Here is a 1,153,433-nt window from a genome sequence, read left to right on the forward strand (position 1 = left end):
GCCTTGTATTGTATTGTATATTGCTCTTGTATAGCGCAAACTGCCACTCTACGGGTATTCTGGCGCTTTTAGAAAACCTAATCAGATGGATACCAAGAAAGGATGCATGCCCATTAACTAGGGTGTCAAGTGGTTTGACAAGGATTGTTCCAGGTCCCATAAGGCACTGCTGGTGGCCCTCCGTCAGAAACCGAGATGTATAGTAGTAATATGGGAGGCAAGCCTAGCGTACTCAGCTTCGTGCAGGCAACGCAAAGATTCCCTTAAAATGGAGGCTTGGGAGGATTCAACGGCGGCTTGTTCACTCAGGGACTGCTCAGAATTATGGTGAGTAGTGAACCGGCCCTTATTTCACACAGATGACCAGCCTGTACTGGCCTTGGTCATTCCCTCCCAAGCCTGGGTATGCCATTTCGGATCTATATATAAAGAGGAAAGTGTATACCACTCCCCTTTCCATCCTAGCAGTCTGGAGGGACTTCATTTGGACTGGAAGGAAGATAAAGACGCTATCCAGGATTTGCCACCTGGGAAAGCTCCTGGACCGGATGGAGTTCACGGAGATCTTTATAAAGCCCATGTGGATCTCTGGGCCCCTATCATCACACAATACCTGAATGTGGTAACTCTGTCATACTTCCTCTCCACCCCCTTTTATTGGCAAAATCGGTAACTGTCCCGGTATATAAAAAAGGTCATAGAGCCGATCCAGCCTAATACTGGCCAATTTCACTAATGGATGCGGAAATTAAAATCCTTGGTCACATCTTGTTTCTTCCTGATAAATCCAAGAATACTCTTCATCACTCGTTCATCAATTCCATTCATCCACCCGTCTTCCCATTCATTCAATCATTGAATCATTCTGTCATCCCCTCACCAGTCCGCACCACCACACACATTCAATCAAGAACCATTTTAACTTACGAGCCAAATTTATTGGTAATGCCAATGCATATTGTTTTACTGTACATGTGTCGATTACTTATAATAATTTGCATTTCAAAAACTTATTGAATGGGATTACCAAGGGTAGTTTCATGTTAATCTTGACTGTTCATCTGCGAATTTCTTGCAGATCTAGATCAAAGGATGATCAAAGGGTAAATGAATGTGAAAAAATATTCAAATATGATTAGACGTATTCTATCCCATTGTCCATTTCTGTACCAGCTGCTCTGCACTCGCCCTGTGGATTTGATTTGCTGACCATGACGGAAAAATGGTGTTGTGGTCACCAGCCTGCATTGAGGAATTCAAAAATATATAGTAATTCTGCATCGCAGATAAAGTTGGTCGGTCTAAGTGATGGCTGAAGCCTCTTTTAACCCCAGTGATGAGTTGAGATGTTAGATGGACCATCGCTGTCCTTGAATAAAATCTGTTTCTCCTCCATCTCCATATGGAGAATCCTTAAATACTGTGGCAGAAATGTTGAGGCCCTCTAGATCCTCATCTATGCGTGTACCTAGCCACGCAATTAAAAAAAAAAGTGGAATATTTATAAGGGGACATTTGAAGTAGCCTTTGACCCTAGAGAGGTTGGGGGGGGGGATAAAAGGTTTTTGTAAGTTTGTAGGATCCATGGTTCCAAACATAGACTACTTAGAACAGTGCTCTTCAAACTTTTATTTTAGGCCGAGCAACCCTGAAGAGAAAGAAATATTGGCCACCCCCTCATCCCAATGTATGCTAGTTCTCAGACCACCCTAGATGTCCTCTGCTAGTCCACATACACCCTTTCCAAACTATCAGTCTTTCAGATCAATATTGTCAGTCAACTGCCTCTAAAGGCCTTCTGCCATTCCACAAGCATCCCTAATTTACCATCACCACGTTCTCGCTGAGGGCAGTTAACGGCCCAAGAGACCGGTCTCTAGTAGAACTGTCCCTCAGTCTCAGAAGCCTTGAACTCACCCTCACATTTTCTGTGAAAATGGCCATCAAACCCTATTTTCCACCAGAGTCCGAGACCTCTTCTACTGACTGTTCGAGTGTATAACCTAGCTCTAAAGATCAACCAATTCTGCACTCAGACACAACGACGCTTAAATATCCGCAGAGCACATCTGCTAGTTGACAGACCCTCACTTAAGTCAAACCATCTCGGTCCCTCGCCTGTGCCGCCCAGCGCCCTTTAGGGGTTCTCTCATTTACACCCTAGCGGAAGCTGCTCTCTGCAAACCTGTCCTAGACCTGCTTCAAAATCCAGCCAGACACTTCACTCGCTAACTTGCGGTTCCTGGCTAAATCTGGTCTTTAAAGCCTTACCTATGAGAAAGTGACACATACCTATTAGGTAACCTCTGTGAAATGCACTTTTTTTCATGTAACTTGTTTCCACAGTCTTGCAGCATAGCAGCAATTTAGATACACCATCCTAGCTTTAAGGGTTTATATTCTTCCAAGGTTGCTCAACTGGCTCACACAGTTGTTACAGTTCTTCCTGTAACCTGGAGATCACAAATTCCTATTCTATTACATAGTCCAGGGGGTTTTCTTCTCGTTTTATCTGCTTTGCCTTCGCATGACTAAAAATGCATGGATAAAAGCATGCCATGAATTGGTTGATAACATTCAGCTTTAAAAAATAAGTAGAGAGGGCACATAAGTAATAAAAAATATATATATATATTTAGCACTTCATGCTATACTGCAATTTATAGGCTCTCTTTATATCGAATGTTTCCATTTTAAATATTTAGTGGTGTTCAATTTACTTTAACAGATTCTTTTGTATTTTGGAAGGATCGAAGGTAGAGTTAGCCTTCTTTCAGATCACCGCATTGAAGCACTGTTAGTGTAAATATACATTTACGTTGTGTGCTTGCACACTTTATCCCTGCATGCACACACCCAAAAATCCTGCCACCAACCTCCCCTCTTGCTGGAATAAGCTGGGGTGATGACAAGCATGTTTCTGTTCCTTGTGTTCAGGTGTGAATGTCCCATGAGTCTCTTTCTCACACCACCTTGGAGCATTCACGGCTGCAGTTTCAGAGAAGGCAGGGGACTCCGGCTTTAGTTTTCCTAATCTTTGCTCTGCAGGAAACGCACCTTGCAAGGCAGCAGGATTAGCTGTTAGTAGCCATCACAGTTTTATTATTTCTGTTGGTGTTGTGCCCCCTTTCCATAGGTCCATGGACCCACTGGGTGGGAGGTGTGTGATCTACAGTTTGAACACCAGTGGCCTAGAGGACCCTGTGCATGTCAGAATGTTATGCACCATCTCTTGGGGGGGGGGCTAACCTGTGCCCAGAGCTCACTGCACATGGTTGAGATACAAAATTTAACAAGCATTTGCAAATCCAATATGTTTCGACTATGCAAGAGCTACTGGCTTTGCTAATGTGTTTTAGCCATGTGGTACACCAGCATGGCTGCTGTTCAGTATTGCAAAAAGTTTGTGGCATGGAGGAGAGTGGTGAGTGGCGAGTGGTGAGTGGAATGGTCTAGAGTGGTGTAGTGAGGTGGAGCGTTGGACCGTGGAGTTGCGGAGTGTGGAGTAAAGAGGCATAAGTTTAGTAGATTGGTGTAGAGTAGAATGTCGTGAAGTGCAGTAGAGCGTTGTGGAGTGAAGGGACATAGAGAAGTGTTGTAGAGTAGAGTAAAGTGTCAGAGTGGAGTGGCATAGTATGTAGTGATGTGGAGTAGCAAAGAGTCGTGGAGTGGTATATAGCATCGTAGATTGGAGCAAAGTGGCCTGGAGTGGTGCTGAGTAGCATAGAGTGGCGTAGAATGGCAAAGAGTGGGGTATGCATGGTATGATAGAACATTGACATTACAAACAACAGTTTTTCAATTGAAATGGCCAATACATTTGCATAGACAGTTTTACTGAGAAAAATATACAGTGCACAAACGATAAGTTGTAGAAATTGCATCATAACGTGTACTGATTTGGTTCGATCATATTAAAATATTTGATTCCAGCACACTTCAGAATGAGAAAAAGTGCTTCATTTGTGCTTTCCTAATTCTGATATATTCTGAAATATTTGTGCAGTCCATTTACAGATGTTTACATTTTGTTGTGTGCTAGAAAAAATAACATCCTCCGACATTGTCTCAGATGGGTACCCAGCAGGATTGTCCCATGAATCCTTTAACTATGAAGTCGGAGAAAGAAAGCTAAACACCAGGCTCCTTCAGAAGAGGAAGCCTGATATTTGACCAATATCTTTGTATGAATAGCCAATGTGACAGGATTAGAATATAAGTTAAAGGCCTGTTTACAGAAAGTGAGCACTCCTGGACGCTTTTGTGGAAGAATACAAGGAGCCCTGGTAAACAAGCTCTGCTCTATGGTATGGACTAAAATAACATTTAAAAAAGCAGCAAATAGAAAGTAAGCAAATCCTGAGCAATGGGCACAATGCGTCCCCAAGGAAGCTTCCCGAATCTCCACAAGATGTCTTTAGCAAACCAGACAGCAGTGCGGTCTGGTAGGCGTTGACCTAAAAATCACTTAAATGTGCCATTTATGGTGAGCAACACAGTCCTAGCTCTCCACAGTGCACTGCTTCTGACCAGATGCCTGCCCCAGTGGTAACATAACATAACTGCAATCCATTCCATCAGTAAAAGTGGTATGGGAGCAGGAGCTGATGTCAAGCTTTGCATACAGAGCACACTGACCTCGGCTAAAGAGCATGTCTGGTTACCTCGAGCTGTAGGGATGTTGAAGGAAGTGTACTTAAATGAAGATGCTCAATGTGCCGCGGGACCAGGCTTTACCCGAATGAATGTGGAGAAGCCGCTCTTGGGTTGCATGTGGTCTGTTTGGAGATGACCTGGTTTGGCAGTTAGCCCGTTCCGTGCTCCCGTCGGCCGACGGGAGCACGCCCTCCCTGGTGCTGCGAACGACCGTTGGCCGTCGCAGCCCCGCCCGCCCTTCAGAACGCCCCCACACCGCGGCGGAATTGCCACCGCGGTTAAGGTGTTAGGGCTGGACTGTTACGATTGGAGAAGGAACAAGGCTAATTTGCATATCCCTGGGGCTAAACTGAAATGACATGGTGTGCCAAAAAACGCTGGGCTGGGATGTGGCCCGAGTAATTACCAGTGGCTGAGATTAATTCAAGCATCCCACCCATTAATTATTTTTAATAACTCAAATAAAGATGTGGGACTCTGATTTGAAGCCCAGGGCTGGCGCCCTTCTTTTCCTCAGGAAATCAGAAATCAAGCCTATGCAACAGAAAGCTTTCTAGCTCATAAGTAATGTTTTGAAATCCAGAGAGGCCAGTACTTAGCGCCAAAAAGCCATTGCAGTCCTGAAAAAGTGTTGCGCTTTTCAGTCGATAACCAGTCTGTCCTTGGAAAATTACTTAGGATAGTAACTTTTGGCAAAAATAAATAAAAGCAAAATTAACCTTCACTAATGGCACGAAAGCATATGGTATTGCATGCCTGCTTCTTGGCTCTGTAGGCCAAAAATAAATGTATTGCTTCTCTATTGTTAACTTGGAACAAAAGATCGGACCAAAGAAAAGCAACCTCATTTTACACCGGAGCAATTCTAAATTTGGTAATGCCACTTACCTTTTCCATGCTTTCTATTATGCAATTGCAGTATGTCTGCCCATGACCCAGGTGCCCCGGTAACAACAATATTTTACCAGCTTATGAGGGACTTGGTGCATTTAATTATTTTTTTTCTCATAAAGTATCTATATTGGCATTAGAGAGTAAAGAAAACCACCAAACTGGCATGCGAATAATGCATTTCTACATCCTTTTGTCGGAGAAAAAGCATATGAGACCCAGGGCCGGACACGCCATTCTTCTGCCGGGCACTTCACCAGTGGGCTGGAGCCCTAGGAAGCTGGGTTCGAAGGTCAAGGGCCGCTCCTGGAGCCTCATTTACTTTCCCCAGCTCCCCTAGGTGATTTGCAGCAGGCACAGGGAGGCTGAAAGAGGGAGGCAATGGCTGGGTGAATGGATCGAAAGAGATGTAGCAAGGAGACAAAGGGAGTTGGACTGGTCTGTGCTTTTTTTGCCAGGGCTGCTTTCAGTTCCCAGTCCAGTGCTGATGAATCCGGCATGTGCTAGTGCATCTGATATGCCTGTATTTCGATCAAAACCAAAGGGGATCACCGGCATAGGTCTTACAGGCTCAGAAAGTCCCCTAAGTAGTTCCCACATTCCCCATATCTTTTGATGGCTTTGAGGTCCACCGCGGGCATTTTGGGAACATTGATCTAAGTGCTAAAACTCAATTTGATATCTAGTGGCCTCCTAATTTGCTTTGGATTTCCAACAGGGCCTTCAGTGGTGTTAGGATGATATTTCTGTTAAGCATTCTGTAGCAGTCCAGAGGGTGGGACTTTCCCACCGCTCCAGGCAGTGGGTTAAGGGTCCATGGTCCATATGCATCAATGTTGGCAATCGTGATTGCCTAATTGCAATTCTCAGCAAATCGCAATTAGGTAATCACGATTCCTTATGTTTGAAAGTTCATGAATTTCATTTAGAAATTCCTAGTGGGTCGCAAATCAACCTACCTCCACAATTTGCAACCCATTAGGAATCGCTATAATCACGGGGATGGTGGCCTGCGGAGCTCAACAGACCACCATGTCCGTGATTGCTTTTAAATTAAGCAATCATTTTTTTAAATGCAGCCAGTTTTCCTTAAAGAAAAACGAGTTGCATTTCAAAAAGAAAAATGAAAAGTTAATCTATTATTTTTAGGTCGAGCCTAGGCAGCGAGCATGTGCTGTCTGCAAGACCTGTTATTTTCTCTATCGGCTTTTGGCATGCCCATGAATTGCCATTTGTTTGTTGTGATGCCATTTAGGAATACAGGGTTTTTATTGGTGCATTGGGTCTGATTCTCCCACCTTTGCATGCTTGGGTCACGCCCATGCGATTTCACTCAGTTTGCTTGCTTTGGCCATCACTACGGCCGCGGTTCCTCCTGGTCATCCTGATCTTCCTTTTTATTTTGTAGGCTATCAACATAGTTTTAGGCTTTCAGGCAGTTTCACGGAGTAATGCTCTGTTCGGCACCTGTAAAGTGACAATTTCTGTCGGCTAGCTGTTGATTCTGTAACATGTTATCGAATCGCAAATTGGAATTCATGCATACCAAAAATCATTTTACCAGTCACAACCAGCCTGATTCTGCAAATCTGGCCATGTGGAACTGGTAAAATGCATGATACATAAGGCCCCATGTTTTCTGTTTGACATGAAGGTGAAGAGCCTCTAAGTATGTGCTGGAGCCGCTGTCCTGTGAAATACTGTGGATCTGAGTAGGAAGCCTATGGACTTGGAAATTGTCAATGTGAAAAATTACTCATTTTGTAAATTTGGAATCTTCCTTCCACCCTGTTACCTCTGAGATGGCGAGGTTCTCCTCTAAGGGGTTAAAACCAGGTAGCGTACGAATGCTAGGGCGTGTCTGAGATCCAGGTAGCTGAAGACCTGGATTTGTAGGTGATTGGGGTGCCCTTGCAGCTTTTTGAATGTGTTCCTTCTGCCCTGGGAGTATATGGCCTAAGTGTGTATATCCCCAGCCTGTCCCACCCCTCTTTTCCCTCAACAGCCGAGACCCCAGGGCAAGCATTTTAATAATTTTTGGTTCTTCTTATGTGAACCTCTAAGTGGAAATCTGTGTGTAAATGAATGGCCCAATTGTTCAATCCAAGGTATGAACTTATATTTACCCCTATATGCAGGGCTTTAAGTGGGATGAAAAAACTGTGGTGTCTCTCACAGGGGTGTGGCCAACGTAATTAAAGGTGTGGCTTAAACGGAAGGTAAAAATCTGTGCTTAGCATTGTGTCGCCAGTCTGGTATTTTACTGTTTGTCATTGCACGAGATATATAATACAACAAGTAACATACCTACAACAAATATTGTATGTAATATTGAAAAAGCTTCCACTTAAAGCCCTTGTGACACCACGCCAATGTTGCTGCTGCTGAGTTTCGAAACGAGAAGGGAAATCCAGAGAGAAAGACTCTTTAAAGAATTTCCTTTCCCCTACGACGCTCACCTGGCATGAAGTCATGCTGTAACTTCTGCACTAGTGAGAAGTGTGAGCAGCGCACATCGATGTGCCTGCTGTCACTGCAGTTTGGGGAAAAACGGACCGCCTGTGCCAGGGCACAAAACAGAGCCCAATAGAAACCCGTTTCGAAGCCCCCTTTAACCCCTCTGCTGCGCCGCCGATTTTGCGGAAGTGCGTACTTCCGCAAAATGGGCGGGGCCGCGTCGGCCGTTGGCTGACGGCAGCACCAGCGAGGTAGTGCAGCCGTCGGCCAATGGCCGACGGCAGCATGGAAGGGGTTAAAAAACTGCCGGTGCTCAGACCCGGTGAGACCGAGCCCACTTGAAGCCCTGCCTATATGTTTGACGTTTAGCAAAGGTCCATACAAGCAAGCATGTAGAGAAAACCGGAAGAGAAGGGTAGGACATTATACCATATTTCCAGAATTGTTGGAATGGTAATCGTCATCCATAATGACCTGAAATGGAGTCATTAAAGTGAACACATTTGAAATTCTACCCTGACTTTCTCCACTTTTGCTTCCAGCTTTATTCAGTTCTTCGGGCTCCCTTAGGGTTTTCTGACTGAATGTCAAGGGCCTTTGTTCAGCCACGTATCTGTTTCGGCAACAAAATAAGCCCGCAAAAATATCCTGTTCTCTTCAGCGAAATGTAGAGGCTAGTAATGCTTGTAAAGATGCTGTACAATAATAGAATAGGCGATTTGATGCCAACATAAGTTAATGTGTGACAGCCTTCTTTTTTATTTTAAAAGTAAATCTTTATTACCAGTTCCTTATTAATGAACGCTTTAGAATGGTCTACCTGCACGTCTGTGCTGCGTTTACCCTTTTTATTTGTTTTGCAAAAGTGTCTGGCGGTTTGTGCGGTATTGAATCCATGTAATGTAATGTAATGTGTATACTTGTAAAGCGCACTGTTGCCAGCCGGCGTCCTGGCGCTGTATACCGCTGGGGAACCCGTCCTGGCTTTCCCTGTGGGATGGTCCCTGCTGGGAATCCCCAAGGTGGAGCCAGGCATCCCCGGCGTTGATGGGGCCGTTGTGCAGATTAGGCAAGCTAATGCCCAGAGTTGCCGAGTGTGACCCCTGGTTAGAGTAGGCACCGAGGCGAGAATTATCGAGTCCGCTGACCCTAGTCCACGACCCTGCCGCGTCGGGAATCGAACCCTGGTCCCGGGCCGACTTCTGCTTCCGGGTCTGCCGCCTCTAACCAGTGAGCCACACCACTCCACTCCATGTAAGAGTTCACTTTCAGTTCGAGAGCCCTACACCGATCTCTGATCTTAATTTGTGCCGGTGGTTGCAGGTGGCGGGCACCAGCGACCCTGTTTGGGACCAGGGATTCATCTTAAGAAAAACCTTGGGCCCTTGCAATTTGTTTAGTTTCTACAAATTAAGCACTGCCTCAACTTCCACATTTTCTTTTACCATTTAGTACACAAAGGTGTACAATGCTGACTTCGCTCAGTGGGCACGTGTTCCCACTACAGAGATCTGTGTTGTCTGATGGTCTCTGGTCTATTTCTTATATTAATAAAATCAGAGCCCGGTCCACTTTTTAAACACTGGGTGACAATACAGTTTGTAGGGAGTGTTGTATAAACGATATACATCATTTTTATGGCACATTGCACTTTGTGATTATAGATTTAAATTGGGAGGCTGTGTAAGTTATTTTATTTTTAACCTTTATTTTTAATGAATTACGGTTTTTATGTAATTGTATGGCTGTTACTTTTATGGTTCTCCTCTGTGAAACCGAATAAAGTTTATTTGATTTGATATATATTGGTATCCTGGTGTTAGCGGAGACCTCTTTTAATGTAGTGATCTTAGCTGGCCATTAGATAAGCGATGCATATGCTAACATTTTATTATGCATTCGATCTATGCAGAAATAATTTGAGAAAGATGTAGCCCTAAATACAGACATTTTAACTTATTACCATTGTATTTTGCCTTTGTTGAAGACTGCCACATATCGCAAAACAATTTCTGTTGAGTCTCAAAGTTCTAATGTTTTCTTCTGAGTTGTGTGGCAATCCTTTTGTGTCTTTTTAGAGAGGGTGAGAAAGTATTAAATGTGCTTTTGCCTCTCAGCTTGTCTCCTGGCTACTTAGCAAGCAGGAATGGCAGTGTGTATCTTTGTTTCTCCTGATCACTTGGGTGCCAAGTACAGCAGGTTCCCAACTTTGCTGCCTTGTTTTCTGACACTGCCCTCCAGGGAACAACTGTGAAAAAGATATGGGTGATTGCCTTTCAGGTATTGTAGTTACTTCCACCTGACTTTGGGACCAAAAATATGGTTTAGTACACACCATACCCTTTCTGAGAATCTGATACCTGAACAATAGCGCCTTTCTGGGGTCAAGTCTGTATGTCCCTCAGCCTTGCTGGTTTCTTTGCCGGCACTGAGCGGTTCAAAAGTAATGTTGTGGTGGAAGACTTAGGGTAAGATTTACGAAAAAGTTGCGCAACACAGCGCAGCCCCCCGCGGGCCTGCGCTGCATTGCGCGACAAGGAGGGAGCGGGAGACCGCCATATCTTCAAAGATATGGCTCTCTCCTCCCCTTTCCCTTTCGCCGGCGCTGATTACGGCTGCCGTGCGCCAATTACAGCCTCCGTGCGCCAATCACACACCTTAGCGCCGCAGCGCTAGGGTGTGTGCATGAGTGTAGCATAGGTTTTGTACAGGAGGGGTACTCTTCCTGTACAAAATACGATGCTCAACACAAGGGAAAGCTTTTCCAACTTTGTATACGTGCTGCACAGTGCAGCACGCGTGCAAAGTCCGAAAAGGAAGGAGAAATTAAAGCATTTCTCCTTCATTGCACCTAGTTGAAAAAGGCGCAGTTTTCTCACGCTAAACCCAATCTACTGTTTTTAGTAAATTGGGTTTAGCATGATAAACCTTGGGTGATGGCATGGGAACGCCCACCCACAACTCTTCGCATGCCCCCATGGCGCTCAGTAACGTGAAGCAGCGCTATGCGCTGCTTCGCATTACTTTTACATCATTTCCAGCGCTAAAAGTTTAGCGCTGGAAAGTAAATTACAAAAAAAAGGTTGTCATTTTGCGTCACTTTTGTGACGCAAACACGGCACAAAAGCTTAGTAAATCCCCCCCCCCCTTAAAGTTTAAGGCATAACCATCTTGTGTTACTTCCAACATCCAACGATCTGAGGCTACCTCAACCAACTCCTGATTTAAAAAAAATAAAATCATTCTTTCAGCCATGCTCCCATTGCCCTGGTCCAATAGTCGGGATATATTTGCTTGCTGAGTGTCATGCACTAGTTGTGATTTAGAGAGGGCACAAACGCCCCCCACCCCAACCCTCGACCTTGATGTTCACCCCAAAAGGCCAGTTTCTTCTCCTGAAAGGTCAGACCCTGCCTTTTCTAGAAAAAACACTGCTTCGCAAAAGGTACACGAAAAGGAAAAAACATAATTCGCTCCTCAGTCGATTGTTTGTTCCCCCCCCCACCCCGACCATTTATTTATTTATTTAGCGCTGGCTAGACCCAGAGGTATCAGAGCGCTTTACATGAGAATCAACAATGTAACAGAAAAACTTCAACAATTACACATTAAATCCCAGAAAAATAGGCAATACAATTAGGAGAGGAGAGAGAGGAGAGAGAAAAGCAGTGGTTTGATCCAGTTGTGCATCGAACAACTTGGCCCAGAGGAGTGGAAAGTCACGTATAGAAGACGTCTCTGACTGATCACTTATTGAAGAGTCGAAGATACTGCCGTTGCCCAGAGGGAGTTGAAAACAGTATTGTATCCTACAAGAACTGTGCTAGAAGTCTAATTTTTCCGAGGACTTGAGTGGGGTCCTTACCCTCTTGTAAGCAATCAAAATGTATCAGTCTTTCAATATATCCAATGAAGTACATACTCTATAAACGTTGGCCATCATCACAAAACACGCAGCTGAATAGCTCCTTCTCAAGGTACTCGCCACCTTTCAGTCCACGGCATCTGAAAGCGAGGACTCCTCGGACACCAAAAAACAAGTGGATGGTGTACTGGCCAAATGCTGTTTGCCTTTGACACCTGATGAAAGATCACAGCCAACTGGTCCAAAGCATGCCTTTTTGTTAGAAATTTGGGAAAACAGGATATTTCCGAAGCCTTCCACTCTTTCTTGGCCCTGGACTGAACTACTACATGGAAAGGTACAGCACCAGCCAGTAGGGCCTCATAATGAGCAAAAAATGCCTCCTGCTGGGGCTTCTCCTGGATCTCCAACAAATGTCTAATATGTGCTGTCACATCCACAAATTCATGCCCTTGAATGTACTTTTCTTTCGGGCCCTCATCCAAGTCCTCGTCCGAGTTCTGCTTCTGCCCTTTGTCTTGGGTTCCCCAACGGTGTGTATCGCATCCTTGATCAGAGAATCTAGTTCTGATCTTGTAGTGGATACCACTTCATCTAGCTGTGTCCTGGTGGTTCCTTTACTGTTCAGATTTCTCACTGCACCTAGCTCACTTTCCTCCTTCATCAGCTCAGAGAGAGACTGCTTTCAGGTGATCGGAACATGTCCGCCAGGTGTAGCCAGCTCACGTATCTAAGGGGATGATAAGAAATCAATGAAAAATTATTTAAATATTAAGCTTGGTTTAAATTGCCAAAGGATGCAGAGCCTTTCTTTCTCTTGGCTCCACCGAGGATTATTCGCTGCAGCCCTACTGCTGCGTTTGTTATATTCAAAGCAGACCCATGACCCTTAAAGCATCAGGAGAGGAGCTCTTAAACGTCGCAGTGAGCCTAAGGTACAATAGACTCGCCGTCAGTGCCTGCAAAGGTGTTAGCCCCTTTGGATTCTGGGTAGGATGCAGGTATTGGTGTAGTTGGTTAAGTGGTACCCTTCTTTGCACTGCATACCTGTGGGCGCAATCAATTTCAACATTCTTTGTGGGGGTTAACAGCTAAAGAACAAACGGCTGACCAGGGTCAAGCACATCCAATCCCCATGTACAGTCTATTTATAGATGGTGCAATTGCTTCCCGCACCCGCCGTCCAGAGATGCAGATAATAACCAAATGTTCAAACCAAATGGAAGGTGCACTCGTTGCGAAGTCAATCAAGCCATTTGTGTCCAAAATACTTCTTTTATTAAGTTGATCATAAAACTGGCACACAGCCAACGCGTTTCGTACCCAGTAGCCAGAGGAAACTTCGTCAGGGCTCATCAATGTCCAACTAAGAAATCGATGTGTTATATAGTGGAAAGGTGTAAACCTCCAAAAACACAATCAACCTCAAATAAGAAGTTGGCATGTGTTGCAGGATCTCCACCCCAAGAATACAGGGTTCTAATTATCCATGATTTATTTAAAATGGACACATGCCAATTGACTGCCTATTCTTCAAGGAACTTATTAGTTAATGGTTCTCAGTGTTAGGCCTGTAAAATACAACGATATCCCGTCACTGCATGATAACCGGCAAGGCTCATGGCCAAGTTGCTGAATTCCAGAGTCCTGTCCACCGCTTTTTGCTCCCAGTGGGCCTTTCTTCTGCTGATACAGACGAGTTCCCTGTGCAGTGTGATCTTCACGAGAGTGCATTGGGCTACTCCCATGGAGAGCACTGGAATGTGTGTTCATAATGTGTAAGAGAAGCAACTTCTGGTGGGGTACTGCATTTGTCACTTTACTGGCAGCATTGTAAAAGAGAAAGTATAAGCAGCAAACTGAGAATGAGGGAAGGAGGAGTAGGAAGTTAATAGAAGGACAACAAAGCAGATGAAATAACGGGTGAAAAGTAGAAAACGGCATAAAGCAGAAATTGAGAAAAAATGGAGAAAAGGAAGATGGGGAGTAGTAGAAATGAAAGCTAAAATAATGAAATTGGAGAAAGTAATGCAGAACAAATGAAATGAACAAAAATGGAGAGACAAAGAAGGAAAAGAGAAGTCTGAAGGAAAAGCACAAAAAAAAAGCTGAAACGAGTATTGGCAAACCTGCTGGTCTGTGTTTGCTAATTCATCCGTGTAAGACTCACCAAAGGGAGTTAATGGAGGAGAGAAAGAGTGCTATAGTTATAAGTAGCACCTCATGCAGTTCTAGATCAGCCCTCGTTGGTGCACGGAAGGATATAGATACAAAGCCAATAGAACCAGACGAGACAAAAGATAAATACTCCAATAGGCTGAGCCAAGACGTGATTGACAAAGTCTCAAGACAATGGCTCATTGGCTGGTCTGAGAAGGACAGTGTCGAAAGGGGTTGGAGCCAAAGCCCAGTCTACGTATATTGTCACCAGTAGCTTTGTCAGGTGCATTATCAAAAGCCAGACCTAAAAAAGAACGCAGCCAAAACATAACCAAAGTTTGTAAAGAAGGACAGGCCGGGGTAAAAGGGTTAACATGGATGAAATAGGGTCCATGTTTAATTTGCATGTTACATTCCACTCCTAGGGCTAGATGTAGGTAAATAGTATGTACCGATTCATAAATACCGAATTTTACCGATTTCGGTATTTACGAATCGGTAAATGCTATGTAGCTAAAAATTCGGTAAAAATTACCGAATCGTCAAGATTCGGTATTTACCGAATCGGTATTTACCGATTCGGTAATTGACATTCATTCCTATGTGCCTCCAGGCCCATAGGAATGAATGTCAATTACCGAATCGGTATTTACTGATTCGGTAAGTGCTATTCATTCCTATGGGCCTCCAGGCCCATAGGAATGAATGTCAATTACCGAATCGGTATTTACTGATTCGGTAAAAGGGGGAAAACATTGAAGGGTGGTGGGGTGTCACTTTTACACCCTGTTGCACCCCTCAATTGTTTATGGGTGCACATGTTACAGACATACATGCCCTAAGGGCATGTATATCTGCAACATGGCACTGAAGTAATTTGCATTAAATTGCTTTTTGGTTTTTTTCTCGTTATTTACCACCAACTTGTAGTTGATGGTAAATAACGAATCCTAACCTAGGATAAGCATTCATTTAAGTGCTCCCTACATTAGGAATTCGGTAATTTACCAAATCGGTATTTAAGAAATTGGTAATTTACCGATTCCTTAAACTACCGATTCGGTAAATTACCGAATCCTTCATTTTGGCCCCCTACATAAGAAAAGCCTATTACCGGTCGGTAACGGATGAAATTCGTTAATTTCGGCCGTTACCGACCGGTAATGGGTCACCTACATCTGGCCCCTAGCCTCTTGTGTGTACTTTGTAGGCAGCTAGTTCCATCTCTGGGGAGATAGCTCAGCGGCCGCTCACTTCATGTACTGCGGAGATTTGTTTGTAAACTGCAGCTCACAGGTTCCAATGGGTCATAACTTACTCATATGGTGTAGATGTGTGCCTAGACTTTGGGTAACTGATTCCAAGGTCTTTGCATTAGATCAGAGAGTATGAAAAACTACTACAGAGGTATGTCACAGGTTATCTACAACATTTGCGACTATCATATATGATACTTATGAAGTCCCTGGTCAAGGGAGGATTGGCCAGTGAATTTCGCTCCACCACGGATTTTCCGTGTTTGGTTTGCAAGTCTTAAGCACAGTAAAGCAGGGGATGTGCAAGATGTTTTTAATGAAAAAAGGCGGTTTTCTCAATATTGTGCATATCACATGAAAACATTTCTCTGGTGTCGCATGCGACCTTCGTTGTGAAGGTTCATAGTGTAGAAGAAAGTCTTGCGAGATACAAGCAAGAGACTGTTTTGAGGAGAAACTGCATTGCTTGAGGAGTAAATGTCAGACACATGTTGTACTCTAACCATTGTCCTGGGGTCAAAATCACATGAAGTTTCATGTTCTATGAAACAAGAAATCTCTCACATTTTGTGTATCAAATTTTCCCTCAGGCCATTTAACTCCAATTGTATTGTCTTTATCAATGCTTGATTTTGTTGGGAAGGAATTAGTACACAGCCATCTTTATATCCTTGCAGTGCAAGTCTGTATAATGAGACTGTATCCCACCAGCCCAGATGTAACTCAATGTCCTCACATCTGCTAATTCAGTGACTTGCGCCTTCTTGACGGACGCCCCTTATAGCTGTCTAGGACTTCCCCGGAATTCTGATGTTCTGTTCAGAGTGGGGCATCTGAAGAGTGGCTGTCACACTGGCATCATAGACCATTGGAGCTCTGACCTCAAGGTCCATGGTGTCACTAGAACCTCCCATTGTGATCCATTCCTGTCCCTGATGAATACAATTCTATACATTGACTCTTGTCTGACTGATGTCTAGCAGATCCAGGGAATGAGGTTTGGTCTATAGGCTTCACAGTCTACACCATCAGTGTGTTTCTTCAATCCTGAAGAGCCTGATTAGCAGGTAGGGAGCTTCAGTAATGTGTAATCTCACCCTTGTTTGAGTTAATACGTTTCCCTGGAACTATGTATGTGTTTCGGCCAGTTATATGGGAATTGTAATTGGACGTGTATATCATCATTATTTCTGTCTTTATTTTGATCGCTTGGATCATAAAAGGTACACATCAAGATTAAAAAAAGACTCCTTAGTAATAAATTTTCGTAAAACAGGAATTAAAAAAGGTAATTACAATTGTCATCTTATTGTACAGATTCAAAGTGCAGGTGCAAAACAGGAATCGGGCAACTAATTACTTATTAAAATAGATTAGTGTTGTGATTAATAAAATCAATTGCAGTCCCTTTCCATTTAAGAGTTTCTGTGCGTTGAATGTTTGTGATGCCTGTGCCAAATCCGGATCAGAGTTCAGAATGTAACGAGTGCGCTTATGCCAAATCGCTGTTAGGAATTTGGCTTTCGCAAACACAGTAGGAGGTGATAGGTCCGTCTTAAATATTCTGTAGGCTGGAAAGAAGTGCCTAAAACCTAAATTTTTAAGAAGAGGGACAAGCCAATACTTTCTAGGTTTTTGATAGGCATTGCAAAAGAATAAGACATGTAGATCATTTTCCAGCTGGTGTAAGCATGCGGGGCATTGCTTAGTGGAGGTGGGCTGGGACCAAGTATTTGTAAATGCTCTAAGGGGAAGGGTGCCACACCTCCACTGTAGAAATAATTTCCTGGTGAAGGCAGGACAAATTCCATCAAAAACATGTTCCAGGTGGTAAGAGTCCTTGGATTGGATAAATTAGATTGTTAAAGTCCCCAACCGCGTATTCCCTAGTAAAGTGTTTAGTTTTGAATCACAATAGTCCTTTGATAAATGCTTGAGTGAGACCTTACTGCAAGCGTTTTCAGGGTCTAGTCATAGTTCTGGCCTTCCTAAACTTTCACAGATCTTTTTATGGGTTTCAACCAGGGGGTGTTCGTTATGTTTGGTAGACTTAAAATCTCTTTCAACTCCATCCTATAAGTCAGGAGCTCTGGAGTAATCCAGAGTCGTCGCCAGAATGTTAGTGGTTTTAAACCCAGTTCTTCTTCTATCGGTCTGAGGCCCAAATCAAGTCTGAGAGGGAGAAGCGGGGTGCTTGAGGGTAGGGCTACCAACTGCCTAATAAACTTGTTTTCTGTTGTCGTCAAGTTTTGGCCAGGTGTGTGCCCCCACAGTTCCCCGCCATATGTAACCGCCCCCCTCGCCTGCATTTTGTAAATTTCGAGCAATGGACCGAGGGGTTTAGAAGTCGATCTATTCATTATCCTGGAGATTCCACCCGTTAACTGGACCAGTTTAAGGTTGGCCTTTATTCGGTGTGTATCCCAGGTCATATTTTGATTAATAGTAACCCCTAAATACTCGAATGTATGGACCCTCTCTAGGCTCGTTGTGCCTATGGTTGGGTTGGGGCGAGTTGTTGAGGGGGGGCTGAAAATCATGTATTTAGTTTTCAGGGTATTAAGCTCCAGCCCCCTCTCACCACAAAATGTCACAAAACCATCCAGGACTCGTTGTATCCCCATCGGGGATTTTGACAGCAGCAGGGTGTCATCCGCAAACATGATTGCGGGCACCCTGATGCCGTTGAGCCTTGGAGCATCTATGTCGTTGATCCCAGTCAGATGGGCGATTACCCCGTTGACAAAGAGGCAGAACAGGGTAGGTGCAAGCACACAACCCTGTCTCACCCCCCTGTCAACGGGGAATCTTGCTGAGAGCATCCCATTCCTGCCACACCTGACCCGTGCAAAATTTTCTTGGTGGAGTCTTATCAATATATTCAGGATGTCAGATGGAATGCCCAACTCCGCCAGCACGGACCACAGTTTAGATCTTGGCACCAAGTCGAAGGCGGCACGCAAGTCTACAAAGACCGAATACAGGCTGCCGCCCTCGATTGTTACAGTTTTCCAGAATAGCAGGGTAAGGCGGAAAATCTGGTCCGTTGTTGAGGTTTTCCTTCTGAATCCTGCCTGGTAGGGGCTCAGAATGGAAAACTCTTCAATCCAATCTTGGAGGCGATCTAATATCAGTCTCCCAAAATGTTTTTGTGGCACATCGATGAGGCTGATGGGCCTGTAGTTGGCTGGAAGCAGAGGTGAACCCTTCTTAAATATAGGGACAATCTCTGCTCCCAACCAAGTACAGGGTACCTCCATGCCCCTCAAGACGGCGTTAAAGATCATCAGCAGGTAAGGTGCCCAAACGTCTGGTTCTTGTTTGAAGAGGTCACCCGGAAGCCCATCCAGACCAGGAGCTTTACCAGCTGCTAGTCTGGAGATAACTGCCCGCACCTCTCCCTCGGTGAAAAGATATATCACTCACTGGTCATACTGATGTTTGGCAAGTAGGCTCAGAGCTGTCAAGTTTTGAATGTCTGTGCATGAGTAACTCACCCGGGCCAAGATTTTGCTTTGTATTCTGGGATTTGTAGTCTTGGTTTCCAATGGGATAAAAAGACTACAAACCCCAGAATACATAGATAAAACCTGGACTGCAAGAATTACTTATGCATGCAACTGGAAATCTTAATAGCTCTGGAAGCTTTGTGTTCTCAGAGACACATAACTGAGTGTAGCGCTTTACTAAAACATCTAACTAAAATTAAATAGTTTTGAAAGTCTATTCAAGTATCTGTGATGATATTAGACCAGGCTCCTATCGCCAATCTGTTAACACTTTTCAGATTATTTTCTATGGTGACATGCATTTATTTCATGTGCAATTTTGGTGATAGCACTCACGCTGTACCAGTAGCTTCAGGGAGCTCGAAGGAAGGGGACACATAATGGGAAAAGGGTAACTTTTTGGCAGTTAACCAAGTAGCAGCCCAAATGCCTGCCAGCCCAGGTGCACGTTTCTGGCTTTTGAGGAATTCTTGTGCTTATCACCACAGTGTCACCCATGCAAACGAGTTGGTGCTCTGAAACCTATCCTATGATAATGTTGTACGGTCTTTGTTCCTATGTTTACCCTTGAACTTGCATTTCATCCCACTTTTCTCCTTTCCCCTTACCCACCTCCTTATGGATTCTTCCTACTCTTCTGCCGCGTGCCGGCCTCGCGAGTTACCAATATTCCATGTGTCAGCGTTGTCATGGTGGCGCCCATGGTGGGGGAGGCTGCCGTGAGAATAAATAAAATTGAGCTTACTTTATCCAGCCTTGCGTCTCACTTTAACAGTTCATTTTATCACTAAATGAGTGCTCACCTGAGATGGTGTAGCGTTGTATAGGTACTGTATATCATAGTGATTGCATTTTGTACTATGTTTAATTTAATTTATTCTTTCTATCCCTCAGTGCAACAGGTGTAGTGGCACCGGAACTCTGTTCCCAGAGGCCCACTGCACCTCAATTATAGCTGGTTGTTTTTAAGTACTAAAGCAAGAGATAGGAGCCCAGTTTCTTTGTCTGGTTCAGGATCCCAGCAACCCTAGCTATGCAATGTATTTCCCTTATAATTTCATCAAATATTGAAACCGAGGCAGAAGGATCCTTATAACCCACTGCTTTAGTAACTCTTGGTGTCCCACACAATGATCTCTCACAAGCAGTGTGTTGTATATTCGATCTTCATGTAACATGGCTGACAGTGGTCATTAGCCCTTCCTTTGTGTTCTTACCTCCTCAGCCTCTCAGAATACCTGTGAGTGATCTAACTTGTACCGGAGTGTTCTACGCTTGTGAGTTGATGGTCTGGTCAGCTGGTGAGGTGTGCGCTCAGCTGTGTCTACAATAAAGCTACCTGTAACTTATCTAGAACTGTCTTGAGATCTATTTATTACAATTTGGAGACGAGGAAGGGATACAAACCCTCTGGTACTGGTCTGTAACCATTGTCCATTGCAGGTTCTCGGACCTTTGTCCCCTCTGGTACTGGCTCTGTAACCATTGTCCATTGCCGGTTCTGGGACCTTTGTCCCCTCTGGTACTGGCTCTGGGACCTATATCCCCTTAGCTGCCAGTTTTTTTTTATTGCATCTACAGCATTTGAATTGTCTTCTTTTGTTACTTCTGCGGCCATATCATCGCTGTCCCAGTTCAGGGCTCACTCTGGGACCTGGTTTCTAGGATGACTTTGTCCCAGTTCATTTTCTGTGGTACTGTTCCGATTCTGGGCTCACTCTAGCTCCTGTTCTGGATTCTCTGCCCACTTTTCTTTCTCTGTTGCCATTTTGGTTTGTGGGCACTCAGACTCACTGCTGATATTCACTCCTCAATATTCCAGGAAATCACATGTTTATTATTAACACTATAGATTTTAGAAAAAATGTAGTTGGCAGACGACGGCAGGAAGAAAACTGTTCTAAAGTTAGCTACACATATCTCTGACTCCCTGTCGATCCCCACACAGCAATCTGGAACTTCTAATTTACTTTATTGTCAATACCTTGGTGTATAGACTGTGTGTGCCTGGGTTAACCATAAATGAAATGGAGGCACGCATAACAAACAGAACCCAAACACTGATAAATCTCACAAGCAGTGTGTTGTATATTAGATCTTCATGTAACATGGCTGACAGTGGTCATTAGCCCTTCCTTTGTGTTCTTACCTCCTCAGCCTCTCAGAATACCTGCAAGTGTTCTAACTTGTACCGGAGTTTTTACGCTTGTAAGTTGATGGTCTGGTCAGCTGGCGAAGTGTGCGCTCAGCTGTGTCTACAATAAAGCTACCTGTAACTTAACTAGAACTGTCTTGAGATCTATTTATTACACAGTGCTTAATTTGAGCCTGTGGTTTCGGGTGCCTGGCACCTGAACTTTAGTTGTCTACACTGGCACTTATTAGTCTGCCTCGTGGTGGCGCTGTTTGTCTAATTTAGAGATTAGCACAACACTAGTTGTTTGTTTATTCAATATACATTATTAATGACTAAACCCTGCCGCCCAATCCATTCTTATGGCTTTGGGGGTTGGAATAGTCGGAACTGTGTCACTTGTAAGAGTCCGGTAATTAGTAGTTATGTTGGTACTGTTATTGGCAGCGTCGGCAGGGGCAATGGGTAGTGCTTGCTGCAGTGGACTCCTGGCGATGGCCCTGGCATTTTTTTTTCTTTTTCAAATTAAGCACTGCTCTCGAGGCGCTTTCCCCAGGCCAGAACGTGACTCCGATAACATCAAAGCAGCTCTTTAACTTCCACCGTTAGGTTACGTTAGGCTGATTTGTAGAGCGCACAACTGCACCAGCAAAGGGGAGTGTCGGCGCTAAAGCAAAAAAAGGCCGCTAGCAGCACAAAGCCCGTCGAGCGAAGAGAGGACCGAGGGCCAAAGGGCCACAGAAACAGATAGGCATGGACAAACCAAACCTAGGGAGATGGAAAAAGGTGAGTTTTCAGTCCTTTCCGGAATGTCAGGAAGTTATCTAAGCTCCGGATGTGAACAGGGAGGGCTTTCCACAGCTTAGCTACCAGAATGTGAAAGGAGCGCCCACCGGCGGGAGCCCTCCTGACTAGGGGGACAACTGTGAGGTGTTGACCTGCTGAGCGAAGGTGACGAGAAGGAGCTTTGGCGGAGAGCAGGCGAGCCAGAATGCCAGGAGCAGGGGAGTTCAGGTTCCTAAATGCGAAGCAGAGAGACCTGAACTCCACCCGTTTTGCCACTGGCAGCCAGTGAAGCTGACGAAAAGGACCTAAAGAAAAGCGTATTACAATATATATCTCTTATGAACTCTAACAACTCATTATGTTGTTAAGTGTGTCATAGAGAAGAAGGCAAGGATAACACAAGAAATAGTGCTCAGGGTCGACTCAGGATAGCTGGTATCCCATCAATACACAATCATGTGCCCAGTGTCATCATCTGGGAATCCAAACGGTTTTCTTCCTGCCTCTCTTAACAATCAGGGAGGACAGAGAAAAAGAACCGTATCCTTCTATGCGATGCTCGTTTCAAGAAGGAAAAACACCAAATATGAATGTGTTTATTGTGAGAGTGTTTATAAAGGTAATCTCGGAGGTGCAGTGCAAATATTCATTTAGTGCATAAAAAAGTGTGTATTTAAAAAGGATGAACTAGTGAGATAATATGCTATTCTTACTACAGATGATCATATCCGTCTCTCATAGTTCTCCTCTTAAAACCAGTGTAAAAGTGCAAAAAAAGAATATTATCTTTTTTATGTATGGTGCAGTTTGAAACTAATTACTGCTTAGACGGTCCTAGCATCTAGGTAGGCTTAGAAGAGTTCTGGCGGCCACATTTTGAACTCTCTGCAGTCTCACAACTTCAGTCTTGTTGGCTTCCAAGTGGAGCGAGCTAGCGTTGTCCAATCTCAACACCACAGATGCCTGGCCAATCATCTGTCTGATGGAAGGGTCGAAAAATCCCAGCAGGGGTCTAAGGCCACGCAGAATGCCAAAACATGTCGCCGCCACCTTCTTAGTCTGGGTTTGGAAACTCAAGGCCGAATCCACCCGGACCCCAAGGTTCTTCACCACCTGTTTGGGGATGGGTGCAAGTCCCAAGGTGGTGGGCCACCACTGTTCACTCCATTGCTCAGGATCTTTCCCGACCAGCAAGACCTCAGACATGCTGGCGTTGAGCTGAAGACAGTTGGCCATCATCCACCCTGCGATGTCTGCAATTTACACAGTCCGTTTCTGCTTACACTAGCATGCAAACATTCAACAAAGCCCAGGCGTATTTTAGCAGCACACGTTGCTTTGGAAAGGTTAATGGCAGACTGTCAAACGCAAACGCTTATCAAACTGTCAATAAAAGCAGCCACCTGCCCTATTTGCGAAAGGCACGTTGGCTTCTCTGATACAAAAAAAAACCAAAGGACGCCAAACTGACTTTTCCCTTCTAATTGTTTTTCACACATTTGTGATTGTTATTGATTTTGGGGTTTTTTTTCCATCTGTTTTTTTCCATTGCGCCTTTACTAGCTTCCTGCTTGCTTTAGGTGCGTCCAGGGACGGACTGGTTACCGGGCAGTTAGGAATGCTGCTGAGCTGGGGGCTGATTTCGTTAATGGGGACCTGCGTGAGCTAAACGAAATTCATTTTGCTTTTCGTATAGCTTGAGGCCTCTGTGAATGTACTGTGCAGAAGTACAACTTTCCACCATAAGAGTGCACAATATACAACCTTGGTGTTGTATTACGTTTCACTAAAGGACACAGTATTCTGGGTAGAAGGATCGCAGCTAAAGGTGCAGAGGGCTCCCAGAGACGACTTGCAGGTGAGATGCAATCTGACCACAGGTGTTATGTCGGGGCATTCCCACACTACAAGTCAGGACCCTGCAGCTAGAGGGAAACATCAGGAGCATATGTCAGAACTGAAAGTGTGGACTAGTTTGGGACCTTTCTGTTTCTATAAATTTCCTTAACTCTGTTAGTCACCGTTCCTTCATCTAGTCTTTGCTGGTAAGCGTAGACCTTCTACTGTCATAAACCATTTTGCTTGTCTTACGGGTCATAAATCATCATATGCAAAAACAACAATTGATGGACGGAATGTTGCACAATGGCAAAACATTCACCCCAGTCACAGATCTGAGTTTAATCCATCGTTATTTTGCTCGCCATACCACCCCAGTTCAGACATGGCCATATGCAAATCAGTCTTGACCCTGTGCCTCATGGGAACAGTCCAGCCCGAACTGCCAAGCCATGTCTTCCCTGGACCGGAATCGAGCATCCTAGGACCGGTTTCTGTCTATCAGCCTTCATCAACCATGATAGCTTGATTCCAGTGGCATGGAGAGCACGGGACTCACGTTTGAGCATACCCGTCCCACTCGGGGTGACAAATGCAAAAACAACAATTGATGGATGGAATGATGCACAATGGCAAAACATGAGGCACAGGGTCAGACTGATTTTCATATGGCCATGTCTGAACTGGGGTGGCAGAGTGGGCTAAAGAACGGTGATGGATTAAACCCAGATCTGTTGACTGGGTGTGATTGTTTGATTGGTTCAGATGCTCCGTCCATCACCACCCCCTTTTGTACCGCATAAATCATCATATGACCGCTCGCTACATCGCTCCTTATGTAGTCCTAAATTATTCCTTCCAGTTTTGGGGTCACAACTTGTTCTGTTGGTTTTACGCTGATTGCGTGTGGAAGGGGTAGCCTCTCCCCGGAGTTAGGCTTCGACTCGCTACCTTGTTTGTCCTTTTTGCCCTGCCATCTGGCGGGTCTCGGTTGAGAGTGCCGTTTCTGTTTGCTACGCCCTTTCCCAGCCTACTCACCCTGCCCTCAGGCATCCCCAAGTAAGGGACCCTCCTCCTACACACCACCCTGCCGGTGTTACTTCATAACCAACCAATGTGCCTTCTGTTATCAGCCTTGCCTGCAGTTTAGCACTGCGACAATGTTTTTGCTTAGGTGTGGGTCTCAAAAACTTAATCGTGCGCACTGCTCCTCCATCTCCATGAGGAGCGGAACCTATATGCCCCTGCTGTCAATCTTGCCGGCGGCATCTTCCCCATTGGGGTGTTAAAAAATATGTCTTCACTTTGTGATTTAATCTAATATTTCATATGACAGCGTTTAGTGTATTGGAAGTGAATCGTGGTTTTAAAAGCAGTATTGATATGTACGTCATTAGATGTTCAAATAAGTAAATTCAACCCAGTTGCTTAGAGATCAAACCCAACGTTGATAGAATAGTGACTTGGCTAAGAGTAATTAACGGTCCATTGCTTCATTAAAAGTGTTGAATCACTCTGGTGAGAGTGAGGTAACTGCAATTCGAGGAAGAAAACTATTGACCGAGTAAGCATGACAACAGACCATTAACTCAGATTCCAGAAGGTTGTATTTAAATTCTGGTTCATAAAAATAAAAAAGGTGAGGTGTGTTAGATGAGGCTTGAAAAAAGGCATATATCTTAATTTAAAATATATGAATCATTAATAGAGAATGCTTAATAGTAAATGGCTCCCTCTCTGAAAAATTCAAACTCTCCAAAGATACTAGGCAAGGATGTCGCCTTTCACCACTCTGCTTTTGGAATTCGCCATAACTCCTTCATCACAGGCTTCCCCTTTGGATCCACACCTACAAAGTAGAAGCGTATACGTACGACGTCCTCATCTTCTCTGAAGATGCAGAAGCAGCTATGCTGGGAATCCTCAAACTAATTCATGCCTAATCCTATGCCTCCGGCTACACACTAAACGAAGATAAAATTGAAATTTTCCTGCTCAACCCCAGTCTGCACTCCTACAATTATCAGTAAAACTGACCTCAAATGGCAAAACCTCCACTTCAAATCCTTGAGCCTACATCTAGGTATGTTCCTGTCTGAATCTCGCACACACATTGAAAACATCTGATTGAAAAAGAGTCAGGACCTGATAGAAATGTGGTCCCCCAAACACATGACACAGTGGGGAATGAATGCACCAAAATGCTAATTGCTCCACAAGTGAACTTTATCATCCGCATGAACCCCCTTTAATTATCAGACATGTTATTCAAAATGCTGAACAAGTACACTACCCAATTCATCTGGTGTAATAAAAAAGCTAGCATTACTTCCAATATCCTATTACCTAATAAAGAGAAAACAGAAGAAGGTCTAATCAACTTCAGTAAGATGCAAATGGCTTTCCTACTTGATCAATCCATTCACTGGTTCAGTCAAAACCCCCTACTCCCACCTCCCCAGAGGACCGAATTGAGAGAGACCTCTTCCCATCATTTACATCTCTTTTAAATATCTCAATGGATCTCTTTAAACCACAACATTCCTAAACATTCTTGGAGAGACAATGCTTGCTGTAAAACTCCTGGACAAGAACTGTTTGATTTAAATCAAACATTCCTCATACCCATCTATCTGGCACAACCCACTAATGAAAATTGATGGGCACTCCCGGTCATCCTGCAATATTCTATACATCAACGATGTGAATAACAGAGACAACCTCCCCACGTTATCTGTACTTCAAGCCTCCTTGGGTATCCCAAACAAGGAATTCTATAACTTCCTAAAACTCAAAGTAGTGATCAGTTGCAACCAACACTTTCGAAACACTTACTTCCCAAGTATCCTTGAGAAACTTACCTCACTCTCCACCCAGACTCCTCAAGCCTCCAAAATTTACAAGATTCTCCAAGAATCGGAATCAAACCCCATCCATAAATATCAAATGAGTGGTCAGACTCTTGCCTTGGGGAAAGTTATTCCCTCCTAGCTGACTGGTCACTAATTTGGAAACATGCCACCAAGCTCAAGACCATTTATACTCCAATGCAAATTTTGGTTACTATACAGACCTTTTGGACCCCAACTTAGCTCTGCAAATTAGGCCTTCTTAACTCAAACAAATGTTGAACTGCTCCTCAGAAGTGGGCGACTTTGACCACATGATTTTTTTTTATTGTCCCTTGCTCAACTCCTCCTAGAAGGAATTAACAAAACTATTAATTATATCTTTCACTGCAGGGTATAGCTGGATCCAGTGTTAATCTCCCTTGGCCCCTGGGCTCTCCCCAACTCCCACCATTCATACCAGTGTAGGATGTCGGAGCACTTTAAATCACACAAACATTGGCACTGAGACAATCATACATGTGTAAATCAGTGTATAGGAAATGTTACATAAGACAGAGGACTCTAAGGTATAGGAGTCACTTGTCATCTATACTGGTAGGCAGTATAGTTTGAGTCCTTGGTCTGGAAAAGCACAAAATCAGAATTTAAAACATGTCATTGGTAGGGTTTTTTTTTTTAACGCCTTACCGTGGCATTTTTTCTGCCGTGGTGCGGGCGTTCTAAAAGGTGGGCGGGGCTTCGTCGGCCGTTGGCCAACAGCAGCACTGGGGAGGGAGCGACGGGAGCACGGAAGGGGTTAATAATAAAAATTGATTGCTTCTACCCAAATGAACCCTTTTTGTAAGTTTAGGATAATGAAAGACCGGGCAAAAGACATATAGCACTAATACATATTGTCTGCATGCAGCTCTTTGATGACAGTTAATAGCTCACTATGATATTTTAGAATTTTAACTTATAAACTGTAGTAAAAGTAATAAAAGCTCCCTGGGACAAAAAGCAGTAACCTATTTACGTTATATGTACTTTGTGATCTGCATGGTACACATTCTTTGCAATAGGCACATTAACCCACTGCACTACCTTACGATGAGTTAACTTCCACTAGACAAACCTAGATCTCTCTCCAGCAGGAACATTAATCACTGGAGTGATTTTGATGTTTTTATTGTTGGCTGAAAATTGCTGGAAGCAAGGAACGTGGCAGCAGGTGCTTAAGAAACCAAAAATATGCTTGCAAACAGGGCGCCCCCTCCCCAAGTCAGCGCCCGGTGTGGTGGCACCGATCGCACCGCCCTAGAGCTAGCCCTGGTGGTCCCTGTCCCCGTTTAAACTGACCCCACTTCTTCAGCTGCAAGTGAAAGGCCTGTGGCTTCAAATAGCCAGTTTGCACATCACGAACGTGCTAGTCAGAGCGCAGGTGCGGGTTCAGGCCTTACACGGAAGCGGTCGACTCTGCGCGTCTTTACCCTGACCGGCTGGAGTGACTTCCGATGAGAGCGCACTCGCTCTACCATCCTTCACACTGATCTCCGGCGGATCCCACTGGCTTTATACTTTAACCCTTTCCATGCTGATGACGGAACCGCTCAGTCATCAGCTGCGGTTGGGCTGTGCTGATGACGGAGCGGTTCCGTCATGGCCCGCCCGCTGCGCCTGCGCGGTGCTGATTTCGCGCCTGCGCGGCGCGTTCTATTGAGCGGGCGGGGCCATGACGGAACCGCTCCATCATGAGCACAGCCCAACCGCGGCTGATGGCGGAGCGGTTCCGTCATCAGCATGCGGCCGCCCCGCCCCCTTAGCGCTGCGGCGGAATAGCCGCCGCAGCAATGCGGTTAAACACGAGCCTTATCAGAGCTCCTTCCTACGCCAAGTTCTAACACCATTATCCTGTCATATCTACACTCCGGATCTGACCTACAATTACCTTCCCAGGCTTTTGACGACGTGCAGTATAACGGACCTAAAGTCTACCCACGCTTCCAATGGTCCTGAGCCCGGCCGGGTTGGAAATATCACCGGCTAAGCGACCTTCTTTTCACTCACTTGAAAGTTACAGCCCTGATGAGTCGCATTGCTATGCGACAAAACACGTGTCGGCTGGATATACAAGAAATTAAAGAAGATTGTCTTTAATATGATGTTTTCTCTGACAGCTTATTTTACAATTATGTGTTCACTTCCTGCTCATGTATGATATGCTTTAGAAAAATTTAATAATATTTACTCTCCGGTTGTGTGCTATGGGCACTTGTTTGACGGGTTCATGCCTGCAGTCTAAGCAGCATATTGACTGTAGAAACCTGCATTGTCCTAGCCTCAGCCTGGTGTAACTAATTATGGGTGTGTTGCGGCACCAGGTGAGACTAACCTAGGGTGACCAGGCGTCACGGATTTGCCAGGACACTCCCAGTTTTTCACCAGCTGTCGGGGCAGATTTTGAGAAATTTAGCTCATGTCCCGGTTTTTGGAGAGGGTCGACTAAAAACGGGGGAAGGTGTTTTTTATGTTTTACAAAGCGGGGATAGTTAGCAGTTGTTCCAAGAACGCAATTTAATTCATAGGCAAGCTACTGGGTTTAAAAAATAGCATCTTTATGTTTGTTCTTACTGCCTGTTTTTTAATTCTCTGCTGAGTAGCGCTGTCATTCTGTGCGCTCGCTTGAAGTAAAATTATAGTCCCTTTTCTATTTTTGTGAAATGTCCCAGTTTTTTGGCTTTAAAATTCTGGTCAAAATACAACCTCAGGTGTTTCCAAAAACTTGGAGACATGAAAACACACGTCTACTAGGTTTCACTGTAAGAGCATTGGTCCACTGAGATAGGGCAATGGCTACATCCTCAGACTAAGGCATCAAATAGTTAAATAGCTCAGTGGGTTAAGGCACATTCCACTGAGATCTGTGTATTTAACAAGTATTTTATAACCACTAGCAAAATAATTCTGTTGATTAATGTAGGCTGCAAAAAACTGCGTGTAACCTGTTAGTAACAGGTTTAAGTCTTCTGAAACTGCTCAGTGAGTCCATGCATTTGTTGCAGAGGTACATGTACAACCTATAGGTCACATATTTCCATCCAATATATGATAGCTGTGTGGATTATGCACTCATTGTAAATATCATCACATAAAATGCACTGACATGTAATTGTCCTTGCCTACCCTAAGGACTCTAATCACAGTTTCAGCAATTTTATTTTTATCTTTATTCTCCGGGGCGTAACCACCTGTAGTGCAGCAGGTACAATGGCGCTGGGACACAGGTTTGAGATGCCCATTACACACCAATTATAGAGGTTTCTTAACTGCTAAACAGGTATACGAGTACATATTTTCCCATGCATTAGGGTTCATGGCAGCCTTGCTACGCCACTGTTTGTTCTGTATCATATTGTTCGGCTTTGTATAGACAAATGTTTATTTTGAGACCGGCGGAGAACTCCTATTGCTTTGGCTTTTAGCTGATTTATAAATTGAGACAGAGTTGTGTGACTGGCTTCCTCTAGGCCAGTGGTTCTTCACCTATTCTATTCTGTGCAACCTTACTGAAAGATTATTGGAATCCAGGGACCCCCACTGAGTCATTACTGGAAGCCGGTGACCCCGGCTTAGGAATTTTGTGATGATTTGAACCACAAAACGCAAAAATTATAGAAACAAGCATTCATCAAACAAATACACAAATGAGGGAATATTTTATTTAATTTATTCAAATATTTTTTAAAAATCAATTTTTATAGAAACTAAATTCTATTGAGGCCTCATTGTCCATACTGTATTCCGTTTAATGCACGTCGGCTGCTCCCACGAGCCAATCTGAGAATACTAACTTAATCTTTAGCTTCCAGTTTCAAATTCCTTCACATTTACAGAACGTCTTAGAAGTTTTGATCGTACATTTTGCTTCTTTATTTATATACAGTTTATTAATCTGTCAACATTATTTAATTTTCCAAGTGTCCGCAGACCCACTGAGTAGGGTTCACGGACCCCCAGGAGTTCCCGGACCACAGGTTAAGAATCACTGCTCTGGACTATCTAATAATACCCAATAACACTGGGCTAGCTACTAACCCTTGGATTCCAGAGCAGTGTGCTGCCTGGAATAAAGTGCTCCAATGCCTCAACGGGGGTAGTAAGTGCTACGTAATTGCAAATACAACACAATGCTTCCATAGAGCTAAATGTGAGAGGAGTAGGGGGCATTGCTTTTTTCTTTACGTTCACTCGCCGGTGGAAAAACTGACTGGCCAACCTCTGCAGAAAGGCAACTCTACCGATGAAACATCGCCCACAACTTTCGCCCTCTCTGACTTCCCCCTGCGAACGGAATAAGTGTTGCAAGGCAACACAGTTATGTCACTTCCTTACCATCAATCTTGTGTGGGTGTATGAAGCTGGACAGTGAGTCGTATAATGTTATACCCAGAGTTAACCCTCAATTTTTGTTGGAAATAGGGCATCTCTATGAAATCTGGCATACTTTCCAACTGGTCCCATCCTCCCCCCGACCCACCCCAACACACTTACTCAGCACCTGAACATGGCGTGAGTAGATGGCACATTGATGGTCTGCATCCTCGTGTGCGTGCTGTACTCTGTCCTGCACAGTGTGCTGTAATGTGGGAGCGGTTGTGGCGACTTGGTGGTTCCTAGTTTGGAAATAGGGAACTAGATTTGAGTTTCTGCGTCGGCTCAACATCCTGTGATTCTGTGCAAATCATTTGATCTTCCTGTGCCTAAAAACAGAATGGAACTGGTGCTTATGTAAAGCACTTCAATACCTTTGGGTATAGTTTGCACTATATAAAACTAAAACAAACAATGCCGATAGATCTGGCTTTCTGGCTTTTAAGGAATGCTGTATGGTAAGGTGAAGTATTAAAAGTAAATAGCATGGGAATAGCCGCTTCCGTGCGTCGGACGGCCCCCGGCCGTCTGACATCACAGTGGGCGTGTGCGGAGGATGGCCGGGGGGCGTCCGAAATGCGCACACGTGAAATTCTTCAGCACCGCTGGAGAATTCCAGCCGCAGCAAAGCGGATATAACTGTATATGTGTGGAAACCATGAACTGTAGGATAATATTGGTGTAGCTGAAAAGGTCCAGTGACAGTTGCACTGTAAAGCCAGACCTAAAACTCCATACAGGTTAATTACTGCCTACATCCCATCTGTGCTGCTGACTGAGAAAAAAACACAAAAATTATCTAGTTATCTAAGACACTTTCTTTACATTCTAAGGCCATGTGTGCCCCTGAAAGTTCAAACTTAAACAGCAGGGTAAATAGACTAAATGATCACAGCATAGTGGAGGGCAGGCACTTTTTTGTGGAAGCGCACATGATCTGCCCAATCAAAACATGTACTACTGCTACCAGTCGGTGCTTAATTTGAGCCAGTGGTTTCCGGTGCTTGGCACCGGCACTTAATTGGTTTCTGGTGCTCGGCACCGGCACTTAATTGTCAACACCACACTTATCACAGTCTGCCACATGGTGGTGCTGCTCATCTAATTTAGAGATGAACAGCACAACAGTTGTTTATAAATACAATATACTTTTTAAAAATTGCTAATACCTGCCTTCCTAGCCGTTCCTTTAGCTTTGGGGACATGGAATAATCTGAGCTGTTGCACTTGCAGGCGAGAGAGATGGTTAGTAGTGTTTTTTGGCAGCAGTGACCGGGGCGATGGGTGGTGCAAGCTGCAGTGGCCTTCTGATCAGGGCCCTGGCATTTATTATTTTTCAAATTAAGCACTGCCTGGCACAGCTCGCAACCTTTATTTTAGGCCTATCATCCTACAACTGGGGACGCGCATTTCAAAGGAAGCAGTTCATCAATTATACACATTGAACTCAGTAAAACAGATGGCCACATTTGGCAAATTTATACAACAGACTCGCATGAAGCTGATGGCCATCTCGGGCTAAACGACCAGAGACTTAGCCGAGGCATGTTGGGCCGTATGACTATGGACACTACTCCTCTCAGCCCACAAGTATTTAGATTTTAATCACACAGACTTTTCTTAAATAATATGACCTCTCTGTCCTTTTAACCTTTGCAATTTTGTACCGTGGTTTAAATGTAATGGTTTTGAGTAACCAAACAATAAACATGTATTCGTTCATTCACTGCCTGTGGGCGGAGCCAAAGTCTCCTCTAGTGATGCTCACATAATTGTCTGGAGACAGCTGTGCTATCAAGTCTGCCCATTAAGCATAAAGTGTGTGCCCACCATGCATGTATGTGGTTGTTTTTTGTTGTTGTTTTTTGGGGGAGGTGGGGGGAGGGGTTTATTACGAAGTTCTATTTTCCCTTTAGATATTTTTAATTTGCTAAACTAGCAAACATATACTTGGGCCTTTTTCTTGTCTTGGGGCATGGAATAGCCTTCTGCACTGGCGGGAAGCTGGCAGGCCGTTAACGTGCTCGGTAGAAGACGTCCTCTCGTGCACAGGTGCTGTGCACAGGTGCTGAGCACATCGCATTGCCCAGATCATTTCCGATTCTGAACTTCATACCACCGCGGCGCTAGGACCCAGCATTTCCCGACCTTTGTGGGAGTGGCCCCTGGTAAACAGAAGTACAGTTCGGATGCTGTTTATCTGAAGCTGCCTTTCCGATTACCAGAGGTGTGAACCGAGACCGGGGAGAATTGGTTTCAGGTACTTGCCTCTGCATATTGGAGAACCAATTTAAATCCACAATCTGTTTGGGGATGAGCGCATTTTTATTGTAAAGTTGATGCCTCGCATTAGCGCGTTTATTCATTGCTTGTATTTGCTACGTTGCATCGTTGTCAAGTGGCACTTTTCGTGTGAAGCTTTCGGCTACTACTGCCTTTTTATCTATCGGCACTTTGCATGTTGTAAGCTTTTTTTTAAAATTTAACTCTCCGGGTGGGAAACCTGGCACTACAAACCGCATAATACATATGATGATGGGTAAAAACAGAATCACTGCCACGAGGAGTCGGATGAGGTGCCTTCGCTGGGCAGCTATGAGTTGTTTTTAAATGATGTGGCTTCTGTCTTTGCAATAATTCTCAAAGACTACCTCACAGAGTCAAATTTTTATTTAAATTGCGAGTTTTAATGGCTTAGACACGCATTGTTTGGATTGGCTGGCTGCCACCGCACACTACAAACATTTTACTGAAGTACTTTTTGGCTCGGTAGAAAAACTGAAACTCCTGGTATCCCACATTAAAGCAGATAAACTGACAAGCAAATAGCTGGTGAATGCGCTCACATGTAGGGTGAACAGATGACACCATGTCCCCGGGACCCAACTTTCCAGTTCCTAGTTTTGATTTAATATATCAGTGCATTCTGGGAGTTGTAGACTTGGTTCGTTGTAATTGTGTTCATTGGATCGACACACCTGATAACGATGATATGTAAAAGCAAAATCCAGGAATGGAAAAGTAGTATTCCAGTATGTTTTAGTGTTTCCCCTCCCTCCATGATGTGCAGACCATTCCTCTGCGATTTAACACTGACACGTGCACTGGGTGTTCCTAAGGCAAGCCCGTATATGCCCGCCCACGCCTCGAATGGGCCTTAGGGCCAGGGAGTCAGCGTCTCTTTCCACTCAGGTAAACAGATCACTTGTTTTGTCTCTCTTGATGCCCCTAAGTATTTTAACGCAAAACAACAAATTTCCTTTTCCAAAATCTTTGGGGGGTGGAGAATCCTTACAGACCGCTAATTTATATAGCGACCTGCCTATGGGTGTGAGAAAAAATCTTTACACAGGTTACCAAATTTACAGAACTACTTTTGTCAAATAACAATTGATGGACAAGGGCATACTTTCACACATGAGCTTCGATATGTATTATTTATTAATAATCTTGTTAAAATATCAGTACAGTACTGAGACAATTTGTTTGTTTGCTAATAAATGTAGTGTTGCAAAGAATTTTTTTTTTTTAAATTGTGAATTTGAAAGTTCTCATCAATTATGTTTTTAAATATTGTGATCATTTGTTTTAAATTATATAAAGTGATCTCAGTACTGTACTGATATTTTAACAAGATTATTAATAAATACATATCGAAGCTCATGTGTGAAAGTGTGCCCTTGTCCAACAATTGTTATTTGACAAAAGTAGTTCTGTAAATTTGGTAACCTTTGTAAATATTTTTTCTCACACCCATAGGCTGGTCGCTATATAAATTAGCGATCTGTAAGGATTCTCCACCCCCCAAAGATTTTGGAAAAGGAAATTTGTTGTTTTGCATTTGTGACCCATTCCTTTTCCAGTAAAAGGGTATCTCACTCTATACTTAGTTACCTAAGTATTTTAACTCCTGCTTACTTGGCCTTGCACCCTCCCACCTGTGAATTACTTACTTTGCACCACCTCTTGTGCACACTTGGGTATTTCTTCCTCCTTCAGCCCGGTCTCGCCATAGCTCCCTTGACTGAGCTTCTTTCTTCACTACGCTGCTTCCGTACTCACCTGAAAAATAACACTCCTATTTATAGCTATGGTCAACTTAAGATTGTTTAGTCTTTAAGCACTATTTTCTTCAATGGGTTTCTCCTACTGCAGGCACTACATGCTATCCAACAACATTTAGTGCGCCATGCATGTTTCTCTTTCCAAGCAGCCCAGGACGATGGCGACCGCCTCTTTGAATAGGTCTCGCATTTACAAGTTTGAGCTATTGGCATTGTAAATGACCATGCTTTTTATTTATGTGTTAATTAGCAAAACAGATAAATAAAAGGCATTGTCATTTACAATGCCAATAGCTTTAACTCTCGCAAATGTGAGACCTATTGCATTGCAAATGCTTGTTTTCAAGGGTGGTTCCAAGCTGTGACATTGACTCACTTCCATTCTGACTTTAAACCCATCCCAATTGGGGTCCTTCATGGCTCCTAACTGACCCCACTCTCTTTAATGTCTATGTGACCACCCTGGTCATTCTTATTTCTTTGTTCAGCCTTCTCTTCTATGCATATGCCAAGAACACTCAACTGATTCTCCACCTTGACCGAGACCTCAATTATCTACAGTACCAATTCAAGGAATGTCTCTGCTCTGCAGCTAACCAGATGTCCTCAAACACTCTCAGGCGTAATACTGACAAGACAGAGGTTCTTGTATTTGGCAGCCATTACATCAGCACCTTCCATTGGTAGGCAGATGTCCTTAGCACAACTCCTGTTCCTTCTTCTAGTATTTGGTACCTTGGAGTAAATTTGACAACTACTTACTTTTGAGACTTATGTTAATAAACTCTCTTCATCGTGTTTCTTTCCTCTAGAGGTGATCTGGAAAACCACCCCATTACTCCCTAGCTCCTCTGGAAATCTCTTCTTCAAACATAGATTATCGCCAAGTTAGATCATTGTAATGCCCTTCTAGGTCTGCCCAACTACTTCCTGTACAAGCTGTGGCTTATTCAAAATTCGGCTTATCCTAGGGCTCAGCAGGAATCTTAGTGTCACTGTCTAGATTTCCCTCTATTGCCTCCCCATACATAAACACTGTCTTTTTAAATCCCCTTATTTCTATCATAAGGCTGTATACAACTTGCCATCCAACATTTACATGGCCTGTTTTCTATTTCTATAGTCCTGGATGCGGTCATTGCTCCAGTACTCAGCTCCCCGTTAACATTCCCAAATTCAGGAAAGCTCGCAGACTGCAGGTCTTTTCCAGTGGTCGCCTCACAGGCTTCGAATGAATGCTCTTTTGCCCATCACCTATGCAGAAAAGTGCTTACACTGTTTCTGCAAACCACTTAAAACTCATAATTTCTTTTAAAACTCTGTTGCTGCACCATTCTTCAGCACCAGGACACCCCTTGTTGGGTATTTGCTCGCTTTATAAAAACAAAAATCAAGCTATCAATCCACTGGTCAGTGTGTTAAAAACAAGTAGGGGAAATGCAAGCACAGAAACAAGTGAGCGATGAGTGTGTGGTGGGGATTACCAACTGATGCGCATCAACCCCAAGCATTCACTGACTAAGGACTACTTGGTGATCATTGGCAAATCCGATCAAGCCATGAGGATTACTAAGTGAAGGTTTGCAAATCTGAGCTAAGTGATAGGTGGCCGAGTTGGGCAAGCCAGCAAATTTCCAGGGAGATCCAAACGATAGCCAAGCTAATAGTCGGGCTTGGCTCGAAGAGTATGAGCTGGTTCATAAATCATGCAAAAAAACCTATAAAAAATGTAAGTCCCCTCAATGTCTTTATTTTTTTTTAAATATACTATTTTATCATATGGAAACGTTATACCTTAGTACATTAGATTATATCAGTGCATTGAGATGCATTTAATGAAAGTAATGCTTTCTAAACACGAACGTAGAAACCTTGATGCCCATTACCCGCTCTCACCTGCCTCCCCCAGATAATGCAGTTAATGAACTAAGCGTTATGTCCCTGTACTCTGTATGTGGGTTACTGAGGTGGGTGGACGAGTCTTGGCTTTTGTGCTACAGTAGTCCGAACCCATTGTTGATAGTGCCACGTGCCTCACAAATGGCTACACCCAAGACCCATGTATGTGGCCTACATTCTTATTACGATTCAGAAAAGGGGGTGGTGATGGACAGAGCATCTGAATTAAGCAGAACACTCATACCCAGTCAAAAGATCAGGGCTTGATCCATCACCGTTTTTTAGCTCACTGCACCATCCCAGTTCAGAACCTGGCTACATGCAAATTAGTCTGTCCCTGGCCCAGTGCATCATGGGAACAGGGCAGACCAAACTACCAAGCCAATTCTTTACTGGAAAGGAAACAAGCTTCCGCGGGCCGGTTTCTGGCATTACAGCCGTCTGCGGCCCGGCTTGCTTGAATGAGTCCCTTTCTCACTGCTCCATCAGGATTCAAGCAAGCCGGGCCGAAGAGGCTGAAATGCCAGAAACCGGTCCCCGGTAGCTTGTCTCCTTTCTGGTGAAGAATTGGCTTGGTAGTTTGGTCTGCCCTGTTCCCATGATGCACTGGGCCAGGGACAGACTAATTTGCATATAGCCAGGTTCTGAGCTGGGATGGGGCAGTGAGATAAATAACGGTGATGGATCAAGCCCTGATCTTTGGACTGGGTAAGAGTGGTCTGCTTAATTCAGACACTCTGTTCATCACCACCCCCTTTTCTACATTCTTATTATGCATAGAGTATCATTTATAGTCAATTTAATCAAACTCGAAGTTTTTGTACAGTGCGCTTCCTGAACGGTCATATTTCAAGATGCTTTCATGATATAATGCAGAAAAGAGGTATGGTGAAATTAAATTTGCCGATCAAACAATTTGGTTAAGTGGGGAATCCGGGATTCATCCTAGGTTTTCAGGTTTCATGTTGTACAGTTCAGCCACCAGATTGGTATCTCTCGCTCTCCTAATTCACATCCAAGGTAAATACATTGTCTTCTTGGTGCATGACGTTAGAGCATGGAAGGCAGGAAGGAGCCACACGAAAGCGCGGCTCGTTTTGGGCTCAAGGGGACCTCAAACGGAGCCCGAACCAGGCCTCTAGCTCTAGCATTCAGTGGCTTGGCTTGCCCACCCCTCATGTGTGGATACTGTGAGCCTGCCTGGCCAATCGTAGCATGACTGAGTGGTGTTCGGCAGACGGAAGCAGTTGCTGGGAGTAAGAAGTTGGTAGGGCACCTATCTGGATAAGTGGTTATGATTATTACTGATTTCACAAAATGGGTACTACAGGACTGTAGTGTAGATCTAGACTTCAAAAATGAATGGGGGAGAAGCTTAGGGGTTACTAGAGAACTTGTCATGAACAAGCATTGGCAATTCAAGCTGATAGAAAGTGACTCATTAGTTGTAGGTGCTCCCAGAAAGTCATCATATATGCATTGTTACTCATCCTTGCACTCATCCACCAAATGACTCTTTTAATCACCCCTTTCTCATACATAAAAGGCGCTTACACAAACTCAACAAGCCGGTGCAAGATAAATCTGAGAAAGATTACACAGTTGATGTGGGCGGAAGCAAGTGGATTTTAGCAGCTAATGATGTTCCGCGCGAGTGCGTGAACTGATGACTAGTGTAACTAGGTTGTATTGTGAGTGTGGTAGCAGTGAGTGATAGAAGTAGCACTGTGCGCGACTAGGAGGGCAATTGGTTGTGCTTGGAATGGTTGCAGGCATGTTGTGAGGGATGTTCCAGTTTGCTGTGAAGAGCTGAGAGCATTGTTGGTAGGGATGCAAGTCTATATGGGGGACTGGTATTGGCAAATGATGTTGGCTAGTGCTGTAAATTTTGAGGTTGAATGATGTTACAATGAAATTTGGTAAGTAATGATTGGTGTGGGCTTTAGTTGGAAGTTTAGGAATAGATGAGTGGTGCAAGTGGCTGAAGCGTAATAGAGGTTTTGGGATGAGATGTAAAAATGGATTTGTGAGTGACTGCGCTAGACTAAATGGGGTTGTGCATGGCATGAGTGACTGGATAGCCCGAGTGACTAGTTACATAGGTGAGTGATGTTTAAAATAATAATACATTTTGTCGAACCGTGTTGCCAGAGTTTGACTGGCTGCCATTGATTGCTCTTGCGATGAAGGATATGGTTATGGGTAGTGTTGCTGGTGAGTGTGTGGTTGGTTATGCATAACTGGTGTTGATGATTAACTGTGGGTGAATGTTGCAAGAAGCTGGAGGTGAACTGTTTCATTAAAAGGTGATTTAAAAATATATATATTATTAAAATGTTTTAAGGACTGCACCAAGAGGTAGAGCGCAAGTGATCAGAGTTGTAGAGAGAGGTGTAGTGATTGAGTAGTAAAGCAACAGAAGTGAGTGAATGCCCAGGACGTTTGTGAATGACTAAGGTTTACATCTGGCGAGTGGTGAAGTTAGTGGCTGTGATAAAGCCTGTGTCATGTAATAACGTGCCTATGATATTGTGTGAGGCATTGGTGCTGAAAGTAAGTGCAGTTGTAACAGCCCGAAGGAGAGTGAAGAGGTAAACCATAAATCGTGCTTTATCTACGTGGACATAGTTGTGTTCTGAGAGGGTGACCAATGAACGTGTGATGTGTTGAGGGTTGTGAGTGAACTGGCGACACAAGTGTTATTGCATGTGGTACGTGTGTTTGGTGTTACAAGTGTTGTAAGAGTATGATGGTGAATGGATGAATGGTGTAATGTAGTCCTTTATGGAAGGACTACAGTGATCTACTTGTGAGAAACATGAGGATTTAAGACGGATGGAATGATTAGGAACCGAAGAGTTACATATATATAAAAAGAAAGTGCTCCATGAGATTGCTATATGCAGAGAAAGTGCTTTTGGATAACACGAAGAGTGCTGGTGAACTGTTGTTTTTTAAGAGAAAGCGCTACACAAAGCTATTATGATTTTCGACATAGAAGCCCTGATGAAGTCAAGAATGCCTTAGACTTGCATGACGAAACACGTGTTGGCTGCGTTTTGGAACTGTATATAGCTGCATTTGGAAGAAAATTTTGTGGAGTTACATATTAACATATTAAGTGTCTACGGCTGTACCAACAACTGGAACATGTGGATTTGCAATGCAAAGAAATAAATTACTGAATGTTGGACTTTACACATTTGAATTCTATTGTTAATTAGTGCTCAGGGAGGAATTGATTTTAGTTTTTGTTGTACGCACTTTTGTGGGTATTAGTGGGGTTGTTGGGTAACCGACCTCTCCCCCTTTTGGAGCACTGCCAATTACAGATTGAATATTTACTTTAGCCCGAACTGTCAGTTGTGCGCCCTAGCTTAAACCTGGTTACCTGGAGTGTTTGTATTAATCAATTAGTATTGGGGTGCTGTCAATTTTTGGTGCTGTGTCCTAACCACCTACAACATGAGAGCATAGGGACCTTTCCCCTCGGGTTGGTGGAGAAGGAAAGGTGGCCTGCAGACCAGCTCTGGCCTTTAGCTGATGCAAGCAGGCGTGTTCCACCCTGTGAGGTCCGTGTGCAGGGGTGAGGCCTCCGAAAATGGAAAACATACAAAGAATGCGGGTTGTTTTCCAGCTCTGCTCTTCGCCTCTCAGTTCTGCCCTGCCCATGAAGATTATAGAGCGGACAGGCCTCAGCCTGCAAGGAAGGGGAGATGACCATCGTTTTGGAGAAAAAAAATGCAAACCGACTGGCCCTGTATTTTGCTGATTGAAAAGGGAGAAAACACATTAAATAAACACAGTATGTGCTAAAAATTATTCTTAGCAAATTAATCATGTACATACTTCAGTTATGCTTTACTGTTTGTTTGTATAAGCTTTATTCGAGACAATTCTCATAAAAGCACATAAAACCAAAACAATTACACAATAATATATAATTACAGAATAAAAATTCATTAAACATGAAGTACAGCTCATACTACATTTACTTATAAAAACCATTTATACCTATGATATTACATAAAACATTATTAAAAGGAATACCTGATTACCTGCTACCCCCCAAGGACCGTCGTCTAATTGCCCAAGCCCAACCCAGGTATTTAGCTACCCCTATGACTATCGAATCCTGGTTTGTTGTACGTAGGATTCTTAGAGCCACTGCACTATCTCGTGTCCCCAGGTTTTTACATACCGGCGAGAGCCATTTTCTCCTCGGATTTGCGTAAGCTTGGCATACGAAGAGGAAATGACCTATGCTCTCCTCGGCATTTTCACATGCTGGACATAAGTTGTTAGTGGGTCTATGCCAGCCAGATGTCAGTTTCTTAAGGGGGATAGAACCTGATCTAAGCTGAAAGACAAGTTTCCTGTCCATAGGTACCGTGATATTATCCCAGTAATTTTCTAGGACTGGAAGGATTTTTGTCTCCAGGTAGCGGCCAGACATAGAGTCAGCCCTAGTGTCTTTCAGCATCTTACCACCCACCCAATCCCAGTATTGTTCTTTGAGGGCTTCTTTACTAGGGAAGATTTCTCCCTCGGGATTGTTCCAAAGATTTGAAAACCCTAAATTCACTAACATGGTCTTCAGATGTTTTAACCATTTAATCTTATGGAAGATATCTTCCTTGATTATCCATAGAAAACCCTCTGCATATTGTCTTATTTCTGGAGTCGTCCAAAGGCGTCTCCAGTAGAGGACTGGGCGCAATCGGGCTCTATCTACAATGGTACGTCTACCCAGCTCCAAAAACAATGGGATTAGAGGGGTGCTCTGTGGGAGTCCTGTAATCCCTCGCATGAACTTGTTCTCGGAAGTCTGGAGAGCCACTAGTCTATCCCAGGCCCATAGCTCCGCACCATATAGAGTGGCACCCAAAACCTTCGCATCATACACTGTTATTACAGGTTTTATAGGCTTAGTTTTGGATTTGTGGTGTTCCCCCCTTAGAGCACCTGAAAGCTGCTTGTGCTTTAAGACCACTTTATCCACATGATGCGTCCAGCCAATACCCTCTGCGATCTGTACACCCAAATACGTGAATTCAGTAACAATATCTAGCCTACTGCTATTTAAGGTTACCTTGGGATAACTCCTGCGTCCTGTGGAAAAGGCCATTAGTTTTGTTTTTCCCACATTTGCCTCTAGCCCATGCTCCATGCAAAAAGCCTCGAAAATGTTTAATGCACGTTGCAGCCCCATGGGAGTCTTAGACAAAATAAGAGTGTCGTCAGCGAACATCAGGATCGGAACCCTGGTGTCCGCTAACGATGGGGCATCTACACTAGCCTTCAACATTCTCTCGACGATACCGTTAATAAATAACGAGAAAAGTAGAGGGGCCATGGAACAGCCTTGTCGGACTCCCCTTTCCACAGGGAAATCCGCTGTTGTCTCCCCACTTCCACCCCACTGGACTCTGGCGAAGTTGGATTCGTGCAGTCGCATGATCAATGTTAGCAGATCAGCAGGAATCCCCAGCTTTTGGAGAACCGACCATAGCTTGTACCGGGGGACTAGGTCGAACGCCGCCCGCAGGTCGACAAACGCGACATACAGGCAGCCCCTTCCCAGTACAACGGTCTTCCACCGCAATATGGTGAAGCGGAAGACCTGATCGATGGTACTGGTAGCTCGCCTGAATCCCGCTTGGTATGGAGAGAGGGCGTTGTTGTCTTCTACCCAGTCCATAAGCTGGTTTGTTACCATTCTCCCAACTACTTTCTGCATGGTGGCTATTAGGCTTATAGGCCTATAATTAGCAGGCAGTGAGCGATCGCCCTTTTTGTGGATTGGGATAATGGTTGCACCCTTCCAGATGTCTGGGACCACTGCCCCCTTCGCTAGGGCATTTGCTACAAGGAGGGTATATCTCGCCCATCTAGTTACGTCGTGCTTAAAAATATCGGGGGGAATACCATCTGGACCTGGCGCCCTCCCACATTTCGCGGAACAAATGGCAATTTCCGCTTCTCTGAGGGAGAATAGGTTATCGGTTGCATATACCAATATTATGCTGTCAGCTGCCACGGTATGGTTACCTTTCGCGTACTGTGGTCTGAAATAATCAACCCAAGCTTCCTCTGCTATGTTATTATCAGGCTTCGCAGGACCTGCTCCACTACCCCACTTGATGATTTTCCAGAATAACGTTGAGTCTTTGTTATCAGAGGCCTCTTTTAATTCGGCCCAGTGGGCTTCGTCCCATTTCTTTTTGGCACGATAGATGGCTAATTTGTACAGTTTCCTATTCTTTATCACTGCAGCGCGGTCCCTATTCCTTATGGCTTGTCCCAGTTCTAATCGTGCTGTTCTACAGTGATTATCAAACCACCTGCCCACTTCCTTAGCTTTCTTCCCTTTCCTTTTTTTGATAAAAAAACATGGTCTCAGGAGGGAGAATAACTTATTGTGGATTTCGGTGATGCCACTGTCCCCTGGAACCACTGGAACCGCAGCTTCCATTGCGGAAATTGCACTATCAACCTCGTTACTGATGTAGGTCATAGTGGCCTCATTTGCCAGTACCTTGGGCCATTTTAACCTGCGCTCATCGTTACTCATTACAGGGGTTTCGTCGTATGTCTCTATAGTATTTCCTGTACAAATATTCCACCACCTATGGGTCACACATAGGGGGTTGTGGTCACTTTCAACCCGGGGCCTAACAGCCATATCGACAACCCCGTTCCACAACTGGAGACTACACAAAATGTAGTCAATTCGGCTCCTATTGATACCATTGTCAAAAGTGTAGCTGCCCTCCTTGTCCCCCGGTGTCCTCCCATTCAGTGCTCTTAAACCATGTTCCATACAAATTCCATTTAGTAATAAGATCTCTTTTGTCCATCGCTTCACAGGTTTTAAGCATAGAGATGGTACTCCCCAGAGATTGTCCTCTTCACTCTCCAGGAGGTCGTTTGTACAGTCCAAAGGTTCAAAAGTCCTGTTTAGGTCCCCAACAATTATCATTACACTTTCCTGGGAGTTGGCCTCTATGGCAGCAGACAACAGCTCAATAGTGGGTGAATTGGTTACATTGTTACCTCTCGCATAGACATTATATAAATCTATTGGTTGGCCCTTAGCTACGGGGATTCTTAATGCTTGCAGATCACTATCTCCCAGGTCCAGCATTTTGATGTTGATATGCAGGTCCTGTCTAACCCAAACAGTTAAGCCTCCCTTGGGCCGCCCTCTTCCCCCTTTTGAAGCTGGTATACAATAATTCAGGTAACCTAGGCAAAAGAGGGGATCACAAGCCCAGGTTTCTTGGAAACAGCAAATGTCAAAACCACTTATAAAATTCACCCAGGATTGGGAATCCAACTTGCTAGCCAACCCGGCGACATTCCAAGATAGAAGCGTACCAATGCCAGCATTTGTCCCGTCTCGAGCATTAATGAATGGAAATACTCGGGCTAACATTGGGCTATCCATAGGACTAGTCAGCCCTTCTAGGTCATCTATTGGATTGATAGTCAAGTCAACTATTGCTGGATATGTTATCATGACATTTGTACTTAGGGTTCCCAGTCTAAAACCACCTTCTTCAGCCAAACCCCCCGTCTCGATATTGTTGACCGATAGGTTAGTAACAATTGTATTACCATAAACGTCAAATGGCCCTTTTGGCTCGTTTATAATCCCACCTATACTATCTGTATTGGTTTGTCAATATCCCCATCCCGGGTCCTGCCATCCTACATGGGGGTTGTGATATGTATACAAGGTATGATGATGACCAACAGGACGAGGTGGTAAAGGATTGACTGGCCATGATACAGTAGGGGGGATTATGGGCTCACTGAGTAGACTAGTCGTTACACTTGTGGGTCGGGGGTAAAAAAAGGTGAGGTCCACAATACCGATACCACCCTTGTTTGTTCCCCATCCCTGCCTTGTTATCCATCCCACCACCCTTGGGTCTTGAAAATTGAGCACAATACAATCCCCCCCCCAAGGTTTTTGGTGTGTATCCCATCCAATCTATTCTCCTTGCCCCTATTATTAGCCCATCGATATCACCAGGCAGAGGACGATGCTTTACATAAAGGAGGACTGTGGCCTGAAGTAAAAGGATGCCTTTTATGAAGGAAAAAAAAATCTAAAGGCTCAATGTAAACGGGAGCACGTGCTTGGACAGAGGGATTCCACAAGCTATTGCTTTACAGCGTGTTCCTACTTTTTTATAATACATTTATTTTTCAGTTAATTAGAACTGTTGCAATACAGAAAGCAGCAATAAACAAACTCAATATTGAAAGACAATGCTACGCGCAAAAGCTAAAACACAAAAGCTAAACATCCGAGTAAAAAAGTGCTCAGGGTAGTAGCGGCCAGACGTCACCACAACTGAAAACGATACATGGCCCCAGGTACAAACTTTGTTTTGAGGGATGTATAAATGGGACAGCCCTGAAATGCGAGCGGGCCAGGGCCCGCGGGCTGCCATGTGAGACTCCCCAGACGGCCTTTGAGCAGTGGAAACCTACGGATAGGAGCTGTCCGGGTCAACCAAAGCTGCCAAAAATTGCTTTTGTACGGCCATCTTAAACTTCAAAAGAAAGACAATAGCCACTCATCCTTGTAATTTAAACAAGTTCATAAAGCCCCGCTGCATGTTCAGTAGCTCCACTGCATATTTGGTAGCCTTGCTGTATGTCCAGTAGCCCCCGCTGCATGTCCAGTAGCCCCCGCTGCATGTCCAGTAGCCCCCGCTGCATGTCCAGTAGCCCCCGCTGTATGTCCAGTAGGCCCAGCTGCATTCTGTGCAGTATCCCGCTCCGCATCATGTTCAGTATCCCGCTCCGCATCTTGTTTAGTAGCCCGCTCCGCATCTTGTTCAGTAGCCCGCTCCGCATCTTGTTCAGTAGCCCGCTCCGCATCTTGTTCAGTAGCCCGCTCCGCATCATGTTCAGTAGCCCGCTCCGCATCATGTTCAGTAGCCCGCTCCGCATCATGTTCTGTAGCCCCCGCTGCAGGTTTCAGTCGCCTTGCTGTATGCCCAGTAGCCCTTGCTGTATGTTCAGTAGCCCCTGTTGCATGCATGGTCTCCATCTCTGGTTTATATAGGTCATTTTTCAATAATTGGCACTAGGCAGGCTGAATCTGTAGGTTTTCTTCTTTTTGAACTTTTGTAGAGTGTTGGAACTTCTTGGGGCATGGTTACCTTCTCTTCCCTCTCACTTATCTCCATAGCACAAAGTAGGATAAGGAGAAATGCAATTTCCAGTAAGTAATAAAAGCATTAGCATGTGTACTCCTGTACCAACAACGAAATATAGTATAGCTGCTGCACCAGCTCGGTGTTGATTAAGAAGGCCGAATCGTAATCTTATCCAGGCCAGGGAGAGAAACCAGGCTCTTCAATAAATTACATTGGACTAGCTTAACCCAACATGATCACCTATTGCCCTGAAAAGTCTGATTGCCATAGTTTAAGGCCTGTAAGAATCCAGCTTTTATATTTTCCAGAATTGGAGCAAGGGAAGGACCAGACAACTCACTTGATGAACGGGACCGTGAAGATGATCGTAATACTGATTTGGGTTCTAAAATGTTTAAGGGCAACCATATTCAAAGATATTTGTATCCTGTGGCCCTAGGAATTGGGAATCCCCTAAATGACCACAATACACTCTTTTACTGAACAAAACAGTATTTCCTTTTGAAATATTTCTTTCATTTATTGTCACAGTAAACCTCCAGAGCCACCAGCAAGCATTGAAGACCAAGACATGTCTAATCTAGCAAGACAGTATCCTCAGCATATTGTGCGATTGACATGGGCATCCTTCGTAATCTTGAGGGACCGACCGGTCATTCCGAAGAGCTATGCCAAGGTCTGCTACATACAAATTAAAGAGTATGGACGAAAATAAGTAACCCATCTTTCGGCCTCTGTTTGCGTTTATTGGGTCTGTAATGGAGTTAGCCTTCCCCCGATTGACACTAATTCAGGTTTCATAATATGTTCTCCATATGGCTTACGGAATAGTGCAGGATGCCCCATTGATGCAGCTGCTACTCAATACTGTCGAAAGGAACTTGAAAATCTATGAAGGAAGCGTATAGAAGGGAGCTGCTGGGAGTGTTGTGTCTCAACCAGCATGGATAGAGGTACTATATTGTCGGTATTCCACAGTATTCTTGAAAGCCGGTCTGATACTGGCCATGTTCTTTAAATCTTCTAATATTGCGGAGGCATTAACTTTGGCCTTTACCATCGATAAGGGCGATCATTCTGTAGCTTTTGGGATTTGTACAACAGCCCTTATAGGGAGATTCATTTTCCATTCTCCCTTTAGATATGGAGGTTGATTTTCTTGAAGAACAGGACTCTTTTTGGGCGTTCCGGTCCAAGCAGACTCGCCTTTTATCAGGCAGTCAAGCGACGATCAGTGTGCCCTAAACTTCCTCCATGGGCTTGTTGTATTAAAGTAGAAGAGTGTTACCATTTTTTAAATGGGAAAGTGTTATACTGTCCCTTCATTTGTTCAAGCGGATTACTGCACTAGCCCCGTTCCGGCCCACCACCTGCTCATTGTTCTGTTATGTGAACACTAAAAAAGAACCTGTTTTTATACACTTCTTCATGCCACACTGCTGACATGTCCAAGTGGTGTAAATAAAATATATGTTATACCAATTTAAAAGGGGGAACAGCCATTACAACACAACTTTTACTACGCGTTGCTATTACATCGCATGCGTTACAATGCATGCGATGTGACAACGCGTAGTAAAAACTACGCATACCATTACATTGCGTGCGCTTTTACCACACATGCGCTGTATTGGCTATCCACGTTGTTGTGAGGAAACTCAGGCTGTTTCCTCACAACGACGTGCATCTCTGACGATGCAGGATCCGGGAGCAGAGATGGCGACGCTGGAACCACGAGGAAAGAGGTAATGCTGATTGTGCTTGGGGTGGGAGTAGTGGTTTAGGGTAGGGTAGTGTTGTAGTGTTTTAGGGTTGGGGTAGTGTAGGGGTGGGAGTAGTCTGGGTAGTATTGTAGTGTTTTAGGGTTTATGGTAGTGCAGGGGTGGGGGTAGTGTTGTAGTCGTAGTGTTTTAGGGTTTAGGGTAGTGTAGAGGTGAGTCGTGTGGGTAGTGGTTTAGGCTAGGGTAGTGTTGTAATGTTTTAGGGTTGGAGTAGTGTAGGGGTGGGAGTAGTGTGTGTAGTGTTGTAGTGTTTTAGGGTTAGGGGTAGTGTAGGGGTGCAAGTAGTGTGGGTGTAGTGTGGGTAGTGTTGTAGTGGTTTAGGGTAGTGTAGGGGTGGTAGTAGTGAGGGTAGTGGTTTAGAGAAGGGTAGCGTTGCAGTGTTTTAGGGGTAGTGTAGCAGTGTGAGTAGTGTGGGTAGTGTTGTAGTGTCATAGTGTTTTAGGCTTAGGGGTAGTGTAGGGGTGGGAGTAGTGTGGGTAGTGATGTAGTGTCGTAGTGTTTTAGGGTTTAGGGTAGTGTAGGGGTAGGAGTAGCGTGGGTAGTGGTTTAGGGTAGTATAGGGTTTTAGGGTTAGGGGTAGTGTAGGGGTGGGAGTAGTGTCGGTAGTGTTGTAGTGTTTTAGGGTTAGGGGTAGTGTAGGGGTTGGAATAGTGTGGGTAGTGTTGTAGTGTCATAGTGTTTTAGGGTTTAGGAGTAGTGTGGGTAGTGGTTTAGGGTAGTGTAGGGTTTTAGGGTTAGGGGTAGTGTAGGGGTGTGGGTAGTGCTGTAGTGTTTTAGGGTTAGGGGTAGTGTAGGGGTGGGAGTAGTGTGGGTAGTGCTGTAGTGTTTTAGGGTTAGGGGTAGTGTAGGGGTGGGAGTAGTGTGGGTAGTGCTGTAGTGTTTTAGGGTTTAGTGTAGGGGTGGGAGTAGTGTGGGTAGTGTTGTAGTGTTTTAGGGTAGTGTAGGGGTGGGAGTAGTGTGTTGTGTAGGGGTAGGGTTGTCACTTACCTTGCAAACGTTAACTATGAGTATAGCTTTAGCACGCATGCCTTTACGTTGTAATGGCATGCGTGGTAAAGGCATACTCGTTATAAAAGTATGCGATGTAATGGCATGTCGTTGTCATTGACATCGCGTTGTAATAATATGTAATGACATGCATTTATTTAAAAGGTACTCCTTTAACTAGCCTTGGAAGTATGGAAGCCCGAGTTGGCCTGGATGAGGCACAAACTTGTGGCCTGCAGCTCACAGCAGATGAGAGGCACCTTGTTGGCATATCTGAGCTGGTGGTAACGAAGTGGGCATAATATTGAACAACAGGCAGAAATGGTGCCAGATTGAAAAGAGTGGGGACAAAAAAAGGAATAGAGACTTGATGAAAGGAATGCGGGCAAGCAAAGCATAGGGAAGATTACAGACGACTGAACCAGTAACCACAAACAAGAAAGCTGGCAAGTGGCAGACAGAGTGAAGGTAGCAATAAAAGGGGAAGTAAACACAGAAGGAGGGAGGGCTGGCTGGAGCGGGGTCCTGTTTCCACAAAGAGGTGAGAGTGAATGAAGTTCTCCGCTGTGCTCGTGTTTCGACTTCATCACGTCTTATGAGTTTAGAACTGAGCCCGACTAAATAAGTCGCCTGCTTTCTGTTTGCCCCATGCCTTCCACAGGGCTACTTATAAGAGCACTTCTGGTGTTGTCAGTTTGGGTGAAGCCATGTGTTTGACGGCTCAGCCCCTCCAGGTAAATTTTGAAGTTGGCTCATCTGTCGGAGTAGTGTTGCAGGTGGCTGTGGGGTGTTCCTAAACTTGCAAGGCTTACCACTCCCTGGTACACCCACTCCCCACCTTGAGCAGGGTTTACGGCAGCTGATTTCTCTGCACTTGTAGTCGGCGCCGGATTTAGACTTGATAAGGCCCTAAGCTATTTGAAATATGGGGCCCTTTATAAGTCCAGATATTCTATGTGACTATGTCAGTGACAAATATGATTATTATTATCTTTTTTGGGGGTCCCCAAGAAAGTGGGGGCCCCAAGCTATAGCTGTGTAGCTTATACGTAAATCCTGCACTGCTTGTAGTATAGAAGTCTGCAGTGGTGAATCAATTTATGTCTGCTAGGAATCTTTTTGTGAAGTTTATTACCATTGTGGAGTTTGAGGAAGGGCCATAATTCAAGAGGTGAAGCTTCAAGTGGCCCACAATACTAATCCCTGCACCAGTAATGGAAACAGATGGCCTATTATTCTGTGGGGATGTGCATATATAGTTAACACTATGCTGTGTCTTGTGTAGAAGTTCTGAACAAAGATGTTCAAACAGAAGCAAGGCACAGATAGGTAAAACCATTCACCCTGATAACATTTCAGTAAAGCGGTTTTATGAGTTTAGGCCTAGTTATTTATCTCTTAACCCTTTCCATGCTCACGGGCGGCGTGTGCTCATGACGGCATGGAGCCGTCATGAAACTGCCGCCCACCTACGCGGAACTAATTCCCCGCCTGTGCGGGCGAATTAGTGAGTGGGCGGGATCATGACGGCTCCACGCCGTCATGAGCACACGCTGCCCGTGAATCATGACGGCGTGGAGCCGTCATGAGTAAGGGAGCGCCACGCCCACCCCCTAGCCCCGTCCGCGCCACGGACGAATTTGCGCAGCTGCGAAAAGGTTAAACTTTATTGTAAAAATACATCTGTGAGGCAATAGGCAGTGACTTCACCAGATTGCCTGCATTAGGTCCAATACACTCAGTTTGTCAACCTTTGATGTGTCAAAGGCGGAGTCAGCACCACCTGGTTTGAACCTATGACAGTTGTTTCAGACAGATCTTGGCAGCTAAGTCTTCCCTCTCTGAGCTATGTGGTATTTTGAATCTACTCAAGTCTTAGCATCTTTTACAACTTGGCTTGAAACATTTGTTCACATTATGCAATCATGCAGCTGTGTGCAATTGGACTACTGCCCAGAAGCATTCCAAGGCAGTGGGTGGGGTGAGCCTGCATCTTTCTCTTATCTTCTACCGAGTACCATCCAGACCGGCACAGGTGTCTTTTCCGTTCACTCCATCTCCTGGGATAGTGTGACTGCAGCCCATTATTCTGGTTCTCTACCGGGGGACCAAAGTTTCCAACTTTTATCATCCCAGAGTTACCACTGTTTAAAACTGGGCCTGGCTGTTATATTTTTTGAGACTCAGTGCACATTTTTATTTCCAGACCTTTGATTCTATGTGGCTTTCCTGATGAAGGCGCTATGTTCACCGAACACGTGTAGACACTATGAAGATTCATCATTGAATTATAAAGCCACCATGCTGTATTGCCAAACTTCATGTTTTTTGTCTGTTTTATTTATATATATATATATATATATATATATATATATATATATATATATATATATATATATATATATACTGTCAAGTTGATAATTGTCTGTATAATTCTGCACATAATTGACCGATCATATCGTTTTTCCTATATCTACCATTTTTATAGGACATACAGCTTTGCCTGTTGTATGAGGTATTGGAAAAACAAATCTCTTTCCAAAACACTTGTTGTTTACTGTGATTTTCTTGTCCATAATATGTTGATATGTACAGAAAAATAAAATCAATTGTAGTTTATAATGATTTTTATATGAATAAAAAGTTTTCTTAATGAGAATTGTGATCCACTGAGTCTTCTCCTATTTTGTGGGAATTATGACCTGTCATACTTAATAGACCCATCGTTGCCTAGGGAATTTTCTTGAACAATTGCTTTTTCACTGCCCTGGGAATATATATCAGTAGTAGGGGGTCCTTATATTTACATTATGTAAAACTTGGCCTGGCACCACAAATTCTTGATCACAGGGTTTGATGTTCTGGGTTTTGCGGGCTCCTGATCGTAACTTATTTTACCTACCTGCACATAAAGACCAATTTGGTCATACCTGTAATAGTTCTGAATTATTGAGTTTGTATTATTTCATATTTCCTGCAGAATCTTAATTTGTAACCCACTGCCACCTCCTACAGTAAGTTTTGATTGCTCGACTTCACTACTGCTTAAGAGTAAAGTGCCCAAAGTATGAACCAGTTTATCTATTTTGACTGCACCAGTGCTTGTTTGCCCGGGGCACCAATGATAAAAGACCGCTCCCACAGATAGGTTGGTGTGACCTCCATCTGCCCTAGCATCCAACAAAACAACCTTACAACAGTCTGTACTTGCAGCTTTCATTTTATGTGATGTAGACAAACTATTTGTACATGGATGGTGGACTGGGCAAGGAGAACCATGCCAAAACCTTGTGAGCGGGGGATCAAAGGTGAAGGAGAACAAGGCGAAACCTTGGGAAAGTGAGATCAAAGGTGGAAGAACAGGGTGAAACCTTGGGAGAGGGGGATCAAAGGTGAAGGAGAACAGGGCAAAACCTTGGGAGAGGGGAATCCAAGGTGAAGGAGAACAGGGCAAAACCTTGGGAGAGGGGGATCCAAGGTGAAGAACAGGGCGAAACCTTGGGAGAGGGGAATCAAAGGTGAAGGATTACAAGGCGAAACCTTGGGAGAGGTTGATCAAAGGTGAAGGAGAACAGGTCGAAACCTTGGGAGAGGGGGATCCAAGGTGAAGAAGAACAGGGCGAAACCTTCGGAGAGGGGGATCAAAGGTGATCATGACTATGCTATCTCAGCATAACTAACAGCAGACCAGCACCTAATGAACTTTGGAAATCTACTTGCATAGAGAAAAACACATAGAAACTCATAAAGTTAAGGCACGTCTAGGGGGAGGGAGAGGGGAGGAGAGGCAGTTGGGTAGTTGATTGTTTAATAGGAATAAGCAGATACCCTACAGGAAGACAGATATAACAGAACTTATGGGTGATTTTGAGGAATAGACAAGACCTTCATATTGGATAACACAGAAGATATAGTAACTAAACAAAGTATGGAGATTCAGTTGGGCATAATTGTATAATTCTATAATTGACTAAGGATATTGTTGTCCAGTATACGCGATATTTATGAAAGTTTTGCTAGGCTCAATTGTACAACCAGTAGTAGTAGTAGAAAAGCTTTATTCGATTTTAAAACAAGGTAAAATCATAAAAGCAACAAACAAAATATACGATTTTATACACCGTCATAGGAGCAAATATAAAAGTAGTATTAAAAAATTAAGTACATGCGCCAAATGAAGCCTTTTGTTTTAACTACTATTCTTTAAGAAAAAGTTTGGGTACCGCCAACTAGTTGTGTTGTATCATACATGTGTGCGATAAAAACTATGGATTCCAACTAATAGAATTTTAATAAAACACTGAAGCTATAATTAATCATGGGTTCTCCGAATTTTCAAACAGCTTTTGCAACAAGTATTCTAAGAGAGTATGTAAGAAATTTAATCACATTTGTTTTTTTGTAAAAAATGGATGGTAGACAGGGCAATATTATTCAAAATGGCATTCCTGTTCTTTCATCAAGACGGTCATTCCTTGTTGATAAATAACCTTTTGAATAATATCTATTGATTGTATAGTGTTCGAAAACATTGGTTATACATGCAAGTCTGTGTGTTAACATTAAAGGCTGGTGAAGGTTCACCCTTCACCTGCACAGGTCCGCAACGTCAGGAAACGTGTTCATACTTGCATTCGTACAGCATATTTTGTACCTTTATGTCAGACTTTGCATCTTTTGGTGTGGTTTCCCCCTGTATTTTTAGCCTTTGACCTCCTGTTTTTGATCCTGTGCTGCATTTTGTTTTTGCATGTGCCCAGGGGCTGTTAATCAAATGTTACTAGGGGCTCTGAAGAATGGACTGAGCCACCCACATGAGTAGTCTGGCCAACATGTTTCAGACCTGCCACTGCAGTGTCTGTGTGTGCAGTTTTAAACTGCCATTTCGACCTGGCAGGCCCAAACCTTCTGTTTTACTACGTGTAAGGTACACCTAAATTAGGCCCAAGGTAGCCCCATGGGCAGGATGCAGTGTATTTAAAAGGTAGGGCATATACTGTTGTGTTTCACATGCCCTGTTAGTGAAATACATCTAATTTCGTTTGCACTGCAGCAAGGCCTATCTCTCCCAACTGGTTAGCACTGGAGCTTACTTCTAACATCTTACAAGTGAATCTGTCAATTGGGAGCTGATAGGAAATTGGAGTTTGGCGTCTCTGGACTCTCAATTTAAAAATAACCTATTTTAGTGATGTTTGGTTTTAAATTGCAGGTCTGAAAATGCCACTTTTAGAAAGTTAAAGACACACAGATGATGGGCTGAATGCAAAGCAAACCAAACATTCACCGCCCAGTCAATAGATCTGGGTTAAATCTATCGTTCTTTTGCTCACCATGCCCCCCCTGCCATATGAAAAACAGTCTTGACCCTGTGCTTCATGGGAACAGTCCAGCCCCAACTGTCAAGCCAAGTCCTCCCTGGACTGGAAACAAGCATCCTAGAACCGGTTTCAGGGTATCGCCCCTCAACAGCCAGGCTAGCTTGACTCCGTCGCATGGAGAGCCAAGACCCACGTCTGGGCATACCCGTCCCACTCGGAGTGACAATGCATAAAGAACAATTGATGGGGTGAATGTTTGACATTGATCAGCATTCACTCCATTTGCTCTGCATTCCATCCATCATCTGTGTGTCTTTTGCTTTCTTGCCTTAAGTGTGCTGGGTAAGGGAGTGACTAGAGTTCACATCTGGAATGTCAACCACAGTGATATGTATGTCATAAGGTTAGACTAGGGCCCTCAGCCCTTCTTTTTATGATTCTTTTATCAGCCTAATCTCCTTCCCAAGATGTACCTAGGCCCCTTCCTTGTCACCAATGACTAAATCAAAGAGCATCTTTTGAAGTTTACAGGGAAAGCTTGGCTCTCCTATGTCAAGCATGTCCCCCACCCAACTTACAAGAATGTAGCAATGCCCAAATCTGTTGTTCTCTACCTCCACTCCATGCTGCACCATGCAGGCCTTGGTCTCCCAAAATGGAACCCAGGGCCCTCCATGTATTGTACCATCCACAAGCATGCATACTCCCAGTTCATGTATAGAGCCACACACTTCACAGAACTGTACCCATGTATTCTACCACTCATATGCATACATCCAGCACATACATTAATCATGCATGCACTGGCCAGCACTGTATTATTCCTGTATTGTACCCTTCCTGGGCGCACATACACTCAGCGCAGATACACCACTTCTGCACAGCATTTCACAACAAAGCGATGGAGACCAAGGGTGAATTAGGCACACAGCAGCAGAACTTTAAAAATGAGTGAGCTTGTAGACCTCACTCCAGTGATAGGTTAAAAAGGGTCTGTTCACACCCACTGATAACTACATGGTATGCTGGCACCAACGCACTTGTGCTACTTAATTCCTGGTGAAGACAGTAGCCTTCCACCACTATGACAGTAGCAATTTGGATGCCAGTCTCAGTCCACCAAGGCAACAATCCATGAGACAGGCCTATATTACAGTTCACAAGCATGATCCTTGTTTACTTATGACAACAAAAATTTGCATTAGGGATCCAGACATCAGTACAGTTGGGCACTCTGGGCAGGGGTGCACGTCCATTACCGTGAAGAGGATGTTTCAATCCTAATACTCATGTTAGTGCTTTATTTTCAGACAGCACAGCTCAGAACCAGGGAGCAAGCTTGTCAACATTTTAAAACTGGGACATTTTTATAAAAAATATATGAATAACTTTTTTTTTTCCCATTAACCTATATTGACACATAGGCAATTTGAGGGGGATACAGCTGAAAGAAAGCAATTTTTGGCTTAAAAAAAACAGGAGACTTCCACCTTAATCTGGCCTGTCGGCATGAGAAAGAGGCAAACCCAGCTCACTTTTTCAAAGCTGTACTATCTGAAAATAAAGCACTAGATCAGAGAAATATCAGGTTAAATGAATTCACTTTACGTCCTGTAGGGGTATAAAACAGGCACTTGGCTCTGCACCAGAAAACCCCATCAAGACAAGGCCCTAGTTTGGATGATTCAGCGCAGTTAATGTTGGGCAAAATAAATAGCTCAAACTTTTAAGAAGGTAGTGTTGTAGGACAGTAAAACTTTCTTTGCTTTGCGTGCAACAGTATTCTCCAAGTGGATGGCTCACCAGTGACGCTATTTTTGGTAGAGGGGCTAAGAGGGGTAAGTAAGAGACGCACCATTAGTTATAGGGCACATCTTAACCTACTTAGGGGAAAAGGAACTTGCTGGACTTTGTGCCCTCTTAAGTGAGCATTTATTACTATTAGCTGGAAATAGAACCAACTGGAGCAGCTGGTCCCCTGACATGGATGAGATAGTAGTGGAAGATAAAACAACTAAAAAGAAGCTGATCTTGTTCTTTGAACAAAACATGTGCATATCTAGGACAGGTACACTATTCTGAGAAAATCTCAACAGGTTAATTACTTAAAATCACAGTCCAGTACATGAATACATTTGAACTATATTTTACACGTAGACCCCTAATCAATGCATTAAAAAAACCAAAAAAACATTTTAGCTGAACATTTACAACGTTGCTTTATTGTTAAACTACACACAGCAACACTGAACAAGGAGTACAAATGTTTAGAGTAGGATGTTAGAAATGGGGTCACTATTTGCCAGTGGTTTACACCGTGTCTAAGTAGGGAGCCTTAGTATAGTCAGGGTAAGTATGTTACACACCTAAGTAACCCCTATTCACCCCCTTGGTAGTCTGGCACAGAGCTATCGGGCTTCTCCCAGAGGCAATGTGTAAAGTATTTGTTCACAGTAACACAGTGAAACCACTACAAAAGGACGCCACACCAGTTTAGAAAAATAATCAATATTTATCTGAACCTCAAGACCAGGAGCTTTGACTGAACGGCAGACCCCACCACCCCACCCTACTCAGCGCCTTGAGATCATCACGGGTGAGTAGTTGCACTTTATAAGATTACTGATTGATTGATCTGAATCAAAAAAGACCAAAAGAGCAGCAATCCAACATACACAAGTCAAGATATGAATTTCCCGATTAAATAAAGTTGTAGTTATTAAAAACCAATGGTTGCACTTTATCAGGACAAAGTACCTTAAATGTGTCAAAAATCCAAGACCATGCATGGCGCAGGGAGGGGAGGCGTCGAAAAAAACAGGTGATGCGTCTGTTCCTTACTGCCACAGGGGAGGTAGTGGGGAGTCCCACCTGCTGTGACAGACTGCTTTTCAAGAGGAGGAAGAAGCAAGGAGTTGACATAAAACATCAAAGACCATAAATCACTTTTGGTGTCTGGAAAAGGATTATAAGAAGAAAATGTTGAGAACCAAGGGGCATATCAGCAACAGCCGGCGATAATTATCGCTAAGCGTGCGGATAATTATCGCCAGCTATCGCTGGTTTATATCGCCGAGATAGCGTGCTATCAGCAACGCTTATCTCAGATGCGATATATAAACCAGCGATAGTTGAAAAAAGGTGCGATTATCGCTTGAAATCCAGCGATAAATGCACAGCAACAGGCGATGCCTTGCTGATAGGGCTGGGTGGTCTCAGCCCTATAATCCACCACCCATAGGCTAACATGGTTTACTCAAAAGAAAATCAGGCGTAAAGAATCCTGAGAAAAGCGCGGTTAGCGCTCCTTTTATCATCGCTGCACAGGTTAGCGTGCACATTGATATTAGGAGTAATGTTGCTTAGCAAAATTTTCCTGATAATATCTGTGTTACGCCCACTTTGCCTCTCATTAGCGATGCAAGACTGGGCGTTGATGTAACGCTTATCTCAGATGCGATATATAAACCAGCGATAGTTGAAAAAAGGTGCGATTATCGCTTGAAATCCAGCGATAAATGCACAGCAACAGGCGATGCCTTGCTGATAGGGCTGGGTGGTCTCAGCCCTATAATCCACCACCCATAGGCTAACATGGTTTACTCAAAAGAAAATCAGGCGTAAAGAATCCTGAGAAAAGCGCGGTTAGCGCTCCTTTTATCATCGCTGCACAGGTTAGCGTGCACATTGATATTAGGAGTAATGTTGCTTAGCAAAATTTTCCTGGTAATATCTGTGTTACGCCCACTTTGCCTCTCATTAGCGATGCAAGACTGGGCGTTGATGTAACGGGCGCTAAGTCAGCAAAACATGCAATAGCGTGTCTTTGCTGATAAGGTGATAAAATTATCGAGTCTTTTCGCCCGAAAACGGACACAAAAGCGGCAATAATTTTGCTGCGCCGCCTTGATAATATGCGCCCAAAATTTTTCATCTGTTAAGCAGTCAGACTGGCTGTAACTAGGACTGAGGGCTGTGGCCTTCTACTCACCCTGCTGGTTGAGGAGGCATCACCTAGGGAATCCACGACTACCTGCCCTAGAGCACTAGTGCCTTTCTGCTTGCCAGTACCAGTGTGTCCTATGAGGAACAGGACAGTGCTGGAGGGAGTGAGGTCCAGTTGGGAGCCCTGTTGAGTAGATACCCTCCCGAGGTGTGAAAAAACTGCTGTGTACCGATAGTTGTTGCCCTTGCGCAGGACAAAGTTGTTGACCCCTGTATGCTGGGTTAGGGCTGCAGTGAAGTGAGCCATGTGCCCATCGGGCTAGAGCCTGTGCGTAGTGCCGAGTCGGCACAATCTTATTCCTAGAGGGTTCGCCGTGAAAGAATGCCCTGCTGCAAGGGCTGTAGCCTTCTGCAATAGTGAGCCATGACCCTGAATACCAGCAGGGGCCGCCGCTGAAAATTTCACCATGCCAGGCAGGAGCCTATGTGCTCTGAGATACAGTGATCCATATGCCAGAGAGGGTCACCTGCAGCACCAAGAACTGCAACCAGGTCTGCCATTCCCCTTCAGAGAAGTGAGGATGCTCTGGAAGCACCCATATATCATCACAAAAGCAAGGGTCCTGGGACAGGATCATCTCGCCCATCCCCCACCGGTAGACAAACCGGATACTTACCACACAAGAGAAGTTGCAGATAATCCCTTGATCGCTTCAGGAGCTTGACCGTGAGTGCAGGACTCTGCGCCTGCTGAGTGCTGCCACCTGAACTGCACGCAGCAGACTCAGCTGCTTGGATTGCCCATGGATGGGGTGCACTCAAGAACTCCAGACGATCTACACCTGGTGGTGCAGGTAAAGCTGATTTTTGGCCCTATCGGCGCCGGGGGAAATTGATACTAGTAGCACTGTGGCACTGGAACCCTGTTGACTTTAACTTAGAGTCAAAGTGGACTCTTCAGATTCGGACTGCTAGTGGGGCATACCCTGGATGTTACCAATAGTGAATGGAGAATAACCACTAAAGCTAATGAAAGGAGGGTGTGGGACAAGGAATCACCAAAGAAACTCTAGTGCCCCCACTTCAGGGAAGATAGAGTGATTCTTTTTTTTTTTTTTTTTTCTTCAAAACCTTAATTGAGGAAATTCAAGTCGCACATTACACTGTGCTACGCAGCAGCTCAAATGGACCCAATACAATCCCAGCCAAGCGTTCGGAAACGAGTCGACTACACCTGGCAAGAAGCATAAATACATTAAGGCAGAATCACTACATCATTTCACAGGAATCCCTCCCCTCATGGGGGGTCACATACTCGGCCAGGACAACAGTAATGAGTGCCAGAGGGCGGGGACTCTATGTGGAAGCAGGAGGCAGTCACCGACCAGCGTCGGCGGCCACCGCGGACTCGGGCCGGAGAGGAGCGTGGGAGAGGCAGCGCCACTGGAATGGATGTGGGCGAGGAGGTAAGTTACCAAAGGGCCCCAGATGTCAACCAGACAGGACCTGGCAGGTAGCAAGTCCCAGAACTCAGATAAGAGTCTGACACAGAGAAGCATCCTCCAGCCAGCTCCAGACTCTAGGAGCAGGTCTGCGACCCCAACACATGGCCACCCTACGCCTGGCTAGTACTAGCATCATTGCAATCCGGCGTTGAGAGGCGTCTGGGCAGAATTTTACAAAACCAAGATGACACGGGGGTCAGGCTGCACCGTGGTACTAGTGATGTCAGAAATCGTGTACTCACTACCTGCCAGAATTCGGAGACCTTGGAGCATAGCCACTCTAAGTGTGAGGTCCTGAGGTCCACGGCGGGGGCAGCGCAGTGCATGCTAGCGTCACTTGGTATTAGTCTGAGCTTGTGGAGCTGAGCAGGGACAGCCTGTGCAAAAATTTGAAATGTATCAGACGGAGCCGATAATTTGGTGACAGCTTCTTCGCCTGATTCTAGCAGTATAGCCAGTCAGCCTGCGCAATGTCTATACCCAGATCGGCGCCCCACGCCTCCCGCGCCCGGCAGCAGAAATTGAGGTGGACGTTAGAGTGAGACCGTAGAGTTTGGTGACTAATTTGTGTGGGGACGGGACAGTATACACGAAGTCCAGGGCCGGCATAGTGGTTGGGGGCTGAGGAAATGTAGAGTGAAGCTTCCGGCACACAGCTCACAGCTGGTAGAATAGAAGCGTGTCCAGGGGGCTTGAGGAATCGGGTAGGGAGTAAAAAGTATTCCCTGGGTAGGAGAGATAGTGTGATTCTTGCTGGATGTTGTATTATTTTTGTTGGTTGCGGTAGAAAATAAATTAGTTAAAGTGAGTATTTGGCTGGACAATAATTTATTGGTGCTGCTTCGTGCCTTTTGATTTGTGAAGCATGTGCTCAATATCCTGTAAATACCACACCTCCCTACTTCTCCCACAAAGATATCTTTGGATTGTTCAGACCACGCACACCTAGGTCAAGTGCAGAACGGGTACTTGGCCCAGTCACTCCGAAAGCATAGTAATCAATGCCCCGGGACATCAGAGGTAAAAGCCCTCAATTCACGCGGTTTGACCCATTAACCACTGCTTGCTCCATAGCCTTCTGAAAGTGGTTCCAACAAAGAGGAATATTTTGTTAAATTAATTCACTTCACACCCTGCAAGCACACAAAATTGGAACTGGGCTCTGCGTTGCACCAGAAAACCCATTCAGATGCTGCAAAATTCTCCTCCCTGAAATAAAATTACTCAATTAGTTAACATCCTATTCAACCTGAAATGCATTTTATATTATCCAGATATAGCATTATCTCTTGTTGGTCCAGGTAAGGCATGCGCACTCATTAGCCCAGGTGAGACGTACCCGCTCACTGGCCCTGGTGAGCATGCAGCACTGAGCAGGGGTTGCTGCATTTCCGATTGTGACTACTGCGTGCACAGTCTGCACCTCTGCTTCATCTTCGTCTATGTCCTCTGGGTCTTGGGGTCTGTGCCTTTTGATTGGCAGGCTTTTGTAAAATGATTATACTCATCGAAAGCGCACACCTCCTTCCTTTCGCGGGACATTCACTCGTCCTATATGGAGCCCCTCCACAGTATCTTCCTTTTTGGAATGCCTCTCATGCCATTTGTTGTCTTTCTGGGTGTTTCTCAGGCAGTACCGCATTGACAGGCTCTATTTTGATTTTTTGAAGGGCGGCCTCCATGTGGGATGCTCTGGCCTTCAATAGCTCTTTTGATCGCCCCATGGAGAGAATATCCTGGAGGGGCTTGCCTGCCTCTTGGAGTATGCTCTGAGTTTGCAGGAGGTACAGCCCTGTAAAATCTGTCCAATGACTTCTGCATTGTCCATTGGCGAATGCACAAGTACTGGCCAGTTCTCTCAGCCTTGTGTGGAACCCGTCCAAGGACTCCGCTGGCACGGGGAGTTGAGCTGCCCTCACTGCGACTTGTGTGTAGCCGATCCATCCCACCTTCATCACCAGTGTAGCGGTTGCAAAACCCAAGGAGCCCGCAACAGGAATACCATGAGACCCAGGACAGCGAGCGTGCACGCTCGCGTGGCGTGGTAAAATATATAGAGACTTGCGTAGATGTGCATGGTAATTGCTGGTGTGCAGGACTGCCATGCCCTTCACAACGCTCTGCTTTTATTAACGTCCCCCCCACATGACTCCCGGGCGCTACTATCTCACCCAGAGACATGGGGAAGCAACTTCTGCCAGTGTGACAGTGTCACTGTGAACACTACATCAAGCTCTGCTATCAGTGAAGCACTTTCTCTTACAAAATAGCCAGGCCTTTTGGTTTTGTCAATGCTTGTTTCGCAGTGCCCGGTCAAATTACATTGTTAACTTTGCTGAAACTGTTACCGATCCACAATCAGATTCCCTTTAACTGTATCAGTGTAGCAGCCCTCCAAGTACCACGCATCAGGGGTTAAACTAACTACACGTTTTGGTGTGGGGGCCAAGTTACTGCACTAAAAGTGTGAGTCACACATTATTAGCACCTTAACACCACCTGTGCACTGCGAGGGAGAAGCTGGGAGACCCCTCAACCATCAGATGCTGCATTAGCAGCATGGCGAGTGCTAGGCACACCGTGCTGGAGAGAAGACTGCTCCTGGTCTCAGTGGTATCTGTCTAACAAGAGTCACTGAACATAAAACCGGAAGGAAAACGTGGGAGGCATTACACAGTCCAACTCTACGTTCTGGTTTCATTTTGCACCAATCCAAGATGACTGGAGCCCTGAGCCTGGCGACCCACACGCTAGTTCCCGTCAACTTTCCAGTGACGTACGTGTCTTACACTAAAGGAGTTTCAGAAATGTATTTTTTTATTTAACTTAATAGTGTGCTGTGCCTCAGTCTTGAAGCTGGAGCGCCTCCTGCTGTATTAATACATTGCAATATACACACTTGTTAAATGGTTGTGGTTTTGCCCTACTTTAGTTTTTTTTTCCTCATTTGAAACGTTGGGTAAGAAAGAGTCTGTGTTGTACGTGGGCTCGCATTTATGCAACTTCCGTTTACGAGGAACTTGTTTTTTTTAAACACATTACCACATTCCCTCGTCACACGTGATAATTAACTTTTTGCAACTTTTTGCAACTTCCTATTCGATGTTGGTGCTGTGCACATTGAGTGCACGGCCTAACTGCACGGCGAGGCGCTCAAGAATTGTTTGGCTGCTTTAACTTGAAGACTGTGCACTAGCGTAAGTTTTTAATACCTTGCTACGTTTGTTTTACGCTACATCTGCTCGTTTACTTGAGAGGCTATGGCTTGTACAAACTGGGATACTTGTTTTCATAGGTTACTTTTAAAATCGATACATGTTTAGTTGCATAAATGCTGATTTTGTGTGTTTGTACACGTGCAAAATGGATTTTTTTACCAATCTGGAACAAACTGCTTGGCAGTATCCGACATTCCATAGATATTAGGACGGGTCTTGCTTTTTTATTTCTTAAGTTTTATGAACGCCACAAATGTACCAGCGTTTGCTAACTCCTTTTTGTGATCATAGGAATAGTGGAGGTGCTTGTACTATTTTGTGACTTGGCACTGATATGTCTGCATGCTTGCCACTCCCAGGCCACCTGCAACTAACTAACTGCTCCATAGGCAAGTCCTAGTGTGAAGATTTATTACATGCATCCCAATGTTTTTCAAGGAAACCTTGCCGTTTCCTGAGGTTGACCTATATGAACACACCAAACAAAATATTTCAGTCTCTGATCTACAATATAAAAATGACTGCATGCTCACTTCTCATCTTTCGCTATTACTTTTTTAAATGGTTCACAAAAATCACGTGTACAGAGCCCAGTAAATAAAGTACATCAAATTGTAACTTAAGACGCACATCTTTGCGGTAACCAGTACTTTAGCATATCCTTTAAGTGTGATTTGGGGCTGTACTTGTTCATGATCGGTTGACTTTCTTCTCTACTCAATTCTCTGCTCCTGCTAGGATGGTTTGACTCCCTATTCTTATGTTTTTTACATTTCATCTTGCCTTTTGAGCTTTTGAGTTTATTCTTCCATTGCTGATGTCTGGGAACTATTCTTCATTTTACATTTTTCTGAGAAATCTCAGCTTTTGCACTTGATGGGACTGCATGTCCTAGTCTCTCCTCTCTCCTTTCTTTCGCACCCTATTCTCTCTCTCTCTTTTTGCCTTAATCATTTTGTTCTCCCTTTCCCCCGCACACCTCCAGTCATCCTCAGTATTTCTATTCCCCATCTTACACTCTGTGCCACTCTCTCCCCTCTTACATTGCAGACACTGAACACTACTTTTGGTTTGTGTGTCTCTCTCTCTCCCATCTCCATAGTCTTACTTCTACTTCGCCTGCTGATTCCAGGACTGTGGATATTGGTTTTACTAGTACATACAGAATTTGTGGTGCAAGCATAACAGTGGTGAGCTGCAAACCTAAAACGTTATTTTGTATATTTCCACTTTGACCATCTTGGAATTCAAAATAATGTTCCTAGATGGCCATCATGTATATTGTCACAACATGGCGATGAATTTGGGGCTGTATAAAAATGTTATTTTGTCATATTATTCCAAGATGGCCACCAAGTTGCGTACCGACACCACATGACTGCCATCTTGGAAGTACACACAATATCGATCTGAGATGACTGCACACTTCTGTTGTTTTTGCCAATGCTTGCAACTTAGTTGTAAATGTATTTATATAGTGCTTATGACCCCTGATGAGGCACTGAAGCCCTTCTTTCGGCAAGTAGTACACTACTGCGGAACCTAAGAATACTAGTTAGTAGGTTAGTCCAATTTTTTGTTTTGGTTTTCCATTTGCATTAGTTGTTAGGATTGTGCTTTTGATTTCTTGTGTTCAGTAGTGTTTGGGGGTAGTAAAATAATAATATAAGCAGATTTGAAAGGGGAAGAAGTAAGTTGTTTAAGTAATTGTCAAGTGTGATTGTTAGCTAGGTGACATGGCTTGAAAGGAGAAGTGAAATATTGAGAAAGATGTTTGAGAGTTCATGGTCCGGTTTGGGATGAGTCGCAGGGAGTAGGGATGGGAATGACACATTTTTTTTAATATAGTGGCAATGGCAAAAGTTAGATTTTTTTTATACACGCACACACACACACACACACACACTGACTGCTCAGTAAAGTTGTATTTGCCTCATCAACCCCCTCTGTATAAATACCCATATGTACATTGAAGAAATATCTACATGGTCTGTTGTCCACATTTATTGTGTGATACATTGCCAGTGTTAGTCTGCTGTTCATATTGCCTTTTTCAATCTGTGCAGCAAAGTCACATCCATTGGCTTTGTCAATGCTTGTTTGTTTTGAACTGAAAGTACTTGAAGAGCAGAGAACACTTTAAAGCAGCAAAATAGAAACATGTTACTTCACCTACATCACAAAGAGTATAACTGTTTTTCCCATCCATGTGCCTAGTTGGCAAGTGGCCTCTTCTATGTGAGACTCCTCTAGCCTCTGACCGTTCATGTGCTCTTGCTTGCAAGAGATATTGTATACAACAAAGGGCTTGCAGCCTGCTCATTGCTTAACATTTGTGGGCTTCATTGTCACACTTATTTTTTGCCTTTTTATTGGCCAGCGTGTGGTGGCTTCACTTCCTCTTCTTTCGACTGGAGCATGGACAAAGTATCAATTGCTGTCCTTCTGCTGACCACACTACAATTGAGGTACTACTTTTTAGGTTTTGCCTGCACAGTGCTTGTGAAATCTCTTGTATTTAATATATCTTAGAAGGGGGCTCTTAGCAGTTCCCACTGCCGAATTACTTTATTCATTCGCTTTTGTGTGGAACTTTTTTTGTTAACTTTCACTGGCTAAAGGCATTTACGATAGTTCCACAAAAGCTGTTCACACTGTTTAAGCCCCGTTCACTGTCGAGATAAGATCTCTTCCTACTGAAAAGGCATACAGCTTTAAACAGTATGCTGGAATGCTTGCTTGTTATTTCTTAGTTGTGTAAAGGAGGTGTTTTTTAGCCTTCGAACGTTAGTGTCATTTCCTATTCATGCCTCCGTGCCTTTCTTTGCACTTAGTAGGGATTATCGGATTGCTTTTTTCAACATAATTTGGTCATTATAATCAAATTCTAAATGTTGTAAAAACATTGCACGTTGAAAATAAAGTTAATATGCAAGAACCATGCTATATTTTACTACTAAACAGGCAGACAGTTACCTTGCAGACGACAGGATCATGATTTGAATGGTGCAGCAGGTGCAGTAGCACTGGACCCACAAGTGGTCAGAACTCCTCCAAACACAAAATAATGCTCAATTTGACTACTAAGCAGGTAGTCACAATTGCAGTTAAAAGGGACTTGATTTGAGTGGTGCCGCAGGTGCAGTGGAACTGGGGCCAAAAGCTCTAGGGACCCCACTAAACCCAGATTATTGCTAACATTTTAAACTAAACAGGCAGTCACAAGTGCAATTACCTTGCAGACAACATGGTCATGATTTGAATGTTGCAGCAGGTGCAGTGGCACTGGGCCCAAACGTAGTTGGAATTCCCCGAAACACCTAATATTGCTATATTTTATTCCTAAAGGGGAAACCACAAGTGCAGTTACCTTGCAGAAAACAGTCCTGATTTGAATGGTGCAGCAGGTGCAGTGGCACCGGGCCAAAAAGTTGTCAAAACTCCTCTAAACATATAATATTGCTATGTTATGTTATTGTGGATTTATAGAGCGCATTATCACCCAGAGGTCTCTAAGCGCTGTCAGCGGTAGCCCTGTACCCGGTGAAATGATAAGTGGCCTGCTCAGAGAGTCCCCCTTGCCTCTAAGTAAAGCACCCTCTTCAACTTCATTCTGAATGGAAGGAGATTCGTCTCCTTGCGTAGATTTTCCGGAAGGCTGTTCCATGCCTGAGGAATTGTGGTAGAAAAATCTCTTCCACCCATGGATGAGAGATTAAACCGGGGGCAAACCAAGCGACCTGCATCTACTGACTGAAGCATCCTGCTCGAAGTATACTTGGTCACTCGGTCCTTGATGTAACTGGGGGCTAAATCATAAATGGCTTTATGCGCAATACAGAGGCTTTCAAATTTGATTATCTGTGGATCGGGAGCCAATGTAGATCCTGAAGTAATGGCGTGGCATGTGCATGTCTAGGCTTTTTGAAAATTAATCTGGCCGCATCATTCATGACAACCTGGACCCTGGCCAATAGTTTTTTTGGTAGACCATAGTACAGAGGGTTGCCATAATCCAGAGGCGACAGAATCAACGCTGAAACCGCCAGTCTAAGAGTAGCAAAGGACAACAGAGGAGACCGTTTTCGCAGCTGTCGCATTAGACCAACGCTCGTTCCTACCACAGCCGACACCTGTTTTGTCAAAGATAGCAAGTCATAAATTTTGATGCCAAGACTTTTTACAGCAGCGACTGGTTCAGGAAAAGGCCCAAGTTCTAAAGGCCAAAACAGATCATTTCAGGGGTTTGAGGCTGTGGTAACCGCCAAAACCTCAGTTTTGTCAGGGTTTATTTTTAACGGATTGACCGACATCCAGTTGATGGTAAATTTGAGTATATCCTGCATTCTTAAGGGAGCCGTAGGTGAATGGTCAATCTGGATAAGAATTTGAGTGTCGTCTGCATAGTTGTAAACCTTGCACTCCATCTGGTTCAGTGCTGCGATCAAGGGCTGCAGATAAGCATTGAAAAGCAAAGGTGATAATGCTGAACCCTGAGGCACTCCACATGCCAAAGTGGCTGGATGGGATGGGCTATTACATCAATTAATTCTATTTCCCTCTTTTATTTCTTTTTTCAAAATGTTGCTATTACTTACCCATACTATACCACTAGTAACAGTAAAATATATTGCCTTTCTGTACATAAACCAGTCCTAACAATAACACTTAACAGACTTTCTCTAACTTATATTGTACGACTACTCAACAAGATTCAACTGACAACAAAAAAATAGCTTATTAATCACATCGGCGAAACCTAATACATTTACCAATGCTTGTGACTTTCTATTCTTCTCCTTTTTAAACATCGTGCCATTTATAGCTGTTTTCCTATGCCACACGCACGTTAAAGAGGCCGATTTGTCGTGTGCAATGGCTGTGTACTGTTTCAATAGAAGTTATCTGCTTTTATTTTGGCACCAGATGTGATCTGCTTCCAAGTGCATTTTCACTAAGGCATGGACATGGCACAGTTGCTTTCTTTATGTGATAGGATTTTTTGCCAAATGTCTTATTTTGTTTCCACGCATGGGGAGATGAACGTATTTGCTCAGAATCACAGGGTTGCTGTGCTGAGACCTGCTCCCCTTTGAGACCGTTGGCTATGCTTTTGCCTTTTATCCATGCTCTACTGCATGGGCATTGCTGACTTTGGCAATGATTGTAGCCGTGCCGCACTGAAGCGTTGCTGCTGTGCATCAGGGCTAAAAATATCAATAAACAAAAGCACTGTGATGCATCCAATGCTAATACACATATATTTTTTTAGGAAGCGTATTAGACCTGGTTGCAACTGAGCCCTTTTTAAAATTAGTTTTAGCCACACTGCAAAGCAACTGCACTGCTGTATAGCAGATCTACAAAACATTTAAAAAAGGCTGTAGCTCTCATAGGTAAGACTTATTGGCTTTGCCAATGTTTGCTGACTTTATCTTTTCAGCCAACAAAACTTAGTATTCTGAGTTTTATTTCACATTTGGAAGTATACAGTTTAAAAGTGTGTGTGGTTCACTGATTGCATTTGTGTTCCTATGCCCCATATCGCAGCAGGCATTGGCTGTGCCAGTGTTTCTCTGGCTAGCTCTCAGCTAGAGCTAATACAGTGAAAAAAAAGTACAGGTATTAACCCCTTGGCCGCGGCGGTAATTCTGCCGCGGTGCTGGGGGGGGGAGGAGCCGGGTGGCACCGCCATGCTCGTGACGAAACCACTCCGTCACAAGCGCGCTGTGCTTGTGACGGAGTGGTTCCGTCACGTCCCCGCCCGCTCAATAGAACGCCCCGCGCAGGCGCGGAATTCCTGCAGCGTGGGCAGGGCGGCCGCGCAGTGACGGAACCACTCCATCACCAGCACAGCACGTTCGTGGCTCGTGACGGAGTGGTTCCGTCACGAGCACGGAAGGGGTTAAACAATTGGCTCACAGTACATCGTGGATGGGCGCATGTTGCTGGTTTCTTGTAGTACATTCCAACAAGGGTAACAGTTCACAATCACATGTGCAGGCTTACTAGGGCTAGCCTGGCTCTCTGCCTGGTGCAGTAATGTTTGAGAGAACCAGGCTTGTGGTGTTTGTGCGCAGGATGTTTGCATTTCTACTATCCTTTTCCGGAATAAGAAACTTTGTACTCTTCTGTTGCAAGAGAAACCCACATAAACTATTTTAGGAGCCCCCCCCCTCTCCCCCCCCACTGCAGTAACAGAGTGTGAAAACAAAATATTTCAACCCACAGTGGATTGTGGGTATGTTACTGACTTATTTAAGCTCTGCACTATCACAATAGGAAAGCGAGCATTCAAAATATTTATTTTTACCTGCAACAGCTTAAGGCTATGATAAAATCTGCCTTAAGTCTCTGTTTATACCCCTATTTGTCAAAGGACTCGCCCTCCGTTTTCATAGTTCATGCCACCGATTATTCTTAATGTTCACATTACGGGCCCGATTCACAGAACTAACTTAAGACAAAATCCTAAACTTACTTCTTTTGGTATTCACAGAAGTTAGGATTTTGTCTTAAGTTTCCTTAAGTCTCTGTTTATACCCCTATTTGTCAAAGGACTCGCCCTCCGTTTTCATAGTTCATGCCACCGATTTATTCTTAATGGTCTCATTACGGGCCCGATTCACAGAACTAACTTAAGACAAAATCCTAAACTTACTACTTTTGGTATTCACAGAAGTTAGGATTTTGTCTTAAGTTTGTCTTAAGACAGACTTTAGACAGACTTTAGACAGACTTTAGACAGACTTTAGACAGACTTTAGACAGACTTTAGACAGACTTTAGACAGACTTTAGACAGACTTTAGACAGACTTTAGACAGACTTTAGACAGACTTTAGACAGGATTTTGTCTTAAGACAAAATCCTAACTTCTGTGAATACCAAAAGTAGTAAGTTTAGGATTTTGTCTTAAGTTAGTTCTGTGAATCGGCCCCTACGTGCCCATGTGAACTTCACATCCAGTTACGTCGTTCTTAATGCAACATATGCACAGGTTGAAGAACTCACATTACACATGACATGAGGCAAGCTGGTGTCAGTCGCCACATTACCCCTGGCTTTTCTGTGTGCAAGGAGGGCAAACTCGAACACGCTATCATTTTCCACATACTTTAGTTAAGGGCGAATCTTTGAAACGGACACAAATTTTGCGTGTGTGTGTGTGTGTGTATGTATGTGTATATATATATATATATATATATATATATATATATATATATATATATATATATATATATATATATATTAGATGTGTGTGTATTTCATAGTGGTGGTCGCCACTAGGTAGTTATAGTTGGGTGTGCTGTTCATAGGAAAAGCATTTTTTGTGTTCCTAATAACTTTAACACTGTTTGACAAATCTCCACGAAACTTTCCAAAGAGGTGCTACTTGCCAAAGGTCCTGCGCAGTGTGGGGATGGCTGCCTTTATGGGGATGGTCACAGGGCCTGGCCACCGGCCAAGCCTTGTGGCCAACCCCAACTGCTCATGGTCAAAAGTCGTGCGCAGCATCAGGTTAGCTGCATGTGGGGGGTTGGTCATGGGGGAGGGTGTTGGATTTATGCATCCTAATCAAATATTACCTTGTTTAAAAAAAAAAACTAGATATTCACTTAAAAAAACAAAGCCAGGTTACTGTAACGTTAGTTAGGTATGATAAAAAGATGTGTTTTTATTTTGAAAAAACCTTACAAAATTCACTGAAAAAAACCTAAGGTTAAAGTAACGTTATAGTTGGGTGAATTTGTCAGTGACATTACCGCTTTGAACTAAAAAGAAAACACAGATAATTTGCTTTTCCAATGCTTGTTTTTCTGTGTTAATAAGATACAGGCATACACAAGAATGGCAGGCGAAGTCTGAAAAGGATCATAGGTATGCAGATGTTTGCGCAAGGATATTTGTACTCCACATTCCTAAAGGCATTATCTAGGGCGGTGCATGGTCAGTTGAACTGTAGAGTAAATAAGAAGGGTAATGATGCCTCTGTAGATTTGTTTAAAGTCAAGCTTATAATTACTTGGGACTAGCAATTTGATGTGGGCGGGCCTTCACTTTTGTCTTCAGCAGATCTGGAATGTCAGCAAAGATCTTTAGCTTGTGTGCCAAGGTAAGGAAGAGAATACATTTACCAGCCTTAGAGCCTTCTGCTCGCAAAGTGCCAATACTACCTTCCATGTACCTCAATACTACCCACCATCTACCTCAATACTACCCACCATCTACCTCATCCCCAAGGAAGTCTCGTTCTTCCGGTTTCTTTCTTAAAGGGGACATCTGGTCAATTATGTCTCAAAACCCAAGCAGACTCTGTCAAACAAGACCGCATTCTAAAATGCCAGTAATTGATGATTCTTAGTTAGACAAGACGGTAAAGAGAATTGTTAATTTATTCTCTTCACTTGATAGTCCCTTTCAAATCCTTTTTCAGATTACACTTAGGGAGGGCACAATACAAAATTTGTGAGTAGTGCATGCGGATGGCGCATACCTGAAATTCCACTATCCCCAAGACGAAAGCTACAGCCTTCCTACAACACAACTGCATTCCCCACTTCAATTTAAAGCAAAGAGGCACGTCTTACAATTGGCTAATTCCTGCGTCTGCCACGTCACTATGTCTTGCACGGTGCTGCCTCTAAGACTCATTCAAATTCCGCAAACCTTCCAGAGCATTTCCTTGGGCCAGGCTTCTCCAGGTGACTGTCCAGGAACTGAAGAACATGAGCAGTGGTAGTCAAGACTCATCACTTGCAGAACAGTTCTGGAACTCTAGAATAAATGAACTGAAGAATAAAACCATTGGCTGTCTGTGTACATTCTGACATACACTTAAATGTAGGCACAGGTGCTGGTATGTTTAGTTAAGTAGGAATTACTGTATTAAGGTGTAGCCTGAGCTCCACGACGCCTCCATTGTGATAACGATTGCACAGTCATTATTTTGTGGGACCAAAACTGGGCATCCTCTGCAGGCCACACATTACAGCCCAAGACCTTCATGCCTGTTGGAAAATTGTCCCCGGATGCCTTCCATCTTTCCAGCCCCACAGGTGTGACTGTGACAACCAGTGGTTCATTGTATTGAGGATTGTGTATAGGCAATGCATGATAAGAGTAGAGATACAGTTGCTAAACGGGCACATTCTTTTATAGGATTTGATACTACCTTGCTTTCCAAGGTGGTCTGATGCGCAGACACTTTCACTGACATCATTTTGAATTTTGTGCTGGCCCACGCCATAGCCTCCACCCAATTATTTTAGCTTCACAACGCGGCTCCACATATCTTCCTATTTCCAGGACTTGTTTCAGAACTTCAGGATGGGAGAGAAGTTAAGCAGTCATCAAAGTGGGTATAGGACGGGCTATGGTTGACTGTTCAGTAGTCCTCTCTCTGCCCCAACAGACCAGACATGCCCTTTCATTGTAGGGAGTAAACACCCACTTTCTCTGGTTTCATCTGATTTCATCTGATTTTAATTTCAACCGTAGAGTGATTTTGTTTTGTTTGAACCTAGGGCTTAGACTTTGAAAGATGTACTGTTTTCTCCGCCCGTAGTCTTGGCCTCGATAGTCTTTTAATCACTTTTGGAATGGTTTAAGTTCAAGATATTTTGAGAAGGGCCACAGTGACAACTTGGTAGAAAAAAAAACAAGAGAACCCAGATGTGATGGTTGGCTGTAGGCGGATCTCCAACCTCCCACATCCAACTAACTGCACTTGAGCTAGTCTTTGAAGCATATCACTTGCTATACATGTTCTAATGCGGCTTCAGACCATGCTGGTTATTAGTTATAGTTAGTTTTTCATGACATATACCTTTAGTTATAGGCTGGTTATTAGTTCATCCTCAATATGAGAACCTAAGTGGACAACAACATTGTTGGGCCCCTGATTTTACTTCTCGGTCAACATCTTTTGACACCCTTGATGACGATATCCTACTTGCTAGATTTGTTGACTTTGAGTTTTGGAGTTTCTGTATTGGATCTGGTCCAGATACTATCTAACTAATCAATCACACAAAGACTATGCCTGGATCTTCAAGAGCTGTTGTAGTTTCTCCTGATTAAATGCTGCCCACTTTCTCTCACCAATGTAGGTTTCTTTTAGCCAGAGTAAATGCCAGACAAAGGATTGCGTTACAAAGGTGAAAAAACAGGGGAAGAGATGCAGCCACCTGTTCTTGGGGAAGGGTGTGACAATTATGAGTCGCTAGTCAAATGATCAAATAAGAAGCAGCAGACTCAGTAATAGCAGTCGGGACCCCACCCATCTCACACTCGACTATGCTGGTGTCCATCTTAGAAGGGATCAATGTTCCTCCGATGGACCCACAGGCATAGTATTGGTGCTGTGTAACATTGTTTTCTTTATTTATCCAATCATAGAGGCCATGGCGCTTATTTAGGACACGTGGGAGGGCTGAAACATGTCGACCGAATGGGAAGGGTAGAACAAGCTCCCTTCTGTGTTGCTTTTTAATCCTACACACTAGAAAGCCAAATAAAAACGTTAGTTCACCAGTAGGTAGTTTTGATACTCCTCTCTGCACAAATCACACCACTCCTCGTGGTGTGAGTGACTATCCAATAACCCCGAGGATCATAGGGTCCTGAGAGGGCATGCCTTATAATCAGTATCTCCCCGCCCCTCTCACAAGACGATTACCTGCAGCCTGCCTGTCTATTCCTCCGTGTCCACATCTGCATAGTCCCCCTTAACCCACTGATTTGTTCTTAGGGTATTAGTGTTAGTATAATACTGATTATGCTAATCTGTTATTCAGAAGAGGAAATGTCTCTGACCTGGACATGAAATTTAGTTTACATTTGTTATAAACATTAACAAATAAATGCTTCACAGTTCTCTGAAAGTGAGGCAAACCGAAATATGTGTCCTTGAGTCTGAATATGTGTTCAAATGTAAGGTTACACAGCTGAAAATAACCCAGTCACTATTGATTAAATAAGACCTGACCCTTGAACCACATATCTTACTAGTGTTTAAGGCCTGTTTCTGTCATGGGATCCAGGCAACAATTACCTGGGTCTTTTCAAAGATAGACCTATAGGGGTTCACAGAGTACATGGTGATCCACTCTGTGCGAGAACTGAGCACATCCTCCCATATTGTCAACTGAAACATGTGAGACAGGAAATGAAGGCAATATGTTGCCTTCTTGCTAGTGAAGAAATTTGCTTTGTCACTATCTGCCCCACTGAGCTATTAGTCAACATGCTTCCTCTTTTGGTGCAATTTGGAGATTCGCTGGCGGTCATCACAAAATCTATGTATGGACACTAGAAGCATCAATAAGTACCGTACATTAATAAGGCAAGAGGTGGCAGTGAAGCGTTTTCAATCCAGACGTCAAGGCTTTAGAACATTCTTCCAAACTATCGCCGACATTGAAGATCACCTTACATGTTGACATACCTACCTGTTTTGTACGAAAAGTTGAGGGAAAAAAAACACACCTGGTTCAATTTACCTCTGGTTTTAGTGCCGAAAGGTCACTTGTGGTATATGATACACTGTATAACAATTTCCTAGCATAATAGAATAGAGTTGATGTAATAGCTCGCTAGAAACTCTCATGTAACATGCTGTATTGTTCACTTGTCAAAATAGGCCTGCAAGGTTAGCCTTGTATTGGAACAGACGGCATTTTCAAATTTCAAGTTTTTTTCATGGTTTATTTATTGGCTATACAGAAAACAAGCCAAAACCTTGTTCTGGGTGAGGTCAGCGGCTCACGCTATGCCAGTTGTATCCCTTCAGATTATAGCATTACAACTCAGAAGTACATCCTCTGCACATTAGCAATTGTTCTCCACATCAAGAAGCTTGACATAGTGAGGATTGAGACGGGCAACTGAGATGCTGATCCTCCGGCATAGGGATAGAGAACGCAAATCTTCTGTGACCTTTTGATAGGAATGAGGAACGCAGTTGCCCCTTGAGGCGACGGCTACATGTAGTGAGGAGCCGCGAGCAGCAACATATAACCATGATTGTTGATATCCACTGTTTGCAACATGATGGAATTCCTTTATCTCTTTGTAGTGATACTACTTGGTATGCTGAAATTGAATAAAAATCGGTTTACAAAAAAAAAAAATCAAGAAGCTTGACATATCTCTGTCAGGTTCTATGCCTGATAAGTGAACACTCATACCCCCAGCCTAAAAATGAGAAAGGACCCCCTGGATGCCATTTTCAGATTCCAAGAGGCTAAAGCATAGGGGAGATTTTAAGATGCAAATCTCTGAAAATATCCCCCACCATCCACAGAGCTGCAGTCAGACTATCTCCATATTAACCAAGAACTCTTAATCCAATCCTATTACTCTGATCCCATGAACAGGAATATTAAAAAATGTATGGTTGGAACCCTTCTCTATGCGGCCCAAGCTATGTAGCCAACAGTCTGTCAAAGCAAACCCCTTCTCTCGCTCACCGATATCCCCTCTACTAAAGACCCCGTTTCCTGTAAACTGGCACACGTTACATGAAATCATCAGCTGAAAAATGGTTATAGCGTTTTATTGTCGCAGATTCTATACTTGGGTTATGTTAGTGTAGTGTAGCGTCACCCAAATAAAGTGATCACCTTTGTATGCTTCGCTCTTCTAAGTAGCTGAGAGGTGGCAAGTTCCTGTTGTAGGCAACTTCGAAATAAATAAATAATGGCTCGATTTAGGTCAATATAGTTCAGTGACACTTCCTAACTCTGCACACTGTTTTCCTTAAGAAACGATTTCCAGCTCTCCTGTAATAGAGTTTTTTGAGTTCTTCAGCATTTTTTATGGTGCCTTGATTTGTATATGATAACCATTCTGATATATTTTCTTAAGAAAGCTGGCAACTTGTTAAAGTGACAACAATGAGTGTCGACAAAAACGTCCACATATTCTTTAGAGCTTAAAAGTGAAGCAAAGACTAAATTTGGAATTTGTTTATTTCAGAAATAAAACAATTTTGCATGTTTCCTGTTGTCGTTTTGTTAATTTTATTTTTACTTGATATTTCAATGGTTTTTCTGTCCTATAAATTGCAGTAGAAAAGAGGTGTCAGTTACAAATTGGCTTGCACAACTGCTACGTTTCTGCCTCCTTCCCTTGTCCTCTTACCTTGTCCCTCTCTCCTCACTTGCCCTTCTCACCTGTTCCTCTACTCGCTTTATCTCCCTTTGTGGGCCTTGGGCATATTTCTGGTCTGACAAGTTTAAGCTTCCAATTTGTGTTCCATTTTTTGGTTTGACGTTAGCCAAGACATTTTAATTTGACTAAAATGATATGTATAACCTACTTCTAGTGGCTTTCAGTCATCCTTCAGCATTTAGCCTCCTGTTTCATTCACATTTGAATTCCACCCACTACACTGCAGCACACAGCATGGAACCGTGGTCAGTCCACTTCAGCCATCGGTAAACCTCACAGCGAGTGGCCGCATTCTTCACTTTCATAAGGAGACTATCCACACCCAACGTAGTTCCCTTCAGTGCCAGTGACTATTATGGGCAATATGTGGGTTTAAGACCAAGAAGTATTTTATTTTCTTGATTGACAAGTGTCCGGCAGCTTACGGAGAAATAAAGTTTGCAAAAAGTATAACAAAACAAAGCCAAAATGATGGCAGCCAATGCTGGACCAGTTGGTTTTGCCAATGTTTTTATTTTGTTTATATATTTTACCTCCTTTGCACTGGACACCATGCTGGAGAATGTGCGAGCAGGCCAATGTGAACATGCTCCTGCTTTTCCCAGCTCCTTCCATCCCTTGGGTGTGGTCTTCTCTTCTGTTTCTGGGTACCTTACTTCCTTGGTATCTTCTCTCGCCTGCTGTTGGCTCCATCTAATTCACTCTTCACATGTGTATTTCATCTTCCATACGATGTAGTAGCAGAAGCAATGCAAAATAGGTTTAATTATGTTTTCATCCTTAAAATAAATGAATGGATGATGGCCGCCATGAAGCCCACCCAGTCTTCCCATGCCCATACTTGCTTCTAAACTCACTGATCCAACTTGTATCCAAGCAGGCAGATTACAATGCAAGCATGACATATTTGACTAGGCAAGCATTCATCACAAGATTTATATTTTGCATGTTTTTATATAAACCCCAAAATGATATGTATGTCTGTATATGAAAATTGCATACACATTTTTCAATAGATTTGTTTCCTTAACCAGTGTTAAGTTAATTGAACATTGTAATGCAAAGGCCATGTTTTAAGTTTACTACAGTTAGTTGTTTTTGCTCACTCTTTTAGGCATGGAAAGAAATGTTCAACAATTGTGATATCTGGACCGCACGAAGGATCCATTGGTAAAGGAACGGTGTGGCTACTACCAGAGGTACTACCGGTCCCCGGAGTTGTTTACAAATACTAATGTGTGCCCACTCCAAACTCAAAGGACCTCTTGTTGGGGCAAGAGAGTTAAATCCACGCATGTGAAGATGTGCCAGAACTAACTCTTAGCAGGTAACTGAATTTCCTTTGATATGATTGCACAACACTTTGATATGTTGTAACTGGGATGGTGCCATAGTACATGCACATACTCTGTGGCTACAAACAACATAATCTCAACAGGTAATATTTGAAGGGCAATTTAAACAAATGTAAACAAATACATAAGGAAAACAACAAGGGAGAGACACCAAAATTGAGTATCACGATTTGTATTCGATGTTGCGGAAAAGCATCAATTTTGGACAGCAATACTCTTCTTCAAAAGATGTAATCACAGAGGTGTTATGGTGACCGCGCCAAAGGTGTGATTAAAAATGGTACATAACATGAGCGATGGGGTCACATTCAATATGAAACATGATATGAACCAAGGATGCCATAGGAACGCTGTACTCTGTTGACCGCGTTTCGACCTGGGCGATTTCAGGTCATCATCAGGACGAAATTACCCGCATTATTTGAAGACTGCTAGGAAAAGGAAAGGAGAAGGAAATTAGTATGGTGGTACTGCTGTGGTAAATATTTTAGTAATTTACCTTGATCTGAATTTCTAGACGATATCAATAAGTTCAAAGTATGAAGAGCAGAGTCCGTGGTGGTTCGAATTCAGGGTCTTTATTCAGTAACTCGAGTTAAGGGAGAGCTCCGTCACCTGAGGAGGATCGGAAGGATCTCTAACTTTATTATCTGAACACACAGTATTTATAGAAAGAAAAGAGGAAGGAGCTTCCCTTCAATGCATGCCCGGATCATACGTTAACATAAAACAGAAGTCATGTAGGCCCGGATCATATGTTGCAATAGAACAGAAGTCATGACCATAAAAGGAGGCAGCGTCATAAAAGAGTGAAGACATGGTAGGGGAGATAAGGCTGAGTCATGATTTAGAATGAGGAAGCAGAAGAGAGGCGAAGGTGTGGAGAAATAACACTAGGCTGGTTCCTTAGATAAGGGAGAGGCGGTCGTGACAGGATGTCTGTTTGTCGTGTTTCAGCATTCGGGGGCTCTTCTCGGAATTGGTTATCGTGGTTTAACAGAATGGGGCCTATTTCTCGGAATTGGCCTGATTATAGGGAAATGGTTACAGATGGGGGGGGGGGGGGTCTTGTTCTCGGCATCGGCTTAACCACAGTAATGCACGGTTTGAGGGAGGCAGTTGGTTCTCGGAGTCGCTTTGACCATAAGGATGAGCGTTTGACTTTTTGGGGAAGGAGAGCGCGTGTGTGACTACATGAGGCGCATGATCAGCGCGTGATCGGTTCGTGCTCGTGTTCTTGGGTGTTCGTGTGCTCGTGTTTCGGCATGATGGGCTCGGGACGTGACGGAAGAGGGTGTATGATGGGACATAACTGTACGATAAATAATCATTTTCCACATTCCCTCCTTGTCCCATAATATACCCTTCTAAAATTCTTTGCTTTTTCTAGTCCACCTCTATACTCATTAGGTTGTTTACTTGTTCCTGTAACATGATTCTTTCTCTTTCTTTCTTTCTGGTCTGGGTTCTGGGAATGCAGGTAGTGATACAGAAACTATAGAGTGCTGGACCGCACTGAATACAGAGGCAGCAGGTGAAGAGAATAGCTAGAGCAAGACCTAGGACTACAAGCACCTTCCATCCCCATGAGGACAGGAGGCTCCAGAGCCAACCCGTCAGGGACCAGGCACCAGTGTCTGCATCTAGTTTTCTGGAAAGTATATGAAGGCGGGAAATAGTGGCATACACCGAGGGTGCATTATCTGGGATAAATATACAGCAGCTGGACCCGATCAGTTCACATACACCACCACGGTCAGCCAATATGATGTCTAGGACCATACGGTTTTGTAACGTCATGAGTCTGTCGGCAGCCATCTCAGCGGTGATGTTACTTAATGCACCGGCTGTTTCGTTTATGGCTCCCTGGACTACACGAGTCAGTTGTCTTATGTGGCGGCTGTTGATCATAGGCCCCCAGAATGGGATGACTCCTTTAAAGAAATCGCCAGCCTCTTGGCCTGCTGTATCTTCAGCATCTATGGCCCCCCTTCGCCGTCTATTAATTATGGTCGGGGGTCACTGAGATGATAATCTGCTGGGGCGGTGTAGGTTGGGGGAAGGAGAAATGCAATGTAGCATTTTCCAGACCAGCCTTGAGGTAACCAAGTCCGTGCGTGAGGTCCACAGATAAAGTAGGTGTTGGGGGCAGTGGCCATCGTTGGGAAATTTGGATCAGGTAGGGTGTAGGTCTTGTTACATTCACTATCTCCCATTTTCTGACCCTTGCCCTTTCCTCTTACGCAGAATAGGCCCTGGTGGGGCACGGCCCATCCTCCCTGGCCTGTCTGTCTTTTCTGGACTGAAAATGTCTCCCTAAAGGAGGTGGTGTCATTAAAGAGGGAGTAACTGGTGTTTTCACTAATGTCTGCTCGTCCCCATGTTGCTGTGAAAGTTACCATCCTTGCGACGGCTCGCACTGTTTTTGCTTTTATCTCATTCCAGGTACTAGCGTTTTTGATCGGGGTCTCAGGAATGTTCCTAACTGAGGCGGAAAATATCATAGAGAGTGCATAGGTAGATCCGGCATAGCCAAAAGGGAGAGGAATAAAAGGCATTCCTCCGTGCACAGAATGTGGCATTAAACCACAGACCCAACAATTTGTTTTGTTAATCACTAATTGATGTTGGTGGAGTGTGGAGATGAATGTGTTATTGAAGAACTCTTTTCTTCTGTTCATGAGATGTGGAGGAAGATCTACGTGTGAATGCATAGCAGTATTGTTCAAGGGCGCGGGGGAAGACGGTGGGAAAACTAGATGAAGGAACCAACCTAGACAAGCCATGATGCAGAAAATAAGAATCATGATAGAAAGGAAAAGGGGAACTTTGTCATGTAACAGCTTCGCACAATGAGTCTTTATCTTCATAATTTTGGCTGCTTAGTCTTTGAGAGGAAAAACATGCACCAGTAACCGGACTCTTCCCAGCAACCGCTTCACCAAGCGTCCGTCTTGGGCTTAAATAGCCACTGGCAGGCCGGATTCAGATGCAAATGTCTCAAGTCTGTTTGGGGTAGGATCGCAGCCGCGATTTGTACTTCTCTTGGGGTAAAAGTTCTGGGAGGGGTGTCGTTTCAGTGTCTTTAAAGTCTGGTTTTTCAGTGTCTCTGGTCTCAGGATTAGCAACAGTGTCCGGAGTTGGTCCGTAGAAGGGTTTGCAATGCGACACGTGCAACCACCCTTTTCGTCCCTCGATCTTGATGGCGGTCCTCGTCGTCAGCAGCACCAGCTTGGGCGACGTCCACCTTTTCTCCAGAGGGCTGGTTCGATCAAAATTTCTGACGAGTACCCATTGACCAGGCTGAAGGGGGTGCTCATCTGGCGCGGTCTTGTCTGGGAAGGCTGCAGCCACCTGTGAACGGCAAGAACGTAGTGCAGACATCAAAGAAGCCAAGTAATCTGTCAGTACATTTGCATCAATGTCAATGAGCTTTTTAGGAGATGGGACACCCCAGATATTCGGAGGCCTCCCAAATGTAATTTCATAGGGGGACAGACCCGTCCGGGAATGTGCCACCATTCTCATATAGAAGAGGGCAACTGGAAGAGCTGTAACCCAATCTATTTGTTTGTCAGCGCATATTTTTGCTAATTTTGTTTTTATGTCTGGTTATGTCGTTCGACTAGGCCTGCTGCTTGGGGATGCCTAACACAGTGAAACTTCCAGGTGTATCCTAGCAGTAAGGAGACAGCTTCCATCAATTTAGAGGAGAATGGTTGTCCGTTGTCAGAGTAAATGACTCTTGGCAACCCGTAGCGAGGGAAGAATTCCCTCACCAATTGCTTGGCAGTCATCTGGGCACCATAGTCTGGGACGGGGTATGCTTCAGTCCATCGAGTTAAGGTACAGACTACTACGAGGACATACTTATATCCCCGACATCTCTCCATCTGTATGTAGTCCATTTGTAGGACTTCGAAGGGGTGATCTGGAGGATGGAACCCTCCTTGTTCAATGGATACACTTTTCCCTGGATTGAACTGACAGCAAATCATACAGGTTCGTACTTTTTGTTTGGCTGCTGCACGCAGATGCTTGTTGTGCCATATCAGATTCAGACTGTCTAACATTCCTTTCTCTCCTAGATGTGCGGGACCATGAGCAGTTTCTATCATTATGGGAACCATTAGGTCAGGGAGAAACCATTTGGACTTGTCCTGTGTTACCCAACCTTGATCTGTGTGTGAACCTCCCTCCTCTTCCCATTTTCTCTTTTCGGTTTCTGTGGCTTGATTTTGGATGTCTACTACATCCTTGGTCGGATCAATAACTGGACAGATAGTACTAATGGTGGTTTCGGTGTTTAGTGATTCTGTCTGAGCAGCATGTTTAGCTGTGGCGTCAGCCAGAGCATTACCTCTGGTGATAGAGTCTACAACTTTGGTGTGTGCTTTACATTTTAGTATGGCTATTTCTGTGGGTTTGTGTATTGACTCTAGTAGCTGGAGGATAAGGTCTCCATGTTGGAACTTGGTTCCATGAGAGGTCAGGAAACCTCTCTCTTTCCAAAGGATGCCGAAATTATGAACTACCCCGAATGCATATTGTGAGTCGGTGTAGATGTTGACTCGTTTTCCTTTGGACCATTCACATGCTTGGGTGAGAGCTATTAGTTCTGCTGCTTGTGCAGAATGTACGGGTATTCTGGCTGCTAGAAGGACGGTATTTTCTGTAGTGACAGCATAGGCTGCTGAGAGTTCGCCTGATTGGAGGCGCATACAGGAACCGTCTACAACCAGTGTGTGTTCTGGTGTACTTAGAGGGACATCTGTAAGATCAGACCGGCGTTTTGTAACTAGTTCGACCACCTCTAAGCAGTCATGAACCTGGTTGTCAACTGGGACCGTAGGCAGTAGCGTAGCCGGGTTGAGGATATTGCACCTTTTGATGATAATATGGGGTTGGAACAGAGTGACTTCATAACCTGTGAGGCGAGCTATGGTTAAGTGTTGTGTCTGTGTCCTATTCAAAAGCAATTCTACTGCATGTGGAACTTGTACTTCAAGAGAGTGTCCTAGTACTATGGAATCACTTTGTCGTATTGCTAGAGCTGTAGCTGCAACAGATTTCAGGCAGGCCGGCAAACCTTGTGCAACAGGGTCAAGAGTGCTAGAAAAATAAGCACAGGGACGGTGTTTGTTAGCTTGTGTTTGTGTGAGTACTGACAAGGCTGTACCTTCCCGTTCTGTGACAAAGAGGACAAAAGGTTTGGCATAATCAGGTGTGGCTAGGACAGGTGCAGAGCATAATGTCTGTTTGAGGGTGTCAAAAGCAAAAGTGTGCTCAGGTGTCCATGGCAATGGGGAAGAGGTTGTGCTTGTTAGCTGTATCAGGGGTTTGGCCAGGTATGCAAACTGGGGAATCCACTGTCTACAGTAAGACGTGAGACCAATAAAAGCACGGACTTCTTTCTGTGTCTTGGGGACAGGAATGTTAAAAATGAGTTGAATTCTTTCAGGTGTGAGTGCCCTACCCTCCTTTGACAGCAGGTGTCCTAGGTAGGCCACCTGCTGTAAACATAATTGTAATTTCGACGGTGACACCTTGTGGCCATGTTGTGCAAGGAACATTAGGACAATTCGTGAAGCTTGTTCACATTCTGATTGGGAGCGTGCGGTGATCAGCAAGTCGTCGACATATTGTAACAATGTCGTTTTTGCGGGCAGAACAATGTCATCTGGCTGTCTTTTAAGTGCCTGACTGTAGATACTGGGACTTTCTGTATATTCTTGGGGAGCTCTTGTGAAACAGAAACTACGACCTTGTAGGGAGAATCCGAATAGGTACTGACTGTCTTGGTGGATGGGTATACTGAAGAAAGCATTCTTCAGGTCGATTACAGTAAAATGTGTAGCTTCAGGATCTATGGCTGTTAACAGAGTACTGATATCTGAGACCACAGGGTATTGTGGTACTACACATTTATTGAGTTCACGTAAGTCAACCACGAGTCTGTAGACCGGTGGCGCACCATCATCAGTTTTCTTTCTGACTGGCAGGACTGGCGAGTTACATGTGTTGGAAGGTACTTCTCTGACTACTCCTTTTGTTATCAAATCATCGATAATCTGAAGAAGGGCTTGTTCTGCATCTGGAGGTAATTTGTATTGACGGATACGAGGTAGGACAACGCCTTCTTTCAGTGTCACTAAGTGCGGGGTAATATCCATGAATCCTACATCTGTTGGGTCAGTAGCCCATAGTGTAACAGGAATGTCTCTTAGTCTGACATCTAGTTCTCGTGTGGTGAAATGACCTTTAAAATCTCGGAGGAATAGTCGGACTCCTTCTGGGGAACAACATATTATAGCACCTAGTTCTTTTAGTGTCTGGATGCCAAGGAGATTTTCGGGACAGGACTTTGTAAGCACTAAATCGGTGGAAGTTGTAAGAGGACCAACTTTAAGTGGAATTGGTTCAGAAACTTTGTTGATGGCGGGTGTACCAGAAAAACCCAAGGAAATACTATTTGAGCCAGAGAGGGGTACCTTGGGAACTTCGTTGTGCTGTACTGTCGTCCTACTAGCCCCGGTGTCAATCAGAAATTTTGCTTCCTTACCTAGGAGCTTAGCATGTACATAGGGACCGTCTTGGTCAACCGGGACCGGTATTAGTGGACGATTATCGTGTTCCTCCCAGCTGTTTAATGAGATCGTGGGGAATTCAGGATAGGATGACACTGGGTACTGATAGAGTTGGGTGGTAGGTTTAGCATCAGTTGGAGGAGCAGAAGGGCGAGGGGGATAGTTACGAGGTTGTGTCTTCCCAGTGGCAATATTATGTTGTAATACTGGACAGTCACGCACGAAATGTCCTGGCTTTTTACAGTAATTACAAGTAACTTTTTCTTGTGATACTTGGGGTTGTTTAGGGGTCTGTTGCATCGTATTAGTTTGTGCTACTAATACCTTCATTTTAGTATCTTTTGTTCTCTTCTTTTCTTGTTCTTGTTCGTCTCTAATTCTATTTTGGTGATATTGGAGCATCTGAAGTGCTTGTGAGGGGGAGCTTGCTTGCCAAGTACTTTCTACCTTCAGTACTCTATTTTTGATCGTGGGCAAGGCATTTTCTACGAGTTTGGAAACAAATAATCGACTATAGGCATCTCCACCGGAGGAGAGGCCGCTTCCCAGTGGCAATATTATGTTGTAATACTGGACAGTCACGCCCGAAATGTCCTGGCTTTTTACAGTAATTACAAGTAACTTTTTCTTGTGATACTTGGGGTTGTTTAGGGGTCTGTTGCATCGTATTAGTTTGTGCTACTAATACCTTCATTTTAGTATCTTTTGTTCTCTTCTTTTCTTGTTCTTGTTCGTCTCTAATTCTATTTTGGTGATATTGGAGCATCTGAAGTGCTTGTGAGGGGGAGCTTGCTTGCCAAGTACTTTCTACCTTCAGTACTCTATTTTTGATCGTGGGCAAGGCATTTTCTACGAGTTTGGAAACAAATAATCGACTATAGGCATCTCCACCGGAGGAGAGGCCGCTGTTGATGAGGAAGCATTTTTCTAACCTGGAATATTAGTCTCCTATATCCTCATCTGGTTTCTGTTTACATGCAGAGATAGCATCCCAATCTTCTTTCTTAGTGGTCAGCAACTGGGACAGTATTTTAGGGAGACAGCGAGGGAGTTCCTGAACTAGAGGTCCCAAACCTTGTCCGGGATTACGAGTGGCATCTTCTTTTTCTAAGTCTGCCCATATTACCTTTTTCCCTTCAATCTCCCAATCTTTTCCCTTTAGCTTATCGTACGTTCCTTGAGGTAACAGGACTTTAAGGAGAATATTGAGGTCTTTGTAAGTAAAGGAACCCATTTGAAGAATGTCTTTAAGTTCCCTATGGAAACCCGAAGGGTCTCTTTCGTGGGAAGGGACCATTTTCTTCATCTCGAGTATTTCTAGTTTTGTCAAAGGAGTGTACACAAATGTTTGTTGCAACTTTCCATCGGAATCTGCAACGGGGTGTACTTCTCGGAGAGGGAACTGTCCTTGGTCATAGGGATGGGGATTTGTATCATAACTGTCTGTAAAATATTGGATATATCGCTGTCGTAGTTCAAGGAAGATATTAAGGAATTCTTGTCCCCTAGCCACCCACCTCCCTTCTAAACAGTCTCGTAAGAGAGAATGTAATCTTTTTGGTGGGCAACCAGTATCTTCGTACATTGTAATGAGGTGTTGAACCATATAGATGCTAGCTAGTCTTTGAGAAGCTAGAGGGATCGATAAAAACATTTGAGCAACTATATCAGAGCCATATATGGAGTATTGAGATACCCAATGGGTGCTTGATCTAGCGAGTTCTTTTTCTTGTGTGGTGAGTGGAGGCTCGTCGTCCATCCAATCATCGAGAGCTTCTTGCGTTCGTTGGAACAACCTATCTGTGGGGGCGGACAATTTCTTAGTTCTAAGTTTGAATTGTCCGTTATTCTGAGAACGAGGGATACGGGAACGTGCTGCACCCTGAAAAGCAGTTCCTTCGTCTCTATCCTCGCTCGTACTCTCATTCTCAGTTCCCTGGGTAGGGGCATCTTTTCGATGGGAATCGGAAACCTTGCTTATGAAGAGCGGAATAAAAAGATCTATTTATTTTATTTTATTGTAATTCCCTGCGACTACTGCTTGGTCTAGTTGTTGTGAATCGTCAGGAACTCTTTTTCCTGCACTAGCTATCATTCTAATAAAACAAGTGATCATGAATCGTGAGAGGCATTTTCTATGTGCTATGGGTCTATTTTTTATAGCCTCCTGTAGTGTTTCTAAATTTTCTCCTGTTCGAAGCGCTTCATAAATTTTGTTTAGGCAATTTGTGATATTCTGTACCTCTCGTATACCTTCTAGAGCTTGTCGTAAGCGAAGGGAAATATCTGCTTGTGAACCTTCCCCTGGGGTTGGATCATAATCACATTCTAACAGGGGTAGAACACCACCCGAAGTGTCAGGGATGGGTTTCGTCTGAGTAACTACTCGTCTGGCTGTTACCTGATTCGTATAAGCAGAAGGAGGCTCCATTAAATAAGTAGTAATAAAATCGTCGGGTACAGAAGGAACCTTAGGGTGTGGAGGTGCCGTAGGGCTACTAGAATCTGAGTTAATCTCGGACCCTGTTTTTGGTGAGAGGACAGGATATATACCCGTTACTGAGGCTGAGACCTCCCTTTTCTTTTGTTCAGAACAAATATCGTCATCCTGATTCTGTAACTTTTTCATCTTACTTTCTTCCGACATTCTCTTTGCTTTCTCAACTTTCCCTTGCTCTTTCTGTTCCCTTCGATGTGCTTCCTTTCGCCATATATCAACACTTTCTAACATCGAGGGTCTCGCTTTCTTTTCCCAACATCTTTTCTCAACTGCCATGATACAATTCAAATCCCATGTGCCACTCTTTGGCCATCTGATCGCGATGTCTAAATCCTTAGTATAGCTTTCCCAAAGATCCAAATACAAGATGGCACCAATCCCATACTTTGTGTACATAAAATAACCAGGAGTATCCTTCGGGGGGACTGGTACAGACTGTTCCAGTAACCCCTTCCGGGTACCCAGTTTACACAGCTTAGAGAACAAAGGCATTGTATCAAATACAAAAAACTTTACACTTGAAAAAACTTGATATATTCTGAGTATCAGAATACAAACATACCGTTTTCTAGAAACCTAGAACCCGTCTTTACCGTGCTCTGAATAACTCAGAACCCGTCTTTACCGTGCTCTGAAAATTCAGAACCCGTCTTTACCGTGCTCTGAAAATTCAGAACCCGTCTTTACCATGCTCTGAAAATTCAGAACCCGTCTTTACTGTGCTCTGAAAATTCAGAACCCGTCTTTATACACTCCCAGCAGTACTCACCGAGGTGCAGAGAACTTGAAGACCTTAAAGATCTGGACACTTGATTACGCAGCGCTCGTGGACAGGGACTGGTCGGGTTTCAGACGACCTCGGACTCGGCAATCTTCACAGGTTTTCGGGCTCTGGGTCGAGACTTCCGCTGTCGTCCTCACCGCCTCGTATGGATGACTAGGACGTGGCTCGGCCCCTCTTCGACACGAAGGAGTTCATGCAGGAATACCCTGCAGTGTGCACGTGGAAGTCCGTCGATGTCTTGAAGAGACCGGTCTAGGTCCGCATCACCGGCGTGTGGGGAGAATGGGAAGTCCCTGTTCAGGCGCCAATTTGCTGTGGTAAATATTTTAGTAATTTACCTTGATCTGAATTTCTAGACGATATCAATAAGTTCAAAGTATGAAGAGCAGAGTCCGTGGTGGTTCGAATTCAGGGTCTTTATTCAGTAACTCGAGTTAAGGGAGAGCTCCGTCACCTGAGGAGGATCGGAAGGATCTCTAACTTTATTATCTGAACACACAGTATTTATAGAAAGAAAAGAGGAAGAAGCTTCCCTTCAATGCATGCCCGGATCATACGTTAACATAAAACAGAAGTCATGTAGGCCCGGATCATATGTTGCAATAGAACAGAAGTCATGACCATAAAAGGAGGCAGCGTCATAAAAGAGTGAAGACATGGTAGGGGAGATAAGGCTGAGTCATGATTTAGAATGAGGAAGCAGAAGAGAGGCGAAGGTGTGGAGAAATAACACTAGGCTGGTTCCTTAGATAAGGGAGAGGCGGTCGTGACAGGATGTCTGTTTGTCGTGTTTCAGCATTCGGGGGCTCTTCTTCTCGGAATTGGTTTTCGTGGTTTAACAGAATGGGGCCTATTTCTCGGAATTGGCCCGATTATAGGGAAATGGTTACAGATGGGGGGGGGGGTCTTGTTCTCGGCATCGGCTTAACCACAGTAATGCACGGTTTGAGTGAGGCAGTTGGTTCTCGGAGTCGCTTTGACCATAAGGATGAGCGTTTGACTTTTTGGGGAAGGAGAGCGCGTGTGTGACTACATGAGGCGCATGATCAGCGCGTGATCGGTTCGTGCTCGTGTTCTTTGGTGTTCGTGTGCTCGTGTTTCGGCATGATGGGCTCGGGGACGTGACGGAAGAGGGTGTATGATGGGACATAACTGTACGATAAATAATCATTTTCCACAGTACCCGGCGGGAAGGGGAAGTAAAACTTGTCACTTGTCATTAGGATAACTACCTGATGTGGTAGCATACTCTGTGGCTGACACGTGCTAAGAAGCATGAGTGCATCCCCACAAATGACGAAGTTTCTATACCCTTTTATCACAAAATCCAGCTCTTGTACAGAACCATTTGTCAGTGGCAGTTCGGTAGTTTAAGAATTAGATATTGGGATCATAGATGATACAGTGAAATGACATTTTCTGACATGCCTCTTATAGCTTAGTAAATTGGCGTAGAGGGCAAGGACACAGTGTTTCTACTCCAATATTCTCCCTTTCCTCTAGACTCCCTTTTTCCTTCAACTCCCATTGGACTGCAGTACACTCTGAGACTGGGTGTGCTACAATAAGTGTAGCTTTCATATAGATATTATGGACCAATTATTTTCCCTGCAAAATGTCAACCATAGAATGATCAAAGTAAATTAATTATGCTAAAATATATAACGTTGTGGAACACTATAACTAATACTTCTTGAATATATCTGACCGGATACAGGTAGTGTAAAGTGTTTTTTAAAGATTTCTGTATAGTTTCTATTTGAACATTGACTATATTAGAACAAACTTTACAGGTGCCACCAATAAGGCCCAATGGGCCTTTCTGATTCCTTATTGGTACCACTCAGGCAATGTTGAATGCTATGTAAATAACTGAGACAGAAAATTAAATTGACTTGGCATCCCACATGTTATCACATGTCTCCCACATTGATATGCTATTTGTGTCAGTCATACTAAGGACTTATTGCCCTCCAGAGCAACTTCTGTCCAGAAGCAATGTTAAAAAATGTAAGCTTTAAATGTCATTGCGGTTACTGTCATAATAGATTTACACAACTGTTTAAACCGTCTCCAAACTGGTCTTGGAGGGCCGGATCCATGCCAGATTTTGTGCATATCCCCATTTAGATACATTTAGTTGTTTTAAAAATCTGGCATGGAACCGGCCCTCCAGGACCGGTTTGGAGACCCCATGGGTCATTTTGTCTGGTATTTTATGTATATGACTTTTGGGCCAGTCTGAATGTGATAAAAAGCTAAATAAATGTAAAGTAAAATTAAGGCTGAAAAGAAACAAAAGCTTCATCTTCCAGTCTTAGGCGCATACTCCATCGTATTGAAGATATTCTCAAACAAAGCCATGCTCATCTGTGCAGTTTGATCTCGTCATGCAAAAAGGTACTATTTTCTCATGAAACTTATAAGAACATGCTGGCCTTGGTTGCACATTGGGCTAGAGGCTCTAGCAGCTGATATTGGACTATTCATTATTGGTACTGGTCTTTGTTGGGACGGGAATGCCCCCCCCTCATGTTCAACAGGCATGTACCCGTGCCCTGAGTGCCAGACTGCATGTGAAACTGGTATCCTGACTTTTATTATAGGGTGTGTGCAGAAGCTTTGGTCTGTTCAGGACAATGTAAAGTCCACGATCTGTCATGCCCTGGAGGGGGCGCACCAAGCTCGCTCTCATAAAATCTGTGGACTACTGTCCTGGGTGTACCACGTAAGGTGGTGGTGACGGGGAAAGGAGTCTTCCTGGATGTGGAATATGAGAATGTCAACTAGCAGCCCAGCTTGAGAAACAAATAGAGAAGAATGGACTACTTGAGAGAGGAAAGACAGGAATAACTTGTGCTGTGGTTCTGCCACAAACTGGTGAAGAAACCGCATTGTTACTGATGTTGAGCCAGTCAGCCTGGTAAGGCTACAGATGCTTGCGGAGCATCCCGGTTGACCAGTCGTCCGGGTGTCGGTTGCAGCTCTCTCTGACACCGTTCCTACAAAACCAGGATCAATGGTGCTGCACTCATCTGGCAAAGCCTGCCCTGAAAAGAAGCTGTTATGCACACCAAAGACATGGGCTGCCCATGCTTTTTCCCCATGACGGTTACAGAAACAACAAACATAATATAGGCTTACTGTTGGAACAGAGGGTCTGTAATGCGTACTGAGGGCTCAAGAACAAGGGCTTTAGATTTTTCTGCCTAATAAATATTTGGGATAAAAATGAGATGAACCGATAGCACATCTTGACCTGTGGGGTCAGCATAAAGTAATCTGCACATGTGCCTAATTTGGACACAATTCATGCCTCACACAACAGAATATTGGGGGATGTAATTGATAGGGTTGCCCGGTTGGAAGAGAATAACGGGGTGGGGGTTGTGCTCATGTGAGAATGGTATACCATCCTGTATTTGCTAATTGGACTGCATTGTGTACTATGTAGTTTTGCTGTGTGATTAAAGTAATTTCTTTTACATAAAGACTAGCAATGGACTGAACATTAAGGACTCTTAAAAGAAAAGTAAGCATTTATTTTAAAACAAAGTCCTGTTTCCTTTAAGGGAAACATGCTGCATTAAAAATAAATAAATATGCTTTATTTTTTTTTAAAGTTTTCATTACAGACGTATGGTGGTCTGCTGACACCAGCAAGCCACCATCTATATTGATGGCCTGTAGTCATGATGAGTCCCAATTTGCAACATACCTCATTAATGTTCATGCTGTAGGTCGGTTTGCGACCCACTAAGATTCAGGTTTTAAGAACCAACTTATTAGTACATGCTCGCAGTTGCTGGTTGCAAAAAAGTCTGGTCCCAATGTGCGACCTGTGTTTTGCAACCACACATCTGTACATGTGGTCCAATGTTATTGTGTCTGAGTTCTGAGCTCCTGCCCCCAACTCTACCTTCCCTCCCACCCTAGGAGTCAAATGCAGAAAGGGTTATACTTGTCCAGGAAATATGATTCAGGGTGCCATTTGAACTGCTAGAAGGTCAGGTAGACCCAGCAAGGCCCTATACATTGATTAAGAGCAGGCTAGAAGGAAACCCAGTGGTACTGGGCAGTATTGCTCCCCAAATGTTGACCAGGCTGGCTTTCTGGAGACTTTATTAAAAACGTTAGCACCAAGGTTGAATACTCTGCAGTCCTCAGATGCAACTTCAATAGAGTCATCAACACACACTTGGGACCACTTTCACCCTCCTCTCCTACGCGCTCCCACGTCTGCTGGGCTAAAACTGTAGGCAAGTGGCTGACAGTCTGGGGAGTATCTGACATTAGTGTCTTGCAAACAAGAGCCTCAGAGAATATGCCTTCTACTCAATCCTACACAAGCTCCATGCAAGACTAAATCATGTGGTGTGTGCAGAAACACACCAGTCAGCCATAAATAGCACATGTTTGTGTAAAACCCTATCCGATCACAACCAACAGGAGTTAGATCTGAAATGGGGTAGGATGCCCATCCCGGCCTGGAAACTACAGCCAGCATGGTTGGAGAACTAAGTGATAAAAGACGAGAGATAGGCCATCCAAAATTATTTTGATGACGAAGAGGGCACAGCTTCCTCTCCGATAATGGAATGGGAAGCCTTCAAAGTCACTGCAGGTGGGGGCATGTATTGGAACCACGGCGACTATGATTAGAACATTGAAGAAAAAACGGAAAAAACACTAACAAAATTGGAGAAGGACAAAGTAGTAAACCCCTTGAAAGGTGAGGCGCTTAGGCAAGAAAACAGCTAACATGCAGATCTGCTGGAACTGGCCAGAATAAATAGAGTTAAATTGATGCACAAAGAGGATAGAGCAGGGCAACTATTAGCATGGATAATTAGGCTATAACCCTTACCTATTATGATACTGGCCCTTTCATAATCGCAAGGGCGAACCAGTCCTGCACAAGAAGAAATCAATGCAGTATTCAGGAACTATTACACTGACCTGTACAACAATACCACAGCCCAAAATAAGGATGTCCTGGGTAGGTTCCTAAAACAGACAACCCTCCCCAAGCTCACAAACCGGCAATAGGCTGCTTGGCAAAAGGAAAGACACTGAGGATAGATGGGCTACTGATTGAATTTTATGCGACTTATCCGTCAATGTTGGTACCCATATTGCTGAAATTGTACAATGCAGCTGAAGTTTACTGGATGCGACTAAGGAGGTAGTAGTATCCTCCACATTGTAACCAGGCAGTGACCCAGTGGCCTTCTATAGTCCTTTGTCTACATCAAACACAGACTATAAAATATTAAATCCTAGCCGAGAGGCTTATCCCGCTGATGACAGATCTACTACATGTCAACCAAAATGAATTTGTCCTGCATGGAAGCACCTCCCTTAATTTGAAGCAACCTAACCTAATTCAGGAAATGTCTCTTGATAGATGCCCTAACTCAGCCTGCCTGTCTATCAAACTTGAGCACGCGATTGATACTGTCTAATGGAACTACATAATATGGTGTTGCATCGCTTCGACATTGGTGCATCAGATTTCCTGTATTAAACTCCTTTACGCAGCTAGAGTAAAATCTTCCCACCATATCTCATATACCTTCAATATAGTGATGGGGACAAGACGGGTGACCACTGCTGCCCATCCTTTTTGCCCTGTTGATGGAGCCATTTGCTTATACAATAAAAAGACAGAACTCAACCTGGGCAGTGCCATAACATAATGTCACGCATATAATATCCTTCTCTGCTGACTATATGTTACTATACATGAGGGACATGAACGCAGATTGAACATCTATAGCTCTCTTCATGTAAGAATATGGCAACATCTCAGGACTGAAGATAAACTACAGTAAAACATGTATGTTCCTTGCATCATACTCAACCGCAACGATCCATAACACTGGCAGGGTGAGCATTCTGAACTTTTTACTACTTAGGCATACACGTGACCATAAGGCAGAGGTTATATTAGAATTCAATATCTGCAGATCCATTAGATCCCTGCGAGCGCAAGCAGCGTTCTGGATGACCCTATCGCTGTCTGTGGTAAGTCCTATAGTGGTGGTCAAATTGATTTTGCTACTGCGATCGATATCCTGCTTTTCCGATATCCCATATGTCCTGCCGGATGACATTTTTAAGGAATTTGACACATTGTGGGTGACCTAACATTTCTGACAGATAGAGATGGTATTGATGCCCCAGACTTTAGTGGCTATCACTTGTTGGCCCAGATACTGTGGACAGGACTGTGGCTAGTGGAACACCACTTAATTGAAAAGGGCTACGCAAGCAGTCAAAAAAAAAGGCAATACAATTGGGACCACCATAGGGGCCACATGATGTCCACTACCAGTCAAAAAGGCGAGAGCACACTTGAATCCAGCTCTTGTCTAGACTAGTGCTGTCTTGTGTGCCAGCCATACCTTTAGTGGGCATTCCAGCCACTAAGGGATACATTACATACCAGGACTTGCTATGCTGGGGCAGGGTAAGACTAAGTCCTGTCGGCCATCTCTTTCACAATAATGCCCTGATAGACTACTAAACTTTGGGTGATGAATGGAAATTCCCAGTCAGCCAATTCCTGCTCCACAATAGAATAACTAAATGCCCTTAAGCAACTATTTGTATTAAAAAAAGTGGACACCCCAATAGACACTTGGAGGCTTGGGCAATGCAAGTATTATCAGGAGCGTATGCCTACAAGGGATTCATTTAACCATAAATTCATATTCATTTCTGCTTTCAAATGTTAATAAGATCTGTCCAGTAGCTTATAATTAGATTTTTTCTAATATAATTTCAGTTATTTCCATATGTACAAATCTTCAAAGACATTTTTAAACATGGGTATATGTATTCAACAAATAAATTTATATTGGCAAAATAATTTGCAACGGGTACAAAAACAAGTATAAAAGTCAATCAAACACAATGTAACTTGAAGTTTACAGTGATTTTGACGTTAAAAAACACTTCTTAGTTACAATCGTGAACACCTTTTCAAAACAATCAAAGGGAAATGTGACTGACTACATAGATAACGTCCTTCAATTCAATAGTATCAAGAAATAGGTGTGAAAGTCAACGTTTCAGTCAAATGTTGTGTACATCAACTAGACCATCCTCAAGACATTAAGTAGAATGATGAATGACCCTTGAGAAGTGATGTGGATAAAGTTAATTCTGTGTTCCACAATCAGAACGAGTGGTGGCTCAATCGCCTTCCACTTGAAACAGCATTAAATCCTGGCAATAGTAGAGCCGAACCCTTAGATACGGTTATTTGTCAGCTCTCTCGTCCACAATATGTATAAATCTATAATGTGGCGAGGATCGTTTCAACCAGGGACCGCTAAACAGTTCAGCAACTATGGCACGTTGAATCGCAAAACCTCTGACCCATATATTAATAAAGGCACTATACACTATGGTCGGAGGATGACTAATAGTATCCTGGATCTACAAGTCCATCTCTGAGCATATAGGAATAGGAGTACAACCATTGAGAGATAAATGGGAGGATCTCGGTGACCAAACAGTCCGTGATCAGGAATGTCAAGGGTCCCTAGATTTCCCGATGAGAGTATCTCGTAACACTCTCCTCCGGAACATCCAGTTTAATACTTTTACCAAAAGCATACCTCACCCCATGCAAGATAGGTCAAGATAGGATGAAGGCACCCTTGGGATTCCGAGCTCTTCCCCAGGTGTAGAGTGAAGAAGCCAGTTTTCAGCATATGTTCTGGTCTTGCCCGGTATTGGAAAATATTGGTAGACAATACTCACTATTGGGATGAAAAGGCATGAGGAATATAGAGATTTGCCTCCTTGTTACATCCAGGATTGCCAAAGTAATAAGGTAGCTGTGAAAGTTGCGAACTTAGCACTATTGTTGACTAAATGGGCTATTTCGATGAAATGGAAGCAACCACCCACCACATTGGACAGCTGGAAATGTCTTGTGTGATATCGGGCAGGACAGAAGGCAGAGCTCTTCAAAAACACCGCAAGGGTCCGCATAAAAAGCCCACAGCAGAGCTCTGGAACAAGGTAATCCAGAGGTTCAAAGCGAGTAGGAGCAACGACTACAAGGGCCGGATCAACATTTCATTGAGAATTGATGCAGAGTCCGATACATCTATGGCTTGAGGCAAGCAACTCTGAGGGGGGCATAGTCCTGCAAACTATTCAGTTGTGCAAGAATGGTGATAAATCATTGAGAACATAATATGACTGTAATTCCCCAGGAATGAGTTGGAGCACTGCCCGCTAAAATGACCCCGCAACAGAAATAATCAACTTGCATCTGTAAGATTTCATGACACTGACGTGTTACCAAATAAATGTGAAAAACAGGGACCTCCTGAACAGTAAATTGTTCAATTCCTAGGACAGGGAAAATAAATTCAGGTAAGAAATAACTCCTAGGCAATTTTAATCAATCGTAGAAACAAGTATAACAGGGAGAATTAAGGGAACAGAAATTATGTAAAAAAACGTTCACTTTTAATGATTTAGTTAAAAAACTTTTGTTAAAAATTGTGTTCACACAATATGTAATACATTTCAAACATTACAATCATAACATATAATTAATCAAAAAATAAAAATGAATTAAAATAGTGGCAAAATCTATAATCTTTATCAACTTTATCGACGCGCGTTTCGGCGTACTCGACGCCTTCTTCAGGAGTAGCCACAGAATTACTTTATATGTTATGTAATTCAAGACCAAGTTCAAGAATAATGTATAAGACTTTAGGTTCCTATTAGATCCCTCTGTATATATATTCAACTTTTGTGGGGACGATAATCCTTTATAATCGTAGAGGCATAAATGATATAACTGAAAATAGATGTAGATGTACTCCTCTCATGGAATTAAGTGTCCTCCTTCGTGACGTCAGACGCCGACGGCCATCTTCTGCCCCATTTCGTGATGAAAGTAGAAGCTAAACCAGAATAGTTTCTTGTCACTTTTTAAACTCGAAAAAGCCGAATTATTGGAACACTGCCCTTCATATTCCGGCTCCTGATTATCATTCAGACCGTCTCCACATGGATATCGTATTCTGATGTGGATTTCACAATAACGCAGGAGTTTCCAAACGGACACTTTTAATTCCATGAGAGGAGTATTTTAACTAAATCATTAAAAGTGAACGTTTTTTTACATAATTTCTGTTTCCTTAATTCTCCCTGATATACTTGTTTCCATGATTGATTAAAATTGCCTAGGAGTTATTTCTTACCTGAACTGATGTGTTACCTGCATAGATACTCTCCAGGGACGGGAAGAGACATTTTTATTGTGTACATGCTTTGGTATTGTCTGCTTAGGTTTACTAATCTTTATGCACCCTGTAATGCTGGAAAGAGTTAGGTCACTCATGTGAGGTTACAAATGCAATGATTTAACAAAACAAAATGTCAATAATATGTGTTTAAAAAAATAAAACCACTGCATTCAGGAGCAGGTGGGGGCTCCATGGTTGGAAGAAGTGAGTATGCTGAATGGTTTCCACAACTCGGTTTTGGGTGAGGGTGTGCGAAGTGCTTAATTTGAGCTAGTGTTTGCAGGTGAGGCCCACCAACACTCATTTTTGGAGACCAGGACTTATTTTTGTATCATTAATTACAAAGGGGGAGGACAGGGAGCTAGAGGAAAAACAGGTCCAGTACCCACGGTCCCAAGGCTAACGTGATAATCAATCAAGGGTAACTATTCCTAAGGAAAAGGAGAAGCTGGCCAATGCGGTTGCTAGAAGAGGTAATGAGTGAAACTTAACTCACCAGAACGGTTGGAAACTAAACACTGTGGAGGTGGGGGAATTTTCCTTTTTGATAAAAGTGCCCTCACACACCGATGCGGGTGTCCTGCTTAAACATTTGGCGTTGCTTCTCATGGGGGCGGCGCTGCAGTCACCCACGGACCCCACGAGAGGGCTCTTTGTTGGAGTTCTTTTGGGAGAAACGCCGCAGTTGTGAGTGCGGGTGTGTGGGGGGGAGGTTTTGGTGAGTGGATTCAAATTACCACGCTGGAACCCTAAAAACCTTTATTCAAGGGTCCGAGTAATAAGGTTAAAATGGATGACCAGGAAGGCCTCTAGAGAAATTATATCAGAGGGGTGAGTATTTTCCTTCTGTTCTCTTGTCAGTGAGTGAAAGTGATAGTAAAAATGTTAGGTTGACATGTTTCGCGCCTTACATGGGCCCCTAGTGGATCCCGTGGCGCTTCATCAGGACCATGCTCAAAGTGAAAAAAGGATTAAAAATAAGAATCTGAGACGGCGACACTCAGTATTCCTATAATACCTATATTCAGGTTAATTGGCGTCCGTGCGCCTAAAAGAACGTCCACTCGGCGTTCCTAGATCCAACCTATAGAGAGAGAAGACATGAAGGGCAAAACTGTAATAGGGAGATAATAATCATATAATTATGTTCAAGTGGTGCATAGGACTAAAACATTCCTTGTTTGTCATGATTAGGGCAAGGGGGCATGCTGTAACATTCATTCCCCTGTCGTCAGAAAGTGTCCGTGCAGTATTTTGTATCATCAGACTTTGATCCAGAAATAGAGAAAGGCAGCAAAGTGGGGAAAGAAAGGAGAAAGAGAAAGCCAGGATAAGGAACCTAAAAAGGTGATATAAAGGAGCAGAGCGGGTACGGTGGTGGAAGAAAGGCAGTGGGTGGAATCGAGATGAGACCGCCTTTATATGCCGTAGCCCTGGAATTCGGTTGCATCGATTGAGGACTTTTGAGATTACTTTGGGCCCTGACACTTATTCTTGCACAAATTAAGCACTACGCATGTCATGGTTTTGCTTTGGCGGGTCGTCTTTGACATAGCTGAGCGTGATGTGGTACCTGGGCAGGATGGTGTATGATATCTAGCACCGTCATACTGTACATTAACTTCACTGCCATAATGTGTCATTGTACAATGTTCAATGGACTATGTGTCTCAGTTTATCTCCACTCACACTGTGTGATAGAAATGGGGCACATGCTGATATCCACATCTGAACCGTATCATGATCTGCAAAACTCTGACACTACAAATTAGTAAGTGCTACATAGCAAATGCTCTAAAGCTTTCCATAACATTCCCTCGATAGGCATCAAGGTTACATTTTGAATGTTTGCAACCAATATATAATATAAGCATAGCCCTCTTCAAGTTTAGAAGATTATTAATGCTGATTTTAAATTTCATGGGTGTTAAAGCAATCTGCAAAGTACGTATATTTTATAAGCATCCAAAGACCTATTCTTCTACCCATTTACACTGCATTGATTGATTTTTTTCCTTCATATTTATTTCAGGAGGAGGCTTTTCCTGTTAACATTGGTATGGAGAATTGTGGTATGGTATATTGACACTGGGAAAATTCTCTCCTCGCTTACGGAAAGAAATCATGGAAGCCGTAAGAGCATTACAGCAAAATGCAACCATGTTCACCGACCAAGACAGCCAACATATAGAGCCTAGCTTCATGCTGCTCCTAACTTTGATAGGGAAAGTGTTACTCAATCTCTTTGTTTTTGGATCAGAGAGAAGGAGCGTGAAAGGAAGTTTTCTGAGATACTTCAGTGTCTCCATAGCTCTTGCAGACTTCGTGCTCCTGCTAACAATATCCTTCATCGCCTACTTTCAAGATCTGGCCATTTGGGGCATTAGGTTTACCAAATATCACATTTGCCTGTTCACTCAGATCGTATCCTTCGCCTACGGGGTGATGCATTATCCTGCTTTCCTTGTGGCCGGTCTGGATTACTTCATCGTTACCCCTCCAAATTCTAAAGTTTCAGGTGTTCTCCGGAGATTGCTCTACTTTGCTGCAGTGGTGGTCCTCTGGATGGTAACGCTCTACTATGTTCTTACTAGCCCAGCCATCTACTCCAGTTTGGAAATCAAGTCTTATTTTTCATATCAATGCCCCTTTTACATTAGCATTCAGAGCTACAGGCTGTCTTTGATGATCCTCTTCTGCATAGGTTTGGTTCTGGTGATCTGCTGGTTTGAAGTTATAACTTTACTCCAGTCTTTGAGAATGATTTCCTACATCAATGAGAATGTCATGCTTTTTTCGTTTGCGCCCAGCTGCCTCCAAACCACGCACTGCAAGAAAAGGCTGGTGACCAGCTACATGATGTGCTTTCTTGGCGCGTGGTTGCCATTTGTTGTGCTTCAGCTGCTGCTCGTGGTCCTAAACGCCCAGATCCCGGCTTACATGGACATGAACGTCCCCTGGCTTTACTTTCTCAACAGCTTCCTGATTGGTGCAGCAAACTGGCTCCGTCAAAGTGACCAGGACTCTACTGACCTTTTCTCCTCTGACCCATTTGTCAATTGGCAATTTAGTTTCAACTCACTGCTGATCGATGAACACTCGAAACAGGCCAATAAGCTGCTTGAAAAGTCAGTAACAATAACTATTGTTTAAGAGGGGTTTACAGTACATGTCATTTTTTCTGTTGTGTAAATGTTATTGTAAATTATGTTTGTACATTAATTAAATAAATGGTTGCCAATGATTAATCATTGATGGTTGTTATTGATGTCTTATGATCGATTAATCACTTTACTGATTTCCGTACGTTGTGCACGAATTGAAAATGCTTACAGCGCTTCGACGTGAATAAAAAATAGGGTACATTTATGGGTGACACATGGAACAAGAAGACAGTGCTATGTTCCTTTACATATATATGTTCCTTACTCTTTGCTGCTGCTCAAAAAAGAATAGACTCCATGAGGCACAATTAGAAATGTGATTGCTAGCCTCAAAATGTAGCAGATTCCATAGCCAGTGCTGCTGGATATAGGGCTGCAAGGACCAGAGTGCTGAAAGCCTCACATAACCCTGATGGAGGCCTGAAGGGGAATTAAAAGGCTTTTATTTATCAATCTTAAAGTATTTACTGTGCTTTCAAGTCCAAACTGGCTCATGACAGGCAGCTTATTGTGACCATGAACTGCTAGTTATTTTAATAGGACATCTGTGTTTACTGTTCCTCTCCCTGACTGTTTGTTTGGGGTATTTTGTCATTTCAACTAGTAACGCTGCTGCTGGGATACAGGCCTAAGGAGTAGGCCTCAGTGTCCAGAGGTTTATTGACACATTTTTAAATAAAGACATGTGCTTGGTTTACAAAGTAAAGCACAAATCTTTCAAAATAGTGATCACCAGCAGGCCAAGTACAATCAGGGCACTCATGCCAGGTGATGTTGATGACAACCACCAGCAACCCCCCCCTCTGACAATTATTTCTGCACCACTGTACATACAAGTCCATGTAAATATGTATTAACCTTCAGGCATGTTCTGAAGATCATGCTGTTCAGGCAAGCTTTTGAATACTAGGCTCACCCTCCGCTCAGCTTGCAGGTTTTTCATTGGTGAAAGAAATGCTGGCTCGTCATTGGGTTAGCGCCTCTAGGTGTGGTAATGCCAAGACATCCAGATGCACATTTTTACTTTGCAATAGCCTTTTTATTGGGCTGGGTCTACGAAGAGAACTACAGAGATGCTAATTATTCAGTGGTTTTCCCATGCAACATCCATGGATTTTGACTCTACACCAAATTTACTTAATCACGTAAATTTGGGGCAGCACCAAATCATTACACCTGCCCAAAGTTGGTGTAACGAGGAGAAATATTTGTTTTTCTCATATTTCCATCTTTCCATGTATACTGCATTCTGCAGCACACATACATAGCAAGAGGAAAACATCTTGCGAGATGTTTTGTGCAGGAAGGTACTCCTTTCTGCACAAAATATATTGTGCATGCAAAGCAGACACACTGGCACCATGGTACAAGGGTGCCTGCATTGGTACTAGGCAGCCAATTGTGCGCTAGTGCAGGAGGAATGGCAACAATGCACCATATTTCAGAAATATGGTGCACTCCTGCCCTTTCACATTGGTGTAAGGCGACCTGCAAGAAAACTTGTGGCGCTGCCCTACACCTGTTCCCCATAAATGAGGCCCAGGGTTTCTAACCTACGAAGTGAAAGGGCTTAGAGGTTGCTATTTTGACTTCATAGATAGGACGAGGCAGACTGAGACTTCCTCCCGGGTTAGTCCCCATAATTGGGAGGAGGTTAGCCAGCTTAATGCTTAATGGGTGGATCAAGGCATCTTGGGTTAGCTTGGGCTAGAGAGGCTTGGTTTAAAGCCAGGACCGTTATTGCAACAACTTGGTGATCAACCTCACCCCCTCACATCAGGAAGCAAAACACTTATGCAAACTGAGCTGGTTCATTAAATATAACAACCTATAGGGTTGGGACAATAGAAGATGTAGGGTTTAGTTATTATCATTTAAAAGCGAGTCGTGTGCATTTTAGTGACATTTCTTTTTTCTGTTAGTATGATGAATGTATTAGTTGGTCATTATGTGATATGAATTTGATTCTGCCATGATTTTGGATTCATTTTTACTTTGTGTATATTCTGAGGCAAAAAATAAAAAGAATGTGCTGGCTCAGGGCAGCACTAGTTCACGGATGCCTTGGGCACATCACATTATTTACAATAGGGCACACTGTCCCCTTTTGCGTCCGGAGCACCCGTTCAATGGTGCGCCATGGTGTAAATAGTGAGAGTGCTTCCTTTCAATTATACAGCCCCTGATTCGCTAATGGGTGGCAACTTTAATCTTCATATCTGTGCCTATTGTCTGTCCCAATCTAACCCTGGCTGTATTGGGGGGGGGGGAAGGGGGGGGGAAGGGGGGGGGAAGGGGGGGGGGGGGTAGCTTGATGGAATAAATCAATGGACACAATATCAACCATGGAAATGTCTTAGACCAATATCAACCATGGAAATGTGTTAGACCGGGCAGCAATTTCAACGGCAGCAGAATTTTTCGTGTCATCTCTGCCTTTAGAGGTATGGCGTGTGCACCACAGGAGAAACACAGAAAGCTTAGGCTGAAGATGATTAAACCTAAAGATGTATATAACTGTGTTCATCAGTGTATAATTTAAAAAGTAGTTTTATTATCTTGCTAAATGATACCTTGTATGACCCAAGACTTATATTTGAAGCTATATGGCGTTAGTTGCCTTGTACCCTCTAGTGTGAAGATTCATAGACCATGCACGGTCAGACCCTGTCAATTCCCTAATTAAATGTTCCATTACTTCTAGATTTAATTGATTAATTGTTTGCTTTATCAGCTGAAAAAGAAGATTCTTCCACGAATGATCACTTGATGGCAATGATTTACTCAAGTATGGTTGTTCTGCAGTTGCCCAGTTTTCCCACTCCACGCATCAGGTAAACAATTATGCCAGGATCATGCAAAGATAAAACTAACATCAGCACTCGTGCCTTGAAGGTGTACAGTTCGTGAATCAACCAGGCTTCTCATTATGGCAGCCAAGGATAGGTGGAAAAATTGCATTGGCAACTCAAGTGTCCCTAAGAAGTGATGCGTGCTTTAGATGGCACGCAATTCGCTTTGTAAAAAAAAAAATAATGTTTTCAGACAAGCGACCCCGGCAACAATTAAGTTTTGCATGCTCAACAACTAGGCACGAATAGTCTGATTATAGACGAGGGCTGTTGCCAGCATGGCTCGGCAAGTTAAGTGCTTATTGTGTCCGTTGCGATCAATAGGTTTACGAGCTCTAATCCCTGCAATCTAAATTAAGCCCATCGTCCTAAATTCAAAGTGGTCCTTAACGGATCCAGCCTAGCTTTGGGTAATCCTACAAGAGTAGCACTCCCATAATCAAATCCTTCTAAATTCAATAAATGGAGTACCATTAAACTGGATAATGGCACCTAGTATTTACATAACTTAAAAATTGCAAAAATGCTGGTTTCAGCGCTGCTGCGTGAAACACCTAATTATAAAACCACTGTTCTGTCCCCCTGCATTTACCGGTCCTACCGCAGATTGTTTCGACTGCTGCTGCTTTATATCTTCTCGCTCAGTGGTTCCCAAACTTTTGACTCCTGAGGACCCCCATTGAGTCACCACTGGAAGCCGGGGACCCCCAAGCAATTTGTTTGAGTTAAATTTCAAATATTAAAACAGTAATTCGAGAGAAAAAAAACACGTGTGCACACAAAACAAATACTCAAAGTACTAAGGATTTTGGGGCCAGATGTACGACCATTTCATTTAGCGCCTCACAATTGGCGACACATTGTGAGTGGCAAATTGCGAGTCGCTAAATGAAATGTACAACAGTGTGTTTAACACTTGTTTGGGACTCCCAGTGGGGTCGCAAATTGCGAGGCTCATTAATATCAATGAGCCTCTCGCAATTTGAGAGCCCGTTGGGAATGCCAGCCCTCCCAGGGATGGTGGACTGGTGGGCTCAGCAGGCCACCATGTCTGGAACTGCTTTTAAATAAAGCAGTTTTAAAAAAATGCAGCCCGTTTACCATGCATTTAAAAAAAAAAAGAAAATTAAACGTTTTTGTTTAATTTTTTAAGGGCAGGCAGAGGTCCCTGGGACCAATGCCTGTCCTTAAAAAATAATTTTGCATGCATTTGCAAAGGGGAAGGGGTCCCCCCCCATTTGCGAATGCATTACCATCTACTTGAAGTAGGTGGTAATTGCGAGTGTTTTGCGACCGCAAAACATTTGTACATGGTTTTTAGACTCGCTATTTGGAAGGGAATGCCCCAAATAGCAAGTTGCAAAACCTATTCAGCGAGTCGCAAACAAATTGCGAATCGCGAAATAGGCTATGTACAAGGCCCAATAGGTTTTTGCATGCACAAACGGGTTCGCGAACCTGTTCATGCATATAAAAACGGATCATACATCTGGCCCTTAGAATTTGATATTGAAGGAATAGCCCCTCTGTCACATGTATTTCATTTGTTTTATAGCATCTCTCAAAGCATTGTAGGATGTCAGAGCACTTTACATCAAACACATATAGAGACATTGAATCATACATGTAAATCAGTGTGTTTATAAAATATTTAAAGAGTGCTTGACCTGGAAAAGCACAAACTCAGGATTCAGAACATAACACAGTGGCTAGCACTGACTTTAACATTAAAAATGTATTTCCACCCAAATAAATCTTTTTTAGCAGCATCAGTATAATGAATAACTGGGAAAAAAACATAAGTTACTAACTGGTACCATGCAGTTTGCAAGCAGCTCTTTGATGACAGTTTATAGGTCCCTCTGCTAGATTACGATTGTCACTTATGAAGTGCACAGTAACGAAAGAATCTCTGTGACAAAAGCTGTAACCACGAACCTATGCACATAAAATAATGCTTTTTAAAATGCATGTTACACGTTCTTTGCAGTAGGCACGTTAACCCTCTGTGCTACATTAGTTACGTCAAAGCTGCCACTGAACAAAACTCTCCTCACTCTCCAGCAGGTACATTATTCACTGGCATTATCTTGACACTTTTACTGTTGTTTGAAAACTGCTAATTATACAAGATACTTTCAAGTGCTTTTATAACTGCTGCCTACGGACCACCTGGGAATGTGTCACGGACACCTGGGGGTCTGTGGACCCCAATTTGGGAAACACTATTCTAGCTAGTAAAGCCAAAACTCTAGAGTAAGAGCTTTGTCTAGAGCTCTTCTGAATGTGGCTTAGATCTTTCAGGTTATTCCTCATGAATGAAGTTTGGGCAGGCCACTCCTCTCAAAGGCGAAGGGGTAAGTGAGTCTCTGAAAAATGTTCTACTTGGACAGTCCATAGCTTCAATTATGGCACATTGGTTTGTGGCACTATGTTTGCCCTCCTACATTTATGTTGGAATCTTGTGCACTAAGGACGATTTGAATCTTTTGAGGCCCCAGTGTCTTTTCTGTCATCTAATTCGGTCAATGGAATGGCTTCATTGAACTTCTCTAAAACTGTGTTGCATGAACATTGTCACACAAAATGTTGTCTAATGGTCAGGTAGTTAGTTGGCTGTGTAACCTGGTGACCTGCATTTTTCTGGCTTACCCAAGTGACCAAATGTTTTGATCCTTACCTGATAACTTTATATTTCTGTAACTCGGTTTAGGAGTAGTAAGAAACACTAATCCCCATTATATGTAAAACTGTGCATGATGCTGGCACTGTGACACTAGTGCGGCTAGGAGAATACGCAAAGACATTCTCTTGCATAGCTCCTTTTTGGGCTTCCCTAAAAGTAAGTCCACATTATTGGCTCAGACTTTGCTTCTGACTTCTTGCTTGGTTGGATGGTTAGTACTATGATTGAGCTTTGTAACTCCACAGAAGCCTAAGCCTCAGGAGGGTATAGCGCTGCTGTCCATGTTTACAAAGTTTTGTCTAATTATCTAAATCACTTTCTTGTATTTATGTGTTCTGACACCATTCCTAGGACACTATAAAATAGGACAAAAATAAAAAAAACTTTAAAAAAAACTCGTATTTATTCTAAGATGACCAGCATCTGTTTTTCTTAGAAGCAGCATTTCTAAGGGCACGACTGAAAGAGAACATCTTTAGCAAACAGAAGGTGACTGTGAAGGCTGGGTAGTTGGTCGTTGCTAACGTTTGGATGCAAATTGATGTTGTCTACCTGTGATTGACTGTTTTACTATTATTGACCACAACCGTGTTAGATTTCTTTTGTGGGGCCCAGGTCAAAAGTTGTATGTTAGGCCCTACCTAGTACAGGCACCTGTTTAGAAGTTCAAATAAAAATATTATCAAGAGGAGGAGAAAGGGCGGCTGTATCTGAATCAGCCACCGATAGTGGGGTGTGGGTTTTAGCTGTCTCATTCTTAGTAAAAATGGGCAGGCTTGTGTCTAAATCTATACATGAATTTTGCAGCATCAAACCCTGAAAAAAACATGAAGAACAAGTAACTTAACTTTGCTATCGCTCTTTTTGGTACAGACACAATTTTTCATGTTTTGAATACAGACACGAAACCAATCAGATTAGCCATGATCAGTGAGCAGATTTCTTCATTAGGATGTTTTTATGTGAGGAGACCAGTTCACAGAATGAAGAGGTGCGAGGTGAAGGTTTGGAATTGACATAAGTTGTGGGAGGAAGTTAATATATTGAATTTTAGTGTGTTGAGAGGGGCCAATTGGCGTTGAATGCTATTCTTTAGTAATGGTTGTTATATAGAACCCCATCTTTTTTAACACAAATCAACCCCAGTCTTCCAGGCCACTGTTTTCGATACATTGAAGGGTTGGTCACCAGTTGGGTGCATGTAATTGGTCAAGATTCATATATTGAGGGATTCTGTAACAAAATATTCCAGTATCTAGAGACTGAATGGCAGGTCAGTCTAGCTCCAACTACCTGGCTTAAAGTTTTAGAGTATGATCCAACACTCGGCCTATTTAATAAATGGATAAAGTTATTGTACCTAGCAACAGCTGTAGCTTGGTCCCTTATACTTCAAATGTAGCGAACTCAGTTGGTCCCCACAATGAGTGACTGGCTACGAAAAATGGGGCTAGTTAGAAATATCAAGCAATTATACGCAATAAGAAACGGGGGCGAAGAGATGTGAAAAACGTTGGCAGCTGTATTCATCGTTTTTATTGCTATTTTAATCTCTTTACTGGTAGCTATTTGTTGAGGTGTGTTATCACCATTTTTACCTCTTTAACTTACCCTGCGCATACTAGGTTATGAAATATTTATTTAAAATCACGTTCTTTATGGTTGGCACAAGATTAATATCGCTTTGAATGTATGTATTGGTACTGCAAAATTTGGATCCAAATACAATAAACAATAAATAATAACAATGAAGAGGTGCTGGGGCCGTTGAGGAATTTGTGGTGGATTGAGTCTTCCAAAAGAGTGTTACCGAAGGTAAGTAACTTCTCTTCAGATTCATCAACTTTTGAATAGAAACTCCAGCAATACCTTCTAGGTGGGGGTGGTCCATGAACTGACTCAAACCAAAAAGTCCTGAAAGACTGAGCAGGGAAAGTGCTCTTCCTAGTAGACCGGATTGTCTAGTCAGTAGTGCTTTATGAACATATATAGCGACACCCACGTAGCAACCTGGCAAATTTTGAGAATTGGCACCCTGCGTGCCATCACAGTGGTAGCAGCTTGGCACTGGTTGAGTGAGTTTGCAAGCAATCATGGGCCTGCTTCTTGGCCAGTGAGTAACTGATCTTAAAGCAAAGTGTACGATCCAGTGCAAGATTGCAACTGCGGAAGAGCTCAAAAGGCGCACCCATTAGGAATGGGAGTATCACGTTTGAATCCCATTGGGATATGAACATAGAAGGAGGGGATACATATGTTGTACCCTTGTGAGGAAACTTATCACAATAGGTTTAACTACTTTTGGCTAGCCTGGCAATCGTAAGAAGGATGAAAGAGTTGACGGGTACCCTTTAAAAGTGCCCAAAAGAAAGGCCTTGCTGGGCGACAGACAACACAAACAACATAACTTTGACATTTTGGCTTGATCTGTTTAGCTGAGCACCAGGCCACAAAGGTATCCCAATGGCAGGCGTACACAGAATTGATTGTGGGACACCCAGCTGTCAAAATGACATCAAGTACTTTGGGAGGAAGGTCGAAAGTTCTCCGTTGTCACAGCTCAATCTCCAAGCATGGCGGTGTAGGTTGTGCAGGTGCAGAACCCTGACCTGCTTCTGCAACAGGAGATCTCCAACAACCTGATCAAAGGACACATGATCATGTTTGGGATACCATGTGTACAGGAGTCTCAAGTTACACTCTTTGCAGAACTCGTCTTTGAATAAGCGACTCCTTAGAAACTGTGCAAAAGTGCTGACATTGCACGTTCTCAGCAGTGGTGAAAAGATCAAGCCAGGGCTCGCTCCATTTGCTAAAAAGGCCCTGCACCATCTCTATGTACCTTCCATTTCTGATCCGTAAGATGGTAACTTCCTGACTCAGCTGCTCTGGTGTTCAGTGAACCCTCCAGGTTGTCTCACCAGAAAAATTCCTTGGCCATCTAGCTACTTTACGAGATGCAAATCCTCTTGGCACAAGTTCCACGAACCCACCCCACGTGTTGCAGTACCACATAGCAGTGGTGTTATTTGTGAGCACCTGCACCATCTTCCTTTTGATAGTGGGAAGGAAGGCTTTTAATGCCAAGCGAAGGTTTCCCGTTCCACAAGGTTGATATGGGGTTTGGCTCCTGCTGGAGACCAGAGACCTCCCCCTTTCCCAGATGGCCTCCCCAGCCCAGAAGCGATGCATCGGTCAACACTGAGAACTGGGTTGGGTAAGGAGAGGGATCTACCGCTGGCCCAATTACTGTCCTGCAGCTACCAGTGCAGATCTTTCGCAGTCCCCTCTGAAATCTGGACCAGATTGAAAGGATCCTTCTTGATGCTGTCTTCTAGGTCTCCAGATCCCACTGTAGGGCCCACTAATGCTTTCTGGCATGCTTGACCATCAGGATACAGGGGTCCATCAGTCCCAGCAGCCTCCAAATCATACTTACTGAGATCCAGGACAGAAGTTGAAACATTAGGATTGTAGCACAAATGTCTTGAACTCTCTTGCCGCGGAATAGGTGTGAAATTGCATTGTTCAGAATGGCTTAGATGAAGGGGAGTGCATGCGAAGGAATCCAGGTGTGACGTAAGCATATTGATAGTGAACCCAAAGAATGTGAGATGTAGCCTGGAGGTGGTGGGCGACACCTGAGGCGAGCCTGCCTTTAACAATGAGGCAGGGTAGGGGTGGGCTGGAACCCATGACCTCCAAATATGTGCTCCCACTACCACCATCACTTTTGTGAATACCAGAGGGGCGCTGACAAGGCTAAATGGGAGCCCAATCAACTAAAAATGCTTGTGGCCTACTGTGAGCATCAGGTAATGACTGTGGGTCTACAGAATGTGGAAATAAGCGTCCTGCAGGTCCAGTGCTGCCATTCAGCCTCCAGGGTCAAAAGCAGAAAGACCTGTTCCAGGGCGAGCAGCATGAACCTGCCTTTCTACAGAAAGGCACTGAGAGGAATTAGGTATACAATGGGTGGATTACCCGTTCTTTTTTGGCACCATGAAATAGCAGGAATAACCACCATTGCCTACTTCAGGCACTGGTACCCTCTCCAAGGCTCCCTTGGCCAAAACAGCCTACACTTCCTGTTGCAAGAGGGACAGGTGCACCTCCGTTAGACAAACGGGGTATATTGAAAGGAGAGGCATGTTCTCGAGAAATGGTAAAGCATAATCCCGCTGAACAATTGAAGGACTCGCTTGTCCAAACTTATCGCTTGCACCCTGACTGAAAATGTTGAATCCTGCCTCCAACGGATGGCTGAGTGGCATCAAGGGCATGCTAAAAAGGCTGGGAGTAGGGGTAGTAGAAGACTGGGTTGCACGCTGTTCTGGTTTTGCTCTACTGTGGGTACCACTGCCACAAAAAGGCTGGGGTGTTTTTTGAACCTGCAAGGGCTGTTGACTTAACTGGAAGCCCATACCATAGCCACCGGGGCGGCTGCTGGAGTGGAAGAGCAGAAAGGCCCAGGGACCGTTCTTTGAAGCTCACCACAGCCGAATCTGCTTTATCTCCAGTCAAGTTTCATCAAACTGCACGTCCATAATACTGGCCTGAATGACTTCCGAAAAGCAAGTGGGTCACACCCAGGTGTGCCTGACAGTGGCCACACTTTTCATAATAGCACAGCCAAGGAAATCCGTGGTATCCAGTTCACAGTGGATGGTGAACTAGACTGCATCATGACCATCTTGCATGGCCTGGGAAAGTATGACCTAGGCTTCTTACGGGACTGTGGACAATACTTGTGCCAGAGTCCTACAGGTGTGAGGGTAATGACCTAAGAGGCAGCTGGCTTTTACTGAGAGAAGGGCCTAGCTTGTAGAGGAAAAAGCATGTTACCAAAAGACCGTCCCCTTCAACGACCTGTCCGGGGAAGTAGTGGGAAGTGAGTTTAGCTTTACTTTACTGGCCGAAGCCTGCACTACAGAGCTTTTGGGAGTGGAGTGCTGTGTGAAGGAATTGTGTATTGCCCGAAAAAGGATGACGGCGTATGGCAATTCACAGGAAGCCTAATGAGGTTTTGGCCCCAGTACCTAATATTGGATCAGTAGGAGCCTCACTGAATGGGCAAGCCTGCAACACAGTCGTCAGAACATTAGTTTCAACTTCCGGAGTCAGAAGTTGAAGGTAAAGAGCCTTTGCTGCCCTTCGCATAACCATATCAAAGAAGGCCCTGTCTGTCATTGCAGGTCCTGGGAAGGAAATAAGTTTAGTTCTAGGGGAGGTATCCAGGCCAAGAACATATTGAAGGTCCCTCGTACCAATTGTCCTCTACGTACGGCTGGGCAATCTCATCCCAACATCATAGTCCCTATGTCGAAGTCTGTGTTGAATAACTCATGAAGGCCATGAGCATTCTTGAAGGCACTGTTTCAAAATCAAAACGTTGGTAAAGAGGTTGTGACTCAGATAAAGGAGAGCGCAGACTTGGTTGAGATTGGAGCAGCGCTGTCACGGCATCAGACAACACTATGGGTTAGCTGTTGTCAGAGCAGATGGGACCGGTGGATCCCAGTACCAAAGTCGGCCTGGAGCCCTGAGTGGATCCAGAGGGCCCAACTGATGACACGGGGTTAGTCACTCACTTCTGCAATTGGCAGAAAAGGTCAGTGGTTTTGGCAGGACCTATTCCTCCCCCGTATCCCAGAGAACAAGCTTGCACGGGGACAGAGGCAGGGAGGGTCTGCCAGAAGCCCAATTAGAGGCCTTTGCTGCCCATTAGAGCCCGAAAGCTAACTAGAGAGAGCTGGCAGCGTCTGAAAAAGTTGCAGGATGGCCTCCTTGAGAGCTGCTATTTGCTCCGGTGACAACGATGGCCCGGGAAATTCTGGGCACGCCAGAACCAAATGAGGGACTAACTCAAGATTGAGATTGGAGATGTCAGGCTTAGAGTGGCAGAATCGGGAATAGCCCACTTGGCTTTGTTGCTCATATGGTATGCTTTCAAGTTTGACTTTCACACTTTCCGCATGACCGACTGCGTAACTGTGACCGAAAATGTCCCTGTGACTTGTTCGAACAAAACCTCTTACAATACTCTGTGACATAGAGCTTTGCCTCCCGCTCTCTTATCTTCTCAGTGTGCAAGAAGGCTAATTTATCTCATTATAACAACAGTGGATCATGTTGTGAGGGTTTGTGAGCAACAAAGGTTTCTAGCAGCCTTGGTATGGCTTAAATCCTGCCCTTTTTCGGTTAGACCGCTTTCATGGCACACTGGATAACTTTGGAGTTGTTGAAACCAACAGAGTTGGGAGTTGAGCTCCAACTCATTGTCAGAGGGCATGGAGATAGATGAACAGGCAACAGAGTGTGTAGAAGTGGCATTTGAGGGCGTCTTGCTCTGTCACTTCTGAGGCGGTGTGAAGTATCCATAGAGCCATCAGGGAGCACTGCTAGAAAAAATCTTTGGATTCAGTTTAGCGATTATTGGGATGATTTTAAATGTGAAGAATCTGTGTTTAAAAGTATCCATCAGAATCATGTTTTAGAGGTAGGCTTAATGTGTGCAGCAATTTTCAAATTAATAGAGGTTTGTCATCAAATAAAGAAGTATGTTTTCTATTCAGTGATTTCACAGTAACACTGATCTCACAAAATAGTATTAGATGCACAGCATTTTCTCATTATTTCGGGTTTAGCCTTCTCCTTGAACTCTTCTTTCCTTCTACATACATAAACTACATGGAAATATGCTATTTTTTAAAATGACAAATAACGCACACTTTTAAGACAGACAATGTTCACTTGGCAAACGTGTTTTGTTTTGTATAATAATCTTACATTGGTTATAGCCAATGTTTACCAATAACAAATCAATGTATGTTATGCACACCTTTCCATAATCCCAAATAACGCATTTGGAGTAGTTCAAAACATGGGTATGAAAGCAGCCCACATTAGAATTATTCCAAATGTGGACAGCAATTAAGGATACACATGATTTCAGGGAAAGGTCTAAAGCAGCACATAGCCCGTTTGATTTGGATGCAGTTGGCACAATATTTTAAGAATTAAAGTGCCCTATCAAATTATATTTTATCTAATCAGTATAACACTACAATAATCACTCAATTATTAGCGACTTTTGCTCATGTAACCATTGTAAAAGCACGTGGTTTTTCTTTGCCAATCTGTGATCTGGCTTTCCAGGATATGCATGGTCCAACGAGCAGCATAATAGCAGAGTCACACCGCACATGTGATTGTAAAACAAGCCTCCATAACTGTGCGTTAATTGGTTGGCAACCCTGAACCAAAGCCCTGAGCAGCGTCAGTATGAGGTCAGTGCTTACTTAACTTCTGTAAAAGGAGCCAAGCATTGCAAATGTTTTCGAGGGGCCCAGATCAAAAATGTAATGCGGGCCCCACAAGGCACTTGTTTCTAAGATTCTTTTTTTTTTTTTTAAATCCTCCAAAGAAAGCAAGCCCAGTAGTGTCACCATATGGCGTCATCCAGTGGTATAGCGGTGTTTGCTATTTCATCATTAAAGGGCAGGCTTGCTTCAAAACCTATAAATACATTTTGATTATATTCTTATTGCAGCAGCGTCTAAACCCTTTCCCATATGACTGGGTCCAAACTGAGGTGGTGTGTGCGCAAAATAATGATAGACTGGGATGTGGCGGCAAGTAATTACCAGTGGCTGAGATTAATTCACGCATTCAATCCATCACTTTTTGTATACTTCAGTGCGACACCTTAAGTGGGATGGATATGCCCAGACGTGGAACCCATGCACACTGTGCCGCTAAAACCAAGCTATATCTGATTGATGAGGGGCAAAACTGGTCTTTGGTTGTTCATTGTCCAGTTCAGGGATGACCAAGCCTGGCAGCCCGGCTTGACTGTTCCTATTGGTGCATAGTCAGGATTGATGGGCGTGTGACTGGGTCAAAACTGAGGTGGCATGGTGTGGAAAATAATGATGGAATAGGATGCAGCCTAGAGTAATTGCCAGTGGCTGAGATTAATTCATGCAGTTCATCACTTTATGTATAAAGAAATACATTTTATAGCACAAGTGCAGGGCCTGGAGAATGACCCCTCTTTCTGCTCCTCTTCTGACAGCCCTGCAAGGAGTTCTGTATTATTCAGAATTACAAATATTTTTTGTGTGTAAAGGACAGCAGGCTTGGTTTATTTAAAAAGAATAATACAAGTAAATTGTAATACACAAAAAAAGTCACATGTCCAGTAGCTAGATGGATGACCTTATACTTGGATCATCAATGTCTGCCTTTGCTAGGGATGTGTGGCATTGGGATATGGGTGGAATGTCTTAATACAAATCTCTAGATCTCAGGATTTCACCTCATTACTACCAGTTTAACAACCACATGCAGAAATAAACAACTGAAAGATGACTGGGTAACCTTTGAAAAAGGCCTTCCATTGCATGCGGACACGTCGCCATATTTATGATAACTTAGAAAATATTTTAAAATGTTAAACTTAAACACGTTTAATTTGAATTCAACTCACGTTTATTTTTGAAAAATTGTAGTTGTAATATTAACATTATGTACAACATTCGAAGAGATGGAAAAACATACCTTTAAAATATTTAAAGACACTTGGGACAAAAATAGTAAAAGGATATTATAACAAAAGCACATTCTGTAGCAGATAAGAATAATGGTTTGTACCGTACTTAGTTCATGTTGACTCTTAACCAGAATGAGAATTTGAGTGCCAGGTGCTCATGAAAATGGAGATTTACCATTAAGTGTATCAAGAAATATATAATGGTGTCATAACCAGAAATGATGACGGCCCTGGAAAAGCATTAAACATGAAGCGTTATCACGGAAATTGGGCATTTACCCGCATAAACTCAATTGTCAGCGTATTGGCCCTATCAGAATGGTGATAGTCCTGCTCATACACTAGCAATTAAGCCATACTGACAACAATGGATATTTGCCAAGCATACCACACTATACCTGCACTGACGTCATCGAAGGTGGCAACACGAGCAATACAGAGAAAAGTGTGGTATCAAGCAAACTCGTACATAAGCACAAGCAAAGGTAAAAATGCAATAATACGAAATACTGCTTGCCAATGAGTAATATCATGCCACTGTTTATCCAAATGTTCAGAAATGTTTTCTTTTAATACACGGATACCAACTGTAGGTGCCATTTGAAGGGTAACATTTGATTAGGATTCCTTCAATGAGTTAATCTGCGCACATATTTTCAAAGCAGGTCCCAACTTGATGTTCATGGCACTCATGAGATGATCTTCCTTTAATAATAGAAGAGCTTGCCCATCAATTTCCTGTATCCTGAATTCATCTGCAATATCTTGACACCCTGAAAAGTAAAATAAAGCAACAATAAAAACCTATTTTGTGTAAAAAAAAATGTCTCTATTCTAGAACAGGAAATAAAGGCTGGATTCTGCAAGGTGTATCCAGAGAAGAAAAAAAACAGTTTGTATTATTTTTTGTTATATCTTATGCTTTGTGTGTCTCTCCAATATGTCATTTGTTTAGCACTTGTGTGTGATAGCAAATTGGGTTACTGGAATTAGGAAGGCATCTTTAGCGAAGCATAGAGATTCATATGTCTTAGTCATACTAATGAGTGATAGATTTTGTCAGAAGTAATGCCTTCTCCTAACTTTTGACAGAAATCTAAATCTAAGACACTCAAGAGCATAAAGCAATTACGTTTCTAACACATTTCAGTTGCGCATCTTGTCAACAATACACGGGTAGGCGTATTTCAAATAGTAAATGACACGTAAATTAATTTATTTGGCCTCTTCCCTGTTATTTTGTAAGATCTCAAAGGTGATATCCATTAACAATAACCTAAAATGATTAGGGTAGACATTTGCGTTAAAAAAAAAGTAGGTAGAACACTTACTTGCCTTTAAAAAGGGATTGGAGTTTTTTATCGTGAATTCAGGGGTGGGCAGAGATTTGCAAGGCTCCAAGATGGCCACAAGCATGTGAGCCATCTGAGCTTCTTTTGTCCTATAGCCGTCCTCCACACGTCCGAGCGGTTGGTGTAATGGAGCGCTGGTAGGGTTGAGCTTTTGCTGAAAGCGGCACCTGTAGGGGAACTTGGAGCACCTTCTACTCTGCCAGTGATCCACAGACAGGGAAGGCAATTCGGTCCTCTGTACAGGCAAAGTGGTGGCAAGGACAGCCTGCATCGCAGCAGGCCTGGATGTGCGGTAAGTAACACCCAAGGGTTGTAATTTAATGAGACCAAAGATTTGTATCAGTCCACCTTCGCCCCCACTAAAACTGAAATCCAAGGTGGATGGGAGCTTTTGTTGGTGGAGGCGGTGTTGGTGGCGGCACTGAGGTGCAGTGTGAAGACATAGGAGGAGTTGAATGGGTGTTGTTCTTGGAATCCTCTCACCACAGTTACACTTCACAGGTGGGAATTCTGCCCAAGTAGAGCAGGGATTTGCGAGGAACAGGGGTGACTTTTTTGCCTTGAGGTCCACAGAGCAGACGCTGGGAGAAACAGTTGATGAAGGGTGAACAGCTAATTATGGCTACCCTGGGGAACTTAAGACAACCACAGCAAGCATTGAAAGGAAGGGCCTTTTAAGGTGCCATAGAAGTGGCTCTGTAGGAATTGAAGGGTTGAATCCCTGGGGCTGGGTGTGATGTTCGGTCCCTGCAACACTCGGCTGATGAGATGGGAAAGGAGTAAATGAACACAGCAAAACACTGCAGCAGTTATATCGAGTGGATGATTGTGCATATGTGTTGATCGCCTGTCTGGAAACGAAGGCCAAGTGTCTAGACAACAAGACCTGCTGGGGTTGTCAGTGTAGTGAAATCAGAGGTGCAACGAGCACTGCATAATGTGGCCCTGGATGGTGAAACCGAGCTTCCACTGGTGTTGATCAAAGCCACATCTCTATCTACCATCCCTAATGCTGCCCAACATGGACTTCTGGTTCATGCTGAACCTAAGAAGAAAGAAATGGCTGTGAGAGCTTCAGGTTCCATCTATTCCTAGTGATAAACCTTGTGGTGTGGCAAGTCAAGCAGACTGGTATATACTGGACATTGTAAGGCGACAGTGGAAAGTATTACAATCTTGTGCATCTAGAGATAAAGTGGTGACACAAGTTAGGTGGTTGTTCCCCCTTCTCACGTGAGGCTATAAGTGTGTCCCTTGTTATTCCCAGGTCTTTTGTATGCATTTCTTATTGCTTTATTTAGGAAGACTTGCTCTCTTGATTTGCCTCCAGTTTAAAAGATTCCTTATCAAAGAATTACTTATTAAAAAGTTTCTCCTCAGTCCCAAGTACTGTCCAACAGGTAGGTTTTCACAAAGAGACCTAGGATGGTAACTTCCAAAAGTCAATAATAAATTCTGGTCTGGTGGTTTGGAATATGTTTTAGTAATGAGGCAGCCATCTGCAGCTATAAATGGGAGGTCCAGAAAACCAATACTGTTTTTGTGTGTTGTTGCGATTCTCATCTACATTTATCCAATGGATGAAGTACTCAGTAGATTCCTTGTAATCAACCCAAATGATGAGGATGTTGTCTATATATCTCTTCCGCAAACAGATGTTATTGTTCAGGGTATCAGCCTTAGGGCAGATTCAGGTTTGTTCAATGTTATGTATGCAGAGGTATGCCAGCCTGGAGGCGAAGGCACACCCTATGCTAGTTCCACCAATCAGTAAATGGAAATGTCCGTCAAATTGAAAGACATGTCTTGTGATTACAATTCCAGTGTATTTGACGATGAAACTGATAAGACTTTCATATTCCCATTTTGTCTGGTACAATAATTCTGTTGGTCTCATAATGGCTTCTTGTGGTATACTGGTGTAAAGTGCCTCAATGTTAGGTTCATTGAGGGTATTATATGGTTGCATCAAGTGTCACATCTCTTATCATTTTAAGTGAGTCCTTTAGATCAGATACCATTTTCTTAAGTTGTGGGGGGAGAGTTTTTACACAGGAATAACTGAAATTGTTTGTTGGACTCTAAAATCCATCTCTTGTGTAGATATTAAGTGCCTGGCATTACACAGTAGTATACTATTATTCTGTTTCCCAACTGGAAGGAGACTCATGAATGAATTAAAATAGTAAAACTCGTCTTTGAGCCCATATAGGTTTGCATACACTTACGAGCGATTACCTCCAACGGTACTCTGACTCTGTGATGATTGATGTACCTTATCAGTGCACTACGGGCTACATACCAAGCCTGTGCCTAAGATTCACTTCCTTGAAATAAGTGTGGTTCTACGCTAGGGGTTCCGATTCAGAAAATGTATCCCTCTTCTAATAAAGAGCTTCCAATTGGAGTTGTCTTAAAGCTGAGGGTGCCCAGCAAGCATTGTACAGCCACTCAAGAACCTAATAGGACTTCCTAATATCACCACGGCTTGTGAACACGAATGTGTGCTTGTACTGTATTTGTATTATGATTTCCCACCTATGCAGCACCTGTAACATTGCATGGGGTGGGTGCTGAACTCCCCCCACCAGTCTACGGAATAGTGGTTGATTACAGGGTTGGTTTTATGAGCATCTACAATACTAAGCATGCCACGTTTTGTGTGCTATGTCACACAAGTGTGGTGATATTCTGGTGGATGTAAGGCATCAATGTATACTTTTTTTATGCTGACATATAATTTGTTGTGTTAATGTGATCTCTACATGGGAGATAAGGGTTTCCTAATAGAAAAATATAAAGGTGGGCTTTTCCCTTACAATGAATAGAATAAGAGGATCTATGATAGTTGTCAATATAGGCAGCTCTTATGGTCCTGAATAATGCCTCCAGATGGTTTATTCACCATATTGGGGTTGAAAAATGAAAACCCTTAGGGGCAGATTTACAAGCCTCCTGCGCCACCAGTACGTCACTTTTCGTGACTTACTGGTGGCACAGGAGGCTCCTCCATATTTACAAGGAGAGGAAAAGTCACCCTGCGTGACTTTTCCTCTCCTTGTAAATACGGCCCCTTCACACACAGCACTTTGCGGTGATGGGGCGTTCCATGGGCGTTGCTGTGAGTGTTCCCACGCAACACCTATTGAACAAGACACATCTAAAGATTTACGAGAAATCGTAAATCTGGAGATGCGTCTGAATACTACGCCACCGTAGAGGTGGCATAGCGAGGCGCAACAAGGAGAAAGGTTTTCATTTATCCTCGTTTTTCCTTTTCAATGCGTGCTGCATTCTACAGCGCGCATTGAAAGAGGAAAAAGCCTTTAGTGATTTGTTTAGTGCAGGAAGGTGCCACTTCATGCACAAAAACAATCTCCCCATGGCGCAGGCATCCTTGCACCATGGTGCAAGGGTGCCTGTGCCGGCGCTTGGCAGCTGTTTCTGCGCCAGCGCAGGTTAGAGCACAGGAATGCGACATATCATTGTAGATATGTCGCATTCCTGTGCTCTGAAAGTGCCGCAGTGTGGCGCAGCCAAAGGGCTTGCGGTGCCACGCTGCGGCACTTTCTTGTAGATCTGTCCCTTAATACTTTGAAGAATGTGTCGTAATAATTATCTAGTTCTGCTGATCCTATTTCCATTCAACAAGAGTTTATTGGATATAATTCACAAAAGAATCAACCACACAACATGTCTAACACTATTAGGGAATCAGAACTTGGGTGATTCATACATTTATGATCCCCAACCCCAAAAGATACTTCTTTGCCAACCCCACTTTCCCCAAGTAGAGCTTACACAAACTACAATAAAATTGGCCAATCGCAATTCACCTTTAAGATCTCCCTGGCGCTATTAACTTTTGCTTAATTGGTTCATGCTAAAGCAACCTAATTAGCAAATTGGTAGTGATACTGAGCATAGTGATCTCAATGTTTTGGGCATGCACCTAATATGTCCTTGTTCGCTAGGTAGTCCAGAAATGGGTACCATAATTTCTCAGATGTCTCCCCCCTTTCATTTATCCCATGAGTTAGTTTTTCCATGGCTGAAGAACCCAGGGTGTAGGGTCCAGTGTCAAAGTTGGAAGTAACCCATGGATTCTATTGCTTTTAAACGGAATCCTGTTTGCATTGCTCAAAATATTTTATTTCATCTTCCTTGAAAAAATCCATCAGCATTTTACAGTCTCCTTTACCCCACACCTCAATCAGATCGGGTACCCAAGTAAGTCGAGATTGTCCAGTAGCAGGGTAAAGAGAAAAGGAAGGGATGTCGCAGCAGAATGCCCAACAAAAGGGAGTCTTATTCGTTAATTCATCTAAACTTATTGTCAGGAGGTCTACATTTAGCATCTCGAATGTGGCCCTGAAACTCTGCCTTATTGACCTAATCCATACTACCTGTAACAGAGAGCTGAGGGTCAGTCAGCGTTAGTACGATGGATTTAGGCCAAGATCTCTGTACTGGGGTGAATGTATGGCATTGTTCTGCATTCTGCCCATCAATTGTTCTTTTTTCTATCAGCGTTAGTAAAACCTCATCAGCAATGAGTGTATTTTGTGGCATTCTTTCCCAAAAGTAATTCCCCTAATGTTCTGGTGCTGTCGTATCATTGCTGCCAGTGGTTCAAAGATCAAACTAAATGGCAATAGAGGGAGGGTACAACCTTGCTATGTTCCATTTGACAGTATGATTCTTTCCGACCTCTCACCATTGACCAAGACCTCTGCAGTCACCTGTTCATAACTTGCTTCAATTCAAGTTCGCATATTGGAGTCCAGGCTTATTGAATCAAATGCTCAGGAAAGAAACACCCAACTATCCCTATTGAATCCTTTTCCAGCATCCAGAGACAGGATCACCATGGGCATCCTACTTGCAGTGTCCTTCTCTAAAATATGAAATACCCTCCTAATGTGGTCTCCCACATGGACCTGTGGAATGAAACAATATTGAGCAGGCTCTCTTAAAAAAAGGCAAGTGAGGCATCATTCTATTAGCTAATACTTTTGTTAAAAAATAGGGCTATCGGTCAGTTTTTATTATCTGGTTTATCCAGTTTACAGATTGAAGAGCCTGTTTAAGAGGTGGTTTGCGTCCCTCTTGCATCATGGTGCAGGAGCAACGAAAACCTGTAGTCTAATTAATGAAGCCACGCGAGGCCACTTTGCATGGCTCTGAGTGACTCCATAAAAATGGAGTAAGGCAACACAGTGCAAGTTGCCACATTGCCTTACTCTGCCCTGGGAAGGCATTCCATGGGCGTTGCATGGGTGTTCCCATGACACTCCCATGGTTTTTGCTGCATTCCTAGATTTATCAGAACTGGTAAACCTGGCAATGCGCCAAAAAGATATGCCCTCCGAGGAGAGGCGTAACGAGGAGAAATATATTTTTCTCCTCATTACTTCCTCTTTCTATGTGCTGCATTCTGCAGAACACACAGAGGAATATGCCTCTCGATTGTTTTTGTGCAGGAAGGTGGCCCTTCCTGCACAAAAACAATCCTGCATACAACGCAGGCACCCTTGCACCATGGTACAAGGCTGTCTGCATTGGAGGTAGGTTGTCAAAAGTGCACCACTGCAGAGGAAAAGGCAGATATGCGCTCTCTTCACTGTTTGTATCCATAGACATCTGTCCAGGAGTGTTTCATATATATTTGCAAGTTCATAGAATTGCTGTTGAAGACAGTAGAACGCTTTTTCATATTTCATCGTGGCCAGAAGACCGATTTGTCCCCCTAGGGGCTGTAATCTGTCGCAAGCCTTTTAAGAATGCTGTGGCTCTAAGTTATTCCTCCAGAATTTTTAGCTTGCTTTCAAGGGATTCTATATGAAGAGTGGTATTCCATCTTTTAGACGAAGCATTTTCTAAGTATCTGTCATAGGCGTGCCTATCCATGGAGGCCACAAGATTAAAATCGCCAATTTATATAGGATTTGGCTCCCATTTCTTGATTCTATCCCGCATGTTAAACAAAAATTGCTCCGATTAGGCGCGTGTGTTTTTAGGATTGCAATTGGAAGTCCCTGATTTTTCCCTTACAAATAAACAAGCCTACCATGCACTATATCTGGCTCTACTTTTACCTCTTCGAAGTTAAAGTCTTTAAGTATACCCGGCATTTCTTCATCTTGGTCACAGCATAATACTGTGTAGGGTAATGTAGCCTGCTCATCATTAAATGAGTTTCGCTCATTTTTAGGTGCATCACATGTTGGCAGAGCACATCGGGGAGAGTCCGCCAGACCTCCCTCCAGATTTTATGGCGCTTAATTGGGGGATTCAGACCTCTGATGTTAGATATCATTCTGACCAAGAGTCAAAACCCTTATTATTAAGTATTATTATTAGAGAGATGAAAGTTAACATACAATGTCTTAACAGTGGAAGGCATAATAATCATTAGACGTGCTGTATTAGGGGAACTTTTACCCACCCCCGCCCAAGTCCGTCCATCCCCCATCCTATATGAACCCTTTGTGCAAAAGGGATAAAATTCATCTCAAATGTAATGGTGAACAGCCTTGTAACCTGTACTTACACCCTCCCACACGACTCTCCTGCCTGCCCATTTATCAAAGCTGGTAGGAGAAATCCTCCCATTGATTAAACAATTTTAGCCAGTTATTCTAAATAAGTATATAGTATAAAAAAAAATAAACCGAGAGCAGTTTGCTACTTATGGCTAAGCCCCGTGAAGATATGACGATCTTCTTTCACAACTCAAAATCCAACAGTTCCTGCATTGCACTTGGCACGGTAACAGCGTTTAGCAAGAGAATGAATGGACAACTGAAGCACAAGTTACTACTTGTGTAATGATATATCTGTAAGAGACATTAGTTAGTATTAGATTCCTTACCTTAGAATATCCCCAGGTGTCAGACTGGATCCGGAATTTTTTTGCGTAGCAGTACCTTTGCGCGTCGGTAGGCGTCGTCTGCGGCTCCGCGTCCGTCGTGGGCGCCGTGATGATGTCGTCGGAGTACTTAGACGCCGCTTCCGCGTGCTGACGTCAGTTCAGACACAGCTTTTCCGCGCCAGAAGCGCTGAGCCATGTTAAAAACCAACACTGGTGCCATTGAAACTAGGACCCTGAAAGGGGATAACCCTAACCCTAGATATCGGTTCGCAGAACGGGGAGGATGGTGGGTCCGTAAGGAATCTAATACTAACTAATGTCTCTTACAGATATATCGTTACACAAGTAGTAACTTGTGCATCTGAAAGAGACACGTTAGTATTAGATTCCTTACCTTAGAATGGATACCCCAGCAATACCAACCCCGGTGGTGGGTCTGCGAACCAATAATCACACCAGAAAGTCCTGGAGGACGGAACGGCCAAAGAAGCCATCCCTCCGCACTTGGCTGTCCAGGCAGTAGTGTCGTGCAAACGTGTGCAGCGATGCCCACGTAGCTGCCTGACAGATGTCTTGTAAGGGCACTCCCCGGCCCAGGGCAGTTGTAGTCGCCGTGGCTCGGGTGGAATAAGCCCGCAATCCAACAGGGGGCTCCTTCTTAGCCAAGGAGTAACATGCCTGAATACACAAGATGATCCACTGGGAGATGGTCCTCTTGTGCACCGCTTTCCCCTTCTTAGCGCCCACGTAACCAACAAAGAGTTGGTCATCCACCCGGAACTGGCGTCTGCGATCTAAATAGAACGAGAGCGCACGTTTTGGATCCAGACGGTGGAGCCGCTCTTCCTCTTTAGAGGGAGGCGGAAAGAAGGTTGGCAAGGTGATAGACTGCCCGATGTGGAAGGCCGTAACAACCTTGGGCAGGAAAGATGGCTTAGTACGCAACACAACCTTGTCCGGATGGACAGAAAGAAAAGGAGGAGTACAAGAAAGAGCCTGGAGCTCACTCACTCTCCTGGCAGAGGTGATTGCAACCAGGAAAGCAGTCTTCAGAGTTAGAAGGCGGAGAGGACAGTTGTGAAGTGGCTCAAAGGGAGCGCACATCAGAAATGTAAGAACAAGGTTCAAGTCCCACTGAGGCATCACAAACGGAACAGGAGGAAACGTGTGTGTGATGCCCTTTAGAAATCTATGCACAATAGGGGACTTGAACAAAGAAGGTTGATCAGGCAGCCTCAGAAAGGCTGAAAGGGCAGAAAGGTAGCCCTTGATAGTGCCCAGAGCAGAGCCCTGCTGGGCAAGAGAAAGAAGGAAGAGAAGAACCTCAGAAAGAGGGGCAGCAAGAGGATCCACAGCCTTTGCTGTGCACCATGCCACAAATCTGTTCCACCTACAGGCATATACCGTTTTTGTGGAGGGACGCCTGGCTGCCAGAATGACGTTACAGACTTCAGGAGGCAAGTCAAATGGCCTCAACTGTCGCCGTTCAATCTCCAAGAATGGAGGTGGAGACTGGACAGGTTTGGGTGGAGGACCGTCCCCTGTTGCTGCGACAGAAGGTCCTCCTGAAGAGGCAGACGAACCGGGGGATCGACTGACATACTGAGTAGCTCTGGATACCAGTACCTTCGTGCCCAGTGCGGAGCCACAAGGATGACTTGGGCCCGGTCACGCTTGATCTTTTTCAGCACTTTGGGCAGAAGTGGTATAGGCGGAAAGGCGTACAATAGACCGCAACTCCACTCGCGACGAAAGGCGTCTCCAAGCGAGTGCCGCCTTGGAAATTCCAACGTGCAAAACTGATGACATTGCGCGTTCTCTTCGGTGGCGCATAGATCTAACCAAGGCTCTCCCCATTGCTGAAAGAGGCCTTGTCCCACGTCCGAGTTCAGACGCCATTCGTGATCCATCATGCACAGACGGCTGAGCTCGTCCGCCCTGGCGTTCAGAGAACCTGCCAGGTGATGAGCCACCAGGGTCACGCCCTGGCGTTCCAGCCATTGTCAGAGGCGCAGAGCCTCCTGGCAAAAGGTCCACGACCCCACCTCGCCCTGTTTATTGCAGTACCACATGGCGGTGTTGTAGTCTGTAAACACCTGCACTACACTCCCCCGGACAGAGGGGAGGATTGCCTTCAGTGCTAGACGAATCGCCCGTAACTCCAACAGGTTGATGTGGAGCCGGGCCTCCGCCGGAGACCAGAGGCCTCTGATCTCCGCCTCTCCCATGTGGCCACCTCAGCCCTGGAGGGACGTGTCCGTCACAACTACGTGCTCCGGTTGGGGAAGGGAGAGGGATCTGCCGCTGACCCAATCGCGGTCCGTGAGCCACCACTGCAGCTGTCTCGCAGTGCCCTCTGAGATCAGGACGTGGTCGGACAGGTTGCCCTGATGCTGGGCCCACTTAAACTTCAGGTCCCACTGCAGAGCCCGCATCCGCCACCTGGCGTGATGCACCAGTAGGATGCAGGAGGCCATCAGCCCCAGAAGCCGCAGCGTCAACCTGACCGAGACCCGGGATAACGGCTGAAAGATGGGAATCAGAGCCTGAATATCCCGGACCCGCTGTTCGGGTGGATAAACCCGAAACCGCGCCGAGTCAAGAACCGCTCCGATGAAAAGGAGCTTCTGAGAGGGGCACAGGTGTGACTTTGGCACATTGATGGAGAACCCCAGTCGGTGCAGGAGATCTGCCGTTGTCTGGAGGTGGCTGATGACTGTCTGGGGCGAGCCCGCCTTCAACAACCAGACGTCGAGGTAGGGGAAGACTGAAACCCCTAACCTGCGCAGATGAGCTGCGACCACCGCCATCACCTTTGTGAACACCTGTGGGGCGCTGGTAAGGCCGAAGGGGAGCACGGTATACTGAAAGTGCTCTTGGCCAATCGTGAACCGCAGGTAGCGCCGGCGGGCCGGCAGGACGGGTATGTGGAAATAAGCGGCCTACAAGTCCAACGCTACCATCCAGTCTCCTGGGTCCAGGGCAGCTTGAACCTGAGCCAGTGTCAGCATTTTGAACTTCTCCTTCAGGAGGAAGCCGTTGACGTTCCTTAGGTCCAAGATAGGGCGTAGGCCCCCTTTGCCCTTCTTGGGTACCAGAAAGTAGTGGGAGTAGCAACCACACCCTACTTCTGGCCCAGGAACGCGCTCGATGGCCCCCTTGGCCAAGAGGGCCGTAACTTCCTCCTGCAGAAGTCGCAAATGATCCCCCGATACACGGTGGTTCTGCGGTGGCATGGCTGGAGGGGTCGCCTCGAAGGGGAGGGAGTAGCCCCTTCAGACGATCTGCAGCACCCACCTGTCCGATGTGACAGTGCGCCAGTGGAGGTGGTGATGGCGAACCCTGCCCCCCACTGGCGTCACATGGGCCTGAAAGCACAGACTAGGAGGGTTTTGAGGCGGATGCTGCGGGGGAAGGTGTGGACTGACTTCGCCGTTGTCCCCGACCGCCAGGACGGCGGTTCACACGGCCACCACCGTGTTGGGTATTACCTTGCGGAGCGTGGCTGGCAGCACGTGTGGGTACACCCCTTCCGTGGCCACGAAAGGAGTGAAAGGCAGCCGATTGCTGGCGCGGGGCCGAGAGGCCCAAGGACTTGGCCGTAGCCCTGGAGTCCTTAAAGCGCTCAAGCGCATGGCCTGCCTTGTCGCCAAAGAGGCGACGGCCATCAAACGGCATGTCCAACAGTGTGTTTTGGACATCGGCCGAAAAGTTGGCGGACCTCAACCAGGCGTGGCGCCTGACCGCCACAGTCGTTGCCATCGCTCTACCTAGGGAGTCGGTGGTATCCAGCCCACAACGGATAGAATATTTGGCTGTATCCCGGCCCTCCACAAGGGCTTGGCCGAGTTTGGCCCGTACCTCCAACTGACACTCTGGCAGCAATTCCGCAACCATATCCCACAGAGAGTGGGTGTAGCGGCCCAAGAGGCATGCGGTATTGGAAGACCGCAGTCCCAGACTAAGGGACGAGAAGATCTTTTTACCGTACTGCTCGTACCTCTTGGATTCCCTGTCTGGCGGCGCCGATGGGAATGCGGTCTGGGAATTGGAGGCCTGGATGACCAGGCTCTCGGGGGTAGGATGGGTGGACAGGAAACATGGGTCGCCCGGGGCCGGGCGGTGGCGTCTGGCCACGCTCCTATCTACGGGCGAACCCGTAGCGGGCTTGGACCAAGTGCCCAAAAGAACGTCAGTTAAGGCCTCGTTAAACGGCAGCAAGTGCTCGGCTGAGCATGACTGCGGCTTAAGGACCTCAGTGAGGAGGTAAGTCCTCACGGTCGCGACGGGGAGCTCAAGGCCCAAGGCCTTGGCTGCCCTCATCAACACCACACTATAGGTTGCCCCCTCCTCCGTACCCACGGTAGGAGGCGAGACAAATCCAGTGTCAGGCGAAGTGTCTATACCACTGGCCTCCCCAAGTTCACCTGCCCAGTCCTCATGAGACTGGCATTCACGTGTCAGAGGGTCCTCAGACCCCTCCCAATCCTCCCCATCACCTGGTACTCGGGGTTATCAAAAGATGGGGCCAGTTCATGGAAAACGAAGTCTCCGAACGGCGTCGGATGCGGCACCCAGCGGTGCCGGGTCGAGGGAGGTGTCGGGGACAGCGCTGCCCAAAGACGGCGCCGGTGGTGACACCTGAGGGGTTGGCGTTTGGGAGGTTGTTAAATAAACGACCCGGATCCGGAACCGGATCCAGCGGGGCCCTGCGGCTCCGGGCCCGAAGCACCCGACGGCGTTGGGGCCGGAGCGCCCGACCTGCTAGGGCCCCCAGACGGTTCCGCTGGGCCCGAAGGCGCCGCGGAGCCCGTCGGAGGAGAGAGGGACCTCATGGCCATGAGGAACCGCTCGATCTCCTCCGGCATCGCGTTAGGCCCAGGGACCGAAGGGTATGAAGCCGGACGCCGCGCCTGCGACGGAGCCGCGTGGGCGGTGCCACCCGAACCCCCGGCCGCGTTAGCGTCGGGGGGGGAGTCGGAAGAGCGATGACGTCTCTTCGACTTCTTGTGCTTACCTGACAACTTCGACCCTGAGGAGTGATGTCGACTCCCGGAGCTATGATGGCTTCGCTCCCGCGACCGGTCCCTCGACCTCCGTCCGGACCGGGACCTCTCTTGGCGCGGGGCCGACTGCCGGAGTTCGAGCCGCTTATGGGACCGCTCCCGTCTAGCTTTCGAAGTGAGGGCCTGGCAGTCGGAACAGGCCTTGTTGTCGTGCTCGACGCAGAGACCGTGGAGACACCGACGGTGAGGGTCCGTTACCGACATCAGTCGGTCGCAATCCTCACAGGGCTTGAAACCAGGCATCCCTACCGGCTCCGAGTCTGAGTCGAAGACTCGAAAAATGAGATCAAAAAGATCAAAAAGATTTAGTCAAAAAGTGACTAAGGTACCACTTTTTCCGGACCTGCGCTGCTGGCGCGGAAAAAAGAAGAACTGACGTCAGCACGCGGAGGCGGCGTCTAAGTACTCCGATGACGTCATCACGGCGCCCACGACGCAGACGACGGACGCGGAGCCGCAGACGACGCCTACCGACGCGCAAGGGTACTGCTACGCAAAAAAATTCCGGATCCAGTCTGATGCCTGGGGATATTCTAAGGTAAGGAATCTAATACTAACGTGTGTCTTTCAGATGTGGCCATCCCAGCGGATTAAAACTTGGACTCGTTGATCGGCATCACTGCATACATAAGCACAAGCATTTGCAATGTAATAGGTCTCGCATTTTTTAAACTTTGACCTATTGGTATTGCAAATGACAATATATTTTATTATTGCAGGTTTTTTTAAACACATACGTAAAAGGCATTGTCATTTACAATGCCAATACCTCAAAATCTCGCCATTGCAAGACATATTGCATTGCAACTGCTTGTTTTTCCTTTCTGTGGCCTTGCAGCACGTTGGGGAAAGCTGAAAAGGAGCCACTGAAGTGAGCACCGCACTGCGCATTAAAGTTAAAAATGTTTTTTACAAAAATGCTGAAACATAGAGCGCGGTGTCCCTGTAGTGGGAGCTGCACTCCGCACTAAAGTGAAAAAAATGCTGAATCGGAGAGCGTGGTGTCCTTGAAATGTGCGCAGCGCTGCTGGCACAGAAAGGGCTGTGTCCCTGAAGTTGGTGCAGCACTTGGCTTTAAAGTTTAAAAAATAAAACAAAGCGCAGTGTCCTTGAAGTGGGCGTTGGGCTCAGCTGGAAAAGTTTAAAAAAACAAGAAGCAGCCGCCCTTGTCCCACAAGTGCTGTGTGGGGGCAGACACTACTAAAGTTAAAGCACGCTAGCGCGATGCATATACATGAAGCATCCGCCATTGTCCCATGAGTGCTGTGTGGGCGTGCTGAAAATACAAGAAGCGCACACCATTGTCCCACGTTATTCATTAAAGAAAATAGTGCTCACTGACTTATAAAGCAGACCATGTAACAACACATGTAAAAGGTCCAGTCGTTATGGGAGGCTACAAATGCAGACAAGGCGGTACCAAGGAGGGACTAGTAAGCCTATTCACAAATCAAAAGCAACAATTTCGCAAGGACAGTAACAGGAACCAATTGAAAAGATGGGAGGAGAAATGGGTGGAGCTTGTATGCCATGTCTTAATACAGTATGCCTCGCAGAGGTGCGCATGCGGTGCCCAGGCTCAACCTAAAAAACTCTATTTGTGTGTTGATCATGCTGGCTTACCAACTTTTCTCATTTTCATTTCGATCGGCTGCCTCGCTTAGGTGAGGATGCGGCCCGCTACTGGGGCAGTCCCAAGATTTTCTGAGCTTTTAAAAGATCGGGCCATGTAGGATTTTGAGCCTAGTTGAAACCAGAGAGCAAAGGAAAATGCCCACCTATAGCAAATCTATCTTCAGCATAACTCTGCTGTTACCGATACTAGCAACTTTAGCTTATTCAACATTATTTGGGACAGCCTCTGGTAGAGTTCAACTGTCTGTTTCTAAAACGTTATAGTAGCTAACTTTCAGGCACCCTACATTATCCTATCTTTCAACTCGGAGGATCCCAGTTTGGCTATTATGACCTTTGATCAAGCACCCACTCTGATTCTCCGAACACTCCACCAAATGTACACGAGCTATGGGTGATGGTGAACATTGAATCCTCCTTTAAGACATGGAAAAACAGGACTTTGCTGTAATGAGCTACATCATCTTCCCCAGACCCTCACATTGCAGATTCTGATGTATCTTCGCGATTTATCTTTCAAGTTTTTTCTCCCATAACATCTTGATACCTTCCTCCATTTTGGCTTGCGTGCCATGCATTTTTTCCTAATCTTTGCTCAGTGCTGCAATATCTTTGTTGGTCGACAATCGATCTCTCAAGGTTTGAATTTCTTTTGTTACATCAGAAAAACCAGTTGCTAGACCTACTTTTAATGCCTGCATTTATTTTAATTTTATTTATAGTTTTATTTAGCGCGGTCTTGACCAGAGGGCATCAGAGCGCTTCACAGAGATTCACACAAGCTGCAAATACCTGAGAGACGTTTGGAGTAGATACATATACTTAGTGACAGAAAATGATGCTTGGTATGCATCAAGGTATATACATTTTGAGGTAGTTTACAGGTACATATAATAATATATAGTGCTTTACAGTGCATTGCATCAATTGTACGACCTTGCCGGGAGGGTAGTTAAATAGAAAAGTACATAGTAACATTAAAGAAAAAAACAGCACAGCAAAAATGATCAGTCTTTGGGATGGACAATGTAGTTCTGAGGTAGCTGGGGTAAGGACTTGTGCAGGCAAGGGAGATTAGAGGCACAGGTTTCCCTGCAATGGTGTTGCACCAATTTACTTAGAGGGTGTGAAGCCAGTGCCTGCAGGCTGGTGCGGTGTTCAAAGGGGTGGATTTAGGTATTTGTTGGAGAGTTAAAGCTTTAGTTTCTTCTTGAAATTCAGGAAGGACTGGTTTTCCTGCAGGTCCTGAGGCAGGGAGTTCCAGATTCTAGGAGCGTTCCCAGAGAAGAAGCGGGTGCGAGATTTCTCTCTTAAATTTTAGTGGACCAGGAGTAGACTGTTTGAGCTTCGTAGATGTTTCTTTTGACCGGGTTTTGAAAATTTGTGAGGTAGATTGGTTTTTCAGTGTAGAGCACTTTATGAGTTATGCAGGCAATTTTTAAAACAGCCCTTGCTTCTACTGGCAGCCAGTATAGTTGCTTGAGGGTGGAAGTGAGGTGGTCAAAGTGTTTTTCCACTGATATCTGGCTGCAACATGTAGAGTACCTTTCAATGGGGTTAAGTAACATTTTGGGGCATCCTTGACCATTTTGCTTCCATAGTCTAGCTTAGATAGTACTCGAGATTTTACAACTGTCTTTAAGTCTTCAATGGGATGAAGGCTTTAACTTTTACAAGGTTTCAGCTTGTAGAAAGCGTTATTTTGCAGAGGCATTGATATGGTCTTTCACATGCGTAGGTGGCAGTCAAGGGATGTGACAGAGCTGGACATGCTCAGCTTGCAGTTCAATTCTGTGAGGTTGTAGAGCCAGGGGTCTATGGGAAAGGTTTTTCCTTTGGGGTGGATGAGAAAGAGTTCAGTTTTGCTGGGGTTGAGTCTGGGGTGCTTGTTTGTCAGCCAGGCTTGAACTGTGGCGAGAGTGTTATTTAGGTGCTGGATGTATTTGACTGACTAGACTTTCATATAAAGTTGGGTGTTGTTGGCATATAGATGGTAATCTATTTTGTCATATAATGGTTGAATAAGGTAGGAGATAGGATTGACCCTTGGGGGACTCCTTGTGATATTGGAGTTGTGTTTGAGGTTGAGTTGTTGAGCTTGATAAGCTGCGAGCGTTGGCTTAAAAAGGAAATGAACCATTGGAGGACAGTCCAGTTGATGCTTGCACGCTGCAAAAGGGTGTTTAGGAGGATGTTGTGGTTTACAGTGTCAGAAGCAGCCGAGGGGGTCTAGGAGGCTGGCCTGGCTTCATCCAAAGATCTGTGGAGATAGTCTTTGATGTCTAGTAAAGCTGTCTCTGTACTGCAGCCTTTCCTGAATCTGGACTGGAAGGTGCCAAGTAGGTTGTATTTTTCGATGCGGCTGCTGAGTTGAGCAAGCACAAGTTTTTCAATCGTTTTAGCGAGGAGGGGGAGGTTGATTATAGGTCTGTAGTTATTGAAGTCGTTCTGGAGGGCGTCTGTTTATTTGATGAGGGGTGTGACTTAAACTAGTTTAAGGGGAGCCGGTATGGAGCCACTCGATAGGGAGGAGTTGAGGATTTTGTTCCAAATGGGAGATGACGTGCTTGAGGTTTTTCACAACAGCGTGAGGGAGGGGGTCGGAGATGTGAGATGCAGGCTTAATGCTGGAGAGAACGTTGAGGACTTCTCCTTCAGAGGTAAAGATAAATTCAGACGAGGATGCGTTATTTTTCAGTCGCATTTGCGTAGTGACCATATTTGCTATTTTGTGAAAAAAATACTGTGTGCACATCTGCGGATCTTCCATAATTTCCAAAGCCATTTCTTATTTTTCTTTTTAGAACATATTTTATTGATTTTTGACTTAATAAAAGAATAACAAAACAAAGACCATTAAAGCAGCCATGTTTACAATCCCAGCGGCATGGCTGCAGCACACACAGAATATCAATGGGGAAAATATACAGCAGAACCATGTCCGTGTTCCAGGGAATCAGCAGCAATACACAGTCCTAAGAGTGTCCTATGAGCTCCGTTTTGAGGCACAAATTAAGAGACAGGGGAGTGGGAATTTGTGGTTTGCACCAACCCAATGGATGGGGTAACCCAATGGATGGGGTAGTCCCTCCAGGTCACCAGGAGAACATCTAATCAGACCCAGTGGCACTGCCCCTGCCCCTCCAATGCGCCCCTATACGTTCATACTTGCGCGGACTCCGTATGCTTTGTACACCAACTTTTCCATAATAGCACAATGGTCCATTCACCCCTCCCACTCATGAAAGGGAAGGGGCAGATTCATCTCTCCAAAGGCAGGCAAGCTCCCTTTTAGCTACCAGGTATACTACAGTTACAAGAGTGCGCATGGCCGGAAGCTCTCCAATTCATCCATGATCCCCAGTAATTTCACTTAGGGGTTCAGCTGGATCTGAGCACCAGCCCTATCCTATAGTTTATTCCTTCCCAGTACCTCCGTGCCACACGGCAATCCCACAGCAGTTATAGGGAGCTGGGGGAGTGGTGATAACGCAGGCATTCCAGTCTGGGGCTCGTCCAATGTGCCAGAGCATTTCAGGGGAGTGATGAATCTAGTGTAAAATTCTAAATTGGATTAGGCGGAGGCGCATGGACATCGCTAGCTCACGCAGGGCATCCTCTTCCCTAACCATTCTTCATCCTTGAAGACACCAACATCCCCTTCCCATCTAGCCTTGAGTGTCAGCAAGGGATTGGGGTGTCAACCACAAGCATTCTATATAGATACAAAATACCATGTGCCTCCAATTAATCAGTAACCAGATTACAGTCAAGAGGGCTAAACCAAGGGGAAGCAATGAGCTGTTCCTTGTATTTATTAAGGGTATGTGCCACAGCTGCAAATATTTGCAAAATTGGGAGCTGTGTAATCCAAATCCTCCGCCAGCTCCTGGAACAATTTCACGAGTCCACCAAGCCAGATGTCTCCAAGCATGGAGATGCTGATAAGATACCATGTGCCGAAACCGGACAATTTGGCCAACTTGGACAGCCAGGTGCCATGTCACAGAGGAGTTGCTCCTGTGAGCCTGCCATACCACTTCATATGACGGAGGGCCAAATACCAACACTGCAACTGAACGTGGCTGACCGGTGGCAAGAAGTGGGAGGGGTCCTGCTATACAGTAATGAGAGGAACCCATAGGTACAGTTTGAGCCTATGAGCTGGGTCATCCCTGCCAGCCAACCAATAGTTAATGTTAATAAGTTGAGACGCCCAGTAATCCAATTTCACATCAGCTCCGCCCAGACCCACCTCATATGGGGAGGATTGTCATTTAACAAATGCCACCCTAGGAGTCTTGCCTGCCCACAAGAAGCTAGAGACCTGAGCCAGGAGGTCGGTGAAAAAGGCTGGCAGCAACATGTAGGGGTAGTGCTAAAGGACATACAGGAGCCTGTGAAGTGCCAACATTTTAAAGAGGACTTCCCTGCCTGCAATTATGAGGGGGAGTTTCGGCCATTCTCCCATGTCTATCAGAGTTCTGTTCACCAATGGGGCAACATTGAGCTCCCAATAGCCGCGTTTAGTGAGAACCACCATCATGCTCAGCTATCGAAAGTGGTCAGTCACCACTTGCAGCTGGGGTCTTAGTTCCCCTCCCCGAGGAGTCTACTGCAGGGGCACCAGGACCGATTTCCCCCAGTTTACTTTAAGCTGGAGGCATTGCCATAAATCTCAAGTATTTCCATCAGCTGTGGCAGTCTCGCTAGGACTTTGCAGGAAAAAAAGCATGTCATTTGGCGTATAGTAACACATGGTCCTCAGTACCCTCTCACCCATCAAAACAACTGAGCATTGCATCCAGTTGCACATATTCTGTGAGTGGCTCTATCATGATGGCAAACGAGGGGGGGGATGAGGCATCCTTGCCTCGTGCCACGGTCGACAGGGAACCTGTGCATTAGGGCTCCATTCACCCTGACCCAAACCCATAGGTCAGTATAGAGGAAGGAGGCCCAGCCTCCAAAACGCGGGCCGGATTGCATCTTCTCAAGCTCCGCCCGAAAGAAATTCCAGTGCCTGGAGTCGAATGCTTGCTCGCGGTCAACCAGGAGCAATGCAGTTCCCTCCCAAAGTTCATCCAGGCGGGCCAGCACCATGTGAAGGTGCCAGAGGCCATGCCTGGTGCTCCTCCCAGGCATAAAACCATCTGGTCTGGGAAGACCAATGAGTGGATCAAGATGGCAAGTCGTGTGCTCAGGACTTTAGCCAAAATCTTCACCTCTAAATTAATGAGAGAAATGGGTCGATATGAACCACACTCATCGGTGGGCTTGCCAGGCTTCAATATGACCACAACAGTCGCCTCACGGAGGTCTCATGGGAGTTCCCTCTTGTCGTAGGCATTTCCATACAGTGCCAGAAGGTGGGAAATCAGTAAGGATGAGTAATGTTTATATAGTTCCACTGGAAAGCGATTTGGGCTCAGGGTCCATGGCTCCAATATCATCTTACAATTGCAACAGCTCCGCATCCCTGCACCTATTATGTTTGACAATAAGGGCAAAGGCCTTGCCCCTAAGGACCATTTTAAATGCCTCCCCCGGTGTGGTAAGTGAGGAGACCATGCCCTTGTTTACTTCAAAGTAGTCTGTTATCAAACCACAGATGTCCACCAGGCGTTCATTCGAACTACACCCCGCTTACCTCTCTGGGGGTTCCCTACTGTCAGTAGCATCGGGAAAAGGGTCTGAGAGCCCCGTAGGCAAAATTTGAGGTTGTGCTGCATATCCCACCTCTGATGAGGACAGTAGGAAATAATCCAGCGGGAAGATGTACCGTGGGGAGAGGAATGAAAGATGTACTAATTTTGAGTCCGGTGCTGCCATCGCCACACATCTACCATACCCAACACTAAGGTCAAGTCCCTCAGGCGTTTGGAGTGGGTCGCCCTTCGGGGAGAGGTGGTATTACACTCGAGGTCCATCACGGCATTCAAATCACCCCCCACTAAGGTAAAGCCAGGGGCAGCCTCAGTCAATAGGACCGAGACTCCCTCCAGGATGTCACCAAAAAATCTAGCACGCGCACAGAAGCTCCCTAGCACCCAGGGTAGACCCCCCAACATTCCCTGCATGCCCACAAACTGGACCCACTGGTCCATGTGTACCATGTGCACTATTAATGGGAAGGACAGTTCACGCCCAATAGATGAGTTTCCTGGAACAGGAGCTCAGCAGGGTAATGGGGTTTGGCATATGCCAATCCTGCTCCCATTTAATACTGCCATTGAGACCATTTACATTCCAACAAAGTATAGTGTGTTCCCCTGGATGGACCGCTGCTACGGGTTCACCTATTGCAACAGTTGTGAAAGCATGAGGTGCCCATCGGGGGCCCAATAAGGGCTCAGTGATACATTTGCATCAAGGCCAGCAGTGTAACCAAAAATCAAGAACCAATAAACCACATAATCCGTAACCAGCGGAGTATGTGTCTCACTTGCAACCCCACCCTCCTCTCTACACTTCTCTCCCCTCCTCCCTGCACCCCCTGAAGCATCTGTCGCCCAAATGAGTACAAAAGGCCAAACTTCCCAATCAGAACTTAACAGAACAATAATTACCCAGTCACCCGTATTACGGGTAACACTGCATGACAGCGGTCTCCAACGGAGGGAGTGTAAACATACAACGTGGTGCTACTGGAATGAGGTAAGAACAAAAGACCCAGAGAGACAACCCGGACATTCTTCCCCCGCCAACTAGGTCAACCATCAAGCACATCCACCCCCAGCCTCTGGGCCCAACGCAATGAGCATGGCACATGCAATAATCAGTGCAGCATACCCAAAATCAGTAGGGGAGTAGGCAGATCAAAAGTTAGGCAGAGTATCAGAAGATCCGACAAGGGTAGGTGTATCAGAGAGGCCCACCTCCCCTCCCTCTGCAGTTGGATGGGCTTGCGGAGGTGCGCCTTCCATTGCATCTGGACTGAGACCTCCGGGATCAGTGTGACTCCTCCGGGGTGTAAGAGCAGGGTGATGTGGAAGCAGCTACCTGTTCTCTTGATCTGCCCGCCCGTGGATCCCTTCAGACGCAGCGGACGCTGCTCTTTCACTCATTCCCAGGTCTAGTCAGGAGTGTCAAAAAATGCATCGATAAGCCAAAGATAACCTTAAAGCGGGCCGGGAAAAGCAGTGCGGAGCTGATAAGTGCCTGGAGTTTTTGTTTGACATCCTGGAAGGAGTGGCGATGCTGTCGAACCGCTTTTGTATAGTCTGGGAAGATTGGAATCTTTGCATTGCGATAGCGCAGGTACAGCTGATTCAAAGCCACACGAAAAATCAGGTCTCTGTCCTAGTGATTGAGGACTTGTGCTATCACCGGGCGGGGGATCCCGGCGGAGGCCTCTTTGTCAAGGCTCGGTGTGCCTGGACCACCACAAAACAATGGGACAGTTTATCCACTGGGACCCAGGACTTGAACCCCGGAAGGCTGATGAGGCATAGGTTGTTTCACTTGGAGCGATTCTCTGCTTCCTCCACCCTCTCATCTAGTACAGCAACTGTAGACTGTAACTTAGAGATCTGGCGTTTAAGCATTGGCACGTCGTATTTGGGCATGAAAATCCATGCCTCTGTCTCGGTCACTCTCTCCACAACCTTGCGCAAATCCTGGTGGAGAAGGGAGATGTCGATGTGGATGCTATCCACCTTAGATCCTACCACCTCCCTAGAATCCTGAAATGCGCAAAGGATAGCTGTCAGGTCTAAAGGGGGCTGGCCCAGAGCCACCTGAGGGGGAGGGGGCAAACACTGCCCCCAGATGCATCCCCCCTCTTCTCCCCACTGGATATCGGTTGCCGGTGTAGAGAACTGGTCTATTTTAGTCTAGGCGGTCTTCCGCTGATGCAGTCTATCACGTTACATGGCAGGTAGGAGATAGCAGAGCGTAGAAGGATTCAGTACCCTGGGAGCTGGCCCACTTACCTTGGGCAGCACGAGCAGCCCACTCCTGGGTCTTCAGTCTACCTAGGAGAACATCACCGATATCTGTAGTTTAGTTCCAAAGTGAGAGTTGGTGTGGTACCGAACCCGCTTGCTACAGGGCACATGCAGTCAATGACGGTGGGTCCAAGCCCTCAACAAGTGGCACGTAACCAGTGCCAACCCATCGAATGATGAGGGAGACAGGGCCGCCCGCAGACAACCAGAATGGTCCCCCCTCTGACAACAACAACAGCAGTCCGCCTGAGGTGCTCCAGGTGCGCCCCACCCCCAAAAGACAGTCAACAACCGGAATCCTTTGGGGCACCAGCACTGGCGCTGCCACAGGGTCTTGTCAAGGAAGTCAGGGGGAAATCGGCTCAGGGTCCTGCCATCCCACACTGTACTGAGTCACCGCCCACGTGTGAGCCAGCAAGGAATCAGTTGAGTGTCTCTGCAGCAGCCAGGAGGTGCAGGTAACAAGAATGTCAGGCATGGGGGAGGCTTCATTCAGAGAACTAAGCAGGCAGGCACCAGCGCTGAGCCTTGCTCCTCCCACTAGGGACCCACGGTGGCACACCCTCACTCAGTCCGGGACCCACTTGGGCCCCTGCGGCTTCTCACCTGGTTGCAGGCCCAGCTGCCTCACTCCTGCGCCCCTGGTTGCCTGCAAAGGAGCCACAAAGCAGATGATCACCAGGTGCCACTGCACGTTCTTCAGTCACTGATGAGGGGTGCCGGCTCTAGGCAGAGGGTACCACAATCCACAGCAACCCCCCTGAGGGGCCCACAGACACGGTTTTGGTCGCGCTCTGCAACAAGAACATATTTAAGGTGCGACGCGGCTACTTGCCATCAGCCTTGCTGACGCCATCTTGGGCCCAGTGGGGTTCGACAGTTGACTCGAAGGAGGCATAATCTCCATGAGAGGATCAATAGGATGCCCCTAGATAGTCGCCTCAGGATCTCCACAGATCAGGGAGACATGTGCAGGGTTTGATGGAGCCGCTGTCAGGTAGGATGTTACCAGATATAATCCGGGAATCAGGAGCAGTGCTAAGGCTTGACCGCTATCTTGGCCTCATTGGCCACGCCCCCTCCCAATTTCTCCTTTTAGGTCTCGCCTGTCGATGCGCATGCGCATCGAGCAAGCGAGACTATAGGGGCTCATCCAGACTTTATCTAACTTGCAAGGAATCGTGGCGATTCCTTGCAGTGCCCGTGACTTTTAAGCTCAATGCGCATGTGCATTGAGCTTAAAAGCGCGTGCACATGCCCCCAGCCGCCTGCCTTGCCTACTCTCTCTCACAGCCTCCCCCAGCTCCGCCCCCTCACTACTTGATTGCACGGCCGCTAGGCCGTGCCTCCCCTACTCTCCTCCCCCCTCCTCCTCTCCTCCCCTGCCTGCCTGCCGCTAGGCCGTGCCTCCCCTACTCTCCTCCCCCCTCCTCCTCCTACTGCCGTGTCGCACCTCTCCCCTCTCCGCCCCCTCCCCTGCCAGCCGTGTTACGGTGAAAGGCTTGTATTCTCTCCCTGCTCGTCATTTCTAGCATGTTTCCGTCCCCACCGCCATATGTTCACCTCCTCTCCCCCCTCTCCATCCGCCCTTCTCATCTCTTTCTGGCCTCACCTCGCACCTTATTTTCTTCAGGACAGTCTGGATGCTTCACAGCTCCTCTGGCCTCCCTGCCCCCTCCCCCCATTTGCTCCCGAGCCGCATTTCCTTCAGGACAGTCTGGATGCTTCACAGCTCCTCTGGCCTCCCTGCCCCCTCCCCCCATTTGCTCCCGAGCCGCATTTCTCCGCCCCCCCCTAATCACAGCAATGCCAAGAGCTTGTTGTTTACAGGAATCCTCTCTACAAACCAGCACATTTATTGCAGCCAAAGCAAGTATCTTTACTTTCCAGGAGGTTCGTAATGTTCATGTTTGTAATCGTACTCCTTGCTCTACTGAAAATACTTGACGGCAGAGAGCAAAACAAACTGGACTCCAGGAATTTTACAATTCCTAAAGCGGACTTCATTTACTTATTTATTTAATGCGCTTTTATATAGCGCAAACATTACCCGAAGGTGTCCTTCCCCTCCCTTGTTCCTCCCCTCCTTCCCGCGTGCACCATGCAGTCCTTCCGCGGCTCACTTCTTTCCCCACATTTCTACCTGGGCTGCTTCTAATCCTGTGACCACCCTCTCCACTTTGCTGTCTCTTACTCCACGTGGCCTGTCTCTTTTCACTTGTTCTCTGACTGCCTTTGTCCCAGTGCCTCCTGATGCACACCACCACACACGTCACTCTCTTGACCTCTCTGCGCAGTCTCTCGTGCTCCTTCACTCCTTCCGCTATGCCACTTCCCCTCACCATTCCATTGCACCTACTCCTCCCCCCCTCCTCCTCTCCTCCCCTGCCTGCCTGCCGCTAGGCCGTGCCTCCCCTACTCTCCTCCCCCCTCCTCCTCCTACTGCCGTGTCGCACCTCTCCCCTCTCCGCCCCCTCCCCTGCCAGCCGTGTTACGGTGAAAGGCTTGTATTCTCTCCCTGCTCGTCATTTCTAGCATGTTTCCGTCCCCACCGCCATATGTTCACCTCCTCTCCCCCCTCTCCATCCGCCCTTCTCATCTCTTTCTGGCCTCACCTCGACCTCGCACCTTATTTTCTTCAGGACAGTCTGGATGCTTCACAGCTCCTCTGGCCTCCCTGCCCCCTCCCCCCATTTGCTCCCGAGCCGCATTTCTCCGCCCCCCCCTAATCACAGCAATGCCAAGAGCTTGTTGTTTACAGGAATCCTCTCTACAAACCAGCACATTTATTGCAGCCAAAGCAAGTATCTTTACTTTCCAGGAGGTTCGTAATGTTCATGTTTGTAATCGTACTCCTTGCTCTACTGAAAATACTTGACGGCAGAGAGCAAAACAAACTGGACTCCAGGAATTTTACAATTCCTAAAGCGGACTTCATTTACTTATTTATTTAATGCGCTTTTATATAGCGCAAACATTACCCGAAGGTGTCCTTCCCCTCCCTTGTTCCTCCCCTCCTTCCCGCGTGCACCATGCAGTCCTTCCGCGGCTCACTTCTTTCCCCACATTTCTACCTGGGCTGCTTCTAATCCTGTGACCACCCTCTCCACTTTGCTGTCTCTTACTCCACGTGGCCTGTCTCTTTTCACTTGTTCTCTGACTGCCTTTGTACCAGTGCCTCCTGATGCACACCACCACACACGTCACTCTCTTGACCTCTCTGCGCAGTCTCTCGTGCTCCTTCACTCCTTCCGCTATGCCACTTCCCCTCACCATTCCATTGCACCTACTCCTCTACCCCCCCCCCCCCCCGCCCCCAATCTCTGGCTACGCCTCACTTCTTCCACATCATTATTTCCCCAGCCCTCCCTTTGCTCCCTCTCACCATCTGTAAGCATCTTCAGGTGCATTCTTTGCATGCCCTGTCCTCACTCTCCTCGTGTACCCTCTAGAGCAGCACTCTCTTTTATAATGTTCTCTCATCCATTTTCTTCACATCACTTCTCTTTGCCTCCCATTTCTTACAATATTCCACCCTAGAGTCCTCACCCGTCACTCTTTCTTTCCTACCCTTCTTACGCATCCACATTTCATTCTTGTCTCTCTTCCCTCTGCTTCTCCTTTCTCTTCTCCCCTCCACTATTCCCTCAGAATCTTTTTCCCTCCTCCTTCCTATGCTCGCTCCCTCACCCTTCTCCCGCCCTCCATGCCCTTCACTTCTCCAGCCTCCTTCCCATCCTCTCATCCTTATCTCATTGTTTTCGTCCCCTCCGCCATCGTCTCTTCTGTATCTCGTTATCTTCTCCACTCTTGCCTCATTTTCTTTATTTTCTCTCCCTATGCTTATCCGTCCTCATCTCCTTCTGTTCTCCCCACCCCTCTTTCTCATCTTACGATGTTCTTTCCTCGCCTTGCAGCGTCCTACTTCCCCTCTTCCTGCGTAAACCCCTTCTCTTCCCCACATCTGTTTTATTCTCTCCCTGCTCGTCATTTCTAGCATGTTTCCGTTCCCACCGCCATATGTTCACCTCCTCTCTCCCCTCTCCATCCGCCCTTCTCATCTCTTTCTGGCCTCACCTCGACCTCGCACCTTATTTTCTTCAGGACAGTCTGGATGCTTCACAGCTCCTCTGGCCTCCCTGCCCCCTCCCCCCTGATCTCTTTCTTGCTCCTCTCCTCTCCAGCCTCCTTTTCCTCTATAGTCTCTTTCCACTCCCATCTCTTTTGAGTCTGTCTCTTCCACCTACATCCTCGCCCTTATCTCATCCACCCTCCTTTCACCACCTTCCATCCTTTTCTCCTGGTCCTTCTATCCAACTCTTTATCCTCTCACCCCCATCTCTTTCCTGCCCACTCCCCATGCTTCTCCATTTCTTCTATTTTTTGTGCCTTCTTCTCCTCTGATTGTACTCGTTTTTCGTGCCTTCTGCTCCTCTGAAGGCACTCATTTTCTTGCCTTCTGCTCCCCTGATTGCACTCGTTTTTTTCTTGCCTTCGGCTCCCCCACTCCATCCATCCATCCATCCATCCCCCCCACTCCATCCATCCATCCCCCCCATTTCATCCACCCCCCCACTCCATCCATCCCACTCCACCCATCCATCCCACTCCATCCATCCACCCCCCACTCCATCCATCATCCATCCATCCCCCCACTCCATCCATCCATCCCCCCACTCTATCCATCCATCCCCCCACTCTATCCATCCATCCATCCATCCATCCCCCCACTCCATCCATCCATCCCCCCACTCCACTCTATCCATCCATCCCCCCACTCTATCCATCCATCCATCCATCCATCCCCCCACTCCATCCATCCATCCCCCCACTCCATCTATCCATCCCACTCCATCCATCCATCCCCCACTCCATCCATCCATCCACCCCCCCCACTCCATCCATCCATCCACCCCCCCACTCCATCCATCCATCCATCCCCCCACTCCAACCATCCATCATCCATCCCACTCCATCCATCCATCCATCCATCCATCCATCTCACTCCATCCATCCATCCCACTCCACCCATCCATCCATCCCACTCTATCCATCCATCTATCCACCCCACTCCATCCATCCATCCATCCCCCCAATCCATCCATCCATCCATCCCCCCACTCCATCCATCCATCCCCCCACTCCATCCATCCATCTCACTCCATCCATCCATCCCCCCACTCCATCCATCCATCCATCCATCCCACCCCATCCATCCATCCACCCCACTCCATCCATCCATCCATCCCACTCCATCCATCCATCCCCCCCACTCCATCCATCCATCTCACTCCATCCATCCATCCCCCCACTCCATCCATCCATCCATCCCCCCACTCCATCCATCCATACCCCCACTCCATCCATCCATCCCCCCACTCCATCCATCCATCCCCCGACTCCATCCATCCCTCCCCGCCCCACACTCCATCCCTCCCCCGCCCCACACTCCATCCCTCCCCCGCCCCACACCCCATCCCTCCTCCGCCCCACACTCCATCCCTCCCCCGCCCCACACTCCATCCCTCCCCCGCCCCACACTCCATCCCTCCCCTGCCCCACACTCCTTCCCTCCCCCGCCCCACACTGCATCCCTCGCCCACACTCCATCCCTCACCCACTATGCGCTACCACAGCATCACTGAACGCCACAGCATCACTCGTCGCCGCCACAACATCATTCAGAGCCACCACAGCATCAATCTGTGCAACCATTCAACAACAACTGATTCAAATATGTTCTCTCAATGTTTCAAACTTTATTACAAATGTCACAAAAAAATGTTAATATTTCACTTCTGTTCTTGTATTTTCATCACAATAAAATACACTAAACATAATCTTCCAAAAAGTTATTTGCAAAAGTTTAAGCTATTGCAATTAGAAATGACAATAACTTTTATTTAAGTATTAAATATTGGAAAAAATACAACCCATTGTTATTTTTAATATTAATACATCTAAGTCATGTAAATACAACACATATTGCATTACAAATGCTATAGGTGTCACGTTTGCAAAAGTTAACACTATTGGCATTGTAAATGACAAAGTTATTAATTTCGTTATTTTCAAAACAAAAACATAAATAAAAAATTTGTCATTTACAATACTAATACCCCTAACTTTACTAATGCGAGCCCTATTGCATTGCAAACGTATTATTTATAACATTTTTAAAAGATTGTGATTTGTCAGATCAATACATGTAAGACAGGGGAAAACTAAACATGTACCTTTACTAATGCCATAGATGTAACATTTGCTAAATGTATAGCTATTGGCATTTCAAATAACAAAATTAATACTTTTATAATTTGTAAAACATAAACAAAAATTAAAAAATATTTACATTTACCACACCAAAATCTTAAACTTTTCTATTGCGAGACCTATTGCATTTTCAATGCTTGTTTCAATTAGCATGTGGGCTTATGACTTCACCGTCTGTCCCCCTCAAAGTCCATTGAGACCTTTCTGCACTTAGGATTGTTTGAGCATGAGGCATCATAGGATATGGCAATATCCCTCTTTGATGGAGATACATATTGCCCAGCAGACGGCAAACACATAGTCCTCCAATATTTTAGCACTACTGCATGCCCAATGAGGATCAGGTGTACAATAAACTGCGTCTTGGTTGGTATGCAGGCAACATCTTCTTTGCAGTCACTATCAGCCTGATTCATCAAGGGGCCGTTTTGCGAGCCCCTAATAGCGAATCATAGCGATTCGCTATTGAGGACTCGCAAAACGGTATTCATGTAGGAATTGCTAAATAAATAGCGATTCCTACATGTTCTCTATTTGCGAGTAGCAATTTGCTACTCGCAAAAAAAGGAATACCTCCCCATTCATTCCTATGGGCCAAAAGGCCCATAGGAATGAATGGGGAGTATCCCTTATTTGCGAGTAGCAATTTGCTACTCGCAAATCAGATAGCGATTTTAAGGGTACCAGGGGTGTCCAAAGGACACCCTGTAGCACCCCTAAAATGCACATTTGAACAGGTGTTGCGCACACACATGTCCAAAGGACATGTGTGTGTGTAACATGCAAAAGAAAAAAATGCACTAAAGTGCTTTTTACACTATTTACGCAATTTACCACCAAGTCAGACCTGGTGGTAAATTGAGACCAAATATTGCGATTTCGCTATTTCTATTTGGTTGATGAATTGCATTTAAGGAATCTCTATTAGAGATTCCTCAAATCCAATTCCTCGCAAATATGCGATTTCGGTAATAGAGATTTTTGCATTTGGGATGATGAATCCCAAATGCAAAAATCGCACTCGCAAAGGGCCAGATTCTCAGAATCTGGCCCTTTGCGAGCGCAAATCAGCTTGATGAATCAGGCTGTATGAGTCTTGTAAAATAGCCATTCCATACACTCCTAATGAGTAAAGGACATACTCTATAGTTGTTCAGGCTCACAGTCTCACTGAAGTCAAGGAGGGGAAGCAATACATGCCCCTACCAATTTAGATAGGGGGTCTGGCGCATACCACTGCAGAGACTGGCCAAAAGCAGCTGAATTAGAGAAAGTGGGTGGTCTTTAGATGAAGCTCACCAGGGAAACATCTTGCCCATCTGTCTGAAGGCAACCCCCATTTTTTTTTTTAACCTTGTATAGGATAGGATTTCAAAAGCATTAATAAAGTAACTTATATTTTACCTATCCTAATGCAATGTTAACTGTTTATACGGAGACCTTGCATTTGTGTCCACATAACTTCCATACAAAAAAGACGGATGAACCTGTCCAGCATCAAGACAGTGCTGGCAAGGAGCAGCCACAGTGATGAAACATGCAACTTTAGTCGGTGAAGGTTTGCTTCGTTTTCTGAAAAGAATTTAGTCACTCAAACAATTCCTCCATTAATTAAGTTCTTCTATATAGCAAACACATATTTTGATTAATAACATCACATACAAAGTCGGGCTCTTAGCACACAGTGCTTTTTCAAGTGAATCAGAGCCTACAAGTTGTTTTCTTTTTATTATGTTTTAATTGGGAGGCAGTACTGTTAGGCTTATTCCTTTTATTCCCTTGTTTGTATCTCCTTATGTCATTTACACTGATGTTAACCTTTATATGCGAGTTTCTTATCTGATACTCGGATGGTTTTAAGTGGAAACCTTCTCTTGAAACCATCTGGGAGTTGCCAAACATGGCACTTGTCTAAAGATGCAGACTCTAAAATATCTGGCCAAATGGCTATGGTATTAAACAAATGGGAAAAGTCATCATGCTTCCGGCCTCATTAGTTATATTATGCCTCTGTCGGGTATCAGTAACAGACACTAACAAAGATTGAACAAAAAGGACAAGAAACCGGTCAGACCATCCTGTGGGGAGCTGGAGATACATTAAGAGGGAGTCCGTCTGGGCAGTGAAGATTAGATCTCAGTGTAGTGTGCACCTAGACCTTCAAGCATGCTTTAAGGTATTAGGGGCAATATGTTAAAATATCCCAACACTGTGAGCAATGTTAGTTCCACAGTACTGTGGCAAAATATCTGCAAAATGGTCTACAAGAGTGCAGCCCCATGGAGGTAGGTGGCGCACCAGCACAAATCCTCTGTTTTGGCTCACCGTAGTGCAGCACACATAATTAAGCTTAATCAGAAAGGCTTCTAAGCATAACACCAAACAAGAGGACATGATCGATGTCTATTACCAAATGATTAGCATTCTAGTCAAATCTGTGAATATTCTATGCAGCAAGCAACTTTTCGAAACAGGCCACTTTCTACATTTTTAATCTACACGTCTTTGTGAATATGTCCCCAGTACTAAATGGTCCATGTCTCTACTAGACCGAATACCAGTTTAAAATATATATGGAAATAATTTAGATGGCACTTTCCAGCAATTGCAAAGTAAAAGAACTAAAAATGCAGATAATATATTTTGGTATTGCTTTTTACATAGCAACCCTGAAATTAAAGAATTATCAACTGTCATTTTAGCTAGGGCCAGCATGGTGGTATGATGAACTTTTCAGTTGAAATGGTTAAAATTGTTTGACGGAGAGGCAGAACATTGAACGCATACATGAGGCACATAATAAGAATATGTGTAATGTTTGAACGGTACACATCAGAAAGTGGATTAATAATTTGTAAATGGGGGACCTTTACCAACTTAATACATGCCCCGACTGACTCTGAATGAATGCACCCTGGTTTGGTATCAACACAGTTCCTTCTGAAGCTCTGCTAATCCCCTGGGAGAACAAGTGACAGGCAATTTGATGAAGTCAAGAAATCAACACAACACTCCTTAACCAATTTCTATAAATAGCAAAAAGGAGTCTTAAACATGTTTAAACTTTAAGGAAAAAAGCGACAAGCAAAAGTAAAGCACCACTGAAAAATACCAAACCTTGGTTTACCTGGACCTAGGCACAATTTCATGTCAGCCGTCCAGGAGCTGTGGATGGATACACAAAGGAGGTAGCTCCGAACAAAGTTTTCACCTTCGCAGTTGGTCACTTTTTTGTAGTTCAAAGCCTTCCATTGGAACAAGATCCAAGGCAGAAGCCAGCAAGGGTCCCTTAATGTTGCATTCCTTATCGTTGGGCTCCCGCTGATGCTGTTGGTGCCACAAGTATGCCACGCTGGATTTTGGATCCGCCAAGGTCATTTTACTGCTGGGATAGATTTGCCACCTTGGCCAGGTCGAAGTTTTTTCCTTTAAATGTAGATACTTTTTTGTTTCTCAAAATCCTCCAGCAGAAAATAACTGAAAGCTGCAGTAGGGCATAGCTCCATGAGGCCACATACTTTTACAATGAGGTCCCACTGAACCCATTTTCATCAGAGCAAAAACTATCTGAGAGGGAAGAACTTAGGGCGAGGTCACGCAGCGTAGCGAGTCACCTTGCTGCACTGAGTAAATGGGAGGAATTGCCATATTTAGGTCAATACAGCACATTTTTGCCTTTTTCCCCTGGGCTGGCTCCCTTTAGGCTGCCTAGCACCGACGCAGGCAAGCCTGCACCATGGTGCAAGCATGCCTGCATTGTAAGCATAGCTGCCAAGTTTTCAGATTGCTGGGTGTAATATTTTCATAATTTCAGTGTAATTAGGCGTTACATTTCAACGACTATGAGTGACACTTTCTCACGAGCAAAATCAAACAATGAAGACAACGGAAAAATATAAATATCAGAAATTACACCCATTTGAGCAACAAGAAACTATAAGCAGATCTTAAAACTGCTGCAAAGCACCAGACATGGAAGGGCACACACATAGCTAGGGGTCACAACCCGGCCACAGAGTGTAATGTATTTCAAAAAGACACATTGAGCAATTTAGTAAAAAATCAATTAGCTGATTACAGCACTGCGTGCAGCGCCACCCACTATTATCAACCTGAGGCTGAGAGTAAGGTGCATGGCTAGTCTGAGCAATTAACATTACCATACAATGAGGCATGATCGGGGGCAAGCCTCAGGAGAAGAGGTTGACTGAGGTACATATAGCCTAGCTATGTAGGTTGTATTATTTAAAAAGACACTTTGAGACACTGAGCAGTAACAATCCTAAAGCTGAGCGTCCAACCGCCCTGGCCGGGGTCCGGTGTGTCACCTGCGCTATAACTAAAGAGTACTTGTACCAGTGTATGTCATGCAGCAGGCTGTAAGAGTAGTCTAAAAACCCATATGCCACAGAATTGTTTACTTTAAGACATACCAACTATTTAGCAAAAACATGCCCAACCCCCACTATAGCCTGGGCCAGTCACCCACGCTACCGGCTGGAAGGGCATCCTTACTACCGTTGGAGCACTCCCTGGGAGCACCTATGCCTGTACAAGCTGCGTTGTCTGTTGCTTTGCTAGGGAATATGCTTGTGTCCTGAAACTGCTTGCTTCTTGTACTTGTAAAGCGCACTTATACCCCAACTGGGGTGTCCTGGCGCTGTTCGCATACCGCTGTGAAACCCTTCCTGGCTTTTCCCTGTGAAATGTCCACTCCTGGGCACCCCCAAGGTGAAGCAAGGCATCCCAGCGCTGTTGGTGCCCGTTGTGGAGATTAAGCAAGCTATTGCCCAGAGTTGCAGAGTGGGACCCATGATTAGAATAGGCACCGAGGCGAGAATTATCAGGTCCGAGGAAATTGAGCCCAAGACCCCCCCTAGGCGGGAATTGAACCCTAGTCCCGGGCCAGACCTCTGCATCAGGGTCTGCCGCTCTAGCCATTGAGCCACACTTCTCCACATGCGGTTTGCAGGGCTCTTTTTGAGCTTGCCTTGCCACCTGAGCCCCTGGCAAGACTCATAGACTTGCCCTGGTTGCGCTGTAGTGCTACTCTTCATCTTTACCACTAAGTACCACAATTAAATATGCCTGTTATGATCCCCAGCCAGATTCCCTCTTTTCATCTGGCTGTATCCCTGGCTGGGAATAACCCCCAAAGTCATGCTCTACACTGCCCCCACTACTGACTGTGCACTACTGAATGCTGCTGATGCCTCTACTGGAGAGCTGCACCCGAATGCTGCTGTCCTCCTTGTTCGGCCCCATGGGAGCCATAATGAATGCACCGCCTGCTGCAGCAGTACTAGATTAAATATGTTGGGCGCTCTCTTAAAATTAAATTAATTTGATTGTGATATTGTGACTGACAACTAGTGGCGGATTAATTTACAGTTCCTGTTCTTCTTTCCCCAGGCTGATGCAGCGTGACTCTCTACCGGTGAAGACCGGCCCACAGCCTCACTGCTGTCTCTTGACTGCATGATGTGGCACTCTCCTTCACCCAGTGGCCTGGGTTGCTCGGAAATAATTTACTAGCAGCAGGGTGACCATTTAGCTCCTGGGCCGGTCCCACAACACGGGCGGCCTGGCTGGGCAGGCCAGGTCTGAATGAGGTGCGAACAGCAGTGTGCTGCGAGGCAAACACCATAATTCCTCAGCCGCCCGCAAACCAGTGAGTGAGGTCGGCGGAGCTCACGCCACGGACCGCGAGGAAAAAAAGGGGAGACCTGCAACCAACTAGCAGAACTACGAGCTGAACTCCGGATTTAGTGATCTGCAGGAGGTTCGCAGAGCGGAGGGGAGCCGAGAGAAAAGCGGAGAGCCCATAAATACTCACGGAGAAGAAAGAAGTGTGCGGTAAGCGAAGAGAGCGGGTGGGGCCGCTGGGGGAGGGGGGGGGGCGATTAAAACTAGCCAGTTTTGCTGCCGTTCCTTGAGTGCCCCACTCGCGCCCCCCCCCCCCCCCCTTCCCGCCTCACACTTTCCCTGCTCCGCTCTGATGCATGCTCTGCCCAATCTGGGCACCACCCCGGCAGCCATACAGATTGTCACACAAACCAGGATTTAGGCACCAGAACATAGCGCAGATCAGAGAGCAGCGAACAGCGCACAGCAAGCTGCAAGTAGTGTGCCGAGGTTCCAAGGACAGCTCAAACATCAGCGGCACTCCTCAGGCATTGAAACACAAGCTGTGCAGTGGTACTTCTGTCAAGGACTGTGGCTCTAGGCACAAAAACCATCTAGTGATAAAAGCGGAAAGTGGAAGAGGAGGATAGAGCCAGACCCCTGCCTGAACCTGGGAAGCGGGAAGTGGGAAAATGACTAAGGGAATTTTGATTAAATCAAGGAGGCTGGGCCCTGATGAAGACACACCCAAAAATTATACAAGGGTTACAAGAAGCGCAGCCCAGCACTCTAGACAAGAATCTCACTCAGTGAGCCCCCCTCCGCAACCCCCCCACCAAGGGCTCATTACTCACTACTTCCAGACGCCGGGCAATTCACCACTGCCACTGCCTCTGCCAGGAATGCCAGTGGGGGGAGGGGCAGTAGAGTACCCTGAGACCACGGAGCGCAATCCTCGGTCACCGCGGCACGATCAAGGGACAATTGAGCCCCCCGTCTGCAAAAATCCCTCATCTGGAGGAGGAAGTCATTTGAGGCCCGAAGAAGGAGATCAGGATCGGGTGCAAGTGCAGGAACCAGGGGCTCAGGGAGGCCCCCCAAGCGGGCGCAATGAGGGGCACAGCAAAACACAAAATGAATGGAACAGCGACATCGACTCAATGAGGGATACTGCAGACAAACTAGAGCAGCACATAGCAGCGGCAGGGATCTCAAGGAGGCCCGCTGAAGTGACACAAAGCCCACTTTCAACGAAAGCCCTGATCCACTGGCACCAGGAGGAGGAAACACCTGTCAAGCCAAAAGTCATCGAGGATAAACATGCGCGGTATACACCTGTTACAACGCATTTTTTACTCCGCACTACCATTACAACGCGACTTTTACTCCGCATACCATTACAACGCATTGCGCTGGGGGGCGCTCTAGGATAGGGAATAAGTATAATTTACTATCCAACACCTTCCCTAGGGTCCACGGGGACTGGAGTTAGAATAGTAAATTATACTTACCACTATCCAGCGCCCCAAGGCGCTATGCGTTGTAACGGTATGCGGTGTAAAAGTCGCGTTGTAATGGTCTGCGGAGTAAAAGTATGCGTTATAACGTCATACATCCAACATGCGCACTGCACCAGCCAGAAATCCTTTCTAGGAACAAGTACAACGGTCACTGCAAAGGAGCTTCAGAAATTTGAGTCGCCAGAGACAGGAGATCTCACCGACTCCTTCCTAGAAAAACTAGAGCGAACAATTGAAAGAACCTTGGACCTCACCCCCAATCTCATCGGCAGAGGGGTTGCGGCAGACAATCATGCCACAGATCGATCAGGAATACTCTCACCATCAGGCCAGAAGGACCCAGTTGAACAAGAAGACACCTCCCAATTGATAACCATCAGAGAAGCGCAAAAGTCAATCGCCAAGGCCCTGATATGGCAGGCAACCAAAATGGAGGTCCAAGTTGATCTACTTCAAACAATACCCCAATGCTTGGGGAATCAGGGCCGCAAGCTGGAAGAACTGGAGGCAACCATCAAGCATAATCAGGCCATCATAGCTCGCACAAGCACATGTGCCAAGATAATAGAGAAGTGGGCAGAACTGCCGGTAATACTGGGGGACATAGTGGCCCTAACCAAAAGTAGAGGTACATCACCAAAGATCAAAAAAATGAATGAACAAACAGCAGAGGGCAATCATGAAGAGGTGACCAATGGAGCACGCAGCCAAAAGCGGGAATTGGAAATCAAATCCAGAGAAAATGAATCCAATAACCCGGAGTTTCCGGCCGCCCCAGGAAACATGGAGGCAAAAGAACTCTCAGCAAGTCCAGCCATGAAGGGAATCGAAGGGCCGAAAACGCCCACGGAAGGGGAAACAGGAGCTAAAACAGAAGCCCCTTTAACACGAAGGGAGAAGAAAAAACTTAAGAAACAGCAGAAGAGAGCAAAGCAGAAACGCAGATCCATTTTGCCAATAGCGCAGAATAGTCATAGAGCTAATGAGACAAGAAACTTATTGCCATCCTATCCGATTTTTAATTTCAAACGGAAGCCTAAGAATAAATGCTCACTGATAGAAAAAGAAATGGACAAAGAAAGGGCAAGAGACGGCATCCCGCAACAAGACTGTTCAAGAGGATCAGGAGAACCAGGCGGTTCAGGAGTCACCACCATACCCAGCAGGGTTACCATCAACCGCCGCACAGGTAACACCCAACAGGGCTGGAAGGGGCAAGGAGGACGCATCCACACAAATAAGGCCCGATGACCCTTTGGAACAAGAGGACCACAAGGGCAACACGGAACAAATTACATCATGGCCATTGGAGCAAAAACGCTCAGCGAGTAGGCTGGGAACCAACAACATGGCAGAAATCGAACAACATTGGCGATCACCGAATAACCCCCCCCCACAGCTTGAGAGTATGCAACCAGTGTAACGAGGGGTCCACACAAATGAAAAACCTCGAGGAAACACCCACATTTTATGAGGTCTTGCTAACTCCCAGGTACCACATGGAAGGCACCCATGACATCTTAAACAGAAATAACACTCTCCGGCTTTTTGCCCACATCAATTCCTTGTGTCAGATAACATCGGAAAACATAGAGTGGGTAAAGTTCAAAAGATTACCAGGTGACAGTCACGGGGACTCAACGTTACTGGGCTTCAAGGATCAAGCACTCCAACGGGCTGTTCTGGGAGAAGCGCAACAACTCGCAAGCTGGGGCATTGATACATCAGAACCTAAACAACCCAACTATCCCTTTGTGCTTAAACCCCAAAATAGGGGCCGGGAGCCACATCAATTCTGAAAGGCACCAGCAATAATAGAAAACATGGGGAACACATCAATGAACGCCTTATCACTCCCATAATCATTTCTGTCCTTCAAAGCAACAATCTGCGTCGAGTACTAATTGGCCAACCAAAACATGCTGTAAGTGGGGCCAATTGGCTTCAGCAACCCTAGCCAAACTCTAGTACTCAACAATGAAGGAAGGGTAAAGCTGGTGCAGGCAGACCAATACAAAGGGCAAAAACCTAACTCTCCTCAGGAATTAACCCTCATATCATGGAATATAGCAGGGTTAAACAAAAAAGTAGGGAACAAGGAAGTACAGGACTACCTCGCTAAAGGGGATATAATATGTTGCCAAGAAACCTGGTCAATGACATCAACCCCCCTAGAGGGCTTCCACGAACATCGGAAAAATGCAACAAAAAAAAACATCTTTGGACGCCCATCTGGGGGTCTTTCCATCTTCATAAGTCATGCGCACAAACTTAGAACGACGTAAATAAGCGTAAATTCCTCAGACATGCAAGCAATGACGATCACCGGTTTAAGGGAAGGTCACCGACCGCTCAACCTGCTGCTCATAAACTGTTATATCAATCCAGCAATGACAGCCGCCAGCATAGAATCTTTCACCAACATGCTGGAAGATTTAATCCTAAAATATGAACATTTCCATGTAATCGTCGCAGGTGATTTCAACCTGAGAAGTCTGGAAGGAGCTTCCAGCACACCAAAGAAAGGGCACAAGGCGTGTCCACTGCGCTGCCTTCTCAAAAATGTCAAATTCAAATCAACCCACTTCACGATGAAATCACGCTCACCCTCTTGGTGCCCAAAACCATCATTTCGAAACATATCTACCATCGACTACATCTTAACCAACGAGAAATTGGCTGACAAATTGAAAGATTTTCAGGTCGATGAAAGAGGAGAAAGCGATCATAGGCCTTTACGTGCCACATTCGATATAGGAATGGAAACAGCAGAGCTCCAGAAATTGATGGGAGAAACCACAGGGGAGGAACAATATAGAGCCATCAAAAGAATAAAATGGACAATCAAACTTGAGGGGCAAATGCAGGAGTGGGCAGCAACGCAGGAAGTCAGAGGACCGAGGGAGATTAACCACAACACTCTTGGGCACTGGGAAGCACTTACGGAAGACCTGTGGCAGAAACTGGGTAAAGAGCAAGTCAGAAAAAGACCTTCCTGCAAGGCAAAACAGATACCAAAAAGCACAAGACAACGCAAAGGCACCCTAATGAAGGCACTAAGGAAAAGGAAAAATAAAGGCTCACCGGAAGAGGGGGCCAACATCAGCAAACTGAGAGCTGCCTACAGGAGGGAAGTAGGCGCACACAAGAGGACAGAAATGGAACAAAAATGGCTGACAGTATTTGCCCTGTTAAAGGAAAAGAACAACGCCAAATTATGGAGGTACATAAACCATCTGAGCTCTCAGCCCATAGGCAAGGCGAACAACATTGGAAGCTACGAATGGGAAGAGTATGTAAGGGGCTTATATAATAAAGAAACACCAACCTCAGAGCAAACCCCTCCTAAGAACACCTGGGAAACAAAGATCGACACAGACACTCTCCCCGGGAATATAGACGAAGCAGGATCAATGATACCTGGGAGCAAAGGCTTCACAGAGACTGAAATAACAAGGGAAATAAAGAACATGAGGAATGACGGGGCGCCAGGCCCAAACGGCATACCAGCCCTGGTATTTAAAACAGCTCAATCATTCTTCTCCTCAATTCTCACCCCTCTTTATAATTACACATACTCAACAGCATTAATCCCACAAACATGGAAAGGTTCAATCCTTTTTCCAATCCACAAGAAAGGCGACCACTGCAATCCCGCCAATTACAGGTTAGTGGCCCTGCTGGATGTAGAAGCCAAAGCCTATGCTAAACTATTATTGAGGGAATTAGAAGACTGGGCCAACAACAACGAAATACTACCATTCTATCAGACCGGCTTCAGGGCTAACAGTGCAACCATTGACAACATCATGACCCTGTCCTACCTCTCGAAACGTGCAGTGAAAGACAGGCATATGCCACTGTTTTGCTGTTTCATTGACTACAGCACAGCTTTTGAGAGAGTGGACAGGGGCAAACTCTGGGGAAAACTGTTAGGTTGGGGAGTTCCATCAAAGCTACTGAAAGCCATCATATCCCTCTACGAGGGGACCTGGGTACAAGTTAAGCCAAGCCCCACAGCGTTATCTGCACGAGTGCAAACCAACAACGGTCTGAAGCAGGGCTGTGTTTTAGCCCCTCTACTATTCAATCTTTACACTGCCGACATGGGGGGAGCCCTGAAAGAGGCAAGCCTAGTTCCACCTAAAGTGGGAACGGTAAGACTGGCAATCCTTCAGTATGCAGACGACACCGTAGTGATGGATCACACAAGGGTGGGCCTCCAAAGAGCACTAAAAGAGCTGGGGAAGTACAATAAGGAAAATCATTTAACAGTCAACCAAAGCAAAACAAAGATAATGGTATTCGGCAGATACCCTCACAAAAAGCAGGCGCGCTGGACCTTGGGTGATCTTCAAATTGGCACTACCACAGCCTATAACTATCTTGGGGTTTGGCTGCATGAGAGGGCAACATCGTCAACTCAAGCTAAACATCTAAATGTCAAAACCAAGAGCGTACTCTTATCAATGAGACGCCTCAGCCAACGTCTAACTAGCCCTACAGCGGAACCCATGCTGAAGGTTCTTAAGGCTAAACTAATCCCGGCCATCAATTACGGGCATCTGGCATTCCCAGGAGACCTTGACAAACTCATATCAGCAGCGCAGGTCAAAGCACACAAAATCGTGCTGCAAACACCAAGGTATGCAAGGAACATTAGATTACGGCGGGAACTAGGGCTCAGCAGACCAGAGCTGGCACTACAGGGGGACCTAATTAAGTACTAAATTAGAGTCCTGAAAGCACCCCAAGACTCCCTTAAACATCATTTGGAACCAATCTTTATAGAAAAGGACTCCCCCTGGGACATCAAGCTGGGTATAGCAATAGAGACCCTTAACATTGAACCACAAAGCCTGTGCCTAACAGAAATCCCGCATAAGACCTGGTCAAACATCATGAGACGGCAGGTTCGCTCTAATTGGTTCGAACTGGATCTAAACGCTCTTCGCCAGAACACCCTTACTAAGGCACTGAACGAATCTTATATTATGGGGAACGCCCAACCATATCTAAATGAAGCACTAGGGACTCAGGCCCGTCGGAAAATTCTTTTCATGAGACTAGTGGCCTTAAGAACAGCGGACCTCAATCCTGAATGGGCACGCATAGCTGGTGCTTCCTCTTGTCGCCTCTGCAATTACCAAATGGAATCCTGGTTCCACTTACTATGTTGCTGCCCCAAATTAATCAACGAGCGACAAAGGATGCTTCGCCCTATCTTCAGAAACCTTGGCATTAGGACATGCAGGGAGGCATCAGACTGGTGCTTCTCAGAAACAACAACCCACTCCCTCGCCAGAGCAGCAAAATTCATTCATCACATCAGACTGGCCCTAGGTGCGAGTGCCTCACCATAAGTACGAACAATATAGAGCCAGAAACAGGCAAATGATGTGCTTCAGCAATAATGCAAAGTCACTGAGGAGCCAGCCCGATGATCTTCGGCCGAAGCAAAATCAAGCTCCAAGAGCTTAAGGCAAAAAGGGACCTGGCAATACAGGACCGGACTGCCAGAAACAGGGTTTGAAAGGCACGCAGTTCGGTGGGGGTGGGAGGCGACAGGGGAGGGCAAAATATTGGGGGGGTGGGTGGGAGCCAACTTTTTTTTTTTTTATTACTTTATTTTATTTTATTTTTTTAGCATTTTACTTTATTTTTACTGTAATGATTTTAAATAATTGAACAGTCAACAATAAAAACTGTCAGTGAGTGAGATGGAGCAGCTGGCCCAGTGCATAGCAGAGTCCTCACAAAATGTAATAACTCCCCGCGCTCTCTGGAAGCAGGACGTGAAGTCACATCCTCCTGCGGTGCTATGGGCAATTTGACACTGCGTCACTCACTGAACCTGGGCCGGGCTATGACATCACTCAGGCTCTCCAGTGGCTCAGAGCCCTGCTGCGTGCCCTGTGGGAATTATACTAGCAACACTGGGTGCCACTCTGTGAGGCTGAACCTGAGCAGCTAGGAGGGCGCCGAAGCCTACGGAGCTGTCTGCTGAGGCACTGACGCTTGCTGCCAGCTGCCACACATTGTTTGCAGCGTGCCTTCTGTGACAGCTCTGAGGCTGTGCATTTTGCATGACAATGTATTTCAGTGTGGTGATGCGGAGCACCACACTGAAATGCGTTAGTCTAACGCCTGATGTGTGGTACTTGGCAGGACTGTGCAGGAAGGGGCACCTTACTGCACAAAAACAATCCCCTGAGACTTTTTCCTTAGTAAAACATTCCCCTGAGGCTTTTTCCTTAGAAAGAGGAAAAAACAAGGAGAAAAACATTTCTCCTTGTTACGCCTCACCTGGGAAGGAGTAGGTTATTAGCCCATTCCCAGGTCTACCACTTCTGGTAAAGCATCAAAATCTATGGCTGTTGCGTGGGAACACCATGCAACGCCAAGCAAGTGCCTCCCTGGCACAGAGTGATGCAATGCTGCAATTTGCGCTGTGTTGCATTGCTAGAGATTCATGAAGCCGCTCAGGACTATGCTAGGTGGACTTGCTTTGCTTCAGAAATCTCATTTTAAATTTGTATTGCTCTTGTAGCCTATTTTATACTGTAAGTAATGCAAGCTTAAAATAATGACTTACATGTTCACAGTGCTTTGTGTAACAGACTGGGACCTCGCAGCACTAAACACACACATGCTACTATTTTCCACTGCAGCAACTAGGATTCAATTCTATGGCTCTCTGATGCAGTGTATTAACTAATGTACAAGAGTACATTTCCCACTGATTAATATAACTTGCATTTAAATTTCATTTAATCTGGGCATTATTTTATATGTAGTTTACAGAAGATGAAAGACTGAGAAAAGTTACAAAATAAAGTTTTTTTAGCCACTCCTTTGACCACATCTCCACGCTCACTCACCTTGCCCGTACTGTGTGCAGCATCAAAGTGTCATTTTTTTTAATGTGGTTTGACCACTGCGCAAGTCACACTTTTCTCCTTATCTCCAGTCAGGGTCCACTCCTTGTTAGTCAGCAGGGCCTTGTTGACGTCAGGAGTCCTCATGTGCTTTGTGTCCATGGAAGAGGCAAATGAAAGCTCAAACACTTGACTATAGGGGAGCAGCTGCAGGCCATGTGTGCTATAAGCGGTACAAAAGGGGGTGGTGATGGACGGAGCATCTGAACCAATCAAACACTCACACACAGTCAAAAGATATGGGTTTGATCCATCACCGTTCTTTAGCCCACTCTGCCACCCCAGTTCAGACATGGCTATATGCAAATCAGTCTGACCCTGTGCGTCATGGGAACAGTCCAGCCCGAACTGCCAAGCAATGCCTTCCCTGGACCGGAAACAAGACGGCTGTAATGCCAGAAAGCGGTCCTCTGAAGTTTGTTTCCGGTCCAGGGAAGGCATGGCTTGGCAGTTCGGGCTGGACTGTTCCCATGATTCGCAAATTTTGCGGCAAAAAACAAACATTTTGATCTCAAACCACCAAGTTTCTGGTGTTTTTGAAACATGCAGAAAAAGTATGTGTCCTAAAAATACCGCCCGGTCCTCGGTCTGTCTCGCCTGGACGTTCTGCCAAGTCAGAGTCTGACCTGGGAGAGTGTCAAGCAGCACCCCATCGCACCGCATTATAGTAGGTTGTCTGGTGCAACTGAGTGGAGGTTTAATTGTGGAAACTTTGCTTTCTCTGGCATTCGACAGCCTCCATTCCAAAATGCATAGGGAAGCAGGTAAATGGGAAGGACACAGGAGACTTGTTGGGCATGGGAGAGCTAGGTGAGAGTCCTGGTTGAAGGAGGTCAGGGAGGCGGGGTGGTGAGGAAGAGGGATTTCTGCCAAAAAAGAAGTTATGGGGGAGAGAAGCAAAGGAGGGGGTTAAGGATGCACAATAGCTATTTGGCGGCAGGGGATGTGGGTACGAGACAATTGGAAGACGATAAGGGAGAGACCTGGGGATATATGCTGGGAGCTAGGCCACAGCTTTCTAGCACTGAAGGGCCCTGTGCATTTGCAAGTTGATAGCAGGCAGGTGACAGAGGAACTTAACAACTCTGCTGCCAGCTATACTGTTGCTCACCCTCCTTTTATTTGGCTCAGAGGCAGGGCAGAGCACTAAAAGGGAGACCTGCCTATTTGTTTTTATGACACTTTTTTATTTTGCGAGTACTTTTGTAAAAATCACAGGACTTTTACAAAAGTGCTGATATTGTGTTTTTTTTTTTTGCATATCGCAAAATTGTCTATGCGGTCTACTTTCTTGCCCTAAGACTACCTACTTTGGCAGCACTTTTTACTTCAATATAAAAATTCCTAGGAACCCTAAATCAACAAGCATTAGAAATGCAATAGGTCTCGCAGCATTAGAATTAGTGCTTTTAGAATTGTTAATGGGTTTAGCATGAGGGTGAGGGTGAGTGAGGGTGAGGGTGAGTGAGTGTGAGTGTGGGTGAGTGGGGGTGAGTGTGAGTGGGGGTGAGTGTGGGTGAGTGTGGGTGAGGGTGAGGGATTGAGGGTGAGGGGTTGAGGGTGAGTGAGGGTGAGGGGTTGAGGGTGAGTGAGGGTGAGGGGTTGAGGGTGAATGAGGGTGAGGGAGGGTGAGGGGTTGAGGGGTTGAGGGTGAGTGGGGGTGAGTGAGGGTGAGGGGTTGAAGGTGAGTGAGGGTGAAGGTGAGTGAGGGTGAGTGATAAATGTTGAATCTGAAACTGAGATGTCAAGAGGGTGTGCAATGCTAATTTAATGTCTGTGATAGAAGTAGGGGGTGAGGGCGGAACTCGCAGAGTTTCACTCCGTGGAATTCTTTGGAGTTACATAAAATGTCCACAGAGTTCAGCAAGCGGGTAGAAATCGGTATATTGTGCTGCTCGTGATGATTTATAGCGCAGGAGCCTGTTCTGTGCTGCAAAATCAGCACAAACGGCATCACGTGGCGCGTTGGAGGGCTGAGCAGCAGCTTTCTCACAGCGAACGGTCGCAACCACCCACATTGAGAAAGTCTCGCTGAGTACCATTCTATCGCCCGAAAATCACGCTTGGGGATGCCAAGTCGCACTTTCGCTTGCCTACCGCGTGCGAGAAAATCCTCCAGCATGAGGCTTTTGGCGTAGCTTTGCCGGGACTCAGTGTTACAAACATTATGCGGAGTGGCAAAACTCTGCTAAATCTGCCAGCGAGCAGAATTGATCGCCCACCCCTAGATAGAGGAGATTTGAAGGCATGAACATTTCATTTCCATTTTCTAATAAGCAGTTGATCTACAAGTCCCAGAATGCAGTGCTGCAAATGACACTTGGCACTTTGAGGCACCAATTCTTGTGGGAATTAGCATTTGGTTGCAGTGCTGCAAATGACACTTGGCACTTTGAGGCACCAATTCTTGTGGGAATTAGCATTTGGTTTAGGTGACGGGAACCCGATCCCGCGGCCTCTCCAGACACCCGGAAGAGGAAGCCCCCATTTGCGGCAGCACCTGGCAACGGCATCATCAGGCAATACTCTGACTGGCTGCTTCCTGGCGGTTATATTGACTCTCAGCTTATTAAATTCCGAGCCATCCATCAAGGCTGCAGACATGATCTTGTCAGCAGCACCTGTGTGGCGAGGAGAGAGCGGGCGTGATGCGCAAACGGCAAAGCTAAACAGGAGGTTGGCTCTCTATGCACTTTCTGCTCCTCCCACGTTAAAGAGCAGCAGCGTCCTTCATGAACACCTCGTACAGCACCGCACACTGCACAGCTTAAGTGGTGAACTGTTCACGGTGTGTCTGTCTAGTGCTGACCACACAAGTTGCACTGCTAAGCTTTTAAAGGAAGCAAAAGGGTTAAGTGTTTAATGTTAATAAATTACCACATTCACCAAGGATGCAGGATTCTAGTCCTGGATTTTCAATTAGGTGCCTAAGGCATTCTGGGAGTTGAAGTCCTGGGTCACTGACCCGGTTGAAACGGCACACCTGAAAACAATCGTGTGTATAAGGAAAGCAAGGAATGGATCATTATATGCTTGTGGCCATGGGGGTCAGGTGGTAACTTTAAAAGGGAAGCAAGGGTCTATCGTGAACTGGCAGAACACAGGCAGTCTCACCGGGGCCCAGAAGTGCGTGTCCGAGGCGCACTTGTGGCACCTTCAGACAGTTGTGGATTTTGACCCGCACTTGAACGCAGTGACTTAAAGGCTGAAACTTGTGTAGGAAATGGGACAGGTCAGGACCCTGCACGCACGAGATGCTGCCAGATAACCAGGACAGGGCGAGGCTGTCACGACATGGGTCGGATCGGCAGCTGTGTCAGTGTACGAATAAAACAACATTTGACCTCTGCGCCGTCACAGACAAAAATATCCCTGGCGGAGAGAGAGAGAGAGAGAAAGGGAAAGCTCCCGACTGCAAACAGGAAGCTCTGGAATGGGACTGCTCACCATCTACAGAGGTAGGGTAAGAGACAGTCTGCTTACCTACTGCAGAAGAAAGGGACAGACCGCTCCCCAGCCACACAGGAAAGAACAAGCCTTTCACCGTAACACGGCGGGCAGGGGAGGGGGCGGGCAGGGGAGGGGGCTGAGAGGGGAGAGGTGCGACACGGCAGGCAGGCAGGGGAGGAGAGTAGGAGGAGGAGGGGGGAGGAGAGTAGGGGAGGCACGGCCTAGCGGCAGGCAGGCAGGGGAGGAGAGTAGGAGGAGGAGGGGGGAGGAGAGTAGGGGAGGCACGGCCTAGCGGCCGTGCAATCAAGTAGTGAGGGGCGGAGCTGGGGGAGGCTGTGAGAGAGAGTAGGCGGCTGGGGGCATGTGCACGCGCATTTAAGCTCAATGCGCATGCGCATTGAGCTTAAATTTCTCGTGCACTGCAAGGAATCGCCACGATTCCTTGCAGTGTGGATAAAGAGCGGATAAGTGCCAATACTCTCGCCTTGCTCGATGCGCATGCGCATCGACAGGCGAGACCTAAAAATGGCTAACCCATACTTTCATCTTGAGTAGCTCTCCCCTATTTAGATAAGATATCCTCCCCCTGTGAGAGTTAAAAAGTTGGCTCTACTGGGGTAAATGTCAGAAAGTCTGGGTGGGTTGTGATAATGAATAGATGCAGATCGGCATCTCCATATCAAAAGAGGAAGGGCTGTTCTTTGTTCTGACAAGTGTTCCTGCCCACCTCCCAGATGACTAATTCCTGTAATGTGGCCAGTGGTTAAAAACACCCCTGCCTTCTTGACAGCAGAGGCAAAACCGCTGCCCTCTGGGAGCTGGGTCATGCACCAGTTTGGCTCGGGCACCACAAAATACACTATTTTAAGGTTACATTTTCGCTGAAGTTACCAAAAATCTACTTTCACTATTAAATGTGATTTTTGAAATGAAGTGAAAAATAACTTTGAATACTTTTTTTACTATATTCACAGGCAAAGACGAGAAGAACAATAGTTACTTACCTGTAATCTGTGGTTCTCCAGTATTGGTGTCTTTCATAGCTTCACATGCCTGAATCATTCCCCGTCGTCGGAGTGGGAGTCCCACGGTACATAAAAAAGCAATAATATGCATATAATAACCAAAAAACCTTGGTAATAACCAACCAGGAAGTAAAGTAGCCCTAAGCTACAAAGGCAAACTGCCACACTCATGACTATCCTAGTCATTTTGTATAGACCAAACTGCAGCCAATCAGGCGACAGCACCCACCAGAATGTTCTACCCAGAGGCTCAGGCTCTCAGATTTTCTCGCACACGAGTGAAGCCAACATAATCACCTGAGGAGCCTCTGAGGGGAGTTGGGCAGGTGCATGTGAATCTATGAAAGACACCAATACTGGAGAACCACAGGTAAGTAACTATTGTTCTTCTCCAGTATTGGGGTGTCTTTCATATATTAACATGCCTGAATCAGAGTAGATAGCAGTACAAATCATAATCCTCATAGACACTCCTTGTATTATAGTACATACTCATACTTTGCAAAGAGAATAACATTTAAAATAAGCATCTAAAAGAGCATAGAGGAGGAGGGAGAACAGAGGTTCACCTTATTTGAAAAGTTTGCAAAGAACTGCTCGTCCCACTGAAGTATCTGCATCACTTGCAGCATCCAAACAGTAATGCCTGGTGAACGTATGCCTGCTGGACCAAGTTGCCGCTATGCAGATCTGATGGAGAGGCACACCAGCGAAAAGAGCTGTGGAAGAAGAGACTGCTCTTGTAGAATGTGCCCTTGGCAAAGACTGTAGAGGTCTTCCCGCTTGTTGATGACACACTGATTGCTGAGGACACCCAGCGGGCTATTGTCTGCTTGGATACAGCGTATCCTTGATGTAGCCTTCTGTATGCTACAAATAACTGATCTGTCTTTCGCAATGTTGCAGTTCGTTGAAGATAGAATTTAAGACATCTCCTGATGTCTAGGGAATGCAAAGCCTTTTCTGCCGCTGTTTGCGGATTAGGAAAAAATTTCTTTAGAAGCACTGGCTCATTAAGATGAAAGTCAGAGGGAACTTTAGGCATGTAACTTGGATTGGTACGAAGCACCACTGAATTTGAAGTGAATTGTAAAAAAGGAGACTTGATGGTGAATGCCTGAATGTCGCTGACCCTACGAGCCGACGTCAGTGCCAGAAGTAGAGAAACTTTCCATGAAAGGAACTTGAGATCCACTTTGTGAATAGGTTCAAAGGGGTGACACATGAGCTGGGCAAGCACCACATTTAAATACCAGGATGGAGGTGGACGTCGAATAGGAGGAAACATTCGGAATAGACCTTTAAAGAATTGTTGGATTATTCTAGCAGAATAAAGAGAATTAGAGCCATCTTGACGGAATCTGGAAATGGCTGCCAAAAACACCTTCAGTGTGGAATGAGATAAGTCTGATCTAGCCAAAAGAAGAAAGGACGGCAAGATCTGTTCTGGTTGAGCATGAATTGGGTGTAGATTGGCAGAGTGACACCAAGTACAGAACCTTTTCCATTTAAGTTTGTATGTCTTAATAGTGGCAGGCGCTCTAGCATTGGCAAAACCTCTTGGCAATCCTCAGGGATATCTAGATGGGAAAATTCAACGTGTTGAGGAGTCAAGCTGCTAACTTCAAGGAAGCTGGGTCCAGGTGACAAATTTGGCCCCCTTGCATTGTCAGAAGATTCGGTATTGATGGAAGCTGAATGGGATCGCACTCCGAGAGGAGTAAAAGCTCGGTGAACGAATATTGGCAGGGCCATCTGGGCGCAATGAGAATGAGGCGACACGGCTGCCTCTTCATTTTCCGGATGACTCTGGGAACCAAAGGAATCGGAGGAAAGGCGTATGCATATATCTGAGACCAGGTCATCGAAAGCGCATCCCCGCATGAGTCCCTGTGGGGAATCCAGCTTGCAAAGTGAGGGCATTTCCGGTTCTGGATTGTTGCAAATAAGTCCAGGTCAGGTTGTCCCCAGTCTCGGAAGACTTGGTCCAGAGTCGGTTGAAGGATCTCCCATTCGTGATTGGATATTGCAGATCTGCTGAGAGAATCCGCTAGCACATTGGACATCCCTGGGACGTGAACTGCTGAAAGGTTTATCTTGTGATCCAGAGCCCAATCCCAAATCTCCTGGGCTTGCTGAGAAAGAAGGGCCGATTTTGTACCCCTTTGCTTGTTTAAGTAATGCATACTTGTTGTATTGTCTGCTCTGACTAGAACTGTGGACCCCTTTATTACTGTTCAAAAGGACTTCAAGGCCAGAAAAATAGCTGTCAGCTCTAGCAGATTTATGTGTTATTTCGTTTGCTGTGTATTCCACTTTCTGCTGACAGTCATTCCCTGAAGGTGTGCTCCCCCATCCCTCAAGGGAAGCATCCATGGTGATGGTATAACTTGGCACTTCCGTCAGGAATGTACATCCTTCTTGCAAGCTTTTCTTTTGAATCCACCAGTGAAAGGCTTCTCTCATACGGTAAGTTATGCTGATCCTGTCGTCGAACGACCCCGAAACCTGCACCCATTGGAGGCTGAGTTCCTCTTGTAAAGGTCTCATTCGGAGACGACAATTAGGTATCAGGGGGATGCAGGATGAGATCAACCCTAGAAAGGATTTGAACATTCGAACTGAAACGTACTCTCTTCGTTGTAAGAGGACAGCCATCTTGCAAATCTTGAGCTGCCTTTCTTTTGAAACGAAAGGCTGAGTGAGCTGAGTGTGTAGTGCGGTATACACCTGTTACAACGCATTTTTTACTCCGCACTACCATTACAACGCGACCATTACTCCGCATACCATTACAACGCATTGCGCTGGGGGGCGCTCTAGGATAGGTAATAAGTATAATTTACTATCCAACACCTTCCCTAGGGTCCACGGGGACTGGAGTTAGAATAGTAAATTATACTTACCACTATCCAGCGCCCCAAGGCGCTATGCGTTGTAACGGTATGCGGAGTAAAAGTCGCGTTGTAATGGTCTGCGGAGTAAAAGTATGCGTTGTAACGTCATACATCCGTGTAGTGCGGCTCCCAGAAACGATTTTCTTTGTGACGGTGTTAGATGGGATTTTTTTAGATTGGTTGAGAGACCCAGAGATTGGAATAGAGTCAGGCATCTTTGAACATGTACTCTTGCTGCTCCTAAAGAATTGGCAGAACGGAAAAATTTGAATGGCTTTCAGGCGAAGATGCGCCGTTACTGGGGCTAACATTTTTGTGAACACACGGGGCGCTGAACGAAGTCCAAATGGGAGAACCCTGAATTGAAAATCCCTGCCAGCCACCCTGAATCTTAAGAACTTCCTGTGCCTGGGAAGGATCGGTACATGAAAATAAGCATCCTGAAGGTTGAGGGTGGCCATGTGATCCCCTTTGGAAAGAAGTGTTAACATCCGGAAGGAGAGAATTTTTTGAGGTATTTGTTGAAGGCACGCAGGTCGAAGATAGGGCGCCATTCTCCTGACTTCTTGCATATGAGGAAGAATCTCAAATAGAACCCTCTTCCTTTTTGAAATTGGGGAGCTTTTTCAATTGCTCCTTTCCGAATCATGCGACACAAAAGGGGATGATGGACGGAGCGTTTGAGCAAATCAAACACTCACCCCCAGTCAACTGATCTGGGTTTAATCCATCACCATTCTTTAGCCCACTCAGCCACCCCATTTCAGACATGGCTATATGCAAATCAGTCTGACCCTGTGCCTCATGGGAACAGTCCAGCCCGAACTGCCAAGCCATGTCTTCCATGGACCGGAAACAAGCTTCCTGGGACCGGTTTCGGATTCATAATCCTCATCAGCCAGGCTATCTTGAATCCAGTGGCCAAGTGAGCAAGGGACTCACGTCTGAGCATACCCTGCCACACTTAGGGCGAACAAAGCGATACAAAAGGGGATGATGGACGGAGCGTTTGAGCAAATCAAACACTCACCCCCAGTCAACTGATCTGGGTTTAATCCATCACCATTCTTTAGCCCACTCAGCCACCCCATTTCAGACATGGCTAAATGCAAATCAGTCTGACCCTGTGCCTCATGGGAACAGTCCAGCCCGAACTGCCAAGCCATGTCTTCCATGGACCGGAAACAAGCATCCTGGCACCGGTTTCGGATTCATAATCCTCATCAGCCAGGCTATCTTGAATCCAGTGGCCAAGTGAGCAAGGGACTCACGTCAGAGCATACCCTGCCACACTTAGGGCGAACAAAGCGATACAAAAGGGGATGATGGACGGAGCGTTTGAGCAAATCAAACACTCACCCCTAGTCAACTGATCTGGGTTTAATCCATCACCATTCTTTAGCCCACTCAGCCACCCCATTTCAGACATGGCTATATGCAACTCAGTCTGACCCTGTGCCTCATGGGAACAGTCCAGCCCGAACTGCCAAGCCATGTCTTCCATGGACCGGAAACAAGCATCCTGGGACCGGTTTCGGATTCATAATCCTCATCAGCCAGGCTATCTTGAATCCAGAGGCCAAGTGAGCAAGGGACTCACGTCTGAGCATACCCTGCCACACTTAGGGCGAACAAAGCGATACAAAAGGGGATGATGGACGGAGCGTTTGAGCAAATCAAACACTCACCCCCAGTCAACTGATCTGGGTTTAATCCATCACCATTTTTTAGCCCACTCAGCCACCCCATTTCAGACATGGCTAAATGCAAATCAGTCTGACCCTGTGCCTCATGGGAACAGTCCAGCCCGAACTAACAAGCCATGTCTTCCATGGACCGGAAACAAGCATCCTGGGACCGGTTTCGGATTCATAATCCTCATCAGCCAGGCTATCTTGAATCCAGTGGCCAAGTGAGCAAGGGACTCACGTCAGAGCATACCCTGCCACACTTAGGGCGAACAAAGCGATACAAAAGGGGATGATGGACGGAGCGTTTGAGCAAATCAAACACTCACCCCTAGTCAACTGATCTGGGTTTAATCCATCACCATTCTTTAGCCCACTCAGCCACCCCATTTCAGACATGGCTATATGCAAATCAGTCTGACCCTGTGCCTCATGGGAACAGTCCAGCCCGAACTGCCAAGCCATGTCTTCCATGGACCGGAAACAAGCATCCTGGGACCGGTTTCGGATTCATAATCCTCATCAGCCAGGCTATCTTGAATCCAGAGGCCAAGTGAGCAAGGGACTCACGTCTGAGCATACCCTGCCACACTTAGGGCGAACAAAGCGATACAAAAGGGGATGATGGACGGAGCGTTTGAGCAAATCAAACACTCACCCCCAGTCAACTGATCTGGGTTTAATCCATCACCATTCTTTAGCCCACTCAGCCACCCCATTTCAGACATGGCTATATGCAAATCAGTCTGACCCTGTGCCTCATGGGAACAGTCCAGCCCGAACTGCCAAGCCATGTCTTCCATGGACCGGAAACAAGCATCCTTTGACCGGTTTCGGATTCATAATCCTCATCAGCCAGGCTATCTTGAATCCAGTGGCCAAGTGAGCAAGGGACTCACGTCTGAGCATACCCTGCCACACTTAGGGCGAACAAAGCGATACAAAAGGGGATGATGGACGGAGCGTTTGAGCAAATCAAACACTCACCCCCAGTCAACTGATCTGGGTTTAATCCATCACCATTCTTTAGCCCACTCAGCCACCCCATTTCAGACATGGCTATATGCAAATCAGTCTGACCCTGTGCCTCATGGGAACAGTCCAGCCCGAACTGCCAAGCCATGTCTTCCATGGACCGGAAACAAGCATCCTGGGACCGGTTTCGGATTCATAATCCTCATCAGCCAGGCTATCTTGAATCCAGTGGCCAAGTGAGCAAGGGACTCACGTCTGAGCATACCCTGCCACACTTAGGGCGAACAAAGCGATACAAAAGGGGATGATGGACAGAGCGTTTGAGCAAATCAAACACTCACCCCCAGTCAACTGATCTGGGTTTAATCCATCACCATTCTTTAGCCCACTCAGCGACCCCATTTCAGATATGGCTATATGCAAATCAGTCTGACCCTGTGCCTCATGGGAACAGTCCAGCCCGAACTGCCAAGCCATGTCTTCCATGGACCGGAAACAAGCATCCTGGGACCGGTTTCGGATTCATAATCCTCATCAGCCAGGCTATCTTGAATCCAGTGGCCAAGTGAGCAAGGGACTCACGTCTGAGCATACCCTGCCACACTTAGGGCGAACAAAGCGATACAAAAGGGGATGATGGACGGGCTGAACTGTTCCCATGAGGCACAGGGTCAGACTGATTTGCATATAGCCATGTCTGAACTGGGGTGGCAGAGTGGGCTAAAGAACGGTGATGGATCAAACCCAGATCTTTTGACTGGGTGTGAGTGTTTGATTGGTTCAGATGCTCCGTCCATCACCACCCCCCTTTTGTACCGCTTTGGCCGCCATAAGTGTGGCAGGGTATGCTCAGACGTGAGTCCCTTGCTCACTTTGCCACTGGATTCAAGCAAGCCGGGCTGAAGACGGCTGTAATGCCAGAAACCGGTCCTCGGAAGCTTGTTTCCCGTCCAGGGAAGGCATGGCTTGGCAGTTCGGGCTGGCCTGTTCCCATGAGGCACAGGGTCAGACTGATTTGCATATAGCCATGTCTGAACTGGGGTGGCAGAGTGGGCTAAAGAACGGTGATGGATCAAACCCAAATCTTTTGACTGGGTGTGAGTGTTTGATTGGTTCAGATGCTCCGTCCATCACCACCGCCCTTTTGAACCGCTTTGGGCGCCATAAGTGTGGCAGGGTATGCTCAGACGCGAGTCCCTTGCTCACTTTGCCACTGGATTCAAGCAAGCCGGGCTGAAGACGGCTGTAATGCCAGAAACCGGTCCTCTGAAGCTTGTTTCCGGTCCAGGGAAGGCATGGCTTGGCAGTTCGGGCTGGACTGTTCCCATGAGGCACAGGGTCAGACTGATTTGCATATAGTTATGTCTGAACTGGGGTGGCAGAGTGGGCTAAAGAACGGTGACGGATCAAACCCAGATCTTTTGACTGGGTGTGAGTGTTTGATTGGTTCAGATGCTCCGTCCATCACCACCCCCGTTTTGTACCGCTTTGGCCGCCATAAGTGTGGCAGGGTATGCTCAGACGTGAGTCCCTTGCTCACTTTGCCACTGGATTCAAGCAAGCCGGGCTGGAAACGACTGTAATGCCAGAAACCGGTCCTCGGAAGCTTGTTTCCGATCCAGGGAAGGCATGGCTTGGCAGTTCGGGTTGGACTGTTCCCATGAGGCACAGGGTCAGACGGATTTGCATATAGCCATGTCTGAACTGGGGTGGCAGAGTGGGCTAAAGCACGGTGATGGATCAAGCCCAGATCTTTTGACTGGGTGTGAGTGTTTGATTGGTTCAGATGCTCCGTCCATCACCACCCCCCTTTTGTACCGCTTTGGCCCCCATAAGTGTGGCAGGGTATGCTCAGACGTGAGTCCCTTGCACACTTTGCCACTGGATTCAAGCAAGCCGGGCTGAAGACGGCTGTAATGCCAGAAACCGGTCCTCTGAAGCTTGTTTCGGTCCAGGGAAGGCATGGCTTGGCAGTTCGGGCTGGACTGTTCCCATGAGGCATAGGGTCAGACTGATTTGCATATAGCCATGTCTGAACTGGGGTGGCAGAGTGGGCTAAAGAACGGTGATGGATCAAACCCAGATCTTTTGACTGGTGTGAGTGTTTGATTGGTTCAGATGCTCCGTCCATCACCACCCCCCTTTTGTACCGCTTTGGCCGCCATAAGTGTGGCAGGGTATGCTCAGACGTCAGTCCCTTGCTCACTTTGCCACTGGATTCAAGCAAGCCGGGCTGAAGACGGCTGTAATGCCAGAAACTGGTCCTCGGAAGCTTGTTTCCGGTCCAGGGAAGGCATGGCTTGGCAGTTCGGGCTGGACTGTTCCCATGAGGCACAGGGTCAGACTGATTTGCATATAGCCATGTCTGAACTGGGGTGGCAGAGTGGGCTAAAGAACGGTGATGGATCAAAGCCAGATCTTTTGACTGGGTGTGAGTGTTTGATTGGTTCAGATGCACCGTCCATCACCACCCCCCTTTTGTACCGCTTTGGCCGCCATAAGTGTGGCAGGGTATGCTCAGACGTCCGTCCCTTGCTCACTTTGCCACTGGATTCAAGCAAGCCGGGCTGAAGACGGCTGTAATGCCAGAAACCGGTCCTCGGAAGCTTGTTTCCGGTCCAGGGAAGGCATGGCTTGGCAGTTCGGGCTGGACTGTTCCCATGAGGCACAGGGTCAGACTGATTTGCATATAGCCATGTCTGAACTGGGGTGGCAGAGTGGGCTAAAGAACGGTGATGGATCAAACCCAAATCTTTTGACTGGGTGTGAGTGTTTGATTGGTTCAGATGCTCCGTCCATCACCACCCCCCTTTTGTACCGCTTTGGCCGCCATAAGTGTGGCAGGGTATGCTCAGACGTGAGTCCCTTGCTCACTTTGCCACTGGATTCAAGCAAGCCGGGCGGAAGACGGCTGTAATGCCAGAAACCGGTCCCCTGAAGCTTGTTTCCGGTCCAGGGAAGGCATGGCTTGGCAGTTCGGGCTGGACTGTTCCCATGAGGCACAGGGTCAGACTGATTTGCATATAGCCATGTCTGAACTGGGGTGGCAGAGTGGGCTAAAGCACGGTGATGGATCAAACCCAGATCTTTTGTCTGGGTGTGAGTGTTTGATTGGTTCAGATGCTCCGTCCATCACCACCCCCCTTTTGTACCGCTTTGGCCGCCATAAGTGTGGCAGGGTATGCTCAGATGTGAGTCCCTTGCTCACTTTGCCACTGGATTCAAGCAAGCCGGGCAGAGGACGGCTGTAATGCCAGAAACCGGTCCTCTGAAGCTTGTTTCCGGTCCAGGGAAGGCATGGCTTGGCAGTTCGGGCTGGACTGTTCCCATGAGGCACAGGGTCAGACTGATTTGCATATAGCCATGTCTGAACTGGGGTGGCAGAGTGGGCTAAAGAACGGTGATGGATCAAACCCAGATCTTTTGTCTGGGTGTGAGTGTTTGATTGGTTCAGATGCTCCGTCCATCACCACCCCCCTTTTGTACCGCTTTGGCCGCCATAAGTGTGGCAGGGTATGCTCAGATGTGAGTCCCTTGCTCACTTTGCCACTGGATTCAAGCAAGCCGGGCAGAGGACGGCTGTAATGCCAGAAACCGGTCCTCGGAAGCTTGTTTCCGGTCCAGGGAAGGCATGGCTTGGCAGTTCGGGCTGGACTGTTCCCATGAGGCACAGGGTCAGACTGATTTGCATATAGCCATGTCTGAACTGGGGTGGCAGAGTGGGCTAAAGAACGGTGATGGATCAAACCCAGATCTTTTGACTGGGTGTGAGTGTTTGATTGGTTCAGATGCTCCGTCCATCACCACCCCCCTTTTGTACCGCTTTGGCCCCCATAAGTGTGGCAGGGTATGCTCAGACGTGAGTCCCTTGCTCACTTTGCCACTGGATTCAAGCAAGCCGGGCTGAAGACGGCTGTAATGCCAGAAACCGGTCCTCGGAAGCTTGTTTCCGGTCCAGGGAAGGCATGGCTTGGCAGTTCGGGCTGGACTGTTCCCATGAGGCACAGGGTCAGACTGATTTGCATATAGCCATGTCTGAACTGGGGTGGCAGAGTGGGCTAAAGAACGGTGATGGATCAAACCCAGATCTTTTGACTGGGTGTGAGTGTTTGATTTGTTCAGATGCTCCGTCCATCACCACCCCCCTTTTGTACCGCTTTGGCCGCCATAAGTGTGGCAGGGTATGCTCAGACGTGAGTCCCATGCTCACTTTGCCACTGGATTCAAGCAAGCCGGGCTGAAGACGGCTGTAATGCCAGAAACCGGTCCTCGGAAGCTCGTTTCCGGTCCAGGGAAGGCATGGCTTGGCAGTTCGGGCTGGACTGTTCCCATGAGGCACAGGGTCAGACTGATTTGCATATAGCCATGTCTGAACTGGGTTGGCAGAGTGGGCTAAAGAACGGTGATGGATCAAACCCAGATCTTTTGACTGGGTGTGAGTGTTTGATTGGTTCAGATGCTCCGTCCATCACCACCCCCGTTTTGTACCTCTTTGGCCGCCATAAGTGTGGCAGGGTATGCTCAGACGTGAGTCCCTTGCTCACTTTGCCACTGGATTCAAGCAAGCCGGGCTGAAGACGGCTGTAATGCCAGAAACCAGTCCTCGGAAGCTTGTTTCCGGTCCAGGGAAGGCATGGTTTGGCAGTTCGGGTTGGACTGTTCCCATGAGGCACAGGGTCAGACTGATTTGCATATAGCCATGTCTGAACTGGGGTGGCAGAGTGGGCTAAAGAACGGTGATGGATCAAAGCCAGATCTTTTGACTGGGTGTGAGTGTTTGATTGGTTCAGATGCTCCGTCCATCACCACCCCCCTTTTGTACCGCTTTGGCCGCCATAGGTGTGGCAGGGTATGCTCAGACGTGAGTCCCTTGCTCACTTTGCCACTGGATTCAAGCAAGCCGGGCTGAAGACGGCTGTAATGCCAGAAACCGGTCCTCGGAAGCTTGTTTCCGGTCCAGGGAAGGCATGGCTTGGCAGTTCGGGCTGGACTGTTCCCATGAGGCACAGGGTCAGACTGATTTGCATATAGCCATGTCTGAACTGGGGTGGCAGAGTGGGCTAAAGAACGGTGATGGATCAAACCCAGATCTTTTGACTGGGTGTGAGTGTTTGATTGGTTCAGATGCTCCGTCCATCACCACCCCCCTTTTGTACCGCTTTGGCTGCCATAAGTGTGGCAGGGTATGCTCAGACGTGAGTCCCTTGCTCACTTTGCCACTGGATTCAAGCAAGCCGGGCTGAAGACGGCTGTAATGCCAGAAACCGGTCCTCGGAAGCTTGGTTCCGGTCCAGGGAAGGCATGGCTTGGCAGTTCGGGCTGGACTGTTCCCATGAGGCACAGGGTCAGACTGATTTGCATATAGCCATGTCTGAACTGGGGTGGCAGAGTGGGCTAAAGAACGGTGATGGATCAAACCCAAATCTTTTGACTGGGTGTGAGTGTTTGATTGGTTCAGATGCTCCGTCCATCACCACCCCCCTTTTGTACCGCTTTGGCCGCCATAAGTGTGGCAGGGTATGCTCAGACGTGAGTCCCTTGCTCACTTTGCCACTGGATTCAAGCAAGCCGGGCTGAAGACGGCTGTAATGCCAGAAACCGGTCCTCTGAAGCTTGTTTCCGGTCCAGGGAAGGCATGGCTTGGCAGTTCGGGCTGGACTGTTCCCATGAGGCACAGGGTGAGGCTGATTTGCATAAAGCCATGTCTGAACTGGGGTGGCAGAGTGGGCTAAAGAACGGTGATGGATCAAACCCAGATCTTTTGACTGGGTGTGAGTGTTTGATTGGTTCAGATGCTCCGTCCATCACCACCCCCCTTTTGTACCGCTTTGGCCGCCATAAGTGTGGCAGGGTATGCTCAGACGTGAGTCCCTTGCTCACTTTGCCACTGGATTCAAGCAAGCCGGGCTGAAGACGGCTGTAATGCCAGAAAACGGTCCTCGGAAGCTTGTTTCCGGTCCAGGGAAGGCATGGCTTGGCAGTTCCCATGAGGCACAGGGTCAGACTGATTTGCATATAGCCATGTCTGAACTGGGGTGGCAGAGAGGGCTAAAGAACGGTGATGGATAAAACCCATATCTTTTGACTGGGTGTGAGTGTTTGATTTGTTCAGATGCTCCGTCCATCACCACCCCCCTTTTGTACCGCTTTGGCCGCCATAAGTGTGGCAGGGTATGCACAGACGTGAGTCCCTTGCTCACTTTGCCACTGGATTCAAGCAAGCCGGGCTGAAGACGGCTGTAATGCCAGAAACCGGTCCTCGGAAGCTTGTTTCCGGTCCAGGGAAGGCATGGCTTGGCAGTTCGGGCTGGACTGTTCCCATGAGGCACAGGGTCAGACTGATTTGCATAGAGCCATGTCTGAACTGGGGTGGCAGAGTGGGCTAAAGAACGGTGATGGATCAAACCCAGATCTTTTGACTGGGTGTGAGTGTTTGATTGGTTCAGATGCTCCATCCATCACCACCCCCCTTTTGTACCGCTTTGGCCGCCATAAGTGTGGCAGGGTATGCTCAGACGTGAGTGTTAGGATTCCCGCGTGGTCCTCTTTCTCTTACCATGTTTGGGAGCCCATGTGACCCGCTGGGTGGAGATAAAAGTCCCTTTCCCCCTGTCCTCAGTGCTTGTTATCTATTCGTGTGGTTCCTGGTCTTGGGCTAGGGGCTGATTTTGTATATTGGGAATTGTGCAGTTGATTACGGGCTCGTGATCTGGCAATTACATTTTCTGGCTCTTAGGAATTCCTGCCCTTCCCTTCCCTTCATTTGTGTCTGTGTTTGGCGATCCTTGGATTGCTTGGGACCCTATTTACCTTGTGTGTTTTGTGTCGTCCATTTGTCTTTGTCTGTGTGTTTGTTTATTTTCGTGAGGTATTTTAACCCGGCTGGGAACAAGGAGTAGCTGGGGCTCCAGCGCTTCTTGAGGGGATTAGTGGTCCGGCTGGATTACTGTTGAATTCCCCTGTTGTAAGGTGACGCTTCGAAACAAGCACTTCCGCCTTATTCTCCATTCTGTCCACATCGTTGTGTGGAGGCGGAGTGCTGTTTCGGGCGTATCCGGATTGTGACGGTGAAGCCGGTGTGCACAGCGTTTTTTCCCCTGCTTCTGCCCCCTTTTATGTATGATTGGAGCATTTTCCTGTTCATAGGAAACGGAGGTTTTTTCAGTCGTTCTCACGACTTTTTCCTCCATATTCCCTTTGGCTCCGTTAACTTTGGAGTGTATTTCCCGGCGCCAAAGTTCCCTTTCCCCTGCCCCCTCTCTGCCTGCTTTGACCTTACTGAATCCCTCCTCGACGGAGATCTCCACCCAGCCATCGACCACAGCATTGTGGGTAAGGAGGTGTGAAGGGGTTTATGTGGGGCATGATAAGAGAAAGGGGTGCTGCATTGTTTATGTTTTCACCTTGTGTGTTAGACAGTGATTTATTCTGTTCCCTGTAGGTGAAGTACGTGGAGAACATTGGTCCTAGCAGTGAGTCCCTAGACCGAACATCTGGGATCCCTTATCTGTCTATCCCTTTTTGTCCCGCCCCCTGTCCATTGCCACTCTGTTGACCCATTGTAATATTTATTCTGTGGGTCGCTTAGGGGCAGAGGAACGGGGTAATCGTCGCTCCTGCATTGTATGGGCACAGTTGGGAAGGAACCAACAGAATAACAAGCCCACGTTAAATCTACATTGCCTGAGCGACGATGGATGAGTCAGGGGGGGCTACGGGAGGAACGGCTGTGGTTCCCACTCTACAGGATGTTATGGGTGCTTTATCTGCCCTACAGGAGCAGATACATGACTTAAGACAGGAGAACGTTGCTTTGAAACAGGAGGTTGGGGCATTGGTTAGCAGGGAGAAGGGGCAGCATAGGACTCAGGTTCCAGTTCTGCAACCAGCCACCTTTCAATATGGTAGCGGGCAGGGCTCGGGTGGTGTGGTACCGGTAGCGGTTACTGTGAATACTCCTGTTCCAGTGCCATTGGCTCCGCCAGAGAGGTTTACAGGGGATAGCGCTAAGTTTGGCACTTTCATGAATCAGTGCCACTTGCACTTTATGTGTAAACCAACTGCTTTCCCTAATGATTCGGCAAAAGTAGCCTTCACAATATCATATTTGGCTGGTACTGCGGCCCAATGGGCTATCCCCCTGGTAGAGAGAGACGATCAGGTGTTGACTAACTATCCTGCGTTTAAGGATTTGATGCATGGATTGTTTGCAAAACATGCCTTCATGCAGGCGAGTGACGCTGAACTATTGAAGTTAAGGCAGGGCAGACAGGATTTGCTGACGTACATTTCCACCTTCAATCGTCTAGTGTCTGAAACCCATTGGCCCGAGGATAAGAGAACCTCCTTATTCTATCAGGGACTTTCCGAGGATTTGAAGGATGTGGTGTCACAAGTGGTGGATCCCCCGGTCGATTGTGCAGCCTTTATAGACCTTGTGGTCAAGTTGAATCATCGTTTGTCAGAGAGACGGGGGGAGAAAAGTCGTTATCAGGGGTCACGGGGGGGGGGGGTTCGTGAGGCCAGACAATAAGACAACTGGAGCAGGGGAGACAAGAACTGTGTCTGAACCTATGGAAATAGGTGGCGTAAGAGGGCCATTGTCTACTGATGAGAAGAAACGACGTAGAGATTTGAACCTGTGTTTGTATTGTGGTCAAGGTGGGCACTTTGCAAGGGAATGCCCAGTGAAGCCCTCTGGAGCTTCTTATAGTAAGAAGGTGGCCTGTTTGTACCATGTGACGCCGGAGAGACAGTATGAGGTGCTTGGAGCCATAGACAGGGCTCCTAGGCACTTCATCATAAATGCTCATTTGTTACTCTGCGGGGATAACAGAGTGCCAGTATCGGTGTTATTGGATTCCGGGGCAACAGGGAATTTCCTTGACATCGCGCTGGCAGAAAAGTTGAGGATCCCTTGTTGTGTAAAGGATCCCCCAGAACCCGTGAGGGCAATAGATGGTACCGAATTGACATCTGGGTCCATCACTAGGAGGACAGTGCCTTTGTGTTTGGTGTGTGAGAACGGTCACTCGGAGATGGTGTGTTTCGATCTGATAGACGCTCCTTCTTTTGGGATGGTGTTGGGTGTGCCATGGTTGCAGGAGCACAACTCCTTCCAAAAATGGGAAACAAACTGAGCCCCCCGGTCCGTCACCACTGCAGATGGCAACCCATGTATCCGTTCTATGGAGGACATAAACACTAAAGCCATCTCTCTAGCCGTGGGAATCTTGGGAAGCGGAATAAAGTGAGACATCTTTGTGAACAAATCAACCACAACCAGAATGGCGGTGAATCCGGAAACAGAAGGAAGCTCAGTCACAAAATCCATGCTAATGGTATGCCATGGAGCGGGAGGGACCTCCAAGGGATGCAACAGCCCTGATGGCTTACAGTGAGGAGGCTAACTGATGGCGCAAACCGGACAAGCCGTCACATACCCCTGAACATCCTGTGCCAGTGTTTCCCACCAAAACCACCTCATGCACATCTCCTTTGTCTTTGGTATCCCAGGATGTGCCGCCAAGGCAGACGAATGACACCACGCCAGATGCATTGGGTTCTTTTCTTTAATGAATTTGATTTCATTATCACGTACAGGCCCGCAGCACAGCAGGCTAAATCTGATGCCTTGTCCCGCATTCATGTCGACACTAGAGAGTTGGGACAGGGTAGGGAGGATAGGCCTATGATTCCCGGTGACAGAATCATAGGGGCGGTGGATGGTGAGGACTTTATGTCTCTAGTGAGGGAACAACTGCGTAAGGTGGATCTCGCCCCATGGTTGTCATTACCCCAAGTATCGGTCCAGGACGGTCTGTTGTATAGGGAGGATAGGTTGTTTGTTCCCCCTACCTTGAGAGAACAGGTCTTGGAGTGGTGTCATTCGTCTGCCTTGGCGGCACATCCTGGGATACCAAAGACAAAGGAGATGTGCATGAGGTGGTTTTGGTGGGAAACACTGGCACAGGATGTTCAGGGGTATGTGACAGCTTGTCCGGTTTGCGCCATCAGTAAGCCTCCTCACTGTAAGCCATCAGGGCTGTTGCGTCCCTTGGAGGTCCCTCCCGCTCCATGGCATACCATTAGCATGGATTTTGTGACTGAGCTTCCTTCTGTTTCTGGATTCACCGCCATTCTGGTTGTGGTTGATTTGTTCACAAAGATGTCTCACTTTATTCCGCTTCCCAAGATTCCCACGGCTAGAGAGATGGCTTTAGTGTTTATGTCCTCCATAGTACGGATACATGGGTTGCCATCTGCAGTGGTGACGGACCGGGGGGCTCAGTTTGTTTCCCATTTTTGGAAGGAGTTGTGCTCGGTGTTACGGGTGGAGGTCAGATTGTCTTCGGCTTATCATCCACAATCTGATGGCCAGACCGAGCGAACTAATCAAACCATGGAGCAGTACCTCAGGTGCTTAATATCTTCCCTGGCATGTGATTGGGTTACGGCTCTGCCCATTGCGGAGTTTGCATATAACAACAGTTTGCATTCCGCTCTGGGTATGACTCCCTTCTTTTGCTCCTTGGGTTACCATCCTAGGGCATTGGCCATCCAACCTACAGGGCGAGTACAAGCCATAGATGATGTGTGTAGGCGGCTGAGTGAGATATGGGGCAGTGCCCGGATGCAGTTGCTGGCTGCTAAGGCCAGTATGAAGGTACAGGCTGATAAACACCGAGCTCCTGCTCCTGATTATCAAGTGGGTGATCAGGTGTGGTTGGCTACAAAGAATCTTAGGCTTGGTGGGTCTCGCAAACTACAGCCTAGATATGTGGGTCCGTTCCCGATAGTGCAGGTAATCAATCCCGTGGCCATGAAACTTGATCTGCCCGGTGATTATCGGGTTCACCCTGTGTTTCATACGTCCCTGTTGAAGCCCTATATGCCATCTTCACAGGCGCTACCACCTCCTCCACCTATAATTGTGGATGGACAAGAGGAGTTCGAGGTCCGGGCCATACTGGATTCAGAGAGAAGGAAGGGCCATTTATTTTATTTGGTCGACTGGAAGGGGTATACCCCCGAGGATCGTACCTGGGAACCGGCTGGGGGGGTTCACTCACCCCGATTGGTTCGTTTATTTCATCGACAACATCCTTCCAAGCCACGTCCGGTGGGGAGGATTGTTGGGCGGGGGTACTGTTAGAATTCCCGCGTGGTCCTCTTTCTCTTACCATGTTTGGGAGCCCATGTGACCCGCTGGGTGGAGATAAAAGTCCCTTTCCCCCTGTCCTCAGTGCTTGTTATCTATTCGTGTGGTTCCTGGTCTTGGGCTAGGGGCTGATTTTGTATATTGGGAATTGTGCAGTTGATTACGGGCTCGTGATCTGGCAATTACATTTTCTGGCTCTTAGGAATTCCTGCCCTTCCCTTCCCTTCCCTTCATTTGTGTCTGTGTTTGGCGATGCTTGGATTGCTTGGGACCCTATTTACCTTGTGTGTATTGTGTCGTCCATTTGTCTTTGTCTGTGTGTTTGTTTATTTTCGTGAGCCATTTTAACCCGGCTGGGAACAAGGAGTAGCTGGGGCTCCAGCGCTTCTTGAGGGGATTAGTGGTCCGGCTGGATTACTGTTGAATTCCCCTGTTGTAAGGTGACGCTTCGAAACAAGCACTTCCGCCTTATTCTCCATTCTGTCCACATCGTTGTGTGGAGGCGGAGTGCTGTTTCGGGCGTATCCGGGTTGTGACGGTGAAGCCGGTGTGCACAGCGTTTTTTCCCCTGCTTCTGCCCCCTTTTGTGTATGATTGGAGCATTTTCCTGTTCATAGGAAACTGAGGTTTTTTCAGTCGTTCTCACGACTTTTTCCTCCATATTCCCTTTGGCTCCGTTAACTTTGGAGTGTATTTCCCGGTGCCAAAGTTCCCTTTCCCCTGCCCCCTCTCTGCCTGCTTTGACCTTACTGAATCCCTCCTCGACGGAGATCTCCACCCAGCCATCGACCACAGCATTGTGGGTAAGGAGGTGTGAAGGGGTTTATGTGGGGCATGATAAGAGAAAGGGGTGCTGCATTGTTTATGTTTTCACCTTGTGTGTTAGACAGTGATTTATTCTGTTCCCTGTAGGTGAAGTACGTGGAGAACATTGGTCCTAGCAGTGAGTCCCTAGACCGAACATCTGGGATCCCTTATCTGTCTATCCCTTTTTGTCCCGCCCCCTGTCCATTGCCACTCTGTTGACCCATTGTAATATTTATTCTGTGGGTCGCTTAGGGGCAGGGGCAGAGGAACGGGGTAATCGTCGCTCCTGCATTGTATGGGCACAGTTGGGAAGGAACCAACAGTGAGTCCCTTGCTCACTTTGCCACTGGATTCAAGCAAGCCGGGCTGAAGACGGCTGTAATGCCAGAAACCGGTCCTCGGAAGCTTGTTTCCGGTCCAGGGAAGGCATGGCTTGGCAGTTCGGGCTGGACTGTTCCCATGAGGCACAGGGTCAGACTGATTTGCATATAGCCATGTCTGAACTGGGGTGGCAGAGTGGGCTAAAGAACGGTGATGGATCAAACCCAAATCTTTTGACTGGGTGTGAGTGTTTGATTGGTTCAGATGCTCCGTCCATCACCACCCCCCATTTGTACCGCTTTGGCCGCCATAAGTGTGGCAGGGTATGCTCAGACGTGAGTCCCTTGCTCACTTTGCCACTGGATTCAAGCAAGCCGGGCTGAAGACGGCTGTAATGCCAGAAACCGGTCCTCGGAAGCTTGTTTCCGGTCCAGGGAAGGCATGGCTTGGCAGTTCGGGTTGGACTGTTCCCATGAGGCACAGGGTCAGGCTGATTTGCATATAGCCATGTCTGAACTGGGGTGGCAGAGTGGGTTAAAGCACGGTGATGGATCAAACCCAGATCTTTTGACTGGGTGTGAGTGTTTGATTGGTTCAGATGCTCCGTCCATCACCACCCCCCTTTTGTACCGCTTTGGCCGCCATAAGTGTGGCAGGGTATGCTCAGACGTGAGTCCCTTGCTCACTTTGCCACTGGATTCAAGCAAGCCGGGCTGAAGACTGCTGTAATGCCAGAAACCGGTCCTCTGAAGCTTGTTTCGGTCCAGGGAAGGCATGGCTTGGCAGTTCGGGCTGGACTGTTCCCATGAGGCACAGGGTCAGACTGATTTGCATATAGCCATGTCTGAACTGGGGTGGCAGAGTGGGCTAAAGAACGGTGATGGATCAAACCCATATCTTTTGACTGGTGTGAGTGTTTGATTGGTTCAGATGCTCCGTCCATCACCACCCCCCTTTTGTACCGCTTTGGCCGCCATAAGTGTGGCAGGGTATGCTCAGACGTCAGTCCCTTGCTCACTTTGCCACTGGATTCAAGCAAGCCGGGCTGAAGACGGCTGTAATGCCAGAAACCGGTCCTCGGAAGCTTGTTTCCGGTCCAGGGAAGGCATGGCTTGGCAGTTCGGGCTGGACTGTTCCCATGAGGCACAGGGTCAGACTGATTTGCATATAGCCATGTCTGAACTGGGGTGGCAGAGTGGGCTAAAGAACGGTGATGGATCAAACCCAGATCATTTGACTGGGTGTGAGTGTTTGATTGGTTCAGATGCTCCGTCCATCACCACCCCCCTTTTGTACCGCTTTGGCCGCCATAAGTGTGGCAGGGTATGCTCAGACGTGAGTCCCTTGCTCACTTTGCCACTGGATTCAAGCAAGCCGGGCTGAAGACGGCTGTAATGCCAGAAAGCGGTCCTCGGAAGCTTGTTTCCGGTCCAGGGAAGGCATGGCTTGGCAGTTCGGGCTGGACTGTTCCCATGAGGCACAGGGTCAGTCTGATTTGCATATAGCCATGTCTGAACTGGGGTGGCAGAGTGGGCTAAAGAACGGTGATGGATCAAACCCAGATCATTTGACTGGGTGTGAGTGTTTGATTGGTTCAGATGCTCCGTCCATCACCACCCCCCTTTTGTACCGCTTTGGCCGCCATAAGTGTGGCAGGGTATGCTCAGACGTGAGTCCCTTGCTCACTTTGCCACTGGATTCAAGCAAGCCGGGCTGAAGACGGCTGTAATGCCAGAAAGCGGTCCTCGGAAGCTTGTTTCCGGTCCAGGGAAGGCATGGCTTGGCAGTTCGGGCTGGACTGTTCCCATGAGGCACAGGGTCAGTCTGATTTGCATATAGCCATGTCTGAACTGGGGTGGCAGAGTGGGCTAAAGAACGGTGATGGATCAAACCCAGATCTTTTGACTGGGTGTGAGTGTTTGATTGGTTCAGATGCTCCGTCCATCACCACCCCCCTTTTGTACCGCTTTGGCCGCCATAAGTGTGGCAGGGTATGCTCAGACGTGAGTCCCTTGCTCACTTTGCCACTGGATTCAAGCAAGCCGGGCTGAAGACGGCTGTAATGCCAGAAACCGGTCCTCGGAAGCTTGTTTCCGGTCCAGGGAAGGCATGGCTTGGCAGTTCGGGCTGGACTGTTCCCATGAGGCACAGGGTCAGACTGATTTGCATATAGCCATGTCTGAACTGGGGTGGCAGAGTGGGCTAAAGAACGGTGATGGATCAAACCCAGATCTTTTGACTGGGTGTGAGTGTTTGATTGGTTCAGATGCTCCGTCCATCACCACCCCCCTTTTGTACCGCTTTGGCCGCCATAAGTGTGGCAGGGTATGCTCAGACGTGAGTCCCTTGCTCACTTTGCCACTGGATTCAAGCAAGCCGGGCTGAAGACGGCTGTAATGCCAGAAACCGGTCCTCGAAGCTTGTTTCCGGTCCAGGGAAGGCATGGCTTGGCAGTTCGGGCTGGACTGTTCCCATGAGGCACAGGGTCAGACTGATTTGCATATAGCCATGTCTGAACTGGGGTGGCAGAGTGGGCTAAAGAATGGTGATGGATCAAACCCAGATCTTTTGACTGGGTGTGAGTGTTTGATTGGTTCAGATGCTCCGTCCATCACCACCCCCCTTTTGTACTGCTTTGGCCGCCATAAGTGTGGCAGGGTATGCTCAGACGTGAGTCCCTTGCTCACTTTGCCACTGGATTCAAGCAAGCCGGGCTGAAGACGGCTGTAATGCCAGAAACCGTTCCTCGGAAGCTTGTTTCCGGTCCAGGGAAGGCATGGCTTGGCAGTTCGGGCTGGACTGTTCCCATGAGGCACAGGGTCAGACTGATTTGCATATAGCCATGTCTGAACTGGGGTGGCAGAGTGGGCTAAAGAACGGTGATGGATCAAACCCAGATCTTTTGACTGGGTGTGAGTGTTTGATTGGTTCAGATGCTCCGTCCATCACCACCCCCCTTTTGTACCGCTTTGGCCGCCATAAGTGTGGCAGGGTATGCTCAGACGTCAGTCCCTTGCTCACTTTGCCACTGGATTCAAGCAAGCCGGGCTGAAGACGGCTGTAATGCCAGAAACCGGTCCTCGGAAGCTTGTTTCCGGTCCAGGGAAGGCATGGCTTGGCAGTTCGGGCTGGACTGTTCCCATGAGGCACAGGGTCAGACTGATTTGCATATAGCCATGTCTGAACTGGGGTGGCAGAGTGGGCTAAAGAACGGTGATGGACCAAACCCAGATCCTTTGACTGGGTGTGAGTGTTTGATTGGTTCAGATGCTCCGTCCATCACCACCCCCCTTTTGTACCCCTTTCCGAATCATAACATTTATGTGGGAGAACAGCTTCTTGAGGTGAGCTGGTGGTGGACCCTTTGGAGGAGAATTTGGAGGGGTTTTGACGAATTCTAGAGCGTGGCCCCTGGCCACTACATTCAGGACTCACCTGTCCGTAGTAATTTTGGACCTATTCGAGAAGAAATGAGATATTCTCCCTCCAACTTTTGACCTTGGGATGGGCAGAGGTGGCAGCAGGTGGTACGTCTCATAGCTTTCTGGAGGAATCTCGTCCTCGGTAAGAAGACTTCCTTTTTCCTTGCAAGTAATTGTTACCTCGCTGTCCGTATGTTTGTTGTTTAGGACTGGAATGAGGGCTGCTGAGAGAAGCCCGCTCTATTGGAAAAAGATCCTCTTCCTTTGGCACCACAAAAGGACGATTTACGTAATTGAAGGTTTCCCAGCGATCTTGCAGTTTCTGTATCCTTCTTTATAGCCTTTATGGCCTCACAAATATCCTGGCCAAAGAGAAACTCCCCATCATAAGGCATATCAATGATTATTGCTTGGACCCCCTGGCGAAAGGATGTTGACTTTAGCCAACCATGCCTTCTCAGCACTGCTGCCACTGCCAACTGCCGAAAGCCTGTAGATGCAACTTCCACTGCTGCGTCAATCATCTCTGCAGACGTGTACTTTCCTTCATCCAATATTTTCCTAGCCTCTGATCTTTCAGGCTCTGGAAGCTTTTCAATATATGGCGATATATCCGACCACATCGGTCTATCATATCTCCCCAATATTGCTAGGGAGTTCGCAGCACGGACTGTAGTTGCAGCTATTGTGGAAACTTTTTTGCCAATGGAGTCCAGGCATCTGCCATCCCTGGCAGGCGGAGCGGTTACTTGAGAAGATGGATTTCTAGCCCTTCTCTGAGCCGCTTGGGTGACAACTGACTCTGTCTTTGATTGCCCTATAAGGCATGCAGGTGAGGTGAGAGGTGCCTTATATTTCTTGTCTACACATGGTAAAACTGCAGGTAAAGAATTTGGAGTTGACATGATTTTAAGTCCCTCCTTCCAGAGAAAGTCTATTATTGGAATCGTCTTCACCTGTCTTTGTGGCTGATCTTTAAAATCATATAAGAAACATTCGTCCTGTTTCGTTTCCATAGAGATGAAGAACCTCTTTGTTGCTCTTTCCATTACGAGGTGGGATCCTCGAATATCTACAGGCGGAGAGTCCCTGGTATGAGGAGCAATTGGTGATGGGGTTTGCGTCTGGTAGTCATCCCACTCCGACAGTACAGATTAATCATCCACGTCTCCTTCTTCTCTGTCGTCAACAGTTGTTACAGCCTCCTGAGTATGGTGGGATTGTGACGGAGAAGGTGGAACTGTGGAACGTACTACAGGTGTCGGAAAAGATTGCCTTGGGGTTCTCAACGTTGATGCAGGTACTTGAGTCATGGGCGTTGAAGGGAGCGACTCTGCCGATTCAGATGGAGGAAACCGGCGATAGTAGTCGTCCAACATCTACTGCAAGTTGTTGAGGAGAGCTAACCGCATCGGTGCTGTAGGCACCGTGGCAGGAGCCTGACCTGTTGGCTCAGGAAACTGCTCTTCCTCATGATCTTCTTCTTCTTGACACTTTATAAGCAGCTCAGATGGATTTCTGGCTGCACGGAACCTCTCATCCACATCAGACTGTTCTTCATCCTCTTCTGAGTCTAAAAGTTGTTCAGGCAACTTCAGTGGGGAGAGAGCCGTTAAAGAACAGCCTTGTCATTCCAATAAAGAAGCCGCCGTAGACAGTGAGGCAAGGGAGGCAGCAGATGGAGCAGTAGACCAAACCTGGAGTTCTCTGCATGATGAAAGAAGAGGCGTCGACGGACGAACCATCGACGGAGATGGTGTATGGACTGTGGCCACCAACGAAACAGTGAACTTCATCGACAGGGCAATCATCGTCGACGATGCTTTCGCTGACGAGGCAATCTTCGACGATGTCTTCGACGACAAGGCAGTCTTCGTCGACGATTTGGCAGTCGACGACGATGGAATTCTCGTCGACGGTGAGGTCGTCGACGGCAAGGTGATCTTCGTCGACGAGGAATCCGTCGACGGGGTGACTTTCGTCAACAGGCTAGGCGCCGTCGAGGTGTTCTTCGTCGACGATGCGCTCGTCGACGGGACCTTTTTACTCTTCATCGATGAAGGCGCATCGACGAGATGGGTCCTATTGAAACTGAGACCACCGTCGACGGGGAAGAAGCCGAAGACATTATCATCTAAGATCTTGGTGATGAAAAAGTGACTGTTGACGTAGAGGAAGCGTCAGACGGCAACAAGGTCGTTTTCTGAGGTAAAACTTTGTGTGATAGTCTTTTTGAAGGTAAAGACTTTCCAGACTTTCTCGGGGGCGTACTAAGTCCAGATTTTGGGGGTGGAGAAGCCTTTTTTGCGGTAGAGGAGGAAGGCAAGCTAGAATCCTTGGTGGATTGAGCTTTTCTCGGCACCTTAGTCCCAGGAGAAGATACCTCTTCCTCAATCTTCCTCTTTCTAGAGGGCATAGTTGACCCCAAAGCCACACTTCCTACCTCAGATAGGGGTTGTCCTGGTCCTTGTTCTTCTGCAGCCACAGGACAAGACGACCTTCCCTGTCTTGAGGGTCTTCTGAGGAAAGATTCTGCAGATCTTACAATCCTTTACTTCATGGTCTGGATACAGGCAATAAATGCATTTCTTGTGGGGATCTTCCTAAAAAGCCTAAGCTTCCCACAAGATTCACACGGCCTGAAGAGGGATTTAGAAGATGACATCTTTAAAGTAGGTAAAAACCAGCCAAGTTGAGAAGTACTGAGCAGAGCTCAGGGAGACTCCCTTCACACGAACTGCGGTAGAAAATCTGAGAGCCTGAGCCTCTGGGGAGAACATTCTGGTGGGTGCTGTCGTCTGATTGGCTGCAGTTTGGACTATACAAAATGACTAGGATATGGTCTATACAAAATGACTAAGATAGTCATGAGTGTGGAAGTTTGCCTTTGTAGCTTAGGGCTACTTTACTTCCTGGTTGGTTATTACCAAGGTTTTTTGGTTATTATATGCATATTATTGCTTTTTTATGTACCGTGGGACTCCCACTCCGACGACGGGGAATGATTCAGGCATGTGAATCTATGAAAGAAACCCCAATACTGGAGAAATAAAGATGTTAATCATACCTAGGCACGTTCATGGAAAACCTAGAAAGATTAAACAGTTTTGAGCTATTTAGTCCCTGTAAGGATATACGACTCCCAATATGCAGGGTGCCACTTTTTTATAGGATGCTATTGTTATTTCGCAGTTATTATATCAGGAGTCATTACATTGCAGTTTTTACAAAGGGAGTTACTATATCACATGACCACACTTTATTCCTTTACATTGGGAATGGTTTAATCTCAGGTATGCCAATTTCAATTAATAATTTTTTCCTCAATGTATTAAAAGATGTATACATATTTATATAAAGCAAAAACAAGGAGATGATGGACGGAGCACAAACTTTTCAGACACTCGCCCCTGGTCACTATTAGATCTGGGTTGAATCCATCATTGTTCTTTAGCACACTTCGCCACCCCATTTCAGACCCTGCCATATGCAAATCAGTCCTGACCCTGTTCCTTGTGGGAATAGTCCAGCCCGGACTGCTAAGCCAGGTCTTCCCTTACCTAGAAACAAGCATCATGGGACTGGTTTCAGGGTAAAACCCCTCATCAGCCAAGCTAGCTTGAATATAGTGGCAAAGTGAGCAAGTGACCCACGTCTGAGCATACCCTGCCAACTTAGGGCGGACAAAGCAAACATAATGATGCTTGTTTTCTGGGCCAGGGAGGACCAAGCCTGGCAGTTTGGGCTAGACTGTTCCTATGGGGAACAGGGTCAAGGCTGATTTCCATATGGCTGGGTCCAAACTGGAATGGCATAGCGAGCTAAATAGCGATGTATTAAACCTAGAACTGGGACTTGGGTGAAATGTTTGCCAATGTTCAACATTCCGTCCATCTTTCTGTGTTTCATTTTCAACCTAATTGGGAAGGATATATATATATATATATATATATATATATATATATATATATATATATATATATATATATATATATATATATATATATATATATATATATATATATATATATATATATAATATAATATATATGATCTGGGGGTCCCTAGTTGGCATGGGTAAGTACCTTTGTCCAAATAGGGACCCTAACATCTAGTCAGGGTAAGGGGGTACACACTGTTGATAAGAAATGTGTTACTTACCTGTAACTGCAGTTATCCAGTATTGGTATCTTTCATAGATTCACATGCCTGAATCATTCCCCGTCATCAGAGTGGGAGTCCCCGGTATATAAATAGAGTAATGTCATATAGACATATACATAGTAATAGGCCAGAGGCCTCTCATTAGTAACCTATCCATGTCCTTTTGTAAAAAAGGACCAAACTTTGGCTGAGAGCCAATCAGCTATCATCACCCTCTAGAACCTTCCTGGAAGGAGCCCTAGTCCCTCAGATTTTTGTAAGCACAGTGCTAAGTAGTACCTACTGAGAGAACCAAGGTGAGCCCTTCCAGGGGAGGTGGGTGGGTTGCATGTGAATCTATGAAAGATACCAATACTGGATAACTGCAGTTACAGGTAAGTAACGCATTTCTTATCCAGTATTAGGGGTATCTTTCATAGATTCACATGCCTGAATCAGAGTAGCAAGCAATCACCAGCACATTTCGAATGGTACAACATGTAAAATCACTCGATAATAACATATCAATTGTGAAATATAAAAAGTACCAAAATACCATATAAAAGAGAAATGTGCAAGTAAACAGTAGGAAGGTGGGATGAAAGAGAGAAGGCTCACCTCTAGTGAAATAGATGACGGAGCACAGCTTGTCCTACTGATGCATCTTTCATAAGTTCAGTATCCAAGCAGTAGTGCCTGGTGAACGTATGCTGCGTCTTCCATGTCGCCGCTCTGCATATGTCAATGACGGGTACTCCCGCAAAGAGCGCCATTGAGGTTGAGATCGCTCTAGTGGAATGAGCCAAACCTTGGAATGTAGAGGATGTCCTGCTTGTTGATGGCAGAAAGCAATAGCTGCAGAGATCCAACGTGAAATGCTCTGCTTAGTCAATGGAAGACCAATTCTAGGTCTGCTAAAGGCAACAAAGAGTTCATTGGATTTCCTAAATTGTTCTGTTCTGTGGATGTAGAACTTCAGACAACGTTTGAGGTCTAGAGAGTGGAGAGACCTCTCTGCTGCGGAAAGTGGATTTGGGAAGAAAGTCCGCAAGACTATAGGTTCATTAAGGTGGAAGTTAGATGGGACCTTAGGAATGAACTTAGGGTTAGTCCTTAGAATCACTCTGTCCTGTTTGAACTGTAGGAAAGGGTCTTGAATGGAGAAGGCATGAAGTTCACTCACTCGCCTTGCCGATGTAAGCGCTAGTAGGATAGCGGTTTTCCAGGAAAGTTATTTGATGTCAGCTCTGTGTATTGGCTCGAAGGGATGTTTCATCAATTGAGCAAGCACAATGTTCAGCTGCCAGGTAGGTGGTAAAGTCCTCACCGGAGAGAACACCCTGAACAGGCCTTTCAGAAATTGTTTAACAAGTCTGACGAGGAATGTCTGAAACGAGATATGGCCGCCAGGTGAACTTTTATTGAAGCATGGGCCAGCCCTGAGTTTGCCAAATGAAGAAGGTAAGGCAGAATTTGTGCAGGTGACGAAGAAAAAGGGTGTATGTTGTGTGCTTTACACCATATACAGAACCTTTTCCATTTCAGGGAATACGTCTTGTTGGTACTGTCGGCCCGAGCCCGGGCTAAGACCACTCTGCATTCCTGAGGAATGTCTAAGTTTTGGAATTCTCTGAACTCAGGAGCCAAGCCGATAATTTGAGAGATGCTGGATCCGGATGCTGGACTTGCCCGTGGTTCATCGTGAGGAGAGTTGGGCACGGTTTGAATGGGATCGGCGGTTTCAGCAATAGGAGATGAAGCTCTGTAAACCAGTGTTGGCGCGGCCACGCTGGGGTTATCATGATCAGGGTGCAATGCTCCACCTTCAGTTTCCGGAGGACCCTGGGAATCAGGGGAAATGGAGGAAATGCGTATGCATAGACGTTGCACCATGCGATCGAAAATGCATTCCTTAGAGATCCCCCCTGGGAATGTCAGCTTGCGTAATGTTGGCATTTTGCATTGTGTTTGGTCGCGAACAGGTCCAGGTGAGGCCTGCCCCATCGGGAGAATATGGAGTTGAGAAGTTGTTGGTCTAACTCCCACTCGTGGCATACAGAGCGTTGTCTGATCAGTGAGTCTGCCAGGACATTGTCCATTCCTGGGACATATTCTGCCCGAAGAGAAATGTTGTTTAGAAGTAGCCAGTTCCAAATCTTTTGAGATTCTTGAGACAACGTCAGAGAGCGAGCCCCCCCTTGCTTGTTTATATAGTGCATTGTGGTGGTGTCTGTTCTCACAAGCACTGGGGAATCTTTGATCCGTGGCAGGAAACTCGAAGCACCAGGTAAACTGCTCTTAACTCGAGAAGGTTTATGTGCAGTTGTCTCTCTGCAGGGTACCACTGACGGTGATCTGGAGTTCCTGAACAAACGCACCCCATCCTTCTAAGGACGCATCTGTGGTTATCACATGTGGCGAAACTGGAAGTAGGAAAGGTAGACCCTGCATAAGATTCTGTGGGCGAATCCACCAGTGTAGAGCTTGGACCATGGGAGGAGTCACTCTAATTACATCGTCGAATGATCCTGTACATTGGATCCATTGAGCGGATAGCGCCTCCTGAAGGGGACGCATATGAAGGCGGAAGTGTGGAACTAACAGGATGTTCGAGGACATCATCCCTAGCAGGGACTTGTACAGGCGCACCGTGATGGTCTTTTTGGCTTATATACGGGTGGCCAAAGACGTCAGCTTGGATTGACGTTCCTGTGAAGGGAATGCCTTCTTCTGAGCTGTATCTAGGACAGCGCCTAGGAAAGTGAGACGCCGGGAAGGCTGAAGGACGGATTTCTCTTGATTGAGAGTAAGGCCCAGGTCGTTGAAAAGTTGAAGACAGGCGTTGGAGGACTTGGTCACGCCTGCGAAAGTAGGTGCCTTGATGAGCCAGTCGTCTAAGTACGGGAAGACTTGGTGATGTTGTTGCCGGAGGTACGCTGCTACTGGAGACAGGCATTTTGTAAAAATGCGTGGTGCCGACTTCAGGCCGAAAGGCAATACCCGAAACTGGTACTGTTTGCTAGCCATAGCGAACCTGAGGTATTGCTTGTGGTTCCTGTGGATCTGTATATGAAAGTAAGCATCTTGAAGGTCTAAAGACACCATGAAGTCGTTCACATTGAGGAGTTGCAGTACCTCCTGGATGGACACCATACGGAATAACTGTTTTTTGAGGTATTTGTTGAGATCTCTTAAGTCCAATATAGGTCTCCATTTTTTCTCCTTCTTTCGAATTAAGAAGAATCGGGAGTAGAACCCCTTGCCTTTCTGACCACGGGGGACTCTTTCTATCGCTCCTTTCTGGAGCATTAGTGAGAGCTCTAAATGCAGCAGGTGTAGATTCTTGTGTAGCATTGGGCGTGGAGGATTTTGAGGCGGAGTTTCCACAAACTCTAAAGAGTGTCCGAATTGAACAAGTTGGAGGACCCACCGATCCGTTGTAATCTGTTTCCAATTTTGTAGGAAGGATGAAATTCTTCCTCCAACTTTGCAAGGCGGAGAAGAAGCAGAGACCTGTGGCAGAGAGAAGTCATTGTCTTCTGGCTGTGTCCTCCTTTCCTCCTCAACCACGAAAGGAAGACTTATTGTAGGACGACTGTTGTTGTTGTTGTCTCTGTTGATACTGGGGTTTGTACTGCTGATTTGAGCTGTACGAGGATCTGTACCCTTGAAAGTCACCTCTTGTTGATTGACCTCTCCCTCTGGAGCCCCGAAAGGGAGGATTTTTATACTGGAGGGTACCCAATGCCTTTGCTGTATCAGTATCTTTTTTGATACCTTGAAGCATTTCATCAATGTGTTGTCCAAACAGAAGTTGGTCATCATACGGCATGTCTAGCACTTTAGTCTGCACTTCAGGACGGAAAGACGTTGCTTTGAGCCAACCTTATCGCCTCAGGACAGCAGCTCCCGCTAGCTGGCGGAACCCCGTGGATGCGATATCCATCGCAATATCAATCATCTCAGAGGCTGAACGTTCTAAGAGAATCTTTTTTGCTTCTTCCTTCTGTTCTTCCGACAGTGATTCCAAATATGGGGCGATAATAGCCCACATTTGACGGTTGTAGCGTCCTAACAGTGCCATAGAGTTTGAAGCATGCACTGTTAGTGCTGACATCGATGAAAACCGCTTTCCAATGTTGGCGAGTTTTCGTCCTTCTTTATCTGGTGGCGCAGTCAGCGCAGCAGATGGATTTTTAGATTTGCGCTGCGCTGCCTGAGTAATGACCGAGTCCGGCTTGGGATGGCCAGTAAGGCAAGATGGAGCCGTGTTTGGAGCCCTATATTTTTTGTCCAGTCTGGGCAGAACTGGGGGCAAAGATCAAGGGTTTTGCATGATTTTAACCCCTTGGTCCCAAATGTATTCAATGATAGGAATGGACTGTACAGTCTTTTTGAATGGTTCCTTAAAATCGTAAAGGAAGCAGTCCTGTTGTTCTGTAGTCATTTGAATTTTAAAACGCAACGCCGCCCTTTTCCAAGATATTATGGAATCCTCCAATGTCTTCTGGGGGCGAGTCCGCTTGCGTTGGTACAGGGGATGCTGGACATGGAATGACGTAGTCATCCCATTCGTCATGTGAGTCCTGGAGTTCCCCTTCCTCTTGCTGTTGCTCATCTTCTTCTTCTTCTTCATCATCTGGAGGACGCGAAGGAGCAGGATGTGGCTGAAGCACTAGAGGTGGAGGCCGAGGTCTAGGTGGAGGTGACACTACTGGCGGTGGAGGAGGAGTGGAGGTAAACCTTTGTTTGTAGTCCGCAATCAAGAACTGCAGATCTGTCACTATGGATGCGGGCAGTCACACCATAGGTCGTGGAGGAGGAAGAGGCTGGTATTCCTCCTGGCATTCCACTTCGTCCTGTTCTTGGTCTTCACACTCTGAACTTTCATGATATTTTAGGTGCAGTTGTGATGGGCTGGTTGCTGCTTGGAACATAGAGCCCTCATCAGAGTCTTCAGTGTCCAGTAGATGAGCAGGTGGTAGTGCCTAGACTCTGCTCGGAGAAGTCAATTCCGGCATCAGAGTACGCTTAGTAACCTTAAAGTGCGTGTATGTGTACTTCAAGGTAGGAGACTCTATCGTCGTCGAGCTCGTCGACGGGGTGGTCGTCGACGGAGGAATGTCGAAAATCAATCCAGATGCCGTCGTCGACGATGTCGTCGTTGATGACGATGTCGTCGACGGTTGCGTCGTCGACGATGATTCCTTCGTCGACATTGGTATCGACGCCAATGGTCTCGTCTACGACTTCGTCGACGATATAGTTGTCGACGTCGATGGAGCCTTTGACGTCGTCGATGAGGTTTTTGGCGACGACGATGATGATTTTGTCGACGTCGTCGTCGTTGATCATAATGATAGAAGAAACAGACCTACCCGTCGACGACAAGGATGTAGTGGATGTCGACGTGGATGACAAGGATGATGCCACCGACGTGGAGATAGTTGCTGTCGGCGTTGTCACTGGCAGAGCTGAAGACGTCGTGAAAGGTCTCTTGAAGGTAGGAGTAGAATCCTGAAGAGAAACCTTCACAGCCACGGCCTTTGAATGAACCTCTGAAGACTTGGGCGTCTTCTTTTGAGGTGGCTCCAAAGATGGTCCTGGGGATGTCATTCTAGGCCTTTTAGGAGAGGAATGTGCACTCCTGATGGAACACTCACTCTCACCTGAAGAGACTGCTTGGTCCTTATCTTTCAGTCTCTGAAGCCATATCAACAGGCGTCCCTCTCTGTCTTTGACAGTTTTAGCAGAAAAAGTGCGGCAGACTTTACAATCCTTAGCGGAGTGGTCTGGGTAGAGACAAAAAAGGCAGTCCTTATGCATGTCATCTACGTGAAGCCTCTTTTTGCCACAAGAGGCACAAGGTCTAAAAAGCCCCTTTTTTGGAGTATCAGCCATGGTGAACTGAAAACCCCCTCACAGAGAATACATTCTGAGAGAAAATTTGTGGAAAAATGCAGAAATACAGGAAAGCTGAGCAGAGCTCAGTGGAGACTCCCTTAGCACGACATGCAGTAGAAAATCCAAGGGACTAGGGCTCCTTCCAGGAAGGTTCTAGAGGGTGGTGATAGCTGATTGGCTCTTAGCCAATGTTTGGTCCTTTTTTACAAAAGGACATGGATATGTTACTAATGAGAGGCCTCTGGCCTATTACTATGTATATGTCTATATGACAATACTCTTTTTATATACCGGGGACTCCCACCCCGACGACGGGGAATGATTCAGGCATGTGAATCTATGAAACATACCCCTAATACTGGATAACCCCTGCTCACCCCCTTGGTAGCTTGGCACAAGTAGACAGGCTTATCCCCAAGGCAAAGTGTAAAGTATTTGCACTAACGCGCACAGTAAGACAGTGAAACACCACAAATGTACACCACACAGGTTGTTATAAAAATAAAGTTATCTTTATATAGGTTAGTTCAGATAAAAAACGCCCAAAAATGCACATACATAAATTACTCCTTCTTTAGAAATGGTCTCTTAAAAAACGTTCACTTTGGTAATGTTCTCTTAATCGGTTTCCTTAGTAAAACAAACTGGTAGGTTTCTGTAGTCAAAAGTTCACCTCCGTAGCACTCTTTGCTATCAGCCCAATTCCCTTCAGAATAATGAAACTGGTGCTTTGTAACCACAAAGTAAGGCTGCCTTCTCAGCACGAGATGTGCGCCGCTGGTTGACTCAGGGGTAAACAATGCGGAAATCACCAACTCCCCCCATGTCACAAAGGCGCGGGTGCATGCTGGTGCTACCAGTTCAAGACTCAGATCACCCCCGTGTCACCAATGCGCGAGTTACCTTCGTTATGGCGGAGGGAACAGGGTTCGGCAGTCCCCACGGCCTCTCACAGGGGCAGCCTCCTCTGTAAGTGGTTCTCCCAGCTTCCGAGGCCGTTCTGTCGATGTTAGAGCAGCGGGGAAGCCTCGTTGCTAGGAGACGTCCCGCGCCTCCTCCAGACCTTGCGCCGCTCTAATCAGACGAGCCCCTCGGTTGCTAGGAGACGCCTCACTCAATCTTCGTTCCCCAGCACGGCGCCGCAAGACCAAGTCTCCGAGTCACTGGGAGGCTCGCACCGCAGGAACCAATCCCAGCGCTGCCTTGGCGGTGACGCTACGGAGCGGGAACCAATCCAAGTGCGGCGCCGCCAGGCCAAGTCTCTGAGTCACTGGGAGGCTCGCACCACGGGAACCAATCCCAGCGTGGCCTTGCTGATGACGCTACGGACCCCTCGGCCAGTGGCGGTGAATGCAGGGACTTCCGCGGCTCTTCTCTTCGGCGAAGCAGGCCTCAGGCGCACAGCTCGAGGTGCAGCGGTGATTCTCTGTTAAAGGGGGTGTTAGAAATGGGATCTCTGGTTGGCTAAGGCTTACGCCAAAGCCAGGCAGAGACCACCACTCTAGTCAGGGCAAGGGAGTTAGACGCCAAGATAACCCCTGCTCACCCCCTTGGTAGCTTGACACGAGCAGCTAGGCTTATCCCGGAGGCAATGTGTAAAGCGTTTGCGCAACACACACACACACACAGCAGCAACACACTAGGCACACCACAAAAAGGAACTCCCCACAAGGTTATATATAAAAATAGCCTTTGTATTACCATAAACACATTAGATCATAATCACACATGGTACACTGTGCCAACTGGCACTGGGCGGTATTTACAGGGGATTATATACACCTGACAGGGCCAATTGGACCACTGTCAGAACAATCACAAATCACCAACTGTAAATGTAGCACAGATAATAAATGTAGAACACAACCAGTAACTACTAGTAAAAGGTAGGAACACACTACGCAATACTAATCACCATAGGCATAGGTCACGCAGTGGAACATGAACTTACTAGTATAAACCATACTAGGTAAAACAACCTCCTAACCATAAAACACACGTAGAGGTCTAACACAGGGTGCATACATACATTATGCCAGAATCACATTAGGCATAGACAGTGTACCCCAAGGGAGGGCACAACACCTGAAGACTGTACCCCAGGTCAACTGGCCTTCCATGGGGCTCAAACGCCCTTAGTTCAACAGTCAGGGCTAGCTGCACAGCGACAGCAAAGGTGAGCAAGAGTTTGGGGCCTAAACGTGGCAGCTGCCCACTAAGTGCTGGGCAGCTGTAAAATGAGCCCTGGCACCACTGTGCCCTCTGAGCCCCTCTTTGGGACTCTGGAAATATATTTTGCCCAAGACGTGGCAGTGGCCCGCAACTGCGGCACCACTGTGTAGTCAAAAATGTCAGAGCACTCTCTGTGCTCTAAAGGCAGCACAACAAACGACAGTGTGGGTATGGCGTTTTACCTGGAGAAATCAGTCTCTGAGTGTGGGCTGCTCCTGGGGTGATCATCTGTCTGGAGCCTCTCTTCTTTTTTCGGGCACCACCATGGAGGAAATGGATGCGGTGTCCCGGGGTCCGAAGCAGCTTCCCTCGCTGCCGGAAGGCCGACGTCCTGCTGGGCAGCTCCCACCACGACGGCCGTACGTCACAGGCTGGTCCAGGTTGCCGGGCAACGCCGGATCTCCGCACGGCGTCCTTGCCAACACCTTTGAAGTAGATTCAGGGCCCGCGGCGGTGATTTCAGGGGCAGAGTTGATAGTGCCTCACATTTAGACCCAGGGCCCGCTGAGGGGGCCGCCTAACAGTGCGTCCCTTCAGCAGCACTCTCGGGTCCCCGGGCTGACAGCGGTGCAATCGGCATATGTAGCGCTCTTTCCTGCAGCGCTCTCTCGTCCCCGGGCCGGGCGCCTCCTTCAGTGTACAGGAGCGTGGGGTGGGCTTCCGTCCGCTTCCTGTTTCTCCCTTTTACTTCCGGGTCACCACGGGCAGAGCGGCGGCCCTCAGGGTTTAAAGGCTTGGTGGCTGCAGGTGGTAACACGGGGTAGGCTCCCGTTTTTCAAGACACAGTCCCTGGCAGGGTAGGCACCCGCTAGGGTTATTTAAAGTGGCACAAGGTCCCTGGTAGGGTGGGCACCTGCTAGGGATATACAAAAATGGCAAATATGCGAGGTAGGCACCAGCGCCGCAAATTAGCACAATTGCGGGGGAATCTCCACACCGGGGATTCCCCCACCCCAAAATGATCGCAGCCTCGCGCTGTAAGCCCTCAGCAGTACTCCTGGGCCAAAATACAGCTCTCCCAAGGCCAGCAGTGAAGAATGGACCGCTCTGGCCAGCACTAAAGAGCCAACCGCTCTTTTCAAGAAAAGCAAAGTTCAGGGAAAGTATCTTTAAGAATGCAGGGGGGGGGGCAAAGGCTGGGCCCAGGGGCCAGCTCACAGGGCCCTCCAGCAGGGAGGCAGTCCCCAGTGGCGGTTCCTCCTGGTGTCCAGCAGCAGCAGCAGGCCCCCCTCAAGGTAGGATCAGAGAGAACCTTTTTCATGGGGTCACAGCCCTTTTTTATACACACATTTCCTTTGTCCCCTAGCACAGGGTTTAGGGAAAACCAGATGCAACTGGTTTGGGAGCACTTGAGCACTTTGTTTGCTCAGCTCCTCTTCTTCCATTCACAGGATGGGCCAAGGACATCAGACGCACCACAGGGGGCGGAGCCAGCATTGAGGAGGGAAGGCACAGCCCTATTCAGGTCTCAGGTGAAACTCCTCCCTCCCATCTACATGCAGATCTCCCTATTCACCACCGGGCAGACCCATCTTGGCTCCTGGAGCCAGGCCACCAGCCAGCCCCTGGCACTCACAAGCCAGACAGGCAATTCACATTCACTGCACACAGAAATGCCAACTTCTAAAAGTGGCACTTCTACACTAGTCACATTAAATCTGTGCACACCGTCACGCAGCATTTAATCTCACGAGTTCGCACATGCACTCCTCTCACATCAGGAACTACCATGGACACTCATCTCCCCCATGCATTCCAATGGGAGGGCAGGCCAATCTCACCACACGCACTCAGGCTGCGCACCCACTTTACACTGGGACACAGGGCTAAAGTGTGCAGAAGCCCAAAACAACTAACATCAGGTCACATTTAAAAGAAAAAAAGTTTAGGGGTGAACTTATCAAAAGGGCCAAGTCCAACAGGGGGCAATAATCTTTGGCTATCGGGGGCCGGTGGGAAAGAGACACCGGTCCTCGCTACTTCGTTCTGCTCACGGGTTGGCAGCGGTGATGGACGCGGCACTCTCATTACTGATGGAGAGAAGCCAAGCACATTCACAGGCCGGGCAGCAGGTGCACTGTTCTGGGGACACGCAATTAGCCTCAGGACCCAGCAGAAAACAGCAGAACACGATATAAGGCAGATTACAGCAGTCCTAGGCAAACTTTTATATCCCTGAGTCGCAAACAGGAGGCCAACTCTCCTCTGGCACTTGGATACTATGAGGACCCAGAAAAGTCCTTGGTTATCAAGTAGTGGGGGACACAGCAAAGTCCTTCAGCCTCACCCTAAGCAGAATCAGCAAACTGCAGGCCAGCCCCAGAGCACACAGCAAGGGCAGTACTTCTCCTCAGTTTCTTCCGTTGATCTCCCTGGGCAGAGGTTCCTCTTGATTGTAGAAGTCTAATTTTACTGGTGTTTCAGCACAGCTACGTATACCCCAAAAGTCATTGTTCTTACATGTGTGAGGGGTCCAGGATCCAGTCTAAACCAGCTCTGGGTGCCCTCTGCTAGGGCATGTCTTCTTTCTTTGTGAGGGGAGGCCAGGGCCATCAGACACACCGCAGGAGGTGGAGCCAGCATTGTGAAAGGCAGGCACAGCCCTATTCAGGCCCAGATACAACTCCTCCCACCACTCTAAGTGCAGATAGGTCTATTCAGCCTAGTGCTGACTCGCCCAGCCTCCTGCAGCCACCCCCAGCCTCTGTCACTCACAAACCAGACAGTCAATACACAAACAGGCAGAGGCACACAGAAAGGTTGAACAGGAAAATAGCCACTTTCTAAAAGTGCTATTTTCACACACATAATTTAAAAAACATCTTTCCTAAAAGATGCGTTATCAAATTCTGAGTTCAGGGATACCAAACTCCATATATCTATCTTGCCGCTATGGGAAGATATGTAGGTAACTATGATATACAGCATTCCCCATTCTAACCTATGGGCAAGATAGCCTTTCAATAGTGAAAAACGAAATTGGCAGTATTTCACTATCAGGACATGTTACCCACACTAGTACATGTCCCACCTTTCACCTACACTGCACCCTGCCCAGGGGGTACCTTGGGTCTACCATAGGGGTGTCAATGTGCAAGAAAAGGGAAGGGTCAGGCCTGATCAGTGTGTACACTGGCCAGGACAACATGGCAGTTCCCAGACTGCACACAGGCACTGCGGTGGCAGGCCTGAGACACCATTTTAGAGGTACTCATGTGGGTGGCTCAATCAGTGCTGCAGGCCCACTAGTAGCATTTGAATCACCCGCCCTGGCACACTCTGTGTACTTTACTAGGGACCTATTGGTAAAACAAATATGCCAATCATGGATAAACAATCACAGTAATAATTTAACCAGGGAGCACTCGCACTTTGGCACTGATCACAGTGGCAAAGTGCCCAAAGCATCTAAACCAGCAAAACAAAATCCGTCACAGTGTCAAAAATGTAGGAGGTAGAGGCAAAAAGTCAGGGGAAACCACACCAAGGATGCCAGGTCTAACAATATATTATAGGTGAATGTATGAAATGTAATTGTAAAAAAATAATATAAACAGAACTTAATATTAATTAATTTAAAAGTAAGAAACTTTTTTTTCAAACAAAATTGATTAGAATTAAGATGTAAATTAATTAAAGGATATCTGTAAATATAATGGAAATTAATGTTAAGTTAATATTAAGAACTAAAAGAATGCATTCCATTTTAATGAAAATATAAAAGATTGTGAATTAGAAAATGTATTAATTATATTCACTATTTAAATATATATACACATACACACAAACACACACATTTCCCATGAGGCCTATATAGAATGGTATCGAGGCTCATGGGATAAATATATTGAGGAACTGCACGCCAGCTGGCGTGGGTAATTCGATCTTGCAAAGATCTCTCATTCTGACTCGTTACGGCAGTACAGGTCTTTCCTGTGTTTTCTGCCCTTCCTTCTGGAATGTTTCTGGTTTCATGGGCGGGGAGAGATTGTAAACCTTGGAAAATAATCTCCCTATCAGAGATTGTGAGCATTCGTGTTTCTGCGGTAAGGAACTGTCCTGACCGTATCTTCATTTCAAGTGTCCTGGCAGCGGGAGTACTGCTCGGATTTCAGCGGGAGAAAGGCTGTCTCAACCGCATCTTTAATCCGAGTGCCCGGGCAATGGGCGATGTTGCTCGGAGTTCAGCAGGAGGCAGGCAGTCTTGACCGCTCATGATCGCAAAGTCTGGCAATACGTATCTGGTTCTGGAAGCAGCAGTAAGACAGGTCTTCTTTACCGCATGTTATTCCTCCATTTCTCTATCATGACACAGCGGAACCAAGCTACTTCCAGGTAGGAAGTCTCTGTGGATAAAAGACAGTGTTCAGACTCATGACTTTAACACTGAACCCTCTGGTCTCGGATAATATATTGGTATGATTAGTCAGTCCTCATCAGGAATAGAGGAACTTGATTCTACCTTTGTGTTTATAGATTCTTTTGCACTCTTTGATACTAGAAGAAGAGGAAACATTTTTTCATAAATACTAAATAAGGAAGGAATTTGACAGGTACAATACTTTTGAATGTTAAGAGGTGGCATCAGTCTTTTCCATCAATATTATTTTTTTGCTCTATTTTCTTTTGGGTACATGCAGGGAAATAGGTACCGGGTAGCCCAGTTCAGACTCTGAAATGTGGTTGATGTAGTGGCTACTTATTGAAGGATTTCCTTTTCCCTGCTGTCCTTTTCCCTAATTCGCTTTCCATCACTTCATCGCCCTAATACTCTGTGGTGTTATAGATATCAGAGTTGGGGATGTCAAGAAGTGGACAACTTGGAACCCGAGGAGTTCCTTATCTCATATGCATAAAAACCTTACAGAATTAAGCACCCAAGAAAATAAACTCCTCCCGATTGAGGTGATTCATAAATGTGGCTACCATGGATGAAGTGCTTCAAGCATTAGCAGTAGTACAACAGGTGCTAGTTACTTCTTGTGCCGAAACCACAGACAAGATAGAGACACTAACAAGAAATCCCTTTGATGCTTCTACCTCAGCCTCACAGATTCAGGTTAATGTACCCCCCTATACCTTTGGCCACCCCAGAGAGTTATTCAGGGCATCCTCATAAAATACAAGTGCTTCTAACACAGATCATGTTGCATTTCATCTGCAAACCTGCTTCCTTTCCAAACGACCATTCAAGAGTAGCTTTTGCAGTTTCCTATTTAGGAGGCGATGCCACGAATTGGGCGGTACCTTTAGTAAAAAAATAATGATCCTGTGCGCTCTGATTGGAATGCTTTTCATTGTGAGTTTGAAAGAGTATTCGATAGAAGAGCCACCACCTTTAGTGCAGACAAAGAATTGTTGGAATAGAAACAAGGAAAAGAAGATTTGGTGTCCTATTTAACCACTTTCAATCGTTTGGTAGCAGAAACGGCATAGCCTGAAGAAATAGCATGTATCTATACTATCAAGGGCTTCATTAAGAAATGAAGGATATAATTGCTCTAATTGACCCACAACCCATCAATTGTATGGAATGGATTAATCTTGCCTTACGATTAGATCATCGTTTGACAGAAAGAGTGGGTGAGAGAAAGAAAGGAAGTAGAGCCTATACTCGATTCAACAGAGTTCTTAGAAGACCTTTGATAGGGAACGAAAGCAGTGTAGAACCTATAGAACTAGGGGCTATTAGATCTCCTTCGTCGAATGAAGAAAGAGACTTGCAGAATACATGGACATCGCATGTATTGTGGAAAAAAAAGGAAATTTTGTGAGAGAATGTCCTGTAAAACCGAAATCACAAAACACCTTTTTTTTCGAGTAAAAAGGTGGCAGTTTCTGTCCTGCGGGCAGATCAAGAACAGTTAGACGCCAAAGGGCTCTTACCCTTAGGAGCCCCAGAAGAAAAGGATTGGAGGGTTCCTTCTCTGTCTGTATCTGAAATTAAAGAAACAGAGTTGCATATTTTGATTCCTATGAGACTACAAGGCACTAACCAACAACATCAGGTGGTGGTCATGATAGATTCGGGGTCCACAGGTAATTTTATTGATCATGGTTTATTTCAAGGTATAGCTTTAAATCCGATTCCTAGAGAAATTCCAGAAAAAATGCTAGCAGTTGATGGCAAACCTTTGAAATCTGGTCCTATCACAGAACAAACGGAACCAGTTTGTTTAACAGTAGCAGATGAAGCTGTGTCATGTGGAGACTATCTTGTTGAACATTATTGATGCTCCTTAATACAAGATCATATTGGGTATGCCTTGGCTATGGCAACTAACCCTACAATCGCCTGGAAGCATAAAACTGTAAACTTCTTGTCAGAGGAATGTAGAAAGATGCTTGCAGTGCACTTTTACTCACGTGGAAGGTTTAGCACATCCTTTTCATGTTGTCACAGCAGCAGAGAAAGATATCATATTGCCTTCTGTTTATGGTCAATGCAAATATGTATTTAGTGAAGTACAGCTGAAATGCTCCCTCCACACAGAGAGCATGACTGCCAGATTAAGTTGGTTGTAGGGGCCACCATTCCATCCTGTAGAGCAGGGTTCTCCAAACCGGTCCTGGAGGCCCGGATCCATGCCAGATTTTTAAAATAACTACATGTATCTAAATGGGGATATGCAAAAAATCTGGCATGGATCCGGCCCTCCAGGAACGGTTTGGGGAACCCTGTTGTAGAGTCTATGCTCTGTCCGATCCCGAATCAAAACATCTGAGGGAATATTTAGACTATTTCCTGGAAATTGGATTTATAAGACCTTACCCTGCTGCATCCCCTCTTTTCTTTATCTCCAAGGCTAATGGCAATTTATAAACATGTATTGATTATCGCATGTTGAATAAGAATAGTTAGAAATCGATATCCTCTCCCACTCATTTCTGTTCTTTTGGATCAGGTAAAGGAGTTCACCATATACACAAAGTTGGATCTGAGAGGGGCATATCATTTGGTGCGAATGAGAGAGGGTGATGAGTGGAAGACGGCATTCAAGGCATGTTATGGACTGTTTGAATATACTGTGATGCCGTTTGGGTTATGTAATGCCCCTGCGGCATTTCAGTATTTCTTGAACAATGTGCTCAAAGAATATGTGGATACATTTGTAGTGGTGTATACAGATGACATATTGATCTATTTGGAACACAAGGAAGCACACGAGCAACATGTTATTTTGATACTACAAAAGCTAAGGGAACATAATTTGTTCTGTAAATTGAGCAAATGCGAGTTTCAGGTGTGTGAAGTGGAATTCCTAGGAGTGAAACAGAGTCCCCCAGATTTGAGTATGACTGAAAGAAAAGTGAAAGCTGTACAGGCATGGCCGGTTTCAAATAACGTACGAGATGTGCAATGCTTTTGCCAATTACTACCGCAGGTTCATTTTACATTTTTCACACGTAGTGGCCTTATCACGAGACTATTAAGAAAGAGTTCCAAGTGTCTGGACCAGACATGCTATCGAAGCCTATTTGTTTCTAAAAAAAAGCATTTACCATTGCACCAGTCTTGAAACATCCTCAAACAGAAAACACTTTCATTGTGGAAGCTGATGATTCTGATGTGACAATTGGAGCTGTCCTTTCACATAGAGACAGCCAAACAGGACAACTACATCCTGTGGCGTATTTGTCAAAGAAAATGTATGTAGCAGAAATGAACTATACTATAGCGGAAAAAGATCTGTTGGCCATTAAAAAAGGTTACCAAGAATGGAGGCAATCATTGTGGGGGTCAAAACACCCAGTTATGGTGTACACTGATCACAGGAACCTTCATTATATGAAAACAGCTAGACAACTATCACAGAGGCAGATGAGATGGATGTTGTTCTTTGTGGAGTCCAATTTTGTGGTCACATTTCGACCTGGAACAGAACACAGGAAAGCAGATACCTTGTCTCAACAAGACACAGATAGTGAGCCAAAAAGGGTTGTTACTGATGCCATCAATAGTCCTACCAAAGTGTCATGTGTGATAAAAGTTGAAAACTTTTTGAAAGATGTAAAAAGATATACGTTGACACCATTTTGGGAAAAGTGGGTGGATCTAAATGTTCATCTGAGGCGCTTCAACAAGGTTTTCTTTCAATAAAAGCAAGTTATACTTGCCATCTCAAGAAATCCGGATAAAAGGTATTTAACTGGTGTCATGAGTCAACCCTCGCCGGACATCCAGGTGTTTTAAAAACCACGCACTTAATAAGACGTAATTTTGGTGGGATTCCCTGGTGAATTATGTGAAATTGTGGGTGGTCAGGTGTGAGGTATGTGCGGGAGCTAAAGGAGAGCAGGTAAAGGCAGAGGGAAAACTAATGCCGAAGCCAACCCCGACTCAACCATGGCAAAACATTAGTGTGGATTTTATTACAGATTTACCAGTGGATCAAGGCTATACTGCCATTCTGGTAGTGGTAGATAGCCTGGGACATTTTATACCTTGTAAAACTCTACAGACAGCAGGTCAGACTGCTCAGTTGTTGCTGAATAAAGTATTCAAATTACATGGACTCCCAAAAGCCATTGTGTCAGATAGGGAGCCGCAATTCATAGTTCGTTTCTGGCAAATGTGGTGCAAGGCATTACAGGTTACAATGGCTCTGTTCATCAGTTTCCATCCACAGACGGATGGATAAACAGAAAGATTGAACCAAACTCTGAAGAAATACCAACGTTGCTATGCTAAAGAAGCCAATGATTCATGGGTGTCTTCATTGTGGCTTGCAGAACTGTGGTTCAGCAACTCATTGCATAGTACAATTGGTGTGTCCCCTTTTCTTGCTAACCATGGTTTTCATGCTAAGGTATTACCAATAGCTATACCTGAAGCAGTGATGAAACAAATAAAACACAACCGGGCATTGCAGAAGAAAGTTCAAGTTCATCTGTATCATGCCAAACAGCAATACAAAAGATGGGCAGATTAGCATCGTAGGTATGTTCCACGATACAAACCAGGAGATAAAGTATGGCTGTCAACTGGGAGGATTTGTTTTAGGATACGCAGTGTGTTTCACCCTAAGTACATTGGCCCGTATACTGTGATCAGACAAATGAATCTTGTAACCTGGAATATAAGGTGTGTCGCATTTTGGACAGCAAGTACCGGAGGGGTCAGCTCTGGTATCTGATCTCATGGAAAGGCTAATCATCAGAGGATGACTCATGGGAATCCAGTACAAATGTCCATGCCCCTTCAGCAGTGCGTACATTTCATTTGAAAAATCCGGCTAATCCTGGATATAAGAGGCGCCAGGGAGGGAGGCGTACTGTCCGGATTCGGAAACAGTAGCCCTTTCCTAATCCATACTTGTCTTTCTTTTCAACAAAAAACTACATTTCCCATGATGTCTATGTAGAATGGTATTGAGGCTCATGGGATATATTGAGGAACTGCAAGCCAGTCGTCGTGCGTAATTCGATCTTGAAAGGCTCTCTTGTTCTGACTCATTACGGCTGTATGGGTCTTTCCTGTGTTTTCTGCCCTTCCTTCTGGAGTGTTCCTGGTTTCATGGGCGGTGAGATATTGGAAACCTTGGACATAGGAAAATAATCTCCCTATCGGAGATTGTGAGTATTAGTGTTTCCGCTGTAAGAAACTGTCCTGACTGCATCTTAATTAAGTGTGTCCTGGCAGCGGGAATATTGCTCAGAGTTCAGCGGGAGACATGCTCTCTCGACCACGTCTTCAATCCGAGTGCCCGGGAAACGGGAGATGTTGATCGGAGTTCATCGGAAGACAGGAAGTCTTGACCGCTCGTGATTGTGAAGTCTGGCAATAAGTATCTGGTTCTGGAAGCAGCAATACAGCGGGTCGTCTTTACGGCTTGTTATTTCTCCATTTCTCTGTCATGACGCAGCAGCACCAAGCTACATACAGGTAGGAAGTCTTTGTGGATGAAAGACAGTGTTCAGATTCTTGACTTTGACATTGAACCCTCTGGTCTCGGATAATATATTGGTATGATCAATCAATCCTCATTAGGGATAGAGGAACTTGATTCTACCTTCGTGTTTATAGATTCTTTTGGACTCTTTGATACTAGAAGAAGAGAATACCTTTTTTCCTATAAATACTAAATGAAGATGGAATTTGACGAGTGCAATACTTTTAAATGTTAAGAGGTGTCCATCAGTCTTTTCCATCAATACCATTTATTTTCCTCTGTTTTCTTTTGGGTACATGCAGGGAAATAGATACCTTGTAGCCCAGTCCAGAGACTGAAATGTGGTTTATGTAGCAGCTACTTATTGAAGGATGTCCTTTTCCCTGCTGTTCCTTTCCTAAACCCCTTTCCCTCACTTCATCGCCCTAATACTCTGTGGTGTTAAAGATATCAGAGTTGGGGCTGTCAAGAGGTGGACTTGTGCATCACTCGGATCCTGAGGAGTTACTTATCTCATATTCATGATAACCTTACTTTTATACTCACCCAAAAATATATATATATATATATATATATATATATATATATATATATATCCATACACACACATACACAAACATAGTGCTGCAGGCTCCCCACTCCCCAAAAATTCCTGAATAAATTGGAATATTTCAAAAAAATAGCAAAAGGGAGGTTGAAGTGTATATCCCCAAAAAAGAAAATAATGTAATAATTAAAGGAGGATATATTGGGGTGAGGGGGGGCTACCGCACAATGCACTAAACAGTCAGTAATATTACAATTATTTTTAAAATATAACAACTTCAACATTACGCTTAAAATAAAAATACATGTACATTTTTATATTAATTAAAAAATACACTTACCTGAAAAGATGTGAAGAACTCACAATGTAAAAACACTCCAGGTGTGACGCCTAATATAATAACTGCAATGTAGCGAATCACAATCTAAATGTATGTGAAGTAACATCTGACGTACCTCTTCTTTATATTAAGCACCCCACCCTATGGGCTGAGCTTAGAAGAGACACTTTAGGGACGATCTATTAATGTATACTTATTAATATATAAAACATAGGTTTCGCTACATGGCAAGGGCACTTTTCCTTTCCATCTGTCACTGCATCACTGCAGTGCTTAACAAACTGTCACCCAGCCAGAGAACAGCGATGCTTCTGGCAGCCACACATGTTTTTGTCATACATGCAAGGTGGTTAAATACATCAATTGGGTGGGTGAACTCTATTTCATAGTACCATTTTGAGGCAGAGTACAAGCACTGTGGCACTGAATGATAGTATCACTGTGCACAGAGTCCCAACACCTGCACAAATAGGGCTAAGAAAAAGGCAAAAATCCATGGATGATTATGCACAAAATACAGATTTTCTACAGTGCACATTTTGAAATCTCTGCACAATAAATTCTTTTGTGTGAGTTGCTGCAGGAAAAAACACCAACGGTGGCATGGCCCTTAACCACATGGCTGCTAGAGCTATTCCCCTGCTGTGCTGGACAGCAACCAAAATGGGTGTGGTCATGACGAGCTGAGCCCGTCATGAGCACCTGAGAGGTATATGCCATGCACTGAAGGGGTTAAGGGCTGGATTTCAAGTTATGAGAGTGAACTTTAACGTTAAGCAATTTAAAGGGACTCTAGCAAAACATGGCTTTACCAGACAATGCTGAAAGTGATGAGATGATACGGTTCCACCTAGAATTCGTTGAAAAAATATTCGCTATATCTTTTGATTTAACTCTTGACAAAGGAGACAACAATTATATCCCTGAGGATCTCAAAATAAAAATAACACCTACAAGCTCACTAAACGTATTATCTTTTTGGAGAATCCCTCTTGCACAGCTAGATCGAGCAAACATTAGCAGTTTTCAAAAGTAACAATCAACCTATATAGCATGGTAGTGAGACATTTTTCTCTCATGTCTTATTTTATGGAAATTGGTGAAAAGAAGAATAGAAGTTTAAATATTCAGATGAAGGCTTAGGTACTGTGACACTAAATTTAGTCAATTTATTTTTAGATGGCCAGAATACATGGAGGCACACTGCAGGTCGGAGCTCCGACACTGCACCTCCGCGTACCTTCGTTCTCATTTTGATCCTTCTAACTAAACGAACACAAAATCAAGTCTTTCCGAGCATCACCAGACAGTACCTGGATAATACCTAGCGTACCGAGTATATTCTCTCACTCGCTAGGAACACAAAATCAAGTCTTTCCGAGCATCACCGGACAGTACGGATTAGTTACTTACCTGTAATCCTAGTTCTCTTCCAGGGGTATCCTCATCAAAGTCATAAGCATTAGAATATTCCCGCCCATGCGCGGGACCCCGGAAACAATATATTATATGTGCCCCACATATATTATAGACATATATATAAATATATATATATATAAAAATAAGCAATTGCAGCCAAATAAACAAAAGAGCTGGAATATGCAGTGAAGAATTTCCACAATACAGTGAATTCTGTATTAGAAACATGAGAAACAACACCAATGCTTGTTTAGAAACTGTTTTAATGTACAGAAAACAGTAGAAATTCTCATAACACACTGTAAGCATATACAGCTCCCAGGCTGCATTGCAAAATCCCAGTCTAAAAAGACTGAAAAGCTAACCTGTAGCTGAATGCACTAAAACTGACGCTGTACCTTTAAGGCACCTCTGCCCCTAGCTTCCCATCATGCCTCAGGGGTTACAGTTAGGTCAGTTGTTCTTTTCGGAGACTGAAAAACCAAACCATGGTAATAACAGGTTAAAAAACATCTCCTATTTAATAAACAAAGTCCTTTGCCCGGGGAGGCGGGAGGGGTGCTTATGACTTTGATGAGGATACCCCTGGAAGAGAACTAGGATTACAGGTAAGTAACTAATCCTTCTCTTCCAGGGGATCCTCATCAATAGTCATAAGCATTAGAATAGAGTAGCGAGCCTCACCTCATCCCTGCGGGCAAAGGAATCAACAGATAACATTTATATCCGTAGGCCCAAAAATAGGCCTTTTTCTACCCAAATAGGTTTCTCAAGGAGGCTTGCCCTACTTGAGAATCCGCTCTGGAATCAGACTCTAGGCAATAATGCCTTGTAAAGGTATGGACTGATTTCCATGTCGCAGCCTTGCATATTTCTGACATAGGAATGTCATGCAAAAAAGCTATTGTGGCTGCTTTCCCTCTAGTGGAATGAGCTTTGGGTGATTGCAATAAAGGTTTGCCAGCCAGCTGGTATGCTAGTTTGATACAAGAGACAATCCATCTGGAGATGGATCTTTTGGCTGCTGCAAACCCGGACCTCATTGCACCATAATTGACAAAGAGTTGGTCTGTCTTTCTGGTGTCCTTTGTTCTTTCTAGGTAAAACTTTAGCACCCGTTTAAGATCTAACGAGTGCAACGACCTCTCAGCTGGGGTCGATGGGTTAGGAAAGAACGAAGGAAGGGTAATCGTTTGATTTATATGAAAATCCGATACCACTTTTGGAAGAAAAGAAGGGTGAGCCCTCATTACTACTCTGTTGTGGTGAAACACAGTGTAAGGTTCCTTGGTGCAGAGTGCTTGAATCTCGCTAACCCTGCGCGCAGAGGTTATTGCCACCAAGAAGGCCGCCTTCCAAGTGAGATGCTGCAAGGAGGCCTTGTGTATAGGCTCAAACGGTGTAGACATCAGTCTGGAGAGAACCAGGTTCAACTCCCAGGGAGGAGAAGGATTTCTCACAGGGGGATAGACCTTCTTTAATCCCTGAAGGAAATCTTTCACCACCGGGACCTGAAAAAACGATGTTTGTGTAGGTGATTTTCTGTACGCTACTATGGCAGATAGATGAACCCTAATAGAAGCGTATTTCAACCCTGATGTCGCTAAGTATAGGAGGTATGGTAGGACTACCTCTTCTTGCCCTTTGGTGGGATCAAAGCCATGGTCCTTACACCAAATGAAAAATCTTTTCCACTTGAACGCATAAGACGTCCTTGTGGAAGGTCTCTTTGCCTCTCTTAAAATATTCATACATTCCGGAGGCAGATTTAAGTGTCCATATTGCAAGACCTCAGGAGCCATGCAGTCAGGTTCAGCGACTGGAGGTTGGGATGCAGGATCCTCCCGTCCATTTTGCTCAGCAGGTCTGGCTTGCACGGCAGCCGTCTGTGTGGACACCGCGACAGATGTAACAGATCTGGATACCACCATTGTCGCGGCCAATCCGGAGCAATTAGGATCATGTCCATGCTCGATCTGATGAGCTTGGCCACCACCTTCGGAATCAGTGCCAGAGGGGGAAAAGCATAAGCGAACATTCCTGTCCACTCCAGCAGGAGAGCGTTCCCTTGCGTCCCTGGCCGGTGGAACCTGGACGCGAAGGCGTGGCATTTGGCGTTTTCGTCGTCCGCAAATAAGTCTATGTCTGGACGACCCCAGCAACGGAAGAGTTCTTCGACCACTTCGTCGTTTAGCACCCAGTCTGGCTGATCTTCGAAGTGCCTGCTGAGTGCGTCTGCTATTGTGTTTAGCTCGCCTGGAAGGTGCACTGCCACCACCGACAGTCCCCGAGCCAGAAGCCAGTGCCAGATCGCCTGGGCTTCCAGAGACAGAGGGCGAGATCGAGTTCCTCCCTGCTTGTTCAGATAGAACATAGTTGTAGTGTTGTCCGTCTGAACCAGGACTTTGTCCGTTGTTATTGCTGGAAGGAACGCTTTGAGCGCCAGATGAACTGCTCGAAGTTCCAGCATGTTGATGTGGTATGTCTGAAGGTTGGTCGACCAGCGACCCTGAATCTGAAGATGACCCATGTGAGCACCCCAGCCTTCTAGAGATGCGTCCGTTACCACAGACAGAGAAGGCAGAGGTTGCTGAAAAGGAACTCCCTGCAGGACATTCCGAGGGCAAGTCCACCACTGTATTGAGGTCAGCGCTGCTTGAGACAGGATGATTCGATCCTCCCAATCTCCAGACGCTTGGTCCCACTGATCCTCCACCGACTCTTGAAGAGGCCGCATCCTCAACCTGGCGTTCGGTATTAGGAAGATGCAGGACGCCATGGAGCCCAACAGAGACGCTACGTCTCGCACCTTTGGACGAGGAATCTGAAGTAACCTTTTGCATTTTTGTCCCATGGAAGAAAGTCTCTCTTGCGAAGGAAACGCTCTTCCTAACTTTGTGTCTAGAACTGCTCCCAGATAGTGGATAGTTTGTGTGGGCTGCAGGATCGATTTTTCTGAGTTTACATGGAGGCCGAGCCTGTGTAGCTGTTGGAGACACAGGTGACAGTCTTTGGTGGCTTGTCGAGGCGACGGACTCTTCAGGAGCCAGTCGTCTAGATATGGGTACACAAAGAGACCTTTTTTGTGTAGACACGCCGCTACCACTGCCATGCACTTGGTGAAGACCCTTGGTGCGGATTTGAGTCCGAAAGGGAGCACTTTGAACTGGTAATGCCTGGACCCTACCAGGAACCTCAAGTACTTTCGATGACCTGGTGTAATAGGAATGTGGAAGTACGCGTCTTGTAAATCCACCGAACACATCCAATCTCCGATCTGTAGATGAGGACATATTTGATGGAGTGCCAACATGCGAAACTTCTCTTTGACCACCACTTTGTTGAGGAGTCGAAGATCCAAAATTGGTCTGAATTTGCCTTCTTGGTCCTTTTTGGGAACAAGGAAATATCTTGAGTACACTCCTTTCCCCCTTTGGGATAGGGGTACCACTTCGATTGCGTTTTTCTTTAAGAGGACGCTCACCTCCTTTTTGAGGAGCTCTAGTTGGTACGAGCGAGACTTTTTTGGAGGAGCCGGTTGTGGTTTCTTCCTGAAACGTAGCGCATATCCATTGCGCAGTATATTCAGCACCCACCGATCTTTCGTGATGCTGACCCACTCTGCCAGATGTTGTGCAGCACTTCCTCCCACTGGAGTGGGTAACGGCGACAGAGGAAGCCACTGCTCAGGCCTTGCCTCCTCTAGGTGTGGTAGAGGATTGATTATGTCCGCCTCTACCTCTGCTTGACCTTCCTCCTCTGTATTGTGGCTTTCCTTGCGGCTTGTTTTGAGACCATTGAGGGGTTTGAACCCTCTGTTGGCCTCCCCGGTTCTTGTTGGTCTTGAAGCGTTGTTTGAACGGTGCTTTCTGTTTCTCCAGACCTACTGCCTTTACTGTGTCTAACTCGGTCTTCATCCGGGCCATTTCCTGATCGGCATGCTCCCCGAAGAGTGAAGATCCGGAAAAAGGCAGATTGAGTATGCGCTGCTGGGCATCTGGCTTGAGCCCAGTTAAACGCAGCCAAGAGGATCTCCTCGCACATACTCCATGTGAGTAGTTATGTCCAGCTAGAAGGGCGTTATCTGCTGATGAACAAATCATTTGGTTTGCCACCAAACAGCCCTCCGTCACGGTCTCCTCAAAGTCCTTCTGGTCCTCCTTGGGCAATTTCTCTTTGAATCGTTCCATGGAGTCCCATAGGGCTCTATCGTACCTTCCCAGAAGGGCTGATGCACTAGAGACTTTTAGGGATGAAGCTGCTGTGTTGCATACCTTGCGTCCCCAAGAATCTTGCGTCTTGCTGTCTTTGTCAGGAGGAACTGACGAAGAAGGAGCGACCGTGTGATTCTTCCTAGCTGAGGCTACAATAACTGAGTCCGCTGCAGGCTCACCTTTAACGAAGATAGGATCTGAGTCAGCCGGCCTATATTTTTTCTGGATACGTGCCGGGACTGCTCTGATCGTTGCTGGCGTGAGGAAAACCTCTTTGATTGGGTCCATTATTCCTGGGGCTAATGGAAGCAACGGCCGTGCATATGATTTGTGATGAAGAGTCTCAAAAATCACAGTAGTGGACACCTCTGGAGTGGTCATTTCTATATTCAGCTTGTGAGCACCCCTTTGCAAAACGTCCAAATACGTGTTGACGTCGTCCAGAGGGGAAGCTCTTGAGCGAGGGCTGTCTGCCAGCGTCGGAGAGTAGTCCCCTTTAGAAGATCTAGGCGAAGTTGGAGGGGAGGATGAAGGAGTTCTTCTTCTCCTGTGGTGAAAATGCTCCTTCCTCACCGGAGATCTCCTAGGTCGTTCCTCCCTTCGAGGAGAACGTGATACCCTCTGATGTACTGGAGATCTCGATCTCTCATCTCGTACCTCCTTTCTCGGTGTTCGAGATTTGGGTTGCTCCCTCCTTGGTGATCGGGAGACCCTAGGGGCATGTGACCTGTCCGCTCTTCTCTCTCGTGAGCGTGATCGCTCTGTCTCTTCTGCTTGCTGAAGAGGAGACCTGTGGATTGGACTCAAGTCCCTTTGAAGTCTCTCTGGTGCCTTAGAATCCTTCCAATTACTCAAAGGAGCATACCATCTTGGCGAAAGTCTTATATGTGAAGTGTAACCCCGCTGGGGATTCTTCTGAACCGGACTCCTACTCCTCGAAGATGACCCGGTTGACCCCGAGGCACTTGAGGAGGAATGGAGTGAAGCAGATTGTGTCACTAGGACTGTCGAAGGCACTGAAGGTGATCTCCGTCTCACCGGTGTTGGAGGACGTCTCAAAAGCCTTTCCCTCGACGTCGAACGCCTCTGTGGCGTCGACGGGGCGATAACTTTCGGCGTTGAATGCCTCGACGATGATCTGTGGTCCCTCGACGTCGATCGGTGATGATGCGCCGACGACAGAGTCATCTCCCTCGACGTCGAACGGCGTTGTCCTGCCGTCGACGGAGGTCTCGACGTCGAACGGCGTTGTCCTGCCGTCGACGGAGGTCTCGACGTCGAACGGCCTAGTCCTGCCGTCGACGGAGGTCTCGACGTCGAACGGTCTAGTCCTGCCGTCGACGGAGCTCTCGACGTCGACCGACGTTGATCTGTCGGCGACGGAGATGTCCTCGACCTGGCATGTGGCGACGGCGGAGGATCGGACATCCTCGACGACGAGCGCCGACGTGCCTTAGATGATCCCTTCCTCGACGACGATCGTCCGAGGGGGCTCTTGCTCCTCGACGCCGAGCGCCTCCGTGGAGACGTCGACGGAGGTGTTACACTCTTCGAAGCCTGTCGACGTCGAGACGACGGCGAGTGTGATCTGTCTCTCGACGCCGACCGTCGCCTGGTTGACGGCGGCGGAGTTGACTTATGTCTTGAAGCCGAACCTCTCGTCGACGGCGATCTCGTGGCTTCTCTCGACGCCGATCGTCGCCTGGTTGACGACGGCGGAGCTTTCCTCGACGACGGCGAACCTCTTTTCGACGACGATTTCCTCATCGACGCCGATCTCGACGCCGACGGAGCTTTTTCTCTTGAACTGTCCATCAGATGTCGTTTTTTCAGCGCCGAGCCCGGTGCTGAGGTTGATGGACGTTCTGACTTGCCTTTGGAGGGAGTTCTGGGTCTCTTTGAACTCTTTCTCTCCGCAGATCTTCCTCTCATGGATTTCTGGGCCAGACTATAGAGTCTGTTCCTCTCTCTGTCTTTAAGTGTTCTGTCAGACAGCTTTTTACAATGAGAACAGTCTTTAGGATCATGATCCTCTGGCAAGCATAAAATACAGACCTCATGAGAGTCTGTTTTTGCCTTCTTGTGGCCACAAGAAGGGCAATCATCAAATAGAGAGGGCATCCTGAAAGGAAAAACCTCACAAAAAATTGACTGCTAAGCAGTTATTTACTTGACTATGATGTGAAAAGTCAAAGTAAATCAAAAAAATTGTTCTTTAGAAGATTTTCTGACTGAAAAAGGCAGAAAAGTGTGGAGCTGTGTATCCAGGGTCCTTCCTGAAGGAGCCGGAAAGAACAACTGACCTAACTGTAACCCCTGAGGCATGATGGGAAGCTAGGGGCAGAGGTGCCTTAAAGGCACAGCGTCAGTTTTAGTGCATTCAGCTACAGGTTAGCTTTTCAGTCTTTTTAGACTGGGATTTTGCAATGCAGCCTGGGAGCTGTATATGCTTACAGTGTGTTATGAGAATTTCTACTGTTTTCTGTACATTAAAACAGTTTCTAAACAAGCATTGGTGTTGTTTCTCATGTTTCTAATACAGAATTCACTGTATTGTGGAAATTCTTCACTGCATATTCCAGCTCTTTTGTTTATTTGGCTGCAATTGCTTATTTTTATATATATATATATTTATATATATGTCTACAATATATGTGGGGCACATATAATATATTGTTTCCGGGGTCCCGTGCATGGGCGGGAATATTCTAATGCTTATGACTATTGATGAGGATCCCCTGGAAGAGAACTGGATAGTACAGAGTGTACTGCTCATTGCCCACATCACTTTCCAAATTGGCAACCCGGTCCTGAAGAAGATCCTGACTTGATAGGATTGAAACGCCGTCGACCCAACGTACAGCGTGACTCACGGCGCACTTTCAACTTTGGTTCACAAACGACTATCTGTTCTCCATTCATTGATGACGAACCATTACTTTTGTACATACTGTTTTTTACCTTGTCAACTTGCGTCCTTCGCTGTGTTTTCCCATCTGTCACTCGCGCCGTCACTCTTTGTTTCACGAGCACCAAGTGCACAAAGCCCCCTTGGGTTGCCATCGCATTTTATGCCAACAGTGCTGTTACAACTGTCCTGTATAAAGTGTAATTTTAATATATGATGCTACATGCACTTTCTAAAAATGATACCGAGAGTTTTTCCTTCTTTCGCTACCTTGTAATGTCTTGTACATGCACGTATTTTTGCCTTTCTCATTGAATCCGGTTGAGATATTGTTGCTTAAAACACACTAATAGTAGGAGAGCAGCATGGGGATTGGCTTGAGTGGGCTGAAAAGCCACGGAGTTTGTGGGTTTCTCCAGCCCGACTGTTCAATGCAGACGGGTTGGAGAAACCTAAGTGCACATGTGTGTTTGGCTGGCCTGAGACGGCCGGCCAAACACACGTGTCCACTTAGAAGTGCACATAGCACTCTTCCTCCCCCTCCCAAGGCTCTTCCCTGCTGCACACTGGCTCAGCTACCAAACGAAAAATAAAACGATGAAATGATATTGTTTTATTTTGCAGTTGCCAAATGTAAATCAGTGGGGAGATACTCCTCCGCTATTGCGGAGGAGCTGGCCCTGGTTCTCTCCCCCAAAAGCTTCTCCCCTTTGAAGAGAGAGCTCCAGAGAGCCCTCTGGAGCCTATTAAGGTATGTGTATGGATTAGCTGAAAGTTTAAAATCTGCAGCCATCAGGGCCGGACTGGGAACCAAAAACGGCCCTGGCAAAGTGCTCGGCTGGCCCCCCCCCTCCCCCTCGGGGGGTTGAGGTGCCGCCGAGCTCTTTGCTGGGGCCGTTTTTTGGCCGATTAACAAAAACGGCCCCCAGGGGCCCCAAACCGGCCCCCACCCGTGCGGCGCACCGGGGGATTGCCCGGTGCCCGCTACGGCCAGTCTGGCCCTGGCAGCCACCATCTTTCTTCCTCTTTGGTATTCAATGACACATTTCGAGTGGAAAAGAGTCCCATGGTACATTGTTAGTTTATGTGGATGAATTGACATGGAAAACAAAATCACAAAAGTAATAAAGTATCATGTACCTACCTTTGTTCTAGCACTAATGAGTCATAGAATAGAAACGGGAAGGAAGGAGGGATAATGGTGGCAATTGATACTGGTCCTCGTTAGAGTTGAAAAAAAGTGGAGAGAGTTATACTGGAGGAAGTATGACTGGACAGTAAGAATTGGTATTGCGGGCCATTCAAATCCCCAAAAATGTATTTGGTACAACTTACTGTTTATGGTTATTGTAGTTCTTGTGATTTTAGTAGGTAAGTGCATTCAAATGCTTCAAATATTTACCCTTCAGACTCATTTGATAAGGTTTGAAATCGTTTGGGGCAAATTTTGATGTGCAACTAGGTACACAGTGGATTTTACTGTGATCTTTAACACAATATTATCATAATCAACAAAATGGAAGAGAGAAGTTATGATTCATTCGGCTTCCGGCCATGTAAGGTATGATCAAGGGAGATTGAATCACTTATCCTGTGTATTACCAGGGTCAGGGTTCCTGATAGCCTTAAAAACCCTCATTCACGAATTAACCATATGTGCGGTATATCTTGGTTCTCTGCAGAGATTGTTCCGTGAAAAGCATCCTCATTGGATCTTAATTATGCTTTCCTCCACCTGGAGGAGGACCAACTGGTATTGACAGTAGTGTTTACGGAAAGTGAATGTGGAGTGGAGTGAAGCTAAAATTGCCTACATCTATTGACCCAGTGTTTATTTTCTCGTAGATGGGGCAAAAGTTAAAAATAAAGTGATGGTGTGGTGCTAGAAGGGTTATTGTTCTATCCCACCTGTCTGTGAGTGGTCGACATGTTTCAGCCCTTCTGTGCCCAATCGGGACTATGGGCTTTCTTAAGGACCAAGGGACACATGTTGGATTAAGATTACGTGCAGGGGCAAGTATTGCACTCACCCTTCTTAAGTGAACACATTTGGACACTTACCAGTTGTAGATGTGACTGTGTCTACAACTGGAAAGAAAAGAGCATGAAGACAAAATAAAGAGAACCAAGATATACCGCACATATGGTTAATTAGTGAATGAGGGTTTTTTTAAGACAATCAGGAACCCTGACCCTGGTAATACACAGGACAAGTGATTCATTCTCACTTGATCATACCCTATAGCACAATATGTCATTATTTTCCAAAACATTTTGTGTTGTTGAGTTAACTAATGTGTAAGACAGTTGTGCCTCTATGCAGATGGAAGATTAATGTAATAGGCAAATTGTACTTGTAAATATATGGATAAAAGAGCTGAAATTGGATGACGGAGCGAAATAAGGACATCTGAAAAAACAGACAGTACTGCTGTCTTCAAATGGCAACGAGTTGAACAGCTATTGGATTGTGGTTCAATCCATAGATACTATAATTTACTGAAAGGAAATGTTTTTTCCTTGTCCTTAAATCCCTAAACTGGGTATAGGAACACAATATATTCCACCTACAATATACCCAAATACTCATCATATATAGTATGAAAAAAAGAATAATGCTACTATCTTGATTAAAAACAAGTACCTGGCAAAGATTGTACGAAGACCCAAACTTCCTCAACTGTCCAAAGAGAGGGACACCTTTGTTTATGCTGTGGTGGATCTAACCGTTCTGAATTTTTCCTTTTTCTTTTCCCCCGCAACTCTCGTTCCCTCTCAGCTTGTCTTCTGAGACGTGTTGTCATGGCAGTTGGCTTAGGGTCCTCATGCGGAGGCAATAATGCATCGTCACCAGGTGGATAAGGATTTGGAAGCTGGAATAAGCAATACCAGGTTTTACATCCTGCTCTATGTATATTAATCAGCAAAGAACTTGCAAATGAAACCATGTCCAATCGTAACATCAATCCAATAAATTGAAATTGAACAACAGGGTCTCAGCAGATAATATGAAAAATATAAACAAAGAAGGCCCAGTTCACAAAGGGATTTGGGTTCAGGTATGCAAATACAATGATTTACGGATGCAAGTTCAAGTCCACTACTCTCTAAACTTTAATTTACAGTTGAGAATGGATTTCTGTACAAGCAAAATTTGCACCAGTAACGTATAACATTACTTGTGAGCAAACCTACATAAAATGGCATGTTGTGAGCATTTTCTAGGATAAACAAAAACAATTTTCAAAGAGCAAACACCCTTGTGTGGCATATTTAACCATATATATGTATACTTGGCGCATTATTTCATTCAAAAAAATCTGATGTATAATGCAATTCACAGAGAACTCCAGAACTTCTCCTGGGAACATGTGACTATGACAGAATCCTAAGAGGAGTAATGAAATCGTCTTAAATTTCAAGATAGCCTGAAATGTATTTAAGATGTAGGCACAAGCTTAGGGTTTTAAATTTCAAAATATGTTTGTGATATGGGTACAGATGATTAGTTACTTACCAGTTATCGTAATAACACCAAGTTACTTCCTTGTCTCAGTACTTAATGATTGAGCATATCCCACTATATAGACAGGCTTCCCATTGGTCCCTTATTAATGTGGACCATCAATATCACTGATTTAGACAAACACACATTCATTTTATGCCTTTTAGGCACCTCCCACCATTTTATCTACCTGGTCAGATGACTGGGATTTGACAAGCACTACCACAACTTGATGCATCCTATTTGCCAAAAGAGAAACAACTGTAGGGTTAGCAGTGGATTCCTTCTAATAAGGTATAACATTTCCCCATTTGTGCCCATGGAACTTATTTTCTTTTGGGATTCTGTCTGGGGCTTGATCTAAAGGATGCTCTTGATCCTTTTATTAAGCTTGTGCCCCAGCTATATCATTCAAGGTGTTCCTTTCAGTCTCAGACTATTATTAGTCTTTAATTCCTTGAAATATCTTGACCTGAACAGACACAGCACAGCAAACCAATCAGCCTTGGAAGAGATTACTTCTTAAAGGTGACTTGCAGAAACAAACATTGCTCAATAACTTACAGAAGATCATCTGAGCCTGTGAAGGACAATCACCACAGGTAAAGGGTGCTTCTCGCCTGTACCGGGGGACACACTTCTTCATGTCCTGCGAACCCAGTAAGTAGTGCTACAACACAGAACACCCGTTCAAGCAGGGAATTCTGTATGGAAATGAGTGCAGGAATCTGGCACTTCACCCAATGCTCGTTGAAGCAGAGCACAGGGAGACCCCCAACTGTTCAGATTAAGTATTTTAATCAGGAGGGTATAGGTTCTTACATTGGCAAAGAGCATGTACGGGGGCACACCTATCCTTGATGAGACAGGAAAAAAACAGCGATAGAGGGAACTACTTCAAACAGAATACAGTGGAAGTGTTAGTTTCATGTTTGTGTTTGTACCAAAATCATTGATATTGGTGGCCCACAATAAACGGGAGATGTGTGGAAGCCTGTCTATGGAGTGGGAACATTTTCCTCTAGAAACATGTTGGCTCGCTGTACTCCTTGTAAATCTAAAATTAAAGAGCACAACCAAATGTTGGGTGGATTGGGGATGGTGTTAACCTCGAATCATGAAGTTATTAGTTGCAGAAACTAGGTTCAAAACAACATTTAAAAAATACAGTCAATAAGGAATAACTCAATAAGAGATTTTTAGAGTTAGAAAAACAAAGAAGGTTTATTTCAAAATTCAAAGGTACAATACAGAATTAGAAAAATTAAGTGGCAGTATCTAATTTAAACGCATATATTCATTGCCATGAAGACTCTCCGTAACTATACGGCATAATAGGCAAAATCAGAAATAGGTGAGGTCTCAAAATGTGTAGCAAAATCAGTAAGAACCCAAATAGTATCCCTAGTAAAAACCAAAAGGATCTGGCACACCCTTGAATAAAAGTGCTTATTTAGAGGTTTACATTCCTATGAAAGTACAAAATCTGCGAAGTTAGCAAGGTCCAATCATTGCTCCAACAAATCAGTTTTATGAATGGAAACATCACATTACCCTATTACTTTAGCACTAACCCATCAAATTAATATTGATTCGGCCCTTCTGACCGAATGTCCTACAGAGGTGTAAGAACAAACTAGTTACCTAAACATAAGAGAGCCACTGTGAATGAATGTTATACCGCATGCAAGCTGAAGGTCCTTGGAAAACTTTCAGAAAGCTTACGCAAGTGGACACTCTTCGAGATCGAGAACAGCGTCATTCGAAATAAACAATTTGTATCTTGCTGCTCATCTTGTCGGGCGTAAATATGAACGGAGAAAAAACATGATGATATACTCAATTTCATTAAAGTAGCGTTGTGGCCTAATCAAGGTTTAGTTAGTATAAACCAGAAAGAAATCACTTTTACGTGCCATCGCAAGTTTGTTTTAACTGTAATAGCTTCTTGTTAGTATACATATGTACATTCAAGTGTAGATTAATTACTCTGTACACTAATAATAATGTACATTTTGATTTGAAGCACACTTGGGGACATATGAATGAACATATTTTCCCATAGACCCAGAATGAGTAAACCCCTTTGATACATCTGGCCCAAAAGCTCTAACAAATGTGATGCCTAAATCTTGAGGTTGGTATGCCCCTTGATGGTGTGTGAACTGTAGTATTAAAATGGCGCTGTAATGTTAATGTTTCTCTCTACTATTGATCAGATTCAGTGAGAATCTCACAGGCAGGACTGTTAAATGAAAATTGGAAACCTCCAAAAAGTACAGTAAGCGGAAACACTCTTAACCCCTCCCATGCTCATGACGAGCTCAGCTCGTCATGAGCCACGGTGGCCGTATGCTCGTCATAACGGCCGCAACGCTCGCACGCGGGGCTAATTCCCCCGCTGTGCTGAACGTTCTAAAGTAACGGGTGTGGCCGTGACGGGCTCAGCTCGTCATGAGCACACGGCCACCGTGGCTCATGACGAGCTGAGCTCGTCATGAGCATTGGGGCGCTGTGCGCGCCCCCCCGCCCCACCGCCCCCAGCACAGCAGGTGAATTAGCCCCTCAGGCAAGGGGTTAAGCAAAGCTGTGATCTATTACAGAAACACTCTTAAGCAATACTGTGATAGATTAATATTGTCTCCAGACAGGGTGCTTTAGTACACTGATCATATGGCTGGGGTCCACATGCAGCAGACATACCACACTGTGAGGCACATAGACTGCTGGAGTACATGTTCCGCTGTTGCTTTTGGCTTCTTTCATTCTGGGGTTTTCCAAGCTGCCACTGTGAACAGGCAGTCGGTGGTGCAAACCAAGAGACTCAGTGTCTCTTCTTTTTAGGTCGAGCCTGGGCAGCACATGTGGTGCTCTGTGAGGCATGCTGTATTGAAGTAGGGACTTAAAGCTCCGCCCACATTTTTCATTGGCCTGTGTCATTGTCCACTGTAAACTGTGGCTGTTCATTGGTCAAAAGGCTTAGTAGTCCCTCCTTAGTACCGCCTTGTCTCATTTTGCATCCTCCTATGGCGACACCCCCTGTTACGTGTGTTGTTGCTTGGGAGGCTTTAAATACAGCCGCCGAGCACTATTTTCTCAAATAGCTTTGTCCTGCAAGCCGCTGCCGGCAGGACACCCTCTCTCCTAATGCTTTTTAAAAATGTTATAGCACGCATTTGCAATGCAATAGGTCTCGCAATTGCGAGAGTTTAAGCAATTGACATTGTAAATAACAAAGCCTTTTAATTATCTGTTTTAAAAACAACACTTAAATAAAAGGCATTTTCATTTACAATGCCAATAGCTCAAACTCTCATAAATGCGAGACCTATAGCATTTCAAATGCTTGTTTTAATTAGCAGAGTGGGCATGCACCTTAGGATTATTTTACATAACAAGCCTTGCAAATTGCCAGCGGAGAGGAGCGTATGAAAAGACCTTAGTTCTGCTCTACTGATCAGCCAATGGGTGTGAACAAACTGTTAGGTTGGGAAAGCATCATATGAGGTGGAGTGATGGCTGATAGCTGTAAAGGGGGTTGAGCTCAGAGGTGTGGATTGTTGAGACCTGAGGGTAAGTAAACAAGGCAAAGGTAAATGAAAATGAAGGCAGGTTAACATGAGTGGAACAAGTTTTTTGTTTATAAAATATCAGCCGTCCCTACATAGCAGTGATGGCTACTCCCTGAGTCCTATGAAGCACATCTGCTTCTAAAAGATGTGGCTCAAAGGGACTGATACCTCAGTAGAGATGTGTGATTATTTTAACCACAACCAATAACTTGTATCTTTCTTAGGTTCCAGGAGTAGCCTACGGAAATGAGTGTCACCACAGCTCTCAAGTGAGTACTAATTAGCATAAATGAATTTATCAGAAGTTAAGTCATATGATCAGTGAGCCTAAGAAGTCACAGGAAGGGACATCACAGGAAGTAATCTTACAAACATTAAATACAACCTTCGCCACGCTTTATATTGTTACTCAGTTGTGGCTGGTGACATTTGAAAGTGGTAGGGTAAAAGTTGGGCATGACTTATGTTGCGAACTAAGTGAGCAAGCTTAATGGACAAACATGGGGTCCAGGTTGGGTGCTCCTCCCAAGACCTAAGAAAAAAAATCAAATAGATTGGCATATGGTGCATTCGAAAGCAGATGAATTTAGTGAGAAGGCAAGATTTATAAAGCAGTGGGAACGTACATTTTTGAAATATCAACCACATACAAAATTGCCCCTTATCTTATTGCATTACTATGTTCAACAGTTACTGTAATGTGCAAATTATACAGCGCAACAACTTCAGTCCTTTAAAGTGTGTGCTGGCCTAGTGTCTTGCAGTGCAGAGAAAATGCCCTAACCAGGCTTAGGGAAGCACCCACAGCTGCTGGCTGCAATTAGTCATATTGAATTATGTGCAGAAAGGTCTTTTAGCGGGATTGAAAAAGTTGGGGCTCTTTAAAAAGAAAATATTTTCTCCTGTCTAAAAGTCTTTTCGTCTTTTCTTTTTATTCACTTGAGTAGAAATAGGCATTAGGATTGCCACCGAAAGCAAGCATAAATGGCTTTGAACAAGAGATTCTGGTTGGCGTGGTGTTAAAAGTCGAACAACTTAAATTTATGCCACAGCTTACGGGAAGGAAAGATTAATGGGACTCAATTAGGTTCCAGGCTCATGACAAGCAAGCGTTCTAGAAGAGAGCTTCTGCAGGAAGACCAGAGGTCTACGCAAGCGCAGGCAGACGCTGCCGGCTTGTAAGAAAAAAAACATTCAGGCAACAGAAAGAAAAAATATACAATTTGAATTTTAATAGTGACGATTATGAGGGCATTAAGAATCTGCCTTAGACGTCTTCCAAGTGCAAACTTGGGAATGATTCCAAATCATTGTCTGGCCTTCAAACTTTGCCTTGCAGTTTTTTCGTACTTGCTTGTTATCTGACGTACCAAATTATCCCATACCTTTTCGCACCACTCTAATTTTGTGCGTACCTCATGTGACAGGAAAATACATGTTGATCTAACAATAATACCAGCTCCTTATGCTGCCTTTTAAATATTCGAGTTATGCATTACGGTGAAATAGGCCAAGAGTCCAGGGAAGCATTGAAGTTGAATTCCTCTGTTTGCAAGCAATTTTTAGCACTGTAAAAAAAAAATGCAGGAACCCGCGAGGAGAAGTAATTTACAATTTGGAATCTGAACTACGATTACAATTATGGAGTATCAAAATGTAGGAAACTGGCTGTTTACATAATGTACCAAAAAGAGGTACACTATGTAGAAAGTCCACATAAACCTTACTGACTTACAGGGCTTAAATGAATAATCCTAAATGCTCTCTTTTGGTGTAGTGAGGGTGAGCAGTTTAGGCTTATCAGAGGGTAGCATTTGTTGAACACACAGTGTCAATAAATGAGACACACACTCAAGAAGAAACTCTAGACCAATTTAGAAAAAGAACAGGTATTTTTAGATCTATTTTAACACAGAGAACGTTGTTATTGGGTAAGTATTTTTCAAGATATATATTTTTACGTGCAAGTAAAATTGTCATACAAATGCGTATTTACGATGTAATGCTTTACTATAGAGAAAGAGACATATTCTGTATACAGGTACTTGCAATCGTATTTAAGGGTACCTTTAGGACTAAAGGTGCTAGGGTGCTAAGGTCCAAAGAACCACCAGCAGTTTGGGATTTACCTGCCCAGGAGTGTCCAGGTGCAGAGGTTCTGGATGGGATGGTAGACTTCTGCGCTACACCGTAGGCAAAGAGGGGGACTTGGGGACAAGTCCGGGAGCTCTTAACGAGGTGCGCAGTTCATGAGGGTCCTGGGAGTATGGGCGGGCACCGTCGGTTGTCGTAGACCTGGGCCGGGGAGCTCGGGTGCAGAGGGTTTTGGTCGGCAGGGCCCATGCGTCAAAGGCACTCACCGTTAACGGTCAGACCTGCAAAGGGGGAAAAAACAGGACAGCTGGGTCACTCCCTGGGCTGGCCTCTGGAATGCTGATGTCCCTTGTTGGCTGGTCAGTCTTTGCAGCGTTGGAGTCCGAATTGGACTTCAAAGAGGCTTTGGTTGCTGCAAGGGGTCTGGTACCACGGGTATTGGTTCCTGGCGTCTTCACACTTGGCAGGGAGGTGGATATGACCTCTGGGAGCATGGTGACCTCCTCTTGGGTGGCTGCTACATCGGTGGACCTGGTGGTCAGCATAACAGTGAACCAGATGTTGCAATTGGTGCCTGCAGGTTGAAGAGAACTGGCTCCTCTACATTGAGGGAGATACTGACAGCTTGGCTATCCAAGGCTTTTGGAGGATGCACAGCTGCAGGACAAGTCGGGTTGTCATGATTATTGGGAAAGGAGCAGTTAGGCATGGTTTGGCATCAAAGTTCACCGGTAGTCCACAGTTCTCACTTCTTCGACTCTTCTTGGTCTTTCTACTTTTGTAAGGTGAATCTTTCTTTTGGGGAGCACATCAGGCAGCCCACTTTAGGGGTGTGACTGGCCTGGCAGTGTACCACGTCTCATTGCATAGCTGATTTCCCACCTGTCCTGGTGCAAAATAGGCCTCAAGACAGGGTTCAGGCATCTCCCAGGTCTGGGGGAAGCTGGGGTCGCATATCAAAGGCGGCAGATTCACTAGTCATCGGACTGGAGGAGGTGTAAACACCTCCTGCCAGAGCAGGCATTGTTTCTGACCTCTGAGAGCACAGGCTCTCACCTCCAGGGGTCAGAAACTCATTTGTGGAGGCATGCTGGACAATCCCAGTCAGACAGCACACTAAGAGGTTGGTAGCATTTCAGCGGGCACCTCTAATGGGCCCTCTGGATGCATATCTTTATAAATCCACTACTGACATCAGTATGAATTCATTATGACAAGGTGTTTGATATCAAATGCCATAGGTTTCAGTGAAGCCATCATGTAGCTGGGGAACTCATAATGACCAGTGCCCAGTACATGTTTTAAGATGGCTCCGCTGTTCACTTGTACTATCTAGCAATTGAACTAGACAACACAGTGGCATATCAGCTTGTGCAGATATTTCCTCACATGTGCTATAATGAACCCTGTCTAAGGGCTATTAGGCTTGCTGTAGGGGTGAATTACATATAATGCATGCAGTGTCTGTGGGCGTGGTACACAGGGGGTGTGCTGTGTTTTGTTTTCACATTTGCCTGCACCATTTCATGCAGCTTGCAATGTCAGTCTGCATGAGTTTGGTGGTGGGTCCCTAAGGGTTACAATACATGCTGCAGTCCTTAGGGGCCCTCTTTAGTACCCATGTCCTAACTACCAGGGGGTACTATTTACCAGGGACTTACAGAGGGGCTAAAGGTTTTGTCAGTTGGGGAACAACTGAACAGTAACCTTGTTTTAGGGGGACAAGCCCTGGCACAGGGAACCTGGTTAGCAGGAACCCAGTGCACTTCAGTCCAAATTGCATCAAGTACCAGGCGAAAAGTGGGGGTGACCATGTCAAGAGGGGCATTATCCTACCCTAAAGATTACTGGCCTGCTTCTGGCCGCCACCTCAGTGCTCTTCTCCTCCTGTCCAGGCAGTCCATGAGGGCATACATGCTCCCAGACTCCCCTACGCCAAACCAGACTCTGCTCTCTTGCTGGTAACACTATTACTCAACATGAGAGAAGCACAGGGATTGATCTAAGCCTGGGACTGGGAACCTGTGCCCCACCCGGATGAGCAAAACAGATCGGGTTGAAGAGATCTAAGGGCACATGTCGGTTTGGCCATCCTAAGACAGCCGGCCAAACCGACATGCACACTTGTGGTGCCCACCGCACCACTACTACTGCCTGCTGCAGCTGCTGTCCATCAGGATGGCCCCGTCCTAAGACTAGTGCAAAAACACAGTGGAATTGACTGACTGCCTGCACGACCAAAAATACAATTATGATAAAACTGTTTTATCATTTTATTTTTCATGCGTGAATTGGCTGGCTCTCAGCAGTGGGGTGTCGTTACAGACTTTTTTGTCCAATGTTGTCAAGAAATACACGCATTTGCAATGCAATAGGTCTCGCATTAGGAAAGTTTTAGCTATTGGTGTTGTTAATGACAAATATTTATTTATGTGTTGGTTTTGAAAATAGCTAAATTAATAGCGTTGTCATTTACAATGCTAATAGTTTTAACTTTTGCAAATGTGACACCTATAGCATTTGTAATGCAAAATGTGTTGTATTTATGTGACTTAGATGTATTGATATTACACATATCAATGGCTTTTAATTGTTTTTAATACTTAATGCTGAAATAAAACTTATTGTAATGTATAATGGCAATAGCTTGAAGTTTTATAAATAACTTTTGTGAAGACTATGTTCAGTGTATGTTATTGTGCTGAAAATTCAAGAACAGAAGTGAAATATTAACATATTTTTGTTACATTTGTAATAAAGCTTGAAATATTGAGAGAACATATTTGAACCAGTTGTTGTTGAATGGTAGCACAGATTGATGCTGTGGTAGCGACGAGTGATGCTGTGGTGGCGACGAGTGATGCTGTGGCGTTCAGTGATGCTGTGGTAGCACATAGTGATGTTGTGGTGCGATAGATAGAGTGAGTGCGATAGATAGACAGAGGGAGGGCAATAGATAGATAGAGTGAGGGTGATCCATAGAGGGAGGGCGATAGATAGAGGGAGAGCGATAGATAGACAGATAGAATGAGGGAGACAGATAGGTAGATAGCAAGATAGAGTGAGGGTGATAGATAGATAGATAGATAGATAGATAGATAGATAGATAGATAGATAGATAGATAGAGGGCAATAGATAGAGGGAGGGCGATAGATAGATAGAGGGAGGGCGATAGATAGAGTGAGTGAGGGCGATAGATAGATCGATAGATAGAGTGAGTGAGGGTGATAGATAGACAGATAGCGTGAGGGTGATAGATAGACAGATAGTGTGAGGGAGATAGATAGATAGAGTGAGGGCGATAGATAGATAGAGGGAGGGCGATAGATAGATAGAGGGAGGGTGATAGAGTGAGGGCGATAGATGGATAGATGGATAGATAGATAGATAAATAGATAGAGTGAGGATGATAGAGTGAGATAGATAGAGTGAGGGTGATAGATAGAGTGAGGTAGACAGATGGATAGATAGATAGATAGATAGATAGATAGATAGATAGATAGATAGATAGATAGATAGATAGATAGATAGAGTGAGGGCAATAGATAATGAGGGCGATAGATAGAGTGAGGGCGATAGATAGATAGAGTGAGGGCGATAGAAAGATAGATAGATAGAGTGAGGGCGATAGATAGCTAGAGTGAGGGTGATAGATAGATAGATAGGTAGAGTGAGGGCGATAGAAAGATAGATAGATAGAGTGAGGGCGATAAATAGAGTGAGGACGATAGAGTGAGGAGAGATCATATATTAAAAAAGCAAGACTCCTGGTGACCAAACAGGAGCTTGAATGTTATATTTTTGGCTGTAGCACTTAAATTAAAATGCAGTTAATTTAACTAAGATTACCTCTTACTAGAGGGTGAGTGCCCTGCTGTGGCGTTTTACTGGGTTCCAAATATAATGTAAGCATGTAAAAACATTGAAGAGGCCTTCAGTGTGGCAAATACTAATTGCAAAGCATGTGGTACCCCTTAAAAAACCATATGATTAATGTGGTTTTAGGTGGCCAAACTTCATCTTGTAAATTACTCTTCTTTTAGAATAGAGCAGTCTCTTTGGCGCCAGAAGCCTTGCAGACTCCCCTTTGGGGAACTGTACTATAATGTAAGAGAAGCGTAAACTATTTCATGAATCACTGATTGCGATCTCCCGTGTCTCTTCCACAACGTCTTGGGGTGTGCTGGAAGCTAACTCTGTGAATCCAACATGACAATCAACGGCCGCAGTGGCTTTGCAATAACCACTTATTGTGAATTACGCTGTGGTTACTAAAGAGGTTTGGTAACTCCCTGCACCCGTGTGTGTCCACCTCATAAAACTAGTACTATCCTGAAGGAAGGTGAGTTTTGGATGTGATTTCTAACAATTTTAAAAAGAAAAGAACTATGGAAAAAGTAACCATGAGCCTCTCTCCCTCTAACAATATACAGCGCTATTACAATTAAAAAGCAGGACTTCTCTTCTCTTATTTTTTAGTAACACAAAAATGTGTCAGCATTAAGTGTTTTGTCAGTTGTTTTTATGGCGGGGTATGCATCCCTTTAATTAATTTACCACTTGTAGGTACCCTATTTGTGCAATTTCTCACCAACGTGACAACTGGGATGTTACAGGAAAGAACTGATACAGGAACCGCTCTGGCAGGGGTGCATATTATTTATTAGGAGATTTAAATCTCCATCCTGACACAAAGGAAGCCACTCACCCGTGTCTGGCACCTCTGCAGAGGCCAGTATAAGGCTATCGGCTGGGAATAGGGGGGTGCAGGAGTATCTGAGTCCGTCCATACAATGGGTTTAGGACCTGGACTCAGAATGCCGGCAGCTTGCTGAAGATTGGCTGGGCAGCGCAGCTATGCACACTGCTGCAAGCAGACGAACCCTTAACACCAGCTGTAGCTAACAGATGCTGTCTGTAAAACATGCAGCGTTAGTTAATATAGTGGCACACATGCTGGGTCTCCTGCGTGGGTGGGCAGTATTGTATTATCGCGTTGTTTTAGTTTTGAAAGGTGAACAGCATTTGTCTCCATTTCGCTATCCTCTTCCTATCACCCTCATGTAAATGTACAGACGTGCGTGTTTGTGGGGCATGCACATGTGTGCACTGATTCCAGAATTAATGAAACACTTTCAATGAACTACATGTGATGTTTTAAAGGAGCTTCGCTCTACGGCATGTCGGAAAGAGCACGAAAACAAACACGAAGATCAAAGGTCACCCACGCCTTTCACAGCCTCCCCTGGGGCGGGACATCCGCCTTCTGCGGGAAGCCCGTGCCCACAAAGTGCCTGGATGAGAGGAGCAGAAGGCGGAAGTCCCGCCCCAGGGGAGGCTGTGAAATGCTGTAGAGACGTAGGAGGAAGGACGCGGTGGCTGCACACATAAGGAGGAGTGGCGGCGGAGATGACACCAGGGGAGTCCTGAGCGTGATGGACCTTGTAGCCTGGTGAGTGAAGGGGGGGGGGGGAGTGTGTGTGAGCGCGCGTTCATGAGTTGCTTGCCTAAGCTGGGGGGGGCGACGAGAGTCCCCTGTGTGTGTGTGTGTGTGTGTGTGTGTGATTGCAGGAGGCTGACTTGCTCTGGAACTGGGACAGGAGATGTGCACGGCGCAGGGCTGTATGTGCGAGCACAGCATCGGGGGGAGGCCTGCCGGTCTAGAGTCACATTCCACCGGTGCAGCCGGTAAGTCCTTCCCCCGCAGGCTGCTCGCTACGCTCTCCACCAAAGGCCCCAGCTCCTCCGCCGCAGCCTCCCCAGCGCTGCCGCGGAGCTGTAAGAGTCCAAAGCCTCCGACACGCGTCCAGCTCGGGCCAGTGCCTCTCCCCGCCACAGGCACAGGCTCCGCTCGGGCCTCGGAAGCTCCGACATCTCAGAGGCGTCGATCTCGGCTGCCAACCCATAGTCCTCAGCATCTCCGAGGAGACCCCCGCCTCCATGGTGGGGCGAAAGTGGCAGGTCCCACAGCTCCCCTTAGTCATGCATGATGGCTGGACAGCGAAATCCGCTCTCCCTCCCCTATCTTCCCATTGCAGACAGAGCCCGCCGAGGGGAGTAACTCCTGCAGAATGCCCCGGCCTTGACAGCTATCTCACAGTCTACAAATTCTTCTTCTGCGGGGGCATTATAACCCGTAATTATTACGAGCTTTACTGGGCGCAGGGACAATATGTAACACACACAGGAGACTTCAACCTTTCAGGGAGGCGGAGACATTCCTGGAGTGTCGGACGGAGTATGATGCCCTGGCATTGGTTGGCGGACGTCTTGTCGTAGGATTGGCTGATGTACCTTCTGTCAGTGGTTCGCTGGCATTGGAGCTTTGTTGGAAGGTGTTATGTATGCAGATATGGTATCTTCGCCACATAGCTCATAGCGAGAGTTAACACAGTTCAGGTTATTTTTGCACACTGTCTGAAGCTAGTCTGGAGGTCTGTAGATGTTACTGCAACTAACGAGCTCTCTGGAGACCTGGGAGTATTCCGTCGGTGCCTCATGTTATCCCATTGACGTGGTGGCCCTTGTGGGGTCGCTCATCCTTATACTCCGACTTGGCAATAAAACAGGCTGATGATGCGCCAGGTCCCTTACCCCACTGATGAAAAATGTCAGGGAAACTACACCTTTCCCGAGGGACACACCAAACTAGCTGTGAACTCCTGCGTTTTAAGAAAATAAATGAATGTTTTTGTATTCATTAAGTATTTCACATTCTATAATTGCTATCTAATATCATCAGCTCCAACTTCTTATTGGACTATAATTTCATAAGTGGTGACAATAAAGTCTCCTTTCCTCTTGTCCGTCTCGCATTTTTGACAAGAGCAAATTCCTCTCTAATAGGGCCGCTGCGTTCGCCAGAGATGCCTGCTTTCTCTCAGCGGCCGACCCGTTGTTTACATTACAGTCTTACATAAGTTATGTTCGCTGTACTTCAACGAATAACACGCCATCAGATATTGTTGCGTACAAATTTCGCTGGACGTCTTCAGTCGTTCTCACTCTGCTCCAGTGGTCGAAGTGGGGAAAACAAGCGCCCGATCTAGTATGCATGCAGTGGCTGGGGGCGGCTGGTGCGTGTGCGCGCGCACGTTCAAAATGCAAGCGCATCTTACAAGCGCGGCGCGTAACAGACCACAATCTGCTCGTGAACCGGCCTGTACCACTTGGGAGGCTATACAACAACAATAAGTCTCGCTGGCGACAGCGCTTCGTGCTGCAACGCCAGGCGAGACCTAAAAAGGGTTACCTAAGAAGGTATTCATTCACTAGCAGAATAGCACAATGTGTAACCATGAAAATTAGGTTTACATCCGTACTTTCTCAATCAACTTAATTGTGTTTTCTTACACAAATTACTTTACTTCACTCTGCCTCCTTTTAAGTGAGCATCCAAGATTACCTTCTAGAAATTCAGTTCAGGGTATGTGCTAAATAAAAACCTGACTCATAAGCAAAGCATTTCTCTGCATACCATGATTATTTTGACTACATGTGCAATGCAAATTACAAAATGAAAGCTCTTGCTTCACTCGTGGCATCACTGCCGGAAATTGTAATGGAGAAGGGAGCATGTTTAAAAAAAATAAGAATGGCAAAGCAATGATACAATCTATTGTATCAAAGTGAAATACCTGTTACAAAAATAACATTTTTAACTCCCTGGCTCTGCTCTCCCTATGAATTTCTTGACTTGCCCATCTCTAGCAACTTCTCCATGTAGCATCCACCCACACAACTCCATGTTCATTATACCTGCTCGTAAGGAAGGCTGGGTAGTCAGAAGGCAGATTAACCTCTTAACTGTTGAGGCTTTTTCACCCAGGTGCTGAGCCCTTTTATGGCTATTTGGGGTACTTTTAATTTTTTTTCCAAATAAGGATTCCACTCCTCAACGATTTTCCAAATAAACTAACTGTTGAAATAAAAAATATGAAAAATTAGTTTTCAAAACCAGCCATTTGTGGGAATGTTTTCATCTGTTAACTTCTTGTCACAATGGCCGATTTACATAAGCAATACATTATTATGTCTGCGTATGAGAAAATGGATTTTCGCAAGGAGAAACGCGGTAATGAGCAAGGGGGCAAGTTCTCATGGAGGAGGAGAAGTCTGGCCAAAGACGAATGAAGTAGCAACTTATCGATGTAAGAAAGGTGGTGCCAGTTACCAATTTGTGGAATCCTGGAAACTTACTGGAGGAGCATATGACTTACCTTGATTGGAACTAATGTATTATGCTGTACCGTAGTGAGGGTCAGAGAGACATCTTAGGACTTCATGATGTACAGACCACTGCTTCTGCTTTAAGTGGCTTCTTGCTACACAACCCTTGGTTGGAGTTCCTTCTACTGAAGACTCTGACAGCTCACACCTTCCAAATGTAATTCTTATTCAATATTTCTTAGTTTAGGGTTGTCACTTTTAAGGTAGTGTATGGAGAGACGGCATGCTCATGCTTACCTTTGAGAACCATGTAATGCAATTTAATGCTCAATTCTTTTTTCCTAATTACTAGCATTGTCATTATAGAACTAGTTATCTATTTTTTATTATATAGGGTAGATCTCTTTAGAAGATTTGGACTAATTTTGCTTGTTCTGTATTTCTATCTGATAATACTGAGGTTGATTTATATCGATCTGTTTCTAAATTTATAATTAAATCTTACTAACTGATTTAGTTGTCGAGTGGATTATTGTGTGACCCACTTTGTTACACTGTATTCAAATTTAATTGTTCTTTCTTTCTCCCTCGTACCTCACAAGTTGCTAAAAAGACCATCTGGTTGAGTAGGGATGTTTGAGACCTGATCTCTCATCTGGTAGAAGAGGATGGTTAGCTCTTGAATTAGAGTGAGATAGAATCACACCTAGAACAGTCTAGACCACAACCCTAGGGGCTCTAGTCCAGAATCCAGTATCGAGACGTGGTCAATAGACGGGAGTTCTAGTGGCGTGCATTGAAACAGGTTGGTACAAAAGGGGGTGCTGATGGACGGAGCATCTGAACCAATCAAACACTCACACCCAGCCAACAGATCTGGGTTTAATCCATCACCGTTCTTTAGCCCACTCTGCCACCCCAGTTCAGACATGACCATATGGCTGATGACGGCTGAAATGCCAGAAACCGGTCCTCTGAAGCTTGTTTCCAGTCCAGGGAAGGCATGGCTTGGCAGTTCGGGCTGGACTGTTCCATGAGGCACAGGGTCAGACTGATTTGCATATGGCCATGTCTGAACTGGGGTGGCAGAGTGGGCTAAAGAACGGTGATGGATTAAACCGAGATCTGTTGACTGGGTGTGAGTGTTTGATTGGTTCAGATGCTCCGTCCATCACCACCCCCTTTTGTACCACTTTGTTCGCCATAAGTTGGCAGGGTTTGCTCAGACGCGAGTCCCTTGCTCACTTTGCCACTGGATTCAAGCAACCTGGGCTGAAGACGGCTGAAATGCCAGAAACCGGTCCTCAGAAGCTTGTTTCCGGTCCAGGGAAGGCATGGCTTGGCAGTTCGGGCTGGACTGTTCCCATGAGGCACAGGGTCAGACTGATTTGCATATGGCCATGTCTGAACTGGGATGGCAGAGTGGGCTAAAGAACGGTGATGGATTAAACCCAGATCTGTTGACTGGGTGTGAGTGTTTGATTGGTTCAGATGCTCCGTCCATCACCACCCCCTTTTGTACCACAGTGCATTGAAACAGGGGCAGCAGAGGAGTGAGTATTAGTATGGTTATGTGTGTGAGGACTATGCTTAGCTTGCCGTGAAATATTGACTGTGTGGTGTCTTGATGAATTGTTTTAAGAGTTGTGTGGATGTGGTGTTAAGTTGCTGAAGTAGTTGTTGAAGTTATCGGGTGCGACGGGACCTAAGATCCTGGGATATATAATAAAGATGCAGAAGACACTGTGTTGTCATTGTCTGCTAAGGTTTTGTGGGGTTTGTAGTGAGGCGTCGTCGACAGCCCATTTGAGATAGGGATCTTAAATGCGCACGGTACGGTTAGGATTAGTGTGGTGGATTTTTTTTGTGTACGAGGGAAACTATACTGATCAAAGTGATTCTCCGCTGGTTGAGGTTTCATTCTTGAATGTGTGTGTTCTTCGGCTGCTCAAATGCTATTTGTTGTTTTTTGTATGATTAGTGTGAAAAAGAGAACGTGAGGAGTTGTGAAGGAGGGTGAACTGCTGCAAGAAGTGAGAGTGCCGCGCTGTGATAGGAAAGTTGGTTTAATGCCATGATGTGATTGGTTATACTTGTGATTTGGTGTCGCACTGTTATTGGTGGTCGCGTTGTTATGGACCTTGGACTTATTGAGCTGGAATTGATTTGTAATTGTTCAGATACAGGTTTGAAAATGAGATGCTTTAGAGCAATAAGGGATATGAAACGAGGAGCTGTGGATGTACCTACTAGATTAAGTGAAGAGGAGCCACCAGAAGACACGCCAGCTCATTACATGGCAACGAATGTAAGGCTCCAAACTAGTATTTGGATAAAAAATTGCCACAAGATCACATAGAAGGAAGGAGCTTTAGCATTCTCACGCTAAGGTACATTTAATTTCAGGATATTTGACAATTTGAGAGGAATATTGTTTACAATACACAGTTTGAAGTGCTTAATGCATGGCTTCTCTCAGCGCATGCAATGCAAAGAAACAAATATCAAGGGAAAATGAAGAAAGCGATGCGTACATATGCAGATGCGAGATGGGATGATCAACAAAGGATATGGAGGGTAGAAATGATTGAGGAAGCAAGATTGTACCCTGCAATAACGAGTAAGGGAAGTGATACTGGAAGAGAAAGGAAGAGTAGAGAAAAGAATAAAACGGGAGATGGGTATGAAGACAGTGACAGCCTTAAGTGACCGTAAGCAGAACATCCACCCCTATATAATCAGTCACACCTTGGAGATAGGGGATGTATAGATGGTCCTAACAGTTTTGGAGATGCTTCATCTCAGGTAGTTTCCAGCTCTGGTGTTGTTTGAGTCATATCAACAGGTATAACACAAACTGTAGAGGGACGAGATATGGGTGCATGTGCTCCTGGTCCTTCGGGAATGTGCAATTCACATTCGGCTTCAAGGATTCCGGATGCTCCTACAGTACCGGTTACCATTGGTCATATAGTCCCCATGTATGAACTTAGGGCCAGATGTAGGACACCAAATACCGGTCGGTAACGGCCGATTTCGGACGTTACCGACCGGTATTTGGTTTTTGAGATGTAGGGGGCCCAAATTTTAACGATTCTGTAAATTTACCGATTCAGTAAATTTACAGATCTGGTAAAATACTGAATCGGTAAATTTACCAAATCGGTAAATCTAGATTTAGGTGGCACTTAAAATAGTGCCACAGGCCCTTAAGAATTCGTTATTTACCATGAAATACTATTTCATGGTAAATAACGAATTCCTGTGTACATGCACATCTGTGCATGTACACCTGTGCCATGTGACACACATACATGCCCTTAGGGCCCTAAGGGCATGTATGTGTGTCACATGGCACACAAGCCAGAATCAGGGGTGCAACAGGGTGTCAAAGGGACACCCTGTCCCCATTGACAATTCGGTATTTTTACTGAATGGGTATTTAGCGATTCGGTAATTGCCATTGATTCCTATGGGCCTCAAGGCCCATAGGAATCAATGGTAAATACTGATTTGGTAATTACCGATTCTTAACGATTCGGTATTATTTAAAGAATATTTACCTACATAGCATTTACCGATTTGTAAATACCGAATCGGTAAAATTCGGTATTTACGAATCGGTAAATGCCATTTACCTACATCTAGCCCTTAGTACGGCTCTGAATGAAAGACAGAAAAGGCCTGTTCCTACAGAAACGAGGCCCTCATAGAAAAGAATAGATTGCCCAAATACAAGATTTGTTCTATTAACTCTGATGATTGAGAGTTCACTTTGTGCTGCGAGTGCAGAACCCTCTGAAGTACAGAATATATATGGACCCATAGGTCCTTTCCTGGATTGGCAGGTACGCATTTGCCTGCATGGGAAACACTCCCAAATGTATGTAACAGTATGCCTCAAGTACTACCCGAAAAAGAACATCTGAATGCCAACATATATTTGATGTTAAAGATTTAGAGCAATGGGTGAAGGCGCGCAATAATAATTCAAATGAGAATAAGAGTATAGAGACGAGCCATGGAACTTTAAAAACGTCTGTAAAGGTGGATTTGATTGATGTTGTCAAATTAAAAACAGAATTAGATGAAATGATAAGAGTCTAGATTTTGATCGAACAGATACTTACCAACAAAATTAATTGCTATTCATGGGTAAAGATGTTATTAGGAGAGTGAGACAGGCTCACAAGAATTTATCCGAATTGGCTCAAAGATATAATGTTGACATAGAACGAACAAAGGCTTTACAGAATAACCCCAAACTTGCATTCAGTTACCAGGATATAGAGAATCTGAGGATACCAGAGTTGAAGACACAAATCCAAGAGCTCATTTTGTGCATTCAAATTTGGAGCACATTAGACAAATGGGAGGAAAGATGGGCAAAAAGAAAGGCCTCTAAAAGAGCAGTGGGAGAACTACTTCCCTTAGAGGAAAGGGGAACAGGTGTCCGGGCGATCTCTTTGCGAGAAGTACAAAGCGGAGGTTATGCACAAGTTTCTTTGGCATAAAGGTGATCTTGTGGCATTTACCAATAATTTCCAGAGATTGAGAGAAACGCCTGTAGAGTAGTACAAACAGGTCGATCGATGTGTGAAAATATCGAAAGTGCAGTGGATTGATTTAAATACACTGTTTGAGATTGTAGTCTCTAGTGATCTGTGGTTTGCATGTAAAATAGCTACAGAATGGCCTGAAGGTAAGCCTGAGAGAGACCCAGTGATGAATGGTTTATCATCTATAGTGATGAATGGTCTATTATCTATAGTGATGAAGATATATGAGCAGGTGATTACTTGTTTGAAAGCTAACGTACCACCGCAGGATAATGATTGGGGAAAGATTCCTAAGGAAACAATTCAGGCATTTTATGAAAGGTTGTTGCTGGCTTTCAAACAGTATAGTGGGATGGACACCATTGAACCCAAGGATATGCAAAAGTTTGTGTCCCAATTTGTGAGTGGGCTGAGACCTGAAATTAGTATAATGATTCAACAACATTTTATTTGTTGGCAGAATAAGTCAGTGGACAAAATTCTGTGTTATGCTAAATACTATTCTGATGAGATTGAGATAAAGCACAAGAAGTTGAAGGAAAAGGCTGCTCAAAGAGGAGGTCAAATTCAGCCTTTTGTAGGGAATACTGTCCCTATGCAGGAAATCTACCAGTCAGGGGCAAAAAGGTGGAGGATTTTAGGGACCGGGAAGAAGACAAGATGCTCCTATAAATCCACAGACTGGAATTGATGTTCCCACCTTAAAGAGATCTATTCCATGTCACTATTGTACTAAATTGGGGCATTGGAAGCGCGAATATCCTCTTAATCCTGCAAATCAGGAGCAGAATGGAGGTGTAGGAAGCCGGCTCAGTATATACTATACCAAGAAGGGGTATAGTGTGCACGGATTTCAGGAAGTCCCCAAAGGTATGGCAGAGGTTAAAGTAGATAATACCTTAGTCTCAATTAAGTGGTAGCTGGGCTGAGCAGTTCAGTTTATCAGAAGATAGTGTAAATTAATTTGGTGTACATACTCATACAAGGTATAAACACACACTCAATGACTGACTCCAGGCCAATGTTTGTAGAAAAATATTACGTTAGTTTCTTTTATTTCCAGGAACCAAGTCAAACTCAGTTACAAATAAGTACTTTTCAGTTGCAATACTTTCAGATTACTAGCAATAGGTAGGTATAATATCAATCAATAATTTGCATGTGCAAGACATGCTTTTTTGTCTTGGAAACACGTTAGGGCTTGTCAATCAGAAACAGTAACACTGGGTACTTGAAACAGGTAGACAGTCTGATGCCATAGTTAGAAGGCAATGCAATACTAAGGAAGTAAAAGCAGGGTTATGCATCAGCAGGTAAGTAAACAACTTATTTTTCCAGTCTCCAGGGGTTTAGGCTGGCACTAGGCAAGGGTTAGTTTAAGGGAGGTGAGCACCAGCAGCAGCACTGGGGCGGCCAGGTGCAGGGTTTGCTGAGCCCAAAGCTAGTCAATGGAGACTGGGGGCACCTGAAGAGGTGCAGGGTTCAGTATCTACACCGCGGTGGTCAACTCCGGCAATAACTGTCGCTTTCGCAGTCGGCGGTAAGCAACGTTAGTGAATGAGGTTCAGTAGACCGCCAACACTGGTACCGTCGCAGTCATTGTCAGCTGGAGATCGAAGGGTGGCACCACCAGCCCAGAGGTCGTGGAGATGGAGATGTGTAGGGGACAGAGGAGTTCTGCAGATGTTGGACCGTCATGGAGAGGCCGCGGTCGTGCAAGCAGGGCAGGAAGAGGCTGACATGGCCACTTGCAGGAGGGTACAGGCTCTCGGGAACTGGGCTGTGAACAGCTTGGGTCATTGGGCCGAAAGGATCCCTCTAGGTCGTGGAAGCTGTCCAGCTGCAGTGCTTTCTCCTGGCAGGACAGAGTCAAGTAGACACAAGTGTCCGTCCTCTTCCGCTGCGGTTCTGGGGTTCTTTTGCAGTAGTGAGTTGCGTTAACACAAGTGTAGGTCCTCACCTACTACCGTTTGTTGTGCTGACAGGCACCAGGGACTAAAGCCTCTAGTTCAAAGGGAGGTTTTTGGAGATTGGTTGAAGGCTGGAAGGTCTTCAGGGTTTTGTGGAGCCCTTGCAGTGTTTCTGGAAGGGCAGCAGGTCCAGTTGTCGAGGCGGCTACAGGTGGCGTGGTTCTTGCTGGGTTCTGTCTGCAGCAGTACAGTTCCTGGTCTGGCGGCGGTCTTCTTCTATCATCTTCTTTGGTCCATCAAATCTGAGGAACAAGGTACATGGGAGCCCTTAAATAAAGGGCGTTACTGAGGTCGGGCAGTAGTCAATGGCTACTGTTCCCTAGAGTGACTACACCCTTTGGGTGCCCTCTCCCTTTGAGGAGAAGGGCACATCCCTGTTCCTACTGGCTCTAATTCTCCAATTCAAGACGCAGAATTTCTAAAGGAGGGGTTCACCTCAGTTCCAGGCGACCCTAGTGGTGTGCTAGGCTAAGGTGGACACTCCTACTCTACTTACTAATTTTCCCACTTGTGGGGCCGCCAAAATTGGGGCCTGTACAGGAGAGTGGGCAGGCATCTCCACTAGTTGGTGCTGCCCAAATCAGCACATCACAAGGTGAAAGCCTTTGATGCTCACCACCAAGTGTTGCTGTTCCTGCCAGGGGGAGGTGTGACGCACCTCCACCCACAGCAGGCTTAGTTTCTAACCTCCATGTGCACAAAAGCTCTCAACCTAGAAACCTATCTGGTGGTGGCTGGCTGGGGGAGACCAGTCAGCCAATACACTAGACATTGGTCGTTTTTCAGGGGTATCTCTAAGATGCCCAGAGTGCATTTTATAATAAATCCAACACTGGCATCAGTTTGGGTTTATTATTCTGAGACTGTTGGTACCAAACTTCTCAGTTTTCAGTAAAGCCATCATGGAGCCGTGGAGTTCATAGAGACAAACTCCCAGCCCATGTACCCAAAATGCCTTCACTGCACTTACAATGTATGTGAATGGGACGGACACTGTAGGGGCATATTGCTCATGCAGCTATGCCCTCACCCGTGGTATGGTGCACTCTGTCTTAGGTCTGTAAGGCCTGCCAAGAGGGGTGGCTTACCCATGCCACAGGAAGTGTTGGGGGGTCTGGCACATAGAGATGTGTAAAAGTAATAGCTTGCGCACAACCTTGGGTTAGTACGTGAATTGTGTGTTTCCTTCTTGGCGTTTCTAAATTCTTTCGGGGTGCTACCTGGGGTGACGTATCCACCCTTGTAGTCTGTCTTTTTACAATACTTTAGTTAGAGCTTCCAATAGAATTTGGTACACATTGGGGATGCAACCAAAATCTATTGGAAGCACTAACATAGAGCTGTGTTCCATGTCGACTCTTCAGTTTGGTCTGCACCAAAATACGCAGCCTCCAATGGCACTTTGTGGGTGTTAAGGTGAGTGGTCTCTGAGGGTGGCATAATACATGCTGCAGCCCTCAGAGGCCCTCTCTGATCACAAGGCCCTTGGTACCAGGGGTACCTTTTGCAAGGCGACTTACATGTGGAACAGAGGTATGCCAATAGTGGAAGCAAAGGTACGTTTTTGGGAAAGAATACAGGTGCAGGGGCCTGGTCCGCAGGGTCCCAGCACACACTCGGTCACGTTGGCATCAGGTGTCTGGCAAAATGTTAAGGGGTAACCATGCAAAAAGGGTCACTTTCCTACAAAATGTCATCTTAAACCTGCACATCAGGAGCAGAATGGAGGCCTTAACCAATCAGAGGGTAATGTTATGCAACCTCAAAATGCACCAAGGCCAAGATCTCAAAGTTCAGTTGGTCCCGTAATGCAAGCACCACAATTCCCAATGCCACAGCAAGCTGTAAATATCATTCGATTTAACCAGAATACAGACATGAGTGGGAAGAAACAAGTTACTTACCTGTAACTTTAGTTCTCCAGTATTGGTAACTTTCATAGATTCCCATTGCTTGTATCATTCCCCGTCGTCGGACTGGGAGCCTCGGTAATAATAAATATATATATATATAAATATATACTTAGGTAAATACACCCTAATAGGTGTAAAAAGTAAAAAATTAGGCCTAGGCCTCATTATATTTTGTAGCCTATAGGTGTCCTTATGTAAAAGGACCCAAACTCACATTAGCAACCAATCAGATTAGCCTCACCCTGTGGAACCTTCCTGAGAAAGCTCAGAGCCTCAGATTTTCGTAGCCGTTGCTTTGCCACATAATCACCTAGCCCAGAAGTGAGCTTTCCCAGGGGAGGCGGGTGGGCGCATGGGAATCTATGAAAGTTACCAATACTGGAGAACTAAAGTTACAGGTAAGTAACTTGTTTCTTACTCCAGTATTGGAACTTTCATAGATTCCCATTGCTTGTATCAGAGTAGATAGCAGTTAGCATACCTCAAACATTTTGTGCATAGTTATAGAACCATTATAAACCAATGATATTATACATCATAACAACAATAAATCAGTAACCATATCATAATAAACGAAATGTTTGAAAAAACAGGAGGAGGGAAGAGAGGAAAGCTCACCTCTTACTGGAAGAGATTTCTCAGGACTGCTTGTCCAACAGCCGAATCCCCCTTTGCAGCCGCCTCCAGGCAGTAGTGCCTCGTGAATGAGTGAGTACTGCTCCAGGTGGCCGCTCTGCAAATATCCTTTATCGATACTCCAGCAAACAGCGCTGTTGACGATGAGATCGATCTTGTGGAGTGCGCCTTCACCTGTCCTTCCAACGGTTTGCCTGCCGCCTGGTGGCAGAAACGGATCGCACTCGATATCCATCTGGAAATTCCCTGCTTTGACAAAGGAAATCCTTTTCTTGGGGCCCCGAAAGCCACAAACAGCTGGGGCGTCTTCCGAAATCCAGCTGTGCGTTGCAGATAAAATTTCAGACATCTCTGAACGTCCAGAGAATGAAGTGTCCTCTCAGCCTGAGTGGAAGGCCGAGGAAAAAAAGAATTCAGAACCACCGGTTCATTAAGATGAAAGTCTGTCGGTACCTTCGGAATGAACTTGGGGTTCATTCGTAGGATCAATGTATCATTCTTGAACTGCAAGAAAGGTTCTTTGATAGTTAAAGCCTGAAGTTCTCCTACTCTCCTTGCAGATGTGAGTGCCAGAAGAAGCGCCACTTTCCATGATAGGAACTTCAGGTCTGCCCTATGTATTGGCTCAAATGGCGATCTCATCAGTTGAGCCAGGACCACATTCAAGTGCCAAACCGGAGGTGGGGGCCTAACTGGCGGAAAAACTCTAAACAGCCCTTTCAGGAATTGCTTTATTATCCTTGTTGATAGTAGAGAAGGGCCCGATCTTGTCCTTCTGTACCTGGAAATAGCTGCCAAGTGGACCTTGATGGAAGCATGAGCCAGACCTGCCTGTGCCAAAGATAGAATGTATGGCAAGAGCTGATGCGGAGCTGATGAGAATGGATGCACTCCATCTCTCTGGCACCATAAATAGAACCTTTTCCATTTCGCTCTATATGTCTTATTAGTGCTAGGAGCTCGTGCCTGTGACAAAATGTTCCTGCATTCTTCTGAAATGTCTAAATCCTTAAACTCTCTGTGTTCAGGAGCCAAGCTGTCAACTGAAGCGAGCTCGGGTTCGGGTGGAGAACCTGGCCGTTGTACATTGATAGAAGGGTCTGGTTGGGGTGCAGATGAATGGGCCGCTTTTCCGATAGAAGAAGCAACTCCGTGTACCAGAACTGGCGAGCCCAGGCAGGCGCTATTAGTATCATCCTGCACTTGTCCAGCTTGAGCTTCTTGAGGACACGAGGAATCAGGGGAAATGGCGGAAAGGCGTAAACAAATGCGCCGGACCAAGACATCAAAAGGGCATTCCCCAGTGACCCTCGATGGTGTTCCCTGCTCGCATAACACCGGCATTTCTTGTTCCTCGGTGTTGCAAACAGGTCGATCGCTGGGGTTCCCCAACGGGAGAAGATGTCCTTGACCACTGTGTTGTCCAGTTCCCACTCGTGTGAGACTGCCCTCAAGCGGCTTAGCGTATCTGCCTTCGTGTTGCATACTCCTGGAAGGTGTTCCACCACGAGCGTGATGTTCTGTGAGATCACCCACTCCCACAGCAGCTGGGCTTCCTGAGAAAGCAGTTGCGATCTTGTGCCGCCCTGCTTGTTGACGTAATGCATTGCGGTGGTGTTGTCCGTACGCACCAGGATGGCCGAATTTGAAATCCTTGGAAGGAACGCCAACATCGCCAACCGAATAGCCCTTAGCTCCAGAACGTTGATATGCAAGCGACGTTCTACTGGTGTCCAGTGGCCACTGACCTGGAGATCTTGCATGACCGCTCCCCAACCCTGAAGGGAGGCGTCTGTGGTAATGACGCGAGGAGCCGGTGCCGCTCTGAAACTGAGACCCACTGCGAGATGAGATTTCTTCATCCACCATGAAACCGTCCGTTTCATCTGCTGGGTGACCGTTACTTTGTCGTCGAACGACCCTTCCACTTGTCTCCACTGAAGGTCCAGTTCCTCCTGCAAGGGGCGCATTCGCAGCCTGCAGTGCGGAATCAATTGAATACAGGATGAAATCGACCCTAGAAGAGATTTGTACATCCTGACTGTCATCCAAGTTTTCCTCTGCAGCCGAGCGGCTGAAGACATGAGTTTCATCTGTCTCTCTTCCGATGGGAAGGCTTTGCACAACTGAGTATCGAGTATCGCTCCCAAGAACTTCACCATACCTGACAGTTGAAGAACCGATTTCTCTCTGTTGAGTTGCAAGCCCAGATGAATGAAGAGGCTCAAGCATGTGTCCACTGCTTCTGTTGCCTCTTGGAAGCTTGGTGCCTTCAGCAGCCAGTCGTCTAAGTACGGGAATACTTCCAGCGACTGTCTTCTCAGAAAAGCTGCTACCGGGGCCAGCACCTTTGTGAATATCCGAGGAGCGGATTTTAATCCAAATGGGAGCACCATGAACTGGAAGTGACTCTTGCCCACTGTGAAGCGAAGAAAACGTCTGTGAGCCGGATGGATCGGGATATGAAAATAGGCATCTTCCAGGTCTAGTGTAGCCATGAAATCGCCTGGATTCAAGAGGCGCAATATGTCCTGGAGTGAAATCATCCGAAACTACAGCTTTACGAGATAGGTATTGAGCTCCCTTAAGTCCAGGATCGGACGCCACTTTAGTTTCGTTTTTCGGATCAGAAAAAATCTTGAATAGAAACCTTCTCCTCTTTGTGATAGGGGAACACGTTGGATCGCCCTCTTCTGAAGCATTTGTTGAACTTCCAATTGCAGAAGGTTTAGATGTTTTGAAGTAGTGGCGTGGGGAGCTCTTGTAGGTGGAAACTCCTGGAATTCTAGCGTATGCCCATGTCGGATGATGTTCAATACCCACTGATCCGATGTTATTTCTTCCCAGCTGCTCAGATGTTGAGATATCCTGCCGCCCACTGGAGATACCAGAGGCGGAGGAACAGTTGGCAGAGTCAGGAGGCCGCTATTGACGCTTGCCAGCGTCTTTGCCCTGACGCCCTTGACGTCCACGAGCGTTCTGACGAGAGAACGATTGAGACTGTGACTGTCGCTGATAATATTGATTGCCGTACTGTGGTCTGTACGACTGCGACTGCTGCGAGTATCGCTGTTGCTGATAACCACCTCTTGGCGAAGTGAAGCCTCTTCCTCTCGCTCCACGGAATGGTGTCTTTCTATATTGTAGGTTCCCCAGAGCCCTTGCTGTCTCTGTGTCCTTCTTTATTCCCTGTAGGGTGTCATCGACATGTTTCCCAAATAACATGTCCCCATCAAAGGGCAAGTCCAGAATCTTATTTTGGACCTCTGGTCGAAAGTAAGTCGCTCATAGCCACCCCTGCCGTCGAAGAACAGCCGCGCTGCCCAGAGCACGGAAAGAAATGGTGGCGATGTCCATCGCACAATCAATCATTTCCGAAGAAGACCGTTGTCCTTCTTCCAGAAGTTTCTGTGCTTCGGCTCTAGGGTCATCCGCCAGCAATTCCACATAGTGTGCCACATCACTCCACATCTGGTGGTCGTATCTTGCTAGAATCGCCAAGGCATTGGCCGCCCTGACCAGCAAGCTAGCCATAGACGAAAATCGCTTTCCAGCGTTGTCTAACCTTCTACCCTCCTTGTCCGGTGGAGTTGTGAGGGTGGCCGAAGGATTCCGTGATTTCTTCTGCGCCGCCTGCGATATGACTGAGTCTGGTCTAGGTTGTCCAATCAAGCAGGCGGGACTGTCATCCGGAGCTTTATACTTTTTCTCCAAGCGTGGAAGTGTTGGAATGACTGTCGCTGGAGACTGCATCACCTTCTTTCCTTCATCCCAAATGTGCTCTACAATGGGAATCGAACGCACTGTCTTACGGTATGCCTCTTTAAAATCATACAAAAAACAATCCGTAGATGTTGCCGGCATGGCTAGCTTAAAGCGTGCCGTGGCTCTTTCCATCAAGCTGAAGAAACCTCCCACATCCGCCGGAGGTGAATCTACCGGGTCCGGCACCGGAGAAGCCGGATCCTGTGCTATATACTGGTTCCATTCGTTATCAGGATTCTGATCCTGGTTGTGTTCATCCTCATCCGAGGTATCATCTTGGACCTGTGTCTGCCGAGGATATTCCCTCTCTTCTTCCCCCTGTGAAGGGGCCACAGACTGAACTGCCATCACCTGTGGCTGAACATGCGCCTGACCTTCCACTGGTCGCGACCCTTGCCTGCTTCTATACTCCTCCAGCATTGCTCTCAAGTCCGTCAAAAGACTCATAGGCATTGTAACCGTGCCCTGTTGTGCCTGAGTTTCCTGGTATGCGACCTGTTTTTGTTGTCGCTGCTCCTGCCCATAATAGTACTCATCATCCTGGTCAGAATCGTGGTATTTCAGATGCAACTGAGATGGGCTATATGCATCCCCATACATCTCATTCTCCGAGTACTCATCCTCGTCCAACAACAGGGCTGGGGGTAATGATGACACCTTTCTAGGTGAAGTCATATCCGGAGTTATTCTCCTCTTCCTGGCGCCTCTATCACCTGCCGTCGACGGCATCTCCATAGTCTGAACCGTCGTCGACGGGACTGTCGACGAGATAAACTTCACCGTCGACGGGATCGCCATCGTCGACGGGCTCGTCATCGTCGACGGGTTCGTCATCGTCGACGGAACTGCCATCGTCGACGGGCTCACCCTCGTCGACGAGATCGTCGTCGTCGACGAGATTGCCACCGTCGACGGGATAGTCATCGTCGACGGAATTGTCTTCGTCGACGAGGTGGTAACCGTCGACGTAGTCATCGTCGTCGACGCTGTCGTCGACCCAGTCTTCGTCGACGGCATCGTCGTCGAGGTCCTCGTCGACGCCGTCGTCGTCATCCTCGTCGTCGATGGATGGCTCGTCGACGTATGAGGAGACAAAGTCACCACAGAGGCTTTAGAGCCTTTTTTGACCACTGTTGAAGCCTCTACAGTTGGTTTCTTGAAGGACTTAGAAACTTTCTCCTGATGTGAAGGCCCAGCCGAGCCCTCATCCAGTTTTGCCTTCTGCACCTGAGGTGCTAGCCTTTCCCTCTCCTTTACACTCTCGTGAGGAGATTCGCTAGGCCCGGGCTTGCCAGACCTATCAGAGGTCCCACGCATAGCCTTTGAGGGGGGTTCAGATGAAACTTCCTCAGATGGTACACCCCTCTTCAAAGATGTCTTGGAAGATGATGATCTGGCATCTTCATCATCACTAGAAACCACTTCTTCCTTCTTTTCCAACTTTCTAAGCCAAAGAAGTAACCTTCCTTCACGATCACGAAGGGTCTTAACAGACATCATCCTGCATATCTTACAACCCTCTGGCTTGTGGTCAGGGTATAAACAGTATATACAATCCTTGTGTTTATCCTCAGTATAAAGTCGTTTTTTGCCACAAGTGGCACAAGGCCTGAAAAGGCTCTTCTTTTCCTTATCAGCCATAGTAAGAATTCAAAGGAATCCTGTCAAAAAACAGCTTAAATAGTACCTCAAAGTAGAAGTTAGAGCAGAGCTCTAAGGAGACTCCCTGTCATCAACGATGCGGTAGAAAATCTGAGGCTCTGAGCTTTCTCAGGAAGGTTCCACAGGGTGAGGCTAATCTGATTGGTTGCTAATGTGAGTTTGGGTCCTTTTACATAAGGACACCTATAGGCTACAAAATATAATGAGGCCTAGGCCTAATTTTTTACTTTTTACACCTATTAGGGTGTATTTACCTAAGTATATATTTATATATATATATATTTATTATTACCGAGGCTCCCAGTCCGACGACGGGGAATGATACAAGCAATGGGAATCTATGAAAGTTCCAATACTGGAGTAACCAGAATACGACCCTTGGTAACAATCCATTCCATCAATACCCCATGTTTGAGACTCCTAATGAATATGGTTCAGATCAGTCCTTACGACAGTGCCTGAGGGGGGAGGAAGACTGTACACTTGATGCAGTCTTAGAGGTAAACCAGAGTGGACCATATATTGATGCTGATGAAGATGGCCACAACATCACTTTCTTGATCAACACTGGTGCTACCTGCTTTACTGTGGGAACAGCAGAGGTTCTAAATCTACCCCTCTTGGGAAAAACAATCTAAGTTGTAGGAGTTGTAAATAAAAGATTGTCAAACCCCCTTAGCCAAGAAGTGCCTATGAAGATAGGGACATTTGAAGATCATCATTAATGTGTGGTGTATGATTCTAGTCCTATGTGTCTGTTAGGATGTGATTTGCTGTGCAAGTTAAATTGCACTATCTATTGAACACCAAAAGGGAATTGGGCTTCAGATGAACAATGAAGACCTTACCTTTCAAACTAAAGAACCAGAACTTGTGTGTCTCATTGTTCCCAATGAGGACTGTAGAAGATGTACTGTTGGATCTCAGAGACACAGTGAGAGACCCAGTTTGGGTCTTCTCGGGAAAGGACATTGGACTCATCTAATGAGTTGAGCGAGCCCACATCCAAGTTAAGCCAAATGCTGAATACCAGGGAACTCCACAGTATAATCTGATGCCCAAGACAGTTGCTGAAATTACAACTGTGATCGAGATTATGATTGAGCAAGGTATTCTGAAAGAAATCCTGGGGACTCCATGTAACTCCCCAATTATGGGCTTGCAAAAGCAAAGTGGTAAGTACCTCATAGTACAGGATTGCCATAAAATTAACAACATAGTGGTTCCTTGCTGTCCAGTGGTACCAAATCCATCTTTCAGATACCATGTGAGGCTGAATGGTTCACTGGCATTGAACTTTGCCATGCCTTTTTCTACATTTCGCTGCACGAAGAAAGGATGAGGAATATTGTTCTAATATGGTGCAGTGTCCTACAAGGGTATATGAAGAGTCTTTCCATCATCAACCAGATCTTAATGAAGAATCTGGAGGCTTTGGTCATGCCCTGCAATTCTGTTCTAGTACAATAAATTGAAGACCTCTTGGCTGCATCAAACGCTTGAGGAGCATTTAAAACTGATACCATTGCATTGTTGAACCATTTGGCTGAGAATTAACATAGTGTCCCCAAGCACTTTGCAGTACTGTATGACGGAAGTCCTCTACTTCAGACATCACATCGTTAAGGTGTCGCAAGAAAGAATCTCGGCGTTCTTGCAAATGACTCGCAAGCAAAAGTAAGTCAGGATGTTAATGAGAATAGTGGCTACTGTCGCCAGTTGATACCCAGCTTTTCTCTTGTGGCCAAACCCCTGCAAAGGTTGACACACAAGGATGTGTCTGATCTTGCGCTCTAGGACAATGATTGTTTGAATCCATTCCTGGAGTTGAGAGAGAGTTTCTGTTGTACTCCGGCACTGGGAATGCCTGATTACAATAATGCGTTTTCACTTTTCTGTAATGAAAGAGAAGGTTGTGATCTCTCAGTGTTGACTCAGAATCATGGAGGTACCTGTAGACCAGTTGCCGATTTCTCAGCTACTTTAGATCTGTAGTGTCAGCCCAGATATTTCAAATCCGTTGCTGCAACAGGTGTCAACATAGAGAGATGTGAGCATCGTAAGGGTTCTCTTTTGACTGTTTGTGCTAAACTTTTGAAATATTGTTGACTAGAACACATACTCAGCACTTGACAAATAGTAGGCTCACTAGGTATGAGAAGACAATCTTGGCTGCTGAGAATGTAACACTGAAGAGATGTTCAATTCTGAACCCTGCTACTTTGCTTCCATTACTTGATTGTGATGCGGATGAGATCGAAGTAGAACATGACTCTCTCAATGTCACTGAACTGTGCACCTAGCCACATCCAGACATAGTGATTATACCCTGTTTGTGGATGGCTCCTGTCTAAGGGACAATGAGGGAAATTTGAGGGCTGCCTATGCTGTCTGTACTGTCACTGGAGTGGTGGTGGTAGCTGCCTGCTTTCAAGGAGTATTCTCTGCACAGGTGGCCAAATTGATCGCTCTTACATGAGCATGCTGTGTTTCAGGCCAGCTTAGATGACAATATTCACTATTAGCCATTATGGCGTTGGTGTTGTTCACGACAGTCGACATTTATGGTCTCAACAGGGATTCATGACCTCATCAGGGTCTCCCATCCGCAATGAAGAAAATGGAAGAAAATGTAGAGGCTTTACAAATGCCTAACCAGATTGCAGTTGTTAAATGTTCTGCCCATTGTAAGGGAAACAATTTTGTTACAGTTGGAAATCATTCTGCAGATGAGGTCAATCAATCAGGGTTTTTGCGAAGCGTGACTAATCACCCGTAAGGGACTCAAGGCACTGGGGGGTGGGGTTTCATGATCCTTATGGTGTCGTAAGCGGTGAGGGTGGTCCAGTTGAGCAGTATAGGCTGCGATCTGGAACATTCAGGTGTGGTGGTTGCGGTTGGGGTGGGTGGGTCCTGGATTGCGAAAGTTGTCGTACATATCTAAGATCTTGCAGTATAAAAAGGTGGCGAGGTTGTTGCAGAGATCTTGCGAGGGGGGAATGCCTGTGGTGTCCGTGCAGTGTTTGGCAAATTCTTTGATCACGGTGAAGAGTTCTTTGCTGGTGTGTGTGTTGCCGCTGATGCGTTCCTGTATGGTAGTTTTCTTTGTGGTTCTGATGAGGTGGTGGTGATGGCGGTCTTGAAGGATGTGTGCCCTGTTGAGGTCTTTTGAGCTGTCTGGAGGTGAGCCTGGACTCTTGGCGGGCGGGGGAGAACCAGCTGGTTTTCCTGGCGGGCTGCTTACTGGAGGGTTTCATAAGGGGGAGGCCTTGTGTCGGCACAGTCAGAGATCCATCGGTGGAGGTTGCGTGCTGCAGCGTTGGTCAGCAGAAGGACTTTGCTGAGGGAAGTGGGGAGTTGGATCGCAGTGGTGTTCGTTGGGTTTGATGCAGGAGATGTGGACGCAGTGGTGGTCTGTCCAATGTAGTTCGGAGGTGTGGCTGACGGAGATGTTGTTGCCTGTGGAGAAGATGGGGTCAAGTGAGTGTCCTACTGAGTGGGTTGGGGAGGAGACCAGTTTTTTCAGTCAGATGGTGGCAAGGTTTTCTAGTAGGGATGAGGTGTTGTGGTCATCGAGGTTGTCCAGGTGGACATTGAGGTCGCTGAGGAGGATGTAGTCCATTGAGGCAAGAGCGTGAGGGCTGATGAAGTCGGCTATGTATTCACTAAAGGGGAACGGGGTCCGGGAAGTCTGTAGACAAGGGTGACATTTGGATCTGGAAGAGGCGGTGTTCCATTTTGGGTGAGTGGTCATCGGAGCTAGTTGTGAGGTGCAGGGTGTTTTTGTGTACAGTGGTGATGCCTCCTCCCAGCCGGTTGGTGTAGTCCTTGTGAATGATTTTGTAACCATTGGGATGGCAGGTGAGATGTCCGAGGCGGAGGTGGGGTCCATCCAGGTTTCTGTGAAGAAGGCGACGTCGGCGGAGATGGAGTGGAGCAGGTCCTAGATCTCCACAGGGTGTTTGTTGAGGGATCAGGTGTTGAGTAGGATGCGGCTGAGGTGGTGGGGTCTGGTTCTTGTGGGGCGTGCGGTTGGTGGGTCTGGTGTGCGTAGGCAGGAGAAGATGCAGCTGTGGCAGTTGAACGGGCCTTGGGTGTCCTTCAGTGAAAGCCGGTGGCAGGCGGTGGAACGTCTGGTGTTAAGTGCGTGGAGGGTGCTGGCATCGTATCGGTGAAGGTCTCTGGGACCGGAATCCATGGTTCTGGGCGCAGCCTAGGCGCGGACGGGCGCAGAGGGGCTTGACTTTGGCGCACCTCCGGCGCGGTCGCACAGTAGCTGCTATTAAGTAGTGTTGGGGAGCTGGTCAGCTGAGAGCTGGAAATATGTGCAGGAAGGGGGTGGGCCGCGGGGAGTTAGCAGTGGTAGGGCAGGAAGAGGGACACGGAGTAAGGAGAAAGGGAAAACAAGCGAAACCAGAGCAAAAATGTAAACAACAGAAAAAGGTAATAAGACAGAACAGAAAATAAGAGACCGAAAAAAGCTATATAAAAAAAAAGGACAGAAACAAGAGAAGGGAGGAAACAGGAGAGCAGAGACAGGCTCATCACTGGGCCACCAAGGATGAGGTGCAGGCAGGAGCCTGCGGGTGGAGGAGGGCCTCGACCACTAAACCTGGAGTGCACAGGGCAGGCAGTTGCCATGTGGAGCTGCACAGAGGGGGAACAATGCATGCTGTCAAGGTCAGTGAGGTTGCAAGTTACTGTGCCCTATTGCATGTTCAGTGGTGAATACACAAATGAGAGAAGAGATTAAACCAATTTCAACCTTTTGATGACCATACATGGGACGAAGTGAAGATATTGCAAGAGGGGTTACTGAGGAAGAACAGCAGAGTTAGATTAGAACAGGATGTGTGAAATGAGATGATGGCATTTGGGTTTCAGGAGACAGGAGGCCAGTACTGATTTGTTGCCACCAATGGTGAGACATCATTATGGGTCAACGCATGTAAAAAGAGATGTCATGGTGAGATTGGTTAGCCAAACCTGGTTTAAGCCAAAGTTTCGAGTGATGGTTGAGGCGTTGGGTTATAGATGTGTGACCTGTCAAAAAAATGAATGTGGGGGAAATGACTGCAGTTACTTTAGTCACATAGGGAAATCTGGAGGTCCTTTCAACAGGAAGCAGTTGAAGTTCATTGAAATCCAGTGTGCAATGGATTGAGATACATTATAGTAGTGATGTGCATTTTCATACATTGGATGAAATTTTATCTGACAAGGAGATGTGATTGCCTTACGGTAGCTAAGCTGTTATTGAGAGAACTCATTCCAAGATTTGGCTTTCCAACCTCTTTAGAATCAATCTGAGGAACTCATTTTAATAATGAAGTTCTGAGAATGTTATGTGCAGCATTGCAGATGGATCAGAGACTGCATTGCAGTTATCGGCCAGAAGCCTCAGGCATCGTGGAACAGGTCAATGGCACTCTGAAATCCATGTTGGCTTAAGTGTGTGCTTTGCCACCTCTGAAATGGCCTGATGCTTTGCCTCTTGTGCTAATGAGTCTTTGCAGTGTACCCGATCGAAGAGCAAGATTGTCGCCCCATGAGATCATCATGGGAAGGGCTAGGAGATTGTGTGCTGTACCTGTGAATATGCTTGTAAACATCACAGAAAATTTGGTGCTCGACTAGTGAAAAGGATTGGCTGATGTGGCTTGTTCTGTATCTCACCAGGTTGAACGGGCTCCAGCCCCGCCACACCAGGAGCAATATCATGAACTTAATACTGGAGAATGGGTCATTGTTAAAAAGCATGTGAGGAAGAACTGCTTAGAGCCCCGTTGGTGTAGTCTCTCATGGTCACTATGACTCCGGTGAAGTGTGGTGGCCTTCCTGATTGGGTGCACGCTCTCACACTCATAGAGTTTCATGTCCCCTTGACAACATAACTGCACCTCTCCCAGAAGAGATGCCAGGGGTGATCGAAAGTCCACAGGAAGAGGTCAGCCAAGGTGTGGGGTACCAGACAGAGCCTAAGACAGCACTAGAACGATTTGAGGCGGGTTCAAACGAACCGCTGGAGAATCTGAGCTGAGTGAAGGTGAGAGGGAAGGGCCTGATTAAAGAAGGTCCAAAAAGATTGAGGTTGCCTTCCCCTGAGTAGGCTTATGAGGCTATGGATGACTTTTTGAGATTCTGGAATAATAGTGGAGATTCATCTGAAACTTTCGAAACTTGATCTGAACTTTCTTCTTACTTTTGAACTGCCTTACCCAACCAGACTGAGGAGCAGCTTTTCAAAGAAGTCACCCAGTCTCACAGGCCTTATGCGACTCTCTGGCAGCCGCCTTTGAGGACAAGATCGCCACTATCCTGAGCGGACTTGCTGGATCGGCCCCGCCTATGTCAGCTTCATCGGATAATCTATTTAGTCGGGGTGCTCCAGAGGATCCTCCATGCTGTTCCCAGTTGGGAGCTCTGGATGAATCTTCCAGTCGACCCCAGCTGAGTTGTTTTTCTCTCAGTATGGGAGCTCCGGAAGCACCTTCCAGTCGTCCCCAGCTGAGTTGTTATGTTATGTTATGTTATAACAATTTATTATGCGCACAGCGACCCCAGCGAAGGAGCATCCCGGCGCAGAGACAACGGAGCAACATAACATAACAGGGAGACAGTACCACGGAGAGGAGGCTAAAACAAGAAAGTCTTGATGGCTCTACGGAAGGACAACAGGTCCTCGAGCAGCCGAATTTCGACTGGAAGGGTGTTCCAGACTAACGCTGCTTTCACCCTGAAAGAGCGACCTCCCATCCTGCTGAGCCTAAACCTAGGAACAACAGCAAGGGCCTGACCTTGAGACCGGAGGTTGCGGGTGGGGACATAGAAGGAGATAGATTTGGCCAGAATCTCAGGACCTATGCCTCTTAGAATTTTAAAGGTCAAACACAGTACCTTGAACAGAATACGCTTCCTGACCGGGAGCCAGTGCAGGGAGCGGAGGACATTGGTCACCGGGCAGAACCTAGGTAGGCCAACAATAGCTCTCGCCGCGGCGTTTTGCACCCGCTGCAGGCGGGTTAACTCAGCCTGGTTAGCCCCAACCAGCAGAGAGCTAGCGTAGTCCAGACGAGAGATGATAGTTGCCTGGACTACAAGCTGTCTGGTAGGGGCATCGAAGAACCTAAGCACTGGCCTTAAGCCTCTTAAGAGTCCAAAGCAGCAGGCTGTGATTTTTTTCGTGTGTCCTATGAATGTGAGACCGGCGTCTAACCAGACCCCTAGATTCTTCACCTCCGACACCGGGGTCGGAGTGGGGCCCAGCTCCGAAGGCCACCACTGATCGCCCCAAAGCTCCACTCCCTTCCCGACAACCATGACCTCTGTTTTTGTGGCATTGAGCTGGAGGCAGTTGCCTGTCAGCCAGCTAGCCACCGCCTTCAGTCCGGACTGGAACCTGGGGGCGTCCTGTTCTGCGTCCCCGCTGAGAGTAACCGCCAGCTGTGTGTCGTCGGCATATGAGACCAAAGTTAGGCCCCACTGCCTTGCGACATCAGCCAGCGGTCTCACGTAGAGGTTAAACAACGTGGGACTCAGCGAGGAACCCTGCGGAACCCCCAAGGCCAGCGGCTGGAACCTGGACTTGAAGGGAGGGATGGCAACACAGAAGGAGCGGTTGTCTAGGAAGGAGCGGAACCATTGCAGCACCTGGCCACCGATACCAATCTCCTCGAGCCGCTGGAGGAGGATGCTGTGTGATACAGTATCGAAGGCGGCGCTGAGATCTAACAAAATCAGCGCCGCCGTCTGACCAGCATCCAACCTCGCACGGAGATGTTCCACCATCACCAGTAAGGCAGTCTCCGTGCTGTGGCCAGCACGGAAGCCATTCTGTGTGGGGTCGAGGACGTTGGATCGGGCTAGGTGTTTAGACAGGGCCAGGTTGACATGGGCCTCTGTCAACTTGGCTGGCCAGGGTAGCAGCGAGATGGGACGGTAGTTTTCCGGTTTAGACGGGTCAAGAGTAGATTTTTTAATGATCGGAGACACCACCGCCTGCTTCCAGCTAGTGGGGACTACCCCCGTCTCAAGGGAGAGATTGACCAGGGAACGTATAACCGTACGTCCCAGAAAAGTCTGGTCACGGAAGAGGGCCCGCCTCACTGGATCAGATGGGGACCCAGTTTTAACTTGCGCGGCAAGTTTGTCAAACCCTTCCTGAGTGAGGGGGGGGAATGAAAGCAGGGTAGTCTGGGGTAGTGTCTCCTTAGGGCTACCCAGCACATTACCCGTACTCGGGAATGTCCGATATATAGTCTGGACTTTTCCCACGAAATAAGAGGCGAGGGATTCACAGTGTGTGACAGAGCTCTCAGCCATAACAGTTGACCGCTTAGACATAAGATCTTTAACCGCCCTAAAGATGGCCCTCGACGGGTTCGTGCTGTTCCGGAATTCCTCAGCGTAAAAAGCCGCTCGGGCACGACAGATAGCCCGGTGGTAGAGCTTGACGGACATGGCATATGCAGCTTTTAGCTCAGCCCCATATGTCTTCCGCCAAGCCCTCTCCGCCCGTCTACAGGCTCCCTTCAGGGCGCGCAAAGCGTCATTATACCAGGGGCTCGATACACGAGGATTGATCTTCGTCGTTACAACTGGTATCAAGATGTCCAAAGCCCTAGTGAGCCAGGAGCAGAAGAGAGCGTACCCTTCTTCTACGTTGTTTAAAGGGCCCAAAGGTGCCAAAGACAAAAGATGGTAAAAGTCTTCCAGCTTAAGTTTGCCCCAGGGTCTCCTGGGTACCCGTTTGGCTGGAGCAGTAGAAGTCGTGGCTGACATAGGGCAATAAATAGATACCAGAGAATGGTCAGACCACTCTACAGGAGCAATCGACGTGACTATGGCCTCTGTCAGATTAGTAAAGACAGGGTCGAGAATATGTCCCCCGGAATGAGTAGGCTGGGAGATCAACTGAGATCATTGGAAGGCCTCTAAGTCCGTAAGAATACTACGTGCTGTCAGACAGGATGGGTCGTCAAAATGCAGATTTAAATCGCCCAGAATGGAGAAATTGGCGCAGTCAGTGACCAAAGTGGCGACAGTGTCCGGGAAAGCATTCCTGAACGCCACGTCACTGCCCGGCGGACGATACACCACCATCCCAGAGAGTGTAAATTCTGGGCTGACAGAGACTTTAAAGGAGGAGCTTTCACAGCCCGCAGTCTTAAGGACAGTCCATACACAGGCAAAGCTAGATCTCACTATCAAGGCTATACCCCCCCCTCTGGATGGCCTATTCGCAACATACATCGAATAACCAGGAGGGCATACAAGATTTGGGATGGCAGTGTCGGCTGCCTGAAGCCATGTTTCGGTTAAGGCGAAAATATCCGGGGCTTCATTCTCAATCAGATCGTACACATTCTGCTGATGTTTCAGAAGCGACCTGACATTGAGATGCAAAATCCGCAATGATGATGGCAAGCTTCTACTGCGCAGAGCGGCAGAAGGACTACGCCGGAAGAGAGGCAGCGGGGGACCGAGCACCAAACCATTGCAAGGGCAACGGTAAGGACCACATAGGGGTAAAACGGGCTGTAGAGTGCAGTGACAACTCACCTTGCCGATGGAATACAGCCGTTCCCTCGAGTATGTTATCATGGCGGTGGTGTAGGGCAAAGGTGAGCCAGAGCCCGCCACGTCCAGCGCGTCCTTAGCGCGGACGGGCGCAGACGGGCAGGACTCTGGCACGACTCCGGCCACGCGAGGACACGCCCGCTGCGCGATCCCGCTGCGCTGGGGGAGGAGCTTTAAATACGTGATCCCCGGCTGGCGCATGCGCAGTGAAGCGCTGTCCGATGTGATGGCCCACTCACCCCAAAGCAAGATGTCCGCCACCCCGGGAACCAACCCGCCAAGCGGCGGTGCGGGACACAGATTAAGGTGCAGGTAAGGGGTAGGAAGAGCGAGGGTCTAAGCGACCTAAAAGCAATCAAAAACACAAATTAAGCAGTTAAAAAGCAGAACAGCAAGCGCCGTCACGCTCCTGTCTGCATGCGCTCCGTGTCAGGGGAGAGAGAACGGGGACTCGCGTTAAATACGCGATCCCCGGCTGGCGCATGCGCAGTGAAGCGCTGTCCGATGTGATGGCCCACTCACCCCAAAGCAAGATGTCTGCCACCCGGGAACCAACCCGCCAAGCGGCGGTGCGGGACACAGATTAAGGTGCAGGTAAGGGGTAGGAAGAGCGAGGGTCTAAGCGACCTAAAAGCAATCAAAAACACAAATTAAGCAGTTAAAAAGCAGAACAGCAAGCGCCGTCACGCTCCTGTCTGCATGCGCTCCATGTCAGGGGAGAGAGAACGGGGACTCGCGTTAAATACGCGATCCCCGGCTGGCGCATGCGCAGTGAAGCGCTGTCCGATGTGATGGCCCACTCACCCCAAAGCAAGATGTCCGCCACCCCGGGAACCAACCCGCCAAGCGGCGGTGCGGGACACAGATTAAGGTGCAGGTAAGGGGTAGGAAGAGCGAGGGTCTAAGCGACCTAAAAGCAATCAAAAACACAAATTAAGCAGTTAAAAAGCAGAACAGCAAGTGCCGTCACGCTCCTGTCTGCATGCGCTCCGTGTCAGGGGAGAGAGAACGGGGACTCGCGTTAAATACGCGATCCCCGGCTGGCGCATGCGCAGTGAAGCGCTGTCCGATGTGATGGCCCACTCACCCCAAAGCAAGATGTCCGCCACCCCGGGAACCAACCCGCCAAGCGGCGGTGCGGGACACAGATTAAGGTGCAGGTAAGGGGTAGGAAGAGCGAGGGTCTAAGCGACCTAAAAGCAATCAAAAACACAAATTAAGCAGTTAAAAAGCAGAACAGCAAGCGCCGTCACGCTCCTGTCTGCATGCGCTCCGTGTCCCAGTTGCTCCCCTCCCAGTCTGGGAGCTCCGGAAGCACCTTCCAGTCGACCCCAGCTGAGTTGCTCTCCTCTCAGTTTGGGAGCTCCGGAAGAATCTTCCAGTCGACCCCAGTTGAGTTGTTCCCCCCATAGTCTGGGAGCTCTGGAAGAAGCTTCCAGTCGACCCCAGTTGAGTCGCTCCCACCTCAGTCTGGGAGCTCAGGGTGAACCTCCCAGTCGACCCCAGCTGAGTCGTTTTTCTCTACCTCCTTTTGATGAGTTTTGCAAACTGGCGCAGACTGTGTCATCAGGCTCCCCGCTGGATCCACTCCCGCATAAATTCTGGAAACTGTTCCAGAAAGAACTTTTTCATCCATTGTATTCCATCTGCCATCAGTCGTTTGTCACCGCGACTGTCCCGGAGAGTTGGAAGTTGGCAGCGGTCTCACCCCTCCTGAAGAAACCCACACTCGATCCCACCTGCTTGTCAAACTACAGGCCCATTTCCTTGCTCCCTTTCCCGGTTAAGATCATGGAGAAGCTGGTTACCCGATCTCTATCCAGATTCTTAGAGGATAACACTTGGTTGGATGTGGCCCAGTTTGGTTTCCAGCCAGCGCATGGGACGGAGTCTGCGCTGGTGGTCGTGCTGGATAATCTTCGTTCGCGGGTCGACACGGGTCGGGCAGCCTTTCTAGTGCTGCTCGACATGTCGGCCGTGTTCGACACGGTCAGCCACTCCACCCTTATCGGGAGGCTGGAGGAGATCGGGGTCACGGGGTTGGCAAGGGACTGGTTAGTCTCGTATCTCAACAACAGGCAGCAGGTGGTGGCATTGCCGCCTTTTAGGTCGGATGTGTGGAAAGTTGGGCAGGGGGTGCCCCAGGGCTCGGCCATCAGTCCTATATTATTCAATCTGTACCTCCGCCCTCTGATCCAATTGATAAGTTCCTTCGGTATTTCGGTGTTTAACTACCCCGATGATACCCAATTGGTCTTTTCTCTGGAGGGCAAAGACTCTGTCTCCTTAGAGACATTTCACCGCTGTATGACAGCTGCAGCGGATTGGCTTCGTTCCAACTCCCTCCAGTTTAATGGGTCAAAAACGGAGGTGCTGCACTGCTCCAATGATCGTGTCCCGCGCTCACTGCCAGATGATTTCTGGCCTTCCTCCTTTTCTGGGGCAGTGACTGCAGCAGAGTCTGCTCGTAATTTGGGGGTCATGTTTGGCCCCAATCTGCAACTGGACATTTTCGTTAATAAAACCGTAGCCACCTGTATGATGCTGCTTCGGATGCTACGTAAAGTCCTACCATTGCTCCCAGCGCAGGCTAGGCCAGAGGTAGTGCGGGGTATCATCCTAAGCAGACTGGATTATTGCAACGCACTGCTTCTGGAGGCGCCTAGAACGCTGGTGGGCAAGTTTCAGCGAGTACAGAATATGGCGGCCAAGCTGGCAATGTCTCGCCCATGCACAGCCTCTTCCACCACGGCACTATTGGATCTATACTCGTTGCCTGTTCATCAACGGATCCTTTTTAAAGCATCCTGTCTGGTTTTTAGAGCCTTGCATGGACAGGGTCCAGTTTTGCTGCAGAACTTATTTTCATGGTACTCTACCTCTCGGAGCCTACGCTCTTCCTCTGCGTGTATGGTGACGGTTCCCAGAGTCCAGAGGGTAGGGATGGGAGGTCGGTAGTTTAGTTTTGCGGCTGCTAGACTTTGAAATTCTCTCCCGATATTGCTGAGGAGTCAGGGTGAATTTCTACCCTTTAAGAGAGGGTTGAAAACCCACCTGTTTCCAAGAGCAGTGTGATTTCTGCATCGGTGGTTTCGGCCATGCTGAGTCAAAGCGCCAGGATACCCTCGGGGTGACAGTGTAGCGCTATATAAGTATGCAAATACATACCCAATGCAGTGCATCAGTCAAAAATGCTGTGCTGCGTTGCGTGATAGGAAGGGAGAGTTACATATCTACAGAGATATGGCTCTCTCCTCTCCGCTCCCTAGCACCGGCACTGATTTCAGCTGCAGTGCGCCAGGCACACACCTTAGCACCATAGTGCTCAGGTGCATGCCTGAGTCTACCATAAGTTTTGAACAGGACGGTTACCCTTCCTGTACAAAATACTATGCCTAGACAAGTAAAAACCCTTTTACCACTTTGTATGTGTGCTGCACAGTGCAGTATGCATGCAAAGTAGGAAAAGAAATGAGAAATTAAAATATTTCTCCTTTTAGCACCATCTTTCAGATGGCGTTAAGATTTAGCGCTAAACTCAGTCTACAATTGTTTGTAGATAGTGTTTTGCGTCAAAAGGCATGGGTGGTTGCATGTGAACACCCATGTAACACCCCCTTGGTGCTAAGTAATGCAAAGCAATGCTTTGTGTTAATTATAGAGTACTTTCCAACGCAAAACAAGTTTTGTGCTGCAAAGTAAATCGGTAAAAAACATTTTATGGTGGTTCGTGTCACTTCTGTGACACTAACCCAGCGCAAAAGGTTTGAAAATCTACCCCGGGTGCCTTGAGATACCTAGTACTGAACAAAGCTGAATTTCTCTTATCCGGATTCAGGGGAATTTCCTGTGCTTATGATTGGACTAAAAATAATGATATTAGAAATGCTTACTAATGAACTTGGTCCCTTTAAGAGCAGAGATGTTGAATGGACTGTGTTAAGTTGCTTAAGATTACAGAGGCCCGAGTGGAAGAAGAATAAAAAAAATTAGAGTTGCCATCTAGAAGAACACAAATTCGGGCTAGGGAAACCTCAAGATGATTGTACATACATTTGTAAAAAAAAAAGTGAAATGGATAAAGACCGGCTTTGATGTTTGCACAGGTGGAGACCGACAGAATAGATTCTGTTCCTGCTATTTCTCTATCCACTTGGTCTAAGTTTAAATAGTATGGAGACTAATAAATCTAATAGTAGATGCAGATACATAATACATGCAATAATAACAACTATAGAATTGGCCCTTATAATACTGTGTGTAGGATTATATTCAGATTCCACTAGAGCTGTAGGAGAGAAGCATACACCTGAGCAGAAATCATCACATGAAGTAGATGGAGGTTTATACTCATTAACAGAGCAGGATTTACAAGTGGACTTATCTAGAGGAGATTACACCTTAAACGCTTAAACTAGGTTGCTTTATGAATATGTCGATACAATGGAAGCCAGAGATTGCTATGCTTGCATGCAGTTACTTGCTGCAGTAGCAGAAGGCACTGCTTATCATCACTTACCCCTGACGAACAAGTTACTTACCTTTGATAACACTTTTTCTGGGGGATACAGTATCTGCCTGTGGATTCCTCACCTTGTGAATATCCCCTGCTTCAGCAACGTTCGGAAAATTCTTTTGTAGCACGCCGGTGTGGACGACGTCATAGGAGCACGGCATCGCGTGCGACTCCGACTGACGTCACTGACTCCTTATTAGGCCTACGTCGGCGTGATGACATCAGTTCTGCCTTTTTTTCCGTGCCTTCGAGGCACCCGGACGGACCATTGATAGTAGACATATACATATACAATGTACCCAGTACATAATTTCCAAAAATACACACATAGTGTGAAGATAATGCATGAAAACACCATATATAACATATATATATATAAATAACCACATCAATGCATCTAAACATTGTCATACACTCAGATATAGAAGAGTGGACAACGGGGAGGCGGGTGGGCATGTGAGGAATCCACAGGCAGATACTGTATCCACCAGAAAAAGCGTTACCGAAGGTAAGTAACTTGTTCTTCTGGTGGACACATCTGCCAGTGGATTCCTCACCTTGTGAATAGATTCCCACAGCAGTCCCCACTCCCGGAGGAGGGTGTCCACTCTTGTATACCAGAAAATCTTGAAGGACAGAGCGTGCAAAATGGCCATCCCTCCTCACCTTGCTATCCAAGCAGTAATGCTTTGCAAAAGTGTGGAGGGAGGCCCATGTCGCTGCTCTACAAATGTCCTCTACAGGTACACCTCTAGACAAAGCAGATGTTGATGACTTTGCTCTAGTAGAATGAGCCCATATACCCTCTGGAGGTTCCTTACCAGCCAGGGCGTAGGAGATTTTGATGCATAGTATGATCCATCTTGAGAGTGTGCGCTTGTGCACAGCTCTTCCTTTTTTGCAGCCAGCAAATCCAACAAACAGCTGGTCATCCACTCGATAGTCCTATCAAGATAAAAGCTCACCGCCCTCTTAGGGTCCAGACGGTGAAGTCGCTCCTCCTCCTTGGAAGGATGAGGGGAAGGATAGAAGGTAGGAAGGGTAATGGACTGTCCTAGATGGAAGGGAGTTACCACCTTAGGCAGAAAAGCAGCCCTGGTCCTAAGAACCATTCGTTCAGCATGAATAGTCAAGAACGGGGGCTTCGAACTAAGAGTTTGAAGCTCACTTACCCTCCTTGCCGAGGTAATTGCGACAAGAAAAACAGTCTTAAAAGACAAAAGTCTCAAAGGACACCTGTGAAGAGGCTCAAACGGAGAACCCATCAAATATGTAAGAACCAAATTCAAATCCCATTGAGGTACAATAAAGGGAGTAGGAGGAAACTTATTTGTTAAACCCTTTAAAAATCTCAATACAACAGGAGATTTAAACAAAGATGGTTGATGTGGTAAACAGATAAAAGCCGATAAAGCTGATAGATATCCCTTTATCGTAGCCACAGCAAAACCTTGCTGCGCCAATGAAAGAGCAAATTGAAATATTTCTGACAAACAAGCTCTCAAAGGATCAACAGAATTCTCCCCACACCAGGATACAAATTTAGACCACCTATAAGAATAGATGGACTTGGTGGAGTCACGCCTAGCCGATAGAATGACATCCACCACATCAGGTGGGAGAGAAAAGGAATTCAGGTTGCCCCGTTCAATCTCCAGGCATGAAGGTGTAAGGTCTGGAGGTAGGGGTGTAGAACCTGCCCCTGAGACTGCGAGAGGAGGTCTGCCCTGAGAGGGAGAAGGAGCGGAGGGCACGAGGAGAGGTGGAGAAGATCTGTGTACCACACCCTTCTTGGCCAATCCGGGGTGACCAATATAACTTGGGCCCGGTCTTGGCGAATCTTCCTCAGAACTCGAGGAATCAAGGGTATGGGAGGAAACGCGTAAAGGAGTTGTGAGTCCCAACTCAACTGAAACGCGTCCCCCAAGGCTCCCTGCATCGGAAACTGGAGGCTGCAGAATGACGGGCAGTGAGCATTCTCGCGAGTGGCGAACAGGTCCACCTGAGGAGTCCCCCACGTCCGAAAGACATGACGAACTACCTCTGGATGAAGCCTCAACTCGTGGTCGGCTGAGAACTGCCGACTGAGAGTGTCTGCACGCACGTTCAGTACTCCGGCCAGATGATTTGCCACCAGACAAATCTGATGTATCTGAACCCAGGACCAGAGACGCAGAGCCTCTCTGCAGAGACACTGCTACGCCACACCTCCCTGTTTGTTTATATACCACATCGCGGTGGTGTTGTCCGTCAGGACCTGAACCGACCGACCGCGAAGGGAAGGGAGGAAGGCCTTGAGTGCCAGACGTATCGCCCGCAATTCCAGAAGGTTGATATGAAGCAACCTTTCCTCTGGAGACCAAAGAACCTTGATCTCCAGATCTCACAGATGAGCATCCCACCCTAGAGTGGATGCATCCGTTATCACTGTGGCCACCGAGGGAGGAGTTTGAATAGGCTTTCCTTGAGACAGATTGCCTTCCACTCCCCACCATGACAGATCCGCCGCAGCTTCTCTGGAGATCCTCACTGACTCCCCGAGATCCCCTTGGTGTTGATACCACTGCCTTGCGGAGGCACCACTGGAGTGCCCTCATGTGCCAGCGTGCATGGTTGACCAACAGAATGCAAGAAGCCATCAGTCCGAGCAGACGAAGGACCTTCAGGACTGGAACAACCACTCCATTGTAAAATAAAGGAATCATTTCCTGTATTTCGAGAATCCCTTGAGGAGGAGGAAATGCACGACATACAGTTGTGTCCAGTACCGCACCTATGAACAGGTTGCGCTGGGAGGGCACCAGGTGAGATTTGGGTACATTTATCGAAAAATCCAACCTGTGCAACAACTGAGTTGTCTCTTGCAGATGATGGAGCACTATCTCTGGAGATTCTGCTTTGATCAGCCAATCGTCCAGATAAGGGAAAACTGGAATCCATGACCTTCTGAGATGTGCAGCCACCACAGCCATCACCTTGGTGAAGACTCGAGGCGCAGTAGTAAGACCAAACGGTAGAACCGCAAACTGGCAGTGTTGCGATCCCACCGTGAAGCGGAGATACTTTCTGTGCGACTTCAGAATGGGTATATGGAAATAAGCATCCTGCAAGTCGATCGACACCATCCAGTTCTCTTCCAGCAGCGCTTGAAGAACCTGCGCAAGGGTGAGCATCTTGAACTTCTCCTGCTTCAGAAAAAGGTTCAAGATCCTGAGATCCAGGATTAGACAAAGTCTGCCATCCTTTTTGGGGATCAGGAAATACCGGGAGTAGCATCCCTGACCCCTTTTCTGCTCCGGAACCACCTCTATCGCACCCTTTTTGAACAATGTCTGTACCTCTTCCTGTAGGAGCAACAGGTGGTCCTCCGAGCAAAAACCTTGGCAAGGAGGGTAATTTGGGGGAACTCCCGAAAGGGAAGAGCATACCCATTCTCTACGAGATTGAGAACCCAAAGATCTGATGTAACCGATTCCCAATCCCGTAGAAAATAAGTAAGCCGACACACCACAGGACCCGCATGATCCGGAATGGTGGATCTAGGGCTGCTTTGCTGTTGTAGGTGGGGGGTGGGTAGAAGAGGAGGAAGTGGAGGAGGAGGAGGCTTGACCTCCTCGAGAACGACCCCTTTGTCTGCCTCTGTAGGACCTGTATAAAGGATTTTGCTGCTGCTGCTGGGTCTGCTTATAGGTACGAAAATTAGACCTTCCAAAACCCTTGTATCTTTTGGCAAAAGAGCCTCTAGTTTGCAAACCCAAAGATCTTGCCGTTGCTCTGCTATCCTTAAACCTTTCCAAGGCAGCATCAGCTTTCTTTCCGAAAAGGCCTGTGCCATCAAAAGGCAAATCCATCAGAGCAGCCTGAACATCCGCAGAAAACTCAGAAGTCTTTAGCCAAGCAGCCCTTCTGGTGGTGATTGAAGATCCCATGATCCTAGCCACTGAATCTGCTGTGTCCATACCACTTTGGATGACCTGACGAGCTGCGGCCTGCGTGTCAGATACCACTTCATTAAAGTTCTTTCTATCCTCCTCAGGAAGCTTTGGAGATAGCTCTTTCACCGTATCCATCAAAGCATGGATATATCTGCCCAGCAAACAAGTAGTATTAGTCGACTTTAGGGCCATACTGCTTGACGAAAACACTTTTTTTGCATTCTGATCTTGCTTCTTAGAGTCTTTATCTCCAGGAACCTGGGGAAACGCACCTTCAGATCTTTTCGAGCAAGCAGCTTGAACCAACAAACTCTCTGGCAAAGAATGAGAGGCTAAGAATTCAGGATCTCCAGGCACAACTCTGTAGCGCCTTGCCACGGACTTTGAAACTGCAGGAGCAGTAAGAGGTTTACTCCATACCTCCAATATGGGATCAGTAAGAGCCTCAGTAAACAGAAGAAGTGGCTCAACCACAGAAGATGGAGAATGGAGAACTTCAGTAAGAATGTTCGATTTGTACTCCACAGATGGCAAAGTCAAATTTAAGAGTTCTGCAGCCTTCTTAATTACCACATGGTAAGGCGCCACATCCTTAGAAGGAGCATCAGATACCGTGGGCAACCCTCATTCTGGTGAAAATTCTAAACCACTTGCATCATGCAACTCTTCAAAATAATCCTCCTGATCCTGAAGCTCGCCCTCTTCAATTTCAGCTTCTGCATATTTTATCTCCTCCAAAAGGCGCTGCGCTCTACGCCTCGACCACTCCATTCGAACCGACGTCGTCGGATCCTGTAACGACTCCGATGGAGCCGGAGCTGGAGTCGAATGAGGAGCTGGAGATGGAGCCGCCTTCTAATGTGAAGCTGGAACCGGCGTCGAACCTCGATTTGAATCTCGAGGTCGCCCCGGAGCCGGTGAAGCAGTGCACGGACTCGATGACCTCGGAGGCGCCGATAGAAGCCATGGTGAAGTCGGCTTTGGCATAAATGGCAGGAAAGGAGCCGGAGCATAAGCCTGCGGCACACTCAGATTATAAGCTAATGGACCCATGGGACCAGCCAGCGCACCAGTGGGGTACATTCCTCTCGCATATACGCCATACATGGCGTTCAGAAAATGCGATGGGTCCTGACCAGGACCAGGAAATTGAGGGTACAAGCCCACCGACTGCTCCTGAGGAGGCTGCACCGGATTGGACTCCTCCTGTACCTCTTGTTCTTCGGGGTGATGTACCGGAGTCATCGAACCCTGAGGAACTTCTTCTCCTTCATGCTCCGAAGACTGATATTGATCCGGAGCCGGATTCGATTCCGGAGCCAGAGTAGGCTCACGAGATTGTAAAGGCATGGCCTCACCTTCAGAATTACGAACTGGAGAGGGAGATATCATGCCCTTACGATGTTTTCGTGAAGTTCGTGAAGTTGACTTCTTTTTTGAGTCTGACTCCCTGCTGGAATGATGTCTCGAACTTTGGTTCTTTCTCCTATGCTTCTTTTTCGATGAACCGGAAGCATGACCCGAAGCCGACTTCGAAGCCGACCTTGACCGGGACCTCGACTTCGACTTCGACCTCGAGCGTCTCGATCTTGACCTCGAAGCTCTCTCGGTATCCTTACCCTTCAATTTGGCAAAAAGCAGTTTTGCCTCTCGTTTGCGAAGAGCCTTTGGGTTCATTTTAAAACAGGATCGACAACCTTTGACGTCGTGATCCAAACCCAGACACCATAAACAGTCACCAAGAGGATCGGTAATGGACATCATCCTTTCACATGTATCGCATGGTTTAAATCCCGTCTTCCTCGATGACATCTCGACAGAAACACCAAACAGATACAGAAACCAGAAATCCACAAAAGTAACAAAGTTACTATCCGTACAACAGAAGATGCCAAGAAACCGTTAGCGTCGACGACGCGGAAAAAGGGAACTGATGTCATCACGCCGACATAGGCCTAATAAGGAGTCAGTGACGTCAGTCGGAGTCGCGCGCGATGCCGTGCTCCTGTGACGTCGTCCACGCCGGTGTGCTACAAAAGAATTTTCCGAACGTTGCTGACGCAGGGGGATATTCACAAGGTGAGGAATCCAGTGGCAGATGTATCCATCAGAAATATGGCGTCACTTGTAGCTTACTACTGAGTCTTTTCTATGGAAAGGGTCATTTCAGGTATTACTATTTTAACTAAGATTTAGTTCTTTCAGAAGTTCCTTTATTCAAACACTTGAATAGGCATTCATATGCTCAGATACATAAACTGCCAGTACAAATTTTACCACGATTAAAACATTAGATACTACTTTTGAACATCGACACAATTTAACCTGTGTTCTTACTGACATTAAAAATAAGTTTTTAAACCAAGTAGCGAAAGGTATAGAGAAGTGAAGACTAATGCAACTGTAGACACACATTTTCCCATCTGGTCACAAGAAGAAAGGGGTAATCAGGCAGCAGGGAAGATTGGAGCATTGACATTAGATTGGCAAAACCCACGGAAGCTGTGTATACGAATGCAACATAAGTTTGCCCTGTTGGGGCTTGTATTAGCGAAACGCTGCATTGCAATACACTGGACGCGTCCCATCCCCTCCCCTCCGACCGGATAACTGGAGGGCAGACCTGAGTGAATGGGGAGTCGCTGACGAGTGACGGCTCCACCCGGTCCACACAGATGAGAATGCGGAGCACGATTTGGAGATTTGAGGGGACATGCTTTGCAAACTGATGACGGATAAAGAGCTAAGGCCGGCGTCATCTACTTACCCTAAGACTGTGGAACCCACTACATACCAGATGCCCCATGGGGTTGATACCCCGAATGATTGAATGATAAATAGCAGAGCCTGTAGGGGTTGGAATGCATGGAGGGGACGGATCGCCTGTGGGATTTATGGAGGAAGATTCACCTACGCTCCCCTGGTGGGGGCTCATGGGGTACTCACACAAAATTAGAAGGCTTTCTGGGGTGGCGGGACCTACGTAGCACTGGGCGAGTGGGCACTGTACCTCCTGCCCTGCTGTCCCCCAACCCGATTACTCCCCATGTAGGTGGGATTGTTGACTCTCTTTTGAAGATTCGGGGACTCAACTCCTGTCTTTCTTTCATCCGGGCTAGCTCCGTGGATGTTCCAGACCCACAATGTTTGCTTCCACCACTGTTGATAATTCATTAGTTTTCCCTGGGTGGTTCAATCCTGAACATAATGCACCATGTGTGGCTATGAGACACTGTGCATGTTATATTGTGACATTATTGAGATGGGATCTTTGACTTGTGATATTGGTCCAAAAGCATGATGCTTATGCACTCTATTGCTCACTGTGAGATGCCACATGCCCTTTTCACCCATAGTTACCTATGCCGTGGCATGTAATGTACCATACTGTGGAAAGTCTTAATAAAAACAAGTTTAAAAAAATGGAATGTGTATGCATAGACTAACGTTTAAAAATGTATACAAATAACAATAAATTATGTTCATGTTGGTGCATTTGACACAACATTTTTGTAATTCTTTACAATTTATTCTTGCATTAAAATGCTGCTAATACTAATTGATATATGTATAGAAATGTGTGTGTATTTGTAACCCTGTGCACTGTTAAATGGACATAAGTTTGGGCCCCGAGAACCATTTCAGTATAAGCTCACGTTTAAAGTCTAAAATGAAAATTGCATTTAACCTTCAACATAGTATGTATTTGCTTGTATTTTTGTTTCCAATGCACGTGCGGATAAAGCCTTATTAGGTAGAAAAGGAGGGTTTTTGTTTTAGTGAGATAGCAAGCAATAAGAAGATGGATTTTGGCAAGGAGAAATGCGGTAATGAGCAAGGAGGGGAGTTCTCATGGAGTAGGAGAAGAATGGAATAGGGCGAATGAAGTAGCAACTTATCAATGTGGAAAAGGTGGTGCCAGTAACCAATTTGCGAATTATGGAAAGTTACTGGAGGAGCACATGACTTACCTTGATTGCAACTAATGCTGTAACGTAGTAAGGGTCAGAGAGACATCTTAGGAATTCATGAGGTACAGACCTCTGCTACTGCTTTGAGTGGCTTCATGCTACTTGACCCTTGGTCGGAGTGCTATTATCTCGGAATACTGAATACTGACTACTGACACCTTTCAAAATGATATCCTTATTTAATACTTCTTAGTGAAGGGCTTTCCCTTTTAAGGCAGTGTAGGGAGAAATAGCATGCTCATGCTTACCTCTGAGAATCATTTGCAAAAATTGAATGCGCACTTATTATTCCTCACTACTTGCATTATGATTACAGAACTAGTTATCTGCTTTTTGTTATATAGGGTAAATCTCTTTGGAAGATTTGGACTCATTTTGTTCGTTCTGTATTTCAATATGATAATACTGAGGTTGGTTTATATCGATTGGTTTCTAAATTGATAATTAAATCTTATTAATTCTTTGATTTAGTTGTTAAGTGGATTATTGTGTGACCCAATTGGTTACACTGTATTGAAGTGTAATTGTGATTGCTTTCTCCCTCGTAACTCTCAAGCTGCATAAAAGACCATCTGGTTGATTAGGTATGTTTGAGTGGGCCCAGCTCTCCATTATCCCTAATTTGTTCACTTTCAATCCCTCTGGATCCAGACAACCTCCTCTTCCTGAATCCTCTGGAAATAAACCATAAATACTATATTAAAATCTTATCTATGAGAGAGGGATGCCTGAGTATATTACACGGGAGAAGGCGGAGAATAAAGTGAGGGTAAAGTAGGCAACGTTTAGCAGAGAGCAGGGGTTAAAGTTCTGATAGCTTATACGCTGGACTTGGAATTAAAGTGAAAAACTTTCTGAGATAACACTCCTTATATGACACTGTACTCCATAATTCAGACATTCCTCTCCATCAAACTCCATCCAGTGTTTGTCCATAGAATCATCAGCCAGAGCAGAGTGCAAGAACTCCAGATCCAAAAATAAGGATTCTTGCAAATGTACTCACTAAGCAGACATCAACAAAATAAATGCCTTTGTCAACAAGGTAGCTCTCATCAATGATGATGAGTGAGTTGGCACTGAGCGTATTCTGATCGTTATTGTCATTAACAACTGGCTAATCGTTGGTATGCTCTTATTGTTGACAGGTTGTTCATCTTTGGCAGCATCATCAACTGGTGATTCATCTTCAAAAGCATATGGCGCCTATGAAGGCTTTATCATAAACGAGATTTTTGTTGCTGATGGGGAATGTTTTTTCTTCAGGTGGCTTGTACCAGAGGCGAAGTTTAAAGGAAGAAGGTCAAGAGTCTTTAAAAGTTTTGGAACCTACAAGACCTTACATATAAAAACATGGTCATAGAAGAATCTTTAACAATTTTTACTCCTTAGAAGGAATATCCCCATTTGGAGTGAGATTTTTCTTTGATCCAATGACACATTTTGAAGGGAGATGGATAATCTTGAAGCAAAAGTGGATGTACCTTTAGCTCGCTCTTCATAGTAACGATATTTCACGTCTGAGAATAAAGTTGACTTCTAATAATAGCTTCTTAGTTTTGGCTGAGAAACCATCAACATATGATAACTTTCTCAGCACGATCTGGATGCAAACAACATATGCATTTTTCATGTGGAAGGCACGGCATTTGGATTGTGACACTAGATGTCGAAAGCCTTTATTCAAACATTCCTTATCTGGGCGCTATTGACGCGACAAAATGGTTCATTGAAACTTACAACATTGACTGCAATATCGGTTTCATTCTAGACTGTCTCAAAATCGTTTTGGAAGACAATCTTTTCGAATTCAGAGGTACCCTCTACCGACAAACAAAGGGGGTCAGTATGGGCACGGCTTGCGCCCCTACTATCGCGAATATTTACGTGGCACATTTTGAAACCCGTAACATATTCAACGAAATAGCCCCGTTTTTCGAATCTGTGTTTTACTGGTCACGCTATATTGACGACGTCATTTTCATATGGGACGACACAGACGAGACCCTGAAGGAATTTATTCTGTGGCTCAATGCGTGCGACATAAATCTGAAATTCACCGCACACATAAGCAATACAGAGATGGAATTCCTGGATGTTACCATAAAACATGATCAAGGCCATCTATACACGGACCTTTTTGTTAAACCATCAGCCCGGAATACTATTCTTCATTATGACAGTTTTCACCCGGCCACACAAAAAACAGCATCCCCTTCAGTCAGTTTTTACGACTGAGGAGAAACTGTACGAAGCTTAAGGACTATGATGTAAGAGCAACAGCAATGGTAAAAAAAATTTGAAGATCGCGGCTACCCTCATAGATTAGTACGAGAGTCTCTCAAGAGGGCGAGGTACTATGACCGTCAACACCTACTTCATGGTACTAAGTCTAAGCAAATGACAAACATGGTATTTGTCTCTAGACATTCCCTTCTCAACAATCAGGTACGCCAAATAATATATGCAAATTGGCATATCTTGAATGTCAATAAAATAAACCAAGAAAAACTGCCTAAACCACTCTTTGCATATCGGAAAAACAAAAATATCAAAGATTTGGTGGTGAGATTGCGAATGTCTACATCTGCTGAGTGCACCCAAATGAGCTTAACCAGCATGAATCCTGTGACTGGTAACTATAGATGTGGTTCGTGCAAAGAATGCCCCCAAGCTATTGAAACGAATGAACTGGTTCACAATGGCGTTAAAAATTCAGATAGAGGGCATGACTAACTGCAAAACGAAAAACATTGTATATTTACTACTATGCCCCTGCAACATGGGCTATGTCGGTGAGACATCCAGATCCCTCTATACTAGGGTGACAGAACACAAATCCGCTATAAGGACACAGAAGATGCATGCTCAAATGGTAGACCATTTCATGGAATGTAACCATCAACCAGACGATATCCGATGGTTAATCCTGGAAAGAATTCAGACTAGAGCTGGCTTATGTCCTGATAAGATCCGTAAAAAACGTGGGGTTTATTGGATTTTCTCACTTGACACTGTTGACAAGGGGTTTAACTTTGATATCCCATGGGAGCAGGCGATCATATAAGCAATAACAAGCTGCTTATATGACAATATATGATAATATATTACAACTACCACTCTGGAATACAAAGGCTATCTGTAATACGTTACCTTGGTTTCATGACACATTGTAACGGAATCAGCACTATTAAAAAACAGTACAGTTTAAAAGTGTTAGTTATATATTTTTTCGAGGACAATTAAAAACATCAGACATAAGTCCGGTATCTAAAGCGTGTCTGAAACTTGGTGTTCATAACATATTAATATGCAGTGAAAATGGTCTGATATATAACTATAAACCATTTAAACTCTCTAATGGTGTGAACCTTGATCGGAGAGTCTGCTCTCTATTTCTACACAAATATATGGTAGAGCCTGCTTTCTATTTCCACACTAAACATAGCGCAGAGCGATGACATCATTGAAAAGACGCTCGGAGCTAGCCAGGTGTGTGTCATTAGATACCGAGTAGGCGGGAACCACTCTAGTATATATAGTGGCCATAAGTCATTCTCCCCTTGCCATCGGCGTGTGCATGCCGCACGTTTGTTATCCTTACGAGATTTGACCGCGGTCCGTTTTAGGAGCTCGCGAAGGTAAGACACTCCCCTAACAAGCAGGGCGTACCATTCATTACTGCCCTGAGATTTTAATGGTCATTACTAGCTTAACCGTTCCTTCTCATATTTTGTATTCTAGGGCTGCCATATACCGTATATCGTCGTGCATATGCCGCACGCTGTTTCCTTACTAGATTTGATCTATGTCCGTTTAGGAGTTTACGTAGGTAAGGAATTTTGCTTACCAACATAGCATACTATCCACCATCACCTTTAGAATATAATGGCAGTTACTAGTTCTATCTTTTTCCGTTTGTTTTCTACTCTAGAACTATTACAAAACGCGTATCATTAAGGCTTCAAAACGTTGACCTGGCTGAGTCCATCACAAGCAACCCTCTATCATTTAAGGTAGCGCTAATTTTATTTATCGCTAGGGCGTTTGTTACATATAGTAGTTGATAATTTACTACAAATTGCCTCTATAATTTTTATACTCTGACAGGAGGTTCGCCGCTTAAAGAAAATATATAAATTGTCCAGCACCTCTTCTATCCCTGATTAAAGAATCAACACAACCTAGTCTTATTTTCTTTAAGGTACAGTATTACGATAGAAAGTTTGATGCATTGGATTAAATAACCAGCTAGTTCTGTGCCAATACTTATACTCGCTCTGCTTTCATTTATGTAGGCCTATGACAACTATTGTCCATTCAGGATTCGTGATGATGTCGATTGTTTGAGTACTGCTATCTGTGATCCTAACTAGTAGGATTTGGCCCATACACTCAATATGGTAAATATTCATGTGCCTGAGATAATAAATAATATAGTAGAATAACAGATTTGGCATTAACTTAATGCATCCTATGGGAACTCCCTACAGATGTAATAAGTGAGCTTTTTGTAGGTGACCTCATATAAAGAAATAATTGGCGAACTTAAAATAGGTAAAAAATAAATACTAAATGAGCTTTGTCTTTATCCACTCTGATTATATCCAGGGTCGACTTAATGGTTTATTAATATAAACAGAAGCCAAACGTCTATGCCACAGAAAACACATGAATAACTATTGATCCTTATCAGCCCGATATTTTATCTATGTAGGTATACCTAATCTGTGATTATCCTCATTTTATGAGGCAACAAGATACAGCTGACATAAGTTAGATTTAACATTAGATAATATCAAAAATGTTGTTAGACTGTCTCTCCATTCCATCCTAAGATTCAGGACATAATACTTCCTACGACATTTGAGAAGTTCCACCCTATGTCAGTTTGGTCTTATATAGCTTACTAAAACGACCAAGTTTTGTTTTGTTTATATGAGACACATAGGTCTGATAGTACTTTGTTAGAAAATATGTAAATATACGAGTTGATATGTACTGGATCCAGATTATTGTCTAAGCCATCTGTTGATGTATAACAATAGATACTAGGAGTTGCATTTGTATATATAATGTATAAATTTGTATATATTGTTTGTAAATAATGACCAGATCTCTCTTATTAATAGCTGTATATAGGAATGTAACGTATCAATTTGCGACCGTCCATGTATCTCTTTTCTGTTTCCCCCCTTTTAATAACATGTACATATATATATATTTTTGTATCCCCTTTTTCCCTAGTTTTTGTTCTGTCCAGTCTGTTGTGCGAATGACGGTCACCTGATGAAGGCAACCTGCCGAAACGCGTGTAGTCAAAATCAACCGCTTTGCCTACTACTATAGAAAATTGACCGGTCCAGTGTGACTTCTTGTAATTATGTTTATGGTTTTTATGTTGTTTTGCTTTGTGAATTGTGTATTATGAATTTATTTTCATTCAAATTGTTACTAAAACTGTAAATGAATGTGTCTAATGAAATAAGATTACTTGATGTAACTATCCAATGAAACAAATTAATAAATAAAAACATTTTTTTTTTACATCAATGCTAAAATGTGTCATTACATTAGAAAATAGTACACTTAAGGTCTCAGTAGTTTGTGTCTAGACTACTCAAAAACTTATTTTGTAAGAGAGTTGGCATTGATTAATTTATTGTTTGCTATATGGTTACTTTTTCAAAAATGTTTTTCATGTGGATTACCATGAATAGAATTTTGCTTCACAAGATCGGCAGTTCTTGAAAAGGCCAGATTTCTTTGTAGTTACATAATGGGATAGAGTGGATTTCACAGGGGCCCGTGTCTAAATTTAATGGGGCCATTCTTTGTCAGTAAACAAGTCTAGCTGCCTGTCACAGCCTTAAAACAAAGAGTTTTAAGCATGAGCTATTTTTAAATAAAATGAAAAACAAAGAAAACAAAACCCATCACTGCCTCAATCACTGTGTAGTCATATATCTGACATGCTCCTGAACAGAAGTGTTTAGTGTTTATAAACCCATTAACAGAGCAGAGGAAAAAGTACCCAAAGGAGGGCAGAGGCCATCATTACTATACACCATTCAAAGCACAAAAATGTCACTTGTTCTACATGGCAGTGTTTTAATCTATCATCATTTGAAACCTAATGACAAGCCAGTTTTAATGTTTTGCTAAACAGCATTTACCTTGAAAAATCTTTTATTATACTTTAATCTTAATAACGGGATATTCAAAAAATGGGATTACAGGAGAAGGATTTGGCTACTGCAGGTTTGGAAAAACACAGACCTGTCTTAGAAAGTACTCCCCTGGTGCCCTTTCAGGGCCACTTGGTCGACGGACGCATTGGTTTAATTTCTTTTCTTGCTTTCTGTTCCAATGACTGTTCTTGTTGCCTTTAAGGAGGCCACGTCTCTTTGTGGAATTAGCACTGTACCTGGAAAAAAATCAATACATGGTTTCAGTCGTCTACCCTTTCTGCAGAACATATACATTGTCAGAAACCATGCAATATTATAGTAGTTTTGTCCGATTCTGTTTTATATATCACTAATTATGCACATTTTATAAAGTTATTCAAAAGATTGTGGGCGGTTGTGGTGTTACTGCCAGAGCTTCAGTCTTTGGAACTCGGGAACCAGGTTAGAGTCCCTGTGTCAGCTCAACATCCTGTGATTCTGGTCAAATCACTTACTTTTCCAGGGCCTAATAAATTAACGTTACCTTGTGTAATGTGACTGGTGTTCCAGTAAAGTGCCCCAATACCTTCGGTCGAGTTTGCTCTATATAAAACTGCAAACACATTCTAACCATAAGACAGGGTAAGCACAAATAAAGACTATGTAGTGAGGGTAAATGAAAAGTGTCAAAAATGCTGCACAAAAGACTTCAGTCCTTTTACAAGCCATAAAGACTAAACTCAGAGGGGCGAACAAGACTAGTAAATACTTTTGGTACAGAGAAGTCCCATGATTTATCAGCACTCTGAAAGGAGGAAATATTTCATCTCTAAAAGTGACTAGAAAACGAGAAAAGTCTCCAGCTCCTTTAGTGAATTTTAAAAAACAAAAAGAAGCCTGATGGTGGCAACGCTGGGAACTCAAAACAGTTTCTAGTAAAGAATAGTGTTTACATGGAGCTAAGATTCAATTCAGTTTCCTGGTGTCACGCTGACTCATTCTCTCTGTCATTCATCTAGTCAATTGCTCACTTGCTTATTCCCTCACACTAATTTACTTATTCCTTCACGCTCACCTGCTCACTCCTTTGCATAACAAGCATTTGCAATGCAATAGGTCTTGCATTTGTGAAAACTAGAGCTCTTGGTGTTGAAAATGACAATGTTTTTCACTTTTGTTTTTTTGTATACAGTGGAGTGATAATAGTTGCATGGCGCTATTGCCATTTCGGTGGAGAACCAGAAAATGGGAAACAGGTTATGAGGGGAGGAGATTTGAGCAATATGCTGGCTGGATACAAAAATTCCTCCTGGAAATAACACACTCATAGGGCATGCAATATTAAGTAAAACATGTGAAATGTAACCAGGAACAACATAGTTATCTTAACACTGGTTGTGAATAAAACCAATCTGGCCACTTTGCGACCACTATGTCTTGCTTGTCTTGCTTTATTTAGCGTTTTTTTTCTAATCTTGATCCCTTTTTTTTCCCCCTCCGGTGAAAAATGTCTCAAAAAGACGACATTTGCAGCCAAAGGTTTTGGATCCATGTCACAGGGGAACAAATCAAGGAAAAGAGAGGGTAAGAATGGTTTTCAGCAAGACGAAGAGGAAGAAAGAGAGAGGGATAGCAGCAGAGCAGGAGAAGTGAACACTGACTAGAAGAAAAAAAACGAAAGAGAGGAATGCCATGTTAACCGGATGAAGTTGACAGTCCTTGGTTTCAACACACCGTTATTTTCAAGCGCAGATTTCAATAACACGCAGCAGGCCACGAAGATTTGCCTCTGCCAAATCCTGCTAGATATTTGAAGAGCAAAGTCAATTGTAAACTCACACAACGTTCACCATGAGAATCCAGTAAATAAGACGCAGTGCTACACTATACAAAGCAGCACCAATGCGGTTTTAATCATAAACAGCGAGGCCTGCGGTTTTAATCATAAACAAGCAGGCCTTTGATCGGATTCATCACTGTCTTTCATGCAACAAGCAGTCAGTTGTAGTCAAGGGCACAGAGGCTGCCAGCAGACCCTCACTCCATGAAGCAAGGGGCACTAAACCAGCTCTGCTTGCTAGTGTCTGAAGGTTCTCCTCACTCACTACATTTGGGCAGCCAGACAACGATGCTGAGCCACTCAGTGGGACCCAAAACCATTAATAACTGGGGATGCGGGGCACTCCAGAACCCACGTAGAGCCACATCTTGTAGAGCTTAAAAAGCAAAACAATCCCCACGGATAGGTCAAAGCAAGTCGACAAATGGCCTCTACGATTTAAACACCCAGGTCTACCAAGTCAGGAGGAGGAGTGAGACAGATACAAAGAGGGATTAAGAGGAAGAAAGAAAGGGGGAGGGGCAGCGTCAGAGCAGGAGAAGTGATCACTGACAGCTGTTCAATGAAAGAAGAGAAAACCAAAGTTGCGCTTCACTGGCAAACTCTGTAAAGTGGCAGAAAGAGCCGTTTGTTGAAGTCATGGTTTGCGGCAAGTGAGCCGAGGAGCAACGTACAGCGAACTGCTACTTTGGAAATGGAGAACTGGTGCTCACATAAAGTGCTCCAAAACCTTTTGGTCAGGTGTGCGCTACAACTGAAGAACAAGCGGTTGCAGGAGAGTGTGTCCGAAGAAGACATTTGCAGCCAAAGTGTGTCTTTCTTTTTTGGATCCATTTCACAGAGGAACAAATCGAGCAAAGAGAGGGTAGAACAAGTTGAACAATAGTTACTTACCTGTAATCTGTGGTTCTCCAGTATTGCATGAAATGGGTGCACCCCAGCAGATTGACACCAAATGCAGAATCTTTTCCATTTAAGTCTGTATGTCTTTATTGTAGCAGGTGCTCGCGAGTTAGCCAGTACCTCCTTTAAATCCGCAGAGATATTCAGATGAGCGAATTCAAGGTGCTCATGCGCCAAGTTGTTATTTTTAGAGAAACCGGATCCGGATGGCAAATTTGACCATTCTGAATGGAGAGGAGATTCGGTATTGGTCGAAACTGTATTGGATCGCACTCTGAGAGGAGAAGAAGTTCGGTGAACCAGTACTGGCAAGGCCACCCGGGGGCGATTAGAATCAAGCGACACGGCTCTTTATTCATCTTCCGGAGAACTCTGGGGGCCAACGGTATCGGAGGAAAGGCGTAAGCATATATTTGAGACCAGTCAATCGAAAACTCATTCCCCTGAGAGTCCCTGTGGGGATGCCAGTTTGTAAAGAACAGGCATTAGCTGTTCTTCTTGGTTGCAAAAAGGTCCAGATCAGGATGACCCCACTGCTGGAAGATTCGATACGCCATTGGCTTTTGCAGTTCCCATTTGTGGTTGGACACCGTTGACCTGCTGAGGGTGTCCACCAGCACATTTGTTACTCCCGGCACATGAACAGCCAAGAGATTGACCCTGTGTCATATCGCCCAAACCCATGTCTCTTGGGCTTCCTGAGATAGAAGAACCGGCCTCGTTCCTCCCTGTTTGTTTAAGTAATGCATACTTGTAGTATTGTCTGTGCGAACCAATACTGTGGCCCCTTGAAGGATTGCACTAAAGGATTTGAGGGCTAAGAAGATGGCACTTAGCTCTAGCAGATTGATGTGCCAAGCCTTTTCTTGAGGGCTCCATTTCCCGCTGACCTTCAGCCCTTGAAGATGTGTTCCCCAACCCTCGAGGGATGCGTCTGTGGAGATTGTGTAATTTGGAGCCTCTTGAAGGAACGCACACCCCTCCTACAAATTTCTTTCTTGGACCCATCAAATAAAAGGCCTCCCGCATCCGAGGAGTGATTTGAATGAGATCTTCCAATGAACTGGAGACCTGCAACCACTGCTTGTCTAGCTCCTCTAGCAGTTTTCTAATGTGTAATCTGTAGTTGGGAACCAACGGGATGCAGGTGGAGGCCGGGGCCAGGAATGACTGAGGATCTACTGAAACGGACTTTTTTGTACGTAGAAAAACCACCAAGTGGGAGCTGTAGCCCCGTCGTTCGTGTGAGACAAACACTTTTGTTAGGTTTGTATTGATTGATGCTCCGAGAAATGTTCATATCGGAGCTAGTACTGGTTGGGACTTCTCATGATTTATTGAAAAACAGGTTTTGAAACAGTGACTGACAAGTCTGGGTGTGCTGGACTGCTTGTAAATAAGAGCGAGCCCTTATTATACAGTTCTCTCAGTAATGATAAATTTGTATGCCTTGCAGATGTAGATAGGCTGCCACTGGTGCCAGGATCTACGTAAAGACACGTGAAGCGGCCCTAAGTACAAAAGGTAGGACTTTAATTGAAAATGTTTTTTACCTATTGTAAAGCGTAGCCACTTCCTGTGATTAGGAAGGATTGGCACATGAAATTAGACATCCTGGAGGTTGAGTGTAGTTATGAAGTCGTTCTGGCATAAGAACTTTAGGACTTTCTTGAGGTACAACATTTGTAAAGTTTGCGCAAAGATCTAAAATCAGGCGCTACTTTCCTGATTTGCTTGTTTATGAGGAACTGAGAGTAAACCCTAACTCTGTTGGAGATTCGGAACCACTCCGACGGTCCCTGTTTGTATCCATATAGACACTTGTGCAAACAACTCCCGTAGATGAGGAGGTGGAGGTCCCTTTGTAGGTGTAGAAAGAGGGAAATTTGACAAATTCTAGAGTGTGCCCTGGGGCACGACGTTTAAAAACCCAACGGTCCTCTGTCACCTTTGACCAATTGAAATAAAAGTGAGAGATTAGACCTCCGACGTTTTTGGAGGGAATAAAGGTGGGTTCAAGGTAATCCATTGCTTCTTAGAAGAGTTGCCTCGGCTGTACGATGATTTTCTATGTAGGACCTGTTGGTACTTTGCCTATGTGACTGCATTTGATTTGAGTAATGCAGTTGAATCTGATTGTAGGAGCCAATACTGGATGGAACTCCCTTGAAAAAAGGACGTGGAGCTACGTCCTCGGCACCACGAAAAGGCTGCGATTCTATACTGGAGAGTCCCAAGGGTGCGGGCAATATCTGTGTCCTTTAAGATGGTCTGCAGTACCTCATCAACATGTTGGCCAGAAGGGATCCTCTATCAAAAGGCAAGTGAAGTATTGAAGTCTGAACTTCCTTGCGAAAGACGTAGCATTGAAGCAAAATTCTCTCTGCCAGACTGCCCCTATTGCGAGCTGTCGAAAACCTGTACATGCAATGTCCGCTGCACAGTGTATTAATTCTGATGCACTTCTCTCTCTATCTCTCTCTCTCCTGCAGGATCTTCAAAGCGTAAGGCTTGGAGGATTCTGGAATAAGTTCTATTAGCGCCAACATGTCAGAGCACATCTGGCGGCATACCTGCCCAACTGGATTGCAAGATAATCGCTGTGCCGCCTGAGTAATGACTGAGTCAGGGTAGGCTGAGAGACTAGAAAAGCAGGTGAATAGTCTGGAGCGTCACATTTCTTGTTGAGGCGTGGAAAAAAAACGACGCCACATAGTTTGGCCTCTGCATGAGTTTAACACCTTCTTGCTAAATAAAGTCCATGATAGGAACTGAACAAACTTGTTTCTGTTTTTTTTTTAAATCATAGAGAAAAAGCAGACCTCTTTCCCAGGACGAGGGGAAAGGGGAAAACGATTTGCCGCTCTCCTCATGAGGGAAAAAACCTCCAATATTCACCGGAGGTGAATGCAATAGAACTCCAGTTGTAAGAAAATACATAATCCCGCCATGGTACAGGCTGTGGCAGCCTTGCTGTCAGAAAAACATAATTCTGATCTGAAGAAAATACATGCTCATACGGCCATGTGCTGTCCAAGAAGAACAATGGCGGAAGTAAAAAGCCATCACGCCATCACCTGGATGTAGCGGAAAGCTGCCGTTGACGAAATAAATCGTCTACAAAAGCACTGTGCATAAAAGTCAACAGTGCGTGAAACCAACTGTCAACAGGCTCAACCGTCGACGAATCCAACAGTTGACAAGGTCATCCGTCAACGAAGCCAACTGGCGTCGAAGTTGAATGTTGACGAAGCTCACCGTCTACGGAGCGCACCGTCTACGGAGCTCATCGTTTACACAGAGCTCACCATCTCAGAGCTCACCGTCTACGGAGCTCACCGTTTACGGAGCTCACCGTCTACGGAGCTCACCGTCTACGGAGCTCACCGTCTACGGAGCTCACCGTCTACGGAGCTCACCGTCTACGGAGCTCACCGTCTACGGAGCTCACAGTCTACAGAGCTCACTGTCTACAGAGCTCACCGTCTACAGAGCTCACCGTCTACAGAGCTCACCGTCTACAGAGCCCACCGTCTACAGAGCCCACCATCTACAGAGTCCACCGTCTACAGAGTCCACAGTCTACGGAGCTCACAGTCTACGGAGCCACAGTCTACGGAGCCCACAGTCTACGGAGCTCACAGTCTACGGAGCCCACCGTCTACGGAGCCCACCGTCTACGGAGCCCACCGTCTACGGAGCTCACCGTCTACGGAGCTCACCGTCTACGGAGTTCACCGTCTACGGAACTCACTGTCAACGAGCCTACCGTCTACAGAGCTCACCGTCGACGAGCCTACCGTCGACGAGCCTACCGTCGACGAGGCCACCGTCGACGAGGCCACCGTCGACGAGCCTACCATCGACAAGGCTATCGTCGACGAGACTACCGTCAACGAGGCCAACTGTCGACTAAATTTACCATCGACGAAACTCCCAGTGGTCGACAAGCCTGCAGTTGACAAGAGGGCACTGCCCTCACTGTCGTCGACGAATGCCTGGAGGCGTTGTCGTTGCAGAGCACCAGTGACGGCAGAGATTGTCGTCAGATAGTACATCAACCGTATCATCGACAAGCTGGCACATTTTCACATAGAAAAGTGCGCAGAGCGAGTCTAGACGCCTGAGAGTAAATCTCGTGGGCGTAGATGTGGGAGGCAGACTCAAAGAAGGCCAGAGACCCCTTAATTGTGATGTTACTTCAGCTGGTGAAGTAGAGGAGAAGCATCACTTAAAACCTTAATGTGCAGGATAAACAAAAAAATCCTCCCACATCAGAAGGGGATATAGTCTAAGCACAAGAACAACCCCTTCTCCTCCTACCATGTCAGAGACAGGCAGAGTGCTGGACCATATACTCTTCATGAGGGTTCACAGGAAAAGGTCTCAGCTTACCACAAGTGACGCAGGGTCTGAAGGTAGACTTCGTGTAAGAAGACATTACGAAGCTGCGATAATATGAAGAAAAAAATGAAGAAAACTGAGCAGAGCTCAGGGAGACTCCCTTCACACGACGTGCAGTAGAAAATCTGAGAGCCTGAGCCTCTGGTGAGAACATTCTGGTGGGTGCTGTCGCCTGATTGGCTGCAGTTTGGACTATACAAAATGACTAGGATAGTCATGAGTGTGGAAGTTTTTACTCTTGTAGCTTGGGCTACCTTACTTCCTGGTTGGTTATTACCAAGTTTTTTCATGGATATTATGGCATATTATTGCTTTTTTATGTACCGTGGGACTCCCACTCCGACAACGGGGAATGATTCAGGCATGTGAATCTATGAAAGACACCCTAATACTGGAGAAACTTACCTTCGGTAATTCATTATCTGGTATAGATTCTATCTAGCTGCAGATTCCTTACCTTTAAATCTCTAGGCGTCAGGCTGGATCTGTAAACTTTTGCGGAGCAAAACCCCTTGCGAGCGACATCAGGTGGCTCCATTCGACTCCGTGTGATGTCGTTGGCGTCTTTAACGTTGGTTATGACGTTGAGTTGTCTATATAGGAGCCACTCCGGCACGCAGACAACAGTACTTTTTGTTTTTTCCATGCCAGAAGCACACATCCACAAAGTAACCGAAGTAGTCATGTGCAAAACTAGGGCCTTAAAAGGGGGAACAATCCTAGCCCTACAATATCAGTCCGCAAACCGGGGAGGCATGGGTGGGGCTGAAAGGAAACTGCAGCTAGCTAGAGTCCCTACCAGATAATGCGCTCCCAAAGGTAAGTAACTTGTTCATCAGATAGAGACATCTATCTACAGCTTCCTTACCTATGAATTAGATACTCAAGCAATACCATCCTGGCGGTGTGTTGCAGACTCATAAACTAAACTACAAAGTCTTGCAGGACAGAATGGGAAAAATGTCCATCCCTGCGTACTTGCCCAAGAAAGGCAGTAATGTTTTATGAACGTGTGCAAAGAAGCCGACGTCGCTGCCTGACAGATGTCTTGGACTGGGACACCCTGAGCCAAGACTGTAGTCGCAGCCTTTCCCCTGGTGGAATGGGATCTTAATCCCTCAGTGGGCTACTTCCCTGCCAAGTCATAACAAGGCTTGATGCAGAGAACGACCCAGCAAGAGATGGTCCTTTTCTGCACTGCCCTTCCTTTCTTTGGTCCCAAGTACCCCACAAAGAGTTGGTCATCCACCCGGAACTCTTTTGTGCGTTCAAGGTAGAATGACAACGCTCTTTTGGGGTTCAGTCGGTGGAGACGTTCCTCTTCCTTAGAGGGATGCGGGGGAGCAAGAAGGTGGGCAAAGTGATGGACTGAACCAGATGGAATGTAGTCACAGCCTTTGGCAAAAAAGATGCCCTGGTGCGAAGCACGACCTTGTCCGGAAAGGTCATACAATATGGATGCAAGCAAGAAAATGCCTGCAACTCACTCACCCTTTGGGCAGATGTAAAAGCCACTAAGAAGGCTGTTTTAATGGTCAACAGCCGGAGGGGACATTTGTGCAAAGGTTCAAAGGGTGTACACATTAGATGGGTAAGGACCAAATTAAGGTCCCTCTGTGGCATAGCAAAGGGCGTGGGTGGAAATAAGTGAGCCAGCCCTTTTAGAAATCTATTCACAATAGGGGATCTGAAGAGAGAGGGCTGGTCTGGCAGCCACAAAAAAGCAGACAGAGCAGAGAGACAACTCTTGAGAGTACCCAAGGCAGAGCCCTGCTGGGCACGGGTTAGAATGAATAAAAGAACAGTAGAAAGAGGAGCAGAAAGTGGGTCAATGGACCTTTCTGTACAGTATTATACAAATTTCTGCGAACGGCAGGCGTATACTGTCTTAGTGGCGGGCCGCCTAGCTGCCAAAATAACGTTACAGACTGCAGGAGGAAGGTCAAAAGCTATCAACTGTTGCCGCTCAATCTCCACGCAAGGAGGTGCAGAGTTGACAGGTTCGGGTGGAGAACCCTCCCCTGCTGGTGTGACAGAAGATCCTTCCGAAGGGGCAGCCTGATCGGAGAATCAATACTCATTCTCAGAAGCTCTGGATACCAGACTCTCATAGCCCAGTCCAGAGTCAGAAGAATTACTTGGGCCCGGTTGCTCCTGATCTTCCTCAGAACCCTGGGCAGGAGTGGTATGGGCGGAAAGAGGTACAACAGGCCTGAGCTCCACTCGTGATGGAAAGCATCACCGAGCGATAGCCACCTTGGAAACTCCAGCACGCAGTACTGATGACACTGTGTGTTCTCTTCAGGGTTGAACCAATCTAACCAAGGTTCTCCCCACTGATGAAAGAGACCTTGCACCACCTCTGACTGGAGACACCACTCTTCATCCACTAGGCATCGAAGGCTGAGTTAGTCCACCCTGGCATTTAGAAAACCTGCCAGGAATTGAACCACCAGGGTTATGCCCTGCTGTTCCAGCCATGTCCAGAGATGCATGGCCTCTCGACAAGGGGTCCATGACCCCACACACCCTGCTTGTTGAAATACCACATGGCGGTGGTGGTGTCTGTGAACAACTGCACTAACTTCCCATTGACAGAGGGAAGGAATGCTTTAAATGCCGACCGAATCGCTCGGAGCTCCAACAAATTTATGTGGAGCCCCATCTCCGCCGGAGACCAGTGTCCCCTGATCACCCCTTCTCGCAGGTGGCTGCCCCATCACATAAGTGCCGGATCAGTCATGACCATGAGATCTGGTTGGTGAAGGGAGAGGGGTCTGCCATTGATCCAATGGTGGTTTGTTAACCACCACTGCAGATCTTTTGCAGTTCCCTCCGAGATCTAGACCAAGTCGGTAAGATTTCCCCGATGCTGTGCCCATTGGAACTTCAAGATCCCACTGCAGAGCCGGCACACGTCATCTTGAGTGTCTTACCAACAGGATGCAGGAGGCCATGAGGCCCAACAGCCTCAGAGTCAGTCTCATCGAAATCCATGATAGAGGCTGAAATATCAGAATCATAGCCTGAATATCCTGGACTCGCTGCTTGGGAGAATAAACCTGAAACTGCACTGTGTCCAGAACAGCTCCAATGACAGGGAGCATCTGAGAAGGAGTTAGGTGTGACTTCCGCACATTTGTAGACAACCCTAGTGAATGCAGGAGGTTCACCGTAGCTTGATGGTGGGAGACGATAACCTGGGGCGATGACGCCTTCAACAGCCAGCCGTCGAGGTAGGGAAAGACTGACACCCCTAACCGGCACAGATGAGCTGCAACCACTGCCATCACCTTTGTGGACACCCGAGGGGCACAGGTAAGGCCAAAGGGGAGCACGGTAAACTGAAAGTGCTCGTGGCCTACTTTGAACCACAGGTAACGTCTGAGGCCTGGCAGGATGGGAATATGAAAGTATGCGTCCCGCAGGTCCAACGCCACCATCCAGTCTTCTTGATCTAGGGCAGACAAGAACTGAGCCAGAGTAAGCATTTTAAATTTCTCCTTTTTGAGGAAGAGATTGACGGTCCGAAGATCTAAAATGGGCCGTAGCCCCTTGTTCTTCTTCGGAATCAGAAAGTAGCGGGACTAACAGCCACGGTCTACGTCTGAAACTGGGACCATTTCTATATCTCCCTTGGCCAAGAGAGCTGGAACTTCCTCTTGGAGCAACTTTAAATGATCCTCCGTCAGCCATTCTTGATTTGGTAGAATAGGAGGAGGAAAAGAAACAAAAGGTAGGAAATAGCCCTCCTAAACTATCTGCAAGACCCACTTGTCCGATATTCTCCAGTGGAGGAGATGATGATGACTTCTCCCACCAACTACAGTAGTGTGGTCCTGCAGAATCAGCCTAGGAGTGCTTGGAGGCTGCAACTGCTGGGGGCAGTGTAGTCTACGACTTCTGGCCTCCATTCCGAGATCGGAATGCACAGCGTCCTCGCCTCGCTTGGGCAGTCTGTGCGGGATGGTGGTTGGGATATGGCTGACATGGGTGTAAACCCCTTCGGTTGCCACGAAAGGGGCGAAAAGGAAGGCTGGCCACGGGGGTGGAGGAGAGGCCCAAGGATCTGGCCGTAGCTCGAGAGTCCTTGAATCTGACCACGGCTGAGTCGGCTTTTTCTCCAAAAAGGCGAGTTCCGTCAAAGGCCATGTCCATCAAATTGGCTTGTACATTGCTTGAGAAGCCAGTTGTACGGAGCCAGGCGTGGCACCTCAAGGTCACCGTTGTTGAAATTGATCTGCCCAGCAAATCGGTTGTATCTAGGGCTACATCTCTCCCACCCTTAACAGACAGTACAGCATGGGCCTCCTCTGGGAATTGCTGCAGCACTTGCACAACCGTCTCCTAAAGGGGATGGGAGAAATGGGCCAATAAGCATGCGGTATTCACCGACCGCAATGCCAGGCTGGAAGAAGAAAACATTTTCTTCCAACATGAATCCAGCCTCTTGGATTCCCTATCCGGAGGAGTAGAAGGGAACGTGTCCTGGGACGTAGAGGCCTGCACCACCGAACTCTCCGAGGTGGGGTGCTGGGTAAGAATTTGGGTAACAAGGAGCTGGGCGATGGCGGCGTGCAATCGTTCTATTCACAGGAGCCCCGGTGCTAGGTTTGGACCATGTTCCTAGAAGGACGTTTGTAAGTGCCTCATTAAAGGGCAACAGGAGTTCGGATGTGGAAGCCCCAGGTTGAAGCACCTTAGTCAGGAGGTTAGTCCTGACCTTTATTGAGGGCAGCTACAGTTCAAGGATCTCGGCTGCCCTCTTAACCACCATGGCATAGAATGCCCCCTGATCCATAGCCACTATCAGTGGAGAGAGCATGCCAGTATCTGTAGAAGTATCTAGTCCACTGGCCTCCCCAAGTTTCCCAATCCAGTCCAAATTCTCCTCAGAGACTTCCTGGGTATCGAGAGGGTTCCCAGTCCCCTCCCATTCCTCTGCTGAGCCTAGCATACCTTTAAGGTGCTCAGGCATCAGCAAAGAACCTCTGAGTTCTGTCGGAATCGGCGTTGATCTACGTAGTTCCGGCTCCGTGTCATCAGGATGAGGATGGGGCTTGCGCCACCGACGGGCATCAGTGACGTCGCAGGCACGGCTTCAGATTTGACATCAGGGAAGGTTGCGTTGGCACAACTGGCATCAAACCGGATCTACGATCGGATCCCTGGAGCCCACCGGCTTCGTGGCCGGAGCCGACAGCTTCGAACCCAATGGGGCCCCTTCTGACCCTGCAGGGCCCCAAGGCTCTCCAGCATGGTTGTTCCGCTCAAATATGCAGTGCATGGCCTCCTAAAACTCTTTAATCTGAGCGGGAGTTGCTCTAGCTCCCAGAAAAGGGGGGAGGAGACGCAAAGTTGACTGGCTCCGGCTCTGCGGAACCGGGCTTATAGCACTGGTGCTGCTTACCTCTCTCGGCGACAGACACCAGTTGAGGTGAAAACGAAGGCCACTTGGAATTCATCTTCTTCTTATACCGCTTCCCCAAGTGTCCAGAGGACCACGAATTGGAGAAAGAGGACCAAAGGCTCTCTGAGCAGTCCAGCGATATCTTCTTTGATCAGGACCGTGACCTCCTCGGAGTGTCGCTTGATGGTGTCTACTGCTGGGCCATGAGGAACTTCATCGCCCGCTCCCTCAAGGTCTTCGGAGCTATCGTCCCACAGTACAAACATGACTTCGTATTGTGGGCGAGCTCGAGACACCACAGACATACGTGGTGGGGATCGGTAACCGACATCATGCGGTAACAAGTCCCGAATGGATTGAAACCTGTCTTTCTCGAAGACATCCCTCGCACACGAAGTCAGAAATCCCAATTTTTTTTTACTAAGGTCAAGAAAAAGCCTGCCAAAAAGCGGAAGAGGGGTTGATCTTCCCAGATCGGTGCTTAACTGGCGCAGAAAGGAAAGAACTGATGTCTGCGCAAATGGTTGGGTGGTGCCTATACAGGCACCGTGATAGGCACCGTGATGTCAGAACTGACAATGACGCTGACGTCACGCGGAGCCAAATGCAGCCACCGGACGTCGCGCTAAAGGGGTATTGATCAGCAAAAGTCTCCGGATCCAGCCTGATGCCTGGGAAATTCAAAGGTAAGGAATCTGCAACAAGAAATCTCTTTCAGATAGAGCCATTTGTTGAAGTCACGATTTTAGCAAGTGAGCTGAAGAGCAAACCTAATGCTGTCCAATGTCCTTGCTGGAAAATTTTATCGCAACAAGCTGTACTTTGGGACTGAAGAACTGGTGCTCATGAAAAGCACTCCAATACCTTCCAGTTGGGTTTGCACTACAACTGAAAAACAAGCAGTTGCGGGAGAGCAGAAAGTCCTTTAAGAAAATAGCGCTCACAGACTGTAAATAAAACATAGCGAGTAACAACACAAGTAAAAGGGCCAGTTCACATGTGAGGTTACAAATGTAGACAAGGCAGTACTGAGGAGGACTACTAAGCCTATCCATGAATCAAATGCAACAGTTTAGAAAGGACAGTAACAGGATCCAATTGAAAAGATGGGTGGAGCTTAACGTCCATACTTGAATGCAAAATGTCTCAAAGGGACAGTGCAAGCACTGCCTAGGTGAGACCTAAAAATGGTCTCCGCCTGAAACCTGGTAAAAAGGGTTGCACCTATTTGGGTAGCAATTTTCTGGATCTCATGCAGTCTCAAAATACTGCACTCAGGGAGATCCCAACACAAAATCCTATCTGCTCAAGTCAAAAGTAAAAAGTCATAATGAGCATCATGACAGGGCCTGGGTAACCAAAAAATGGATGTTAGTTCTGAAATATCTGCACTAGAAAAAAGTTGCTTTCCCATACTGATCTGAAACTTGGTTAACAGCAAGTGCCACAAAAGCCAGAAGTGACAATGGGAATAGGTTACAGAAGTAGTGTAAAGGTTGTCCCCCACATTCACATGGCATGCTATGGGATGACAATGATATATGAAGTATTGTTACCACATGTTGGGAGCAGGACATGACTCTGCTTTTGGCTAATGGAGTTGCAGAATAGCACTTCGCATGGTTAACAACAAGTGCCACAAAAGCCAGATGTGACAAACGGGATAAGTTACAGTAGTAGTGTAAAGGTTGTCCCCAACATCCACATGACATGCTTTGGGTTGACAATGATAAATGAGGTATTGTTACAACATGTTGGGAGCAGGACATGACTCTGCTTTTGGCTAATGGAGTTGCAGAATAGATTTAGCATGAGCCATGGCAACATATATAGTCAATTTAAGGAAGTCAATGGACTGCAAGATGAACACATAATTGAAAGCGTCTGCAGTGGAGCCTTCAAAGACAATGTGTCTTATCACGTACCTTACTTGGGATCAAAAGCGTTCCTGAAAGAGAGCAATCAGTAAAGAGCGAGGATTCTAATTTGCACACAATATCCCACTAACGTAAAAGGATTGGTCACTGGGTCAGTGCACTCAGTCACCTAAATGAGCTGTAAAATAGATCTCACTTTAAAGTGTCATGCAGAGCGAATTTCATGGTGCCAAGCCTTGCACTCACATGTATTTCTGGGTCACTAAGCTGACATGCAGTCAGAACAAATGAGAGTGGTACCATTCAATATCCGCTGTGCTGGAAGTCTGTCGAGCCTCTTAAACCACTGTAGGCAAATCCAGCCCACACTTGCTAATCAGGTCCACCGACTACCCTTCAGACCCAGAAGATATGACTGTATGCCTCTTACCCAGACTTGCCAGTCTTGGAAACATTTCATACTGGCATCCCTTTATCAGATTTGCAGGACGCAATGGGGGGCCATTGAGGCACAGGTAGCAAACTATCAGGTTTTTTGCAGCATTTTTGAGGCACATTGCTTTACTGCCAGTCATTATTTTTTGCATAGTTTTCCCGGTAATTAAGTCAGATGCAGTAAAGTAGTTTGAAATTCCTAATAATTAATTTTTTCTGTAATGTTGCAAACCAAAAGAGTTCACAGATGCCAGTTTCTGCATGCATATTCAAGTAGGAATATTAGGCAAAATCTCACAATCATGTTGTAGTTTTAAATATGACCGCCTTAACACCCCTTTTCTTGGCTGTTCTGTAGTCGCAGACACGTTTCACCATGTTTGTAACGCATCAACCTGATGTAGGTGGCATTCTTAAAAATAACAAGATACGGAAAAAAAAACAGGAATACAAATTGGAATTCAGTGGCAGCCCAATGGAGGAGGTGTAAGTGCTGAGTGAGCAGATGATTCCACATCAATAGGGGCGCAATGCACTATTGATCAATCTTGTGCATTCTGGAAGTTGTGGTTCGCATCAAATTAATCAACCAGACAAAACTAAAAAAATTAAAAAGGCGTTCATAAAGGGTAGTCTGGAACTGGTGGTGTGTACTCCCACTGATATCATAGTATATGCCACCCTTACCTTAAAAATCACAAAAATAAGTTACGCCAAGCGAGTGAATAATCTCAAAATTTAAGAACAAGCTATAATTTTCAGTAGAAAACCTACACTTCTCCAAACAAGTTACAGCCCACACAGTAACCCATGAGGCATCCCACACATACAGATTAATGGTGGTGTCCAATGGGTAAACTTTCTTGGGTGAAAATCCGTAAAGTAGGTAAAACCAGTGAATTTTAAAGCCCGCAGGAAAGCAAAGCACTTATCCCTAATATACAATCAAAAGTTGGCGTCTAAAACTATGTAAAAGTGGCCTCGTATAAAGTTTGATGGAAATAAATCTAGCAGGCAATTGGCTCTCAAACGTTTGATGGTGTTGGGGTAGAACCAGGTGTATTGTTTGAAAGATGGCCCATCTCTCCTACAGTTCGATTGGTTTTCATCGTTCCTGGCCTCTTAGAAACTCTCCACATTTTAGAGGTGGGCAAGCTAGAGCCAGATGCCTGGCTCTGGCTCAGCTTGAGGTCTTCTTTGAACCTCTAACCCAAAACGATTCGAGTTTTCAAGGGAGGCGAAATGCCTAATGGCTACAGCTGCCGGCCATGTATCATTAGAGAACTGGGATTCCAGGCAAATCTATTCTGAGCTGAAAACAAAAAACATGAAGCAGCATGAAGTCCTTGGGCAAAGTTTGCGCTAGGTAAAAGTGCAAAATTAAAATGTGGATTCAGACTGTCACCCAGTGCTCTAATCTCAGCCTCCAAGAAATAAAGTCAAAGCATGATCTTTGATGTCAGAAAGTGATACCCATGAGGTAGTGCTGAATTGCACAATGTGAAACTGGAAAATCTGGGATTAATCATGGCGTGACCAAATTGTGTGATCCTAGGAAAATACTTGATGTGCACTGTACAAAAACATCTTCCGTGCTTGATTTAATAGCCTATGAAGTTGCTCCATAGTTTATAAGAATCTAGACCACATACATGACACCCACGACAGCTGAATTAAAACACTCACCATTAATAAAAAAAACCTCAATGCAGAGATACTGATGTACTAATGAGAAACCATTTGGCATGTTAAAAGAAATACACACTTTATTTTTTTTTAAGACAGCTTATATCGAAATATGCCATCTGTTGCATGATTTACATGCCCAATATTTTCTTGGCTTGTTGCGCACGGGCACTTAGTTTCAGAGCTGACCCTGGACTTGGCTTGTTTTTGTTAATTCGTTGGCTCGCCTACCTCACTACATTGACTAACAGGCCCGCCTGTCTCTCCGTCAGGTTGTTATATACAAGAAGTGCTCACGCACGCACTCAGTCCTTCCAAACATCTTCAACACTCAGCCTCAGGAACAAAATGCAACCAGCTGCAGCAGGCTGCTCCACTTTCCTTTGGGAAGAAGCCCCCTAAGGCACTGAAGATGTCCGTGCGCCTCTTTGTCTGTTTTAGCCTTGTTAGCTACGGATTAGTAAAAGGCAACCAGACGATAAATGAGGGGGTAATGACAGGGAACAGACCTCTTGCCCGTCTGTTGGCCCCTCAGGCAGGCCGATTGGTAAATTAGCATAGGTAAAGGAAAATCAGATATGCTATCCAGCCTGCACCAAGGCTTCAACATGCAGAGGCTCGTTATGCCGTGCTGCATGTACAGACAATGGCAAGGCGGATTTTCTCCAACCATGGAATCATGGAACACAGCAACAAAGGTCAGGGGAGAACGTGGGACCTTTTCCAATTTTTCACGGTCGTATAGATGAAATAAGCAGGCATTACAGAAATTCACATATAGTGTGGGAATTTTGCAACTCATGATATCGTGAAATGCTGGAGGGTCTGCGAAGCACTTCTCTTTGCAGCCTTTCCAGCAGGTTCTCGGCCAACTATGAGTAGAATTCTGAGTAAAGCTTTTGTTGTCTTCAAATGCCTTGCATGGACTGAGGTTGCACTTCCACATTCACCAGACGCCGATCCTGCATTTCGACAGAGGCACACGTACCACGCACAAGCAGTTTGCTGGACCGCGGCATGCTCTCTGGAACAGCACTGTCAATCTTGGGGTTACTTATCCCCTATCTCGTCGCCAGTTGTAGCATCCTCCCCAGCCCGGGTACTCACCAATGACTATTCCACACATGGATTTAGTACAGCACATCTTTATTTTTCTGCATGTAACCGCAAACTGAACATTCTAAACCTGCACTAAGCTCTCATTGCTTACTTCACAGTTCTACAGAGTATGTCAGGAACCACAAGGGTTCTGTCATTACAAACTCACACAACACTACAAAAGCCCATGGATTTGTTCAGATGCAGGACTGAGCTAGATTTGCACTGTACTCAGTGGGGTTCTGACCCTTTTGGAGGGAAAGGTGTCTTTGAAGACTCTTATTGCATTTTTGTTCTTGAAAGCACCTAGATGTGTTTGATTTCTCTGATCTGGGTGCAATCGATTCCAAAGCTTTGCTCTTAACACCCGAATTGAACTGCCTCAGTGACACCTCCATCTGGCCAGAGTTAAGCAGTTTGCTTGATAGACTCCATGGATAAGCTTGGTGTATGGTTCTGGAAAAGGGCTTCATGTACTTTAGATGGTGGCCCACTTGTACTTTCCAAACAGTGCAAAGAATGTTGAACCTAATTCTTTGTACCTCAAGGAGCAGCTGAAGGGCATTAACTACTGAGGTATGGTAAGTTGACTTTTTAAATTAAGACAGAGTTGAAGCTCCATGCAGGGGCGGCTTATCCATAGGAATGCAGACCCCCCTACTGCGCGCCACTACACCCTAGACAGACTCCATATCTCCGTGCATTTGGTCCCTCTAGGGTAGGGGTGGGGCTATGGAGCAATCTAGCGAGGACTGATTGAGGATGCGTTGTGATAATGAACTGCGCATGTCGGATTGGCCGGTGTTTTCACTGCAGCCAGCCTGACATACGCAGTTCAGACTTCCATAATCAACGTTACCTGAGAGCTGGAAGAGCTTTGACACAGCCCCATCAGTCTATAATGGAGCGTTGTGTTTCCCTGACCCAACCAATCCTAGCACTTCTCTTTTAACTGTTTGGTATTAAAAAAGCAGCATGACAGCAGTGCTTGGACTGGCTGGGTGCTATTACCCAGAATGCACATCTTTGACTGGCAGGGGGAAGATCAGATCATCATGCCAGCTCAAGGTAGAAATATGTTTCTTCATGTTTATTCAATACCAGTACACCCAATATGCTGCAAATTGAAATTTGTATTGCAGAGGTGATCGGTGCACATTCTATATAAATGAAACATACCTTTAAATAGAATCTTCCCCAATCACCTCTGCAATACTAATTTAAGCATGTCCATCCTTTACAAAATGATTTAATTTTTACGTGCTACACATACCCCACCACTTTCAAAGGCTGCAGCTGGCTCCATGTCTTTGCAAACTCTGTAAGTTCACAAGCTCATTCTTTGGTCTTAGTGGTGCATTTCACAGTCTATATTCCACTATTTTACCTGCAAAGTATTATGCAAATATCCCAATTCTTTCCAGGCTGTGACACACTAACCATGTGCATTATTTGTCCACAGCAGCCGTTATGTATGTACCAAGAGGAAAAAAGATGTCCACTGTGTGAGCCCATACCTTGGGCATGGAGCCTCATTCATATGGGGATAGGTGAGAGTACCGGCCTCCTCCAAAGGTGTCATGGTGTTTCTCCCATTGGGCTCAAAGTGTTTCCACAGGCCCACTCCCAATATTTCTCTGAGACCTCATTCATGTGGAGTCCTGCCTCATAAGATGCAAACCAAGCCTAAATATCCTCCCCCTTCTGGAACTTCTGCATAAGATTTTTAAGAATGTAGACCTTTCCCTCAGACTGCACTGTACGCTGCCACCATTTGAGCTGGACTCCTTCTGCTTGGTCTTAATGTCCACCTCTATTAAGCTTAGCTCATGTGCCAAAAGCAACTTCTTATCTTCCAAGGCACAAGCTTTCTCAGCCTCAATCTCCAGGTTCTTTATTTGGAGCTTCATAGCGTCCAACTCATGATTTCTGACCCTCTGCCTTTCCTCCATTTCCTCTGGAGAAAAATTTCTGGAAGACATACCGCTGACAGCCACAGAGGCTGCTCTTCCTACAGGCAAATCCTGGGACCTAAATCCCCCTTCTGGAAAATCCAGATCCACAACTGCATCACCTGTCTCCCCAGCTTCTCTGGCCTCCCACCAGGCACTCAAGGCCTTCTGCAGCTCCTCTTTCCTTGAGGCGCTCTTTATGGGGCATCCAAAGCTTTAGCAAAAATGTCTGAGTTGATCAACTTTGTATGTATGCAACATTCCAAGATCAAATGCCAATTCTGCAACCTCACTTGCTGGTTTACCATTTAGAGACATGGGGGAGATTTACGAAAATGTCACGCAATGCAGCGCAGCCCCCCACGAGGCTGCGCTGCTTTGCGCGACAGGAAGGGAGCAGGAGAGTGCTATATTTTCAGATATGGCTCTCTCCACCCCTTTCCCTTGCGCCGGCGCCGATTACAGCTGCAGTGCGCCATGCACACACCTTAGCACCGCAGCGCTAGGGTGTGTGCATGATTCCAGCATAGGTTTTGTACAGGAAGGGTACCCTTCCTGTACAAAATACTATGCTCGAAACAATGGAAAGCTTTCCCCATTTTGTATACATACTGCTCAGTGCAGCACACATGCAAAGTCGGAAAAGGAAGGAGAAATTAAAGCATTTCTCCTTCCTTGCGCCTAGTTGAAAAGGACTATCGTCGACGAGGCTACCGTCGACGAGGCCAACTGTCGACGAAATTTACCATTGACGAAACTCCCAGTGGTCGACGAGCCTGCAGTCGACAAGAGGGCACTGTCCTCACTGTCGTCGACGAATGCCTGGAGGCGTTGTCGTTGTCATTGCAGAGCACCAGTGACGGCAGAGATTGTCGTCAGATAGTACATCGACCGTATCGTCGACAAGCTGGCACATTTTCACGTAGAAAAGTGCGCAGAGTGATTCTAGACGCCTGAGAATAAATCTCGTGGGCGTAGATGTGGGAGGCAGACTCAAAGAAGGCCAGAGACCCCTTAATTGTGATGTTTCTTCAGCTGGTGAAGTAGAGGAGAAGCATCACTTAAAACCTTAATGTGCAGGACAAACAAAAAAATCCTCCCACATCAGAAGGGGGTATAGTCTAAGCACAAGAACAACCCCTTCTCCTCCTACCATGTCAGAGACAGGCAAAGTGCTGGACCATATACTCTTCATGAGGGTTCACAGGAAAAGGTCTCAGCTTACCACAAGTGACGCAGGGTCTGAAGGTAGACTTCGTGTAAGAAGACATTACAAAACTGCGATAATATGAAGAAAAAACTGAAGAAAAATGAAGAAAATTGAAGAAAACTGAGCAGAGCTCAGGGAGACTCCCTTCACACGACGTGCGGTAGAAAATCTGAGAGCCTTTGCCTCTGGGGAGAACATTCTGGTGGGTGCTGCTGCCTGATTGGCTGCAGTTTGGACTATACAAAATGACTAGGATAGTCATGAGTGTGGAAGTTTTTATTCTTGTTGCTTGGGCTACATTACTTCCTGGTTGGTTATTACCAAGTTTTTTCAAGGATATTATGGCATATTATTGCTTTTTTTATGTACCGTGGGACTCCCACTCCGACAACGGGGAATGATTCAGGCATGTGAATCTATGAAAGACACCCTAATACTGGAGAAACTTACCTTCGGTAATTCATTATCTGGTATAGATTCTATCTAGCTGCAGATTCCTTACCTTTAAATCTCTAGGCGTCAGGCTGGATCTGGAAACTTTTGCGGAGCAAAACCCCTTGCGAGCGACATCAGGTGGCTCCATTCGGCTCCGTGTGATGTCGTTGGCGTCTTTAACGTTGGTTATGACGTTGAGTTGTCTATATAGGAGCCACCCCGGCACGCAGATGACAGTACATTTTTTGTTTTTTCCAAGCCAGAAGCACACATCCACGAAGTAACCGAAGTAGTCATGTGCAAAACTAGGGCCTTAAAAAGGGGAACAATCCTAGCCCTACATATCAGTCCGGAAAGTGGGGAGGCATGGGTGGGGCTGAAAGGAAACTGCAGCTAGATAGAGTCGCTACCAGATAATGCGCTCCCGAAGGTAAGTAACTTGTTCATCGGATAGAGACATCTAGCTACAGATTCCTTACCTATGATTTAGATACCCAAGCAATACCATCCTGGCGGTGGGTTGCAGACTCATAAACTAAACTACAAAGTCTTGCAGGACAGAATGGGAAAAATGTCCATCCCTGCGTACTTGCCCAAGAAAGGCAGTAATGTTTTATGAATGTGGGCAAAGAAGCTGACGTCGCTGCCCGACAGATGTCTTGGACTGGGACACCCTGAGCCAAGACTGTAGTCGCAGCCTTTCCCCTGGTGGAATGGGATCTTAATCCCTCAATGGGCTACTTCCTTGCCAAGTCATAACAAGGCTTGATGCAGAGAACAACCCAGCAAGAGATGGTCCTTTTCAGCACTGCCCTTCCTTTCCTTGGTCCCAAGTACCCCACAAAGAGTTGGTCATCCACCAGGAACTCTTTTGTGCGTTCAAGGTAGAATGACCACGCTCTTTTGGGGTTCAGTCAGTGGAGATGCTCCTCTTCCTTAGAGGGATGCGGGGGAGCAAGAAGGTGGGCAAAGTGATGGACTGAACCAGATGGAATGTAGTCACAGCCTTTGGCAAAAAAGATGCCCTGGTGCGAAGCACGACCTTGTACGGAAAGGCCATAAAATATGGATGCAAGCAAGAAAATGCCTGCAACTCACTCACCCTTCGGGCAGATGTAATCGCCACTAAGAAGGCTGTTTTAATGGTCAACAGCTGGAGGGGACATTTGTGCATTTGTGCAAAGGTTCAAAGGGTGCACACATTAGATGGGTAAGGACCAAATTAAGGTCCCTCTGTGGCATAGCAAAGGGCGTGGGTGGAAATAAGTGAGCCAGCCCTTTTAGAAATCTATTCACAATAGGGGATCTGAAGAGAGAGGGCTGGTCTGGCAGCCCCAAAAAAGCAGATAGAGCAGAGAGATAACCCTTAAGAGTACCCAAGGCAGAGCCCTGCTGGGCACGGGTTAGAATGAATAAAAGAACAGTAGAAAGAGGAGCAGAAAGTGGGTCAATGGACTTTTCTGTACAGTATTATACAAATTTCTGCCAACGGCAGGCGTATACTGTCTTAGTGGAGGGCCACCTAGCTGCCAAAATAACGTTACAGACTGCAGGAGGAAGGTCAAAAGCTATCAACTGTTGCCGCTCAATCTCCACGCAATGAGGTGCAGAGTTGACAGGTTCGGGTGGAGAACCCTCCCCTGCTGCTGTGACAGAAGATCCTTCCAAAGGGGCAGCCTGATCGGAGAATCAATACTCATTCTCAGAAGCTCTGGATACCAGACTCTCATAGCCCAGTCCAGAGTCAGAAGAATGACTTGGGCCCGGTTGCTCCTGATCTTCCTCAGAACTCTGGGCAGGAGTGGTATGGGCGAAAAGAGGTACAACAGGCCTGAGCTCCACTCGTGATGGAAAGCATCACCGAGAGATAGCCACCTTGGAAACTCCAGCACGCAGTACTGCTGACACTGCGTGTTCTCTTCAGAGGTGAACCAATCTAACCAGGGTTCTCCCCACTGATGAAAGAGACATTGCACCACCTCCGACTGGAGACACCAATCTTGAACCACTAGGCATCGAAGGCTGAGTTGGTCCACCCTGGCATTTAGAAAACCTGCCAGGAATTGAACCACCAGGGTTATGCCCGGCTGTTCCAGCCATGTCCAGAGATGCATGGCCTCTCGACAAGGGGTCCATGACCCCACACACCCTGCTTGTTGAAATACCACATGGCGGTGGTGGTGTCTGTGAACAACTGCACTAACTTCCCCTTGACAGAGGGAAGGAATGCTTTCAATGCCGACCGAATCGCTCGGAGCTCCAACACATTTAGGTGGAGCCCCATCTCCGCCGGAGACCAGTGTCCCCTGATCTCCCCTTCTCCCAGGTGGATGCCCCATCCCATAAGTGCCGGATCAGTCATGACCATGAGACCTGGTTGGGAAAGGGAGAGGGGTCTGCCATTGATTCAATGGTGGTTCGTTAACCACCACTGCAGATCTTTTGCAGTTCCCTCCGAGATCCAAACCAAGTTGGTGAGATTTCCCCAATGCTGTGCCCATTGGAACTTCAAGTCCCACTGCAGAGCCGGCACACGCCATCTTGAGTGTCTTACCAACAGGATGCAGGAGGCCATTAGGCCCAACCGCCTCAGAGTCAGTCTCATCGAAATCCATGATAGAGGCTGAGATATCAGAATCATAGCTTGAATATCCTGGACTCGCTGCTTGGGAGAATAAACCTGAAACTGCACTGTGTCCAGAACAGCTCCAATGACAGGGAGCATCTGAGGAGTTGGCTGTGATTTCCGCACAATTATAGAGAACCCTAGTGAATGCAGGAGGCTCACTGTAGCATGATGGTGGGAAACGATAGCCTGGGGCAATGACGCCTTCAACAGCCAGCCGTCGAGGTAGGGGAAGACTGACACCGCTAACCGGCGTAGATGAGCTGCAACCACTGCCATCACCTTTGTGAACACCCGAGGGTCACAGGTAAGGCCAAAGGGGAGCACGGTAAACTGAAAGTGCTCGTGGCCTACTTTGAACCACAGGTAACGTCTGAGCCTGGCAGGATGGGAATATGAAAGTATGCGTCCTGCAGGTCCAACGCCACCATCCTGTCTTCTTGGTCTAGGGCAGACGAGAACTGAGCCAGAGTAAGCATTTTAAATTTCTCCTTTTTAAGGAAGAGATTGACGGTCCGAAGATCTAAAATGGGCCGTAGCCCCTTGTTCTTCTTCGGAATCAGAAAGTAGCGGGACTAACAGCCACTGTCTACATCTGAAACTGGGACCATTTCTATATCTCCCTTGGCCAAGAGAGCTGGAACTTCCTCTTGGAGCAACTTTAAATGATCCTCCGTCAGCCATTCTTGATTTGGCAGAATAGGAGGAGGAAAAGAAAGAAAAGGTAGGGAATAGCCCTCCTAAACTATCTGCAAGACCCACTTGTCCAATATTCTCCAGTGGGGGAGATGATGATGACTTCTCCCACCAACTACAGTAGTGTGGTCCTGCAGAATCAGCCTAGGATTGCTTGGAGGCTGCAGCTGCTGGGGCAGTGTAGTCTACGACTTCTGGCCTCCATTCCGAGATCGGAATGCACAGCGTCCTCGCCTCGCTTGGGCAGTCTGTGCGGGATGGTGGCTGGGATATGGCTGACATGGGTGTAAACCCCTTCGGTTGCCACGAAAGGGGCGAAAAGGAAGGCTAGCCACGGGGTGGAGGAGAGGCCCAAGGATCTGGCCGTAGCTCGAGAGTCCTTGAACCTGACCACGGCTGAGCCAGCTTTTTCCCCAAAAAGACGAGTTCCGTCAAAGGCCATGTCCATCAAATTGGCTTGTACATTGCTTGAGAAGCCAGTTGTACGGAGCCAGGCGTGGCACCTCAAGGTCACCGTTGTTGAAATCGATCAGCCCAGCAAATCGGTTGTATCTAGGGCTACGTCTCTCCCACCCTTAACAGACAGTACAGCATGGGCGTCCTCTTGGAATTGCCGCAGCACTTGCACAACCGTCTCCCAAAGGGGATGGGAGAAATGGGCCAATAAGCATGCGGTATTCACCGACCGCAATGCCAGGCTGGAAGAAGAAAACATTTACTTCCTACATGAATCCAGCCTCTTGGATTCCCTATCCGGAGGAGTAGAAGGGAACGTGCCCTGGGACGTAGAGGCCTGCACCACCGAACTCTCCGAGGTGGGGTGCTGGGTAAGAATTTGGGTTACAAGGAGCTGGGCGATGGCGGCGTGCAATCGTTCTATTCACAGGATCCCCGGTGCTAGGTTTGGACCATGTTCCTAGAAGTATGTTTGTAAGTGCCTCATTAAAGGGCAACAGGAGTTCGGATGTGGAAGCCCCAGGTTGAAGCACCTTAGACAGGAGGTTAGTCCTGACCTTTATTGAGGGCAGCTACAGTTCAAGGATCTCGGCTGCCCTCTTAACCACCATGGCATAGAATGCCCCCTGATCCATAGCCACTATCAGTGGAGAGAGCATGCCAGTATCTGTAGAAGTATCTAGTTTCCTGGCCTCCCCAAGTTTCCCATTCCAGTCCAAATTCTCCTCAGAGACTTCCTGGGTTTCAAGAGGGTTCCCAGACCCCTCCCATTCCTCTGCTGAGCCTAGCATATCTTCAAGAGGCTCAGGCATCAGCAAAGAACCTCTGAGTTCTGACGGAATCGGCGTCGATCTACGTAGTTCCGGCTCCGTGTCGTCAGGATGAGGATGGGGCTTGCGCCACCGACGGGCATCAGTGACGTCGCAGGCACGGCTTCAGATTTGACATCAGGGAAGGTTGCGTTGGCACAACTGGCATCAAACCGGATCTACGATCGGATCCCTGGAGCCCACCGGCTTCGTGGCCGGAGCCGACAGCGTCGAACCCAATGGGGCCCCTTCTGACCCTGCAGGGCATCAAAGGCTCTCCAGCATGGTTTTCCGCTCAAATATGCCGTGCATGGCCTCCTAAAACTCTTTAATCTGAGCGGGAGTTGCTCTAGCTCCCAGAAAAGGGGGAGGGGGGAGACGCAAAATTGACTTTGGCTCCGGCTCTGCGGAACCGGGCTTATAGCACTGGTGCTGCTTACCTCTCTCGGTGACGGACGCCAGTTGAGGTGAAAACGAAGTCCACTTGGACTTCATCTTCTTCTTATACCGCTTCCCCAAGACCTAAGGCTCTCTGAGCAGTCCCGCGATCTCTTCTTTGATCAGGACCGTGACCTCCTCGGAGTGTCGCTTGATGGTGTCTACTGCTGGGCCATGAGGAACTTCATTGCCCGCTCCCTCAAGGTCTTCGGAGGTATCGTCCCACAGTACGAACACGACTTCGTATTGTGGTCGAGCTCGAGACACCACAGACATACGCGGTGGGGATCGGTAACCGACATCATGCGGTAACAAGTCCCGAATGGATTGAAACCTGTCTTTCTCGAAGACATCCCTTGCACACGAAGTCAGAAATCCCAATTTATTTTGACTAAGGTCAAGAAAAAGCCTGCAAAAAGCGGAAGAGGGGTTGATCTTCCCAGATCGGTGCTTAACTGGTGCGGAAAGAAAAGAACTGATGTCTGCGCGAATGATTGGGTGGTGCCTATATAGGCACCGTGATGTCATAACTGACGTTAATGACGCTGACGTTACGCGGAGTCGAATGCAGCCACCGGACGTCGCGCTAAAGGGGTATTGATCAGCAAAAGTTTCCGGATCCAGCCTGATGCCTGGGAAATTCAAAGGTAAGGAATCTGCAACAAGAAGTCTCTTTCAGATAGAGCCATTTGTTGAAGTCACGGTTTTAGCAAGTGAGCTGAAGAGCAAACCTAATGCTGTCCAATGTCCTTGCTGGAAAATGTTATCGCAACGAGCTGTACTTTGGGACTGAAGAAGAACTGGTGCTCATGAAAAGCACTCCAATACCTTCCAGTTGGGTTTGCACTACAACTGAAAAACAAGCAGTTGCGGGAGAGCAGAAAGTCCTTTAAGAAAATAGCGCTCAAAGACTGTAAATAAAACATACCGAATAACAACACAAGTAACAGGGCCAGTCCACATGGGAGGTTACAAATGTAGAAAAGGCAGTACTGAGGAGGACTACTAAGCCTATCCATGAATCAAATGCAATAGTTTAGAAAGGACAGTAACAGGAGCCAATTGAAAAGATGGGTGGAGCTTAAAGTCCATACCTGAATGCAGTATGTCTCAAAGGGAGAGTGCAAGCACTGCCTAGGTGAGACCTAAAAATGGGCTCCGCCTGAAACCTGGTAAAAAGGGTTGCACCTATTTGGGTAGCAATTTTCTGGATCTCATGAAGTCTCAAAATGCTGCACTCAGGGAGATCCCAACGCAAAATCCTATCTGCTCAAGTCAAAAGTAAAAAGTCATAATGAGCATCATGACGGGGCCTGGGTAACCAAAAAATGGATGTTAGTTCTGAAATATCTGCACTAGAAAAAAGTTACTTTCCCATACTGATCTGAAACTTGGTTAACAGCAAGTGCCACAAAAGCCAGAAGTGACAATGGGAATAGGTTACAGAAGTAGTGTAAAGGTTGTCCCCCCACATTCACATGGCATGCTATGGGATGACAATGATATATGAAGTATTGTTACCACATGTTGGGAGCAGGACATGACTCTGCTTTTGGCTAATGGAGTTGCAGAATAGATTTAGCATGAGCCATGGCAACATATATAGTCAATTTAAGGAAGTCAATGGACTGCAAGATGAACACATAATTGAAAGCGTCTGCAGTGGAGCCTTCAAAGACAATGTGTCTTATCACGTACCTTACTTGGGATCAAAAGCGTTCCTGAAAGGGGGCGTGGCTTGGCGCCGTGGGTGATGGCGGCGCCTGAGTGAAGCTCCGCCGAGACACCGGGAGTCTTCCCTCACTCTCCGCTATGTTCCTGTGCTAAAAGCCTCCTATTGACGTCGGAACATCTCTGCATGGCTGCGGCACTCTTGGCGGCCTTTCTACAGCGACGGAGAAGGAGATAATCGCTGCTTCGCAGCCACGAACGTTCCGGTGAGCGCAGCCGCCATTTTAGACACCCAGTCCCGGAACGGCTCTATCGCGGAGACGACTTTAAGTCTCCGTCCTGCCTTCAAGTGTGCGCTCTTCATCATCCGGACCACACATGCATCTCCTCATGACCCAGTCTCGTTGCTGTCTTTTTTTCGGCGCTCCATACATGAGGTAAAATTGTTCTTTTTTTTTTTTTTTTTTTTCCTCATACAGTGCGTCCGCCATCTTAAGAGCTCCACAATCTCTTTTCCCACATGTTGGACTATTTTTCTTTATACCTCAAAATCTGGCTTTCCACGCCCAATATTTTACATGGTCCTTTCTGGAGCGGCTTTCTGCATACATTCTCGCTCCATTGTAAGTAGGGATGGTAGAATGTGTACTATCCTTACTAGCTAACCTATTTTTGTGGGAATTGCCTCAATGACGCACCAGCTTCCTTTTTACCTCTTTTTCTGCCCAGTCATGTCTTGGTGATTTCTCCTTATTATTGGTCTGGCTGATCCTCTTTTTTGTTAAGGAATCATATGACTTTCAACGCAGTTTGTGAATACGCTGTGTGAGGCACTTGGTTGCACATCTCCGCCATCTTGCTCTTTGCTCTACTTGATTGGCTCTTCATTACTGAGGTCGCTTTCAGCTTTTTCCTGGCTAAATCCCAATTGACATTTATTTTTTGCTTTTCTGCATATTTCCATGGGAAAACAGCAACTCATGTCTCGCTCTTCTTTTAAAGCTTCTTCAAAGGTGGCTTTTATCAAGAACTCGAAAGTCTTTTCTGCTCTCTCCAACTTAGAGGACTCTCGTTCACCTTCAGGTTCGGAGGAACTAATGGACACGCCGTCCCCTACCACATTGGGGAAAACGGCCACCAAGCGGTTAAAGAAAAATCCTCTTTCTCCGCCCAAGTCACCATCCCCGGTATCCATGGAGCTGCTACTGGAAGAAATACGCTCCTTTCGTCCTTTTCTCGAGGAAATTGGATCACTCCGCCCTTTTATGGAGGAGACTAATGCCAAACTTCAGGTCCTCACGGACAATTGGTCTCAACTTGACACAAGAGTCTCTTCGGTGGAACACTCTGTTGCATCCTTTCAGGAATCACAAGCCAAAGTTGCACATCTGTCCTCACAAGTCGGATCTCTGCAAAAGCAGGTGGAGGAGTTGGAAAATAGAGGCAGGCGTAATAATCTTCGCATTTACGGCCTTGCGGAAAATCTTGAAGGGTCAGACCCGATTGCTTTTTTCAAATCCTTCCTTCCTAAATTGCTCCATCTACCGCAGGATACATCTCTCAACATCCAACGTGCACACCGCTTGGGACGCCTACCTACATCCCTCTCCATGTCTCAAAGGCCTAGAGGTGTCATCCTCTACTTCCTGGAGTATACTGATCTTTTGAAAGTTCTTGCAGCGGCAAAGGCTCTTCCCAAATTGACATGGCTTGAATCCCCGCTATACTTCGCTCAGGATTATGCCAAAGCCACTGCCAACCGTAGGAAAGCTTTCCTTAGCATGAGAGAGGTCCTTCGCGGCATGGGCGCCAGATATGGCTTATATCATCCATGTTTGTTTAAGGTTACCTATAACAACAAAACCACCACCTATGAAGATCCGGTGAGATTGCAGAGTTTCATCAATGCTCATCGTACTTCTACTATGGATACCTCCGGTCCTTCATCGTCTTCTCCTGGTTGATTCTTCATAATGTTGCCGGTCTGGAGACTTACGCTCTTCTATTGCTGTTTTGTTGTTCGCCTCAGGTTTTAGGCTAATTACTTGATTCTGTTAGTCTTTTCAAGTCTTACTCACACGTTCTGTTGTTATGGCTTCCCCTTGTTTTTGACGTTTCATGTTTACTTGCTTGTTTTTCTCCCTTCTCCATATTTTGATGTTCCCCATTGTGTCCTTTCCCTTATTTTCATTTTTTGCTCTTGCTTTATACTTTGTACTATTTTCTCAGATTACCCCGTATTTGTTTCCACAGGAACTCATTGACCCGTGATGACATCTCCCTGGTTCCTCGCCCGGTTGTCCTCAGTTGTGTTGCCTTCCCTACCTGGCTCCTTCCCCCCTCATCTTCTTCTCGTATTCTCCCTTCATAGGTATGTTTTCCTCATGTTTTTTGTCCCATTTTTGTTCCTTGTTCTACTTCACTTCCCTTTCCTTCATCAACTCGCTCATGTTTTCCATTACGATGATGTTCTTTTATCCTCAAGTCTTCCTTACTCCTTTACTACTTTAATTTCTTTTACCTGCTTACTCTTTTCTTTTTACCTCAACTTCCTTTTCTTTTCTCTCAATTTTTACTCATCGTTCTTTTACTTTTCTGATTCTACTCTCTTCTTTTCATTCTCCTTGTTATTTCTGGGATGCATTGCTCAGTTCATTTATGCTTTTATTAGTTCACTATGTCTTTAAATTTGATTTCATGGAATGTTAAGGGTATTAATTCACCTGTTAAGCGACAACGTATTTGATCTCACTTAGCTAAGTTGAATACTGATATTGCATTTCTTCAAGAAACCCACCTATCAGGCACAGAATCTGATAAGCTCAAAAGAGGTTGGGTGGGTGATGTCTTTTTTTCGCAGGGCGATGGAAAACGTAATGGTGTTGCCATTCTTTGCCGCAAGTCACTCCCTTTATTGGTTCTTTCTCAAGAATCTGATACCAATGGCAGATGGACGCATGTCAGACTATCACTTAGAGGTGTTCCAATCTCTCTCCTTAATGTTTATGGTCCCACGACGGGTGACCCCCTTTTTTGGGCTGACCTCTCTCCCCGTATCACTCAATTTATGGATGATAATTTCATTCTTGCAGGAGATTGCAATCACCCTTTTGACCCTTTTTTGGATAGGAAATCTGATGCTACTTATATTCCCACAAGGCCCCACAAATTGTTCACCCAAGCTATATCGCAATATAAGCTCATTGACTCTTGGCGCTTATGTAACCCAACTTTGCAAGAGTTTACTTTTTATTCCCCCCATCATCGTTCTCAGTCCCGGCTTGATTATATTTTTGTTTCGCATGCTCTCTCTCAAACTTTGCAGGCGGCGGAAATTGGTCCAATTTTACTTTCGGATCATGCCCCTGTCCTGATTAGTCTTGAAGTTTTACCCAAAATTGAAGGTCCTAAGAGATGGCGTTTTAATAATGCTCTCCTTTTAGATCCCAATTTTTCTGCTTCTTTTTCTGCCTTTTTTGATGAATTCTTCCTGCTTAATGACGTCCCACCTATTTCGAAACATACTCTGTGGGATGCATTTAAAGCGGCTGCACGTGATTTCATTATTACCTTTGTTGCTAAAAAACGTAGATCTGCCCGTCAATTCACCAAAACCCTCCTTCAGGATATTAAGAGACTGGAACACGCCTACTTTACCTCACACTCTTCGGATAGTCTGACATCTCTCGTTGCTGCTAAACTTAAATTTAACGAAAAATCTACTGAGGATGCTTCTTTATATTTGCTTAAATCTAGTGCCAAATTTTATGGTGGTCGAAACAAAGCAGGGAAGATTCTTGCTAATTACTTAAAGGTCAAACAAAATAAAATACACATTGACTCGATATATGATGATAATGCCCATTTACACCACAAAGATGCTGACATTCTTGCTACTTTTTCACAGTTTTATGAGTCCCTATACACTTCAGATACCCCTTCCTCCCCTCAGACTCTCACTCATTTTTTCTCTAACATTCAGGTTCCTCCTTCTTTTCCTCTAGACCTATCCTCCTTAGAATCTGACGCCTCGCAAAAAGAGCTCCTTGATGCCCTTAATCGTTTAAAACTGAACAAAGCACCTGGTCCTGACGGGTTCACTGTCGAGTTTTATCTTCATTTCTCCAAGCTTCTTATTCCAAAACTTCACTCCCTTATCCACTCTTTTGTTGACATGGGTAATTCTTCCGGTACTTTTTCCGATGCCCATATTTGTTTAATTCCCAAGCCAGGGAAGGATGTCCAATATTGTAAGAATTACAGACCTATTTCCCTAGTCAACATAGATTACAAAATTTTTGCCAAACTATTAGCACTTAGATTGGATCATTTACTTCCTGATTTGCTTGGGGATGAACAATCAGGTTTTGTTAAAGGTCGTTATATTACAGACAATACTAGACTCTTATTCAACGTTCTGACAAAATCCTCGCATCTCCAATCTCCCCTTGCAGCCATTGCCTTGGATGCGGAAAAGGCATTTGATAGGGTAGTATGGTCCTACCTTTTCCACACCCTTAACTGGTTTGGTTTCGGCCCTAAATTTATTTCCCTAATTTCGCTGTTATACTCTCACCCACGTGCTGCAGTTTTTGCAAACGGCCAAGTCTCTCCTTACTTTGATCTTGGTCGCGGTGTACGTCAAGGTTGTCCTCTTTCGCCCTTCCTTTTTAACTTAGCCCTAGAACCTTTTCTGTCTAAACTCCGTCAAAACCCTAATATTCATGGCTTTCATTATAATGATCTTTCCATCAAATTGGCTGCTTATGCTGATGACATTTTACTGTTCATCTCTAACCCTACTGTCTCTATTCCCGCTTTTTTGTCGGAAGTTCACCATTACTCCTCAGTCTCCAGCTACAAACTTAATAATGATAAGTGCGAGATTCTACCTTTGACAAAGTTCACTTTTAAACAAGACTTTCATGCCTCCAATTTTACTTGGAGTCCTTCCAATATCAAATATTAAGGTTTGCATATTACTCCCTCCATCCCTGATACAGTTTGCCTTTGTTTAACCAAATGCATCCAGAATTTGTCCGATCTTACTGCTAGGTGGCACCCTCTTTATCTGTCCTGGTGGGGTCGCCTCGATACGATCAAAATGATGCTTTCCCCTGTTATTCTATATACCCTATCTAATATTCCCGTTGCTATTCCAGCCAAATTCATAAAGAAAATCAATTCTATTCTCTCTTCTTTTCTTTGGAGTAAGAGTAAACCCAGAATGTCTTTGGCTCGGCTCATCCGTCCTCTTTCTGAGGGTGGAGTCAATTTTCCAGATTTTTCTGCTTTATCACAAGGCCTTTCTGTTACGTCAATCCTCTTTCTGGTTACAAGACCCTGATTCTCCCTGTCCCTTATGGACCAAGGTAGAGCGCCTCTTTCTCTCCCCTTTCTCTTTTGCCGAATGTATCTCCTTTTCGCGCAAGCCTGCATCACTTCTCACTCCTATCCATAAGCTTACTCTTAAACTTCTCTTATCCTCCAACCCTCCGCCCCCTGTTTGCATTGCTGATTTCCTCTCCTCCACTATCTGGCATAACAAATATCTTTTAATTCGAGGTAGGCCCATACTTTGGAAATCTTGGAGAACTAAAGGGCTCCTTTGGATTTCGCAATTGTTCTCCAATTCCGTCTTTCTACCTTTTCATACTCTTCGTCTCGCATTCCAACTACCTCTCTCTTCCCTTCCTCAGTATCTTCTCCTTAAAGCATCAGTTCTGGCCACATACAATACACTTCCTCACTCTCGTCCTCCTGTACCCATTCCCGATCCTCTCACCCACCTTCACTCTACCAAAAGCTGCACACTTATACAAACATCTTCATTCACGCCCTCTCCCTAGACTCAAAACCAAAGTAGAGGAGCAGTGGGAGACTGACCTTTCCTTATCTTGGCCTACCTCCACTTGGGATAAGATCTGGTTGAAAATCCGCAAATCCTCTAGAGCTGCCTCCCTAACGCAATCCCTTTTTTCATTTATAACCGTTTACTCCACACTCCATCTTCCCTTCATAAACGTTTTCCCACCACACCAGATACTTGTTGGTCGTGTGCCTCCCCGAATGCCACTTTGTTTCACATGCTGTTCCTTTGCAAGAATGTTCATGCCTTCTGGTTACAGATATGGGCTCAACTCAATGTTATTTTTTCAACTACTATTCCATTTTCATATGCTCATGTTTTTCTAGGAAGCCTTTCTCCATGTTGGGAACATACTGACCTTAATGTTAGAATTGTTGATTTGCTGTTAGCGGTTGCCTTTCAGCAAATCACGGTCAATTGGAAATCTACGTCAAATATTACGTTTAAGGCCTGGTGGTACAATGTATGTCATAACCATAGACTTGATACTGCCTTTGTTTTTCCTCCACAAATGGCTACTAAACGTGCTGAATTATTGCTTCCTATCACCTCGTATTTAGATAATTGTACTACTCGTTCTTTCCGTCCAACTCCTGCTCAGCAGGAAGTCCCTAAACCCCCCTGATACCCTTCTCATTTCTTTTTGTTAGCTACTTTAATTCATTGCATTGCTGTATTTACACTTTTATTATATTGCATATTTCTTGTATTTTGTATTCCTGATTTTCCATGATTTGTGTTTATACCATGCATTACTTCTTTACCATTGTATTGCTCCTATTTTCTTTTCTTATTTCATCATCGTATGTTTCCCCTCCCCTCTTCTCCTCCTTCCTCCTTTCCCTACGATACCTGTTCATTTTTGTACTTGTACCATGCATTTCTCTCAATAAAAATTTTTGAACTGAAAAAAAAGCGTTCCTGAAAGAGAGCAATCAGTAAAGAGCGAGGATTCTAATTTGCACACAATATCCCACTAACGTAAAAGGATTGGTCACTGGGTCAGTGCACTCAGTCACCTAAATGAGCTGTAAAATAGATCTCACTTTAAAGTGTCATGCAGAGCGAATTTCATGGTGCCAAGACTTGCACTCACATGTATTTCTGGGTCACTAAGCTAACATGCAGTCAGAACAAATGAGAGTGGTACCAGTCAATATCCGCTGTGCTGGAAGTCTGTCGAGCCTCTTAAACCACTGTAGGCAAATCCAGCCCACACTTGCTAATCAGGTCCACCGACTACCCTTCAGACCCAGAAGATATGACTGTATGCCTCTTACCCAGACGTGCCAGTCTTGGAAACATTTCATACTGGCATCCCTTTATCAGATTTACAGGACGCAATGGGGGCCATTGAGGCACAGGTAGCAAACTATCAGGTTTTTTGCAGCATGTTTGAGGCACATTGCTTTACTGCCAGTCATTATTTTTTGCATAGTTTTCCCGGTAATTAAGTCAGATGTAGTAAAGTAGTTTGAAATTCCTAAAAATTAATTTGTTTCTGTAATGTTGCAAACCAAAAGAGTTCACAGATGCCAGTTTCTGCATGCATATTCAAGTAGGAATATTAGGCAAAATCTCACAATCATGTTGTAGTTTTAAATATGACCGCCTTAACACCCCTCTTCATGGCTGTTCTGTAGTCGCAGACACGTTTCACCATGTTTGTAACGCATCAACCTGATGTAGGTGGCATTCTTAAAAATAACAAGATACGGAAAAAAAACAGGAATACAAATTGGAATTCAGTGGCAGCCCAATGGAGGAGGTGTAAGTGCTGAGTGAGCAGATGATTCCATATCAATAGGGGCGCAATGCACTATTGATCAATCTTGTGCATTCTGGAAGTTGTGGTTTGCATCAAATTAATCAACCAGACAAAACTAAAAAAATTAAAAAGGCGTTCATAAAGGGTAGTCTGGAACTGGTGGTGTGTACTCCCACTGATATCATAGTATATGCCACCCTTACCCTAAAAATCACAAAAATAGGTTACGCCAAGCGAGTGAATAATCTCAAAATTAAAGAACAAGCTATAATTTTCAGTAGAAAAATACACTTCTCCAAACAAGTTACAGCCCACACATTAACCCATGAGGCATCCCACACATACAGATTAATGGTGGTGTCCAATGGGTAAACTTTCTTGGGTGAAAATACGTAAAGCAGGTAAAACCAGTGTATTTTAAAGCCCACAGGAAAGCAAAGCACTTATCCCTAATATACAATCAAAAGTGGGCTTCTAAAACGGTATAAAAGTAGCCTCGTATAAAGTTTTATGGAAATAAATCTAGCATGCAATTGGCTCTAAAAAGGTTGATGGAGTTGGGGTAGAACCAGGTGTATTTTTTGAAAGATGGCCCATCTCTCCTACAGTTCGATTGGTTTTCATCGCTCCTGGCCTCTTAGAAACTCTCCACATTTTAGAGGTGGGCAAGCCAGTGAAAGCCATAGCCAGGTGCCTGGCTCTGGCTCAGCTTGAGGTCTTCTTTGAACCTCTAACCCAAAACGATTCGAGTTTTCAAGGAAGGCGAAATGCCTAGTGGCTACAGCTGCCGGCCATGTACCATTAGAGAACTGGGATTCCAGGCAAATCTATTCTGAGCTGAAAACAAAAAACATGAAGCAGCATGAAGTCCTTGGGCAAAGTTTGCGCTAGGTAAAAGTGCAGAATTAAAATGTGGATTCAGACTGTCACCCAGTGCTCTAATCTCAGCCTCCAAGAAATAAAGTCAAAGCATGATCTTTGATGTCAGAAAGTGATACCCATGAGGTAGTGCTGAATTGCACAATGTGAAACTGGAAAATCTGGGATTAATCATGGCGTGATCAAATTGTGTTATCCTAGGCAAATACTTGATCTCCTGTGCTCGATTTAATAGCCTATAAAGTTGCTCCGTCGTTTATAAGAATCTAGACCACATATACGGCACGCATGACAGGTGATTTACCTCTTAATTCACTAACAGCATTGGCATCAGGGTGGGGGCAGGAGTGTTTTTCAGTTCATGTTTAAAACACTCACCTTTAATAAAGACCCCTCAATGCAGAGATACTGATGTACTAATGGAAAACCTTTTGGCATGTTGAAAGAAATACACACTTGCATTTTTTTAAAGACAGCTTATGTTGAAATATGCTACCTGTTGAATGATTTACACGCTCAATACTTTCTTGGCTTGTTGTGCACGGGCGCTTAGTTCCAGAGATTACCCTTGGCTTGGCTTTTTTTGTTGTTAATTTGTTGGCTCGCCTACCTCACCATATTGCCTAACAGGCCATCCTGTCTCTTGTCTATAACGTTGTTATAGACAAGAAGTGCTCACGCACGCACTCAGTCCTTCCAAACATGTTCAACACTCAGCCTCAGGAACAAAATGCAACCAGCTGCAGCAGGCTGCTCCACTTTCCTTTGGGAAGAAGCCCCCCTTAAGGCACTGATGCTGTCCATGCGCCTCTTTGTCTGTTTTAGCCTTGTTAGCTACGGATTAGTAAAAGGCAACCAGACGATAAAAGAGGGGGTAATGACAGGGAACAGACCTCTTGCCCGTCTGTTGGCCCCTCAGGCAGGCCGATTGCTAAATTAGCACAGGTAAAGGAAAATCAGATATGCTATCCAGCCTGCACCAAGGCTTCAACATGCAGAGGCTCGTTATGCCATGCTGCATGTAAAGACAATGTTTCTCCAAACACGGAATCACGGAACACAACAAAGGTCAGGGGAGAACATGGGAACTTTTTTATTTTTCACAGCCGTGTTGATGAAATTAGCAGGCATTGCAGAAATTCACATATATTGTGGGAACTTTGCAACTCGCGATATCATGAAATGCTGGAGGGTCTGCGAAGCACCTCTCTTTGCAGCCTTTCCAGCAGGTTCTCGGCCAACTATGTGTAGAATTCTGAGTAAAGCTTTTGTTGTCTTCAAATGCCTTGCATGGACTGAGGTTGCACTTCCACATTCACCAGACGCGATCCTGCATTTCGACAGAGGCACACATACCACGCACAAGCAGTTTGCTGGACCGCGGCATGCTCTCTGGAACAGCACTGTCAATCTTGGGGTTACTTATCCCCTATCTCGTCGCCAGTTGTAGCATCCTCCCCAGCCCGGGTACTCACCAATGACTATTCCACACATGGATTTAGTACAGCACATCTTTATTTTTCTGCATGTAACCGCAAACTGAACATTCTAAACCTGCACTAAGCTCTCATTGCTTACTTCACAGTTCTACAGAGTACGTCAGGAACCACAAGGGTTCTGTCATTACAAACTCACACAACACTACAAAACCCCATGGATTTTTTCAGATGCAGGACTGAGCTAGATTTGCACTGTACTCAGTGGGGTTCTGACCCTTTTGGAGCGGAAGGTGTCTTTGAAGATTGCATTTTTGTTCTTGAAAGCACCTAGATGTGTTTAATTTCTCTGATCTGGGTGCAATCGATTCCACAGCTTTGCTCTTAACACCTGAATTGAACTGCCTCAGTGACACCTCCATCTGGCCAGAGTTAAGCAATTTGCTTGATAGACTCCATGGATAAGCTTGGTGTATGGTTCTGGAAAAGGGCTTCATGTACTTTAGATGGTGGCCCACTTGTACTTTCCAAACAGTGCAAAGAATGTTGAACCGAATTCTTTGTACCTCAAGGAGCAGCTGAAGGGCCTTAAGTACTGAGGTATGGTAAGTTGACTTTTTAAATTAAGACAGAGTTGAAGCTCCATGCAGGGGCGGCTTATCCATAGGAATGCAGACCCCCCTACTGCGTGCCACTACACCCTAGACAGTCTCCATATCTCCGTGCATTTGGTTCCTCTAGGGTAGGGGTGGGGCTATGGAGCCATGGAGCAATCTAGCGAGGACTGAATGAGGATGCGTTGTGATAATGAACTGCACATGTCAGATTGGCCGGTGTTTTCACTGCACCCAGCCTGACATGCGCAATTCAGACTTCCATAATCAACGTTACCTGAGAACTGGAAGAGCTTTGACACAGCCCCATCAGTCTACAATGGAGCGTTGTGTTTCCCTGACCCAACCATTCCTAGCACTTCTCTTTTAACTGTTTGGTATTAAAAAAGCAGCATGACAGCAGTGCTTGTACTGGCTGGGGTGCTATTACCCAGAATGCACATCTTTGACTGGCAGGGGGGAGATCAGATCATCATGCCAGCTCAAGGTAGAAATATGTTTCTTCATGTTTATTCAATACCAGTACACCCAATGTGCTGCAAATTGAAATTTGTATTGCAGAAGTGATCGGTGTACATTCTATATAAATAAAACGTGCCTATAAATAGAATCTTCCCCGATCGCCTCTGCAATATTAATTTAAGCATGTCCATCCTTTACAAAATGATTTTACTTTTACGTGCTACACATACCCCACCACTTTCAAAGGCTGCAGCTGGCTCCATGGCTTTGCAAACTCTGTAATTTCACACACTCATTCTTTGGGCTTAGTGCTGCATTTCACAGTCTATATTCCACTATTTTACCTGCAAAGTATTATGCAAATATCCCAATTCTTTCCATGATGTGACACACTAACCATGTGCATTATTTGTTAACAGCAGCCGTTATGTATGTACCAAGAGGAAAAAAGATGTCCACTGTGTGAGCCCATAACTGGGGCTTGAAGCCTCATTCATATGGGGATAGGTGAGAGTACCGGCCTCCTCCAAAGGTGTCATGGTGTTTCTCCCATTGGCCTCAAAGTGTTTCCACAGGCCCACCCCCAATGTTTTTCTGAGACCTCATTCATGTGGAGTCCTGCCTCATAATATGCAAACCAAGAATAAATATCCTCCCCCTTCTGGAACTTCTGCACAAGATCTTTAAGAATGTAGACCTTTCCCCTCAGACTGCACTGTATGCTGCCACCATTGGAGCTGGGTTGTGAGTTGTACATGTGTAACACACTCAGATGTATCCACAGGATATCAATCTTAGTACACAATCAAAATGAATCAATGGAAGGTAAAAAGAGAACACACAGAGAAAGAAGATATATTCAACGAGCGAAGCAAGAGGCGATATGCGGCCCAGGAAGGAACCACGCGAGACTGAGCGGCCTTACAGGATCGGAGGACTTCTATGTGACAGCCACAGTTTTTTGTTCAAGGACAATAAAGAACTAAACCGAGGCTTCAACCCTGTCGATCTGGCGTTATTCCCCTGTTTGGCACAGTGTTACATCCCGCTGCGCGACAAACCAAAAAAACAGTGTATGTGGTTACGCTGGTGGTGAGCGGTCTGCTCTAGACTAGTGATGTACACCAATCACTGTGGGTCAAGTACAAACACAAGTACAAATCCTTACCACTGACCACTAATGTTAGAAATAGGGGTCTCTAATTGGCAGAGGTATCACCTTTGTCCAAGTAGGGACCCTTGCTTCTAGACAAGGTAAGGGGATACACACTTTAGATAACCCCTGCTCACCCGCTTGGTAGCTTGGCACGATGATTGTTTTCCAAGCATCACCAGGAAGGGGTAATTGTTTGGTATAGATTAGACATCAAGCTATTGCTTGCCACATGGAGTTCTTTTTAATGTTCATATGATTGTAGAGATTTTTATGATATTCTGTTTGTAATTTGAATTCATTGTTTTGATGTAGGGAGTTTTTTCAGCATTGAAATATTCTGTCCTGATGATGGTCTACATGACGACAGCCCTCTAGACCGAAACGTCGACACTTTCATCATCTCCGGAAACGTTGCATTGGCACAATCTCACGACCATTTTTTATTAATTAATTTTGGTTGTTTATCATATTCACGAGGAGTTGATGTTTTTGGTTGTGAACTGTAGAGAAATTATTGCTTATCTCTGTTCATGACTGTTGCTTGAATTCACCTTTTTGTATTTGTCTCTCCAAATTTATGTTCCTTTAGTAAATATAAATTTTCTGAATATATCTTCTTTCTCTGTGTGTTCTCTTTTTACCTTCCATTGATTCATTTTGATTGTGTACTAAGATTGATATCCTGTGGATACATCTGAGTGTGTTACACATGTACAACTCACAACTTAGACTGACTATTTTTCTTAAATAAGTCCCTTGTAGCATACTTCGACCTTAACTACACAGTGCCCAAGCCTACAAGGGTTGATTGGGTTTTCCCCTGCCTATAACACCATTGGAGCTGGACTCCTTCTGCTTGGTCTTAAAGTCCAGCTCCATCAAGCTTAGCTCATGTGCCAAAAGCAACTTCTTATCTTCTAAGGCACAAGCTTTCTCAGCCTCAATCTCCAGGTTCTTTATTTGGAGCTTCATAGAGTCCAACTCATGATTTCTGACCGTCTGCCTTTTCTTCATTTCCTCTGGTGACAAATTTCTGGAAGACACACTGCTGACAGCCACAGAGGCTGCTCTTCCTACAGGCAAATCCTGGGACCTAAAGCCCCCTTCTGGAAAATCCAGATCCACAACTGCATCACCTGTCTCCCCAGCTTCTCTGGCCTCCCACCAGGCACTCAAGGCCTTCTGCAGCTCCTCTTTCCTTGAGGTGCTCTTTATTGGGCATCCAAAGCTTTAGAAAAAATGTCTGAGTTGATCAACTTTGTATGTATTCAACATTCCAAGATCAAATGCCAATTCTGCAACCTCACTTGCTGGTTTACCATTTAGAGACAAGGGGGGAGATTTACGAAAAAGTCATGCAATGCAGCGCAGCCCCCCGTGAGGCTGCGCTGAGCGACAGGGAGGGAGCAGGAGAGCCCCATATTGTCAAAGTCATGGCTATCTCCTACCCTTTACCTTGCACTGGCGATGATTACAGCTGCCGTGCGCCATGCACACACCTCAGCACCGCAGCGCTAGGGTGTGTGCATGAGTCCAGCATAGGTTTTGTACAGGAAGGGTACCCTTCCTGAACAAAATACTATGCTCGACACAAATAAAAGCTTTTGCCACTTTGTATGCGTACTGCACAGTGCAGCATGCATGCAAAGTCGGAAAAGGAAGGAGAAATTAAAGCATTTCTCCTTCCTTGCGCCTAGTTGAAAAGGGCGCAGAGTTCTCACGGTAAATCCAATCTACTGTTTTTAGTAAATTGGGTTTGGCGTGAGAAACCTTGGGTGATTGCATGGAAATGCCCATGCACCACCCTTGATAAGCCCCCATGGCGCAAAGTAACGAGAATCAGCGGAATGAGCTGCTTCGCTTCACTTTTACGTTATTTCCAGCGCTAAACAAGTTTAGCACTGGAAAGTAAATTACAAAAAAAAGATTTTGCATCCTATTGAGTCACTTTTGTGATGCAAACACGGCGCAAAAGCTTAGTAAATCTCCCCCATGGTGCATGGATACTTCAAGGGTCAGACCAAAAATAGAACCATGTCAGGAGACCGACAATGACACATTGAATACCGTTCCGTACACCCCTAACGAGCCACCAGCTGACATGATGTCTCTTCCTATATAGGCATGGAACGGGCCCTTTAAGGAACACCTTAACCGCCAGGAGGAGGAGCCCCGAGAGGTGTGGCCTATGACGTTGCCGTTAACGAACTATCACGACCGACTTCAGGAGAGAGAAGGACCCCGGAAGCTGTAGATGGCGGAAGGACAATGGAACAGACGCCTAAGGCAGGAGAATCGTGGCAGAATGCTGATTCCGGGAAGGAGAAAAGGAACTCCTGCGGAGACGCCGCCACAGATGCGAAGGAGACACAGGGAGCCCAACAGGACCACGCGCTGTCCAGCCATTCTCAAGGAGGAGGGTGGCTAAACAAGGTACGTGCCAGATTCCACGGGTTCGCTGGGCACGGGCTGGGGATGGGAACGCTCTAGCGGGGAGGTCACTCCGTAACACGTGGTGGAGGTTATCGCGTGACAGTTTCCTTCCACTCCCTTCCCTATAACTGGAAGAGTTGTCATCAGCGAAACTGACATTGTTTTTTTTGTTTGTTTGTTTGTTTGTTTTGTTTGCTGCTTTTCCGAACGAGCGAAGCAAGAGGCGATATGCGGCCCAGGAAGGAACCACGCGAGACTGAGCGGCCTTACAGGATCGGAGGACTTCTATGTGACAGCCACAGTTTTTTGTTCAAGGACAATAAAGAACTAAACCGAGGCTTCAACCCTGTCGATCTGGCGTTATTCCCCTGTTTGGCACAGTGTTACATCCCGCTGCGCGACAAACCTAAAAAACAGTGTATGTGGTTACGCTGGTGGTGAGCGGTCTGCTCTAGACTAGTGATGTACACCAATCACTGTGGGTCAAGTACAAACACAAGTACAAATCCTTACCACTGACCACTAATGTTAGAAATAGGGGTCTCTAATTGGCAGAGGTATCACCTTTGTCCAAGTAGGGACCCTTGCTTCTAGACAAGGTAAGGGGATACACACTTTAGATAACCCCTGCTCACCCGCTTGGTAGCTTGGCACGAGCAGACAGGCTTATCCCAAAGGCAATTTGTAAAGTATGTGTACTCAAAACACACAGTAACGCAATGAAAACACCACAAATGGACTCCACACCAGGGGCGTGGCTTGGGCGCCGATGGGATTGGCGGCGTGAGCTCGGAGCTCAGCGCCTGATCCCGGCAATTATCCTGACTGAGCCCTTCTCTCCACGAGACATCGACTGGCGCTGGGTCCCCAGGAAGCCCGCAGCACATAGGTAGCGAACAGCGGAGCTGAGGAACTCTCCTGTGTGTTCAGGAGCGTGATGACCGGAGCGGCCCTACGCGGCCGAACAAAGGCAAGATGGCGGTTGCACACCGGAGCAGAGGACGTTCCCAGTGCCGGACAGTGAAAAAGCATCACAGCGGACCCTGAAACGCTTCGAGCACCATCAGGAGTTTGTTTTCGCTCCCCGACGCTGTGGCTTGACGAATTGCCTACACAGACGCTCCGCGCTCCGATTTCGGTGGAGGTGGAGGTGGGGCTCGAGCCCGGCTGGGGCGAGCGCTGTACTGTATGGTGGCTGAGCACTGAGTCCCGACGGAGGACTGCGGTGGAGGTAACGCCCTAGGCCAGCATCGGCAACTGCCTACGGCGGAAGAGCATTGGAAGGAGCTGGCTCGCGCCCCTGGAGGCCTGGGGAGGTGTGCAGTGGGGGATCTGGATGCGGTGACAGTAGCAGGAAACGTCGAGAGCGTAGCAAAGTAGAGTGGAGCCCAGCGCCACGCACTGGACAAGAGGAACGGCGGAGGTGCGGCCCAGGAGACGATCCCGAGGTGAGTGCGGTGCTGGGTGCCTGTGCTCCGCGCTACGGAGGTGGGGCGGGCTTCAGGCGTGCAGCGCTGGGCTTACTGAGGGAGTGGGGGCCGATAGAGTGGCGCAGGACTTGGGCATAAAGATCGGTGAACGAGCAGAGCAGAGACTGAGGTTGGGCCTGCAGGGGTACACCGCGATCAGTTGTGGCAGTGGACTGAGGCACTCCGTGGAACCATGGTGCTCTGAACAGAGGGGGGATTACCACTTCTTGAGCTTCTCCTGGTAATGGCACGATATCTGGGCGCTCACGACTTGTCCTCAGTGTGGCATTTTGTGGTGACTCGCCGGACGCTCTCCTGGACTTAGCGAGTGGCCCACCTGGGAGCGCCGAGAGGGGGGCGCCTGGAGCTTGATAGGGACGGGCCTTCCTGAAAGACTCTCCTGGTACCGGTACATCACCTGGCGGCTGCACAGAGTCTGGAGGGGCAGGACTACGCGCCTACCGCAGTTGCTGGAGGACTGGCCGGGGGTTTTTTGGTGCTGAGGTCCGATTGGGGGTGAGTCAGTGGCGGCTTGGAACTGTGTCTTATGCCAGGTTGGACATCAGCGATCTATCAGCCTCAAGTCACGTGGCATTGACAGCACTGGGAGTGCGGAGGAGGAGTCCATAGAGGTGACGCATTCCTTCTGCGGTCCGGTAGGGGATTTAATAGCCACGATGAAGCCCAAAGGCAAGAAGGACAAAACTGTGGACCCGAGTGGTGCTGCCGCCGCGGAATTTAGGACGGGGGAGGGGGGGCCCGACCCGGGGCTCCAGCAACAGTTCGACATAGCCATAGCAGCCTCTAAGGATGCCCTACAACAAGACATTGCGCACGTAGCTACTGGTCTGGGACTCTTGAGGGCGGACCATGCGAAACTAGTGGACAGAGTCAAGAACAAAGAAGATACCCTCCAAGACTTAGCACCGGCGCAGTCGGTTCTGGCAACAAAGTTGGAGGACGCGCTGGATCGCATAGGGGCCTTGGAGCAGCGGGCAGAAGATGCCGAGAGCCGCAACAGGCGAAATAATGTACGCGTAGTTGGCCTACATGAACAAATTGAAGGGACGGACATGGTGGCATATTTGGAGAACTGGCTCAGGACGACGGTGGCGCCGGAGGGATTGTCTACCTTTTTCACTCTTGAAAGGGCGCATAGGGTACCAGCACGGCCTCCGTTGCCGGGCCGCCCCCCCAGGCCGGTGGTTGCGAGGTTCCTTCACTACAAGGACAGGGACTTGCTGATCCAAAGAGCCCGCTCAGCTGGCCCATTTGCGGTGGAGAATAGTAAGGTGACGATCTTTCTAGACTACAAGCAGGACGTCCAGAGGCCGTGCGTCGTTCCTGGCAGTTAAAAAAGAGCTCAGGGAGGAGGGGATCCAATATTCATTGATATTCCCTGCTAAGCTGAGAATTATTGTGGATGGCCTGACGCAGTTTTTTCACACGCCGGAGGACGCATGGACATGGCTCAAAACATACAGTATGAACAACAAAGAGTTGGCTCCTAATCAGTTAGGCTGAGCACTTATACACACTAGACCAAAAAGACATGCCTGAACTGATATGTAGATTAAACAATAGAGTAAAATCTATTGTTTAATCTACATATCAGTTCAGGCATGTCTTTTTGGTCTAGTGTCAAAACATACAGAGCAGGAACAGAGGGTAGGGAACACTGGTGATCAGAGCTATCTAAAGTGCCAGAGGCTGCGGAAGCGGAACAGGAATTTGCGAGCGCGGCTGTTGTCGCAGGTGGCGGCGGAAAGACAAGGGGCGCTGGAGGCTGCAGCGGCGATCACTGGCTCCCAGAAACCTGATTCGGTGGCAGGAACGGACACTGAGGAAGAAAGGCAGCGATCGGAAGCAGACCACTCGGACACAGACAGTACTAAGGGCCCGGACGTCACGCCCAGGACAGCAGACGGAATGCTGGATGAGTAGCGGAATGAGGGGCAGATGGAGGCGGGCATATGGCCTTGGCCTGTCGGGCCACTCAATTCTGACTATTGGGGAGAAGGGAGCACTTGATCCTGTGTACACGATGTGGGAGTATCGGGTGGTGGAGTGTGTAGCTGGCGCTGCTGCCTGTCGGGGCTGAGCTGCCCCCAATTGCCCATAAGGCAACCTGTAGTGGCTACTACAGGGTGTAGGTGTGAGTGTGAGGGTTTAGTTTGGATGGGGGCTGATATTTTTGTGTTAGGTCCTGTTCTGGGGGGGGGGTTGTTGAAAGGGTAGTTGTTGTTTGGGGCGGCAATTCTGGTGTGGGTGGCCGACTGCGGGACACTTGGAGGTGGTGGGACAGGCGGGATGGGAGTGTTACCTGAGCTGCGTTGTATCACGTGGAATGTTCGTGGTTTGAATTCAATGGCTAAAAGATATAAGGTCCATGCCTATCTACTGCGGAGAGGAGTCCACATAGCTTTGCTTCAGGAAACCCATCTTACTGAGGCGGAGGGTCGGGCGTTGCAGCGTAGGTGGAGAGGTCAGGTCTTTAGCACTTTGTACTTGGCGTTCGCCAGGGGGGGGGCTGATTTGGGTGCGGACGGGTGTTCCGTTTCAGGCCACGAGCCAGGTCTTAGACCCAGAGGGACGATACGTAGCGGTGGAAGGGAGGTTGTTTGGTAGAGATGTTATACTTTGTTGTATTTATGCTCCCAATGTAGATTAATTTACAAAAAGGGGTGGTGATGGACAGAGTCTCTGAATTAAGCAGAGTACTCTCACCCAGTCAAGAGATCAGGGCTAGATCCAACACCGTTTTTTTGAGAATTGGCTTGGTAGTTTGGTTTGCCCTGTTCCCATCATGCACTGGGACAGGAACAGACTAATTTGCATGTAGCCAGGTTCTGAGCTGGGATGGTGCAGTGAGCTAAAGAACGGTGATGGATCAAGCCCTGATCTTTGGACTGGGTGAGAGTGGTCTGCTTAATTCAGACACTCTGTTCATCACCACCCCCTTTTCTGAATCATTTTGTCCACCGTAGGCGTGGAAGGGTATACTCAGATGTGAGTCCCTTGCTCATTGCACCATCAGGATTCAAGCAAGCCGGGCCGAAGACGGCTGTAATGCCAGAAACCGGTCCCCGGAAGCTTGTTTCCTTCCCAGTGTAAGAATTGGCTTTTGTAGTCTGGTCTGCCCTGTTCCCATGATGCACTGGGCCAGGGACAGACTAATTTGCATACAGCCAGGTTCTGAAACTGGGATGGTGCAATGAGCTAAAAAACGGTGTTGGATCTAGCCCTGATCTCTTGACTGGGTGAGAGTATTCTGCTTAATTCAGAGACTCTGTCCCTCACCACCCCTTTTTGTAAATATTTTTGTCCACCCTAAGCGTGGAAGGGCATACTCAGACATGAGTCCCTTGCTCATTGCACCATCAGGATTCAAGCAAGCCGGGCCGAAGACGGCTGTAATGCCAGAAACCGGTCCCCGGAAGCTTGTTTCCTTCCCAGTGTAAGAATTGGCTTTTGTAGTCTGGTCTGCCCTGTTCCCATGATGCACTGGGCCAGGGACAGACTAATTTGCATACAGCCAGGTTCTGAAACTGGGATGGTGCAATGAGCTAAAAAACGGTGTTGGATCTAGCCCTGATCTCTTGACTGGGTGAGAGTATTCTGCTTAATTCAGAGACTCTGTCCCTCACCACCCCTTTTTGTAAATATTTTTGTCCACCCTAAGCGTGGAAGGGCATACTCAGACATGAGTCCCTTGCTCATTGCACCATCAGGATTCAAGCAAGCCGGGCCGAAGACGGCTGTAATGCCAGAAACCGGTCCCCGGAAGCTTGTTTCCTTCCCAGTGTAAGAATTGGCTTTTGTAGTCTGGTCTGCCCTGTTCCCATGATGCACTGGGCCAGGGACAGACTAATTTGCATACAGCCAGGTTCTGAAACTGGGATGGTGCAATGAGCTAAAAAACGGTGTTGGATCTAGCCCTGATCTCTTGACTGGGTGAGAGTATTCTGCTTAATTCAGAGACTCTGTCCCTCACCACCCCTTTTTGTAAATACCCAATGTAGATTAGGCACGCTTCTTCGATGGCCTCTCAGGGACACTAGCACGTTATTTGGCTGGGTCGGCGATTGTAGGCGGGGACTTTAATTCCATAACGGACGTGGCCCTGGATCGAACGCATCCGCCACTGCTTGATTCCCCAATTAGGAGAGTGGCAGGGAAATGCTCGGACTGGCAGAATAACTGGGGCCTGGTGGATGTGTGGCGTACACACCACCCTCATGACAGGGATTGATCCTTTTTTTCGGCTCTACATGAGTTGCACGTTAGGTTAGATGTTATACTATGTTCCCGGTCGGTGGCCCAACTGGAAGCTCATTCCGAGTGCCTAGCTAGGACCATTTCTGATCACAACCCGCTGTTATTGTCCTTCCATTAGCAACAGGAGAGATCAGCCATACCTACGTGGCGGCTCCAGCCCGACACCCTGGAAGACTCCGCCTTCCAAGCAGCGGTTAGGGAGGGCATTGAACACTATTTTGAGGAGAATCAGGGTACGAACTCCACTCGTGCAGGGGAATGGGACGCCTTCAAGGTGGTGATAAGGGGGGCTCTGTATTAGCAAATACTCAGGAGTGCGGAAAGTGATTATGAACGATGTGACCAAAGCAGAAGAACAATTGAGGGAGGTGGAGAGGCTGAGACCGGAACAGCCCACTCTTCAGGACAGGCTTGTGGAAGCAAAGGAAGCGGCGGCGGCTGAAGTAGAGTGCCTCCGCTGCTTTGACTACAAAAACTATATGATAAAAACCCATGCGGAGCGTGATAAAGTGGGCGCTTTGTTAGAACGGTTGGCCGACCCTGTGCAGAGGGGAGCTCCAATCACGAGTATAGAGACTGGAACGGGGACCATGGTTTACACCCAAAGGGAGGTGTCGTCGCGGTTCCTGATGTACTATGAAACACTATATCAGAGCCAGCTCGATGGAGAGGAGGCAGAGATAGACGACTACTCAGCCGAGATTCCCCTCCCGACTCTGGACGAGGAACAGGCGAAGCTGCTGGGGGCAGATGTGACTCTGTCGGAGATCCGCTGCGCGTTCAAAAGCATGGCCCGAAATAAGACGCCTGGCGCGGACGGGCTCCCCATTGAATTCTATTCACAATATGTGGACATCTTGGCACCCCGTCTGCTGGAGGTCTATCAAGAGGCAAAGGCGGTGGGTCACTTGCCCACATCAATGCGTGAGGCGTTGATCATTCCCCTTTTGAAACCCGGCAGGAGTGCGACAGATGTGACCTCCTATAGGCCGCTGTCTATGCTGACAGTAGACTATAAAATCCTGAGTCGGATTTTAGCGACCCAATTATTACCCTATATGACCACGTTAGTACACTCGGACCAGGCGGGATTTATACCGACCAGGAATACATCGTCGAATATTCGGAGGATGATCAGGATTATGGGAGGGGACCACCTTGAGGCACGGTTGCCCGCTGCTCTGTCGGTGGATTTAGAGAAGGCGTTTGATAGTTTGGAATGGCCCTTCCTCTACAGAGTGCTGGAGAGGTTTGGTGTGGGGGACCACTTTGGGACTTGGACGAAAGTGCTATATTCCTCGGCGAGAGCTAGGGTACGACTGGGGGCGGTGATATCAGCCCAATATCCGGTCCTGAGGAGGACGAGGCAGGGATGCTCGCTTTCTCCCTTATTGTTTGCCCTGGCAATAGAGCCCCTTGCGGTATGAGCTAGATCGGGACTGGTCTATCGGGGGCCATGGTTACAAGATACACCTCACTTTATATCCTTATATGCAGATGACCTGCTCTTGTTCTTGGACAATGCGGATGAGGCACTGCAGGACGCGGTGTCCCTGCTGTCGCAGTTTGGGGCCGTGTCGGGCCTGAAAGTAAACTGGCGTAAGACGTGCCTCTTCCCGTTGCGACCGTGTGCGCAGCCTCCGCAACTGTTGGGCGCGATGAAGTGGGAACCAACGTGCCTCACGTATTTGGGGGTTTGAATCTATCATGATGCCACGGACATGCTGGACGGTAATATAGGGCGCTGTATTGGTGCACTGAAAGGGAGCATGGCATTCTGGTCAACGCTTCCTCTGTCAGTTGTAGGGAGGGTGGCCCTCATCAAGATGGTGGCCTTACCCAGACTGCTTTACTATTTCAGGACTCTGCCAATCTGGGTCCCCCACGCATGTTCAGGGACCTGCGCTCGATGCTCATAGGCTTTCTGTGGGGAAATGGGAGAAGGAGAGTAGCACTGACGACTCTTATGCGCCCCAAAGCTGAGGGCGGGATGGCGATTCCTGACTTCGAGCTCTATTACTTGACAGCCCAACTGCAGGTACGTACACAACATGTGGCGTTAGAGTTTAGAGGCCCAGAGCAGCTGCGTGGGGCGGGGATTCAGAGACATGTCCTTTCCTACATAGTCCTGCAACAAAAAATTAACTTACGAGACTTGACGCTGGAGGAAAGAACTCTTAAACTTTGCTGGGGTAGGACCCAGCGCAGGGCTGGGGTGGTGCACCATTATGCTCCGGAACTCCCATTGGGGATGCTGACCGCTCTGCCGCATGGTGGGGATTGGTCTCCCCTTATGGAGTGGGAGCAGCTAGGGCTCCAAGTAGTAGGAGACTTATATGAAGATGGGGAATTGATCCAATTTCCGGCCTTGCACGACAGATATGGTTTACCAGATGGTAGTTTTCTGCTCCATGCAGCTGTCCTGGCAGCACTCCGACAACACTGGAAGGGAGGACGAACCGAGCCGGTGACTACCAAGGCTTGTGAATATGTGGTGATGGCAGCAGGAACCTTTAAAACGGTGACCTGTCTTTATTCTAGGATGTTGCATGAGGGACTCAGCCCACTTATTGGCCTCAAACAGAAGTGGGAGGTGAGCATAGCTAAGCAGATACCTGACACAGTGTGGGGACACATTATGCAGAGGGCGTGGAAGGGTAGTAGAAATGCACGCTTTCAACAAGTGCAATTCTTTTTACTGCACCGCGCATATCTGACTCCAGGAAAGATTACCAAATATTTCCGGGTCCAGGATGCAGCATGCCCCTGGTGCCTTGAGCTGGGTGCTGACTTGGATCACATGCTCTGGAGCTGCCCGGCCTTGGGCACCTATTGGGCAGAGGTGGGGGACCTTCTTACAGAGATCACAGACAGGCGTCTGAATTTTGATATGGCAGTGTGCCTGCTACATTGGTTTCCACACACAGCCAAGACAAAAATTACTAGTCAATTCACAGACCTGGGCCTACTTCTAGCGAAAAGTAAGATTGCATGGCATTGGAAATCGAACGAATGGCCACTGTATAGGAGGTGGAGGTCGGAGCTCTGTAAGTGTGCGGATAGTGAAGGTTCCATTAGAATGAGACAGGCCAAGCGCATGAATAACGACAAGGCGCTAGAGCTCGCCAGGGCATGGGTGGCGCTGGTGCAGGCTTTACAGGACCACCAGGAGGGGGCTGAGTATTGAACAATATAGAACGTCCATGTGCTATGCAGGCAAAGTGCGTTGTGTTACATCTGACTGTCCCTATAGCCGCTGTTATGTTATGTAAATGTCTGGTATTGCCCACACCAATTGCCGAATGGGGGGGAGGGATCCGGGTTTAGTTGGGAGTAAAATTGAACATGTACTTGATAATGCTATGAGGAATAGATGATGCTGTGGTTTGTCTGTGGCTTAAAATCAATAAAATATGTTTAAAAAATATATATATATATTGGACTCCACACCAGTTTAGAAAGTTAGGTTATTTTGATCTAAACTAAACATGACCAAAACAACAAAAATCTAACATAACTGTATCAGATTAAGACTTTAGAACAGTTATTGCAAAAATCGAACTTTTAGAAAAAAAATAGCTCCACCTGGAGCTAATACGTCGTGACAGGCATAACTTAAAAGTATGGCACCGACTGCGAGGTGCCTGGCGTCTGGCATGGAATCACACGGACCACCAAACAACAGTACCTTGAAAAACAAAGTCTAGGGACGATGCACGGTGTCATAGAGGTGAGGCGTCAGTGCCGAAGTCGGTTCCCTGTTTTCCACGGGGAAGGCTGGTCGTTGAGTCCATGAGAAGGCGAGGCATCAAATCCAGGACAGGGGAAGTCGTTGGCGGAGAGGCGTCGGTTTCAGTGAGGTGATGCGAAGTCGAAGAGTTCGTGAAGTCACCCTCAACGGTTATTGACTCCGCGATAACGGGATGCAGACGCTGGTGGCGACGACGTCGGTGTGAGCTCTGGCGTCGGGAAGGCTGATAACTGCAGGAATCGGAGCTGTGGTGCAGTGCGTCGTGGACTTCACGAGCAGTGCCCCTGGCCTCTGAGCAGGTCTCTGCATCACTGGAGGCGCCAGAGTTGTTTTTCTTGCTTTGCAGCACCAACCACAGAATTCTCAGTGCCCAGGAATTGGCACCCTTTTGACTGTAGGAGTTTACACAGGAGTCCAGGTGCTGGTCGGTGGGATGCAGGTGAAGTCTTTGTGTCTCTGAGACTTCACAGGAGGCCAGCACACACACAAGCCCTTGGAGATTCTTCTTCAAGCAGGTTCACAGCAAACTTCCAGTCTTTGCCCTTTCTTGGCAGAAGCAGCAACGGCAGGCCAACCCAGCAAAGCACACAGCAATGGGTGCAGTACACCTCCTCGCAGCTTTCCAGCTCTTCTCCTTGGCAAAGGTTTCGCTTAAGTCCAGAAGTGTGGCTGTCTACAGTAAATGCACATCCCTAGCTCCAGTCACTTCAAAACCAGACAGTCAATACATACAATAGCAGAGACACACAGAATGGTTAAATAAGAAACACACAATTTAAAAACCATCTCTCTAAAAAGATGTGTTATTAAATTCTGAGTTCAGAAAGCCTAAACTCCAATACTCTCTATCTGGTCCCAATGTAAAGCTATACTTGTAAGATGTTGCACAGTAACTCCCATGTTAGCCTATGGGACAGATAGCCTTTCAATCATGAAAAACAAAATTGGCAGTATTTCACTATGAGGTCATGTAAAACGCACCGGCACATGTCCTACCTTTTACCTACACTGCACCCTGCCCATGGGGTTACCTTGGGCCTACCTGAGGGGAGTCTTACATGTAAGTGGGTGCACTTGCAGGCCGGCATGGCAGTTTAAAACTGTGCACTGACACTGCAGTGGCAGATCTGAGATACCTTTACAGGGCTATTCATGTGGATGGCAAAGCAGTGCTACAGGCCCTCTAGTAGCATTTGATTTACAGGCTCTGGCACACTCAGTGTACTTTACTAGGGACTTACCAGTAAATCAAATATGCCAATCGGGGATGATCAATCAAAACAACAATTTTCACAGGGGGCACTTGCACTATGACACTGATCAGCAGAGGCAAAGTGCCCAAAGCATTTAAGCCAGCAAAAATTAGATCCAGGATGTCATACAAAATATAGGCGGTAGAGGGAAAAAAGTCAGGGGAAACCATGCCATGGATATCAAGTCTAACATCCACTAAATGACAACAAAAACTGAATTCACCACATCTTTCACCTCTTTGTAAGGTGCTGTTCCAACTACCAAGCAAGGTCTTAGATAATCAAATCCTGAATCCAATCCAATATGGCCCCAGAGAAGGCATAGAAACCTTAGGCTAGATCTTCCACTTACAGCAAATTGTTAAAGAGTTCCCCTTTACAAGACACATTCCAATATTTTGACTTTTTGGCTTTTTAGCAAGCCATCGACTTTGGTGAAGGAGAACAGTATAGTCCAAACTAAGAACCATGGGTATGTGCCTGCGACCTGCTGGGTATTTTAATGAGCCTTTATTCAGAGTCACAGGCAAAAGTTGGAGTAGGCATTAATGGAGCAAACTTTTCATTGAAAATAGAGGAATTAAGCACGGTTGCATCTTGAAACCCCTGATATTCAGCCAATATATGACTGATGTACGCTGAGATAATGAAAGTTTCAAAATATGTACTTACAATCAATAAAACACTGATCATTCTGCTCCTCTGCTATGATAACTATATTCTCTTTGCGAGAATGCCAAATGTCCTTCAAGTCCAACTCAATTGACTGGAAAAAGACTGAACCAAAAAAAAAATCTCCAGGTCAATCCTATAAAATGTTCTATCGAAGTTTGGGCCTCACACGCTGAAAGGGGGACAGCACAAACCTTTTATCCCAGGAAAGCAACCAATTTCTGCAGTAAAAACCATCAAGCATTTGGGCATGACTGACCACCTCACTTACCATAAGAAAAATCTTGACCAAACAGTAACCAGAGTTTCAAAGGCCATCGTATGATTAACGTTGCAAGATGTGCCCAAAAACCCTTAAAATTGTTGTGCAACTCGAAAGTTATAGGAATTGTATGCTCTGGGGCTCAAGTTTGGGATACTGACATCAATCTATCAACAGCAAGCTACCTGGACAGGCACGTTTTAAAAAAGTTTATGGGTACGGTGACCAGGCCTACCGGATTTGCAGGTACAGTCCTGGTTTTTCACCAGCTGTTCAGGCAGATTTCGGGAAATCTAGCTCATGTCCCTGTTTTTAGAGTGGGTCGACTGAAAATGGTGGGAGGTGCCTATTTATGTTTTCCCAAGCAGAGATAGTTATCAGCTGTTATAAGAAAGCAATTTAATTGACAGGCATCCTACTGTCTTTTTAAAATTGCATTTTATTTATTTTCTGACTGTATTTCTGTGCGCTCGGTTGAAGTACATTTGTAGTCCTCCTTCTATTTTTGTGAAATGTACAGTTTTTTGGTTTCAAAATTCTGGTCATGCTAGTTATGAGTCTCCCCAATCCTCACCAACTACACCACTGGAAGCCGACCTAGGGTATGTGCATCTCAAAGACAGAGCAGCATGTGCCCTTCTATACTACCCCGCCAAAAGACAATTTAGCAAGTCAATCATGTTATCCACATAGTATGGAAAAAGGCCCTAAAATGTAAACACCTTTTCACACTCCAACTATGGCAAGCACTTAACTATTCCAAAAGGTTTTCTAGCTTTAGATGAGTAACAGAATAGTAGCTCAACTGAAACAACTACAGGAAAAGATTGCTCAAGAAAAGCAGACCAACACAGAATTTGAGAAAAGTATCCTCTTGGTCAGAAATCTTCACTCTCTCTGTACGAACATTACTGTATTTAAAAAACACTATACATGGCATGCATTCTTCCTTTCAACGAACCCATGACCAAAGGAGACAAGAAAATTTCCCAGCATCCCCATGCAGTGACTATCAACTATAATCACTTAGCCTCTTCAGGCTCCTTTGGAGAAATTATGAATGCTACAAAAAATATCGGAAGTCCGGACAGGGACAAGAAAAACCTATGCTTTTCTTTCTTCTAGACCTGCATTCTGCAGAAACCATTGTATAAATAGGCTGCTTTCCAGGAGAAGCTTGGAGATGCCATGGAGAACAAAGTGAAAGCATTGGACACTTGCAGAATATAGTATACCCACCAACATTACCTGCAAGCTCTGAAGAGTGAAAGGAAGTAAACAAACCACTATATGAAAAAACACCCATCTTGTCATCTCGATTTACACGTCTGCTGCTTTTTCTACTTCAGCTCAATCTTTAGGTCTTGCATATGCAGCACGCATGCGTTGCGTAGGAGAGAGACCTAATGCCTTTGGCACAGCTTTGGGGGCAAAAACGTGCAGGCGTTGCATTGCTTGCAATGGCAATGCGAGCATGTCTGGTGATTTCCTTGCGGGAGCCTGCAGCGCCATATGGTGGCCGGCCCCCTCCCCTGCTGCTGCGCGCTTGTGCTGGTTGCCTTTACTATGACTTTTAGTATTTCAGCTTTGGAACTGGTAATCTGCTATCCAATAAACCTCACACATATAAAAAATAAATCATGTACAGTACATCTTTCACTGTCAGTGCGTTACATTCCCATCCTCTCTCTCTTTTGATTGCCCTTCCTTTCTTCTGCCCTCCACAGATCATCAAAGCAGCATTAAAGGCGCTACACAAAGCAACGAGCATGGCATGAAATAACTGCGACACCGAAATGACGTCAGTGCAGTTCCTGCTGGCAGATTCGGGCACCCTTCCTCGGGCAGCAGGCCCGCCTGAGTTGTGAAAAGATCGGACCGCGTGTGTGGCACGCGCGCCACAAGCCCACTCTGTTCCCGCAAACGCTCCTCGCGGAAGGCTTTCATCCCTGTTTACCTCAGCACCAGCCACCGCTAATCCAAGATGATTCCTGCAAGTCAGTCAAAAGGGCGCAGCTACAAATCGGAGCAACACGCGAGACAAATGACCTCACACTGTACACAAAGGGGGAGTTAGTGGCACAATGAAGGGGCAGATCTCACCCACATTAGCCCGGAGGGGACTGACGCGGGGTAAGCCTGCGACTGATACTGCATTGTCTGCACTAAAAGCTTCGGGCACCTCCTCGGCATTAAGGCATGGCGCATGTGTCTGTGGGCGGACAATGGCGAGGCGTTTTCCCGCCCCTAAAGGCCGCACATGGCTGTAAGAGCCAGACATGCCACATGAGAGGCTCATTGTGAAAGATTTCAGAGCTACACCAGAATATGTGAGGGAGTAATTGTATAGCGCTTACTATCCCTGACGAGGCGTTGAAGCGCTTTATGCGTGTAGCTCGCTATTTTCGAATCCAAGGTTAGTAGTCAAGTGGTTATTGTTGGAAAGTGTCATTAGTCATGTGCTCTTAAGAAAAAAACAAGCTTGTGTGCATTTAATTATTTATTTGTTGTATAGCGCATTCCCAACCCCATTAAAAGGTCTCAGTACACTTCACAAAGGAAAAATATTTTTTTAGAGATATATATAGAATATATAATCACAGGGGATACATGTACCGGTAGGTATGCTTGAGACACATTATTTTGGCGAGAATAAAAAAAACGTGTGTGAGAAGTTGGCCTAGTATATGATGTTCACTATTCTAGTGAGCACCTTGCACCAGTCCAAACAACTTTATCAAAAAGGGGGAGGGTGATCAATAGATCAATGGACACGAATTACCACTTATGAGAGTGGAAGGTCCAGTTACAGCATGTGTCCTTGAGTAGTCTTTACCAACAAAGCGGGGTGCTGAACTGTTCCTACAAGGGAGGTTAGAGGAAAAATGAAAAGGGCTAGACAAAAACTGGCGTGACCAGAGGTGTAAATGTGACACTTGTGGGCATCCCTTTGTTGGATGTATTTGCCTCACACACCCCGAAGGATGTCATGCTTCATCATCGGCGGTTGCTCCTCGTCGGGGGGGCGGTGCAATCCCCGACGGGCACACCTCAAAGAGGGGCACTTTGGCGGAGATCTTTTGTATCCAACTGCCCTGTGGTGAAGTGTGGGTGTGTGGGCGGGGAGGCAACTGAGACAGAGGTGCTCATTAAAATGCAGCAAGGGGTGCCGGAAACTATTTTATTCTGGTGGTCCCTTTGTTGCAGTTAAAATAGTGAAGGCAAGCTCACTCAGTGTCACCTCGTTAGGTAGAGTGACCTGTGTGGAGCTCTGGAAATAAACAAGTGGTCAACATGTTTCTCGCGAAAGGAATATTATCCAGCGATTCATCAGGACCTTACAAAGTGAAAAATATACAGGAAATGAACTCAATAACATGCCAGTGTCATGTATATGGTGTGATGCGGGTATGTTTTACCTCAATAGAAAGTCCTATGCCTGGAACATGAGAAAGAAGGAGATACACATTAATGGTACATTTCTCATTATAACAGCAAGGATTGTCAACGCCAGAATGTGAATGTAATAAGGCATGCTTAGGGCAGTGTGGGGAATAGTCACTACCTCTCCATGCCAGGTGGTTTTCAGCGTGCAGTGCGTAGTGTACACACACTCTAAAACTATAAAGGTGGGGGAGTACAGCATTAAAAACAATATATAAAAAAACAATATATAAAAACAGCAGGCAACAACAGACACACCAAACTAGCTCAAGGTGGCAACACGAACATTAATAGTGTGGGTGTCAACAGCTAAGGCTCAGTATGGGCTATCAGACCTAGGTGGCACACAGGAAAGTGAGAAAATCAGTGCCAAACTCAGTTGGAAAATCAGTGCCAAACTCACCTAATGGTTAAGGGCTAAATGCCACATGAGTGGTCGGCGGGTCGGCACAACGGGGTTAAGCCTTCAGGCTTGGCTAGAGAATGGATACAATTAAAAAGGTGAAGGAATTCCTCCAGATAAATCCGGTATGTTAGCAACGCGGTAGCGCTGCACAAAGGGTTCAGGACGCCGAGGTTGAAGCCTCCATGAGGTCAGGTCTCACAGCGAGCCCCTATATTGCCCTCCTCTTACCTTAATCAGCCCGTGTCCGCGTCGGTTCACCTACCCATCTCCGCCGAGCTCGGATAGATGGGTAGGGATCGCGGTGTTTGTTTTTAATGAAGCCCGGTTCAGGAGTTCCGGTCAATACTCCGCCTTCCGCCAATGTCATGTGACAAAGGTGGTAAATCGGTCGGCCATGATGGAGTGGTGCAAGTCGACCGTTTTATACATGTTTATACGCAATCCATCTAGAAATAAGTGTATATTACATCGGTTGTTAGGGGACTAGTAGTATTATACCATCCTCCTAACCGTGTGTTTTTGTCTAGCCCTTTTCATTTTTCCTCTAACCTCCCTTGTAGGAACAGTTCACCAGTCCAAACAACCCTTATGGTGATGGTTGTAAAGTCAACCTTATAGACCAGCTATCCTAGTGGTAGCATGGACAAAAGCAGTCTTAGGCTAAACTCAAGAGGGCATGTGAAGCCAGCTGTTTTACCATATGCAAACCTTTTAATACCAAATGAAAGGACACCACACAGGTTATATATTCAAAATATATATGTATTTATTTCTAAATAGATCCCCTTAACTATTTATTAGCACAGGAGCACAAGCCTATAACAAGTAATTTAATATAACATACAAAAGTTGCACAAATATGGATAGGCCCTGGTGGCCCGTTAAACCATGTACAAAAATAGTGGTATAAGTACCACGTCATGAACAATGGTAAGGCCTAGGGCCTTGGGAATCGCTGGGACTACACTGGACTAACAGCAGTTAGGGAGCAGGAGGCCCACAGGATGCGGGTGCAGTGTCTAAATGCACACGCTTGCACCAATAGAAGTTAATGGGTGCGTAAAGTTAGAAAGTTGCAGATTTGGAAGTCTTCCGACTGGACTAGAACTTAACCACTTAAAACTAGGACACTAGGGATGTAAATCTCTACAGGAGCACCGCAGTACTCGCGTTACCTCACCCACAGGAAGCAGGTGCATAGGTGTCAAAGTGTGTCGGGTTTCGTCGTGGAGTTCTATGGAGCCTTGGAGAAAAGATGCTGCAGGCGACCAGGAGAGAAGAGTCCGGTTGGATCCAAGGGTGGATCGAAGATGTAGAGTACCTGAAAGCAGAGGAGACAGAGTCTGGGTCACTAGCCAGTGACCAGGAAGGAACCAGGCGATGTCGGGTTGCAATCAGGTGATGTCATGAAGCTTGTCTCCGCTGCCACGTGGACCAGGAGGTGGCGACGACGACCAGGAGCTGGGCACAGACTGTCCCACGAAGGTTCTCACTGATGGCGGTGTCGGTTCTCGATTCGGAATCAACAGGCCTTGGCAAATGCAACCCACGCAGGAATCGAAGATGGCTTCTGGATCAGACCAGCAAGGTCTGCTGGGCTGCTCCTTTTCAGGGGAGCAAGGGCCAGTCTGGAGCAACCAGACCAGTGTTGAAAATTTGAAGGTTCGTCGTCACAGAGGCCACTAGCCAACGGGTAAATGACCGGACAGACACGTCGAGCAGGAAAATGCAAAAGGGCCCCACGCAGCACTCGGTGAGTGTGGAGAGGTGATCTTCGGTGCAAAGGATGCTCGGGGCTGAGGCTTCTCAATCCCCAATGCACAGCTTCGAGGGTGCCTCAGGAGCTGCACAGAAAGCACTTCGCTGGCTTTCCAAGATGGCCGGTCCCACGTCTCTCGTCGCCTCCACGGGTCTCAGCTTTGCTGTGGCTGTGGATCGGGCTGTTGGATGTCTGGAAGTCCGGTTCTTGTCGGTCTCGGTCGTTCGAGCTCCGGCAGGAGCAACAACAAAGCAAACTGTTGAGCGCTTGATGGTGCCTGCTTTCACAGGGTGGTCACTCCTTGACCACAAGGGAGATTCTTCAGTCTTCTAAGTCGAGTAGGATGTCGAAGGGTCCAGAGTTTCGTATCAAAGTTTCAGGCAGGATGATCTAAAGTCTAAGGGAACAGCTCCTACCTTTATTCCAAATCAAGGGGCTGGATCACCTGCTAGGTCCCTCCTATGGGTGGGACCCAGGAAGGGGGTGGTTACACCCCTTTCCTTTTGTCCAGTTTCGCGCCAGAGCTGGGGCTGGAGTGCCCCAGCACCGGTTTGAACTGGACTATGCATGGGACACCTTGTGTGCCCCAGGCAGTGTCTTGTTTCATTCAGCCCTCCCTGCCCCAATCCACTATCTCCTGTCTGGGGTGGTGCTAGCACCTCCCTGTGACAGGAAACCTATTGTCCAAGCCTCCCTCGCTGGAAGGGCTCCCAGCAGCAGGAGATCAGACTTGTGTCTGTGGCAGCAGCATCCATTTTGTGAACAGAGGCTCTGGTTAACTTTAACCGGGATTAATGGAACTAACATGTCTTCTCCCTCTAGAAGGGTGGAATGCTACCCCGTTGCCAGAACTGGAGAGGGGGTAGTATTCCAAAGCGTATGACACCTTACACGACATGTTTTGATAAAGCCAAACCAAAGTTAGCAATAACCGCGAGGATTATAATGCACTTAAGAGTATATGGTATGGCAATATCCTAGAACAGCTATAAGGACATGGTTCCGAAAGCTGCAGACAGGCTCAGCTCATGCTAGAGCACCATCTCACATAAAACCAAGCACTCTGCCTCCAGGATTGTTAAGGCCTGCCATATGTGTGAATTATAGGTGCATATGTGTCCCAAATATAAGGTTAGACATGGGAATACTATGTCTAAGCAAGGGGGGATTACACGACCTTGCCCCAGCTGAGTGATCAGCCAGTTGTGTCAGTTTGGATGGCCAGCCAGGAGTGGCAAAAGATATGCTGCAGCCCCTGGTAGGCCTTGGGTGCACCTATGCCCTGGGTACCTATAGTACACTATACAGGGGCTGATAAGGTGACTCAATATCCAATTAGTTATGTACCTAGGGTACATGGAGTCCATTTTACAGAGAGAGCAGATAGCCTGGGGACCTGATTAGCAGGATCCCAGGCCAACTAGGTCGAAAACCAGCTAAACACAAGGCAAAAAATCTGGGGTAACCATAGTCAGGTATCCACCTTCCTACAACGTGCAGCTACTCAAAAGAGTGTGCCAGCGCTGAATAGCCATATAGCCAATAGGTCTCGCCTTTGGGACCTTATAAGTGTTTAACCATGCAAAAGTTAATGTTGTTGCACCAAGGGTATTGTGCTGCATAACTAAATACTCATAAGGTCCCAAAAGCGAGACCTATTGGCTATGCCAATGCTTGTTTAAAACTGTGTCCATTTTTTTCTTTTGATTAGGTGTCACTACCAAACAGTGGAAGTTGTCTGGTTGCGAAAGGCCTTTTGTGCGCTGACCAACAACTTAAAATACACTACTTTTTATTTTTTGTTGACAACTCCATTTGTGCATAAGTTTTCCAGCTCTCTCCCTCGTCTGCTTCTCCCTCTGCCAAATAGAGGCACCCCAATATTTGTGTCTCTCTTTCCCTTATGTGTTGATCTCCCCTTTTGTATACTTCTCCCAGCCTGCACTGTGTTGCTCTCTCAGCCTTATGCTCCCCCCGCCAAATACCTGGCCCACCCAAGCTCAGTGTTCCTCGTTCTCTTGTATGCTTCTTGCTCTTTTGAGTGTATTTCCACCCGCCCCATGTTGTTTTCTGCATTGTGATTAAACTCCCACCCCCATGTATTGCTCGCTCCCTCGTGTGCTGCTGTTCCATTTCTTCCTCCACCTCCTCTCCTTTGTTTGCCCCTCCACCCTCGCAGTTTATTTCACGCTATAAAACTTTGTTTTCTTATTTACATATGCAAGTGGCTTCCACCATTTTGTATCGGTAAATACTAAAAGAAAAGCAAAAGGCACCTGTGTGATTCCGCTGGCGAGTGCATGCATGGTGACACATGCACATGCATACCTCTTCACACAAGGATGCTAGCGGAATTACGCAACCACCAGCAGCGGTCAGAACTTTGCCCCATTTTTTATTTTTTCCTCGTTTATTTTTTTGCAGTTGCTGGACAGCATTGGCAATCAGCATTTTGATAGCATCAACAAAGAGCACTGGTACAGCCAGTAGTCCCTAGCAAGGTGACACCTATTGGCTTGCCTATGCCCGTTTTTCCTTTCCCTTCACCCGTATGCTCTAATGTTTACCTCACTTTGTTTCTTGCATTACCCCCAACTCGTTCTTTTTTCTTGCACCGTGAAACTTCCTGTCTGCTACGAAAGGCCAATAGGCGAACATGTAGATACAACTGTAGAAATATCCAATCTGTCTTTATCACGATCCTTGCTGGTGATTTGAACTACTGTAGCCTCCAATAAAGAACTATGAAAGTCAGATATAATTGCTTAGTACAGTGTGTATTTGACCTCATCTTTTGATAGGCCTAGTCTCTTCGTCTATGAGTAAAGGTTGGCATTAAAAGACTTCTTGGAAAAGAGGCTCCATGCTATTTAGCTTTCACATCAACTGAGCGATAGGTTTCACTCCCAAATGTCAATTTGATCATTTTTTGAAATATTTCTTAATATTATATATATTTTAAAATACATATTTTTCAATTGGAGCCATCAAGGCAAAGTACAGTACATTTCTTTTTAACCCAAGAATACGGGAGATGCCGGTCATCTTCAGAAAACGAAACAACAAATTACCATTTCCCTTCAGGAAGATAGGTGTTACTTTAGAGACAGGCAGATGAAACTTCTTCAATTCTACACAGTGAGCAAATATGCAGCTCAGACACTATTAAAACACAGCATCCAAGGCATGTTAGACCCCCCAGAGGAAGTCGTAGCCAGGGTCTTTATCATGAAACACAGAGTAATGTACTAGATGAGAAAGATCACATAAAATACGTTGTCAAATAGGTCTGTCTGTCTCATGCAAACTCTCCCCAGCCCGTGAGTCACTACAAATCGCACCACAGCAAAACAGTGGAACCACGCTCTAGTGAAAGCAGCTGAAGCTTTGTGTTTTCCTGTTTGTTGATGCCCAAGGGTGCTATCTGGCAGTGTGGATGAAGTCTCCAGAGGATACCACACGGATGTGCAGCTGCTGATTTTAGTATTAGGTGTCTATTGCAAACAGCAGTTAAGGGAAGACCACAACCAGGGGCTTTCTTTTGTGAAGCACTGCAATTATTCATAATTGTGTGCTGCAGGATCTGCCGGCAGTCAATTATATGAACCATAGATTACAGCACAGCAAGAGTTGTTTATTTAAACCCCAGTGAAATACTGCACAACAATGTCAAACTCATACCCCTCATTTATGTTTCCATCTTTCAGCATAAAACACAATATGCAGAATACCTCTTGGCACACGAGATGGAGCAGAACCGCTTTGATCTATGGAATTTGTTAGTAAATCCAATCTGTCCACAAAACTCGCACTTCAGTATCTCAGATTCCATGTCCTCTAGACCATCTAAAGAAAGAAAAAGGCATTGGGATTAAGTAATTACTTAACTGTTGGATGGTTTCTGTGCGCTGCTTATCAACTAGCACCACTGTAGCTTGCATTACTGCCCTCTTTCCATCTCTGCTACTGCTCATAGAAGAAATACAATAATTATCTACGATACAAACTTCAGTGCCATACTTTTGGCTTAACAGACACGCTCTGTTGTAAGACAATAGCTGGATTTAGTAACTGTGCTCTGGCAACTAGATAAACAAATTATTGCATCGCTTGTACAGTAAGCATTTTTCCGAGGAAGCACACAACTTTTGTACAATCAAAAAGAGTACTCCTGTTCATCAACATGTGGGCGGAGCCAAAAGTCCCTCGCTGTAGTAGTCCTGAAATCTTTTTTTGTGCTGCTCACATAAGGTAAATGACAGTTGGACTGTCAAGCCAGACCTAAAACGAATTAAGTCTAACTATGATATAATAATAATTTCTCTCACACCTTTTTAGACGGTTAATAACTCTTCAGATTTTATTATGGTTTTAATACTTAAGCCCTTTTTAGTGGTAGCTGGAGTAGAGAAAACAACCCGGTGTACAAATATTACTACTTTGTTTTGGATGATTTATGTTAACTATACACTGTTCAAAATACAAATAAAACTATTTAAAACTAATGTGGAAACTAGTCGTTATTGCAAGAGTATTACTCTCATTATGTTGCCCTGTTACCCATTCACCCCTCGAAAGATCTCCACAAACACTCTGATTTACAGTACTCGCACAGACCGAGTTCACCTCACATACACAATATTGTAAAGTTGGTAATATCACCGCTTTTGAAAAGCCTCTCCCAGACCATGAGTTATATTGGACGATTGAATAGTGAAATTCTAAAAACCTTTTCTGTTTGGGGTTTTGGTGTGTATTGTTATATAAATTGGGTGTAATGTTTAAATGGGATGTATCCCACTTAAGTATGTTCTTAGTTTATCACTTTTCAGGATTGCTTTTTCCACCAATATTTTTAATGTTCAGAGTTTATAGCACACAATCCTGCCTTTAGATTTTAGACTTTTACCTAAAACAAATAATTCTAGTATTGGTTTGTTCAGTTTGCATATACATTCTCTGTTCTCTCCTGTAATCTCGTAGGTGTACTACAGTTTTGGCAGATGGATTGGTAAGTTCCTCTTGCTGTCATTGTCCTTGACGGATCTCAATGGAAAGCCGCCTCCTTCTCCAGTGTATTAGGTTTTGCCTAGGCAGCGCTGTCTCTTAGAGACATGCTGTATAGGATATCGGCTTGAAAAAACGCCTATCTTTTTTATTGGTTCCTCTTGCTGTCCTTTAGAAATGCTGGCATTTCAATGGTGAAAACATTTAGCAGTCTCCCTTTTGGAATTCTGTATACTCCCATGAGGACCGCCCCTCTTACATGTGTTCTTACTGTTCACGTTATTTATACATCGAGAACTCTTTTTTTAAGTTGGCTTCCCTCTTTGCTCGTTAAATGTTCTGTTCGCTGGTCAAAAAAACTTCTGTAGCTACATTTGCTTGTCTCTCTTTTATCTCCTCCTCACCCCTCCGACAACACTGCTCGCAGGTCCCCACCACCTCTCGGAGGTCACTGCTCCTTTTTTCTTTTGTTTAATTTATGTTTAATTTACATTACCGCGTCTCACAAGTAATCTCCCAGTGCTGTCTCTCCCCACCCACTGACCCCTCCCACAACGCTGCTTGCCCGCCCCACCACCCCTTCGAGATCGCTACTTTTTTTATTATGTAAATTTGCATCATTATATAGCGCAGGAATGGAGGTGATTAAGTGATTTGCCCAGATTCACAGGATGTTGATTCGACCCTGAGGCTCGAACACCGATCCTCAGGTCCTGAGTCAGCAGCTTTGTTGCACTTTCCACTGAGTATAACTCTGTGCAGGGCACAGAGTCAGGAGTCTGGTAATGTTTCAGGGTTATATTTTAACCCTTCTTATTAATTTTATAGGAGGCGGTGTTTCTCTAGGAAATTGATATTAGTTCTGCTTGTTTTAATTGGCACATCTCCCTAAACACCACATTTTTTCTCAGGAACAGCTGCGCCTTTAGCTGTGCTGTTTTGGGTGGGATTACGCATATTTTTTTCACAGCGTCTCTCGGGCGACAATTATTGTCAGAGACACGCTTGCTGTCTATTTCTCTCCTCAATACCACTGAGGCTAATTATCTATACTTCTCCTTCCCATTCCAACATGTCACCCAATCTCACATAGTTAGAATAACCCCTTTAATACCACTTCACTTCCTGGTCATACAAGCACTGTCGCATTAATGCCTCTCTCTCGGCCACTGCCTCTGGGACCTCAGAGACCTTCAAGCGACTAACTTGTTGACATACTCTTATCATTTTAGATACAATGCCAATAACTCTAACTTTCAAAAATGCGAGACCGATTGCATTGCAAATGCTTGTTTTTCAAGTGACTAGCACCCCTATAGGTCAGAAGTCACTACTCTCCTTTTGTTACATACATGTTCTTAGTACCTCCTGCTAGATGTAATCTATTAGCAAATGGCTCAGCATGGTTTCTACTCAGTCAGCTTAACGATTAGGGGCACTTTATGCTCACTGACATTGACAAAAGACTAAAATTAATCAGAACAATGTGTAAAATACTAGGTCATTACAGCTGACAGATTTCTGCTTCTTCATTTCCGGGATGTCTGAATGAAACTGAAAGTTTACTGTCAAGTCTGTAGCTCTTTGGATTACCCACCCGTTACTATGTACCGAATCTAATCACCTTAGATTCCCTAAACTGCAGTCCTGCCAAGTACCACGCATCAGGCGTCAACTAACGCATTTCAGTGTGGTGCTCTGCATCACCACACTGAAATGAACGGTCACGCAAAATGCATAGCGCTCCTCCAGCCCATAGCGCTGCATTTATTACACTGTTACTGAAGTGGCAGCTGGAAATGCGCGTGGAGTGAGTGCGCTGCACCAGAGCAACTAGGCTTGCAGCTGAGCTCGTACGCTGCTGGCAGGCTGTTACAATGTTTCAACCTCATATTGATTTTCGTGATGCGGCTCTCAGCCTGAGGTCATGTTGAGGTAGTGCCCAATGGCTACTACAGAGACAATGACACAACCCAGTCAGCCACTTTTGTGATGCAACACAGTCTCTGGCACCGCTGGGACTTTACGTCAGGCTGCCTGGGTACGTTTGTTGTGGGGCGGTTTGCTACTTGTGGCAATCATGGTGCTTCAACACTGCCTAAGTGTTCGCAATGGCCACCCCGTGGTTAAGCTGCCAGCTCGGATGCCCAGCCACAGTATATGACCCATCACCCACAACGAATTCAATTGCTGAAGGAGACCGTTGGAGTGACCGTTGCAGTGGCCAGGACGACTCGGACACTGGACTATAATAATAATAATAATAATATGAAATTTGTAATGCGCTCAGCTTACCCGGGGGCATCCCGGCGCAACAGACCAGAAGGAGAGACTCAGCTAATCACTACTATGGAAACAAATGGGTCTTAAGAAGTTTCCTGAATGGTAGGATCTGGGGCTCTGAGCGAATCTTGAGGGGCAGAGAGTTCCAAAGAGAGGCCACTTGCACAGAGAAGCGCCTGCCCCCAGAACGAGCTCTTCTTACTCTCGCTAACTGCAAAAGGTGTTTTTGGTCCGAGCGCAGCAGACGTGGGGGTTTGTAAGGACGGGCCACTATAGAGGACTTAGTCTACTCTGGAGGTGGAAGCAAACTGTCAATTGCCTTGGCCTAAGCCTTGCAGAGTCTGAGTTCTGCAAAGTTGAAGTAAGTAGTGACACAGTGTGCACTGGCTAAGCCACCCGTCAAGTGTGTGTTAATAAATACAAAAATCCTTGGCAGCATGCTGAAATCAGGCAGCTGCATGCAATCAGTGGGTGCCGGAATCCATTAGCATACAGATACTTAGTGCCCTGTGACTACCCATTCCTTCAAGGGGAGGCGAGCAACCCTGGCACTGATGGCTAACTTCCGTGGGAGGGGAGGAGGGCCATGAATGTGGTAAAACCAATCTAGAATCAGATCGTTGCATTCTGGGAAATGTAGTTTCGTTGTGATGGCATGACACATAGCAGCAGTTAGTGACAGACTGCAGAAACAGACCTCAACATTTGCACATGTGAATCAGTCTGCCTATCATTTTAATGCCTCGTTGTTTTTGCATTTCAAGCGCCTTAGGTGTCTCATCCTTGCAGAAGTGAGTCAAGGAAGTGAAGGGGCCTTTTTTTGTCTATTGCAGGCCTAGGGCTTCATTTCAAGTTGTGTGTTAATAGGAAATCATGGGAAATCTTTTTTCATTCAAGTTTCTTTTTCCATTACTACTTCTTGTAATCATTATTTTGGCAAAGGACAAAGAATGTACCTCAAAACATACACAGCACTGCTCTTTGGCACATGATTAATTTTTGCTGACAATGTTATTGCTAACGCGGGATTACTGGTTACTAATTACCTTACCAAATCCCATTTCCTGTCGACTGAATCGTTGGTACCTGTCTTGAGTAAAAGGTAATCTTGCAGTAAACAATCAATTTTAGAACTTACACCACTCTAAATGACCACCGACCAAAATTAAGTTTTAAAGATTTAATATAAAGTCAAAGATAACTGAAGATACAAACTTCTCAAAATGAGATTCAAAAGGTATATCGGTATCACTATGAACATGAACTTTTTGAATAGTCTGAGTCTGAAAAACAGAATAATAAGTACAAGCTCTAATAACATGAGTGTTGCCAAAATGAATACAAGTTGCAACCTCAAAGTCATTACAGAAAGAAAATTAAGGTTAGTCTGTCCCTACACTACACTAAATGACATCCCTACTTAACAAGATCTTAACCCTCTAGGTGTCAGCCGTGGTGATTTCCTAAGAAGATCACGCACTTCTCTTTGTCTCTTCTCTGATAATGGGTCTCTCCTGATCAGCCTATCTGCCTACCCATCCGCTTCCTTAGGCTCCCAAAATCATCTGCTCTGCTCTCCTCCCGGGTCTCTTTCCCTAATACCAAATCACATTTTCAATAGAAACGCCCCCTGGGACGCCCCTCACGTGGTACATCTTTCCGCGGCAAACTCCATGATGGTACTCTTGAAGACCCTCGTTATAGTTGACCTTGGTTCCCAGGCTTCTTCTTCCGTGCGCTGATACCCCCTGAAATTCCTGGAAACTCCTACAGGCCTGCGCAAGGCGCCACTGAACAAAGTCCCTTTCATTCGAGCTGATTAGGACCCTCGCACCTGCATACAGCTCGTCCTGCAGTGGGCCTCAAATTCCAGACTTCACCATATCTTAGGCCATAAAACACTCTCAGAGCTCCATACTGGACACCTCACGACCTCTCCTCTAACGAGCACATGACGATTTAAACTACATGACATTATCTGTTCTGGCCTACTTGATTTACATGCAGCAGGTTCCTGCACTCTTAAAACGTTAACTTGATTTAAACAGCAAACATTCTTAACTAGCATACGTTTCTAAAATAACACATCTATAAAGCATATACTTTTAACCCTAAGTTCAATAGTACATTTTGAAAGAACCATGTCAACCTTGTCTCACATTATTTTAGCAGCACGTTTAGATTTGCTTGTGAATTGCCATGAGGCCTACACAAAATACTGGTTTTTAGAGTTACATTCAACTCTTACATTATTCCTTTAACATGAGAACGTGAGGTTTTCATATTCATCCCAAACATTTCTACATTAGTCTCACACAGTTATGATTATTGTTACTCTACTTAAACATTCTATGCATTTCACCACTGAATATAAGACACTCGGTGTATTTCACTTTTAAATATAAACACTCTGGTGCAAAGTACATGTTAACTAACTACGTGCTTGTAAATATGGCGTACTTATACATTTTTTTCAAACTTGTGCTCTCTCAGTCCCCCCTTTGATGACCTTTAGGGGTCATCATTACCATGACACTAAAATGTAGAACCTTTAAAGTGAAGACAGGGCAGTACCACTTCTTTTCATACTCTCTAATGCTTTCAGACTCTTATATTGAGTGTCCTGCATCGCTGTCAACTCTTCTTCCTGTTTCTTCATAGCTCTCTGTAACCTATTTGCTCTATACCATTGATACAAACGCACCAATCCCCACAAAGTGATTACACAAATCACTACTATGATGATGGGTTTCAATATGTACCAAACGATACCCTTTCCTAAGTTGGCAAACCAACTTCCAACTTTACCCATTCCATGGCCTACTTTTTCCCACACATTTACCTTTGCCAGGTCCTCAATTTCGTAGTGTATGGCAGTGATGTTTTGTATATACTTCTCTAGAGGCTTTGAATTGTCTGGAATGTAAGTACAGCATTCCTGGACCTTCAAGGCCCTACAGACTCCTCCCTCTTTTGCTAACAGAACATCTAAAGCAAGTCGGTTCTGAAGAACCATTGCCCTAATCGATTGCATCTCCCCCTCTATCAGCATCAAGGATCTTGCAGTACTGGCAGATAGTCTATCTACGACTGTAGCTAACCTCCTGATCTTAATGTCATTCATTATCAATCCTAAGAAAGGGAATGCAGCACCTATTACATCTCCAACTACTTCTGCTGCACCCAGCCCTCGCTTCCATCTAGTTGATATTTCTTTCTTAGGCGTGTCTAAATTCTCAACATGGTATATTTTAGGGAAGACAACAGCCAGATAGCATGATCCGTACCAATTATCTGGTAACTTCACATAGGCATATCTTCCACATACAAAATATACATTTGGTATTGCTTGCATCCCTTTCATGAAGTTCTTAGAGTAGTACTCCAATTGAAAAGCATGTTCGCAATTGACTTGTCCTACATAAACGTTTTCATAGTAGGAGTAACTCCTGTGAATGCACAGTTTCCCCCGTTTCTCCTTATCCAAAGCAATTGGACCAATACTTCCTTTTCGTTGTTGTGCCCTTTCCTCCTTGGTCCAATCTGTTTCCCCTTGTCCTGATGCCTTCAATACCTTCTGCTTCCTGTATCTAGTATCTACCTGAGCTATAAACTTTTTCTCAACTTCTGATATTTGACAAGTCAGATTGTTTATTCGAGCATGTGAGGTATCTAACGTTCTCCATGGAATAAACCATTTGTGTAACCTGTCTTCGCTTTTGTAGTAGTCCCATTTGTTCAAATGCTTGAAATTCGGAACCTCTGGCAATGTCGAGTCGAAATTCGAGAAGTAATACTCAAATCCGTCTCGTCCATAAAACATACTTAACAATAAACTGCACGTTATCCCATATGTCAACGGGAGATGATGGTATTTGATACCCTCCTCCACCGAAATTGGTAATTGCATACAGACATAACAGTCCTTTACTTCCATGGCATCAACATATTCATAAAGCAACTTAGCATAAGCATTTGACTTGTAATTCCCCTGTGACTCATCCATGTGTAACCTTTTTACTTCTGCATCTAACAACGCTTTGTCTTTCTCATTAATGTTTCCCTTCTCCTTAATGATGGTAGTTCTCGGTGTTGACACTCCCTTATCCTCCTTAACTGTGGTTCCATCCCCTTCGTGTCCCGCTAGGAATGAAACAGTTACCACTAAAATTATAAGAGAAACCACTACTCCTAAAAATGTAACAGCTATACATTTTGCCCTGCGGTTCGGGTTGCCAGCCTCCATGTTCTCAAACAGTGTAGTTTTCGACTATCTTCCAGCATTCACTTCCTCTTCTTTTCAAACAAAGTCTTTCTCTCTTGCAATGTCTTTCTTGGAACACTTGGAAGCTTGACAATTTATTTCCGCAAAACAATTCAAAGTCCAGTAAAATAGACAACCCTAGCCCTTCTCCATCCACTAAAATGAAACCCCTATCACTTTTCTTCTTCCACTCGGCGCTAGGTTATCTTGCAACAAGTTTACAATTTCTTTGCAACGGTCTTATTTTCGTCTGAAGTTATGTATGGTTCAAGGAGTGACACTACATCCTCATAGATGTCCATACGAAGAAACATTCCCTCAAGTTCTGGGCAATTCTTGCAACAACACGGGAATTCAACTGTCTCTAGGATTATTCTCCTTATTTCACTCTGGACCAGGGGACGAACAAAATGAAGAGTTAATGTCTTTTCAATCTCCACTCCTGGTACTATCAGTTCTACATCCACAGTTACAAAGGGGTCCGTTCTAATCAAGATCACTTTCTTCACCTTTCCAGTTCTGCGCCCTTTTGAAGACATTCACAATATGGTATTAGTCCACAACAATAAGCGCTCCTAGCATTTCTACTACTCGCTCAAGCATTTCCAAACGAAGAAGAGTTCCCTCCAATATTGGATATCGTGAACAGCAAACTGGAAACTCAACTGTCTCTAAAAGCAATTTTCTTATTCCACTCAGAAGAGCAGGATGAACGATGTTGAGTGTCAGCAACCTTTCGGTCTCCGCTCCTGGCAGTAGAAACTTTATTTGCACTGTGATGATCGGGTCAGTTCTGATCAGTTCCACTTCCCTGATCCTCCCTGTTCTGTATCTCCCAGACATCTGCAACAAGGTAGGTCCAATCGGGAGTAGAGTATCTTCTGCTAGGCACTCGCACCCTACTTGATCTTCTAAGACCCTCCTCGGCTTGATCCTGGATATCTTCTTCTGGATCTGAGTCTTCGGATATAGGAGTAAGCGTTTCTTCCTGGGCCGACCTCAAACTTAGCCTTCTTCTCCTTGTTGGCCAAGTGGCAGCTCCAAGCCTTATTCTCCTATTCCTTGTCCTCCCACTTGGTTCTTGATCGCTCCGATACGGATCTGAGTCTGAGTCGTATTCACTTCTGCTCTCTCCTTCGGTTGCGTCTTCTGTCTCACTGCCGTCCTGCCTTCGCTCTTCTTCTGAATCCGATGCGTTCCCAACTTCTTCCGACACCTCCTCAGCTGCCTCAATCCCCTCTTGCGACTCTTCTTCCACTTCCGGGCTTTCGTCTGGGATGGGAGCTGTTCCTTCTAGAGGTGCTGGAACTCTTCTAGTATGGGATGCATGGATCCAATTTGGCAGCCCCCCGCACTTCACCGCGGTGTTCGTGATCAGGATTACCTGAAAGGGCCCACGCCAGCGAACATCTAGGCAGTTCTTCCGGACGTGTTTTTTAACCAGGACCCAGTCCCCTGGATTCAGGTCATGACACAGGTTCCTCGCTGCTGGAACTTCAGCCGCATGCACCTGAAGGGACACAGAATGGATGGCGTCAGACAGTCCTTTACAATAATCCAAGATCAGATCATCTGTAATATTCAATAGAGCAGTAGTTGGAACTGTAGGAAGTCTCATGGCCCTCCCCATCAGGATCTCGTGGGGAGAGAGACCTGTCCTCCTATCAGGCGTGCTGCGCATGCTCATGAGCACTAAAGGAAGAGCATCTGGCCAACTCAAAGATGTGGATGCCACTACTTTAGCCAATCTATTCTTCAAAGTGCCATTCACTTGTTCCACAATTCCTGAAGCTTCTGGTCGATAACTACAATGCAGCTTTTGATCGATATTCAGTGTGGAGCACAACATCTTCACTATTTCGCTGTTAAAATGTTTTCCTCTGTCCGATTCCAAAGAGGCAGGCACCCCGAAGCGCGGTATCAACTCCCTGAGCAACAATTTAGCCACTGTGAGTGTATCGCACCTACGTGTAGGGTACGCTTCAACCCATCTGGAAAATACGCATACAATCACCAACACATACCGAAGGCGATTGACTCTTGGCATTTCGATGAAATCTAGTTGCATTCTATTGAAAGGCCCCCCCGACCTCCCAATGTGACTCAGTGTGACTGGTGTTCGTTTGCCTACGTTCAGTTGTTGGCAGGTAACACATCGCTTACATACTGATTCTGCTGCTATTCTGAATTTCGGGCAATACCAAGTCTGCCTAAAAACTCTCATCATAGCATCCCTTCCTAGATGTACTGGACCATGTATTTCTCTCGCCATGGGATTAGCTAATTCTTCAGGTAACACAGCTCTCCCATCTGCTGAAACCCAAAAATCCATTTCACTTCGCACACAACCTGCTATTTCCCATGCCTTTTTCTCTGTTTCAGGTGCGTTCTCCTGCATTATCCTTAAATCCTCCCAAGTGTCTACAGTTTCTAACATCATACTTAATTCAGTCTTTTCTTCTGCACCTTCTATTTCCACCTTTGAGAAAGAATAACTTTGTTCCGCACAATAGCGTGCGACTTCATCAGCATATCTATTACCTTGTGACACAAAATCTGTATTCTTAGTATGAGCTACACACTTCACTACTGCAATGTCAACAGGACCTTGTAATGCTTCTATCAGCAATCGCACAAATTCTCCATTTCGAATGGGCGAACCAGAGGAGGTCATGTAACCCCTCTGAGACCACAACTGCCCGAAATCATGAACCACACCGAAACCATATTGGCTGTCCGTGTAGATGGTGACTCTCTTTCCATTTCCTGCTATGCAGGCACGAGTTAGGGCAATAATCTCTGCTACCTGTGCGGAATGTACTCCTTCCAGGCAAGCGGCTTCCACAACTCCAGTAATGGTACAAACAGCATAAGCTGCTCTTAACCGACCAGTATCGTCTCTTAAACATGAGCCATCAACAAAATAAATTTCATCGGGGTCAGACAATGGCTCATCCACAATATCTGGTCTGGGTTTCGTGCATAGTTCAGTCACATCAAGGCAATCGTGGTCTTCACATCCTTCGCCTTCTATTACAGTAGGTAATGGCATCAAAGTAGCAGGATTCAAGACAGAGCATCTCCTGAGAGTCACATTCTCTGCGGCAAGTATAACTTGCTCGTAGCGCGTGAGCCTACTATTGGTCAGATGCTGCGTCTTCGTCCTGGTCATTAACAATTCAACTGAATGTGGTACATATACCACTACTGGATGTCCCATCACAATACTTTCGCTCCTTTCAATGCTGACACCCGTTGCAGCAACGGATTTGAGACATCCGGGCAACGCTGCGGCTACTGGATCTAATGTAGCCGAAAAGTATGCAACTGGTCTACGGGCATTACCGTGGGTCTGTGCCAAGACTGACAAAGCACATCCCTCTCTCTCACAGCAATAGAGTGAAAACGACTTTTCATAATCTGGCATTCCCAGAGCCGGAGCACGACATAAATCGTCTCTCAGCTGTAAAAACGCCACCAGACATTCTTCATCCCATGGTACCGGATCACTCACCTCCTTGTGCGTCAGTTTCTGTAAGGGCTTTGCTTTCAGTGAAAAGTTAACTATCCACTGTCGGCAGTAACCCACCATTCCTAAGAACATTCTAACTTCTCTCTGTGTTGTAGGCGCATTCATTTTCATTATCGCCTCAATCCTCTCTGGGGACACCTTACGTTTCCCTTTTTCTAACCTGTGCCCTAGATACTGTACTTCTGTCAGACAATACTGCAACTTGCTCGGAGATACCTTATGTCCATTTTCAGCTAAATGATTCAGTAAGGCAATTGAATCTGCTTTACAAGCTTCCTCTGTCTCTGACGCAACAAGTAGGTCATCTATGTACTGTACCAGAACCGAGTTCTGCGGCAGTACTAGATTTTCAAGATTCTTCTTCAACAACTGGTTGAAGATGGATGGACTGTCTGTGAATCCTTGTGGGATTCGACACCATGTTAAAACGCGATCTTCCATTTTAAACGCGAAAAGGTACCTGCTCTCTTCATCCAATGGGATTGAAAAGAAAGCCTGACAAAGATCTATCACTGTGAACCATTCTGCTTGACATGGTATTTGAAACAATATTACTGATGGATTCGGTACCACGGGACAACATGAAACGACTATGTTGTTAATTTTTCGTAAATCCTGAACTATCCTAAACTTCCCGCTAGGTTTCTGCAAACCCATAATCGGGGAGTTACAAGGACTGCCCACGATTTCCTTCAGTATTCCCTGCTGTATCATTGACTCGATCACAGGCTTTATTCCCGCAATCGTTTCCTGGGACAATTTGTATTGAGGCGTTCTTGGAAACTCAACATTTGGTTTTACCAGAATTTTTACCGGTTCTACCCCTTTAATCAATCCTATATCTTCTCCTGTGAAATCCCACACCTCTGACGCCACTGCATCTCTTAAGTCTTGTGGAAGATCTTCTACAGTCAGAGTAGGATATAGTTCTACACAGAATTTTGAATTGGCCACCTTAAAGGTAGCATCATCGTCGGTAGTCTGTACCTCCACTCCTTGTGGGGTGCAGTATATGGTGCAATTCAATTTGCATAACAAATCCCTACCTAACAGACATACCGGACTCGAGTCACAAACCACAAACTGATGTTCGTTCATGTGGTTTCCAATTTTCACAGACACTGGTTCTGTCAAGGGACTAGTCATTCTTTTATTTGCGACTCCTACCACCTGAATTGTTTCCCCTGACATCGGCAAGTCTGGAATTACCGCTGATCTCAGAGTCGAACGAGTAGCTCCAGTGTCCACTAAGAACGTAGTGGGACACCCTGCCACTTCTGCCTCAACAAATGGCCCTCTCTGATCCACTTCTAGAACTGCCCCGAGGGTACAGTCTTCTTCACTGCTCACCCGTTCTCCTGTCAATGGATCAATGTAATAACATTTTTCTTCCTCGATGAACAGAGGCATTTGTTTAAAGACCTTTCCTCCAGCTGCTATCTTCGGTGGCTGTGGGAATTGGGCCCGTGGAGCCGAAGTCCCCCCTTTGGCCACCTTACTGCTTGGGACTGTCACTTTTTGCACTGGGTCTTCTTGGACCTGCTCTTCTACTTCTAGCTCTCCGTTTTCAGGGTTAAAGGGACACTCGCGTCGCCAATGCCCCACCTGATGACACAGATGACACTTTGTCGTTTTCTTTAAAGTGGCAAAGTCTATCCTAGGTCTCTGCCCTTCTTCATTATCTTTGTTCTGACCATTTGGTTTTCGTCCCATCCCCTGCTTCTGCTGGCCACCCTTCCCAGCGGACTGCATTTGCACCACCATCAATTTCTCCTTTAGATTCTTGGCTTTAGAATCTATCTCGTCACTGCAGTACCTCGCATATCGTAAAATCTCATCTAGTGGTTTGTTCTGCCAACAGATTAAATGTTGCTGTATCATCAAACAAATATCAGGTCTCAACCCCAAGACAAACTTTGACACGAACTGCCCTATGTCTTTGGGATCCATTACATCTAGTCCACTGTATTGCTTGAATGTTTTCAACAATCTTTCATAAAACTCGTGAACTGTTTCCTTGGGTTCCTGCCTTGTTCGGTCTATTTTTACCCAATCTATATCCTGTGGTGGTACCTTATCTTTCAGCCATGCTATTACCCTTTCATACTTTCGCATGACAATCTCAGATGGTCCATTAGTTCGAACATCCCTCAATGGTTCAGCATTTGGCCATTCGACACTAGTCTTGCAAGGGGTCCACAAATCAGATGGGACCACGATGTCAAACAACGTGTTCAAATCTATCCACAATACTTTCGAAATTTTAACAAACCTCTCTACCTGCTTATACCACTCGACTGGATTGTCCCGCAACTTCGGAAATGAGTTGGTAAATGCGGCTAAGTCTCCTCTACTCCAGGGCACATGTACATAATTTCCATTTGATATTTCTCGCAAAGGGAATGCCTCCATATGCATTGCCCTTCCCTCAGGAGTCAATACATTTGTACTTCTCCTAACCGTGCCCTTTTTCGACCACCTTTCTTCCCATTTATCCAGTTCTCTCCACACTCTTATCCCTGTTACCAGCTCTCTTATGTGTGTTTTTAATCCAGTAGTTCTCTTCTCATCTAGATCTTGGTCTGCGTACTGTAATCTGTGGTTGCTCTGCAATGCCCTTGTCCTAGACAAATCCACGGCATACTTGTCTGCCAAATCAGTCAGTTTTTCATGAAACGCTCTAGCTTTCCTAGTAATATCCTTTGCCATGAACAATAACTCATCCTGTTCATACAATTCTATCCTTTCCAAAGGCAATGTTCCATCTATTATCTCATCAACATCTGATTTTAAACTGTTAACATCAAGCCTTTTTTCCTTTATTTCAGCTTTCAAGACACTCAATTTAGCTCCTCCATCCGCATCTCTCCCATCCCAGCTCCGAGATCTACGTTTAGGTATTGGTGAATTATAGGGAGTCCTCCCCTGTTTCCATCTCTCTAAGTCCCATGCCTTTCCATCTTCTCGGGGTGGGTGGTGAAACACTCCTTCATGCCTCCTGGCCCCTCTCTCTCCCTCCGGGCTAGTTTCACAGGATGCAGGGTAAGATGTTCCATTACTCCCTCTTTCTTCCCTAATTCCCTGTGATTCCTGATTATTCGAGGCGTGGCGGGACCTATCGCTGTTCTCCTTTCTCCAATGTTGAACGTCTTCCCCAAGTGTATGATGAAGACACCTAAACCTATTCTGGAAAGCCCGTACCGCCTCATCTCCTCCGTTCCCCCAGAGACGGGACATTTCCTCACATTCTACAATCCTAGTATTTTGTTCCGGCTGTTCTCTCTGATTTGTAGGACATGCATCCCCTCTATTCTCTTGACTTTGGCCTTCCCGGCCCTGACTGCTTTCGCTGGCCCCACAATGAGATACAGTCCCGTTACCCCTGCTTTCCCACTCTGGTTCCGTTCTTGTCCTGTTACTCGGAGATACTATGGACCCGTCCCATTCCCTCAAATCAGCTCTTAACTCTGAAAAAGATCTTGGCCGCGGTCCCCTTAGATCCATTGGTCCTCTCGGACCTCCCTGTTCTGAATTGGGACCGACAGTTGTGTCTAATGGGGTGTTCCACGTTACCGAACCTGGTAATTGTTTCCATGCATTCGTCACATTATTCCTCCTTTCCATCTCAATCCTTTCCCTATCCAATTGCCTTTGTTGTTCCCCTCTATCTCTCTCAGAATTATAGATCGAAACTATGGGTCCTATGGTAACAGGCACTTGAAGAGCGTCTGGCAATCCCACAGACTCAACCCTTTCTGTGGTTGGCGTTTTCTGCACCACAAACCTTCCCACTACACTCTGTACAGTGTTGTTTGGAGGTGTTTCTCCGCCCTTGCTAGGTGTCCATTCCGATATAGGGAGTGGTGTATATCCCTCTATCTCATTCCCATCCTCCCTTGCGAGCCCTCTATCTTCTATCAATCCCACTCTCGGAGGTGGTCTATCCATTAACAATCTGTTTATCAGATTGTCCTCCGACTCGCTTTCCTCGTCTTCTTCCATGAGGTTTCCTCCTCCTGACACCTCCCTCATCGGATACATTTTCTCCACCTCAATAGTCTGTACCCTCCAACGCTTTTCCTCCTCATCCCATTTGGAATCTCGCACTGCCCTTACCGATCGCGTCAGCCTTTGTTGACGCCTGTTCAAATTTCGGTCGTGTGCAGCCTTAATCCATGCATTAAGAGCCTCAAACTGTGTTGGTCTAGGTGAGGGTTTCGATGAGGACATGGTTGCTTTTAGCCGATGTAACACCTCTAACTTAAACGTTCCATACTTCGGGAACTGCATTTCCTCATTTCCTTCCGTAAGCTTATTCCAAGCCCCAATCCACAATATCGTATGCAGCCCCACATTCGTTGCCATATAATGAGCTGGCGTACCCTCTGGGGGAGCCTCTTCCCCGTAATAATGTTCACTTCGTTTACGTTTAAAAATCCCTTTCAAACACTTAAAACACTTCATGATTTCTCTTTTCTCCGCGTTTGTTTACTTCCTGATGATATTCCACCAATCTCAGCGCCGTTCTCACTAACTGGCCTATCCGTACGCGGCTTTCCTCCGACGTCACTCTAGCCGCCCAACCAGAGCGCGGCTCTAGCTAACGTCACACCAACCGCTCAATCAGAGCGCGGCTCTAGCCGACGTCACCCGTCCCCCTTCGCAGCAGTTCCCCTCCTTTCTCAGCTCGTCTCCTCGGTCATGCACGCATCCCATTCATACTCTGAAAAATGATTACTTCCGTCCAAGCGATCACCTTTCTTTGACTGTACGCCCACAGTCTTTCTGTAGTTGTCACCTTAACTTGGCGAAATGTCTTTCCGATTACTTCCAGACGATCGCCTTCTCCGATAGGTTACTCACACACAGTAACTTTCGACCAGCGTCCGTTACTCATACATTCACTCTTACACTCCCCCTATCTTGGATCCACGGCGGTCAATGGTACCTCGTGACCTCCGTACTATGGTCGACAACTACCCTGGATGTTCGATACACCCAAAACCACTTAAGCTCTGGCCTGAACTTAAGATTTCACCAGTTCACCCGTTTACCAGGTTACCAGTTTACCAGGTTGCGCGCGCTCACAACCTTCTCTCATTCACACTACAGGCATTCAACTCCGCAAGACATTACAATAAAAATACAACACAAAACACCGCAATCTGTTCACGCATGACCCTTTTTATACTCACTCTCCGATACTGCTGCTTTTCTCGCACCGTCTGCACCTTTCGGCACACGATTCTTCCGCTGCTCGTCTCTCGGCGTCTCGGGCCTTGGGGTAAACTAACCTCTCTAGATTACCTTCCTCAAGAAGATAACCATCCTCACTCTGCTACCAACTTCTAACGCGGGATTACTGGTTACTAATTACCTTACCAAATCCCATTTCCTGTCGACTGAATCGTTGGTACCTGTCTTGAGTAAAAGGTAATCTTGCAGTAAACAATCAATTTTAGAACTTACACCACTCTAAATGACCACCGACCAAAATTAAGTTTTAAAGATTTAATATAAAGTCAAAGATAACTGAAGATACAAACTTCTCAAAATGAGATTCAAAAGGTATATCGGTATCACTATGAACATGAACTTTTTGAATAGTCTGAGTCTGAAAAACAGAATAATAAGTACAAGCTCTAATAACATGAGTGTTGCCAAAATGAATACAAGTTGCAACCTCAAAGTCATTACAGAAAGAAAATTAAGGTTAGTCTGTCCCTACACTACACTAAATGACATCCCTACTTAACAAGATCTTAACCCTCTAGGTGTCAGCCGTGGTGATTTCCTAAGAAGATCACGCACTTCTCTTTGTCTCTTCTCTGATAATGGGTCTCTCCTGATCAGCCTATCTGCCTACCCATCCGCTTCCTTAGGCTCCCAAAATCATCTGCTCTGCTCTCCTCCCGGGTCTCTTTCCCTAATACCAAATCACATTTTCAATAGAAACGCCCCCTGGGACGCCCCTCACGTGGTACATCTTTCCGCGGCAAACTCCATGATGGTACTCTTGAAGACCCTCGTTATAGTTGACCTTGGTTCCCAGGCTTCTTCTTCCGTGCGCTGATACCCCCTGAAATTCCTGGAAACTCCTACAGGCCTGCGCAAGGCGCCACTGAACAAAGTCCCTTTCATTCGAGCTGATTAGGACCCTCGCACCTGCATACAGCTCGTCCTGCAGTGGGCCTCAAATTCCAGACTTCACCATATCTTAGGCCATAAAACACTCTCAGAGCTCCATACTGGACACCTCACGACCTCTCCTCTAACGAGCACATGACGATTTAAACTACATGACATTATCTGTTCTGGCCTACTTGATTTACATGCAGCAGGTTCCTGCACTCTTAAAACGTTAACTTGATTTAAACAGCAAACATTCTTAACTAGCATACGTTTCTAAAATAACACATCTATAAAGCATATACTTTTAACCCTAAGTTCAATAGTACATTTTGAAAGAACCATGTCAACCTTGTCTCACATTATTTTAGCAGCACGTTTAGATTTGCTTGTGAATTGCCATGAGGCCTACACAAAATACTGGTTTTTAGAGTTACATTCAACTCTTACATTATTCCTTTAACATGAGAACGTGAGGTTTTCATATTCATCCCAAACATCTCTACATTAGTCTCACACAGTTATGATTATTGTTACTCTACTTAAACATTCTATGCATTTCACCACTGAATATAAGACACTCGGTGTATTTCACTTCTAAATATAAACACTCTGGTGCAAAGTACATGTTAACTAACTACGTGCTTGTAAATATGGCGTACTTATACATTTTTTTCAAACTTGTGCTCTCTCATTATTATTTTGTCTCCAAGTTCCTAGCCTTTCTCGTTGTTGTAATGGGTGTGATTTCTGATATGTTTCCCTTGTCTTCATTGCGTTATTTTGCCCGCGAGAAAGTGTAACTCATGGTCGTTGAATGTCACTCATAATTACACTGAAATTAAGAAAATGTCACACATAACCAATCTGAAACCTTGGTAGCTATGAAAATGCTCAAGAAGAGGTTTTTCTTCTACCGAGAATATGGTTCGCCTGTCCTTAACCACGATAATAGATTTTAATTACAGCGACACTGTTACACTTCTTAAATATATATCTTTTTTATATGAAGTGCTTATCTAATCTATGCACGCAAAGTAATACTGATAAAGGCTGTCATCTGATCGTCAACAAGCAGGGCCGAAATGGGAACCCAAAGTATCCTTGGCAATTTTATAGGACCAGCCCCCGGAGGGGAGGGGTGGGGGCGGTGAAAATGTGAAGCACTGCTGGTTTTGGAACTGGGGGCCGATTTTGCAGCCTACTGCTGCAAAACCGGTCCCCGCCGAACGATTTTGACAGTGTAATACACTCGCTCCGGGTATGATTGAACAGAAAACCGATTCAATGAACAGCATCCGATTATGCGGAAGTGAGTGCCACCTAGTGGAGAGAAACATATTTTAGCTTCTTTAAGGGGCATGCGAACGAACAACAGGCCAACAATGATGGGGTTAGGGAAAACATATAACAACCAGCAAAGAAATTAAGACAGCATATTTTTATGACAATGTAACGGATACAGAGGGTTCAAAAATATGAAAATGATTTCAAATGCAACTAAAAACAAAAATGAAGTGTTTTCATATTATGACACTTCTCAAGCCTTCTGCGAAACGTAAATACAAAATGTAGCAGGTTCGTAAAAGAAATCACAAACGCATACAACAGAAGGAGTGAGAGAGAAAGTGGGCAGCAGGGAAATGGCTTCCATTGGTGCAGCAGCCGCAGTGGCAACGGGGCCCTCTAAACCCTGCCTATTGCTGTATTTTATCATTCAAACAGCAGCCAGGGGGCCATTTCTTTCCATGCACTACCTCCCATTACAATCGGTCTACACTCCTATGGTGGCCAGAAGAACAAACCACGCAGCACTGCCCATCTAATCCCTACACAAGGTTTACAAACCTCTTGAGACCAGAGCATAAGTCCTACAAAATAGAAGTGGGGTGACTTACCAAGTTAGGCAGTATGCAAGTGACATCATGGCACGGACATCACAGCACATGGCGTCACAGGCAGTGACCTCACAGGGAGTACCATCAGATATTAAGCCCTCACCCATATGTTTAGCATGCCTATCATGAGTACATTTACGTGCATAACAAAATGTAACAAATTAGTTTTGCTTTGGAGTTGTGTCAAAAAAGAGGTGAAATCCCGACCCAAAATCTGGGCCTCAACTAATAACTTTAGGGGCATATTTACGGGAATAGTAGCGCATGGCAGCATAGCAAGTTACCTTGCTGAGCTGCCCTGCGTCACAGCGAAAAGGGCAGGAATGCGCGGCATTTATCCAATACAGCGCATTTCTGTCCTTTCCCCCTGCACTGGTGCAGTTTTGGCAGCCTAGAGCCAACACAGGCACCCTTGCACCATGGGAAGGGGCACCTTCCTGCACAAAAACAATCCATAGAAGCGTTTCCTCTTTCCATGTGTGCTGCATGGAAAAACGAGGAAAAATAAAGATATTTCTCCTTGTTACGCCTCATCAGGGGAGGCATTTCTTTTTGCCGCATTCCCAGGTTTACCAGGTTTGGTAAATACAGGAATGCGCCAAAAAACCATGGGATTTGCAATTTTTATTTCAAGCAGACAAGTAAGTGGGTTACTGCTTTTAACACAGAGATCCTTTTGTTACTTGCAGTTCATATATTGTAATCCTATTAATATAGTACAGTGAGCTGTGTAGTACATGTGACTCCTACACTTTGTAAACCTCACTGTTTTATGTAACACACCTGGTACAATGATTTTCAAACGTACATGATTTATTATCAATGTATGTTGTTTGTTACGTAAAGCACTCTGACACTCAGCATTGGGAAGACTAGCGCTTATAATAACAATTTAATAGTGGTGTTTAAAAAGTTATTTGTGTAAATACTGGGACAGAACAACACATCTGACACTCTTGCAGTGACTGAACTAAGTCGAAACCATGTCTCTCTTAAGCACTTGTGAAGTGATAAAAAGCTGCATGTTTTTGTATCCCCTCCATTGCATGTGTATCTAAGTTTGAGGCTCCCGACTGCACCCAGCCAGGATCATATTAGACCAAAAGGGGACATGATGCCCCTTAAATCTGGCCTTTATCTTTGGTCCAGCTGGAGATGAAAATAAAAAGCCCCTCCCTGCCAGCACATTGCTGCTGGGAATGGAAAGCAGACAGTGTGCAGGTGCTGCTGAACGTGTCCCGGTGTCTGAAAATTACACCGGACAAGTTCAGCATATTTCAGTGAGGCTCAGCTTCTAGGCAGGGTGGACGGCATCTGTCCTGTGAAAATAGAATATGGACTCTGCCTACCTGCGTGTACCACCAGCTTGCGCCCTGTCTGGAACATGCACTCAGTATTCCTTCAAGCTATCCACCAGAACACCGGTGTTATCTGCGAGAATGCAACATCTAATTAGCAGTTACATGGGTAACTGATGTCTAGGGGATTTGGGAAGTGGAATTCTTCCGCGTTCCGATCCAACCTAGTAAAGCAGGATTCTGAGTCGCTGTTTTCTGCATATTTATATAGCGCAAACTTGGCCAGGGGTGAGGGGGAGGGGGGAGTTAGAGTGCATTATATGAGAAACAGGTTACATTACATATTACTTCGTTTTGAGCACAGGGAGATTGCATGATTTGCCAAGAATCAGCGGATGTTGATCTGAGGTAGGGACTTGAACCTGGCTCATAATTTTCAAATAACATGTGGTGAAAAAAGGGTCACAGGGAAATATTTAAAGACCAACTACCAGGATGAAATCCCCTAACCAGCTATCTCATCACAAAACACAACCTGGGGGTCTAAAAGGGAGCTAATTAGTAAGCCCTACGTCCACTCTACTCCTATAAAAGTGAGCAAGTGTATTAAGTACTAGAACTAGCTTAGTACCTAAAATAGAAATGGAAATACAACCTCACAGGTCTATGATCCACTGCGATTGCTTGAATAGACCCATACAGAGAAAAAGGATTTCCATCAACATATTGTGTAGATCAAGTCTTTATCATTTGGTCATCCTGATCTGGCTGGTGTGTCTCTTGATCATTAAGACCATACAATGCCTCAGACTCGTCGGGGTCAAACCCTCAATCACTGTGACGACCATAGAGCCATGATCTAGATGGGAAATAGTGCAGTGCAAAAAGGAAAAAGTGGTATAGATTAAAAAAGGATAGAGAAATAATAAGAGCAAACTTTAATCGGCATTGTTCTCTCCCTCATTAAAACCAAGCAAGTGAGGCTGCGCAGCTGTAGAGTTCAGGGTAGTACAAGTCAGTCTTCCTATTCCTCTTCACTTACACCCCCTCCTTACCTTTTGTAGAGCGGGACCTCCTTCTTTTCCTGAGCTAGGTTCCAGGAGAGGTGAGGCACACTCCCTGTACAATGTGGGTGAGTACGATTGAATGTTTGAAATCGCTGTTAGGATGTTAGTTATGGTTTTACTTCCTCCTTTATGATTCATTTCTGTGTTGTTTGTTCCACACAGATGGACGACACGCCAAGTTGATACAGAGGAGCATTTATCTTTGTTTGCACACTGATATCCTTTTTTGTTGCACTTTTGAAATACAGTAGCGAGTATTTAGAACTGTGGCCCTGACGAAAGCCCTTGGAACTAGTCCAGTTGGGTTGAAACATGTTGGCCTTTTGAGAAGCAGTTATTTGGTTCAAACTGCCTCACTTGCTTGGTTTTAATGAGGGAGAGAACAATGCCGATTAAAGTTTGCTCTTATTGTTTCTCTATCCTTTTTTAATCTATACCACTTTTTCCTTTTCGCACTGCACTATTTCCCATCTAGATCATAGCTCTATGGTCGTCACAGTGATTGAGGGTTTGACCCCGACGAGTCTGAGGCATGGTATGGTCTTAATGATCAAGAGACACACCAGCCAGATTAGGATGACCAAATGATAAAGACTTGATCTACACAATATGTTGATGGGAATCCTTTTTCTCTGTATGGGTCTATTCAAGCAATCGCAGTGGATCATAGACCCGTGAGGTTGTATTTCCATTTCTATTTTAGGTACTAAGCTAGTTCTAGTACTTAATACACTTGCTCACTTTTATAGGAGTAGAGTGGACTTAGGGATTACTAATTAGCTCCCTTTTAGGCCCCCAGGTTGTGTTTTGTGATGTCATAATTTTCAAATTCAGCAGCTCTGACACAGGCCACATCTCCCTGTTAATTATTTCGAGTCACATGGTGGCGATTGGGCGTGCACTTTGGCTACACCTTCAGTATTCTTCATATTCTTCAACAACTGTATCTTTGTCAGACCTGCCAGCACAACACCTGCCTCATTGGCAAGTTACTTTCTCTTTGGCTGGCTGTCACCCAGGATTTCACCCCATCAGACATTGAAGACGCTTCAGTGAAAAAAAGGGTCACACCACCTGTGATTACCTTCAAAATATAGGTGGGAACAACAGAACAAGTTACTTACCTTTGGTTACACTCTTTCTCGTGGATACTCTAACAGCAGATTCCTCATCTTTAGAATATTCCCTAGGCACCTGGCTGGATCCGGACGTTTTTATAACAGTGCTTTTATGAGCCACTAGGTAGCTTCATGCGTCTCTGCATCAACCTTGTTCTGCCCTTGAAGTGACGGAGTGGAGACGAATATAGGGGTCACCTATCTGTGTGCTGACCTCAGTTTCTTGATTGACTTTTACAGTGCCCTCAGACGCAGAGAAGAACAATTCTCAGAACCAGTATGCATATCTGTAATTTGTGACACATTTAAATGTTAAAAGCAGAGCACTCCAGAGAGCAGAATTAGACATTTTACTTTCAGTGAACCCTCAGTTGAGATTCTTCCTGTTTCAGAACCGAGATTAGCATTCTTGCTTCTCTGAAATCTCTGATTTGGTATCTCGCTTCAGAGGTGGAAATTGAGGTCCGAGTGACTGAATTTGTAATTGTATCAAAATACACTGAGCTTGTAGAGAGGAGTCGACACATAGTCCTCTCTCGTCTGATACTACAGAAGATAAACCTTTGAGGGCTCAGCTCCAGGACACATGAACCACACACAGGAGTAGGTGAGTTGATATTGAAAATAAACTATTATGTGTGAAAATGAAGGATTAATTGGAGTGTGAAATACACAACTTCCAGTTGCACTGTGGCTTAGTTGGAAGGATACGTTACTTACCTGTAATCCTAGTTCCCTTCCAGGGGTATCCTCATCAAAGTTATAAGCACTGAACATTCCCGCCCATGTGCGGGACCCCGGAAACAATATAAAAATATATATGTAAAAAACACATATATCTAACTCCACATATATGTATGTATATATATTATTTTTCTCATACCAATGCAGCCCCAAAATTTTGTGTTTTAAAGAGTAAAACCACTCATAACTTCTGAAAATTGCTCATAAAAAGACATTTTTAGTCTCAGGCTGCATTGAAAAGCAATAACAGAGAAAATGAAAGCATTTTCAACCAAAAAACTGGCACTGTGCCTTTAAGGCAGCCATGAACCCAGGCTTCCCATCATGCCTCAGGGGTGACAGTTAGGTCAGTTGTTCTTTGCATAACCCTGATGTCAGGGCTAAATACACATATGAAAACGTACAGCTCTAATTTACCTGGGGAGGCGGGTGGGTTGCTTATGACTTTGATGAGGATACCCCTGGAAGAGAACTAGGATTACAGGTAAGTAACTTATCCTTCTCTTCCAGGGGATCCTCATCAATAGTCATAAGCACTGAATAGAATAGCAAGCCCAACAACCACCTGCAGGTAAATGAGAAGTATATCTTCTACCTTAAAAGACCCAACATCACAGCCCAGCCTGGCTGCTAAACAGATTCCGCAAGGAGGCTTGGCCTTCTTGGGTATCTGCTCTTGTGTCAGAATCAAGACAATAATGTCTGGTAAATGTATGGACGGACCGCCAGGTCGCCGCTTTACAGATCTCAGACATGGGCACATTATTGAGAAAAGCCGCAGTCGCAGCTCTTCCCCTGGTGGAATGCGCCTTGGGAGAAAACCCCAGGGGTTTTTGCGCTAGCTGGTAAACAAGTTTAATACATGAAACGATCCATCTGGAAATGGAACGCTTCGAGGCAGAATGGCCTGTCTTGATCGATCCATAGTTGATGAAAAGATGATCAGAATGACGAATAACTTTAGACCTGTCAAGATAGAATTTTAAAACCCTTTTCAGGTCTAAAGAATGCAAAGCCCTCTCAGCTGGAGTAGAGGGATTGGGAAAAAAAGTGGGCAGAGAAATGATCTGATTTACATGAAAATCTGACACCACTTTAGGCAGAAAAGATGGATGCGTCCGAAGCACCACCCTATTCAAATGGAACACCGTATAGGGTTCTGATGCACAGAGGGCTTGAATCTCGCTCACTCTGCGAGCTGACGTGATAGCCACCAAAAAAGCCGCTTCCCATGAAAGATGTTGTAAAGTGGCTTTGTGAATGGGTTCAAAGGGAGGACCCATTAACTTTGATAGCACCAAGTTCAACTTCCAGGGTGGAGAAGGAGGACGCACTGGAGGGTATACTTTTTTTAACCCTTGCAGGAAGTCCTTGACAGATGCTAGCTGGAAAAAAGAGGTTTGAGAAGGTGACCGCCTATAAGCCGTTATGGCTGCTAGGTGCACCTTGATAGAATTAAACTTCAAACCTGCTTTAGCTAAATACAACAAATAAGGAAGAACTGCTTCTTCTTGACACTTGATAGGATCATGACTATTCTGTATACACCACTGTTGGACGTGGCCCTTTTCACTGACATTTTTCGCTTTTTGCTTCCCCTAATTTAGGATGTCCCCCCTTTATAATGTAATTGTATAGGCCCTACGAGGTTGTAATGCCCTGTGTATTGTTAAAATCAATGTTAGGTACAGGTGCTCTACCTTCAACATGGCTGCCATAGGCCCCTGTTACTGCAGTGTGGTCTTGTTAAGGCGCATTCTAGTTGCCAGGAGCTGGCAGGGACTCCCAACATTGTTGCCATTCCAGCCTGCCTTGCCTGCCCACAGTTAGAGTAGGGAAGCTCCTGGCACCTTCTAGAATAAGGGCGGAGCTTAGTTTTGCCGCCTTAGAGGGTGGTCACCTGACCTGGGCCTATATAAGCAAGGGAGGGAAAACTTTCCAGTCAGTTGGGGCATCACTGACTAACTATGGAACCCACGCAGGAGTTTTAGGCGGTAGGGCCGAGTCAGGGACCTATGCTACTGGGAGTGACAGGATTTAGGTGCTGCCTCTTAAGCTGGGTGAGGTGCCCTGAACTACCCACTGATCTGGCCCGGCGAGAGGGAACCCCAGGGTCCATCTACAGTGACCGGCATGCAGGCCCCCCAACTCAACCCCCCTTCAAGTAACCAGAAACAAGAAACCAGCAGCTATTTACAAGGGTGCCAAAAACCATCAAACGCTAAGGAAAGGAAGACCTTCAAGTTACCACAGGACTGCTGGGGAATCAACCAGGTACTGGACTGTGCTGCACCTGCGCCCCCCTGCCTTCACCTGGGTCCCTGTGCTATTCTGCCACTGTCGTGTGGCCTGTCCTGCATGAATTGCCTCATTTACTACAGCTGACTGAACTGCGGTGCCCGTTGATAAGCGCTATTAACCCCTTCCATGCTCATGACAAGGTCAGCTCGTCATGCAGTACACTAGAGCTGTGCTAATGACGAGCTGACCTTGTCATGAACAATGGGAATTAGAAAATATCAGCACCCAGCGGCAATTGCCTTAGCACCAATGTGGTTAACCACTTGGATGCTAAGGCCCTGGAAAGATTTATTAACAATTTCCATTGAAATCAATGGAAACTCCATGACGAGCTGAGCTCGTCATGAGCGTCGAAGGGGTTAAAGAAGCTGCCTTCAAGCATTATAACTGCCTCAGGCGCTGGTCTGCCACGATCTGCTGTGGCCTGTACTGTTTTGCCCTGCAGCCCTATGCCCTTGGAAGCGCTGGGTCTTTGGAGACAGTTGCTGCCCTGAGCGCTATATCCTGGAAGCGCCACGAAGTCCCTGTGTGAAGCGCTATATTGCCCGAGCGCTGTGTGTGTGCCTGGAAGCGCCGCATACCTGTGCCCTCACAGCGCCGCGAAGTCCGAGAACGCCGCTGCCCCGGTCATCGCAGGAGCCTCAGTGCATTCTGGTGTCCCCCTCGGTGGCCCTCGGTGCCAGGAGAGGGCCGCCGCCACGTTGCTGAGGGAGGAAATCACCGCCGCCGCCCGGGGGCTCACGAGGCCTTGGGCCTGCCGCTGCGGCCCGGCGCGCTCTTGTTGGCACCGGTGCCGCCTTTATCACCCCCCTCGGCGGCCCCCGGTGTGAGGAGAGGGCTGCCGGAATACAAAGTGGGCCGCGCTAGACCCGAAGAAACCGTCCTGTCAGCCTCACGTGACGGGGGTGTGTCAAGCCACGCCCCCGCCGCGCATCGATTGGCCACGTGGCCAAGCCCCCCTGCAGCCGCATTTGGATTGTTTCCCGGGCCGTGAAGGCTGTGGAAGGCCCGGGAACAGCTTGTCGTCGGGGAGGGCTCTGTGAGAGAGTCCGAGCCCCCCACCTGCAGGTAGAGGCCCCAGAAGACCGGAGAAACATCGGGGCTGAAGGGAGGCCCCGGGAAGAGCGTCTGAGTCGTGCGAGCCTCCCCTGACCGGCCCACCATCTCTGAGGCCGGCTGACACTGCCGGAGGGCTCCGGGGAGAGTAACAGCCCTCCCCCCGGAGCCGGAAACCTCCGCAAGGGCCCTGGAAGGGCCAAAGAGAGAAGGTAACCTCAGGGAGGAGGGCGGGAGGCCCTGAGTTCAACCCTCCCCGGGGAGTTGAAATTGGGCCCCGTTGGCCCCCTACATGGCCTAGAGGGTTAACGCTTAGTGGGACTGGCTGGTCTTACCTGCCCTTAGGCAGGTTTACAAAGAGTACTGTTGCTGAGCCATAACGTACCCTGGCTTGGAGCCAGTGCCAATGCTTGATAAGAAGCCCCTTGTCCCTGTATGCCTACAGTAAAGTTGGGAAATGTCTCCTGCCTGCTAATTAAATGGTGAATCATTGCCCTGTACTGAATTTCTTGGAGGAGCGGGCTTCAAGGAATTCTAATGGGAGTAAACTCTGATACTTATTGATTTACTCCAGCACTATTTTGATAACCTAGGGCCAGATGTAGGTAGGCTTTTACCGGTCGGTAACGGCCGATTTCAGCCGTTACCGACCGGTAAATGGATTTTGAGATGTAGGGGGCATATTCTTACAGAATCGGTAAATTTACCGATCGGTAAATTTACCGATTCTGTAAATTACCGAATCGGTATTTTTACCGATTCGGTAAATTTGAGATGTAGGTGGGACTCTTCTGAGTCCCACAAGCCTTACCGAATCATATTTTACCATCAAATCCAATTTGATGGTAAAATACCGATTCCGGTGTGCATGCACATGTGTGCATGCACACCTCTGCCATGTGACAGGCAGACCTGCCCTTGGGGCATGTATGCCTGCCACATGGCACCCGAGCCTGTTTTGGGGGGGCCAGAGGGTGTCAAAGTGACACCCCCTGCACCCTTGTGAAATTCGGTATTTACCGATTCGGTAAATACCGAATCGGTAATGCCCATTCATTCCTATGGGCTTCAAAGCCCATAGGAATGAATGGGCATTACCGGTCGGTATTTACCGAATCGGTAAATACCGAATTTTCCCATTTCGGAAAAAAAAATCTGGATTGTCCTACATCTCCCCCCTTCATATTTACCGACTCTTAAATACCGAATCGGTATAAGTCGGTATTTAAGAGTCGGTAAATATTATTTACCTACATCTAGCCCCTAATGTCTGGTGTTGAACTGTTGATATTTACAAGGGGTAATGTTTATAACTGCTTCTTGAAATGTTAGGCCATGGATTGTGAAAGTACCCTTTTAGCCTGCTGAAAAGTATAACGCGACAGGCTGTGTTACTTCAAGTTTTCTCCTTTACTGAAAGTATTTAATGAAATGTTTCATCATTTTACAGGAAATGCATTTTTAAAGGCGTCCATGAAATGCTTTAATGTGGTACTTTAAAGTAATTAAGTTTTCGCCTTTAATGAAAGTATTTAATGAAATGTTTTACTCCTGGTACAGGAAAAGAGGTACTCCAACCTAATGTTGTGGCTAACGAAATGTTTTACCTTAATGAACCGTTGATTCTTGATACCTAGTGTATCTATGCTCCTTTTACCTTAGGCACTGCTTGTTCCTGCCTGCTGGAATTCCCCACAGATGGTAAAGGAAATGGTTATTTAGGATTAATGAAATGTTATTATTCCTGCCTGATTTCTAGTGAAATGTTGATTCCTACTTAAGGAACTGTTTATTCACGGTGTAACCTGGCTAATGAAGTTTTCCTGCTACTGATAAAATGCTTTACATCTAATGCCAGGTTTTATCCTCATTAAATGCACTGTTTATTCCTGCTAGGGAGTTTTAGGTAATGTTCACCCTTGTTGGGTGAGAGGTTAACTGCGTTACCTACTGAACAGGTTACTTACTTGATGCCATGGTGATTTCTCCATACCTACTGAGATGTTTTTCTCCTGACTAATGTAATGCTAATCCTTCTAGGAAATGTTTACTGCGACATGCTATACTGATTGTTGAACTGCTCCCTTTTCTCCCCTCCAATGAAATGCTTTAATAACCAATTGATACTGTGATTTTCCACTCCTGAACCTTGATCTTACATAAAAGTTATTTGAATTTTAATCAAACACACTGGAGTGGCGTCAGTCATTGCGTGCCTTTTATTGTCTCAGGGAGTGTGTGCTGTGTAGTCACTTAACACATAAGCTTTCGGGTGCCTACCTACTCGTGCCAGGCTACCCCCAGGGAACTGGTGACCCCAGTTCCTACATTGGTGCCGAGCGGTGGGATTCAGGACCTGTGACTATACAGCACCCTCCAGGGAGACGGAGTGTGCCACAATTAGACTGGACACCTATCGTGCCTGCAAGCATAATTACTTGCCCCCACTGTCTAGCCTGTGTGTATAGAGACCTGTGTTTGACCCAGGATTGTTACCCACGTCCTAGGATCTTTCCTTGCTTTTTATCTGGGTCCCACCTGGCAAAATGGAGTTCCAGCTGGCCAAACTGCCATGGGAATTTTGTCAGGGGATGGGGGTGCCGGTTGGGCGGAGAGCCGCAAAGGAGGAGCTCCGTACCGATTTGAGGGCAGGGGTAAGGGCCCACCCAGAGGGGAGAGTGGATGGGGAACAGGAGGGGCTGGTCACACCAGGGGAGGCGGGCGCTCCAGAAGGACTAGACCTACTGAACACTGTGATGAGTGGAAATGTGCCGTCAGGAAGACCTTCCAAGACAGGCAGTAGTGTATCTGGGAGTAGTGCGTCGTCCAAGGTGTATGAGGACAGGAGGGAGGAGAGGCGATTGAGATTGGAGCTTGCTAAGCTAGCGCACGAGAGGGAGAGAGAAATGGAAGATAAGAAGCTGGCTTTAGAGAGAGAAAGACTAGCTATGGAGGAAAGGAAACTGGTGCACGAGCTTCAGCTCAAGGAAATGGAGCTGAGAGCCTTACAATTAGGTGCGCCAAGAAATTCTAATGGTGGCAGCGTACCAGAGGTTCGGGGGAGTGATCCTGAAGGGAGTGGTGCAGGGATCTTCCGACCCAGCGAGGCGGGAGAGATGAGGAGTAGCCCAGCTGGGTACCAGGATAGTGTGAGGGCTGTAGGGCCTCACATCCCATCTACAGGAGGGAGTGAGACGGGGAGGTGTCCCGAGGTGCCCCAACCGCAGTCACAGGGCCTGGAGAGTTCCATAAGGGGACCCCAGGTTGGGAGCCTAGGCTGTCCTGTTGTGCTTTCCAGTAAAAGGGATCCCCTCGTGCCCGAAGAACCCGGAGCATCAGTAAGCGGAGCTCCAGTGGTTCAGGGTTCTGACCAGTCGCAGGGTTTAGATCCCGGACTGGGGTTTCAGGTTCAGGAGTTGCCTGACCTGGAGGGTGGGGTACCTGTAATTAAGTCCCTACCGAAGTGACTTCCAGGGGTACTTCTCCCGGTGGGAGGGTGCGGAACTCTGGGAGGGGGTGCGGAGGGAGGAAGGACTCTCATCCGTCACCGGCTCAGCCACGGGGCGCAGATCCCGGGTTGGGTGGCCAGGTCGAGGATTTGCCGGACCTGGCGGGTGGGACATCTGTGATCAGAGTCCCCCCGGATGTGACTCTCAGGGGTACTTATCCGGGTAGGAAGGTGTGGAACTCTGGGAGGGGGTGCAGGGGGAGGGAGGACTCGCCCCCGTCACCGGTTCAACCTAAGGGTCTAGACCCTAGGTTGAGAAGGAGAGTGGTCAAATGGTACTACGGGCCTGGGGCTACTACCCCCCACTCTATGAGAGAGCTAGGGCCAGAGACTTTTGGACTGTCTAGAGGCCAGTCCTGGCCACATCCCACTAGGAAACACCAGTGGGGTGGTTTGAATGGCGAAGAGCTGGCAGATGCCATTGAAGTTACGGGCCTGCGTCCACCTTTTTCCGCCCCAAGCAGGGAAGTCCATCACTGTGATGATTGGTCTACCCTGGCTTTTGGCTGGGGGGGGGGAGTTGTGTTGGACGTGGCCCTTTTCACTGAAATTTTTCGCTTTTTGCTTCCCCTAATTTAGGATGTCCCCCCTTTATAATGTAATTGTATAGGCCCTGCGAGGTTGTAATGCCCTGTGTATTGTTAAAATCAATGTTAGGTACAGGTGCTCTACCTTAAACATGGCTGCCATAGGCCCCTGTTACTGCAGTGTGGTCTTGTTAAGGCGCATTCTAGTTGCCAGGAGCTGGCAGGGACTCCCAACATTGTTGCCATTCCAGCCTGCCATGCCTGCCCACAGTTAGAGTAGGGAAGCTCCTGGCACCTTCTAGAATAACGGTGGAGCTTAGTTTTGCCGCCTTAGAGGGTGGTCACCTGACCTGGGCCTATATAAGCAAGGGAGGGAAAACTTTCGAGTCAGTTGCGGCATCACTGACCTGGGGAACCCACGCAGGAGTTTTAGGCGGTAGGGCCTAGTCAGGGACCTATGCTACTGGGAGTGACAGGATTTAGGTGCTGCCTCTTAAGCTGGGTGAGGTGCCCTGAACTACCCACTGATCTGGCACGGCGAGAGGGAACCACAGGGTCCATCTACAGTGACCTGCAGAGGAAGCCTGCCTGCAGGCCCCCAACTCAACCCCCCTTCAAGTAACCAGAAACAAGAAACCAGCAGCTATTTACAAGGGCGCCAAAAACCATCAAGCGCCAAGGAAAGGAAGACATTCAAGTTACCACAGGACTGCTGGGGAATCAACCAGGTACTGGACTGTGCTGCACCTGCGCCCCCCTGCCTTCACCTGGGTCCCTGCGCTATTCTGCCACTGTCGTGTAGTCTGTCCTGCATGAATTGCCTCATTTACTACAGCTGACTGAACTGCGGTGCCCTTTGATAAGCGCTATTAAAGAAGCTGCCTTCAAGTATTATAACTGCCTCAGGCACTGGTCTGCCACGAGCTGCTGTGGCCTGTACTGTTTTGCCCTGCAGCCCTATGCCGTTGGAAGCGCTGGGTCTTTGGAGACAGTTGCTGCCCTAAGCGCTATATCCTGGAAGCGCCACGAAGTCCCTGTGTGAAGCGCTATATTGCCCAAGCGCTGTGTGTGTGCCTGGAAGCGGCGCATACCTGTGCCCCCACAGCGCCGCGAAGTCCGAGAACGCCGCTGCCCTGGTCATCGCAGGAGCCTCGGCGCATTCTGGTGTCCCCCTCGGTGGCCCTCGGTGCCAGGAGAGGGCCGCCGCCACGTTGCTGAGGGACGAAATCACCGCCGCCGCCTGGGGGCTCACGAGGCCTTGGGCCTGCCGCTGCGGCCCGGCGCGCTCTTGTTGGCGCCGGTGCTGCCTTTATCACCCCCCTCGGCGGCCCCCGGTGTGAGGAGAGGGCCGCCGGAATACAAAGTGGGCCGCGCTAGGCCCGAAGAAGCCATCCTGTCAGCCTCACGTGACGGGGCGCGTCAAGCCACGCCCCCGGCGCGCATCGATTGGCCGCGTGTCCAAGCCCCCCTGCAGCCGCATTTGGATTAGTTCCCGGGCCGTGAAGGCTGTGGAAGGCCCGGGAACAGCTTGTCGTCGGGGAGTGCTCTGTGAGAGAGTCCGAGCACCTGCCGGTAGAGGCCCCAGAAGACCGGAGAAACATCGGGGCTGAAGGGAGGCCCCGGGAAGAGCGCCTGAGTCGCGCTGGCCTCCCCTGACCGGCCCACCATCTCTGAGGCCGGCTGACACTGCCGGAGGGCTCTGGGGAGAGTAACAGCCCTCCCCCCCAGCGCCAGAAACCTCCGCAAGGGCCCTGGAAGGGCCAAAGAGAGAAGGTAACCCCGGGGAGGAGGGCGGGAGGCCCTGAGTTCAACCCTCCCCGGGGGAAAGTTGAAATTGGGCCCCATTGGCCCCCTACATGGCCTAGAGGGTTAACGCTTAGTGGGACTGGCTGGTCTTACCTGCCCTTAGGCAGGTTTACAAAGAGTACTATTGCTGAGCCATAACGTACCCTGGCTTGGAGCCAGTGCCAATGCTTGATAAGAAGCCCCTTGTCCCTGTATGCCTACAGTAAAGTTGGGAAATGTCTCCTTCCTGCTAATTAAATAGTGAATCATTGCCCTGTACTGAATTTCTTGCAGGGGCGGGCTTCAAGGAATCCTGATGGGAGTAAACTCTGATACTTATTGATTTACTCCAGCACAATTTTGATAACCTAATGTCAGGTGTTGAACTGTTGATATTTACAAGGGGTAATGTTTATAACTGCTTCTTGAAATTTTAGGCCATGGTTTGTGAAAGTACCCTTTTAGCCTGCTGAAAAGTATAACGCGACAGGCTGTGTTACTTCAAGTTTTCTCCTTTACTGAAAGTATTTAATGAAATGTTTCATCCTTTTACAGGAAATGCATTTTTAAAGGCGTCCATGAAATGCTTTAATGTGGTACTTTAAAGTAATGAAGTTTTCTCCTTTAATGAAAGTATTTAATGAAATGTTTTACTCCTGGTACAGGAAAAGAGGTACTCCAACCTAATGTTGTGGCTAACAAAATGTTTTACCTTAATGAACCGTTGATTCTTGATACCTAGTGTATCTATGCTCCTTTTACCTTAGGCACTGCTTGTTCCTGCCTGCTGGCATTCCCCACAGATGGTAAAGGAAATGGTTATTTAGGATTAATGAAATGTTATTATTCCTGCTTGATTTCTAGTGAAATGTTGATTCCTACTTAAGGAACTGTTTATTCACGGTGTAACCTGGCTAATGAAGTTTTCCTGCTACTGATAAAATGCTTTACATCTAATGCCAGGTTTTATCCTCATTAAATGCACTGTTTATTCCTGCTAGGGAGTTGTAGGTAATGTTCACCCTTGTTGGGTGAGAGGTTAACTGCGTTACCTACTGAACAGGTTACTTACTTGATGCCATGGTGATTTCTCCATACCTACTGAGATGTTTTTCTCCTGACTAATGTAATGCTAATCCTTCTAGGAAATGTTTACTGCGACATGCTATACTGATTGTTGAACTGCTCCCTTTTCTCCCCTCCAATGAAATGCTTTAATAACCAATTGATACTGTGATTTTCCACTCCTGAACCTTGATCTTACATAAAAGTTAATTGATTTTTAATCAAACACACTGGAGTGGCGTCAGTCATTGGGTGCCTTTTATTGTCTCAGGGAGTGTGTGCTGTGTAGTCACTTAACACATAAGCTTTCGGGTGCCTACCTGCTCGTGCCAGGCTACCCCCGGGGAACTGGTGACCCCAGTTCCTACAACCACATATAAAATCTCTTCCCCTTGCATGCATACGAATGTCTGGTGGAAGGACGTCTTGCCTCTTTCAGAATGAACATGCAGTCCTCTGGCAACCCTAGATGGCCGTATTGGATGACCTCAGGAGCCATGCTGCCAAGCTCAGTGACGGAAGGTTGGGATGGAAGATCCTCCTGTCCATCTTGGACATCAGGTCCGGCCTGCATGGCAGCCTCTTGTGAGGTGTCACTGACAGATGAAGCAGGTCCGTGTACCACCATTGCCTCGGCCAATCGGGAGCAATCAGAATCATTGTTGTGCACGAGTGTGTTAGCTTGCTCACCACCTTCGGAATCAACGGGAGAGGTGGAAAGGCGTACACAAATTCGTTTGACCAGTCGATCAAAAAAGCATTCCCTCTCGGCCTGGCCGGTGGAATCTGGAGGCGAAGCTTCGGCATTTGGCGTTTTGGTCGTCCGCGAACAAATCTATGGAGGGACGACCCCAGGATTGAAAAAGTTCCGCCACCACTTCGTCGTGAAGAACCCAGTCTTCTTTGTCGTCGAAGTGACGGCTTAGAGCATTTGCCCTCACGTTTTGTTCTCCTGGAAGGTGAACCGCCGTGACAGATAGCCCTCAGCCAAAAGCCAATGCCAGATCCTCTGCGCTTCCAATGACAACGTCCGAGAGCGCGTCCCCCCCTGCTTGTTCAAGTAGTACATCGTGGTGGTGTTGTCCGTCTGTACTAGCACCGATGACTCTTGGATCGAGGGGAGGAACGCTTTGAGAGCCAGGTGTACTGCTCTCAGCTCCAGCATGTTGATATGGTAAGTGCTTTCCTTGTGTGACCACTGACCTTGAACCTGCAGGGGACCCATGTGCGCCCCCCAGCCCAGAAGGGAGGCGTCCGTGATCAGTGTTTGTGTAGGGGGAGGTTGATGGAACAGGATTCCCACCTGCATATTCTGAGCTTTTGTCCACCACGGAATAGACGCTCGAGCTGCGTCTGAGATAGTGATGTGGTCGTCCCAGCGAGCCGATTGCTGATCCCACTTGTCCTCTAGATCCTGCTGAAGAGGACGCATGCGGAGTCTGGCATTCGGAACCAGGAAGATGCAGGACACCATCAACCCTAGCAGGGAGGCAATCCTGCGTACTTTCTGAGTATTGCTGTGAAGAATCAGCTGACATTTCTGGACGATTGATGATTGTCTCTCCTCCGAAGGAAACACTTTTCCTGTTTCGGAGTCTAGCAGAGCTCCAAGGAAGTGAACCCTCTGGGTGGGCTGAATGACTGATTTTCCGAAGTTGACATGTAGCCCTAGTCTCTGGCAGAGCTGTATGCAAGTCTGGAACTGATTCCTTGCATTGACTGGGGAAGGACCTTTCACCAGCCAATCGTCCAAGTATGGATACACGAAGACCCCTCTGCGACGTAGTGCAGCTGCGACCACCGCCACACACTTCGTGAACACCCGAGGGGCCGACTTTAATCCAAACGGCAGGACTTTGAACTGATAGTGAGAGGTCCCCACCCTGAACCGAAGAAATCTTCTGTGACTGGGATGTATTGGGACATGGAAATAAGCACCTTGAAGGTCCAGCGAACACATCCAATCTCCCTTCCTGAGATGTGGATATATTTGGTGAAGCACCAACATGCGGAATCTTTCCTTTTTGACATGCAGATTTAGTGTTCGCAAGTCCAGGATGGGTCTGTATTCTGCCTTCTGTCCTTTTTTCTTGACCAGAAAATAACGGGAGTACACTCTGAGAGTACACTACAGACTCCCCTCTGAGAGACCGGAACTCTCTCGATAGCTGACTTTTCGAGCAAAGTGGTGACTTCTTTTTGCAGCAGGTGAAGTTGATGATTTGATGTAGACATTGGGGGAACTGGTGAAGGAGGACGACTGAAACAAAGACAGTACCCATTCTGAAGCGTAGACAACACCCATCTGTCTTTTGTGATGCTTTGCCACTCTTTTAAATGCTTTGACAGGCTTCCCCCCACTGTAGTGGTCCACGGCGCTGGGGGAAGAGACGACTCATTGCTTGGCTTGAGCCTTGCCGGTGTTGTCGCCTTGGCGCTGATTATTTCCCTTGTAATTACGCTTGCCTTTATACTGGGACTTTTGCTGCCCCTGCTGATCTTGGCTCTTCTGCCAGTTTGGGGTTTGAACCCGCTGCTTTGTAGAGCCCTTGTTGAAGGAGCGAAATTTCTTCTTGAACTCCTTCTTCTTCTCAAGACCCACTGCCTTGAGAGTTTCCAGCTCTGCCTTCATGCGCTGCATTTCCTCGTCTGCGCTTGTGCCAAACAATGAAGCACCCTAAAAAGATAAGTTCAATATATGTGCTTGGGCTTCTGGTTTTAAAGCCGTTAGTCACAACCATGATGACCTTCGTGCTGTTACCCCATGAGCATACCCATGAGCTGCTAGGGTAGCTCCATCCGCTGCGGCGCTTATCACCTGGTTGGAGACTTGACTGCCTTCCTGGAGGATTTCCTCAAAGTCCTTACGGTCCTCTACTGGAAGTTTCTCCGCGAAACGTTGCAGAGAATCCCACAGGGAGCGGTCATAACGCCCCAAGAGGGCTTCCGCATTGGCAACCTTGAGGAAAGACGCTGATGTATTGCAGACCCACCTTCCCCACGAGTCTTGCATCTTACTGTCCTTATCCGGAGGAACAGTCGAGGATGAGGCAACTACATTGGACTTCCTCGCCGCCGCAATAATCACTGAGTCCGGGGGAGGATCAGCTCTGAGGAATAGCGGATCGTCCTCTGGAGATTTGTACTTTTTAAGAATCTTCGCCGGACCCGCTCTGACCGTCGCTGGGGTTAAAAAGACATCCATGACTGGCTCTATAATCCCCGGCACCAAAGGCAGAAGAGGTTTGGGTGCAGACCTATGTTGTAATGTTTCAAATATTATCGAGGTCTTGACCTGCGGAGCTTTTAAGGCAATTCCCAGCTTAAGACCTCCCCTACCCAGAACGTCCTGAAAAGTTTAGATATCATCTATTAGAGATACCCTCATTGAAGGAGAGTCTGTCAGGGTAGGAGAGTAGTCTCTGTGAGAGCGGGTCGAGGAAGAAGTAGAAGGAGTTCTTCGATCTCTTCTTGTGCTTCTTGATCGCGATCTACACCTGCCGGTTCACACCCTGGAGCGCAATCGTTCCCTTTGACGAACTGGGGAGCGCGATCTTTTTCCTCTGGTGAACTGGAGAGCGTGATCTTTCCTTCTGACGTGATCTTTCTCTCTGTTGAACTGGAGAGCGTGATCTTTCTCTCTGGCGAACCGGGGAACGTGATCTTTCCTTCCGGCGAACTGGAGAGCGTGATCTTTCTCTTTGCCTCACCGGAGAGCGTGACCGTTCTCTAGGCCTAGAGAGCGGTTGCTGCAATCGATACGCTGTCTCCTTGTCCGGAGCCCAGTGATGCAGTGGCTTGCACCATCTCGGTGAAAGTCTGACAGTAGGCGATTTATGTGTTGAATCCTTCACTGGAGAGAGTGATGGAGGCGTTGCATCCCTTTGCGAATGCCTGGATTCCTCGCTGCCCGACTGATAAATAATCACATTCGGGCCAGAGTCCGAACCTGAGCCTGCCGCAGACCTGGAGCGACCGCGAGAGTCCCTCTGTTCCGGCGACTCCTTCCGCTTGGCAGCGTGACTGTCACTCACTTGCGAGTCCTGGTCATCCTCCGCAGCTGAGGGAGACCCAGACGACCTTATAGACTGCTGTGCCACTGTCTGAGGTTGGACCACTGGAGTTCCATGTCTCGACGTCGATCTCCGAGGAGGTGAAGACAATACAGGCTTCTCCAACGTCGAACTTTGCGTAACTCTCGACGGCGAGTGCCCTGCCGACATTTGTGAATGCCTCGACGTCGAGCGTCGATGGTGGGACGCCGACGGAGGAAGCATCGACGTCCAACTACCATGGTCCTTCGACGATGATGAATGCCTCGACGTCGAATGTCGATGAGTCGTCGACGGAGAATCTCTCAACGTCGAACGCCGATGACCTGGCGGCGACGGAGGATGCTTCGAGGTCGATCTCTTCCTCGACGTTGATGGCCGATGACCTGACGACGACGGGGGATGACTCGACGTCGATCGCCGATGACCTGGCGACGACGGAGAATGCCTCGATGTCGAGCGTCTATAGCCAGACGACGACGGAGGCTGCCTCGACGCCGAACGCCCATGACTAGGCAGAAGCTTCGACGTCGAGAACTCTACCTGAGCCTTCGACGACGGAAGTCTCGACGTTGAGCCGCCCTGCTTCAACGGAGACCTAGACGTTGCACTCGACGCTGCACATAGCCCGGTTGACGGCAGCGGAGTCTTGACTTTCGACGCTGAAGACTTCATCTTCTTCGTCGTTGGAGACTTCGACGCCAATCCCGACGCCGAGGGAGAGCAGGTCGGAACTTTCTTCGACGTCGACCGCTTCATAAGTCTCTTTGGAGACCTACCTCTCTCAGAAAGTCCATAAATCCTGCTTCTTTCTCGGTCCTTGATAGTTCTGGATGACAAGGACTGGCAGTGGACACAAGATGCTACCTCATGAGAGTCAGGTAGACAGCGAATACACACAGGATGTGTATTAGACCAAGCCTTCTTATGCCCACAGGCAGGGCAGGTGTCAAAAAGGGCCTTAGGCATTTCTGACAAAAAATTAACCTTTTTTGAGCCCAAAAAAGGTATAACTATCTCTCTAAGGTTAAAACCCGTCGAGTGAGATCAAAAATTTGAAGAAAACACCAAATAATTCTGACAGAAAGTCAAAAAAAGGTGGGAGCTGTTAACCAGGGTCCTGACAGAAGGAGCCGGAAAGAACAACTGACCTAACTGTCACCCCTGAGGCATGATGGGAAGCCTGGGTTCATGGCTGCCTTAAAGGCACAGTGCCAGTTTTTTGGTTGAAAATGCTTTCATTTTCTATGTTATTGCTTTTCAATGCAGCCTGAGACTAACAATGTCTTTTTATGAGCCATTTTCAGGAGTTATGAGTGTTTTTACTCATTAAAACACAAAATTCAAAGGATATTTGATTTAATGTGTTATTTGTTTCCTTTATAATTGCAGTACATGTACAAGGTTTTTACTTTGTGTTAGCCTCTTTTTCGGGCTGCATTGGTATGAGAAAAATAATATATGTACATACATATATGTGGAGTTAGATATATGTGTTTTTTACATATATATTTTTATATTGTTTCCGGGGTCCCGCACATGGGCGGGAATATTCAGTGCTTATGACTATTGATGAGGATCCCCTGGAAGAGAAATGGCCCTTTTTGCAGGGTTATCCCCAAACTTGTTGCTTCTTCCTCCTATTTTTTCCTGACGTGTTTGTGTTGGTTTTAGGACTCTGGGCACTTTATCACTCGAATCAGTACTAAAGTGCATATGCTCTCTGTATAAGTTGGGTTATGGATTGGTGTTTCCATGCTTGGAAATCTGATTTACTTGTTAGTCCCTAGTAAAGTGCACTGAGTATGCCAGGGCCTGTAAATCAAATGCTACTAGTGGGCCTGCAGCACTGATTGTGTCACCCACGTGAGTAGCCTTAAAAAGGTAACTCAGACCTGCCATTGCAGAGTCTGCACACAGTTGGTAACTGCCATGTCGACTTGGCCAGTGCACAAGCTTGCCAATCCCTAATCTTCCCTTTTCTTACATGTCAGGCACCCCTAATGTAGGCCCAAGGTACCCCTGTGGGCAGGGTGCAGTGTCTGTGAAAGGTCGGGCATGCCCTGGTGTGTGTGGCATGTCCTGATAGTGAATTACAACCAATTTTGTTTTTCACTATTGCAAGGCTACCTGTTCCCCATAGGACAGAATGGGAAGTTTGTTTATAACATCTTATAGACAAAACTGGCCCGGGGAAATAGGTAAGGAAATAAAATGTATTATGCCTAAACTCAGAATTTAAAGATGCATCTTTTAGTGAAGGTGATTTTTACATTCTGTGTTTGAAAATACCACTTTTAGAAAGTAGGTATTTTCTTGCTTAGTCATCACGTGTGCCTCTGCTGGAATATGGATTGCATGTCTGGGTATTGAATGACAGAAGGCTGGGGAGCAGGAGTGGCTTCAGATAGCCTAGGTAGGTCAGGAAAGGGCTGAGTAGACATGGGCTGCGATGGGGGAAGGGGGAGGAAATTTCCTTGTACCTCAAAGGACCTAGTCTGCCTCTGACAATACTGTCTCCACCTCCTGCCAGGAAATCACACCAGAGAAGGCAGAACTGGTTCTGGCTGGGGACAGACACTCTCTGCCTAAGAGATCAAAGGATTTTGAGATATAAATATTGGGGCCCAGAACCCTGAACTTTAGAACTCTTTTGGATCAAGAAGACTGCCAAGAAGAAGAGCTGGAGAAGCTGTGAGGAGGGACTACCACTTTGCTGTATTGGCCTGCAGTGGCTTCTTCTGTCTTGGGCAGTGAAAGGACTGGACTGAACTTTCTGCAATCTACTTTTGTGAGTTTCTCCAAGGGCTTGAGGTAGAGCTTGCCCCCCGTTCAAGAAGTCTCAGGAACAGCAAAGACTTCAAGCTCTTCTGCCCTCAGCACTGAGGACTGTGTGTTTTGTGCTGCAACAGAAAGAAAATCAATTTGACTACGTCTACAACGCCGCTGCTGACTCCGTGTCCTGAAGGCACCGCAGAGGGCACCGCTGCAACGCCGCACAGCGACCCTGGTCTCACCGATGATGCCTGCTGACACCACCACCAAGCCGCTGCTTACACCGTGACCTGTGGGCACCGCACTCCGAACCGCTTTGCTTCACGACGACGCCATGGCACCGCAGAGGGCACCGCCGCACCACGTCCCTGGTCTCACCGACAACGCCTGTTGACACCGCCACCGAGCCGTTGCTGGCACCGCAACTTGTGGGCACCGCACTCCGCATCGCATCACCTCGCTTCACGATGACGCTCTAGTATCACTGACGACGACGCTCCACGACGTAATTGAAGCCGCTGCTTGCACCGTGGTTTGAGGGCACAGCTCGTAAAGTTACACAACACATCACCCTCATTCCGCACCGCAGCCTTGGCCTACTGACGCCGGTGCCATCGACTCCAGCTTGTCAGCCGACTACAGCGCTTCAGCATCGACGACGCCTCTGCTTGCACTGTGACCTGCCAGCACAGTGACGAGCACCACCTTCATCTCACACCGCAACCCTGGTCTCACCGATGACACCATCTGACGCAGCCACCGAGCCGCTGCTCGCACCGCAACCTGAGGGCACCGCATGCCGCATAGCTGCACTTCACACCGCAGCACACAACACCTGCCGATGCCAGTGCTCCTGACTCCAGAGAGGAGATCAACCTGCAACGCGCATGACTTCGAGGGCCCCAACGACTCCTGCACCGACCTCCGGACCCAACGCCTGCAGGCGCAGTGTTTTCGGAAGCTCAACGAGAGGACACGGACGCCCTGCATTTCTAAAAGGTACTGTTTGTTGGTCTTCCCGACACCGTAGCTGGCCCGCGACGCCACTGTCAGCCAGAACTGTTTGGATTTGTTTGCTCATGATGCCCGGATAGCCCCGAACGGAGCTATCATTATCAAGGTACTATTTTCTATAGTATATTTTGATAAGTGAAGATATTGAAGTACTGTATTGTGGATTTCTATCGTTTTTGGTCTTGTCTTAAGTATATAAAAATATTGGATATTTTTCTAAACTGGTGTGGTGTCCTTTTGTAATGCTTACACTGTATTACTGTTGGTTATGTGCAAATGCTTTACACACTGCCTCTAAGATAAGCCTGACTGCTTGTGCCAAGCTACCAAGGGGGTGAGCAGGGGTTATTTTAGGAGTGTAACTCCCTTATCCTGACTAGAGTGGTGATTTCTGCCTGGCTTTGGCACAAGCCCTAGCCTGCCAAAAATCCCATTTCTTACAGGCTTCCAAATTACGAATGTGTGTATTCTCTGTGTTTATTGACAAACATTTTCGGAAGCATGTCTCACTGGAATGTGTGAGCTAAGGCACCTGATGCCTTAGTATTAAACCGCTGATGAATCACACACACAAAAAAGCAGAGCACTCCACAGAAAGGGGACGTGCGAGGGCAGTGAGGAATCTGTGGTTTGAAAGAGCATTTACCAGAAAGAGCTTTACCAAAGGTAAGTAACTTGTTTTTCTGATGGACAGTTCTACATGCGGATTCCTCACCTTAGAATGGATACCAAAGCAGTACCTCCCCAAGGTGGAAGCCTGTGGAGTGGGCTCAGACCAAAAAGTTCTGCAGGACCAACCTGGCAAAATGCCCAACCCATCCTGACTGTCAAGGAAGTAGTGCTTCATGAACATGTGCGCTGATGCTCATGTGGAGGTCTGACAGATGTGAAGAACAGGCACTCCATGTTCCAACACAGTGGTAGCACATCTTAATGCAGAGAACTATCCACCTTGACAAAGTCCTTTTCTGCACCACCTTACCGTTGTATGCCCCAGAGAACCACAGATAAAGCGGATGGTACATCCAATGGTCTTCGGTGCAATCGATGTAAAAGCTTAAAACTCCATTGAGGTACTGCCAATGGAGACCTCCTCCTCTTTTGACAGATGAGGCAGGGCAAAGAATGTTAGTAGGGTGATGGTTTGCCCAAAGTGAAAAAGCATGACAACTTTAGGCAAAAAGGCTGCCTCGTCCACAACACCAGTTTGTGTGTAAAAGATTTTGGTGTGGGGCAGTTGCACCAAGAAAGCCTGGAGCGCACTCACTTGATGAGCTGAAGTGATTGCAATGAGCAAGATGGTTTTGAAAGTCCCAACAAACAGCTGTGCATTGGCTTAAAGGTGTAATATATGAAGAACATCAGGACCACATTAGGATCCCGCTGTGACACCACATATGGCTTGTGAGGGAACATGCGTGGCAAACCTTTAATGACCCGCATCACAACAGGTGATTTAAATCAGGATAGTTGGTCCAGCAAATGCAGAAAGCCCAAAAGAGCAGACACATAACCTTTAATGGTGCACACTGCAAGATCTTGCTGAGGCAAAGATAAAAGAAACAACAATACATCTGACTGTTTGCTTGCAAGGGGTCTCTATCATGGATTTCACATCAAGCAACAAATTTCTCCCAACGCCCAGCATAAATATATGTTAAAGAGAGACACCTGGTGGCAAGGATGACCTCAACAACCTCAGGAGGTCAATCAAACGCAGTCAACTGCCAGTGAACAAACTATACATATGGAGATGTATATTGTGCAGGCAATGGAGCAGATCACTGTCCTGCTGCTGTTATGACAGCAGATCCTTCTGAGGTGGTAAGCTGATTGGAGGACAAAGGCCATGCCCAGACGTTCTGGGTACCAAACCCTGCTGGTCCAATGTAGAGCCATTAGGATGATTTGGTTCATTCCTGATATTCGTTATAAAACTTAGGGAAGGAGAGGCAGTGGAGGAATGACATTTAGGTGTCCCATGCTCCACTCTAGCCTGAATGCATCTCCTAGACAAAGCATTCTTGGGAACTCCAGCGAGCGGATGGTTTGACACTGCACATTTTTCGATGGCTGGCGACCAGATTGAACCAAGGCTCTTATTACTGTGAGAAGACATCTTGCACCATCCCAAGATGCAACTACCATTCATGATCCACCATGCTCCACCAGCTGAGCTTGTCGTTCTGTTCACTGCTCATCGCAGTATTTAAAGATCTCAGCAAGTGGTTCTCGATCAGGAAGTTGCCTTGACGATCCAGTCAACTTCAGAGGCGCAGTGCCGCTTAGCACAAGACAGAAGACTCCACTCTGTCATGCTTGCTAAGGCACCACACCACACGGTGGTGGTGTTGGCCATGAGAACTCGCACCGCCTTCTCTTGATTGATGGCTTAAAGGCCTTCAATGGCAGGCGGATGGTATGCAACATATTTATGTGCAGCCGTATTCCTGCCGGGACCAGAGTCCTCTCATCTGTTCCTCGCTCAGATGAACACCCCAAACCAGCAGGGATACATCCGTCACCACTGTCAAATATGGGTAGGGAAGGAAGAAGGTTGGCCTTCTTTGATCTGCAGGTAACATCAGTGGCGGTACAAAAGGAGGTGGTGATGGACAGAGCATCTGAATCAATCAAACACTCACTCCCAGTCAAAAGATCTGGGTTTAATCCATCACCGTACTTTAGCCCACTCTGCCACCCCAGTTCAGACATGGCTATATGCAAATCAGTCTGACCCTGTGCCTCATGGGAACAGTCCAGCCCGAACTGCCAAGCCATGTCTTCCCTGGACCGGAAACAAGCTTCCGAGGACCGTTTTCTGGCATTCCAGCCGTCTTCAGCCCGGCTTGCTTGAATCCAGTGGCAAAGTGAGCAAGGGACTCACGTCTGAGCATACCCTGCCACACTTATGGCGGCCAAAAGCGGTACAAAAGGGGGTGGTGATGGACGGAGCATCTGAATCAATCAAACACTCACACCCAGTCAAAAGATCTGGGTTTAATCCATCACCGTTCTTTAGCCCACTCTGCCACCCCAGTTCAGACATGGCTATATGCAAATCAGTCTGACCCTGTGCCTCATGGGAACAGTCCAGTCCGAACTGCCAAGCCATGTCCTCCCTGGACCGGAAACAAGCTTCCGAGGACCGGTTTCTGGCATTCCAGCCGTCTTCAGCCCGGCTTGCTTGAATCCAGTGGCAAAGTGAGCAAGGGACTCACGTCTGAGCATACCCTGCCACACTTATGGCAGCCAAAAGCGGGTGGTGATGGATGGAGCATCTGAATCAATCAAACACTCGCACCCAGTCAAAAGATCTGGGTTTAATCCATCACCGTTCACTAGCCCACTCTGCCACCCCAGTTCAGACATGGCTATATGCAAATCAGTCTGACCCTGTGCCTCATGGGAACAGTCCAGCCCGAACTGCCAAGCCATGTCTTCCCTGGACCGGAAACAAGCTTCCGAGGACCGGTTTCTGGCACTCCAGCTGTCTTCAGCCTGGCTTGCTTGAATCCAGTGGCAAAGTGAGCAAGGGACTCATGTCTGAGCATACCCTGCCACACTTATGACGGCCAAAATAGGTACAAAAGGGGGTGGTGATGGACGGAGCATCTGAATCAATCAAACACTCACACCCAGTCAAAAGATCTGGGTTTAATCCATCACCGTTCTTTAGCCCACTCTGCCACCCCAGTTCAGACATGGCTATATGCAAATCAATCTGACCCTGTGCCTCATGGGAACAGTCCAGCCCGAACTGCCAAGCCATGCCTTCCCTTGACCGGAAACAAGCTTCCGAGGACCGGTTTCTGGCATTCCAGCCGTCTTCAGCCAGGCTTGCTTGAATCCAGTGGCAAAGTGAACAAGGGACTCACGTCTGAGCATACCCTGCCACACTTATGGCAGCCAAAAGCGGTACAAAAGGGAGTGGTGATGGACGGAGCATCTGAATCAATGAAACACTCACACCCAGTCAAAAGATCTGGGTTTAATCCATCACCGTTCTTTAGTCCACTCTGCCACCCCAGTTCAGACATGACTATATGCAAATCAATCTGACCCTGTGCCTCATGGGAACAGTCCAGCCCGAACTGCCAAGCCATGTCTTCCCTGGACCGGAAACAAGCTTCCGAGGACCGGTTTCTGGCATTCCAGCCGTCTTCAGCCCGGCTTGCTTGAATCCAGTGGCAAAGTGAGCAAGGGACTCACGTCTGAGCATACCCTGCCACACTTATGGCGGCCAAAAGAGGTACAAAAGGGGGTGGTGATGGACGGAGCATCTGAATCAATCAAACACTCACACCCAGTCAAAAGATCTGGGTTTAATCGATCACCGTTCTTTAGCCCACTCTGCCACCCCAGTTCAGACATGGCTATATGCAAATCAATCTGACCCTGTGCCTCATGGGAACAGTCCAGCCCGAACTGCCAAGCCATGCCTTCCCTTGACCGGGAACAAGCTTCCGAGGACCGGTTTCTGGCATTCCAGCCGTCTTCAGCCAGGCTTGCTTGAATCCAGTGGCAAAGTGAACAAGGGACTCACGTCTGAGCATACCCTGCCACACTTATGGCGGCCAAAAGCGGTACAAAAGGGGGTGGTGATGGACGGAGCATCTGAATCAATGAAACACTCACACCCAGTCAAAAGATCTGGGTTTAATCCATCACCGTTCTTTAGCCCACTCTGCCACCCCAGTTCAGACATGACTATATGCAAATCAGTCTGACCCTGTGCCTCATGGGAACAGTCCAGCCCGAACTGCCAAGCCATGTCTTCCCTGGACCGGAAACAAGCTTCCGAGGACCGGTTTCTGGCATTCCAGCCTTCTTCAGCCCGGCTTGCTTGAATCCAGTGGCAAAGTGAGCAAGGGACTCACGTCTGAGCATACCCTGCCACACTTATGGTGGCCAAAAACGGTGATGGATTAAACCCAGATCTTTTGACTGGGTGTGAGTGTTTGATTGGTTCTGATGCTCCGTCCATTACCACCCCCTTTGGTAACATCAGTGGGACTGTAGGGCGGACACATGAAAGTACGCCTCCTGCAGGTCCAAGGCAACGACTTAGTTGCCTTGACCAAGGGCAAATAGAACTTGGGGCAGTGCGAGCACTTTGAGTTTGTCCTTTCACAATGAGGCATTCAGAGGGCAAAGAATTAAAATACGGTGAAGGCCTCCACCCCTCTTTCGCATGAGGAAATAGCAGGAGTAACAACCTGTCTCTACTTCCAAAGCTAATACCTTTTCAAAGGCCCCTTTGGCTATAACAGCCTGCACCTCTTGCATCAAAATGGATCGGTGTTCCTCTGAAAGCAGCTCCGATGTGGGAGGAAGTTGAGGAAGGTCGGAAAGGAATCGAAGGGCATAGCCCTGCTGGATGATCTTGAGGACCCTTCTGTTGTATCTAGTGGCCTGTCATCGTGGATCCTCCCTTTGACACATTGATATGAACAGCTAAGGACAAACTAAAGTAGCCTGGATGCAGTCCTGATACCACAGGGTAGATGACGTACACAATGTCTGCTTGATCTCTGCCCCAGGACATAAAAAAGGACTGGGTTGACTGCTTCAGTAGTTGCAGGGCCTGGCAGAGTTTATATGCAAGTCCTCTGCAGTAGCTTAAGAAGGGTCAGTGCTCCTAAGGAAACTGTCAGGCAGGGGTTGAATGGCCAAGGAACACACTGTGGCTCTGTTTTCTTGAAAGCATTCAAGGGAAGAAACTGCCTTTTTTCACCAAAGTGAGACTCATCAAAAAGCACATCCATTGGAGGCACCTAGATGTCCCCTAAAACGCCGGTGGATTGCACCCATGGAAGGCTTCAAAGTACCACAATAATGACCACCAAAAACCCCAAGCAGACATTAGTATCTGGGATAGGCATAATGACATATTTAGCTACATCCTGGCCATCTTGGATGGTTTTAGCCAAAGAGGCCCGAAACCCCTCCAATACCGACAGCAAAATCTCGCAGGCCATGTCCAGAAGAGCGTGCATATAACAGCCTGAGGAAGACCGCACTGACTGACTTCAACTTCAAGTTGGTGGAAGACAATAACCATTTCCTGAACACCTGAATCATTTTCAAATCCCTATCTGAAGGGATGGCGGGGGACAATTCAGGGCTAGCTTTGCTGGTGGAAGCTTGGATCACCGAACTCTCAGGAAAATAGTGCAGCCTAAGAAAGTCTTGGTCCACTGGCATCCTTCTGGGGTGCTTAGCCACATGCCTGTTCACTGGGGGGTAAGAGCACAGCTTTGCCCAAGTAACCCACAATGGTGTCATTCAGAGCTTCATTAAATGGAAGCAAGGATATTTGGGTTGAATCCAATTGGAAGCAGCTGTAGGTCCAGGACTTCAACTGCATGTCTATTCAGCTCAGAAAATGAAAGATTCACCTCAATTGGGGGTCCAAAAGACGATTTAATCCTGTCATGGGAGGTTTCAGCCTGTTGGCCTTCTGCAAGTCATTACAGATATCATAGTATGGGCAAATCATCCCCATCATCAGCATTATCTTTATACTGGTGATCAGAATCTAGCCAAAAGGTTATGAAGCCTCCGAGGAAGGCCTCATGGAAGTGTTTTGTCTGAATCACAGCTTATAGGAACCGGGTGTCCTGGAGTGGAGTCAAAGCATGACCTACATTGGGCTTAAAGCGGCTTCTGTTTGAGGTCATACATCAGTATTAGGTTGGACCTCCAGCAATATCAGGATTGGCATCAGTGGAGAAGGAACGGGCCAGATGTTGGAGCCAGAATGGAGGTTGGTAATGTAGTCTATGCAGAAGCCCAGGAGGGTTCAATGGGCACAGACTGTGTCAAGGATGAAATTGCCAGTACTACGCGGACTGGAGGTCCTTGTGGATCCGTGGGGCCAAAAGCTCACCAGAGGGAGCCGAAAGAGTGGCAAAATATGCAACATTGCCTTCTTAAATGCCTTGACCTGCTGCACCATTGCCAATAGCTCAAGACATTTGAGGCACAATGGGACAAGTTAAGGAATCGCCTCCGCAATTAGGAAATGAGAATGAAATCAGTTGCCATCATGACATCAGCTAGACTTTCCTTTGGTCAGGCAGCTGGAGGATGAGGTTGATTCCCACTCAACGTTTTATGCTTCTTCTTAAATTTTGATTTGGACTTACGAGACAGCCTCAGCCACAAAGACGTTCCGTCGCAGGAATACATTTGAGAGGAGGAACAAACTGTGTCCTCGACGTGGAGAGGGAGTGAAACGTATGTGATGACCATGACTTTGGTTTTCAACGATATACTGTTATGTTTCATGGTCCTGGAATGCCTGCTGGTGCATGAAAGGCATATTCTTTGTACGTGAAGCACCAGAAGTGCAAGGGTCAATCTGAAAGGTAACCAATTTTGGTAACCTAATAGAAAGATCGGGATAGCTGACCCCACCCACTAAATATCACGGCATGCTTCTTTATCGATGATATATCTATGCCATGGTACCCTGTCAGACACAACTACTAATCAGGAGTTCAGATAAATGATGCTGGTGTAACAGGGATGCAGATATTAATGTTAAAACAATCTTTAATGGTTTGGTACCCTGTGTATGGTTAAATAATTATTAACCGTGGATGTAGGGTGAACTACAATGTCTCATCCATCCACCTCTATCTTGCCAACATGTTTTGGCCGTACTCTGCCAATGCTTGCTTTCGGCCTTTGTTAGGGTTACATTTGGTTAGTATCCCAGCCTAATACAAATTTGTCTCATGCATCATGCTAAGGAATACAAGAATTAAACCTACTCTGTTATAGTTGCTGCCCTGATATAGGTTTATCTGTATGCCCTGGACATAATGAGGGGGCACCACCCTCTAGTCTCACACTCGTGGGTAAGGAGCGGCCGCACACCTACCTTTTCTCATCTGTCCGTTAGTGATTCTTTGTATGACTTAGAATTTCTGTTTCTGTCATTTTAGGTACGGTTTAACACTGTATTCTTCAGTGGGGACATTGTTAGCTTGCACACTGGAATAGATTTGTGGAATGAATTTTTCAACAAATGAAGTGGCAGTTTGGATCGGCATTCAAAGGCGTGTAAAGAAAGGAACTGATGAACAAGTTACATACTTTCAGTAGCACCTTATCTGGTGGAGACATGATCTAGCCGCACATTCCTTATCTTTGAATCTCTCAGGCGTCAGACTGGATCTTGGAGATTTTTCTTCGAGCAATACCCTTGCACGCCGGTAGGTGGCGTAGTACGGCTTAAAATTATGTTATCAGTGTCGTCTCCGCCACTGTGATGTCCGCATCACCTATATAGGTGCCACATTGTCACACTTACTTTTCACGGCTTTCCACGTCAGGAGAGCATATTCATGAAGTGCACTGACATTGGTGTATTTCTGATCAACTACCCTGAAAGGGAACGGACCTCTATTTATAATAGGTGGTTTAAATAAAGATGGTTGGTCTGGCAACCTCTGGAAGGCAGACAGGGCCGAAAGGTATCCTTTGAGAGTGCCTAGGTTAGAGCCCTGTTAGACAAGGGTCAAAATAAAGAGAAGGACTTGAGAGGGAAGCAGAAAGAGAATCAATAGATCTTTCTATACAATATTTTGCAAATTTGTGCCACTGGTAGGCATACACAGTCTTGGTAGAGAGACGCCTGGCTGCCCAAAAAACTTTACAGACTTCGGGAGGAAGGACGAATGCTGTCAACTACTGCCACTCAATCTCCACGCAAGAAGGTGTAGAGTTGACTGGATTGGGTGGAGGATTCTTCCTGCTGCTGCGACAGACTATCCTCCAGAAGGGGCAACCTGATTAGAGGATCAATGCTCATCTGTAGAAACTCAGGATACCAGACTCTTGGTGCCCAGTCCGGAGCCCCAAGAATGACTTGGGCCAATCATTCCTGATTTTCTTGAGCACTCTGGACAAGAGTGGTATTGGCGAAAAGGAGTACAGAAGGGTTGAGCTCCACTTGAGACGAAAAGCGTTGCAGAGAGGATGCTGCCTTGGAAACTCCACAGTGCAAAACTGCTTGCAGTGCGCATTCTCGGCAGAGGCGAACAAATCTAAACACGACTCTCCCCACTGCTGAAAGAGACCATGCGCCACCTCCGGATGGAGATGCCATTTGTGATTAACTAGGCATCAATGGCTGAGTTTGTCTGCCCTTGCATTCAGAAAACGTGCCAGGTGTTGATTCACCAGGAAAATGTCCTGCTGTTCCAGTCACATTCAGAAATGCAGAGCCTCTTGACAAAGGGTCTATGACCCCACCCGCCCTGTTTGTTGCAGTACCACATGGCGGTGGTGTTGCAAGTGAACAGTTGAAGCAGCTTTCCCTTGATTGAATGAAGAAAGGCTTTCAATGCCAAGCAAATCACTCGGAGCTCCAACAAGTTGATGTGGAGTCTGGATTCCACCAGAGACGTCTGATCTCCTCCTCTCCCACATGTCTGCCCCATCTGTCACTACTGTGTGGTCTGGTTGGGGAAGTGAGAGAAGTCTGCCTCTGCCCCAGTCCTGCTCTGTCAGCCACTACTGCAGACCCTGTGCAGTTCTCTCTAAGATCTGGACCATGTCGGGGAGATTCCCCTGATGTTGCACCCACTGGAACTTCAAGTCCCACTGCAGAGCCCGCATATCTGGCATGTGCCACAAGCAGGATGCAGACCTTGAGGCCCAGCAGCCTCAGAGTCATTCTCACCAAAATCCAGGATAGAGGCTGAAAAATCGGTATCATAGCCTGAATATCCTGGACTCGCCGTTCGGGAGGATAGGCCTGAAACTGGACCATATCCAGAACAGCTCCAATGAAAAGGCACCTCTGAGAGGGAGTCAGATGTGACCAGCAGGTTGATAGAGAACCCAAGCGAGTGCAGAAGGTTTTCTGTAGTCTCGAGGTGGGAGACTACAGCCAGGGGCAAATGTCGCCTTCAACAGCCAGTCACCGAGATAGGGGAAGACTGGCACCCCTTATCTGCGCAGATGAGCTGTGATCACCGCCATCACATTGGTGAATACCCAAGAGGCACATGTATGGCCAAAGAGGAGCACGGTGAACTGAAAGTGCTTGTGGCCTACCGTTAAACGCAGGTAGCGCCGATGGGCAGGCAAGACGGGAATGTGAAAATAAGCATCCTGCAAGCCCAATGCTACCATCCAGGCTCTTAGTTCCAGGGCAGACAAGACCTGAGCAAGAGTGAGCATCTTGAACTTTTCCTTTTTGGGGAAGAAGTTGAGGGCTTGCAGATCTAGGATAGGGCGCAGGCTCTTCTCCTTCAATGGGACCAGAAAGTAGCAGGAATAGCAACAACAGCCTACTTCTAGTGTCAGCACACTTTCTATGGCTCCCCTCTATGGCTCCCTTGGCCAAGAGAGTCAGGACTTCCTCCTGAACCAAAGCCAGGTGATTCTCCATCTGCCAGTCGTACGCTGGAGGCATGGAGGGAGGGGCAGTCTCGAAGGGGAGGGTGTAGCCCCTTCGGGATATCTGTCCCATCTGATGTTCTGCTAATGGTGGAGGTGGTGGCTGATCCTTCCACCAACTGGCAGCCCATGATCTTGTAGGGCCTGACTAGGAGGGTGTGGAGGTTAAGGGGGCAGCTAGGTGGTGGACTGACCTGACCTCTGGATGCCCGACCCCTGGTGTTCAGAACGAGCTGTGCCCACGGCTGCGCAGAGGTTGCTGACTTGCGCTTCCTTGTGGCTGGGCTATGGCTGGTGTGGCTGAAAGCCCCTTCCATAGCCATGAAAAGGGCCGATAAGCAGATGGGGGATGTGAAGCCACTGAGAGGCCCAAGGATTTGGTAGTAGCGCATGAGTCCTTAAAGCACTCTAGGGCCATGTCTACTCTATCTCAGAAGAGATGGGTGACGTCAAAGGGCATCTCTATTAGGGAAGCCTGGACATCCCCAGACAATTCTCAGTCAGGCATAGCTGTCGATAACAACACTCTGCCTAGCGAGCCGGTCATGTCAAGCCCACAACCAACTGCTAACTTTGTCGCATCTCTCCCGTCTGATACTGCTTGGGAGTGGATGGCCTGGGCTACCTCTGGGGCCTCTGGTAGCCCTTGCGCAACTGTTTCCAACAAGGAGCGGGAGTAACAATCCAATAGACATGCAGTGTTCGCCGACAGCAATTCAGGGTCGATGCAAGAAAAAATGCTCATGCCCCAACTCTCCAGCCTCTTGGATTCCATGTCCGGGGGTGCAGAAGGAAAGGCAACCCGAGATGTAGAATCTTGGACTACCATGCTCGTGGGGGTAGGGTGGTTGGTGAGGAAATTTGGGATGCCCGGTGCAGGGTGATGGCGGCAGGCGACTGGCCTATTCCCAGGATCTTCTGTGCGGGACTTGGACCAGGTTGCCAGTAGGACATCAGTCAAGGCCTCGTTGAAAGGCAGGAGGGATTCTAAGGAGGTGACACCAGGCTGTGGGACCTCCATCAAGATGTTCGTGTTGACGGCCACAGAAGGGAGCCAGGGTCCAAGACCGCAGCTGCCTTAGGCACCACCATAGCGTATGAAGCTCCCTCCTCCATAGCCACAGTGGGGGGAGAAAGCAAACCAGAATCTGGAGAGGTGTCCAGATCACTGGAATCACCCAACTTCTCGTACCAGTCCAATTCAATCTCTGGCTGGTCTTGTAAAGGGTCCAGCGGCCCCTCACAATCTTCCTCCATTCCTATCCCTTCAGAATAAGGCTGACAAACTGTACTAGGACCAAAGGGTTCCGTCTGCGCCGGAATCAGCCACAGGAGGTGCAGATCCACTTCATGGGGGTGAGAATGGGACTGGTGGTGCCTGGGTCCTCGATGTCAAAGCTGATGGAGCAGAACCAGATGGAGTCCCTCTGAGCCTCCGGGGCCCGAAGGAGCACCGGGAGGGTCAGGCAACCCAAATATGAGGTACATGGTGTTATAATATTCTTTGAGTTAGCTGGGTTCGCTCCAGCTCTCGGAAAGGCGGGGAAGTGTGGAGCCGACCCAGGCACAGATTCAGCTGAACGAGGCCTAGAATGCCGAGGCTCCGTCGTCGTATCAGCTGACTGACAAGGAGAAGTTGAAGCATATTTCGACTTCTTGTGTGTTTTTTATGCTTCTTACCTGACCGACTCGAAGACGAAGGGAGGACGAAGACTTAGGGCTCCCGGAGCTGTGCCCAGACCTTCCTCCCGACCAGGAACGAGAACAAGACTTCCGGAGCAAACAACGCAGTGCAGAGTGCCAGGCTGCAAGTAGCTTTAGGGACTGCTCCCTCAAAGCTTTCAGAGCCATGGCCCGGCAGTCAAAGCACAACTTTGAATCATGGTCACGCTCCAGGCACCAAAGGCACACCAGGTGTGGATCTGTTACCGACATGGTGCAGTGACAGGCGTCACACAGCTTGAATCCAGACACACTAAAAAAATCATCGGCAAAAAGTTTTAAAAAAAAGCCTGCCGAAAAGTTACAGAAGGTAGTTCTCTTCATAGATCTGCAATAACTAGAGAGGAAAGAAAAGACTGATGTCAGTGTGCTGAGGTGGTAACTATATAGGTGACACTGATGTCACAACGGCGGAGACAATGACAACAACGTCAGACGGAACCAAAGGACGCCACCTTTCTGGCGTGCAAGGGTATTGCTTTAAGAAAAATCTTCTGGATCCAGTTTGATGCCTGGGAAATTCAAAGGCAAGCAATATGCAGCTAGATGTCTCTATCAGATTTCAGCGAGTAGGGGTGGTGCCTCTATGAGGCTCCGCTCCATCACTTTTGGGGTGGAATGGCGTTGATTCAGAGCTACTGGAAGCACGCTGGAGCTCTGCTGTAAAAACGTCTGAATCCAGTCTTGAACCTGGGGAATATTCTAAAGGTGAAGAATATGCAGTTTTAAGTACCCATCAGAAGCAAATATTTTAACTGTGGATCACAAAGTCTCTGGCTAACCTTGGTGAAATATCATCGCTGCTGCAGAACCACCCGAGTGAAATCAAGGAATATTACTACTTGTGAGTTCTGAAAACAAAGCATGCACACCTGCCACATTATATGAAGAATGTAGTTTCTGTGTTCAGCAGTTTTTTTTACAATAGGCTAGAGAGGGACAGGAGACAGCACTAGCACATGCTCCTTTGTGCACATTCCTTAGTAAAGAAGTTTAAACCTTTAACACAACCAACATGGACAACCAGTCCTCAAACAGTTCTAAACTTAAAATGTATATCTGGCCAGTCATGCGATGGGGCAGGCGAGCCACACTTAATTTTTTTTCTCTGAGTTTTATATAGCGCAAACCTGACCCGAATATATCAGAGACCTTAACATGAGCACCAGTTGCATTACAGACGGACACATTCATTTTGTTAGGCACAGGGAGATTAAGTGATCTTCCCAGAATCACAGGATGTGGAGCGTCCCTGCAGAGACTCAAACCAGGTTCCCCAGCTTTGAGGTCGACCACCCTAGCCGTTAGGTTACATCTTCTCCCCACTTTTTTTCATCTAAATCAGTTCTCAGCATCCTCTGCGTGGTAGTCCAAGTGCCTCACCCCCTCCTGTTTCTACAGTTCTGCGATTCCTAGGACTAGCACTACCAAGGGAACCTCAGTGCAGCTGACTCTGATATTTTGGAGGCCATCCACCTAAAGTGTTTTGTTGACTGCCATTGAATTTACATTATTTTTGAAGCACAATCTCTTAACCTGCAATATTTAGTCCAGGCAGCGGCCCAGGCTCCTCGGAGCCAGTCATCCACAGAGTTACTTGTGGCCACAGGCACTGATTAGGAGCCAACTAAATCTGGTAAGGGGGCTTTATCACCCCCACATCAGGGGCCAGGGTCATTGAGAATCAGATGGCATTGAGTCACGATAAATCCCCTTTTAGGAAGAGTGTAGAAGGAATGCTCTCAAAAAAGTTGAGAGTCCAATGTACTATCACCAATCAAACTATCAGGACTGCGCACCAGCATTGATCAGCAGTCAGACTCCAAGAGCCAGGTGTAACATTGGGGTGACAAAAGCACCACTGCTTGACAGCTGCCAGGCAGTATTCATTAGTGAACAGACCACAAAGCCATCACCAAGCCATGTGCAACACCAAGCAGATGCCGTACATGCCCCATTATGAATCATCCACACCTTGTCCATATGGTAGATTGTGTAGGGCTCATGAGAACATATGACCTGAATTTTAATAACTCTGTGTGCAGATGTGATTGCCACTTAGAAAGTATCCTTCCATGAAGTTTGCTGCAAGGAGGAGCTACGAAAAGGTTTGAAAGAAAGAGCCTTTCGTTTCAAAAGAACCAACTCAAGCTCTCAAGGAGGAGCAGGTGTCTTATCAGGTGGGAAAATCTTAGTCCTTGCTTTCAAGCATTTTCTACCCAAAAAAAAATTCTGCCTGGAAACAGAAATACTTGTGACATTGAATTATATGTTTTACTTGGAAGTTTGGAAAGATTTTTCCTCAAAAATGAAAAGGCCAAGCTCAGTGCTCCAGGTTCCTGCTGCCAGGAGCCAGAAAAAAAACTTAAGCAACTGTCACTGAGGGAACAATGAGATACTGGTGGTATATTCTCTCTAAAAGAGCAATGATGTTCAATGTAGTTGCCCCTTGTTTACTCTCCTTTTTCTTAAAAAAAAAAAAAAGTTTGGGAAAGAGATTTTTTTTATTATTTATTTAGTTACTTTTTAAAATGAGGCTGGTCGACATTTTATTTTAAATAAAAACAGTCAAGTATAGCCATCAATAGGCTGTCGGGATGTTTTAAAAAAGGGAACAATATGCTTTTTTAGAGAAAAGTGTATATTTAGATTTTTAACAGTGATCAAAGTTCTTGTATTTGGTAGGGTATTCAGTGCTTATGATTATGAATGGAGATTCTTTGAAAGAGAACTACAATTTCTAGTGTATTTTCCAAATAAGTCATCATACCTAAATGACCTTGGGCCTGCTGACTTGATGAGTTGGGAGAGGACTGCTCTGCAAGTGGCTCGGTAAAAGGCAAAGCATTGAATCACAGGAGCCTCCCTCCTTTCACAGATGATGGAGAAGATAGCACCCAAATTGTGGGAGTAGTCAAGGGTTGAGGGTGGGATGAGAAAGAGCAATTGAGAGATAATTACTGGAAGGCAGAGGAGAGCCTTGGATCAGACAACACACAGAAACTTGTGGACCCAAAATACAGCCACATTCTTTCCGGAGGATTTTCCAAATACATCAGATCACACAAACAGCAATGAGCATGCTGACCTGCAAAGTAAGAAGATCTCTGTTTTTCAGTGGCTGAGGTAAAAGGCAGGGATTGTAAATACAGGCGTGCTTCTTCACTAGCTAACATGCTAGACGATATTGTTCAGCCTGTGGGAGAAAGGCCAAGAGTAGAAGAGTGGATTCAGGAAAGGGGAACAACATGTGGGTGGGGGAGGACCTTCAGCAACAAAATACAAAGGCCCGTGTGTGCATAAGTACAGGCATTTGAAAGCAGAGAAACTATAATTTCTGGAGGTTTTCCAAATAAGTATCCACACACAATTGATTTCCAGGTGTCATCCTAACAGATGAGCAAGGCGTGCATTGCCTGCCTGTAGCTTGGGTGAAAGAGTTAAAGAAAGCACAGGCATATCAGAGCTTCACTAAGGACATTGAAGATGGTGTTCAGAGTGTAGAAGATAGTACAAGGGTAAGAAGGAAAGCAAATAACAGGTCACAACTAGTTAGGTCAGTCTTTTGCAAGAACATCACAGAAACAGCTGTGGACCAAAAATAAGGGCAATGTTATCCTATGAAACTACAATTGCAGGAGGATTCTCTATATAAGTAATTGCACATAGCAATTGGTGAGGTTAGAGTGATACAATTTGCCAGCAGCTAGGGTGTAAGGCGCAGACTGGAGAACGTACATATCTCCAGTCAGCTAAGTCCTTTTACATCTTATGTGGATCAACAACACAGCACTGTGGGTAGACTGTGCAGGAGTGGTTTCTTCTACTGCAAAGGGTAGGAAACATACATGCTAACAATAACCACTTCACAGTTTAGGCATTGCAATGGAAGAACTCATAAGGTGGATAGCATGACTACTGGTGAACCAAAACAAGGGCTTTTGTAAAATGTCTAAGCAATAAAGGGACTGACACATAGCCCCTCTCTGCATACTCTTTTTTTGGTGTTACTTTTTTGTGGTTACAGCATAAGCTATGGAAACAGCTAAAGATGTCTTTGAACAAACAAAAAAAGTCAATTTATAATATTTGCTTGGTGTTTCTCAAATAAAAAAAAAAAGATATGTTTTGGGCTGTGTGATCGTGATTTGGCACATACATTTTGTTTTTGATAAATAAACCCACCATATTTTAGATTATGATTTTAAACATTAGACTATGAACTCACACTTAAATGAAAGTGCAAATAATAATTCAAATTTTTTCTTTGTACACTGACCTCCTGTTCTAGGATCCTGTGAGAAAGTGCCGATTTTTGCGTGGGCAGTCCTAATTTTTTGCAGACTGATGCTGCTGGTTTATTAACCCCACACACGGGGGTGCTCTGTCACCTATAACATGGTACTATCAATATGGGGGTGTTAATTAACACAGGAAAAATCCCTAAAACCCTCAATGTTGGGACCCAAGGGTCTGAAGTCAATAGTGTCAATTCCTATGCACACGCTTCCGTTTCGAATGAAAGTTCATCAACTGTAGCTAAGTAGATGGAGGCAACTATTATCTCTTGATATATTTTCTTTGTCTTTATTCAAGAAAACAACACAAAGTCCAGTCAACATGTGTTTCGTCGTTAGGGTGTTAACCCTCGAATTCTTCAGGGCTGTACAAATCCAACAAGGAATTCAAAACCTTAGTACCAGTGATAATTCCGACCCTGCTGGTCATTAAATATTCCAATGTAACAAATCCATTTATTTCTGTATTGTGAATCTTCAAAGTGTTAGTAGCCAAATGATGTTTCTGATAGCGATTCAGTTTTTAGCCGATGTGTATGAAGGAAATAATTAACATGAAGGTCGATGTGAGCCACAGGAAATATGTCAAGACTTCCGCGTTTACAAGACAATTCCGTGAATGGAGCAACGGTGGCCCCTCTTTCTCAACTTAACCAGGGGCTGCTGTTTCCTTCAACTAATTATATGGACTTGGACAAAAAAAACTTCAACCTTTACAAAAACCCTTCAGCCAGCGCAGAAGCCAGACACATCACCCCTCTTGCCGAATTTCCTATAACATAGTACAATTGGCTAGTCCCCAATTGGGATATTTAACTTTCTAGTAAGACCATAGTGAATGCTTTAAGAAATACACCACTGACATGTCACATGTGGACTGCAGCATCTATAGGACCATTCACTAGGCTGCCAAGAAAAACATGGCTTCAGGCCTACATGTGTAGCCTAAGTCCTGCAATCTTTAAAGGTGCATGTAGAAAGTTCAATATCAACCTACTGACAGCAGGGAAACCCTACTATCAAATATTAAGTATCTTAAGTAAGTCACCCCATAAGTAAGTAGCCCATAAGCAGGGGTACCTGGTATGTAAAGGTGGCACATCTAAAAATTGAATGCTTGCATGTTCCTACTGGGACTGACCCCCAAAAACTATTTTCGCTGTTATGAATGTGGCTGATTCTATAGAGAAAACACTAAAGTACAGTTGATACAGCACATAGATTTGGTTTAAAATAGGAACAGAAATCGGTCAACCCCTATTTTGAATATTTATTTAAAATCTTATACTCTCCCCAAACACCAATCCATTTTTTAGAAACCCACGTTGTGATAGAAACGCTAGAGAGTAACTAAATATATAGCCAAAATATCACAACAGAGGTAGGGGTAATAAAAGTATTTGATCCCACTCGTGAAATCTACCTACCATCTGCAACTGTGTCTTCCATGTCAGTGTCTGTTGAGATTTCTGGATGTTTAGCACTCTCCTGCAGCTCTGACTCCATAGGAGTGATACTCGTTATTTGCTCTTCTGACAAAAGCCTTACTTTCTCAGGTTCTTTAACAAGAAGTGAAGATGTGTTTACCTTTAGTGACAAATAAACGAAAACAAACAGAAAATGAACACAAAGCATGGTGTAAAAAAAAAATCATGTTTACAACCATCAAACTTAAAGTACTTGTATTGTCCGCTTATTTTCAAAGACCTAGATACAACATTTTGGTGGAAAGGAATGTAAATCTTCTAAATGTATGTTCAACTTTATTCTCTCCATTTGGGAAAACGTAAGAAACTAGAAATACCTTAAATGTCCACGAGTTCTGTTGCCAATTAACAGTAATTTCTGAATGGTATTTGCCCACCATTAGACAACTAACTAAAGTTCTAAAAAAAGCAATAAGTTGACACTAAATTTATTTCACCACTAGTTTGGGACACAACACTGTTTCCTAACGTCACTAATCATAACCTTTGGGTTCATAATAAAATACCAATCAGTCACCCTGTTTTAAACCCTTGTACGGATTAGATCCTTGTTTCATTCCACCTTCCTGATTAAGTACATGGCACTGAAATAAATCTCAAGGAATGATGAAATGGGTGCAAGAAAAAGAAACAAGATTTTGCAGAGTAGCGTTACTATCACTTTGACCAGTCCTTACATAAGAATTTTCACATTACTGTCTGGTCATTATATGTATCAAAGTCGAGGACGCACCGTTGCAGATGCCCTGAAACTAGATATTCCTAATGAAAGAAGTGAGTTCGGTAGACTGGGCTTTAACAATTTTAGGTAAACTATCTCTTCAGCAATTAAATAACTCACCTATATCAATTAACTTTAAATGGAAAGAAAGGTTTCTTTAGAAATACCAAATTCATACAGACAAACCTCAACAAAGACAATCCTGGACTTCATGAAAAGCGTAGGTACTCATTAGCATGAGTCTACCCCCAAAAACATGATTATAAGATATGTGGGAAACCATATTTTAAATTTGCTTTCTAAATTTAGATTTGCCATGGAAAAACCTGGCAACATGTGCATGGGAAAATGGCTACAGAATGAATACACACCATGTATTCATTGCTATGGTAGTGTTACAATCCCCTCAAGGATGACTGAACTCAGTTTATTGGTTAGTCTGAGGCCTTGCATTTAGCGGCTATTCCATTACAAATGCTGTTAGCCCATACCACTTACACTCAAGTTAAGAGTGCACAATTTTTGTTAAAATCTGCCATGGGTGAAGCCTCAGTAAAAAAATACCTCATGGCTAGATTTGTGAAAAAAAGTAGTAAACCTGCAACTGTATTCCACACACGTGAACGGGTGCGGATTCACTAGTTGAACATTCTCGAACATTTCCAGTAGTATGCCTTGAGATGCGCCAGGTACATGTTTCCAGGCCTACTGCTGGGAATATCATGTGACACATTAACGGGGGCTCTCATTTCCCTCTTTGCTGGAGAGAAATTGTAACAAATTCCAGGGCGGGAACAGGTCAGATTGAAGTTGATATAAATCAACTAACTCGCACGTTCGTAGTCATTCCATGGTCTACCCACTCCTAATTCTTTCTATGGAGTTGACTAGTGCATATCTCTAGATAGTTGTGATGGTTTAATATATAGTACTGATATTATACTCTTAAAAACATGCAACAAGCATCACTTGGGAAAGGCAGGTGTCACTCAACTCTTGTGTAAAGAAAAGGTAGAGAAAGCTCAAATCTAACAAGCAGTTACAGAAGACATAGAACACCGATTCTTCAGAGAGCAGATTTGGACTTAAAAGAGGACTAGTTAATTTCACAGAAGGTATTGTGCACAACCGAAGGACATCATGCTGAAAACAGAGAAAGTTAAGAGAAATGCAACACAAGTAATTAGCATAAAGAAACCTTCTGAGTGGTAAAAATATTTGGTCCTCAAAAACTGAGAATGAAAGAGAAGGGAAGCTTTTTATAGATGTTTAACACTGAGTAAACATTGTAGTGAAAGTAATATATCTACACCCCTTTTCAGCAGTTGGATCAGATCTCTCGCTCATAAAATGAGGAGTCTCGCAATTAATCCTGGGCGTAGTTCGCGTAGTAGCGCTACGCGAAGTGCACTTCGCACTACGCGAACTTCACGTAGCACTACGCGAACTTCACGTAGCACTACGCGAACTGCGGAGTAGCATGTTCGCACTGTGCAAGATGCATTTTCAATGATTGCACAGTGCGAACAAGCATCCGGCACTGTGCAATCATTGAAAACGGCATCTTGCACAGTGCGAGCTGTAGTTTTCTGCTGCTCGAGTAGATTTTTACTCGAGCGGCAGCTTTCTCAACGCGAACTGGTAGTTTCTCATGACGAGCGGTCGCGAGCATGCACGACCACTCGCAATGACAAACCTGACCTCCACACATTGAGAGTCTCGCCGGGATGTCATTTTGCTTGCTCGCGAACATGACGTTGAGGACCGCGAACAAGCAAAAAATGACCGCTGCACTACGCTACGCAGCGCTACGCATGTTCGCACTGTGCTACGTGCAGCTCGCGTAGTGCGAAGTTGCGCAAACTTTGCGAACTACGCGAGCGTAGCGTAGTGCTTCGCCCAGGGTTACTCGCAATCTGCTTAAGAAGAACCTAGAATGCCGACAGATGCAGAGTCAGCCTGAATGGAGGTGGCTGGGGAAGTTTCAGAACACAGCATATTTGCAGCTCTTAGAGAACCAAATGGGTCAGTGGTGATGTATATCTGCAACCTACTTGTGCCTTGAACTCAAAGTCCACAGCACAATTTAAGACATTCTTCCTGTACAAATAGGAAGGCAAATATCAGGACTGGGAAGAAGAATTGCCCAACTGAAAGGAATGAGAAGATAAAAATCTACTAGCCTAGTATGATTTTGTGCATGCAGCTCTCCTATATTCACAAGGAAACTTGTGAAAGTAAATGCTGGTGAAAAAGTGCAACGAAGATTATACTTAACCTAGAAAATATGCATAGACAAAGTAATTGAAAGGCTAGTCCTCACTGTTAACTTAATATTTTTTTTCAATAAATTTGATAGTGCATATAATAACAATGTGATAAATTAACTATTGGAACTGTTTAGGGGGATGCATACATTGAATGGCAATGGAATAAGCTGGAAATCTTCAATACTTACTTTACTTATAACAAAAGGTAGCTGTACATCTGTCAAGTACTCCACACTTCTGGTCCTTCCACTCAAAAGTTTGCCACCTGGGTGGAGACATGCACTTTAGGTGCGGAGAACAAGTTACTTAACTTTGGTAATGCCTTATCTGATGTCATTAGCTGAAACCGTTGTTCCGCAACATGGACATAAGTTATAACACAATGCAACACAACTATTGCAGCGTGTCTGAGTGGTGTGGATGGGCAGCTAGCAGTCAAATGTGTGAAATTTCTTAAGAGTAGCACTAAAGCTGCTGAATTCCCATCCTGAGGACCCCTAAAATGGGGAATTTCTATGCCCACCATCTCCTCGAAGTCGCCCCATTTATGTCAAATCAGTGAGGCTGCGATAGCTCTGGCTGCTCCAGTCGGGCCAGTCTTCGACTGTCTGCCCCTCACCTTAAAAGAATCAGACTATTAGAGTGCAGCCAAAATTGACCTGTCTCATGCCATTGCATTGCACTTTACCTTAATCAAACTATATTCTGCACTTTAGTTACCGGTTCCGCCGTAGCAATGCCCTTCAGATGTTATTGCACTTAGCACTTTACCAATTCCAATATGTATGCTGACCCTGCTTTCTCTACAGGTTCCTTCAGCATATAAGACCCTTGCTGGCCAAAGAAGATTCCTTTGGGGCACTGAAGCCTAACAATCTTGCGTTGCACAAGATGGTCGCTCCTTGCATTTTATTTACTGGTTATTCCAATTCTAGAACAATTACCCTGGAGAACAATATTGAACTTGTCTGGGCCGCTGAAGATCATGACAATTGCTTTGCACAATGTACCTATTAACCTCTCATATCTGCCTGGCCTGGTGTTGGCTTTCCCACTTTTGCTCTTCACAAGATCCTAATAAAGTACAGGCTACACTAAGCCCTTGCCAATCCTGGACTTGAAGTGTCCTTAAACCATCTAGTAGTATTACTTTGCATCTGGTACTTTATCTGACCACGGCTCTAATAGGGTTCAATGTGCTTTTCAGTATGATAGACCCTGGTCGATCATGGCTCTATAGGGTATACTGCTCTTTTAGTACAACAGACCCCGGCTGTCCAAATGAGACTAAGCCTGAGACTGGAAAGATAAATAAACGTGTGCTTGGTCTGCAGTCTGCTGCTTTCTCCACACTTTCTAGCTTTATTATACTGGTTGACAACCTAGGAATTGGCCAGGTTTGTACTGCCAAATAAGTCTGTTCTGCCTAATGCGCCAATTGGCCCCTCAGGATTGCCTGGGCCCGGCTATGTAGGGAGTGCTCACCAGCATAGCCGACAGGGATGATGTCAAGAGCCACTTTGGTTCAGTCAATCTGATTTTATAGGGCACTCCTTGCATTGACCAGCGTTATGAGGTGATAATGCCACAGGAAATGTCTTCAGCATGGGTGCAAAAGGGCTTATGAATATGCAGCTACTGGAGAACTTTCCCATTTGTAGCCGCTAACTAACATCAGGGCTTCTGTTCCCAAATGCCAGAGGGGGCTACCATTAGCTTCTAGCCCTAAAAGATTACTAGACCCCTCTCGCCATTGGAACAGCCCTTTGATAAAAGGCCAATTTTCCTTTCTATTTTATATTAGATTTGGACGTTAAAGGCTTATGAGCTGCTTAATATATAAACAGTATGCTGGATGGAACTCAATAAATCATATTATGTCCTCTCGTTTTTTGTGATGGATTCAAATAACTGTGAACAATAAAATCTATCTGTCTTATCTTATTTCGTAGAGACTCTGCCTAGCCGTAGATTCCTTACCGCAGAATATCCCCCAGGTGTCAGATTGGATCCAGAAACTTTTTCTGAGAAGTCCCCTTGCGTGCTAGTAGGTGGCATAGTCTGCGTCGCCAATGCAGAAGTGACATGCACGGTGCCTACCCCAGCACCCTGACCTCAGTTTTGTGACTATTTTCCACACCATAAGCACAGAGCCATACTGAGGTTTTGAACCAGCGAGGAATCTGCAGGTAGAGTCTCTACCAGACAAGGCATTATCAAAGGTATTTAACTTTTTTATATGATAGAGACTTCAAGCATGTGGAGTAGTGTGGCTGTGAGAAGTTGGCCTGATGTGCAGTGCTCACTATTCTAGTGATCACTATATATCAGTCCAAACAACCCTTATTGATGATTGGTTGTAAGTCAACCTTATAGACCAGCTATCCTAGTAGCATGGATACGAGCAGTCTAAGGCTAAGACTCTAGAGGGCGTGTTAAGCCAGCTGTTTTACCATCACATTACCCCTTGAACACCCAGTGAAAGGACACCACACAAGTGTTATGAAAATAAACAATGTATTTATTAGAATCACAACAACCCTGTACTCTTTATGAGGATAGGGTGCTAGGCACACAACAAAACTCTTACGAAAATACTTAAGTTAGCACGGTATACACAAATGCCCGAGGGGCACGAAAAACCATATACTCTGAAAGTGGAATGCGAAATTACTAGCAGGTAAGTACAGTACTAATAGACTTTGGAATCGCTAGGACTTGACTAGGGAATCGTTAGATTACTTCTAGGAAGCCTAGGGGACTCGGGTGCAGAGTGTGCACTCTCACGCGGGATGCGGGACAAAGTCTATGGAAGCTAGTAAAGTTAAAGTTAGTGTTTACGGGCGAACCCGACCTGGTAGGAAGAAAACGACAGTGGATCCTGACCCTTGGATAGTGAGGCTATGCTGGGGCACCGAAATGCCGAAGTTACCTAGCCCAGGGGCTGCAGCTGCATAGGTCTCAAAAGACGTCGGGAATCCTCGTTGCCGGACCAGGAGCCTGGAAGAAAGATGCTGGCAGGCGACCAGTGAAGATAGTTCGAGTTGATCCACGCCTGGATCTGGAAGATGGATGACACCTGAAAGCAGAGGGGACCAAGTTCGTGACTACTAGCCAGTAGTCAGTGGGCACCAGGAGGGCACCGGATGGTAGTCACCTCGACTAGGTGAGTGGGCGACGCTGGCTCTGCAGATCTCACGGACCAGGAGGCGTTGTCGGCGACCAGGATGGAGAGGCGAGCTGTCCCACGATGGATGAAGCTGTCGGCGTCGAAGTTACCCAGGATTGGGCAACAAGCCTTGGCTAATTCAAGCCCACGCGGTGGACTCAAAATGGAGTCTTGAGTGGACCAGGAGGGTCCGGGGTGCTCCTCTTCGGGAAGGGAGCAAGGGCCAGTCTGGAGCAACCAGACCAGCAGCAGTGATGTCGTCGGGCGTCGTTCAGAAGGCCACAAGCCAGCGGGCTAGTAGCCAAACAACGCGGTGAGCAGCAAAAAGCAGAAGGGCCCCACGCAGATCGTGGAGATGCTGGGAGGCTGCACTTCGGTGCTGGAGCTGCTCAGGGTCGGGGCTTCTCGGACCCCAAAGCACTCACCAGGAAATTACTCGGCGGGCTTGCTGTGCAGAAGTAGTGCAGTCTTGCAGATGGCCGGTCCCTCGAGGTCTCGTCGCACCCACGATTCTCAGCTGGGCTGTAGAGGTGGGTAGAGGTCAGAGGTGCCAGGGAAGCCGGTTCTCGTCGAGCTGGGCAGTCGGATTCCGGAGGAAGGACTTGCAGCAGACCGCAGTGTTCTTGCGATGGTGCCTGCGGATGCAGGGTGACTACTCCTTAGCCACAAGGGAGAAATCTTAGGAAGAAGTCTTGAGTTCCTTTCGTAGAAAGTAGTTTCAGGATTCAAAGATGATCTAATTTGGAAGGGGGCCTGCTCCTACCTTTATCTGGGAAAAGGGGGCTGGCACGCGACTAAGTCCTGCCCTAGGGGGGGGACCAGGAGGGGGGTGGTTACACCCACTTCCTTGGCGGGCTTTTCCCCAGCACAGGGTCTGGAGTGTCCCTGGAACTGGTTCAAGCCAGCCTATGCACAGTGAGCACCGGGGTGCCACGTGCAGTCACCTTCCTCTGAAGCCCTGCCTACCTACAATACACAAAATCCTGTCTGGGACGGTGCTGGCACCGCCCCTGGCAGGAAACCCTTTGTCCTTATCTCCTGCTCTGGGAGGACTCCCAGCAGCAGGAGGGCAGACTTGTGTCTCGGTGGCAGCATCCATTTTGTGGATGCTAAGGCTCTGTCTGACTTTAACCGGGGTTAGGGGTTACATACATGTCGTGTCCCTCTAGAAGGGTGGAATGCTAACCCCGTCGCCAGAATTGGCGAGGGGTTAGTATTCCAATTCGTATGACACCTTACTCGACATGTTTTGATAAAGCGATACCAGAGTTGGCATATAACCGCGAGGATTATAATGCACTTAAGAGTATATGGTATGCGATATCATGGAAATGGCTAAGGGATGGATCCCGAAAGCCGCAGACAGGCTCAGCTCATGCCAGAGCACCATCTCACACGATTCCAAGCACTCTGCCTTCAGGATTGTTAAGGCCTGCCATAGGGGTGACTGATAGGAGATCTGTGTGTCTATTTTAGGGTTAGATATAGGTATACTATATCTAAAGCAAAGGGTGAGTACACCACCTTGCCCCAGCTGTCGTGCAGCCAGTTGTGTCAGTTTAGTTAGTCAGCCCAGGGGTGGCATAATACATGCTTCAGCCCCTGGGAGACTTCTGGGTACACCTCAGCCCTGTGTACAGGGACTTGGAGAGGGCCCAGTGCCAATTCAGTACCTGAGTACAATTTGGATAGAGAGAACAGCTAGGCTGTGGGTCTGATTAGCAGGCCCACAACCAGGGAAAGTCGTAAACCAGTGCAGCAAAAAGCAAAAATCTGGGTGATCATAGGATTGCAGACCCTACTCTCCTACATGACCCCCCCCCAAACTTTGGGACAATAAACTAACCTTGACCAGGTGAGTCTTCTTGCTTTAAGTGGAAATACCTGGAGAGCCCATCAGCATTGCTGTGATCAGTACCAGGTCTATGCTCCAATGTAAAATCCATCCCCTGTAGGGAAATGGACCACCTAAGCAGTTTGGGGTTTTCACCCTTCATCTGATTTAGCCACAAGAGGGGCTTATGGTCTGTCTGAATGGTGAAGTGAGTGCCAAACAAGTAGGCCCTCAGCTTCTTCAGGGCCCAGACCACAGCAAAGGCCTCCCTCTCAATAGCTGACCAATTTTTCTCTCTGGGTGTCAACCTCCTACTAATGAAAGCAATAGGCTGATCATTACCATCAAAATTCAGTTGAGACAGAACAGCCCCCACACCCAACTCAGAAGCATCTGTTTGGACAATGAATGGCTTGGAGTAATCTGGACTCTTTAGGATAGGTGCTGTGCACATGGCCTGCTTTAGGTCATTGAATGCTTTCTGACAGCTTGCTGTCCACTGAACTTTCTTTGGCATCTTTTTGCTTGTCAGGTCATTAAGAGGGGTCACTATGGACCCATAATTTCTGACAAACTTCCTATAGTACCCAGTCAGGCCCAAGAAAGCTCGAACCTGAGTCTGGGTGATTGGAGGAGTCCAGTCCTTGATGGCCTGTATCTTACTCTCCACTGGCTGAACCTGGCCTCCACCTACAAGGTTGCCCAGGTATACAACCTGTGTCTGCCCTATCTGGCACTTTGTGGCTTTGATAGTGAGGCCTGCCTTTTGCAGAGCCTCTAACACTTTCCTCCGGTGGACCAGGTGATCCTCCCAGGTGGAGCTAAAGACCGCAATATCGTCTAGATATGCTGCACAGAAGTCATCCAGCCCAGTGAGGACTTGATTCACCAACCTTTGGAAGGTGGCAGGTGCATTTTTCAGTCCAAAGGGCATTACCACAAACTGATAATGCTCTCCAGGGGTAGAAAATGCTGTCTTGGGTTTGGCCTCCTCAGCTAACCTGATTTGCCAATACCCAGCTGTCAAATCAAATGTACTTAAGAAGTTGGCAGAAGCCAATTTATCTATAAGTTCATCTGCTCTTGGTATTGGGTGGGCATCAGTCTTAGTGACTGCATTGAGGCCTCTGTAGTCTACGCAAAACCTCATCTCTTTCTTACCACCCTGGGTGTGAGGCTTTGGCACTAGAACTACTGGGCTAGCCCAAGGGCTATCTGAGGGCTCAATGACTCCCAGCTCCAACATTTTCTGCACTTCAGTTTTGATGCAGTCTCTAACATGATCAGGCTGTCTGTAGATTTTACTCTTAACAGGCAGACTGTCTCCAGTGTCAACATCATGGGTACACCAATCAGTTTGGCTGGGTGTCAGAGAGAACATATGTCTGAAGGATTGCAGGACTTGCCTGCAATCCTGTTGCTGATGTTCAGCGAGGCTGCCACAAAAGACAACACCATCAACTGATCCATCATCAGGATTCTGAGTGAGCAGGTCTGGGAGAGGGTCACTCTCTTCCTCCAGTCCCTCATCTGTGGCCATGAGCAAGCTCATGTCCTTCCTGTCAACATATGCCTTGAGCCTGTTAACATGGAGCACTCTGAGAGGGCTCCTGGGAGTTCCAAGGTCCACCAAGTAGGTAACCTCTCCCTTTTGCTCAATGATGGTGTGGGGCCCAGACCATTTGTCTTTCAGAGCTGCTGGGGCCACTGGCTCCAGCACCCACACCTTCTGTCCTGGCTGGTACACAGTCAGAACAGCCTTTTGGTCATGCCAAGCTTTTTGAAGTTCTTGGCTGGCCTCCAGGTTTTTAGATGCCTTCTCCATATACTCAGCCATCCTGGAGCGGAGACCAAGTACATAGTCCACTATGTTGGTTGCAGGCTTTTTGAGAGGTCTCTCCCATCCTTCCTTCACCAAACACAGGGGTCCTCTTACAGGATGCCCATACAGAAGCTCAAAAGGGCTGTAGCCAACCCCCTTCTGTGGGACCTCTCTGTAAGCAAACAAGAGGCAGGGGATCAGGACATCCCATCTTCTCCTAAGAGTTTCAGGTAGCCCATGAATCATCCCTTTGAGGGTCCTGTTGAATCTCTCAACAAGCCCATTGCATTGTGGGTGGTAGGGTGTGGTGAACTTGTAGTTCACACCACACTCCTTCCACATTGCAGTCAGATACCCTGACATGAAGTTTGTACCTCTGTCAGAAACAACCTCCTTAGGGAAGCCCACTCTGGAGAACACTCCAACTAGGGCCCTTGCCACTACAGGTGCTGTAGTGGTCCTAAGTGGAATAGCTTCAGGATACCTGGTGGCATGATCCACTACCACCAGTATAAACTTGTGCCCTGATGCTGTCTGGGGTTCCATTGGACCAACAATGTCAATCCCCACTCTTTCAAAGGTAACCCCCACCACAGGTAGTGGTATGAGGGGGGCCTTTGTTGTGCCACCTGACTTACCACTGGCTTGGCAAGTGACACAGGAGCGACAAAACTCCTTGGTATTCTCATTCATATGGGGCCAGTGAAAGTGTGAGACAAGCCTGTCCCAAGTCTTTGTCTGACCTAAATGACCTGCAAGGGGAATCTCATGGGCCAAGGTGAGAAGAAAACCTCTCAGAGACAAGGGGATGACCAGCCTCCTGGTTGCACCAGGCTTGGGGTCTCTTGACTCAGAGTACAGGAGTCCATCTTCCCAGTATACCCTGTGGGCACCTGTGGCATTCCCTGCAGCCTCAGCAGCAGCCTGCTGTCTGAGGGGTTCAAGGGAAGGGCAGTCTAACTGTGCCTTCCCCAGGTCTGCTCTGGAGGGTCCCCCTGAGCCCAGAAACTCAACTTGATCAAGTTCAAGCTCTTTAGGCTCAGTTTCCCTCAGTTCTCTCAGATCAGCCTCCTCAGAGACTTGATCCTCAACCTGGGGCAAGGGGGAAGGCAAAGCCTTACCCTTACTGCTCTTCTTCTTGGAAGGTGTCTGGTCCATAATTTCAGGATCCAGCACCTGTTCAGTGGGGCATTTTCTGGCCTGTGACCTAGTCACAGCAAGCACATGTGCTGGCAAGCCTAACATTTCCATGTGAGTCCTCTGCTCCACTTCTGACCATTGTGATGACTCCAAATCATTGCCCAACAAACAATCAACTGGGAGGTCTGAACTGACTACAACTTTCTTTTGTCCCTTCACTCCACCCCAGGAGAAAGCCACAATTGCCACACTATGACTAGTAGTGACATTGCTGGCATTGGTCACCAGGAAATCAGTACCTGGCATGATCTGTCCAGGGTCCACAAAGTTAGGTGTCACCATGGTGACACTGGCACAAGTGTCCCTATAGGCCTGAGCCATTTTGCCATTAATCAAAGGCGTCTGCCTGTATTTGCCCAAAGTATTGGGACTTATCTCAGGGGATATATCCATATCCCCTGTACAGACAAGGACAGCCTGAGTGAGTGTGCCAACTAAGTTGTCAGACCCCTCAGTTCCCAAGGTTAACCCAACTAATGCCTTGGGAGGTACACTACCACTACTGACTGTACTAGGGGGTGCAGTTGCCTTAGGGGCTGTAGTGGCAGGAGTTTGTCCTCCTCTTTTGGTGCACTCACTAAACCAGTGAGATTTACTTTTGCAGTACTGGCACCACCTTTTTGACTGGCCTTCTTGAGTCTTCTTCTTCTGGGAAGCCTGACCCCCACCCTCTTTGGTTTGTTGGGGACCTGGTGAAGACTTCTGGTCATTTTGTTCACTCTTTGCATTACCCTTCTGGTCTGCTTTCTTCTGACCACCCTGGTTCTGGTTCTGGTTCTGCTTGATCCTTGTCCTGACCCATTTGTCTGCCTTCTTTCCCAATTCTTGGGGAGAGGTCAGATCTGAGTCAACAAGGTGCTGGTGCAACAACTGGTTCTGACAATTGTTTAAAATTTGTTCTCTCATCATAAGATTATACAATCCTGTGTAATCTGTAACCTTGCTACCCAGCAACCAGCCCTCCAAAGCCTTAGTGGCACTATCCACAAAGTCAGACCAGTCCTGAGACTGAGTTTTCTGGGTGTCTTTGAACAGCAACCTGTACTGCTCAGTGGTTAAACCAAACCCATCAATCAGTGCATTTTTCAGGACCTGGTAATCATTAGCATCCTCCACTCTTGTAGTGAGGAGCTTATCTCTACCTTTACCATCAAAGGAGAGCCACAGTATAGCTGCCCACTGACTTCGGGGAATGCACTGCACAGTGCAGGCCCTCTCCAAAGCAGCCATCCATTTCTGGATATCATCCCCTTGCTTAAAGGGGGGCACTATCTTAGTCAGGTGTTTAGTATCTAAACCCTTCTCTCTATCTCTTGGGAGATTGCTGCCACCAGTGGGAGCTAGCCCACTCATCTGCTGCTCTCTAGCAAAAGCAAGCTTTTCTTTGGCCAGGGCAAGTTCTTCCCTTTCAATCCTCAGAGCAGCCTGTCTCATTCTAGCTTCATGCTCTATTCTCTGAGGGGAAGTCACTCTCCTCTGTGGAGAGTTTCTCCTCCTCTGGGAAGAGGCATTAGAGTGCAGAGATCTATTGGAGTCCCTAGAAAGAGATCTATCTCTCCTAACTCCAAGGTTAGGCCCACTTCGGGTTAGTACTGGGGGGCCCCCAGATCCTAGCCCAAGTAAGTCTAAGTTGGCCCTGGTTAGCCTTCTGACTACCTCAAGACCTTTGTCTACCTCATCCCCAGAGAGTTCCTCTTGATCCTCCTCCTCAACTGCAGTAGCAGTGTTGGGGAGGTCTGGATCCCCAGAGGTTCCCTCTAAGGCTGGCATATTCTCATGTAACTGAGAAATCTTTCTGGCATCATATGTCTCTAAGAGACCTATCAGAAAGGGAATGGTGGGGTTAGACCCCTGCTTCAGTTTCCTGGAGGTACAGACTTGTCTCATCTCCTGAAAACTGAGAGCTGCATATCTTGAAGTGACCTGTGGAGGGTCAACACTGACCAGGGGAGTCTCAGTAGATTCTCCCTGGGTAGACATGCTTTTCTAGTGAGGTGTAAGTGGTGCACTTACCTACACTATGTGTTTGCCTACTGATCACTTGCTAGAGTTGTAGTTTAGGGTGTGCTAGGCCCTAGGAGCTACAACAGCTGGTTCAGTAGAACTCAGAGTATTCTAAGCTAAGTTATATGTACCTTTAGTACTTATGTGATCTTTCACAAGATATTCTTAGGATATGTGTGGTAAAACAACAGCAAGCTCAAATCCCAACCGCTGCTCACCAATGTGAGAAGTTGGCCTGATGTGCAGTGCTCACTATTCTAGTGATCACTATATATCAGTCCAAACAACCCTTATTGATGATTGGTTGTAAGTCAACCTTATAGACCAGCTATCCTAGTAGCATGGATACGAGCAGTCTAAGGCTAAGACTCTAGAGGGCGTGTTAAGCCAGCTGTTTTACCATCACATTACCCCTTGAACACCCAGTGAAAGGACACCACACAAGTGTTATGAAAATAAACAATGTATTTATTAGAATCACAACAACCCTGTACTCTTTATGAGGATAGGGTGCTAGGCACACCACAAAACTCTTACGAAAATACTTAAGTTAGCACGGTATACACAAATGCCCGAGGGGCACGAAAAACCATATACTCTGAAAGTGGAATGCGAAATTACTAGCAGGTAAGTACAGTACTAATAGACTTTGGAATCGCTAGGACTTGACTAGGGAATCGTTAGATTACTTCTAGGAGGCCTAGGGGACTCGGGTGCAGAGTGTGCACTCTCACGCGGGATGCGGGACAAAGTCTATGGAAGCTAGTAAAGTTAAAGTTAGTGTTTACGGGCGAACCCGACCTGGTAGGAAGAAAACGACAGTGGATCCTGACCCTTGGATAGTGAGGCTATGCTGGGGCACCGAAATGCCGAAGTTACCTAGCCCAGGGGCTGCAGCTGCATAGGTCTCAAAAGACGTCGGGAATCCTCGTTGCCGGACCAGGAGCCTGGAAGAAAGATGCTGGCAGGCGACCAGTGAAGATAGTTCGAGTTGATCCACGCCTGGATCTGGAAGATGGATGACACCTGAAAGCAGAGGGGACCAAGTTCGTGACTACTAGCCAGTAGTCAGTGGGCACCAGGAGGGCACCGGATGGTAGTCACCTCGACTAGGTGAGTGGGCGACGCTGGCTCTGCAGATCTCACGGACCAGGAGGCGTTGTCGGCGACCAGGATGGAGAGGCGAGCTGTCCCACGATGGATGAAGCTGTCGGCGTCGAAGTTACCCAGGATTGGGCAACAAGCCTTGGCTAATTCAAGCCCACGCGGTGGACTCAAAATGGCGTCTTGAGTGGACCAGGAGGGTCCGGGGTGCTCCTCTTCGGGAAGGGAGCAAGGGCCAGTCTGGAGCAACCAGACTAGCAGCAGTGATGTCGTCGGGCGTCGTTCAGAAGGCCACAAGCCAGCGGGCTAGTAGCCAAACAACGCGGTGAGCAGCAAAAAGCAGAAGGGCCCCACGCAGATCGTGGAGATGCTGGGAGGCTGCACTTCGGTGCTGGAGCTGCTCAGGGTCGGGGCTTCTCGGACCCCAAAGCACTCACCAGGAAAGTACTCGGTGGGCTTGCTGTGCAGAAGTCGTGCAGTCTTGCAGATGGCCGGTCCCTCGAGGTCTCGTCGCACCCACGATTCTCAGCTGGGCTGTAGAGGTGGGTAGAGGTCAGAGGTGCCAGGGAAGCCGGTTCTCGTCGAGCTGGGCAGTCGGATTCCAGAGGAAGGACTTGCAGCAGACCGCAGTGTTCTTGCGATGGTGCCTGCGGATGCAGGGTGACTACTCCTTAGCCACAAGGGAGAAATCTTAGGAAGAAGTCTTGAGTTCCTTTCGTAGAAAGTAGTTTCAGGATTCAAAGATGATCTAATTTGGAAGGGGGCCTGCTCCTACCTTTATCTGGGAAAAGGGGGCTGGCACGCGACTAAGTCCTGCCCTAGGGGGGACCAGGAGGGGGGTGGTTACACCCACTGCCTTGGCGGGCTTTTCCCCAGCACAGGGTCTGGAGTGTCCCTGGAACTGGTTCAAGCCAGCCTATGCACAGTGAGCACCGGGGTGCCACGTGCAGTCACCTTCCTCTGAAGCCCTGCCTACCTACAATACACAAAATCCTGTCTGGGACGGTGCTGGCACCGCCCCTGGCAGGAAACCCTTTGTCCTTATCTCCTGCTCTGGGAGGACTCCCAGCAGCAGGAGGGCAGACTTGTGTCTCGGTGGCAGCATCCATTTTGTGGATGCTAAGGCTCTGTCTGACTTTAACCGGGGTTAGGGGTTACATACATGTCGTGTCCCTCTAGAAGGGTGGAATGCTAACCCCGTCGCCAGAATTGGCGAGGGGTTAGTATTCCAATTCGTATGACACCTTACTCGACATGTTTTGATAAAGCGATACCAGAGTTGGCATATAACCGCGAGGATTATAATGCACTTAAGAGTATATGGTATGCGATATCATGGAAACGGCTAAGGGATGGATCCCGAAAGCCGCAGACAGGCTCAGCTCATGCCAGAGCACCATCTCACACGATTCCAAGCACTCTGCCTTCAGGATTGTTAAGGCCTGCCATAGGGGTGACTGATAGGAGATCTGTGTGTCCATTTTAGGGTTAGATATAGGTATACTATATCTAAAGCAAAGGGTGAGTACACCACCTTGCCCCAGCTGTCGTGCAGCCAGTTGTGTCAGTTTAGTTAGTCAGCCCAGGGGTGGCATAATACATGCTTCAGCCCCTGGGAGACTTCTGGGTACACCTCAGCCCTGGGTACAGGGACTTGGAGAGGGCCCAGTGCCAATTCAGTACCTGAGTACAATTTGGATAGAGAGAACAGCTAGGCTGTGGGTCTGATTAGCAGGCCCACAGCCAGGGAAAGTCGTAAACCAGTGCAGCAAAAAGCAAAAATCTGGGTGATCATAGGATTGCAGACCCTACTCTCCTACAGTGGCTCACTGGTTAAAGGCGGCAGACCCGGGAGCAGAAGTCGGCCCGGGACAAGGGTTCAATTCCCGACGCGGCAGGGTCGTGGACTTGGGTCAGCGGACCCGATAATTCTCGCTTCGGTGCTTACTCTAATCAGGGGTTCCACTCGGCAACTCTGGGCATTAGCGTGCCTAATCTCCACAACAGCCCCATCAACTCCGGGGATGCCTGGCTCCACCTTGGGGACTCCCAGCAGGGACCATCCACAGGGAAAGCCAGGACGGGTTCCCCAGAATTATACAGCGCCAGGAGACCTACGGACGGGTAGCAGTGCGCTTTACAAGCTCAAATACATTTACATTTACATTTACATTCACATTCAAGCCACAGATTCCTTAGAATAGATACCAAAGCTTTGTCCTCCCAGAGGTAGATCTGCAGACAGTCTATACTAAAAAAGTTCTGGAGGACCGAACGGGAGACATGCCCATCACGCCAAAATGTCAAGACAACAGTGATTTGTGAATTTATGCAGCTATGCCTACTTAGCTGCCTGACAGCTGTCCAGTACTGGGACAACTGGAGCTAAGGCAGTGGCTGGAGCCTTGTCTCAGGTGGAATAAGTCTTCAAACCCCAGGGTGTTGTTTTGTGGCCAGTTTATAGCAGATATTAATGCAGACGACAATTCACCTGGAGATGCTACTCTTTTGCATTGCTTTGCCTTGCCTTTCACCGCTCCAGCAAAGCTCACAAAGAATTGAGCATCAACCCGGATATTATAGTACGATCAATGTAGAATAAGAACACTCTTTTTTAATCTAGACGGTGTGGTCTCTACTCTTCTTTGGAAAGTTGAGGTGGACCAAAGAAAGTCGTCAGCGTGATGCTCTGTCCAAAGTGAAAAGGTGCCATAACCTTGGGTGGGAAAGAGGCGCATGTCCTAAGGACAAGTTTGTCCAGTAAGAAGGTAGTATATGCAGGGTTGACAGAGTGCTTGCAGATGTAATAGCCATGACAAAGGCTGGTTTGATGGTGAGCAGTTGACGAGGGCCGCTATGCATGGGCTCAAACCATTATCACACAGAAACGTAAGAACTAAATTAAGGTCCCTTCGGAGCATAATGAAAGGTGTGGGATGAAACGTGTTGCAAAACTTTCAGAAACTGTGTTACAATGGGTGACTTGAATAGGGAGGATTAGTCTGGCAACCACAAGAATGCTGAGATAGCCAAAACGTACCTTTTAACTGAGCCCGACGCAAGGTCTTGCCGGTCAAGAGACAATTCAAACAAAAGAACTTCAGATAAGGGGGTAGACAGAGGATCAATGTATTTGGCAGCACCCCAAGCCACAATTGTCCCATCAGCAGGAGTATACAGTCTTGGTGGAGGGACACCTAGATGCCAAGATGACGTCACATACATCAGGAGGCACATCAAGAACTCTCAGCTATTGCCTTCCAATCTCCATTAAAGGAGGTGAAGAGTGCTCAGGTTCAGGGGTATAACCATGAACTTTTGCTGTGACAGGAGAGCTCCTGATGAGGCAACCTGATCGGAGGATCGAGACTCATGCTCAGGAGTTCAGGATGGCATACTCTCCATGCCAAACCTGGAGCCACTAAAATTATTAAAGCCATCTTGTTCCTTTTCTTCTCAAGAACTCTGTGCAGGAGTGGTACTGGTGGAAAGGCGTATAGGAATCTTGAGCTCCACTCTAGACGAAATGGGTCTTTGAGCATGAGCTGCATTGGAAACTGCTGATGATTCAGAAAAGGGGGTGGTGATGAACAGAGTGCCTGAATTAAGCAGACCACTCTTACCCAGTCCAAAGATCAGGGCTTGATCCATCACCGTTTTTTAGCTCACTGCACCATCCCAGCTCAGAACTTGGCTATATGCAAATTAGTCTGTTCCTGTCCCAGTGCATGATGGGAACAGGGCAAACCAAACTACCAAGCCAATTCTTATACTGGGAAGGAAACAAGCTTCCGGGGACCGGTTTCTGCCATTTCAGGCGTCGTCGGCCCGGCTTGCTTGAATCCTGATGGTGCAATGAGCAAGGGACTCACATCTGAGTATACCCTTCCACGCTTATGGTGGACAAAATGATTCAGAAAAGGGGGTGGTGATGAACAGAGTGCCTGAATTAAGCAGACCACTGCTTAATTCAGACACTCTGTTCATCACCACCCCCTTTTCTGAATCGTTTTTGGCCACTATAGGTGTGGCAGGGTATACTCAGACATGAGTCCCTTGCTCACTGCTCCATCAGGATTCAAGCAAGCCGGGCCGACGAGGCTGAAATGCCAGAAACCGGTCCCCGGTAGCTTGTCTCCTTTCTGGTGAAGAATTGGCTTGGTAGTTTGGTCTGCCCTGTTCCCATGATGCACTGGGCTAGGGACAGACTAATTTGCATATAGCCAGGTTCTGAGCTGGGATGGGGCAGTGAGCTAAATAACGGTGATGGATCAAGCCCATGATCTGTGGACTGGGTAAGAGTGGTCTGCTTAATTCAGACACTCTGTTCATCACCACCCCCTTTTCTGAATCGTTTTTGGCCACTATAGGTGTGGCAGGGTATACTCAGACATGAGTCCCTTGCTCACTGCTCCATCAGGATTCAAGCAAGCCGGGCCGACGAGGCTGAAATGCCAGAAACCGGTCCCCGGTAGCTTGTCTCCTTTCTGGTGAAGAATTGGCTTGGTAGTTTGGTCTGCCCTGTTCCCATGATGCACTGGGCCAGGGACAGACTAATTTGCATATAGCCAGGTTCTGAGCTGGGATGGGGCAGTGAGCTAAATAACGGTGATGGATCAAGCCCTGATCTTTGGACTGGGTAAGAGTGGTCTGCTTAATTCAGACACTCTGTTCATCACCACCCCCTTTTCTGAATCGTTTTTGGCCACTATAGGTGTGGCAGGGTATACTCAGACATGAGTCCCTTGCTCACTGCTCCATCAGGATTCAAGCAAGCCGGGCCGACGAGGCTGAAATGCCAGAAACCGGTCCCCGGTAGCTTGTCTCCTTTCTGGTGAAGAATTGGCTTGGTAGTTTGGTCTGCCCTGTTCCCATGATGCACTGGGCCAGGGACAGACTAATTTGCATATAGCCAGGTTCTGCGCTGGGATGGGGCAGTGAGCTAAATAACGGTGATGGATCAAGCCCTGATCTTTGGACTGGGTAAGAGTGGTCTGCTTAATTCAGACACTCTGTTCATCACCACCCCCTTTTCTGAATCGTTTTTGGCCACTATAGGTGTGGCAGGGTATACTCAGACATGAGTCCCTTGCTCACTGCTCCATCAGGATTCAAGCAAGCCGGGCCGACGAGGCTGAAATGCCAGAAACCGGTCCCCGGTAGCTTGTCTCCTTTCTGGTGAAGAATTGGCTTGGTAGTTTGGTCTGCCCTGTTCCCATGATGCACTGGGCCAGGGACAGACTAATTTGCATATAGCCAGGTTCTGAGCTGGGATGGGGCAGTGAGCTAAATAACGGTGATGGATCAAGCCCTGATCTTTGGACTGGGTAAGAGTGGTCTGCTTAATTCAGACACTCTGTTCATCACCACCCCCTTTTCTGAATCGCATTGGAAACTGCAGCATGCAGAAGTGCTGACATTGCACGTTCTTAGCGGTGGCGAAAAGATCTAACCGAGGTTCTCCACAATCTCTGAAGAGGCCTTGGACCACCTCCGAGTGAAGACACAACTCGTGAGCCATAAGGCACTGCAGACTAAGTTTGTATACCTGGCAGTCAGAGATCCCGCCAGGTGCTGCACGACTAGGAAGATGTCCTGACACTGCAACCAGGTCCAGAAGCAAGCAAGGAAAATGGACCACTGGTACCGTGGATGGGTAAGGAAAGACAGCCATATTTCAGGGGAGTAGGCCCCTTACACTCCTGCTCCGTCCTCGGGGACACTGCATCTGCTGCTCTATTGATAGCTCTGCCCCTGAAGTCAAATATAAACATTAACGCATCATGCAAAGAGGCTTAAATAGACTTTCTAAGAAACCCAGGACTGGAGCCAACCACAGTATCACTGTATGTCATCGGTAAGTTGCTGTGCTCGTCTTATGGTAGTGCTAAATATTTTAAGATCCATCTCAATGCTTCAAAAAGCAAAGTGAAGTTTGTCAGTCACCAACAGACAGCAGTCTTTCACGGAGATACCTAGCAGTACCACTAAGTGGCACACATCAACAATTGACAAAATACCATAGGTGTGGGAGTATTCTACAATTCCATGTTTGCGAAATACTCTGAGGTGCGTGGTAAGAGATAATGGGAGACCCAGGACCTCAGGGTACCCAAAGTGCGGTAGGGTCGGTTTAGACAAACATTAAATCCTGCTCATCCTATTTTAGGTAGCTGGCTCACTGCTACATAACGAGGGGACCTGTCAGGCCTCCGGTGTGTCCTTCTCCACTGGGCTGGAGAACGTTTTCTTCTCAGCCTTTGCTCTCACGCTTTCAAACAAACGTTCAGTCTATTTACAACTGTTACTTATGAATCACAAGCACAATAGCAAGTCATATACTGACAAAGCTTAAAACGTGATTGTACCTGTGCCGAATAAATACAAACTAACCTTGTAATCATACTACTTGTTTATTGCCACAGCAGTCCCACCTGGGAAAGAGATTCATGGCTATTTAGACTGGTTTGTTTACTTTACAATGCCTTTCAAGGACTGCGAAAGGGACATGTATACTTACTGGAAAGGGCTCCAAGCCCTCTTGAATAACAAAGCCTTCAATGACATGGGTGAGGATCTGCGGTTTCACGATGGCACGGGGGGGCCTCTTCTCGATGCTCGGGGTACTGTTAGATATTAAAGGGCACGCACTCTTTGTTGTACCAGCCGGAAGCAAAAGCGGAGGGGGTGGCAGAAAAGCATAGGAGGAGTCTAATGGCGACTTGATGACTGAGGCACTGACTGATGATGCTTCTTTGAAACGTTCCTGTTCTGGAAAGCAGAAATAAAAGAGTCGTCAAAAGGCATTTTTAAGATGTTGATAAAACGTTTGAAAACGAACCACCCACCAGTCATTCATCCATCCTCCTTTCTAGTCACCAAGCCTTTCATCCATTCAGCTAGTCATCCATCCTCCTTTCTAGCCACCCAGCCTTTCATCCATGCAGCCATGCATCCATCCTCCTTTCTAGCCACCCGGTCTTTCATCCATTCAGCTGTTCATCCATTCTCCTTTCTAGCCACCTGGCCTTTATTTATTTATTTATTTATTTATTTTTACAATTTTTAAAGCGCAACTTTTACCCGTGGGTGTCTTGGCGCTATGACTCAACTCATTGTCCCGGTGGGAGCATTATCAAGATTCAAAAAAGTGCAGTTATCGGAAAGGTTATTGGTCGAACAACCAGGTTTTCAGTAATTTTCTAAACTGAAACAGTGAGGGGGTAGACCTTATCGCGATCGGGAGCGTGTTCCACAGTCTAGCAGCTGTGTTTGTGAAGCATCTATCACCCCAAGAGACGGTCCTAGTTCGTGGGACCGTCAGCTGGAGAAGATGTTCCGATCTAAGTGATCTGTTAGGGTGATATAGTGTAAGTTTCTGTTTAAGAAACACCGGGCCAAGACCATGTAATGCCTTAAAAGTCAGGCATAAGGTTTTAAATCTGATCCGGTTTCTTACAGTTAGCCAGTGGTAGCTCCTGATTACCTGCTTAATGGGTTTATATTTGGGGGTGCCAGACAGTAACCTTGCTGCTGCATTTTGGATTAGTTGCAATTTGGCCACCACCCGAGCTTGAGCATTCACAAATAGTCCATTGCAATAATCCAAAGATGAAAGCACCAAGGAGCTAACCACCGTTTTCTTCGCGCTGTCTGGAAGAAATGGCAGAATTTTTTTCAGGAGTCTAAGTTTGTGAAATGCGGAGGATGCTATCTGATTAGCATGGTTAGAAAAATTAAGCTTTTCATCAAAAATTACTCCTAAATTCCTGACTTTATGAACAGGAGTTGGCAGAGCTCCAAGTAAGGGGGGCCACCAGACAGAAGACCACGATGGGGATAACTTTCCAAAGATCATTACCTCAGTCTTCTCTGAGTTAAGTCTTAAGCAGTTTCCAGCCATCCACTCCTTAATTGCCAACATTCCTTCCTGGAACTGTGCCGCCACCTCTTCTCCATCGTTCTTAATGGCGAGTACCAACTGGGTGTCGTCGGCATATGTGGTAAGGCTCATCCGGTAGTTTTTAATAACCCTAGCTAAGTCCGACACATAGATATTAAAAAGTGTCGGACTTAGGGATGAGCCTTGAGGAACACCACATGGTAGGGCAAGATCAGCAGATTTAAAAGATCCTATTGTTACCTCCTGCGTTCTGCCTGCAAGAAAAGAGGCTAACAGGGCCTTGGCCCTTGAATGTATACCCAATTCTCCGACACGGTCAATCAAGATGGAGTGATTGACCGTGTCGAAGCCTGCAGACAAATCCAGTAGGACCAGCACCGCTGTGCCTCCTTGGTCCCTGATGGTCCTAATATCATCGGCGGCCTTAATCAATGCTGTCTCGGTCCCATGCATTTTACGAAACCCAAATTGAGAATCGTCGAGCAAAATGTTCTGCTCAATATATTCCGACAGTTGTTTATTCATGGCCTTCTCAGCTACTTTAGCCACAAATGGTAAGCTAGCTATGGGTCTGTAATTCTTCAGCGTGGATTTTTCCTGACCAGGTTTTTTAAGAAGAGGCTTCAGTAAAGTGTTCTTTAACCTGTCTGGAAAGACCCCTGATATAAACATTCCATTACAGACACCTGTTATGACTTTACTAATGATGTCAATTATTGGGGAAAAGATTTTAGGAGGGCAGGGGTCGAGGGCTTTCATCCATTCAGCTATTTAGCCATCCTCCTTTCTAGCCACCCAGCCTTTCATCCATTCAGGCAAGCACAAAATTTGGCATTCACAAATATACTGAAATAAAGAACATAGGTATAACATTTTAGGACAAATAACTTTTCTTGGGCGATAGTTACAGACAACCTAAAAGAGGAGGATTTAGCACACAAGTTAAGGTTTACACTTCATCAATGACTTCTAGATAGCTATAACCGCTTCATATAGGACTACAATTTTAGTTTGTTATCATCATAATACAGCAACTACGTTTTCTGTACCCTTAGTTCCTTTGTAGTCTTCTTCAACAATCTGCAGCAAACTTAGAGAAAGTAAAGTAGAGGAGGATTTCTTACAGCATGCCACAGTTGGTGCAGGCCGGTCAATAGGTTACAAGGGAGGAGGGGGGGGGGGGAATACTAACATTGTGTTTCACTTTCTAATGTAATGGGATTTCCGAAAGTCATTTTTCTGTACAGGTAACTTCAAACAGCTGAATGTATGGGCAACATATGTTTAAGGCACAGTTGCCTATCGGCCACTTGGCGCCTTTCCTTGATCTGGTGAGCATTTGTTCAGTAGAAGACGTACAAGGGAAAAAGCGAGCGTTCACTGCACATGTAAAAGTATGTATATTTTTGCATAATGTCCACAAACCCACTGAACACAGACAAGAAGAACCTTCTGTGACTACATACTGGACACTCATAAATGTTGTAAGTGTGAGTCAGACACCGTTGACCATACCACACTCATTCACACACCTAAGTCTCAAATGCATTCACTGGCAACCTCCTTCAATGGTTTTCCTCCTTCCCTTCTAACCAATACCAGTTTGTTCACAGGGGCACCTTCAGATCTCAGAGAGCCCCATCACCTGCAGACTCCCGCCAAGTTCCAAACTGTCCCTGTCAACGTAAGCCTCTACATGGAACACGTTGGGGCCCTATTCATGGTCAATAGTACCAAAATGTACCAATATGCCAAGGCTACACAAGTCTACTTGAAAGTTTCCCCTGCTCTAGACATCTATCAACACACCGGGCACCTCGTCAGCACCCACCTGAAGTTTATCCCCACCTAGGCGGACTTCTTGTTATTTGCTAAGCGCAACACGCAATAAATAGTACAAACCTGGCTCAATGACATTAACTATGTCACCCCCAAAAGGAACACACTGTGACCGAAAGAAAGACAGCCTGGTACCGGCTCGCTCCATTGCAAAAAGTGAAACCACTTATTCCAGGAAGTGCCTTCAGAATGGCTATTCAAACCTTCACTCTCCTACATCTATATAGCGGAAACGCCTGGCTCTAGGGCCTCCCAGACTCCACATTGGCGCACCCTTAAGGGCATTCTAAACACCACAGTACATCTCATCCAGGCTCTAAAGAAATATGACAGCACCTTCCTCCCCACCCTGATGGAACTCCAATGGCTGCTCTAACTGGCATGCACCATCTGCAAACCTAGCTGTTTTCAAAGCTACCACAAGACACACTGTTGCCTCTCTAAATGACAAGCGCGTCTTTTCTGGTGGCTCTCGGTCCCCCCACTATGAGGGCCATAAGACTGGAGACTAGGAAGTGTAAAGAAGGAACAATGAAGGCAACAGGCCTTTTCTATCTATGCACCCAGGATGAGGAAAAACATCCCCATATCCATCAGAACCACCCGAAATCCTGTCCCAATATGTGGAGGGGATGAAGAGAAATTTATAGAAGGTCTAATATAAATGTGAGATGTGGTAGGTGCAGTACCAAAAGCTGCTGCTAGAGGTCCCTAGTGAGGATCATAAACTTTGAAGATTATAGTAAATCCACTCAACCCATAATGAATTGCATGCAAGACAGTACCACAGGGACAAATAGCCATGTCCATATATACAACTGGTTGCTTTGAAATGTGACAAAAACATTCTTATATTAATTCCAGATTAAGTTGTACTCTACGTGGAGCTGATGAAGGGAAATTTATAGAAGGTCTAATATAAATGTGAGATATGCTGGCGAGTAAAGTAACCACTGCCAACTTAGTTTAGGACCAAGTGAGTGTCCTTTCTGAAGGCCTTCAAGAAAATAGTGCCTTGAGGCTGTAATTAAACCAAGAGCGTAACAACGCATGTAACAGGAGGTGTCCTCATGGAAGGTTACAAGGAGAGGCAATGCTGCACTAAGGAGGGACTACAAAGCCTAATGACCAATGAAAAGACACCAGTCACAAAAGACAGGGGCAGGAGCCAATTAAAAAGATGAGTGAGATGTAGGCGGAGTTTAATCCCCATATCCTGAATACAGCATGTCTCGAAGAGACCGCGCAAGCGCTGCCTAGGCGAAACCTAAACAACAAAGGTTACTAGGACGTTATAGTTAGGGCCATATTTTATTCATACTAATCCAGAGAAATTCAGCCGTTATAGTTACCTGAGTTAACTACTACTCGCATCCCCTCAATACACAGGTTATGACCTCACATATTACATCACTCATTACAAGGTCAGTGACATCACTGATGACATCTCAATTGACATCAATGATGACATCATTCAGTGACTGTTTTTAAAAAGTATATATATATATATATATATATATATATATATATATATGAGGTATGTCAAGCTCCAAAAGGTCCGTAGGCACAGCAATACAACCACACGAACAGACAGGAGCCAGCAAGACCCAAAGTGGTGCAATATTAATTTATTTGGTTTTTAAGCCCAGCACCAGTCCGCCATGATGCGTTTCGGCTAGAGATAGCCTTGATCACATATATATAAAGGTGTATTGGTGAATCAGTGGGTTTATGAGTGTCTCTATGGATGACTCAGTGGGTGCATGACTGACTGTATAAGTGAGTGATTCGATGTCTCAGTGAATGTATAGGTGAGTGACTGGTTGCGTAAATGAGTGTATCTGTCAGTTGATGTCTAAGTGGGTATATGAGTGTGTTAGTAGGTACATGAATGGCTATATGAGTGATTGATTAGTTGCCTGACTACCTCTATGGTTGTCTGGGTGTCTGTGTGTATGGGTGAGGAGGTGTGTGACTGCCTGTATGGATGAGTGAGCGGGTGAGTCAGTGGCTGTATAGGGTACAGTGTGCGTGTCTCAGAAGCTGTATGGGTGATGGAGTGTCCATATGGCTGTGCCTGCATGTGTCAGTAAGGGTGAGTAACTGGGTATGTGAAAGGCAGCATAGTTGAGCGATGGGGTATATGAGTGACTATATGTGAATGAGTGAATGTGAGAGTGGCTATATGAATGAGTGCGTGCTTCTGGCACTAACTGTATAGGTGAGTGAGTATGTGCTACTATTTGCGTAAGTAAGTGGGTGTGTGTAATCATTTGAGTGAGTAAGTGGCTGTGTAATTGACTGTATGGGTGAGTGTCTAGGTGTGTGAGCAGTTCTATGGCTGACTCACTCATTGTGTAAGTGTCTGTATGGGTGTATGAGTGGATATGTCAATTGCTGTATTAGTGAGTGAGTGGGTATTTGAGGGTCAGTATGGGTGAGTGAGTGAATGTGTGTGTAGATCTATGAATCAGTAAGTGGGTGTGTAAGTACTGGTATGGCTCTGTGACTGGGTTTGCGAAAGGTTGTTTGGGAGTGGCAGTGGGTGCATAAAAGATTCTATAGAGTTGTGAGTGGGTGCGTCAGAGATGCTGTGGATGATTTAATCAGTGATGTAATTTGAGATGTCATCAGTGATGTCACTGACCATGTCATGAGTGATGTAATATGTGAGCTCATAAGCAGTGCATTGCAGGGGCGCAAGTTATAGTTAACTGAGGTTACTACAACAGCTGAATTTCTCTTGTTTTGTAGGAGTAAAATCTGACCCTAACTATAACGTCCCTGTAACCCTTGGTTTTTGCAGTAGATATATATATATATATATATATATATATACACACACACACAAATGTGTCCGCAAACTAAGAAACAGGCAGTCACTCTGCTGGAAGGGCGCCTTCTTCGCAGTAAGGCTGTTTCAGACAAAAAGGGGAGGCACACAAGTAAAGGTGCCTCAACACAGGCAGAAAAAAACCTTGCCCTTAGACATCTCCAGTGCCCTCATCACTCCCGGTGACAGATCTCAAGACAATCAACACCTTATATTAAGGAAAAACAGTAATGATTATTGGTAGAATGTTGTCAAAATCACATCCATACTCAAGAGACCAGGAACTATGCTGCAATCGTGATAATGAGACCACCATTACCTCTATAGGTAAACTTAACACAGAGGAGCACAATTCACTCACATGTAAGCAGCCCACATGCCCTATTTTCATGAATCACATTTCTAATATATGGAAACACCCCAATAATCACCCGTCAAGTTATTTTCCATGGCAACTTCCTCTCCATTTCCTCTACAAACACACTGTGGAGATAAGGTGGGTGGTGTTGGAGTCCTCAATATATGGAGAGATTCATCTGTATCAGCCTCTGGCATTTCTTCTCCAAGTGCTTCATTGACTTGATTAACCTAGACAGAACATGGAGTACTTCATTATTTAACATAGATCCTCATTAGCAACTGTTTAGATTGCTATGCCTTACATTTGAATTAATACTCACTAAGTTCTAAGAAAGATCCATATACAAAAGAAAGGCACAAATCCTCTGTAGAACCTTTTGCAATGAGAGAAAAAAACATTCTGGAGAAGTGGAGGTCTTTCACCGCCTGGACCTCGTCCTGAACGGCCGCTCCCCCACGCTCCCCGACTCTTGCTAACTGCAGCGCCCAGAGCCCACAGCTGAAGCTGCTCTCGACGCGTGATTCACCTGCATTGTTGACACTAGATTGGTATTGTAGCTCCGCTTTAGGAATTGCGTGCTGTGCATTATTACTTATTCATTTTGCAGAGATTTCTGAACTGTGTATTGTTGTTTGTGTTAGCGCTCTGTGGCCGCAGCATTATTCAACTGTTAGCGCTCTCACCCGGTGCCCTTAGAGAGCGCGCTGCTGCTTCTGGCTGTGCTTTAAAGGATTGCTGGCATTGTTTCCTAAGTTTCGTTTTGAGGCTCCACCACCATCTTGTTTGTTGTGCTTTCCCCTGACACGCCTCCCCGAGACCGCCTCCCAGCTGCCCCTCCCACCCACGAATAGAGGGCTCCCCACCTCCCTAGCTAGATTGTGACCGCCTGGACCTCGTCCTGAACGGCCGCTCCCCCACGCTCCCCGACTCTTGCTAACTGCAGCGCCCAGAGCCCACAGCTGAAGCTGCTCTCGACGCGTGATTCACCTGCATTGTTGACACTAGATTGGTATCGTAGCTCCGCTTTAGGAATTGCGTGCTGTGCATTATTACTTATTCATTTTGCAGCGATTTCTGAACTGTGTATTGTTGTTTGTGTTAGCGCTCTGTGGCCGCAGCATTATTCAACTGTTAGCGCTCTCACCCGGTGCCCTTAGAGAGCGCGCTGCTGCTTCTGGCTGTGCTTTAAAGGATTGCTGGCATTGTTTCCTAAGTTTCGTTTTGAGGCTCCACCACCATCTTGTTTGTTGTGCTTTCCCCTGACACGCCTCCCCGAGACCGCCTCCCAGCTGACCCTCCCATGCTCCGCCCCCCTCCACTCACCATTTATGACAGATGTCCCAACGCGCAGCGTCCACGCGCTGCGGCCGCGCCAAAGGTGCGCCAAAGGTAAGCCCGTCTACGCCCGTCCGCGCCTGGACCGCGCCCAGCGCCTGTCCCCCTGGCCCCCGTACCACCCACGACACCCGCATTACATACAACGCCTCCACCCTCTTAGCCCTAAACCCCGGCCGTCACCCCAACTGCGCCCAAGCCGCTCCTGGACACACCCATGGACCCTTCACATGCAACTCCTGCAAGTATGACGGCACCAAGACCAACTCCTCATCCACTAACACCAAACAGAGATCTGACACCAACCACCTAAAATGCATCCTGCTCAACACCCGCTCGGTCCACAGACACGCCATCGACCTTTGGAATCTACTAGACATCATCTCTCCGGACGTTGCCTTCCTAACAGAAACATGGATGAACGCCTCCTCAGCCCCAGACATCACCGTCGCCATCCCGGAAGGCTACAAGATCATCCGAAAAGACCGCACCTACCAAACAGGAGGAGGCATCGCTATCGTCCATAAGAATTCCATCCGCATCTCAACCAGCTCTGACGTCAACCTCGCTACCGCCGAACACCTCCACTTCCAGATCCACACCGACCCCAAGACCACACTCAGAGGCACCCTCCTCTACAGGCCACCAGGACCCCGTGCACAATTCAGTGAAGACATCACTGACTTTATCACCCCACACGCCCTCCCCTCCGAGGACTACATTCTATTGGGAGACCTCAATTTTCACCTGGAAAAGAGCAACGACAGCAACACCACCACCCTTCTGGACAATCTCGCCAACCTCGGACTCAGACAACTTGTCAATACCCCCACTCACTACGCAGGTCACACACTCGACCCCATCTTCACCTCCAGCAAACATATCTCCTTCACTCACACCACAGCTCTCCATTGGACGGACCACAGCTGCGTTCACTTTATCTACAAAAAGACCACAACCCACAACCATCCTCAACCTACTCTGCGAAGAAACTGGAATAAAATCACTATTGACCAGATCTCCTCATCACTTCTTCAATACCCCCCTACCCACTCTTCAAACCCCAACCAAGCAGCCATTAACCTCACTCAATGGCTAACCAACAGCGCCGACGACCTAGCACCTTTGAAAAAACGTCAAATCAAATCAGGCAGCAAAAACGCCCCCTGGTTCAACGATGATCTTAAGAAATCCAAGAAACTCTGTCGCTCCCTTGAGAAGGCCTGGAAAAAGGATCCAAACACCAGCACCAGGGACGCCTTCAAAAACGCCACCCGCATACACCACCAACTGATCCGGACTGCCAAGAAAGCCGCATTCAAAGACCGACTAGACAACAACGCCCACAACAGCAAGGAATTATTCAACATCGTTAAAGAGTTTACCAACCCAACTGCCAACTCCAACGACATCACTCCCTCTCAAACCCTATGCGATTCCCTAGCTTCGTTCTTCCACGACAAAATCGCAGACATCCACAACAGCTTCAACAACCAACCCGGAGACCAACCCACCCAACCTTCTGCCGTACCTTCACCCCCCCTGAACATCCTTAATGACTGGAACCCAATCTCCACTGAGGACACCATCCGCCTGATGAACTCCATCCACTCAGGATCCCCCACAGACCCATGCCCTCACCACATCTTCAACAAAGCAGATTCCATCATAGCACCACACCTCCGAGACGTCATCAACTGCTCCCTCAACTCCGCCACCTTCCCTGAAAGCTGGAAACACGCCGAACTCAGCGCACTTCTGAAAAACCCCACTGCTGACCCCACCGAACTCAAAAACTACCGACCCATCTCGCTCCTTCCATTCCCGGCCAAAGTCATCGAGAAAGCCGTCAACAGCCAGCTCACCGCCTTCCTCGAAACAAACAAATCCCTGGACTCCTCACAGTCCGGCTTCCGAGCCAAACACAGCACCGAGACCGCCCTCATCGCAGCAACAGACGACATTCGAACTCTACTGGACAATGGAGACACAGTCGCCCTCATCCTCCTCGACCTCTCAGCAGCCTTCGACACAGTCTGTCATAGCACCCTGATACAACGCCTCAGAAACATCGGAATCCAAGGAAAAGCACTGGAATGGATCACCTCGTTCCTTGCCGGAAGAACTCAGAGAGTCCGCCTGCCACCATTCAAGTCAGAGGCCACTGAAGTAATTTGCGGCGTGCCACAAGGATCTTCACTCAGCCCCACCCTCTTCAACGTATACATGAGCCCCCTCGCGACCATCGCACGACAACACAACCTCAACATCATCTCCTACGCTGATGACACTCAACTGATCCTCTCACTCACCAAAGACCCCAACACCGCCAAAACCAACCTACATGAAGGAATGAAAGAAATGGCCGAGTGGATGAAACACAGCCGTCTGAAACTGAATTCAGACAAAACAGAAGTCCTTATCTTAGGTACCTCCCCCTCCGCCTGGGACGACTCTTGGTGGCCAGAGGCCCTTGGAAAAGCACCCATCCCGACGAATCACGCACGGAACCTGGGCGTCATCCTGGATTCCTCACTCTCAATGACCAGACAAGTCAACGCCGTTTCATCATCTTGCTTCAACATTCTTCGCATGCTCAAAAAAACATTTCGCTGGATCCCCACCGAAACTAGAAAAACGGTCACCCACGCTCTGGTTACAAGCCGCCTGGACTACGGAAACACCCTATACGCCGGTACCACCGCAAAACTTCAGAAAAAACTCCAACGCATCCAGAACGCATCAGCCATACTCATACTAGACATTCCGCGTAAAGACCACATTTCTGATCACCTGAAAAACCTCCACTGGCTCCCCGTCAATAAGAGGATAACATTCCGCCTCCTAATCCACGCACACAAAGCACTTTACGAACTTGGACCCGAATGCCTCAACACACGACTTTCCTTCTACACCCCCTCCCGCCAGCTACGCTCTTCCAACCAAGCCCTTGCCGCTGTACCTCGCATCAACAAAACCACCATGGGAGGAAGATCCTTCTCCTACCTGGCGGCTAAAACCTGGAACTCACTTCCCATTCACCTTCGCCTCACTCAGAACCACCTAACATTCAGAAAGCAACTTAAAACCTGGATATTCGACAAGTAAATCCCCACCCTTCTTCAAGCGCCTTGAGACCCTCTGGGTATGTAGCGCGCTATATAAATTATCTGACTTGACTTGACTTGACTTTCTGAAAAGGTTATTTTTTAAATGCCACTATCCGACCGAAGTAGTACTTGAAAGTGCTGTGCAGCTAAAAAACATAAGCAAGCAATAGCAGTCTACAACCAGCACTAGAGATTTTCTGTAAGGTAATCTTCACACAACTATGCTGATTCAGAAATAATAACTAGGAAGAGCACTAAATGGTGTGGCTACATAAAAGGAAATGTTAGGAGGACAAATAAAACATGTACTGGCTTGTTAAATGGCACCACTTACGAATCTCCCCCACAGAAAAAAATGTGTGAGCTTGGTCACAATGGGAAGTCCCTCATATTCACGAAACGAGTTTTTTAATGTAACGAAGCAGGACAGGAATAGTTATTAGAAAAATATGAATCTGCAGTGAAAATAAAACATTTTAATGAATACTGGTTACTTCAATATATCACTGTCTTTCATTTAAAATTAAAAAGAAATCATCGTTAATCTAAATATCTTTAATGGACCTAGTTTGTACACTGGAATGTGAGTGTGCTGTATATCTAGACTAAACTTCCTAAGGAGCCTAGAATGGTTCTACATTACTAACACGGACAGCCAAATGTTTGACGGATTCTATTTCACAAAGTGGTGCTAAGACATTGTATGATGGATCCTGGGGCATGAGAGCCAATTAATTCTAGATTCCACTGCCGACACACACTAGGCCAGCCCTTAGATGTGAACCTCCAAATCACTTCAATCAGCATCAATCTTTCCCGCAATACTTTTTTTGATATACTTGTTAAGATTTAAATCTGGCTCCTCAGTTTTATCAGTAGGTTGAGCAAAATCAATGACAGGTTGGCATAACAAACATGAATAAGCAAATGTTCATTAGCTAAAAATAGCAATTTATTTAGTATCAACTATCATTTAAAATAAAAATATTTTTTACCATATCTCACAAGGTGATAAGGCAAGAGCGCGGTCAACAACATCAAATGTCTCTCTGCCTGCGGCAACAAGAACACAAGCCTTTAGTGAGAGCAGCACTCCTGCCAAGGAGGATGACCCTAGGCTTCGCTCCGAGGTTTCAAGATCAGCTACATCCATGACTATCCTGCCTCCATTACCTACATCGGTTCCCTCAAAAGCCTCATGCTAACTCACATCCCCAACATCTGTGGCCACTCCTGTAACAACCACAGCCGTAACATACGCTGAGCATTCAGGACATTCTCCACCCATTGTCACCCTAGTCAAGGTTACAGGGCGATTTGGAAAGGGCTGGAGTAGGACCTACTGCAGAGAGGTAGGCACGGGGTGCCTTCACTATTGTCAACACCATTGCATAAAGATCTAAAGGATGCAGATAAATGCAGGAGGACCAGCTGGTGCACATTGATGACTTAAGGGCCAAGGATGATATCATGAGGGCCCAGAATGGTACCAAAGGAGCTCAAAATGATCTCCGGGAGCACCATGTGTGTGTCCTTACTCTAAATTCTGGGGTGGTGCAGGATGGCTACAGAACATCAACAGCACCAATGACTAAGGCCTGATCTCTGCAGATGGATTACTCCATCACAAAGGGGATGGATATCCCCTCCGCTGAAATATAAATCCCATCATATCCTATGGAATTTATATTTCGACGGACATGATACCTGTCACCGCTGTGACAGAGTAACCCGTCCGCCAAGAACTAAATCAGGCCCTAATTTAGCTGCTGCTTTCCACTGTCAAGCACTATCTGCTGCCAGCTCATTAGAAGGATCTACAGTTGCCAGCTCCAGGGAAAGTGGGACACTCATGCACACACAGTCACCTGTCACCAACCCCGTTAAAACTCAGGTTGCTTCAGTGGCTCTTAGGAGGAGTTGCTCATGTGGTCTGGTTGACGACAACACAAGAGAACCTGCCACCAAGAGATGCAGAAGTGATGTTCTAATGTGAGCGTCTAGACTATTCTCCACACATTTCACATCTGCTCATGGATTGCTTGAAAAGGGCTCTAAACAACCGTTGTCTCAGTGATAATTTCGCATCAAACATACAAGTTAAATTATTGTCTCAGAATCTGAAAATCTTAAATCATGTTAAATAATGATAAATTATCTTTGAAATTATAAATGTATAAGATTATGAATAAAAAATAATGGGGATCATTATGATGTCGGACAGTCGGATAGCTGCCAACACCTCGGTGGTCATGTGACCACCCGAGAGGCAAACAGCGGTTCGACTGGCCAATTACGATGTGCCCGCTGAGCGGAAAAGTACTCTATAACACTGTAGCTTGTGCTGCAGCCCTATACAGCACTTTGTGCACATTAATACACAGTATGCCAGACACAATGTGGTGCCTGGCACACTGTGCATGAATGTGTGTGGGAGCACCACATGTGCCCCCTGGGCCACTGAGCAGTGGCTTACAGGGGCCCTGCTTAGGGCCCCCATAGTCCCATTCCATCTGCCTTTTCAATGCAGTCCAAAGTAGTCAGAAAGTGACATCCTAATCTTTAAGGCGGTGTCTGCGTAGGCACCGACTCCACTGTAGGGTTAGGATTCCAACCGGTGCACCAATGGGATCCTACCCACCACTAACCTCTGATGCCCTGTATGTTGGGTGGACCGCCACAGACAGCCTGTCGGTGCAGTCCACCAGACATAATAAGGGGCAATGTGTGAAATGTGATCTTTCTAATATGATTATTGAAATTGGCAATGTTTTGTTACCATACATGCTTCACATAAAATGTAATATTTTTGCTACTCATTTATTCAACACAGACAATAAACAGTTCACAAGAACACATAATGATAAATAAAGAAATCTCAGTGTGTACAACATTTACTATAGTTTCACAAATTGACATTTTAAAATAAAAGTGTTAGACATCCAAAAACTCAGCAAGAGAGATATACATACAGACCATGCAGAGAAGACAATATTTTGAAGTACAGACTGTAATAGAACAAAATGTATGAGGCACAATAACAAATAAAACGAATTCTACAATGCAAGGTATATAATGAAAAGTCGGTGTTCTATTTCAATAACTATTGGTCCTCTAAGTACAGTAGTAATACGAAAGCAGGAAGTTATCATTTTATTTTTCTATGCGGGAGTCGGGCGGGGTTCTGACACCAAAGACGGGGAGGAGTGGTTTGCACTCCTCTAAGTGCACATGACTGTTTGGCCGGCCCTCTAGGGCAGACCAAACCATCATGTGCACTTGCCATGTTCTCCATTGGGCTGTGTTTCACAGCCCAGTGGTAAACATGCCTAGGCTCCCAGGCACTGTCTGAGCATCCAGACAGGACGCTCAGACCAATCACCATGCTGCTCCTGCAGCGATGTGATTGGCTGGGAGAGTCTGAAAGCCTGAGTGCTTCAGGTGCTTCCAGCAGACCTTTCTTCTTGGACAGAGGAGAGACGTGCGCCAGCGTGGCAGAGAAGGTAAGTTTATCTTTTTTAATCCACCACCCCCATTTCGAGGCAGCTGCCACTTGTTTCCTCTCCCCTTTTCTCTTCCGGCTGGCCAAAGACTGGCTCATGAAGACAATCACAGCCGGGAGAAATAACGGAATCCAGTGGACAGCTTGGTTGCAGCTCAACAACTTGGAGTTTACAGACGACTTGACCCTACTCTCCCACACCCTTGAGCAGATACAAAAGAAGAATGACAATGTGTCAGCCACAGCCAGAAAGCTTGGCCTCAAGATCCACAGGGGAAAACCAAGATCCTGGAGCCTAGTACGGCCAGCACACCTGCAGTCATTCTATGAGGTGGTGCACTGGAAAAGGTTGAGACCTTCAGCTACCTTGGCAGTGTCAGGACAATCACGGCGGCACAGATGCCGATGTCAAGGCAAGAACTGGCAAAGCAAGGGCCGTTCATTCAGCTAAAGAAGATTTGGAGCTCCAAAGACCTAACGCAACACACCAAGATCAGGATTTTTAACACCAATGTCAAATCAATTCTTCTGTATTGAGTAGAAACTAGGAGGGCAACAGTGACAACCACCAACAAAGTACAGACCTTCTTTAACCCCTGTCTAAGGAAAATTCTCCAAAGCTGATGACCAAATAACATAAGGAACAATGATCTATGGCAGCAGGCCTCCCAACTCTCTGCTCATGTAGAAATCATGAAAAGACCCTGGGATAGGTCACACCCTCCTCAAGCCCGCGCCATACAACACCAGGCAAGCACTGTCCTGGAACTCCCAAGGAAAAAGAAAAAGAGGAAAGCCAAAAAGACACCTGGCACCAAAGTCTCAAGGCTGACTGCAAGGAGATGGGCTACACCTGGAGTCAGATTTAAAGAAAAGCCCAAGACAGAGATGGCTGGAGAGTTCTGGTTGATGGGCTATACCCCAGGAAGGGTAGTAGGCATAAGTAACTACACCCAAAATTGCTGAACAGAATGACACAAAATTTAGGAGAAAGATAGATCTTGGTCCAGAAAGGGTGATTTTTGTGATTTGCTGTAAATCTGTTCGGTAGTTTTAGAGAAGTTAGAGAGTAAAAAATATTTATACATTACACACCACAGAGGATCCGTGCACCTGCCAGATCGAAAGACATGATCTGATTACCTGCAACCACATCAACAATATGGCATCTATTTTAAAACTCAGCCCTCTGTCCTGCAAAAAAGTTATAAATACATATAGGGGGCATGATAGGGATACCCTGCGTTGCTAGGGCTGGTTGTGGAGCGGGCGGGGAAGGGGTCTAGAGGCATTCCCCATGGGCCCCAAACTTGATTTCTTTTGAGCCAATAAACAAAGCTGGAGTGCAGGGTCAACTCATGCTTGGTTCTATAGTGGCACTTTATGGCCTGCAAAACGCAAAAAATAAATAAAAGATATGCTGATTTAAAAAAAAAGTTCTTATTGAAAATATTTATGACAATCATTTCTATTAAACATCGCAATGCGTGAATTTATAAAATATAGATCTTATTATAGTTATTGGTGACTTTTGACAAAGACTACTTTATATATGTTGATGTGCTGACCCCTTGATAAAGCCAATAGGTTCACTTTTTATATTTCGGTGTTCAAACCCTTTGACAGAGTCAGTAGGTCTGGCCCCCGGTCCTGGCCGCACCCAACTCCACATCATGCACAGGACAGAATCTTACTTTATGTTTTAAAAAAAAAAAGGAGAGAAGTTCACTGAAAAAATCTCAAAATTATAGTGACGTAATGGTCAAGAATTGTAATAATATCTTACTTTATATTAACAAATCATAGAAATTCAATGAAAAACAAAGGTTAAATGGACTCTATAGTTAGGAGAAAAGGTTGGTTAAAACACACAGTTTTAAGCGCATAAATCCCCCGAAATTCACCACTTATACTTATTGCATGTAAATGTAACTCGCGCCCTAAAAAAGCTATAGCTCTCATTCGGTGTCAGCACCAATATACATGAAGGAGGGACCGAGGCGGGTTTCAGAGCCGTGGTGGCTGCACTGGGGTCAGTGCTGAACCCATAACGGGTCAAGAAGTTTGGACGGTGTCAAAGACAGATTCTCTATTGGTAATCAGGTTGAGAGTCCTTGAGGATCATGATGGGCTGAAGGCACAACAGAGAGAGATGGAAGAGTGACACCATCAGTGGTCCTGGAAACTCTAGCGCAACCAGAGCTACTGCAGAACAGGCCCCTCAATCGGAGATCGGGAGCAAAAGCAGGTCTGCACCCCCAACTTGGAGCAGGACTCACAGGAGCCTGTTACTTCATGTGATGCACACCTCTGCTTTTCAGTCCCGAGAGCATGAGGTGCACACAGCGCATGACTTACAGTCATGCCCAAACCCAAGCACCAATGATGCACCCAGGGTCGTTTCTACCATTAGGCAACACTAGGCGGCGGCCTAGGGTGGCAAAAGGGGGAATATTGTTTAAAATTTGAAATCAAACAGCGAAGAAATTGAGCAAATTAGGAGAAAAAGGGAGGGGGCGGCATTTTTCAATTCTTGCCTAGGGTGGCAAAACACCTAGAAACGGCCCAGGACGCACCTCGTGCAGATCCGTGACTGACAACTGTTTTCTGCAGTCACGGCATGGTTTGAAACTTGCAGTTTTAGAAGAGGACGGTGTTCCTTTGCAGACTGAATTTCGTTTTAAGGGACCATCGAAAACCGACAAAAGTGGGAGTGGAGTTTCGGATCCATATTTCAAGGCATGGAAAGAAAGGAATAGGAATAGGTGAGCACTGATATACGGCTATGCTCCATCATTTCCTCGGTGGGACGAAGGTTAAGTGGAGCCACAAAGCGCCACCTAGCGGTATCCTGGAGCACTGCTTTAAAATGTTTACACATCCACTCTGGCGACTGGGGACTATTCTGAAGATAGGGAATTACTGGTTATAAGTATCCATCAGTAATGCAAAATTGCCATAATCTTCATAACAGGTGGGATGGCTGTCAGAATTCTCATGCCCGGCAAATGTTCGGATTAAAATTGTTGTGCCAAAGCTTCAATCGAAGTTACAGTTCAGCCTGTACTTCTTAATGATATGTCTTTCATGCATGGTCTTTACATCCGGACATGGTTTCTAAGTTGATGTATCCTTATCAGTTTTGCCAAAGGTGGCTTACCCTACCTCCAACATATGCGTGCAAGGTGTAAGTGTTGCAGGTACACACACGTTTGAAGTACATATTAAAATAAGAATGTATTTAGTAACATGTGTAAATACATACACCTACATTATGGCAATAATAAAAGTGATTTATTACGTTTATTTAATACTCCAAAAACAAATTAAATACACATATATATTTTATAAACATTTTAAAACCTCAACCAAATTAGACACAAAATAACTGGCAATGCTTTTACAATAATATATATTTTTAAAGTAGGTAATCACATTTTAATTTTTAAATATAAAAAAGTATGGATTGCCAAATATTCAATTGCAGTTTTTGTTTTTTAAATATATCAAAGTTGACAGCTATTAGATGTAGATCTACAGTTTGTTTTGGGGACGTTCTAGTTGGTCTTGATAGAAGCTTCCTTCAATAACATACTATCATCCTGCCACATTGTCACGCATATATAATACTGATAATGATGGTTTTTGATGGAGAACAAAAATGGCGGATGCCTGATGCATATCTGTCATGGATGACAGAATAGTAAGTGAAGTCTGTACCTAACTTTCATAGCAGCTGCAGTCTTTCGATGGTTAGAATTGTCCAGGCTGGGACTCAGCATGGCTGAAGGTGTAGGCGACAGGGCCCCCAACTTCACTCCTGAGCTGTAGGCCATCCTTTTGGAGGCGGCCCATGAATAACTACAGCCAGTTATATGGGCCAGAAGAGAATCAGGTAGTCTACATACGTTAATGTCACTTAAAGTTATACTTATTTAGTTATATTATCACTGACTGGACCGTCCAACGCTAATGGATTAAATATTAAATATAACGTGTATAAGAACAAGTTTCTTTCCTTTGGTAAAGATGTATCTGTAAGAGAAAAATATTAGTTATGGATTCTAACCTTAGAATTAGCCCCAGGCGTCAGACTGGATCCGGAGAATTTTTCTCTGAGCAGTACCCCTGTGCGTCGGAAGGTGGCGTTGTGATGTTGTGGTGCCTACTTAGACGCGGCCCCTGCACGCTGATGTCAGTTCTTTCTTCTTTTGCAACAGTGTAGCGCAGATCCGGAGAGAGCTTGCCCCTTAGTCATTTTTTGACTAAACTTTTTTCGATTTTGTCGACTTCTTTTTTCCAGTCTTTGACTCCTGGTGCGTGAGGAATGTCCCATCGTTGGACAGCCTTCAAGCCTTATGACTCCTGTCACAAGCTGATATCCATGACGGATTCACACCTCATGTGCCTCTGGTGCCTGGAGCGCAACTACGACACAAAGTTGTGCTCCGACTGTCGGGCCATGAATCCGAAGTCTTTGCGAGAGCAGTCACGAAAGCTTTTGGAGCCTGCCTCCGCATCGCTCCAGGTCTTGCCCAAGGGGAAGGTCTCAAGACCGGTCGCGGTGTCACCACACGTCCTCCAAGTTTGCGCCCTCTTAGGGCAAGTAAAAGCACAAGAATAAGGCGCGGAAGCACCGTCGCTCTTCGCCTACTCTCCGTCGGTTGGCTAAAGCAACGTGGGATCCGGAGCGCCGTCATTCTAAAGCTCCCTCTCCGGTGCCTGATTCAGAGACGACTCCACATCTCCTCCCGTTTCCGGGAGCTGGTGTGTCCCCTGCCGAACTTTGTATGTTCTCCGAAGACCTTCATGGAATCTTTGGGCAGCCCAACTCCACTTGCGTGCCTTCGGGCCCGAGGAGCCGGTTGGGGGCCCTGAGCCTTCAATGCCGGTGGCTCCGGCCCTGGCACCGGACTGGAGAGAGGAATTGGGTGATGCCAGAGGTCTGGACACCTCCCAAGACCTTGGCATGCTTTCTCCCCCTACTGTGGCTCGGGAGGAGGGAGCGTCCTCTGCAGTGGTGATGCTAGGGCAGCCGAGGTCTTAGGACTGGACCTCCCTAGAGGGGCAGTCAGGACTAATCTCCTGGCAGAGGCGCTTCAACCAGCGGCAACTTCCTCTGAACCCCTCTTGCCATTCAATGAAGCCCTTACGAATGTACTTCTGGGCCCTTGGTCCAAGCCCAGCACAGGGGCTCCTGCAGAACAGACGACTGCCAGTTGCCACCAACAGGCTCCGGGCGATCCCATTTCCCTCACCCAACACCTTTCCAAGGACACATTCCCTTCTACACCCCTGTATAGGGATTTCAAGAAGCTGGATCATCTTGGGAAGCGCATGTTCTCTTCCTCCAGCTTGGCACCGCAGTCCGTGAATACCACGTGCCTCTTGGGTTGTTACACACATACAGTCTTGGACACGGATGCACAGGTGCTGCCTCAGTTCCCGGAGGAGGCTCGGGCTGTTCTCTCCCAGGCAGTGGCACATGGGAGAGACGCAGCAAAATTCACAATCAGATGTGGACTGGATACCACCGACTCACTAGGCAGAACGCCTGCCAAGTCGGTAGCCCTTCGGTGCTACGCATGGTTGAGGACGTCTGGTTTTTCGGGGGATGTTCAATCAACCTTGCTGGATATGCCCTTCGATGGGCGTCACCTTTTTGGTGACAAGACAGACTCGGCGCTAGAGCGATTCTAGGATTCTTGGGCTACGGCCAGATCCCTGCGCCTCGCTGCGTCTTCCCATCCACCACAGTCTGCCTTTCGCCCCTTTTGTGGCTACGGAAGGGGTACCCCATCACATCCATCCCAGTCTAGCCACAAGCCCACACAAACTGCCCAGCCTCTGCATGGCCGCGGACGTGGGACCCAGTGACGCAGGTCTGGGAATCAGCAGGCAGGCCCTTAAAGCTATAATTATTTTGTTTTTAAGAATGTTGTCAGTGACTGGACAATCTAACGCTAATGGACTACATATTAAATATAACATATATAAATATAAAAAATTTAAAAGCGCTGCAAACCCTATAATTCCCCAATTTGTGTAATGCACAAAATATACTACTAAACAAATGAATTGCCCTACCTGTTTGCCTAAACTTTGAGTTTGGGTGCTCTAGTTAACTTTTTGTTCATCTTGGAATATTTAAAATGCAGTGCCCTGGGCAACCACCCAGCTTTCACAAGTAAAAGCCAATGCCTGGACAAAGACACATACATTTATATTTTTTGGTCTCCCTGAAAGACTAATCTGGACCTGGTTTATGTATGCCGGGAATTGAGATGTAATATATTCCCAACCATTAATGATTGCACAACACACACAATACTAAAAATCGGTTCCACTGTACTCACTTTGGCATAGGGTAGCTGCGTAATCGACTAGGGTAACTACCAATCTGAGAGAGAAATTGAATAACATCCCTGGTGTCAAAAAGCATGTCATGTTTTGCTTTAAATGGCTTTTGAATGTCATTACTGATTTTGGAAATGGAACTATCTGAGTCAAGGGTGGCCCTAAGCTTTTTGACAAGCAAGCCATTAGGGACTCTGCTGCTTATTACACTAAAGATGACACTGAAACAGTTTATTAAGGAGAGAGACTTTTTGAATAGAATACCCTCTACATAAAACAAAGAGCTCTGAGTTTCGGTTTGCCAGAAGAGTTACTATATCACAATGTGACACATATCATGTACACATATTACAAGTCACTTACTATAAAATGCACTTGTAATAAGGTGGATATTCTATACATTATGCTGTGATGGTGTAACTTGACCAAAAAATAAAAAACCTGACAAAGAGTATGGTACTTAATGGAATCAGACAACACAGAGATGGTCAAATGTAAGCAAACATACACATTTTACAATAATCGTAAAATCATAACAATGGACCTGATTTTGAAATTGTTGGGATGTGTTACTCCAAAATAAGGTGACGGATATTCAGTAACCCTTATTACAAGTTTCATAGGGTGTGATTTAAAAATTGTCAGACGGGCACTCCGTCACAAACGTGACCGTTATCCTGTCTGCCTTATTATTTATTTTTTTAGGGAGTTTTATATAGCATGAACAGGGCCCGTTCGGGTATTAGAGAGCTGGACAAATAGCAAATGAGTTAAAAACATAAGAATGTAAAAAGGAACAAGCCATAAACAGATTGAGATGCAAATGATGTAAAATAGCAATAAAGCCAAACATAAAATTGTAAAAAGGAACAAGCAAGAAACAGAAGAATATATATTGTAACAAACGACTTAATAGATTCAGGATCCAGAGATATATACAGGAAAAATAGTTAAGCTGAGTGACTTCATTTCTACTGTTGAATGCATCTATTCAGCAACAGCAGTTTTACTTCTTATTTGAAGGAGGAATTCGAGGGGTTGGATCTGGTTTCTGGAGGTATTGCGTTCGATATTCTTGGGGCAAGGCCGGAAAAGGATTGGTTATAAGTTTTCTTTTTGTTCAACTTCTATGGCTTCAACAATAGGGAATAAGTACTTCTTTGGGTATGACTCCCACCAGATAGTTCAAGTTTTTTACCTTGTAGATAGGAATGTTATGATGAAGAGCCTTATGAATAATGCAAGCTATCTTCAACTGAATCCTTGTTTCAAATGGGAGCCATTTCAGATGTTTTAGATCTGGTGTAATGTGGGAACATTTACTATAACCTGTGATGATCTTCACAGCTGAGATCAGAGTGTCCCTTAATGAAGCAAGCCTAGCTTTGGTTAATCCTGCAAGAGTGGCACTCCCATAATCTAATCAAGATATGACTCAGGATTGGTCTGCTAACTGTAAGTCATCCCAGGGCAAGAAGGGTTTATAATTTTAGTAAGAAGTTCCACAAACAAGTTGAATAGTGTGGGTGAGAGTGTGGATCCTTGAGGTACTCCAATCGAGACCAGAGTAATGTCCAACAAGGTTTGATAGATTTTGATTCATTGAGCTCTATAATCAAGGAAAAAGGAAAACCAGCTTAAGATAGACCAGATAACCCCATCCTTTTCTCCAAAAGGTCAATTATGCTGTCATGTTTGACCATATCTAATTCAGATGAGCGATCAAGAAGTATAAACAGGAAAGGTTTGTACTGATTAGTTGTCTCAGGGCGTCCTCGACAATGTATGATCAGGCTGTTTCATTACTAAGCCCCGTTCTGAAGCCAGATTGGTAGTGGTCAAGGAGATGAAATTGCTCGATGTGGTTGCAGAGTTGTAAATGTTATGCATTTCTCTTGTAGTTTTGCTAGTGTCATGATGTTAGAAATTGGACAGTAATTGTTGAGGTAAGACAAGTTGACTTTTAGTTTTATTTAAGATGGGGGCAACATGTCCTCTCTTTAGGCAATCAGGAATCATGCCCTGGGAGAGCTGCATTGACAATCTTAGACCCAAGTGGGAGTATAGAAGATCTAAGCTCTTTGAGGAGTTTGGTGGGCAGAGGATCCTTGAAGTCACTTTTAATAAGGACAGGATATCAGTCACATTTATGATGGAGTAAGCCATCTGCAAATCTATATTTCAGCTCCTAAATATTATCTGATACTGTGTTGAAGATGTAAATATCCACTGAAAACATGAATGAGATCCCATCTGCTGTCTGATAAGTAACATGGATTTTTATCAGTAAAGTTGTACTGAAGAATTTTAATACACGTGAGTAGGATAGGGAGAATCGGAGGAACAACAACATCAACATAAAATAGCAGCAGAAAAGACCGTGAATATACCGTAGGAAAAATATCCCGCAGACAAACACTAAAAAAAAGACAGTACAGTGGCATATTGCATGAAACAAATAACAATGATGAAAATACTGTAAATGGGTTACTAAATTGACTGTTTGCTAAATTCCCAGAAACATAATCAACACATTGCTACTTTGTCCAACTTACTTGTAGGAGAATCTTTAAAAGAGAAGAGAAAATAATAACATTAAAAAGAGCAAAGAATATAGAGAAATAGGGGATAAAGCCAGAAAGTCCATGAGTTGTCACGCATAAATCATGATTGAGTCAACATGAAGAGTCACTGTGCAAGCTCTGCTGGAGCTTGGGGTCAAATTTTGCATATAGGTGTCAAGCGAGGATCATATTTTCTGGCATATTATAGGGTTATTCTCAATCAACATCTGCGTGAAGTGAGTACTACTGAGGTATGTGACCCAGGCCCACGAGGTGTGGAATGAAACAAGGTCAAGGTTTTTCCAGTCCTTCAGGATCATCTTGATAGCTATAGTTAGCAAAAGGTCCAAAGGGCTATATCTAGTTCTGGCAATGATAACAGGTTACTGGCTGCATGTGGATCCAGTATAATCGCCCTGAAATCGAACTCAATATTCTTATGTAAAATTTTGGTTAATTGATACCGAATCATCCCAAAATGTAGGACGGCATGAGCACCTGAAAAACATATGTTCAGGATCACCTCATTCTATTTTACAAGACCAACATATGCTAGTGTCTGAGAGGTGTAATTAAAACTATTTGTCAGGAATCCAATAAAGAAAAAGGGAAGCAAAACGTTTTGTATGGGTAAGAGAGGGAATACATTTGTGACAAAGGAGATGAGTACCTATTTTGGTACACGTCTGTGAGGACTTGGGGGGTTGGTGGGGATGGTCAATGGTATAGGACTGAAGGTACTTACACCATTTTACTTTGATGGGTAAGGGGGAAGACCGTAGTGGTGTGCAACGTAGTTTGTGGATCCTTGATGCAATACAACCAAATGTAAGACATTAACATAGAAAGAAGTCAAGCTGTGGAGGCTGTAGAGGGGTTAGTTTAGAAAGTTCTGCTTTAATCTTCATAAACTTGTGAAAGTCAAGAATATCCAGGGCAAATGTGTGGTAAAGGAGCAATGGAAAGTGGTTCATCAATGAAGTATAGGTCGTCTTCTAGGTTCATGCCTTTAGCTGCCTATGAAAGGCCAATCAGGTACATGTATAAATGGTCGGAGTCTAATATAAACAATAGGAAAAGTCTCAAAATAGCACTTATTTCGCTCAGTGAAATACTTTCATTCTATCAAAGGCACCAATGTAGCTCAGCAAACGAAAAAACAAGTCAATATATTCGGTGCATATTTATTTCGCACATCTTAAATTTGTGAATTGTATAAATTTCAACCCAAATGGTAGATGATATTGCAATTAATGCATTGGCAATATAAACTTAGAAACAACACATTTCTATATTTAAGTGAATTCAAAAATGTGTCAATGCGCTCAAGGTGCATAGAGAAAGGGTATTAAGAAGGGATAGGTAAGTGGGGGTAAAGGTGGGGACCGGGTAAAGGTGGTGTGACTGAGTTAAAATCACAGTGAAGTATGAAAAAAGCCTTTACAGCCTATGTACAGATCTAAAGGTTCCAAAAACAGTCTCAAACATAGGTTCCGTAGGTCTCCGTTATTTAGTCCTATGTTTTGGAACAGTGAAAAGTAACAATAGTCGACGTTTCGACCCCTGAAAGGTACGGGTGAATCAAAGCCTCAGGATGGGGTCTTCATCAGGACGTAGGGGTATAACAGGAGCGCTTCGCATGAGGCCCGTTTGGGCCTGTAGCCTGGGGACCTTCCAAGGTTCCTTTCTGTTGCGAGAAGTTGGGAGCTTGTCCTAAACTCGTTCAAATACGTGGGATTCTGTTGTCCACAGGACCAGCCGGTCCGAGGTGGCACGCCGTGTGTCTCTTGTTATTCGCAGCGCTAGTCTGTCTGTTTCTTCTCCTCTCGCTATATGAAAGGCCAATCAGCGCTAAGAACAATGTAGCTGTTTTTTGGTTGTTCAATAGAGACATGTAAGTGGACTTCTTAAAGTTACTGCCCAGATGTTTGTCTACTAATTTAAATACATTCTGCTTACCTAAGATAATACTTTGTGAGTTTTCAAGTGGTGCTTTAGTCTTTGAGATTATAGCGATCAGGGAGTAAGGGTCACACAGATGCTACTCTACGACTAACCACGTAGGGCTCATAGGAGGAGACTGCATTCAATCGAAACCCTGAGCAGCCAAGAAGGCCATTTGGGAAGTCAGTGCCCTCCTTCAATGAAGTCAAACCATAGCTTTTTATGACCATACTCAGTTTCTTACTATTCCATAACAATGTGGCAATAAGTAACATAGGTATAAATGCCATTGTAACATTGCCAATGGGATATCTGTCACATTACTAATGGAGTATGCCGTCCTAAAACTAAAAAGGTCCCTTCATCAGGTAGCTCATGAGACTCACACTCTTGTGGTGTGCATTAAAAGTGTTTGGCATGCTCATATATCTATTAAGCATACTGTGCTGCCACTAAAGTGCTAATAAAAATATCCTGTGACATGGATAGTATATCATTCCCAATATTTGAGGAGTGTATTTTTCATTGTACATCCAGGACTTTGGCAAGTGTATGAACACACTACTGTCAAAAAGGAGGCTCACACACACACTCTCTCTCTCTTTATTTGATATTAGTTCCATATAATCCTGAAAGTATGATAGCAGATCATTATAAATGTGAATGCTGGGCATGGGCTAGGAGTCAACATCATTCACAGAAGATTGCATTCAATAATATAATAATAATAATAAAAAAATACCAATATGTGCTTGATTTTGAGTTTGGCAAGTGACAGAATATGCATACACTCCAGTACATATAAATTACAAGTGCATTAACATACATCTAACTAGTAATGTGTTGGAAACAAATGTATGTCACATTTGCCAGAGTGTCCTGTTTGTAAAACTCTACAGATATGACAGAGTTGTACACTGGTAAACAATTATTCATACTTCGGAAATGTTAGCTTTGATTGAAATTAGTACATTAACAGATATTCTGCATGATTTTAAGGTTTGCTGATGGGTATTCAGTCACAGAATGACAGATATCCCATGCGCCTTATTAAAAGTGCTAAATAAAATAATGCACTTTAAAGACAGATGGGATATCCATGGTGTTTGTGACAGAGCAACTAGTCGCCAAATTCAAAAAAGGCATTAATGATGCCACACTGTGTGCCCTTTCTTGAGGTTATTAAGCTACAATGTATTAATTGTGCACCTCTTCAAAAAGTGTACGTTCTGTTACTTTCAACAAACAAGGGACATACTGGCTACACTTCACAGTACTTGCACCTAGGACATTTTGGTGGCACAGAGGGCTGCCCATAAGACCACTTCACCATCTGATTCACAGGCTTCCAACTCCATGGCAGCCACTATCAGTCACTCCAACCAGCATTCCAATCTCCTCGGTGCCAAGTCAGCATCTTCGCCCTGGCACATATCCCACTTTTCCAATCTCACCAGCATTGGTGTCAGAGGAGGCAATGGAGGTTCCTGAGAACCTCTATGTCGGCCAGACAGAATTGTTGCATCCTATACAGGGTGTCAGTCAGCAACTGTCTCAAGTGACTAACATCCTGGATGACATGCATTCTGCCCTATCTGTCACACAGATTGAGTCTCTGCTAGTGGCTTCTTTGATACCAGGGCTTCCGGCACACGCACACTTGCCCCTATACTGCCTTATGCCCCCATACCAATCAATGTCCTGAACCCACTGGTAGTTAACAATGAGCATTTAAAATAGTTAAAAATGTTGTATTTACCTTCTAATTTATTGTATATTGTGTTGTTATTCATTCACCAATTCCAGAGAGTCCCAGGGCATGAAGTAGTAGGAAAATCTTGATAAAGTAGGTTTTTAAGGATTGTTTTGGGCTGGACTAGGCTGCTTTAAGCTCCTTTTGTCTTCAACACAGGTGCAAAGGATGAACCGCCATGTGTCAATCAACTGTTAACTATCATCTAAATTCGGTGGACATAGAAGTGATTTTCTGTCTCTGTCTTTGTCATGTTTAGGGTGTACCCTCATAAACTAAGAAAACTGTGCGAAAGAATTAAGACAGACTTTTGTCCGTCAAAGCACCATATTCTTAATAGGACAGATGGACCTCCATGGCGGTAGGTAGGTAAACCGATATTTTTTGACAGAGTGTCTGCATTTACCAAATTCTAAATTGGGCCCATTGTATGAAACTGAATACATATAATGGAACAAAACTCTGTTGGAAGGAATGGAAATCAGTAATGGGCAAGCTACTACAGATTATGAATCACTGAAGAATGCGCTCATTCGACTTGAAACATCAAGGTTTCTTCACTTCATTCAAATTATTTCATAAATCATAAATCACTCGTTATCTGAAAATGAGTTGATTGTCTTCTTTAATTCTCAAAATGAAATCTTATATGCATTTCTTCACTTTTCATTAATGTTTATGTCTTTTGATGCAATGGTTCACCATACCCAGTGCATTTCGGGTCTTATGAAATGACCCTTCCTCAGGGGTTAGTGATGACCATTCTAGTCAGCGTACTCGGTCTACTCCGTGTCCCAAATGCAAACGCTGTGTGCATTTGGGACACGGAGTAGACCGAGTACGCTGACTACGATGGTCGCCACTAACCCCTGAGGAAGGGTCATTTCATAAGACCCGAAATGCATTGGGTACGGTGAACCATTGCGTCAAAAGACAAACATTAATGAAAAGTGAAGAAATGCATATAAGATTGCCTTTTGAGAATTAAAGAAGGCAATCAACTCATTTTCAGATAACGAGTGATTTATGAAATAATTTGAATAAAGTGAAGAAACCTTGATGTTTCAAGCCGAATGAGCGCATTCTTCAATGATTCATAATCACAATAACTTTAATTCATTGAGGGCACTGCCTGACACAGTGCAACAAGAATAGCGCCAAAACGATACAGTTTAAATATTGTGAACACGAGTGCACAGAGATAACATATATACTTTAAGCTACTACAGATCTCAGCTCCAGCAACAGTGTATGCTCTGCTGCCAAATGCAGTGCATTTCCACAGGGAACTAAATAACTTACAACCTTGGTAGACTATAGTGTTTTGTGAGGATTATGTAGAAATCTGGTCATATCTTTTTGCTTATTTCTAGATTGCTTAGAAAATCCAGAACCTTGAATGGGAGCCAACGTAAGGACTCACAGTGTTTTGACACATCTTATTCCTTTAATCTTAATATAAGATCAAAAAGCCGTTTTAATTGAAGCTCTTTGGATCGAGTTTTAGATGTGACCAGGCCGATATCTATATTACAAAAGATATGAAAGAAAAACTTGCAGGCTATGACAAGTGTATTAGTAATGTCTTCCACTGAGTTTCTTTACTCCATTCAGACCATTTGGTTTGGATGTAAGTGTTTGAGAAAAATGGAGAAGAGCTTCTTCATCTCTTCAATCTTACCAAGGGTTTGAGTTGAGAGAGTCTTTTGAAAATGAATAACTAATGCATGTGTCACTATGTTAACTAGACTACAGTGTTAGACTTTGCTTTAATTCTTTTTTCTTTATTGATGCTTGTGTCTATGTTGCTTTAGCAACATGTTAGCTTACCCATATACTCCTGAAACAAAAATACAAATGAATAAAGTATGATTAATGGGATATGACACAATTCACATGTAGGATGCTTATAGATACTTCATCAAGTAAGCCGGTGCCACATGATTCTGAAAGGACGTTCCCAGGTGCCTGTTTGCATGATCACCATCATGGTAGCTTACAGGTGAGTACATTAAACATCTTTACAAGGATTTGTTGGCAGTTATGGAAAAGGGAGTACAGGTTTGAAATAATCAAAATAAGTAGCAACTTTCCAGACCAAGTAGAGGAGGGGCCATGTAAAGTGGAAATGTATGGAGAAAGAGAAGGCAAAAGAAAAAGGTAGCCACTGGATGGAATCTTTCCAGTGGCCATACTATCATTTGCCCCATTCTCAGATATCTGCTAAACCCTGCATTTCCTCTTCTGTTGTATCTCTGGCCATGAAATCAGCTGTCATGATCTCGCTCTTATAGAAGACTTCTGCAGATCCTTTAATCCTATCAAACTACAGGCCTACCTACCAGCTTCCTACTCCAGTCTAGAAATACTAAATAAATAGATAACTGTCTCTCTATCCAGAAGCCTGTTCTTTTGTTATCTAGCAGATATGCTTCTACCATAGGCTTCCAACAGTTTTATAACACAGATATTGCTCTACTGGAAGCTAAAGAATTATATTTTTGGATCTCTCCATCACACTTGACACTATCTCAGACAATCCTTTTAAGCAGACTGTCTAATATCAGAGTCTGCAGTGTAGCCCAGTGGCGTAACGAAACTTGAGGGGGCCCCCCTGCAAAGCACATGGAGGGGGCCCCCCTCCCCCGGCGGCGCGACCCACCATCTACCACTTTGCCCTACCACCCAGAAATCTAGCATATTTTGATTTGAAACCTCCAACATTTCGATGAAATGCCTCTAAATGTTCTTTCTCTAAGTTCTAATGAGAAAGTGGGAAACACTCTTAACATACAAGCTATGCCATTTGTGACAATACTGTCAAAAGCAGATTATTTAACTGAGGCAGCAATCAGAACAATGCCAAGGAGTGATCCTATTGTCTCAGGAACTGCCTATGGCTGAAGAACAAAGAAAAACTATGAAGGGTCTGAAATAGAATTGAAAATACCTTGAAACTTTTAAACACCAACCCAAACCTGTAATTCCATGAAAACTCGACTGACAATATACATGAGAAGTACACAAGCTATAACTCAGTGTCCTGCGAAAGTCAAGAGAAATAGATTAGTGCATTATCTGCATGTCACACACTAGCGACTGTCAAGGGTTGTGCATGATAACGTGAACTGAGGAAGCAATTTCAATCATAATGTCTTATTAGTAAGCACTGCAAAAAAGGCAGGCAAACAAGGCTGAGGAAGAAAACTGTTTGGATGCTTCAGAACAGTGTAAACAATGCTAAATACAAGATTTAAGCTACGCGTATTACAGACAAGTGCAAGCAACACCATAAATAACACCGCATGTAGAATAAAAACAAACCATATCAGCAAGTACCTAATGACAATCTATACAAACTGTAGTTGGTAAAGCAAAAGAACAAGTGCAAATACTTTCAGAGTGCAAAATAAAGCAATCACCAGTACAGCAATATACAACAATCAAGCATGTTTTGTAAAACAATCCAACTTTCGTCTTGCATCAAGGTGAAAATACTTTCAAAGTGCATGGTAAAAACAAGTCCAGCAGCTTCCCTCACGAGGACTGACCTGAACCACCAGACTAGGCCTTACTTCATAACAAACAGAGGCCTCGGACCTCAGTGTGTCAACACTGGCGGTATTTACAATTTACTAAGAGTATAGACACGCCTGCTAAATTACAGATTCACCATTGCTTCCAAATGGCTCTATCGTCACTTGAGACACCGCCAGCCCGGCCTGGATTTTAAGCCAACAGCACCTTACATTCTGGGAGTTGTGCTGTGACCATCTAAGTAAGGGGATAAACATTTCAGCATGTAAAGTGTTGTTGGATAAAAGCTATGAATGGACACAACATGGTGCTAATGCCACTTGGCAGGTATGTTTTATACAAGCACAAGGGGATGTTTAATTTCCTCAACACAAGCTGCAGAAGTCTGGCGTCAAATAGCAAACACGTTGTGCGGAGAACCCAGAAACGTGCTGTGTTTAGCCCCCGTGTATGGACCTGAGGTGTCATTCTCTAAGAAACCCAGTGGTAAAAGCCCAAAGTTGTCTCTAATGTATGTTAGGAGAACATCCTTTACCACGAAACTTTTACAACGTGGTACCATTACCACGCAGGTTTTACAACGAAAGTCGTTACAACGACTTTCGCTGGAGGGCGCTCTAGGATAGGGAACAGTTTAATTTACTATCCAACACCTTCCCTACTATCCACGGGTACTGGAGTTGGAATAGTAAATTAAACTATTCACTATCCAGCTTCCCCCAACGCAAGTCGTTGTAATGACTTGCGTTGTAAAACCTGCGTTGTAACGGTACGCGTGGTAATACCACGCGTTGTACCGTCATACATCCCATGTTAGTGCCAGGCAGTGGTTCGAAGTGGGGTAAAAAAAGTAGGGGAACTGTGGGAGGAGAATCAGAGGGCGGGAATAACCAATCGATTGGGTCAGAGGGTGGAGTGAGAGGTGTGGCAAAAAGAGCAAAATATTCCAATTTTTAATATTAGTTTCCCATTTCACTAACTGGTTACAGCCTATTACATTATTTAATTTAACCAATAGATACACATGTTTAAGGTTAAATGTGTGTTATTGACATTAAAATACATTCACAAAGTGCTATACGTTTCCAATCACAGAATGTCCCAAACATCCTTAAAAGCGGAATCACACGCCATTTGTCTCCCAGCCATAGAGTTTCTGTCATCAGCACTTCTCCTCCCTTTTTCCACAAGATAAGTTCAAACATGAATGGCAAAATATCCTAGTTTGCAAATGTTTCCCACATATCTAGGGCTTTGTCATATTTGCCACATAATACATCATCTGCTGCATAATCTGACAATTTTAACTAATACATTGTTTATAGCCCGAACACATCAAAAGTTACTAAAAAATGTGACTTGTGCTGCTGTGAAGTGGAGGGCCCTTTGCAAAGGTTGACTGGTCACGTTTCTCATTGCTGCAGTTGTATGTTCCACTAGTACTAATAAGGAAAAATCTTTGCAGAAACTGTTAGCATGTGTAGAAATTTCAAAATAATAAAGTATCAGAAAATGTACAGCACCACTAATACCAGGTAGGGTGTCAGAGCACTTTAAATCACACATATTACACGGAGACAAATCAATCATGTCTGTAAATCACTGCGTAAGAAATGTTACATAAGACAAAAGACTACAAGATGTAGGAGTCACATGACAACCATACTAGTAGGCATCATAGTTTAATAGTGATTGGTCTGCAGAAACACAAACTCAGAATTCAAAACATAATACCATGGTTGGGAGTTCTCTTTAATAATCAGAATGGATTTCTACCCAAATGAACCCTTTTTTGCAACATTAGGATAATCGAAGACAGGGGAAAAAACAGAATGCTCTAATTTATACCTTAGAGTTTACATGCAGCTCTTGCATGACAGTTAATAGCTCACTGTTCTATGTTAGAATTATAACTTATTAACTGCAAGTAATAATAGGGTCTCTCTCACAAAAGCAGTAACCCCCTGACCTATTCACATTATGTGCACTTTGTGATCTGCATGGCACATGTTCTTAGCAGCATGCACATTACACCTCTGCCATTCCTTTTCATGAGTCAAACCTTCCTTTAGACAAAACATCATCTCTCTCTACTACGAACATTAATCACTGGAGTTATCAATACATTTTTATTGTTGCCCAAAAATGTTGGAGGCCAGGAAGTAGGCAGCAAGTGCTTTTAAAACCATATTATCCTTACAAACACGACGCCCCCTCCTGAAGTTAAAACCCGGTGCGGTCGCACTGCCCTGGAGCCACCCTGCTCACGGGTCCTGTGACATCAGTGACAGAGTCACTGACACTCTATGTTGTGCTGCTTCATAGGTCTGTCCCCAAGACTGGAGGTGAACTTCATGGATAGTGGTGGACAGGCCTTCAAGGTTAATCCACACTTGCCACCGCTAGGGTCCACCTGCTGGTGCTAAGACACCAGGGCTTTTAAGATCTTGCGGCGCCTTCTAAGGTGTAGCACAGGAATGTGCTTCCTCAGGAGAGTGGTCTGGGAGCCTGGTCATTAAGGCTGAACCTGGTTCACCAGTTCCACTTCAGCAGCTCTGATCATAGTGCTACATCCTCTCCCCCACTGAACACCATACTGCCCCACTTAGAGAAACTTTCACTGCACTGGCCCGCTATAAACACCTGGATGTGACTCAATTCTATTTACGCACTAGACAAGAGCGATATGGTGCCTAAAAGAATTAACAACATCCTAGAAAAAAGCAAAAATTCATATGGAATGCAAGATTAAGTAAAGCATGTGAAATGTAAGCAGGAACAACATGGTTACCTTTTTCCTTTTACACTCATTATTCTGAAATTAGTGAGTGTTGTTGCATGAAAAGGTAAGGCCATGACTACGGGGCCCGGAAGGGACCCGTTTCATTGCCCATTGCTTATATCCTTTCAAAACATAGGCAGTATGGTTTAAAAAGACCATATTCGTAAACACACAGTCGCTGTACACATTTTGTTTTCCAATTCACCCATCAAGCAGGTATTTCAGTACCTCCAGGCAAGGTGCACTTTCCAACACAGGGAAAACAACGTTGTTCAAAGAGAGAGGAGAAAAAAGTATCACTTCACTGGCAAACACTGTAAAGTGGCACTAATGTGTTTAGGTGCAAATAAATCAATCTGGCCACCTTGCAACCACTCTGTATTGCTTTAATTATTACTTATTTATTTTTCACATTTGGAATGTTTTATTTCTCTCCACCCTGAGGCTGCACTTGTGTCAGAAAAAGACAATGTTTCCAGCAAAAATGTTTTTCTTTTTTGGATCCATTTCACAGGGGAGCATATAAACGTACGGAGGAAAGAGAGGGTAATACCCGTTTCTTGAAGTCTCGGTTTTCATTAGGGAGCGAGATAGAAAGAGAATGAAGTCTCGAAGGCTTAGAGGCCATCACCGTGGCGTGCACGGCACAGTTTAATTTATGGGGACTTGGGGATGCCGTGCGCGCAGGAGCACCATTTTATTTGTGAAGACTATCGCTGAAGAGGCTTGCTTGCAGGCGCAGCCGTCTCCCTCTGCTGAGAGTGAGGGGGCCCCTGGAACGTGGCGGCTGCGGGAGCCTATGTTACGACCCTGTTGTAGCCCTTAATTTGTGTGTGTGTTTTTCTTTCAAAATGATCTCAGATGGTCTCTATGCAACCTTTTCCATCCCCCTAGTTCAGACCTACATTATGGTGGTCCACTTGGATTGGCCCGTAACATACATTATATATATATATATCAGGCGCAGTCAGGCAACGCCGAAGATAGCAGTGGCAAAATGACGAGAAGCAACAGGAAATATTGAGTAAAGAGACTAAGACGGTAATTAATCCTTCAGATATGATACTTAATAAAGACCATAAAAACTTAGACATCGAGACTATCATACTGTGAATCACAAAACTTTGATTATTTGGGAACCTGAATTGAACTTTTCAAGTTTGTTAGGAAACTAAATCTAGCGAAATTGTATCAAAAGAGCACTACCAAAAATTCTACCTCTGCCCTGATTGTTACTGCTGATAAGAATTTAGTGGTAGGTGATATAGGTGTCATGCAGGTGTTATGGGAATTGGAAGCAACAGATCAGGGCCCCACAGAGCAGACCTTGATAGCAGAAAGACTTGAAAGGGAGGGTGTCTGGGTCTCAGAAGAGGGTGGATCAGCCTTGAGACCTAGGTAAAAAATGTTACCTCCCACCCTAAATGATGACATAGATAAATTTTCTGAAAGGGTCACAGTCAAAATCAAAGAAATGAGGGACCTTAGAAAACCAGAAAGGCACAATGTTAATCCTAGCTTCAAGGAAACTATTAAGAAAATATCTGAGAACCGAGACGTAGTGGTGAGAAGCGCCGACAAAGGCGGCAACATAGTCCTTCGGTCGAAAAAAGCTTATATGAATGAAGCTTACAACCATTTCAGGGAAAGAGCATGTTACAAAAAGGTCAATTTGGCATATTGCAAGGAAATAGACAAAAGTTTCAGTAACCGATTGACCCTCGGGAGAAATTAAGGGTTGATCAGCATTAACGAATATAGTTTACTGAAGTGGAGAAACCTAAACTTCCAGTCTTCTATCTTACCCCCAAAATACATAAAGAAGCCATAAAACCATCAGACAGGGCCATTATTGCAGCACAGGGGAGTCTGTTTGAGAATGTCTCCCTCAGAACGTTTGTTGAGAGTTTACCTTCGTACATAAGGGACAACACAGATTTCCTGAGACACCTGCAGGATACACAATGGGAATAGGGCTTCCTTAGATGTCCAGTCATTGTACACCAGCATCAAACATGATGAGGGCATCAGAGGCACTGAACACTTTCTCAAGGACAGACATATAAGGTTTGAATGACACAACATGATGCTGATAGAAATGATGAGCTGGTGTCTTAGACACAACATTTTCTTTTTTGGATAATGAGATCTATGAACAGCAACAAGGGACAGCCATGGGTACATGCTCTGCCACAAGCTTTGTGAACCTCTGTATGGGGTGGTGGGAAGATCAGATTTTGAATAATTACCCACTTGATAAATGGCGCAACTACATAGTGACATGGCTCCGTTTTATCGATGACATTTTCATTATATGGCGAGGTGACACTAACAGTGCTGAAAAGATTGTAAGTGAAATAAACGAGAACACTATGAATCTCGAATTCACAAGTCAGATCAGCTACACAGAGGCTGCATTCCTAGATGTTAAAATTGATGTAAAGAATCATGCTATTACCACCTCGCTATGCAGTAAACAACGCAGGGTACAGTATACTGCACGCACAGAGCTTTCACCCTCTTGGCCAGATACAGGATATCCCCTTTGGAGAGTATGTTAGAGCTAGAAGAATTTGCAACTCGGATGAGGGTTTCAAAATTGCTAAAGAAGAGATGACACTTAGATTTCAACAACGAGGTTAGAGCAAATACACACTTGAAAAAGCGAGTGAGAGTGTAGAGAGGACTCAAAGAGAAGCTCTTATTTTTTTAGAAAAAGCGCAGAGTAGAGAACAAAGTGGAACACAGGTTCATTATCACTTACAACACTGCACACAAGACCCTAAGAACCATATTACAAAAATATTGTCAATTACTTAAAGGTGACCCCCTCATAGGAATTGATATACCCGTCAAACCATTGATTACATTCAAAAGAGCAGATTTAATCCGGGACAAGCTGGTCCATAGTGATGTAAGAGTGGAAAAAGAAACTTTGTTACGACAACTTGATGATTTTTCCCAGCAACAAATGCAAAACATGCACAATTTGAGAAAACCTGAAAGAGTTCTGAATTAACAATAGGACTCACAAAATAAAAGGGCACTACACATTTAAGAGCGAATTTGTTGTGAATGTGTTGAAATGTGGATGTGAGAAGGTGTATGTAGGCAGTACCACTCTGCAGGTGCACAAACATACTACAACATCTGAGAGTGGTCAAAAATAAAGACCTCAGCTATGCCCTTGCCCGACACTCTCAAGCTTTTCATGATGGAGACACAAAGGATGTAAAGTTTACTGTGATTGATAACATAAGGGTAGATGAAAGAGGTGGCGACCGGGAGAAAAAACTTAGAATTATGGAATCTAGATACATTTTGGCATTAGCTAGCAAAGAGCCCAAAGTACATCTGTAATCACCCTTCCATGCACATGCACACCACGCTATGTACATATTAGAAAGGTTGAAAAAGTGAAAGCCTGATCTACTTGCAGCTTTGTTATAGTCCATTTTGTTGTTATAAATATTTCTTTCTGTTCATGACCTGACAGCTAATATTTTATTTTATTTCTGTTCTATTACAGGTTGGAATGAATTCATGTATACACAGAATAGAAACGTAAGATTTATGAGCAAGAAATAAGAATCCTAGCCCACTTGGGCATGAAGTTTTTGAAAATATAGCAAGTGTATAGTAATACTTGAAATATATTACCCATAGTGCATGTTTACTTTAGTGAAGTTATCACTAGCATGACATGACTCTGCACATGTTTTTCTTTAATTGTTTTTCTTCAGTTTTTTAGTAATATATGCTGAAACTGCTCGAGTTGACTGATACTTACTCATGGTAAACAGTCTATGAATATTTGCATTCAGAAACCTTAAGGAAATTTCGTTTTAACTGGTGTGTAACCCCGTGCCCACTTGGACAACCACACGAATCCAGAACCTTTTTCCTGCACCAAAAGGACGACGCCACAGTCTCCAAAACTCTGGTAAGGATTATTTATTCATAAATGCAATGAACCATGACGCGTTTCGGCAGGATCCCCTGCCTTGATCACATAAGGAGTAAATTCGTACAACCATTTTTTTTAAAGAAAAACATACCTCTTGTTTTTCATAGATATAGAGAAAACATTCCGGTCAAGAGTAACACATGAAGTGATGCAATTCAGTTTCTTTAACATACAACATTATTTTCATTCTTTTATTTTGTATTATATTATTTTTTTATGTACTTTGGACCCTTTGTTTTTCTACTTAATGTCAAATATAAACTTTTTTCTCTATTTTGTTGATTTTCTTAATCTTTTTGTCAATCAACCTTCATTGTCCCATCCTCAGACACAACCACGAGCCTGTGAGTGTCTTCTGTCAGACTGTGCAGTGCGATGCATGTTAATTAGCCCTACAATTTCATCCATATTTTGTGGTCCTAACACCAAGTCAATACATGTGTGGAATTTTGGTTGGCTAAGTGATTTTTAGATTGCCTTTGACTGGATGTACATATATACTCCATGTCATTTCAAATGTTGGAGTCTCTAATGAACAAGTTACTTACCTTCGGTAATGCTTTTTCTGGTAGATACAGTATCTGCCTGTGGATTCCTCACCTTGTGAATATCCCCCTTGCGTCAGCAATGTTCGGAAAATTCTTCGTAGCACGCCGGCGTGGACGACGTCATAGGAACGCGGCATCGCGCGCGACTCCGTCTGATGTCACCAACTCCTTACTAGGCCCACGTCGGCGTGATGACATCAGTTCCGCCCTTTTTCCGTGCCTTCGAGGCACCCGGACGGACCAATGACAGCAAATATACATATATACAGTGTACATAGTACATACGAATCAGAACAGCACACATAGTGCGAAACAAAGGTATCTAAAAACCCAATATATATACAAATATAAATATGCATAAACTTAGGTATAGCAGAATGGACAACGGGGAGGCGGGTGGGTCAGTGAGGAATCCACAGGCAGATACTGTATCTACCAGAAAAAGCGTTACCGAAGGTAAGTAACTTGTTCTTCTGATAGATACATCTGCCAGTGGATTCCTCACCTTGTGAATAGAGTCCCACAGCAGTCCCCACTCCCGGAGGAGGGTGTCCACCCTGCTATACCAAGAAATCTTGGAGGACAGAGCGCGCGAAGTGGCCATCCCTCCTCACTTCGGTATCCAAGCAGTAATGCTTCGCGAAAGTGTGGAGGGAGGCCCAAGTCGCGGCTCTGCAAATGTCCTCAACAGGTACACCTCTAGACAATGCAGAAATAGCAGACCTAGCTCTAGTAGAATGAGCTCTTATACCCTCAGGACGGTCCTTACCCGCCAGGGAGTAGCAAATCTTGATGCACAGGATTATCCACCTGGAAAGTGTGCGCTTGTGCACCGCTCTGCCCTTCCGACAACCAGCAAAACCAACAAATAGCTGGTCGTCCAACCGGAAGTCTTTAGTTCTGTCCAGATAAAAAGACACCGCCCTCTTAGGGTCCAGACGGTGCAGTCTCTCTTCTTCCTTAGAAGGGTGAGAGGGAGGATAGAAGGTAGGAAGGGTAATGGACTGTCCTAGATGGAAGGGAGTTACCACCTTAGGCAGAAAAGCAGCCCTGGTCCTAAGAACCATTTGATCAGCATGAATGGTCAGGAATGGGGGCTTAGAACTAAGAGCTTGAAGCTCACTCACCCTCCTTGCCGAGGTGATTGCAACTAAGAAGACCGTCTTGAAAGACAAAAGCCTCATGGGACACTTGTGTAAGGGTTCGAAGGGAGAACCCATCAAGAATGTTAAGACAAGATTTAAGTCCCATTGAGGCACGATAAATGGAGAAGGAGGGAACTTATTAGTGAGGCCCTTCAGAAACCTCAAAACCACTGGAGATTTAAAAAGAGACGGCTGGTCCGGCAAGCAGAGAAATGCCGATAACGCCGAAAGGTAACCTTTGACTGTGGCAACAGCAAATCCTTGCTGCGCCACAGAGAGAGCAAACTGCTAAATATCGGACAGATGAGCACTCAAAGGATCAATAGCCTTCTCCCTACACCAAACAACAAATTTAGACCATCTATACGAATAGATGGATTTGGTAGAGTCACGCCTGGCCGAAAGAATGACATCCACCACATCATGAGGGAGAGAAAAGGAAATCAGGTTGCCCCGTTCAATCTCCAGGCATGAAGGTGTAATGTCTGGAGTTGGGGGTGTAGAACCTGCCCCTCCATATGAGAGAGGAGATCTACCCTGAGAGGGAGACAGAGCGGCGGGTGAGAGGAGAGGTGGAGTAGGTCCGTGTACCACACCCTTCTTGGCCAATCCGAGGCGACCAATATGACTTGGGCCCGGTCCTCGCGAATCTTCCTCAAAACCCGAGGAAACAAGGGTATGGGAGGAAACGCGTAAAGGAGTTGACTTCCCCACCTCAACTGAAACGCGTCCCCCAGTGCTCCTTGCATCGGATACTGGAGACTGCAGAATGACAGGCAGTGCGCATTCTCGCGAGTGGCGAACAGGTCCACCCGAGGAGTCCCCCACATCTGAAAGATGTCATGAACAACCTCCGGATGGAGCCTCCACTCGTGGTCGGCAGATAACTGCCGACTGAGAACGTCTGCACGTACGTTCAGAACTCCGGCCAGATGATTTGCCATCAGACAACTCTGATGGTCCTGAACCCAGGACCAGAGACGCAGAGCCTCTCTGCAGAGACACTGAGACCCTACTCTTCCCTGCTTGTTGATATACCACATCGCGGTCGTGTTGTCCGTCAGTACTTGAACCGACTGACCGCGAAGGGAAGGGAGGAAGGCCTTGAGCGCCAGACGTATCGCCCGCAACTCTAGAAGGTTGATGTGAAGCAACCTTTCCTCTGGAGACCAAAGACCTTTGACCTCCAGATCCCCCAGATGAGCACCCCACCAAGAGTGGATGCATCCGTTATCACTGTGGCAACCGATGGAGGCAGTTGGAAAGGCTTTCCTTGAGACAGATTGCCTTCCACGCTCCACCAAGACAGATCCACTGCAGTTTCTCTGGAGATCCTCACTGATTCCCTGAGATCTCCATTGTGTTGATACCACTGCCTGCAGAGGCACCACTGGAGTGCCCTCATGTGCAGCGTGCATGGTTAACCAACAGAATGCAAGAAGCCATCAGACCGAGCAGACGAAGGACCTTCAGGACTGGAACAACCGCTTCATTGTAGAATAAAGGAATCATTTCTTGTCTGTCGAGAATCCTTTGAGGTGGAGGGAATGCACGACATACAGTAGTGTCCAGTACCGCACCTATGAACAGGTTGCGCTGGGAGGGCACCAAGTGAGACTTGGGTACATTTATCGAAAAACCCAACCTGTGCAACAACTGAGTTGTCTCTTGCAGATGATGGAGCACCTTCTCCGGCGACTCTGCTTTGATCAGCCAGTCATCCAGATAGGGGAACACAGGAATCCCCGACCTTCTGAGATGCGCAGCCACCACTGTCATCACCTTGGTGAAAACTCGAGGCGCAGTAGTAAGTCCAAACGGAAGGACCGCAAACTTTTAGTGCTGCGATCCCACCGTAAAACGGAGATACTTCCTGTGCGACTTCAGGATGGGGATGTGGAAATAAGCATCCTGCAAGTCGATAGACACCATCCAGTCTTCTTCCAACAGCGCTTGAAGAACCTGCGCAAGAGTGAGCATATTGAACTTTTCCTGTTTCAGATACAAGTTCAAGATCCTAATTACAGGATTGGTCGAAGTCTGCCATCCTTTTTGGGGATCAGGAAATACCGGGAGAAGCACCCCTGGCCCCTCGCCTGCTCCGGAACCACCTCTATCGCACCCTTTCTGAACAGTGCCAGGACTTCTTCCTGCAGGAGAAGCAGGTGGTCCTTCGAACAATAACCTTGGCAAGGAGGGTAATTGGGAGGGAACTCCTGAAAAGTAAGTGCATACCCATTTTCTACGAGATTGAGAACCCAAAGATCTGATGTAACCGATTCCCAATCCCATAGAAAATGAGTAAGCCGACCCCCTACCGGACCCGCATGATCCTGAATGGCGGATCTAGGGCTGCTTTGCTGTTGTAGGTGGGGGGTGGGTATTAGAGGAGGAAGTAGAGGAGCAAGAGGCCTGACATCCACATCCAGGACCCCTCTGTCTACCGCTGTATGACTTGTACAGAGGGTTCTGCTGTTGCTGCTGGCCTTGTTTATAGGGACGAAAAGTGGATCTACCAAATCCCCTAAACTTTCTGGTGGTAGAGCTTCTAGCCTGCAGGCCCAAAGACCTTGCCGTCGCCCAGCTATCTTTGAACCTTTCCAATGCTACATCCGCTTTTTTTACAAAGAGGCGAGTTCCGTCAAATGGTAAGTCCATTAGAGTAGACTGTACATCTGCTGAAAATTCAGAAGATTTTAGCCAAGCGGCCCTTCTCGTGGCAATATTAGAGCCTATTATCCTGGCCACAGACTCTGTCGTGTCCATGCCACTCTGTATTACCTGGCGGGCCGCTGCCTGAGTATCAGAGACTACTTCATTGAAGTTTTTTCTATCTTCCTCCGGAAGCTTGGTTGACAATTGTTTCACAGAGTCCATTAAAGCATGAACATATCTCCCCAGCAAGCAAGTAGCGTTGGTAGATCTAAGTGCCATGCTATCAAAGGAGAAAATCTTTTTTGCAGACTGGTCCAATTTTTTGGAATCTTTATCTGCTGGCACCTGTGGAAAAGAACCTGCAGATCTGTTGGAACAAGCGGCCTGCACAACCATACTTTCCGGTGAAGGATGTGAAGAAAGAAACTCAGGGTCACCAGGTGCCACCCTGTAACGCCTTGCCACCGACCTGGACACCGCAGGAGCAGTCAATGGTCTCTTCCAGACCTCGATTATTGGCTCAGTCAAAGCCTCAGTGAATGGGAGTGTAGGCTCTATAATAGAGGAAGGCGAATGCAAAACCTCCGTGAGGATGTTAGGCTTGAACTCAACGGTAGGTAAAGTCAGATTGAGCAGCTCCGCAGCCTTCCTAATGACAACATGGTACGGTGCCACGTCCTTAGATGGTGCATCAGAAACTGATGGCAAACCCCACTCAGGAGAGAGTTCCAGGCCACTAGCACTATGCAGATCCTCAAAACAGTCCCCGTGATCCAGAAGTTCTCCTTCTTCTACTTCAGGATCTTCGTACTCCTTTTCCTCCATGAGGCGTTGAGCTCTGCGCCTCGACCACTCCAGACGAACCGAAGTCGTCGGATCCGGTAACGACTCTGACGGAGCCGGGGCCGGCGTCAAACGAGGAGCCGGGACAGCTTGAGGACGAGAATCTCGAACAGGCATCAAACCTTGATCCAGTTCTCGAGGTCGCTCCGGAGACGGCGAAGCCGTGCGCGGAGTCGATGACCTAGGCGGCGCCGTACCGAGCCAAGGTGTATAAGGCATCGGCATAAATGGCATAAAAGGTGCCGGAGCGTAAGCTTGAGGGACACCCAAATTAAAAGACAATGGACCCATGGGACCTGCCGGTGCACCAGTGGGGTACTTTGCCCTTGTATAAACGCCAAACATGGCGTTAAGGAAGTGCGAGGGGTCCTGTCCAGGACCAGGAAAGGGAGGGTACGAACCCATCGGCTGCTCCGAAGAAGGCTGCTCTGGCAGCGGTTCTTCCTGAACCTCTGGAACTTCTGGGCTTTCCACCGGAGTCGGTGCCCGAGGAATCTCCTCGTCTTCTTCATGCGCCGAAGAATGACGCGAATCCGGATTCGGTTCTTGCTCCGGATCCGGGGAACCCTCACGAGATCGCTCAGGTGAAGGTGACACGAAGTCCTTGTGATGCTTACATGACGAAGACTTCCTCTTCGAATCTGAAGACTCTTTGCCAGAGTGATGTCTTGAGCTATGCTTCCTCCTCTGATGCTTCTTCCTCGAAGAGCCCGAAGCATGACCCGAAGCCGACTTCGACCTGGACCTCGCTCTGGACCTCGAAGCCGATCTTGTCCTCGACTTCGATCGCGACCTCTGCTTCGACCTCGAGCGTCTAGATGTTGACCTCGAAGACCTACCAGCTTCTTTTCCATTCACTTTGGCCAGCAGAAGTTTCGCCTCACGTTCTCGTAAAGCCTTTGGGTTCATCTTGAAGCAGGATCGGCAGTTCTTAACATCATGGTCTGAACCAAGACACCACAAGCAATCGTTGTGCGGGTCGGTAATAGACATCATCCGGGCACACGATCTACACTGCTTGAACCCCGTCTTCCTCGATGACATCCTCGACGAAGAATAGACACTCAACAGAGAAACAGTAACACAAAATAGCAACAAGTTACTATCTGAATCACAGAAGATCCCAGAAACCGTTAGTGTCGACGACGCGGAAAAAAGGGAACTGATGTCATCACGCCGACGGGGGCCTAATAAGGAGTCGGCGACGTCAGACGGAGTCGCGCTCGATGCCGCGTTCCTATGACGTCTTCCACGCCGGCGTGCTACTAAGAATTTTCCGAACGTTGCTGACGCAAGGGGGATATTCACAAGGTGAAGAATACACTGGCAGATGTATCTATCAGAATGATAATCAGATACATGTGCTTTCATGCAATACCATATAATGGCAATTTACACATATTAATGTGCAAATCCGCAAATTAAGTGCAAATGCAACTCATTTTCTAAATTGTGCAAAAGACGCTATTAAGCAGCAACTATAGATGTGCAAATTCGCAAAATTATAGTCATAGTGACTAAGATTGTTTATATAGCAGCGTTTGTTAATGTGCAAATCTCGCATCAGTGGCAATTGGCTCAGCTACAATCGGGTGCCGGCTGCTAATAGCCGTGGATTCCAATTAACTTACTAAATGTATTCACATAAGGGGTTATCCTAGTCTGACAGTGCATGTTGAGACTAATTGGAATTGATAGAAGCTCATGCTTACTATATATTTGTGCAAATAACATCCTGATACCCCTAAAAAGTTTTTTGTAAAATAGCGCACCTCCAGCTGAAGTGCCAGACACCCTACATTTTCTTGCAAAATTAGCAAATATGAGCTATGAATTTTGTCATATAGACATTGCCTTAAAGCACATAAATACACACAGACCCTCCACACATTTTTTTTCAATAAAACGGCAATTAAAACCTTGTTGTTCTAGCCAACCTCAAATAGAACAATCATGGAATGAACAATTGTAATTTGATAACCCCCCCCATTTGCACAGAATTTTGATTTAATTGATGGTGTACATGAAAAGTTTAAAATATATTCAAAAAGATTTTAAAAAAAAAGGTTTTTGTTTAACACTAAGACACAACTAGAGCACACCCATTTTCATAGCATCTCTTATAATCTTAATCTTTGACAATGAATTTAAGTCCTCCTCCTTTAATCTTTTTTTCTTTTCCTCTCTTTATCTCAATCCCTTATCCCAAATGAACACGTAATTCTTCATCTGAATTAAGGCCATTAGGACACTTAGAGTCAAACATTGAAATGTATCTAGATTCCAATTGTCTCAATTGCCTTTCTCGGTTGCCTCCTATTCTTCTTTGGGAATCGAATCAGTAACAAAATAGGTTAGATCCTCACTCGTTCCACCATGCTTTTCATTTATATGACGAGCAACCAGATACGCCTGATCTTTTTTGCTGATTGCTCTCAGGTGCTGGAAGATTCAAACATGAGCCATGTGTATAGTGCTGCCAATGTAACGAAGTGGACATGTGCACTGCAGCACATATACAACATGGTCACTTCTACATTTCAGAAACCTAGGAATCCTCCATGGTTTGTGCATGAAAGGTAGGTGTACTTCTTTAGTATTTATTCCATGTCTGCACACATTGCACTTGGGACATTTCATGAAACCTGGATTTTCAGTAAGCCAGCTTTTCGTTTCAATTACCTCGGGGCTACTTTTCACTAACTCCTCTATCATGGATTTAGCTCTCCTAAAGGATATCATTGGTCTTCTGGATACCAAATCTCCAATCATAGGATCTCCTTTGACCAAGTGCCAATGCCTATTCATGGAGTCTCTCACAATGGCATGATAGGCATTGTACCCAGTAATCATCCTGATATCCTGTGTTGTTTTTACTTTCTCTTTTTTGGTTCTCACCAAGATATCACTCCTATCCAGTTTCTCAACCTTTTTCGTTGCTTGATCTAATTCCACTTGGCTGTAACCCCTCTCGGAATCTCTCATCTAGATTTCGCTGTGCTATTTCTAGAGAATTTATATCACTGCAGTTTCTCTTCATGCGCAATTGTTCAGCATATGGAATGCTATACTTTAATCTTTGCAAATGAATGCTTGTACAATGCAGAATAGAGTTCCCAGCTGTGGGCTTCCTGAAAGTCTGCGTTTGTATTTTATCTTTTTTAATGAAGACCTCTAAATCAAGAAAAAGTAAATTTTTGTCACTGATGGAACTAGTGAATTTCAGGTTAAGATCATTGGTATTTAAAGATTTGATAAACCGGGAGGCACTCTCTGATGATCCGTTCCACATAATAAATAGATTGTCTATAAATCTAACCCATACCTTGATGTTTCCTTCACATTCCCTTATGAACTGCACTTTGAGCACCTGCTCCTCCCACCAGCCCATGTGAAGATTCGCATAGCTGGGGGCGAAGCAGGTGCCCATCGCCTGCCCCATTACTTGTTTATAGGTGTCACCATAAAGAAACAGATTATTGTTAAAACACAATTCTGCAATTTTTAACAACATATCAGAGTGCTGATACATTCTGATTGCTCTCCCTCCCAAATAATTTCTTAGAGCTCTGAGTCCATCTTTATGGGCAACACTCGTATATAACGAGGCAACGTCGAGGGTTATTAATAGATTCTGGCTCTCCCATTGGACATTCTGCAGTTTTTTCAAAAAGTCTCCAGTGTCCTGGATATGTGATGGCAATTATTTTACAAAAACTTGTAGGAAATGGTCCAAGTAGCGTGAAGATGTTTTAAACAGACTACCAATATCAGAGATTATTGGCCTGCCAGAGGGGAACACTCTGTTCTTCAAGACGCGCATGTTCTAATGCTTTGGAAGCAGGCGTTGATTCTTCCCTCTCCTAAAAAAGGTGTCTCTGGATCCTCTGCTACCTGAGAACTACCGCCCTATTTCGCTCCTACCAAGTTTGGCCAAGGTTTGCGAAAAGGTGGTCACATCACAACTTACCAACTATGTTGAGGTGTCAGGCCTGCTCCATCCAGCACAATCATGCTTCTGTGCTTCGTATAGCACGGAGTCAGCACTGTTAGAGGTGTCAGAGGCAATTCGGGAGTGGGTGGATGCCGGCTGGAGAGCTGCTTTGGTTATGCTAGATCTCTCAGCGGCTTTCGACACGGGACCCCATTCTTTGCTCCTCGACCCTCTATCAGAGATAGGTATTTCTGGCTCAGCCCTGCAGTGGATCAGGTCCTTCTTGGATGGTGGGTCACAGCAGGTCTGGCTTCCTCTGTGTGCCTATGCAGGTGACCACTGGTGTGCCGAAGGCGTCATCACTTAGCACCTTGCTCTTTAACATCTATGCAACTCCGATGGTTTATCTTGCGGAGTCATTAGGGGCTAAAGTGATGGCTTACGCTGACGATACCCAGCTTCTGTTTTCATGGAGCAAGGAGGATGACTCGGTGACGGTGGCCCAACATTGTCTGTCTTCGGTTTTTCAGTGGCTGGCGAATGCTCAGCTGAAATGCAATGAAGGAAAATCTGAAGTGTTTTTTTATGGCTCATTCACAACGGACTTCAAAGAAAGGTTCTGGCCTCTTGGTTTTCCCTGACCAACAGCGGACAAAGGCGCCGCGAAAAAGCTTGGCGTCTGGTTCAATGAAAAATTGAATTTTTCCACACAAGTGAAGAGGCTAGCCCGTACCTGCTTTGGCACTCTAAAAATCTTGAGGAAGTTTCTTCCTCTTCTGCAGGTAGTGCCAGAGAGACTGTGGTCCGTGCCCTTATTCTGTCCAGATTGGACTATGCCAACGCCCTTTTAGTCGGCAGTCCGGGCTTTCTTATTTAGAAACTGCAAGTTGTCCAAAACTCAGCCGCCAGACTTCTTTTGGGCTTGGCTTCAAGGCATAGTGTTGGCACCCACCTGCGTTCCTTTGTATTGGCTCCCAGTTGAATCTCGTCTGAAATTCAAAATGCTAACTATCGCACATCAGGCCCTTCATGGGCTAGGCCTTATTTACCTGCAGAAGAGGTTTTCCTTTTATATGCCAGGAAGACAGCTGTGTTCATCTGCTCAGCTGCTGATACAGACCCCCAGGTTTAAGAGCCAAAGACTTGGGGGGATTTCCCTTGTGCGCAAAGCCAGTTTGGCTTGGAACACGCTGCCTTTGGCTCTTCGGGGCACCCAGGACCCATTGTTGTTTAAGGAAAAAATTAAAAATGCTGCTTTTCTAGTCTCTGTGTGCATCTGTTCCTCTCTGAAGCTAGCGCCGGGACACTTTCGAGTAGCTGTGCGCTGTACAAATGAAATATAACATAACATGTATCTTTGGTATTAAGTACAGTATGGGTATTATCGTTTTTTCCACTTTCAAGTACTGATACTCCGCATCAGATAACAAACCCATCCCCCTCCACCTTGATAATTCCTTGTGATATTTACTTTTGATTTCCAGAATATTGCTCTGTGGTACTCTTTGATAGGAGGTCGTATCCTTCAATTGATGCTTTGCTTCTTCATTATATTTTTCTAGTGGCCACAGGACCACGTTCCCGCCTTTATCAGATTGTCTCACTACAATGTCAGTTCTTGCTTTTATATATATATTCACTGAAAAAAACATAGGTTTCAGGGACCTTATAGTTAGTTGGACATTTCTCTTGTACAAAACCATAGAAATTCCCCCGTTATAGTTAGTTCAGCTAACTATAACTTGGCCCCCGCAATGCACTGCTGATGACGTCACATATTACATCGTTCATGACATGCTCAGTGACATCACTGATGACATCTCAAATTGGATGAACAAGATAGCTACTTGAGCTTCGAGAAGGCACCCCACGCCGCTCTGCCTTCTGGCTATGTTAGACCCCGATGCAGCTCTCCTACTTCCTCTTCCATGTATTCTCCAGGTACGACGCGTTTCGAGGCCATGTACGCTTCTTCATCATGGGATTGCACAAAGGGCAGCCCGCTCACCTTCGGCATTTCAAAACTTAATTTATTGGAATTATTCCACCCTAAGTGGGCGTGGCTAAAAGTTCCGTTCTCGAGCATGCTGGTAGACATAGTCAATGAAGGTTGATTCAATCTTCCTTAAGTAGGTTGCTGGCTTATGTGCACTATTACAAGTTTCATTAGAAAAGTTGTAAATAATTTTTTGTTTTTGAAACCTAGATTTGTTCTTTTAAAAAATATATATTATATAGACGTTGCGCACCCATCGCATTCACACAGGGGGGCCGCGCTGAGAGTCGCGTTCACACTAGGGGCTGCGCTGAGAGCTGCGCTAGGGTCGCGACTCCAATTAAAAAAAAAATGTGTTCACTTTCACTCATTTACATTCGCCTCAGGGACCCCATCCCCCGAGGCATGTCCACATCTTCTTAAACGCTCGGGACCGTGGGGGAGCCCCAATGCCCTCACGGTCATTGATTTTCCACATGGGGAGCTGCTAACAAGCAGCTCCCCATGTGGAAAAGCAATACGCTTTGGATTTTGTAAGCGAGAGCAGGAAATCTGCTCTTGCTTCCGAAATCCAAAGCAGAGTTTGCTATGACAGGGCGGGAGCCATGCTCCCACCCTGTCATAGCACACAGCAGTGTCCCGGGGGTGGGCACCCCGGGACACTGCAGGAGCCGGGCCTGGGGGGTGGCAGTCCCCAGGCCCATGGAGGGCTCCAGGAGGGGGGCCGCGCTGCCCCACTCCCAACTACTGCACAGCTGCACTAATGCACAGCCCCATGGAGCTGCTGGTCCCCGGGGCTCGGGGTCCGTAACAGACCCCCCCCCATGAATTTACATGCTTAGAGCCCTGAGGAGGTGGCGGTCCCTGGGGCTGCGGAGGCTCCCACAATTAAAACTATAAATTGGGCAATGCCCCCGGGACCTGGCCCACTCGGGGGCCTCATTTAAATGAAGCGCTTTGAGTTATTTAAATTTTTCGTCCAGATTCGCACACCCACCGCGAATTTGGCCGATTAAAAATATATATATATTTTTTGGGCCCTGGAGGTCCTTGTGGGACCCTTTGAGCAGGCCTAGGGGGTCAGGGTGATTCTACCCTGCCCCCTTTTCTTGTTTGGCGGGTTTGTTTCACTGTTTTCTTGTGACTTGGTTCTACCGAGTCACAAGATGGCTGCCAACACTTCCTGGTTTGGAGTGTTGGCAGCCAATTTAAATGAAACTCGTGGTCGGGAGGGGTCGCGACTCCAGCGCGACCATTGATAGATATTTTTATTTTTTAAATTTCTCAGCGAATACTGAAAGGATGTAGACCATTTAAAAAAAGGTCGCTTTCTGAACCAAGAGCTACCTTTTTGCCAAATTTGGTGTAATTCCGTTCCGCAGTTTGGGCTGTAGCCTTGGAAACATTTTTTGGGAGAATTTTGCAAAGATTCATCAAACGATGCTAAAGTTATTAGCAAATCAAAAAATACTTTTTCTATAGAAACTAGATTCTAACTATAACTACCTACTGGTGACCGCTAGTAGGAGAATATAAATATATATAAAATCTTGTGACAATTTTGAAAGTAATATACCCTCTTTACATGAATACGAAGTTGATCAGTGGATGGTAAATCATTTTTCGTAGGTGGAATAATGTCTGAAACGGACATTCCAAGATGGCGCTCATGTTATTGTTTGAGGGGTCAGTCCTATGTTGATGTCATTGATTGTAAGAAAACTTCATTAACATGTTGATTTTGAGTCAGAATTGATACACTGACCAAGGCTTACGCCGAAACGCGTCTGTGCGGTTCTTTCCCCTAATAAATCCTACCGAGACTTCACAACCCCCCCTTGAGTGCTGCATCTTTTCTTGGAACCACGAAGAGTTCGAGCGCAATATAATGCGGCGTCCCACGAGCCGCCAGCAGGACCCGTTCGAGAGTGAGCAGCTTCACGTGGGAGACGAGCGTTTTCCGATGGGAGCTATGCTGCGCACCGCCGCAACCGCTGGGGCATTGATCTAATGAATCCGGAGAAGACTGAGCTGGAGGGAGAGCGCTGGAGTTTTCTGGAGCCCCCGACGGGAGACGTCTTTCCCGGTGAGCTCCTTATCTACATATATATGTAAACGTAGCGGGCTAAAGCGGCAGACCGACAAAGAAGGGGAGTGATTACACGGTAGTGGGGAAGACGCATTGTTAAGCTGCCGTGACAGAAGCAATGCAACACTTTTTTAAGACAACATGTTTTCAGACATAGAACGTAACACTGCAGCAAAGGACATGTTCAAACGGAGTGAAACGCCCACAGTAACAGTGACAACGTTGACGGCAACACCACAAATAACAAGCGTTCACGAAGCTGGAGAGGCTTCATGAACGTGAAGTGCGTAAATGGTGGGAAGCCACAAGTCTGACCAACTATGTGGAAGAACAGAGGGTTCCCAGGGGCTTAAGGGTCCATACAGTGCCCTCTTATGAACATCCTGATCCTCAATTACTAACGTATTGGTTCGAACATACGGCATCCTATTGTGAAGGCACCCTCAAGATCTTAGTCAAATACGCCTGGAGTGACAGAGAGAAGGCGTTGGCTGAAATTAGATCAATAGATGAAGAGCTGGAGAAGGAGACGGACCCGGGACAAAGAGCACAGGTAGCCCAAATGAGGGATCAAATGAAAGCTAGGCTCACTAAATATGAGCAGAAAATACGACTGCGCAAACAAGAGAAATATGAGCGCGATGCCAATGATTACCTCACGGGCTGCGTACTTACGTAAGCCAAGAAATATGTTGCTCCACGGAAGGCTCTTCAGAGGGGAACTGGGACTTGCCTGGGTGCCAGTGTAATACCAGAAACAGAGACTGTCACCTCGGAGTCTGATGTCACCAAAAACGAATCTGGGGATGAACAACAAGGACCCGGTGGCTCAGGAAGACCAAATACAGCCCATACTACACAGGGCGCTCGACCCAAAAGAACCCCTTTTCAGGAGGAATTCGAAATCATCAAAAAATCCTGGCTCCGCGACGGGAAGAACAAACCGCCGGATGCAGATGCAACATCAGCAGCAGGGGGGTCAGGAAGACAAGGAGGACGAGGAGGGCAGGCGGCGGGAAGAGGAGGCAGAGGAAGTGCAAGAACTTCCCGCTGGTCCAACCGCAACACGAACAAGAAACAATAACAAGCGGGAATGATGGTCCCGGAGATCCGGTCAATCTGACGGTTGTTAATTTGACCAAGAAGAAATTGACCGATGTAGAAACTGAAGTACTAAGTCTGGGACTGACATTTTGCCCCACCAACAATCTGGAATACAGGCAAACACGGATAGATTTGTTCCGCTTTACCAGGAAGCTTAAACTCCACAAGCATTTTAAACTACGTCCCCACCTGAAAGATCGCAATAAGAAGGGCGCTAGGATGGAGGAGGACAGACACCCTCAGTAGTAAAGACTTGCCTGCAATTGAGGCCCTTGAGGATCTGCGATTAGAACAGGACTCCGACACCAGTCGATTGAACATTGCCCAACGAGCTATCCTACAAGGAGTAGAGCAGGAGAGGGATGAAAGTATGTTTAAACCCATTTCAACTTTTGTGCCACAATCGCCATGGGACGCTGTGGATGTATTTACAGAGGCCATGAAGAATGAGCTCATGCAATACAGGAAAGCGGAGCATCAAGCCGTAAGAAATAATATCACTGACCGCCAACGACTGGCTTTGAAAAACCTGATGAGCGATAAAACCCTTGTGATCAAGCCCTCCGATAAAGGGGGGAATGTGGTCATAATGGGTAGAGATCAATATACAGGAGAAGCACTGAGGCAACTTGCAGATGAGAAATTCTACATGAAATGTACCACTGCAATATATCAACAAAGTATCACACAATACGAGACACTAATCCAGAAGTGGTACAGTCTTCAGATGCTGGGTAAAGATGAACATCTCTTCTTAAGGAACAACAACCCAATGATACCTACCTTCTACCACCTCCCCAAGTTACACAAAAAAATGGACTGTCCTCCCGGCCGCCCCATTATCTCGTCCATTGGCAGTTTGATGGAGAATATGTCCCGCTTTGTGGACAACATTTTGTTTCCCTTGGTGGTAAAACTAGACTCCCACATACAGGACACTAAGGACTTCTTAATCAAGATTCAGGAGTTAGTATGGAGCCCACAATATATGTTGATGGTGCTGGACATTACCAGCTTACACACAAATATAGAACACGGGCACGGCCTGGAGGCAGTCAGATACTTTTTAGATCCGCGCCAGATGAGATTTGCCAAACATAATGAAATGATTCTTGAATTCACAGAATTTTGTCTAACCCACAACATTTTTCTTTTTGAGGACCAACTATACATCCAAAGGTCCGGTACGGCGATGGGCACCTGCTTTGCTCCCAGCTACGCAAACTTGTTCGTTGGCTGGTGGGAGGAGCAGGTGCCCAGAAGCTGTGTGGTTGGACAAGACAGAGGGGAGGTAGTATGCTGGCATAGTTACATCGACGATTTATTTATCGTCTGGAACGGTGGGACAAACACAGCAGAAGAATTCATCAGGGTACTTAATAACAATGACCTAAACTTGCATTTTTCAGGTTCAATAAGTCCGGTGGCAGCGGAGTACTTGGACCTGAGGATGTTTCTCAAGGGGGACCACCTGCATACTACCCTCTACAGGAAAGAAACTGCTGGCAATTCTACACTCTTTGCCAGCAGTAGCCACCCTCCCCAGCTCATAAGGAGCATTCCTTACGGAGAACTTCTTAGGCTCCGAAGGAATTGCTCAAGGGATTCAGATTTCGAGGCTACTGACTCAGAATGTTTGGCGCGCTTTTCTATCAGGGGTTATGGTGAAGAACTTCTAAATACAACATTGAAGAAGGTTAGAAAGATACATAGGGCAACATTATTGACTACCGATAATCAAAGAGGTGGTCGTGAGAAAAAAGCAGTTGCCAATAAAGGGAAGTTCAGACTGATTACCCCATACTCATCAGGTGCCAATGATCTCAGAGCAATGCTACATAAGAACTGGCATATACTGCAGACGGATAGCATATTGAAGGAAGATCTACCTGCATATCTCCTATTAACATTCAGTAGAGCAAGATGCCTAGGTGACATGTTGGTCTCCAGTCACTTGGAGAAACCTGTACCCAAAACCAATACCCTAAAAGAGATGATGGGATTTTTTCCCTGCGGGCGCTGTAAAGCCTGTGCCGGCAGCAGAAGAGTGCTGTCGTACACCATACCCGACACAGGGAGAACACTTCCCATTAAGAGATTCATAACCTGCAGCTCCCAGTTTGTAGTGTACTGTTTGCTCTGCCCCTGTTGCCTTCGCTACATCGGCTACTGCAAAAACAACAATGATGGACAGAATGTGGATCAATGTCACACATTCAACCCAGTCAAAAGATCTGGGCCCAAATCCATCGTTTTTCCACTCCACACCACCCTGGGTTAGACAATGGCGATATGCAAATCAGCGCTGACCCTGTGCCCCATGGGAACAGTCCAGTCCGAACTACAAAAGCCATGTCCTTCCCAGAACGGAAACAAGCATCCGAGGACCGGCCCGGTTTCGAGGTAACACCTCTCATCAGCCCGGCTAGCTTGCTTCCAGTGGTGTGGAGTGCCTGGGACTCACGTCTGAGCATCCCCAGTACACTTAGAGCGGTTACTGCAAAAACAACAATGATGGACAGAATGTGGATCAATGTCACACATTCACCCCAGTCAAAAGATCTGGGCCCAAATCCATCGTTTTTCCACTCCACACCACCCTGGGTTAGACAATGGCGATATGCAAATCAGCGCTGACCCTGTGCCCCATGGGAACAGTCCAGTCCGAACTACAAAAGCCATGTCCTTCCCAGAACGGAAACAAGCATCCGAGGACCGGCCCGGTTTCGAGGTAACCGTGAGTCCCAGGCACTCCACACCACTGGAATCAAGCTAGCCGGGCTGATGAGAGGTGTTACCTCGAAACCGGGCCGGTCCTCGGATGCTTGTTTCCGTTCTGGGAAGGACATGGCTTTTGTAGTTCGGACTGGACTGTTCCCATGGGGCACAGGGTCAGCGCTGATTTGCATATCACCATTGTCTAACCCAGGGTGGTGTGGAGTGGAAAAACGATGGATTTGGGCCCATATCTTTTGACTGGGGTGAATGTGTGACATTGATCCACATTCTGTCCATCACTGTTGTGTTTGCAATTACCGCTCTAAGTGTACTGGGGATGCTCAGACGTGAGTCCCAGGCACTCCACACCACTGGAATCAAGCTAGCCGGGCTGATGAGGTGTTACCTCGAAACCGGGCCGGTCCTCGGATGCTTGTTTCCGTTCTGGGAAGGACATGGCTTTTGTAGTTCGGACTGGACTGTTCCCATGGGGCACAGGGTCAGCGCTGATTTGCATATCGCCATTGTCTAACCCAGGGTGGTGTGGAGTGGAAAAACGATGGATTTGGGCCCAGATCTTTGGACTGGGGTGAATGTGTGACATTGATCCACATTCTGTCCATCACTGTTGTGTTTGCAATTACCGCTCTAAGTGTACTGGGGATGCTCAGACGTGAGTCCCAGGCACTCCACACCACTGGAATCAAGCTAGCCGGGCTGATGAGAGGTGTTACCTCGAAACCGGGCCGGTCCTCGGATGCTTGTTTCCGTTCTGGGAAGGACATGGCTTTTGTAGTTCGGACTGGATTGTTCCCATGGGGCACAGGGTCAGCGCTGATTTGCATATCGCCATTGTCTAACCCAGGGTGGTGTGGAGTGGAAAAACGATGGATTTGGGCCCAGATCTTTGGACTGGGGTGAATGTGTGACATTGATCCACATTCTGTCCATCACTGTTGTGTTTGCAATTACCGCTCTAAGTGTACTGGGGATGCTCAGACGTGAGTCCCAGGCACTCCACACCACTGGAATCAAGCTAGCCGGGCTGATGAGAGGTGTTACCTCGAAACCGGGCCGGTCCTCGGATGCTTGTTTCCGTTCTGGGAAGGACATGGCTTTTGTAGTTCGGACTGGACTGTTCCCATGGGGCACAGGGTCAGCGCTGATTTGCATATCGCCATTGTCTAACCCAGGGTGGTGTGGAGTGGAAAAACGATGGATTTGGGCCCAGATCTTTGGACTGGGGTGAATGTGTGACATTGATCCACATTCTGTCCATCACTGTTGTGTTTGCAATTTTCGCTACATCGGCAGTACAATTAAGGAACTCAAACTGAGGATATTGGAGCACCTGCGGGCAATCGAAAAGGCGGATCCCGCCTATCCGGTCGCCCGGCACTTCGCTGAAGAGCATGGTAAGGATCCGGACAAACTCCAATTCTTTGGGTTGGACATTGCCCCACCCAATATTAGAGGAGGTGACCGCCTAAGGAGACTCCGCAGGTTAGAGTCAAGGTACATCATAGACCTCTCCACCAAATATCCTGGAGGACTTAACAGTGGAGAAGAAATGGTATCCCATCTAGGGAAGTGACAATGTAACAAGTGGACCATTGTCTGGGTAGGGATCCCTTTAAAGAATATAATAGGGATCTTCCATTATCATGTCACTACTGGATTTATCGTATCCATAATCCCCCATCTTTGCTTGGGTGAGGGATAGGATAGGAGATATGAGAGATACATGTAGATAGAGAAGGGACACTGAGTCTTTGCTCCAACCTGTAAAATCCCTTCTTTTGTTTTGATCCGTTCTGCTATGTCTTTTGCCTTGTCTGAGGTCAAACCTGCACCTAACCACCATCTATGATGTTATTGCAGGGCATGGAGAATATTAATTTATAAATAATGTTACTGTGATTTGAACTGAACCTTTTGCATGAGAATTTTCTAAGTCAAGCATATTGAAAATTCTTTAGTCGAGCACATTGAATTTATTAATTGAATCAATGCAAGTAATCCCAACAATGCTTTCAGTAATGGCTCGAATATCTTTATCCAATCAATGTTGATTTTTGATGAATCGTGGTGTTATTTTCAGTGCAGTAAATGTTATAATTATGATGAGACATCTTGAACATAGGACATTAGCCGATCCACGGCTCTATTTTTTTGTCAAAATCTTGTGACAATTTTGAAAGTAATATACCATCTTTACATGAATACGAAGTTGATCAGTGGATGGTAAATCATTTTTCGTAGGTGGAATAATGTCTGAAACTGACATTCCAAGACGGCGCTCATGTTAATGTTTGAGGGGTCAGTCCTATGTTGATGTCATTGATTGTAAGAAAACTTCATTAACATGTTGATTTTGAGTCAGAATTAATACACTGACGAAGGCTTACGCCGAAACGCGTCTGTGCGGTTCTTTCCCCTAATAGATCCTACCGAGACTTCACAACCCCATATATATATATATATATATATATATATATATATATAAGAGAACTCGCCAAGCAATCCCAGCCCTTCCACGTTATGACGGACTGGAAAAGACGAAGAGAGGAACCCGTTTTCTTGGTGCCAAACAAAGTGAGTTTATTTAGTTAAATTCTCGCTCAGCATGCCCGATATATATATATATATATATATATCCCAAAGCAACAATACCAAAGCCCGACTATATGAAAAACTGATGTTTATTCAGTAATCCAGTGGCAGCATGTCCTTGTCCTGACGCATTTCGACTGACCTTCAGCCTTGTTCCCAGGTGAGTCAAATAACCAGCCAATTTTCACGTTTTATAATCCTGTTAACATGTGACTGCCAAATGCTCCTACGATTCCCAAAGAAGCATAATATGGAGGACTGCAGAATCAAAGTGTGTCACTATAATAGCTTCTAAATCAGTCTTTCAAGTAAGGATAGAGTAGAGGCAATGACAATGACGAAGATGGAGAAACAAGTGGACACTCTATGGATTGGGTGAGAGAGAAGATATAGGGAATCAGCATTACACGGCCTGGATCAGTGTGGAAGAGAGGGCGAGAGATTCATCAGGACCAGGATATGGAGGGAGGTAGGGAAAACTACCAGTATTGGGTGAGGGAGGATTGTTTTTATGCCTCCAGCAAGTATGTATTTTAAAAATAGCCCAGCGATCTGAGATTGTCAAAGCTCCTTAAACTGTGTAATCACATTGCTGCCAACAGATTCTGTAAACTGATTTCTCTGCAGTCTAAAGCCAGAATCTGTAAAATCAGTGTTATCTGATGGATATCTTGGCTGTATGACAAATGAACATTTAAAGTCTTAAGGAATTGTATAATGTGAGGGAGAGGTGCGTTTCGAAACATGAATCTATGATCTATACAATCTGATGTGTATAATTGTATATAGAAACCAGAAACTGTCGGATCTGATGAACCTGAAGCGAAGGGCTTCATCTATGGTTTGAATTTGTAGAATCTCTGTCAGCTGACAGAATACTCTAAAACTGACACAGTAATATCCCTGAAACTCAAAGAAAAGCTTTTGAATTGAAACTGTTAGACTGTGAAATGTATTGGTAACTGGAGGGAAAGCTTTGCGGTCTGACACAGGCATGCAATGGGGCGGTTCTAAAATCTAACTCTTAAAACTAGGATTTGTGTAACTGAGGAGCAGATGTGAACCTAAAGGATGTCCATGTATGTTGTGTGTAACATATGGGAGACCTATCTAAAGAGAGAGTCTGTACGATTTCTCTAACTTGTGCAATGCAGTCTGACATAAGATTGTGAGATCTGTGTCACAAGTAAGATAGCTACGGATTTGAAAGTTGACAGGAGGAACCTGTCTGATTTGAGGATAGTTTTGCGGTATGAAAACTAAGATCTGTGTATGCAGACAGCACCTTTTGAGATAAATCTGTAAACTCTTACATTTGCTAAACTGAGGAACAACACTGCCACCTAGGAGCTTCACCTCATAGGAACTGAGCACTCAGGAGGATAGTTTTGCTCTCTGAGGCCTGACAGTTGGATTCATGTAATCTGATGGATAGCTCTGCTCTAAGGAATGACAGTCAGATAAGTATCACATAAGGAATAGCTCTTTGACCACAAGCCTGAGTCGGTAAGATCAATATGATCTGGTAGATAGGCTGTCTACAGACCAATGGAATAAAGCCTGGCATTCAGAATAATAATCTGGGCATTTTTATCTCAGTCTACTGTTGCTTCAAATTTTTTAGGAAACAAAAATGCAATGCATAAAGAAATATGAACCTCTTCTAAACACTTACCACAGGTGGTTCAACTGCTATTGATGGCTTGACTTGAAGGTTTACAGCAACGGTCTGTGGGGGTTGCATTGTGTGAAATGGCAACTGGACCAATGCTTCTGCAGCAGGAAGTTCATCCTCGGAGATGAAGGTATTGTGTACCAGAACCTTCCTTGGTGACAGTATTTCAGGCTTCATTGGTTCACCTTGCATAGACTTTAGTGACATGCTTTGAGCACTGGCAGGAAACGACACAGACAGTGGCATAGCAGTAGAGATTAAGGCTGGAGTTGAACATGTGGTAGAATGCTGTTCATGCAAAGGCGGTGCACTTTCCTGTCCTGATGTTGCCACTTTTGCCTGTTGTATTGGCCCAAAATGTGCAAGTGAAGGTAGCGCAGATGGAACATGGCTGTGGAACGGCAGCTGTTGCTCTGGAAGTGCACCATTAGAAGTGCATTTCTGAGAATTCTGCAAATGTTGGCAGGATGAAGGCACAAAACATTGCGATTGTGAGTGCACAATAATGGAGGGCGATTTACTAGGTGAGTGAGTCGGTGGTGGCGAAACAACTACAGAATTCTGTGGAGACCGAGGCTGAGTTGTAGAGTCTGTTAAAGAGGATACATTAGTTTGAACACATGAGCTCTGATGTGACGTAATATTTCCAGAAACAGGTGCTTCTGTATGGCTGTGCAGTGCAACACAGTGTGCTGGCGTTGGCAAATCCAGTGGCGGGCTATGAAATGCAGTATTTTGAATCTGCTGTTGCTGCACTGATTGTATTTGCTGCGATTGCTCATGTTGTTGCTGCTGCTGCTGCTGTACAAACTGATAGCGAGGCCCCTTTGAAAATAATGACTGAGAAGACATTTGTGGTTGTTTTACCAGACAATGGGTTTCAACAGGTACAAATGAGGCTGAAAAGGAAAATATGAAAGGGGAAGAATTATTTACAAATTACCAGATGATATCCCGCCACTACCTCCCTACTACACAACATCCCCATGAGATGCTCTCTCTCTAGAGCCAAACATGTAACATCCTGATTGTTGCCCTATGCAACCCAGCGAAAAAAGGAATACTTAATTTCTGCTTATGTATCTGTTCACCAGTGCAACTATCTATGTTACGCTACATAGCAGCACCGGATCTCCATTTCCTTTCTCCCCACACTGAGGAAAATGATCTATAGAGGGGCATAAAGAACAGTCTATGGAGATGACTCCTCACGGAATGACTTGAGGAAAAATACCTAGGCAATTGTATATTCTTGTCTACACAGTGGTATATGGGAAAATTAACAAAACAAAGAAAATTCTGTCTTTACTATCAACATTTTAATAGTTCACAATAATGTTTTTTTGTATACATCAGTTAAAAAACTATAGAAATACAGTATGTAATACATCAGATATACAATTATTATTAACAGTTCGTTAAAATTGGCAATGTAAAAAACACAAAAATGAAAAATACAGCAAAGGCAAAATTAGTGGCAAAATAAGTATCGACGCTCGTTTCGGCGAACCAGCGCCTTCTTCAGGAGTAGCCACAGATTACTTAATTTAATTCACGATGTCCTTATAAAAAGGTACACACAAAAACTGCCAATCAATTTGATAATATAATCTTCAAAGTTATGGAACTCAGATTTGACGCTTCCTTCATACTAACGTCCCAGTTTATATAGATGTCTGCTTCGTGATAGTCGAAGTAGAACAGAATAACCCAGAAAAGGAGTATTATAACTTTCCTCTTTTTCTAGAAGTGGCCCAATGATGGGGGATAACTTCACAGACTCGCAAAAAGATAACATCTAGTTAAACAGAAAACCTCGGGCGCTTCAAATATGAAACACAATCGTCCATAGGCAGTTGAAAACTGAATGATAATTGCTTCGTATTCAATGCAGCAAAGGCGGCCTAATCATAAGGTATCTAACGAGTCTGATGCCCGTGTGAAGAATGAAAAGTTTAGAAGGAGACAGACCATTCAAGCTATACTTGAACGTAGTACGTGAAGACAAAATCCTGCGCTGAAAATTCGGTGCATGTCGCAGGGTAGCAAGATTCCCCCCTCGATATGCTGAACAAAATAATCTTACACTTCTGCTGTTAACACGACCAGCAGGCAGCCTGCTATCTCGCAACACGCGCCGAATTTACAGCGTGGGAGCTTTCCTCCCGCACCATGTACAATTGAATACACTTGTGATTCTGACAGATGGTCACGTCCCATCTGACACTGAGCCAAGCCCGCTCCGCATATCCCATAACAGCATAGCTCCTGAGATTGGGCTAGGCGGGGCCGATAGCCCCGTGTTCCTTTCGCGCCTGCGAAGAGGGTATTTAAACTATGCAGCCGCACTCACATACAGGACAAGCAGGGTAGCGGACCACACAGTAGGTCTCATACGGGGATGGACCTTTGACGAAGTAGGTGTCTTTTTATAGCAAGGCACCTGGCATACAAATACGCCTCATATGAGATTACCACTTGCTGCCTCCAATGGCATTTATCTTACAATTTCCTCAACGTTATGTTTTTCCATAAAACTACAGCGGGTGACTACAAGCCCCCCCCTCATGCCCCCTTTTGGGAGCTGGTGCCCTGTTAAATTTGGGAGGATGCCACCAACCCCCAACGAATGTACATAATACTAGGACTGTTCTATGGATATGTGACACTGTGTAGCAACACTAATTGTGAATGGCATGAGTGAATGAAATAATGCATGTATGTTCATCCCATAGTCCATATGCTTTTTGAACAACCGTGTTTGAGTATCACTACTATAAAACTCCTTTTTGACCACTAGATCAGAGCACTGTCCTTTTCTGGTGTCCCGTACATAATATCAGGCACCTCCACAGTATCTTCTTAAGGGGAACACTATGAAGCTTCACGGCAGCAATATGCCTCCTTCTGACTTTATAACGCATACGTTACAAATTGTGTTTGATATTTTTTTTTTTACCTTTTTTCTCATTTTTTCCCCTCAGGTTATTCCTCTTAGAAAACAGCAGCAAGTATTAAACTTGTTCCAAAAAAATATTGTAGTGTAACACATGTAAATTGCATGCCCAATTTACACTCACGTCTTTGGGGGAAGTGACTTCTTTGCATCCCACCCTGACGAAAGGACAGGACCATCAATAGGCCAGTAGAAAGGGCTGAAACATGTTGGTGTCTAGTTTAGGGTCATAGGACCATCATATCCTCCCACCCTACTACAGTATTTTATAACCTTTCCTGCCACTCCACTAATAAAGGATACTTTAGGAGTGGGGGAGGAATTTTATCGTTAACGTTACGCCTCCATACACAATATCTTCATAAGTGCTCCCTGAAAGATGGCTGAGCTCACCCCGACCTTTAGGAGTTGGGGTGAGCCCGATGATGAAGCATGTCACTCTTAGAGTGAGTAAGGGCTATAATAAGAAAAGAGCCTTTTTCCCTTCCCACTCTTAAATAGGGAGGTGATATAAGACTAGGGTTGATAAGTCTTTACATGGTGTAATTTCAAATAGAACACCCCCTCCTCTGTGTCCCCATTTCTCTCTGTAAGGTACCATCCTGGTTCTAAAAGAGATACTTATTTGTTGTTGCTAGATAGAAAGATTGCCACTTTTCTGATCATATTCCCCCACAAGAAAAAAATACAACTTTCAAGCTAAGAAATGTAAAGTCTGTACCCGAAAAGGTATCCAAAAGGAGAGTTGTATGTACTGCCCCGATTGTCCTTGTAAGCCTGGTCTGTGTGCGCCCACTTGTTTTAAATTGTACCACACACAACAGAGTTTTTGGGTGCAACTGTGAGCGTAAAAGTAAACTGACTGGTCTGCTTCGTTTTATATTTTTGTTCAGATTTCAGAGTGGACATTAGTGTGATGTTCACTACACACACTGGTAGCCAAACGCCACTGCACATACTCTGCCAATCAGTGCGATTGCTGTGTCAGTAATGTAGGTGTATGAAAGTGATGGGATCTTAAATGGCGCTGTCTGTTGATGTGAGTGTTGTATGAATAGTCTTGTGTGTGTCACGTATGAACGGTGTGTGAATGACCTGTAAAGAGGGTGGTGCCTTGCGCAGCTTTACACCTCATGAGCTGTGAGTCGTTGGTTCAGGTTTTAGACTTTCAATTATTAACATTTTATGGTCTGAACCTTCAATCACCCTCATGCTAAATCCAACAAGTATGTGTGTGTGTGTACTTGAGGAATAGATGGTTCTGAAGTAATATTTTTCCTTTTCTGTCTTTCTCTGCCAGTATGTACACTGTCTCTACATTGTCGGTTGATGTGAGGGTTGTAATGTGCTTGGCTGGTGTCTGGTGGTGTGAATTGTCTTGTGTGTGTCACATATGAATGGTGTGTGAATGCCCTGTAACAAGGGTGGTGACTTGCTGCAGCTTTCCAGAGCACAAGATGTTAGTCATTTGTTCAGGTTTTCGACCTTCCAATTATTAACAGTGCATTTAATTTTTGTCAAGTCTTTTGTTAATAAAATATAAATATTTAACCTTTTATTCAACCTCGTGCGAAATCCAACTAGTATGTGTGCGTACCGGAGGAATAGAAGGATGGGCAGTAATATTTGTATTTTCTGTCTTTGTCTGCGAAGGTGTACATTCTCTCTAGGGAAAATCTACCAATTCTAGATATGTTCGTAAACAAAAACCCTGGAGAGTACCGGGTGGTGTGCCTCTTGTAGATCCCATCAAGGTTTCTTACCCACAATGCCCTGCAAATCTCAAAATGTGACTAAAGTCACACATTATCTTTGCATTACTGTGCCTTATTTTTCCAGACTCAGAAAGAAACCACAAATTTCCTACCATCCAGTGTTCTCCAAGGTCTCCCGATAAAAATGCTACCTCACTTGTGTGGGTCGGCCAAGGGCCCACGACAGGGAAGGGCCTAAAATGTATTGTGGAAACATCAAAATTATCTATCACAAAACAACCTGGTTTTGCAAGGGAGTTGCTTGCGCTTTTGGACCAGGGCTCAACTGCCATCTAGGGAAACCTAACAAACTCTGACATTTATGTAAACTAGACACCTGGGGGTGTCCAGCGAGGTGTGGCTTGCGTGGATCTTTCAAAGTTTTCTTACCCAGAATCCCCTGCAAACCTCACATTTTGCTAAAAAAAATCCTGTTTTGATTGTTGTGGTGTCTAAAAATACAGTCTATTTCTATAAACTGGTGTTGGATTTCTTTTTTGTCTTCCTTTGTGTAAGCCTCACTGCTCAGAGCCACAGCTACCTAGAATTGAGCTGAAGGTTTGAGAACCGAAACCTAAGGGCCCTAAAGGGGTTGGTAGATGTATTACGAAGTTAGGTCGCAGAACTACTTCACATACTACACCCCACTTCCTCCCACAGAGGTATAATAAAACAGAATCAGTATAAAGGAAAATTGATTGGGTAGGACATCTTATCTGTATCACTTGAAATGGGAATTCCTGTCTAAACAGCACTGCTAGTGGTTCCACAGCCAACAAGAAGAGTATCGATGAGAGGGTACATCCCTGCTGTGTGCCGTGATATACCAAACTGTGAAGAATGCCCGTTTATACTCTTGTGGCAGGCTCAACATACAACAGTTGAAGTATGACCTGCCCAAATCCAACCTGGCATTGGGGCGGGATCAATCGAAGACCAGCAAGTGTATTCAATTAAAGTCTACAGCTCACATAGTTGGAGATTTTAGTTGTGCAGTCAGTACATGTGTTAGCCCACCTCGAAATTCTAATTGAGCCAGGTCATCTTTTTAAAACAGAAACAAATGGGTGGTATTTTTCTGTGGGAAAGGTGGCAATCTGGCACTAAAACCAGCACCTGTACGTTATTTAAAAAATATATATATAATTTATTCGGCATGATGTGATGTACCTCAGATGTGAGTCAACAGAGGCATAACACAGCAATGATGTCACCCTACTCACACACACATACACTTAAACACGTACTCATGCATAAAAACACACATACATATAGTCCCAGGCACGCATACAAAATCCAATACATGGAGTCCCTAGCACACAGACACACAACTTGGAAACTACTGAATACAAAACTTACCTGGAGAAAGTCCTCTTCAATAAGAGCTTACCAGCTCTTTAACTGCATGTCCCACAATTCCTGACTCCCACATCTCCTACCTCCGGCAGTGCACCAGAGCCAGATCCACAGGCTTTTACCCTAAAAGAAGGGTTGGAGATAGGCCCTTTTTCACTATTTCAACTTCTGATAAGGGAAAAGGGTACATGGTTGACAAGCCCTGCAGCTCCATCATCTGACATGCTGCACTGCCTAAAGTTAGAGCAGGATGTCAGTAATGTGTTGTGATGGTGGGAGGCTGGGCTGTAACAGCCATTGCTTGACACATGCACAATACAGCCAGTAGAGCCCTCTTCTGCTTCCAAAGTGACATTACAGATGTTACACTACAAATGAACAATCCATAAGATCATTTGCTTCTTATAAAAGAGGTAACAGATCAAGGAATTAGTGGCAAAGTGAGCTTGTAGGTCGATGCGCCGGGACCCTATGGAAGAACCACCCCTACGGTACTAGCCACCTAACCTTAGCAGCGGAATAATCCAGTTATGCTGCTGGAAGCTTTTTGGACTTTTCTACTCTCTCTTTGGGGTGTCCATTAATATTAATGCGTATATGGTGACCGCCTTGTTGTAACTAGTACAGTTCACCTTTCTGCAGTTTCTATGTTATGAGCTTTCTATGCCAAGCAGAAATACGCCAAGTGCTCAGTGTGGAATATGAAGTATTGAAGGTTCCAGAGAGCAGTGCACTGTGCAGTATGTGTGGCCTCTTGAACCCCTAAAAGAGTGGACTCTTGAACCCCAGTAGCCTGGTTAGTTCTACATCATACAGCCCTGGCATAGTTACTTTAGTTGAAGGAGTGTTTGCCACCACTGTTGGTGCAGCTCCTATGCCAGCATGGAGTCATTAAGGTTGTTTTTTCTCACTAGTTAGAGAGTGTGAAACCCTCAGCTACCAGGGTGCAAAGGTATGGAGAATTTGTAAAGTGCCAGTCGAGCATCAAAGCTTCAGACTCAATTAGAGACTGGCTGATGAGAAAGAGAAAAGCTTGAAACATAAAGATTAGTTCACACCCAAATACTGCATTTGCCTAAACATTTAAAGGATGTGTTGCCCATTAGGCAGATATCGCAGTGGCCCACACAGAGGTTCCACCTTGAAATGCGCTTTAAATAAAGCCAGGTCTATTTATTAGGAAATAATTGTTGAAGCACAATTGGACATTAGTATTGTTAGACCTGACATCATTGGCGTGAGTCTCCCTTCCATTTTTGACGGATTGCCTCCTCTGTTTTGACATATTTTTGCTGGTTGTATGTTTTGGGCCCTGTGCCACTGCTAATCAGTGCCACAGTGAAAGTGCTCCCCATGTTAAATTGATATACTGATTGGATTCCTTGATTGGCTTATTTGATCTACTGTCAGCCCCTAGTACAGTGCACCATGTGTGCCCAGGGCTTGTAGAGCAAATGCTGCTGGTGGGCTTGCAGCACGGGTTGTGCCACCCACAGAAGCAGCTTGAAAATGTGTCTCAGGCCTGCCATTGCAAGGCCTGTGTGTAGTCTGTGACTACCACGTCGACTTGGCCAAGTGCACCCACTTGCCAGTCCCTAAACCTTTCCTTTGCTTCATATTAGACACCCCTATGGTAGGCCCAAGGGCAGGGTGCATTGTAAGTATAAGGTAGGACATGCTCTGATGTGTGTAGCATGTTCTAGTAGTGAATGACAGCCATTTTCGTTTTTCACTATTGAAGGCTACCTGTTCTCATACTTTAAAATGGGCAGTGAACATTGTTACATCCCTACAATCCTAACTGACTCAGGGAACATGGTAAAAATTCGAGTTTAGTATGCCTGAACTCAGAATAATAAAATACATCTTTTAGTAAAGTTTATTTTAATATTCTGTGTTTGCAAATACCACTTAGAAACTAGGTATTTGCTTGCCTAACCATTTGAGCCCGCCTCTGCTGACTTGTGTATTCCTTGTCTGGATTTGTGTGCGACAGGGCTGGGGAAATTCCAGGAGACATTCTGGGACAGCCCAGTGGTGATTAGGGAGATTTACCTCCAGATGGGAGGGGGAGAGTGCACCTGGAAACTGAATAGGGCTGGGCCTTCCCTCCACAATGCTGGCTCCACCCCCTGTGGCTTGTCTGATGTCTCTGCCCTGCACAGTGAAAGGAGAAGGGGAATCCTGTCAACAGAGTACTCCAGAGCTGCATCTTCCCTCCCCTGTGCTGGCTCCACCTCCTGTGGAGCGTCTGATGTTTCTGACCTGCACAGTGAAAGGAAGAGAAGAGTCATGTAAACACAGTGCTCAGGAACTGGTTTAAACTAGGCAGAGGCCTCTCTGCCTTTAGAGAACAAAGGATTTTTTGGTATAAATATTGGGACCCAGTCCCACAGACTTTAGATCACTTCTGGAACAAGAAACCTTTCTGCCAAGGAGAAGAACCAAGGAAGCTGCAGGAGTTTGGACTGCCCCTCTGCCAGTGTGCTGTTTGCTGGGTTGGCCTGCAGTGGTTGCTTCATTGCCAAGGGAAAGGAGAAGCAACTTTGTAAGGACTTTCATCTACAGAATATTCTCCAAGGGCTTGAACTGTGCTTGCCTCCTTCTGAAGTCTCAGGCCCAAAAGACTTCACCTCCAGCTCCCTCCTGAATTTCCTTGCTGGGAATTCTGACTCCAGTCACTTGCGTGCCGCTGGGAGCTGGAAGCGCGACGCATCGAGAAGAAGTGTGTCGCTGCCGCACCTGAAATCATCGCAACGCCGGAGAAGCGAGAGTTCGTCGCATCTCCCTGGAAGCGTGTGTTCATCGAAGCTGTCTGCCGTCGCATCGCCGGAGAAGCGCGACGCATCGAGAGAGCTGTCATTGCATCGCCGGAGAAGCGCATCGCAGAGCCTGTCGCGGCTCCAAAGTACAGAGTCGTCGCAAGGCTGCCAGGGCGTCATCGCATCGCCGCATCAAGGGCGCCATCTTCTCGCTTCGCAACTGGATCATCACATCGGCATCGCATCAAGGCGCCATCTTGCGCACCGCAACAGGTCGAGAATATACGCATCACCTCCGCACCGGTAAGGCTCACGACGAGTCCCCTACTCTGCGCAAGCATTGTGGAAGGACGCAACCGTTCCCCCGGGTCACGGAACTGACGCATCTCCCCTTTTGCCGACCTTTTGTTCACTTTGCGTGTCGCATCCAAGAACTTTGTTGAGAACTTTGTCGCATTTACCATCAATTTGAATTAAGAGACTTTCATCATCTTTTAAGTAACTTTTAGTATAGCATTGTGGATTTTTGTCGTTTGTGGTCTTGTGTTCAAGTCTATATAAAGAATACCTATTTTTATAAAACCTGTGTTGTGTCCATCTGTAGTGTTATCACTGTATTACTGTGTATATTCACAAATGCTTAACACACTGCCTCTGAGATAAGCCTGTCTGCTCGTGTCAAGCTACCAAGGGGGTGAGCAGGGGTTATTAAAGAGAGTAATCCCCTTGTCCTGACTTAGAAGTAAGGGTCCCTATTTGGACAAAGGTGATAACCATTGCCAACTAGAGACCCCCAGATCTAACATTGTTGGTCAGCGGTGAGGATTTGGACTTTGCATTTGTGTTTCATATACAGTAATTGGTGTACACTACTAGTGAGTGCAGACCAAACGCGATAACATACTTTTTTTTTTTATAGAATCCTTTTTCCTTGGAACTGTTATTTTTCCTAAAGACTCCCAATTCTTACTACCATGAGTAGACCAGCATCTGTTGCATCTATGGTTCTTGATTTTGAGGAAGCAAGGTTAGAAACCTACACTGTGAAACAGCTCAGGTATCTCTGCAGGAAATTGAAAGTTGCTACACCAGGCATTTCTAAAAAGGAAGACTACCAAAAGGCGCTGAGGCCTGGGTAGAAGCCAGAAATGTCCCTGATCTTGTTATGGAGCCTGTTGGGGATACAGATGGGCAAATTGATGGTTTAGAATTACCAGCCAGGGGAAGGGGTGCCATCCCCGCCTGGCAGCAGCATCTCTTCCAAAGACCTGTCTCCCAGACTGAAGCTGGAGTTGGCTAAGCTTAAGATGGAGGGTCAGAGGGAAGCAGAGAATAACAGGTTGTCTTTGGAAAGAGAGAGAATGAGAATGGAGCATGAGAGAATGTTGAGGGAGTTAGAGATCAAGGCCAAGGGCTTAGAGATCAATTCCTCTGGTGGCAGCGCACCATCTGTGCCTTCAGAAGGCAGGGTACATATTCCCAAGGATGTCATCAAAGATTTTCACAAAGGTGAAGATATTGGTCAGTGGTTTGCAGCCTATGAGATAGCAATGTTGGCCCACCGGGTCCCTGAGAAGGATTGGGGAGCGGGGTTGTGGGGCCGCTTTGTCACTGAAGGTAGGGGCACTTTGTTAGACCTACCCAAAGAGCATAGGATGTCTTATAGCCACATGAAGGCAGCACTGATGACAAGGTATGGGTTAACTCCAGAGCTCTATAGACAGAGGTTTAGGAACTGTAAGAAACTGAAGGGAACCACTGGGTAGAATATGTGCCTTTCTTTTGCAGAGCCATGGATGGTTGGGTGAGAGGTAGCAATGTTGATAATTTTTCAGCTCTCTATGATTTGATTGCCAGGGAGCACTTATCTGCTAACTGTTTTCCAGAGCGACGCCAGCACCTTGTTGATAGCAAGTTGACTAATCCTAGAAAGCTTGCTGAGGAGGCGGACTGCTGGGTCAGTACCAGGGTCCACAAGGGTCTTGTGGGAGACTCCGCCAAAGGTGGGCAGGGTCCCCAGCAGAAGAGTGGGGGGGACAAGGGTAAACCGAGGGAGTTCCAAAAAGGTCCCCAAAGTAATTCCCAAGGGAACTAGGGTAAGGGTTCCCAGCCTCCCCCTGAAAAGAAGTTAGGACCCTCAACAGGTAAACCTGTTCATAGGGGGCCTGTTACCTGCTTTCTGTGTAAGCAGTTGGGACACCGTTGGTATGATCCCCTGTGTCCTCAGAAAGGACAGTATGTGCCACCCCGTGCACCACCCCATCAGATGGCCAGTGTAGCCCTGGGTGGGAAGGAGATGGGTGCCCAAGGTGGGTGGGGTCCCGCAGAAATGTCCCTTGTCTCATTAGGAGATTTTGAGATGGTCCCTAAAACTCAGCTGCCTGATAACACTAAAAAATACAGGCAGTGGGTGACCATCAATGGCCATAGAGTGGAGGCTCTCAGAGACACAGGAGCAAGTGTGACAGCTGTCAAGTGTCACTTGGTCTCTGAGGAGCAGGTAGTCCCTCATGCACTCTTCCCAGTTGTTGCAGCTGACAACACAGAGAGCCATTGCAAGGTGGCTCAAGTTCCCTTTGAGTGGGTGGGGGGTCTCTGGTACTCTTCAAGTAGCTGTGAGGCCATCCATGCCTGTTGATTGTCTGTTAGGCAATAATTTAGAAAGCTCCCCTTGGGCTAAGGTGGAGAGGAAGGTGCATTTGGAGATGTTGGGTCTGCCTGAGTGGGCATGTGTAACCACTCAGTCTATGGCAGCTAAGGGTGTTCAAGAGACCGTGGAGCCTGAAAGTATGGCCCAGGGATCTGCCTTAATGAGAAGAGGTCAGGGGGGTGGGAAACCAGCCCCTATTGTTCCCACGGTCCAGGAGGAGGTAGACCCTGAGGGGGATGCCCTGGAACCCAATGGTGAGCAAGTTTCTGAACTGGGGAACCTACCTGAGCTGACCCATTGGCAGCAAGAAGGGGGTCCCTCCAGGGAGGAATTTTGTGAAGAGCCAAAGAAGTGCCCTTCTCTTGTGGGTTTGAGGCAACAGGCCACAAACAAGACAGCAGGTGATCAGTCTGGATCACATTGGATCTACTGGGAGAATGGTCTCCTGTATAGCGAGCCTAAGGTTGCTGAGCCTGGGTCAGCCCGTGTGCTGGTTGTACCCCAGCGCTTCAGAGCCTTCCTACTGGGTTTGGCTCATGATGTTCCATTAGCTGGTCATCTGGGGCAGAACAAGACCTTTGAAAGGCTTGTCTCCCACTTTTATTGGCCCCAGATGAGAAAGAGTTCAGATACTCATTGTAGGACTTGTCAAACTTGCCAGGCAAGTGGGAAAAGTGGAAGGAGGCACAAGACCCCTCTCAAACCTTTTCCTATAGTCAGTGCCCCCTTTGAACGGGTGGGCATTGACATTGTGGGGCCACTGGATCCCAAGACAGCCATGGGCAACAGGTTTATCCTGGTCTTGGTGGACCATGCTACCCGGTACCCGGAAGCCATTCCACTCAGGACAGTGACGGCCCCCGTGGTGGGACGTGCACTGATGGGGATTTTCTCCCGTGTGGGGTTCCCCAGAGAGGTTGTGTCTGACCGAGGTACAAACATCATTTCCAATTATATGAAGTTTCTGTGGAAGGAGTGTGATGTTACCTACAAGTTCACCACTCCTTACCACCCACAAGGTAATGGGCTGGTTGAAAGATTTAACTGGACCCTTAAGGGCATGATCATGGGTCTTGAAGGACCAATGAGGCGTAAGTGGGACGTCCTCTTGCCATGCCTTCTGTTTGCCTACCGAGAGGTGCCGCAGAAGTCTCTAGAGTTCAGCCCCTTTGAGCTTTTGTATGGTCACCCGGTAAGAGGACCTTTGAGTTTGGTAAATGAAGGCTGGGAGCAATCTCCCAGGAAACCTCCCCAGGATGTATATAGCTACATGCTGGCCTTCAGAAACCAAACCAGGCGTTTCAAGGATCTCGCTCGGGCGAATCTGGAAGCCAGCCAGGAAGAGATGAAACGGTGGTACGATCAGAATGCCACTCTGATTGAGCTTCAACCTGGACAGACAGTTTGGGTCATGGCCCCTGTGGAGCCTTGTGCGCTCCAAGACAGGTGGACTGTTCCATATGAGGTGGTGGAGCGCAAGAGTGATGTCACCTATGTGGTGAACTTGCAGTTTCCAAGGAACCCTTTGAGGGTCCTTCATGTTAACCGCCTGAAGCCCCACTTAGAAAGGTCCGAAGTGGGCATGCTCCTAGCGACAGATGATGGAATGGAGGAGGAGACCGAGCCTCTTCCTGACCTCCTGTCTGCAACAGAGCAAGATGGGTCGGTGGATGGTGTCAGCCTCTCGCCACACTGACCCCTGATCAGCAGCAAGATTGTCGCCAATTGTTGGGGTAATTCTCTGATCTATGTTCCTTGGTTCCTGGTGTCACAGATTGGTGCGTCCATGATGTGGACACTGGTGACAGTCCTCCTGTGAAGCACAAGGCTTACAGAGTGACTGACAAGGTTAGGCCTTACATCAAGGAGGAAATCTCCAAGATGTTTGCTTTAGGGGTCATTGAGTCTTCCAACAGTGATTGGGCCATCCCAGTGGTCTTGGTCCCAAAGGCTGCCTCGCCGGGTGCCACACCTGAACTCCGATTCTGTGTGGACTACAGAGGGCTCAATTCAGTCACCAGGACTGATGCACACCCCATCCCCAGAGCTGATGAGCTCATTGATCGGCTAGGAGCTGCACGTTACCTCAGCACGTTTGATTTGACGTCTGGGTACTGGCAGATCACCTTGACCGATGGGGCTAAGGAGAGGTCAGCATTCTCCACACCAGATGGGCACTGCCAATTTCAGGTTATGCCCTTTGGGATGAAGAATGCCCCTGCCACCTTTCAGAGGTTGGTCAACCAGGTGTTGGCTGGACTGGAGGATTTCAGTGCTGCCTACCTGGATGACATTGCCGTGTTCAGCGCCAGTTGGGAGGAACACTTGCAGCACCTCTGGGAAGTGTTGATCGCACTGCGCAAGGCAGGCCTCACGATCAAGGCAAGTAAGTGTCAGATCGGGCAGGGATCCATTGTGTACTTGGGTCACCAGGTAGGAAGCGGCCAGGTGGCTCCCCTACAACCCAAGATTGATACCATCCTGGCATGGGAACCCCCAAAGACTCAGACACAGGTGAGAGCCTTTTTAGGACTCACGGGGTACTACAGGAGGTTTGTCAACGGGTATGGCAACATTGTTGCACCTTTGACTGAGCTGACTTCCAGGAAGCAGCCCAAGAAAGTGAACTGGACTGACACATGTCAGAAAGCTTTTGATGCCCTGAAGACTGCCATGTGCACAGCACCCGTGCTTCAGGCACCCAACTTCTCAAAAGAATTAATTGGAATTCAGACAGACGCTTCAGAGCATGGTGTGCGGGCTATTCTATCACAGATTACTGAGGAGGGCTTTGACCAACCTGTAGCCTTCATCAGTAGGAGATTACTTCCACTGGAACAGAGGTGGAGTGCAATTGAGCGTGAGGCATTTGCTGTGGTTTGGGCACTGAAGAAGTTGAGACCATACTTGTTTGGGACTCACTTCCGGGTTCAGACCGACCACAGGCCCCTCCGATGGCTGATGAAGATGAGGGGTGAGAACCCAAAGTTGTTGAGGTGGTCAATCTCCCTATAGGGTATGGACTTTACGGTGGAACAAAGCCCTGGTACAGAACACGCCAACGCTGATGGTCTGTCCAGATTTTTCCGCCTTAATGAAGAGAACTCTCAAGGGGAAGGGCATTTCTCCCGACATTTCAGCTGGAGGGGACACGTGTTAGACCTGACATCATTGGCGTGAGTCTCCCTTCCATTTTTGGCGGATTGCCTCCTCTGTTTTGACATATTTTTGCTGGTTGTATGCTTTGGGCCCTGTGCCACTGCTAAACAGTGCCACAGTGCAAGTGCTCCCCATGTTAAATTGATATACTGATTGGATTCCTTGATTGGCTTATTTGATTTACTGCTAGCCCCTAGTACAGTGCACCATGTGTGCCCAGAGCTTGTAGAGCAAATGCTGCTGGTGGGCTTGCAGCACTGGTTGTGCCACCCACAGAAGCAGCTTGTAAAATGTGTCTCAGGCCTGCCATTGCAAGGCCTGTGTGTAGTCAGTGACTACCATGTCGACTTGGCCAAGTGCACCCACTTGCCAGTCCCCAAACCTTCCCTTTGCTTCATATTAGACACCCCTATGGTAGGCCCAAGGGCAGGGTGCATTGTAAGTATAAGGTAGGACATGCTCTGATGTGTGTAGCATGTTCTAGTAGTGAATGACAGCCATTTTCGTTTTTCACTATTGAAGGCTACCTGTTCCCATAGATTAAAATGGGCAGTGAAGATTGTTACATCCCTACAATCCTAACTGACTCAGGGAACATGGTAGAAATTCAAGTTTAGTATGCCTGAACTCAGAATAATAAAATACATCTTTTAGTAAAGTTTATTTTAATATTCTGTGTTTGCAAATACCACTTTTAGAAAGTAGGTATTTGCTTGCCTAACCATTTGAGCCCGCCTCTGCTGACTTGTGTATTCCTTGTCTGGGTTTGTGTGTGACAGGGCTGGGGACATTCCAGGAGACAGTCTGGGACAACCCAGTGGTGATTAGGGAGATTTACCTCCAGATGGGAGGGGGAGAGTGCACCTGGGACCTGAATAGGGCTGGGCCTTCCCTCCACAATGCTGGCTCCACCCCCTGTGGCTTGTCTGATGTCTCTGCCCTGCACAGTGAAAGGAGAAGGGGAATCCTGTCAACAGAGTACTCCAGAGCTGCATCTTCCCTCCCCTGTGCTGGCTCCACCTCCTGTGGGGCGTCTGATGTTTCTGCCATGCACAGTGAAAGGAAGAGAAGAGTCATGTAAACACAGTACTCAGGAACTGGTTTAAACTAGGCAGAGGCCTCTCTGCCTTCAGAGAACAAAGGATTTTTTGGTATAAATATTGGGACCCAGTCCCACAGACTTTAGATCACTCCTGGAACAAGAAACCTTTATGCCAAGGAGAAGAACCAAGGAAGCTACAGGAGTTTGGACTGCCCCTCTGCCAGTGTGCTGTTTGCTGGGTTGGCCTTCAGTGGTTGCTTCATTGTCAAGGGATAGGAGAAGGAACTTTGTAAGGACTTTCATCTACAGAATATTCTCCAAGGGCTTGAACTGTGCTTGCCTCCTTCTGAAGTCTCAGGGTCAAAAGACTTCACCTCCAGCTCCCTCCTGAATTTCCTTGCTGGGAATTCTGACTCCAGTTACTTGCGTGCCGCTAAGAGCTGGAAGCGCGACGCATCGAGAAGAAGCGTTTTGCTGCCGCACCTGAAATAATCGCAACGCCGGAGAAGCGAGAGTTTGTCGCATCTCCCTGGAAGCGTGTGTTCATCGAAGCTGTCTGCCGTCGCATCGCCGGAGAAGCGCGACGCATCGAGAGAGCTGTCATCGCATCGCCAGAGAAGCGCATCGCAGGGCCTGTCGCGGCTCCAAAGTAGAGTCGTCGCAAGGCTGCCAGGGCGTTGTCGCATCGTCATCGCATCGCCGCATCAAGGGCACCATCTTCTCACATCACAACTGGATCATCGCATCGGCATCGCATCGCATCAAGGCGCCATCTTGCGCACCGCAACAGGTTGAGAATCTACGCATCACCTCGCACCGGTAAGGCTCATGACGAGTCCCCTACTCTGCGCAAGCATTGAGGAAGGACACAACCGTTCCCCCGGGTCACGGAACCGGCGCATCTCCCCTTTTGCGAGCCTTTTGTTCACTTTGCATGTCGCATCCAATAACTTTGTTGAGAACTTTGTCGCATTTACCATCAATTTGAATTAAGTACTGATGCGCCAGCACCGCGGTTGCACAAGGCAGCCTTCCTGGGGAAAAGGACCCTCTCGCAGTCCCTGCCGGCCCCACTAGGCTCTCAGCCCGCTCTCGGCATACAACGAGCGGCTGGGAACCTGATTACCTGGAGGCGGGTGCGGCTGTTAAAGCGTCGTGCACGCGGCTCCCTTGGCCAAGTCAGGACGCTCTCCTCACCTCGACGCAGCTCCTCTTCCCGATCGGATTACCTTTGGATGTGAGGGAGAGGGGAGCGCTACCTCGAGTCGGCTCCCGGCGTCTTCAGGCGTTCGTTCCTTGTGGTGCCCAATCAGTGCGCGGCTCTGCCAGACGAGCCCCTTCATGACATCGCAGCTCCTCTCCAGCGGCCCAATCACGTCGCGGCCTTGCAGACGAGCCCCCCTCGTGACGTCGCGGCTTCTCTCAAATGGCCAAATCACGTCGCGGCTTTACCAGACAAGCCTCCCGGAGCCCGCCAATGGCAGCGCGGCGCCTCGGGAGAGCTTCTCGCTGGCAACCAATCGGAGCGCGGCCCCTTCGATTTCTTGACCGCGGCTCCGTGTCGCTGAGGATGTTGCTTTGAAGATTCTAAGCCCGGGCAGCGGCGGTGAACAGGCGGCAAGTGATTTTTACGGAGCCAGAGGCGGGCAGAGTGCTTGTGAAGCCACCACTCTTGCTAGGGAGTAGATCATGGAGGGAAGACCAACCAACCTCCGATCCTCTGCCACAACGTGCCGATGAGCACGGCGATCTTCCTCTACGGCCACAGTTGCAAGTCACCCTCTCAGCAGAAGTTAAAGCACATTCTTCCAGGCGTATTTCAGTTACAGTGGAAGCTTTTGACCCTGGGTTCCAGGACAGGAGGCCAGCTCTTCTCAGGCCCTTGGAGATTCAGTTAGAAGACACAGCACACAGCAAAGTCTCTGTAGGTCAAGCAGGCAGGGTCACAGCACACAGCAAATTCCCTCTTCTCCTCAGCTTCAGTTGGTCAGCAGAACAGGTCAGCCCTTAGAGCACACAGCAAGGCAATCTTCCTTTAGTTCTTCAGCGGTCCTTCTTCCAGCAGAGGTTCCTCTTGATTGTAGAGTCTGATTTTCTGTTGTCAGGGGTCCTTCTCTTATACCCCTAAAAGTCTTTGAAGTTCTTTGAAGTCTTTGTGCAAGTGGGCCCTGAGCCCGGTCTAAACCAGTTCTTGGGTGTTGCTGGAGCCCTTGGGCTTCCTGGCTTCCTTCTTTCTTTCAGTATCAGGGACAGAGGTGACAGTCGCCCAGCGGGAGGTGGAGCCAGCATTGTGGTCAGGCAGGCACAGCCCTATTCACTCCCAGGTGCTATCTCCTCCCACTTCCCTGGCAGCAGATGCAGCCTTTCATCCACGGGCTGACTCAGACAACCTCCTGGGGACTCTGCAGCCCCTGTCACCCTCAAACCAGACAGTCAATCCACAAGCAGGCCCAGGCACACAGAAAGGTTAGACAAGAGAACAGCCACTTTCTAAAAGTACTATTCTCAAACACAGAATTTAAAAACAACCTTTACTAAAAGATGTGTTATTAAATTCTGAGTTCAGGGATATCACTCACTTATGTCCCATCTTGTTCCTATGGGAAGATAGGCTGGTATCCATTGGGACCAGCCTCCCCCATGTTAGACTATGGAGCAAGATAACCTTGCAGCAGTGCCGCTCACTACCAGAGCATGTGACCTGCACTAGTACATGCTCTACCTTACCCATACACTGCACCCTGCCCAGGGGGGTACCTTGAGTCTTCCATAGGGGTGACTGATGTGCACAGACAGGGAAGGGTTAGGCCCAGCCAGTGGGGACACTGGCCAGGCGGACATGGCAGTCCACTGACTGCACACAGGCACTGCGCTGGCAGGCCTGAGACAGCATTTTAGGGCTACTGATGTGGGTGGCGCAATCTGCGCTGCAGGCCCACTAGTAGCATCTGTCATCACCAGCCCTGGCACACACAGTGCACTTTACTAGGGATTTCATGGTGATACAAATATGCCAATCAGGTATACCCACTCAATATGACAACTTACATAGGGAGCACTTACACTCTGGCACTGATCAGCAGTGACAGAGTGTCCAAAGCATCTAAACCAGCAAAAACGAAATCCAGCACAGCATCAAAAATACAGGAGGCAGAGTCAAAAAGATGGGGGAAAACCACGCCAAGGGTGTCCGGTCTAACACGTGTCCCCTCCAGCTGAAAGTGGGGAGAACTACCCAACCTCTTGGGAGTCCTCATCACTAGGGCAGAAGAATCTGGACAGACCATCAGCATTGGCGTGTTCTGTACCAGCGCGGTGCTCCACCGTAAAGTCCATCCCCTGTAGGGAAATGGACCACCTCAACAGTTTTGGATTCTCACCCCTCATCTGCATTAACCATCTGAGGGGCCTGTGGTCGGTCTGAACACGGAAGTGAGTCCCAAACAGGTAGGGCCTCAGCTTCTTCACAGCCCAGACCACAGCGAAAGCTTCCCTTTCAATTGCACTCCATCTCTGTTCCCTGGGGAGTAGCCTCCTACTAATGAAAGCTACTGGTTGGTCTCCGCCCTCATCGTTGATTTGTGAGAGTACTGCTCCCATGCCTTGCTCTGAAGCGTCAGTTTGCACAATGAACTCACTGGAAAAGTCAGGTGCCTTAAGCACCGGTGCTGTGCACATTGCAGTTTTGAGGGCGTCAAAAGCAGTTTGACAGGCCTCGGTCCAATTCACTTTCCTGGGCTGATTTCTAGATGTCAGCTCTGTCAAAGGGGCCACAATGGTGCCGTATCCTTTGACAAACCGTCTGTAATACCCGGTGAGACCTAGAAAGGCTCTCACCTCAGTCTGAGTCTTGGGGGGTTCCCAAGCCATAATGGTATCAATCTTTGCCTGTAGGGGCGCCATCTGGCCGCTCCCCACCTGGTGTCCCAAGTACACCACTGATCCCTGCCCTATCTGGCACTTACTGGCCTTGATAGTGAGGCCTGCCTTCTGCAGAGCCTTCAACACTTCACAGAGGTGGTGCAGGTGTTCCTCCCAAGTGGAGCTGAACACAGCAATGTCATCCAGGTATGCTGCGCTGAATTCCTCCAGCCCTGCTAATACCTGGTTGACCAGTCTCTGGAATGTGGCAGGGGCATTTTTCAACCCAAAGGGCATGACACAAAACTGGAAGTGCCCCTCTGGCGTTGAAAATACTGACCTCTCCTTGGCCCCCTCAGTTAAGGCAATCTGCCAGTACCCTGAAGTCAAATCAAAGGTGCTGAGGTACTGGGCAGCTCCCAACCGATCCACCAGCTCATCAGCTCTGGGGATGGGGTGTGCGTCAGTCTTGGTGACTGCATTGAGCCCACGGTAGTCCGCGCAGAACCGGAGTTCTGGGGGGCCACCGGGGGTAGCAGCTTTCTTAGGCACTAAGACCACTGGGCTAGCCCAGGGGCTGCTGGAGGGCTCAATTACCCCTAGCGCTAACATCTTGGAAACTTCTTCCTTGATGCTCGCTCTGACCTTGTCAGCCACCCTGTAAAACGTCTGTTTCACAGGCAGACTAACTCCAGTGTCCACATCGTGGACGCACCAGTTGGTGACACCTGGGGTCAGGGAGAACAGGGGGGCAAACTGACCCAAGACCTGGCGACAGTCCTTCTGCTGTTCTGGGGTCAGGGTGGGTGAGAGTATCACACCATCTACTGACCCGTCTTGCTCCTTGGTTGCCAGGAGGTCAGGGAGAGGATCACTATCCTCCTTCCCTCCTGCATCTGTAGCCAGGAGCATAGTCACTTCAGACCTCTCAAAGTGGGGTTTGAGGCGGTTCACGTCCAACACTCTCAGGGGCTGCCTGTGAGTCTTCATGTTAACCAAGTAGGTAACCTCGCTCTTGCGCTCTACTACTTCATATGGCCCGGTCCACTTGTCACGGAGCGCACAAGGCTCCACCGGCGCCATCACCCACACTTTCTGACCAGGGTGGAACTTAACCAGAGAAGTGTTCTGGTCGTACCATTTTTTCATTTACTCCTGGCTAGCCTCCAGGTTCTCTTGAGCGAGCTTCCTGAATCGCTTGGTCTGGTTGCGAATGGCCAGCACATAGCTGAACACATCCTGAGGGGTTTTCCCATGGGATTTCTCCCACCCCTCCTTCACCAGAGTGAGAGGTCCTCTGACAGGGTGGCCATACAGCAACTCAAAAGGACTGAACCCTAAGGATTTCTGAGGCACCTCCCTGTAGGCAAACAACAGGCATGGTAACAAGACTTCCCACTTCCGCCTCATGGGCTCTTCTAGGCCTATAATCATGCCTTTTAGGGTGCGGTTGAATCTTTCAACCAACCCATTTCCTTGAGATGGTAAGGAGTGGTGAACTTGTATGTCACCCCACACTCCTCCCACGGAGACTTCACGTACCTAGAGATGAAGTTTGTACCCCGGTCGGAGACCACTTCTCTGGGGAACCCCACACGGGAAAAGATCCCCATTAAGGCACTGCCCACCACGGGGGCTGTGACTGTCCTGAGAGGTACTGCTTCCGGGTACCGGGTGGCATGGTCCACCAAGACCAGGATAAACCTGTTGCCTAAGGCTGTCTTGGGGTCCAGGGGTCCCACGATGTCAATGCCCACCCGCTCAAAAGGGGTGCTCACCACAGGAAAGGGTTGGAGGGGTGCCACGCAGTTCCCTCCGCTCTTGCCACTGGCCTGACAAGTTTGGCAAGACTTACAAAAGGCAGCGACGTGCTTCTTCATCTGGGGCCAGTCAAAGTGGGTGAAAAGCCTGTGATAGGTCTTGTCTTGCCCCAGATGTCCTGCAAGAGGCACGTCATGAGCCAGACCCAGTAGGAAGTTCCTGAAGCGCTCGGGTACCACCAGCACACGGGCTGCACCGGGCTCAGCGAACTTATGCTCACTATAAAGTAAGTCATCTTCCCAGTAAATCAAATGTTCCTTGGACCCCAGGCCTGCTGCCTGGTCTGCAGCCTGCTGCCGCACACCAATGAGAGAAGGGCACTCCTTCTGAGCCTGGCAGAATTCCTCCCTGGAGGGACCACCATCTTGCTGCCACTGGGACAGCTCAGGCAATTCCCCCATTTCGGCCACCTGCTCCCCTGTAGGTTCCAGGGCATCCCTCTCAGGTTCTGCTTCTCCTGGACCGTGGGAACGGCGGGGGATGGTTTCCCATACCCTCTACCCCTTCCTCTCTTGGCAGGTCCCTGGGCCATTGTTCCAGGCTCCAGTTCTGCTAATCCACCCCTACTGGCTGACATTGCACGTGTGGTCACACAGATCCACGCAGGCAAGCCCAACATCTCCAAATGAGTTCTGTGCTCCACATCCTTCCATGGAGAGCTCTCCAGGTCGTTACCTAATAGACAGTCTACAGGCAAGGCATCACTGACAACCACATTCAAAAGACCGGAGACTCCCACCCACTCAAAGGGAACACGTGCCAACTTGCAGAGGCGCACTGAACTGTCAGCTGCCACCACAGGACGGAGTACATTGGGAATGATCTGCTCTTCAGACACCCACTGACACCTGACAGATGTCACGCTGGCCCCTGTGTCTCTCAGAGCCTCTATCTCTCTTCCATTGATGGTCACCTTCTGCCCGTATTTTTTAGTGTTAGCGGGCAGCAAGGTTTCCTGGACCATCTCTTGGTCTCCTAAAGAGACAAGGGTCATCACTGCTAACCCCACCTCCCCACTGGAAACCAAATCACCTCCCAAAAGTACACTGGCTAACCCTGGGGTTGGAGCACCAGTGGGCGCTGAGGTTTTGTTGGGACATTTGGGGGCAATGTGCCCCACCTCTCTACATGCATAGCAAGTAGGCTGAGCTCTGTTGTCCTGCCTGCCCTTATGGGGCCAAGGCTTCTTAGGCTTGGGGGTTTGGGACTCCTTCTCCTTGGAACTAGTTTGGGGCCCTTTAGAAGACTCCTTACTGTTACCCTTGTCCTCTCCACCCTTCTGCTGGGGACCCTGTCCACCCTTGTCTGGGGTACTTACCACCCCCTTGTGGACCCTGGTTCTAGTCCAGCGGTTCGCCTCCTTAGCAAGCTCACTGGGATCAGTTAGCTTGCTGTCTAAAAGATGCTGGCGCAGCTCTGGAACACATAAACTACTCAAGTGCTCCCAACTAATCAAGTGACACAACCCCACATAATCAGTTACTTTGCTGCCCTTTATCCAACCTTCCAGTGCACGTGTGTACATACTCACACACTCCACCCAAGTAGTAGAATCAAATTTCTTGAAGTTCCTAAACTTCTGGAGGTACTGTTCTGGAGTAAGCCCATACCTGAGGCATAAAGCTTCCTTCATAGTGGGGTAGGTTAAGGTACCTGCTGCTTCTAAGGGTGCCAGGACATCCCTCCCAGAGGCCTCAAAATGCTTCCACAAACCTGCCCCCCAACTCTTCTCAGACACTTCATTCATCTTTAAGGCAAGCTCATAGGATCTAAACCATGCATAGATATCCTCACCCCTCTGATAATTCTGGACCAAATCTTTGGGTATGTATACCTTACCCGCCTGCACTGGCTGTACGCTGCCACCATTAGAACTGGACTCCCCTTGTTTAGCTTTAAGGTCCAGCTCCCTCAGACTCAACTCATGAGCCAACTGAAGTTTCTTCTCCTCCAAAGCGAGAGCATTTATTCTCTCCTCCGCCTTCTCCTCACTGTCAAGGCGAAACTTTCTCTCTTCTGCTTGGGTCTTGAGTTTAAAAAGCTCAATCTCATGGGCTCTAGCCCTCTGATTTTCCTCCTGCTCCTCTGGAGAAAGACCCCTACTGGAATGGTTGCTGCCAACCCTAGAAGCTGGCCTATTTACTGGCAAATCACTGGATACAAAAGCATTCTCCTGTGTGCCTCCCTCTCCAGTAACATCTTCTGGAACATGTTTGGCCTCCCACCAGGCCCTTAGAGGTTTCTGTAGCTCTTCCTTGTTTGCGCTGCCCTTCACTGGGCATCCAAGCTGTTTGCAGAATTGCTTCAGCTGCTCCTTTTTATAGATGAGCAACTCCTGAATTTCAAATTCCAATTCTACTCCTTCGCTTACTGCTTTCTGAGACATGATGCTTCCTAGACTTTCAAAAATATGTTTCACCAAAAAGAAAAATCTTGTGCTGCTAAAACTAGACTAGTGATGTACAAGAAATCACAGTAGGTCAAGTGCAAATATTAGTTCAGAATCCACACCGCTGTCCAACAATGTTAGATCTGGGGGTCTCTACTTGGCAGAGGTAAGTACCTTAGACCAAGTAGGGACCCTTGCTTCTTGTCAGGGTGAAGGAATACACACAGTAGATAACCCCTGCTCCCCCTCTAGGTAGCTTGGCGCGAGCAGGCAGGCTTATCTCCAAGGCAATGTGTATAATAAATGCACTTAACACAGACAATGACCCCCAATCCACCACAAACTGAGACCACACAGGTAAGTATATATATAAAAATATAACTTTATCTAGTTGCAGCAGTAAAAATCAATAACCAATTACAAGGTGATTGCTCTTGATCAATGTCGCATGAAATCTTGATTGTTGCACTTTGTTACTAGGAAGGTTTCACTCTTAAAAAAAAAGAATCAGTCTCAGTGTCACTTTAAATTACTATCACAGGAGTACTGTAGCTGGGCGATATGCCAAAGTCAGTTATATGCTGACTCTAGCGCTGTCTTACTGATGCGCCAGCACCGCGGTTGCACAAGGCAGCCTTCCTGGGGAAAAGGACCCTCTTGCAGCCCCTGCCGGCCCCACTAGGTTCTCAGCCCGCTCTCGGCATACAACGAGCGGCTGGGAACCTGATTACCTGGAGGCGGGTGCGGCTGTTAAAGCGTGGTGCACGCGGCTCCCTTGGCCAAGTCAGGATGCTCTCCTCACCTCGACGCAGCTCCTCTTCCCGGTCGGATTACCTTCGGATGTGAGGGAGAGGGGAGCGCTACCTCGAGTCGGCTCCCGGCGTCTTCAGGCGTTCGTACCTTGTGGTGCCCAATCAGTGCGCGGCTCTGCCAGACGAGCCCCTTTGTGACGTCGCAGCTCCTCTCCAGCGGCCCAATCACGTAGCGGCCTTGCAGACGAGCCCCCTCGTGACGTCGCGGCTTCTCTCAAATGGCCCAATCACGTCGCGGCTTTACCAGACAAGACTCCCAGAGCCCGCCAATGGCAGCGCGGTGCCTCGGGAGAGCTTCTCGCTGGCAACCAATCGGAGCGCGGCTCCTTCGATTTCTCGACCGCGGCTCCGTGTCGCTGAGGATGTTGCTTTGAAGATTCTAAGCCCGGGCAGCGGCGGTGAAGAGGCGGCAAGTGATTTTTATGGAGCCAGAGGCGGGCAGAGTGCTCGTGAAGCCACCACTCTTGCTGGGGAGTAGATCACGGAGGGAAGACCAACCAACCTCCGATCCTCTGCCACAACGTGCCGATGAGCATGGCGATCTTTCTCTATGACCACAGTTGCAAGTCACGCTCTCAGCAGAAGTTAAAGCACGATCTTCCTGGCGTAATTCAGTTACAGTGGAACCTTTTGACCCTGGGTTCCAGGACAGCAGGCCAGCACTTCTCAGGCCCTTGGAGATTCAGTTAGAAGACACAGCAAAGTCTCTGTAGGTCAAGCAGGCAGGGTCACAGCACACAGCAAAGTCACTCTTCTCCTCAGCTTCAGTTGGTCAGCAGAACAGGTCAGCCCTTAGAGCACACAGCAAGGCAATCTTCCTTTAGTTCTTCAGCGGTCCTTCTTCCAGCAGAGGTTCCTCTTGATTGTAGAATCTGATTTTCTGTTGTCAGGGGTCCTTCTCTTATACCCCTAAAAGTCTTTGAAGTTCTTTAAAGTCTTTGTGCAAGTGGGCCCTGAGCCCGGTCTAAACCAGTTCTTGGGTGTTGCTGGAGCCCTTGGGCTTCCTGGCTTCCTTCTTTCTTTCAGTATCAGGGACAGAGGTGACAGTCGCCCAGCGGGAGGTGGAGCCAGCATTGTGGTCAGGCAGGTACAGCCCTATTCACTCCCAGGTGCTATCTCCTCCCACTTCCCTGGCAGCAGATGCAGCCTTTCATCCACGGTCTGACTCAGACAACCTCCTGGGGGCTCTGCAGCCCCTGTCACCCTCAAACCAGACAGTCAATCCACAAGCAGGCCCAGGCACACAGAAAGGTTAGACAAGAGAACAGCCACTTTCTAAAAGTACTATTCTCAAACACAGAATTTAAAAACAACCTTTACTAAAAGATGTGTTATTAAATTCTGAGTTCAGGGATATCACTCACTTATGTCCCATCTTGTTCCTATGGGAAGATAGGCTGGTATCCATTGGGACCAGCCTCCCCCATGTTAGTCTATGGAGCAAGATAACCTTGCAGCAGTGAGCACACAAAATGGCTGACGCTCACTACCAGAGCATGTGACCTGCACTAGTACATGGGGGTACCTTGAGCCTTCCATAGGGGTGACTGATGTGCACAGACAGGGAAGGGTTAGGCCCAGCCAGTGGGGACACTGGCCAGGCGGACATGGCAGTCCACTGACTGCACACAGGCACTGCGCTGGCAGGCCTGAGACACCATTTTAGGGCTACTTATGTGGGTGGCGCAATCTGCGCTGCAGGCCCACTAGTAGCATCTGTCATCACCAGCCCTGGCACACACAGTGCACTTTACTAGGGACTTCATGGTGATACAAATATGCCAATCAGGTATACCCAATCAATATGACAATTTACATAGGGAGCACTTACACTCTGGCACTGATCAGCAGTGGCAGAGTGTCCAAAGCATCTAAACCAGCAAAAACGAAATCCAGCACAGCATCAAAAATACAGGAGGCAGAGGCAAAAAGATGGGGGGAAACCACGCCAAGGGTGTCAGGTCTAACAATGGTCCTAGCTTTAAAGCCTGCCAGAATTTGTCCTCATAGCCCTCATTTATCGTCCACACAAGATATCTAAAAACATATGACTTGTATATGCTTGACATATTTCTGCCATTTGTGATGCTAAGTTTGTATATTGTGCTACCTAGGGATATTAAGGGGTGGTTAAAACAAAGAAAAAACTGTAGCAGGCTCTTAAACGGGATCTCTGCAGGAGATGGGTTTTAATCAATTGTCACTTACACATACTTCAGTTTAAGGCCACGTTCTAGGCTAACTGCTGTCAAATAGAATAGGTCAATCTATTCTTAAGTGCTTGCTCGACTGGATCACATAGTGGCCAATTAACCAGTTACAGGAAACTTTTGAACACACCTAATTAATGTGTGAGGAGAAATATTTACTTAGACAGAGCACAACACAAAAGTTAGTTGCCACAATGACTTAAGTACGTCGGAGAGCACGTGACATAATAAATGGCACAATTAAAAAAATGTGTCCAAAAAGTAGAAAAGTCTTTAATTTTCAAATCTTCATCACAGTTGACACGTAGACAAAGAGAAATTCACAGCCGACACGTGTTTCGTCTTGAGATGACTTTTTCAAGGCTAAAAGGTTGTAGAAAAGGCGTTGTAAGTTCACGGCATCTCTTTTAGTTTTAAAACGACTTGTATAAGGCAGACAAGAATTCTATCTCGGTTCGAGCTGGTGATAAGATGTATTTGTATACAATTTCAAAGTTGTGAATGGTGGTCTCTTCCAATCTAGGGTGTATGCAATGGAGAGTTTTAAAAGTAGACTGTTTTCATATAACCAAGAAAGTAGAGAGCACCTCTGTTGTTTCTTGCATATGAAGTCCACTTCGAGAAACGCTACGCCAGTCCTTCCTCAGAATCTGAACTCTTTAAACCTACAAGAAGCCATAACTCGCTACTTTCAACTTTTGAGAGAAAATACCTTGTGTAAAGGAACGTTTTCATCTTAACTCAGAAATGTAGTTCAGAATATTATAATGATCATCAATGAATCATTAGTCTGATGTCAACTAAAATTAGCGAGAGGATCTTATGGTGTGCTGAAAGGAAGAAAAAGAGCAAATCTTGTCCTTGCAAACATGTATATTATATATTAACAACGTAAATCCTACCATGTCCTGGGGGCCCATGTCTTCTTTAATGTAACTCCTAAGTGTTTTATTTCAAACTTTACTAAAAGGTTGTTTTACACAGGAGTGATCCTGAAATTGCTGAAACAAGCTTAGGCAAAACTGCCTATGTATTTCTTTTTGCTGTTGTTGGGACTGTCCCCTGCATTTTGTACAGCCATTTTCACTGCCCCGTGTGCCCGAACTGCCTATCTGTGATCCTACTCTTTTTTTTTATTTTTGGTCATAACACACTAATCCTGGTCTTTGACAATGTGAGGTTCTAGAACTAGTCCTGTACCGGGAGGGCTACATCAAGCTCACCCTCCTAATGACCGAGGACTACAGTCCTTGTCACAGGTCTCATGCATGGAGTGTGGTGGTGGGAGTATACTGTGTGAAGTGAATTCTATTGACAAGCCTTTTACCTGTGAGTTGAAAATGCCCCCTACTGGACCATTAGACTAAAGTACTGCAGCTCACGAGGAACCCTGAATGTTATACATGACATCCGGTGCGTTATGTGTGCATGTATATCAGAAGTAGTAGTGTGCCATGCAGTGCGTTGTCCATGGAATATAGAAGCAATAGTATGCCATGCAGGAGTGTTTCAGGTCTGTGGGTTCCATTTCGGAAGGGCACCCCCTGAGGTTAAGAACAAGCCAACATATGTGTATTGCTGGCATCTTTTACATGGGAGGAGGAGCACCAGAAACTACAGTGAGGGATGAGGACATGGGTTTCCTTACAAGTGCCATGCACTTTCCTGATGGAGTGAGCTGTAAATTACTTAGATTGCAGTTGTCATTTGGTGGATGGCAGGGGTTACAGGGTGAGGGTTGCAGTATAGGGAAAGGAGTCATTTGAAGTGTCACTAATTCTCAGCTCTCCTCCTGATCTCTTTGAGGAGGGATTGTAAATAGCTGAGTCCAGCCTGCTCCCACTTCTTTATACATTTGCATGAATGCACAACCTGGAGACTGTCCTGCTGGGCAGAGAGCATCCTTGTATAGAAAGGCCAGGCCTGGAAGGGGATCTGACTCAGACACACTAATGGGGACCACCCCCAGCCGGTTCCAAGAAGCACACCTGGAATGCACATCCTTCGTCTGTGAAAGCAGTATAAAGGTGAGAGCCCAAGACCCATTGTGGTTGATTGCTGGGGTTTCTTATTCTGAGGGGCTAAAAACAGATTGGTGTTGTGTGGATGGGCCACTGATCTACAACACCTGGTAGTCGGGTCCTTAGCTGTTTTTTTACTTATCCCTATTCTAATTCTCTTCACTCAATAAAGATTTACCTAGAGAATAAGAGATAATTATAATTCACTTACTAATGTCAACATCCAGCCAGTCTCCCTCCTGTTGGAGGTTAATACGTCACTTGGAGAATGGGACTCTCAAGTGACAGTCCCAATGATGATACTATCCACCAAATCACACTAAGCGGAGATTATTGTGTGGTTGAGGGTCTCCAAGACAAAATTCCTGGGATTCTGATATTGAGATTTTTGAAGTTCATTCTCTCCCTACCCCCACCTTTTTTTGATTATCGACAAGTCCCATTTGGAAGCTGGATGAACCTCTGCTTCTCCCTTAATTTTGATTTGTACTAACTTTTAAGACTACCTGCAGTGGTGTGTGGTTGGATACACAGGTTGGATTCATTCTGGTTAGAAGTTACCTTCACTCTTGGAAAATTTCAGAGGAGGTGGAAACTTCAGTGGAATAAGTCTGGAGTTCACACTCAGGAAGAAAACAAGTTACTTACCTGTAACTGTAGTTCTCCAGTATTGGAAGCTTTCATAGATTCACATACCTGAATCGTTTCCCCATCGTCGAGACGGGAGTCTCCAGTACATAAAAAAGCAATGGTTAGCAGTATAGCTAACTGAAAAAAGGCCTAGGCCCATTTCCATTTTGCAACCCATAACCTTCGTTATGTAAAAAAGGACCAAACTTTTCTCTTAGCCAATCAGAGCCAATCACCCTCTAGAACCCTCCTGAGAGAACCTTTTGCCCCTCAGATTTTCGGGCACTTGTGCTATAATACTTTCTGTGCCCAATCCGAGGTGAGCCTCTCAGGGGAGGAGGGTGGGCGTATGTGACAGGCAAGTAACTTGTTTTCTTACTCCAGTATTGGAGCTTTCATAGATTCACATACCTGAATCAGAATAGCGAGCAGTAAATTATAGCACATTTTGTTTTTATCACCTTCTTGTCATCAATAGGCAACACATGATACTTGCACATAGTAGTAAGCATATCAATATATACACAGACATTTTGCTTCTCAATGACATATCCAATATCAATCAACAATAAAATGTGCTTTTCTTACCAAAGAAAGTAAGGAGGGATGAGAAAGAGGATCACTGTTACTGGAAAAGGTTCTGCAGCACTGCTTGTCCCACTGCTACATCGCTTCTTGCATGAGCACCTAGGCAGTAATGCCTGGTGAAGGTATGCGTACTCCTCCAGGTGGCTGCTCTGAAGATGTCCTGAATGGAGATGCCTGAAAATAGAGCAGTTGAGGTTGATACCACTTTTGTGGAATGCGCATGAACCCGTGCAGTCAATGGCTTTCCCGCTGCTTGATGACAGAACTGAATGGCACTTGAGATCCATCGTGCGATTCCCCGTTTTGACAACAGGAAACCCTTCCTGGGGGCACTAAAAGCCACAAACAATTGTGTAGACTTTCTAAACGGTTTTGTCCTTTGCAAATAAAACTTCAGGCAACGCTGAACATCCAGAGTGTGGAGAGTCCTTTCCGCCGCCGTTGATGGCTAAGGAAAACATCTTTTCAAGATTAAGGGCTCATTTAAATGGAAAGCCGTTGGTACTTTCGGAATTAATCTTGGATTAGTTCTGTGGACTAATCGGTCTTCTCTGAATTGGAGAAATGGCTCTTGCGTTGTAAGGGCTTGTATTTCCCCCACCCTTCTGGCTGACGTCAGCGCTATTAAAAGAGCCACCTTACAGGAGAGGAATTTCAGATCTGCTTTGTGTATTGGCTCAAATGGTGGTTTCATAAGTTGTGACAAGACAATTTTCAGTTGCCATAAAGGTGGAGGAGGCCTGATTGGTGGGTAAACAATTCTTTATGGCCACAGAGAAGGACGTGCTGAGTTTCTCCTGTATCGTGAAATTGCCGCCAAATGCACCTTAATAGATGCTTGGGCTAATCCCGATTTCGCCAGCTTTAGCAAATATGGGATGATCTGATGTGCCTGGGCCCGCAGAAGATGCAAGTCATTCTCCTGACACCAGAAGCAGAATTTTTTCCATTTCATCCTGTATGTCCTATCAGTGCTTTCCGCTCTTTCCTTTGCCAGGATTTCTCTGCATTCTGCTGGAATGTTCAAGTGCTGAAATTCTCAGTAGTCAGGAGCCAGGCCGCTAATTGCAATGATGTCGGGTCTGGATGCCGCACTTGTCCCTTCTCCATAGTCAGTAGTGTTGGTATTGGCCGAAGACGTACTGGCTCGGTCTCTGATAAAAGGAGCAGCTCTGTGAACCAATGCTGCCTGGGCCACCAAGGGGCTATCAGTATTATCGTGCACGGTTCTTTATTCATCTTTGTGAGTACTCGTAGCAGGAGGGGAATCTGCAGAAATGCGTAGGCAAAGACGCCTGACCATGCCATCGAAAACGCATTCCCCCATGATCTCCTTTGGTGACGCCAGCTTGCAGAGAATCGGCATTTCTTGTTCTGGGCTGTGGCAAACAGATCCACCGATGGTACTCCCCATTTGGCAAAGATGGTCATCAGCGTGTCCTGATCTAGCTCCCATTCGTGACAGGCCGTCTTCCGCCTGCTGAGGGTGTCCGCTGTTGTATTCTGATCCCCTGGAAGATGTATGGCCTTCAGAGTCACTCCGTAATCTATCGCCCATTTCCATATTTTCTGAGCTTCCCTTGACAGAGAGAGAGAGCTTGTGCCTCCCTGTTTGTTTATGTAGTGCATTGCAGTTGTGTTGTCTGTCCGCACTAACACTGATCTTCCTTCTATTCTTGGCAGGAAGGCCAACAACGCTAATTCTATTGTCCTTAACTCCAATAGCTTTATGTGAAGGTGTCGTTCCTGTTTGTGCCATCAGCCGCTGACCTGTGACTCCTGTAGGACTGCTCCCCATCCTTCGAGAGAGGCATCCGTGGTGACTACCAACGGAGCTGGTTCGGTTAGGTAGGAGAGACCCACAGAGATGTTGTTCCTGCGAGTCCACCACTTTGCTGCCTGTAACATTGGGCACGTGATTCTTATCTTGTCCTCGAAGGATCTCTTGCTTGACACCAATGAAGGTCGAGTTCTTCTTGTAAGGGTCGCATTCGTAAGTGACATAGGGGAATGAGTGGTATGCATGAGGACATTGTTTCCAGAAGCGACTTGTATCTTCTGACTGAAAGAGACCTTCTTTTGCCGAATTCCTTGGCTAGAGCTACGAGTCCCAACTGCCTCTCTACGGACGGGAATGCTTTGTTTTGTGAGGTAACCAGGATTTCACCTAGAAACTTGATCGTCCTGTATGGCTGTAGAGATGATTTTTCTACATTTAAGGTCAGGCCCAGATCCGCAAACAGCTCCATGCATGCTACAGTGAAAGCATGAGCTGCCTCCTGCGATGGTGCCTTTATCAACCAGTCGTCCAGGTATGGAAATATTTGGTGCTTTTGTCTTCTTAGATAGGCCACCACTGGCGCCAGACATTTTGTAAATATTCTCGGTGCAGACTTTAGGCCGAATGGTAGCTCCTTGAATTGATAATGGTCTTTCGCCACTGTAAAATGAAGGAACATTCTGTGGGACTGATGGATGGGGATATGGAAATATGCATCTTGTAAATCTGGGGAGGTCATCTGATCCCCTGGGTTTAAGAGCAGCAGAATATCTTGCAGGGTCACCATTCTGAATGACTGTTTCTTGAGGTAGGCATTTAGGGACCTTAAGTCCAAGATTGGACGCCACCTGAGAGCATCTTTTCTGATCAAGAGGAAACGGGAATAAAATCCTCGTCCTCTTTGGGAGTTCGGCACCGGTTCTCTTGCTCCCTTTCAGAGCATTGCCCGAATCTCCAGACGCATCTGGGATAGGTGTTTTGCTTCTTGATATGTAGGTGGCGTGGGAGGAGGGAGGTGGAGGAATTCCAATGTATATCTGAATTGTATTACAGTGTTGTAAATAATGAGTCACTCTTCCACCCAGGGGAACATTTGACAGGATAGGAGGAGAAGGACCTGCAATCTGTAGGTTGTCATTGTCTTTTATTATTATCTTTTCCAGAACGACCTCCTCGTCCTCTGGGAGTGGACTTAGAGTAGCCTCCAGAATGTTTCTGTCCATATTGCTGCCGATAGGGCTGCGAAGAGGAAGAGTAGGATGTGTATCTTCCTTGCTGGTAGCCACCTCTATACGAGGGTTGTCCTCTTCCACGGGCGCCTCGAAAAGGCACCTTCCGGTACTGTAACGCACCTAAGGATTTCGCTGTATCCGTGTCTTTTTTAATATTTTAAAGGGTCTCATCCACCAGGCGCCCAAAGAGATCCTCCCCATCAAAGGGTAGGTCCAGAATTTTATTTTGGACCTCTGGCCTAAAGGAAGTAGCCCTCAGCCAACCCTGGCGCCTCAAAACTGCTGCTCCTCCGAGGGAACGAAAGGCTGTGGTAGCTATGTCCATAGCGCAATCAATAACTTCAGCCGAAGTTCTCTCCCCTTCCTGTAGAACTTTCTTCGCCTCCTGCTTAGAGTCTTCCGGGAGGAGGTCGATATAGGGTGCTATATCGCACCACAGTTGTCTGTCATATCTGCCCAGGATGGCAAGGGCATTAGCAGCTCTGACCAGGAGCGCTGACATGGAGGAGAATCATTTGCCTGCGTTATCTAAACGCCGTCCCTCCCTGTCCAGAGGTGCCGAAATAGGAGCTGCTGGATTTTTTTACTTCTGTTGCGCTGCCTGCGAGATGATTGAGTCCGGTTTAAGATGGCCCAGTAAACACGCCGGAGCGTCCGCAGGCGCCTTATATTTTTTATCCAGCCTCGCCAGTACCGATGTAACCGTTGCTGGAGTTGTCATAACCGGCAATCTTTCTTTCCATATGTGGTCAATAATTGGTATAGACCTGATTGACTTTTGATAGGGCTCTTTAACGTCATACAGAAAACATTCTGCTTGGGTTGTTTTCATTGGCAGCTGAAATCTTTTTGCCGCTCTCTCCATTAAATTGTGGAATCCACCAATATCCACCGGTGGAAAATCTGCGGGTACTTGGGTGGGTGAAGGCGGAGATGGAATCAGATAATCACCCCATTCTGTGTGGGGTTCTGGAGGCTCCCCTTCTTCGCAGTCGTCATCATCTGTTGTCACAGGATCCTGTTGCTGTTGGACCTGAGGCGTCAGCGGAGCAGTGTCCAGCAGGCGTGCCCTACTGCGGACTGGAGTGGCCGGAATTGAACGAGGACGTGAAGGTGGAATGTCCTGAGGAAACCTCAGTTTATAATCCGCCACAATGGATTGCAAATCCCTCAACATGGATTATGGCATTGCTACCATCTGTTCCTGAGGCTCTTGTTGGTAGCGGTGGTATGAGACACTGTGGTACTCTCCATACCCTTCCTCATCATCATCCTCTTGACATTTTACATGGAGCTCAGATGGGCTTGTGGCATACCCAAAGGGCCCATCATCCTCCTCATCATCTGACTCTTCTTCCTCCAAAAGGTGCGACAGGACCAATGGAGTAATTTTGCTTGGAGAAGTTACTGCTGGCGGGATCTTCCTCCTGCTCTTTTCCAGGGTTTGTTGACGTCGATACCACCGTCGATGAAGCTGTTATTAGTGCCGTAGATCCATTCCTCGCCGACATAGTAATCGTCGTCGACGTTTCAGTCGACGACCTCATCGTCATCACTGTCGACGACGATACCGTCGTCGACACTGCCGTCGTGATCCTCACCGTCGTCGACGATGTCGTCGATGTTACCGTCGTCGACACTCCCGTCGTCGACACTCCCGTCGATGCTCCCGTCGACGCTCCCGTCGACGCTGGCTCCAATACAACTAATGGTAGCTCTGGTACCTTGTGTAATGCACGCACCTTGATTGTCTCGGAAGTGTCCTGGAGCCACGATGCTTAACACCCTGTCTCCCCCTCGTCACCCCCCGGGCACCAGGAAGAAGCACTAACACCCGACAAGTAACCAAGGGGAACACAGGGGAACAAAACAAGGGTAACAAAGGGAAAGAAAATGGCGCTCCACACTCTTCACTCAGATGATGTACTGTCCTCTGGTAATGGCTCTGCAGTAAAACACAAGAACAATAAGTGAAAACTATCCCCTCCCTTTATGTTCCCATGATATGTAGTGTGAAGTAATGTGTCTTTACCTTATGAAATGTGAAGAAAACTTTAAGGAAAAAAGGAAGCGTTCTGGGACATTGAATGTCTGACTTGTTATGGTCTATCCCCTGTAGCCGTGATCTAAATATGAAGTAACACGATAAATATTGCGCAATTATAATAAAAATACTGTTTTCTCCGTTTACTGTGCAACTCACCAGTTCTACAACTTGAGAACGTCTTAAAGTATATCCTTAACCTAATGACCTGCTTAGGTTTTGCCAAATCATAAACACCACTAAAACACGTGGCAAAAGGCTCCTGAACAAACTTAGTCAAGAGAAATTCCAATAACTAGCACCACCGCTAAAAGTCAACAGCGGTAATACCTAACACACGGAAAACGAGAACAGAACAATCTATCAGAAGCAAGTCGCTCCTAAAGACTTACGGACTCTCTAAACGGGCTCTCAAACGCCGGACGGAATGATGCAGCTACCACAAACCACTAGCTCCTCAGACGCCAACACCGTGACCCGGAACGACAAGGGTAACACTCTGGCTAAACGCGAAGCGTTTCCTGAAGGTTTGGGGCGGGCTTAAGGATGGGAACACTACACTTCCGCGCATGCGCTGCTACTACGCATGCTCCAAGGCCCGTGTAATCACTTCTGCTAACCATTGCCAACCACGTCTTTGCGTCACGTGGACAAACAGAACAATAAATAAAGAAAAACTGAATGTAGATTCAAGTCTTCGTGAGAGTGTTGCTTCCCTGAACCCGACAGGCATGACACCTTGGTTGCCGTAGTCGATTTCTTTGCCGGCGCTCCCGTCGACGATGTGGATTTTTTCACCTTCTCCTCAGGAATACTAGAGGATGGCTTCTTGAATGATGCAGGAGCCAACTGTGGTGTCTTTGAAGGCTCAGAAGAGGCTCTTTTGGATTCTTTTTCTTTTAAAGTGAGTCCTTTTCTCTCCTTTGGCTTTTTCTGAGGAGATTTTGAAGGACTACGCCCTGAAGACCCTTGGTTGGTCTTTTATAGGGCCTTCCCAGGACGGTCCCCTGACGAATGAGCCTGAGGAGATCTTGATCTTTTTTGAGATCTCAAGGAAGAAGAGGAGGATTCCTGGTCACTATTGCTAGAAACCACCTCCTTTCTGGCCTTGATCTTCTGAAACCAAATTAAAAGGTGTCCTTCACGATCTCTAAGGGTCTTACTAGAGAAAGTGCGACATACCTTGCAATCCTTTGCCTGGTGGTCCGGGTAAAGACAGTATATACAGTCTTCATGTGGGTCATCTGTGTAGAGCCTCTTTTTAGAGCAGGTGGCACAGGCTCTAAACAGACCCTTTTTCTCCTTTCCAGACATTTTCAGGAATGTAGATGAGAAATAGATTCTAAACTTCTCAAATCCACAAGAAAAAGCCTGATTATGAAGCTTCTACAAAGTTGGAAATCCAGAGTTTGAGCAGAGCTCAAAGGAGACTCCCTAGCACAACGTGCTGGTAGAAAATCTGAGGGGCAAAATGTTCTCTCAGGAGGGTTCTAGAGGGTGAGTGGCTCTGATTGGCTAAGAGAAAAGTTTGGTCCTTTTTTACATAACGAAGGTTATGGGTTGCAAAAGGGAAATGGCCTAGGCCTTTTTTCAGTTAGCTATATTGCTAACCATTGCTTTTTTATGTACCGGAGACTCCTGTCTCGACGACGGGGAAATGATTCAGGTATGCAAATCTATGAAAGCTCCAATACTGGAGTAAGTGGTTGATAGGATACTGCTCTGCACGGGGGTGAAGTTCTTTACCTGCAGACTTGGACCTTCAGCGGGGTAAGGTTTGCAAGCTGTAGCTGAAGAGGGCTCAACATCATCATATGCCAGTCAGCGTCAAGCCCCCTGAAATGGATTTGCTGCAGCACAGAAGAATGTAACAGGAGCGATGGCGAAGTCAGGCCTACCAGCGATGAATCCTCAGCAGATCGTCTAGCAGGTTGGTCCGTGTCCTAATCCATCAACGGTTCTCAAGGCAAACAGTTATCAAACATTTGCCAAGTTCCAGGGGGCAGATTAACAAGAAAGTGACTCATCTGTAGAGATGCGTCACTTTCCCTACGCCACCCTAAGAAACCCTTGCCCCACCATGGAAGCGGCGTATTTACAACATGGCGCAAGGATTGACAGATGCATCAGAAATTCTGACGCATCTTTTTGGCGCAACAGTCACGCATTGCTGGAGTGTGTCACAACAACGATGCAACTCCAGCAATGGAGGTTGAGGCCTATCCTCATTGTGCTGCATCACTCCTTACGCCTACTTCAAGCAGGCATAAGGTTTTGATGCAGGGGCGTCCTAGAAGTGGCATCTTGTAGATTTCACTGCATCACTTTTACAAGGCTTTCCTGCGTCGGAATGCCCATCCTGCATACATTATACCTGACGCAGGTATGATGTGATGCAGGGCTTCACAAAGTGACTCATCTCCCTAGATGCGTGACGTTGTAAATGGGCCGCATTTTTACGCTGCAGTTGCATCACAAAAAGTGACGCAACGGTGACTAAAAAATGACGAAAGGGGCTTGTAAATCTGCCCCCAGGTTTTTAGGCTTCGGGAGGAGGAGTAAACTTGGATATAATCAAGGGTTCTAGGACCTCAGGCACAGTACTTGGGGGCAGTCCTTTAAATGGGAAAAAATAAGTGCAGGTACTCATTAAAATGAGTTAGCAGTGTAGTGAGGGGGCGGGCTAAAGGCAAGGCATGAAGATACTTAACAACTTCTATATTAGTTGCAGCACATACCAAAACACATGAGAAATGTGTTTATATAAACAAAGCAGGTTAACTCATTACACAAAATGAAAGAGAAATGCGATAATATGTTAACATTTCCTTTTTTTGCAATAGTTGCACCTTCTTAATGTCATACTGTTAACTGCTGTTTGGCACAATACTATATATTTTCGAGCACGTGAGTAGGAAGAAACTGAAAATACCCTCACGTCGCACCAAGGCTCTTATGGCACCAAGCAAATGAAGCAACTTATCATGACCCTCCCCAGAAGATATCTCTTGTCTCTTCCATAACCTATCCATTCATCCTGTCATCCTACCATTTACCTGCTGATATCCACCATTTAAACTTTACATTCTATTGTCTATTCCGTCTTTCAACAATCATTCAGTTTTTCACCATGCCGTCTATCCACCCTTCATATCCAAACCTATCCATCTATACATCCATCTATCCATCTCCAAACATATCCATTCATCCTTTCACTCATCTATCTCTTTACCCACCCTTTCGCTCATCCATCCATCAACCATTTTACTCCTTTATTCCATTCACCCTTTCACTCAATCCCTACTTTCACTCATCCATCATCCACCCTTTCATCCATCCTCCCTACCTTTTATCCATCCATCCAATCTTTCACTTATCCACCCATCATCAGCACTTTTATCCAATCATCCACCCACTTTCACCCATGCATGCTTTCAATCATCCATCCATCCATCTATACATCTATACATCCACCCTTGCTCACTCATCCATCCACTCACTCATCCACTCACCCACCAACCCTCCCTTTTCACGTTATTTATGAATCTTTGTTGCTAAGCAGACATGTACAATGTGCCACACATTTATTTTAAAATACCTCCTGAGAGTGTCTTGATTCTCTCTCTCTTTCACTTTTTTCATACAAAAACAGGCATACACACAAACATAGCAAACACACAAAAGACTCGGGTATGATAAAAGCCATGTTTTCTCTTCACCTGCCATGGCTTTTTAAATTGCCACCCGGGCCAGTCTGGCCGTAGCCTGATTGCCACTGCCATGATTCCTGTGTTCGCACAAAGCACAGGATAGTGTGAACGTGATTGACAGCACATGGCCTGAACGGACCCTGCTCTGTCCAGCACAGCATGATGGCGAGCACCCAACATTATTCAAATGAGCCCTGCTGAATAGCTCAGCTGGGGCTCAGATCGGGGCTACAATAGCGGCGCCTTGGCTGCCAGAGACATGTTCCACTCCTGCTCACCAGCACAGCCATTGAGCCTATCTTTTCATGAGTACCGGTACTCTCCAAGTCAGTAGAGAAGTGGCAGTCCTCAAAGTGATAAATCTAAGAAGTGACGGTCCTCAGTAGGAGTGAGTACTGGCCCATTTAAAGCACGGCTTGGGGGTCAACACTCACTCTAACAGAAGCCACCAGCAGGGTCCAGAGAAGGTCCAGTTCAAACTGGTCTGCTGGGCTCTTTCAAGAAAGTGGGCTTCTTGCACTTTTTTTTGTCCCTGTAGCCAACTGACTCTTGGAGTCCAGTTCTTTGTCCTGGGTACAAGTGGAAGCAGGTCAAGGCTTTCAGGTCTCCTTACAGGTCTCAACAGCATGAACAGTCCTCTTTGCATCTTTACAGGTCCAGCAGTGTTCTGAAGAATGTACCAAACAGTGCCACATTTGTGCCTGTAATAATCTGTGGATGGGGGGGAACTCCTTGCCCCAATCTAACCAATAAGGATAACGGTTCCAGGGTTATCCCAACCCATTTTGCAGCAGTTCCGGTTCTTCTGCACTTCTCTAGCCAAAACCAACATGGCAGAACCTTTCCCTCAGCTGTCCAGGACTCTTATGCCCATCTTAGAGGTGTGGTCAGGGAAATGAGCAACCCCCCGCTGTGATCGCTAAAAATGGTACTGAAGGCAGCTTCTCTGCTACTGGGTTTATTGTCTGATTGGCTATGGTAATAAAGGTAGGAGACAGGCCCAGGTATTAGCCACAGCCACCTGTGGTAGGGTATGCCTCTTTGAAGATAATTAAGTTCCTTGGTGTAGCCGAAATGGTCATCCTGTCTCCCAACACAAAAAACATTGGTCACAGCTCTGGGTGTGGCATTAAACAGGTTCAAGGTGACTTTTTCAAAGTACCTTTAGTAAAATATTTATTACAAATCTAACTTTACCAATAAATTTGACTTGTAATATAGATTTTAAATAGTCCACGAATTGGCTTTTAGCTGGTACCTGAACAGTGATAAATTATTTAATTTTAATAGTAACTATCAATGCTTTTGTGAGGTACAGCTAACCCTACTACAATGAAAATAGCTCTGGGGCCATGTCACTATAAGGACATCAAGGCAGGGGTATCAGGCCAAACGATCTGCACAATTATCCTATATATTGTGGTTCAGTGAATTTGTTGTGGGTGCTATTAACCTGAAGTCATATACCCCTAGACTCCCAATGATTCAAAGCAGCACAATGGTACAGCACCCCACACAGTATATCTTTTACAATAACATTGAATACATTCTTCAAAAAAACATTTCAGTAGGACTGGAGGTTCTTTTTTTCTTTGCTTTTATTAACAATCTTCCAGTTTAAAAAGAAGAAACGTAGCCAACGCGCTTCGTCCGTAGGACTTCTTCAGGGCGGAAAGTTTTTCTACGGATCTTTTCTTATTATTTTCTAGTTTGTTGAGCGTCAGAGAGTATACAAGGCATAAGTGGCCTCGCAAAGAAGGATGACAGTCAAATCCTTCTGTGTATGCTGAGCTCTGGTCATGTGGAACGTATCTATTCACTGTCCACACCCCATCATTTTTCGGTTAAGCGCTGCGTCTGCCGTCTCACTCGATCCAAAGGAATAAGAAAAGATAATTTTTTTCAAAACAGCCACAAATGAAAAGGTCGTTATTGACAAATTTAAAGCCGTGATAGCAATTGCCTCATAAAAAGATTTGTGTGACAACTTTGAAATCCGTAGAAAAACTTTCCGCCCTGAAGAAGTCCTACGGACGAAACGCGTTGGCTACGTTTCTTCTTTTTAAACTGGAAGATTGTTAATAAAAGGAAAGAAAAAAAGAACCTCCAGTCCTACTGAAATGTTTTTTTGAAGAATGTATTCAATGTTATTGTAAAAGATATACTGTGTGGGGTGCTGTACCATTGTGCTACTATAAGGACATGTTATACTTTAAAATTCCATGTCTTTCTTTTAAATATCCTGCACCCTGCTTTATTGGGCATTAAAGCCGACTTGGGGGTTACAAATTAATATCTGAAAGGAGGATTTACATATGATAAAAGGGATACATTTGACAGATTAAATTTCAGGTTAAATCTGCTCAAGCCTATAGTCATGTTTGTCACTTTAGTGGTGGCACAATATGTGCTGTCATCCACTAGTGACATTTACATTTCAGGCCCTTGGTACATTGTGTACCATATACTAGGGACTTCTAGGTACACTAAATATGCCAATTAGGAGTTTAGGCAATTTCGACATGTTTTAGGGGTTAAAGTACTGAGTCCTAGTTACCAGAGCCCCAGTGCACAGAGTCAAGCATCCAGTAGAATCAGTCACAAAAATAGGAGTGACCATGAAAAAGAAGCATTTTTTTTCAATGTCGTATTAGTGTGTCACATTAGTATGCGCCATGTTTAACCCGTTTTCACAATTACTAAGAGCAGTAAAATAAAACAGTTAACCAGTACAGTAAAATCGGAGCATGCAAAACACTTGGAACAACTGCAGTAAAGTGATTTGAAGATACTAAAACTTTAACAATCAAGAAGTATTTTATCAGGGGTTAACAGATTAAATGGGTTTTATGATGTTTGTAGGCACTGGGCAGGGTGCACTTCTTAGGGTTAGCTCCTTCCTGGTGTCAATAGACAAGGATTGCAGTAGTGATTGTGGCATGGCTGAAGGATTCTTTTAGGCTGCATGCTGTTTCGAACAGAGATGCTTCAAATGGAAGGGTATTTCTACTCTAAAAGCTCACACGTCAAATAAAAAGGAGGGCAACTGAACCAGGAAGAAAGGATAGTTCTGAATAATAGGTTTGAAGGTCAGCCAGCAGAGTTTGCAGAGGATCCAGGCCATGATGAGTAGGTGCATAGGTCAAACAAATTTGCTTTGCATTGACAGGCTTGGCAGCATAACAGTATGCAGCCCAAATAGAGTACAACCTATCATGATGTGTGGTTTAAACTTAAAAGACTACAGCAGACGCTGCAAAGATCCCACTACAGGTATTTTAACATTCACTGCAAACTGAACACTGTCTCAAGAGAATTGGTGTTTAACCAAAGGTTTGAAGATCGTATAAGGCCACAGGCAGGCAGTGGTGGCTCCTCCACTAAGGTGGAGGAGCGTCGCCCCACTGCTATTCGAGCAGTGCAAAAAAAATGATAGCTGATATCATTTTATTTTTCTGCAAGGGATTGGAGGCAAGGCGGGGCGGGGCTGAGCACAGTGAGGAGTGGTTTTTGTACTTGCAAAATGTGCATGATTGCTAGGCCGTTTCTACTTGGGCCGACCAAACAATTAAGCGCACTTAGCATGTTCCCCGCCTGACTGTGTTGTACAGCCCAGTGGAGAACATGCCCAGGCACTGCCTGAGGAGCCAAACAGCCAGGCAGACCAATTCACGATGCTGCTAATGCAGAGTTGTGATTGGCTGTAAGAGGCTGGTAGCCTGGGTGCCTCCAGTGATGATGCAGAGTGAGGACGGAGGAGAAGAGTGCAATGGCGAAGAAGGTACGTCGAAAAAAAACATTTTTTTCCAATTACCCCCCTCCCCACCACACCTCCTCCGTCCAAAGCAGCCGCCACCGTAGGTACGGATACACAGCAAACTCAGTCAAAGACCATTTCACAAAACTCAAACTAGATCACACTCATGCTGCAGTTCTTTTAGGAAAACATTCCCTAGCAAAAGCACGATAAAAGTATATTTAGTACAACCGTAATAGTCTCAAAGACAAACGTTTGCAATATCAATTTAGATAAGAAATCAGTGCAAATATTTTTACAGTCAACCTCCAAAACAGGAGTGAAGGAACTTAACTGTCTAACAAAACAATCTAGCAATCACATTCCTTAGGTAATAATACCTTGTTACATAGTAATATAGTTAATTGCTATATTAGTTTTAGTCTGTCGTAATACCACATTATCTTTCCCACAAAAAAGGCTATAAACTTTTGACATTTCGTTGACACAGCAATAATTCCTCTTCAGTTATATTAAATTGTGCCTCTAGCAGATTACAAAATGCAAAACCTATTTAAATCTTTCTACCATACTTGAGTCATTACAACCCTAAACTGCATGAGATCCTGGGGTAGCTAGTGTAAGCAATGCAGATGGAACGCACATAGGCTATTGACTTATCGACAATAAAAAGAAAGAAGGTGCTCCCTGTAAGTAGATCAAGAAACATGTATTAAAACAAATTACCTGCATATCTAACACCAGCAGAACACACAGGCCAACAGATCACTAAGAGAACACCCTATTCAACCTACTGAACAATTTACATGCCAGACCCCAGATTGTCACACTTCTATATATACACTAAACCTGACACTAAAGATAACAGAGAGCTCCTAGGTTGTGGCAGCCCACAACAACAAATCTTTTCTGCCACTGTGGTCAGGCCAGGCATACAGACTCTTGTTGTGAAGTGCAACTATTCTAGTTTTCAGAAAGACAAAATCTTTATTTTCACTACTGCTTAAGTAGTCATTAAACAAGAAACATTCTATTCATAAAGCATATTGTAGTTGTTCATTATATCAATGGCGGCATTTTTACCATCTGTGTGAAATCTGAGGAGGATAACAGACAACAGTCAATCCAGATGTGATTACATCAATCAACATATCATACTGTTTTGTTCACCTAGGGTTTGAGATAGAGTATATGCTCGATAATAAGCCCAAACCCACCCCTACATTTTCAAATGTGAAATTCAAAAGAAAATTGAGATGGTCCCAGGGTGTAAACGCAACCTCATTAAAATTGAAAGGTAGCTAATATAAAAACAGAAGATTATTTTAATCTCTTCTTTACTTAGGGACAGACTAAAGAAGCAGTACCTTCTGTGCAACTTTCAATACTTTGAACACCTTTAAAAGGAGCCTGTTTTGAGTTGTAGATTAATAATGTAATACTAGGTTTTCATCAAAAACTGGATGCCATTTCCAAGTGAGATTAACAAAATGGTTATGCATGCTGGCCTACTCATTCTAAAAAGGGTAAGTAACTGCAGCACAAAAATGGCAAACCAATAATTTAAGTTTGTGAAGAACAAGTTACTTACCTTCGGTAACGCTTTTTCTGGTAGATACAGTACCTGCCTGTGGATTCCTCACCTTGTGAATTTCCCCCTTGCGTCAGCAACATTCGGAAATTCTTTTTGTAGCGTCGCTCCGAGGTGGACGACGTCATAGAGGCACGTATACAGTATATATATACACAGTATACACAGTATATAAATGTGAAGATAACACACACAGTGTGAAGCAAATGCAGGAAAGCAATTGAAACAAAACATTTCCTTGACAATAATATATATATATACATTATAATACAGTAACTCAGGTATAGAAGAGTGGACAACGGGGAGACGGGTGGGTCAGTGAGGAATCCACAGGCAGATACTGTATCTACCAGAAAAAGCATTATCAAAGGTAAGTAACTTGTTCTTCTGATAGATACATATGCCAGTGGATTCCTCACCTTGTGATTAGATTCCCATAGCAGTCCCCACTCCCGGAGGAGGGTGTCCACTCTTCTATACTAGAAAATCTTGAAGGACAGAGCACGCAAAATGACCATCCCTCCTCACCTCACTATCTAAGCAGTAATGCTTTGCAAAAGTGTGGAGGGAGGCCCAAGTCGCTGCTCTACAAATGTCCTCTACAGGTACACCTCTAGACAGAGCAGTTGTTGATGAATTTGCTCTAGTAGAGGGAGCTCTTATACCCTCTGGAGGGTCCTTACCCGCCAAGGAGTAGCAGATCTTGATGAATAGAATAATTCATCTTGAAAGAGTGCGCTTGTGCACCGCTCTTCCTTTCTTGCTACCAGCAAATCCCACAAAGAGCTGGTCATCCACACGATAGTCTTTAGCCCTATCGAGATAAAAGCTCACCGCCCTCTTAGGGTCCAGACGGTGTAGCTCCTCCTCCTCCTTGGAAGGGTGAGGGGGAGGATAAAAGGTAGGAAGGGTAATAGACTGTCCCAGATGGAAGGGAGTTACCACCCTAGGCAGAAAAGCAGCCCTGGTCCTAAGAACCATTCGTTCAGCATGAATGGTCAAGAATGGGAACTAAGAGCTTGAAGCTCACTTACCCTCCTTGCCGAGGTAATTGCGACCAGGAAGACCGTCTTAAAAGACAAAAGTCTCATGGGACACTTGTGCAAGGGTTCAAAGGGAAAACCCATCAAGTAGGTTAAGACAAGATTTACGTCCCATTGAGGCACAATAAAGGGAGTAGGAGGGAATTTATTAGTGAGACCCTTAAGAAATCTTAAAACCACAGGAGATTTAAACAATGATGGCTGATCCGGCAAACAGAGAAATGCTGACAAAGCCGAAAGATAACCCTTAACTGTGGCAACAGCAAACCCTTGCTGCGCCAAAGAAAGTGCAAACTGTAGTATATCAGACAAACGAGCCTTCAAAGGGTCAACGGATTTCTCTCCACACCAAGAGACAAATTTAGACCATCTGTACGAATAGATTGATTTAGTGGAGTCACGCCTGGCCGAAAGAATGACATCCACCACATCGTGTGGGAGAGAAAAGGAATTCAGGTTGCCCCGTTCAATCTCCAGGCATGAAGGTGTAAGGTCTGGAGGGGGGGGTGTTGAACCTGCCCCTCCATCTGAGAGAGGAGATCTGCCCTGAAAGAGAGATGGAGCGGCGGGCACGAGGAGAGGTGGAGAAGATCTGTGTACCACACCCTTCTTGGCCAATTCGGGGCGATCAATATTACTTGGGCCCGGTCTTGGTGAATCTTCCTCAGAACCCAAGGAATCAAGGGTATGGGGGGAAACACGTAAAGAAGCCGTGAGTCCCAACTCAACTGAAACGCGTCCCCCAAGGCTCCCCGCATCGGATACTGGAGGCTGCAGAATGACAGGCAGTGAGCAGGGTGGCGAACAGGTCCACTTGAGGAGTCCCCCACGTCCGAAAGACGTGACAAACTACCTCTGGATGAAGCCTCCACTCGTGGTCGGCTGAGAACTACTGACTGAGACTGTCTGCACGCACGTTCAGAACTCCGGCCAGATGATTTGCCATCAGACAAATCTGATGATCCTGAACGCAGGACCAGAGACGCAGAGCCTCTCTGCAGGGACACTGCGACCCTACTCCTCCCTGCTTGTTGACATACCACATCGCGGTGGTGTTGTCCGTCAGGACCTGAACCGACCGACCGCGAAGGGAAGGGAGGAAGGCCTTGAGCGCCAGACGTATAGCCCGCAATTCCAGAAGGTTGATGTGAAGCAACCTTTCCTCTGGAGACCAAAGACCCTGGACCTCCAGATCCCCCAGATGAGCACCCCACCCTAGAGTGGATGCATCCGTTATCACTGTGGCCACTGATGGAGGCAGTTGAAAAGGCTTTCCTTGAGACAAGTTGCCTTCCACTCCCCACCAAGTCATATCCGCTGCAGCTTCTCTGGAGATCCTCACAAACTCCCTGAGATCTCCGTTGTGCTGATACCACTGCCTGCGGAGGCACCACTGGAAGCGACCTCATGTGCTAGCGTGCATGGTTGACCAACAGAATGCAGAAGCCATCAGACCGAGCAGGCGAAGGACCTTCAGAACTGGAACGACCGCTCCATTGTGAAATAAAGGAATCAACTCCTGTATGTCACGAATCCTTTGAGGTAGAGGGAATGCACGACACACAGTTGTGTCCAGTACCGCACCTATGAACAGGTTGCGCTGGGAGGGCACCAGGTGAGATTTGGGTACATTTATCGAAAAACCTAACCTGTGTAACAACTGAGTTGTTTCTTGCCAATGATGGAGAACTATCTCTGGGGATTCTGCTTTGATCAGCCAATCGTCCAGATACGGGAATACCGGTATCCCCCTTCTTATGAGATGTGCCGCCACCACAGCCATCCCCTTGGTGAAAACTCAAGGCGCAGTAGTAAGACCAAACGGTAGGACCACAAACTGGTAGAGCTGTGAACCCACCGTAAAACGGAGATACTTCCTGTGCGACTGCAGGACAGGGATGTGAAAATATGCATCCTGCAAGTCTATTGACACCATCCAGTCTTCTTCCATCAGCGCCTGAAGAACCTGTGCAAGGGTGAGCATCTTGAACTTCTCCTGATTCAGGTAAAGGTTCAAGATCCTGAGATCCACGATTGGACGAAGCCTGCCATATTTCTTGGGTATCAGGAAATACCGGGAGTAGCATCCCTGACGCCTTTCCTGCTCTGGAACCAACTCTATTGCACCCTTTCTTAACAGTGTCTGGAATTCCTCCTGCAGGAGTAACAGGTGGAGGAGGAGGAGGCCTGACGTCCTCGAAGACTAGCTCTTTGCTTACCCCTGTAAGACCTGTACAGGGGGTTCTGCTGCTGCTGCTGCTGCTGCTGCTGACCTTGCCGGTAGGGGCGAAAGGAAGAACGTCCAAAACCTCTATACCTTTTGATAGATGAACCCCTGGTCTGCAGCCCCAAAGATTTGGCAGTAGCCCTACTGTCCTTAAATTTCTCTACGGCTGCGTCAGCTTTTTTTCCAAAAAGCCCAACACCGTCAAAAGGCATATCCAATAAAGCGGCCTGAACTTCCGCTGAAAAGTCCGATGACTTCAGCCAGGCAGATCTCCTAGAGGCAACAGCGGTTCCCATGATGCGAGCAACCGAATCAGCAGTGTCCAGCCCACTCTGGATCACCTGGCGTGCAGCCGCCTGTGCGTCAGTCAACACTTCTTCAAAATCCTTCCTGTTGTCATCAGGAATTTTAGGAGCCAACAGACGCAGCGAATCCATAAGGGCATGAATGTATCTCCCCATAAGGCAAGTGGCATTAGTTGACTTTAAAGCCATACTTGCTGAAGAAAAGGACTTCTTAGCAGTCTGGTCCTGTTTCTTGGCATCCGTATCCCCAGGCACTTAAGGAAATGCGCCCACAGTCTTCTTAGAACAAGCTGCCTGAATTACAAGACTTTCTGGCGAAGGATGTGACGTTAAAAATTCAGGGTCCCCAGGTGCAACTCTATACCTCCTAGCAACACTTTTAGACACTGCAGGAGCGGTTAGAGGCTTGCTCCAAACCTCCAAAAAATGCTCAGTTAACGCCTCATTAAAAGGGAGCAACGGCTCAATCACAGAACTTGGGGAATGGAGAACCTCAGTCAGAAGATTAGATTTAAATTCAACTGTAGGCAAGGTTACATTCAAAAGTTCTGCAGCCTTCCTCATGACCATGTGGTATGGCTTAACATCCTTTGAAGGAGCATCAGATACAGATGGAAGCTCCCATTCAGGAGAAAGCTCCAGACCACTCCGCTAGATCTTCAAAACAATCATCGTGAAGCTCACCTTCCTCCATCTCAGCCTCAGCCTCCCTATACCTTTGTTCTTCCAAAAGGCGCTGAGCATCCCTCCTAGATCTCTCCTTAAACAGCCGGGCCATCGGATCCGTGAACGACTCCGACGGAGCCGGGATCGACGTCAGGATCGACTCCGAAGGCCCAGGGCGCTGTTCACGAGGTCGACTCAGAGCAGGCGACGTCGGTAACGGCGTCGACGACCTTGGCGGAGCCGAGTACTGCCAAGGCGGCGTCAGAGCCAGCATGAAAGGCATAAAGGGAGCTGGAGCATAGGAGTGGGGAACTCCTAAATTAAAAGCCAGAGGACCCATAGGACCCGAAGGTGCACCAGAGGGGTACCATTGTCTGGAAAAGACACCATACATAGCATTTAAAAATGCCGAAGGGTCTTGACCTGGGGCCGGGAAAGGAGGGTGAGAAACCTCAGACTGACCCTTTATAGGCTCCAGATTCGCCTCTTCTTCCACAGGTACTGAACCCTCATCCAAAGGGACCTCTTCATCCTCTTGAGCCGGGGACGGAACCGGAGATGGATTCGGAACTGGAGTCGTTGAACGAGCTCGCGATTCCAAAGGCGAAACCTCACCTTCTGGATCCAAGACTTCTGGCGATGGGGACACAGAATCCTTCCCATGCTTCTTCTTAGGCGACTTCGGTCTCGAGTCCGAATCCTTACCGGAATGATGTCGAGACCCATGCCTTCGTTTCTTATGTTTATTCTTCGACTTCGAAGCCTGATCAGATGAAGACCTCGAAGGCGACGCCGTACGGGATCTTGACCGCGACCTCGACCTCGCCCTTTTCGAACGTGATCCTGAAGTCTTCTTTTCCTTACTTCCTCTCAATTTCGCCATCAGAAGCTTGGTCTCCCTCTCACGAAGGGCCTTCGGGTTCATTTTACTACACGAAGAGCAGTCATCGACATCATGGTCCGAACTCAGGCACCAGATACAATCCTTGTGCGGGTCCGTGATCGACCTCATCTTGCCGCACTCTCCACAAGGCTTGAACCCGGTCTTCTTAGTCGACATCGCGGGAGACACAAAGAAGCAGGAAAATAGAGAAAACAGTAACAAAGTTACCAAACAGCTACAGAGATTCCCCGAAACCGTTAGCGTCGACGACGTGGAAAAAAGGGAACTGATGTCATCACGCCGGCGTGGGCCTATTATGGTGTCGGTGACATCAGCGGAGTCGCGTGCGATGCCGTGCCTCTATGACGTCGTCCACGTCGGCGCGAAGCTACAAAAAGAATTACCTAATGTTGCTGACACAAGGGGGATATTCACAAGGTGAGGAATCCACTGGCAGATGTATCTATCAGAAATATATATAGCTGCATGTTTGTGTATCATCAAGTTCTAGAACATTTAAATCTTCAACAATAGCACTGTTATAAATGAAAGAAACGTGAAAATATGAAATGCAATTAACTTAATTATAAAGTTATATACTCTTTCATATTATAAAAGAGGTTTCAACCAACCTGTCGGCATTATTTGATGCAAACTTGATGTATGAGTGACAGTTGTAGAACGAGATTCTTGGCTAGGACTTTTCCTGTTTATCTCAACTGAAATATCTGATTGTGTGACTTTTGGACTAGTTACAGTTTGCTTGTGGCTTACAGCTGTTGTACAGATTCTGGGTGGACTTTTCTGCGAGCATGAAAGTGCTCCCAATTGTTGACTATGCAGAGCCGCATTCTGAACCTAGAAAAAACAATATTACTAAAGATCAGTTGAGATCTCCTTCAGACAGTAAACTCAAAGCAGGGTTACTGAAATCCATATTTTATACATTATTATTTCCACTTTATGATTACCTGGCCTGTGCATCTCCAACTCAGTACCTGCACTAATTCCTTTGTTAGCATATATGGAATCATATGTTTACATGAGGAGTCATTAAACCCAAAAACATACTTATTTCAGTCAATCCATTCCCCTTGTTCTACAAAATTTAAAACATAATTTATTTAAAAATTTAAAATCTTTAAACATAATTTTAAACATAACTCATTGACTTGCTGACACTATAATAATGTGTGTCCTAGCATATCCCCTTTTTATTCTATTTAGTACACTACACTTATTGTCGGCATATGACCAACTTTTGTTGGAGATAAACATGATTCTTCATCATAGTAGATCCTATTAATAATGGGGCTAGTTCTCAGAAACATAATGTAGTATCTCATATTCATTTATCTAGTATGGCCCCAAGTGCTGTTCTAGCCAAACATGATTTTACCTAACTACGACTGACAACCTAGAGTAACTCATTTTATTGCTATAAACTTCTCTGAGGATTTTCACCTTGTTTTTCCTCCCTTTTTAGGTCTCGACCTGCCAATGCGCAAGCGCATTGCAGCTCGAGACATATAGAGGTGGATCAGGAAAGCTGATCAAGAGTCTTTGGAAAGGTGGATTACACACAGTGCATGTGCCCGTGTACGCGCTTGCCATTAGCTCTCCCCGAGCCGCCTCGCATCCACGCGCTTGCCATTTGCACACCAGCCACGTCACACACACCCTTTGTCTGAGCCTCAAGGCATCAGACTTCAAAGGCTACCGCTTCCCCACCTCCAAATCCAACTCCACCCTCCAACTCCACTCTCCAAATGCAACTCCACTCTCCAAATCCAACTCCACCCTCCAACTCCACTCTCCAAATCCAACTCCACTCTCCAAATCCAACTCCACTCTCCAAATCCAAATCCACTCTCCAAATCCAACTCCACCCTCCAAATCCAACTCCACTCTCCAAATCCAACTCCACTCTCCAAATCCAACTCCACTCTCCAAATCCAACTCCACTCTCCAAATCCAACTCCACTCTCCAAATCCAACTCCACTCTCCAAATCCACCCTACAACTCCACCCTACAACTCCACCCTACAACTCCACCCTACAACTCCACCCTACAACTCCACCCTACAACTCCACCCTACAACTCCACCCTACAACTCCACCCTACACCCTCCAACTCCACCCTCCAACTCCACCCTCCAACTCCACCCTCCACCCTCCAACTCCACCCTCCAACTCTACTCTCCAAATCCAACTCCACCCTCCAATTCTACTCTCCACCCTCCAACTCCACCCTCCAACTCCACCCTCCAACTCCACCCTCCAAATACACCCTCCAAATACACCCTCCAAATACACCCTCCAACTCCACCCCCCAAATACACCCTCCAAATACACCCTTCAAATACACCCTTCAAATACACCCTCCAAATCCAACTCTATCCTTCAAATCCAACTCCACCCTCCAACTCCACTCTCCAAATCCAACTCTACTCTCCAAATCCAACTCTACCCTCCAAATCCACCCTACAACGCCACCCTACAACTCCACCCTCCAACTCTACTCTCCAAATCCAACTCCACCCTCCACCCTCCAACTCCACCCTCCAAATACACCCTCCAAATACACCCTCCAAATACACCCTCCAAATACACCCTCCAAATACACCCTTCAAATACACCCTCCAAATCCAACTCTATCCTTCAAATCCAACTCCACTCTCCAAATCCAACTCCACCCTCCAAGTCCACCCTTCAAATCCAAATCCACCCTCCAAATCCACCCTCCAAATCCACCCTCCAACTCCACCCTCCAACTCCACCTTCCACCCTCCAACTCCACCCTCCAAATCCAAATCCACCCTCCAACTCCACCCTCAAACTCCAACTCCACCCTCAAACTCCAACTCCACCCTTAAACTCCAACTCCACCCTCAAACTAAAACTCCACCCTCAAACTAAAACTCCACCCTCAAACTCAAAATGCAACTCCACCCTCCAAATCCACCCTCCAACTCCACCCACCAAATCAAAATCCTACATCCAAATCCACCATCCAACTCTACCCTCCAACTCCACCCTCCAAATCAAAAGCCAACTCCACCCTCCAAATCAAAAGCCAACTCCACCCTCCAACTCCACCCTCCAAATCAAAAGCAAACTCCACCCTCCAACTCCACCCTCCAAATCCACCCTCCAAATCCACCCTCCAAATCCAACTCCACCATCCAAATCCAAACCAGTGTTTGTAATATCAATACATGTAAGTCACATAAATACAACACATATTGCATTACAAATGCTATAGGTGTCACATTTGCAAAAGTTATAACTATTAGCGTTGTAAGTGACAAAGCAATTACTTTCACTACTTTCCACAACAAAACATTAAAATAAAATTGGTCATTTACAATAGCAATAGCTCAAACTTTCCAAATGAGAAACATATTGCATTGCATTTTAACTCTGTTAACTTCTGCTGAACTGATGCTCACTTTCACCACACCTCCTTCTCTAATTCCCTATTCTATTTTCTTCTCCTGTGCTGATCTGCTGCTCTCTTCCACCCCACCTCCTTCTTTAACTCCGTGTTCTCTTCTGCTGTGCTGATCTGTTCCTCTCTTCCAACAAACTCCTTCTCTAACTCCCTGTTCTCTTCTCTTCTCCCGTGCAGAACTGCTGATCTCTTCCACCCTGCCTCCTTCTCTAACTCCATGTTCTCTTCTCATGTGCTGATCTGCTGCTCTCTTCTAACCCGCCTCCTTCTTTAACTCCATTTTCTTCTCCTATGCTAATCTGCTGTTCTCTTCCACTCGCCTCTTTCTCAAACTCCCTGTTCTATTCTCCTGTGCTGATCTGCTGCTCTCTTCCACCCAACTACTTCTCTAACTCCCTGTTCACTTCTCTTCTCCAGAGCTGATCTGCAGCTCTGTTCAACCTGCCTCCTTGTCTACCTCCCTGTTCTCTTCTCCCGTCCTGTTCTGCTGCTCTCTTCAACACCACCTCCTTCTTTAACTCCATGTTCTCTTCGCCTGTGCTAATCTGCTGCTCTCTTCCACCCACCTCCTTCTGTAACTCCCTGTTCTCTTATGCTGTGCTGATCTGATGCTCTCTTCCACCCACCTCCTTCTCTAACTCCTTGTTCTCTTCTGCTGTGCTGATCTGCTGCTCTCTTCCACCCACCCCCTTCTCTAACTCCCTGTTCTCTTCTTTTAGCCCTCTGCTGACCTGCTGCTCTCTTCCACCCCACCTCCTTCTCTAACTCCCTGTTCTCTTCTTTTAGCCCTCTGCTGACCTGCTGCTCTCTTCCACCCCACCTCCTTCTTTAACTCCCTGTTCTCTTATGCTGATCTGCTGCTCTCTTCCACATTGCATCCTTCTCTACCTCCCTGTTCTCTTCTCCCGTCCTGTTCTGCTGCTCTCTTCCACACCACCTCCTTCTTTAACTCCATGTTCTCTTCGCCTGTGCTAATCTGCTGCTCTCTTCCACCCACCTCCTTCTGTAACTCCCTGTTCTCTTCTGCTGTGCTGATCTGCTGCTCTCTTCCAACCACCTCCTTCTCTTAACTCCCTGTTCTCTTCTTTTAGCCCTCTGCTGACCTGCTGCTCTCTTCCACCCCACCTCCTTCTTTAACTCCCTGTTCTCTTATGCTGATCTGCTGCTCTCTTCCACATTGCATCCTGTAATCCCCTGAGTACCCCGGGGTTGAGGTGGGTACAGCCGTAGGAACAGAAACTCAGTAACAACGCGATATTGTGGTGATACACTAGTTGGTTTAATCATACAAAGGAGAACATGAATACAGCAAGGTCGTAGGGCCAGAGAGGTGGGGTGAAGCCGATGTTAAGGGCGTCCAACCATCCTCTGCACGACTGTCGGTCCAGACAGCCACCCAACAGAGGACACCGTGCTAAGCAGTGGCCGACAATGCCACTCGAACTGTGGTAGCGGGGGTAGAGGAAAGCGTACTCCCTAGTTCGTCCTCTGCATAGATGCCGGTCCCGACATCTCCCAACAGAGGACAAAAAATAAGTAGTAAGGGAAATCAAAAGGCAAAGCCCCTTCGTTCGATAACCCTCGAACGGGGACTGTCGCTCTGCGTGTTCGAGTTCAAAGTCACTTGAATACCCTCAAGCGGGGACTGAGTACTATGGCGCTTCAATGCGCTGTTCAATGCTCGAACCCTCGAGCGGGGACTGGGCGTGCTGGCGCTTCGAATGCGCGAAGTTTGAAATGCTCGAACCCTCGAGCCGGGACAGGGCGTGTAGGCGCTTCAAGTGCGCGAAGGTAAATGCTCGAACCCTCGAGCGGGGACTGGGCGAGCTGGCGCTTCAAATGCGCAAAGTTTATGCTCGAACCCTCGAGCGGAGACTGGGCGTGCTGGCGCTTCGAATGCGCGAAGTTTGAAATGCTCGAACCCTCGAGCGGGGACAGGGCGTGGAGGCGCTTCAAGTGCGCGAAGGTAAATGCTCGAACCCTCGAGCGGGGACAGGGCGTGTAGGCGCTTCAAGTGCGCGATGGTAAATGCTCGAACCCTCGAGCGGGGACAGGGTATGCCGGCGCCTGGTTGCGCGTAGACCAAGATGTGAGAGAACTTCTCTCCAGAGGTACCGCTCACCTGAGTTGAATCACGGACTCCACGGCGGACTCGAAATATCCGACGGCTGTCTTCTACATCCCGGTCCGTTTTATGCCGTCCCTTCCGTGTGCTAGCCTCGCACATCCGCCGTGCGCAGCATGATGGGTAGCGTAGTTCCCGCCGGGGTTTGGTATGGGGATTGTAGTCCGGTTACCGTGGATGCAGCGCTGTTTGTTTCTTTGCCATGTTCCGTGTCCTAACAGTACATCCTCCTCCAACCAACCGCCCCTAACCAGGGCCCGGCTTGTCCGGATGCTTCCGGTGGAAGGCGGACACCAAACGAGGTGCGCTTAAACCTGACACAGGTTCCCACGTTTGATCCTCCGGCCCGAAACCTTTCCATGCCACCAGATACCAGAGCTTGCCCCTGCTCCATTTGGAATCTCTGATGCCCTCGACCTCATACTCCGTGTCGGCTTCTACCACATTCGTAGACGGGACAGGCTGCCTGGCCTTGCGGGCCGGTTTGAGAAGCGACACATGAAACACCGGATGGATCCGCATATTGTCCGGAAGCTCCAACCGCATCGTTACAGGGCTGAGACAGGTTGATTCTGTATGGCCCAATGAATCGAGGGTGGAACACGCTGTGTTTGCGGAATCTTAGGTTTCTCGAGGACACCCCTACGTAATCCCCCTGTCTGTATATCGGCCCCGGCCACCTTCTCCTGTCAGCGTACGCCTTGTAAGCCTCCTTGGCTGTCACCAAACATCTTCTGGCCCTCCCGATCGTTTCCTTGATGTGGGCCACCCTTCTGTTGGTTTCAGGCACCCCGGAGGCTGCCACAGGATGAGACAACGGAAGGAACCTGGGGTGGTGACCGTAGGTGCAGTAGAAAGGCGACACCTTCGTGGAGCTGTGAGTGGCGTTATTGTATGCGATTTCAGCAAGCCACAACAAATCCACCCACTCCTCCTTGCCCTGGTCGATAAAACATCGGAGATACTGCTTCAGAGTCTGGTTGAGGCGTTCCGTTTGGCCGTCCGTCTGCGGGTGATAGCTGGTGGATAAGGCCGTTGTCATGTGGAGAGCCGAACACCATGCCGTCCAGAACCGGGCCGTGAACTGTGATCGCCGTCCGACACGATCACACTGGGCAGGCCGTGTACGCGCACCACCTCCTTCAGGACAATGCCTGCCAGTTGACCCGCTGTCGGTACCCCTTTGCAGGCGACGAAACGTCCCATCTTGGTGAGGTAATCCACCACAACGAGGATGGCGGTACACCCTTTGTCCTTGGGCAACCCGACTATGAAATCCAATGAAATGCGTTCCCAGGGTCAGACCGGGGTTGGTAGAGGGCGCAAGAGTCCCTGGGGCTGCCTGTGATCTGATTTCATGGTTGCGCATACCGAGCATGCAGCAACCCACCCACGAACATCCGCTCGAACCGAGGGCCACCAAAACCGCCGCAACACGTAGTCCAGCGTCTTCTCCAGCCCAAAGTGTCCCGCGCTAGGTGACTCGTGACACCACACGAAGACCTGTTTCCTCAGTTTTGACTTGGGGACTAGGATGCAATCGCCCTTCACCGGAATCCCGTCCTTAACCCTCCATTCCTCATGTCTTTGAAGCCATGCCCTCCACTCGAAAGTGCGGATCCCTCTTTGGATACCGCTGAGGAAGGCCCCCGGCTGGATAGCTCCTACCACAACCCCTGGAGAGATGATGGGCCTGATGATCGGCGAGGGGCGCTCCCCACCGCTGGACTGCCTAGATAAAGCATCTGCTTTCTTGTTTTCCGTGCCCGGCCGGTACGTGATGGTGAAGTGAAAGCCGGAGAAGAACTGCATCCACCTCATTTGACGCGGCGACAGCTGTCTGGCCGAGGTCATGAACTGGAGGTTCCGGTGGTCTGTGAACACCCTGACCACGTGTCGGGCCCCCATCAGCAAGTGCCTCCATTCCATGAAGGCTTCCCTGATGGCCAATAGTTCCTTCTCGGCTACATGGTAATTCCTCTCGGTGTTGTTAAGCTTCCTGGACATGAAAGCCACCGGATGTAGCCCTCCTGTTCCGTTCCTCTGCGAGAGGATGGCCCCCACTGCCAGATCGGAGGCGTCAGCTTCCACAACGTACGGTAGTTCAGGGTCGGGATGAGCCAACACAGGAGCAGTGATGAAGGCTTGTTTCAACGCCTCGAACGCTCTCTGTGCTCCTGCGTCCCACAGAAAAGTTGTTGATTTCCTCAGCAAATGGGTGATGGGAGCCACCATCCCAGAAAACCCCTCGATGAACCTCCTATAAAAGTTGGCAAAGCCAAGGAAGCTCTGCACTTCCTTAACGTTCGTGGGAGACGGCCAAGCTACAACAGCCTTCACTTTCCTTTCGGCCATCGTCTGGCCGTTGGGGCTTAGCATCACCCCCAAGAACTCCACGGTGGTGACGTGGAAATCACATTTGCTGAGCTTGCAGTATAAGGAGTTTTCTCTGAGTATCTGCAGGACAGATGACACGTGTTTCACGTGGTCTTCCATGTTTTCTGAATACACCAGTATGTCGTCTATGTAGACTACCACATAGACATCCAGAATGTCTCGGAGCACGTCATTCAGGAAAAACTGGAACGCCGCAGGGGCGTTATACAGCCCAAAGGGTATCACTCTGTATTTAAAGAGGCCATATCTTGTCTTGAACGCAGTCTTCCATTCGTCGCCTCCACGCATACGAACGAGGTGGTAGGCCCCTTTCAGATCTAACTTGGTGTATACCTTTGCGCTCTTGACCTGCTCCAGGAGTACGTTGATGAGTGGCAGGGGGTAGCTGTTCTTTACTGTTATGGCGTTTAACGCCCTAAAATCCACGCACGCGCGCAATTCTCCGTTGGCTTTTGGGATAAAAAAAAGAGGAGAGGCCGCTGGGGACTTGGAAGGCCTGATGAACCCCAACCTAAGCATATTATCCAAATATGAGTGGAGGTGTACGTTCTCGGGTTCTGAGAGCGCATACAGTCTCCCGCTAGGAACAGTAGCACCCGGAACCAGATCGATTTGACAGTCATAGGTACGATGTGGAGGAAGCGTTTCCGCCTGCCTATCATCAAACACGTCCTGGTATCTTAGATACGCTCGTGGGAGCGCTACTTCCTTTTCGGCTGCCGTGGCCACCTCGTACCCTGGTGCCTTCTCCGTGACTGAGCACCCTGATGACATGCAGAACCGGGAACAGAACAGGGAATCCATCTTTACGGTGAGTGTTTCCCAATCGATGGAAGGGTTGTGTTTCTTCAGCCATGGTAACCCCAAGATGACGCCATATTGCGGGGCACAGATAATGTTGAAATCCAAGTCTTCCTGATGTTGCGGTCCGTAGCATGCCATCATCTTCCCCGTGTGTTGACTGATGGGCCCAGAAACCAAACGGCGCCCATCCACCGCGTACACATCCTCGGGTGTCGAACAGGGTAGAAGTGGGACCCCTATTCTTTCTGCCTCCTTCTCATCCATGAACAGCCCCGTGGCCCCGGAATCCACCATTGCTGAAACAGCGACCCATACCTCCTGTACCATGACACGCAGAGGAATGAACAGGTGTCTGGAACCGGTTAAGTCGTGCCGCTGTACGGAAGGGATGTATCCATGACTCCCAGAATCCCCTTCATTGTTCCGGGAGCCTGTTAGTTTACCGCCTTCTTTTCCACCGACGTGGTGGACAGCCGGCTGGGGCGTGAGGGTCCTGTTCTAGGTTTCACCGGACACTCCCGGACGTAGTGTCCCTTTTTTCCGCAGTACAAACAAAGGCCCAGTTTCCTGCGGGTTTCTTTCTCGGTTGCTGTTAGGCTGGCTCTGACAGCCCCGATATCCATGGGTTCGTTCCGTGGATTAGTAGGCGGTTCAGTGGCACTGGTGTGGCCTGAAGTGGAGGGGGTCTTGTCCTTCCTTGGCCCCACACCACGGCGTTCGCTTAGTCTATGCTCAAGGCGTAGCGCCAGACTGATCAGGTCTTCGCAATGCGCAGGTTGGGGGTCTATCTGCGCGATTACGTCCTTCAGCTCCTCACTCAGACCCTGGTGGAAAAGCGCTGTCTGTTTGGCCGGTGGCCATTTGGTTTCTGCTATGAGACGCCTGAACGCGTTCAAATATTGGACGAGGCCCGTGGACCCCTGTTTCAGCTGAAGCAGTTTGCGGTCCGCTGCATAGGAATCAGCTCTTCTGTCGAAGACTTTGACAAACTCCTCCTGAAAAGCCTCCCAATCATACAGCAATGGATCGTCTCTGCTCACCAAAGGAACTGCCCATTGAGCCGCGTTTCCTGCCAAATACGAGATCATGAAAGCCACCCTCGCCTGATTCGTCGGAAACGACTTGGGTTCACAGGAGAAATGCAGAGCCACCTGCGTTATGAACACCTGTACAGTCGCCGGGTCACCGCTGTATCTTTCCGGTGTGGCCAACGGTATGGCGACTGGCATTTCCACCACTACCGCTGTTTGTGGGCCTGCGCCATGAGCCCCTGCGTTGTTGGGGTTCCGCTGTACCTGGTCCATCCTTGCCTTTAGGTCAGCGGTTTCCTGACGAGATGCGGCTAGCTCTGTTTGTACGTCGAGTAATGCGGCCAATACGTCGTCCATGGCTGCCATTCTTCCTTTCTCAACCAGGAGGTGGATTAAGGTTAATAAGGTCGGATATTATGTAATCCCCTGAGTACCCCGGGGTTGAGGTGGGTACAGCCGTAGGAACAGAAACTCAGTAACAACGCGATATTGTGGTGATACACTAGTTGGTTTAATCATACAAAGGAGAACATGAATACAGCAAGGCTGTAGGGCCAGAGAGGTGTGGTGAAGCCGATGTTAAGGGCGTCCAACCGTCCTCTGCACGACTGTCGGTCCCGACAGCCACCCAACAGAGGACACCGTGCTAAGCAGTGGCCGACAATGCCACTCGAACTGTGGTAGCGGGGGTAGAGGAAAGCGTACTCCCTAGTTCGTCCTCTGCATAGATGCCGGTCCCGACATCTCCCAACAGAGGGCAAAAAATAAGTAGTAAGGGAAATCAATAGGCAAAGCCCCTTCGTTCGATTACCCTCGAACGGGGACTGTCGCTCTGCGTGTTCGAGTTCAAAGTCACTCGAATACCCTCGAGCGGGGACTGAGTACTATGGCGCTTCAATGCGCTGTTCAATGCTCGAACCCTCGAGCAGGGACTGGGCATGCTGGCGCTTCGAATGCGCGAAGTTTGAAATGCTCGAACCCTCGAGCGGGGACAGGGCGTGTAGGCGCTTCAAGTGCGCGAAGGTAAATGCTCGAACCCTCGAGCGGGGACAGGGCGTGTAGGCGTTTCAAGTGCGCGAAGGTAAATGCTCGAACCCTTGAGCGGGGACTGGGCGAGCTGGCGCTTCAAATGCGCGAAGTTTATGCTCGAACCCTCGAGCGGGGACTGGGCGTGCTGGCGCTTCGAATGCGTGAAGTTTGAAATGCTCGAACCCTCGAGCGGGGACAGGGTGTGGAGGCGCTTCAAGTGCGCGAAGGTAAATGCTCGAACCCTCGAGCGGGGACAGGGCGTGTAGGCGTTTCAAGTGCGCGAAGGTAAATGCTCAAACCCTCGAGCGGGGACAGGGTATGCCGGCGCCTGGTTGCGCGTAGACCAAGATGTGAGAGAACTTATCTCCAGAGGTACCGCTCACCTGAGTTGAATCACGGACTCCACGGCGGACTCGAAATATCCGACGGCTGTCTTCTACATCCCGGTCCGTTTTATGCCGTCCCTTCCGTGTGCTAGCCTCGCGCATGCGCGCAGCATGATGGGTAGCGTAGTTCCCGCCGGGGTTTGGTATGGGGATTGTAGTCCGGTTACCGTGGATGCAGCGCTGTTTGTTTCTTTGCCATGTTCCGTGTCCTAACACATCCTTCTCTAACTCACTGTTCTCTACTCCTGTGCTGATCTGCTCCTCTCTTCCACCCCACCTCCTCCTTTAGCTCCCTGTTTTTTTCTCCTGTGCTGATCTGCTGTTCCTTTCCACAACCTCCTTCTCTAACTCCCTGTTCTCTTTTCATATGCGGATCTGCTGCTCTCTTCCTCCAGCACTCCCTGTTCTCTTCTCCTATCTATCTCCTTCTCTAATTCCCTGTTCTCTTCTATTCTCCCGTACTGATCTTCTGCTCTCTTCCACCGCCTCTCTCTCTAGCTCCCTGTTCTGTTCTCTTCTCCTGTGCCGATCTGCTGTTCTCTTCCACCCGTCTCCTTCTTTAACTCCCTGTTCTCTTCTCCTGTGCTGATCTGCTGCTCTCTTCCACCCCGCCTCCTTCTTTAACTCCCTGTTCTTTTCTTCCGTGCTGATCTGCTGCTCTCTTCCACCTGCTTCCTTCTTTAACTCCCTGTTCTCTTCTCCTGCGCTGATCTGCTGCTCTCTTCCAGCCCACCACCTTTTTTAACTCCCTGTTCTCTTCTCTTCTCCTGTGCTGATCTGCTGCTCTCTTCCACCCGCCTCCTTCTTTAACTCCCTGTTCTGTTCTCCCATGCTGATCTGCTGCTCTCTTCCACCCTGCCCCCTTCTCCAACTCCCTGTTCTCTTCTCCTGTACTGATCTGCTGCTCTCTTCCACCCGCCTCCTTCTTTAACTCCCTGTTCTGTTCTCCCATGCAGATCTGCTGCTCTCTTCCACCCTGCCCCCTTCTCCAACTCCCTGTTCTCTTCTCCCGTGCTGATCTGCTGTTCCCTTCCACCGCCTCCTTCTCTAACTCCCTGTTCTCCTCTCCTGTGCTGATCTGCTGCTCTCTTCCACCCGCCTCCTTTTTTAACTCCCTGTTCTCTTCTGCTGTGCTGATCTGCTGCTCTCTTCCACATACATCCTTCTGTAACCGCACACACATACAACCACGCACACACACACACATACAACCACACACACAACCACATAAACACACACAACCACACAAACACACACAATCACACACACACAACCACACACACAACCCCACACACAAACATCACCCCACACACAAACACACATCGCCCCACACTCAACCACACACTCAACCACACACTCAACCACACCCACACACAACCACCCAGAACCACACACACACAACCACACACACACAACCACACACACAAAACCACACACACAGCCACACACACAGCCACACCCACACACAACCACACACACAACCACACACATATATCTATCGCCCTCACTCTATCTATCGCCCTCACTCTATCTATCTATCGCCCTCACTCTACCTATCTATCGCCCTCACTCTATCTATCGCCCTCACTCTATCTATCGCCCTCACTCTATCTATCTATTGCCCTCACTCTATCGCCCTAACTCTATCGCCCTCACTCTAGCTCTCTTCCACCCCACCTCCTTCTTTATATCCATGTTCTTTTCTCCTGTGCTGATCTGCTGTTCCCTTCCTCCCGCCTCCTTCTCTAACTCCCTTTTCTCTTCTCTCGTGCTGATCTGCTGTTCTCTTCCACCCCACCTCCTTCTCTACCTCCCTGTTCTCTTCTCCTGTGCGGATCTGCTGCTCTCTTCCACCTGCCTCCTTCTTTAACTCCCTGTTCTCTTTTGCTGTGCTGATCTGCTGCTCTCTTCCACCCACCTCCTTCTCGAATTCCCTGTTCTCTTCTATTCTCCCGTACTGATCTACTGCTCTCTTCCACCGCCTCCCTCTCTAGCTCCCTGTTCTCTTCTCTTCTCTTCTCCTGTGCCGATCTGCTGTTCTCTTCCACCCGCCTCCTTCTTTAACTCCCTGTTCTCTTCTGCTGTGCTGATCTGCTGCTCTCTTCCACATACATCCTTCTGTAACGGCACACACACATACATACAACCACGCACACACACATACAACCACGCACACAACCACACAAACACACACAACCACACACAAAACCCCACACACAAACATCACCCCACACACAAACACACATCACCCCACACATCACCCCAAGCACAACCACACGCACAACCACACGCACAACCACACTCACAACCACACGCACAACCACACCCAACCACACGCTCAACCACACACACAACCACACACAACCACACACACAACCACACCCAACCACACACACATACAACCACACTCACACAACCACACACACACACAACCACACACATCTATCTATCGCCCTCACTCTATCTATCTATCGCCCTCACTCTATCTATCGCCCTCACTCTATCTATCGCCCTCACTCTATCTATCGCCCTCACTCTATCTATCTATTGCCCTCACTCTATCTATCTATTGCCCTCACTCTATCTATCGCCCTCACTCTATCGCCCTCACTCTATCTATCTATCGCCCTCACTCTATCTATCTATCGCCCTCACTCTATCTATCTATCGCCCTCACTCTATCTATCTATCGCCCTCACGCTATCTATCTTTTGCCCTCACGCTATCTATCGCCCTCACTCTATCTATCTATCTTTCACCCTCCCTCTAGCTATCTATTGCCCTCTCTCTAGCTATCTATCGCCCTCCCTCTAGCTATCTATCGCCCTCACTCTATCTATCTTTCGCCCTCCCTCTAGCTATCTTTCGCCCTCCCTCTAGCTATCTATCGCCCTCACTCTATCTATCTATTGCACCACCACAGCATCACTCAGGGGTTCCACAGCATTACTCAGGGGTACCACAACATCACTATGTGCTACCACAGCATCACTGAACGCCACAGCATCACTCGTCGCCACCACAACATCACTCAGCGCCACCACAGTATCAATCTGTGCAACCATTCAACAATACCTGGTTCAAATATTTTCTCTCAATGTTTCAAGCTTTATTACAAATGTCACGAAAAGATGTTAATATTTCACTTCTGTTCTTGTATTTTCGTCACAATAAAATACACTGAACATTATCTTCACAAAAGTTATTTACAAAAGTTTAAGCAATTGCCATTATAAATTACAATAACTTTTATTTAAGTATTAATTATCTAAATAAATTAAAAGCCATTGTTTTTTGTAATATCAATACATCTAAGTCACGTAAATACAAAACATGTTGCATTACAAATGCTATAGGTGTCACATTTGCAAAAGATAAAAGTATTGTCATTGTAAATGACAAAGCTATTAATTTCTCTATTTTCAAAACCAACACATAAATAAAAAATGTGTCATTTACAAGACCAATAGCTCAAACTTTCCTAATGCGAGACCTATTGCATTGCAAATGCTTGTTCTTTTAATACACTTTGTGTGCTAGTCAACTCCAGTTCTATGGATAATGTCATGGCCATGATCAGTGGCTCTAGGGACCTGAATATAGGTGCATCACACATAAAGAGTATGGCTCCTTGTGGTAAGATTCATGGTGCATTTGCAAGGAGCAAGTTCTGGCGTCATTGTAACTATACAGCATGTTTGCAATGGAACTGAGATTTAGGAAACGCATTGATGTGAACAGCGCTTTATTGTGTGCCCTCTGGTTAAGCGCCATGCTCATGGTATGAGCCGTTTTTGTTTCTTATGTTTTCTTTGTTGCAGAATTCTTGATTTGATGTCTGGTTGGCCCTCCCTTAGACTGCACTCTCGTTATTGTTTCCACCTCTCCTAATGCAGTCGCGGAGTGCTTCTTGAATGCTGAGCGATCCAGGGCTTGGTTCCCGATTCAGCCTAACCACTCACAGAAGATCGAGGAGTCCATTGCCACAACACCAAGAAAGTGTCAAATAGGTGGTCTTCTGAATACTTCGACTCTGACATTGAGCACTATGGCGTGTGCTAATTTTTGGAGCTTGCAAGTGCTCAAACCTTAAGGACATTAATGGCTGGACAATAGCGTGAGTGCGCTATTCTGGTTGTTATGTACACATTTCTATATTGTTGTGACATGCGAGGCTGGTCCGCAACTACGTGTGATAATCACCTAAACTGGGAGGCACCTCCAAAACTGTTGCTCAAAATTGAACCAAGTTTGCACAAAGTGTTTTGGCAGCGCATTGACAGAACATCTTATCACAATGTGTGGAAACATGCTTAATTAATAGATGCTGCTCAACGTTATTGCAGACCATCATTAAGAGCAGACCATACAGTGCTTACAGAGCTGTATTGTGGTAGGTATTTGGTACAAGCGCTACCACTCTATGACACAGTTTATTATGGCATGGTGGCATTTATAGAGCTTAACCCCTCCGGTGCCACGGACGGAAAGGAAACGTTCTCGGCTGCAGTCCTGCTGTGCCAAGCACTGAACCGTTTCGTCCTGGCACCAGCCCATAGGGGAAGTGCTGGTGCTCCCTGTGGGCCACCCATTTTAACCCCACCGCTGCCATCCCAACCCCACCCATCGGCAATCAGATGAGGTCAGCCAGCTCAGGGCACAACGTTGTCATCAATTGCAGCCGGGGATGAGCTGGAAGGCATTTGCTTCCAGCGCATCTAGAGAGAGGACGTCTGTTCGGTGAGTCCTTCTACAGGGGGTGTTTGTTTTTCAGAAAACAGACACAGGAGGAAAGGAAAGAGTTTTCCCTTCCCCTTGCCAGTTTGAAGTGGATGTTAGCTCCACAGCCGCGGGTGGGGCGGCAATTGTGGAGCAGGAATCCAAACGCTAGACCATCAGGGATTTGCTTATCTTTTGCTAGGGGAGAGACCCCTTAGCCAAGGGTCGCTTCCCGGGGGGAATATAATATCTATGTTTCTCCCTCCCCGGCCGGTAAATCAGCGAACATTTTTGGTTTATTTGCTGCCAGGGGACGAAACCCACTATACCACCAGGAATGTTTTCTTAGAAACAAATTACGGGGAGCGACCCCTTGGGCAATGGTTGCTCCCCATGGGGGATAATTTGTTTAGGTAATTCCACCCCACCAGAGGGCAGAACAGTTGTTTCTGGGCCGATCTGCCCTCTGGGGGTAGGGGGTGGGGGTGTTGGGGCTGGCAGCCCACTAAACCACCATGGATTGTCTTCTTGTTTGGGGAGGGACCCCTTGGGCAAGAGGCACTCCCCTTGGGGAGAATTTTATTTAATTATTCCAACCCGTAGAGGGCTGATTAGCTGTTTTAAGGCCGACCTGCCGGCTGGGTGGAAGTCTACTGGAACACCTGGGATTGCTTTAACTTTCGTGGAGCAAACCCTTGGGAAGGGTCGCTTCCCTTGAGGGAGAATTTTCTTTAGTTATTCCACACCTGCCAAAGGGCAGATTGGGTGTTTTAGGCCAATATGCCCGCTGAGGAGGGAGGAAGCCCAGTAAACCACCAGGGATGGTTTACTTGTTCGGGAAGCGACCCCCAGGGCAGGAGTCGCTCACTTTTGGGGAGACTTTTTTGTATTATGCCCCCGACCTAAAAAAAGTTGATCTGCCCTTTGTGGGGGCAGAAGCCCATTAAACACCAGGGAGTTATGTCTTGAAGGGGAGAGACCCCTTGAGGAAGGCTCGCTCCCCTTGGAGTTCCATATTTATTTTATGCCGCCCCTCCTTGAGGGCAGATTGGGCATTTTTAGGCCGATCTGCCCTCTGAGCTGTGATTTTACCCCCAGAGAGATTTGTGAGTGGATTGATCCTCAGGGTGGGTGATAACACTTGACTCACCTGGGAATATGGTTATGTATGTGGTGGGAGATCAGCTTCTGGGGTAAGGTTTACTTCCACCTGGTGGTGCCACGCCTCCTTTTGGGGGATATCAGTGACTTTTGATATTTTGTTATTTTCTTTTGTGTTTTAATTTTCTTTACTTTTTTTATTGTTTAGCCAATCGTTTCCTTTCTCTTGTAGGTGAATCCTGTTTGTGGGTGTAGCTTTGGCAGATCTTCAGTTTGTGGAGGTGTGGTTGATAAGCAACTCATTTTGTAACCTTTTCATCTAATTTGTACCCTGTGCCTGTTTGTATAATTTGTTTTGTTAACTTTATGTGAGATTGTCTTTCAAAGTAACATACTGATTTGTGCACGTTCTTTTCAGACTTGTGTGTAATGTTTTTTTTCTTTCTTTCCCTCCAGTGGGACTTCTTTACTGCTTGCTGGGTCTGTGCAGAGTAGGTGCAGTTGATCCTCAGTGTTGCGGTCTCTGGCAAGTGTGTGGTATCGTATTAGAGTAGAAAGGTCTTTGTGTGCTTTGTATTGATTGACTTTTCCTTCTAGATTTAACTATATCCCAGTAGTTTTACTTTCAGTTTGATAAAGCCACACTTTGTTTATTACTTATTTTAAGAAGTGTTGGGTATAGTTGAATTGTTTGTCAGTTACTTTTATTAGTATGGATTATGAATAGCCACTGGATGACCGTTCAGAAGGTTGTTTGTATGCTTTTTGAGTCTTCTTCTGACCATGATTATGACACTGACTCTGCATCTGAGGCAGAGGAGGAAGGCCAGGATTCTACCAGTGAAATGGCTGTCCGAGAGGAATCATCTGATGATGGAGCCAATCAGTACAGATGAAGTGACGCTTTTAGAGGAAGACACTGATGTGCCAACGGTGCAGCAAAAGACATCTGGATTGCAGTATGGGTCTGAACGGCTTCTCAATGGAAGTGCTGGACTCTGGGTTTCCCCAACCATGTTGCAGCCAGAGTTGCCCACCTTTAGTGGTGTTACAGGGCGTAGAGTGAATACTAAAAACGTTTTGCCTACAAATTTCTTTCAGTAGTTCAAGGACAATGAATTTTAGGATTAGATTGTTGAGCATACTAATTTGTATGCTGACCAGTATCTGAGGGACAACAGTGCTTGACTTAAGCCCCACTCTAGAACTACCTGGTGGACTCCTACAAATCTGGATGAGTTGAAGAAGTTCTTGGGTTTAACTTTTTTTATGGGCCTCAAAAGCAAGCTGTTGCTGTCTCAATATATTTCTGCTAGTCCCTTGATGGAAAAGGCTATATTTCCTGCAACCATGAGTCATAATAGATATTTACTTCTCCGACGAATGCTACACTTTGTTGATAATGCTTAAGTGTTCCCAGGAGATCACCCTGACTGTGACTGCCCATCCTTGATCACTTTGTAGACTGATTTTCAGTGATCTATGTTCCAGCGAAAGAAATAGCTGTGGCTGAGTCTTTGGTCCTGTTCAAGGGCCAGTTGGTTTTCAGGCAGTACATTCCTAGCAAGAGGGCACACTATGGAATTAAGATGTATATGCTGTCAGAGTAGTACTGGATATGTCTATAATTTCAGGGTATACACCGGTAGGTATTCCAGTATCGACCCCTGGTTGACCGGCCACTTTTGGAGTTAGTGAGAAAATTGTGTGGGAACTTGAAAGAAGACTTTTTAACAAAGGTCACCATTTATACGTAGATTCATTTTTACCCCGGTGTGCACCAGTTTAGAGAATTGCTCAAAGTGTACACTGTTGCTTGTGGCACAATCCGCTCTAACCTTAAAAGCTACCCAAAAGAGTTTGTTTGTAAAAAAAGCTGAGGACGGACAGTGCAATGCCTTGGATAGCAATGAAAGTCTAACTGTGAAATCTTCTGACATGAGTGATGTCTACATGCTGACTACCATCCATGATGAACGTACTTCACCCGTGACTGTGTGGGGTCAGGTTGCTGAAATGCACAAACCTGTGTGCACTTTAGACTACAATAAGCACATGGGTGGTGTAGATAGAGTAGATCAGAGGTTGGAACCTTACACAGCTGTTCGTAAGGCATAAGTTTGGAATAAGAAGTTGGTTGGTTATTCCATTTAGCAACTTTCAATGCCTGTAGTAATCAAGGATTGTTCTCCAGAGTCAAAGAGGACATTTGTTCAGTTTCAGCAGTCTTCGATAGGCAGCCTTGTTGTAGTGGAACAGGAAAGAGTTCCTAGAGAAGCAGTGGTGGAGGATGTGGCTAGATAGAAAGATTGCCACTTTCCTGATCACATTCCTCCCATGGTCCAAAAAAACTTTCCCAGTAAGAAATGTAGAGTCTGTGCCCGAAGAGGTAAGTGGAAGGAGAGTAATATGTACAGCCCTGATTGTCCTTCTAATGTTGGGCTGTTGCCCACATGTTTTAAATTGTACCTCAAACAACTGAGTTTTTGGGTGCAACTGTGAGCGTAAAAGTAAACTGTCTGGTCCGTATTGTTTTATATTTTTTGTTCGGATTTCACGGTTGGCATTAGAGTGATGTATTTAGTTAATGCTGTTGAGTTTGCAGTAATAGTTTTGTATCTACTGCCAATTAGTTTGTGTTTTCTATTTTGTTAAAACAAACGTGATGCCCATATGTGTGGAATGGTGCTCGGCTCGCTGTGTGTGTGTGGACTAGCGTTTGGCTGGCGGTTTGCGTGGACTGGCATTTGGCTGGTGGTTTGCGTGGACTGGCATTTGGCTGGCGGTTTGCGTGGACTGATGTTTGACTGGAGGTATGCGTGGACTTGGGGTGTGGCTGGTGGTGTGCGTGGACTGGGGTTTGGCTGGTGGTGTGTGTGGAGTTACTTTTGGCTGGTGGTGTGCATGGAGTGGCCCTTGGCAGGTTGTGTGCGTGGACTGGTGCTTGGCTGGTGGTGTGCGTGGACTGGCACATGGGTGGCAGAATGCGTGGACTGGTGTTTGGCTTGCGGTGTGCGCGGACTGGTGTTTGCCTGGTAATGTGCAGGACTGGTGTTTGGCTGACAATGAGCAGGACTGGTGTTTGGCTGGCGGTGTGTGAGTGCGGTGACTTGCTGCTGGTCACAACACACACTGCTAGCCAAACACGAGTGCACACACTCCGTCAGCCTGTCTGATTGCTGTGTCAGTCTTGTGAGCGTATGAAAGTGATGGGCCCCTGAATAGCACTATCTGTTGATGCGAATATCGTGATGTGCTGGGTCCGTGGCTGTCGGTGTGCATGGTTTTGTGTGTGTCACATATGAAAGGTGTTGAATGGCCTGTAAAGCAGTTGGTGCCTTGAAGCGGCTTTACTGCTCACGAGGTGTGAGTCATTGGTTCAGGTTTTTGAGCTTTCAATTATTAGCAGTGCACTTCATTTTTGTGAAATCTCCTATTAATACAATTTTTACCTTCTGAACCATTGCTCATACTCATGCCAAATCCAACCAGTATGGTGTGTACTTGAGGAATAGATGGATGGGCAGAAATATGTGTATTATCTGTCTTTCTCTGCCAAGGTGTACATTGTCTCTAGGGAAAATCTACAAACTCTAGATATTTTTGTAAACTAAAAACCCAGGGGAGTACAGGGTGGCATGCCTCCTGTGAATCCCAACATGTTTTCTTACCCACAATGCCCTGCAAACCTCAAAATGTGACTAAAGGGGAGCCTTGTTTCTCTTTGGGGGCATTATTTCACTTACCTGTTGGAGACTTCGCCGCCACTGCCAAGAGTCCCATGGTCTACCGACGCTGTTCCCTCCAGACCCCGGACCCGGGGACCACAACTCCCGGCTGCACCTTCGGCGCGCACGCCGCAACCACGCACAGCTAGCGCCAGGAGGCGTTTAAAAACATTACAGGGTTCTGGTGGAGCGGGAGCCTTGTTTCTCTTTGGGGGCATTATTTCACTTACCTGTTGGAGACTTCGCCGCCACTGCCAAGAGTCCCGTGGTCTACCGACGCTGTTCCCTCCAGACTCGGGACCCGGGGAACACAACTCCCGGCTGCACCTGCAGCGCGCACGCAGCAACCACGCACAGCTAGCGCCAGGAGGCGTTTAAAAACATTACAGGGTTCCGGTGGAGCGGGAGCCTTGTTTCTCTTTGGGGGCATTATTTCACTTACCTTTTGGAGACTTCGCCGCCACTGCCAAGAGTCCCGTGGTCTACCGGCGCTGTTCCCTCCAGACCCGGGACCCGGGGACCACAACTCCCGGCTGCACCTGCGGCGCGCACGCCGCAACCATGCACAGCTAGCGCCAGGAGGCGTTTAAAAACATTACAGGGCTCCGGTGGAGCGGGAGCCTTGTTTCTCTTTGGGGGCATTATTTCACTTACCTGTTGAAGACTTCGCCGCCACTACCAGGAGTCCCGTGGTCTACCGACGCTGTTCCCTCCAGACCCGGGACCTGGGGACCACAACTCCCGGCTGCACCTGCGGCGCGCACGCCGCAACCACGCACAGCTAGCGCCAGGAGGCGTTTAAAAACATTACAGGGCTCGGTGGAGCGGGAGCCTTGTTTCTCTTTGGAGGCATTATTTCACTTACCTGTTGGAGACTTCGCCGCCACTGCCAAGAGTCCCGTGGTCTACCGACGCTGTTCCCTCCAGACCCGGGACCCGGGGACCACAACTCCCGGCTGCACCTGCGGCGCGCACGCCGCAACCACGCACAGCTGGTGCCAGGAGGCGTATAAAAACATTACAGGGCTCCGGCGTCGCGGGACGCACGCGGGCGGACGCCGGGAGTAGCCCGGGACAAGGGCGGGCTGTCTGTGGCCGTCCGGGGACGGAGGAGGACGGGTCGGGCCAATCCCCTAACCTCGTGACCTACGTGAAACATCGGGACTCGGTGCCCAACTAAGCGTACTACCTGTCAGCACTGTCTGTCCAATTTATTGGCCCGAGCCAATTTGGGGTAGGGGGGTACATTATTCTTACAGCTTTGGAAGGCGGTTCAATTTACCACTACTCATGAGTAAAATTACTCGGAGGGGTGGGATAGGTGGCGGTGGGGTTGGGACTATGGACGCTTTTCTTCAACGGGCTGAAGTGGAAATTGACAAGGAGATAGCACTAGTTGTGGGGAGACTCTCGCTAGAGCAGCTACAATGTTCAAATTTAAACCCTGATCAAGTTGTGGCCTCAGAGGCATCCGATAATATATGTCCTCATCCTGATCCCCAACAGGTGCTGGTACTGCCTCCTCTGGATGACAGTGTGCCAGTTTCGCATATTTCAAATTTAGATGGCTCACCTGCATCTAGTCCTTCACCCTCTCCCCCCATTATACGCACTAGGCAGTCACGATTACCTGTTGGGGCTAGAAAGAAAGATCAACCAGTGAAGAGAAAAGCTTATGGTCCCCCGAAATCTAGCCGCCAACAAGCAAAGTTAGCTAAAAATAAAGATTCTACAACTGGGCTGGGTGAGCAATTAGAAAATTCTATCCCCCAAATGTTCCGTCCAGCACCTAATTGAAGGTCTGATATACAGTCCCTCCCTCCAAATGGCCCTGACGAAGGAATCATGCCCGAGTTGATCAGGCACATGGAGGAGTTATTTGGAGCCCTTCTTCCACCAGTAATGAAGAAACTTGAGATGATAGAACGCAGGCTGGACTCTATGGAAATTTATCTTAAAAATGACCGCCTGCATGATAAAAGGGCTCAGAAAATAATTGCACCAGCTTTTAACAATGCTGGTCCCATTGGAACAAGGTGTAATGAGCTAGGAAGCCCGAAGATCACCAATACTATGGTCACTATAGCCCCGGAATTACTTACAGTAGTACCAAACATCAACCCCCCAGCTAAGCCTGCCCCCAAGGGCCCGAGTGGGAGACTATTCCCAAATGTAAATAATTCTTCAAGGGAAGTCACCCTTCACTTACCCCCGTGGCCTGCCCCTATAGTGTTATTTTGGCAAATGTACCCAAGCTTCCAGAGGGTGAGGTGGAGCACTAGTCAGCGCTGAAAAATAAGGTCCTACACTTTCTGAGTAATAAAACAGTCTTGGGAGAACACTTATATGCTAATCTTAAAATGGTTCGTAGGGTATCTTGGTTGGGATACTCAAACAAGGGAATGCAGGGGGACTGTGTTATTGTAAAGTTTGGCTCACCGGAACTGGTCAGACTTATTCTCAGGCAGACTGGATCATTTAGGATTCATCATGATTCTGTAAATGTGCTCCCATTGGGCTATTTTTATCTTTCACGTTCTGAATTAGGAACACAGGCTAAAGGTCAGGGCTTGCCACTGGTTGTCCCCCTAAGTAGTACTCTACCACTTAGTAACAGATTTGAGATCTTTAATTCACTATATTGTAATGATTGACTCCTTCCAGCAGAGAGCAGGGACCATAAGGAATAATGGCCTTCTAGAAATGATTTAGAACCCTGCCCCCTTGGAAATATCTCACTGGAAGCTATCACCCACTCTGGCACTGATGGCTTAGCTAAGAGTGGAACTGACCTAATCCATGAGCCAGCAAAGGTTAGTCAATGTATTGGCTTAATACCAAAGGAGGGTAACGTTGGCATTGGTTCCTATGTACGATCTTACAGTACCAACTCCCCCCATGTACCCACTCTGGTCTCATGGAATGTGGCAGGGCTGAGAAGTAAGGTAACATCCCTGGATGGACTAGCCTTCCTAGATACCAGGGACATTATTCTACTCCAGGAAACATGGCAGGTGACTCCAAAATTCAAACAAGGATATTTAAACTTTTATATTCCAGTCAATCCTAGCCTGCGTGGGAGACCAAAGGGAGGCCTACTCATATGGATAAAGCAGGACAGCAGGTATTCCACTTCTCAGTTGGATACCAAAAGCCCAGATATTTTGTTAATTAAAATTAAATGCCCTGATAAGGACTTATTTGTTTTTAACATTTATTCCAGGGGGCTGCCGGGAGGCAAATCCACTGTAGTAATTGACCAATTAGACGCTCTGCTTGAGCGCCACTGTTCAAAGGGTGATATTATTGTAGCAGGAGATTTTAACTGTTGTTTTGAACCCCTAGACAGCTATGATATAGACCTCACTGTGGAAGAGGATCACATCTGGAACATCCCTCAGTTGATAATACCTCCTATAAAAAGATGGTCAGAGGCCGCGCTTCAACTTAGTCTTATGTGTAGAGCACGGTTTACGTGCCGCAAACGGAAGAACGGTTTCCGATAAACATGGCGCTTCTACCTTTAACAATGGTGTATCCCATAGCCGTATAGATTATATTCTCATTAATAAAGAGAATTGGGCTAGCATTGAGGACATGCGGATAGTGGAACGGGTAGAGAGCGACCATGACCCATTAATTTTATCATTTAGGATATTTCAATAACTTAAGAGCGAGGCCCAACACGACTGTGTGGAAATAGCCCTTTCAAATGATTATAGACGAATAAGATGGGCTAATTGTGCAATGAATGAAGAAAGTATTGTTGCTATGAGGGATTTGACTGTCCAGGCCATAGCGGAACTTCAGAATAACACCACTGTGGTGGAAGTCATATCTAATGTCGGCCCAATCCCTGATAAATTTTGTAATCAGTTAAGATGTTTTTTTGTAAAAAAGGTGACACAAAAGCAGACTGGGCCAGTGAGGAAGGAAGACCAATGGTATGGCAAGTCTTGCAGGGTTGCGTATAAGGCCCTATCAGATGCAGTAAAAACTAAAGATCTAGTTAGGATTAAAACTGCCCGAGTCATGTATAAAAAAAAACAATATAATGCAAAACGCGATTGGGACGAAGAATATTGGAGGGAGCTGCTGAGTGCCAGCAGAGAAAGATCAATGTGCTCTTTTTGGGATATGGTCAAATGGGGAAGGGGGATGAAAAGGGGCGAACCCATTAATTATGTTTCACCTAATCTTTGGGTTTCCTACTATGCGTCCCAGTTTGTGCCTACTGACGCAGATGGTGACAAGCGTGAGGCACTTTCCAACGTCACCCAGGGCACAAATCATCTATCCTTCAGCAGAAAAGATGTCATTAAGATTCTGAACAATATCCCAAAGGCTAGAGCCCCAGGTCTAGACTCAGTTCCAGCAGACCTTTTTGTGCATGACAAGGAGCTCTGGGCTTCTTATATCCACTTGTTAGCCAACGGTATCACTATGGGCTCATCCATACCGGACTCCTGGAAGGGCGCCGAGATTATCCCGATTTTTAAGAAGGGGGAGCGTTCGGACCCAGGAAATTACAGGCCAATCAGCCTTATAGCTTGCATACAAAAGGTAGTGGCAAGGCTTTTATTGCAGCGAATCCAGGATTGGATTGAGGCCAATGATGTCTTATCGCCTCTCCAGGCTGGGTTTCGCAGCCATACCAGTACGGTTGACCAAGTTTTTAGATTTGTTTTAATTTATTGGCGCGTAGTGCTATTGGGGGGGGCACGCTCTTTGCGGCCTTCGTTGATCTTAAATCAGCGTTTGACCTGGTGCCACGTGTAAAAATGTGGGCAGCCCTACAAGAACAGGGCATGCCATCGGATATTTTGTCCCTCTTAATTAGACTACACGAGGACAATTTTGCCCGAGTCCGTTGGAACCAGCAGGGGAGTGGAACTGACAAATTTCCAATCGCCAGGGGAGTCCGCCAAGGGTGCGTACTAGCCCCTACACTCTTCTCATTAAACATCAACAGGGTCATCAGCTACTATGATCATCAACCAACCGATGCTCCTAAGTTGGATGGTAAGCTGATCCCCCTGCTGATGTTTGCAGACGACACGTTACTAATTTCAAAAAACGCAGCAGGGCCTCCAGAGGCCATTGATGTTTTTAAAGTCTTCTGCAATGACCATGGACTTGTCATTAACACAACTAAGACTAGGTTCATGGCCTTACATAAAAATAAATATGTTAGAGGGAAGGTGATTATGAATGGGGTTCAACTGTAACAGACCCAAGTATTCACCTATTTGGGCATTACCCTATCATCTAAATTAGATTGGAAACATCACACAAACCAGCTGGTCAGAAAGCACGCACAACTCATGGGTGCACTCACCAAGGAATTTTACTTGTCACCCACTAGGCCAATTACCCCGGTCTTAAAGATCTATGATACCAAAGTTGGAGCGGCAGTCCTTTACGGGGCGGATTTGTGGGGATTTAGTAATCTAAATAAGTTAACGGGTGCGCAAAGTAAATTTCTGCGCAGTATTACAGGCCTCCCGGTTTCTACCCCTCTGATTCCTCTCTGAGGGAGGTAAAGGCCATATATATGGCTATGGGCCTATCTCCATTGTGGGTTGACCCATCAGCGAATTCCTTTCCTCCTAGAAAAACATTTAGAGACCTGTACTGGAACATGCTTGAGGTAAAAAGATTTGGCTGTTGTATTGAGCCATCATTTACGGCGGAATTCCTAGGACTGAAACACTCTCCAGCCCTCGAGGGTTATTGGGACTGGATTACTATCCCGGGGGACAGGAAGAAATATCATCAGTTCAGGGTGGGGACATTACCACTCAATGCCCTCACTGCGAGGTGGCGCGGGGGACAAGGTTCCGTCTGCCCCTTCTGTCCCACTCAGCAGGAAGGCATTGGGCACATATTATTTGCTTGCCCTGACATAAGGTTCCTAGGATATCCTGGCTAAAACAGTTAGGCCTGAAAACAGGCCGAGAGTCCGTTAGGATCTTCCGAACTGATAATTCCCAGGCCGTGGTTATAGCTGTGGCTAAGTTCCTCCACTGGATGTGGATTATCCGAGCACGTAAAATGAGCCTACAGTGACATTTTAATGGTCTCTTTTAATGCTTTATCATGGGCTTATGTCACCTGAGATTATAGATCTTGTTTAATGATGAATTTATAATTTTTCAAGTTTTAACATTAGGTATGTTTTTTAAAAAGTATTTGACTAATGGAATGGATTGTATATTTATGATTTTAACCGGATTTATTAATACTCGATTATATGTATGTAATTCATGTGTTTTAACTTTTTGATGAATGGCCAACAATTGATGCGGCACCTAGTGGTAGCTACACGTTGTTTTGTTAAAAACTTGATCTTTGACATAACAGTGGGCAATTTTAAATTTGAATAAGTCTAGTCGTTGTAATGTCTTTTATGATTCAAAAATCGAAATAAAGACTTGTGAATTGACTAAAGTCACACATTTTCCTTCCATTACTGTACTATATTCTTCCAGAATCAAAAGAAACAATACATTTCCTAGCATCCAGAGTCTCCCCCGGTATCCCAATAAAAATGCTACTTCATTTGTGTGGGTGGGCCAAGTGCCTGCAACAGGAAAGGGCCAAAAATGTATTGTGGAGACATCAAAATGATCTATCACAAAACAACCTGGTTTTGCAAAGGGAGTCCCCTGCATTTTTGTCCTGGTCTCCGTAGCCATCTGGGGAACCTATCAAACCCAGACTTTTCTGAAAACAGATCCCCCAGGGGTGTCCAGGCAGGTGTGGCTTGCATGGATCACCCAACGTTTTCTTACCCAGAATACCCTGCAAATCTCAAATTTAGCTAAAAAAATAATTCACATTTTTCTCACATTTCTGTGTGGGAAAGTTGTGGGATCACTAGGCAGACACACATTTCCTACCACCCAGCGTTCCCCTAGGTCTCCCAATGAAAATGCTACCTCACTGGTGTGGGTGGGCCTAGTGCCTGCAACAGGTAAGGACCCCAAAAATATTGTAGAGCCATCAAAATGATCCATGACAAAACGACCTGGTATTGCAAAGTGGTCACTTGCATTTGTGGTCTCGGGCTTGGTGGCCATCTAGGGAAACCTACCAAGCCCAGACATGTCTGAAAACTAGACACACAGTATAGTCCAGGGATAAGTGGCTTGTGTGGATCCACCAGTTTTTTTTTTTACCAAGAATCCCATGCAGACCTCAAATTTAGCTAAAAAATAACATTTTCCTCATATTTCTGAGTGGGATGACTGCACCAGAAAAATTTCCGACCACCCAGCATTCCTCTTGGTCTCCAGAGTAAAATAAAACCTCACAAATGTGTAGCGATTGAGGGAATATCACAGCATGCTGATAAGCAAAAAAAAATGTATACGCTTTTAGGCTGACTCTGTTTTGGGCACCTACACAAGTGAGGTATCATTTTTAAATGGGAGACTGAGGGGAACGCTAAGTGGTAGGTAAGTTGTGCCAGCATGCTGATCCGACACAGAAATTTGTTTTTTTAAGGTTTGCAGGGTATTCTAGGTGAGAAAACATTGGGGGATCCATGCACGCCACACATCCTTGGACTTCACCAGATGTCTTGTTTTCAAAAATGTCTGTGTTTGGTAGGTTCGCTAGACTGCCGCAGAGCCCGAGACCAAAAACGCAGGTGCCCCCTTGCAAAGCCAGGTTGCTTTGTGATAGATAATTTTGAAGTCTCTGCAGTAGATTTTGGGTCCTTCCTGTTGCAGGCACTTGGTTCACCCACACAAGTTAGCAGGAGACCTGGTGGATTGCTGGGAGGTAGGAAATTCGTTTTGACCGGGTGATCCCACAACTTTCCCACAAATAAATGTGAGGAAAATGTGATTGGTTTAGCTAAATTTGTGGTTCGCAGGGGATTCTGGGTAAGAAAATGTTGGGGGATCCACACAGTCACACCTCCCTGGACTCCCCCGGGTGTATAGTTTTCAGAAATGTCTAGGTTTGGTAGGTGTCTTATAGGACCCAGCCCCTCTTGACAGTTATCCCCAAACTTTTTGCCTTCCTCCTGTATTTTTCTGACTTTGTTTTCGCTGGTTTTACAACTCTGGGTTCCTTACCACTGCTGACCAGTGCTAAAGTGCAAGTGCTCCCTGTGTAAAATTGCATTTGCGATTGGTTTATCCATGATTGGCATATTTGATTTGCTAATAAGTCCCTAGTAAAGTTCACCAGATGTGCGTAGGGCCTGTAAATCAAATCTTGCTAGTGGGCCTGCAGCACTGATTGTGCCACCCACATGAGTAACCCTGCAAACGTGTCTCGGACCAGCCACTGCAGTGTTCGTGCGCGCAGTTTTAAATTGCCATTTCGACCTGGCAAGTGCACCCACTTGCCAGGCCCAAACCTTCCCCTTTACTACATGTAGTCACCCCTAAAGTAGGCCAAAGGCAGCCGCATGGGCAGTGTTGAGTATATTTAAACGGTATGACATGTACTGGTGCATTTTATATAGCCCTAATAGTGACATATACGCTAATTTCATTTTTTACTATTGGAAGGACTATCTATCCCATAGGGTAACATGGGGATTGACTTGAAATATCTTTTAAGTGTAATTTCCCATTGGGAGTAGATAGAGATTTGGAGTTTGGAGTCTCTGTACTCACAGTCTACAAATACATCTTTTAGTGAAGCTGGTTTATAAAAAAGAACCATGACAGAGTGTAGAGGAGATCACTAGGATAACCCAAAGTTCCACCCCCTCAACCTAGCCCATTTGTATCATGGCATGGTCCACGTCAGAAGGGAAAGTGTAACCGGTACCTGCATAAACCCTATATTTCTGTTCCCAGCTTCAAGCCGCCCTGTCTGATTGCCCAACTGACGTCTGCCATGAGCATGGCTGTATGTAACGATCCACCAATGGAAATCTGCTCTGCAGTCTTGTTGGAAGGATTCCTATTGCATTCCATGTTCATTGACTCAGGGAGGTGAAGCTATGTGTCACGGAGTACTTATTTTTTATATTTGTGCCTTATTAAATCAGGATTTAGACATCAAGGAGGCATGAAGACCTTCATTTTCTTTCACAGGCATGAAGACCTTCATTTTCTTTCACACTTTATAATTAAAGAAACTCCACAAACTAGTTTAGAAGAAGGCTACGAGCAGAGGCTGAATATTTCACTGTCGCACATTGAAATGTATGTAATCTATCCCAGGACAGAGAAAGAAGACTGCTCTGCTTGGCTGGGAAGTAGCACGGAAAGTGTCCCTCAAAACTAAGGACAAGTCCAGTGACTCAGCATACTATAATGAACAGCGCTGATGAATTGACCTTGCAAACTAGAGGACTATGTCACTAACCCATCACAATAAATCTCCAAGTGACTGGAAGAAAACAAGTTACTTACCTGTAACTGTAGTTCTCCAGTATTGGAAGCTTTCATAGATTCACTTGCACCCACACTCCTCCTGTGAAAGGCTCACCTTAGATTTAATACAAAAAGTGTTCTTTATGCACAAGTGCGTGAAAATCTGAGGGGCAAAAGCTTCTCTCAGGAGTGTTCTAGAGGGTGAGGAGCTCTGATTGGTTCAGGGAAAAGTTTGGGCCTTTTTACATAACAAAGGCTATGGGTTGCAAAAGGAAAATGGGCCTAGGCCTCCAGTATTGGAACTTTCATAGATTCACATGCCTGAATCAGAATAGCGAGCAGTGATATCACAAAGCACATTTGTCGCTTACATTTCCTAATCATGTAATGTATTAAGAATATAATCAAGCATAGCAAAATACAATAAATGTGTCTTTGCAAACAAGAGAAAATGATGGAGGGATGAAAAGAAAAAGGCTCACCGTCACTGGATGATATTTCTCAGCACCGCTTCTCCCACCGCCGCCTCGAACTCTGCGGCTGCCTCCAAGCAGTAGTGCCTTGTGAAGGTGTACGTAGATGCCCAGGTCGCTGCTCTGCAGATATCCTGGATTGGCACTCCTCCAAATATCGCTGTGGATGTGGACACTGCTCTCGTCGAATGGGCACGAACTCGTGTGCCTAGAGGTTTCCCAGCAGCCTGATGACAGTAGACAATCGCACTGGAAATCCACCTGGCAATCCCTCGTTTTGATAAAGGGAAACCTTCATGGGTGCACTGAAAGCGACGAAGAGCTGTGAAGATTTGCGAAAACTCTTAGTCTCTTTTAGATAGAATTTGAGGCATCTTTGAACGTCTAGCGAATGCAAAACTTTTTCCGCTGCCGTTGTTGGTTGAGGAAAGAAACGTTTCAAAACCAATGGTTCATTCAAATGAAAGTCAGTTGGCACTTTAGGAATACATTTAGGATTAGTCCTAAGAATCAGTCTGTCTCCTTTAAACTGTAGAAAAGGATCTTGAATCGTTAGAGCCTGCAGCTCTCCTACTCTTCTCGCTGAAGTTAAAGCAATGAGAAGCGCCACCTTCCATGATAGGAACTTAGGGTCTGCCCTGTGGATTGGTTCAAAAGGATGTTTCATCAATTGTGACAACACTATGTTGAGATTCCAGAGCGGTGGTGGAGGCTTTATTGGAGGAAAAACTCTGAATAATCTCTTCATAAACTGTTTGATGATCCTTGATGACGATAAGGAGGGACCTGAGGCAGACCTCCTGTATATTGCAGCTAAATGCACCTTTAGAGATGCATGAGCCAATCCAGACTTAGCTAACAGTAAGATGTATGGTATAATTTCATGTGGTGCCGCAGCCAGAGGATGGATCCTATTCCGTTGACACCAGAGACAAAATCTTTTCCATTTCATCTTGTAGGTTTTGTTTGTGCTATCCGCCCTTGTCTTAGAGAGGATATTTCTACATTCTGTTGAAATATTCAGGTGTCGAAACTCACAGTGCTCAGGAGAAAGGCTGCTAAGCGCAAGTATTTCGGGTCCGGATGGAGCACTTGTCCCCGGGACATAGTCAGAAGTGATGGCATCGATTGGAGGCGGATTGGTTGACTCTCCGACAGTAGCAGAAGCTCCGTGAACCAGTGTTGCCTGGGCCACCATGGGGCTATTAGTATGAGCCTGCACGGTTCTTTCTTGATCTTCGCAATCACTAGCGGAAGGAGGGGAATCGGAGGAACAGCGTAGGCGAAGACGCCGGACCATGCCATCAAAAAGCATTCCCCCAGGACCCCCACTGGGGAAGCCAGCTTGTGAAGAACTGGCATTTCTTGTTCTCCCTTGTGGCAAAAAGGTCTAATGTTGGTTTCCCCATGATCTGAGTCCAGGACTCCTCGGTCCAACTCCCAATCGTGGCAGGATGATTCGAGCCTGCTGAGGGTATCTGCTTTGGTGTTCTGATCTCCTGGGAGGTGTTCTGATCTCCTGGGAGATGTTCTTCTGACATGGATATCCCTTGCTGTAGAGCCCATTCCCATATTTTTTGGGCTTCCTGAGAGAGGGAGAGCGATCTTATTCCTCCCTGTTTGTTTAGATAGTGCATCGCAGTCGAGTTGTCCGTTCTTATCAACACCGACAAACCTTTTATCCTTGAGAGGAAAGACAACAATGCGAGGCGTACTGCTCTGAGTTCTAGCAAGTTTATGTGTAATTGCTGTTCTTGCAACTTCCAACGACCGCTGACTTGAAGGTCCTGAAGAAATACTCACCACCCTTCTAGGGATGCATCTGTAGTCACTACCAATGGGGCTGGTGCTGCGAGGAACGAGAACCCTTGAGAGACATTTAGTTGTTGTGTCCACCATGCTGCTGCCTTTCTCATGACCGGTGTGACTTGGATCACATCTTTGAAGGATCCGCTTGACGCCATTGAAGGTCGAGTTGCTCTTGCAATGGGCGCATTCTTAGTCTGCAGTGAGGTACAAGGGGTATGCAAGATGATTTTACGCCCAGCAATGATTTGTACCTGCGTACTGAAAGATACTTTCTTTTTTGAAACTCCTGGAAGTGAGACACAATCTTCAGCTGTCTTTCTTTGGAGGGAAATGCCTTGTTTCTCTCTGTGTCCACAATTGCTCCCAGAAAAGTGATCTGTTTTGTTTGGATGAAGGGAGGATTTTTCCTCGTGTAGAGTCAATCCCAGCCTGGTGAACAAATCTATGCAAGCCCTTGTTGACGCTCTGGCTAGTGCTTCCGATGGTGCCTTGACTAACCGGTCATCTAGGTAAGGAAAATCTTGATGTTTCTGTTTCTTTAAGACAGCTGCAACTGGAGCCAGGCCTTTTGTGAACACTCTTGGGGCTGACTTCAGGCCGAATGACAGTACCTTGAATTGGTAATGTTCTCCGGCTACCATGAACCGAAGGAACTGCCTGTGGGAAGGATGGATGGGGACATGAAAGTACGCATCCTGTAGGTCTAAGGTAGTCATATGATCCCCCGGGTTCAATAGTAGAAGGATGTCCTGAAGAGAAACCATCCTGAAAGATTGCTTCTTGAGATAGGTGTTCAGTGGTCTGAGATCCAGTATAGGATGCCATTTGAGAATGTTTTTCCTGACTAAAAAGAATCGGGAATAAAAACCCTTTCCTCTTTGGGAGTTCGGCACCGGTTCTATTGTTCCCTTTCGGAGCACTGCCCAAATCTCCTTCCGGTTTTGATGCAAATGGTTGACCTTGTGATGCATCGATGGCGTACAAGGGGGTGTTTGTAAAAATTCTAGAGTGTGGCCGAATTGAATAATGTTGAGGACCCACTGGTCCATAGTTATTTCCTGCCAATTTTGAAGAAAATGAGCAATCTTTCTCCCCAGGGGAACATATGATCCCAGTAGAATCGGTGTAGCCCGAACTTGAAGGTTGTCATTGTCGTTGGGCGTTGTCTTTCCCCTGACGACCTCCTCTACCTCTTGGAGTGGATTTGGTATAACCTCCAGATTGTCGCTGTGTATACTGCGGACGGTAGGGCTGAGAAGAGATGGTATAAGAGGAATATCTCCCTTGTTGATATCCTCCTCTGTAAGATGGTTGACCCCTACCCTTAGAGCCTCAAAAGGAACTTTTCTATATTGTAGAGTTCCCAAAGCTTTAGCAGTATAAGTATCTTTTTTGATACTTTGAAGTGTGTCATCCACATGCTTGCCAAACAAGTCTTCCCCGTTGAAAGAAAGATCCAAGATTTTATTCTGGACCTCAGGTCTAAAAGCTGTTGCTCTCACCCATCCTTGTCTGCGCAGCACTGCTGCTCCTCTTAGAGACCTGAAAGCCGTTATCGCTATATCAGGAACAAGATGGACTATGGAAACATCTTGTTCCTAGGGTCCAACGAGGGCTGCCTTGGTCGCCTGCAAGTTATCCAGAATTCCGCCGCTAGACTGGTGCTAAGAAGACCCAGGAGAGCAAATTCTCAGAAGGCTCTGGATGCGCTTCACTGGCTGCCTGTGAAGAAACGCGTGCTGTTCAAATGCCTCCTCTTCTGTCACCGAATTGTCTGGGGCAGGTCGCCCGCCTACCTTAGGGACTTAGTCAGCCGCTACGAACCAACAAGGACCCTCCGGTCGGTGGGTACCGGGCTGCTGACAATTCCTAGGATAAGGAAGGCCAGAATGGGTGGTCGATCTTTTGCTTTCCAAGCAGCTCAACATTGGAACAAACTCCCTCCTGCTCTGAGACTGGAGAGCAGTGAAGCGATGTTCAGGGCAAAGCTAAAAACACAACTTTACGCCGAGTAGGGACAAAGGCTCATATTGGTGATCGTTAGGAGCTCTTAGCGCGGGGACACGCCGAGATGGCGTTACTGGGCGCTTTATAAGCTCTTTTATTATTATTATTATTATCCATAGCGCAATCTATGATTTCTGCCTAAGTCCTCTCTCCTTCTTGAAGAATCTTCCTGGCTTCCTGCCTCTCCGCTTCTGGCATACGGTCAATATATGGTGACAGGTCGCACCACATTTGCCTGTTGTATCTTCCTAGGATGGCCAGGGCATTCGCAGCCTTCACTAGCAGAGCTGACATCGAGGAGAATCTTTTACCCGTGTTGTCCAGCCTCCTTCCCTCTCTGTCTGGGGGCGCCGTAATTGGAGCCGACGGATTTCTCGACTTCTGCTGCGCCGGTTGTGTAATAACCGAGTCCGGTTTGGGGAGACCCAAAAGACAGGCCGGAGCATCTACAGCCGCTTTATATTTTTTAGCCAGTCTTGCAAGCACTGGAGTGACTGTAGCCGGTGATTCCATCACCTTTAGGCCTTCTTCCCAAATATGACTTACGATCGGCAAGGACCGAACAGGCCTACGATGTGTTTCTTTAAAGTCATATAGGAAACACTCAGCTTTATCCTCCACCATGGAAAGTGCGAATCTTTTAGTGGCCCTTTCCATCAGGTTATGAAAACCACCAATGTCCTCTGGTGGGGAATCCACAGGTTTTGGTGAGGGAGACGAAGGTGAAGGAATGAGGTAATCGTCCCACTTCTTACTAGGATCCGTAATCTCCTCCTCTTCCTGATCATCATCAGTAGTGTCAGGATCCTGCTGAGGTCTTGGTGGCGGAGATTTAGGGAGAGGCTCTGGCAAGATCTCCCGCCTATGCACTGGCGTACTTGGTACAGAGCGTGGTCGTGGTGTAATCTCAGGAATTTCCTTAGAGGCCTGAAGTGCAGGATATCTTTTCTTATAATCCTCAAGCATGAATTGAAGATCCTTTATTAGAGAATATGGTACACTTGTCATCTCCTCGCGTTGTTCCTGATGGTGTTGTGGTTGGGGATGATCCTGAAATTCTTCATACTCATCCTGCGAGTCCTCTTCCTGGTATTTTACCGTTAGTTGGGATGAGCTACTAGTATATCCTAAAGGACCACCATCATCTTCGTCCTCTGAATCTTCTTCCTCTAGAAGGTGAGATGGAACTAATGGCGGCACTTTACTTGGAGACTTAATTTCCAGTGTAATTGTTCTTTTCCAGGCCAAAAAACGCTTTTCCGGGATTTTTTCCCTCGACGATGAGCTCGTCGACGAGATTGTCGTCGCTGCCGTCGACGAAATCATAATCGTCGACGAAATCATAATCGTCGCGCTACCGTCGACGTTGTAGTCACCGTGGTCGTTGTAGACTGTTCAATCAATCAATCAGTGACACTTATAAAGCGCGCTACATACCCGTAGGGTCTCAAGGCGCTGGGGGGGGGGGGGGGGTGCCGCTACTGCTCGAACAGCCAGGTCTTCAGCTTCTTCCTGAAGGAGAGGTGGTCTTGGGTCAGGCGCAGGTCGGGAGGGAGGGAGTTCCAGGTCTTGGCGGCCAGGTAGGAGAAGGACCTTCCTCCTGTAGTCGCTCTTCGGATGCGGGGGACGGCGGCGAGGGCGTGGTTGGCTGATCGGAGGTGGCGTTTGGGAGCGTAGAAGTTGACTCGGCTGTTGAGGTAGCTCGGGCCTTGATCGTGTAGAGCTTTGTGTGCGTGGGTGAGGAGGCGGAAGGTGATTCTTTTGTTGACGGGGAGCCAGTGAAGGTCTCTCAGATGTCCGGAGATGTGGCTGGTTCGTGGGATGTCGAGGATGAGTCTGGCTGAGGCGTTCTGGATCCGCTGGAGTCTCTTCTGGAGCTTGGCGGTGGTACCGGCGTATAGGGCGTTGCCGTAGTCCAGACGGCTGGTGACGAGGGCCTGGGTGACGGTCTTCCTGGTCTCGGTGGGGATCCACCAGAAGATCTTTCGTAGCATGCGCAGGATGTTGAAGCACGACGAGGAGACGGCGTTGACTTGTCTGGTCATGGAGAGGGAGGAGTCCAGGATGAATCCCAGGTTGCGTGCGTGGTCTGTCGGTTTGGGTGCGGTGCCCAGGGCGGGTGGCCACCAGGAGTCGTCCCAGGCGGAGGGTGAAGAGCCCAGGATGAGGACCTCCGTCTTGTCTGAGTTCAGTTTCAGGCGGCTGGTCGTCATCCACTCGGCTACCTCTTTCATCCCTTCGTGCAGGTTGGCTCTGGCGGTGGCGGGGTCGTTGGTCAGGGAGAGGATCAGCTGGGTGTCGTCGGCGTAGGAGATTATGCTGAGGTTGTGTTTGCGTACGATGGCCGCGAGGGGGCTCATGTAGACGTTGAAGAGGGTGGGGCTCAGAGATGATCCTTGGGGGACGCCGCAGATGACTTCGGAGGCCTCTGACTTGTACGGTGGCAGGCGGACTCTCTGTGTTCTTCCGTCGAGGAAGGAGATGATCCATTCCAGTGCCTTCTCCTGAATTCCGACGTCGCTGAGGCGCTGCACTAGGGTGCGGTGGCAGACAGTGTCGAATGCCGCGGAGAGGTCTAGGAGGATGAGGGCCGCTGTTTCTCCATTGTCCATCAGGGCTCGGATGTCATCGGTGGCGGCGATGAGGGCGGTCTCGGTGCTGTGGTTGGCTCGGAAGCCGGACTGTGAGGGGTCGAGGGATCCGTTCGTCTCGAGGAAGGCGGCCATCTGCTTGTTGACGGTCTTCTCGATGACTTTGGCTGGAAACGGGAGGAGCGAGATGGGGCGGTAATTCTTGAGGTCGGTGGGGTCCGCTGTCGGTTTCTTGAGTAGGGCGCTGAGTTCGGCGTGCTTCCAGCTCTCAGGGAAGGTGGCGGTGTCGAAGGATGTGTTGATGATGTCTCGCAGGTGGGGTGCGATGACAGCGTCGGCCTTGTTGAAGACGTGGTGAGGGCAGGGGTCGGCCGGTGATCCGGAGTGGATGGAGTTCATCGTGCGGATGGTGTCTTCGGTGCTGATCGGGGTCCAGGCGTGGAGGGTGGTGGTGGGGGGTGGTTGTTCGGTCATGGTGTGCGTTGGTTGGTTGTTGAAGCTGCTGTGTATGTCCGTGATCTTGTTGTGGAAGTATGAAGCGAGGGAGTTGCAGAGGTCTTGCGATGGGGTGATGTCGTTGTTTCCTGCGCTGGGGTTGGAAAGCTCTTTCACGATGTTGAAGAGTTCCTTGCAGTTGTGTGCGTTGTTGTCCAGCCGGTCCTTGAATGCTGTTTTCTTGGCGGCGCGGATCAGCTGGTGGTGTTTCCGGGTGGCAAGTTTGTAGGAGGTCCTGTTGTTCGGTGTCGGTTCCCTTTTCCAGACTTTCTCCAGGGCTCGGCAGTTCTTCTTGGAGCTCTTGAGTTCGTCGGTGAACCATGGGGCCTTCTTGCTGCCGTGTCTGCTAGGCGGGGTCCTCAGTGGGGCGAGTTCGTCCGCGCAGTTGCTGATCCACTTCGTGAGGTTGTCGGCGGCCTGGCTGGGGTTCGCTGAGCTGGCAGGGGGGTGCTGGCTCAGGGAGGTGGCGAGCTGGTCTGTTGTGATCTTGTTCCAGCTTCTGCGGGCCGCCTGTTGCTGGTGTTGGTGGGTCGTCGTTCTCTTGAAGGTGAAGTGGTCGTCCGTGGTCGTCGCCGTCATCGACGATCTTATCGACGATGCGAGCGTAGTCATGGTTGTCGTCAGTGCCATCGTCGTCGAAGGACACGTCGTCGACACCGTCGTCGACGGTGGAAGTCCTGACGGCGATACAGCTTTAGATACAGCCTTTACCTCAGATTTCGTCAACGGCGCCGCCGCCGCCTTCGTCGACGATGATGTGAATTTTCTCGTCAACGACACAGATCTTTTCTCCTTCTCTTCAGAAGGTGTAGAAGATGATTTCTTGATGGTAATTTTGACTCTGTAAGGAGATTTTAAAGGCTCTGTGGTAGCTTTCTTCACTTGTTTCGCTTCCAAAGCAGAACCCTTCTTCTCCTTAGTTTTGTCTGAAGGAGATTTTGAGGGACTGCGCCCTGAAGACCCTGGAGTGGTCTTTTTTGGGGCCTTCTCAGGTCTCTCACCTGAGGAGATCTGCTCCTTTTTTGAGATCTCCTAGACGAAGATGACTCCTCCTCGCTCTCTCTTGAGAGGATCTCCTTCCTGGATTTAACCTTCTGAAGCAGGAGTAGTAGTCTTCCCTCACGATCTCTCAAGGTCTTATTTGAGAAGGTTCGACATACCTTACAATCCTTTGCTTGATGGTCTGGATAGAGGCAGTATATGCAGTCTTTATGAGGGTCATCTGTATAAAGCATTTTTTTTCAGAGCAGATGGCAAACGCTCTAAATAATCCTTATTTCTCCTTGTCAGCCATGGTAGGAGAATGAGGAACTTCAAATATGGAAAAACTGGAAAAAAAGAGAACTCAAATCCTAGTAAAAAAAGAGTATGATTGAAGAGTTTGAGCAGAGCTCAAAGGAGACTCCCTAGCACAACGTGCGGTAGAAAATCTGAGGGGCAAAAGGTTCTCTCAGGAGTGTTCTAGCGGGTGAGGAGCTCTGATTGGTTCAGGGAAAAGCTTGGGCCTTTTTACATAACAAAGGCTATGGGTTGCAAAAGGAAAATGGGCCTCGGCCTCTTTTCAGTTTGCTATACTACTAAACATTGCTTTTTTATGTACCTGAGACTCCAGTCTCGACGACGGGGAATGAGACTCCTGTCTCAGCGACGGGGAATGATTCAGGCATGTGAATCTATGAAAGTTCCAATACTGGAGTTACCCTTATTGTATCTCACTGACTCTTTTTCAAAGGATTAATGAATGCAAGTCAAAAGTGACATGGTCTTGGGGAACAGTAGACGTACCGATTAAAATGGGAGCAAGCACTGAAGAAACCAGTCACCGTAGTACAGAAACGGAGCCCAAAAGAGATAAGAAAACTGATGTGCTTTCATAATAATGAGAAATGGCCCATTCTAAAAATGGACTTTATCCTGGAAGTAAAAGTAAAAAATCAGACACAGGAACAAGCTGAATGACAATTACATGTATCATATCTACATAAAGAGGAATAAATATTCAGGGATACAGTAAGCCACAGAAGAAAAAGGATTTCTATATTAGGAACATTGTTGTTTCCAAGTTAAGGGGCAAAGAGCCAGGAATCAGGTGGTCTTCAAAGGGAAATATGAGGTTGTGGTAAAATGGTAGTCTCCAGAGTTTAAAAAAAGGAGTAGGGCAATTCTAGGTGCATAAAAGGAAGAACTTGCAAAATGTTCACAGTCATGTCTCTCACTATGACTACCCAAACATGTCGCAATCTCTACCAAACATACAGTCGGCTGACAAGGACCTGTTAAAACGACTGCAGCATACTATCTGAGTAAGATATACGGCAAGCCATCAAACATATGAAAAATGGGAAGGCAGCAGGACCTGACAACATGCCTGCAGAGCCTCTGAAGGCATAAATAATATTTGTTGGCAGACCCTTTTCTTTTTCAACTGGTATACTCACTTTGTGTTAGTTTTTAATATTGTGGTGGTTGAATGTACGAGGTGTGTTTGTGTAACGACTGAATTAGTTTGAATGATAGTATCCGTGTGAATTCTGCTGCACTTTTTTCTTGTGTCCACTTACAGTGTTTGTAAATTTATGTCTCAATTGTTTTTTGAAATTCTAAACAATCTATAAATTATATTTGCAAATAAAACAGCTATTAAATAGCACCAAATGCATTGAACAGTTGTCTATGCAGTGATGTTAAGACTGTGATTTTGAATGAGGTATCAGTATTGGCATTTTTCTTGCTATTAAATTTGAGTGGGCTCAGCCTTACTGATCAGAGCCAAACCCTGTTTTGCTACCGGAGCCACTGAAGGCAGGCATTGAAACATCAACAGATATGCTCTACGCCATGTTTGAAAGGATCTGGGATGAGGAAAAGGTGTCATCAGACGAATATATGACATTACAACGCAAACAATTACAAAGAATGCTTTTACATCGCAGTGTTTACAATGCAACTACCATTAAATCGCTTGATTTTACAACACATACAATTACAACGCATTTTTTAAAACTGCCATTACAATGCATTCTATTACAATGCATTCCATTACAACGCATACCATTACAACGCGTAATACTTTTAGTGCAACAGTAGGGTAAGAGTTGAATAGCGTAGGGGTAAAATGTACTATTCCCCCTCCAGTGAGTGCAACAGTAGGGAAAGTGTTGGATAGTGTAGGGGTAAAAATTACTGTTCCCAACTACCCCAAAACCTATACCCGCCCTAAAACTTAAAAATCTCCATTAATAACCTCATAATGCGTTATGATGGCATGAGTTGTAATGGCATACATTGTAAAGGCACTTGTGTTGTAAAAGTTACATTGTTAAGGCATTGCGATGTAACGCCAGAGTTGTAATGGACATTTCCCAATCAGACTGGAAAGAGGGCTATCTCGTCAAGATTCACAAGAAAGTTGAACTGAATAACTGCGCAAACTACAGCAGGATAGCTCTTCTATCCAGCCAGGCAAAGTGTTCAACAGAGTCATCCTAAACAGAATGAAGGAACAAGTCAACATTCAATTGCGAGATCAGCAAGCTGGCTTCGGCAGATATAGATTCTGCACAGATCCGATTGCAACACTGTGCATCATCAGTGAGCACTCAATGTAATAGAACTCATACCACTATGTCAACCTCAATGACCATGAGAAGGCAGTCGACAGTGTAGACAGAGTGACCCTTTGGAAACTCCTCTGCCACTATGGTGCAGCAGACAAAACTTGTAAGAATCACCAGAGACGCTTCAAAGGGAATGCCCTGCAAGGTAGACCATGGAGGACAACTCATGTACGCCTTCCAAGTACGGACAAGAGTCTGTCAGGGTTGTTTGCTTTTGCCTTTTCTTTTCCTGCTGATCATAGAATGGATCATGAAGACATACACAGCAAGGAGAAGAAAAGGAATCCAGTGGACACCTTGGACGCAGCTTGATGCACTAGACTTTGCAGATGACCTGGCCTTACCCTCCCATACCCATCTGCAGATACACGAGAAAACCAACAATATGGCAGACTTGTCAGTACAACTTGGCCTCATCATCCATAGGGGAAAAATCAAAATCCGGAAGGCTAACACAGCCAGCACAACTGCGGTCACTATTGTAGGCAATGCACTGTAAGAAGTTGAAGCCTTCATCTACCTGGACAGTGTCAGACAAGTATGGCAGTACAGAGGCCGCCGTCAAGACAAGAATCGGCAAAGCAATGGCTACCTTCATTCAGCTAAAGAAGATATGGAGCACCGAACACTGCAAATCAAGACAAGGCTTTTTAAAACCAACATACAATCAGTACTTCTGTAAGGAATGCTGACCACCAACAAAGTCTAGACCTTCATTAGCAACAATGGCCTATGGCAGCAGACTTTTCAACTCCCTGCTCATGAAGAAATCATGAAGACGCTGGTGCTGAATAGGTCACACCCTCCGCAAGCCCACATGAAACGTCACCAAGCAAGCCCTGATCTGGAACCCTCAATGTAATAGGAAAAGAGGAAGGCCAAGAAACACCTGGCACCGAGGCCTCGAGGCAGACTGCAAGGAGATGGGTTACACCTGGAGTCAGACTGAAAGAAAAGCCTAGGCCGAAATGAATAGAGAGCCCTGGTTGATGGTCTATACCCAAGGGGTATTAGGCCTAAGTACCCTGGGAGAGATGTTCATATGCAACATACAATTGACAAATCAGCAAGAGGAACCTGGGTTTGGGTTAACTATCACAGAGAACTATTTATTTTAGATCTGGAATTAGAACCTTTAATAATTAAAATGAATGGAAGGTAAATTCCATTCAATCACAGACTGACTCAAAAATACTCCAGAAAAAGAGGAAAATTGGGAGCAACCATGCGCAAAGGAGAAAGATTTATGACAACATGTTAGTCAACTTACTTTTCTTATATAACGTGAAGATATGTGTCAAGCAGTACTGATTGCTTTTCTCATCCTGAGTCCCTAGCAGTGGTGTTCAACAATTAGGTACCAGGCCGGTTTGAAGCCAATTTCATCATATTACAAAAAGGGGACCAAACCTCGTCTCTATCAGGAAGCCTCCATACCTTTGGTGGGAACCTCACTGCTTCATGGAAGCCAATCAACAAAAGCATTTATGAGTATGTGGCAAAGTTCTACCTGAGTACTATTTTACACACTCTTACACCTTATTATGAAGTGGACACAAAATATCTATCTCCTTATTACTTAAAGTGCAAAAAGAACATAGTCTTTTCTGTTTGTACTAACTGTGTATGAATATCTCCTGAGCATTTCTATTTTTAGGTTTTGAAGCCAAAACACAAAGTCATCTAAGAGTACGTAAAGAAGTGCATTGAACAGCTGGGAAGGTCAGTCTCCGACTTTATGCATAGACAGAAAAAACAGACATCACTGATGGGTGGGCGATTATAAGAAGTCTAAATGTCTGCTCAAAGGTGACTGTACATGTGGTTTTAGCAATATTGAGGGGGACAACACTGGTCACTTTGCACATTCAAATTATGGGGATGCTCTTAATCCGTTGATCTTATCACACAACTTAAATTTTTTATCAGATATTTGGAGAAAAGGATGGAAAAAATCCACCCACTTTCCTAGGAAGGGGTAAGGTCAGTACCATTGATTTTGTCCTTGTCTCAAGGGACTTGGTATGCAACCTTAGTCATTATGGGATATGTCACCTCCCGTACAACGACCATATCCCTATTATAATACGTTTCCGCCCCTTCTCTTGTTACAACACACAAGGTAGGACCAAGCCTGCAGTTAGTTATCAACCAAACAAGGGGGTTCGTCTAAACTGGGGATCAATAGATCCAAATAACCTTTTTAACACCTTGATGATGGAAGCCTCCAATGAGATCACCAGTTGTCTATCCACAGCGGAGGACCCGTCCAAAATTTGAGATAACTTTACGAAGATCTGTGAATTTACATCCTGCAGGCTCGTATCGAACAAACCCCTAAATGAGCGAGACGTGCATCCATGGTTTAGTCCTGAATGCACTAGAGCTCTCAAAGCCCTAAAACAGGCCACTAATAAAATACCACAAGATACTACTGCCATAAAGGAAGCACAACATAAATATAAGCTAGCCCTACAAGAAAGGAAACAGGTTATTCAAGCTAAAGCGTGGGGGGTCTAAATAAAGCAGCTGATCTGAAAGATACTAGACTCTTCTGGGTGTAGTCAACCAACCTTTTTTGTCGTACAACAGAACTTGTAGCATTGAGTGCCATGTCCCTGAGGTCGACTGGACCACCCACTTTTCCTCGATTTTTAATCCAGATCACAAAGTTGGTTTGTCCCTAAATGAAAACATGCCCGATCACCATCTTAATAACAAGGAGTGGATTATTGATCTTGTAGACTTAGCTGCAGTCAAAAAAGCTATTATGAGTTCTGCAAATGGCAAAGCCCCTGGGCCAGACGAGGTCCCAATTGATCATTTTAAAAACAAGGTGGAATTCTGGGCTTCCCTGGTCACAAATGTATTGAGGGCTGCAGTAAAAGGCGACCTTATAGATGCATGGAGTAACGCCATCATTGTACCCATCTATAAGAAAGGGGATTGCAACTGCCTGACATGTTATCACCCAATCTCATTGATTGATTCCATTGTAATGATCCTGGGAGGGTAATCCTGGGCAAATTGGAGAACTGGGCAGAGGCTAGCTCCTTGTTCTCCCCTGCCCAGTATGACTTCCATCAAGACCTAGGAACCCTTAGCCTAACTCTCATCATAAGCAAATATGCCAAAGCCAGGAGAGGGGTCATACATATGGCATTTAGGGACCTCTCCTGTGCTTTTGACCTTGTAGACAGGACCATATTATGGGGCCTGATGGAGCAGTTGGGTATTGATCCCCATCTAGTGGATCTGGTCAAACGCATGCATTGGGACTCTACAATGAGGGTGCGCTTTACAAGGAACAGGACTGTGCTGCCCCAATAAATGTGACTAGAGGGGTGAAACAGGGTTAATTTTCCTTTTTTGTATTACACATCAATTCCCTAGACACATCTTTACGGGCTTGCTGTGACGATGGTTCCAGGATTGGCATGCAGGCAGTCCCTGTGCTGCTCTATGAGGATGACACAGTTCTTTAAGGTCTGACTGCAAATGCCCTCCTAAAATCTTCTGAAAGAGTTTAGTGATTTTATGCTGAGATTAAAAGTTAAGGTAAATCAGTCAAAATCTTTTATCAAGTCCTGCAGTTCAAAACACATCAAGTCAAAAACATTTTCTTTATTGATGGGGACACAAATCGAAAGAGTTCCTTTTTTCAACTACCTTGCTATATTATTGGAGGCAAATGGATCATGGGACAGGTTACTTATCCAAAGGGCTCAAAAGATGCGTACAGCTGAAGATACAAAATTCAGATATGCAAAAAGGTTAAGCCACAAGCCGGTATATGAAATGGTCCAACTTTATAAAAGCAAGTGACTATAGGTGGGGTACTTATGGAGCCGGAGTCTGGGGCTGTACTGCATGCACAAAACTTAAAGTAGACAAAAATAGTTTTTTGCTCAGGCGTCTGGCCATTCCTAAATCCTCATCAAGCTTTATTTCACATTTGAAACTGGGCATAGGCTTCATGGAGGACCGGATCTCCATGGCCCCCTTCTATTATGGATAAAGCTGTTGAGCCCGCTGAATGCAGATTTCTCACTTAAGGTCTTACTAGACTGTTTAAAATTAGATAAAATTACTGCTTTTCTATCGTTGGCTTATGTGCAAAACACCTTCTATAACCTTGGGTATAGTCATTTCTTTGACTCACCGCAAAGCATAACTCCTAATCTTAAAATGGAAGTCAAGAAGACCTATGAAGCTTACAAACATGGAATTAGAGTAGAAAAATCTCTTTATATGCCCACAGTTACAAGATATAAGCAGATATCCACATCATCTGATATGGAGCCGTATCTGAACTGGATAGTAAACCCAGAGCACAGATTTTATCTCACTAGATTTAGACTAAATAAATTCCATTTTCTTGTGGCTATCCCAGTAGTCTGCTCCTGCTTTCCCTCCCTCCCATGCTGTTACTGTTCAATCAACTGTTCATTTTATGTTCTTTTGTACTTTATATGACTTTGTTAGATTGCGCTTTCTACGCCCTGCCCTTCTACATAAGTACTTTAATTCTTACAAAGAGGGTTTGATCTATATGCAAAGCTTAAAATTACACGGTTTGCACTGCTGTTCTCGGTTATATCCCTGCTGCTTTCAAATTGAGAAGACTCAATGCATTTGAATGATCATCTGCTTTGTGATGCTTTTAGAGTGTTATTTATATTTTATGAAGATGTAAATGTTTTATCTTGTGCTTTTATAGTCCTATAATGACCGAATAAAGATGAATTTGAAACCAAAAGTCGGGTGATAGTTATTTGTGAATTTTGGTAGTCTGAAGAAGAGACTTCCCACATCAGGTTGGCATCTCCTTTACTTCAATAACTTATAACATGTATTAAAGCATTATTAACATATCCTTACAAAAATTGCAATGCCTACAAATGTAGCTGACATTTATAGTCATCGAATCATGACTTAAGGATTGGACTAACACAAGAAATATGTTTGTGGTTAGATTAAAATTAAGAGTCCAACAGGAACAAATGGGCGTCAAGGTTTAGCCACTTACAGCAGGGAAAAAAATAAAAACCATGCCCTTTTTGACTCAGCCTCATTACAGAACTAATGAGGAAGCATAAAATGAGGAGTAGTATATTGAGCAGACAATAAAGCAGATTGAGCATAACCGGTGAATTTAAGAACATTGTATCTGTAAAGTGGCTATTCCGACAAACGTATGACACTGGGACTAAACAAACGCAAGATCATTAGGACAGTCATTACATAGGCCAATAAAGTAAGAACTCTAGCCAATCAAAAGTCAGAAAAAACATGTTTGCAATAATGTGAGCACTCCAATGGTTCAGAAGCATTATGTGGAGAAAGAAGGTAAGTGTTGAAACATCCAGCCGGTTATTACTGTGCATGCAAAGTGATAGAATTCAGTCTGGCCTTTTATCCAAATTAATTGGCGGCTAATGTCAATTAGCAGGTTATCCAGATATGCCACAATAGTCACTTGGGGGTTGACAAACATGCAAAATTGCACTATGAGTCACCTTTGTCAAGACATGGAGCTTATGTTCCGAAAAACTATAAAGTATATGACCATAAGAGGTTCAGAGGTATGCTTATAATCTAAGTTGATGGATGCATTTCCACTTAAAGTACAGTGAAGAAAGTGAGCTGGTGGTGGGCAACAGAAATATCCATTTGACCCGATAACAAGTTGGCCTTTTAAGGAGCCAAACTGATTGCGTTCCACCAGGCTACAATATTTACCACAAGAAATATTATAAAAGTGCTTGCAGTTTTTACAAAGTTCTGAATAGATACCATGTACACTACATTTTTGCACCCAGCTGGAAGTTAAGAAAAATGATTGCCAATAATATAAAGCTGATAATGAGGACAGGATTGGTCAATTATGGTGCAATCCAAGAAGAACATGTGAAAATAGATAATCTGCTAGAGGATTTCAGGGGATCAGTTTTACCTCGTCAACCCACCCAGAGGAAAGTGACTTGCCCTATGATATCCCAAGTACTGATCCCATATTACCCCTAAAAGAGGAGTAGCCAGGAAATGTTACCAGTATATTTAAGACCCAGAGAATATACGACTCATGACTGAATTGTATGTGAGATCAAGAAATCAGATTTGACTAAAAAATCTGAAATCCTTTTTTGAGTTCCTATATGACCTACTAGTATGGACCTCACTCTGTGGACCCAAAATAACAAAGGCAAAACGTTTTTCAGTCTTGCATAGAAGTGACTCTTTCATAAAATGTGACTGGTCAACCACCCTAGAATGGGTGTCACAGCTGTTATCTAATGCCAGGCCATGGCACAGTAGGTGGCAGCTCCTCCATCCCATTGACTGCAAACGTAATAAGGCCAAGAACACAGATAATGAGTAAGCTGCAAACCTGTTATCAATTGGAGCTGTTCATAATTTTAACTATTCTATACAGAATGTTACATAGATTTTAAACAAAGGTCGCCGAATACGTTTGCTTATACGTCACTTGACCAATTACTCTAAAAATCAGTCGGCATATTAATTACCAGACATGCCTGCATGCCTTCACCTCAAATAAAAGGGTGGTTTCCACGATTACCTTCACAACTTTCAGTGCAAAAACATCGCTTAAACTGTTTAAAAGACACAATCAATGCTACATTTAGTATGAACAATGCACACCACGGATCGTTTCAGATGGATCGTAGTCTGAGACCTATGGTGTGAAGTTGAGATGCATACAGAAAGACAGACATCTCACCTGAGCAGCAACAGACGGACAGGCAGATGATAAGGAAGATGATGAAACAGGGATGTCAGAATGGACAGCAGCTACAGTGACAGCAGGAGTAAAGATCAACTGTAAAGAAAAATACACAGTAAAGCTGAAGAAACCGATAAAGAATATCTTTACAAAACAGACATAAGGACATAAAGTAAACAACGTATTTCTCAAATGTATGATTTATTCTGCGGTGTATAAAGCAAAGATATTGCCTGCTGTGTAAACCCAAATAAGACACTCTCCTCTTTCACCTTTGTGATGAGTTATGTATAAGACTAGTTTAGCAGCTTTTATATCAATAAAATCGTGAATTTGACACGTCCCTTCCAACTTCAAGAATTCTGGGAAATTCTTAAGACTAAACTACTAAAAGGTGTTGCATATAGAGGTCGGATTATTGTAGGTGGAACAGATTGATATCACACAACGCTGCGTGGGAGACATTAACGCGATATAGAACATTGATCAAATGTCATCAAAAGGTCAAATGTCCAAAATTAGGGAAGCTTGAGAAAAGAGGAACTGACATGAAAAGAATAAGTACATTGTAGAGATGATAAGACAGAAAATTTGAAACTTGTGCCTTGAATTTACATTACCTATAAGGGTAATAATATTATATGTATATTAGACTCATACTAAAACATGAAAATAAGGCCTTAAGCATCATAATAAATGCTTGAGCTGCAGGAGTAAAGTTGGGAGTCTGATGCATATGACCTCAGAACAACAGTTATTTGTTGCATGCACCAACTAGGTGAACACGAGAATCATCATATCCATTAATGGGCTAACTATGCAGTCTGGCCACTCTAAACACACTGTGTGACTGGTGACTCAAGTTAGGGTCCACAGAACATTATCTTTAATAAGAGTCACTTCATGTATACCACATAAGTATGGATTTTAAGGTACCATTCCGAGGCTGTTGTAATGAAACAACAGACTCAGCACTTCGCTTGATCAGCTGGTAGCAGGTGGAGGGCACCGGCGCTCATTTTTCACCGTAGATTGTGATCCAGAAAAAAAGAGAGAAAGGCACCAATACAAAGAAGAGAAAGATATGGAAACCATAACAAAAAAAAAGAAATAAAAAATAACATACACATGTGAGATATTGAGCCATGGAGTGCAGAGTGATGTAAGAAAGATACAAGAGGATATAAAAAACTGGGTATCCTTTTATAATCAGCACTCTAGGAACTCACCAGCATGCCGCAGCGGCAAGTAGACTCCTTAGAAAGACTTTGGGCCCCTGCGCTTATTATTTTAGAAATGAAGCACTCTGCGAAGGGGGTCAGACTGGGACGACTCTAGGCCATATTGTAAAAAAGAATTCCCACCACTGTAGAAGCAAACTTGTGACTGTACTGTCAATGGTGTGGCACTAAAAGGCATGCAGATGGTTTAAAACTGCTTGATGGTCCATCTTTCATTACAACTGGATATGCCTGCATTTACACCAGGGACTAAGAACCACTCAGTATGATTGGCAATTTGTAACTACAGCCCCTACAGGAGGAATCCAAGTGTGTCTCTTGGACCTCCATGCCCCTCCCATGGGGGAAACAACAGGTGACACACTAGGGGCCTCAATTATGAGAGGGTTGCATCACGTTTGCACCACGCAATGTGGTACCCGGTTGACACAAACCTCTACATTAGATTTTTTAAGCCATACAAAGACAATAAAGGAGTAGCGCAATGTTGCGCAAATCGCTGCATTGAGTTACTCTGGCCTGGATACGCATTCCATGGGCGTTGCATGGGTTTTCTTATGCAACTCTAATGGATTTTGACGCATCCTGAGATTTACAAGAACTTGGGTATGCGCCAAAACGTACACCTGCGCAGTGGATGCATAACGAGGAGAAAATGCTCTATTTCTCGATGTTTCTTTCTGTGTCCTGCATTTTGAATGAGATATATACACACACATTAAATTAAATGCTACAAAACACATAGAACGAAAAATAAGTGCCTCATTTAAAAATAGTTTAACCTTTTCTAAACTTAAAAAATAAATATACCTATTGGTTTTTTTTATTTGTCTAGTTTCACATATATTGCAGGGTTCTGCACTCCAGAGACATCTGCACACATCAAACATACATCGATAATGACTTTGACTTTTGCAGGTATAAGCGAACCATATTATAACAAATCCCGCAAACTCCCCCCTCCCCCCCCCCCCCAAGATTGTGCCGAGTCCACATAAACCTGTCCATCACAAAACATCACAACTGGGGATACTGGTCCCTCCGACCTGTCCCACCCCCGCCACCACCCTCCAAGAAAGTACATCTGAATTGGTCCGATAAGCGTGCCTCTACTTCCTGTGGCGTGTCCAATAATAGACCCCGGTAATCTGCCCACCGCTTGAAAAGATCTTAAAGTGTTTGCGCGGGCATCCCCAGGCAAGGAAAACTGGTTGTTCTAACCCCATACAAAAATATAGCCCATTTTTCCAAGCAGCCACAGATGGGGCCCTAGGTGCCTTCCAGGCCCTGGCGACAGCCCTTTTTGCTAATGTGAGGCCCAGTTGTAAGAGGTGGCGTTTATAAATATTATGCATACATTTTAATAATTTTTACTACATAATAAATATAGTGGATAGAGCGCTCTCTGGTATTTTCTAGGCTCGGATTAGATTACCCCTGCCCTACCTATTGACCTCAGGACCACAGAAGTGCAGCATGTAAGACTAAGCTCACATGAAATTTGAGATTTTGCACATTTGTTTTTAACTGTTTAACAAAATTGAGACGAATTGGGTCTTAGTTAAGTTTGGGATCATTGCTACCCTTCTATTTCCTTCGTTCCATACAAGTGGTGCAATTTTGGATAGTGCATACTCTACTCTTAGCTAGTCTTGATTAGACCATCTTAAGGACTGACGCTTTGCGACTTTGCACCTTGGTTGGGGTTTGTTTAATCTGTTTATGAAATTGTGCTGATTGGGACCCATTTAATTATGTAAGCAACTCTTACTGCTTGTTTCTTCTGCTCTTCGTTCCGTCTTTGCTTAAGCACACGTTTGACATTTTTAAACTAATTTCCTCATATAATTTAGATGTAACTTTCCTGACAGAAACATTGATTCCTCTAATCCAGATGTAGCTTTAACTATACCGTCTGGCTTTTCGATAATTCACAAGAATTGACAGGAGCAGAGAGGGGAAGAGCGAGGGTAGGATCAAAGCTTGTTGCTGACTAAAAAGCCCTACAGAGCAACTACGTGCTCTGTAACCCCCGTCAGGCTGTAGACCTTCATACGGAGGGTCTTTCGCTACCGCCCAGTACAGGTCTACTAGGGCGTCACTCTATTTTGTCTGGTTACCACCCCACCAATATGGACCAGACTTCTAGTAGTGCACCATGCTATTCACATAGGTCCTGCTGAAGTGTCACATGACTCGTTAGGAGCAATACAGGCACGAAACATGTTGACCCATTTTACAGTGATAGCCCTCTAGGAACATTGCATCCACATAGGGCATCCACATATTTTTTACCAAGATTGAACTACCTTTAACATTACATTTTTGATTAGGACTGTGCCAGACTTATTTTAACTACTACATTCCTTGCACTACCCTTTGCCCTCTTACCTGCAAGCACCCCACGGCTTCTTCAAAAAGATCTCCGCAAAGAGCCCCGTTTACGGTGAGCCCGTCGGGCATTGCAGTGTTGGCCCGACGAGGAGAAAAGCCCAATGATGAAGCACGATATCCTTCGGGGTGTGTGAGGGCATTACGAAGAAAGACTTGTCTTCCCCATCCCCCCATGGCACTGGATACTGTGGTGTTTACCACATAGAAAGGAGGAAACAAGAGACTTCAAATGTAGATAGGTGGGTTTTATTAACCTCATCCACCAACGACAACTAACAACTGACTTCAAGAGAAGCCTTCATTCCAAGAGAGAATCCCATACAGAATTCTACAAGTTAAAGGTACAGTGAATATTTATAGCACAAAATGGCACATTATCACAGATACCTCTTGTAGCACAGTTTACTAGGAGCCATGTGTGCAGGACCTAATTAAATAACGGCTCCCGGTCCCACCCCCTTCTTTTGATACAGAGAGGGGAAGCCCTTCCCATTATTTACTGCTCGTCACTACAATTTACCCCCTATGAATTAAATAATCTGGAAGTTACCCAAGGGCTAGGTTTGGACATCAAACTCTCTCGCAATTTCTCCTTCTCGGGTGCTCATTTATTGGCCTCCAGGGTATTCTCCAGAGTATGCTACCTCTCTTGTAGATCTAATCGTTCCACTCTCAGCTAAATCACTGGATTTCCACCATCACTGATCATCTGGTTTCCCTTTTAAATAGCACATTCTCCAGATCAAACTGGCTTGACTTCATGTTTTTTGACAGCACTTGCAGTAGAACAACATAAATGTAAAATCTTTGAAAAAGGCGAAGGATTTACCCTCCATTGGAAAAATGCTTATAAAGCAGTATTAATAGGGTATCATGAATTAATTAAAAAAGCACAGTCAGATTTCTATTCTCAGAAAATTAAGTCATCAAGCAATGCCCCTCAAGATATTTTTCATAGTTAAATCATTTTTCTCTCCATAGGCCCGCAACACAGCCGTTATTGTTTTCTTCTTTGAGGAGAAAATTGAAAAAAATCCATCAAGATTTTACTGACACTATGAGTAGTGCCATTTTCTGGTACATTCCGTTACATTCTATTTCTATGTCAGGCAATACTCTATCAGTGTTTAATAACAGCACGCTGAAGGAGTCAGAGAATACGATTCTTTATTGAAGTTCTAGATCTCCCACTAATCGCCGTCTCTCTCGCTTTATGGCATTTATACCATAAATCCTGTTCTGAACCTGTTATTTAATCAGTCTCTGTGAGAAATTGGGTTGTTGGTTGACTGGGGTGTGAGCCCTGGTCAAGCAACAGTCACAATCCCTTGCAGGGTGAATCACAAAAAGTCACCTAATTAGCCGGTGCTTGGCCATTGGTAGACTGGCACCAAAAGCAGTCAGGCTTAACTTAGAAGCAATGTGTAAAGTATTTATGCAGCACACAAACTGTAATTAAAGTGAAAACACAACACAAGAAAGAAAAACAAATCAGTTTAGAAAAATAGGGTACATTTTAACACATTATTTGACACTAAAACAACAAATTCAGTAAAGCCGGGGTTATGAATTTGTAAAGTTTTTTTGTGAAATCTAGCACCAAAAAGATCAAAGAGCCAACCGCAGACATCTGGTCTTTAGAGACCGGCTCAAAGTCGAAAGTTAAGGCCTACGATAATGGAGTGTGGTTTGGATACAAGAAGTTGATTTGGCCTGGTCAGGACTTACTTTGCGACTTAAAAAAAAACTTGAAGAAAAATGACTAAGAATGTAGACGTTCAGCGGGACAAGGCTGCAGGAGTGTCCTAGGAGGAAGCATGGTCATCGGATGGCCGTTGAGCGAAGCTGCAGTGAAGATTTTTACCTTCAGATTTAGTCACCGAAATTGAAGTTTCTAGCGAGACTAGGCAGAGAGCTGTAGCCGAAGACAGTTTCACGGGGTCTGATACCCCTTGGGCGAAGGGCCACTGAAACGAATTTGCTGCTGCGGAGAAGAACGTATCAGGAGAAGCAGCAAAGTCAATCCAGCCAGCAATGCCCCTCGAGCGGATAGGTAAGTAGGTTGGTCCTGATCATCTTCCGGTTCTCAGAGCTTTTTTTGGCCAAATGTATCTAAGTCCTCAGTTTTGGAAAATGGCCATCTGGGCACCTTTAGCAACACAACCAAGGGTCCAGGAATTGGTAGGATACCTCTTGGGGGTTCAGGATTCACTCCGGTGGGGTCCAGGTGCAGGTTCAAGATGATGGGGCACTATCATGTCCCAGTGGCTCTGAACGAAAGACCAACAAACTAGCCTCCAGGAAGCATTTAATTTGCCCTGGTATATATTATACCACCCTACAAGAGACTTACAAGTAAATTAAATATACCAAATGGGTATAACCTAATTGTATCATGTTTTGGGCAAGAGCACAAGCACTTTTCACAATTTACTACTGCAACCCAGTGCTAGAGGCCCAAGGCCAACAAAAATGAATTCAGCAAAAAGTGGGAGTAGGTATGCAAAACGTATGGTGGTAACTCTGCAGAGAGAGCTAAGTTCAACAGTCTCTTGATACTGCCATAGTTCCTAACATTTGGCAACATGCTCATATGGTTCTGCTATTAAAAAAAATTCTACAGCTGACCCCTCGATTTTATTGAATTACAGGCCTATGTCCCGTCTGAGTAACATCACCTTCTCCAATCCTCTTAATCTCGAATTAGGCCCTGACACATCAATGAATCACCTCTTCTAGAGGTATTGGAATTCATCAAAATCGATTTGGACCAGGGTTAGCGCGTCCCCTTGATATTACTTAACCTTTCTGTGGTGTTTGATGCTGTGTCTCATAAAATCCTTCTTCCACGCTTAGCAGATGTCAGGTCTATGGCCTCGCCTTGAGATGGTTGCAATAGTATCATAATGTCAAATGTCAGGCGGTATCTCTTCCCCCTTTCTTGTCTTCTACTATAATACTCAAATCACTTAAATATGGTGGTTCTGCAGGGATTGCCCCTAAGCCTTGCCTGGTTTACTGTGTATATTGTACACTAACATTTATCATCCAGTTATTTGGTATAAACGTCATCTCATATGCTGATGATATCAGCTGATTTTCTCTATCGAAAATAACTCTTATGACCCAAGAGTCTTTCAAAGCTTGTCTAACCATAGTCACTGACTGCATGAAAATTGTTGGCGCAAACTGAATTGTGAGGAGTGACACATTTTGATCTTCTGGCGCAACTTATGATATCTGGTCTAATAAATGGTGGGTGACCGAATTAGGATTACAATTTTCAGAAACGACGTCAGCAAGAAATCTATGAGTCAAACTTGAGTCAGGGTTCTCCTTTCATTCTTAAATTTTGGAAGTTGATGCAACGAGCTTTTCTTTCTCACAATCTTTTAAAAAGACGTTGGAGATTCTCCTTTTGGAAACCCATAAAATCATTGTTCATGAGCTTTTTACAGCCAGTTTAGACACTGCTAATGCTTATCGTGGCTTACCTCATTGTTTAATTGATCGTCTCCAAGTCGTACAAATTGTGGTGGTCAGGCTCATTCTGAAAATTCATAGTTAGCAGCCTATTTCTCAATATCTTAAAAGGCTTAATTGGCTCCCACTCTCAGAAAGAATTCACTTTAAACCACAGGTTATGACACACACAGCATTTTTATAAAGGCAAGTCCTAAATATCTCATCCAGAGAAGTATCCATTATTGTTCTTCTAGGTCCCTCAGATTTTCCAACGCAGGGTCTTCTGCTAAAGCTTCCCTAGTTCTGGCTAGCTGTCAAACGAGGTCACGCTTCACTTTTCTTCAGCCACGTCATGGAAAGATCTGTCATTCTTATTTTGCTCTATTTCTAATTAAGTCAATTTCAGAAAACAGTTGGAGGCATGGTCATTTAATTTAGCATAATTTGGGGAAGAGATTTGTTTTTTTCTTAGGTAAGCCCAGGGACGTCCTGACTTGGGTAGCTGATGCACTTCATAAAATATTTCTTGCACTCACAAATATAAACATGTTACTTTAGGTGGTTTTATAAATAAATCTTAAACAAATAATTTTAATTTAAGCTACCATACTTAAAATAATGAAATATTTAATTAAAAATTAAGTTAATAGCGCTTTTGTCTACATTTAAAATAAATATATTACATTTATTTGTATTAACATTTAACATAGGGGTGTTTTTTTTCTACATTTAAAATAATAAATATTACATTTAAATGTATAAATATTTAACATAAGAATGTTCTTAGTAACTTTGTCTTTAAGTATAACAAACTTTGTAAATTTCCTCTATACCTTAGCATAGGGTGGTCTCAGGACCTGTGCCAGAGAGATCCACCTGCCTGTGAAAAGTTACAAGCACTAACTTTCCATTCGTAAGTTAGGCTCAAGGGTGTGGAGACATGTAACCTTATATTTTGTAGTGAATTAACACTTATGAATGGTGAATAACCAAAAACAGTAAATGTACTACAAAATGTAAACTTGCACATGTAGATTTACTCACATGTAAGTTTATCCTTGTTAATAGGACCCAGTGTGTTGACAAGCCGTAGATCTTTAAAACGTGCCTGTATTAGTATGATTTCATTAAGCCTGATATGTAATCAGTAGCTAACAAAAACATACTTTTCTTCGTGATTTCCAAAGGTATTTAGATATAAACTTTAAAAGCAAAGTTAAAACTGCGGAGTGCTGCACAACATCTGGTAGCATATAACAGTAAAAACTAGTCTAAACAATTTGAATGGAAACAGAAGCCTGTGATCCTTACCATTTGTGCTCGAAGATACATTTGTGCTTGGCTTGCAGTCAAGGTAGGAGAGGTACTCCCTAGCAACATTGTCTGTTGAGTAATGCTGCTACTGGATGTGCTGGAGACTTGTGAGCGGCTTATTAACTGTGCAGGTGTAGGAGACGTGGACAAATTCATCTAAGAATGAGAAAATATTCCATTATATTATATAAATAAACATAACACTTCCGACCAGCTTCAAAAGGATCCTCGTGGGAGAAGGGGTGACGTAAGCAAAGAAAAAGCTAACAGACCTGGGATCTTGATAAGAGATGGTGAGAAGTGGCAGGGTCTGGACTCACACAGCTATGAAAGTTAGACCTGAAGTTAATGAATCCTTCTAGAATCCTTCTGAATACATATCATCTTCAAATGGACTGCCAGTATCTTGATTTGGCTATATGGTAACTGTTCTGGATTTATGGAACCCAGTGAAATAGAGACTACACCAGAGAGCATCTACACTAATCTAGAGAACCACAAGACTCACTTTAAGCATCTCATTAACAGCATACTAAAAAAGCCTAAACTTCGGAGAAAGAACTCATGTTTAATGGCTTTGAGATGAGTCTTTGTGCGGCTACAAAAGAATCCTACCTAGCCTTAGTAGATTTTTGGGAATGAATGAATGAAGAACAGATCTTCCAAGGAATAATTCTACTGCACAATGTAAGGCTAAGCCACTCTTAAGATAATAAAGAAAGTAGTGTCCTAGGGCAACAGACTAAAAATAATAAAATAGAAAAACGCTGCTCAAAGGATAAGTTACTTACCTGTAATCCTAGTTCTCTTCCAGGGGTATACTCAAAGTCATAAGCACTGAATAGTCCCGCCCACGTGCGGGACCCCGGAGCAATAGCCAATAATATGCCAATAATATGCATATATCTACATATAGTACATCCAGGTTAAAAGGCGGGACTTACCTACGGAGTGCTGCATCATACTTGGGAGGCTTCTGGGCGCTGATGAAGGCCAAACCAGGCCGAATTGCATTCGCCATTGCTGCAATAAAGAGCCTCCAACTGATATCCCCCTGGGTCTCTGCTCTTTTTTTTGGAAGGAGTTTGCCTGCATCAAATTGTGCGTCAGCCAGAGACGCATTCGAGAGCACCCCCGCCTCGTTTTGGGCTCGGACCTCACTGGCCTGAACTTTCGCAGTTCTTTCTTTTTTCCAATGCTGATTGGATGGTCCATAGTCCGCCCTGGAGCACGGGAGGAGAGGTGGTAGTATTGGGGTCAGTGACTCCACGCCGGGCAGCGGACATTGTTTCTGCAGCCCCTGCCGCATGGATTCTTGTTCTCTTGGGCTGAGGCGGTATTGGGGTACCAGAGGAGGCGCTTCGTTGTGGACTCTGAAGCTGACTTTGCTACACATTATTCATGTAGAGCGCACCCTGTGTCCCGCATCCCCGCAAAACTACAAGATTACCTTGGTTTCCCCCCTGCATACTTTCGAGGATCCATCCACGAGGATTCTGGGACTGGTAGTTTCCTGACACTCCCGGAACGCTACCCAGGTGTGCTGTTACCAACAGGGGGAGGAGCGGGCCAAAGTACATCCAGGTTAAAAGGCGGGACTTACCTACGGAGTGCTGCATCATACTTGGGAGGCTTCTGGGCGCTGATGAAGGCCAAACCAGGCCGAAATGCATTCGCCATTGCTGCAATAAAGAGCCTCCAACTGATATCCCCCTGGGTCTCTGCTCTTTTTTTTGGAAGGGGTTTGCCTATATCTACATATATATATATAAATACATATAAATACGCATAAAATACCCATATATATATATAGATAGATAATATGCATATACATATACATATGCAGCCTAAAATACACCATACTAGGCTCAAAAACTGCCATCATTGCATGTAAAACTTTTACATTTGCTAAATAAAGACATATAAATTACATTATATGATAATGTAAAGAAGAAAATACTGCCCTGCGTTTCTTTGAAACACACAACCTTTATTTTCAAAGGTAAAAACAGGCTGGATCATAGAGGCAGCTTTAGCCTAGATAGGCTGCATAGTAACAACAGAAAAATTAGGCGCCGTGCCTTTAAGACCTCTATGAGCCTCCAGGCTCCCATCATGCACCACAGGTGACAGTTAGGTCAGTTCTTTTGGACGGCCTATAACAGTGCGATAACCACATGGGTAACATGTAAAATAGACAGCCCTGGTATTCGCCCGGGGAGGCGGGTGGGTTGCTTATGACTTTGATGTGTATACCCCTGGAAGAGAACTAGGATAACAGGTAAGTAACTTATCCTTCTCTTCCAGGGGATACTCATCAATAGTCATTAGCACTGAATAGAGTAGCAAGCCCATCCCATACCCTGCGGACGAATACCAGACTCTCTAAACAGTATACTAATATATATTACCCAAATAAATTCCTCAGGGATGCTTGACCAACTTGAGCGTCCGCCTGAGTATCAGAATCAAGGCAGTAATGGCAAGCAAAGGTATGAACCGAACGCCACGTAGCTGCCTTACAAATTTCATGAACAGGAAAATTTTTAAGCATTGCTATCGTAGCAGCCTTTCCTCTAGTGGAATGCGCTCTCGGCTTGCCCGGGAGCTGTTTCCGTGCCAACTGATAAGATAACATAATGCATGACAGAATCCATCTAGAAATGGACCTCTTAGAAGCAGGCAAGCCCGTATTCAGAGGACCGTAGTTCACAAACAAATGATCAGTCTTTGGAACACTCTTGGTTTTATCAAGATAAAATTTCAAAACTCTTTTTAAGTCCAAAGAGTGTAGAGCTTTTTCAGCTGGAGTGTTCGGATTAGCAAAAAACGTAGGCAGTGTAACTGACTGGTTAATGTGAAAATCCGAGACTACCTTAGGAAGAAATCTCGGATGAGTCCGAAGCACCACTCTATTCGCATGGAAAACGAGATAAGGTTCTGAAGCACAAAAGGCCTGAATCTCGCTCACTCTGCACGCAGAAGTGATAGCTACAAGGAAGGACACCTTCCACGACAGATGTTGAAGTGAGGCCTTATGAATAGGTTCGAATGGAGGACCCATCAATTTGGACAAAACCACATTAAGCTCCCAAGGAGGAGAGGGAGCCCTCACGGGAGGATACACTTTCTTGAAACCCTCCAGAAAATCCTTCACAACCGGCATTTGAAAGAAAGAAACCTGAGCTGGGGACTTTCGATATGCTGTTATTGCTGCCAGATGGACCTTTATAGAAGAATACTGTAAGCTGCTTTGGCCAAAGAAAGTAAGTATGGTAACAGTACCTGTTCTTGACCTCGAATAAGGTCATGACCTTCAGCAGCACACCACATGAAAAAACGCTTCCACTTGAAAGCATACGACTTTCTTGTAGAAGCTCTCCTCGCCTCTCTTAAAATGTGCATACAGTCCTGCGAGAGGCCTAGATGTCCATACTGGACGAACTCAGGAACCATACTGCTAGCTTCAGGGTCGGCAGGTTGGGATGGAACACCCTGCCGTTCTCTCTGGTCAGCAGATCCGGGCAGCAAGGAAGCCTCCTGTGCGGTACTTTGGACAGATACAGGAGATCCGGGTACCACCATTGGCAAGGCCAATCCGGAGCCACCAGGATCATGTCTGTCTTGGACTTGTACAGCTTCTTGATCACCAAGGGAATGAGTGGAATCGGTGGAAAAGCGTAGAGCAATGTCTCTGACCAGTCCATCCATAGAGCATTCCCCTTGGACCCTCATTGTGGGTACCTGGACGCGAAGACGCGGCATTTTGCGTTTCCGGCGTCCGCAAAGAGATCGATTTCTGGTGTCCCCCAGGCCTGGAAGACATCTCTTATCACTTCTTCTTTTAAGACCCAGTCGTGTGCTTCTGCGAAGTGTCTGCTTAGGTCGTCTGCTTGGATGTTGAGGACACCCGGCAGATGGACAGCCGATATCTTCATACCCCGAGCCAGAAGCCACTTCCAGATTGCTTGCGCTTCGAGCGACAGAGGTCTGGATCTCGTTCCGCCCTGCTTGTTCAGATAGTACATCGTTGTTGTGTTGTCCGTTTGAACAAGCAGGGAGGATGTCTTGATCGCGGGAAAGAAAGCCTTGAGAGCTAGGTGGACAGCTCTGAGTTCCAACATGTTTATATGATACAGTCTTTCTTTCTCCGACCACACTCCTTGAACTTGAAGCGATCCCAGATGGGCGCCCCATCCCTGAAGGGACGCATCTGTCACCAGCGATTGTCTGGGCATGTCCTCTTGGAAAGGCACTCCCACTACCAGATGACTCCGCTGCATCCACCATCGAATGGAGATCCGTACTGACAAGGGTAGTGACAGCTTGTCCTCCCAACGATTTGAAAACTGGGACCACTGGTCCTCCAGAGACTGCTGCAGAGGTCTCATGTGCAGCCTGGCATTCGGAACGAGGAAAATACAAGACGCCATGGACCCTAGAAGAGACGAGATCTGCCTGGCCGTTGGTCGAGGAGTCTTCAGTAAAGTTTGACACTTGAGGACAATGGAGGATAGTCTCTCCTCCGAAGGATACGCTTTTGCGTCCTTTGAATCCAGAAGTGCGCCCAGATAGTGTATCCTCTGCGTGGGATTGAGGATAGACTTTTTGAAGTTTACGTGAAGGCCTAGTCTCCGCAGCTGATGTATGCAGAACATGAGATGTTGCTGAAGCAGAATCGGAGACGCACTCTTTAGCAGCCAATCGTCTAGATAGGTATAGACGAAAATGTGCCTCTTCCTCAGGAAAGCCGCTACGACTGCCATGCACTTTGAAAAGGTGCGAGGAGCTGACTTTAGCCCAAAGGGCAAGACTGTGAATTGGAAATGGCTGGTTTGGATGCAAAACCTTAGAAACTTCCGATGCTTTGGGGCGATGGGGATGTGGAAATAAGCATCTTGAAGATCTATGGAGCCCATCCAGTCCCCTTGAAGCAACAGTGGAATTACTTGATGTAACGCCAGCATTCTGAACTTTTCTCGCCGAATGAATTGATTGAGGCGCCTGAGATCTAGTATGGGCCTGAACTCCTTGTTTGGACCTTTCTTTGGAACTAGAAAATATCGGGATTAAATGCCTTGTCGACGCTGTGTCTTAGGGACCTCCACGATGGCATTCTTTAGGATTAAGGCAGACACCTCTTGCCTCAAAAGATGAATTCGATGGGTCACAGTCTTTTGAGGAGGAATGGAAGGTGGAGGGGACTTGAATCTGATGACATATCCATTTTTTACAATATTCAGCACCCATTTGTCTATTGTGATGTTTTTCCACTCTGCCAGGCAAAAACTAACACTTCCCCCCACCGGAGTGGGTAACGGGCTCAGGGGAAGCAAAAACTCACTGCTTTTGTTGCTGTTGCTTGTTTCTAGGTGCAGACTGCCTGGAAATGCCACCTCTTCCTCTACCAGAACGACGCTGGGAGAACTGAGATCTTCCTTGATTCTGCTGTGATGACCATTGAGGGGTTTGAACCCTCTGTTGGTTCTGTCTCCTGTCGTACGGACGGTATTTTTTCTTAAAATCCTTCCTTTTCTCAAGACCCACAGCTCTCACCGTATCAAGCTCTGTCTTCATTCGCGACATCTCATCGTCAGCATGAGATCCGAATAGCGATGTTCCATTAAAAGGCAGATTAAGAATCCGGTGTTGCGCCTCAGGCTTAAGACCCGTGAGTCTCAACCATGCTGAGCGCCTGGCGCAGAGTCCATGCGCGTAACCATGTGTAGATAAATCCGAAGCATCAGCGGCTGCACTAATCACCTGGTTAGCCACTAGCCCACCTTCATGTAAGATCTCAAGAAAGTCGTGTTTGTCTTCTTTAGGAAGCTTCTCTGCGAAACGAGACATGGAGTCCCATAGTGCGCGGTCATAGCGACCCAGCAAAGCAGAAGCGCTGGCGACTTTCATGTAGGAAGCAGAGGTGGCACACATTCTCTTCCCTACAGAGTCCATAGCCTTACTGTCCTTATCCGGCGGCACAGAGGATGACGCCGCTCCTGTTTGATTCTTGCGTGCCGCTGAGACAAGCACAGAATCCGGTTTTGGCTCAGCCCTCAGAAAGAACGGATCATTGTCCGGTGCTTTATATTTCTTAGCGATCCTAGAAGGAACCGCTCCCAAAGCTACTGGGGTTAAAAACTTGTGCTGCGCAGGCTCCAACAGACCTGGTACCAGAGGAAGTAAGGGCCTTGACGTCAGCTTTTGATGCAACGTTTCGAAAATGACCGTTGTCTTGGTGGTAGAGACCGGCATTTCAATATTAAGCTTAGCTGCTCCACGACAAAGAACTTCATTAAAGGTAATAACATCATCAGTAGGTGATATCCTACTCGGAGGAGTAGAGGACAGAGTCTGTGAATATCCTCTTTTTGAGTTTGTAGACCTTGTCGAGGAGCTAGTATCACGTCTCCTTGAAGAGTGTCAACGTGATGACCTGGAAGAGGGTGAAGTTCGCCTCCACACTGAAGGAGATTTTCTCGGAGGAGTACGCTCACGTCTTTTTGGAGAACGCACCAACTGTCTTTGGGGTGATCTGGATCTCGAAGAAGGTCTTGCAGACACAGGAGACCTGGAATAAGATCTAGGCAGATTAATCCTCCTTATCTTCCACTCTCTAATCTCCCCCAGCCATCGTGGCAAGATATTCGTCGCTGGCTGAATAGGTGAAGGTGCTCTCGAGGGCTCTGGAGAGATCTGCACAATCTGCAGTCCAGGGGAGGAAGAGGAACTCCCAGAAGACACAGTAGGAACCTTAGACCAGTCTTTAGACACCGTTCTAGGCCTCTTAGCTGCAGGAGACGCCGACGGCGATCTCCTCAACGGCGATCTCCTCGACTGCGACCTCCTAGGTGTCGACCTCCTCAGCGGCGATGACTTCTTCGGCGGCGACTTCCTTGGCGGCGACTTCCTTGACGACGAAGGTCTCTTAGGCGTCGACGTCATGTGCCTCGACGGCGATGATCTTCTCGGCGTCGTGTGCCTCGACGCCAAATGACTTGGGCTCTTCGACGTCGAAACCTCTACTGGCCGGTTCGACGTCATGGCACCTCTCGACGGCGACCTTGAATTATGTTCCGAGCCTCTCGGCGGCGACTGTCGACGTCGATGAGACGACGTCGAGTCGCGCCCTCTTGCAGTCGTAGGAGAGCCAGACCTGGACCGCCTACGCTCATGCCTCTTCTCACCTTGCTTCGACGGCGAAATCTTCTTCGACGGCGAGGGATATTTCGACGGACGCCGCGACGGTGATTTTGATGCTGATTTTGAGCACACAGGTACCTTAGAAGAAGATCTGTCCCTCGAAGTAGTAGGAGACCGATGTTTTCTCTTCTCCCCTCTGTCCTTGCACTCTTTGTGCTGAGAAGAAGGCTTCTTGGAATGAAATTCTTCTCTTCCACTCACAGTATCTCCACTTGTCATACAAGGACTGAAGCCTGCTCTTCTCTCTCAAAGTTCTGTAAGACAACTTGCAGCAGTGGTAACAGAGTTCTGGCTTGTGAGAAGATGGTAGACAAGCTACACAGACCGAATGAGGGTCTGTCTTGGCCATTTTTTTACCACAGACCGGACACTTAAGAAATAAGGCCGGCATTATGACTGGAAAAATAGCCAAAAAATTGTTGAATTAGTCAAACAATGACTAAAGACGTCGAGTAAAGACGAAACAATTAGAGAAACACCAGATGAAAGTGATAAAATATCACAAACTGGCGAGCTCAATGCTCGAGGATCCTCACAGAAGGAGCCGGAAAAAAGAACTGACCTAACTGTCACCTGTGGTGCATGATGGGAGCCTAGAGGCTCATAGAGGTCTTAAAGGCACGGCGCCTAATTTTTCTGTTGTTACTGATAGAGCAAGATTTCGCATATTACGCGACTTGCTTGAGTCATGAACCTCGAATCTGTCATAACCCGGTAATCAAATTTGTATGTCTTACTAATTTCCTTTTATTTTTGGATGTGCGTGTATCTTAGAGACGCTTGCTTATGTGTTTTACTAATACAAATAATCCTTGTCTTAATATGGCTGCTGCTTTGGAATTTGCTTCTGTGCATGCGTTAGTCACACTCACGTGACGTGACGTGGTTGCAGTTCTGGTGGGAAAAGGTGCGCATGCGTAATAAGCCTCAAGATGGCTGCTTATATATTAAACATGGTGAAGCTTGCGCAGATGCTCTCGTGTTATTATCTGTTGCACTAATTTATAATTGCGTAGTATATTTTTATGGTAAGAAATATAAAGTAGCTACTCATGATATGTAGTAAAATCATTTATTTTTATGTTTTAATCTGTTTTCGCTTACTTTTCATGTACCACGGTATGGAGGGTTGATGGGATGTACAAGAGTCCATACTGGAGTACCGTACCACGCATGTCAGAAACCCGGCCAATGGCATTGAATGACTGCCAACCAGAAGTGGCGGCCAAGACATGCCTGGGAAGATGCACCTTCACCCAGCCGGAGAAACTGACTTGTACTGCATTTGCAACAAATCTTATATTCCCTATTGTATTCTGTCATTTCTACCGTGAGAACCCCAAAATCACTAGGCGGTCCCAGAAAAGTTTGTTCTGATTGGTGTGTTAACCTATCCTACTTGGGGACCAATCGAAATTGAGGATTCTGACACTTTGCAACATTGGGGGGTGGTACACTGACCCGAAAACAGTATATCTAGCCTAGGTTCAGCTAGAGAAATTGTCCGACTTGTCTGAATAGCTGAGCTGTCACTGACCCAACGCTCTCAATAGGTGACTGATACAGAAGTGCTGCGGAGCACTCTGTCCGAATTTGACCATAGACTCAAAGGTTTTACTAAACCTTAAGTGCTGGCGGAGCACTTTGCTGGGGAGTTCGCTAACCCAATCGGGGTTCTGACTGATAGCTGCAGAGAGGGTGGAGCGCAGGCGTTGCTTCCAAACTGTGGGTGCTGGTCGTGCCTTGGTGGTCCTGTCCTGATCCTAATCTGGTTTTCCTGTCCTGTCCTGGGGTGTCCATTCTGCATCTGCTGTCCCATTGATGACTGTCCTTCCTTGGGGTTTATCCTGTCCTTAACTGACCCGTGGCCAGGGTTGGTTTTCACACCAGTCTAGGTAATTATTAAGTGCGAAAACTCTATGCTGCACTCTTCTATTTTTCTGTCTTTGCTTTAATAAAGACATACCTTTGCATACGTAATTTTCCATGCTTTCCGCAATCTTCTAAATGAAATGTCTATGCATTAATTTCCATAGCCTGTTCCTATGTTTCCCTACCTTTTAGAGTACATTCATTTCAGCTGTCTATGAACTATAGATGTGGTTTACAATTTTCCCTTGCAAACTGAGTGAAATACCATTGTTAGATTTATAGCATGTTCCTCTTTTCACCCGTTCTATAGAATATAGGATACATACGTCCCAACAGTGTAATGCTAGTACGAGCATAAATTTGCCCATTTATAGACGTTCATCTTTAAATCTGCTTAGTGTATTTTCCCTGTTCTCATCTCATATTAGAATTCATAAATGGTTGCTCTGATTTATTTCCTATACGGTTACGTACTTTTCGTAATTTTGATTATTGACTGCCTGTTAACTGTAAACTTGATGATTTCCGAATCTGAATCTTAGATAAACTTTTAAAACTTCCCAGTAGTCCGTGATTCTTTATGAATATAAAAGAAATAAAAGTTGGTGTTGTATATTTTCCTGCCTTTTCTTTCACAGCTAGCTCCCTGAGCCATTGTGGATCATAGGTACCCGTAACAGTGGATTGGTAAGTCGGGTACAAGAGAAATAAATAGGAAGGAACCAGGGTTACTGGTAGTAGAGAGTGAAAGGTCACCTGATTAATGTATATGGGTTTGATTGGAGAAAAGTACATGGGCCTAGTACGTGTTTGGTGAAATTATTGGTCGGGTGACCCGCGATCTCTATCAGTAATTTTCTGGTAGCTGAGGATGGTTAGGGACTAGTTAAAGTTAGGTAGGACTAGTTAAGCTAGATACGTTGGATTCTGCTAAAAAGTTTTTTGTTTTGTGTTTATGCTGCTACGGAAGTAAAACAATTTGCATGACTTGATCACTCACGTAAAATGTTTGCTTTGAAAAAATTATGAAATGTTTTAAATTGTTTTTCTTATTATTGTACTGATATATGTATTAACTCACTCGTTAGTAAAAGTTTTGTGTTTGTTGGGAATCCCCGGGGAATTGAATAGCGAGTGGTGAAGAGAATCCACTTGCTTTGAGGTCACTGGCTTTAGGAAAGTTGGTGCAGGTTAGGTAGAACTGGAAGCACTAACTAGGGTTTCTGAATGTATGTATGAATAAATGATAGCAACGGGAACGCTGGCAAAAATTCTATTGTGATATAACCTAGTAAGGGTCACATCGGAAGGAGTAGCAGGTTCGTCGGAGCTTGGGTGATAGCAAAGGGGTTCGCGGGTGAAACTTTAGACTTAGAATATATCCCAGAAAGTGGATGAGTCTAAGGAAGTAACAGGTTCTCCAATGCTAGAGTGAAGGGTAGGCGGAAGAGATCTATCCGTAGTGTGTGAAAAGTAAATGGAAGAAGTTTACTTGCAGTGAAACAAATCTTTACTGTCTAGACACTTGAGTACAGTGGCGAATGTGTATTCGTTGTTAAATAACCAAGTACTAGCACTTTAGAAAGAAAGTTGCCGTTACCTTGTGAAGGAGGGAGTCAGTTGCGAAGCTGCTCTGACGTCACTCTGTGCCGCTCTGGGATTGGTAGACACAGCGGGTGTGTAGCGGAGCTGAAATTGTAAAGGAGGGGTGAGTGCCGAAGCGTGAGAACTGTCTCACGAAAAGGCCGCGCAATCATTGGTCGAGATTATTTGAATTTGTGCATTTCATTGGTCGCACGGAAAATAAGAAACGCGTTTGGATTGCAAGTGGAGGAGTGTGGCTCACTGATTAGAGCGGCGGACCCTGATGCAGACGTCTGGCCCGGGACCAGGGTTCAATTCCCGACGCGGCAGGGTTCTGAGCCCAAAATGTCCACGGACTCGATAATTCTCACCTCGGTGCCTATTCTAATCATGGGGTCCCACGCTGCAACTCTGGGCAATAGTTGCTTAATCTCCACTACGGCGGCCCACCCGCTGCGGGATGCCTGGCTTTCACCCTGGTGATACCCAGTAGGGGTTATCTCACAGGGAAAAGCCAGGACGGGTTCCCAAAGCAAGCGCCTTGATGCCTTCGGGTGATACGTGCGCTATATAAGTCGCAATACATTTACATTTACATTTACAAGATATTTGTAAACAGAGTCACTAGCAGAAATTATATGTGGCATTCGTATAGACCGCATACTAGACCTGATCCGCGATATTTAGGGTTTGAGAACGATCAGTGGAAAGGGCATAGAACCGACATTATGTACGGAAATAAGAGGAAAATATCTCTTGTAAATAAGGTGAAAAATTATTTCAAAAAAGACAAACCAATTAGAACGAGAGAAGGTGTTGTCATTCCGCCACCTAATACTCCCGCATCTTTCATGATGTTTGATAAAGGGTACCACTCATGTGTATGGTTGGAAAACTGGGCGGAATACACAAAGGATGACGGAATATTGGCTTTCCCGTTAGAAGGTACATTTAACGGCAGGATTCTATTTAATTTGAGAACCCGAATGAATGATTTACATCCCAGAGCTAGATTAACGCAGTATGAAGCACTAGAGGAATGGGAAATCGAGGCTTTTGAAAGGGATAAGCCCCGAATGGATAAAGGGTTAACAAAATTTTATCCAAAACTGAAACAAGAGACCCGTGACAAAAAGATGAAACAGTGGAGACAGAATATGATTGTAGAAGGACTGTTTCCAATGATGCACATAGGGGGTCCTCCTGGGGGGGAGAAGAAAACAGAGAAATGCAAACATTGGGTGCCCATTGGGGAATCGGATGATGAATTGTTAGATGACATGTTTACAAGAAGTCCACCACCTTATAATGAAGGACACAGACCTTCTAGTGAAGGGGATAATTCTCAAAAACCTCCTCCCCAGGATGAGGTCAGATCTGCAAGTGTAGGAGGGGGTTATCAAAGACCTCCATATAGCGAGGGTTTGGGATCCATAGGTACGAGAGATATTTATCCAAGAATACCAGTTAGTGGGGAGGCAAGATACTCGCGAGAAAGGGGCTTTTGCTCTAGACTTCCCTACGAAGGTGAGGAAAGACCATCAAGTTCAGGAATGCCGTTCTTAAACCCTCGGTATGAGGAAGAACAAAGATCCCTAGGCACAGGAACTTCGTACCCAAAACCCAATTATGGTGAAGGACCAAGTGAGACACATCCCACTGCCCCGAGTTATGCTCCCACTTTGACCCCACAGGTATTACATGACAATTTGGTCGAAAGGATATTGGAGGACAGGGAACGAGAGGCTCTAGTCAAGCAGAGAGCAGAAATAATTCAGAAAATCTCCCAGTTAAATACAAACCCTGAAGCATTGACAATCCCAGTAACTATTGGACCAGTGGTTCCATTGTATGGGGACCGACAAGGGAGTCCAAAAACTCCAGTTATTACCCCAGTTATAGCACAGCCGAGACCAGAACCCTTAATCGTAGATGATCAGAAAAGTGAGTGCGAGTCTGAGGTCTCGCTAATGGATCTGCCCATTAGGGCCACAGGGAGAAGGATGCAGAAAAGACATAATCCTTTCAATACGAGGGAGATTCAAATGGAATCGACTTCGGGTACCAAGAGTGTCACTCTAGTGACTCCTGAAGAAATTGAGAGATGGAGTCGAGAATTAGAAAAACAAGTTCCACAGTCGAAACCTTTAGATCTCTATAAACTGAGAGTAGAAATAGAAGAACTAATGGCAGGAAATGTAGGATTAGACAGACTAAATACCTACTCGGAAGACAAACTGCTGTTTATCTGCAAGAGCCTTACTCGAAATGTTAGAGTACTCCATGAAAAACTGACTGACACTGCCGCTAGTATGGGAATAGATATTTCAAAATCAAAACCTTTGCAAAAACCGTACAGAGCAGATTTCTCGGACAAGGATCTAGAAAACCTGAATGTGTCAGGGAAGAAGGCACAGGTCAAAGAATTATTAACTGTGTTGCAGAAATGGGGAGACGTAGAAAAATGGAAAGCCAGATGGGCCAAAAAGAAAGATGAGGCTAGATCCAAACAAGCGACTCCGGAATTCGTTTTAAAAGAAGCTGACAAACCAGAGCAGTTATATCCTATGCGCGAAGTGCCAGGTGGAAAATACGTACATGTCCCATGGTCTAGACAGGATATTGTGTCCTTTACAAATGATTTCCCAAAATTACGAGAGAAACCTGTGGACTGGTACAGGCAAGTGGAAAGGTTTGTAAAGGTACAGAAATGCCTGTGGAAAGACTTGGATGGGTTCTTTGATATAGTGGTCCCTGTAGATTTATGGACCGAGTATAAGATCGCCATAGGTTGGCCTAGGAAGGAATACCCGAGGGACGCTAACACAGGAGCCCCATCTGACAAAGTAATGAAAAAATATGATCAGGTAATTCTACACCTGAAGCAAAAGGTGCCTGCAAAGGAAACTGATTGGACTAAGATAGATAGAACCACGCAGGAAAGGGATGAGACTGTGCACTCTTTTTATGAAAGACTGTTGCAGGTGTTCAAAACGTACAGTGGTATAGATAACATCGAGATGAAGGACATGACCCACTTCATTTACAGGTTTGTAAACGGTTTAAGACCTGAAATTTGCCAGTGGATTAAAGACAATAAGATTTGTTGGCAGTCTAAGAAAATGGATGAGGTCCTACGGTATGCAAAGTACTGTGAGGACGAGATGGCAGATAAACGAAAGGCTTTAAAGGAGAAGGTCATGTGGGCACAAGTAAAGTTAGCAGAACAGCAGGAAAAACAATTGAGTAAAATGAATAAGAATACCCCAATTCAAGGCTCTGGGGGTGGAGGGAAGCCCAAGGTAAAAATGAGCAGAGAAGAAGCTAAAAAGAAATTCCCCTGTCACCAGTGCAGAGAAATCGGGCACTGGAGAGACGAGTGTCCATATTTACAGCATGATAATACCCAAACCCCTGATTTAATTCCACAGACGCAGAATGAAAAACCAAGAAAGACCCAGCAACAGGTAAACGCAAGTCAATTGCCCCGAGCGCCAAAACAAAATTATAAGGGGAAATCACCGCAGGGTGACGACATAGAAATCTGGGGAGGAAATGAGAATAGAAATGCAGCAACTTCGCAGTTTCTGTTGAATGACACTTTTTTCTGTGACGACCAGTACTGACGAGGCCTGAGAGGGGAGGACAAGGAGTGTGTACTTGGCGCCTCCTTGCCGGTGGACCAGTCAGGGCCATACATTGAAGGAAAGGTTGATGGAAATGATGTCACCTTTCTATTGGACACTGGTGCTACCCGTTCTACTGTGAGAACAGCGGACGTTCCAAACCTACCCCTCTCGGGAGAAGCAATCCAAGTAGTGGGTGTATCTAATCAACTGATTAGTACCCCCGTTACCGAGCCCATGGAGATCACAATAGGAAATTTTAAAGAAATGCACAGATTTGTCGTTTGTGATACCAGTCCTGTAAACTTACTGGGACGTGATTTGTTGTGCAAAATGAACTGCACCATCTTTTGCACACCAAAGGGCGTCGAAATTCAAACCCCAGATGAAGATGGCATCTACAAATTAATGTTAATCAGACCTGACTCAGAAATTAAACAAATGACTATACAAGACTTACCCGAAGAACTCCGAAAGACAGTGAAACCAGAAGTATGGGACTTTACTGGAAAGGATGTAGGATTAATGGCAAATGTAGACCCAATACAAATAGCCATTAAGGAAAATGCAGTTTACCCCAATACCAAGCCGTACAAAATGAGTGCAGAAGTGAGAGCAGGAGTTGCTATTGAAATACAAAAATTGTTAGAAGCAAACATCATACAAGAAGTAATGAGTAGCCCATGTAACTCACCCATAATTGGAATCAAGAAACCTAGTGGTAAGTACAGGGTAGTGCAGGACCTGAGAAAGGTAAACAAAATTGTGGTTCCTTGCTGTCCTATTGTCCCGAACCCAGCAGTGATCCTGTATCAGATTCCCTGGGATGCTGAGTGGTTTACTGTGATAGACCTATGTCACGCATTCTTTTCAATCCCATTGCATCCAGACAGCAAATTTCTTTTCTCATTTGCTTTCGACAGTCACGTGTATGTTTGGAATCGTGTCCCCCAGGGGTACACAGAAAGCCCCTCTATTTTTAATCAGATTCTGAAAAAATGCCTTGCATCGTTAGTCTTACCTGGAAAGTCTGTTTTAGTGCAATATATTGACGACCTCTTGGTGGCGTCTAAAAGTCATAGAGATTGTGTGATTGACACCATTGCCTTGCTGAATCACCTAGGTGAAAAGGGACATAAAGTGGCCCCTGAAAAATTGCAGTTCTGTTCAAAGTCAGTGAAATATCTGGGGCACCAGATAGAAAAAGGCATCAGAAAAGTCACTTCAGAGAGAGTCAGAATAATTTAAAAAATGCAGTTACCCCGTACTCAGAAAGAGATCAGAATGTTCCTTGGGGTTGTAGGTTATTGCAGACAATGGATTGTGGGATTCGCAGTCCTGGCAAAGCCTTTGATAAACATGACGAAGAAAGGAGCAAAGGACCCAGTGGAATGGGATGATGAAAGCTTAACAGCATTTACTAAATTACGAGATTGTCTGTGTACAGCCCCTGCTTTGGGAATGCCTGACTATTCTAAAGAGTTTGCCCTGTTCTGTGACACACGAGACAATTGTGCACTGTCAGTCTTAACTCAGGAGCATGGTTTGACTAGACGTCCAGTGGCATATTTTTCTGCCACTTTGGATCCAGTGGCTGCTGGATTACCCGGATGTCTGAAAGCAGTAGCTGCAACTTGCACAAGTTTAGAACAGAGTGAATCCATTGTTGACTTTTATTGTAATGGGACATCCTGTAACTGTGTATGTTCCTCATGCAGTTGTGATTTTGTTGACCCGAACTAAGACTCAGTATCTCACCCCTAGTCGGCTGGCTAAATACAAGAGGATTCTCGTGGGTGCTGCAAATGTAGTCATTACTCGGTGTAATATCCTGAATCCAGCCACCCTACTCCCTGACTCAATGATTGTAGAAGCTGAGGGAGAGAACGAGCATGACTGCAATGACCTGACAGAATTCCGTACTAAACCCCGCCCAGACATTAAAGAAATACCTTTGCCTGTTAAAGATGAAGAGCTGTTTGTGGATGGCTCATGTATGAGACACGAATTAGTAGGCCTAAGTGCCGTTTATGCTGTAGTCACTATGGACAGCATTAAAGAAGCATCTTGTTTATTTGGAGTAAAGTCTGCACAGGTAGCCAAATTGATTGCATTGATAAGAGCCTGTAAAATTGGGAAAAACAAAAGAATAACAGTATATACTGATAGTCAGTACTGTTATGGGGTTGTGCATGACTTTGGCCAATTGTGGCTACAAAGAGAGTTTCTGACTTCTTCAGGTACTCCCATTCGAAATGGAAGGGTGGTACAAGATTTGCTGGAGGCAATCCAATTACCAAAGGAATTGGCAGTGGTCAAATGTGCTGCTCATAAAAAGGGCCTTGACCCTATAACTTTGGGAAATAATTTTGCTGATGAGGTGGCCAGACATTGTGCCAAAAATCGCATGTCTGTAAATGTTAAACTGGGGGGACCTGGAAACAGCTGCCAACTTATGGTGTTTGAAGAGGTGCCTACCTGGGAGGAGGTGAGAGATTGGCAGCATGCTGTGCCATCGAAAGAGAAAGAAAAGTGGAGAAAATTTGGTTGTCGACCGAGAAGTGAGGATGGTGTCATAGTGGGCCCAAATGGTATGCCTGTGTTGCCTAGACATCTGCTTGCTTCTATGGCCAGACTGATACATGGAAATTCACACACTGGTAGGGACGCCATGGTTCTGGTTTTCCAACAAACATGGTACAATCCGAAGTTCAGGAAGGTAGCAGTATCACTCTGCCAAAGGTGCTTAACATGTCAGCAGTTCAACGCTGGCAAAAGAACAGTAGTTGAACTGGGAAAGATTGGGAAATCAGGGGGTCCCTTTGTGAGAATACAGATTGACTTCATCACCATGCCTCGTTGTGAGGGAAAAAGATATGTCCTTGTCATCGTCTGCCTGTTTTCAAAATGGGTGGAAGCCTACCCTACCAAACAGAGTGACGCCATAACAGTAGCCAAATTGTTACTACGAGAATTGATACCTAGGTTCGGGGTTCCAGTCACTATTGAATCAGATAGAGGCAAACATTTTCAGAATGAGGTAATCGATCAGCTCTGTAAAGCATTCCATATCACACAAAAACTGCACTGTGCATATCGTCCAGAAGCTTCTGGAGTAGTAGAGCAAATAAATGGCACTATAAAATCGAGATTGGCAAAAATGTGTGATTCTACTGGCATGAATTGGATAAATGCCTTGCCTCTTGTTCTGATGGGACTCAGAAGTATTCCAGACCGAAAAACAGGCCTGAGCCCTCATGAAATCCTGATGGGAAGAGTGATGAGACAAGCATGGGTACCAGGATACAAACTGTTAAACATTTCTGATGATTTGGTACTTGAATACTGCAAGCAACTAGGTGACCAAGTGCGTTCTATCTCTCGCCAGATTGGAGAAGATGCCGTCGCCAATCCAACAACTCCAGTCCACAAATTGGTTCCTGGCGACTGGGTGAGAATCAAGAAACATACTCGCTCGAGTTGCCTTGCACCGAGGTGGGGAGAAAAACGCCAAATAATACTGGTGACCACGACAGCGGTGAAGTGTGCAGGCGTTTCCAAGTGGATACATGCCAGCCATACACAGAAGGTGATTCCAGACGAGAAAAAAGGCACTGAAGGTTGTCCAGCTGAGGGGTCTGCAGACGTTGGTCCTGAAGTAGCTGATGACGAACAACCGAGCACCAGTCAAGATGATTGGATACCCATAATCGACCTAACTGAAGACCCAATCAGAACAAGAGAGCGAACCTACAAAGATAGAGAGTGGAATAGAGAGGAGGAGATAGGCACAGGCAAAGAGCCTCAGATTATTGAGATTCACGTCAAGTCTGAGGAAGGAGAAGGTCAGACAGGGACAGAACAGGTGATTGATACACCTCCACAAACTCCTGAAACTGAAAAGGGACAGACTAGAACTAGTTCAAAAGTTCGAGCAGAAGAAAATCAAGAGATCGAAGTGCTTGAACAGGATCAGATAGAAATAGAAGAACGTGTTCAGGACTCAGAAATAGAGACATTCGAAAGCCAAACCAAAAATTCACCTGAACCAGGCCAGCTTAGTAACCAGGCAGAAGAAATAGATACAAGACCTGGAACTAGTCAGACAGGAAGGGAAGAAACAGAAATAGAAGTGCCAAAAACACATGAAAATAAAAGAGCATTAGAAGAAAGCCAAATCACAGTGCCAGCTAAAAGAAAAATATTGAACCAGGATATATCAAGAAATTGAGACTGAGAATAAAAACAGTAGAAGAAAAACTTGCAGAAAGAAGGAAAAGTTCCCGTATTTCAGAGCAAGCTGGAGAAAGCTCCAAAAGACGGAGTGATCGAATAAAAAGACTGAATGAGAAATACCAGGATCCTGAATGGACATACCTAATTCTGGAAGAGGTTGAGGATCTTGATATAACTGACTAAAGAGACGAAGAACAGATTGCTGATCTGTCTGCCGAAGAAGACGAACTCACTTGAAGTTGCCCAGTGTAAGCTACCTGTGTAAAGTTACAAAGAGGGGTTGAGAAACTTCTTCTGAACAAAGATGTCTGATTCAAATGTGAATGGAAGGCCTAAACGCAATTGTTGCGAAACATGCTGCAAAGTATGTATATGTAGTATAGCTATAGTGATAATAATTTGGATAGGACTAACAGTTTTCATTCCTTATATGGTGAGCAAAAATACTAATATTGACCCTACACAGACTGTGACTACTGACACTGAAGAGGTGACAACACGAAGTGTAGAAAGACGTTAAAAAGCACTCAGACAAACAAAACTAGACTTAGAAGCATCAGATGAGGAAGGACTACATTATCACGGAGTTAAGAACCAGACTCCTTTAAATGTTTTCGCAAACCTGTTAGTGCATTATGTAGAAACTATGGAAATAGAAGACTGCTATGTCTGCATGAAGCTACCTACTTCTGTAGCTGAAGGCGTGACTTATCATCACCTGCCCCTGACTTATGGAATTTCCTGTAGTATTTTAGCAAGCTTATTTTACAAAAGAGGACCATTACAGTACTACTACTCTAACGCTGACGTAATATTTTCTGAACTTCCTATACGTGGAAATTTGAATCCTGTACATACCAAAAGTGACGTAACACGTTATATGGGAGAATACTTTCTGACTATAGGTACCATAGACTTAAATGAAGCACACAGAGACAACTTGACCTGTTCATTACATGAACAAGAAAAAATATTTTTAAACATGGCAGTGAAAAGAAGGGAGAGTTTCCAAAGAAAGGCAAATGACAAAAGACAGAAAACTCCTACATGGGATGAAAACATGGAAAGCACCTAAATGGTGGGGCTGGTCCTGCTTTGTTGCTGGATTTCGTAAAAGGAAAGGGAAACTCTGTCTTCACCGCGAAAGGACTAGTTATTATAATAACATTTTCATTGGTTCTAGTCAATGTGAACACAATTACAAGGTAATTGGAGGTTGGGGTTTCAAAAATGGGTCAGAACCTGTGTTTCCCGGAATTTATTATATATGTGGAAACAAGGCTTATTTCAAATTGCCGGATCACTGGTATGGAAGCTGCTACTTTGGCATTGTCTTCCCGAAAATATACCATGTGAATGAAATTGCTGGAAGCAACGAAAACACTAATGGCTTAGTGCGTAGTAAAAGAGAAAGCGTAGGTGAAATAATGGGTAGTATTTTTATGTGCACTGATACCTGGAGTGGGAGTGGTTCTGAACACACACAGAATTTGCAAATTATCCACAATAGTGGATGTGCTGTCTACTGACACAACTCATGGATTTCTGTTGGTCAATACCGAAATGGTTGCGATCAGATCAATGGTTTTGCAGAACAGACTTGCTCTTGATACCTTATTAGCAAAAGAGGGCGGAGTCTGCCGGATGCTAAAAGCGCAACATTGTTGCACTTACATACCGGACAAAAGTGTACAGATCAAAAAGTATGTGAAAAACATTACTAATTTGGAAAGAGAACTCAAACCACTGGAGGTTGACAGTGCCTGGAAGAGACTCGTTGATGGTCTCTCCAATGTAGGTCATTGGTTTGCTAATTTAGGTAAAAGTTTATTGTTTAAGGTACTGATGCCAATTGGAGTGATAGGTTTCATCATTTTTCTCATATTTATCTGCTGCAAATGTCGCAAACACACAAAGAAATACACTATGAATAAAAGAGGTGTGAAACGGAGTGTGGATGAGCTTGAATTGGAAGACTTGAATAATAAGATTTACAAAAAGGTGAAAAACTCTCACCCTGATAAAGATGTGAAAGAAAAATTGAATCGAATGTTGGAAGAGATGGAGATGTACAAAGTGTGAGAAAAGTTGGCATCTGGTTCCATTAGTTTGTGATGATAGTAAATATCATCAAAGAGGGGATTGATAGAGCAAGATTTCGCATATTATTCGACTTGCTTGAGTCATGAACCTCGAATCTGTCATAACCCGGTAATCAAATTTGTATGTCTTACTAATTTCCTTTTATTTTTGGATGTGCGTGTATCTTAGAGACGCGTGCTTATGTGTTTTACTAATACAAATAATCCTTGTCTTAATATGGCTGCTGCTTTGGAATTTGCTTCTGCGCATGCGTTAGTCACACTCACGTGACGTGACGTGGTTGCAGTTCTGGTGGGAAAAGGTGCGCATGCGTAATAAGCCTCAAGATGGCTGCTTATGTGTTAAACATGACGAAGCTTGCGCAGATGCTCTCGTGTTATTATCTGTTGCACTAATTTATAATTGCGTAGTATATTTTTATGGTAAGAAATATAAAGTAGCTACTCATGATATGTAGTAAAATCATTTATTTTTATGTTTTAATCTGTTTTCGCTTACTTTTCATGTACCACGGTATGGAGGGTTGATGGGATGTACAAGAGTCCATACTGGAGTACCGTACCACGCATGTCAGAAACCCGGCCAATGGCATTGAATGACTGCCAACCAGAAGTGGCGGCCAAGACATGCCTGGGAAGATGCACCTTCACCCAGCCGGAGAAACTGACTTGTACTGCATTTGCAACAAATCTTATATTCCCTATTGTATTCTGTCATTTCTACCGTGAGAACCCCAAAATCACTAGGCGGTCCCAGAAAATGGTAATTTAGGCTTGTAGAAGTTTGTTCTGATTGGTGTGTTAACCTATCCTACTTGGGGACCAATCGAAATTGAGGATTCTGACACTTTGCAACATTGGGGGGTGGTACACTGACCCGAAAACAGTATATCTAGCCTAGGTTCAGCTAGAGAAATTGTCCGACTTGTCTGAATAGCTGACCTGTCACTGACCCAACGCTCTCAATAGGTGACTGATACAGAGGTGCTGCGGAGCACTCTGTCCGAATTTGACCATAGACTCAAAGGTTTTACTAAACCTTAAGTGCTGGCGGAGCACTTTGCTGGGGAGTTCGCTAACCCAATCGGGGTTCTGACTGATAGCTGCAGAGAGGGTGGAGCGCAGGCGTTGCTTCCAAACTGCGGGTGCTGGTCGTGCCTTGGTGGTCCTGTCCTGATCCTAATCTGCTTTTCCTGTCCTGTCCTGGGGTGTCCATTCTGCATCTGCTGTCCCATGGATGACTGTCCTTCCTTGGGGTTTATCCTGTCCTTAACTGACCCGTGGCCAGGGTTGGTTTTCACACCAGTCTAGGTAATTATTAAGTGCGAAAACTCTATGCTGCACTCTTCTATTTTTCTGTCTTTGCTTTAATAAAGACATACCTTTGCATACGTAATTTTCCATGCTTTCCGCAATCTTCTAAATGAAAAGTCTATGCATTAATTTCCATAGCCTGTTCCTATATTTCCCTACCTTTTAGAGTACATTCATTTCAGCTGTCTATGAACTATAAATGTGGTTTACAATTTTCCCTTGCAAACTGAGTGAAATACCATTGTTAGATTTATAGCATGTTCCTCTTTTCACCCGTTCTATAGAATATAGGATACATACGTCCCAACAGTGTAATGCTAGTACGAGCATAAATTTGCCCATTTATAGACGTTCATCTTTAAATCTGCTTAGTGTATTTTCCCTGTTCTCATCTCATATTAGAATTCATAAATGGTTGCTCGGATTTATTTCCTATACGGTTACGTACTTTTCGTAATTTTGATTATTGACTGCCTGTTAACTGTAAACTTGATGATTTCCGAATCTGAATCTTAGATAAACTCTTAAAACTTCCCAGTAGTCTGTGATTCTTTATGAATATAAAAGAAATAAAAGTTGGTGTTGTATATTTTCCTGCCTTTTCTTTCACAGCTAGCTCCCTGATCCACTGTGGATCATAGGAACCCGTAACAGTGGATTGGTAAGTCGGGTACAAGAGAAATAAATAGGAAGGAACCAGGGTTACTGGTAGTAGAGAGTGAAAGGTCACCTGATTAATGTATATGGGTTTGATTGGAGAAAAGTACATGGGCCTAGTACGTGTTTGGGGAAATTATTGGTCGGGTGACCCGCGATCTCTATCATTACTATGCAGCCTATCTAGGCTAAAGCTGCCTCTATGATCCTGCCTGTTTTTACCTTTAAAAATAAAGGTTGTGTGTTTCAAAGAAACCCAGGGCAGTGTTTTCTTCTTTACATTATCATATAATGTAATGTATATGTCTTTATTTAGCAAATGTAAAAGTTTTACATGCAATGATGGCAGTTTTTGAGCCTAGTATGGTGTATTTTAGGCTGCATGTATATGCATATTATCTATATATATATATGGGTATTTTATGTGTATTTATATGTATTTATATATATATGTAGATATATGCATATTATTGGCTATTGCTCCGGGGCCCCGCACGTGGGCGGGACTATTCAGTGCTTATGACTTTGATGAGTATCCCCTGGAAGAGAAGCTTAATTTACTAGTGGAGGGCCAGATAGACTTTGCAAATGTTACCTGAGTACTGTTACTGAAAATCAGGAGAGGGAGGAACTAACAGTGAGGTTTCTCCTGAATAATAATGACCTACTTTGTGGAATAACTATGTATCCAAGGACCTGAGATCAAGACCTGAGAAGGATCAATCTATCTGGAAGAGGCTGCATCATTATGCTTATACTTTGGACAATTTGGCTTGCAATTTACCTATCTGGACTTCTGAGATTACTTCTCCCAGTCTCTCTTGTGTGGTAGTTCTCTGAATTGGATATAGTGATGGGTGGGAAACCCCTGCTGAGTTCAGTAGCCATTGCTCCTGAAAAGTGGTGTCCTGGTCAGGGTATCCTCTTAACCACTTCCGCGCTAATGACAAAGCCAGCTCGTCATGGGCGTTACCTGCGCTACGCGGATGACGAGCTGGCTTTGTCACAAACCGCACATTTTTGAAATTCCAGCGCACAGCGGGAAAACGCGGTAGCGCGGAAGCGGTTAAGAGATAGAAAGGGCATGCTTTGGGAGCTGGGATAAGGCAACAAATTGATTTTTGAAGGCCAAGGGAATCTTTCATGACTGTGTTCCATGGCAAAGTACATCATAGGGGCACTTGATTAGGATCCATGGTGGAGCACACAGACAGTGCTAGGGCCTACTAAAAGGAATGAAATGCTCCAGCAAACCTAACTTATTGAATCAGCAAAGAAATCTGTTCATAGGAACACTGGGTAGAAAAGAGATGGACAGATAAAGCAGCGTGTTACTTCAATGGTGTGTAAGTGTTCATTTTAGCCATACCATCAAATACCCACCCTACTAAACTCCATTTCTCTTTGTTCCTTTTTATTTCCAAGATCAGTATTTTATCCTTAAGGCATTTATTTTCTTTGCTTTGTTGCGATTACTTGAGCATTTGAGTTACAGTCATCCTTTCACCATGCTTTATTGATCACCCCTACAAGCTCAGTTTTCCTTTAAAAACTGCCAAGGTGAAAACCGTGAATGCTGGCATTTTGCTAGACTCCCCTAACAGATAAGGATGAAATGATGTTTGCATGACATTGAAGCAATAATGGAAAACAAATTATTGCAGTAACCATAAACCCCTAAGTATCCTCTTCTTTTTCCCATAGAACAATAATCTGAAGACTGCAAAATAATCTATACAGAATGACATTTAAAAGACAGCTATAAGTACATTAATCAATACATATCTGGGCCCTTAAACCCAGCCCACTCCCACTTAACATTACTAAAATTGAACTACCTAATATTGCAGGTAGAGATCATGGAGTATGTTTTCTGCTTCTTCTGGCCCTGGAATGAACCAAAGTCGGCTGTGCACTAGTAATTCTGTAGACACCTTTTGTCCCATATACAGCTCCAATGAGAACTATGACCAGCAGGGAACAAGGGATTACTTAGCAACCCAGGTCTTTCAAATCATTAAAAAGTATTTTATCTAACTTAGTTCTCCTCCTAACGTCCACATCTGCAGCTGCCAAATTTCTTACATCTCGTAATCAACTCTCCACCATTGGGATCTAGCCGACCTTCCATGTAATTCTTCAGGTCAGCACAAATATCAGAGACAAGTGGACTTGTGTTTCATATGCTTTGGACCTAAAGATAGGCCCCAACAGACCTTCTTTTGTCATTTCTTGGTCATTTTGCCCAGGAGACACAATGATGGGGCGACACCAATTCAGCAGGTTTGTATGTCTAGGCAAATCCACATGATAAAAAAAAGAAAATAAAGACAATGGATAGCTCTGTGTGCCATAGTGGTGGCCACGTAATCAAATGGACTCTCTCTTGGATCTCCGAGAGTCTGGTGGAGTTTAGATCAGAACACATTTTGTGCCCCCCCACCCCACCCCCAAGCTGCAATGACAGAAAAGGTGCCAAAAACAAAAAAGCCTTGAATGTATATGGTGTCACCCTAGTGGTGATGGGAAGCCCTGTAACAAGTGCACTAAAGGACAACTTGAGTGGGTGCTCCATGGTCGAAGAAGGCAACAATTAATGTGAGAAATGGCCACCTGGATCAATCGGAAACTGGGACAGGTCGTGACTGACTTTGGAAAAAGAGACACAGCCGATGAGAGTACTTGGATCACACGCAGCTGTCAGCACCCAAATGCCTTATGTAGGAGGTATCAACTGATTCATATAGCACTTTAATTCTGCAGAAGGCCTGCAGCGATCCACTGAAATCCATCAGGCAGCTATTAGGGAAGTTGGCCTGGAGGACTAGGAGGATGTGCTCGAAGTTAAGTTCTACCTGTACCCCACTGTAGACTAGCAAAAGTACAGGAGGAGGACATGCAACAGTTGGGAAGAACATGCCAGAAGATCAGAGATAAGTACACCTGCAGAGAGCGGTACAAAGATATTGGGGAACCTAGAAACCTGGCCTCTCTTTTCTGCTACCGGGACCACAGGCAGATTTGTTCACATCTGGAAATGAAAGAACTTGGCAGAGAGTTAAGCAGTGACAGATCTTTCACAAAGAATTTCTAGAGAACTTCACACTGCCCTTCCAGATGTGGGCAGAGAATTGCCAGAGTTTCTGACAGTAACCGACACAGGGGCTGGTCCTAGCAGATGTGCTAGGAATATGCCTATAGAAAGACACAGTCACTCTGCAACAAAGCAGAAATAGGCTTGCGGGGTCCATCTCAGGGGAAACAGGGCTTGTTAGCTTTAGAGCCAAAACAGTGAACAGGTGGTCTGGAGGCTCTGTAGCTGCTCAACAGGAAAACATCAAGGCAGTGCTTAGGAGAAACTGACAGTGTAAAGCTAGGTTCTCTCTAAGGTAAGCGCTGGGGCACCCGTTTAGCCTCTTCTTTTATGCCCCCCACACAGTAGCTGAGAGCAATTAACACCTTCCCATTATAACTTTCAGTGGATAAATTGACTATTAATATATCTCCAGCGGATGCTGCTTCAAGGGCTTTAGAACTTGCTCCAGTTTCAGACTGGCCTATGGGGCAATAAGGCAGTGTCTGATGGGCTGGTCTGACAGACTAGTGTGTGGGCCAGTTATTTAGCACTTTGTGGGACAGAATTATGCCCAAATGGGCTGGTTTTTACTGCTGAATTCCCTGATATTACCAAAAGCATTGCCTGCAGCAAACACAAATTCATGCAGGCTCCCATACCTTGCAAAATACCCACACAGGGTGTCTTTGAAAGTTCAAAACTAGCATGATTTACAAATATGGGTGACCTTTTTAGTTATCTGGTTTGCTAATGTGAACCACTTTTATTTTGGTGCCCGGGTCTATTTTTTTTTTTTTTGTCCCAGTCCGACCCTGACCTGCTCTTCTCTCAACTCACGGCATGTGATAACAATTATTCTAACAGCAATCACAAGATCATGACTCTATGAAGTTGCCTTTTTTCTCACCTCTTGCCACCCAGCTCCAATGCAAATAAAATGATGGGCATTGTAAATAAGTGTGACACTCCCTTTCATCATTTACAAAAGAGCCAGGTCTAGCAGAAGCACACTCTGAAGTTGTAGACCCACTGCCAATTACAGTACAATTGGCAGTGTAATACAGTGCTTTCTCTGCGATGCTGACATAGCCAGCACTGTTAACTTTACCGATTCCAGGCATAATTAGCTCCTACCGGTGTGTTTTCTTTCTTTGCACTCCAAAATGTATAGTCCTGTTGAAGCCATTTTTAAATCTGGACTACAAGTCTAATAACGTAAATAAAAGCCAAAAACTTAATGATCAGGCATGGAAATGTGAAACTTGAGATATGGTCTAGTTTGACAGCACAGCGGTTGCAAGACAATTATGTAAGCATCACTAGAGAGGAGCTTTGGCTCCACCTACATGCTGGGAACAGGGGTTACATGTTTTGATTGGGCAGATGTGTGCTTCCACAAAAAAGTCCCTGCCCTCCACACAGCTTTGATTATTTTAGTTATCGAGTAGCCTGAGCTTGAACTTTCAAGAGCACACACAAGATATTGTAAAGCTATTAAAGTATCTTAGATAACTAGATATTTTATGGTGCTTTTCTATGGCAGCAGCATGGATTGGGAGGAGGGCAGTCATTCACCTACCTGGATTTTTAGGTCTTGCTTCACAGTACAACTGGCAATTTAACTTACACAAATATTACTCTATAGTTCTTTGCTTTCACACAAATGTAAATCCATTCCCATGCTATCTACTCATAATGCTTCATGTTACTATACGGCATTCCTTTAAAGCCAGACTTATTGGCATTGTCAATGCTTGTTTTGTTAACGCCTTAACCGCGGTGGTTTTTCCGCCGCGGTGCCAGCGTTCTGAAGAGTGGGCGGGGCTGAGTCGGCCATTGGCCGGCGGCAGCACTAGGGGCCGACGACAGCACGCAAGGGGTTAAAACAAACAAAAAAGCACAATATCTCCAACAAACTGACCAACTAACAAATAAAAAAACTCATTAAAAAAATTAGATAAATCAAAGAACTGCAGGTTCATAGCTGTGAGTTTGCCAAATATCAGGACGGCGTCTTTCATCCCATCAAGGGTTTTCAGCCAGCCACATTAAGTATGAAGTGTGACCTGCAAATTCACTTTTCCAGCCATACATTTGGGATTACAAATCCCAGTATGCTTACTTCAATTGGATGACATAACACTGGGTGCCAGTTTTTCTTATGGCAAGTTTTCCTCCCACCATGTATATCGCTCACATCTATGGAAGTTAAGTGAGCACAACCGTCTTTATCCCATCCTCCAACAAAAAAGAAAGTGTGTCAAAGACAATTGTTTTAGAATTTGACTGGTGAAAATATTTTCAATAGCTCCAACAACATAGAATATGTGAAATTTAGCCAGCAACACTGCAGGTTTCCCTACAAACATAGTTGTAGCTGACCAGCAACTTTTGCAGTGCTCCTTTGCACGCACAGTACGGGTAAATTCAGTGCAAGGGATTCTTGCAGTATACAATGTACAGGATAGGTAGTACATGGTAAGAAGCAAATAAGTGCAAAAAAACCAATTGATGGACAGAATGCAGAACAATGTCATACATTCACCCCAGTACAGAGATCTAGGCCTAAATCCATCGTTTTTTTGCTCAACATGCCATTCCAGTTTGGACCCAGCCATATGCAAATCAGTCTTGACCCTGCGCCCAATGGGAACAGTCCAGCCCGAACTGCCAGGCCAGGTCCTCCCTGGGCTGGAAGAACAATTGTTACTTACCTGTAAACAGGTGGTTCTCCAGTATTGGTGTCTTTCATAGATTCACATGCTTGAATATTCCCCGTCGTCGAAGTGGGAGTCCCACGGTACATAAAGATAGCAATAATGCTAATATATATATATATGTAATAACATAATACATAATAAAATAGAGAAAATATACACTGGAGAGACCTCTACAATGGCTCCTCCATAGGAATACATTATAAAGAGAAAAACTCATTTGTAACATATCAGTGTCATTATGTTAGTCCAAACTGCAGCCAATCAGGCTCAAGCACCCTCTAGAACCTTCTCCTCAGAAGCTCCAGTCCTCAGATTTTCGTAGCACCAAAGTGAAGTAGAGTGCATGAGGAGAAGAGAGCCTCTGAGGGGAGGATGGGTGGGTCGCATGTGAATCTATGAAAGACACCAATACTGGAGAACCACCTGTTTACAGGTAAGTAACAATTGTTCTTCTCCAGTATTAGGGGTGTCTTTCATAGATTCACATGCTTGAATAGAATAGATAGCAGTAAACTCCTTAGAACTGGGATTGCTAAACATATTCTCCAACTTGAAGACAAAAACATACAGCTTAAAAGCATATAGCAATCACAGAAAGAAAAGGAGGAGGGAACAGAGGCTCACCTTATTTAAAAAGATGACGAAGCACTGCTTGCCCCACTGTGGTATCCGCCTCGTTGATGGTCTCCAAACAGTAATGTCTGGTAAAGGTGTGCCTGCTGGACCATGTCGCCGCCCGGCAAATCTGGTGTAGAGGCACCCCGGCAAACAAAGCGGTGGATGACGCCATCGCCCTCGTCGAATGTGCCTTCACTGAACACTGTAAAGGCTTGCCAGCTTGCTGGTGACAGAAGGAGATAGCTGCTGAGAGCCATCTTGCAACTGTTTGTTTTGTCACTGAGTGTCCCCTCCGCATCCGTCCATATGCCACAAACAGTTGATCGGATTTACGGAAAGGGGAAGTCCTTGAAATGTACAACTTTAGACAACGTTTGATGTCTAAAGAATGTAGTCGTTGTTCTGCCAGAGATCTTGGATCCGGGAAAAAAGTCTTTAAGAAGACAGGTTCGTTCAAATGGAAATCAGTAGGTACTTTCGGCAAAAACGAAGGATTGGTACGAAGTGACACTCCATCGGGCTTAAATTGTAAATACGGAGGCTTGATCGTGAAAGCGTGAAGATCACTTACACGATGAGAAGATGTTAAGGCCAAAAGTAATGCAACCTTCCAGGTAAGAAACTTGATGTCTGCTTTGTGAATTGGCTCAAAAGGAGGCTTCATAAGCTGTGACAACACCACGTTGAGGTGCCATGCCGGAGGAGGGCGCCTAACAGGAGGAAACTTCCTGAAGAGACCTTTAAAGAACTGTCGGATTATTCTGGATGAACAGAGAGACGCTGAACCATCGTGTCGAAAGCGCGAAATAGCTACTAGAAAGACTCTCAAGGTGGCATGAGAGAGACCAGACTGAGCGAGGCTCAAAAAGAAAGGCAAAAGCTGCTCCGGAGTGGAATTGACTGGATGTACATCTGATGCAGCGCACCAATGACAAAAACGCTTCCATTTTAGCTTGTACGTTTTGATGGTTGATGGAGCTCAAGCAGAAGCTAGAATGTATCTGCATTCCTGGGGCATATCTAAATTTGCAAATTCGATGTATTCAGGTTCCATGTCCATAACTGAAGCGTAGTTGGGTCTGGATGGCAAATTTGACCTTCGTCCATCGTCAGGAGGTCTGGACGTGGATGCAGATGAATGGGTATGCATTGGGATAACAGAAGAAGTTCTGAGAACCAAGCCTGTCTGGGCCAACGAGGTGCGATCAGTATTAAGTGGCAGGGTTGCCTGCGCATCTTCCACAACGTCCTCGGCACCAACGGGAACGGAGGGAATGCATACGCAAACAGTCCGGTCCAATCCATGAGGAGGGCATTTCCGCTGGACTCTGGGTGGGGATGCCAGCTGGCAAAGGTTCGGCACTTCCGATTGACCGGGGTTGCAAAGAGGTCTATCATGGGGCGACCCCAACGGCAGAAAACCATGTCTAGAGACGGCTGATGGATCTCCCACTCGTGAGTGGATGACGTGGACCTGCTCAAAGAATCCGCAAGGATGTTGGACACCCCTGGTAGATGGACCGCCGCTAATGAAATTTGATGACGAAGAGCCCAGTCCCAAATCCTTTGAGCCAGTTGAGACAGTGGCTGAGATCTTGTGCCGCCCTGTTTGTTCATGTAGTGCATGCTGGTGGTGTTGTCTGTCTGAACCAACACCGACTCTCCTTGCACTAGGGGCAAGAAAGATCTGAGCGCTAGGAAGATCGCCATCAACTCCAGCCGGTTGATATGCCAGGTCCGTTGTGTCGCCGTCCATTTGCCTTTGATGGAAAGGTCCTGGAGATGAGCTCCCCAACCCTCCATGGACGCATCTGTAGTCAACGTCAGATCCGGAGACTGGGCTAGAAACGAAGTTCCTTCGTCCAGATTGGATGGGTTTACCCACCAAAGCAAACTGTCCTTCATGCGGGACGTTACCCTCACCAGGTCGGTGAAAGACCCCGACACCTGGCGCCATTGCAGGTCCAATCCTTCCTGTATAGGACGAGTGCGTAACCTGCAATTTTGGATCAGTCCGATACAGGACGAAGCCATCCCCAGAAACGACTTTAACGTCCGCACAGAAACTGACTGTTTTGACCGGATGAGAGAGACCAGACGGACTATCTTTTGATGACGTTCGAGGGAGATGAAGGCTTTTGACAGGTCCGTGTCTAGAATTGCTCCTAGGAAGTTTCTTCTTTGCAGCGGAGCAAAATGTGACTTCTCCATATTGATGGTTAACCCCAGTGACTCGAACGTCTGGTGACATAGACGTGTGTCGTGAGCCAACTGTAGAGGAGATTGGGACTTTAGAAGACAATCGTCCAGATAAGGAAAAATCTGAACTCCCTGAAGACGTAGATGAGCCATGACCGGAGCCAAAACTTTCGTGAAGACACGAGGAGCTGATCGTAGGCCAAAGGGTAGCACCCTGAACTGGTAGTGTGCGTGACCCACTTTGAACCTCAAGAACTGACGATGCCGATGGAGTATTGGCACATGAAAATAAGCGTCTTGCAGGTCTATTGTTGTGAGAAAATCTCCGCTGGAGAGAAGTCGCAAGACCTCTGATAGCGTCAGCATGCGGAAAGATTGCTGTTTTAGGAATAAATTGAGAGCTCTCAAATCTAGAATGGGCCGCCACTCTCCCGTCTTTTTGAGAACGAGGAAAAACCGTGAGTAGAAACCTTTCCCTCGCTGAGATACAGGAACCACTTCGACTGCACCCTTTTCCACTAGAAGACGCACCTGATGTTGTAGTTCCTCGAGATGTGGAGGTGGCGGGCCTGATGGTGGAGAATTTGGAGGAATCTCTGTAAACTCCAAGGCATGACCCCTGTGTACAATGTCTAATACCCATTGGTCCGATGTTATCATGGACCACTGGGAAAAAAACTGCGAGATTCGCCCTCCAACTCTTTGCGGAACTTGAAAGTCATTGACGCTTGGTATTGGAGCCCCTATAGGTAGTTTTGCCTCTATAGGGTCTTGATTGCTGTTGACGATTTGACTGTTGGTTGGAGTAACGCTGGTTTCCTTGATTGTACTGGCGGTACTGGGACTGTCCTCCTCGAAAAGTGCTGGAAGTAGTGCCTCGTCCACGTGCGCCACGAAAGGGCTGCTTTTTGAATTGCAAGGATCCAAGCGATTTTGCCGTATCAGTGTCTTTCTTTATCGATTCTAGTGCCTCATCGACGTGAGAGCCGAAGAGAGACTCACCGTCATACGGCATGTCGAGTATCCTCGATTGGACCTCTTGCCGAAACGACGTGGATTTTAACCAACCCTGATGTTGGAGAGCCGCAGCACTGGCAAGGATACGGAAACCAGTCCCCGCAACGTCCACAGCACAGTCGATCATCTCTTCTGAGGCCCTCCTGCCATCCTGAAGGATCTGGTGCGCTTCCGCTCTAGATGCCTCCAGAATCAAAGAGACTAACGCAGAAATGTCAGACCACATTTGTCGGTCGAAACTACCTAAAATGGCCAATGCATTTGCGGCACGGACTGATGTAGACGCCATGGATGAAAACTTCTTGCCAATCGCATCCAAACGCCGACCCCCTCTATCAGGTGGAGTAGTGATAGGAGTTGCAGGGTTACGTGCTCGCCGTTGCGCTGCTTGGGTCACCACTGAATCCGGCTTAGGATGCGAGAGCAAGCAAGCGGGCGAACCAGTCGGTGCCCTATATTTCTTCTCCAGCCGAGGGAGTTGAGCAGGTAAGGAGTTAGGAGCGTGCATGATCTTTAAACCCTCCTTCCACACAAAGTCGATAATAGGTATGGTGTGGACCTGTTTATAAGGCTTTTTTTTTTAAAATCGTAGAGAAATCAGTCTTCCTCTCGCTGTGCTCTTGGCAATTTGAAGCGTTCTGTCGCTTTATCCATCAAGATATGGAAGCTAGCGATGTCAACCGGAGGTGAATCACCGGAGTCGCCCGGCTGAGGAGAGGGCGTCTGCGTTCGATAGTCATCGAATTTGGCCATATCCGGGTCTTGGTCGTCATCCGTATCCTGGAGAACTTCTCCTTCCTCTCTATCTGTCTCTGTCTCATCCTCCACATCTTGATGAACATCAGTGGGGATGGGTTGACGGGGCCCTTCTGGAAGAGCTATCTGCTCTGAAGGTTGGTGCTGGTGCCGAGTAGGCTCCGCAGACTCAGATGCAGTATGGCACGGCGTACCCTGAGGTGTTGGAGGAAATCTCCTATTGTAGTCATCCAGCATATGCTGGAGGTTGGAAAACAGAGAGACTGGGAAAGTTGCCATTGGAACCTGTATACATTGTTCCTGCTGCTGGTCATCGTCCTCCTCCTCACCGTCTTCAGAACTGGAGTCCTGACACTTAATAATTAAGTCCGATGGACTGTGGGCATCACCAAGAACATCGTCGTCCGCAATGGATTCCGTTTCCTGGTCAGTCGCGAACATTGGCGAAGGTGGTTGGAGACTTGGAGGTGGCAACTGAAGTGCAGATCCCTGGAAACCTCTCATGGAAGGCTCCGTAAAGACTGGAGAAGTTGAAGTGTCCAAAGGCACTAGGGGCATAGTGGCGAAAGACATTGCTCCTGTGGATGCTACGCCTGCCTGCTGCGTTCCAGAATGTAAAGGCAAGACTGCCGTTGACGGAGCCATCGCCGTCGATGAGGTAGTCAACGAAGATGTTTTCCCTGGAGCAGCCGTCGAAGATGAAGACGTAGACACAGCTGTTGGAAACGGTGATTTTTTAAGATGTACTCGTCGACGACGAGTGTGTTGCCCCAACTGTCGACGGGTGTGATCTTCTTCGTCGACGAAGCCTTTGTCGACGGGGTCGTCGACGAAATGGTCGACGGAGTTTTCTGTGCCGACGGGATCATCGTCGCCTTTGAACTCGTCGACGGGACATTAGGCGTCAACGAGGTTTTCTTCGTCGACGGCAGCTTCTTCGCCATCGAGATGACAGGAATCGTCAACGAGAACGTGGAGGTGGAGACTCTCATCAACGTGCAGGCCGTCGACGAGACGGTCGTCGACGACGATGAAGCAGACGTCGTCGTCACAGTAAACGTCGACGAAGCCACAGCAGCCAATTTCGTGGATGGAACGGTCGTCGACGGGCCCGTCGACGACCGCGCTGACTGAAGTGTTAGAACACTCGAAGAGGCTGGAAAAGACGCCTGAGAGCCAGGTCTCGTGGGCGTAGACACAGAAGTCACAGCAGTAGTAGGAGCTACTGCCAAGGCCAGCTTTTTCTTCTTTAGAAAAGGAGAAGGCAACTCCTGAACACTGCCACGCTTGGAAGCAGAAGTTGAAGGACCTGACTGAAAACTCTCTGCATCTGACAAAACTGCGTCTTTGTCCTGAAGGCGCTTCAACCACAGAAGAAGACGACCTTCCCTGTCTCTGAGAGTCTTAGCAGGAAAAGTTCTACAGAACTTACAATCAGCCACCTTGTGTTCAGGATATAAACAGTAAATACACTTTTGGTGGGGGTCCTTCTCAAACAAACGCAGTTTCCCACAGGAAGAGCAAGGCCTGAACAAAGACTTCTTACTTGACATCTTGAAAACTGAAGTAGTAAAGTTGTAATGAAGAAAAACTGAGCAGAGCTCAAGGAGACTCCCTTCACACGACGTGTGGTAGAAAATCTGAGGACTGGAGCTTCTGAGGAGAAGGTTCTAGAGGGTGCTTGAGCCTGATTGGCTGCAGTTTGGACTAACATAATGACACTGATATGTTACAAATGAGTTTTTCTCTTTATAATGTATTCCTATGGAGGAGCCATTGTAGAGGTCTCTCCAGTGTGTATTTTCTCTATTTTATTATGTATTATGTTATTACATATATATATATATTAGCATTATTGCTATCTTTATGTACCGTGGGACTCCCACTTCGACGACGGGGAATATTCAAGCATGTGAATCTATGAAAGACACCCCTAATACTGGAGAAACAAGCTTCCTAGGACGGGTTTCGGGCTTTCAGCCCTCATCAGCCAGGAGAGCTTGACCCCAGTGGCATGGAGAGCACAGGACCCACGTCTGAGCAAACCTGTCCACCTCGGGTTGACAAATGCAAAAAGAAGAATTGCAAGAAGCAATAAGTGTCACATACAGAATGTGTTCAACGTGTAATGCTGCAATACAAGCTTCACTCACAATCACAACAAGCTCAACCTGGGTAATGGCACGTATGAAAGCAGCAGTGCGTCACTGTTTGTGTGTCTCTGTAAGAGCTCACTAGTGAAGGTTGCCACTATGTAAAATGTGCTCTTTTATCTGCTTCAGCAGTATTTTGTACTCTTGCTACTTTGTTTGCAAGAAAGCCAGTCATTCAGAGAAAGGAAGTCTCCATACAGGTGAGTTTAAAACACAGAGTCAGGTAGTCTAAAAAAAAAGGTCTATGTCTAATTTATTCAGTGCATACTATGTAAGTTTAAACATTTGCCCACAGTGTTAGGCAAAGTCTTTCATCATCCAAATTGTACAACTGGGTCCCTGATAGAAGTAGAAGAGGAGATACTTCAACTATACTATCAGTTAATACTAATGATCTTGGCAAGGCCTCTTCAGCCTCTCACTAGCCCCACACTGGCCAACCGCATTTACACATGATAGCTCACTCACCTCGATAACTCACTTAGTGGCTCTTCAATACTTTTGCACACAGTGCAGAAAAGTGTGTCTGAAAATAAAATGTTTTTGCACACAGAAAAACATATTAGAGGGAACATTAGTGCCAAGGAAACTCTGCCCAAATGCACCCTATCATGACCTGCTGAATTGGCGCTCACAGCCTCTGGGAGAGTCTAGCAATCCAGGTGACGTGCATACGTGTGGACAATAGAATTTTTAAAAACAGGGAGCTTCAGAAGCCGACAACCTCACAAGGGAGAGTAAAATCAACTGTACAGTGGCTGAACATCATAGGAGAGTATCTCTCTTCCAGCATACCTTCCAAGGAAGACTTCTTGCAGCTTCCTGAGAAGGATAGATTGTGCAAGTGAGGGAGGGTACTCCGGCGCACCAGTGCAGGGCCAGTCTGAGGAGCCAAGCAACCCTGGCAAACATGTCTAAAACAGCCCAACTCCCTTCATAGCCTCACACTATGTCTCTCTTTCCATACATTCAGACTTTCTCTTTCCTTCTCTCCTCCTTCTCTCTTGTCTCTCTTTAAGCTCCAGTGCCTGCTGCAATTAGCCTCAGGGAGTTGGGGAACGTCACCAGGAGAGGCCGTGGCCTTTCAAAGCCCAGTCTCCAAGGGCTCCAGCCCACCAGTGAAATGCCCTTCCGGTCCTGTGCCAGCAACAGACCACTCATAACTTTATGTCACATTAAGTAGGGGGAATAAATGGGAGGAGCTATGAGGAAGAAAATGCTCCACAGTAGAAGCCCATATCAAAATGAATAGGGTAGTTGGTTCTTCATAATGTAAGGGTATGAACAAAGAGTCTCAAGGTCTTCCAGTAGAGGCATGTAGCCCAAGTATATAACATTTACACATATTCTAAACCACTGAATGGTAGCGCCGGTGGTTAAGGGAGTTTAACAGGAGAGAAAACAAAAAAAGAAATGCCATAATCAGTCTATGTCCTCTAGGCCAGAATGCTGGAGGGCATCATCATTCTAACATCAAACTCCAACATGTGAACATACTTGTCCCACACCTGTTATCACAAGGACAGGTCTATTCAACTTTTTAGGATATGCACTCTGAAGCACAGAAAATAAGACTTTCCACAGTCAGGTCTTGCCAAACTGATGGCCCAACCAAGTCCAAAAGGTATCTGCAGCCTCAAACTGGGTGAACACAAAGAATGTATTGCCTGCCAACACTCTCATCCTAGCAGATAATAAAATGGAAAGTGAAGCCTCTCATCGCAGACCCTCATTACATAAATCCTGCATCTACTGGTTGTCTGTGGTCATCATGGGTGTAAGGTCCAGGAATAACGGAATCTTATGATCCAAATGAGACAATGTTCTTTTTGAAGCAGTTTCTCTGAAACTAATTCTAAACATGTTAGTCTTACAGAGGATCACAAGACTTGTCCAAGTGTTACTTTAAGACTTCCTGGCACTACTAGTCATCAAACTCAAAATCTCCCACTCCATCAGAAACCCCTCTTGTTATTTAGTCAAGTCATCCTGCCACATAATAGCTTCCATCACCACCTGCAAATCAATTTGTCCTCAGCACATAGCCAAGCAAGAATCCTGAAGATGTTGAAACACCACAGGTTTTCTGGTCTGAACTAGGAGGAAGGAAATGGCACCATTAGTACAGGTCTTAAACGTGGTGGATTTGGATGAGGTTCCCTCTAACTACTGTACTGTCATTTCTGATTTCTACATCCTATTCTCGGTTGCAGAAACTATACTTATGATCTACTTCAGCCAAGCCTCAACATTGTCCAACCTGACCTTTTAGGCCTTCAAGTTCCTGTACCACACGCAATGATCCATGACTTTTACACACAAAGAACACATTATGAGTCTCTCCCATTCATTCCCCCCAACAACAGATAGGTATTTCAGATCCTCTCCACTACTGTACATCCAGTCAGAGAGGCACAGCGACTGGGAAAAAGCTGTTCAGAAAGGATGCTACCCTTCACCAGTTTGACGGTCGCCTCTTTTGTCTGGATTACCCCTCACCGTGACCCTTCCCCGTTGTGTGTTAATCTTCACTAATACCTCTATACCTTTTCCCTTTGCAACAACCGTACAAGTAGTACAACACGGTATGTTCAGGTTATTATTTTTTATTAAGAGATTTTTACGTTTCTGTGATGTTTTGTGTGCAGATGTTCATTTGGTCAGACTTGTGAATTAATGTTAGGTGGAGGCCTCCGAGATCAGGATTTATCATTGTCACAATGTTGTTTTCATGCATAAGTTATCATGCAAATGTCATTTTCACAACTAATTCCTGTCTGCACCCTGGGAAACAGGATACAGTTTACACACATTTTGTTGATGTGCACCTTCTCTAACACTATGATGGGAATATATTTGTATTTACTTTTAGTGTATTAACCTGCACTGCCTACGAATTATCCATGTGCTATATACTAGCAAAGATTATAACACACAATACATAATGTAAAACCTGCTTTCTTAATTGACTTTTCAAAACCAGCTAGCAGCCCCATATGTTATGTTATGTTATGTTATGTGCGATCTCTTTTATAGCGCACGGCTACCCCAAAGGGTGTCCCGGCGCTTTGGCAAAGAGACCTGAATCCAGAAAACACCAAATAGCAACTCACAAGTGGTCAAAGAGGTCAAGCAGAAAAGAGCCAGGTCTTCAACTCCTTTCTAAAGGTAAGGAGACTATTGGCTTTCCGTAGAAAGACCGGGAGCCCATTCCAGTGGAGGGCCGCCAGATAGCAGAAGGACCGTCCTCCCATCCGAGCACGTTTGATAGGCGGGACAGCGATCGTAGCTGATGTAGCCGATCGCAACATCCTCCTGGGCGCATAGAAAGCCATTCGCTTCCTGATATAATTAGGGCCTACAGAGTGAAGGGCCTTAAACGCCAGAGTAAGGGTCTTAAAGACGATTCTTTTTGAGATGGGGAGCCAGTGTAACTCTTTGAGCAAGTTGGAGGCTCTAGCTCTACGAGGAAGGCCAAAAATGGCTCTTGCCGCCGAATTCTGAACTATTTGTAGTCTGGCCAACAAATATTTCGGCAGTCCCAAATACAAGGCGTTTGCGTAATCGAGTCGCGATCCGATCAACGCCTGAACAACGATTTTTTTGTATTGTAGGGATAGCATCGGGAGGAATTTTCTAAGCATCTTCAAGATGCCGAAACATTTCCCCGATAATCCAATGACCTGGGTTCTAAAAGAAAGGTCGACATCACAAGTCACACCAAAAAAAAAATTTAAAAAAAAAACCCTGGTGGTTTACATGTGTTTAAGAATTGGGTCAAGTGCTTCTAGCACTAACTTTATTTTTGCCACAGGACAAAAATTGTAAAACGTATTTTCTTTGAACAGCATCTCCTTCAAGCCCCCTTACTGCATGTTGCTTTTATGAACCTCTTTCGCATGCATGTTTCAAATGTACGGAATGGCAGTACAGCATGCTATTTTATAAAAATAAATCAAGTATGTTTAAGACACAGAGGTGATTTGATTAGGACAATAATAATTTCATTAAGCAAATAAATTAATATATATATATATATATATATATATATATATATATATATATATATATATATATATATATATATATATATATGTATGTGTGTGTTTCTCACAAATACTTATTAGAAGACAGTAACGTCATCATCACCATTTTATCCACTGCATTATCAGAAAGTAAGTATCAGTAGGATTTTTTCACAAGCCTCTGGATCAATCTTTTTGCTCATTCTGCAGCTCTGCACAACATTCCATAATAACCGTGCCAGTCTTTTCTTCTCAATAACATTAGGAGTGTTTTTTCGGATTTTATGGCAGCAGACCTTCTAAAAGCACAATATTTCTGTCCAAATCTAGGAGTGTTTTCTGCTATGAAGTTCTTTCTCAGACTTTATTTAGCATCAGTTACACTTAAAATCTGCATTCACTATGACTGTGCCACCTACCTTTAAAAGAAAGACCAAATGCCAAACTTATAGGAGGAAGGTAAGAGGACATCAGCCAAAAAATGCAGGTGTCCTGTTTACCTTCCTCCTTGCGCCTCCCCCTCATTTGCAGAATGTGGGATGGAGGAGCCACTTCGTGCTCTGCATTTGTGGGAACCCATTGGGAAGACAAGGCATGAGTGGAAAAGGTGTCAACTGGTTGACTATTTTAGCATGGGCTGTCCAAAGCCACATCGCTGTGCATCAATGCTACCGGAGAACCTAATGGAAACCATGATGGTCTTGCACATAATTCTGTGCTAAAAACCCAGACTTGCTAAACGTAATCTGCTAGCATGCAGGGGATATTTTGAGGTGGGTCCTGGAAATTAACCCCCACTTTCAGTGGCCCGCATTTAATCACAGTGACAGCTGTGTGACAGAATCATGGGAACATGATATGCGGTGCGAGTTACAGAGCTAGCAGAGACATAGTGACAGAATATAGGTGGTGGAAATAAGACATGCGGGAAAGCAATCCAGGTGGAAACAAAGACGTTAGTGCAATACCTTTTAAGACATGGAGACAAATGTCGGGTTACACCAGTTGAAACAGTGCTTTCCACCCTCAGGGGCTTCTGCCACCTTGCAAGCTGGTGTTGCTTTGTAGAAAAAATGTTTAACACTTTGGCAGCTAAGGCTAAATGTGGCGTTCCTTCATCTCTTTGTGTTATGCTACTCCCAGTAAAAAAGACTGAGGCTCGAGGTACATTTTCTGGACAAACCACCTACTCAGACGATGTAATACTGTTTTCCAGATGGAATAATATTAACTTGTTTTTATTTTATTTTGCTTTTTAAATGGCACTTCTACCTTTTTTAAGTGCTGTTTGTTACCGGTGCAACGATTTAAATGAAACATGGTTTACTTATCTTAGAAGGATGGAAGGCTCAGTTGGCCTTGCCTGGATTTAAACTGATGACCTGCAGATCAGAGAATAAGTGGAAGTGAACAATAACTGACCCAACTTGCTGGCTTGTCATCCACATCTAACATCCACATTTAACTAAATCAGATGCTGAAATGTTGCTCTCACTCTTTTCATCAATTGCACTTTGCTATTTACTAATAATCTGTCTGATTCTACTTTAAGTGGTGAGGTATTATTTTCCAGAGCATCTCAGTGCTTCTATCCTCTAAGTACATTTAGAATCTTCACTAGGGCGATAGACTCACGCTCCATGAAACATACAATTCTTATTGTATCCATTCACTTGACCATTTTGCGACTCAATAGCAATTCTTCACAGCTTACTACTCCACAGTGGGGAACTGGACCTGCGGATCAGAGACAATAGGTAACACCTTTGTGTAATTAAGGTGAAAAGAGGGTAGACCTCTTTGCATACCTGTTTCCTCTGCAATTCAAATCTCATTTGTCAGTCACAGGAGGTTTGCAGACATGTTCCTGCTATAAAAACGTAATCTGGCTGGGTACTTTCTCTGGGCAATTCTCTCTTGGTCAACAGAGAGAAAGAATGAGAAAGAGAGAAAAAAAGAGATGAAGGCAAAGAGAGAGAGGGGGAAAGTCTGTGTTGTGCATCTGCATCCTGGTAAGCATTTCATAATAGCTTCTTCCACCTATCGCATATATTTTCTACTGTTAGACGCAGACTATATTTTCACCTTCCTTTTTTTTACAGATTTCTGCTTAATTTACTTTACTGCAAAACAAAGAGTTAGTTTGTCCGCCTATTGTAGATCCCAAAAATAAATGTGTTAGGCCAGTAAAGCTGTTAATACTTACTGAGGTCGGTGAAGTGCTTGCCTGTTGAGCGACGGTCGCTGTAGGGGATGAAGACCGTTTACCTCCAGCTAGACTTGCCTAAAGAATCATAAGATTCTACATTAGAAAGGTTACCTACAGAGACTTGCTTAAAAAGCATAAGACAATAGTAACATCGAAACATTGTCTAATATAAATTAATGAACAAGGTTATTCTCTAACAAGCCACCTCAACGTGCAACATAGTTTTAAGTGGCCAAAGCAGAGACAAGGGAATTGGTATAGCAACAAAACAGAGGCTTGGTGCATGCTGCAAATGAGCTTTCTTTTCTTTATACAAATTTCCAGCAGGTCAAACAGGAGGCACGGGGTAAGCAGATGAATGGAACACAAATAGGTACTAGATACCAACAGTTCTCAACGTTTTACATGACTCAGGCTAGTGAAGCAACAGAAAGGATTACACAGAATGTGTGTGTTCTAGTGACCACTGAATATTAGAGGGAAGCCTTACAGTTTTCAGGATTTGTTTTGATGTTGTCAGTATTGGTTTTCCAAACGTTTTGGAATCTGTGTTTATCAGTATTTATTCAGCTGCCTAACCCACAAAATAGATCAAATTGGGCGTGTTTCCAAAGTCTACAAAGAATGTGTTTACATAGCACTTGTCACGTGGCAATGGCACACTTCACATCAAAGCATTTTGGTTGTTATATTGCTTTGGTATTTGGAAAGTTCAATGTCATGCTTTCACCAGTGTCCCCTGCACATGGTAATATAAAATGTTTCTCCACTTGGCACTGCATTTTTTAAAGCCGGGGGTGTTGGAGTTTAAGGCCTCTCTCACTCAAAGACATGTTCCACCTTGAGTGGAACACAGGATTCCTGTTTGCCTTTCCGCCAATACCTCTCCATCCCCAAGTTCTTAAGAAGATAGAACTGACCAGGGACAAGTCATCCTAGTGGCCCCAGATTGCACACGGAAAGTATGGTATCCAGAAATCCTGGGTTTGAGCATCTGTCTTCCGATCGGGCTGCCCATTTGGAACAACCAGCCGTCGCAGCAGCAGGACAGGGTTCTGCACCCCGGACTTCGTTGACCGGGGACAGAGGAACATCTCTGACTTTCTTCGAGAGGTGGAATATGCCATCTTGGCAGCCAGGTGTCCCTTCACTAAAACTGTATATGCATGTCGTTAGGACAAATTTGTGGCTTGGTATTCCCTGTCACACCAAGTTATCTAATTTTGTGCTTGTTTTGTTCCTAACCTGGCAAGGCCTTGCCCTTGACACATTTGAAAGGGCTACAAAATTTGTTTCCTCTCCGTTCCTTTCTCCTGCCACATACGGGACCTCAACTTTGTCTTCACCTTTCTAATGTGCACTCCATTTGAGCCATTTCACAGCTGTCCTTCACAGCTCTGCACAATCAGAACAGTGTTTCTCATTGCTGAAACATCGAGGCAGCATGTGAGTGAGCTGCAATTCCTCTGTGTCAACCCACCGTACACCACCTTCTTTCCAGATAAACTGGTTCTGCGGACTCGGTCATCTTTTTTCTTAAAGATGTGACACTGTTCTATGTCGGTCAAACCATCACCCTGCTGGTGTTCAGTGCTCCGCCTCACCCCTATAAGGCAGAGGAAAGGGTCTTTCGCTTGGACCCCATGAAAAACTGAGCTTCTACATATATCTTACCAAACACCACTGGGTACACAATCAGCTCTTTATGGGGTTCGCTGGTGTGAAAAGAGGCGGAAGAGAGCCATTTCCCACTGGATCATGCTCTCAATGAAGATCCGCTATGCACTGACTAAAAATCATCCTTCAGACGGACAGCATGCTCTTTCTGCAAGAAACAAAGCTGATATCACTGCGCTAGCACAGAAAGTCCCTGTCCTAGACATATGCCAGGCAACTACGTGGGCATCCCGCAATACGTTAACGAAGAACTATTGTTTAGGCTGTCGGGTCCACCAGGAAGGGCATTTTGCCTGTTCAGTTCTACAGGATTTTCTGGTTTGAGCCAATTCACAGCCCATCTCCAATTAGTTACTGCTTTGATATCTGTTCAAAAGGTGAAGTGTCTGCAGCTAGAATTCTCTATCAGAGGAACACGTTACTTACCTCTGGTAACACTATTTCTGGTAGAGACTCTCACTAGCCGCAGATTCCTCATACCCTTCCATCCTCCCATTCTATGATTGGACTCTATCCATTAATAAGGTCACAAGTCTAGAAATCTGCACACTGGTCATGCCAATTTACTTTTGAGCATCTGCGTTTGGAGGCAATAGCTGTCTTGAAAGCAACTGACGTTAGCACATGGGATTGGTGTTTATATAAGCTCCACGCGTCATTTCTGGAGTGGAACCACATGGTGCCACCTATCAGCATGCACAGATACTGCTGAAGAGTTTACGGATCTAGTCTGACGTTCGGAAATATTAAAATGTTGAGGAATCTACTGCGAGATATACTGTCTACCAGAAAGAGTGTTACTGGAAATAAGTAACTTATTCTTCTGGGTGTACAGGAAGGTGAAGCAAAACATACACATGATTTTGTTGTTGGACTATTTCAAAAGGCATTCCCCAGCTTTTCAGACTGGGACTTTGATTACTAAATCCAGAGGGCATATAGGTTTCTTTTTGCGCAATCAAGAGAGGCACAAGAGACCAAACCTAGAGTTATAATGATCCAAGTGGGTAATTCCCGATAGGGGCAAACAATATATGATTTTACTTAACCCACTAAAACTCTAACACTTGAAGGAACTATGTTTTAGGTCAGTGCCAAAGTTTGCCATGCCACTATCACACATTGATTGCAATTATGCCAAATGATTCCAACCCTGCAGGCTACTGTTCTATTAACAATTTACAGGGACCAGCAAAGCTTAAAAGAGTGCACAAAAATCATACTTATTCCTGTACATTCGAAACCAAAGGTAAAGACCTAATGAGCAGCTAGCAAATAACAGAGACTTGTGTGGATTAGCAAATACTTAATTATTCTTTTAAGTTTAATATTAAAAATTACTTTTTTGGTATTTAAGTAAGACAAATGAATATACAAGTTTCCTTCCTATTTTTATTATTTTTCCTCTCTAGGTTTGCTGTATTCATTTGTTCAGTGAGATGGGTTCAACCTAATGTCTCTATCGTAACAGCCGGGTAGTGAATGTTTTCTCCCATGGATAGGTGGAGACAACTGAGCTTAAGTATGGGCCTTTAGCAGGGTGGCCTAAAGTATGGGTCATGGTTGGTGGATGGGAGGGGACAGTGGTGGTGGGAATGGCTAGGGAAGGGTGGTTGCAATCGAAATATGGAATAAACCGGAAACACTTGATTCTCTTGGTTCTTTCAGGTGCAGATATTAATTCATATACATTTGGTAAATAGAAGTCTAACACAAAGGTTCATATACAAGTGAGTTGAAATACAACATTAACAGACTAAACACTGCACAAAAGAACAGGAAAGCGTGAGAGGATGAGAGGAGTTCAATAGCTGCAGAACAATATTTGATGTATTAAAGGCTCATATCTAATAAAGATAAACAAAAGGTAATTCAACTTGGGTACCAGGTAATTGTTACTACCTCACAAAATATCTTTAGATGAGGGGTGGCAATACTTTTAAATACAATACATAGTCATGTACTCAATTAAAACTGATGAATGGGGCTGAGGGGCGATACTTCAGATCAGTCAAGCTAACCACCAACAGACTATCTGGCACTATATAAAAAAGGCCCCGCTCTAAGGATTCACTGGTGTTCTCTAAGCTAGTGCCCAATGGACAGAACGGTAGGCCTTGTCATATTAGGTGTCCAACCTAAATCTCACGCATGTTAATTTTAGTTGAACAAGTATAAAATGGATAGGAAGGTTGGGCTGCTATTTTAAACATCATGAAATTAGAGGGGTTTAGGATAGCTGGATAACAATTCGAGGTAATGTACCTGGTTATAATTTTAATTCTACACAGCATGATCACAATTCGCACATTGATGTCATATTATGGAAGAATGCTGGCCGATCAGGCCCAAATGCAGACTGATTCCAAAATACTGTCTGCTCATAATTGTGTCTACGCTCTTGTTAGCCATAGCAAATATGGTTTCTGATGGTGCCACAGATGGCCCATTGACCGTTAATTTTTAGAAAATTTAGATCATAAAACTAAAACAGAAGAGTTTCTTTGGGAATTTATTAGTAATAATAGTTCACCCTACATGTTGTCTTGGATGCTCTGAAAGATGGAATCCAGTGGCTATATTAAGCTTTTCAATCCAAAGAGACCAAACAGCCAGTAAATTAGGTGAGATATTAGATGAGTAGCTAACAAGACTTAAATCTAAACACAGGGAATTGCCTATCATCTAGCTTCAATGTTTTGGGATATGAATCTCAGTTCAGTCAAAATTTCTGTCTCCTTTAAAGTTACCCGTATATTTGTTTTGGAATGTTCAACAATTGGAAGAAATGTAGGGCGCACTTCACCTGTGGTGTCAGAATGGGTTACTACGCAGTAATCCATTCTGTGGTTGCATGGCAGCACGCTCCTCTTCGTCACCTTTGAATGTAATGTCATTGGCGATCATTCACATTACAGTGTCCAGAAGCAATATCCTGGAGATTATTGTAAGTATAGAAAGCAATGTTTGGAGGGTACAACTGAGCTAAGTAACTAAAAGACTCTTAAGATCGATCATAAAATGGCCTCCCATGATCATTCTTATAATTATTATAAGTACTATAACAGGCCATGTACTTTCTCTCTTCCTAATGTGGGAAGAATAAAATGAAGTAATGTTGTGACATGCGCAATATTGAGTGCTGCTTAAATTCTGGGATAAAACAGATATTTGTTGTTACTACTATAACCATCTAATTGTGCAGTTGTGTGGAAGGCATGTCCACCTTTTCCAATCATCATAACATTACATTTTATGCATCTTACAGATTGTGTATAATGATGTGATCCAAATGACACAATGCATTGCATGCTAATATAAGGTACCATGATCAAGGTTGATAGTCATTGTGATTTATAGGTATACCTCATTCTGGTACTGATGGAAGCAACTGACGTATGTGCTTAAGGTGAAACAGGTTTACCAATGTAGAAAACTAATATGTGGTCCTTTATCACCATTATTGTAATTTTGGTTGGTAGAGTGATCACATTTCAAGATATTAAGTAACCCTAAACTGCACAAGACCCCATTTCCAGAAACTCCTTCCTCTTTCCTTGAGGGACAGCGTATAATACAGAACTGAGTATAAGGCAACCAAACCAATACAATATTTCACATTTAGGAAACATGGTTGCGCGAGGGAAAGAGATTGGAACTAACCAGTGCAGGTTGGTTTAAGGTAGTTGGCTCTCTATCTCTGTGTGAATGGTGCCAATGGTAATAAAGAAGCAAATCCAGCCTAGGATTACGGACTGTCACTGATTAAATATAAGCTTGGGAGTAACCCCTTTTCTACATGTTAATGCTGTATGATGATGAACGTTTAAAGGTGAACCTGCATGAGTAAATATGGTAATTTAGGTCTTGCTGGCTCCTAGGACTTGAAAAGAGACTGAGGTCATATAGTATCATCAGGGCCTCTTATACTTGACAATTGCACAGTAAGGTCTGCATTTGTACTTGTGTTTGGTTTTTGGGGGTATAGGCCTGGTTGGATTAACCTCACCTCTACAGAAATTACTGCACCCTCCTCCTACAGTTGTTTCTTAGGGAAGTGCTCTGAAGGAGTGAACTGCTACAGTTGAGGCATTTTTGCAAAAACATAAGTGGGAATATTTGCTCCTATCTTCTACAGGCCTCTTGAATGCACAGATTTAGTCTCTGTGAATAGATGCTGAACGATCGAGAAGTATCATGACTAAAACACCATCACCTCTCATCGCGTACTGGAGGCCTTCAAGGACTGCCATTGAGCCAGTTCAATGCTACCTACAGGGTAAAACACCTACAGACACCTAGTAAAGAGCACCGCAGATTTCCTGAAAAGGAGATTTAACGAGGAACATTTTTTCCAACTTACTTCACTAGAGTAGGGAGTAAATATAAACAACAGTAATTGAAATGATTCTGAGGTTCAGTTAGACCTTTTTTGAGCAGAGTAAAGAAAAGTACCTTTAATGGTCTATGTAAAATACATGTAAAGACCAAAGATTTGAGGATTTGGCAAAAGGGTGTGGATGGGCATTAAGGAGGGCACCAGATTTAGCATGAGAATAGCCTGAACAAGCCTGAGCAAAGTATGGCAGAGTATTCTAAGTCAACTCTGGAATAGGGGAATGTGTGGATCTCAAGTTTGTTTATGTCATCCAAGATATTGCCATAGGAAGGAGAAGATATATTTTGGTGAATGATGATATGTTGTCTAGTTTGGAAATTAAGACACAGTTCAACCAGAGCTGAAGTAAAGGGGGCACAAGATTAAAGGGGAGAAGGTTCTTTAAAAAATAAGAGAATTCTTCAAACACATTTATTTGCTTTTCTAGTAACTTGGGTATGCCTTTAGCATCTTTGTAATAATGATCTTTACAGGCCTAATCCAAGGCTTTGTAGCAGTACACGGCAGCAGGCAATTGGGAGTTAAACTGGGGTATGCTGGAGCATGCGATAAGAATGGTGGTTTGTTATTATGGTCCTGACGATCCAAAGAAGAGAGAATAAAGGCATCAAACAAGTCTACACATGGTTTACACATCTAGAAGGTATGCATAGTCAAAAAAGAGGTTATACGTAGCAATATGTCTTTAAACCAGAGATGGTCTACAACTTTAAACCTAAATGACTAAGGAATAGAAAAGTGATTAATCCATATTAAAGGAAAATGCACTTTGATATCAAACAGTCCTTCTAGAGAAAAGATGAAATCAAGTAAGGGGCCAGCAGAATGAGTGGCAAAGTTGAACACGTTACTTCAAATCAGGTATGTTATTATTTGCAAGAAGCCAGGTGAAAAATAACAATTATTGCAGTTGAGGGACCTGGGGGACAGAAAGAGAATTTAAGCTGAGTGCTTAATATACCACATGAGAGTAAAACAAAGAGACATAATAATAACACAGTTATGGCTAACATTACAGTACCTGTAAACTGGAAGTGTGTTAGCTGTATGGTTATAGCTTCATCAACTATTACTGGTACTCTTCCCGGTGGAAGAGGTACAACTGTGATAGAATATTTGATAAGGAGATGTAGATGAGCAAAGGGCATACATGGAGAGGACAAGACATTGGGGAGAGTGGCCAAACATATTCCTTATGTGTTCCTTTTATCACAGAACTCTCAACGAAAAGATCAGCTACACCTCCACAATGTGGTATGTAGAACAACGCAAGAGAATGTAATATCTAAGTAGTAAGCTTGTGTGAGAATGGAAACCTGTGTTGGAGAGCTTCGGAGGGGTGGATTTAAAGTTAATGCTAAAGGAGTCACTATTCAGGAAAAATTTTGTTAACATGTTTCAGTGCTTATCACCTCTAAAGGTTCCTAAAGACTATTAGGTAAATACCATTACCCTAATACTAATTGGACACCAGAACTCTAAGGCCTGAAAGTAGTACTGTAAACAAAGGTCTGAGGTAAGTATTGAAACATTTACCACATGATGGTGTTGAGGCTGAGATTGCAAAGTTCAAGAAAATATGGCAATAGGTGGGTTTTAAAGCTGAAAGTGAATTGAATCATAAAAGCTTAATTTCATGTATCAACATTTGCAAAAGTGTCAATAGTAGAATTTTTTTAACTTATAGAATTAGCTACACTCTAAGTTCCAACGCAACCAGTGCAATATAACTTCACCAACGGGATGGGAGAGACATAAAGTTGTAAATTGACCCCTTGGAAGTGAACACATCTTACGCTGAATAGTGCCCATGTAACCCTGAGATTACAATTGCGACAATAGCATAGGCAACTGTGAGCAGAACTATCAGGATAAACAGGAGGAGGAGTGAATGCATCCATGAAGGACCCAGCATTTACTGGTGCTGTTACAACAGTTCAAATTACAAAGCAGGAACATTTCTGAACAATACAATAAGGAAGCAAATAAGTCTTGAGGAATCAATCTATTCTATTCCTATTTCTGGCCTTACACAACCAGGAAGAAGTCAATGATCTTCCTGTTGTTAACTATTTACTCCATCAATTGAAGCCAATACCGCCTTTCAAGCATCATTTACATTTGCAGATTGATCCATTACACACTTTTGCATTTTATTCAGGCAAAAAGTACCTTGGTAAGTAGGCGTGTTCCTTGTTTATGTGTCTGTCCCTACCTCTGCTACACAGCCCAGAAGACTTCCTCCTTTCCATTTCAGCTGATGTAATTCAGCCGTCCGAATTAACCGACATGGATGGTTGTTCTTAGACAAAAAAGTAGGGGACTCTTTTTGTTAAACTGAAAAACTAATGGACACATCATCAAAAAGGGGAGGAAGAACATACATAGTTCTTCATAAAAGACCAATTATTTCTCAGTGAGAAATAACTGGACTGGGTTTTTGTACATAAACTGGTAGAATAAAAAATGGCATGTGATAGAGAAGAAAAAAGTACATAGTATCTAAGAGATAAATACTACATAAATATGTACGAATAGGCCCCATTTACATCATATTCCGGAAAACCATATCTTGGTTTGGGCAAACCAGTTGGGATTGTGTGGTTTTTCACTTTAATACAGATGAAAAGTAGGCAGATGACCCCAGTATGCTGCAGGGCAGATCACCAGTTCTTGTTTCATACTACATCTTCCACAACCAAGAGGCACTCAAGCTTTTAGATGTTAAAGTTTGTTCATTTGGGGTGAAAGGACGTGCCCTTGAGTCCTTTCACCCCAAATTCAGATGTATTCTTCCATCTTGGCAGCTTGTGCAGCTTCTTATTTAGCACCTATGCAGGGTGACACAATTAGTAGTCCAATAAGTAGTCCACTGAATTCCCTCGGCCAGGTTGGTAAACAACTTTGAATAAATACCCGTGTACTTGGAGTACTAAATATTTCGATTCGAGGAGGTTGTATGGCTGTGGACCCCTGGAAAACTGGCACATGCGGCTTGTGGTCTGTGTGCACTTTGAATGGGTTCTGTATAGGTAGATGAGTAAAGTACAACAACCCACAGAATTGTTATGACCTCTTTCTTGTTGAGAAAAGTTCTGTTTGTGTAAGGGGTTTGCTGTTATACAGCACCAGTTGCACAATGGTAATTTTGCTGCTGGTGAAACAAGACTGCACCTATGCCAGTGGAACCGGCAACAACTGAGAACTCAGTTGGCTTGGAAGGATCATAAACGGTCATGGTTGTCTCCGAGGCTAACCAGTTTTTAGTGTTCCAAAAAGACGTTTCCAGGTCTTTGACCAGGTCCAGGCGGCATTAGATTTCATTAAGGGCCTGATTTAGATTTCGGCAGACTGGTTACTCCCTAACAACGGTGACAGATATCCCGTACGCCAAAATATAAATCCTTAAGGATATTATGGTATTAATATTTGGGTGGATGGGATATCCGTCACCGTTGTGAGAGAGTAAAATCTCAGTCGAAATATAAATCAGGCTCTTAGTCTCTCTTTGACTTTGTCAGTTAGGTTCAGTTCTGAATGAAGTGCCCACAGTATGTGACAATTCTGAGGAAACTATGGACCTGGGAGACATTCTGAGGTAAAGAAGCTGCACCAATATCGTTCACCTTTTTGGGGTCTGGTGCTACACCTTCAGAAGTCAATTTTTGCCCAAAGACTAAATTCCTTGCTTGAGGTTTTGAAAACTTTAGCTGAGTTTGAGAAGCCAAAGATTAGCCATTTATACATGTAAGACCCACGTGTGTATAGAAATGTATCTTGGTGACTTGGGCAGGCGAAGGTGATGACAGCTTGCTTTAAGGTCAATCTTAGGAAAGCCCTTCACTTTGTTCATCTTCTATTATCAAGTTGACAGTTGGTGTGACGTGGTGCTCTTTTTATGGCTTGGTTTGGCATCCTATTATTAACAGAGCCCCACACCTCTCCTTGTTGTTTGTGCTTGTGGGCAACCATCATTGGTGAGAAACAGTGGGTGGGTCCCTTAACTTTTTGTTTATTATCACCACCTGTTCTCTTACGTAGAAGGGAATTCTTTGATGCCTTAGTGCCACTTGTTGGACTGATTAGTCGATATATAGTCTTATACATTTGCTTATCAGATAAGCAATCCCCTTGAAAATATGCAAACTCTAAAGGCATCCTTCCTAGGTTGCACTCTTGTACTCATGCAAGAATTCTATCATTTGGAGTAACTTAGTTGCTTTGAAAGAAATGAGTGTGTTTCAATTAGCATGAATGTTGCTGTGATTGTCTATTGACTGTGAGAGATTGTGGTCTTGAAGTGCCAGCAATGTTGTTGACAATGTGCTGCCACTTTGTTATACTTTTGTGAGGTCTTAAGTAGCGGTGTTAGTTTTAGTCGACAATAATTTCACCATGACATCATACATAAGGTTGCACCAGTGTCAATAAAACTAATAATGTGCTTTGCATGAATAGGTAACTCAAATCCTGGTTGTGAGAGGGGTTGTTTTCCACTATATTTTCCTGTGCTGATATCAAGTGTATGTGCTCTTCCTTAGCAACTTCAGTGTGAGGTCTTCAAAGTGCAGGAGAGCAGTGAGGTGGTGCTTGTACACCATGGTGGCACGTTGGCTCACCTTGAGATGGGTACATTAAGGTGCTTTGGGCTGGAACTGTATGCAAATCACCCTCACCACAACAAACAGTCGGGAATGGGAGGAGGAGTGTTAGCAAATCGCACCAGCAGTTTACAGTTATTGTTGGGGCAGGTCAGGGGTACGTGTCCACTTAATCACCTTTGTTAGGTATTCTATTATCACGCCATCACTAGTGGTACTTTTACAAGACACCACACATTAGGACACCCTGGCAGATATCTTATCTGGCTATCATCATCCATGTATTTATCCTGTCTTGATGTCATGAGGGTTGTTCCGCTCCGCTCATTAAATAATTTGAGATGGTTCGCGGGCCTCCACTTCAAACTCACCTAAGATTGTGAACACAGCTTGACCACCCTTCTATGACTGAAAATTAAATAGAGGGATTCAGAGAAACACATCAAAGATTACAGAGATAAGAGTAGTGTTCATGGTCACCAGATGGCTGAAGAGTTACAAGCATCTAATTAATTGAGATTAACAGAATTTTGAAACTGTATAACCAAGACGTTTTTGAGTTGATAGCATTTGCCGCAAGTGTAACAACTAATTGTTGGCTTGTTCGCGACTTAATATTTTTAGGTCTTTAAAACTCTAAAAAAGAGACCAGTTGGGTGAAATTCTGGCTGGAATCATATTATTTCATACTCTAAAGGTCCTGAATCATGGGCACTGCATGGCAAAATTCAAACTTCTGTGGTGGTAGAGGAGAAGAGGAGATATGTGGTAGATAAAACAAGGGCTTCACATCTGTACAATACATTTCCCCATTTCCAAGTCCTTTATGTTGTAGTATGTAGCATTTTGTAGACCCGCGGAAAAGTCCTGAAGAACAAGTTACTTACCTTCGGTAACGCTTTTTCTGGTGGATACAGTATCTGCCTGTGGATTCCTCACCTTGTGAATATCCCCTGCGTCAGCAACATTCGGAAATTCTTTTGTAGCTCTTCATGCCGACGTGGACGGCGTCACAGAACGCACGGCTTCTCGAGCATGGCTCCGCTGACGTCACTGACTCCATAATAGGACTCAGTCGGCGTGATGACATCAGTTCCGCCATTTTTTCCATGCCTTCGAGGCACACGGATGGACCGACAACAGTAGATATACACACAATGTACACAGTACCAAATATCTCAAGATAACACACACAGTGTGTAGTCAATGCAGGAAAGCAATTATAATAACACATTTCCTTTGACAATAAAATATTTACATTAAAACAATGACACTCGTACAGATATGGAAGAGTGGACAACGGGGAGGCGGGTGGGCCAGTGAGGAATCCACAGGCAGATACTGATTCCACCAGAAAAAGTGTTACCGAAGGTAAGTAACTTGTTCTTCTGATGGATACATCTGCCAGTGGAGTCCTCACCTTGTGAATAGAGTCCCACAGCAGTCACCACTCCCGGAGGAGGGTGTCCACTCTCCTATACCAGAAAATCCTGGAGGACAGAACGCGCAAAGTGGCCGTCCCTCCTCACTTCGGAATCTAAGCAGTAATGCTTCGCGAAAGTGTGGAGGGAAGCCCAAGTCGCAGCTCTACAAATGTCCTCTACAGGTTCACCTCTAGACAAAGCAGATATAGCAGACCTTGCTCTAGTAGAATGAGCTCTTAAACCTTCAGGAGGTTCCTTACCCGCCAGAGAGTAGCATACCTTGATACACAAGACAATTCATCTTGACAGCGTACGCTTGTGCACTGCCCTGCCTCTTCTGGCTCCAACAAAACCCACAGAGAGCTGGTCATCCACTCTAAACTCTCTGGTTCTGTCCAAGTAGAAGCTCACCGTCCTCTTAGGGTCCAAGCGGTGAAGTCTCTCCTCCTCCTTGGAAGGGTGAAGGGGAGGATAGAAGGTAGGAAGGGTAACGGACTGCCCTAGATGGAAGGGAGTTACCACCTTAGGCAGAAAAACATCCCTGGTCCTGAGAACCATTCGTTCAGCATGAATGGTCAAGAATGGGGGCTTTGAACTAAGAGCTTGAAGCTCACTTACCCTCCTTGCCGAGGTAATTGCAATCAGGAAGACCGTTTTACAAGATAACAGTCTCAAGGGACACTTGTGCAAAGGTTCAAAAGGTGAACCCATTAAGAAAGTGAGCACAAGATTCAAGTCCAATTGAGGCACAATAAAGGGAGTAGGAGGAAATGTATTTGTAAGGCCCTATAGAAACCTTAAAACAATAGGAGATTTAAATAAGGACGGCTGATCCGGCAGACAGAGAAATGCTGACAAGGCCGAAAGATAACCTTTGACCGTAGCTACAGCAAACCCTTGCTGAGCCAAAGAAAGTGCAAACTGAAGTATGTCAGACAATCAACCCTTCAAAGGGTCAATGGACTTCTCCCCACACCAAGAGACAAATTTAGACCATCTATAAGAGTAGTTAGACTTGGTGGAATCACGCCTGGCTGATAAAATGACACCCACCACATCATGTGGGAGAGAAAAAGAATTCAGGTTGCCCCGTTCAATCTCCAGGCATGAAGGTGTAAGGTCTGGAGGTGGGGGTGTAGAACCTGCCCCTCCATCTGAGAGAGGAGATCTGCCCTAAGAGGGAGACGGAGCGGCGGGCATGATGAGAGGTGGAGAAGATCTGTGTACCACACCCTTCTTGGCCAATCCGGGGCGATCAATATGACTTGGGCCCGGTCTTGACGTATCTTCCTCAGAACCCGAGGAATCAAGGGTATGGGAGGAAACGCGTAAAGGAGTCTTGAGTCCCAACTCAACTGACACGCGTCCCCCAAAGCTCCCTGCATCGGATACTGGAGACTGCAGAATGACGGGCAGTGAACATTCTCGTGAGTGGCAAACAGGTCCACCCGAGGAGTTCCCCACGTCCGAAAGACGTGACGAACCACTTTTGGATGAAGCCTCCACTTGTGATCGGCCGAGAACTGCCGACTGAGACTGTCTGCACGCACGTTCAGAACTCCGGCCAGATGATTTGCCATCAGACAAATCTGATGGCCCTGAACCCAGGACCAAAGACGCAGAGCCTCTCTGCAGAGACACTGCGATCCCACCCCTCCCTGCTTGTTGACATACCACATCGTGGTCATGTTGTCAGTCAGGACCTGAACCGACCGACCACGAAGGGAAGTGAGGAAGGCCTTGAGCGCCAAACGAATCGCCCGCAATTCCAGAAGGCTGATGTGGAGCAACCTTTCCTCTGGAGACCAAAGACCCTTGATCTCCAAATCCCCCAGGTGAGCACCCCACCCTAGGGTGGATGCATCCGTTATCACTGTGGCCACCGATGGAGGCAGTTGAAAAGCCTTTCCTTGAGATAGATTGCCTTCCACGCCCCACCAAGACAGATCCGCTGCAGCTTCTCTTGAGATCCTCACATACTCCCTGAGATCTCCGTTGTGTTGATACCACTGCCTGCGGAGGCACCACTGGAGTGCCCTCATGTGCCAGCGTGCATGGTTGACCAGCAGAATGCAGGAAGTCATCAGACCGAGCAGACGAAGGACCTTCAGGACTGGAACGACAGCTCCATTGTAAAATAAAAAAATCATTTTCTGTATGTTGCGAATCCTTTGAGGAGGAGGGAATGCCCGACACACAGTTGTATCCAGTACAGCAGCTATGAACAGGTTGCGCTGGGAGGGCACCAGGTGAGATTTGGGCACATCGAAAAGCCCAAACTGTACAACAACTGAGTAGTGACTTGCAGATGATGGAGCACTTTCTCTGGAGATTCTGCTTTGATCAGCCAACCGTCCAGATAAGGGAATACTGGTATCCCTGACCTTCTGAGATGTGCTGCCACCACAGCCATCACCTTGGTGAAGGCTCGAGGTGCAGTAGTAAGACCAAACGGAAGGACCGCAAACTGATAATGTTGCGAACCCACCGTGAAACGGAGATACTTCCTGTGCGACTTCAGGATGGGGATGTGGAAATATGCATCCTGCAAGTCGATCGACACCATTCAGTCTTCTTCCAGGAGCGCTTGAAGAACCTGCGCAAGGGTGAGCATCTTAAACTTCTCCTGCTTCAGAAAGAGGTTCAAGATCCTGAGGTCCAGGATTGGACGAAGTCTGCCATCCTTCTTGGGGATCAGGAAATACCGGGAGTAGCATCCCTGACCCCTTTCCTGCTCCGGAACCACCTCTATCGCACATTTTCTTAGTAACGCCAGGACTTCCTCCTGCAGAAGTAGCAGGTGGTCCTCTGAGCAAAACCCTTGGCAAGGAGGGTAATTTGGAGGGAATTCCCGAAAGGGAAGAGCATACCCATTCTCCACGAGATTGAGAACACAAAGGTCCGATGTGACCGATTCCCAATCTCGTAGAAAATAGGTAAGCCGACCCCCCACAGGACCCGCATGATCCGGAATGGCGGATCTAGGGATGCTTTTTTTTTTTTAGGTTGGAGGGGGGTGGGAAAAGGAAGAGGAGGAAGAGGAAGCTTGACGTCCTCGAGGACGAGCACTTTGTCTGCCCCTGTACGACTTGTACAGCGAATTTTGCTGTTGCTGCTACTGTTGCGGCTGCTTGTAGGCTCGAAAGGAGGACCTTCCAAATCCTCTATAACTTTTACCTACAGTACCTCTGGACTGTAGACCCAAAGACCTGGCAGTTGCTCTGCTATCTTTGAATCTCTCCAACGAAGCGTCAGCCTTTTTCCCAAAAAGGCCAGAGCCATCAAAAGGCAGATCCACTAAGCAGCCTGGACATCAGCAGAGAATTCGGAAGACTTCAGCCAAGCTGCTCTTCTGGTAACAATAGAAGACCCCATGACTCTCGCCACAGAGTCAGCCATGTCCAACCCACTCTGGATGACTTGCCGAGCAGCTGCTTGGGTATCAACAAGCACCTCATTAAAATTCTGCCTGTCCACCTCTGGAATTTTAGGGGCCAACTGTTTCACAGAATCCATCAGAGCATGGATGTAAGGCCCCAAGAGGCATGTGGCGTTCGTCGATCTGAGAGCCATGCTTGGTCTTGTTTTTTAGAATCTTTGTCTCCAGGCCCCTGCAGATTTTTTGGAGCAGGCTGCCTGTACCACCATGCTCTCTGGTAAAGGATGAGAAGATACAAAGTCTGGGTCCCCAGGAGCCACCCTATATCTTCTTGCGACAGCCTTTGAAACTGCTGGAGCTGTAAGAGGCCTATTCCACACATCCAAGATTGGCTCTGTCAAAGCTTCATTAAAAGGAAGCATAGGCTCTACTACAGAAGATGGAGAGTGGAGGACTTCTGTTAATATATTTGACTTGTACTCCGCTGTAGGAAGATTTAAATTCAACAGTTCTGCTGCCTTCTTGATGACCACATGATATGGTGCCACATCTTTTGAAGGAGCATCTGGGACACAGGATAACTCCCAATCCGGAGACAGTCCCAATCCACTAGCCTCACGTCTCGACCTCTCCTTCGTGAACGGCGTCGGCGGATCCGCAATCGACTCCGATGGAGCCGGAATCTAGCTCGGAGCCGAAGGAACAGGCCGCTGCACTCGAGGTCGAACTGGAACCGGTGCCGGTGACGAAGGAACCGGCGTCGAAGACCGCGGCGGCGCCGAGAGATGCCAAGGCGGTGTCGGAGCCGGCATGAACAGCGCCGGAGCATACGTCTGGGGGACTCCCAGATGAAAAGCCCTCAGACCCATGGGACCAACCGGTGCTCCAGAGGGGTACATGGCTCTCGTGAAGACACCATACATAGCGTTTAAATACTGTGTAGGGTCTTGTCCCAGGCCTGGAAAGGGAGAGTATGAACCCACAGGCTGCTCTCGAGGAGGCACCGGATTCGTGTCGACTTCTTCCTCGGGTTGGTGAGCCGGAGTCATCGAACCCTCAGGCAAGGGAGCCTCTTCCTCCTCCTCTCGAGTTGGAGTTCGAGATGGCGCTGGAGAGGGATTCGACACCGGAGCCGGTGAATGCTCCGGCGACTCCATGGATGAAGCCTCGCCTTCCGGATCCAGAACATCTGGAGAAGGAGATACATCATCCTTACGATGCCTTCTACCTGGCGACTTCGGCCTCGAATCTGAATCCTTCCCAGAATGGTGTCGAGATCTGTGCTTCCTCTTCTTATGCTTCTTTTTTGTCGACCTGGAAGCATGCCCCGATGACGACCTCGAAGGCGACCTCGAACGGGACCTCGACTGCCTCGATCGTGACTTCAAACTCTTCTTGTCCTTTTTACCCTTCATCTTGGCAACCAGGAGCTTCGCCTCTCTTTCACGAAGGGCCTTGGGGTTCATTTTCATACAGCATGGAAACCCCTGGACATCATGGTCTGAGGACAGGCACCATACGCAATCTTCATGCGGGTCCGTGATTGACATAATTTTCCCGCATTCCCCGCACAGCTTGAATCCGGTCTTCTTCGAGGACATCTCGACAGGAGAAAAAGAAAGAAGAAAACACTGAAAGCAACAAACAGTAACAGAGTTACTCAATAGCTACAGAGGATCCCTCGAAAACTGTTAGCGTCGACGACGTGGAAAAAAGGGAACTGATGTCATCACGCCGACGGAGTCCTATTATGGAGTCAGTGACGTCAGCGGAGCCGCACGCGTGAAGCTGTGCGTTCTGTGACGTCGTCCACATCGGCGTGAAGAGCTACAAAAGAATTTCCGAAAGTTGCTGACGCAGGGAGATATTCACAAGGTGAGGAATCCACTGGCAGATGTATCCATCAGAAAACAACAGCACAAATATTCTAAATGGTAAGGGGCATAAAACTGATCAACCAAGCACTGCACAATTTATATTTTTTCCAGCAGTGCTGTCAAGCAATGTCCCACTTATATTCCAAATGTGATTTGACTGTACTTAACTACATTGTCATTACATGGTGTAAGGCCTGCATAGCACTAAAATGGCATGTACACCGTAGCTCCTTGTTTTGATGTGGATACATTTTGTTCCATGGAAAATAAATTCTGGGTTCATCACCAAAATGTGCTCCTTTGCTTGGTTTTACAGAACGAGCTGGCTCATACAGTTCTTAATAACAATTTAAGCACAATAATTCTCAGATAGCTAGCAGGTGTTCACGGTCCTTATTTAAATATTGATATGTTTCTTCCATGAATTCAAGAATGCAATACATAGTATTAAATATTCTGTAAGAATTGCACCTATAATTAGCATTCAGGTACCAAGGAAAAAAATATAAAACTATATATAAATATATCTCCCCCAAAATGTTTCATTCTGTAGCATCAAGGGATCACACTCATGAGTAGTGTGTAGTTTAATGTATTTCACGGTGGCTTAAAACCTGGCGCATTTCAGACCCTCCTGATCATTTTAACCTTGAGCCAGTAAACAAGGTCGAAAGGGACTGAAACGTGTTGGGTTACTTGCCAAATTTTAAACCACTGTGAAATTAAAAAAAACTACACCCTACTCGTGAGTATGATTCTTTGATACAGAATGTAACATTTTTGGGGAGATTGATACAGTTTGGTCCAGCTGTGGAAAACCACAGCCGCCCAGCATGTGAGGCCTTTGGAGGAGATATATAAATAAATATTTAGATCTTATGGTCTAAACAAGGGGATATCACTGCATAATGACAATGTCAGGACATTATTTCATTATTTTGGATTGCAGGATTCCCAAACATTAAGATTCATGGGACACAAACAAACTGGTGTACATCTACCAAATTAAATATTCCCCATATATAATATATTCCATACATTATTTAAGCTGCCATTATGTGCAAATAATTCAAGTGACAATACATTTATTTGGCCAACACTCATCCCGTTCCCTCCCTATTCCATGTAGTCCAGTCATGGAGGTCTCATTTCAATAATACCTGGTGAATAGCTGCAAGACTCTGTAACTGGGTGCTTCCTATGTGCTGCTGTTGAAGGGCAGCTGTCTGCAACATTATATGCTGTTGTTGAGCTGCGTACATCTGCTGTAGGTATTGAGCTGCTGAGCTTGAAGGACGTTGCAGTGCTTGCTGAATAACCTAGGTGAGGCATTAAGAAAATGATACTGTAATTGCCAACACATTTCTCTCTTGTAAGCACGACTCTCACTTAATCAAAGATCTTCAATCAGCAGAAACATGTATTCTTATTAATCCCATATGTTTGACTAGCATAAAAGGGTTCAGTATGAAATCAGGGCGATCAGATGGGGATTTGCAGGAATGTTACATACATCTTGTATGACTCCTTCTGCCAGTAATATGATCGAGGGTGCAACCTTCGGATTAGTGAGGCCACAAGGAAGATCAGAACTCCAGGTCAGGGAAGGGAAGGGAACACAGGTCCAGGAGGGGAACACAGGTCCAAGGAACACAGGTCCCCTTTCACTCTACCACCTCTAGCCTTGCTACAGGGTGTGGGGGTGGGAAGGTGAAGTGTGAATACTACTTCCACATCACTTCAGGAAGTACTGTGGTGGAAGTAGAAAGAGAAGGGGAGAGGAGCTCTATTTCTCACCCTCTGTGACAAGTTCCTTTCCTACAACTGAACCCACCTGCTTACCAGAGCCTCTTCAGGACTCTTTCACCAGCTGGATGAATATTGGTGAGAAGTACATGCTTTGCCCTTCAACTTGGGAAGCTTACCTATAGAACTTGGTTGACCTTACTAGTAATATGGACATTGACACAGAGTCAAAGATGAAACGTACCCAGATAGCTACAGACACAGACCACTTGAAGCACGCCTTACACATGTTGGCTACACTTCTAATCATCTAGCATAGAATGCTTGCACTCCTGCTCACCTGTAATGCAGGGCTACACCCACCAGATGACATAGGATTGTTGTATTTTTGGTCTCCTGCTGTATAACAGCTACACCATTAGTCCACTGCATCCAACGACTGCAACACAGGCATATAATGGCACCACATGAAATTATAATTCATTATTTGATTTGAGTCATACTGTACCACCTTCTGATAACTAATGCTTATCTGCCTTCATGTTGCACATACTTGCCTCACATACATGATCTCGAATAATTAAAAAGCGAAAGGTCTGGATTACAATAACATTTTGATGCACCGTTAGGTGTGATTATCATATTGTGGATTTGATATATACTTCGGGATCTCCAGTACAGTTTTTTTTATCTCATCTGGTACAGATTTTATTTTGGGGCCACTAGATACAATTCCAAGCCAGAACCTAGAAATGAAAGTAATAAAGCAATGCAAGGCACTTACAAAAAATAATGTGCTTTGAGTACTTAGAATAAACCTATCAAAGAGAGTCCACTGCTCGCCGCTCCGGGTTAGAAGATGTCTGAAACAAGATGTGCCATTACTGAAGGCACAATGCAATGAAATATACCAGCCGCCTGCGCTGAGACATTTGGCACTCATTTATTTTATAAGACAAACTATCCCTGACAGAATTTACCGTTAAGACCTCTTCGATAACTTCTCGCATGGCAGTCTAGTCTAAGAATTTCCAGTTCCCAATCCTAAGAAGACTCTTAAAATGGCAGGGTCATAACATGTTGAAATTGTTTACTAGGACACTGGGCTTGAAGAACACTGACGAGAAGCTAAGAGAAAGATTAATAAAAGATTACAGTTCTCACTAAGGCTTACTCCACAGCTCCCTGTTACATTTCATGACAAAGATACAGTATGGTAGACAAGGCAATCGTTTATTTACAATAACAATACTTAAGACTTTTAAAGCATTGGAAAAGGAATTAGACGTTCAGTTTTTGCTCAGGATTCTTTTATATTGTTTTACTAATTCTTTCACAAGAAGGCTGGTTTTGGGCGATTGTATATCACGCACGTGTATGCAGCTGGTCTGTGTTCACACTGGGTGTTGAATTGTTTAGTATGCTTTCAATGACAGAATATTGTGTACAACTTTATTAAAATTGATAGAGAAACTGTTTCAGTGTAAATTGTGGTAAATTAAGTTTGAATTTTTATTGTGATCATGAAATTAATTGTCTTGGTCACTGCAAGAAGAGATTATTAATTTTTCAAGTGAGGTACAATCTATTTTGTATTGCATGTTTAAGTGCTTTGCATGGCATGACTTGTATTGGCTCCTCAAGGACTACTTACCGGTAATTCCAAAGGATTTTTAATTCAGCCACTAAACCATGCACTTTCTTTAGGTTCATCAAATCAACAAATATTTCACTTTAGTTTGTTAAACTCCTTAATTTAAACTCCATAATTAGCGTGCTTGCAGTCAATCAACCATTTGTAGAGCGCGCTACATACCCGTGAGGGTCTCAAGGCGCTGGGGAGGGGAGGGGGGGGGGCCTCTACTGATCGAACAGCCAGGTCTTGAGAAGTCTCCTGAAGGTCTTGGGTCTTGGGTCTGTCGTAGGCTCAGTGGGATGGTGTTCCAGGTCTTGGCGGCGAGGTGGGAAAAGGATCTCCCGCCAGTGGTTGTTCTTCGGATGCGCGGGACGGTGGCGAGTGTGAGGTCAGCGGAGCTGAGCTGGCGGGTAGGGATGTAGAAGGAAAGTCGTCTGTTGAGGTAGGCTGGGCCAGTCTCATGGAGTGCCTTGTGTGCGTGGATGAGGAGCTTGAAAGAGATCCTCTTGTTGACGGGCAGCCAGTGCAGGTTTCTCAGGTGGGGGGTGATGTGGCTGTGGCGTGGAACATCGAGGATCAGTCGTGCTGAGGTGTTTTGGATGCGTTGCAGTCGTTTGATGAGCTTGGTCGAGGTTCCTGCGTAGAGGGCGTTTCCGTAGTCGAGTCTGCTGCTGACGAGGGCCTGGGTGACTGTTCTTCTTGTATCTGTCGAGATCCACATGTTGATCTTGTGGAGCATGCAGAGGGTGTTGAAGCAGGAGGAGGAGACGGCGTTGACTTGCTTGGTAATGGAGAGCGTTGAGTCGAGGATGATTCCCAGGTTGGGTGCGTGGTCGGTGGGTGTCGGGGCTGCCCCCAGTGCCATCGGCTACCAAGAGTCGTCCCAGGCTGATGGGTTGGAGCTGAGGATAAGGACCTCCGTTTTGTAAGAGTTCAGCTTCAGTCGGCTGATCTTCATCCAGTTGGCGACGGCCTTCATTTCTTCATGGAGGTTGGATTTGGCGGTGATGGGGTCCTTGGTGCGGGAGAGGATCAGTTAAGTGTTTTTGGTGTAGGAGATTATATTGAGGTTGTGCTGTCAGGCAACGTGTGCGAGCGGGGCCATGTAAATGTTGTACAGTGTCGGGCTGAGGGATGATCCCTGTGGTACGCCGCATATGATCTCGGAGGCTTTGGAACGGAAAGGGGAGAGGCGGACACTCTGGGTTCTGCCGGAGGAAAAGAGATGGTCCATTCCAGGGCTTTGTCTTGGATCCCTAGGGCATGGAGGCATGCCCGTAGTGTGCGGTGGCAAACGGTGTCGAAGGCGGCGGAGAGGTTCAAGAGGATGAGGGCTGCGCTCTCACCGTTGTCCAGCATGGTCCTGATGTCGTCAGTGGTGGCGATGAGGGCGGTTTCGGTGCTGTGGTTGCTGCGGAACCCTGACTGGGAAGGGTCCAGGATTCTGTTTTCTTTGAGGTATCGGGTTAGCTGTCTGTTGACGATCTTCTCGATGACCTTGGCTGGAAACGGGAGCAGAGAGATGGGACGAAAGTTCTTGAGGTCTCTAGGATCTGCCTTGGTTTTCTTTAGTAGGGCGTTGATCTCTGCGTGTTTCCAGCTCTCTGGGAAGGTCGTGGTCTCGAGGGAGAGATTGATGATGTTGCGCATGTTGGGTGCGATGGAGCTGCTGGCTTTGTTGAAGATGTGTTGCGGGAATGGGTCTGACGGGGATCCGGAGTGGACTGTGCTCATGGTCTTGATGGTGTCATCGATGCTCACGCTGGCCCAGGCTAGTGATGCATGAAACCGGGTGGAGTACATTCTACTGGACCAAACATAGAGGTAGAGCCCTAGTAGCCCAAGGTCCTCCATTGTGGAACCCACTACATCCAAAACTAGGGACAGAACCCAATTACACCCACATTAGAAAGGGTCGGAAGACTAAAGCTTACTATCTTGTCTTCAACTAAACATTCTTATTTGGTGACAGCAATTGACAAACATCAGACTGGGTCCACCATCACTAATTGGACTTAAACTCCCTCCTTGTTTCCTCCCATGCACTACATTTTGCTTACAGTACTCAGAAGTAACTAAAAGGCGAATCACATAGCTTGATAACGCCCCTTGATAAATAAACTCACAAACCCCCAGTTTCCTATTCAGAACATTCAAACAAAATGCTAGTGACTATATATGGGGTAACTCAAATTAGTCTTCAAGGTTCTATTTACTACAATGCCAAAATGTGTATCATGCCACCAGAGTCCATGCCACCCTCTTATTCATTTCCGTCTATCAGCAAAGTTTTAAGTTATGACGTTCTTACCCTTCCACGGTTAACAACAAAACCCTCATGTCTGTGGTTTGGGACTCGTCATGGGGCTGGAGTTGGAATAGATGAGACTAAATGAAGCATGGATTTTGAGTCAAATGTGTAATCTAAATTACAGAGCTGACATGGGGGCCCTGCACCGACCAAAAAACAGCGCCAAAGCTGTTCAAGGGACCTGACTAAGTGAGAGCATGTGTACAACATGGGGGCAGGAATATGCGCAAGATGGCAAATCTGAGGTAAGTGTGGATACTGGCACCTGCCATGAATGTATGTAGAATTAATATATGTGAGCACAATAACTATGTTAGTGTCGTAAGTTATAACCCTAGTGACCTGGATGCTTTCTGAACTGCTTGAACTTTATGAAAGAAGAAGAGGCTCAGGTTTTGTTTATGTAAACAAATGTGAAAAATGTAACCGTTTTCGAAAATATTAGGAGCCACATCCTAAAAGCCCCTCATCTGTACACACAAACATCCCTAGTTCATAGTTTTGGGTGTAAGACATAGACTAGACATAGTAGGACATAGCATTAAGCGTTCTGTGGCAGGGGTCCTGTATTTAGTTCTAGAGGCACTGTGTGTCTTAGATTTGGGGGGGGCAAAATCAGGTCTAGACACTGGACCTATCCAGTTGCTAGAAACCTAGAAAAAAACGCGTTGAAAGCTACATATCCTAGGGAATTTAGAATGGGATTACCTATATTGGCTCTGCAAAGGTCAGTACTCATAATTCCTTTAGTCTATCGGTTAAACATACATTTTCCAAAATAATTATGTCTGAAAAACTACTGAAGGTATATAGTTAATACATTTTGCAAATCAGATTCACCCTTGCAAAAAAAGTCACTGCATATGTGCACTAAAACAGATAATGGGTTTGAAGAATATCGCCTGGATCAGGTTTAAGTTTCAAATAGAATCTTGGTCTAAATTGTTGAAGTGGCCCTGTCCAGTGTTCATAAGAGAGAGTGCTATCCCAAGAAAATCTAACAACTACTTGCAAACATACATTACTGAAACACAAATATTGCGGTTTTGACTAGTGTGTATCCAATCAAGTTTGTCTATCCACAAGGCCCCAGCAGCACTGATTAATGTATAAAAATACACTTTTTGATCATCTTTAAATCTGGAAAAAACGTTTTAAGCGTCCATGCTTTTCTTGTCAAAATCAATGCTAAACATATCTGGGCTGATCTCTATACCTCAGGACTGCTGGAAGGCAAAAATCTTTTGATGCAAATCCTGAAGTTGTGTTGTCAGTCCTAACTCCACACTAGGGGTTTCTGGTTTGGCAGTGCCAGCATCTCCCACTCCATTATATGGTCACTTTTTAGACATAGACCACAGTTCCGAAAGCAAACGGTGCATCAGAGCATCCACATGCTGACTCTCTTGAGTAGATCACAACCACAAGATGTCTAAGTCATGCAAGCGGTAGACAGACAGCCATCTCAAACTAAATTTCAGTACATGTGGTGGGGCATTGGACAATGGAAACATGGTATCAGTCTACAAGCATGACTACTTTCATATGTGCCTGCATGCAAACTGCAGCTGCACAAAGAATTTCAACTTCTTTCAGAGGCTGCAGCATATAAAAAACCCTAGTGGAGGAATTGCTTGGCTTAACGTCTCTTTGGAGTCAGAGAGTGAACTTTATGTTGTTGACTGCTGAACATATATTTTTGTTGGTTTCCTGGAAGTGGCTCTAGATTTTGTATCTTGTAGACTGCATTGGTTAATGATTATTTATTAACTAATTACTGAAAACTGGTACAAACGTACAAATAAATACGAGTTAACAACAAATCTGCCCACAGACCTCTGTGATGATATTTAGAAATTGACAGCACATAAGAATAACCAGGTACATATAAGTTTGGGGATCTTCAGTAGGTCTCAGGGCACTTCTGAGTGCATGATAATTACTGGTCAGCTGGTTTGCCAATTTGTTTCACCTTTTCTTCTGTTCACCTTTCTATGTTTTGGTAGCTGCTTTTTGTTTCTTCTGCTTCCTTTCGCTCTTCCATTTTGATGTTTTTGTTCTTGTTTCTCCCCACCACTTTATCTTCTTTTCTTTTATTCTAAACTTCTCTTTGACTTCTTTATTTTTTCTCTCTGTCTTTTTTTCAATATTTGTTGGCTTTTCTTTCCTTTTCTCCTTTCTTTTACTCTTCCCTATTTTTCTCCTTCCTTTCAATGTTTTGTTCCCTCATTCTATACTTTCCTGATTTTCTCTTTGAATTTGTTTTTCTCTTGCTCTACTTTTTTCAATCTCTTTTGTTTCTCCAGTTGTACTCTACTTGCTTTGTTTCCTTCGCTCTTTTTTCTTTATGGTGTGCTCTTTTCTTCTTTCAGTCTTCTTGTTCTACCTCTTTTTTCTTTTTCTCTCCTTTCATCTGTTTCTTTATTTACTTCCTTTTCTCATGTATTTCTTATGTCTTTGTTTAGCTTGTGTTTTGGTTTTGTTGTTACTAGCATTCTTTCTTTGTCATTCTGCCTTCTTTTGTGACTTTCTATCATTCCTTCTTGTTTCTCTTGTCCTCTGCTTTCTTCCTCTATTTTCTTCGTACTCACTTCTATCTCTTTCTTGCCTCACGTTCATGCTCTCACCACGCTTCTCTCTCTCCCTCTCTCTTCCTTCATTTCTCTCTCTCATTCACTTTCCTTGTTTTTCTTGTTCTTCCTTTGCTTCCTTCCCTTACTTTCTTTTTTCACTCTCTTGCTTCCTTCCTCTCCTTTTTCTTCTTCACATTTCTTGTATGTCTCACTCTACTTTCCTTTTGATTAATTCCTCTCTCTCCTTGCTCTTCCATTCTTCCTTATTTTATTACTGTCTTTCCATTTTCCTTTGCTAAAAGAGTGCCTCTTTTCCAAAGGAAAGCTCTTCATACATTAATTTGTGTGTCATTATTATAGGGCTATTGTATGCAAGTAACTGCCAAGATATGTTTTCTTGTAAATAGCTATGAAGTCTGTATGTGCCTCGCAAAAATGTATTATTGATAGTGGCCCTTTGTGACCTAACTCACAAAGTGAGAGCAGTGTCCTCTTATGTACTACATGACAATTAAAACACAACTCTATATTAGATTCTCACATCTCAGTGTGATTCATATACAAAGGACAAAACCGAGGCCATAAAGCTCATGTTGTATTAATGATGCATGCTTTCTGGAGCATGACTAGGATACTCTATGGACGGTGTTTAAGTTATTTGGACTTTATGTACCCTTGTCTAACACCCATATAATAGGCGGCATCTCAGTATGCTTTTCTGTGACCAAAAGCAGCTCTCAGTACAAAAAGAGATTGAGACCCCTGATCTTGTCTGAAATTACTCCTACTTCTGTAATACTGAAGACTGTCCTGCGCCTCTCAAATAGTATCCACTATTACTTCACTGAGTCTGTAACAGGTCCGTCTAGTTTAAAAATTCTCCTGCTCGTGTAATATCAGAGACTGTCATTGAACTCTCACAGTATTATTTATTATCATTCCTGTGAGTCTGTTGTAGGTCTTTTGTAATTTTGATGCTGCTACTGTTGTCATAAGTTGGAAGATACTTTCAGGTATTTACCAAACTTTCTGTGCCTCATCTACTTTTCTTCCACAAACTTGAATTTATTATAAACCTGCACTCTGGGAACTCCTCTTGCCCAGCTCTCTGTAGAGCCTAAAATATAAATATGATAAAGCTTGATTTACCTTTTGTTCTCGAGCTACACCTCTGCTGAAATATGCCTGTCACTGAATGATCCTTTCCTATCTGCAGCCTCCTTTGCCTCCCGCCCTCCAGAAGCTCTGTTAACTACACACACAGCAAAATCCTATTATTTCTGGAAGTGTGATGCACGAAGTGGCATTGTGCTTGTCCAGGGAGGAACACGGAGAGACTAGTGCAGTAGTTGTGAGGTGACGAGATAATTATGAAAGGAGATCACATAGTTGCAACATACAATAAATGCAATCAGAATAAAACTGGTGCAAGAAATTAGCAATTAGGAACCACAGAGGAGTAGGCACCAACAGAGCGATGGAGGGAGGCGGCTTTATATCGGGTAGATAAAAGCAGCAGAGAGGATGAGCCAATTTACATAATTGCCCATAAAGAACATTGCCAACCCTGAACACACTGGATTGGGCAGGAATGAGTTTGTCTATTCCAGAACAACTGTCATAAGTGAGACATGGAATATAGAGCTAGCAATTAGGCACACTGAAGGTCAAACAAAACTGAGAGTACATAGACATTCCTACTGTACATCAGGCAGGACGGAGGAGAACAGAAGGGCTAGTGTACTATGACAAAGTTGACTGTGGTGGCAGATTATGGGATTTTGCACAGTTAGAAAGGAGAGGGTCAGATCGTACCCGAGATCCCATAACTGTACAGAGTGGGGTCTGGCTTTGGGCAAGGGTACAGAAGTCGGGATGACATTCGAAACCTTGGTGCAAGGGAAAGGATAGGGGGTGGGCAGTGTTGACACAGGGAAGGATGCGACTAGGAAGTGATAAGAGTATTACAGTACAAAGTGGCTAGAACAGCACAGAACGAAATGTAGAGCATGGATTGCAGAACAGAGGAAAAATGTATTTGGTCAGGTTATCTTGGCACAGAATAGCAGACATCAGGCCCAGGATACATAAACCACTGTTCATGGCCAAAGCAACACACTACAAAACAGAAGTGCCATCATTAGCAACACAAGAGAAAATAACTTAGTAAATTGAGGATTCCAACTAATATATGCAGTGATCTGTAGGTTCTGAGTTCCAATATAGACAGTGGAGGCTCAGCTTTCCATATTTCCAAGATAGGTAAATGAAGTACAGTTAAACTGGCTAAGATAACACTTACAGTGCATAGACAAGACACACTATTCCGTGAAGTGCTATATAAAAAGAAAATGTTAGCAATATTGTCAATAGGACCTCTATGAGAGAAAGGTACAGGTACTGGACAGGGCATTGCCATGGGCAACTGAGGTGTTTGGAAAACACATCCTGAGACTTGAGCAGCATGTGTGCGTGGTTGAGAACAGATTTAGGGAGTGTGATGCTGGTTCTGAAGAGTGGGACAATAAATGTGACAGGCCGGGTTTGAGGCAGAGTGAGAGGGCTGATCAATCAGGAAAAAGATTGCGGGAATCAAATCAGGTGAGTGCCACCTGACAGGAATGGACAGGCACACTAGGGGAAGACCGGGAAGACGAGGGGCAGACGTGGGGGAGCCACCACAGAGTTCCTAGCATATCAACAAATTTTCACTACTAGTGAGCCCCCACTTCGGTTGCACCCTTGGAACAATAGATTAAAGGAACTTGATGACCCTTCAGCATTAGCAAGCCGTCTTTGAGGCACCTACGTTGAACAGAATAGGAACATGATGTGCTCTCACAGCCAAGGGTATATAGATGAGGTTATCCATAGACTGGCCGTCCTCCATCGGGTCTCAACTCTATGGTGCCACTCCTACCGGCAGAGGCTATGAATGGCTCGCTCTTACGTCACTGGGTGGTTCACTGCATGCCACAAGTATTTACAGTCTGCATGCGTCAAGGCAACTACCTGCCTCTGGTTCCATTTCAGCCTTCTGGACAATTAAGAAGTGAAGTGTTTCCTGAAACATACACAGGCCATCACCCATGTCGCACACTGATGGGATCTACTTCTGCCTGCCGGTCTGTCTGGCTGTGAGCACCATGGGTGCCACTGCTCTGGTCCCATTTTATCTAATTACCATAATTTCGAAGGGAAGGGTGCAAGTAAATAGGTTCTCAAATTGCAGTTGAAAGACTTTACTGTGTGATGGAACTAGCAATTGAGATCACCCTCTAGGACAAAGGACTATACAAATATTAAAACTATATTACCACGAGTGCACCTTCAATGTCCTGGGTGGGTGTTGATATATATTCTACACCCCTAACTTTGCTTGCAAGGCGTTTCTCACACAGCATCAAAGTACTGGGAATGAACAGCATCACCAGCAAGAGCCTAAACTTGTGTGCCCTCATGTAACGTAACTGGTGCTATGTAAAGCGCTCTGATACCTGATTCAGTTTGGGTCTAGTTTGCGCTATATAAAACTCTGCAAAAAAAAAATAAAAAAAATAAACAGGTTGCAGGAAGAACTCAAAGTCACCAGTGCTCCCATGCCAGTCCTCGCAGTGTTTTGTGTACAAATACTCTGCGGAAAACAGTTTTTTTAGGTGAAGAAAAGAACCTCTCTCAGGCTTCATGAAGAACAGTTGTATGCAATTTACCCAACTAGCCTATTAACATGTCATGAAGTGAAATCAACCAAACGACAATCTTGCAAGAAGAAACTTCAATCTAAAACTGTATGAGGTACCAGCTGTAACGTGAAGACACTCAACATCCGCCTCCTTTTCACTGTATTTTTTTAGTCTAATGACCTGAAATCCGAAAATAGAAATGGATTGAAACAACGTACACTGGCCAGTACAGGGTCAGTGTCAGGGAATAATATGAAGTGTTGAACATAATAAGGTACTGAAAAAGATAAAGAAGATGAACTGCATACATATTTTAGAACGAGTGAGTTAGGTTGTCTACATAATGGAGAACTCATCATTATTCATTCTATTAACTGAATCGGACTTTGGTCTATCTTGGAAACTAAGATTCACTTGGAAAGTCAATCCTGGACTACTGAAAGCAATGAGATGCCATAAAATGGGAGACTGCAGCTAAAAAGGCTCATTAACAATAGCGACAGACTAGGCACAACTAGAAGGCTCGGAATGGCAACAGAGTACCCTGCCGCCATAGTCTCGGTCCGCACGCCTAATTGTGAATTGGCATAAATCTTCCCTCTTTTGGGGTTTTTGTTTTTGGAAAAGGTAAAGCTGGTGTATGCATCTATCGCCAATCGTAGATGCACATCAAACTTTTAAATGGCTTTGTATGAACCGCCTTGATGGCGGTTCATACAAACCCACAGAGTTCACTGCGGGGGCAGATAACTCTAAATATTTGAGGCAGAGTAAAGGCAGGTAGCGGATGTAAAGCCCTCCGTCACTCTGACTGTCTTTACTGAGACTGTCAACCTCTAAATCAGGCCTATGTACGCCGAACAATATTGTAAAATAAATCGAAACAGTTAGAGTACTTTGGTGACTGGAAGATCATGTCCCAAGAAAGATATAGGTCTCTGGTTAACAGGAGTGACTCTTGAAGGGCCAGTTCCCCTACATAGAAATGGAGGCATAATATCTGGTTTCATGTGGTTTTCCCACACTGTATTATAGTTATAAAAATGATATTTTTCTGGCAGATTTATCAGGGGAAACAGCCATCACATCGTAAGCGTTACAACGCATGTGATTACATCGCGGTTGTTACAACGACCACGTTGTTACATCGCAGTACCATTATAACGCAAGTCGTTACAACGACCTGCTCTAGGGGACGCTTAAACTAAGGAATAGTATCATTTACTATTCCAACACCTTCCCTACTGTTGCACACACTAGAGTTGGAATAGTAAATTATACTATTCCTAAGTACAGCACGCCCCCTACAGCAAGTCGTTGTAACGACTTGCATTGTAATGGTACTACAATAAAACAACGCGGTCGTTGCAACAACCGTTTTGTAATCGCCTGCGTTGTAAACGCATGCAATGTAACCAGGTATATTAGTTTATCAGGCATTATTAAACAACTATCCTTGGGATTTCAATGAAAGGGAGAAATCTAAAGGTGGAATGTGTAAAAGAAAAAAAATAGAGTTCTCAGAAGCATAGCACTGACAGTCTTCACATAAACATAGTAGTGACTGACATGAAATTACTATCATACGCCACATACAATGAATGTGATGCCACAAGAGCTAAAAACTGTACATTTTCTAGTAAATGTTCATGCTTACCTGAACGGTGTGGCGCTCTCCCCCACTGTAGACCGAGATAGGGTGTGGGTGAGTCCTAGGAGAAGTGGTTGTTGTACTGGAGGAGGCAGTGGTAACGTTAGTTGTACTGCCTTTTTCGTCCTCCATGGTTGTATAATTCTGCACACACATTTTGGATTAAAATACAAACATATTAGTCAATACAAAGGTTACAAATTGCTGATAGGTTAGTTAATACTGCTATTGATACACGACTGCCATGCTGAATATCCAATTCACATTTTAGAAGACGTGTTACATCAAAATATCAACACTAAAAAAACAGCTTGGGAGTAACTTCTATGAAGCAAGACGGTCGTTTTTTCTCAAGCTTTAGACACTACCATGAACACATCAAATTGTGCTGCTGCAACAACCACAGTGTTGAAGAATAGTCTTGGTATAACACATGGCTCGACACACTGTCGCCTGGCACAGCATGAGAGAAAGAAGATCGAGCTTCAACACCTTAACAAAATGGCAACTGTAGACTTCTGACAATGAAGTAATTATATAACTGAAAGCTCTCTGGATCCGATTAAGACTTTCACCCAGTGATTTCATTTTTAATTTAAATCTTTAATAAGTATAATAAGTATAATAACTTTCACTTACGTGAAAATAGTTGAGTGTTTATTTGCACAATTTCGATAAGTGTATTTGTATCGAAGAACAAGAACCAGACAAAACAAATGCTGCCTTACTATTAGTATTGTAAACCATAACCATATCTTGCAAAAGTTGATTAAGAATATTATTGGATTGTAAATATAAAAAATGCAAAATAGATCAAATGATGAAGCTTTACCTTGTTTAATTTAAATTTACGTTTTATGGGCTCAAGAAGACATCATTCTAAGAGCAGAATATATGGTGTTAATATGGCATTAGTAATATAAGGTTTATAGATTTCATGTATATAGTAAAGCAGAATAAACACAAAAAATCATAAGTCTGGACTGATGGCTCAGTGGACTAATCCTGGGTTCTCCAAAGTCGGTCGTGGAGGGCCGGATCCGTGCCAGATTTTTAGCATATCCCTATTTAGATCAATGTAGTTATCTTAAAATCTGGCATGGATCCTGCCCTCCAGGACCGACTTTGGATCACCATGGACTAATCCATCCGCTGCAGGGATCTTTGTTTGACCCCATGGTCTCAAATTTTGATCTACTGGGTTCCTTCAGCTTTCTATCCTCCGAGATTGATATCATGAGGGTCAACGAGTCGCTAACAATAATCATTTTTATATATATATTGCTAAGAAACTCCTAGGCTATAATGTGCAATTGGCAAAATACACTTACATCCAATTTGTATATGCAAGGGTTGTATCCCCAAAATACATGCTCCCACTTAAAGTAATTTCTAAGGATTTTATATCGTCTGTCATGGCACCTGCGCCTTTATTCCCAATGACATGTTTCACTCTGCTCCCACATCCAGCTCGAATACTATTTTGTGAAATGACATTTTCTTGTTCCGTTTTCTGAACCTTGGAGCATCTGGTGCTGCTTGTATAAAGATGTGTGAAATGTTACGTGCCTCTCTCTCCCTGGCACTTAATTGGTTGTCTGTCCCTGCACATCAATGCATCCATTAAACAGCCTCCCTTAACACCTAGTATTACCCAGTACCACCTGCAATTGTATATTTACTTGATTCTAGCTGCATCTACATCAGTCCTGTCTTCAGGACTGTGTTTTGAAAAGGAATGGACTACACTGAGTCAACCACTGTGCCAAGCCCTTCGAACAGCAAATAACATCTCTTTTTAGGTCAAAGCCTATCAGACAGCACTGCTATCTAGTTTGTTAAAGATCTGTTAGGGACATTCAGAAAGCTTCCTGGGGAATGCGTGCCACTCGTTGCTTACCTTTGGCTTTGTGGTTTGTAACACATTTTCTGGGTTTCTATTTGCAGACTCTATTTGGTTTAGGCTATCCAAATTGAGCTCGTCCTTCCAGTTGCCCAAACCTTGTTTACTTTATTTTTCCACGAACTTGTTTTCTGTAAACAGGCCTTTAAATTGTTTTCTTATGTTGTCACAATTGTTTTGCATACAAAGACTGATGTTAAATGTCAGGCACTCTCATCCAGGGAGCCTGGTGTTTATTTTTCTTTCTATTACTTCAAAGTGAGAGAATTTATGTGACAATCCTGCTGAGTACCCATGTAAGAGGAGAGGGTGTAGGATCTTTTTTCAAGCACACAACACAAAAAATGAACAGTGCTGATGTTTCAGAGTAGATCAGAATTAGCACAAATGAAGCACTTTTTTGTAATTCTGAAGTGTGGTGGAAACAAGTATTTTAATACAATCAAAACGCATTAATTCACTAGGTGATGACATTTCCTTACATTATCGTTTGTGTGGCACACATTATCGTTTGTGTACTGTGGAACCGTATTTGGGTGCAAATGTAAGGTAATTGTCAATTGAAAATGTGTTGTCTTCAATGGCAGTGTGCTGCTACACATGCATACTATACACTACGCCACTCCACTCTATGCCTTTCCAATCTATGTCACACCACTCCATTCTATGCCACTCCACCCTACGCCCCTCCATTCTAAGATACTCTGACACGCCACTCAACTTCACGCTGCACCAATCTACGCCACTCATTCCACACCACTTACCCCACTCCACTTCAGTCAAATCTATCCCACTCGACTCCAAATGTACCCCAATCTACCCCACTACATTTTGGTACTGTCTACCCTAATCTACTCCATCTACCCCACTCCACCCAATGTACCCCACGCCGATCTATGCACTCCTATCTACCCCAGCCCAATCTACTCCACTCCACTCCAATCCACCTCACTTCAATCAACCCCTCTCTAAACCAATTTATCCCGCTCCACTCCAATCTATCCCAAACCACTCCTATACAATACAATCTATACCACTCCAATCTACCCCACTGAAGTTTACCTCACTCCACTCTACCCTGAATCTACTCTACTTCACTCCATTCTACCCCTCTCATCTCCAATCTACTCCACTCCAATCTACCCCATTCAACTCAATTTAACCCAATCAACCCCACTCCAATCGACCCCACTCAACCCCAATGTACCACACTCCAATCAAATCTATCCCACTAGGCTCCAATCCACCCCAGTCTATTCCACTCCAATCTACCCCACTCCAATACAACCCAATACCCCCACTCCACTGTACCTCATCCAACCCAATCCACTCTACCCGACTACACTTCACTGTACGCCACTCCACTCTACCCAGTCCAATTTACTCCACTCCATTGCAATCTATCCAACTCCTCTTCACTCCATGACACTAACTTTTAGACATGCTGAATAGCAGCCACACTGGTGTACAACATGGCTAAAACACATTACCAGCCAAGATCTCTTGCAATAGTGAGACCTACTGTCTTTGCCAGTGCTTGTTAAACAATGGGGTCATCTGTATCTGAATACTCAGCACCTTTTCTTTGCTGTAGTAGTGATTACCTGTAATACTCTCTGAGCAAGGCACCTCCACATAAGCATATATCCTCTCATGCAATCTTGAACACATGTGCATCTATCCTCTCTACAGTAACTAAAACCCTGCAGTGGCACCTGTTCCTATTCGGGTGACGCTGTACCAGCCATACCGCCGCTCCCGATATGGCATTGATACCTCAGAGACCTTACGTTGGGCATGGGACGAGCTGTGAAAGCGGGCAGGCGTCCCCATACTATATGCCCCTTCTATACCATTAGCACACAACCCCATGTTGCCAAACATGAAGGATGGACTTAGCAAATCAATGGCACAAAAATTAAGCCTCCATACGTTTGCAGACCTTTACCCAGAGAACACACTCCAGTCCCCTCCAGTTGCAGCTGAGGGTCAGAGGGTGCCATTTGCTGAAACTTTCCTATGCCATAAGCCTGTTGCGCCCTGCATGATAGTTTTCCGGTGCCCCCACCACCCTTGTCAGCCTTAGAGAACCTGTTGAGTTCACCATCACCCCGTGAACTTGTCACACGCCTCTACACGCACATTCAAAACACTGGCCCATTGGTAAAGCCCAGAGCATTACAGGGGTGGAACGATGAGCTCCCTGCTCCGCTAACTGAGGATCAGTGGGTATATTGTTGCTGCCAACACACCGAGCTGTCCCCCAATTATAGGCTTTGCCTGCTTTATTTTATGTTCCTTCACAAGTTCTTCAGGACACCTATAGGCTTGCACCATATGGGGCTGAGGGACGATGAAAGCTGCTGGCCCTGTGGGTTCACTCCCGCATCTTTCTTACACATGGCATGGGATTGTCCAAAGCTAACGACATTTTGGTCCACAATTTTTACATCGATTAACTAGATCGTTGATACGTCTCTATCACCATTCCCCCTGCTGGGCCTGCTGAGCTACGCCAAAGACACACCAGTTAAGGTACACAAATAACACACATTACTCCTTTTGTTCGCCAAACGCGAGGTTGCCGTGCACTGGGGGAGGAGGAGGGTGCCTTCTGTTAAGGAGTGGATCAGGGACGTCACCTACAGTCCCTCCCAAATAAACACATTCTGGGAACTCATGCCCCCAACTTCGAGACCTCGTGACATCTGGGAACCATTTATTGCTTGGGCCAGGGAGAAGCAGGGGACAAATGGAGACACCCCAACATGTACAGGGTCAGCCGAGGGGCTGTTGTGAAATGTTAAAGCTATCTATTTTTCACCGTTAACCTGCCTGCATTACATGCGCTAATAAATGAGTTTCTGAATTTGTAAACACATCCCTCAAATGAGTATTTCTTGATTGACATCGAAATGTGGTTGTTATTTGCATTTTTCTGTCTAGCACTAGTGGGAAGGGCGCATATTGTACAACATTTGCAATGAACTGACTGTGCAGATTTTATCCCTGCATCGTTAGTATACTGGATTGTGGTTTTGTATGTGTTCTTGTATTTTCTCAATGAATAGGCACTACCAGAAATCAATGCATACCTAATATGGGGGATGGGGCTGTGAGCATAATTTTTTACATTACAGTGTCAAATTCTGCTTGAATGTCAAATCTTGCTAGAAAGGTCAGCTGGGGTTTTCATATTAACACTTTAGACACAATGACACAATTAAAAGACCACTGGCAACTGGACCTAGAGTGGACTCTGCTGCTGGCCTCAGCCTGACACCCTGTGAGTCTCTAAGTGCCAGACCTGGGGGCTTTAGAAGTGTAGTCCTGGGACTTAAAGGACTAAAATTAGAATATGAACCTAATTGGTGTATTTGAAGCAGACTCCACCCTTATTGGATTATTGTTATGTTGGTTGTAGTTTTGCTTTTGGAATTTTACATTATTTTTCTAATTTGGCTTGGTATGTTTATTGCGACTTCATTGCTTTTTTTGGTACTGCAAACACTTTACAGACTACCCTAGGTTAAGCGTGTCAGCTCTGTGCTATATGCTATATCGACCAGGGGGTGAGCGCAGGATAATTTAGTGACTTTAAAGGTTCACCTTGACAAGGCTTGTGATTTTTTCTGAAGTGGCTAGTCACCCTCTCAAATTAATAATGCAATTTCTTTTTCACACCATGCTTCTTGCTTGTTACTGTTCTTCGGGTTCTTGCACTTGTCATGCTCTATTTGCTATTCAGATTTAACTTGCTACCTTAATCTTGCGCACGTGCTACAGTCGTTAGGTTCTTTATGCTTTCTCTGCTCCAGCCAATCTTCAGCTTTGCCCTATTTCTTGCCAGATCCATGTTTGCGCTCTTGTTGCTTCCTCCTTACCTGTGACTCTCGACTAGGAGCAATCTTCTCTCTACCACTTGCCTTGCTTTCTTCTTGGGGTTAGGGAAGTTTTCTATTTTATATTTACACATACATACATAACTCTTTTTGTGCAGCAATTGCCTCCTGGGTTCCAGGATGCAGGTCCAGCCCCATTTTCCTGTGTCACATGTAGTCTTAACGGCCTCACTAATTAAAATGTGATATTGCTATTTTCTTAGCAATCTCCCTGTGTTTCCAGTTGGACCCATAGCAGGTGTATTTAGTGTAAGTATAATGTACTAGGTTCTAGATATAGAATCAACTCTGAGGCCTCGTTTCCATAGAGGTTGCAAAGTGACTATATGTAAAAATAACATGCACAAACACTGAGTTTCTTTTTCTATGTGAAATACTTAATCTTATTTTTCACACCACAAACAGGTACCCAGTATCTTTTTCCAGTTATTACTTCCTTCCCCCACTTGGAAACATTATGGTTCCCTAGCCTTCTCTGTCCTGTTCCTTGCCTTTACCCTGATTGCGTCTGCTTTTTCTGGTTCCTTTTTCTCTCTAGCTGTACATTATCTCTCTGATCCGAAGTATAATACCCTTCTCCCTAACAACTGCACACCCTGAGTCTGTTAAGAATGGGGCTTTCTTGAGGAGTGGTGAGTGTCACTGAGCTGAGAGGGATTCCCTATCTTTATCAGCATGCCCTCTGGTCCTTTTTGAGTCCTGAACTTGTCCTGGTTTGAGTACAGTTACTACTCAGCAGGATATTTGACAGACCAACTCAATTGCAAATCAGCCATGAAAGGGGGTAATGCATGGTGGAACGATTTGTGGAGACCCTTAAATAATATATTGTGAAAGGCAGCTAGACCAATGGATAAAGAAAAGAGTTTAGGACATTTTGACCGTAATAACTAATCAGTTAGTTTCAAGGTAATAGTGGGAGAAAATATTTAAATCAGTTAAAGAAAACAGGCGCTGACTAATATTTTCTTCTGCAGAGGAATACAAGCCCTTATGACTGGCAAGACTAGAAATTCATAACAAACAATGCAGTGATGGGTCTATGAATGGAGTAAATATCAAGGAAAATTATGACATTGCTCAGTAAAAAGGACAAGCATAATTGAGGGGCATCACCTCTGACCAAAGAGGTGGGCTACATTCTTGATAATGACTGAACACTGCCTAGGCTACCTATGCTTTTGCCACCTACAATGTACACAAGTTTGTATACTTCTACTGCCGACCTGGATGAAGAGCTAATGGAAAGGTTGTCAAAGATCTACAACTTAGAACAGCTTCAGATGGGGAGACAACCAAGTTGGAATCAGATATCACTGTGACTCGGGAGGTGATGGATGATAGCAAAAACCCTACATAATAACTGGCCCTTTAAGTGTCCTAACAGAGCTGTCCTAAAAGATGAAAAACAAAGCTTATGAACATAAGCTTGCTATGTTCAGACAGGCCAGACAGAAGTGCCCTCCACCTGGCCATGTGAAGAGAAGTTGTTACAGTAATCTTTAAAGAAGGCAAACTCTTTAAAAAAATGTGAGTCCTGGTGCCCTATGTTCCTGCTAAACACAGAAGCCAAAATACTCACTAACCACCTGCAATCATTTATCTCAGACTTGGTTTCACCCAGACCAATCAAACACCCTTATGAAATAATGAATATTCAACACAAGAACTAACCTTCATTTAAAATTGTAGAGTTAAACAATAGCCAGACATGTGCCAGAATAAGAAAACAAGTTACTTACCTGTAACTTTGGTTCCCCAGTATTGGTAACTTTCATAGATTTCCATGCTTTTGTATCATTCCCCGTCGCCAGAATGGGAGTCTCGGAAAACAAAATCACATAGCAGTAGGTACAAAAGAGAAAGAAAAAGGCCTAGGCCTCATTCCCTTTTGTAGCATATCCGCCTCTTTTTGTAAAAGAGACCAAACTAAGCATCAGCCAATCAGAAGAGCCTCACCCCATAGAACCCTCCTGAAGGAACCTCAGAGCCTCAGATTTTCATAGCCGTTGAGTAACAGTCACCCCATCTGCTGAAGGCTGAGCTTTCCTCGGGGAGGTGGGTGGGCGCATGGGAATCTATGAAAGTTACCAAAACTGGGGAACCAAAGTTACAGGTAAGTAACTTGTTTTCTTGCCCCAGTATTGGAACTTTCATAGATTCCCATGCTTTTGTATCAGAGTAGCAAGCAGTTTGCAATAAAACACATTTTGTGGCATAAACATACATTGCAATAGCCATCAGTACATGAGAGAAACAAAATGTGCAGAAAAAGGAAGGTGGGATAGGAAGGAAAGCTCACCAATTAGTGGAAGAGGTTCCTCAGGACTGCCTGGCCCACAGCCGTGTCCTCCTGTGTCAAGGATTCCAAGCAGTAATGCTTTGTAAAGGTGTGCACACTGCTCCAAGTCGCAGCCCTGCAAATGTCTCTGATTTGCACTCCAGCGAAGAGAGCTGTCGAAGAAGCCACCGATCTTGTGGAATGCGCTCTAATTCTGCTGGTCAGGGGCTTACCCGCTGTCAAATGGCAATGGAGAATGGCAATGGAAATCCATCTCGCAATACTTTGTTTTGAAAGAGGGATGCCCTTGCGAGGACCACCAAAAGCAATGAACAATTGGGAAGATTTACGAAATCCTTTGGTGCGATCCAAATAAAATTTTAAGCATCGTTGTACATCCAGAGAATGCAGTGACCTCTCCGCTGGTGTGGAAAGGTGAGGAAAGAAAGATTTAAGAATAACTGGCTCATTCAGGTGAAAGTCCGAGGGCACTTTGGGTATGAATCTCGGATTAGTTCTTAAGATTACTGTATTACTTTTGAATTGGAGAAGCGGTTCCTGAATTGTGAAAGCCTGCAGCTCCCCAATGCGTCTCGCCGATGTGAGGGCAAGAAGGAGAGCCAATTTCCATGAAAGGACTTTCATGTCCGTTCGACGTATTGGTACGAATGGGTCTTTCATGAGCTGTGTGAGGACCAAATTCAGTTGCCAAGTAGGAGGCGGAGGCCTCACTGGGGGATAGACATGGAACAATCCTTTAAGAAACTGTTTAATTATCCTAGAAAACGAAAGGGAAGGTCCAGACGCAGAATGTCTGTACCGAGAAATCGCTGCCAAATGAACTTTTATGGATGAATGGGCCAGCCCCGTCTTAGCTAAGGACAAAAGATAAGGCAGAAGTTGATGAGGTTGGGAAGAGAAAGGGTCAACACCTTCTTTCCTGCACCATATGCAAAATCTTTTCCATTTGAAACAATAAGTCTTATTTGTGGAAGGAGCTCTAGCCTGGGAGAGAATCCCTCTTATTTCATTTGAGATGGGAAGGTTCATGAATTCTCGCTGCTCAGGAGCCATGCTGTCAGGTGCAATGAAGCTGGATCCGGATGCCAAATTTGCCCCTCGGACATTGTGAGAAGGTCCAGGATGGTTTGCAAGGGAAGAGGAGGAACAAGCGACAACAGATGGAGTTCCGTGAATCAGAACTGTCTCGGCCAAGCAGGGGCTATCAAGATCATCTTGCATGGCTCCACCTTGATTTTCCTGATAAGCCTCGGGATCATTGGAATGGGGGGAAAGGCGTAAACAAATGTCCCTGACCAGGCTATCGAAAGTGCATTCCCCAATGATCCTTGATGGTGAAGCCTGCTTGCATAAGACCGGCATTTCTTGTTGGTCGGAGTGGCAAATAGATCTATTAAAGGCTTGCCCCACTGTTGGAAAACCTTGTCCAGAACTCGCTGGTTCAGTTCCCACTCATGACTGACTGAGGATAGCCTGCTTAGTCTGTCGGCATGTTGTCGGTTTAAGATCCCTGGCAGATGTTCCGCCTGCAGTGAAATTCCGTGAAGGATCGCCCATTCCCAGATTTCTTGAGCTTCCTGAGATAACCGGAGAGACCTGGTTCCTCCTTCTTTTTTTATGTAATGCATGGCCGTGGTGTTGTCCGTCCGGATGACAACCTTCAAACCTCCTAGTCGAGGAAGAAAAGCTTGAAGAGCCAGTTTAATTGCCCTGAATTCCAGGAGATTGATGTGAAGCAGACGGTTCTTAGGTGACCAATGTCCACTGACATGCAGATCCTGCAGTACTGCCCCCCAGCCGTCCAATGACGCATCCGTCGTCACAACTTGAGGAGACGGATCGCTTACGAAGGATAGACCTTGGGATAAGTTCTCCTGCTTTGTCTACCACAAGGCAGCTTTTCTCATCGCCGAGGTGATGGTCACTTTGTTGTTGAACGAACCGTGAATTTGTCTCCACTGGATGTCCAGCTGCTCCTGAAGAGGAGGCATCCTCAATCTGCAGTGTGGAATCAGAGGAATGCATGAAGAGATCACTCCTAGCAGAGATTTGTAACGGCGTACTGAAAGATACCTTCTTCTTCTTAAGGCCAGCACGCCGGTTTGCAGTTTTTCCTGCCTCTCCAAGGTTGGGAAAGCTTTTTTGAGATTCGAGTCCAAGATGGCCCCCAGGAAGCGTGCAGTCCTGGACGGAACCAGAGATGATTTCTCCTTGTTTAGAGTGAGACCCAAATTCTGAAAAAGGTTTGTACATGCGTTGACTGCTTCCCTCGCTGCCCCCCGGGACGGAGCCTTCAGCAACCAGTCATCCAGGTAAGGGAAGACTTGAAAGTGATTCTTCCGTAGAAACGCTGCTACTGGTGCCAGCACCTTGGTGAAGATTCTCTGGGCTGAGCGAAGACCAAAGGGTAAAACCCTGAATTGAAAGTGGCTCTTGGCTACTGTAAATCGTAGAAACCTTCTGTGTGCCGGGTAAATCGGTATGTGAAAGTACGCGTCTTCGAGATCGAGCATGGCCATGAAATCCCCTGGATTGATGAGACGTAGTATGTCTTGAAGTGAGACCATCCGGAAAGACAGGGAGATGAGATAGGTGTTGAGCTCCCTGAGATCTAAAATGGGGTGCCATTTCTCTGGCGCCTTCCTTTTCAGGAAGAACCTGGAAAATAATCCTTCTCCTCTTTGAGCGGAGGGGACCGGCTCTATAGCCCCTTTTAGGAGCATCTGATGAACTTCGAGACGCAGATGTTACGATGGGATGGCGGCCGGGGGCTTGGATAGTGGGATTCGTGTAAACTCCTTTTTTTTTTTTTTTAATATATTTATTGAGATATTATGGTGCAATTAAGAAATAGACAAATACAAATACAAATTCATTATTCCTTATAAAATACAGATACATAGTAAAAAAGTTAATGAATAATATATAAATAATCAAGGCTCCGAACAATTTATAAACGCATATGCAGCATAAGAACAATTAAAACCACTCGGCCTTCTTGGGTAGAAAACATTCTATTAACATTTTGAATCCCTCCACTTTTTAAGTGGTGCCCAGATATTTCTGCCCATCTCCTGAGATTTCTTACCCTTATGTTCATATAAGCATGACTCTATATTGTGCATACCCAATAATCTGGCGAGCCACATTTGGAAAGTGGGTGCGGTGGTATCTTTCCATCCTGCAGAGATAAGAATCCGCAATACCGCTACTGAAATGAAAACCAGAGCATCCACATCTTTTCCCAAGTTCAACTTATCGTCCGTACCTAATAGCATCAGGGTAGGGGATAGATTGATTTTATGATCTAGCAGCCCCTCCCAAAAAAACATGTTCTCCCTACGAATTGGGACAAGCTGCCCACAATGATAAAACAATTAATAAATCTGCAGGGCCAACATTACACCTAGGGCCCTATCATCTTCCCTAACCCCCCAGTCAAATAGCTTTGCAGGGGTATAATAAAGATTAAACAATGTCTTGTAGTGTTGGGCCCTCAAGTTTGAGGACCGATATAATTTCTTATTTAAAAGTAGGGCTAGATCTAGATATACGTCGGGATCACCCAACTTTTGCGCCAGTGCAGTTTTGGATTTCTCCAGATCGTCTTGAAGGCCCGACAACAGATAATTATAAGTTATTTTTTATCTTCTTGCCCCCTTTTATTAAATAATCAACCATTGGGTTATCTGTAGGGAGAGAAATCTTTGGTCTAATGGCCGATAGTGTTTGTACGATTTGGCCGTATAAAAACCAATGATTTTGAGAAATTCCATATTTCTGCTGTATGGTTTCAAAACCAAGGATATCATCTCTTACCATAATATCCCCCAGAATCCTCACCCCATGCTCCTTCCGGAACAAGCAGTTCCTATTCAGGCCTAGATGTGGAAAAAGGCTAGAATTCCATAGGTTAGTATTACCAGTATTTTTTGGAATATTCCAGAATTTTCTAACAGCCTTCCAAGTCCCCCACGCCCCTTCCATGATCTTATTTCGAGCCCTCTTGTAGTACCTACGATCTACTTCACACATCAATACACCGAGAGCCTTTCTCCCCAGTAAGAGCTCGAAAATGGACGGGGGACACTGATTGTCGCCCTGACCTTCCGCCGGCCTTGAATCGGGTTGAAACAGTGTAGTCATTTGTGTCAGGAGGCATGTCCAATGATATAACCCAAGGTTTGGCATAGCCAGGCCGCCCCTTACCAATGGTAATGACATAAAGTTAGTAGAGCGTCTGACCCTGCCATACTGCCAAATAAACCTTATAAAAACAGATTCTAATTTTCTGATTACACCTTCTTCTAACAGCAGTGGAATGGCCCGAAACAAAGACAACACTTTAGGAAACATATTCATTTTTAAAACATTTACCCTCCCTATCAAAGAAAGATGTAACACGTCAATACTTTTCAGGTCAGCTTCGATCGATTTAACGAGGGGGAGATAGTTATCTTCAATGATCTTATCGACTTTAGCATTCACTCTTACCCCAAGATATACAGCTGAATCAACAAACCTTTCATCAGCCTCAATGATATTTTTGGTGCAGATTATTTGAGTTTTCCCTTAGTTTAAACGGTACCCTGACCGACTCCCAAAGTCCTTCGCCAGTTGAGCCAAAATGGGCATCGCCTGATGAGGATCCGTGGTTATTACTGCCAGATCGTCAGCATAGGCTAGCAATTTTGTGGTAAAGCCATTAAGCACCACTGGGCTAATCTGTGGGCAGCCTAGAATCTTCTGTATCAAGGGGTCAATGTATAAAGAGAAAAGAATAGGGGAGCAGGGACAACCTTGGCGCGTCCCCCTCTTAATTACTATCTTATCAGAGCCCTCTCCCATTACTAGAACTCTGGCTACCGGATCTTTATACATTGCTTTAATAGCCCTCATAGCTTTATTTCCAAAGCCTCTACCGGCCAAAATGCCCCACAAGAACTCCCAGACCACGCGGTCAAAAGCTTTCTCCGCAACGAGGAGGATCATGGCCATCTCCCCCCCCCCTATCCCCCCGCGGCACCATGGGCATCGAACAACGCTATAGCCCGTCTAGTATGGTCCGTCGTGCCTCGACCTGGCACGAACCCATGCTGCCACCGGGAGACGAGATGGCCAATGATCCTACCCAATCTCTTAGCCCAAACCTTAGAATATAGTTTCGTATCAGCATTGATGAGCGAGACTGGGCGATATGACCCTGGGATCTCCTTTGGTTTCCCTTTCTTGTGGAATATAATTATATTTGTTTCCTTCCAGGAGTCTGGAATTACACCTGAGCATAATATGCCATTAAAGAGGTCCAACAAAATTGGGGCAATCTCGGTTTCTATACAATTATAGACCTCCAAAGGGATTCCGTCGGGGCCTGCAGCTTTCCCGGCTGCTACCTCCTGTAGTGCAGTTGTGATCTCACTCAAAGTCATATCTCTATCCAGCTCTTCTCTACAATGTTTGTCTACGATTGGGCCTTCATCCCTGCTATCAACACTCTGATCTCTTATACAACCCTCCTCATCATACTATTTTTGGTAGAAGTTTCTAAAAACTCTTAGTATTTCCTTAGGTTCGGCATACTCGTTACCGTCTTCAAGTATACTAGAGATTGTATTCTTAACCTTATCCTGTCTAATCCGAAGTGCCAATGCCCTCCCTGCCTGTTCCCCTGTTACGTATCGCTTTGCCCTGGAGGATGGATATTCGCTAGTGCCTTCTGTGTTACTATTCTCTGGAGCTCTGCTTTAATAGTAGTAAGTCTCCTTTGGCTCTCCTGACCGTCTACCCCCTGTCCAATGTCCTTAATATGCTGCTCTTCCGCTTCCGCTGGTTCGCCCATAAGTCTCTCAACCTCTCTCCTGTCCTCTCTCCTTAACCTTGCTGAGCAGCTTATGGATTTACCCCTTAGGGAGGCCTTAAATGCTTCCCATACTCCGTTACGTGATGTGCTGTACTGGTTTGCATCAAAATATTCTTTCGTCCATTTTCTAAGATGTTCCACAAATCTGTTATCAGCTAATCTATTTTCGAAAGTCCAGATCATGTAATTCCTCTCTACTTTGGCAACTTCACAGAACAAAATCAGCTTATTATGGTCCGAAATTGCTTTTGGAAGTTTCTTAATGCTGACCTTATTCAGCTCAGAAGAGGATATCAAAAAATAATCTAGCTTAGTATGTTTCTGGAAAGGACTAGAAAAATAAGTAAAACCAGGGTTGTGTGACTCTTATCCCCCCACACATCTTTCAGCCCGTGTGACCTCATGAGAGCATCCAAAGCACGGAACACTCTAGGTTTCCGTCCCGTCCCGAATATACGGCTTGCTTGTTCCAGTCAACTGAGATATTTAAATCCCCACAAACTATAATGGGGGTGGGCCAGCTGGCTAGTTCTCCTTCCAAAAAATCGTAGATCTCCTGGTCGTCCTGGTTTGACCCATAAACTACGCACATTGTGTAACCTAAATCAAGCTCGGCTATCGCCCATCTCCCCAAACTATCGGCCTTGAGTCGCTTAGCCCCCCCAAAGAGGATCTTTCTAAAATAGCAATAGGGATTTGTGTAAACTCCAAAGTATGGCCCTTTCGAATGATGTTTAGCACCCAGCGGCCCGATGTTATCTTGGACCAATTCTGAAGGTATTGAGATACCCTGCCTCCTACTGATTATCTTGCGGAGTAGGGCACAGTAGGAAGAGCCAGGAGGCCACTATTACCTTTTGGATGTATCACGTCCTTGGCGAGTTTGCTTTCCTCTATTATAAGATCTTGAGAAATTTGAGGACTGGCCTTGTCTTTGCTGATAAGGCTGGCGGTACTGTTGCAAACCTGATCCATACGATGAGTACCGTTGCTGCTGGTAAGAGCCTCTGTACTTGGTACTCTTGCCTCTGGAACCTCTGTATGGAGCTGTACGGTACTGAAGCGTACCCAGAGACCTAGCTGTTTCGGTGTCCTTTTTAATATCCTGGAGAGTGTCATCTATAAACTTTCCAAACAGTGCCTCTCCATCGAAAGGAAGATCCAGGATCTTATTCTGGATTTCAGGTCTAAACCAAGTCGCCTTCAGCCATCCCTGGCGGCGAAGGACTGCAGCACCCGCCAATGAACGAAAGGCTGTTGTGGAGATGTCCATGGCACAGTCTATAATTTCCATTGACGTTGCTTCCCCCTCTTGTAAAATGTTCTTCGCCTCTGTTTTGGATTCTGGAAGAAGTTGATCCAGATGTGGCGAAACGTCACACCATAGTTGGCGATCGTACCTGCCCAATATTGCCAAGGCATTTGCCGCCATCACCAAAGGACTAGCCATTGAAGAGAACCTCTTCACAGCGTTGTCTAACCTCCTGCCTTCTTTATCTGGAGGAGTTGTCAAAGGAGCTGAAGGGTTGCGTGACTTCCTCTGTGCCCCTTGAGAAATTACCGAGTCCGGTTTTGGTTGTCCCGTCAAAGACGCTGGACCATCCTCTGGTGCTTTGCATTTCTTGTTGAGGCGCGGTAGTACAGGGACCACCGTTGCTGGATTCTTCATCGCTTTAAGGCCTTCCTCCCAGACTTGTTGGACAATAGGGATAGATCTAGTGGTCTTTTTATAAGGCTCGTTAAAGTCATATAAAAAACATTTGGTGGCAACAGAAGGCATTGTAGCTTGAATCTGCTAGCCGCTCTCTCCATCAGCTTATGGAACCCCCCTAGATCCACTGGCGGGGAGTCCACCGGATCCGGCCATGGTGAAGCTTGGTCTGGGATGACATACTCGTCCCATTCTACACCTTGATCAGGTCTGCCATCAAAGTTTTCGTCCTCATCCGAAGAATCATCATGAGTGTCCAGTGGTATCGGAGGTACCTGTGGAACTGGTGTCTGCGGCTGAGATATCACCTGAGCCGGCAATTCTGGAGAAACCATTGCAGGGGCCGAAGGGACAGGCAGGGCTTGCATAGTCGGAACAGCAGCAGGCTGCGAAAATCTAGATTTGTAATCCTGCAGCATGTTGTGGAGATCCTGCAAGAGAGAAGATGGTACGGACACCATGTCTTGCCTCGAACACTGTTGTGGTTGGGCAGAAGGATGATACCCACATTCCTGGCAGTATTCCCCTTCGGAATCCGTCTCCTGGCATTTAACCAGAAGCTGAGATGGACTGTTTGCATATCCATATGAGTCCTGATCGTAAACGTCTGAGTCATCATCATCCTCCTCTAACAGCAGAGCTGGAGGCAAGGGGGTAACTCTCCTAGGAGCAGTCATGTCAGGTGTAATCCGCCTCATGGAAATAGTGATTCTTTCCGATCCCGTAGACGATGGAGTTGCATGTGATAATACTGTTGTCGTCAATGTTGTCATCGTCGAAGCCCTCGACGCCGATACTGTCGTCGTCACCACCGTCGACGAACCCCTCGTCGTCGCTGCCATCGTCGACATCTTCGTCGACGTCGCTGACATTGTCGTCGATGACTCCGTCATCGTCGACGATCCCGTCGACGCCGATTGTACCGTGGACGAGCCCGTCGACGGTACCATTTTAAGCTTAGGCTTCAGCGTATTCGTCGACGAAGCCTTCATCTGCGTCGATGACGACTTAGAACTTCTGTCAGACTTCCCTGAAGACTGAGAAGAAGGTCTTTTGAAGGCTGGATCAGTCTTCATCCCAGAAGAAGGTGTAGATGGTCCTTACCTCTCCTTTTCACCATGGTGAGGAGATTCGACCGGACCCTGGCTCTCATACTCTCTGGGGGTCTTTTTTGAGGCCTTAAATGGACGCTCCATAGAAGGTGAAGGGGAAACCCTACCCTTTTGACTGACCTTCTTGTAGATGAGGCTGAAGAAGAGTCTTCACTGTCACTGGAGACTGTGTCCTTTCTGGACTTCAACTTCTGGAGCCAGGTAAGAAACCTACCCTCACGATCCCGGAGGGTCTTGGTAGAAAAGGTGCGGCAAATCTTGCAGTCCGCAAGCCTTATGATCAGGATAGAGGCAATATATACAATCTTTATGCTTATCCTCAACAAACAATCTTTTCTTGCCACAGGTGGAACATGGCTTGAAAAGGGCCTTCTTCTCCTTATCAGACATTCTGGAAGGAACAGCCAACAATCCTGAAGAGAAATCCTGAAGAAAACTTCTGACAGAGTAGAGATTGAGCAGAGCTCAAAGGAGACTCTCTAAGCACAACGTGCGGTAGCAAATCTGAGGCTCTGAGTTTCCTTCAGGAGGTTTCAATGGGGTGAGGCTCTTCTGATTGGCTGATGCTTAGTTTGGTCTCTTTTACAAAAAGAGGCGGATATGCTACAAAAGGGAATGAGGCCTAGGCCTTTTTTCTTTCTCTTTTGTACCTACGCTATGTTATTTTGTTACCGAGACTCCCATTCCGACGACGGGGAATGATACAAAAGCATGGGAAACTATGAAAGTTCCAAAACTGGGGCAAAATAGTAGTAAAGCGATCTTCCTGATTGCAAACTGCCAAAAACAAGCTGAAACAGAAAAAAGTGACACTTCAAAGGCAGTGCAAGAATACCTTGCAAGTGAAATGGGAACTATCCTGGAGTTACGGAAAGTGAATTACATTTTAAAGAAGATAAGTAGATCTCTTGTGTTAGCCCTATAGAAGAGAGACACTACTTGATATAGGAGGTCCATAATGGGTCCAAGTTAGCTGCTCCTCAAATCGGAAAGAACGAACTTGCTTAAAAATGGGCAAAGACATAAGTCTTAACCACACTCAAGGAAGTTTAAGTGCACCCGAATAAAGAACTTAAACTCGACCATTCAGGTCTTTCTTGATCATTAGATTGCAGTCCAACCAGGTGCTGGATTTATCAAAGAGAGAATAGGGAAGTGTCTCTAGATCCCAGGGTAGTCCTTACTGGAATCTAAAGGAAAGGAGGAACAGACAAAGTACATTCCTTGTGTGGCTACACCTATTGATTACAGGCAGGAACATCACTTCAAAGTGGTGGTCACACATATGTTCGAAGTAAAAAGGTATTTGCTAAAGTAATAGCACATTAGTGCACATATTTTTTTTAATTTGAGGACGGTGTAAGTATTTTTATTATTTGTAAAATCTGAAAGGGCTTGGAGGAAGGATGGGTGATGTTGGTTTGGTGACAAAGGCGAAAAGGGGACTGCTAAGTTCTACAAATTAGGAAGCAACACAACAAGAGTTGTTAGGAGTGGCAGTATTGAGTTCACTGATGTAGGATCTTTCACATATTAATCTCTCATGCTATGCTTCCATTTGTAAATAAATAAAAGGGCATGAGCGAGCGAAAGCACAATGGCAGTTAACACGATCATTAAAGAAATACATTGAGTTAATCTAGAAGACTAATACAATTCATTATTATCCTGAACAAGTAGAGAAGGGACACACTGAAACACCCGACATATTCCATAAGTAAACTTCTGATTGGGGCAATGCTATAAATTATAGCTGACCATGAAACCGGAATAACTAGTCATAATACTATTAGGAACTAAACCAGGAAATTAAAGATAAGGCAGCCAACGGTGCTGAATGTAACAGTAGATAAGCATTAAAAAGAACAATAATTCTCTTGATACTATCTGCAATCAAACTGGCAGGTATGGCAAAGGCAGACGACAACGCCGAAATTATATACAAGAAGCAAAACTGCAATAACAAAAAGCCAGACATAACGGTAGGCTTTAAACAAGGGATTCACGTCATACATTCAAGAAGTATTCTACAAAGGTATGGGAGAGGAAAATGAAAATACAATGATGGTGATACTTCTGATTGGGGGATACAGTAAATAAGCATGTACACCAATGTGAGATCGGATATCCATACATCACCTAAAAATCCGCTGGAAATAACTGGTAGATTCCACCTAGAATGACATACAGAGATTGACTGAGAACAAACAATTGGCTCAGTAGTCTAACACAAATGAATTTATTATCCATCAGCGAGGAAGTAAAATGCAGGAAAGGCTTATGGATGTTAAGTCAAGGAAAGAAAAAGAAATTGTAAACTTATCTGAGAAGAAGATCATATCAAAACAACACTACATCCGAAAAGCCATTTGTACAAAAAATACAAGTTTAAACACTCCTTCCAGTGTTTTCCTAAGAAATGCCCAATCAACTCAGACTAATGCCTTGTCTGCGTCCAGCGTGAGAGTGAAGACTGGGGTGCTACTGGCTGTCACTCCTCAACTATATAATGGGCTAGCCTGATATTATCTCTTGTATGTATGTCCCTAATAAACCGAGACTAGTAGAGGGACACCAATGTTAGCCACACGTTTTACAGTTTTGTGGTCAGGATATTGGTAAAGATCTTGACAACACTCTCCAAAAGGGCAATTGGCAAAGAGGAGCCACAAGATTAGCCCTTACCTGGTTCTACTACTAAAGTGAGGAGAAATTCAATCATTGTTGGAGTGACTGCGGGGCTGTCTCAAAGGAATTACAGAACTTAGTCACAAAGGGCGAGAGAAGAAGCGCAAGGGCATTACAGAAATATTTTGAGAATCCATCCAGGAGGCTGGGACTTGGTTATTGGGGAGTGTTTTATTGGCATATTTGACCTCATCTACAGTGATTAGCTGTTCAAGCTTTGTCTCCCTACTTATAGTACATGTGGTGCGGTTTCAGTAGCTTACGGGCCGCAATCTTTGGCCTCTTGAAGAGGACTAAGATAAAGTTATGAAGTGAATTTAGTAAAATCAATATCCTAAAGCTGAAACAAAACCAAAAACATGAGCATGTTACCTGCAAGACCCCAAAGTCATATGAAAGACTTGGAAAAACCAAGGCTAATTACTGTGAATGCAGGGGATGGCAATCCTCAATTGTAGTGGCCTACAAAAGGAAAAGAAACCCATCACAAAGGAAGAGTGTGCATTACCATGCAAAGTGCACTGTCAACTGAGAAACAGTAACACTATATTCTCTTGTGGAAATGTATTCCATGCCATTGTAACTGTACTGTTTATAGTTATTTAATCATAGTGAATATCCTAGCTCCAAGTACCTATGAGCAAGCAAGACAATAGAAGTAAACCTCAAATTCAAAGCTTGTGTCTCTGTAAGATATGGGCATGTACTTATAATCACTCGGAGGGAGCTAAATGTTTAGGACAGACTACTACTGACTATGCAACATTGAAGTCTTGATATGCACTATTTCAATTGACATATCTGATGTCGAGCCTCGTTTAGGTGTAAAACACAAAAACATTTAATAAAGACAGAGGAAAAAGAAGGATCCAGATAATAAAGAATCTTATAAAATTAAATTGGCTGAATAACTGCAACACAGAGACGATACAAGAAAGCAGTATATTTAATCATGGAGGCCTTCTTTCATACTTAATACCTACAAACCACCAAGGATTATATCAAATGTGCTCACTAAATGCTGAATTAATGAATAATCATGTAAAAAGAAAGACAACTCTTGATTATACAGTAGACCTCAATAGCGACATCATGCATCAGCTCTCCTGGACATGGCATCACAGAAGACAACCAGATTAGATGGACTGCCCTTAGAGTTTCAACAAGCTTTTGACGACTGATTTTCCCCGAAGACAGAGACTCTATAATATACCATTGCACAGGAGGAGGACATTTACACCCCGCACTATCAAGAGAAATGCCGATTATTTCTGTCCCTAAACCTGGAGGGACCCCTTGTAGATGGCTTATTATCACTACCTCTCCATAATAAACACGGCTACTGACACTCCGTAAAATACAGGATAGGAAACTACTACTGCAGCTCCCCAACTAACTTATTCTGATCAGAATTAATTTATTTCCGGCAGCCGCACTTTGTTAAGTATCAGGAGGCTACATCCAGTTATTAAGGAAGCACCTAGAAAATAGCCCGGGCAGAAGAAACAGCTCACGCCCAGGCCAGAGATATGGCTGCTGGAAGGTATAGTAAGGACTAAGGGCACCAGACAACTATGTAAATGCATTGGACAGGGACTGGTCATACAGTAGTAATATCACGATCAGTTGGAAGGCCAAGGCTGCATCAAGTGAAGGACAGCGGCTCATGTATGTGGGTAAATGAGGTACTGTAGAGGTGGTGGAGCTTAGAACACAGAAAAGGAAGGTAGGGAAAGAAGTAGATTTGACCACTTGGGATTCAATGCTAGTGCACTGGTCACCAAGTCGGATAAATGTCCACCCTGAAAACTAGAAGGAGGACACTGCACAGTAATACTCTCTGGGGTTGTGGGAAATAAGGTTGGAGGGCCCCATTGTGTGAAGCTTGGTGGCTTGAGGAGGCCTAGACGGGTTGTTAAAGTAGTACATGGTGTTCAATGGGACGTTGAATGGATGAACAGGAGTATGGTCGAAGACGTATATACTCGTGTTAATGTGCCTTGGGCTGATCTTGTGGGAGTTGGGTGTTATAAGTGTTCTCATTTGTTTTAACACTGTGGATATAATGCTCGCTGAATATCTTGTGAACCTATGTGATACACTAAAATGATAGGCAGCTAAAAATATAGAAATGTGTCACGCAGGAGACACTGTACAGTTTTGGTTGTATGCATGCATATCATGCATGATTTTATGTTGCATTTCATGGAAAAATAATAAGGAGCTATATGGGGGGAACAAAGTAGCCCTGGCCAGGATTGGCAGTCCTAGATTTGGAAGAGGCAACTAACACCAAGTTGTTAGAATCTGTGTTTTTCTCTTAGGAATCCTAGTTTTGCAGAGACAATGATTCGATGGATGTTGTTACACATGGCACCAACTGTGAGGTGTGAGCCACAGCAAGCCTACCTCTGCCACATAACACGTGGTTTAGCGTACCACCGTAGGGTGGTTCGCTGTCATCTCTTGTGTTTGAACTGGCAACAGGGTTTTTTGCGGTAAAGCAGAGTGAGAAAAGCCAGTAACCAGGCATTCTACTAAGTTAGAGTACATATTCAATGTCACTATAAGCAGACAATATGCTGTTAATTGAGAGGAATGTAAGTGCAAATTTGACCCCTAATGCAGATTCTCTGCGACGTTTTGGCAGACTTTCATATCTGCATGTTAATTGGGACAAATCAGGTCTATTCCCAACCTACTCGGACCTGGATAATAGTTGGGTAGGCCCCAAGATACATACCATTAGGCCAAAACTGAGCACTTTAAGCTACTTGAGAATTAAACTATATCACACATGTTCAGATTTACAAGAAGGAATCTGGGCCTGGCCATAAATGCACTATGATCGAAGCTGCATTTTAATGGATGATGCACTTATTAGTAGGAGATCGGACTGCACTTGAGAAGATGGTAATGTTCCCTGCCTTCTTTATTACGTTTCTAATCTCCCTCTAATGCAGGGGTCTCCAAACCGGTCCTGGAGGGCCGGATCCATGTCAGATTTATAAAATAACTACATGTATCTCAATGGGGATATCCAAAAAATCTGGCATGGATCCGGCCCTCCAGGACCGGTTTGGAGACCCTGTTACCTAAATAGAGCTGTAGGAACTGGATGTGCTTCTGGGCCCACTAAAATAGAGGAAAGGAAGGCACATGGTAGCAATTGAGAAATGTACACTTCTTTAACAGTATGGATTAGGCCCACTGATTTTCGAATTATAGTATTTGAGTCACATTAGATTTCAAAGGATACTATTGCTTTGCAAATCCAATAGGTGGCCAAATGGATAAGCGGTCGAAATATGAAATAGACAGGGCTGTTCGAAAATGAGATTCAGGAGAGGAAGATCTACTACCTGCTTCTTCCTATAACATGGGCTTTGTGAGCCCTTCTCCAACTGGTATTGGGTGCTCAAGACTGCCTTCAAAGAAGATGACATAAGCTGCCATAGATACTCCCATATGATCTAGATAACCTGTTAGTAGGTCTCCTTAAACATCAAGGATTTTACACCACTGTGGAGTTAGGTGGGCAGTGGAAGCAATCTCCAAAGTGGGGGGTTTGTTCAGAGATGGAACATGTGTACCCTTCGTAGACTAAGAATATGTGACAGTGACTAATGTTTCTCTTAGAAACTTGCCGCCAGTGCGACTAAAAGTCTGTGTTTTTCCCCCTGAATACCAAGCCTGCTTAGTCTGGATTCCACATTATGCTCTTTTAACCACCACTCTACACTTTCAGTCCCTCCATCTCACTCTTACAGGTTCTTTTTTACCCCTGCTTTTTTGCGAAGTTTTATATAGCGCGAACTCAACCCGAAGGTAGCGGAGTGCTTTATATGAGCACCAGTTGCACTACAGACGGACACATTCATTTTGTTAGGCACTGGGAGAAAAAGTGATTTGCCCAAAATCACAGGATGTTGAGCGTTCCTACTCAGACTCGAACCTGGCTCCCCGGCTTTGAGGTCAACCACTCTAGCCGTTAGACTTTGTCAATGTTTTCCGGTCTTTCTTTTCTCTCTTCTTTCCACTTTTTCTGCCTTTTTATCTCCTGTTCTTGGTCAATGACTTACCATGATAAAGAAGTCCTAATGTAGAAAATAATTGCTGGTGGACGCTACCTGCAACCACTGGCTCAAATTAAGCAATGCTTGTTGGTGGAGGCTGGAATTCCAAAGAGATAGTTTTTGATATAACATTACGATATTGTATGCGATTATAAGAATGCAAAGCATACCTCAGAGGGAACCCCAGAAGCATGAATTTATAGATCTACTGTGCAGCATGGGAAGAGCACGCGACTGGTAGCTTGGTTGACCAAATTGCGAGATAAGTTGGATTTGGAGGTAGGGAGGGAATTAAATGACACAGAGTGGTGCGATTTACTGGCGTATCCAAATGACGTGATGTGAAATGTGAGGTTGGAATACATCCAATTTAACTTCCTACACAGCATTATCTGACCCTCAAGGGAATAGCTAAAACATACTAATTAGCAGCTGCAAATTATTCCAGAAGCAGATTGTTAGAAGCGGCTGTCTCTAGTTGGCAGAGGTATACACTTCTGACAAATAGGGACACACCTTTTCTAGTCAGGGCAAGGGGATCACACACTTAGATAACCCCTGCTCACCCCCTTGGTAGCTTGGCAAAGCAGACAGGCTTATCTCAGAGGCAGTGCGTTAAGCATTGATGACCACATACAGTAATAAAGTGAATACACTACAAATGGACACAACACAGTAGTATTATAAAAATAAGGATTTTTATATAAGGCTTAGCACAAGACCAAATAACGACAAAAATATACCACAATCTTAATAAATACTCTTGGAAGGAAAAATAATAGTTCAAGTACGGTTTCTTCTTAGCACAAAGTCTTTAGTATCAAAAGCAACTCTTCTTCTTTAAAACACAGTTCTTGGCAACAATGTAACCCACACGGGAGTCACACGACGTCGAGGCAAAGTTAATCCAAAGGTTCGGCGTCGACCGCGAGGAGCGCTACGTCGAGCCCGGAGTCGCACAGACCCCCACAACAAAGTACCTTGGAAAAGTGAAGCACTCGATGATCAGCGGCGTCGAGATGTCCGGCATCGCGTCTTCGGCGTCGATTGGGCCTCGGAGTCGGGGCGATCTGCAGCGGCGTCGACCGAAGTCAGGCGGGAGCAGCGCTCACGAGATGAAGCAGGATACGGCGTCGTCGATGTCGATGTTGCAAGAGTGAGCAGCGCTCACGGCGCCGAGAGGGCTCGAAGTCGATGCGATCAGCAGCGGTGCCGACACCAGGTCACTTGGAGCTGGAGCCGAACTCACTACTCACTGGCGTTGTTGCTGGCGTCGATCGGGCCCGGCGGCCGGCGTCGAGGAAGCGGGACACTGGAGCCGTTACTCACGATGTCGAGCTGGATTCGGCGGCGTCCGTCGGCGTCGAGATTGCTGGATTCTTTCAGAGGTGCTGAATTCACAAGTTCCAGCAAACAGCACTTTAAGCAGATGAAGTCCTTTAGCCCTGTGACTTCAACAGGAGACTGGCACTTCTTCCAGCCCTTGGAGATTTTCTTGAGCAAAGTTTGAGAGTACACACTCAGTTCCTCTCTCCTGGTTCCTTGGCAAAAATAAAGAAGCAACTGCAGGATTCCCCCAACAAACAGCACTCTGGCAGAAGGGGTAGGCAGTCCTTGGATCAGCAGGCTTCTTGTCCTTGGTTCAGGTTTCCTTGTCAGAAGTGATCTAAATTCTTGGTTCAGGGGCCCTTCTCTTATACCCCTTTTTGGCTTTGATCCCTTTGTCCATGCAGGGGAATTTCCCCCCATCTTGGGTTTGTTGTGGGTGTTGCCAGGCCGAAGCACCTGGCCTATTCACTATGCAGGGCAGAGTCTTCAGCCGCCCAGCAGGAGCGGAGCCAGCATTGTCACTGGCAGGGGCAGGGCCATCAGTTGCCCGGCAGGAGGTGGGCCAGGAAAGTCCCAGGCAGGCACAGAGTCATCAGTCGCCTGGCAGGGGGGCGGAGCCAGCATTGTATCAGGCAGGGCAGGCTATCAGGAGCTACTCTTCCCCTACTCTCAATGCAAATGCCCCACTCACCCCACACTGACTCATTCAGACCTCTGGAGCCACCCAGCTCCTGTCACACGCACACCAGAACCAGCAGAGACTGGTAGACAGTTAGACAAGAAAATAGCTACTTTCTAAAAGTGCTATTTTCAAACACAGAGTCCAAAAACTATCCACCCAAACGGATGCGTTATTAAACCCTGAGTTCAGGGATACCAAACTCGACATTGCACCATGCTCCCCGAGCCCGCTAGGATTATAGCATTAATAATCCTGGCAGCCCATTCTAACTGATGGAGAGCAGGTTACCTTACAATAGTGAAAAACGAATATGGCTGTAATTCACTATTAGGACATGCCAACCTTGTCAGGCTTGTCCTACCTTATGCTTACAATGCACCCTGCCCATGGGCCTACCATAGGGGTGACTAACATGAAGTTAAGGGAAGGTTTAGGGACTGGCAAGTAGGTGTACTTGCGCAGTCTGCGTGACAGTACCAGACTGCACGTGGTCTAGCAATGGTAGACCTTCAGACATACTTTTACTAGGCCGCTCTTGTGGGTGGCACAACACGTGCTGCAAGCCCACTAGCAGCATTTGTATTTACAAGCCCTGGCACTCCGGGTGCACTCTATTAGGGACTGACAGTAAACCAAATAAGCCAAACATGGAATTTAATCAATACAGCAATTTCACATAGGGAGCACTTGCACTGTGGCACTGATCAGCAGTGGCACAGTGCCCAAAGCATTTACCAGCAAAAACATCGTAAACAGAGGAGGCAAACAGAAAAAAATGGAGGAGAGACTCATGCCAATGATGCCAGGTCTAACACAGATTAATTATGGTGGGCTTCGTATATTCAGTATGGGAATGGCCCCTAATTGGAAATTATTGGAGCTTAGCTGAAGAAGTCCAGACCAAAGAAATTAGCCATAAAGATTTAGAGAGGACTGATGGCTGTATCCTGGGATTATCCCACCGTCCAAGGAAAGGAAACGCTGGTGCCAAATTTATAGAGATGCAAAAACTAGGGGTCACTGTTCCTAAAAAGGGATGGGGAAGGAGAACTTTCTGAAAACTGGACAGATCACGAGGGACAGTCAACGAGACGGTTTCATGTTGCCCTCACACATCCCGATGGATGTCATGATTCGCAATAGGGCAGTTGCTCCTCCTCGGGCCAGCGCTGCAATGCCCTACAGGCCCCCCAAAAGGTCACTTTAGAGGAGATCTTTTGTCTTTTTTGCCGTTTGATGAGTGCAAGTAATATCTAAGTGGGGTGGTGTTGAGTGTGCTGTGATGTGAGTTAAAACTGATTGGGGATATTGCCAAAACCTTTAATAGCTGGATACCCCTGTCAGACAAAAAAAAACTCATAGGTTAGTGATATTAATGGGGTAATTATGTACCCTAGTAGTCTGATGTTTGCATTCTTAATAGGGTCAAACTATGGCCAACATGTTTCGCGCTCCCAGTGGTCAAAAAGGATCCGTGGTGCTTGTTAATGACAATAAATATGGGTGCATTTTCCTACCCCACACTTGTGTCAAAAGACGTACCCTGAGAGTGATACCTACTTCTCTTGGTGTTTGCTGTCCAACCTATTTGGAGAAAATTGATCTGTCCAGCTTTCAAAAAGCTATCTTTCCCCTTTCCCTTTTTAGGAACAGTGACCCCTAGTTTTTGCACCTATTTCAACCTAAGAGTACGGGCACTGGACCTTTTCAAGCTTCTAGTCCTCCACTCTTACTTGTTTTGATAGACCAAATGTATAGATCTTGGTCTGATGCTGTCTAAAAAATTGCTAGCATTGTCCTGGAAGTCACATGCCTTTCACACACTCTCTAGATGGCACATGAACATTAACAGATGGGCCACGGCCAAAAGCCAGGTACAACAAAGGGATGTAATAAGTGTGCTTAGGAAAGGATCACTGGTTCAGCAATAGAGTGATATCCTCCATGCTTCTAACCGCACTGCAAAAACAGCTAAAAGCTAAAAAAACATGAAGAACAGATGGTCATGGTATTAGATAAAAACAAACAGTGGAAGTAAATTTGAAGGCTGTAGATTAACAGTGGTGAGATAGAGGGAGAACAGGTGCAGTGAATTAATATAACTGGTTGATGAGGGGCAACATGCGATCATGTCATTAGGAGACACATGAGATCACATCTATTAAAGTTGGTTTGGTGATTGTGCAGGAATGTATTGCTATTGTTGACAGATGCCAACCGAAATAACTGCAAGTGAAGAATACGACAGGCCCACCGCAGGTATATTATATAAGTCCCAAACAATAAAGACGAAATAATATTGCTCGTGTGTAACCCTATATCAAACTAGAGAGCACGTGTAATCAGCAAAGAAAAGCACTGAACATGGTATTCATGAGCATGAGAGCTTATAAATTCAATGTTCTAATGCTATAAACAGATGTAAAATAAGCAGAAGGAGCACTGAATAAAAACAAATTTAAGAAATAATGATATCATACAAATAAAGAAATCATGCATAATAGCTTAAGAAATCAAAAGGCCAAGGTAGGCTGTATTTTTTAAGCTAAATCTAAGAAAAGTGGGTAGTAAGTCTGACACAAAGGGAAACAGGGTAGGCACTCATGTAAGAGTAGGTTTGAAGGAAGTGCACCTAAAAAACATCAACACGCCTGCTAAGAATCAGCAAATAATTTGGCCAGATATGCACAACGTGCATTTACACAGGGTTATTTCAATCTTTCAATATGATCTATTATAAACAGACATGCCTTGCCACAGTTTCACAATGGGAGATAAAATATATGGAACAAAGGCTGGGTGCGCGATATACAGTTCTGAGTTAAATAAAAGTCCAACAAATTCTGGAAAAAACTCTAAACAAGAACTATAATCCCACAGGTACATTTCTTCCACTGTAAGGATAGTATTGCGGAGGAAATTCAGCCGGTGGATTCCGCTTCATATTTAGAGTTGCCGCCTGGAGTCAGAGGATTTTTAGGGACCACCCAATTCTAAATTAAGTTGTATCTCTGGCAGATGGGGCATGCTGTTGTGTGCGACTGGAATGCAATGATACGGGTTTAGAACGTGGAACGCCTGATGGTTGTCTGGGTGCTGGAATATTCCAGTCAGGTGATTATTGCCAAGAGGTAGTCAAGACAGCACAGAAGGAGCATTGGTGTGCTGCACATTAATAAATAATAAACTGAATTTAAATGAGGAACTGGAGTGGACCTTCCATCACACATGCAAAATCCAAAAGGGATGAAACATACATTCTTCTGATGTCCTCAGGGAAGGTATACAACAAAAGTCTACCTCCTAGTATCAAAAGAAATCATTTGACACCATCGCAAATCAAATCAATAGCATTACCAAACCACATACCAACACACATTACAAAAGGGCTTACACTACCTTTACAAACATACCTTGATTTTCACAAAGCTGTATTTCTGTAACCAAAAAATGGATTAAAGGTAAAAATAAAAGCAACCAGTAGCTTATTTGGTAAAACATTGCACCCAACAGGATTTAAGCGACAAATGACCACTACTAGTACCCACTTTTCTTGAGGGCCTATTGGCATGAAGGAGGTTTTCCTGCCAACACAAAGTTCCCTTTAAGCCCGCCACTCCCAATCAAGTAGTGTTTTAAAGAGCCTGTTGGCTACCTACTAAAGGGAAAATATCCAAGGAAGATGTATCTGGCACTGGGATCACCGAGTTGAGTGATGCAATGGAGAGATAGTACTCCATGTAGTATCTTTTCGACATTATAGTACACTTAATGGGAGAGGAATGCTAAAATTTCTAGGGCAATTCAGTAGCAGAAACAGCAGTTATAACAGGTAAAAGAAGGAGGTGTTGAGTATGGAGATAAACATTTCCCTCTGATACCCAGCAAACTGGTAGTGACCCATGCCTGTACGTTGCATGTTTATCTGCAGAGATAGCTGAATACCACATGACTGTGGGTAAAAAGCAGGAGGCTGGAGCAGAGGAGTGATATTGAGAGTAAGGTCACACAGACAGAGCCTCCCTGGGACTGCGGAGCGGGCAGGCATAATGATCTTCAGTCCCTGATTAAATGGGTAGCACCACAGTCATACGTTATGTGATGCTGGTCCACAAGGTTAGTGCATTTCCGGTGCTATTCTTCCCTAGCTATCCACCTGCATTAGTAGTTGGTGTATCATAGTTTGCAAGAGTTTCAGAGAGAGGGCTGTATTTTCTGTTTTCTCCTTGGATTTTTTTTTTTTTACTGTGATTGTTGGGATTTTTTTTAATATTCAAGTAAAATGTTTGACATCTCAAAGAAGGATGGCAAGCAACAACTGTGTTTTCTGCCATCTGCTTGAGATAGAATAACAGATATAGAAACAACAGCTGCAATAACATAACACCAGATGCCAAAAAGTTTTTTAATAAAAATTTCAGTAAATGATTTTATGCTCATTTGGATCCCACCTGGTTTTATTAATTTAGTCATTTTGTCAAGCACATACTCTCCTAATATGATCGCCCTCACTACAGTGGCCCCTCCTGGCACACGGGGTTGCCAATTTTGGCAATCACAAGTACTGCACTTCTGTCCCAAAATCTATTTATCGGTGACCTCCTATGTCATACCGGGTCACTACAACAATGCTGTTTGGTGTTTCCCGTTCAGCGGATCAGATGCAGCTCAGAACAAGATGGCCCTCTCCTGGCATATGAGGGCAGCAGAACCAATAATGCACACAGGCAACGGCCCGATCCGTGCAAAGTCTCCCACCTTTCTGTGAGAATCCTTGTGCCGAGTTCCCCACTGGAACTCGCTCAACACTCCCCATTCCCTCACAGGGCACACTACTCTTAGCAAGCAGGCAAGCAATGGTGCTTCAGGCTCCAGGGCAGGTAATCTTTGCGTCCTGGGCTACATCCCCTTACCGAGCAGGGAGACTAGCAGGCATTGGCTCTCAGTCCTGGTCACAGGCAGAAGTCTTGCAGAGCTTCCCCTACTCACACAGCCTGTCTGGCTGCTTGGTAGATAACAAACTTTTAAGGGCTCAACTTCCCCTTCTATTAGCCCTTTTCCAGACACCAAATGTGATTTAGGGTCAGAGTCTTTGAAGGTTTATTTTGGGGTTCTGCTTCTTTTGAAGTGTACACCTTTTCTTTCTTCCTTTTCTCATGAAAGATTCGTGTCACAGCAGGCAAGATTCAAAAGCCGATTGTCCCACAACACAATCCATGGGAGTGAGCAGGCCAGTGACACCTGGATATCAGCCACTGTGATATCAGGCCTTGAAAATGATAAAAATGTTACTAGACCTGCAGGCCTAGTGACTTGAATAATCTCCATGATTGGTCTCAAAATTGTGTGATCCTAGGCAAATATTTTATTTCAATTATGTTAGAAGAGTGTGCTGTCATTTACAAACAGCACATTTCCATTGAAATGGTCACAAACATGCAATTATCTGTATGAACGAAAATGTGGAAATTGGGTTTTAATAAATATTTTGCAGTTACACATTACCAAGTAAAGTTTTCTGATGTGTTTTAACACTATTACAATATTTGTTTCCATCATACTTCAGACATTCAAAAAGTGGTTTCCCAAACCCTGAAATATTTTGAAATCTTTGTTCAGTTCATTTACAAGCTATTTAAAAGTGTTAGAAAACAACGGTCATCCTATAGCCTATCATTTCACATAGCACAATTGTCAGACAGTTCACTTTACTTTTCTTTCTGTGACTGCAACTTTAGAAGATTTTGTAAACATGATCTCCGGGATAGAATGAAGTACAATTTGTTAGAACGCACAGCAAAATCAACAAGATTTAAAGCCATCTATATTCAGGGCAACTGGAATTATGCGATCGTGCTGCTGCAGCGATTTTTGCATAATTGTAGATTCGCCGCATTTGCCACATAATTCATCATCTGCTCCATAATCAGCATATTTTAACAAACAAATAATGTTTCTAGCTCAACCGGTTCAAAAGTTAGTAAAACCTCAGCAACACTTGCTGCCACCCAGTGGAAGACCTGTTGCAAAGGTTGACTGGTCACATTTCTGTAGCTTATTCCTATGTTTGGGTGTTAAACCGGTACTAATGAGGTGCAACTAATGCTCAAACAATCTTAACAAGCTTAAAAATGACAAAATAAGGAAGTAATGCTACCACAAAATGTGCTGCATAATGCCACATAATTTGCTCTTTCTTGCTGCAAAATATTCTCAATCCTCCTGCATAATTTGACCCTCCCCTGCTGCATAATTCCAGTGGCCCTGTCTATATTGCTCTCTTACTTTCTGATTTAAAAAACACCTGTTCTTTGTCAGCAGGAGTCAACCGCCAGACTGGGTCAGTAGTCCCCAAAAATAGCTCGCCCTGAGAGGGACAGTGGATTTCTCGATGCCTGGATATGTGCATCAAAACATTAATCCCAGACCCCCGGTGCTACTCTTTATGATGCCCTTATCAGCCCCATCTACCTTCCTGAGATGCGTCCAGACCCAATCCTTGAGATCTAAGACTGAATCAAAGGGCAGTCTTTTGAAGTGTGAAGGGATTCTCTGCCTTTTCACTTCAGTGTCCCTCCCAGCTCACAGAAATGCAGCAATAAGCAAATCTGTGTGGAAGGATTCCTTTCCTCATGTCTTCACCAGGCAGGCCTTGCCAAAATGGAACCCATGGTCCTCCATATGATGTACCATTGCAGGTCTACTGTACATTCACAGCACACTTCCTGTTAGCATTAATACCTCTATGCATCGCACGCTTACCTGAAAACATGCATTTAGTACATACACTCAGCCTGTGCACACTGTTCAGCACTGAAGCTTTTCTTCACTTAACTAGGCTGTGTTGTTTATAAACTCACCATTTTTGTAGTGCACAAAACTGCACCCCTCACATGTATTGTACTTCACACAAGCACACTTATAACCAGCAAATACTTTGCTTGAGCACATACTGCCCAGCACTACATCTGTTATGTCATGTGTTGTTCACAGGCACACATACACTCAGCACATGCACTCATCTCATATGTACTACACAGTACTGCTTTACCCTTGTACAGTCCATCCAAAATCTTCTCGCCCAATCGTTATGGCGTGCAAATTTTTTTAAGGGCGAGCCAGTTTTTGGAGCTACTTGCTGGTGAGGTGAGGGAGCCAGAGCACCTAATTGCATATGATTAAATGCACTGCAAAGCCTAGTTTAGAGCGAAGAGCAAGATTTCATTTTGGCAGGCTGCAGAGAGGAGTGCAAAGCCCGCACTGAATTTAGCCAGCTTACCCCTTTGCTTTCAAACACAATCTGTCAGTCCCATGTTTGTCTGCTTCTCATTTGCTAATCTCACTCAGCCAGGTTGGGACATACATCATGGGGTACCCATGAACTGTTTCTGGTAGCTACTGTGGGCACATCCTCTGTGTTTTCTCTGGGCTTAAAGAGGCTACCTCCGGCTGCACTTCAACCCTCTTCATTTGGAAATGTTGCTACCATGGTATTCAAGTGTGGCCAGGAATCACGCCACGTCAGCTACCATGGAAGCTGACTGAGCCCACTCTCTGGGATGTGACATCATGATTGGCCTGCAGGCCTTCTGCCTGTTGCTTGACGTTGTATCCAGGTTAATAATTCTCATGTAACTTTTAAGATATATACACACACACACACATATATATATATATATATATATACATACTTTTTTTAACTCTTCTGTTTGTCATTTTGTTATATCTAGGAGTTTGGGGCCCCTGCATTGACGCTCTCTACACCCATGCTGCAGTATTTTTTACTTATTGCCATTCACTCATGAGGGAAACATTGTAATATTGGCAGTGCTTGGCTATAAAGTTAAAATAGCTACTTGTTATGATGTAATATGTTTATGCCTATAGAGCAGAGTTCTCCAAAGTCAGTCCTGGAGGGCCGGATCCATACCAGATTTTTAGAATATCCCCATTTAGATTAATGTAGTTATCTCAAAAGTCTGCCATGGATTCAGCCATCCAGGACCAACTTTGGATAACCCTGTTCTAGAGTGTTAGGAATCGCAAGTTCCATGTGAGTCAGCTGGCTCCTGGCTCACAGGAGGGTTGACGCCAGGTTGTGTGCTGAATAAAGAAGACGTGTTTTAACTACATATTGACATCGGTGTTGTTACTACGGTGGCATTACAATTTAGCGACGAGTTGGAGAGCCTTCTAAGGGAGCGACAGAAGCACACAATCTGGGTGGTCCAGCATTTGTGACCGTGACGCCCCTGAGAGTAGCTCTCAGTGGCGAGCCTATGAATTCCCACTCAATGGTAGGAGGATATTGCGAAGAAAACCTCGGCCATAAGGTATAGTCATTTTTTATGATTTTGGACACAGGGGGGAGAGTCTACCATTGGTACACGCTGTTTCGCACTTGAAAGGCTCGGGCTTTGATATTCCTCAGTGTTGATGAGAGTTCCTGAACTCGCGCCCCGGCCCAGCCCACACGTCAGGGGATCACTGTGAAGACACTGCTTTCCTTGAGGCGCATGACGTTATACAAAGAGTGCTTAACATAGTGCCAATGCGGATCAGGTTCCGTGCAATTCTATGTGGTTATCCGCAAACCAATATTGTGTGGTGGGGTTAATCCTGGGGCACAGCAACATTCTTAATAGTGATCTGCTTATCAGAGCAGTGAAATCCTTTGGGCTCCTGGTACTCAATGCTGCATTGTATGTATCGCAGTGAACTGCACAACTAATTACATGGACACGTGCTTGATTCAAAAAGTATATTTTGCCATCTTAGTTGCTGTAAAATGTACATCAATTTAGTGATGATATTGTGAAAAGTTTTTAGGTGTGTGTTTGTTATAATAATTTTAAAAGGGACAGATGAATTTATATATTGTTAAAGTTGAGATTTCTGTAGTCTGATAGATAGTATGGCATCACACAGTGATATATAACCACCTCCATTTTTCTTATCTCAGCCAGGAATACCGACCATAAATTGGGGTGACTGGGGTGGAATGTTTGAGAACTACATTGTACCGTTAGATGGACAGCATTTTTCATCAGCCAGGAGAAAAGCGCTACTGTTAAGCATTCTGGGCAGTGAGGGGCAGAGAGTATTTAAATACATACCTGTAGCAGTGGGACCTAATGGCCAGCCTATGGATAATGAGTACAGGGAGGCACTCAAGAGGTTGGAAACTTGATTTTCAAAGGAAATTAATTCGGTCATGGCACATTATAAATTTTACACTCAACCCCAATCGGAACATGAGTCTATGGATGAGTTTGTGGCCAGACTCAGAGATCTATTGTTTAAGTATCATTTTGGGGTAATGACAGATGATTTGATTTGCGATCAATTTATTGTCCAGTGCAAAGAAAAGATAATACAGGAAATGCTGTGGGCTGCTAAGGATCCATCACTTAAAGATGTGGTAGAGATGGCCAAGGTAATAGAGGAGTCACAACGTTGCATGAAATAATAAAGTAAAAGGGACAAGAACAGTGGAGAGGCTGAAGTGTTGAGGGGAAACAGTTTTGGCGCAGAGAGAGAGGTCAGCGCAGTTTCTAGAAACAGTAGCAAGGGAGGTGCTGGGAACATAAAAAGCTATATGAAACACAAACTGCAGGAATGTGGTCGTAGTGGGAGCGTGTATCACACCTCTGAATCGAAGAGATGTTTCGCAGCCAGCAAAGAAAGCAGGAAGGGAGGTTGCAAGTGCCATTTTGCAAGGATGTGCAAAGAAAGCAGTAAATGCAGTAAAAAGTATGGTAAATACAGAGCGGGTTCCATAGAAACAGGTGAAGATATATGTTATACTGAGAAAAGTTTGGTAGTAGGGGAGACATGGGAAGCATAATAAGTGTGTTAAGATAAGAGGTGCTTGATGACACCAACATCTAAATGTAAAGTGTGCTGGTTTACAATAGCACTGATGATAGATTCAGGGTCCATGTATACTATTATTCCAGAAAAGTTGTTCAGGTCACATTGGATGAATGTTAAATTACTACCGAAGGACATACATCCATGAGGGTACCAGGGGGAGACAATTGACATTGTGGGATACATAGAAGGCACCATACAGTTTGGTTCACGTAAAGTTACAGGGAAAGTATATGTATCTGTTGATGGTCCACCAGTATGACCTCAATATCATAATCAATCTAAGAGCACCTAATCAGTTCATGGTTTGGAGGATGTACATTTACAGGATGTGTTGGGGGATACACAGGCTATTTAATGGGGTATGTGTACAAAATAGTTTTAAAAGAGAGTCATTCCAATTCAACACAAATTAAGACAAGTACCTTTGGCATGAGAGTAAGTAAAGAAATGTTAAAATGAAATTTTGGAGGCAGATATTATCAAACCTGTGGAGAACTCTAAGTAGATTCCACCAGTTAAGTGCACACCGAAAACTAATGGCCATCTAAGATTTTGTGTGGATTTGAGGTTTTCAAATCACAATGTTGTTGCTGATACTTTTCCATTTCCCAACACAAATGAACTGTTAACTTCCAGAAAGGGTGGTAGACACTTTCAAAACTAGGTTTGAGGAGTGCCTCCCAGCATGTGAAATTGCATAAAGATTCCAAGCATCTCACTGCTTTTTAGGGCTCGGGCCTACGTCACCACGAAGTGGGGGCGGAGCTTCCGAGCTCTTAAGTATTTGAAAAAAAAAGAATTCTGAAAGGGGTCCTGGCTGGCACATTCCTTACTGCGCGCCGCGTTTTTTATGGCATCTGCCTAGTGATTCGTCTTCGCTGTGCTGTCTATTTAGTAGCCTTGACGTGATAGGCTATATTTACTTTTCGTCCGTCATTTATTTCAGTTGCATGGCATATTGTCTGTGGTTACGTGCACAGCAGACTTATTAATCTTAATTAGGAGCTGTCAGGGTGGCCGTGTAATGCATTCCAGATGGTGTGCGCGCGTTCACCATCGAGCAGTGCGTTTGTCGGGCGCGCTGTGGAACGGGCACAAGCGGGAAGGATCTCTGGTGCCATGGTTCATGGATGTGTGTAAGGGGAAATTGCCAAGAGTGACTTTTTTTGTGAAGCCATGGTGGTGTTCCGTTTAATGAATTGCTTGTCTTCATGCTGTTGCAGCTGCCATTCTGTAACATCTACTTAAATCACAGATGGAAACACAGCTAACAAATAGATCACCAGGAAGGCGCTATTTACCTAACTCACAATGCAGCGAAAATAAAAGGGACACGTACTCACATCGATAACGCGGCAGGCATTTTCTGTCATTATTAATCACTTTCTTCACTGTTAGCACCTCACGTGTGCTCTTTAAAAAGTGTTAGCTCTCTTTTGTTTCAATGGCGAACCTTGATGGATCGCATCCTTGATGTCACCAGGGAGGAAGGAAGGAGGAATTATTGAAAAGGATGTCAATGCGCACATCGGAGGGGAACCATCCCTGCTCAATACTGTCACCAATTGAAAGTTCGCTAAAGCGCCTTGCAAACTATTCCTGAATTTAGCAGGCGCCGTGGAAGTTATTTTAATCCACTTTTTAAAGGGACCAGCCCTGAGAAATGGGTGTCTCTTTGGGCGAGAGAGCGCTTCCAAAGCTTCCCGGACTTTGTTGCAACTCATGGGTAGGAAAATTATCCTTCAGCACACGTTTAAATATAAAGATGAGCCAGGATGTGAACAATGCAAGTGATGGGGCCAAATGTTGCAAAACCTAGTCTAACAGCACAACAAACAAACGAGAACAGGAAGCCTGAATCATTGCTAAATAGTAAGGTGAGAAAGCTGGCACTAAATTAGGAGACATGCTATCACTTGACACTGCACTCGAGACTTAAGAGCACATTTTGGTCATTTAAATGAAATGTGTTCTTTTTAATTACGTATTATTTAACCATGCATTAGTGAGTCCAGAGTAGTGAATGCAGAGTAGTGAGTCCAGAGTAGTGAGTCCAGAGTAGTGAATGCAGAGTAGTGAATGCAGAGTAGTGAATGCAGAGTAGTGAGTCCAGAGTAGTGAGTCCAGAGTAGTGAGTGCAGAGTAGTGAGTGCAGAGTAGTGAGTGCAGAGTGAGTGTTCAGAGTAGTGAGTGCAGAGTGAGTGTTCAGAGTAGTGAGTGCAGAGTAGTGAGTGCAGAGTAGTGGGTGCAGAGTAGTGAGTGCAGAGTAGTGAGTGCAGAGTAGTGAGTGCAGAGTGTTCAGAGTAGTGAGTGCAGAGTAGTGAGTGCAGAGTAGTGAGTAGTGAGTGCAGAGTAGTGAGCGCAGAGTGAGTGTTCTGAGTGCAGAGTAGTGATTGCAGAGTAGTGAGTGCAGAGTAGTGAGTGCAGAGTAGTGAGTGCAGAGTAGTGAGTAGTGAGTGCAGAGTAGTGAGTGCAGAGTAGTGAGTAGTGAGTGCAGTGGTGAGTGCAGAGTGGTGAGTACAGAGTAGTGAGTGCAGAGTAGTGAGTGCAGAGTAGTGAGTGCAGAGTAGTGAGTAGTGAGTGCAGAGTAGTGAGTGCAGAGTAGTGAGTAGTGAGTGCAGAGTAGTGAGTAGTGAGTGCAGAGTGGTGAGTGCAGAGTAGTGAGTAGTGAGTGCAGAGTAGTGAGTGCAGAGTAGTGAGTAGTGAGTGCAGAGTAGTGAGTAGTGAGTGCAGAGTAGTGAGTAGTGAGTGCAGAGTAGTGAGTAGTGAGTAGCGAGTGCAGAGTAGTGAGTTCAGAGTAGTGAGTAGTGATTGCAGAGTAGTGAGTGCAGAGTAGTGAGTAGTGAGTGCAGAGTAGTGAGTGCAGAGTAGTGAGTAGTGAGTGCAGAGTAGTGAGTAGTGAGTAGAGTGCAGAGTAGTGAGTAGTGAGTGCAGAGTAGTGAGTAGTGAGTGCAGAGTAGTGTCATGCCTGCCGCGTAGGTAGTGCATAGCGTTGAGAGATCGCTCCGTTATTCAGTCCGTTTACTAGTGGTTGGCGTTGGTTGGCAAAGGCTATGAGGAAGTATTGGCGCATGCGTAAGCACCACGCATGCGCTACCGGATAGCGTTCGAGTGTTAAACCCGCCCTAGACTCCCAGGAAGTGCTTCGCGTTCAGCCAGTTAGTGTTCATTTCGTTCCGGGTTCACGTCGGCGTCCGAGGAGCTAGGGGTTTCTGGCGTGCAGGTACTTTGTGGTTAGTTTTACCGCGGAGTGCGGTGGTAATTTATGTTGGTTCCGGTTTTTCCCTCGATATATTCCGAGGTTTCCTTTTGATTTAGTTCGGGATACCATGTGACTGATTTCTTGAACTTGGTATTTACATCCGGACACTGTTACAGAGCATCGGCACGGTGCTCAGGGTGAGTGTCTTAGGCATACAGAGATTGAGTGTAGCAGAAGCTGATAGTACACTATCTAAAGGGTGTTATTTTTGTTTAAGGATACAGATTTTAGGTACACAGTCCACGCAAGCGCATTACAGAGTTCCAGATATTCTTCTTGCATTCTTTTTCGTTTCTTGGTTCATTGAACTTCCACAAGGTACATAATAGACTCAGTACATATCATTTCTGGGGACATACAGGGAGGGAATTGTTTTCACTTGTATCTCTTATGTATTGCTGCAGTGCTACAGCGGAAGATACGATATTCCTCTGCGTGGAAGAAGACTGTGGAGTGCCTTTCTTTTTCTCCCCCTCCTACCCTTGTTTTGTTCCCCTGTGTTCCCCTTGGTTACGTTTCGGGTGTTAGAGTCCAGTCCTGACGCCCGGGAGGTGACGGGGGGGAATCAGGGTGCATAGCATCGTGGATCCAGGACACTTCCGAGACAAAGAAGGTGCGTGCATGACAAGTAGTGAGTGCAGAGTAGTGAGTAGTGAGTGCAGAGTAGTGAATGCAGAGTAGTGAGTAGTGAGTGCAGAGTAGTGAGTAGTGAGTGCAGAGTGGTGAGTGCAGAGTAGTGAGTGCAGAGTAGTGAGTAGTGAGTAGAGTAGTGAGTAGAGTAGTGAGTAGAGTAGTTAGTAGAGTAGTGAGTAGAGTAGTGAGTAGAGTAGTGAGTGCAGAGTAGTGAGTAGAGTAGTGAGTGCAGAGTAGTGAGTGCAGAGTAGTGAGTGGAGTAGTGAGTAGTGAGTAGAGTAGTGAGTGCAGAGTAGTGAGTAGTGAGTAGAGTAGTGAGTAGTGAGTAGAGTAGTGAGTGCAGAGTAGTGAGTGCAGAGTGTTCAGAGTAGTGAGTGCAGAGTAGTGAGTAGTGAGTGCAGAGTAGTGAGTAGTGAGTGCAGAGTAGTGAGTGCAGAGTAGTGAGTAGTGAGTGCAGAGTAGTGAGTAGTGAGTAGTGAGTAGTGGGTGCAGAGTAGTGAGTAGTGAGTGCAGAGTAGTGAGTGCAGAGTAGTGAGTAGTGAGTGCAGAGTAGTGAGTGCAGAGTAGTGAGTAGTGAGTGCAGAGTGGTGAGTGCAGAGTGGTGAGTGCAGAGTAGTGAGTAGTGAGTGCAGAGTAGTGAGTGCAGAGTAGTGAGTAGTGAGTGCAGAGTAGTGAGTAGTGAGTGCAGAGTAGTGAGTAGTGAGTGCAGAGTAGTGAGTGCAGAGTAGTGAGTGCAGAGTGGTGAGTGCAGAGTGGTGAGTGCAGAGTAGTGAGTAGTGAGTGCAGAGTAGTGAGTGCAGAGTAGTGAGTAGTGAGTAATGAGTAGTGAGTAGAGTAGTGAGTAGTGAGTAGAGTAGTGAGTAGTGAGTAGAGTAGTGAGTAGTGAGTAGAGTAGTGAGTAGAGTAGTGAGTAGAGTAGTGAGTAGAGTAGTGAGTAGTGAGTGCAGAGTAGTGAGTAGTGAGTAGAGTAGTGAGTGCAGAGTAGTGAGTGCAGAGTAGTGAGTGCAGAGTAGTGAGTAGTGAGTAGAGTAGTGAGTGCAGAGTAGTGAGTAGTGAGTAGAGTAGTGAGTAGTGAGTGCAGAGTAGTGAGTAGAGTCGTGAGTGCAGAGTAGTGAGTAGTGAGTGCAGAGTAGTGAGTAGAGTCGTGAGTGCAGAGTAGTGAGTAGTGAGTGCAGAGTAGTGAGTAGTGAGTAGAGTAGTGAGTAGAGTAGTGAGTAGAGTAGTGAGTTGAGATTAGTGAGTAGTGAGTGCTGAGTAGTGAGTAGAGTAGTGAGTAGAGTAGTGAGTAGAGTAGCGAGTAGAGTAGTGAGTAGAGTAGTGAGTAGTGAGTGCAGAGTAGTGAGTAGAGTAGTGAGTAGAGTATTGAGTGCAGATTAGTGAGTAGTGAGTAGTGAGTAGAGTAGTGAGTAGAGTAGTGAGTAGAGTAGTGAGTAGAGTAGTGAGTAGTGAGTGCATAGTGAGTAGTGAGTGCAGAGTAGTGAGTGCAAAGTAGTGAGTAGTGAGTGGTGAGTAGTGAGTAGAGTAGTGAGTAGTGAGTAGAGTAGTGAGTAGAGTAGTGAGTAGAGTAGTGAGTAGAGTAGTGAGTGCAGATTAGTGAGTAGAGTAGTGAGTAGAGTAGTGAGTGCAGAGTAGTGAGTAGTGAGTGCAGAGTAGTGAGTAGTGAGTGCAGAGTAGTGAGTAGTGAGTAGAGTAGTGAGTAGTGAGTGCAGAGTAGTGAGTAGAGTAGTGAGTAGAGTAGTGAGTAGAGTAGTGAGTAGTGAGTAGAGTAGTGAGTAGTGAGTAGAGTAGTGAGTAGAGAGTAGTGAGTGCAGAGTAGTGAGTAGTGAGTAGTGAGTAGAATAGTGAGTAGTGAGTAGAGTAGTGAGTAGTGAGTGCAGAGTAGTGAGTAGAGTAGAGTATTGTATTGTATTGTATTGTAATTGCATTTATATAGCGCTTACTACCCCTGACGAGGCGTCGAAGCGCTTTTTCGGCGGGTAGCACGCTACTCCGGGACCCACAGAGGATTAGTGTTGAATTAGTATAGTGAAACATGCAAGTACATTTTAAGTGGTGGATAGGTTAGTCAGTGATTTGGAATTATAGCAGAAGGATAGATGAAATATGAGGTAATTTCAGTGGTGTATATTAGTCTGTTACTTGGAGTGAGAAGGATAGCGGATGGATAAAAGGAGAAGAAAGATTTGCATTCATATAGCACTTGTTACCCCTGATGGGTGTTGAAGCGCTTTTTGGCGAGTAGCACGCCACTCCGGAACCCATAAAGGATTAGTGTTGAAAATTAGTATAGTATAAATATGAAGTAATTTGAGTAGTAGATATGTTATTCAGTTATTTGGGCAGTATATTAGTATAGTTGAATATGGAACATGGAATTTGAGAAGTGAACATGTTAGTCTGTTAATTTTTATAGAAAAAAAGGATAGTGGAGGGATAAAAGAGTGAAGGGTTTTTGTTTTTTTAATGGGAAAAAGGGCAGCATTTCTGTCCCTAGTCCCGATCAGTCTCAAATAGGCCCAAACAGGCAACTACCCTTGTCCTCTCCACCCTTAACAGGCCCAAACAGGCAACTACCCTTGTCCTCTCCACCCTTAACAGGCCCAAACAGGCAACTACCCTTGTCCTCTCCACCCTTAGCCTCGACGCCCGGGCTGAGACGCCCTAAGCCTGGCCTTTTTTGTAGCCCTAGTAATCAGGTGACCCCTTCAGCCAATGGGAACCCTAGCCCTAACATTATCCAATCACAACATTAGCCCTAACTTGTAGAACCAATAGGAGACCAGGACCTTGCAGCCAATCTTAACCCTAGTCCAAGCACCAAAAACCCTGATCTCTACGTCCAGTAAAGGCCCTAGCCCTACCACTAGTCCCAATCCAAGTCCAAGCAGCCAATGGTACAGGTAGCCCTAGTCCCTACTTCCAATAGCAAGCCTAACCCTACTCTTAGTCCCACACCTGGTCCAACAACCAATCACACCAGAAGCACTAAATAGCTACTTCCAATTGAAGTTCTAACCCTAGCCCTAGTCCCACCCTACTCCCAACAACCAATAACATAGGAAGCCCTAGTCCCTACTTCCTATAGAAATCCGAACCCTAGCCCTAGTCCCAACCCTGCAATGATTGAATCACAGACCGAGAAACCAGTCAGAACCCTCAAATACCCAACCAATGAGGACATTAACCCTAACCCAATAGAAACACCAGATACAACCACCAATCAGTGTACACATGTGCCAATATGCAATTACAGGCAGGATAAAACTACAATTTTTAACTGTAACAACCACAGGCATAGACAGTAAACACAGAAAGTGAAAATCGTTTTTTAAACAACTTTTTGTCTTGGGAAGAGACAGCACTAGTCTGTCTCCTTACCACTTCCTGGACTCTGCTCAAAGCAATCTGGGGCACATGTGGGCTGCAACTCACAAGATGGAGGAGAATGATTTGGGGTGCACCCAGCAAGGCCTTCAGGGGCCTGGGCAGGTGTGAGAGGAGGGCTCAGACTTGCCTGGTAGCTGAATAGCCAATGGTCTGCTGGCCTGGGGGTGGGGTTTGGGCAGCTGCTTGCTCCTGTTCAGAATCTCCTAGGAGACAGACAGGCTCAATCCACAACTTTTGACTTCAGCAGGTAAAGGCTTCACTAACTCGAAATCTAACAATACTGTTTGAATAAAGCTTTACTCACCCTGCTGGCCAAAAAACGAAGTGCACAGGCCCCAGTAAATACAGCTCACAGAAGCACCCTCTGATGTAGAAAATCCCTGTAGCTTGGGGGGGGGGGGGGCAGGGGGGCTGGCCTCACTGGCTTGTGAACATAAAATGGTGGCGGGGGTGCACTGTTTGAGCACACAGGCCTAAGCACAGAGCAAAGGAGAAATTTGGAGGGAAAACAGATTTGTCACCAAGGAATTAGAGGGACAAACTACAGAGGTTGGACTGCAAATCCCACAATTCAACACACTAAATGAAGGCAATCATGGGCAGGGAAAACCACACATTTAAAACACAACACAGGTGATAAAATATGCAATTACAGGCAGGATAAAACTACAATTTTTAACTGTAACAACCACAGGCATAGACAGTAAACACAGAAAGTGAAAATCGTTTTTTAAACAACTTTTTGTCTTGGGAAGAGACAGCACTAGTATGTCTCCTTACCACTTCCTGGACTCTGCTCAAAGCAATCTGGGGCACATGTGGGCTGCAACTCACAAGATGGAGGAGAATGATTTGGGGTGCACCCAGCAAGGCCTTCAGGGGCCTGGGCAGGTGTGAGAGGAGGGCTCAGACTTGCCTGGTAGCTGAATAGCCAATGGTCTGCTGGCCTGGGGGTGGGGTTTGGGCAGCTGCTTGCTCCTGTTCAGAATCTCCTAGGAGACAGGCAGGCTCAATCCACAACTTTGGACTTCAGCAGGTAAAGGCTTCACTAACTCGAAATCTAACAATACTGTTTGAATAAAGCTTTACTCCCCCTGCTGGCCAAAAAACGAAGTGCACAGGCCCCAGTAAATACAGCTCACAGAAGCACCCTCTGATGTAGAAAATCCCTGTAGCTAGGGGGGGGGGCAGGGGGGCTGGCCTCACTGGCTTGTGAACACAAAATGGTGGCGGGGGTGCACTGTTTGAGCACACAGGCCTAAGCACAGAGCAAAGGAGAAATTTGGAGGGAAAACAGATTTGTCACCAAGGAATTAGAGGGACAAACTACAGAGGTTGGACTGCAAATCCCACAATTCAACACACTAAATGAAGGCAATCATGGGCAGGGAAAACCACACATTTAAAACACAACACAGGTGATAAAATATAAAACTACAATTTTTAACTGTAACAACCACAGGCATAGACAGTAAACACAGAAAGTGAAAATCGTTTTTTAAACAACGTTTTGTCTTGGGAAGAGACAGCACTAGTCTGTCTCCTTACCACTTCCTGGACTCTGCTCAAAGCAATCTGGGGCGCATGTGGGCTGCAACTCACAAGATGGAGGAGAATGATTTGGGGTGCACCCAGCAAGGCCTTCGGGGGCCTGAGTAGTGAGTAGAGTAGTGAGGTGAGTAGTGAGTGCAGAGTAGTGAGTAGTGAGTAGAGTAGTGAGTAGTGAGTAGAGTAGTGAGTAGTGAGTAGAGTACTGAGTAGAGTAGTGAGTAGAGTAGTGAGTAGTGAGTAGAGTAGTGAGTAGAGTAGTGAGTAGAGTAGTGAGTAGTGAGTGCAGAGTAGTGAGTAGTGAGTAGAGTAGTGAGTAGTGAGTACAGTAGTGAGGTGAGTAGAGCAGAGTAGTGAGTAAAGTAGTGAGTGCAGAGTAGTGAGTAGAGAAGTGAGTAGTGAGTAGTGAGTAGAGTAGTGAGTAGTGAGTAGAGTAGTGAGTAGTGAGTAGAGTAGTGAGTAGAGTAGTGAGTAGTGAGTAGTGAGTAGAGTAGTGAGTAGAGTAGTGAGTAGTGAGTGCAGAGTAGTGAGTAGTGAGTAGTGAGTAGAGTAGTGAGTAGTGAGTAGAGTAGTGAGGTGAGTAGAGTAGAGTAGTGAGTAAAGTAGTGAGTGCAGAGTAGAGAAGTGAGTAGTGAGTAGAGTAGTGAGTAGTGAGTAGAGTAGTGAGTAGTGAGTAGAGTAGTGAGTAGAGTAGTGAGTAGAGTAGTGAGCAGTGGCGGTGCGTCCATTGGGGGCGTTGGGGCGTTGCCCCACTAGCCTGGACGACCCGACTGCACTGCCAACATGTGTAATAATAATTTTGTTTTTATTCATTCCAAACAGTGAAAAATGAATCGGTGCCGAGCGCACTAAGGCCCCGGGAGAAGCCCGACAGGATCGGGCATCCATAAGGAAGTGGGCCGGCCGGCCCGTGGGGGGCAGTGCTGCGCCAGAGATTGACAGGCAGGCAGCGCACAGGCAGAGGGTGACGTTACTGTACTGCCAGTGAGTGCGCATGTAAAAGGCCGGAGAAGACCAGATTTTGACTGGCCCGCGCATGCGCACCCTTTACACTCCCCCCTCTGCCACTATGGAATATAGGCATGGACTCGGGGCCCCGGGTCTCGTAATGGGCAGATTTCAGTCTGCTCTGCGCTGTGCCAGGATTGGTTGGATGCTGCAGCAGGATGGTGCCGCGCGTGGGTGTTGGCTGGTCTGAGCCAGAATCGTCGGTGATTGGCCATTGTCCCTCGTCACTGCGCGTGCTGGAATCATGCCAGAGAGCTGCTCACATGGCCAGTCATGACAACAACACCATAAGGGAAAGTGAAACTAAGTAAGTGCCTGGATCATGTGGAGACTAGTGAGACTAGAGTCAGTGGGCGCGTGAGTCGTGACTGAGTCTGAGGACGGAGTGACTGTGTGCTGACTACTCGTTGTGGTAGTCGTCGTCGTGACCACCAGTACTGACTGCGTGTCGTCGTGTGTGTGTACTGTGGATTCGACGGTCGGACCGCCTGCTGCTGCCACCCACCCCACGTAAGAAAGACAGTTATAGTTTAGTTATTTTCTTTATTTATTATGCAGATGCGTGGCTGCGTGGCGGGGGGAGGGGGTTGCTTAGGGTGTGAAACCTCCCAAATAAATGCAGTCTTGCCTTGGTAGTAGGGTCCAGGCCAGGGGCCCTGAGTTGGGTCTGTAATTTATGCGTCGGGTAACGGTTTTAATTTCTTTCAGTGAGCAAAGAATAAAAGTCAAAACAGGGGCCCTTCTGTAAACGGGAGAGCGAGCGGCAGAGATAGCTATCAGGTGCCTGAATCCAGTATCTCTACATCATGTGTGACTGTGTGTCATTATGACGATGACAAATCTTTTTTTTGTTTAGTAATACGTTGTTGTAACGTCTAACTTATTTTTATTAATGATGCACATAGGTCAGATTTGAGTGAGAGAGAGAGCTAGAGATTGTGAAACGGGAATGTCGAGAAACGGATAAGGGTGAGTCATAGAACGTAGATGTAGAGAAAGAGAGGTGAGTTAGAGGCAGACAGGTGAAATAGTGAGAGATGTATAGGGCGGTGCAATGTAAAAACACCAGTGAGGTAGAGAGCAGGGCAAAATGAAACGTGGCATTGACAGACATGCTAGAGAGAGTAGCGAGCGAGAGAGGGCTGATGAACAGCAAGAGAGGGAGGGATACAGAGGTGAAACAGAGACAGAGATGAGGCAGAGAAAGAGTGGAGAGGTTGATACAGATGTAAATGAAAGAGAGGGTGATCCGATACATAATGCAGACCCAGCAGTGTAGGGAGCCCCGAAACCCCACAAGCCCCCCCCCCCACTAAGTCTCAGAACTATGAGTATCTGTGAGACACTGAAGAAACAGAGATGGAGAGAGAGATGGTGGAGGTAGAGACGGGTAGAGGAAAATGCACTGAGAAAGGTGTAAGGTATTAAAAGAGATGAAGTAGAGGGAAGAGCAGTAGAACGGGGATGGTGAAGCGGCGAGTGAGTGGAGAGAGGTGACATGGGAACAAAGCAGTGGGGTGCAGAGCGGTTTGAGGGAACGTTTAGGCAGGGAGAGCAGCTTGAGAGGTAGAGGTGTGTAAGTAGGCACAGAAAGTGGCAGAAATGAAGTTGTGTGTTGTAAAAACAGTGAGGTTCGAGAAGTATTTTGATAGAGAGTGATGAAGAGACATAAGTGAGCTAGAGAGAGCTGACATGGATGAGAAAAGGGGCAGAGATGTGGAGAGAGGTGGAGAGTGAGGTAAAGCTAGAGGGGGAAGCTGTGTACGTGACGTCATGTAAGGAGAGGGAAGGGCTGAGATTATTTTAAATGTAATTTTTTCAACTGTCTGGGAGCCTGAGGGTTAAGGTTGAGTAGGGTGGGCAAGCCCAGATCAGGGATATCTAAAGGATTTTGGGGGGCCAGGTCCAAAGGTATTTTGGGGGCCGCTGATTGGAACAGCTTTGAATGTATGACCCAGTTACAGCACTCTTTGGCAAGGTTACCGACAGTGCTCAGGCACACTGGTCTAAATTCTAAAGGTGTTTACATCTAACATTCAGCGATAGTGATGTGTGTTTTCAATATTGTACACAGCAGCAGCTCACCAATCTTACTGCAAAGAATCTCTGTCACCCTCTCCCATTTCTCTTATGTGAGGTCCTGTTTTCTAAAAAACATTTGTATGGATGTTGCATAAAAAAGAAACATATTTGTCTACAAAAGGTCTGTAATAGACTCTCTTACATTCCTCACATTAAAAATCAATTGAAGGAAAAGTTATTTAAATCAATCTGTTTAAGAATTATTTAAGGTCATAAGGCCAAGACTTTCTCAGGGGGCCCCTGAAAGGCTGAGGCACTGAGCCAGAGCCCACTTTGCTCATGCCTTCAAACGTCTCTGGCCCAGATGTAGAGTTAAAATGTGTTTTATGCACACCGTTTCACTTTATTGTGGAGTCCTGGGAGTTAGGACCCCCGACTCTTTGCTCATGTTTTAAACAGCTCTGATTGAATGAACCAGTTTGCCTTTCCTTGCTGAATAGTTTACCTTTGTTTTGCTACATACTTTAAATTATTCGGATACCTCATTTTGTCCTCCTTTGCCGCATAATTCCAGCTTCCCTGATTGCAAGTGGGGATTTATAAGTCCCTTCAAGAGAAATTGCTAGAACTGGCTGAAAATGCTACATTTGAAACGTGGCCACCTGGGAGCTGTTGCAATGCGAAAGCACGTTTTGTTTGAACCTCAGAGAAGAGGAAAGCAGGTTTGAAGCATCATAAAGATGAGTGCCTTTCATGTTGTGACGTGGTTTTGATACAGTTAGGCTCCTGGCTCACCCATCAACATTGCAAGCAGCCGGGCTAGCCTTTGGCATTGGGTAACCGGGCGCCGATCTTCAGAGGGGTGCAGGAGTGGCTACAACAGCTGAGCCTCCCTCTAACCTGGGGCTAGAAAGAAAAGTGTAGTAAACACACTGTTCTAAGTCTGTCTGTCTTTCTCCCTTCTTTCGCTCCCCCTCACCTTCCCCTACTTTCTCAACACACTGACAATTGAAGATGACAAGTGCGTACCTTGTGCCAAGTTTTATTTCGCCCAGGGCTTTGTTTGAGCAGAGAACAGCAGCTCTGATTGCAGGCCTTGATACTGCCATGATGACAGACAGAGAAATATGTGTGAAGAGAAATTTCGAAATCAACACGAGATGTTTTAATTAATGAGGCTCGTAAAGTTAAGCTGAAATGCGATGTTTTCTGTTTTAAAAAACATAATAGGAGGAACTACTACACCTGTCAACATCGAAAGTAAAGAGTTCAAATCATAATTAAAAAGAAGGTGGTTTCCTTCAAGCCAGCAACAGCTACAGCATTCGAGGGCTTTCCCACGCAAATTAACTGACCCGAGCCAAGACAAATCATTGATTCCCCATGTTAATTCCCATACTTCCCTACTTGGTGTAAATCTATTCAGCTCACTGCTTTTGAGCAATGTGCTTTTAAATTGGTTCCCACGGTGGTCTTGAAGGGGATAACAATGTAGGCATCACTGGACTGTAGGTGACAGATCCCATGGGACCGTAATTCCAATGTGGCCTCATGAGTTTTTTCTTCCTTGGACCTTTCGGGTACTGCACAACCGGTCCCACTGTACCGAGAATTGAAAGCAGCCTATAAAAAGAGGGGGTGAGCAGACCGTGGCCCCACGACCATTTTCTGTAGGTAAAAGAAAGAAACAATCATTAGGGGCGCAGGCACTGTGGTACTGACTCTCGGCACAGTGGTACTCAGTGGGGCCCTCCTTAAATCCTTTAACTATTAACTGTCCGTCCGGCAAATTCCACAATTCCAGTCGGTCAGTATAGCACAGTCAGTGACACTGTGTGACACTCTCTGGCCTACGGCCATCTGACACCAGGAATCCCTTGTCACACTTGCATGCATTGCTGAACCATTCTAAAGGCCCACGTCCAAGGAACCTGGCTTGGCAGGACCCCAGGTGTAAACACAGGGAGCAAAGGTGCCAACCGTTTCCTCAACAAACCGCGGCTGAATAATAACCCTTATAGTGCCTGTACTGTTCCTTCACATATGTAGACAAAATTGCTGTTGTAACTAATTACTCATAATATGGCAAGGGTCACATCAGTCTTCAAAAATAATTACACCAAAGGGGTACGGCTTTGCATATGTTTTCCTCCCACACCACACATTCGTAGCATCTGTTCTCTTCTGGAGGACAGCCAGAAATCCATAGAGCAGCATGCATGCAAACATGGGTCACATGTTTAGTTGTCTAATTCACTGATGGAGGCTACATTTATTTTGGGTACATTTATTTTAGTTTGCTGAACTATTTTCTGTGCCAATTCTACCCTGCCCACAATTCTTACAGGGCAGGTGGGCACCCACCATTCAGGGGCCCAATTCATTTACAGGCCTATAAATATCTTTGCGATATGGGAGGCTTAGGGGCCTGCGGGTGAGTAGGGGGCGAATCATTTTGTGTTACACCACTAATTTCCAGAACTACTAGCTTGACATTATGCAGTCAATGTGCATGGGGAATAGAAAGCACACACATCACATGGTGACTGGTCCAATGGTTTATTGCTTTTTCCAAAGAAAAGAGGTAATTTCATAGCATACTTTTCTGATGAAAATTTTAATTGCCTACACCGTTCACATATGAACTCTGATTTTGTTGTTCACCTAAATACTGTTCAGAAAACGTCGGTTTAACAGAAAGCCATGGCGTTCAGTGCAGACAAGAAAGGGGCCGCCTGCATACATCTTTGTGAGCCCAGCGATTTCCAGGAGGAAATAATAAAGGCAGGCTCATATGCAGGCCAGGGTGTGTGCACTGGGCAGGCGTGACGTTGTGCTGTAATTGGTGGTGGTGGCGGTGCATCGTGCATGGGAGCAATCTTAGGCTGTGCCAGCAACACTTTTGATCCCCTAAGTTCTCAGTCTCTAGTGCTGCGCAACAGCTCTGATGTTATGTAATTTTTAAGTGTGCTATGCTGCAGGTGTTATTTATTAGTAATGCTATGTTTTGGCCTATTATGTTATGTTATAGACCCATTTGCAGAGCGCCTTTGGGGACTTATAAATGTTTAGCCATGCAACACTTGCTGTTGCACCAAGGATATTGTTAATGTTTTTCCGAGAGAGGGATCAGAGTTTTGTTTAATGGAAGTTTTGACTCATGGAAAGGTAGCACAGAAGGTTAATGTGCCTGCTGCAAAGAACATGTACCTGACGCAGAGCCCAACATGCTGTAAATAGGTCAGTGGGTCACTGCATTTGTCATAGAAATCATTTTGTCACTTGCCCGTAAGTAAAAATCCTAACATACAACAGTGAGCTATTGAAAACTGCAAGGTAAAAATTGTACCGTTATGTCCCCCCCAGTCTTTGTTTGACTACCCCAATGTCTGGAAAATAAATTGTTATAATTTTTATTTGCAGCACCTGGTAAAGCCTGACAAGTGACAACCTCAACCTTTACCTAAATTTTTGGGCAATTTAGTTGGTTATTTTGTTGTTTGCAGTTTAACCCCTTCGACGCTCATGACGAGCTCAGCTCGTCATGGAGTTTCCATTGATTTCAATGGAAATTACATTGCTGTGGTACCAGGGGCTCAGCATCCAAGTGGTTAAACCAAAAAAGGTGTTTGTTTTGTTGTTTGCAGTTTAAATAAAAACAATCTGTGAGGTTCTCAGCATTGTATCTTGAAGTCTGTGATGAAGCTCTGTTGTTATACTGAATGAGCAGCTACCTAGTATGTTATATGACAGCTCTTTAATAATGTAATCCCTGCACTTTCACAATTGCTTTATTAACCTTCCTGCTTTCTCAGATTTGCTTGGAAATGCACCATTTTTCCACTATTTTTTCAAAATTTTAGCGGGGGGAATTCCCCCCCGAACCCTCCTTAGGGGGTTCGGGCTCGCTCGCTACGCTCGCTCGCTACAGTGCAGTATGATTATCACTTCCCGCCCCACCAGTTTCAAATGTCACCAGCCGCCACTGGTAGTGAGTAGAGTAGTGAGTAGTGAGTAGAGTAGTGAGTAGTGAGTAGAGTAGTGAGTAGAGTAGTGAGTAGTGAGTGCAGAGTAGTGAGTAGTGAGTAGAGTAGTGAGTAGTGAGTAGAGTAGTGAGGTGAGTAGAGTAGAGTAGTGAGTAAAGTAGTGAGTGCAGAGTAGTGAGTAGAGTAGTGAGTAGTGAGTAGAGTAGTGAGTAGTGAGTAGAGTAGTGAGTAGAGTAGTGAGTAGAGTAGTGAGTAGTGAGTAGAGTAGAGTAGTGAGTAGAGTAGTGAGTAGTGAGTAGTGAGTAGAGTAGTGAGTAGAGTAGTGAGTAGTGAGTAGTGAGTAGAGTAGTGAGTAGTGAGTGCAGAGTAGTGAGTAGTGAGTAGAGTAGTGAGTAGTGAGTAGAGTAGTGAGGTGAGTAGAGTAGAGTAGTGAGTAAAGTAGTGAGTGCAGAGTAGTGAGTAGAGAAGTGAGTAGTGAGTAGTGAGTAGAGTAGTGAGTAGAGTAGTGAGTAGTGAGTAGAGTAGTGAGTAGAGTAGTGAGTAGAGTAGTGAGTAGAGTAGTGAGTAGAGTAGTGAGTAGTGAGTAGAGTAGTGAGTAGAGTAGTGAGTAGAGTAGAGTAGTGAGTAGGACATCACAAGCAGCAGCGGTGCAAGCTTCTCACACTCACAAGAACGACATCACAGGCAGCAGCTGTGCAAGCTTCTTACACTCACAAGGAGACCACAGGCAGCAGAGGTGCAAGCTTCTCACACTCACAAGAAGGACATCACAGGCAGTAACGGTGCAATATTCTCACACTCACAAGGAGATCACTGGCAGTACACACCACATGAACACACTCCATAACACATAGCAACAATACATTGGCATTTACAATGCCATTAGCTCAAACTCAAATAAATCCGAGCCCGATTGCATTTCTAATGCTTGTTTAACAACTGAAGGCACATTTCAAATGACTCGTGTGCCACTAGGCTTGGTCTCTGCAGCAAGTGTATTTCAGCAAATGATGTCTCACTTGTCTGAAGGGATGGAAAACACAGGGTTTTTTCAATATAGATGACATTCTTGTTTTTGAGATTCGTCAAAACAACATAATGTAATCCTTAAAAAGTCTTAAAAGAAATTGAAAGAAACTGGCTTGACATAAAATGCACATTTCTAACTCAACAGATTGAGTATGTGGATTATTCTATAGCTAAAGGTGGTATTATTCTTAAACAGTGCTTAGTTGATGCCATTACGTTGGCTCCTTGCTCTCAGGACAAAGATCAATTGAGATAATTTCTGGGGTTCATAGAATATGATGGCACATTTGTTGAGAAGTTTTCTGAATCAACTGAGGAGTTGAGGAAATTGCTATGCAAAAGGTAATAAATTGGTAGTGGACAAAGAACAACAAATCTGTTTTGAGAAAATAAAAGCAGAAATTTGTGAATCAAACATTCTGACAACTGTTGACACACAACTAAAGTTAGTCTTCACAGTGTATGCAAGTGCCTCTGGCACAAGTGTTATATTGCCCTTAATTCATGGAAAGAAAGAGAAGACTGTGGTGTTTGCGTCAAGTACATAGACACAATCAGAACAAAACCATTCAGTGATTGAACGGGAAGCTCTGGCTGCTGCACAGGGAGCTGAGTATGAGTGTGTGTTTCTATGAGGCACACAATTTGTTCTAAGAACTGATCACTAACTGCTGATGAAGATTATTTTACCAGTGGGGCAGGAAAAGTTTCCGCTAGGTTAGCAAGGTTGCCCGGGAGATTGCAGGACAGGAATATATCTATAGTGTGGACTTTAACCAGGGTTGGCGGAATGTACAAGCTGACCGTCTATCTAGAATGTCTATGGATTGGGAATGTGTGGATGGTACTACCATAAGGGAGAATGAAACGGAAGGTGCTGTAGCATTAGTACAGGATGTAGTGCACTATAGGTCAGGTGCATTTGCCATGCAGGAGTGGAAGGAGGATATGAACAATTATATGGTGTTGATGGATGTTATGAAGATGATTCATACCGGTGCAACAAGGGAAAGTGTGATTCCGATATCGGCAAGACCATATTTAAAAATTCTTGATAGACTCACTGTGTATGGTCAAAGTGTCATTATGAGAGGTGATCAGTTTTTACCTCCTCATGGTTTGAGATCGAGACTAATCATGTTGTCGCACAAGGGTCATTTAGGTCAAAGCTTAACAAAGAAAAGACTGAAAAGAGAATTTTGGTGGCCTGGGTTAGATGAGCAGGTCAATGTGTGGGTAGAAAAATGTGTGGTACGCAAGGAAAGCGAAAAAAGACTTTGAGCAGGAGGTAAATTGTTTGAGGGGCATATTTAGGATCCTGGAAGACAATGGCATATGATATGCTTAGACCTTATAGGTCCCATGTCGGAGTTGTCATAAGAGAAGCGATTTGCTTTAGTGTTGATGTGAATTCCAAGTGGTTGATCATAAGATTTAAGAGAGAAGTCACCTCTATAGCAACTATGAAGGAACTAGGGGACATTTTTGCTAAGGAGGGAGTACCGGCTGTGCTCATTGCGGACAACGGCACACAGCTGGGGTCTTTCGAAATGGTTTGTTATCTTGATCATGGAGAAACAAGACATTCATGTACTTCCCTCTATAATCCACAAGGTAATTGCATGGCTGAGAGGGCTAATAGATTGATTAAGGAACCCATTCAGATGGCATTGGCCCGTAATTGTGATGTGAGAAGAAAGGTTTTGGCTATCGTGTGGGCATATCGCACAAAAATGTAAATTTCGAGAAATGCGGGGGCGGGCTCCAGGTACCAAATTGTTACCAGCATGGTTTAGAGATTGGGTGAAATCTAGTGACAGAAATACATGGGGTAAAAACTGGAGGTCTGTTAATAAGATAGAGAGAGGTAATTGCTTCATGATCAAGTCAGGACATGTGAAGGATGGTCTTTTTAAGTTCAAAGGTCTTTTACTTGTGGAGAGAGTTAGCAAGTTCTGGGTAGTGGAGGAAGGTGGTGAGAGGTGGAATTTGAGGAATGTGGCCCTGTATCAAAAAGGAAGAGAGTGTACAAGGTAAAGAGTTAGAGAAAAGGAAGATGGTTGAACAGGAGCAGTGCTTATGAGAGATCAACACTAAAGATGAGGAATCCAATAAAATAATGGGACACGTAACTGTGACGCTTCCAAATCATCAAGAAGTGTAGAATTTGCAGGCCACCTTTTTATCTAAAAGAATATATAAGAGGATCTAAATGTGTCCATGCATTTGGTGATACAGTTAAGTTAGTGTCATAATTCATTTTTATTGCATTTCTGCTTACCATACTGTTCATGCGTGTTCATTTCATTATTATTTTCTGTAGGGTTATTGTATTTTATGTTGATGTTATAATTTGTTGAAAAGAAGGAGATGTGTTATGATGTAATATTCTTATGGATCTAGAGTGTTAGGCGCCCAAAGTTGTGTGTGAGTGAGTTGCCTCCTGGCTCTCAGGGAGGATCGATGCCAGGTTGTGTGCTGGATAAAGAAGACATGATTTAACTACATATTGACCTCTGTATTGTTACTATGGTGGTGTTACACGACTACAAGGTATGCTGCCACCATGCTCTTTTATTGCTTAACTCCTGGTGAAGTCGGTAGCCTTCCACCACCATAAGGGTAGTGCTTTCAGCACCCATGCTGGTCCAACAAGACAGCAATCCGTGAGACAGTCCTAAGTCATGGCGCATACACATGATACGTGTTCCAAAATGATTTTTTTAAACGGAGCATTATGAATCCAGACAACAGTACAGTTGGGCACCTCGGACAGGGGTAAATGTCTTTAACATGCAGAAGACTTTTCTGTCCCAATAATGTGGTTTATGGAGCAAAAAAAAGTAAGAATGGCCCTGAAAAAGCTTCTGAAGCCAAAACCAAAAGTGGCATCATATACCATAAAGCAACCTTGCTACGCACTGACAAAAAGATGCAATGAATTTGGAGTAATGAACCAACCTGGTTGGTGGAGAAGAAAAAGGTGGCTAATGTTCTGTCATCTACCCACTTACTTGCACTCTGAAAAACATGATCATATAGAAAAAAAAGGCGGCCATTACCAAAATAGAATTACATTTAAAGATGAAAATGATTACATAAGTGGCAAATCAAAAGGCTTTCATCACATTTATGGGGAAACCATGGTTTTTGGTCAAAAAGTAGACAAGAATAAAGGAAATTTAAAAACACAAGTGAGGCTATAATGTTCAAAAACACTAAAAAGTAACATAAATACAGCATAATCAGCGAAAATCCAATACAGTCAAGGTTGCCAAAGAAGCAACAACCTTAATTAAAGAGTGTCAGGGGGTCCCTGCCGGCCACGAGTCGGGTACCGACCTTAACCCCTGTTCCTTTCCACCCCGGCGTACACAGGACGGCTGCGCTCCCTTTAAGGCAGCCTGGGCTTACCCGGAGGTGGGAACTCCGTCAGCGACGTCATCCTTGTTCCTCCAATCCGGAGCGACGGAGGCACAGTTAAGACAACGTCACGACGAGAACGGCGCGCCCGGCATAGGAGAAGAGGAAGCGTCCAGTGAGCCTCGGGAGGACTTCGGCGTGCAGCGGGAGAACACGGAAGTTGCGTCGGCTCCCCAGGAGAGGAGAGAGGACACCAAAGCCACGTCGCTGCAGGGGAAGGAAAAGCCGGGAGGCCAACGGGACCACGCTCCGCCCCGCCACACTTCAGGAGGAGAAGTGTGGCTCCACAAGGTACGGGCGAAACTAAGGGGAGTGTTCTTCACCGAGGGAGGGAACGGGTAGGGGTGGTTGAGGGCGGTCACGGGACACGCGTGAGTGTGTGCGAGCCTAGTCACGTCCACGAGTGTGCATTTCCCACATCGGTTGCGGTCCCTGGTGATCCCCACACTCCCCCGTTCCCCTTCCTGTCATTATCGGACTATCGGTCCCGCCAATAACCTAGGGTATTCTTTCTTTTCCTTTTTTTTATTTGAGTATCTTCGAAGCCTGAAGACTTTCTGTTGGACTACACCCTGGGGAGCCTACACTGAAGGACCTAAAGCTGGCCGGATATCGACCTAAGACTTTGTTTGCTATCTCAAGACACAAGACTCTTATTGTTTTCCTTGAAGTACAGCCCAATAAAAACAAACGTTTACTCCACAACAGCTCTCTCTCGGTGTACCTCCTTCCGTTCTACGAGTTACTTCCCCCCTGTCCCGAGTACATCCGTTACAAAGAGCTGTGATACAGCTATGAATATGGACACTGTACATGCCTCTGTTATATATTGCGCATTCAAATCCAACTGCACAATAGTTTCAGAGCGGTTTGAAACAAATATTGGAAAGAGACCAAAAAAAGCCAAACACAGAGATGATGCAAATAAAATTAGTCGTTACCTAGCTAAACAATGCCTCCATGTCTACCACAAAGCTCAACTGATGAAAAGCATGCCAGTAAGAATACATTCAACCGAAAGCCTTGACAATAATTTGTGTTGGCATTGTAAAGAAAGGAGGGCACGCTCCTCAATAGGACATATCATTGCAAACTACTCCAAAGATGTGGGAAATCCGTAGCCAACTATTCAAAGGAATGTGTAAAATTATGGTAGACCCACTTGTCAATTTGTCACACTAGGCATTGCCACAAAGTTTGCCACAACATAACAAAACATGGATGATACCCTATGCAGGGTGATGCTCAAAACAACAACAGCAAAAGTAGGTAATATAGAGCGCAGGACCCCTATGCTCCCTAATGGACTCCCAAGTCTAGTGATGTAAGTGATTGCGTGTGGTTAATAAAATTAATGACACAGTACGTGGCAGTTACTGGTTACACTCATAGAAATAAAGATGTGCAACCCTGTGCTCTGTGTGTAGTGTAGGTCATGTTCATGGTACAGAGGTCGGGTGAGACAACAACTGTTGATGAGATAGGTGATACATAAACCCCGCAACCCGAAGAGTCGAGAGTGCTCTCCCAGAGACTTTGCGAGGTCCAGAAAGCTACTCATGCGTGCCATGTACGCTTCCGTCAAAGTGAAGAATTGACAGTTGGCGTATGTGGAGTCATGCCGCAACTCCAGCCAGTACGAGACCTTTGAAGAAAGTGAAGGCCCCGCAGAAAGTTCAATTTAGACTCCCATCCAATCCTGTGCTGCATAGCAGCGCGGGGATGGGTCTGAGCAGGCAGGAAAGACGCCCTGCTCAGACCAGGGAGTCTGTGGGGGTTTCTCCAGCCTGGCTGCTCAATGCAGCTGGATTGGAGAAATCCTAAGTGCGCATGTGTGTTTTGGTTGGCCTGACATAGCCGGCCAAACACATATGCGAACTTAGGCAGTGAAGTGCAAGTAGCACTCCTCCTCCCCCCTCCCATGCCTAAGCAGCCTCTGCCAACACCACTGGCTAAGAGCTGGCAAATGCAAAATAAAACGATGCAAGAACATCGTTTTATTTTACATTTGCTGGCTCTGAGCCATGCAGTGGGGTGACGCTCCTCCACCATTAGGAGGAGCAGCCACTGCTGAAGAGGAACATCACTGGAGCAGCCGGGTGGAGCTCAGTGCAACTCCAAAGATCTTCAGAGATTGAAAGCTCTGATGCCTAAGAAGAAAAGAGGCCAGGTTATCAAAACCTGTTGGAGATCAACCAAAGGCCAGCATGTCAAAAGTCCTTAGAGATGGTATGAATGAGACAGGTCCTAAAGGACAGCAGACAGTATTGCAGTGAACACAACTCTCACTGTCAGTAAGTCCCACACTTGGTTATACAGCTGCCACCTTCCTAAAATCATGTCCGCTTTCGATGTTGTCAAGAAACAGAATATTGATGCTAGATGGATTGTCTGGATTGAACCTTTCAATGATTTCATTGATGCGCTGGAAGAAGCAGATGACAAAAAGATCAGCAAGTATCTCAAAAACTTAGCAGGTGACAGAGTGAAGAAAGTGATGAAAAAAATACCAAGAGGCGAAGAAACTTCACTCGGTCAAATTAAAGAAATGCTGAACACTAAATTCAATCCAAAGCAGAACATTGACTATGAAGGTATATCTTCAATCAAGAGAGATAGAGAGCTGGTGAAACGGTGGATGAATTTGTTGAAAGTCTTGAAATACTCATCAAACACTAAGTTCAAAGTTCAATGATGAAGAAGCCATTTGTCTCAGAGTTATATATGGTTGCCTTTCAGATTCCTTCAGATGCCGAATGCTAAGAGAAAAATGGAGTCTGGAGCATGTACTCTTAGCAGTCAGAGCAGAAGAATGTGCCTCCAACAAGCCGCTGACATGGAGGTCGGGGGGCCGACAGCAGTGATACAGCGCTGAATGTGAGGAGCAAGAAAAGACATGAGGTAGAAGGGCGCAAAGTGATGTCTCTGAAGAAAAAGAAGCTGTGTTTTCGCTGTTGATTTTCCTCTCTGCATGAAGGTAAATGTCACACCATTGGACAGATATGTTATGGGTGCGGGAAAGAAAACCACTATGTTGTGAAGACAAAATGGCTGCCAGAAAGTTCCAGAAGTGGTCCAGTCAAACTCATCGAAGTAAATGGTAACAACAGTTGAGGCAAGTAGAAACTTAAAGAGGTCGATTGTAATCTAAATCTCCGTTTAAAGGTTCTTCAACGTCAATGTTGAACAACAGTGAAGAAGATGGCTGTGCGGTGTCTATGCTGGCTATTGGAAGACGTGTACATATGGGTTTGGCTTCCTGCAACGAAGACAACAAGTTTAAAAAGGATCGACAAGTGAAATCACAAAATTCCCTTGGATACTGTCAAAAAATTAAACTGCAGGTCAAGAGTTGCTACAAGCCGTTCATAAACATCCCCTGATGTATGCTTATCGATGTTCATCACGACATAGTAAATCAGTTTCTGTCATTGTGTCATATATTCAGAAAATTTAAGACAATGAAAGTGCAGCTTGACATTAATGAGGATATTCACCCTGTTGCTCATCAACATTGTCGAATTGCTTTCCATCTCCAAGAGGCTGTTGAAAAAGAGACTTTGCTAAAACATAATATCATTGATTGCTCTACTGGTCCAATGCCATTGGTGTCACCGATAGTGGTGGTACCTAAGAAGGACAGTGGAGGGTCTGTGCAAATTTGTGTTGACATGCCTCAAACAAAAAAGGCAATTGAAAGAGAACAAAATCCAGGTCTGCATATTGCCGATATGATTACCCAGTTGAATGGTGCTAAAAAAATTTCACACGCAGCGGGATGCGCAGATGGGTCTCCCTCGCTTAGCCGGAGTCGTGCCTGAGTCCTGCCCGTCTGCGCCCGTCCGCGCTGAGGACGGGCTGCAGGACGGGCTGTCCTCCGCCAACGTGACCTCAGGTACGTTAATTCGGGATGGTTGCGTTTGCTATTCATCCGCGACACTCCATTCATTGCGACCCTCTGTCTCCACTCATTGTGCCACTTGCACTCTGCCATGTCATTACTTCTTATGTTCCGGCTGCGGTTTTACTACTGGCAAAATGCAGCTCTCTAAAACCCAACAGTATACTAAGCACTTTAGGGGGAAAAGGAAGCCTACGAAGGGTGGTATTTCTCCTCCCTCTTTGCTCCATTTTTGGAGCTTAAACTGTAGATCGCTTCCCAAGAATAAATTAGACATCCATGATTTCATAATCGAGGAATCTCCTGATGTTTTATTCCTCACCGAGACCTGGATTCATGCCAGTTCGGGTCCGGATATCGCCGCTGCGATTCCATCTAACTATGTCATGTTACATCAGGATAGACCCTCAGGTAAAGGGGGTGGTATTGCCATTATCTTTAAATCCACCTACCAATGTAAACTGGAGGCATTACATCTTCCAGGTAGTGAAGCTGCACTGTTTAAACTTACGATTAATCCCCGACTGACACTTTCTGGTCTGTTAATTTATCGGCCTCCGGGGAACGCTGCTTCTTGGATTCCCTTACTTGTTGATTGTCTATCAGCAATACTCTTGAAATCAAATAACTTCACCATACTTGGTGATTTAAATATTCATCTAGATGATGTCAACAATTCCCTTACGAAATCTCTTATTGCTGATCTTGAGGTTTTTAACCTCAAACTTTGTAATACTGGAGCTACTCATATTGCCGGTCATCTTTTGGACCCAGTTATTTCCACCCTTCCATTTGATTGCACTCATCTGGCACGCCCGCTGGTCTGGTCCGATCATTATGCCGTACACTTTGTGCTACCGCCCGGTCTTTATATAGCCAATGATTATGTAGAGGAAACAAAACCCTCTTACCGATGGGACAAAATTGATATAGCTGCTTTTAATCTGCATCTGACTGAGACTATTCCTTCTCTCATTAATACTGAGCAAAATCTGAATGCCCCCATCTCTAGGTGGCTAACAGATGCAGTATCTGTGTATGCCCCTCGTTCAGGCAGTAAATTTCGATCCTTGCGTCCCCCAGCACCTTGGTACTCGGATGAGTTAAAAATCCAACGTGTTAAATGTAAAGCCTTGGAGAGGAAGTGGAGAAGATTCTATTCCATTCCCTCTAAACTGATTTACAAGGATGAGCTAAAAGCTTATCATGCCAACTGTAAACGGGCCAAAGCTGTTTACATTACCTCTACTATCACTTCAGTGCAGAATTGTCCCCGGACTCTTTTTGCTACTGTTAAGAAACTTACAGGTGCTGACACTGTCCCTGCGTTGCCGGCTTTAGATGGTATACATTGCAATGCTATCGCGGACTTTTTTATATCGAAGGTTCAGGGCATTCATCAATCCCTAACTTCCCTTCCACCTTCTACTGATCCTTCTCTACCTGGTTTCTGTTGCAATGTCTCTGTCCCTCCCACTGAGTTTCTGCACAACTGGAAATTATTTGACGATGTCTCCTTCCTGTCGTGCTTAAAAAGCATTAGGTCAGGATCTCCTCGGGACCCTGTCCCAATGAAGATACTGAAACAACTTGACCTCGAACCACGTAGATTCCTATGAGGCTACTTAACATCTCTCTCAGTGAATCTCGGGTTGAACAGGAGTGGAAACATGCCATGGTCGTTCCCCTACAAAAGAAACCTGGTGTGGACATTACTAACCTGGCCAACTTTAGGCCTATATCCCTGCTGCCAGCTTGTTCTAAAATACTAGAACCCCATGTCAACCTTCAGCTAAACGAGTTTGTTGAAAATACGGGATATCTTCACCCATCCCAATCAGGCTTTCGCGCCAATTATTCCACCGAATCCGCACTTCTGGGGGTGACTGAGCGACTCCGACACGGTATTGATAGTGGTGAGACCTTTGCGCTTATCCTTTTGGATTTAAGCGCGGCTTTTGATACCGTGTCGCACTCCATTCTATTGGAGTCCCTTCACTCCCTTGGCGTTGCTGGATCTGCGCTTGCCTGGGTGGCCTCATTTCTTAATGAGCGCACTTTTCAGGTATTTTCAACTAAAGCTGAATCGGCGATCTGTTCATCTGCTTACGGCGTCCCTCAGGGGTCTATATTGAGCCCTTTGTTGTTCAATATCTACATCAGACCCCTCGCTACTATCGTAGAGGACGCCGGTCTGTCCATATACTCTTATGCAGACGACACGCAGATTGTGTTTTCCCTGTCTGGCAGTAGGTCTCAGGACACCTCTGCCCTTAAAATCGGCCTTTCTCGGGTTGCGGCCTGGATGCAGGTTAATCTGCTAAAACTCAACGGTGATAAGACTGAGGTCATCATACTTGGCAAACAAAGATCTGTGGGGCCCTAGACACTGGCCCAGTGATATGGGTCCACTGCCTACCCCCGTGCCAGTTGTTCGTAACCTCGGTTTTCTAATCGACGAGAAACTCTCGATGCGACAACAGGCAACTAAGGTTGCTGCAATCTGCTTTAATACCTTACGCTGGTTGCAGAAGATCCTATGGATGTTGCCTGAGTCCACTCGTCGAACTGTTGTTCAGGCCCTTGTAATGTCCCGTATCGACTACGGCAATGTGCTCTATCTTGGAGCCGACAGAGCTACAATGAATATACTCCAGGTTGTGCAGAACTCAGCTGCCCGCCTTTTGTGCAATGTTCCACGAAGAATGTCTGCAACACAAGCCTTGTGTGACCTTCACTGGTTAAAAATTCCTGACCGTGTAGCTTTTAAAACTTTGTGCCTTCTGTTCAAAATTCGTCAGGGTTCTGCTCCCACTTACCTGCACAATCTTGTTCAGCCTTACCAGCCCAGTCGTCCTCTCAGGTCATCAAATCAAGCCAATTTTGTAATTCCCAGAATCCGCTTGGCAAAAATGGGAGGCCGCTCATTCGCCCATTTGGGGCCGAAGATGTGGAATGCTCTTCCGCTGGTGTTAAAAACGGAGACCAATCTTTTTGCTTTTCGCAAGAAGTTGAAAACGTTTTTGTTTTAGTTGGTTACTGTTTCTGCTCATTCTTTGCTTCAGCAATTACCTATCTTTCTTCTCTAGTCTGTCCCTGGCGCCGGGAAACCCATTACGGGTAGCTGAGCGCAATACAAATTCAATAAATAAATAAATAATAAATAAACACCTTTATCTGAAAAAAGGATATCATCAGCTCGAATTTGAAAACAATTGCAGGTACATACCACCTTTTCAACTCATGTTTGCTTGTTCAGATACAAAAGATTGGAGTTTCGGAGTATCTTCAGCAGCCAAACTGTTCCAAGATGTCATTTGTTGCATTATACAGCTTGTCACGCATTGCTTCAATTACAGTAATGATATACTAGTACTTGGGGCCACACAAAAGGAACATGATACAGCTCTTACACAAGAGTGCCGTCTACATGCTTATGCAGGTCATACGTTGAATGCTGAAAAGTACAAATTTCACAAAAGAAAAATTATTTGGGCACATTTTCTCAAATGGGGGAATGACTGGAGCTCCAGCCAAGGTTCAGGCTTTGACATCCACTTTACCTCCACAAAATGTAGCCATGCTGCATTCTTTACTTAGTATGGCCAGCTACTGTTCCAGGTCCATCCGAGACTTTGCCGCTGTGAATGCCCCATTGAGAGAGTTAACAAAGCGTACTGTTTCAATGCATTGGTACGGGAGTGAAATCAAAGTTTCAAGTCATTTAAACATGCAATTGTAAATGCTACTCAAATGGCTTACTTTGATCCAAAATTGCATACACAGATTGCCAGCCCACTGGGTTTGGGTGTGATTCTTGCCCTACATAATGGACATGCAAACGCACAAAGGCATATTGTAACTTGTGCTAGGAAATCAATCAATCAATCAGGGTTCTTATAGAGCGCTACTCCTCACTTGTGAGGGTCTCAACGTGCTGAGAGGGTGGGGGGGGGGTCTGCAATTAAGTCCAAGAGTCAGGTCTTGAGGTCCTTCCTGAATTGAGGTAGTGATGGTGATTGCCTGAGGTGCAGAGGTAGGGCGTTGCAGGTCTTTGCAGTGAGAGAGGAGAAGGATCTTTCTTCAGCCGAGGTCTTGCGGATTCGTGGGAGAGGGACCAGGGCCAGATGGGTGGAGCGGAGGTGCCTGGTCGGTATGTAGCAGGAGAGGCGGTGGTTGAGGTATTCAGGTCCGGGGTCGTGGAGGGCTTTGTAGATGTGCGTGAGGAGCTTGAAGGTGATTCTTTTGTTGATCTGGAGCCAGTGGAGGTCTCTCAGATGACCGGAGATGTGACTTCAGCGAGGGATGCCCAGGATAAGTCTGGCGGAGGCGTTTGTCATGAACTGCGAAAGGAAATCAAGCTTTCATGTGGGATTATGAACACTTTCATGTGTTTCTGTATGGGAAACATTTTACGCTTGTTACTGATCACCTAGCACTGCTCATAATGTTTGGTAATCCAAAGGCCAAAATGGCCCCTCGCATTCAGAGGTGAGGGCTGTGACTGCAAGACCATTGTGCACCGGCCAGGAAAAGATCAAAACTCTGCTGACTACTTTTCTCAAGTGCCCATATAGTGTCATGATACCCCTTCTAAAGTGGCCCAGACCCAAGTTAAATTGATTGTAAGAGCCAGCACTCCTGCAGCTGTGTCTGTGGAGCAAATAAGTGCTGTTATCAATGCAGATAGGAATATGCTCATCCTCAAAGACATTATTATGCATCAATCCTGGAGAACACGTGCTCAACCTCTTGATAACAGTGAATATCGGAAATTCAAGAATGTGCCCAAAGAACTGTCGGTTACAGAAGAAGGTATCATCTTGCAAGGCTCGAGCAGTGTCATTCCTGTAAGTCTAAAACAGCAAGTCATTGTAGTGGCCCATGAGGTACATCGGGGAATTGTTGCCACAAAGCGAGCCCACCTGGACCATGTCTTGTTCACTCATCTTAATGAGTAAGTTGAGAGAGAGCGCCAGGCTAGTCATTTGAGTAACTGTTTATCTGTCAAAACAACACTGCAACTTTTAACATGTTGGATCTTCCTAGACATGTCTGGGAAAAAACTGTGGTTGACTTCTTTGGATCCCTTGAAAATGGCCATTTCATAGGTGAGTACTCCCGTTTTCCTCTGGTGGAAGACCTTTCATCAATCACTCATGATCGAGTAATTGAAAGACTCAAAGGCATATTTGCAAAATGGGGTGTTTCGCCCATTCTAAAATCTGACTGTGGGAGGGATGGACGGAAAAAGAAGCAAGGAGGCTGAATTTGTTTTTTAAATATGGCGTATTCATTTTCAGGAAAATTATTTAGAGTTGTGATTGATGATAAAATAACTTCTTTAAAATTCTTCTTTATTCTCTCTCCTGCTAGGTCGTCTACTTCATTCAGTGGGGTGCCACTCGGAGGCTCAAAAGCAGAAAGAACAAGGTGGTAGCAGAAACCATGGGCGTTCCTTAGGATTTGTGTAGGATAGGACCCATTTTCCACACCTGTGTGTTTGCACAAGCCCTATTTGTCAATAAAGTGAAACAAAACAAGAACATAAAATAGGGGTGTGGCAAAGAAAAGACATTGTCTTCGACTGTTCCTCTATTTATCCTTTCTTTCTTCCTGGGGTTAGTAGGTTTGGGGAAAAAATAGTAACTTAATATTCTCGGATGGTTTGTATATAAGTAAACTCCTTTATGGCTCCAGTTCACCTTGATAATGCCATCCTCTTTCGGGTCTCGCCCCTTTACTCAGGCTTTATTAAAAGGGATCCTAAGTAGATTTGGGGAATAACAGAACGTTAGCAGGCTGGTATAAGCACCTACCCGGGGAAATTGCAGGGCACAAAATAAGAAAATGAAAGTTTACCAAAGTACAGGTTTCTCCCTTTTTCCATTCTCCCCTGTATCAAAATAACGAACCTGACCTTCCCCATTTCTGTTCCCCCTCTGACCCTCGTACCTTGTCTGCCGCATCTCTCCTGAGTTGCGGCGGCATGTGCGTGTCCTCCGTGGGTGACCACCACTCCTCACACCACTCTTCAGGAGTCCTATCGGGTTAAGCGTCTTCGGTCGTGGGCCAAAAGGGGCAGGATTTCTTGATGCTCTCCAGTCACTCTGTGGCTGGCGTCTTGCTTCCCACGACTTCTGGGTTCTTCTCGCCACAGCCTCGTTCTTTGTCCTTCATACCTGGTGGACTCCTTTTCTCTGCCTTTCGGGGTTCCGGATTGGTTCCCTGAACCTTCGACTCTACCTTCCGCCTGCATGAGACAAGGATAGTCCCTTTTCAGTTTTGGGGCTTTTGTCTCCTTTTCCTTTCTGCTACAGGTCCCATGTGATCGGCTGGATGGCGTTGGAGGAGGGGCTGCCGAGTGAGAAGTAAGAAAGGGGGGTGGTCTCATCAGAGTCTTCCTGTCCTACCGCACACTGATTATGGTCGACTATTCAATGGTCGGAAATTCAAAGACTTTCTTACGCATTTGAATATCAAGCATCAGAAAGACACACATCTATGGCCACAGGCTAATGGTGTTTGTAAGAAAGTGCCTTTTGACATGGTTAGCGCCCACTTTTTGCCTGGAACATGATGTGATTTCGACTAAAAAGTGCACTGGGTCCCTGCTAACCAAGTTCTCAGTGCCAGAGCTCTTTCCCAAAACTGCACCACAATTGGCACAACTTCAGCACCCCTGTAAGTCCCTAGTAAGTGACACTCCTGGTACCTAGGGCAATCCGGCTGAACAGGGTCCTCTAGGGCTGCAGCACAATTTGTGCCGCCCTAGGGACCCCTCACCAAGACCACACAAACTGCCATTATAGGCCATGTGTCTTGTTGCAGACAAAAGTGAAGAGCGACATAGCACACATCTGTGCCATGCCCATAGCCACTGCTTGTGATATAGGTAAGGCACCCCTACTGCAGGCCTTCCAGCCCTAGGGCAGGGTGCACTATATCACATGTGTGGGCATGTCTGCCAGAGCAGAAACGGCACTGCAATATCTAAGTCCATTCTTGGATATTGTAAGAGCACAGGGAACCATAGAGAGTACATGTGCTAGACACCCTTCATTACGGGTTCCCCAGCACGAGGATGGCTTCACTGTACCCAAAAATGTTTGGTACCAAACATCTTGTCTTAATAAACACACGCTGAAGCCAGTGTTAAGGTTTATTAATAGATGCACATAGGGGGCATCTTGAAGGTGTCCCCTGAAAACCTACCAACTACTGGTGTGGACTCGACTAGTCTCAGCCAGCCTGCCACCACCAGAAATATTTCTGACCTCATGGGGTAACAGCCTTTGCTCTCAGAGGCCAGGAGCACTGCCTGCTCTGGGCGAAGATGCTTCACACCTCCTCCAGGCCGAAGTGGCATTCCATGGTAGAAAGCTTCAAAAGCGATGCCACCTTTCAAATGCAACCTAGGCGTCTTCAGTTAGTGGAGGATGCCAACCCCGCTGTCTTGCTCCACTTTTGGCGGAAGGACAGGTGGCAAAATTAGTTCGATCAGGAGGTGTGCCCACATTCAGAAAGCACCACCCCTAATGTGGGGCAGGTGATATGGACCCCACTTTTCAAATTTCTCCATCTTCTGTTGAAGAGAATTAACCACTTCCGTGCGGCGCCGATTCCGCCCCTGTGCTGGACATTCCAGAACAGGGTGTGGTCGTGACGGAACCGTTCCGTCATCAGCACAGCTCAGCCATGACTGATGACGGAACGGTTCCGTCACAAGCATCGAAGGGGTTAACAAACCAGGATCAGAGTTATGCCTACTTCCCAATAGAAGTGGTCATAGGAGGGTGTAGCCACCCTAAAGGTAGGTAGCCCATTGGATAAATAAAATAACTCAGTATTTGTAAAGCGCAAACTACTCACCCTTACGGGACTCAAGGCGCTGGGGACCTTCGTGGAAATGAAGTGAGCTATTGCCCAGAGTCACATGGTGCTCAGCTGAGCGGCCGCGGGAACGGGGGATTGAACCGTGAACCCTGTGCTCAGAAGTCAGCTGCCCTAGCCTCAGCACCACACTTCTCCACCGTAGTACTCCATTTAACACCCCTAAATTTAGTTGTGCTCCTCTGCCCTGAGGTCAGATCCTTCTGACCTAAGAAGAAGAGAGACACTGAAGAGTCACAAAAAAGCATGGAGAGGAGGATGTGTTACTGACCTGGTGCCAACCCTGCCAACCTGCCAGTTGTCTCCGACTGCTACACCACAGTTGGGTAGTCCTGCAGCTGCACGCTAGAAACACAGGAGGACTGCCTACCTTTGACAAAGAACCAGGAACTCCTTTGGATTGGTAGAACCAGTCCCCTGAACATCGCAAGCTAAGTCCAAAGCAACAACAAAGTGCTTGCCGCTGAGTCAGTCGAGGTGGTGACCTACAGCGAAGTGGCATTCTGAGCCCCTACCTCACTCCCAAGGAGCTTCAGCCTGTGCAGTCCCTTTCAACTTCATTTGCTGCTGCCAAGCTTTGTTGGTAGACAGTTCAGCCACCGACCCATTCAGTCTTCACTCCTACAAGAGAGCACTACACAGCACCTGCGACCAACATCGGAAACAACCCTGCTCCTGTGATTTTGCTTCTCTTGTTTGGTGGTGTTGACTGAGTGGCACAACCATCATTCGTCAATGGATCGATCGAGGAGCATCTCTGGCACAATCGCCTACGGTGATGTTTATTTCTACATGTCCTTGTATCCAGCATCCCTAGGCAAGATAATCGAGAACTGCTAGTTCTACTTGGGTACAGAGACCTCAAAGACCTCTGCTCTGAAAGACTAGAAACCAAATCCAAACCCAAGTGTCCATTGGCACAAGATATGCAAACGCCTGTGTGCTTTTGCCCCAGACTGCAAATGTCTTTGATTGATGGTCCTGTCTGTCACCCGATTTCCCCCATTGCCTGCGATACTAAATTGTTTTACAATGACACAGGTAACCGCCATGTATTCTACATTGACCATCATTGTAAATACTTGATGGTGCTTAAGCATTGTGTACTACAACAGTCTACTACTGCATTTCCGAAATACACTTGCCTAATCATACTATTCTTGTGTGTGTCTCATTTATTGCCTCTGTGATTACAACAAATGCTAGCACTACCCTCTGATAAGCTTAACTGCTCGCCCATACTACCACAAAAGAGAGCGTTAGTCTTATGTACTTGTGCCTTTATAAACCAATCTGGGACACACTCGACACTGCACAATGTACTACTTTTTAGTGCACTATATAGAGAGCCAGCACTGTTGAACGTGTTATGAGCATTCTAAAGTAGGCTTTTCAGAGCGTTGCAGTAGAGGGACTTGAGCTTAAGTCAGTTCTTCATGCTGCTCTACGTGCTTACAGATCTACTCCACATTCTACAACTGGTGAAAGTCCGGCCACTCAGATGTTCGGTAGAGCCATGGAAGCCAAGCTGCCCTATTGGGGCCACTGAAAGAACAATTGATGCTCAGAAAGTTCAACTCACTGACTGATCTTACAAGTCTAGAATGAAAACTTATGCAGACAAACATTGATGTGCTTGGGACATTATGTTTCATAAAGGGGAACCATGTCCTTGTTAAGCAGAGGCGAAAATGCAAATCTGATGCTCACTTCGATGCCGATCCCTTGCACGTTTTGACTATTAAGGGGCACATGATAACTGCTCACCATCCTGGAAAGTTTATGGCAAGGGGTTCCTTACATTTCAAGCATCTGCTTCAGAGTCTGTCAGTTCCAGACATCTGGCGTGAGACTCTGTCACCAGAGGGCCTAGAGAACCCCGGGACTGCATCAGTGGCTAGCTCACCAGTGCCTTCTACAGTTGTTTCTCCTGTGTCTCCTCAGCCTCACACCAGGAAATCTGGAAGAGTGGTTTGAGCACCTCAACGTTTCATTGAGGAACTATGATATATAGGTTTTGTTTGTATTATTAATTTTAAAAAGGGTTAAATGTAGAGTCTTGTGTATTATAGAGCGCAGAACCCTATGGCCCTTAATGGACTCCGTAGTCTAGTAATGTAAGTGATTGTGTGTGGTTTAAAAGAAATCATGATGCATTATGTGGAAGTTACCAGTTACACTCAGTGAGCAAGACCACTGACTCATTGTCAGTGAAATTGCTCTCCCACCCTCGCAGCTCCACCATTAAGTGAGGTGCCCCTGCCCCTGCACTCTTGAGTGTTGGTGATCGAGGCCCTCCTCCACCCGCAGGTTTCCCTGCACCTCATCCCTGGTGGTCCAGTGGACCTCTGTCTCCTTTCTCTCACTCTGCTCCTTCACTTGTTTTTCTACCCTTTCTATCTTTCACCTTTCTGCACCTTTCTGCATCTCTGCTCTTTTGTGCCTTATTTCTGCCCATTTTCCCTTTCTCTCCCTCTGCTCCTTCACTCGTTTTCACTCGTTTTTCTACCCTTTCTATCTTTCATCTTTCTGCACCTCTGCTCTTTTGTGCCTTATTTCTGCCCATTTTCCCTTTCTCTCCCTCTGCTCCATCACTCGTTTTCACTCGTTTTTCTACCCTTTCTATCTTTCACCTTTCTGCTCTGTTCTGCATCTCTGCTCTTTTGTGTCTTATTTCTGCTTATTTTCCCTTTTTTCTTTATCCCTTCTTTCCTCCCTTTACCTTTCCCCGCCGCTGCTGCCCCCGCGGCCCCTCCAGCCCAGCGCGACCGGTCCAATCGAGCTCCCCTCCCCGCTCCCGCCTCCCAGCTGTCCAGCCCTCCCCGACCCCTACTTAATGGCGGCCACTGCGGGGACAGGCGAGCAAGACCACTGACTCATTGTCAGTGAAATTGCTCTCCCACCCTCGCAGCTCCACCATTAAGTGAGGTGCCCCTGCCCCTGCACTCTTGAGTGTTGGTGATCGAGGCCCTCCTCCACCCGCAGGTTTCCCTGTGCCTCATCCCTGGTGGTCCAGTGGACCTCTGTCTCCTTTATCTCACTCTGCTCCTTCACTCGTTTTTCTACCCTTTCCATCTTTCACCTTTCTGCATCTCTGCTCTTTTGTGCCTTATTTCTGCTCATTTTCCCTTTCTCTCCCTCTGCTCCTTCACTCGTTTTCACTCGTTTTTCTACCCTTTCTATCTTTCACCTTTCTGCACCTCTGCTCTTTTGTGCCATATTTCTGCCCATTTTCCCTGTCTCTCCCTCTGCTCCTTCACTCGTTTTCACTCGTTGTTCTACCCTTTCTATCTTTCACCTTTCTGCTCTTTTCTGCATCTCTGCTCTTTTGAGCCTTATTTCTGCTTATTTTCCCTTTTTTCTTTATCCCTTCTTTCCTCCCTTTACCTTTCCCCGCCGCTGCTGCCCCCGCGGCCCCTCCCCCCCAGCGCGACCGGTCCAATCCAGCTCCCCTCCCCGCTCCCGCCTCCCAGCTGTCCAGCCCTCTCCTTCCCCTACTTAATGGCGGCCACTGCGGGGACAGGCGAGCAAGACCACTGACTCATTGTCAGTGAAATTGCTCTCCCACCCTCGCAGCTCCACCATTAAATGAGGTGCCCCTGCCCCTGCACTCTTGAGTGTTGGTGATCGAGGCCCTCCTCCACCCGCAGGTTTCCCTGCGCCTCATCCCTGGTGGTCCAGTGGACCTCTGTCTCCTTTATCTCACTCTGCTCCTTCACTTGTTTTTCTACCCTTTCCATTTTTCACCTTTCTGCACCTTTCTGCATCTCTGCTCTTTTGTGCCTTATTTTTGCCCATTTTCCCTTTCTCTCCCTCTGCTCCTTCACTCGTTTTCACTCGTTTTTCTACCCTTTCTATCTTTCACCTTTATGCACCTCTGCTCTTTTGTGCCTTATTTCTGCCCATTTTCCCTTTCTCTCCCTCTGCTCCTTCACTCGTTTTCACTCGTCATTCTACCCTTTCTATCTTTCACCTTTCTGCTCTTTTCTGCATCTCTGCTCTTTTGTGCCTTATTTCTGCTTACTTTCCCTTTTTTCTTTATCCCTTCTTTCCTCCCATTACCTTTCCCCGCCGCTGCTGCCCCCGCGGCCCCTCCCCCCCAGCGCGACCGGTCCAATCCAGCTCCCCTCCCCGCCTCCCAGCTGTCCAGCCCTCCCCGACCCCTACTTAATGGCGGCCACTGCGGGGACAGGCGAGCAAGACCACTGACTCATTGTCAGTGAAATTGCTCTCCCACCCTCGCAGCTCCACCATTAAGTGAGGTGCCCCTGCCCCTGCACTCTTGAGTGTTGGTGATCGAGGCCCTTCTCCACCCGCAGGTTTCCCTGCGCCTCATCCCTGGTGGTCCAGTGGACCTCTGTCTCCTTTATCTCACTCTGCTCCTTCACTCGTTTTTCTACCCTTTCCATCTTTCACCTTTCTGCACCTTTCTGCATCTCTGCTCTTTTGTGCCTTATTTCTGCCCATTTTCCCTTTTTCTCCCTCTGCTCCTTCACTCGTTTTCACTCGTTTTTCTACCCTTTCTATCTTTCACCTTTCTGCACCTCTGTCTCCTTTCTCTCACTCTGCTCCTTCACTTGTTTTTCTACCCTTTCTATCTTTCACCTTTCTGCACCTTTCTGCATCTCTGCTCTTTTGTGCCTTATTTCTGCCCATTTTCCCTTTCTCTCCCTCTGCTCCTTCACTCGTTTTCACTCGTTTTTCTACCCTTTCTACCTTTCACCTTTCTGCACCTCTGCTCTTTTGTGCCTTATTTCTGCCCATTTTCCCTTTCTCTCCCTCTGCTTCTTCACTCGTTTTCACTCGTTTTTCTACCCTTTCTATCTTTCACCTTTCTGCTCTTTTCTGCATCTCTGCTCTTTTGTGCCTTATTTCTGCTTATTTTAACTTTTTTCTTTATCCCTTCTTTCCTCCCTTTACCTTTCCCCGCCGCTGCTTGGACCAACACCACCTCGGGACCGGACATCGCCATCGCCATCGCCATCCCCCAAGGATACAAGATCTCCAGGAAGGACCGCCCCACCCACCCAGGAGGAGGAATCGCCATCGTCCACAAATCCAGCCTCCGCCTGAGCACACTCCCTGACGAGTCCACAGAACTGATGGAACACCTTCACTTCAAGATACTGGCCAGCCCCAGGGGGCGTGGCTAAGCACGCAATGGCGGAGGTCGCACTAGGGTAGAGCTCCGTGTTCAGCTTCCCTTCCCTGAGCCGATTCTCCGCCAAAATTCATCGCAGCCGCCCGAAACTGCGGGTGGGCCTCCCCGAGACACTTTCAGGCGTTCTGGCCGACTTTCTGTTGGAGGCTCCGACGCGGTCGGCACCGGCCTGTCCTACGGCCCTCCTGCGGGACCTGCTGCCTCCAGGCCGGCGGGGACATTAAGGGAGGACGCAGCTTGGGCCCACTCCACAGGCCCCGGCCGGTGATCCCCGCTCCAACAACTGGGGCCCCCTGGCCGACTGCCGCCGAGCGTAGAACGCCCTCTGTTGGCCCCCAACTCGACTCGCCCTGTTGCTGGGTGCCCGCGGGGGGCCCGGACCGAGGGTGAAGTGGACGCACAGCTCCCATGTCACAGCCACCACGCACCTGGCGCTCCGTGAGTGGCGCGGGCTGTCCTGGCCGCCTGGCGGTACGCCCGGAGCGGGCACGACAAGGAGGACACCACTGGCGGGACGCGGATGGGGTGGCGGACCCGGCTGGCGGGTCTCCCCCTGAGGATGCTGCATTGAAAACGGTGCCACCCGGTGAGTCCCTCCCGCGCCTACCTGTATAGCGGGACCCACGCGGAGACGCCGCCAGGGACCTGCATTGCGCACCCGCTGCTTGAGAAGAAGCTGCCCGGCCCTTCCTCTGGACTGCCACACCGCATGCTGCGGCGGCCGGGCCGCCTCCCTGTGACGGAGGCCCACAACAGCACGCTTCGCGCTGGACCTGCCCGCGGGTGCCTTGCGGGGACAGCGGCTGCCTGAAAGACAGGGGGGACGCGTGGGGGCTGTGGCCTGGGCCTGGACTTGGCAGCCGGACCTGTATTACCCACCCACCAATTGAACTCGGGCCCTGTGGACCCGCGCGCCGCCCTGGCCCCCTGGTCCCCTGCCGCGCCTGAGACAGTGCGGTGAAGCTACGTTGGGAGGAGGCGACGGCCTCGGCCGGAGGAGCGGCTGCTGGCTGACGGACCCCCCGCTTGGCGGTGGAGTGATCCCGGGGGTGCTGCTGGAGTGACCCAGGTGGGGGAGCTGCTGGCCGGGCGTCCCTGCACATGTCCGGAGGTGTGCGGACCCGCACCGGGACTGGAGGTGCCCCGCCGAAGGGTAAGACGGACAAACTGCTTAACAAAATGGCCGCCGACCAAGTGACTGCGAGGCTGGACAGCGTGTTAGCAGCCATGGAGCGCATGGAACAGTCGCTCCAACAGACCAGAACTTCCCTGGAGTCCAAGATTGACAGTGTCGCCGTGGACCTGACCCACCTGCGAGATGACCACCGGAAACTGTCCGATCGGACCAAGACTCTGGAGGGCGCGGTGAAGGAGATCGAACCCAAAGTCACCCAGACGGACAAGCAGGTGCAAGATCTCCTGAACAGGGTGGAATTCCTGGAGGATCGGGCCGAGGATGCGGAAGGGAGGGCGAGACGCAACAACGTCAGGCTCGTGGGGGTCCCGGAAAAATGGGAAGGGAACCATCCTGCCCAGCATGTTGAAGACTGGCTCAGGAGCCTGTTACCCGAAGGCAGGCTATCGCCCTACTTTGTAGTGGAGCGGGCACACCGAGTGCCGACGAGGCCTCACACCACCGGCACTAATCCACGGCCGCTGCTCTTCAGGATACTAAATTATAGGGACCGAGACACGGTGCTGCGAGAAGCTAGACGCCTCGGCGAAATTCGAATTGACAATGCAACAATAATGTTCTTCCCGGACTATACTGTTCAAGTGCAACGTCAGAGACACAACTTCATGGAGGTGAAACGTCGGCTCCGCACCGCAGGCCTTAAATATTCCTTGCTCTTCCCTGCAAAACTGAGGGTGGTGGCAGGTGACAAGACCCACTTCTTTAGCACCCCCGAGGAGGTCAGTGAGTGGCTGGACGAGGGCACGGACACGGCGCCTAGAAAGACACAGGGCGATGCCACGCGGGTCGCGGCGCGGCCGCAGAAACAGAGTACAGCAAACCCAACGCCCGGAGCCGGCGGCACGGCATTCTCCCCCGATGGACCAAATGCTTCAGGAACAACAAGATGCACTCCGGAGAGTCTCCCAGTTGAGTACTTCGCCGTCCCAGGAAACAGCCTTGGGGGACGGCCAACGGACAGCTCCTAGCGATGATGATGAAGCTATTTATGGGATTCCGAACTCTCAGATATCGGTGGACCTACCGGACATCACTCCGCAAACTGCAGATCTGTTTCATTGACTCTGTGCAAGTCATCTGTGAGGCACCCGCCGAGGCGGGGGGGATGGCGGCAGGAGCCGACTGGACGCTGAGGCGCGGCTGGTGCCCGATGCTGCAGGGGAAACCTTCTCCCCCCCCCTGCCTGCCAACTGGACAGTGGACACCCAGAACAGTGAGTACTGCCCCAACGGTGCGGATGGAAGCAGGGTGTGGTAGTGGCGGGGTTGTCTTTTGGCCCGTGCCCCTCCTATACCGCCCCTGACTGTAGGCCACGGTCAATGGGGTGTCCTTCTTGCCTGGGTCCCGAGAAACACACTGCACCTCCTTATACCCTTCCCCTGCCATGGCGGGCTGGTGCGGGGCCCCCCGAGGGACGAATGGCGCCACATTCCGGAACACTGCCATCGGCTGCCTGTTACCTATCTCATATGGCTCAGGGAGGGATCTAGACCTCCCTCCTTGACTGATCACCTGGACTGCCAGAACTGTGCTTAGCGCGCGATACCCCCTGGACTTGAAAGGTTGTCCCTCTCGATCGAGAGTATGGACGGTGGCCCGTTTGGCCACTGCCCTTTTGGTATTTTAGTGGGGTTTACCCACAGTTGGTTATTGTTGTTCTTTGTTTTTCGCCTCCTTAATGTCTTCCTAAACGTTGCGGAGTGTGCTGGGGGGGGTGATTGTGGGGGAGCTGGGAAAGGGGATGCAATGGACCTCCGTTGGGCTGCTGCTCGTGGCTATGGTCGGGGGGGAGTTCACACTGCTAGAATTGCTGCGATAACAATATGCACCTGGAACATTAGAGGCATGCACACACCAGCGCGTCGTTATCAAATATATTCCTACTTGAAAAGGCAATGGGTGCACATTGCGCTCCTACAGGAAACGCACTTGAACGGGGCGGAGGTGGCCGCACTGCGCCGCAGATGGAGGGGGCAACTGTATGCCACGGGATATTCCTCGTTTGCCCGTGGGACGCTACTGTGGGTGAAACCGGGCACTCCCTTCCAAATGACAGATGTCCTCACAGACCCGGACGGGAGGTACGTGTTGGTGAAAGGCCGCTTGGATGGGCAGCCAGTAGTTCTGGCGTCCGTTTACTTTCCAAACCCGGACCAGGGAGGCTTTTTAGCGAGCATTTCGGGGAGGCTAGCACCCTGGCATGGTGTCCCCTGGATACTGGGGGGGGATTACAATACAGTGCTGGATCCCATTCTAGACCGCTCGGCCCCACCCAGGCCGGATGCAGCATCTCTAGGAGCCACGAGGGCACTCACGCAGTGGGCGGCACAGTGGGATTTAAAGGATGCATGGCGCGCTCACAACCCTAATACCAAAACATACTCTTATTATTCAGGGGCGCACGCGCTGCATGTTCGACTCGACAGGTACATGGTAACATCAGAACTGCTGCCACACATCACAGACTCTCAATACCTTGGCCGAACGCACTCGGACCATAATCCACACACGCTGCAGCTGGCTTGGGAGCGCCCACATCCGCCCATCCCCACATGGCGTTTCCAACCTGCCCTACTACTGGACGCCCCCTTTCGGAACTCCCTACAAGCTTGCGTAGCACAATACTTCGTAGACAACTCCGGTACGGCGTCCTCCCCACAGGTCGAATGGGACGCTTTCAAGGTGGTGGTACGGGGACACTGTCTGGGCACGCAGGGGAACATGCAGAAAACACTAGAAGCCGACCTGCGCAGGGTAGAGGCGGACCTGCTCCGTCTGGAGCAGGAAGCGGTGGCAGGAACGGGCGACCAATTAAACGTGGCCCGAGCGGAACACACGACATTACTGGAACGACTAAGACACATTAATTATGCGGCTCACTCGGCGCGCGTACACCAACACAGTGACAAGCCTGGGAGGCTGCTGGCCTGGCTAGTCAGGCAAGAGAACCGCACGGAGCCGGTGTCCGCCATCCGCACGGCTGAGGGAGAGGTGGTGTACACACAGAGTAAGATACACCAAGCCTTTGTGCGTCACTACCAGGCCCTATACAAGTCACAGCTGATGGTCTCATCGGCGTACATAACCGATTACCTCGCAAATATACAACTGCCCTCCCTCACGGACGCACAGCAGGGGGGCCTAGGGGCACCGTTCATTCAGGAGGAAATGCGCGAGGCCATCTTCGCCCTCTCCAATGGCAAATCCCCTGGCCCGGATGGCTTACCTGCCGAATTTTTCAAGGCATGTTCAGACATTCTGATTCCGGAGCTGCTCAAGGTTTATAACGCCGCAATCGAGGACTCAGCGCTCCCGGGCACGCTTAATGAAGCTAACCTGGTCTCACTTTTGAAACCCGGCAGGGAAGAAACGTGCTTGGGGTCCTACAGACCGCTAGCCATGTTGAACACTGACTATAAAATTTTCACCTCCTTACTGGCCCGACGCTTAACCTTAGAGGTCTCCAGTCTAGTCCACGATGATCAGAATGGCTTTATGCCGGCAAGGAGCACCTCCCGTAACATACGCCGACTCTTCCGAGTTCAGGAGGCCGCCGCGTTGCATTGGCCGAGGTCGAGGTGCCTAGTCTTGGACCTTGAGAAGGCCTTTGACTCCGTAGAGTGGCCCTATCTGGGGGCGGTGCTGGCCAGATTTGGCGTGGGTGATGCCTACACGGATATGGTCGGATTACTTTACCAACGGCCCAGTGTGCGTGTGCGGACGGGTGGGCTGCTCTCGGAGGAGGTGCGGGTGCGTAGAGGCACCCGACAGGGCTGCCCCCTGTCACCCCTACTCTTCTCTCTGGCCATTGAGCCCCTGGCGGCGCTACTGCGGGACAGGGGAGCAGGATGGGGGATCCCGCTGGCTGACGGGGTACATATCGTTTCGCTCTATGCGGACGACCTCTTGCTGTATGTACGGGACCTTACCACGGTACCGGACGAACTGTCGATATTTTCCGGACATTCGAAGAAGTATCGGGCCTTAAGGTCAACTGGGCAAAGTCCGGAGTGTATTCGTTCAGCCAGGACCTGCGGGAGTGCGATGTGCACCTCGGAGGTGCTCGACTCACATGGTATCCTACCACCTTTAAGTACCTCGGGATGTACATCTACAGGGACACGCAAACAATACTAGAGGGCAACCTGGTGCGCGCTATCTCCTCGTTGCGAGCCCAGATGGCCTTCTGGAAGACTCTGCCACTGAACGTGCCCAGCAGGATTGCACTATCCAAAATGATAGCTTTGCCTAGGCTGCTATATCACTTCGCAAACCTCCCACTGTATGTCCCCACAAAGATCTTCCGCGACCTGGAATCAATGATCCGTAGCCTGATCTGGAACACCGGGCGCCCCCGCGTAGCCCTGGCGAAACTGTACTCCCCGACTGCTGAAGGAGGGCTGGCAGTTCCTAACATGGAGCTATACTACCTAGCCGCGCAGTTGCAATGGGTGACTTACTGGCTTAGCGGCTCGCACCTGGACGACACGGCCCCTGCTGCCTACCAATGCACCCACACGCAGGTGTGTGCCTTGTTTCACCCCCTGACCAAGGGACCCCGCCCTCTACCCCTGCACGTGGCTGTGGCCCGTAAATGCTTCATCCGTAGCCTAAAATTGACCCAGGGAGTCAGACCATATGCCCCTGCGCTCCCCCTGCTGGGCACCCCCCGGAGGGGTGGAATGGTGACGCCACGCATCCTGGAGAGCTGGACTGAGGTTGGGGTGGAGACCATGGGCGACCTCTACGCGGATGGTGCCATACTCCCATTTGCGGAACTGTCGGAGGGCACGGGCCTGCCAGCGGGGCAATTCCTGCTTCACGCGTCTATACTACGGACATACCCGGAGTCCTGGGGAGATGTTCATGTAGAGCCGCCGATACACCACCTAATGCAATACCTACACGTCATGGGCACCGGCTCTCACATCATTCACTGGCTGGCGCGGGCCCTCCTGATGCACACGCAAAGGTCTACACAACCGATTCGGGATAAATGGGCGGCCCACCGAGGGAGGGATTGGACTGATAAGGAGTGGACCCAGGTACTGGCTGGCCCCGTGAATATCCCACGCAACTCCGGCTTCCGGACGATTCAGTTCTACATACTGCACCAGGCATATTTATCACCGGACAGAATCAACAGGTACTTCATGGTCAACACTGCCACCTGTCCCAGATGCGACCTGCTAGGCGCGGACATCCTACACATGCTCTGGCACTGCCCCTCCCTAGCCGCATACTGGGGGGAGGTGACATCTCTCCTGACACATAGCACAGGCCCGGGGCTGCCACACACAAGGGAGGCTTGCATTCTCGGGCTATACAAAAGAACCAAACTCAATAAGACACAAGCTAGGTTCTGGGACCTAGGCCTTATCACGGCCAAGCGGCTGCTCACCAAACACTGGCAACAAAGAGACCCGCCAATCCCCAAATACTGGTTTGCGTCCTTTACCAACTGGGCTAGAGCAGAAAGCACGGCACTGCACCGGGAGGAGATAGCGGGCTTACGGCAGTTCCCAATAGCGCAGCTCTGGGACGACATCCTGGGTTCCCTCCAGGGGGAGGGCACGGCCAGAGGGCTCGCTCAGAGACCGCCACAATTGGGATAGCACTGTTGGGGTATCCGTGGCGAAGACAAGGACGCGGGTTGTCCCCCCCCCCAGACGCCCCGGGTAGCGGCTGCACCACGCAGCCGACGAGCTGGCTGTGGACCTGGACGACCGCCCACGCGGGGGACCACTACTCCATGACATATTGACATATCCTCCAAGACCCTCTCTCGTAACATCGCACCCACAAGCACACTCTCCCCTACCGCTCCCCCTCCCACACCCACACCTATGTTCATCGTTTCGGACTCTTGTCTCCCAGATATAGCCCTGTCTTCCTCACACGCCACATCCGGAAGACTCACCTGGCTCCCTGTCCAGCCACGGGACTGGACGCAGGTGGAGTCTCCCCTATATGCAACATGGCTATAACATTTACCCGTCTGGCACATCACACACTTCGCTGACAGCCCGTGGGGCCCTACCGCTCTACGTGGCTGTTGTACATCACGGCGATGACAGACTGAACACGTGCACTACTAACCCCTATCCCATTGCAACACCTCCATGGTCTGATGTTACAACCCATGGGTTTCAATGTTGTAGATACCGGAGAGATGCGCGATGGAGCAGCCAAAGATTGGGACACAACGATGAGATTTATTTTGTTTGCAGAGTTAATATGTTTACTTATAAAAAAAGATATAACAAGACGTCATTTGACAGCATAACTGAATATTGAGCACATGTGGCATGGCAGTTGTACTTAAAAGCTCACACACTGACGATACGATCGAAGGAAGTGAACATCCTCCTCCATGCTCCTTTATTCTCTCGTAACACCGTAATGATGCAGCCGGCCCACGGGGTTGTAGGCTTTGCTATATGTACTGCTCTCTTGACTACTAATAAACGTCTTAAAAAAAAAAAAAAAAAAAAGATACTGGCCAGCCCCACCGCCGCCCTCCGAGGAACCCTCATCTATCAACCCCCTGGACCCCGCGGACCCTTCGCCAACTCCATCACGGACATTACCTCCCCGCAGGCCATCGCATCCACCAACTACACCCTGCTGGGAGACCTCAACTTCCACCTCGACAATCAACTGGACCCCAACACCACATGCCTCCTGGACAAGCTCCACAACATTGGACTCTGCCAGATCGTGACCGAGCCCACGCACTCAGCAGGACACACCCTTGACCCCCTCTTCACTACAGAAAACTCCATCACCTTCAGCCACACCACCAAACTCCCATGGACCGACCATCGTTGCGTCCACTTCACCTTCAGAACACCCACCATCCACAGACACCAGCACCTGCTTCCATAAAGAAACTGGACCAAAATCACCGACAACCAGCTCACCTCCTCACTCAACAACTCCACCCCAACCATCGCGGAAAACGACGACCACAACACCGCAGCCCGAACCCTGCATAGATGGATCTCGGACAGCACCAACACCATAGCCCCCCTCAAGAAAAACAACAATACCCGTGCCAAGAAAGCCAGATGGTTTACCACCGAACTTCGAGAGTCCAAGCGCACATGCCGCCGCCTCGAAAAGGCCTGGAGAAACACCAAATCCACAGAAGCCCACAACAACTTCAGAGCCGCCACCAACGCCCACCATCAACTCATCAGAGAAACGAGGAAAAAAGCGATTGAAGACAGAATCTCCACCCACGCACACAACAGCAAGGAACTCTTCAGCATCATCAAGGAGTTCGCCCAACCCACCAGCGAGTCTACCGACATCCCTCCCTCACAAGACCTCTGCGATAAACTCAGCACCTTTTTCCACCACAAAATCAAGAGCATCTACGACAACTTCGACGAAGACAACCAACACACTGAACCCTCACCAACCACCCCCGACAGCCGGAAACCAGCGATTGATGACTGGACAGCCCTCACCATCGAAGACACACTGAAGACAATGAAGTCAATCCACTCAGGGGCCCCCACGGACCCCTGCCCCCACCACATCTTCAACAGAGCCGCCGACACCATCGCACCCATGCTCCGCCACACCATAAACTGCTCCCTGGCGACCGCCTCGTTCCCGGACGACTGGAAACACGCCGAGGTCAACCCCCTCCTAAAGAAACCCTCAGCGGACCCCACCGACCTCAAAAACTACAGACCCATCTCCCTGCTCCCTTTCCCAGCGAAAGTCATCGAGAAAGCCATCAACAGCCAACTCGCCACATTCATTGAAGAACACAACATCCTCGACTCCTCCCAATCCGGCTTCAGAAAAAACCACAGTACGGAAACCGCCCTCCTCGCCGCAACAGATGACATCCGCACCCTACTGGACAAAGGAGAAACAGTAGCCCTCATCCTCCTAGACCTATCAGCGGCGTTCGACACAGTCTCCCACCGCACCCTAATACGCAGACTATACGACGCAGGAATCCAGGACAAGGCCCTCGACTGGATCTGCTCCTTCCTCTCCGGCAGGACGCAACGGGTCAGACTCCCCCCTTTCCTCTGAGACCCCACACCTACCACCTGCGGAGTCCCCCAGGGCTCCTCCCTCAGCCCGACGCTCTTCAACGTCTACATGGCTCCACTTGCCCCCATCGTCAGAACCTACGGACTCAACATCTTGTCATACGCAGACGACACCCAGCTCATCCTCTCCCTATCCAACGAGCCCAACACCGCCAGACGCAACTTTCGAGAAGGCATGGAAGCCGTCGCCAAATGGATGAAAAACAGCTGCCTACAACTAAACACCAACAAAACAGAAGTACTCATCATGGGCCCAAACCCCGACGCCTGGAGCGACACCTGGTGGCCCACTGCCTTCAGAAACCCGCCAACCCCCACAGACCACGCACGCAACCTGGGAATCATCCTGGACTCCGAGCTCAAAATGGACCGCCAGATCAACTCTGTCTCATCTTCCTGCTTCCACACCCTCCGCCTCCTTCGTAAGACCTTCAAATGGATCCCCCTCGAACACCGAAAGACAGTCACTCACGCCCTGGTCACCAGCAGACTCGACTACGGCAACGCACTCTACGCCGGAATAAACAAAAACATCATCCGCAAGCTACAGAACATCCCGAACGCCGCCGCAAGACTGGTCCTTAACATGCCAAAACACTGCCACATCTCCCAGCACCTGCGCACACTCCACTGGCTCCCCGTCGAGGCGAGAATCACCTTTAAGAAGCTCACCCACGCACACAAGGCTCTCCACGGCACCGGACCAGCATACCTGAACAGCCGGCTCAAATTCAACGCACCCCAAAGGACCCTACGATCAGCCCAGCTCTCCTACGCCGTGGTCCCCCGCACCAGAAAGACCAGATCGGGAGGCCGCTCCTTCTCCTTCCTCGCGGCCAAAGCATGGAACGCCCTTCCGCTCCACCTCAGACAGACAACATCGCTCCCCATCTTCGCAAGAAACCTCAAAACCTGGCTCTTCGACAGACCCCCTCCTTGATGGAATGGAACCTGCACCCCCCCCCCCCACCCCTAGCGCCTTGAGACCCTTACGGGTGAGTAGTCGCGCTTTAACAAACTCCTGATTGAGTGAAATAAAGAAGTGTATACCGAGCTCCATATGTGGTGTAATTCATGTGCATGCTATCAGGCTGGGGAGGACGCAACAGAAAGCACAATGCGATGTACCTGAAATCAGCAGCTGAGGAAGGACCTTGAATAAGGAACGATACCCTGGAAATTACAAAGCTCTATGTTTGTGAATGCGAGCATTTAATATATTCCAAATTGTGATAGCAGTATGTGGCTGTAGTTGTACTTGTGCCAAGTGGCTATAATGCCTCACTGCTTTCGTTCATTAGTTTGTCCTCCTTCCTACCTTCCCACTCCTTTTTGCATGTTTCCTTCTTTTTTTTTCCTTGTTAATTCTATTTGCTGGTCTTAAATCTCAACCACCAAGCGTGGACCTTGCTTAACCACAGTAATGGAGAATATCAAGTGTCTTCCTCTGTCATTCTAAATCTGTTCTTATATTTCTGTTCTTATATTTCTACAAACCCAAAAAAAGGTCTGCCATCCAGGCACGGTGCGTCCATTGGGGCGTAGGGGCGAAGCCCCACTAAGCCCCATGGACCCACCACGTCGTCACTAGAAGCCAAACACAATTATTTTAAAAAATCGCGCTATCTGCCGGCCGGGAAACCGGGAGACACCCGACCTTCCCGGAGTGCGCAGGGGGGGGGGGGAAGGATCGGGCTGCTGCAGCTGCGCAAGTGTATTTTTGGGCACAAACATGCCCGCGCATGCGCAGATCGTTTTCTTGTGAATTCCCCCTTAGAGAGGGGACCAGGGGGCGGGCCGCAGCCCCCGGGGTTACACAGGGCGACTGGGCGAGGAGTCATGGTGCCCCCCCAGCCAATCCTGGCGCAGGATTGGCTGGTCACTACATAGCCCGTTTACATATCCCCTGACTGATAGCACGGCCGACTTTGGTGCTGGGAAACCAGGTTCGAGCCTCTTATCGAACCATAAAAATGTATACATGACTTACTTTGGTGTTAAATAAATAGATATTTTAAAAAACAAATAAAAATGATGTTCCGACTAAGGTGTGAAATTGGTGTTGAATAAATACATGTTTTTAAAAACAATTAATATTAATCATGTATCATTGGTGCTGGAGTACAAGGTTCGAGACTGGTATTAAACACCGACAAGCTGTGTGCTAAGTTATATGGTCATAAAAATACATGAATGATGGATGCAGGATGGGTGGATGCATGAATGGATGCAGGATGAATGATGGGTGAATGGATGGGTGGATGCATGAATGAATGATGGATGCAGGATGGATGCAGGATGGGTGGATGGGTAGATGAATGAATGATGGATGCAGGATGGATGCAGGGTGGATGGATGGGTGCATGAATGAATGATGGATGCAGGATGGGTGGATGGATGGATGGATGATGGATGAATGATGGGTGGATGAATGGATGGGTGGATGCATGAATGAATGATGGATGCAGGATGGGTGGATGAATGATGGATGCAGGATGGATGCAGGGTGGATGGATGCGTGCATGAATGATGGATGGATGGGTGGATGCAGGAATGGATGCAGGATGGATGATGGATGGGTGGATGGATGGATGGATGCATGAATGAATGAATGATGGATGCTGGATGGGTGGATGGATGGGTGGATGAATGAATGATGGATGCAGGATGGATGGGTGGATGGATGGGTGCATGAATGAATGATGGATGCAGGATGAATGATGGGTGGATGAATGGATGGGTGGATGCATGAATGAATGATGGATGCAGGATGGGTGGATGAATGAATGATGGATGCAGGATGGATGCAGGGTGGATGGATGGGTGCTTTAATAAATGATGGATGCAGGATGGATGGATGGATGGATGGGTGGATGCATGAATGGATGCAGGAATGGATGCAGGAATGGATGATGGATGGGTGGATGGATGGGTGGGTGGGTGGATGGATGCATGAATGAATGATGGATGGGTGGGTGGATGGATGGGTGGATGAATGAATGATGGATGCAGGGTGGATGGATGGATGGATGGGTGCATGAATGAATGATGGATGCAGGATGGGTGGATGGATGGGTGGACACATGAATGGATGCAGGAATGGATGCAGGATGGATGATGGATGGGTGGATGGATGGGTGGATGGATGCATGAATGAATGATGGATGGATGGATAGATGCAGGGTGGATGGATGGGTGGATGCATGAATGAATGATGGATGCAGGATGAATGCAGAATTGGTGGATGGATGGGTGGGTGGGTGGGTGGATGGATGGGTGGGTGGGTGGGTGGGTGGATGGATGGATGCAAGGTGGTTCGGGCTCGCTCGCTGCGCTCGCTCGCTACGCTCGCTGCAATATGCAAATTAGTTTTCGCCCCACCACTTTCAAATGTCACCAGCCGCCCCTGCTGCCATCAATAACACGCAACAGTAAGAACGAGATCTTAAAGTCAACGGCAAATATAGTGGGAAATATTATTTACATTTGACAAAGAAAATAGGTGACCTGTAACCTTCCTAAGCGCGACTTTTCCAATTGCTCCTCTTTGAGAACAACCCATTCCCCAAATGTGTCTATCATCGGAGAATATCACCTCTGTTTCAGATTTAAAATGGGGCACTTGTGTGTATTTTTTTAGGATCAGCCCCTTACACACCTCTTTGGTCCGTCACATTTTCAACGGAGGGTTAAAACCCAATATTGGCCTCTTTACTACTTCCACTCATAATTCACAGTACCCCATGCAATGCAACATGGAATTAATAGCATATCCCTAATTTGGATAAGAGAGCGTGCATGCTTCTTTCGCCATTTGATGGACACTTCCTAATTACTTTAATGCGATGTTCACCAACCTAAGCACAAAAATGCTGGTCATCTCGTCGGACTGAAATTATTCAGTAAAGCAATCTTGGGAAACGAGCCCAATCCCTTTAAAAACGTCGATCACAGCTGATTGCTCGAGCTGTCAGATCCACCCTGTAAAGTTTCAGCCGCTGGCAGCTCTCCATCCCCAGGTGCTGAGCGGCTGCGAGGTTCCCAGAGCCCCTCGGCCCCAGCCCTGACATCCCCGGGTACCCCCTCCCCCTGACCCGGCCACCCACCCGCACAGCTGGGCCAGCCAGCGGCGGCTCTTTTACCTGGCATGAACGCCGCTGGCCGTGTGTCCTCTTCCCCGCAGCCGCCTCCTCAGCTTCCCAGCGCCGTGGCGCAGACACTATTGCAGGCCACACCCCCTCCGCCAACCGCCGTCTGGTACCCGGCGCTGTCTCGCGGCTGCAGCCCAGTCAGCCCGTCTCGACTTCCGCCATCTTCTCTGCCCGCGAGAAGGAGGGCCGTGCGCATGCGCGGCAGAGAGTACCTGCCGGCCAGGGTCAACGCAGCAGGGCCTGGCTGCGTCAGGGGGCCCAGGTGGCGGCTGCCTTCCCGGGCACCTGGTAGGGCATATAAGGAGGCCCAGGCCACGTTTACCAACTGGAAAATCTCACTTAAAACAACAAAACGCAGCAGCCCCCAACAGAAGGAGCGCGGTGCTCAAGCACCCCCAATACCGTTAATTATTGAGTTTAGAATGCTTTATTGAGGTTATAGTCAATGTAAAACATCAATACAGATTCTGATAATGACAAGGCATTGCCAAAGTAGAACATGTTATTGTTATGTATAGATGTGTAGAGATATTATCAGGCAACATCCTAATAGTAACAAAACTATACTGAGTACAGGGGCATTTTTAGAAATACTGTTAATTCCAAGTAGTCTCAAAGTAGTGAACGGAGGGGGCTTTCGCCGGGACCTAAAATGCGATTTTTTACTAGTTATTGGGAATGGAACAGACGTTTTGGAAATGGAACATGTCTTTGCCTTTGGGACGTTGCCCATTCCCATGCACGAGGATAAAAAGTTGCAGCCTGTACTACAGCCAAAGTTTGCACAGTCGTGGATTTATGGATTTAAATGAACAGTAGTATGTTGTGTTTGAGGCGCGAAGTTTTTAGCATCAAGCGGCTTTCCGACTTCCCGCAGTTGCTGAATAGCAAGCCATGTGTAAACGAAAGTGCTCAGGGGGGATCACAGTATCTGTAATACGGATTCACATGGATAAAAGATTTCCCACTTAAAATCATAAAGTGTACAAGGGAGGAAGCCACGATTGGAAAACTAGTCATGTGCCCGGCGGGCCGCATCTTTGGTGTTGTCGGGCAGCATGATTATTTTGTAACAATGTACACACAAAATGTAACAAATGAAAGTGAAACGTTATTTTGTGTCCTTTTATGAAGCCCCGAGCCACTGTTTCCATAAACGTTAGGTTTGCAGGCATCTCCATGTTTTCCTATATTTTTGTTCTTGAACCTGAGCACCACAATCATTCGGAAAAGACTGGACAAAAGTCGTTGTACTGAAATGTTAGTTATTAGTTATCATGATGCTGAACAAACATGATCAATACCGAAAATTACAATCCAGTACAGTATAAGATCCAATGCATTTTTTTTAATTGACCAAACACCAATGACAAAGCTGTTGGTCCTTTATAAAGTGTTTATGTAAATATACTTTTTGGGGTTAATGTTTTTTGGCGCAGGCGATTGAATTACAATGCTGCATTGAAACACACGCCGTACATTTAAGAAGAACAGGGTTACCAGTAACCTTTTAAATACATACACAGTTATTAGATTTAGAGAACAAAAAGTTGTTGAGTAACTGTGAAAAGAGAAAAAAATAACATTGAATTGAATGGACAGTGGATTCAACTGTAGCAGCACAACAAAAGTGTACCTGGTAGAGTTCCGAAGTGACAATGCTACATTGTGGCATTAATTGTTTTTCACACGGTATCGCTAAAGTCCTATTTCCTTTACCGTGAAATTGTCCTCACTCCATGGGCTGAAAGTCAGGAAAGAATGAATAGCAACTTGGAAAACACACACTTCAGTAGAAACTTAAAAAAGTAAAGTTGATTACCTTCCTCTTCCGTCTTCCTCGTCACTCACAGTCACCCAGGAACATGACTTTGACGAGAAAGACTATGTCTCGGAGTAATAAAGATTACCGGTAGGTAATCGAATCATATATACTGGTCTTCTGACGAGCCAACGGCATCCCCCATTTCAGCATTGAGGTAAATGTGAATAATGTAAGATGAACGCCTGCTGAATAAAGACAAACTTCCCGGATTGTTATGTATTAACGTCAAAACAAAATAAAATGCTTATTAGGTATTGGTGTCCCTGTGCGCTAAAAATAAACTTTTTATATAGGAATAGCTACCGTGAAATAGTGAACTCTTTTTCCAATTGCAGTTCGTGTTTGGATTGTTAAATAACGCATCGCATAATTTAGGGTGTTTAACTGAACGTTCTAACTTTATGCAAACGTAAAGAATACTCACTTGAAGTTAATAATAATTCGTTTTTTTGGGTGACATGGAAATTAAAAGTGCTCACTGGTCAGCGGGAGGCAGTCTGTGAAACTGTGTGCACTTTGAAACGACAACGTGTTTGACGAATGTGGTGTCATCGCCAAGGCAAGAAGAACACGGTGAGGTAGGTTTAAAGAGGGAAACACTTTTGCTTTCTACTGGCTGCACAAGTGGCGAGAGGTAGACATTAATTATTGTACAATTAGATTTGCACGTCATACTTAAAGGAACAGCGAGAAAGAATGGCCGACTGGACATCTACCCCAACACAACAGCCGAAAGTCATGCTAGGAGGCTGTGGTAAGCACACAGTGCTGATTTCTAACATCATAAAGTGCTAGTTCGAACAGAAATACTCTCGCCAGCACTTTTATAGCGCACAAGGCAATCTATATTTAGGCGCTACACTAGCTGTCACTTACGCCCAACTCGATCGTCCTGATGTTATTGACTTCTCAAAAAAGAAACCATTGAGTGGGCGCTGCTATGAATAGAACCGTTATCTCACCGGAGAAGTGCGGAACCGACCACGCTGTCTACTACATCCTGCTGTCGGACCTGCGAATGTCCTCGCTTTTGGATTCATATTTATTTTGTCTGACAGCGCCTATTGAAAGAACTATGTGGCACATGTGGAAAGAGTACCCTCAAATCTATATCACGTAAAAAATAAGTAGAGATATTCTTGTTAATTTCACGGTACCCACCGATAAAGTTTTTAAAGATCGGAAATAGAGTGCAAAAGTAGAGAGAAAGAGGGGGCGGGCCATGATATAAAAACTTTAGGGACAAACCCACCACTGTGATCACCCGGCTCTTTTATCTCTTGGTTCAGAGAAAACAATTAATTCACTTTAAAGCCGACATGTACTAAGAGGAACATCGAGTGGATTTCTAGGTACATTTCATTCCTGCAACATATTCCAGTTTGCTATGAACGTGTCTAGTGTTTCAAACAAGCGCGCGGTTCCAGGAAAAAAGAAACAGCAGTCGGACTACAAGAATTAAAAGCCAAGTTAAGGCTTGTGTTCTGCCGCGCCAGTGTCGCTGAAACATTGCTTAACCCGCGGAAGCTTGAAATATCGCGAGCTCTCAGTAATAATAATAACCAAACCGCCTGATATTTTTTTCCTTCATGCTGCGGTATTCGCGCGCGCTGCCTGCGAGCCCTTGGGATTTCTGTACACTTTTATTTATTTATTTATTTTTATTTAAGGCGATTTTCTATGGCGCGAACGTTACCCGAAGGTGTCAGAGCGCTTTACATAAGAACCGGTTGCGATACATAAGGATTTAGGATTACATGAGTGGGGGGCGGGGGTGTGCCATCCGTGAATGCAGGAGCATTTGCATTTCAAACCAACATGGTGATGTGAATAGCGCTCTGTACTCTTCTGTGACCCCTCCCACTAATTTAAAGCAGAATCGATACCGCAGGCCTTGGGCCTCCCAGTACTTGCGAAAATCTACTATTTGTATATGTATATAGAGATAACTCTAACCACTAGTTTATGTAGTAGACCTTTGTACTCACTACCATTTCCTATGTGACTCTTAGACGATGTTTGACTTCAGATACCTAGCTGTCTCTGCTGTTAGTAACTGAAAACACGTCGGGGCTTATTTAAAAGCCCTTTGCGCAGCCGGTGCGTCACTCTCTCCCACGTTTAAAGTGACGCACCGGCTGCGGAAGCGGCTTGTAAATAAGCCCCTTTATGATCTCCGTGCTGGTTGCAGTGGTTGCGGGATTCTTTCCTCCACGTCACACCCACAGGTACAGGCGGGTATGGAAAGTGCGTTCAAATGCCAGCTGCAGTGGTTTAGAAAAGGAATGGGATGGAAAAATAACAATTTTATGCAATCGAGTATCTTGCATTAAACATTTTGGTTGCTTGCATTTCTTGATCGCTTCTTCACCACAGCACCCTTTCCTTCCATTGCAAAGTATCCCCATACCACAACACACCATATGAAATGAAAAAGTAAAGCACAACTTTCCGGTAGCCTTTTTGTGAGATCCTGATCTGTAGTTACTTGAAAAGACCAGTCAAGGCAGATATGAGCATAAAAATGTAGGTTTAATCCTTATGAAGAAGATCCCATTCATATCCCAGCAGCTGAGCCCAGCAACAGTCTATACAGTTTTTAATACAAACATTCCAACCCACCAGTGACATGGGTGCCACTGCAGTGACTACATTCTATTGTCACTATGGAGAGCACCAGCAATCCAAGACACAGATGCCACTCTTTGCTCTCTCCTTGACTAAGAAAGGGGTATAACAGGGCAGGCCCTGCCCTGTCCTAAAGCTTGTGCCTGGCCTAGTGAACAGACGGGCCATCTAGGGCCCGTAGGGGACATGGGCCCCCAATAAGACTGCAGAGGAATGTAGTCTATTTGAGACAGGACCCCTGGAACACGGAGGCAGGGCAGGCATTGTTGCGTATATGAGAGAGAACCTGCGCTTCACTGGCGAATCCATTGAGTTTGATCCAAGGAGGAGAACTTATGCTCTCAGGTAGCATAGATAACTCTGAAGACCGCCTGACCTTCTACACGCCCACCCGCCAGCTACGGTCCACCAGCCTCGCCCTCGCAGCCGTACCACGCATCCGAAGAGCCACCGCCGGAGGAAGATCCTTCTCTTACCTGGCTGCCAAGACTTGGAACTCCCTCCCCATCCACCTTCGGCTGACCCAGGACCATCTCGCCTTCAGGAAACAACTCAAGACCTGGCTGTTCGAGCAGTAGCATACCCCTCCCCCCAAGCGCCTTGAGACCCTCCCGGGTGAGTAGTGCGCTATACAAATGGCATGATTGATTGATTGATTGAAGAGGCAGATTCCTGCATTTCATGTCAGCCCCGCCTGTGTTCCTTTGAAGAATAGAGAAATCAGTTATTTTCACCATTCAGTTGCCTCGTTTTGTGCCTTCCCTTGCCCTCTCGGATACACAGCTTCAGAGTATGCCTTCTCCTGGATCCAATATAAAACACTTCAGAGCTTAATGGGAAGGTCCAGACAACACAGTTTTCTCCGCACTGAATAGCTCACAATACGAAGAAGCATCCAACATCCAACAACAAGGGATTCCTTTCCCATGCCCAATGGAAAGCACTCACAGGAGTAGTTTTAAGCAAAGTGCTTTATTGTGCAGACCCCACTGCACTGACAAACGCGTTTCGCCTTTCGGCTTCTTCAATGTCAGTTTTTTGTGCAAACACAGCAGTATTTCGAATCTCAGTATGTCACATGCTTTTTCATGAATATTAAGGATGGACTTACAAAACATTTTTGGTAAAATTCATGGCGGCCATATTTGAGTATGTTTTTGACAATCAGTGATACCACTCAAAAGTGTAAAGTGCTATAGTGTGTTTAAAATGTGAAACCAAATATACAGGGAGAGTAAAAATATCTTAATTGAACATTTGCGGTCAACTTCAAGGACCATTGATTTCAAAGCATTCATTTCATATTAGAATTGCTAAAAACAATTGTTTCAAATGATATATTCATACATATATAGAAATATTTACATTGTTCACTCCCTTGTATCATTTATTTAGCCCTGAATGGGCATCTATGCGTCTGTGTGGAGAAGATACGGTACCTATGTTATGTTTTGTCCTTTCTCCAATGAATGGAGCATCTCATTAAACCTGGTCTTTACAGATATGTACCCCCTTCACTCCAAATGGACCCACAACCTTTCGTCGTTGTTGAGCCTAATGGGAGCCTTGGCTTGGAGATCGATGATGTATTTCGATTCCAACATCCGGGGTTTTTAACTCTATCACCACCCCTTTCCCCTCTCTGTACCTGATCTATACAGTAAAACTTTAGGAGGTCCCGATTGCTTTGATGACATTTCTCAAAGTGGCGTGCACTGGATAGGTGGTATCCTTGTTAGTTATCGTGCGCATATGCTCAAGGAAGCGTTATTTCATGGGGTGAATAATGCTCCCTATATACCATTTGGAGAAAGGGCATTCTAAGCAGTAAACTGTAAAATCTGAGTTACAGTTCAAAAGCTGTTTGATAGTTCTAAGAGGCCTAGTGTCCCCTGGTCTCCCCTTGTAGTTAATGACTTTATTACTGTGTTTACAAGCTTTGCAATGCCGACATGGATAGAATCCCACTATGTTTATTTAGATTTTATTTGGGAGCTGCATCATAGTGACTATGAATAAAATGGTCACTTAGAGATTGGCAGCGTTTGTATGTGATGAGAGGGCGGATTGGAAGATGATTATTTATTCAGGTGATGTTGTGAAGCTTGACTCTGCAGCCACGTGGACCAGGAGGTGTCGACGACAATCAGGAGCTGGATACTGACTGTCCCACAAATGCTCTCGCTGTCAGCGGTGTCGGCTTCCGGATTGGAGTCAACAAGCCTTGACAAAGGCAACCCATGCAGGAATCAAAGATGGCGTCTTGGTCAGACCAGCAAGGTCTGAGGGTCTTCTCTTTTTCAGGGAAGCAAGGGCCAGTCGGGAGCAACCAGACCAGTGGTGTAGATTCAAGGTTTCGTCGTCACAGAGGCCACTAGCCAATGGGCAAGTGACCGGACAGACGCGTCAAGCAGGAAAATGCAGACGGGCCCACGCAGAACTCGTGGAGTGTGGAGGGCTGATCTTCCGTGCAGTTGGTGCTCAGGGCTGGGGCTTCTCAATCCCCAATGCACAACTTTGAGGGTGCCTCAGAAGTTGCACAGAAAGCAATTTGCTGCCTTTCCAAAATGGCCGGTCCCATGTCTATCGTCGCCTCCACGGGTCTCGGCTCTGCTGTGACGCTGTTGGAAGTCTGGAAGTCTAGGTCTTGTCAGGCTCTGTGCTCGGGCTCCGGCGGGAGAAGCAAACCATTGATCGCTTGATGGTGCATGCTTTTGCAGGGTGGTCACTCCTTGACCACAAGGGAGATTCTTCAGTCTTCTATGTCGAGTAGAATGTCGAAGGTCCAGAGTTTCATTTCAAGTTTCAGTCAGGATAAATTTAAAGTCTTGGGACTCAGCTCCTACCTATATACCAAATTTAGGGGCTGGATTACCTGCTAGGTCCCTGCTATGGGTGGGACCCAGGAAGGGGGTGGTTACACCCCTTTCCCTTTGTCCAGTTTCGCGCCAGAGCTGGGGCTGGAGTGCCCCAGCACCGGTTTGAACTGGACTATGCATGGGACACCTTGTGTGCCCCAGGCAGTGTCTCATTTCATTCAGCCCTCCCTGCCCCAATACACTATGGCCTGTCTGGGTGGTGCTAGCACCTCCCAAGACAGGAAACCTATTGTCCAAGCCTCCCTCGCTGGAAGGACTCCCAGCAGCAGGAGGTCAGACTTGTGTCTGTGGCAGCAGCATACATTTTGTGATGCTGAGGCTCTGGTTAACTTTAACCAGGATTAGTAGGAACAACATGTCTTCTCCCTCTAGAAGGGTGGAATGCTACCCCCGTCGCCAAAACTGGCGAGGGGGTAGTATTCCAAAGCGTATGACACCTTACACGACATGTTTTGATAAAGCCAAACCAAAGTTAGCATTTAACCGCAAGGTTCATAATGCACTTAAGAGTATATGGCAGCGGTTCCCAAACTGTGCGCCGCGGCACCCCGGTGCGCCGTAATGAGGTGCCAGGGGCGCCGCGCGCACGATGAGGGAAATTGCATGCTAGCCAGTAATGGGCAGGGAGGGAGTGGGTATCAGAGGCTCAACTAGAGCCAAATTTCGGCGGCAGGGCTGAAGCTTTTTGCAATAGGCTGAGTGGAGCTGCGGGGGTCTTAGAAGGGGTGAAACAACAAGAAAGCCTCATTTACATGCAAACTGTCTTTTAAAGACCTGTGAAGTGCTCGGGCGGCTGTTTGTGTCCTCGGGAAGCTGTATCAGCCCGGGCTGACACACACAGACGAGAGGGGCGGGTGGGGGGAGGGGGCTCAAGCTCTTGGAGTACAATGGGTGTTGCGCTGGTGGGTATGTGTTGTGATAGCCCACCAGCTCGTTTTTGGACAGTGGGGTCACTGGGTCACACTGTGACTGACTGTGTGTGGTGCCCCTGTCTCAAATTACGTTCCATGCCAGCAGCATCATCAAGGTCAGCAGAGCCACTTTGATAGTCTGTGGGTCATGGTGTGATCTGTACCACTGACTGCATAAATAAGACTGCTATTTGTGACATAAGAAATAAACCATTAACCCAGAGAGGTCCGCCCCGGTTAGCGCGCAGCTTATTAGTGTTTGAGTGGAGTTCACTTTTTAAATATTACAGTTTTGTTCACAATGCGCTATACTTGTTTGTGTTAAGTGGTATTTACTCTGTCCTATGCCTATTTCGCTAGTCTTCATTGCTTGATATTGTGAGAGAGAAAGTGTCACTCATAGTCACTAAAATGTCACTCATAATTAAACTGAATTTATGAACCTGTCACACATAGAAATCGGAAACCTTGGCAGCTATGGTCGAGCATTGTGTTGGTCAGGCAATTGCTGCTCAAATCTGCGTGCAGTGTGAAAGGTTCTCATTTCGGAGAGAGAGAAGACTGGGTGACAGTAACAGTGGGTCATGGTGGCACTTGTGATTTATAGCTGTACAAAGCTGTACTGTGAGGCAGAAAGTGCGTTGATATTTATTTGGCTGAGAGGTGCCGTTGTGTTCTTGAATTTCAAGAGCAGAAAGAAATGTATGCGAATGGCTGGATTACGAGTTTGGGGTCAATCTGAGTGTACATTGTGAGGTTTAGAGGCAGAAGGGTGACTACTTTAGGCTGCAGGGGTTAGGCTTTAGATGGGTGCAGGGGCCTGTCTGCTGGTTCCAGAGTGGCCAGGGGGACGGCTGCCTGCTCCACAGTGCCCAGGGGCCAGGCTGGGCGCCCGAGCTGCAGGAGTTAGAAGCCTGCAGGGGTCACGCTGAAGTGCTACAGCCTGCAGGAATTTGATGGTGCGGGGGTCAGGCCAGGCGATCCAAGCTGCATGAGTTATATTTATATTTGTCAGAAACATGGGTTGCAGAAGTGGGCTGTGTACAGAGTCTGTCCAGGATGGGAGGGAGGTAGGGTGGCAGCAACCGGCAGTCAATCGCCCATGATGGGGATTTTAGAAACAAACGCCTGTTACTGGAATTGTAAAAGGTCGCCTCTCAAGGGACTATTCATGGATTCTTCTGAGAATTAGATTTAAGTTCTAAAAGGCCACACTGCGGTGATGGGCCTGTGGTCTTTGATCTTGTAGAAAGCTGACGTGGGCCCTTGCTCAAGCACGGAAAACGGTCCTGATACCTTGGGTTGGCAGTTTAAGAGCACCTACATTTGGGGTCGCAGAGCAGTGGGTCCCTCAGAGCTCTTGGCCCTGGTGCCCCTGCCCCGGCTGCACTATTGAACGTTACGCCCCTGCCGTGGCATCTGAAGGGCAGGAGGAAGGGCACATTGCCTCAGCTCCCCGAAATGAAGCCAGGAATACAGAGAACCTGGAAGGTGAATTAACTCAATAAACAAAAGTCAGAAATGAGAAATGATATACACATTCGATGTTGTTCTACAACATGGTGATAGTGGCAGCACGTTATAAAGCATGAGGGGGCTGGGGTTACCACAGACACCAGAGGTCTCTTCGTACAAATGGAGGGGTTTAACCAGTGTTTTAAGTGGGATCCAGAGGGGGGCTGTGGGTGTGGGGGGGTCTCTTAAAGGGGCGTGGTAAAAAAATGGTGGGAGCCACGGCCAACTGCCAATTAGGTCAAGGGAGCCACAGGGCAAAAAAGTTTGGGAACCACTGGTATATGGTATGGCTATATCCTAGAACAAAAGTAAATAAAAATCAAGGAGGCCCCCTTCTGTTTAAGGTCTGGGACCAGGGGAAAAGGTCAAGAAAAAGCACAGAAGTCCCTGAGGGAGCCACAGAAATGGTCTCAGGTATTCACCAATGCCCATATGTTACCTATATTTTATGATAATACCAATCTCACAATGATCAAAGCCTCCAATTCCCTACAGAGTACCTCAAGGCGTATTGTGGATATAACAACTGGATGATTACAGCTCACAATCTTATCAATTTTGCAGTAATTCAACATATAATTAAACATGTAAAAACAAGCAGAGAGAAAAAACTATTCTATAGAGTTGTGAAATATATGTATTTATTCAGTAGTTTTTACATTTATAATTCCATGGACCAGACTGACCAGATGCATACAAAATACATGAAATACATTTTTTTTAATAAAAACACAGTATACAGTAATAGTTTAAAATGTTCATGAGGAACAGGTGTCGACGCGTCGTTTCGGTTGAAATTCAAATTAAAACCTTCATCAGGACAGTTTCTCACTATCTGAGGGTTATGATTTTCTCAGAAGTAGGTAAAGTAAGCCTGTTTCCTGGATTGGGCACAACGGAGCTAGGGCGATATCCTGCTTTCTATATTCTAGATAGACCTTGATATGCCTTGATATAGTTTACTTCTGGTTCACGCTAGTTTAACAGGAGCCACCGGTATCGGGTTAATTTTTTCACTTGAGTATTTCAAGTATGGCTATATGGCAAATCGCTGTAGTCACGGGCCCTTTCAGTTGGCTTTTCGTGTCAGGTTTACTGATTAGGGGGTTGACCTCCCAAATAAATCTGCGATTTCCTATTGCATAGAATCGGCCTCCCTGCTCCTGTTACGACAGCGTATCGGGGGTTCTGTATATCGAGGCATCCGTTTTGATTTAAATATCCTGCCCCCTCCTGTTGCTGGACACGTAATTCCGCCCCTCAGGTGAGTACCAATCGCAAACACTTCCTGCAGGCTGCTTGTAGTGCGCTGCCTGCAAGACCCAGAATGCATCATTCCTAGCAGTTTTGCTGTTTGCGGGAGTGAGTATTGTGCCAGCAAGTTGATATGCCCCCAAGTGGAGTGCGTCCGCCGAACATCAGCTGCCCCCTCCGGTATATATATATATATATATATATATATATATATATATATATATATATATATATATATATATAAGCAACAATATATTATATATAATATATACATATATATGTATATATATATATATATAATTATCAAGTACAATTCTTCTTCTTCGTATTTCCTTCGCAGGACACCAATGAAGAGCACGGACCACAGTATTCTTGAAATACCTTCAGTCTATTTCATCACTTTGTACAAACAGAAGGGGCAGCCATGACGCGTTTCGTCCCTAGCTTGGGACTTGATCACATGACGCCATACCACCTATTGCATTCGATTAAATAGCATCTCACTTTTTTTACTTTTTTCTTTTTTTCAGTTTTTTTCTTTTTCAAACAAACAAGTGTGCTCATTGGTTTGTGAACATCCTACACCTTTTAAAGTGCTAATGACAGTGCTCACTTACATCCAGTAGTTTATACATGCCATTCAAAGTGAAATGTTATAGTTTTTTTCGTGTTTTCATTCTCAATACATTACATCAATTGTACATGGATGTTCAAAATCCAGTTAGAGGATACACTATCAACTTCAAACCCTACTGTTCCAAACAAATGTTTCGGTATTATGGCTTAAATGCATTGGCACATCGAGCATTGTTGTACACTTTATGGCTTTGTGCTGGCTGGTCATGAATTAATCCACCTATTTTAGCTTACACTTATAGAACCCCTTCCTTTGCGCAAGCCAAGAGCCCTTGGGTTGCGGTCCACTCGGGTCATTCTCCACGAGGGCATCTTTCATAGACGTCCCCCTTCTATAGGTTATCATTGGGTTTTTAGGGACAGTCATACCGATAATTGGAGCTTGTTTGACAAAATGCCAATTCCGTTGGATAATTTTTCTCACCGCTAGGTGTTCCTTGTTGAAATCTAAACTGAATCTGAATGTGTTAGAGGTTTCCTTTTTGATACTTGTATCATTTTGGGCCCCAAAGAGCTTGTCCCTCTCCACCAAATTTCATTGGTTGAGGGCCTTGCTGAGGCATTGGTTGCTATAGCCTTTCTCCTTCAATCTCGCAATACATTCACCTTGCGCTATTTTCAGTGTTTTGTTGTTACTACAAATTCTTTTTATGTGCAAGAGCTCGCCGTAGGGGATGCTTTGCACAAGATGGGTGGGGTGGGCACTACTGGCGTGCAGGATGGCATTGCCTGCTGTATAATTATATAATATATATATTTAATTATATATAATATATATATATGAATGCACACATAGATAGGTAGATAGATATTATTAATATATATATATATACATACACACATGTATAGGTAGATAGATATTATTAATATATATATATATATATATACATACACATATATAGGTAGATGGATATTATATATTATATATATTATATATATATATATAAAATTATATATAATATATATACTTATATATAATTATCAACAAGTATATCTACCTATATAGGTGTGTATGGTTATATATATACATATATATATATATATATATATATATTCAACAAAAGTTGGTTCAGCGTTTTTTTCCTTAATGGCGCTACTCACAGGTGCGAAGCTTTTTGCGATGGAACCTCACCGCTTAATATTCCAACAACGTCTCCAAAGAAGACAAGAAAAGCCGCCACCCCAACCACTCGAAAATTTTCTGTTCGACAAAAAACTTAATTTATTCTTGAATCCATTGACAGCTTATTCACAGCATAATATATATATATATAATTTCTATGGAAAAATGAAACCCCTCACTTTGTTCCTTTTCAAATTAGTATTAAATATTTTTATTGAGAAAGTTGAACACAATACAGACATCAACAATCAAGAGCTCTTGTCATATATGTCATTCCATACCTGGCTACAATCGCAACAAAGGGGTCAGGGTGCACAGTATATAGCAACTCGTGATTATACCCAGCAAGCCGCCAACAACCCATAACGGGCCGGGCGCATATCAAGCAGTGCAATGTCCTCCAAGGCAGCTCCGGGTCTGCCTGCCAGTCCATCCTGACCCACGCTGACGTAGAATATGGCTGGTCCCCATAAGTCAAGTTTATAGGATGCCAGGACCCTCTGGAACTTCCCCCATGCCCACCCTCTCCCTTGTCAACTCACCCCAACCCAAGCCCAACACCCCCCCACCCCAACGTCCCAACCCCAACAAATCCAAACCCCCTCCCTCCCATGACCCATACCTCCCTCCCTCCCCCCATGGTCCACAGTCTCATGTCAGCTGTTCACCTTCCTTCAAGTCCCCGAGTCAGGGGTGGGATCGCTGTTCCCCACCTTCGGGACTGGCTCCGTCAGTCTCAACAGCCGGAGGTACCTCGGACAGGTAATTTCTATGAACTCCGAGGACAGGAGAGTTAAAAACGGCTGCCAAAGCTCAGCATACTTTGCCCCTTCCCCCGCCTTATACAGGGAGAGCCTTTCCATACCTAGGACCATCCAGAGGCGATGTAACCAACCTTGATATGTGGGTATGTGGGTCGTGCGCCAGTGTGCTATGATGTTTTGAAGCGCTGAACCTAATGCTATCGCTATCAAGCGACCCATTCTCGATCGTAATGGGTAGGTCAGTGCATTCGGGAGCCCCAGGACGACGTAGGAGGGGAAGCGTGGGATTTCGGTATCAAAGTGTTTATCTACGTCGTCTAGAACTCAACCCCAGTACTCCTGTAGAAGACTACAATCCCACAGTGTATGCGTGAGGGAGCCTAGTTGTCCACAGCCCCGCCAGCAGAGGGGATCCTTGCTGCTGTCCATTTCATAAAGTCTTTCAGGTGTGTAATACCAGTAGGTCACCACCTTCGTGAGGGTGTCAGTGAGCCCCATATGATACGCCGAGTGCCTTGCCCTATAGTATATACCCTCCCACTCCTTGTGTGTAAAGGTCCTCCCCACCTCCCTCTCCCATCGAGCCCTACTCGCGCTATATGTGTGCTCGTGTGTGCGTGTGAGCATTTTGTATAGATCCGAGATTAGCTGCTTGTCTGACCTGCGGGTGATCAACCAGTACTCAAACTCTGTCAGACGCCTATCCGCCTCCGCTCTGACTGACTTGTTGAGGGCCCAGTGGCTGATTTGGAAATAATGGAGTCGCTCGGTCTCCGGGAGGCCGTAGTCCTGACGTAGTTGTGGAAAGGGGATTATCCCTCCGGGATCATACATGTGGCACAGAGATCGACAGCCGGCAGACTTCCATCGTTCAAAGGCCTTCCCATCCAGCCCGGGCTGAAAGTCAGGGTTATCCAGGATGGGGGTGAGAGGCGAAATGGGGGTGGTAAAGCCGAGCTTCAAGCCAACCCGGTCCCAGATCTCAAGAGGGACTCTAGTAATGAGGGAGGCGTACAGGTTACGGGGCCTATGTGCCTTGCGTAAGAACGGGATCTCTTGCAGAGTACGCCCCGCCACTGCCTGATCTTGAAATAACCAGTGCTTCCCGGATTCCCATTGGACCCACTCCGCCAGAAAGCGTAGTTGCGCCGCCTGGAAGTATGCGGCCAGATTCGGAATCCCGATCCCACCCCGCTCCGGCGAGAGCATCGCGATCTGAGCTTTCAGACGCGGCTTCCTCCCGTTCCAGACAAAGCGGGAAAGTTCCGACTGCATCATTTTAATCCATCCTTTAGGGGGGGCGAGAGGTATAGTGCGAAAGATATAGAGAATCTGGGGCAAGATCGTCATTTTGATCGCCGCCACCCTTCCTAGCCAGGACAACGGGTAGTGTTTCCATTGCCCCAACTCCTGTCGCACCCGTCGCCGGAGGTGGTCATAGTTAACGTCCACCGTTGTATGAAGGGAGGGAGCCAATTTAATTCCCAGGTAGGGGACCGCGTCCGTAGCCCACTGCAGCGGGAACTGGGACTGCAACGAAGCTCGTGTGTCGACCGTTAGGGACAGGTCAAGGGCCACAGATTTCGTCAGATTGACCTTGAAGCCCGACACAGCGCCGAACCTATCAAGGTCGGCCATGCAAGCAGGGAGCGAACTTCGGGGTTCCGCGAGCGACATCAAGACATCGTCTGCATAGAGACTGATGGCGTGGACGTCTGCTCCGAATTTGATGCCTTTGACCTCCGGGTCGTTTCGGATGAGCAGTGCTAGCGGTTCCATGTAGAGGGCAAACAGGAGGGGGGACAACGGGCATCCCTGCCTGGTGCCTCTCTCAATCCCGAAACGCGTGGAGGACAAGCCGTTAACCCTGACCGAGGCCGAGGGAAATTTATAGCAGTTCAGTACCCTTGTCCGGAATTTGGGTCCCATACCAGCCTTCTGCAGGACTTTCTCTAGATAGGGCCAATGAACCCTATCAAAGGCCTTCTCTGCATCGATGGCCAGCATCATGTATTCGCCCTGTGTACGGGCCGCCTTCTCAATGAGGTGGAGGGCCCGTTTAGTGTTGTCAGAGGTCTGACGCTCCGGGATGAAGCCCGACTGGTCCGGTTGAATAAGGCCTCCCATGTAGGGGCCCAGTTTGGCGGCGAGGATCCCTGTATAGAGCTTAAGGTCGACGTTTAAAAGGGATATGGGCCTGTAAGCCCCACAGTCGGTATGGTCTTTGCCTGGCTTGGGTATAACCGCAATGGAAGCCTCCAGCAGGTCCCGGGAGATCGCCCCGTCGTCCGCAAACGATGTGAAGAGTCTGGCAAGGAGCGGTGCTAGCTGAACACAGATGGTTTTGTAGAAGCACGCCGGGAAGCCGTCCGGCCCCGGCGCCTTCCCAGGTTTGAGCCGCGAGATCGCAGAGATGACGTCCTCCGGACGAATGTCTCTCTCTAGAGTTTCCATTTGCTCTGGAGTCAGGGCTGGTAGGGGGATGTCGTCGAGAAAGGCTGACTCCGCCTCTGGGTCAGGCGGGTCCGCTCTGTATAGAGTGGCATAGAAGGCGCTAAAGGCCTCCGCTATCGCTCGGTCACGGTGACACCGGAACCGTCGTGTCGTTTCAATTCTTTCACCTCCCGTTTCTGAGCAACTGTCCGCAGTTTATGCGCTAAGAGGCGCCCGCATCTGTCCCCCCCTGTGTAGTAGGCGTGTTTCAGCCTCAGTGCTGCGTATTCCGCCCTATCGAAGTCTAGTGCCGCCAGCTGTTGACGGGCAGCTCGTAATTGTCGCCAGATCCTCGGGGCTCCCGTCCGTCTGTGAATGAGCTCCAGTTCCCTGGTCTTGTGGGTGAGCTCGTCCCTCTTGGCCTGGCGTTCCGTGTTTTCGGCGGCGGAGATCGCTATGAATTCCCCCCTCAACACAGCTTTGAGCGCGGCCCACTGAGTAGCTAGTGAGGTGTCCCCGTTACCATTATGGGACAGATAATCTTTAATGGCGCCCTGAATTCTGGCAACCGCATCCCGTTTGTAGAGCAGCGAATCTCGTAGCCTCCATACCCTACTCGGGCGCGGTTCCCGTGGCCCCGCCAGGGTGATCGTGACTGGTGCGTGGTCGGATATGGACGCCGTACCGATTTCAGCGCCGGTGACCAGTGTGCGCGCCGCGGTGGAGACAAGCAGGTAATCTAAGCGTGCATATGTTTGACGCGCTGCCGAGAAGTGAGAGTATTCCGCCACACCCGGGTGAAGCTCGCGCCACACATCTACAAGCCCCAGGTCTTTCAGGCGAGCTAATCCAGACGCTGACAGCGCACCCACTTGACTAACGCGCTGGCAGGAGCGGTCGAGTGAGTTGTCAAAAACCAAATTCAAATCCCCCCCCAGCAAGATGTGGCGGTCCAGTGTCGCTGTCGCCTCTGTAAGCGCTGAGTGTAGGAACTTCTCCTGACCCTCGTTCGGCCCGTATATCGAGCCGATCATGTAGTTTAGGTCCCCTAGTGTAAACCTATAAACCAGAAGCCGCCCCTTAATTTCCGCCACCTTATCCAGAACCTTACCCTTGAAGGTGCGAGCTACTAGGATAGCCACCCTGGCTTTTTTCTCCGTACAGGAGGAGAAGAATTGCTGCGGAAACCTGGGTGAGTGGAGGCGATGGCAGTCTTTAGGTAGAAGGTGTGTCTCTTGCAAGAGGCAGATGTCTGCCTTGGAGTGTTCTAAGGACAGGAGCACCGCTTTGCGTTTCACCGGATTGTTCAGGCCCATCACATTCAGTGTGAGAACAACAATGTCATCCCCCCCATCTAGAGAGCGAAAGAACGCCAGATAGCTAGTGTGGCGAAGCCCCGTACCCCGATTGACCGAATCGCCCATTCCCCATAGGTGCCGCCCTACTTCCCCCAAGGGAGCCAACCCAGAACACCACCCTACGACCATGGACCATGAACCCCCCCCAGATCCCTCAACCCCCGTGAACTCCCCCCCTTCCCAACTCCCCACCCCCCACCCCCACAACTGCAAACAGGCAATGCATCCCCCAAAGAGTTCCATTGTCTCTCATCCACGGATGAAAAGAAGAATAGGAGGTAAAGTAAGGTAGTCTTACTAGTCAGTTCGGGAATCGTCATCCCGCCAGCGGCCCGATGGCCAGAGCAGACGACCAAATCAAGCTATAACCTGAAGCTGTCATCCAGGGGAGCCGGCGCCGCCGTCCGCGGCCACTGCTTCTACTGCAGCGCGCTGCCCCGCCGCAATCTCCACCGCCTGTGGCTTCTTGATCCTCCTCCTCCGCCGCTGCTGGGTCCATTGCGGCTTCCTTCCCTCTGTCTCCAGCGACGACCCCTGGGGCTCCAGCTCCTCTTTCGGCATCTCTATACCCAGCAAGGAGCAGGCTTCAGTGACGGAACGGAGCTGGTGCTGCTTGTTCTCCAATCTGAAGACGAGGCGGAAGGGGTGGCCCCAGCTGTACGGGATACCTTTCTGCTGCAGGAAGGAGGTGACCGGTTTGAAGAGTCGGCGCTTGTGTAGCGTGAGTGCCGCCAGGTCCTGATATAGCTGGGGCGAAGTGCCCTGGAACGATATCGAAGGAGTCTGGCGCGCCTTCTGAAGTATTTCTTCCTTGGTTCGGTAGTCTTGGACGCACACCAGGATGTCAGGCGGGGGGGCTGTGGCTGCGCGGGGAGGACCCGTCCTGTGGGCCCTGTCAAGCTGCAGCGGCTCGTCCAGCGGTCTTCCCAGCACGTGGTTGAAAAGTTCCCTGGCATAGCGGAACACATCCTGCGTGGCATCCGAAGTGGCAACATTGCGAATGCGGATGTTGTGTCTCCTAGAACGATTCTCCAAGTCCTGTAGGTGGAGTTGTAGATCCACTTGCTGATCGTGCAAGCGGATGATTTCCTGCTGTTGGGTGGAGAGCTCTGTCTCCCGTTCGTCGCCCTTGGTCTCCAGGTCCGCCACTCGTTCGCCTATACTGTCCATTTCGCGCCGCACTTCGCGGATCTCGCTAGTGAATTCGGTCTTGAAGGTTTGGATATCGTCCCGCAGGGAGGCAAAAAGGGATTCTAGGAAGGCTTTCGTAATGGGCTCCGCGCCCCTTCCGCTGCTCTGTCCGTCTGCTTCGTCGCAGGGCCCGGAGCTTCCTTCTGGGGAGGGCATTGCGGCTTGGCAAACATTTCCTTCACCGTCTTGCCTCGGGGCGGCCTGCTCGAGGTCATCCCTCCGCCCGGTGGTCCGGCCGCTCCCGTCCTCGCTGCCACTCCGCGGCCAACCGGGCGCACGTCGCTGTGCGCACGTCAAAGTGTGAGCGGGCCCACCAAGCCCTCCTCTCAGCGGGGGGCCTCCGCAGATTCCAGGCAGATATGGCGACACGACCCCCTAGCGTCTCAGTCAATAGGCCGCCGAGCGCTCGCCACAGCGCCCAGCCGTCAGGAGTCAGGGGCCCCCCCGGGATCGACGGGGGCCTGCGAAGGCCGGCGCCGGCGTGCGCAGGGGCGGGTCCGCCACAGGCAACGCGGGCGGGAAATCGTTTTCAGGTCCCCGGGGCCGGATAGACCTCCGGTGTGTCACTGCGGGCCCTCTGGCGCTGTCACGTTGCAGGCGCTGCTGCTCAGGCAAGGAGGGGAGAGCGCCCGGTCACCTCCGTCGTCTGCTTGCTATGCCCGGGGGACAAGGGGCCCCCCCCGCCGGGGCTCCAACTCAGATTCGGGCAAAGGAGGGGAGGCGGGCGCGCAGGGCACTGCAGGCCTCGGGCCGATGCGCCCGCCGAGGGGCCCGCCGCCAAAGGCACACCAACACCGCCCACAGTCAGGCAAATGCGCCGGGCCGCTCTCACCTCGCGTCCCGCCTCCGCCGGTGGCTATCGTCCTCCAGGCCTCACGGGGCCCTCACTTGGTGCTCCCAATCCGGCCGACCGGCTCTCTTCTCCAGGGGGGTCCGCTGCTTCCGCTGCCTCGTGCACTGGGGCCGGGACCGGGTACTTCTCTCCCCGCACTGAAGCCGCGCCAAGGCTGCTCCGCTCGGCCGCGTCCCCGGCCTCGATTCCCGGCCAGGCCAGAGGGGGGATGGGCGCCTCCGGACCGCTGCACCCTGCCGCTTCCGTCCGCGGTACCGGCAACTTCCCCAGCACGGTCTGCTCTGGTGCGGGGACGGCTCCGGCAGCCCTGAGCACCGACTACGGTCGGGAGAGGCGCCGGAACCGGTGCAGAATTCGGGCCGGTGGCAGGAGCTGAGACGAGACACGTCCGCTCACTCAGCCATCTTGGCCACGCCCCTCCTTTTCAAATTAAATGTATTAAGTGTTACCACTTTATTCCAATCAAGATGACTTCAGGTGTGCCATACTTTTGTCATAAGTAAGACTGTTAGCGTTCTAGTTGTTCTTTAGAACACTCTGGGACATTCTGTCATTGGGCTATAGTTGGGCTACATCTGGCTGATATTTGGGCTACATTTGGGCTCTTTTGTCTCTGGTGGCCATCTTGGGAGACTGCATATCAGAATTTTTTTAATGAAATATAAGAGGATTTGAGAAGTCACTCAAAATGTGCCCTAATTTTTCTTTCTTCAGCACTAATCATAATTTCTATGGCAAAATGAACCCCCTCATTTTGTTCCTTTGCAAATTAAATGTTTTAAGTGTTAACACTTTATTCCAATCAAGATGACTTCAGGTGTGCCATACTTTTGTCATAAGTAAGACTGTTAGCGCTCTAGTTGTTCTTTAGAACACTCTGGGACATTCTGTCATTGGGCTATAGTTGGGCTACATCTGGCTGATATTTGGGCTACATTTGTTTTTTTTTGTCTCTGGTGGCCATCTTTGGGCTACATTGGGCTACATTGGGCTACCTTTGGGCTCTAACATATATATAGCCCAATGTAGCCCAATATATATTTTTTTCAAAGTTAATTTTCTCAGCAACTACTGAACAGATTTACACCATTCAAAGAAAAGCGTATTCTGCGAGCCAGACTCTACCTTTCTACCAAATTTCTTATAAATCCATTCAGCCGTTCGAGCTGTAGCCGTGTCTAAACGTCCTATGGAAAATAACATGGGGAAAACACGTTTTGGGGCCCCCTTGTATCTCAGCCCCCACTGGACGAATCCCCCCAAACTTTCAGGGAAGGAGCGGAGCGGAGCAGGCCATCTTCTTTGAGAAATTCGCAAAGATTCGTCCACCGGCGCCAAAGTTATTCTCAATAGAATGTTGTGGATTTCCTATGAAAACTAGGTCCTAACTATAACTACCTACTGGCGACCGCCAGTAGGTAATATATATATATATGCAAAACGCTGTCACTCACAGAAAAGAGAGCCAACGGCTGAAGTGGGGTGACCCATTGCACCAAGCTGTATGCTGTGGAGGGAGAAGTCAACAAAATGGATTAAGAGCGCTGACAAAAGACCATGTATGTATATATAATATGATTTTTTGGGGGTTTTGAGGCTGGAGAAATGATTAAATTGAAAGTGGCTCCAATAATTACCAGTTTCGTAGCTTATTTCAATCATTTCCAACATCACTTTTTGTTTTTCACATAATACTAAATTTCAAAATCATCCAGTCCTATTTTTTCTAGTGTAACCTCTATCATTTTTTTCCAACTTTAACAGCTGTAAATTAACACATGGCAGCTACTTTCTTTCTCCCTCCTTCCTATCCTCAGACACATTTCAAGTGTAAAAAAGGCATGCAATACTTTGTTACTTCATGTGGAGAGACCATGAAATGCATCGGTATAAAGTGCCAAACTATTCTTTCCCTCTTTTCCACTTTGTTAGAGAACAGCAAGGGGTATAAAGATGGTGGCTCCAAAAATGTGGTGGGCAATTGCCTTAAGATTCAGAGCCTGGGACGACACTGGCTATTTCTGCCAGTTCTTCATCAGTATTTCCAGAAGCTGGCCCTGGCGCTCCAGGAGGGCTGATTGCACACATCTGTTGGCAAACATCCAGGTTCAAGATTACACTGTTCCACAGGCTCTGGCTGTAGACACCATATTCTATCTGGAGGCATAGGGAGTACTGCTTCAAGCATCCACCAGCATAGCTATCCCTCAGGGAACAGGCTCACCCTTCACAATGCAGACCTGTCAGTCAAGTCAAGTCAAAATACACTTTATTCGATTTTTTTTTTAAATCATAAAAGGCAAATTGTGAGGGGGCAGGGCCAGGGGGTGCAGTAAATGGCGAGACAGAGGCAGGGGAAGCAATATCAAGTGAGGCAGAGTCAGGAAATAGCGCTCTTAAGGAAGGTTTTATTTTAAGATATGCTTTCCTTCGTTTGGTAGTCACTCGCAGTCTTGCAAATTCGGAGGGCTCCGTCCTGACTCCTCTTGGGAAACTTGAGCTATCCAGATTGAAGCAGGGGCGTAGTGCAGCTGATCCGCTTTCTCAGGTCTGGTGGGGGGGGGCTTGTAGCTCGCCGGTGTGCAGGCTCGGGTCTCCGTCCGGATGGTTCCGAAAAGGAAAGAAAAGAAAAGGGAACAGTCACTGGGGCGTCCGTGACAGAACTATAGGGGCCCGGGGTGTGAGGGAAACCAAGTGCTCAATTATATACACGTCCGTAGTGCTCGTGTGGAAAAGGGTACAATGGCTATACAATTTTTACACTGGGTCTCGGGTGTTCGACTGGCCGCTCCGCCCCACCCAGCCCGCAACTTTACCCCGTACCTTGTCCAGCCACGCTCCTCCCGTGGGAACGTGGCAGGGCGATGCGCCGAACCGGTGGCCTCCTGGCTCGAAGAAATCAGCTGGGCTCTCTTCGTACCCTTCCTCTCCGACACACGACTGCTCCGCTCTCCGTCTCCACTCCAAAACTCCTTCCGCCTCCAGGGAAACGCCGTCCGCCTTCTTGCTCGTTCTTCCGGCTTTTGTCTCAGTCTCGCTCTCAGGGGGCGGGGCCTCGTCGTATTGCAGTCCGGGGTTAAAGGGACCCTGTACCTTTTCCGGAGGGTAGTTACACACACTGTTGACCTCCGTCGTGAACCAGTCCCCTTGTTCCGTAGCATCAGTCTGTGCAGGGATGATAGAAAGGGGGGTCAGCGGTACAGCGGACCACCAGTCCAAGGAAACATCAGTATCTACATCCCCAGGGCCCTCCTCCCCGTCACACACCTCCCCCCCTGGACTCTCCCGATCGGGGAGAGGGAGGACCCTTGACAGGTAATCCGCGTTCCCATTTTCGGACCCCTTTTTGTGGTGCACCGTAAAGGTGTAGGGCTGCAGAGACAGGAACCACCTGAGTACGCGAGGATTGAGGGACCTATTCCAGTACATCCACCTCAGGGGAGCGTGGTCGGTTTGCAGGATGAAAGGCCTACCCTCCAAATAATAGTGCAGTTTTTCTACGGCCCATTTAATTGCGAGACACTCCCGCTCCACAGTGGAGTATTTCTGCTCCCTAGGGAATAACTTTCGGCTGGCAAACAAGATAGGGTGTTCTATTCCATCTCTGTCCAACTGGGATAACACGGCCCCTAGGCCGGTCACAGAGGCGTCTGTGGCTAGGAGGAAGGTTTTAGAAAAGTCCGGTGATGTCAATATCGGGGCAGAGGTGATGACGTTCTTCAAGAGCCCGAATGCTTCCAGGGCCTCCCGGGGGGGTTCCGTATGTCCTTGGTCTTCACGTCCTTCCTTAGGAGATCGGTTAAGGGAGTAGCCACCTCCGCAAACCTAGGAATGAACCGTCTATAATAACCGATCAGCCCAAGGAAGGCCCGGAGCTCCCTTTTGGTGGAAGGAAAACACGTGTCTCTGATGGCCCTAACCTTCTCGGCCTGGGGAGCGATGGTGCCTTCGCCTAGCACGTAGCCCAGGTATTTGACTTTCGTGAAGGCGGCACGTGATTTTTTTGAGTTAATGTGGAGGCCTGCCTCCTGCAGAGCCCGGAGGATTACCTGTAGGTGTTGTAGGTGCTCACTCCACGTTTTGCTGTGGACCACGATGTCGTCTAGATATGCAGAGCAAAATGAAGGATAGGGTTTCAAGATGTGGTTCATGAGTCGTTGAAACGTGGCAGGGGCCCCATGGAGCCCAAAAGGGAGAACCGTGAACTCGTAGAGCCCTTCATCAGTGATAAAGGCAGTTTTTTTTCTGTACTCCTCTCTGAGGGGCACCTGCCAATATCCCTTGGTTAGGTCTATGGTTGTTATGTACACGGCCTCGCCTAGTTTCTCTATAAGCTCATCAACGCGGGGGATGGGATAAGCGTCGAAAGAGGATATCATGTTCAAGGCTCTGAAGTCCATGCAAAAGCGTTTTGTTCCCTCTGGTTTGGGAACCATCACTATCGGAGAGGCCCAATTACTGGTAGAGGGTCGTATCACACCCAGCTCCAACATATCCTGTACTTCCCGTCTCACCGCCTCTCTCCTGGCTGCGGGTATCCTATAGGGCCGTTGTTTTACTATTTTCCCTGGGGTAGTCTCGATACGATGTTCTACCAGGGTTGTCTTTCCTGGTAAGTCGGAAAACACGGACATAAAGGGGAGTAAGGTGTCCCTTAATTCTTGCTTTTTCCTTTTCGTTAGTTCTGGGTTTACTACGAGTTGTCGGAGGGTGGTTTCCTCCGCTCTTTTGTTTGGTACGGCCAAGTGGGCGCTCCGGGGAGGGGAACCAAACCACTTCTTTAGAATGTTAATGTGATATGTCTGTGTTTTTGATGGTGAGATCCGTAGCCGGTAGGTGGTATCTCCTATCGTTCCCGTCACCTCGTAGGGTCCGACCCACTCGGTTTTCTTCGTGATGGAGGGCAACAATACCAGGGCCCAGTCGCCTACGTTCAGTCTTCGCAGCCTTGTCCCCCTGTCGTAGGTTTTCTTTTGTCTCTTCTGTTGTTGTTCGAGGTTCGTATAGGCCAGACTGCGGAGTTTTCCAATTTGGACCGTAGTTGTGAGGTGTATTCCAGAGGTGTATTTCTTTCTTGGTCGTCCTGTGTTTCCCAGGCATCTTTAGTTATTTCGAGCAACGTTCTCGGAAGCCTCCCGTATAGTAGTTCAAAAGCCGAATGGCCTAGGCTGCTCTGTTTTTGGGCCCGGAGCACGTACAGGGCTAACGGGAGCAATCGGTCCCAGGCCGGGCCTTCGGAGGACAACATTTTCTTTAATGTCAACTTAAGGGTCTGATTGTACCTCTCAACAAGGCCGTCCATCTGGGGGTGATAGACAGATGTTTTCAGATGACGGATGTCCAGGGACTTGCAGATTTCCTTCATGAGTCGTGAAGTGAATGGCGTTCCTTGGTCTGTTATAACCTCCTTTGGAAACCCGACCCTGGCAAACAATTCCATGAACTTCTCGGCCACATTGGCGGTAGTGGGAGGTTTTAAGGGAAAAGCCTCTATATATCTCGTAGCGTAGTCCACTATGACTAGGGCGTATAGATGCCCTCTGGGGGTCTTCGGTAGAGGCCCTATAAGGTCCATACCTACACGCTCGAAGGGCACCCCGATGATAGGCATTGGTTTTATGGGAGCCGCCGGGGGTCGGTGGGTGTTTTTCCTCTGGCAGATCTCACATTTCCTGCAATACTCCTGCACGTCTCTGTAGATACCCGGCCAGTAGAAATGTCGTATAACACTCTCTGTGGTCTTCTCTTTGCCCGCATGACCGGCCGTCAGATGAGCATGGGCAAAAAATAGCACTTGTTCTCGAAAAGACAACGGAACCAAGAGCTGTAACTCGTTTCCTGCGGCGGCTTCTCTGTATAACAGGTCCTTTTTTATGACGAATCTAGGATAGGAGGGGGTAGGCCCTTCCTGAGCTGACTGTGCGGCCTCCCAAGCGTTAAACAACGACCTATCCTCGGACTGGGCAAACCGAAAACTGCGGTCAAGGACCCATGGTTCAGAAGTGATCAGCGCAGACCGGGGTTTGGGCTCGGGCAAGGGCTGTTCGGACAGGGATCTCCGAAACAGGTCCAGGAAGCCAGGGTTGTCCACACCAAGGATCATATCCTCAGGGAGGGTCGGTAGTACTCCTACCCTTACTGAGCACTCCGGTAGGTTACTTGGGGCAATGGACCCTGAGCCACGGGGTACGGCTTAATGTCTCTGTGTACACAACAAATGTGTACAATCACATCCTGGTCGTATTGGTCGGGTAGGATGTACCGCTCTTGTACCACCGACTGTCTACACCCTGAGTCCAGGAGGGCTTTGATTGTATACCCGTTTACCTTAATACTCACGTAAAACGAGGTCCCCAACTCTGCAGAGTAGAGGACAGCCTTGGGGAGATACCCCACCTCCATGGGTTCCTCGGTGGGTCGTTTCCTGGGGCAAAGGCGGGCGATATGGCCCCACTCGCCACACTCAAAGCATTGAGGGCCACGCGTTGGAGGGGCCTCCATCCGGATAGGGCGTGGCCGGAAAGGTTCGGGGGCAGGTCTCGGGTTTTTTTTCTCCTTTTCCTGCGGACAGGGGTTTTGGATTCTTTTCGGGTTCCCATCCTATGCCCCGTGGCTGCGCTCTTGCATAGTTGGCGGCCATCTCTATGGCCTGTTCTACAGTGAGTCCCGAGTGCTGTCTCAGCCACCTCTGTGAGCCATAGGGGAGAGCCTCCATAAACTGCTCCAAATAAATCCGTGCTAGTATTTCCTCTTTGGTGCTGGTGTCGGACTTCAACCATTTGTCGGCCATCATCTTCAACCGTAAAAAGAGGGTTTTGGGGTTCTCACCCGGGACCCCCTTCTCTTTGCGGAACCTGACTCTGTAGGCTTCAGAGTCTAGCCCCAAGTGATCCAGTATCACATTCTTGATGAGTGCATATGGGGCGTTCCCAGCAGGATTCGTGACTTGATACGCAAACTGGGCTTCACCTGTTAACAGCGGGGCCAAGAAGAAAGGCCACTTCTCTTCGGGCCACCCCAGAGCTCTGGCTGCTCGCTCAAAGTTCATCAAAAATGCATCGGGGTCTTCGCCCTGCACGTATTTTTGTAGCGCTATTCCTGATGGGCTGGGGACATGTGCTCTACTCTCCACAGGAGAGATCCCAGGGGGGTGGGCCATCGTTTTCTGCATATTTTCCATCTGGGCAGATATAGTGGATTTGAACAGGTCCCTATCGGCTTGGGCCGAGGTCATCTGCCGCTCGACCGCCCATTCCAGTTTCTCCTGCCCCTTGAAGAGATGCTGTAAAAGGGCGTCCATCTCGGAGTCACAGATGAACTGGGATGGAAATCCCACTTCTGACACCAGTTGTGAGGGGGCAGGGCCAGGGGGTGCAGTAAATGGCGAGACAGAGGCAGGGGAAGCAATATCAAGTGAGGCAGAGTCAGGAAATAGCGCTCTTAAGGATTGTTTTATTTTAAGATATGCTTTCCTTCGTTTGGTAGTCACTAGCAGTCTTGCAAATTCGGAGGGCTCCGTCCTGACTCCTCTTGGGAAACTTGAGCTATCCAGATTGAAGCAGGGGCGTAGTGCAGCTGATCCGCTTTCTCAGGTCTGGTGGGGGGGGCTTGTAGCTCGCCGGTGTGCAGGCTCGGGTCTCCGTCCGGATGGTTCCGAAAAGGAAAGAAAAGAAAAGGGAACAGTCACTGGGGCGTCCGTGACAGAACTATAGGGGCCCGGGGTGTGAGGGAAACCAAGTGCTCAATTATATACACGTCCGTAGTGCTCGTGTGGGGAAGGGTACAATGGCTATACAATTTTTACACTGGGTCTCGGGTGTTCGACTGGCCGCTCCGCCCCACCCAGCTCGCAACTTTACCCCGTACCTTGTCCAGCTACGCTCCTCCCGTGGGAACGTGGCAGGGCGATGCGCTGAACCGGTGGCCTCCTGGCTTGAAGAAATCAGCTGGGCTCTCTTCGTACCCTTCCTCTCCGACACACGACTGCTCCGCTCTCCGTCTCCACTCCAAAACTCCTTCCGCCTCCAAGGAAACGCCGTCCGCCTTCTTGCTCGTTCTTCCGGCTTTTGTGTCAGTCTCGCTCTCAGGGGGCGGGGCCTCGTCGTATTGCAGTCCGGGGTTAAAGGGACCCTGTACCTTTTCCGGAGGGTAGTTACACACACTGTTGACCTCCGTCGTGAACCAGTCCCCTTGTTCCGTAGCATCAGTCTGTGCAGGGATGATAGAAAGGGGGGGTCAGCGGTACAGCGGACCCCAGTCCAAGGAAACATCAGTATCTACATCCCCAGGGCCCTCCTCCCCGTCACACAAATACAATACAACAAATTTAAAATACACAATATATATAATTACATCTCATAGTCAGTAGAATATTAACAATGCATTAAAAATATGTTAAAATTTAGGTAAAAAGTATAAACAGGTTAAAAGGGGACAGTTTGCAGGACCCTCTTACACCTTGATCTAAAAGCAGCAGTTAGATAACTTGCAACACTGAACATTATAAGAGTGTTAGGCAGTGTTTGCAAAAAAATTAATGCTGGTCTAACTTGGGTAAAACTGGTGTCCTTCAGGATTGGGATTAAATATTTTTGCCTCTCAACAGTATAATACCCACAAAAAAACATAAAATGGAGAGTGTCCTGGTTTGAAAATTTGTCACAGCCACAGGGTGGGGCATTTTCAGGTTTAGCCCACGAATGAAAACAGCCAAGCGAATAATGGATTAAATTCATTCCAAATTTTGTTAGCAGGGATCTTTGGAGTGGGTTAGTGACAATTTTTAAATAAGGTTCCAGAGAAGGAGTGGTAGATAGAATCAAATAGGTTCTTACGAGAGGTTTTCTTAATTCCACCTCCTCTCTCTGTGAACAAGCCCTGGTTCATCCAGCCCCTGGTCTTCTCTTTTCTGGCCCCCTGTACTGGGCCCCTCTCCTGTACCCACCACCTCTGTTAAAACCCTTGGCATAAAACTTAACTCTCAACTCACCCTTCACTCCCAGGTCAGTTCCGTGGTATCTTCTTCTTTCCTTTCATTGCGCACTATTCGTAGGGTGTCCCGTTTCTTTACCTTCTCTGCTCTCAAACTTATCATCTTGGCCATGGTGGTATCCCGCCTGGATTACGGCAACGCCCTATATGCAGGTATTCCTGCATATAGTCTACGGCGTTTGCAGCAGATACAAAACCAGGCGGCCCGCCTGGTCTTCAATCTTCCGAAATTTCACCATTCCTCCCCCCCTCTTGATATCTCTACACTGGCTCCCTGTGCGAGCTCGGGTTCAATTCAAGCTCGCCTCCATCACTTTCTTGGCTCGACTAGGCTTGGCACCCGCATTCATCTCTTCTGAGATCACCCCCTATGTTCCCACCAGGGAACTACGCTCTTCCTCTCAGTCCCTCCTTACCATCCCTCGCTATCGGAGAAAGAAGTGGGGAGGCTCGAAATTTGCTACCCTTGCCCCGATCCTGTGGAATTCCCTCCCCCTTGAACTCCGTTCCTTCACTCTGTACTCGCAATTTCGTAAACACCTCAAGGCTCACCTGTTCACTAAGGCCTTTGACTAAATTCCCAATAGCTTCCCTTGTCTCTTAGCCCCGGATCTTATCAGTTGTAGCGCCAAGAAACCGCAGGTGTATGTGCGCTTTACAAGTAATTTTAAACTCAAACTCAAACTCAAGCCCTCGCCAGAAATTCCTGCTTAATCCATTTGACATCCTCCTTCCTAATATTTAGTGGATTTAAGAAAAGCTCCGGTCTCCCTAGTGACGAGAAAGAGGATTTAATATATTTCAACCAGGGAATTCTCATAGCCCGGTCCCTTGAGATCACGTCCTCCAAGATGCTGTGGTTGAGTGTCAGTTCAGGGTTCATCCATGTTTTAGCCCAAAAAATTAATGGAGCCAGCTTAAGCCTATCCGCTATATGGGGAGGATGGGGAGGGTCGGAGTGGACTTCGGGACAGATAAAAATTGTTTAATAAGCCCATTTTCCACCCTCTGGATTTTATCCTGGTTGACATACCCCCACAAGGCAGACCTATACAAGGCAATTGGAATACACTTGCTTTTATAAACCTTTAACACTGCCTCCATAGGCTTGGTCCCCAATCTTTTTGTGAAAGCCAAAAGGGCTGATGTAGAGCGGGCAAGAGATATACTCTTCGCCTTTATCTGGGGGCCCCATGAGCCTCTCTAGTCAAATAGGACCCCCCAGATATGGGAAGACAGGGAACCTAGAGAGTTCCTCACCCCTGCAGGTAAAGGATTTAGCGTGCAGCTTATGTCTCTGACTGCCTACAATCATAGTATGGGATTTTGTTATATTGACTTTTAAGTCTAGGTTCTCCATAAAGGAACCAAAAAGATCCATAAGGGTCTGTAGGCCATTTCCCGTACGCGCTATTAAAACAGCGTCGTCCGCGTATAGGAGTGCCGGGATCTGCTTTGCTCCTATACGCGGTACATCAGCCTCCCCTGCTTCAAGGTATTTCCCCAATCCGTTTATGTAGATCTTGAAGAGAAGGGGGGCCAGGATACAACCCTGGCGCACCCCCTTTTCTGAGTGAAAACTATCAGTGCACCTACCCTCCTTGGAAACCCGCACTTTGGCTGAGAGGCCCTGATGCAAGTTTGCAATAAAAGCTACTAAAGGGGCCTCTATTCCGAGCTCATACAGTAGGGACCATAGCTTGGACCTATTCACCAAATCGAAGGCCGAGGAGAGGTCCATAAAAGCCAAATATACAGACCTGTCCCTTAGCATACCCAGAACAAAGGGAGCAGTAGCTAGCCCTCTGGCCGCCCAGGGGGTACCTGCGTTTGTCTCCCCATGGCAGGTGCAGTGAAGAGCGGGGGGGTGTTGCTGGCGAGATTTTTCTCTGTTTGCCGCAACCCCAAAACCCGTCACTTTCCCCTAGCTATGCCATTGAAAGGGAGTAGACAGTAAATGAAAGAATGAAAGTACCCCCCATTTTGATCCCATCACTTGATTGCCATCAGGTGAGCAGAGCAAGAAAGCCCTACCTCTGAATGCCGTCCCTATATCCCGGCTGAAAACAACTAGGGTTGGCTCCTAATCAGCAAGGCTGAGCCACAAATCTATAAACAACAAAGAACTAATGCCTATACTGATGTTGATTTGAAAAAAGTTTGGCCACCAGAACAAAGAAGGTTTATCCAAGCTGGGGTATGCTTATAGATTGCTTTTTATTTTAATATCTAGGTCAAAGAAAAAGGGGTATATTTGTATTAATCATATACAGTTGAACAAGAACAACATTTTTTATAAACACAGGGGAAAATATGGACAAAAAACCAGTGAATTATTAAAATTCAACATGCATACCAAATTCAGTCATATCGCAATCATACCTTACCATTCATACACAAAACACATACAAATACACACCACGACTAAATACAAATATATAATCGTGTGGTGTATTAGGTCTGCTACAATCTATACAATTATATACGCAATCTATACAATTATATTTACAGGTGTAAATCAAAATGAATCAGCAGAATCAAATGTGAAATCAAAAACAATATATACAACAATTTTTAACCAGTAATGTGCCAATATGTTCACACTACAGGAGAAACCATAAAGGGGGAGCAGACACTGGACATGAAAGGGCCTACGCGTTTCAAATACCCAAGAGTTGGCAGGGATTTTCATCAGGGCCAGGTAGCTCACTATGGAGAGTATCCGAGAAAGGGATAGTGCCTTGAATGTATATGGTGGCTACGTTGTTACAAGTTCAAGTAGAGAAGAAGGGCCGAGGGAGACTAGTGCCATCGGGGACGCCGATTTTCCGAGACACCCAGTGCTCAATACCGAGGCTGCTAAACCAAGAAAGTTTGATTTCTTCAATCAATGATCCTGTTCTAGGACGTAATCTTTCACGATCCCTCGGCCCTTCTTCTCTACTTGAACTTGTAACAACGTAGCCACCATATACATTCAAGGCACTATCCCTTTCTCGGATACTCTCCATAGTGAGCTACCTGGCCCTGATGAAAATCCCTGCCAACTCTTGGGGATTTGAAACGCGTAGGCCCTTTCATGTCCAGTGTCTGCTCCCCCTTTATGGTTTCTCCTGTAGTGTGAACATATTGGCACATTACTGGTTAAAAATTGTTGTATATATTGTTTTTGATTTCACATTTGATTCTGCTGATTCATTTTGATTTACACCTGTAAATATAATTGTATAGATTGCGTATATAATTGTATAGATTGTAGCAGACCTAATACACCACACGATTATATATTTGTATTTAGTCGTGGTGTGTATTTGTATGTGTTTTGTGTATGAATGGTAAGGTATGATTGTGATATGACTGAATTTGGTATGCATGTTGAATTTTAATAATTCACTGGTTTTTTGTCCATATTTTCCCCTGTGTTTATAAAAAATGTTCTTGTTCAACTGTATATGATTAATACAAATATACCCCTTTTTCTTTGACCTAGATATTAAAATAAAAAGCAATCTATAAGCATACCCCAGCTTGGATAAACCTTCTTTGTTCTGGTGGCCAAACCTTTTTCAAATCAACATCAGTATAGGCATTAGTTCTTTGTTGTTTATAGTTCCTATATCCCAGCTCCCATCCATTTATCTAGCCATCATATAAGGCTTTCATGCATCCATATGTCTATCCATCTCTGCATGCTCCCATCCATCCTTCCTTTACCATCCTGCCTGGTCAGCCTTTCTTCATTGCTCTTTCATTCATCCTTTTATCCGTTCACTTACAATTCCAGCCATTCATCTATCCTTTTTTCATTCATACATCCCTTCTTTTTCATCCATACATCATTCACTCTCCCTTTTAGGTCTCGCACCTGCGACACAGGGCGAAAGCCCTGTCGCAGCGAGACCCTATTGTCGTCGCCTCAGCTTACAAGGAGCCAAGAGGAGACAACAGCTGTGCACGCGCCGCATGCCGGAATCGGATCAGGTCACGCGCGTGAACACGCGCTCCGATTCCGGCATGCTGTTCCCTGTCACAATGAAGCGCGCATGCAGACAGACACACGCACGCACACACACACACACACACATACGCACACACAGACACACGAGCACACACACGCCGCTGCCCCCCCACGCGCGTGCACACACACGCACACACAGACACACGAGCACACACACGCCGCCATTGTTGATGTTTTCTTTGCGAACCTTCATTGAGACGGGACATCGCGCAAGAAAGTCATTGTCCACAACTTCTTAGTCAGCAAGAAAGGCCACTTTATTAAGACAGGTGTGAACACATCAAACAATCTTGTTTTTTCATTTAATTAATTATTAAATCAAACAGCTCTCAGCCTAACAGAACCTTCCTACCCAACTGATAAACCCCCCACCAAGTTAACCCTAAACAAACCAGAAGCCCCTAACTCTTATGTATACCCCTTCCTTTCCTACAACTGCCTTTTGAGGATGGACCAACCCGCTCCAGGCTGCCCACCCCCACAAAAATCCACCTACAAAGAAAACAACCTGTCTTACAGTGGCAAAAATAAAAAAAAACCCTAGCCCACCAGAATGAAGGCACTGGAAAAAACAAAAAAAAGACCCAACGAAAAACCAAAGGGGGAGGGTGGGTGGGACAAAAAGAACCTCGCTGTCCGTCTCCCTAGTGCGCAATGCTATCCTGCCCTGCCTGGCCCTAATTAACCCACCTGGCCCCCGCTCATCAAGCCCCACCTGCCGTGGCCACATATGCTGCGCGAATCTACCCGGGGAGAGACCGGCTCGCGCACGGCTCTCCCCAGGTCCCCCCTCGCGCAAGAAAGTCATTGTCCACAACTTCTTAGTCAGCAAGAAAGGCCACTTTATTAAGACAGGTGTGAACACATCAAACAATCTTGTTTATTCATTTAATTAATTATTAAATCAAACAGCTCTCAGCCTAACAAAACCTTCCTACCCAACTGATAAACCCCCCACCAAGTTAACCCTAAACAAACCAGAAGCCCCTCACTCTTATGTATACCCCTTCCTTTCCTACAACTGCCTTTTGAGGATGGATCAACCCGCTCCAGGCTGCCCACCCCCACTAAAATCCGCCACCCAGGAAAACCTTTAGAGTTTTCCTGCCCCACCCGCAGAGTTAAACGGAACGCTGAGAGCACCACAATTGAACATCAAGCACCTTGGCAATTAAATCACGTAACTCTAAAAGATAAAAGGATTGATCCAGTGGAGAAAGATGGACACCATCCGCACGAAATAGGTGCCATTCCGAAACCTGCAAATGAGGGTGGGCCAACGAATAAATACATAAATCCTTACAAAAGAGTCTCATAGCACGGTTCACCTTTTTCCGTGCTTTCTCCATCGCAGAATCCTTCCGTGCACCAGTCCAGTGACGTCGAGGTACGAATTCAGTCCAGATTAACATAGTGGTTTCCCATGCTACCTTGAGTACTTCCAGATCCATTTGCATAGACTTAATCAAAGCCAAACCAGATAAAGAGACAAGGTCATTCTCGCCCAGATGAAGCACTAGCAGGTCAGGCGGGCCCCCACCCTTCAGACAAAGAGTAGCCAGCAACTGAAGCAACCCCCCCCATCGCATTCCCCCAATCCCATGCAACACAACCTCGTGGGTTAAACTGCTGAGCCCCAGAGAGCGCCCACAAAGTTGTCCTTCTGCCACAGCAGCCCATTTCACGAAGGAGTGTCCAATAATCCACACTCTCCGTTTTAAGCCAGCCCGCCTGAGCCAGGGACCTAGAAGAAAAAGAAATGTTAACAGAGCAAAAATGCACTACTTTCGAACATATTTCTCGCAGCACTTCGACCTCCAACGCCGAATTTGACGGATCCGAGACCAATCCCACCCCAAACGAGCAGCCTCCGTCGCCGCCCCAATCCTAAAGGAGTGCGTACCAAACTGGGAAGGTTCCAACCCCAAAGTGCACAAAACCTTTCGGAGCACAGCCAATAACTGGGCAACGGTAAGGGGACTGCCATCAGCATGACAAAAAACCACACCAGGCGAAAAAACCCAAGACTGCAAAAAACACTCCCACTCACGCACCGGGCAACAATCCACAACACCACTCCTACCTAGGAAAACCCACTTAAACCCTACCCAACTGGTCCGTTTTGGAAGCACGCAACCAAATGCGCAACCTATCATGTTCCAGAATCACTTCGTCACTGGTCAAACCCACCCTGGTGCGCAAACCTAGAAGCTCAGAGGCCTGAAAGGCTCCGAAGAACAGCCATACAAAACACAAACGAAATTTTAAAAACTAAAAATCATCATAACAGCAACCCCTTAAATGAGATAACAACTGCTGAAGCAAGTCAAAAGTGACTGGGCGGCGCAACAACCTGGAAACAGACTGCACCCTACCCAGCCCTTTCAAAACCTTCCTGACCAACACCCCCTCAACTGGATCCCTCCCCCAGTGCAGCAGACCATAAAAAGAAACCCCAGCCAATTTGCTGGAAATGGTCGTGTGAGACAGACCTTTATCAACAAGATGTAACACAAAAGACAACAAAAACTGCTCTGCCGACAACCCTCCATGTGGTACAGCCAAACCTTTACCAAATTCCAAAAATTCCCTCCATGCCTGCAAATAACTCAGGCGAGTAGAAGCAGCTACCGAATGCTCCACCAGCTGAGAGACTCTCACTCCCCTCAGGCCCATACGTACTGTGGAATCGGAGTCTGCTTGGGATCTGCCCCAGGAGCCAATCTGCGAAATTCCGACCACTGAAATTGAGATAAAGCGTCCGCTATACAATTAGTGGTCCCAGGTATATGTTGTGCTTTGAAAACAATATTCAACTTCATACACTGCAACATGAACACACGCAGCAACTTCAGGATGCACAGATCCCTCGCCTTCTGATGATTAATCAGCTGAACTACCGCCAGATTATCCACGTGGAACAAAACAGATCTGTCCTGAAATTCAGCACCCCAGATGCACAGAGCCACTAGCAGGGGAAACAACTCTAAAAAGGCAATACTACGGCCTCGACTCCGCCAATGATCTGGCCAGCTGGCAGCGCACCATCGCCCTTCCCAGAAGACACCAAACCCATGGGCACCAGAAGCATCCGTGTAGATCTGCACTTGCCAAACCATGTCCTCGTCCGTGAAAAAGAGAGACACGCCATTAAAGTCCTGCAAAAAAGACAACCAGAGACTCAGATCCGCCCTGATGGCCGCCGTGATGTGCACCCTGTGGTGCGGAAGATATGCCCCGGACAAGGACATGCCCAACCTCCTACAAAAGGTCCTGCCCGCTCGAACCACCCGGCAGGCAAAATTCAAGTACCCCAAAAGTTTCTGCACTTTCCGGAGCTCCAACTTGCGCTCCACCACCACGGAAGACAAAAAGGAAGAAATTTCTTGCACTTTTGCAGCAGGCAATCTCGCCACCATGGCCAAGGTATCGATCTCTATTCCCAGAAAAGTCAAAGTGGTGCTGGGACCTTCCGTCTTGTCAGCAGCCAACGGCACCCCCAACTCCCCAGCCATTGCCTGAAAAGTCTGCAACGCCAGCCGACACTGACCTGAATCCCGTGCCCCAATGAACAGGAAATCGTCCAGGTAATGGCAGACCAGCCCATGGCCACTGATGAAGGAAAATCGCCACTGCAAGAAAGTACTAAATGTCTCGAACAATGCACATGACACCGCACACCCCATAGGCAAGACCAGATCCACATAATACTTCCCCTGGAAATGCATCCCCAACAGGCCAAAATCAGAGGGATGGATTGGCAAAAGGCGAAAAGCCGACTGTATGTCACATTTTGCAAGCAGAGCACCCCAACCCGCAGTCCTCACCAACCCCAAAGCATCGTCCACCGATGCGTAAGAAACACTCAAATCCTCTGGGGCAATGAAGTCGTTGATGGAAGAACCCTCAGGCCAAGACAAATGATGAATAAGCCGGAATTCACCAGCCGCTTTCTTGGGGACAACTCCCAAAGGGGACACAATCAAATCCGGCAAAGGGCAGTGGGAAAAGGGGCCAGCCACTCTGCCTGCAGCCACCTCAGCATCTAACTTCCTCTGCACAACCTGGGGGAGTTCTTTAGCAGATTTCAAATTGTCGGACCACCTCCCACTCCGAGGGCCCTGGTACCCAATCCGAAAACCCACTTTGAAACCCCAAGACAAGTGCGTGGCCGCATCCACATCCGGGTAATCCTGCAACCAGCAATCCAACCGCACCACATTAATAGGAGTAGGAGCCCTTCGCGCCAAAGTGAGAAGACTGCCTCGGCCCCAAGAACCCTGACCTACATAACTCCGCGGTGGCCCGGGAAACATTGGGTGAGTGCATGCCGACTACCACCCCCTTTTCTGGACCACCACACTGGGCACATTCATGCTTGTATCTACACAAAGGCCGGGCACACAGGCCCCTTTTGTAATGCCAACAGGTGCCCGAGAGAGTGGACTGTCCTCTGCCCAGAACCCCCGCCCCAACGTGAGCGGGGCGAGAAGGAAAGGGCCGATACGTTATCGGTAAACCACTAGCCGTGTGAGTAGTGGCGGGGGGATGGGCCGAAGACATCTACTGCAACCACAACTCGGTATCAACCTCACCCCAAGATCGCTCAGGGAACAAGCTCATCCTCGCATGGAATTCCTCGTCATACGACAGCCAAGCAAAACCCCCAAAATAGCTGTAGGCCTTCCTAATGACGTCTACATATTTCAGCATGGCCACCGCCTTATCCGCATGACACTGGCAGTAGACACTAGCATAAATCAAAAAGGCAGACGTCCAATTTTCAATGGACTTGGGAACCCGCGGCCTCCGCGCCAACTCCAACTCCTCCTCCTTAGACCCTTCCTTCGCCTGCAAATCCCGATGGAGCAATTTAAAAACATCAACATACTCATTACCCCAAATGCGAGATTTAGTTATTTCCGACAAGTGGGAACCTAACGGCATACCAATGCCAGAATATGGCAATTTCGTGGGAACAGCCGGGTCCCCTGCACTGGCCACAGGAGCCACATCACCTGACCGCCCCGCTGAAACGGCGGTCTCCTCCCCTCGGGACGTAGCCAGCACAGTAGCCTGCCGCTCAGACAGCTTTGGATGAGCAACTTGCTCCCCCACATTCCCATCCCCAACACCAATAGAACGAGTCCTTTTAATGGGGAGACTCTCCCCTTGCTGCCACACAGACCACCAACCCTTCTTACCTGTAGGCAACTGTGCCAACTTCTGCCAAAACACCGCAGGATCCCCTTGGCCCGGCCTCTTAGCCGGAATTGTAGCTGCTGCAGGGTCCGCTTCAGACTCCTGCAAAACACTGAGAACACAGGATTGCCCCAGACCCCCGGTCCGAACCGGCACCCCAGGAGCAACCTCCTCATCCCGAACTTCTCCCTCCTCCCAATCATCATCATAAAGATCCAAATGTAAAACATCATCTTCAACATATTCACCACTTCCACCAGGAATTTCCCCATCTTCCACACCTTTGTCATAAGATTCCCATTGAAAACCAGTACTGCGCACTGCGCCCTGTTTCTGAAAAAGGGGGTCCGCTCCAGAAACCCCTTCTGCTCTCCCCTTCCCAGAAACCGCCGTTGAGGCAGCCCGTGAACCACTCCGAATGGGAAACTGAGGACCCGCAGTAAGACCAGTACTGCGCACTGCGCCCTGTTTCTGAAAAAGGGGGTCCGCTCCAGAAGCCCCTTCGGCTCTCCCCTCCCCAGAAACCGCCGTTGGGGCAGCCCGTGAACCACACTGAAGTTGAAACTGAGGACCCGCAGTAAGAGGAGTCTTCCGTCCACGGCCGCTCAGACCGGACCTCACTGATGCCGAGGCGCCGAAACCCCCAGCCGCACCCAGAGGAGCCACCTCCGAATCCGCACCAGCGCCCAACCCTACTCCCCGGCCACCACCCAAAGGGCCACGCCGCCGGTCAGGCACAAGAAGGGGCGCCCCCCGCGGTTTGGGAAAGGACACAGTGGAAGGGGGGCAAGGAGCAGCCGAGGCATCCCCCACAGCGTGCACACCGCCAGAAGGCTGGGGGAAAAGAACAGGAAGCGAAAGGGGGCCCACCACCCCCCCCCGAAGGCCCGCGCGCAACCCCATCCAGGAGAATAGCAGGCGGGGAGGACTCCCCACAATCAACCGAGCAACCCCGGCAAAAGGGGGAAGAAGGCCCGGAAACACAGGGCCCACAACCTGACCAGCAAAATCCTCCGATAGTGCAGGAAACCCAGGTGCAGCACATGGGGCCGGCGAAAGCAGATAACGCTGCCCATTGAAAACCAGGAAAGGGCCCAAACCAGGCTGGGGGGGCTCCACCACGGTAGGGGGGGCAGGCACAGAAGCAGACCGCAAACCAGGCACGAAGGAAGGGCCTCTAGACACCAAACTCCTCCCCGCCGACCTCTAGCCGTCGAGGTAGGCTTAAGAGACTTGCATGCCTGCAAAGTATTCCCCTTCCGAAGGAGCCTCCCCCCGGAGCGACCCCGCCTCCCGCCAGGCACCCCACGCACAACAGCAGCCCCACGAGGGGGGGACATACCTGTGGCAGGGGGCCCGGCACTCCGGAGGGGGCATGGAACTGCTCCTCGGGACCCGCCTCCTCTGAAGGCTCCGCCTCCGGCATCGCCGCGTCACCGTCGTCCTCGCTCTCAGCCTGGGGCGAAAGGCAGGCTGATACTGCCTTGGCAACTCCCCCGGACGCCTTGCGAACAGGGCGGGCGAGCCCCACCCACGCCTCGCCAGAGACACCAGGGGACAGCAAATCCTCACGCCCGGCCCTGCAAATGCCGGGCCCCGGGGGAAGCACAGTCGCAGACTAGTCTTCCCCCGGGGTCTTTCGCGCATGATAGGACAGGCAGGGGAAGGGGAGGAGTTAGGGGGTGGGTATATAGGCGCAGGGGAGGAAGGGAACTTCCTCTTCCTGCGCCTGGCACCATCGGGAGGGAAAAGAAAGGCCACCCACCCACCCGGCAGTTGGCGGTGCGGTTTTGGGTAGGTCCTAGGCGTTGCCAGTTTAGGCCAGAGCTGCTTTAGGCGGTACTTGGAAGGGACAGGGGGGTCAAGAGCGGGCACACCAACCCCTTGGGGGGGGAGTTCGAAGGGCGGATAGAGGCATGACTGGAAGGACGCAAGGAGCGGGCTGGATGCCAAGTGACTGATGGGCAGGAATAAGGTATGATGGAGCTTGTAGGGCTTTGTGATGAGGTGGAACGGGTGAAACGAATGAGGGGGGAGTATGAGTGGGGGGTTTGATGTTATTTACTTGTTGATGTTTATGGTTTGTACAGATTACGCAGCCTGGTCTAATAAATGGCCTTTTACGCTTACACACTGCGTGGTCTGTTTATTGCGCGAGGACCCGGACCGCCCTCCGCACTTCCTCCGAGTCCGCCATCACCAGGTAAAGCACAGGGAAAGCACACAAAAAGAACCTCGCCGCCCACCTCCCTAGTGCACAATGCTATCCTGCCCTGCCTGGCCCTAATTAACCCACCTGGCCCCCGCTCATCAAGCCCCACCTGCCGTTGCCACTGATGCTGTGCGAATCTACCCGGGGAGAGACCGGCTCGCGCACGGCTCTCCCCAGGTCCCCCCTCGAGTTCAAAGGAGGAATTGCATAGTGACAATGGTCTAATTACTCTCTCCATTGCCTTTCAGTTTATGTAGTAATGTAATGGCAACATGACTACTAGAGGTTTATCTTGTATTTAGGAGAGCTTGTCAGGCGGCCACTGTGTAAGTGGATGGAGTTGTATTGAGAGACGGACTGCTTAGGTTTTCTGAATAATTTCTAGTTGTTACTGTGACCGTGTAAGAGATTTCATACACACGCCTATGCAGCCAGCTCTGAGCTCGACACATTTGAGCTTTTTTTTAATTGAGGCTCTGTTTGCCTTGACTTACAGCTCCAGTATTTGACTGAAAGGGGCTTAAACTCCAGTTGTGCTGAGCAAAGCCTCTTCACCAACCTATGGGTTCAGAAAGTCCATTGATCAGGGTCCAAAGAAGCATTTAAGTCAAGTATGTGCAGTCTAGACTTTAAAGTAAATAGTCGCTGCTGTGAAGTTAGAGGGGTTTTCAGTAAAGTCTGATATTATTCAACGTATTGCTGCTGTTTTATTACTAGCTGCAAAGAGATGACCCAGTTGCAAAGATCTGTTTTGTGGGGTTCAACTTTTGTGTGCATATTGTTCGTTTTTCTTATTTTGATACAGGTAGAGAAGTCTCCGCTGGCTTCAGTTTGGTACAGTAGACTTTTAATTTTGTTTCCAATGTCAACTAGACAGGCTAATACCGGACCTTTTGGATTTTACTAAAATTATATGTATAATATACTTATTGACTCTTTTTGGCTGTTCTTCTTTGATAGCGTCAGTAAAAAAAATGTCCAGCCCCACAGCACAGAACATGGGAAACTAGGTCAGCCCCTTTCAACCTTTGGCTAACTTTACTGTGAGTCATGACATTTGGCTAATTCACAGGGCGAAAGGACACCCACACACAAAATGTTCTTTAAATGCCAATGCTGCATCTGCAATGTGTACTGTTTGAGACCCCAAAAATATTTGCCTTTAGATAGACGTGTTTTTTTTTAGATTGACAACGGTCTGACAGCTTTTCCAACAATAAAGGTTTTCAAAAATCATGAAAAACAAAATGCATTGACCAAACCAAAAGTCTGCCTTGCTAGCTCCAAGCCTAATTACTGTGCAGTGCTTGTTTTTTATTGGACAAAAGGGGGTGGTGATGGACGGAGCATCTGAACCAATCAAACACTCACACCCAGTCAACGGATCTGGGTTTAATCCATCACCGTTCTTTAGCCCACTCTGCCACCCCAGTTCAGAAATGGCCATATGCAAATCAGTCTGACCCTGTGCCTCATGGGAACAGTCCAGTCCGAACTGCCAAGCCATGCCTTCCCTGGACCGGATTCAAGCTTCCTAGGACCGGTTTCTGGCATTCCAGCCGTCTTCAGCCCGGCTTGCTTGAATCCAGTGGCAAAGTGAGCAAGGGACTCACGTCTGAGCATACCTTGCCAACTTATGGCGAACAAAGCGTTCTTACTGGCCACGCCCCTCAGAAGCACTGTCACTGCTATGGAGGTAATGGGCTAAAGGCCCCGTCCTCTCCACATTAACTCCTCTCACACAATGAGTTTTGTTTGGATGTTGGCAGGTCTGGTACTAGCACTCCTTTTTAGGTCAAGCCTGCATGTGCTGTTCTGTGTGGTATGCTGTATTCAGGTAGGGACTTGAAGGTCTGCCCACTCTCCGCTAATATTTTTTATTGGCATGTGTCATTGTCCACTGTAAACTGTGGCTTTTCATCGGTCAATAGGCTTAGAAGTCCCTCCTTAGTGCCACCTTGTCTCATTTTGTAACCAGCTGCTTTACGACCGAGCAGCGCCGGTCATGCGGACCTAGGTACTGAGGTAACTTCCTCACGCCATCAAGATTAACAGATGATAACACTGGTCCCGCTCGAGCAGTCTGCGGGGACCGTTAACAACTACTGAGGGGCGGACTACAACACAGGAACTCCTCCTGTTCCAGTTCCTGACCCCTCAGGTTGTATTCATTTAACTGTGCGGCCCATCTAGGGCTCCTTCCTAGTATATGAGCACTTTTAGGTCCTGATGAATTGCCGTGATGGCATGAAACATGTCGACCTGACCACTTAAGAGGGTTGAACGGGTTTCCCACACATAGCCTGGTTGATTCCCCATACCCCTCTTATTTTTCAACAAAGTAGTTAGCTACAAGATGCCCAGAGTAGACTATACTAACTTTTTTTAACCACACCCCACGCTCACTACTTGTTCACTTGGGCCCCTCATACTCACTCACACATCGGCCAGGAATAAAAGACCTCCGCAAAAGAGTAGCACCTCGTGCTACCCGTCAGGCATTGCAGCGCCGGCCTGACGTAGGAGCAGGAAGCCGATGATGACATGAAACAATCGGTTGGTAATATGACAGTAGCCGTAGAACCGACCTGTTGTGTGAGGTTTCCCTAATTCCGATAAGGGACAACTGTCCCTGTCTCCCACATACAACCACCCCTGGAGAGAGGTAGATAGATCACTCATACATATACACCCCCTAGGGGAACTTTGTGCATCGGTGTTGAACAGTATCATTTTGTAACCTCACATGACGGTACCCCTGGTTATGTGTTTTGTTACTCGGTAGGCTTTAATTACAGCCTCCGAGGACTATTTTATCAAATAGCTTTGGCCTGTCTGCTGTTGCAGGCAGGACGCGCTCTCTCCTAATGCTTTAAAAAAAAAAAAATAATAGCACGGGCGCGAAACGCATTTGTAATGGAATAGGTCTCACATTTGCAAGAATTTAAACTATGAAAGGCACTGTAAATGACAATGCCTTTCAAATATCTGTTTAAAAAAAACACATAAATAAAAGGCATTGTCATTTACAATGCCAATAGCTCAAACTCTTGTAAATGCGAGACCTATTGCATTGCAAATGCTTGTATAAATTCACCCGTTCATCCAAACTTCCATCCATCCAATAGATTTTTTACCCACCAATTCAATGTTGTTTTACATTTCATTCATCAATCCTTTCACCCTTGCATTCATGTTTTCATGCTTTTGGCCCTTCCTTCTTATCACAGTTTATTTCTTCTTTTATATGTTCTACGTGTCACTCTTCCTTCCAGCTCTTTTCTCTCACACTCTCAATATGCAGTGCTTTGTGGCGCTTAGTTCATGGAAGAAAGTGGGCACCCGGCTGCGATTTGAATGATAACATACAGCAATAAACAGGGTTAGTGGGCCCCTCAAGCCTCTTGGCCCCTGTACCAGGGCACCCCCTGCACCAACTGAAGCTACACCGTGCACACTCTTTCTTTAGTGCATCCTTTCACCTTTTGGGACTCTTTTACAGTGACTGGCTTCACATCGGTAATGATTTTCCCTTTATGTTTTTTAAACCATTTGTCCACAGAGCTGCAGACAGAACAGGCTCATAAATAATTATGTGTCAGGACCAATCCCCACCCACGCTTAGGCTGTGAAAACCAGGAGTTGAAAACGCCATTGTCCCCACAATTTGGATTCTCACCCAGTGCTAGTCCACACCTCCCCGGCCAATGTGCTGGTAGTTTGGACAGCCTCAACACACCAAGTCACTAGGTATGGATAAGACTAACATACAGGTGACAGGCCTCACAGCCAAGCAACAGGCTGTGGACAGGCATCACCCCACAGTGACAGGCTACGGACACACCTCGCACCGAGGTGACAGGGTGTAGACATGCCTTACAGCCCCAGTGACAGACTACAGACAGCCCTCTCAGTCAAGTGCCAGGCTATGGACAAGACTCACACCTTACCTGACACTGAATAATCCTCTAATTTAGGCAGATCTTACATCTAGTGACAAGCAATGAGCAGACGTCACCACCTCTTTCACCTCTCACCACTCCCCCAATGACAGCCTACAACCATGCCTCCCCTAATACCCTCCCTGGTGACCACCTAGTATAAAAAGTGTAAGGATCTGGACACCCCACCCATTGGCTGGCCACATCGACCACATCCACTTACTTTCTAGTTCCGACATTCTCAACCCAAAGTCCTCACCCTGCACCTCCGCCTGGGACAACACCTGGTTGCTTGCCACCCTCGGGAGCCCACCCACCTCCACAGACCACGCACGAAACCTTGGCACCATCCTCGACTCCTCCCTCTCCATGAACCGCCAGATCAACGCCATCGCCTCCACTAGTTTCAACTTCCTACGCATCCTCCGCAAGATATTCAAATGGATCCCCCCCGACTGCAGGAGAACCATCACCCAGGTCCTCATAACCAGCAGACTGGACTACGGCAACGCCCTATATGCCGGTATCAACATAACCCTTCTACACAAACTCCAAACCATCCAGAACGCCAAAGCCAGACTCATCCTCGGGACACCACGTCACAAACACTTGACCCAAAACTACGAGACCTCCACTGGCTCCCCGTTGAGAAGAGGGTCACCTTCAAATTCCTCACCCAGGCTTACAAATCACTCAACAACATCGGACCCAAATACCTCAACGAAAGACTATCCTTCCACGCACCCAAGAGGAACCTTCGATCCGCCGACCTCGCCCTGGCAGAGGTCCCCCGCATCCGCAGAAACAGAACAGGCGGGAGAGCCTTCTCCCACATCACAGCCAAGACCTGGAACGAGCTCCCTGTGAACATCAGACGCTCAAAGATGAGTGGGAGCTCGCACAGCGTTAATAAACCAGATTTGTGTGTTGTAAAGGGTTGTGGCGTGCCACTGGATTGAGACACTGTCTGGCCAAGCAGTGTGAGCACAAAGCTAGAAAATACGAGGGTCCCCCTACTGGGAGGGGAACTAACCAGTGCACAGCGGAAGGACCGTGGTCTTATTCCATAAACATTATGATCAATGAAGTCTGTATGAATGATTTCAAAGTTTTTAATCCTTTCATAAAGAATATTCTTGCATATTCATGTTGAACATGAATATGCAAGAATATTCTTTATGAAAGGATTAAAAACTTTGAAATCATTCATACAGACTTCATTGATCATAATGTTTATGGAATAAGACCACGATCCTTCCGCTGTGCACTGGTTAGTTCCCCTCCCAGTAGGGGGACCCTCGTATTTTCTAACATCAGACGCTCCCCAACCCTGCACACGTTCAGGAAGGACCTCAAGACCTGGCTCGTCAACTGATCCGGAGATGCTGCCCCCCACCCCCCCCCCCCCAGCGTCTTGAGACTGTCATGAGTGAGTAGCGCGCTATATAAAACCCTGTTTGATTGAAGTGACTGATTATGGATAGGGGACATCATCACTCAGAGAGCTCCTCTTGCTCTCTTGGAGGAGCAGCTACTGCACATTTACCACGAGGCACAGAACCGCTGCGCAAGATGGTACAGTGGAGTTTGCTGGTTTTTGGATAAGCTTTTGGGGTCTGCATCATCCAGACTGCCCCTCTTGCTGCCCAGTCCTCGAGGAGGAGCTACAACGCATGTAACGACACAGGCCTGCTGCGTGATACGCACTAGACGCAATCGGGCTGTGCCCAGATGAAGACCAGGCCAAGAGCAAGCCAGCCTACATCCGTTAAAGCCCAGAAGAGGCTGGGCTGGCCCTCTTCCTGGCCATTTCGGGTGCAGATGAGCCCGCTCTTGGCCTGGCCAACTCTCTTTAACTTGTTCTCTTTTTTAGAATGTTGTTTTTGTTTTTAACTTCCCCCTGTCCATTGTGAGAAAGACTGTGGCCATGGGATAAAATAAATCAACCTCGACTCTATCGGGTAAGGAGAAGACAGTGGCAAAGTGTAATTTTACTTTCCTAACCAATGCGGTGGGGGTGTTCAATGAAGACGTTTGTGATACATAGGAGAGGTTAGTGAGTAACCAACAGGAAGCACTAGATGTAGCTACCATCAAAGAGGGTTCAATCATGTATGGGGAAAGCTTTGTGGAACAAATTCCCTCTGAAGTGATAACAAGTGGGACAAAAACCTGTGTGCTAATAATGACCCACTGTGCTTTGAATTGGCTTGCCCTACTGACCCTTTTGGTTTACCCCTGGCCAAGAAACGAAAAGGCGCAGCAAGGAATACCAGAGTGAAAGATAATTCTGGATCTCACTACACCAGTGGCGGGGCATGAAAGGATGTTCATGAATTGAGTGTTCCTATTAAAAAAGCAGTGGATATTAAAGACTTGATTTAGATCTTGACGAACGGGTTACTCCATCACTACGGTGACAGATATACCGTCCAACAAAATATATATTCCATAGGATTTAATGGAATTTATATTTCGGCGGATAGGATATCCATCACTGTTGTGATAGAGTAACCCATCTGCGAAGATCTAAATAAGACTCTAAGTTTTTAAGCAAAAATTGCAAGAGATCATGTCGAGTATGCTCAGATCCCTGTAACAATTTGATGTTTTTTAAACAGATTGCTACTTTAGAGGCCTCGAGGACGCTTGCAAGATTTAGTTAAGCAGTACTTATCAAGGGATATACACTCAGGGTGAGTCTCATGGACAAGGTAATCCGAATACATATATTGAGGAAACTGCATCTTGTTTAAGGCCAAATACAGGGGGGAGGTCCTGCAAGGTATGGGCATGTTAGGAACATGCGTTTGCCCGGAGGATGGCACTCAACTTCCAGCTGCGAATTGCCTAGTGTGGGTAATACCACACACATGTACGAGAGAAGAGATTTAGGTATTAGAAGTTCCTACCTCCATTTGCCACAGGACGCGACTCTACTTATGATTGTCCTGAAAGGGGTGTCTTTGGGACAGTATGAGGGATGGTGCCAGCTGAGTGACAAAGCTAGACACTGGATGAGCTCCAGAATCAGAAGGTCCCAGTACTTGCTGGATGGTATTAGTATGGTGAGACTTATTGCTTGTGTAAGATGCGTCCTAAGTGGTGTTCAGAGAACTGTGTGGTTGTTAAATTTTGGCCTGCATGTTTTGCAGAAAGAGCCCTAACAATATTGGCATCCACACCACCAAATGGCAATGAGATTGTGCTGGGTCTCTGGGGCTTTTTTTGCAGTCTTCATACTGTGGGTGAGGATGCACATTTGGTTTGGCAGAGGGAATGAGCAAAGGACATTTGCAGCATAAAGGGTGCTCCCCAGCTTCTGTTCCTCCAACTTCTACTCATCTGGGGCCTCATTTATGAGAAATGACGCATTGCTGCGTGAAAGCAGCGATGCGTTACTGCTCCGTGCGCACTCCTTGCGACATACCTGATGCGTCATATTTAATGTATGACGCATCATGTCGCAAGGAGTTACAGATACGTCAGTATTTATGACATATCTGTATGGCGCAAAGGTGACGCATTGCTGGAGTGTGTCACAAATGTGACGCAACTCCAGCAATGCGTCCTTTCACATGGACCAAGCCCCAGGTGAAAGGGCCTGCGTCAGTCTTACGCCTGCTGTGAGGCAGGCGCATGATTTTGACGCAACGGCGTCCTAGAAGTGACGCAGTGAAATCTCATAGATTTCACTGCGTCCGTTATACAAGGCTTTTTGTGGGGGAACGTCCCCCTTCATACATTATACCTGACACAGGTATAATGTAGCGCAGGGGTTTACAAATTGACGCATCTGCTTAGATGTGTCACTTTGTAAATAGTGATTTACAACAAGGGGTGGTGATGGACAGAGTCTCTGAATTAAGCAGAGTACTCTCACCCAGTCAAGAGATCAGGGCTAGATCCAACACCAACAGCCAGGTTCTGAAACTGGGATGATGCAGTGAGCTAAAAAACGGTGTTGGATCTAGCCCTGATCTCTTGACTGGGTGAGAGTTTTCTGCTTAATTCAGAGACTCTGTCCATCACCACCCCTTGTTGTTAATTACTTTGTAAATAGTGCGCAACAGGAGGCCTGTTTTACACCGCAGATGCGTCACAAAAAGTGACGCATCGGATGCGCAAAACTGACGCAAGGCCTCATAAATGAGGCCCCTGGTTTGTACTCACAACCGGTTCATCCCCCTGAACCCCTTTTGGGATCAGGACTGACAGGCAAAAATGATTAGGGTGGTCTAGGAAACTAAAAAAATGTAATGTTAACGCCACTGAGAACGATAGAAGGGCAAATAGTACGCCGGGTGGTACAACACTGTGTAATTGTGATTCTGTTGTTGAAGATGGTAGTATCAAGGTATTGTGTTGGAATGTGGCAGGAGTAAGAACCAAACTAGACAATGCACAATGGGTTCATTTTATAAGAAATTATTCTTTTGTGTGTTTGCAAGAAATCTGGGTGGTTAACCCTTTTTATTTAGACGGCTATTGTTTTCTTTGCACTCCTGCCATTAGCTCAACTCATGGTAGAGATAAGGGGGGGTTCGCGATTCTAATTCTTTTTCACCCTTCTCAGGAAGTCAGTAAAAATGCACTAGATTCTTCATTCTTTCAATTGCTTAGGTGTGTTAATCTTAATGGGAGCAGGGTTCTTGTAACAATTAATTGTTATAATAATATTTTCAATCCCTCCGGAGTCAGTGTTGGACTGAGGAAGAGGTGAAGGGCTCCCTTGAGATAAGGGAAAAATAGATTTATATAGTTTGACTTGGGATTTCAATACCCATTTTTAGGTTTCGCCTGCTCAGCGCAAGGAGGCTCTTATCAGTTCCTGGAATGTGGAACTTTTTTTGTTTTATTTTCCTTTCTGCACGTATTTATTTAAACAGCTGTGTTACATTCCTGAATTTTTCATTGTGAGCCACCGAGGTGTATTCATTTGATCTCACTCTACATTTTATGTGGACTTACTGTGGTATATTCAGTATGAATGAAATGATGAAGCCAAAGTAAGTGAGGAGTTCAGTTTATTCGCCTCATCCACAAACAGCATCAGGTCCCAACTGACCTGGAATATCCAGTACATTCCTATTCATTAGAACATTGGTAATATTCTAATTCTAAACAAGTGAAGCAAGCTCCACACTAAAGAGATGTAAGACAACATAACACATCTCCCTTCTTTACAATAAGCAATAACATGAATAATGAACCTAAAAGAGACATAAAAAAGTTAGTCAAATAAAAGAAGAGTTGAACATCATTTACACATAATCCTTCATGTACATTGGAGCACTGCGTAACCTTTGACTCCTCACACGAGTGTTGAAAGAAGAGTCAATGTTTGGGCGAGAGGGATTCTTTATACTAAAGAAATTAGATTCGATATCAGAGTCAGACGGAGTAATGTTTTTTGATTTCACTACCACCACACGACTCTTATTCCAAATCCTCCCATCTTGTGTTTTGATGGCATTCCCAAACACTTTAATGACAGGCCTAACATTGGTATATTTTGACCAAGGCCTTCTCCCTACAGGTGCCTTTATTCTTACAAGATCACCTACCTTTATCTCCTGAAATTTAACACACTTGACTTTGTCAAAATATGCTTTCCTGCAAGCCTGTTTTTCCAATTCTCTCTCTCTCCAAGCACCAACATGATTGTCTACAAATCCTTTCTTCAAGTTCATCCAACCCGGACACCACATTGTGTTTGGAACTCTACCTCTGAATAACTCAAAGGGAGATTTTCCAGTGGTAGAGTGAGGAGAGCAGCGATATGCATCTACTCTTTCCCTTAGTGTATCTTTCCAATTCAAGCCACTAGCTCTTGCAAGTTGTATACATTCTTTCAGTGTACGATTGACCCTCTCAACCGCACCATTCGTTTCAGGGTGATATAAAGATGCTCTTTTGTGTAATATTCCACATTTCTTAAGGTAATCCTCAAAGAAACTGGAACAAAATTGTGGACCGTTATCTGATAATAAGCTATTTGGGAAACTCTCTCTCACAAATATTTCAGATAAAAACTTGATGATAGAGGTTGACGTAATCTCATTAACAGCACAAACCTCAATCCAACGTGAATACAAATCAATTAAAACTATTAGATAGGGAGTGTCAGCAACTCCAGGAAGAGGCCCTAAGATATCAATGGCTATTTCATCCCAAGGGTGATTAGGTAACTCTCTACACACCATCGGCATCTGCCTGACTTTTAGGATCTTGTCACTTGCACAGCATTCAACACATTCTCTAACCATGCGTTCTATTTCTAAGTCCATTCCTGGCCACCAAAACTGAGTACGAACCATCTCTTTGGTTTTTACTATTCCCAAATGTCCAGAATGTGCATGTGACAATAACTTTTTCCTTAAAGAGGAAGGAGGTATAAGTCTCAACCCACGAGTTAGCATGTCATCAGAAATTGATAGCTCCTGAGAAACTAAGGACCATGGTTTATGCAGACCTTTGTTGTCTTTTAGTAACGACATTACCTTAACTAACTCTTCATCTTTTAACAATTCCTCTTTCCACTCTTCTTTACCTACTACACCCTCTGTAACCTCACACACATTGAGATAATCATCTTCATCAACATCATCATCTTCACACCCTATATCATCACTTTTTACTAATCTGGAAAAACAATCAGCTGCCTTGTTAGATACACCAGGTAAATATTGTACTTCAAAGTCAAATTCCTGTAGAGATATGATCCACCTTCTAATCCGAGAAGAGATAGAATCTAACCCCTTCTTACAAAAAACCTCCTTCAACGGTTTATGATCGGATTTGACAACAAATTTAGTCCCCCAAACTAAATTTTTGAATTTTTTTAGAGCCCAATATATCGCTAATGACTCTTTTTCAATTACAGAATAGTTTAATTCAGGACCACGAAGACACCTGGACGCACATGCAATTAAAGAGTCATGGTCATGTTTATTTTGTACTAATACTGCTCCTAAGCCTTTATCACTTGCATCAGTGAATATAAACGTTGGTAAGCCAGGAACAAATGCCTGTAGACAGGGAGCTTTCTTCAATTCCTCTTTTATGCCCTCAAATTCCTTTTTACAGTCCTCCGACCAGACAAAAGTGACACTTTTCCCAGTGAGTCTCCTCATGTTCTTTGTCTTGTCCGCAAAATGTATGATAAATTTCCCATAAAATTCTACCATCCCAAGAAAGGATAACAACTCCTCTCTATTAACAGGTTCTGCCACTTTACCAATGGAAGCAACTAAATCAGATTTTGGAAATACCCCTTGACTCTTGATACTGTGCCCCAGGTAGTTTACTTCTTCTAAGCCAAATTTACATTTCTCCCTTTTGAGAGTCAAACCAGAATCAGTCAATCTTCTCAACACTTGACACACACGTTCATTGTGTTCTTGTAAGTCTGACCCATATATTAGAAGATCGTCCTGGTAACATTTTACCCCTTGAAGACCTTTCAGTATATGTGTCATGATTCGTTGAAACACCGAAGCAGCTGATATCAATCCAAAGGGCATTCTTCGGAATTTAAACGTACCCATTGGTGTGACAAAAGCAGTCAGGTCTTGACAAGAAATATCTAGCTCGACCTGGTGGTAGGCGGATGCTAGATCTAATGTGGTAAAATACTTCGCCCCCTCTAATGTTCCTACTATTTCATCTATGTTGGGTAACGGAAATCTGTCTACTACAACCTCTTTGTTTAACGCTCTTAGATCAATGCACAAACGAATCTCTCCAGTTGGCTTCTTTGCTACTACAATTGGAGCTAACCATTCTGTGGCCTCTACGGGTTCTATTATCTCATTTATAATTAATTTCTCTATTTCTTCTTGTACTTTTACTTGTTCCGCAAGTGGTATCCTCCTAACTTTTGCCACTGTGGGAATTGCATTTTTCTTAAGTTTAATACAGTGTTTGTATCCAACCAAACACCCTAACTTATCTTTAAATACAGAGGGAAACTTTTCTGCGAACATTTCAGACAGGTTTTCTACCTCATGAATTCTCACCTGAGGTGAGGCATTCGGATCAAGCGTAACCCCTAGATCACGTTGATCTCTCCAACTTATTAGAGCATCCCCAAAATTGGTAACATAAATCTTGCCAGGAATAATTCTGCATCCCAATTCCATGCTGGCCATGAAATAACCTAAAATCTTAATGGGTTTACTGCCATAACCTAAGGGTAAAATATCACTCTTAAACAATTTTACATTTTTCCCAAAAGTTTTGTGTAACAGACCTTCATCTATCATGGTGATTTGAGAACATGAATCAAATTTAAATTCAATCATGGCGTCATCTACCTTGACTAGATGTGTGGGATGTTCTAATATCCCACTACTAATCTGAAACGTAACTGTCTTTACTTGTGGTTGTGTCCACTTTTTGTACATACCGTCTCTTCTATTACCTTTTGTCTTGCAACATTTCGAAAAGTGACCTCTCCTCCCACACTCATTGCAAATAGATTTTAGTGCAGGACAATTTGAAGAATTTGCTAAATGACCGGGGTTGCCACATCTGAAACAAGAAAATCTGTTTGACATATTAAAGCTCGGATTAAATCTATTTATCCCCGTATCATTTCTTTCATTGTCTTCTTTTCTTTCTTTTTGAACTTGACAAACAACTTCCTCTACTTTGGGCTCAGTTTTCTTCTCAGGTTCCACTGTCTTCTCTTTCTCACTTTTCAGTTCATCTACACATTTAGTCATGTGTTCCACTTGTTTCGCTATTACTAGTACTTCCTCTAAGGGTGGTTCATCTTTTAGCCATAACTCCTTTCGAATGCTATCATGAGCACATTTTAAAACAAACTGATCTCTTATTCTTTCCTCTAACGTTTGTCCAAATTTACACGACGAAGCTAATTTTCTTAGAGCAGATACATAGTCTTCGACAGACTCATCCCTCTTCTGTCCTCTTAGTCCAAAATGATATCTCTCCATTATTGTGCTCAATCTTGGGAGATAATGTCGATCTAATTGTTCTATGGCTATATCATACTCATTCAGGTTCCTTTGTTCTGCCGCTGTGAGCTCTGGTAGATGTTCCAATACATCTTGCCCTTCTCCTCCCAAACAGTGTAATAGCAAAGAATGTTTTCTCTCTGCACTTAAGTTCGTGCCACAAACTCTCGCATAATTTGCGAAAATTTTCTTCCATTTTTGCCATTTCACACTTGGTTCACCAGGGCTTATCAAAAAGAATGCTGGCTGGGTAACATTCTGCATGTTTTTTTTTTTTTCTTTTATATATATATTATACACACTGTGTTCTGTAAACCTTTTCTTTTTTTTTTTTTTTTAACCAAAAAAAAACTTTATCTTCAGTAAGAATTATTTGTATTATGTGCTCAATTCTCCTTTGGTCTTCCTAACAATGTCACCTTCTAATCTTTCCAAAAGAATTTTCAGTCTATCTTCATTCCTTGTAATTGTGGCCTCAAATAATGGACTCTCTGAGTCACCTTCGAATGTGTTTATTTCTGCTGCGCAGTGAGGCTTGGAACGCAGTAGACAATGCCTTCTTGTTCCGCTCGCTATTGGGCGCGAGCGCCTTCCAATCACACGCGCTGTTGAGCGCGAGGGCCTTCCAATCACACGCGCTGATGAGTGTGAGCGCCCTCCAATTACACGCGCTGTTGAGTGCGAGTGCCTTCCAATCACGCGCGCTGATGAGAGTGAGCGCCTTCCAATCGCACGCGCTGTTTAGCTCGAGCTTCTATGACGCGCGTTGTTTAGCAGCGTGAGCGCATTAACCGGCCCTCTGTCTCTGTGATGTCTATTTATTTTCATTTAAGTCCCTTTCCTTGTTTTAAATAGCCTCCCGCCTTACTCCTCACCGCTCTACAGAGTTTCCTTTCTTCATGTAGAATCGAGTACATCAGCCGCTGGGAAGTCTTCGCTTCCTTCCTTTGAAGTGCAGCCGCTGGGGAGGCAGAAAGAGTTGAGGATAGCTGTGTGTTGAGGCTTCTTGAGGTAGGATCGTCGCCAAATAAATGTGGTATATTCAGTATGAATGAAATGATGAAGCCAAAGTAAGTGAGGAGTTCAGTTTATTCGCCTCATCCACAAACAGCATCAGGTCCCAACTGACCTGGAATATCCAGTACATTCCTATTCATTAGAACATTGGTAATATTCTAATTCTAAACAAGTGAAGCAAGCTCCACACTAAAGAGATGTAAGACAACATAACACTTACGTTCTCGAACTCGATGGTATGACTTTATTTTGGGCAGCTACATTGGAGTGCCTGCACCAGCCCATGTGAAGGCCTCAGATCCCTCTGACCCTAAATTGGAAGAACTGGACAACACTGCCACCTACTGGGTATTTTTTTAATTAAATGTAAAAATTCTCTTACATACATGTATTTACCCTTCAAGTTTTAAGTTGCTGGGGTACTACTGAACCTAGTACCAGGTAGTCAACTCCGATATCAAGTCGGATATCTGTGTTTTTAGGTCTCGCCTGCACAAACAGCTTATTATTAATCATTTAATGAGTTTACCAATGCTTCTATACTTGATGCTAAGGGGATTTGTGTCATGACCAACAAAAGGAGTGGGGTTTGAAATATGTTTTTTTCACAATGCTTATGGGGATGATCTGGACAGGCTCTTAATGAAGGAAAATGTACCTTATAAGGACATGGTCATAGTACTAATATTGATTTTATCTTGTTATCCAGGGCTTTAAGTGGGATGAAAAAAGTGTGTGGGGGGGGGGGTGTCTCTCAAAGGGGCGTGGCCGATGCTGTTAAGGGTGTGGCTTAAAATGCTGAAATGCTGTCAATCTGTGCTTAGCATAGTGTGCCTCGGACTGGCATTTTGCTGCTTCTGTCACTGCATCGAAATGTATAATACAACGAATAACATTACACCTACAACAAGCTAGGGCTATGGACTTTGTCAATGGTTGTTCATTGCATAACATACATAAGCAACAACTACGGCTTTGTTGCATATAATATTGAAAATACTTTCATTCTGAAATTAATCAGACTGTAAAAGAACTATAGCGAGTCTCTTTGAAGTCACTTCGAAGACAGTGAAGCGTGGTTCTGCAGCAGAGTTAAACAAGCATTTACAATGCAACGGTTTCGCCTTTGACAAAGTTAGAGCTATTGGCATTGTAAATGACAAATTGTTTATTTATGTGTTGGTTTTGAAAACAGATAAATAAATGGCATTGTCATTTACAATGTCAATAGTTTAATCTTTCGCAAATGCGAGACCTATTGCATTTTCACCCACACACACACACAGAGCCACACACACACACAGGGCCCCCCATACGTTCCCAAGAGAAGACCAAAACATGCCAGAGAAGTCTATAACATCACTGGTACTCGGTATTGGTAAGTGGTAACAAACCCAAATTCTAGGCTCAAAAGTAACAGAAGGCAACAAATCACTGTTTTACTATGAATGTGTATAGTCGAAAAACACAGTGTGTAGTGAAATTTCAATGGTTAAGATGCGGTGTAGAGAGGACTAGGCAGAATGTGGTGCACACAAACTAAAACAAAGGTGCTTATTAGGGAAAGGTTGTGTGTGAACACATGTACAAATGTGCACTACAATTAGTAAAGGTGATAGCAGATGGCGCGCTGAAGAGCTCATGGGCGCCTATCAACTGTGGAGATAATGCGGAGCCGTAGGGCATGGGCACTCACTGGGTACGTCCACTCCTACAAAGTCGCTGGTAGGGGGAAACTCCTGTGTGCACAAACATAATTATGCATGTACAGTATAACGAATGGCACGTAGAAAAGGCATGTGGCTGTAGGATGCGATCTGGAAAATGGCAAAGAGACAGTACATGGGCATGAATGCGGATAGGGAAACATGCAGCGGTGCAGTATGACGAATGATCCAGGGTAGAGGGAGCGTGAATGATGGAGACAGTAGCGGAGCAAGGAATAGAGATTGTGTGGAAACAGTAACGGCGCTGTTAAAATGCACATACATGTAATGACGGGTGGTGAAAGAATGTAATACTGGTGAGTCTGGTGTCGCGTACCTTGACAAACTGTAACAGCTAGAGACGGTCCGAGAAGGATATCTTTAAAATTAAAATAAAGCTCTGGGTGAAATAGCCGGTCGTGGCAGGACGGGTAGGTCCAAAGGTGGAGCTCTAAAAACGGAGAGGAAGAGTTAAAGCAGCTACCGGACCGGAGAACCAGCTCACGGACGGTGTAGTAAAAAGAGGAATCCCACGAGTGATGTAGGGAAGTATCCATCGTACGAACAGAGTATGCAGGTGTGGTCTCTTACCTTACAATAGGTAAAGGAATGCACGGGTAATGTGCTCCACTCGAACATAAGTCCTCATCCGGGTAATGGATGCGGATGGGGTAAAAGTGGGTGTGTATATACAAGATATGCACTGCCGTGATACGGTTGGTGCATAGGTCAATGGGGGGTATTAATTGGTGAAAGGATAACAACTAGACCGGTAATCGAGAAAGTGATGAGTGGGTCTCAATGTGCGCCTGCGCTAAAGAATAGAGGCAGCTCATGGCAATGAACGTTTGTCGGCCGAAATGCGGGAGGGTCAATAATATGAATGAGGGACAGGAGGAGGGGACTGGACGAGAAACGGCGAGGAGAGGGTCTGTGCTTCAAAGGCCTTTGGGACATATAAGTATTTAGCCATGCAGCACATTATCCTGGGTGCCATAGCATCTACTGTTACATCATGTGAAAAGCAATATGCATTGTACTATCCATAGAGAGTTTGTATCCATGTGCCTAAGAGAGCTGTATATTAAAGTACCCGCTCAGGTGTCAGATAAACTGTCATGTGGTATTTGTTTCCTGCATCATGTGGCTAAAAGAGAACATGCACTAACAGTGTAACAATAATAATACAAAGGAAAAATATGACAGCCAGTGCTGCGATCCAAACCTGCTAAGCACAGCTGCACTCTTACCCAAAACATTCACCCCTGCCCCATCTAGGCCAATGGAGTGATAGCGCAAACTCGACCCAAAGGTATTGAAGCACTTTAAAAATAAAAAAACCACAGCAGCACTGCTGTCAGTGCACAAGATCCCCTCCAAAGACCCGGCCTGGATCACAAGAGCACACTGGCAGGGGAAGGAGCGGTAGTTGAAAAGTTTATTGCGCAGCTGCTGCCTGTCTGCGCCATTAACACCACAGTCCTCCACCGCCAGTGACAACAGCCTTTTCGCGCACTGCCTGTGCCGATAACAGCATATCCGGTTTCCACGAGTGACAACATACACTGCGGCAGTGCAGTCCATCTGGCTGCATTAGTGAAAGTGTAGCCAAAAGGTAACCGAGTCGTAAACCGCATGTCCAGTCTGCACAACTGAGAGAGCGCAAACTGATTTAAATGTATGAGTACATCACACTTACCTGTAGTAAGCACAAATCATGAGGAGAAATGCCATGAGTGCTAATAGTATCTGCAATTATATTCTGAATGTATAGCTAATGTAGAGATTTAAGTAGAAGTGGAACTAATACAGAAATGTGTGACATTATATGATTTTAGTAGATGTGATTATTTCTGAATCCATGTCGTGTAGCTGTTAAAACATAAGATGGTATGCGGTTAAACGCAGAACGTGGTAGGCCTTAGGGCCAGAGCTGGAGGGAAAGGGAAGGTGGTTCTTTTCATGACACAGATTGTATTAATGTTTTGGTCATTGCATTAAATAGGCCATGATATATAGAAATGTTTATTGAATAATAGAATAAGAATATTAACATGCTAATTAATGAAGAAGTTGAATGCTATAGTCATAATGAGAAATATTGTAGGCCTGAAATGTTTTAACGTTGATTTATACGTACATGTCTGGGCTGAGAAATGTTGCAAGCTTTTTCTTTTAGAAGTCTATGAGAGTTGGGTTCTTGGCTACAGATATCTGTCTGCAAAGGAAGAGGGGGGATCCAATTATAAATGAATGAATAGAGGTCTGTTCAGTAGACGGCCTAGACATGGAGGAGGGTTCCGGAATGTTTGAGGGGTATCAGCGGGCCGGAGAAGAGTCTGAGAAGCAAGGTCAACTCTAACGTATGAGGCCCAATACAAAGCATCATGGAAAAAGCCAGAAGCTACACCACGTGAGGGGCGTCTCGCAAGGGGCGTCTCAAATGTTGTTGACTGTTTTGTATTAGGGACAGCACCCCTGGGTGGAGTTAGAGCAGATACCTGAGGACCCTTTAGAGAGCGGATGGGTAGGCAGAGAGGGGTCATGACTGGAGAACTATAGGTTTTCACCAAGAGACTTAGAGTGAGTGACTTCCCTTGGGGGTCATTCACTGCTGACACCTTTGTTAGGTTGGGGATTTGGTTAAGTAGGGATACCATCTAGAGCAGGGTAGGGACAGCCTAACCTTTGCGTTTTCCTCCAACCTAAATGAAGGAGAGATATGCGTCAATGCTGATAGCTTTATTATTCTTAGAACTTGTGTTAGTGATTTCTGTTGCTCGTCTGAGGGCTTTCCGAGAGCACATGTATGTAATTGGACCTGTGTATCTCGTCAATCTCATTCTGAGATGCCTGTATTTGCAGCTTATCATATCTTTACAATAAACTTTTGAAAGCTAGAAGTTGTTTGTGATCTTTGGGAGCAGAGTCTTTTATTGGGTGAACTAACTTGGAAATGGGTGCACTTTCTTTCCTCACAGACAGGCAACAAAGGTTCAGTCGACCAGATCGAGGTTTGGATCAATAGATATAAGGTATCGATCAAAATCTCGCCCTTTCAGTTGGTAGCAGAGGATGGTTGCCTTCTTGAGGACGGTGACCTAGGCCAGGTTAGCTTACCCCAAGGCCCCTAGAGATCGATGATCGGAAGAACAGCCCGCTGAAGAAGATCCGGATGACGTGAGACAGAAAAAGCAGCAGTATCGGTCGAGAGTGAGTATAAAGGGTTATGCGTGTTAGATTGCGGTGTTTTGTATTGTATCTATGTTGTAATGTCTGGCGGAGTTGAATGCCTGTAGAGTGACTGTGGAACAGGTTGTGAGCGCGCGCAACCGGTGGAAATCTTAAGTTCAAGGAGAGCTTAAGTGGTTCGGGTGTATCGGACACCCAGAGTAATTGTCAACTAGTGTGAAGGGGGTCATGAGGTACCATTGATCACCCGAAAGACCGAGATAGGGGGACCGTAAGAGTGAGTGCGTGAGTAACGGACGCTGGTCGGAAGTTACTGTGTGTGTAAGCAACCTATCAGAGAGACGATAGACATTTCGTCAGTTGTGTTGACAATTACAGATAGACTGTGGACGTACAGTCGAGAGAAGTGACCGCTTGGTCGGAAGTAGTCATTTTTCGGTGTATGAATGGGACGCATGCATAACCGGGAGACGAGTTGAGAAAGGAGGGGTGCTGCTGCAAAGCGGAGAAAAGTGACGTCAGAAAGTGTCGCGCAGTGATTGGCCGACCGGAGAAAGACCGCGCTGTGATAGGCCAGCTAGCAAAGACGTCAGACAGGGTCGCGACGTGATTGGCCGACCGGAGAAAGACCGCGCTGCGATAGGCCAAGCTAGCAAAGCCGCGACAGGATTGGTGGATTGTCATCAGGAAGTAAACAGAGTAGCGAGGCTGGATATTGTGCGCATAATTATGAAGTGTTTTAAATGGCTGAAAGCGGTGTTTAAAAGAGAGAAGCGGGGATCGTATGAAGGGGAAGAAGCCCCGCCGGAGGGTACGCCAGCTCGTTATATGGCAGTGAATGTTGGGCTGCATACGATCCTTTGGATATCAGAGTGGAGTAAGATTACTGAAGGAAATGAGGAACTGACGTTCCCGAAGTACGGGACGTTCAGATTAGAGGTGTTACATCGATTAAAATCAGTCATGACCTCAACGAGACCCTTGCCTAGACCGACCCAGTTTGAAGCTCTTGAAGCATGGATTAGGGCAGCGCATGAGAAGAATATGAACAGACGACAGGAAAGGGTGAAACGATCGGTAAGGGCAGTGCAGGATGCCAGGTGGGATGCGGATGCTAAAAGATGGAGAGTGCATAACCTGGAAATAAATAAACTGTACCCAGTGTTAGAGGTGCCCGTAAATAAAAGCCCCATAGAAGAAGATGATGAGAGCGAAACAGAGGACAGCCTGATAAACAGATTATTGACAGACAGGCCACCCCCGTATAATAGAGCAGGGGGAGAGGTCGAGAATAGTGAAGGAGATAAGGGGGGCAATGCAGGAGAGCATAGACCGCTTCCCAGTTCAGAGTGGGATCCTGAGCCAAAGAAAGAGCTGTCCCAGCCTAGTCAGGTGCAACAGGTAGTCGGGAGGTTTGTGGTACAAAGAGCGCCGGAAACGGAAAGCGCCACATCCTACCCATTACCAGATGCACTACAGGTACCTGTTACCATAGGTCCTATAATATCGATATATGACCAAGAGAGAGCAAGAGGGGAAGAACGGGTACGGAAGGACAGAGAAAGAGCAGAGAAGGCAAGAAGGAACGATACGATCAATTCCCCAAGTCAGATGCCGATACCCAGAGAGTGGAGCACCCCGATGCACACAGCAGGGGACCCAGGAGGAGATCCTGGGGGCCCTAGATGGCCAATGGATCTGAGGGGATCTGGACGAAAATCCTTTCAAGAGCTAAATGAGTACATGAAGCAGTGGGATGAGGCAGTGAAGGCTCAAAAGAGCATCAATGCTGCGGAAGCTGAAAGGGAAAGTCAGGACAGCCGAGCTCGGACTCACTGCGGGGCTGGGGAGAGCAGCCCGGAGTGGGACTGTAGAGGGAGTAGGGGAGTCACCCATTGGGCCCGGAGAGGAGATGGAACAGACCTGGAAAACAGGGGCCCCGGGAGTGAAGGGGTGGCGCGCCCAATACTCAGTGAAGGGGAAAGGAGAGCGCAAGAGTACAGAAACAGCTTTAAGTGTCCACACTGTGTGCCCGGCACCAGAGAACTGAATGGGAGTTGTGAGAGGTCGCACCATAGTCCCTGTGATGACGGAAATGAGCGCAGCCCAGGGAATATGGGGACCCAGGAAGGATCGTATCGGATACTAAGCGATACTAGGCAAAGGGAGAGTAGCGACCAGAGGGAAAATAACAGAGAGGTGTGCGGTGAGAGGAGAGAAGAAGAAGAGAGTGGGCAGAGCAAGAGTAGGGGTAACAGGCCCGTGTTCCATCACCTTCCAAGATCGGATGGCCGAGCATGGGACCTGGAGAGATGGGAGCAAGGGAGACCACCCATTAACTCTCCCGAGACCAAACGTAGAGCTCGAAGTTGGGATGGTAGGGAGACCAGTGAGCCCCCTTCGAAAGACATATTGCGAGCTGAGATAAAAGCCAAGAGACTCGATGTCACCAGTTTAAGGTCAGACCTGGATGACATGGTAGATGGTACCCTGCCTTTGGAAAGAATGGAAATGTATGAACAGGATGAAATACTGTATATGGCAAAGGACATTACTCGAAAAGCGAGAGCAGTCCATGAGAAGTTAGTCGAACTAGCAGGCAAATATATGGTGGACTTGTCAAGAACCAAAGCATTACAGGGTAACCACAGGCTACATTATACAGATCGAGACCTAGATGAGAGGAGAACGATTGGGCTGAAAACGCACATAAGGGAACTGATCACTGGAATAAGGACATGGAGGGCACTAGATAAGTGGGAAGAGAGGTGGTCCAAGAAAGGGACCGGCAGGAGAAGCATGATTGGTATGACACCAGGACAGCAGGGAATAGAAGCTTACCCTTTGCGTGAAGTTGCAAATGGGAACTATGTACATGTCCCTTGGAGTAGGGGAGATTTAGCTGCTTTTACCACCTCTTTCCCCAAATTACGTGAGAACCCAGTGGAGTGGTACAAGCAAGTGGAGAGATTTGTAAAAATCTCAAAGGTCCTTTGGATAGATCTGAACACGCTGTTTGACATTGTAGTACCAGGCGATCTGTGGACAGCATGCAAGGTTAGCGCTGAGTGGCCCATAACGGAGCCAGAGAGAGATGCCAAGACTAATGGGCCGTCCGAGATTGTGATGGCAAAATTCGAGAGAGTGATGACTTGGCTGAAAGAGAAAGTGCCAATGCAAGACATAGATTGGGTCAGAATAGACCGAACAAGACAGGAACCCAAAGAGACAGTTCACGAATATTACGAGAGATTGCTGAAGGCGTTTAAACAGTATAGCGGCTTGGATGTAATGGATCCAAAAGACATAGGGCAATTTGTGTCCAAGTTCGTCCTGGGACTGAGACCGGATATTAGTTTAATGATTCAGCAACACTCGATTTGTTGGCAAACTAAACCTCTAGATGAAATACTGAGATATGCCAGGTACTGCTGTGATGAGATAGATTCCAAGGCTAAGAAACTAAAGGAAAAGTTGATGGTGGTACAGATGCAGGCAGCAGGGAAGGGGGGACAACAGCAGCAGCAGCAAGGAACAGGTACAGGAGGAAAGAAGCAGTACAGTCAGAACAAGGGCAATGAGGAGAGTTCCACCTTTAGACCCAGAATAGATATAGCTGCCTTGAAGAAAACGACTAGGTGCCACCAGTGTAACGAGGTGGGGCATTGGAAACGCGAGTGCCCCTATAATGTGGAGATAGGAGAGCAAGAGGAAGAGGAGGAAGAGGTCCAAAGCGCACCTACAAGAGGGGTAACGCCATACCAAGGAAAGGTGCTCAAAGGGGGGGGGGCTCCTCCCCGAGCCCAGTTCCCGCAACCTCCTCGAGTAGGGAGTATGGGTAAGACCTATAGACAAATGCCCCTGTTTGTAGAAGGGGAAGAGTGCTATTATGTGGACCCATTAACCGGACAGAGAGTGGAAAGAGAAGACTGCACCCTCGGGGCAGCCTTGGAGGTGGACCAAAGGGGACCCTATGTTGAAGCAGAAGTAGCAGGGTGCCCTACGACATTTCTGGTGGACACAGGAGCCACTAGATCCACGATCAGATCAGCTGCAGTTCCAGACCTGCCCATGTCTGGAGAGACCATACAGGTGGTAGGGGTCGCAAACAGGAGAATAACCAGCCAATTGACAGAACCGGTACAGGTGAAAATAGGGAAGTACAGCGATGAGCACCAGTTTGTGGTTTGCGATTCAAGTCCTGTGTGTCTGCTAGGGAGAGACCTGTTGTGTAAATTGAATTGTACTATATACTGTACACCTCAGGGAGTGGAGGTATTGACCAATGATGATGACGCAGACTTTAAAGTTGCAAACTCAAGAATATGCGTGGAGCTGTACCCTACTTTAACAGTAGATGAGCTCCCTTGGGACTTGAGAGAGACAGTGGCACCAGAAGTATGGGATTTCACTGGGGAAGAGATTGGATTGGTCAAGGGGGTGGACCCAGTGAAAATTGTAGTGAAACCGCATGCTGAGTTCCCAAGAACACCCCAATATAAATTGACTCCAGAAACGATTGCAGGCATAAAACCCGTGATCGAGTCCATGATTAAACAGGGAATACTGAAAGAAATCGTGGGTAGTCCATGCAACTCCCCGATTATGGGTCTGCAGAAACCAAATGGGAAATTTCGGATAGTACAGGACCTTCGAAAGATTAATAACATAGTCGTTTCATGTTGTCCAGTGGTACCGAATCCATCAGTGATACTGTTTCAGATTCCATTCCAAGCTGAGTGGTTCACTGTGATCGATCTTTGCCAGGCTTTCTTTTCGATCCCTCTGGACGAAGAAAGCCATTTTCTTTTCGCATTTAAGCTGGAAAATCGCGTCCTAACATGGTGTCGTATCCCTCAGGGGTATACAGAGAGCCCATCGATCTTTAACCAGCTTTTGAAGAAAAATCTTGAAAGTCTAGTGCTGCCCCAGAAGTCAGTTCTGGTCCAGTACATAGACGACCTCCTTGTGGCGTCAGAAACAGAAGAAGCTTGCAGGGAAGACTCCATTGCTTTGTTAAATCATCTAGCTGCCAATGGGCACAAGGTATCCCCGGGAAAATTGCAGTACTGCCTGACAGAAGTGCAGTACTTGGGACACAGAATAGAGAAAGGCAAACGAAAGGTGTCACCAGACAGGATAGAGGCGATCATGAAAATGAATGCGCCTAAGACACAGAGAGAGGTCAGGATGTTCCTAGGGATGGTGGGTTATTGCCGACAGTGGATCGTGAACTTTTCACTGAAAGCAAAGCCCTTGCAAAAACTGACGCACAAAGAGGTGAGTGATCCGGTACCATGGGACAAAGACTGTTTGATGGCGTTCTTACAGCTGCGAGAGGACCTGTGTCGTGCTCCGGCATTGGGAATGCCTGATTACAATAAACAATTTTTTCTTTACTGTTGTGAGAGAGAAGGTTGCGCGTTGTCTGTGTTAGTCCAAATCCATGGGAATGCCCGTAGACCAGTTGCTTATTTCTCGGCTACTTTAGACCCAGTGGCCGCAGCGTTGCCCGGATGTCTCAAATCCGTTGCTGCAACGGGTGTCAGCATTGAGAGATGTGAAAATATCGTCATGGGGCACCCGTTAGAGGTGTGCGTGCCCCATTCTGTTGAACTGTTGATGACCAGGACCAAAACACAGCATCTGACCAACAGCAGGCTCACGCGCTATGAGCAAGTTATTCTTGCTGCAGAGAATGTGACCCTCAAGAGATGCTCTGTTTTGAACCCTGCTACCTTGATGCCACTTCCAAATGATATTGAGGATGATGATGAATATACAGACCATGACTGTCTCGATGTGACTGAACTATGCACCAAACCCAGACCCGACATCGTAGATGAGCCACTGACTGACCCAGATGAAATTTTCTTTGTCGATGGCTCATGTGTAAGAGACGAAGTTGGGCAGTTGAGAGCAGCTTATGCTGTTTGTACAATTACTGGAGTTGTGGAAGCTGGGTGCCTGGAAGGAGTACACTCCGCTCAGGTAGCCGAGATTATTGCCCTGACACGTGCTTGCTTGGCAAGCAATCAAATTCGAGTCACCATATACACCGACAGCCAATACGGGTTTGGGGTAGTTCATGATTACGGGCAGTTATGGTCTCAAAGAGGCTTCATGACCTCTTCAGGCTCTCCCATTCGTAATGGAGAGTTTGTGCGCCTGTTGTTAGAGGCATTGCAATGCCCAGCAAGTATCGCAGTTGTAAAGTGCACCGCACATACCAGAAATGAGGACTTTGTTTCGAAAGGCAATAGATATGCTGATGAAGTTGCGCGGTATTGCGCGGAACAAGGTTACTCTTTCACAGAGGTGGAAGTGGGTGGAATAAATGTAAGAACTGAATTAGCCATGATACTGGAAACTGTTGATACTTGGGATGAACTGTCAACCATGCAAGAAAATGCTCCTGATTCTGAAAAAGAAACATGGGAAAAGGCAGGATGTGTAATGGGTGAGACCCATTTTTGGGTCTCAGCAGACGGCAGAGCAGTGTTGCCCAATGAGATGGTGAGTCCAATGGCTAGACTCATACATGGTCCCGTACACTTAGGGAGAGATGCTATGCTGAGAGTGTTTAGACAAACTTGGTACAATCCTAAGTTTAGAATAGCAGCAGAAGCAGTGTGCCAGCGTTGTGTGACCTGCCAGCAGCTGAACGTAGGGAAAAGAACACCAGTTGCACTAAGTCACATAGGAAGGTCTGGAGGTCCATTCAATCGAATGCAGATAGATTTCATTGAAATGCCAAGGTGCAACCGCCTCCGCTATGTCCTGGTGATTGTTTGTGTGTTCTCCAGATGGGTTGAGGCATACCCTACACGTAGGTGCGACACCCTCACAGTGGCCAAGTTACTGCTTAGGGAAATCATTCCGCGCTTCGGGGTGCCGGCCTTTTTGGAATCAGATAGGGGAACACATTTTAACAGCGAGCTTGTGAAGATGGTTTGTGTAGCGCTAAATATTGACCAGAAGTTGCATTGCAGTTACCGACCAGAAGCCTCAGGAATTGTGGAGCAGATCAATGGCACTATCAAGGCCAGAATAGCAAAAGTTTGTTCCTCAACGACCCTGAGTTGGCCTGATGCCCTGCCATTGGTTCTCATGAGCCTTCGTAGTACCCCAGACAGAAGGACAGGGTTGTCACCACATGAGGTGTTAATGGGGAGAGCAATGAGGCTGCCATCTATCCCAGCTACTGCACTGTTAAATATCACAGATGATATGATCCTGGACTATTGTAAGGGGCTGTCTGACGCCATGCGTTCTGTGTCCCTTCAGGTGCAGGCTGCCGAGGTTCCAGCGTGCCAGGGCCCGTGCCATGACCTGTACCCTGGGGACTGGGTCCTGGTGAAAAAACATGTGAGAAGAAGCTGCTTGGATATTCGTTGGCGTGGGCCCTTCCAGGTCATCCTGATCACGAACACAGCTGTGAAGGTGGGAGGCCTGCCCAATTGGATCCACGCGTCACATACGCGAAGGGTTCCAGCACCTCTGGAAGAAACAGCTCCTCTCTCGGATAGACGTCCAGCAGAGGACCGAGAAGCCATAGAGGGGGCTAGCCAAGCTGTAGAGGTGCCAGCGGAAGCAGGGAACGAGTCTGACCAAGCTGAGGACGGTCAGTACAACAGCGAAACAGAAGACGCTACAGAAGGAGAAAGTAGCTGGGAGTACGAGTCAGACCCTGACAGGTCTGAGAGAGAGCGAGAACAGACTAGAAGGAGAAGGAGTAGAAGGGCACGTGGAGAAGCTAATTGGCCGCAAAGAAGGAGCTCTAGCCTGAGGTCAACTCCAGAGGCAACCCTTCCTCCGATATCAGAAGACTCAGACCCAGAAGAAGGTGCTCAGGGCGCTGAAGCACCGGACCGAAGAAGGTCAAGAAGAGTGCGTGTGCCTAACAGAAGATACTCCACACCTGAGTGGACATATCTGGCGACAAATGTCTGTGAAACCGGAGACAGGGAGGATCCGAGCGGTGGTGGTGTCCAGTTCTGAGCCCATTATCACCGTGGAAATACGACTGTTGGTACCCGGTGTCGAACAAGAAGGGTCACTAACATTCATGCTCCCCAGACCTCCCCGCCTCAGCAAGTTAAAACACATGTTCCTTACAGAATTGCAATTCCCCGACTTTGGTACAACGATAACAGCACATGAAGAGCACAATCTTCGTTTGGAAATATTGAACTATGCTATTGAAGCTGCAACCACAAACCTGATAGTAGACTGTTAAAGGACTTTGTAAATAGAGCAAGCAGAAAAAGAAGATTACCTAGCGCCCAGGAAGCAGAGAATTATAGGGAACTTCCCTTGAGTTGATGGAGAAGGGCTAGGGTTGTCTTTATTGAACTGTTAAAGAACTTTTGCGACGAAGGTTGTCAGCCTCCAGTTGTGTGGATTCGAAAGACAAAAGGATTAAAAAGAGACTGTAAAGGAACGAGAGGAAAAGAACTTTTTGCTAAAGATAAGAGAGAGCCATATTGTCTGACGAAATGGAGGCCGGCACCCCGAACCGCAGAGCTAAATGTATAATAGGTACACTAATAGTAGGAGTGATAATATTAATAGCTTTAGTGGTAACAATTTCTTATGTAAAGGGACATGAGGAGGAGGTAAAGGTAACTGATGTGAATTCTGTAGAAACGCTTACACCTACTGTTGCTGGTGAGAAAAGGGAAAACACTCAAGAGAAAGCGTTATTAGCTGCAGAAGCCCGCAGATTACACGTAGATGAGTCCCAAGGAGACTTTAGGTCAAATGCTTATGCTAAACTCTTATATGAATACGTGGATGCCATGGAGGTTAAGGATTGCTACGTCTGCATGCAGTTGCCGGCGTCTGTAGATGAGGGAATTCGATATCATCACCTCCCGCTGACATATGGCATTACATGTAGCTTATTGCTTAGTATATTTTATGAGAGAGATAGTTTTGAATACTATTTCTCCAATTATGATTCAGTGTTGCCAGAAGTCCCAAATTATAAGCAGATGAACAAATGGGACTACTGGAAGAGTGAAGACAGATTGGCCAAGTTCTTCATTCCTTGGATTACCTTAGATACTTCACATGCCCGTAGAAATAACCTGACATGCAAGGTGTCAGAAGTCGAGAAGAAGTTCATAGGGCAGGTGGATGACCGTTATAGGAGACAAAAGATATTGAAAAAATCAGGACAATGGAAAACAGATTGGACCGAGGAAGAGAAGGCACACAAGAGAAAGGGTAGTAGTGGTCCAATAGCTTTAGATAAGACGCAGAGAGGAAAGCTATGTCTTCACCGAGCTAAAACGTATTATGAAAATGTATACGTGGGTGAAGTTGACTGTGAACATGCTTTCAATCTAGAGTACTATACTAAGGATTTCCTGAAGGGAATGCAAGTGATTCCAAATGTGTATTTTGTATGTGGAAGAAATGCTTACGTGAGACTACCTGATAACTGGTATGGATCATGTTACCTAGCAATTGTCTTCCCCAAAATATATCATGCACAAGACTTAGTGATCATTGAGGGCAAGACATCATCGAGGGGAAGGAGAGATGTAGGCGATGCAGAAATGGTTGGAGATGTCTTTGGAGCTATGTTCCCTCTTTTGGGAGTAATCCTTAATGATGTTAAAATTAGACGACTGGCAACAGTTGTCGACAGGTTGTCTGCCAGCACAGCTCAGTCCCTAATGCTGGTAGAAGGAGAGATGCAATCGATAAGGGCTATGGTTCTTCAAAACCGTCTTGCATTAGATGTCCTACTAGCAAAAGAGGGCGGAGTCTGTAAGGCTTTGAAGGTCCAGGAATGCTGCACTTACATTCCAGACAATTCGAAGCCCCTTGAGAAAGTTATTAAGAACATAACTAATATTCACAAGGAGATCGAAGACTTGAGTAGAGAAAATGTTTGGGAAAAGGTGGGCCACGGAATGAGTACAGTTGGAGGGTGGTTTTCCACCTTAGGCAAAAGCTTTGTTTGGTATATCCTAAAGCCTATCATCATAATATTGATCTGTGGGATTATATTGTGGGGATTGGTGAGGGTATTCAAATGGTACAGAGCAAGAAGGTCAGAAAGGGCCCAAAGAGAACAGCTGCAGAGATTGGCTGCCATACAAGATAATCAGTACAGGAGTCTGAGGGCTCTGGAAGCGCAGAGAATGCCAGCAATAACTGCAGTCTAAATGTTAGTGATGACCCCGAGAGGTCATCAAAGGGGGGAACTGAGAGAGCGCAAACTGATTTAAATGTATGAGTACATCACACTTACCTGTAGTAAGCACAAATCATGAGGAGAAATGCCATGAGTGCTAATAGTATCTGCAATTATATTCTGAATGTATAGCTAATGTAGAGATTTAAGTAGAAGTGGAACTAATACAGAAATGTGTGACATTATATGATTTTAGTAGATGTGATTATTTCTGAATCCATGTCGTGTAGCTGTTAAAACATAAGATGGTATGCGGTTAAACGCAGAACGTGGTAGGCCTTAGGGCCAGAGCTGGAGGGAAAGGGAAGGTGGTTCTTTTCATGACACAGATTGTATTAATGTTTTGGTCATTGCATTAAATAGGCCATGATATATAGAAATGTTTATTGAATAATAGAATAAGAATATTAACATGCTAATTAATGAAGAAGTTGAATGCTATAGTCATAATGAGAAATATTGTAGGCCTGAAATGTTTTAACGTTGATTTATACGTACATGTCTGGGCTGAGAAATGTTGCAAGCTTTTTCTTTTAGAAGTCTATGAGAGTTGGGTTCTTGGCTACAGATATCTGTCTGCAAAGGAAGAGGGGGGATCCAATTATAAATGAATGAATAGAGGTCTGTTCAGTAGACGGCCTAGACATGGAGGAGGGTTCCGGAATGTTTGAGGGGTATCAGCGGGCCGGAGAAGAGTCTGAGAAGCAAGGTCAACTCTAACGTATGAGGCCCAATACAAAGCATCATGGAAAAAGCCAGAAGCTACACCACGTGAGGGGCGTCTCGCAAGGGGCGTCTCAAATGTTGTTGACTGTTTTGTATTAGGGACAGCACCCCTGGGTGGAGTTAGAGCAGATACCTGAGGACCCTTTAGAGAGCGGATGGGTAGGCAGAGAGGGGTCATGACTGGAGAACTATAGGTTTTCACCAAGAGACTTAGAGTGAGTGACTTCCCTTGGGGGTCATTCACTGCTGACACCTTTGTTAGGTTGGGGATTTGGTTAAGTAGGGATACCATCTAGAGCAGGGTAGGGACAGCCTAACCTTTGCGTTTTCCTCCAACCTAAATGAAGGAGAGATATGCGTCAATGCTGATAGCTTTATTATTCTTAGAACTTGTGTTAGTGATTTCTGTTGCTCGTCTGAGGGCTTTCCGAGAGCACATGTATGTAATTGGACCTGTGTATCTCGTCAATCTCATTCTGAGATGCCTGTATTTGCAGCTTATCATATCTTTACAATAAACTTTTGAAAGCTAGAAGTTGTTTGTGATCTTTGGGAGCAGAGTCTTTTATTGGGTGAACTAACTTGGAAATGGGTGCACTTTCTTTCCTCACAGACAGGCAACAAAGGTTCAGTCGACCAGATCGAGGTTTGGATCAATAGATATAAGGTATCGATCAAAATCTCGCCCTTTCACCAGTAACAGCACACCTGCCTGCACTAGTTACATCACACTTTTTTGTTGCAGTTTTTATACAGCGTGAACTCGACCCGAAGGTATTGAAGCACTTTAAAACAAAAAATACCACGGCATCACTGCTGTCAGTGCCCAAGATCACCTCCAAAGACCCGTCTGGATCACAAGAGCACATTGGAAATGTCATGTTTTTTTTCTCCCAGCACATGACATAAAGGGCAACTGCTATGTAATTTTTCTACAGTACCTGAAACGAAGTGCAACTGCTAGTTTAACCAAAGCGTGCCTGTTGCTGAATTCACCTGACAAGCCTTTAAAAATGAAATTCCTGTGTAAGCACACAAGCCTGTCGCAGAGAGCAACAGGCTTCCTGCACGTCACACATGTGCCTGTCTCTGAACAACTCCCGAAGATGCCGGTGGTAACTAATAAAAGCGTGCGCCGCACCTTTTAAAGAGTTCACTATCTTTGCAATGGTAATGCACAAGGAAACACTCACGATTGTTAGTGACTGACTGTGTTCTCTCCCTAAAAATGACTGCCATGCGTTGTTGGATGTGATATCCACAGGCTATCAGCTTTGTGTGCACATATAATCTTCAGGTGATAGGGCTTGCTCAAGGGAAGGCGCATGTACGTTCACACATCTCGAGCAGCAGCTTTGGAATTTCACATGTCTCCCTTGCGGTTATTAAAGCTGTTGTGCAAACATAAGTTGGAAAAATTAAGTTAACTTAAACGCATGTAAAGTAATGGTAGAAGAAAGTAAGGATTTAAGATGTAATCTTCCTTACGGCATCAGCAATGTACACACATGTTGATCGCGAAGGAGTTTCCTTCAGAATACACTTTTCATGCATAGGTTATCTGTATAAGGACCACGCTGCAACTCGTCGCCAAATCTGTGAAGAATCACCGTTCACACGTACTGCTTGGCTGAGCCTTATTGCTATAATCCTGGTACAACACATGCAGATGCTTCCACCCTTCACCAGTTCACATAACAATCTCCTGTTCCACCCGGTAGCACTGCATCTCATAGTTACATTCCAAGCCCTGCCATGACCGCCGTCCAGACATGCTAGCATTCTGTATTCACAACACAGTGACTACTTGCCTGTCCTGAAACTGGTACCATAATACCAGATGCACCATACATGTGAAAACAGACAAATACGTTTTATGCTGTTACAACAGGGTAAATACCTGAGTATACATGTATGAAGCATGCTATGTGTGAGCTGCTCATATACTGTTCATACTAAGCCTGTTTGCTATGAACAAGCGTAAGTCTGGTCTTGTGTCTACTGTGAGGCAGACAAATATTCTGTGAGCACTCGCTCTTGTTCCATTGTGAGAATAGTGGTCACTGCAAGCCATGCCTGAATTAAAAAAGCTTATGTCGAGGTGTGCCGTGGTATGGAGGCTGACGTCTTAAACAAAATGGGCATGCACATTAGATTGGCATTTTGTCAAAACTTACCCGTACAGGTAATTATCAAGCCTCACGGGATGCAGATGGTGGTTTGGCCCTGTAGTCAAACACTAGGGTCCATTGGGATAGCATACGAGAAGTCAAACAAACACATACATTCTGTTAAAGAAACCACTCTGAGCTGCTAGTCTGGAGTGCTGCGTTGTTAGGCTATTGCCGATGTTTCTCTCGATCAGAAGACAAAGACAAATGATAAGCAGTTAAAAATTGCCGCTCTCAACTGCTGACCTAGAGGGCTGTGTACGAGGTAAACGTTCCACAATGGCTACATGGGGACCAAAGTTCTGTACTCACGATTCCAAGGTCCTGAAACCGCCGTAAACCTACTTGGTACCAAACGGCCTGGCTCGCCAAACTAAACAAGTCAGGTCCCGGGCCGCGCTGTGATTGGCTGCCGGCCCGACATCACGGGGGTGTCCCGGGCCGGCAGCCAATCACAGCGCGGCCGGGAAATGACGTCACGGGGGTGTCCCGGGCCCGCAGCCAATCACAGCGCGGCCCAGGACAAAGGGGCGGGACTTAAAAAAAGACCGAGAAACGCCCCCGAATCGCATTTTCAGGGGAAAGCGTGATTGACAGCCTCTGTCTCCCAATGGCTAGCCTCCATTTATGGAGCTAGCCAATGGGAGACAGAGGCGGAACCAAAGCCCCATATGTAGGATCATGAGATTTCGCCGTGGGCGGAGCAACTGCTACGCAGTTGCAACGCCCAGGGCGAAATCTAAAAAATAAAAAATTCTCCGGGAAGGGGTTAGGGGTGGGGAATGGAGAGCCTGGGAGAGACCCGTTTCAACACCCCTTCACATTGATAATTTTCAAATACTTCAATCAGGTACGATTGATCACAATTTACTTTCTGTGACATTGAATCAGATTCCCATAGGAGCAAAGCCAGAACATTTTAGTCAGGAGATAGAGGCAGGGAGGAGAAATGGGATCGCTTTTAAGTGGGAGGGTGCGGAAGCGGATAGGCTGTCTACTGACCTGAGTGGAAATCGTGCCAACTCAGTAGCTATTTGCCTGGATGACACAGCTGAGGGGGGGGGGGCAGTTTTCAAAGCTTTTGGGACATCAGCAAATTATATAAAAAAACATTCTGATAAGATGAGCAGGTCAATGCCACTTTAAAAGTCAGGCTTAGTTCGACGTAGCCTGAAGTAACGCTGCAAAAGCCCTAAAAAGGACACTAGGGAGAATTCCAAGGGATAAGGAGATGGTTAAAAGAGGAGTGAGGATAAACGTACTCTGACTAGGAAAAAACTCAATTGAGGAGAAAGCATTGGAAGTTCTTCAACAAGGAATATGTGATGTTATAACGTAAATATTTACATCGCATGATTTTACAACGCATGCCATTACAACAGTAGGTTAAGTGTTGGATAGTGTAGGGGTAAACATTACTATTCCAACTCCAGTGAGGGCACCAGTAGGGAAAGTGTTGGATAGTGTAGGGGTAAACATTACTATTCCCATCTACCCCAAAACCCATGCCCACCTTAACACTAAAAAATCTTCATTACTTACCTTATAATGCTTTGTAATGGCATGCATTGTAATGGTATGCATTGTAATGGTATGCATTGTAATGGCATGCATTGTAATGGCATGTGTTGTAGTGACATGTGATGTAAAAGCAGTTGTGTTGTAATAGTTGCATTGTAAAAGCAGTGTGATGTAATGACTGCGTTGTAAAGGATGTTTCCCTTTAAAAAGTGGTTATTCAGCATGAGGCACAATCCAATTGACATTTTGAATAATTTTTTCTACAGTCCAAAAAATCCATTTTCTGATGAAAAACGATGACGTCGGACCTGTCGAAATTTCTCCAGATGGTCAGAAATTGTAATTTTTTAAAGCTTAATCTTTTGACTGTAAATGACTATTGCGTGTGAATTATCACTTTTGGAACTAAAATAAGTGTGTTTAGAGTCATTTTCCTGCCCGAAATGTGTTGAAATAGAAGCTTCTGAGTAGGAGGAAAAGTCTGTAAAAATTGCAATTTTGGTCACTGTGAGGCTTTAACGAGACATTAAAAATGGGTTTGGTAGTTCCATGTTGTCTTATGCAGCAGCCTATCGCAAGTTTCAAAAACCTCCAATACGCTGCTCAGATTGCAACCGGGCATCCAGGCCCCTGAGCCACTCGAGCCACCATGAGCCATGTAATACCATAACCCAGAACCATTACGAATGCTGCACAGTGGCAGCTCCTCGGCTAAGGCGGAGGAGTGTGGCCCCACTGCTTTTCAGCAGTGGAAGGAAAAATCAAATGATAATAAGTGAAAGTTATTATCATTTCATTTTTTCTCATTGCAGGCAAGGCATCTTTGCCTGACAGGGCGGGGATGCTCTGCTGACACAGCAAGGGAGGGGAGGAGTGGTTTGCACTAGCTAAGGTGCGCATGAATGTTTGCTCAGCTCTCTGAGGCCGGCCAGACATTAATGCACACTTAGCATGTTCTCCACCCAGGCTGCATTACAGCCTGGGTGGAGAACATGGCCAGGCTTCCTATCTCCGTCTGAGCACAATGTTGCAATGCAGCGTTGTGATTGGCTCAGGGGATCTTAATCCTGGGTGCTTCCGGTGCCTTGTTCTAGCCAGCAGAGGAGAGACACGGTGAGGGAGGACGCAGCAAAGAGGTAAGTTGAATTAAAAAATTTTTTTTAAATTATACACATCCAAGCCCCGTCCATCTGTCCCCGCAACCTCCCACCATCCGCCTCTCCGCCTCACCACCATCAATACGTGCTGGCCACCACTGATACTGCATTGTGCATAATGTCATTAACTGCCTACTCTAAGTGGTGAGGTGCAATGATTTGTAAAAGTTATATAATAGCATGGCTCTTCAAAGTCCAGATGACTTGTTTAAACACTTAACAATTGGTGTGTCCAAACCACTGCTCTGCTGTTTACTCAGATGACCAAATAGCTTAGTCCTACACAGCAACGCAACCCTCGACCCCGAGATATGAATCCGTATCAGTTTTCTCCGTACCCAGCACCAAAGACAACTACTCGAACACAATTTATTCAATCTGGGTGTTGTGGTCCTGTTGTGGAGTAATCCTACAAAATAAAAGGGCCAACACTCCTGAAAACCATGGGGCATATTACCAAGGGCCTTATCGCCGCTTTAGTGGGAATTTTTCCCGCTAAAGCGGCGATAATTTTATCGCCCTATTACCTAGCTGTCGCTAACACCAGTTAGCGACAGCTAGTAGGAGATAGCGATCATCTTGGGGCCCACTTTGCATGTCAGCGATATTTATCGCTAATGACATGCAAAGTGGGCGCGCCAAGATGTTAGCGACTGGAAACAGTCGCTAACATCGCTATCTCCTATTACCTACTTTTGGAAATAATCGCGCTAAGCGCGATTATCTCCAAAAGCTAACGCCTGCCCAGAGCAGTTCTTAGCCATGTTATCCAATGATAGGTGGATAACATGGCTAAGAGCATTTGCTCGGTAATGCATGAATATCACTGATTTTTCAGCGATATTCATGCATTTCGTCCGATTTTTACCGCTTTTGAGATAAACCTTGATAATATCAAGGAATCGTGGCGGTAAAAATCTTCGGAGCGCGGCGATATAATTATAGCCGCTAACCATGCATAGCGATAATTATCGCTTTTGCTTGGTAATATGCCCCCATGATTTTTCAGGTGAAACGTTAAGGACCAGGCACGGTGCTCGTGATGACCTGAAGTGAAAACCCGCGACTATTATAATGTCTCGATAATGAGAAGCAGCTAATTTAGGTGAAGAAAAAAAATACCCGAGAGAATCCTAACCCGTAGGTCTCATCGTCCCTGAGGTCCTGTGCCTACCTGTGCTGCCCCAGTCGAACTTTGATCTCAGGGCTCCCTCTACTGGCCGCATGACACAGCTGATTTTAATTAAACTCTTCACAAGGATATTTTCCTCGAAAATTGCAGCCTGCTTCTGTATTTACATTTCCGACTGTAATGTAAACCTCCTCCTGGGCTGGATTGGACATTAACGCAACCAAAGTGAAATGTAAGGCATGTGCCTATTTCCGAACTATGATAAAAAAATCCTGACCCTTGTCAAGAGGGGGGGGACTCTCAAAGTGGCGTGGCCAATGTAATTAAGGGCGTGGCTTAAAAGCACCTAAGCTAAAAATCTGTGCTTAGCATACTATGCCTCCCGACTTGTATTTTGCTGTTTCTGTAATTGCACCCAGATATATGCAAGGCACGAGTCGGGGGTACACGCAGGTACACAGTGTCCACCCACTATTTTCACTGGGTGGACATCGTCCCCCTTGCCAAGAAGTTAGGCCCCACAGAAATATGTAGAACTTGTCCAAGTGTAAGACACTGGGACACGTACAGCAGCGCCTGTACATTGTCTGCTTTCCATTCCCAGTAGCAAAGTGCAGGCAGCGAGGGAGTCTTTTTTCACCTCCAGCTGGGGCGAAGTTAAGGGGCCATCCAGCCTCCTTTTGTTTGTATATGCTGACTAGGGGCCACCTGGAACCTCACACTTAAATGTAAATGCCGCAGAGGGAAACAAAGGCAAACAGCGTGCCTTCTCTTCACAGGTACTTAAGAGAGGCATGCTTTTGCCCTTGTTCTGTCCCTGTATATAAATACAGACACTGTAAGACTGTCAGATGGGTTAGTTTGTCCCAGTATTTACACAAAATAGCACTATTTCATTTCTTTTATAGTGCTACGTTTTGACGTCATGATGTCGTTTGCATACTGTCGTACTTGGTCAGTCCCAGCACTTCTTTTTATGGGACTTGTGCCCAAGATATATGATACAAGAAGTAACATTATACCTACAACAAGTCTGGACTCTTGGCTTTGTCAATGGTTGTTAGTTGAAAAAGATAAATGCGCAGAAACTATGGCTTGCATATAATGTTGAAAAAGCTTCCACTTAAAGCCCTGGTGGCACCACGACAATGTCGCTGCTCCTGAGTTTCAAAAAGAGAAGGGAAATCCAGAGAGAAAATGACTCGCTTAATAGGATTTCCCTTCCCCTACAATGCTCACCTGGCATGACGTCATCCCGTAACTTCTCCCCTAGTGAGAAAGTAAGCAATGTGAGCATGCGCACATTGATGTGCCTGCTGTCATTGAAGTCCGGTAAAGAATGGACTGCCTGTGCCAGGGCACAAAACAGAGCCCGATAGAGAACCGTTTCGAGGCCCTCTTTAAAAAACTGCTGGTGCTCAGCACCGGTGAGACCCGGCCCACTTAACGCATGCGTGCGGCGGCTATTTTTGCGCTACGCGGGTTTTTTCAAAAAGCCGCGTTACATGACGTGCTGAGCTCGTCATCAGCGTGCGAGCGGCACAACTCATGACGAGCTCAGCTCGTCATGAGCGCCGAAGGGGTTAAAGACCTGCCATTACCTATACTTTTAAGTGAGCATAGAGAACCCTCAAAACACCAGTAGACGAACACTCAACCTTCAGTCTAAGACATTGCCACTAGGCCCCAGTTACTCTTAATTCCTGTCAGTTCTTCCCAGCAAGTTGATCAGGTCTGAGCAATCACGTGCAAATATGGAGCTAATAAATTAATCCAATATGTCAAATATGTAATTTATTAAATAAGCTGGTAAGCCATTACCTCTTTAACAGTGGCTACACAGTGTGGCCCCTTCCCCACGCCTGATTCCCCCATCAAGAACACCTACTTCGAATTGAAACCAAGGCCAACGAACAACCATAACAATGTCTTGACGAGTGACTGCTGATCCTGGCGTGTGCCAGGCATGATGAAAGGGACAAAGAGGAAGCTCTCCGTGGCGTGCTGGCTTAAATAGTCCTGAGGCTTCGTTGCGCCTCTTGATGACGTCGTCGGGCGACCCTCTGTCTTCACTTCTTGTGCCAGTCGGGGCTCCAGCCCGTGGCGCGACTAAGGGTACCCCTCCTCTAGTTGCGCGGGGCGCCTGCTCATTCACATTGGGCATACACCAACACACTATGGACGCCGGTGTTGGCCCCGCAGTGACTTAGGTTGTTTTTCTTCTTTTTACGGGGGTGATCCCCCACTCTGCTACCCTCCTCTCTGTGCCCACAGCCAATTTGCCACCTACAACTGCAGATCTGTTTAATTAAGCACTACAGTGCAAGCGGCGGTCCACAGTGTGCATACGAGCTAGGCCCAATTGATGGTTCAAATAATTCAGAAGAATAATTCCAAATCTTTATTTGAGTTGAAGAAATCTAGAAGATGCTGGTAAAATAGAATTTAGACATTGTTCGTTGATTGGGACCCATAGCCTCAAAGTGAAGTTCATGGTTAGGGAACCATTTGTAGGTCTCGCAAGCAAGGATTCCCAAAAATGGTTCTTATAGTGGTGTTTGATCATATTTGTAGCCTCAAAAGTGATGGAATGTGGGGAAGCCCACAGTTCAGACCAACACAGCAAAGACAACTCTGTCTAGATGATTGACAGCCTCTGTCTCCCAATGGCTAGCCTCCATTTATGGAGCTAGCCAATGGGAGACAGAGGCGGAACCAAAGCCCCATATGTAGGATCATGAGATTTCGCCGTGGGCGGAGCAACTGCTACGCAGTTGCAACGCCCAGGGCGAAATCTAAAAAATAAAAAATTCTCCGGGAAGGGGTTAGGGGTGGGGAATGGAGAGCCTGAGAGAGACCCGTTTCAACACCCCTTCACATTGATAATTTTCAAATACTTCAATCAGGTACGATTGATCACAATTTACTTTCTGTGACATTGAATCAGATTCCCATAGGAGCAAAGCCAGAACATTTTAGTCAGGAGATAGAGGCAGGGAGGAGAAATGGGATCGCTTTTAAGTGGGAGGGTGCGGAAGCGGATAGGCTGTCTACTGACCTGAGTGGAAATCGTGCCAACTCAGTAGCTATTTGCCTGGATGACACAGCTGAGGGGGGGGGGCAGTTTTCAAAGCTTTTGGGACATCAGCAAATTATATAAAAAAACATTCTGATAAGATGAGCAGGTCAATGCCACTTTAAAAGTCAGGCTTAGTTCGACGTAGCCTGAAGTAACGCTGCAAAAGCCCTAAAAAGGACACTAGGGAGAATTCCAAGGGATAAGGAGATGGTTAAAAGAGGAGTGAGGATAAACGTACTCTGACTAGGAAAAAACTCAATTGAGGAGAAAGCATTGAAAGTTCTTCAACAAGGAATATGTGATGTTATAACGTAAATATTTACATCGCATGATTTTACAACGCATGCCATTACAACAGTAGGTTAAGTGTTGGATAGTGTAGGGGTAAACATTACTATTCCAACTCCAGTGAGGGCACTAGTAGGGAAAGTGTTGGATAGTGTAGGGGTAAACATTACTATTCCCATCTACCCCAAAACCCATGCCCACCTTAACACTAAAAAATCTTCATTACTTACCTTATAATGCTTTGTAATGGCATGCATTGTAATGGTATGCATTGTAATGGTATGCATTGTAATGGCATGCATTGTAATGGCATGTGTTGTAGTGACATGTGATGTAAAAGCAGTTGTGTTGTAATAGTTGCATTGTAAAAGCAGTGTGATGTAATGACTGCGTTGTAAAGGATGTTTCCCTTTAAAAAGTGGTTATTCAGCATGAGGCACAATCCAATTGACATTTTGAATAATTTTTTCTACAGTCCAAAAAATCCATTTTCTGATGAAAAACGATGACGTCGGACCTGTCGAAATTTCTCCAGATGGTCAGAAATTGTAATTTTTTAAAGCTTAATCTTTTGACTGTAAATGACTATTGCGTGTGAATTATCACTTTTGGAACTAAAATAAGTGTGTTTAGAGTCATTTTCCTGCCCGAAATGTGTTGAAATAGAAGCTTCTGAGTAGGAGGAAAAGTCTGTAAAAATTGCAATTTTGGTCACTGTGAGGCTTTAACGAGACATTAAAAATGGGTTTGGTATTTCCATGTTGTCTTATGCAGCAGCCTATCGCAAGTTTCAAAAACCTCCAATACGCTGCTCAGATTGCAACCGGGCATCCAGGCCCCTGAGCCACTCGAGCCACCATGAGCCATGTAATACCATAACCCAGAACCATTACGAATGCTGCACAGTGGCAGCTCCTCGGCTAAGGCGGAGGAGTGTGGCCCCACTGCTTTTCAGCAGTGGAAGGAAAAATCAAATGATAATAAGTGAAAGTTATTATCATTTCATTTTTTCTCATTGCAGGCAAGGCATCTTTGCCTGACAGGGCGGGGATGCTCTGCTGACACAGCAAGGGAGGGGAGGAGTGGTTTGCACTAGCTAAGGTGCGCATGAATGTTTGCTCAGCTCTCTGAGGCCGGCCAGACATTAATGCACACTTAGCATGTTCTCCACCCAGGCTGCATTACAGCCTGGGTGGAGAACATGGCCAGCCTTCCTATCTCCGTCTGAGCACAATGTTGCAATGCAGCGTTGTGATTGGCTCAGGGGATCTTAATCCTGGGTGCTTCCGGTGCCTTGTTCTAGCCAGCAGAGGAGAGACACGGTGAGGGAGGACGCAGCAAAGAGGTAAGTTGAATTAAATTTTTTTTTTTAAATTATATACATCCAAGCCCCGTCCATCTGTCCCCGCAACCTCCCACCATCCGCCTCTCCGCCTCACCACCATCAATACGTGCTGGCCACCACTGATACTGCATTGTGCATAATGTCATTAACTGCCTACTCTAAGTGGTGAGGTGCAATGATTTGTAAAAGTTATATAATAGCATGGCTCTTCAAAGTCCAGATGACTTGTTTAAACACTTAACAATTGGTGTGTCCAAACCACTGCTCTGCTGTTTACTCAGATGACCAAATAGCTTAGTCCTACACAGCAACGCAACCCTCGACCCCGAGATATGAATCCGTATCCGTTTTCTCAGTACCCAGCACCAAAGACAACTACTCGAACACAATTTATTCAATCTGGGTGTTGTGGTCCTGTTGTGGAGTAATCCTACAAAATAAAAGGGCCAACACTCCTGAAAACCATGGGGCATATTACCAAGGGCCTTATCGCCGCTTTAGTGGGAATTTTTCCCGCTAAAGCGGCGATAATTTTATCGCCCTATTACCTAGCTGTCGCTAACACCAGTTAGCGACAGCTAGTAGGAGATAGCGATCATCTTGGGGCCCACTTTGCATGTCAGCGATATTTATCGCTAATGACATGCAAAGTGGGCGCGCCAAGATGTTAGCGACTGGAAACAGTCGCTAACATCGCTATCTCCTATTACCTACTTTTGGAAATAATCGCGCTAAGCGCGATTATCTCCAAAAGCTAACGCCTGCCCAGAGCAGTTCTTAGCCATGTTATCCAATGATAGGTGGATAACATGGCTAAGAGCATTTGCTCGGTAATGCATGAATATCACTGATTTTTCAGCGATATTCATGCATTTCGTCCGATTTTTACCGCTTTTGAGATAAACCTTGATAATATCAAGGAATCGTGGCGGTAAAAATCTTCGGAGCGCGGCGATATAATTATAGCCGCTAACCATGCATAGCGATAATTATCGCTTTTGCTTGGTAATATGCCCCCATGATTTTTCAGGTGAAACGTTAAGGACCAGGCACGGTGCTCGTGATGACCTGAAGTGAAAACCCAAGACTATTATAATGTCTCGATAATGAGAAGCAGCTAATTTAGGTGAAGAAAAAAAATACCCGAGAGAATCCTAACCCGTAGGTCTCATCGTCCCTGAGGTCCTGTGCCTACCTGTGCTGCCCCAGTCGAACTTTGATCTCAGGGCTCCCTCTACTGGCCGCATGACACAGCTGATTTTAATTAAACTCTTCACAAGGATATTTTCCTCGAAAATTGCAGCCTGCTTCTGTATTTACATTTCCGACTGTAATGTAAACCTCCTCCTGGGCTGGATTGGACATTAACGCAACCAAAGTGAAATGTAAGGCATGTGCCTATTTCCGAACTATGATAAAAAAATCCTGACCCTTGTCAAGAGGGGGGGGACTCTCAAAGTGGCGTGGCCAATGTAATTAAGGGCGTGGCTTAAAAGCACCTAAGCTAAAAATCTGTGCTTAGCATACTATGCCTCCCGACTTGTATTTTGCTGTTTCTGTAATTGCACCCAGATATATGCAAGGCACGAGTCGGGGGTACACGCAGGTACACAGTGTCCACCCACTATTTTCACTGGGTGGACATCGTCCCCCTTGCCAAGAAGTTAGGCCCCACAGAAATATGTAGAACTTGTCCAAGTGTAAGACACTGGGACACGTACAGCAGCGCCTGTACATTGTCTGCTTTCCATTCCCAGTAGCAAAGTGCAGGCAGCGAGGGAGTCTTTTTTCACCTCCAGCTGGGGCGAAGTTAAGGGGCCATCCAGCCTCCTTTTGTTTGTATATGCTGACTAGGGGCCACCTGGAACCTCACACTTAAATGTAAATGCCGCAGAGGGAAACAAAGGCAAACAGCGTGCCTTCTCTTCACAGGTACTTAAGAGAGGCATGCTTTTGCCCTTGTTCTGTCCCTGTATATAAATACAGACACTGTAAGACTGTCAGATGGGTTAGTTTGTCCCAGTATTTACACAAAATAGCACTATTTCATTTCTTTTATAGTGCTACGTTTTGACGTCATGATGTCGTTTGCATACTGTCGTACTTGGTCAGTCCCAGCACTTCTTTTTATGGGACTTGTGCCCAAGATATATGATACAAGAAGTAACATTATACCTACAACAAGTCTGGACTCTTGGCTTTGTCAATGGTTGTTAGTTGAAAAAGATAAATGCGCAGAAACTATGGCTTGCATATAATGTTGAAAAAGCTTCCACTTAAAGCCCTGGTGGCACCACGACAATGTCGCTGCTCCTGAGTTTCAAAAAGAGAAGGGAAATCCAGAGAGAAAATGACTCGCTTAATAGGATTTCCCTTCCCCTACAATGCTCACCTGGCATGACGTCATCCCGTAACTTCTCCCCTAGTGAGAAAGTAAGCAATGTGAGCATGCGCACATTGATGTGCCTGCTGTCATTGAAGTCCGGTAAAGAATGGACTGCCTGTGCCAGGGCACAAAACAGAGCCCGATAGAGAACCGTTTCGAGGCCCTCTTTAAAAAACTGCTGGTGCTCAGCACCGGTGAGACCCGGCCCACTTAACGCATGCGTGCGGCGGCTATTTTTGCGCTACGCGGCTTTTTTCAAAAAGCCGCGTTACATGACGTGCTGAGCTCGTCATCAGCGTGCGAGCGGCACAACTCATGACGAGCTCAGCTCGTCATGAGCGCCGAAGGGGTTAAAGACCTGCCATTACCTATACTTTTAAGTGAGCATAGAGAACCCTCAAAACACCAGTAGACGAACACTCAACCTTCAGTCTAAGACATTGCCACTAGGCCCCAGTTACTCTTAATTCCTGTCAGTTCTTCCCAGCAAGTTGATCAGGTCTGAGCAATCACGTGCAAATATGGAGCTAATAAATTAATCCAATATGTCAAATATGTAATTTATTAAATAAGCTGGTAAGCCATTACCTCTTTAACAGTGGCTACACAGTGTGGCCCCTTCCCCACGCCTGATTCCCCCATCAAGAACACCTACTTCGAATTGAAACCAAGGCCAACGAACAACCATAACAATGTCTTGACGAGTGACTGCTGATCCTGGCGTGTGCCAGGCATGATGAAAGGGACAAAGAGGAAGCTCTCCGTGGCGTGCTGGCTTAAATAGTCCTGAGGCTTCGTTGCGCCTCTTGATGACGTCGTCGGGCGACCCTCTGTCTTCACTTCTTGTGCCAGTCGGGGCTCCAGGCCGTGGCCCGACTAAGGGTACCCCTCCTCTAGTTGCGCGGGGCGCCTGCTCATTCACATTGGGCATACACCAACACACTATGGACGCCGGTGTTGGCCCCGCAGTGACTTAGGTTGTTTTTCTTCTTTTTACGGGGGTGATCCCCCACTCTGCTACCCTCCTCTCTGTGCCCACAGCCAATTTGCCACCTACAACTGCAGATCTGTTTAATTAAGCACTACAGTGCAAGCGGCGGTCCACAGTGTGCATACGAGCTAGGCCCAATTGATGGTTCAAATAATTCAGAAGAATAATTCCAAATCTTTATTTGAGTTGAAGAAATCTAGAAGATGCTGGTAAAATAGAATTTAGACATTGTTCGTTGATTGGGACCCATAGCCTCAAAGTGAAGTTCATGGTTAGGGAACCATTTGTAGGTCTCGCAAGCAAGGATTCCCAAAAATGGTTCTTATAGTGGTGTTTGATCATATTTGTAGCCTCAAAAGTGATGGAATGTGGGGAAGCCCACAGTTCAGACCAACACAGCAAAGACAACTCTGTCTAGATGAGCCTGAACCAACCCAATGATCCACGCCAACCAGGGACAGAAGTGCCTCCCTAAGAATCTTCAGCTCTGTAATGTACCACAGTCTCACCTAGTATAACAAGCATTGGAAATGCAATAGGTGTCGCATTAGGAAAGTTTGAGCGATTGGTATTGTAAATGACACTTTTTTTATTTATGTGTTGGTTTTGAAAATAGCAAAATTAATAGCTTTGTCAGTTACAATGTCAATAGTTTTAACTTTCGCAAATGTGACACCTATAGCATTTGTAATGTAATGTGTGTTGTATTTACGTAACTTACATGTATTGATATTACAAATAACAATGGCTTTTAATTTTGTAAATAATTAATACTTAAATAAAATGTATTGTAATTTATAATGGCAATAGCTTAAATGTTTGTAAATACATTTTGTGAAGATTATGTTCAGTGTATTTTATTGTGACGAAAATCCAAGAACATTGCATTTGCACCTACACACACACAGAGCCACACACACACACACACACACACATATAGATGTGGTGGTGGATCTGGGGGATATGGTGGTGGTGGATGTGGTGGTGGTGGTGGTGGATGTGGTGGTGGTGGTGGATGTGGTGGTGGTGGAGGTGGTGGTGGATGTGGTGGAGGTGGTGGTGGAAGTGGTGGAGGTGGTGGATGTGGTGGATGTGGTGGAGGTGGTGGTGGATGTGGTAGAGGTGGTGGATGTGGTTGAGGTGGTGGATGTGGTGGTGGTGGATGTGGTGGTGGTGGATGTGATGAAAGTGGTGGTGGATGTGGTGGTGGATGTGATGGTGGTGGGTGTGGTGGATGTGGTGGATGTGGTGGTGGATGCAGTGGTGGATGAGGTGGTGGATGTGGTGGTGGTGGTGGACGTGGTGGTGGTGGATGTGGTGGTGGTGGATGTGGTGGTGGATGTGGTGGTGGATGTGGTGGTGGTGCATGTGGTGGATGTGGTCGTGGTGGATGTGGTGGTGGATGTGGTGGTGGATGTCATGGTGGATGTGGAGGTGATGGTGGAGGTGATGGTGGATGTGGTGGTGGATGTGGTGGTGGTGGTGGATGCGGTGGATGTGGTGGTGGTGGATGCGGTGGATGTGGTGATGGTGGATGCGGTGGTGGTGGTGGATGCGGTTGCAGTGCCAGTGACGGGGGGATGGAGGGAGTGGGGTTGACTAAGTTGCTTTGGAAGCCTTTATTTTCCCAAAGTGTTTTAATGGAACCGTGCCCTTTTTCAATAATGAAGTTTTTGTACCCCCCAGCACACATACTTTTTCAGAAAATGTATGTCGTTGGAAAATCATGTCAACTTAATTTTGGGATTCCCTGCCTCAATATAATTGTGTAATATCATAGTTTTTAACTTTTGTATCAACGGCTCATTTTTTTTATGTTATTCACCACAAAGTGTTTCTTAACTGTAATGATTTTAAATAGTTAAAGTTTTGTCACAGAGTTGGCCGTTATACACAGCTGGGTATTCTACATGAAACAATATCATGTGTGAATACTACTCAGATATTCAAAATATTTTTCGCAGAGTAATGGCAGGACTTCTATATCAAAGGAAGATAAGAAATGAGAGAAAAGTTCCAGCAAACTATGCATTAAATTCAGATTTTAGTTGAGGAGTGCTTTCAAACTGTATTAGGTGCAGTGATACCCAAGGATCAAGGGCACACAAGGCTAAAAGTGATGCAGTGCAACTCAAAAAAGGTGAAACGATTAAAATGGATCAATTTGTGACAAAAATACATCACTGTATGTTTAGATAAGCTTGGTTATAAAAATAATGCTCTCATTAAACTAATCCATGATAAGGTTAGGCAAAAGGAGCATGGATATGATAGAAAAGACTTTTCAGTCCTGAACTTCAATTCAGTGGAGTCTTCTTCAGTTCAGAATACATTTTAGGAGGAACAGTAATTGTTACAACCCTGTTGTGTACAGGGAATGGGTAGGGAAGTGGAAGGCATTCTCGGTCAAAGCTGAAGAATAAATGAATAAGCCACCGATTGCAGTGCTCTCCACTTATCTGTCGGCCGAGGTACAAGAAACATGCATGCCTGTTTGTGCTCCAAACCAATGCTACTCTAACAGCAAGGCCCCAAGTAAGTAGATCAAAAGAGTTAAAAATGTGGGTCGATGAAGCACTGACTAACCGAATTACTTTCCTTGGATTTCTGAACAGCAAGAGTACTGAGGAAGTTCTGCGGATATAGTCCGTTATAAACCAGCAGCGTTGTCAACAAGGTAGCCAAAAGACATATGTTAAAACGTATGGTAAAGTTTAAAAAATAAACAATAACCAGAGTCTCAGAGAAAGCACTCACTTTTTATAAGTGACAAGGTAAGTTTAATCCTCTGAAACCAAAATTATAGGGCATAATTTGAAAGTTAAAGCGCTAAACAAAATAATTATCTTACACGGCCGGAGGCCGGCCGTGAAAGCCTTTGATGCCGCAGGGGGTGGAGCGGCAAACTGAAAGCACGGCCGGCCGGCCGTGAAAGCCCTTGATGCCGCAGGGGGTGGAGCGGCACCAAGCTGGGCAACAGATGGCTGACGATTTGATGCTGTGCACGTGCATTTTAGGTCAATGCGCTTGCGCATTGACCTAAAAGCGCATGGGCACAGCACCAAATCGCCAGCTAGTTAAACCTCTGTTTAAGCCCCTTTATAGCTCGCTCCCGCTCAATGCGCATGCGCATTGAGATAGGTCGCTCGACCTAAAAATGGCATTAGCGTAGCAACTGACCCATTGTCCATGCAGCCGAGTTGAAGAAGCGCTGGTATTGTTGGTGTGGTTAGAGGCAGTTTCTATAATTGTTTAAGAAATCGCAGCTCACAGCACAATAGGTCAGTGACGTTGGAGAACCCCCTACACAGTAGCGGCTGGTGTGCCGGCAGAGAGGCAGTTGGGGGACGACAACGGGGAGGTGGGGAGGAGAAAGGGGAAACAGGCAACAAATAAGCATAAAAAAATAATAATAACTTACTTTTCGCCTGCCGCCTGCCGCTCTTTTCTGTGTTCTCGCTACAGCGCAGGGGCTGGATGCGGTCTCCTTCATCCTTATGGTGCTCTCCTCAGCAGGCGGAAAAGGAAGGACTTCCTCCCTTGATTTGATTGAAAATTTATAGAGCGCACAAATGCCCTAAGGCGTCTTGGCACTGGGTCGGATGAAAAAAATAGACTGGCACTGCTTAGTTGGAATCGAATTATGCTGAGAAGAGCCAGGTTTTTAAGGCTTTGCGGAAAACTAGCAGAGATGGGCTATTTTTTATGGATAGTGGTAGTTTGTTCCAAGCCTTAGCTGCATGCAACAGGAAGCTTCCCCCCCATCTCAATTGTTTAAATCTAGGTATTTTGATAAGCTTCGCATTGCTTGATCTGAGCTTACTTGTTGGTTCATATTCTATTAAGTTGGATTTTAAAAAGTGGGAGCCTGTCCCATGTAGGGCCTTCTATGCCTGGCAGGCAGACTTGAATTGTACCCTTTTCTCCAATGTAAGCCAATGCAAGCTCCTCAGTCTGTGGACTACTGTTTCGGACCTAGGGACGTCAAAAACTAACCTAGCTGCGGCGTTTTGTAGTCGCTGGAGTTGCTCCAACTAATCCTCCACGATTGGTTGGAGTAGGCTAACCCAACACTCACTTTGAGACTGGGGGCCTGCTGCTGCAATCCCTTGGCTGTTTCTCAGCCTTGGGATTGCAGGCTCTGAAGTGCGCATGTCCGATTGGCCGGCTCTAGACTTCCAGCAAATCTGACCTGTGCACTAACAGGGGTGCTGCATTAACAGTGCAACTGCCCGCTCACTGCTATCATGCTGTAACAGGGCGAGCCTGGTACTTCACTTTGTACAGCTCGAAGGACGGATGCATCATGTAAATGTAAATGTAAATGTACATGTATTTATATAGCGCAAATCACCGACACGGTATCTAAGCGTTCATATAGCCACCTTTACCACAAGCGAAAAGGAGAGTACAACTAGTTCTCTGGCACATCAGATTTCTTGAATGATTCAGGTGCTGCTTCCACCTCACATCATGTGAAATGTTTATGGCCATATAGGAAAGTAGGACAGATGTTTACGAGGAGCAAAGTTTAGGGTAAGGTTGCTCTCAATACCCTTATGCGGACGAAACATAATTATAATTAACTTATTTTTTGTAGTGTTCATTGAAAGACCCATAGAAAAACAAAATTCTCCTACTCGGTTTAGTAGATTCTGGAGACCAATAGGGGAATTTGAGACCAGGAGACAAGAGCCTTGCATCTTTGTCCCAAGAACTGAAGCATCAATCGAATGTTGGGAGCTCCATTGAAAACAATGGAGTGCTCCGGGCTTATAATGGCTGGTATAAGCCTGGAGCTCCAACATTCCAATGTTTCTTTGTTCACAGCTCTGGCCATAAGGCTTTGTTCTTTTTTGTTAGAACAGTCTGCCCTCTAGTGGCAGAATGTTCTAATAGCCTTATAGCCCTTTGTAGTTGGGCTATACCGGCTATTAAAGTCCCTCTCCCTTGTTAAAGGCCCTCGCCTTCGGCGCGGGGCCTTTAACGCTGGAGAGGGCCTTTAATAGCCAGTATAGCCCTCTACAGCGGGCTATAAGGCTATAGTAAACACAATATTGGAGGTAGGGAGCAACTCTGTCAGATGACCCTTAACACTGGGAATGGTCTAGTGGTTTCCTCTGCTGGCCTCAACAGATCCTTGCAAAATTTCCTTTGCGCAATCTAATTGATAAAGATAAATTTCCGGGTGGTATACCAAGGTCCGATAGAATAGCCCACAATAAGTAGTAGGGGACATTGTGGAAAGAACAGTTTAGATCTACAAATACCACATACAGCGGCTGCTTTTTCAAAACAACACACTTAATTAATAGAAAATAGAGCCCAAATGCTTGATCTATTGGGCCCATTTTCTTCCTAAAGCTAGCCTGGGAATTGGATAGGATCTTATTCTCCTCAGCCCATCTCTCAATCTTTGCAAGCGGTAAACTTAAAAAAAACTTTTTAATATTATCGAGCAGAATAATGGGACGATGATTGGCAGGGTGAAGTCTATCACCTTTCTGAAAAAGGCACTATCGCATTTCCAAGCTCTGTGGCGGTGTTGGAGGCTTCCTCTAGAATTACATTATTAATAAGGATAATGAAATGGTCCCATAAAGCAGGATCTGGTTTATAAAGGTCGGCTGGGATCCTAGAAATGGAATTATGGTTGCTCTTTTAACACAAAATGGCTTAGGTTGTGTGACACCTCATAATTATGGCTTCCAGTTTTCAATTTTTACTGATTTTTACAGAAAAATACAGACAGAAATCAATATCTTTCCTGTCTGTATTCATTTTTAAAAGCAGGAGAATACTGAAAATTGTGCTTCTTGTGAATGGCTCTCATACTGTCTTTCCTGAATTCCAAGACAGCAGCTGAGCAGACAAACAGCATGGGGATTTAAAAAACAGGTTGAGATTTGCCTAAATACAGTCATATGTTAACAGATATTTACAGTATACAGCTGATATTTACCTCTGGTGTATTATTTTGATATATTTGGCTGCTTCATTTGCTAAAACCCGACAGTCATCAAAGTATGAGTGCATGTTTATCAGTTAAATAAATGTGGAAATATAACATTTTATGTCTCTATTTATTCTCAAAAGACAAAATAAATTTAAAACAAGATTTCCCAAAAATAATTATGGATAAATACAGACGGAAATGTAAAAAAAAAAAAAAAACATAAAACCGGGAGCCCTAAACATAATAGCATCTAGAAGAAAACAATTCAATGAGCAGGACTTCTGTAGAATATAATTTGGAAAATGTGTGTACCATTGGTCTTCAGTTATAGATAACTTAGGGAAAGTAGTTCTGTTGTTTGTCATGAAGCCATGATTTTTCAGAAGGATCACTGGACCTTGTTCCTTACAGCAGCAAGCATTTTATTCCAACTTTTTTTCCCATTTAGATTACTTAAGGCTGATCAAAGATTTATAGTGGTTTCTTGAAGCTATATTCTCCCCATGTCTTCATCTTCAATCGTACTAGAGTAATCTTTGTGCGGTTCAAAGCAAGTATTAGAACATTGGAATGTTGGGAGCTCCATTGAAAACAATGGAGTGTTCCGGGCTTATAATGGCTGGTATAAGCCCGGAGCTCCTACATTCCAATGCTTCTTTCTTCACAGCTCTGGCTGTGAACAAAGGCTTCAGGGAGCCTGAGGGGATTTCAATCCCCTCACGCTCCCTGAAGGCTTTGTTTTATTTGTTAGAACATTCTGCCCTCTAGTGGCAGAATGTTCTAAGAGCCTTATAAAGGAAAACCAAAGGGGATGATGGATGGAGTGTTGAACATTGCAAGCACTAACCTCCAGTCAACTGATCTGGGTTTAATCCATCATCATTCTTTAGCTCAATCCGCCACCCCAGTTCAGACATGGCCATATACAAATCTTGTTAAAATCCCTCGCCTTCGGCTCGGGCCTTTAACTATGCAGCGGGCCTTTAATAGCCGGTATAGCCCACTACGGCGGGCTATGAGGCTATATTAAAGTCCCCTGCAAAGAATGTCACAGACTTAAGGCAAGTTCTCAATTCCACGTTCTGGTTATCTAGTGCCTCTTTTAGGACAGAAAGCACTTTTGTGTTTTCTCCTTGAGCGTTTCCTCTGAGGATACACTGAAAAGTGAGATTTGTCAGTCAGAGTGGAATGTTAAGAGCAGCTGTTGGGTATCAAGGTAACTGGAGTCAATAATAGTAATCAGACAATTCAGTGAAACGTTGCTTCAATCCACCCTAAGGCCTCTCTTTACCTTTCTTTACAGCAGCAACAGCCCAATCTATACAGGAAAGTTAGGTCCCAGGGTTTCTGGAGTGCGCAGATCAGGTGCCTGTCAATAAATGCACAGCAGTCGGGGTCCTCCAGGTTGTGCACCAAGCCTGCCACATTCAGGCTTCATAATTAAAGTTCAGAGGGAATGTGTTCTTTTGGTAAGGATGGTGCTTGAGGAACATGTGCGGGCTATCATGGTGGTGATACTGAATGTTGCATGTCCCAGAATGCAGCAAAACGTAAGCGCACTGAGCGACCAATTAAAGCGTTTCTATTTAAATGAGCACTCTGTGCGCCATTTATCAAAGCATCAGCCTCTAAGGAAGAGGTTCTTTAACCTCAAAACGCGTCAGGCAATGCATCAATTGAACTGGAAAAATCGAGGCAAGTAAGCAGTGAACACCGCATGGTGTGGCGAGCTGTCGAGTGATCCCCCAAATGCTTTGGGCACTTGGATAATATATAAATATATATGTGTGTGTGTGTATATATATATATATATATCTTCTCTGCATAAAAAAAGGTAACGCAGAAAGGTGGACCCTTTTGTGAAAGACTGTTCCTGGCGGTGAAGCACCTTCACCCCATATCCGTGAGTCCGCATGCTGTCACAACGCGGTTGTTACAACGACCGTGTTGTGACATCGCATACCATTACTCCGCAAGTCATTACAACGACTTGCGGAGGGGGAGAAGGTGTTGGATTTAAAATCCAACACCTTCCCTAAAGTCCGCACAGACTGGAGTTGGAATAGTAAATTTTACTATTCCAACATCCAGCACCCCCCCTCCACAAGTCGTTGTAACGACTTGCGGAGTAATGGTATGCGTTGTCACAACGCGGTCGTTGTTACAACCGCGTTGTGACAGCATGGGGATTCATAACATGCGGAGTGAAGAGTCATATTCGTTTCTGGCAGTTAAAGGCAGCATTAGCATCAAAGGTACTACACATTGCCAATAGATTAACTAAGCACCAGAAAGAATTGAACCTAGCCATTCTGAAACTGATGCCAGAAAAGCCTTGGTGAGACATGAGGAGTCAATTACTGGTTCTCACAAAATGTGCGTGTGAAATGTGTACGGATAGACCAAATCTCTTAATAAATATACTTGCAGAAAAGATATGCCTGTTAAAAGCTTTTCAGATACAAACAGAAACCGAGTTGAAATGCTTTTAAAGTGAATTTTAGATATGGGATTGAGCAATCTTTGATAACGGATCATACAATGTGTACATACTTGCCTAATCACACCTCCTTGAGTAAAACTAAACAAGGGTAAGTTGCCCACTGGTCAATCGGCTGTTAGGTGTTTATCCACTACTTCTGTTGACTAACTTTCATCCCATCACCCATCTACAATGAGACGAAAGTTGCCACTACTTACACACTTGCTTCAAAAATTGTATCTTTTAAAATAAAGCAAATGTGTTCTTAAGTTTTCAAAATAATCTTCATGTCTCAACCAATGCAGCCATGGGTAAAGGGAGCTTAATTTGTGCCGGTGCTGAACACCGTCACTTACTTTTGAGGCAGGGCTTATTTTTCCATCATCAACTTTGTCACTGAGAAAGAGAAAGGCTGAAAAGGGGGTAGGGAAAAACCAAGAAAAATAGTCAGAGAGAGAAAGGAGAGAGAAAAATGAATCTGCGAATGTGTGATAAAAAATCAATAGGAGTATGACGGTGATAGAAATAGAGGCATGATGTGGACTTATGTCACTTGTGACTTATTACTATGCTGTGTGTATCAGGGTCTACCTAAAATAATATGTCCAAACAGAGACTACCTGAAGGTGTTGGAAGAGCGTTTCATCACCCCGGAAGCTTCCAAAGTCGAAATGGTTAACAATTAACCATATCATCCAGATCCCTACAGCCATACCACCCTGAAAGCGCCCGACCTCGAAAGTTAAGGAGGGTCTTACCTGATTTGTACTTGGATGAGACCATGTTACCCAAGCTATACCTTCTTTGGTGGAGCTTTTCTTAATCTCAGATGTAGATGAATACAAAGAATAGATATTTCTATGCATTTCTCCACATTAAAAATACATTCTTTATACTAATCGCAAAATATGAAATAAACAAATTAATTACACCTCTATTCTTCTTAATGTATTTCATTGAGGAGATGTCCCCTGCCACTGGTTCTCATAGGCTGCTCTTTCTGACAAAGGTTGGAAGCTGCACATTTACCAGGCCCATGCACGTAACTAATTTGTCAACAAGAGTGTGTGACAGAAAGCCCAAAAGAGTGGCTTAAAGATCATTGGTTTCATACTTGCTAACCTGTCCTATATTTGTAAATGTCTCCCTCATTTCCAGGGCTTTATATATCTCTCTCTTCCAAAACATCCTTGGGATTTTGGGGTGGGTGCATTGAACAACCATTAGTCCCTCTAGAAGGGTTGTGGTCTACCCACTGTGTTCGCTTTGCACAATGTGCCAGTCCTGCTTATAGTCAAGAGTGCAGCCCTCTTTAGGACAGGATTGCCTAGGATGTCAAACCGGTTTTGGACAGTCCTGTGTTCTCATGCAGATCTTTTAAGCAGCAGGATGTACATGCAGATTGTCTGAAGCTTCTAAAAGAGCAACAGGGTTTGAAGGAGGAAATCTATGTGAAGGTTGACATGCAACACAACACCTTGAAGGGGAACCATCACGTTATGCCACAATCACTGTTTCCTTTTAGGAACATCAATCACAAAATATCTGCCCCACCATGTATATATGATGCACATCACATACAACAAACCAGGCAAACAGTCACCTTCTCCATTGAATTGAAGACAGGCACCACCAAACTTCACACTCTCCATTGCCGGGTGAGGGGCACAATGAGGGTAGGTCTCATCAGCCGAGCTCTCTATGCAGCTGGGTAGTCAAACAAAAACATAGATAATTCTCGGCAGACTATGAAATTTGAATTTCACTGAGGAGAATGACAGATAGTAGGCGAGCAAAATGAACATCAGGAAGGGAGCACAACTTTGCTATCAATACCAGATGTTTCTTTGCTCCTGTTGTCCTGTAGGACTTCTGTGCATTCAGTGCTGCCAGGTAAAGATGCTCTCTGGGATAAAATAATCTACTATCCATGCCTGATTTCTTTATACGCCATTTTATTTATAAGCCAGGCCTTCAGTTTATTAATGATGACGATTCTGCCCCTGCTTCTGCAAGGAATGAAAATTGAATGCGCCTTGGGAAAATAAGATGATTTGAAATGTCTATGCACTTTTTTTTACTAACACTGCTACAGGCGGTTGGTGATTGCCTGCCACACTATAAGTAAAAGATTTGTGTGGGCTGCTTTGCAATTGTGGCTCAGTGAATACGTGTACCCTTAGTGATAGAGCTGCTGCTATCTGAGACTTGTAAGGTGTGTTTGACATAGGCCATAGCATTGCTTTATGATGGTCTTTTGAACCTGAGTGATAGCTCTGCTGTCTGAGATGTGCCTGAAGCACTAGGATTAGTGCACTAATGGACCATCTAGCTGGGCCGTACAAGAGCCGCAAAGATCTGCATGATATCAGGGATAGTTCTGCTTCCTCAGACTGAAAGATAGAGCAACCTATGGGATATCTCCCTTCAAAATTGGGCTTATACAATCTGCAAAACCAGTCATACTATTTGAGACCTACTGCTGTAAAGTCAAAGTAACCTGATGGATAGCTCAGCTTTTAGAGGTCTGCTCTAAGCTGTTCAGTCTGTAAATGCTGGGACATTTCTACTGACTCGATCTGCAAGAATGATTTACCTTGTCAGATAGCGCTATTAAATTATGGGCCTGTATGTAGCACACACCTAAACTCTTGGACTACTCTCCTGTTTGATGGCTGGGGCAATACACCTAAGTACCCTGAAGGATAGTGCTGCTGTCAGAAATCTGAGCATGTACGATCTGCATATCATCAAGAGTAACTAGTGTCTAAAGCTATGTTCTGCACAGTCTGTGTAAACAGAGATATAATTCTGCCATCTGATGTGTCAGTCACCCTTTATTTCCTGAAGCTGTGCCCTGGGGGGTTGAGTTTCTAAAACCACCTGAGGCAAATCTACTGTCCAAGGTCTCAGCTCCTATAATTGGCGTAATCTGATGGGTTTTATTATTTTCCAATCCTATAAGGTGTGTGTAACCTGTCCAACAGTCCTGCTATCTGAAGACAGCCTATACAATTTCAGTAACTACAGGGATTATGTGACTCTCAAAACTGTGCCAAAAAATGCCCAATTCCCTCTAACTTTCCAAAGGAGATAGCTTTGGTATTCAGGCCTCGGAGACGAATGGCACCCAAGAATCCCTAGAAACCCTGAGTATTTCTAAAAACTAGAGATCCAGATAATCCAGGGTGGTGTGGTCTGTAAGGATCCAAGCATGTTGTATACCTAAAAAACTCTGTGAATGTCAAAACTACATCTAGAAACCCCAAATTTCCTCTTTGTGCAAAATCATGCCTTTGAGACTCTCATGTGGCCTGCTATTTTTCAACTCTGCAACTGATATGTGAGGAGATCATTGCTATTCAAGTGTTCTATTAGACTTGTTATAAGGTAAAAGTACCAATATTTGTTCTTATTAAAAAGACACCCAGTTCCCTCTCACTTTCCATGAGGGTGGCTTCAGCATTCAGACTCTGGCATGGGTTGCACACAGGGAACCCTACCAACCTTGGGCATTTCTGAAAACTTAAGACCCAGGGGAATCCAAGGTGGTGTGCCTTGCCTGGATCCTAATACTAATGTATTGACAAATATCACACATGGTACATGCATCAGACAGGTGTCTTACATGTCAACTATCAGTCATGACTATCTGTATGTCAGTAGTCTACGCTGCTATTCTAACACCTCACTTAGCTGTCTCTCCCCTCGAGGAACACTTGGGATGTCCATCCTGACAATGGCTGATCAACCTGCTACATAATCCTGCAACTGCACCAGAACTGTTGTACAGCTTCACACACCAGTATGTACAACACCGTTTAGCTTCTGCTTGGACTTTTGGAATGCTACTGCATTTTATAAAAAATGTTTTATTTAATGCGATTTTTTTTATAACTTTACCCAAAGGTGTCAGAGCGCTTTACAAAAGTACCAGTTGCCTTACATAGGGACTCCGGAGTACATGAGTTACATAAAAGATACAAACAGAAAAACTCTAAATTCACAAAAGAATGGTAGTAAGTACATACGTCTATTACATATACTAGTGGTTAGAGTTGCATATATACAGGTTGAAAATGCACTCAAGGATAAGATACAAACAGAAAAACTCTAAATTAGCAAAAGAATGGTACTAAGTACACACGTCTACTACAGATACTAGTGGTTAGAGTTGCATATATACAAGTTGAAAATTCACTCAAGGATAAGATACAAACAGAAAAACTCTAAATTCGCAAAAGAATGGTAGTAAGTACATACGTCTACTACAGATACTAGTGGTTAGAGTTGCATATATACAGGTTGAAAATGCACTCAAGGATAAGATACAAACAGAAAAACTCTAAATTAGCAAAAGAATGGTACTAAGTACACACGTCTACTACAGATACTAGTGGTTAGAGTTGCATATATACAAGTTGAAAATTCTCTCAAGGAAAAGCTACAAACAGAAAACCTTTAAATATTTGCATATGCCTAGAGTGCACTGGTGGTGTCTTGGCATATGCGGCAGTTGTAGTTGTTAACATCACCCTGCTGTGTCGCAACCTCTCTGACATTTCAATGATTCAATATGCGCCAACAGCAGTGGAGAGGGATATTGTCTAAGAAAACTGAAGCACTGGTGCATAACGTATACAAGTGGGACAAGGCAAACAGTGCCAGAATGCCAATGCCACTTGCATCAAAGATTATTAATATGTACTTTCACAATAGTACTTCAGACCAAACATGGGATTCATAAAAATGTATTAGAATAGAAATCCCCTTCTCTCACTGCACTGTCCTAGCATCCACCCTAAATCCTAACAACCCTGTCCCCTACCCACACTATTCTACTCCACCCCATCCCAAAACAACACATCAACACCACCTACATACTGTACTTAAATTAGCCCTGGGTGTCGAATACTAGTTTCCTCCCTAACACTAGCTTTCACTGTCAACACTATCCTATCCAACCCCATCCTTAACTATGCCATCAATAAAACCTAGATATTACAACCTCACATAAACCCCATGTATATACACTGTCATCCCAAGGAGCATTCTTTGTTGCATGCGTGTGCTCAGCTCTGCTCATGAGTGCAGCACAGGCAGCTCTCCGGCAAGGTCTGACTGGAACATCTCCTAAGTGGAATGGGAAGATAAGGATGTGAATGGGCTGGGATACTGGTGGCGCTGCCGTCCCTGGCCTACCCCAGGAACTGGTAGGCATTCTCTACCGTTCGCAGCATACCAGGGACCGATTCTGTCCCTGGAGTACGGCTAATTGTCTTTGATCTGTTTGGGAAACTAGGTTATGGAAGGCAATGGTCCTCCTCTATAGGACCCTCCCGTTTGCTTGCTCTGATTCCAGCCATGTCACAGGTAGTCGCTAATCCTTCCTAATGCCCTGCCTCTGCTGGATACCGCATTGTGTAGCTGACCTTGGCTCCAGCGTTTGTATTACCACCAAGTCCCTCAAGCAGTCTGTAGTATCCTGCATTTGTAATTAAATGAATTTTACACCTCCTGCTCAGCCAGTGCCTGTGCTCTGTGCCCAATAGAATGTTGGAGTCTGATGAACCTCGGAATGTTGGGACACAGAGAGGTGAAGGGACAGTTAGGCATGGGCTGAGCAGCTGACAGGTTGCTCCTGGTGGGGATCTCCTTCAGAACATAACTACCTGTTATACTACTTGCTTCCTGCTTGAATAAATCTTACTTAATTACTATTTCCTGCGAGGGCCTCCTCAATACACAGTCCCTCATCCCTGTATTGTAATACTGTCCTCCTTGTCTTTAATGAAATCCTAATTCTCTATGCAGTAACCCTATGAGAATCAACATTATCTTGTCATTGTATGGTGTTGCCAAAGTATGGTGGTGTGTGCAGCCTCCATAATAGCCAGCTTCTGTGCCATTTAAATGAGTGTGTTCCTCATGTCCACTACAGGAATACCAGCTAAAGGAGGGTGCCCTGCATGAGGATGCCTTTCATTGGCAGATGCCAGAGGAATGGCAGCTGGTTCAATGGCGTCCACCATGTTCTACACCTTATATTTTGCAGGGCGTTTCAGGAAAGGTTATTTGCTGGGTCAACTTGATCCCCCTCTATAATGTCAAAGAGATCAGGCTCGACACAGAGGTGTGTGCCTCCTGCAGACACAGAGCAGTGGTAGAAGAGGCAGGGGCAATGTTATCCATAGAAGGATCGGTGGAGGTTGCTGCAGCTGGGGAAGGATTTGTGGTGGTTGTATCCATCAGTGCAGGAGTGGTGGTTGTCCCAGCTGGTGCAAGGGTAGTGCAGAGTTCAGTTAATGTATCTGAAAAAGGCTGTTGCAACACTAACTGCTCTTCTCCTGGATCTGCACACAAGGGGGGCAGTATGGCTTGCTTGTGGCAGTTCTTTTTCTTTCTCAACTTCTTGCCCAGTCTCAGCCTGCAAGGGGACTAGCGGATCAGTGAATTGTGAAGGTGCAATCATTGCCCACAACAAGAAGTGCATTGTGGATAAATGAGATGATCTCAGTTGGTCTATTATGGTCACATATTGTTTCTAAACCTCAGGTCAGCCGCGGTCGGTAGGGGAGTACCTGCCGGGGCGGTGACGTGGGGAGGGAGAGGGGCAGGGTGGGGGCTGGTAATGTATGGATAATGGAGATTTGCAGGTAAGTAAACATTTAAATAAATCAAATGAATGTCGTTGCGCGCACTGCATCCCCAAATGCAATGCAGTGCGCGCAACGAAATTCGTTTGATTTATTGAAATGTTTACTTACCTGCAAACCTCCATTATCCATACATTACTAACCCCCACCCTGCCCCTCCCCCTCCCCATATCACCGCCCCGGCAGGTACTCCCCTACCGACCGCGGCTGCCTCAGGTGTACACCTTCGGCGCAGATGACATCACATAAATGCTGTGTACCATTCAACGTTGTTCTACTTTACCGTCATGAGCCTTCTTACTCCATGAACTGGTGCCCCCAATGGCCTGCCTATGCGGACAGTAGTACTGTGTTCATTATATCAACATTGTCCCTGCGACATACTAGGACCTGCTATCTCCTTGAAGCAGTTATTGGCATACTATGCATTCAAGGTACCTTTTCATACCTGTCCCGGTGACATTCAGCAATCAGGGTATGATGGAGCACTTTAGCACGTAACACACAAAAAGTGTTGGGAGAAATCCTTGCAAAAAGCCTAACCACTGGTAATCACTTGGGGGTAGCATTCCAGTCCATCGCTCTTTTGCCCACCATGCCACATCAGTTTGCACCCAGCCATATGCAAATCGGTCTTGATCCTCCTCCAATAGGAACAGTCCATCCTGAACTGCCAAGTCAGGTCCTCCATGAGCCAGAACACAAGCAATCCAGGACCAGTTTCACCCTGTTTGGGCTTGTCAGTTTAGGACTTTAACATGTTCTCATGGTCCATGTAATAGCCCGCCTGGTAGATATGTGTAGTGTGGATACCTTGGACCCATCCTTCTTAGTTCATCACTGTTATTAGCCTTAGATCTAGATTGCACTTACACACAATAGACATGCTGTCCATCCTGTCATATACTAGATGAGTCATTGTTATTGTTTGGGCTACAGCTACAAGATGTGTCAAACTAGGATGGTGCATGCACTTAACAGTTTCTTCCGCCAGTCCCACGCCTCCTGGGTGGACCTCAGGCCTGCAAGATCCAGGGAATGTATGGACTCCTCTTGCAGCTCCACTGGGAGTTCAGGTGGGGAGCAGTCAGTGATCCATTATGTAGTAGTAGTAGGTATTTATTGAGCGCATATATCACCCTTAGGTCTCATAGCGCTTCGCCAAACACTGGAAACTAGGAAGGGCAAAATCAAGAATTAAAATAGTCATTCTCTGTCATGTCCTTGTTCATCCCTTTAGCCCAGTCTCCACCATCATGGGCCCATTAAACTGCCCCCTTCTCTGACGACCTCCTATGCCAGCAGTAGTAGTTACTTTCTGGGAAATGTTGGCTTCCTCAATGGTCAAGGCAAGAGCCATGGTGCCCATGCAGTTGGTTCTTGGGGCTGGTTGGCTGTTCTGCTCATAGGATGGTGCTGTATGGTACAGGACACCCTCAGATTGGGCAGAAGACCTGCCCGGTGACCTTGGGCAGCAGGAACACAGCTAGAAATGGCCGTGGCAGAGACACTCCTAGGAAGGTGAACTCATGGTATTTTCAAAAGTTAGCAGTCAGATAAGGATGTGTTTCCTGTTTTCCAGGTGCCAGGGCGTGCCATGCATGCAAGTTTAATGCCAGCTGCGGTGCTATTATTACAGGCTACAAATCTGCATGCATTAATTGTAGGTGTAAGTCTGCATCAGGTAATTCCACTTTTCCTATTGGCCCAGCAAATAAATATTATAACCTAAGAAGACACAAACGAAAAGGTGCACTATTCAAATGCAATGTGCGTGGATATTAGTAAAAGGGATTTTACATGACTTGTGCTATGGAGGAAAAAATGTAAAAAGCATTGTTTTTGAAGGTTATTAATGATCACGAGTTTCAATCTAAATTTGGATTTAATCTGAAATAATGCATATATTATATCGTTTGCATCCTTCTTCGTGCCCTGTGCATTCCGGGCTGAGCGGTCTTTCTTTAGAGGACATTGACTCCAAAATTCAAATTCATATACAATCACTGGTAAACAAACTCCATGAGTATTGCACCTGGGTCTTAAAGCTCGGTGTCTGGCGTGGGACAGGTAGGAAGAGAAAACTGAGAGGGCGAAATTGGCAACCAGAGATATGTCTAAGGATTTATAATCCTCAATTTAAAATGTTTGTGGAGAGGATGTGGCCTAACGGCTAGATCGGTCGAGTTAGAGTCTCCGCAACGACGCTCAACATCCTGTGATTCTGGGCAAATCACGTAATCTCCCTGTGCATAAATAAATGAATGTGTGAATATGTCTGTCTGTAACGCAACTGGTGCGCTTGTAAAGCACTCAGATACCTTCGGGTCGAGTTTGCGCCGAATAGAACTGCGACCATCCCTGGTCGAGCCCTCTGTAGAACAGAACCGAAGGAAAACATCCGCCAGAATGTATTACATTTATTACACGACAATGAACCAGTGATGGGAATTAACAGTGCTTAATTTGAGCAGGTGGTTTCCGGTGCTCAGCACAGCACTTAATTGGTTTCCAGTGCCGGGCACCGGCACTTAATTGTCATTACCACACTTATGACACTCTGCCACATTGTGGTGCTGCTCATCTAATGTGTAGGTGAGCAGAACAACGGATGTTTATTAATACAATAAACAATAAAAATACTAATACCTGACTCCCCAGCCATTCCTTTAGCTTTGAAGACCTGGAATAATCTGAACTGTTGCACTTGCAGGAGTGAGAGATGGTTAGTAGTTGTTTTGCTGCCGTCATTGGCAGCGATGACGGGGCAATGGGTGGTGCAAGCTAAATTAACCTCCTGGTCAGGGCCCTGGCACTTATTATTTTATAAATTAAGCACTGTGAATTAACCCTGCGGGCAGCTCAGTAATTACACAGTGAATCAAAGTAGTCACGAACTGCCTCGGAACGGGTTAAAGCCAGGGTTCGAGTTGGGGTACCACACGGGTGGACGACGTCCCCCGACTTATTTTACCGGGAGCTCGATAACTGGAGCAAATGGAGCCACACATTCACTCTTTGGCCTCTCTGGGGCGAGTTCGGAGCTCATTCAAGAACGCTGCTCATGCGCTGGCTTCTCTGATGCAATCGCAACTAAGGGGTGAGCGAGGGGAGGCAATGAGTCTGATGGTGCCAGCCACCTTTCGTGACGTCACTTCCTGTCGGGCGTCAGCATCCCCCACTTCTTTTTTCAGGCCTTGTGCCCTGGTGAAATCATATGGCTTCCTCTCATGTTGTATCTTCAGACTTGCAGGAAACCACAAGAATGCCTTGTACCCGCTCTATATCAAACTATTTTTGTTGCAGCTCCCACTTCTGGAACAGGGAGGCGCTGCTCCGGTCTGGAAAAATGTGGATTTGCAACCTAAATATGAAGGTCAGTAACGCTTGTTGAATGTAGGTCACAATCTCCCTAAGCATGACCCTCCACACTCCATGGACGTGTCCAATGCCATCACCCTGGTGTTCCATTAAACAATACAGAAGATCCCAAAGCAAATGGACAACACTTAGCCAGCTTCTCCCCTAACACACACCTCTCCGTGATGCATCCCACATTGGTCATCCTTCAACCCATGTCTCTCACAGACTTCACTGACATCCTGAACTCCCTTAAAACTACAATTTATATGTCCTACCAAGGCTCGAGTCGGGATACCACGCGGGTGGACGGCGTCCCCCCACTTATTTTACCGGGAGCTCGATAACTGGGGCAAATGGAGCCACACATTCACTCTTTGGCCTCTCTGTGGCGAGATCGGAGCTCATTCAGAAAGCTGCTCACACACTGGCTTCTCTGATGCAATCACATCTAAGGGGTGAGCGAGGGGAGGCAATGAGTCTGATGGTGCAAGCCACCTTTCGTGATGTCACTTCCTGTCCTGACGTCAGCGTCCCCCCACTTCTCTTTTTAGGACTTGTGCCCTGTGTCCTACCATCTTCCTTCATCATAGATTTCTCCAGAGAAATGATCTCTTCCATACTCACCATCGTCATCACCCTCTAACTCGAGGCATCTGCGCAGAACTCACTCCTGAACAAACCTACACTAAATATTGTCGAAGTTTCTATCTACCAGCCCATCACGGCAGTGGCGGATGGCGATCTTTGAAAGTGGTGAGGCGTAAGACCTGCCAGGAGTTCACCCCATTTGTTTCCGAATTTGTCTTACTCATACTCACTTGCACTCACACTACTCTCGTCCCCCTCACTCACTATAACTCACATTCTCTCACTCATTCTCACTCATGCTCACTTTTACTCTCACGCAAACATACTTACACTCACTGGTTCTCATTCTCACTTACGAACACACTTACACACACACCCTTTCAAACTGACTGACTGTGCCCTTGCGCAACTGCACCTGCTGCCCCATTGATAACTACGCCCCTGACTCACTTCTATTGCTTGACATAAGTCTGTTACGCTCCACTACCCAGGGAAAATTTTCGGTTCCCAGAGTCAAACTTACAAGGATGGGAGGTAGTTTGTTTGCTTACCTAGGTCCATCCCTGTGAAACTCTCTCCCCATAGCGCTCCGCAAAGAAACAATATATGCGAACTTTCGTAAACTTTTAAAAACTTGGTTGTATAATTGTGGCGCAGCGAGAAGCAGACCAGGACAACTAGGTGTTTTACAGGGGTTTTTGGTTTATTGACACTATGCTCAACAAAGAAAATAAGCGTTCTGGGGTAAACAGCCCTCAGCGCAAAGAGTTCTGGGACATGTGGTTTGGTCCCGTTCCTTGTTCTCCTTGGTGTTTGGTGGTAGTCAGGAGGTTGGCTCTTTTTATCGCGACTGGAGTGCTTGCGCTCGAGGTACTCGTTGGTGGAGGGGACCGGGGGGGTGGGGCGGGGGAGGAGAAAAGAAATGCAGAGAAGAGAAAAAAAAATGTAAGGAAGGTGTTTTCGCCTTCTATTGAGTGGCGCGGGAAGCCAGGGGGTGAAGGGGTTTGCCACCTCTACCGTCACCAGTGTATTGTTGTGCACTTAGTCTAAGTGGAGTGGGATTCGGGGTCTCTCCCTCCTGTTTCACCCCACCCCACAGTCATATTCGTAATCGAGGCACACGAATATCGGCAGACAGAGGTATACTATTCATGGATACATTTTCCAGCAGCAAATGCTGTAACAAAGTACTTCCACTATTACAAAGTAGAGGAACCTCCTGAAACGTACACTCCTTTCGAGGAGGTGGAAGTACCACTCAAATTCCAAGAGCATTTGCTCTTATTTGATGGCGCCCTAAAACATAACAATCACATTACCAGGCTCGGTCCTTTAGGTAGACCAGGAGCAACGTGGCCGGTCTTAGCCGGATACACACCACATCCAGACATCGAAAGAATGCCTGCAGCAGAGCTGTTAATACAGCTAAAACAACTACAAAAAATTCATAGACAATTAGTTCAGTATGTAATGCGGACTTCAACAATTCAGCCAGCGATTAAACTTCCACAGCTGACCCCTCACCAGGGGAACACAAATAAAATTACACCACAGAACATCCAATCCTGCCTGGGTAAAGTTCCAGCTAAACGGGAACAAATACCATTCTGGTTGGCACAGAAAATCACCCAAATAGAGGCGGTGTTTCCTGACACCACCCCATTAGAAAAACACAGGATTCTGACTATATGTCTCCCAATGGGAATCGCACCACACATTGAGGACTGTGACACTTGGGGTACAGTCTTTGCTTCCATCTACACAAAAACGCACGGTGTTCCATCCATTTCGGTAATACCAGATGTGCTAAAACAAATTCAAGATGAATACGGTCCAGAACCTGCTTTAACTCTTGGTATGAAATTACTAAAAGACTTCAAGCAGGTCTCGGCTATATTATTAGCCAACATAAAAGGTGAAGCAGCAAACGTGGCGATCCGCCAGAGGTTAAAAGAGACAGATATAGCAGACCAACCAGCTGAAATTGCCAGAATCATAGAAAAATCCTATGAAGAACTAGGCAGAGATAGTCTAGGTGGAATACCAGTAAAACCGCAACTGACTACAAGTCCAGAAAAAATATTTTTTAATAATAATAATTCACCAAAAAAGAACTGGGATGGAAACAAACAATCCAATCCTAAAGAAAAGAAATTCCAGTCCCGAGGAAGGTCTCCTAGGCGAAGAGAGAAATCTCCAAACCAAAGACAAAGGTCACCGCAGAGTGACCCCTCGGGGAATAGATATAACCTTAGAAATAGGGATAATATTAAAAAACCTGATAGATATCAAGACATTGATACACGTCCCTCTCAATCTTTTCAGAATTCCTCGCAGAAATCGGAAAGAAGAGGACGATCAGAAGAGCACGCCAAGTCCAAAGACAAGGAACCTGCTCAGCTAAAAAAGAAATTACAATTTCCAAAAAAGAAGGTAGCCAGTATCAAGGTAGTTAAAAATGCCGAGAATACTGAGGACACAACTGAAAAACGGAGAATGGGCTCAGACAATGCTAGACAGCGCAGCAGAGGTGAGCATAGCTCGCAAAGTCCTTATGAATCATCTGGAGACAGTGGACACGAATGAATACCTTCAAGTGGAAACTGCAGACACCAGAGTTAGCAAGCCCCACAAGATATACGAAATAACATTACGTATAGAGGGAGATAAGACTAGGAAAATTAGGGGACTATTTTGGGATAACCTCTCCAAAGGCTATGAGATCCTTCTAGCTGAAAAAGACTGGCCACCAGAGTTTGTCAGGGAGTGCCCTCATGGCGAAGAAGTAATTATGCCTGCCTTCTCGAATCAAATCCCGATTCATAAAAAATATACACTTGCTAGAAAGTGGGCAGTGGCCTTAGCACCTGCTTTATATAAAAATCATGTAGGATGGGATGAGGATTCTCCTCCTCACAAAATCCAGTTAAAATCACAACCTACTGCACAAAGGCAGTACCCAATTAAGCAAGAAGCTAAAAAACAAGTAAATGAAATACTAGATCAGCTAGAATACCAGGGGGTGATTGAAACTTGCACCTCACAAATGAACAATCCTTTGTTTCCGGTCGCCAAACCAGACAATTCATTTCGTCTAGTTTTGGATTACCGACACCTTAACACATGTTGCAAAACCTTTGCAGTGCAAAACTCACACAGTGCTGCACTAATGAATAACATAGTGCGCAAAAAATACAAAACAACCTTGGACATCTCCAATGGATTCTTTTGTCAAAACATAGCACCAGAGAGCAGATATTTAACTGCATTCTCAGTAAATGGCACTCAAAAACAATTCTGTCGGTTAGCCCAGGGGTACAAGAACAGCCCGGGGGTATTCTCAGCGAGAGTAACAGAATTACTACAACTATATGATGATGAAGCATTATCTTATGTAGATGACATTTACTTAACAGATGATGACTTGGAGACTCACTTGAAAAGAGTGAACACCATAATACTTGGGTTCGCTGCAGAGGGTTACAAATTCAACTTTAAAAAATCCAGAATTGCCCATCTGACAGTCTTGTACGTAGGATATGAATTATCAAGTATAGCCTGGTTGACAATTTTCTAAGAACTAGAAGAATTAAAAAATCTAAAATATGAAAAGACGTATCCTCTGCCAATCGACATTCTTCCTCTACGACATTACGCCTGTGTAATCTATACAGACGGACATGCTCAACCCTCCGTTTGGGGAGAACATGCATACAATCCCACATGTGAGATTACAAAAGAAGTGTGGCGCGGAGGTATATTAAAACCTCTATTAACAAAATCACACTCAGTAGAAACTAATTCAGAACAACAAACTGAAATAATCGCATTGGAAATGGCGCTAGATAATGCGGATCGCGAATTCCCGACACTTATAGTGTCAGATTCATATTACTGCGTCAAAGCATATAACAAGGATTTGCAGACATGGATTCGGAACGGTTACAAGGATGACACAGATGCACCAATAAAGCAGAGACTGCTCTGGGAACAAATAGCTCTTTTACAAAAAGAACTACCAAAGACTCACGTGACTCACTCACTGTCTCATCAACGTGATGGCGTTCACGTTGTAGGGAATTCATTGGCTGAAACAGCCGCAGCGGCAGCCACTAAATCGGCTCCCGTAGATCGAAAAAAGCGTACATTAAAATACATTGACGGTGAAACATTGCTGGCGGTGAAAACGTCATCAAAAGGCGACTGCTCAGCATTACCGATCAACTATCCACTCAATTATACATACATAATCGATGCAAACTCCGTCCCTTTTGCTCGAATCCCTGGAGTGGGGGATAGAGTGATTCCAAACATGGACAGGAGAAGCTTGTTAATCGCAGACGCACACATGGGCGAGGGTCTCAGACACCTTAAATTAAAAGATTCTCTGGAAGAATTACAATCACGGTACTGGTGGCCAGGCATGAGCCTGCACTACACCATGTTTGTAAAAAACTGCCCAAACTGCAACAGAGATCGCAGTGGGGAGAGAAGCAGTTTAGTACCTCGTCGTATCAAGGCAGATAATATTACCAGCAAAAAGAATGGCTTGCGATTAACATATACAGGCTAGTTTCCACTTATAATGTAGATCACCAGCACTCGGCTGACGTCCGGACTATTATACAAGATTTGCGAGTCTAAATGGCATATACGCTAAGAGCATGCTACGTTCGACCATTGTTTTCACTCAGGCAATCCAGCCTGGGGGGGAAACATGGCCGAATGAGCACAGCCCAGCGGGAATCTTCTCACTTCCTTCCTGAGGGTACGGGATGGTGTAAAGAAAAAACCAAGGCAGAAAGCAATCTATAATAGAAAGGATATTAGGTTCGGGAGCTGGGTGGGTCAAACATCTAATAAGTGTCCAACGTAGTCTAAATAACTTGCCAAGAAATTCTCTGAAGGGATTCAGTCCATACGAATTATTATTCGGAACTAGGATGTTGACCTCTGACCTTGATAGTCAGACTTCAGTGGTAATAGAAAAAACCTTTGATGTCAAAGACCGTTTGGCTATTTTGCAGGACTTAAACAAAACAAGAAAAGACCTGAGCAACATACAGTTGAAACAACAGCCAACAACCACTGAAGAATCACCACCTGTCCCAGCAAGACCTGTCTGGATTCCAAAAGTCGGGGATCTAGTCAGGGAGAAGATCGCGGTAAAGAAGGAATTTGGGCCTTCTTACAGAAAAGCAGTTCCTGTCTTGTCTGTCAACGGGACAAGATCAGTTGTACTACCGCCACTTGCTGGAAAAAAGGAGAACAGAGTTGTATCCATCGACCTGGTAAAACCACAACATGTGGCCGATAACAAACAGTAGGCCAAGTGGACTCCCAATAAGTAGCAGAACACCAAGGTTTGCTACCAGTACAGAGGTCCTAACAAAGAGGCTCATCACATTCGAAACGCCTACAGAAGAACAACAAGGACTATGCAACAATGCAATAGAACTAAGACCTCTGAAAACCCAAATAAAAACATTTAGCAGAGACACACCAATCTACAATGAAGTACCAAGTGACAATGCAAGAAACAAAAATCCTGAAGCAATTGGAACAATTGACAGAACTGCATCCGGGTACTTCATCAACTTCGATGATTCCTCTGAAAGCCTCAGTGAATCAAAGACACAGCCATCATCAAAATCCTTTAAAGACAAAGCGAAGGAACTTTTGAAACAACTGAAAGAAACATATCTGGTTTCTCCATGGATTGAATTTTGGGTGGGTTTTGGTGCATTTATCCTCATACTTTGGCTCATCAAGGTATTTACTTTGGGACGCTTCATTGAGGGAAAATATGCTAAAATGGACACAGCAAGTCAGAACATCAACTTGATCCTCAAACCACACACATCTTCACACGTCGAGAAAAGAGAACTCTCTTCAGAACTTTCTTCAGCCAACTTCACAGCCAATCCTATACCTGGTGGGGTAGCCTGGGACAACACTGACTATGACATTTATGGTCCGGTCGAGATCCTGAAATATCCACACCAAATCAAGATCTCCTTGAGTGATTTTGCAAAACCAAACTCATTTGCTGATGATTGGGACTTCGAAAGCATCAACAATATGATGTCGGACTTAGTAATGTCTGCTAAATTTACAAAACATGATTATTTGCAAGGTTCTACAAATTATGATAGTATGTATTGCTATAACCATTATGGTAACCATTTTTTACATAAATCTGCACAACCTAGAAATGTTTTAAGTTATAATCAATGGGAACATTGTGCTACACCTCCAAAAGGAAGCTCTAGAACCGTGTATGACAAATATTCATATTTTTCAGGTTTTAACATAAGTAATGCTGAAACATTTTATTTTAAATTGTCAAACAAGACAGGGATGAAAACCATGATAACCAACACAAAATTGATATATTCAGATTCTTTCTTCGAAAAAATGAATACATTTGGATTTGATTATTGGGACAAAAATGTTGATTTGAAAAGTGTTTGGGGTACAAAAGAATGGCAAGTACAGGGTATAGAAGCTTTGTTTAGAGCCTGCATGATCCCAGAACAAATGATATTTTTAAATGACACTGTTCAACAAACCACCTGTCTTGGCTTAGCCAAAATCAAAGATTTAATTAAACCGTCTATTCCAAAGCCAACAATGTTCAGCAATAGCTCTGATACAGATGAAGAGATAGACGTAAACCATATATTAAACCAAAACAGAACACATCCTGATTGGAAACAATGGTTGATCTGGCCCACAGATACAAATTACTGTCAAGATAGATTCCTGAATAAAACACAGGGTTTCAAAATGACCAGGCCAGACCCTAGATATCCCCAAAGACATCACCCAGGGATAATAACAACCTACAGTGTGGGCAAATTATGCCTTCAATGGCTACAGACATCCACACTGCCTGAAATTAAGCAACACCTAACTTTACTTACTGATGGTGCTGACTTGCGTGATTTCATAATGGGACCACGCAAACAGCGTCAAAAGCGTTTCATAGCAGCCTCTGTATATGCAGCATACAATGAGGCCTGGAAGGTTACTCAAATTGAGACAGCAGAAAGAATACGGGAAATTGACCGTATTAATTTGGAAAAATCACTTTCTGTAGTGGACAATGGGTTAATGACTCTGTCCTCCAGAATTTTTTCATTGGACAGCATTGTGTCTTCAGCAATCGATATACTATCGCAAGACTTACTGTTATTACAACATGGTCAGTCACAATTGCGTTCCATTGTACAGCTTGGCTGGACGTTACAAAATCTGCGTTCAGGCTATGTGCCTTGGCGTTTAATCAACACAACGTCACTATTCCAAATCTTTAACCTTACTGATAGACAAATCGGTATGGCGCAAAAGGGTGCTGATTATACAATCTTGAGCATTGAAAAACTAGAAAGATTACCAATGACAATGTCAGAACGACCTGTCAGTGAATGGATAATACACGGAATCATAAATATTCCAATCTCAACCTTCAGGTTTCAATACTGCCAAAAATATATACAGGCTGGCATGTACGAGAAATTGGGAAAGGGGTACCTTAAAACAACTTGGAACCTGCCCTATTCACATGCATGTGTCAGTAATAAAGGACAGAAAGTGTTTCTTAGTGGCAACAATTGTGCTATGTCACTAAGCGGCACGCTTCTGTGTAACGGTATTAGTTTGCACGGAGCCTGTGAAGGGAATTCATACAACCTTTCATGTCACCAGCAAGGCGCACCTGCAACTGAAATAGAACCATTCTTTCAAAGACTCTATAATGGGAGTTACATTCTTATTGTAGACCGCAGATGTTGTAGTCTTATGCCCGGGACTCCTTATCTAGTCACTACAACGGCGAAGGTCAAGTGCTGTGGACGTTCTTTATTCCCCAGCTCCTTTCCAGACAGGGAGGCAAGGGCATGGCCCAGTTTGAAAATTACTTCTATTCGAATAGATACTTTAAGCAGAATGAAAACAGTGCTTCTTCAGACGCCTACAAGGCTCACGTCATCAAAAGAAACGTATGATCTACAAGTCGCAAGGACGACTGCAGAGATACATACATTATTATCAACTAATTCCCCCGTACATTTCGCGGAAATCCTAAGCGAAATCTTAAATATTTCTGATACCACTGGGGTCTCAAAGGTATTTAAGACAGTATTTTCGATGGCATTAACACCATTCAAAGCCATACTGGGTATTTTTCCAGATTTCGTCCATTCGATTTTTGGCGGACTTCCCCTGATCCTGGGACTAATTGCAGGAATCCTATTCCTAGTCCTTATTTTTCGTTATGGCAACCCATGTCACAGATCAAACTCTCGCGACAATGGAAGACACGATCCTAGCCAGTGGATACCGGGACCGGATATCAAAAATCCTGGGACTCTCCCGGCTTAGAGACCTAAACATGACTTGGTTTCTATCATTTCGACCAATGTGGCAAAGGTGTGTTTTACCTGTACTAAGGTGTCTGCTATGCGGAGAAGAATGCGTGTTAGACACCTGTCTGACGCTACAATCGGATGCGCCAGTGGATGCAGATACACTGTTGGTTCCTACCAAGGTTCACGCTTTGTGCTGCCCTCAAAGGCTGCCAATCCTGATGACGGCATTCCTGGAATCTTCACCACTACGATTGAAGAGTAGTGAAGTTCAAGATGAAAGCAACATCGAACAGGTACGACCTTCTGTCAGCAATACAAATCAGAATGTCAATGGAGACAATCATGCGCACGAATGCATGGTTACCCCTATTTCCGACTTAGTGGAACTTTCCCATGAAGCTGTTGACAGTTTTTTCGAAAGCCTGAATGATATGATGTTCTCTCCGGAACAGAAATAGAGACTTTTGAGTAAACTCGCACACGGCGTTCCCTGAATTCGGCCTTCAACTTTAAAAATAAAGTCACATGAACAATTTCACTCCAGTTCACGGACAGCAATTTTTTTCAGCAAGCCCCTTAAAATATTTTTCTACATATTTTTTCCCGGGACACTGATCTTCTGCTTAAAGTAAGAAACTATTCCTAGAGAACTAAAATTTCTATTTTTAGATACTTTATAGACTTTAGCTGCCCGCTGGGATGTTCACAAATATTTTTATTATGTAATGAAATGGTCTCGAACTTCCTTTCTGTATAGCCATATTAAGAGCCATTTCATGTGTATTTCTCATATACCAATAAGCAATAGTGCATAAAAATGCGTGTTTTCTTTTGCATTTAATTCATAGCTTATGTGCATACAATATATATGACTGCAATTTTTCAGTATATTTGAAAATTTCGAAATGCATTTATGTATTTTGGGGTGGTAAGGTATACACTATACTCTATAGTATGTTGTACTATGTTATACTATGCATAGATTAGTAGATATGACCATAGTTAGCGTGGAATGGGTGTCGTGTATTTCTATAGGTTCTGAATCAGTCCCCCTATTCCTGACCCTATTCTGGTTAAACTAACTATCAAGTTAACTAACAGTCAGCCCATGAGGCAAGAAAACCCCCATGATGCAGATACCGTTATCTGACGCAGTCACACTACGGCACAGGAACGTGTTATCTGATTAGGTCATAACGCTTGAGATCTAATTAGACAAGCGACATTCCTCCAGCCCCTGATAAGGCATACGACGTTCTCATAACAAATCAAACCTTTGACAACCTGGATAATCCGTGCGGCCATTGTTTTGATTTCACAGAGAACTTTAGTAAAGAATGTGCTAACGAGCAAGTCGTATGACATCTTTATTGACGTACCTATGTCCATCCTTACGTCAATCTCGGCACCTTTAAGGTATAAATATTGCCGACCTTGCCCTATGCAAACACACGCGTGGTGACAAGACGGAGCAGCCATACTTGCCGAAGCCGAGAGCAGAAGCAGACCCCGCTGGCAGCAGCCCCGCCTTCCTGACGCGCTGAGAGACGCGCTGCTATCTCAAGCCGAGAGACCCAGCACCGGCGCTTTCGGGCAGCCCTCGCAGGCAGCCTGGAATATCGAGAGCAGAGAAAGAGATACCATTCCTCATCCATCCTAAACTTCCAGGTACAGAACTGAATAACCCCTCACAGAGAATTCTTTAGTTATTCACTTGGCAAAAACAAACTTAACTTAAACTGTAACTTTCTATTCCCGCCCACGCATTAGACTTAGGTCAGGTACACGGAGTAGGCGTATTTAGAAACACCAGTTGAGTACGTTTAGTCAAATGTATATGTGTATGTAAATATATTTTAATCATTTTAAACATCATATGGCTCAGAAACCATATCAATGTTTTTACAGTATTATTTTATACTATTGCTTTTAATGTATGCACTTTACTTAACTATAAGTATTGCAATAATATCGATCCATTTCTCTTGTACGAGAAAAGAGACTGATCAATAAATAACATCTTTTATTGAACACGCCCGTCTCTTCCTTTTCTCTACATTCTGATGAGACTAAGAATGCACGTACTGACTGAGTAAAATAATTGCCTTGTGCTCACACGACTCTTGAGATTGACTCTTGATTAGGGGAGAGCAAAGTTGTCATGTTCTATGGTTGTCAGAAACTAAGGGCCCGATGTAGGTAAAAGGGAATTTCCGATTTCAAAATACCGAGGCGGGCCGAATCGGTATTCTGAAATCGGAAAACGAGATGTAGCAAACAAACAGCGAAATAATAGGGAATCGGTCGGCATCGGTAATGTGAATCGGTACGTACCGAATCGGCATGGACCGATTCGGAAAGTACCGAATCGCCTACCACCGAATCGGAACTAGCCGAATCGGCTACCACCGAATCGGAAATAGCCGAGTCGGAAAAATCAGAATCGGCAACTACCGAATCGGAGGTATGAAAACACACCCATGGCCAAAAAGCCCATAGGAATGCATTGAAGAAACCGAATCGGTAAAATCCGAATCGGATGATACCGATTCGGATTTCACCGATTCGGTAATATCCGATTCGGATACAGCCGATTCGGTAAAAGCCGCTTCAGCCAATGAGGTGGCTCCCCCTCCCCCACCCAAACAGGGAGTGGCAACCCTGGCAGGTGCAGCCAATTAAGAACTTTCTGGAGAGCCAGCCTGAGCTGAGCAGTCACAGTTAGCAGCAGTGGGAGTAGGAGGTAGTGAACTGTTCAGAGCAAGATGGCAAACCAGAGTGAGAGCCAGAAGTCCAGCCAGAAGAGGAAGCCTAAGTTCAGCAGCACCGAGCTGCAGGTGTTGGTTGAGGAGGTGGTGAGGGTGCACCGGCAGCTATTCGGAAAGCTGTCCCTCAATGTGCCAGACAGCACCAAGAGGAGGCTCTGGAGCGAAATCGCCCAAAAGGTCAACGCTGTGGGTGTCACCCCCAGGTCCCTGGATGAGCTGAAGAAGCGCTTCTACGACATCCGCAGCCTGACCAAACGGAAGATGGCAGAGATCCAGAAGCAGGCTGGAGTCACTGGTGGTGGCAGGAACCCGGCGCCACCCCTCACCGAGCTGGAGGAACTGGTCTCCAGCACCATTGAGAGGGAGAGCGTGACCGGAATTGGGACCCTGGACAGCTCAGCCAGAGCTACAGCTACAGGTAAGAGGCATGCGCATCAGGACACACCCTACCAGACACCTCCCCATTAGACACAATGCATAGCCAAACCCCAGCACAGTACTGTAACCAACATACAAGAGACAAGCATCATGGTACATCCAGTCAGCAGAAGGTATCAAAATATGGCAGTGCAGAATCACAACACATGAAACAGTGGAACACATTCTACGGAGATGCTAGGACATGTGGAATGCTTTAATTGTACTGACTGTAATACATCGGCACTCTATTTACAAATGCTTCTTTGTACCTAGGGGCACCATCAGGCGGACAACCACTGCCAAAGGAGGCAGCAGCACCATCTACCACTGCACTCGCAGGGCCGAGCACGAGTCAGGCTGCCGAGGAGGAGGAGGAGGAAAACACCATAGGGCTGGGTATTGAGGGAGACCTGGCAATTGACTTTGATGCACTTCACTCCCCACAAATGCAAAGCACACCCTCCTTGCAGTTCTCCCCAGAGAACTCCCCGACAAGGGAGCTCTTTCCACCTACACCAGCTCCTGCCACTGTGGCTCCAGTACACCCTGTCCTGGGAGCAGGGGCTCAGGCCCCGGCCAGCACCACACCCCCACCAGTGGCACCCCAGCCCACTCAGCAGGCGGGCAGCAGCAGTACCCGGCGCCGTGCCATTCCCACCACTGCAGAACCAGCACGGGAGGCCAGTGTGTTCCGGGGCCTCGAAGGTAATATGGTGAAGATCCAAAGGCAGCAGGCGAAATCCATCATGGCATGCCAACGCCAGCTCCTGCAGCACAACCTGCAGATGGGGGAAATGGTGAAAGGATTTCAGGCCTTTGTGGATTCCAACAAGGAGGCAGTAGCAGGTTTAGCCAGGCTAACCACTGCCATCACACAGTTATGTGGCAGACTGGAGGAGCAAGAGGTGGTGCGCAGGCGGGATGCCCGGGTGCAGAACCGCTCCTTAAGCCGCCTTGCTGCAGCAACGGCACTACTCTGTCAGCGCGGTGCCAACATGGAGTCTAGTCTAGCACAAAATACCGCAGAGTTGACAAGGGGAATGGCCCGCATCACGACAGCAATGGAGGCCTTGATCATCTCTAACACTGCCGCAAATCCTGCCCTGGACCTGGGGGATGCTGGGGACAGCAGCAGCCGCAGCAGCCCGGCCAGCGCTGCGTCAGAGCCACGCAGGAGCACCAGGCGCTCCGCAGATGCCGCTGGTCATTCTGAAGGGGGTGAGGGACACCACAGTGGGGCTGCAAAGCGCTCAAAGAAATAGCCTAGCAAGGGCGGGTGACGCAACCTGGACCCTAGACTTTTGTTTTCATTGCTATTACACCTTTTTTTGTTGCACATCAGTGCAGTAACTGTGTAGCAACAGTATTAAAAATTGCTTATTCAACACAACCATTCACCTGTCTGTGCATTTGTACTCACTCAGAAATAGTTTGCTGTTATCTCCTCACGTCGGTGTCTGCCATCACTTGGCGTACACACCCCAGCTGGCTGTGTTAGTGGCACAGCTTCGTCGTCATCATGGTCCTCGTAGTCACTCAACTCCACCTCAGTGCCCTTCTTCACCGCAAGGTTGTGTAACATTGCAGAGACAGCTATGATTTTGCAACAGGTGATGGGGGTATACTGCCTTGCACCTCCACTCTTGTGCAGGCATCTAAACCTGCTTTTCCAGATGCCGAATGTCCTTTCCACAACATTCCTGGTGCTTTTGTGGGCACGGTTATACCTCCTTTGGCTGGGTGTAGAGGGGTTGAGGTAGGGGGTGAGAATGAATGAGCGGAGGGCATATGCACTGTCGCCTAGAAGGAAAAGGGGTAAAATTACTTACATGCATACATGTATTTCACTTTGCTGTTTTTGGTTATGGGGGGCTGATGATGTGTCTCACCTAGGAGGTATCCTTCTCCAAATTCCCCAGCCATCAGCCGTGCATAGATGCCGCTCTGTTGGAAAATGTAGGAGTCGTGGGTACTACCCGGAAATTTTGCTACCAGGTCTGTGATGGTGCATTTCGCATTGCAGATCACCTGTACGTTGATGGTGTGAGTGGACTTCCGATTGCGGTAGATGTATTCTGTGTCAGATGGTGGGCAAATCGGAATGTGTGTGCCGTCTATGCAGCCAATGATGTGGGGGAATCTTGCCATCTGGTAGAAGTCTGCTTTGGTCTGTACCAGTTCTGCCTGGGTTGCAGGGAAGGAAATGTAGTGGGCCATCCTCTGGATCATGGCATCAAGGAACTTGTGGAAGAACCTTGACAGGCTGCTCTGGGTCACCCCTCCTGCCACAGCGACTACACTTTGATAGCTGCCAGACGCCAGCAGGTGTAGGCAGCATAGCACCTGCACCTGCACAGGGATTGCGTGTGCCCTTGGGGTGGGGTGCTGCAACAGGGGATGGAGGTCCCTAATGAGGTCTGTGATGGTCTCTGAGTCCAGCCTGTACCGCTGTAGGATCTCTGCATCTGTCAGCATGACCAGGGTGATACGCTGTCTGTATACCTGCTCCTCTCTTTGCCATTCCCTCTCTCCTTGCTGCTGTAGCCGTAGCCGCCTCGCTATGACATAAAAAGCTGCCATCCTGCAAGTTGCAATGCATTTTGGGGCTGTTTTTATGGGTTGGAGTTGGTTACCACCTGATCGTAATCCATGGTAATTACCGAGTGGATTCTACCGATTTTGAGCCAAAATCGGTGTTTCTGTGCCTCCCTACATCTCCCCATCTGTCCGAAGCGGGGATTTTCCCGATCGGTGATTCTACCGAATTGGTAGGTTCTCCGATTTGGCTTCTGTCCGATTCGGTGTCTCTACCGAATCGGTACATGGACCGATTCGGCTTATGTCCGAATCGGTGTCACTACCGATTCGGTACATGCACCGATTCGGCTTATGTCCGATTCGGTGTCACTACCGATTCGGTACATGCACCGATTCGGTGTTTGCATCCGATTCGGTGTGTTACCGATTCGTACAGTATCCGATTTTCGGTATGTACGTATCGGATTCTTTTACATTCGGTAATCATTCCGATTCGGTTTTCGCTCCGATTTGTACTTTTTTTTGAGCCCTACATCTCGATGCCAGTATACCGATCGGTAAGGGCCCTAAATCGGTATTTTCGGCCGTTACCGATCGGTAACGGCCTACCTACATCGGGCCCTGAATCCCTTCTTGTCTAATCAGGGGAGTTAATTCCTTCCTTGAACATTCGAGAAAGTTTCTAGCGAACTCTGAGCTTAGCTGGCAAACCCAAAAATTAAGTCTAGTATCGACAGTAGTAGACCTAGTTAACGTCTGGCCTAGGCCTTTACTGCTGTAGGTACTATTCCAATGCGCAGAGCCTATTGGGAAAATAGGAACTACACTACACTCCGTCATTACCATTGAGCTACCACCCGGATATGCCACTATTGCAGGAACCGGGATTCCGCAAACTGTTACACAAATTACGAATTGTGACCTGGGGGGATCTATACCATGAAGGAATGTTTCGCACCATGGAGCACTTGTATGAAGAGATGTCACCCACTCCACTTGAAGTGTTTTTATATATCCGGCTCCGGCAAGGTGTGAAAGCCCTCTCACCTGACTTTCCCCGAGAACCGGTACAGCTGGCCCCCTTGCAGACTCTGCTCCAACTAGAGACTCCCTATCGATTGGTATCGACAATTTATAGGGCGGTACACACGCAAATGGAATACGCGGCTCTACCCGCTAGACTCAAATGGGATCAAGAGCTTGATAGCCCGCTCACGGATAGGCAGTGGTTGTTCTCCCTACAGCATACGGAACGCATTTCGGCTAGTAGTAGACATAGAATCATACACTATAAATTCATACACCGCCTTTACTACACTCCAGCTCGAATGCGTAGACTTCAGCTAAGAGCAACGGATGACTGCGATAGATGTCATGCCTCTGGGGCGGACTTCTTACATCTCGCCTGGGCGTGTGATACAGTAAACCAGTACTGGATTCAAGTGATAAACGCACTTTCTGACATGACACACACTACAATACATCCCTCCCTGCTCCTGGCGTTACTGGGATATGTAGAGCCCATACAAGCGACACATCGCAGGTTTATTGCAATGGCCCTGCTGGTGGCCAAACGGAGAGTGGCGTGTCGCTGGGGCAGAGGTAGAGCCCCTAAATTTAAGGACTGGATGAATGATTTAATATATTGTCAAGAACAACTGAATACTTATTCGGAATTATTGCCGATTGCTTCTAGACCATGTGACATTTGGGCTCCGTTGCGGAGTTACCTTGCTAGAAAAGCTGCAGACTCTGAGGGGGGGTCACCCACCTAATGACCGTTTGCCTTATTGTAGGCGCTTGGGACCTGGGATGTACAGGTCAGGGGTCCAAATGTGCTACGAACTGCAATTGACGGTCAAAATCCCCTTGAGAGGTAATGTCGACCCTGCTGTGTACTGATTGAAATGCACTGCTTATTTTCCTTTTCATATATTGTTTGTGATATGTGCCTGTGCTAAACCTGTGTGACAGTACTGCACTTTCTGTTGTAACTGTGTGACCACCAAAATTGCAAAAATAAAGTTTAAAAAAAAAATGTTAAGAGACTTAGACATTGCGGCACCCCCCCATCCTATTCTACCTCACTTAGGCCACCCTCTTCTGCCCCTTCCTCCGTATAGCTCTCGTTGGGGTCTCCCACATAGCTGCTACCTAGGGACCAATTATCCCATGAGGCATCGTTTCCTGTATTATTTATTACTATATTCATGCAGCTACGGTTTTCTTCGTTATCTCTAAATAACTTCACTTGTCTCCTCCCAAGACCTGCGTGGTATTTTAGAAAGGTACTGCCCAAGAGGCCTTTTACTTCTTTCTCTGGTATTACCCTTATTCCCAATTGGTTTATCTCACTGGTAGATTTTAGAATTGCCATTTTTACCAGGTCTGAGTGAAGTGACACTTTTGTTATTTCCTTTCCATTTTTATTTTCTACAAAGCCAACTTGCCTTAGATCGTTTGTGCTGATCCCACTCAGGCTACTGCATTTGGCGAATGCGGTCAGAATCTGCGCCCTATTTAGGGGGTTCATTTTTCTAACCATCTTTCCCCTTTTCACAACTTGTAACTGTTCCAAGTATACCCATTTGTTGTTATCCACCTCTAGTAATTTCTTGGGAGTTTCGTATTTTAGCTGTCTGCCCTTTGTTCTCCCCGGTGGCAACCCTTGACTTTCCACTCCTGCTAGATCTCGAGATTTTGAGCTATCGGCTCTTTGGCCACATTTGCTTTGACCTGGAGCTATCCTTACTTTCTGCTTTACAGTGCGAGTTGTTGTAGGTTTATCCTTCCGCTCCTTACTATTTTTACTTGGTACTATCGGGGTCTTTGTTATTTTAATCTCCGATTGCGGGGGTCCAATCGGTACGTAGATGGGGGCGGATGCATATAGGCCTGGCTGTTGCTCCCCCTCTAGATTCTTCCCTTTTCTCTTTGTTGATATGTACGGGGCCCTCTTCTTACCAACCCTATTCCTAGTGGGGGCCACTGCATATACCCCTCGCCTTTTTATCAGCATTGGGCGTCTGGAGATATATACGTTATCTAATGCCTCTACCGATTCATTTACTATACTTTGTTCTATGGGTTGGGGTGTAACAACTAGATTTACCACGTCTACCTCTGCAGGTTCATTCTCTACGCTTTGTTCTATGGACCGGGGGGTGACTACTGGGTTTAACATATTTGGCATTTGGCTCTTAATCCCCACCAATTCCTCTCCAATCTTTTTTAAGAACAATTTCTGCGCTTTCAGCACTCCATTATTTGATAGTGTTACTTCTAAAATTCCTTGTAATGTCTTCTGTAACATCAATATTAGTTCCATCAAGGAAGATGTTGGGCGTTACAGAGAGAACCGAGTCCTGTGGGTTGTTTCTTTCTGGGTTTGCTTGATTTTCCATTCTTATAACGTCCTGCTCTGATAGTTTTTTTTGGCCCTTTTGCTGTTGCAGGGGTTGATCTGGTGCGTCTCCCCAGACAAAGCTCGGACTCTGACTTTCGTTCCCCCTTTGCCCTTCATTTTCATCAGAGGATTGCAACGAGAACATTTTTGGAGATGATGAGAGACGAGGCACCGCTATTTGAAGATTTTGGCCCAGAAGGGTAAGGTTTATCAGTATGAGGTCCTCCCTTCCTTCCTCTGTATCAGAAGGTTGTTCTTCGGAGTGTTCTCCCATTTCTTTCCTTATCTGGTTCTCTTCCTCTACCCCCGCCTCTTCTCTGGCCTCCGGCCATTTTCCTCCTCGTCTTCCTCTTCCTCTTGTTCCAAGTTTATTACTGGCTCTATCGATTTGTAGTGTTTCCCTACAAAGCCCTTTATAGATTTGGAGGCTGCCAAGTTATCTTTCCGTTTAGCGGTTGTTGTAGTGCAATCCCTTTTGGCTTGTGGGACATTTTTAGTTGCCCTTTTAACTTTCCTTTTCTTGCATCGCCCCTTGCAGTTGTCCATAGCAGAGGTCTGGCTTTCCTAGCTCTCTTCTAATGATATTGAGCCCTCCATTAACTTACTCTTCCCTAAGCTTTCGTCTTTGCACAATATTTGCCCTTTTTTCGGGGCCATCTCTTAGGTTTGTAATGCCTTTATCTGCGATGCTGCTATAGATAGTTTCACAGTTCTATTCAAAATTGACTTGTAGGTATACGCTAGTTCTTTCACTTACCTCTGTTGTGCCTTGTGTCCACCAGCCTGCCTTGCCGCTCTTATTATACTCTACCGGGGTATCTCTCCTGCTTCTCCCTGCGCTCAGGATGGATGTTCCCCTTTTTGCTGCGACGCTTATGCACCTGGGTTCTCGTATCCTAGATGCTGAAATTGCACCTTCTTTCCTAGGCTCCTCGTTCCTCAGGTGCCTCAGGTGCTGACTTGGGTGCTGTCACAATATCCCAGGGTCCAAACTGTACCTGGCTCCCCCCCCACTGCTGCACCGCTATCTGGCGTGCCTCTGATGTATCCTGTCCACGCCGAGGGCTCCTATCGGTGCCCGTGCAGCTCTCCCGCAACTTTTCCTTTTGCGAGGCTCAGGGGTTGAGGGGTGGCTGGGGGGTGTCTCGGGGGGGGGGTGTCTCAGACGCACGATGTCAGCGTCTCCAAACTTGTTAATCCCCATCCCCCCGTGGCACGCACGCTGCCTCACGCGCCGTTTATTTTCCCGGCGACCGGCGTTTGGTAACCGTGCTCCGTGCTCCGCGTTCGATTTGGTCAGGCTCGGGCTGCGGCTCCGTCAAGGCAAGACTAGGCGTGGCTAGGCAACAACAGAACGCTCCGAACAGTCGAGGGGGTAGAAGGGGGGGATGCGGGACCAGTTATGGTAAACGGCCCTGTGGTGCCCTCACAGCGGCAGCTCGCCTCTAGCTCCGCCCTGCTCCGATGCCTCCGCTGGTGCAGCCGCCGCCGCAGGTACCGGCGTTCGCTTTCTCTTTCTTCATGGTGCTCGGTGGAGTCCGTGGGGCTCGTTTCCCGCCTGAGGAGTTCTGCCATGCTGCTGCGCAAGCCTTCCCCTCGCCTGCTTGGCGGTTACGGTTGCGGCTGGAGAGAAACCGAGGGTGGGGGGGATGTCGGTCTCCCACTCTGCTCCCCCGCTCCGCACCTCGGCGTTCTCGGCTCGGCTCCTCTGACTCGCGGTGCGGCTCGTCTCGTGTTTGTGAGCGGTACTCGGTACTCTGTACTCGACACTCGACTCGGGCTCAAGCACGCCGCTTTCACCGCCGCTCTGCTCACACCGCTCTCAGTCAAGTTCCATTCAGTCAGTTAGTTCTAAGCTTTGGGAAATCATTGGTAAAAGATACAATTCTCTTTCGAGTCCATGGGACATGTACATATCCTCCTCCTGGAACATCTCTCATTGGGTACAACCTTTCAACCTTTTCTGTTTCTTTCATTAAATACTCAGATGTTGTTTGATTAGCCTGTGCTTCTTCCTTTTTCTTTGTCCATCTAGCTTTCCATCTATACAAATCTCCCAATTTTTGCAACAAAGTTAACAATTCTTTTATCTGTAATTTCCTTCCTGACACGTTCATGTTTTCTTAATCTTTATCAGAAAATTCTGCTCTATATGGTTTCTGCCGTACTTAGGATTTCCCTATGTCTATTCCCATTTCTGCAGCTAAACTCATCAGTTTCTCATGAAATAGTTTCGGATTTCGGGCGATACTTCTGCCTATGAAGGTGTTTAATCTTTCAACTCCTACATTTCCATTTTTCATTTCCTCCAATTCTACTCTTAATTTAAATATACCTAATACCTTTTGTTGAGGTTTTTTTAATTTCTCGCATCCATCTTTCTATTTCTTCTGGGGTTACTACAATGGCCCTTTTCGTTCCTTTGGATGTTTCTATTGGTACTTCCTTCCTTTGAACTGCCTGGTATGACTTTTCTGAATAAATCGTTTATTGTTTCTCTTATAGGTAAATCCATTAAGAAAATTATCGACTCACACTCACTTGCCTGATCATCAATTACTATATTTTCTTTTCTAGGTTGTCTGATCGGTGTAGTCAGGACAGGGGGGTTTAGGACAAATTTGCTTATCCCCATATAGGGGAACAAAGGGACCTGTAGTCACCGGTATTGTCAGTGCTTCAGGATTTGTGTTCAGCTGGGTTATTTTCTGAATCAATTTCCTTCTGTTTTTATTTATTGCTTCTCTTAAAGTACCCTTTCTATTGAGGTCTCATATAGAACCTGCGGAACAAGAGGGGTTTTTAAAAACTGAGCGCTAGGGGTAGTTCTATTTGTCTGTTCTTGGTATGGTGGAGGATTTTTCATTAATATGTCTTCAAGATAATCTTCATCTGTATCTCCACCACCCTTAATTAAATGTTTTGTTTCCTCTGTACATTTACTTCCTGTTGGTTCTTCTGTTGTCAATACTGGATATAATCCTTCCACCACCATTGCTTATCTCGTTTGTTTCATCTGACTATCTCTTGTTTCTCGAGGAAACCTATTATAAAATGTACTCATGTTATTGTTACTTCGTGACCTCTCTCGCTGAAAAGCCTCAATCTCCCATTCTTCTAATGCTTCATACTGGGTCAATCTAGGTCTTGGTTCTAACTCATTCATGCAAGTTCGTAAATGATGTAATATTCTTTCATTAAATATTCCGTACTCAGGAAATGCTAATACTCCATCATCTGTTGTATAATCTATCCAATTTTCTAACCACACACAGTGTGGTAGCCTCGCTCTATCATCATGTATGATGAAGGCGTTTTCGGGGGAGGGAAAATAATTCCTTCTCTAGTTTTAATGGGTTTATCCTGTTTTAAATAATTTTTTATTTTCTGCCTAAATGACATCTTCCTTTTTCCCCTGTACATTTTCCGTGGATTCCCTCTAATATATTTCTCGTGGGCAAATCCTAAAAACCTGCCTGAACGAGTCTCTGTTATTGTTGGATCTGGGTTCCACATACAAATCCCACTATCTATTATTATTGTCTGGACTTCTATTTTGGTGACTAATCAAATATCCGCTATTACTTTAATGCTTCTCCAATACCAGCACGTCTTTTATTCTGATGACCAATCAGCTACTGTTTGCTTATTCACTTTAACCAATGCTTGCGCTGCTTTTCAGTGACATCAGTTTTGCTCCTTTCTACTGACCTCCTCCTTTACAATTTTACCTCAGCTACACACCCGCTGTCGCAACCAATCCCAGCGCAGCTCTCTGTGACGTCAGTGCAGCACCCGCAATTGACCCTTGCTTTGCAACGTAATGCTTAAATTTTATATGTACATTTAATTAATTAACAACGTAGAAACATTCGCTACTGTGCCTGATTTACTAAATTCATTGAAAAGTCAATTTCTTTCGATGCGAGTATTACCCTTTGTAGGTGATATAAGACCAAAGTTTCACCAGCGAACTTTTTTGCTACCAATCACTCTCACTTTTATACAAAGAAAAGAATCCTTAATCAGTGCTTCAATTCCGCACTTTCTTCATCAAGGCAAGTAACCTCACTGCAGTATGGCTTCCATTTACCACCCGCTATTCAGTATTCCTGAAAAGTTCCAGACAGCAAAAAAAATACATTCGGGTTTTTGTTAATACATAAATCAATAATTCAATACGCAGTTTCCTACCTAACTAACTAAAACGTAACCATAGCTCTGCTACCAAGTAAAACTGATGCAGCGAGATTACAAGCTTGAGTTACTCATACACTATCATACTCACCTGGGCCCATAAACAAACAATAAGCCGGTAATCCCGGCTGGGAACAATAATTTGTATTTTACACCTGAATTAAATGTATTTATACCAATTCTTACCAACCCTATCACCTTCTTGGATCTTAATTTCCTCTGTTCAATGGATTAGGTTGTTAGCAGCATAGGTAGAACAAAATAACATTTATCTTCATTTATTTAAATGAACACAGATTCAAGAGTTTTAAAATTGTATCTAGTAAATAATTTTGTGAGTCAGATACAAATACATGTCATACACCAACTTCTTCAAGGAAAATGATTAGAAACATAAAACTCAAAGATCACGATTAAAACACAATGACTTGTAGTAATCTCTTGAAGATGGTACCTGGAAAGGGTGGGAAAAGAGAGAGCAGTACAAGGACATACCACACAGAATTATATTTACTTAGAATGGTGTGAGGACCAACCCCTGGCCAAGGGCTGTAAAGAAGGACTACAAGGTAGTCAGGAGCCAACAGATTAGGACACGTTCAGGACAGGATAGATGATGTCTTCTAGTGCAACGCCGGTGTCGCACCCCTCTCGCTCTACTCTCATCGATTCGTACGCTTCTAGATGGATCGATTCTTCTTCAGCAATATCTCTGACTCTTCTCTCTCCGCCTCTCTTGATTCTACTTTCAGAGTGCTCGATTAGCGTCTCTGACCTCCTTGGCATCCGCCGTCGTCTGCTTCAGTGATGGGTCGGTGACAAGTCTGACATCTAACAGACTAAGCCTTCCTTAATTATACTATTCTACGTGTATGTACTACCCCCCAATGTTTCAATATTCGTGAAAACCCCTACTTCTGATTGGACAAGAGAATGGGGAGAGGTCATCACACCATACTAATGTAATGTTTCTCTTTTGGGTTAAGGTCAATATTCCCTCCCCTTCAATTTGCTTTCCTAAACTTTATTCCTACCCACATTTCATATTAAGAAATTATACAATGTATGCAAAAATATGACTTCTTCTTCTTCCCTTCTCCGGGTCAAGAGGTGATGTTCCCAAGCGCTTTTTTTTTTGCTAGAGCGTCCTTGGCTGGGATTTAATGTCACATCATGGCTTCTGACAGAGTTTGGTACGCTTGCGCATAACCCACGCGGGATAGGGATTTCGGTCACCCTTCAGGACCAAACATGAACAAGTAATAAAGTCAAAGAAAAACATGTTAGAAATACGAAATAAATGAATGCACTGTATACCACTTGTTCCTTCTCTAATCCCTTTAATTAATTTTTATCTTTGCGTTAGCTGTCTAGTAAAACATGCAAGATTTAGTCTGAACTTAGCATGTGCATTAACATGTGAGTTTCAAACGGCAGTCTTTATACCTACTGCACAGCTGCAAAGTTTTCCCACCAAAGCAAAGAACGTTATACTACGTAGATGTAGTAGAAGCATGCGCAGAAAGTTCCCGTGTTTTCGACAGCCATATTTAAACACTCGGGTTATTTATTAGTAAAGCACATAGGCAAGCTTCCCCTAGATTATAATATAGAGTGTATAATGCATTATTAGTTATTTACGAACATGTTGGTTACAATATTACACATTATTAGAGAGGATTGCATCCGAGCAAGCCTCTTTATGAAACCTTGCTCAATCACTGGGTCTGAACTGGGGTGGCATGGTGAGCAAAAGAACGATGGATGTAACCCAGATCTAGTGACTGGGGGAGAATACTTGATTTGCTCTGCATTCCGTCCATCTGTGTGTCTTCTGCTTTCTTGCCCTAAGTGCGCCGGGTATGCCCAGACATGGGTCCAGGGCTCACTTGGCCACTGGATTCAAGCTAGCCTGGCTGATGATGGGTGATGCCCTGAAACTGGTCCCATGATGCTTGTTTCCAGTTCAGGGAAAACCTGACTTGGCAGTTTGGCCTGGACTGTTCCCATGAGGCACAGGGTCAAGACTTATTTGCACATGGCTGGGTCTAAACTGGGGTGGCATGGTGAGCAAAATAACAATGGATTTAACCCAGATCTATTGACTGGGGGAGAATGTTTGATTTGCTCTGCATTCTGTCCATCAATTGTGTGTCTTTTTCATTCTCGCCCTAAGTGTGCTGGGTATGCCCAGACATGGGTCCCGAGCTCACTGACCACTAGATTCTAACTAGACTGGCTGATGAGGGGCGATGCCCATAAACCAGTCACAGGAAGCTTGTTTCCGGTCCAGGGAGAACCTGGCTTGGCAGTTCAGCCTGGACTGTTCCCATGAGGCACAGGGTTAAGACTTATTTGCATATGGCTTGGTCTAAACTGGGGTGGTATGGTGAGCAAAAGAACTATGGATTTAACCCAGATCTGTTGACTGGGGGAGAATGTTTGGTTTGCTCTGCATTCCGTCCATCATCTGTGTGTCTTGTGCTTCCTCGCCCTAAGTGCGCTGGGATGCCCAGATGTGGGTCCCGGGCTCACTGTGCCACTGGATTCAAGCTAACATGGCTGATGAGGGGTGGTGCCCCGAAACCGGTCCCAGGATACTTGTTTCTGGTCCAGGGAGGACCTGGATTGACAGTTTGGGCTGGACTTTTCCCATGAGGCACAGGTTCCAGACTGATTTGCATATGGCTGGGTCTAAACTGGGGTGGCATGGTGAGCAAAATAATGATGGATTTAACCCACATCTATTGACTAGGGGAGAATGTTTGATTTGCGCTGCATTCCGTCCATCATTTGTGTGGCTTTTACTTTCTCAACTAGATATAGGGGTTCTCCCTGCTGGCTCAATAATGTTACATTGTGGGATGGTTGGTAGATAGCACTACCAACCCAGAAAACATGCTACCAAATGATGCTTTTGGTTAAGAGTCTCTGGAAGGGTGTAAACGCTGTTATGGGACAAAGACTCCAATATTTGATAATATTTGAGAATGAGGAGGAGAAAGTAATAGGTGGCACAGAAGATTGTGGGAGAAACTCAATTAACACAAAATTCACCATTACAGGATCCCTCTCAATTGATGAAAATAGCAGAGGTAGTGGGCATTCCAAGCTGATTTGCAGGTAACTGTATAAGATGGGAGATTCCTACTTGAATGCTAAATACATGGTACATGAGTGGGACGAGGATAAATTTAGGATTACAAAGAGGGCATTTTCTTCTGAACTAAAATTAACAAAATCAGTTGCTCCCTTATACGGGGTGACAGACTGGCCTTAGTTTTGTATGAGTCACTGAGGACGGATGATGGAGGGACTTGTCTGGGAACTTAGAGAGAAATTGGCAGATTGATTTGGAGACTGGTTGAATTATCAGCAGTTGGGAAAAGGGCCTGCTTACAGATTAAGGTATCCAGCAATTATTTAAGTCAACATAGTCCAATGAATTACCCAGGGTACATATGACCTCTACTACATAGTACAGGAAGTATGTAGCGAGTAAGAAGATTTGCCCAAATTCCAATTTGCTAAGACACAATTTTTTTCTTAACAATGGCAGTATCACAGAATGCCTGAACACTGGAGGAAGGTACTAAATAGAAAACACAAGGGGACAAGGTAGACAACCCGTAAGTTTCTTATTATGACTGATCGAGAACCGAAGAGAGGTTGCTACTAGCACAAGTCAATATTGTCGGTTGTGTTGCTACATTGCTGTGAAATATTTCTCCAGAGCAGTCAATGGAGGTATGTTTACAAGATATACAGAACAGGAGTTGGCAGGTGCTTATGATGCCTGGATGTAAAGATAACGTGATGAAAACAACTGACAGAGGATTCGAAAGATGAAAGGGTGTGTGTAAATAAATTTTTCCAACACCACCATAGACAAAATATATGTCAATAATGATTAAACAGTCAGGGCAAACTTCTAGTCTTCAGAGCCATATGTACAGGCTCTGTGTCCCAGTATTAAATTCGCTGAGCCACCAGCACCCCTCTCTGGAGCCATTCAGCCAGGGGCGTAGGAGACACAAAATTTCTGGGGTGACAGGGACAAACTTGCAGACTTTCCAGTGACCCTATAGAGAGTGTGTGGTGTCTGAGAACCGTACACCCCCTTGAACTAATACAATTGAATAGTTTTGAAGTGAAATATTGAGAAAGGCAGGCATGTAGTCACAGTTTGCAGGTATGCTTCATTTTTATTTACATTCACAAAGTGAAAAAACATGTTTATGAATCTTGCATCTTCATGCACCAAGCAACCAAAAGGGGGGGACAAAAAAGGAAGAATAAACTAAGTGCTCTTAGCGACACTGCTGAACCTCAAAATGCAATTGGACTAATTAGAAATTGTATTTCCTTGCTGCAGAAATCTATAATAAAACTAGGAACTTTAATTTGAAAAGCCAAATAATTTCTTAGGCTGTTCAGTGCGGAGGACAAATTATTTCGCTATTGTCTGTAGGTTAACTTGAGTCCATCATCTCTTTATGTATGTTGCATATGGCAACATCAGTCTTTTCTGGCACATAGGTGATCTTATCCAAGTTTTCAGTCAGCTGAGACCACGGAAGCCTCTCAGCCTCACAAGAATATATTGGAATAACCAAAAGAATCTGTAGTAGCTTCTCAACCTGTGAAAAGAAACGTCTCTCTCTTGACACTGAAGAGTACTTGAGCATACTTGATAATATAGTTAATTGAGCTTAGAGCAGCAAAGGGTCAGTTTCTTTGTACTGAGCAAGAGAGTCTATGCCATTGGGCTCTGGTATGCAAATGAAATGCAATTGTTAAGTTTTAAAACACCAGTAGTGTATATCAGTATCTACCATGCATACTTTCTAGTAAGCACCCACTACCACATGCCTTGTCCACTGGGCACATTCTATCTGTGGAACTAGAATATTTGACATCTAATCTCAGCTTTACCATTTCCCCTAAATATGCCGGAAATAAACACAATGACTAGAATTATGTTTCCCTGGGAAGAGCAGCCTCTTTGCCTTGACATATCAATTACTGACACTCCAGATGTGGTCTAGTGGACTCGTTGGAAATGTGCAACCAGGAGACACGTTTCTTTAATCCTGGCCTACCATTTGGATAAATTGTGTGCTCTTGGACATTCACTGTTCTGAACATATTCCTTTTTGGCAAAATTGGGAGTATTTTGATTCCATGTAAAGAGCTAACAAGTATATGATTACAAAATAGGCTGAATATTACCTGAGAGAGGAGAAGTACTAATTCACATGGTATATTCACCTACATGCAATACAGTGGTAAATGTATAGCCAGAGCCACTGGAATAATGTGATTATGGCGCCATGGTGTTTTTCCGTATCATAATTGATTTGCTGCATTTGCCACCATCATCTGCTGCTTAATCTACAGATTTTAACCCCCAAAAATTGTTTCTAGCTCAGATGGTTTAAAAGTTACTAAAAAACATAGGCACATGTTGCTGTGCAATGAAAGTCCCTTTTCAAAGGTTGACTGGTCATCTTTCTGTTACTTATTGCTAGATTTGGATGTTGAACTTGTACAAATGAGGGGCACTCTTATGCCCAGACAGTGTTAACAAGTGTAAAAATGAGACACTAAGTAATACTATCACAAAATGTGCTGCACTACACCACACAATTTGCCTTTTCTTGCTGCATCATTTACTTGCCCTGTGTGCCTTTGCACCAAGTAGCAGTGGTCTGCAGTCTTGGCTTTATTAATTTAACCGACTTTTTGATCCAGCGCTAATAATATTTTCCCTGTGCCTTGTCCAGTTAGTTGACAATGTGACAGGACTTTGAAACAGCCTTAATTGAAGAAATAGAGATTGAGGCCACACTCCCAGGGCAGGTCCTGGACAGGGGTCTAGTTCAGCCATTCAAGGCTGTTTGCATCCCAATAGCTGAAGGTTTTCCTGAAGCTGCTTTTTGCAGGTCCCCTCCTGTGCTGCAGTGCCTCCCTTTTAGCAGAAAAGCATTTCTTTCACAGCTCATCAAGGGCCGAAAAAGAGTTGCTTGTCCTTTGTACTTTGAAAGGATTAAAAAGTGCGGGACTGTGTGTGTCCTGCAGTGATTTTTTTTTGGGTAGCACTGGACTGAATTTCAAATTACAGGCCAAAGAGACTGGGCACCCTACCCAGGGCCCCTACACTAGGCCTCTCTGCACCACACCACCAGTGCTTAGTCAGGGAGGAGGCCCTTTCCTACCATGAACATCGTACCTATGGTGTAGTGCTGTGAGACCCTGGGGATTTGGAGCCTCACAGTAATAGCCAGTGCAGTGAGGCGCTATTCTTTGCAGAGCTACAGAATTGCAAGATCCTAGGCATCAAAGCGCCACACCGAGGCCCAGTGCAGGAGGCCTAATTGTCATAGGGCCCCGTGTTCGTTGGCTGAGCGTCGGCCCCTGGGTAGCTGCCCATATGCTTAGCGTTGGCCTTGGGATCTCGCAAAGAGTAGAGTCATGCATAGATTTGAACTGGGGTATTGAGAGGTGGGACTCTCTGGTGAATGAGTTTATTTGTATCTCGGCCTCTAGAGAGAAGGTGATAGTACTGCATTCTGCAGATGCAGAATATCAGCTGGCTGCTGTAAATGCCAATGATAATTAGGCAACTACCAGGAAGGCAGAGAAAGAAGCACTAGGGCCTGCATCCAACAAATAACCACCAATTATTAACAATTTTGGAACATTTGAGTAAAAGGTATACTCGGCCCCCTATAGCTGGAGAGGGGAGCAGCTCAGCGCTTGAAGAGAGACAAGGAAGCATCTGGTTCAAGTCGGAAGGATGGACAGCCCCGCCGGATTGCAATTTGTGACCTGCAGAGTATAACACAACCTTGTTGATGAAAATTGCAGACCCCTTCAAAAATGAGCGCCCATGTTAAGAGGCGCTAAGGTGCCAAACTGATTAAAGACGGTGCTATACAAATGTTGATGCCGGTACAAATAATAACAAATTGCTTTTTTATACAGTGCTTCATAACACCCTCTTTCTAAGTTCTATAAATACCAGGCCTTACCAGTACAGTTTCAAAGAATACTCTATGTGATGACCTCAGAATGGAGTCTCAGCTCATGGTGCCTGTATGTGAACTTGGTTGACTGACTAAACATTGACCCCCAAAAACATTCCCATACCACAATATCGGGTCTTAATAGATGTAAAAAATATTGAAATCCTATATTTATAAACGTAAGTACAAAAATATCAAAACAAAATATCGATGACATAAATATAGATGTAAAATATCGTTTATATATATATATATATATATATATATATATATATATATATAAAAAAAAAAAATATTAAATATATTAAATAATAAACGTAATTAAAAAAATAGATTGAATATACATTTATAAAATATAACAAAGGAACTTAACCTAAAAAATGTAAACACACATATATAATAATTATTATATATATTTACTGTAAAACAATAATCTAATAATTTACATTTATTTTATAATTTTAAAAACATAGAAATGTAACAAATAAATATATATAATGTGATCAAGGGCAGTTCCTGCCCGAAACGCGTCATGCTAATCCTGACCTGAAATGGATAATAAACACCTCTGTTACACTCGACGAGCTGCGTGGTGGTCCTTGATTTTTTCTGTGGTTGCAACCGTCCTCAGCAGAAATTGACCCATATATATATTGTAGGAAGGTAGATCCCTGACTATGGTTGCCCCCAAATTTTTGCCTGGTGTTTTGCTGGTTTTCTGACTTAGTTGACCTGGGACCCTGCTATTCAGGGCCCCAGGCCTACTGCTCTCTCTGTAAAATGGATTCCATGTACCTTAGGTACATATCTAAATTGGATACTGAGTAACCTTATCAGTCCCTGTACAGTGTACCTTAGGTACCCAGGGCATAGGTGTACCCAGGGCCTACCAGGGGCTGCAGCATGTATTATGCCACCCCTGGCTGGCCATCCAAATCTGACACAACTGGCTGCTTGACAGCTGGGGCAAGGTGGTGTAATCACCCTTTGCTTTAGATATAGTATACCTATATCTAACCCTAAAAATGGACACACAGATCTCCTATCAGTCACTCCTATGGCAGGCCTTAACAATCCTGAAGGCAGAGTGCTTGGAATCGTGTGAGATGGTGCTCTAGCATGAGCTGAGCCTGTCTGCGGCTTTCGGGATCTATCCCTTAGCCGTTTCCATGATATCGCATACCATATACTCTTAAGTGCATTATAATCCTCGCGGTTATATGCCAACTCTGGTATCGCTTTATCAAAACATGTCGAGTAAGGTGTCATACGAATTGGAATACTAACCCCTCGCCAATTCTGGCGACGGGGTTAGCATTCCACCCTTCTAGAGGGACACGACATGTATGTAACCCCTAACCCCGGTTAAAGTCAAACAGAGCCTCAGCTCCACAAAATGGATGCTGCCACCGAGACACAAGTCTGCCCTCCTGCTGCTGGGAGTCCTCCCAGAGCAGGAGATAAGGACAAAGGGTTTCCTGCCAGGGGCGGTGCCAGCACCATCCCAGACAGGGTTTTGTGTATTGTAGGTAGGCAGGGCTTCAGAGGAAGGTGACTGCACGTGGCACCCCGGTGCTCACTGTGCATAGGCTGGCTTGAACCAGTTCCAGGGACACTCCAGACCCTGTGCTGGGGAAAAGCCCGCCAAGGAAGTGGGTGTAACCACCCCCCTCCTGGTCCCACCCATAGGGCAGGACCTAGTCGCGTGCCAGCCCCCTTTTCCCAGATAAAGGTAGAGACTGGCCCCCTTCCAAATCAGATCATCTTTGGAATCAAGATACCACTTTCCACGAAAGGACTTCACGATTTCTTCCTCAAGATTCTCCCTTGTGGCTAAGGAGTAGTCACCCTGCATCCGCAGGCACCATCCAAGAACACTGCGGTCTGCTGCACGTCCTTCCTCTGGAATCCGACTGCCCAGCTCGACGAGACCCGGCTTCCCTGGCACCTCTGACCTCTACCCACCTCTACAGCACAGCTGAGAACCGTGGGTGCGACGAGACCTCGAGGGACCGGCCATCGCCAAGACTGCACGACTTCTGCACAGCAAGCCCACCGAGTAATTTCCTGGTGAGTGCTTTGGGGTCCGAGAAGCCCCCACCCTGAGCAGCTCCAGCACCGAAGAGCAGCCCCCCAGCATCTCCACAATCGGCGTGGGGCCCTTCTGCTTTTTGCTGCTCACCGCGTTGTTTGGCTACTAGCCCGCTGGCTTGTGGCCTTCCGAACGATGCCCGACGACAATACTGCTGCTAGTCTGGTTGCTCCAGATTGGCCCTTGCTTCCCTCCATCGGAGAAGTACCCTGGACCCTCCTGGTCCGGCTAAGACGCCATTTTAGGTCCACCGCGTGGGCCTTGCATTTGCCAAGACTTGTTGCCCAATCCTGGGTCCAGCGACGTCGACAGCAAGAACCTTCGTGGGACAGCTCGCACCTCCATCCTGGTCACCGACAACGCCTCCTGGTCCGAGAGACTGCAGAGCCCAGCAGCGCCCACTCACCTGACTGCGGTGACTTCGCCCGGTGCCATCCTGGTGCCCACTTAATCACTGGCTAGTGATTCAAGAACTTGGTCCCCTCTGCTTTCAGGTTTCCTTCTTCCTTGATCCAGGCTTGGATCCATCGAACTTTCCTTCACTGGTCGCCTGCCAGCAACTTCTTCTTCCAGGCTCCTGGTCCGGCACGAGGATTCCCGACGTCTTTTCAGACCTATGCAGCTGCAGCCCCTGGGCTAGGTAACTTCGGCATTTCGGTGCCCCAGCATAGCCTCACTATCCAAGGGTCAGGATCCACTGTCGTTTTCTCCCTACCAGGTCGGGTTCGCCCGTGAACACTAACTTTGTGAATTCTAGCTTCCATAGACTTTGTCCCGCATCCCGCGTGAGAGTGCACACTCTGCACCCGAGTTCCCTAGGCCTCCTGCTAGTAATCTAAAGGTTCAGTAGTCCAGTCCTAGCGATCCCAAAGTCTCTGAGAATCGTTACTTACCTGCTAGTAATTCGCATTCCACTTTTAGAGTATATGGTTTTTCGTGCCCCTCGGGCATTTGTGTATAACGTGCTAACTTAAGTATTTTCATAAGAGTTTTGTTGTGTGCTTAGCACCCTGTCCTCATAAAGAGTACAGGGTTGTTGTGATTCTAATAAATACATTGTTTATTTTCATAACACTTGTGTGGTGTCCTTTCACTGGGTGTTCAAGGGGTAATGTGATGGTAAAACAGCTGGCTTAACACGCCCTCTAGAGTCTTAGCCTTAGACTGCTCGTATCCATGCTACTAGGATAGCTGGTCTATCAGGTTGACTTACAACCAATCATCAATAAGGGTTGTTTGGACTGATATATAGTGATCACTAGAATAGTGAGCACTGCACATCAGGCCAACTTCTCACATTGGTGAGCAGCGGTTGGGATTTGAGCTTGCTGTTGTTTTACCACACATGCCCTAAGAATATCTTGTGAAAGATCACATAAGTACTAAAGGTACATATAACTTAGCTTAGAATACTCTGAGTTCTACTGAACCAGCTGTTGTAGCTCCTAGGGCCTAGCACACCCTAAACTACAACTCTAGCAAGGGATCAGTAGGCAAACATATAGTGTAGGTAAGTGCACCACTTACACCTCACTAGAAAAGCATGTCTACCCAGGGAGAATCTACTGAGACTCCCCTGGTCAGTGTTGACCCTCCACAGGTCACTTCAAGATATGCAGCTCTCAGTTTTCAGGAGATGAGACAAATCTGTGTCTCCAGGAAACTGAAGCAGGGGTCTAACCCCACCACTCCCTTTCTGATAGGTCTCTTAGAGACATATGATGCCAGAAAGCTTTCTCAGTTACATGAGAACATGCCAGCCTTAGAAGGAACCTCTGAGGATCCAGATCTCCCCAACATTGCTACTGCAGTTGAGGAGGAGGATCAGGGGGAACTCTCTGGGGACGAGGTAGACAAAGGTCTTGAGGTAGTCAGAAGGCTAACTAGGGCCAACTTAGACTTGCTTGGGCTAGGATCTGGGGGACCCCCAGTACTGCCCCTAAGTAGGCCTAACCTTGGAGTTAGGAGAGATAGATCTCTTTCTAGGGACTCCAATAGATCTCTGCACTCTAATGCCTCTTCTCAGAGGAGAAGGAACTCTCCCCAGAGGAGATTGACTTCCCCTCAGAGGATGGAGCATGAGGCTAGGATGAGACAGGCTACTCTGAGGATTGAAAGGGAAGAAATTGCCCTGGCCAAAGAGAAGCTTGCCCTGGCAAGAGAGCAGCAGATGAGTGGGTTAGCTCCCACTGGTGGCAGCAATCTCCCAAGAGATAGAGAGAAGGGTTTAGATACTAAACACCTGACTAAGATAGTGCCCCCCTTTAAGCAAGGGGATGATATCCAGAAATGGATGGCTGCTCTGGAGAGGGCCTGCACTGTGCAGTGCATTCCCCAGAGTCAGTGGGCAGCTATACTGTGGCTCTCCTTTGATGGTAAAGGTAGAGATAAGCTCCTCACTACAAGAGTGGAGGATGCTAATGATTACCAGGTCCTGAAAAGTGCACTGGTTGATGGGTTTGGCTTAACCACTGAGCAGTACAGGTTGCTGTTCAGAGACACCCAGAAAACTCAGTCTCAGGACTGGTCTGACTTTGTTGATTGTGCCACTAAGGCTTTGGAAGGCTGGCTACTGGGTAGCAAGGTTACTGACTTCACAGGATTGTATAATCTTATTATGAGAGAGCAAGTCTTAAATAATTGTCAGAACCAGTTATTACACCAGCACCTGGTAGATTCTGATCTGACCTCTCCACAAGAATTGGGTAAGAGGGCAGACAAATGGGTCAGAACCAGGATTAGGCCCAAGAACCAAGGTGGTGACCAGAAAAAGGAATCAACCAAGCCTCAAGAGAAGGGTGGGAATAAATCTACAGATCAAACCACATCAGGGCCCCAAAAATCCTCTGAGGGGGGTGGGTCCCAGAATCCTTCCAACAACCAGAAGAAACCTTATTGTTATCCCTGTAAACAGGTGGGTCATTTAAAAACTGACAGCAGTTGCCCAAAGAATAACAATAAGGAAAACATACCCCCAAGTAACATTCCCAAACCTCCTGTTACTACTAGTAGTAATCCCCCAGGTGGTGGGAGTGCCCCCAAGAATTTGGGTGCATTTACTTTGGGAGTTCCTGGGGACTCTGGCCTAACCAGGTCCCCTGACTTAGATACTCTTGTCTGTGAGACTGGCATGGGGTTTGCCAACTTCACCACTTGTCCCAACACTTTGGGCAAGTACAGACAGGAGCCCCTCATCAATGGTATAAAAGTTGAGGCCTATAGAGATACAGGGGCTAGCATCACTATGGTGACTGAGAGCCTAGTCCCCTCAAGGCAACTTTTACCTGGTGCCACATACCAGGTGACCAATATTGATGGAGTACAGAGAGATCATCCCATGGCAGTGGTCAATCTCAGCTGGGGAGGTGTCACTGGCCACAAGAGAGTGGCAGTGTCACCAAACTTACCTGTAGATTGCCTACTGGGGAATGATTTAGAGCTCTCAGCCTGGGCTGAAGTAGAGCAAGAGACCCATTCAAAAATGGTAAACTCCCATGGTAAGGTTAGTGGGGCAGTGATAGCCACAGCCCCAGTCCAAGATGTCCTCCCTGAACAGGTCAGGAGGGTTGTGCCAGTCACAACCCAATCTCAGACAACTTCCTTCCCAGAACAGGTTGTCAAGGCTGTAATGGTAACAGCCCACACCCAAACTGAGCCCCCTCCTGAAAAGGTTGGGAGAGTTGTGATGGCCACAGCTCAAACTCAGACAGATGATAGTGTTGTGAAGCCTGAAACTATGGATCACTCCACTCAGACAGAGAGTACTGAGGAGGAAGAGAAATCTCCCTCCCACCAGACTTTAGGAAAGGATCAGCCTCCTCAGGGAACTGATCTGACCCCTTGTGAAGAAACTGCCACAGAGGTAGTCAGGCCTAGCCTGGCAGACCCCCTGATGTCAGTGGACCCTTCCAAGGTGGGACCCAGTCTGGAGCAGGTAACCTGCCCTTCTCTACCCTGCCTCAGTCAGCCCAGGGCTGTAGAGGTCAGGGAGGCCAGTGTTGGACCCCAAAGGGCCCCCTGTCCAAAAGAATTCCCCAATCAGCAGATTAAGGGCACTGAAGCTAGTAATCCTAGCCAAGTGAAAATAAAACATACTCCTGAGGGATCCCCCTTAAAATTAGTTGGGGACCTTCCACAGATGGACACTGTTGGGCACAGCCAAACTTGGGACCTGAGGGCCCCAAACCTGACCTGTCCCTCCAGTAAGCCAAACAGAGGGACCCAACCTCCAGCTGTAGGTAGCCAGAGGTTGACCCTGAGAGCCCAAAACAACTCAGTCTTGGAAAGAAAGGCCTCTATGGTGGAAAGTGATTGGAGGAAGCTGAGCCCAAAATTAGTGGAGCCTCACTTCAGTACTCCATTTCAGCACCAGCCTTTTACTTTGCCAAAACACACCACAGGTAGAGATTCCCTATGGTGGAGACCCTCAGACACCCTTAGGGTGAGGGATTGCTTAGTGGACCATGAGATAGGGGGTAACCATGCCAGTGCTGGTACTTCCTTATATGGCCACTCAGGCAATATAGGCTTACCTGGCAAGGCTAGCCTTATCTCCTTTCGTTTGGGGGGGGGGTTATGTAGGAAGGTAGATCCCTGACTATGGTTGCCCCCAACTTTTTGCCTGGTGTTTTGCTGGTTTTCTGACTTAGTTGACCTGGGACCCTGCTATTCAGGGCCCCAGGCCTACTGCTCTCTCTGTAAAATGGATTCCATGTACCTTAGGTACATATCTAAATTGGATACTGAGTCACCTTATCAGTCCCTGTACAGTGTACCTTAGGTACCCAGGGCATAGGTGTACCCAGGGCCTACCAGGGGCTGCAGCATGTATTATGCCACCCCTGGCTGGCCATCCAAATCTGACACAACTGGCTGCTTGACAGCTGGGGCAAGGTGGTGTAATCACCCTTTGCTTTAGATATAGTACACCTATATCTAACCCTAAAAATGGACACACAGATCTCCTATCAGTCACTCCTATGGCAGGCCTTAACAATCCTGAAGGCAGAGTGCTTGGAATCGTGTGAGATGGTGCTCTAGCATGAGCTGAGCCTGTCTGCGGCTTTCGGGATCTATCCCTTAGCCGTTTCCATGATATCGCATACCATATACTCTTAAGTGCATTATAATCCTCGCGGTTATATGCCAACTCTGGTATCGCTTTATCAAAACATGTCGAGTAAGGTGTCATACGAATTGGAATACTAACCCCTCGCCAATTCTGGCGACGGGGTTAGCATTCCACCCTTCTAGAGGGACACGACATGTATGTAACCCCTAACCCCGGTTAAAGTCAAACAGAGCCTCAGCTCCACAAAATGGATGCTGCCACCGAGACACAAGTCTGCCCTCCTGCTGCTGGGAGTCCTCCCAGAGCAGGAGATAAGGACAAAGGGTTTCCTGCCAGGGGCGGTGCCAGCACCGTCCCAGACAGGGTTTTGTGTATTGTAGGTAGGCAGGGCTTCAGAGGAAGGTGACTGCACGTGGCACCCCGGTGCTCACTGTGCATAGGCTGGCTTGAACCAGTTCCAGGGACACTCCAGACCCTGTGCTGGGGAAAAGCCCGCCAAGGAAGTGGGTGTAACCACCCCCCTCCTGGTCCCACCCATAGGGCAGGACCTAGTCGCGTGCCAGCCCCCTTTTCCCAGATAAAGGTAGAGACTGGCCCCCTTCCAAATCAGATCATCTTTGGAATCAAGATACCACTTTCCACGAAAGGACTTCACGATTTCTTCCTCAAGATTCTCCCTTGTGGCTAAGGAGTAGTCACCCTGCATCCGCAGGCACCATCCAAGAACACTGCGGTCTGCTGCACGTCCTTCCTCCGGAATCCGACTGCCCAGCTCGACGAGACCCGGCTTCCCTGGCACCTCTGACCTCTACCCACCTCTACAGCACAGCTGAGAACCGTGGGTGCGACGAGACCTCGAGGGACCGGCCATCGCCAAGACTGCACGACTTCTGCACAGCAAGCCCAACGAGTAATTTCCTGGTGAGTGCTTTGGGGTCCGAGAAGCCCCCACCCTGAGCAGCTCCAGCACCGAAGAGCAGCCCCCCAGCATCTCCACGATCGGCGTGGGGCCCTTCTGCTTTTTGCTGCTCACCGCGTTGTTTGGCTACTAGCCCGCTGGCTTGTGGCCTTCCGAACGACGCCCGACGACAATACTGCTGCTAGTCTGGTTGCTCCAGATTGGCCCTTGCTTCCCTCCATCGGAGAAGTACCCTGGACCCTCCTGGTCCGGCTAAGACGCCATTTTAGGTCCACCGCGTGGGCCTTGCATTTGCCAAGACTTGTTGCCCAATCCTGGGTCCAGCGACGTCGACAGCAAGAACCTTCGTGGGACAGCTCGCACCTCCATCCTGGTCGCCGACAACGCCTCCTGGTCCGAGAGACTGCAGAGCCCAGCAGCGCCCACTCACCTGACTGCGGTGACTTCGCCCGGTGCCATCCTGGTGCCCACTTAATCACTGGCTAGTGATTCAAGAACTTGGTCCCCTCTGCTTTCAGGTTTCCTTCTTCCTTGATCCAGGCTTGGATCCATCGAACTTTCCTTCACTGGTCGCCTGCCAGCAACTTCTTCTTCCAGGCTCCTGGTCCGGCACGAGGATTCCCGACGTCTTTTCAGACCTATGCAGCTGCAGCCCCTGGGCTAGGTAACTTCGGCATTTCGGTGCCCCAGCATAGCCTCACTATCCAAGGGTCAGGATCCACTGTCGTTTTCTCCCTACCAGGTCGGGTTCGCCCGTGAACACTAACTTTGTGAATTCTAGCTTCCATAGACTTTGTCCCGCATCCCGCGTGAGAGTGCACACTCTGCACCCGAGTTCCCTAGGCCTCCTGCTAGTAATCTAAAGGTTCAGTAGTCCAGTCCTAGCGATCCCAAAGTCTCTGAGAATCGTTACTTACCTGCTAGTAATTCGCATTCCACTTTTAGAGTATATGGTTTTTCGTGCCCCTCGGGCATTTGTGTATAACGTGCTAACTTAAGTATTTTCATAAGAGTTTTGTTGTGTGCTTAGCACCCTGTCCTCATAAAGAGTACAGGGTTGTTGTGATTCTAATAAATACATTGTTTATTTTCATAACACTTGTGTGGTGTCCTTTCACTGGGTGTTCAAGGGGTAATGTGATGGTAAAACAGCTGGCTTAACACGCCCTCTAGAGTCTTAGCCTTAGACTGCTCGTATCCATGCTACTAGGATAGCTGGTCTATCAGGTTGACTTACAACCAATCATCAATAAGGGTTGTTTGGACTGATATATAGTGATCACTAGAATAGTGAGCACTGCACATCAGGCCAACTTCTCACATATATATATATATATATATATATATATATATATATTTCACCCCGCCTGTATTTCACCTACGCTCACCGCTCCTCCCCGCCTGTATTTCACCTACGCTCACCGCTCCTTCCCGCTTGTATTTCACCTACGCTCACCGCTCCTCCCCGCCTGTATTTCACCTACGCTCACCGTTCTTCCCTGCCTGTAGCTTTTATATTTCACCTACCTCATCCGCCGCTCACCGCTCCTCGCCGCCTGTCCGCCGCTCCTCCCCACGCTCATGTCCGCCACTCCTCCTCGCGTACGCCGCTCCTCCCTGGCTCCTGATGTCAGCACGCACGTCACGGCCGGCGCTACTTCCAAGGGACTACTTTTTTTTTTTAGGTAAATATTTTAAATTACGTATATTTTTTTATTTTATATAGCCTATGTCCATCTATAGACCCTGCCAATTACAACGATGTATTGGGTGTTTGGATTGGCGCTGTGGTTCCCGAGTTTACCCGCCTCAAAGGTTCAAAGTTCTTCCTTTATAATAGTAGTATAGATATACCAATAACATAAAATGTATGTTAAAAAACCATTCTATTATTAATTAAAGCACTAAACTATTTAAAAATATTTAAACTTAAATTTCCCACTCATATCAATGCAACAGTAGGGAAAGTGTTGGATACTGGAGGGGTAAAAATTACTATTCCCACTCCAGTGAGTGCAACAGTAGGGAAAGTGTTGGATAGCGGATGGATAAAATGTACTATGCCCACTCCAGTCTACCACAATAGGGAAAGTGTTGGATAGCAGAGGGCTAAAATTACTATTCCCACTCCAGTGCGTGTAACAGTTGGGAAAGTGTTGGATTGTGGGGGAAAAAATTACTATGCCCACTACAGTCAAAGCAAAATTAACCCCTTTGTGTGCTCATGATGGAATGTTTCCGCCATGAGCATCGGTGCCCCGGTGCTCATGACAGAACCATTCCTTCTTGAAGACTGGGGCAGGAAATCCCTCTGCTGCAGACAGCAGAGGGATTTACTTCTCTCCTCCAAAGCCTCGGAAGCTGGGGAAGAGCTTCCCTAGCTCCCGAGGCCCCCTCCCTGGTTTCTGTGCCATGACGATCAATGCGCTCATTTCAGTTTCACTTTCTATGTGCTCAGGGGGCTATCTTAGCCCGCGGGCACGTACAAAGACGGGAGAGGTATCATTGGAAAGGGGAGAATCTCCCCTTTCCAATGGTACCTCTCCCCAGTGGATCCCTGCTTGGGGATCGCCCCAGGAGGGGATCCCCAAACAGGGATCCACCCACTAGACACCAGGTAGGGGGAGATGCCCCTTGGGCAAGGGCTTTTGCTCCCCCCAGATTATTTTGGTGTGATTTAGTCTTTTTGCCCCCCCCTGGGGGGCAAAAAGCCCACTAAACCCCAGGGATATTATTTTTGTTGTTGCATAATTCATTAGGGTGGGGGCTGCCCATAAAGGGAATGTCCATGCCCCCACCCCACAACATTTACAGCCTTTCTGCCCTCTCCCCCCCCCCGGGGGCAGCTGGGTGCAGTAGCCCCCAACCTGCACCCCAGGGGAACAATAAGTCCACTATACGCCAGGGATTTTTAAAAATTATAATTCGTAGTGGGGGCTGCCCAATATGGGCATGCCCATGCCCCCACCCACCCCCGCAAAAATGACAGCCTTTCTGGGCATTTCCCCAAATCAAATCTGCCACACTGGGGGGGCAAAAAGCCCAGTAGACGCCTGTTTTTTTTTTGGGCACATTTTAATTAGTGTGGGGGCTCCCAAAACAGGCATGCCAATGCCCCCACCCCCTCCCCTAAAAAAGCAGGGATCCAGTGGATCCCTGCTGGGGCGATCTCCCGATAAAAATGGTACTTCACTCGCGTGGATGGGTCAAGTACCCGCGACAGCAAGGGCCCAAAACGTATTGCGGAGACATCAAAATTACCTATCACAAAATAACCTGTATTTGAAAAGGGTGTCACATGGGTTTTTGGCCCCGGGCTCAGCGGCCCTCTTGGGAATCTTCCAAACCCACACATTTATGAAAAGTAGACACCCAGGGGAGCCCAGCAAGGTATGACTTGCATGGGTCCCCCAACGTTTTCCTACCCTGAATCCCCTGCAAACCTCAAATTTATCTGAAACCCCCCACTTTTTTCTCAATTTTCTGTGTGGGAAAGTTCTGGAATCTACGTGGATCCACAAATTTCCACCCACCCAGCGTTCCCCCAGGTCTCCCGATAAAAATGGTACCTCACTTGTGTGGATAGGCAAAGTGGCTGAAACAGGAAATGACCCAAATCGTATTGTGGAGACTTCAAAATTACCTGTAACAAAACTACCTGGTTTTGGGGGAGGGCACATGGTTTTTTGGCCCCGGGCCTATTTGCCGCCATCTAGGGAAACCTACCAAACCCACATGTTTTTGAAAACTAGACACCCTGGGGAGTCCTAAGAGGTTGGCTTGCGTGAATCCCCCAACGTTTCCCTCCCCAGAATGCCCTGCAAACCTCCAATTTAGCTGAAAAAAATGCTTCCACATATTTTTGCATGGAATCCCAGTGCTGGCACAAATGTCCTACCACCCAGCATTCCCCTTGTTCTCCCGAGTAAAATGATACCTCACTTGTGTGGGTTCTCCAAAGTAGAACTGGCTAAAACGTATTTTTAAAAAAATGTAGGGCTTAGAATTCTCGGTACTATACTCTACATCCCAATGTTTTGGGCTCTTCCTAGTCACAGGCTTTTGGTCCACCCACACAAGTGAAGTATCATTTTACTCGGGAGAACATGGGGAACGTCTGGATGGTAGGACATTTGTGCCGGTACGTGGATCCTGCGCAAAAATGTATGGAATTTGTGATTTTTCAGCTAAATTTGAGGTTTGCAGGGGATTTGGAGTAGAAAAACGTTGGGGGACCCACACAAGCCATACATCGCTGGACTCCCCCGGCTGTCTAGTTTTAAAAAATGTGTGGGTTTGGTAGGTTTCCCTAGATGGCCACCGAGCCCTGGGCCAAAAACTCATGGGACACCCCTAGCAAAACCAGGTTGTGTTGTGATAGGTAATTTTGATGTCGCCTCAATAGGTTTTGGGCCCTTGCCTGTCGCGGGTACTTGACCCACCCACGCAAGTGAGGTATCATTTTTATCAGGAGACCTGGGGGAACGCTGGGTGTGAGGACATTTGTGGATCCATGTAGATTCCAGAACTTTCCCACTCAGAAATTTGAGAAAAAAGGTATTTTTTCAGCTAAAATTGAGGTTTGCAGGGGATTCTGGGTAGGAAACCGTTAGGGGACCCATGCAAGCCATACCTTGCTGGACTTACCTGGATGTCTAGTTTTCAGAAAAATGTGGGTTTGGTAGGTGTCAGTAGATGGCCGCCGAGCCCGGGGCCAAAAACTCATGGGACCACCACTGCAAAGCCAGGTTGTTTTGTGCTAGGTAATTTTGATGTCGCCTCAATAGGATTTGGGCCCTTGCCTGTCATGGGTACTTGATCCACCCACGCGAGTGAGGTATAATTTGTATCGGGAGACCTTGGGGAATGCTGGGTGGGAGGAGATTTGTGGATCCACGTAGATTCCAGAACTTTCCCACACAGAAATTTCAGAAAAAAGTGATTTTTTTCGGCTAAATTTGAGGTTTGCAGAGGATTGTGGCTAGGAAAACGTGAGGGGACCCACGCAAGCCATACCTTGCTGGACTTCCCCTGGTGTTAAGTTTTCAGAAATGTGTGGGTTTGGTAGGTTTCCCTAGATGGTCGCCGAGCTCAGGGCCAAAAACTCATGGGACCTCCCTTGCAAAACCAGGTTGGTTTGTGATAGGTAATTTTGATGTCGCCTCAATAGATTTTGGGCCCATGTCTGTCACGGGTCCTTTACCCACCCATGCAAGTGAGGTACAATTTTTCTCGGAAGACTTTGGGGAACACGGGGTGAGTGGAAATATGTGGATCCACGCAGATTCCAGAACTTTTCACCACAGAAATGTGAGGTAAATGTGTATTGTTTTGACAATTGTTTAGGTTTGCAAGGGTTTCTGGGCAACAGAACCTGGTGAGAGGTAGTCAAGTCACCCCATCCTGTATTCCCCTGGGTATCTTGCTTTAAAAAATGTATAGGTTTGCTAGGTTTCCCTAGGTGCCGGCAGACCTAGGGGTAAAAAACCACAGCTAGGTACTTTGCCAAAAAGGGGTCATTTTTCACTGTGAAATTGTGGTGTGTCCATGTTGTGTTTTGCACTGTTTCCTGTCGCGGGCATTAGGCCTACCCACACAAGTGAGGTACTGTTTTTCTCAGAAGACTTTGGGGAACACGAGGTGGGTAGAAATTTGTGGATCCACGCAGATTCCAGAAGTTTCCACCACAGAAATGTGAGGAAAATGTGTTTTTTGACAATTGTAAGGTTTACAAGGGATTCTGGGTAACAGAACCTGGTGAGAGACAGTCAAGTCACCCCATCCTGGATTCTCCTGGGTGTCTAGTATTAAAAAATGTATAGGTTTGCTAGGTTTCCCTAAGTGCAGGCAGACCTAGGGGTAAAAAACTACAGCTAGGTACTTTGCCAAAAAAGGGTCATTTTTCACTGTGAAATTGTGGTGTGTCCATGTTGCGTTTTGCACTGTTTCCTGTTGCGGGCACTAGGCCTACCCACACAAGTGAGGTACTGTTTTTCTCAGAAGACTTTGGGGAACGTGAGGTAGGTGGACATTTGTGGATCCACGCAGATTCCAGAAGTTTCCACCACAGGAATGTGAGGAAAAGTTGTTTTTTGGACAATGTTTTAGGTTTGCAAGGGATTCTGGGTAACAGAACCTGGTGAGAGGCTGTCAGGTCACCCCATCCTGGATTCTCCTGAGTGTCTAGTATTAAAAAATGTATAGGTTTGCTAGAGTTCCCTAAGTGCCGGCAGAGCTAGGGTTAAAAAACGACAGCTAGGCACTTTGCCAAAAAAGGTCATTTTTCACTGTGAAATTGTGGTGTCCACGTTGCGATTTGCACCGTTTCCTTCGCGGGCACTAGGCCTACGCACACAATTGAGGTGCCATTTTTCTCGGAAGACTTTTGGGAACGCAGGGGTTGGTAGAAATTTGGGGATCCTTGCAGATTCCAGAACTTTCCACCACAGAAATGTGAGGAAAATGTAGTTTGTTTGATAATTTGTTTAGTTTGCAAGGAATTCCAGGTAACAGAACCCGGTGAGAGGCAGTCAAGTCACCCTATCCTGGATTCCCCTGGGTGTCTAGTTTTCATAAATGTATAGATTTGCTAGGTTTCCCTAGGTGCCGGCAGAGCTAGGATTCAAAAACTACAATAAGGAAAAAGCAAGGAGGGACTCAAGATAATATGCCTAGGGCAATGTTAGTATTTTTCGGCAATTTTCTGGCAAGGCAGGAGGTGATAGAAAAAGCAAGACCAGACTCTAAAAGAAAAGCAGAGGGGGCTACCTTTTTCGCAAGACCGGACTTCTGCCACGTCACGGTCGAGAGGCGATGGCGATTAAGACAATTAATAACCCCTTTTCAGCAACAAGGAGCAGAAGCATATCTGATGTTTCCGGCGAAGCTTAAGGTCATCATTGGCGGCCGCACTAGGATGTTTTCATCGGAGATAAAAGCAGGGAGTACCTCGCAGAGTTAACGGAACATCGCAAGGAGAGATGAGGAAGATCAATATGGACATTGTCTATGGCATATGTATTATGGACAATGGACTAAGTTATCTGGAATAACTGGGAGGGAGAGGGAGGGCGACGCTACAATGCTAGCAGTCAGCACATAGGTCAGGATTGACCTATTTGTCTGTATAAGGGGGGGGAGGGGCAGTCGTGGGAGGGAAGGGGGGCAAGGGGGGTGGGAAAAGACTTGACAAAGATGGAAAAACAACACAAAAGAGCGGATTGTAATGTGATAAAACTTGCAACAGAACGGAAAGTATATAACAAAATATGGCGTTAAGGGTTGCGACAGTGAATATATGTGGATTAAATGATGGCGGTAAAAGGCAAAAGGCGGCATCGATGTTCAGATTATTAAAACTAGATGTGGTCTGCTTACAGGAGACGCACATTTTGGGAAAAGAGAAATATAGATTGGAACAGATGGGATATGAGTTACTGGCTAATACAAATCAAGACACAAGAACAAAGGGGGTAACTATACTAGCAAGGAAAGGGGCTACAAAACTCAGAAGAAAAAAAGAAGACTCTGAGGGGAGATGGGTTATAATAGAAGTGGAGACTACAGCTGGAAATCTAACAATTGTAGCTGTATATGGCCCTAATGATGATAATCCTGAAATGTTTGAATGGTTAGATCAGGAGCTCGCATTTTGGATAGAGCCTGTCATTTTCTGCGGTGACTTTAATATTAATGGCCTATATGGGCTGGGGGAATCAGGAGGAGGGAGGTATGAAGGCCGGAAAAAGAAAATATGTCACGCTGTAAATAATTTAATGCAGAATAATGCTCTGTCTGATCTGTTGTCTAAATACAACCCACTTGGCTCGGGGGGCACCTTTTATTCAGTTCCTCATAAAACGATTGCTAGGTTGGATTATATTTTAGTGTCTAATGACAAAGTAAGTGGGGCCCAGATAGAGCGGATGCCTAGAATGATCTCAGATCATAATATATTGGTAACAACCATGCCAAGGGTAGCTAGAGGGAGCATCAAACCTTACATATGGACTTTTGAAAGAAGACTGCTAAAAGATGAAGGCTATACTAATAGGATGAATGAATGGATTAAACAGTTCTGGGAAATTAATAGGGGAACGGCCTCAGCCAAAATAGTCTGGGACACATTCAAGGCTGGGATAAGGGGGGAAACCCTGAGTTACACTTTAAAGAGGAGCAAGACGGAGAGAACAAGGATGGACAGGTGGATAAAAGAAATGAGTAGATTAGAAGAACAACTAAATAGAGCAGTCTCGAGACAAAGCACGACAGATATAGAGGATACTTTACTAGAAATAGAAGTCAAGAAAGCAGAGACGGGAGAAGCACTGATGGAAAGGGCGGCTGGGAACTACCTTGCCAAAAAGGAAAAGTGTTACGAGTATAGCGAGAGGGTAGGACAGCTATTGGCTATTAGAATTAGACAAAACCTGGCTGCAGGGGAAATCAAAGAAATCAGAAACAGTGCTGGGGTAGTTGTAAACAAAATAGAAGATGTCCAGGAGGTATTTAGGGAATTCTATGAGAAACTGTATGATCAGAATGTAGAGGATATAGGAGAAGGGTGTAGGGACTTCCTGACAGGGATACCACATGATAAACTGGATAGTGAAGAAAGAAATAAATTAGATCTACCACTAACACTGCAGGAGCTGAAAATGGCAGTGAATAATTTACCAGGGGGTAAGGCTACAGGGCCAGATCAAATACCAGCTGAATTCTATAAAACATTTTGGGATAGGCTCGGGAAAGATATGCTGGAGACTTTTCGACAGGCACAGATGCAAAAATTAGCGCCACAGTCCTGGGACGATGCAAATATAATTGTGATACTGAAAAAGGACAAACCCCCATTAGATCCAGGGTCATATCGACCTATCACTCTCCTAAATGCGGATGCCAAAATGTATGCCAAAGCACTTGCACAAAGGCTGAGCAGAGTTATTGAGAAATTAGTAAGCAAGACACAGCATGGTTTTATTCCCGGGAAAGGGACCACTCAGCATACTAGACAGCTAATTACAATACTAGATGCTGTTGAGGTAGCAGGAGATCCTGTCGCAGCCATATTCCTTGATGCTGAAAAAGCTTTTGACAGGGTCTCCTGGCAATTTCTGTGGAAGGTTATGGAGTGGTTTGACATAGGCAAAGGTTTTATTAGCGCTATACAGGTATTGTATATGCAACCAAAGGTCAGGGTGAAAATAAACAAGTCTTATACGAAAATGGTAAGGATTACACGAGGCACCAGACAGGGTTGCCCGGCATCACCCTTACTTTTTGCTTTATATTTGGATCCGTTACTTAGGAGACTGATAGGTAATATTAACATCTTGCCAGTTGTGATACAGGAGATAGAATACAAAGTATTCGCCTACGCAGATGACGTGGTACTGATAACTACGGAACCAGGAAGGGCTTTAAGGGAAATAGAGCAAGAGGCAGCAGCTTTCGGGGATTTATCAGGATACTCAATTAATAAGGGGAAAACCCAGATCATTACGAATGAATTTATACTTTACTCAGACCCCAGAGTGCTAAAGGAGGCGGTGTATCTAGGAGTTAGGGTGACAGCAGACGTAGCGGAGTTAGTAGAGCTAAATATGGAACCACTATTAGCTAAGGTAAAAAGCAACACAGAAAGAATTCATAACCTACATCTGACGTTACTGGGACGCATAAACGTAATTAAAATGGTTACAATGCCGAAATTTCTTTACCTGTTTAGGGCCATACCTCTTCTATTTGAACAATCTTGGTTTGCTAAGTTAGAAACAATTCTTAATAGGTTAGTGTGGGCACAAGGGAAAACTAGAAGGGCTTACAGACATATGACACTTACGCGTGAAAAAGGGGGCTGGGGTGCACCGGATTTTAAACTATACTATTGGGCCGCAGCTTTGCAGTACTTTCAGGGATTAATAGGTGGAGGATATGAATTCACAAATGTGTATAGAACTGTACTGGGTGAGGGTGCGGTGGATGGGCTTCTGAATACAATAGATTATGGACTTTTTAAGAACGCTAGGTTTAAAACTTTAAAAGCTGTTTATATAATTTGGAAAGGGGTGGGGAAAAAATTAGGAATCGGCAGATTTAGCAGATATACTAGATTGATAGCTAATGAAACCCTCCCGGGGGAGATATTCAGGGATGGAACAATGAGGATTTGGAATGATAGGGGCATTAGGAAAATAGGAGATCTCCTGGACATAGAAGGGGGGATAATACAATTTGAAGAGTTACAAAAAAGATTTGAAATACCCACTAACACTTTTTTTAAATACTTACAGGTGAGGAGCTATCTGAGAGATAAAAGGGGTGGACTGCTAGGATTTAAACACTGCAGGTTACTGGACTATTTAGAACAAAGTAAACAGTGTAAGATACGGCAGCTACATGCAGAATTGTATGCATACAAAATAGATGATAGAGAGAAATTCTCAAAAAATTGGATAGAAAAGGTGGGGACCTTCCCGGAAGGATTTCAGAAGTCTTTAGATCTAGGAAGATCAGCCTTATGCTCGGCAACACTGCAGTCACAGCATTATAAAACCTTATACTGCCTCTACCACACGCCAGCAAAAATAGCACAGTGGGGTGGGACGGAAGGTATAACCTGTCCTAGATGTAACGCAACAGAAGCCGATATAGTACATATGTTTGCACAATGCCCCCAATTGTATACCCTGAAAAGAGCCATAGAAGATTTTCTGGAGAAATCATTAGACATTAAGATTATATTAAATAACGAACTGCTATTGTTGGGGGTGAAGAGCGAGTATGGAAATGGCCCTACAGGGTTTCTGTTTATGGTGGCAGCTGTCTTTCGAATTAGTATAGCAAGGGCATGGCTAGACAAGACACCACCAACATTTCAAACTTGGTTAGCAGGATTGCTAGCCTCATACAATCTGGAGAAAGTTATCTATGAGAGGAAGGGCAGGAGAACAAAAGAACTGGGAGAGGAGCTATGGCAACCTATAACGAGGTGGAAGACTAAGCAAAACAGAGCTGGAGTTTAAAAAAAAAAAAAAAAAAAGGATTGAAAAACTACAGGTAGGTACTTTTCCAAAAAAGGGTCATTTTTCACTGTGAAATTGTGGTGTTTCCACATTGCGTTTTGCGCAGTTTCCTGTTGCAGCCACTACGCCTACCCACACAAGTGAGGTACTATGTTTCTCAGAAGACTTTGGCGAACGTGGGGTGTGTAGAAATTTGTGGATCCACGCAGATTCCAGAACTTTCCACCACAGAAATGTGAGGAAAATTTATTTTTTTACAATTGTTTAGGTTTGCAAGGGATTTTGGGTAACAGAACCTGGTGTGAGCCATCAAGTCACCCCATCTTGGATTTTCCTGGGTGCTAGTTTTCAAAAATGTATAGGTTTGCTAGGTTTCCCTAGGTGCTGGCAGAGTTAGGGTTAAAAAACTACAACTAGGTACTTTGCCAAAAAAGGGTCATTTTTCGCTATGAAATTGTGGTGTGTCCACGTTGCGATTTGCACCGTTTCCTGTCGCGGGCACTAGGCCTACCCACACAAGTGAGGTACCATTTTTCTCGAAAGACTTTGCAAAATGCGGGGTAGGTGGAAATTTGTGGATCCACGCAGATTCCATAACTTTCCACCACAGAAATGTGAGGAAAATTTGTTGTTTTTTTACAATTGTTTAGGTTTGCATGGGATTCTGGGTAACAGAACCTGGTGTGAGCCAGTCACGTCACCCCATCCTGGATTCCCATGGGTGTCTAGTTTTCATAAAATGTACAGGTTTGCTAATTTTCCCTAGGTGCCAACAGAGATAGGTTTAAAAAAAGGATAATTTTTCATTGTGAAAATGTGGTGTGCTCACGTTGCGATCTGAGCCGTTTCCTGTCATGGGCACTGAGCCTACCCATACAAGTGAGGTACCATTTTTATCGAGGGACTTAGGGTAATTCAGATTTGTAAGGCAACCGTTATTACATATTGACTTTTGATGCATTTCTGCCTTGCAAATGAAAGAGAATGTGTAAAAAAGAAGTCATTTTTTAAAATTATCGATAATTCTCATGCTAGTATGAGTATTCCCAATTTCGGAAATGTGCAAATATCCACTGTTTCCAAACTCTATGTTTTGTTCCCATTTCAGAAATACATAGGTGTCTTTCATACCGATTTTTCATTGTATACATTTTCCCAGAATAATTGCTATACACCCGGTACATAATAAAAAACCATTGCAAGTCGCTGCTCAGTTTTTGGCCCTGGGTTCGTCAGGTTCTTGGTGAACCTACAAGTCCTATATATCCCCACAACCAGGAAGGTCCAGCGGATGTAAAGGTATATTGCTTTCAAAGAGTTGTCATAATTAGAAGAAGTTACACGTGAAAACGTTGACACAAAAGGCTGTTTTTTATTCAAATAATTTTCAATTTTTACCATATTTAACTGTTAGTTTCTATAAAGAAACCTTAAAGGATCTTCACAAATAACCCATTGCTAAATTCAGAATTTTGTCTACTTTTCCAAAATGTATAGCTTTCCTGGATACATTATTGCTTTCATACCCATTTCTACCATTAACTGGAAGGAGGTTGAAAGCACAAACAATTGTAAAAATAGGCAATGTCCCCGAAAAATGCCAAAACTGTGTAAAACTTTTTGATTTTCTGACAAAAGTCTGCTTGTCCTTGAAAGCTGAGAAGATGGTGATTTCAGCACCACAACCCCTTTTTTTATATCATTTTCAGGGAAAAAACAGACGCTTTCATCTGTAGCCCTTTTTTCACATTTTTCCCAAAAATACCAAAATGTAGCTGTATTTTGGCTAATTTCTGGGTCCCCTCCAGGGGAATCCACAAACCCTGGAAACCTTTAGAATCCCCATGAGGCTGGAAAAAAAGGACGCACATTTTGCGTGGATACCTTATGTGGTCAAAAAGTTACAGGGGCCTAAGCACGAACTACCCCAAATAGCCAAAAAAAGGCTTAGCACAGGGGGGAAAAAGGCCTAACAGCGAAACTGTTAAAAACAAACAAACTAGCAACGGCAACAAAAAATATTTGAAAAACAAAATACATAAATATATATAAATATGAAATAAATGCCATCTTCCTCAAACAGTGGATAACCGACTACGCATACACCTTCATCCCAATCAAGTCCTCCGCCACCTAACACAACGACCACATTGCCACATGGTTCAACAAAGATCCCTGGATGTCCAAATCCACCTCTTGTAAGCTGTAAGCTGTAGAGGAGCACGCACTGCAAAGTCACCAAAAACCTTCAATGTACACCTGAGTGCCCCCCCGCATACACCACCAACACTTCATGACCAACAACAGGACACCCATCAAGGACCGGGTAGACACCAACGCACACAACAGCACACAACAGCAAATAGCACATCAACATTGCCAAACAACTCTCTACAGCCTAATATAGCGCATACTACATTCCACCATCACAAGACCTGTGTGACTCACTGGCCAACTTTGCTCACGGTAAGATCAACCACATCCACAAAATGTTCTACTACACCAGCCCCACATCCACAACCGAGACCACCCCCCTGCGACAAACACCCAAAAAATTGACCTTATTGGCTGCTACAACGTCCGCACTGAAGACACCATCATGAGCAAGAAAAACATTCACTCTGGATCCCCATCTGACCCATGGCATATCCACTCTTCCTAACAAGCCAGATAAGCAATCTCACCACTTCTCCATTAAAATATCCTACTTCTCCTTCAAGACAACAACCTTCACAGGGAGTATTGACAATGGTGTGTTCACTGCCTTACTGAATAAACCTAAGGTGGACCACAAATACATCTCGAAAATCCTGCACATCTCCCTGCTCCCCTTCCCAGAACAAGTCATGTTGAATATAATCAACAGACAGCTGACCCACAACCTCAAAGACATAAACATCATAGAACCAACACAGTCTGGATCCTACATCAACCAGAGCACGGACCTCGCCTTCATAGCCAACACCAACAACATCTGCATACTCATGGACAAAGGAGAAACAGACGCCCACATCCATCAGGACCTATCAGCAGACTACCACACGGTCGCCCACGGCACCCTAAGAGTACACATCTATGACTTAGGAAGCAAAGCGAGTGCCCTAGCTGGCCCACATCCTTTCCCACCGGCACAACCTCGGGCATCTGCCTTCCACAGTACTGTTACAATACCAGTGACACCATCCACAGCGTCACACAGGGATCATCCCACAGCCCAACTGACTTAATTATCCACATGGCACAACTCACCCATCTGGCACTACAACCAAGCCTCAATATCATCTACTATGCCAATTACACCCATTTGATCATATCCCTCACCAAGGCCCCACACACTGGCAACATCTACCTCCACAGAGGAATCACGGCTGTTGGGGAATGGAGTAAGGACAGCAGGTTGATGCAGTATCCTGAAATTTCTGAGGAACACATCCTCGGCCCAACCAGCTCAGCCTGTGACGACTCCTGGTGGGCAACATCGTTAGGAACAGCACCATAAGCCACCAAACACGCACACTACCTGTGGGCCATCCTGGACCACTCACTCCCCATGACCAAGCAGGACTACCCCCATCTCTGCTTTCAGCTTCAACATCCTCTGAATGGGCCGCAGGATCTTATAATGGATGAGCTCTAATATACAAAATACTGTCACCCTGCCCCTCTCCAACAGCTGACTTGAGTAAGTGAACGCCATCTACGCAGCTACAACAACCACACTCCTGAGACTGCTGCAACACATCTGTAACACATCGGCACGTCTGATCCTCATTTACCACAACCCGGCCACATCACACAACACCCCAGAGGCCTGCACTGACTCCCTGTCAACTACAGAATAGGCTTCTAAATCCACATCCACGCACACAAATCTCTACACCATGCAGGACCAGCATACCACAACCACAGACTCAACTTCTACACACCCACCCGCAGCCTCTGCTCTAACAACCATGCTCTCGCCACTGTCCCTCACATCCCGAATAACACGGACAGTGACCGATCCATCTCCTACCTCGACTCAAAGACATGGTACACCCTCCCTAAAAGTCAATTTCAGAACCAGGACCTGCTGCCCTTCACAATAATTCTCAAGGCCAGTGTGTTTAGATCAGTACCAGCACCCCCCAGCGCATTGAGACCGTCACGGGTAGGTAGTGCGTCAAACTAACGAATCAACTGATTGTAGATGGCTCAGGCAAAATCTGTGGGTAGATTAGGAGAGCTGTAGATGATAGTTACAATTATGCTGGTCAGGATGCTGGTGTAAAACAGGCTGTGCGGATGTTTGACAATGCAGAGTGTGTCCATGGTGTTGGATGTGACTCAGAGGGTGTAGGCCGTCAAGTCTGACCAAACATAGTCCTGGATTGGGTGTGTGATCCCTTTGGTTTTTGAAAATCCGTCTGTGATCTCCTGGCATGAGTGGCGTTCTGAGGTTGCGTACTACCACGTTACAGCATTTGAGGCGATGTGTGGTGGTGTTGTGTCAACGAGGTAATACACCACAATGTGGTGCTGCTGGAAGTAGTGTGTGTGCAGTACGAGGCACATGACCTGGTTGTAAGTACACGCACTGTTAAGTATGTCTGCGTCGAGTTGTCAGTATGAGTTGCACACACAGTCTGAGAGCCTGTCATGTGTGTGTTCGTGGTAGCGTGTTACCAGGTAGATTACTGTCAGCTGTTCACTGTGTGGAGGTTGTCTGGGGCATGAGTCTGTTGTATCACATCTGCAATTAAATACTAAGGAGTCTAAGTGGATACCATTGGCAAAAGACGCACCCCATTCAGACACTGTTCAACCACAAAAAGGCCAAACCCAACTCTCAAGAAATTCCTAACAACCAATGTCAGAGTTACATGGGCAATCTAAAATACTGCCTCAGAGGTGTACCTTTACACTAATCCATAGGGTCATGTTGTGTTTTACGTTTACACAACATTGACACCAAGGTTTGATACCACTCACTAAAGTAAAAATGAAGAGAGCTAAGAGAGAGTGCCTCACGGTAGCAACACCCGAGGGGGTTCCTGACAGACAATTGCCAGTTTACCCACTTCTCATAATCGGCCACTCTGTCTTCGTCTGAGTAAGGAACAAAGAGGCAAATGCAAACAGTGAATCACTAACTAATAATAATATGGTGATAACATATTCAACCACTATGTCCCCTCATGTTAATTATGGTGAAATTCATGTGTGTCTGCACCTGGTACCCCTATAAGAGCCAAGGACAATCGACCACCACGATTGAAAAGGGAGGGACTTGCTAGCTAAACAACTTCCTACTGATGTGGTCACATGTGTCATCAAATGAGCTGAGTGTCTAGCAGTGTGCATGTTGCAGGTGCTGACGGACCGGCCTTTGTCATGGCGGTTGTGCAACAGTGGCACAGACAAGATGCGGCATGCTCCAATGATGGATTGATGGATGTATGGATGAGTATCTCATAGGTGTGTGTGGCTTGATTGGGGCATGCGGTGCAGCATTGTGGCTGTGGATGCTGCAGCCAGGAGGAGTGAACACATGAGGGCAGAAGGGGCAATCGAACATGCCAAACAGCCACACAACCCAAGGATTCTTGCTAGGCAAAAATTGACATGTGTATGTGAGCCTGGAGTGTTTGGTTACCCATGGGTCAGTCCCAGCAAATGTGTGAACATTGAATAAACATCACGGCCACAGGACCAGTCACCATAATGCCAATCAGGGCACACGACACACTGCATCAGCAGCAGTAGCCTGCACGTTGTGTGTATCAAGCAACAGAACACATACGCAACCATGTTCATTATGCACAATATGGTCCATTAGCCATTAAGAACAGCATGCTTGTTGTGAGTGTACACATAACCACATATGATCACTCACTGTAAAGAATGACATATTGAATGCATGCAGTCTGGAAAGATACTGGCGGTGACAGCAATGAGGCACCATGTACAGTGTGAAACACAGTTCCTACACATTAGTATGAACTTACTTGCAAGGACATGCTGCATCAGCCAATTTACATGTCCAGTGGCATTGCTCAGACGACTATAACACTCATGCAATGATGTTACCTGTAATGCTGGTGATACACTCTCCACACAACTGCCAGGGACTGTCCGTACCTGTGACCATCAGAGTAGTGTGATGCTGGAAGGTTTCCATCTCCCAATATCCCCTTGGTCTCACTACTGATGACAGACACATTAGGGCGATCAGGCGAGGGAAGGTGAGGATGGGAACTGCAGGGAGGGAGATCTGAAAAAGAGCAAAACATGCATGAGGATTCCATACTTTCAGTTACAGAATCTCAGAGTATCTTGGCATCTACACTGTACCACTCACACCTGTGTAGTGCAACCACTGCCACTGTGTCTTATTAGTGATCACAGATCTTGCAATGAGCCAAGATCAGATCCTTCTACAGGGACACATGAGAGTTGGTAGGGGTTCTCACCAAAATGGAGCATGTATGATGCTCACTAGGCTGCTACAATGGAATTAGATCCATACAGTCATGAACGATGTCACAGTGTAAGATTGATGCTCACGATCTCAGTAATTGTAACGTATAGCAGTGCAAATGACACAAAGCCAACTATACGTACTCTGCCCTGTGAATAAGTGAGGGTCATGACGGGAAAGTTGACATCACCCGCAAGAGCCATAAGCAGCTCCTCAAATGAGAAAGGAAATAACCAAAACAACATTAAGACCCATAGGGCCCACTCATTACCTCTTGCAACTGTGCCTTACTATGCTATACAGGAAAAGCATGTGTAAACAAACTCAACTGTGAGTACATAGGCACAATGCTAAAAGATACAACCCTACCGTGACCAGGATATGCTGCATGGCAGAAGAGATTTCAGACATTTACCTCAACGGACTGTTGCCACGTAAGTGTGAACATTAGCTCCAGGCCAACGTGGTGATGTAATCAGCGCAACATACCTGGCATCATGGGAAAGGAATGTTAACATCAACTTACTGAGAAGGCTAGCGTAGCAGTGTTGTCCACCGGCCCTGAGGTAACGATGGGACAGTGACATGACATACTGCCACAAGTGGCAATGCATCCATGCAAACAGACTCACAGGCCAATTGACAGAAAATGTGGGACATACACTGGTCCACACCGGCACAATATGGTTCACAGGAAAACAAACTATACTGGCCCACAAGGTTGAGTGGATGATTTGGACACATCCTGCTGCACACAGTGAGGCAGCAATTCTCCACAGGGCCTGTGTTTGTGATGTCACACACAATGGCAAGCCGTGGCATCCACAATGTGTCAGGGTCAATGTTAACACACATTGATGCATTCACCAAATTATAAATTCAACTACAGATGACTGTCAGGTTAGGTGACTGTCTTGTCATGGGAGTGGCGCTACATGCAATTTGATACATGGCAATGTGACATCTATGTATGGGCCAACAACATGCGCAGGAACAGTTTCTACCCAAAAACAAACCATTACAACAATGAACTGCCGGTTTTGAATCCTTACCCAAAATGACATTTCGACATGTCTGTGCAGGGTGCGCAGATTCACCCAACGTTGCTATCATCAAGAGGAATTGCAGGAGGACCAAGATGACACAAACGGACAACAGCCCAGGCAACCTGGAAAGGACAGGCACACAAGTGGTCACGTACTGTATAGATTCATTTAGACATGGTCACGTACAATACACTGACAACGTAGTACACTTGTACATTCGAACTGCAATCATTGTGCTCATGTGTGTGGCATGACATCTTTACTTGTGTGATACAGCACCACCAACATCAAAGTGATATTGTGTACAGACTGCTGGACACACATTATGCTACACATGTCACTCTACGGTGGAAGATTGCACACTATTATACAGGTACTCACTGTTATGAGAAGAAGTTGCGTATGAGTTGACTCCGGATATCACCGTTCTCCTCCTGATCGCTAGCATCCTGGCCAAGGCCTTCGTCCTCAACGGGCGGATGGTCCTCTTCATCAGGATCCAGGATGAGTGGCACCTCCCCCTCCACTGCCATGTTGTGCAGCATGCAGCACACGGTGAAGATGTCACACACCTTGAGCGGGGAGTATGGTAGTGATCCGCCTGTCTTGTCGGGACACCTGAACCGGCTCTTCAGGAGTCCAAGCGTACGCTCTATCACACGCCGTGGTCGGCCATGTGCATTATTGTAACGCTGGTCTGCGGCAGTTCGGGGGTTGCGTAGTGGAGTCATGAGCCACGGCATGTTTGGATATCCGGCATCTCCTACAACAATACATCATGTCAATGAGTGTGCAATGAGTAGCCATGAGAGAGATGATTGACATTGAGACATACATGAGTAACAGTGTATACCCACCAACTAGACATGCCCGATTGTTGGGCAGCTGCAGCATCATCTGTGGTACCCTGCTTCGCCTCATGATGAATGTATCTTGGCATGATCCTGGAAAACGTGCACAAACATGGGAAATCATCATGTTAGCAAGACACACCACTAGGGCATTTATGGAGTGGTAATGTTTCCGGTTGCGGAAGGCCTGCTCCTGAGCCTGTGGTGGCACCAGTCCAACATGTGTCCCATCAGTGGACCCAAGTACATGTGGCATGTGTCCCAGGGCATAGATTGCACCCTTGACATTGTTGAACTCTAGTGGAGTGGGGAACTTAATGAAATCATCAATGTGCTGCAACATAGCAGCTAAGACATCACGGAGGACACGACTAAACATGGTCTGGGACATCCCCCCCACATCACCTATAGTGAATTGGAATGTACCTGTGGCAAAGAAATGTAGGGCTGCCATCACCTTTACCTTGGGTGTCAGCGCAGTTGGATACCTGTGTCGCGGTTGTAGGTGTGGTTCCAGCCTGTCAGTCAAATCCTCTATCATTTTCTGTGGAAATCTGTACCGCCGGATGCAATCCCGTTCCCTCATGGCATCCAAGTCAGGCAACGGCCTTGGCAAAGGGGGTGCCCTGCACGACATGTGTGTGGAAAAAAGTGTACCACTATCAGCCAAAACATTTTACAATGTACATATCACAATCACCACTGATTACACACATGAAAGCACTTATGAACCTGCCATGGGCTATACATCATGGACAGTTAAGCAAGCTACTTGGCTCTCTTGACACATAACTGATTGCCCTGTTGTCTGTGAAATGTACATGACATGCACACAAAAGATATTCTGGGCATGTCAGAGTTGGCAGACCAATGTATAGCGTCAGTGACACACATCACGTGACCTGCATGAGAAGGTGGTCAACACATCCAGACAGCTGACTGCACGGAACACACCCACGTCACATGTGCTCTATATATTGCTTTTCAGTGATATTGTGCATGAGTTTAGCAATTTACAATACTACACCACAGACATCCTCTGAATGCAGATCTGTATGTCTGTGGCCAAATGCTCTATGATACCATCACACACATGAGCTTTAGAAATGCCCCTGTGGCATGGTGTGCGTACATTTGTGACACTTGCTATCACGACACAGACCCATCATAGATGCACCGATAGAGGATGACGTTTACCCAATACAAACAGCATGTCCAATGGATTACATGGCACGCACATTACATTGTCACACAGGGTCATGCATAGCCTAAATTGGTACTGTGAGACAGTGCCCCTGTCCCTGGCATCATGTGACAGATGTCCGTAATGAAGAGTGTGCCATCACAGTGTTCATGTGAATGACTACATGTCCATTATGTTACTCATGTGACAAGTGTGAAGGTCATGAAAACCACATAGTGGCCCGTCACAAATATCATGTCTCCACAGCCCATCACTCATCAACAATGCCACTAGTCACATGCCTTCTGCTATTTGACTGTGTGCCACACCGGGGGCCTGCTAATGTAGGTCAGCCATGTGAATACATACATGGAAATCCTCATGATGAACTCACAGCCACATCCCTGCCATGTGTTTTCCTGTTGCCACTATAGTAATGGTGCCATACGTGAGCCTGTGGAACGCACTGTACACATGCATTGACTGGAGAATGTGATACGCACACTACCCCACTGGTGCGTGCGGGTCGTCTCACCAATGCATTGTGCCTATACGTGTGTGCAGCGTACCCCACTGGTGCGTGCGGGTGTACGGGTCGTCTCACCAATGCATTGTGCCTATACGCGTGTGCAGCGTACCCCACTGGTGCGTGCGGGTGTTCGGGTCGTCTCACCAATGCATTGTGCCACTACGCGATACAAGTCAGGAGCGTACCCCACTGGTGCGTGCGGGTGTACAGGTCATCTCACCAATGCATTGTGCCTATATGTGTGTGTAGCGTACCCCACTGGTGCATGCGGGTGTACGGGTCGTCTCACCAATGCATTGTGCCTATACGCGATACAAGTCAGGAGCGTACCCCACTGGTGCGTGCGGGTGAACGGGTCGTCTCACCAATGCATTGTGCCTATACGCGTGTGCAGCGTACCCCACTGGTGCGTGCGGGTGTTCGGGTCATCTCACCAATGCATTGTGCCACTATGCGATACAAGTCAGGAGCGTACCCCACTGGTGCGTGCGGGTGTACGGGTTGTCTCACCAATGCATTGTGCCTATATGCGTGTGTAGCGTACCCCACTGGTGCGTGCGGGTGTACGGGTCGTCTCACCAATGCATTGTGCCTATACGCGATACAAGTCAGGAGCGTACCCCACTTGTGCGTGCGGGTGAACGGGTCATCTCACCAATGCATTGTGCCTATACGCGTGTGCAGCGTACCCCACTGGTGCGTGCGGGTGTATGGGTCGTCTCACCAATGCATTGTGCCTATACGCGTGTGTAGCGTACCCCACTGGTGCGTGCGGGTGTACGGGTCGTCTCACCAATGCATTGTGCCTATACGTGATACAAGTCAGGAGCGTACCCCACTGGTGCGTGCGGGTGTACGGGTCGTCTCACCAATGAATTGTGCCTATACGCGTGTGTAGCGTACCCCACTGGTGCGTGCGGGTGTATGGGTCATCTCACCAATGCATTGTGCCTATACGCGATACAAGTCAGGAGCGTACCCCATTGGTGCGTGCGGGTGTACGGGTCGTCTCACCAATGCATTGTGCCTATACGTGTGTGTAGCGTACCCCACTGGTGCGTGTGGGTGTACGGGTCGTCTCACCAATGCATTGTGCCTATACGCGATACAAGTCAGGAGTGTACCCCACTGGTGCGTGCGGGTGTACGGGTCGTCTCAGCAATGCATTGTGCCTATACGCGTGTGTAGCGTACCCCACTGGTGCGTGCGGGTGTACGGGTCATCTCACCAATGCATTGTGCCTATACGCGATACAAGTCAGGAGCGTACCACACTGGTGTGTGCGGGTGTACGGGTCGTATCACTATCGAAACATGGCGTTTGCAACGATTTACGCACCGTACTTGTGTGTGGATGCCTGAAAATACATAGGGAACACCTAGGGGACGAGTTGGATGCACTGAATGCAGGCTGTTTGTCAAGGAAACTGATATTTGATTGTGCTACAGGTGTCCTGCAAAATTCAGTTGGCCAAAAGTATACAATGTTGCTATGTTTGTTGTGTAGCTGGAGCTAAAATTTCAAACCATGCAAATGTGTGTCAGGGCCTTATCTGTAATGGGATTGGATGAAACATAGGATGCAAAGTGATGTGCCCTACCACACTGTCTTTCTGAGAATGACAGCCCCTCAGCAGCAGAGATTTAAGGCTGCATTTGGCTGTGAGAGGGCACTTGCCTGCACAATATTTGAGTGGACAACACTGCTGCTGTCTCTGCATTCCCTGGACCCTGATTTTGCTGGACATGGAGAGGGCACCTGCATTCACTGAGGAGAACCAGGCACTGCTGGATGCCCTCCTACCCAACTACAGCAAGCGGTATAGGAAACCAGGGGATCAGGTGAGTGCTTAATGTGTGAGTGTGACTACAGCCATTGGGTATTTATGGGACAGAGAGAGATGCAATGTACTTCAGAGTGAGTGCCTGGTGTGTACATTAAAATATCTACCATGCAGTGAATGGTGTATCTAAATCTTGTGTACTGCTTACCGCCATTGTGCTAAGTACATTCACTTGAGAGTGTGTGGTCTGCTTAGAGTTCTTAGGTGTCGTGGGATATGTGCCAGCATGTCACGTGCTGGACACCACCATGAAAAAGCATCGCTTGTTCACTGTTAGCCATGCTCAGTGACTGTTTAGAAAGCCCTACGGCATCTGTTGCCTTTCACAGGCATGTTGTGCATTGGTGTTTGCTCACAGGCCACATTCACATGAACAATGATACTAGTCCTGTATGCATCCTCTGCCCTGTTGTTATCATCAATGTGGGGCAAGTGGGGGTCTTTGGGACATGGAGCAGGTGTACTGATGTACTTTCACTTTTTATTCCTGATAGGTATCTGCCCATGAGAAGGGGAACATCTGGCTGGACATCGCCAGGGCTGTCAGGAGTGAGGGGGGGCCTCGCAGGAAGCTCAGTAACATCAGGAAGAGGTGGCAGGACATCCGGTGCTGGAGCCGCCGCATCGCCAGGGTACAGCTCAAGCTGGAAGCTCCACGCCGGCATGGCGGCAGCCGCCACCTCACCCCCCATATGCTCCGGGTCCTGGAAGTGGTGTTCCCAGACCTCCATAGGCAGTTGCCGGAGGGACAGCAGCAAGAAGGGGGTAGGTACATGTCTGTTTGTTGTCATGTGTGTCACATGCTACCTACAGTGCTCCGAGGCATGCTAACACTCCCACAGTTGGAGTGGTGTGGTCAGACAGGCACTTTATGCATTGGCATAAGAATGGCCCAGTTTCAGCAGATGCTTGTTTACATGCCTTGCCCTACTCCACATTTGAGCAGCGCTTTGCCTATTGATTGTTTTTCACATGCACTCCTATAGTGCAATGTCTTAGTATGTGTCAAGAATCAAAACATGAGTGAACTAACCTTATTATAGGCGGGATACAGCAGGAGCGATGTCAGATGCTCGATTCCGACCTCCCCTATATGCAATACCCCGCAGGAGTAGCAATATTTAACTCCTCTACAGGTATCACAAAAGGGGAAGGGGAAAAGTGGATAAATAAACCATAAAGATGCAGCAGTGTAAATCAGCAGGTCTTGAAAGATCAGGATATCAGAATTACTTCTTCCTAACCAAGGACCCTGTAGAGGAAGAAAGCACACGTCACCACACACCACACATTTTGTAAACATACAATAATTACTATGTGTGAGTGACTAACTTACAGTAACCACTGCTGCAGATGGTATTACTCAAAACGTCACAAAAAGGAAAAAATAAAGAAAAGACAAAGAAAAAGTGATAATAGCAGTAGTTGTCAATTCTCTTGTAAACAGAGAATTAGTTCTTGCTGCAATTAACGATCCCTTCAATTGTACTTATCTGCACCAGTGAGAGTCCTTTCTGATTATGGGTCCACTGAGGCAGTATCCGTTACGACTGCAATACACTCGTTATGTTCACGAGTCGGAACCTCTCTAATCCAGCGCGGCATGCGCTTCAAACTAACTACAAAACCTTGAAATCCTGTGCGACCCTTTAAAGTCAGCGCGACAGTCTTTCTGCATAAACAAGCGTTTCCTCACGCTTCCGGATTCACGCAATATTCCAAAATAGTCCGCGCACATATAACACGGGAAGAAATCTTCGCGGTCTAAATCCAGCGCGTCATGCGCTACCGCATAAGCAGGAAAAAACAACGTTTCTCCTCACAGGCTCCAAACACGAGTGTTTCCTCCAAGACCAGAACTCTCACTGAAAATCAGGTGACAAGCACCGGAACACAGGAAAAGGAATGCCTAAGTAGGCAAAGGGAAAGAGAGAAAGGCCAACACATTCCGCCAGGCATTCTGGGAGTTGAAGTCCTATATTATCACCTTTCATCCATAGATCACTGTCACTCACTGAATCATGACAGTATGCATATTCCTTTGCACATCATCATGTTGGAGGGGGGTCTGTGACACCTGTTGGTACCTTACATGTAGCACCACATGTGAACTGTGTCTGGCCTTCTTCATATTTTGGCACTGATCTTGAGTCTCAACATGTGTTTATTGCACGATTCTGCCTCAGTGGCCTTTGTCCATGGTACACTTTCTAATTGTCATGTGTTAGCTACAGGTGCACACTGTACATGTGCACTAATTTTGGCTTGTGCATACTCACACTGGGCAGTGCGTGTGGGCATATTTTCAAAATATGTGGCATGTTCTTTGTAAATAATATTGATGGTGAGCCACACAATGTGAGTTTGGGTGTAGACAGCTGTGATGGCAGTGTGAGGTGATGGAACAATAGGTTCAGGTCCCAGGATGGTATCACATGGCACTTTGGCCTGGACTTTTCCCATGTGGCACAGGGTGAAAGTAAAACAAACATGACCAGGTCTGGATTTGGGTGGCAGGGTGGGCTAATGAACTGTGATTCATCATCAGCTATCCTGTTGTCAGGCAGTGGCTCATGATTGTGTCTCATACAAGTTTTTGCCTTGCCTGTTCTTGTATCCTACTATACATTTTGCGTTGTGTCTCTTACAATTGCCAAAGACTAGACTTAGCATTGTACATAGTTCAGTGGCATGTGACTCATTATGCATGTCATGTTTAGAAATGTGCCCAAATGATTTGTATGTGGTATGTCTGATGTGTACAGGTGACTGATATGTTTTTCTTCTTCTCCTTGCCAACAGCATCATCATCACAATCTGGAGGAGACACAGGCGTGGACCAGGCAGAGGGACCCAGCGACAGTGCCACCTGCTTTGAGGAGTCAGTGGGAGGCAGGGGCACGGAGGGTGAGGAGAGTCAGACCGCCATCCCTCATGTGCACGACACCTCGTACCATGCGGACGGCTCGGAATAAGACTCTCTGGAGGAGGGGGAATATGCAGCTATGCCATCTTAAACATCTTTGGCTGTCGCCTCCTCCTCCACTACCATCTCCACCCTCGCAGTTGTTAGGGTCCCTAAGGTCCGTGCTAGCCCCCGTGTCTCCTTTGTTCCCGGCACCGCAGCCCCTGCCCCTGTCTCCCCTGCTGCCCTCAGTGTTGAGTCTGTGGACCTACTCCGGCAGATTCTAGTAGGTCTGACATCCATGTTGACTGTCCTCCATGAACATACACGAATAATGACACAGTTGTTGTCGTTCATGGAGGGCATGTCATCTGCCATGTCTGATCTACATCGAAGTGTGGCTACCATAGAGCCATCACTGACGGCAGCACTGTCCACCCAGCAGCATCCCCCCCTACACTCATTCAGACCCATCCACCTCCGCCTCTCCCATACCTAGCCAACGTACACGCAGACGCCACAGGTCAGACACAACAACAGACACACCCAGCACACCCACACGGCAGACAAAGCGCAAATCTCCACGCACCCAATCTCAAGGGGATGTAGGCACACCCACAGGGAGAGGGGACACACCTCACACACGCATTCACAAACCCACGAGAACAGACTCACAGCCCTCTACCTCAACCCCCAATGTGTCCCCGGGTTCAGGTGGTAGTTTTTCTGAACGGGCTGAAGTGTGCAGCTAAGTATATGTAGCCACATTCGGCGAGGCACCGGCCAGTGTGGAGGGATCCACACCACCTGCATCCACTATACCTGTCCTTCCCTCTCCTGTCCCTGCGGTGCCAGTGGATTCCACAGATGGTGCCCCCACTGTTTCCACAGACAACTGAACTCTATGTGCAGGCAAGTGTGGGTGTGACAACATCCAGGATTCCACAACCTTGTTTGAGCTTTATTTGGACTGGCAATTGGCCTACTATGAGCATGGACTCATATTTAGTTTTTCTCTTTGGATGCGGCTGAATACAGCTTTTGATTTTTGGTTCATCACTTTTGGTTTTCTGATAATGGCTTTGACTGCTGTGTGCCTGGGGGCTGGTGTGATGTTCACATTTGGGTATTGTTACATGTGTCTATTTCCTGATGGTAATGAGGTTAAGCATGGTATGTTTCTGCTTTCACTGGTGGGCACTGCTGGGGGTCTTAGCCACACACACACTCTAATGCTGGGCACTGGTGGGCACTGCTGGGGGTCTTAGCCACACACACACTCTAATGCTGGGCACTGCTGGGCACTGCTTGGGGTCTTAGCCACACACACACTGTAATGCTGGGCACTGCTGGGCACTGGTGGGGGTCTTAGCCACACACACACACTGTAATGCTGGGCACTGCTGGGGGTCTTAGCCACACACACACTCTAATGCTGGGCACTGCTGGGGGTCTTAGCCACACACACTGTAATGCTAAGCACTGCTGGGGGTCTTAGCCACACACACTGTAATGCTGGGCACTGCTGGGCACTGCTGGGGGTCTTAGCCACACACACACTCAAATGCTGGGCACTGCTGGGGGTCTTAGCCACACACCCTGTAATGCTGGGCACTGCTGGGGGTCTACGCCACACACACTGTAATGCTGGGCATTGCTGGGCACTGCTGGGGATCTTAGCCACACACACACTCTAATGCTGGGCACTGCTGGGGGTCTTAGCCACACACACGCTCTAATGATGGGCACTGCTGGGGGTCTTAGCCACACACACTGTAATGCTGGGCACTGCTGGGCACTGCTGGGGGTCTTAGCCACACACACTGTAATGCTGGGCACTGCTGGGCACTGCTGGGGGTCTTAGCCACACACACTGTAATGCTGGGCACTGCTGGGCACTGCTGGGGGTCTTAGCCACACACACTGTAATGCTGGGCACTGCTGGGGGTCTTAGCCACACACACTGTAATGCTGGGCACTGCTGGGGGTCTTAGCCACACACACACACTCTAATGCTGGGCACTGCTGGGGGTCTTAGCCACATACACTGTAATGCTGGGCACTGCTGGGGGTCTTAGCCACACACACTGTAATGCTGGGCACTGCTGGGCACTGCTGGGGGTCTTAGCCACGCACACACTCTAATGCTGGGCACTGCTTGGGGTCTTAGCCACACACACAATCTAATGCTGGGCACTGCCGGGGGTCTTAGCCACACACACTGTAATGCTGGGCACTGTTGGGGTCTTAGCCACACACACCCTATGCTGGTGGGCACTGCTGGGCACTGCTGGGGGTCTTAGCCACACACACCCTATGCTGGTGGGCACTTTGGGCACTGCTGGGGGTCTTAGCCATACACACTGTAATGCTGGGCACTGCTGGGGGTCTTAGCCACACACACACTCTAATGCTGGGCACTGCTGGGGGTCTTAGCCACACACACACTCTGATGCTGGGCACTGCTGGGGGTCTTAGCCACACACACTGTAATGCTGGGCACTGCTGGGCACTGCTGGGGGTCTTAGCCACACACACTCTAATGCTGGGCACTGCTGGGGGTCTTAGCCACACACACACTCTAATGCTGGGCACTGCTGGGGGTCTTAGCCACACACACTCTAATGCTGGGCACTGCCGGGGGTCTTAGCCACACACACTGTAATGCTGGGCACTGCTGGGCACTGCTGGGGGTCTTAGCCACACACACCCTATGCTGGTGGGTACTGCTGGGCACTGCTGGGGGTCTTAGTCACACACACCCTATGCTGGTGGGCACTGCTGGGGGTCTTAGCCACACACACTGTAATGCTGGGCACTGCTGGGCACTGCTGGGGATCTTAGCCACACACCCACTTTAATGCTGGGCACTGCTGGGGGTCTTAGCCACACACACACTCTAATGCTGGGCACTGCTGGGGGTCTTAGCCACACACACGGTAATGCTGGGCACTGCTGGGCACTGCTGGGGGTCTTAGCCACACACACACTCTAATGCTGGGCACTGCTGGGGGTCTTAGCCACACACACACTCTAATGCTGGGCACTGCTGGGGGTCTTAGCCACACACACTGTAATGCTGGGCACTGCTGGGCACTGCTGGGGGTCTTAGCCACACACACCCTATACTGGTAGGCACTGCTGGGAGTCTTACCCACACACACCCTATGTGGGGGTCTTAGCCACGCACACTGTAATGCTGGGCACTGCTGGGGGTCTTAGCCACACACACTGTAATGCTGGGCACTGCTGGGGGTCTTAGCCACACACACACTCTAATGCTGGGCACTGCTGGGCACTGCTGGGTGTCTTAGACACACACACTGTAATGCTGGGCACTGCTGGGGTCTTAGCCACACACACCCTATGCTGGTGGGCACTGCTGGGCACTGCTAGGGGTCATCTGCACCCACCCCCTCTACTGTTGGGCACTGCTAGGGGTCTTTTCCAACCACACCTCAGATGTGACACACCGTACCCCGGGCTTTCTGAGGTGTGTGCGGCGCGTATCACTATTGCAATGGTGATATGCTCTAGCGTGTGATGCACCATACCCCGAGATTTGTGACGTGTGTGCGGCACGTATCACTATTGCAATGGTGATGTGCGCTAACGTGTGACGCACCGTACCCCGAGATTAATGACGTGTGTGTGGCGCGTATTCCTATTGGGATGGTGATATGCTCTAGCGTGTGGCGCACCGTACAGGTATACTTCCGTTGTTGCGGTGGGTTGTACTCACCGTCTGCGCCGTCGTCGGTTTCTATGTACGAGGTCGTAGGCGTACAGGGCTCGTATGACACGGTCGATGGGGTTCATGTCGTGTATGTCGCGTACCGGGGTGCAGTTCGTGGCGGACTCTGGATTTACGGCAGTTTACAGCTCTCGTAGGAAAAGGGCCGTACGGAGTGTCGTCAACACGGATCGTACTTCCTGGTTCGGAAATGGCTGCCGATTTACGTACGGACGTGGCGTGCAGCGTCGGACGGAGTGAATCCGTAAGTAGTTTGTAGTTGTACGGTGTTTTGTACGAGTCGTACGGAGTGGCGCTTTGGGTTAGGATCGTACTTGCTAGTTCGTACGGGGACGTTGTTTGTGTACGAATCGTACGGGAAAAACACTCCGTACAGCTAATCGGAGCGCTTTTTACCGGATCGGAATCGACCCCATAGTGTTCCCTAGTGTATGTAGGTGTTTTCACTGTATTCTAAGTGTCTTTTAGCATACCACTGGCTCTAGGCCTGGTTAGTCAGTCAGTTAACACCAGTACCCGTCTGAAAAAGTTGTGGGCACAGGATGATTTTGTAAAAAGGCCTCTTTCTGCTCCTCTGTTGGTTCTTTGTGCACATGTCTTGATTCTTCCTGCACTTTTCTTTGACTTTGAGGACTTCTGTTGCTTCTTTCTGCATTTCTTTTTTTTCTTTCTGTGCATTTTTTCTTCTTTCTTCACATGTCCTACCTCTGTGGGCATAGTTAGAAACTAGCATTTAAAAAACCTTTGAAATTCACTTAAAAAAACCATAGGTTTCAGTTACGTTAAAGTTAGAAATTAGCATTTAAAAAACCTTTGAAATTCACTGAAAAAACCATAGGTTTCAGGCACGTTATAGTTAGGAATTAGCATTTAAATAACCTTAGAAATTCACTGAAAAAACCATAGGTTTCAGGGGCGTTATAGTTAGCTGGACATTTCACTTGTACAAAACCATTGAAATTCCCCCGTTATAGTTAGTTCAGCTAACTATAGCTTGCACGCCCGCAATGTACTGCTGATGACATCACAGATTACATCACTCATTCTTCAATATGTAAAACATATTTAAACTTTACAGAAACACACAGTCACTGGATGATGTCATCAGTGATGTCATTTGAGATGTCATCAGTGATGTCATTTGAGATGTACATGTATGTATTTATATAGCGCAAATCACCGACACGGTATCTAAGCGCTTGCTTAGGGAACCCGTCCTGGTATTCCCCTGTGAGATACCCCGGCAGGGTGTCCACAAGGTGAAAGCCAGGCATCCCGCCACGAGGGGCCGTAGTGGAGATTAAGCAAGCTATTGCCCAGAGTCGCAGAGTGTGACCCCGTGAGTTGAGTAGGCACCGGAACGAGAATTATCGAGTCCGTGGAATTTTTGAGCCCGAGACCTGCTGAGGCAGGGGATCGAACCCTGGTCCACGGCCGATCTCAGCTTCTGGGTCTGCCGCCTCTAACCACTGAGCCACGCTTCTCTAGTGATGTCACTGACCATGTCATGAATGATGTAATATGTGACATCATCACCAGTGGATTGCGGGCGCGCGAGTTATAGTGAGTCCAACTAACTATAACGTGGGAATTTCAATGGTTTTGTATGAGTAAAATGTTCAGCTAACTATAACTGGTGTGAAACCTATGGTTTTTTCAGTGAATTTCAAAGGTTTTTTAAATGCTAATTCCTAACTATAACGAGTGTTAAACCTATGGTTTTTTCAGTGAATTTCAAAGGTTTTTTAGATGTTAATTACTAACTATAACGTTTGTGAAACTTATGGTTTTTTCAGTGAATTTCATAGTTTTTTTAAAAGCTAATTCCTTTGTATATCGACTTTGTAACCTACGTTTCTTTTTTTTTTATTAGCTGTTTTTTACAAATAATAATTATATTTAAAAAAAAAATGATTTGTTCAATGTATATATATATATTTTTTAATCATTTTTTCCTGGTGCGCTCAGGGTGCGCGCACCGGTAAGCTTACCTGTATCATTTTGACTTGGAGCGCTCAGGGTGCGCGCACCGGTAAGCTCTCCCGAGAGCGCAGCGAGAGCGCTATTTCTGCGTTCGTAAAAAAAAATATGTATGAAAACTTAATAATAATGCAAGACATTCTGTACCATACTTATAAATCAGTATTTTTAATTTTCCGAATGAAAATGATTTTGCTTTTCCGGAAAGCTACTAAAACGTCACTCAGGCGCGCCGCGTAAGCGCCCCCGGAAGCGCCTACGTTCGCGCCGCGTAAGCGCCCCCGGAAGCACCTACGCTCGTGCTGCGTGAGCGCCCCCGGAAGCGTTCCAGTGTGCGTAGCGTAAGCGCGTCAAGTCATGTGACCTTAAAATAACAATTTTCATTGGTTGCTCACAGATTTTTTTTCCAACGAATGAAAACCCCACCCTTTTCCTTCACTTCTTCTTTCACTTTGGTGAGAGCAAGGCCTCTTTTTTTCTCTGCTAACAATCTGTGGATAGAATGGCTGCCAGAGCATCCAGCAGCAGTGAGGAGTCAGATGGTTTCATAGATGAAGAGCCTCCTCAGCCGAAGGTGAAAGAACATTTCATATGGAAATTTTTTGATATTTCTGAGGGACATAAAAAAAGTAAATGCTCCAAAGGTGGAGTGTAAGATCTGCCATACTGTACTTTCCCGAGGAGACCCCAGAAGGAAGTACAGTTTTGGTAATTCTACTATGATTCGGCACGTCCAGAGGAGGCACCCCCAGAACTATGCCCGGGAGAGTGTCAGGGCTCTGGCACGAGAGGCTCCAAGGGATGGTGCCTCTACTTCAACTGGAGTAGCAACTGCATCGGTGAGGTGGCGACCAGAGCAGTATTTTGATCATTGCTCGTGCAATTGAGAACCACCGCTGCCGTCCCCAGCCCTAATTTTGATTTTTTTTGCTCCTGTTGAGCAGTTTGCCATTCCCTGTTTTTGTTTTTGTTGACGCATCAGTGGTGTAAAAATTGCACCTTTTTGAGTCATATTTACAAAGTGACGCGTCACTTTGTAAACCCCTGCGCCACATTATTCCTGCGCCAGGTATAATGTATGCAAAGGGGCGTATTGACGCAAGGAAGGGTCGTAGAAGTGACACAGTGAAATCTATGAGATTTCACTGCGTCACTTTTAGGACGCCGTTGCGTCAAAATCTTGCGCCTGCCTCACAGCAGGCGTAAGACTGACGCAGGCCCTTTCACATGGGGCTTGCCCCATGTGAAAGGATGCATTGCTGGAGTTGCGTCACTTTTGTGACACACACCAGCAATGCGTCACTTTTGCGCCTACAGATACATCAGAAATTCTGACGTATCTGTAACTCCTTGCGACATGATGCGTCTTACATTAAATATAACGCATCAGGAATGTCACAAGGAGAGCGCACTGAGAAGTGATGCATCGCTGCTTTCACGCATCGATGCGTCATTTCTCATAAATGAGGCCCTGAGTGAGAGAGGAAAGAAACATAAGTGAGGGAGTGTGACTGTGTTATAGGGAGTGAGTGTGATAGAAGAGGTGTGACAGACTAAGGGGTCAGAGAGAATGAGGCTAACAGAGAGAGAAAGATGGAAGGGTAGTGTAGAACTAAGAGGACAGACGGAGTAAGAGAAGGAGTTAATGAAGTGGAGTAAGGAGAGTAAGGGAAGGGAAAACAGTGAAGGAGTGAAGGAAGGGAAAAGAGAGGAAAGAAAGTAAAGGAGAAGGTCTGAAAGAAGGTGAGTGTGGGAGTATAGCTCAGTTATAGGGAGTGAGCGTGATAGAAGAGGAGTGAGAGACTAAGAGGACAGAGAGAGTGAGACTAACAGAGAGAGAGTGAGAAAAGGGGAGTGAGTAACTTAGAGGACAGAGGGATTGAGAGAAGGAGTTACTGAAGTGCAGTAAGGGGAATAAGGGAAAGGAAAAGAGTGAAGGAGTAAAGGATGTGAAGAGAGAGGAAGGGAAGTAAAGGAGAAGGTTTCAAAGAAGGTGAGTGTGGGAGTATGGCTGAGTTATAGGGAGTGAGCGTGATAGAAAAGGAGTGAGAGACTAAGGGGACAGAGAATGAGGCTAACAGAGAGAGAATGAGGGAAGGGGAGTGTAGAAGTAAGAGGACAGAAGGAGTAAGAGAAGGAGTTAATGAAGTGGAGTAAGAAACTGCACATTTTAATTGGTTGTACTTTTGAACACTTTGAAAGTCATATAACATTCACCCATCCCCCAGTGCTCATTCCCCTGTTACCATGGTAACTCCCTCCTCACCCAGCACACAGTTCAGAAGTTCATCATACTATGTTGCAAAAAAAAAAAGCAGCAAGGGTGTTTGACCACTCAATGTACCAGCTAATCATGTGCAATGTTTCTTGAAATGACTTTTCCTCAACCATTGAAATGACTTCTTTCAAAAAACAAAAGCATGCACCCTAGTTTTCAGTGGAGAATGTTAAGAAAGCACCAATCATTTTTTGTTTTTCAAGTGCACTGAATCTCAACCACTTTTTTACATAACTCCTACTTTCAAACTGCCATTTCATTTCCACAACTCATCTGAATACAAGCACATCTACCTTCAAGATGCCAAAAGTCTGGTTTGTGGGTCATAGCTTTGTCCACTGGAGTGAAAAATACGCAGCTAACAGAGGTATTTACAACCTTGATTTACCAAATGTGGACATTGTATGGATTGGACAGAGAGGATGGAGGAGTCACCAATTGATACCATTGGTAAAATCCTTTATGCATTTACCACACCCTGACCTTATAATTGTGCACTGTGGTGGCAATGACCTGGGCACTTTGACTGGGGTAGGTCTGGAAATGCTTTTAAAGGACATCTTTGGGCAATTGATGTCACTTTTTCCAAAAACTGCCTTTGTATTTTCTAATATATGCCAAAGGCAAAAATGGAACTGGTCCAAACAATTTTGTCCACAGATTGAGAAAGCAAGGAAACATGTGAATAAATCTGTTTCTGCTTTCCTCAGAGACTATGGTATGGGTTCCATTTACCACAACAACTTGCGTTACAACATGCAAGACATCTATAGAGAGATGGTGTGCATTTTACAGATGAGGGGAATAGAGTTTTCCTCTTGAATATAAGACTCTGCATTGGTACCTACTTATAGGTACAAAAAACACCCACATAACACAACAGCTCTTTTCAGAGCTACCCTACCTCTAAGCACTCTAAATTATTATTTTACTATAATTGTTTACACTGTTTTTCCCTGTGGTGCGCTCAGGGTGCACGTACCAGAGCGCACACCTGGGAACGCACCCAGCGTTTACCCGCGAAAATATTTTTTAAAAAAACTTTTTTTGCCCTTCAGGCTCCTTCTAGGCCCCCCTCAGAAAACCTAGGGGGTCAGGATGTATCTACTCTGCCCCCTTTTAATTATATCCCCCTTTCTTTTTCACCTCTTATGTCTCAATTCTACCGAGACACAAGATGGCGGACTCTCCGGACTGTTTAGAATGTTGACAGACACCCGACAGCCAATCAGCTTTCCGCTCGCGCACTCCAGTAGCGTGCCGGTGCGCTCCCCGGTACGCGCACCTGTGAGCGCTCGGAGCGCGCCTATAGATATATATGTGTTTTTTAAGTTAATTTTCAAAAAAAACACTGGAGCAATTTTCACCAAATATAGTAAAGGCACATCGGCGTACCAGTCCCTACAATTTTGCCAAGTTTGCCGTAATTCCGTTCAGCGGTTCGGGCTGTAGACTTGTCAGACCGTCCTATGGAAATTAACATGGGGAAAACACGTTTTGGGACCCCCCTTTTTTCTCAGCCCCCACTTCACGAATTCTCCCGAAACTTTCAGGGAAGGAGCGCACAAATTCCTCAAGCGGCGCCAAGTTATTCCTAATAGAATGTTGCGGATTTCCTATGGTAGCCAATCCTAAGTATAACTACCTACTGGCGACCTGTCAGAGACAGAAGCTATTGGCTCCAGTGGAACTATGTCGACACAAAGTATCAGAAGAAGGTAGTAACCGAAACGCGCCATGCAATGTGTTGAATAAATGGAGTTCAAACGTACCTTTGTGCCGCCGCTTCTACTTCCCAGGAAGGAGACCCTTCGGAATACATTGCGTGAAACCCATTACATGCGGGGCTGGCACCTCTCAGCGAGTGTCTGAAGGAAGGGTGATAATGGGAGTGACCCGGACCGCCGCACAAATCAGAGGCCGCAGGACGATGCTGTCAAGGACAGTTCATACCACATGGAGGGGTTTCTTTACTTCATCGAGGTCCCCGAGCCTGCGAGCCCATGGTACTGTGAGGCATGAGAGCGAGGGAAATGGACTCTGTTTCCGAGAACAAGTGCCATGGCTTCAGTCAGCGAACATTGCTACTCGGCTGCACGTTGGGACAATGTAGTGCAAGCCGAGCAAACGGACCACCGACCAGCAAGTGTGGAACAATGCCTGCTGGGTAACGTAGTTCTAATAATGGGAACTTTGGTGCAATCCGTGCCATGTTTTGCGGACACCCTCAACACTACTTCAGTGGTTGAGTCAGAGACAGAAGCTATTGGCACCAGTGGAACTATGTCGACACAAAGTATCAGAAGAAGGTAGTAACCGAAACGCGTCATGCAATGTGTTGAATAAATGGAGTTCAAACGTACCTTTGTGCCGCCGCTTCTACTTCCCAGGAAGGAGACCCTTCGGAATATATATATATATACACACACACACACATATATATATATATATACACATCCATTGAAAAAAACAAAGGTTAATGGGATGTAATGGTAGTGCGAAAATGTTAAAACAAAGTTTTAAACTAAAAAGAACACTGAAAATTCACCAGTTATAGGTATTGCAGGTAAGTATAACTAGTGCCCTAAAATAACTATAACTCGCTTCCCAGCCATGTACAGTGTTGTTATGAATAATGTCATCAGGGATGTTATCAATGGAGTCATTAAACATGTCATGAGTAATGTAATATGTGAGGGTACAAGAAGTGCATGGTGAGTGTGTGAGTTTTCGCAAATGCTCCCAGTTTTTTATTTTCACAGATAAACACAGATAGAACTAATCTGTTTCCTGTCTGTATTTATTTTTAACCTCTTCAGCGCGACCGCGATTCCCCCTCCGGTGCTGGGCCGTAATAAAAACGGGCGTGGTCATGACGGAACGGTTCCGTCATGAGCACAGCTCAACCGTAGCTCATGACGGAACCGTTCCGTCATGAGCATGGAAGGGGTTAAAAGCAGAACAATTCAGAAAAAAATGTGCTCCCTGTTAGTGACTCTCCATTATGTCCATCATGAATTCCAGGACAAAAGCTGAGCAGATAGACAATATTGGGTGTTATAAACAGGATGATAATTCCTTTAATCCAAGGATAGTTTAACATGTGTTTGTAAATAATGCTAATATTTACATGTGGGTGAAGTGTTTTGTCATATTTGGCTGCTTTTTTGCAAAAACACGAAAGGCATCAAAGTATGAGTGCATGTTTATCATTTAAATTCCATTTTATGATTCAATTAATTTAAAAACAAAATAAATATGGATATATACCAATAAAATGCCTGAAAAATAAATATGGATAAATACAGACAGAAATGTCAAGAAAATAAGTACCATAAAACCGGGAGCCCTAGTTATAGTTACTTTAAATTTAAGGCATAAGTTATAGTCACTTGAAAAAACTGGTGACTTTCAGTGGTTTTGTTAGTTTAAACATGTTTTAGGTGCCATGTTCACCTAACCATAATGTCCCTTTAACCTTTGTTTTTTTCAGTGACTTTCTAAGTTTTTTTTAATGTAAAGTAAGGTGTTATTACAATTCCTAACCACAGTTTGTGCTTCTAGGCACTGTTTGTACCTAAATCTTTCAAATTGCATATCTCCGGTTCTACTGATTGGATTTTGTTGTTTTAGTCTCAAATAATTTATACAATTTTACTCTATTTTCTAAGTTGGAGAAGAATTTTTCGTGTCTTGTATTTTCGCTTTATTCCTGTTCGAAGTGCTGCATAAATACTTTACACAATGCCTCTATGTTAAGCCTGACTGCTTTGTGCAAAGCTAACAAAGGGTTAAGCATACGTTAATATGGGGTTTAATTGGGACTTCGCCCTGACAAGGGTGGTGGTTGCTGCTTGGGTAGCCAGTAACCTAATTTCTTACAGTTCCCATACTCCTTCTTCTGTAGTCTAAATACTCAATGAAAGAACACCTAAAGCAGTGGTTCTTAACCTGTAGTGTGGTGATCCCTGGGTGTTTGTAACAACGATTTAGGGGGGGGGGGGGTCCGCGGTTGTTAAAAAAATTAATGAATATCAGCAGATTAATAAAGAATAAACAAATAAAAAAGCAACATGTAAAAGTGGAAATTTTAAAACGTTCTGTAGATGTGAATAATTTTTAAATTGGTGGCTAACAGTTTAGTTGGTATCATTAGCTTGTTTTGTGAGAGCAAGTGAGTACAACAAATCAAATATAGTATGAACGATGGGTGGCTTCCATTGAAGTACCAAAAATAAGTAAAAAAAACACAAAGTGATATGCTAGTGTCTAGAATTAAACACTAAGGGGGTCATTAGGATGGCAGGCGGACTTTGTCCGCCCGCCATCCTGCCGTGGAATGGAACCACCCGCCATTAGTGCGGGAGTCCCGTCGCTGATATTAGGATGCGCCTGCCACACTGGCGGGCGCATCCTGCATTCCTGACTTTGTGGTGGGCGGTGCTCTCAGCACCGCCCGCCACAATGCCAGGAAGGCATGTCGTGCACTTCCATGCACAACGTGGCAGGCACCGCGCGGTGCCTGCCATGTTGTGCATGGAACTGCAGGGGGGTACCATAGGTACCCCCCAAATGGACCCCCATCTCCCAGAATCCCTGGGGGCCTGCTACGGGCGACCAATGGCGAAAACCGCCTGCGTTGCCGCCACGGAAAGGCACAACTCCGCATTAATGCTAATATGGATGGCGGTGCCTCCCAGACACCGCCACCATGTTAGCAGCTTTTCCACCCGGTCGACATTGCGACCGGGCGGAAAACTGGCGGACAGTCTTCCGTCCGCCGGGGTCCCCCTCGCCATGGTAATGTGGTGGGGGTGAAATCCTAAGCGAGCGGAGGTTTTTAGCGGGTGGATCGCCACCGATCCGCCCGCTATCTAAATGACCCCCTGAATTGGAAAAACTCCAACTTTCCTATTAAAATTAAAAGTTTATGATTCCATATTTGTATATATATTTGTGAATTAAAGAAAATATTTAATCATTTGTGTATTTGTTTCATGTATACTTATTACTGTATTTTTGTGGATTGCTTAGAGGTTCTGATTGTCGAAATTGCCTAGGCCCAGTTCTCCGGCTTCCAGTAATGAGGCAGTGGGGGTCCCCGGATTCCTGTGAATTTCCACAGAAGTGAAAAGATTAAGAACCGCTGTTCTAAAGAATAATTTTAGGCAGTAGTAAATTTTACAGGGCTAGTAGATAAAATAACTCTTTTGGCTCAATGTGATAATTTGCCCTAGTCACTTATATTGTGTAGATCTAAATTGGGAGTACTCCTGAAGAGCTGGTGGGTAAAAGTCAGTGTAACTTACCTGAGGCTTTTCAGAATGGGCATGTCAACTCCCTTTCCTAATGCACCCAAGCCTGGTTTGATAAATATTTTTGCTCAAAGCATACAGAACACAGCAAGGAAACAAAAACTGCTAAAGCCAAAAGATCTCACTGTTTTAAAATAAGCAATAACATTCAAATTTCCATGACTTTCAATTTTACAAATTGTATTTCTAGATGGTTTTTATAGGTACTTTTAGTGCATGTTTTGTTTTCTTTTTAACTTTAGTAGCTCCTGTCTTCTGAATAACAGCCAGATGTATGTGTATCACTGAAGAAGATGGCATTTTAGGGGCTGGGAGAAGTGGGTGAGGATTTGAAAACTTTAACTTTTTCACAAATAACAGCAATAGTTTGTTCCTCTGTCCTCCTATACATCTATACATTGTTTGACACATTCAGGGATAGGTATTTGTGCAAACCCACATCAATATCAAATTGCAGCCAGAAGATATGCATATTTTTACTTTTTCAACATGTTTGCACAATATTCTTTCGCATTTCTCAAAAGGGTAAACATGCATCCCAGAGCGCCAATCAAGGATGTGCTTCCCTGAATTGTTGAAGCCTGGCAACACCAAAGATTGGCCTGTTTCACAAAGGTAAGTCACACTTTACATTTACAATAAAAACCTATACCTACGTGTGCAGAGATTCCACAGGGGGGGCAGAGGACTCTACACATGAATATGGGCAAAGGGTACACTTTGTAGCACGGTTTTTAGTGCGCCACAAAGTGAAGTTTGTGAACCTATGTGTGGGCTTTGCACTGGAAAGTAGTCTGCACAATCAATTACGTAATATTAACTCATATCACCGAATTGTGGTAGGAACACTGGGGCAGATTTACAAGCCCCTTGCGCCTCTTTTATGCCGCTGTTGCGTCACTTTTGTGACGTAGCAGCGTCGCAAAAGAGGCGCCATGGTGCAGGGTATTTACAATGTGACACATCTGGGAGATGCGTCACGTTGTAAAGCCCTGCGCCAGAAGTATGCGTTCCTGCGTTGTGGGGGTAGGAGGGGCGTTCCACTTTTAGGAGGCGCAAGAACGCCTCCTAAAAGTGGCTGAGTGAAATCCACAGGGTTTCACTCAGTCACTTTTGAGCCCATACTGCATCAAAACCCTGCACCTGCTTGAAGCAGGCATAAGGATTGACGCAGCATTGTATAGATAGGGCCCCCAGAGCATTGCTGGAGCTGCATCGCGCTTGCGATGCAACTCCAGCAATGCGCCGCCTTATACAGCACAGATGCGTCATGCATTTGTGCCGTTTATGCCCCATGGTGCGCCACATTGTAAATGCAGTAAAGTAGTACAGGAGAAAATCCCATAGACCAGGTCAGGATCAGGGTAAGAAGGTAGAGCAATCGTTATGCAAGGTCGTATTCATACAGTTGGAGCAGCACTGTATTGGACAAATCATATGACAACCAAACAATTGAGGATCGAAACGCCGTCGACTCTACAGCACATTAATTGGTGCATTTTTTACTGTGTCTGTTGCTTAATCGTAAATTGAACACATGAGTCACTTGATTTGTTCCCTTCACCCAGCCACCCACTGTATGATACTCTCACCTATGTTCACATTGCGCCATTCACGCTGTCTACCCTACCACTTGCGTTGCCACTGTTCACTTATACACCTTTGAGCACCATAATTTTGGTTGTCATATGATTTGTCCAATACAGTGCTGCTCCAACTGTATGAATACGACCTTTAATAACGATTCCTTTTCAAATATAATATGAATAACGACACAAGACCAATTGAGTAACCGTCTCCTTTATTTCCGTTCTCGTAATATTTTCTACATACATATGTAATTGTCTACCAAATATTACCTGTTGGGATATTGTTAGTTGCTCTGCATTATAAATGCGGCGCATCCATGGTGGCGGAGCACCATAACTGGCGCATCCCCTCTGATATGCAGGGATGCGTCAGTTATTGTAAATCTACCCCCCTGTTTATAGTGCATTTTTTGTTTTTGCATTATAACAGCAGACAGTTTAGGGTGCATGGCTCATTTGTCGTCTGATGTCGAACCCAGGAGTATATGTAACAGTTCAAAAATATATATGTTCTAACTCTGTACAACCTATGAAATCTATTGGTGCTCGCAAGGCCTCCCTTGCCCACGGTGAGTGATTGGTAGGACTCTTAACAAGACATTTGTCAGATTTTTTGTAATTGCTTTTCCAAAAACATGGTAATTTCCTCTGGTCTCCATCACACAGGAATGTTGTCCTACCTAGGCTTCATCCTCAGTTATATTCGTCTGGGTCTCCTAAGCGTGGGTATCAGACATGTATGGGTTTTCTATGCGATCAGAATGCATACAGACAATAACATAGGTGCAGTTCATTTTGGAAATTTGGAAAGCACCTGTAAGCAAAATGTGAGTTTAAGCTATCTGTGTTTAGGTTGCAGGTATCACCCCATGTCTGTAGAAACATACCTCCACCATATATTTTTTTAACGTATACAATCAATCAATCAATCAATCATGCCATTTGTATAGCGCACTACTCACCCGGGAGGGTCTCAAGGCGCTTGGGGGGAGGGGTATGCTACTGCTCGAACAGCCAGGTCTTGAGTTGTTTCCTGAAGGCGAGATGGTCCTGGGTCAGCCGAAGGTGGATGGGGAGGGAGTTCCAAGTCTTGGCAGCCAGGTAAGAGAAGGATCTTCCTCCGGCGGTGGCTCTTCGGATGCGTGGTACGGCTGGGAGGGCGAGGCTGGTGGACCGTAGCTGGCGGGTGGGCGTGTAGAAGGTCAGGCGGTCGTTGAGGTACTTGGGGCCCAGGTCGTGGAGAGAGTGTGCGTGGGTGAGGAACCGGAACGTGATCCTCTTGTCGACGGGGAGCCAGTGCAGGTTCCTCAGGTGGCTGGAGATGTGGCTGCGTCGGGGGACATCCAGGATGAGTCGGGCGGAGGCGTTCTGGATGCGCTGGAGTCTTTTCTGTAGCTTGGCTGTGGTTCCGGCATAGAGGGCGTTTCCGTAGTCCAGTCGGCTGGTGACGAGTGCCTGGGTGACAGTCTTCCTGGTCTTGGTCGGGATCCAGCGTAAGATCTTGCGAAGCATACGCAGGGTGTTGAAGCACGATGAGGAGACGGCGTTGACTTGTCTGGTCATCGAGAGGGAGGGGTCCAGGATGAAGCCCAGGTTGCGTGCGTGGTCGGTTGGCTTGGGTGTGGTGCCCAGGGCTGGGGGCCACCAGGAGTCGTCCCAGGCGGAGGGCGAAGATCCCAGGACGAGGACTTCCGTCTTGTCCGAGTTCAGTTTCAGGCGGCTGTCTTCATCCACTCGGCGACGTCTTTCATCCCTTCGTGTAGGCAGGTTCTGGCGGTGTCGGGGTCTCTGGTGAGGGAGAGGATCAGCTGGGTGTCGTCGGCGTAAGAGATAATGTTGAGGTTGTGCTGGCGTGCAATGGCTGCGAGAGGTTTCATGTAGATGTTGGAGAGGGTGGGGCTGAGTGAAGATCCTTGCGGGACGCCGCAGATGACTTCGGTGGCCTCGGAGCGAAACAGGGGGAGGCGGACTCTTTGTGTTCTTCCGGCGAGGAACGAGATGATCCACTCCAGTGCCTTCTCTTGGATACCGATGTTGCTGAGGCGCTGGACTAGGGTGCGGTGGCAGACCGTGTCGAACGCAGCGGAGAGGTCCAGGAGTATGAGGGCCACTGTTTCCCCCTTGTCGAGCAGGGTCCGGATGTCGTCGGTGGCTGCGATGAGGGTGGTCTCGGTGCTGTGGTTGGCTCTGAAGCCGGACTGCGAGGGGTCGAGGGATCCGTTCGTCTCGAGGAAGGCGGTCAGCTGTCTGTTGACGATCTTCTCGATGACTTTAGCAGGAAAAGGGAGGAGCGAGATGGGGCGGAAGTTTTTGAGATCGGTGGGGTCCGCTGTAGGTTTCTTCAGGAGGGCGCTGATCTCGGCGTGCTTCCAGCTCTCCGGGAAGGTGGCGGTGTTGAAGGAGGCGTTGATGATGTACATCTTAGGTCCTACCAGATACCCTCTCCCTGATTGGCTTACTAGCAGATTGCACTGAAATGGATCTTTATCAGATTTGTACTATTTTCTTTCCAAAACATGGTGATTCTCTGTGGTCTGCCTTCCACGAGAAAACATCCCTACCAAGGCTTAACCAACTTTTTCTTCTGGGCTACCAGACCCTAGTGGATAAAAGGTACCCACAGGTACGAAACAGTGTGCAGTGCAATTTGGACATTTTTAAAGCAGCTGCAACTAAAATGCCGGGTTAGGCTATAAGGTACAAATACATTTTCTGGATCTTCCAGAAAACGACACGGAAAATAGGCTGTCTAGTCCTCTGGCATCAAGTATTTTGTCAGTATGCCGACACAAGACAGAAAGCGTGTTGGACTTCTACCATTCCACAACCCACTGAGTAGCAATTAAGTGACCTGTGTTTCAGGTAACAACCAATTCTATGAAATATCAAAGTAATGATTAGTGGAATCGAAACCCAGTTTCATAATAGAATCTGACAGTGCTTAATTTGAGCCGGTGGTTTACGTGCTCAGCACCGGCCCTTAATTGTGAACACAGCCCTTAGGACAGTCTGCCGCATGGTGGAGCTGCTCATCGAATTTAGAGATGAGCAGAACAACGGTTGTTTATGAATACAATAAGCATTAAAAATTACTAATACTTGCCTCCACAGCCATTCCTTTAGCTTTGGGGACCTGGAATAATCAGAACTTTCGCACTTGCAGGCGAAAGAGATGGTTAGTAGTTGTTTTGACAGCGATAACAGGGGCTATGGGTTGTGCAAGCTACAATGGCCTCCTGGTCAGTGGCCTGGTACTTATTATTTTACAAATTAAGCACTGGCTATAAACAATGAGAATATTTGTCCTAGTCTTTTAAGTACAACTCTAATTCCGGCCTTTCTTTGGAAGGCAGTCTGATAAGCCCAGCAAACATTCAGCAAAAGTAGAGGAAGCCAGTTTGGATGGCCTGCTGAGTCTTGGAATTTCCTCTCTAGCTCTCCACACTCTATTCCTAACTTACATAAATGTATCTGATCAATGTGGAAGCTTTAAGTATAAACGATTGGCAGAAATAAGGCCTGATGCCCTTTTACTTATTTTAATTCTGTAAAATTGTGTCCTATTAATTATAATAATGAAAAATGCAAATTTTTAGCTTCCATGAAACTTTGTTTACAAGTCCATAAACAATTATTTCAGAACAAAGAATGCAATTCAGACGGAAAACTGTGAATATATTCAAGCAGAATTATGATATTGCAATCTAAAAAGTGATATTAAAGAGGCATTCTATATCTATATACCTAAATGGTTAACACATTCACCCTAAAAAGGGGATACCAAGAAGAGAAATACACGATAATTACAATATTACTACCCAGGGCTGAATGGAAATAGGTCACCACCATATATTTTTAACATCTACACATAAAAAAGTTTCTATCGCTGGTGCCAGACTACACTTAGTTCCTGCAGTAAGTTCACAAAACCTTTAGTTTTGAAAAGCTGCAAATCACGGCAGTACCGTGATTTGCCATTTGTCGCCCCATGAATAGGAGGCTTGGAGCTTCGAAACGCGTCGGGGACTGGTAAAACAGCCGTGATTTGGAGCCCACTGGAGGGCTGTAAAATGAAAATAAAGACAAACGAAATAGTGTTTGGCAATTGCACACGGACCCTAATGGTGGGGAAGAATTGGCTTACAACTACCAGCTTGCATCACTGGAGATTGCGTGCAGTTTGGGAATAAATAGTTGGGGCAGTACCGTGTTTTGCCATTTGTCGCCCCATGAATAAGAGGCTTGGAGCTTCGAAACCCGCTGGGGACTGGTAAAACAGCCGTGATTTGCAGCTTTTCAAAAATAAAGGTTTTGTGAACTTACTGCCTACGGAGTAGCGTCCTTATCTGGAGAGGCACCTTTGGAAATGGCCCGGTTACTTACCGGTAATCTTCATTACTCTGAGTCCATGTCTTCCTAGCCACAATAATTACCCATGAGCCTCCGGCTCCTACAGAAAACTCCAAGCTTAAATTACACTCTAGTCTCCCTCTCCCTCCACCAAGATGGCCCCCAGTGGCTTCAGCCAATCCCATAAAGGGACACAGAACACACAGCACGACCTGAAAAACCAAGCCGCAGACATGATGCCACCACCAGGGCTGGGAGGGAAGGGAAACTATACTGTGGCGAGGAAGACATGGACTCGGAGTAATGAAGATTACCGGTAAGTAACCGGGACATTACCTCCTCGTCCTTTCTTCCTCGCCACAGTAATTACCCATGAGCCGATACCAAAGCAATCAGCTTCAAGCAAGGAAAACACTCCACAGAAATCATGCAGAGAAACATGTTTTAATCACAAGAGGTACAAAATTGCCACAGAAACATACACCTCAAGGAATCCCAGCCGACAGTACAGAAGAGGCAAAGGAAACAGAACCCCCACCCCCAATCTGAAGACGATAATGGGACATGAAAGTATGCGGGGACGACCAAGTGGCAGCCCGGCAAACATCCTCCATGGACACTCCCTTAAAAGCGGCCCATGAGACAGAAACAGATCTGGTGGACCGGCCCTGAACAGGAAGAGGGGGAAGGTCAGAAACAGAACCATAAGCCAACAGTATGGCCTCCTTAATCCAACGACTGACAGTGGACAGGGAGAGCTTCAGGCCCTGACGAGACAAACCAAAATTGACAAATAAATTGTCAACCTTACAAAAGGAAGAAGTGCGTGATAAATAAACCAACAATGCACGATGCACATCCAACAGGTGGAGAAGGCAATCCTCAGCCGAGGAAGGATCAGGACAAAGAACCGGAAGAACCACTTCAGCAGAACGGTGAAAAAAAGAATCCACCTTAGGAATAAACGTAGGATGAGGGCGCAAAACCACACAATCAGACAAAATGACCAAAAATGGAGCAGACCGCAGGAAGGCACCCAGCTCACCAATACGCCTGGCAGATGCAATAGCCACAAGAAACACCACTTTGAGTGTCAAGAACTTCAGGTCCACCGACTCCAAAGGCTCGAAAGGAGCCGACTGCAAGGAACGCAATACCAGAGGAAGGTCCCAAGGAGGAGAACAGAAGATAGGACGGGGACGTTGCAAAGAAAGCGACTTAAAAAGCCGAGCCACCAAAGGAGAAATCTGAACCAAAGGCAGGACATGAAATGAGTGGAAATGGCCAAGCCCAAAAGGAAACCATCATTCAAAAAATCCAGAATTCGAGCAGGGTCCAAAGAATCCACCGACAGCTCGTGACACACACACCAAGAGGCAAAGATATCCCAATGCTTTGCGTAGGACTTTAGGGTAGAAGGCCTCCGAGATTGCTGTATGACGCCAGCAACCGCAAGAGAACAACCCGCATGCATCAGCGATCCTCTCTCAAGAGCCAGGCCCGCAGACCCAGGGACCGGAACACAGGCAGAAGTAGAAGAGGACCCAACAGAGGATAAGGCACAAATGGTAACGTCCAGCCCGGAGATACAGCCAGTTCCAGCAACAGGGGATACCGAGGACGACAGCACCACCCCGGAGCAACCAGAAGGACGAACGACCCCTCCCTCTTGATCTTCTGCAAGACCTTTGGAATCAGGGGAAGAGGAGGAAAGGCCTATAACAGGCCTCTCTGCCACATGAACGACAGGGCGTCCACCCTCCAAGCATCCCGGCAAGGTATAATCGTGCAAAAGCAGCGGATCTTGGCATTGCACTGGGAAGCAAAGAGGTCCACAATCGGAGAACCAAACATCCTCCGTAACGTCCTGAACATCAAGGGAGACAGGGACAAAGACCCAACCGACGAAAATACACGGCTAAGGCAATCCGCCCAGAGTTCTCTCGACCCCGGCAGGTAAACAGCAGACAGGTACTCTAGGTGTACCTCCGCCCAACAACAAATCCGACGGCCGAGGCAACTGAGCGATTGAACCCTGCACCCCCCTTGATGGTTGATATAGGACATCACCACCTGATTGTCCGTCCGGACTTGCACATGGTGACCCTGAAGAACATCCGAAAAGGCCAGCAGACCCAAAAGGACGGCCTTGAGCTCCTTGTAATTCGAAGAACAATACAACACCGACCGAGGCCAAACCCCCCGAGTCGTAGAATCCCCCAGAGTAGCACCCCACCCCAGCAGGCTGGATCTGTAGTGAGAACCCGGGAGGGAACAATCAGGAACGGAAGCCCCATGGACAGATGATCCACGTCCAACCACCAATCCAGTACCAACCGAATCTCCCCGGACGCAGGGATCAAAGCACCCATATCGAGGGAACAGGGGTCCCAAGGCAACAAAATGTGGGAAACCACAGGATACATGTGGAGGCGAGCCCATGGTACGGTCAACAAGGAAGCCGACATCAGCCCCTGAACCCGCAACCAAAGGCTCGCAGGATGAGAGGGGCCCAACAACAGGGACCGCACAGCAGACATCAGGGACAGAACACGAGCAGGTGGAAGGAACACCATCCCCAACTGAGTCTGGAACAGAGCCCCAATGAAAGTCAATTCCTGGGCAGGAACCAGAGAGGACTTTGGAACATTGATCAGGAAACCGTGATGCTCCAGGACATGACAAACCCTCTTCACATGGGACTCCGCCTTAGAAAGAGAAGAAGCAGAAATCAAAATATCATCCAGATAAGGAAAAACACAAATGCCCTCCCCATGTAAATGACCAACAAGAGGAGCCAGAATCTTAGTAAAAATCCTGTGCGAGGGGCAGAGGCCAAAAGGCAGTACCTGGAACTGAAAGTGACGACCCATGAAGCAGAAACGAAGAAACCTCTGAGAGTCCGGGTGGACTGGAACATGTAGATACGCATCTTTCAAGTCGATGGAAGCCAGATATTCGCCCTCAGAAATCAGAGGAAGAACACTCTGGAGGGACACCATTTTGAATTTCACATGAGGAACGAACGTGTTCACCCAATTCAAATCCATCACCGGTCTGAGATCCCCTGTGCGTTTTGTCACCAGAAAAATGATGGAATAGACACCCAACCCCAATTGATCTGGGGGCACGGGAATCACGGCCTTCTTCAGAACCAGGGACTCTATACCTTCCAAAAGAGCCACCCGCTTGATAGCGTCTCTGGGACATGGAGTGGATCTGAAACAGTTTGGGGGAGCCTGGGAAAATCCAAGACGCACGCCCTCGGACACCACCTGAAGCACCCACCGATCCGACACAGTCTCTCGCCAAAAGTCCATGAAGCAAGTGAGACGACCAACAACCGGACCTACACCAGGAACGATCCAGTCAGGACTTGGAAGCAGGAGCAGAGGAGGCAGAGGCACCGGAGAACCGGGACTTGTCAAAGGAAGGAGCACCCCGGCCACACCCCCTTCCACGAAAGGGCTGACCAGCCCGGCCCTTCCGAGAATTACCAAAGGCCCGCTGGGAACCAAAGGCACGGAATCTACCAGTACGCTCCGGGGCAAGGAGCTTACGGTCCTCCGCCGTCTTCTTCACCATGTCAGTCAAAGGAGGACCAAACAGTGTAACACCCGAAAAAGGTATTTTCATCAGGAGAGACTTCTGCGCAGCATCCGCCTTCCAGGATCGAAGCCACAACTGACGCCTCGCCGCGACCGAAGACCCAGCCGCTGAAGCCGCTGCCCCCAAAGAGTCAAAAGAAATATCCAAGAGGAGGCAAACCTGTTGCTCAATCATCGCAAGAGTCGAAGAAACATCTTCCCCCTGATCCAACACTTCAGCAACAGACTGAAAGTCCTTAAGTAAAGACTGGATCGTGTAGGAAGAATAGGCAGCAGCCCTGATAGAAAAATTTGCAGCCGCATAAGTGCGCTTCACCGCACCATCAACTTTCCTGTCAATTGGGTCAGCAGGAGAAGAATCCTCAGACACAACAGTCCCACGAGAAGACATGCTGGCTATCAAGGAATCAACCTTCACCGAAGAAGGGTATTTCAAGGCAAAATCCAGCAGTGGGTACCTTTTACCCAGGAAACGCGGAAAAGCACCCTTGTCCACATCCTTCCATTCATTCTCTAAAACATGCAAAACAGAAGAATGCAAAGGCAAAGAATCAGACTCAGGACGCTGATACTGTGCAAACAAGTCATCATCCATAGGAACAACAGACTCAGGAAATACCAAGTTCTAGCGAATGTGTCCCAGCACCTCCTTCAGGTCGGCACCTTGCACAAATCGACCCCTGACATCAATATCCTCCTCATTGTCAGAGTCAGCAGCATCAGTCCCATCAACTCGAGCCGGTGTCACAGGAGGAACAGGGACCTGACCCTGTAAAGCAGTAGCCACAGCAGAATTGATCATCTGCTGCAATAACCCCATAGATTGAATCGTGACCCTCGACCCAGAAGCCCCATCGAGGGATCCAGGAGCATCAAAAGAAGCAGAACCATTCTCCATGACAGCTTGAAACAGAAGAAACCAGCGAAGAAAAACAGGTGAAAGTCAGAACCACCTGTCCGAAAAATAAAGGCCCGAGGTTGCCAAGCAACCAAGAAAAACCACACACGTCATGCCACAAAAGCAATAAAGCACCTAGAAGTCTCGCGCGCACACGCCCCCAACAACGCAGACCGGCGCGTGTGCAAACACACCGGAAAGCGAAGGCGCGTCGCAATGAGCCCCGGAGACGGTCGCAGGTAAGCCCCAACTACGCGGAGCAAACCGCAACACCGGCATCCGCCCCGGCCGCGCCACGTCCGCTGAGCAGGATGCGCGGCTGGGAGAAAAAAAGGACACCAAAACGGCCCCGCACAGCAGGACTTAAGGCGCAGAGAACAGAGAACGAGGTCCAAAGCTACCGTGAAAACAGAAATGCCTCCAAAGTCCGCTAAAGCAGGACACGGAGCGTATCAAGGCAAACGTAGGGGAATAAAAGCTTAATACAAAATAAACAAAAATTAACGAAGCAACAGGAACACAACAAAGCAGTCCAACAATACATCCCCCAACGTAATACCACAGGACCCAAGGGCTGCTAAAGCAAGACCCCAGCCCCACTCACCTTTACAGGGAGACAGCACTCGGAGTAGTGCAGAAAAAAGAAACAGGTCGTGCTGTGTGTTCTGTGTCCCTTTATGGGATTGGCTGAAGCCACTGGGGGCCATCTTGGTGGAGGGAGAGGGAGACTAGAGCATAATTTAAGCTCGGAGTTTTCTGTAGGAGCCGGAGGCTCATGGGTAATTCCAGTGGCGAGGAAGACAGGACGAGGAGGTAATGTAATGCGCGGCGGCCTCAGCCGAGGAGGATGCACCGCCTGCTTGGAATGTGGTGGCAGGTCTGCACGGTTACAACAATGTGATCGTGAAAACAGCGTGGACAGTTTCAAATTGGGGAAAGCTGCACCTCACGCCTGAAGCCCACTGGGGGGCTGTAAAATGAAAATAAAGACAAACTAAACAGTGTTTGGCAATTGCACACGGACCCTAATGGTGGGGAAGAATTGGCTTACAACTACCAGCATGCATCGCTGGAGATTGCGTGCAGTTTGGGAATAAATAGTTGGGGCAGTACCGTGTTTTGCCATTTGTCGCCCCATGAATAAGAGGCTTAGAGCTTCAAAACGCGTCGGGGACTGGTAAAACAGCCGTGATTTGCAGCTTTTCAAAAATAAAGGTTTTGTGAACTTACTGCCTACGGAGTAGCGTCCTTATCTGGAGAGGCACATTTGGAAAAAAAAAATATATATATATACACACACACACTTACCTTGTTTTTTGTTGTTGTTTTTTTTAATATATTTTTTTATTTTAACAGTAAGACGAGAGTAGGCAATACAGACATCAGTGTTTTGCAGTAAAATACAGAACAGGGCCAGGCGGGGGAAATATACAAACAAGAATCACTGTAAAAAGTAAAAGGCCCATCACGGGTACACATAACGGAAAAAGGAAATAAGCAATCTATTAATCAATCAAAAGCAATCCCACCCGCGCGACCTCGTCCACAATGTTACAGGATAATTAAGCCAGCGAACACACCCAGACAATAAAGGATTCGTGAAAAATAAACAACCCATCTCTCGTAGAAGGAAAGGGAAAAGACAAAAGGGGCCATAGAACAAAAGAAAGGCAAAATAAAAAACCCCACCCCTAACCCCCCACCCTGCACCCCTGCAATGGCTACGGCCTAACCCCACTAGCAGCGTGCCTGTCACCCAAGAACTACCCTAAAGGAAGGGAAAAGAGAAAGCAGAGGAGGAGAAAGCAAACACACTCCCGGTCTCCCATACCACCCGCCAACAGCGACCACCCCGAGACATGGTAAAATCAATATTTAGCAATTATACAAACCAGTCAGGGGAGGATAAACAACAACCACCCAATTCCCGTCACAATATAGGCACAACCCCGGCATTGCCAAAAGCTATTATATCGGACCCCATCGATAAAGTTCAGCCCTGGCCAGTAGGGTCCGTCAGAAAAGTCTGTACCACTCGAGCCGCCATTTTGATGGTAAAGGCAAAGCGTCCATAAAAGTTCTTGACAGCACAGGAGGATCGAATACAGGATAAAAGTTCACGGCTCGAACGAGGAAAGGCGTCCAAGAACAGCGAGTATCCGGAACCATCACCAAGGAACTCGTAGCCACATGGAAGACCGTCTATAGATGCGTTGGGCGGCCGCGGGGTCAGGCAAGAGACGCTAGCGAGAAGCACGGGCTGGCTCGTCGGTAACAGGGGACCGTCAAGGTTCATGAATTCCGGGTTATGCACAGGGACCTCGACCTCTGATGGGCAATGCACCGCTGGTACCACCTCTAGCTGGAAACTAAACGAGGTGTCGTCCTCAGGTTCCAGGATACCGTCCACTTTCACCATCAGTGTCCGGAACACAGCGACTGTGTGCGAATGGAGCGCCCCAATGGCGGCCACAACGGCCTGCAGCGATGGCGTGCCTTCCGTCCGCTCCATCCCCTCTCAGTAGGCGACAGAGCCGGACTTGAACCCCGGAGGCCGGCTACACCGGAGTCGCAGGCCACGCAAATCTGGTATCAAATAATGGGCGCTCCTCGTCTTACAGAGCACACCTTCGTCGTCAGAGAGGGCCCCAGCCCGTCAACCCCGGGAGGGCAGCAAGGTCTCCGGGCACCGGGCCCCCACCACAGCAGCCGGCATGTCCCCGGTGTAGATCGTTCAAAGGATCTTCACAAAAAGACAACAATTCAGGCACTCTTTGGGAGACCGGGCTCAGTCCAGGTCTCACGGCCGATGTTGTTCAACTCTGACCCGGGTAGTCCAGAAATCAAGGCCCCGGCTTCCACACGGTGTTAGGCCGAGAATGGAAACACAGCGTATCTTCGTCAGCCGATGAGGTAGAAATCTCGGGATTGCACCCTTAGAAGCAGTAGACCTTCATAAACAAGGAGATCAGGCGTAAGGTCAGGATTGAAGACAGGATAATCGAGCTGCTGGCGGAGGTCGGCGGAGGTCGGCGGAGCCGGGAGCTTACGCGGCCATCTTGGTTCGTAGCGTAGCTCCTCAATTCCACTTACCTTGTTTATACTTACATGTGTGGCATATGTATGGCAAACAAAATGCGTGGTAAAGGCATGGCTGGTAATTGCCAGCGTTGTAATGTCATACAACCGCTCCTAGAGGCCTCAATGACAGTAAGGAAACATACTTTGCCTTTTATCTCGAAGGGCCACGTATTATGATTTCACCATACATAGGTGCTGGAACTGGGGGTGCTGTGGGAGCTGCAGTACCCCATAGCAACCATGCTGTAGTTCAGAAAGTGAATGGGCAATTAAGATTCCTTTAAATTTTTATTTTTATCTTGTCACATTTGCTATGACAGGCAGATTTCGAATATCAGGCTGTGTAAGCTGACAAATTGCTATTTATCATGTAACCTGGAGACTGGTGTTCAGTTCTCTTTCTATAACTGCAAAGTTAAACGATTTTGTAAAAGTGAACTATCTGACAATATTGCTTGGGTACTGAGAGAGAAAAGAAAGTCTGTAGGATGTCAGATTTTTCTAAAACAAAACAAACTTCAAATACCTGTAAATGAACTGCAAAACTATTTCAAAATACATCAGCTGTTAGGAAAGCACAAATGAACCCATTTACCGCAGCGGTGCGAGCGTTCTATTACGCGTGCGGGGCCGCGTCAGCCAACGGATGTGCGCAGCACTACCGAGGTAGTGCTTGCGACGGCCGTTGGCCGACGGGCACACTTAAGGGGTTAAGCGCTTTTAATATAATTTTAGAGTGTGATGAAACACAGATTTTAATAGGATCAAAACAAATCAAGACACTGGGGTGCATATTAACAAGAACCGCCGCCTTGGTGTAACTCCAGTTAGCAGCAAATTTCTAGTGTAAACATGAATTTTTCACATCTGTATTTCTGTTAGCGTGACTTACTGAAAATGAGGTGCAAAGTAGGCATTTCGGTGTTAAACCTCCCACAAAGCACACTACTTGATATTTACAAGGATTTCCTTGTATGTTGCAAAACCCCAAAAATCTGCTTCTAAATCCAAGTAGAGGCAGATTGGGGGTGGCTTGTAGTTGTGGCGGGACACCTGCTCCTCCTATGCCTCCCAGTATGACTTGCCCCACTAATGACAGCTTGTTGCACAGACCCTAACCTCCCTATCTACTACACCTGGCAACCAGTGGATTGAAGGCAGGTCCAGACCTGTTCAGCGGCGTTAATGATTTGCGCATCAACATCTGAGATCGCTCGCAGCCTTTACGGGTAAAGGAGTATTTGATTCCTAACTCTTGGAGGCATTGCTTAACCACCAGATACAAGCTCCTCTACCTCTGCACCCCCGTGGCATAGTCAGAGAAGATAACTGTGGAGTTATCCACTTTCACTTCCCCCGGTTAGCATAACTCCTTCAGGACAGCATCACAATCCTTGCATTGATGTACCCCCATTGGCTCCAACAGTGGTCACTGAGTGCCCTGGGTGGGCTCCAGGCACCCAGCAGCAAGAAGTCGGGCCCCGGGGATGGGGTCCCTCGCGCCGAAAGCGGTCCGAGGACAGAGGGCCGCATGGCCCCTCTCATAGCTGCCAAGATTTAAGATTGCTTGTGTGACATTTTCAGACTTTCAGTGAACATAAGAGTGACATTTAACGACTAAGAGTGACACTTTCTTGTGACCAAAATCATGCAATGTAGTCCATGGAAATAGACAAATATCAGAAATTACACCCATTTGAGCAACAAGAACCTCAAGCTTTGCAGCAGGTGCTTTTAAACCTATCATTTCTAAATAATTAGCACCCTCCACCCCCAACCTCAGCGCCAGGTGCAGCTGAATCACAAGAAATAAAAGGATCTCTGTGACAAAAGCAGCAACCCACTATTCTATCCACATAAAAACAAGCATTTGCAATGCAATAGGTCTCGCATTAGGAAACTTTGAGCTATTGGTCTTGTAAATGAATTTTTTTTAATTTATGTGTTGGTTTTGAAAATAGCTAAATAGCTTTGTGATTTACAATGCCAATAATTATAACTTTCGCAAATGTGACACCTATAGCATTTGTAATGCAACATGTTTTGTATTTACGTGACTTGGATGTATTGATATTACAAATAACAATGGCTTTTAATTTTTTAGAATAATTAATACTTAAATAAAAGTGATTGTAATTTATAATGGCAATAGCTTAAACTTTTGTAAATAACTTTTGTGAAGATTATGTTCAGTGTATTTTATTGTGACGAAAATCCAAGAACAGGAGTGAAATATTAACATCTTTTTGTGACATTTGTAATAAAACTTGAAGCATTGAGAGAACGTATTTGAACCAGTTGTTGTTGAATGGTTGCACAGATTGATGCTGTGATGGCGCGGAATGATGTTGTGGTGGCGACGAGTGATGCTGTGGCGTTCAGTGATGCTGTGGTAGCGCATAGTGATGTTGTGGTGCCCCTGAGTGATGCTGTGGTGGTGCTGAGTGGTGCTGTGGTGGTGATGAGTGGTGCTGTGGTGGTGCTGATTGGTGCTGTGGTGGTGCTGATTGGTGCTGTTGAGTGGCGCTGTGGTGGTGCTGAGTGGTGCTGTGGTGGTGCTGAGTGGTGCTGTGGTGGTGCTGAGTGATGCTGTGGTGGTGCTGAGTGATGCCGTGGTGGTGCTGAGTGGTGCTGCTTAGTGATGCGGTGGTGGTGCTGAGTGGTGCTGTGGTGCTGAGTGGTGCTGTGGTGGTGCTGATTGGTGCTGTGGTGGTGCTGAGTGGTGCTGTGGTGCTGAGTGGTGCTGTGGTGGTGCTGATTGGTGCTGTGGTGGTGCTGAGTGGTGCTGTGGTGGTGCTGAGTGATGCTGTGGTGGTGCTGAGTGGTGCTGAGTGATAATGTGGTGGTGCTGAGTGGTGCTGTGGTGGTGCTGAGTGATGCTGTGGTGGTGCTGACTGGTGCTGTGGTGGTGCTGAGTGAGGCTGTGGTGGTGCTGAGTGATGCTGTGGTGGTGCTGAGTGGTGCTGTGGTGGTGCTGAGTGGTGCTGTGGTGGCGTCTTTGGAGCCACTTCTGTGATGAGACCTGGACGCAGTATGCGACACGAGCAGCAGAAACGTTTCCAATGTTATTTTTAATTTTGCAGCTTGTGAGTAGTATATTACTCTCCCACAACTCCTATCTCACCCGAAGAGTCACTCCGGCCATGATGAACCTGCTCACCTCAAAGCATGCAGCCAACTCTTGCCAACTCCGTGTAGAGACCCTCAACAAGTGTGGAATAAAGTGTGCCATTTATTCTACACTGAAAATATGCCTCCACTTCTGCACTAACCCTGTTCTAGTATTAGTTTTACTTCTTGTAAAGCGCTTTGTTGCCTGTTGACGTGATCAACGCCATATATAATTCCCAAAAATATAGGGGAGACTTCTAGATTTACAAAAGAAATTACAGCCCAATATTACTAGTATTAGGGCACGAATAAAAAAAAATACAAAAACTGAATGTTAAAAAAATAAACATTGCCTCTACACCGTGAAACCCCACCTGTTCCTACAGCCCCCGTGACGGTTGTACCCCAGAATGTGCTTCTGAACCTGTGGGATTGAAGACACTTGACGCGTTAAAATGTCCCCAAATATGTTCACGTTTGTTCTGCTGAGTTCCGAAAAATAAACCTGGAAAGCGGTCCACCAACACCCACACACCTGGCAGAGGGATGATGCCGCCTTCTCGGGAGGCCTTTCATCTGCAGTAGCATTTCCATCCGGGAAGCTCCACTCACCCCTTTCTCGCTTCAGACTTCCTTTTACAGCGCCTGCGCAGAAGGGCCATCTGCAGATTGCGCCATACTGTGCGCCAAACAAAACACATCGGATTATAAAAGGCGCGGCGCCCCGACAGGCCTTTTTAATTATTATTTTAAACGGATTTGATTTGTAAAGACATTTCCTGTATAAAAAAAACTCCCTGTTTGCGCGAAACACCATGCACTCCCAACAGAACGCTTAGTTCCGAGAACATACAGGATTTCCCCTGACTGAGATCTTGGCCTCTTCCCTGGTCATGGCTGCTCAGTGGGTCGAGTGCCCGCTGCAGAGCTGAACGTAAGTAACAACATGTACATTCGACAGTAGCGACTCCAGGAGGGGGGACGGGGGACGCTGCTACATGTGACCATCCCCTCCCAGCCCTCTCACCACATCTGTTTAACTGGTTGAAGATTAAAAAAAAAAAAAAACTTTTTCTAAATACATTAAAGTAACTAATTCGCTTTCACTGCAAAACAGCGATTGTTTAAGGCAATACATGACCGCTACACAACTACGTAACCTGTCTAAATAGGACCTTGTATGTGTATTATAAATATTACAAACACACACACACAAAGAGGCGTACTTGGGAGCGTGCAACCGCGCACCCTTCATGGCTACCGGTTGCGGGGGGCCACACCTGTTTTTATCTGTGGTCCACTGTCTGCCTCCAATATAAATTCCTTCTAGGACGACACTGGTAGTTTTGCCGGGCCAAATACCAAAAAGAAATGCATTAGGGTAGGGTCATTATAAAACAGAGGTATCCCCAACCTTATCTTTAATAACATGTTTTTATTGCATGCTTTATCCCGCACTTTTGCGGTTCCTACTGCTGCAAATGTAGCTTCTACTTTTATTCATTTTTGAACGAAAACCAATTTGGACAAGGTTTAAGTAGCACTTTGATGGGGTTGTAGGTCATCACAACTGCAGCAACGAGCAGTGTGCGCCCGAGCAAGCTCGCGCTATTCAGCACAACTATAGGTTATACATTCATCCATCTATAGATAACCTCCAAGGTCAGCTTCAGACTTCCTGTGAAGGGGCTTCACTGTTAGCTCCCACTTGTGATGCTCCCTGGAGAGTAGATGTTATTGCTTCTCCGACCAAACATGGAAGATTTCGGCTGTTCTCATCTCCAAACTCACCACCCGACACCACCCTCACCTTTCGTGCGGCACTTCCCTTTGACCCTTTAAGTCTATTATGTGGCGACTTGGCGGGAACCATCATTTGAGGCTTGAGTGAAAGTCAGTTTGAAAATCACCACCACCCTGAAAAAGACCCGCAACAATGATGCCTTTTGATCCGAAACAAACTATTAGGCTTCTCGAATCTGGATAACTGATAAGTAACATTTTTAATCAAGAGCCTTGAATGTTTGTAATAATGGTTTGCTTCACTCTGGAAATGTACACTCCATCAGACCTTCCGTTGTTATATTCTTATGGATGTGACCTATTTTATTATTCACTTATCCGGTCCATAACAATCTCAGATAGTTTCAAATTTGCGTCGCTTTCACTGAATTCAATAAAGCAGCCTGGGCATGCGCGCTCCTTGTTATGGAGAAAGAGTCCGGCCGCTGAAGTCCCGGTGCCAGGAGGGGGCCCGGGTGAAGACCAGCGCTGCGGAGCTCCCATGCCGAGACTGACCCACTGGCTGATGAGGGAGAGAGGGACACGGAACACGCTGAAAGAGCCCGGTGAGTGTGGGGGGGGAGGGGTGATGTGTGCGCGTGTGTGTGTGTGCGTCTGTGTGTGTGTGCGTGCGTCTGTCTATGCGCGCAGCGGCGGGGGTGTGTCTCTATATGTGCGTGCGTGTATGTGCGCTCGTGTGTGTGTCTCAGTGTGTGCGTTCGTGTGTGTCTGCTTACAAGGAGCTAAGGAGACAGGAGATGGTGAACACGCGCGTGGCCTGATCGGATTACGCCAGGTTGCGCGTGCACATCTCTTGTCTCCCTTAGCTTCTTGTAAGCAGAACTGATCACAATAGGCCTTGCAGCGACATCGCTTCCGCGATCATCGCAGGTGCGAGACCTAAACAGAGCTGTAATATGCTGGTAGACTTTATTTACAGCAGGCGTATTAACTTTACTCTACTTTACTTTATGGTCAGAGTCAAAACTGGCAGTAGACAAAACTCCAACCTTTCTCAAGCGGGAACATTAATCACCAACCTTATCTTTGACATTTCTGGGAAAATAAAGCCTGCTGCTTCGTACTGCTCCTCAAACAGTAGCTGAACTGTCCGTGGAGTCACCTCACTGGCACTAGACAGCTTCTATTCATATGGGCCCCCTGAGGCTTTTTTCTATTGCTTTTATCAGTTTCCATTCGCATAAACACTTCAAATCTCCCTAATGAGGTGGGAGATGTCCACGTGTACAGTGCTTACCTTCCACTTGTCAACGGAGCACCTATAAAACCCAACTATAGCTGCCTCCGTTTTCGCTCTATAAAACTTCTAAAGTGAAAGCACTGGCACAGTTATTAGACAGCTAGTTAAAGTGATTGACAGACCAAGTTACGATCCTACTGGAGGGCTAGCTATACTTCCCCATGAGCTCTGCTATTGGCTAGAGAGAACTAAAGTACCTGACCCAGTGCCAGAAGTGATAGCTTCCTCGCCCCGGAACTGATTGAAGAACTATAGGTAGTTTTGTACTTTCAGCTGTGTGCATTGAATCTTTAAAAGTTACCATTATTATCAATTTGCTCAGGTTTACTGACACCGGCACACGTATCGATACAACACAGAACAGTTAATGGTATCCCAATGACTGAAGGGGGGGGGTAATTATGCACATGCTCCAAAAGACTACTTCATCTTCATATAACAATTGCTTCATTACGTAGAACAGTGCCTTAGCCCAGCTTTAAATTACACAATAGACCAAAGCATCAACTTACTTTAAGTCACATTGCTGAAACACACACAAGGTCACTGGAGATATTTCCTCATGGTCCATTACGCAGATGAAGTGTAGAACATGCACTAGACATTTACACAACAAGTTACCACTTACTAATTAATCAATAGAAAGCACTCCAGTTGGGCAGCTATTTTCTGCAGAACAGTGGACTCTTGTTGGATAAAGGGGCAGGTGAGGTTCCGATCTGGCCCAGTCAGTCACACAGCTACTGACACACCCACACAGACACTAAGACACCCACTCACACACCCACACAGCTACTCACACACCAACCCACAAATCCACTCACACACCCTCAAAACTACTTACACCCACTCATTTCCCATACAGACATTCACACAGCCACTCACAGACCCATACAGCCACTCACACACCCCATACAGACACTCACACACCTACTCACAGACCAATACTACCACTCATGCACCCTGTACCCGACCCATACAGCTACTCAAACACCAACTCAGAGACCATACAACCTCTACCACACACCACAATACCAATCACACACACTTACAGCCACACACACACCCGCTCACCAACCTATACAACCACTCACACACCCACTCGCAAAGGTTACAGGTTACAGTTAGGAAATATATTTAAAAAGACCTTGGAAAGACACTTAAAAACAAAGGTTGCAGGGACATTATAATTTGAAAATAACTTGTAAAAGACATAGAAATTCACAAAAACAAAAACAAAGGTTACAGTGAAATTATAGTTAGGAAATAGAATTTTTTCAAAATATAGAAATTCACTGAAAAAAACAAAGGTTACAAGGACATTATAGTTAGGCTCAGATTCCACTTGTACAAAACCAGTGAAATTCAGCAGTTATAGTTACCGAAGCTAACTATAACTTACGCCCCCACAATATACTGCTTATGACCTCACATATTACATCACTCATGACATGGCCAGTGACATTACTGATGACATCACTGAAGACATCTCAAATGGCATCACTGATGACATCATCGACAGAACAACCCACACTTCCACTCACATACCCAAATAACCATAAACCTACTCACACAGTCACCTTCTCACCCATGCAGTCTCTGACACACCCGCGCACTCACCCATACATTCACACACACACACACACAGATACAAGCACTCACACACCCGCTTACTCACCCCATTAACTCACTTAACCAATACCTTCTGAAAAAACCACTCACTCACCCATACAGCCACTTACCCACCCAGTCACTCTTCCATACAGCCACTCACAAAGCCACTCATACAGCGACTCACATACCCACAAACTCACCCACCCACTCACTCAGCTATAGAGACAGTCACACAGCCACTCCCTCACCCATACAGCTACTCACTCACCCATTTATTCAGCCATTAAGCTACTCATACACACACTTATTCACCCATTTAGGCATTCACAGACCCACTTTTACACCCATAATGTAACTCGGATACAGTCAAACATTCATTCACGTAATATATGATAGAAATGCTATCACTTGTTATACTACCTTTGTATATATGTTTAGCACTCATTAACATTCAGAAAACACTCACAATCACTGGATGATGTAATCAGTGATGTCATTTGAGATGTCATGAGTGATGTCACTGACAAAGTCATGTAATATGTGAGGTCATAAGCAGTGCATTGTAGGGCATAGGTTATAGTTAGCTATAACTGCTGAATTTCACTGATTTAACTATAACATTCCTGTAGCATTTATTTTTTTCAGTGAAAAAAAATAAATATACATACATAATAGCATACATGGTCCCGTCATCCATCTATCCAGCCATCGATCAGTAGTGGAGGGAGGCACTGGGCTGTATTGTGACAAAGCTTGGGCCTAAGCAGGGGGGAGTGGCAGAAATCTTCCAGCTGTACATGGAACCCATGGCTCAAAGGGTGAGAGTGAATCCTGACAGAGGAGATGTTAAAAGCGGGCAGGATATAAATAAGATCTGCCTTTACGTGGAAGACGTTCTCCTGACAGTAACCAACCAGACCCACTCATGCCTGACGGTGCTTTGCGAATTGGACCTGTTTCGAAGCATTTCAGGCTTTAAAATAAATATTCAGAAAACTCAAATCCTGAATACCAATATCCCTCCCGGCACAAAAAGGAGATTCAGAATTTGGTTCCCTCTCCAATAGGCAACACATGATATCTAATACCTGGGCATCAAGATTGCAGCCTGCCATGACAAAAGATTGCAAATGAGTTATAGAAACCGTCTTTGGAGGGTCCAAAGAGGCACACAATGCTTGCAGTCGAGTGGCCTGTCTTGGACATGCAGACTGGCAGCACCCAAAATCTCCACACTTCCTAGAACCCTATTCTTAATGCAGGGAACACTCTCAAAATTACAGAAAAATATTGAGACCTTCTTCAGAGCAGCAAAAAAGCCAAGAGTGGCAGATTCATTCCCTATAGACAGCCAGAAGTTGGAGCAGAGCTTTCCAAACTGTGCGTCCCGACACAGTACTGTGTCGCCTGCAAGTGGTGGGTGTGTCGCAGGATGACACCATCGGTATTAAGGGGACGTAGCACATAACTGCTGCTGATTAAGAGGCATTCCTTTGAAAGAGTGTCTCGGAGTAAGCCGCAGCAGCGCGGACTCCGAGACACTCTGCTCTCGGAAAGCTGTGGTTTAAGGTCCCACAGGGCATGCATTCATCTCAATTTACAATAATTATTACAATACCCAAAAAAATGGGCTTTAATGCAAAAACCCTTTCTGAAACGTAATCAAGCTGAATGTAACGTGCTTTCACCCCTAAACATCTATGCAAGGGAAAATGATTATACCTCTGAACTATTGTATGGTACAATAAAGATGACATTTCTTCTAATGTTGTATCTTTAGAGCAGCTGTGTTAGTTCCAACGAAGAAAGCAAAAAATAAATGAGAAGTTTCTGCACATAACAAATAATAATAATAATAATAATATCCACATTTGTAAAGCGCACAATCACCCGTTAGGGTCTCTAGGCGCTGGGGGCCGTCGGGAAGATTAAGCAAGCTATTGCCCAGAGTCACATGGTGCTGGGCTAATCTGCCGCCGGTGCCGGGGATCGAACCGTGATCTCCAGATTCCGGAGTCAGTCGCCCTGGCCGCGGCGCCACACCTCTTCCACAAAATAGCACAGTATACAAAGGGGGCGGTTTAGTGGGTGGCGGGCGTGAACAGGACGTGAGAGTCCCTTCCACCCACTCCTATGTTCCACCTCCTTGATTTTAAGATGGCGGCTGGTGGCCTTCAGGATGACGTATCCTCTACCAGCCATGCCCTGGTGCCCTCGAAGTGGCCTCCCAATTTAAGCTGTGCAGGTCACCACCATTTTTGGTGGCGCGTCCTGCAGTGCAATCCCGAAAAGTATGCACACCATGGCTGTCCTGCACAGAATAACATTCAAATATTCCTGACATGCTGGAATAACCTCCTAGCATGCCAGGGAAATTTATGGTGTGCGTAAATGAAATGTACCCTTTGAGGGTGCATTTTCCTCACCTGCATTTGGTGTTGACAGTGAAACAGTGCTGCACGGACATGGTGGGCCCGCTGTCACTGAGGCTCTCATTGCACATACAAAGTACACAGTGAGAGAGGGAGGGAGACAGCGAGAGAAGGAGGGAGACAGCGAGAGAGAGAGGGAGACAGAGACAGACAGAGATAGAGACAGAGACAGAGACAGGGACAGACAGAGACAAATAGAGCCAGAGATAGGGACAAGGGCAGATAGACAGAGGAGGAGACAGACAGAGACGGAGAAAGAGACAGAGGGAGGGAGACAGGGACAGACGGAGACAGACAGACAGACAGAGGCAGAGACAGGGACAGGGACTGGCAGAGACTGAGACAGACAGAGAGGGAGAGGTAGATGGAGAGGGAGAGGAAGACAGAGAGAGAGAGAGGGAGACAGAGGGTGACAGAGGGAGGGAGAGGGAGGGAGAGAGAGAGAGAGAGAGGGAGACAGAGAGAGACAGAGAGGGAGGGAGACAGAGTAAGGGAGGCAGAGAGAGACAGTCCGGGGGAGACAGAGGGAAGGAAAAGGAGACAAACAGAGGGAGGGAGACAGAGAGAGAGGGAGACAGAGAGAGGTAGACAGAGGGAGGGAGACAGAGGGAGGGAGACAGACAAAGGGAGACAGAGGGAGAGAGGGAGGGAGACAGATAGAGGGAGCGAGACAGAGGAACAGAGACAGAGGGAGGGAGACAGAGGGATGGAAACAGAGGGATGGAAACAGAGGGAGACAGAGAGCAGGAGACAGAGGGCCACAGACAGAGGGCGACACACAGAGGGCGACAGACAGAGGGAGGGAGACAGACAGAGGGAGACAGAAAGAAGGAGACAGATGGAGGTAGACAGAAAGACGGAGACAGACGGAGACAGACAGAGGGAGACAGGGGGAGACAGAGGGAGGGAGACAGAGAGAGGGAGGCAGTTAGAAAGAGAGAGAGAGAGAAAGAGAGAGAGAGAGAGGGAGACAGACAGAGTGAGTGAGAACCCCCCGAACTCCCCTTAGGTGTTTCGGGCTCGCTACGCTACGCTTGCTCGCTACACTGCCTTACTGTGGAATCTCTGACAGAAAATCGACGGAAGGAATATCGACCTACAGCAACATCGACGCTGGAATATCGAAGGCAAGTATATCGACACCCTATCTACAACATGGTAAGTACAAAAATATTGAAACTAAAATATCGATGTTAAAAATATCGTAATTAAAAATATCGTTTTTTTTCTGTAAAAAAAACCCAGTAAAATAAAGTAAATAATACTTATAAATAAATTAAACATATTTAAACATATTTTATAATGTTTACAATTAATAATACATATGTAATAATAAAACTTTAATTAAAATTAAACATACAATACATAATATATACTTACTTAGTAATAATATTTATTAATTATTTTAATTAATTAAAAATTATTAACAAATACTATAAATTACAAATACATCTACACACATAAAATAATAACATCAATAAAAATAATTTATTATATTTAATAAATAAAAACAATTAAATATACTTTCAATATTTTAAAAGTTAATTAAATACAACATTATCTAAAATAATACAAAAAATATTACATACATAAATAAATAAAAATACTATTTAAAGTCCCCAAAAAACTACACTAATGAAAACATTGGATAGCGTAGAATGTAAAATTACTATTCCCACTCCAGAAAATTAAACAGTAGGGAAAGCGTTAAATAGCATAGGGGTAAAAATTACTAATCCCACTCCAGAGGGTGCAACAGTAGGGAAAGCGTTGAATAGCGTAGGGGTAAAAATGACTATTCCAACTCCAGAGGGTGTAACCGTAGAGAAAGCGTTGGATAGCGTAGGGGTAAAAATTACTATTCCCACTCCAGAGAGTGCAACAGTAGGGAAAGCGTTGGATAGCGTAAGGGTAAAAATTACTATTCCCACTCCAGAGAGTGCAACAGTAGGGAAAGCGTTGGATAGCGTAAGGGTAAAAATTACTATTCCAACTCCAGAGGGTGCAACAGTAGGGAAAGCGTTGGATAGCGTAGGGGGGGAAATTACTATTCCCACTCCAGAGAGTGCAACATTGGCGAAAGCGTTGGATAGCGGTTGGGTAATATTACTATTCCCACTCCAGTGAGTGCAACAGTAGGGAAAGCGTTGGATAGCGTATGGGTAAAAATTACTATTCCAACTCCAAAGGGTGCAACAGTAGGGAAAGCGTTGGATAGCGTAGGGTGAAAAATTACTATTCCCACTCCAGAGAGTGCAACAGTAGGGAAAACATTGGATAGCGGGTGGGTAAAAATTATTATTCCCACTCCAGTGAGTGCAACAGTAGGGAAAGCGTTGGATAGCGTAAGGGTAAAAATTATTATTCCAACTCCAGAGGGTACAACAGTAGGGAAAGCGTTGGTTAGCGTAAGGGTAAAAATTACTATACCAACTCCATAGGATGCAACAGTAGGGAAAGCATTGGATAGTGTAGGGGGGAAAATTACTATTCCCACTCCAGAGAGTGCAACAGTAGGGAAAATGTTGGATAGCGGGTGGGTAAAAATTACTATTCCCACTCCAGTGAGTGCAACAGTAGGGAAAACGTTGGATAGCGTAAGGGTAAAAATTACTATTCCAGCTCCAGAGGGTGTAACAGTAGAGAAAGCGTTGGATAGCGTAGGGGTAAAAATTACTATTCCAACTCCAGAGGGTGCAACAGTAGGGAAAGCGTTGGATGGCGTAGGGGTAAAAATTACTATTCCAACTCCAGAGGGTGCAACAGTAGGGAAAGCGTTGGATAGCGTAGGGGTAAAAATTACTATTCCAACTCCAGAGGGTGTAACAGTAGAGAAAGCGTTAGATAGCGTAGGGGTAAAAATTACTATTCAAACTCCAGAGGGTGAACAGTAGGGTAAGTGTTGGATAGCATAGAGGTAAAAATTACTATTCCAACTCCAGAGGGTGCAACAGTAGGGAAAGCGTTTGGTAGCGTAGAATTTAAATTTAACATACTTATAAATAAATTGTATAATTAAAATAATGTATAATTACATTTTTAAATACACCTACATCAATAACAAACAATTAATAATTATTACAAGCAATTACATTTGAATAATTAATTAACAATACATTAACAACAAATACCAATACATATTAATTATTAAATATTACTCACCAAATAATAAATATCAAAGAATAAAGTATGTTTCATAACAAAAAAATATTATTTAATATTAATTCACAATTAAAAATTATTAAACAATATACAAAATAATACTTTTTTATAAAACATTGATTACCAATTTATTAAAATATTTTCAAATTAATAAGAAATAATTACCAATTAAAAATATTAATTGCCAATTAACACAATTATTTACCTATTAAAAAATTATTTACCAAGTAAAAAATGATTTCCCAATTACAAACATGAATTACCACTTTAAAAAATGAGTTAACAATTAAAAACATTAATTACCAATTAAATAAATACATTATCAATTAATATAATTAATTGCCAATTAACAATTAATTAAAAATACATTAATTATCCATAACAACAAAATGTATAAATCATTAATTAATTATAATTAAATTACTTCCCACCCAATCCCCCTATAAACCCACAACCTGCTACAGAAATAGAAACAAAAATGAATTAAAATTAATTTATAATTCCTAAAAAGTAATAATTAATTTAGTATATTTAAATTACTTCCCACCCTATTCCCCTATAAACCCACAACCCGCTCCGGTACTAAAACATAACATTTACTTAAAATAACATTAATTACCAATTAAATAAAGGATCTATCAATTAAAATAATTAATTGCCAATTAATAATTAATTAAAAATTCAATAATTATCCATAACAAAAAAAATCATTAATTAATTACAATTAAATTACTTCCCACCCAATTCCCCTATAAACCCACAACCCGCTACAGCAATAAAAAAATTAATTATTTAAAATTAATTTATACTTCCTAAAAATGTATAATTATTTTAGTATATTTAAATTACTTCCCACCCTATTCCCCTATAAACCCACAATCCGCTCTGGTACTAAAACATAAAATTTACTTAAAAATAACATTATTAATATATAAAAATAATACACATATAATTTAAAAAAAATTAAAATACTTAACAAAAACATATTACACATACATAATTAAAAACATAAAAATAATACAAATATCGATATTAGTAACATCGAAATTAGTTACATCGATATATATGCTATCGATATAAATAAATTAGATATTACTTACCTTAGGGTCGATATTCTGTCCAACGATATTCTTGACATCGAAATTCTGTATCTTCGATATTTCCAACACGATATTTTTGTATGTCGAGATTTCAAACTAGATATTTGGACTGTGCACCCTTACTGTGTCCCAAATTAATGTATCTCCAAAAAGTGTGTCCCCAACATGAAAAGTTTGGAAAGCTGTGAGTTGGAGGATGGAGACCAGAATCTGACCATTACGCGCATCCCAGATAAGATAGTTCATAGAATGGAACGGTCTGAGAAATATTGGTTCTTCACTGACCAAATAATGGTTGGCTGTCACATCTGGAAGATCCACTGGCTACCTATGAATCACAGAACATGGGGTCTGTACCGCTCCCAGTTCCCAGAACTTTTTTGGATTCTTGGTATAAAGTGGCCACCATGATGATTTGCTCCTTTATTACTCCATTCATTAACAATCTTGAATTTTCACTTCAGTACTAACTGCTGGATCATACCATAGATGGCAATTAGGAAGAGAACAGGGGACTCCTATGACCATCAGTGGCTCAAACCATTTGAACAGATTACATCTGATTATGCTAAAAATATTTCTTAGTTTTTTGTTAGTTTCGGTTAGTCACTAAAGGATCCTGGACTTTAAATACCCCTATTACTCTGGGAGTCAATTCAAATATTGAAAGGTATGGGCTCACACACACCCCCGGTGTCATGCTTCATCATTGTTCAGCCTTGCTCGCCAGAAAGAATTCTAGCGCGAGCTGGATCACCTGTTAGTTTCCAGGGAGCCCAAATGGATGAGGGGTTAGGATCCAAAGACAAATCACAGATCATGGGAACACCCAAACAGGAAGTACCTACTAATTTATTTTAGGATGTGACAAGATGATTAAAAGAAAAGGTGATGTCTAGGAGTCATGTTTACTCCTACATCTGTAGGTCGACTCAGCCAATGCTTAGTCCATGTTCCGCAGCTTTCTTCAGGACCGAGGATCCCTACTCTCTATCTGATACTTTATACACACATGTACCATGCATCAAGCATACACACAAAATACCCAATGGTAATTGTTTGCATATTCTGTATATATATAGAGGCACTTCTTCAGCGTTTCTTATTTGAGGCCCTGTAGCAACATATACATTTTAAAAAACAATAAATCAAACAACAAACAGAAATTAACACAAAATAAAATCTTAGGGGACAATGTCTGGAAATAGGGTGATGTTCAATCAGATGAGTAACAGAGTCAAATTTAGGTTATTTGAAGCCAAGGAATAAATTGTTCAGTCCCTCTATGGGGTCGATTCCGATCCGGTAAAATAATCCGGCGTACGAATCGTATCCGGAGCCGTTTCCGTACGACTCGTACAGACGCTGTACGACCGGACGATTCCGATCCCGATCGGCCGACCCGTACGCGATTCGTACGGTACACGTCGATTCGTACGGAAAAGCGCACGATCACCTACACACCGTACGGCGCGTACCCCCCATGATCGCAGGGGTACGCGGCGTACCCCTGTGGTCATGCGGGGTACGTGCCGTACACCCAGCGTACATGGGGTAAGTGCCGTACACCCACTGTACATGGGGTACGGTGCGTACCCCATGTACGCTGGGTGTACGGCACGTACCCCGCATGACCACAGGGGTACGCCGCGTACCCCTGCGATCATGGGGGGTACGTGCCGTACCCGGGGGGGGGCGTTCCGTACCTGTTTCGGCGCGAACTCTGCGTTTACGACTGTTTTCGGCTCCCGTAGGAAAAGGGTCGTACGGCGCGTACCCGACACGAATCGTACTTGCTGGGTCATAAAAACGTGCCGCGATGTCGCGTACAGCGGGTTCCGAGTGAGATTCGAACGGAGATTTGAGTCGTACGGAGTCCTGTACGACTCGTACGGAGTTCGGCACCTAGTACGGATCGTACTTCATCGTACGTACGGGACGTCTACGGATACGATTCGTACGGGGAAAAAACTCTCCGTACGACCATTCGGAGCGCATTTTACCGGATCGGAATCGACACCTATGTGTGTCGTAAAGCAATATACCCAGCATTGCTCCTTGCTGAGCAATTTTTGAAGTATATTGCCCCTGTTGGGTGCATGTACCTTCTCCAACACTACCTATCTGATCTCTACTTCATTATGTTTGTTCTCCAGAAAGTGGGTTGTCATTTTTGTGGCACCCTTCTTACACCTGCTATTACTCCTGTGTTCATTAATTCTGATACAAACTTTTCGTGAATTCATACCCTTATACCTAAGGCCACAAGGGCAGGTGATCATTTACATCACGTTCTCTGTGTAACAATTTGTATGGGATTTATGATCCAGAAGTGGCCAGAACCAATATCAATCACCTTATGTGTTTTAGTGGATTTACACACTAAGCATCTCCTGTAGGGATAATGGCCTGTAGGTGGAAGGAGACCCCAAGGATTAATGTGCTGGAATTGGACTTTGTTTACATAGCTTAGTGTGGGCCAATTTGTCCCTAATACTGTTGCCCCTTTCAAAAGAAAATAGAGGGGGGCATTTATGACTTATACTGCCTAGAGTTCTCCAGTTTTTATGATAATATTTTTAACTTTGTTGGAGAAAATAGGCTAAGTAGTTACACATGTGAGTCTGTCTGTTGTATTTTTTGGAATGGGTTCCAGTAGGGCATCTCTGTTGTTATTAAGTGAACACTTTCTTGAGGATTCTTTGAGGGTATAGTCTATTAGCAAGTTTGTAAGTCAACACGTCTGCCTGTTCATTAAAGGTTGACAATTCAGAACAATTATGTCTGATACTTAAAGATGAGGTTCTCCCTTAGTCCCCCTGGGTGGAAACTCTCAAAATGATAAAGACCATTTTTATCTGTTTCCTCAAATACTTTGGTTAAGAACTGGTTATCCTTCATTACAATAGTAAGATCACGGAATGTGACATTCTTAACCTTAGTAGTGTGAGTAAAATGGAGGAAGGGGTCAATGGGATTCACCCATGTTGTACATTTCAGGGCAGAAGTTTCACCTCCCTTCCAAATGATAAGAACTTCATCTATATATCTAAGTCAAATTAAGATTTAGTTTTTGAATGGATTCATAGGGGAATAGATGTAGTCACTCTCGAACTGGTGTACATATAGGCAGGCCAAACTAGGAGCAAGTGTACTGTCCATAGCAGTCCCTTGTATTTAGTGGTAGATAGTGTCATTGTATTCAAGGACATTCTCTGTTAAAGCCACTCTTGCACATTCCATTATAAATTCAATAGGGGTTATACTGTTTATTCCTGTTGACCTTGGTACAGCTTCTATCACCTCTATTGTACGCTCCTGGGGGATGCTGGGATACTGGTGTAAAGAGCTTCAATGTTCATTGTAATTAGAAGTGTGCTGGTATTGTCAATGTTTAAGTCTCTGAGGAGGAACAAGACATCTTTGGTGTCCTTCAGGTATGATGGAATGGATAAATGAATGAATGATATTTTTGCATACTTACTTAAAATCATTGCAATCGCCAAAATTGTGACTGAGTAATTCATCCTCAATTTGTTAACATGGGCTCTATGTCTTGGCCTGAGTGATTCTAATGTGGTGCATCCCCAACTTAGTAAACAATAACTATATGACAGAGCAGCATTATATTTGTTTATTTTGGGGGGAGGCCATACAGCATCGACCGATTATGTCGTAAAAGACCGAGCTCTCCCCTTTGAGGTATGATGGCATTTTTAGACCAATGGTAGGATAAACCACTCACCAAATTGTGAAAGGGTTTCTAAAATTGAGCCAATCCTGGACACAATAGGTATTCCTGGGAGTGGGAACCTATTTTTGTGTATTTTGAGAATACTAAATTGTGCTAAACGAGGTTCTTCTTATGTAACCAGGAATTCACCCTCATGTTTTGTGATCCACCCTGAGGCTAATGCTTCTTCTGTAATGTTACTGATCAGATTCTTCAATCTTACAGTGGGGTCAAGTTATAAGAATTTCTTGGCTGTTTCAATCAGATAGAAGATGGATGTATTCAGCATCATACAGATAGAAGATGGATGTATTCAGCGTCATACATTTCTTTGGCCATCACTATGATTGCCCCTCCCTTATTGGCAGGTTTTATTATGATTGCCTGGTTCTCTTTTAGTTCATTCAAAGCATTTTGTTATTTCTTCGAGAGGTTATTAAAATTTGCTCCTCTACCCGTATCAATAGACTCTATTTCTTGGGTAACTGCATTCTCGAATGTAAGTAACTGTATGGGTATAGAGGAGGGTGGTTGTTGAAAGGTGGATTTCGTCCTTAATTCGGTGTTTATGTCAATGTCAGTACCCATTGCATCCATGTTAGTTTGGAAAAAAGCTTTCAACCGGATTTTTCTGAAGAAATGCAATACCTCGAACTTATCATGTAAGGGGGGTGGGTACAAACCTATTGTATACGCCTAGATAAATCTCAGTCAGGAAGGATGTGCCGGGATTAACCACTAAGGGGCAGATTACATTGTCGGTGGGTCCGACACTGACGGCACATTGGTGTCGTACCCACCGACATCTAACACTGCAGTCCGCCCATCACATTAGGATGCGATAGGCAGAGGGACCATCCACAGCGTTTCTGACGGGCTCAAGGATCCCGTCGGTGCATTGGAAAACACCATAATCCCTTGAATGACGGTGGAGCCAGGCTCGGCTCCACTGTCGGATTATGATGGCACTTTCCAACAGCCTTTTCATGTCAGGATTTCCAACATGAAAAGGATGTCAGAGAGTGTCTTTGAGGGCCCCTAGCAGGGTCCCCTGGCCATCCGCTACCGGGCCTGTGCCCCCCCTAGACATCCCTGCACCGTGTGACAGGCACCCTGAGGTGCCGGCCACATGGTGCAGGGATGTTTACAAACATCCATTTGTCAATGGAAGCTTGTGCTGTGGGCCTTTTATGCCCACCGCACAAGCTTACATTAACAAATGGATGTTTGCGACTGCGGTCGCATCATAATACTGTGATCAGAACCGCCCGACATAGTAATTAGGCCCATAGTTCTCGGTTTGCTAGTGCTTGGCTGGTTGTGCATCCCTTTGCTGCGTGTCACAATGTGTGACTCATCTGTTCATTGCACCCTGTTGTTGTCTTTATGTTTTACTTTTCCCTTTCCACTGCCTCTCCCATTTGCACTGCAATTGGTCTCACAACTGCGAGTTTTGGAGCTATTGGTATTGTAAATGGTATTGTAAATGACAATGCCTTTGCCTGTACAAACCAAAACATGAATAAAAGGCATTGTCATTTACATCCACGAGCATCAGACATCCACAACCGTCAGGCATCCACAAGCATCAGGCATCCACATGTCCAGCCCTTCTCTGCTCCACTCAAGCCTCCTCTCTCTGTCCAGCCCTTCTCTGCTCCACCCAAACCTCCGCTCTCTGTCCAGCCCTTCTCTATTTCACCCAAGCCTCCTCTGTCCAGCCCTTCTCTGCTCCACCCAAACCTCCGCTCTCTGTCCAGCCCTTCTCTATTTCACCCAAGCCTCCTCTGTCCAGCCTTTCTCTGCTCCACCCAAGCCTCCCCTCTCTGTCCAGCCCTTCTCTGCTCCACCCAAGCCTCCTGTGTCCAGCCCTTCTCTGCTCCACCCAAGCCTCCTCCTCTGTCCAGCCCTTCTCTGCTCCACCCAAGCCTCCTCTGTCCAGCCCTTCTCTGCTCCACCCAAGCCTCTCTGTCCAGCCCTTCTCTGCTCCACCCAAGCCTCCTCTCTTTGTCCAGCCCTTCTCTGCTCCACCCAAGCCTCCTCTCTCTGTCCAGCCCTTCTCTCCTCCACCCAAGCCTCATCTCTGTCCAGCCCTTCTCTGCTCCACCCAAGCCTCCTCTCTTTGTCCAGCCCTTCTGTGCTCCACCCAAGCCTCCTCTCTCTGTCCAGCCCTTCTCTCCTTCACCCAAGCCTCCTCTCTGTCCAGCCCTTCTCTGCTCCACCCAAGCCTCCTCTCTCTGTCCAGCCCTTTTCTGCTCCACCCAAGCCTCCTCTCTGTACAGCCCTTCCTTGCTCCACCCAAGCCTCCTCTCTCTGCCCAGCCCTTTTCTGCTCCACCCAAGCATCCTCTCTCTATCCAGCCCTTCTTTGCTCCACCCGCCTCCTCTCTCTGTCCAGCCCTTCTCTGCTCCACCCAAGCCTCTCTCTGCCCAGCCCTTCTTTGCTCCACCCATGCCTCCTCTATTTGTCCAGCCCTTCTCTGCTCCACCCAAGCCTCCTCTCTCTGTCCAGCCCTTCTCTCCTCCACCCAAGCCTCCTCTCTCTGTCCAGCCCTTCTATCATCCACCCAAGCCTCCTCTCTGTCCAGCCCTTCTCTGCTCCACCCAAGCCTCCTCTCTCTGTCCAGCCCTTTTCTGCTCCACCCAAGCCTCCTCTCTCTGTCCAGCCCTTCCCTGCTCCACCCAAGCCTCCTCTCTCTGCCCAGCCCTTCTCTGCTCCACCCAAGCATCCTCTCTGTCCAGCCCTTCTCTGCTCCACCCAAGCCTCCTCTCTCTGTCCAGCCCTTCTCTGCTCCACCCAAGCCTCCTCTCTCTGTCCAGCCATTCACTGCTCCACCCAAGCCTCCTCTCTGTCCAGCCCTTCTGTTCCACCCCAGCTTCCCCTCTCTGCCAGACCCTCTCTGCCTTGCTCCTCTCTGGCCTGCCCCTCGGTTCAGCTCTTTTGCTGTTCTACCCCTGCTGCCTCTCTCTGCCCAGACCCTCCCTGCCCTTCTCCGCTCTGTCCTGCTCCGCTCTGCCCTCCCTGTACTGCTCCTCAATGCCCATCCCCTCTCTGCCACACCCCTCTCTGCCCCTCTCCCTCCTGCCCCTTCTGTGTTCTGCAGACAGTGCTCTCCAAGGCTGCACCTGGACACTCAGGCCCTTATAGTCAGGCGATGGATTCACAAGGGAGGTATCAAGGCGGCTGTGTGAACTGAGGTGTTCGGAGACAGCACCCCCCTTCTTTTTTTACCGTTCCCTCTTTCCTTCCTCGCACTGTTGGTCCTCCGAGGCCAAGCCACCTTGGTTTTTCAGCCTTCGGCCCTGTGGCTGCTACAAACAGTGTCTCCTTGTCGCCTCCTCCTCACAAGCGGGGCAGTGGGGGTCCCATTAATGTCCACAGGCTCCTCCGACTGGGGTGGGGGGCACTACCTCCTGCCCCCACCACTGCCCGCACCAAAGAGCACCCAGACTGCAAACAGTGTCTTCTGCTTGGCACCTCCTCCTTACAGGGGGGGGGGGGCTGTGGGGGTCTCATTAATGTCTACAGGCTCCTCCGAAGGGTGATGTACCTGGAAGAAATAGGGGGTGGGGGGGCGGGGGACACCACAACTGTCCACAGCAAAGAGCACCCAGACTGCAAACAGTGTCCCCTCTGCACCTTCTCCTCAGATGCGAATCCCCAAGTATATCACAGGCGCTCTCTAAACAGAAGGCGGGAGCTCTGCAGTTTTCACTTTCTTTACACATGCATCATTCATTACAATGTATTAGTTTGATTTATACTTTCTTTCCGAGTAAAGAAAGAAAATCTGCATTTCTTGCACGTTGGAATAAATATATACCGATTATAACAAGTTACGTGTGCTCCGAGCTGGGAGGGGGTGGGGGGCGAGGAGGTGTGCTCCGAGGAGAGTAGGGGGCTCAATCAAGGAGAGGCTGCCTGTGCAAAACAGTGTCTGCCGGGATCCCTCTGCCCTCCCAGTGACCCCGTGTGCCTCTGTGCTCGGTGCCTGCTTCACAGCTGACGTGAAGAATGTTCTTATCTGCTTGTTAAATAAACAAACAGATAAGAATAGTCTTTACGCCAGCCACAAAGCAGGCTACCTTGTCTGGAGGAGCAGTACAAAAAGCAGACAGGGTGGCACCCAAAACCCCTCTTTTCCAATGGGAAGCCAGAGTTTACCATCAATGCTGACGCTACCCAATGGAAAAGAGGGGCGGGGCTTACAATACCCTTTTTAGAACAATATCTCTCGCAGAGGCGTGGCAGCAGCTTCGCTGCTCCGCCCACGCCTCTGCGAGACCTAAAAAGGAGATCTCATTTGGGGGATAGGGAATCACAGTGTAAATTGTTGGTAATGGTAAGGCCAGAAACCAAGGGGGTATCCATGTTGGGGAGGCATGTGAGGAAATTATGGTTGGTAATTCTCCTTATAGCTCTCATCACTGCTAATGTTGCGAAAATCTGTACTGACAGTTCTGTGGTGTCAATCTCTGTCTAGTATTTTTTTTTGTATTTGGGAATTATTTTATGTTGTTCTTGTGTAATAGGGTGTCCCTTCACAAAACACATTTTTTTAACAAAGGAGAAATAGGGAACAGGGGGGATTTATTTCGTAGTTCTAAGATGGTTGCCTCTTCGAATACAAATTCTACTGAGAGTGCCTATGTTCAATCTATAACCGACCCAGTACTATGGGTGGGAAGGGGAGAGGAGTTGGCCTAACGGCTAAGGCGCTCGACCTTGGACCTGGGGATCTGGGTTCGAGTCTCGGTAACGACGCCAAACCTCCTGTGATTCTGGGCAATTCACTTAATCTCCCCGTGCCTAAAAATGAAAGTGTGTGTTCTCATGTAAAAACGTAACTTGTGCTATGTAAAGCGCTCTGATACCTGATTCGGTTCGGGTCTAGTTCGCGCTATATAAAACTCTACCAACTACCAAAAAAAAAAAAAAAGGGAAAACCCCTTTTTATTTATAGCCTCACTCACTCTAAAAGTGACATGCTTCATCATTGGGCTAACCCCAATTTCTAAAGGTCCGGGTGGGCTCAACCGTATTTCAGGGAGCAATTATAATAAGGGTTTATGGGGGCGTAACTTTAAAGATAAAATTCCACACCCACTCCAAATGTATCCTTTATTCGTGGAGTGGGAGGCAAGAGTAAAAACACTATGGTAGTGTATTCTGGATGCGATGGTCCTATGACCCTAAACTAAACACCAACATGTTTTCAGCCCTCTCTAATAGCCTAAAAATTGGTCCTGGGCTTTCATCAGGGTGGGATGCGAAGAGGTCACTTCCCTCAAAGACGTGAGTGCACTGTGATGCCCAATTTGCATAAGACACATTAAATAGTCTTGTAGATACAAGTCTAATACTTGCCGCTGGTTCTTAGAGGAATTGCCTCATATTGATTGGGCAATGTGCCCAGCTCGGGCACAAGCAGGGGAGCAGAGGATCAAGTAGGTTGTAGCGGGGATGGACCTTTGATGAATGTGTGACTACAAGGCCTCCCCCTCATACCCCTTATGGAGCTGATGCTCTAACAATGTGGGGTAATTGCTCTTAAGAACAAGCACCCTGCGAGTGCCTGGCACACGGTGCAGGGATGTTTCTAAACATGCCTTTTTGCATTAGGTTTGTGCTGCTGCGCTTTTCCGTCCTGCAGCACAAGCCTCAATTTAAAAATTCATGTCTAGGCGGTCGGATCGTAATTCTGAGGTCAGGACCGCTGCCTACGTGTTAGGTGGTCCCGATCCCAAAACAGAGGTGGCCGTACACGTAATCAGCCCCAATGTTAGCTAGTCAGCAAAGATTAAAATGTATAATGAGTGAGCCAAAAGAAATTAACATCTAAAGTTGCCGAGGAAAATCCACACTGACACATGTTTTTTTAAATGTCTTAAGGATTTTCTGTTTTATTTACATTTTAGAAAATAATTCTGTTGACCAATAATCATGATGGTGCTTCACATGATCTTCTGAAGGATGCTGTTGATTTCAAGAGATCTTTCTATACACATTGTGAGGGGCCTGATCTAAAATACAAACAAGAAATCATTATGAAGATCATAAGCATTCTTCAGCTCTTACATACAAATAAACATCAAGTCAGACATTTAAAAGATCACTCTAAAATAATATACAAAACATATATGGATTGACAAGATCACAAAACAACCTTGAGTTAAACATTAAAATACCTAATACAATAGTTTCCCAACATGGATACCCACATAGAATGAAATACCGTTGCTTAGGGAGAGAATCTTGGAGTCATTTTCTGAGTTTAATTTGCAACGAATTACATTTAGTTCAGCACTCCTGATGTTGACTGCAAAAAGTTAAATATTTTAACATACAGAGAGAAGGCCAAGAGGCAAAGTGGGTAGACAAGGACAAAGAAAAGCTGAAATAAGGGTCTCAACTGGTTGGAAAATGACAAAGTGACATATTTAAGAGTATGTTCATAGAATGGTTAACGAATAAAATCCAGATTGAACTTTCAAAACTAAAGCTCGAAATAGAGCGGAAAAAAATTGCCCAAAACAGAATGCACCCAAGAAACGTGGGACTCTTAAGGAGATACGTGGAACATCTCTGCTACAGAGCAGTGCTTGGTTGCTGGCTGGGTACAGATCAGGTGCTGGAGGCCTGGGGCCATAGCACATACAGAAAAAACTGGGAGAACCATGTTAGGACTCAGGGACTGATTTATAGATTTGCGAACAAGGTACTCCGTCACAAACAAACTTGAGTACCATGCCTGTCAAGATGATGGCCGCCACTCTACTTGTGTCAGGAGGATTGTCACCTTTCCATGCACATGCATCAATGTAGCTTCTGCAATTCCTTAATTGGGATTATTAAGGAATCGCAATTAAGGAATTGCAAACGCCTATGCATGTAGGAATCGCTATACAATTAGCAATTCCCAAACATTCCTTAATTGCGACTCACAAATTGAGAGTCGCAATTAAGGAATGCCCTCCCATTCATTTTTATTGGCCTACAGGCCCATAGGAATGAATGGGAGATTGCATGCGCAATTGAGAGTACCAATAGGTACTCGCAAATTGCATATGCAACTTCAAGGGTGCAAGGTTGTCAAAAGGACACCCTGTTGCACCCCCTGAAATTGATCTGTGCACACATGTTGTGCACACACATGCCCCAAGGGCATGTGTGTGTGTGTAACCTACAACTTTGAAAAATGCACTTTAGTGCATTTTTCAAAGTTTTTGCAAATTACCATAAAGTACAAATTGATGGTAATTTTTGCCCTCTATTAGCAAAATTGCAATTTGCGATTCAATCATGCATTGCATTTAAGGAATCGCAATTTGCAATTCCTTAAATTCAATTGCAATCTAAGAAATCTCAATAATTTGCTATTTCTTAAATTGCGAGGGGCTGACAGGTTGATGCATCGCAGAAGACCTTTTGCAGGCGTAAACGGACGATTTTTGCGAATCGCACCGTTTGCGCTCGAAAAAATGGTTGATGCATGTGCCTGTATGTATTTTATTGAAGTGAAACCAAAGGGAGATGCAGTTTAGTAATCGGAATGAGTGATACAGGCTAGAGAAAACAGTACATATGCAAGAGATATAAAGGAGCATTCGAAGACAGATATTTTTTTACTTTGAAAAGAACTCCCATGACAGCGGTTCCTGTCAAGGTACAGAGATCATATCTGGAGCCAGTGCTGATCTCTTAATTATGTGGACAGTAGTCCATCGGGGTGGCAGGTAACAATGCCCTCCGCCACCCTGACGGATGGAGCACCGTCTGTCAAACTCCAGTTCTGGCACAGTTTTGGGCTAACTGGTTTCTTAAGAAATAAAAGAGCTTGGCCAGTTCTATTTTACCACCATAGACCATGGTAAATGGTTGATGGTAGCATGAACTATCAAAGCATTTTCTGCTTAGCATTAGAAATGTATTTGCATTGGTTGACTATCTAAAGTAAACAACAGAACATAACACAGTAATACACATACAAGCATATAACACAATTAAATGGTACTAGGGCACATCACAGCAATGATGTCAAAAAAGAATGTAACAAAACTACTGCAGTACTGTATAACATAATACAACCACATTGCTGTAATGCAGAAGAAACCCAGCAGCACAAAAACATACAGGACATCATCACCACAACTAAGTGCCACACAAGAAATATGCACATCTTTCTTGCAAGCATTACCACTTCCAGAATCCTGTTTTCGTAATAGGGTGGTAGAAAGTATTTGGAGCAAGCACTGCCTTCACTTAGCACAATGACATACAATTCTTAATTTGAGCCAGTGACTGCAGGTGGTTCTCCGGAACTGATTTTTGGGACATGGACTTATTTTTCCTCACCAGACTTTGACCTACAAAACATAATGAGAAATACAGAAGGGGGAAAGAAGGATGAAGATAAAGACTGACAAACTGTGATAAAGGGAGAAGGCAAGAGCCTGTAAGAGTTAGATAAGGGGGACAGGGAGTGTCTAGTGCTAAATTGAAGAGGTCGGAGGTGGAATCAAGATTATGCAGTCCAGGTCCGGCTTTAGGGCAGTGCAACTGGTGCGGCCGCACTGGATGATGACCTGTGGAGGGGGGCGCTGACCTCTGGGGGTGTGTGTTGGGTTTAGCAATAACTTATGATTGGAGCAATGAGGGGCACTTTTGCCCGGTGGTAGTAAGAGAATCCGAGGAGGAGTTCATGGGGCTGAGGGCACCAAAAATGATTGTCGCACCGGGCTCCACCAGCGCTAAAGCCGGCCCTGATGCAGCCTCAGCGTTCGGCACACTAACATTTATTAGCATCAGCCATGAGCTTCTGAACGAGACTTTGGGCTCCTGCACTTATTCTTTTCCAAATTAGAGACTGGGGAGTTTAATAGCGCCTGTCAAACATGTTTTGTGATCCGGTCTCTGGATGCAATCCAACAACCCAAGTAAAGATGCAGGGAGGGGAATGCAACTTTAGGTAGCGGAGAGCAAGTCAGCAAGTAATTGGGAGAGCCAAATTTGTTCCGAGCAAGGAGTCTGTTGTGGCCCTAAGAGCCAATGGCGTCGCCGAACTGAGCAGGTCAAAGAGGAAAACATAAAATCATAACTCATTGCAATTATCATTTTATTTTTTCCCCTTGCTCAGCTGGGTAGGGACTGGGTTGCTCTACTCACAGATCACAGAACAGGGCTGGGGATGAGTGATATGCCCACTCCAAGTGCGCAGGACACTTTGGCCACCCATTTCAGGCCGGTCAACAGTCATGCGCACTTTGCATGTTCTCAATGCAGGCTGCATCACAGCCTGCATGGAGAACATGCCCAGCATCCCATTCTTTGGCTGAGCGCCTGCTCACGGGAGGCTGGGAGCCAGTTGCAGAAAGCTGACCGGGTTAGAAGGTCTACTTGTTCAGTGAGCTGCACTTGTAGGAAGTTCCATTGCCGTCTAGTTTGCTTTTTGCTTGAATTTCCTGAGTGCCCAGGGTCTGATGAGTGCTCCAGTGTAAGTTGGGATGTTTGCACCAGAAGTACACTGTCAAACCTTAAGAGAAGCCTAGAGGTAAGAAGGGCCAATCTTGCTTAGTCAATACTTATTTGCTTTGCCAATGCTGTTGTTTACTGTTTTCACAGATAGCCTTACGATTAGTCATTATTGAGTAATTGTTGATTTCTACTGCTGTCATAAGCATGGAAAGAGTTATACTCAAGCTCTTTCAAAGGAAAAAAGTTCCCAAAACGAATCAGCTTTTTTTTGCAAAATGCTTAAATATTAACATTCTGCTGGTGCCTGCTGCTACCCAATATGGCTTGTGATTTTATTTATCCCAATACGTTTTATCTTCTTCTCCCAGGAACAACTCATGAATCTAAAATCTTACCTCGGAAGTCATTTTCTCGAACTTTGCGAGCTCTAGGTCTGTACTATCCTTCCATCTATTTTCTGGTAGTTTCACAGTCTTCTGTATTTTGAAAAAAAATTATGAAAATGACCGAGATATACATAGAGTCTCTGCAAGCAGCTAACCTTCTTCTATGTTGAGCCTTTGCATCTTATGGCTACAACATAGATACTAAGATACAGATGCAAACTAAATAGAAGTATTTGTGAAACAAGGGTCATAGCTCATCAATGTACAATAAGATAGAATGGTTTAGTTGTACCTACGTCGGTACAGCCTAATGATCTGTTAACAATATTACTTTTCCACCATCTTGGAATGCAAAACTCCCAAAAATAAGATCCCAAAAAGGATACTTTGTTTGTACCATCAAGAATATAATGCACTTGCATGCATGCACTCGATTCACTCCTATATCATGCTCTAACATAAACAATGTACTGGTGCACAAAAGAAGGTATCAACATCACAACTGTTTGAAAGCAGTATGGTAACAGGAAATGCGCTCACATGCAAGTACATTATGTGCTTGAATGCACACAGCAGTTAATAGTGGGACACATATGACGCGAAACATTGTGAGTTGCAAATAAAGTAATTATCATTATTATGATAAAAAACTTTCACAATTCAAAAAAGTGTATTTCTTTAACAGGTGAAGCGTTTTATTTTAGAACATATTGGTATGTCACTGCATTGGGCTGTAGTAATTAGATGTGATATTTTCTAAAGCCAGCTTAGAAACATTCCTGCCCCTTCCCCCACCGTCCTGACGACCATAGCATTGGAACCCAAAGGCAAAGCCTTTCTTTTCTGCCCCCTATATGTGGTATAGGTTGTTATCATAGTTGGAGAAATGGTATAGTCTAATAAAACATATACAAGAGTTTTTCCATCCTGAACTGGTGCTCTCAAATGTGATGGAGGAGGAAAAGCATTGCGTCATTCATCCGCTAGATAGGAATCTCTTTCTTTGATGTTTTACCATAAAGGTCACTGTTTTATATTTAATTCTCTCAGGAGCTAAACCAGTACAGTATTAAATACATTAACAGTATTTCAAGAAAAATCAACCCGACACAAGATATCCTTCTAAAAAAAATACACAGTTAACCTGACACAAGATATCCTTCTAAAAAAAAAAAATACAAAGTTAAGGGGAGGTAGGGCATTCCATTTTTATGCTGTTCTCAGCGACCTCAGCTGATGAAACAAAGAGATAGATTGTAGGAAAGGCTCAACATCTCAGTGAAGGCAATTACACTTATTAGCAAATGAGAGGTCTTGGAGAGCCCACCAACTTACATGTCTTCGCTTAGACAAAAGTGCAGAACTCTGCCTCAGACAAACTTTCACACAAAGCTCAATCTTTCACTGGTGTGAGTGCTGCCATTTTGCATTGTTCTTTACGCTTATGGTCGAAGCAGTCATTCAGATAGGCTGCTTGAGAATACCCTGAAAAGAGCTTGGCAGCGACATAATGCTAATGATTTTTTAAATGGCCTGATCTCAAAACAAACTGACTGAAAAAGATTAGCATAACATCCTTAGTATAACATCCCTTTCAGAACTCCTTGACAACAATTTTCCAAGAGGTCTTCGCTATCCATCCATATGCAGAAAGATCACAGCCTTGTGCTGGGGAACACCTGAACCACACATTCCAAAATGAATCAAAGAAAGTGCTTAACATTGTGCATCTTTCAGAGGGAAAGTAGTCTTGGATGCTCTCCTTTTTTAGCACATCGCTGTTTGACGCGCCATATTTAGAGCAGGGCTTTCTGCACATCAGAGTTGGTCCAGAGCTTCTACACCCACAAGAACCCCAGGGATTCCTTGGGGAACGCAGGCAGTGGCAGAAACTTGGCCGCCTTCTTCCTGGGATCACTGATCCCATTAGTTCCTGGTGGAATGCAGACCGTGACTAAATAAAGTGTCCAATCCAAGATGGAAGTCTCTCTTATGGGAAAAATATGAATTTTCAGATCCAGGATGTGGGAGGGTTTCTTCCTCGGAAGTCAGTTCCTGATTTTGGGAATTAATAGGTAATTTAGATGTATCGCGATACCTTTCATTGTCTGATTTTTTTTGTCCTTCTCTAATCCCCCTTGTCAATCATCCTTATCCGTGATTTTCACCTGCAGACTTGGATCATTCCATGTGAATTTACAATTTTCTTTTTTTCTAGTGTGGGTTTTGCAACTTTTGTTGTTTTTCCTCTAAGGAGTTTTGGACCAACCTCCTGTGGATTATCTGACTCTATATCTATTATCCTGCTTGGCTCTTTTCTCCTTCCTGATCTCGGTGGGAGGTTGGTTCTTTGCTGCTTATCACCAACACAATCTACAGCATCTACAAGATCTACATAGGTTTGTAGACAAGGTTCTTTTGCTTTGCTTGTTTCCTCCTGACTGTGACCCTCCTAAGAAGACACCCGTCTTCTTTCACGTATAATATTCAGTGCAGGCTGGCACCGTGGCTACTGGAAGGAGGTCCCCTTTAGTTGAGCAATCTTAAAGGACACTCAAAAACCTACATTCAGTCCAGTCCTTGACACCACCACCTGCGTTGCAGGGACGCATACTTGGAGAATGAGGTAAGAGCCTGCGTGGAGGTCAAAGCTTGCTTGTTTTGGCTCAGTAGTCCTTGAGGACTTTAGACAGAGTCCAAGCCAGTTACCTGGCTCCAGCCAGGCTTGAGACTTCACTTCTCACACAACTCTGAATTTAGACTAAAAAGCGTGACTACGGTGTTCAAAGAAATGATCAATAAAGCTTATGTAATACCTAGGTGTACAATACCCATCCTGTCTGAGGTGTACTTCCAGGTTGTTTTCTCTTCTACGCTGAAATTCTTTGGGGTCTGAAGCCAGCTGAACACTCGCCAGGTATTATAACCAATGTATTGTAAGTTTTCTTCTTGCTGAACTCTCTGCATCCAATAACTGTGGAGAGCACCTGCCTGTTTTTTTCCACTGGGATGTGCAGAAAAATCTTTGAACTTTCGGGCAGAAATATTGCATTATGGAGAGGTTTTGCTCTCCAACAAATGATTCAAATTGTGTTTGAACAAGAAATAACCTCTGAGAATTTCTTGACAAGCAGTCAAGTCTCATATACTTTTGATTGATTTACAGGTGCATAAAGATGCATAATAATGTTTCACAACTTCTCAAAGGTCTATGCGAAACATCTGTAACTTTGTAAAGGGTGTGACTTTAGCTGCAATTTATGCCTTGCATATCCTTATTCAACACTATGGCCCTCATTAGGATGCCGGGTGGACTGCCACTGACAGGCCGTTGATGGCCGGCCGCCCGGCATCTAGGCCATTGGTGCGATCGCCGGATTACAATACCGGTGGGGAATATGTCGGTGCGGCTGACGGGGCTGCGGTCAGACCCTAATCCTTAAATTGGGCAGTAGGGATTTGGATATCCCTTTCCGTCTGCCTGTTCATGTTGGTCACACCACCATGAACAGGCAGATGAAAAGCGACCTTGGAGACCCTGTGGGCAACTGCTTAGTGGCTTGGGGGCATATGTTATGCCCCCCCACACCTCCATGCACTCTGTGCCAGGCACCACATGGTGCCTGGCACACGGTGCATGGATGTGCACAAAATGCATTTTTCCGGTGCGGCCTGTGCTGTGGCTCTTTTCCTGGGCAGCAGCACAAGCCGCACTAGAAAAATGCATTTTACGACCATCTGCATGGCAATTATATCCTAGGAGGGTGAGCGGGATCGCCGGCTCATTGTCGGACAGTACGTGACTGCGGCGAGGGCAGTCGGACAGTTGTCCGACAGTCATCATACGGAGGCCGTAAGATACAAGTTACGCATGAGATGTACTTCACAGAAAATATTGCCACCCAGCTTAGATAAGCTCTGCAAAAGGTCAAGTTGCAGAGGAAAATAAATACTTGTCAATATGCATGTGGCGAAAACCATGCATGCCCGTTTTTTCTGTGTTAAATGTGCATGCCATTCCCTATTCCATGTTTATTTAATGGGAATGTTTCCACATACCATCTGTTCTGTGTAGGTGATACATGGGAGTGGCGGCAGGAGGAGGGGTAAGGAGGATGGACAGAAAAAGCTATGGCGGGAGCATTACTTGGTCTTCCTGTGCACTCGGAGGGCGTAGGGCAGGGTAAGACCTGCCCTATTAGCCTAACCTGCATGTGATTTTACTGCTTGGATTTTCTGACCAGTAAAAAGAGTCCCAGTGTCCTGCACCCAAAAATTCTGTGTGCACACTGGACCCCTGGTGATTGGACACAGCAGTATACAAGCCGAGGATGTTACTTCACATGTGACTCTGATTGAGGTTTCACATATGAAAATTAAACTTCAGAAACCAGGGGTTTAGCTCGTTTTATGGAAGACGTTCAATTGTAATGCTTCACTGTATTTATTTTTAGCTTGTATTTACACCTTTTTATAAATACCCTGTGACTTTATAGAAGCTAAACACTAATGAGTATAGATATGTAACCACCTTAATGTAGGTCTTTGTGCCTGACACGTCAGTATTTTGGATTACGTAATTATTTATTTTTTAGTTATGCTCATATTTAGGTCTCAGCAGAGAAAGTAATTGCGTTGGTGCTTGCGAGACATTTTCTTAACTTACAGGGGGCTTAGAGCCCACCCATTGCTTACCATTGGTTGGCTTCATTGCCATTCTCATTTACTTGCTTCTCATTGGCAAGTGTGTGCCGGCTTCACTCCCTTTTCTTGGGTTTGGCCTTCCCTAGAACGTGGCCCAATTACAGCTTCCTTGCCCAGTGTCCTTCCATTGCTCGTGCTTTCTGACCTACCCTTTTCTTGTTGTGAAGCATTCCATACGTGTAAGTGTTTGCACTGTCTTTCGTGTTGCTTGCCCCTTTCCGCCACCGTCCCATTGTGTTGTTTACCTCCTCAATCCTCCCACCCTCTGTTGCATTGCTTGCCCCCTCCCACCGTCATTGCAGCCAATGAGAAATATAGCAGCAGCTTGCATGAGCTGCTCGGACGTGTTGCTTACTCCCTGCTGGATCTATCTGCCTCTTCCGGTAACATCACTAACTCATGCACTGACGCTTGCAGAAAGATGACCGGATTAGAAGGTCTACTTATGCAGTGAGCTGCACTTGTAGGAAGTTCCATTGCCGTCTAGTTTGCTTTTTGCTTGAATTTCCTGAGTGCCCAGGGTCTGATGAGTGCCCTGTGTGAGTTGGGATGTTTGCCCCAGGAGTACACTGTCAAACCTTAAGAGAAGCCTAGAGGTAAGAAATGCCAATCTTGCTTAGTCAATACTTATTTGCTTTGCCAATGCTGTTGTTTACTGTTTTCACAGATAGCCTTACGACTAGTCATTATTGAGTAATGGTTGATTTCTACTACATAAGCATGGAAAGAGTTATACTCAAGCCCTTTCAAAGGAAAAAAGTTCCCAAAACGAACCAGCTTTTGTTTGCAATATGCTTAAATATGAATATTCTGCTGGTGCCTGCTGCTACCCAATATGGCTTGTGATTTTATTTATCCCAATACGTTTTATGTTCTTCTCCCAGGAACAACTCATGAATCCAAAATCTTACCTCAGTATTCAGTTTGTCATAGTTTGAAGGCTCTAGTTCTTGAATATCCTTCCATCTATATTCTGGTCGTCTCACAGTCTTCTGTATTTTGAAAAAAAATTATGAAAATGACAGAGATATACAAAGTCTCTACAAGCCGCTAACATTCTTCTGTGTTGAGCCTTTGCATCTTAAGGCTCCAACATAGATGCTAAGATACAGATGCAAACTAAATAGCAGTATTTGTGAAACAAGGGTCGAAGGTCATCAATGTACAATAAGATAGAATGGTTTTGTTGTACCTACGTAGGTACAGCCTAATGATCTGTTAACAATATTACTTTTCCACCATCTTGCAATACAAAACTCCCAAAAATAAGATCCCAAAAAGTACACTTTATTTGTGCCTTCAAGAATATAATGCACTTGCATGCGTGCACTCGATTCACTCCTACATCATGTTCTAACATAAACAATGTACTGTTGCACAAAAGAAGTGATCAAAATCACAACTGTTTGAAAGCTGTATGGTAACAGGAAATGCGCTCACATGCAAGTACATTATGTGCTGGAATCCACACAACAGTTAATAATAGAAGGACACCGATGCCGAGAAACATGTTGAGTTGCAAATAAAGTAATTATCAATGGCCATGTCACAAAGAGCTTGATCATAATCAGGGATACATTTTGTTAACTATCAATGAGAATGTATTGTTAACATTTCAGCCTGTGGTATGGTTTGGCCCAGTGGCCGTCAGCAGGACAAAATGAATCAAAATAATTGGTTTGTGGTAATTGTGGAGGGCACCTGCCTGTTTCTTTCCACTGAGTTGTGCAGAAAGTCTTTGAACTTTTGGGCAAAAATAATGAATTACGCAGAGGATTTGCTCTAAAAAAAGATTCAAACTGTGTTTGAACAAGAAAAAGCCTCTGAGAATTTCACGACAAGAAGTCAAGTCTTCCATACTTTTGATTGATTTACTAGTGCATATAGATGCATAATAATGTTTCACAACTTCTCAATGGTCTATGCAAAACAACTGTAACTTTGTAAAGGGTGTGACTTTAGCTGCAATGTATGCCTTGCATATCCTTATTCAACACTAAGCCCCTCATTAGCATGCCGGGTGGACCGCCACTGACTTGGTGTAGTCCGCCTGGCATCTAGGCCAAGGGTCCGATTGCTGGATTACAATACCGGTGGGGTATATGTCGGTGGGGCTGATGGGGCTGCGGTCGGACCCTAATCCTTACAATGGACCATAGAGATTTGGCTATCCCTTTCCGAATGCCTGTTCATGTTGGTCACACCGCCATGAATAGGCAGATAAAAAGCGACTGTGGGGGCCCCAAGCAGGGCTCCCATCCCCCATGTGCAACTGCTTAGTGGCCCGGTGGGCGCATGTTGTGCCCCCCACACATCCATGCACTGAGTGCCAGGCACCACATGATGCCTGGCACAGAGTGCATGGATGTGCACAAAATGCATTTTTAAAGTGCGGCCTGTGCTGTGGCTCTTTTCCTGGTACAAGGAAACAAGGAGACCCAAAGGTAATGCACTAGGGACCTTGGGCGGTAACTTATTATAGAGAACAGTGGACCCTAGTATTTGAAGGATCGGAGTAATGATAGGCATACACTATATAGTAAGTATGTCCTTTGTCCAGCCGGACAGGATTTTATTAACTGAATATAAACAGTAGCACAAGAATTTTCATAAATGACAAGTGGGCACGACCCGTGACCCACAGTGAACAAGACAAAACAGAGAAAATAAAAAAGCAAGGGAACGAACAAGGCGGTCTGTATACTTGTACTCAGTGGACAGACTTAATGACGTTTTAGACACCATTGCACAGGTTATTATTAAACATTTCTGAGACATATGGTGCTAATTTGTCGACGACGTTTCGATGCCCGACTTTAGATACAGGGCATCATCTTCAGGACAAGAAATTAGTACATGTTTGTCTTGAAAACAGAATGACATTTGCCTATTTTGAGCTTAATACAATAAGAAAATGTGGAAATTACAGAAGGGAAAAAATAAGGAGAAAGAAATGAGTTTAAAATTGCTAGGACTTATAATATGCTAGACCATGGGTACTCACAAGCTTTCTCTCGGGGGCCAAATGTACAGTGTGGTTTGTGTCCGAGGGCCGCACCGGTGGGGGCGGGGTCAGTGGGGGAGGGGGCGGGGCTAGGAAAAAAAACTGAGCTTGAGCTAGATCACAGGTCCCTGCAGCGGACGCCTTCGTCCACTGAGCCACCAGACCCGGCATACACACATTTCTTTCTCTCTCTCTCTCTCTCGTTCTTTCTCTGTCGCTCTCTCTCTCTCTCTCTCTCTCTCTCTCTCTCTCTCCCTCCCTCCCTCTCTCTACCTCTCTCTCCCTCTGTCTCTCTGTCTCCCTCTGTCTCACTCCCTCTCACTCCCTCTCTCCCTCTGTCTCACTCACTCTGACTGTATCACTCTCTCTTTGTCTCCCTCTCTCTCTCTGTTTCCCTCTCCCTCTCTGTTTCCCTCTACATTCCTCTATTTCTATCTCCCTCTCTCCTTCCTTCTCCCTCCTTCCCTCTGTCTCCCTCTCTCTACTTCCCTCTCCCTCCTTCCCTCTCCTTCACTCGCCCTCCTTCCCTCTCCCTCCTTCCCTCTCCTTCCCTCTCCCTCCTTCCCTCTGTCTCCCTCTCTCTCTCCTTCCCCTCCCTCACTCTGAGGTCTCCCTCACTCACTCACTCACTCACTCTGAGGTCTCCCTCCCTCTTTCTCCCTCCCTCGCTCTGTCTTTCCCTCACTCTCCCTCTGTCTGCCTGTCTCCCTCCCTTACTCTCCCTCTGTCTGCTATCTCCCTCCCTCTCCCTCGCTCTCCCTCTGTCTCCCTCGCTCTGTCTCCCTCACTCTTCCTCCGTCTGCCTCTGTCTTCCTCCCTCACTCTCCCTCTGTCTGCCTGTCTCCCTCCCTCACTCTCCCTCGCTCTCCTTGTCTGCCTCAGTCTCCCTCGCGCTGCCTCCCTCGCTCTCCCTCTGTCTGCCTCTGTCTCCCTCCCTCACTCTTCCCTCGCTCTCCTTGTCTGCCTCAGTCTCCCTCGTGCTGCCTCCCTCGCTCTCCCTCTGTCTGCCTCTGTCTCCCTCCCTCCCTCGCTCTCCCTCTGTCTGCCTGTCTCACTCCCTCACTCTTCCTCTGTCTGCCTGTCTCGGTCCCTCACTCTCCCTCTGTCTGCCTCTGTCTCCCTCGCTCTCTCTCGCTCTCCGTCTGTCTGCCTGTCTCCCTCCCTCCCTCTCCTCTGTCTGCCTCTGTCTCCCTCCCTCGCTCTCCCTCTGTCTGCCTCTGTCTCCCTCGCTCTGCCTCCCTCGCTCTCCCTCTGTCTGCCTCCCTCCCTCGCTCTCCCTCTGTCTCCCTCGCTCTCCCTCTGTCTGTCTGTCTCTGTCTCCTTCCCTTTCCCTCCCTCTCCCTCTTCATCTCACCCTGCCTGTGTGTGCCCGGGCTGAGACAGCTTCTGGGCACACACACACAGCAAGCTAGCCAGCCGCACCCGAGCACTTCACAGTCTTTAAAAGACCATTCGCATGCTAATGAGGCTTTGTTCACCTCTTAGGCCCCTGCAGCCCCACTCTGACGGAAATCGCCCGGCCCTTACAGAGAGTCTCTGCATCGCGCTGCAGCAGGGGTGTTTGCTGAGATTCTTTAAAAAACAAACAAACACGGGTACGATGTCTGCACGGTCCACGGGCCGCCAGGGAAGGCTTGCCGGGCCGCCCTTGGCCCGCGGGCCGTACTATGAGTACCCGTGTGCTAGACCAAACGTGACATAGGTGCATAATGGTGAAAATGCCGGTATTTCAAGATATAATAAGGCCCCATAGTGGTGGCAGTGAATCTATCATGAGTCTGGAGCAGTTCATATTACGAGTAGGTGGAGCCTGTGATAAGAGCATAGTGCGTGAAATTTAATAAGATGGATTTACAGTAATGCACAGGCAAACAACCACGTTAAAAACAGCGCTTTTTCATGTGAAAGAACAGGTGACATGTCATGCATAAATACATTTTGACGGCGCAGTGACATATCAGAATGAGGGTGAGTGAACGGGGGAATTGCCAGCTAATAGTAGCTTTGGGTTAAGAGAACAGCGCATGAGCTAAGTTTAAAAACCGCGGTGATTGAGGATTGTAGCACATCGGTGCTGGATTTACCATTTGTCAGGCTTTCCGGTAGTTTGTGGGAGAGCGCGGGGATCAAGCAATTCCTTGGAGTGGGAGCGGGTTGTTCAGTCTAATGCCTGCCTTGGGAAAAGTACGGAACACACGGTGACCCACGAGTAGGCAGAAAACCAGTTTAGGAAAGGGAGGAATAAATTAAATAGTTACCAGCTTAAGAGCGGGATAGCTCTGGTGAACGAGACCGGGCCAGTCGCGGCTCGCTGGAAAAAGAGAAAGGGGCGGGAAAGGGTTTCAGGGTGGATCCAAGCTTGATATGTTGGGTATGGGACGGATTAGGGGGTGGTTTGGAAGCGCTAACTTACTTGTTGGGCGGGTGCTTGATGGCATCCACGGCATCAGGCAGGCGGGGATCGCTGTTAAGCCGGAAGTGAGGGGCGATTAAAATAAGGCGTGAGTGACAGGGAAAAGGGACAAGGCTGGCAGTAGCGGCGGCCATTTTGGTACAGGCTAAAGGGAGTGGTTGCGGCGGCCATCTTGGAACGGTGAGAGTGATACAATAGTGTGATAAAAAACGCGAGTGACAGTATTTATAAGGTGCAGTAAAATAACATTTGTACATAACTGCTAAACAATATCATTTAGTTGAGAAGAACCAATAGTGCATCTTAGTTTTACATTATGAAAACATTTTGCTGGGAGGAGAACCTTTTTTCTGTAACAGGTGCGGCAATCAAACCATTTACAGTAATGAAGTCCAATCCTCAAGTCTGTTGAGACCATTGCAGATACTGTTGGTTCGTAGTATCCAATGCAATTCCTCTTTGTTCAATAGTTGTGATATATCAGCACCCCGTGGTTGGGGCTTGATCAATGTAATTATAGTCCATGTCAGATCTTTTTCAGTATGTCCTTTGTCTTTGAAATGTTCCACAAGAGGGGCATTTGCAGTGTTGCAATGAATCCTGCTGCGATGCTGTCCTATCCGGAGCTTTATTTTCTGGCTGGTTTGACCTACATAGATCAGCATGCTGGAACAGAAAATCGCATAAACTACATTCGATGAGTTGCAATTAGAGAAATACTTTCTGTCAAACTTGATTGCGCCAAAAGTAAAGGTTTTTCCTTCAATGGTGGAATCGCAGTATATGCAACTGCCACATTTCACATGGCCTGTCAAGGCGGGCAAACCCCATGCATCATTGAGCGTGGTTTTCAAAATAGGTTGTGGGAGAGAGGCCCGTACAAGATGGTCTTTTATGTTTTTCGCTCTCTTAAAAGCGAACAATGGGCGTTCCAGATTCAATGTACCAGCATTCAGTACTGGCCAATGCTTTTCTTTATGGCATTGGATGCTGGGGAGAAAGTTGTTACACATATAAGTTTCTCTTGAGTTTTCTTGGGTTTAGGTTCCAATAGGGTTTCTCTAGGGCAATACCATGCTCGTTTTAGAGAACGGCGTACAAGTTTTCTTGGGTAGCCCCTGTTCCTAAGCTTGTTACTCAGAGTTTTTGCCTCAGTGAAGTAGTCGGCGATCGAAACGTCGTCGACAAATTAGCACCATATGTACCAGAAATGTTTAATAATAACCTGTGCAATGGTGTCTAAAACGTAATTAGGTCTGTCCACTGAGTACAAGTATACAGACCGCCTTGTTCGTTCCCTTGCTTTTTTATTTTCTCTGTTTTGTCTTGTTCACTGTGGGTCACGGGTCGTGCCCACTTGTCATTTATGAAAATTCTTGTGCTACTGTTTATATTCCGTGAATAAAATCCTGTCCGGCTGGACAAAGGACATAGTTACTATATTATTATTATGCGTTCTTATATAGCGCTCGATTACCCGCAGGCATTTCGGCGCTTGCCTTGGGAACCCGTCCTGGCTTTTTCTCTGTGAGATACCCGTAATGGGCATCCCCAAGGTGGAAGCCAGGCATCCCGCCGCGGGGGGGCCGTAGTGGAGACTAAGCAGGCTAATGCCCAGAGCTGCAGAGTGTGAACCCGTGATTCGAGTAGGCACCGAAACGAGAATTGTCGAGTCCGTGGATATTTGGGCTCAAGACCCTGCCGCGTCGGGAATTGAACCATGGTCCCGGGTCTGACTTCTGCTTCAGGGTCTGCCGCCTCTAACCAGTGAGCCACACTTCTCTTCTAACCAGTGAGCCACACTTCTCTATATAGTGTATGCCTATCATTACTCCGATCCTTGAAATACTAGGGTCCACTGTGGCTCTTTTCCTGGGCAGCAGCACAAGCCGCACTAGAAAAATGCATTTTATGACCGTCTGTATGGCAGGCGTATCCTAGTAGGGTGAGCGAAATCGCCGGCTCATTGTCGGACGCTACCTGACCGTGGCGATGGCGGTCGAACGCTTGTCCGACTGTCATCATACTGAGGCCCTAAGATATAACTTCTGCATGAGATGTACTTCACAGAAAATATTGCCACCCGGCATAGATAAGTTCTGCAAAAGTTCAAGTTGCAGAGGAAAATAAATACTTGTCAATAGGCATGTGGGGAAAACCAACCATGCCCGTTTTTTCTGGGTTAAATGTGCATGCCATTCCCTATTCCATGTTCACTCAATGAGAATGCTTCCACATACCATCTGTTCTGTGTAGGTTAAACATGGGAGTGGCAGCAGGAGGAGCGGTAAGAAGGATATAAATGGACAGGAAAAGCTATGGTGGGAGCATTACTTGGTCTTCCTGCGCACTAGGAGGGCATAGGATAGGGTAAGAGCTGCCCTTGTAGCCTAACCTGCATGTGATTTTACCGCTTGGATTTTCTGACCAGTAAAAAGAGTCCTAGTGTCCTGCACCCAAAAATTCTGTGTGCAAACTGGATCCCTGGTGATTGGACACAGCAGTATACAAACCGAGGATATTACTTCACATTATTATTATTATTATTATTACTAAATTAAATTTGTAATGCGCACAGATACCCAAAAAGGGTTTCCCGGCTCCTAGCACAAAAGTTGCTAGAACGCGAGTGGTTAAAAGCACATTTACTGCTAAAAATGCCAAGTTTTAAGATTTCTTCAAAAGCTCAGATAAGACGAGTCATTTATCAAAGACACAGGAACAGAATTCCAGATTTTGGGGCAGAGACAAGAGAAGGAGCAACCTCCCATTCTTGTTAATTTAAATCTGGGGATCACAAAGTCCCCATGAGCTGTAGAGCTGTAGTAGTAGTGTAAACATAGTTGGTCTTGCTGCTCAGCCAGAGTGGAATGAATGGAATGTTGGTGAATGATTAGAATACTGAAGCGCAGGGGACGAGAAGGAATGTAGGGATGGATGAGCTCTTGCAGATACCGTGGTGCAACCCCTTGTTTGATTTTAAAGATGTAACACAAAGTTTTAAATTTAATTCTTTGATCGATTCGTAGCCAGTGGAGGTCACGAAGATAAGGCGAGCTGGAAGCCTGGCTTGGAACTTGGCAAAGAAGGCGTTCGGCAGAGCTCTGCACTACCTGTAACTTTCTCAGTACAGTTTGACAGCTACCAAGGTAAAGAACTTTGCCATAATCGAGGCGAGAGGTGATAAGTGCCTGGACTACCGTGCGTTGGGTAGAGACAGGAAGTATCCAGCAGATCTCATGAAGCCATCTCAAGATCGTAAAGCAGATGGCAGCCACATTAGCCGCCTGTTGTCTCATGGAAAGGATTTCATCAATGATGAAGCCTAGATTGCGGACATGAGTGACAGGAACGGGAAAGGGAACCATTTCATGAGGCCAGTGGTGAGGGCCTCATATTTCCTTATGGTTACCTAGGGTAACAACCTCTGTCTTGTCCCCAACTTCAATAAATTGAGGCGCATCCACTCTGTCACTTGCCGTAGGCCGCACTGAAGGGCAGATGTTGTAGCGTCTTTGGTGGTGGAGAATGAAAAAACAATCTGCGTATCATCAGCATACGAATAGAGGGATAGTCCTGCCTCCTCCACGATTTTAGCCAGGGGTCTAACGTAGATGGTAAAAAGCAAAGGGTTTAAAATGGACCCCTGTGGGACTCCGTGTGCTGATGCGCAGATCTTAGATGAGGACTTGGCAGAAAAGACCTGAAGGGTGCGACCACTGAGAAATTAGGCAAACCAAGATAAGGCGATGCTATCGAGCCTAAGTGACCTGAGGGCATTAAGCAAGATGTTATGTGAGACGGTATTGAATGCGGCACTCAGGTCTAATAGAATGAGTGCCGCTGTTTCCCCTCGGTCAAGATGTTGGCGCAACTTCTCAGTGACCCCAAGCAGAGCAGTTTCGGTAGAGAAATTATGTCTGAACCCGGATTGAGAGTAATGGAGATAACCCATTTTTTCTATATGATCAGTCAGTTGCGTATAAATATGTTTTTACCAAAATTTTGGAAAATACAGGGAGCAGAGATATAGGCCTGAAATTCGATAGTACAGAAGAATCTGCTCCGGCCTTTTTCAGTAAAGGGACGACCATGGCCCGCTTCCACTTGGGGGGAACCGAAGCCTCCCGCATAGAGGCATTGAGAAGTTCTATAACAACGCCTTTAGATGTTAAAGAGAGCTGGCGTAGGATGTTAATGGGCAAAGGGTCGAGTGGAGAGCCAGACTTGACACTATTTAAGCAGTTTTGAAAGGACGTCGCATCAAAAGGATCCCAGGAGTAAAGTTTAGCTGTCAAATTGGAAGTACTGTAATTCATCAGGTCAGATGGAGAAGTCATACTGTACAAGGAGGGAGAAGCCAAAAGTGACCTGTGAATGAGTTCAACCTCTGCATAAAGATGTCAGTGATATTATTGCATTGACTTTCGTCAAGAACATGGTGGTATCGGAACCAGCTAGCTTCTTTACTGCAGAAAATAAGGCCGGGGACGGTTAGATGCCTGAGTGATTGTACTTGCAACATAAGAGGTGCGTGCCTTTTTGCAGTCTAAGTGATAACTTTTGAGAGCAGCTTTATAAGCATCTTTGCGAGTGGGAGAGTACGATCTCCTCCATCTTCTCTTTAGAGCTTTACACTTAGACTTGGTGATTTTGAGGTCGTTTGTAAACCATGGGGCAGGAGGATGATGTGTGAAACTACGTTTTGACACAAGGGGCAAACAAGTATCAATGGCCGTGTTTAGCCAGTCCGAAATAGAAGCATTTAATGAGAGCACGGATAAAGTGGTATCAGGTATGCTACCTACCAGGAGAGTGTTAAGAGACTCCATGTTCAGCTTATCTCAGAGTCTGAAATTACCTGAGTTAGTCACAGAAACTACTACCCTAGCTGTAGGACACTGCAAATTAAATTAGATTAAAAAATGGTCGGACCAGTCTAACCGAGACGCAGGAATACTGCAATCATACCTGAGATTAGACAAAATTGGATCAAGAAGATGTCACGCCCTGTGAGAAGGGCCCAAGTTACATAGCCGTAAACTTAAAACCTCCATTTCAGACAAGAAGGTACGGCAGATGTTATTCTGATCATCCTCTAAGTGGAGGTTCAAATCACCAAGAATTGTAAAGTTTGCTGCCTTCAAAATGAAGGGTGCAATGAACCCAGGGACCTGGGTTCCCCGGAGGGCGATAGATAAAAATGTCAGACAGGGTCAGCTGAGGAGATACAGAAAGTTTGAACAAGGCAGTTTCACAATCTGTGATTGAAAGGACTTCAAATTAACAGAAATAAATAGATTTAAAAATTATAGCAATCCCCCGCGCCCTTGCCTGTGTCCCGGTCTTTCCTAACGATGACATATCCAGGTGGAAGGGCTGTGGCGATATCTGGGCCTGAGCTTGCATGGAGCCAGGTATCGGTTAGGAATAATGCGTCTCGACGTTCCGTGCTAAGAAGATCAAAAATATAATGATTGTTTTTGGCCATAGAGCAACAATTGAGGCTCTGAAAATGAAAATTCTGGCTACAGGCCGTCTTGGCAGGTACAGGGCGGCGAACAACCTGAAGACCAGTTCTGGTGATAGTTTTTATAGAACGCATGGGACCCAGTGTAAAGTTATATTGGGAGCAAATAAAGCCAAGGTATGGGGGAATACATACAGTGCATTCAGAAGAGGGGAATCTACTGTATTTATGAAGTTGGGCAGCTGTGTATGTAATTCATTTTGGCCATAGTTTCTTGCTGCTGAGCGCGTCAGGGCGCGGCCCCCAGCGCGCCATCGGCGCGCACTTGCATCTGGCCACTGAAATAGAGCCAGGGATCAGAGAGAGCGGCTAGAGTGTCGGTCTGGGTGACGCCTACCTACCAACGAGAGGCGTTAGTGCGGCTAGAGTGGCTGCGAGTTAGGAACGGTCATACCACAAAGTGCAAAATCAAAGGAAACCAGGCAAAAGACCAACACAGGTACAGTTTAGACCAAAGTAAGCACCGCAAGTAGTTTGAGCGAAAATGTATTTATAGAACAAAGTTCTATATGAGTTAAAATTTTAGTGGGCAAGTAAGCGGAAATGCAGTTTTAAAAAAACAAACGAAAATTGTAGTGTGCAAAATAGACAGATACAATTTGAAAACAAGGAACAGCAATTAAAAATCAGCAGTTAAGAGCAAATGTACGTAACACTCACATGTGACTCTGATTGAGGTTTCACGTATGAAAATTAAAGTTCAGTAAATCAGGTTTAGCTCTTGTTTTATGGAAGAAGTTCAATTGTAATGCTTCACTATATATATATATTTTTTTTAAAACATACTTTATTGATAGACTGCACACATTCTGCAGAGCTCTGGACACCAGAGACATCTACAGGACAAATATACGACATCAATTGATATGCAATCAACTTTTCTTTTATGAGCAAACATAAACAAAGCAGTTCTAGTCAAAACCCCACTATATTTATTTTTAACTTGTATTTACACCTTTTTATAAATACCCTGTGACTTTATAGAAGCTAAATACTAATGAGTATAGATAGGGAACCACCTTAATGTAGGTCTTTGTGCCTGACATGTCAGTATTTTGGATTACGTAATTATTTCTTTTTTAGTTATGCTCATATTTAGGTCTCACCAGAGAAAGCAATTGCGCTGGTGCTTGCGAGACATTTTCTTGACTTACAGGGGGCTTAGAGCCCACCCATTGCTTACCATTGGCTGGCTTCATCGCCATTCTCATTTACTTGCTTCTCATTGCTAAGTGTGTGCCGGCTTCACTCCCTTTTCTTGGGTTTGGCCTTCCCTGGAGCATGGCCCAATTACAGCTTTCTTGCCCAGTGTCCTTCCATTGCTCGTGCTTTCTGACCTACCCTTTTCTTGTTGTGAAGCATTCCATACGTGTAAGTGTTTGCACTGTCTTTCGTGTTGCTTGCCCCTTTCCGCCACCGTCCCATTGTGTTGTTTACCTCCTCAATCCTCCCACCCTCTGTTGCGTTGCTTGCCCCTTTCCACTGTCATTGCAGCCAATGAGAAATATAGCAGCAGCTTGCATGAGCTGCTCAGACGTGTTGCTTACTCCGTGGTGGAACTCTCTGCCTCTTCCGGTAACATCACTAACTCATGCGCTGACGCTTGCAGAAAGCTGACCGGGTTAGAAGGTATACTTGTGCAGTGAGCTGCACTTGTAGGAAGTTCCATTGCCGTCTATTTTGCTTTTTGCTTGAATTTCCTGAGTGCCCAGGGTCTGATGAGTGCCCTGTGTGAGTTGGGATGTTTGCACCAGGAGTACACTGTCAAACCTTAAGAGAAGCCTAGAGGTAAGAAGTGCCAATCTTGCTTAGTCAATACTTGTTTGCTTTGCCAATGCTGTTGTTTACTGTTTTCACAGATAGCCTTACGATTAGTCATTATTGAGTAATTGTTGATTTCTATTGCCGTCATAAGCATGGAAAGAGTTATACTCAAGCCCTTTCAAAGGAAATAAGTTCCCAAAACGAATCAGCTTTTGTTTGCAAAATGCTTAAACATGAATATTCTGCTGGTGCCTGCTGCTACCCAAAATGGCTTGTGATTTTATTTATCCCAATACGTTTTATGTTCTTCTCCCAGGAACAACTCATGAATCTAAAATCTTACCTCAGTAGTCAATTTGTCATAGCTTGAAGGCACTATTTCTGGAATATCCTGCCATCTACTTTCTGGTCTTCTCACAGTCTTCTGTATTTTGAAAAACAATTATGAAAATGACAGAGATATTTATAGTCTCTCTGCAAGCAGCTAAACCTCTGTGTTGAGCATTTGCATCTTATGGCTACAACATATATGCTAAGATACAGATGCAAACTAAATAGCAGTATTTGTGAAACAAGGGTCATAGCTCATCAATGTACAATAAGATAGAATGGTTTTGTTGTACCTACGTAGGTACAGCCTAATGATCTGTTAACAATATTACTTTTCCACCATCTTGGAATACAAAACTCCCAAAAAGTACACTTTATTTGTGCCTTAAAGAATATAATGCACTTGCATGCGTGCACTCGATCCACTCCTATATCATGTTCTAACATAAACAATGTACTGTTGCACAAAAGAAGGTATCAACATCACAACTGTTTGAAAGCTGTATGGTAACAGGAAATGTGCTCACATGCAAGTACATTATGTGCTTGAATCCACACAGCAGTTAATAATAGGAGGACACCGATGCTGAGAAAATGTTGAGTTGCAAATAAAGTAATTATCAATGGCCATGTCACAAAGAGCTTGATCATAATCAGGGATACATATTGTTAACTATCAATGAGAAAGTATTGTTAACATTTCAGCCTGCGGTATGGTTTGGCCCAGTGGCCGTCAGCAGGACAAAATGAATCAAAATAATTGGTCTGTGGTAACTGTTGAGGGCACCTGCCTGTTTTTTTCCACTGGGTTGTGCAGAAAGTCTTTGAACTTTTGGGCAGAAATAATGAATTACGCAGAGGATTTGCTCTCTAAAAAACGATTCAAACTGTGTTGGAACAAGAAATAGCCTCAGAATTTCATGACAAGAAGTCATTTTTCACATACTTTTGATTGATTTACTGGTGCATAAAGATGCATAATAATGTTTCACAACTTCCCAAAGGTCTATGCAAAACATCCGTGACTTTGTAAACGGTGTGACTTTAGCTGCAATATATGCCTTGCATACCCTTATTCAACACTAAGGCCCTAATTAGGATGCCGGGTAGACCGCCACTGACTTGGTGCAGTCCGCCCGGCATCTAGGCCAAGGGTCCGTTCGCTGGATTACAAAACCGGTGGGGTATATGTCGGTGGGGCTGAGGGGGCTGCGGTCGGACCCTAATCCTTACAATGGGCCATAGGGTCTGGCTATCCCTTTCTGACTGCCTGTTCATGTTGGTCACACCACCATGAATAGGCAGAGAAAAAGAGATTGTGGGGGCACCAAGCAGGGCCCTCATTCCCCGTGGGCAACTGCTTAGTGGCCTGGTGGGCGCATGTTGTGCCCCCATACATCCATGCACTGTGTTTCCTAGGCACCACTTGGTGCCTGGCACAGGGTGCATGGATGTGCACAAAATGCATTTTTCAAGTGCGGCTTGTGCGGCAGCTCTTTTCCTGGGCTGCAGCACAAGCCGCACTAGAAAAATGCATTTCACGAACGTCTGTATGGCAGTCGTATCCTAATAGGGTGAGCTGGATCGTCGGCTCATTGTCGGACGGTTCCTGACTGCGGCAATGGCAGTCGGACGCTTGTCCGACCGTCATCATACTGAGGCCCTAAGATATAAGTTCTGCATAAGATGTACTTCACAGAAAATATTGCCACCCGAAATAGATAAGCTCTGCAAAAGGTCTAGTTGCAGAGGAAAATAAATATTTGTCAATATGCATGTGGGGAAAACCAACCATGCCCGTTTTTTCTGTGTTAAATGTGCATGCCATTCCCTATTCCATGTGTACTCATTGGGAATGCTTCCACATACCATCTGCTCTGTTATGTGATACATGGGAGTGGCGGCAGAAGGATGAGTAAGAAGAATGGACAGAAAAAGCTATGGTGGGGGCATTACTTGGTCTTCCTGTGCACTCGGAGGGCGTAGGGCAGGGTAAGACCTGCCCTTTTAGCCTAACCTGCATGTGATTTTACCACTTGGTTTTTCTGACCAGTAAAAAGAGTCCCAGTGTCCTGCACCCAAAAATTCTGTGTGCACACTGGACCCCTGGTGATTGGACACAGCAGTATACAAGCCGAGGATATTACTTCACATTTGACTCTGATTGAGGTTTCACATATGAAAATTAAAGTTCAGTAAATAAGGGGTTCAGCTCTTGTTTTATGGAAGATGTTCAATTGTAATGCTTCACTATATTTATTTTTAACTTGTATTTACACCTTTTTATAAATACCCTGTGACTTTATAAAAGCTAAATACTAATGAGTATAGATAGGTAACCACCTTAATGTAGGTCTTTGTGCCTGACATTTCAGTATTTTGGATTACGTAATTATTTCTTTTTTAGTTATGCTCATAATTAGGTCTCACCAGAGAAAGCAATTGCATTGGTGCTTGCGAGACATTTTCTTAACTCACAGGGGGCATAGGGCCCACCAATTGCTTACAATTGGTTGGCTTCCTCACCATTCTCATTCACTTGCTTCTCATTGGTGTGTGCCGGCTTCACTCCCTTTTCTTGAGTTTGGCCTTCCCTGGAACATGGACCAATTACAGCTTCCTTGCCCAGTGTCCTTCCATTGCTCGTGCTTTCTGACCTACCCTTTTCTTGTTGTGAAGCATCCCATACGTGTAAGTGTTTGCACTGTCCTTCGTGCTGGTTGCCCCTTTCCGCCATGTCCCATTGTGTTGTTTACCTCCTCACTCCTCCCACCCTCTGTTGCGTTGCTTGCCCCCTCCTACAGTCATTGCAGCCAGTGAGAAATATAGCAGCAGCTTGCATGAGCTGCTCAGACGTGTTGCTTACTCCCTGGTGGAACTCTCTGCCTCTTCCGGTAACATCACTAACTCATGCGCTGACGCTTGCAGAAAGCTGACCGGGTTAGAAGGTCTACTTGTGCAGTGAGCTGCACTTGTAGGAAGTTCCATTGCCGTCTAGTTTGCTTTTTGCTTGAATTTCCTGAGTGCCCAGGGTCTGATGAGTGCCCTGTGTGAGTTGGGATGTTCGCACCAGGAGTACACTGTCAAACCTTAAGAGAAGCCTAGAGGTAAGAAGTGCCAATCTTGCTTAGTCAATACTTGTTTGCTTTGCCAATGCTGTTGTTTACTGTTTTCACAGATAGCCTTACGATTAGTCATTATTGAGTAATTGTTGATTTCTATTGCCATCATAAGCATGGAAAGAGTTATACTCAAGCCCTTTCAAAGGAAAAAAGTTCCCAAAACGAACCAGCTTTTGTTTGCAATATGCTTAAACATGAATATTCTGCTGGCGCCTGCTACTATCCAATATGGCTTGTGATTTTATTTATCCCAATACGTTTTATGTTCTTCTCCCAGGAACAACTCATGAATCTAAAATCTTACCTCAGTAGTCAGTTTGTCGTAGTTTGAAGGCACTATTTCTGGAATATCCTGCCATCTATTTTCTGGTCGTCTCACAATCTTCGGTGTCTTGAAAAAAAAATATGAAAATGACAGAGATATTTATAGAGTCTCTACAAGCAGCTAACCTTCTGTGTTAAGCCTTTGTATCTTAAGGCTCCAACATAGATACTAAGATACAGATGCAAACTAAATAGCATTATTTGTGAAACAAGGGTCGAAGGTCATCAATGTACAATAAGATAGAATGGTTTCGTTGTACCTACGTAGGTACAGCCTAATGATCTGTTAACAATATTACTTTTCCACCATCTTGGAATACAAAACTCCCGAAAATAAGATCCCAAAAAGTACACTTTATTTGTGCCTTAAAGAATATAATGCACTTGCATGCGTGCACTCGATCCACTCCTATATCATGTTCTAACATAAACAATGTACTGTTGCACAAAAGAAGGTATCAACATCACAACTGTTTGAAAGCTGTATGGTAACAGGAAATGTGCTCACATGCAAGTACATTATGTGCATGAATGCACACAGCAGTTAATAATAGTGGGACACCTATTCGAGAAACATGTTGAGTTGCAAATAAAGTAATTATCAATGGCCATGTCACAAAGAGCTTGATCATAATCAGGGATACATTTTGTTAACTATCAATGAGAAAGTATTGTTAACATTTCAGCCTGCGGTATGGTTTGGCCCAGTGGCCGTCAGCAGGACAAAATGAATCAAAATAATTGGTCTGTGGTAACTGTTGAGGGCACCTGCCTGTTTTTTTCCACTGGGTTGTGCAGAAAGTCTTTGAACTTTTGGGCAGAGATAATGAATTACGCAGAGGATTTGCTCTCTAAAAAACGATTCAAACTGTGTTTGAACAAGAAATAGCCTCTGAGAATTTCACAACAAGAAGTCAAGTCTCACATACTTTTGATTGATCTACTGGTGCATAAAGATGCATAATAATGTTTTACAACTTCTCAAAGGTCCATGCAAAACATCTGTAACTTTGTAAAGGGTGTGACTTTAGCTGCAATATATGCCTTGCATATCCTTATTCAACACTAAGGCCCTCATTAGAATGCCGGGTGGACCGCCACTGACTTGGTGCGGTCCACCCGGCATCTAGGCAAGGGTCCGATCGCCGGATTACAATACCGGTGGGGTATATGTCAGTGGGGCTGATGGGGCTGCGGACGGACCCTAATCCTTACAATGGGCCATAGGGTCTGGCTATCCCTTTCCGACTACCTGCTCATGTTGGTCATACCACCATGAATAGGCAGAGAAAAAGCGACAGTGGGGGCCCCAAGCAGGGCCCCCATTCCCCGTGGGCAACTGCTTAGTGGCCTGGTGGGCGCATGTTGTGCCCCCACACATCCATGCACTGTGTGCCAGGCACCACTTGGTGCCTGGCACAGGGTGCATCGATGTGCACAAAATGCATTTTTAACGTGCGGCCTGTGCTGTGGCTCTTTTCCTGGGCAGCAGCACAAGCCGCACTAGAAAAATGCATTTTATGACCGTCTGTATGGCAGGCGTATCCTAGTGCGGTGAGCAAAATCGACGGCTCATTGTCGGACGGTACCTGACCGTGGCGATGGCGGTCGGACGCTTGCCACCCGGCATAGACAGGCTGTGCAAAAGGTCAAGTTGCAGAGGGAAATAAATACTTGTCTATGTGCAAGTGGGGAAAACCATGCATGCCCGTTTTTTCTGTGTTAAATGTGCATGCCATTCCCTATTCCATGTTCACTCAACGAGAATGCTTCCACATACCATCTGTTCTGTGTAGGTTATACATGGGAGTGGCGGCAGGAGGAGTGGTAAGGAGGATGTAAATTGACAGGAAAAGCTATGGTGGGAGTATTACTTGGTCTTCCTGTGCACTAGGAGGGTGTAGGGCAGGGTAAGAGCTGCCCTTGTAGCCTAACCTGCATGTGATTTTACCGCTTGGATTTTCTGACCAGTAAAAAGAGTACCAGTGTCCTGCACCCAAAAATTCTGTGTGCACACTGGACCCCTGGTAATTGGACACAGCAGTATACAAACCGAGGATATTACTTCACATTATTATTATTATTGTTAATATTATTATATTCAATTTGTAATGCGCACAAGTACCCGAAAAGGGTTTCCTGGCGCCTAGCACACAAGTTGCTAGAAAGCGAGTGGTTAAAAGCACATTTACTGCTAAAATAAGCCAAGTTTGAAGATTTCTTCGAAAGCTCAGATAAGACGAGTCATTTTTCAAAGACACAGGAAGAGAATTCTAGATTTTGGGGCCGAGACAAGAGAAGGAGCAACCTCCCATTTTTGTTAATTTAAATCTGGGGATCACAAAGTCCCATGAGCTGTAGAGCGCAGGGGACAAGAAGGAATGTAGGAATGGATGAGCTCTTGCAGATACCGTGGTGCAACCCCTTGTTTGATTTTAAAGATGTAACACAAAGTTTTAAATTTAATTCTTTGATCTATTCGTAGCCAGTGGAGGTCACGAAGATAAGGCGAGATGGAAGCCTGTTTGGGAACTTGGCAAAGAAGGCGTGCTGCTGAGCTCTGCACTACCTGTAACTTTCTCAGTACAGTTTGACAGCTACCAAGGTAAAGAACGTTGCCGTAATCGAGGCGAGAGGTGATAAGTGCCTGGACTACCGTGCGTTGGGTAGAGACAGGGAGCATCCAGATGAACTCATGAAGCCATCTCAAGATCGTAAAGCAGATGGCAGCCACATTAGCCGCCTGTTGTCTCATGGAAAGATTTTCATCAATGATGAAGCCTAGATTGCGGACATGACTGACAGGAACGGTAAAGGGACCCATTTGAGGCCAGTGGTGAGGGCTCCATAGTTCCTTATGCTTACCTAGGTTAACAACCTCTGTCTTGTCCCCAACTTCAATAAATTGAGGCGCATCCACTCTGTCACTTGCCGTAGGCCACACTGAAGGGCAGATGTTGTAGCATCTTTGGTGGTGGACAATGAAAAAACAATCTGCGTATCATCAGCATACGAATAGAGGGATAGTCCTGCCTCCTCCACGATTTTAGCCAGGGGTCTAACGTAGATGTTAAAAGGCAAAGGGCTTAAAATGGACCCCTGTGGGACTCCGTGTGCTGATGCGCAGATCTTAGATGATGACTTGGAAGAAAAGACCTGAAAGGTGTGACCACTGAGAAATGAGGCAAACCAAGATAAGGCGATGCTATCGAGCCCAAGTGACCTGAGGACATTAATCAAGATGTTATGTGAGACGGTATCGAATGCGGCGCTCAGGTCTAATAGAATGAGTGCCGCTGTTTCCCCTCGGTCAAGATGTTGGCTCAACTTCTCAGTGACCCCAAGCAGAGCAGTTTCGGTAGAGAAATTGGCTCTGAACCCGGATTGAGAGTAATGGAAATAACCCACTTTTTCTATATGTTCAGTCAGTTGCGTATAAATATGTTTTTCCAAAATTTTGGAAAATACAGGGAAAATAGATATAGGCCTGAAATTCAATAGTACAGAAGAATCTGCTCCGGCCTTTTTCAGTAAAGGGACGACCATGGCCCGCTTCCACTCAGGGGGAACCGAAGCCTCCCGCATAGAGGCATTGAGCAGTTCTATAACATCACCTTTAGATGTTAAAGAGAGCTGGCGTAGGATGTTAAAGGGCAAAGGGTCGAGTGGAGAGCCAGACTTGACGCTATTTAAGCAGTTTTGAAAGGACGTCACATCAAAAGGATCCCAGGAGTAAAGTTTAGCTGTCAAATTGGAACTACTGTAATTCATCAGGTCAGATGGGGAAGTCATACTGTACAAAGAGGATGAAGCCAAAAGTAACCTGTGAATGAGTTCAACCCTCTGGATAAAGAAGTCACCGATATTATTGCATTGACTTTCGTCAAGAACAGGGTGGTATCGGAACCAGCTAGCTTCTTTACTGCAGAAAATAAGGCCCGGGGACGGTTAGATGCCTGAGTGATTGTACTTGCAACATAAGAGGTGCGTGCCTTTTTGCAGTCTAAGTAATAACTTTTGAGAGCAGCTTTATAAGCATCTTTACGAGTGGGAGAGTACGATCTCCTCCATCTTCTCTCTAGAGCTTTACACTTAGACTCGGTGATTTTGAGGGCGTTTGTAAACCATGGGGCAGGAGGATGATGTGTGAAACTACGTTTTGACACAAGGGGCAAACAAGTATCAATGGCCGTGGTTAGCCAGTCCGAAACAGAAGCATTTAATGAGAGCACGGATAAAGTGGTATCAGGTATGCTAGTGACCAGGAGAGTGTTAAGAGACTCCATGTTCAGCTTATCCCAGAGTCTGAAATTACATGAGTTAGTCACATAAACTACTACCCTAGATGTAGGACACTGCAAATTAAATAAGATTAAAAAATGGTCGGACCAGTCTAACCGAGACGCAGGAATACTGCAATCATACCTGAGATTAGACAAAATTGGATCAAAGAAGATGTCCCGCCCTGTGAGAAGGGCCCAGGTTACATAGCCGTAAACTTAAAACCTCCATTTCAGACAAGAAGGTACGGCAGATGTTATTCTGATCATCCTCTAAGTGGAGGTTCAAATCACCAAGAATTGTAAAGTTTGCTGCCTTCAAAATGAAGGGTGCAATGAACTCAGAAAAAGTGGGAACCCAGGGACCTGGGTTCCCCGGAGGGCGATAGATTAAAATGCCAGACAGGGTCAGCTGAGGAGATACAGAAAGTTTGAACAAGGCAGTTTCACAATCTGTGATTGAAAGGACTTCAAATTAACAGAAATAAATAGATTTAAAAATTATAGCAATCCCCCGCCCTTGCCTGTGTCCCGGTCTTTCCTAACGATGACATATCCAGGTGGAAGGGCTGTAGCGATATCTGGGCCTGAGCTTGCATGGAGCCAGGTTTCAGTTAGGAATAATGCGTCTGGAAGTTCCGTGCTAAGAAGATCAAAAATAAGATGTTTGTTTTTGGCCAAAGAGCGACAATTGAGGCTCTGAAAATTAAAATTCTGGCTACAGGCCCTCTTGGCAGGTACAGTGCTGCGAACGACCTGAAGACCAGTTCTGGTGATAGTTGTTATAGAGCGCATGGGACCCAGTGTAAAGTTACATTGGGAGCAAATAAAGCCAAGGTATGGGGGAATATATACAGTGCATCCAGAAGAGGTGGATTTACTGTATTTATGAAGTTGCGCAGCTGTGTATGTAATTCTCTTCTTTAATTTATTCGCATTTTGGCCATAGTTTCTTGCTGCTGGACGCGTCAGGGCGCGGCCTCCGGCGCGCCATCGGTGCGCCCGCTGCGCGCGCGCTTGCATCTGGCCACTGAAATAGAGCCAGGCCCAGAGAGAGCGGCTAGAGTGTCGCTCTGGGTGACACCTACCTACCAACGAGAGGCGTTAGTGCGGCTAGAGTGGCTGCGAGTTAGGAACGGTCATACCACAAAGTGCAAAATCGAAGGAAACCAGGCAAAAGACCAACACAGGTACAGTTGAGACCAAAGTAAGCACCGCAAGTAGTTTGAGCGAAAATGTATTTATAGAACAAAGTTCTATATGAGTTAAAATTTTAGTGTGCAAGTAAGGGGAAATGCAGTTTTTAAAAAAAAAACGAAAATTATAGTGTGCAAAATAGACAGAGATACAATTTAAAAACAAGGAACAGCAATTAAAAATCAGCAGTTACGAGCAAATGTACGTAACACTCACAGGCTGCACGCTTGCATCTGGCCACTGAAATAGAGCCAGGGACCAGAGAGAGCGGCTAGAGTGTCGCTCTGGGTGACGCCTACCTACCAACGAGAGGCGTTAGTGCGGCTAGAGTGGCTGCGAGTTAGGAACCGTCATGCCACAGTGGCTGCGAGTTAGGAACCGTCATACCACAAAGTGCAAAATCGAAGGAAGCCAGGCAAAAGACCAACACAGGTACAGTTTAGACCAAAGTAAGCACCGCAAGTAGTTTGAGCGAAAATGTTTTTATAGAACAAAGTTCTATATGATTTAAAATTTTTGTGTGCAAGTAAGCGGGAATGGAGTTTTTTTTCTAAAAAAACGAAAATTGTAGTGTGCAAAATAGACAGATGCAATTTAAAAACAAGGAACAGCAATTAAAAATCAGCAGTTAAGAGCAAATGTACGTAACACTCACATGTGACTCTGAAGTTTCACGTATGAAAATTAAAGTTCAGTAAATCAGGTTTAGCTCTTGTTTTATGGAAGAAGTTCAATTGTAATGCTTCACTATATGTATATATTTTTTTTAAAACAGACTTTATGGATAGACTGCACACATTCCGCAGAGCTCTGCACACCAGAGACATCTGCAGGACAAATATACAACATCAATTGATATGCAATCAACTTTTCTTTTCGGAGCAAACATAAACAAAGCAGTTCTAGGCAAAACCCCACTATATTTATTTTTAACTTGTATTTACACCTTTTTATAAATACATTTATAGAAGCGAAATACTAATGAGTATAGATAGGTAACCACCTTAATCTAGGTCTTTGTGCCTGACACGTCAGTATTTTGGATTACGTAATTATTTCTTTTTTAGTTATGCTCATATTTAGGTCTCACCATAGAAAGTAATCGCGCTGGTGCTTGCGAGACATGTTCTTAACCTACAGGGGGCTTCGAGCCCACCCGCTGCTTACCGTTGGTTGGCTTCATCGCCATTCTCATTTACTTGCTTCTCATTGGTAAGTGTGTGCCGGCTTCACTCCCTTTTCTTGGGTTTGGCCTTCCCTGGAACTTGGTCCAATTACAGCTTCCTTGCCCAGTGTCCTTCCATGGCTCGTGCATTCTGAGCTACCCTTTTCTTGTTGTGAAGCATTCCATAAGTGTAAGTGTTTGCACTGTCCTTCCCGTTGCTTGCCCCTTTCTGCCACAGTCCATTGTGTTGTTTAACCCCACACTCTTCCCACCCTCCGTTGTGTTGCTTGCTACCTCCCACGGTCATTGCAGCCAATGAGAAATATAGCAGCAGCTTGCATGAGCTGCTCAGACGTGTTGCTTACTCCCTGCTGCATCTCTCTGCCTCTTCCGGTAACGCCACTAACTCATGCGCTGACGCTTGCAGAAAGCTGACCGGGTTAGAAGGTCTACTTGTGCAGTGTGCTGCACTTGTAGAAAGTTTCATTGTCGTCTAGTTTGCTATTTGCTTGAATTTCCTAAGTGCCCAGGGTCTATGTGAGTGCCCTGTGTGAGTTGGGATACACTGTCAAAACTTAAGAAAAGCCTAGAGGTAAGAAGTGCCAATCTTGCTTAGCAGTGCTGTTTGTTTACTGTTTTGACAGACAGCCTTACGATTAGTCATTATTGATTAATTGTTGATTTGTACTGCCTTCGTGACCATGGAAAGGGTTATACTTGAACCCTTTCAAAGGAAAAAAGTTCCCCAAAAAAATCAGCTTTTGTTTGCCAAATGCTTAAATATTAACATTCTGCAGGTGCCTGCTACTACCCAATAATCCTTGTGATTTTATTTATCCCAATACGTTTTATCTTCTCCCAGGAACAACTCATGAATCTAAAATCTTACCTCGAAAGTCAGTTTATCGAAGTTTGAAGGCTCTAGGTCTGGAATATCCAGCCATTTATTTTCTGGTCGTCTCACAGTCTTCTGTATTTTGAAAAAAAATTATGAAAATGACAGATATTTATAGAGTCTCTGCAAGCAGCTAACCTTCTTCTGTGTGGAGCCTTTGCATCTTAAGGCTCCAACATAGATGCTAAGATACAGATGCAAACTAAATAGCAGTATTTGTGAAACAAGGGTCATGGCTCATCGATTTACAATAAGATAGAATGGTTTAGTATTACCTACGTAGGTACAGCCTAATGATCTGTTAAGAATATTACTTTTGCACCATCTTGGAATACAAAACTCCCAAAAATAAGATCCCAAAAAGTACAATTTATTTGTACCTTCAAGAATATAATGCACTTGCATGCGTGCACTCGATTCACTCCTATATCATGTTCTAACGTAAACAATGTACTGTTGCACAAAAGAAGTTATCAAAATCACAACTGTTTGAAAGCTGTATGGTAACAGGAAATGCGCTCACATGCAAGAACATTATGTGCTGGAATCCACACAACAGTTAATAATAGAAGGACACCGATGCCGAGAAACACGTTGAGTTGCAAATAAAGTAATTATCAATGGCCATGTCACAAAGAGCTTGATCATAATCAGGGATACATTTTGTTAACTATCGATGAGAAAGTATTGTTAACATTTCAGCCTGCGGTATGGTTTGGCCCAGTGGTCGTCAGCAGGACAAAATGAATCAAAATAATTGGTTTGTGGTAAACTTCCTTTTTGTTGGCCTTGTTCACTATTGAGATAAAAGTGTATTAAAACTTGAGAGATAAAGGACTAACTGGATTATGCTGATACCCTCAATTTAATAATTTTGAATCAATCCTTAATTTACGATCTTAAATGCCATCTGGGGGCCTCAACCTGGGGGCTTTCAGGGTGTTCAAAGAAATCATGAATAAAGCATATGAAATACCCTGGTGTACAATACCCATCCTGTCTGAGGTGTACTTCCAGGTTGTTTTCTCTTGTACTCTGGAATTCTTTGGGGTCGGAAGCCAGCTGAATACTCACCAGGTATTATAACCAATGTACTGTAAGTTTGCTTCTTGCTGAACTCTCTGCAATCAATAACTGTGGAGAGCAACTGCCTGTTTTTTTCCACTGGGTTGTGCAGAAAGTCTTTGAACTTTTGGGCAGAAATAATGAATTACGCAGAGGATTTGCGCTCCAACAAATGATTCAAATTGTGTTTGAACAAAAAATAGCCTCTGGGAATTTCACGACAAGAAGTCAAGTCTCACATACTTTTGATTGATTTACTGGAGCATAAAGATGCATAATAATGTTTCACAACTTCTCAAAGGTCTATGAAAAACATCTGTAACTTTGTAAAGGATGTGACTGTATCTGCAATGTATGCCTTGCATATCCTTATTCAAGACTATGCCCCTCATTAGGATGCCGGGTGGACTCCCACTGACAGGCCATTGGTGGCGGTCCGCCTGGCATCTAGGTCAAGGGTCCGATCGCCGGATTACAATACCGGTGGGGAATATGTCGGTGGGGCTGACGGGGCTGCGGTCGGACCCTAATCCTTACAATGGGCCATAGGGATTTGGATATCCCTTTCCGACTGCCTGTTTATGTTGGTCACACCGCCATGAATAGGCAGATGAAAAGCGACCTTGGGGACCCAAGCAGAGCCCCCATCCCCTGAGGGTAACTGCCTAGTGGCCTGGGGGCACATGTTTTGCCCCCCCACACATCCATGCACTGTGTGCCAGGCACCACATGGTGCTGGCACACAGTGCATGGATGTCCAGGCGTATCCTAGTAGGGTGAGCGGAATCGCCGGCTCATTGTAGGACGGTACCTGAGTGCGGCGATGGCAGTCGGACTCTTGTCCGAACGTTATCATACTGAGGCCCTAAGATATAAGTTCTGCATGAGATGTACTTCACAGAAAATATTGCCACCCGGCATAGATAAGCTCTACAACAGGTCAAGTTGCAGAGGAAAATAAATACTTGTCAATATGCATGTGGCGAAAACCATGCATGCCCGTTTTTTCTGTGTTAAATGTGCATGCCATTCCCTATTCCATGTTCACTCAATGGGAATGCTTCCACATACCATCTATTCTGTGTAGGTGATACATGGGAGTGGCGGCAGGAGGAGGGGTAAGGAGGATGTAAATGGACAGGAAAAGCACATGGTAGGACATTACTTGGTCTTCCTGTTCACTAGGAGGGCATAGGGCAGGGTAAGAACTGCCCTTTTAGCTTAAACTGCATGTGATTTTACCGCTTGGATTTTCCGACTAGTAAAAAGAGTCCCAGTGTCCTGCACCCAAAAATTCTGTGTGCACACTGGGCCCCTGGTGATTGAACACAGCAGTATACAAACCAAGGATATTACTTTACATGTGACTCTGATTGAGGTTTCACATATGAAAATTAAAGTTCAGTAAATCAGGTTTAGCTCTTGTTTCATGGAAGACATTCAATTGTAATGCTTCACTATATTTATTTTAACTTGTATTTACACCAAATACCCTGTGACTTCATAGGAGCTAAATACTAATGAGTATAGATAGGTAACAACCTAAATGTAAGTCTTTGTGCCTGACACGTCAGTATTTTGGATTACGTAATTATTTCTTTTTTAGTTAGGCTCACATTTAGGTCTCACCAGAGAAAGCAATTGCGCTGGTGCTTGCGAGACATTTTCTTAATTTACAGGGTGCTTAGAGCCCACCCATTGCTTGCCATTGGTTGGCTTAATCGCCATTCTCATTTACTTGCTTCTCATTGGTCAGTGTGTACCAGCTTAATTTCCTTTTCTTTTGTTTGACCTTCCCTGGAACAAGGCCCAATTACAGCTTCCTTGCCCAGTGTCCATCCATCGCTCGTGCTTTTGGAGCTACCTTTTTCTTGCTGTGAAGCATTCCATAACAGTGAAAGTGTTTGCACTGTCTTTCGTGTTGCTCGCCTCTTTCCGCCATCGTCCATTGTGTTGTTTACCTCCTCACTCCTCCCACTCTCCGTTGTGTTGCTTGCCCTCTCCCACCGTCATTGCAGTCAATTAGAAATATAACAGCAGCTTGCATGAGCTGCGCAGAGGTATTGCTTACTCCCTGTTGGATCGCTGCCTCTTCCGGTAACGTCACTAACTCATGCGCTGATGCTGGCAGAAAGCTGACCAAGTTATGTCTACTTTTGCAGTGAGCTGCACTTGTAGGAAGTTCCATTGCCGTTTAATTTGCTTTTTGCTTGAATTTTCTGAGTGCCCTGGGTCTAGATGAGTGTGCCAGTGTAAGTTGGCATGTTTGCACCAGGAGTACACTGTCAAACCTTAAGAGAAGCCTAGAGGTAAGAAGTGCCATTCTTGCTTGGTCAATACTTATTTGCTTTGCCATTGCTGTTATTTACTGTTTTCACAGATAGCCTCACGATTAATCATATTGGGTAATTGTTGATTTCTACTGCCCGTGGTCAGTTTTGATAAGCTTATTTTTACACTGCACCAATTAGAGAAATTGGGCCTTTTAATGTTTTACAATATTTTTATCAAGCCCTTTCAAAGGAAAAAAGTTCCCAAAACTAAGCTTTTGTTTGCAAAATGTTTAAATATTAACATTCTGCTGGTGCCTGCTGCTACCCAATACGGCTTGTGATTTTATTTATCCAAATACGTATTATCTTCTACCAGTAACAACCCATGAATCTAAAATCTTACCTCAGAAGTCAGGTTATCGAAGTTTGAGGGCTTTGTTTCTGGAATATCCGACCATCTATTTTCTGGTCGTCGAACAGCCATCTGTATTTTGAAAAAAAAGAAAAAAATGACAGAGATATACATAGTCTCTTCAAGCACCTAACCTTCTCCTGTGTTGAGCCTTTGCATCTTATGGCTCTAACGTAGATGCTAAGATAGATGCAAACTAAATAGCAGTATTTATGAAACAAGGGTCATAGCTCATCAATGTACAATAAGATAGAATGGTTTAGTTGTACCAACGTAGGCACAGCCTAATTATCTGTTAACAATATTAATTTTCCACCGTCTTGGAATACAAGACTCCCAAAAATATGATCCCAAAATGTATCAAGAATATAATGCACTTGCATGCGTGCAATCGATTCACTCATATATCATGTTCTAACATTAACAATGTACTGGTGCACAAAAGAAGGCATCAACATTAAAACTGTTTGAAAGCAGTATGGTAACAGGAAATGTGCTCACATGCAAGTACATTATGTGCTTGAATGCACACAGCAGTTAATAATAGTATGACAACTATGCAGAGAAACATATTGAGTTGCAAATAAAGTAATTATCAATGGCCAGGTCACAAAGAGCTTGATCATAATCAGGGATACATTTTGTTAACTATGAATGAGAAAGTATTGTAACCATTCCAGACTGCTCTCTGGTTTGGCCCAGTGGTCTTCAGAAGAAAAAAGTTAATCAAAATAATTGCTTTGTGGTAAACATTTCCTCTTTGTTGGGCTTGTTCCACTTTTAAGATAAAAGTGTATTAAAACTTGAGAGATAAAGGACTAACTGGATTATGCAGATACCCTTCAATGTAATAATGTTGTCTCAATCCTTGAATTACGATCTTAAATGCCATCTGGGGACCTCAACTGGCACTTTTGTGCTGCCGGAACATCACTTTTTTGATGTTCTGCTGGCGCAATGTGCCACTCGCATATTTGTACGGAGATGTAAAGCCATGTTACGTGACTTTCCATGGCCTTATAAATATGTGTCACTTTCACGCAGAAGAAGCGTGTGGAGCCACATTGGATTCACTGTACTTAAAATAAATTCCTGATGTTAGCTCCTTGCTTACACTTCAAGCCGACAATCAAAGGTCCATACGGGCAGTGGGGCATTCTATTTGATGATTTGACTATGAGATTGTGATTTTCAAGAAACCCCACTCTATCAATACCTACTTCATGAGGCTGTTTGGACCTCTGCAGGTCCTGCAACATAGCCACATAGCAGACTCGCAGTAGGACATGGCTAGGCCACGGCCTTAGGCTTCCCTTCCCATGTGTTTCTAGAAAGATTATAGCATTGATTTAGACAGAATCCTGCTTCTGTTTGGGGCCTCTTCTTTGCAATTTTTGGCAACTGAGTGTGTTTGAATTGTAGCCTCTTAGTTGCTCCAAACATAGCCTCTCATATCCCAGACAGTATTCGGTCAAGTACAGTCACACGCCATTCACATCACCTCTTCTGAGCCCCGCATGCTTGTTCTGCTAGCAAGTTAATCTTTTTTCCCTACCAATAATTCTATTTGGTATTGATACAAAAAAAAAAAAGAAACAAGAACTAGTCTTTCACAATGGCATAGATGTACAGAGTCATTAACAAGCATTATTAAATGAGTTACATTTATCTTATCCCAAGACATATGGTAGTTGGCACAACCATTTCTCAATGAGGCCTGCCATGTGTGACCCTTCCCCAGAACAACCATACATTCTTGTTTACTTGCTTCTCATTGGTCAGTGTGTGCCAGCTTCACTTTCTTTTCTTGTGTTTGACCTTCGTTGGAACATGGCCAAATTACAGCTTCCTTGCCCAGTGTCCATCCATCGCTCATGGTTTCGGAGCTACCTTTTTCTTGTTGTGAAGCATTCCATAACAGTGTAAGTGTTTGCACTGTCTTTCGTGTTGCTTGCCCCTTTCCGCCATCGTCCATTGTGTTGTTTACCACCTCACTCCTCCCACCCTCCGTTGTGTTGCTTGCCCCCTTCCACTGTCATTGCAGCCAATTAGAAATATAACAGCAGCTTGCATGAGCTGCGCAGAAGTATTGCTTACTCCCTGCTGGATCTCTCTGCCTCTTCCGGTAACGCCACTAACTCATGCGCTGACGCTTGTAGTGAGCTGACCGGGTTAGAAGGTCTACTTGCAGTGAGCTGCACTTGTAGAAAGTTCCACTGCCATCTAGTTTGCTTTTTGCTTGAATTTCCTGAGCTCCCAGGGTGTAGATGAGTGCCCTACGTGAGCTGGGATGTTTGCACCAGGAGTACACTGTCAAACCTTAAGAAAAGCCTAGAGGTTAGAAGTGCCAACCTCCCGACCTGGGATTAGCCTTCTGTGATCATAGGCAAAGCACTTAAACCTACAATGCCTTAATAAAGAAGCTTTGGCAAAGCAGTAAGTCAAGCCTACAAAAGAGTTATTGACTTTGTCAATGTTTTTTAGGCAGATTGTACAGCAGCATGGCCGAATGTATAGAAAAAAAATTGGTGACGGTGTCAGCGCTGGTCACATGATAGTTATTTTTAGTTTCAGTCATGCTGCACAATAGTTTTGATAGGCTCATTTTTACACAGTACCAATTAGATAAATTAGGCCTTTTGATTTTGTTGATAACATTATATTCAAGCCATTTCCAAGGACAAAAAAGTTCCCAAAACTAAGCTTTTGTTTGCAAAATGTTTAAATATTAACATTCTGCTGGTGCCTGCTGCTACCCAATAAGGCTTGTGATTTTATTTATCCCAATACGTATTATCTTCTTCTACCAGTAACAACGCATGAATCTAAAATCTTACCTTAGAAGTCAGTTTATTAAAGGTTGAGGGCTTTGTTTCTGGAATATCCGCCCACCTATATTCTGGTCGTCTCTCAGTCATCTGTATTATGAAAAAATAAATGAAAATGACAGAGATATACATAGTCTCTACAAGCAGCTAACCTTCTCCTGTGTTGAGCCTTTGCATCTTATGGCTCCAACATAGATGCTAAGATAAAGATGCAAACTAAATAGCAGTATTTGTGAAACAAGGGTCATATCTCATCAATGTACAATAAGATAGAATGGTTTAGTTGTACCAACGTAGACACATCCTAATTATCTGTTAACAATATTAATTTTCCACCGTCTTGGAATACAATACTCCTAAAAATATGATCCCAAAATGTATACTTTATTTGTACCTGCAGGAATATAATGCACTTGCTTGCATGCACTAGATCCATCCCTATATCATGTTCAAAAGAAGGTATCAACATTACAACTGATCGAAAGCAGTATGGTAACAGGAAATGTGCTCACATGCAAGTACATTATGTGCATGAATGCACACAGCAGCTAATAATAGTGGGACACCTATGCAGAGAAACATATTGAGTTGCAAATAAAGTAATTATCAATGGCCATGTCACAAAGAGCTTGATCATAATCAGGGATACATTTTGTTAACTATCAATGAGAAAGTATTGTTACCATTTCAGACTGCTGTATGGTTTGGCCCAGTGGTCTTCAGCAGGACAAAATTAATCAAAGTAATTGCTTTGTTGTAAACATTTCCTCTTTGTTGGGCCTGTTCCACTTTTAAGATAAAAGTGTATTAAAACTTGAGAGATAAAGAACTAACTGGATTATGCAGATGCCCTTCAATTTAATAATTTTGTCTCAATCCTTGAATTACAATCTTAAATGGCATCTGGGGATCTCAACTGGCACTTTTGCGCTGCCGGAACGTCACTTTTTTGATGTTCTGGTGCCGCAATGTGCCACTGGTATATTTATAAGGAGACGTAAAGCCACGTTACGTGACTTTCCACGGCCTTAAAAATATGTGCCCCTTTCACGCAGAAGAAGCGTGTGGAGCCACATTGGTTTGACTGTACTTAAAATGAATTCCTGATGTTAGCTCCTTGCTTACACTTCAAGCCGACAATCAAAGGTCCATACGGGCAGTGGGGCATTCTCTTTGATGATTTGACTATGAGATTGTGATTTTCAAGAAACCCCACTCTATCAATACCTACTTCATTAGGCTGGGCGGACCTCTGCAGGTCCTGCAACATAGCCACATAGCAGACTCGCAGTAGGACATGGCTAGTCCTCAGCCTTAGGCTTCCCTTCCCATGAGTTTCTACCAAGATTATAGCAGTTATTTTGACGGAATCCTGCTTCTGTTTTGGGCCTCTTCTTTGCAATTTTTGGCAACTGAGTGTGTTTGAATTGTAGCCTCTTAGTTGCTCCAAACATAGCCTCTCATATCTCAGACAGTATTCGGTCAAGTACAGTCACACGCCATTCACATCACCTCTTCTGAGCCCCGCATGCTTGTTCTGCTAGCAAGTTAATCTTTTTTCCCTACCAATAATTCTATTTGGTATTGATACAAAAAAAAAAAAGAAACAAGAACTAGTCTTTCACAATGGCATAGATGTACAGAGTCATTAACAAGCATTATTAAATGAGTTACATTTATCTTATCCCAAGACATATGGTAGTTGGCACAACCATTTCTCAATGAGGCCTGCCATGTGTGACCCTTCCCCAGAACAACCATACATTCTTGTTTACTTGCTTCTCATTGGTCAGTGTGTGCCAGCTTCACTTCCTTTTCTTGTGTTTGACCTTCGTTGCAACATGGCCAAATTACAGCTTCCTTGCCCAGTGTCCATCCATCGCTCATGGTTTCGGAGCTACCTTTTTCTTGTTGTGAAGCATTCCATAACAGTGTAAGTGTCTGCACTGTCTTTTGTGTTGCTTGCCCCTTTCCCCCATCGTCCATTGTGTTGTTTACCTCCTCACTCCTCCCACCCTCCGTTGTGTTGCTTGCCTCCTCCCACCGTCATTGAAGCCAATGAGAAATATAACAGCAGCTTGCATGAGCTGCGCAGAGGTATTGCTTACTCCCTGCTGGATCTCTCTGCCTCTTCCGGTAACGCCACTAACTTATGCGCTGATGCTTGTAGAAAGCTGACCGGGTTAGAAGGTCTACTTGCAGTGAGCTGCACTTCTAGAAAGTTTCACTGCCATCTAGTTTGCTTTTTGCTCGAATTTCCTGAGTTCCCAGGGTGTAGATGAGTGCCCTACGTGAGCTGGGATGTTTGCACCAGGCGTACACTGTCAAACCTTAAGAGAAGCCTACAGGTTAGAAGTGCCAACCTCCCGACCTGGGATTAGCCTTCTGTGATCATAGGCAAAGTACTTAAACCTACAATGCCTTAATAAAGAAGCTTTGGCAAAGCAGTAAGTCAAGCCTACAAAAGAGTTATTGACTGTCAATGTTTTTTAGGCAGATTGTACAGCAGCATGGCCGAATGTATATAAAAAAAATTGGTGACGGTGTCAGCGCTGGACACATGATAGTTCTTTTTAGTTTCAGTCATGCTGCACAATAGTTTTGATAAGCTCATTTTTACACAGTACCAATTAGATAAATTAGGCCTTTTGATTTTGTTGATAACATTATATTCAAGCCATTTCCAAGGACAAAAAAGTTGCCGAAACTAAGCTTTTGTTTGCAAAATGTTTAAATATTAACATTCTGCTGGTGCCTGCTGCTACCCAATACGGCTTGTGATTTTATTTATCCCAATACGTATTATCTTCTTCTACCAGTAACAACTCATGAATCTAAAATCTTACCTTAGAAGTCAGTTTATTAAAGTATGAGGGCTTTGTTTCTGGAATATCCGCCCACCTATTTTCTGGTCGTCTCTCAGTCATCTGTATTATGAAAAAATAAATGAAAATGACAGAGTTATACATAGTCTCTACAAGCAGCTAACCTTCTCCTGCGTTGAGCCTTTGCATCTTATGGCTCCAACATAGATGCTAAGATACAGATGCAAACTAAATAGCAGTATTTGTGAAACAAGGGTCATAGCTCATCAATGTACAATAAGACAGAATGGTTTAGTTGTACTAACGTAGACACATCCTAATTATCTGTTAACAATATTAATTTTCCACCGTCTTGGAATACAATACTCCCAAAAATATGATCCCAAAATGTATACTTTATTTGTACCTGCAAGAATATAATGCACTTGCATGCATGCACTCGATTCACCTCTATATCATGTTCAAAAGAAGGTATCAACATTACAACTGATCGAAAGCAGTATGGTAACAGGAAATGTGCTCACATGCAAGTACATTATGTGCATGAATGCACACAGCAGTTATTAATAGTGGGACACCTATGCAGAGAAACATATTGAGTTGCAAATAAAGTAATTATCAATGGCCATGTCACAAAGACCTTGATCATAATCAGGGATACATTTTGTCAACTATCAATGAGAAAGTATTGTTACCATTTCAGACTGCTGTATGGTTTGGCCCAGTGGTCTTCAGCAGGACAAAATTAATCAAAGTAATTGCTTTGTTGTAAACATTTCCTCTTTGTTGGGCCTGTTCCACTTTTAAGATAAAAGTTAAAACTTGAGAGATAAAGAACTAACTGGATTATGCAGATGCCCGTCAATTTAATAATTTTGTCTCAATCCTTGAATTACAACCTTAAATGCCATCTGGGGATCTCAACTGGCACTTTTGCGCTGCCGGAACGTCACTTTTTTGATGTTCTGGTGCCGCAATGTGCCACTGGTATATTTATAAGGAGACGTAAAGCCACGTTACGTGACTTTCCACGGCCTTAAAAATATGTGCCCCTTTCACGCAGAAGAAGCGTGTGGAGCCACATTGGTTTCACTGTTCTTAAAATTAATTCCTGATGTTAGCTCCTTGCTTACACTTCAAGCCGACAATCAAAGGTCCATACAGGCAGTGGGACATTCTCTTTGATGATTTGACTATGAGATTGGATTTTCAAGAAACCCCACTCTATCAATACCTACTTCATTAGGCTGGGCGGACCTCTGCAGATCCTGCAACATAGCCACATGGCAGACTCGCAGTAGGACATGGCTAGTCCTCAGCCTTAGGCTTCCCTTCCCATGTGTTTCTATCAAGATTATAGCACTTATTTTGACGGAATCCTGCTTCTGTTTTGGGCCTCTTCTTTGCAAATTTTGGCAACTGAGTTTGTCTGAATTGTAGCCTCTTAGTTGCTCCAAACATAGCCTCTCATATCTCAGGCAGCATTCGGTCAAGTACAGTCACACACCATTCACACCACCTCTTCTGAGCCCCGCTTGCTTGTTCTGCTAGCAGGTTAATCTTTTTTTCCCCACCAATAATTCTATTTGGTATTTATAAAAAAAAAAAAGAAGAAACAAGAACTAGTCTTTCACAACGGCATAGATGTACAGAGTCATTAACAAGCATTATTAAATGAGTTACATTTATCTTATCCCAAGACATATGATAGTTGGCACAACCATTTCTCAATGAGACCTGCCATGTGTGGCCCTTCCCCAGAACAACCATACATTCTTGTTTACTTGTTTCTCATTGGTTAGTGTGTGCCAGCTTCCCTTCCTTTTCTTATGTTTGACCTTCCTTGGAACAAGGCCCAATTACAGCTTCCTTGCCCAGTGTCCATTCATCGCTCGTGCTTTCGGAGCTACCTTTTTCTTGTTGTGAAGCATTCCATAACAGTGTAAGTTTTTGCAATGTCTTTCGTGTTGCTTGCCCCTTTCCTCCATCGTCCATTGTGTTGTTTGCCTCCTCACTCCTCCCACTCTCCGTTGTGTTGCTTGCCCTCTTCCACTGTCATTGCAGCCAATTAGAAATATGTTATGTTATGTTATGTTATAGTGGCTTTTGTAGAGCGCACGGCTACTCAAAAAGAGTGTCCCGGCGCTTTTAATTAACGAGGCTGCAGTGAAACTAACATAACACATTAAAAGAGAGAATTACAGATACAAAATAAAAAAATAAAACACAGGGGGCCTACTGGGAGAATAACCACGTTTTAAGGTCCTTTCTGAAGGCTAATAAACTAGATGCTCCCCGAAGAGACAGGGGCAAAGAGTTCCACAGTTGGGGCGCCAGTAAACCAAATGAGCGGCCTCCCAGGCGTGCTCGCTTCACTCGTGGAACGGTCGCCAGAAGTAAGGATTCTGACCTCAGGGAGCGCGCCGGTTGGTAAAAGGTGAGTCTCCTCTGGAGATACTTAGCCCCCGTCGCATGAAGCGCTTTGTACATCAGAGTCAAGGTCTTAAAGGCGATCCGCTTACGGATTGGCAGCCAGTGCCGCAGCAGCAGCTTGCATTAGCTGCGCAGAGGTATTGCTTACTCCCTGCTGGATCTCTCTGCCTCTCCTTGGTAACGCCACTAACTCATGCGCTGACGCTTCCAGAAAGCTGACCGGGTTGGAAGGTCTACTTGCAGTGAGCTGCACTTGTAGAAAGTTTCACTGCCGTCTAGTTTGGTTTTTGCTTGAATTTCCTGAGTGCCCACGGTCTTGATGAGTGCCCAATGTGAGCTGGGATGTTTGCACCAGGCGTACACTGTCAAACCTTAAGAAAAGCCTAGAGGTTAGAAGTGCCAACCTCCCGACCTGGGATTAGCCTTCTGTGATCATAGGCAAAGCACTTAAACCTACAATGCCTTAATAAAGAAGCTTTGGCAAAGCAGTAAGTCAAGCCTACAAAAGAGTTATTGACTTTGTCAATGTTTTTTGGCAGATTGTACAGCAGCATGGCCGAATGTATATCAAAAAAATTGGTGACGGTGTCAGCGCTGGTCACATGATAGTTCTTTTTAGTTTCAGTCATGCTGCACAATAGTTTTGATAAGCTCATTTTTACACAGTACAAATTAGATATATTAGGCCTTTTGATTTTGTTGATAACATTATATTCAAGCCATTTATTATGCAAGCCATTTCCAAGGGCAAAAAAGTTCCCAAAACTAAGCTTTTGTTTGCAAAATGTTTAAATATTAACATTCTGCTGGTGCCTGCTGCTACCCAATAAGGCTTGTGATTTTATTTATCCCAATACTCATTATCTTCTTCTACCAGTAACAACTCATGAATCTAAAATCTTACCTTAGAAGTCAGTTTATTGAAGGTTGAGGGCTTTGTTTCTGGAATATCCGCCCACCTATTTTCTGGTCGTCTCTCAGTCATCTGTATTATGAAAAAATAAATGAAAATGACAGAGATATACATAGTCTCTACAAGCAGCTAACCTTCTTCTGTGTTGAGCCTTTGCATCTTATGGCTCCAACATAGATGCTAAGATACAGATGCAAACTAAATAGCAGTATTTGTGAAACAAATTTTGTGAAATTTTGTGAAACAAGGGTCATAGCTCATCAATGTACAATAATATAGAATGGTTTAGTTGTACCAACGTAGACACATCCTAATTATCTGTTAACAATATTAATTTTTCACCGTCTTGGAATACATTACTCCCAAAAATATGATCCCAAAATGTATACTTTATTTGTACCTGCAAGAATATAATGCACTTGCATGCATGCACTCGATTCACCCCTATATCATGTTCAAAAGAAGGTATCAACATTACAACTGATCGAAAGCAGTATGGTAACAGGAAATGTGCTCACATGCAAGTACATTACCTGCATGAATGCACACAGCAGTTAATAATAGTGGGACACCTATGCAGAGAAATATATTGAGTTGCAAATAAAGTAATTATCAATGGCCATGTCACAAAGAGCTTGATCATAATCAGGGATACATTTTGTTAACTATCAATGAGAAAGTATTGTTACCATTTCAGACTGCTGTATGGTTTGGCCCAGTGGTCTTCAGCAGGACAAAATTAATCGAAGTAATTGCTTTGTTGTAAACATTTCCTCTTTGTTGGGCCTGTTCCACTTTTAAGATAAAATTGTATTAAAACTTGAGAGATAAAGAACTAACTGGATTATGCTGAGAGAGCGCAAACTGATATAAATATATGAGTACATCACACTTACCTATAGAGAGCATAATTCATGAAGAGAAATGCCATGAGTGCTAATAGTATATGAAATTATATTCTAAATGTATAGCTAATATAGAGATTTAAGTAGAAGTGGAACTAATACAGAAATGTGTGACATTATATGATTTTATTAGACGTGATTATTTTGAATCTATGTCGTGTAGCTGTTAACATATAAGATGGTCTGTGGTAAAACGCAGAACGTGGTAGGCCTCAGGGCCAGAGCTGGAGCTAAAAGGGAAGGTGTTTCTTTTCACGACACAGATTGTTTAACGTTTTTGGTCATTGCATTAATGGGCCATGATTTAGAGTAATGTTTTCTAAATAATAGAATAAGAGTTTTAACATGCTTTAATTAAATGAAGAAATTGAATGCTATAATCATAATGTGAAATATTGTAGGCCTGAAATGTTTTAGCAGTGATTTACACGTACATGTCTGGGCTGGGAAATGTTGCAAGCCTTTTTAGAAGTCTATGAGAGTTGGGTTCTTGGCGGCAGATATCTGTCTGCAACAGGAAAGGGGGGATCCAATTATAAGTGAATGAATAGAGGTCTGTTCAGTGGACGGCCCAGACATGGAGGAGGGTTCTGGAATGTTTAAGGGGTATCAGCGGGCCGGAGAAGAGACTGAGAAGCAAGGTCAACTCTAACGTCTGAGGCCCAATACAAAGCATCATGGAAAAAGCCTGAAGTTGCACCACGTGAGAGGCGTTTCGCAAGGGGCGTCTCAAATGTTGTTGACTGTTTTGTATTAGGGACAGCACCCCTGGGTGGAGTTAGAGCAGAGACCTGAGGACCCTTTAGAGAGCGGATGGGTAGGCAGTGAGGGGTCATGACTGGAGAACTTTAGGTTTTCACCAAGAGACTTAGAGTGGGTGACTTCCCTTGGGGGTCATTCATTGCTGACACCTTTGTTAGGTTGGGATTTGGTTAAGTAGGGATACCATCTAGAACAGGGTAGGGACGCCTAACCTGTGTTTGTTTTCCTCCAACCTAAATGAAGGAGAGATATGCGTCTATGCTTATAGCTTTGCTATTTTTAGAACTTGTGTTAGTGATTTCTGTTGCTCGTCTGAGGGCTTTTCGAGAGCACATGTATGTAATTGGACCTGTGTATCTCGTGAATCTCATTCTGAGATGCTTGTATTTGCAGCTCATTATATCTTTACAATAAACTTTTGAAACCTAGAAGTTGTCCGTGATCTTTGAGAGTAGAGTCCTTTCTTGGGTGAACTAATTTGCAGATAGGTGTACTGTTTCCTTCCAAGACAGGCAATAAAGGTTCAGTCGACCAGATCGAGGTTTGGATCAATAGATATAAGGTATCGATCAAAATCTCGCCCTTTCAGTTGGTAGCTATAGAGGATGGTTGCCTTCTTGAGGACGGTGACCTAGGCCAGGTTAGCTTACCCCAAGGCCCCTAGAAATCGATGATCGGAAGAACAGCCCGCAGATGAAGATCCGGATGACGTGAGACAGAAAAAGCAGCAGTATCAGAGAGAGTGAGTATAAAGGGTTATGCGTGTTAGATTGCGGTGTTTTTGTATTGTATCTATGTTGTAATGTCTGGCGGAGTTGAATGTCTGTAGAGTGACTGTGGAACAGGTTGTGAGCGCGCGCAACCGGTGGAAATCTTAAGTTCAAGGAGAGCTTAAGTGGTTCGGGTGTATCGGACACCCAGAGTAATTGTCAACTAGTGTGAAGGGGGTCATGAGGTACCATTGATCACCCGAGAGACCGAGATAGGGGGAACGTAAGAGTGAGTGCGTGAGTAACGGACGCTGGTCGGAAGTTACTGTGTGTGTAAGTAACCTATCAGAGAGACGATAGACATCTCGTCAGTTGTGTTGACAATTACAGATAGACTGTGGACGTACAGTCGAGAGAAGTGACCGCTTGGTCGGAAGTAGTCATTTTTCAGTGTATGAATGGGACGCATGCATAACCGGGAGACGAGTTGAGAAAGGAGGGGTGCTGCTGCGAAGCGGAGAAAAGAGACGTCAGGTGGTGTCGCGCAGTGATTGGCTGACCGGAGAAAGACCGCGCTGTGATAGGCCAGCTAGCGAACACGTCATACAGGGTCGAGACGTGATTGGCCAACAGGAGAAAGACCGCGCTGTGATAGGCCAAGCTAGCAAAGCCGCGACAGGATTGGTGGATTGTCATCAGGAAGTAAACAGAGTAGCGAGGCTGAATTTTGTGCGCATAATTATGAAGTGTTTTAAATGGTTGAAAGCGCTGTTTAAGAAAGAGAGGCGAGGATCGTATGAAGGGGAAGAAGCCCCGCCGGAGGGTACGCCAGCTCGTTATATGGCAGTAAATGTTGGGTTGCATACGATCCTTTGGATATCAGAGTGGAGTAAGATTACTGAAGGAAACGAGGAACTGACGTTCCCGAAGTACGGGACGTTCAGATTAGAGGTGTTACATCGATTGAAATCAGTCATGACCTCAAAGAGACCCTTGCCTAGACCAACCCAGTTTGAAGCCCTTGAGGCATGGCTTAGGGCAGCGCATGAAAGGAATATGAACAGACGACAAGAAAGGGTGAAACGCTCGGTAAGGGCAGTACAGGATGCCAGGTGGGATGCGGATGCTAAAAGATGGAGAGTGCATAATTTGGAAATAAATAAACTGTACCCAGTGTTAGAGGCGCCAGTAAATAAAAGCCCCCTAGAAGAAGATGACGAGAGTGAAACAGAGGACAGCCTGATAAACAGATTACTGACAGACAGGCCACCCCCGTATAATAGAGCAGGGGGAGAGGTCGAGAATACTGAAGGAGAAAAGGGGGGCAATGCAGGAGAGCATAGACCGCTTCCCAGTTCAGAGTGGGATCCTGAGCCAAAGAAAGAGCTGTCCCAGACTAGTCAGGTGCAACAGGTGGTCGGTAGGTTTGTGGTACAAAGAGCGCCGGAAACGGAAAGCGCCACATCCTACCCATTGCCAGATGCACTACAGGTACCTGTTACCATAGGTCCTATAATATCGATATATGACCAAGAGAGAGCAAGAGGGGAAGAACGGAAACGGAAAGACAGAGAAAGAGCAGAGCAGGCAAGGAGGAACGATACCACTAATTCCCCAAGTCAGATGCCGATACCCAGAGAGTGGAGCACCCCGATGCACACAGCAGGGGACCCAGGAGGAGATCCTGGGGGCCCTAGATGGCCAATGGATCTGAGGGGATCTGGACGAAAATCCTTTCAAGAGCTAAATGAGTACATGAAGCAGTGGGATGAGGCAGTGAAGGCTCAAAAGTGCATCAATGCTGCAGAAGCAGAAAGGGAAAGTCAGGACAGCAGAGCACGGACTCACTGCGGGGCTGGGGAGAGTAGCCCGGAGTGGGACTGTAGAGGGAGTAGGGGAGTCACCCATTGGGCCCGGAATGGAGGTAGAACAGACCTGGAAAACGGGGGCCCCGGGAGTGGAGGGGTGGCGTGCCCGATACTCAGTGAAGAGGAGAGGAGAGCGCAAGAGTACAGGAACAGCTTTAAGTGTCCACACTGTGTGCCTGGCACCAGAGAACAGAATGGGAGTTGTGAGAGGTCGCACCATAGTCCCTGTGATGACAGAAATGAGCGCAGCCCAGGGAATATGGGGAACCAGGAAGGATCGTATCGGATACTGAGCGATACGAGGCAAAGGGAGTGTAGCGACCAGAGGGAAAATAACAGAGAGATGTGCGGTGAGAGGAGAGAAGAAGACGAGAGTGGGCAGAGAGAGAGTAGGGATAAAAGGCCCGTGTTCCATCACCTTCCAAGATTGGATGGCCGAGCATGGGACCTGGAGAGATGGGAGCAAGGGAGGCCACCCATTAATTCTCCTGAGCCCAAACGCAGAGCTCGAAGTTGGGATGGTAGGGAGACCAGTGAGCCCCCTTCAAAAGACATATTGCGAGCTGAGATAAAAGCCAAGAGACTTGATGTCTCCAGCTTAAGGTCAGATCTGGATGACATGGTAGATGGTACTCTGCCTTTAGAAAGAATGGAAATGTATGAACAGGATGAAATACTGTATATGGCAAAGGACATCACACGAAAGGCGAGAGCAGTCCATGAGAAGTTAGTCGAACTAGCAGGCAAATATATGGTGGACTTGTCAAGAACCAAAGCACTACAGGGTAACCACAGGCTACATTACTCAGATCGAGATCTAGATGAGAGGAGAACGATTGGGCTGAAAACACACATAAGGGAATTGATTACTGGAATAAGGACATGGAGGGCACTAGATAAATGGGAAGAGAGGTGGTCCAAGAAAGGGACCGGCAGAAGAAGCATGATTGGTATGACACCAGGACAGCAGGGAATAGAAGCTTACCCTTTGCGTGAAGTTGCCAATGGGAGCTATGTACATGTCCCTTGGAGTAGGGGAGATTTAGCTGCTTTTACCACATCTTTCCCCAAGTTACGAGAGAGCCCTGTGGAGTGGTACAAGCAAGTCGAGAGGTTTGTAAAGATCTCAAAAGTCCTATGGATAGATCTGAACACGCTGTTTGACATTGTAGTACCAGGAGATCTGTGGACAGCATGCAAGGTTAGCGCTGAGTGGCCCACAACGGAGCCAGAGAGAGATGCTAGGACTAATGGGCCGTCCGAGATCGTGATGGCAAAATTCGAGAGAGTGATGACTTGGCTGAAAGAAAAAGTGCCAATGCAAGACATAGATTGGGTCAGAATAGACAGAACGAGACAGGAACCCAAAGAGACAGTCCATGAATATTACGAGAGATTGCTGAAGGCGTTTAAACAGTATAGCGGCTTGGATGTAATGGATCCAAAGGACATAGGGCAATTCGTGTCCAAGTTCGTCCTGGGACTGAGACCGGATATTAGTTTAATGATTCAGCAACACTCGATTTGTTGGCAAAGTAGACCCCTAGATGAAATACTGAGATATGCCAGGTACTGCTGTGATGAGGTAGACTCCAAGGCTAAGAAACTAAAAGAGAAGCTGATGGTGGTACAATTGCAGGCAGCAGGAAAGGGGGGACCGCAACAACCGCAGCAAGGGACAGGTACAGGAGGTAAGAAGCAGTACAGTCAGAACAAGGGTAATGAGGAGAGTACTACCTTCAGACCCAGAGTAGACATAGCTACCTTGAAGAAAACGACTAGGTGCCACCAGTGCAACGAGTTGGGGCATTGGAAACGCGAGTGCCCTTACAATGTAGAGATCGGAGAGCAAGAGATAGAGGAGGAAGAGGTCCAGAGCGCACCTATGAGAGGGGCGACGCCATACCAAGGAAAGGTGCTCAAAGGGGGGGGGGCTCCTCCCCGAGCCCAGTTCCCGCAACCTCCTCGAGTAGGGAGTATGGGTAAGACCTATAGACAAATGCCCCTGTTTGTGGAAGGTGAAGAGTGCTATTATGTGGACCCATTAACCGGACAGAGAGTGGAAAGAGAAGACTGCACCCTTGGGGCAGCCTTAGAGGTAGATCAGAGGGGACCCTATGTTGAAGCAGAAGTAGCAGGGTGCCCTACGACATTTCTGGTGGACACAGGAGCCACTAGATCCACGATCAGATCAGCTGCAGTTCCAGACCTGCCCATGTCTGGAGAGACCATACAGGTGGTAGGGGTCGCAAACAGGAGAATAACCAGCCAATTGACAGAACCGGTACAGGTGAAAATAGGGAAGTACAGCGATGAGCACCAATTTGTGGTTTGCGATTCAAGCCCTGTGTGTCTGCTAGGAAGAGACCTGTTGTGCAAATTGAATTGTACTATATATTGTACACCCCAGGGAGTGGAGGTATTGACTAATGATGATGATGCAGATTTCAAAGTTGCAAACTCAAGAATATGTGTGGAGCTGTACCCTACTTTGACAGTAGACGAGCTTCCCTGGGATTTGAGAGAGACAGTGGCATCAGAGGTATGGGATTTCACTGGGGAAGAGATTGGATTGGTCAAAGGGGTGGACCCAGTGAAAATTGTAGTGAAACCGCATGCTGAGTTCCCAAGAACACCCCAATATAAATTGACTCCAGAAACGATTGCAGGCATAAAACCCGTGATCGAGTCCATGATTAAACAGGGAATACTGAAAGAAATCGTGGGTAGTCCATGTAACTCCCCGATTATGGGTCTGCAGAAACCAAATGGGAAATTTCGGATAGTGCAGGACCTTCGAAAGATTAATAACATAGTCGTTTCATGTTGTCCAGTGGTACCGAATCCATCAGTGATACTGTTTCAGATTCCATTCCAAGCTGAGTGGTTCACTGTGATAGATCTTTGTCAGGCTTTCTTTTCGATCCCTTTGGACGAAGATAGCCATTTTCTTTTCGCATTTAAGCTGGAAAATCGCGTCCTAACATGGTGTCGTATCCCTCAGGGGTATACAGAGAGTCCATCGATCTTTAACCAGCTTTTGAAGAAAAATCTTGAAAGTCTAGTGCTGCCCCAGAAGTCAGTTCTGGTCCAGTACATAGACGACCTCCTTGTGGCGTCAGAAACAGAAGAAGCTTGCAGGGAAGATTCCATTGCTTTGTTAAATCACCTAGCTGCTAATGGGCACAAGGTATCCCCGGGAAAATTGCAGTACTGCCTGACAGAAGTACAGTACTTGGGACACAGAATTGAGAAAGGCAAACGAAAGGTGTCACCAGACAGGATAGAGGCGATCATGAAAATGAACGCGCCTCAGACACAGAGAGAGGTCAGGATGTTCCTAGGGATGGTGGGTTATTGCCGACAGTGGATCGTGAACTTTTCACTGAAAGCAAAGCCCTTGCAAAAACTGACGCACAAAGAGGTGAGTGATCCGGTACCATGGGACAAAGACTGTTTGATGGCATTCTTACAGCTGAGAGAGGACCTGTGTCGTGCTCCGGCATTGGGAATGCCTGATTACAATAAACAATTCTTTCTTTACTGTTGTGAGAGAGAAGGTTGTGCGTTGTCTGTGTTGGTCCAAATCCATGGGAATGCCCGTAGACCAGTTGCTTATTTCTCAGCTACTTTAGACCCAGTAGCCGCAGCGTTGCCCGGATGTCTCAAATCCGTTGCTGCAACGGGTGTCAGCATTGAGAGATGTGAAAATATCGTCATGGGGCACCCGTTAGAGGTGTGCGTGCCACATTCTGTTGAACTGTTGATGACCAGGACCAAAACACAGCATCTGACCAATAGCAGGCTCACGCGCTATGAGCAAGTTATTCTTGCTGCAGAGAACGTGACCCTCAAGAGATGCTCTGTTTTGAACCCTGCTACCTTAATGCCACTTCCAAATGATATTGATGATGATGATGAATATACAGACCATGACTGTCTCGATGTGACTGAACTATGCACCAAACCCAGACCCGACATCGTAGATGAGCCACTGACCGACCCAGACGAAGTTTTCTTTGTCGATGGCTCATGTGTAAGAGACGAAGTTGGGCAGTTGAGAGCAGCTTATGCTGTTTGTACAATTGAAGGAGTTGTGGAAGCAGGGTGCCTGGAAGGAGTACACTCCGCTCAGGTAGCCGAGATTATTGCCCTAACACGTGCTTGCTTAGCAGGCAATCAAATTCGAGTCACCATCTACACTGACAGCCAATACGGGTTTGGGGTAGTTCATGATTACGGGCAGTTATGGTCTCAAAGAGGGTTCATGACTTCTTCAGGCTCTCCCATTCGCAATGGAGAGTTTGTGCGCTTGTTGTTAGAAGCATTGCAATGTCCAGCAAGTATCGCAGTTGTAAAGTGCATCGCACATACCAAAAATGAGGACTTTGTTTCGAAAGGCAATAGATATGCTGATGAAGTTGCGCGGTATTGCGCAGAACAAGGTTACTCTTTCACAGAGGTGGATGTGGGTGGAATAAATGTAAGAACTGAATTAGCCATGATACTGGAAACTGTTGATACTTGGGATGAATTGTCAACCATGCAAGAAAATGCTCCTGATTCAGAAAAGGAAACATGGGAAAAGGCAGGATGTGTAATGGGTGAGACTCATTTTTGGGTCTCAGCAGACGGCAGAGCAGTGTTGCCCAATGAGATGGTGAGTCCAATGGCTAGACTCATACATGGTCCCGTACACTTAGGGAGAGATGCTATGCTGAGAGTGTTTAGACAGACTTGGTACAATCCTAAGTTTAGAATAGCAGCAGAAGCAGTGTGCCAGCGTTGTGTGACCTGCCAGCAGCTGAATGTAGGGAAAAGAACACCAGTTGCACTAAGTCACATAGGAAGGTCTGGAGGTCCATTCAACAGAATGCAGATAGATTTCATTGAAATGCCAAGATGCAACCGCCTCCGCTATGTCCTGGTGGTTGTTTGTGTGTTCTCCAGATGGGTTGAGGCATACCCTACACGTAGGTGCGACACCCTCACAGTGGCTAAGTTACTGCTTAGAGAACTTATCCCTCGGTTCGGGGTGCCGGCCTTTTTGGAATCAGATAGGGGAACACATTTTAACAGCGAGCTTGTGAAGATGATTTGTGTTGCACTGAATATAGACCAAAAACTCCATTGCAGTTACCGACCAGAAGCCTCAGGAATTGTGGAACAAATTAATGGCACGATCAAGTCCAGAATAGCGAAAGTTTGCTCCTCAACGACCCTGAGTTGGCCTGATGCCCTGCCATTGGTACTCATGAGCCTTCGTAGTACCCCAGACAGAAGAACAGGGTTGTCACCACATGAGGTGTTAATGGGGAGAGCAATGAGACTGCCATCTATTCCAGCTACTGCACTGTTAAATATCACAGATGATATGATCCTGGACTATTGTAAGGGGCTGTCTGACGCCATGCGTTCTGTGTCCCTTCAGGTGCAGGCTGCAGAGGTTCCAGCGTGCCAGGGCCCTTGCCATGACCTGTATCCTGGGGACTGGGTCCTGGTGAAGAAACATGTGAGAAGAAGCTGCTTGGATATTCGTTGGCGTGGGCCCTACCAGGTCATCCTGATCACAAGTACAGCTGTAAAGGTGGGAGGCCTGCCCAACTGGATACACGCGTCGCATACGAAAAGGGTTCCAGCACCTCTGGAAACAGCTCCTCTCTCGGATGGACGTCCAGCTGAGGACCAAGAAGCCATAGAGGGGGCTAGCCAAGCTGTAGAGGTGCCAGTGGAAGCAGGGAACGAGTCTGACCAAGCTGAGGACGGTCAGTACAACAGCGAAACAGAAGACGCTACAGAAGGAGAAGACAGCTGGGAGTACGAGTCTGACCCTGACAGGTCTGAAAGAGAGCGAGAACAGACCAGAAGGAGAAGGAGTAGAAGGGCACGTGGAGAAGCAAATTGGCCGCAAAGAAGAAGTTCTAGCCTGAGGTCAACTCCAGAAGCAACCCTTCCTCCGATATCAGAAGACTCAGACCCAGAAGAAGGTGCTCAGGGCGCTGAAGCACCAGACCGAAGAAGGTCAAGAAGAGTGCGTGTGCCTAACAGAAGATACTCCACACCTGAGTGGACATATCTGGCGACAAATGTCTGTGAAACCGGAGACAGGGAGGATCCGAGCGGTGGTGGTGTCCAGTTCTGAGCCCATTATCACCGTGGAAATACAACTGTTGGTACCCGGTGTCGAACAAGAAGGGTCACTAACATTCGTGCTCCCCAGACCTCCCCGCCTCAGCAAGTTAAAACACAGGTTTCTTACAGAATTGAAATTCCCCGACTTTGGTACCACGATAACAGCACATGAAGAGCATACTCTTCGCATGGAAATATTGAACTATGCTATTGAAGCTGCAACCACAAATCTAATAGTCGATTGTTAAAGGACTTTGTAAATAAAGCAAGCAGAAGAAAAGAAGATTACCTAGCGCCCAGGAAGCAGAGAATTTTAGGGAACCCCTTGAGTGGATGGAGAAGGGCTAGGGTTGTCTTTTTGAACTGTGAAAGGACTTTTTGCGAAAAAGGCTGTCAGCCTCCAGCTGTGTGGATTCTAAAGACAAAAAAGGATTGAAAGAGACTGTAAAGGAACGAGAGGAAAAGAACTTTTTTGCAAAGAGAAAGGGAAAAGCTAGATTGTCTGACGAAATGGAGGCCGGCACCCCGAACCGCAGAGCTAAATGTATAATAGGTACACTAATAGTAGGAGTGATAATATTAATAGCTTTAGTGGTAACAATTTCTTATGTAAAGGGACATGAGGAAGAGGTAAAGGTAACTGATGCGAATTCTGTAGTAACACTTACACCCACTGTTGCAGGTGAGAAAAGGGAAAACACTCAAGAGAAAGCGTTATTGGCTGCAGAAGCCCGCAGGTTACATGTAGACGAGTCCCAAGGAGACTTTAGGTCAAATGCTTATGCTAAACTTTTGTATGAATACGTGGATGCCATGGAGGTTAAGGATTGCTACGTCTGCATGCAGTTGCCTGCGTCTGTAGATGAAGGAATTCGATATCATCACCTCCCTCTGACATATGGCATTACATGTAGCTTATTGCTTAGTATATTTTATGAGAGAGATAGTTTTGAATACTATTTCTCCAATTATGATTCTGTGTTGCCAGAAGTCCCGAATTATAAGCAGATGAATAAATGGGATTACTGGAAGAGTGAAGACAGATTGGCCAAGTTCTTCATTCCTTGGATTACCTTAGATACTTCACATGCCCGTAGAAATAACCTGACATGTAAGGTGTCCGAAGTCGAGAAAAAGTTCATAGGGCAGGTGGATGATCGTTACAGGAGGCAAAAGATTTTGAAAAAATCAGGACAAGGGAAATTAGATTGGACCGAGGAAGAGAAGTCACACAAGAGAAAGGGTAGTAGTGGTCCAATAGCTTTAGATAAAGCGCAGAAAGGAAAGTTATGTCTTCACCGAGCCAAAACGTATTATGAAAATGTATACGTGGGTGAAGTTGACTGTGAACATGCTTTTAATTTAGAGTACTACACTAAGGATTTCCTGAAGGGAATGCAAGTGATTCCAAATGTGTATTTTGTATGTGGAAGAAATGCTTACGTGAGACTACCTGACAACTGGTATGGATCATGTTACTTGGCAATTGTCTTCCCCAAAATATATCATGCACAAGACTTATTGATCATTGAGGGCCAGACATCATCGAGAGGAAGGAGAGATTTAGGCGATGCAGAAATGGTTGGAGATGTCTTTGGAGCTATGTTCCCTCTTTTGGGAATAATCCTTAATGATGTTAAAATTAGACGACTGGCAACAGTTGTCGACAGGTTGTCTGCCAGCACTGCTCAGTCCTTAATGCTGGTAGAAGGAGAGATGCAATCGATAAGGGCTATGGTTCTTCAAAATCGGCTTGCATTAGATGTCTTATTAGCAAAAGAGGGCGGAGTCTGTAAGGCTTTGAAGGTTCAGGAATGTTGCACTTACATTCCAGACCTTTCAAAACCCCTTGAGAAAGTTATTAAGAACATAACTAATATACACAAAGAGATCGAAGACTTGAGTAGAGAAAATGTCTGGGAAAAGGTGGGCCACGGAATGAGTACAGTTGGAGGGTGGTTTTCCACCTTAGGCAAAAGCTTTATTTGGTATATCCTAAAGCCTATCATCATAATATTGATCTGTGGGATAATATTGTGGGGATTGGTGAGGGTATTCAAATGGTACAGAGCAAGAAGGTCAGAAAGGACCCAAAGAGAACAGTTGCAGAGATTGGCTGCCATACAAGATAATCAGTACAGGAGCCTGAGAGCTCTGGAAGCGCAGAGAATGCCAGCAATAACTGCAGTTTAAATGTTAGTGATGACCCCGAGAGGTCATCAAAGGGGGGAACTGAGAGAGCGCAAACTGATATAAATATATGAGTACATCACACTTACCTATAGAGAGCATAATTCATGAAGAGAAATGCCATGAGTGCTAATAGTATATGAAATTATATTCTAAATGTATAGCTAATATAGAGATTTAAGTAGAAGTGGAACTAATACAGAAATGTGTGACATTATATGATTTTATTAGACGTGATTATTTTGAATCTATGTCGTGTAGCTGTTAACATATAAGATGGTCTGTGGTAAAACGCAGAACGTGGTAGGCCTCAGGGCCAGAGCTGGAGCTAAAAGGGAAGGTGTTTCTTTTCACGACACAGATTGTTTAACGTTTTTGGTCATTGCATTAATGGGCCATGATTTAGAGTAATGTTTTCTAAATAATAGAATAAGAGTTTTAACATGCTTTAATTAAATGAAGAAATTGAATGCTATAATCATAATGTGAAATATTGTAGGCCTGAAATGTTTTAGCAGTGATTTACACGTACATGTCTGGGCTGGGAAATGTTGCAAGCCTTTTTAGAAGTCTATGAGAGTTGGGTTCTTGGCGGCAGATATCTGTCTGCAACAGGAAAGGGGGGATCCAATTATAAGTGAATGAATAGAGGTCTGTTCAGTGGACGGCCCAGACATGGAGGAGGGTTCTGGAATGTTTAAGGGGTATCAGCGGGCCGGAGAAGAGACTGAGAAGCAAGGTCAACTCTAACGTCTGAGGCCCAATACAAAGCATCATGGAAAAAGCCTGAAGTTGCACCACGTGAGAGGCGTTTCGCAAGGGGCGTCTCAAATGTTGTTGACTGTTTTGTATTAGGGACAGCACCCCTGGGTGGAGTTAGAGCAGAGACCTGAGGACCCTTTAGAGAGCGGATGGGTAGGCAGTGAGGGGTCATGACTGGAGAACTTTAGGTTTTCACCAAGAGACTTAGAGTGGGTGACTTCCCTTGGGGGTCATTCATTGCTGACACCTTTGTTAGGTTGGGATTTGGTTAAGTAGGGATACCATCTAGAACAGGGTAGGGACGCCTAACCTGTGTTTGTTTTCCTCCAACCTAAATGAAGGAGAGATATGCGTCTATGCTTATAGCTTTGCTATTTTTAGAACTTGTGTTAGTGATTTCTGTTGCTCGTCTGAGGGCTTTTCGAGAGCACATGTATGTAATTGGACCTGTGTATCTCGTGAATCTCATTCTGAGATGCTTGTATTTGCAGCTCATTATATCTTTACAATAAACTTTTGAAACCTAGAAGTTGTCCGTGATCTTTGAGAGTAGAGTCCTTTCTTGGGTGAACTAATTTGCAGATAGGTGTACTGTTTCCTTCCAAGACAGGCAATAAAGGTTCAGTCGACCAGATCGAGGTTTGGATCAATAGATATAAGGTATCGATCAAAATCTCGCCCTTTCATGCAGATGCCCTTCAATTTAATAATGTTGTCTCAATCCTTGAATTACAATCTTAAATGCCATCTGGGGATCTCAACTGGCACTTTTGCGCTCCCGGAACGTCACTTTTTTGATGTTCTGGTGCCGCAATGTGCCACTGGCATATTTATAAGGAGACGTAAAGCCATGTTACGTGACTTTCCACGGCCTTAAAAATATGCGCCCCTTTCACGCAGAAGAAGCGTGTGGAGCCACATTGGTTTCACTGTACTTAAAATTAATTCGTGATGTTAGCTCCTTGCTTACACTTCAAGCCGACAATCAAAGGTCCATACGGGCAGTGGGACATTCTCTTTGATGATTTGACTATGAGATTGTGATTTTCAAGAAACCCCACTCTATCAATACCTACTTCATTAGGCTGGGCGGAACTCTGCAGGTCCTGCAACATAGCCACATGGCAGACTCGCAGTAGGACATGGCTAGTCCTCAGCCTTAGGCTTCCCTTCCCATGTGTTTCTATCAAGAATATAGCACTTATTTTGACGGAATCCTGCTTCTGTTTTGGGCCTCTTCTTTGCAAATTTTGGCAACTGAGTGTGTTTGAATTGTAGCCTCTTAGTTGCTCCAAACATAGCCTCTCATATCTCAGGCAGCATTCGGTCAAGTACAGTCACACGCCATTCACACCACCTCTTCTGAGCCCCGCATGCTTGTTCTGCTAGCAGGTTAATCTTTTTTTCCCACCAATAATTCTATTTGGTATTTATACAAAAAAAAAAAAAAAAGAAGAAACAAGAACTAGTCTTTCACAACGGCATAGATGTACAGAGTCATTAACAAGCATTATTTTTTTTTCATATATATTTTTATTATTTGAACACAAGAGAAGTAATATACATATTGGGCGCCATTAAACGAAACACAGCACAGCTGTGGATGGGCAAGTGAAGTACTGAAACATCATACAGTCATGAGCGGCAGAAAATTCGATACCAGCGAAAGGCTGGGGCAAAGCAGTTAAATATCAATGACCGCAGGCATCCCCCCACACCATCCACCCACCAGAAAGACAGGATTTACGATGCATACATGTGACACCCAGATATGATAAGAAAAACCGGAGAATACGCCACAGCTCTTGCGAGAGAAGGGAAAAGGGAATAGAAAGGCCATAGAAAATAACAAAGGTAAAATAAACCCCCCCCACAACCCCCCACCCTACACCCCTGCCGATGGCTACGACCTAACCCCACTAGCAGTGTGCCTGTCGCCCCCTAAACTACACCCCAAGGATGGGGAAAAAGGTGGAGGAGGAGAATGTTACAATACTATACGAGCTCCCGGACTCTCATCCCCCCGCCAAAAGCAGACACCCCCTACCGTCAGAATAGGAAAGCACAGCAAATCAAGAAATAGCCTGTAGGAGAGTCACAAACAGAGAGGAAAGAGAACATCCCGTCCGACCCCAACGCAACAGAGATAGCAGACCCCGTCCAGATACATTAGGAAAGCAGTAATCGGACTAATCAGATACACAGCCGGCCCCGCTCCCACAAAGACAACCCAGCAAAAACAAAAGGAAACATTGCATCGAAGCCCAATCAAGTTCAGCCCAAACCCTCACGGTCCATAACGAAAAGCCCTTCCAGCACAAACAGGTCGCCATGATTCTCCACGTTGAACACACCCATTCGGACCGCCATCACAACAAGAATGTCAAAAAACAGGAAAGTGTCAAAGTTAATGCGAGGGGAGGGAAAGCAGGATAAACGTACACAGAGATCAAGAGTCAGAGCATGTCCACTGCCCACCAGCGAGAAATCATCCAAGCGGTGTCGATCGCTCACAGAAAGAGGCGAAGGTCGAATTTGGCAGTCGTAGGAGAAGGCACACTTTCTAGGAAGGGTAGTCACATCCAACTCGGGCGGTATCGATATAGGGCTAAACACACATCCCGTTCTTTCGGCCTTGGTCGCCACCATCTTAGGGTTGCTGGGAGGTTCCAAATCAATATTCTGCGTGGGGTCCTTGGCGCCAATCAAGACGGTAACCGCGGGTGGAGTGGCTCGGCTTTCTAGCAACAAAGGGTCGGAGTCTGGTCTCAGACTAATACGGTCAGCAGTTACGATCATCCCCTGGATGTTGGCGGCAAACCGTTTGTGGAGCTGCAAAATGGCGGCCATTACAGTGCGTAGCGACGGTGTAGTTTCAGACTGCTCCATCGCCCCTCAATGAGCGACCGGGCGGGCATCCGAACCCCAGAGGTCGACTTCTCCGGGGCACAGGGCAGGATCAATGTAAAGACCACTGTAAAACACGTCTACAGCACGATAGGTACACTGTCGCCGCCCACGGGGAACCGAGCCCAGAGAACTACCGGGAGCTCAAAGGGGTCTCCGGGAAGCGGATCCTCGAACAAATAGTCGATACTAACGGGCTACCGTAGTTGCAGGGTAGAGCCATCACCGGAGCACCATCCAGTAAGGGAGAAGAAAAAAGCCACTTCGGGAGACCGGATCCACTCACTTTTTACAGCCAATGTTGTTCGACTCCAACCCGGCCACGTTGAAACTCGAGGCCCCGGCATCAAATCTGGGGCAGGCCAAGAATGGCGCACGGCATATCTTCGCCGTCCGGGCCGCCAGAAATTTCGGGGTTGCACCTTTCGAGTCAGGCGCAGTTCACCAGCACGGGAGTCAGGTGGGAAGTCAGAATAATGTTCAGGATTTATGAGCTTCTGGCGGAGGTCGACGGAGCCGGGAGCTTATGCGGCCATCTTGGGTACGAGCGTAGCTCCTCCTCCTAACAAGCATTATTAAATGAGTTACATTTATCTTATCCCAAGACATATGATAGTTGGCACAACCATTTCTCAATGAGACCTGCCATGTGTGGCCCTTCCCCAGAACAACCATACATTCTTGTTTACTTGTTTCTCATTGGTTAGTGTGTGCCAGCTTCACTTCCTTTTCTTATGTTTGACCTTCCTTGGAACAAGGCCCAATTACAGCTTCCTTGCCCAATGTCCATTCATCGCTCGTGCTTTCGGAGCTACCTTTTTCTTGCTGTGAAGCATTCCATAACAGTGTAAGTTTTTGCAATGTCTTTCGTGTTGCTTGCTCCTTTCCTCCATCGTCCATTGTGTTGTTTGCCTCCTCACTCCTCCCACTCTCCGTTGTGTTGCTTGCCCCCTTCCACTGTCATTGCAGCCAATTAGAAATATAGCAGTAGCTTGCATTAGCTGCGCAGAGGTATTGCTTACTCCCTGCTGGATCTCTCTGCCTCTCTTTGGTAACGCCACTAACTCATGCGCTGACGCTTCCAGAAAGCTGACCGGGTTAGAAGGTCTACTTGCAGTGAGCTGGACTTGTAGAAAGTTTCACTGCCGTCTAGTTAGGTTTTTGCTTGAATTTCCTGAGTGCCCACGGTCTTGATGAGTGCCCTACGTGAGCTGGGATGTTTGCACCAGGAGTACACTGTCAAACCTTAAGAAAAGCCTAGAGGTTAGAAGTGCCAACCTCCCGACCTGGGATTAGCCTTCTGTGATCATAGGCAAAGCACTTAAACCTACAATGCCTTAATAAAGAAGTTTTGGCAAAGCAGTAAGTCAAGCCTACAAAAGAGTTTTTGACTTTGTCAATGTTTTTTAGGCAGATTGTACAGCAGCATGGCCGCATGTATATAAAAGAAATTGGTGACGGTGTCAGCGCTGGTCACATGATAGTTCTTTTTAGTTTCAGTCATGCTGCACAATAGTTTTGATAAGCTCATTTTTACACAGTACCAATTAGATAAATTAGGCCTTTTGATTTTGTTCATAACATTATATTCAAGCCATTTCCAAGGTCAAAAAAGTTCCCAAAACTAAGCTTTTGTTTGCAAAATGTTTAAATATTAACACTCTGCTGGTGCCTCCTGCTACCCAACAAGGCTTGTGATTTAATTTATCCCAATACGTATTATCTTCTACCAGTAACAACTTATGAATCTAAAATCTTACCTTAGATGTCAGTTTATTGAAGGTTGAGGGCTTTGTTTCTGGAATATCCGCCCACCTATTTTCTGGTCGTCTCTCAGTCATCTGTATTATGAAAAAATAAATGAAAATGACAGAGATATACATAGTCTCTACAAGCAGCTAACATTCTCCTGTGTGTAGCCTTTGCATCTCATGGCTCCAACATAGATGCTAAGATACAGATGCAAACTAAATAGCAGTATTTGTGAAACAAGGGTCATAGCTCATCAATGTACAATAATATAGAATGGTTTAGTTGTACCAACGTAGACACATCCTAATTATCTGTTAACAATATTAATTTTCCACCGTCTTGGAATACAATACTCCCAAAAATATGATCCCAAAATGTATACTTTATTTGTACCTGCAAGAATATAATGCACTTGCATGCATGCACTCGATTCACCCCTATATCATGTTCAAAAGAAGGTATCAACATTACAACTGATCGAAAGCAGTATGGTAACAGGAAATGTGCTCACATGCAAGTACATTATGTGCATGAATGCACACAGCAGTTAATAATAGTGGGACACCTATGCAGAGAAACATATTGAGTTGCAAATAAAGTAATTATCAATGGCCATGTCACAAAGAGCTTGATCATAATCAGGGATACATTTTGTTAACTATGAATGAGAAAGTATTGTTACCATTTCAGACTGCTGTATGGTTTGGCCCAGTGGTCTTCAGCAGGACAAAATTAATCAAAGTAATTGCTTTGTTGTAAACATTTCCTCTTTGTTGGGCCTGTTCCACTTTTAATATAAAAGTGTATTAAAACTTGAGAGATAAAGAACTAACTGGATTATGCAGATGCCCGTCAATTTAATAATTTTGTCTCAATCCTTGAATTACAATCTTAAATGCCATCTGGGGATCTCAACTGGCACTTTTGCGCTGCCGGAACATCACTTTTTTGATGTTCTGGTGCCGCAATGTGCCACTGGCATATTTATAAGGAGACGTAAAGCCACGTTACGTGACTTTCCACGGCCTTAAAAATATGTGCCCCTTTCACGCAGAAGAAGCGTGTGGAGCCACATTGGTTTTACTGTACTTAAAATAAATTCCTGATGTTAGCTCCTTGCCTACACTTCAAGCCGACAATCAAAGGTCCATACGGGCAGTGGGACATTCTCTTTGATGATTTGACTATGAGATTGTGAATTTTCAAGAAACCCCACTCTATCAAAACCTACTTCATTAGGCTGGGCGGACCTCTGCAGGTCCTGCAACATAGCCACATGGCAGACTCGCAGTAGGACATGGCTAGTCCTCAGCCTTAGGCTTCCATTCCCATGTGTTTCTATCAAGATTATAGCACTTATTTTGACGGAATCCTGCTTCTGTTTTGGGCCTCTTCTTTGCAAATTTTGGCAACTGAGTTTGTCTGAATTGTAGCCTCTTAGTTGCTCCAAAAATAGCCTCTCATATCTCAGACAGCATTCGGTCAAGTACAGTCACACGCCATTCACATCACCTCTTCTGAGCCCCGCATGCTTGTTCTGCTAGCAAGTTAATCTTTTTTTCCCACCAATAATTCTATTTGGTATTTATACAAAAAAAAAGAAGAAACAAGAACTAGTCTTTCACAACGGCATAGATGTACAGAGTCATTAACAAGCATTATTAAATGAGTTACATTTATCTTATCCCAAGACATATGATAGTTGGCACAACCATTTCTCAATGAGACCTGCCATCTGTGGCCCTTCCCCAGAACAACCATACATTCTTGTTTACTTGTTTCTCATTGGTTAGTGTGTGCCAGCTTCACTTCCTTTTCTTATGTTTGACCTTCCTTGGAACAAGGCCCAATTACAGCTTCCTTGCCCAGTGTCCATTCATCGCTCGTGCTTTCGGAGCTACCTTTTTCTTGCTGTGAAGCATTCCATAACAGTGTAAGTTTTTGCAATGTCTTTCGTGTTGCTTGCCCCTTTCCTCCATCGTCCATTGTGTTGTTTGCCTCCTCACTCCTCCCACTCTCCGTTGTGTTGCTTGCCTCCTCCCACCGTCATTGAAGCCAATGAGAAATATAACAGCAGCTTGCATTAGCTGCGCAGAGGTATTGCTTACTCCCTGCTGGATCTCTCTGCCTCTCTTTGGTAACGCCACTAACTCATGCGCTGACGCTTCCAGAAAGCTGACCGGGTTAGAAGGTCTACTTGCAGTGAGCTGCACTTGTAGAAAGTTTCACTGCCATCTAGTTTGCTTTTTGCTTGAATTTCCTGAGCTCCCAGGGTGTAGATGAGTGCCCTACGTGAGCTGGGATGTTTGCACCAGGAGTACACTGTCAAACCTTAAGAAAAGCCTAGAGGTTAGAAGTGCCAACCTCCCGACCTGGGATTAGCCTTCTGTGATCATAGGCAAAGCACTTAAACCTACAATGCCTTAATAAAGAAGCTTTGGCCAAGCAGTAAGTCAAGCCTACAAAAGAGTTATTGACTTTGTCAATGTTTTTTAGGCAGATTGTACAGCAGCATGGCCGAATGTATATAAATAAAATTGGTGACGGTGTCAGCGCTGGTCACATGTTAGTTCTTTTTAGTTTCAGTCATGCTGCACAATAGTTTTGATAAGCTTATTTTTACACAGTACCAATTAGATAAATTAGGCCTTTTGATTTTGTTGATAACATTATATTCAAGCCATTTCCAAGGGCAAAAAAGTTCCCAAAACTAAGCTTTTATTTGCAAAATGTTTAAATATTAACATTCTGCTGGTGCCTGCTGCTACCCAATAAGGCTTGTGATTACAAATGTGGACTTTACTTTACTATTTATCCCAATACGTATTATCTTCTTCTACCAGTAACAACTCATGAATCTAAAATCTTACCTTAGAAGTCAGTTTATTGAAGGTTGAGGGCTTTGTTTCTGGAATATCCGCCCACCTATTTTCTGGTCGTCTCTCAGTCATCTGTATTATGAAAAAATAAATGAAAATGACAGAGATATACATAGTCTCTACAAGCAGCTAACCTTCTCCTGTGTTGAGCCTTTGCATCTTATGGCTCCAACATAGATGCTAAGATACAGATGCAAACTAAATAGCAGTATTTGTGAAACAAGGGTCATAGCTCATCAATGTACAATAATATAGAATGGTTTCGTTGTACCAACGTAGACACATCCTAATTATCTGTTAACAATATTAATTTTCCACCGTCTTGGAATACAATACTCCCAAAAATATGATCCCAAAATGTATACCTTATTTGTACCTGCAAGAATATAATGCACTTGCATGCATGCACTCGATTCACCCCTATATCATGTTCAAAAGAAGGTATCAACATTACAACTGATCGAAAGCAGTATGGTAACAGGAAATGTGCTCACATGCAAGTACATTACGTGCATGAATGCACACAGCAGTTAATAATAGTGGGACACCTATGCAGAGAAATATATTGAGTTGCAAATAAAGTAATTATCAATGGCCATGTCACAAAGAGCTTGATCATAATCAGGGATACATTTTGTTAACTATCAATGAGAAAGTATTGTTACCATTTCAGACTGCTGTATGGTTTTGCCCAGTGGTCTTCAGCAGGACAAAATTAATCAAAGTAATTGCTTTGTTGTAAACATTTCCTCTTTGTTGGGCCTGTTCCACTTTTAAGATAAAAGTGTATTAAAACTTGAGAGATAAAGAACTAACTGGATTATGCAGATGCCCTTCAATTTAATAATTTTGTCTCAATCCTTGAATTACAATCTTAAATGCCATCTGGGGATCTCAACTGGCACTTTTGCGCTGCCGGAACGTCACTTTTTTGATGTTCTGGTGCCGCAATGTGCCACTGGTATATTTATAAGGAGACGTAAAGCCACGTTACGTGACTTTCCACGGCCTTAAAAATATGTGCCCCTTTCACGCAGAAGAAGCGTGTGGAGCCACATTGGTTTCACTGTACTTAAAATTAATTCCTGATGTTAGCTCCTTGCTTACACTTCAAGCCGACAATCAAAGGTCCATACGGGCAGTGGGACATTCTCTTTGATGATTTGACTATGAGATTGTGATTTTCAAGAAACCCCACTCTATCAATACCTACTTCATTAGGCTGGGCGGACCTCTGCAGGTCCTGCAACATAGCCACATGACAGACTCGCAGTAGGACATGGCTAGTCCTCAGCCTTAGGCTTCCCTTCCCATGAGTTTCTATCAAGATTATAGCACTTATTTTGACGGAATCCTGCTTCTGTTTTGGGCCTCTTCTTTGCAAATTTTGGCAACTGAGTTTGTCTGAATTGTAGCCTCTTAGTTGCTCCAAACATAGCCTCTCATATCTCAGGCAGCATTCGGTCAAGTACAGTCACACGCCATTCACATCACCTCTTCTGAGCCCCGCATGCTTGTTCTGCTAGCAGGTTAATCTTTTTTTCCCATCAATAATTCTATTTGGTATTTATACAAAAAAAAAAAAGAAGAAACAAGAACTAGTCTTTCACAACGGCATAGATGTACAGAGTCATTAACAAGCATTATTAAATGAGTTACATTTATCTTATCCCAAGACAAATGGTTGTTGGCACAGCCATTTCTCAATGAGGCCTGCCATGTGTGGCCCTTCGCCAGAACAGCCATGGTGGCCACATTTTGTCACCTTCATATGAGTCAGTGGTTCAAACTACAGGTATACCTCTACATTGAATCCATTTTCCTCAGCCTTTATCATGTTATTGTGGGTACCATCTTGCCTTATACACAGTTTTTTCAAAAGTACAACATTTGTCCATACCCACTCTCCTGTTACTGATTGATTGAGGTTCTGGGTCCAGCTCTAACACCCTGCTCCTCCTTAGTATAGCCTCAGGAAGTGGACTACACTGGAGCTATCAAAATCAGCAGCCAATAAGGAAGTGGACTACATTGGAGCTATCAAAATCAGCAGCCAATACAATTCCCGGCTGGCACACCTGCCTCTTTTCCACATTTAGAGAATAAGAGAGGTACCCAAACTCAACAATGTCATTCACTGACAATGAAGTTATAACTCTTGTGGGACATGTGACGCATAAATTGTTCATAAACATTGACAACATTATCTACCAAGGAATAGAAAGGAAATTTCACTAGTACACCATATGCAGGACTAAAAAAGCAGTTAGTTGGGCGTTCTTATGACTAGGGCTGGGCATTTTTGTGGCTTTTCGGTGCAACTCACAGCTCAAACCTACACATTTTTGTATGTCTGCCTGCAACAAGCAAAACTAGAGTCAAGCTGCAGGCAGTCATTCCACGTCAGTAACTCATTCACTGCAAAATGATCTGTTTAGTGACAGTTCAAGCAGTTTCAGTTTTCAGGCAGTTGGGGCTTTTCATATGGTTTGTACAAGAAATTCATCCTTTTTCTGGTCGGCTGGCAGAGCGGGTTGTTTGAAGCCAATTTCGCTCCACAGATGGGACTAAAAAAGGGTGTGGTTTGTCCTTAACAAGACTTTCCTTCATAACGATAATCAAATTAATTATTCTAATACAATCAATGAGTCCTCCTCTTACCAGATGGCGCTCCTTCTCCCGCATAGCTTCCATTTCGCGCTTCATGGTCTCCATTTCTGCAACAGCAGCATCCCTGCACTCAATTGCTTGCGCAAACTCCTCTGAATGCTTTTCCTGGATTTTCTTTGCCTAGGAAGAAAATAGGCGATTGGGTTTCATTCATGGTCACAAACTAATAACAGTACAGTAAAGTAAGTAAGGAACCTGAATGTCCATATCAAATTCAAGTAAAAAAGCCCATTGGAGAATAAGAGCCTGATTTAGATCTCGGCAGATGGGGTAACTCCATCACAGCGGTGACGGATATCCCGTCCACCGAAATATGAATCCCATTACATCCTATGGGATTGATATTGCGGCAGATGGGATATCCGTCACCGTTGTGATGGAGCAACCCATCTGCTGAGATCTAAAACAGGCCCTACGTGTTTTTGAGAAGGTTAAATACTTCTTAAATATCTCTTTATTGATTCCACTACAAACAGGTTAAGTATAAACCAATAAATGCCCAAAAGATAATGAGTTTACTAACCATTTAGTTCTCAGACAAATGGGAATGATAGGACCAAGAAAATAAGGCAGGTGACTGCAAACATTCAGTAACCCAGGGTGTCCACAGAGACTAAGACGGCTGAGGTTAAACTCAAATACAAGGATGGAGCAGTTTTCTTCTCTGTTTAACTAGAATCTACAAAACAAGCGGCCCAAGTAGCAACACCGGTCCTCCGATTGAATACTGGGCTTTGTGCTACTGCCTGTGGGTGGGAGGGGGAACGCCATTCCTTGGGAAGCATGCACATCCGGCACCCACTGAAGCAGGCCCTGCATTGAAATTTGTTTGAATTGTTTGTTTTTGTTTGAGGTGATGGTCAAAGGTGATTTTTTTTGGCTCATGCTTCTTGGATGAGGTAACGGCTAAGTTGCCACATGCTGTCCCTGTGTGATCCTCCAGCAAGATAGTAGAATCTAGTTCTTTCAGTAAGCCGTTGTCAGGAACTGATTTCTTTCAGGGTCAAACTGGCAAAATCTAGTTCTTCACAAAGGTCCCTTCCCAACTCCACCACTGTATACACAACCCCCGCTGACATTCTATCTCCCAGAGGATACCGTTCAACTCAAATATACCTGTATGTCTTCAGGATCAATGTGAAATCCAGTCCCATGATACTGATTAAAAATTGGCCTCCACAACTGCACTGGCTTTGACCAAGCTGTGTAACACCTGACAGGGGCTGTTTGAGTGCCCCAAGGACTGGAAAAAATTCTGGTCGTGTCCCTACCGAAAAATTCTGCTTCAGATCCCAAAATAATGTACAATAAAGACCAATTTCTCTTTTACTGTTTGCCTCTAAATTCACCAAAAGCATAGTAAATCAATATCTAACAGCTATTGTTTAGGCCAGTCGAGTCCTGGACATTAATCAATTGGTTTTCTCTCCTCTTTCAGAAAGGGATCTATTCTTAGTGGCAAATGATGTTCAGATGACTCTGGATGCCGGGGGAGGGGGTGAGGTTGCCCTAATTTTATTGAATCTCTTGACAACCTTTGACAGGTATTTCACACAATTCTACTTAACTTTCTAACCCATAAAGAACGGTTGGAGGCTGTCCTCAACTGGTTAGCCTCCTTTGTAGTAGAGTACTATTAGACAGTGTCCCTACCTCTGTTTCCATTAAGCCTCAAGAAACGTTACTGTGGGGTCTACTGTGGGGTCTCTCAGGGCTCTGCCCTGAGTACTACTTCCTCTACCTTTCTTCTTAAAAGATTGCTATCAGGCAGTATCCCTACTTCTGTTTCCATCAAGCCTCAAGAAACTTCACTGTAGGGTCCTTCAGGGCGCTGTCATGAGTCTAACTCTCTAACACACGTTGCCATGTTAGCTGATTTAATTCACTCATTCTTTAAAATGAAAAATCAGACCTTATTTGTTTCATAATATAAAAGGGCACCTGTGACAGTCTGAACTAACTAGTCCGGGTGTGTACTTGGCGGTTCCAAAAAACCTGCCAGTGATTTAAATCTCCCTCCCATATCCCCCTACATAGACCCACTTTAAGTACATATATTGTGTAACCAATTCCATTTAATCATATCGGATTGACATAGAGTCCTTCTATGCTTGTTTCATCAAATCCTACCAAGTGAAGACATATATCTCGGGTCATAGTTCATGGCCTACATCTGTGTGCATAAAGAGAGTCCCCTTTAAGTGACTTTCAATATAGCAGGACAGACTCAGCAATCTGATCTAATAAGCCTGGGAACATATTAGCAAAAGGAACAATTGATGGACGGAACGCTGAGCAATGCAAACATTCATCCCCAGTCACATAGACCTGTGTTTAATCCATCGTCCTTTTGCTCACCATGCCACCCCAGTTTGGACCCAGCCATATGCAAATTAGTCTTGCCCCTGCTCCTCGTGGGAAAAGTCCAGCCTGAACTGCCAAGCAAGGTCCACCATGGACCAGAAGCAAGCATCCTGGGACCAGTTTCGGCACATCACCCCTCATCAGCCAGACTGCCTGAATCCAGTGGCACAGTAAGCATGGGACGTTCATTCACTGCAAAATGATCTGTTTAGTGACAGTTCAAGCAGTTTGAGTTTTCAGGCAGTTGGGGCTTTTCATATGGTTTGTACAAGAAATTCACCCATTTTCTGGTTGGCTGGCAGAGCGGGTTGTTTGAAGCCAATTTCGCTCCACAGATGGGACTAAAAAAGGGTGTGGTTTGTCGTTAACAAGACTTTCCTTCATAGCGATAATCAAATTAATTATTCTAATACACTCAATGAGTCCTCCTCTTACCAGATGGCGCTCCTTCTCCCGCATATCTTCCATTTCGCACATCATGCTCTTCATTTCTGCAATGGCAGCATCCCTGGACTCAATTGCTTGCGCAAATTCCTCTGAATGCTTTTCCAGGATTTTCTTTGCCTAGGAAGAAAATAGGCGATTGGGTTTCATTTATGGTCACAAACTAATAACAGTACAGTAAAGTAAGTAAGGAACCTGAATGTCCATATCAAATTCAAGTAAAAAAGCCCATTGGAGAATAAGAGCCTGATTTAGATCTCGGCAGATGGGGTAACTCCATCACAACGGTGACGGATATCCCGTCCACCGAAATATAAATCCCATTATATCCTATGGGATTGATTTTGCGACAGATGGGATATCCGTCACCATTGTGATGGAGCAACCCGTCTGCTGAGATCTAAAACAGGCCTTACGTGTTTTTGAGAATGTTACATACTTCTTAAATATCTCTTTATTGATTCCACTACAAACAGGTTAAGTATAGACCAATAAATCCCAAAAGATAATGAGTTTACTAACCATTTAGTTCCCAGACAAATGGGAATGATAGCACCAAGAAAATAAGGCAGGTGACTGCAAACATTTAGTAACCCAGGGTGTCCACAGAGACTAAGACGGCTGAGGTTAAACTCAAATACAAGGATGGAGCAGTTTTCTTCTCTGATTAACTAGAATCTACAAAACAAGCGGCCCAGGTAGCAACACCGGTCCTCTGATTGAATACTGGGCTTTGTGCTACTTACTGCCTGTGGGTGGGAGGAGGAACGCCATTCCTTGGGAAGCATGCACATCCGGCACCCACTGAAGCAGGCCCTGCATTGAAATTTGTTTGAATTGTTTGTTTTTGTTTGCAGTGATGGTCAAAAGTGATTTTTTTTGGCTCATGCTTCTTGGATGAGGTAACGGCTAAGTTGCCACATGCTGTCCCTGTGTGATCCTCCAGCAAGATAGTAGAATCTAGTTCTTTCAGTAAGCCGTTGTCAGGAACTGATTTCTTTCAGGGTCAAACTGGCAAAATCTAGTTCTTCACAAAGGTCCCTTCCCAACTCCACCACTGTATACACCACCCCCGCTGACATTCTATCTCCCAGAGGATACCGTTCAACTCAAATATACCTGTATGTCTTCAGGATCAATGTGAAATCCAGTCCCATGATACTGATTAAAAATTGTCCTCCACAACTGCACTGGCTTTGACCAAGCTGTGTAACACCTGACAGGGGCTGTTTGAGTGCCCCAAGGACTGGAAAAAATTCTGGTCGTGTCCCTACCGAAAAATTCTGCTTCAGATCCCAAAATAATGTACAATAAAGACCAATTTCTCTTTTACTGTTTGCCTCTAAATTCACCAAAAGCATAGTAAATCAATAGCTAACAGCTATTGTTTAGGCCAGTAGAGTCCTGGACATTAATCAATTGGTTTTCTCTCCTCTTTCAGAAAGGGATCTATTCTTAGTGGCAAATGATGTTCAGATGACTCTGGATGCCGGGGGAGGGGGTGAGGTTGCCCTAATTTTATTGAATCTCTTGACAACCTTTGACAGGTATTTCACACAATTCTACTTAACTTTCTAACCCATAAAGAACGGTTGGAGGCTGTCCTCAACTGGTTAGCCTCCTTTGTAGTAGAGTACTATTAGACAGTGTCCCTACCTCTGTTTCCATTAAGCCTCAAGAAACGTTACTGTGGGGTCTCTCAGGGCTCTGCCCTGAGTACTACTTCCTCTACCTTTCTTCTTAAAAGATTGCTATCAGGCAGTATCCCTACTTCTGTTTCCATCAAGCCTCAAGAAACTTCACTGTAGGGTCCTTCGGGGCTCTGTCATGAGTCTAACTCTCTAACACACGTTGCCATGTTAGCTGATTTAATTCACTCATTCTTTAAAATGAAAAATCAGACCTTATTTGTTTCATAATATAAAAGGGCACCTGTGACAGTCTGAACTAACTAGTCCGGGTGTATACTTGGCGGTTCCAAAAAACCTGCCTGTGATTTAAATCTTCCTCCCATATCCCCCTACATAGACCCACTTTAAGTACATATATTGTGTAACCAATTCCATTTCATCATATCGGATTGACATAGAGTCCTTCTATGCTTGTTCCATCAAATCCTACCAAGTGAAGACATATATCTCGGGTCATAGTTCATGGCCTACATCTGTGTGCATAAAGAGAGTCCCCTTTAAGTGACTTTCAATATAGCATGACAGACTCAACAATCTGATCCAATAAGCCTGGGAACATACTAGCAAAAGGAACAATTGATTGACGGAACGCTGAGTAATGCAAACATTCATCCCCAGTCACATAGACCTGTGTTTAATCCATCGTCCTTTTGCTCACCATGCCACCCCAGTTTGGACCCAGCCATATGCAAATCAGTCTTGCCCCTGCTCCTCGTGGGAAAAGTCCAGCCTGAACTGCCAAGCAAGGTCCACCATGGACCAGAAGCAAGCATCCTGGGACCAGTTTCGGCACATCACCCCTCATCAGCCAGACTGCCTGAATCCAGTGCCACAGTAAGCATGGGACGTGCATTCACTGCAAAATGATCTGTTTAGTGACAGTTCAAGCAGTTTGAGTTTTCAGGCAGTTGGGGCTTTTCATATGGTTTGTACAAGAAATTCACCCATTTTCTGGTTGGCTGGCAGAGCGGGTTGTATGAAGCCAATTTCGCTCCACAGATGGGACTAAAAAAGGGTGTGGTTTGTCGTTAACAAGACTTTCCTTCATAACGATAATCAAATTAATTATTCTAATACAATCATGAGTCCTCCTCTTACCAGATTGCGCTCCTTCTCCTGCATATCTTCCATTTCGCACTTCATGGTCTTCATTTCGGCAAAGGCGGCATCCCTGCACTTAATTGCGTGCGCAAACTCCTCTGAATGCTTTTCCAGGATTTTCTTTGCCTGGGAAGAAAATAGGCGATTGGGTTTCATTTTTGGTCACAAACTAATAACAGTACAGTAAAGTAAGTAAGGAACCTGAATGTCCATATCAAATTCAAGTAAAAAAGCCCATTGGAGAATAAGAGCCTGATTTAGTACTCGGCAGATGGGGTAACTCCATCACAGCGGTGACGGATATCCCGTCCACCGAAATATGAATCCCATTATATCTTATGGGATTGATATTGCGGCAGATGGGATATCCGTCACCGTTGTGATGGAGCAACCCGTCTGCTGAGATCTAAAACAGGCCCTACGTGTTTTTGAGAAGGTTAAATACTTCTTAAATATCTCTTTATTGATTCCACTACAAACAGGTTAAGTATAAACCAATAAATGCCCAAAAGATTATGAGTTTACTAACCATTTAGTTCCCTGACAAATGGGAATGATAGCACCAAGAAAATAAGGCAGGTGACTGCAAACATTCAGTAACCCAGGGTGTCCACAGAGACTAAGACGGCTGAGGTTAAACTCAAATACAAGGATGGAGCACTTTTCTTCTCTGTTTAACTAGAATCTACAAAACAAGCGGCCCAAGTAGCAACACTGGTCCTCCGATTGAATACTGGGCTTTGTGCTACTGCCTGTGGGTGGGAGGGGGAACGCCATTCCTTGGAAGGCATGCACATCCGGCACCCACTGAAGTAGGCCCTGCATTGAAGTTTGTTTGAATTGTTTGTTTTTGTTTGCAGTGATGGTCAAAAGTGAGCTTTTTTTGGCTCATGCTTCTTGGATGAGGTGGAGGCTAACTTGGCACATGCTTTCCCTGTGTGATCCTCCAGCAAGATAGTAGAATGTAGTTCTTTCAGTAAGCAGTTGTCAGGAACTGATTTCTTTCAGGGTCAAACTGGCAAAATCTAGTTCTTCACAAAGGTCCCTTCCCAACTCCACCACTGTATACACAACCCCTGCTGATATTCTATCTCCCAGAGGATACCGTTCAACTCAAATATACCTGTATGTCTTCAGGATCAATGTGAAATCTAGTCCCATGATACTGATTAAAAATTGGCCTCCACAACTGCACTGGCTTTGACCAAGCTGTGTAACACCTGACAGGGGCTGTTTGAGTGCCCCAAGGACTGGAAAAAATTCTGGTCCTGTCCCTACCGAAAAATTCTGCTTCAGATCCCAAAATAATGTACAATAAAGACCAATTTCTCTTTTACTGTTTGCCTCTAAATTCACCAAAAGCATAGTAAATCAATAGCTAACAGCTATTGTTTAGGCCACTCGAGTCCTGGACATTAATCAATTGGTTTTCTCTCCTCTTTCAGAAAGGGGTCTATTCTTAGTGGCAAATGATGTTCATATGACTCTGGATGCCGGGGGAGGGGGTGAGGTTGCCCTAATTTTATTGAATCTCTTGACAGCCTTTGACAGGTATTTCACACAATTCTACTTAACTTTCTACCCCATAAAGAACGGTTGGAGGCTGTCCTCAACTGGTTAGCCTCCTTTGTGGGAGAGTACTATTAGGCAGTATCCCTACTTCTGTTTCCATCAAGCCTCAAGAAACTTCACTGTAGGGTCCTTCAGGGCTCTGTCATGAGTCTAACTCTCTTTACTACACGTTGTCATGTTAGCTGATTTAATTCACTCATTCTTTAAAAGAAAAAATCTTACCTTATTTGTTTCATAATATAAAAGGGCACCTGTGACAGTCTGAAATAACTAGTCCGGGTGTATACTTGGCGGTTCAAAAAAACCTGCCAGTGATTTAAATCTCCCTCCCATATCCCCCTACATAGACACATAGACCCACTTGAAGTACATATATTGTGTAACCAATGCCATTTGCATCATATCGGATTGACATAGTGTCCTTCTATGCTTGTCCTGTCAAATCCTACCAAGTGAAGACATACATCACGGGTCATAGTTCATGGCCTACATCTGTCTGCATAAAGAGTCCCCTTTAACTGACTTTCAATATAGCAGGACAGACTCAACAATCCGATCCAATAAGCCTGGGAACATATTAGGGAAAGGAACAATTGATGGACGGAACGCTGAGCAATGCAAACATTCATCCCCAGTCACATAGATCTGGGTTAAATCCATCGTTCTTTTGCTCACCATGCCACCCCAGTTTGGACCCAGCCATATGCAAATCATTCTTGCCCCTGATCCTCATGGGAAAAGTCCAGCATGAACTGCCAAGCAAGGTCATCCATGGACCAGAAGCAAGCATCCTGTGACCAGTTTCAGTGCATCACCCCTCATCAGCCAGACTAGCCTGAATCCAGTGGCGCAGTAAGCATGGGACGTGCATCTGGGCATACCCTTTCCACTTAGGGTGACAAAACCAAAAGGAACATATGAAGGGCGGAATGCTGAACAATACAAACATTCACCTCCAGTCACAGAGATCTGGGTTTAATACATCGTTCTTTTGCTCACCCCGCCAACCCAGTTTGGACCCAGCCATATGCAAATCAGTCTTGACCCTGTTCCTCAAGGGAACAGTCCAACCTGAACTGCCATGCCAGGCCCTCCCTGCATCGAAAACATGCATCCTGGGACCAGAACAATGGATTAAACCCAGTTCTGTAGTAGGGGATCTCTGTGTATAGTCATAATCTAGGGAATAGTCCCGCTCATGAGCGTGGACCCCGGAGCAATCAAAAATAATCTCTTAAACTGTCTAAAAATGCAGTCCTGCACCGACACTTAAGAGAGAATTTAAAGACAAATAATGCAGCCTATATCCACAGGCTACACTGTCCAGTACTTCAACTAGACATTCCACCAAAATCACAAACAGCACAGCCTGCCAAGTTTTCATCATAGAGAAAAACTTCCCCTTTTACCAACAAAGCCTCTGGAATGATAGAGAGGAAGGGGAGGACAGACAACCCCCTTAGGCTGCCATTATGTGGCTCAAAAAGGGATACCGTGCCTATAAGAACACTTTCTAGAACTTTCTCAGTATCCCAGAATGCCCAGCAGGTCCCATTTTCTTTCAGTTCTTTTTTCCGGCTCCTGCTAGCAGAACCCTGGAGCATTGAGCTCTCCCTTTTTTGGGTTTGTTGTAAGAATTTTGCACTTTTAAAGTGTGTGAGTGTTTACACTCGACGTGTTTTGGTGCCCTCTTCCTCTTCTAGTATTCTGAGCACTCCTTTTTTGTCAAAAATGCCAGCATTGTTTGATAAATGCCCGGAATGCTCCAGGAAGAAGACCAAGTCGGACCCACACCCTGTGTGTATCCTGTGCCTCCCTTCTACTCATTTACCTGAGAAGTGTGAGATTTGCCAGACCTTCTCCTCCAGGACCCTGAGAGACAGAAAGAAGATCAGGCTCCAAGGACTGGAAGAAAGAAGGCTGCAGAGTCAAGGTGGGTCTGCCCATGCTGAGGCCTCTGGGGGGCCCCCCAGCGTCAAGAAGGCCAGAAAGCGTCGCCGTTCTCCGTCGACGTCGGTACCATCGACGACGGCGTTGAGAGGCATGACGGCGATCTGCTCCCCGTCTCCCCAGGGCTCTGGGTCAAGGCGACGTCGACGTTCGGCGTCGAGGGGACTGACGAGACCGCCGTCGAGGTCGCCGCGGAAGACGTCTTCATCATCAGCGACGTCGTAAGGATTCCAGACGGCTTCGGCGCTCGTCGTCGAGGCAACACCGCCGTTCGCCCTCGACGTCGACTCGGCGTCGAGAAGGACACGTTCAACGTCAAGGCGCAGAGCCTCAGTGTCGAGGCGGCGAAGCCCGTTGTCGAGGCATAGGTCGTTGACGCCGAGACGACGTTCGTCGGCGTCAAGGAGGCGTTCTTCGACACCGAAGAGGCGCTTGGCGCCTAAGAGGAAGAGATCATCCTCCAGGAGGCGTTCTGGAGTCAGAAGTCCTTCCGGATCCTCCAGGGCACGACGGCGACGGCGGTCACCGACAGGGGGCGCTGCCTCTCGATCACCTACGCCAAGGAAGAAGATGAGGGAGTCACCGGGAACGGTGTACTCTGTGGTGTACTCGACCCCCAAACCGAAGTCTCCTACTCCTCCTTCTTCCACTGCCTAAGGAGCCGCTGCCGCGCACTTCTTCACCACCACCTCCTCCTGTTCCTCCACATAGACCGCCGAGGTCGGTCTCACTGACGCACCTCCCTACGCCGCCTAAGGGGGCACCTATGCTGAGGTCCCCGGTCAGGCCGCCGCCGCAAGCACCCGCGGAACGCCCAAGGCCTAGAAGACCTAGATCTCGCTCCGGACGGAGAGGGAGATCCAGGAGTCGCCGTCGCTCATCGACGAGATCAAGACGACACCATAGGAAGGGTCGATCTAGGTACAGCACTGATTTGTCCAGCGCAAGGGACTATTCGCCAACTCTATCAGAATCCCCTCGGACGAGGGTATCCCCTGTGGACGACGTGGTCTCCTTTCAGGAAGTCTTGTTGAGGGGTGCAAGCAATCTGGGCATCCAACTGACTGTGCCACGCCTACGACCTCCGTAATATTTGAGACTCTCCACAAGAAGCACCTATCTAGGCCTCTGTTGCCCTTGGTGCCTGGTTTAGTGGAGCCCGCCATGGAGCCCTTCCTCACTCGGCGGTGACGAAAGCAGCCCCCTCCAGGCTGCAAAAGAAGTACAAGGCTCCTGATGCAGACCCGGGTTTCTTCCGATTGGATCCAACTCCGGATTCCGTAATTGTGAGGGCGGCGAGGAAGCAACACGCCACCACCCCGTCCTCCAATGTGCCTCCGGCCAAGGAGAGTCGCTGGTTGGACTCAACGGGCAGGAAGGTGTGCAGGACGGCCGCTACCTCCATGAAGGCTGCCAGTGCATCTGCGATGTTGGGGCGCTGTGATCGGGCACTATGGGAGTCCCTCCAACAGTTCGCCGACCTTCTCCCACGGGAAAAGAAGGAGGATTTTATGGAGACCCTGAATGAGGGATTGCTGGTGTCGAACCAGCTGATCAGCGCAGCTGCAGACTCGTCGCTCCTGGCAGCTTACGGGTGCTGCCATGGAGTTAATCAGAGGCGCCACGCTTGGCTCAGATTGACGTCACTGAAGCCTGAAGCCCAGCAGAGGGTGGCCAACCTGCCCTTCTCGGGCGAGACCCTATTCGGGAAACACGCCGACGATGAGATGGCCCGAATGAAGGCGGAGGCTGAGACTCTGACGGCTGTGGGCTTGGAGAAGCCCAAGGACCAGAAGAAGAACTACCGCCCGTTCCAGAGACGGTACGGGGCACAGGGCAGAGGGCGAGGTCAACAGTCTGGACAGCAGCAGCAGCAGTTCCAGAGGAAGCCCTTCCAGAAACGTCAGAGGGGCAGGGGTGGGCAGCAGTCTGCCACCGCGACCAAAGGCCCGGCCGGGTCTAGGCCCTGAGCGATTACTTCCCCGTCATCCGTTACCCACTCCGGTGGGGGGAAGCGTTCAATATTTTCTGGCAGAGTGGAGAAAAATTACTCAGGACAAGTGGGTGCTGAATATTGTTTGCAATGGATACAGTCTTCGTTTCACCAGCCCGCCTCCAGCAATTCCACCCGTTTGCATGCAGTTTCAGCTGCGCGAGCTCCAGGCGGAGGCCGATACCCTGTTAAGGAAAAGGGCGGTAGAAGAGGTCCCTCTGTCTCAAAGGGGAAGAGGTCTGTACTCACGGTTCTTTCTAGTCCGCAAAAAGGACAAGAACGAGTTCAGGCCTATTCTGGATTTGCGACAAGCAAACAAGTGGATTCGCAGAGAAAAGTTTCGCATACTGTCTTTGCACCAGATTTACCCTCAAATGCAAAGGGGAGACCAGCTGTGCGCGATAGACCTACAGGATGCATACTTCCACGTGCCCATTGCACAGAAACACCGGAAGTTCCTGCGATTACAAGTCGGCCCCAATCACTATCAATACACAGTGTTACCGTTCGGGTTGAAGTCAGCGCCCAGGACCTTTTCCAAATGCATGGCAGTGGTAGCGGCACACCTGAGAAAGAACAAGGTGTTTGTCTACCCGTACCTGGACGATTGGTTGATCAAGGCATCCTCCTTCTCGGAAGCTCAAGCGCACTTCCAGAAGACGTCCATTCTCTTGAACAAGCTGGGGTTGCACATCAACATGTCCAAGTCTGTCCCGACTCCGGTCCAGTGCCTACAGTACTTGGGAGCCTCCATCAATACGCTGTCTGCAAGCGTTTCTCCTTCGGAGGAAAGATTTTATCACTCCTTCGGAAGGCTCAGGCTCTTATGACCGCTCCATCTACGACAGTGAGGACGGTGTCTTCTCTACTGGGGTCGATGGCCTCCTGTATCTTCCTCACACCACACACACGGCTACACATGAGACCGCTGTAGGAGTGTCTGGAGGATCAGTGGGACCAGAGGAGAGGAAACAGACGACAAGATACGACTGTCTCTGCATGCTCTACAGTCTCTGAAATGGTGGTGTTCAGCGGAGAATCTCCTCAAGGGGGTTCCCTTCTACAAGGACATTCCCACTCAGACTATCGTGACGGATGCTTCTCTCCACGGCTGGGGAGCGCAATCCGGAGAGTTACAGATCCAGGGAACGTGGTCCCAGACGGAGTCCATGTATCACATCAATTTTCTGGAACTCAGAGCTGTTCACTTGGCACTGAAGGCCTTTCATCCGTCCTTCCAGACCAACTCTCTGCTTGTAGAGACGGACAATACGACCACAATGTATTACCTCAACAAGCAGGGGTGCTCGAGATCGCGCACCCTGTCGCAGGAGGCACAGGCGATCTGGCACTGGCTTCTTGCCAGAGGACTGACGATAACGGCTACTCATCTGCCAGGTGTGCAGAATGTTCAGGCGGACGCACTGAGCAGACTAATCCAGGAAAACCACGAATGGGTCATAAACGACTAAATGCTCAGAGACGTCTTCGACAGGTGGGGCACTCCAGACGTGGATCCGTTCACCACCGCCGAAAACAGCAAATGCCGAAACTTCGCATCCAGGTACTACCAGCAGGGAACGCTGGGGAATGCGTTATGGATCTACTGGTCGAACAGCTTTCTGTACGCTTTTCCACCCATTCTCCTGATTCCGGCGGTGCTCATCAAGCTGGCCAAGTCCAGGGCGCGGATGATCCTGATTACCTTGGAATGGCCCAGGCAGTGGTGGTTCACGGACCTGCTTCACCGGTCTCCTTCCTCACATTCGGCTGCCGTGCCGTGCCGGCAGGACCTTCTCACGAAGTTCGGGGGGGCAGATGGTGCACCCCAATCTCTCGTCTTTGAGTTTGGCGGCATGGCTCCTGAGATAGTGCAATATGGCCATTTGAATCTCCCTGCAGATTGTATGGACATACTAAAGAAAGCCAAGAGACCTTCCACTAGGACTTCTTATGCGTACAAGTGGAAGAGATTTTGCATCTGGTGCAAGTCCAAGAACTATGATCCAACGACATGTAAGGAAGATGTCATCCTTCCGTCCCTTTTACATTTGGCGCAGTCTGGCCTTAATTTTCATTCCATTAAGGTTCATCTCGCTGCGCTGACTGCCTACAGGAAATGCCCTTCACACACCTCCTTCTTCCAGATCCCTGTGATCAAAGATTTTTTGGAAGGCTTGAAGAAAGTGTTTCCTCCTGTCTGGCTTCCTTCGCCTTCATGGGAATTGAAAGTGGTGCTGTCCAGATTGATGAAGGAACCTTTTGAACCTATTCATAAGGCTTAATTGCAGCACCTGTCCTGGAAGGCGGCGTTCCTCGTGGCCATTACATTGGCCCGCAGGGTGAGTGAAATACAGGCGTTGTGTTGCCAAGAACCTTATACTGTATTTCATGCTGCTAAGGTTGTTATGCGTACCCACCCTAAATTTCTTCCTAAGGTTATCTCTGATTTCCATGTTAACCAGACCATAACTTTACCTACGTTTTTTCGGAATCCTTCCTCTCCAGCGGAAAGGTCTCTACATTCCCTGGATGTCAGGAGGGTGTTGAAATTTTATCTGGATAAAACCAAGGATATTTGTAGGTCAGACCAATTGTTTATCAATTATGGGTCAGTCAGGACAGGTCTTGCCACCTCAAAACAGTCCATTTCGAGGTGGATTGTGTCCTGTATACAATTGTGTTATCAAAAGGCTAATAAGACCTTAGGGGGTAAACCTAAGGCTCATTCCACCAGGGATGCTTTGTTACGTAATGTTCCCATTGCAGAAATCTGCAGGGCGGCCACTTGGAAGTCGGTCCATACCTTTGCTAAGCATTACTGTCTGGACACGGATTCCAGGGCAGGCGCTCAGGTTGGGCAGGCTCCGCTGCGAAATCTGTTCGCACAGTAGTGGTGTGGTACTTCTTTTTCTCCACCGCCGCTTGGTGTGGGGATGGGCTTGCCATTCTATTCACTAGATTATGACTATACTAAGAGATCCCCTACTACAGAAGGAGTAGTTTCTGTCCTGTAACTCCAGTTCTGTAGTAGGGGTATCTCTGTTATAGTCATAAGCGCCCGCCCTCCTCCCCGGTGGAGAAAGATGTTCATGTTCTGAATGCTACAGGTCTAGCGTTATACGCCTTCAAAAATAACTGAAAGTAAATGGGACCTGCTGGGCATTCTGGGATACTGAGAAAGTTCTAGAAAGTTTTCTTAAAGGCACGGTATCCCTTTTTGAGCCACATAATGGCAGCCTATGGGGCTTGTCTGTCCTCCCCTTCCTCTCTATCATTCCAGAGGCTTTGTTGGTAAAAGGGGAAGTTTTTCTCTATGATGAAAACTTGGCAGGCTGTGCTGTTTGTGGTTTGGGTGGAATGTCTAGTGTAGCCTGTGGATATAGGCTACATTATTTGTCTTTAAATTCTTTCTTAAGTGTCTGTGCAGGACTGCATTTTTAGACAGCTTCAGAGATTATTTTTGATTGCTCCGGGATCCACGCTCATGAGCGGGACTATTCCCTATATTATGACTATAACAGAGATACCCCTACTACAGAACTGGAGTTACAGGACAGAAACTACTCCATCTTCGTGACTGGGGGTGAATGTCTGCATTGTTCAGCATTCAGTTCATTATGTGTTCCTTTTGGGTATGCATTAGACAGGCTCGAGGTTATAAAGCATATCATACTCTATAACAGCATTAATGAATAAAACAATATTAATACGCGCCTTAACACATAGATTAATTCTAATTAACATATTATGCTTATGCAGATGACAGCCAGCTAATTATCTGCCTAGATTGGTATCAGCTCCCTTACCAAACTGAATTCAAGGCATGCAGTTGCCAGTTGAAAGACCCCAAATCTCAAAGGCTCAAGACAGATAAAACATCAGAAATCCTTTTGGCAAGCCCTCTCCCTTGGCACCCAATTGGTGGCTGGGCAATCTGCCCCCCTCTGGCAAGCAGGTTGTGGATCATGTTTGATAACCAGTTCGCTTTCAAGGCTCGTAAAGATCTCGGTGAGTACAAATTGGAGCATTCTGCACCATCCATCTGTTTGATGATGTGTCAATATGGACTCCTGCGAATGTACTGTGTGTCGATCTTGATGTTGTATAGGTATACACCTTAATGTATGGTAGGCTTTACTCATGGAAAAATACACATAAAAGTATGGGCGGAAAGTTACATTACTCTTTTAAGGGTTTTTTTTACATCCAGGAACTTTCCCAGAAGTAAACCTAGAAGGCTGTGATTCCCAGGTGTACCACTAGGGATGTCATGTGACATTTCCCCAGGGCTCATGTTCTCCAGGTGCAGGAATCTACATAGTGTTGATTTCAGCAGTGCAAAAATGTTTTGGGCTGTGCAAATGCAAATTTGTTTCACCCTGGAGAAAACATTTTTCCCAGGAGAAGATCCATCCCCAAAAGTGGGGGTGAGCGCCCCCGCACCCCTCTTCCCATACTTCATTGGAGTAACTTTGCAACCCTTTCCAGGGTGGGAGGATGTCGGATCAAAGTTTGTGAATCTCCCTCCATACATGGGCTGATAAATGTTCTTGCTCAAGAGAGGAGCGAGGCTTCACAAATTTACAAGACAAACCACTCCTTTTAATGCCACCTTCGCATCTCTCGAGTGATTGTTACTACTGTGCGTTTCGCCGTACTCACGGTATAGGAATCTGCAGTAGTACATCTATTGAACCCTTTTGTGAATTCATATAAGTGAGGAATTTTCAGCTGTAAATGTTTTCTTTGTGAATAGGCCTCATAGTTCGTCCTATTTGCACAAACCATGACCATAAACCATTGGTAGATATATGGCCAGTTCAAGTTTTGCTGTTGCATCGTTTATCAATGTTTGAGTATACATATTTTGTGTTACTGGAGCGTTATGTCCCTATATGGTTATTCTACATGTCTCTCTTTTGCTCTCACAATCTTCATTTCTCAAGTACTGATGCCTATGTTAACAAATATATTTTTGAATATTGCATAGACAATCTTGTGTTTGCAGCATAGAAAACAAATACCCCACTTCAGGAATGGTTCGGGCTAAACTGAAAGCTGCTAAATAAACTAAAACACTAAATCAAAATACAGTAAAATATCTATATAGCATCCATTCTCGAAAACAGTATCCATCACTGCTAGTACCTGCTTGAGCCTGGTTTCCATTTTTTCCTGGCGCTCGCAGCCAGAGTTGAATTCTGCAGTTACCTAGAAAATACAGCAAGACAAGAGTGTTGATTGATAGGCTTCTTACCACTTCAGGGTGCCATAAACTAGAAGAGCACGACCAACTTGGAAACTCAGGCTTATAACATTATCAATAGAAACATGTCGCCTATTTGTCTCCTGAAGCCATCTTCATTGAACCCCTAAGCATTTTCTTTTACTTATACCTAAAAGCAATTGTAGATTCAAGGGTCAGATGTATTAAGAGTCCACAATTGGAAATTGCACACCACATTTTAGCTAACGCACACTTGTTTTGCAATACTGCATTACAAAATCACCATTTGCACGAGTTTCAAAAGGACCGAACTAATGAATATTAATTAGACAGGTTGCAATTTGTGACTCCTGTGATTGGCTGCAAACACAAGGATGGTGGCCTGACAGGATCAGCAGACCACCATCCCTGGGTTTATCTTTTCAAATGGAAAACTTTGCTGCTTTAAAAAGAAAAAGTTTTCCATTTGAAAAAACATCAGGGGGAGCAGACGGAAATCCTCTGGACCACTGCCTACTACCCCTAGACTACAGCACAGTTCCCAAAGCTGAAGGGGTCTAATGGAAAATATTTCCCCTTTGCGAATCAGTTACCACCTGCTTTGTGGTTTAGGTGACTGATGAATGGTTTGCCACTGCAATTGCAGTCACAAACCATTGAAGCACTGAATATCGAATTCTAATTAAGAGGGAACCCCCACTTCATAAAATTGCAAATTGTTATGGGGATCAAAATCCGTTTTACAAGTCAACAAAACATTTTACGTAAAATTTAGCTCATGTGGAAAAAGCATTTTTGAGGTCACAAACCCAGTGATTTTGCGAATTGCAAGGTCTATAAATGCAAAATACTTGGGGCCATATGTATGAAAAGTACCAAGAGTTGGGCGGAGAATCAAGATATACCGCCAATTCCATCCTCTGTACGTGATTGAGGGTTTTTTATTGGTACACTGAACGAAAAATTACAAACCCTGGTTACGCAGGACAAGTGATCCATTCCCCACTTGATTTTTTGATGGAGTAAAGTACTCCCCATCTGCCAAATTCTGAGATGTTCGCCGGCCCAGTGGACATCTCTAGCACTGTAAAGCATTGTAAGTTTGACAGATGGCTCTGTCAGCACGACAGAGCCGCAAGGCAAACTTAGAAAGTTTTATTTTTTTTATTTTCCTAAAGACAAACCCAAAGTGGTATTTAGTATTGGAAAATAAAAAAAACACTGTGCCACCCACGCCATGGGACTTTTCTCCCATGGTGAAGGGGGCATTTTTCAGCTTTAACTGCCCGTCACCACCTGGTTGTGCTTGTCTTGCGCAGCTGCATGCAGTGTTGTTTTCAGTGGCGCCAATCTGCCCCAGGGAAGGCCAATTTACAGGGCATTAACTGAGTCAATGATATTAACTATGAGGGTTGATTGTGTGTCTTTTGCTTTCTCACCAAGGTAAAGGCAGCTAGGACTGTTGTTTACCACGTAGGCAACTTCAGTTTACACAAATCAAATCTCCTACCTGACCAGTGTATGTGGCAAGAGGGTGCAAGATTCAAATTGCCCTAGGCCTCTCAACTGGGGAGGAGAGATCTAAGAAGTCCTCCCATTAGCATCAGAAAACTTCACTACAATATCAGAACAACTCCCTTGTTCTGTTCCTCCAGGTGGCCAAATAGGCTTTGCTGGTGCCAGCCTAGACATCTTGACCTCTATTAAAATCTTGGTTGAAGGAGAAAACTAACTTCTTTGAGTGATCTTCCACCTTCCATTTACATGGCCAGGAGGAGGCGGCGATCCCACCAATGAGACTGTGGTATATATTGAAGCAGCCTGCCAAATACCAGCTATGTAAGAATCTGGTGTGTGCCCTTGGCACCAGATATTCATATGGTTTTATGGGGAGGAAGGATGCCATCATGGATGATCCTGATAAAAGCAAATGTTGTCAACCCCACATTCTAATGCCCTATTGAGATCTTTAGGATTACTATGGTGCCTTGATCCCTCTGTGCCAGAGGCTAAGCAGTGTGGCTGAAATTGCAGGAATGCCCCAGGTACCAGTGGTCTTTCTCGCTGGTTTCCTTAAAGCAGACCAGGAACAATAGCATTGAGCTACAGGCAATCGCTTTATAATGCACACTATCACTCTGTCATTCTCCCGCAGCAGCCTTTCCACTCCTGTAATTATAAGCAATAACCATTGGTGGTCTTGGTAGGTAAATAGTGAGGCAGCTGGGGGTGGGTGGTGAGGCCTGGGTGGAGACAGTGCCACACCCAGGCTTGGCCTAAATATGACCATCCTTAGAAGACTCTTTAAATTTGCTATCAGCGACACAGTACCTGAAAGGAGAGGGAAGGATGTTGTTTGCACTCCATCCTAGCACCAGACCATGACTGTCTTGGACCCGACATGTGCTCGATGTCCAGGGTTGGACTGGGATTAAAAATCGGCCCGGGCACGTTAAAAAAAAACTGGCCCACATTTGCATATTGTCTTTCCGCAAAACACTGCTTCGGCTAAATTTTGTTTAAAAAAAGAGGGGGGTTGGGAGTGCACGTATTCGTTTACACTGGTGAAACACACATAAAACAAGTGAGGCCACTTCTGCTCAGGCCCCTGCCCCCACTCAATGTGCATATATCAATGGGCTGGCCCAGTAAGACAAAGGGAGTAACACCTCTTGCCATTGATAAAAGGGAGGTAATGGACACCCATCTGCCTCCAGAAAGGCCACTCAGGCACCCACTGGGCCGCTGGCAGTATCCGAACAATACAGAAACCACCCAAATCGCCCTCCCCCCCCGACTGCTTTTTAAAAGCAGCCCACAGCTGGAACTGGACATTGGCCCCTCAGGCATTGCCCGAGTGCCCGCGTTACAATCTGACCCTGTCCATGCGGTAAGGCTGTCTGCATTGGGGCTGTAAATCGTGCTCGGCTTTGTACTTTCATGGATGGTTATTTGATTTGGCATTCACTATTGTGTTTCTTTTACTAGTGTTGGGTTCCGAAATATAGAATATGTTCTCCTAGAGAGCTTTTGTCAGTGTTTATTGTCCGTTGGTGGATTTATGCTTCCTAACCCTGTTCAGTGGAAAACCTTTTTGCATTTTAGATGTCTGGGGACCAAAAGGGAAGGCTCTGCAGGGCAGACAGTGACCGCCCTGGAGTCTAAATCACAGTCAAATCATTTTATTGAACTTGATTTCTCGTTTCACACTCATAGTATTCTTGATACCATCTGTCATTCTGAAATTTTAATTAGAACCTGCCACTCTCTGTTGGTATGTAATTTTCCCTTATGTCTGCCACGAATCCTGACCTATCTTTAGAATTGCCTTTTTATCACTTTTATCTTTCTTGACCCAAACGTGGTCAAGGTTTGGTCTCTGTTTTCATTAGTTTTATGGAACGAGCATGTACACATCTTGAGATTTCCTTTTTTTGTTTATCACTACATTTCTTCAAGGTATTGTAAACATTTAAAGCACATTCAAAGATGGCAGTTCATGTCTCACCTTATTAATCTTTGTCTCCATAAGTAGGACTACCTTCCGCAACTCTTGATTTTCAGAGCGAGTTTCCATGAAGGACTCTTGTTCGGATTCATGTCTTTTCATTTTGATCTAGAGGGTAGCATATGTAGAGATTACAATGAGTAGAAGGAACTCACATTGATGGAGAGCACATCATGACAGGGTAGGCAACAGGGGGCAAATAATACCCAAGGAGGTAATTGATCATATGCAGCTGGGAGAATTAGTAAGGAAGAAGCCAGAGAAACAACCCAATATCCCAAAAGCTGAATGTGGAACCACTTTTAACACAAGTTCTGAAGAGGTACATGCATGTCTATTCATTCCAAATACAAAACAATACAAAGACCTTGCATGAGCCATGCTTGATTCCAGATCCAAGGCACAGGATTTAAAATCCATTAGCTGGAGCCCTGGCTGCTAACCTTTTGACTTCTGCGTGCACACTGAATTATTACTGGAATGCAGGGACTGATGCAATTATTGCGATTTTTGAAATATAATAATACACATATTTAAAATAAATTAAAATGTTAACTTAGTTTTAAAAGTCTGATGAAAATGTATTCAAATTAATTAAACACATAACATAACCAAGGGGCCTATAAGGCTGGCTGGATCGGTACCTCCCGCCTGCCATGCAGCAGTCCCACACCCCTGATCATGAGGTGGCGGTCGCATCTGGCATTTTACCATTGCGGCGGGTGCAATGGTAAAATTCCATGTTGTTCCATTTCTTGTGCAAGGACATGCAGGGGGGTACACCATGGGTACCCCCCAGGTGCACCACCCCGTGCCTGCAACGGGCCCCCAAAGCAAATCCCCACCAGCCTTTCCATGGCGGCATCACTGCCATGAAAAGGCCTAAAAAAACAAACAATCAATATATGGATGGTGGAGCCTGCTAGACACCACCACCATATATGTGCCCCAGCTCCACCGAGCAGGCAATCGTTACGATTGCCGACCGGAGGAAAGCGGCGGACGGACTCTCCGTCTACCGCGATACCCACCGCCATTGTAATCTGGCTGTGGGTCAATCACGTTACGATGGCATGACAGTCGCCACCGTGGGCACGGCGGTGGTGATTGTTACGCCATCCTAATCACCCCTTAGTTTATTACAAATGAAATAAAAATACAAATGTTAGTGATTGTGCAGAAATTTAACTTTCAAATATTGTTCAAAACTCAATATTTAAAATATCAATTAATATATTTCAATTAACCTGCAACATAATACTAATATAAAGTTACTTTTCTGAAGAAGTGTGGGTTATTTTTTTCTTTAAGTAGTCCTACATCACTATTATTCGTTTAAAATTATTAAACATTTTTATTTCCCATTGAATTAATTCGAATGTTTTTGTTTTTTAATAAACTATTAAATGTCCTCTTATTTTCTTTTCAGGAGATCTACGTCTTGGTGACAGAGATCTTCACAAACAGGTGGACAGTTAATAATAGTAAACTTGCACTCACAAATCTAGTTGTGGAGGTTCTTAAGTCTATATTTAGGTGTAACTCTCCACTCAAAACTGGTGAATAGCAAAAAGGTGGAGACTTTCGCTTAGGTATAGGTATAATGTATAAGTGAGTACATCTACAAATGAAAACTTACCTTTATGAATGGGCACTTGATTTATAACCCCCAATTTCAAATTCCTTCTCATTTACAGAGCATTTTAAAATGTTCAATTTTAGATCTGTGCTTTAACAAGTACATATTTTATTTGTCTTAAGATAATATTTAATTTTCTAAAAGGTCTTGAACACCCTGGGTCGGCGTCACTGAGCTCTACGTGTCTGTGGAACTCAAGAGTATGAACTGCTGAGGTGGAGCGTAAAGGTTAGTCCGTAAAATCAAATCTAAAGAAAAATGTACAGTAATATGAAGTTTTGCTTCTGAACAACATAAAATCTGAATACTGCTACAGACATTTTCCCTGCTAGGACCCACACTTGGACCTGAGTAGCTGTGGTTGACAATTCATGCCCCCACAGTGGTTGCTTCTAATCATGGACAGTCATAAATGGTAGACACCAGTTATTTTCCCTTTTCTTTTGTGATTAAACAAGTCTTACTGGACTGATGCACATTATTCCATGCAGTAATGCAAAGTACTGACCAGGGCCACCTGTTTCCACATGAAAAAAGCTACAGCTAGCTTCTTATTCCAAAAAGAGTGCACTGCCCAACCCCCATGTACCAGGACAATGAACCAATACCTAGCTGATTCTCTTCCACTCTACAACATACAGAGCACACTGCTTCAATCCAATTGAGACCCAAAGCCCCAAACATGGGGTGGTGAGAAGAGGTGCTTGGACCAGCACAACCAAGGAATCCCAGAGGTGGAGAATACAGAACTCTAGATCACACGTACCTCGAGCTCCTCCTTCTCATTGGCCATCTCATGTATCCTGCATGTTAACTCGGAGATGGTCTCCTCCATCTCCCTGTGAGAATTCTGCAAAGGCAAAAGATATGGTATTACAGAGCTGTCAACTTGCTTTACATCAGACCTGAGTAATTTGTCCAGTCCTATTTCCGTTATGTACATTCTGGTAGTTTTAGCTTTTGTTTTACCTTTGCAACTGCAAGACTACACGTCCTCAAAGTATAAGAAACATTACATAGGATGTGCTGTAATCAAACAATCTTCTCTCGAAAACTTTACCACCCTCCTACAATCGCACTAGCTTCACGGAACCTGCAACCTGGCTCCATGCGGAACGTACCTAAGACTCCAATAGCACCTAGGCAGTCTGGTAACAGGGCCTAACGTAGGCGGTATATCTCTATTTGTTGAAAAACGTCATCATTTTAGCTTTTGTGTGCTAGAGCTGGACTAAAGAGAAACAAATGTGTCCATTGGTAGCATTCCTCACCGCTGACTGGACCACAGGAGGAGCTCAGCTCAACTCAGTCCAAAAAGAAAGAAGGAGAGTGTTATAAGCAGACCCACCAGAGAAGCCCTGAAGGTTTGGATGAAGTCTCGCTCAACGCTTACCTTAATTGACTGGAGCAAGACCTGGCTACACTTTTGACAGAATCTGGTTACAACCCAACTAGGAAAACTGGAAGCCATTCGGTCTTTCCGTCAAGCATTCACTCTTTATAGAACCTGGGACGTCCACGTCCCATATTGGGGTTGAACTTTCTTTGCATCAACAATGGCTCACGTACTGGAGGAAGAATGGAAGACCGACCCAGTGTTTTTTCTTGCCCGGAGGAACTACTATCAGTCTGTTGGTCACTGAAGCACTTGCTCACACCTTAATAGAACAATCCATATCTGAAAGGTGGTTACCTAACTTTTGCAGAGTGTCTGCCAATTCATTGCGCCATGACTGTTGTGTTTCTTGTACAAACGTTTGATCAGTTAAAACAAAAATAAATTTGGGTTGAAATCAGCAAAATATATGGCAGAAAGCGGCCTATGTGGCAAATGCCTTATGTCCATAAATAAGCAGAAAATGCAGCGGAAAACATAGCCGCATGTTTTCTGTGGCTAGGCTCATAAAGCAGTACATGCTATAAGCAGCAGAATTTTCTGAAAAATGGGGGCACATCTCTGTTCAGCTCCTGTATGTAAGTGCAGAACATGGCAGTGGCACATCCAAGGTTATCCCCTCCAATGGATCCAATGATACCTGCACACAATGATGACTTGAACAGCTATCCTCGTGGTTAAAAGAATACCTCTTATCTTTAAAATGTGTAAAGAATACTATATATATATGTATTTAGGGCTGCAAGGATACATGTTATCTTTGCACAAGTTAAAACATGCCAATTGGCTTTCCTTAGTTGCTGCATGCGGTGGAAAGTGTACCTGCTCTTTTGCTGTTTGTGTTGAAGAATTATCTGCTATTGTATTTATAGTCCTTGCATAAGGGAAGTCATATTGATGGTATAGAACAATTAGGTTAAAAGGGATCTCTGTTATGACTGTAAGATGCTGGTTAATCATTCGCTTTCTTCAAAGGAATGGTTGTTTATAGCTTTCCTTGTGTTTTGTTGAATGCCTTTATGCTTACATTAGGGGTTGTTAAGCTTAAATGCCCTTTGAATGTTGTTGTATACATCTGCTAGGTAATGATGTAGTGGCACTGGAAGATGTTCTGGTAGAAAGTTTATATAGAGAGGGTACAGTGGTGTTGCACCTTGTGTAGTTTGTATAGTTTCTTTGGTGCAGGCTCTACCTGAGGTGTTGTGGAGTTGCGGGTCGTGCATCGATGTATGTTTAGCTTATGTTGTTTGATTGCAGCTGTTTGATTGTGTAAGGAGAAGTGAATTCCGTGTGGTGCACATAACCTAGTTATGGTTGGGAGTATCTCATATCCCTGAATATAGCCTGTGATGTCAGGAGTTGGTGTGATCTGATGTTCAGGGAAGGACTGAAATTGACGTCCCACAGTCTGTCTGGTCACTACCTGGGAAGCTCATTGAACATTGCTAAAGGAGTGTAGGCAGGTCACGGACCACCTGAAGGACAAGCAGGTGCACTGCAACAATTTCTGGGGAAGTAGGCAGATAATTGTTTACCATTTATGGAATCCCCTTCCGTAGTAACAAGGGCATTTATTGGGCCATTTTTATTGGCACCAGAAGGCAACTGTTTTCACAGGACTTAAGCTAGCCCTGGCCCTCAGGACTTAAACCATGGAGTAGCTTCAGAACCTGTTCTCCGGGAGGAAATAGCTGAAGCCAGGGGTTAGGAAACTAGGTTCCATGAATTAAAATACCGTAAGAATGGTGAAAGGCAAACAGGGCAAAAGGTTAAAAAAAAAAAGCTGTGGCATGGGAAAGATGGGATGCAACTACTGTATTCACAGATGATTAGATGAAGGCAAACATTGATTTGGAGTGGAATTAATAAGGGGTTTATTTAGTACTAAAAAAAACGGTGTACCCAGTAGTTCTGCCTGAGATTATAGACACCAGACATACCTCTTGCTGAGGATGGAAGTGAAAGACACCTCTGGAGACTTGAGCATAAGTAGAACTTTCTGAGGCAGCTGATCTGAGATGGGCCTCTGACAACTTGAAAAACATTGAAGGACCCAGGGGCAAATGGATTTCTTATTGAATTTCATTAAAAAGTATAGTGATCTGTTGATTACTAGAGAACTACAGGCTCTCACTGTGGACTTCACTGCCACAATTCTGCATAGGCTCGCAAATTGCTTGGCCACCTGGACACAAACTGAGCTCTGAGTAACTACTAATTGATTGGTGGTACACTTCAGAAAGATCAATAGGTTTTTGTCTTGGCCAGAAACACTAAAATGGCATTACAGCCTGCTGCCAAGGGCTATAATATTGGTTAAAGGCCCTGTCCTAGAGCTATAGAGTTGGACAAAGGCAAGGGTTTATAGCAAGGGAGAGAGGGCTTTTAACAACTGATTTAGAATGAGAAAGAAGATTTCTAATCCTATTAGAACATTCTACCCACTGGAGTAGACTATTCTATAATAAACAAGGAGAAAGAGAAAGGCAGGTATTTTAATGCTGTAGCAAGAGCATAAGGTATTTAGTGCCATTACTGTCCCAGAGCAGTTACATGATCTTCCCTGGAGCTATCAACATTCCAGTGCTCTATTACAGCATTATAGCCCACTGCTGAGGTCTATACCAGTCGTTAAATGCCCCGAACTCGAGTTACAGGTCAGAGCGGCAGGTGACAGCCTATAATGAGGCAGAGGGCCTTTAACCAACAGGTATAGACCTAGGTGGAAGGGCTATAATGCCAAAAGAACATTCCACCCACTGTGGGTAAAGTGTTATAAATAGAAACGGGAGAAACATAAACATTGGAATGTTGGAGCAGAAGGCACGTACCAGCCACACAACCGTGACGGCTATCCTGTCCGCTGAAATATAAATCCCATAGGATTTGTGGCGGAGTAACCTGTCCGCTAAAGATTTAAATCAGCCCCTAATTAGCCAAGTATGGGGCTTGGTGAATATTTGTCTAAGATATGCTTCCCACACCTGAAAGAAGGTTCTTCTGTTCACAAATATTTTAAACAGCATCTGTTCATACCCTCAACATTTGAAACACCCAATAAATGAACATTCAGTCACAGTTGCCTAGCATAGCTTGATGTGTACAGAACTCCTACTGCAGTTATTAAACCGCCCATCCCACTGCTCTGCAACACATGTGTAATCTCTTCCTGGACATCACTGTACCTTCTGATGCTCGACTGAAGCAAGCTGACCTTCCCGAAGCCTCTTTTCATTCAGTTGCTGCTGCATGGCGGTAATCGTATCATCCAGATAACACTGCAAAGCAGAAGCAATACGCAGGACCGTATCAGATATGTTTGCAAGCACACACTGGCATCTACCCTCATGACCTAAACACTGCCCAAGGAGAATGTCCTCACATCTCCTCCACTCAAAGGCCTCAGAGTTACCCCTCCTTTCACCTCTAGGACTTTAACGCTTCCTGGGTTGATAGAGGGGCGCAACGTAGCTAAAGTCTATCAACACAAGCCTTAGCGGCACATGGTTAGAAAATCTTTAAACTCTTGCGTTGGATAGCTGCAGAGACAGGCATTGGTTCTCTGGGAATATAATACACCAAATAATCCGAGATTTGACCCTCCAGGACTAAAGATCAGGAGATTGGCACCCTTCATTTTTAGAATTGATGAGTTTCCTTCTTGTGATACTTAACTATACTCATCTAGGACATAATCAATCAGAGGATTGGCAGAAGAGTACATTGCAGTTAATGTTGATGGAATTTCCTAAGGGCCCGGGGGCAAGACTATTTCACAATAGCCCCTTTCGTCGTGTAGTGCGTGAGATGTATGCAAGATACAGAGTTACTCCTGGGATAGTATGTGTTCATGAGGAGAAGACAGAGGAAGGTTTCATAAAGTGCTGCACAAACATGTCAGCCAATAAACCGATGATATTGTTGATTGTCTCCACCTTCCAATCTTGTAGTTCTAGGACAGTAGAGCACTCTGTCCCTTGGATCCTAGCCCCACGAAGCCTGAGGAGGATGGCGTGCTATAAAAGAAAAAGTAAATAAATGAGAGGTAAATTGTAATTGCTCAGGTGTGGTGGAGAGAAGGAGGTCCACAATATCTTGTTTTCTGGTTTTTATAGTTTCAATGCAACATGTAACATCTTCAGCAAAACAAAGCACCATGGACAAATTTACGTGCAGCGGCACTGGTTCCACTGCCACCGGTGACGCGGCCGTGGCTGCGATGGCCACTGCCTCGATCCTAGCTGCAATTGCCCAATCTCGTGACATGATGGATGCTAAAATCGGCGCAATTGGGGCAGAAGTAACGTTGTTGCGCCAGGATCTGCACCCATAATCACACAGATCCTAAACTACTATGATCGGGATACCACTTTGACACAGACTAGAGCCCAAAATTCCTCACTAACGTATCCCAACCAATAATGATATTTCCTGTCTACACTAGACTCGTGCAGCAGCAGAGGCAATCCTTCACAGCCGCAAAGACATGGCTTAGGGAGCTGCAGATTCCATATATGTTGGTCTTCCCGGCTCATCTTCATGTCATGTCATGTTATTCTTTGACACTCCCGAGGACGCTTTTCAATAGATGGAAGAACGATGCCCGGTTAAACCACATACACAATCCACCATGAGATTCAAATTCCTCAACTAGCGACATGCGCCATAACAAAGACAATAAACCCACGGAAAAAAGACATTGATCGAGGTACTCTTGGCGCTCTCAATAAATAAGACTTGGCTTTAAGTGGCTGGACCCTCTGAACTCCAGGGCCTACTTGTAGGTGAGCTGAGGATGAGCTTCTTCAACATGATCCCGCAGTGGAGAAGCGTGGCTCAATGGTTAGAGCGGCAGACCCTGATGCAGAGGTCTGGCCCAGGATCAGGGTTCAATTCCCGCCTCGGCGGCTCTTGGACTCAATTTCCCCGGACCTGATAATTCTCGCCTCGGTGCCTAGTTTAATCATGGGTCCCACTCTGGGCAATAGCTTGCTTAATCTCCACAACAGCCCCAGCAGCGCTTGGATGCCTGGCTTCACCTTGGGGGTGCCCAGGAGTGGACATTTCACAGGAAAGCCAGGATGGGTTCCACAGCGGTATGAATACAGCGCTACGAGGCCTCCGGGTAGAAGTGCGCCATATAAATACTATACATATACATATACATCAGCACAGGATTGGGCTACCCTACTTAACTGGATATTTTAGATCCAAGAGACATTGTACGGGGATGGGATCAATGGTGATGCATTGGCCTGTTCAAGCCTTTAACCCCCGTTGGGGTGAGGACTGTTCACATTCCGCGACAGATACTTCTGTGTTCCTGGAGGTATTGGGTTGCGTTAGGGTGAGGGTTGGGGGTGAGTGGGTGTTTTGGTTATTAATGTTATTGGTTCGAGTAGTCCTGAGGTCCCCTCAATGCATTATAGCAGCTAGTCTTCTCTATACACATTTGTAAACCATTTCTCAGCACATCATGACTACACATTCCTCAAAAATTGACTTGGTTGGAGAAATATCGGTGGTCACCATCATCTAGCAATGGGGGGACAAATCAGGGCAACAGTTACATCGACTTTGCCAATACTTCCTTAAACCGATACAACTATAGACCCTTAAGTCACATACAGGGGAATGGATCATCACTCCGGAGCAGGTTGCTTGCTCCTTCGCCGACTACTACCAAACACTCCATACCAAGCGCAAAACCATATCTGAAGTGCAGATCGATTACTTTTTTCAGGATCTGCCACCTAAGACACTCACTACCACTACACGCAAATCTCTCAAGGATCTGGTCTCGCTGGAGGAGCTCATTTCAGCCACCTCAGATATAGCACCTAGCAAATTGCCCGCCCCCTATTGGTTCCCTAGCAAAATCTTTGAACTGAACATGACAACATTGGGACCACAGTACCTCGCCACCCTCAATGAAGCCCTCAAGAATAAGTGTCTACCCCCTGATTGGAGACATCCTGAGATTGTGGTCTTTCCCAAGCCAGGGCCGTCAACCCAAATTATGCGTATCTTACCGGCCAATATCTCTTCTTAACATTGAAGCTAAGATTTTTGCCAAGATACTAGCAAACAGATTGCTCCCTCATCTCCAAGTCCTGATCCACCCTGACCAGGCAGGCTTTATGCCCTACAGTGTGACCCGACACAATAGACGCAGAAAGCATAATCTTATATCGGCCAAGGATAGATTAGACAGACCTGCAGCCCTACTACTCGTTGTTATGGACAAGGCATTCGATTCAGTCAGTTGGACCTATATGTTCATATTACTAAGATACCTGAATATGGGCCCCCGATTTATAGCCCTGATTCGACTATTGTACACTGCCCTAATGCCTCGGCTGGGTCGCCGGGGCCACATCTCCACATTTTTCCATACAGCGGGGAACCAGACAGGGATGTTCTCCCCTCCGCCCTCACCATACAGCCCCTGGTGGCCTGGGTACGTATAGATACATAATAGTGTAGTTTTGAATGGACCCCAAAATTTCTGATCGTATTGCGCTCTATGCAGACGATCTGTTATTCTTCCAAACAGACCCCCATTGATCAGGGCCCAGAATACTACAGATCATGCATATTTTTAGTGAGACCTCCGGTCTCTATATGAACTCTTCTAATTTGCTGCTTTGGCCGCTGCAGGGGTCATTGGGGAATGGTCGATGAACTGAGGAACTCACTATAGTATCACAGGGGTTCACATATCTGGGAGTCTACATATCGGACACCCAAAGTCTGTCCTGGAAACGTAACTCGGAGGAAACAACAGAAAAGGTTAAAGTTGGAATTAAAATTGGTCCGCACTCCCCTTATCCCTATATGGATGCTCGCCCATATTCAAGATGGTCTCCCTACCCAAATTATTGAACCACTTACCATCCGTATCCTATCCCTATGATATGGTTTCACCAAATTACCGCACTACTGGAAAACTTCCTCTGAGGGGGTGGCGCTGCCAGAGTAGCCCTACGTACATTTACGCAGTCCACTTACTGTGGGGGCATTGCTGCTGCTAACATATAAGCTTATCACGCCACAGAACATCTACAGGTTCTGAATGACTGGTAGTATAGCCCTAGAAACGATCCTGCATATCAACTTGAGCAGTGGATGAAGGGGGGCCCGACTGTTCTCTCGCTCCTATACAATAAGAATGACCCCAAAGATCTTACCCCCGCTACATTTGTGGTAATCCTAACATGGCAACATATCCTACGTAGAATTGGATGGAGGGGACGTCAATCACAATAGACCCCTCTTTGGCAAAATCGCCTGCTTGCACAATTCGCAGATTTACAGGGCCACGCCAGTTGGGACCGCATTGGCGTCTCAACATTAAGTGGTGTTATGAAAGCAACGGTCCTTAAGTCATTTGGAGACCTCCAAAAAGAAATCCATATGCCCCCTACCCAATTCTATCAGTTTCTGCAACTGCGACACACCCTTCACCCATACATTTAAACTTTTACTACCCTCCCAGAATTCAGCCCTCTCAAAGGCAAACTATTCATGGGAGATCTCGAGGAACATAAGATATCCATGATATATCAAACTCTAGTTACTAATAGCCCAACAACCTTAGATGCTCTCAGGGTTGCCTGGGATACCGATATTAGACCACAGGATGAGGACGACTGGACCAAAGCCCTACGATCACCACACGGTGCCGCACTTTCCTCTCAACTTCGTCTCATCCAATTTAAATACCTCCACAGAGCTTACCACACCCGACACAGACTATGGACCGTGGGGTTGATTGCTTCCCCAACATACCTCCGATGTCAATCAGACGAAAGCACTTTCATACATACCAACTGGTCCTGCTTGGTCCTTGACCGGTTCTGGGGAAGGGTTCTCACTTGCTTAGGTGAGGTACTGGCTTGAGACAACTGGAGTCTCCAAAGTTAACATTCTTACATAGTACAGAAGATTTAGGTGGTAATAGATACAAAAGACAACTACTGTTCTAAGGTCTTACTGTCGCTAAGCGAGATATAGCCGGGCTGTGGAAGGCTGAAACCCCCTTCTGTTTCCTTCAATTGATAATGGAAGCACACGTATTTTACACAAGAATCGTAATGCTTCAATAAAAAAATTGAGATGCTAATTTCTGTATTTCTTGTGTCTCCCTTTGGGCATGCACGAGTTACTAAATAAAAGGGCTTTAGGTCTGTTTCCAAGAATTCCTTGGGGAGTCGGGGTTGTCATGTTCTGAGGTTGCACATACCACTAGTTACCTTTCTACTTTGGGGGTACAGTTGGTGCACTGTGAGCTAGCCAGGACTCAGGCCAACATATCCTGATTGTGTGTGTGGACTTAGTCTCACGTAGTTTTAACATTTAGGTTGTCCAAACATGCACAGTCTTACTGAGAGAGTATGAACCAAACAACAAGAGGTCTTTGAATGGTGAACAGCCACATGAAACATTTGCTATGGGGAAGTAAATCTCTGAACATTACTGAAATTAAATATGGTAAGAAAAACTGAAGATTCTATATATTTTGGAAAACACTTGGAACAAACTTTCTCCACACCTAGGCAGTGGCTACTCTACAATCCTATCCTTAAAGGTGGTAAGAATCATTTGTTGACAGTATAAACGTTGTTATGCTTGCCAACCGGTTTTGTATGCTTTTAGAAAAGTTCTCAAACGGCCTCCACCCTTTTAGCTGGTAGTGTTGCAGAACAACTAACTAATGAGGTTAATCAAAAACCTATCCAACTTCTTTGCAGTACCAGTAAAATCACTATCGGGCCAGCCAATGTACCTGCTCTTTTTTCAATGATTCGAGCTGATCCTTCAGGTGTCCGTTTGTCTCCCTCTCTGCTTTCAGAGCGGTGTTCATGGCTTTCATATCAACCTGCAAAGCAGAAGCAACACATCAGACAGTATTAGAAAGAACAGCTTGACTTCCTCAGGGTCTCCCACCACCCTGAAAAATGGTTTTACAGCATGTGCACTTTAAGCCTACCACGTTTGGCAAGAGATTGCACCCCTTTTCACCTTTAGGCCTTAAATCTGATCACTCGCCTCAAGGTCTGCAAGGTCAAGTCAATAGGAAGCAGGAAAGAGCTTGTCCCCTGGATACTCTGGGTCTTTCCAGCAGCACTAGAGTCTTCTTTTTTAGAGTTGAGGAGATTGCAGTTGTGACACCGCTGTGTAGTTTCCACTAATCAGTAGGAACTGCGCGTTTGCAAATGGAATAACGTAGGATGGTGCCAGACTGATTCCATGCACCCCGCACTAGCACCTGGTTGCTCAGAGGACAAACAAACACAAGAGTGCAGAACATTTGATGTCTCTGAGCAAAGAAAAAGGGAGGCTTCAGCATCTTTTTTGCATGTTGAACTCAATTTGGAAATAAGAATGATGGAAAAGGGGCATGGGACTTACACATATGGGAACATCTAGAGGGTCATACAGGACAACGCAGCACATCCCCCAGGCAGATTGTAGATAACAAGGAGAAAAGAGAGGTTGAGGGCATCTATAAAGCTGAAGGGTTTTTAGGCTCTACGAGATGGTATGCTTTTGTAGTGTTGTAAGTATGAAAAGCGACTGTTCGTAAGAAGTGTTGTACCTTTTCACACCAGCCAGAGTACAATGAACTGAGGACAACTTTACCCAGGCAAGTGAGCAAGATGATTTCTGAGCTGCAGGAAGCTGGAATAGTTTTGGATGGAGTCACAACAACGGGTGTCAGGGAAGATTGGAAGTGAAATTCTGAACTTCACCTGCTAGCAAGGAGCTCAGCATGACCCTACACTAAAGACGTAACAGGTAAGGGACCATTTATGCTAGTTATTTATTTAATTTTTTTATTAGTGAAATGTAGTCGCTACATCTGTTGACTGGATTACATTACAACTTTGCGTATACATGTCATGTGCATTCCCAGTAATTAAAACTCATGACCAGCATCTTAAGTCTTCTAGTTACATTCATTTTCATGCAGTTGCCTCACCGTTTAACAATTCTGTCTTCCAACACATAACATACATGTAACATTCTACACAGATCATACTCTGTCTGACTGCTGATTCTATTTATATCATTGTATTTATCATATTAATGTCTAATCTCATGTCCCTCTAGTGTGTATACTCTAATGAGTCCGCAGCTTCACTATGCCCTGTGCACCTTTCACGGGGGACACTTCTACCGCAATCAATCAGGGACTTGTGAAGTGTGCTACTCACCGTGAGGGTCTCAAGGTGCTGGGGGGGAGGGGGAGAAGGAGGAGGTCGAGCAGCTCCAATTCACCCGAAGAACCAGGTTTTGAGGTTCTTCCTGAAAGTGTGCAGAGTGGGGGAACGTCTGATGTTGAGCAGGAGTTTGTTCCAAGTCGTTGCTGCAATGTAGGAGCTGGCTCTTCTACCTGTTCTGACTCTGCATATGCATGGAGTTTATGCGAGAGCGAGGTCGGTGAAGCGGAGGTTTCTCTAGGTCCTCCAGTTCTCCTGTTTGTTTGCCCTCTAAATATGCCAGATAAGTTTCCCAGATGTTCTTTTGTCTATCTTTTTGGAATGCTGAAACCCCCCTCTGTTTCCTTCGATTGATAATGGCAGCACACGTATTTTACACAAGAATAATAATGCTTCAATAAATAATTGAAATGCTAATTTCTGTATTTCTTGTGTCTCCCTTTGGGCATGCACAAGTTACCAAATGAAAGGGTTTAGGTCTATTTCCAAGAATTCCTTGGGGAGTCAGGGTTGTCATGTTCTGAGGTTGCACATACCACCTGTCACCTTGCTACTTTGGGGGTACAGATGGTGCACTGTGAGCTAGCCAGGACTCAGGCCAACATATTCTGATTGTGTGTGTGGACTTAGTCTCGCGTAGTTTTAACATTTATGTTGTCCAAACATGCACAGTCTTACTGAGAGAGTATGAACCGTACCACAAGAGGACTTAGAATGGTGAACAGCCAAATGAAACATTTGCTCAGGGAAAGTAAATCTCTGAACATTACTGAAATTAAATATGGTAAGAAAAACTGAAGATTCTATATATTTTGGAAAATACTTTAAACAAACTTTCTCCACACCTAGGCAACGGCTGCTCTACTATCCTATCCTAAAAGGTGGTAAGAATCATTTGTTGACAGAATAAACATTGTTGTTATGCTTGCCAAAGGTTTTTGTTTCCTTTTACAGAAGTTCTCAAACTGTCCTTATAGCTGGTAGTGTTCCAGAACAACTAACTAATGAGGTTAATCAAAAACCTATCTAACTTCTTTGCAGTACCTGTACAATCACTACCGGGTCAGCCAATGTACCTGCTCTTTTTCCTGTGATGCAAGTTGATCCTCAAGGTTTCTGTTTCTTTCTTTTTCTGCCGCCAGAGCGGTCTTCATGGCATTCAGATCATCCTGCAAAGCAGAAGCAACACATCAGACAGTATTAGAAAGAACAGTTTGACATATGTCCTCATCTTCTCCCACCACCCTAGAGAATGGTATTACACCATGTGCACTCTAAGCCTACCAGGTTTGGCAAGAGATTGCAAACCTTTTCCTCTTTAGGACTTAAATCCGATCACTCGCCTCAAGGTCTGCAAGGTCAAGTCAATAGGAACCAGGAAAGGGCTTGTCCACTGGATACTCTGGGCCTATCCAGCAGCACTAGAGTCTTAATTTTTAGAGTTGAGGAGATTGCAGTTGTGACACCGCTGTGCAGTTTTCACTAATCCGTAGTAACTGCACGTTTGCAAGTGGCATAAACGTAGGATGGTGCCAGACTGATTCCATGCACCCCGCACTAGCACCTGGTTGCTCAGAGGACAAACACAAGAGTGCAGAAAATTTGATGTCTCGAAGCAAAGAAAAAGGGAGGCTTCAGCGTCTTTTTTGCATGTTGAACACAATTTGGAAATAAGAATGATGGAAAAGGGGCATGGGACTTACACATATGGGAACATCTGGAGGGTCATACAGGACAACACAGCACATTCCCCTGGCAGATAGTAGCTAACAAGGAGAAAAGAGAGGTTGAGGGCGTCTATAAAGCTGAAGAGTTTTTAGGCTCTACAAGATGGTATGCTTTTTTAGTGTTGTAAGTATGAAAAGTGACTGTTCGTAAGAAATGTTGTACCTTTTCACACCAGCCAGAGTACAATGAACTGAAGACTACTTTACCCAGGCAAGTGAGCAAGATGATTTCTGAGCTACAGAAAGCAGGAATAGTTTTGCATGTAGTCACAACGGGTGTCAGAGAGATTGGATTTGAAATACTGAACTTCACCTGCTAGCAAGGAGCTCAGCATGACACTACACTAAAGACGTAACAGGTAAGGGACCATTTATGCTATTTTATTTTTTTTATTTTTTTATTACTGAAATGTAGAAGCTACATCTATTGATTGGATTATATTACAAATTTGCATATACATGTCATGTGCATTCACAGTAATTAAAACTAATGACCAGCATCTTAAGTCTGCTAGTTACATTTATTTTCATGCAGTTGCCTCAACGTTTAAAAATTCTGTCTTCCAATAGATAACATAAATATAACATTCTAAACAGATCTTTTTCTGTCCGACTGCTAATTCTATTCATACAATTATAATTATCACATTAACGTCTCATCTCATGTCCCTCTAGTGTGTATACTCTAATGAGTCCGCTGCTTCATTATGCCATGTGCACCCTTCACAGGGGGAGACTTCTACCTCAATCCATCAGGGATTTGTGAAGTGTGCTACTCAACCGTGAGGGTCTCAAAGCGCTGGGTGGGTGGGGGGGCGGGGGGGGTGGAGGTCGGGCAGCTACAATTCACCTGAAGAGCCAGGTCTTGAGGTTCTTCCTGAAAGTGTGCAGAGTGGGGAACGTCTGATGTTGAGCGTAAGTTTGTTCCAGGTCTTTTCTGCAATGTAGGAGCTGGCTCATCCATCCGTTCTGGCTCTGCATTTGTACGGGGTTTCGGCAAGGGTGTGGTCGGCAGAGAAGAGGTTTCTCTAGGTCTTCCAGTTCTCCTGTTGGTTTGCCTACTAAACATGCGTGTCAAGTTTCCAAATGTTCTTTTGTCTTTTCTGAAGCGGGAGTAGTTCGTTATATGCCTCTGAGTGAGTATTACAGTATAACATGTCGCTGTGCCAAGCTTTTAAGGTCAGGGTTGGGCCTCTTGCCCATCTCATTTCCAAACGGCGTTTTGCCAGTAGCATACTGATAGATCTCAATTTGCGGTCTTTGCCTTTATCATTTTTCTATAACCTAGTAGCGCAAGGAATGGGTCCATCTCCAATGACATACCCACTATATTCCAAAGTTCTAGTGTGACCTTCCTCCAGAAGGAGAATACTTCCAGGCAGTGCCATGCCAAATGCATGAAGCCCGTGACCACTTATGCTAGTTCAATCTGTATATGTGTGATGTGCAACACGTTATAAGATGGATGAGAGCAAAACTGGGAGATTTACAATATTTCCATCTCCAATGACATACCCACTATATTCCAAAGTTCTAGTGTGACCTTCCTCCAGAAGGAGAATACTTCCAGGCAGTGCCATGCCAAATGCATGAAGCCCGCGACCACTTATGCTAGTTCAATCTGTATATGCATGCAGAGCTTGTGTGATGTGCAACACGTTATAAGATGGATGAGAGCAAAACTGGTAGATTTCCAATAGTTTCATCATAGAAGTGGGAGAACTCTATGTTATCGGGCCACTCCTTGACCTTTGAGCTTTCAGGAGATCAGATTCAGGAAGTTGAGAGAAATTATCATCTAGAAGCTCCAGAAGAAGCCAAAATAGTATCCACTGGGAGCTGTGCCGACCAAAAATAGGGGATGTGTAAAGTGTATCATTTCATACCATTGGGCATGCTGATGGCTAAATAAATGATTTTAATGTATTAAAAGGATATCTATGGTAAGCTACCTGGATAGGTAATGGCGAACATAGAGGGAATAGCTTAAGGAGGTTTTAAAATGGGCTATCGCAGAAAGATCACAGGTTCTGGGCATGGAGGTTTCCGGACAAGCGGTTAGTTGCTGCATAAGAACTCTTGCATATTTTAGTAGACTCTGTTGTGTACTTGTCACTCAAGTGACCACTGTGACTGAGGGAATAAGTGAAAAAGCCTATCTAATAAAAGGATTGCCTTTTTAGGTCAGCCTCCTCTACCCACTGTTTCTTGGAGTGCCATTCACATATTGACCTACTTTTTGTCTAAAGTTTGAAAGACTCTTTTAATCATGGCATCAATATTTTATTGGTCATGCAAACGCATCAATACGGAGAGGACCTCTCTCAATTAGTTGTTTTTCACTGTTTAACGTTTTGGTCTTTCTTCTATCAAGTTCAAGAATCATACATTGTCTTTGACTTTTTCTGTACAGCACTCCGACAACCTGGAGGCCTGGCCCGCCAAGAAAAACCCTGCAGACCTTTGTTACACACCATGGTGTCAGCAGGCTCTTGTACAATAAGACTGACCCCAAAGATCTTCTACCCGCTACATGTGTGGTAATCCTAAAATGGCAACAAACCCTACGTAGAATCAGATGGAGGGGATGTCTAACACAAACAAACCCTCTTTTGCAAAATTGCCTGCTTCCGTAATTAGCTGATTTACAGGGCCTCTGCAGTTGGGACCACATTGGCGTCTCAACATTAGGGGGTGTTATGAAAGGAACGGTCCTTAAATCATTTAGAGACCTCCAAAAAGAATTCCATATGCCCAATACCCAATTCTATCAGTTTCTGCAACTGCGACACGCCCTTCACCAATACATTAACAAATTTACTACCCTCCCAAAATTCAGCCGTCTTGAAGGCAAACTACTCATGGGGGATCTCGAGGAACATACAATATCCAAGATATATCAAACTCTAGTTACTAATAGCCCAACAACCTTACATGCTCTCAAGGTCGCCTGGGATACCGATATTAGACCACTGGACGAAGACGGATGGACTGAAGCCCTACGATCACCACACAGTGCTGTAATTTCCACTCGACTATGTCTCATCCAATTTAAATACCTCCACAGAGCTTACTACACCTGACACAGACTATGGACCGTGGGGTTGATTGTTTCCCCAATATGCCTGCAATGTCAATCAGATGAAGGCAGTTTCATACATACAAACTGGTCGTGCTTGGTCCTTGACCGGTTCGGGGGTGGGGTTCTCGCTTGCTTAGCTGAGGTACCGCCTTGGGACATACTGAGGTCTCCAAAATTAACATTCTTACATAGTACAGAAGTTTTAGGGGTTAACAGATACAAAGGACAATAACTGTTCCAAGGACTTACTGTCGCTAAGCGAGATATAGCAAGGCTGTGGAAGGCTGAAACCCCCCCCCCTGTTTCCTTCGATTGATAATGGCAGCATACGTATTTTGCACAAGAATCGTAGTGCTTCAATAAATAATTGAAATGCTAATTTCTGGATTTCTTGTGTCTACCTTTGGGCATGCACAAGTTACCAAATGAAAGGGCTTTAGGTCTGTTTCCAAGAATTCCTTGGGGAGTCGGGTTGTCATGTTCTGAGCTTGCACATACCACCTGTTACCTTGCTATTTTGGGGGTACAGATGGTGCACTGTGAGCTAGCCAGGACTCAGGCCAACATATCCTGATTGTGTGTGTGGACTCAGTCTCGAGTAGTTTTAACATTTATGTTGTCCCAACATGCACAGTCTTACTGAGAGAGTATAAACCAAACCACAAGAGGTCTTTGAATGGTGAACAGCCACATGAAACATTTGCTCAGGGGAAGTAAATCTCTGAACATTACTAAAATTAAATATGGTAAGAAAAACTCAAGATTCTATATATTTTTGAAAACACATTGAACAAACTTTCTCCAAACCTAGGCAACGGCTGCTCTACTATCCTATCCTAAAAGGTTGTAAGAATCATTTGTTGACAGTATAAACATTGTTGTTATGCTTGCCAAAGGTTTTTGTTTGCTTTTACAGAAGTTCTCAAACTGTCAATAGCTGGTAGTGTTCCAGAACAACTAACTAATGAGGTTAATCAAAAACCTATCCAACTTCTTTGCAGTACCTGTACAATCACTACCGGGCAAGCCAATGTACCTGCTCTTTTTCCTGTGATGCAAGTTGATCCTCAAGGTTTCTGTTTCTTTCTTTTTCTGCCGCCAGAGCAGTCTTCATGGCATTCAGATCAACCTGCAAAGCAGAAGCACCACATCAGACAGTATTAGAAAGAACAGTTTGACATATGTCCTCAGGGTCTCCCACCACCCTAGAGAATGGTTTTACACCATGTGCACTCTAAGCCTACCAGGTTTGGCAAGAGATTGCAAACCTTTTCACCTTTAGGACTTAAATCCGATCACTCGCCTCAAGGTCTGCAAGGTCAATTCAATAGGAACCAGGAAAGAGCTTATCCACTGGATATTCTGGGCCTTTTCAGCAGCACTAGAGTCTTCTTTTTTAGAGTTGAGGAGATTGCAGTTGTGACACCACTGTATATAAACATCGTTGTTATGCTTGCCAAAGGTTTTTGTTTGCTTTTACAAAAGTTCTCAAACAGCTTCCACTCTGATAGCTGGTAGTGTTGCAGAACAACTAACTAATGAGGTTTATCAAAAACCTATCCATCTTCCTTGCAGTACCTATACAATCACTACCGCGCCAGCCAATGTACCTGCTCTTCATCCAGTGATGCAAGATGATCCTCAAGAGTTCTGGTTCTCTCTGTTTCTGCCTCCAGAGCGGTGTCCATGGCATTCAGATCAACCTGCAAAGCAGAAGCAACACATCAGACAGTATTAGAAAGAACAGTTTGACATATGTCCTCTTCTTCTCCCACCACCCTAGAGAATGGTTTTACACCACGTACACTGTAAGCCTACCAGGTTTGGCAAGAGATTGCAAACCTTTTCTCCTTTAGGACTTAAATCCGATCACTCGCCTCAAGGTCAAGTCAATAGGAAGCAGGAAAGAGCTTATCCACTGGATACTCTGGGCCTTTCCAGAAGCACTAGTCTTAATTTTTAGAGTTGAGGAGATTGCAGTTGTGACACCTCTGTGTAGTTTCCACTAATCGTATGAACTGCGCGTTTGCAAATGGAATAACTTACGATGGTGCCAGACTGATTCCATGCACCCCGCACTAGCACCTGGTTGCTCAGAGGACAAACACAAGAGTGTAGAACATTTGATGTCTCGAAGCAAAGAAAAAGAGAGGCTTCAGCGTCTTTTTTGCATGTTGAACACACTTTGGAAATAAGAATGATGGAAAAGGGGCATGGGACTTACACATATGGGAACATCTAGAGGGTCATACAGGACAACACCGCACATCCCCCTGGCTGATTGTAGATAACAAGGGGAAAAGAGAGGTTGAGGGCATCTATAGAGCTGAATAGTTTTTAGGCTCTACGAGATGGTATGCTTTTTCGTGTTGTAAGTAGGAAAAGCGACTGTTCGTAAGAAATGTTGTACCTTTTCACACCAGCCAGAGGTCAATGAACTGTCAACTGCAAAAACAACAGTTGATGGACAGAATGCAGAACAATGTCATGCATTCACTGAACTGTTGACTACTTTACCCAGGCAAGTGAGCAAGATGATTTCTGAGCTACAGAAAGCAGGAATAGTTTTGGATGGAGTCACAACAACGGGTGTCAGGGGAGATTATAAGTGAAATTCTGAACTTCACCTGCTAGTAAGGCGCTCAAGCATGACCCTACACTAAAGACGTAACAGGTAAGGCACCATTTATGCTAGTTTATTTACTTATTTTTTATTAGTAATATGTAGAAGCTACATCTATTGACTGGATTATATTAAATGTGCATATACATGACATGTGCATTCACAGTAATTAAGACATATGATCAGCATCTTAAATCTGCTAGTTACATTTATTTTCATGCAGTTGCCTCAACGTTTAACAATTCTGTCTTCCAATACATAACATACATGTAACATTCTACACAGATCTTTTTCTGTCCGACTGCTAATTCTATTTATACAATTCTAATGATCACATTAACATCTCATCTCATGTCCCTCTAGTGTGTATGCTCTAATGAGTCCGCTGCTTCACTATGCCCTGTGTACCCTTCACGGGGGGAGACTTCTACCTCACTCCATCAGGGATTTGTGAAGTGTGCCACTCAACCGTAAGGGTCTCAAGACGCTGGGAGGGATGTTGGTGGGGGGTGGGGGTTGGACAGCTCCGATACACCCAAAGAGCCAGATTTTGAGGTATTTCCCGAAAGTGTGCAGAGTGGGGGAACGTCTGATGTTGAGCGGGAGTTCGTTCCAGGTCTATGCTGCAATGTAGGAGCTGGCTCTCCCACCCGTTCTGGCTCTGCATATGCGCGGGGCTTCAGCAAGGGTGAGGTGGGCGGAGTCCTCCAGTTTGTTTGCCCACTAAATATGCCTGACAAGTTTCCCAGATGTTCTTTTATCTATTCTGAAGCAGGAGTAGTTTGTTATATGCCTCTGAGTGAGTATTACAGTATAACATGTCGCTGTGCCACGCTTTTAGGGTCAGGGTTGGGCCTCTTACCCATCTCATTTCCAAACGGCGTTTTGCCAGTAGCATACTGAAAGATCTCAGTTTGCTGTCTTTGCCTTGATTATCATTTTACTATAACCTAGTAGAGCAAGGAATAGGTCCATCGCCAATGTCATACCCACTATATTCTAAAGTTCTAGTGTGACCTTCCTCCAGAATCAGAATACTTCCGAGCAGTGCCATGCCTAATGCATGAAGCCCGCGACCACTTATGCTAGTTCAATCTGTATATCCATGCAGAGCTTGTGTGATGTGCAACACGTTATAAGATGGATGAGAGCAAACCTGGTAGATTTCCAACATTTTCATCATAGAAGTGGGATCATTCTATGTTATCTGGCCACTCCTTGACTTTTGAGCTTTCAGGAGATCAGAGTAGAGAAGTTGAGAGAAATTATCGCCTAGAAGCTCCAGAAGAAGCCCAAATAGTATCAACTGGGAACTGGGCTGACCAAAAATAGGGGATGTGTAACATTTATCATTTCATGTCATTGGGCATGCTGATGGCTAAATAAATTATTTTAATGCATTAGAAGGATATCTATTGTAAACTATCTGGATAGGTAACTGTGAACATAGAGGGAATAGCTTAAGGAGATCTTAAAATGGGCTATCACAGAAAAAAGTTCACAGGTTCTGGGCATGGAGGTTTCCGGACAAGCGGTTAGTTGCTGCATATGAAATCTTGCATATTTTAGTAGACTCTGTTATGAACTTGTCACTCAAGTGACCACTGTGAGGGAGTGAATAAGTGATACAGCCTACATAATAAAAGGATTGCCTTTTTAGGTCAGCCTCCTTTACCCACTGTTTCTTGGAGTGCCATTCACATTTTGTACCGACATTTTGTCTATAGTTCGAAAGACTCTTTTTATCATGGCACTGATATTTTGCTGGGCATGCGAACGCATCAATACGGAGAGCACCCCTCTCAATTAGTTGTTTTTCACTGTTAAACATATTGTTGTTGGTCTTACTTTCTTCTATCGAGTTCAAGATTCATACATTGTCTTTGACTTTTTCTGTGCAGCACTCAGACAACCTGGAGGCCTGGCCCGCCAAGAAAAACCCTGCAGACCTTTGTTACACACCATGGTGTCAGGAGGCTCTTGTACAATAAGACTGACCCAAAGATCTTCTACCCGCTACACGTGTGGTAATCATAAAATGGCAACAAACCCTACGTAGAATCAAATGGAGGGGATGTCTAACACAAACAAACCCTCTTTGGCAAAATCGCCTGCTTCCGCAATTAGCTGATTTACAGGGCCTCTGCAGTTGGGACCAAATTGGCGTCTCAACATTAGGGGGTGTTATGAAAGGAACGGTCCTTAAATCATTTGGAGACCTCCAAAAAGAATTCCATATGCCCATACCCATTTTTATCAGTTTCAGCAACTGCAACACACCCTTCACCCATACATTAAAATATGTACTACCCTTCCAGAATTCAGCCGTCTTGAAGGCAAACTACTCATGGGGGATCTTGAGGAACAAAGGATATCCAAGATATATAAAACTCTAGTTACTAATAGCCCAACAACCTTAGATGCTCTCAGGGTCGCCTGGGATACCGATATTAGACCACTGGATGAGGACGACTGGACCGAAGCCCTACGGTGCCGCAATTTCCTCTCAACTTCATCTCATCCAATTTAAATATCTCCACAGAGCTTACTACACCCCACACAGACTATGGACCGTGGGGGTTGATTACTTCCCCAATATGCCTCCGATGTCAATCAGACGAAGGCACTTTCATACATACAAACTGGTCCTGCTTGGTTCTTGACAGGTTCGGGGGAGGGGTTCCCACTTGCTTGGCTGATGTTCTGGCTTGGGACATACTGAGGTCTCCAAAATTAACATTCTTACACAGTACACAAGGTTTAGGGGGTAATGGATACAAAAGACAATTACTGTCCTAAGGTCTTAATGTCACTAAGCGAGATATAGGCAGGTTGTGGAAGGCTGAAACCCCCCTTTCTTTCCTTCGATTGATAATGGCAGCACATGTATTTTACACAAGAATCGTAATGCTTTAATAAATAATTGAAATGCTAATTACTGTATTTCTTGTGTCTCCCTTTGGGCATACACAAGTTACCAAATGAAAGGGCTTTAGGTCTGTTCCTTGGGGAGTTGGGGTTGTCATGTTCTGAGGTTGCACATACCACCTGTCACCTTGCTACTTTGGGGGTACAGATAGAGCACTGTGAGCTAGCCAGGACACAGGCCAACATATCCTGATTGTGTGTGTGAACTTAGTCTCGCGTAGTTTTAACATTTATGTTGTCCAAACATGCACAGTCCTTCTGAGCGAGTATGAACCGTACAACAAGAGGTCTTAGAATGGTGAACAGCCAAATGAAACATTTGCTCAGGGGAAGTAAATCTCTGAACATTATTGAAATTAAATATGATAAGAAAAACTGAAGAGTCTATATATTTTGGAAAACACTTAGAACAAACTTTCTCCACACCTAGGCAATAGCTGCTCTACTATCCTATCCTAAAAGGTGGTAAGAATCATTTGTTGACAGTATAAACATTGTTATTATGCTTGCCAAAGGGTTTTGTCTGCTTTTACAAATGTTTTCAAGCGGCTTCCGCCCTTATAGCTGGTAGTGTTGCAGAACAACTAACTAATGAGGTTAATGAAAAACCTATCCAACTTCTTTGCAGTACCAGTAAAATCACTACCGGGACAGCCAATGTACCTGCTCATGTTTCAATGATGTTAGATGAGTCTCAAGTTTTTTGTTTTTCTCTTTCTCTGCCTTAAGAGCAGTCTTCATGGCATTCAGATCATCCTGCAAAGCAGAAGCAACACATCAGACAGTATTAGAAAGAATAGTTTGACGTATGTCCTCAGGGTCTCCCACCACCCTAGAGAATGGTATTACACCATGTGCACTCTAAGCCTACCAGGTTTGGCAAGAGATTGCAAACCTTTTCACCTTCAGGATAAATCTGATCACTTGCCTCAAAGTGTGCAAGGTCACGTCAATAGGAACCAGGAAAGAGCTCGTCACCTGGATACTCTGGACCTTACCAGCAGCTCCAAAGAGTCTTCATCTTTAGAGTTGAGGAGATTGCAGTTGTGATACCGCTGTGTAGATTCCACTAACCAGTAGGAACTGCACGTTTGCAAATGGCATAAACTTAGGATGGTGCCAGACTGATTCCATGCACCCCGCACTAGTACCTGGTTGCTCAGAGGACAAACACAAAGAGTGCAGAACATTTGATGTCTCGAAGCAAAGAAAAAGGGAAGCTTCAGTGCCTTTTTTGCATGTTGAACCCAATTTGGAAATAAGAATGATGGAAAAGGGGCATGGGACTTACACATATGGGAACATCTAGAGGGTCATACAGGACAACACAGCACATCCCCCAGGCAGATTGTAGATAACAAGGGGAGAAAAGAGGTTGAGGGCGTCTACAAAGGTGAAGGGTTTTTAGGCTCTACGAGATGGTATGCTTTTTTTTAGTGTTGTAAGTATGAAAAACGACTGTTCGTAAGAAATGTTGTACCTTTTCACACCAGCCAGAGTACAATGAACTGAAGACTACTTTACCCAGGCAAGTGAGCAAGATGATTTCTGAGCTACAGAAAGCAGGAATAGTGTTGAATGGAGTCACAACAACGGGTGTCATGGGAGATTACAAGTGACATTTTGACTTCACCTGCTACCAAGGAGCTCAGCATGACCCCACAGTAAAGACGTAACAGGTAAGGGACCATTTATGCTCGTTTTAAAAAAAGAAATTGATTAGTGAAATGTAGTAGCTACATCTGTCGACTGGATTACATTACAACTTTACGTATACATGTCATTTGCAGTCGCAATAGTTAAGACATATGACCAGCATCTTGAGTTTTCTAGTTACATTCATTTTCATGCAGTTGCCTCAACGTTTAACAATTCTGTCTTCCAATACATAACATACATGTAACATTCTACACAGATTTTCTCCTGCCTGCCTGCTGATTCTATTTATACAATAATAATGATCACATTAATGTCTCATCTCATGTCCCTCTAGTGTGTATACTCTAATGAGTCCGCTGCTTCACTATGCCCTGTGCACCCTTCATGGGGGGAGACTTCTACCGCAATCAATCAGGGACTTGTGAAGTGTGCTACTCAACCGTGAGGGTCTCAAGGCGCTGGGTGGTTGGGGGGGTGGAGGTTGGGCAGCTCACCCGAAGAGCCAGGTTCTTGAGGTTCTTCCTGAAAGTGTGCAGAGTGGGGGAACGTCTGATGTTGAGTGCAAGTTCATTCCAGGTCTTTTCTGCAATGTAGGAGCTGGCTCATCCATCCGTTCTGGCTCTGCATATGCACGGGGTTTCGGTGAGGGCGAGCTCGGGGAGCAAAGTTTTCTCTAGGTCCTCCAGTTCTTCTGTTTGCTTGCCAAATAAATATGCCTGATAGGTTTCTCAGATGTTCTTTTGTCTATTCTGAAGCGGGAGTAGTTCGTTATATGCCTCTGAGTGAGTATTACAGTATAACATGCCGCTGTGCCAAGCATTTAGGGTCAGGATTGGGCCTCTTGCCCATCTCATCGCCAAACGGGGTTTTGCCAGTAGCATACCGATAGATCTCAATTTGCGGCCTTTGCCTTTCTTATCATTTTACTATAGCCTAGTAGCGCCAGGAATGGATCCATCTCCAAAGTCATACCTATCATATTCCCAAGTTCTAGTGTGACCTTCCTCCAGAAGGAGAATACTTCCGGGCAGTGCCATGCCACATGCATGAAGCCTGCGACCATTTATGCAGGTTCAATGTGTATATGCATGCAGAGTTTGTGTGATGTACACCACGTTATGAAAGCAAAACTGGTAGATTTCCAACATTTTCATCATAGAAATGAGAGAACTCTATGTTATCGGGCCACTCCTTGACGTTTGAGCTTTCTGGAGATCAGAGTCAGGAAGTTGAGAGAAATTATCATCTAGAAGCTCCAGAAGAAGCCCAAATAGTATCCACTGGGAACTGTGCTGACCAAAAATAGGGGATGTGTAAAATGTATCATTTCATGCCATTGGGCATGCTAATGGCTAAGTAAATGATTTTAATGCATTAGGAGGATATCTATTGTGAGCTACCTAGATAGGTAACTGCGAGCATAGAGGGAATAGCTTAAGGGGGTCTTTAAATGGGATATCGCTGAAAGAAGTTCACAGGTTCTGGGCATGGAGGTTTCCGGACAAGCGGTTAGTTTCTACATATGAACTCTTGCATATTTTAATAGACCCTGTTGTGTACTTTTCACTCAAGTGACCACTATGAGGGAGGGAATAAGTGATAAAGCCGATATAATAAAAGGATTGACTTTTTAGGTCAGCCTCCCTTACCCCACTGTTTCTTGGATGGCCACTCACATGTTGTACCTAGTTCTTGTCTATATTTCGAAAGACTCTTTTTATCATGGCATCGATATTTTGCTGGGCATGCGAATGCATCAATACAGAGGGCACCCCTCTCCATTAGTTGTTTTTCAGTGTTAAACGTTTTGTTGTTGGTCTTACTTTCTTGTAGCAAGTTCAAGGATCATACATTGTCTTTTACTTTTTCTGTGCAGCACTCCGACAACATGGAGGCCTGGTCCGCCATTTAGAAAAACCCTGCAGACCTTTGTTACACAACATGGTGTCTGCAGGCTGGCCAGGATGCATCCTACAGGCAAGTAGGAAACCAGAGGCATTGCAAGCCGGAGGGCCCCAGGTCATGTGCATACATCAGCTGTGGCTCGGTCACCAGTCGGCTGGTGGGGGAGGGCTGGAGTGCATCAGATTTTTGATGTGTTGGTTCATGAATATGCAGCAGTGCAGTCAGTGCAACTGTTGCACAGGTGGTACTGGAGACAGCAAGCAAGTAGCCCCAGAAGACAAACTGACTTTACAAAATGGCAACCATCCTAGATTTTAAAGTCAGTTTCTCATTGTTTTAACAGCCTTACCCTGCTTTACCGGAACTGTCAGATGCAGGCGTCTGCAGGCCTTGTTGCGGCTTACCCCTTATTCCTTGAGTGACTTCCTCACTCATCGTTTAACTCAAGATTGATTCTTTTCCAATAAATATGTTGGGGCACCTCTGGATTATGCCATTAGTGACCACTCCCTTGTTTTCAACAAACATGAGGCACCAAGATCACAGTTTAACAACTCTTTGTTGTTGTTCAGGGAAAGTCAGCTCTCAAAAGTGTAAGGTTATGGGGAATTTCATTCATATCCACCATCTCAAAAACGTTTGAGTACTCTGTAAAAGATTAAAGGGGCCATCCGCGGAATGATGTCAAAATTTGACATAGAGGACATGGAGAAGTAGTCATTCTTGGCAATGGGCCCCATTATACAAAATAGGGCCCAGAGTTTTTTCTTATTTTAGCAAGAAGTAGAGTCAAAAATGGCAAAGCGGAGGAAAGAGACTATTATAAGGCACAGGGGAACTGCAAAGGGCAAAAGTTCAGAAAACAACAACCTGGAATAGAGGCAAAACTGAGTACCACGATAAAGGCAGAGGATGAATCTACAAGAGAGTAAGCCGGAGCCATGAGCGGTGGCAGTTTCAGATTGCGCTGCTGCAGGTTGCTTTCTTTCAACATCTGAAGCGCAAATAGACTTAAGTCTTCATACTGAGGATTACTAGTATACTGAGCATTACTAGTAGAGAGATAAAGTAGAAATCGAACCTCCAAGTTCTCTAGAAATGGCACAGCATCATTCAACATGAAAAAGAACTACTTGGGTGCCTTCAAAAATTCCTACAACCAGAGCTTTTCAAAGCTTAACCTGGACTGGCACTTTGATGATGATTTCCTTTCCTTTTTTGTGTGTCACCAGGATGAATCCAAGTGGCACCTTCTCCTCCTTTGTGGATCTATGAGAAGAATGGCTTCTCATCAACCACTCAGGTCCACTTCACAAGGGAAAACAAGACTCGTCCCCTCTCTTTTTGAACTATGATGAACAAGAACAGGTATTCCTTTCTTCCATCTGATAGTTTTACAATGCCCCTTGATGCATGGCACATGGAATAGCAGCACTGCACTTCATGCTGTTTCATTAATACCAGTTCATCCTTTAGATGCTGTTTATATCCTCTGCCTCTGACTGCAGACTATCAATGCCCAACTCTAATAACTCACATGAAGAATGACCTTTCACTTCTAGCACTGGAAGGATTTTAAGAATGACAATGGCACACAACCCACTCCCTATAGGACAGGATAACTCAATGTGAGGCAGTCTGGAGAATTTCATTTATAGGACTCAATATTGCTTTCCTTTAGCATTGCATGACACAATTGCCTGGCACAAGAATGAAGGGCCTTCTCCTTTAGAACTCTGAACCCTCTAAACTCTGAAGTTGGGTAGCTCCTGGGAAAGGCATTAGTGATTCTCACCTCTAGGTGTGCCATGTTTAAACGACTGGCTCAACTGGATAGCTCACTGAAAAGGCAGCAGAACACAGAACCTTTCACTAAGTTGATAGCAGTGTACAAGGGACGTACGCAGCTATACCGAGTTACCATTCGGATCAATGTCTTTATGGGAAGAGTGGCGCGGAAAAAGGGAAGAGGAAGCGACACCCAATGATGCTAAGTAAGCAGCATTGCTTAAAAAATGCCAGCCAATCAACTGGTAAGTAGGGACCTTGCTCCTAGCAAAGAATAGTTGTTTGGATGCCAGATTTCTTTCCTGCAGTGTGGTGTACAACTTTTCAGACCGCATCGGTGATGGGATGCCCAAGGAAAAATACATAGAAGCCGGGAGTGAGAGATGGTGTATCCAGGGCCAGCTTTAGGGCAGTGCGACTGGGGCAGTCGCAACGGGCGTTGACCTGTGGAGGGGGGCGCTGTGAACTCAGGGGAGCGTTGTGTTTAGCAATATCTTCTGATAGGAGAGATGAAGGGCACTTTTGCAGATGGTAGGGAGAGAATCTGAGGAGGTGGTCATGGGATGTGGCGGCACCAAAAGTGATTGTCGCACTGGGCGCCACCAGCGCTAAAGCCGGCCCTGGGTGTATCCACAGCATGTGCATGGCCTAATGTAATTGGTGGATGCTTGCAGAGGAGAGGAAGATCACGTTGCAGACTTTTAAGAGTGTGAGAAGTCAAGCACTGTGCCCACAGTGCAATGCTTCAGCCCTGCACCCCAGAAACTGGGTGGTGGAAGCACGTAAGATCACCACACCCGCAGCAGGTGATAACATTCTTTTTCATCAGTTGACATCCTCCTGGCAAAAAGTGACATCATTAATTCAGTAAGGGAAGGATTCTCTAGAGATTGACTGGATCCTTGGAGGCTCAAGAGCGGGATGGATCAGCAGTAGGCAACCTTGTGCCTCCGGAAGGAAGAGTCCCCAGGACCCACCTACTTCATGTTCATCTCAACAACTTCTATGTTTGCTGGAGATGGAGAGGACTCATCAATATAGTGAGAGAGAGTACTCCCAGTTGATTTGAGGTCCTGAGGGGGGAGAAACAAACCAAGCACAAAATACAAAAACCTCAGATATGGACCTATATTCCTTTTAACATTGAATAAATCTCCAAGATACTTGGAAGCGGATGCCAAAGAGAGAAACTTCACCGTGTTATCAAAACTTATATTTTTATTGGTTTTTCATTTTATAAAGTTATTTCTTTAAAAGGAACATTGATATATCTGTGCATATCAAATCATTTTATCGTCAGTGAGAAATTCATAACTTTTACAAACATAATTATTTCGCAAAAATTCTATGAAATATAATACTAAAATAGTGCCCCCTAATAATAACTATTCTCACCACTCATGCATGCATACTAATATGTCAGTCATACCATTCCTATTTGTAAGAAAAGACAAACTATAAACATAAGCACAAAAGCTAAATATAACAAAACATGAAACATAAATGACAGCTCTAAGGTGTACTAAGTGGAAAGCTCAAAGAGCCTGAATGATAACGTTCTGCTGGTGTTGGTGGAGTTAACCAGTTTGTATCCACAACAGGTAGATGTTAGGCCGACGTACGTTTCGGTGGAAGTCACCTTCCTCAGGGCCAAGGACAACAAATACAAAAAATATTACATAAATATACTATTAAAAGAATTTGGAGGGCATAGTGCAATTTTCTACGGTGTGAGTACTACAAGTATAAGTAGAGCTGAAGGGCAGGAGTTAGACGTTCCTCTAGGTTGTGAACTCTGTTTCAATAGTTAGACCAGCTTTAGAAACTATTAGATCTAGGTCGTATCTGGTGTGAGATTCAGGAGACTGCTGTATATCAGGAATATTTTCTGATCATTAATATTTTGGGGTGTAGTACACTATAGAGTTGTTGTTCTGCCAGCTTGTATTATCTTTTTCAGATGTGCTGGCGCCGGGGCTAGGGGTTCCGGAAGTTCGGCTCAACGCGAAGGTTCATAAGAGCGATGCCAAATATTTAAAAAGATTTCCTGATTCTCACTACGCTGTTATCGCGACCGGGGGTTCTAGGGACGTGGCCCAAATGCAGGACTACACCCCAAAATATTAATGATCAGAAAATATTCCTGATATACAGCAGTCTCCTGAATCTCACACCAGATACGACCTAGATCTAATAGTTTCTAAAGCTGGTCTAACTATTGAAACAGAGTTCACAACCTAGAGGAACGTCTAACTCCTGCCCTTCAGCTCTACTTATACTTGTAGTACTCACACCGTAGAAAATTGCACTATGCCCTCCAAATTCTTTTAATAGTATATTTATGTAATATTTTTTGTATTTGTTGTCCTTGGCCCTGAGGAAGGTGACTTCCACCGAAACGTACGTCGGCCTAACATCTACCTGTTGTGGATACAAACTGGTTAACTCCACCAACACCAGCAGAACGTTATCATTCAGGCTCTTTGAGCTTTCCACTTAGTACACCTTAGAGCTGTCATTTATGTTTCATGTTTTGTTATATTTAGCTTTTGTGCTTATGTTTATAGTTTGTCTTTTCTTACAAATAGGAATGGTATGACTGACATATTAGTATGCATGCATGAGTGGTGAGAATAGTTATTATTAGGGGGCACTATTTTAGTATTATATTTCATAGAATTTTTGCGAAATAATTATGTTTGTAAAAGTTATGAATTTCTCACTGACGATAAAATGATTTGATATGCACAGATATATCAATGTTCCTTTTAAAGAAATAACTTTATAAAATGAAAAACCAATAAAAATATAAGTTTTGATAACACGGTGAAGTTTCTCTCTTTGGCATCCGCTTCCAAGTATCTTGGAGATTTATTCAATGTTAAAAGGAATATAGGTCCATATCTGAGGACTCATCAATAGCCTGAGCCAGACAGTAAGCGGGTGAAGAGAGGGGATGTCACCAGCGTAGGGTTATTAACCTGAGTGGTTGAGGATAAGTTAGGCGGGGTTCCTGGGATGAGGTGCCTTGAATCTGATGCACAGGTAGGATCTACTTCGTGGCTGCTCCTCAGGGAACAGAGAAACACTTGGATGCTAACAGACCTGTGAGGATATTGCACCCTCTTTTGACTCACATGATCATGCTTCCCTCAGTTTGTTTCTAGTCTACTCGCCAGAATAAGTGGAGACACCCTTGTGAATCTGCAAGTCATGGACCGAAGTACGAATCAACCCTGTAAGGAGCCTTATTCCCAAAAGCTGGAGTGCCACTACAGTCACACTGAATGTGGACTTCATTGTTTATCTCAAGTGAGGGATGTATGTATTGCCAAAATCAAGCCATCCACATCATTTTACATATACTGGTGATGCATGTAGACAATATGATGTTGCACTGGGGACACATTTGTTTCATAGGCTAGATTTGGGATGACAGCATGGCACATAAGCAGCCATGGGGAGGCCTTTATTATCATATTATCCAATAGGGTAGCATCAAACCAGATGGAGGAAATTATAGGGCTAGATGTAGGTAATCACAAATTACACATTCTTAAATACCGAATTTTGCCGATTCGGTATTTAAGAATCGTTAATTGTGATGTAGGAAATAATTCGGTAAATGTTACCGATTCGGTAAGATTCCTTATTCCCGAATCGGTAATACCGATTCGGTAATAAGGAATCACCTTCCCAATGAATGGGAAGGTGATTCCTTATTACCGAATCGGTAAATACCGAATCGGTAATAGGGGGAACATATTTAATGTTGGCAGGATGTCACATTGACACCTTGTTGCACCACTGAATGGTGCATGTGTGCACATGTGGCGCACATACATGCCCGAAAGGCATGTATATCTGCCACATGGCACTTTTAAAAAAGCACAAAATTGCTTTTTAAAAGGTATTCGTTATTTACCCCCAACTTGCAGTTGGTGGTAAATAGCGAATCCTTAAACCAAAAATGCACTCACTTGAGTGCTCCCTACATAGGATTTAAGGATTCGGTAATTTACCGATTCCTTTAATTAAGGAATCGGTAAATTACAGAATCCTTAAATCCAGCCTCCTACATCTCTAAGGGCTAAATACCGGTTGGTAACGGCAAATTTACCGATTTGCATTTACGGCAAAACCAATGCTTATACCAGAGAATGGTTGTTCCTATAGGAAGGGGAATAAGAAGCTGCACGAGGAAATGATGAAGGTTCTTTCCCTCTGCAGGTCATGGAAAGTGATGCCATGACCTTGATCTTATATTTATCTTTCCTTTGGCTAGCTTGATGTGTGAGAGAGATGTAACGCCTTGTTCAATGCTACTCATATTTGATGGGATCAGAATATCCTGTTCTTAGCAGCAGTATTAGGGAGCCTCAATACCTGGTAGTTCTCAAGCTCGATTTTCATGTCTTGCCTGTCTTCTTCCATCTCTTTCAGGATTTTGATTTGCTGTGAAAGACAAAAGCAGCAGGTATAATTCTCAGAAGACCACAGACACAGGCCCAGTAGATCAGCAAAGTACACGTGCAAACAACAAGACAATTCAAGGGAGATGCACCAGCAAGGTAGGGAAACAAGATCAATTAGAACAATAACCCAGAAATGCAAGTCAGCATTGCAAGTAAGAGTGACAGGGCAAAAGGCAAAAGCAAGAAGCCCATGCATTGATAAAAAAAACAATATATACCAGACTTCAACATCAGAAAGGCAGAGCAACAAGGCCAATGAAAGGGATGCTGAAAAAACATCAAAGCCAACAAAGGAAGTTGAAGATAAATGTTCTAAAAAATAAATACAAGACTTCTCAGCCAAACAAATGACTATCCCAGAAAGATAAATAACAGATCAATATCAATAATATTACATTAAGAATATGAAACAAGACCAGTTAAAGGGAAGTTTCAAAAGTACACGCTACCAACTACAACAAGGGTAACATGCCAGACAAACAGGTTAATAAAACTAACAGAAGACGGAAAAACAGGGCAAGGCTATTTAACATGTTACAGAAAGCAACAGAGCCACATGCATGAGAGTGATACACTAGAAGAAGCTGCCTACTCTGGTTACCCTTCTCTCTGCAGGGTACTAGAACCCTCACTACCAGTTTATTGGTCTAGGGTGGGGCATTTACCCCCGCCCCCCGTGGGAAATACCTCCTATTGGGAGTTTTCAACAGGAAATGAGGCATGAAATGCAGAATCATTTTTAACACACCGAATTCTGCATGTTTTGCCATTTTTTCTAGGCCTTTTTAGACCCCCCTGAATTTCTCAGGGAGAAAACTGCGATTGTGTGATAGGTATCACAAATCTCGTAGTTCCAATCCCTAAGTAAACATGTGTTTGCACAAGGATTGGAATTTATCCCAGAACTCATAGGGGAGTCCTAGGTCTTTCCGCAGATTTCTAATCTTTGATATTAATTCCTAGAGCCAGCGGCGGCTCCTCCTCTAAGGCAGAGGAGCTTCGCCCCAATGCTATCCGAGCAGTTGAAAAGGAAAAATAAACTTATAATGTAACATTGTTATCATTTTATTTTTCCTACTCAGGGGCTCCGTTTCATGCGGAGTGAGGCCGGGCTGGCCAGAGCAGGGGGGAGGAGGGGTGGCACACTCTAAGTGCGCATGAATGTTTGGCCATCCCGAGAGGGGTAATACACAGCCTGGTGGGGAACATGCACAGCTTCCAGTTCCCGTCTGAGTGCCGAGCCATGGTGCTCAGACCAATCAATTGGCTTAGAGGAGACTGTGAGCCCGGGTGCTTCCTGTTACCGGTACTCGAGACAGGAAGAAGATGAAGAGGAGGGAGGATAGGCAGCGGCCGGCCCTACCCAAGTGTTTTTGGTTTTTTCACCCTCCCCGCATCACCAACCCTGTCCGGTAGCAGCCGCTACTACCTAAAGCCAGGCTTGATATTGAATTTCCCACCTTACCAGAATGTCCTGCAGGATGCTAAGTGTCAGTGCTTAATTTGTAAAAGAAATAAGTGTCAGGACCTTTGTCAGAAAGCCCCTGCAGCTTGCAACAAGAGTACCCCTGCCAGAGCTGTCAATGACAGCACCAACACAACTACTAACCATCAAACGCCTACAAGTATGACAATTCAGAATTTAATATACATTAAAAATGACTAATACCTGCCGCCCAAGCTATTCTTATAGCTTTGAGTGGTTGGTATTAGTCATTTTGTAATATATATTGAATTATTAAACGACTGTGGTTATGCTCATCACAAAAGTAGACAAACCTCGCCACAGCTGGCAGGCGGTCATAAGTGCGGGTGCTGACAATAAAGTGCAGGTGTGAGCACTGGAAACCACCAGCTCAAATTAAGCACTAGCGTGTCACAAGGGCAGCTCAAGCCATGGATCCTCTTGACATGTAATGGCATGAATCCACTGAACCGCCACCTTCATCCCTGAAGTCCATTTGTCCATGGTCCGCAGATGCAACAAGGAAAAATGTTTGAGCAAGACATATTATAACTACCTTGTTTATTTCAAATTCCAAGAGCAATCCACTGGCTTTCCTAATTTCTATTGCTTTCAAACTATGTAAGCAGAAAAGATTGACGATGAAATACCTCAGAACGGGGTGATGCTTGGGTGATGTGGAATCGGTGGAAAGATATAGCCCCCCCAGAAAGTGTTACCCAAGGCAAATAACTTGTTCTTTTGATTGATTCTTCTTCCTGCACATTCCTTATTCTTGAATGGCTCCCAAACGAATACCATCAAGGCAGAGGGTCTGAGGAATTACCATCCACTCAAACCAGAACATTATGCAGCACAGCTCTAGTTAAATGGGTCTCACCTCTGGACTTGGAATCTGGAAATAAAGTTTCTTGAAAGTGTGTACAATCCAATTTATCGGTACCTGGAAAACGTCTAGGATACATGAACTCCCTTGCCCACACCATGTCGCTCTTTGTGCCTGATGGAATGGGCATGAACTTCTTCAGATGACTCTATGCTAAACAATGAATAGCAGATATTCATACAGAGAACTAGCCCATGAGTCTGCTCTGTTTTTTAATTACTTTCCTTTTCTGGCATCTCTATAATCAACAAGTAGCTGGCCATCATGTCTGTAATCTCTGCACCTACTGATGTAAAACACCAGGGTGCCCACCACCAGGGCTTTAAGTGGGAAAAAACTGGGGGTGCTCTAAAAGGGGTGTGGCAAATTTCGAATTCTGGGGAACCAGTGGCGCTCAATATTTGCCTTGATTTCCCTTCGGAGGGCTGTTCAATCTTTTCTACTCATGCGCAGTGCTTTCTATGAGGGTGCTTTACCACCGCATATATAAATCAATAAACAGAACAAGTCAGCATTGGCGATTGAGAGTGTTTTGAAAAAGATGAATGGCGCTTTGCGGCGGAATGAGAAAGCTGCGGGAAAGGGGAATAAAAAACAAAGGCAGCTCTGATGCAGAGGCAGGGTCCCGACGGTGATGGTAGGGCTGGGGAGGGGTCACAAAGGTAAGTTTCCTTTTCACTGCTGTTGGATTCTGTTGTAGACCCTCATCCCTCGCTTGCTTTAAGGCAGAGCAGGGTCACACTGGTTGCTGGAGAAATCTTGCTGCAGGCCGTAAAAGCAGGGTCGTGCCGGTTCTAACCAGCTGCTGTTGTGCCGATGGCTGGCACGATGACGTAGGTGGCGCTGCGTATTCAAAGAGAAGGGAAACCCCGAGAGAAAGTGTCTCTCTTCGTAGGATTTCCCTTCCTTCTACAATGACGTCACGCCTTAAGCAGTGCGCGCGCATGCTCACCCAAAACACAAACAAAAACCGGAACGTCTGGTCACCCTACCTTTGACCTTTGAGGCCCAAAAATAGAACCCCCTAGAGACCCCCTTCGAGGCCCCCCAAACAACTGGGGGTGCTAAGACCCCCACAGACCCCCCCCACTTAAAGCCATTCCCACCACCTTCCACTTTTGCATAGGGGCCCCCTGGAGCTTGCCCCCCCCCCCCACATTGGGGACTGCGGGGATTATGTTATGCCACTGGACCTGATTTAATTCCTGGCGGGTGGCCTGTGTGTCCACCAGGGTGGGGGGTAAATAGTCGATTCTACACACACACACAAACACATGCAAACACACACACAGACACTTATGCACACACACACACACACATATTCTCTCACACCTTCTTCAGCTGATCCTACCTCTTGAACAAGAATTTCCTTTTTGTCCAGCAGGTCATCTCGTTCCTTGGCAGTTTTGGTCAGATCCTCCCGGAGGTTGAGAATGGTCGAGTCCATCTTTAAGTTTTTCAGGGTCATGTTCCTCTCGGTGAGACCAAACATCTCAACGCACTTTGCGTACTCTGCTTTGAGGGAAGTCCTGTTTGTGGGTAAAAGAGGCACTGGTGTCTTGGTGGTAAACAATGGATAAAGGTGACAAGAATGTGGAAAGGGGATAGGGACTGCCATGCAGATGATTCTAGATAGATTAATGTGATGGAAACTGGCACCATTGTCATTACTATTGAAAGGGTACACGTGACACCTGGGAGATGGGTGTAGAGTGCAGTACCTGGCACATTGGCAGTGAAGAATAGGGAAAGGAGATTGCAGCTGAAAGGTAGGCAGTGACAAATGGGAGGAGGGTCCAGGGATTGACATAGTCATTGAAGATTTTGACCAGTTTAAATAAAGAAAAGGCTAGCACATGGGAAACAGAAAAGGGCAACATCACCTGTGTAGTGAACAAATTACTTGCCTGAATTGCATGTGGGCAACAGGAGATATATAAAGGTGACAATAAATGTCAAATGGAGTATAAAAGAGGGAAAATGGACATATAGACAGTGACATAGGCAGTGAAAGATGGAAAGATTTACTTGACAGCAGGGCAGTAAAGGAAAAAAGAAGACAGGGTTGGCTACATGGGCAGGATGTATTTTGTGCTTAAATGCATGTGAAAAGGGCACATGTGCACAGAAAGGGACATCCAATATTAAAAAGTGGAGCTGGATAGGTGTATTGACTAAGGAACTGATACATACCCCATGAAATGGTAAATGGTATAAATACAGCACAGTGTAACAGGTTACAAGGACTAAACAATGTGGCATACTGAGTAGGGTGCACACACTGGCACATGGGTGGAGAAGGATGGGGAAGAGGAATGAGTGATGGACAGTTGGACAGTGAAGGGTTGGTGAAGAGGTACAGAGAATAGCAAGTAAACCATGGGGTCACTGAACTAAATAATACATAATGTCCCATGACTCACATTGTTTTTTCCAGTGAGACCCGTGTGCTTTTAACAGCTTTTTGCTCATTTTCCAAAAGAATATCCTTTTCTTTAAGCTTTTCAGCTATTTTCTCCTGCTCAGCCTGGGGAGATAGAGGAAGGAATGAACAGTCACAGGCAGGTAGAAACCAGGATCCATTCCTTCATGTGTAGACAACAGGCTTAGGCGAGCAACAGCAGACAGAGTACATAACATATGAAGAGATGGGAACACATATGTAAAGGATTTCCACATGTCCATGTTTGAGTTAGTACCAGATTCCTAGATGCTGCTAGACCTCCGCCAAAGATTTATTTTTGGAGTGTATTAATTACAATATGGGTGATAAGGTTCTGTCTCTGGACAAGTTGGGAAACATTAGCTACCATATTAACCGCATCCGCGCTAAGCGTTTTCCCGCTGTGCGCTGAGTTTTTTAAAAACCCGCGTTACATGACGAGCTCAGCTCGTCATGAGCGGTCGAGAGGCGTAACTCATGATGAGCTGAGCTCGTCATGAGCGTCGAAGGGGTTAATGAAATTTAAAAGCAAAGAATACACTTTTTATAGTCTTGCTACAGACAGCTTAGATGTCTGTTGCAGATATCATAGCAATCAAATTATATAGAAATATATGTTTCTTAGAGTGGGCTGTATGTGCACTCCGGATTGGATGGCTTTGTCTATTTAAGTTCCCTCCTACTGATTTGATGTGTTTGCTCACGCCTTCGGAGAATTTCGGTTTCACCTTTGTTAGGTCGAGCCTAGGCAGCGCATGCGCTGCTCTGCAAGGCATGCTGTAGTCATGTTTGGACTTGAAGCTCTTTTCAATTGGCTCCTGTTACTGTCCTTTCTAAATCATTGCTTTTGATTCATGAATAGCTTAGTAGTGCCTCCTTGGTACCGCCTTGTCTGAATTTGTAACCTCCCGTGAGGACTAGACTTTTTACTTGTGTTCTTACATGGTCTATTTCATCTAGTCTGTGAGCACTATTTTCTTTAAGTTTCCCCTATTCCACCCAAGAAGGGCTTTTCTACAAAGCAGCAAGCCACCCTCTTTTATTTTTTAATTAGTAATGGCGGCCCGCTTTAATTAGTGAGGTTTTTTGGGTTCAGGCATTAGTAAATATTTCAGGGGATGAGGGGCATTTAGGGGTCAGTAATTGGTGGAGTGTAGGCATATAAAGGTTTGTTTTTTTACAATTCAAGGATGCGAGAGTTTAGGGCCTTTGAGTTGTTTTCAGGTATCAATAATGGGTGGAGTTCAGCAGTGGTGAAGGGTTTTTAGGGTTCATAGATCAGTGGAGTTTAGGAATGGTGATGTGTGTTAAGGGTTCACGGATGGGCAGAAGTTCAGGGCTGCTGAGGGGTTTTAAGGCTCAGTGATAAGAAGAGGTTGGGTGGTAAAGATTTATTAGTGTTCACGTTTGGGTGGAGATTAGGGTGGTGAGGCGGTTTAAGGATTCAAGGATGTGTGAGTTGAGATGCAGAAAGTGTTTTTTAGGGTTTAGGGATGGGTAGAGTTTATGGGTAGTGAGGGGATTTAGAAGCCATTGATGGGTGGTGTTTAAGGGCATGAGGGTTTTTTAGGGATCAGGGATGGGTAGAGTTTGGGGGTAGTGAGGGTTTAAGGGTTTAGGGATGGGTGGAAAGGAGTGGGGTGTTAGAAAGGTCTTTTAGCGTTTAGGGATGGGCGCAGTTTAAGAGTCAGTGATGATTGTAGTTTAGGTGTGGTAAAGAATTTTTGAATTTCTGGGGTGGTGAAGTTAAGGGTTAAAAATGTTTTTTAGGGTTCAGAGATGAGTGTTCATGGGAAAGGGATGAGTGCAGGGTGCAGTGTTCAAGGGTCAACAAATTAAAAGCATCTGAAGGACATAAATAAATACCTGTGAAATTACTTACAATCATCAAATAGAGAGAGGGCAGGGGTGCACCATATCTACTAAGATTTGGAGCATTCCTTCTCCTTCTCTGCACTAGCGGACTAGTGGTTGCCAAGCACCAACCCTTGTCCCATGGTGCAAGGGTGCCTGTGCTGCAGGCAGGATTGTTTTTGTGTAGGAAGGGAAACATAAAAAACCTGGAGCAGCACTCTGCCATGTGTGAATCCAGATTTACTATGCCACGCAAAGTGACTCTGTGTGGCTTGCGTTGCCCTTGCGTCACCTTGAAATTGGCAAGGGCAACTCAAGCCCGTAGTAAATCTGGCGCTTAGTTTGGGATGAACTCTGCTCTTCAACAGGCTATGTAGAGGCTGACTGTTGGTAGCAGCTGGTAAAAAATTCCAGTTTCTGTCTTTTTGCTTCACCCACAAGCAAAGAGCTTACCAGCCCTCATGGTAGAATCCAACCAGGCTTTCATACATGGGACACCTCACTTTCCTCTGAGCGATGTGTGCGCTGTGTATTGTGTGGTACAAACATGGTAGGAGTACCTGTGAAATAATTCTTTCACTGGAACTCAAAATCTAAAATCCAATTTGTTTAAACTAAGTGCAAGCTACTGGTGCTGGCACTGCTTACACCCTCAGCTACCCTGTTTTTGCCCTATTTTTTTCTTTCTGCCTGTATTGGCTCATGAGGCATATTCACCCAGCAAGAGGACATATGCAGACTTGATCAAGGCTGGGTGACCTTACCCTTTTCCTTGGGATGTGTGAAGAAAACGTTTTACTAACTAACTATTGACTGCCCCAGGAACTGGAGAGAAGTCCTAACACTGGTGGCTGTGATGGGTGTTAACTAGTTGCTGTACCAAATCCTCTTTGATGTCATGGTTGTTAAGAGTCCTGATCTCGGGATTTGCGAATGATTAATACAAACATGGATGGCTGCCTTTTGAGTGCAACGAGACTGATTATGGTTAGAAACTATTTTAGTAAACCTGAGTGCAGATCCATGCGCCTGGGGCACAGCCAAGAGGGAGTAGCTTACAAGCAGCATTTCTGTAGAGTAAAACATGTGTCATGGCTTAACTTTACAGAATGTATAGCGCCCAGAAGTGGTACAGCTTTATCTTAGCCTCACTATACACCAGGCTCTCCTAATGTTCAATCAATCAATCAGGGTTTATAAAGCGCACTACTCACCCATGAGGATTAGCCATTGATCCTCATTTCAAGTATATATATATATATAAAACCACTGGACCTATGTTTTAAGTTTTTTTAAATTACAGCTGTGGCTGACAGTTGATCTTTAAAAGGCATCTGTTAATTAAGTCTGTGTTTTAGTTTCTTTTCTGTGACCTCCAAGTAGGCAGAGCGTTAATTGAGTACCTCCAATAAAGCCAGACCAAATAGAAGTCTTTGACAGCAGTGTAATAGCACCCTGGGTCCCTGGACATGAATGATAAACCACATTTTCAGCCTTGAGAACTATCTGGGGGCCATGGACCATACCAACAACAAGATAGGTAGCCTCATACTGTCAACCGCATGCTAACGTATCCATCACCATTTGGGTGCTGTCGACTAGGGTCTTAATGTAGGACTGGCATCACCCCAGTGAGATGTATTGTCTGCATAACTGGAGGGATATCTCTGCTAAGGGAGGGGTGTTAGTACTCTAAGTAAATGGAGTCAGAGCTCTGCTAAAAGCTGATGTGTGGAACATCTGGAAGCTAATGGATAGGTTTGCTGTCTGAGAGGTGCAAACCTCAAGTAACCCAAATGAGAGTTCTGCTGTCTGAAGCTTGTAAGACCTGCGTAACCCAAGCACGAGATTCACTGAAGCCAGAATCTGAGCAGTTTGTTTAATCAGTGATAGTCTATTGCCTGATGTCTGTCTGAGGCCTGTAAAGAGCTCTTTAAGGTTTGATATAAGTGCTAGGACCGATGATATCTGTGAAGTGTAGGTAAACTGCTGAGGTAGAGCTCTTCTCCATATCTTGAACCTCTGTAATCAAGAGCTCAGGTACAAAGTCTGAGAAAGACCCTTTAAACAGTGTTCTAGTTATACTCAGAATAAATTATTGGTGTCAGTTGTCACCTCTGAGTTTGCCATATTTTTCACACATAAGGACAGCGCCAAAAAGGCTAGACAGAGAAGGGAGCACAGTGGCGCCTGCGTCTTTGTAGCATCTAGACCTGTTGGTGTGACTTTTGAGTGCTTTTTTGTGGTGGGACAGGAGGGGACACAATGAAGGGGGTAGGGATGGACGAGACAAGGAACAAAGGGGAAAAGTCAGACTAGACAAGCAACAAAGCAGGAGACAGGTGGAGGGAAGGGCAATTCACAGTGCGGGAGGGAGTGCTAGTAACAGGGTAAAAAAGCACCTCTGAAAGCGGTGAGCAGAGGAAGGACACTAAACAAGGGAAGCAGCACTGGGCCATGCTCCAGGGCAGGGACAAGCACATGAAGAGGAAGTGAAGCCGGCACTCACTGACCAAGAAAAACCAAGGAAATAGGAGTGATGATGAAGCCAGCTAATAGTAAAAATGGACAGGGTCTAAGACCCCTGTAAGTAAACAAAATGTTTTGCAAGTGATAGCACACATGCTGTTTGAGGTGAGACCTAAAGTATAAAGTGTCAGCAAACTGTCAAAGAGGTGAGGGCACCCATCAAACATACTGAAGGGCATAAATCAACCAACACAGTAGAGGTAAAGGGTGCTGAGGATGACTTGAGGAGCATGGTGTGGGTAGAGGTAACAGGAGTGCTCAGGAGTGAATAAAGGTAAAAGGAGATGAAGGTGAGCTGAGGGCACAGGGCTAGGTAGAAGAAAAAGGGATGTGAGAGTGACTAGCTGGTTCAGGAGTGGGTAGAGGAAAAGGGGAGGTGAGGGTGACTGGTGAGCGACTTGAGGGTTCAGGAGTGGGTAGAGGAAAACTGAGGTGAGAGTACCTTTAGGAGTTGGGGTAGAGGTAAGAAAAAGGCGAGTGTAACTTGAGGGTTATGGCAGGTGGGTAGAGGTAAAAGGCGATGAGATGACTGGAGTGCTCAGGTGCGGATAGAGGTAAAGTGAGGTGAGGGTGACGAAGGCTCAGCAAGGAATATAGGTAAAGGGAGGTAAAGGTGAGTTAAGACTTCAGGGCTGGGTAGAGGTAAAGGAAGATGAGCTTGAGTTGAGGACTCAGGGGTGTGTAGAGGTAAAGGGAGGTGAGGGTGACGAAGGCTCAGCAAGGGATATAGGTAAAGGTGAGTTAAGGGTTCAGGGGTGGGTTTTGGTAAAGGAAGGTCAGTGTGACTTGAGGGCTCAAGAGTAGGTAGAGGAAAGGGAGGTGAGGGTGACTTTAGGGTTTTGGGGAAGAGGTAAAAGGAGATAATAGTGACCTGAGGTTTATTGGGTGGGTAGAGATAAAGGGAGGTGAGGGTGGCTTGAGTGCTCAGGAGTGGGTGGAGGTATAGGGTGGTTAGGGTGACTTAATGGCTTTGTGGTGGGAAGAGGTAAAGGAATATGAGGTGACTGCAGTGCTCAGGGGTGCATAAAGGTAAAGCAAGGAGAAGGTGACTTGAGGGCTCATGGGTGGATAAAGGTAACGGGAGATAAGGGTGTCTTGAGGGTTCAGGGGTGGTTAGGGGTAATGGGAGGGTGTCTTGAGTGCCCAGGGGTGAGTAGAGGTAAAGGAAGGTGGGGGTGACTAGAGGGCACATATTGGTAAAGGTAAGATTATTAGGTGAGGGTGACTTGAGTTCTCATAGGTAGGTAGAGGTAAATGGAGTAGAAGATGACTTGAGAGTTTATGGTTTATGGATGACTTGATGATAATGAGTGGTTAAAGGTAAAGGGATGTGAGGGTGACTTAAGGGTTATCGGATGGGTAGAGATAACGGGAGGTGAAGGTGACTCGAGTGCTCTGGGCTGGTAAAGGGATGTGAGGGTGACTTGTGGGTTATGGGGTGAGCATAGGTAAAGGAGGTGAAGGTGACTTGAGGGTTATGGTGTGGGTAGAGGTTATGGAAGGAGAGGGTGACTTGAGGCCTCAGGGTGGATGGAGGTATGGGGGTGACGGTGACTTGAGGGTTCGGGCATGGGTAGAGGTAAAGTGAACTGAGGTTGACTGGTGAGGGGGACTTGTGGGTTCAGGGATGGGTAGAGGTAAAGGGAGGTGAGGCGAGGGTGACTTTAGGGTTCGGTGGGTAGAGGTACAGGAAGGTAAGGGTGACTTGAGGGTTATGGGGAGGGTAGAGGAGAGGGAGGCGAGGGTCGCTTGAGGGTTCAGTGGTGGGTTAAGGTAGAGGGAGACGAGGGTGACTTAGGGTTCAGCAGTGGGTATGGGTAAAGGGAGGTGAGTCTGACTTAAGGGTTATGGGGTCAGAATCGGTAAAGGGAAGTGAAGGTGAATTGAGAATTATTCATTGGGTAGAGGTAAACCTTTTTTTTAAAGAACATTTAAATACATTACGAAATAAAAATATTAAACCATAGTCAAATAAAAAAGCTGAGAAAGTGTTGGGCTATAGAGGGGTTAGGTTTACTATCCCCATTCCATCTTAGTAACAGTAGGGACAATATTGGACTTTGAAGGGGTGAAATTCAATAATCATGTTCCAGTGTAAGCAAAACAAGGAAAGTGTTGGACTTTGAAGAGGTTACATTTACTACTTACACTCCAATCTAAGCAACAGTAGTTAAAGTGGTAAACCTTTAGTTGGTTACATGTTACATTTAAATGGTTATGTTAAATGTAACCCTGTAATGTAAATGTTATGTTAAATGTAACCCTTCCAAAGTCCAACACTTTCCCTTACTATTGCCACTCCAATCTAAGCAACAGTAGGGAAAGTGTTGGTTGTGGAAAGGTTAAATGTACTATTTTCATTCCAGTCTTGGAAACAGAAGGGAAACTGTTTTACTCTGGAGGGGTTAGATATCCAATTTCAATTACTTAAATCATTTTTATAAAAACATTTAGGTACAGAAGAAGGTAAAAATATTAAAACACAATTAAAAAAAGTACATGCACTATAGATAAATAATACTTAGTGTCATGGAAAAACTAATTTGATAATACAAAAGTAATTTAAAATATATTAAACAAAGGTATAATATATACACATTTAAAATAAGTAAACTTCTCTGCATACTACCCCAACCAACCAAAAAACAAAAAATCTAAATGATAAATAAAACATTATTAATATTGATTAAGTTAATAAATAGAGCTAAATTTAAACAAAAGACTAACTCATTTTCAAAATTGTATTTTCAAATATATTCATCAATTAAAAAACAGCAAATAACTAACATAATTACTCTATGAAATAATTTACATTAATAATAATAAACTATTTTTGTAATTAATCGAATAAGTCCATTATAATAGAACAACACTAATTGATAATTTAAATATCTTTCCACCCTACAGACCCTACACTAAAAAACATAACCAATCAACTGATGGGGCCAATTTTAACCCCCTATGTGAGAGTTATCCAGGCTAAGCTACTCCCCTCTATCTGCTATGGCAGCGAGGCGCTTCGTGGGAGAGACTTCAAGAACCTGGACACAATCCAGACAAAAGCCTATAGAACAATGTTTTCCCTTCCGTCCTACACATCGCCGGCCCAACTTAGGCTGGAATTTGGATTGCAAAAGCAAGCCCTTGCCAGACAGGGAGCGTACATCAACTGCTGCCACAAACTCCGCTCGGCCCCCACCAACACTCTAAACTCGCTGCTATGGCAAGACTTCCAAAACAGGGATATATCTCAGGCAAGATCCTACCTGAAGACAGCTCTGGTGGCTACTAATCTAACTGTGATTTAGGACATGCAACTCGGGCACAACCCATTCAAAAAACTAGTCTGGAAAACTGTTAAAACACTATCCTTACTAGAGGACAAGGCCACATTCGCCAAAAGGAACCATGCCTGGATGTCATTAAACTCCTATAAAACGCTGACACCACAACCTTACTTCAGGCAGGGTTATCCTAAGACAACAAAACTGAAGTTCTTGAAATACAGACTAGGGCTTTTGCCTAGCAGAGAGTATCTTCCACCATGGCTCAGGAGTAATGGCCACGAGGTTTGTCCGTTCTGCAACACAGACAAGGGCGATATACTTCATCTGACCTGCCTTTGCGAAGAGCTACGGCTAGCCCGTCAACAGCTCTTAAAGGCCCAGCTTAAGCAGCTAGGGACTTGCACAAGAAGGCAAGCGGTCCTCGCCTGCCTGAACCCTTCGAACACGAAACTGAATTGCAGATACGTTAAGTTCCTTGCAATGATCGAGCAAAAACTGTCAAAATAAAAAACTTCCGATCATTGACACAGACAACATGTAGGCGGCCTACAGGACTCACAGGAATATGCTGCCCCGCCATAAAGACAATTGCTCCTGGCTAATCAGACTGGTTTCTTCTGTGCATGCTTTTTAATGACGATAACAATGTACAAACTTTAATGATATTTTAATGTCCATTTTTCTTACTGTTTGTACCACGCTTTGCACTGGTTTTAATTAACTATGCACAATAAACTGACTTACTTACTACAGACCCAATAGTCAGCTTCTTAAATAAAAATAAAAATAAAAATAACTAAATAACTTTGGAAAATTTAAATTACACATTAAAAATCACAAACTTAACTATAAATAGAATAACAATTAACATAATTGTTTAACAACTAAAATTAACATAAAACTAAAACTAAAAACAATAATTTATATTTATATTCCCTGCCCTAATACCAGACAAACCCAAAAACTGACTGCTAAATTAAATAAGACTAATTCATGTTAAAGAAATTCAAATAGCACTTTAAAACTGTTCTAAAGTAATTAAAATAGTTTTAAATAGCATTTAATAAATTAAAAATGTTACATCATTATTCACCAATTCATTATTTAATTAACACATACAAATAAAATATATATATATTTTTATTTATTTCCACCTTAATCAGCTATAAACCCACCAACTGCTACTAAATAAAATATTAATTAAATGTAAAAAAAAATATGCATTGAAACTATTCAAAAGAAATGAATAAAACATTATTATAATAATTCCTAAAAATAATATAAATTGAATTAATTTTAAAAACATTCGTTATTTAAAGTAAACATATACAACTTTGTTTAATAAATAACATTATGGACCTAAAAAAACAATGTTCTTCCCTTATATATTCTGTGACCCTTTATGTTTTACTTTAGAATATCTTGACACAATATTCTTGTGCTACATGTTTTGTGCCACACTATTTTGGTCATTCACTGTCTGAAAAAACCTCCAAAATGTATTGATCGCAATCAATGAGGCACCATGGTAAGATATATGTATGTTGAATACAACCAAGTGAAGCAACCTCCATAGAAACTTTCATTAGTTAAAAAAGAAGTAAATGTCAACGTGCTCATAAGCTTAAAGAAATTGAGTAAAAATATTTTCTCTTCATATTAAAAAATTTTTGGGGGATGGTCCAAGACCTTCGAGCTCCCAAAAGTGATAACCTATCACTTTAGTTGTTTGTGATAAGTAACACCAAAGTAGATGGCTTTAGGAGTTGTGCCACTAAATATTATTATAAGAATTATATAATAAATATTAACAACTGTTATTAAATCTAGAATACGAGGAAGAACAATTTTTGTACTGTTCAATACTTGCAATCTAAACATCAGTACAACTAAAGCGTAAACTCTGTAAAACAGGTTATAAATATGCAGTAACACTGTGTAACAAAGTTTGTAATCATATCCAACTAGAACATCTCAACCGTGCAAAGAGGAAAGGCTGCAACGGTTTGTGAACTCAATATAGAATCATATTTCTTCCAAAAGTACATTTGCGTGTGTTCTTTAGGGCATCATTCACATTAGCTTGTTAGAAATTGCCTCACGTACCTTTTTTTCGTTTTGAAGTTTGTTAATAAAGTCATTCTTGGCATCTGAAATATTAAACAGAAGGTAATGAGCAGGAATGTGATATTAAGTAGCAGGCAAATCCATTCATCTATAGGGACCAAATTTCCAATCGCCTACTAGTGTTTCTTTTAAATCTAGTATATTTCTTCTTATCTTTGGAATGGATTTCCAACTTTTTGTGAATTTTCACAAATCCCAAGGGTTTTCCATGAGCTTTTAATTTTTAGGTTTCCAGAAGTACATCTACAAACACAGAATTTACTTCTGTGGAATTTCCTTTATAGGGTTTTTGCCCTTGTCATTCTTAACCTGGAAAGATAGTTCCTCCTTCTCTTAACTAAGACGTTTCACAAGTGTTCCCAAGGTGGAAAACCACATACTGTATGTGACATACAGAATATTTCTAAACTCATATTTGTGGGTGTCACCTACACTTTGCAGAGCAACCTATATGTAATTCCCTTTGCCGCCCCAGAGTCTGAACTTAAAAAAGCTGAAATCCAACAGGCTGGCAACTGACCAAGTTGTGACATTTTGAAGTACAAATGGCTTTCTTCCATACTTAAATTATACTCAGGTAAGGCAAAAGTGTGAATTGAGCCCTTGTTGAGGGTTGACAACGTGTTGGGCTCTTGGAGGTGCGACTCATGAGGGAGCGTAAAGTGAGTTGTCAAAAGACTCAATATCAGCATGACACCACTGCTCAAGCTCAAAGATTTCATTTAAAACATCAGTGGAACCTAGGAGATGTAGTCTTCCTTTCTTGCAGGGCACCCAATTGAAATAAAAGACCCAGCGATGATGATTTGTGAAGGAAAAGCCAAGGAATGGAAACATGTGGCCCTGCTGGCACGGATGTCAAGACAAATGGTGCGCGAGGCAAAAAAATGATCCTCCAGCCATAGTTCATTTACACTTCCTGCCCTACTAAAATGTGTGTACAGCCCATGTGCTGCATTCGTTTGAAGATGCCAAGCCCTGTCTACTACATCAGGGACTGAGGATTTTCCATTCCTTATAGTCTAGGCCTTCGGTTTCCTCTTCTGCTCCATAGTAATGTTGTAGTGAACCCTGCAGCTGCATTTTCAAAGAGAACCCAAGTCTTTTATTGTTTTTTTAGATATCTCATTCTGTGTGCAATACCCACCAAAGTGAATCTCAGTCCTCTATCTCCCCTGGGAGAGCCCTATGCAGATGCCAGGGCTAATTCCTTATTATGTGCCCCACTTACAAAGTATGGACAGATCTCAGGAATGAGGCTCCTGGCCATGTGGAAACCCTACACTATGAATTGTATGGAGATCCCAGCCATGAATTCTGCATAAAGAATACAGATCCTGTATTCTAAACACAGATGACAGGCAGTGTAGTCTCTATGGAAAGCTCAGGTCTCACATTCTCTATGGAAACCCCAGGTCCTACATTCTCTAGAAAGATCTCTATGAATACCCCATGATATATTTGCTGATCACAGGCCCAGTGTTGTCATAGTATTCTATGGCCCTGGTCCTGAGTAGATTCCCACGACCTGTAGTCCTGTAGCAGTCTCATGTACTCTCTATGTAGGATTTGAACAGTGGAATATTGAGAGCTCCATTGAAGACAATGAAGCAGAAGTGGCCTATATGAACTAGTATAGGCCTGCTGCTCTCAACATTTCGAAGTCCTAATACATAGTCTCTGCCTTTCTCTTTCCCCTGCTTCTTGGAAATATATTATTTAGACAGAGGAAAGCGAAGGGCAGAGGCCGTGCAGCAGGTCACATGCAGGCTTCACCCTTTCCCTCCCCCTGTAGCTCATTGTCACTAGGGCCTCAGAAGGAGGGAGGGGTGAATGCTGCTTAGCTCCTGGGTCTCCTGGCGTGGTGGAACTACAAAAAATAATTCAGCCAAGTCGGGGAAAACCATGGGCTGACTTCAGCCCCCTTTCACAGCTCTTGCTATGAATGTTCTTCAGCTAACAGCCACAGCCATGCGCGCTGTTAGCTGTAGAACGTTCAAAACTAGAGCTGTGAAACATAGGCTTCAGAGCCTAGGGGGATTTCAACTCCCTTGGGCTCCAAGAGGCCTTTGCGTTTTGTATTAGAACATTCTGCCCTCATGGGGCACAATGTTCTAATAGCCTTATAGCCCGCAGTAGCTGTGTTATACCGGCCATTAAGGTCCGCTCCCTCGTTAACTCCTTCCATGCTCATTGAGGTACGGTGCTCGTGTGCTCATGACGAGCTCAGCTCGTCATGAGCTGTGGAACGCTCACACACAGGGATAATTCCCCTGCTGTGCTGAGCTTTCCACACAAACCCGGTGTGGCCACGAGGAGCTCAGCTCGTCATGAGCACACGAGCACTGTGCCTCATGACAAGCTGAGCTCGTCATGAGCATGGGGGCGAAGTGCGCGCCCTCCCGCCCCCCAGCATAGCGGGGGAATTACCCCCGCTGTGAAGGGGTTAAAGGCCCTTGCCTATAGCCCTGCTATGCCGGTATATAAATCAGTATTTCAAGAGCTATATCATTTAAATAGCGATCCCAGTGTCTGTATTCTGAGTGCAGATCCCTGAACCTGCATCCTATATACAAATCATCCATCATAAGTTCCGATGACGGCCCAGGCCACATATCCTGCCTAGAGATTCTCTGCATTCTCAACAGAGATTGGAGGCCATATAGTCACACCATGTAGATCACACGCCATATATTCCCTTAGTACACGGGTACTCATAGTACGGCCCGCGAGCAGCCTGCGGCTGGGCAAGCCTTCCTTGGCGGCCCGCGGACCTTGCAGACATCGTACCAGTGTTTTAGAAAAAAAATAAAGAGTGTTCCCAAGCACTGCTGGTTGCACCAGCGTGACTCTGAGATACTCTGCTCTGTGGGGGCACGGCGATTCCAGGGATAGTTAGAGTGGAGCTGCAGGGGCCTAAGAAGAGGTGAAATACAACAAAGCCTCGTTAACATGCAAATGGTCTTTTAAAGACCTGTGAAGTGCTCGGGTGTGGCTGTGTGTGTGCCCGGGAAGCTGTCTCAGCCCGGGCTGACACACACGCGGGGTGAGATGACAGAGGGAGACAGAGGGAGAGGGAGGGAAAGGGAGGAAGGGGGAGGGAGAGGGAGACACAGGGAGGGAGACAGAGGGAGAGGGAGGGCGAGGGAGGGAGACAGAGGCAGAGGGAGATAGAGAGAGGGAGACAGAGAAAGGGAGACAGAGAGAGAGGGAGACAGAGGGAGGGAGACAGAGGGTGACAGACAGAGGGTGACAGACAGAGGGAGGAAGACAGAGGGAGACAGACAGAGGGAGGAGGGTGACAGACAGAGGGAGGGAGACAGACAAGGGGAGACAGAGGAAGGGAGACAGAGGGAGAGGGAGGGAGGGAAGGAGGGAGAGGGAGACAGAGGGGGTGAGAGAGAGGGTGACAGAGGGAGGGAAGGGGAGGGAAAGGGAGGGAAAGAGGGAGACTGGGGGGAGACAGAGGGAGAGGGAGATAGAGAGAGGGAGACAGAGAAAGGGAGACAGAGGCAAGGAGAAAGAGGGTGGCCGACAGAGGGTGACAGACAGAGGGAGGGAGACAGACAGAGAGAGGAGGGTGACAAAGGGAGGGAGACAGAGGGAGGAGACAAAGGGAGAGAGACAGAGGGGGGAGACAGGGGGACGGAGACAGAGGGACAGAGACAGAGGGTGACAGACAGAGGGAGGGAGACATACAGAGGGAGGGAGACAGAGGGAGAGGGAGGTAGGAGGAGGGAGGGAGAGGGAGACAGAGGGAGTGAGAGAGAGGGTGACAGAGGGTGGGAAAGGAAGGGAGAGAGGGAGACAGAGAGAGGGAGACAGAGAGAGGGTGACAGAGGGAGGGAGACAGAGGGAGAGGGAGACAGAGGGAGAGGGAGGGAGATGGAGATGGAGTTAGAGAGAGGGATACAGAGAAAGGGAGACAGAGGGTGACAGGGTGACAGAGGGATGGAGACATACAGAGGGATGCAGAGGGATGCAGAGGGAGACAGACAGAGGGAGGAGGGTGACAGAGGGAGGGAGACAGAGGGACTGAGACAGAGGGAGACAGAGGGTGACAGACAGAGGGAGGAAGACAGACAGATGGAGACAGAGGGAGGTAGACAGAGGGAGAGGGAGGGAGGGGGAGGGAGAAGGAGGGAGGAAGAGGGAGACAGAGGGAGGGAGACAGAGAGAGAGAGACACACACACAGGGAGGGAGGCAGAGAGGGGGACAGAGAGAGAGAGGGAGACAGAGGGAGACAAAGAGAGGGAGACAGAGAGAGGGAGACAGAAGAAGACAGAGAGGGAGTCAGGGGAGACAGAGGAATGGAGAGGGAGACAGAGAGAGGGACAGAGAGAGTGATGAGAGAGGGAGACAGACAGAGGGAGTCAGAGGGATGGAGACAGAGGGACAGAGACAGAAGGACGGAGACAGAGGGAGACAGAAGGAGACAGACAGAGGGAGGGAGACAGACAGAAGGAGGACGGCGACAGAGGGAGGGATACAGATAGAGGAAGACCGAGGGAGGAAGACAGACAGACAGAGGGAGACAGAGTGAGGGAGACAGAGTGAGATAGAGGGAAATAGAGAGAGAGAGAGACGGAGACAGTCGGAGTGAGGGAGAGGGACGGAGACAGAGGGACAGAGACAGAAGGATGGAGACAGAAGGAGTCAGACAGAGGGAGGGAGACAGACAGTAGAAGGAGGGCGACAGAGTGAGGGATACAGATAGAGGGAGACCGAGGGAGGAAGACAGACAGATAGAGGGAGACAGAGAGAGGGAGACAGAGAGGGAGAGAGAGAGACAGAGAGAGACAGAGACAGAGAGAGAGATATGTGTGTATGCCGTATCTGGTGGCTCACTGGATGAAGGCGTCCATTGTAGGGACCTGTGTTCAACCTCATGGTCACAGTTTTTGTGTGGCTCTATCCCCGCCCCCCTCCCCCACTGACCCGGCCCCCAACAGTGCGGCCCTCGGCCACAAACCACACTGTAAATTTGGCCCCCGAGAGAAAGTTTGTGAGTACCCATGCCTTAGTAGATTATACCCATGTTTTCATGTGCTGGTCTGCACCTCATAAGCATGGAACTCCAAGCCGTGTATCATATATGGAGATCTCATATCCTGTATCCTCTATTGAGATTGTGAGCCCTGTATCCTCTATGGCGAACACACATCCTTTATCCTTCATGGAGACTGTCCGCCCTGTACCCTCTATTAAGACTGAAAGTCCTGTTTCCTCTGTGGAGATCGCAACCCTGTATCCTCTATGCAGAGCACACTCCCATATTCTGTATGGAGATGTTGTGCTCTGTGGTAATCCTCTCTGCTGATTCCAACCTTGGAAAGATCCTATCAGTGAGATCGTGTATCCTGTTTAACTGTGTTCTTTTGAGATGAATATTAAGATTTTATTTTGAGGTTTAGCCTGAGATTTTAGATGCGCATCCCCAAGTTCTCCATCCTTATTAGACACCCCTTCTTCCTGCAAATCTGTCTCACCTAGGACTCTTTAAATCAGATCACACATATGGCTGCAAATCTAGCCCCAGTATGTAGCAGCTAATCTGGCTGCCGTACGATGGTGCGAATTGGCCTTCTAATTTTAGCTACAGGTCTGCTCCCCGTTAAGGGCTGTAGATCTGATGCTTTATAAATCAGTTGTAACTCTAATCCAAAAATCTGACATTAATATGTTAAAGCAGTTTAAAAAGATATGGTACGTGCTACATCTCGATAATTAAACAAGTACTGACTCGGATGTTTTCCTCTAGTTTGCCAGTGGGAATGCAAAAGGTAAGTTTGGGAAAAATCAGACATTTTCACATTAGAAAAGTAAGAGATCATGCCAGCAAGATACCTTATGAACTTAAGAGCTTGCTGTTCGGCCAGTCCCAAATCTGAATCACTGCCAAGACCAAAACAGCCTCTCACCCCTTAATGGATGGAGCGGCTTTACTGGTTATTAAAGGCCCGAATCCCGAGTTATAGGCCCGAGCCACAGGCGAGGGCCTATAACGGGGAAAAGGGCCTTTAACAACCAGCATAGCCCGAGGCAGATGGGCTATAGAACCTTCCAACCAGTGAGGGTAGAATGTTCTAAATTAAAAAGGTAAAAACATGTAGACAAACATTGGAATGTTCGAGCTCTCTGCTTATACCAGTGATTATAAGCCTGGAGCTACTTCATTGTCTTCAATTGAGCTCTCAACATTCTAGTGTTCAAATACATAATATAGTACAGAACAATTTCCCGACCTTTGAGGGTGAGAGGCTGATTTCATATTACATGAATACATATTAAAACATTGTTATGTTGGGAGTTCCATTGAAGACAATAGAGTGCTCTGGGCTTCTGTTTGGTAAAAGCTGGGAGCTCCAACATTCCAATGTTTTTCGTTCACGGCTGTTGCTGTGAACAAAGGTCTCATGGAGCTCGAGGGGATTTCAATCCCCTTGAGCTCCCTGAGCTATTTGTTTTATTTGTCAGAACATTCTGCCCTCTAGTGGTGGAATGTTTTAATATCCTTCTAGCCCGCAATAGCTGGGCTATACCGACCGGTAAAGGCACGCTCCCTTGTCAAAGGAATGTTGAGATCACCACTGAAGACCGGAGCTCCAACATAGAACATTCTACCCTCAGTGGGTGGAATGTTCTAATGGCCTTATAGACCTTCTGCCTCAGGCTATGTAGGTTGTTAAAGGCTCTCTCCCTCGTTATAGGCCCTCACCTGCAGCCTTCGGCCTATAACCCGGATTTGGAGCCTTTAACAACTAGTATAGCCCTTGGCAGTGGGCTATAATAATATCACTTGTTATTAGGGCTATAATAATATCACTTGTTATTAACAACAAATAGCAGATGCAAAAGATGACATGCTATATAAATAAAAGTTAATACAAATCTGGGCAGTATTGGGTGATGAATAAAAGGAAAGCAAAAGCCATAAGTTTGCAAATGCCGGCTTCCTTCATGTTATCATGCCCCCCCACCACCCTCTCCCCTTGGGTTATATGGTGTATTAGTCCAATTGGTTTAATGAAAGCAAATCAAGACTACAGTACCCAGAATGCATTTGGTTGTCAAAGTAAAGCATAGGTCTCTGTAATTGCTGTCCTGATGACAAGGTGTGTGGTGGTATGATGTACAGTAATCCTAGTTTGGAGAACTCACAGATAATTGATCATCATCATTCAAGGGTGTTGGTTTTAAACATCAACCCTTGCCATGGAAATTGAACATGACAGCAACACTCCTTTTAGCACGTCGGGGTCATTGATATTTTTGTATTTAAGGAATAAACTCCTGCTTTGGGATTTTAATGCTTGAGAGACAAAAACGTTTGCAGAGTGGTTCCATCAAACATACTCTTGGCTCAACAAAACATCACTTCTTACAGTGGAGATGCAATAGTGTCGCTCCAGTGAAAACGAGATTCCTCGCAGCCTAGTGGGGATCTTTATGTATTCAGAGCAGTCCTCTGCCATACAACTAGAGGCTAGAGTCTGGGTGGATCTGGCTGGCCAGCAGTCCACCTACCATACTGTAATTCAGACCCTAAATTTAATGCCCACTTTGAGCTTGATGTCCAGGCCAAATTTTTGCTTTACTCCACCCTCTGGATTCAACTGCTTACAATGGAAAAAGGGAAACGACAAGTCCTAGGATACCCAACCGTAGGCTGGAAAAACACAGGACTGGCTCAAATTCTCTATCTTCATGTGAGGCCACAGTCAACTGACAGCCACTTTTAATATGTTGAGCTTGATCTAGCCGCCTTCTCATCACAACTTCCCTCCCCGTCATCACTATAAAAATAATAGCGCACAATCATCTTCTGCAAGCCTTCCCAAAGCTTGGTCCCCCCAAAGAACAAGCCTAATCAATTTCTTACTCAGTTCGGCTTTCATCCGTTGAAAGTCCTGCTCCATCAGTCCGACGATCTGGTAGTCTTGGCGCTGCCTATTAATGCATCCCTGGGTGCCAGCGATCAGACTCTTGTTATCCTGCTGCAGCACGTGGATCTGCAATGACATTCAGGCCCTCGCAGTTAGTCACAAATGTCACCAGAGGATGCAGTATCCATGAACTTGGGTCCATTGCTGACATAATGCTATTCACTTGTTTTTCATGTGTATTCAAGCTTTATTTAAAGACAGAAGTTCAGATTAACAATTTTAACGCCAACCTGATACAACACACAGGTTGGCATTTACCAACCAAAGAAAATGATGATTTGTTTTGGTTTGTAACCAAAAGTAACACAACACAGCGCAATGTGCTGCCTTTTGTTATTGTATGTCCACGGGTCGTTCCCTGGGTGGTGCATGTGGGTTCCTGTGAATCCACCCATGAATTGTGATGCAAATCCATATCTACAAAGAACTGTAGACATGGATTCACACCAAAATGCTACAGCTCTCTGTGGCTGACATAACAAAGAGAAACATTTGAATTTCTCCTTGTTTGTTCCTCTTTGTATGTGTGTTGCATTCTGTAGCACACATGCAAAGAGGAAATTGCCTGAAAGGGATGTATGACGTTACAACGCAGGCTATTACAACGCCTGCCTTTACAACGCGGTTTTTACATCGCATACCGCTACAACGCATAGCGCTTTTGGGTGCTGGATAGTGAATAGTTTAATTTACTATTCCAACTCCAGTCCCCGTGGACACTAGGGAAGGTGTTGGATAGTAAATTAAACTCATTCCCTATCCTAGAGCGCCCCCCAGCGCAATGCGTTGTAATAGTTTGCATTGTAATGACCGTGTTGTAATGGTAGTGCGTTGTAAAAGTTTCGTTGTAAGTGATGTTTACCCCTGAAAGCATAGTATTTGTGCTGAAAGAGACCCCCATCCTGGACAAAAATTGTGCTGTCCACAAAGCATCCTGGCTCAAGGGTGCCCGCATTAGTGCAGGGCTGCTGAAACTGCTCCAGCACAGGGAGAAAGCAGAGCTGTGTCACTTATTTGTAGCTATGGTGTGGGGGAGAAGCACCTCCGCAAGAAAGAGGAACATGGAGCGTAGAAGAATAGGGTGAGAGAAGCACACAGGGGAGAGAGGGAAAACACAGAAAATACACTCTCCAGTAGAGTGCTTAAACAAAAAGAAAAATGTAACACCTGAAAAAGCGAGCAATGGCAGGACACAGTAATGCATCATGCTCCAGGCGTGGGGCAAATGCAAGAACAGAAAAGGAAGCTGACCCAGTTAGCAAAAAGAAAGCAAATGAGAATGACAATGAAATCAACCAATGGTAACCAAAAGGCGAGCTCTTAGCCCAATGTAAGATACAAATATGTTTTTCAACAGACAGCACATGCGCTGTCGTAGGTGGGACATAAAATGAGAGGTACCTGAATGAAGAAAAGGAGAACTAGAGAAAGGAGGCAGGGCTGAAGAACAATACAGAATGGGAATAGGTTGGTTATAATCCCAGCAAGGCCAACTAAGTTTTGCATTCTTCCAAGGTCAAATAAAAGAGGACCAATGAATTGGGTACAGGGCTCAGAAACTGCAGAAGCCTGGTAAAGGAGCTGTGTAAAAAAGATATATTATTTAGTAGAGAAAAGTCCTACTGTAATTCAAGACCTAGGCTTACTGGCAAGCTATACTTACATCTGTCTGATTGCATTCCAAAAGACATTCAAGCTCCCCCACTCTCTGTATCAGGATATCCTGGGATTTCTCCAGCGACTGTCGAATGCCGGTCTCCTGGTGCAGCTGTTCCTGCAGCTGAAAACCACACTAAATTAGCAAATAAATGCAAACAAAAGCCTACAGAAAACCCAGCCTAAAGCACACAGATAGCTAGGCATCATTAACTCAGATATCAGAACCAAAACCGCTGCTACATAACAGCACAACACACGCGTATAACCAATACAAGCACACTAGAGCACAAACACACACAGGAGATCACCAAGAGTCAAGAACTGCAGCTACATGTGAAAGATCAGCAAACTGTAAGCTACATGTGAAAGATCAGCAAACTGCAGTTACATGTGAAAGATTGGCAAACTGTCAGCTACATGTGAAAGATCAGCAAACTGCAGCTACATGTGAAAGATCAGCAAACTACAGCTACATGTGAAAGATCAGCAAATTGCAGCTACATGTGAAAGATCCACAAACTGCAGCTACATGTGAAAGATCAGCAAACTGTCAGCTACATGTGAAAGATCAGCAAACTGTAACTACAAGTGAAAGATCAGGAAACTGTAACTACATGTGGAAGATCAGCAAACAGCTACATGTGAAAGATCAGCAAACTTCAGCTACATGTGAAAGATCAGCAAACTGTCAGCTACATGTGAAAGATCAGCAAACTGCAGCTACATGTGAAAGAACAGCAAACTGCAGTTACATGTGAAAGAGCAGCAAACTGTCAGCCACCAGTGAAAGATCAGCAAACTGTACCTACATGTGAAAGATCAGCAATCTTCCGCTACATGTGAAAGATCAGCAAACTTCAGCTACATGTGAAAGATCAGCAAACTGTAACTACATATGACAGATCAGCAAACTGTAACTACATGTGAAAGATCAGAAAACTAACTACATGTGAAAGATCAGAAAACTTCAGCCACATGTGAAAGATCAGCAAACTTCAGCTACATGTGAAAGATCAGCACTGTAACTACATGTGAAAGATCAGCAAACTGTAACTACATGTGAAAGATCTGCAAACTGTAACTACATGTGAAAGATCTGCAAACTTCAGCTACATGTGAAAGATCAGGAAACTAGCTACATGTGAAAGATCAGCAAACGTCAACTACAGTGAAAGATCAGCAAACTGTACCTACATGTGAAAGATCAGCAATCTTCCGCTACATGTGAAAGATCAGCAAACTTCAGCTACATGTGAAAGATCAGCAAACTGTAACTACATATGACAGATCAGCAAACTGTAACTACATGTGAAAGATCAGAAAACTAACTACATGTGAAAGATCAGAAAACTTCAGCCACATGTGAAAGATCAGCAAACTTCAGCTACATGTGAAAGATCAGCACTGTAACTACATGTGAAAGATCAGCAAACTGTAACTACATGTGAAAGATCTGCAAACTGTAACTACATGTGAAAGATCTGCAAACTTCAGCTACATGTGAAAGATCAGGAAACTAGCTACATGTGAAAGATCAGCAAACGTCAACTACAGTGAAAGATCAGCAAACTGCAGCGACATGTGAAAGAGCAGCAGACTGTAGCTATATGTGAAAGCAGCAAACTGTAGCTACATGTGAAAGATCAGCAAACTGTCCCTACATGTGAAAGATCAGAAAACGTCAGCTACATGTGAAAGAGCAGCAAACTGTAGCTACATGGGAAAGATCAGCAAACTGTCGCTACATTTGAAAGAGCAGCAAACTGCAGCTACATGTGAAAGAGCAGCAAACTGCAGCTACATGTGAAAGATCAGCAAACTGTAGCTACATGTGAACGATCAGCAAACTGCAGCTACATGTGAAAGATCAGCAAACTGCAGCTACATGTAAAAGATCAGCAAACTGCAGCTGCATGTGAAAGATCAGCAAACTGCGGCTACGTAATTATATGACACAGGGAAAAAAACACATTTACAGCTAAATCACTGCATAACATGCAGACAAGCATCCAGGCAGGATTCCCAGTTAATTCACCAAAGAAGATGAGGCATAATCAATAACCGCACCTATAGCATAGTATGAAAACACAGGCAGGTAATCATATGACATAACTGCAGTTAAACCACTGCCTGAAACACATCAGAGAGGCACTCGGTAGGCACTCCCTTTAACTAAGACAGGTGAGTAACACTGCTGCTAAATCATTACAAACCAGCACTGGTAAATAATGCCTATACGACAAATCTGAGCTGCATGACTACACAAGTCAGAGCCAAGCGTATCCAAAGAACTGCAGCTACATTAGTGCTAGAGCTACAGATCATCAACATCCATAAAGGAAAGTTAATAAGCACTACCTGAGCCTTTAGCACGTGTAGCCCGCATTCATGCTGTGGCATGTGTCTCTGTTGGTTTAAGGCATAGGAACCAAGCTGAGTTCACTATAGCCTTATAGCCTGCCGTAGAGGGCTATACCGGCTATTAAAGGCCCTCTCCAGCGTTAAAGGCCCCGAGCCGAAGGCGAGGGCCTTTAACAAGGGAGAGGGACTTTAATAGCGGTATAGCCCATCTACGAAGGGCTATAAGGCTATTAGAACATTCTGTCACTAGAGAACAGAATGTTCTAACAAAAAAAACAAAGCCTTTTGGAAGCGTGAGGGGATTGGAAACCCCTCAGGCTCCCTGAAGCCTTTGTTCACAGCCTGAGCTGTGAACAAAGAAACATTGGAATGTTGGAGCTCCAGGCTTATACCAGCCATTATAAGCCCAGAGCACTCCATTGTCTTCAATGGAGCTCCCAACATTCCAATGTTCTAATAGATATTAGTTACTAGTGCAAAGAATGCAGACATTAAGGGCCTGATTCACATATGTAACTTACACTTTGGACTAAGTTTACACTTTGGACTAAGTTTACTACTTTCCGGTATTCACAAACTGCACTTTTGTAGTAACGTATACTTCCGTTGAAACTCACACTTTAGTAGGAATTTGAAAACTACACATGGCCAACCACTGGTAATTCGACACTCTCCTATAGAAAATAATGGGAGTATACTGTACAAACTATACTGTAAAAGTATAGTGCGTGAATCCCAAAAAGTAATACACTTACTCAAAAGTGTAAGCTACTACAAAAGTGCAGTTTATAAAGAGCAATTTGTATCATGTTTTGAAAAACTACTGTAGTTACTATAAAACATACTACAGAGTGCAGTTTATGAATCAGGCCCTAACAGTGCAAATGCAAATTGTTCTACATCATTAATTGCGTGCACAAAGCTAAAGCTGTTAGATCATCAGGACAACCTTGGATCAAGGCACAGTCCTATAGTTACCCAGAAAGTTCTGCTGGAGAATTAATCTGGCAAACGTTATGATTGGTCAATCCAGGGTCACCAGCCTTCTCTTTGACTTGTGACTGTAGGAGTTGAAGGGCCATATTATGACTTTGGTTGTCTCGGAGTGGGGCCGCCATGCTACCGCCCCGCTCTGAGACTGCCAAAGCCATTAATCACTGCCCACCAGGGTACGACTCATTTTTGCAGTGGCGGGCGGGTCTTTGGCGGTCCCACTGCAATGCATTTGAGAAAGGCACCGCAATGGAAGCATCAAAGCCAGTTCCTGTAGGGCATGGACCTCCAAGTCAATTCCCTTCTGGAACTGGGGGTGCATGCACACAGGGGGGCACGACATGTGCCCCCTGCAGACGCCATTGAGGGGTCTGCAGGACCCCCTTTGTTTCCTCACCACCACACTTTTCATGTCAGTCCTACTGCCATGAAAATTGTGGTGGTGAGGAAACTCCTAATATGCTTGGCAGTGCACAGGGGTACCACCAGCATATTTGGGGCCCCAGACAGTTGCGCCACTGCCAGGGATCAGCGGTCCTGTGGCCGTCCATCCACCACAGTCCTAATGGAACTGGGGTACTGCCAGTCTGACGGTCGATGGAGCGCCACCATGGACCGCCAAACTCATAAGTGGAAGACCCTAACCTTGGAAGCAGGAAATGGGAGTGCTGTAAAAACATTTTTGACATTGGCACCATTTATGGTGTACTGAGTTGCAAACTCTGGAACCATTCTTATGCAAAATGGGCTTGATCCTGCTAAGCCTTATGAAGGAGGTATCTGGGTAATAGTACAAGAAAGAGGTCCCTCCATTAGTCATCAACTATGAAGTCACTTTGTGAAATGCGCCAGGGTTAGAATCAGTGTGTATGATTCTATTACTGTAGACCTCTGTTTAAGATTGTATCCCACATGGTGGAGGTTGAATCGTGTCGGCACATGAAGCTTCATGATGTGACATGACAACAGGACATTTCATCATTGTAAAAGTAAAAAAGCATCACACAAATAGACGTGGAGGCTGTTTGGATGAAACACCCCTCTTTGGGACTCCATGAACTGCAGAAAAGGCAGACCTAAACATCTGTGTTAACTGTTGGACACTATAAATTACTGTTTGTTTCATTTTTTGTGTGTAAATGTATTTTCGTGTCCTTTGATTTAACTGTCGATGTGATGTGCTAAAAAGTTAGACTGTATGAACAATATAAAGTAACATAAAGGCATGTATTCAAACATGAAGTAAAATCAATCCTAATGAACAAGTTCCTGCCTTAATTGGATCATGGCCTGTCTGTTTGCGATTTTTTTTCTTTTCTTTTCTATCCTTACAATTGTAATGTCTATGTTTCTCTACCTACCTTATTATGTAACGTTTTGCTCGCATCTATATACAATTTTGTTTAGCTCAGCAATCTAGCCTCCCTTACCCTCTCTCTTCAACGTCCCCTTACTTTGTTTCCTCCCCCTCTACTGTGAAGCGCTCTGATACCCCTGGGGGTCTTGTTCGCGCTATACAAAACTTTATATAAATAAATAAATATAATATATACATACACACTAACTCTAACCTTGGTGTATGTGACGCCTCTGGAACAATGAGATCTGGATGACAGATAACAAAATCATTTATCTATAGTTTCTGAGGCAGGCTCCAAATGCAACATATCTGAGCAGACGCAAACTTAAAAGGACAATTCTCTTATCTGCACATAATCTCTTCTTGACACTGATTCGTGGGAGCCCCTATTTTTCTCATTCAAGCATACTTTGATATTAACCCCTTGAGGGCTGCCGTCGGCCAACGGTCGTCGCGAGCACTACCTTGCCAGTGCTGCGCACGTCCGTTGGCCGACACGGCCGCACCAGTTTCTTCGAACGTTCAGCACTGGCGCAGAACGTTCGAAGCAACAAACTGATAAAAGCCCTCACCCATGTGCCAAAGAAAACAGTGAGTAAGGCTATATATAGTCCATTTGTGTCTGGTGGCTGTCCAGATGCATTTGTTTTAATATCACATTTGGTGTTCATTCACAATGCAGCTGGTAACTTGCGTCTGTCTCCGCATCAATTTATTCCACATGCACAATCCGGCTATTAAAGTGTACTTTTTTCAACATCACTTTATCCTCCTACGCAGGGCCGGGTTTAGTGCTGGTGGCGCCTGGTGCAACAATGCTTGTTGGCGCTCCCAATTACCTCCTTTGCTAAGGACTCCCTACCACCCGTTAACAGTGCTCCTCAAGTCTCCATAACCACTCTCTCTCACATGCATTTCTTTTGTTTTATAGCGCCACTCATGCCAGTGTAGGGTGTCAGAGCAGTTTACATCACACACACATTACACAAAGAGAATGAATAATATGTGTGTGGATCAGTGCATAGCAAATGTTACATAAGACAGAGGACTACAAGGTGTAGGAGTCACATGTCACCCATACTTGTAGGCAGTATAGTTTAAGAGTGCTTGGTCTGGAGAAGCACACACTCAGAATTAAAAAAGATAACACCATGGTTGGGGGTTCTCTGTAATAATACAAATTGATTTCTACTCAAATGAACTCTTTTTGCGACATTAGGATAATGAAAGGCCTGGTAAGAAAACATAATGTTCTAATCTATACCTTGCAGTCTGAATGCAGCTCTTTGATGTCATTTAATAGGTCACTGTTCTATGTTAGGATTGTAACTCATAAATTGCAAGTAACATAAGGATCTCTGTGACAAAAGCAGTACCCTACTGAACTATTTACATTATATACAGTTTGTGACCTCCATGGTACACGTTCTTTGCAGCAGTCACATTAACCCTCTGCACAACCTTGTGATGTGTCAAAACCTCCACTTGACAAAACTCTGATCTCTCTCCAGCAGACTCATAATCACCAGAGTTAACTTGACGTTTTTATTTTTGCCTGGATATTGCTGGAGGAAAGGAAGCTGCAGCAGGTGCTTTTATATCCACAATATATTTAAAAACACGGCGCCCCCCCAAGTCAGTGCCAGGGCACAGGTCGCACCACCCTCGACCCGGCCCTGCTCCTATGCAATACACAGTACCATTTTTGAACTTTGAACCCTGGATTGCTCTCCTAGGCACACACTGGGTCATAAAGTGGGTTGGGTTAGAGAAAAAGGCACACTCTGAGGACTTGATGCATTATTTCCGAAACATCTATTCTACAGTTTTTTTTAAATACTATCACAACAATAGTAGAGCCAAATCAACTCAGTACAAACAGATTTTATTTATGTGGTGTAACTATTCAAATTCATCTTTCACGTCATCAGAAAAATCAAACCTAATGTCAACAGCACTGCCGCTGGATGTTGTCATCAGTGAACTTATTAGGTGATGTCATCAATGATGTCATTTGAGATGTCACCAGTTATGTCATCAATGATGTTGTTTAACATGTCATGACTAATGTCATATGTGATCTCAAAAACTGTACCTATCGATGACCTGATTTCCTTCACACTGTAATTGACTTCTGGAAGACATCCCCAAAACAGGCACTGTCATATGTAGATAAGCACAACATTTGACTGAGAAAATGTGATCATGTCTCGGAGAATAGGAAGTCTACTGTACTGATTGTGTCTCACGGAAGAAACATTAAGAATGAGCTGTGGTGTCTAACGGTCATTTGGGTTGCACTGTTGCCCCTGTGCAAGCACGTGCATAACTTTATTGGTGCAAAAATAAGCATGCATTTGTCTCTGCACATTGCAAATGCGGCGCTGTCAGGAAGATTAAGCAAGCTATTGCCCAGAGTCACATGGTGCTGGGCTAAATTACCGCCAGTGCCAGGGATTGAACCGTGAACCCCATGGTCCAGAGTCAGGCACCATAGCCGCTGCACCACACCTCTTCCACTGGCCTAGGCTTGTTCATTGACATTAGTGAAGTCATGGACCTGTAGTGGTGCACCAAGCGTGCCCACATTTGTTTGACAATGGGTTACCATCCATGTCTGGATTTTGGAATGCAGGGCAGTGGGGGCAGCATATCGTGTTTTGTGAATCAGTAGTTGTGATCAGACTTTGGGGCTCATTATGATGGAGGATTTTCCGCATCTTCCGGGCCCGCGGAAGCCACCGCCGGCCCAGAGGATGCGGAAAATCCTCTGCGGACCCACCAGAGACCCACCGCCACATTAGGATGGCTGGTGGGTCCTGGTTTAGGTCCGCTGCTTTTCCGCCGCGGTTGGCTTACAACCGCAGCGGAAAAGGCCTGATATGGTGGCGGTGTCTCTCAGACACCGTCCACCATATTAGGATGTCTGTATTTTAATGCCTTTACACGGCGGCATGTCCGCCGTGCAAAGGCATACGGATTCTTGTTTGGGGGCCCGTTGCGGGCCCCCAGGGGTGAAGAGGGGGTGGGGGGTGCACATGGGGGGTACCTATGGTACCCCCCTGCATTTGCGTGCACAGAGCGGCAGGCACCGCGCGGTGCCTGCCACTTTGTACATGCAAATGCAATGCGTGCATTTTTAACATTGCGGCGGGTGCAGCTTGAAGCCGCACCCGCCGCAATGTTAAAAATAGAGGATGTGACCGCCAGGGTGGCAGTCACATCCTAATTGCACAGGAGGGAACTCCGCAGGACATGCGGAGGTTCCCTCCACCTCTATGGTCGCGGACGGACTCAAGTCCGTCCGCGATCATAATGTGCCCCATAATTTGTTGCACTGGTGTGATGGCCTATTGGTCCACTCAGGTAAATTCTCCATCTGTGCACTAATCAGGTCCCAGTGCTAATAGCTCAGTGCATTGTATGTGCATGCATAAGGTGTAGACTATTTTCGGCGTGCATTACATGCATGAGTGAGCCAGAGTAATATGACACACAGGTAACATTTCGGAAGATCTGAACTGCCCATGTGCACAAAATGGAAGTGAAGTTGATTTCCAAGACAGTGGAAGTGCATTGCTAAGATTCTGGAGCTGGAGGGAGGAGACAGTGTAGTAGAGAAAAAGGTTACAGGTCTCTCTTTAGAAATTCAGTTATGTTCTTTTACTGAGAGGAGCTGCTGATTAGTTTTCCTGGGCTCTGCTATTTTGTAGATGGTGGCAGTGGGACTGCACTGTGTTATTGAGAGTGTGAAGGGTCGTTTAGGTGAGGTCTGTTCAGGGTGACTGTTTCAGATAGGTGCAGAAAGCTCCCACCTCTTAGTGTGACATCAATGCTAGACTGGTAAATTAAACTTCGAAAATAAAGCAATGCTAGAAAAGCTTTGCAGCTGTCTGGTGTGGTAAAAAATATTAGTTAAAAAAAACAAGCCAGAATGGGAGTATGCAGGAGAGAAAGCAAATGGGCCGTAATCAGGCGAGGGAAGAGATGAAGGAGTAAGTGGGCCATAAAACTCGAGGATCGGGAGGAGAAACGTAAAAGACTGCATCCCGGGGATTGGGAGCAAAGGGTGAAAATAGGGCGAAAAGAAACACACTCATTCCCTTGGAGCGCTCTGGACTACAGAAAACAAGAGACCTGTAGGTATGCAGTAGAAGGGTACAATTCATCCAATCAGAACGATGTGACACCAGAAGGCTCATAGGCAGCACAAGCCTACAGAGAAGAAAGTCATCGAATCAGGAGCAGGGAAGAGAAGAGAAACAGATAAAGCCATCCAATCATGAGCAAGGGACTTGTCCAAAGCCCACTCTAAATATATCGGAAACAATAGACCTGGACAACAAACAGCTTAGCTATAGTCAAGACCTAAAAAGCACATTCAAGCAGCAGCATATATACGATTTCTAATCTGCTTATAGCGAAACTCGTGAAGTCACATCCCTAATAACCGAGAAGCAAGTAGCATCTTCCCATCACTCAACCTTACCTGCTTCTGCCTGTAGTCCAAACGAGTCTTTGCACCTTTCAAGTCCTCGACTGCAAATTCAAAATTATCCTAAAAGCACAAAAAAGTCCATCATAGAATTATTTCAGTCTGTGAGAACATAGCTATATATACACAGGGAATACAAGGCAGAGAATTAAACAAGTTACTCTGCGTGCAACTGTGATTCATCGAACTGCTCTTAGTATTGTGCAGGTAGAGACATAACAGTATTATTTGCAGAGAGATGGGAAATATAGTAGCAAGGCAGTAATTAAGGACCAGATAGACTTTGTGCCTACATATTATGGTTATTGTCATTATTATATTTTTTATTATCAATAGTAGTAGTATTGGAATTATTAATTGTAAATGGTAATTATATTGCGCGTACTACCCCTGAAAAGTAGTTATATAATTATTATGATGAGTATTAACATTGTTATTAACATTAGTAGCGGTATTATTACTTTTATAATTATTGTGATGATTATTAGTATTACTGTTATTGGCAATAGAAGTCTTCTTCCTCATTATCATTATTGTTATTAGTAACGTAATAATAATAACAATAATAATAATACATATGGTTAGTATTATTATTAGTACTCTTAGTAAAATCATTATTATTGATATTATTATGATAGGAATTTGGTTTACTGGTTGAGGGGGTGAAACCCTACTTAAGCAGCAACCACAATTCTTGTCACAGTAAACCACAAGCCAACCCCAAATTAACCTGTGCATAACCTTCTGGTGGCTTGGCACAAAGCAGTCAGGCATAACTTAGAGGCAATGTGTAAAGTATTTATGCAGAACTTCAAAGAGTAACAAGGTGAAAATGCAACACAAGAAAAACTCCACACCAATTTAGAAAAATAGAGTAAAATGTAATAAATTATTTAAGACAAACATGACAAACATCCAGTTAGTAGAACAGGAGATATGCAATTTTAAAGAAAAGTGAAAACAGTGCTTACAAGGACCATGCACGAACTGTGGTTATCTGGTCCAGCCGGACTGGGACAAAGTCACAAGTTCAGTCCAACTGCAATGGAGGCGGGCTGGATACATGGGCAAAGTTAGGCCCGCTAAACAAAGTACTTTAAATCCTGGTTTGTGGAGATCTTGTGTTAAGGATGCGTTATGCAGCGGTGGCTCCAAGGTAGCTGCCAGGCTGAGATGAAAGGTCTTACATTGTTGTCGAGAATGCCCTCAACGAGGGTCTTGCAATGAGAAGGCATGTGTTGAGGATGCATAGTGCAGCAGTGATTCTGAAGAAGCGGCAGGGCTGTGGTGCCATGTCCTGCATCATTGCAGACAATGTCATCAATGAGGGGCTTGCGATGCGAAGGCCTGCGTCGAGGATGTGTTGTGCAGCGGCGGATCAGAGGAGGATGCGGGCTGCGATGCGTCATGCTGCGTCGTTTTCTGCTCACAGGACCGCAGCCGGGCTGGCAGAGCACCTTCAGGCCTACCACCAAGAGTCCAGGACAAGGGTGGCATCACTTGGGGGTAGGACTCACATCAGGCAGAGTCAAGGTACTGCGTTTTAAGATGGTCGGTGCATTTGCTGTCTCCAAGGCTCATACCAGCCTACTAGCCCTTAAAGTAATTCTGATGGTCCTGGGTTCAAGATGCAGGTTCAGTCCTGTCATTCAGGCAACAAGGCAGCAGGGCAGCAGAGTAGCAGTCCTTGCAGAGCAGCACAGCAGTCCTTCTGAGTCTTCCACAGATCAAAAGGTACACTAAAGAGTTGGGTCTGGGTGTCCAATATTTATACCTGCTGCCCACTATGAAGTAGGAGATGTTTCTGGAGGCTAGCACCCCAGAGGTGCTTGGGGTTTCCTGCCTCCCAGCCGTGGCCTCAACTTGTATGGGGTCACAAAAGACTAGGGTCAAACTCTTTGTGACTGTGCTCCGGCACAGCCGTTGTGATGATTCAAGTGACGTATGGTGCATCCTGTCAACACTTATTCCCCCTTTTTCTCACTCTTTGGGAGCAAAACACAAAGAGCAACTGCCAGATACACCTAGTCATGTGACCCAGCATGCTGGCTGTTGGCACCAAATGGTTAGGACAAGAAAATGTAACAGTGGTGGACAGTAATTTTAGGAGGGTTGGAGGGCAGACGGAACACACACATACAGGTACGCACTCACTCAACACGAGTGCACAATACACACATCCATTCACAGAACTCATTACCAAATATTCAAACATACTCACAACGCACGCACCAAACATTAATATAAAAACAAAATCACACTTACCTGCAGCTCTGCCTTGGAGGTTCCAGGAGTGTTGGAACTGCTGCCTTCCCTCATTGGTTGACCTAAGGTCCAACCTCATCACATAATGGGATAGGGTAGGTGGGATAGGGTAGGTGAGACTGCTGACCCCACCCCACTCTGGTGACGAAGTGTCACTGGTTGACACTGGACCCGGGTTGCTTCAAGGCTTAAAACTGAAGTGCCTGGGTCTGACGCAATGAGTGAAGCTACCCCTCATCACCGAGGGGGAGGGCCTCAAGAACCTTTGCTGAGCTGCAGAGGTCACATCTACATTATTTGTGACATTCTCAGCCCAGCAAAGTTCAGCTCAGGCAGCCAGGAGGCTGCGCATTTAGTGCTTGTCTAGCTTCGGGCAGCCTGACATGAAAAGGAAGAGTGCCTGTCAGGCGTAAGTTTGCTCAGCCGAGCAGACACTGTTCTTGAGGTGCTAAAGGTAAGGGGCATGGCGGCATGGCCCCTGAGCCTCAATGGATTGGCAACAGCTTAATACCAACTTTTTAAAAGTTGCATTTTCAGAATTGCGAGTTAAAATCCGACTTTAACAATTAAATAGGGTTTTAAATTACAATTCCATAGACACCAAACTCTGCATTCCTATCTGCTCCCAGTAGCACATTACCCATTTATAAATGTAATAATGGAACCCAATGTTATCCTATTGAGGAGATAGGCCCTGCAGTAGTGATAAATACATTTGGGAGTTTTTCACTACCAGGACATGTAAATACACTGCACAGTGCCCCCTGGGTGGTGTAGGGCCTACCTTAGCGGTGAAACTTATATGTATTAAAAAGGGGGTTTGGGTCTGGCAAGAGGTTTATCTTGGCAGGTCAAGATGACAGTTTAAAACTGTACATATAGGCTGCTGTGGCAGGCCTGTGTCATGTTTAAAGGGTTACTTAAGTGGGAGGCACAATACGTGCTGCAGGCCCACTAGCAACATTTAATTTACAGGCCCTGGGAACATGTAGTACCACTCTACTGGGGACTTACCAGTAAATTACATATGCCAACTCAGTATAAGCCAATTTTACCATGTTTAAAGGAGAGAGTACAAGCACTTTATCACAAGTTAGCAGTGATAAAGTATGCAGAGTCCTATGGCCACCAAAAACAAAGTCAGCAACAACAGGAGGATTGGCCGCTAAAGCTGGGGGAAAACCATGCCAAGAATGTCCAGCAATTATTATTATTATTATTAAATGATCAAACTATCACATTTAAAGTCTATCTTGGTGTTAATAAATCAGCATAACAATGTTAACAGGTTGCAGAGTACCATTTCAGAGGGGTAGTTGCAGTGCAAAACACCAGGCTTTAAGTTTCTTTATACATTTTAACTGATATGTCCTACACTCTGCCTATGAAGGTATCCTAGGGAAGACTAGAGTAACATTAGGGCCAAAAGAAGTGGAATGGGTCTGAATGTATCCACCAAGAATGACAATTTAGGCAGACATCTAGCACGTCCAAAGGCTGGGATTTCATGCCAATACCCAGTTCATCACTGCCAGTTTAGAACTGGATCTGTGTCAATTTGTCACAGTGGCCAAGACGAATATCTGGGTCTCTTCCAGCATGGTAGCCAACTGAGATAAAGGCGAGCCTAATGCGGGCTCCTCCTCATCTTAATACATATAAGGAGGTGGAGGTATCAGGAACAGAAGAGAATAATGGAAAATTATTAGGCTTAAAGTTCAGAAAAGTGCAGCCCATGTCTTTTAGAGGACGCAGAACCAGCTCTGGCATGGATTGAGAAGGTAGTGGTTGCCATTCCTCCTGTGGTAAAAAGACTCCTAATCCACTAATGAAGGAGCCAGGGTCTCTTTTGGTCCAGATGAATGGTAAGAGAGAGCCTAGTTTCCATGGGAGCAGCCTCACCTTTCATGCATCTTCATTGACAATCAAAGAGATTCTGAAGATGACACAGAGACTAACAGGTGGACTGCTAATCCTGAAATACACTTATGTGGAAAAAAGTAAGGAGAGTACATTGTTTTATTAATAGAGAGCTGGGGTTTGATTTACAGTCTGGCAGGTGTGAGATAACTTCCAAAAACCTGAATGTCTCTTCTGCCCATTAAGTGCATATACATTGCTATACGCTCTAAATGGGGAAGATGAGACATCAAAGTATTTTTGGCAAATGCCCTGTCGGTATCTGCTAAACTCTACATCAGAGCCTTAAAGTATAATTTTGGTGTTGCCTGTTTATTTTTTAGAGAAAGCACCATTCTGAGAGGTAGAGGACACATGCCTTATAAAATAAAAAGGTCAGGTAAAATTTAAAAATAAATTATATTTTTAGAAGTGATGTTTTATTGCCCGTACACTTCATTGAGATGGAAGGCTGTCTGCTGACAATGTGTGTGACAGAGAAGGAACATACTTTTTAGTCCTCTTTTAAGACGGGGAATTGCATCTGCTTAACCTCGATATGTATCCAAAAAGGCAATACAGGAAATTCCTTTGTTGTCAAATCTGCATGTTATCTGGTGCTGCCTCGGGCAGAGAACAAGCCTATCTTTTGAATACATGTGGAGGGCAGGTGTGTGGTCCTCCAGAACACTGGGACATAAAGTTAGAGGCATATTTATGAGAGGAGTTGTGTCGGTCTTGCACTACGCAATGTGGTGCAAGCACAAAGCAAGTCCAAAATGATTTCTATGAAGCCACGGAAGGCCACCTTGTGTGTCGCTGAGTGGCTTCACAAATGTGGAGGACCGCAGCACAAATTGTTGTGTTAAGTTACTCTACATTGGGAAGGCATTCCATGAGCGTTGCATGGGGGTTTCCATGCAACTTCCATGTTTTTTTTTACATATTACCAGATTTACCAAACGTGGCAAAACGTGTGAGCGTCAAAAAGATATTCCTTCCCAGGGGAGGCATAACAAGGGGAAATATCTTCATTTCTCTTCGTTTCTTCCTCTTTCTATGTGTGCTCCACACATAGAGGAATATGTCTCTCAGGATTGTTCTTGTTCAGGGAGATGCACAATCATGCATGCAACACAGGCACCCTTGCACCATGGTGCAAGCGTGCCCACATTGGAGCTAGGCAGCCAAAACAGCGTTTCCCTGTGACGCAGTGCAGCAAGGTGACTTGCTGTGCCACAAAATCATTAATATGCCACTAAATGTTTAAGAGCAGCATGAAATAGTGTGGATCGTTCAAGAAAAACAGCCTAAATCTTGGGTATTTCAAAAACACGAAAGGGTACCAAAAATATCAAAATTGATAAAACTGAAAAATGTATTTACAATTAACAAAGCTGATCATTTGCCTTAGATATTAACGTGAAAACACACTGTAAAATGGCACGTAGTCAAAATGTACAAAAATGCATTAGGCAGTCATATTCACTGCTTGGCCGCTTTCATATTTCTCTTAAACAAATAGAAGCTTTAGAAATTGCTGAACTATGCAAAAATGTATTTGGTTGCTTCACCTAAATGTGACTTGCTTAGAATATTCGTATTAACTGCAAAATGTTCCGGTTATATAAATGGAGTATCTTCCTTAAGCTAAATGGTCCTGTTTGCACTAAGCTTCAACTTCTTATCTCGTGTTCATATAATACTAAATAGAGACTTGCATATTGCAAGAATAATGCTCACTTACATGAAATAAAAAAGCATTACCTAACTAGAAATCTGCAAGTAAATGTTTATGTCTTTAGTATAGTTCATTGTCATTCAGTGAAACATTGAACAAATGGTAGAATAGACTCTGCATTAAGATTCCCTGGGAACCAAGGTTGACACCTCCAGAAACACACATGTTTTGTGATGTCTGTTGCATATTTGATAGTAGACTGTCGACTTCATATGTTTTCTGTGGGAATGAAAGAATGAAGCCTGCTCACCTTCAAAAGATGTTTTTCCATTGGACTGGAGTGATCTAACCTGCAACAATGTTGTTTACATGTGTTCTTATCTTTTATATTACTGTGTGGTCTAGATAGAAGCAAGGCTTCTTTCTGAGAAGATGCTCCTAAACTGTTCTGGAGACTTTCAACCACCCTGTCCCTAACTGTTGTAGCTAACGCTGCATATGTTGCCCCAGATTTCCCCGTTGAGGCTTTATTTGTACGGATTGCTATTGCAACTGTATGCCGACGCTCTTTGGATATTAAGACTTTGGATATTAAGACCTCCAGTCCAGGCAAGCACTCTCCCCAGCAGCTCCGCTCAAAGAGCTCGCTGTCTCTGTGCCAGTAGCCCTTCGCCTCTTGGTTCGTGCCGGCAGAGCGCCGCCGCCACGACGCACACAGCTCCTCCTGGTCTGCTCTTCAGTCAGGAGGCTTGTCTCCTGCTTTTTCACTTATTTAATTGTATTTCTCATTCTGGGCACAGGACAGTATCCTTCTGCTCCCGAACCCGTTCCCAGGTAGCCTTTTTCCCGCCACTACAGCCCGGGGCCCCGTCCACCATCGCAGCCCCGCTCCCGCCTCCCCACCTCCAGTCCCCCCCCCCCTACTTAATGGCGGCCACTGCGGGGGAGCGAGTGCGACACCTAGACCTCCGGTGCAGGCAAGCACTCTCCCCCGCAGCTCTGCTCACAGAGCTCCCAGCCTCTATACTAGTAGCCCTTCGCCTCCAAGTTCGCGCCAGCAGAGCGCCGCCGCCGCAATTCACACAGCGCCTCCTGGTCTGCTCCTCAGCCAAGAGACTTGTCTCCTGCTTTTTTATTTGTTTACTTTTATTACTTAATGGCGGCTGCTGCGGGGGAGCGCGTGTGAAACCTAGACCTCCGGTCTGTGAAAAGTTGGCCTGGCATATGCTGTTTCACTATTCTAGTGGGCACCTTGCACCAGTCCAAACAACCCTTATTGATGGTAGGTTTAAAGACAACCTATATAGAAAGCTATCCTGGAGGTAGCTGTGGAGAGCAGCCTTCAGGCTAAGTCTTGAAGGAATGTAAAGCATCTTGTTTTACCAGTCTATAATCTTGTGAATGACTAAATGAAAGGAGAACCACACCAGGTATATATATAAAATATATTTATTTAATCTAAACACATCTCTCTAGTCTCTTTATGAGGCTAGAGGCAAAAGTACATACAGTAAACTTATTTAGCACACAGTAAATTAGCACAGTATACGTTTAGCCCTAGGGTCGTCACAAACCATATACTAAAAAAGTGGTATATGTACCACTGCAGTCATAGAGACAAAGCCTAGGGCCTGCAGAACCACTGGGGCAACCAGGAACCACCCAAGGTAGTGACACAGGAGACCCACGGGGGACGCGTGCAGTGTCTAAACACAGCCGCGAATCCCCATTGACTTCTATGGAGAAAGTTGCGATTAGATTTTTAAAGATTAGGGACACTTAGGCGAGGACTAGGAGCAAACCCCTTCAGAACTAGACAGTTCAAGAGTCAAGACCCATGGAGCACCAAAGTACTCGTGTTACCTCACCCAGGGAAGCCGGGTGCACAGGTGTCCTTTTTTGTCGAGTTTCGCCGTCGTTCCATACGGCGAGCAGCAAAGAAGTGGGACCCAAGCATGGATCAAAGATCTTAAGAACCTGAAAGCAGAGGGGACAGAGTATGGGTCACTTGCCAGTGACCAGGGAGGCAATAAGAATATTCCCACCGATGTCGGGTTATTTCAGGTGCAGACGGTGAAGCTTGTCTCTTCAGCCACGAGGACCAGGAGGCGTCAACGACAACCAAGAGCTGGATTCGAGCTGTCCCACGTCGGATGTCGAGTGCTGCGGTATCAGTATCCAGATTGGACTCAACAAGCCTTGGCAATAGTAACCCACGTAGAATGCAAGGATTGGCTTCGGAGCATACCAGCAAGGTCTGAGGGACTCACCCTTTGGAGGGGAGTCAGGGCATGTCTGGGGCAACCAGGGAAGCCCAAGTAACAAAAGAGTTACCTTCGTGGGGACCCACCAGTCGGCAGACTAGGGATCGTAAAGGGGTCTTGAGCAGAAATGCTAGAAGAGGGCCCACGGAACACTAGTGGAGTGTAGGCCCATAATCTTCAGTGCAGATGGTGCTCAGGTCTTGGACTACGAGTTGCCCAATGCACAACTCCGGGAAAGCTCGGGAAGTAGATGCACTTGCAAATGTGCACGGTGTCCAAGAGTTTCTGTCCCACGTCTTTCGTGATGGCTACCGGTCTCAGCTTTGCTGGGATCTTGTGTCGTCCTCGAAGATGTCTGGAAGTCCATTGTCCTGTGTCTCAAAACCTTCGGGTTCCGGTGGGAGCCTTGCAAATGCAGACCGGCAAGACGCTTTGTTGGTGCCTGTTTGAACAAGGGGGTCACTCCTTGACCCCAAGGGAGATCCTTTCAGCTTCTAGTCGAAATAGAATGTTGAAGTTCCTGGATATATTTTGTAGAGTTTCGTCCAGGGTAATCTAAAGTTTTAAGGACTGGGTTCCTATACTTATACTAAGTTTAGGGGTTGGACTTACTCTAGGGTCCCGCCTATGGGAGGACCCGAGGTGGGGGTGGTTACACCCCTTCCCCTTTGTCCAGGTTCGCGCCAGAGCAGTTGCTGAGTGCCCCTGCAACCAGTTTGAACTGGGGTATGCACAGGGACACCAAGTGTGCCCCCAGCACTGTCTGAAAAGCATTCACTGAATGCACTCACCCAGCCCCAATACACTAAAGCCTGTCTGGGGAGGTGGTTACACCTCCCTGTGACAGGAAACCTATTGTTCAGGCCTCCCCTTCCGGAGTTTTATCCAGCAGCAGGAGGTCAGACTCGTGTCTGTGGCTACAGCATCCATTTTGTGATGCTGGGGCTCTTTTAAACTATTACCGGTCAGGTAAGTGTGTACATGTCTTCTCCCTCTAGAAGGGTGAAATTCTACCCCCGCCGCCAGGACTGGCTGGGGGTAGGATTCAAAAGTGTTTAACACCAAACACAACATGTTTTGATGTAGCCATTCCAAAGTTAGCATTTACCGCGAGGTTATAATGCACTTAAGAGTATATGGTATGGCTGTATCACAGAACAGCTACAGAGAAGTGATTCCGAAAGCTGCAGAGGGGCTCAACTCATGCTTGGGCACCCTCTCACACAAAACCAAGCACTCTGCCTTCAGGATTGTCAAGGCCTGCCATAGGAGTTGACTTATAGATTTACATGTGTCTGTCATTAAAGGTAGATATGGGTAACCTATATCAAGCGCCACCTTACCCATGCTGCAGTAGCAGACCTGTGGTGCCATTTTGGAAGGCTTCCCAGGGGTGGCATAATACATGCTTCAGCCCCTGGTAGGCTCTGGGGTACCTATGCCCTTGGTACCTAAGGAACCATATACTAGGGACTCACAAGGGTAACCCAGTAACCAATCTGGAGTATACCTAAAGTACATGCAATCAATTTAGAGAGGAAGCAGCTAGGCTGGGGTCCTGAATAGCAGGGCCCCAGCCAGACTAAAGTCGAAAAACAGTGAAACACCAGCAAAAAGTGGGGGTAACCATAGTAAGCAGATCCTACTCTCCTACACGGTCCAGGCAAGCACTCTCCCCAGCAGCTCCTCTCACAGATCTCCCTGCCTCTGAGCCAGTAGCCCTTCGCCTCCAGGTTTGTGCCGGCAGAGCGCTGCTTCCGCAACGCACACAGCGCCTCCTGGTCTGCTCCTAAGCCAGGAGACTCGTCTCCTGCTTTTTCACCTATTTAATTTTATTTCTCATTCTGGGCACAGGACAGTATCCTTACTGCTTCTTAACCCGTTCCCAGGCAGCCTTTTTCCCGCTGCTACAGCCCGAGGAGGGAGGCTCCCCCACTGTGGGTCCCGGCCTTGGGACACCGTGAAGGCCGCAGCTGTGTAATGGCGATTACTCCTCAACTCCGCCAAAACCACGCGTTGGAGTCGGCGGGATGGGCTCCTCCGTCATTACGACTTCAGGGGCTGCAGTCGGGTGTCGCGGATAGTGTCGCAGCCATTTTCAGTCCGTGTCTGGCCACGCCCCGATGTTTTGCTCTCTCTAATCCTTTTCTCCATCTTCTTAGGCGCTCTGCTTTTCCTTATGCTGTGCTGCTTCAGGCTTGTATGCCTTTGATTCCATTACGTTGACTGGACTGCTTTGGGCATTTTGGGTCTCTGTGTGGGGGAAAGGTTTACACTCTCTCCCCTCAAACACTGGGCAGCCGAGGGGTGTGTGTGTGGCACTCACTTAGCCATTTTGTTTGTGTTATGTTTCAGAGTGCACTGTTGGGCCTGCGTAGGCAGTGTGTCTCCGGGAGCACGGTGCAGCCTCACCTCAGATCTGCTGGGGCTCAATCACTTTTGCTGCAGGCACCTCGCTGGGGCTGCATACCTTGTCAAGCACTTGCTGGGTGTGGGAAACAGCGGTGCAATGCTTTCTTCAGTGCTTGCACAACGTTTGCACAATACAGGAACGGCTAAAAGGTGGTAACTGTGTAGCCGGGGCCTTTATTTGCTCACTTGCTTGCTTCGTTCAGGTGCGGTCTTACAAGCTGCCACTAGGTGGCGCTGCAGCATCCCCTTTCAGGCAACGGCAGCCTTTTCTCAGTCTGCAGCCTGTACCGTCTGGAGTTGCAGGCGTGTGAGCTCAGTGCAGGAACCCTGTGGCATCGTGCCGGTGTGGCAGGGGCTGATCATGGCGGTTGCGGCATATATGCATTCGGAGACTGGTACCCACTCTCTCAGGTCCGGTATGGTAATGCTACCGCGGGTGGCAAACAGTCTCCTTTTTTCCCCGCATTGGCAGTAGTCATTCCCCGGGGACCCTCGGCACTCTCGGCGCTCGTCCTTCAAAACTGACCTCAAAGTTCTCCTCCTTCAAAGACACTTCCAAATGTAATTCATGCCCTCTCTATTATCTGAAGGAAGACCTTTCATTATAGAAAATTATATTCTCCTCGATTATGGAAGTGCCTTCCCAGTGTGTTCTTGTGGTTTGAGAGTCTGCCATTTATTGCAGTGTTACCCTTTTACCTGTGTTTGGTACTCTTTTGTAACATGCACACGTCACTTTTCTCTTGTAACACACTGTTTGCTACCTCTTACATTTTGTTTGCTTTCGATACTTGCACAAGTGCCACCATTGCCTACGTAACGTTTGTTCTTGTGTTTGAGTGTCTGCCATGTATTGCAGTATTTTACCTGGAGAAGTGTGGCTCACTGGTTAGAGGAGGCAGACCCGGAAGCAGAGGTCAGCCCGGGACCAGGGTTCAATTCCCGGCTCGGCGGGGTCTTGAGTCCTAAAATGTCCATGGACTCGACAATTCTCGCTCCGGTGCCTACTCGATTCACGGGTTCACACTCTGCGACTCTGGGCAATAGCTTGCTTAATCTCCACAATGGCCCCTCGCGGTGGGATGCCTGGCTTTCACCTTGCGGATACCCTGCTGGGGTTATCTCACAGGGGAATAGCAGGACGGGTTCCCTAAGCAAGCGCTTAGAAACCGCTCGGTGATTTGCGCTATATAAATTCCTGTACATTTACATTTACATTTACCTCTACTTGTACTTTATACGCTTTTGTAACCTGCGCACGTCACTTTTTCCTCCTGTAATGCACCGTTTGCTACCTCTTGTATTTGATTGCTCACGTTTGTCACTTTTGCCTCATGTAACTTAGCGTTTGCTTTTGTAATTTGTTCACTTGTAATGTTCTCATCAGTTCTGTTCCTATTGTGAAGCGCTTTGACACCTTGGGGTAAAGTCTGCGCTATATAAAAACGCATAAATAAATAAATAAATAAATCATTCCCCACATGCAGACTCCACGGGTGTGGGGCTCCTATCTCGCCACCCTGCCTGAACGTGCCTGAACGTGCCTTGAGGGTGCACTAAGGTGACCAGGCGTCCCAGATTTGCCAGGACGGTCCCCGTTTTTCATCAGTTGTCCCGGCAGATTGCAAGAAATGTAGCTCATGTCCCGGTTTTTAAAGAGGGACGACTGAAAATGGCAGGAGGTGCTTTTTTTATGTTTACAAAGCAGGGATAGTTAGCAGTTGTTTCAATAAAGCAATTTCATTAACAGGAAAGCTCCTAGGCTTAAAATTGCATTTTATGTATGTTCCGACTTCCTGTTCTATAATTTTCTGCTGATGAGCGCGGTCATTCTGTGCGCCGTCTTGAAGTAAAATTGTAGTCCTTCTTCTGTTTTTGTGAAATTTCCCGGTTTTTGGCTTTAAAATTCTGGTCACCCTAGGGTGCATTGTTATGGCTTTTGTAGAGGCAAAGCTGTCCTCATTGGGAATCAGGTGAACTGGACCTAGTGCGGGCCAGGAGCATCTTGCTGCGCTCAAGGCGGGGCTTACTCCATCACATGCGGGTATTTATTATATACCGCGCCGCGGAATGATCCCTGCTGACCGCCCATATCAGGTTGTGCTGGTATCGTGTTTTCATGCCACATGCCGGCGGGCGATAGCGGACGTTGCAGTCAGCTGCAAGCAGCAGGCATGCATGGTGCTGCTCGTCGGATCGTAGTGCCTCTCAGCAGGTAGGCGTTACAAATGACGTCGACCCACGAGGTCGCCACTTTTGCATCATTTTTAACATAGGAAAAGTATTTTGCGTCATTTTTAACATAGGAAAAGTGACGCAAAAGTGGCGCAGAGGGCTTGTAAATCTGCCCCTGAGTTTTATACAACCCTTGGCTCAGTTGTGCACTGGCGGGTGTGCGTAGGGAGGCCTGTGGGGCCTTTCTGTGCTGTTTCCCCTCATGCCGGAACATGCTGGCTCCACTGACAGACAGGCAGCATTAAATGCCTCACCTTCGGGGGCCAGAGTCCGTTGCTTATCGACCTCCTATCGATAAGTACTTCTCCCTCGGGGCAGGCAGGACGGTAGCCGTTACAGGGCGGTGTGGCAGGCAGACGGTTTGTCTCAGTTTCCCCCCCAACGAGGAAAAAGTTACTCTTTGCGTCGGCTGGTATCGGGTGATTGGTCGGGTCGACCCGCCTTGTCGCCAATATTGCGTTGTGGGCCCTAGTCCCACATAATAATGAATAAAGACACAGATTAAGGGGTTACTGGAACTGGCCACGAGCACGTGCACCCGGACCCTTTTATTAAACAGGCTCACGTCATTCGTGATGCCTGTGAGGAATGGGTGTGGGGTGCAAGTGTGCCCCCTCCCATAGGGGGAGAGGCTACTAAATCTGTGTCTGTCGAGACACTAGAACGTGTCTCGCAGGACACAGCAGCCACCAAGTGGATTCACTGCAGATGGGATTGCACTCCTGTGTACAGCGCACAGGGAGATGAAAACAACACGGAGAAGAGGGAGTGTCTTGGGCAATCCATATCTTTCGGTAGCTTTCCTGCCCCATCAGCTTCTTGACTGTCCTCTCAGGTTCTCCTAGTTAGCGATGCTTCATAGGAACAGAAGAATATGGGGCAAAAGTGAAAGCTCTGCTCTTCATAGGTAGCGTGGTTCATGCTGGGCAGCGGCAACAGATCTCTTGTTATTTTGCGTCTACGTTCCAAGTAGGCAGCTTGTGGCGCATTTGGACCTGGAGCTTTTGACTTTAATTTAGGCAAGTTCAGAGTACACCATGCAGTCTCCCCTCCCTCCTGCTCCTTATTGGTATCAGCAGGCCTGTTTCTCCATCCTGGGGTATTTTCCTAGATTTCAGGAGCGGTAGATAACTATTCCTGCCTGCCGCATAATTTGCATAGGACTCACCAGGTGAGGTCCTCACTTCTGTACAACAGGCTAGGCCAACAGTTGATTCTCAAGCTGGTGCTTGCCTGTGAAACATGGTTATTCATTCTGGGGTTTATCTCCACTTGGCCAGTCCAACATGGTGACTCATCTGTTTCCAATATAAGCTCAGGACTAATCATCATGGCTGCCTTTCAGCTTGTTGTTACTGCCTTGTGTTTCCGGGATTGATCAGACATAAGCAGTCCTACATGTCTCACCTGCTACTTTCAGCCATCAGTTCTTCAGTCTAGGACCCTTTGTCAAACTCCAATTCTTGCATGCTAGACTTCCTCCTACCAGTGGTCGTGGTCCTAGACTTTAAAGGCTCTGGTAACTCAAACTGCAGTATTGGCAGACTGCAACTTCAGACTATCACGAAGACATTATCTATTTCCTCCAATATCAGACCAAGGCCTACCTGATTGGAAGACCTTATTTCTATCCTGCAACACCAAACCAAGACCTACCTGCTTGGATTATCTTATAGCTTGCAATAACAAAGAAAGTTCTACATGCTTGGATGACTTCATCCATAACCTGCAATGTCAGACCATGTCCTGCATGCTTAGAAGACCTCATCTGTATACTTCAACACAAGACTAAGACCTATCTGGTTGGAAGACCTATTCTCTATTCTACAACACCTGTCCAAGACCTGCATGCTTGGAAGACCTCATCTGTACCCTGCAACATCATGCTTGGAAAACCTACTCGGTATCAGGCAACTTCAGAACAAGGATGATTGGAACATCTCATCTCTATCCTGCAACATCAGATCAAGTCCTATATGACTGGAAGAATTAATCTGTATCCTGCAACATCAGACCAAACCCAGCATCTGTATCTTGCAACATTAGATGGAGAACTGCAGGTTTCGAATGGTTGTTAGTAATTATGTGTCTTTCTTCTACTGGTGCTATTAGGCACTGCATTCGAGGGTTCATCTTTCTGTACCCTGTGCAAAATAATGCAATGGCTTCGGTATAATATACCCCTTTTCCTCAAGAGGCTTAAGGTTCAACCCTTTGTCTACAACAGGTCTGCAGTGACACCAGACACTGGAGATACCATAGCTCACATTTTGCTGAACTCCAGTGGTCAGGAATGTATTTGTGGAGATAAATGGCGTGTTTATAGGTTACAGCCTCTACATTGGATTCAAGGTGGCATGTGAGTGTGATTTGGGGTGTGGTCATATTTTGGCATGGGTTGGTTGGGAAGTCAAAGCTGCCCAAATGACTCAAGCCTGTACTTCTCCTTCACAAACTTGTCAGATGTGATTGCCAAACCACTACATTTGGAAACCTGCATAAAACATGCTGCCTCCAAATGGTCCCTCTCATTCGTTTGCCCCATAATCACTGACATGTTCTGTAAGTGAATGAATTCCAGGAACAAAATCAATATGTATGTCCTGACTCAGTGCAATATTGTGAAACATACAAAAGGCCAGAACATCTTGTTCACTATGGGCACTTTTGCACCATGGACAGACATCTAAGACAACTTTTAGGGCCCGATGTAGGTAATTTAATTTTACCACTTCTTAAATACCGAATCATACCGATTCGGTATTTAAGAAGTGGTAAAATGGAGGAGGGGGATGTAGGTATTTCAGAATCGGTAAATACCGAATCGTTGAGATTCGGTATTTACAGATTCTGTAAATACCGATTCGGTAATGCCCATTGATTCCTATGGGCATTGAAGCCCATAGGAATCAATGGGCATTACCAAATCGGTATTTACCGATTCGGTAAATACCGATTGCAGCAAGGGTGCAGGGGGTGTCACTTTGACCCTCTAGCACCCCAAATACAGGCATGTGTGCCATGTGGCACACAGACATGCCCTAAGGGCATTCTGTCTGTCACATGGCACAGGTGTACATGCACAGATGTGCATGTACACCTGTATTCGGTATTTTATCACCCAATAGGATTGGGTGGTAAAATACCGAATTCTGAAGGCCTGTAGCACTGTAAACAGTTCTACCTACATCTGGAATTTACCGAATCGGTAAAAGTACCGATGCGGTATTTTACAGAATCGGTAAATTTAACGATTCGGTAAATTTACAGATTGTGCAAAATATTGCCTCCTACATCTCAATCACCAAATACCGGTTGGTAACGGCCGAATTCGGCCGTTACCGACCGGTATTTGGTGACCTACATCGGGCCCATAGAGTTTTACAGACCACACAATAACTTCTCTGGTATCCGTTTGTATGTAACAGTGGGCATCAAATGAGGTCAGGGGGTGTCTAATTTTGTGTGCATGAACATTCATCACAGTGATTTTCATTTAATTACGTAATTATATCCATACATTTGCATGTTTATTCTTATTAAGTAAGTCATCAGTTTGCTGCATGTTGGTGTTACTAGTGCATACCATTAAGATATATACAGTCAGTCTGTAGATGTGTTTTATGAATATTTATGCTGCTCTCTTGTCATTGGGCCTATCTTTCATCTAGTAACCTCTGAAACCTGCAAATGGGTTACACCAATGGTTGCGAAGGCTAGAACTGGAGAAGATTTGTTTAAAATACTTTTGGTTGCTCTATTAATTTGTGTGTGTGTTCTTTGATTTATTTAGGATGGACCTTTGACATTTCCCTCACATTTTGTTATGTGATTCAGTTCAACCTTCCACCGTCACACAAGGTCTATATTTAAGATTGGAGATTTTCATAATCATTGCAGACGTTCAGGAAGGACACGTCTATACTTCTCCATACACATGAACCTATGTACCCTTTGTGAACCATGAAACATATGCAACGCGCTAGGTCCAGGCTTACATTTACTCTCGGTCTAGTAAAGAAATGGCTCCATGAGTTGGACACTTCAGGTCTGGGACTGAGGAGTCCCTGTTGTTGATTCACTTAAATGCCTGGGGTAGTGGAAGTGATTTCATGTGCCCTTCAGCCCTTGATCGCATTACAGGACAGACACCTTTGGGTAGGTTCACTAAAAAGCTCATGCAACGCAGCACGGAAGTAAAAGTTGTTGCGCGGCGTTCCATGAAAGGGAGAGAGCAGAGTAGCACCATATCTACTAAGATATGGCACATTCCTGCAGTCTCCCTAGTGCTGGTACAAATTCCGACTGCCCACTGCCACGCACACACCTTTCCACCATAGTGAAAATGTGTCTGTGTCATGTCTAGCATAGGTTTGTAAGCATTTCTCCCATCACATTCCCTTGTGTATTTGATGTAAGAAGGGTATGCCGAGATGTAGGACTCATGCTCAGTGTGCCACTGAAATAAAGCTGAGCCCGTATGAAGGAACCCAACTAGGCCGATGCAGGTCTTGGGTTACTTGTGTTCTGGTTCAGAAAGGACTTGGCTTGGCTGCTCAGGCTGGACTGTTCCCATTGGAGCAGGACCAAGGCGGATTTGCATATGGCTGTGTCTAATTAGAGGTGCCATGGTTGACAAAACAGATAAGATTAAATGCTACCCCATGCAATTGCCAGTGGTTAGACAAATTGCAAACATTCCTCCCACCACCTTCCGTGTGTTTTATATGGAACTTTAGCCAAAAGACCACACCATATAAATTGAACAATTTGTGCAGCCCAAGCCATGAAGCAAACACTTGTACATACTTTAGTCAGAAGTGCTAAGAAAGTACTATCTTCCTACCTTTTCGTTGGTTGCTTCTGTCAGAGCAGACTTCATGCAGTCGTAGGCATGGTAAAGTCTCTTTTTCTCCTTGGATTCATAAATAAAGTTCTGTTCAAGATTCATTAATATAATCTGTGCATCTTGGAGGTCGTGCATGATGTAGTCTTGTGCAGAAATGTACCTGTCCGGTTCATCTGAAACAATATTTTGAGTTCAGTGTAAGTATCAGTACAGTTGTTTCATGGAAGAAAATTACAGACATGTTCATGCTGAGAACTGCTCTGCTGCAGCACATGAGCCAGACCAGGACGCCAGATACGCTGCACTGGTCAGTACAGAGGGCAATTCCCAAAAATCAATTGGGGAAGTGTAGAGGAGATGATAGAATCACCCTCCTGAACTAGACTTGTAAACAATGGGATTCTATCATGTGAGTGGTGACATATTTTATATGATATTCTCTAAACTTGTGAAAAATCCACGGAGCTGCTGAAGGGTATGGAATAAAGCCAGATTAGGCATGCGGTCACTAACCAGTCAACTAATCACCCTGAGACGCAGGCTCATGAGGTCCTAGCACCACGCTTCAAATAGACCATATTAAGTCATTTTTCTTGACAATTTTTCATGATAATGCCTCACTAAGGGCCAACTCAAGCCCAGAGGCTAAACCTAGCAGCCGATTTTTGCTGTTAAGTTTTAGGACCATAGGCATTTAACATTTAGTTTAGAATTGAGCATTTTTGTAGGGATCAACAGAGGTCCTGATGAGTAGGCAGGAGGGGTCTGCCTATAATACATGTCATGTCGACAAAGTAGACTACACTTGTAATTCTACTTACTAACCCCTTTTTAATGTTCCCAGCTTGCGGAGCCATTAAAATTAATTTTTTCGACTAGCCAGGGAATTTTTACCCTTTTTTACACCACCATTCACGTAAACAGGTCCCTACACTCCCTAACACATACCACTATCCTTATCACATCACATAGCCTATTGTCAAAAAATAGAAGTGCTCCCGCGTCACTCGTAGGTTGAAGCACGCCCCGCCCCGTAGAGGGACGGGAAGACCCCAATGATGGGAGAATGACACTATGGGATTCATAGTGTGTGAGGGGTATTTTAAAAACACACAGTGCCCTCATTCTGCCACCCGCAGAGAGGCCTAATTTTCACATTGTAGTTTTTCACAAGTTTAGAGAATATCATATAAAATATGTCACCACTCACATTGATAGAATCCCATTGTTTACAAGTCCAGTACAGAGGGCATACAGCAATATGAGATGCTGGGACCAGGGCACATTAACACCCATATGTTGAATGTAAGTATTCTAATGGTCCACAAAATAGGGTCTTAGGGCCAGATGTACTAACACATTTTCCGGTCGCATACCTTGCTAGTCAGCAAATCACAGGGGTTGCAACCAGAAAATGCATTTATCTTATGAACTAAACCCATTTAACGAAAGTTAGCAAATGGCTTTAGGAAATCGATATTTGGAAAGGGTGTGTTTACGGTGTTCCTTCCAAATATAAATTCCTTATGGTATGTATGAATGTTTTCCGTCTGAAATCAGAACATTAATATTTTATAGCACGGGTACTCATAGTACGGCCCGTGGGCTGCCAGTGGCCCGGCAAGCCTTCCTTTGCGGCCAGCGGACCTTGCAGACATCGTACCAGTGTTTTTTTATACAGTGTCAGCAAACACGGCCAGTTGCTGTTCTATGGTGGCTGGGCGATTCAAGGGATAGTAAAGAGTGGAGATGCAGGGGCGCTTAGAAGAGGTCAAATACAACAAAGCCTCATTAACAAGTAAATGGTCTTTTAAAGACCTGTGAAGTACTCGGGTGACTGGCGCTAAAGGGGGGCATAGATCTGACAGCTCGGGGGGGGTGAGAGTCAGAATTAAAGCCAGGGACAGATGTGACCCCAGTGGTGGGACACAAATCCCACAAAGCAGCAAATTCAGACAGAAAACGAGCTGGCTTTTACATTACACAGGGAGAGGGAGGAGTGGGGGGGGGCTGTCTCTGGGCTGGTGATGGGGCCGTGTAGACACAGTATGTGTGCACTGCCCGAGGCACAGAGACAGACAGAGACAGAAACAGACAGAAACAGACAGATAGAGACAGAACAGACAGAGACAGGGACAGACTTACAGATAGAGACAGACAGAGGCAGAGACAGATAGAGGCATAGACAGAGACAGATAGAGACATCTAGAGACAGAGCCAGATAGAGGTAGAGTCAGATAGAGGCAGAGCCAGATAGAGGCAGAGGCAGGGGCAGACAGAGCTAGATAGAGGCAGAGATAGGGACAGACTGACAGAGGTAGAGACAGATAGAGGCAGAGACAGATAGAGGCAGGGGCAGACAGAGCTAGATAGAGGCAGAGACAGGGACAGACTGACAGAGGCAGAGACAGAGGCAGATAGAGGTAGAGACAGACAGAGGTAGAGAGCGATAGAGGCAGGGACCGATAGAGACAGACACAGATAGAGGCAGAGACAGATAGAGGCAGAGACAGATAGAGGCTGGGGCAGACAGAGCTAGATAGAGGCAGAGACAGGGACAGACTGACAGAGGCAGAGACAGAGGCAGATAGAGGTAGAGACAGGGGCAGAGGCAGATAGAGGTAGAGACAGACAGAGGTAGAGAGCGATAGAGGCAGAGACAGAGGCAGGGGCCGACAGAGCTAGATAGAGGCAGATACGGGGACAGACTGACAGAGACAGAGACAGATAGAGGCAGAGACAGATAGAAGCAGGGGTAGACAGAGCTAGATAGAGGCAGAGACAGGGACAGACTGGCAGAGGCAGAGGCAGATAGAGATAGAGACAGAGGCAGAGGCAGATAGAGGTAGAGACAGACAGAGGTAGAGAGCGATAGAGGCAGGGACAGATAGAGACAGAGACAGATAGAGGCAGAGACAGACAGAGGCAGAGACAGAGGCAGGGGCAGACAGAGCTAGATAGAGGCAGAGACAGGGGCAGACTGACAGAGGCAGAGACAGATAGTGGCAGAAACAGACAGAGGCAGGGGCAGACAGAGCTACATAGAGGCAGAGACAGGGACAGACTGACAGAGGCAGAGACAGAGACAGATAGAGGTAGAGACAGACAGAGGTAGAGAGCGATAGAGACAGAGAGAGAGATAGAGACAGAGAGACAGAGAGAGGGACAGAGATGCAGGCAGAGACAGACAGAGGCAGAGACAGACAGAGATAGAGACAGGGATTAGAGAGACAGAGAGGGAGACAGAGGAAGGGAGACAGAGGGAGACAGAGGGAGGGAGAGGGAGGGAGACAGAGAGAGAGGGAGGGAGGCAGAGGGAGGCAGAGGGAGGGAGTCAGGGGAGACAGAGGGAAAGGGAGACAGACTGAGGGAGACAAACAGAGGGAGACAGACAGAGCGAGATAGAGGGAGGGAGATAGAGGGATAGAGACAGAGGGGGGAGATAGAGACAGACAGGGCAACAGAGAGAGAGGGAGACAGACAGAGGGAGTGCAACAGACAGAGGGAGACAGGCAGAGGGAGACAGACAGAGGGAGGGAGACAGATAGAGGGAGACTGAGGGAGGGAGACAGATAGAGGGAGACAGACAGAGGGAGGGAGACAGATAGAGGGAGACAGACAGAGGGAGACAGAGGGAGGGAGACAGATATAGGGACCAGAGGGAGGGAGACAGACGGAGATAGACAGAGGGGGGGAGAGAGAGACAGAGGGAGACAGACAGAGTGAGTGAGACAAAGGGAGACAGACAGAGTGAGGGAGACAGAGGGAGGGAGAGAGGGGGGAGAGAGAGACAGGGACCGACAGAGGTAGAGACCGACAGAGGCAGAGAAAGAGAGAAGGAGACAGAGACAGAGAGGGAGACGGAGGGAGAGAGAGGGAGGAGACAGAGGAAGGGAGACAGAGGGTGGCAGAGGGAGAGGGAGGGAGACAGAGTGATTGAGACAGAGAGAGACAGTCAGAGGGAGACAGAGGGAGGGAGAGAGGGAGACAGACAGAGTGAGTGAGACAGAGGGAGACCGACAGAGGAAGACAGAGAGAGGGAGAGAGGGAGACAGACAGAGTGAGGAAGATAGAAGGAGGGAGAGAGGGGGAGAAAGAGAGAGACAGAGAGAGAGGAAGGGAGAGATAGAGGGAGGGAGAGAGAGAGAGAGATGTGTGTATGCCGGGTCTGGTGGCTCAGTAGACGAAGGCGTACGCTGCAGGGGCCCTATGTTCAACCTCATGCTCACTTTTTTTTGCTCTAGCCCCGCCCCTTCCCCCACTGACTCCACCCCCACCGGTGCAGCCCTCTGCCACAAACCACACTGTAAATTTGGCCCCCGAGAGAAAGTTTGTGAGTACCCCTGTTTTACAGACTACTGAAAGGTAGTGGTTACCCGTTAACAAACTGGAAGGGGTCCCTAAGAGTGCCCTCCCTCTTGGTGAATGGTCAAAAACTAATTTTTTGGACTATACAGTGGTCCATGGGACCACTCCCTATTCTTGAAAAATAGTCTTAAAAACAAATGCAGTGTTTTATTGGGCTGCATTAAACATTGTTTGCCTTATTTAAAAGCACTCACAGACATGGTGGTTTGCAGACACTAGCAGGCCACCATCGCTGTTGATGGCAGTGAATCACAGTGGGCCACCTTTAGTAAAGTACCCCATTATGGTTCATGATATAGGTTGATTTGCAACCCACTGCAAATCAGTATTTTGTGAGCCGACCTGTTAATATATAGGTTAATTAGCAAAATACCACTGGACTCGCAAAAAGTTAGTGCTCAAATTGCAACCACTTTTTAAAGAATCCCATCTTAGTACATCTGGCCCTTACCCTCCAATGTTCATTCCAAGAGTCTCCAGCATCAATGGTTAACACGAAGGGTTCTCAAACACTAATAGCGTGAGGAGTGTCCCAGCACTCAGTACAAGGGGGGATCTCAAACACCAAGGGTCAGTACGAGGACTCTCAAACACCAATGCGCAATATACGGTAATGTCCCACACAACAGGGTACCCAAGGTCAGTAAGAGGGGTCTTTCAAACACCAAGGGGCAGTACGGGGACTCGCCAACACAATAGGGAGGATCCAAAACCAAGGGTAACCTGGGGTCAGTAAGATGGGGTCTCCAATACCAGGGGTCATCAAAGGCTAGCATAACAAGGTCTCCAACCCCAATGATCTGTTATATGGGGCCTACAACACCAAAGGTCGTCAACAGTCAGAACGGACGGTTTTACCTCACCAGTGGTCACCAAGGGTCAGCATTAGGGGATCCACCATGTCAAGGGTCACTGAGGGTCAGTGCGAAGGGGCTTTTCATACTAGAACTGATATCCCTCTGAGCTCCACAAAGCAAAACAATAGTACAAGCTTTCGCAAGTTATTATGAGAGCTGAATAATCAACTCCAGTGCAGAAGTAATGTCTTCATAGAGAAATGAAATGTCCATAAAGTAAAGGTGATCCACAAATCCAGAGTAATGATAATCCAATGTCCTTCAATAGTAGATTCTTCAAATATCTCTTTAATATCCACACAGCCACAGCCAACACGTGTTTCGTCAGATGTTAATAATCACATCGCATGACTTCATCAGGGCTGTAAACCAACAAAATAAACAATATATGTATATGTCAATCAAATAAAGGTGACAATGTACCATCACCTAAAAACAAAATGTGTGGAAAGATTGGTTGAAATTCAGAGAGACTCCCAAGGAGTTGGAGAGATTCAATGAAAGAACACCCAAGTAAGGATGCTCATATACCTAACTTAGAACAGGTATATAGTTGTAAGCAAAGATTAAAAGTCAAATAGAAAAGTAAAGTCCCAAAGTACCAGAAGAATAACTCAGAAAAAAGGGGGCAAGTAGTTTACCTTTAACGGTAACAAGTCCAATACTGGATAAGTAATCAAAGTTCCAAGACAAGTGTGGAAATACCTGGAATAAAGGTATACTGTCTTCAGTATACAGGTTCAATAAATGTCAAATTTCGATATTAAGCCTAAACATCCATCCAAATTGTCCTATTTATAAAGTGGTCCTCAATGAATATACACTTATAAACGAGATAAAGTAATGAACCACATGTCTACCTAGCTCCACAAGACATCCACATTAATATTAACAGATACTACCATCGCCAAGTCATAAGTGGTCCTCAATGAATATTCACATAAACGAAATAACGTAATGAACCACATATCTACCTAGCTCTACAAACCATCCACATTAATAATAACAAAATACTACCATCAGCAAGTCGTATAAAAGGTATATAACCTCACCTCAATTCACACTCTTCAAGTATAGTAATCCTTCAATAGTCCTTGTAATTATGCCGACTGAGGGTTCATCAAAATATAGGATACACGTGTATATGTACCTGAAAGATATTATATTATAAGTATGAGAAACAATCCCGCTATCGAGAATCACTGTTCCCCACCTAGTCGCACTAACCTGTCCAAAGCACCAAAGTGCTCGCTCTGTCATCTCATGGCTTTCGCGTTCGCGTGGTGCCCGAGCGCCATATTTAAATGGTTCCTAAAAGTCCGGATAGTGGGCGCCATGTTGGACTGTCAAATATTCCCGTTAGGAACAAATATCTCGTTCACCCTTGATATTTAATTAATAAATATTCAACATAACCCAATGTATTTTAAAATTACGTAAAGTGACCGTTCATTCGTAAACCGTTATTGATAGTTATTAGCTATCGATAAAGTCCTATGTTCATTTCCTTTCCTAGTACTCATCGTTACGGTTACCATAGCGCACTAATCCGAAAAAGAGGTGAGGTTCCCCCTATTATAGTCGAAATAGCAGAACTCCAATAACGGAAACATTAAAAAATATAATAACTATCCTAACATTTCCAAAAAATAACAAATGCGGTTTACAAAAAACAATTCTAAATTGACCAGGTAGAGAGCCACCGCGAACCGGCGATTCCAAAACAAGCTATCAGGAGTCAAACCACTAAGCTAAGATGAATATATTAACTAGTTTTCATGACAGGCATACCTTTATCCACAGTCAACCACCATTGCCACCATTTAATTATTACACATGAAAAGAGGGAATATTAGTGTAAATATGTGATTAAGTAAAATAAAAATAAAAATAAAAGGGAGAGGAATGATAAGAAGAAATTGAAAGTAAGTGTCTAATTGGAAAATAGTGATGTAAAAAAATCCTAGTATATCATTACTAAATATTCATGTCACCGTACATATCAATAATAAAGATCCTGTTGCCACATAGAGTATAGCTAAACAGTACATGATAATGATCAAAATATATTAGCATACATCTTTGCTGCACACATAAAACGATCTGCAACAGTGGGTGATAACAGAAAAATTGATATAATCAAACCATCAAGAGTAGAATTAGCATTATACTTAATTCTGAGACACATATTCCACTTGTGGCTGAATGTCAAGAGACAATCAATTCATTCGCCTAAAAAGTACTGTAGTTCAGAATCCAAATTAAGACCATTCTCAACTGCTCGAAGTTTCATAATCCATCTTGCCTCTGTCCGTCTCAGTTTAAGTACTCTATTGCCGCCTCTACTGTCCATCTTAACCTGCTCTATCCCATGATACATAAATCTGTGTTTATCAAGATCATGACAGTTCTGGACACGATGGGCAGCAATAGGATATCTCGTGTCCCCATTATTAAGAGCACGAAAGTGCTCTATCATTCTATCTCTCAATCTTCTCACGGTGCTCCTTACATAGATCTTCTTGCAAGTGCACACTATCACATAGACAACAAACATAGTATCACATGTGATAAATGACTTTATGGTGTGTTTACCTGTATTATTGTATTCAAAACACTGAATCTTCTTAAATGCCCATCTACAAGAGCTGCATTTACCACAGTAATAAAATCCTGTCCGTCTATCCGTTAACCAATTATCTCTGGAAATTGATCTCGGATAGCTAGGGCTAACAATATTAGCCAGTGTAATACCTTTTCTAAATGTTAACGATGGTCTGTCAGTAAGAAACCGTGAAACATCTTTGTCATGTTTTAAAAGGTGCCAGTATTTGCCAATTATGGAATACAGTTTATGGCTACCTGTGCCAAAATTCGTAATCAATCTAATCTTCTGGGTTTTGTCATCTTTTGTATTAACTGGTTTAGGTTTCAAAGTATCTTCTCTCTTGATACGTTTGGCTTTACTCATGGCGTGTGTCACAGTTTTCTTGTTATAACCCCTGTTAGTAAATCTGTTGGCCATATCAATCAGGTTATATTCAAAATCTGAGTCTTGTGAACAATTCCTACGTGCTCTCAGCATTTCTCCATATGGAATTGCATTAATTTGGCTTCTTGGGTGGCAACTGTTAGCATGTAGTAATGCATTACAACTTGTTTCTTTACGAAACATACGGCTACATAGTTTGTCCCCTTCCACAAACAGTTCCAAATCCAAGAAAGTAAGTTTATGTGTACTGTAACAAGTAGTAAAAGACATATTGACATCATTAGAATTCAAGAATTCAAAGAAACTTAGAAGTTCCATGGTGGTCCCCCTCCAAATCAAAAGACAATCATCAATATATCGTCCCCAATAACATATATGGTCAACCCATTGTACACCTCTGGGGCCCCAGATCCACTCCGCCTCAATTATCATGTACTGTTTAGCTATACTCTATGTGGCAACAGGGTCTTTATTATTGATATGTACGGTGACATGAATATTTAGTAATGATATACTAGGATTTTTTTACATCACTATTTTCCAGTTAGACACTTACTTTCAATTTCCTCTTATCATTCTTCTCCCTTTTATTTTTATTTTTATTTTACTTAATCACATATTTACACTAATATTCCCTCTTTTCATGTGTAATAATTAAATGGTGGCAATGGTGGTTGACTGTTGATAAAGGTATGCCTGTCATGAAAACTAGTTAATATATTCATCTTAGCTTAGTGGTTTGACTCATGATAGCTTGTTTTGGAATCGCCGGTTCGCGGTGGCTCTCTACCTGGTCGATTTAGAATTATTTTTTGTAAACCGCATTTATTATTTTTTGGAAATGTTAGGATAATTATATATTTTAATTTTTCCGTTATTGGAGTTCTGCTATTTCGACTATAATAGGGGGAACCTCACCTCTTTTTCGGATTAGTGCGCTATGGTAACCGTAACGATGAGTACTAGGAAAGGAAATGAACATAGGACTTTATCGATAGCTAATAACTATCAATAACGGTTTACGAATGAACGGTCACTTTACGTAATTTTAAAATACATTGGGTTATGTTGAATATTTATTAATTAAATATCAAGGGTGAACGAGATATTTGTTCCTAACGGGAATATTGGACAGTCCAACATGGCGCCCACTATCCGGACTTTTAGGAACCATTTAAATATGGTGCTCGGGCACCACGCGAACGCGAAAGCCATGAGATGACAGAGCGAGCACTTTGGTGCTTTGGACAGGTTAGTGCGACTAGGTGGGGAACAGTGATTCTCGATAGCGGGATTGTTTCTCATACTTATAATATAATATCTTTCAGGTACATGTACACGTGTATCCTATATTTTGACGAACCCTCAGTCGGCATAATTACAAGGACTATTGAAGGATTACTATACTTGAAGAGTGTGAATTGAGGTGAGGTTATATACCTTTTATACGACTTGCTGATGGTAGTATTTTGTTATTAATATGGATGGTTTGTAGAGCTAGGTAGATATGTGGTTCATTACGTTATTTTGTTTATGTGAACATTCATTGAGGACCACTTATGACTTGGCGATGGTAGTATCTGTTAATATTAATGTGGATGTCTTGTGGAGCTAGGTAGACATGTGGTTCATTACTTTATCTTGTTTATAAGTGTATATTCATTGAGGACCACTTTATAAATAGGACAATTTTGGATGGATGTTTAGGCTTAATATCGAAATTTGACATTTATTGAACCTGTATACTGAAGACAGTATACCTTTATTCCAGGTATTTCCACACTTGTCTTGGAACTTTGATTACTTATCCAGTATTGGACTTGTTACCGTTAAAGGTAAACTACTTGCCCCCTTTTTTCTGAGTTATTCTTCTGGTACTTTGGGACTTTACTTTTCTATTTGACTTTTAATCTTTGCTTACAACTATATACCTGTTCTAAGTTAGGTATATGAGCATCCTTACTTGGGTGTTCTTTCATTGAATCTCTCCAACTCCTTGGGAGTCTCTCTGAATTTCAACCAATCTTTCCACACATTTTGTTTTTAGGTGATGGTACATTGTCACCTTTATTTGATTGACATATACATATATTGTTTATTTTGTTGGTTTACAGCCCTGATGAAGTCATGCGATGTGATTATTAACATCTGACGAAACACGTGTTGGCTGTGGCTGTGTGGATATTAAAGAGATATTTGAAGAATCTACTATTAAAGGACATTGGATTATCATTACTCTGGATTTGTGGATCACCTTTACTTTATGGACATTTCATTTCTCTATGAAGACATTACTTCTGCACTGGAGTTGATTATTCAGCTCTCATAATAACTTGCGAAAGCTTGTACTATTGTTTTGCTTTGTGGAGCTCAGAGGGATATCAGTTCTAGTTTTGACGATCTCTGAATTTTCATTCAGGGTTCACTGGGGACTGTCTGGTAACCAGTTCCCTTTTCTCTCTTAGAGTTCACGTCTTTAATACTTTTCTGTTACAGTTTTAACCACAGCAGTGCGCCTTACCTCCGGCCTAGTTGCCATCCCTTTAAGGGTTTTCATACTATTTGTTAGTATTGAAAGGGAGAGTTAAACAACAATGTTGATTTTGAAGAAGGACACAAAAAGAAAGATGGAAGTGCACTAATAATGAAGGTCATTATAGGGGTACAAGGCTCCAACATCAGTGGTTAGTGTGTCAAATGAAGGAGGCATAACATGTATGGTAATTTCAAAGGCTCAAAGGTGGATCAGCACTGATCAGGTAAGGAGGTGTGAACATCAATTGTTATCATTATAAATGGAGGTCTGCGTATGGATCACCATTAAAACTAATGGCCAGTCCATATCTGACACCTACGCCGAGTGTTAGGGCGCAAATACTGGTAGTCGTTTCCACAGTGGGTACCAACACAGGGGACTAATATATACATTCCCCGACCTACCCACAGTATTGGACACAGTTACTTGTTGGCGCAGTAGACAGTCAACCTCGGGGCAATCATCCATATTGATGGGCACTCAGGAAGTGCTGGATCTGATGATTTGTGTGAAATTGGTTCTTTGTGGATTTACAGACTGGGATAAAGATGGTCACAGATTACCAGCACACCATTGGCCAAACGTCTCAGATGATGCTAGTCAAGGACACTGGGTAGCCAGGCGTCAGCATGAATGATGCAGGCATCACTGTATGTTTCAATAACCAAGAGCAATAGCGTACTCTTTGAAAAAAGAATTATGGTACTCTCTGAAACAAAGACACTGTATTACACATATGATTTTCATTTGCATTCACCTTTCTTTAGGCTGAAGAGGTAATGACCCAAGTCTGCAATATTTGCTTTATTTCATTATTTAGAGATTTTATAAAGCATAAACAAGACCCAGGGTTATCAGGGTGCTCTACATTTCACCAAATGTTCAATGCATAATAAACATAAAGCTGGAGGACAAGACAGGGAATCATGTTTGTGATTACTCAGCAAATACCTTGCAATGATGGTAAACAGGTAATTATGATGGGATTTACATGGCATATTCAGCAGGTACAAAGACAAACTAGGACTCATTGAATATAGGGCATTTTGCAAAACCGAAAAAAGAAGGAATGTGACTTTTCTTTTAAAGTTTCTCTGGCGGGAGTGAGTTCCAGATTTTGGGAGAACTGCTCGAAAATGAGGAGGAGGCTTTAACCCCTTGAAATTGAAATTTGGAGTACTTCCACGGTGCAGGTTTTGAGATTTTGCATTTTGGGACCCCTTTTTTCCCACCCTCGCTTTACAGATCAACTCGAAACTTTCCATGCACGAACTAGGCAAAAAAGAGCACTTTCTTGGAAAGTTTTGTGGAGGTTCATCATACGGTGCCAAAGCTATTAGCAAAACAAAAAACGCATTTCCTATGGAAACACTGACCTAACTATAACCACCCGTGGCGACTGCTATATATATGTTCACTGAAAAAAACAAAGGTTACTGGGACGTTCTAGTTAGGCTCAGATGTCACTCATACAAAACCAGTGAAATTCAGCAGTTCTAGTTACCTGAGCTAACTATAACTTACGTCCCCTCAATGCACTGCTTATGACCTCACATATTAAAACACTCATGACATGGTCAGTGACATCACTGATGACAACTCAAATGACATCACTGATCAATCAATAATCAAGTCGTATTTTCAGAGTGCGGCTTGTCACCTGAGAGGGCATCCAGGCGCTTGTTGGAAATCTCCGTCGAAGAGCCAGGTTTTGAGCCCCTTCCTGAAGTCGATCAGCCAGGGTGCTGTGCCAAGGTGGAGGGTGTTCCGGGCTTTGGCAGCGATATGGGAGGAGAGTCCTCCGGTGTGTTATTTGCATATGCAGTGGATCTGTGTGAGGGCGAGGTGTGTAGAGCAAAGGTTTCTTGGGGGGTTGGTGGAAGTGGAGGCGATGGTTCATGTAGGCGGTCCTTGGTCATGGAGCTCTTTGTAGTCGTGTAGGATCTTGAAATGGCATCTTTTCTGGACCGGGAGCCAGTGGAGCTGGATGATGTGGGTTCTCTTGGGCAGATTGAGAATCAGTCTGAGGGCTGTGTTATGGATCACCTGGAGTCTTCACATTAGGTAATTGGTGGTACCTGCATAGATTGAGTCTCCGTAGTCCAGTTGGCTGGTGATGAGGGCCTGAATTACCATCTTCTTTGTGCAAATGGGGAGCCACTTGAATATTTTGAAGTGCATGTGGAGTATGTGGGAGCAGGATGACGAGATGGTGTTGACCTGGCGAGTTCGCTGTCAAGGATGATGCCTAGGTTGCGTCATGGTCTTTTTCAGTGAGGTGGGTCTGAGTTCCGATGGCCACCAGGAGTCGGTCCAGATTGTGGCGTGTTTGCCGAAGATTAGGACTTCAGTCTTGACCGTGTTGAGCTTCAAGCAGTTGTTCTTCATCCAGGCTGAGACATTTTTCATGCAGTTGTGGAAAATGGTCTTCATTGAGGTGGGGTCGGCTGAGAGCAAGAAGACGAGCTGGGTGTTGTCGGCATAGGAGAGGATGTTGATGTCCTGCGATCTGACAATGTCCGCAAGTGTTGTCATGCAGACGTTGAAGAGGGTTGGGCTGAGGGATGAGCCTTGGGGGATGCCGCAGATGGTGGGCTTGGCTTGGGATGTGAAGGGAGGAAGGCGGACTCTCTGGGTGCATCCTGGGAGAAAGGATGCCATCCCTTTGAGCGCGTTGTCTTTGATACCAATCTGGCAAAGTCGATCAATGAAAGTGTGGTTGGAGACAGTGTAGAAGGCTGCGGAGAGTTCAAGCAGGATCAGGGTGGCCAATTCTCCTCTGTTGAGCAGAGTGTGGATGTTGTCTGTTGCAGCAATCAGAGCAGTTTTGGTGCTGTGGTTGGCTCTGAAGCCTGATTGGGAAGGGTCCAATAGATTGTTTCTCTCCAGGTGTTTGGTGAGTTGGGGTTGATGGCCTTCTCCAGGACGTTGGTGGTAAATGGGAGCATGAGATGGGACGTAGTCCTGGAGCTTGCTGGGATCTGCTGAGGGTGTCTGGATGAGGGGTCTGACCTCAGCGTGTTTCCAGGCATCGGGAAAGATGGCTGTGGTTATTGAGTTGTTGAAGATGGTGGTGAGTTGGTAGCTGATCTTATCGTTTCAGAGGTTGAAAAGTTGGTGGGGCCAGGGGTCATGGGTGCTTAGAGTGGATTGAGTTCATAAGAGTGGTTGTGTGCAGTGTGCTGAGTTTTTCCCATGCAGTGAGCAGGTGGTCGGCGGTGGTGGTCGATTGGGAGCTGAGGAGGTTGGAGGGTCGGGGATCAAAGTTTTTATAGATGAGTGCTATCTTGTCGAAGTTGTTGGCGAGGGCATCACAGAGTTCCTGTAAGTTGAGGATAGAGTTTTTGGTGGCTGACGGGCAGATGAACTCTGACCATGGTGAAGAATTCCTTGGCTTGGTTGGCGCTGGTCTTGATCCGGTGGGTCAGATCCTCCTTTTTTGCGGCTTTGATCTATGGTGGTAGTCGTTGAGGGCTGCTTTAAAAGTGGCTAGGTCTGTGTGGTTCCTGCTAGTGTGCCATCTTCTTTCAGGTTGTTTGCACTTGCATTTTGATGTGCTGCATTCCGGGGTGTACTAGCTGGAGGGTCTGTGCATTTTAGCTAGTTTGGTATGAGCGACTCAGTCAGTGGCGTTGGTGATTCAGTCGCTGAAGTTCTATGTTGCCTGGTACAAGTTGGTGGTGGTGCCTTTGCGCTGTGTGGTGCTAAGGGCATTGGTCCATTGCTGCTAAGTGACCCTGGTCCAGCTGCGGAAGGGGGTGCAGTGTCGGTTGGGGGCTGTGCAGGCAGGTCCAGCGATTGTGATGTGTATGCTGAAGTGGTCCCACCAGGTGAGTTCCGAGGTTTGGCTGTATCTGATTCTGTGGCTGGAAGTGAAGATGGGGTCTAGCATGTGTCTTGCTTTGTTCGTGGGGTAAGTGACAGCTGCTTGAGGCCGATGTCCAATTTTTCCAGGTCGGTGGGGTTGGTGTTAGTGGAGTCCTCCAGGAGGAAGTTGAGGTCTCCCAGGAAGGTGTAGTGCCCGGATTTGATGGCGAGCGGGGTGATATATTCAGTGATGGTGTCGCTTAGGCCTGTTTGTGTCCTGGCGGGCGGCACGCGAGGGTGCCCCTGATAGTCGTGTTATCGTCACTGTGGTGCTGGAAGTTCATGCGCTCAATGATCGGTGTGGTCGATGCAGGGGTGAGCTAGGTCTCTGTAATGAAAGTCATGTCGGTGGTAAAGGAGCAGACGGTATCCCAGACTTTGGTAGTGTGTTTCCATTGCAGAGCAATCTGGCATTGATCAGAAGGCAGCTGAGTTGGTCGGGGTGGGGGGGTTCTTTGCCTCCGGGGCTGGCTGGCATGGCACGGTTTGCTGTGATAGTTGCAGGTGATGTGGTCAAGGTGAACCGGCAGAGAAAACAGGTGAAGGTTCCCGCAGTGGAGCGAGGCGATGTGAGGCAGTAGTTATTGTTGCATCTGGGTTCCACGGCCCGAATGTCTGCAGCGGAGTACCTGTGAGAGTGCAGAGGGCCAGGGTTCCTGGCACTGGGCATGATCCGGATGCAGACGGGCTTGCCTTTGGTGCATCGGCACGATGCGGTCTCCATTGAGTAGGTCCTCGGAGGAGGCAGTGGCAATTGGGGGGGGCCGGAAAACAGCGCGGGAAATAACAGGCAGGAAGGCAGTGGTGAGTGAGGGGATGTCAGAGTGGGTGTGTAGGGGATGTGCGACAGGCTGTGTGGGTCTATGACTGAGTGTGGGACTGGCTGCGAGAGAAGGTGTGAGTATCTGTGTGGTTATCTGAGTAGCTTTGTGGTTGTGAGAGTGGGTATGTGAGATGCTGTATGGGTGTGTGAGTGGTTTTGTGGGTGTGTGACTGGCTGTGTTGGTCTGTCAGTGGGTGTGTGAGTGGTTTTGAGGGTCTGTGAGTGGGTGTGTGAGCGATTGTGTGGGTGTGTGAGTGGTTGTATGGGTATGTAAGTGGGTATGTGAGTGACTGTTTGAGTAGGTGTGTGAGTCTATGAGTGAGTGAGTGTATGATGTTTTTCATTAATCGGCCTGTATCCATGAGAATAAGGTAGGATTCCACGTGCGGAAAAAAAAAGTTTTTGGACAATTTCTTGCCCATAAGGAGTCGCTCACAGACCCCTCCATTAGTCCCATGGGGTAAGGGTACCTCAACCCAGACCCCTTCTATCACTTTTTAAATTTATTTTCCCTACTGGGAAATGAGTCCCGGTGAACAAAATGGCAGGCGCAATTTTCTCAGGTGGCGGCCAGCCAATCACAGCATTGCTGTTGGCGTGTGGATCCATGAAGGATCCGAGGAGGCTCAGCGAAGAAACTCAATCCCTAGGTATGCAAATTTGTTTTTCTTTTAATATGTCAAAAACTACTGAATGGATTTACACCAAATCACAAAAGGGCACTTTCTGGATGAAGATCTACCTTTCTGCCAAATTTGGTGTAATTCTATTGGGCTGTAATCATGTTCAAAACCCCAATGGGAACTAACATGGGAACCACACTCCCCCCCCCCTTTTTTTTCTCGGCCCACGCTTGATGGGTCACTCTGAAACTTTTCATGCACAGCTAGAATCACTAGGGCATTTTTTTTTGAGGAAACTTTAGTGGAGATTCATCAAATGGCGCCAAAGTTATAGGCATGTCAAAAAACATTTTCCTATAGAAACTAGGTACTAACTATAACTACTTTTTGGTGCCCAGGAGTAGGTAATACATATATAGTAAAGTGTTTGAGCACGCTCCCTAAAAAATGTAAACATGGTAAAATTGTCCCACACCTAATTGACATATTTCATTTACTTTTAAGTCTCTAGTAAATGGTACTACCTGTACTCAGGGCCTGAATTTAATGCTACTACTGGGCTGCAGCACTCCTTGTGCCACCCAATAAAATAGCATTTTAAAACATGTATCAGGCCTGCCACTGCAGGCTGTAGTGAAGTTGTAAACAGTCATTTCGATCTGACAAAATAAACCTTTTGACACACCCAAACTTTCCTTTTTAATATTTAAAAGCTACCTTTTGGGTATGCTCTGAAGGCTCATAGGGCAGGGTGGTTGCTATTTGAAGAGTAGAATATGTGGGTTTAAGTTTTACTTGCCCTGGCAATGAAAAAGACTAAAGACATTCAAAGGCTTCTCTCTCCCATAGGCTAACACTCGGGTACCCTTTTACACTTAATAAGTGATAACTTCAGTTTGGGACCAGTTACAGAAATGGTGGTTTCACTGAAATGAATTGTAACTTTAAATCATCCTTAATGTGAAGCCGGATTCTAAGTTACAATTCCTGTTTAAACTATAGGGACACAACAGGCCCTTTATCTGCAACTGACCAGCATCCTAGTATCAGTCGGACCCGCCCTGGACCTTGCTGCTGGCCACAGCTGGAGTAAGTCGAAATCATTAAGTGGTGCCCATCAAGTCCATGGTTGGTGCTAGAGTGCCCTCCTCATGTCCCAAACTAGAAGATCTGGGACTCACATATGTTTGTAAACTTTCTGCCTGAAGGGCCACCAGAGACTGGGACAGATGTTGAAGCTGCAGCTGTCATATCTTCATTTCGCCTCAGTTTGCTGACTTGCCCAACTGAAGGAGATTTGACTTCCAGAGGTTTTGTGGTCTGAATGCAGAGGGCTTCATCTGGGTACACACTTTGGGCTACGGCCCCTCAGAACTTTGGCACATTTTTGGGGCGCTAGAGAGGCGGATGCGAGATGGCCACCACTTAGTGAGGCTCTGCTGGCTGAACTGCCCATCAGTTACTTATCCCGCCATTCGAGCGACCATCAAAGCCCGAACATGTGAGATGGTGCCTCTGAGTGGCTGCTGCGACCACTGATTGCAAGCTGATTGCCACGGACAGATGGGAGCAGATGCGGAGATGGAGCTGGGATGTGTGAGCTGCCGACAACAACAAGATGGTGGCCCCGGCCTGAACCGAGCTGGTGTTGAGACACTGGACCCAGCGCGGCCACCTGAAGACACACAATGGGCTGATCGGAGTGTGAGAGGCAGCTTTATCGGGCAGTGCAATGGGCAGTGTTGTTTGGGGCTCGCTGCCATGGCTGGTCTGCGAGAGGCCATCCATTGGTGGGCCCTGTTCCAGACCCAGGCGGCCCGGGAGTGTAGGGGTTCCTGGTGAACCCCCGAGTGCGCAGAACTGGGGTGAGCCTTGTGCAGCTGTGAAGAGTGGGGTCGCGGACGGTGCAGATTGGGATCTGCCGCTGGGCCACGTGAGACCATCCATCTGCAAGCCCTGCTTCAGGCCCTAGTGAATCAGGGGCTTGGAAGATCCCCGACTGCCCAGAACCGAGGTGAGCCTGGGTGTCAGCCGGGGTATTGCCTGGCGAAGGCTGCCGCTGCACTGAACAGGCCTGAGGTGCCGCAACTGCAGGAATCCGCAGCGTGACGGCCGGGCCTGCATGGGATCTCTGGCCCTCAGGAGAGCGGGTGCAGGTAGGTGTGGAGCCGCACAGTGAGTGCCGATAGTGGACCTGCGAGTTGTCGATGGCTGCAGCAGGGGACGGGACTGTGAGGGTGTGTCCCCCCCCCGGACGTCGCTCACAATAGATTGAGACATCTGACCAGACTTGGTGAGCCCAACTGCGACCTGCAATGAGTAGCACGAACACGCCTGGTGGGGCACTTTGGGGGCAACACTGGGAGCCCTAGTGCAACGTACCTGATCTGCGGGGGGCCTGGACTGCTGGGTGTAACAGATTGACCTGGCAGTGGGGACGCATGTTGGGGGTTGCCTGATGCCCTCTCCCCCCCTGCCTTCCGCGGTGGTCCTGTGCTGACTGTGAATCCAGGGATGCGGAGGTGAGCCAGAGTGGTGAGCATCCATGGTGGCTGGAAGAGCGTACCCCTCTATTGCTGTACACTGGTGGGGGAATTTCAAGGCTGACACTCAGCAGGATGTCCTCTCTGTGGGGAAGAGGAAGACTTTCCCCTTGGCAAGAGGGCTCCACATGCACCTTACCCCACTGCAAGACAGAGTCAGAATCTAACAAGCCTGCCCCAGTGGGAAGCCATCCCCTGCCCCACGACAGTGAGCCATGGGCAAAACGGACATGAGGCAACCGATGATCTCCTTCGAGCAATGTAAAACCTCTAGGGGAGACACTCCTCCAGTGGAGGAACAGGCAGAACCAAATATGAACCTCACATCAACCCCCGAGCCAAACATCTGCAACATGTTCATGGACCTAAAACAGTCCCTGTCAGTGATCGATCTTAAAACTGACTCGATGTCAGACCGCCTGGACCAGCTCAGAGACAAGGTATGGAACCATGATGAGTGCATTGCGGAGGTGGAACAACGGACCTCTGCGCTAGAAGATGAGGGTACGGCGACCCGTGAGAAATTGCTCCGCATGGAGAAGGTGCTGGAGGTCATATGAAATAAAAATGAAGGTCTCGAAGCCAGGTCCCGGCGCAACAATCTGCACATTCTTGGAATCTCGGGAAAAGCACAGCAATGACTCAAGTAGAGGACTATGAAGAAGAAATGCTACGGTCTCTGTCTGGCGAGGCCTTATCAGCAATGCGCATCATCGAGCGTGCTCACAGATCCCTGGGCTCTAGACCTCTGCTGAGAGCCCCGGCCAGACCGATCATAGCAAGACTCTTAAACTACAGAGATCGCAATGTGGTGCTGCATAAGGCCCTTGATCTACAGGAAACCAGATATCAAGGCAATGTGATCTTTTTTTTCCTCGATTTCACCCTCTCTGTCCAGGCAGCCACCAAGAATTTGTGCCACTTAAAAGAGTGCTGCAGCAACAGAACATTAAGTAGAATTTGCTTTACCCGGCGAAGCATCACGTCTTTCACTCCAGCAAGACTTCCTTTTTCACGGACCCCAAGCTTATCGCCAAGTTTGCATGAAGTCTCAAGTCCTCCAAACCAGCAACCTCCGCAGAGAAGGACCTGTTAGCTGCGGACCCCCTCAGCGAAAATGACTGAGACTCTGATCGAATCCCATGAGGCATGCTGGGCTGGTGAACCCTCATCAAACAAGTGACTACTCTTTGCGGGTGTCTCCTGCCCAGTCACCCAGCATCCATCGGTTGGGAAACGCCGTGCCCTCTGGTGCACCCACTGGGATGCTGTATCTTGTTGGTGGCCTGCTGCGGCCTATTTGGTGTAGGGGACATGCTCTTCAGCCGATTTGGGTCACTGTAGTGGGTGGGGGGTGGGCCTTTTGGGTAATGGGTGAGTTAAACTGGTTACATCACTTTTTCTCTTCTCTTCATTTCTCCCACCCCTCCCTCTCTTTCTCCTCTACGATCTCACATCCAATGTTAATGGGCTTTGCCCCTGCACTGGCGCACAAGGATACACGGAAATGCATGATGAGTGAGAATGCTGATGGAATGCACACACTAAAAGCGGTAACTTGGAATTCGCACGGCTTGTATAATAGCAGGTAAGTGCGCATAGTGGCAACGCTTCTCAATCGTCATGGTGTGGATATTTGTTGGATGGATGGGAGAAAAATTCATTGTGGGATACTCTAACTATGCTAGAGGCACAGCCATCATTCTTAGAAAGGTCTCCCATGGCACATGCGTGCTGTGATATGCAACCCTCAAGGTCGATATATTATAGTGGCTGTGGTACTGAGAGGGCGTCCCATTAGGCTTTTATCGGTTTACAGTCCCAATATAGATGACCCCCTATTTTTTGGTGAGGTATGTTGACTGGTGAAGTCTATGGGTCCCGGGACAATCTTCTGGGGAGGGGGCTTCAATGTAATTCTTGACCCGGAGAGAGACAGATGCAGTGGGTCCCGCCGACCCGACCCACGCGCGGCAGGGCAGCTACTGGCCCTCATGGAAGACCATGAACTAGTTGACGTTTGGCGCCGCTGACACAAATACAGTCGAGAGGGTACCTGTATCTCTACAGCGGGCCCCTCCAGGTCTAGGACTTATAACTGGCATCACGTTGCAAGAACCCTTTCAGACCACGCCCCGGTTTTGCTGGAATTCGAGCTGCCTGATGTACCGAGCAGGGCCTTCAGCTGGAGGCTTCGGGCTGGTGCCTTTCAAGACCAGGTATTCAGAGAGGTAATTGGATCTGCCATAGAGGAATATTTTGAGACAAATGCCGGTTTGGTGGAGTACCCATCCACGTTATGGGAGGCATTTAAAACTGTTATTAGGGACACATGCATGTCCAAGCAGCAGGAGTTTTGCGCTCGCTTAGAGGAGATTTCGCGCACCTTGAATGAATGAATGAATACTCATTTCTATAGCGCGTGGTTACCCGGGGGCATCCCAGCGCTGCCGTGCAACCAATTCATCACCCGAGAGATTACAGAAATAGGAAGGTTTTTAACATTTTTCTAAACCTAGTGTGGTTCACTTCCCTCCGAATAGGGTCCGGCAGATTGTTCCAGAGTTTAGCTGATTGGACAGAAAAACGTCTGCCGCCCATGCGGATTCTCCTTATTCGTGAGACTGCCAGAAGATTCTTATTACTGGATCTCAAGGTCCTATTGATTTGGTAAGGGCAGAACAGAGGTTGGATTAAGCCAGGCCCTGTCTTGATAAAGGCTTTATGAACAACCTTCTGAGCTTGTACTAAAAAGTTAAGAGCTGGGTCTAGCCAGACCCCTAGACTTTTAATTTTCTTTTTAGGGGTAGGGGGTGTCCTAAGGTAGTAGGCCACCATCCGTCCACCGTTGATGGAGCATCATGCCCCAACATCATGATCTCCGTCTTTGTTCCATTGAGTTTTAAAAAAGAGGCATCCATCCACTCACGAACTTTGCTGAGGCAGGAGGAAAGATTGTCATAGGAAGACATCTGATCAGAGAGGGTGATGATGAGCTGCGTATCATCAGCATACGTCACTAGTTGCACTCCCCAGGGTAACACCACCTCAGCCAAAGGCCTCATATAGATATTAAATAATGTTGGGCTGAGGGATGACCCCTGGGGAACGCCACAGTGAAGATGCACCGGTGGAGAAGAGATGTCATCCTCAAATACAGAGAAAGTCCGGTCGGAGAGGAAGGATTGCAGCCATTTCAGCGCGGTCCCAGTGACACCCACATCACCCATCCTTTGAATCAGAATGGAGTGATTAACGGTGTCAAAGGCCGCGCTGAGATCTAATAATAGTATGGCTGCACAACTGCCCTCATCTACAATCCTTCTTGCTTCCTCAATGACTGTCACCAGAGCCGTTTCGGTGCCTTGTTTGCACCTGAATCCGGTCTGGGTAGGATGAAGTAGATTATGGGTTTCCAGATGGTTGGAAATCAGGGAGTTGACATACTTTTCAATGAGTTTGCTAATTGTGGGCAGCAGAGAGATAGGGCGGTAATTAGCCCAGTCATCAGGATTGAGTTTGGGCTTTTTCAATAATGCCTTCACTCTTGCATGTTTCCAGTGGAGGGGGACTTCCCCAGCTGAGAGTGAAGTATTAATCACCTGTCCTGGGGAGATTCGGGCACTTGAATCGGAATATTTTGTAAATGGCCAGCTGGCGACTCTCAGGCAGATTAAGGCAAAGATAGCAGAATTCGAGGAGGCAGCGAATAGAGGGACACATTTCTTGGGGAGGAGGCCCGGGCCCGCCAATATGGTGAGCAGGACCGGTGAAGACTCTTGCAGACCTGCTAAAAAAGCCATGGGCAAACAAATACATCAGTGTGCTGCGCAACGGCGATGATGGATTCGCTGTTGGTCAGGAAGCTGCACAAGCAGAAATGCTTGTATATTACTCTTTCCTATATACTCTGCACCAGTCAGAGGTGCTTCCTGATTTGCTTCCCTTCCTTGACTTGATAGAACTGGTATGAGTGATGCGCATTGTAAATATTTGGATGCACCGTTCTCGGAGGAAGAGGTGGTTAGGGTGATTCGGGCCATGCCTGGGGACAAAGCACCAGGACTAGATGGACTCACGTCCGCCTACTATAAGGAATTTGTGCTGCTACTGACACCCCACCTCAACATGTATGAGGAATCACTTGAGCGGGGCGCCATTCCCCCTTCTCTCCGGGGGGGGTTATAGTGACCATTCTCAAAGCCGACAAGGATCCACAGCTGTGTGACTCCTATCGGCCATTATCAATGATTAACCTCGATAACAAAATCCTTGCAAAACGGTTATCCACTAGACTGCTCCCGCTGCTCCCCACAATACTTGGACCTGATCAATGTGGCTTTGTCCCCGTTATGGCACTTCTCATAACCTCCACGCCTTTTTGCAGTCATGCAGGAGGTGGATCCCTCTCTCCCTGCAGCTGCCGTTTTCTTGGAAGCTACCAAGGCGTTCGACATGCTAGAGTGGCCATATCTGTTCACACTTCTCACCAGCATTGGTCTAAGCCCCGCTTACCTTAAAAACGGTCCCCTTACTGTACTCCACCTCGACGGCAAGATTACAGATCAACTTAGTGATTTCACCCCGAGTCGATTTGGCTCACAG

General features: G+C 45.8%; 3 protein-coding genes across 6 annotated transcripts; 1 reads left to right on the forward strand and 2 right to left on the reverse strand.

Annotated features, from left to right (window-relative positions):
- Positions 1–33,003: 33,003 nt before the first annotated feature.
- On the forward strand, positions 33,004–99,646 carry GPR160 (G protein-coupled receptor 160). Of its 2 annotated transcripts, none has more exons than XM_078666104.1 (3): positions 33,004–33,075; positions 77,003–77,215; positions 98,431–99,646. In XM_078666104.1, exon 3 carries the CDS (start codon positions 98,523–98,525, stop codon positions 99,549–99,551), a length of 1,029 nt encoding a protein of 342 aa, XP_078522230.1. In that variant the 5' UTR covers positions 33,004–33,075; positions 77,003–77,215; positions 98,431–98,522; the 3' UTR covers positions 99,552–99,646. The 2 variants fall into 2 exon arrangements, with proteins under 2 accessions (XP_078522230.1, XP_078522231.1); XM_078666105.1 differs by lacking the exon at positions 33,004–33,075 and adding an exon at positions 62,603–62,693.
- A 13,895-nt stretch (positions 99,647–113,541) lies between these two features.
- PHC3 (polyhomeotic homolog 3) lies at positions 113,542–740,832 on the reverse strand. 3 transcript variants are annotated; one of them, XM_078666126.1, is made up of 15 exons: positions 740,641–740,832; positions 654,538–654,675; positions 642,092–642,250; positions 623,572–623,649; positions 582,205–582,363; positions 573,791–573,889; positions 526,568–526,793; positions 476,687–477,585; positions 424,586–424,742; positions 418,100–418,350; positions 397,396–397,555; positions 337,838–337,952; positions 274,359–274,506; positions 216,877–217,105; positions 113,542–114,427 (listed from the first exon to the last, which is right to left on the reverse strand). In XM_078666126.1, the coding sequence occupies exons 2-15, from the start codon at positions 654,661–654,663 to the stop codon at positions 114,273–114,275; spliced, it is 2,961 nt and encodes a 986-aa protein (XP_078522252.1). In that variant the 5' UTR covers positions 654,664–654,675; positions 740,641–740,832; the 3' UTR covers positions 113,542–114,272. The 3 variants fall into 3 exon arrangements, with proteins under 3 accessions (XP_078522252.1, XP_078522253.1, XP_078522254.1); XM_078666127.1 differs by lacking the exon at positions 573,791–573,889; XM_078666128.1 differs by lacking the exons at positions 642,092–642,250; positions 654,538–654,675; positions 740,641–740,832 and adding an exon at positions 625,249–625,383.
- Positions 740,833–956,924: 216,092 nt separating this feature from the next.
- LOC144790756 (uncharacterized) lies at positions 956,925–996,635 on the reverse strand. Its single transcript, XM_078665458.1, has 9 exons — positions 996,594–996,635; positions 996,209–996,289; positions 993,363–993,443; positions 989,616–989,696; positions 982,065–982,151; positions 978,652–978,732; positions 966,509–966,589; positions 960,903–960,983; positions 956,925–957,056 (listed from the first exon to the last, which is right to left on the reverse strand). The coding sequence occupies exons 1-9, from the start codon at positions 996,633–996,635 to the stop codon at positions 956,988–956,990; spliced, it is 684 nt and encodes a 227-aa protein (XP_078521584.1). The 3' UTR covers positions 956,925–956,987.
- Positions 996,636–1,153,433: the final 156,798 nt, after the last annotated feature.

The sequence above is a fragment of the Lissotriton helveticus genome, chromosome 11 (genome assembly GCF_964261635.1).
Source record: "Lissotriton helveticus chromosome 11, aLisHel1.1, whole genome shotgun sequence".
Classification (NCBI taxonomy): Eukaryota; Metazoa; Chordata; class Amphibia; order Caudata; family Salamandridae; genus Lissotriton; species Lissotriton helveticus.

What these genes read in the sequence shown, in the direction of transcription:
- LOC144790756 (XM_078665458.1), bottom strand. Translation starts at nt 996,635, where the DNA reads ATGGATCTAGTGCATGCAAGCAAGTGCATTATATTCCTGCAG. An exon ending in TCGATAAACTGACTTTCGAG is followed by an intron (nt 982,152 to 989,615) that starts GTAAGATTTTAG and finishes TTTTTTTTCAAG; the next exon opens with ACACCGAAGATTGTGAGACG. An exon ending in ACGACAAACTGACTACTGAG is followed by an intron (nt 978,733 to 982,064) that starts GTAAGATTTTAG and finishes TTCAAAATACAG; the next exon opens with AAGACTGTGAGAAGACCAGA.
- GPR160 (XM_078666104.1), top strand. Translation starts at nt 98,523, where the DNA reads ATGGAAGCCGTAAGAGCATTACAGCAAAATGCAACCATGTTCACCGAC.
- PHC3 (XM_078666126.1), bottom strand. Translation starts at nt 654,663, where the DNA reads ATGGAGGACGAAAAAGGCAGTACAACTAACGTTACCACTGCCTCCTCC. An exon ending in TAGCAGTTGAACCACCTGTG is followed by an intron (nt 424,743 to 476,686) that starts GTAAGTGTTTAG and finishes TGTTCTGTCTAG; the next exon opens with GTTAATCAAGTCAATGAAGC. An exon ending in GGAAGACACAGTTGCAGATG is followed by an intron (nt 337,953 to 397,395) that starts GTAGGTAGATTT and finishes TTCTTTCTTTAG; the next exon opens with ATGGTCTAGAGGACATGGAA.